Here is a 922,035-nt window from a genome sequence, read left to right as displayed (position 1 = left end):
TTTCCTCTTTTATGAAATGCCTATTCATATATTTTGCCACTTCCTCCTCAGTTGTTTGCTCATACTTATTGTTTCATAGAAATTTTAGTATTTTGGATGATTATTTGGTTTTACCCATTTTGAACTACCAGGTACAAGCAAGTGTTGAGATAAAGAAGCAGAAACAAAACAGCAGGAGGCCAGACAGAGTGGGAAACAGTAAGATAGAAGACCAAATGTTTTTGTATATTAACCCAATCTACTGATGTCTTAAAGTACCAGAAGCCTAGAATATTACATAATCCTGTTTTATAATCCTTTATTTTCATATAAATGCAGCCAAAGGCAAATGCTTTGACATGATTTCAATGTACTGTAACTGTAATATGCAATATAATTTCAAGTATCAGCTTTATACAAATCACAATTTAAATCACACTCTAGACAGAGTTCTCATTTTAACCCTGACGTTTTACCTGTTTTCATTTCATGCTTTGGTTGCCTTCAATTTAGAGTAAGTCAGTTATACTGTCAAAGGGGTGAGAATGAATTATGAATATGCACACAGGTATGAACTGAATTTCAAAAATTAAATTATATAACCTAGAAGATCACAGAGATCCTCATTCCAGACTTGGCTAGACAATTAACTATACCTTGCCCTAAATATGTCTTTAAGTTGATTTTCTTATATTCACATGAAAATTCTAAGGACATTAGGATCATACTCTGGCTTGAATTTCAATAAGAAAAAAAAAAAAAAATTCTAGACAGTCCCAAAAGGGTTTTAGGAATTTCTTCCTAAGTGTTTTACAAACCAGATGGTTAGACTAAAGAGCAACAAAAAGTTGAATGTCTGAAAAAAAAAAAAAATTTAATAAGCAGTGCTATAGCCTTCCTATACCTTCTCAGGACTCCTGACAGAACACCTGATGAACAGCATTATACAGGGGGAAAAAAAAAAAAATCAAAAGCCACATAAAATCTGAATCACTCTACACACTGGCCTTGATTCCTATAGAAGAGTACTTCCAGAACCACACTTACGAACTTACCTAAATCTTACCCTTCTACTGTGCTTGAACTTTCTGGGTCAAAGTCTAGCTCCTCTACTTTAATACTAGGACCATGACCCTACTTTTCAAGGGCAGTGTTCTATAAAGGCCCACTTCTTTCTCATATATCATCAATTTCCTAATTTCCTCCTTCAGATAAAGCAAACCATCAGTGTATACATATATTTCCAATCATTAGAAAACAAACAATAGGGATCCCTGGGTGGCGCAGCGGTTTGGCGCCTGCCTTTGGCCCAGGGCGCGATCCTGGAGATCCAGGATCGAATCCCACGTCGGGCTCCCAGTGCGTGGAGCCTGCTTCTCTCTCTGCCTGTGTCTCTGCCTCTCTCTCTCTCTCTCTGTGACTATCATAAATAAATAAAGAAAAAATATTTAAAAAAAAATATTAAAAAAAAAGAAAACAAACAATAACAACGAACCTTTTTGATACCACTACCCCTCTAGGTCATGGCCAGTTTCTCTGATTCCTTTTTGCAAAAGGTCACAAAAGAGTTGTCAGTACTCTGTCTTCAAGATTCTTCAATTCAAATTGAACACATTCCAATTAGACTTTTGCCTCCCAAAATGTCATTGAACTTGAGGGCCACCAATTATCTACATATTGTTAAATCCAAAGGCCAGTGAGTTCTCACCTTTCTTGACCTATCTGCAACTGGCATGACTCATCAAGCCCTGATACACTTTCTTTACCTGGCTTCCAGAACAAAGACTCTCCTGGTTTCATCCTATCTCACTGGCTACTCCTCACCTCCGCTGCTTATTTCTCCTCTTCTCACTGATCACTTAAGTTCAAGTTCTTACCCTCTCTCCACCCTATCAGTTAACTGTACTGACTCTGTCTACAAAACATATCCAGAATCTGACCACTTCTCCTCACCTAGACTTTGACCAGAATAACTATCATTTCTCACTTGGATTTTTCCTACAATTTAGTAACTGGCCTCCCAACTTCTACCCTTGCCCTACTTCAGTTTTTCTCATCAAAGCAGTCAGAGCAATCCTGATAATCTTACATAATTCATATAATGTAACTCCTGTGTCCAAAATCTCCTAAAGGCTTCTTATCTCAGACTAAATGCCAAAATCTTTAAAATAGCATAAATAACCTACATAGTTTGGCCCCTATTATCTCTGACTTCATTTCCTAAGAGACCTCCTTGCTATTCCTTATTCATGCGAAGCATACTCCATCTCAGAGTCTTTACATTTGTTGTTCTCTCTGCCCAGATGCTTTTCCAGGAGATAATTATCTCTGCATTCCTCACTCCTGCACTATCTTCTAACTGATGCCCAAATGTCTACAGGGCTAAGTCTTCTTTGTCCGCTCTATTTAAAATCTTAACAATTTTGCTCCCAAGGCACTTGGCAGGATGAGCCCTGGGTGTTATGCTAAATGTTGGCAAATTGAACTCCAATAAAAAAAAAAAATTTTTTTTGGTCCCAAGATCCCTAATCCACCTTTCTGGTTTATTTTTCTCCAGTGTTACTAACATACATTAAATTCACTTCTATTTCTGTTTGTGTCCTCCCATGAAAACTTAAAACCCACAGGGCAAGAGCTTTTGTTTTGTTTGGTGCTATACCTTCAATGCCTAGGAAGGGTTATGGCACACAGTAGGCATTCAATAAACATTTTTTGAATGAACAAATAAAAATTACAACCTTTCTGAGTTTTCAAAACAAGAAAATCTAATCAGGGTGCAAGAGTTAGATTTTTTTACATAAAATAACCATTCTGATTTTTTAACAGTTAAATGATAACTCTGAAGAATTCAGTAGATGTTGCAACTAATACTTCTAGAAATTTAAATTAATCGCTATAGTAAATAGTTTCCCTCCCCAAGTTAGATTTTAGACTGTAGCTGTCCACACAGTGACATTTATTTTCCACTAACTGCTGTCATATTCAACAATGGTTGGCTTACAGAGCCACAACACCAACACACAGGAAAATATTATAAAAATGTTCATTCCAAACTGGTTCCAGACAAAGAACCACACTCTTTATAAATAAAGAAACTCTAAAAATAAAGGGCAGATATTTTTAAATGTTTTAAATATTTGGTTTGGAAATAATTTCAGACTTACAGAAAAGCTGCAAATATCAGAATTCAAAACCACCATTATACCTACAGTCACCAATTTTTAATGCTACTCTGTTTTATCATCTGTGCTCACATTCTCTCTTGCACGTTCTTTCCTTTCACACACACACACATACACATACACACACACACACATTTTTTTCTCTAAACCAACTGAGGATAGAGATGCCTGGGTGGCTCAGCAGTTTGGCACCTGCCTTCAGCCCAGAGTGTGATCCTGAAGACCCAGGATTGAATCCCATGTAGGCTCCCTGCATGGAGCCTGCTTCTCCCTCTGCCTATGTCTCTGCCTTTCTTTCTGTGTCTCCCATGAATAAATAAATAAAATCTTTAAAAATAAATAAACAAACAAACAGAGGATAAATTATATACAACATGGCCCTTGGCTCTGTTGACTTCATGTACATTTCCTTAGTCTCTTTTATAATCATAGTACATTACCTTCAGTAATTTGAACAGTATTATAACATTTTTTTGTAGTCTAGTATCCACATCCCCGATTTTTTCAACTGGCCCAATTATGTCCTTTTATGGTATTCCCACACACACACCATCCAGTATAGGATCCAGTCTAGGGGCAGGTATTGCAGTTAGTGATTCTCTCACTTAAACCTCAATATGGAACACTTCCACACTCTTTGTCTTTTATTGACATTGGTGTTTTGGAAGAACACAGCTCCCTCCCCTTTTTATTAGGTAGAATGCTCCTCAGTGTGAGTCAGTCTAATGTTTCCTCATGATTAGATTCAGGTTATGCGGTCTTGGCCAGACTATCACACAGATGATATGTCCCCTCAGGATATCATATCTGGAATCACATGGTACCCAACCTCCCTTCTCTATTCATTTATCAGTTTTTTACTATGAATAATGAATTCTTATTGTTACTGGTTCATAATTCATTATTATACTTATTTGATCATAAAATTAATCTAGACTGGTCCAGTAGGAAGCCTACTAGGCTTCTTATGAAATGCTCCCATTTTTTTTCCAAAAACATTTTCTTATTTTCTAGTATATCAATAAGGAAAATGATTTGAGGTTCACCTGGTATATACCCTGCCCAGGCCTGCAATCAGCCAATTCTCTGAGGATCTCTGGTTCCTTTGTGCTGGTAACAGGTTTAGAGATCAAGATTTGGCAATTAAGTGTTCTCTGCTCTTTCATTCTTAGCCTCTTTGTTGGCAAAGCTACCAGGAAATACAAGTGCATACATAGACATATGCATACAAACGTATGTAAATGCACATGTTCATACATATACATACATGGGCACATGTAGACACACATATATGTATACATACTAGCTTCAAAAATAATGAATTCACATTAGTACCTTCAATTGCAATCCATTCCCTCAGGATTCATTTTTGCCTTTCCCCATTTCATATTTGTATATCCCTCCTTCCTCAGGTCCTGGCTCAAGCAACCTCAAAACATTTACTCAAAGCATAATAAACCTAAAAACGACCCGGAGTTGCTTTGTTCTTATCACTACAAAAATAAACTCCAGTAGAAAGAGTTCAAGATTTGTTTGCAAGCCCTCCCTCTTCCTCCACCCAGGCAAGAGTAAATAGTCAAATATTGTGTTAGTAAGTCACTTAGATTCATTCTTTCTTCCCTTTCAATGTAAATATAGCACTAAATGAATATACAGTCAGGTTCATTTGTTTTAATAGTTTAAGATTTTCCCCATCCCTGTTTTTAATATGAAAGATAACATGTTTTGCTTAAAAAAATCGATATATAAAAAGAGATAGTTTGAAAAGTGTCATTTCCACCCATAAACCTTTGGTCCCATCATCTCTTACTACCCCTACCTTTTGCAAAGTTTAGCAGATATATGTATATTTTATACCTCACCCTTTAAAACAAAACAAAACAAAACAAAACAGACTATATATGTGTGTTAAACTAACAAGTTCAACCCAGACTGGAGGAAGCTCTTTCTACATTTTATGAGACCAGTAATTTCTTAATGCCAAACCAAACAAAGATACTAAGAGAAAAGAAGACTAGAAATCTGATATCCTTTGTGAAGACAGATGAGAAAGTTTTATCAAAATATTAAGTATATATAATAGAAATATTACATTACGACCAAATGGAGTTTTTCCTGAAAATAACTTAAAGCTGATTCAACATTTGACAAATTCAAATTCACTAAAAAATAAAAAATAAAAAAATAAATTAATATAATTCACTAAAAAATAAAAAAACATATGATAATCTCAATACAAAAAAAAGCATTTAACAAAATTCAACATTCATTCATGATATTAAAAACTCTTCATCAGGTAGGAACAGAATGAATCTAACCTGATACTTGGCATCCTTAAAACAAATACAGCTAATTAGTTATCATGTTTAATGGTGAAAGACTGAATGTCTTTTGTATTTAACATTATACAGGGAGTCCTAGCCAGTGCTATAAGGTGTAAAAAAGAAATAAAAAGCATACATTACAAAGGAGGATATAAAACTGTCTTTAGCGCAGCCCTGGGGGCTCAGCAGTTTAGCACTGCCTTCAGCCCAGGGCATGATCCTGGAGACCCGGGATTGAGTCCCACGTCAGGCTCCCTGCATGGAGCCTGCTTCACCCTCTGTCTCTTTTTCTTTTTCTTTCTCTCTCTCTCTCTTTAATAAATAAAAAATCTTTAAAAATAAATTAAAAAACTGTCTTTATTTCAAGCAACATCACTGTCTATATATAAAACCTCCAAAGAATCTACAAAAAGCAAACCCTACTAGATTTAATAAGGGAATTTGGCAAGGTTGTAGCATACATAATTCAATATACAAAGATCCATCATGGGGACATCTGGGTGGCTCAGCAGTTGAGCATCTGTCTGCCTTCGATCAGGGTGTGATCCCAGAGTCCTGGGATCCAGCCCCACATCAGGTTCCTTGCAAGGAGCCTGCTTCTCCTTCTGCCTATATCTCTGCCTTCTCTCTGTGTCTCTCATGAATAAATAAATAAAATCTAAAAAAAAAAAAAAAAAGGATCTGTAATGTTTCCACATAATCAATAATGAAACTATTGAAAATTACACATATTGCCACTTATACAGCAACCAAAAATCATGAAGTGCTTAGGGATAAATCTAACAAACTATGTGCAAGATTTGTATCCTGAAAACTATAAACACTGATGAGATAAATCAAAGATGACCAGAGTAAATGGAGAGAGATACTATGTTCACAGATTTGAAGATTTAACAGTTACCACTTCTCTCCAAATTTATCTACAGATTTAATGCAGTACCAAAATTTTAGTACTTTTAGTATTTTTTTCTTTTTTTGGAAACTGACAGGATGATTCTAAAATTTACACACACACACACACACACACACACACACACACACAAATAAAATAAAAAAAAAAAACAAAGAAACGAGAATAGCCCAAACAATTTCAAAACAAAAAGAAGTTAGAGTACTTGTATTAGTTGATTTCAAGGCTTACTCTAAATCTATAGTAATCAAGACAGTGTGGTACTGGTGAAAGGTAGACACCTCGATCAATGGAAGAAGAGAGATTCCAGCAATAGACATACGCATATGCAATCAACTGATTTTTGACAAAGACGTCAATGAATTCAGTGGAGAAAGGCAGAACTTTTCACCCAATGGTGGTAGAACTGGGCATCCATATGCAAAAACCAAAGCAAGACAAAAGAATCTCACCAGCCCATACATCAGAACATACTCAAAATTTAACTCAAAATGAATCCTAAATCTGAATGTAAAATCTAAACTATAAAACTTCTAGAAGAAAACAGTACAAAATAATGTTGACTTTGAGTTAGGCAAAGAATTCTATGATAGGATATAAAGCACAAACCATAAAAGGAAACACTGACAAACTGGATTTCATCAAAAGTAACTTCTCTTCAAAAGATACAGTTTTAAAAATGAAACAAATCCAGGGTTCCTGGCTCAGTTGATGGAACATGCAACTCTTGATCTCAGGGTTGCGAGTCTGAGCTCCATGTTGGTCTAGGGCAGAGTTTATTGAAAAAATAACTAATAGTAAGATTTTTTTAAAGATATTAAAAAAAAAAAGAACTCCCAAACTAGGAGAAAGTATTTATAAAACATACACCATAAAAAAAGAAAAATATATCCAAAATATATAAAAAACTCTTATTATTCAATAATAAAATAGACAACCTAATTTTAAAAAGAGCTGAACATGTCAACACTTCTTAAAAAGACAGATGTAGAGGGACGCCTGGGTAGCTTAGTTGGTTAACTGTCTGTCTGGAGCTTAGGTCAGTCATCCCCTTGTTGGGCTCCCTGCTCTGTGGGAAGCCTGCTTCTCCCTCTCCCCACTGCTCGTGCTCCCTCTTGCTAGTTCTCTCTCTCAAATAAATAAATAAAATCTTAAGAAAAATGTAGATAGAGCAAAGAAACACATGAAAGGATGTTCAATACTGTTAATTATTCATTAAAATTATATTAGAACCATTTTGAATAATGCTATGAACATTAGCTTTTTTGTGGACATATGCTTTCATTTCCCTTGCATATATACCATGGAATTCATAGCTCACAGAGAAACTGTTTTTTAACTTTATAAGAAACTACCCAACTGTTTGCCAAAGTGGCAATACCATTTCATCAGCAATGTATGAAAGGAAACTTCTAGTTGCTCCACATCCTCACCAATTTTAACACTGTCTGACTTTATTCCTAGCCATGCTAGTGGGTGTGTAATAGTATCACCCTATGGTTTAAGTTTACATTTCCTTGATGACTAGAGATGTTAAGCATCTTTCTACATACTTGCATCTTACTATGCAGGATGTATTGGCATTCAATTTTTTGTCTATTTTTTGACAGTTCTTTGTCTTATTATCAAACAGTGACAGTTCTTAAGATATTTTGGGTCAAATCCACTGTGAGATATATATTTTGCAAATATTTTTCCCAGCCTATGGCCAGCCTTTTCATTTTTTAAAATAGTACATTTAAGGGATCCCTGGGTGGCGCAGCGGTTTAGCGCCTGCCTTTGGCCCAGGGCACGATCCTGGAGACCCGGGATCGAATCCCACGTCGGGCTCCCGGTGCATGGAGCCTGCTTCTCCCTCTGCCTATGTCTTTGCCTCTCTCTCTCTCTCTCTCTCTGTGTGTGTGACTATCATAAACAAATTTTAAAAAATTTAAAAAAAATGGTACATTTAAATGTTCATTTACAGAAAATTCACTTACAATTTGTTCACTTTTCTCTATGTATATACTTGAAGGAATAGGGTTTTGTTTTGTTTTTAAAGACATAAATGGACTGCTTTTGGGGAGGTGACAAAATCATTGTCAACTACTGAATAGTCTTAAGATAATACAATCTGGACTGCCATACTAAAAACTGGAAAGTACATCCTTCTACTTCCCTTCATAGTATTGGGTCCCTATCAGATGCCTGACATGAAACCTAAAATTAGGAAGAGAGAATAACATGTTGGAAGCCTCCCTCCTGCAACTCCTTATTATAATTTGACCTCTGAATTATAGACATTTTAGATTAGGATGTACTATACTTTTTTGTTAGTTACAGTTTTGTTTTTTTTTTTTAAGATTTCATTTACTTATGAGAGACCAAGAGAGGCAGAGACATAGTCAGAGGGAGAGGCAGGCTCCACGCAGGGAACGTGATGTGGGACTCGATCCCGGGACTCCAGGATCACACCCTGGGCTGAAGGCAGATGCTCAACCGCTGAGCCACCCAGGCGTCCTTGTTAGTTACAGTTTTAAATGAAAACTTTATGTTGATGAGAAAAGCAAACAAACTCAACTTTAGTGTAAATACATGAAAAACTGATTTATGAAATGGCTTTCAATTAGTAGATGATTGTTAAATACATAAGCTAAAGAAAAATATAAAAACATTACATGCACGTTTGTGTTAAAAGCACAGCGCTTATAAATTCTTAATTATCCTGAAATTCTCTCTCCTAACTTTAACTGTAAGAAATAAAAATCTTATGGTGTTTTTCATGTTAATGAAAGTGCATGCTCAGTAGAATACAAAATGTCAAGCAGAACAGTTTTTTAAGTAAAACAGTAAAAGTTGCTCTCTACCACAATACCTAGTCCTCTTTTCCCCCAACCCATGCTCAAAGATAATCATTACAGTCTGGTATGCAATTTTTAGAACACTTCCTATGCTCAAATGAGTGTGTATATGTATATATACATACACACATGCCTTCACAAACACAGGATATATGGCATTTCAGTATTTTATAAACGAAATAAAAATTTAAAATGAAGCCTTTATGGCTGAGAAACTATAAAACATGAAATCAAAAAAAGATTTGAATCAATTAAGACAAAATATATTCTAAAAGTATTCAAAAACTTTTAAGTTTTGAGAACTTATAAAATATATTATTACTTCTGTAGTAGGTACTTCTTGAAGTGGTTAGAGAGCCTACGATCCTTCCCCTTCCTGTGGCACGATCAATGGCCTTGAAGGAAGAAGATCAGAGGAAAAACCATGGGGAGATTTTTTTCTTCCCCCATGGGGAGTTTTAAGAAGTGGCTATTTGAATGAACCTCTCACACTGGGGCCATAGCCTAAAAAATTCCTCACTGAATCCTGCTACTGCCAAAGCAAACAAATCAAAATATGAAGCCTCTTAATGATCACTGGATACATGACCCACATCAGAGATCAAGTACTACTCCTCCTGCAGCCAGCCTAGTCCTTGCTCAGTGAGTTCATGAATTCAATCAAACCAGGTAGTAGGAAGGGCAGTTATGCAAGAGATCAATTACCTGACTCACTAAAACTGACCTCAAGTGACTCTACTGTCCAGAACCCATTTGCCTGAGTTCTCCATAGGTGCTACTTCTTAGCATGCAAAATACTGCAAGCCCCGATTCCAGAAATGGTGATGGCAGCGGTGTCTGGGTGGCTTGGTGCGTTAAGCATCTGCCTTCAGCTCAGGTCATGATTCCAAGGGTCCTGGGATCAAGCCCCGCATCTGGCTCTCTGCTCATCGAGGGAGTCTGCTTCTCCCTCTCCATCTCTTTAATAAAATCTAGAAAGAAAGAAAAGAAAGAAAGAAAGGAAGGAAGGGAGGGAGGGAGGGAGGGAGGGAGGGAGGGAGGGAGGGAGGGAGGGAGGGAGGGAGATGGCAGTAGGTGTGGGGATGGGGGAATTGGGTGATGGCGATGAAACTGCACTTGTGATGAGCACTGGGTGTTGTATGGAAGTGCTAAATCAATACATGTCATATCTGAAACTAATATGACACCGCATGTTAACTGGAATTTCAATAAAAACTTTTTTTAAAAGGTGATGGCTGGTTCTTGCTGTAAAAGACACTGATTCTGAATTCACCTTGCCAGCAACACTATGCAAGGTTAACCAAATATTTCACATAAATCACACGGCCTCTGATCCAAGAATCCATTTCAAATGACAATAAGTGGATGCTCAGGGCCTCATTATCTGGTAGACTCTTACTCAGACACAGCTGTCTCCCCAGTAGGAAGTAAAGGCTTCTTGAAGCTTAATATACAGCTGTCCCAGCTAAAAACTTCTGAATTTGGGATGGTACAGGATATAAACGAAGCTCTGAACCACCAGCCAATAAATGCTGTTTCCCATCTCCAGAATACAACAGAGGAGGGAACCAATGATTACAGTGGAGTGATGTCTTTTCTGCTCACAAGATTTTGTTTTTTTTTTTTGTTTTTTTAAGATTTTTTCATTTATTTATGATAGACAGAGAGAGAGAGAGAGAGAGAGAGGCAGAGTCACAGGCAGAGGGAGAGGCAGGCTCCAAGCCGGGAGCCCAACGCGGGACTCGATCCCGGGACTCCAGGATCACCCCCTGGGCCAAAGGCAGGCGCTAAACCGCTGAGCCACCCAGGGATCCCCAAGATTTTGTTTCTTATCTCAAGAACTCTGAATTCTGCTGACCTAGGAGTTTTAGTGCCCAATGAAGAAAATTCTTATACCAGGAAACAAAGTAACTATTTCACTCCATTGAAAGCTAAGCTTATCATGTTCAGTTTGATTTCCTCAGGACAGCAGAAAAACAAAAACAAAAATAAAGGCTACAGAACTGGTTGGGGGCGGGGGGGGGGGGGGGGGACGACTGTCCCTGACTATCAAGGGGAAGAGAGGTTGCTACTATAACTCTGGGAGCTTGGAAGACCATGAGAAGAACTCCAGGGAATTCTGAGTACATTCTCAAAAACATTCTCACAGACTGTGCACATGTTAAGGTTGTAGAAGACTATCCCAATTCCATACAGATGGAACTATGAGGGGCTCAGACTCAAGAACGAAGGACTGGGTCAGCTTGTTAAGAACAGAACCCTGATAAGCCAAGATTCTAGCAGAAGGTAAGAAATCTGAAGTGAAACAGATTAGGGTGTGTGCACTGATGCAATACTAAAGACTGAAGCCAGCACTTATTTCCTTACTAGTCACCAGTATGTAGTAAGTACACCTATCTTTCCTTTTAGACACATTTTCTGTTTGTTTGTTTTTTTTTAAGATTTTATTTATTTATTCATGAGACACACACAAAGAGAGGCAGAGGCAGGCAGAAGGAGAAACAGGCTCCCAAGACCCTGGGATCACGACCTGAGCCAAAGGCAGACACTCAACCACTGAGCCACCCAGGCATCACTAAACATATTTTCTTTTTTATTTCCTTTTCTCTTCTCCCAATCACGCAGAGGGCAAGTTGGCAGAAATTAAATTTAAGTTGTAAAATATCAAGAATCACAATGCAACCAGCAGCAGCGTAACACTAGAACCAGTAGCCCTATGGCCTTGCCTCTGGATATGGTACCTCAGCTTGTGTTGAGATTTTCTCCCATTAGGAAAAACTGTATCCCCAGGTGGTATAACACGATTATATCTACGCTTACATAAGTGAGGAGAGAAATTAGATGAAAGAAGAGAAGGGAAAAGAGGTGGTTAAACTACTACAGGCTGAGATATTTTAGATATTTACTAGGACGGCTATCCCACCTTTGATTTCCCCTTCTTGAGAACGGCCCCCAGCAATCATGGACTCCAGGGCCTATGACTGACTATGTTTCATAATCCTGGTCCCTACCTCTGGAATACAGATACCTGATCAGAACTGAACAGGGTAATCTAATCCTCTCTTATTGGAATGTAAAAACTGAAAAGGCAAGGCGGAGAGACTAAATCCTTGGTGTGAAGTCACATTAATGGCAGGGGTCTAGAAAGAAGGTATAAAAACTCCTGCAGATGAGATCCCCAGAGATCCTCTGATTTCTTTCATTCAAGTCGCACTTTTTCAATTCAACATTCAATGTCCAGTATGGGTTCCAAAAATAGCTTTTGTTCCCCCTTAAGCTTATGAGTATCAGCTGACTGCAACCCCAAAAATGCCAATATGACTTCTAGGAAGTGAAAAAAGGTGTGGAAGGTTCTCATTTTAACGTCGAATTATCGTAATCATACATTTTCCTTGCTTCCTCTTACCCTGCTCAAAAGCTCAACTCCTATCATATTGTACTTTTGCCTTCAGATTCATGACATTAGAACCCTCATGCCTACCATGCTTTTTCATATCCTCTTATTTTGCAAGAAAGTGTACTTACTCCAAAGCTTCAGTTTGTTCATTTCAGCAGCAGTTCCCTGTTAAGGCTTTACTATGAGGCATCAGCAGTTCTTTCAACTCGTGACACCTTACTAGTGCCAATAAAGCAAACTAAATGATTACTGATTAACAACGGGAATGATTTTTTTCCTTAAAAGATACTTACAAAAATGTCAAGCCCAGTCTAATTCTGCTCTCCATGTGCCTCGCTTTTCCTGTCACTTAAATCCTAGATCACCACCATGGACTTGTAACAGGAGAGGCATAAGCAGTTTTAGCCCCAGTCTTCGATTCCAGATCAAGTCGTCATTAATACAAATTCACCCAGCCCTTATGCCCTAGATTAGAGGATTCCTAACTAGGGTTCCTAGCTTGTTCTCATACACACTCTGTCCTACTCTTACCCTTTCTTCTGTCCTAGTCCTGTTCATACCTCAGTTATTATGACTAGGCTTCTGTTTTGACACTTTTGGAGGTTCCTAGTCTGATCTTCACCTTGACTCTTCTTAGGATACCTACCTTTGATTACCAGTCCCAATCCCAAAGACAGAAATCAGCCCATGATCTGGAGCCCAGGACCCACAAACAGAATTCTCTTACAGCCACTCATATATGTGTATCTGTAGATATTTGATTCACTTACATTTATACACACACACACACACACACACACACACACTTTTTCCCCCAAGATTCCATGTGCTTCTTCACCCTGAATTCACAGTTAACAAAAGGTTTGCTCTCTGGCTTTTCTACTCAAGATACAGATTACCAAAGAGACCTTTCCTCTACACCTGTAGTGTAGACAAGACTGGCTCTAACATGCAGCACTACTTTTAAGTGTGGACTTCTAGTCTGTCCTGTATAATAGTAACCTGTGCTCTGGGCTAAAACTTGCCCATGCTCTATCATCATAAATACAAAACTCTATCATATCTTGAGATATGGTACAAGTAAGCAAACTTACAGAATTTAGAAACAAAGCAAATAGGGGGATCCCTGGGTGGCGCAGCGGTTTAGCGCCTGCCTTTGGCCCAGGGCGCGATCCTGGAGACCCAGGATCGAATCCCACGTCGGGCTCCCGGTGCATGGAGCCTGCTTCTCCCTCTGCCTGTGTCTCTGCCTCTCTCTCTCTCTGTGACTATCATAAGTAAATAAATAAATAAATAAAATAAATAAATAAATAAAAAAAGCAAATAGATATATGAAAGAAAAAATTATTTTCTAAATGGTATAGATTATAAACTTTGTAGTACAGTAATATTAAAGTAACATAATATGATTTCTGGAGGTTTACATACAAAAAGAATTTTTTTGATCACTAGATTATAATTTTTTAAAAGTAGAGAAAAAGACTACATCACAGTTTATATATTCTAATATAGCATATAGAAATGACCATTTCATTCCCAAGAGTTCTAGCCGTAATTTGACACAAAACTATAAGGTAATTAGAGCAGTAAAACAGTGTAAATATCTAGTCACATAAATTAGTATCTTTTTTTAAGATTTTATTTATTTTTAAGTAATCTCTTCACCCAACGTGAGGCTTGAACTTACAGCTCTGAGATCAAGAGTCATGTACTCTACCAACTGAGCCAGCCAAGTGCCCCAAATAGTATCTCTTTTGATCAAAACTGAATACTTCTTTATGAAACTTAAACTTCTAATCCCATGTAGTATTCAAAATGGGATTCGCATCACTTTGTCCACCTTCATTATATTTCACCTCCACTGAATAAACTTAAACATTTCAGTGAATACTACACCTTCATTAAAGTTGCTCCTCCTTCTGGCTTTCTCTACCTTGATTCAAGCCACAAATGGGATCACAGGTATAAGGGAAAACTGCAAAGCAGCCTAAGATTCAAGGAAAAAGGTGTATGTACTTACCTTTGGCCCCTTATAAGCTAAGAGAACTACAGTAAGAACAAATGAAGGAATAAGGAACCCCAAATACTGTGGCTAGGGAGGAAAGCCAATGGAACCTCAAAACAGATGTCATTACCACAATATTTAATAATTATCTGTTCATAAGCTAAAGTAGTTTACTAACTCTTCAAAATGAGAAATCATATTTTACCATCTTAACATTTCAAAACAGAAAACAGTTAACTTTTGTTGAATGAAAAAAAAAAAAAAAACAAGGGTTCAGATAGCTGCTTAAAGGAATGTCAAAAGTACTCATCTTAGATGTAATACATTTATTGTAGAATGACAACTTCCAGGGAGGCCATTACTCTAACAAAACCAAGTGTGATGTGAGTTCTAAGTCCCTCTTCCCAAAAACAACTCCCTACTGACATCAATAAGCACATGCAAAAATGCATCCCAATGTCATGGATTAATTTCATTTGCTCTTACCCTTTGACCAGTCAAGTATTTTCCTCTATTCCAATTTTACATTACTGTAACCCTTTCCTCGATCTAACACTATGCTTAATATTTATCTTTTAAAAATCCATTTTATTACAGGCATCTGGGAATGAGTTACTGGCCAATATATCATCTAAACTGCTGTTAAGACCTCTTACAGTGAGTTGAACTCTCATGAAGAAAACAGATTACATGATAGAAAAATAATAATGTAATTTAGTTTTAACAATAACTCCAATAACCCAGAAGATTCTTTACTAAGGTAGTCACTTTGCCATCTTTAAAAATTTTTGAAAAAAATTTTTTTGTAAAAACAGGACTTATTGACCCCTTAATGGTAGTAGATAATGAAATGCACCAAACTCAAACCTTGTGTATAGTACTTAACTGTTACTCAGAATGATGGACAAAAATTTTCAAAATGCCAAAATCAGCATGCTATATAAGAGCATGTTTAAGCTTTAATAAAACTGGAAAAAGCACATGCAGATGTGATTAATAGACATAAGCATGCTAGATATTAAATAATAAATACCAAAACAATAGTAGGTACTGGAATGCAACTGGTCTTCCATCTAAACAGCACTTGCTAAACAATCTTGAGGACTGGAATAATGCTTTGACATCAGGATATGCAAAGCAACTACTAAAATCTATGCTTAAAGTAGGTGTCAACAAGTATAATAGGAAGAAAGGCCAGAATATGAGGATCCTTTTAAAGATCTTTCAACACTGGCAAGCAACAGCCAAAAAAAGGCTCATTTTTTTTTAAGATTTTATTCATTTATTTATGAGAGATACAGAGAGAGAGGCAAAGACATAGGCAGAGGGAGAAGCAGGGTCCATGCAGGGAGCCCAACGTGGGACTTGAAAAAAGGCTCATTTTTGATGAGGTAGTAGTCAGGCTGAGAAAATTCAAAGTGCATGCAAATTCACAAAGAAGAAAAAGAATAAACTTTCTAAGAAAGACACAATACTCTTCTCCCTGCTATGCCTACACATCACTAGTATTAAATATCGTCATCTCAAGAAAGGCAATTCAGCACATATTTCTCCTGCCCTGCCCCAAACGCACAAATAATGTCCATGGTAATGGTAGCCTCCATACCATTCAGCAGCTGCCATGTCCTGTCTGGCTTCCCCACACCCTTCTAAAAGTAGAAACACCTATGCCAACCCATGTGGTTGGTGAGATTATGCAATCTAACACAAGCTGGGAATCACTAAATTTATTTACCCTGGTGACTCAGATTTAAATCTAGGTCTCTTTGGAAAAGGAAGTGGAAAACACGAATGTGTTAACACCATTTTCCACTAATATTTATTATATCACTAAAGCAAACTCAAAAGATTTTCTGCTCTTTCTATAAGTTTTTATTCTCTTTATATAGGTTTGACAAGAAACTAGCCTTCAGAAATGCTCAGGTCTAACTAGGTCCAGTAGGGCATCAGCTACACTGAACAACAAGTAATTCCCTTCGACCTATGGTGTTGCCATTCACACACACGGTCCTTTTCCTTCCTCCTCTAACCTCGGTTTAAACTGCCACCAAGAGCTACCTCTTAGCAATGTGAAACTTCACAACGTTAAGATAATTTTTTTAAAGATTTTACTTACTTACTTACTTACTTACTTACTTATTTATTTGGAGGGGGGGAGGGAGGGAGAGAGAGAATCTCAAGCAGACACTCTGCTGAGTGTGGAGCCTGATGTGGAACTCCATCTCATGACCTGAGCTGAAATCAAGAGCCAGATGCTCAACAGATTGAGCCACCCAGGCACCCTATCAAGATAATTTTTCAATACTATTTCACCCAGAGAGAACAGAAATACTTTAAACACTGGAACCTCAGAAATAATAAAACAGCAATAAAACAGTTTTCATTTTTAGCAAAGAGATAACTCTTCTATTTCTGGAGTTACCAAACTAAGATGAAATATATAAAGCACATTTGTCATTGATCCGACAGATCAAATTATCTCTAAAAATAAAGCAGGCTAGGAAAATCATATTTAGTACAAGTTTCAGGGTAACCGAGCTGCAAAATGCTTCAGGAGCAAAAGTAAGATTTTTTTTTTTAATATTTTATTTATTTATTCATGAGAGACACAGAGAGAGAGAGAGGCAAGACACAGGCAGAGGGAGAAGCAGGCTCCATGCAGGGAGCCTGATGTGTGACTCGATCCCAGGACTCCACGATCATGCCCTGGGCCAAAGGCAGGCGCTAAACCACTGAGCCACCCAGGGGCCCCCAAAAGTAAAATTTTCATATTAAAAAGAGATTAAAAAAAAAAAGAGAGAGAGATTTTTTTCCTAAATGTTTTATTTTATTCCTAATCCTTATCTTCATTATTTAAATAAATAATAAATTCAGACTAATTTTTTCCTAGAAAATTCATCTGACTGATAGTAAAATCAATTGATTTTATAATTTTTCTGTAATTCTGAAATAAAAAATTTCAGTTTTCACCAGGTAATTCCATCAATCTCCCTGATATTCAGATCAAACATCATCTTAGGTTCCCCTAATCATCTCAACTGAAAGTAATCTATCTACACACTAAGCATCCATAGAATGTCTATACCTCAAAAAAAAAAAAAAAAAGTCTATACCTCACAGACTAATCACACACTATTCAATTACTTATGAGTCTATTTTATCTTCACTATATTATAAAGATATTGCGAAAATTATCCATGTCTTAGATATCCTTGTAGCTCCCATAGCACCCAGCATAGCATACTATAAAACATTTTTAGCATCTTTGAGAGACTATTTACAGTGTGTATCATCATTTTGGGAAATAAGAACTCAGTTCTCAGAGAAAGTTTAATCCCTTATATTTGATCTAATTTAGTCAATAGTCATTACCGAAATAAGTCAAACTAAATAAAATTATAGGCAACCAATACACAATGATTTTTCTAAAAATAACTGATAGGGAGCTAATTTTTATTTCACACTTGTTTACTTAAGTATGGCATTTATCACCTAATACTGTGTTTTAATGAGCAATGAGCCAGGGGAAAAACTTGGACTTTAGAGTCACAGAGACCCAGGCTTTTATCAAGGAAAACTGATTATGAATTTACCAAAGAATTTCTAAGGTGAAGAGAATAAGAAAACATAATAAAGCATGTATTATCATTCTTTCAGTCGATAATGAATAGTTTTAGAACTCCTAGGAGTGACAGTAAACATTTATTTTCTTAAGACTTACATAATTTTGTGACAACATGATTACCTAAGTACATTCATTCACTCAACAAATGCTTACTGAAGGCCAATTATATCCCTATGTGTACGTGTTTAGAGAATAAAACTTGCTGAAATACATTATACAATATGTGGTAATGTTCTACAGCTGTTTATTCATCTACACTATAAATACCCCTTCTGCTTTTCCAAAATTTCCTTTATATTCAATATAGTGATAGAGGGTACTTATAAATAACCTTTGACTAACTGTCCTTTATATTCTGATACATGTTAAGAATGAAAGCTCCCAGTCAACAAATATACTAGTGATTAAATAAAGAAGTCCAACAAAGCAAAATTAAGAATGCCACGTAACTGAAATTTACATGACTATATTCAGGGCTGTGAATGAACTACTCAGTGGAAAATAATCAGCCATTTGCCTAGTTACTCATCACCTTTTTTTACAGCAAATGCAAGGAAGAAATATATATCTTTCTCTGGTGCCTATGGAAATAAGAGGAAAATTTGAATTTGTACATGCTAACCTCTTCACCCTGAGGTGAATAAAAATATCAGTATTCTTGTATCTGTCAACATTTTTCAAAATGAGCAAGACTATTATGCTTTTAGCAATAAAATACAGACAAATCAGTATTATACTATAGTCATGTAAAATGTTACCACCAGGTAAAGGGTGATAGGTGAAGGGTACATGTAATTATATTTTTGCAACACCCTGTACATTTATAATTACTGCAAAATTTAAAAATATAGGGTGCACCTAGGTGGCTCAGCGATTGAGCATCTGCCTTTGGCTCAGGTGGTGATCCTGGAGTCCTAGGATTGAGTTCTGCATGGAGCTCCCCAGAGGGAGCCTGTTTCTCCTCTGCCTATGTCTCTGCCTCTCTGTGTCTCTCATGAATAAATAAATAAAATCTTTTTTAAAAATTAAAAAATATGTATATTAGTAAGGTAATGCAGTTTGAGAGATTAAAACAAATATATAAATTGCTTTTCTAAATTCAAACACTTAAAATGTACTAAGAGATCTGGATATTTTGAGATGATACTTGTGGGATTTTTTTTTAAAGACTATATTTTATTTTAGTTAATCTCTACACCCAATGTGGGACTTGAACTCACAACCTCAAGATCAAGAGCTGCATGCTCCACCAGTCAGGTGCCCCACGTGTTGGATCCTTTTTAAAGTGTTGAGTCCTATCACTCACTCAACAGCACATATACTAAAACTTGGAACAATAGAGATATTAGCATGGCCCCTGCGAAAGGATGACAAAGTGATGAATCCTACCTACAATAATTAATCACCTCCTAAATTATAAAGTAAAATTTATGTATGTGGATATTTATTTAGAGCAAGGCAATAAACCGACAAGGTTCTATGTAGATATAAACAAATTAGTCGTCTCCCTGAAGGAAAAAAAATGCAAAATAATTTTGGCATGAGTTTTTAATACCAAATAATGGCTAAGTATAACAGTGTATGTCAACTATATTTCAATAAATATAATGGCTATATGCTACATGCTTACCTTTCTTAGGCTTATATTAAATTAATTGACCTCTTTAAGTCCAAACTGGCCAGAGAAGAAGGAAACATGCTAGAAAGAAACATGTAAGAAGAGGAAGCTGGAATGGATTTTTAAAAATGCAGCAAATTGGGATCCCTGGGTGGCGCAGCGGTTTGGCGCCTGCCTTTGGCCCAGGGCGCGATCCTGGAGACCCGGGATCGAATCCCACATCGGGCTCCCGGTGCATGGGGCCTGCTTCTCCCTCTGCCCTATGTCTCTGCCTCTCTCTCTGACTATCATAAATTAAAAGAAAAAAAAAATGCAGCAAATTCAGGGCACCTGGGTGGTGCAGTTGGTTGAACATTGGACTCTTGGTTTTGTCTCAGGTTGTGATTGTGGGCTTGTGGGATTGAATCCTGCGTGGGCACTGCACTCAGCACAGTCTGCTTGTGACTCTCCCACTACCCCTGCTCACTGCATGTGTTTATTTTCTTAAATATATCTTCTAAAAATATGCAAATCAAGTGTTGATGACATATCTTGTATTCGTGTCAAAGGGTACACTGTAACATGATCCCTCTCACAACACAGGTACCAAAGGCTTAAGAACTGAGAAAAGCAAACAGAACTAGTGTCAGAACTCAACTACCACTATTATCTAAGGGACCTGCAGTGGAAAAGATTGCCAACAGATGGAGGGCCAGACGCCAGATGAGACCCATCAGAGGCCCAAAGTAACAAGCTCTGTAGTGGCAGAGGTGGTACAAGAATCCAAATCCCTTAATTTTTGGGCCTCTAAAGTACCATTATAAATATGCACTTATCTTCTCTAAAGGTATTAGGCCATACACAAAAGAATCAAATAACTGTAATTAGTTTATTAAAAAAATAAATAAATTCTCATCCAGTAGTCTTCTAGACTCCAAAATAGGAGCACAGTACTTTTAAACCCACTATAGCTTCCACATGAATGTAGTTGACTTACAGTCACTAATCTAAGTAACTTCACCAAAATGGATAGTAGCATTACCACCTAAGTCTGTTCTCTTTGCTGAGCAGAGGTTCAGTTTTCCTAAGGCTTCCCAGTGTCTGCTACTGGGTCAGTGTAACAAAAAGAATGGGTTGTCACAGCACACCCACAAGTCTCAAGTGTGCCTGGGTACTGCAGCACATGACCGGATTACAATGCTATTAAAGATCAAAAATCCAATATTTATGATTACACATAAGACAGCCTATTCCACACAATGATTTTTAGTTAAACAAAAATCAAAGAAAAATTCCTAACATATGTTACTTTAAATGCTTTGCCTCATCTTACAACAGATACGATAGTTAGGCTCTTTCAAGGTCTTCCTCTGCAGGCTCAAAGACATGCAGATATTGGGGGGCAGGGGGAGAGAGAATGTGGAAGCCTGAGATGTAAGGGCTGAGGGACTAAAGAGTTACTGGTAGGATTTCCAGGTTTTTTTGTTTTTGTTTTTGTTTTTTTAAGATTTTTATTTAATTGGGAACCTGGGTGGCTCAGTGGTTGAGTGTCTGCTTTGGCTTAGGTCATGATCCCAGGTTCCTGAGATTGAGTCCCACATGCGGCTCGCCGCAGGGAACCTGCTTCTCCCCCTGCCTATGTCTCTGCCTCTGTGTGTGTCTCTCTCTTTAAAAGAAAAAAAAAAAAAAAAAAAGATTTTTACTTATTTGAGAGAGAGAGAGAGAGAGAGAAAGTGCACGAGCAGAGGGGAGATAATAAGGAAGAGGAGGGAGAAGCAGGCTCCCCACTGAGCAAGGAACCCCATGTGAGGCTCATCCCAGGACCCTGGGATCATGACCTGAGCTAAAAGCAGACACTTAACCAACTCAACCACCCATGCGCCCCAAGATTTCCATGCTTAAGATGATACCTATATGTTGAAGAGTCCCTGCTACAGCTGGCCATTTCTACAGACTCAGTCAGTGGTGAGCACAAAGAGCCCAAGGACTCGCACCAGTATAGTAAGGAGAATAAACTAATTCTAATTGTTTGTTCATCCAAATGAAACACACTAAGAAAAACTGTTGATTTTATTTCTGGTACTAGACTTTTCACACTCTGCTCCTGCTTCAGTTGTTTACAGAAGTGATATTCTAAACCTATCAGTATCTTGTTTATTAAAGATTCAAGAGCCCCTAAAAAAATAACCTCAAAAAATTCCCACCAAAGAAAGGAAAACAGAAGTGCAAATGAGTCAAAAATTGTGCTATAACCCCCACCTATTTAACCTGGAAAGAAATTATCTACATTTCTTGGTTACATTTACATTCATTTATAATGAATGAATGAATGAATGAATGAATGAATGAATTTCTGAAGTATTGGCATTTCTTGAGCTTGTGATTAAATAAAGGATAAGGTAGCAGGGAAGGATGTTAAGAAATTTGGGGGGGGGGGGGATCCCTGAGTGGCGCAGTGGTTTGGCGCCTGCCTTTGGCCCAGGGCGCGATCCTGGAGACCTGGGATCGAATCCCACGTCAGGCTCCCGGTGCATGGAGCCTGCTTCTCCCTCTGCCTGTGTCTCTGCCTCTCTCTCTCTCTCTCTGTGACTATCATAAATAAATAAAATTTAAAAAAAATAAAAATAAAAAAATAAAAAAATAAAAAAGAAATTTGGGGGAAGTTTGCCCATGGGTTTAAGGGAAAGAGAAGAAAGAATAAGCATACGGGTATGCACTTAATCATTCACCAAGTATTTATTGAACAATTATGCACGATTCATTGCTTGGGCACTAAATGCACAGTGATTGGCAAAACAGAATCCACATTCCCATGACGTAGCAGTCACTAGGCAATACTGTTGAGTATCTCTTACCCAGTTTTCAATAATTACCCCAGTTTCAGCAATTCTAAAATTCGACAGACATTAATGCAATGAAATAGGAATTTAGGAAATAGGAATTTAGAGGTTTTCAGGATGCCTGAATGGCTCAGCAGTTGAGCGTTTGCCTTTAGTTCAGGGAGTGATCCCGGGTCTGGGGCTCCAGTCCCACATCAGCCTCCCTGTGAGGAGCCTTCTTCTCCCTCTATGTCTCTGCCTGTGTGTGTCTCTCATGAATAAATAAAATCTTTAAAAAAAAAGGAATTTAGAGGTTTTAAAAAACAATCCAGGACTTCAGCCTAGGGAGAGGAGACAGACAAAGCAGCTATTAAGTACAGGTATGACAAAGAGTGCTAAGGGAACACGGGAGAGACAACTCAGCACTACTCCTGAGAGAAGGAATGGCTTAAGGTAGGAGAGGTAGCATACCTCAGAAACTTCAAGCAGGAGACAGGAATGCATCTCTGTCCACGCAGAGGACACACTCTAGGCTCATACTCTGAGCTCAGAAGTCAAAGTCCTCATGCTGGCCTGCTGGGTCTGCAGGCACCTCCACCAGCCTGACCTCAGCTCTCACTGTCCTTTTCTCTGAACATCTCAAGCACCCTCCCTCTTCAAGGCCTCAACACCTACACAGATCTAAAACTCTCAGTCCCTTCAAGTATGCTCAGATGTCACCATTAACAGAGGCATTCTCATACAGCCGCCCTCTATTAAGGGCACAGGCACCCATACCTCAGCAACCTACTAGTACCTAACTCCTTACCCAGCCTTATGTTGCTCCTAGGCGCTTAGTACCAACTGACAATAGCAGACACTTGTCTGTTCCCCTCTAGAGTTTAAGCTTGATAAACCTCTATCACCTAGCACTCTGAAGAGCACACAGCAAACAGTCAAATCTCTTTTTTTTTTTTTTTTTTTAAATAAATGACTCGCTGTCAGAGATAAGACCAGAGAAGCCACAGCCAGGTCACAAAAAGCTTTGGACAGACTAGTAGCCCATGCTTTAATGGCTCTTTGTTGACTTAGGATATCTTAAAAATTTTTAAAGAGAAAAAAAAAATGCATATTGAAATCATCACAATTGTGTATTTTTCAAAATTAGAAAAAAGCATTTGTTTTAGAAAGGGTGTGAGGGGAACTGATGTGCAGAGGTGAGACCAGACCTAAGGTGATCATGTATAGAGGAGCGCTGTAATACTTCAGCAGAGAAATACAGGCCCAAATTACAGGCCCAAATTAAGGCCTATTAGGAGGAGAAGTACTTAGAACATAAAAGCAAATGGACCGAGGACTTCTTCAGTGGAAACTGAGGAAGACAGCGGAGTGGAAGATGACAGTCAGGTGCCCACCTAGTGACATGGTAGATGAGAATGGCATTTTCTCAAAATGAGAAGAGAGGAGGAAGGAGGACACTTTGCAGGAAGGAAACATTAGGAGTTGAGGTTTGAATAGGTTGAGGTTGACATGTCTATGGAACATCTCAGTTGGGTATGTCTAAACTAGCAGTTGGATATATGAATCCAGAGCCAAGTATGTAAGATTTGGACGGTAAAGTAACAAGTGATAGTTAAGGACGCATGCTAAAATATCACAAATGTACTGCTTTTAAATTATATTTAAATAATTAGCCTTCAAATGTGTTGTCACTCCAAATGGAAAAACTAAAACCCATTTTAGCTCTCTGAAGAAAATCAGCACTCTAAATGTCATTAACGCTTACACATTATATATGAAAAATAAAACTTGACAAACTGATAGTAGCAAAAAAAAATACCTAATTAGAAATATACATAATATTACAAGAAAATTGGCTTTCTAATTTTCTAATTTTTCTAATTACCAGAAAAGTAATGCTTCAATCTTTTATGTATTAACACTTCTTACAAGTTCCTGGATTTCAAAGTCTACATGACTAAATTATTTCAGTCTCTCACTCTCTCTCTCTCTCTCTCTCTTTTTTTTTTTTTTGTTTAAGCAAAAGTTGAAGAAATGCTTCATAATTTGAGGTTTTTTTTAATTCTAAATTTTTATGAAAGAAACAAAGCTTTACCTAGGTTTTTCTTAGCCACATTTTAAAAATATTAACAGCTAAGTTTCAGAATTCCCTAGTGATTCCTCTCAAAAAAGCCATTCTAATAACATGAAAGGCAATTTCATAATAATCAAGAAACATTTTGAGTGCTGTACCTTTCACAGTGAGATGATGACTGATGAACAAGTCAAAAAATTATTCAGCAATCTCAGTCATAAGCTTCTGTTAGTTCAAATACTACCACAAATGAGTTAAAAAGTCAAAAACATTAAAGGAGACTGCTACACACAAATTAATGGCCAGAAGTTTAATAACTGACAATAATAAGTACTGACAAGGATGCAGTGCAACTGAAATTCTCCTAACACTCTGGCAGGAATACAAAATAGAATAGTCAATTTGGAAAAGTCTGGCAATTCACAGAAAGTTATTGCTATCGACAAATACACACTTCTCTGAGGACCCTATAATCCCACTCCTAGGTACAACTCAAGAAAACTGAAAACATTTGTCCCTTACACTGTTTACAAAAGTTTTATTCATAACTGACTCAAACGAGGCATGACTCAAGATACCTTAACACAGTCCATGATAATAGTATTTATGCTGCAATAATTAGCAAATAGTGTAAATCAGGTTTTTTTTTTTTTTCTTTGGAGAGCAGGTTGTTACAACATTTATCAGCATACCATTAAACAAACTATTGATACATGCAACAACTTAGTATCAAAATCATTATGCTTAGTGAAAGAAGACACACAAGACTACACATTGTAGGATTTCATTTACATGATATTCTAGAAAAGAGAAAACTACAGAGATATGAATAAGATTAATAGTTGCCAGGTGCTGGGGACAGAGGGAGAGAACCTTTTGGTCTGATGGAAATGTTTCATATCTTGATTGTGATTATCCAATTGTATGTATTTGTCAAAACTTTTACTGCTGCATGCAAATTATACTTCATTAAACCTGATGACAAAAAAAATTAGAGTAGGAGTCATTTATCTCTTAATTCTTTTATGGATGATAAATGCACCATACATACGAAAGGGAAACTGGAATTTAGCAGAAATGTTAGGAGGCAGATTTTAACTTACATAAACAGAAAAAGATTTAAAATGTCGAAAAAAGAAGTGAACTTGTAATCCCATAGGTATGAAACTGGAATTTAGCAGAAATGTTAGGAGGCAGATTTTAACTTACATAAACAGAAAAAGATTTAAAATGTTGAAAAAAGAAGTGAACTTGTAATCACACAGGTATGAAAATCAGAGGCTGGATGATCCTTCCAAGGATGCTATAGAAATGGCCCTACTGTGGGTATGATTTCAGATTAGTATCATTAAGAGAGGTTAGCATCACTAAAGGTCCTCTTTTTTGCTGAGATAACCTGCATTATCTTCCTACATTGAATCAGTGGCTCTAAAATTCCAGGATATATGTTATAATTATCTCCGATCCACTTTTCAATTTTAACGAAGCATCAATTACTCACTGTAACATCAAGTAAATGTTATCACTGACTTAAAGCTTAGCGTAGCCTTGTTGCTAAGAGTGCTAGCTCTGACTTTAGACCGCCTGGGTTCAAACGTTGACCCACCAGTGGCTGTGTGACTTTGAACAAGCATCTCTAAATATCTGTCTCCTCATCAGTAAAATGGGATTAATATTTTCCTGAGGGTTCAGTAAGACCGTGAAAAATGATTTGTGTGTGCTAAACTCTCAATAACAAAAATTTCTTAGCCATAACTGCAAGGTGAAGGATATAAATATAAACTATCAAGTCTCTAAGAATTTTACCTTCCAAATTCAGGAGATTAATTATATATCCACTATTTCATAATCTTTTGTGGAGCCGTATCTTTTGGGAATGTGATGACTCCACGAACTCTTTATCTAGAAAAGAATCCAAATATATGCTACATTCTGCATAGGCTAAGGATTCAAGGACCCTCTCTGAAGCACATGCATCAAATTAAGAATGGCTGATATAAACTCTTAAAATTGCAAAGTTTAAGAATCTTCCGAGTAGATAATCCAACTAATATTGAAATATCATACGGTCATTTATTTTCTTTTCCTGTTTAACAGATTTTGCAAGAGCAGGACGTCATGCTCTCTAATTCATATCTCCTTTTTGCAGAAATTTTAAATGAGAAATGTTAACATTTTTTACATGTATTGATTTCAACTCAGAAAAAGAAGCTAGTAGTCTAAATCTATATTTCTAGCAGCCTGAGAATGAGTAGTTCAAAGTATAACATGTAGTACTGTGCTCAAATATTCTAGGAAGAGTTCTCAAGTCCGTCTAATGCAATATGTATTTCTAAATATAAAAAAAACATACCAAGCTATTTCCTGTGCTTAGAGTCCCACCATAAAGTTTGATTTTTTTTTTTTCTTTTTAAGCAGCATTAATTTTTTGCTAGACCTGTGCACTAACACACACGTTTGTTCGGTTTTTTTTTTTTTTAGCCAACATATTTTTGGTTCTGTTTTACCTTGTTTTATTAGCCGGATGGTGGAAACTAATTGTTCTAAACCTGCTCTCAAACGATTCCAACCTGGAAAATACAGTGCTATCTCAAAGCAAAAGGTTTTGCATTTCTTTTTTAATTGTTTCGTTTTCAGACTACAAATAAGCATCTGGCACTAACCAACTCACACCCATTACTGGGGAAAAAAAAAAAAAAATGTTTTCCCTATGCATTAGCACCATTTTCCCACAGGAAACAACCATTTTCAAGGCACTGGAAGTAGAGGCAAGGAGTCACCCATATAGTAAACATCCTTTCAGTCAGGTTTTGTCAGATTATCTCAGCGAAAAAGAGGACCGAACGCTGCAGATGTCAGACCCGAATGGTGTAAATGAACGAAATGCTGCACCTGGGGATCAACCGCCGGCCAGGTGGGCCGAGGGGCTTCCGGCAGGGAAAGGTCACGCCTGCCTCTCGAACCCCGCCGTAGCCGTGCAGGGCTGCGATGCCACCACGTCCCGCGTCCGAGACACTCAACCGGCAAACAGCGGCCCAGCAGCCGCTCGGTCCCCCGCCCACACGCAGGGTTTGCAGCCCGCGGCGCCGGGGGCGAGCGGGGCTCGGGATCCGCGGGCAGGAGAGGCCGCAGCCCGGGAGGCGGCGCCGAGGGACGCAGGCCTCGCTCGGCCGCGCGGGCGCAGGGGCCTCCGGCAGCGCAGACCCCGCGGGGTCCGGCAAAGGGGCCGCCGGCTCACACCTGCCCTGCTCGCCTGGGGCCCCGTCGGGCGCTGGCCGCCCCCGCCCCCGCCGCCCCCGCCGCCGCCGGCCGCGCGTGACCCCAGCCCCGACCCCACCGCGACGGCGCCCTCTCCAGGCCGCGGCGGAGGGAGGGCACAGGGCAGGCGGCCAACCGCGGCGGCGGCGGCGGCGGCTCGGAGCAGCGCGGTCCCGGGGGAGGCGGCCTGTCCGCGGGGGCAGCGGGCACGGGGCCGCGAGTGGGCAGCGCCTCCGCCCGGCACAGACAAAGCGGCGCGGGGCGCGGGGCGCGGGGCGGGGGGCGCGGGGCGGGGGCACTCACCGGGCGCGGGCGGGCGGGCGGGCGGGCCTGGCCCGGGAGCGGGGACCGCGGCGGCCCCGAGTGCGCGGCGGCGCCGGGCAGGCAGGGGTCGGCGGGCGCGGCGTCCGCGGGGGGCCCGGGGCGGCGGGCGGGCGGCGGGCGGGCGGGCCTGGCCTGTGCGGCCGCGAGCTGCGGGAACCGGCCCTCCGGAGCGGGCGGCGGCGCTAGGCGGCCGGGACAGCGACGCCGCCGCCTCTCCCTCCTGCGGCCCCGCTCCCTGCTCCCGCGCGGCCTCCTCGTCGCTGGGTCCCCGCCGCCGCCGCCGCCTCAGCCTCGGCGCTCCTCGCGCTCCGCGAGCCGCTCCTCTCCATCAAGGCCGGGCCGACCCGCGGGGACCATCCCGGGAAGTGAGGGGCTGTTGCCGTCGCCCGCAGCTGCCGGTGGCCATCTTTAATCCTCCTCCTCCTCCTGCTGCTCCTGCTCCTGCTCCTGCTCCTCCACCTCCCGGGCCGGCCTGACTGACTGATCTGGATCCTCCTCCTGCTCCTCCTACCGAGCCGGCCGCAGAAATTGCAGCCGCTCTTCCTCTCACCCCTCCTGCCTTTCCTTCCTCTTTCCTGGCCTCCCCCCGCCCCCCGCCTCCCGCTCCCGCTCCCGCTCCCGCTCCCCCTCGCCCTCGCGGGCCGCCCTCGCCCCCTTTTGCAGGCGCGGGCGCTGGGTCCGGGCTCCACTCGCGCCCCTCCCCCTCCCTCCCGCTCCTCCCCCTCCCCCTCCCCCTCCCCTCCCGCTCCCGTCCGGACGCGCGCACGCCCGGGCTCCGTCCCCGGGACCAGGGACCAGCGCTCCGCCGCCCCCCTCCGCCGCCGCCCCCGCCTTCCTCCCCGGCTCCCGGCCTCCCGGCTGCTTCTCACCCTCCCCAGCGCCCGCGCCTCGAAGGGCTCGCTGGGCGCCGCTGTCCGTCCCCTACACCCATTTGCTGGATGCTGGATGCTGGATGCTGGATGCTGGATGCTGGCAGCGGCGGGAGGAAGGGAGGCCGCGCTCATCGAGCCGTAGCCGGGGCACAAAAGGACCGCGCGGCTGCGAGACTCCTGGATGGTGTCGGCGTCGGCTCCAGCCGCAGCTCGACCCCTCGAGGAGTTGACGAGCCCAGTCTCAATGCTGCCTTCCCTCAGTGACCTTGAGCCCGTGCACTCAAAATTTTAGGGTTTGGGGTCCCCCCCCCTTCCTGTAAAGGATATTATTACTGACACCTTTGCGGTCCTAACAAACATCGTGTCTAGACCTGATTCACAGGCTTTGGTAAACGCAGAACTACTGAGCGGTCATCAGTTTGTCCCTCTGTGGTCTGTTCCTGATCGACCCAGTGGACGATCTGGGGCCAGCCTCAGTACTGGCGGCGGAGGCAACCTGAGTCAGCAGTTACGAGCGGGAGGAGGGGGGGGACTCCGAAACAGGCTTCGAGTGGGAAGTGGCAATATTGTTCTAATGACAAATTTGCTTTTCCTAATACTGCAATCTACAGAAGCTTGTGAATTTCCTCCACCGAAGATGAAGCGAGGGGGAACTTGATGTTTGCTTCTTCTTAACTACTTTGCCTTTGGCAAATGGAACCCATTCGTAAGGATCCAACACACGGTTCAGCACCTGCCACCAAACACGGGGTATTATATATGTGAGCACTTGGATTTGGGGGCCTATAATTTCTGTTTCTTAGGGATGGTGGCTACCAAAAATTAAAAATTAAAAATTAAAAAAAAATAAAAAAAAAGCACCTTACCCTTCCAGAATAAGAGAACTAGACGAATTCAAAGGTTAATTCCTTCAACAGAACAAATAACGGGGAGAAATATTTTCGAATGTAGTTTTCGATGCTGCATCAAAATGAGTCATTTTTTAAAGTTTGAATCTAAAACATGGTTACTATAAAAAGGTGTTTCAAAGTCCTATGAAAAGAACATGTTCAATAAAAAATATTAGTATGCTTTGATGGGGTCATTGAGGTGGGGTTCTAGTTCTTTGATCATCACAAAGTAACCTGTGCCCAGTTAGGTTCCAGATTTCAGTTGCCATCTTTCAAACCAGTAATTCTGTTTGAAATCGACAACTGCATCAGCATCTAAAACTCTTTCAATAAAGTCTTTCAGACAGCTTTGTGTCTCAAATTCCAAATACATTTTGGAATAAATTATTAAAAACAAAGCATTTAAAAAAAAGAGAAAAAAAAAAGGACCTGTGTGTTGTGTGTGTGTACTTTTTAGCCCTTTAATGTTTATCCTTCATTTAGATTGTGTGTCTCTCCAGTCTATTACTAAGCAAAATTACAGCAAAATTCTTAACAAGTATTTCCTTATAAAACTGCTTACTTCCAGAAATAAAGATTGGATAACATGAATACAGAGTAAAAAATCAACTGACTTGTTTTAAACACGGACCAGCATGCATTTTAAAAGGAGGGTTTTCGGTTAAATGAGAGGTTTCAGGAATCTTACTGTCATTTACACTAAGGAAAAAAGTGTTCACATTTTTTAATTCATTAATACCTTAATTATATTTTTCTGTTGAAAGAAATATATTGCAATAAAGTTCATGGATAGCTCAGTAAGCAGATACAGCCGTTTCTTGTTAATGTCTTACAAAGTGAAAATCTCACAAAGGTTCTTCACTGATACAAAAAAGTAGCACGCCTTTTTCTCTTCCTGAGGCTGTAGAAACACGAGCACTGTAATAATGGATAGTATCCCAAGGCGATCAGACCCTTCATTACTATTTTGCAGGTCTGTTTCAGATCTGTCATCCTTATAGCCCTTAGTCTTTGTTACTGGCTAGGTGTAGTTTCTCTGTCATCTTAGGGTTTGTGTATGGAAAAAAAAAGGTCAGATCAGGTTCTCCTGTAACATGATTATTGTTTCATATGTATTCACTCTCAGATAAACTCGAGGCCCTCCCTAAAACAAAGAATTGTGTTAAAGTGGGATAAACCCTTTGTGCAGAGGCCAGATGGAAAGGGATGGAGGCATGTGCAGCAAACTCCTCTGGGAATAGAGGAACAAACACGAAGGGCTATTTCTAAGCAGAGCCTGGTCCACAACTTACAATTCATGAATAAGGTGATTGTGGAGAATAACAAGAGGATATCTGTGACAATAAACCAACAAAACCCATATTTGTTTTTAACATGATTGAGAATTCTATGAACACAAATAAGGAAAGCATAATTTGAAATGAAGGAAGCTAGAGATAAAAGGTTCGTGAAAACTATCAAAAAGCAAGAGGAAGAAAATAAAATATAATAGAGCAATTTTGGAAGATTGTCAGGATAAATAACATGTATTGACAACTTGCTGTTTAAACCAATGTTTCTGTTAATGTTTGCTTTTAAAACTAAAAGAGTAAATTAAACCTAGGGCAGGTAGATAATCTCAGAAAGAAACATATGTAAATTATAGAATTTTAGGATATTTATTACCAGAATACAGAGTGCTAAATTATGTTGGAACACAAAAATTAAAAGGAATTGAAGCTTCAATAGACATTTTTAAACTACATAACTATCGTATTTAAAATACACACCCAGTTTTCCAGGCTGTTAAGTACAGCAGTAGTAGTATCATATTATTTTATCTTGTTTGAAAGAGCCGGATGGAAAATAAATGGACAAGCAAATGAAAGTCTCTGGGGGTCATGGAAATTGAATGACTATAAAAACCATATTCCAGACAACAGTATAGTCTTGTAGTAAATGTTCAGTGTGATTCTCATAATCTCTATTCTTTTAGAAAAGACAATATTTCTGTTCCATGTCTTCCTCTTTAAAGGGACTGTCTAAAATATCAAGTGAATAATGACAAGCCATATTTATCTACACTGATTGAAATTTAGTATCATTCTTCACTCCTCAATTTAGAGAACTCCTTATAATTAACTGATGAGCTGTCCTCGAGACAGTGCCATTTAGAGTCATTACTGCACTCTAATTGGGGAGAAATGCTTTTAGAAAGTTCCAATTAGAGACTTTTTCTGTTCTTATAAATACATTCGAGGGAGGTACTGAAGCATTTGTTTTGTGGAGATTTTTTTGAGTGTCTTTTTTTTTTTTTTTTTTTTTTGGTGGAGAGGAAGTCATCGCTTAGTGCATTGTTTTTATGTTTTTACATAAATAATAGAAGATAAAGCTTTGTGTTTTGAAGATACCATGACCATATGAAGAAAGTGAATAGCAACAATTTTTGCTTTTGCTCATCATTATGATCGTAATTATAATAGAAAAGGAGTTTTCTGAACACTTTGTTATCAGTGAACTGTTTCTACTTAAAGGTTGAAGACCCACTGGATCCTCAATCCCTTATAGAGAGGTCACATTTTTAAAACCAGTATCTTGGAAATGTTTTTACAAATTAAAAATAGTGATACCGGGAAGCCTGGGTGGCTCAGCAGTTGAGCCCCTGGCTACGGCTCAGGTCATGATCCTGAAGTCCCGGGATCAAGTCCCACATCGGGCTCCCTGCATGGAGCCTGCTTCTCCCTCTGCCTATGTCTCTGCCTCCCTCTCTGTGTCTCTGATGAATAAATAAATAAAAATATTTTTTAAAAAATGGTGATACCCAGACTGGATTTACTTTATTCATTAAAAAAATGTTGGCAAAGAATTCAAACGCCTTGTTATAAGTCATTTGGGCATATTTTATGGCACTCTGAAGAGAACCCAGATCTCCTGACTCACTCTTCAGTGCAAAAACTTCAGAGTTGAAAGGATAAATCTTATAAAATGGTAACTGAAGCCCAATGAAACTTTTAACTGTGCCACATTAGTTTAAATATAATTTAAACCTTGTTTCCAGAAGTACTGTTCAGTATTGACCTTTTTCAAAACTAAAGCTGAGGAATAAGGTAAAAGAAACTATTTTGTTGTTGTTGTTGTTGTTGTTGACAAAAAATGAGAATAATTTCAAAAAAAAAAACCTGTAAAAAGCAAATTGGAAAAGAATTCAAGAAAATTCTAATTGAAAAAAAAAAAAAAAAAAAGAAAATTCTAATTGACTAAAAAATGTGTGAAATTATTATTTTTTAATCTAGAGCAGCCCCTATTCTATAATATTTATTTTTGGGGCAAAAAGTATAAAATTAACTCTCAAAAATACTGTGTTATTTAGTAGAGGAAGTCTAAATCGGAGCCGAAGAAACTTCTATTAGCTAAATAAAGTAAAACACTGCCATCTGCTGACCAGATGAAAAAAGTAGTTGCTCTTTGACGCCTCTGTATGAAGAGAAAGAAATTCAAGAAAACGGTACCAATTTATTCCATATATCTTTTAATCATGCTAAAAAACACTATGGTGGGTAAAATTAATCAATATCCTACAGAGAAACATATCATTCTATATTCTATACTAGCATGTAGGTTTTTGTTGATAGCCCTATTTGAAATCAGGCCAACAATTAAATCTTACCATATTAGTAATGCAGCCATATTTAACAAATCCACATTTTCTTTTATGGGTGAAATTTTTCTTTTATGGGTAAAATTTAAATGAGTAAGTAAAGCTATTAACTTGGAATTTTGAATTGGGCAAATTGTATGTAAAGATTTTTGTTCAAAAATATGTAAATTCACTAAAAATTATTTGGAAAACAGAAAACTTTAAAGTTTGGTTCTTCCACCTAATTATTTCACTTTGCAAATATTTGAGTGGCTGCTATGTCAGAAGCTTCACTGCCTGCTGGAGATATAAATCAGACTTTAGTGTCTGCCCTCATAAAGTTCACAGTGTAGTGAAGGAAACAGATATAAACCAGAAATGATAACATATTAAGAATTATAATAGAAGCATATGTGGGATAGTATGTGAGTACTTCATTCTGCTCTATTAGGACACGCAGATCGTTATCAACAGTTCATATAAACTGAAGTCTATAAGCATTTGTTCCCATATTTAATTGCTATAAAAATATTCCTTGGATTCGTACAAAAACTGTAGTTGAAAACTTTCTTCCTGAGTGGTGTTTTCTATTGCTTTATTCAGGAACCTCAAAAGGCAATATTCATAACATTTCCATTTCTCTCATTCCCTGCATCATCTATCCCTAAATATCTCTCAAACATCAATGCTTCCATTTTTCCCTGGCACTACTCTATGCTCACTTTCACAAATGCAATACCTCTTGTCTGGTCTACCCACATTCCCTTGGGCCTCTCCCAGTCCATTGTTGCCACTTACAAATATTCAGTGGCGCTTAGGACCTGTCATGGTTAGTTCACCACACACCTTTGTAGCATCAGCTCATACCATGATTTCTTGCATTTTCTCTGCTGCGGCCACCCTGACCTTGGCATATGCTCCTTCTGCCACAGGGCTTTTCCGTGGTCTATTCCCTCTCTTTCCATTCTTCACTTATCATAAAGAAGCCGTCACTGAAATATCTAAGTCAGAAAATCCCAGCATTAAAAGCTTTCACATAAGCACCCGACCTTTCTTCACAGCATTCATCACAGATGCAATTTTGTAGTTTTATGTTAGTAATCACATGTTATCAAGTAACTTGTGTCTATAAATCCAAGGAGGACAATGACTGTCTGTTTGGGCTTTCTATTGCTCCAATTTTGGCAACACAGTTTTGCATTACAAAAATTTTCCAATTCATATGGAAAAGTATTAAATCAAGCAATTAAGAGCTATCATTGCTTAATGACATAATACTAATAAAAGGGATGAATAGAATAAGCTGGATTATTGATGATTCCAAACACATAATATTTCCTCTCATTGGAACACCAGTGTATTATTTTTTCCCCTGCTTATTTCCTCTATGTCACAACGATACTAGAAAACATATTTGTTTTCTTTAAAATTGCCTACTGGGTCTAGTTATCTCAATCAGAATGCTTGCTAACTTGGGGGCGCACTATCTACCAGACAGTATTATACTGGGGGAGAAACTACTAACAAAGTTAAATATGGGCCTAATATCTTTTTAGATCGTTCCCATCACTGAAATGTTCTGTGCTTCCTCTTTTGTTGTTCCTTATCTCCTGACATTTCTGCCATGATTATGTGCCTTTAAAAATCAAGTTCCTTTTTTACTCTACTTTTGAAACTTCCAGCCAATGGGATAGGAGTAGAAGGACATAATAACAAACCAACCAACCAAAAACACAACCTACAGCTTCTTTGTTTTACTTTTACATTGTCTCAATACCTTTGGGTTGTTGGGGTTTTTTTGTTTGTTTTTTGTTTTTGTTTTGGTTTTGGTTTTGGGTTTTTTTGTTTGGTTTGTTTTTTTTTTAAGTAGACTCCACCGTAGGGGCTTGAGCTCACAACCCTGAGATTAAGACCCTGAGCTGAGTAAGATCAAGAGTCTAATGCTTAACCAACTGAGCCACCCAGGTACCCTGCAATACCTTGGGAGTCTAAATAGAACCAGTCACTAACAAATGCATTTCTATTTTCTTGCATCGTCAAGAAGTTAAATCATTCTGAATTCAAATCAAGGTCATGTAAAATCAATTTATGTTATATATACAACATCGAAGATTTATTTTTCTTTAAATAAATCCAGATTTCATTTAATGACAGATGGTTGATTTAATGTGTCAAACTTGAGTGGGCCATCCAGTACTCAGATATTTGGTTAAACATTCTTCTGGGTTTATCTGTGAGGGTATTTCCAGATGTGATTAACATTTGAATAGGTATGCTGAGTAAAGCAGATTGCTTTCCCCAGTGCGAGTAAACCTCGTCCAATCTGTTGAAGGCCTAAATACAACAAAAAGGCAGAGTAAGGGAGAATTTATTTGCTGCATAACCATTTCAAGCTGGGACATTGGTCTTCTCCTGGCTTTGGACTTCAGCTTGGACTGCAACTTATACTATTGACTCTCCTGGGCCTCCAATTTGCTCACTGCAGATCTTGGGACTTCTCAGTCACCGATAGGGGTGAATTAATTTCTTACAATGAATCTCTTCATTATATCTATAGATTATATTTATCTATATCCTATTGGTTCTGTTTCTCTAGAGAAGCCCGACAAATACACATATCATGATATTAAAGACTGACTAGAGGTACATAAATTTTATAGTATTTAAACATAGTTATGTAAATTGATTTTAGTCTTAAATTCCAGGCAGTTTTATCTTGTATATTCATCTATTTATAAAATATAAGTGGACACACACACACACACAGAATCTTTGGTCTTTTAAACACTTTCAAATTCTTTTGGTCAAATGGAGGAAACATCCCAATCTCTTTTTTTTCCTTCTACATTTTTCAAAAGAATAAACTATTTATACTAAGTTTCTCCACTTAAATCCCTAATAGTCATTCAATTGCCTGCTACTTTACTGCTCTGTTGAAACTGGTCCAATTTTACCATTCTGTTGAAATTGTTCATACCAAAGTCACCAATAATCTCCTAATGCAGCATTAAATAATTTCCACTTTATACTAGAGGTTGTCTATCCTTATTTTGGAAATGCTAAAACTTTCTTTCCTTGGTACGCTCTACTTCCTTAGTTTATTTTGAAAAAGGACTTTGGCTGCCTCCATTTTGATCTTAAACTTTCTAGTCCTTTCCAGCTTGTTTCTTGGCTCAGGTGGAAGGCCCTGAAGGCAAACCATCCCCTGATGGGAACTGAAACTACCCTCTCCAGCAATAAGGACTGACCTGAGTCAGCAAGATTCCAGGTGACAGACTCCAAAACAGTGATCAACCTGACCTTTACTTCCCACCTGCACATACCCACCAACCTTTGTCCCACATTTTCCTTATATAACCTACAAGGATTTTCAGCACTTTGGAGACAGTCTTTGAGATGCTAGTCTGCTATCTTCCTGGTGTTGGCTTTCTTGGTTCACCACCACTCATTACTCTTTCTTTGGGGGTTTTGTTATCACGTTTGGCTGAAGCTGGTCTGTTGTGTACCCCCAGAGCCAGGCGTTCTTACACACCTGCGTCCTGGCTACAATATGCCAGGTCTCTTCCTGGTTCCTTTCAAATTCTCTTCCCACTCTTTCTGTTTCCTTTACCAACTCTATTTCTTTTGCCTGATCCTTACAGTTATTGCTCTCCAAGGTGACACCATTATCCCAGTGCTTCTTCCAGTAATTCTTAAGAAATTCAGTTCTATGCATTGATCACATAACTTGATATCTCCAATCTAGACCTTTCCCCCCTATGTTCAGCCTCATATCCAATGACTGCTAGGTATTTTATACTCAACTCTCTGAAACTAAAATCATTATCTTTTCCCTAAACTGATTCCTGTTTTTATTTCTCATGTCTCAGTTGTAGAAGTCTTCATTTAACCTTCTTCTTTATCAATGAAAATGCTAGCATAATGTGGCAATATCTGACATAAGGAGGGTGTTGTGAATTACATTATTGTTTACAACTACTATTTACAAGTATTGGTTGTTCAACCCTGGGAGACAATTATACTCCCCTGCCTTACTAACAGCAGTTCTGACCCTTTGACTTGCTCTGGCCAATAAAATGCAAGTGTAATGACTTGTCACTTCCCACAGATACTTAAGCGCCAGAAGATAGTTTGCCATCCTCTTTTTGCCCTATGCTGGGACAACCAACAATATTCTAGATGCTCCATCAGCTTAGGTGTGGCATAAAGATGAAGCCAATCTGCCAAGAAATAGGGTGACTGAAAATAAAGCTTTAAAATTCTAGTCACTGAAATTTGGGGTTCATTTATTAACATAACACATTCTAGCCTAAATTGAGTGAGCTGAAACTGGAGAAGTTTTAGCCAAAGAATTTTATGCCCATATGTATAATTAGTAGTGTGTAAAGGCAACAGAAAGATGCTCTCAGATATGCAAATACTATCACACGATCTTTAAAGGACTTTTTAAAATAAAAACCTTAGGGTACCTGGGTGGCTCAGTGGTTGAACATCTGCCTTCTGCTCAGGTCGTGATCCTGGGGTCCTGGGATGAAGTCCCACATCGGGCTCCCTGCAGGGAGCCTGCTTCTCCCTCTGCCTATGTCTCTGCCTCTCTCTGTTTGTCTCTCATGAGTAAATAAATAAAATCTTACAAATAAATAAATAAATCCCTTAAATATTTCTCCAAAGCGAAATATGAAGCAAAATTAAGAGCTAACAGAAAATGAGAACTTGAAATGACTAACCGCAAGCACTGAAACTTGGTAAAAGGGCAAATATCTGAAAAAATGGATGAAGATCTGCTTACAAACGGAGCTAAATATCACTAATAATTCCTAAGAGGAAAGAGATATGAAATATTAATACAGTAACACCTTGCATCTAGATTCTATATTAGCAAAGTTGGGAAAGGAAAAAGTTTACAAAACTCATTGTATCAAATAGAGAGAATTAAAACTATATCATTTTACTCTCAATAATGAATATTATAGAAATAGAGGTTAAAGGAGCACCTGGGTGGCTCAGGGGTTGAGTGTCTGTCTTTAGCATAGGTTGTGATCCTGGGGTCCTGGGATCGAGTCCCACATTGGGCTCCCTGCATGGAGCCTGCTTCTCCCTCTGCCTCTGTCTCTGCCCCTCTCTCTGTGTTTCTCCTGAGTAAATTAATAAAATATTAACAACAACAACAAAAAAAGTAGAGTTTAAATAATTACATTAAAAGTCTTAAGGAGTTTAGTAGAGGCTTTTATTTTTTTTGTTTTTGTTTTTTTTTAAGATTGTATTTACTTATTTGAGAGAGAGAATGAAAGGGAGCAAGAGTGGGTAAGAGTGGTAGAGGGAGAAGCAGACTCCCCACTGAGCAAAGACCTGATGTGGGGCTCAATCCCAGAGCCCTGGGATCATGACCAGAGCCAGAGGCAGATGCTTAACTGACTGAGCCACCCAGGAGCCCCCAGTATAGGCTTTTAAAGACAAGAGATATTTTTATTTATTCCCTTCCTTGAAATCTACTAATATAAAAAAATTGAAAAACAGTTAGAAGGGGGAAAAAAACCTCATCTTCAATGAAATAAGGAAATGATACAACCCTTAGTTACAAAACAGAAAGCAGGTCTGCCAGGCAATGAAGTGAAATGAGGAAAGAGACTGAGCGCTGAGAACCAAATCATGCCCTCCTTCACCTTGAGCAGGATGCAGAATTCTCTCAAAGGAAGAGGCACAATCCTGAAAGACTATGATTTGAATTGCAAGATCTGGGTCTGGAGGAGCCTCAGCAAAAACAGAATGTCTGAGATGAAGCTGAAGGGTTGGCGGAACTAAAGTAGACACGAGGCTGGCGTGCCATCTTTACAGCCTTCTGCCTATTCTCTGAGCCAAGAGGATTGCTGGAGCTGAAGCAGCGTGAGGAGAAGAAGCAAGGAGCCAGCAATCTCATATCACTCCTCGGTCCTCAATGAAATTTTGCCAGTAACTCATTTACAAGTACTTCGTGTCATGGCAACCCCTAGCTGCAAGGAAGGCACAGAAAACAAATACCTATTAAAGCTTCTATAATAGTTGGTTGAGAAGGAGAAAGGTAAGCAAATCTGCAATTTTTGCCACTATATTTTAAAAAAAGAATTAGAATGCGATCTAGCAATTAAAAAAAAAAACTAAAAAGAGGAGAAAAAGAAAATAAATGAACTGGAAGAGGAGAGTATACAGTACAAAATAAATTACCTCATAAACAGACGGAGAGCTAAGATATGTTTCTGCAGAGTCTTTCAAGGGGGTTGAATAATGTCCCCCTAAAATTCACATCTACTTAGAACCTCAGACTGTAACCTAATTAAGAAATATGTCTTTGCAAATGTAATTAGTTAGGAAAAGGTCATGCTGGATTAGGGTAGGCCCTCAATCAATAACTGATAGCCTTATAAGGAGAAGAGAGGACATGCAGAGACACATATAGAGAAGAAGTACATGTGAGAGCCAAGGCAGAAATTGGAGTGTGTATCTACAAGCTCAAGAATGCCATGGATATCAAGGAGCTACTGGAAGCTGGGAGAGGCAAAGAAGGACTCTTCTCTAGATCTTCAGAGAAAGCATAGCCCTGCTGATATCTTACTTTCACTTCTAGACTCCAGAACCATGAATCAAATATTTCTTTCAAGCTACCCAGTTTATATTACTTTGTTATGGCAGCCTAGGAAGTTAATACATTCTCCAAGAAACTATACACAACATGAATGTGGTGGACACATCCTAGGGTATTCCCATGAGTCCCACTTCTTGGTGCTTATGCCCTCATATTATTTTTTCTCCTTCAGTATGGGTAGGACCTATAATTTGCTTCTAACCAATAGACTTCAGTAAATGGGATAGGGTGTATATGATTATGACATGGAGATTAGAGGCATCAACCCCTGTGTAGTTGAAAATCCACATAAACTTTTGACTCCTTAATGGCTAATAGCTTATTGTTGACTGGAAGCCTTACTGATAACACTGATAACATGAATTAATGTATATTTTGTATGTTATATATGTTATACACTATGTTAGTAGAATAAAGAAAGCTAGGGAAAAGAAAATGTTATTAAGGAAATCATTAGAAAGAAAAAGTTCATTTACAGTATTGTATTTACTGTCTGTGCGGTTCAAATCCAGGTTATTCAAGCGTCAACTGTATATATGATCACATTACATAAGGGAGACTTGCCCTTGCTAACTTTGAAGAAGCAAGTTACCATGTTGTGAGCTTCATGCGATTTGGAAAGGACCACAAAGCAAAGTGGTGAGGGTTTCAAGAGCCAGTAAGAAAATGAGGCCTGGGGGCAGCCCTGGTGGCGCAGCAGTTTAGTGCTGCCTGAAGCCTGGAGTGTGATCCTGGGGATTCCAGATCGAGTCCCACGTCGGGCTCCCTGCATGGAGCCTGCTTCTCCCTCTGCCTGTGTCTCTGCCTCTCTCTCTCTCTCAATCTGTGTGTCTCTCATGAATAAATAAATAAAATATTAAAAAAAAAAAAAGGAAAGAAAGAAAGAAAATGAGGTCTGGGACACCTGGGTGGCTCAGTGGTTGAGCATCTGCCTTTGGCTCAGGGCATGATTGCAGGATCCAGGATCAAGTCCCACATCAGCCTCCTCCTCCTGGGGAGCCTGCTTCTTGCTCTGCCTGTGTGTCTGCCTCTTTTTGTGTCTCTCATGAATAAATAAATAAAACCTTAAAAAAAAAGAAAGAAGAAAGAAAGAAAGAAAGAAAGAAAGGAAGGAAGGAAGGAAGGAAGGAAGGAAGGAAGAAAGAAAGAAAGAAAGAAAGAAAGAAAGAAAGAAAGAAAGAAAGAAAGAAAGGAAATGATGCCTTCAGTCTGGCAGCCTAAAAGGAACTAAATTTTGCAAACAACCATGTTCAGTTGGGAAGTAGATCCTTCCCCAGTCAAGTCTCAGATGAAACAGCAGCCTGATACCTTGATGGCAGCTTTGTGGGACTTCAAAGCAGAAGATCTGACTAGACTATGCTCAAACACCAACCCACAGAGATTAAGCCCTTAAATTTGTGGTAATATTGTTATATAGCAATAGATAACAGTGCTCTCTGTAGAGAAAGAACTCAAAGAAGAGAGTCAAGAGTTTAAAGTAACAACTTGGGGATCCCTGGGTGGCGCGGCGGTTTGGTGCTTGCCTTTGGCCCAGGGCGCGATCCTGGAGACCCAGGATTGAATCCCATGTCGGGCTCCCAGTGCATGGAGCCTGCTTCTCCCTCTGCCTGTGTCTCTGCCTCTCTCTCTCTCTCTCTGTGTGACTATCATAAATAAATAAAAATTAAAAAAAAAATAAAGTAACAACTTAAGGCATTAGAGAAGGAGAATTTTGAGATGGAAGATCTCAGAAAATAAATGAAAGAGATAAAAGCCATGTTTGAAAAATACAGTAAAGAAAAACCCAGAAACATGCAGTTAACATTTTGGTATTTATCCCTTAAACCTTTTATTCCCTCTGTACATATTTGTTCATCTCAAAAATAAAGAAGATTTTTAGATATTTTCAGATATTTAGGAAAAGAAAAGAAAAAAATAGACTGACTATACAATCTAATGAAATCGTATGATGCAAAATGAAAATATATATAGCAATGTAATAATAGATTTGATATGAAAAAAGGTAACATAGGCATAAAGAAGAAAATAGATTTGAGGAAGACATAGAAATGGAGGAAGAAAATAGACCAAGTGTAGTTAAATAAATAACAACAACAACAAAAATAATTACATGGAACTTTCAGGAAATAAAGACCAGAATTTGAAGATTAAAAGAGTAAACTTTATCCAAGAGAAAAACTGATGTAGAATGAATGCACCACAAAGTAGCCTGGTACCCAAAACATCCAAATTGTTAAATTTTAAGAATAAAACCAGAATTCTATGGAAACTATATGCAGAAAAGCAAGTAGCATTCAAGGTGGAAAAAAAAATTTAGTCTCTCCTTGAATTTCCCCATAGCAATATGTGAATGCCAGAACACAAAGGAATAATGTCTAGTCTATAAATTTCTGAGGGAGAGAAAATGTGTTTGTAAAATGCTTCCCTAGCCTAGTTATTATTCAACTATAAAGAGAAGGACATATATTCTCAAGGGTACAGAAACTCAGGGAATACATTGCCCATAGGCCTTTGAAAAACAGTATATCAATGAAATTTAGTCAACTAAGAGGTATAGAGAATCATAGAACTCAAAAAACAATTAGCTGAGGTAAAAAGACTGATGGTGAACACAATCTCTTTAGGCATAAATTAGCCAGCACTGAAAAGTGTCAAGAATTTTGACTGCAAGATAAAATGTAAATATTATTCATGTTGACATTATATAATTAATAATATGAGTCATACAAATCTGGGAGAGTGCTGTGGAGGAAACTAGGTACATGAACCTCCCCTTCTTCCAAACAAGAAGGCCATGGATACTGTGCAAAGTCATAATATGTGGCTTATAAAGTCATGAGTCCAACCTCCTCACAGTTTTCTTAATTCAGGGGAAAATTTTTTAAAATTTATTATTTGTAGTAAAGAAACATTGATGTCAAGGTCACCAATTCCTCTAGCTTCACTTCAATTTCTACTTTCGTTCAATTACATTTTATTTTTTTTCAATGACATTTTAATTGAATAATTTATCAAAAGCAATCCTTTAATCCCCATCTGGATTCTATTTGCATAACTGAATATAAGTGAAATTTTGCTAAACCAAAGTTTAGTAATGGCTATTTTTGGGCAACAGACTTGGAATAATTTGTTCATATCTCCTTCATATTTTTGTGAATTGTTTATTTAGATTTTTAAAATGATAAATGTGTATGGGACACCTGGTGGCTCAGTTGGTTAAATGACTGAGTATTAATTTGGGTTCACATCATGATCTCAGGGTCCTGAGATTGAGTCCCACATCAGGCTTTGCAGCATGGAGCCTGCTTGGGATTCTCTCTCCCTCTCCCTCTATCCATCACCCTCCCTAAAAAAAAATAAAAAATAAAAAAAATAAAGGAAAAAAGTGATATGTGTACATTTTTATAAAAGTAACTTTTCTTATAAATAAATCTTGTTCATTACTAATAAATTAAAAGCATAATGTATATACCTAATAAAAAAAAGAGAAGATAAAACAAATTATTGATGAAATAAGTATCTACATCTAAAATTCAGCGAGGGGCACCTGGATGGCTCAGTGTTTGAGAGTCTTTGACTCAGGTCATGATCCCAGAGTCCTGGGATCGAGTCCCACAACAGGCTCCTCGTAGGGAGACTGCTTCTCCCTCTGCCTATGTTTCTGCCTCTCTCTGTGTGTCTCTCATGAATAAATAACTAAAATCATTCAAAAAAAGTCTATTAAATTAAAAAATTAAATTAAATTCAACTATATGCTGTTTATAAATATTTATGGGACAAAATAACTTAATAAGCCTATAGTTTACTGTGCAAGAAAATATTAGGAAAATACAAGCAAAAAGAAAGTATAATGCCTATAAGAAACAAATGCATTTCAGAAAAAAAAAAAAAAGCCATCTACATTAAACAAATTTTATAAGAAATAAAGGAAGGGGACCTGGATGGCTAAGTTGGTTAAGCATTTGACTCTTGATTTCCACTCAGGTCGTGATCTCAGGGTTGTGAGATGGAACTCCTAGGCAGGCTCTGTGCTAGGCATGGAACCTGCTTAAAATTCTCTTTCTCTCTCCCTTGGCCTCTCCCCCACCTTCCTCTCTTAAATCAATAAATCAATAAATATTCACAGATGCAACTTAATGAAATATCATGTGTATTAAAATGTATTATGCAAAAGCTATTTGAATAAAAGAAGAAATTAGCAGAAATACAAATAAGAAAATTTAATTTAGAGTAGGCAAGAAAAATAAAACAATTTAAAATACATGAAATATAAATAAAATCAGTTTGTACCCTATAAACAAAGGCACATGATTTCTCAGTGCCTAAGAACATCTACAAAGTTTGATTATACATTGAGTGAAAAAAATATACAATGATTTTTGAAAGACAGAAGGCCATATTCACTGACCATATACAATAAAATTAGATAAATAAAAAGTAACAACAACAAAATAGAGGGACTCTCCATTCCCTTGGAAATAACATAGTAAAATGTTAACCAAATGTTAGTAAAATGTTAACCGAAGAATCATTGGTTAAAAAAAGAAATGAAACCTGTGATTGTATACCAGTTAGATATTAACAACAATAACAACGATATTACATATAAAAATAAGTAATAAAAGTACATATTTCGACTCAAAACCGTTCGCAGAGAAAAGTACATAGTTTTCAGTGTATTTACTTTTTTTTTTTAAGTTTCAGATATTTATTTATTTATGTTTATTTAAGTGATCTCTACACTCAATGTGGGACTCAAACTCACGACCCCGAGATGGAGTCAGTGCTCTACTGACTGAGCCAGCCAGGCATCCCTTAAGTTTTTATTTAAATTTCAATGCATTTGCTCTTTAACAAGGAAAGGAATAAAGGAAGAAGAAAGAAGCAGGAAAGAAGGAAGAAAAGAAGGAAGTGAATGAAATGTATCTAAGAACCAAGAAAAATAACAATAAAAAATAACAATAGTTATATAGGAAAATGGAATAAATAAATCAGATTTTAACGAATTAGAAGATAGTAGGACTATCAGAAATACATAACTTTAGGGAACAGAAACTATTCCAACTATTTTCAATAGAAAGGGATTTAGCACAGTGAATTTGATACTTACAACATAATTAGAAAGGCTGGAAACTAAAGCTTTTGGCTGGGCGTTCAGGAATTGCTAAAAAAAGAATACTGAACTGCACTGCCGGTTTCAACCTTGTCATATCAAGAAGATGGAGATTTAAGAGGCTACAACTGGAATGGTGGAATTCAAGAACACAATTGTGAAAGATTTTAAACAGGAATCAGAAACCTTGGATGAGAGGCTACTGCTGCTACCATTGCAATTCCTTTGCTCTTGCAGAAAAACCCCCTATCTCTACCACTGGGACAGATAGCAGCAGCAGCTGGGTTAGATGAATCCAGAACCCAGCCTTAAATGGACCTGGAAAAAGTGGTTTTGGGTTTTCAGTACAAAAATTGACATTTAAAGCAGGCTGAAATGAATGCTGAGTATTAGTTACCTACATTGACCATAATAGCTAGTTTTTCCTAAGCCGTAATACCAGGCACTGTTTTAAGCATTTTACGTGTATTAACTGATTTAATCTGCATAATATCCCTACAATTTTTGGTACAATTATTAGCCTCTAGTTTACAGATAAGGAAAATACATGTAGAGATCGAGTAATTTATGCCAAGTTTCATGGTAAAGGATTGTGTCAGGATTCAAATACAGTCAGTCTCTGACTCTAGAACTTGCACTCCAAACTGTTACATTCAGCATTTGTCGTTTTTTTCTTTCTTTTTTAAAGATCAATAAAAATTTGCAGTGCCTGGGTGGTTCAGTTGGTTAAGCAACCCACTCGTGATTTTCGCTCAGACGATGATCTCATGGGGCATGAGATGGAGCCCTGCACCTGACTCCACACTCAGTGGGGAGCCTGCCTGAGATTCTCTCTCTCCCTCTGCCCCTCCCCCCCATTGTATCTCTCTTTTTCTCTGTCTCTCTCTCAAATAAATAAGTCTTTAAAAAAAAAGACCAATAAAAATTTAAAACTTCCATCAAAGTTAGTGGACAAAACAAGAGCAAAAAACCAAATGTATGCTATTAAGCATTAGGGGTTCTACCACAGAGACAGAGGACATGACAAATGTTACATGATGGTATCAGGGGAACCTTGATGGTATTAAATTCATAAATTTCAACGAAATAGATATTTCTAAGAAAATATAACAGTCAAAAACAAATGCAAAAATGAATTTGGAAATGTCAATGTATCATCAGTCATAGTAAAAAATAGCTACATCCTAAAAAGTGTAAGACCCAGACAAGTTCTTTTTTTAAGTACCTTTTTTAAAAAAAAGATGTATCCATTTATTTGAGAGAGAAAGAGTGAGCAAGTAAGCACAGCATGGGGAGCAGCAGAGGGAGAGGGAGAGGGAGAGGGAGAAGCAGGCTCCCCACTGAGTGCAGAGGCTATTGGAGGCTCTATCCCAAAACCCTGAGATCATGACCCCAGCTGAAATCAAGAGTTGGATGCCCAACCAACTGAGCCACGCAGGTCCCCCAAGACCCAGACAGTTTTATAAGCATAAGCAACAGCTGAAAAATCCTCAAGGAACAGGTAATTCCTATACTATTGTGCCACTTACAAAACTTCTGAGCCACACTATTGGGTTTAGTGAAAATGTCATGTTTCTTTTCTTTTTTTTTTTTTAAATTTTTATTTATTTATGATAGTCACAGAGAGAGAGAGGCAGAGACATAGGCAGAGGGAGAAGCAGGCTCCATGCACCGGGAGCCCGATGTGGGATTCGATCCCAGGTCTCCAGGATCGCGCCCTGGGCCAAAGGCAGGCGCCAAACCGCTGCGCCACCCAGGGATCCCGTCATGTTTCTTTTCTATAATACACCTTAACCACATTAGAAATAATACACCTTAACCACATTAGAAATAACCACATTAGGGGCACCTGGGTGGCTCAGTTGGTTAAGCATCTGTCTTTGGCTCAAGTTATGATCCCAGGGTCCTGGGATGGAGCCCCACATCACATTGGGCTCCCTGCTCAGCGGGAAGACCTATACCTTCCCCCTGCTTGTTCACTCTCTCTCTTTCTCAAATAAATAAATAAATAAATAAAAATCTTTTTAAAAAGTAGCTGGGTTTTCAGTACAAAAATTCACTACAAAACATATTTCAGGGCCTCTATTATAGCAGAAAAATAATATTTGCATTGACATAATTTCCTTGATTGTTTTCTTTCTCTTCCTCTCCCTGGGACACCGTTTACCTTCAAAGAGCTTAAGTGTAGTCATAGCATGATGGTGTGAGCTGTTTGTAGCCCCCTTGGCTGGCATCTGCCTGAGACTCCAATTCCCAATCCAGCCACCTCTCCTCAGTGTCATCTGCTGAATCCTGGTTGACCTTATCTGGTTTCTAGTCATTCAATTCCATTAGTGTCATTGCCCAATTCCCTCTTTTACCTGGGAGACTTTCTCCAGTCTTCATAGGGTTCAAACAAGCAGGAAGGAAAACATTTGGTTCCTCTGTCATTCCTTCTTGGGATACAAAGTGGTTCTCCATGAGTCTGTCTCACTCCTGGACTCCTAGATGTTGGGTAGAGGTTCTACTCAGCTACTCCATACTGTGTAAGGTTGAGGGACACTTCTGGGCTCAGGAGCTTACAGGTACAACCAGACCTGAAGTTGAGCTCAGGTCTCTTCTAGTCTCAAATCTCTAATATTTCCTGCAAGATCATCACCATCCCCTCTCTCCTTTAGAAGCCAAAGGATCAGAAATAAGGGCCACCATGGAAAGGTGGCGGAGCACTTGATTTTTTCTTGGAGACTATAGCAGTGTCCATGCCTTGCTTCCTTTCCATCTCTATGGAGGATAGAGGGAAGACAAGCAGAGGCTCTCCTGATAGGAAACTATTTAGAGACTGGGAGTAAAAAATGTGGTAGTCAGGAGACTCATTGTGCTTATTTATATGTCCATTGAAAATATTTCTTTCTTAAACCTTGACTTGGAACTTTGATGTTCAAAACTAAGAACGTGATGCTTTTGTTTCTCTGCTTCTACTATGATAGGAAGTTAAAGGAGGAAAAGAGTGTCCTGACCTGTGATTAGTCACCAACACTCTTAGTTGACTGCAAGCTCAGTGTACACTTACCTGAAAAATTACCATCCCTATGCAGTTTAAGCATGCAGTCTACTTTCTCTGGACTCTCTCTCTCAAGACCTGCACAAATCGTCAACTGCACAATGGCCAACTCTTGTGCCATCTACGCTACCTTTATTTTCTAGACCTAGTCCCTGGATTCTTTACTGTTATCCACATCAAGGCATACTCAATCTAAAATGAAGATAAACTTGCTGCTAAAAGTAATACAGAAGTAAAACCATGTATATTGAAACTTTCACAAGATGAACTTGAAACTGGGGAGGGATGACTGTGCTGCATTGAAAAATTTTTGTTGTTCTCTCATGTCAACATGATGTTTTTCTAACTAGACTGTGGATTCTTTGGGGCTCACAGACTAAAAATTCAGTTCTTTGTGTATAAAGATTCGGTTCTTTGTGGAAGCTCCCAACAGCTCCAGATGTAGAATTACTTCATTGGTTTAGATGGAAACACCCAGGGCAGCCCTGGTGGCGCAGTGGTTTAGCACCCCCTGCAGCCCAGGGTGTGATCCTGGAGACCCGGGATCAAGTCCCACGTCGGCTCCCTGCATGGAGCCTGCTTCTCCCTCTGCCTGTGTCTCTGCTCTCTCTCTGTGTCTCTATGAATGGATAAATAAAATCTTAAAAAAAGAAAAAAAAAAAAAGAAAAGAAAGAAACACCCAGCAACTTTATCTCTCTACTTGGGGATGCTAACTGAAGAAAACTCCTTACCTGTTTTCAGAATTTCTTGGCCACTCTCCTCACCTTCCACGGCTCCCATCCCCCTGCTGGCTGGTCCTGTATTCTTGACACCTACTAAGTCTCTGCTCTGACTGCATTAATCTCACATAGATTTCAGTGTGTCATTCTTAAATCTGAGCAGAGCTTGCCTTCTCAAGGTCCACTCCACTTTGCCTTAGCTTCCTTTATCTTTTCCAAGAGGGCACTGCAAAAACATCTGCTCCTATTCTGCATCTACTTCACCTCTCATCTCTTCTCAATCTCCTCCTTTGTTATTATTCCCAACATATTGCACTTACTCTCTAAATATTCATTGATTGATTGGTTGGTTCTGCATTATACAAAAGGGTTACTGACTCTATTTAAAAAATAATGAGAATTGTGACTTCCCGCAAGCAGGAGTAGGGAATAGATAAACTCCTGCATGACAAATCAAGAAAATAAACATTTTATCTTATTAGATTGTTTCCACCGAGATGCAAATGAAACAGGTGATAAATCACCACCATCAACTAAATTATAAACACTGCTTAGGCTTATAATAATCATTATTATATCTGCAACTATTTTTTTTGTTGTTTTTAAAATTACTATCTTGGTCAAAAGGAAGAATGAAAAATGTCCATTGGATCAATAATGTGTTCTTTTAACCTGACCCCAACTCCTAACAGTGGTTGCAGATGCATTAAATGCTGGTTAGAGTGGGGATCCATCAGGGCATAAGGGATCAATGCCAGCCTAAAGAGCAGCAGTCGTGTTAGAACCACATTATCCTGTATCCCACTTCTATTAACAGATGGTCCACGGGCTCCATAATGTTGAATATGTGAAGATCTGGATTTTGTATTCATTTTAGTTCAATTGCTTTTTCTTTGTGATGGTAGACGGTTTCACTCACTCCCTTCCTGAATTGTTTTCCCCAGCTTACCATAACTTCGTGGTGGGCAAAGTAGACTCCCAACTCAAAAGACTGAGGCATTCCTCTCAAATTTTAGAAATACAATGAAATAGATTAGTAGCTGATTTTATGTGAGCATTGTTCCTTTTGTTTATGTCTCTATTACAGGATTATCACATTAGTTGTTTTTCTGTCTTTTTAACTCACCAGAATAAAATGTCAGGGGACCGGGCAGCCCCAGTGGCTCAGCAGTTTAGCGCTGCCTTCAGCCTAGAGTGTGATTCTGGAGACCCGGGATCGAGTCCCACGTCAGCCTCCCTGCATGGAGCCTGCTTCTCCCTCTGCCTGTGTTTCTGCCCCCACCCCCACCCCCGGTGTGTCTCTCATGAATAAATAAATAAAGTATTAAAAAAATAAAATAAATAAAATGTCAGGGGACCATGGCTTGTTCACCTCTACTCATATAGAGTCTGGACCATTGGTGATGCTCAGTATATATTTGATTAATAAATAAATGAGTAGCTGTGAATGGAAGAGCTGGGAACAGAGGAGAAGAAAAGGCATTTCTATTGGTTTATGATGTGAAAAAAATAGAGAGAGGCGGGGGGAAAAAAGCAAAGAATATTTACAACAAAGACATCTCCCTACCTTGTTTGAAAGGTGTAATATGTATGCTAGGAATCCTGGTCAAATGTGTTCAAATTTGACTACTAGAATGAAGGCCAGATTTAGGAGTTTGGGTCTTTATTCTATAGATTGTAAGAATTTTGACCTAATTGTAACAGAAAAATGTCACAGGAAAACAAACAATGCTTCAGGAAGATTAATCTATGTGCAGAATGCCAGAAGGACTAAATTAGAAAGGATGGGGGATTGGAGGGTGAGAGTAGAGAATTAACTATAAAGAAAGGTAAGGCCTGAACTAGAATGTTAGCACCAGAGTAGCAAGGTTGGGATGATGGAATAAATGTTTTGAAGGAAGAATCATCAGGAGTCTTGTTATGTTTGGATTTAAATGTTTTTTTTTTAATTTTTTTTTTAATTTTTATTTATTTATGATAGAGAGAGAGAGAGAGAGAGAGGCAGAGACACAGGCAGAGGGAGAAGCAGGCTCCATGCACTGGGAGCCTGATGTGGGATTCGATCCCGGGTCTCCAGGATCGCGCCCTGGGCCAAAGGCAGGCGCCAAACAGCTGCGCCACCCAGGGATCCCTATGTTTGGATTTAGAGAGCCAACAAGAACCATATGAAAGATGACTTTCAACTTCAGAGTCAGGATCACAGAAACATCTTTAGTTCCAATGCCAGTAAAAGAGGAGCCTGGTGCCATGTTGGGAGAAGGAAGCCACTGGAAATGGGTGTTAGAAATTTTAATTTTAAGGAGATTGAGAAATATATGAATATAAATATCTTACACATAGTTTAAGATGAGGGACTAAAATTCTGAGTAGAAAATCGTACCAAAAATAAACACTTGGTAGTAATCTATTTAAGGATGAGAGCTAATTTTTTAGACAATGGAAAAAAAATCTCTAAGAGATACTAGGAGAACAGTAGTAAAAGGCGAAAGATTTATTCGATCTGAAGAGAAACCAGAGTATAGGAGAACAGTAGTAATAAAAAATAAACTTCCAAAAAAAAAAAAAAAAAAAATAAAATAAAATAAACTTCCAGGGATCCATGGGTGGCTCAGCGCCTGCTTTCAGCCAAGGGCGTGATCCTGGAGTCCCGGGATCAAGTCCTGCATGGAGCTCCCTGCACAGAGCCTGCTTTTCTGCTTCTCCCTCTGTCTGTGTCTCTGCCTCTCTCTCTCTCTCTCTCTCTGTGTCTCTCATGAATAAATAAATAAAATCTTTAAAAAAATAAAATAAACTTCGGAATCATCTATATTAAATATGGTTATTTGTGGACAATGTACATGAAAAATAAGATTATCAAATTATTGTTTTAATTATTTCACACTTTAAACTTAACTTCGTTGTAACCTCTATAAATAATTTCTTAAATTGACTTAAGCTGAGTTAATGGAATTAAGAATGATTAAAGATAGTCCATCTACACTCATAGTTCTCAAACCAGGAGATATTTAAAATTGTAGACAGGGATGGTATTTTTACTTATTATTTTATTCCTATACATATTTTATATGAATGTAATAGTAACTTTCTTTGAGAAATTCGTTGTCAGTTTTGAGCATTCCCTGATATTATAATATCAGGGCAACTTCCCCCCTCCCCAGTTTTATTATAATAATAGAACATCTTAATGTCAACTTTCTAAAAAATCTTAAAAACAGTTAAACTTTTATACAAAAAGCATTATGCAGATTGCCTCACACAGTTCTTTTACTCATCTTATGTCTCAATACCCTGCAGGCTTATAACTCCCACTAAAATGTTTGTTAGTATTAATCAACAATTATATAGTGTTTTATACTGTACTTTGTACATAATGCTCAATTTAATATTCATAGTAAATCTGTCAGCATGGTATTATTATTATAATTGCCATCTTACAGATGAATGAAATGAAACTCAGAGACGTTAAGCAACTTTCCTGAGTTTTTTAGTTTTTCTTTTTAATCTAAAGTCTCATGGGCTCCCCAGTGGCCTCTAAAAAAATAGAATAAAGGTTATTATACCCCAAATCCACTAGATGTGAGAAACAATGATCCTGTCTATATTTTAAATATAAAAATAAGATACTGGGGCACCTAGGTGGCTCAGTTAGTTGAGCACTTAATTCTTGGTTTTGGTTTTGGTTTTGGTTCAGGTCCATGATATCTGGGTGGTGAGATCAAGCAAGGCCTCTTGCCCCTGTTGCCAGCCACCTCTGGGGAGAGTCTGTTTGGTATTCTTTCCCTCTCCCTCCCCATCTACCCCTCCCTCTACTCATGCATGCCTGCTCTCTCTCTCATGAATAAATAATTAATTAATTAATTAAAATCTTAAAAAACATAGAAGTTAAATCTTACCAATATTAATATACTGACTGTTGCATGCTGAACAGTCTGCATTTTAAATGGTCATGCTCTCTGGCACTCTGGATATGGGACATGTTTGGATGGAAGTGTAGAAGCTCCACATGCAGATGACTTCACAGGGGCCCCTCTCTTGTGTATTTACTCTCAGTTCATCATGTCACAGAGTAACTTGCATGTGCCCATTTGAGAGGATTTATGGCTTAGATGACCCATTTTAACTAAATCATCCCCACAAAATAAAGAAATGACATACAGAGATTCCTGTAAAAAAAGATGAACATTGGAATAAAGATGAACAATGCTTAAGTAAGTAAATTACAAAATGGCAGAACTGTCACTTCCCTTATTCATAATGTAAGATTTTTAAAAAATTTTTACTTACTTATTTGAAAGAGAGAGAGAGAGAGCACAAGCAGAGGAGAGGGAGATGCAGGCTCCCTGCCAGCCTGCACAGGGAACCCAATGTGGGGCTCAATCCCAGGAACCCAGGATTATGACCTGAGCCAGTCCCAATCAACTGAGCCACTCATGCATCCCCATAATGTAAATTTTTATCAGCCATATTATAAGACAAAATAATGATCTGGAGAGCAGTTAGCCAAAAAATATTTTGACAATCAAGGATACTATTTAAAATATAGATTTATATCCACTGTCATTATTCATGAATATCACATGAAGTGTATATTTTCCCTTGAGATGTTGGCTAATGATTTGCAAGCCATTTTAACACAAAATATCTAACATGATGACAAAATTCAGACTGCCTGTGCTACAATACTGGTCTTCTGCTCTTGGATTATCATATACCACCAGCTCTCCTGGGTTTACAGCTTGCTGACTGAAGATTTTGGAGCTTCTTAGCCTCCCAAATCACATGAGCAAATTCCTTATAATTGTCTGTCTGTAACTGGAGTGCAGGGGTACAAGAGGATCTGGCCTCGGGGGTCCCAAACAGACCAGGTTCAGCCACTCGCTGGTAACAAAATCCAAAAGCTAAAAAAAAAATAAAATAAATAAAATAAAATAAAAAATAAAAAAATAAAATAAAAAATAAATAAATAAATAAAAAACAAAAACAAAACAAAACAAAACAAAACAAAAAAACAAAATCCAAAAGCAGAGTGACAAGTGATGGTGAAACAAGAAAGGAATTTAATTCTCTGAAGCCACCACTGGGAAGACAGTAGACTAGTCTCTCAAAGACTGTAAAAAGTGCTGAAATCCTCTCAGCTTTATATAAGAATATGAGGCAAAGGTGGGTGAGTTTGTGCAGGTGGGAAGTAAAGGTCAGGTTGATCATTGCCTTGGAATCTATCACCTGAGGTCTTGCTGGCTCATTAATAAGAGCAGTGCTTATTGCTTAAGGGGTAGTTTTGGTTCCCATTAAGGGATGGTTTGCCTATAGCGTCTTTTAGCTGAGTCAAGAAATAAGCTGGGAAGAAGAACTTAATCAGAAAGTGCAGACTTAGGTCAAAATGGAGGTAGTTCATGTTTTTCCTGTCTGCTATCTAATTATAGAAAATTCACTATGTAATTAGATAGGCAATTCTCCTACCTTCCCCCATTACTGTCATCACAAAATACTTTAAACTCTACCTGATAAAGTGTAGGGAGGTGGAAGGAATGTTACCAAGTGAGGTCGAACTCTTTGTCCTTTGTCCTGAGAGGTCTCTAATTCTACAATGTTGGAAGTTCTTGGCATTAAGAAATCCTAATATCCACCCTATTTGGTGGAGAATTGAGCTATATTAAGCACTTTGTTACTTCTATGAAACTTCAAAAGACCAAGGTTAGGTATGAGGTGAGGAAAAAAGACTATTCTTTTCCAAGTCACCTCAAAGCAGAGACAGTTAAATATTGAACCATATTTCCGTTGTCAGATTGGACAATTGTCATTATTCACCAACCTTCTTTTATCTACTGGTTTATTCTTTCTCTTCTCCATCTTTTTCTGTGCTCCGTTTAAGATAAATTCCTGACAGTGGGTTGTTTTACCTATACATACTTTAATATGTACCACTAAAAAATAAGAATTTGTTTCTTTCCTTTTTTTTTTTTTTTTTGAATTTGTTTCTTTCCAATACAAACTGTCAACATTATATAAAACTCAACATATTTTCTTAATACCATTTAATATACAGTTCATATTTCAGTTTTCTAATTGCATCCAAACTCCCTTTTCATGGTTGGTTTGTTAGATTAGAGATGCATATAAGATTCACACTTAATACATTATTGCTCTATTTTAATCTAAAAGTCTCACCTTCTTTTTTTTTTAACTTGCCATTGATTTATTGGAGAAACTGGGTCACTTGTCTTGAGTCTTGAGAAATGACCCATTTGCCTGGTTCCTTGTGGTATTATTTAACTTGTCCTCTAGCCCCTAGAGGGGCCATATATGTATATTTTTATATTTTTGTATTTTTTTAAGTGGTCTCTACACCCAGCATGGAACCCCAATGCAAGGCTTAACTCATGACCCTGAGATTAAGACCTGAGTTGAGATTAAGAGCTTAACTGTCTGAGCCACCCAGGCACCTCTAGCTCCTATATTTCTTAAGCTAGAATTTGGCTTGGAAGTTCTAATTAGATTCAGATTTATTGGGGCACCTGGATGGCTCAGCTGGCTACGTGTCTGCCTTTACCTCAGGTCATGCTCCCCAGGTGCTAGGATTGAGTCCTGCATCTGTCTGCTCAGCAAGGAGTCTGCTTCTCCCTCTGCCTGTGCTGCTACCCCCTGCTCATGCTCTCGCTCTCTCAAATAAATAACTAAATATTTTTTTATAACTAAATCTTTTCTTAAAATATTCAGATTTATTTATTTATTTGCAAGACTATGTGTGATGTATACTCCATATTGCACCGTATCTGAAGGCACATGATATATGGCTGCCCAACTTTTATTGTTGCTTAAGTTTAGTCACTGGTTTTTGGTGATGGCAAATCAATCCTCCTTTGTTATGGTTTCCTGTAATACTTTTTTTTTTTTTTTTTTTTATTCATTTATGATAGTCACACAGAGAGAGAGAGAGAGAGAGAGGCAGAGACACAGGCAGAGGGAGAAGCAGGCTCCATGCACCGGGAGCCCGACGTGGGATTCGATCCTGGGTCTCCAGGATCGCGCCCTGGACCAAAGGCAGGCACCAAACTGCTGCGCCACCCAGGGATCCCCGTTATGGTTTCCTATCAATTTTTCTCCTAATGAATTTTTCTTAGTCCATCAATTCTTTTACAGTTATTTTCTGGAATTTTTCTCTAAGTAACTTTCCTTTATCAGTGAGGACTATTTTAAATATTTTACACAGAATTGATGTGATAAAAGCTGATTTCTTTCTCACAAATTGCCATTTTCAAAGTAATGAGTCAGTGCTCTAACTAACTCCAATGATTTCTTGTTAATTTTTTTTGTTTTTGGCTCTCTCTCTCTGTTGGAATATCATTATCACTTATGCATTTTTATAAAATTATTTTTAATGAATTGAAATTATTGTTTTTATGCTCAAATTATTCCATCTTTGACCAAGCAGGATCTTATATCCTTTTGACAAAACTCTATTTTATAGTTTGATGGCCGCTTTGTCTTTTGTCACCACAAGATGTCTAAGGCTTTTCTTATAAATTTCCTGATCTGAACTGGGATCTGGCCGTTTTTATAAGGATCCCTACTTTCTTTTACTGACGAATGATATCTAGAGAGCTCACCATCTGTCACTAGGTATGGTCATTGCTTAGACATTTTCAGTAGACAGAGCTAACTTCTTATTATAGAAAATTTGAACTTTTATTATAGAAAACTTTAAACATATCTGTAAATAGAGACAATAGCATAATAAATCCCTCATGTGCTATCTTCTAGTTCAACATATATATCTATGTTTTGCTTCTCTTGTTTTATGTAGTTCACAACTTTGTATAAAAAGCTCTTAAAAACCTAGGGTAGAAATACGGATAAGGGACAGGAAGTAAAACTCTACAAATGAGAAACCACAAATGGTCAGAAAATTTGGAAAGATATTTGAATTTCACAACGATTTTCAAATTACAAGAAGTAAAGATTAAAAAATGATTGCCCATTATGGATTAGGTTATAGAAAAACAGAACATTCATACTGGAGGGAAAGCAATTGGTGTAAGCTTTCCGGACAGCAATCTAACAAATCACATAAGAAACCTTAAAACTATTCTCTCCTCTGTAACAAAAAGGCTTTACAATGCAATGACTTGAATAAGAAAGACATATACTTCTTTCTGTTCCATGGAATCATTCATGAGTTAGTAGAAAGACTGCCACAAATGTAAGGCATTGTCATCATGTGTGTGGTAAAGACTAGGTCACCACTATATCCAACTTCCTGGTGGAAGAAAGGGGGAAAAATATGGAAGAGGCATGTCCAATGTTGTCAAGACCCAACCTAGCACATGTCATTTTCCACTCATATGCTATTAGTGAAAATATATTTATATGGTGAAAATGTAGTTATATGTAGTTATATACTAATCTCCAAGGAATATAGATTAGTTTGTCAGCCATGTGTAAGAAGGATGAAAAAACAGATTTTGTGAACACCTAGTAATCTCTTCCATACTTATGACTCAGTAATTTCATTCTAAAAATTTAACTTTAAAAATTATGACTGGTCCCAAAGATTTACCTGCAAGTATCACAGCTTTTTGTATAATTGTAGAAATTGGAATCAACACAATGCATGATGGAGGGAGGAGCAAAAAGAAAGGGAGAGACTATATATAGTTAGACTATCTATAGTAATATATAGAAAGACTAGATAAGTAAGATGTTATTTGTTTATTTATTTTTGAGAGAGAAAATAAGAGAGAGGGAGAGGGGCAAAGGGGGAGGGAAAGAATCTCAGGCAGACTCTGAGATGAGCATGAAGCCAACTGCAAGATCATGACCTGTGCTGAAACAAGTCAAACACTTAACCAACTGAGCCACCCAGGTGTTCCTTTTATTTTTTTATTTTTTAAAAAGATTTATTTATTTATTTATTCACGATAAACATAGAGAGAGAGAGAGAGAGAGAGAGAGAGAGAGAGGCAGAGACACAGGCAGAGGGAGAAGCAGGCTCCATGCAGGGAGCCCAATGTGGGACTCATCCCGGGACTCCAGGTTCGCACCGTGGGTCAAAGGCAGGCGCTAAATTTTTTTTTTTTTTTTTTGGCAGGCGCTAAATTGCTGAGCCACCCAGGGATCCCCCAGGTGTTCCTTTTAAATAGATTACTATGCATTATTGTGAAGGAATACTCTATTGCCCTTAAAATGATATACTGAATATTTGAAGACAACAAAAGTAGTTCAGTGCTATAGTAGAAATGTTTGAATTCAAAATGGATTAAAGACCTAAATGTGAGAGACCTGAAACCATAAAACTCCTAAAAGAAAATGTAGGCAGTAATATCTTGGACATTGTCTTTAGCAACACACTTATGGATATGTCTCCTCAGGCAAGGGAAACAAAAGCAAAAATAAATTTTGTAACTACACTAAAATAGAAAGCTTTTGCACAGCAAAGGAAACAACCAACAAAACAAAAAGGCAACCCACTGAATGACAAAAGATATTTGCAAATGATATACTGGAGAAGGGATCAATATCCAAAATATATAGAACACTTATATAACTCAACACCAAAAAACAAAAACAGAAACAAAAATAAACCCAAACAGTTCAATTATAAAATGAGCAGAGGATCTGAATAGTTTTCCAAAGAAGGCATATAGATGGCCAATAGACACATGAAAAGATGCTCAACATCACTAATCATTAGGGAAATGAAAATCAAAGCCAGAATGAGTTATCACCTCATAGCAGTCAGAATGGCTAGTATCCAAAAGACAAGAAATAACAAATGTTGGCCAAGATGTGAAGAAAAGCAAACATTCATGCACTGTTGGTGGAAAGGTTAATTGGTGCAGCCACTCTGGAAAATAGCATGGAGGTTCCTCAAAAAATTAAAAATAGAATTACTCTATGATCTAGTGATTCCACTACTGAGTATTTACCCAAAGAAAATGCAAGCACTGACTTGAAAAGATAATATGCACCCTTATGTTTTTTTAGCATTATTTACAATAGCCAAGATATGGAAGCAATCCAAGTGTTCATCAATAGATGAATGGATAAAGAAATATATATATCTTCTTCTATATATATATATATATATATATATATATATATATATATATATAAAATACAAGACAAGATAAATAGTTCAGTGCTATAGTAGAAATGTTTGAAACTCAAAGTGGATTAAAGACCTAAATAAATATATATTTACACAGACATATACACCACATATACATACATTATATTACATACTGGAATATTATTCAACCATAAAAAAGAATGGGATCTTGCCATTTGTGACAGCATCAATGGACCTAGAGGTATGATATGGAGTGAAAGAAGTCAGACAGAGAAAGACAAATGCCATATAATTTTACTTACATACGAATCTAAAAACAAAACAAATGAACAAACAAAAAACAACTCTTAAATACAGAGAAAAAACTGGCTGTTGCCAGAGAGGAGGTGAGTGGGGAGGTGGACAAAGATAAAGAGGATTAAGAGGTATACACTTCCAGTTGCAAAATAAATAAGGCACAGTGATGAAAAGTATAACATGGGAAACACAGTCAATAATACTGTAATAACATTGTATGGGGACAGATAATGACTATACTTATTGTGGTGAGCATTGAATCATGTGTAGAATTGTCAAATCAATATGTTGTATATCTGAAGCTAATGTAACATTGTATGTTAATTATTTTGCAATAATTTTAAAAAAGAGAAATATTAGAGATACTCATCTAGCTCATCGTTATTTTACAATTAAATTTTAGTCCCTACTTAAGGGGTAGGCTTAGTTAATAAGTTTCATTTACATCAAGTAATACTACTGTAGTAATCATTGCTGTTTGTATGAGAAATAATCTCAAATATATTTTCTTTCAATATTTTGAATCAAGATGTGCAGAGACTAGTCATATTATACTGGGATTTAAGGTTTTAAGTTGATGCACATGCAGTCTGAACTGAATGTACATCTTCATGTTCTGTCTATTAGTTCTTCTTTTGTTCTAAAATTCTTTGAGAGGGGGAGTCGGGAAAAAAAATTCTTTGAATATTTTGTTTCTTGCAGCTCAATGATCTCAAAAAAAATCATATATTTTTACCTAAAAAATAAAACAAGTAGGTTTTATACATACAGTATGATGCCTCTTTTCAAAAAGACAAATGATAGAAAAAAGTTTGTATTACTAAAAACAATTAATGAAATACAGTTGCAAGAAAGGTAGGCAGGGACAAGAGGCCCCTGTCTTAGGAGGAAACCACCCTTAAAAGGATTTTACACCACCCTGTAAGGAGCCCTCCACCCTTTCCCACATGAACAACTGCTTAATGGGTAGATGAGCACGTGGACAAAAACTTGATTGGGTGACAGGTGCATGGAGGGTCAAGCACTGGCTTGAAAAGATAATATGATTAAAACAGCCCACCAACAAAGCCCATAAATACCCCTAGACTTAGAGACTCTGGTAACAACCCTCTTGGGTTCCCTCCCTATTAGGGAGCTTTGTACTATCTCTCAATAAACCTCGCTTTGCTGCCCACCACTCTGCTTGATTTACCTCTTCATTCTTCAAAGTGGCATGACCAAGAACCATGGGCACAGAAGGAAAAGAAATCCTGAAACACAATGAATATCTCTAGACGGTAGTATTATGGTTGATTTTTATTTTCCTCTATTAATCTGTATTTTCTGAACTTTCTACAGTGAACATGTTTTCTTTTTATTTTTTCCTAAAAATGAATAACATTTTTATGAAAAGATTTTATTTATTTGAGAGAGAGAGAGTGGATGCACAAGCAGGGGGAACAACAGAGGGAGAGGGAGAAGCAGACTCCTTGCTGAACAGGGCGCCTGATGTGGGGCTCAATTAAAGAAAGATAGTTCTGGGATCATGACCTGAACCAAAGGCAGATGCTTAACTGAGTCACCCAGGTGCCCCAATGAGTAGCATTTTTTAGAATTTGACAGAAAGTTATAAAAATTGGTATTTGGTAGCCACACTATCCTTTGGCACGCCAGTTTGTCTGTTTCTGGATATCACTCCCATGAGAACCTCAGGCAGAACTTACCATTACAGAGCAGTTGAAAAATCATCACATGGAAAATTATAGGCTTTGCATTTTATGGACTCATTAAAAACATTAATGCATTGAGTATTTGTAAATTTTAATCTAGTTTGCTTTTATAATCCTCAATGTGAGATTAAGGAATAAGGAGAATTGGAAGAAGGTATATGTATTTTTTTAAGGTTTTTTTTTTTTTTTAGATTTACTTATTTATTTTAGAGAGGGTGAGCGAGAGCACATGTATGCACACCCATGTAGGTGGGGGAAGGGGCAGAGGAGGATGGACAGGTAGAAGCAGATTCCCCACTGAGTTGTGGTGCCCCATGCAGGGCTCTGTGGGGGGTGGGGGGAATAGTAATCCATCTCATGACCTATGAGATCATGACCTGAGTTCAATTAGGACTTGACCCTGACTAAGCCACCCATTTACCCTGGGCCGTGTGTATTGAAATTAGATATTGGGTCACCTGGGTGCCTCAGTTGGTTAAGCATCTGACGCTTGATTTCAGCTCAGGTTATGATCCCAGGGTTGTGAGATCAAGCCCATGGGGTACAAGTGGGGCCTGGAGCCTGTATAAGATTCTCTCTCTCTCCCTCCCCACCCTACGCATGCTTTCTCTATCTCTCTCTCTCTCTCTCTCACAAAAAAAATTAGATATCAATGTAGCATTTGTACCTGGATTTGTTCAACATATAGAGGGGAATACTCTCCAAAAATGAGACATAATGAGAATGCTTCAAACCTGAATAGCATATGCACAAAACACAGACATTGTTTTGCATAATCTGCATGAACCCTGTAACAAAGATGATAATTTGAGCCTCTCAACTGAGATGGCATGCTATGTTTTTGGCAAAGAAAGAGCAAGACAAAAAAAACCACAATTGGTATAGATAAGGATTAAGTTATAGAAAAAACATTTTAAAAATAGCAGTAACACTTTGCAACTTCAGGAGTATTTCTGCCCCTGATGTAATATAATCATGTATTAGACTTCCAGCCTCCACAATAAATTCTTTATCGGCACCACAAATTTAAAATATATAAAAATATCAGCACCATTATCCCATGTGAGCAGCATAGCATAGCTCTCACAATTGTGATGTTCTATAAGAGCAGACTGGGAGAAACACTAGAGCAAAGTAATAAAGTTTTTTCTAGAAGATTTTATGAGGGTATAAAATATATCTTTTTAGGGAATAATGATTTGTTTGCAGACTCTCAATTATAGATAGTCTCACCTCATCTAAAATCATCTTTCCTTACTATTTCCTTTTGTCAATTTCTCAACATGAAGAATTCCAATTCTTCCTATTATCATGACTCCAAAATAAGCTTTGGGAAATGATAGTGTTACAGTTATGAAACAGGTTAGCCCTTAGACCAAGCTGGCTCTAATGCGTTGGCAGCCTATGTAATCAAAGCAAAAAAAGCTAAGCCAGAGTCCATGCCTATTCATGTCTCAAGGCTGAGAAATCAAAACCTCAGGAGGACCAAACAGCCAACCAACTAGATTTTCCCAACCAGGAACTGCCTAAGCTCTAGCCAATCAAATAATTTCCTTGCTTTGCTTCTACCTCTGCTCTGGCTGCACTTGATGGAGTGCTGCTCACCACTTTCAGTTTGGTGCTAAGGGTTCAGTTTGAGTGGAGGTATGCTCAAATACACTCTTCAAAACTGTAATGTACCTCAGTTTATCTTGAGCATTTTAAAAAAGATTTTATTTATTTATTCATAAGCAACGCACAGACAGAGGCAGAGACACAGGCAGAGGGAGAAGCAGGCCCCCGGCGGGGAGCCTGATGGGGGACTCAATCCCAGGACCCTGGGATCATGACCTGAGCCAAAGGCAGATGCTCAACCACCCAGGTGCCCCTATCTTTGAACATTTAATGTGTTATCATTATTAACAGCATCCCATTAATATTGTGCTAAGGGAACAAGCCCCTGGAAGGCAGATGTGCTGTTTATGTAGGTATTTTATAATGTTGGATTGGGTCAGAAACAGCACCAAGGTTTTAAGCCTGGGCGTACTTTTCCTTCTGATGGTTAGGGATGAATTTCAGTTCATCTTGCCCTCCCCCCCCCCACAACTATTAACCTAGTGCAGCGCATATAATCTGTTCCCAGAACAGAAATTTGGAGGTCAAGGCTTTCTCCTCTTGCCAAATCTAATTTGCCATCGTATCTAGTTAATCCTACTTCATAGCCAGACCTACAGGATAAATTCTAAACTTTGTACCCCTGAATACAAGGCGTTTTAGCGCCTGACCTTTGCTTGCCTACTTTGTGGCCTCATTGGTAGCTATTCCTCATTTGAGGTCATGAAAATGCAGCACTCCGGTCTCATACTGCAGAAAGTGTAATTGTTTGATGGCCCTTTTGTTACAATATTAAACCTTGTTAAGCAACCCGGGCTTACCCTGTGGCATCTGGTATTTCTGCTCTGTTTTTGGGGTGTTTAGCTGTTGATTTTTTTAGTTCCTCTGGTTCCTCCCTATCTCTTCGGCTTTGCTTCAGAATAACCTAATAAAATAAAAGTCACATCATTCATTCTACAAATATTTACTTATTGAATGTCTACTGTGTGTCAGGCACTTGGAATACATTACCAAACACGATAAAAAAAAAAAAAAAAGAAGAAGAAGAAGAGGAAAGTCCTGTTTTTGTGGCGATTAAATTGTAACCAGGGGAGACAGACAATAAGTAATAAACATAATATGTAATTTCAAATACCATATGTAAGATGATGATACTGTGGAATAGAATTGTAGAGGGTAAGACACACCTCAAATGTCTGTGGGTATGGGAGGCGAGTTGCAAGTTTTAATACTTTTTATATCAATTTTCTGTTTAAAACCCTCCGAATTATTCAACGAAGTTCAGCATTGGACACCAAAAGCCCACACAATCTGGTCCCTACAATCTCTCTGAACTCTCCTCCTTATACTGTCTTCTTCTATCTGATTACACTGTCCTCCTTGCTGTTTCTAGAATAGTCCAAAGATGCATCTAACACTGGCTGGACCAAGCTTCTCCCAATATTCACACAGCTGGATTCTGTATGATGTTAGGTATTCGCAAATATCACTTTCTCAATGAAGCTGTTTACAACCACTTTATTTTAAATTGCTTTTTTTTTAAATCCCTTGTAGCCTTTCTCCTATTTCTTTAATCTAATTTCTTCTCCTACTCATTGAATGTGGATGTAATATACCACATAATAGACTTATTTACTGTCTGTCTCTCCCTCAGTGGAATGTAAGCTCCATGAGGGCAGTGTTCTACTGTGCCTCAAACTTAATAAGTATTCAGTAAATATAGGTGGAAAAAGAGTCTGAACCTGGATCAAAATAGAGAACCTGAAAGATGGTGGCAAATTGGACCTGTTCTTGTACAACTTGAGATCTACAGAATAAAACTATCTTAGATCATCTCCTTAGATTCATGTATATTTGATCACTTTCTGTAGCCTGGAGAAATTTGTTACCATGTAGTAACTAAATAGCCTGACTAGCTTGGACATTTGTGCCTTCATGTTTTGATCTGTTACATCTCAGGGGCCAGCTTGTTGTGATTTTCTAAGAGATAATAGACTATATATTTAGAAATCTAGGAAGATAACTTTTCTTGACCTCATAAACCATAGTAATGAGATTGTACCTGTTGCTAATATCTCTCCCAAGCTAAGATTACTAGTGTTGGAGTTATATTTATACCTGCACATATTGATTTTACCAATTTTTATTAACTATGAAATTTTGATTTTGGAATTCATCAGAACAGAGAGATAGAAATTCACATACTTTAGAATCTCAATTGTAGTTGTTACTTTCTCCCCCAAAGTAAGGTTACTACTAACATTGAAATTTATGTTTATTATTTATATTTATACCTGCACATGTTGTTTTTACCATTTTTCTACTAACTGTGGAAGCTTGATTTTGAAATGTATTTCATCAGAAAGATGGATGCACATGCCACTACTGTAGCTCAGCAGTAATCAACTGAGCATTGCTACAAGCCTTGACTTCCAAATGTTGGGAACAGATGCTCTGTGCTGATTTTTATTCGTCTTCTCTCCTGTAGGGAAGATTAGATTATTATGTAAAACATGCAGGTCATCCTTTTGGACATGAAATAGAATGGATTGCTTTTTCATGAACATAATAAAAACTTATGCAAGAAATAGGCTGGCATGATTTGATGTTATACTTACGAAGTTTCAGAGTATATTAAAATTCTACCATTCCTCCATTCCTGTCAGCCTGCATTTAATTTTGTTTATTTTATTTATTTATTTATTTATTTATTTATTTATTTATTTATTTATGATTTTATTTATTTATTCATGAGAATATACATAGAGGAGAGAGAGAGAGAGGCAGAGACACAGGCAGAGGGAGAAGCAGGCTCCATGCAGGGAGCCTGACGCAGGATTCAATCCCGGGTCTCCAGGATCACACCCTGGGCTGAAGGCAGGTGCTAAACCACTGAGCCACCCAGGGATCCCCTTATTTATTTATTTTTAAGAAGATTTTATTTATTTATTCATAAGAGACACAGAGAGGCAGAGACATAGGCAGAGGGAGAAGCAAGTGCCCAGCAGGTAACCTGATGCAGGACCCCAGGATCACACCCCAAGTCAAGGGCAGATGCTCAACCACTGAGCCACCAGGTGCCCCTGCTAGATGGCATTTTAAATATCATTATAGAGGGACGCCTGGGTGTCTCAGCAGTTGAGTGTCTGGCTTTGGCTCAGGGTGTGATCCTGGAGTCCCGGAATTAAGTCCCACATGGGGCTCCCTGCATGGAACATACTTCTCCCTCTGCCTCTCTCTCTCTTTCTGTATCTTTCATGAATAAATACATAAAATCTTTAAAAATAAATAAATAAATAAATAAATAACATTATATAAGATGTATAGGTCACATTTTGCTTATTTCCTTGACTTATCCCTTAGTGGGTCTACCTCATAAATTAGGAATTTTGAAGATATTGCTTAGGAAATCTTTCTAATCCTCATGGTTTCTCCTTTATTTGCTGGCTTCCTAATGATTTTGTTTCTTTAGTTATAGATCCTTGGACTTTTCTAAAAGAATACTATTAATTCAAGTTTCTAAATTCTCTGGGAACTGGTTATTAATATCAAATACATCATTTTGGTGTTCAAGTCTTTTTAGAATAACACATCAGGGGATCCCTGGGTGGCGCAGCGGTTTGGCGCCTGCCTTTGGCCCAGGGCGCGATCCTGGAGACCCGGGATCGAATCCCACATCGGGCTCTCGGTGCATGGAGCCTGCTTCTCCCTCTGCCTGTGTCTCTGCCTCTCTCTCTCTCTCTGTGTGTGACTATCATAAATAAATAAAAATTAAAAAAAAAAAAAGAATAACACATCATTGCTATGCTTAGTGTATTCCCTATATTGCTTTCATTTAAAAAATTATTTTAAATTAGTTTACTTGACGATATACATGTTTGAATTTTCATTTCTATTCCATGTAGGTGGGCCACTTTATACAGGTAAATTTATATCTTAATCTTTGAAACTAATATTGATAAATCTAGGCACAATAACAAATAGCAAAAGGTGAATATCTGAATTCAGTTGCATTAAGACATAAGTTAGTTATAGGGATGTTTAAGTTAAACCTAAACATCAGTATTGGTAAGGATCAGTCTCTCTTTAGCTGTTTTTATGATGGTTTCTATATTGTAACTTAAAAACACACTGGAGGACAGGAAAGACTTATTAGCATTGCTGTATTGTGTTGCTAGGGATTTATGCATGTGAGGGAAAGAGCTTTCCAATGAAAAGCTTGATGTTTGTGAAAGAAGGCTTTCATCATTCATACATTCACCAAATATTTTATAAGAAAATGGCATGCTTGGGCAGCCCGGATGGCTCAACGGTTAGGTGCCGCCTTCAGTCCAGGGTGTGATCCTGGAGACCCGGGATCAAGTCCCACGTCAGGCTTCCTGCATGGAGCCTGGTTCTCCCTCTGCCTGTGTCTCTGCCTCTCTCTCTCTCTCTCTCATGAATAAATAAATAAAATCTTAAAAAAAAAAAAGAAAATGGCATGCTGGGTAATGATCTGGTAACTAGTAATACTAATAATAGTCTTGACTGTTATGGAGCTAATAGGTGAAGGTAACAAAGGAACGTACAAATATATGGTAACTCTAATAGCGGTAAGTCCTGTAAAAAAACTAGGGAGCATGGTATAGAGAATGACTCTGATAACTTTGATGGGATGCCAGAGGAAGTTTCTTGAGAAAATGGCATTAAAGCTCTGATTTAAAAAAATAAGGAAAACAAGAGGTACAAAAATCCAAGAAAGTAATGATACAGCTGGATTAAGGGAGTGAATGGTACAAAATCAGATTGGAGAGAGAGAAATAAGCAAGAGCCAGATCATGGGTGATCTTGTCTTTTATTCTAATTGTGGTTGAAAGCCACTGAGAAGTTCTAAAGAGAGGAGAGACATAGTCTAATGAATTCTAAAAAGATCACTCTGGTTTCAGTGGGGAAAATGGAGAAAGGGGTAGTGTGGATGCTTTGGAAACTCATTCTTCTGCATCATGAGGGGAAAGCGGGGAGTAGCATGGGAAAAATAAGGATCACTACACCTTTTTACATTCTTCAAAATCTGGAAACAGTTGATTTAGTTGGGATTTGTTGCTGCTTTCAACCAAATTAGGTTTGTGCTAAACACGCACATATTATATTTGATGAACACTTATTAATGTGACTCTTTTTTGATGCCTTCACCCATTTTTCTACTCTCTGGTCTGCCCTCTACTTTTTGAAGTTTCTTAGTTTTCTGAATCTCAGCTATATGAGAAAACATTTCCCTTGTTAAGGATTTCTCTCTCTTTAAACCTTCTGTCAAAGTTCTTTTGTGCAGATTAAATCCTCTAAGAGAGAATAGGTAAAGATGAAAGTGAGAAATACAATGTGATGCATAAAGTCAAATAATAAACCATGTTAAAGAAAAACTCAAGCTTGAGTGTAAAAACAGATTTTTTTTTAAGATTTTATTTATTTATTCATGAGAGACACAGAGAGAGAGAGAGAGAGGCAGACACACAGGTAGAGGGAGAAGCAGACTCCATGCAGGGAGCACGACATGGGACGCGATCCCAGGTCTCCAGGATCACACCCTGGGCTGAAGGTGGCACTAAACCACTGAGCCACCCGGGCTGCCCCCAACCCCCCCAAAAAACAGATTTTATTCAGGAATCATTGTGATAGGGAAGAAGAGATCTTGGTGTGGAACTGGGCTCAATTCTGAATGCAATAATGACAATTGGGGGATTTATTACCAAGAAGCAGAGTGGGAATCAGTGTATAGAAAATCACTAAGAGGTGGGGCGCCTTGGTGACTCATTTGGTTAAGCATCTGACTCTTCATTTCTGCTCAGGTGGTGATATCAGGGTCATGAGATTGAGCCCCACATCAGGCTCCCCATCAGTGTGGAGTCTGCTTGAGATTCTCTCTCTCTCTCTGCCCTATGACCTTGCCAAATAAATAAATAAATCTTTTAAAAAAATTACTAAGAGGAAACATCAGGCATAAGGAATATTCTTACTAAACTGACTTGCTAGGATTCTTAATGAACTGGACAATTCAGTCCCAACAAGTGTGGACAGTGAAGCCCAAGGTTGAAGCCCAAATGGGTTTAGGAGAGCCTAACTGAAATTTGATCAAGGAGAGAGTCTTTGTCAACCAGGAAGAAATAATCACCTCTGTATTGCTATTTGTTCACTGCTAATGTGAATAAAAAGAATTAATCTTGTGTAAACTGCAGAGTCCAGGGAAAATCAACTATGAATTTTATTCAGAGGAAGCAGTGTTAAGTGGATCTTAAGGGTAGTCTTAAGGGGAAAATAAAATGTTATAGGAAAACCACATGCATTTTTTTTTGGAAGAAAGTATAAAAGAGATAAGAAATAAGCCAGTTCTATCTTCCATACCTTAATGACCTGGGAAGCAGTGGTAAGTATTTTTAGAGCCACTAAGGGGTTCACTTTATTCTAGGAAAATGAATTACAGTGCTTGCTGCATTCATGACCTATATACTACTCTACCTATATCCCTCTCTCTACCTATATCCCTCACCTATATCCCTCACTTTATATTCAGCATGTATAAAAGCATGTATACATTTATACAGCATGTATAAAAAAGATAATCAACCATCCATGTCTTATATTTTATGACTCTGCTCCTTTGGCTATTGGCATGGCATTAGGAGCACTTGATCTAATGGCAGCCAATGCATAGATCGGTCTGTAACCTATGACATACATGACTTACCGTGAAATGATGATTTGGACCAACCACATTCTCACTCCCATTAGCATGAATTGAGAAAAGAAAGAATCAGATTATTAATATTGGGTTTGAGGCTGAGGATGCATAGAGAGAAACCCTTGACACAAATTTGTAGCCATGTATGAGAGATTAGATTTAAGTCTATGAAAAACCAGGACAATCTGAGTTACAAGCAGAAGCTATGGGTTTGTAGGGAAGGGGAGTTCTAGAATACAGAAAGAAAAAACTAGGCTAGTTGGTGTAGTAAATTAAAGATGGCTATAAATTCTTTGACAATTTCTCCTATACAAAGGTGAGGTCTATATCTCCTTTTTTATCTAGGTGAAATTTTGTTTGTTTGTTTGCTTAATCAATGAAATGCAATGGAAGTAACTTTGTACTATTTTAGAATCTCGAGAGATTGTTAGCATCCATTTTCTATCTCTTTGAATACTTGCTCTAGGAAACAAACCAACATGTTATGCCACTAAGAAGACTCATAGAAAGGCCCATGTGGAGAAGGAAGGCCCCTCTCTTTTTTTCAATAATTTAGAATGGGCTCCCAGCCAACAGCAGCACCAATATATCAGCCATGTGAGTAACCCATCAGAAGTGGATCTTTTAGGTACAGTTGAATGGCCCTAGTTGACACCATGGGAAGAGGATGGTACCATCTACATCCAGCCTTCCTCAAATTGCAGGTTCATGAGCAAAATAAATGAGTCATAATGTAGGAAAGATATTGGGGTTCAGAGTCAACAACCAAGAACGAATGCTTGAGACTTCTTTGGTGCAAAAAGGTAGTTTTATTAAAGCATGGGGACAGGACCCTTGGGCAGAAAGAGCTGCAGTGGGGTCCGAGGAATTGTGCATTATATACTTTCAGGTTGGAAGGGGGTTAGGGATAGCATACGCCTCCAAGGTATTTTGAAAACAAGGTTTCCAGGATATTGAGGGGGCCAGCCATTGTTAGGAAAATGTCATTCGTTACTGCTTAGTAAAAACAAAGTCTCAGTCATGAGACTCCGCAGATGTGTATCGGTGGGTCATATGTTTGCGGGATGATTGACAACACATATCTTGGGGGTTAGAGATAAAGCAAGTTTCCAAAGAATTTTTATATGTTAAAGTAGATTTACAGGATCCTGGAAGTCAGGCTAAGATTGCCTTTTGCCCTTAGCAAAGCATTAACCTCAAAGCAGTGGAGTTCCTAGAGGAATGAATGTCACTCTGCCTGTTTCAAGAACTCGTCAGTGGGCTGTAAGTAGTAAGGAAATTTAATTTTTCTTTTGCCTTTGTTTCCTACATCAACTGATTTTGGTGTTTTTATTTTTAATTATGGTGAAATACACATAACAAAATTTATCAACCATTTTTAAGTATACAGTTCAGTGTCATTAAATATAGTCACATTACTGTGCAACCATCATCACCATCCATATCTAGAACACCTTGCATCTTGCAATATTGAAACTATATCCACTGGGCAACAGCTCCCCATTCTTTTCTGCCCCATCCCTGGTAACCAGACATTCTTTACATCTCTATGAATTTAACTATTCTAAGTACCTCTTATAAGTGGAATAATGCAAGCTTTATTTATTTATTTTCTTTTTGGTGAGTGCCTTATTTTACTTAGCATAATGTCATCTTTAGCATAAGGTTCATCCATGTTGTAGTATTAGAATTTTCTTTTTTTAAAGGCTGAATAATATTTCATTGTATGTATATAACACATTGTGTTCTATTCCACATTCATCTATCAATAGCTATTTGGTTGCTTCTACTTTTTGGTTATTATAAATAATGCTGCTATGACTATGGGTATACAAATATCTGAACCCCTATTTTTAATTATTTTGGATATATACTTAGAAATGGAATTATTCACTGTCATTTGTTTCTGAAAAGTGAAAATAAATAAAACTAAGAAGTACTATTCTACTTGTTATGGGTTTACCAAACTGATCACAAGCAAGCAATCCCTTTAGGATAGAATACATAGCAAGCAGGTGGGTTGGGGGATGGGGTAACTGAGTGATGTAATGAACAATGGGTATTAGATAAGACTGATGAATCACTGAACTCTACCTCTGAAAGTAATAATACACTATATGTTTATTAATTGAATTTAAATTAAAAAAGAATACATAGCAAACAAATCATTAAATATATACATATAAATTTTCTAAATAGTATTTTTATTGGATACTAGATGCCTTGTTCCACAAATTAAACTTAAAACTTCTAAATGAGATGATTTTCTCCAAAATCATTGTAACTCTAGTGAATCCCTACAAATGTAGATGTTGCAGAGCTTTAAATTATAAATATATGTTCACAAATGAGTTTATTTTCAGTTAATTTATCAACTGAATTTGTCTCTGTCTTGTATTAGTCTTTTGATTTTTATGTGATTGTTTTAAAACACACAGGTTAACACAACCATTGATTTAACCATTAGCTTCAAATGACTTCTCTCAGGCTTGTCAATTATAAAACCAGCTACCTTTCACTTGCCTATGTCCCTACCTTGATAGACTTTGAAAGCGAAGCATTCCCCTAATTGGAAGATAGAGACTTCAAGCAGTAAATTGGGATTCTCAGATAATTCCAACATGAGGGGAACCCTCTCCCCCAAACACCAGCAGTTCTTGGACACCAGCAGGGTGTGTAGATGATAGCTGCAAGCTCTAGGCTATTACTGATGTAGTTCTGGAATGTTGGTGAGGTCTGGAGGCACAGCCCAGAAAGAATTTTTGACCTGTCTTTGGTGCAAAAGGTTGATTTTATTAAAGCCCAGGGACAATAGCCATGGGCAGAAAGAGCTGCTGCCCTGGGATTGTGAGTGGTGACTGAATATATATAATAGGGAGTTGGGGGAGGTAAGGAAAAAGTGAGATGTCCAAAAGCACTTTCATACGCTGAGACTCACAGGATCCTGGAGGCCTTGCTATTGTCAAGCTAAGGTTGTTTTTCTCTTTAGCAAAACATTATCATTAAAATAGTTGGAAGTTTCCTGGAGAAATGTCACACATATCCCATGGGGAGGGACTTGTGGGGGTGTCCACTTGTGCTTTGTCCTCAGCTGGCCTTCTACTCCCTCATCATTCATTACCACTGGCTGCAAATTGGAGGTTTCAAGGACTTCCTGTTTAGGTTCGATTAATTTGCTGGAGTGGCTCACGGAGCTCCAGGAAAACACCTAGTTTACCAGATTACTAAAGGATATGATAAAGGATATGAATCAACAGTCAGATGAAAACCATCTTGGAAGCTCTCTAAACCGGCCTTTTGGATTTTTAATGAGCCTTCATTACCTAGTCCTGATTGACTAAGTTATTGGCCACTGGCTGATTCAAATCCAATCCCCTCTCTCCTAGTAGGGCAGAGGATGAGGGATGGGAGGGACTGGCTGGGACTGAACTTTCCTATTCTCTAATCATCTGGTTGGTTCTCCAGGCAACCAACCCCCCCTATCCTTACCCTAAGGGCTTTCCAAAGGTCATAGCATTAAAATAACAAGAGACACCTTTATTGCTCAGTCACACGAAATTCCAAAAGTTTTAGAAGCTGGGAGGCAGGAATCATGGATGAGGATCAAATACATATAATATCACAAGCATTAAGACCAAAAAAAAAAAAAAAAAACCCAAGCATTAAGATATAATTGTCATGGCTTATTATTCTCTGAATATTTGAGTTGGAGATGTGAAGGACTATGAAGAATATTAATATGTGAAAGGGTTGATGTGTGTGTATGTTACATGTGTTTCTGTGACTTACTTAGACTGTAGGAGCCCAGAGCCACAGTTCTTAACCCTAGATGCATAATATTAGTATCTCCCGGGGATCTTTTAAAACTACCCTTTACCACCAACTCAGAATATCTGGAGATGGGAATGCTATCCAGGATATTTTTTAACATTCTCCAAACAATTCTAACGACCCCTCAGAGTAGAGAACAACTGGACAAAAGAATAGAAACTGTGTAAATTTTGCAGAATTTGCAAGAGGCCAACTATACTTGGAGTACTCATTAAACATTAAGGATGCCTCTGTTGGACTTGGCTAGTAACAGATGAGGCCTCAATTAGACAGCTAGCCCTCTATTCTGTAGTGCTTTCAGTTTCCAAGTTGACACAGATAAGATGAACAGTATCCATGACAACGGCAGATGTGATACATCCATTCCCTAGTTTTCTATTTCCTTTGGGACATTTTGTTCCCTAGGATGTCATTTGTGGCAGCTCATATTCTCTATCAGCCATCTGGCATCGCTGGTGATTTGACCACATCTTCATCGACACCTTTTTAACATGATAATCCTAAGGTTCTGCCGAATGTATGTTATCAGTTCGCACACAGTTAAAAAAATGGCACAGTATTTACATGGTTGTGATAAAATTCACTGATTGGTTAATTTACTCTTTGAGTATTTACTGGATATTTGTTGCATGGTCAATATTTGAATGTTGATCCTTACCTTCAAGGATCTTATATTCTAAGTGACGATTTTTTTTTTTTTACCATCGAACCTATTTTATGATTTAGATTCTCAAGCTTGTTTAATTATATTTGTCAATGTTCTCCAGAGATACAGAAACAATAAAAAGTGTCTATACACAGAAAGATATTTATTATGAAGATTTGCTCACATAATTATGGAAGCTGGTAAGTCCAAATCTGCAGTATGGGCCAATAGACAGAGACTCATGAAAGTCCCAGTTCTTGTCCAAAGGCTAGCAGGATAAAGACCCAGGAGACCTGACTGTGCAGATCAAGTCCAAAAGCAATCTGCTGGAGAATTCCTTCTTGCTTGGAGCAGTGGGTCTTTTTGTTCTATTTAGATTAGATGAAGCCAATTGAGGGCAATCTGTTTACTCACAGTTCACTGACTTAAATGATAATCTTATCCAAAAATAGCCTTGAAGCTGACACATAAAGTTAAATAGCACTGGTTAGAGGTGCTTAGAGCTGCTGCTGACGTGTACAGCATATTGAATGCTTACCATGTGCCAGACACTGTGTTACTCGGTTTACACACTTTAATCCTTATGTTGACCTTATGAAGGAATTACTGCTACCATCTTCATTGTATAGAAAAGGAAAGTGAGACCTACAAAGTTAAGTAACTTGTCCAAATCACACAGTTAGTAAGGGTTGGTCCTGCCATCTAAATCCAGATCTGCTCTTGCCCTTAACTGCCGCAAAGCTTCACAAGATTTTTTTAGAAAGTGTTCTTTCTGTTATTCTCTGAAGTATACTCTTCAGGGGAAAGAATGCATTGTTGTATCTTCCAAAGAAAATTTTTTCATTCTCTTCAATGTTTCATTTAATACTAACTTGAAGTACTAGGGGCAACTGCATTCTAATGTGTTAAATTCAGAGCAAAGGTGTTTTTCCATTGTAAAATTTTCGTTAAAATTAAGTGTGCCCTGCTTCTTACCATTTGAAGTGGAGAGGAGATACATCCCACTAAAGTTTTATAAAGTACCTTGAGATCTTCAAGTGACAAATACTCCAAATAGAGGTGTTGCTATGCTGACTTAAATAATTGAGACAATGAACTTCATCCATCTGATCAATGGAAAGTATTATTATAGCATTTTGACTCTTCTGACTTACTTGCATTAGGGCATATTATGAGCATAAAAGTAATGTTGTCAGGAGAGCTGTGCTGAAAATCAGTTAGAATGGGAATCATAATCTTACCTATCATAGGAAAAGAGAAAATTGGTTGAGTCACAGAAATCATTCTGCAGTGCAGTACCTTCTTATTTTCATTTCCTTGGTTCACTAAGCATTTATTTTAACTGATTATTTAGTTAGCTAGCAATCATTCATTCAAAAAACTTTAATTGTGCATGTCTAATGGGAAAGGTAGATAATTAACAGCTGCTTGGAACTTAAAATGCAACTTCACACACATTCCATTTATCCTTACCCCTGCTCTGAAATGGACATTAACTCCTCTCCCATATGCACTTATTATTTTTGTTCATGTTTCTACTCCTTTTCAAAAGTTACTTTTGTTTATTTGTTTATATTTATTTATTTATTCTTGAGAGAGAGTGAGAGAGAGAGGCAGAGACACAGGCAGAGGGAGAAGCAGGCTCCCTGAACGGAGCCTGATGCGGGGCTGGGTCCCAGGCCTCCAGGATCACGCCCTGGGCCCAAGGTGGCGCTAAATCGCTGAGCCACCTGGGCTGCCCAGTTACTTTTGTTTTAATGTAATTCTACTGATGAAGATCTGGGTTCTCTTCAGAAACAACTTAATAGCTACTGATTTCCAAAAATGTATGGGTTTCACTGAAATCTTCCTGCTTGGTCTTCCCATTTCAGTCAGTAAGATTAATTTTTACCATCTGTAATTCTTTAGTTGAACAGATCAATATCATACTGGTTCTTGTCATTTCTTTAAGAAAGTATCAATTATCAGATCAGAGTGTCAGAATTTTGGAATATCATTTGTGAGAAAATGTTACATGATGAGAAGAAAAGCTTTATTAAGCTTTATGTTCGTTTTTAAGTGAAGTGTTAGGTATAGGAAGGTTGTATTATAAAGGCACACAAAGGTATTTGGAAAAGGAATTCACATTTGACCAGTTAATGATTACCTAGCCTAGGTTTTATGTATAGCAAAAATAATGATTGCCGGAAACATCTATGATAGATATGAACTGGCTTGTCTTCTCTGTATTTATTTTCAAAGATTTTATTTTGTTTCTTTACTTGAGATAGAGCACAGAGGCAGAAGGAGAAGCATACCCTCGCTGAGCAGGGAGCCCCATGCAGGGCTCAATTAATTCCAGGACCCTGGGATCATGACCTGAGCTGAAGCCAGACACTTAATCCACTGAGCCACCCAAGTGTCCCCTCTTCTCTTTAAAGGGAAATATTGTATTCACTTTTTCCCACTAACCATACTATTCTTTGCTTTGGAAAAGGCTGTCAATTAACTGCCAAGTCATTTCCAACATGGTGGACTATGGAATGTACAGTAATAAGTCATGAACTTATTATGATTGTGGGTATAGAAAGGTTTTAGTGAGTTCTTTACTCTAGCAAGTTGACTTTATTTTTACTGATACTTAACATCAATAGTCCTGGAGCGTTGAGTTTGCTATCTGTTTTAGGATTATATAGAGATAGTGATCTTTCTCTGTTTTTTTTTTTTTTTTTTTCTGATAAATGAAGTGATCATAAGCACATTAAAATTAATTCATATGTGCTCAGAATACAGAGCCACCCAGAGTTCCCGGGAATATTTTCTACATCTCCCAGTTCCCACTTGCCTTCCCTACCCTTCTCTACTCCATTCCAGTGAGGGAAGGTGTTGAACGGGATTCATCAGGATATTATCCAAGCTGTTTTAGGAGGGGGTAGATGGGACAGCATGCTCTCATCTTCCCTTCTCTGGCTTTCTGTATAGCATTGACAAAGTAAGATCTGAGGTTTAAACTTGGCTTTGGAGTAGAAATAACAAAGCAAAACTTCCAAATCAGAGCTCCTTAGGCCTATCTAGTAGAGACAAGTTTGTTACTTTGTCCAATCTAGAAAATTGGGGCTTATTTTGGGAGTTTGTGACAGGACTCAGGCACTAGTAAAGTGTGACCTTGTCTTGATTTATCATACACATGTGTATATACCTCCCATATGACATTCTGGGGAGAGGTTAATTAAGGCAGAAATGAGTATTTATATGTTTTAGCAAAGATTACCATGATGCCATTTTAATGGCATCCATTCAATCAATATTTTTTAGTGTTTAAGAGGCTATTATACCAGGTATACTAAAGTAGACTTAAAGTAAGCCCATTCTATCTATTTCTACCTCCAAACTCAAACCAGAGTATTGACTTTTACTCTACTAATTCAACAAAATGGGATGAAAAAGCATATGGGGTTAGTAGAAGTTTCATCCTCAGTGATGGACCAATCCGTAAACCTGCAATCTGATGGGGGGAGAGGGAGTAGGGTGGGGCAAAAAGGTAAAGAGAAAGTTCTTCTTATTTTTTTTTTTAAGATTTTATTTATTTATTTGAAAGAAGAGAAAGATAGAGCATGAAGTCAGGGCGGGGGGGGGGGGGGGACAGAGGGAGAGGGAAAAACAGACTCCCTGCTGAGTACAGAGCCCCATGCAGGGCTCCAACCCAGGACCATGACCTGAAGGCAGATGCTTAATTCCCTGAGCTACCCAGGTATGCCAAGAAGGTTCTTTCATTAGAGGCTAGCATTCTTTACTCTAGATGTAGTCTGAATAACAGCACTCAGCACAGATAAACACAGTAAACACTGAAATGTAACACAAACACCCTCAAAGTAATATAAGACTTATACTTGAGTTCCTTTCCTCTACCCAGGGCAAATCTGGCAAAAAAAAAAAAAAAAAAAAAAGTACAATTATATCCAGAGATAAAATGTGGCATGTCAAGTATACCTAATGAAAAGCTTAAAATCCCAATATATGAGGTTTTAATATATCCTATTTTAGAGAGAAGAAGACAAGTCTCTCTTGCTCAATATTGACATCATTGTTCCATTCCTTCCCTAAAGCTAAACACTCGACAGTGCTCATTTTTAAGGAATATTCTCCCTGAAAGCAAGATTTCCTGTTAACTCGATTAAACTTAAATTCTCTCAGTGAAGGTACAAAAATAAAACATTTGGTAACATTTATGGAATAGTTTGAATGTGCTATACATCCTATTACACTCCTGTTTAATTTTCCTGACTATTGTATGTCTAACTTTTAAAGATTAGGAAACTGGGACTTTGAGATGTTAAGATTTTGGAGGTCATTCAGCTAATAAGTAATGCCTGAGATTCTTTCTCAGGACCGTCATACTCCGAGCCAGCCTTCCTATTTGCTATCCTATTCTGCCTCTATTACATACATAGATTAGTATAGTATAATTTTTCTAGTTTAAATATTTGGTTCTGTTACAAAAATATTATGCTGGACAAATGTCCTCCCAAATATTTGCATCACAATTATATGGTATTCATCAGAACTCTTTGAAAGTATGATACTATTTGGAGACCAGACTTGTGAAAAATAATTAAAATTTTTATTTTTTCCCCTGCTGAGAAGAAATTTCTACAATTTTCCTGTTTAAATGTCCATACAGAATTACCATTCTGTGATTTCTCCATATGTTTTTTTCTGGAATACATGATAGGTCTTAGATATTACCTTTCATTTAATTTGAATTAGAAATAAATGGGCCCTGGCTGCTCAGTCAGTAGATCATGAGTTCTTGATCTCAGGATCATGAGTTCAAGCCCTACCTTGGGTGTAAAGCTTACTTAAAAAACAGAAAGAAAAACAAAAACAAAAACAAAAAAAGTAAAAGAAATGGGGAGAATCTTAAATATAAGATTTAAAGATCTTGTCCCTTTAGAGTTTGAATATAAGATCTAAAGCTTCAAGTCTACTATGAACTCAATTTGGGAAATAGTTCTACGTGGCTGAAATAGAGATCCCTGAGTGTGTAGAAAAATAAAGATGTGGCTGAAAAAATAGATTGGGGCCAACTTGTAATTTGGCCTACGTGTATACTTGGTTGGATTAGTGTTGCTTTCAGCTGTTGAATACCCCACACTTCGAAATTTGTCTGCCCTAAGTGCTGTACTGTACCTGGCATATAGTAAGTGCTTATTAAACTGAAGGGAAGGGACGCCTGGGTGGCTCAGCGGTTGAGCATCTGCCTTTGGCTCAGGGCGTGATCCCGGTCCTGGGGTCGAGTCCTGCACCGGGCTCCTTGTGAGGAGCCTGCTTTTCCCTCTGCCTGTGTCTCTGCCCCTCTCTGTGTGTCTATCATGAATAAATAAAATCTTTAAATATATGTATATATAAACTGAAGAGAAGTGGGAAATCAACTCTGGCAAGACAAAATTTTAATAGAACATCATTAAGAATCAAACATGGATTAATGTCTTAATATTCTTATTTTTAGTAGCAAAACTAGTTTTGGGAAGAAAACATATTGGAATATTGGAGAATGATTAACTCTAAATTAGATAATAACATAAGGAAGATCAAAGTTTCTGGAATAACATTTAATACAGTGCCTAGTGCACAGAGAGTCAAGAAATGTTGAATAAATTAATAAAAGAGTGAAAGACAGGCGTACATTATGTGTGTGTATGTACACACTCACACTGATTATACCAGTAAATGATAAATAGGTAACAAATATTGAAAGTTCAATGTATTCAAATATATTCACATAACACTCAAAGTTTAACTTTGGAAAAACCCAATGGGAAGCCAAATTCAACAAAACTTGTTCTTTATCTTTATCCAGTGCTGCTAAGCCTTTTGACAGCTTGCTTGAAATCTCACATTCCCTAATGCAGTACTATAATAATTTAGGGAAGAAAATCAGAAATATGCTGTTGAAGAATAATTAGCATTTAACTGGATGTGAACGCAAGCATGAAACACTGTCCCAGTGGTAGCAGACATAAAAAAGACTCAATGAAGAAAAATAATGAAGATCAAGACAATAAAAGATAACTCTTTTTAAAAGACTTCAGGGTCTGAAGTCTTTGAAATATCATTGAAGGTTTCAGTCACAGAATGGCTTGTGGGATACCTGAACATCTCTGCATTGTTTGGTTTGGGAAATTTAAAAGTAATCTCAGGGCGAGTGGGAGAGCCTGGCTTTGTAAAGCAATAGTTTATACCCGCACTATCCTTCTCCTACTTCCTCTGTGATTATGTGATCTCACTCTATGAATTCCCTCCTCTCTGGGTATCTCAGGCCAGTCAGCTTTGAAGGCTGTGCCTAAAGTTAAACCTCACTTGGGGAGAATTTTGTAGAATCCTTACGAATATGGTGGAGTTTGCTTTTGTTAGGAAAATCAAACAAGAAGAAGGTAACATTTTAATGCTGTTAAGTCATTAATTCAGTTTTAAAATCTCACCATTCTGTAGGGAAAAATACTCAAATTCTCTGTCTCCAGCTTTGATCTTTTGTGAGTACATTTTTTTTTGCCACATATTTTGCATATCTATAAGCTCCTTTATTTAGATATTCTGCCAAGAGGCACCTGGGTGGCTCCTTTGATTGTGTCTGCCTTTGTCTCAGGTCATGATCCTGGGGTCCTGGGATCAAGGTCTGGCTCCCTGCTCAGGAGAGAGCCTCTTTTTTTTTTTTTTTAAGATTTTATTTATTTATTCATAGAGACAGAGAGAGAGGCAGAGACACAGGCAGAGGGAGAAGCAGGCTCCATGCAGAGAGCCTGACGTGGGGCTCGATCCAGGGTCTCCAGGATCACGCCCTGGGCTGCAGGCGGCCCTAAACCGCTGAGCCCCTTGGGCTGCCCGAGAGCCTCTTTCTTCCTCTCTCTCCCTCTCTCTCCTTCTCAAATTTGTGCTCTCTCTCTCTCTCTCAAATAAATAAATATTTTTAAAAATTAAATTAAAAAAAAAAAAAATGTTCTGCCAAAATTTTCCTCTTGGGCAGCCCTGGTGGCTCAGAGGTTTAGCGCCGCCTGCAGCCCAGGGCATGATCCTGAAGATCCTGGATCAAGTCCCACGTCAGGCTCCCTGCATGGAGCCTGCTTCTCCCTCTGCCTGTGTCTCTGCCTCTCTCTCTAGCTGTGTCTCTATGAATAAATACATAAAATCTTTAAAAACAAAACAAAACAAAATTTTCCTCTCTTCCACCAACCAGCCTTGCCCTCTCCCAATCAACTGACACCCTGGTAATAAATTTTGCAATAATTTTTCCTTCTGTTTCTTTCTCTGTTCACAGTCTCAGTCTGTTACCTTGTCTTAGTCATTTCTCTTTGAAAAATTAAGTTCTTAAAAATGAAAGTTAAATAAAGACTTGTACTCTTTTTGCTCTCATCTGAATTGTCCTTACTAATTAAATGCTTACCTAAAATATTCTTCAGAGAAATAAAGGTAATAGTAGGGTTGTTGTAGGATTGTAAGTTTTAAATGAATTAATGTATGCGAGAGCCTATAGCATATACCAGATGCTTAGTAAATGGTATTTACTAATGCATTTGTCTGCAGAACTTCATTGTTTTATTGTCTCCAGGATAAAATCTAGAAATTCAAACTAATATTCCAGATCAGGAGAGTTGTAATTACCTGTATCAAATTATTTTCCACTAATCTCTATTATTTAATCATACACATCTCTTTGTGCCACAAACAGGCCATATTCATTCAGACATCTTTGTCAACAATCTTGCTCTTTGTTCTTGGGGACTACTGCTTCCTCTATTTAATCATTTGCTCCAAGTTTCAGCTTCCGTCTTGGCATCTCTATGGACCTTCCTTTAACTGTTCTATGTGCAGGGGATATAGCAGTGGACAAGGAGACAGTGTCTCTGCTCTCATGAAGCTTGTAAACTTGTACATTGTAATCTAGTGGGGGAACAGATAAAAACCAGATCAATAAAGAAATAAACAACATTTGGTATATATACGTAACAAAATATCATTCAGCCTTAAAAAGGAAGGGAATTTGGGATGCCTGGGTGGCTCAGTGGTTGAGCATCTGCCTTTGGCTCAGGGCGCGAACCCAGAGTCCTGGGATCTAATCCCACATTGGGCTCCCTGCATGGAGCCTGCTTCTCCCTCTGCCTGTGTCTCTGCCTCTCTCTCTGTGTCTCTCATGAATAAATAAATAAAATCCTTTTTTTTTTAAAGAAGGGAATTTGATAATATGCTATAAAACGGAAGAACCTTGAGGACATTATGCTAAGTGAAATAAATCAATCACAGTAAGACAAATACTGCATGATTCCACTTATATGAGGCAACTAGGTTAAGCAAATTCATATAAACATGAAGTAGAATGGTGGTTGCCAGGGGCTGGGGAAAGGGGGAAAGGGAAGTTGTTATTCAATGAATATAGAGTTTCAGTTTCCCAAGATGAAAACATTCTAGAGATCTACTGTGCAACAATGTACATGTAGTTAACACTACTGTATATTCACTTAAAAATTGTTAAGATAGTAAAATTTATGTATTTCTTTACCATAATAAGTAACAGAAATTACTGAGTTAATCTCAGATAATTATAAGTCCTATTAAGAAAATAAAGCAGGATAACAACATAGAGTTACTTTGAGGCCCTCTGAGGGAGTGGCTTTTGAGCCTGAGACTGGAATGATGATGAGGATTAGTCACGAGAATCTGAAGGAATAGTTAAGCACAAAGGTCATGAGGCAGAAGCCAATCTGCTGTACATAAAGAAGAGGAGGGCAATTCAGAGGGCATGTACTGAACTTGCTGATGAAGGCAGACAGATTCTGTAGGGACTGGTGGGCTTTGGAAAGGAGATTTAGTTCATCTTCCTGTGCACCTCCCCTCTAGCAACCTTCAGTTTGTTCTCTACAGTTGAGTCTCTTTTATGTTTTGCCTCTCTCTCTTTTTTCTTTCCTTATTTCACTTAGCATAATACCATCTAGCTCCATCCACATCATTGCTAATAGCAAGACTTCATTCTTTTTGATGGCCGAGTAATATATACCACCTCTTCTTTATCCATTCATCAGTCAATGGGCCTGTTCCACAACTTGGCTATTGTTGATAATGCTGCTGTAAACATTAGGGTGCATGCACCCCTTCGAATCTGTATTTTTGTATTCTTTGGGTAAATACCTAGTAGTGCAATTGTTGGGTCATAGGGTAGTTCTGTTTTTGAGTTTTTTATGAATGAGGCACCTCCATACTGTTTTCTAGAGTGGCTGCACCAGTTTGCATTCCCACCAACAGTGCAAGAGGGTTCCCCTTTCTCTGTATCCTTGCCAACATCTACTGTTTCCTGTGTTATTAATTTTAACCATTCTGACAGGTGTGAGGGTGGTATCTCATTGTAGTTTGATTTGCATTTCCCTGATGATTCCCTGATGATTTTCATGTATCTGTTGCCCATCTGGATGTCTTCTTTGAAGAAATGTCTATTTATGCTTTCTGCCTATTTCTTAACAGGATTATTTATTTTTTGGGTATTGAGTTTGATAAATCCTTTATAGATTTTGGATACTAACCCTTTATCAGCTATGCCATTTGTAAATATCTTTTACCCTTCCATAGGCTGCCTTTTGGTTTTGTTGATTGTTTCCTTTGCTGTGCAGAAGCTGATTCACAGTTTTAAAAAAAGTCGGCTAGCTATAATAAGGAAACAGAGAGAGGTAAATATAGAAGCTGAAACACCAGTTAGAACACATTTTCACTGGAACACAAATGATGGTGACGTGGATAAGAGCTGGGAAGGAGTGAAGTTGTCGAATTGGGATCTATTTTGAGGTAATGACAAGTAGATTTGTAGATAGATTGGTTGTAGGGAATGTGTAAAGAATTAAGGATGACTTCTATGCTTTTGGCTTAGACAAAAATAGAGGATAAAATTGAGAGAGAAAGAGGCTTGGGTTTGAGGGAGTAAGAACTTCAAAGTTTAGTTTTAGCCCTGTTAGGTTTTGTTTTGTTTTAACATTGATACCAAGATATGATTCACATACCATAAAATTCACACTTTTAAAGTGTTCAATTCAAGGATTTTTTAGTATATTCACAGAGCCGGGCAATCACCATCACAATCTAAGTTTAGAATATTTTATCACTTCAAAAAGAAACCTGTATCTATTTTCCTGGCCCTAGGCAACCACTAACCTACTTTCTGTTTCTATAGATTTCTCCAGTCTTGGAATTTCATGTTAAGGAATGCTCCAACATGTAGTCTTTTATGGGTGCATTCTTTTATTTAACTTAATCTTATCCGTCAGGACTTTAATCCTTTTTAGTGCTAAATAATATTCCACCATAGAGATACACTGCACTTAGCTTATTCATTCATCAGCTTATGAACATTTGTTTCTTTTTAAATATTTTATTTATTTAATAAACACAGAAAGAGAGAGACACACATACATAGAGAGTGAAAGAAAGAGGCAGAGACACAGACAGAGGAAGAAGCAGGCTCCATGCAGGGAACTCGATGTGGGGCTCAATCCCAGAACCCCAGGATCACGCCTGGAGTTGAAGGCAAATGCTTAATCGCTGAGTCACCCAGAAGTCCCTGAACATTTGTTTCTACATTTTGGCTATTATGATTAATGCTGCTATGAACGTGTATAAATTTTTGTTTGGACATATATTTTCATTTCTCTTCAGAATATAACCAAGACTGGAATTGCTAGGTTATGTAGTAACTCTATGTCTATTTTGAGGAACTGCCAAACTATTTTTGAAAGTGGTCACACCATTTCACATTCCCATCAACAATGTATAAAGGTTCCAGTTCCACTACATCTATGTCAATCTCTGTTGTTGTCTTTTTTTCATTGTAGCCACCCTAGTGGGTTATAAAGTGGTATCTCATTATGGCTTAAGTCTGCATTTTCCTAAGTATTAATGATGTTGAGCATCTTTTCATGTGCTTATTGCCCATTTGTATATCTTTGGGGACATGTCTCTTTACATCTTTTGCCCATTTTTAAGTTGGATTATTTGTTCCTTTTATTGTTGAGTTGTACTGCTTTCAGATATAAAGCCTTTGTCAGATAATGATTTGCAAATGTTTTTTCCTTTTTTTGGACTGGATTTTCACTTTCATGATGGTATTGTTTGCAGGATGAACATTTTAAATTTTGGTATAGCCTAATTTATTTTCTTCTTTAGACACTTTTGCTTTTAGTGTCATATCTAAGAAATGGCCAGGTTAAATTTTAGTTAACTATTAGGCATCCAACTGGAGATAGCAGATAGGCAATTGCATAGGAGTCTGAACTTCAGAGGACAGTTCACACTGGATAGAAATTAGGGAGTAATCAGTGTATAGATAATATTTAAAATTCTGAGCCTTGATGGGATCACACAGAGAGAAAGAGAGAGAGTAGAAGCAGGCAAGTCATGAACGACACAATTTATAATCATTACACATAGCATTGGGGTTCAGTGTGTGCCCCAGAGTACTGGGATAATCTACCAATAAAGAGAACCTAACCTAATAAATAAACACTAAGACTGCCCACATAGAGATAGGGCAGATATCTCCTTGGAAGAGCTTGTGAGATCACTTCTACTCTGTGGCCACTGTACTAAAATTGACTTTTTGGAATAAATTGGAATAGAATTTTCTCTATATGGTCTTAATTTTCTAGGAAGCTTCCGACAATGAGAGTACTCCTTCCTTATCAAGCTTCTGTATAAGGTGTGCATACTGATCAAAGGGCAAACAAAATCCATTCCAGCTCATGTAAGCTAACAAAAAAATTAGTGGAGAAAATCAGGTAGCTCACAGAATCCTTGTCATCAGGTCAAATTACCAGGAACTACATCCAGAACCTAGAAGCATGCTGCAGGACTTGCCTATGTGGGAATTGTTACTGTTACTACCACCACAACCCAGCTTTCTGATGCCAGGAACTGGACTTCTCTCAAATTGCTGTTGATACTAAGAACTTGACTTTATTGCAACTTCTGCTACTACTCCTTTAAAGCAAGATCCTCAGCTGCCACTTGTACCAGGAAAATAGATGTTCAACACTTCGCCTGTTCCCTCACACCGTGAATTGAAACCTCATATGCATGCACCTGCTGCTGGAACCGAGGTTATCTGCTTGCATCCTGGTTGCCTAGGATGGGGAAGGGGGAATGGGTTTTATGGATTTTCTCTTGGGAAGGTAAAGCTCACAGTGGAGAAACTTATAAAATGTAGAAGTTATTCAGAAGGTGTTAGGAGGGGCGCCTGGGTGATTCAGTTGGTTAAGCATCTGCCTTAGGCTCAGGTCATAATCTCAGGGTCCTGGGATCGAACTGAGCAGGGAGCCTGCTTCTCCCTCCCTCTCGTCCCCAACTCGTGCTCTCTGTCACTATGTCTGTCTCTGTCTCTCTCTCTCTCTCTCAAATAAATAAAATCTTTAAAAAAACAAACAACAAAAACCAAAAGGTGTTAGAAGGCCATGCATGAGAGGTGTTCCTAATAATGTGCCATGCATACCTAGCAATTACAGAATTCCACTATTACCTGTGAGGGTATGTGCTTTAGATAGCATGTAATTGATGATGGTTACTGTCAAAATCTTCCATTTTGAAGTGACAATTTCTCCACCTAAATATAACACAGGGTGAACTATATTTGTGAATTCACAAGTTTATTTACTATTTGCATTTCTTTTAGAACAGGACTCACAACTAGATGGTAAGCTGTTATATATACATATATATGTAGAGTTATAAACATTTTAATATACATGCATAATTCACTCATGTTACATTATTGAAAATTAATAATTTCTCTTCATAGGGAAAGAAATTTTATGATGTTACGCATTTAATGAGATCTCCGTGAGTAATTTTTGTCTGTGAGCTCTCAGACAAAGCGAAGTCACCATAAAGATATGGTATTTACTGTTAATTTATTATAAATCTTTAAAATAGCAACTTAGCGTGGCTTGAATAAGAAAAGAATTTTGCTTTGCTTAGCCATTGATTTTTTTTACTCAACTTTATTGAATTATGATTTACATAAAATTAAATAAACCCGTTTTTACATTGGTAAGATTTGGCAATATATGCACCTGAATAATCACCAGCCACAGTCAAGATAAAGAGCATGCCCCTGTGTAACATCCTTACCTCCCTAGCCCAATCAACCTGCTAATCTACTTTCAGTCACCACAGATATGGATTTTTTTTCAAGTTATCGTGGCATAATTTATATACAAGATAATGGATTCATTTTAAATGTGCAGTTTGCTAGAGCTATTGATTTTCAAAAAGTAAAATTACTCTCTCTAATATGTTTTGCTCTTGAATTCTCTTCCTAATCATTTGTTCATATAGGACAGCATTAAATGAATTCTCTTCTTTTTCTGTACACACAAACTCACGTGGCATCACTCCATACTTTCTGCACACAGCTATGTGATATCACAATATTGTTGATCTATAAACTGATCTGGAAAAATTGCTGATACAAGCCCAGGGAAAGCATATGTAAAACTAAGCTACTAATTTAGACCCAAGCTACTATCAGCACGCCCGTGAATCATAAGATCCCCAAAATATAGGTATTAGTGATGTTCCTAGCTAATCACTCTTACAACATTATTTTAAGGAAGTTGGAGTATGAATCATGAGTACACAAATGAATAAATAAGTATACACTGTTGGTGATTTAATGTTTGATGTGTGTGGGAGAGGCTGGTTAGAGTATATGTCATCCAAGGACTTTCACTAATGGTACAGTTCTAAAAAAGCTTATTTGAAGCTATTAGCATGTTTTGTGAGTTATTGATTTCTAAATGTCTTCCAGTTTGGCAAGAAAATCAGATATTAGGGGACAATGCCAGCTAACCCTTTTTATTAGGTAGGATGGATAATGGTTTAAGTATAGTCCAGCTCCCTGGATGGGAAATAAATGGAATTTTCCACAATATGGTGTCCCAGTTTGCATGTGAGTTACAGTAGCAAATGCTGTGAGAAAATTCTTATAGCTTAGAAATTTGAAACCCTTGAGAAAATTTTCAAAAGGGGATCCCGAACCATTTACAATTTGCAAATAGGTAAGAATAGCGATTGTACAATCAGTTAATAGCCATCATACAATCAATCACTTCTTTTTTTTTTTTAAATTTTATTTATTTATTCATGAGAGACATAGAGAGAGAGAGAGAGAGGCAGAGACACAGGCAGAGGGAGAAGCAGGCTCCTTGCAGGGAGTCTGATGAGTTGAAGGCAGACGCTCAACCGCTGAGCCACCCAGGCGTCCCTTAGTCACTTCTTTTTAACAAATATGTTTTGTGAACATATTGTGCATAAAGCACCACTTAAGGCCACATTGATACACAGTGAAGGAAGGCTTCTGCTCTCAAGTTCCCACTTTAAACAGGCAGGAGAGAAAGAGCATTGAATAAACGATTGGAACATAGAGTGCTAAGTTCAATAGGAGAAATATGACTAGAGTGCCATGGCATCAGGGATAAAGAACACTGGATTTAGGCTGAAAGAATCAGAAATATCTTTCCCAAGGTGATGATACTTTTTGTTAAACCAGGGAGGACCAGCAGACATTAGCCTGACAGAGGAAACAGTCTGGCTGCCTTCCTAAGAAACTTCCTATTATTAAAAAGTCACATTATAACACATTGTACACTTCAATGGAGAGACAGGGAAGATCCTAGATTTTAGTGGAAGTTTGTTTTCTTCTGCAGAAATTTTTTTCTTTTTTTAAAAAAATATTTTATTTTATTATATATTCATGAAAGATACACAGAGAGAGAGAGAGAGAGAGGCAGAGACATAGGCAGAGGGAGAAGCAGGCTCCATGCAGAGAGCCCGATGTGGGACCCCATCACAACCTGAGCTAAAGACAGGCACTCAAGCCCTGAGCCACCCAGGGATCCCCTCTTCTGCAGAAATTTCAATGATAAAGATATTTCTATTGTTATAGGCTTGTTTTTTTATTTTTTGTATTACAAACAGCAACAACAAAAAAGCAAAATAAGAAAAATCAAAACTAAACATTTTCTCCTTTACCCTCTGGTCCATGCAGCCTCTGCTGAGTCCTGATGTATCAGGACTCCCATTTATCACAGGTGCCAAAGGTAATGAAGAGAGCCCAGGATTACAGGTCCAAAGGAAAATGTTGGCAGAGCATCTGGACATGTGATCAAAGTAGTGTTAATGTGTTTTGTCTGCATGAGTTTTTTTTTTTTTTTCTCCCTCTACTGGTGAGCTATTAATTCCCAGTAGAGACTGACCTATAACCAATAGTAGTTTATACAATACAAAGTAGGTTTTATAATTAATTGATTGCATTATATGATTCCTATGTATAGCAGCTTGTTCTGTTGGAGAAATGCCTGAAATTTGCTGTGATTGGAGCATAAGGTTATGTTGAGAGTGAGGCTGGACAAGTAGCCAGATTCTGGAGGGCTTTGTGTTCCAAGCCCAGGGATTTCAGGGACCATTGAGAGATAGTATAAGATTTAAATTTAGTAAAGCCCCTGCTCTGGTGGGTCGCAGTGTGAAATATGGATTGCTGCGTTGGGGAGTGATGAGAGACCATTAAAAGGCTATTAGGATAATGAGGACCTGAAGTAAGGTAGTAGTAAAGCAAAGGGGAACAATTTAGAAAGATAAGGAACATTGAATGCTTTTACTTAGTGACAAACTGAATATAGGGAGTGAGTGTATTTGTGTATGAGGGACAGTGTGACTCTGTAGGGGGTGTCTAAATTAACTCCTGTTTTTCTGACTTAGGGCTCCCAGGTGAGACTGAGGGAGACAGGAGGAGAAGCAGGAACAGGATTTCTGGAGGGGAGCAGTGGAAGAGGATGGCTCATATATGAATCTACATATTATGGGACATCTAAAAGCAAGTATTCTATAGGCAGGCCTGAGAATCAAGAAATTGCATTACAGATACAGGATTTTAGAAAATAAAATTTTATCAAAATAAAACATACAGCTGGTTAAAAACATCAAATCGTCTGTATAAAGAAAAATCATGATTATAGTGCAGCAGTTATCAATTTATTGCCTCTCATTTCCAAGTCCACCCTCAATGCCTGCTCTGCCTTAATAGGCCTGGATCCTCTGAGCATTTTCCCCTTTGCAGCAAGGACAACATTAAGCTTTCACATTAGAGGGTGCTGGAAGGGCACCTGAAGAGGAAGAGAGTTCTCTTACTGATTCCTGTGTGTTCCTTCAATCCGCTCCCGCAGATCGGATGGCTCCTGTCAGGGCCAGAGCTAAAAGCAGATGCAGCCTTCCCCAGCTCTGGGCTCCGGCAGAGGGCACAGCGTCTCCACCAGGCAGTGGCCCACAGCTTCCTAGGATGTCTCTTCTGGCAGCTTTGCAGCAAGTTGCTAGATTTGATGTCTCTCTGTAAATGACTTGCCTATGAATGGCTTTTCTGGCATCCCAGAGGGTGGATTTCCAGCCAGCTCCAGATGATGGATTTCCAGAAAATTCCATGGCATGGCACCGCAGTGACTCCTCTGTGGTCCAGTGAGAACAGCTGTGCCCTCTCGTGCCAGGTCTGGATCTCAGCTCTGTGGCATGCACTTCCCCTAAGTATCCTAGCTCAGTCCTAGCCACAGCAGCTGCTGCTCTTCTTCTCTGTTAGGCCTGTATTCTTCAGACTTCTCTTTAGTTCCTACTGGTCAATCTTTTGATACTTCAACCCTATGTTATAGTTAGTAGCAATTTTAACTTCCCAGCTTCAAATTACTGGGGTGTTTCTCCTGATTGGAGTCTGGCTGATATAATCGTTTTTTCTATGCCTCCACAGATCTAATGCCATTCTCTGGAAGCAATACTTATTATTCTTTGTTTTTATCATTTTTAAAATTTTTAAAAAAGATTTTTATTTATTCATAGAGACACAAAGAGAGAGGCAGAGACACAGGCAGAGGAAGAAGCAGGCTCCATGCAGAGAGCCTGATGCGGGACTCAATCCCAGGACTCCAGGATCACGCCCTGGGCTGCAGGCGGCGCTAAACCGCTGTGCCACCGGGGCTGCCCTAAATTTTTTTTTAAATAAGATTTTTATTTTTAAGTAATCTCCACAACTAGTGTGGCACTGGAACTCATGACCCCAAGATCAAGAGTCTAATGCTCCTCCAGCTGAGCCAGCCAACTGCTCCTGCTTTTACTATTTTAAATTATTTTTCATTTTAATTTTTCTGATTTCTTTTTGGCTGTTCTAAGATAAATGATGACTTAGTATATTTTTGTACTATCCACATCACTTCTGTTCCTTTCTCCCTTCTCTCATCCCTTCCTTCTCCCCTTGAAACTAATATCTCTCTAAGTTCCTCCACTGGTCACCCCGTAACTTCAAGTTACATACTTAATCCCTATTTCTTATTCTAGCACCTAAAGAAAACATATAAATATTTTTTGTCAATAACTTTGTAAGGTGAGAACATTATCACTTTCCTCCTTTGCTCCACATTTTTGCACCATTTTTGTCTCCCTATATGTATCAGCTCTGCTTCTATTTTCTTAATTGCTTTTATTTTTAATTTTTTAAGGGTTTTAACTTTTTTGTTTTATTTATTTATTTATTTATTTATTTATTTATTTATTTATTTATTTATGACACACAGAGAAAGGTAGAGACACAGGTAGAGGGAGAAGCAGACTCCTTCTGGGGAGTCTGATGCAGTACTCGATCCCAGGACCCTGAGATTACAATCTGAGCCAAAGGCAGACACTCAACCACTGAGCCACCCAGGTGCCCTAATTTTAACTTTTAAAAAGTTTGTATTGATTGATTGATTGATTGTAATCTCTGTACCCATGGGGCTTGAACTCATAGCCCCAAGATGAAGAGTCTTACTTCGACTGAGCTTTCTGGGTGCCCCAGTTGGTTAAGTGTCTGACTCTTGATTTCAGCTCAGGTCATGATCTCAGAGGCTATTAGGATAATGAGATATTAGAGATCTTCAGATCTCTTAAGATTCTCTCTCACTCCCTCCTCTGCCCCCCCTTTAAATTTGATAAAATTTACATTCTAATCTACAAACTAGAATGAATCACAGAGATAAATTCTTTTTTTTTTTGTATCAACAAGTTTACTCCCTAGTGATAGAATACAAATTTTATACACAATACACTGGATTTGATATTACAGAATTTAACCTGTTATAAACTATCTTATGGTGTTACTCTGCTTATCTGTTCTAAGAGAAATTGTATTGCACCAACAGACCCCCCCTCCCTTTCCCATAGCATTGTTTTTACTATGTCTTTAAATAGTTTCTTTCCCTTAAACAGGGTGGAAAACCTGAAGTTTCCACCCAGGAAAACAGTGAACCCAAATTTCAGTTTCAGTATTTTTAAACACCAGAAATAGGTTCTGTGCAACTCAGATCTTTTACCTGAATACTATACAAGGTTACAGTGTTGACCAAAAGAAGACACAGGTTTCTCGTTAAACTTTTGTTTTAATGGGTCTCAAAATTCTGTGACAGATTTTTGGTCAAGTTGTTTCCATTAAAAAGTACTGATTTTAAAAACTAATAACTTGGGATCCCTGGGTGGCTCAGCAGGTTTAGCACCTGCCTTTGACCCAGGGCGTGATCCTAGAGTCCTGGGATCGAGTCCCACATCGGGCTCCCTGCATGGAGCCTGCTTCTCCCTCTGCCTATGTCTCTGCCTCTGCCTCTGTGTGTGTGTGTCTCTAATGAATAAATAAATAAAATCTTTAAAAAATAAAAATAAAAAAATAAAAACTAATAACTTAAAACTGCCACACACACACACACACACACACACACACACAAACAAATGGTCCACAAAACATTCTCCTTTCCTTCTGAAGGTTTTACAAAGCATTGTTCTCATTAACCAGTCTTTTACTATTAAATGGCCAATTGACACAAACAGTTCTGAGACTGTGCCTCCACCACTGATTAAGTCTGGGGTGGCAGGTATTGGGGATAATATCCATTTAGCCTTCTGAGCTTTCTGGGCAGACTTGGTGACTTTGCCAGCTCCAGCTGCCTTCTTGTCCACTGCTTTGATGACACCCACAGCAACCGTCTGTCTCATGTCACAAACAGCAAAACGGCCCAGAGGAGGACAGTCAGAGAAGCTCTCAACACACATAGGTTTGCCAGGAACCATATCAACAATGGCAGCATCCCCAGATTTCAAGAACTTGGGACCATCTTCCAGCTTTTTTCCAGAATGACGATCTATCTTCTCCTTCAGTTCAGCAAACTTGCAAGCAATGTGAGCTGTGTGACAACCCAGCACAGGTGCATATCAGCACTGATTTGGCCTGGATGGTTCAGTATAATCACCTGAGCCATGAAGCCAGCCTCTTCCATGGGTGGGTCATTTTTGCTGTCACCAGCCACCTTGCCACGACGAACATCTTTGACAGATACGTTCTAGACATTGAAGCCCACATTGTCTCCAGGAAGAGCCTCACTCAAAGCTTCATGGTGCATTTCAACAGACTTTACTTCAGTTGTAACATTGACCGGAGCAGAGGTGACCACCATGCCAGGCTTAAGAACACCAGTCTCCACTGGACCCACTGGGACAGTACCAATACCACCAATTTTGAAGACATCCAGAGAGGCAAACGCAAGGGCTTATCAGTTGGACCAGTTGGTGGCAGGATGCAATCCAGAGCTCCAAGCAGTGCGGTTCCACTGGCGTTCCCATCTTTACGGGTGACTTTCCATCCCTTGAACCAAGGCATGTTAGCACTTGGCTCCAGCATGTTGTCACCATTCCAACCAGAAATTGGCACAAATGCTACTGTGTCCGGGTTGTAGCCAATTTGCTTAATGTAGGAGCTGACTTCCTTAACGATTTCCTCATATCTTATCTGGCTGTGGGGTGGTTCAGTGGAATCCATTTCGTTAGCACCAACAATTCATTGTTTTACTCCCAGTGTGTAAGCCAGAAGGGCACGCTCACGGGTCTGCCCATTCTTGGAGATACCTGCTTCAGATTCACCAACACCAGCAGCACAATCAGGACAGCACAGTCAGCCTGAGATGTGCCTGTAATCATGTTTTTGATAAAGTCTCTGTGTCCTGGGGCATCAATGATGGTCACATAATACTTGCTGGTCTCGAATTTCCACAGGGAGATATCAATGGTGATACCACGTTCACGTTCAGCTTTCAGTTCATCCAAGACCCAGGCTACTTGAAGGAGCCTTTTCCCTTCTCAGCAGCCTCCTTCTCAAATCTTTTGATAGTTCTTTTGTTGATCCCACCACATTTGTAGATCGGATGGCCAGTAGCGATAGACGCCTGAATCTACATGTCCAATGATTACCATGTTGATGTGAGTCTTTTCCTTTCCCATTTTGGTTTAGGTTTAGCGGTGGTTTTCACAACACCTGTGTTCTGGTGGCAGGCCGTTGCCACATAGAGATAAATTCTTAACGTTGGAGGCCAACAAATAGCATTTATGATATTCCAAGCTGTTAAAAAATTGCTTAGTGAACCAAATAATGCACTGTAAGTTTACAGTGAGGATTTGGTGTCATCCAAAAAACAATAATCCCAGTAGAATTTTTTTGTCGTTTACTCAAACTCATGCTGTGTTTTTGTTAACTTCAAATTTAAGCTGCCTTTCTCCTATAGCTTTTTTTTGTTTCTTTTTCTCTTGTGTTGTTTTATCTCTTTATTTACTTGCATAATTAAGCAGAAATACATGCAGCCTTGAGTTTTTCAAGCCCTCATCCATACCATAGATTGTATTGAATTCTCTCCCCATCCCCTTTTCCTTAGAGGCCTCCCTCTTAGAGGTCTCTATTCTCCTTTGCTAGTTTTAAGATCTTTGTTTTCTATGCCTGCTATTTCTGGCTCATTGTGTTGGCTCCTATGCTGGATATTCTCCATTTGTCTCTCTGGATGCACTTTCCACCCTTCATCCTGAGGTATGCCCCAGGAGGGTGGTTTTATGGACTACAAAAATAAGCCCCCACCCTCACCCCTCTGGCTCCCAGTAGTTGTGTTTAAACAATGGAAGGCCTCATAATAGAAGGTGGGAGGAAGGTAAAATTGCGCTGTTTATTCCTATGGAAACCCCCCTGCTGAGCCATGTATGGGCAGTGGTTGAATTTCTCTACAGAGAATCACAGCTCCTACTAGGCTTAACAAGTATGAATAAAGCTTAGTGAGTATTCTTGCCCTTACACACCTAGGGATAGTAGTTGCTTCTCACTGTTCCTAGACTCAGGGTGGCTCCTTATTTCTGATTGGATTCCTCCTAACACTGACCACACCAGTGTAAATTATCTGTGTCTCTTTTAAAAAATATTTTATTTATTTACTCATGAGAGACACAGGCAGAGAGAAGCAGGCTCCATGCAGGGAGCCCGATGTGGGACTCAATTCCGGGACTCCAGGATCATGTCTTGGGCCAAAGGGAGGGGCTCAACCCCTGAGCCACCCAGGCATCCCAAATTATCTGTCTTAAGCTCTTTTTGATACTCATTTTGGGGTACTGTTTTGTATCTATGAGTAACCTGACTGATACATGCCCCCATGTCATTTTCTTCTTAGTAGATGAATATATGCATTCAGAGAAGAGATCAATACTTTTGCTTAACCTCCTGTTATGATTGGTAGTTGGGAGAATAGGTGAATCAGGATCAGAATATAGGTGATATTTGAAGCATGGAATAAGGATGAGATGACCCCAAATTATGTTTTGGAGCATAAGTTACATTTTTGCCTATCTGGTCAGGCCTATATTAACAATTTACCTTTAAGAAGTTAATCAGTGGGGATCCCTGGGTGGCGCAGCGGTTTGGCACCTGCCTTTGGGCCAGGGCGCGATCCTGGAGACCCGGGATCGAATCCCACATCGGGCTCCCGGTGCATGGAGCCTGCTTCTCCCTCTGCCTGTGTCTCTGCATCGCTCTCTCTCTGTGACTATAATAAAAAAAAAAAAAAAAAAAAAGTTAATCAGTGGAATGTGAGCACATTTAGAGAATTTAGCTCAAACTGAGTATGTTAGGATTTTTTTTAAATCAACTTATTGATCTTGAATAAGACTAAGTAAATAACTGATTAGATAACTTTTCATTCATAAGTAGGGGAATTCTCTTTTTGGAGATTATAGGTTGATTGCTTGTCAGCTTTTTATATCTTCAAAGTGTATTATTACTATCAATAGAATAGAGCATAATGTCATTTATATTGGAGATTTTTAGCTGAAAATTTAATTATTGCATCAGCTGTAATTAATAACACACATAAATATACATATATTTTAAAGGGCAAGATATACACCAGAATTGCATTCTTATGGTTATTTTAGGGAAATAATAAGTAGAGTGGAATTTATGTGTCTTGAGAAAAATGTAAGTGATATCAGAGACTTTATAGAGAAGGATAAGTTGGGACTCATCCTACCACTAAGTTAAGTGCATAGTCACAGTGGATTGCAGGATACACAAGACTGCTCTATCTGGTCTGAACTTTTACCCTCACTAGCCTGCCATGACATTGTTTTCCAACTCTCTCAAAATTCTCTTTATTCAAGTCATTAGTTTGGTTAGATAATCAAGTCATGGAGGGGAGGAGAGAGAACAGGTACAGTGTGGTGTGGTAACTACGCCAAAATCCTTGAGTCCATTGATAGGGGTTGAGATGGGGCACATAGGCTTATAATAAAACTGCTCCTTCCCTAACAGAAGCTAAGAGAAGAATATTAGATTAGGACCATTTTACTTCTAACTTTTTATTCTCATTGTTAGGAAGCCCTAGAAATCCATTCCCCCTACCTATTAATATAGGGTATCAGCAGCATCTGCATCATATCTCCCTGGACTACTTTATTATCCCACTTATGTCTATTTATTTCAGCCTCCAAAGGAGTCTCCAGACATCCAGGTCACCTCTCCTCTCCCGCACTCTAATTCCCATTGCATTCCATATACTCCCGTTCTGTTCCTTTCCCTGCCTTTATCCAACTTCTAAAATTCTTCCACAGCACCCTTTGGAATTTGAGTTCTATTGGAAGTAAGACTCCTGTTCCTCAGCCTATTCTTTGAATATTCTCTTCATCTTGCTCTAAAAGAAACCTGGCTCCCTCCTGAAGTTTCTGCTTTCCTAACATCTGTCTCAAATGATGGCTGTTTTTTTTTTTTTTTTTTTTCCATAGCTTTCTCACCATTGGGCCTGAGACTGAAGAAGGTCTTCTCCTTGCACCTTATTGCTGTTTCTAGACCATTCTCCTTTTCTCCTACCTATGGCCTCTCAACATTGATTCTCATGCTGTCATATTATATCTGTCATTGTCCCCTGTTATTGCCATCATTGACTGATTCTCCAGGCTTTTTCCCTTATTTTCTATGGTTTTACTTGTGGCTCATTTTTGCTTTCTGTAATATACTCATAATTCTTGCTAATTTTAATACGGACACAAAGAATCCTTCTAACATCCTGACCTGTTAGTTCCTTGAACTCTTCTTTAATGAACTTGTCTCCAGCCTAGTGTAGCCCCTTATTCTCATGGCTATATACTAGACGTTGTCATTAGTCTTAATTCCATAATTTTAATTTCTTTTTTTTTACATTTTTTATTTAAATTCTAGTTAACATATATTGTAATATTGGTTTTAGGAGTAGAATTTAGTGATTCATCACGTATAAATAATAGCCAGTGCTCATCATAACAAATGCCCTCTTTAATACCCACCCCCTATTTAGCCCATCTCCTACCTACTTCCCTCCATTGACCCTTTGTTTTTTCTCTATCATTGATAGTATCTTATGGTTTGCTTCCCCCTCTCTCTTTTTTTTTTACCTTCCCATATGTTCATTTGTTTTGTTTCTTGAATTCCACAGATAAGTGAAATCTGTGGCTTAGCATAATACCCTCTAACTCCATCCACATTGTTGCTAATAGCAATATTTCATTCTTTTTGACGGAGGAGTAATATTCCATTAGGTATATATACCATCTCTTCTTTATCCATTCATCAATGGGCTCTTTCCATAATTTGGCTATTGTTGATAATACTTCTATATACATTGGGGTGCATGCATCCCTTCAAATTTGTATTTTTGTATTCCTTGGGTAAATACTTCATAGTGCAATTGGTGGGTCATAGGGTAGTTCTATTTTTAACTACTGGAGGAACCTCCACACTATTTTCCAGAGTGGCTGCACCAGTTTGCATTACCACCAATAGTGCAAAAGGTTTCCCTTTCTCCACATCTTTGTCAACTTCTGTTGTTTCTTGTGTTGTTAATTTTAGCTATTCTGACAGGTGTGAGGTGGTATTTCATTGTGGTTTTTATTTGTATTTACCTGATGGTAAGTGATGTTGAGAATCTTTTCATGTGTCTGTTGGCCATCTGGATGTCTTCTTTGGGAAAATGCCTATTCATGTCTTCTGCCCATTTCTTTGACTGGATTTTTTGATTTTTTTTGGGTATTGAATTTGTCAAGTCCATTATAGATTTTGAATACTAACCGTTCATCAGCTATGTCATTTGCAAATATCTTTTCCCCTTCCATAGGCTGTCTTTTAGTTTTGTTGATTATTTCCTTTGCTATGCAGAAGTCTTTTATCTTGATGAAGTCCCAATAGTTCATTTTTACTTTTGTTTCCCTAGTCCCTGGCAACATGTCTAGGAAGAATTCACTCTGGCTGAGGTCAGAGAGGTAGCTGCCCGTGTTCTTCCCTAGTATTTTCATGGTTTCCTGTCTCACATTTAGATCTTTCATCCATTTTGAATTCATTTTTGTGTATGGTGCAAGAAAATAGTCCAGTTTCATTCTTCCACATGTTGCTCTCCAGTTTTCCCAACACCATTTGTTGAAGAGACTGTCTTTTTCCATGGATATTCTTTCCTGCTTTGTTGACGATTAGTTGACTATACAGTTGTGGGTCCATTTCTGGGTTTTCTATTTTGTTCTATTGATCTATGTGTCTATTTTTGTGTCAGTTCCATTCTGTCTTGATCACTACAACTTTGTAATAGAGCTTGAAGTCCAGAATCATGATGCCTCCAGCTTTGCTTTTCTTTTTCAGGATTTCTTTAAGCTATTTGAGGTCTTTTGTGGTTCCATACATATTTTAGGATTGTTTGTTCTAGCTCTGCGAAAAATTCTTGTAGTATTTTGATAAGAATTGCATTAAATGTATAAATTGCTTTGGGTAGTATAAATATTTTAACAATGTTTGTTCTTCCAATCCATGAGCATGGGATTTTTTTCCATTTCTTTGTGTCCTCTTTAATTTCTTTCATCAGTTTTCTATAGTTTCCAGAGTATAGACCTTTCACCATTTTGGGAGACTTATTCTTGAGTACCTTATTATTTTTGGTGCCATTGTAAATGAGATTGATTCCTTTATTTCTTTTTCTGCTACTTCATTATTGGTGTATAGAAATGCAACAGATTTCTGTATGTTGATTTTATATCCTGCAATGTTGCTGAATTCATGTATTAGTACTAGCAATTTTTTTTGGTGCAGTCTTTTTGGTTTTCTACATAAAGTATCATGTCATCTGAAAATAGTGAAAGTTTGACTTCTTCTTTGCCAATTTGGATGCCTTTTATTCTTTTTGTTGTCTGATTGCTGAGGCTAAGACTTCTAATATTATATTAAATAGTAATGGTGAGAGTGGACATTCCTGTCTTCTTCCTGACTGGGTAGAAAAAGCTTTCAGTTTTTCCCCATTAAGGATGATATTAACTGTGGTTTCATTCCTTTATCTTCTTTTTTTTTCTTTCTTTCTTTCTTTCTTTCTTTCTTTCTTTCTTTCTTTCTTCTTTCTTTCTTTCTTTCTTTCTTTCTTTTTCTTCCTTCCTTCCTTCCTTCCTTCCTTCCTTCCTTCCTTCCTTCCTTCCTTTCTTTCTTTCTTTCTTTCTTTCTTTCTTTTCTTTCTTTTTTTTTAATGTATTTTATTTATTCCTGAGAGAGAGAGAGGGGCAGAGACACAGGCAGAGAGAGAAGCAGGCTCTATGCAGTGAGCCTGATGTGGGACTCGATTCCGGGTCTCCAGGATCAGGCCCTGGGCTGAAGGCGGCACTAAACCACTGAGCCACCAGGGCTTCCCTCTTTTTTTTTTTTTTTTTTCTATACTCACCCAATGCTGTCATCTAATATCATGCCCATGGTTCCTAAGTCCAGACTTTTCTTCTGAACTCCAGATTCATATATACAACATTCTACAATACATCTTCATTTGGATGTCTATTGGACATCTAAAAATCATCATGTTAAAGCCTGAATTACTACTAATCCCCTGTCCTTTACCCATAGCCTTCCCATTTAGGTTGATGGCAATTCTGTCCTCAGGGTTAGTTACTCAGGCCAAAATTCTTGAAATTATCTTTGACTTCATTTTGCCTTAGTAGCTTATACCCAATTCATTAAGAGATCTTTTGGTTCTGCTTTCAAATATATCTAGGGCCCAGAGTCCTTACAATAGTCTCTGAGGCCCTTAGCACTCAGGCCTCTATGACCACCATGACCCACCCACTCTTCTACCTTCCCATTCTATTCCACGAAAAAAGCCATGCTGGCTGGCCTTCTGGATGTCCTCCCAACATACCAGGCATCTTTCTCTTTAAGTGGCTTTTTTCAATTGTTATTTCTCTAGAGTTGTTTTCTCTCAGATGTTCAGCTGGTTTCTTTGGTTTTTTTTTTTTTTTTTTTTTTTTTTTCTAAAATAATACTTTCCCAAGGAGATCTACTTCAAGTAACACCCTTATCCCCATACTTTCTACTTTCCATAGTCTGCTATATATAGTTCAGATATGAGAACTTTTCCCTTAAAAAGCTTCCTCATTTTTCATCTGTATTTTCCAAATCAAAGATTTGAAAAATGTATCAAGGGAATATATTTACTCTGAAATAATTTGTGTATGTGCCTTTTATACTTTTTTGAGTTTGTTTAGTAGAAATGGGATGTATCGCATACAATTGTAAAAAAAAAAACTTTCTTGAAATGTAATAAAAATATCAATAATGCAACTTCTTAGAGACTTGGGCCCTATGGTAGCCACAAGAAGAGAAATGACTATTGTCCCACTAATAACAATTGTTAGGCAACTTTCCATATTTCAGCTACTATGAATAGCTAATATTTACTAAGTACCTAATAAATGTCAGGCATTGCTCTAAATGCTTTAAATATAACATGTTCTTAAGCCTTACAGGAATACTGTGAAGCAGAGCACTAATATATCTTTACCTGTGGCTTCATGGGGAAAGTATGAAGGCAGAGGGTGGACAAGTATGGAAGCAAGGGCATATGAGCTTGGCATTTGTCCTCCATTGCTCCTAATCTGTTCATCCTACCCTAAACTCTTACTGGAGAATCTGAAGAGATGATGAACCAAGAGAGAAGCAGACGGAGTTCACAGAAGTGGTCAGGGACAGAAGAAACAGGAAACATTGAGGCAGAAACCACAGAAAAAAATGGAGTGTTCCAGCAGGGTTAATGGCCTCCATTTTCTTTTGCCTTGAATAAATGTAAATATTCACCATAAATAAGTGGAAATGTCTCCTGAAGTTCTGGGACCAAGTTAAAGGCCCAGCACCAGGAGCCAAACAAGAACTATAGTGTCCAAAAATCTAATCAGAGTCATGGATGAACCAGGAATGCTGAAAAGGGAAAATGAGATTCAAAAGGGTTAGCCAACCAGGGTTCTGTTGAGCACAACTTTGCAATTGGAATCTGCATTTTCTGTCCAACACACTAAACCTTGCTTCTGTCAGATACTCAGCGCAGATGAGTAGACTGGAAGCTGGCAGCCTCGATTTCATGCTCATTGCTGATTCTTCTCCAATGTGGCAGGGATAAATGATGGAAACCAATGTGTTCATCTTTGACTCCCCTCTCTCAAGCTTCCCTATGTTCAGTTTTGTATGGAGATGCAAAGAGCTCCTGTGCTTTTTGTAACAATGGAAAGATCTGATGGCATCTTTTGATATCCAAAGTTGTGAGAGCAATGTTCCAATGCATAGTTTATCTTGACACTCTTCTGCCCTGTGGCTGTACTTGATGGGAAGGGGACCAGTGCTCTGGTAATAATTAATTAGTAACTGACTCATTCTGTAATTGGAAATGCATCAGGAGTCTGAGAATGATAATGCTGCCTCAAAGTCCTTTGTTTATGAAGTGTTTTATAATAATTTGAAAAATCTACCTGTTTTTACACAAACCTGTGAGGTAGGTTATTTTTACTGCCATTCTCATGATGAGAATGGGGAGCTTGGGTAACTCCTACAAGATCAAAAGAGAAGTTCTTGGCTTAGTCAGGATGAGAACTCACAGTCCTTGTTTCACCAGATTATTACCCTTTGAGTCACATAATTATAGTGACAAATGGAATGACCAGAGGTAATGTGTTAAGAGGTGAGGTAGCCATAGAAGTCCATTGATGCAAAAAGCTGAAAGGCAAAAGGGGCCATTATTCAGGCAACAAATATAGACTGTGCCATGCTTTTAATCCACCAAGGACAAGTGAAATAAATACATATTTGTTTTTTTTCATTGTTGTTATCTGTGTGGTCTCTATTGTCTGGACACTGACCTTGCTTTTAGGTTTGTCAAGAGACTCCACAGTACCTCTTATCATTGGTAGAAATGAAATAGGTAGGGCTTGATGTTCCTATGGTGTTCCAGGTTTTCACGCTTCATACTCACAGGGCAAATGGTGAGTGGATAATTAACTGATAAAAAAGATCAAAACACAAGTAGAGGTTTTAACAACGTCATTCTGCCTTTGCTTTTATTTTTCTTTTATTTTTTAAAGATTTTATTTATTTATTCATGAAAGACACACACAGAGAGAGAGGCAGAGACATAGGCAGAGGGAGAAGCAGGCTCCATGCAGGGAGCCCGATGTGGGACTTGATCCCAGGACTCCAGGATCAGGCTCTGAGCCGAAGGCAGCTGCTCAACCGCTGAGCCATCCAGGCATCCCTGCCTTTGTTTTTAGAATCTCGTGAAATAGATTGCTCTCTTGAGAAAGAAGGACATGGAGGGTGAGAACAAAAGAGACTAATGTATCATTTTACTTGTTTTCTCAATGTGATGATTAACAAGTGGAGGAGGTCTTTACAAATTAAGTATGTGAACCATAGACGAAGCTGGAGATGGAGTCAGAAGAAAAGCTCAGGCTTTATGATTCGGAGAAAGGAATTATTTTACTTGGATGTGACACTGGAGATTTAAAAGGAAGGTCCTCATTGTCCCATTTTATTTTTATTTATTTTATTTTATGAAAATATTATATTTATTTATTCATGAGAGACACAGAAAGAGGCAGAGACACAGGCAGAGGGAGAAGCAGGCTCCCAATGTGGAACTCGACCCCAGGACCCCGGGATCACGCCCTGAGCCAAAAGCAAATGGTCAACCACTGAGCCCTACCCAGGTGCCCTCATTGTCCCATTTTAATTGCCATGCTGTCCAGGAGTGATAAGAGTGAACAAAGGCAAGCACAGTGGTGAGCGCTCTGTGACAAAACAGATGGAAAGGATGTCCTTCTGAGTGCTGGCAAGAGCAGAGCTTGTGGACAGACATGGGTAGGACTAGCCTGTAACAGAGTAATAGTCCATTTAATGCATGTGTGGGAGAATAGGGAGACATTTCTTACCTCTGCATGTTGAGAATAAGAACAATTATAAGTAAGAGAAAGAATGAATGCCTAGTTAGTCTGGAAAAAGCCTTGGGAACCCAGTGTCAAGTCAAGATGGTGCAAGGGGAAAGTAGTTCAGCCTGCCCTCCTCCCCTTGGGTGGAAAATCATCTCTGAGACTATTCAAGAATAGTTGTTGGCCATTACAGAATTATTCCTGCACATCAGCAACAGAATAGTTTCATGGAGGGAGAGAAAATTGGCCCGGTTAGGTGGCCTCCTTTGTTCTCTTGCAGAGCCTTGTATCACCCATGTGCCGGGGCTTACAGTACAGTAGTTGTGTGTGTTCTTATCTTTATACCCCCACAGATGTAGGCTCTATGAGGAGAGTGGTCTTGTCTGCTTTTTCCTAGTGGTATGTCCAGTGCCTGACACATTGTGCTTGGCACTTAGTGGATTAAGTGGTTGTTAATGGTGCAAAGGAATGAATGTTGAATCAAGAAAAGGGCTTGTACAGATAGGAGAAAAAGTCAAATTTTGGTTCCCATATCTAATCATATTGGTATTCTTTTGAGAGACATACAGTGTGTAATTAAGACTCAGGCTGCCTAGTTTCTAAATATAGTTTTGTCATCTCCAGGATGTGCCATCCCATGATGTCCCCTAACTTTATCTGTGAATGGGGACAATTATACCCACTTATATCAGTGGATATACATCAGGGATACAAGTTTGGCTGAATGTATAGAAAAGCCAAATAAGAGTACCATTGATCCATGAACAACAATAGGAATAGGGTTGGTGCCCCTAACCCCCTGGTATTGTTCAAGCATTGATTTCAATATAAATAGGATAAAAGTTTATCTTTTACTACCTAATGAGAAGTTGCTTGAAAGAGAGGTAGTTCAGAGCTGTGTGCCATATCTATGAAATCATGACCAAGGCTCTTTCTCTCCATTTTTTAAGTCAGCTTTGGAGTGTGCCTTTTACTATGGTCACCTCATGGGTGCTGAAGCTCCAGCTACTGCATCTGCTCTCCAGATGGGAAAAAGGAGATGAATACAAGCAAACTTTACATGAGAGTGATTTGTCTCCCTTTAAGGATATTTCTCAGTCTTTTTTTTTTTTTTATTTATGATAGTCACAGAGAGAGAGAGAGAGAGAGAAGCAGAGACACAGGCAGAGGGAGAAGCAGGCTCCATGCACCGGGAGCCTGACGTGGGATTCGATCCTGGGTCTCCAGGATCGCGCCCTGGGCCAAAGGCAGGCGCCAAACCGCTGCGCCACCCAGGGATCCCTATTTCTCAGTCTTGACCAAAAACTTCCACTATATCTCATTGGCCAGAATGGTGTCACATGAACCCCTCCTCTGAATAGGAGTCTAGGAAATATGTCCTCTTTCTTTCAGCTGGGCATATTGCTGTTGCCAAAATAAAAAGGATTAGGCTGGTAAGAAAAAGTGGGGATTGGATATTGGATAGGAAGCTGTGTTGGAGTAGGTAAAGATACACATGATAGGTACTAAGGAAATGTTGCTGTACGCATACTTACATTAGGCTTGCAACTATAATTAAACATGTATATAAATATATAGAAATGGTAGAAATGTAGACTTGAACTTAAGATTTAGATGCTATTAATAAAAAAGAAGATATACCTTTTGGTTGGTTTCCCAGCACATGGATAATGATTAATGTTCACAGGGTATTTATTATAAATCTGGGTCTTTGTATGTATTCACTCATTTAACTCTTAACCATGACCCTGAGAAGTAGTGACAGCTATTATTTCACTTTGTGGATGAGGAAATCAAGAGTTACGTAGGATGCTACCACAACTATCAAGTGGTAGAGCTAGGTAAGATTTGGACTCAGACGATCTTTCAGAGTCTGTGCTCTTATTCACCAGTGTAAGCAAGAGAATGTCTTCCAATACAAGTGAATTTTTAGATATCTCTTTTTCTCTAAAAATTTCCTAGCTCCCTGGATGGAATAAGTTAACTCTAAAATCTTACAAATTCATTAAAACTTGTTGTGTCTCTGTGATACCATGTTCAAAATAAAGAATAAATAGCAGATGGTGATATCTGTTAGAATATAAACCCGATAAGGGAAAAGACTGCCATTTTTCTGGCTGAAGGAAGTGCCTGATTTAGTGTCTCAAATATTGTGAAAGTACTTGGCAAATCACATTTGTTGGTGAAGCCCACACTTTGACTTTCCCAGCTATCAAGGCTCAATATATAAATATGCTGCAGTTTAAGAGCTTCCTTTACAGATGGAACTAACATTATCGTCTTTAGTCAAAATGAGACTATGCTGTTTGTAAAACCATTTCAAGCTGAATGATCCCCAACCAAACAGCTTGAAAGAAAAGGCACATATGATCAGATTGCAGGCAGACACACGCACACACACACACACACACACACCTTTGTATATATTTTACATGTAGGTATTATAAGCACTCATGCTTATAAAGAAAAAATCGCCCGATTATTTTTAGAGCATCTGTCAGAAGAGGAGGACATTACCCAGGCACCCTTCCTTCCTTGAAGGAAGACACAGATGGTAAGTAGTGACTGACTATGAAGAAGTACCTGTATCTACACAACGTCAGGCAAACGAAGCCATGAGCCATTTCAGTGTTGGGGGAAGGCAGTTGAAATGCAAATACGAAAGAGAAGGAGGAGGTAGCAATTACAGGACTCACCAGCGACCAAATAATCATCAGTTATTAACCCTGAGTGAAAAGTCAGGAGCGAGGGGGCGGTTCTCACGCTGACAAACAATTGATTGGCAGTGGAAGTGGGTGTCTCTTGTAACTGCTCCTGATTGGCTGCTTTCACAGCCTTCCAAAGGGGAAGGGGAGAAGAATCAGCAGGTGGGTTGACCACAACCAGTTCTTCAACTGGAGACAGGATACTATATCTACTCTAATTAATTCCAGGGGGTGGGTGGGTTCCTTATTCCCATTCTCCCCTCGGTTGAATTTTGCTAGTTTATGCCAATCACGTTGACCTTTCACTCTGCCCTCAAAGAAACCCCTCTGCCAGGCCTCTACCAGGCCTGGTGGCTACTGCTTTTAGACACACACACACTCAGGAATCACTGAGTATTTTCTCTTTTCCTGTGGACTTCATGGGTTTGGTGGTTGTTCTTTCTTCCTGTTTGAACATCTACTGTCACAAAAGTAACTATGAGGGCCAAATGAAGCCTACCAATTCCGTGTGAGCCCTCTCTGGTACTCGTTGGCTGGTTCCTAAACTGTGATTGTTTCAGGGATGGTGGAGAGATCATTTGCTGCTCTTGGTGTGGGGAAACCCTATAATAAAAACAATCTCCAGAAAGAATATCACCTCTTGAAACATTATTAATACTGTTGTTATTGTTGAAATTATCAGAGCAATGATCTTAGGTAGAAAAACATCATGGAAGTATAGGAAATCAACTGCCTTTTGATTTCAGTAGAGAAGAGAAACTTTTTTTATCTTGTTACTGTGTCATTGCTTTGTAGTTTTTGAAAACGTGTGTAATTTCCATGAGAATGCATCTTTTCCTAAGGCTAGGAGAGATGAATGAGGACAAGAGGGCAGTGATAACTATTTGTTCCTTCCTTTTTTTTTTTTTTTTTGTTCCTTCCTTTTAATGGAAGTTTTACTTGGTATGGGTTTGTTTTTTTTTTGTTTTTGCTTTTTGGTATGTTTTGTTAAAACTTTGTAAAAGATATACACTAATGTTTGGAATTTTAAAAACATCTGCTTTTTAAACTCTTTGTAAAAATTTATTTTCATGACATTGGAGTTTTTGCTTGAGCAAGATTATTCAAGTATATTTCCATAGTGACAGGATAAAATGTATTGAATAGGTTGTTAAATCGGATTATTCTGATTATTAAAGGAAAATAGCTACTTATGTTTTTTTTTTTTTTTTTTTGGCATTCCGATTTTTAGTATCTTTTTTCCCTTTAGAAATACCCATACTTCATGAATTTGGATGATAGAAATTGGCAATATGTCATAGTTTAGGAGTAGAATTCTTCTAGACTGGTCTTAAATCAATGGTAGAGCAAATAGGTTGAGAAAACAAGGTTGTAGAAAGTATGTCTCAAAAACTAATGAAAATATAGTTTTTAACTATTCACTCATTGTCTACCCAGACGTAATTTGGAAACATATTTGCATTAAACAACTCGGTGGTTACAAGGCTTTTCTACCTCTCACCTACTAATGAGGGACATTTTATTCATCAAATATGTATTGACAATCTGTCTTGTCCCACCACCTGTGATTGGCATGAAAGATAGCAGAATGAATCAGAGAGATCTCCATCTTCGGAGAACTCAAGAGTCTAGTGACATGACCTATAGGAAATAAGTCACAATAAAAGTAGTTAATGTTCTTGTATGTGTTTGAACAAAATGTGTAGGTCACTGTAGTTCACTGTTAAAAGCTTTCAGGATTTATTCAGGAGGTGACATTTAAGTTGGGTTTTTGCCTTTTTTTTTTTTTAAGATTTTATTTATTTATTCATGAGAGACACACAGAGAGAGGCAGAGACATAGGCAGAGGGAGAAGCAGGCTCCATGCAGGAAGCCTGATGTGGGGCTTGATCCCAGGATCCTGGGATCATGACCTGAGCCAAAGGCAGATGTTCAACCACTGAGCCACCCAGGCACCCCTATTTTAATTCTTAAAACCTTAACACATTTCAATAATCTGTTGTTGGAAAACAAACCTCTGGATGAAAATACAAGTCTGTAAAAGTTTTGACTGTTTTCTTAAAGGTGATAAATACTCAATTCTGAACCTACTTTAGAGATTATTTTTCACTTGTTATAGCTATGCAAGGGAACTAGAGCAATGCTTTTCATATTTATTTTACTAAATCCCAGAACTCAGCGTGTTGGCCAAGATTCATCGGCACTAACAGCAGTTAGTACATCTTGTAACAACTATTTTCAAAATAGTCCTAAATCTTAGAAAATTGTGTTAATTGTTTATTATCATACATCAGGGCTAATATCAGATTGATAAAGTCTACAGTTATTGAGATGGACCTTTTTGGGATGTTACCCATTTTTGTTGGTCATTACTTGTTACTCTACCTCACTTGGTTTCATGAGCAGCTGACATTTTCTTTCTATTTGTGATTTCAGTGATAATTGTTTTGTCCTTGATTGATCCCATATTTATATGTCTGTTAGCCTGATGGAACTGCTTGTATTGCTGTGGCCATAACCAGTGTGTTTTAAGATGTAAATTGGAGTTAAGTCCAGCGATCAGATTATAAACATTATAATCATTCAGGATTACACTTAACAGCAGTGTATACTCCTGTGAATGATTCTATTTTTATTTCCTTATGTGACCGGCAGAGTATTTTAGTTGTGATGTTTAGATGTGGAAGAAGACATGTTGCCCTTAGTACATGGCAACAGTATCTTTTAGAATTTGCTTGAAATTTTTATGCCATAAAATGGTATCATGGTTTATTTATTGCTTTAATTTCTTGCTTTAACTGAGGGGTTTTAATTTTATCTCCACAGGAAAACAAAATACTTTTCAACTAAATGATAGAAACATTAATATCAGCAGTTATCATTATTTTGTAAGGGGGTTTTATAACAAACCTTAGGCATCTAATTTAGCATTATTTTGTTGTGACATAAAGGAGAAACTATGAGAAAAAATCCTCAGTAATTTATATGCGCTATATTTGTGTCACCATTCACCCCTAAGATCTCTTGTAATTTGACCTTTGTAGTAGCTATAAAAAGTTAGACGAAAACAAGACCATAGTGAGGTATTTATTTAAGGCAACACATTGTTTTAGAATCAATTTTAATGTAAACATTATAATGATAAAATTAGAAAAATCTACTTGTTATGCATATGACCTTAAAATGCTAATTACAAATCATTATTAGTCATTGCTTTAACGTTCATTTCTCTACTCTGTTCTCAACTAGAAAAAATTGTCACTTTAAGGGATTCTATTTTGCCTTCATATGACAGTGCTAGAATTTCCTAAAAGGAAAATGAACATTTTCTAAAAGGGAATTGATTGCTAAAATATATGTTCAATAACCTTGAATACTTATTGACTGGGTCCTTGGCAAAGAATGAATGAACAAATATTTACTGAGTGTCTCCCATGAGCCCACAGCCCTGTTCTAGGCATGGGGTGGGGGGGGGGGGTAGCAGTCAACTGAGCAAAATTGCTGCTTTTATAAGGTTACATTCTATAGCCTAGAATGATCTACTTGACACACTTTCCCAAACCCCTGTTTTTGTTTTTTAAGACTTTATTTATTTATTTATGAGACACACACACACACACACACACACACACACAGAGAAAGGCAGAGACAAAGGCAGAGGGAGAAGCAGGCTCCATGCAGGGAGCCCCATGTGGGACTCGATCCTGGGACTCCAGGATCACGCCCTGGGCTGAAGGCAGGTGCTAAACCGCTGAGCCACCCAGAGATTCCCCCAAACCCTGTTGATAGAGTTATTGTTGAACTATAGTGGTAATCTGTTTTTTCCAATTGGGAAATTCTGACCAATGGTTGATTTCAGATTCCTGTATTTTTAATGACATGAAAGTTGCATTTGGAATTAGATAGTAGCCATGTGTCATGTGGGAATTTTCCATGAATCCCTATAGAATGAGAGTTGCTCATCAAAGCTTTAATGTTTTAGGTCAGTGATTCTTAAACTTTAGAGTACATTTGAAACAACTTTGGAACTTGTTAAATGTAGATTCTTAATCCCACTTGGGATTTTTTTTTTTTTTTTTAAGATTTCATTTATTTATTTGAGAGAGAGTAAGAGCTAGAGAGATCACAGAGGGAGAGGCAGGAGCAGACTCTACCCTGAGCAGAGGACGTGACATGAGGCTTGATAGCTTGATATCAGGACCCTAAGATCATGACCCGAGCTGAAGGCAGCTGCTTAACTGACTGAGCCACCCAGACACCCCATAGAAATTCAGATTCTTTAGATTTAGGTATACACTTAGAAATATGCATTTTTGACAAACACATGGTTCTGATGATGCTGGTACCTCAACAATATATTGAGAAACACTCGTTTTTAGATTTATATATGTGGTATTTGCTAATATTACAAACTCAATCTAATTATACTAATTGCTATGAAAATTACAAACTTACAGATAGCCTTAGCTGTTCATTGGTGTAGATGAGATATATGATCCATGTGAGAAATTAATTTTAGCATGAGATGTAGGAAATGTTTACTTTCCCTGGAGAATTATGGTATTTTATCCAAGTGCTTAATGTCAAATTGTAACTGACCATGTTTCTCTTTCCATTTTGCTAGTCAGGCAGCTTTTCATCAAATTGATAGTTGAACAATAGTCAGAAATTCATCATGATAAATACTCTAACTCTTTCACACCCTCCTCCTCCAGATCTCTAGAGTCTGTAATTGTTTCTTCCAACCTTTTTTTCTTTGTGGTTCTGATGATAAATTTTTATTCGTATTTAGCAGTTATACTTCCATAAACAGCCCCAAATGCTGTGTGGGATGACATATGTTATAAACAAAATACTTTAATTCAGACTTTTATTAATTCAGACAAATATTTCTTCCAATTTAGTCTAATTTAGGTAGCACTATGTTAAAGAGGAAAGATATTTCCTCATTTTGCAGTTGTCAGATTTTTGAAATTTGTATTCATTTACGAAATACTGAGAATGTGGTTAATAAATACTGACATTTGTAATAACCATCACCCCAGGCATATGTGATTATGCAGGTGTGATATGAAAGAGACAGTGTGCTGGAGAGTCCTGGACCAAGAACCATGAGCCTGGGTTTTAGTCCTACCTCTATTTATAATTACCTGTAGGGCTTTGGAAAATCATAGCCTCTTTGAACTTCTGGTTTTCCCTTTATGAAATCACATGATTTGGAGTAAATAATCTCTGAGGCTCTTTTAGGCTTATTTGCAGATTAATATAATTTCCTTAAGATTTATAAAATATTAACCTTTTAAAAGTATGTCTTTAACAGATAAATGAATATATTTAAATGGGATATCTTTATTTAATTGGACAATCCATCCTTAGGAATTGATCATTATATAAAGAAATGGGCCAGACTCAATTCTGTGTAAGAAGCTTTTTACACATAAGACTGAAAGCCTAGGTAAAGATTTGCTGACATCTCAATCTCTGTCTGTTTCATAGTAGCTATACAAAAGAGGATATGGGTGTGAGTATATACTTTATCAGAAAAATCAATTTACATTCAGACAGATGTAAAGGTTTCATCTTCAGGTTTGTCTCAATACTTTTCCTCCTATTACCTCCAATACCCATTCAAGCCTTCTGTATACTTAATCTTGCTCACTCACTTGATACTTCAGGGTAGACCTCACATGGAGGTTACAAACCTTTGACATGGTGATTTTCTAATGCTAATTTATGAGAAACTAAAATCAGCCAGGAGAATATTTATCTCTGTCTTAATTGCTCACCTAATAGTCTAGGCTTATAAAATCATTTTTTGATGACTCAAAAACACACTTCCAGTGTTCACTGTAATAGCCATGATGAGAACCTCAAAGCATTCAAGGCTTCTCAATAGAATTTGCTTAATATACTGTGTAATCTTGTTGCCTAGAGAGCAAGAGACTAAACATTTTCAGCACTTAGTAGCTTGGAGCATCCTTTTCTTTGTTTCTTCTATAATAAACCTTCAGACAGAGTGGAAGCTGTCAGCATATACCCAGCAGCAGCACTTTTTAGACATCCAGTTAGCAAGAAGATCTGTAGTCAAGAGCACACAAACCACAATCAGCACTAATTAGTCTTTTTATTTTCCCCCACTGTGCTGGGACAATAGGAATTGTCATCAAGAGCAGTGGCCATTGGGTATTGTACTAACAAGTGCGTGTTCTTTGTCAAGCTTACAGTTTTTAAGAAATGTTTGTCTCATAGAGTGTAGTCCCAGGGACCATATTAGAGGAGTCTACATCATTGTAGCTGAAATTTATGTTCCATTTTTTTTCTATTTTGACATTCTGTAAAAGATATTCATTGATGATTATTAGATAGCAAATTATTTCTTGAGGACTGTCAGGAGTTGGCTCTCAGTAGGCTAACTGGGGCAACCACAACTTTTCACCCAAAATCTATTTTGGGACCTATGTACTTCCCATTGTGGTAGGTACAAAGGTTTGTTACACACAGTCTCACCCCTGAGGGAACTGAGGAGCCAAGGCATTGGCTTATAAAATTGTGACTAATTTGTGAAAAAGAACCCCAAAGGATATCTTCAACAAAAACAGTGCAGAAAGTGCTGAAAGAATGATGTGGAAAATAAATGCTGAGTGTATAGGAGGAACAAATTACTGTGGATGGGAATAGTCAGGGGGGCGCCATTACTGAGGAAGGTGCTCTTCAGCTGGCTATGATTTTATGGCCAGTGAGGAAGGGGTGGGATGTTTCCCATAAGGAAATAGTAGTGCAATATTAACATGAGAGGAAAATGGGAATCCAGGGTATAGATCAGACCTGCTTCTAGAGTAGGGTTTGGTGACTATAGAGGGATTTGGGGAGGTGTCATTGAAAAGGTAGACTGATGTCGCAGAATGATGTATCCTATAGAGGCTGGCTTAGAAGTTGGAGTTCTGTGCTGTAGGTGATGAAGAACAATCAACCAGGAGGAAACAATCATTTAGGAAAATGTAATTGTAACATACAGGAAAAATAGAGCAGTGGTTCGCAAAGTGTGGTCTATAGGCTCCTGGGCTTCCCCTCAATCTTTTTAGGGATCTATGAGGTCAAAACTGTTTTCGTGATAACACTAAAATGCTATTTACCTTTTTCACCATGTTGACATTTGCACTGGTCATTTGAAGTGATACAAAGCAGTGGTGGTAAAACTTTGTGTCATCCACTACAGAGATTTGTAAAAATGTGAAACAATGGCACTTGCCTTACTACGTTTTTTTGTTGTTTTTTTGGAAATGCAGTTATTTTCATATAATATATGTAACTTGTGTTTATATTTACTTATTTGTTATTTTTGTAAAAGATTTTATTTATTTGAGAGAGAGAGAGAGAGAGAGCGAGCAGGGGGAGGAGCAGAAAGAGAGGGAGAAGCAGGCTCCCCGCTGAGCGGAGAGCCCTGACATGGGTGGATCCAAGGACCAGGATCATGACCTGATCCCAAAGCAGATGTTCATCAAACTGAGCCACCTAGGTGCCCTTGTATTTATATTTTTTAAGTTTATTAATTTTTACACGAATGTCTTAAAGCTATCATTTTAAAATGAGAGCTTTATGAAATTCTCAGTTTTAATTTCAAATATAATAAATATCAGTAGCTATTACCTAAGTAATAGAACCTACCTCAAAGGGTTGTTGTGAGGGTTAAATGAGTTAATAATTGTGTCACAGATTAGTGCTTTCATTCTTGTGGTGCTAAGAGTTTCCTAGGAACATGGGGCATTTCAACACTCTGAACCATTGGGAAACTGCCATATTTGTAAATAATCTTTCATCATCTGAAGTTTTTCAGCCCCAATCCACCATGTTGTTCATCTTTGGTATGTCATGGGCACATTTTAGAACAAAGTAAAAGTATAATATAGAAGCAAATGAAGTCAACAGGTAAAACCTTCATAAAATATGGTCCTATAATTGTGATGCCATATCATAGTTGAATTTTGAACTGTCACAGGTAAATCATCTAATTAGTGAGTTACTAGTCCGAATCAATTATCAGTATCTTCTTCATTTTTTCACTCCTTAATTGATATCATAAATAAATACATGTGTGGACGTGTGTGTGGATAGATAGCACTAGGCATGGCAATGTAACAGTGGTAAAGAAGACTGATCCTTTCTATCAAGGTCCTTTTACACAGGTCAAGTTTCATGAGTTCCTTTTTCTTTCATACACCATTTGTTGTTTATTCAAAGTTCAGTGGGTAGACCAGAGAAAACGCAAAATATGACTGTGAAATAGCCATTCATTATAACTTCTTTAAAAAGTTTTATTGAAAAGATTAGCCAGGGACGCTGGGGTGGCTCAGTGGTTGAGCCTCTGCCTTCGGCTGAGGTTGTGATCCTGGGGTCCTGGGATCGAGTTCTGCATCCAGCTCCCCGCAGGGAGCCTGCTTCTCCCTCTGCCTATGTCTCTGCGTCTTTCTCTGTGAGTCTCTTGTGAATAAGTAAAATCTTTTTTTTTTTTTTTATTTTATTTTTTTTAAGAGGAAAGACTAGCCAGTTTCATCAAAGAGAGGTAGAAGTCCATAGGGGAGATGATAACAAATTATTGACTGTATTTGGGGTAAAGAAGTTATTAGGGTTAAATGAGGTCATAGGGTTGGGGCCTAGATCCAATAGGATTAGTGTCCTTACTAGAGGAGACATGGGAAAGCTCATTCTCCCCTGTCTCTCTGCCATGTGAGGACTTAGTGAGAAGGTGGCTCTTTGCAATTCAGAGAGATCTCATCAGGAACCAAATGCCCTGGAACTTCGATCTCAAACTGCCTAGTCTCCAGAACTGTGGGAAATAAATTTGTTTGTTTTAGCCTACCCGATGAGTGGTATTTTATTACAGCAGCCTGATTAGACTAATAGAGGGCTTGATGGATGAAAAAAATTTACCTGTCAAGATTGAAAGCAAGGAAATCTGTAGTCTTGCTTTATTGTAAGAACTGATGCCAGTTTGAAGGGGACTATTATTATTTTTTATTATTGCAAAAATACATAATGTTAGATTTGCCATCTTTTTAAGTGTGCAGTTTAGTAGTAAGTATATTCGTTTACATCACTGTGCAAAAGATCTCTGGAATGTTTTCATTTTGCAAATCTGAAACCGTGTACCTACCATGCACTAATTTTTCCTCTTCCTTGTTCCCAGCCTTTGGCAACCAACTTTCTACTTCCTGTTTATATAATTTTGACTACTTGAGATACTTCATGTGAGTAGAATTATACAATGTTTGTTCTTTTGTGACTGGCTTATTTGGCTTCGCATAATGCCCTCAAGGTTTTTCCATTTTGAAGCATGTGACAAGATTTTCTTATTTTTTTAAGACTGCATAATATTTAGTTGTAAGTATATACCATGTTTTATTTATTCATTCATCTGTCAATGGACATTTGGGTTGATTCCACCTCTTAGCTGTTTTGAATTGTGCTAAGTGTGAAGGGTATTAGTTATCTATTTATACCATGAAATGATTTTGAAAAGCCCATTCTTTCTTTCTTTTTTTAAAAGATTTTATTTATTTATTCATGAGAGACAGAGAGAGTGCGCGCGCGCGCGCGAGAGAGAGAGAGAGAGAGAGAGAGAGAGAGAGAAGAGAGGAAGAGAAAGAGAAAGAGAGAGGCAGAGGGAGAAGCAGGCTCCATGCAGGGAGCCTGATGTGGGACTCGATCCCGGGACTCCAGGATCATGCCCTGGGCTGAAGGCAGTCGCTAAACCACTGAGCCACCCAGGGATCCCCCAAAAGTCCATTATTTCTAAGGGCAGTGGATTCATTTAAGTTTCCACATCAGTGATAATGATATATAATGAGTACCCGTCAGTACTATTAGTATTGCTAATATATTAGTATACTATACTATTAGTATACACCTCCAACTATTATTATTAGTGAATAATAGTTGGAGGTGTGAAAGAGGACTTTTAAAACAAATACAGAGAAGCAACTGCAAAGAACTGTTGTTAATGGCGTAGTTGGCATAAGTCAATTATACCTCAGTTCTTGTCATATAATTCATTTGAACTTTTATAACTGCTGTCATAGACAAATCCCCGATGGTTTTCTGTCAGTGATAATATGATTACTATAATGTATAAAGTCAACTGCTAGTTGTCTCTAGAGACTTACTAATTGAAAACAAAGGACTCAAGAGTCATTCTAATTCCTTTTGCATTCCCTCCCCACCTCCCCATCTTTGTTTAATCCTTGTTACTTACAAGTGTGTTTTTCTTAGAGGGTTTCTTCTGAGATGTTGGCTACCCTATCCCAGGCTTTGGACCTTCTCTCTCTCTCTCTCCACTGTCTCATCCAGTCTCATGGTTTATTGTATTTTACTTTATTTTATTTTATTTTATTTTATTTATTTTATTTTAAAAAGAGTTTTATTTAGACGCAGGGCTTGATCCCAGGACCCAGAGATCATGACCTGGGCCAAAGGCAGATGCTTAATCAACTGAACCACCCAGGCACCCCCAGTCTCATGGTTTTAAATATCATCTATGTGGTGATAATTTATGTATCCCATTCCTGCCTACTGCCTGGATTCACATCTATATATTAAACCTCCATCTCTGCCTCAATTTCTGTAGCAATCTCCTAATTGGTCTCCTTGCTTCACACTGTAACCAGGAAAATCCATTCCTGTTTTTGTTTTTTAGGATGTTAATTTTCTGACTTTATTTTATTTTATATCTTAGGTACTTTTTAAAAAATAGGCTTTTCAAAAGTTTTAGGTCCAGGGGCACCTGGGTGGCTCAGTGGTTGAGCATATGCCTTCGGCTCAGGTCATGAGCCCAGAGTCTTGGGATAGAGTCCCACATTGGGCTCCTCACAGGAAGCCTGCTTCTCCTTCTGCCTATGTCTCTGCCTCTCTCTCTTTGTATCTCATGAATAAATAAAATTTTAGAAAAAAAGTTTTAGGTTCATAGCAAAATTGAGTGGAAGGTACAGAGATTTTCCATATTATCTCCTGCCTCCACATACACATAGAAACTCAATCTTTTTGACTTATGGGTGGTACTATGCCTTTCCCTGTTTGGTACCTTCCATATGATATAGAGAGTGAAAGCCGTATTTCTCACCTACAAGGCTCTTCATGACCTGGGCTCTGGCGACCTTTTCTTTCTTTCTTTCTTTCTTTCTTTCTTTCTTTCTTTCTTTCTTTCTTTCTTTCTTTCTTTCTCTCTCTCTCTCTTTTTCTTTTTTCTTTCTTTTTTCTTTCTTTCTTCTTTCTTTCTTTCTTTCTTTCTTTCTTTCTTTCTTTCTTTCTTTCTTTTCTTCTTTCTTTCTTTTTCTTAGATTTTATTTATTTATTCATGAGAGACATAGAGAGAAGCAGAAACATAGGCAGAGGGAGAAGCAGGCTCCCTATGGGGAGCCCAATGTGGGACTAGATCCCAGGACTCCAGGATCACGCCCTGAGACAAAGGCAGACACTCAACCACTGAGCCACCCAGGCATCCCTCTAGTTGGTTTTCTACGGAATCTCTGGCTGCCTAAAACAGTGTTTAGTATATAGTAGGCTCTTTATGCCAACTTTTTGAGTGAACATGGATGAATTTTGTGCTAATTATTTTTGAATGTTGGTTCTGCCCCTGTTTGTATGCTCAGCTGTTCTATGTCTTCACAATCTGCTCTCCCTTTCATTCTTATGCAAGAAATTAGATTTTGCTCTAATGGGTTTTTATTCATTAGAATATTTCTTTTGAATTTAAGGACCTGCAATTATGTTCTTTTCATCGTCTCTAATGACTTTCTCTTTTGTTGCCTCTTTCACTATCCATGATCAATGCATCAAACCTGTGTATTTGTGAATTACTTCACACCCAACATGCTGTTTGATTAGTAGAATATTTTCTGAGTTATCCACTGAAAATACAAGCCCTCTTAGATGTAAATTCCCTCATGTTCTCTGTGTTTTTTATTTAAACTTCAAATTGTATTTAATTTTTTAAAAAAGATTTATTCATTTGTTTTAGAGAGAGAGAGAGACAAAGAGAAAGAATGCACTAATTGGGGGAGGGGCCCAGGGAGAGGAAGAGAATCTTAAGTGGATTCCCCGCTGACTGTGGAGGCTGACTTGGGGCTGGATCCTGGGATCGTGACCTGAGCCAAAATCAAGAGTCAGACATTTAACTTACTGAGCCACCCAGGCACCACAAATTATATTTAATTTTTTTTTAAAAAAGATTTTTATTTATTTATTTGAGAGAGAGAGGGCAGGAACAGGGAAGAGAGGGATAAGCATACTCCCCACTGAGCAGGGAGCCTGACATGGGGCTTGATCCCAGGACTCTGGGATCATGACCTGAGCCAAAGGCAGACAGATACTTAAGGACTGTGCCACCCAGGTGCTCCAATTTATGCTTTCTTAATCTTTCTGTTAGCCCTCCTTCCTACTGCCTCATCTCCACAGCTCTTTTACCTCAGAAGTAAGCTGTTATTTTCTCATTATCAAATCCAGTAATTTTTCTTCATCTTCATACCATATGACCTTTCTGATCCATCCTATATTTCATAACCGTATGTCATTTTTGTTAGCTTTCTTTAGCTTCCTTGTTTTTCTTTATACTTATTTGGCCATTCATATGTTATTTATTTTATTGGTACTTGTTTTTCATATGCAACAGCAACAATATGGGTGCTAATTGAGGTTCTATACTCAGTTACTAGGAACCAAAACCCAACTCAGACCAATCTAAGCAATAACAAGAATGCTAACAGTGGGCCTGATTCATAGGCTCTAATATTGTCAGTAGAATCGTCTGCACTGTATTTCTCCATACTGTGGGCCCCATGTGGTGGCAAAGTTGATCACTGACCATTCTAGGCTTACATTATCATTATAGCTAACAATCCTGGGGAACAGAGAATGTCTGTTTTCTGATAACTTTGTAGATGTCTGAGGTATACTCTACTGGCTTGCTTGGGTTCTGTGATCATCCTTGAGTCAATCACTATGGCCAAGAGAAGGGAGGGCTTGGAATTACCAGACCTGGATCACATACCCACTCCTGGAATTGGGATTTTGTTTATATCTTTTTCTGAAACACGTGGCCTGAAAATGGGAGAACGATGGGCACTCAAAGAGATACCGAACATTTTCTCTTCCTATTCTGTACATTGTATCCTGGGACTATGGTGTCCACTGTCCTAACTTCTGTTACCACCTATGCGCTGATACCTTGCAAATCTCATAATACAAATGAACCCTAATTACACTGGAAAGCCATTGGAAAATTATTTTTTATTTATGTTTTTTGGTAGTTTTATGGTTTTATTAACACAAATATGACATGCACATAAGCTGTCTATTCATTTTCTTCTCTATGCAGCCTGGCATTGGGATTGGTGACTCTGATGGCCAGCTGGGCTGCTCTTTCCATAATGGCTTTGCAGTTTTTGGAAGATACATTGTGAGCAATCTCTACACATTAAGATTTGTTGCACATCAGCAGCACCTCAAGCTCCTTGATGTTGTGGACTAGGAACTTCTGGAAGCCATTGGGCAGCATGTGCTTTGTTTTCTTGTTGCTCCTGTAACCAGTGTTGGGCATCAAGATCTGGCCCTTGAATCTTCTGCCTACCCTATTGTCAATGCCTCTGGGTTTCCACCAGTTGTGCTTAATTTTGACATATGGATCTGACTGGTTGCGGATGAACTTCTTGGTCCTCTTTTTAACAATCTTGGGCTTCACTGGAGGTCTGAGGGCAGCCATGATGCCCAGCAATCGATGGCTGCCACCTCCGCAGGTGGCGCCGAGGAAGAGAGGGGGCCATTGGAAAATTAAATGGAGTCGATGTTATTGCTCTAAGTGCAATGGTTGGTCCTGATGAGGAAAATTCAAGGCACAGTGTGGTTTGTGGAGTATCACTACCAGGATCTGGTAAGTGAATTCAATAGCTGAGTAGGTCAGTATTATTCAAACAGGAATTACAGGAATTCTTTCTTCTCATCAGGAAGCCTTCTAAAGCCTCATATGAAGCAGAATCCGACCCCACAACTAAAGGAGGACTAGCCGGAATCATTGAGGCATCCTGGCCCTACTCAAGCAGGTTGGTTTTCAGCATAAAACGTAAGTGCTGAGGACAGATTAGAAAAGTGGATAGATTCATTGGGAAGAGCATAGGATGGTGGCAGGCAGGGGTCCAATATGGATGGGACCAGTACAAGGCAGGGATGAGAATTGCAAATCTGTGGCTTGGAGTCCAAACTCTGGGTTTATTCTTATGTAATAAGGACCAGATATGGTTAGAAGTGTAACTTTGCTATAAACTCAAGATACTGTAAATGCTCAAAGATAGGCTTTTGTGCATTTCTGTTTTTGCCAGTTGAATTTGTGTTTCCTATTTGTAAGTAATGAATTACAAATGAAACAACTAGATGGGATTAACTAATCTCTAAGATGTCTTCCAACTATACAAGTCTGTAATGCTTAGAGTATTCAAGAATATAACTAATAACATAAAGGCAGAGATTTTGTCAATTTTTCCCCATGGATTCATTAAGCTAGAACATTACATTGCACAAAATTGTTTGTTGAGTTTCAAAAACTGTTGCTATACATGGAGAAAGAAAAGTGGGCTTTGGCTTTTATTCTCTATCTCTCCATTAAAGAATCAGATTTTTTTTTTTTTTTTTGTAATTTATTACATGAAAGGGGGCTGATAACAGTTTGATAGGAAGAAAACTCTGGTAGAGAAAGGTCAAAGACATTTGTAATGCTGATTTCAAACAAGTTTACTTTCAGTTTACTTGAATGGCTCTTGTTCTTACATGAAGAGAAGAATAGAGGTTGATAGAATCATAAGAAAAATGTTTTATTTTAATATGTATTTTTAATTAGCTTTGACTCTAAAGAAAACCCAGGTATCCATATAGTACCATTCTTTGGAAGGCTTTTACTGCATGATGGTATAATGTGAGAAATTCCCTTAGGATCATTAAACAGGAAAAAAAAAAAAGAAAAAAAAAAGAATCATTAAACAGGAAACTGGAAATTTGAAGTTGTGTTTTTTAGAGCTGCAATCATAATTGTTGGTAGTGTCAAGTTGTAAAACCAAATTAGAACACTAGATGGCATGAGATGCAAGTTGAAAAACATTAGTGTTCTCAGGTAGTAAGTGTAATAGCTGCTCTATACCTGTACCCTAGCTTACTTTTGTATGTAGGCATATTAATCTGGGAAATTCTCACTAGGGAGAATGTGAATTTTGTTTGGATCTTTACTTATGAAATACATATAATAAAAGAAACAAAGAAAGCATTAAGCTCTTAGTTGAAGAAAAATCATTTAAAAAAAGCAACAAATTTTATTAATCGAAGTCATTGGATACTGAGTTAAAAAATTAGAAAGGGGGCACACCTGGGTGCTTCAGTTGGTTAAGCATTTGCTTTCGGCTCAGGTCATGATCTCAGGGTCCTGGGATGGAGTCCTACATAGGGCTCTCTGCTCAGCAGGGGGTCTGCTTCTCCCTCTGCAACCCCCCACCCTTGTATTCTCTCTCTCACTTCAATCAATCAATCAGTCAATCAATCAATCAATCTATCTTAAAAAAAAATTAAGGGCTATTAAGGGATCAATAAAGTTAGCCCCAGGCAAAACTGTGGAGTGGGGGAATTTTTTTTTTTTTTTTGGAGTGTGGATTAATTCTTCTCTTTGGTATCTTGTGGGAATCAAAATAGATGGTTCTCTCTACTTTGCCATTTACTTTTGGGAAGTCCCTTCTCCCAGCTGCTGCTCTTCTTACTATCCTCAGCTGCTCCATGCTAACTACTGTGGGCACCCAACAAAGTCATCATCAAATCACTTGCACATTCATCAAAACATGCCTCTTCTATGTCTCATCCCTTGGGGTCAGAAATTTGAGTTCTTTCTGTACCCTGGGTAATCAAGAAACAAACCATGCCCATTGGTGAACAGAACGACTTCAGCTTTGTTTCGTTCTAATGAACGCATTTCATACAGATGAAGTGCATTTTCATACAGGTCCTATTACTCAAGATCTGAGCAGGAAATGGGCACATGAGGTGGGAAAAGTGGGGAGAACATTAACTAGTGGTGGGGAACCGCACTGGAAGCATCAACAAGGGGGAAAATGGTACCACCCGTCGCCATGGAGTAGGTGACTCCCATGAAGAGCTGGGGACAGAAATAGAAGAACCAAGGCACCATAGACTTAAAGCTCCAGCCTCGAGGTGGTGGTGGTGTATATGTTTCAGTGAAGAGATCAACTGAAGCATATGAAAATTTTTAAGTGTTTATTTGAGCAAAAATTGATTTAAATTGAGCAGCGTGGAATCCAGCCAATAGAGAGAAACCCCAAGGAGCTTTACAAAATGAAAGACTTGTAAGCAGAAGGGAGTAGGAACAAGTTATAGTAGACCAAAACAAAACAAAACAAAACAAAAAAAACGGATTGGTTATTGCAAGGTTACTCTCCTTTAGGGGATGGCAAAGGTCTCTCAGGCAGATTACCTAACTAGTGCTGATCAGGTGACTCCTTTTTTTTTTTTTTTTTAAGATTTTATTTATTTATTAGAGAGAGAGAGAGAGAGAGAGAGAGATAGGCAGAGACACAGGCAGAGGGAGAATCAGGCTCCAGGCAGGGAGTCTGATGTGGGACTCGATTCTGGGACTACCAGAACCACAACCTGGACTGAAGGCAGTCTCAACTGCTGAGCCACCCAGGTGTCCCTGATCAGGTGATTCCTGATCGACTGAGTTAAAATCTCATTTCAGAGCCAGAACTGTAATTAAGTCTTAGTATGGTGATATGAAGCTTAGCATGAACAATTCTATTTCGGGTCTGTTGTCCTTTTTAAAAAACAATTCCCCACTTTTGATCAGACTCTTAGTCTGAGAGACTTGATAAAAAAAATCTAAGGCATTTAGCACTATTATCAGTTACTGCTCTGGAGTTCTTGCAGTTTTTGCTAAATCTCTTTGTCATTCACAGGTCACACACTGTTGGGTTCACACTATTTAAGTTGGTCATTCTCTTTTTTCCCCTTTTACAATGTTCTATTCTTAGGGAGGTCATTTGTGGGTGGTTAGCAGCTGTGAACATGCATTTAAAGTTTTTGAGAGAATACGGTGCCCTATGATTATTATGAGCAAGATCATTCCCAATGTATGGAGTGTACTTTATAGTCATGGTCCACAAGACCCAAATCAATCAGACTCAAATAAGCCAAAGGAAAACCCTTTTGAAGGAGTCACTTTCTTAAGCCAACTAGCTTGTTCAGTGATCTTATGTAGCTGAGTCTCAACTTCCCCAGAAATGTTAATCTAAGTGCAGCAAGTGCTGCTGACCATAGCAGAGACATCTCCTTGCCTAGCTAAAACATAGTGAAGGGCTATCTTACCATCATGAACAACAAGGGCCAGAATGTGAAGACTTCTGTTGGGTTGCTATTTCTCTCCTACTTGGTGGGAAGCCTTCTTCTCCTTCTCCCTCTGCTGGTCCATCTGCTTGTGTGCTCTCACATGATCTCTCTCTCTCTGTCAAATAAGTAAATAAAATCTTTAAAAAAAAAATGGCAGGATAAAACAATAACTGTCTGTAAATGACAAAAGATTTTAAAATGCCCAGGGTTAAAGATCCATATAAGAGTTCATTATAGGGATCCCTGGGTGGTGCAGTGGTTTGGCGCCTGCCTTTGGCCCAGGGCGCGATCCTGGAGACCCGGGATCGAATCCCACGTCGGGCTCCCGGTGCATGGAGCCTGCTCCTCCCTCTGCCTGTGTCTCTGCCTCTCTCTCTCTCTCTGTCTGTGACTATCATAAAATAAAATAAAATAAAAGTTCATTATAAGGGAACTGACAAGGAAATTTGGTTATTTCTGTGATGTATAACATTTTAAGATAATACCTGGAAATACTACTGTTAACCTTATATCAGGGTATATCAGACTTTTAGGAATTTCTTACAATTTTTTAGCATAGTTATTTTCAATAACATGCACCCATACCTAATAAGGTTTATCATCACTTATTTGGCAATGCTTCTCATGTAATTTAACATGACAAATAAACCTAATTAATTTAGTATTTCTCCTATACAAAATAAGAGATAAATCCTTTGAGATTTTTCAGGGATTCTCAGGGAAATCTCAAAGTTACTTTGAAGTCAAAAGGACTACATTTAAATATTATTTTTATTTATTTGAGAGAGAGAGAGAGAGAGAGAGAGCATGATCAGGGGAGGGGAAGCAGAGGCAGAGAGAGAAGCAGACTTTCTGCTGAGCAGACAGCCTGACACAGGGCTAGATCCTACAACCCTGGGATCATGACCTGAGCCAAAGGCAGACGCTCAACTACTGAACTACCCAGGTGCCCCAACAAGAGAAGATTTTATTTATTTATTTATTTATTTATTTATTTATTTATTTATTTATTTTTAAGAGAAGATTTTAAAGGCAAATACAGAAGGTTACAGAGTTGTGAACAAAACTTAGCTCTTAATATTGGGAGGACTGGGTTTCTTTAAGTGATTAAAGACCTGATAAAGGCAATGTGAAGCATAGTAAGTTATTTTGGTAAGACAACATCTTTGCTTTTCACACAGATTATTCAAAAAGTAAAAGAACACAAAAACCTTTCACAATCTCTTATCAAGAGCAGACCAATAATAATAATAATAAAAAAACAAAACTGTCTTTCTAACAGAGAGAGAATCAAATTTGCACTGATGTACTTTTGATATTAAAACTCATTTTAGAACCTTAAATAAATCCATTCTACTCTTAGCCACCTTGACTACATGTAAAATTTTTTTCCCAACAAAACTTCTACAACTATTTATATCCATTCACATTTATTGTAGTTTTTTTTTTTTTTCTTTCTCATTCTGGAGCAATGATTCATTTTATTTTTCTTACCTACTTTTCATACACATTGTTTTCTTCCAATCTTGTTATTTCTAAGTAGTTTTAATTATATGTGTTAATTAGAATTCCTTACCCTTAGAATCCTTTATTTCCTTTTTTTTAAGAATTTATTTTTATTTATTTGAGAGAGAGACAAAGATAGCAAGAGAGAGCATAAGTGGAGAGGAAAGGGAGAAGCAGGCTCCCCACTGAGGGCTCTATCCCAGGACCCTGAGATGAACCAGGACCTGAGCTGAAGTCAGATGCTTAACTGACTGAGCCACCCAGGTGCTCCTAGAATCCTTTATTCCTGGTGAAAACTAAGAAGTAAGCAATTGTGGATGTCTGTTACACTAGGATTCTCTGAATTGGCAAATTTATAAATACCTTTCATAATTTCTAGAATTACATTCTTTCACAAATTATTCCATGTAAGACAAGACACGTTAATTGATTGAGCCCCATATTTTTAGTTCCTTTGCAATGAGAAGCCAAAAGTAGATACATTGGCATTCAATAACTAATGTTTCAGTATTTTATCTTATTTGGAAATGATCTAGGTATTTAATGAATACCCATCATTTAACTTATCTCAGTATAACATTAAAGTTTCAAGTTACCAAAAAAATTATGGGAACTTTTTAAGTTAACACACCAAAAAACATGATTATCATTGGAAAGTTCATTTATATACTTTTATCTTAATTCCATATATCTAATTCACTTGTTCTTAATAATTATGTTTAGATTAGTCATGAAAATTTTATGAGACATTAAACAGCTAACCGTTATTTTAAATTATTTCTCTTGTTGACAAAGTCTGTAACAGAGATAATAAGCTTATTTGACTTTTAGTAAACCTAGGTAGAATAAATGTATTATTAATGCTGGTAATATGCCTTTTAAAATTAAGCTCACAAAGTTAAACCACCTTAAAAAATATTTTTATTGAAAATTATCTTCAAATGAAATTGGAAAATATTTGGATTAATTTCCATGTTTCTGAGAATAGGCTTGATTTATATAAATACTTATTTGTATATAAGCCAAGTAGATAGAGGTCTTACAAATTAATTTTGGCTATACCATCTGGAGGTAGAAAAAAATCACATGTTTATAACATACACACAGACATATGTAAACATACAGACAAAAGCAGACAGATATAGCTTTTATTTTAAAGTTTTAGCCATGAGACAGCTCCAATAATGCAATACTCTTTCTTTCTTTCTTTTTTTTTTTTTGTAAAAGAACAGTTGGATCCAAATTGTGTTTCTGGCAGATGGGATAAGTTAAGGTTATCCACTCAGATGACAGATGGCTAAAGATTTTTTACTAATATTTGTGCAAGAGAATTTTAAGACTTTTTACAGGTCTTGTCACTAAAATAACCTTCCTTTTCCTTTTTTCTCCTTCTCGTAAGAATTTCCTTGGTTTCTAGGGCAAACTAGTAGAATACTTCCATCTCAAAAAGCACAGAGAAAGAATACAAGTCCCACCAAAATGATTTTTGTTCCCTAAGTCTAGATTTTTTACAGTTAGTTCCCTTGGGCCTTTTGAAATGAATAGGGGGAGGTTTGGGATTGGTAAACGGGATAGGTAGATTTTGAGTTGTTTCTAGAGTCATTTTCTATTCCCATAAAGATTAAATTTGTAAGACAAATGCGGTTGTTTGTGGTTCCTCAAAGAACTGAATTGCAAACTGAAGGGTATCTAGAGGCTGACCTACCACCCATCCAACTATATTGTCCTCAGTTTGCTTCTTTGTATTATGGAGAAGATTTTTAACTATGGTGTAAATGGAAAGATCCCTATATTCTAGATTTAGAATTGTGTGTCTTGGAATGTTTTAATAAATCCTTCCACAAAGGTTTCAGGATGATTGCTGCTGGGTACATAGTTTCATTTTAGCTTAGGGAAGACGGAAATTCCTATCAGGCTCTGAATATCAGCTTCCAATGTGGCCACCTCCGACCATAGAGTTACTTCAAACAAAAACCAAAAGCACAAAAATTGTTTTCAAATATTCTGTCAGGCTTCAGCTAACAATAGTAAACACTCCTGTCAGTATTTGAACAACCCCTTGGACTCAAGTGGCATCCACAGAGAGGGTACAAAAGATACAAGAATGGAGCCATTCCCAAAGATAACCAAATGACAGACTGAGACAATTGCCCTGAGAGTGGGCAATGGTGGTAGGATCCTAGCAGCAAGTGGAGTACGGCCCACATTGCTGTCCAGCCAAAGGGGATGAAACCTGCATTTCTGTTTGACCATATTTTGAGGCTTCAGCCTGATGGCTGCCAAGCCAAGTTCTTAGGACACAAAATGAGACAACAAGAAGGCAATAGCTGTCCATGGGAGAGTAAGGATCAACAACCAGTGGGGCCCTGAAAGGAAATTCACAAGTCACAATTGAAAGATCCAATTCTTAATGTTTTTCGCCTGCCAGTATGAATTTGAAAAGGAAAAATGTAAAATTTTGCTTTCCTCCCCCAACCAGGCACTACAGACAGAGATCTGGGAGAGCTAAGGTGGATAAGAATTCTTACCCCTTTCTGGCTTCTGCCAGTTTTCCCAGGATCCTGTCTGCAGGCTCTGGAGCAAGTGGGGTGCCCCAGCAGGTCTCATGCTGGTCAACCGAAACTATAGAGAAGGGAAAGTACTTTTCCCTCTACCCCTTATGGCGAGTGCTTGGCTGAGACCCCTTTTTCTCTGGGACCCCTCATAAATAGATAAGCTTATCTAGGTTAAAAGTCCTCCACAGTGCTCACTGCAATTCAAGTCTATCTTTGATAAGATTTGCAATTCAAGATTATTTTTGATAAGGTTAACCAAGCATATACAAATGATCCTCAGTTGAAACATTTGCCGATTCAGACACAACTGCTGCATAACCCGCTTTTCTGATCTCTGATTCAGGTAATGCCACTGCAGTCTACATGTGAGCAATCCTGCATTCCACCTTCTTCCTACTTCCCTGTGAGCCACTCATTTCTGTATGCTTCTTCAATATTGCTGGAACCGTTTCTCCTCTCCATACTGTTTGCTACTGCCCTGGGTTGGATCATTTCCCCACGTGGGTCATGTGCTCCGGTCATACTGAATTCCTTGCTTTTCTTCAGACTAGCTGTAGATCTCTGTTCCTCTGCGTTACATCTCTTCATTTTATCTGCTTTGTTTAATCAGCTTGTATCAGTCTCTCTGGGATGGGAAGCCCTAACTGACTTCTCCAGTAAGCTTCCCACTCCTTTGTCTTGATTCTTGTGGTACTTTGTACATATTTCTAAGACATTATAGCTATACTACTGTGCTGCCTGTGCTGATTTCTATATGTGTGTCCTCGGGATCTTGAGACTCTTGAGAGTTGGGACTTTATTTTACTATCTCAGTATCCCTGAAGCATTACTAAACAGTCATATTTTCTCTAGCTTTATAAGTGTTGCTATCTTGTGGCAAATTTCTGTCTAATCCATTCAATGTAGCCTTAAGATGGAAGGCTCTAGGTTCCAGGCGTCAGCACATGCCTTCAGGGCAGGAGTCCATTGAGTACCTGTTTATCACATGGACTCCTACTTCTTCTTGATTCTGTGGCTTCTGAGGACCTCTTTTACTGTTCATATTTTTAGCTATTTACTTAAAGAATCTTTCTTCTTTATTCCAAGTCATCTCACATTAGTGTTTTGTCTGGAAGGATTTGTCAGGATATCTTGTTCTCTGTATTGCCAGAGGCCAAAGCCTCCTCCATTTGGCAAGGAGAAACAATTTGCTTTAAAGAACATTTCCAGATTTTGAGAGGAACTATTACTCTAAAATTTTTTTGTGAGTATGAACAGGGAGAGGAGGATGGCAAAGAGAACTTTAGTATTATGTGGTCTTGATAGGCTTTACCAATTAAAATATTATATCTAGCATGGAATATTTTCAGAGATGTAGCCCACCATTTTTTGCCTATAACAAATAGTAAATTCTTCAGAATTAAGCAACTAATGGTAATAGCCCAGAAGACAACTTTTTAAAAACATTTATGTAATCCTTACCATCTGCCAGCCACTATTTTAAGATGTTTACAAATATCAGCTCATTTAATATTTATGTATCTCGATGAAGTAGGTAGTGTTATAACAGATTGATTAACTGGGACATGGAATCATTAATTAAGTACTGATTATGATTATGTGGCAATTATTTTGCTACCTGCAGAGGTAAAAAATGTGAATAAGACATGCTTTCTTTCTTCCAATTCTCACTTCTAGAATCTAGCACAAAGTTTCCCGGGATGGCAGACGTGGCTTCCATTGAACAGAGGGACACCTCTGTAGGAACCTCCTTACATAGACAGTTTGGGGTGGGAAGTGTGAGTGAAAAAGGTAAATATATACAAAAGAAAGCAAGCAGGGAGATGGATAATTTGACAATTTGCTGATTTATTCTTATTTTACCTATACTGGTGCCCTATTTCTATTTTCTGGGACAGTTTTCCTCTGCTCTGGACACTGCAGATAACATGTGAATGTGATAGATAAGTTTAAGCATGTTAGTTTCAGAGAATTTATTTATTTATTTATTTATTTATTTATTTATTTATTTATTTATTTAGCTATCTATCTATCTATCCATCCATCCATGAGAGACACACACACACAGAGAGAGAGAGAGAGAGAGAGGCAGAGGGAGAAGCAGGCTCCATGCAGGGAGCCTGATGTGGGACTTGATCCTGGGTCTCCAGGATCAGGCCCTGGGCTGAAGGCGGAGCTAAACCGCTGGGCCAGCCGGGCTGCCCCTCCTTTTTTTTTAATTTAAAGACCGTATCTATTTATTCATGAGGGAACACAAAGAAAGAGAGGCAGAGACACAGGCAGAGGGAGAAGCAGGCTCCTGACAGGGAACCTGATGTGGGACTCCATCCCAGGACCTTGCGATCACAAATCACAACCTGAGCCAGAGGCAGAGACTCAACTATTGAGCCACCCAGGCACCCAGTTTCAGGGAAATTGATGAGGAAGGAAAAAGAAGATGGCACATCACAGAGTTCATTAATTGTCATTTTTCCTGTAACTTCAGTGAAACAAGGAAAGTAAAATTTCTGACTGTTCTAAAGTAATAAGTCAAAAGATTATCTGCAGTGTAAACATGGCTGCTTTGACTTCTCATTCCAGTTTGTATAATCAACTTGTAGGCCACCTTGAACAATTTGTGCTTGGGCATTTTTTTCACTACCTAATTCTCAGAATTGTAAAATAAAAGAAAAACTAAAATGAAGTCTATCAAAATATCAAAAACTAAAGCTGATAAAGAAAATATAAACTTTATGAGTTTTTAGATTATTGTTAGTTGAAAATTTTGTGTTTTTGTGAATACTCTCAAGTCATGTGAATATTTCCAAATCCACAAAATTTGCTCTTCATTTAGAGCTGACTCAACTAGTCCAGAATCAGTAATATATGTTCTTAGATTCCTCTTTAAGTACCAGGAATAATTCTATGCTCCTCTTTCACCTGGCTTCCTTTCCTTTTATGACAAATATCATGTAGAAGACCATTAAGTTGTATTTTGGTGAGATAAAACATTCATGTAAATTGATTTAATTAGAAGAACACAATTACTGTATTGATTTTTGTACTAAAGAAAATATTTGTCATTGCACTTGTACATCATACTGGAAAAGTTTTCAGTTAGCAGTAATCGCACCTCAGATAAACCTCATTGGCTGTGATACTGCCACTGCATGAAGCTTGTATGTTGTGTTAGAAACCACACAGAAAAATTTTAGAAAAATGGAGAAAAGAATTAGGCCAAGGCTTGCAAAAAATATATATTAAAATAACATTTTTAAAGGGCTTATTAGTAACAAGAGTTATAGGTGAGATGAAACAAAATGAGAGCAGTAGATCTTAATATTCAGGAAAGCTAATGGAACTCAAGTTCACATCATTATAAAAAGCATTTCAAAGGACCAGAAATCCACCCTACTTGGTTCGAGCTTTGTGCATGATTCTGAACCTTATATGACAGGAATGGTAATGAAGCATCAATAAAGACAGCCATGATGATAAAAGATCTTTAGGTCATAGATCCTTGTGGAGACTAAAAATATAAGGTCAGTGCTCATTCTTGAGAGTGAAATGAAAGGTGAACATGACGAATGTGAATCAAGTTTGGAAGACAGAAAATGTATATGAAAGGAAAGTGTTCAAGGATATAATAGTTCAAAAGCAAGAGGGCATGCAATAGAACAAAGAAGGGACTGATGTTTAAGGAATATTATTTTTTTAAAAGATTTTATTTATTTATTCATGAGAGACACAGAGGGAGAGAGAAGCAGAAACACAGGCAGAGGGAGAAGCAGGCTCCATGCAGGGAGCCTGACATGGGACTCAATCCCGGGTCTCCAGGATCACGCCCTGGGCCAAAGGCAGTGCTAAACTGCTGAGCCACCCGGGCTGCCCTTAAGGAATATTATTGAGAGAGTGAAGTTTAGATGTGGAAATAATGACCAAAGGTGGCCATGGAATTTTCCATTTAGGAAGAAAGAATTTATTAGATATTTAGTAAAATTACATAACAGATTGGAAGGTGTTGTAAGTATGACCTGGATGTTCCTTCATGAAGAGCTTATTTTACGTCTTGGAATATATGTGATAGGTAGCTTGCTCAGAGGTAAAAGATCACATCTATTGGGCAGTTGATAGTATGTTTTATGCTGCATCTAATTCATTGCTGACAATCAATCACTTGTATACATGAAATCACATTTTGAAATTTTTATTTACGAGTATTTATATGCTGGTGAAACCTCCAGAAACTTGTCATTGGAAGGGTCACAGGGTGGATCAGTTGGTTAAGCATCTGCCTTCAGCTCAGATTATCATCTCAGGGTTCTAGGATGGAACACAGGAGCCTCTGTGTCAGGCTCCCTGCTCAGCGGGATGTCGGCTTCTCCCTCTACCTTCACCCCTCCCCCCTGCTCTCAGGCTCACTCGCTCTCTAATAAATAAATACAATGTTTTTTAAAAAAACATGTCATTGGAGAGCATTATATTTGGCTAGCTATATAAAGAATCAAAAGACAAACATAGGGTCTACCTAGGTAGATCTGGGAGGAGACCAAATGTTAATTTATTCCAACTGAGTACTTTCTTTGTTAAATGGAAGTATACTATATGTACATGAAACTTGCATTTCCCTGAGCTATACCAACTTAAGGGTAAAAGTGTACTTATATTAATCACAGTAAATTGTGTGCTTGGGGTTTTTTTTCCCCCCCTGGATTTTTTACCGCTTACTATTTCATTCTTCCATTACCCCTTGCATCTCTTCTATAGATTTCTGGACATCTGCGGGGCCAGAAATGTATATGTGATCTCACAAAGATGTCTTTTTAGCTGCTATGTAAAGCTTTTCCTAGCTGCTTCTGGTGTCCACAGCTTCCACTAGGCATGGCCATTGGGTACCACCACCCAGTGTCAATGCTGCTCTTGGATGTCCTAACGCAAGCAGTCTCCTATGTGGGACCTCAGTGAAACATGGGCACTCAGCCACACTCGGCCCCCCTCCCACAGATGTGGGAGGATGTCTCTCTCTCATGTTGAGTTTTGTTTTGTCATGTGGATACTAAACTGGTGCTGCTTGGTTTAGATGGCTTATTTAGGTTTTAGTGAGAAGATCATATATATACTGATTTAAACCTAACTTGGATTGGGTTAATGGGCCAGGATAGATGGTCTATGATAAATACTTTGCTTTCTCTTTCCTGATGACTAATGTTATCTGGCCAAGTTATTTATATTCTTTGGATGCATTCTTTCCTGAGGGACTTGCTTGTCAGTCCCGAATGCAAATATATTTCTATATTTCTTCCTCCACCCCTTTTCCCAAATTTGTCAGAAAAATTTAGACATATTGGAAGCCTGAAAATGAGTCACTTAAATAGATGCTAGGAGATCAGGTTGAGTGCAGAATCGTAAAAAATGAAACAAAACAAACAATAAGGAGAAGAGGTGGAGGACAAGTAGAAGAGAAAGGAAAGGCAAAAGAGAAAAAAAAAAATTAAAAGCAAAGAGTAGGGATCCCTGGGTGGCGCAGCGGTTTGGCGCCTGCCTTTGGCCCAGGGCGTGATCCTGGAGACCCGGGATCGAATCCCACGTCGGGCTCCCGGTGCATGGAGCCTGCTTCTCCCTCTGCCTGTGTTTCTGCCTCTCTCTCTCTCTCTCTCTCTCTGTGTGACTATCATAAATAAATAAAAATTTATAAAAAAAAAAAAGTTTAAAAAAAAAAATAAAAGCAAAGAGTAAAATAAATAAATAAATAAATAAAAGCAAAGAGTAAGCGAGTCTCCCAGTCTGCTTTCCTCCCTTGCTCAGTATGTGGTCTTTCAATATTCTGACTCTGATGTTTCTTTGTTTAATTAACATTTCCCTTCTCTTGATATCAAAATCGATGTTTCTTATCAGATGGTATCAGTTGGAACCCAACGCAGTCTTTACATTTTACACTTTATACAGTAGATGCGATTTCAGGGTTCAAAATGAAATTAAGTTTTGAGCAGTGATAAGCTTACAGGCATCTTGTTTGATTCTCTTTAGAGAGAATGCCAGAAGTGTCCCCTTATGGTTTCTGAAGAGGAAGAAATTCTCTTTGCAGGTCTTTCCAATTCTCATTGGCCCCTGCCTTGTGCCATAATATTTTTGTTGGTGGCTGGCTACATCTTTATAATATAATTTTCCATGGCATACATTTCTTTTCCCTGGGCCAGTAAGTTGCTGTTTTAACCCAGTTGAGCAGATCATTTTCACAGATGTTTCAGTGACATCAACAAAGCCTGTGAGCTACCAAACACTGTCAGAGCCTGACTCTGTGTGGACTGTGGTTCCTTTAATCTCTGGAAGGTAGGGCTGCACAGCCTCGCAGGCAGGGTGAGACAAGCCCCCAATGCCAGTACACTGGGCAATTTCTAAGGCTAGGCTAGCTTTCAATTCTTAAAGAGAGGAAGCATGGCATATTTATTTGCTGATGAGCATAGCTGAAGAGTGAACATTGGCTATAAATAGCAAAATTAAGCAGGGTATGGCAAGTTTCTATGACATCATTAAAACTTGTTGGAGAGGACGTTCAGCTTTAAAATTGAAATAATTATAATTCACATACTATTGTAATGTATAATACAAAGTGATCTCTTGTACCCTGTGCTTGGTTTTCCCCAATGGTAACAACTGTTGTGTAAAAACAACCAGGATATTAACATGGATGCAATCCACCTATTCCTATTTCTCCAGTTTTACTTCTACTCTCACACATGCATTTATGTGTGTGTATTGTATGTATGTGTGTATATTAAGTTCTATGCAGTTTTATCATCTTATAGGTTCACGTATCCACCACCATAGTCAAGATACCGAACAGGTCCAATATCACAAGGCTCTCCTGTGTTACCCTTTTATACCCACATCTACTTTTCTTCTGCTCCCACGTTTCCTTAAACAACCACTAATCTGTTTCTTTCTTTTTTTTTTTTTTTTATTTATGATAGTCACAGAGAGAGAGAGAGGCGCAGAGACACAGGCAGAGGGAGAAGCAGGCTCCATGCACCGGGAGCCCGACGTGGGATTCGATCCCGGGTCTCCAGGATCGCGCCCTGGGCCAAAGGCAGGCGCCAAACCGCTGCGCCACCCAGGGATCCCCACTAATCTGTTTCTTATTGTCAATAAATATAGTCATGCCTGAGGTAACTTTTTTTTTTAATGGACTTTATTTTTTAGAGCAGTTTTAGGTTCGCAGCAAAGTGGAGCAGAAAGTCCAGAGAGTTCCCATATACTCCTGCTTTAACCCATGCATAGCTTCCCCATCCAGAATAGTATGTATATTACAATAGATGAATCTGCACTGACACATCATTATCACCCTTAGTCCATAGTTTAGATATTTTATTTTATTTTTTAAATTTTTATTTATTTATGATAGTCACAGAGGGGGGGGGGTGCAGAGACATAGGCAGAGGGAGAAGCAGGCTCCATACACCAGGGGCCCGATGTGGGATTCGATCCCGGGTCTCCAGGATCACGCCCTGGGCCAAAGGCAGGCGCCAAATCACTACGCCACCCAGGGATCCCTAGATATTTTATATCAGGTTCACTTTTGGTGTTGTACATTCTGTAGGTTTTCACAAATGTAAAATGATATATATCTACCATTACATTATCCCACAAAATAGTTTCACTGTCTTAAAAATCCTCTGTGCTCTCTTCCTGTTCCATCCTTCCTCCCCTCAACCCCTATGACCATGGACCCTTTTACTGTTGCCATAGTTCTGCTTTTTCCAGAATGTTATGTAGTTGGAGCCATACATGTCATAGTTGGATTTCAAATTGGCTTTTTTCACACAGTGTAATTCTCTCGAGATTCATCCAGATTGTTGTGTGTATGAGTAGTTTTGTCTCCTTTTTTAAATTGCTGTAGTATCCCATGATATGGATGTACTGCAATTTGTTTAAACTTTCACCTGTTGAAGGGCATTTGGACAGATGCCAGTTTTAGGCTATTATGGTTAAAGCTGCTGGGTGCATTCATGTACAGGTTTTTGTGTGGATGTAAATTCTCCTTTCTCTGGGATAAAGCCCCAGGAGTACAGTTTTTGGATTGTATAGGAGTTGAGTGTTTGGTTTTATAAGAAACTGCCAAGCTGTTTTCTAGAATAGCTATATCATTTTATGATTTCACCAGCTATATATGAGTGACCCAGTTTTTAAACATAGATAACTATGCCAGCCACTGGTGGTGTCGCTTTTTTGTTTTAGCCATTCTGATAGGTGTGTACTGAAATTACGCTGTGGTCTTACCTTGTATTTCTCTAATGGATAGTGATGTTGAACATCTTTTCATGTGCTCATTTGCCATCTGTATATCCTCTTTGTATGGGCTTTCACAGAACAAAAATTTAAATTTTGATGAGGTCCAATTTATCAGTTTCTCATCTTATGGCTTTTGCTTTCGGTGCCAATCGAAGAATTCTTCCTAGCTCTAGATTCCAAAGGATTTCTCTGCTGTATTTTTTCCCTAATAGTTTGGCAGTTTCAGGTTTTATATTTAAGTCCATCATCTATTTTGAGTTAATTTTTGTACATCACGTAAGTTTTAAATAAAGGTTTATTTTTTTGCCTATGGATGTACAATTGCCTCATCATCATTTGTTGAAAAGGGTATTCTGCTTTCATTGAACCATTTTGTAACTTTGTCAAAAATCAGTTAAACATATTTATAAGGATCCATTTTGGGTTCTTTATTTTGTTTGAATGATCTATGTGTTAATTATAAGATAGTCTCTTTTTGTGATATAATTTGATGAGTGCATGTACTTTACGTGAATTTACTATTTATTTATTTAATATTATTACTTTTTGTATTTTTATTGATTTAAATTCAATTAGCTAACATATAGTACATCATTAGTTTCAGATGTAGAGTTCAGTAGTTTATCAGTTGCATATGAAACCCAGTGCTCATCACATCACCTGTCATCCTTAATGCCCGGTTACCCCATCTCCCCCACCTACCCTCCCTTTGGCAACTCTCAATTTGTTTCTTATTTAAGAGTCTCTCATAGTGTGTCTCCCTCTGTGATTTTTTTCCCATTCAGTTTCCCTCCCTTCCCCTATGATTTCTGCACTGTTTCTTATAAAGTTTCACATAAGAGTGAAACCATATGATAATTGTCTTTCTTTAATTGACTTATTTCACTCAGCATAATACCCTCCAGTTTCAACCACATCAATGTAAATGGCAAGATTTCATCCTTTCTGATGGCTGAGTAATATTCCATTGTATATATTTACCACATCTTCTTTAACAATTCTTCTATCAATGGCTCTTTCCATAGTTTGGCTATTGTGAACATTGCTGCTATAAACATTGGGGGTGCAGGTGTTTGTAGTAGAGGCAGGAGAGAAGAGTTTGTCATGAGGATGGGACAGGTGAATGAAAGTTTATGGTGGGAATCCCTTTGGATTTTTCCTTTGGCTAGTGCTGATGTATTAGAATTCATATTCATATACATGAATTTACATGACTCATATAATCTCTAAATTCCTGTACTTGCTATTTGGTCATACATCAGTAACATGCTGACTTCTAGGATAATATCACTTGGAGCACTTGTTATTGGTTACACTCTTACTGAATGCCATGCTCTTGAAGAGGATTATGTGTTACAACTTCGATTGGGGTACAGGAGTGGTTGGAATGGCACCTCTGTCATTTTGAAATGTTAGGTGTATTTCATATACTAATAAATGTGAGCCACAACTTTTCCCTTTAATAATTCTAAACAGCTCCACTTCTGTTATGAAACTGCCAGTACGAGAAGATCTTATTTGCTAGATTACCTGTGTGTCCTACCCCAAAGCACAACTGCAAATCTAAATGCAGCTTTACCATCTGCTTAAACATTGATACTGTGGGTCCAGAGCACAAGTCACATATATGCTTCTTTTAGAAAGGTTGACATTTCTTGCAGTGCACTTCACCTTTGCTCTTACCAGATATGTGCAATTTCATTTAACAGAGAAGTGCTGAGATGGGGGAAAATAGAAGCCTTGAATACATTGTAAATCTGATATGCAAATTTTATCACAGTTGCATTATTTGCTAAAGTTCATTTTGAGGCACTCTGGGGTGTGATTAATTTTAAGGGCAATACAGGATGTTGTCTACTGAATTTAGAAGCCCTGTGGGATAAGTGTACCTGCCTGTTTCCTTATTATCAAGGGAATTTTTAATATAAAATGGAAGCATAACAGTTAGAGTAGAACATTATAGTATCTTATTTTTACTGGGGCATAAACTATACTTGGAACTGAGCCATGGGATAAATGGGCCTATTGCAGCATAGGTCAAGCTAATAAAATACATTAAATTCTATCTATTTGTAATTTTCTGTGCATCATAAGAGTGTCTTATACCTCTTGGAGAAGAGGTTTTATTCTACCTATCTACTTATCTATGTAATTATCTATCATCAATCAATCATCTATTTTTTCAAATGATTCCAAATTTCCCCAACCATAATTTACTACTTGCTTATCACAAGTATTTTATATTTATATTCCTTAGAGTTTGCAATAATCATTTGGCAACAATCATTTGGTCTTGTATTATTTTAGAATTCATATTTAGATTCTGTATTATTGCACAGATAGCATATTTTTTCCCTTAACTGGATTATCAGCCTTCAGAGAACAGTGACCCTAATTTACTTTTTGTATTACCCAAAGGTCCTAATGTAGTTCTCAATGAATATTTTATTGATTTTCAATTATATAGGGACATTTTTTTAACCAATAAAAGAAAATGGAGTTTCAGAATATTTAGCAGTTGCTCAAGGAACCAGGTATATGCAGTCAGATTATATCCCTCTACATGGGTAAGGGACTACCCATGCCCATTCATTTCATGAATGTTAACGAGAATTTGGTTCTTAAGGCACTGTGTATGGTGGCAGGGAGAATGGATAAGTTCTTTTTTTTTTTTTTTTTTTAGTTTATAAAGCTATTTTATTTTTCTCCAAAGCATACAGGAAGACCTCTATTTCCCAGTATCCCTTTGTGTCCAGGTGGACTGTGTAACTGAGCTCTTGCAATGGAAGGTGAGTGGAAGTGATATACGCCACTTCCAGGCCATAAAAAGCCCTTGTGCAATCTTCCTTGCTCTTTCCCCCTAACCCCACAGCAGTAAAGGAAGGCTTTTGATAGGACAGAAAACACAATGGAAATATCTCGAGCCCTGAATTGAGCACTTGGAAGGGCTGCCCAGAAGATTTCCTGGCCAGGGGCTTCAGTTCTGGATTTTATATGAGCAGGAATATTGTATTATTAAATAAAGCAGTGAGACATTGCAACTGTCTGTCACAAGTTAATGTTGAGTAAGACATGTAGAAAAATCAGTAATAGGGATTGAAGGGTTAAGAGCTTCAATGAGAGGAAAACAACTGAAAGGACAGAAGGAGGGGAGCTGGAGTTAAGTGATGTGGCCTTTGGGCTCCATGGAGTGGATGCTCAGAGGTTGGATGCTGTTGGCCGTGTTAATGGCTGTGTGAACTTTAAGAACAGAGATGTCAAATATTTAGCTGAGATGTTTTTAGAATGTAGTACTTTATACATATAAGAGAAATATAATGATGTTTAATTTTGAAGCATAGCAGTAAAATGAACACTTGTGAACATACCACCCAGTTAAGAATGAGAATATCATTATTGTTGAAGCTGCAACTGTATGGATAAATTTTAGAAACATGATGAAAAGAAGCAGGTGTCAGAAGATTATAGTTGATAACATTTTTGTATAAAGCTCAAAAAAACCCCATTAAAACAATGAGGTATTTAGGGATACATACATGCCTGATTTTTAAGTTGCTATGCTGTACTCTTTTGCCCTACACCTTTGGTAAAATCTTTTCTGAATTTTGTTGATGAGGATAAGGTTTGAAATGTAATGACAGAAGAGAGATATGTAAACATCTGATTATAGTCTTCTCAAAGTGTGTTCTGTGGACCAGAAGCCTTGGCATAATTTTGGATCTTATTAGTAATGCAGAATTTCAGTGCTATTGAGACCTACTGAATTGGAATCTGCATTTTAACAATGTACTCATTGATTTGTATGCACATTAGCCTGAGAAGTACCTGACTACAGCACACACTGTACAGCCCATTCTCCAGAATCCCTGTTTTTTCCCCTTCTCTTGAATTGGCTCCATATACTGTGTTCATCGGATAGTTCCACAGGGGGACAAAAGAAAGTGTCAGGAAACTAATGTCGATTGAGGACTCACTTTGAAATACAGACATATCTAGGGTTATCCTTCCTTCTTCTTCCCCCACTCCTTAATTCTCTGTTATAATCAGGCTTATAGTAGCAGGAGTCACCAATTCATATAAATCCTTAAATCACTGTAATGGCTGTTTAGCCATACGTCAGTAGAATGCTGACTTCTCAGGAAATATCAGAGCACCTCTTATTGGTTTTACTCCTACTTAATGCCATATTTCTGAAGAAGATCATGTGCTACAACTTAGGCTACAGTGTAGGAGAGATTGGGATGAAGCACTAATATGTTCTCTTCTCAAATGGCACCTCTATCTTTCTGAAATGCTGGGTTTATTTCACACACTAATGAGTGAACTTGCTGGCTGCTAATGCATTGCCAGAAAGCATTAATTTGATCCAGTTCTTACCAAGTCCTTGTGGATCTTGTCAGGAATAGGACTAAAAGATGAGGTTAGACACTTCCTTAACTAGATTTTAAAAAAGGACAGTCTCTTTAGTTCTATAAAATGAGTTGACATGTGGCATTAAATCCATTGCTGTTATCTGTCATTGGCTTTTCCGGCAAAAATAATGAATGCTAAATTTTGTTAGAAATATGGCTCAATCTTTATATCATAAATGTGTTGGTAGAGCAGAGGGAATGTAATTGTTTTATCAGAATGACTTTGGTTTGTGGAGGTATAATTAATGGAAGAGATAGATTATGCCATGAGAATTTTCCACTTGTGTTTTGAAAATCTAACAGAAACCTGACAATGAAATATATTAAAAAATAAATCATACTTAAGAATATAAAAGAAATTAAAGAATAAATGAGGGGACTTCTCATTAAGCATGGTGGACAGTATATGCATTCTCTATCACTGCCACTGAAAGCTCTCTCAAATGACAACATAGAGATAAAAAAAAAAGTCATAAGCCTCAAGGACAAAAACACTAGGAGAAGAGAAAAATACCACACAATTTGGAAGGGAAAAACAGATTGTTCTGGTAATCTATGGCTACATAATTAACTATCTTAAAAGTTAATGGATTAAAACAAATATTTTATCATACCTACAATTAAAAAAATATTTTATCTATTTGACTGAGAGAGAGACAGAGAGAGAGAGAGAGAGAGTGCCAGCACAAGCAGGGGGAACGTCAGGCAGAGGCAGAGGGAGAGGGAGAAGCAGGCCCCCCCATGGAGCAAGGCTCCATTTCAGGACCCCAGGATCATGACCTGAGCTGAAGGCAGACACTTAGCTGACTAAGCCACCCAGGTGCCCCTCTACTCTACAATTTTTATGGTCAAAAATTTGGACAGGGTTCAATTGGGCGATTCTTCCATTTTGAGTGGCATTGACTATGAACCCTGGGGACTATTTTTTTGGCAGTATCCAAAAATACTGATTTGGAGTATCCAGGATGGCTTTACTCATGCATCTGAGTAGGGAGCTAGAGTCTAAGTTCACCTGGATCTCTTTCTCTCTCTATGAAGTCTCAGTCAGGGTCTTACCATATTACTTCTTCTGCAGGGTGGTTGGATTGTTTACTCAGGAGCTCAGGGCACCTGCAGTGAATGTCCAAGAGGTAGGATATGGATGCAGCCCCTCTGTTAGGGCCTGGGTCTGACGACTGGTGCAGCTCTATTTCTGCCCTATTTTAGTAGTTTTAATAGAACAAATGGGCCAAGAACATTAAGGCCATCTTTATTATATATAATATATTATAAATATATAATTTATATATACATAGTAAGAGTAACTTAGGGCGAGGAATCTGAAACTCAAGCTAGCAGTGAGAGAAACACAGAGGTCACCCAAGTCTGCTTTAGAGCTCTGGAAAACTAGGCTTAGGAATTGCAGGTACCTCTGAAAAGAGGGAGGTGGTACAAGTTGTGCCAAAAATATAAGGATTGGTCAAATGTCTGTATAAAAGCAGTGTAGGTCTTCTGATCCCCTTCCACTGTTTGCTGAGTGCCTTCTGCATGCTCATAGAAGACTAGAGGTCTAATTTCCAGAGAAGTTAAACCAAGAAGACTCTGGACTGGAGCACAACTGAAAGCAGGAGAAGCATGTAGAAAACAAAGATATTAAATTAAAATTTCATATTGTGCCATGGAATCCCCTTTTCCTCATTTCCTAAGTGAGTGCTCATGATACTGACAGACTCTTAGGTAAGAACTGGAGGATTCATCTCTTGAAATTTACATCTAAAAGTAAATGTCTACAGATGTGGACAATTAGGGGTCCAGTGGGATGACACCATCAGATCCACATCAGTGAAGCAGTCAAGTCCCATCTACACGTACAGCATCTACTCAGTTTTTCAGTGCCTCATTCTTAAAGTCGGCAATCAAGGATCCATAGATCTTTGAGCCAGATTCTTTTGAAAGCCAAACCAAATCTGTAGAAATAAAGAACATTAGAGTAGATGAAAAATGCAAAGAACAAAGTAAAATAATGAAAACTGTAATTAATATCCCTAAGTAGATGAGAAAACATATTTTATAAATGAAACAAAAAAGGCCACCAAATAAGCTATAATTCTTTGAAATAAGAACTATTGGATCACAGTGAGTAAACAAAGTAAATTTCTTGGAAATGAAAAATTTAGGACCAGAAATTAAACATTTAATAGAATCGTTAAAAGATATATTTGAGGAAACTTTATGAGTAAAACAAAGAGATGAAAAAGCTGAGAAATTATAAGAGAATTAGAAAAGAAGTTCAAGAGATCCTCTATTGAGATAATGGAATAAATAAAGAGAACAGAGAAAACAGAAGTGAATAAAAGGTGGGGAGAATTATCAGGAAAACATACCATATCTGAAAGGTATGAATTGACAGACTGATAGGACCCGCTGAGGGAGCACAGAACAAAGGATGAGAAAAGGATCCACACTGTGGCACATCATCATGAAATTCCAGAAAATTGACAAAGAGAAACTCCCAAAAGCTTCCAAGGAAGAAGAAAACTGACCAGTGTTCAAAACTGTACACGTTTTCTCATGAGCAATCCTGAGTACCAGAAGATAATGGAATGACATATTCAAAATTCTGGTTGAAATTATTTCCAGTCTGGGATTCTGCACTCAGTTAAGCTATCAATCAGGTGGGGGAAGAAAAAGGCATAATGCTTTTAGCTGATTAAAATGTGACAGAATATTTTCAGGATAAAAAAAAGTGGTGTGTATTACTGCTTATCATGCATTCAATTCTCAATTATACTCTAAATTCCTAAGGGCTATGATTTTAATTTAAATTTGGTCCTGTATAACATCTGCATAAGGAATCTACTCCAGTTCGTTTCACATAATATGTGGCCAATGGCTTTATGAAATTGGATATTGCCTGAGCTGTAATAAACTTTGCCTAGGAAAAGGGCGCCTGGGTGGAGCAGTTGGGTAAGCCTCTGACTCTTGGTTTTGGCTCAGATTGTGATCTCAGGATTCTGAGATCAAGTCCCAAGTGGGGCTCTGCACTCCGCATAGAGTCTGCTTAAGACTTTCTGCCCCTTTCCCCTACTCTCTATCAAATAAAATAAATAAATCTTTAAAAAAACCTTGGCTTATAAAAACATGCTTGACTTAATGCTCTAAGAGAATAATATCCTTAGTACTAATTATTGATATATGTTTTAAAAAAATTTCCTTTAGAGGTCTGTTTATTGAAAGACTCAGTGAATGTATGTGTAACAATGTGAGCATCCTCCCAAACTATTGATTTTATTAATCATATCAGGTCTTTCCTGACTCATGGAGGAGTCAGTTCTAGAGTCATCAGCCTGCCTCTCAACAACAGGGGATCCTGGCAGCATATGGCTGGAAGCCCTTGGTCCTTATGATTACTAAATAGCCTTCTTATTCCAAACGCTGTGGAGAGCAGATGGTGGCCTTCTCCACATTTAAGAATGTTTGGATGAGCATATATCATTGTAAATTTAATTATTTGGTACTTGTTGAGTAAAATCATCTTTAGAAAATAAACTGTCTTTAGAGATTTTTTCCCCTTTCCAAATTAAAAAAAATTGCCTACATGGTAATACAACCGTAATATTTAATTAAGGTGCCTATTTATTGACTTTCCCAAGAGAATTCTTTCTTGCTTTTCCTGTGATATATTGCAATTGTAACATTACAATTTATTATTTCTTATTTTCACATGCATTGCTCTGATATTTGGGAAAAGTCAGAAAATCCAACTATTGAAATGAGTGACCTTTACATCTGGAAAACTAATTTGTTCAACATAAATATAGGAACTCCCATTATATCACTAAAATACACAGAATTAATAATCAATTTAACTTTTTTTTAAGATTTTATTTATTGGACAGAGAGAGAGAGAGCACAAGTAGAGGGAGAGCAGCAGGCAGAGAGAAAAGGAGAAGCAGGCTTCCCACTGAGTAGGGAGCCTGATGTGGGGCTTGATCCTAGGACCCTGGGATCGTGACCCAAGACAAAGGCAGAGGCTTTTTTTTTTTTTTTTTTTAACTCAAAGGCAGAGGCTTAACTGATTGAGCCACCCACGTGCCCCTCAATTTAATCTTTTATTAAAGGAAATTATTTGCTTAATCAAAGTATGTATACCTATCTTTCTGTATATGTGTTTTTTTAAGATTTATTTATTTATGGGGAAGGGGGAAAGAGAGCAGGGAGATGGGTAGAGGGAGAGGGATAAAACAGACTCCCTGTTGAGCAGGGAGCCCTATGAGCTGGATCCCGGGATTCTGGGATCATGACCTGAGCAGAAAGCAAGTGCTTAACCCATTGGGCCACCCAATAGTAATGTGATTAGCATTGACTTTCAGATCAACGTAGGGAAAAGGAGTCTTGAGAATTGTATAGGTAAGTCCGAGGGCATCTGCAGTGTTGTTGCAGTGGTGAGAGCATTGGTTTGGGAGTAAACGGCTCAGGTTTTAATTCATGTTCTGTAACTAACATGCTGGCTAGCCTTTGGCAATTCATTTAATCTCCCTGAGGTACCTAATTTCTGGATAGAAGAAGACTTGGGTTCAAGTTTATTACTAGGGTTGTGATCTTATAAAGATCTAAAATTATTCTCTAATTTGTCAGCTAGAGATAATAGTAAGTGTCATACAACCGCATAGGTTATTGTTTTGGATTTTAGCAGATAAAATATGAAAACATTCATTAGATTGTAAGGTGATTTCCTAGTGATAGTTGCCATTATTTTTCAAGATTATATTTATTTATTCATGAAAAACACACAGAGAGAGGCAGAGACGTAGGCAGAGGGAGAAGCAGGCTCCTTCTGGGAGCCTATGTGGGTCTCATTCCCAGGACCCTGGGATTATGACCTGAGCCAAAGGCAGACACTCAACTACTGAGACACACAGGTGCCCCCATTTTTGTTTTTTTTTTTTTAAACATATCATTTGAAGACTATCTTGGACATATTTGAGTCATAGTTCAGCTCTGCACTGTCCAGTGTGGTAGCTACCAACACATGTAGCTATTAAGCATTGCAATGTGGCTAGTCCAAATGATACAGGCCATAAATGTAAATGCACCCAGGATTTTAAGACTTAGCATGAAATAAAGGCAAAATATCTAATTTTTTAGTATTGATTGTGTGTTTAAGTGATGCTTTTTGGATATATAGTTATATAAAAATATTATTACAATCACTGTCACCTGATTGTTTTTTTCCCTTTTTTTTTCCTTTTAATTTAAAATCATATGTGTCAGAAATTACTTAGCTGAAGGTGTGACCTTAGTGGGTATGTTTGTACCAGGTAGACTTGCTGCTTAACTTCAGCGGGCACACACCGAGACTCTTAGGGCCTCCAGAATTCCCTATCCATGGAAGGCTCTTATATGGTCGTATCCATTGTGAGGTCAGGTCTTCCCATTCAGGTAAATTATTGGAACATGTGGGATACTAAAGAGCTAGCCACCTAAAAATGCTCTGCTGTGTTCCTTAATTAGTTCTGATGTATTAAGTTCCCTAACAGCTGGTTGTTTATATCACAGGAACTCAGGATGCCTCCTGCATTCTGTCTCCTTGTCCCTTTGATGACCTGCTCAGCCTTCAGCTCTGATTCCTGCCTGAGTTTACACTGCTGCTTTCATCTCTGTAACTGAGACCGTCTTGTAATGACCTTCTCTTAAGTCCTCCGTAAGCGCTGTCCCCCAAGCCTGTCTCCTCGTTAAATGTGCAATGTCTCATGCCTGATGGCTGCACGCTCGTGACAAGTGGTCTGATTTCACCTCTTGAGTTGAATCCAAATGTTAACAGCCTTTCTTACCACTGAGGCTGAGCTCTAACAAGATCTTGTTTGTTATTTATCAGTTTTTTACTTACATGGTTAGACTTCACAGTTACTATATACAGTACTGAGTACATCGTCTCTTAATGATGACAGTGATTGACTGGCATATCAGTAAATGAGGTGTATATATGTTAATCTGAATAACGTTAAAAGCAAATCTGACAGAATAAATGCATTCAAAAGCGCAGATCTTGTATTCACTAGCCTTATGATGGCAATGATTTCACAATATACACATACATCAAATCATCACATCACATACCTTAAACTCATGCAAAGTTATTTGTCATTTACTCCCTACTAAAGCTGGGTGTGTGTGTGTGTGTGTGTAAAAAAGTAATAACAAACTAAAGCACAAATCTTGAGAGGCTGTGCAGATATTCTAATTACATGGCCAATACTTAAGCATTAACTTACAGTCACACTTCGTAAGGTTTTATTTTTATGATACCTGCATTTTGTTTGTGGTGCTCCAAGGAACTCAGTCCCAGAGCATAAATAAGTTGCACCCTGCCAGAACACCTATGGATGGCCCAGAGCTGTGGGGACGGGAGGGGGGAGGCTGTGCATTTTGATGACAGACAGTATGCCAAAGAATGAAGGCAGGAGAGGATGATGAGCCAAATCAAACAAAATTAAATTTCACTGAGTGTCCAGAAGATGAGCTGAAATAAAAGGTGGAGAAAACATGGTTTATTAGCAATATTATCAGAGAAAAGAAGAATGACTGGTCCTGAACTAAATTTATAATACGAGATTTCAATTTGGATTGGTTTCTTTGTTTGATCTAAAAATCTTGCTTTTGACAACTCTTTGGCTCCCTTAGCCTGCAAGGCCAGGAGCCTGTCTGTACTCCTGTCCTCTGCACTGGCCCTTTTACTTCTGCTGTGTCTTTCAGTACAGCACGACAGATGTCTTTTCTATCAGAGAGGATTTCCTGTTAGGGGCCAGTGAGGAATATAGGTCCTTTAAAAGGACAAAGAGGATTTCTTTCTCTCTCCATTGTGATGTTTTTCTCCACAAAAAGAACACAGCTTTTAGGTTTTACTTTTGCAGTGTTTGGATACCTCTATTTTTAAAAGGGATTTTAAAAGGGAGGGTAGGGGCAACCCAGGTGGCTCAGCGGTTTAGCGCCAACTTCAGCCCAGGGCATGATCCTGGAGACCCAGGATCGAGTCCCATGTCAGGCTCCCTGCATGGAGCCTGCTTGTCTCTCTGCCTCTCATGAATAAATAAATAAATAATCTTAAAAAAAAGCGGGGGCAGGGGGGAGCGCAGGTCCAAACCTTGATTGGCTACTTTTTTTTTTTTTTTTTAAATTCATGAGAGACACACAGAGAGAGGCAGAGACATAGGTAGAGGGAGAAGCAGGCTCCCTGAAGGAAGCCTGTTGGAAAACTCGATCCCAGGACCCCAGGATCATGCCCTGAGCCAAAGGCAGACGCTCAACCACTAAGCTACCCAGGTGTCCCTGATTGGCTACATTTAAAGAAATTATTGTGAAAGCAGAAGGATAATTAGCTGGCAAAGGAATGATTCTTGAGGGCTCTGAGTTACCTAACTTAGATAAAGTGTGTTAAAGAATGTCACAAAGGTGTGATATGGAACCTTTTGAGTGTTGACAATCTCTTCACTTGTTTCTTCAAGAACTGCATAGATTAGTAGATCTATACCTCATATAAACTGAAACTATACCTTAAACTAACTTCTCAAAGGGAAAAAATTCTCTCATATGTATATATATATATGTATATACACACACATTTTATTTTTTAGATTTTATTTAAATTCAAGTTAGTTAACATATAGTGTATTATTAGTTTTAGGGGTAGGATTCAGTGATTCATCAGTTGCACATGACGCCCAGTGCTCATTACATCGCGTGCCCTCCTGAATGTCCATCCTCCAGTTACCCCTCTTCCCTGGCCTACCGGGTCTCTATGGCTAGGTGTGTTGCTAACCTTATGTGTCTACCCTTATAGGTTAAGGACCTTCCCCCCTAGCTGCTTTCAGAATTATCTTTACCTTTGTATTTTGCAAGTTTTACTCTGATATGTCCTGGTGTTGCTCTGTTTTTGTTGATTTTATGGGTAGTTCTCTGGCCTCTTGGACTTGAATGCCTGTTTCCTTCTCCAGATGAGGGAAGTTCTCAGCTGTGATTTGTTCAGATAAACCCCTTTCTGCCCCTTTCTCTGTCTTCTCCTTCTGGCTCCTATGATATGGATATTATTTCGCTTTATGGAATCGCTGGGTTCCCTAAGTCTACCTTCATGATCTAATAGTTTTCTTTCCCTCTTTTCAGCTTCATTTTTTCCCATAATTTTATCTTCTATTTCACATGTTCTCTCTTCTGCTTCTTCAGGCCTCATTGTGATTATATCCAGTTTATTTTGCATTACAGTTATAACAGTTTTTTTTTTTCAGCCTCAGTAGTTTTTAGGTCTTTTGTCTCTGCAGCAAAGGATTCTCTGGTGTCTTCTATGCTTTTTTCAAGTCCAGCTAGTCGTCTTATGACTGTATATAAACTCTAAACTCTTGTTCAGATATATTGCTTATTTCTGTTTTTAGCAAGTCCCTGGTCTTGATCTCCTCCTGACCTTTCTTTTGGGGAGAATTCTCTGTCTTGTCATTTTGGGTAAGTTTCTGTCTTTTACATGTTATGAAAGCTTATTATGTTTCCTGCACCACAGCAAAATGCTATATTCAAAAGAAGTCATACATTGTGCAGGGCCTGGTGCTACTTTCTGTATTCTCGTGGATACTGTGTACACTCTGCTGTTGGGTTTTAGTGCTCTTTCACACTTATCTGTCCTCTGCAGAGTTCTTCCTCACTTTCAGTGGGGAGCACTTGGACCTTTATCTAGTAATGGTTTGATTTGTGTGTTGAAAAAAGCCTGGAAAAAAGGGAAAGAAAGGAAAAGGTTTTTTAAAAGAGAGAGAAAAAAAAGCCTTCTCCATAAAAAAAGGGGAAAAGGAAAATGAATAGGAAAAAAAAAAAAAAAACCAACCCAACACCCAGACAATCAAGAAAACTATAAGTCTGATTCCAAAGAAAAAGAAAGGAAAAAAAAAGAGAAAGAAAAGACTGATCCCCCCCAAAAAAGGGGGGGGGGGAAGGAAATGAAAAAAACCCAAACAAGCCAAAAAACAAAGGAATATAAACTATAAGCCTAATTCCAAAGGGAGGAAAGAAGAAGACGAAGAAGGAGGAGGAGGAGGAGGAGAAGAAGAAGAAAAAGGAGAAAATACCGCCTGGTTCTATTTCCAGCAGAACTGAGGGGGCATTCTGAAGCACTGTAAGATCAGTAGACTTGGTGCCTAGGACGGGCTGCCTGTGTTGTTTTTCCTGGGGAGAAGCCCCCTGGGCTGGCTCTGAGTCAATCCTGCCCCAGTAAAAAAAAGGACTTGTCAAGCATGGGCTACGGGGTTGGGGTTTGGGGGTTTGACATAAGCAGCTCCCATCTCCACTGGGGGCTGCTGTGTGGCTCTCTGATGTCCCACCATGTCAGTAGCAAGGATAAAATGGTGACACCCCACTCTCTTGTCCGGGTCAAGGGATCTCACACCCCCTCGCTGTTCAGGAAGACCTCATAGAGAAGCAAGGGCCTTCAGCACTCCAGACACCTAGCTCTCCCACGTTTTATCTTTGGCACAGGGCTGAGATTCAAAACTTCAAATCTTAAATCAGCCAGCACCACTCAGATCCACTCCCTCCTCCAGATTAGAGAGCCTCCCTGCACTTTGATTAGTGTGCCCTTTGTCAGTGCCCTGCCTGTGAGGTGTGTGGAATCTATGATATGTCACCTTGAAAAGCAGTGACCACTGTTATCCACCCTCAACATGCACCTTTGTCCCCTGTGGATGAAAAGCTGTTTGTTGGTGCCTGCAGGGTCTATTGTCCTTGAAGAGGGTATTGACCCTCTTTCAAGTGTTCTAGAGGAAAGGGAATGAAGTTTCCCGTTGTGATACAGGGGATCCCTACACCACTTTGTGTGTGTTCCTGGACCAGAGCCCTTCCTTATCTCCAGGAGCACATGCTGCAGGTGCACTCCCGTGAAAGTTGCACACTGCCAAAACCTCAGAGCTCGAGTTCCACTCATCGTTAGCAAAAAACCTGTGCCACTTAGTTGTAGCCCCTACTGGCTCTCCAGTTTGTGGTCAGAGAGGTTTTCTTCTCGTGTGACCTGATGCCACACTCTCTCAACCCCTTTCTTCCTCTCTTCCTTTTCTCTCCCCATAGGAAGGGTTCCCTCCCTTCCAAGGCAAGGCAGCATTTCTCTCCCCCAATTCACTTCCACACACCTTGCACCTGAAAAGCCATCTCCCTCCAACCTTAGAGATCCTACTTCCAACCCTCAGATCAATTTCCTGGATGTTCCAATTGATCTGACCTCAATACCACTGTGTTCTAGAGACTAGGAAAACCCAGGGTCCCCCTACTTCTTTGACATCTTAACTTCTCTTCCACACATAGTTAATTTTCAAATGAGAAATATTTGTAACAGGTACAGCTTTGAAAATGATTTATCATATGTAATTACATTTATCAAAAAATAAAGAGGATTTTTCTCTTGTATGTCATCGCTGCTTTCTTCCCACAAAGGTTCAGAATGTCATCATCAGGGCACCTGGATGACTCTGTGGTTGAGCATCTGCTTTTGGCTCAGGTCATGATCCCAGGGTCTTAGGATCAAGTCCTGCATTGGGTTCCCCACGGGGAGCCTGCTTCTCCCTCTGCCTATGCCTCTGTCTCTTTCTCTGTGTCTCTCATGAATAAATAAATAAAATCTAAAAAAAAAAAAAAAAAAAGAATGTCATCATTCTGAGTCTTTAGAATTCATCTGGTTGAAGATGAGATAGAAATGCTTGGTATCCAAATTTGAGAAGGGAAGAGAAGGTGAAGCATTTGAATAATTGTGCCTTGGCCAGCAGGTATTTTGTTTCCTGCCTTCTGTTCAGATTTATTAGCCATCATCCACCTCAGGGGAAAATTCCAGGGGGATGTCAGCATATGAAGGGATATCAGGCAAGATATCAAACATTCTTTGCCCAAGACATTCATCTTGTGGATCTTATGTTATTTTTTTTATTTTTTGGATCGCATGTTAGTCTACTGTGTGATTTTGTCAATTCTGACATACTTAACCTTGTGTATTGCCAAAGAAAATACAGAATGGACCTCTCAGGTGTGCTTGAAACAGGGGCTGAATAGAATTTAGCCTCAGATACTATACTATTGGACCAGATTAGGCTGCAAGCTATTCAAATCCCATGAATCTGTTTTGATAATATCTACCTTATATTAATTTGCTTCTACCTTATCATGAGGTACCAAAAGTTAGGCTAAAAAGCCCAGTAGATAATGCTTGTTCTCCCAAAGAGTGACTCTTTTCTTCACCCTTGTCCTTCCCCATGAGATCCTTAGAATCAGTCTGAATATTTCAGGGGATATTTGACAGCTCCACATTTAAAATCAGTAGGATTTCCTTGGGATGCCTGCGTGGCTCATTCAGTAAGAGCATGTGGCTCTTGATCTTGGGGTCATGAGTTCAAGCCCATGTTGGGCCTAGAGATTAGTTTAAAAAAATCAGTAGTGTTTTCTTACAAAAAAATAGGAATCCAGCCACAGAATACCTGAGAGGAAGTCCTAGAACACTTTTCATTTCCTGACATTCAGAGTTAGTCCCATTCTTCTAGAACCAGCACAGTATTTATTAAGACCCCAAATTCCGGAACCTAACTATGTGGTGTTGGATCCTGATTCTGTCAGTTGACAGCTGTAAGATCTTAAACAACTGACTTAACCTATATGTGTTAAGGACAATAAATGTTTTCTATTATTACTATAATTATTAAAGTCAGTGGTGCTACTCAATATAATCTCTCAGCATCCTCAGTTATTTTTAGAAAATTAATATAAAGATATGACACATAAGCACAATTTTCTCTCAAAAGTTTCTTAGGCTGGGGATGGGCTAATCTCACATAAGTTATTCATTTTTGTTTGTTTTGATACTCTTTTATTTTTAGAACGGCTTTCATAAATATTCCACGTATTATCAGGACAGAATCTTTACAGTTGGTGCTTTTTAATTCCCTTCTGTTAACATGAAAACAAAGCTGCAGTTTCTTGTTCTTGGAATTGTTCACAACAAGGTCTTAGGATGGTGACTGTCATGCTACCCCTGGATATAATACACTAGCGTTGAATACAAATTTGCTATGACAACCAAAGCACAGTTTACATTTTAGAGCCTCTTCATGAATTCCATGAAATTACAAAGGCTGCCACATATCTTGTCCAAAGATGCAATGTTCAATAAGGGAATTTCTAGATGCCTGTAATTTGAAGCAGTTTGAAGAGCTTCTTTTTAAGTTATTTACCTATTTTTGTAAGGATAAGAAGAATACCAATTGCAGTGTGTGCGACATATTTGAAAAACAGAACACTGAGAAATAGAAAGTATTTCTCTTGCACAAATTTAATTGATGATATATGACACTCAAAGTTTCTAGCTATTGTATCTCTTAGCCCAGTTCCCCATGAGCATCAGGTAACTTGGGATTTTCTCTACATGTGTTTGTGTAATTTTTTTTCAAGTTTCTTTCTAGTTGGTGATTCTTTTTTCTCAGGCTGACCCCTCATTTCATATCACTCAGTCCAGGCAGAACCTGTACTCAATCACTGATTCTAGTACCCTCTACTTTAGCTCTCCTACTTGCCTCTGAAATAGTGAAAAGCTCATCATGCTTACTGCAGTGACTACTGTCCTAGATCTAATTATTTCTGACCATGTCTGTTCCTTGATAACCATGAAGTCTCAAGTGAAAGTATCTTCCATAAGCCTGTCAGTGTTCTTAAGGACATCCCCAGGGTTGGGGATCAAAGGCAAAGATCTTGATCATCAATGTTCTTGTCTGGCTATGGCAATATAGCTGATATGAGAAGATTCTTTGTCTCTGAAATTTCAGTTCACTTTTCTTCCATGACTTCCAGATTAAAAAAAAAAATGAGGAAGTGAGAGTGGGTTAACAATTGTATTTTTAGTTGTTATCCAAGAGTTAGCATTGAGGCCACCTGGCTCACATAAAAAGAATACATTTCTCCAATCTTTTTCCAAAAACTAGTCAATGCATTTTAATGCAGGTATGCTAATCATTCACACATGAATTACTGATATACCAGAAATAAATTCATATTCTTCAGAGGCAGTACCATATAGTGGAGAAGGCCCAGACATTGAAGTCACTTATGTTTAGTCTGGCTTTTAACAATTACCTTGCAGTTTATTATTTTTTTTTCATAATTAAGTTGGGAATAGTGTTTTATTCATAAATTGTTGTATTATATGAGATGCTAAATGCATAGCACCTAGTATACTGGTTGGGACAGATAGGTTCTTTACTAAATTATATTATTAGTGGTTTTATACTGTTGTTCTCTGTTATCATTAGCAAGCATCTTCTATACCACTATCACCACCATTTCACCTCTATCTGTGAAAGCACTGCTCGTTTTTACTATTTTTCCCCAGAAAAAAAGCAGAAAACAATAGCAAAATTCCAAGTGGCTTATAATGAGTCTCAAAAAAGTCTTAGGCCTTGCTATCTTGATCTTGATCTTTTGTCACATGGCTTGAATGAGAAGATTAATAGAAGTATAGATCTTCACTAGAATTAATCCCTTCTTATTTTATTTATTCTAACGACGTTTCCATCTAGAAGTTAGTAGAAGGTGTTATTCAATACATCTCTGCCCTCCAGCACACACACCCCTCTTGATGTGGTCTGTCATTAATATGGAACATGTCCTTATGAGACGCTCTCTTGCTACAATGTTTAGAATCTGTTCAGAATAATTGGCTCCAATCCTGAAGAAAATAACTTTATAATTCAGAAAAGACAGTCTAAATTAGACATGTGTGTGTCCTGAATCATGATCTGTCTGTTGGATGGTCTTTTAAAACTTCGAGGAGATTATTATTAAGGTAACTTTGTTGTCATTGAAAATTGAAACTTTTCCAAACTGTTTTACATAAAGATTAGACTGAGGTTATGATTTTTTTTTGGAGGTAAAGTGCCATTTTTATTACATCATACCAAGAGTACTTACTAACATGATTTATCACTGTTGATGTTGACCTTGATTACATGGATAAGGTAGTATTTGTCAGGTTTCCTATAAAGTTACCTACCTGCCCCCCCTCCTTCCTATACTGTTCTCTTTGAAAAAAGTCAGTATGTGTAGCCTACACTTAAGTAGTGGGGAGTTATACTCTTTCTTTGAAGGCAGAGTAACTCTATAAATTATTTGGAATTCTTCTGAGAGATTTGTCTGTTCTCTCTTATTTATTCAATAGTGTGTTCATATCAGTATGGACTTGTGGATATTACATTGAATTTCTATATTATTGGAAAATAGAAGACTCAGGATAGCTCAGAAAGGAAGAAATTTAAAAAAATACCTAGTTTCACTGAAAATTTATTCTCATTTTAAGTTGTGAGCAAAAGTTCTGTTCCCTTTTTTCCTTACTGGTCATGCTGTTGTGTGCATACAATTTCCATAATTTTTCAAAACTTAAAATATATATAAGACTAGAACTTAGAATTTGTTTTATTTTATTTATTTTTTCTTTCTTTTTTTTTAAAAAAAGATTTTATTTACTTAATTTGAGAGTGAGTGAGAGAAGGAGAGCACAAGAGGGAGAAGCAGACTCCCCACTGAGAGGGAGCCCAATGCAGGACTCCATCCCAGAGTTTGGGATCATGACTTGAGCTAAAGGCAGATGCTTAACTGACTGAGCCACCCAGGTGCCTCTACTTTTTCTTTTTTTTTAAAAATAGATTTATTTTGTTTATTTTAGAGAGAGAAAGAATGTGCAGTGGGGAGGAGCAGAGGGACAGGGAGAGAGAAACATAAGCAGACTCCATGCTGAGCATGGAGCCCAATGCAGGGCTCCATCTCATGATCCTAAGATCAGACCTGACCTGAAACCAAGAGTCTGAGAACTGACTATGTCACTCAGGCAGTCTAAGATTTGTATTTTAAAATAAAATACACATATTTGAAGACTTTTGTCTCCTTAGGTATTCAGTGTCAGGAAATATTAGGAGTATGAGACTCAGCAACATATAGCAAAGCATAATCTCTATCAGAACCTTTGGTCTTAGCCTAACACGTATGAAGTTTTATACATCACAAGGTACAGTGGATATTCCGGGGCAATTTGTTTCACTACTCCTCAAAAGCAATCCAGTAATTGCTTTATAATTTTCCTCAAAGCCAATTCTCTTCTTAAAGGAGAGATTTATATTTCTGACTTGATATTTCCTATTGCAAGGAGAGGGGTTATGTATGCTATTCTCTCTCTCTCTCTTTAAAGATTTATTTATTTGAGCGAGAGATAGAGAGAGAGCTCACATGGAGGGAGAGGGGTGAGGGCAAGGGAGTGTTAAGCAGACTCCACACTGAGTGCAGAGCCCAATGCAGGGCTCAATCCCACAACCCTGAGATTGGGACCTCAGGCAAAACCAGGAGTCAGACACTTAACCAACAGTGCCACCCACATGGCCCAGGGGGGTTATGCTATTCTGATTCTACAATGGTGACTAATAAGAGTAATTGCATTTGGTCTCAAACATGCTTATGCTGGTTAAACTTATGTTTTTAAATTCCATGCTTTAAAATTAGGAAAATCTACAAGAGTGTAATAAGATAGTGGTTGTTCCTATGAAAACTGAACTTTTTTTTTTGAAGATTTTATTTATTTATTCATGAGAGACACAGAGAGAGAGAGAGAGAGGCAGAGACATAGGCAGAGGCTCCCTGTGAGGAGCCTGATGCTGGACTTGATCCCAGACTCCGGGATCATGTCCTCAGTCCAAGGTAGATGCTCAGCTGCTGATAAAAATAACAAAGAGGGAAGCAAACCATAAGAGACTCTTAACTCTAGGAAACAAACTGAGGGCTGCTGGAGGGGAGGTGTGTGGAGGGTTGGGGTAACTGGGTGATGGGCATTAAGAAGGGTACATGATGTGATGAGCACTGGGTATTCTTTGCAACTGATGAATCACTAAATGTTATCCCTGAAGCTAATAGTACACTGTATGTAAACTAAATTGAATTTATTTTATTTATTTTTTTTAAAAGATTTTATTTATTTATTCATGATAGTCACAGAGAGAGAGAGAGAGGCAGAGACACAGGCAGAGGGAGAAGCAGGCTCCATGCACCGGGAGCCCGACGTGGGATTCGATCCCGGGTCTCCAGGATCGCGCCCTGGGCCAAAGGCAGGCGCCAAACTGCTGCGCCACCCAGGGATCCCTGAATTTAATAAAAATCTAAAAAAAAGATACAATTTGGGAATTGTGAAAAAATCATAAATTCAGATACTTAAAATATTTAACTTTTTATTCTGCTTAGAAAACCTCAAACTGCAATCATAGACATTGCATCATAGGTAGGCTTATCTGGAACTGCTTGTTTTATGGGTGGAGATCCAGCATCTCACACCCAATTTAGTCCCTTTTTCTGAAACCAAGTGGCATCATTAATTCTTGTGTTAAAGTAAGTCTGAATGGGTTAGACTTCTATTTGATACTGGGAGCTTCTGCTGTGACCCCTTCTCTGGTGTGTGAGATGCATATGCAGTAAGCAGAGATGGCTCACTAGACAAGCTATGTCTTATAAAAAGTATTTAATGAAGAAAGGTGTCCTGAAGTAGGTGAAAAGGCAATGCTCTGAAAATATTGGGTTGAAATATTTATAGATTTCTAAGTAAAAAAATTACTGTCTATAGCAAGAATATTTTCTTATTTAAAAAATGTTATGCTACCCAGAAAAGTTCATTGAAGGTGTCAACATTTTAAAATTTATCAACTATAAAATGCTACTTTCAAAATGATTGTGGGCAATTTTGTAGGGGGGAAAATAAGAACAATAGCCAAAAACCAGTTAAAGCATATTAGAAAAACTACATCAGTTAGAAGTCTAGTGACCCAAGATTAGACTGATATGATTAAAGTATGTGAATGCATATCGAGACTATTTAATTATTCTGCTTATTTTAAAGTGTTCATGTAATCAATATAAAGATTTTTAAGCATTCATTTTAATATATATGTGCATACTTCTTTTAGCAGGAATTTTAATTAGGAATAGTTTTTAAAAAATATTTTATTGATTTATTTGAGAGAGAGGGAAAGAAAGAATGATCGATGAGGGCAGAAGGAGAAAGAGAGAGAGAGAGAGAGAGAGAGAAGCAGACTCCCGGCTAAGCAGGAAGCCCCATGTGGGGCTTGATCCTGGGAACCTTAGATCATGACCTGAGCTGAAGGCAGGCACTTAACCAACTGAGCCACCCAGGTGCCCAAGATTAGCTTTTAAATCAAACCATTTGTCAGTCCATAAGTAAACATTTCAAAAAATTATAAGATTTTAATTACTTTAGTAACTCTGTCACTCTCAAAACTCTTACTTTGATGGTAAATTATATGGTCACCCATAATATTGATGTGGAACTCCAGTCATTGATTCTGTAATCAAAGAAAGGTTCTTGGCCCTTATTTTACAGATTGGAGAAAAACTTCAACTCTTTCTAAATAAAAATACCGTGTTTCATATTATCCTTTTCCTGCCAGTAATTATCTATTTCATTGATTAACAAACGCAATTGAGATTAGTTTCAGTTGCATAGAACAAAACAAGATAGAAGAAACTATGTAAAAGTTCATTTCCATTTCAAAATAAAAAGTAGTGGTTAGGAAGCTGGGCTTTGATCTAAAATCTGTGCTTTTATTCACTGCTTGGTGTGTAGCAGTTACGATGTTTTCAAGTGTAAGTAAAGAAAATCCAACTACAAGTATCCTACTTAAACATAAGGCGTTTAATTCCCCATGTAGGGATGCCTGGGTGGCTCAGCGTTAGGCGCCTGCCTTCTGCTCAGGTTGTGATCCCAGAATCCGGGATCGAGTCCCACATCAGGCTCCCCCCAGGGAGCCTGCTTCTCCCTCTGCCTGTGTCTCTGCTTTTCTCTCAGTCTGTGTCTCTCATGAATAAATAAATTAATCTTAAAAAAAATAATTCTCCATGTACTAGTAAGTCTGGAATTAGAGGGAGTTCCTGGGTTGGCTGATTTAGTGGTACAATAATGTCCTTAAGGACCCCAGATCTTTTGCAAGACAGATCAAAAACAACTACCGAAAGAGAAGAGGGTCTCATCTCTTGCATTCCATGTTATTATCAGAGAAAAACTTTTCAGGACACCTGGGTGGCTCAGTGGTGGAGCCTCTGCCTTTGGCTCACTGCATGATCCCTGGATCCTGGGATCGAGTCCTACAACAGGCTCCCTGTGGGGAGCCTACTTCTCCCTCCACCTATGTCTCTGCCTCTCTCTGTATCTTTCGTGACTAAATAAATTAAATCTTAAAAAAAAAAAAAAAAAAAAAAAACCTTTCTGAGAAATCCTTCAGTAGATTTGCCTGTAGGTCTCATCAACCAGAATTGGGTCCCATGTCCATGCCTGGACCAATCACTAACAACATGTCATAATTTATGACAACAGTCATAATTCACCTGGGAGAATTAACTTTCTTGCATAAGAATAAAGCCCCAAACAAAAGTCTGACTTGCTATCAAGGAAGAAGGGGCTTTCCTGTATATAATCAACAGTATTTGTAACAATTAGCTATCTCCTAGTTTGCTATCATGATCAATTATGTCGTCACCTCCTTCCTTCAAATACTGTAATCATACTAAAGCTATGGCAATTTTCTTGTTAGTTGCAGTTGGCAGACATGTTATCACATCCCTCAAAATGAGTTTTCAATGGTGACAGTTGTGCTTGAGCCTCTTTTCAAAATACCCTTGAGTCTTGGGGTGCCTGGATGGCTCAGTAGGTTAAGCATCTGCCTTCAGCTCAGGTTATGATCTCAGGGTCCTGGCCCCACTTTGGGCTCCCGGCTCAGCAGGGAGTCTGCTTTTCCCTCTTCCTCTGCCTGCTGCTCCCACCCTGCTTGTGCTCTCTCTCTCTGTTAAGTAAATAGATGCAATCTTAAAAAAAAAAAAAAAAAACAACCCACCCCAAACCAACCAAACAAAATATCCTCAAGTCTCTTGGATGAATTTGATACATGTTCTACTATCATAGTGTTGATTTAAATAAGTATTATTGAATACCTGATTATATGCAAAGTTGTCCATGAATCATGGTGTGAGATAGAATGGATAAGGTATGGGTTCTGTCTTTAAGGATCTTAGATTATAATAAGCACAAAGATAATTATCATTATTTAAGGTTGTGACATAATTTTATTGTCTAAGTTTCAAGGAGCACCTGGATGTCTTGGCCAGTAATTATCCTAGGGAAAAACTTAACACCAAATAAAAAAAAAATAAAGAACATTCAGTTGCATATGTCCTTACTTATATGTAAAATAAAATCCCATGGGGATCCCTGGGTGGCGCAGTGGTTTAGCGCCTGCCTTTGGCCCAGGGTGCGATCCTGGAGACCCAGGATCGAATCCCACGTCGGGCTCCCGGTGCATGGAGCCTGCTTCTCCCTCTGCCTGTGTCTCTGCCTCTCTCTTTCTCTCTCTCTCTCTCTGTGCGACTATCATAAAAAAAAAAAAATTAAAATAAAATCCCAAACCAGGTTTATGGAATCAAGATGCTGTCCCTATTGGCAATCTGTCTGGAAGAAAGCAAAATTAGATCCCTTCCTTACATCATTCATTAAAATAAATTCCAAATAGATCAAAATTTAAAAAAAGAAAATATTAAAGATTATAGGAAATATGGCAGAAAATGAGACAGAAACCTAGGAGCATAAAGGAAAAGGATGATCTATTTCATCATACAAAGATAAAAATAGGGGACCCCTGGGTGGCTCAGCTGTTTGGCGCCTGCCTTTGGCCCAGGGTGCGTGATCCTGGAGACCCGGGATCAGTCCCATGTCGGGCTCCCTGCATGGAGCCTGCTTCTCCCTCCTCCTGTGTCTCTGCGCCTCTCTTTCTCTCTCTATGTCTATCATAAATAAATAACTACATCTTAAAAAAAAAAGATAAAAATAAATCAATATGACAAAAGACACAAAGTCCAAATATAAATGATAGTTGGAAAGGGCAAAAATAAATTTCATAGATCAAGGGTTATATCCCTAAAATGAAAAGATCCCTATACGTTTTTACATGTGTAGGCGCTCTGCACTATGCAATTAACATGTGTGGGTGTTTGGAAAGTTTTCCAATCCTTGTTTAATTAGCTCAACTGGAAAGGTGTCTATGGCTGTACATACAGAGCAGGTTAGCGTCTTAGGTAGGCAAAATACCAATCAGGCTAGTCCATTTTCCACAACAAAATGAATACTTTATCTCTATTTCTCTGATATCTCATGCATGTGTTTTGAAACTCAGCTAACATCACAGCCTAGAAGCAATACAAATGAAGTTAGAGGAAACAATTCATGCTGACTACAAAGCTGCTTTGCATAAAATTCTTTTAAGACATCTGATATTTGAGAAGGAGTTCTTTCTATTCTTTGGTGAAGTCATCAGGGAACAGCATTTCTAAGCCATAGTGTCTCATCCTAGTATCCCTTTATGTTTTGCTCTATCTTTATGGAGAGTGTTTGTAACTGAAGCCTGCATTTGAGTGACATTTCTGTGCCATTTATGAAGCCATAATTGATTAAATGACAAATTTTTACAATGTTAGCCAGACACTCTACTGTAGGCAGGAGATGAAATAATTCCTATTTAAATTTATTTCCAGGAATAAGGTTGTTTTTGCTGATGAATTTGTTCTTTCTCAAAAAATTATTCTCCCTGGGAAACTTCACATCAAATATAATGTCCCAATCTAGCAATTAGTTTCTTTCAAAAATCTTGTAATGGATAATCCATTTATGTTTTTAGATGGTCATCTTTCTACTCTGAAATTTTTTAAACTGGTATTCTCCAGTTTTACAATGTTTTTGATTTATTAAATCATACAACATTTGGAAGCAGAAAGTACAAATCCCTGATCTTAAATGCAACAGAATGGAGGGTCCTAAATGCTAATTGGCTAGCCTAGTCTCATGCCAATATGCAGCTGAACCAGGGCTAGAGACCAGTCCCTTGACTATCAGTATAGAGCTTGTTCCGCAGGTACACCTGTGTGGCTCAGTCTGTTAAGTGTCTGACCCTTGGTTTTGGCTCAGGTCATGATCTCAGGGTCAGGGTCATGGGGAAGCCCTGGGGAAGGACTCTGAGCTCAGCAAGAAGTTTGCTTGAGATTCTCTCCCTCTTCTTCTCTCTCTCCCCCTTGCTTGCTTATGTGCTCTCTCTCAAATAAATAAATAAATCTTATATAAGAAAAAAAAAAAACAGAAAGAACTTGTTCTACATTACTTTCTAACTTCCTGGCCAAATTTTCCATTTGAGATACTATTCTTCCAGAATCAGGTAAATTGTAGTTTCTAGGGTTTGATAGTAAATTTCAATTTCCAATTGTGTCTTAGGAATTCTCTTGTTTTGTTAATTTAAATTCTAGTTAGTTAACATATAGTGTAGTACTGATTTCAGGAGTAGAATTTTGTGATTCATCACTAACATGTAACACCCAGTGCTGATCACAAGTGCCCTCCTTAATACCCATCACTCATTTAACCTGTCCTCCTCCCTGCTCATCTCCCCTCCAGCAATTGTTTGTTCTTTATACTTAAGATTCTGTTTTATGGTTTGCTTCTCTCTTTTTTTTAACCTCTGAGTTCATCTGTTTCATTTCTTAAATTCCACATATGAGTGAAATCATATTGTATTTGTCTTTCTCTGACTGACTTATTTCACTTTGCATAATACATTCTAGCTCCATCTACATCATTGCAAATGGCAAGATTTCATTCTTTTCAATGGCTGGGTAATACTCCATTGTATGTATAGATACCACATCTTCTTTATCCATTCATCGATCAATGGATATCTGGGCTCTTTCCATATTTTGGCTATTGTGGACATTGCTGCTATAAACAGTGGGGTGCATGCGCCAAATCAGTATTTTTGTATTCTTTGGGTAAATACCTAGTAGTACAATTGTTGGATGATGGAGTAGTTCTATTTTTAACCTTTTTAAGGAACCTCCATACTATTCTCCAGAATGGCTACACCGGTTTACATTCCCACCAACGGTGTAAGAGGGTTCCTCTTTCTATGCATGAGAAACAATGTCTCTCATTTCCTTAGTTGTTAATTATAGCCATTCTGATAGAGGTGAGGTGGCATCTCATTGTAGTTTTGATTTGTTTTTCCCTGATGATGAGTGATGTTGAGCATCTTTTCATGTGTCTGTTAATTATCTGGATGTCTTTTTTGGAGAAATGTCTATTCATGTCTTCTGCTCATTTCTTAACTAGATTATTGGTTTTTTGGGTGTTGAGTTTGATAAGTTCTTTATAGATCTTGGATACTAACCCTTTATCAGATATGTCACTTGCAAATATCTTCTTCCATTCTGTAGGTTGCCTTTTAGTTTTATTGATGTTTCTTTTGCTGTGCAGAAGCTTTTTATCTTGATGAAGTCCCAGTAGTTCATTTTTGCTTTTGTTTCTCTTGCCTCAGGAGACAAGTCTAGTAAGAAGTTACTCCAGTCTACATCAGAGAGGTTGTTGCTTGTGTTCTCATCTAGGATTTTGATGGATTCCTGTCTCACATTTAGGTCTTTCATCCATTTTGAATTTATTTTTGTGTATGGTGCAAGAAAGTGGTCCAGTTTCATTCTTCTGCATATTGCTGTTCAGTTTTCCCAACATTGTTTGTTGAGGAGGCTTTTTTCCTGCTGGATACTTTTTCCTGCTTTGCTAAGATGGCAACATATTAGGAGGATCTTATGCTTGCCTCATCCCTCGAATGTAGCTGGATAACAATCAAATTATGCTGAACACCCAAGAAATCGATCTGATAACTGAGAGAACAAACTGCACAACTAGAGGGAGAGAAGAGGCCACATCATGGAAGGTAGGAGGTGTGGGGGGTAATTTGGGGGAGAAAAAGATCATAGGTGCTTCAGAGGGGAGGGGGACCTGATCCAGAGAGAGGAGAGAGGCAGAGAGAGGAGAGAAGGAGGCAGAGGAAGATAGAGTGAGTGAGAAAGCAGTACACAAGGAAGCACACAAGAAAAACACTTCCCCAACACCATCACCTGGGAAGACAAGAGGAGCTAATCATTGTGAGTTTTTACAACCAGTGGAGCTCAAAGACTGGAGTTTTAGAGGTCTGTGCCTTGACCGGTGGAGTCCAGCAGCCATTGTAGTCCTCCTGTGGAATTAATTAATTTTTAAAGGCAGTTCCTTATAGAGGCTTAATGCTATTTTAAAGGTATATATTAAGAGCAAGTAGTCGTATATTTAGATTTCTAAATGTATTTTTATTATTTAGTAGTGGTCTGGCTCCATCTTAGTATGACTTTGTCTTTGAAAAATCCAAATATCACATATAAGATGAATTATAATATACTAGAAAGTAACACAATATTTTCCCCCAAAAAACTCATCAATACTATTTTGTAAGTGTTTCTACCAGAAAAAAACACCACTTAACATATAACCAGAGGAATAAATTTCAGCTTTTTTTTCTTTGTGACGTTTTCCTCTTCTATTTGGCTGCCAACTTAAGAATTCTTTTTTTTTTCAACTTAAGAATTCTTGAATTTGGCAGGTGTTCTCCAGATTTTCAACATACTTGATTCAAAACCACCAATTTCTTATGATTTCCTTTTTAATTGTATGACATGCCATATTATCTTATTTCCTGATATCTGAATTACTAGTCTCTCAGAGGCTGTTTGCCACTCTATATAGTTTTCAAGTATTTGCCAGATAAAAGTTTCCATTCTGAGGACTGCACAAAAAGAAGCCCTGACTAACTCAGCTGCCACACTGGCTGACCATTTCTCCCTGATACTCTCTACTGCAGATGAAGAATGTGAACAGGTGCACCACTGCCTTTCCCGAAAGAAGAAAAAAAGTTTTTCAGCTAAAGCACATTGCCAGCCATACCAAAACATGCATTTTTTGGGGAAAAAAGAGGCCAAATTATCAGGGTATCTTTATCTCTGTATTGATCCCGTTGAAGTCACTGGAACTAGGTGCAGAAGAATTGGGTGAGGTGGACAGTGTGGAACACTGCCAGGTTTGTAGTGACTCACCATATCCCTTATTAACACACGTTTCCCAGAGCTTCCTGCAAGTCTGGACAGCACCAAGGTGGTTGCCATGGATTTACAGTGTTTAGTTTCCTACTAATGTGCAGAGTTGTGGGTGACGACAGGTCGTGGGTTTGTGGCAGAGAGACTGGCTGCTTCTCTACTCCCAACCCCAGCACAAGTGGAAGCTTTTCAGCTGGAAGACAAGGTTCAGACAAGACCAGAATCAACCAATGTATCCAAGACAAGAAAAACTTTAACAATGTTATGAAACATTACTCCAGAAAGAAATTTCTTTTGCTCTTCCAGTCATAGCGTGCATGAGTCTAAGTCTAGATTTCTAGGTATTGGAACTTAACCATTTACTACAGTGCTCCTTACAATGCCTTGAAATTTCATTTTATGATAAGGAGATCTGAGGTTCTTTATATACTCTATCAGATGATCTGTATCATTCATTATGGAAAATTTAAAATAAAAACAGAAGAGAGATAATGTAAAAAACTGATTCTTCAGTTCCAAGAATTACCAGCATATGATCAATTTTATTTCAACTATAATTTTTATATTCCTCTTCCCCTATTGGATTATGTTGAAGCAAACTTGAGATAGCCTACTACTTTATGTCAGAATTTAGTGTGCATTGTAAAAAAGTGAGGACTATTTTAGTATCATTACATTCCCCAAATTAACAACAATTTCTTAATATCACTAAATGTCCACTCAGTATCCAAATTCCCTGATTATCTCATAAATGTCTGTATACAGCTGGTATTATTTGAATCAGGTCCCAAAAAAGGTCCACAATGCATGGTATATCTTTTTTTTTTTTTAAGATTTTATTTTTATCTATTCATGAGAGACACACACACACAGAGAAAGAGAGAGAGAGAGAGAGAGAGAGAGAGAGAGAGAGAGAGAGAGGGAGAAACAGGCTCCATGCAGGGAGCCCGATGTGGGACTCAATCCTGGAACCCCAGGATCACACCCTGGGCCGAAGGCAGGTGCTAAAGTGCTGAGCCACACAGGGATCCCTGTGGTATATCTTTTTTTATGCTTAAGGAGCACATCAAGACTTCTAAATAACTTGTGTTTTTTTTTCCTTCTTTTTTCACTTGCCCTTTACTTGTTGAAGAAAATAGGTCACTTTTTTTAGAATTTCCTACATCCTGGTTGTAGCCGATTGCATTCCAGGAGGTGTCATTTACTGTGTTCCTTTCAACTCCTGGATTTTCTGTGAAAGAGCAGGTAGGCTTGGAGGCTTAATCAGACTCATGTTTTCTTTTGTGGCAAGACCACTTGACTAGTGGTATAATGTATTTCTTCTTGAATCACATGAAAAGGCTCATGATATCTGGTTGTCATTTTTTTTTGTGGTAATTGATCAGTGAGTTCAGATGTTGTCAGCTGATCCATTCATTTTAACTTCACCAACTGCCCTTCACCTACTGATTTTAGCAGCTTTTGCCCAGATTCATTATTTCATTAGTGTTGCAAAAGGGTTACACTCTAATTCTATCATTCCACTTGTATTTATTAGCTAGAATTTATCCATAAAGAACATTATTTTATGGATTATTTCAATAATTTGTAAAACAGCTTGTATAGTAAAGGCAAGGCAACTATTTTATCTTTTTCCTTCTCATTTTATTTATCATATCATTTTGAGGCAACTATCAAGCCCTCATCTTGACTAATATATGCAAGAACTTACACACAAAACAGAGAAATTACGTAATACAATGGAAAAATCAGAAACCTAGACACATGAGAATTAAAAGGTCTAACCTTGTCATTGCAGAATGTGTTGCAATTGGCTTATACATATGACATTTCTGGCACAAGAAGTGCTTGGTAGGCTTAAGAAATATCTTTCATTATGAAGTTTGTATTTCTACAGAGAAATTCAATTCTTTTATTCCCAATATCAGGACCTCTGTCTGGCATTATCTCTCTGTCTGCTGCCTTTATTCATAATATACATTCTTAGTTCTGATAAATATGTTTATAATCTCACATGCCATTCATTCTACTTCATGTTAGTTTCTCTTGTTTATCTTGGAAAAACCCACTGAATATTTGATCCATTTTTTGTAAATAAATCTATTTTTTTTTGTCCTCGATCCTGCCCTCCAATTTAACTAACCCAGGAAACTGCTTTCATCGAATTATCAAGCACTTATTCTGGGCAGAATAAATTACGTATTTACCTACTAATGATTTTCCCTTTGATTCTGCTTCTTGGTAGTTATAAGAACTTGGGCAACACATCTTACGCCTCTAGTCTTATTTCCCTCATTGGCAGAATTGACAGTGATAAACCGAACCCCAGGGTGTTCTGAAGATTAACAAAGATAATTTATGTGAAATAATCAATCATCAAGCCATCTAATTTTTAAAAATTTCCTAAGGAATTTATTTATTTATTTATTTATTTATTTATTTATTTATTTATTGAAAGAGAGAGTGCATGCTTACACAAATGGGAGGGACAGAGGGAGAGGGAAAGAAAGAAGCAGAGACTCTCAAGCAGACTCCACACTGAGTGTGGAGCCCTGTGTGGGGCTCAATCTCACCATCCTGAGATCATGACCTAAGCAAAACCAAGAGTTAGACACTTAACTGAGCCACCCTGGTGCCCTAATCATAGAGCCATTTTAATATTCATTCATCCCAGCAAGTACTTACTAACTGCTTTATTGGTAGCTTCTACACTAAGTTCTAAGGATACACCAACTAAAACAGCCATGGATGTCTTACTCTCATAGACCTTCTGTCCAATGGCAAATACCAACATTAAAAATACCATTACACTAAATTCAAAGATGTTCTGCAGATGATTGCTAAATTTGACTATTTTGTCCATTATATTGTTGATTTATTTCTAATTTTTTTCCTCTTAGAAGTTAATGTTTAGTTCTGGCTCACTACTATTTTCATAATACTTATGTCATCTTGATTTTCTTTATTCAATTTAAGGAATAGCATAACATTGAGTCTTACTATAGAACTTCCTAGGTATTAAATACATAAGTGAAATCATGCTGGGGAGTATAGAATTTCCATTCAATTCATTCAATCATCCATTTATCAAATATTCAATGAGACTAGAATGTACAAGATAATTTCAGAAAAGATAGAGATGCTCAGGCTAATTTGTTTTATGAGGCAACAGAGGTGAGTTCATCAGAGTTAGACAATGTTTGGTCATTTATTGGCTGAAAATTGGATCAAATATTTGAGATGAAATATTTGGATCAATATGTTTGACTTAATACACTAAGACACTAATAACTTGAGACAGCTTAATCATACTTTTAAAAAGTAGTTTCCTTTAAAATATAGGTAGGGCTATGAGACAAATGAATAGGGAATGTCACCTGCTAGAACTGCACCGTGACTTCCTTGTCTATGGTTTTATAAGCAAAATTGTGCAGTTTTTCTCATTGTCCCCACCCTAACTTCTGTTTCCTTTTTCTTTTCTTTTTTTCCTCATTTTTATTACTTGGTAAACATATATTTGGCTTGCTTGTTCTTTGCACTCAGTAATATTTCTCTGTGAGGACATAAGTTGTTCTTCAACCCATAGTTTAAAATATCTAAGTGTGTGTGTGTGTCTTTGTGAGTTTAATATAGTCCCTGAGAAGATTTCAAAATCTAATTTTTGTTCAGATGTGCAAGTTGGATTGACTCATATATTTTAATTAAATTTGTAGCTTTATTACTTTTTTTCAAGTGGTGATCAAGGAGAGTAAATCATCTCATTGATATTTTGGTTCTTTTTCTCTTTTTTCATAATTTGGTTACAATTTCTTTTCTCTTTGCATAACATTCTCTTAACATTTCTCTTAACTTTTAGTTTTCAAGAGTGAGGCTATGGTAGAATACATTCTTCTAGTTATTATTATTATTTTTTTACCCTTCTCTTTCTAAGGGCTATACTTCTTGATTCAATTGATATCAGATTAGGTTAATTGACTTGCTACCAGTGGAATGTTTGTGGAGTAACATTAATGAGCCATCATGTAGTTTTATCATTATTCTTTTTCCTCTGATGTGAGATCAAAGTAAGGGCCTGGATTCCTGGATGAAGAAGGCATTCAGCAGGAAGTGGCAAGTGACATTATTATTGTAAAAATGTCAGATTTTCAGGGCCATTTTCAGGGCTACTGTCAGCATATAACTAAGCTGAGTAATGCAAACGGTAGTTTCATTACTGTTAAAAGGCAGGTAGATGGGCTGTTAGTGTAACACAGAGGAAAGAGTACATGTTTTGGAGTTAGGGAGATGGAGTTTTGATTCAGGTTTAATTTTATTAGTTGTGAATACTTGGGCTAGTTATTAAACTGAACCTTAGTTTATCCATCTATAAAATGAGGATAAACCTACCTAAAATTATTAACTTTTCTGTGGAGATTAAATAATCGTGTTAATATAAGGCTAACTGCTGTAACCAACAATCAAATGGAAACATGTATAATGACTCAAAATTTATAGAAGTTTATTTCTTATTCACATAAACTGCAAAATGGATGATTCTGACTATCAGATGTTTTTTCTCCAAGCATTGATTAAAAAATTCAGTCTCCTTCCTTCCATCTTATAGCTTTGCTATCTGCAATGCAAGGTGTTCCAGGTTTCCTAGGAACTATTTCCACTCCAGTTATCCAGAAGGACAAAGAAACATGGAGGATCTCAAGCGGAAGATTTTCGTAAGATAGGCTTGGAAATGGTACATATTGCTTCTGCTCACGTTCCAATGGTTAGAATCTAGTTGCATGGTCACACTAAGTACAGTGTAGCCTGGGGGTGCAGTCAACTCTGCTTGAGAAGAGAGGAAATAAGTTTGAAGAACAGTTAGTATTGCCTGACATGATATATGGGAAAGGCATAGACTACTAATGAAAACCCAGGAGATGCATAATAAACATAAACATTCTTTCCTGTTTGCTCCTCTGAGTTCCTTCAAGCCTTACATAATAAATACCAAAAAGAGTTTTATCTCCTGGGGATCAGACACATGACATTTAAGATGAAATATATAAATCTTGGTGCCATGAAAAAATTCTTAGTTTATAGGTGTTCTTTCCTGAAAATTCTTGATATTCACACAGCAACTTGCTTAGCACAATGATCTTCGGTTCTTTGACTATCAGATCGAGACGTAATATTACAGGCATTCACTAAATGTTTTGTTGAATGCCTCACTGAATAAATGTACCTCTCTGATTTTGTAAAATATTATGACTGAAAAAGGATTGGGTCCTTTTGTAATGCATGCACTGAAACATGAGGAAATATATTGGCTCTCTAGAGATTATTGCTTTGCCATCCAAGAACTGATATTTGACTTTTATAAACCATGGGAAATGTTGGTATTTCAACATGAACTTAAAGAATTTTGCACAAACTTTCACTTTTATTTTCATTGTTATTGAGTAAACCCCTTAAACTTACACTTTCATGACATGGATACGTGTGAAAGCTACTGATGATTTCTTGAAATCAGGATTGTAGGAGTTTTTGCAAACATAGAAAGATGGCTTTGATTTTCAGTTTTTCTTTACTTCCACTCAGGTAGTTGACTTTACTAACTTATATTACATGTTTAGGCCTCAATTATTTCATCCATAACAACAGGATAAGCATAAACCTAGGGTATGTTTATAGTGAGTTTTAAATGAGGTATAATTAGGAAAATAAAGAATACATTTTCTGGTATATGATAAATACTCAGTAAATGGCAACTTTTTAATTAATATTAATAACAATGGTGGTACGAATGATAATGGGGATAATGATAATAATTTTAATAGAATAATAAACTATTACCAGGGAAAGATATATTTTTCTGAGACACACTATAAAAATGAAATAGGAATGATGTTTAAACATCTTTTCTGTTCAAAGCCACCATCCCTAGAGAGCACATAGGGTGAGTTGCTTCCCGTAATGCCCAGAGTGAGCTTTTGTTCTTACCTGAGTGTTTTGACATTGCGTAATTGTATAGTAAACAGATTATGTCACATGCTTGGCTTGTACTTCTTAATAATTTTGAAAAGCCACTAGAGGGTGCTACTTTGTTAGGAAAATAAAAGCACCTCCCAACAGTAGCGTTCAGTCTGCAGCGGCCACGTCTGATGTTAGGGGCCAGACCTGAGCTCTCTGCTGTGAGTATCCGGATACAATTTATTCATTTTTCGTTTGTGTCGGAAGTAAATAGCAATAGTTTTGGTAAGCCACAAAAGTTGATTCAGATAAAATATTAGTCTTTTCTTTAAGTAAAGCTTTATGCCAATTCTGTATGGTAAAACTGTGAATATTTCTTACCAAACAAAATAGGGAGGCTGTATGACTTTTTTCTGAGAGAAAAGCTGGCTTTAATATATGTGTTGTGTTTTGATTAGGCATCTGTTGCTTTAAGTTTGGTAGAATGATTTTCTTCTGTCCTTGGTAGTTTTTATTATGAGGATTGGTGAAGATCTTCTTGTATTATTTTTGCCCTCTGACAAATAATATTTCAGGGATCCAAAGGTCGCAAATATATTCAGGTGGGTGAGGTGCAGAGAAGCTAAGTGCGCGACCCTCATTTTCATTACTCTGGGTTGAAAGGTAATGTTATGTTGGTGACAGGTTGTAGGAAGTGTCAGCTTCAATTATGAATAACAGCCTTAGTCTATAGTTCATATCCAGTAGCAAGTGCATCTCTTGTGGAGTCAGTTATCTAAGGACAAAACACAGTCAGCACAGGGTTTAGTCAGAAGATTTCTGCAGATTAACTATTGTCCTTTTAGCCAGCCATGAGGTTATGATAGAGATGGAAGAAGATTGTCAGTCATTGGATGAGAGGAAGAAATAGAGGGGGGAGACCTAAAATAATTCTATTTCTCAAATAGAAGTGAACTATACAAAAATTGGGGGTTTTCAGTGTATACATTCTTGATCCCCAATAGAAGAGTTATCTTTCTGAGGGGTATTTTCCTACTACTTATTACTTCTGAAATAGGAGTGGAAAGAAGGGTTTTTGATTTGACTTGCGTGAGTGAAAGGAACAACTAAAAACTTTCAGACAAAATTATCCAGAAGAGCCCAGCTCATCAGGTCTTCTGAGCTCCTCTTAGTCAAGGAAACTATTCAACAGTCTGGGCTGGTCTTGATTAAACAAAACATAGGGAACTGGCTCATGGTGTGTGTGTGTGTGTGTGTGTGCAAGCACTCTGCACACATACTCTTCGTTATGACTTCAACAGGTTATATCAGTCAAGAGCTCAGTCTTATCCCATTTTAATTTTTTGTGTTAATGCAGCTTCTTTAGCTTGTTTAGATCTTATGTTGGGTTAGATAGTTATCGGTGGCAGTGGGGGAGAAGTCAGGAGGCTCTGATTATTATTATTCACCATTGAGATACTTTCAGTCCCATAGTTCAAACCCTGTACAAAGAATTTGAGACTGGGAACAATTGGATGGCACTAAAATATGAAAAAAATTGTTTTTGTCTTCTTCATTAACGTAGATCATGTCTTTTCACTCAAGTTTATTTGAAGATAGGAATAAAATGGAATGGGATTATCTCATTGTTCATATTCGAAGAGTAAAGAAACTCTAATGTACCTTTCTCTGGATATCAGAAAGGTAATTGTCAAGTCTGGGCTGAGTTTTTACTCAGAAAAATATCTTCGTTTTAATTTTCCAGCTGTATGAACGCATGGATTACAGGAAATAGTGTTCAATTAGAAGGAAGCTGGTTTTAAGCCCTCTGATTCTGATGTGCCATTTCTAGTTGTGACTAATGGCTGTACATTGAATAAACCATGGACATAACTAAGCTTTGCTGGATTTTTGTTTTATTTTGTTTTTGACTTTTTTTTTTTTTTTTGTAAGAAAGAATAGCGTTGACTTAAGTTTGTATCAGAGGATTGTTAGGAGCAACATATAAAAAAATACCATAAAACTATAAAGGCCAAGAGAACTGTTGCCATGGTCTGTGACAATATGGTCATCAAAATTGGTTTTACTAAATTAATTGAACACTATTAGAAAAATACCCTGCTTGTTTTTCCATTCTTTGGGGGTTTTTTCTTTCTTTTCTTTTCTTTTCTTTTCTTTTTTTCTTTTCTTTTCTTTTCTTTTCTTTTTTTCTTTTCTTTTCTTTTTTCTTTTCTTTTCTTCTTTCTTTTTTTCTTTTTCTTTCTTTCTTTCTTTCTTTCTTTCTTTCTTTCTTTCTTTCTTTCTTTCTTTCTTTCTTTCTTTCTTTCTTTCATTCATTCCAGCTTCTTGTCTATCCATTGGCTATCTTGCAGATGACCATATCTATGCTTCAGCCTGACAGCAGATGCTAAAGGTGTGATGATGAGGGAAGTAGAAAAGGTAGTTTATCTTCTCATGTCATATACAAGCGTCACTGCCAACACCCCACAGTTGTGCTTTTGCTTTTGCTTGCTTCATAACTTTTTATGTGCCCCAACTCCTGGTTTAAGGCACATTGAATTCTTGGTCTCTTAAACTTAGATGCTCAAATAATTCCATGGGATCCCTTTTACAGACTTAAAACCAGAGTGGTTGTGAAATTAGAAATGCTGTCCTTGAAACTCTTATTTTACACTCAGATTTTCTCATTTGGGAACTTAAGGGGACTAAGGTTTTTCAGTAGCTTCCATTGGTATAACTCTGTGGCTCTGAAACTCTGGAGGTAGCCATCCCTTTATAACTCACTGGACTGACTATTGTCAGGGAGCCCCATTGTTTTCCCTTGTACATCCTTAAAGAAGCCCAATAAGTGACAGCCTTGGTTTCCATACCTCAGATAATAGTATATCTATATCTATATCTATATCTATATACAGATACTTCAATCTGACCCATATGTATGGGGTAAGATAGACAGACATCAAAGAGGTCAAAATACTGCTTTAACCTTAGGACTGATAAAATTACTATTGGAGAATATGACTTGGGGAATTGATGACAGTAGTCCCTTAATACCAAACTCCTCCTAAAGGCAGGGTGGAGAGCACATACTCTATCAGTACAGCTGGCTCCCTTGAGGATGTGGGGAAAGCGGCTGAGTGACAGCTGGCTAGTTCCTCCCCCAAACTCATCAATCAGCTGACTCTAACTTTCTGGGCAAGAAACCTTAGAAAAACCCCATTAAGTTTTTCCTAGGGGAGGAGTGAATGTCCCCACCCCCCAAAACTCAAAATACTCTTCAGGGATCTGTTTTCTTACCTTATGGAACTTAACTATCAAGCCTGCAGAAGCAGGATCTGTACTTTTGTCCTGCAGGAGAAAATCTACAGTCTACCAACACAGCCTGCTCTGTGAGGCTGTTGCCCTCACTGGTCTCTGACTTTCTGTGAATCTGCTTGGGACACTGGTAAGAGGGACATCTTATTCCCCTAGCAGGGTCTAAGAAGGTCAGTCTGTACTAAAGCTAAACAGTCTCTCCCCTTTCTATTCCCAATCCAAATTGTTACCCACATGTCCAGGCTTATTAGAGATTTTGCAATGATATCAAATGACCACATGGAGCTATTCCAATAATAATATGCCAAGAAAACTAGACATCCTAAATTTAAATATAAATCTCTGCCCATTTTTAAATTCCTCATCAAAAATCAAGGTTCAAATTTAAATGATAGAAATGAATTAAAACCCAGAACCAAATTATTTTACCTTGGTGGTTTCAAAGAAATCAGTGAAAAAAAAAATCATCCTTGCCAATTTCTGATTCTCATCAACTTCAACAAAGATTTCTTGATGGCTGGAGAGGATGGGTTTCCTTTAGCAGCTGCAGCCTGGATTATTTCTCATGGAATGGGTGTAGTTCCTTTATAAATTCAGAAACTGCATTAATTCATTGCCAAGTTTCTGATGTACCTAATTTTTTTAAAAAAGGGGCTCATGAGATTATTACAACACTGGCCCCATTCCCACCAAATTTAGAAAAAAAAAAATCTCTAGCCCTTAGATGAATTTTTCCAGGGAAAATTGTGTTCTCCAGACTCAGTATCTAGTGATGTTAAAGATTCTAGAAGAGGCTCAATGAGATCTGAGAACAGGGTAGACTGTTTCTTGATTTTAATCTGATCAGGATGCCATTCCATCTGGGCCAGGTTTCTAGAATGCGTGACTTGGAAACTTGAATTCAATTGGGAGAATTCATGTATAAAATATATTACCTTTGGCCCTTGAGAATTACTGGATCTTGAGAGAAAATCCATCTGTGAACTATTTGCTACTCTTGGAAAGGATATTTGAGACATGCTGGGCAAGCTACAGAATTTGCAAGCGTTTCTACATTCTTATTTGGCATGCCTTTGGGCCTTCCATTTGGGGGCATCCTAATGGTGATTTTGTGTGGATTTTTGTCTAGTGACAGGCCACCACTCTCTGTGCAAAGGTGGGTGATTCCATTGATCTTGCTATGAAATTGCTTAGCGCTAAGGACTCTCACCTAGAGAAAGTTTCTTTCTGTTCTTCATCCTTATTCCAGCTGGCGAAACATCTTCAGATTTCTGAACTCACTCTTTGCTTTCTATTTCTTGAAGCTTGTATCTTTGGAGGGGTTTTGTGAGGACAGGTGCCTTTTTGTGTTCTTCAAGAAAATGTTATGTGGCACAAAAAATTTAAAGTTAAGCCCTCAAACACATGTGCTTCAAAAGCACTCATAAAAGGTAGACACTGTGCACTTAAAGACAATGCCTACATATATGGTTGGGAAACATAGTAATATCAACAAAAACTGTTTGACCTGTTGTCCACACACACTAGGTGGTTCAAGGTCATGCTATAGCAGCTAGCTAGCTTCTGGAGGTCTGTGTGGCCCATGGGATTTTATTTAAGGTCTGGGGAGCCCTGACTATGTAAAAAGAGCCTTTCACAGTATAAAAATAGCCACACACCTGTGGACAAGCCACCAAAAGCTTCAGTTTCCCACCAAATGCAAAATCCCATGGTGACTGATCTCTTTAAAGTCCAAAATCCAGAGCTGCTACTCAGGCTACACTGATTATAAGCACACCACACAACTGTGAAAACCACTTGCATGGTGCAACCACAAAAATCAACAACTGACACAGTCTGATCCCACCCAGTGCCTCAAGGTTCAATGTTATTTTTACTCTCTAAACTGCATACCATGCAATATTCTATTTCTGAATATTCTGGGTATAGGACACCATATCCTAACCCTCCCTTGATTTGTACTTCCAAAGTGTGGGCAGAGGCAAAGTCTGCCCTCTAAACCATGGGATTTGGAGTAACAGAAGTGAATGCCTATGCTCTGTTGTCAGCTAGGTCACAAGGGAGAGGCAGGCAGAAGGAGCTGAGCCACTCCTATCCAATTCTTTTCTGGAACTCACTAATCAGGTAACTTATTCTGCTTCATGCACAAGAAGCTGTAGGTATTTTGGACAAGTCTCTCCTCATGGAAAGCAGGAGAGGAGAAAGGTTCTACTCCCCCTTAACAGGACTTGATTGGATTACTCCCCTGTGGCCTCCTTTGATAACCTGTTCTTGAAACCAGTTTCACTCTCCAGAATGAAAAACCCAAACCAAACAAACACAAAAGACTAAGTAATTGAGAAGCTCAACAGTTGAATGGCTCAACTGATGCCTCATCAATTTCAATTCTGCTGCAGAAGGTTTCTGCAGGTGCTTTACATATGTTAGCTGTAACTGATCTCTTCAAATACTCAATGTAACACATTTCTGGAACTGCTTGGTTAAGTCTGGTTTTCCAAAAGTAGGTTGGAAAGGTTTCAAGTAACACAAATGGAAAAAAAAATGGAATGAATAGGAAAATGATTCACAGTACACATTGATATAGGGAGATGTAATTATATTAAGTTAAATGAGGTAATAGTTGTGAAAGCTTTTGGCAGACTTGAGATATATACCATATGAAGATAAAATTTTAGCTATTACACTCTGCGTAAATGGATTGCAATTTGAAGTCTACTGTGCCTATCATAAGAATTTTGGTAGGTACTTTAAAATCTAGTTCCATTCCCTCTTGAAGGCACAGGAGCCTTGAAGGGGTAAATGATCTAAATCTTAGAGTTTATGGTTACCAAATTAATGAATAGGCAAGTGGGACCAGAAGATAATTTGGTTCTCTTAATGGCTGGTGCCAGAAGCTCATGCTTGCCTAGTTTCAGGTGAAATGAAAGCCACCAGTGCACGAGACCTCACAAAGATGAAAACCTGGTTATAAAAACATGTTAGTAACATCAACTCCAGATATGAAGAAAAAAAGATATGTACATTTTGGAACCTGAAAGGAATTAACCCCCCTCTTTTATTTGCTTTTTTCTCTATCATGTAAGGAAATTATTTGATTAGTAATAGCTTCTTAAAAAATGATAAAACAATATTACAAAAGGTCCTTATCTAGGTCCTTCTTTTACATATATTAGTTATACATAGAGATTTTATCCAGAGGACTAATTAACACCTATCATTTTGTCATTTCATGTGAAAGTTTGGTTCAGTGATGTATTATCTAATGTCCAATGAAACACTCCTTTCAATAGAAAAAAATTCTTTATAGAACTTTCAATGTACACTAACTTCTGCTATTGAGGAGCTTGTTTTGAAAACATGAAATTGTTCCAAGACAAGTGACATATTAGGGAACTTTGAATGTTTCATGATACAAATTTTGTCTTTGCTTGTGCACAGTTTTGTTTGTTAGAAACACTAGGTGAAAGCATTCAGCTGCAGCCAGCCAAACCCAGATGCACAGGAATTCATGCAAGCGCACACATACACCACCCTCCCTCCAACTATCTGTTACCTTGTTCCCCAGGTGTAACATAAGCCACACCTACCCATGTCTGGGGTTGGAGCTTTCAGATCTATTTCAGATAATCCTTCCATCATTTCACAACACACAAGCTGCAACCCTTCTGCAAACTTCAGGTCTGTTTCAAGGTAAAGTGCTGTATTTATTGCATATTTATGTATTTCATAACCATTTCACATGTATTAAACTGTGCTACCATCTTTTATTAGGATCCTACCTTCTTAAAAAACATGTCACTGATGAAATCTCTGAGTGTTGTGTCCCTAACTCTACTTTTTCATAAGCTCTATAGTTTTTATTGTGTGATTTTGCATAGCATGGACATTTTAAGGAATGCAAATGTTGTGTTCCAGCAGAAATGACTAGATTTAAAATTCAGTTTTTCATTTTTATTTATATTTTGGAGCACCAAGTAATATAATTCTGTATTTCTTGTCCTTCCCCCCACCTCCCAAACTTTTTTTGACAGTGCTGTTAGTTTATTGCAAGATTGCTGTTTGCTGGCTAGTTTCTGTGGGAAGCAAGCCAGTTTGGGTTTACATGGACTGTGAACAATTTCTTGCAGATATATACCTTTGAAACCAGACAGAAACCTACAGTTGTCTTTAGCCTCAGAGATATTGATTGATGGCAGTCATGCATCCTTGTTTTTCCATGCTCTGAATTTGAGAGGAAGTTTGGCAGTCAAAAACTTCCATATATGATATTTGATAAATACATAGATGAAATGTACATAAGGAAAAAAAACATTTTCCCCATGATTCTGTTTTTGTTTTGTGCATCCATCTCAGGCCAGGTGACTAATATGTATCTGGTATATGCCTTTACTATGATATTTATTGTTTTACTTGTCTTTAGAAGCCTCTTGTTTTAAACTTTATTGAGGTGTAATTGACAAATAAAATTATAAGATATTTAAAGTATATACTTTTATATATGTATACATTGCAAAAGGATTCCTCGCATCTAGTTAATTAGTACATCCATCACCTCAGATACTTATCTTTTTTTTTAGAAACTCCTTTACTTTTGTATACCTCTTATCCCATTCATCATGTGCCATACCCTATGCACAACCACAGTGCATAAAACATAAATTATAGAACAAAATGTTCAATGATGTGAGGGAAATATATTACTTGTTCATAAAAGCTGAAAAGAGATATTAATAGTTACTAACTTCCTTCTGTGTTCCAGGAAGTTGGCTACCTTGTTCACTGATAATATATCTTATCTCGTCATCACACTATCTCTTATAGTTTATACTTGTTTATACTTTTTTTTTTGTTTTGAGAAAGAGCGCATGCACACGTTGACAGGGGAGGGGCAGAGGGAGAGGGAGAGAGAATCCTAAGCAGGCTCCACAACCCGTTCAGAGCTGATTTGGGGCTCAGTTTCAGGACACTGAGATCATGATCTGAGTTGAAATCAAGAATTGGGCGCTTAACCCACTGAGCCACCCAGGTGCCCCTTTTGCTCACTATTTTAACAGAGGAAGAAACTGAAGCTCATGGAAGGTCATTAGCTGTTCCATATTGAGTGGTGTTAGAGTCAGGCATCAGTTTGGGTTCTCTGTTGTGTGAACACAAAGATGAGATTCGACTTGCAAGAGGTTTATTGAGGGAACTGCTATGACAGATAAAGGGAGGGAGCAGGAGGATCTTCAGATGATGATACCAGTCTGACACGCGGGAAAGGAGAGAAAAGGAAGGCGGTCTTGGTAAGAAAAGCCTTAAAATGCATGGAGTTTTGAGAAAGTCTCATCCAGGTCAGTGAGTCAGGGCGTCCCAGAACCAAAGATGCCCATTAGAAGAGTCCGGCGTTGGGGAGAAATGGCCCAGTTCTGGTATTCTTGCCATATTCCACCACTGTCTGGGAGCAACCTAAAGGAAGCATGGACACCATGAGCTCCAAAGGTGTGAGCAGCAAGAAGCTGCCAGTCAACTGTGATACTATGAGTGGATTCTCTGCAGGGAGAACTGAGTAGTGCACTGCAATGGCCGCCCCATCATCATAATTCAAGACAAGGTCTGCTTGAGTCCAATTTCTCTACAGGGTGTCAGGAGTCGTTTCTCACCAATTGAAATAACACCCTTAATCATCTCCAAATAATGTAACCTCAGTACCATGTAGGAAGTTGATAAGCAGACGCCGCTTCAGGACAGGTTTCTAAGTTGCCTTGGCTTTCACCAGCCTGCTTCATCCAAGTTTCTTCTAAAGAGAAATTTTGGAGCTGCCACTTAAAAGCTGAGGACAAGAGAAGCAGTTTTCTAAAGCAATGGTTCTTAATCATGGTGGCACATTAGAGTCGAGGAGAGGAGATGGTTAACATTTCCTATGGCCTGTCTGCACCTCCAACAATGAAATCAGAATCACTTGGTGGATCCTAGGCATCAGTAGTTTTTAAAGATTCCCAGGTGATTTCAATGTGCATCCAAAGTTAAAAGCTACCCTGTAAAGGATATTCACCTTACGCAAAAGAATATATGTCTTTGAACATTTTTCTAAGTACCCAATCTCTCTACCAGTACCACTCATACCTACCTACTCCAGGGGCTACCTAATTAGTTCAAGAATGTTCTCAGAGACCATCCAGCTGAAATATATATATAACAAAGTTGGCCTCCAACATATGTGGAATTAGCTACATCTCTTGTTTCCAGAGTTTCCTTGTAAAGGTTTGGCTTTTTTTCTGGCTTGCTTGGGGCATGGCTTGTCTCCAACCTCTGTGAAAATACATATTCCTGCATTTAACAATAGATTGGAAACAAACAATGATGGCACAACAAGTGTAAAGATTATGAACTAGAACTTAAATTAAATTTTGTCACTCTGTGTGATGATTTGGAGGTTTTATTTGTGTTTAACGTTTAAACGCTAAAATAGTGTGGAGTGAGAGATGTGATATTTTTGTTTGGCAAGTGCAAATTTTAGTTCTTACATGACATATTTTATTGAATTCAAATAATGTCTTTTAAATTGAAATTTGCTCTTTTTGTATTTGTAATTTACTTTAAAACTAAAAACTAATCAAGGAAATAAAACATTGCATCAGTGTGATTTAGTAGGTGTAGACATTTTAGTTTTATTAAAATTCACTTAAACTGGCATGATTATATATTCACAAAATTTAATAAAAAGAAAAGTTGGCTGTCTTTTTATCTTTTCTGGCCGTTACTCATTCTATTTCACGATTATTACTGAAAATAATTTTGTTATATAAAGTAGGGGAAATGCTCTCGTCTCAGTGCCAAATAATCCAGATGTGACACTGCTCCTACTGCTTTTGCAAAGCTCTTGCAAGTCACTGCAATAGGACTCAGACTTTTTCCTTCATCATGTCTCTTTTCCCTCTTTCTCTGTTCTTCCCTCCTCCTTTGCTTGCTCCTAGCATCCAGTCTCCTAAAGCAGGAAATGTCTCCTAGAAAATGTAGAAAGAAGTCACTAATTATATTTACAGTTCTGGTTTTCTGTGTTGTCAAAGAGGCTTAAAGTAATCCTTCCTCAGACCTGGTCAAGGATTAGCTGAGAAAGCCCGAAGAGATCAGTGGGATTGATTTGTCCAGTATAGGGGAAGTGTCATGAGTATTCTACTGAGAAAGATAATCTGATTTAGGCTGTCCAGAGGAGATTGGTCAGATTAAATGGTCATTATATACTAGGAGTTCTGTTCAGCAGTAGTGTTCAAACATTTCATTGCTCTTTAGTTGGTAAGCAAAGCTGACAACTTCTTTTCGAAGTGCATAGTTGAGAGAGAAAGGAAAAAGATGGTTCTCCATAGATTTAAGAGTAAAGCATGGAAGTGAGAAAGTATAAGATTCGAGGATTTGTTGCACACTTGTACTTCTGCTTCCAAATAGAATGACATCAAAGCACTTTGGAGAGATATAAATGAAGATGCACTCTTTCAATATAAATACTAAAGCAAAGACTTGGAGTTGATGTTCTAGGTTCTCATTTTGTTTCTGAACTAAATAAATTCATGAATAAATAGGACAAACCACATACAATCTAGGTAAAAATAGAGGGACTGGACAATAGGATCTACACAAACCACCTTTTAAACTACCCCCTCCTTTTTCTTAAAGGTTATTTATTGGGCAGCCCGGGTGGCTCAGCGGTTTAGCGCCGCCTTCAATCCAGGGTATGATCCAGGAGACCTGGGATCGAGTCCTACGTCAGGCTCCCTGCATGGAGCCTGCTTCTCCCTCTCCCTCTGCCTGTGCCTGTGTGCCTGTGTGTGTGTGTGTCTCATGAATAAATAAATAAAATCTTTAAAAAATAAAGGTTATTTTATTTATTTTAGTGATCTTTACATTCACGATCCTGAGATCAAAAGTCACATGCTCTTCTGACTGAACCAGCCAGAAGCCTCTCAAATTTTTAGGGACATCTTAAAGCATGACTCAAGCTTGAGATGTACTACAAAAAGGTATCCTAATTCCTTTGGTGTATGTCAATAAGAAATACCTCTTTTTTTAATTTTAATTTTAATTTTTTTAAGAAATAACTCTTGAAATTATACTGAATTTTTTTTTCCACAAAACAAAACTACAGGGGAACTAAAATACATCAACTAAAATACATCACTTATGGACTCAAATACTTACACACATTCCAAACAGAAATAATTAGTATTGTTAACATGATCAGTACCATTTTAATCATCATATATAATTTAATTTCTTGAATTTTATAATTAAGCTATCCTTCAAATATATAAAAGTTAAGAGAATATAGAAATTATCTGTGTATCCAACACTCAGTTTTACACAAGTGTAGTATTTTGTCATTCTTCCCTTAGAGCTCTTTTGAATACATTTTTTAAAAACATGATGGTGACTGTTGAATCTCTGCCAACTTCTTTCTGTTTCCCTTTTCTCTCCCTTTCCCTGGGGATAAACACCATCCTGTATTTTGTGATTATCATTATCATGTATGATGCTGGTCACTCTCTGCTCCAGGTCCAAGCCCAGTAGACCATAACTTTAGTTCTACTCACTACTTTGCATTTCAAGTCTATAAAAATTATAATTAGACACCTGTTAGGCATGGACACCTCCAGTCTTCTTGTCATAACTTGTCTTTGGTACTCTCGGCCATTCATTTTTGCCACAGGCACTGCTACATTGACCAGCTCTCTTTGGAAAAGCCAAACAACCTTCACAAAGGTGTGGCTAAATAGCACTTACCATGTACTCTCTCATTTCCATCATCTTTGCTCCTGATTGAAGACAGGCAGGTGATACTATGGCCCCAAACATGTACAACCTGGAAGTGTGTGTGTATGTATGTGAGGGAGTTTGGGAGAGAGTTAAAGACTTGTGTGGCAAAGTTTTAACCAATAAGAGATGGGACCCTGTCAATAAAATCTTCCTTTCTTCCATGGACTGAAAAGTCATTTATATAGCCTCTCAGAGGACAGTCTTAGGAGATGATCAATCAGTCATTCTTAGCACCTTGAATTGGTTTTTCCTTCTTCATTGTCTCATTCTTCTTTTCCTTCATTTCTGCTCTATGGGATTGTACTACCTAATAAAGTAGTAAGTCTTTGCCCAAGGCTATGCTTTCATGGGAGGCCAGGTTAAAACAGAGGTATTTATCTTGTTCTAGCTCTCTCTTTAGATTTATCTTTCCATATTTTATCCATCATTGCTATGTGTTCAGAGCAGAGGTGGTATATCTTGCTGTTTCATCTCGATTGGAAGTCATTGATTCTGTGTTTGCAGTTTTTCTTGTCAAAAGGCATTAGCCTTATTTTCTTATTTGCCAAGAAAATTTTAGCATTAGTTATTCATAGATTTCCTATACATATAAAACAATATGAACAAACTTATAGCAGAAAGCCTGACATGGAAGAGGAACATGATGAATATTAATTGCATTCCTGTACCTTTTTCTAAAATGTTATTCACAAAGGTCCCAGAAATTGGAAGATATTTTTTATGCTCTGTACCATTGGTATCTAATGTTGGATATTTGTTATTTCCATATCTGTCCATCTTCCGAGACTCTGAATTTGAGGTCAAGATTTGTGTCTTACATAGACATGGCCAACATCCACATGAGAAAATGCTCTGCATCACTTGCCATCAGGGAAATACAAATCAAAACCACAATGAGATCCCACCTCACACCAGTGAGAATGGGGAAAATTAACAAGGCAGGAAACCACAAATGTTGGAGAGGATGCGGAGAAAAGGGAACCCTCTTACACTGTTGGTAGGAATGTGAACTGGTGCAGCCACTCTGGAAAACTGTGTGGAGGTTCCTCAAAGAGCTCAAAATAGACCTGCCCTACGACCCAGCAATTGCACTGCTGGGGATTTACCCCAAAGATTCAGATGCAATGAAATGCCAGGACACCTGCACCCCGATGTTTCTAGCAGCAATGTCCACAATAGCCAAACTGTGGAAGGAACCCTGGTGTCCATCGAAAGATGAATGGATAAAGAAGATGTGGTCTATGTATACAATGGAATATTCCTCAGCCATTAGAAACGACAAATACCCACCATTTGCTTCAACGTGGATGGACCTGGAGGGTATTATGCTGAGTGAAGTAAGTCAATCGGAGAAGGACAAACATTATATGGTCTCATTCATTTGGGGAATATAAATAATAGTGAAAGGGAATATAAGGGAAGGGAGAAGAAATGAGTGGGAAATATCAGAAAGGGAGACAGAACATAAAGACTCCTAACTCTGGGAAACGAACTAGGGGTGGAGGGTGAGGGGTGGGGGTGAGTGGGTGACGGGCACTGAGGGGGACACTTGACGGGATGAGCACTGGGTGTTATTCTGTATGTTGGTAAATTGAGCACCAATAAAAAAATAATTTATTAAAAAAAAAGATTTGTGTCTCATTCATCTTTGCAAACAGCATACAGCCTGGCCCAGTTGGTTCTCAGTTAATGAATGTAGAATAGATGTGATATTTGGTATGTATGTAAACAAGTATAAACATTTTGAGTATTTATATGCAATTCTCTTGACTTCTCCCCTGAACATAGAAAACTATCAGTAGATTGCTGGCAGTTCACTGTTGTGATGGCATGTGTGTTTCCTGCTGCTAAGTGCAGCTGTTTGAGCAAATGTACTTGCTGATGTGATAGCTTCTCTGGAAAAGGGAATATTCTGTAAATAGCATACTTTCAGTAAGTCAAGACATAATTCATAATGAGGATTATATAATATCACGAGACACATGTCTCATTAGCAATAAAAGCTATTAATGTCACTCTTCTTAATAAAGGACTGAAATAGCATCTCTCATTAGAATAGAAAGGGCAGGAGTGATGCAATCAACATTGTGGTTGAAGAGTTGGTGAATGAATGATTAGATATTGGCAGTGAAAAAAAAAAGCTGCAATCCAAAGTGACTCCCAGGTTTAACATTTGGATAACATTAAAGATGGTTATATCATTTTATGAGGCAGAAAAATAGGGAAAAAGATATTTAAGGAAAGTAAATGGAACTTTGCTTTTAACTGACTTTAATACTAAAGAATATGCATTTTTAAAAGAATGAATTCACTTAGTTTATATTGAATACTTATTGTTACCAGACATTGTGGTAAGCTCTGAGCACACAAATGATACTATCAAGACATTCCCTTAAAGAACTTCGTGTCAATACATTTTTAGGTGACTCAAAGTGGAATAACAATTCTTTTATATAAAATAATATGAATAAAAATTATATTATTGAATTGGCAATGGTGGTACAAAATTAAAGAGATGAAATTTAATAAAAATAAATTTGTATGAAAAAAACTTGGTGTCTGTTAATAGTATGACATAGCTACCTCCCAAATATACTCTTAAGGTGCATTAATACAAATATACAATAAAACAAAGATGTAGTACATGTTTGTAAATTAAATAGATGCATAAGTGAAATCCACAGTAAACTTTTCAGATCATATCTACAGTAGCGTGTTCAATGCTAGATGCTACATTTAAGCACCAGTCAACCAGGTAAGTTTAGTTCTATGTCAGGTCAGGAGAGTTAAAGGACTTAGTCACAATTAGGAGAAAAATTGCTTTGAAGTGCCTAATTACGGTGTTAAAACAGGCCATTTGGGTAGCAATACTAGGGAGGAAGACTTGATACATCATAAAATGTAACAGTCCAGTAATTGGAGCTATGCTATGTGAATGAAAGCTGTTCATGGGGTACCTGGGTGGCTCAGTGGTTGAGAGTCGGCCTTTGGCTCAGGGATTGAGTCCCTTATCAGGCTCTCCTCAGGGAGCCTGTTTCTCCCTCTGCCTATGTCTGCCTATGTCTCTCTGTGTCTCTCATGATTAAATAAATAAAATCTAAAAAAAAAAGAAAAAAGAAAAAAGGAAGCTGTTCACAGTAAGACCAGATGGAGAAGTAGCAGAAGCCAGTCCTATTAATAGACAGTGGACTTCATTTATTGTTTGCATAAGGTTGGCAGGTATGTATCAACATTCTAGCAGCCAATTATCTCTTCATTCTAAATCTAAAGGAAAAAGAAACAAAGTGTTGTCATATATATGTAATATATATTAATATATTTATTAAATTTAATATATAGAATATAATATATAATATATAATATATAATATATAATATAAATCTTTAATTAGCTTAAAGGCTAAAGCAGGAGAAAGTAGATCCATAAAATGAATTTGTGCTCCAATGCTCTGGACATTTTCTTGTCAGTTGTTTTATGGGGTGACATTCTCATAGAAGAAGAAAATAAAGGGAACAGTAATTTACAAAGTTGACTGGAGAAAAGGTTATTATGGTTACCAACAGATAAAAAGGTCACATTTAAAGAGTCTTCTAGGATGTTAAAAAAAAAAAAAAAACCAACCCCATAGAATTCCTTTAATAAGATTCGTTAGGAGAACAGGTGGAATGTACATTTTAACTCTTTCTATCCCAGTTGAAATTATCCCAGTTTATTTAGCAAAGCTAAATAAATGTTTGTAGGTAGGTCCCATTGACATTAGAATTGTTCATAATTATTCATTAATCTACTTATTTATTTATCAAACATTTACTGAGGGGCTACTAAAAATGAGGAAATAAGGAATAAACACAAAAAGTTATGTCTGCAAGATAACTGAAATTGCAGGAAGGGAGACAGGAAATGAGTGAATGATTGTTATGAATGTGATCGGTCATGTGTCAGAGGCTGTGGTAGCCCTCATGAAGATGATCAACTCTGTATGTATCTAAGTGTGACTTACTGAATTGCTCTTGAAGAATGGAGGAGGTTCAGATGGAGGATGGAGGAAAGGATATCTCAGTATAAGGAAGCAATGTGTACAGATACACCAATACAGTAGTCTACAACCTAAGTGTTTTTGGGATTCTTTTTTTTTTTTTTAATTTAATTTAATTTTTTAATTTTTATTTATTTTTTTTGTTTTATTTATTTTTTTGGGGGGATTCTATAAGTAATTCAATATAACAACATCAATAATTGTTAGGTATCTCTAATATTTATACCTAATTACCTAATTAGGTAATTAATGAACACTAATTATCATTAGTGATACCTAATAATTATTTGCTTATTATGTCCAAAGTACCAGTCTTTTTTTTTTTTTTTTTGTAGATTTTATTTACTAATTCATGAGAGACAGAGAGAGGCAGACACATAGGCAGAGGGAGAAGCAGGCTCCCCATTGGGACCCCAATGTGGGACTTGGTCCCAGAACCCCGGGATCATGCCCTGAGCCAAAGGCAGGTGCTCAACCACTGAGCCACCCAGGAGTTCCTCCAATGTACCAGTCGAAACACATTATATGTGTTGACTGATCTAATTATCATAGCAATCTCAAGTAGTCTGCCTCCAAAATATTTTCCTTTAAGTTCTATATTACAGACTTTTTGAAGAGATGGCTGGGGGCTGAACTATTGTTTTTAAGTATGGGAAATTAGGTACCTTAAAACTAAGTGAACAGTGAAAGTTGGAACTCAAGGACATATTTACATGCTGCTTCTGGGAGGGTACTTTGTTACAAACACTTTGGAAAAGAGCTTTCTACTTAAAATCTTCTAAAATTTTATTGGTTCAACCCTAGTTCAGACACAACAATTTCACTCCTGGGTATATTACCCAGGATAACTCTTAACATGTGCTCCAGGAGACAAGGAGAAAGGTATTTGTGGCAGCATGTTTGTAATGGCACATAGACACAAAGCAAACACCAAATGTTTGTTATTAGCACATCAGCAGTAACAGGATAGATAGAAGCTTTGTGGTAAATGTACACTTGACCCTTGAACAATGGGGGGGGGGGGAGCGGTGGATGGGTTAGGGGCTCCAACCTCTCACACAGTTGAAATTTTTGACTCTCCCAAAACTTATCTACTAATAGCTTGTTGTTAACTGGAAGACTTGATAACATGAACAGTGGATTAACACATACTTTGTATGCTTATATGTATAATATGCTGTATTCTTAAAGTAGACTAGAGAACGAAAATGTTATAAGAAAAATCATAAGGAAGAAAAAATACACTTACAGTTCTGTATATATTTATTGAAAAAAAAATCTGTGTATAAGTGTCCCCATGCAGTTCAAATGTGTGTTGTTCAAGGGTCAACTGTACATAATAGAACACTACAGCAGTAAAAATGAATGAGTTATAGTGCCAGTATGGATAAATCTCTGGAAGGTTATATGAAGTAAAAAATGTAGATTTTGGAGTACTGAAAGAACACATTTGTGTAAAGCTCAAAATATGATAACAAGTGACATTGCTTAGAGGTACAAACATATGTGGTAAAATGATAAGAAAAGCAGGAGGTGATTTTTAAAAATTCAAATTAATGTTCCCTCCAAAATGAGGAAAGGAGAATGAAATATGGCAGGAATGTGTGGATAGAGATCACAGTAAAGTTCAATTCACATTGTTGTTATTCTTCATAACTATATACCTTACACACATTTTAGAAATTGTTTTTTTGTATCTACTCAATGATTATCACATTTCATTAATTTTTAAGCCAGTATTTTTTCATATTTCAATACTTCTGAAATTAAGATAAATCTTGAAATTGATAGTATTATACAAATGTAATGGTATTTTTCTTTCTTAGTTTGTAGAAAATAATGCAGTGCCTTATAATTGAGGGCATCTTAGATCACATGAAATATAGTAAGAAAAATAATATTTTGAGAATAATTTTGATAAATGCCCTTGAGGCTATATAGAGAACGTGTAGAAAAATGGTAGGATATGAGATTGCAATGGTATGTGGGGCCAGATTCCTGAAGAGGTTGCATATAACTGCTGAAATTATTCATCCCATTAGAAATGGGATGCTATTAATGTGTGTTTTTTTTTATGAAGAAAAATAACCTGATAGACTTATATGACTTTGAAACTTAATTATGACCTTGTCCTGAATTGATCCTTTTCATTCAGGCTTCAATTTTCAAACAATAAATATTATCCTTAAAAAAACTCCCAGTGAACTTGGATGACAATGAATGTAACATTTTTTTTAAAGATTTTATTTATTTTATTCATGAGAGACACAGAGACAGAGGCAGAGGGATAATCTCCCCATGGGGGGCCCGATAAAGGACTTAATCCCAGGACTCTGGGATTATACCCTGAGCTGGAGGCAGATGCTCAACTACTGAGCCACCTCAGGTGTCCCCAACATTGGTTTTTAAAAATAATAATTAATAATAATTTAAAAATAATATTAAAATAAATATTTTAATAAATTTAAAATAATGTAATAATAATAATAATAATTTAAAAATAATATGCATCCTATGTGGGGATGCATTGGACTTCCACTCCCATCTGACAGCAAATAAGTGTCCCTTTTTCCTCCTCTGGGGCCATATCAGAGAAGGACTAGTGAAGTCAGGACTTTTCTCATCACCCAGAGGTAATGAGGCAACCTCCACTTCAGTGCCAACGTAGACCATATGGGATGCTGGAACTCCCACCTTGCCTAGCAGTAATGAGGAGCCTTCCTCCTCCCCCTTAATGTCAGTGAATGCTGAGTGAGGCACTTGGTTGTCTGTCTCCACCTGGCAGTAGTAAGGCAGTGCTCCCCCACCCAAACAAGCCTGCTAAAGTGGAGGGTTTAAATAAGATTCAGAGTTTTGTAACATTATGAAAATATTCAGATTTAAATAAAAAAAAGTCAGCATATTAAGAGCCAAGAAGATCTCAAACTAAATGAAAGAAGGCAATCAATAGATGCTAATACTGAGATGACAGAGATGTTTGAATTATCTGACAAAGCTACTATGACAAGAATATTTCAACAAACAATTAAAATGTGTTTCAACACATTTGAAACAAATGAAAAATACAGAAAACCTCAGCAAAAAAATAGAAGATATAAAGAAGAACCAAATGGAAATTTTGGAACTGAAAACCACAATAACTGAACAAAACAAAACAAAACTCAACGCAATGGATGGGCTCAACATCAGAATGGAGGGGACAGAGGAATGAATCAGTGAACTGGAAGACAGAACTGAAGATAGTACATAATCTGAACAATAGAGAGACTGGGCAAAAAACCCCCAGCAGTCAATCAATCAAACAAAGAAACTGAGCCTCAGATATCTGTGTGACTCTAACAAAAGTTCCAACATTTATATCTTTAGAGTCACAGAAGGAGAGCAGAAAGAGGGTGGGCTTGAAAGAGTACCCAAAGAAATCACAGCTAAAACTTGCTAAATTTAGCAAAAGACATAGACCTATTGATTCAGAAAGCTGAGTGAATCCCAAAAAGCATACAACCAAAGAAATCTACTCCCAAGATACATCATAATTAAACTTCTGAAAACTAAAGGGAATGAATAATCATGAAAGCAGCCAAAGTAAAATAACACCTTATCTATATGGGGGAAAAAAACAACACAACAATTCAGATGATAGTGGATCTGTTACCACAAACCAGAGGCCAAAGGAAGTGGCATTATATTTTTCAAGTGGTGAAAGGAAAGAAATTTCAGCCCAAGATTTTATACTTAGAAAAAAAATCCCTGTGAAGAGGAAATCAAGATATTCTCAAATGAAAGCAAACTAACAGAATTTGTCACCAGCAGGTCTACCTTAAAAGAATGGCTTAAAGAAGTTTTCTAAGGAGAAAGGAAAAGATAAAAGAAGGAACCATAGAAGATCATGATAAGCAAGAATATTGCTAAGTACAATAGACTGTCCTTTTGTGTTTTCTAAATTATGTTTATGATTTTTAAAAAATATTTTATTTATTTATTCATGAGACAGAGAGAGAGAAATAGAGAGAGAGAGAGAGAGAGAGAGAGACAGGCAGAGGGAGAAGCAGGCTCCATGCAGGGAGCCCGATGTGGGACTTGATCCCGGTCTCCAGGATCACGCCCTGGGCCAAAGGCGGCGCTAAACCTCTGAGCCACCAGGGCTGCCCTATGTTTATGATTGAGGCAAAAGTTATAACACTATCTGATATGCTGAATATGTGTAGAGGAAATACTTAAAATAATTAAATAAAATATAATAAAATAATAAATATTTAAAATGATTTAAAATAGTTTAAAATATTTAAAATAAAAATAAAATAGAAACAAAGGAATGTAAATATGGGTAAAGTTTCTATACTTTACTTGAACAGATAAAATAACACCAGTAGACAGTGGAAAGTTATGCATAAACAGAAGTATTTAGAGAAACCAGTAAAAAACATATATAAAAAGATACGCTCAAAAACAATATGGATAGATCAGAATAGAATTCTAAAAAAATGTTGGAATAACCAACCGAAATTTATGAAAAAGGGAGCAGAGAAATAAAAACCAGGGAAAACTGTCAATAACAAATAAAATGGTAGACTGACTCCTTAAGATATCAGTAATTATGGTAAATGTAAATGATTTAAATATACCAATTAAAAGAGAGATTAGTGAAAATGGGTCAAAAATGACAAATGACATATAGATATGCTGTTTCACTTCAGATATACAATATAGGGAATAAACACTTTATATATATGAATAGGAAGGCTGGAAGTAAAAGAATGAGAAAAGATACATCATGAAAAATGTTAATCAAAGGAAAGCGGGAATGGCTGCATTAGTATCAGTTAGAATAGACCTCAGAGCAAAGAAAATTATTAGGAACTGAGAGTCTATCCACAAAAAGATGTAGCAAACAAACAATAGAATGGCAAATTAAGTAGAATAAAAGAGGACAGAACTGAAAGGGGAAATAGGCCACTTCACCATTGTGGTTGGTGACTACTTCCCTCTGGCAATAATTGATAGAGACTATGGGAGAGAAGGTCATCAGAGATATGAAAGAACTCAACGATAGCATCAACTAACAGGATCTAATTGGCATTTATAGAACACTTCGTTCAGGCAACAGCAGAATACACATACATAAAATCAGGTATTAGAACACTGATTCTATAATAAGCTTTGAATGTTGATGATACGGATGTTAGACACCAAAAAAGCATATTGCTTTTCCTAGAGATGCTTCTGCTGGTTAGAATAGTTATTTCTCATGATCCACATATCAGATGACCTCTGGGGAAAAGGAGGAGATACTTTGTTCTCCATTTGAAGCCAGGAGGCCTGAAATTTGTCTGGCACACTCAGCTCACACCTACTTCAGTAGCAGTGCTGTGTGAGCTATGTTCAATGTATGTGCAAGAATAATATTCTGTGTGTGAAGGCATTCTGGAACACTGCCTTTGACTCGAGAGTTTCTTCCTCTCATTCCCATAAGACAATCCTCTTAGAATAAAAAAAAGTCAGTATTTTTTGAAACCAGTTTTGTTGAAAATGTATTTTCAAATATTTTTCTTTAGAGGGTCTAAGTCATTCTGTAAATAGGCAAGATGAAAAACATGTTTGCACTGGATGGATAGGTGACATTGAAGTTCCTGAGTGATTCATTTTTATCTTTGGTATCTTTTTTTTTTTTTTAAATCTTTTTATCTTTGGTAATTAAATTACCTGAACCTTTTACCCAAAGGATTTCATGCCTTGACTTTTAATGTTTGCTAGTGTATTATAGACTGTGGTTAGAGATTTCTGTGCTGTTTTTCATTGTGGTAAACACCCAGACAGGGAACAGAAATCATGTGGATTAACTCTCTTTCTTTCTAGATAGACAAGGAAGATAGATAGATGGCTCTGTTAGTCGTGTCAGTTCCTTTCACTTGTCTACTTGACAAAGAGATATAAACAAGGCAGCTACTGTACTTAAAACAAATCTAACAATACAATGTTTTATGTTTTTTAATAAAAAACAATCCATTTGGGTTGAAGAAGGGACTGCAAAAATAACACAGCATTACCCTTCATAGTTTGCCATTAATTCATTATCTCAATCTCTCTCTCTCTCTCTTTTTTTTGGTAAATTTAGAAGACTTCACTTCTTAGTCTTGCCCATCTGTACCATATGTATTATTTGTTTCAGCTATCACAGTTGGAGAGGGTCACACAAGTAGCCACAGCTTCTCTGAGCACTGACAGACACTTGTAAATAAATCAAACGGTATTGATTTTATGTCCCCAGGGTACATAATCACAGACTGTTTCTTTTATCCTCAATTACTAGCATGATATTGTAAATATAGACTGTTGGCTACAGGAGAGTACAGCTGACAGTGTATGTGTAACTTTGTACAAATTGTTACCATTGCCAGAAAAACAGCAGAAGATCCATATTTAATTGCTACATGGGGCAATAGTGTCACCTATGTCATAAAACGAATGATTATCTTCTGTGTTCCAGAAGTCAATATTTAGTTTTTTTCCCCTCAAACTTAAAGAGAAATGTGTCATTGGATTGTGTGAAATGTATACTGCTAAATTGGTATTTCTGAGTATAAGGTCATTTCTAACAAAACAAGTAAGAAACCTGAATTCTTAAAGGTGATGTTAATTTGGTTTTAAATTTCTTATATTAACGACTTTTTTTTTTTTCTCAGCTTGGACTTCACTGAAGGGTGTTTGAGTTTTTAAGAGTGCAACATAAGTGGGTAAATCTAATGATTCATTTTGTATCCTATGTATAGAGCCTTTAATAAAAACACCCACAGACTTGTACTAAGTGCCTACCTTGAATTAAAAACCATGCTTATGGGATTCCGTGGGTGGCTCAGCAGTTGAGCATCTGCCTTCAGCTCAGGCCATGATCCTGGAGTCTCGAGATCAAGTCCCACATCAGGCTCCCCATAGGGAGCCTGCTTCTCCCTCTGCTTGTGTCTCTGCCTCTCATGAATAAATAAATAAAATCTTAAAAAAAAAACATGCTTATTAGTAGTGAGAGGAGGAGGTTGTGTGCTATAGTATCCATATGCAGGAGGGGCAAAATTGTAAGGTTTTTAAGCTTAGTTCATGGCTTCTGTCTCACTGTATTATCGCGTGGTCATCTGATATACCCAACTCTGGGTGGTTTCAGTTCTTGCACCCACACTCTCATCATCAAAAGCTACTTGTTCCATGCCCTTCTCCCAGGGTGTAGCTAGCTCCTCTGATCAAAGAGGCTATGTATACAAGCTTTGCTACAATCCTGTAATATCATATTCTACAAGTCCCCTCTCAGGAGCAAAACAAACCCAGGAGTTGAGGGCAACGTGAGAGTTTCAGGTGTTGTGGAAGATATGTAGGTTAGTGATTCCATGTGGCTTTTCTGATATCATTGTGGAATCATACTGTGTAGATAGCCGCATTTTCATAGGGTCCAATATATACCTGACAAATGAGCATGTTTTAAATGAAGGTCATAATCCTGATATTAAAAAATAATTGGAAGTATTAGATCTATGATATTCTCAATTATTGTTTTGTAATTTTGATATAAGAGGGGTAAATAATATTTTAGTAGAAATGCTTATGTAATAGATTATGCTTTATAATTAGACCTTCAGTTTTGTGGAATATTTATTAGTACACTGGCAGTTCTTTTCTTTTTTTAAAAAAACTGGAATCATTTCAAAAATTGGGGGTAGTTATTATTTCCACATGTTCTTGGATTTGAACATTTATTTATTTGTAAATTCAGGCATACTCCTTGAATTCGGATTGTGTTGCAAGCTCTCAGTCTAGGGAGCGTGGAAATTTTCATAAAGAGGAAAAAACTAACTGATCATTTGGGATTTATGAGTGGATAACTAGACATTACACATATCTTACACAACATACATATTATTGAAGTGAAAAACGGGAAGAAACAAGCACACACATAAATAAAAGCAATAAAACAAAGCAGAGCAGGTTTAACTCAAAGTATATAGTCATTTCCTTTCCAAAGACCCTATCCCAAAGCTGACCTTCCTGCAGGTGCCCACCTTTGCTGCACTTCTTCCTCATTTACAAGATCACCTTATGTACCTTTTTCAACAAGATTTTCTCAACGTATTCAACCTATTGCTCAACAAACTCTGCAAAGCAGATGGCAAATTTGCATTTAAACACACTTTGGAAAGGTTTTTTTTTATTTTTATTTTTTGGTATCTATCATTGATTTCATCATATTAGTGAAGAGCATGGAGTGCCTCTTAACTATAAGGAACTGTTAACCCAGTTTTAATTATATTCCCTACTTAGAAATTATATTCTGTAGTTTTAACCTGCCATATTGCGAAGGATTTCAACTTAGTGGATGCTTGCAAATGCAATATATGAATTTCTTTTTCTTCTCTGTAATGTTGTTTATAATGAATGTCTCCAAGGAATCCAAGCCCTTAAATGAAGTCATATTTGCTTTCTTCTCTGTCTGATTAAAATGAAAGTCAAAGACCATGAATATACATGTGTCTAGACAAATATATTATTCAGCTTATAATAAAATTAGGCTAAGAAATATAAAAAAAATATTGCTGGTCTACATATTTACCACCTTTCTGCAGTTACCAAAGTTTTTTTTTTTTTAACTAATTGTCCTGTGGTGATGATGTTATTCCAATGATTTTTTATTTATAGTCAGTTTAGAACTTCCACAGTTATGAACAGAGCTATGTCCAGAGCAAACTATTTTCATTCTGCTCACCATCAACAAATAGTTTTAGTAATGGTCTATAGTCATTTTTGTTTTGGCTATGTTTTACTATTTCCTATATTAGTCATAAATTGGTGGCCCTTGGACTACAAACTGTTTTATTTTGTCAACTCAGTGTTTTTCTTTTTCTTTTTACTCAATTTGTGTCTTTTTTAGTTGAACATTTACCTAAAGATTTTGCTATAAAACTCCTGCAGTCTCTTTTATATATGGCCTATTCATTTTAAATGCCTCTACCTGGCTGGCATTTAATGGCATTTAAGTTTGTCATATTGGCTGTGTAACTACTTGTAAGAATAGGGATAAATGGTAAAGATTGAAAGTGGCAAAAAATAAAAGGTAACTGTTATGTGTAAATACAGCATAGAGGAAGAATCATTTCACAGGAGAAGCAATCAGAAAGAGCAAGAAGTGATCATCTGTTCTCTGTGAAAAGGGCTGGACCTATGCCAGTGATAGTAGGAAGAGTGACTGCCAGAATTGAAAACTTTTGGTTGTGAAGCTAGAGGATCAGCATCAAAGTTGAATGTTTTCAGCTTCATGTACATTCAGGAGATGGCTAGGAGTTTGTTGGAAGAACTAAAGGCCAAGCATGGTGGAAGCGAGGTTGATGAGATTATTGCTGCAATAAGCTAGGCCTAGCTTTGTAGGCTCCAGGCCTATTTGAATCTGTGCCACATCAAAGTAAGGACAGAGGCTATGAGGCTGCTAATGCAATTTCTTAGAAGAAGGAAAGTTCTTCACCCACTACAAATGAAATTGTTCCATTTTAAGGGAAAGATGGCAACAGGATGTATACAGTGAGGTGGTGAATAGTGTGCAGGATTTTAAAACTTTGAAGGACGGGTGAAAACTTCTGTGGGAGAGTGTGTCCCAGGACTGCAGATTTAAGCTTCCTTTATTTTAAACAGTTTTTCAGATTAGGACTATTTCATAGTTTGCAGAGGGATAGAGGAATGGATTTGTTCCTTGTCATAGCTCTAGTGGTATCAGATCTGAAAGCAAAAATGAAAATCCATGACTTAAAAATGCTGTAGATAGAATTTTGCTATGGGTTAAAAAGTTTTAATTTAAAAAATTGTGGTTAAATATTCATAATATAAAATTTACCATCTTACTGTACATGTTTAAGTGTACAATTCTGTGGCATTAAGTATATTCATTAAGTATATTGTGCAATAAGTATCACCAACCATTTACAGAACTTTTTCATCTTCCTCAACTGAAACTCTGTATCCATTTCACATTAGCTCCCCATTCCCCCCTCCCCCTTCTAACCCCCCACCTCCATACCTCTCCAACCCTACAACCACCCCTCTAATTTCAGTCTTTATAAATCTGATTACTCTAGGTATGTCACATAAGTGTAACCATAGAATATTTGTTCTTTTATGGCTGGTTTATCTCACTTAACATAATGTCTTCTAGGTTCACGCATGTTGTCGCATGTGTCAGAATTTTCTTCCTTTTTATTTCTTTTTAATTTTTTTTTTTTAGATTTATTTATTTATTCATGATAGACATAGAGAGAAAGAGGCAGAGACACAGGAGGAGGGAGAAGCAGGCTCCATGCACGGGGAGCTCGACGTGGGATTCGATCCCGGGTCTCCAGGATTGCGCCCTGGGCCAAAGGCAGGCACTAAACTGCTGAGCCACCCAGGGATCCCCAGAATTTTCTTCCTTTTTAAAGGCTGAATATACCCCATTTTGTTTATGTATTCATCTAGCAATAGACCTTTGGGTTGCTTTCACCTTTTGGCTATTGTGAACAATTCTGCAGTGAATATGGGTGTATAAATATCTATTTGAGCCTGCTTTCAGTTCTTTTGAGTTTATATCTAGATGTGAATTGTGGATTATATGGAAATTCTATTTTTATTTTTTTGAGGAATGATCGTATCATTTTCCACACTGGCTGCACCATTTTACATTCTTATCAGCAATGCACAAGCTTCCAATTTCTGCACATCCTTGCCAACACTTGTTATTTTCTGTTTTTTTTGTTTGTTTGTTTGTTTGTTTTTTGGTGTTTGATAATAGCTATCCTAATGGGTGTGAAGTCATTATCTCATTTTGGTTTTGATTTGCAAAACCGTTGAAGTGCTGCTGAACACTTTGTCATGTGCTTTTTTGCCTACTTGTGTATCTTCTTTGGAGAAATGTCTATTTATTTAAGTCATTTGCACATTTTCAAATTGGGCTTTTGTTGTTGCTGTTGTTGAGTTGTAGGAATTCTTCATATATTCTGGATGTTAACCTATCAAATACCTGATTTGCACATATTTTCTTAATTCTGTAGGCTGTCTTCTCACTCTGTTAATCTGATCCTTTGATGCATGAAAATTTATAATTTGGATGAAATTCATTTTTTTTTCTTTTGTTGCCTGTGCTTTTGGTGACATCTCCAATAAATCATTGTCAAATCCAATGCCATGAAGTTTTCCACTTTTTCTTCTCAAAGTTTCAAAATTTCATTTCTTACTTTTAATTCTTTGATTAATTTTGAGCCAATTTTTGTATATGGTATAAGGTCAGTGTTCCTTTTTTTTTTTTTAACATGTGGATATGTAGTTTTTCCAACATCATTTACTGAGTAATTTTCAGTTTTTAAAGAAAAATTCTGATTTTTATCATGCCCTTTGGTTATACTTAATATTTGCTTATATTTGTCACCTTTTTTTCTAAGTTCAATATAAAAGAGCACATCCAGTGTAGGAATATCCAGATAGACACACATACAGATGCACACACAGAAACACATCAATAAACATATAAACCACAAAACAAAATATACAAAAATAAATAAATAAACCATATAAACCATAAGAGTTATGTTTGCATGAGATTCCATTAGGCTGCTTATGTTCCATAAGACATTATGGAATACATAGGCACTGTTGAATGAAAGACTTTTATACTGTTTTGAAGAAAAGCAAAGTAAGTTCTTTACCTTCTGGTTTAATCTCTACTGTATATTTTTTGATTATAAGAGAAAATAATCATTTAATGAATCACAGTATTCTCCACATTTTAAAGTACAATGGGGATGGGCCACATATAATGTAATAGCATAAGTCCAGTCACCACCAACTCTTGATGTACACAATTTATGATTGAATATATTATTTATTTGGAAAAAATATAACTTTTTCTTTAATAATTTCACATATACTTTTGATCAAAGTTATTATCACGAGAACATAATGAGTTATGATATATATTTTGATAGATTGGGTTTTCTATAAGTATTTTACAAATGTAACCTTCTCCGAGTAAGAAACCTCAGGCAAAACCTAATCAGATTTACTGATGTTAGTTTTTTATGAAAGCTGAAATGTTTTTTTTTTAAATTCAGCATGATTATTTATTTTTCTTCTCAAATATTTATTTAAATTAATAACTTGTTCGTTAACATATAGTGTGGTATTGGTTTCAGGAGTAGAATTCAGTGATTCATCACTTATGTACAACACCTAGTGCTCAGTATAACCAGTGCCCTCCTTAATACCTATCATCTATGTAACCCATCCCCACTCACTTCCTAACATTGACCCGCAGTTTGTTCTCTATTTTTCAGAGTTTCTTATGGTTTGTTTCCCTCTCTCTCTTTTTTTCTTTTCCCCCCCTCTTCCCTATGTTTGTCTGTTTTGTTTCTTAAATTCCACATATAAGTGAATGTGGGTCACATTCAATCATATGGTTTGTCTTTCTCTTACTTATTTTGCTTAGCATAATACCCTCTAGTTCCATCCATGTCATTGCAATTGGTAAGATTTCATTCATTTTGATGGCTGAGTAATATTCCATTGTGTGTGTATATATATCTGTGTGTATATATATATATATATATATATATATATGCCACCTCTTCTTTATCCATTCAACAGTCAATGGACATTTGGGCTCTTTCCATAGTTTGATTATTGATGATAGTGCTGCTATAAACATTGGGGTCCATGTGCCCCTGCAAATCAGTATTTTGTATCCTTTGGGTAAACACTTAGTGCAATTGCTGGGTCATACGGTAGTTCTATTTTTAAATTTTTGAGGAACCTCCATGCTATTTTCCAGATTTATTGCACAAGTTTCTATTCTCACCAACAGTATAAAAGGATTTCCCTTTCTGCACATCCTTCCCAAAGTCTGTTGTTTCCTATGTTGTTAATTTTAGCCATGCTGACAAGTGTGAGGTGGTATCTCACTGTGGTTTTGATTTGTATTTCTTTGATGATGAGTAATGTTGAGCATCTTTTCATGTGTCTGTTAATTATCTGGATGTCTTCTTTGGAAAAATGTCTGTTCATGTCTTCTGCCTATTTTTGACTGGATTATTTGGTTTTTGGGAGTTGATAAGTTCCTTATAGATTTTGTATACCAACCCTTTATCAGATAGATCATTTTCAAATATTGTCTTCTATTCCGAAGCCTGCCTTTTAGTTTTGTTGATTGTTTCCTTCACTGTGCAGAAGCTTTTTATCTTGATCAAGTCCCAATAGTGATTTTTGCTTTTCTCTTGTCTCTGGTGGTATATGTCTAGTAAGAAGTTGTGGCCGAGTTCAAGTAGGCTGCTGCTTGTGTTCTCCTCTAGGATTTTGATGGTTTTCTATCTCACACTTAGGTCTTTCATCTGTTTTGAATTTATTTTTGTGTATGGTGTAAGAAAGTGATTCAGTTTCATTCTTCTGCATGGTGCTCTCCAATTTTCTCAACACTATTTGTTGATGAGACTGTCTTTTTTCCATCGGATATTCTTTCCTTCTTTGTCAAAGACTAGTTTACCATATAGTTGTGGGTCCATTTATGAAGTTTCTATTCTGTTATGGAAGCTGAAATTTCTAGACTTAATCATTTTTCCCCAACTTTATTTGCTAGGAATTTATTTTATAATTAAATATGCTCAAAACAGTTAAGTAATTTAATAGAAAAAACCCAGTCATATAATAGTTTCTCTTCTGACTTTATGGAATTATAAGCAATTTATTCCTATTTTAAGAGAAATAGATTATAAGTTTTGAATCTTAAGGGTCAGAAAAACTTATAAATGAAGAATGCAATCTGTTTTGACATTGATTCGGTTCAAATTTTGGAAAAATACCCAAGATTATCCAATTTCATAGTTCAAATTTTAGGCTTTGTGTCACTTGATTCACCTTTTATGACATATAAAATGACTTTTGGGTGGCTCAGTGGGTTAAGTGTCTGCCTTTGGCTTAGGTCATTTTCCTGGGGTCCTGGGATTTGAAACCCATGTCAGTCTCCCTGCTTAGTGGGAAATCTGTTTCTCCTTCTTGTGCCCCTCCCTGCTGATCATGCTCTCTCTTATGCTTGCTCTCTCTCTCTCAAATAAATAAAATCTTTAAAAAATAAAATAAAATGACATGAATAATAAAGCATTAGGAAAAATATTGATCACTGAAGAGATTTAAATCATTTAAATTTAATATTTAGGGGCAGCCCCAGTGGCGCAGCGGTTTGGCGCCGCCTGCAGCCTGGGGTGTGATCCTGGAGACCGTGGATCGAGTCCCACCTCCGGCTCCCTGCGTGGAGCCTGCTTCTCCCTCTGCCTATGTCTCTGCCTCTCTCTCTCTCTGTGTCTCTATGAATAAATAAATAAAATCTTTAAAAAATTTAATATTTAGCATGAATATTTGGGTTGAAAGGTCAAATCAAATCACTTAAGGGTAGCAAATTAAACACCAATAAAAAATAAATTAAAAAAAATCACTTAAGGGTTTAAGAAAATGGATGAAAAATATTTGAATTTTCTTCACGGATATTTGGCAGCAACCATTGTGTTCCCTTTTATTTCAGCAGATACTTTCTGTGTTGCTTCATTTAAGTATTATATTTTTGAATATTTCTAGCTGAATGGAATATTCAATTACCTTTAATAGGAATAGCACTTCATGTTTGCCAAATTTCAGTCCCATTTCTTTGTTATTTTTCAGTACATTAAAACATATCTGTTTAATGTTTCATTATTTCCATTGTTCCTATAAAACAACAGAAGTGCTTGTTGAATTATAACAGTTAATAATCAGAGTTTTAGGCTCATAAATAAATGGAGAAGTGAAACTCATCACTAAATTATAAACCATGACTAGACTGTGTCTTACACACACAATTAATTTCTTGAACATCTATGTGCCAGACTTTGTGTTAAGTCTTTGAGAGCTAATGGTGAGAAACTTGGAACCTAACGGATTCAGACAAAAAAAACAGGCAATTAAAATATAATATACTATCAAGGTTCTTTAAAAGAGTTTCTGAGGCTATCTCATAAATGTCTTAATGTTTGACCAAAGTCCTATCCATATTGATTGATATATCAAATGACAAAGAATATTTTTTGACTCTAAAAAGTTCAGGTGAAAGTTGTAAGGAAATGGTTCTTTCATTTTTTTAATATGATTACATGTCTGCCTTTGATTAAGTGAGTTCTGCTAGAGAGCTGTGTTCAGCCATTTGTAAAGAGGTCAGAATAAGGTTATTTGTTTCGTAATGTGGTAGAGAGTTTTTGGAAGTCTTTAGAACACTGGTTTTAGCTAGTTTTAATTTTCCTTTTGTCCTCTTGAGGAGTAAAAAGAAAAAATAAAATGGAATGCTGAAAATTCCTTATGCCTCCCAGTAATTACATAGCCAATCTGGGGTCGCAATTTAAAAAAAGAATTGAAGTATGCAAGAATAAGTCAAAGATTAGCTTGGTTTGTTTTCTTTAGAATATGTAAAGTTTTTGCTAAATTAACTCTAGGGTTCCTTCTGAAGCTGGATAACCTGACAGCAAAAATAAGCATTTACAAATAAATAAATAAATAAATAAATAAATAGGAATACTAGAAGTAATCCAACACTTGAAATAGAAGTATTTGAATTTAAAAATTCACAGCAATGAAAGAATGAATAAGTGTTTTTAGATCTTATAATTGAGGCTATGCTCAAGATATAAAACTAGATTATAAATTTAGAGATCACGACTCTGATCTAGAGATTATGAAGTTTCTGGTTCTACAGCAGGAAAATTATGTGATCTTGTTTTACCTTAGTTGAGTCATTCATGAAATGAAGACCACAATATCTATGATGGCTGTCAAGAAATGACAATAAATAGTACAATCAGTTCTTTTTTTTTTTAAATTTTATTTATTTATGATAGTCACAGAGAGAGGCAGAGACACAGGCAGAGGGAGAAGCAGGCTCCATGCACCGGGAGCCCGACGTGGGATTCGATCCCGGGTCTCCAGGATCACGCCCTGGGCCAAAGGCAGGCGCCAGACCGCTGCGCCACCCAGGGATCCCAGTACAATCAGTTCTTGATCATATTACTCACTTTGGGGAATTTTCATGTTCTTCTCTTTCATTTTCATGTAATCTGCACTATCCATCTTTTGACTATGCCATTTATCATTGATTACATTAGGGTGGTCATTAGGGAAAAGAAATAGATTGTTAAAAAGATTTTTTTCTTTTTGTCTGTTTTTATTTAGGATTTTAAAAAGCATTGATGAAATTAAGATTTGAGGTTGTAAATTGGATGCAGCGGTGTAGGGCTGCTACATAGAGCTCTACAACCCGCAGGCAGTGTCAGAGGGAATTTCTGCAGGTTAGTTGTAGAACCCAAGTTAAATGCTGACTGCAGCTTCTACAGATGAAGCCTTTCCTACTGATTTCTTGGTTGGAAATTCATGCAGTCAATTTCTCTTATGTTAGTGATTATTCTTACTTTGTAACACTTAGCAAGTAAGGAAGTGGATTAAGAGCTTGAGCTTTCTCCCAAGGTAAGGAAATTAAATGCTTTAACTCTGACCTTCCGTCTTTCAGCTTCAGTGCTATCATTCATTATTGCCGATTTTAATTGTATCTCGTTTTCTGATCCCCTCTAATCAGTGATTATTATTACTCTTTTAACAATTAATGTTTAAAAATCCATCATATTTAGCAGTTTCATTCTTTTTTTTTTTTTTTTTTTACAAAGATTTTGTTTATTTGAGAGAGAGCAAAAGTGAGAGTGCAGAGGAAGAGGAAGAACAGACTCCTTGCTGAGCAGGGAGCCTGATGCAAGGCTAGATCCCAAGACCCTGGGATCATGACCTGAGCTGAAGGCAGACACTTGACTGACTGAACCACCCAAGCGCCCCATATTTAGCAGTTTCTTTACTCTTGGTTCTTGCATCCCAAGCCTTTCTTCTTGGGTTAATTTTCTTATTACTGCATTCCATACTTAGTTATTTCAGCAAAGTGGCAAATATTTCAGTCTTATTGTGCAGGACAGTAATTTTACTCTTACCTGTCAATGATAGTTCAGCTGAATATAGATTAATAATTTTTCCTCAGAACTTTGAAGTTGTCTTCTGGCAAGTATCATTACTTACAATTTGCTGTCAATATAGTTGTTCCTTTGTAGATAATTTATATTTTCTCTGGATATTTTGTAAGATATACTCTTTATATGTGATGTTCTACATTTCACTAGATATAGATTTAGATTTATCCCAGTTGGGGCTGGTAAACCTAACCAGTCTGAGAATAGTTCTTGTCTTTCTTTTATTCAGAAAAAAAATCAGTTGTTTCTTTAAAAATGATTTTTGCCATTGTTTATTTTCTCTTTATTGGGATTCCTATTATACATATCTTAGAATTACTCATTTTATAATCCATGTCACTCAGATAGTCTCTGATACTTCTTATCAGCTTGTCCTGTTTTGTATTCTGGGTAATTATTTTAAATCCATTTCAGTTTACGTTTTTCCCCCCAGCTGTATCTGGTCAACTCTTCAATATATCCCTTTGAAGTATTTATTTCAATGGCTTGAATTTTCACTTCTAGCATGAAAGTTTTTCTAGTTTTATTTCTTTTTTTTACTCTCTGTTTTTACCTCATGGCTTCTATTCCTATCTTTTATAGATTACTACATTCAGTTTTGGGATGCACATTCCTCCATTGCTTTAGATGATTCTTAAAAGGAGTTTATTTTCTGGTATGGCTTGTAACCTTGTGAACTAGCTTTCAAAAGAAGCTGTTATTCATGGAAATCAAGAGTATTCTACATGATGGAAGTATGCCATCATTGTTCTAATTTTGCTTCTGCAGGGGCTCCAATTTCATCAGAGACAAATTCTTCCTGATGTTTCACAGAGACTTAAAAGCCAATTTCTCCAAAAATATCCCATCATCTCCTCTATCCCAAAGTTGCTTCTCCTCTTTCTCAATGAAGGGTACTATAGTTTTTTTTTTTTTAAAGATTTTATTTATTCATGATAGAGAGAGAGAGAGAGAGAGAGAGAGGCAGGCTCCATGCAGGGGACCTGACGTGGGACTCGATCATGGGACTCGATCATGGGACTCGATCATGGGACTCGATCATGGGACTCGATCATGGGACTCCAGGATCATGCCCTGGGCGGAAGGCAGGTGCTTAAACCGCTGAGCCACCCAGACTGCCCTACTATAGTTTTGTTAGGGCTGCCCATAACAAAGCACCACAGAGTGAGTGCATTAAGCAACAGACACTCATTTTTTCTCACAGTTCTGGAGTATAGTAGTCCAAGATCAAGGTGTTGGTAGAGTTGGCTCTTCTGAAGCATCTCTCATTGGCTTGTAAATGGCCATCTTCTTCCTTTATCTTTACATGGTCTTTCCTTTCTGAGTGTCTGCCCTCATCTCTTCTTAGAAGGTCACCAGTCATATGAGATTAGAGCCCACACTAATGACCTCATTTTAACTTACTTGCCTCATTAAAGGCCTTATCTTCAGAGATAGCCCATTCTGAGGTACTGAGAGTTAGAACTTAAAGCATATGAATTTAGGGGGCTAAATAATTTGGACCACAACAAATACCAGGCAGTTACTCAAGCCAGGAATCTGGACCTTTATTATTTATTTATAAATAAATTATTATTATTCTCGATTTACCTTCTCACTTCAGGTATCACCATTGATTTCTATTTCCTAAGTATCTGTCAAATTTATTACTTCTACGAATCTTACCTGTCACTTCCTAACTTTTTGTCATCATTATTTTTTCTGCTAGATAATGACAATAATCTCCTGATGTCTTTCCCTCTGTTATTGCATTCTTCTACTCGTTCTTCCACATGAAATCCAGCCAGGGTAATTTCTTTAAAAATTATAATTCTTATATATTATTGTCTTCCTATTAAAAATAAAACTACTATATGATCCCATAGCTCCACTACTGTGTATTTACCCAAAAATATATGGATATATATTATTATAATATATATAATATTATATATTATTATTTACCCAAATATACATATATAGATAGTGGAATATATATTTACATATATTTATAGTAGACTATTACTCAGCCATAAAAAGTAATCTCTTGGTATTTGTAACAACACAGACCTAGAGGGTATAATGCTGAGTAAAATAAGTCAAAGAAAGACAAATTCTGTGTGATTTAACTTATATGTGGAATCTAAGAAAAACCAAAACAAACAAACAAATAAAGCAAAAGCAGAAACAGACTCATAAATACAGAGAACAAACTAGGAGTTGCCAGAGGGGACATTGGTGGGGGGATGCATGAAATAGATGAAAGGGATTAAGAGGCACAACTTTTATTTTATTTACAAAATAAATAAGTCATGGAGATTAAAAATACAGTGTAAGAAATGTAGTCAGTAATATTATAATAATGTATGGTGACAGTAACTACATTTATCGTGGGGAACACTGTATAGCATAAAGAATTGTTGAATCACTATGTTGTGCACCTAAAACTAATATAACATTATATGCCAACTATACTGAAATAATAACAATACAAAATATGATTCTTAGGATTTTATCCTTGTCTGTCCCTGCTGAAAACCTTTAGAAGTCTAAATTCCTTTCTGTAGTTTATGAACTTTTGTTCTGAATGGAGCCTGCTTTTCTCTTTAATCTCATTTTTGTCTTATACTTTTTACTGAGCCATTTTCTGTTCTCTGCACAGGATGTATTCTCTCTCCAGCCTCTGGCCATTTGCATTCCTGTTCATTACACTTGAAGTGGTCTCCTTCCTCCCTTTCACTTCATTTTTCATAACTCCTACGTATCTTTTAGATTTTGGCATTAAATTTTTTCTATGAGGAAGAGTCTCATTATCCTTTAAGTCAAATGAGTGGTTCCTTAAACAGTCTGCCACCATAGTAGATGATGCATCTAATTACAATTGCTTCTTTACGGCTGTATAACCCTCTGGAAGCTCCATTAGAACAAGGATTATTCGTACATAGTTCACAGTTGTGTCTAAGTAGTGCCTAACCCATTGCACTTAATAAATATTGATGCTTGGCATACTCCATATCACTGTTATGAAACTGGAGGGAATGGTACCCTTATTTTTCACATCATCCTACTTAAAAAGTTCAACCCTCCTATTCATCCTTGCTTTATTTTTTATAGAAATATCCCTATCTGATTTTGTATCTATAGATTGATTGATTGATTGTCTCTCTCCCTCCCTGCCTCTCTCTACAAGTGTAGAGCCTATGTAGACTAAGCATAGGTAAGAAGAGCCCACTTCTGTTTTTACATGTCTTTTGATGGAAGATTACATTTTATACAATGTAAAAATTTCTGGCTTTGTATATTTCAAACTTTGGTGCTTTCTGTAGGACATGTTCATATCACTGTAGCATCTTTGGCTTTACAACTTCGTATCATGATGCTAGGTGAATTGGCACCATAGAGTGATGGGAATATTCCTGGAAATATCCCTACACTAGGATAGCTAGCAATAACTTAAACACGCACAGGGGTGGTTTGAAGCATAGACATATATCTTGCTATACCTAAACAAAACCTATCCCCAGATTCCTCCTTAACTGTATATAACTCCCTAACTAATAACTTCTTAACTGCCACTTAACACCAGGGGAAGTAAGAATGAAAAGAGATAGAGGCCTTAATTAATTATCATTTTTTCCCTACTTTTTCAAGTTTTACAAAACCTATCACCATGTGAACAAGTTGCTTGAGGTCTTGGAAGAGTCTTTGCAAGTGAGGGTCTTTGAAGCTTAGCCTCATCATTTCAAGATGAATATGCCCCTGAAGTCAAAGCTGTTCTGGTTGAAGTGGGGATATGGGTGGAATTGGAGGCTGGAACCAAGCCCAGTGAAACCCATTAATTCCTCCTTTCTCCCCCCAACCCCTGCCCCACAGATTCCTCCTTTCCTATTCCTAGAAAGACTTTAAGAAATCCCTAAGGTATCTGATCACAGATGAAAACAACTTTCCTAATCTGACTTTCCAGTGCCTTTCCTTTAATATATAGTTGAAGAATTAGATTTGGAGAAAGGAACATTAATTTTTCGAATATGGAGAGGAAGCACAATTCTTTCCAGAAGAAAAGCTCTTTTATATTGTGAGACTGGTCCTGTCATTTATTATCAAAAGGATAATTCAAATCTCCACTCCTGATCTGTTGGAAAATATCCAGACTTTCAAGATCCTATCAAAACAAAGCAGCAAAGACCTTCTTTTGAAAGGGAAATGATGAATTGGTGCAGAGTGCTGCTGTGAAGGCAATGAAGGGTAGTGCAATCAGGCTGTGATTATAGGTGTATTACCTCTGTCTGCCGAGCCGTCAAACCAGCAGTAGTGATTAGGTTGCACAATATAAATGCCTGCCCATATGAACACTATTTGATAAGTAGTGCATGAAAGTTTCCAACCATAACTAAGTAATATTATTCAAGAAGAGATGATTTCAAGACTCTTCATGCATGCTATAGGCCCCTTAACATGGAAGCTGTTTTCAGATTCAGTGATATTCAGCTTCCTGCTGTGACCTTGCAAGCAAGCAGAGAGAGGATTCAGAATGAAGCTATCACCCAAGAATGAATGTTCTTTTGTAACTGAACTATGCCAGGTGGTATATAGTTTAAACCTTGAAAAGATAAATCTGCCTTTTTTTAAATTAAAAAATGGAATCTGTAGTCTAATGTTTGTCAATGTAATGTTGATAAAGATAATGATGAAATAAAACACAAATATATGGTTAATTCATATAAGGTGGAAAACTGAACTTTGTTCTTGGTGCCAGGATGTGGTGAATCTAATGAATTACCTTCCAAACTTAGAAATTCAGCTTGTCTTCTGAGAGTTAAGCTAATCAAGTCCAGATATAATAAATGTCATTATAAGAGCAAATATATAAATGGGTAAAGGAACAAAGAAAACACCAAGAAAGATGAAGTGGACAGAGTCATTTATAGGAGAAAGTGGCGGATGAAATTGTAACTGGGGAGAGAATTTTATGGATTTATCAGTGATTTTATGCTCAGCATGGAGCGTGTGAGACAGTGATGGGTCTTGGATGCACTGAGGTAGGACAATTAGAAGAACACCTGTTGACAGGGCCCATCTAAGCAGTATCCAGTGGCTTAGCCAAGTAGGCATGTGTCTCTTAAGCCTCACGAGAGCAGGAACTGTACATTTTTTGTTGACTGGCATATAATGAGCAGCCACTAAATTCACTAAATGAATTCATGAAGAAATGATGGTGGCAAATCTTTCACTTGAGAGCTGAATCTTTCAACTAACTCCCCTTCTTTTGAATCTATGCCTGGTAGAGAAACTTATGATAATTTGTATTGTTATTCGCTTGGTTGTAGGGAAGAAGGTTCTGATTTGGTTAAATTGTCATTTTAGTATCTGAGATCTTTGTTATTCTGGTACAATTCTGAGAACCTGATTATTCTCATTTGTGGTCACAGATTCAAGTAATCGGCACAGTTTATGCCTTCAATAAACTTAACATAGAAAACAACCAACTTGGAAATCTTTTGTTGGCAGTTGCCAGCCTTTTTAGGTGACATTCCACTCATTAGGCACCTTCTTAGAATGTGCAATATTTCTTATTAATATTAATTTTTGGACGCTTTTAAGATGATTTTTAAAGATACAGGGTTTAGGACTGCAGAGAATATTTTTTGCTTTGTGTTCATTAGCTACGAAGCATTTCCTAAGTAGAATCAATTATTTTATTGCAACAAGACAGGGTGGGAAGCGGGGGCGATGGCTCAGGGCTGCTTTCTACAACATAGATAGCTTATAGATTTTAAAAATTAGGGAAGATCCTATTTGTTATTTATCTGCTTATTGAAAAAAAGACATTCTTCATCATTTCTTTATGTTAAAGATGTGGTACAAATATCAACAGCCAGAGAAAAAAATAGTCTAGCAAGATGTCCAAGGTAGGAAAGTATTAGTATTGGAAACGAAACCCCTGCTTCTGATCATAATTGCACCTCTAGAATAGAAAAATTATATTATTGCTCTTGCTAATCACATTCATCAAGATGCTCACAACAGAATTCCTGAGCTCTGATGACGCTGGAAAAATTAACAGGAGTAGCAGAGGAGAATATTAATGCCTCTTGCCTTATACAGGGTTTTGTAATTAGACAATAAGCAAAGTACCAGATTATCTTGGTGGACAAAAACCCTTTGATAACCTTATCAAAGGTTATTGTATCATTGCTCAGGTGTAAAACACTATTAAGTTCACTGTCCTGATCTTATTCTTTCCCATTGCAAATTAAATAACCTATGGCTAAGGGACACTTCATTTCCTCATGTTACAGGGGTTCAAGATTGAGTATTAGTTTACCTATAGTGGGTTGTGAAGGCCACTTTTCTACTTTATCTTCATGTGATGTTTAGATGTGGATTCTTACGCTGTGCTTTGTTGATGTGGTTACAAATTGACCTGAGAGTTTTGACTATGTTTGAATTCATTCATATTTAGAACAAAGATAGAATTCAGTAATTGAGAGTAGAAAAAGTAAATGTGGTTGAACTCTGGGATAGGTAAAGAATCTCCAAATCAAAAAAATGTCATTTTTTGATATAGGCATTTAATAAACCTTTGTTTCTGGGTTTAGCATGGCTCACTTGCTTCTAAGTGGGAGTAAAAATATGCACATCTTTTAAAACTATTATCTTTATTATCAGTTCATTTTTTTATTTGAAAAATAAAATTTGATGAAATTTTAAGTTTAATGATTTTGACAAATGCATACTTTATTATAGTCACATTATTATCAAGATACAGAATATTTTAGGTTTGTATTATGAATGAAACTACTGAGAACAATCTTGTACAGGTCTTTTTTGTGGTTGCATATTTTTATTCTACTGGTAAATACTTAGAAGTGGAATTACTGGGTCATAGGGTGGGAATATGTTCGGTGTTACAAGAAATTGCTAAATAATTTTCCAAAATTATTGTCTGTTTTATATTCCCATGAGCAAATATGAGGATTCTGGGTGTTCCACAATTGTTCCACATTTGGCATGGAAAACCTTTAATTTTTTCTCCTATTCTAGTGGATGTGCAGTGATGTTTCATTATGTTTTTACTTTGCATTTCCCCGGTGACTAATACCACTCAGCACATTTTACTGTACCTATTACCTATTGATATAACTTCTGTAAAGTGTCTGTACAAACCTTTTGACCATTTTAATTAGGATTAATGAAAGTTTATCGTTGAAGTTTTCTTTCACTTTATATGAAAAGGCATATGGTTGTGTTAAGTTAAAAATTAATATTGTGATTTCTAAAGCAACCAACTAAATAACAAAGAAGCAAAGCTAAAAAGCCAAGAGAGAAGATAAAATGGGAAAAAGTCCCTGTGCTTTCTTAGTCCAAAAGAAAACAGGAAAAGAAGAAAAAGGAAAGAACAGATGGAACAAATGGAAAAGAAATAGCAAGATAATGGACTTTAGTCCATCCATATCATTCAGTTGCATGATCAATTATTTATTTTGTCTTATTTCTTCTTTCTGAAAGTAAAATTACCTCCACATTAATCTGCTTGATATTTTCCCATAGATCCCAAAGTCTGTGTTTAATTTTTTAAAATATTTTTTTTCTTGGTTTTCTAATACCCTCTTGTGTGTCCTCCAGAACATCAGTTGAGCTCAAAACACTTCCCTAGCTCTTCTCTGCCAAGCCTTATGCTTCCCCCTGCAGATACACAGCTTAAAATACAGCTAACAAATCAAAATGACCATACATCTTTTCTGGGCTGCAATATATTAACCGACTTCCCTTTAATATCTCTTAAAATATTATTGTCTACATCTTCTTTTTTGGGCTGCAATATAGTCTTTCTTTTTAAGATTTTATTTATTTATTCATGAGAGACACGCAGAGAGAGGCAGAGACAGGCAGAGGGAGAAGCAGGCTGGGAGTCTGATGCAGGACTCCATCCCAGGACTTCTGGGATCATGACCTGAGCCAAAGGCAGACACTCAACCACTGAACCACTCAGACGTCCCTGGAATATAATCTTAACTGACTTCTCTTTAATATCTCTTCAAATATTATTTTGAGGGTCATCAAGAGATGGAATAAGGAGTATCAGAGGAATTCTATGTATAGAGGGGGAAACAAAGGAGTCGCAAAATGATTAGGATTGCTGCAGAGAAAAAGCAAATGATTAATGAAAAAGAATGATCTTAATTTATATTTGTAGTTTATTATGTTTTTTGTTATCTGTTCTCAAATCTTACAAAAGTGGAATTTACTAATTCTGCGTACTGAAATTCAGCAGCATATTGCTAGTACAGGGAGAGTGGTTGTTAAAACCTTGAGCACTTCCATGCATGATAGTATATAGCCACTGCTTCTAAACTCTCGAGTGCCTGCCTGCTGCCCTAGCTGCCCCTGTGACCTAGCAACTCATCCCAGAGTTATCCATACTACTCATTAAGTTAAGGGTTAAGATCTGGCTTAGTAGGGGGCTACTGGGACCTATGCCACACTAAGTTAGTGTCTTATGCCATACTCTTAGTGGCTGAATATTCTAAGAGACCCTTATTTATACATATGTTATGATTAAGCTTCTGCATATTAACAGAATGCTGTTAAGCTTTTAGCTCATTGAGCTCATTGGAAAAATACAATAGCTGCAGCCCAGGTACTTGTCAGAGTATTTTCTTGATTTTGCTGCCACACAACACTTTTTGGAAGTTGAGACTAGCCATCTTTTTAGACACAGGATTACATGAGTGATATCCAATCCATCCATTCCCCATTTGAGGCATGAGAGTTTATCCCTGAATTAAGCCAGATTGTCAGAGTGGTGTGTATTTTAGAGTGAATTGTTTTATCCTCTTCTTGAATTGCTCTTAGTAAATCGCAGTTGGTAGTATACTATTAGTCTGTGCTGAAAGATGTTTTAAGAAATACCATTCAGATTTCACTTTTTATCAAGATGTATTCTTCATAAGAATTCAGAGGAGAAACTCTTTCCAAGGCTTAGTAGGGGGGGATATTTTGCTTCTTGACGGTAACTATTTGTTTTCAAGTAAGGAAAACTGTGTGTTGAATAACAAATTGTGTTTCTCTTTCTGGATCAATCATTAACCTCAGAGCCCAATTTGTTTCTTACTTTTAAAAAGTCTTCATTTTAGCTCTTATTATTTTTAGAAAATATTATGTGGTAGATATTTTTAATAAACTTCCTCAGGTCATTTTAAAACAAAGATGAGTACAATTAAGTAAGCAAAATACACAAATGAAACATAACAGGCTTTCCATTGAAAACTTTCTCTTTATCCACAAAGCTGGAACCTAACAGGTAGACTCTAAGGGCAGAAGGTTCCCCTGGTTCTGTGAGCTTTCATTGTTAACAGAGGCATGCATGTTACATGTCATTTATTCAAAGATGCACATTTTCCCACATTTTACAGTGAAAAATCTAGATGCAGTATACAATTGGTAGTGTCTTGAATTAGAGGGAATATGATATTTCTATATTTTTGTGGATGTCAAGGAAAAAGGGAGACATTGCCTGATTTTCTCCTTAGAAGCTTTGCTTTTTCTACTGTGTATTCTTCTTTCTCCATCCTCTGGTTGGCAAACCTGATGCGCTTTTCCGGGTTAAGGGCAGATACCACCTTCTTCAGGAGGCCTTCCTTGATCACTCAGTTCAGATTAGGGTGCTTTTTTATGCTTTTAAGCACCCAGTGCCTTGCCCATTGCACATACCATACTCTTCATAATATTTGTTCAGGGGTTTGAGAAACAGTGTAGCAGAATGGTTAAGCACCTGGGCTCTGACGGTAGAAATCACTGGGCTTAATTTTACTGTTACCAATTTTTGGGCAAGTTGCTTAAGCTCTTTCCCTCAGTATGTTCATCATTACAATAGAATTATGATAATCTATCTCATGATTTCAATGATTAAATGATTTAAGACATTGAAAACAGAGCTTGGAATAGTACATGATTCTTCTTCTTCTCTTTTTAAAGATTTTATTTATTCGTGAGAGACACACACAGAGAGGCAGAGACATAGGCAGAGCAGGAAGCAGGCTCCCTGTAGGGAGCTTGATGTGGGACTCCATCCCAGGACCCCGGGATCACACCCTCGGGCCCAAGGCAGACACTCAACCACTGAGCCATCCAGGTTCCCCTCTCCTTTTTCTTCTTTTCCTCTTCTCTTCCTTTTTTGTCTTCTTATTGTCATCCACATTAGAAGGTGGGCTCTGGAAGCAGGAACTACCTAAATCCCATCAAAGTCTTTCATTTCTAATTTCCTAGACTCATAAGAGTGCTTGATACAAGGAAGTTTTTACTAGATGCTCACAAATAAAGTCTTGCATTAAATATGGATTTGGGGGTGACATGTCATATTTCAGTGAAAACTGAGCCGTGTTTGTGAAAGTGCCTTAGGAAACTAAGCTGGAATAGTTATTAGCATATTTTTCTAGATGATGTAAAATCATTGGCTCTATTGAAAAGAATTTAATTCCTTATTTAGTAAACATTAATTGAATGCCAACTCTGTCAGAGACAGTCCCAGCTACACTGGAATGTCAAGGTAGAAAAGAACCTGTGTCTTCACGAACTAAGTTTCTAGTGTAAACAAGTGATAGCACTGGTTTGTTTGTTTTTTTAAAGATTTTATTTATTTATTAGAGACACAAAGAGAGAGAGAGAGAGAGACAGACAGACAGAGACACAGGCAGAAGGAGAAGCAGGCTCCATGCAGGGAGCCTGACGTGGGACTCGATCCCGGGTCTCCAGGATCAGGCCCTGGGCTGAAGGTGGTGCTAAACCGCTAAGCTACTGGGGCTGCACCCCCCCCCCTTTTTTTAAACTTGGCTTTTGATTTGTCAGGAAAATTTCCTTAAATCTAGCAGTTTATAATATTACCTGCAGAAATAAGAAAGTTTATTATTCCACGAATTTATTTTATGTTTCAGAGTTAGTAAGATGATACTAGGCATATTAATTTCTTCTCAAAATTAAAAAAATTAGTCATTTCCTTATCTATTCTCTCATACATTAAAAAATTGGAATAGAGTGGCTAGCTGTTGATGAGTATTTTCTTTAGATTGTGTGATAACCATTCATGATGATAGATACTATCTTTGAAAAACCTCTTGCGTTTCTTGGCTTTTAGTAAGTTATGTTTGATCCCTACTTAGAAGCACTACATAGACTCAAATTTTGGGGCCCTCAGACTCAAATTTTTCCACTGGTATCCACTTAACTCATTTGTAGTATATAAAAGTAGCTCATTAAAATAAACCCAGTGCTCTTGTGTTTATGTTGTGTTTCTAAAACAGCATTATGTTTATGTTATGAATTCTCTCTCTCTCTCTTTTAAAGGAAGTCCTTAGCTACCATTGACTTATATGGTGGAAGAATGTTTTCTTGAGAGAGGTTCTTATACAGCTTTACTTTTATGAGGATTTCATTTTTAACCTTCAGTTATTCTGTGTGCTTTAATACCTACCCTTAAGTTTTCACTGATATAATTTCTCCTATGGTACATATCTCAAGAGATGATTCCTCCAAATGTTATGTATACTATCTACCAATCCTTAATTCTGGGGCAAGATTCCATCTCTTGAACATAGTTATCATTTATGATCTGCCAGTTTTTCTTCTTTCCACTTATTTATCCATCTGGCATTATACTCCTGAGCCTTACCATTTATGAATCATTGGCAGTATTCACACCCAGTTGTCTATGACTCACTAGGAATCTTTGCCAGATTTCTCAGTATTTAAAGGATATTTTCCTGTTTCATGTTCTCTCATTTTAACAGGGACAGTTGGCACATATGTTTCTTTATACTGTAATTTCACAAATGGATGCCACATTAAAAGTGTATCCCATATTTAAATCATTTACACATGTAGCTTCTTGTTCTAAAAACTTGCAAATTAAGACATTTTAGGGGTCTGCTCTTAACAAGCATGGATGTCAAATTTAAACAAAGTGAACTTCTCTAGGCGAGACATGAAAATAATTACAGAGTTATTCTAGTTCTGTAGGAAGATTGAGAATGTTCAGTCTCTTTAGATAAGGAAGGAATTCTTGGAAATTATAATTTATTTCTAGCAGTGACAAAAACATAGGTTCTGTAACTTGCTAGCTATATGATCTTATACGTGTTTATACACCTTTATGTTTCTTCAGTTGTAAAGACATATCTATGAAGTTCTCTCTTTAGTACTATTAGGAATTCTTTCCATGGAATGAATTGTTTTCTAGAAAATATTTCTATTGATTAGAAGTAGCTTCAAAGATACATACACAAAAGATGAATATATGGAAGAAAAAGCTGACGACTATATATATTTTCAGGTATAGGAATACCTACACATAATCATCTCACATTGTTTCTTTTGGATGGTGTTGAACAAAGAATTATTATCCTAAGTATATGAAGAGAGCCTATAATTTAACAGAGTAATACCCTACTAGTATAAAAATACTGAAGATATGAATACTTTGTGCAAACACACACAAAAAATTGCAATTTGATTAAAAATAAGTAAAAAAACGTTCAATCTTCAGAGTGATCAAAGAAACTCCAAGTAAACAAAAAATTCCATTTTCTATTTATAAATTGATAAAATGATAGTAGGTAGTATTGATCCTTATGCATTGCTAGTAGAACTGTGATTATATTATTTTAAGGAGTCAATTTGGCATCATATGTCAAAAGCCTTAATGTATTTCTAATACACTATAAACCTACGTTTTATTTCTAGAAATTCATTATATATAACCAGAAAATCCCGCATATGTGTATATATAATATATGAACATAGACATATTGATTGAATGTTGTTATTAACAGCAGTAAATCAAAATAATAGAAGTCTCTATCAATCAGATGTACAATGTATTTCTCATGCTATCAATAAAACTGCTCTTCTTTTGGCTTGCTCCATTTCGGTTAAAGGGAAATGACTTACGTGAAAAAAAAATTTGAATGATTTGTTTCATCTCTCTCCCTCAACCTCCACGTAGGGTCAGTCCCCAAGTCCACTTCTCCATATCCCTGGCTGAGATCCTTTCTTTTGTAACATGGTTTAGGGAAGCATTGTAATTTGGTAGAAGAGCACTAAATTTGTGTGAGAGCGCCTCAATTCACTGATTACTAGTAATCAGTACTTGAGCAAGCTCCTTGAGTACTTTTTCTTGTGTAAAATGGGAATGTAACATATAAACTACTGACTTATGGACTTTGTGGATTTGCTTTGAGGCTGAAGCAATGTAATGGCTATGAAAGTGCTTTGTGTCTTGTGATGGTCTTCACTTACCCTGCCTGGCCTGTGGCTATGCTCACTGTAATAGAGAGGGGGTAGTGGCAAGCAGGGCTACTGCTGAGTGTGTGAGACTGGCGATGGCCTTGTGCCTCTGTCAGGTTGGGATTCATCCCCACCTCACCCCCCAGCCCATGCCCAACCCCCCAATGGATGACTTTTTCAGGATGGGGGTGGGGAGAGATTAAATAGAATAAACAAAGGGCATAATGTATAGCCTCATTTAAAATAAAATTGGTTTAGGTTAATAGCATCAGAAAAGTTAAAAGAAGAAGCATATATGGCGGTATCTGGGTGCATAAATGTGTGAATCACATTGGCTCGGAGAGAAGAAACACAGAGCAGAGAGCCTGGATATAACAATTTACTTCTTTTTTGGATGCTCACCTAGTAAAAATAATTCTCTTTTTAGGGCTAACAGGATTTTTTTAGTATGAAGTTTTTGGACCTTGGGTGATAGCCTTATTCCTTGAAAGTAGCTTAGAAGAGGCTTTTCTATAAGGGATAAAAACAAGGAAGATGGAGTGCTATCTAATATACTTATTTACTGTCTGAAACCTCCCATTGTTTTTATTATTTTATTGTTGTTGTTATTGTATTTGGATTTGAATACATTTTGAGCCATCATATAAAACCTGTCCTTTAATAGCAATTGGAAGCCATGTGATATTCTTTCTATGCTTTTTTGATAAAGGTTTCTTCTAGATGTTTGGGAATTTCTTTAAAACAGGATTTTCAGTTCTTGTGAAATATCATGTACTAGTATTAAATATCTATGTTTTTTAAGTTGGCAAGATGTGGTCCAATGTGGTTAAGTGAGTGGGTTGACTAAGTTTATTTAGCAAAAATATATATATATGATGAGACCAGAAATGCTGAATATATTGTGGTATTTGTACAACTGGTTTTCCTAGAACTCTGGTTTATGTGGTCTTAGCTGTTATTGCTATTTTCACTGAGCTCACATGAAATGGAGGCAGTAGGCAAAACCATGGTGCTGTCCACATGTCGCAGGCTATCACTGTAGCCTGAGAAGCTTGATTAGCTCCATTAGCAGGAATGCTCTGCAGGGACCTTTAGATAAAAAATATTAAAAACTTGGATTGTCAACAAACTCTTAGTGTTATTTGGGTCTCATACCAATTGAGAAATTGAATTGTCTCAAGAAATTAGATTCACTGGGGTTACTATGTCAGTATTATATCAGAGCACTGCTTTTTTCTTTTTAGATAGCTATAATAGACTTCCACTGCTTACCTCATTGTACTATGTTGATGGAATGATATGGATTCCTACTGAAAGCATTGCTTGGCAGTGTGAAAAAACATTAAAAGGCACTGGAGATAGCCAATACGATTTTTCAAAAAAAAACCTTACTTTTAGTTAAATTAGTGACAAGTTCAAAGTGGAAAAGGCAATAAAATGTTTCTGCTCATAGTGCCATACTCTGATTCTTAGGTGGGTTATCTTTTTAAAAAGTCAGTGCTTTATAGGTTAATGTTCTTTGTACAGAAATCAAAGAGATTCAGATTGAATTTGGAGAAGTAACATTATCTTCTATATACCATTCTTTGGTAAAACCATCCCACAGACTTCACAGATCATAATTTCAGATTTACAAGTGATTTTTATGAACTACTTTCTCATAAAAGTTCTACTTGATTTATAAAGCTAATGTGATGCTTCCAAGGTTTAATCAGAGATTTCTTATTTTTATTTTTTTTGTCTTCAACATTCAGATTTCTCATCATAGTAGTGGTAAATAATAACATTTCTTTCAGGAGAGTTCTTGGATTGATGAAGTTAAATGAATATATGTTAATTCATATTAACAGATATGGAACAGAATTGGTGCTCAATACTGAGAGAGAGAGAGAGACAGAGAGATAGAGAGACAGAGACAGATGCTCATTTCCACTGTCCCTTTTCCCTGACATTGAACCAATTCTCCATTCCTGATAAAGTATCTTTTGTACCACAAATTTACATTAATTTAAATTCTCGAAGCATACTTCATTAAGCAATGCTGTCAAAGATTTCTAAGTAATCCAAATTAGAGATTATCTACTTTTCCACATGCTTATTTATTCACTTGTTTGCTTCTTCCTTACTTCATTCCTCCCTCCCTCTTTCTCTCTTTCCTTCTCTCCCTCTCTCCCTCCCTCCCTTTCAAGAATAATGGCAGATTAGTTGGGCATGAGTATTTTTTAAAAGACTTAAAGCCTTTCCCAATTAGTAGGTTGCTCCTACTTAAATGTGTGCTGATGTCCTTCCTTGTAATAGACATTATTAACCTGCCAGATAGGAAAAAGAAGCTTGCCTTATTTTTAAGGGGAGAGTAAGGCAAAGTGCAGTATACCTCCACATGCTATTCATGTTGAATTACAACCCAGAGGAGAGAGGATAGGTTCTTTATTGCTTTTTCTCAGTATTTTGTATATTCTGAATACATCTGCTTTTAAAGGCCTGATCTTAGCTAACTTCTGCTAAATTCACCAAATATCATGTTCTCCACCAATGTGTATGGTAGCAGTTCCATGACATGGGGGTTCTCTGTGGCTTCAATGACTTAGCTCATTTCTTTCCCCTACTTTTAATGTTATCACTTTTTTTTTTATTAACCTCTTTTCTGATTTTAGAAGGCCAAGACAAATCTCTGTTTCTCCCAAGGACACATCTGCCCACATAAGACCTAATTAATAAGTCTACCTTTGAACTTCTGTGGCACTGGGGACTGTGCCATTTCTTTGCCACATGTCATTTACCTGTCATATTGCTAGTGTGATCATAATTTGAATTCACCATATTTCACACCAAATCTTTTCCTATTCCAGGATGAATGATGGAAAATCATCCAAACAGGTGTTCAAGCACAACCTGGGCATCATTTGTGACTCTTCCCATCTACCTCCTCAACATGTAAACACAAAATCTTGTGTCATCTCAATCTCTCTGTCCTCTACCATTTTTTGACATTGTTCCTTCACTTAAAATGTCATCATCTCTTGCCTAGATACTGCTACAGCTTTCTACAACTGGTTGGGTTCCATCACTGTTCACGTTTAATCGGTTCTCTTCATGCAGCTGGAATGTTTGCTAAAATGCAAATGTGACCTTTTTGCTTTCCTGCTTAAAATTTTTCAATGGTTTTGAAATACTTTATTTTTTAAAAAGATTTATTTATTTATTTATTTTAGAGAGAGACAGAGAGTATGTGAGCAGGGAGATGGGAGAGGAAGATAGAGAATCTTTAAGCAAACTCCCCACTGAGCATGGAGTCCAACTCAGGGCTCAGTCCCGGGACCCTGAAATCATGACCTGAGCCAAAATGGAGAGTCAGCACTTAACTGACTGAGCCACCCGGGTATCCCGGTTTTGAAATGCTTTAAAAATAAATTACAATATTTTTAGCATGGTACACAAACTCCTTTGATGCCCCTACATCATTTAATGTGGAATTCTGTCCACATTCCACTCTAAGCTCTTGCTATACTGAGATGAACACAGATATTGCCTAAGTTGGTGAGTGTGTAATGGAACTTCTCCTGTTATCTTAGAAGTTCTGCTAAAGCCTCAAAGTTAAGGGTAGGAGGCAATAGGTATCTACAGTTTCTAAAGAGAGCTGCTAGACATTTATAGGGAACTTTCAAAAAGATAACTGTGAGTTTGTGTTTATCATTTTGCATACCCATCTCTAGCCTCTACAAGAAAAAAATCAGAAATTCAAAAAACAGTTTGTTGTAAAGTAGGAAAATTACTTGTGCTAGATGATGCTATAGTACTTCCCCCCTCTGTCTATGGAAATCAGAGGGACTACATCCTCTTTCCCAGGACATGCAAGAAGTCATTAAGAGTATCAGATACTGGAGGTGTCTAAAAGAGGGAACCATATCTTAAAACCTTGCTGTCTATTTACTGTACCATGGCATTGCTAGCTTGCACTCTAGTGTGTACTGGAGCAGAGAGTTGAAAGAATTCTTCCTTGGGGATTGGAAACATATGAACACTGAACCTTGTAATTGCATCCCCCTGATGAATTTGAATGGCAGGAGGCTGACAGGAGTAACAATATAAAGTGGACCAGGTGACAGTTCATAGAAGAAAGATTTTTCAGGGCAAGGATGTGGGAGCTTCCCATGGTCCAAGTGCATGTCATGGAGGGAGGTCATTTATAAACTCCCTGGGGGAATTTGCCAAAAATCAGTGGAGGGATGGAGCGCCTGGATGGTGCCATGGGTTGAGCATCCAACTCTTTTAGCTCAGGTTGTGATCTCAGGGTCACGGGATCAAGCCCTGCACGGGGCTCTGCACTCAGCAGAGTCTGCTTGGGTTTCTCTGTCACTCTCCCTCAAATAAATAAATCTTAAAAAAAAAAATCAGTGGGGAGAGTGTGCTCTCTGTTTGGAACAGATGCAGTGCAGAGGTCCTGTGGACACCAGGGACAATCTCTAAGGAACATCCTAGCATATCATGAAACAACCAGTATTAGAATATTCTCCATAACTGAGGGCCTGAAACCCAGCTGGAGTCAGCTAAGAGAGAACTTCATTCCCATCTGCTAGATAAGACCTCTGCCCCATGTCTTCTAATCCCTCCTCCCCTTTTTCTTCCTTCCTTCCTTGGGGAGGCTTGCAGGCATGTGGAGGAGATAGAACAGGAAGAGTCAAGAAGCAGACCCAGCTCCCAGACTGCAGCTCTGGGAGGCTCGAGCTGGGGAGAGGAGAGAAAGCGTGAATGGCATGTGCTTAACTCATGCCTTCCATAAACATTCATTGGGCACTTATGGTATACCCACCACTGTTCTAGACATAGGGAATAATACCTAAGGGAACAAAACATAGAATTTCTTTTACAGACTGTACAATCTAATAGAGGAGAAGGACCAAATTTGAACAGTAAAAATAAACTAAATATGTAGAAGATGATATTTGGCTATGGGAAAAAAATGAATTAAGTAGGGAAGGGAAGAAGACACGTGGGGAGGGAGTTCAGAGTGGGAGAGATGATAAATGTTTGCCAAGCAATAAAGATAGCCAGGTTTGCCGAGGGTTGGACGTGGGGTATGAGAGTCAGGGCAGATTAGCATGGCATTTAACCTGAGCAATGAGAGATGAATTTCTTATTACCTGAGAAGGGCTCTACTAGAGGAGGAGCAGATTGGGACAGCTTAATTCTGAGATGGCTGAGAGACACTGGAGTGCAGATGTGATGCGGGCAGTTGAAGTTGAAGGGAGAAGCTGGGCCTGGAGAGAGAAGTATTGAAGTGGTCAGTGTGTGGGTGTTGTAGGAAGCTATGAGACCGAAGTCTTGATTTTCATGACTTTGGAATTTTTAATACCTGAAATTGAAACTATCTGTAAAGCTGAAAATGACTGAAAGGTTATAGGATTGGCCCAGGATGGCATTAAGGGACTGGGTACAGGCAAGAGTTAGAGGGGTGTGATGGACCCAGTGATCAGAGAAAAAGAATATATCCTGTTTGTATCCCATCAGATGCAGCTCATTTAACAAACCAGTTACTCCCTAAATGTACCTTTCTCTCTCGAATCTCCCTCCATTTGCACATGACTTTCCTTGCCTGGGTAGTCTCCACACTACCTCTACTTATCTTTGGCTGGACAGCTAATGTGCATTTTTGTAATGCTTTGTGAGAAGCATTTTCTTACTCTCTTGTGGTTGAATCAGTTTGCTTCTTATGAATTCTAAGATTTTTCCCTTTCATGACACTTGTCTTTGTCCCTTTCTAAACAGTAAGTTCCTTGAGGGCAGGGCATATGTCTTATCAACCTCTCTGCCTCTAGGACCTGGTTTAAGACTCATGCAATAGTAGATCAGTAGATGCCCAATAAATCGTCATTAAATGTAAGTCAGAGGCTACACTTTATACATCGTATTGTGTATTGTTGTCTGTGGCACTTGAGTAGCTTGCGTCACACTCAGGAGCAAGTCTGTAAATGTCAGTGTTCTATGAGTGCTGCTGGTCTCTGTTACTCACTCCAGGTGCTAGACACTTGATAGTATAAGAGAGGCAAAGTCAAAGTTTCTTTCTTTCTTTCTTTCTTTCTTTCTTTCTTTCTTTCTTTCTTTCTTTCTTATGGGAATGTCTTTTTTTTTTTTTTTAGATTTTATTTATATGTTTGTAAGAGGCACAGAGAGAGAGAGAGAGAGGCAGAGACATAGGCAGAGGGAGATCTCAGAACCCCAGGATCACTCCCTGAGCTGAAGACAGATGCTCAACCACTGAGCCACTCAGGTGCCCCAAAACCCCAGTTTCTGTAAGTGCTGGTGAGTTTCCTTATCTCCATACTTTATGAAGGTGACAAAAGGATTTGTTGACAGTGACTAAACTTCTCACTAACAGCAAAATCCACCCAAGTTAACGGCTTCCTTTTATGTCTGCACTCTTCCTTTCCTCCACTCTGTCCAATGATGCTGATATATGACAGTAATGCATTACTGTGCAGAAGTTCTGTGCTGGGATTGTCATCGTATCATTTAGGATAGATGTAGCTGAATACTACAGAACACCTAAAATAACAGTTACTTAAATAACAGTTTATTATTTATTTTTATTGCAATATGAATCCAGAGATAATACAAGGTGGATTTGGTGCTTCTGTAGTCACTAGGAACTCAGACTTCTTCACAACTTCTGCTTCTCCATGAGCTTAGCCTGTGCTTCCACCTTCAAGGTCACTCCATAGTCATAGAAGGGTTTTGATGCACCAGTGATCATGTCCATATTACAGAAAGAGGAAGGAAAAAGGAATGGTAACAGGGACTTTCCTTCCAAAGGAGGCAGCTGCTTTTAATCAGCCTTCCTAGAACTCCCACTCAACACTTAGTACCTTATTCTCTAGAGTTAGTCACATGACAACTGCCTGCTGTAATGATGGCTAGGAAATGTTTAGTTTAGTTTTAGCTAAAACTGGGGTTCTGTTATTTATAAAAAAAGAGATCGGTGGCAACTGAGAGGATAGTTTCTCCATGGCTGTATTCTTGTATTAGGGTTAACTACCCCTATTCCCTTATTTTACACCACGTTCCCCTCACGTACAAAATCTTAACTTAATGATTTCCATAAAATACCACACTTCTCTCTAATCCGTTCTGACAATCCTGGCTGATGGCTCTGTTTGTCTGCAGAGGAACAGCTGTGGTCGGCGTGCCTGGCCTTGCCTCCCCCTTTCTGACCTCAAGGCTCCCTCCTGTGTGTATGTTCTCAGGGTCAGCTGTATTCTCCTTGGAGGGCGGGCACAAAGAGCAGGACTTTATTATGCTCCCTTTCAGTTCATGTTGTCATTTTCATGTCAGAATCTGAGCTGAAAATCATGCCTTGGCTTTACAATATTTTGATACTTCCTGTGGCCAAAGGATGGGTAGGTGGAGGGTCTCACTGTGTCCTGAACTTTTGACAGACTATTACTCACTGGAATGAGGTCCCATTTCTTGGAGCTTCTGATTCCTAGGTGGGCCACCTCTTCCTTCTCTGCTGGTCCCCTCTGGCATGTCTAGACGTAGTCCCTTCAGTGAGTTGCTTCTTTCTCCTGAAGGTTCCCTTGGAAAGACAAGCCCTTGATGCTCTATGCCAATATCTCATCAAGCTCTATGGCTTATTACTTTACTCAGTCAAGATTTGGGTAACTATATTGAATTCCATGTAGATAGTAGAAAGCGGAAGCTATATTATAAAAGAGGACTTTTTAATGGTCAAAGATGAGCAATCTAAGATATCCAGTATTTCAGAGGGAGCCTTTCTCCATTGCTCCTGCCTATTAAGTTCTTTCTGTGGGACCCAGGAAATTGAACAAAATCCCCTACCCCTGGACAAGCAGGAGCAGGACTGACTCTATTTTGGGCTGCACCTACCTTGTGCTGACCTGCTTATTACTTAGGGCACTTCCCCGCCCTAATCAAAGACGAGGGCACACCCTAATCAGAAATCCGGCTCAGCAGACCAGCATGACTGTGCAACTTTCTGTGTATCCCATTGGCCACTGGCCCCTATAAAGTTGCTAAGCCTCCTTGTCTCGGGGTCCAAGTCTCTGCTCTGCTGCGTCGGGTGTACTTGGACCCAGGCTCGAGCTTGTAAATAAACCCTCGTGTGTTTGCATCGGTGTCGGCTCCTTGGTGGTTTCTTAGGATTCGTGATCTTGGGCACAACACTTTCTTGAGAGTACCTTTTCTCTGAACACCTTTGGAGAAACCTCCTTTCCTAACGAGAGGAAAACTAGGTTTCACACCAGAACATATTGCTGTCCTGATTCCTCTCCCAGTTCATTTCTCCTTCTCTGAGTTACTTGAAAAAGGATAACATCCAAGAGAATTCGTTGTCACCCGTGACATTACAGGTCACATAGAATGATCAAGAATGGATACTCCAGGTTTCCCCAATAGTGTGAATTTTTTCTGATCATCTCGTAGATAACTGTACCCTTTCTACCAGACACACGCACGCACACACATATACACACATACACACCTCTCTCTCAAAGGTAGACAGTAAGGTGGTCAGTAAATTGCCTGAGAATTTTCATGCTCCAAAAAGATTCATTGAAGAAGGCTTTGAGGAACTTCACTGCTGTGGGCCAGGTGCCTATTTTTCATTCTGATACCAGGTTACCTTGTTTCGACAGTGAGAAGCATTGGAAGAACTCTATGGATGTGCTGTCTCAGAGGCCCAGCCATTTGTTTCTTTTGTTGATTTTGGGGTGCTCTTGTTTGGAAATGAAGTTGTACTGATCTGGAATAAGAAAACTTGCCTATTCTTGAAAGAGGTGGTTTTGAAACTTTTTGTTTTTCCTTATAAATTAGAAAACAGAAGGTAAGCATGTAAAGACCTCAAAAGGAAAGGTAGAATTGAATTATTATAGTTTAGCCAGCCTGTTGTTTGCATGCTGGAGAACATTTTCTTCACCATACAAAGTAGCATTTTGACAAAGTGAAAACTTAATATATGGTCAGGCCTTTTCTTTTTTTTCTTTTTCTTTTCTTTTCTTTTCTTTTCTTTTCTTTTCTTTTCTTTCTTTTCTTTTCTTTTCTTTTCTTTTCTTTTCTTTTCTTTTCTTTCTTTTCTTTTCTTTTTTTCTTTTCTTTTCTTTTTTTTTTTTGACAGCCTTTATTTTTTAAAGCAATTTTAGGTTCAGAGAAAAATTGAGCAGAAAGTACAGGGTTCCCATATACCCACTGTATGGTTAACTTTTAAGGTGCAATATGAATTTCTGTTCCTGCCACCAATTTATAGTGAAATTCATTTCATGTTTGGATTTTAGTGCCCTTTAAGTCAACTTATTAGCAACCATTAGGGATAGTCATTAACTTCTGGAGTACAGAAGGACTTCAACATAATTGTTGGGTTGGCGAGACTGGGGACCTCAAAACGGCGACCCCAGGCCAGCAGCCTCCCAATAAGGCCGCCTTGCCGCCCTACCCTAACTTAGCTTACAAAGACCTGTAACCCTTGCCCTATTCAGAATGCCACCTTGCCCCCATCTTCCCGCCTAAAACTCTTTATAGACCCCCCTGCGGTTTGCCTGGGTGTGACTTCCCTGACTCCAGCCCCTCCGAGTCACGGAACCTCGCCCGGGAGCATTCCCCATTAAAGCACTCTCAAATGGAAAAGCAGACTCTGCATGGAGTAGAGTGCCCGATGAAGGACTTGAACTCAGAACCTCAGATCATGACCTAAGCCAAAGGCAGATGCTTAACTGACTGGGACATCCAGGTATCCTGGAGATGTATCTGTTTAAAGAATTATAAATCCACTGAGGTGTGGGCCTAAAGGGAAGAAGAATGTGAAGGAGTGATGGGAGAGGTTGGAGTAGGTAGGTACCTATCATGAAGGGGTTTCTTTGCATGTAAATGAAGAATTTTGAACTTGACTATGAAAATTACAGGGATTTACAAAATGGTTTTCAAGCAGAGGTGAGAAATGATATTTCTAGTTAGGAACATCATTCTGGCAGCAATTAGGAGGAGCAGTGGAAGCAGGCCAGACTGAGGGAAGGCCAACTAAATTATGACACTATTGCAATATCCAGGAAAAAAAGAGATGCGGACTTCAATTTAGGCAGTGATGGTAGGAGTAGAGGAGAAACAATTTAAAGAGACGTGAGGGTGATGTCTCTGGTATTTCTTCTATGTGCCAGGGTGAATAAATAGGTCGGTGATGTTAATCTGTAAGAAAGGAAATGCAGAAAAAACCCCAGGCTTTTGGGGACAGATGATGTTTTATTTTGGACATGTTCAGGTAAAAGTGGCAATGGCATATCCACTCTAAAATTGAATGTATGTGCCTGAAGCCAATGGAGTGTTCTGAGCTGAAGATGTAGATTGGAAATCATCAGTCTATATGCGGATACTAAAGCTTTGGTGCTAAAGAAGAACCAAGACTTTGGAGAAATCTTGATATTTGTGAGGCTTGTGGGAGGTGATCTCATGAAATATACTGAAAAGAAATGGCCCTTCACACATTATCTTACACATTCATGTTATCATTGTTTACTATAAATGGCAAACTGTCAATAGATTCTTGAGGGGGAACATATGGGGAGGAGGAGGGAGGGTGGAAAGAAGAAAAGTTGGGTAAAGACTGTCTTTCCAGTAGAATGCCTTGTGAAACTATGGCACCGAAGAGAACTCAGGATAAAAAACTAGATCCTTTCTCTGTAAGCCTTGAGATCAAATCTGATTTACTTTAGGAATGTCCAGAGTTATTTTAGGTCATCTGTATCATGTATTTTGAAGATAATTTTTTCTAGAGTTTCCACAAAGATCCACTTTAGGGTCATCATTTGGCCTACGTTGTGACAGACCTACCTCCTTGGGCTACACCTGAAAAGTTCAAATGCTCAGAGTCTTTTGGGAATTACATTGAATTTTCAGAATTATTTGCCTATGTTAGTTCTTCTTTGGCATAAACTTATAAACCGGGGCAGCCCCCGTGGCGCAGCGGTTTAGTGCTGCCTGCAGCCCGGGGCGTGATCCTGGAGACCCTGGATCGAGTCCCACGTCAGACTGTCTGCATGGAGCCTGCTTCTCCCTCTGCCTGTGTCTCTGCCTCTCATTCTCTCTCTGTGTCTCTATGAATAAATAAATAAAATTAAAAAAAAACTTATAAACCTATTATTAGCCAGGAACTCCACCTGACCCTGAAGAAGCAAAAGGAAAGGATGGTGTTACTGCCATAATATTCACATTAACCTTACTGTGCCTCGTCAGTGATTCATCCAGGGCTTTGGGTATTAAGGAAGAATACATGGAAAAACTCAAAGTCAAGGCATGTGAAAATGTTTATTTAGGAGCCTTATACCTCTAGCCTCAGATATAACACTTGACTCCCAGGGGTTAAGAGAAGCTATCTTCTTGGTAAAACAGAAGTATCAATTAATGAGTTAAGCTCCAATAGCCTATTATTTCTGTTTCTCCCCAGTCCCTTTTAATTTGCATAGATGCTCTCAGATCTCAGCCAGTGCTCTTTTACTTTGCTTGTACATCCCTCTTAGGATTCTTTATGTCCTAAAGTATGTGCAGTCTGCCTGCAGTTATTACTTTCTTAGGGGTGGGAAATTCTTTTCATGTTTATAAATAGAGCCACATGGGGCATAATCTAGAACCCTTGCAAATACTCTCACCTTTACTAGTCAGGCTTTCTCTGATTGTTTTTGGTTTTTGGGTGTTGTTGACATTTATATGTGAACTTCTAAAACTTTTCAACACTTTCTCTTAGCAACATTATGAAAAGAAATGATTAGCCATGTATTGCTAAAATGGATTATCTTAAAAAAAATAAAATAAAATAAAATGGATTATCTTAATGAAATAGGAAAAAAGGAGCTAATTAAAGTAATAATCATGTCTTTAGACAAGACCATTGAGAGAAGACATGCAGGAGGTGGAAGTGGTTCAGTGAAAACAAAAGCTCATGGCTAGTAATTGGAAAATGGCATTTACTTTTGCTTCTGAATTTAATTCTATCAGACAGTCTACTGTGCAAAACTGTCCAGTAAGCTGTCAGCCACCAACTTCATATTTCCTCTCTTTATGCCTTCCTCTTGTGCTCTCCTCTTTCTGATAAGCAGATGGAATGCTCAATTAATGCTAGAACTAATATTACAGAAAAAAAATCCAAAGAGTGGAGGACTCCCTTGAGCCCTTACCTAAAAGGCAATGGAAAATCGCTAGGCAGTACATATGCGCATCTCAAATTCTTTGGAACAGTGTTGATTGATAGACACAAAGATAGGAATAGTAATAGGAGCAGCACCCGTGTCTCCTTGCGCTTTGGGTCAGCACACAGATCTAATAGCACCAGACATCAGACTCCAGGAGAGGGAACTTAGTTGTGAGTTTATAAACTGCCTGCCCTGGGAAACCAGCCCTTATCCTGGCATAATCAGGGGCATAATAAGGATCATTTGGCCCCTGGCCCTGTTTTTCCATCTCATATCAGGTTGGGTGAACACCAACCTTGCTGTAGGCCTGATCCCAGCCTTATGGTGGCAGCTGTATGCTTTGGTGGCCCCTGGGCCCAATTTACTAACTCAGCATTCAATGAGGGTTGCTTTAGCACTTTGTTCCAGCTGTTTCTGTAATGCTTTACAAATTTCTCTGAGTGGCCAGCCTGGGGCAGTCAGTGAAGGCAGCAGGGAATTGAGAGGAAGAAATCCTTGGAACATCACAGTCCCTTCTGTGTGGTAGTGAGAGTCACGAAGGGACTACTTTATAACACAAGACACATGTAATTTTCAAAGAAATTTCATGTGATTTCAAAAAATGCTTCCTTAATAAAGTGTTTATATTTTTCATGGTAGCACTAGCTCTTCAAGAGCCCTAGCTCTTAGCAAATCCATTTGCTAAGCAATTTAAACTTTATGTAACTAACATAATGGGTGCTTACTAAGTGCAAGGTACATAATGGGGCACTGTCACTAGGTTTATGTTACAGATAAGAAAATGAGGACTCTGAGAAATGAGCTTGCTTACCCAAGGCAACATAGCTAGTAAGTGGTTAAGTTGAAGTTCAGGACCAAATAAGTATACCTGGATCTAAAGCCTACTAAAATTATGGCTTGTGCAAAGACAAAGGTCATACTTAGATTTATGCTATTTTTCAGGGATCTTATACCACAATGACTTTTTACCTCCTCCTGATTCTGAGAACATTATATCTAATAGTGACCTACACATGAAGTTTGCATTTCTTCAGTCTTACCCCCCATGATACGTTAATTAGCAAATGGCATTTACTGAGAATTTCATGAAGGAGTCAGAGAAGGGGTTTATTTATTTAATTATTTTATTTTATTATTATTTTTTTAAAGATTTTGCTTATTTATTCATGAGACACACACAGAGAGAGAGAGAGAGAGAGAGAGAGAGAGAGAGAGAGAGGCAGAGACACAGGCAGAGGGAGAAGCAGGCTCCATGCAGGGAGCCCAATATGGGACTTGATCCCTGGTCTCTAGGATCAGGCCCTGGGCTGAAGGTAGCGTTAAAACGCTGAGCCACCCGGGCTGCCCTATTTTTTTTTTTTTAAGATTTTATTTATTTATTCATGAGAGACACACAGAGAGAGGCAGAGGCATAGGCAGAAAGAGAAACAGGCTCCATGCAGGGAGCCCAATGTGGGACTCCATCCCAGGACCCCAGGATCATGCCCTGACCCGAAGGCAGACGCCCAACTGTGGAGCCACCCAGGTGACCCGAGAAAGGGTTTACATCACTATGACACACATGATTTTAATTGTCAACATAGATGTTATTTAAAAAATATCCACCATTTGCTTTGCCACTATGAAACTTCTCATCTCAGGCTTTCTTACCCTACTGCCTCTTCTTTCTTTTTTTCCCTTCTCTCCTTTTTGCAATTTCATTTTGGGAGTAAGCAAGTAAGCAAGCAAAAACAACCACAACCAAAAAACCCCCCAAAACAAAACCAGAAACCAACAAAAATCTGAAGCCAATCAACCAAGAAACAAATATCTTTCTTTCTCTTAAAAACAAAAACAAAAAACAACGCAACTCTCCTCTTCTTCTGAAGCTTTTGTATCACCAAAGCCAAGATCCTCAATGTCTTATGTTCTAACATGAGTAATTATGGATGTATTCTCCTTTTTTTCACTCGCCCTAAAAAAACATTTACTCTATAAGATGAATACAAACTTTCTAATTTTATAATCAGTAGATGGAATACTCAATTCACTATAAGCAATGGATTAGAATAAAAAGGTGCTTAAGTAGGGCAAAGACATGATCAGCTCTATATTTTATTTTATTTTAAAGATTTTATTTATTTATTTGAGAGAGAGAGAGCGAAAACAGGAGAGGATCAGAGGGAGAAGCAAACTCCCCACTGAACAGGGAGCCTGATGCAGGGCTTGATCCCAGGACTCTGGGATCATGACCTGAGCCGAAGGCCGATGTTTGACTGAGCCACCCAGGTGCCCCATTAAGCTCTATATTTCAAGAAGGGCTAAAATATAACCTCCCTTTGATTCGGATTATTTATGTATTTCAAGATACAGCACATCAGGGATCCTATTATTAGCAATAATTATCAATGTTTTGATTATATGCAAAAGTATAATCAGTCTTTCTGGTTAACAGTATGAAGGATAATAGAATCCAGTATCCCATCATATAGGACTTTTATAGAGGAATTCACTGTAAATGTAATAAAATAAATGCCTGGCTATTACTTCATAGTGGTTAAAAAAAAAAAAAAAGCTGACAGTCGGATTCTCTGGCACATTCATTAACCACAGACAAGGGAACAGCAGAATTTGCTTAAAGAAATGCAAATGGATGCCATTGTCCTTAAAAGTGAAGACAGCACAGAGTAAGGAGCACACTTTGGCACTTTTTAAATAGATGTTTCTTTTCTGTGCAGATAAAAAAAATTCTTTTTTTCTGGTGAATTGTACTGAAGTGTCTGTTTTACTTAGATCTATAGTAGTATATGTGGTTTAATTCTAGTCAAAATGAGGACATTAAAAAAAACTCATTAGAAACTTATCCAGATTTCCTATTTATTTATTTATTTAAAAAATTTAAAATTACTTTTAAAAAAGATTTATTTTTATTTGAGAGAGAGAGAGAGAATGAGCAAACAAGTGAGTGGTGGTGGGAGGGAGCGGGGCAGAGGAAGAGTAGGAGACTCCTCACTAAGTATGGAGCAGGTTGGAGTAGGTTTTGAGGCTCATCTCAGGAACCTGAGATTATGATGTGAGCTGAAACCAAGAGTCAGATATTTAAACAACTGAGCCACCCAGGCGCCACCCCCTAAATCTTCTTTTTAAAAATAACCATTTATAAAAAGGTAGATCAGTATAATATGATGTTCTGCATTCTTATTATTTTTAAAAATGAAATTAAGGCACTCCTGAGTGCCTCTCCATTAAGGTAAACCTTATTAAGAATTGTACATAACATTAATGAAAAACTATTACCAAAAATATAACCACATGTAACAAAATCCTGAAATAACATGGTTCTAAGGTCATCACCTCTTCCAGCCTAATTTCCAGTACTAACATTTTGGGCATTCCATTGTGCCTTTGCACATGTTCTTTCCTTTTACCTGTTCCACTGGGAAGGCTCTTCTTCCCCATGGAAAAAGTCTTTGTCTCATGACTGGTTTCTTCTTCTCCTTCAGATCTTTAAGGATACATAATCATTTTTGTTTGGGTAAGGATATGCATGAGTTTTAAAAATAAATAGGAATGTATCAGAGATTTAATGAAATATCCTGTGGTTGGAATGTAGTATATATGTGTGTGCAGGTGAGTTAAAGATTAAATTATAAAGGTAAGCAGGCATCAGTCAGGCAGGACTTTATGTATCATTCTATTGTGTTTGTCAAGGCAAAATTGGCTGGAGAAAATGATTGGAATTTCAGAAGGATCACTTTAATAGCAGTGTGGAGGGCAGCCCGGGTGGCTCAGCGGTTTAGTGCCACCTTCAGCCCAGGGCCTGATCCTGGAGAGACCCGGGATCGAGTCCCACATCAGGCTCCCTGCATGAAGCCTGCTTCTCCCTCTACCTGTGTTTCTGCCTCTGTCTCTGTGTCTCTCCTGAATAAATAAATACAATCTTAAAAAAAAATGGCAGTGTAGAAAGTTGATACTGGGGGGTGGGGTGGGGTAAGACTGGAAGAAGGGTTAATTATTAGTAGACTGTAGTAATGTAGACAAGAGATTATATGGAAGTTCCTTGGTACAATAAAAGTGGAAAGGTGTAGTGGGGTGATAGATGAAATAGATGCAAGCTACTTTACTGAGAGAAGTTGACAGGGTGAATATAGGTGTTAGTGGAAGACAAAAGAGATTATTTTCTAGTGTTATTTCTGGCGTTATTTCTAGACTTTGATGAATAACTAGATTATGGTACAATTATTCAAAGTGGGAAATGTAGGAGGATTACTGAATTTTAGGGGAAGGATTTTCTTTTTTGTTTTTTTTGTATATTTTTTTATTGGAGTTCGATTTGCCAACATATAGTATAACACCCAGTGCTCAACCTGTCAAGTGCCCCTCTCAGTGCCCATCCCGCCATCCCCCCACCCACATCCCCTTCCACAAACCCCTTGTTCATTTCCCAGACTTAGGAGTCTCTCATATTCTGTCACCCTCTCTGATATTTCCTACTCATTTTCTCTCCTTTCTAGGGGAAGGATTTTCAACCAAGAAATGTACAGTTTGAGCTTGAGGTATTATGAAATATTGGGATAGATCAGTGATTTTCAAAATATGATCTCTCAATGCCTGGAGTCTCTAAGACCCTTTCAAAGGGTCAATGAAGTCAAAATCATTTTCTTAATAACATTAAGATATTATTCCTCTTTTCTGCCATCTTTCTGTGCCACTATAAGGTGTGCTTGAATATTCTGGTAGGTGCTCTCAAGAACATTAACAATGCTGAAAAGAGAGGCAGACTTCAGCATCTTATTAGGTCATGCTCGGTGTGGAGTCTGCTTCAGATTCTTTCTCCCTCCCTCTCTACCCCTTCCATCTTGTGTGTGCTCTCTCTCTCAAATAAATAAATAAATAAAATCTTAAAAAAATATTATTGTGATATGATGGCAAAGGTTAGTTCAAATTACTTAAAAGGAAACCAACTTATGTAAACCTGTATACTTCTGGCTCTAAAAATTTTGTGTACAGTTCAATTGTTAAAATATTTCTTTTTCCTCAGAATGCTCTTTTTAGTATTTTATAGACAGGAGTTACTCCTTAGAAATATGTAAAGTGCATATCTTTTTATACTCCACTTGGTGAAATGGGAAATATGCACAGTGAATTACAAAATTTGTCTGGAGGATAGTAACTTGTCTTTGAGTTATGAGCTGAACTAACCACTTGTTTTCACAGAATGTCATTTTTATTTAAAAGTAAAACTGACAGAAAAGCTGTGTTTATTCAGAATTGAGTCTTTGGCTGTTATGTTCTTGCAAATGAATGAACTGTTATCTGGAGAAGAATAACAGATAGTATTTGATGCTAGTGATAAAATTTAAGCTATCAGGCAAAAATAAGAATTTTAGAAAGCTTGTATTTATCATCATCAGCCTGATGGTTTCCCAACTCTTAAAGGTTTTTCTAATGAGATTGGTGATAACACTAAAAGTGTAGTAAGAAAAACTATTGTGTAATAAAATGTGCCAACACATGGTAGATCTGTATAACTAAGTGAACCAATATTTTTAAATGACCAATCTGTAATTTTACAAAATTGTGCAAGATATAGATTTTCAGTTCATTGATTTTTTTTATGAGCTCTGTCAAGTATACTGATGAGCCTCTCAATAGAATTATCTCTGATATTGTGTTTTTTAAATAAATTCAAATATTTCCAATTGATTCCTATAGTTTCCATTTCTGCTGGAGCTTATATATTTGCACATGTTGTTTACCATTTTATTGGATTGTTTAGCATATTTACCATAGTTATTTTAAAGTCTCTTGTATAGTGGTTCATCAGATTCTTATTCTGTTACTTGTTTTAACTTTTGAAAATAAATTGTTTTTCTTTTATCTTTTGGAAAGGAATTGTTTTCTCTTTTTGCATGTCTTGTGGGTTTTGTGTGTGTGTGTGTTAAATGCTGGACATAGAACAGTAAAGATTGAGATAAATAGTATTTTTGCAAGAAAATAAGCACTTTTTCACAGAACTTCATGTAGGGGCTTGATTCCCTTTAGTAAGGAGTTGGTTTGGGTTTGGTGTTTTGCAATTGCTTTGTTATCTTCAGGGCACCACAGCCTTCAAATTTCCCTGGTTTGGGGCACTTTTGCCTTCAGGTTAGTCTGGGAGCTAGGCTGCCAGCAGATTTTCCTGGGTTTGTGTTCTACCTTCAGCTTTCAGATGTCCTTGCATGTCTGCACCACAGAAGGGATCTCTCAGTGTTCCAGCACTAGGTTTGTTATGGTGGCAATGAAGTTCTCCATCATCCTAGTTCAGTGTCAGTCTTATGAAGGGATTGCATACTTGAATCTTGGAGGTGGGCCTTTCTTTTTTTTTTTTAAGGATTTTATTTATTTATGAGAGAGAGAGAGAGGGGCAGACGGAGAAGCAGGCTCCATGCAGGGAGCCTGAGGTGAGACTCGATCCTGGGTCTCCAGGATCAGGCCCTGAGCCGGAGTCAGCGCTAAACCACTGAGCCACCCGGGCTGCCTATGGAGGTAGGCCTTTTTTGGCATTCCTGCCCCTTTTTCCCTGTGGCACACAAACTCCTTGTATCTATGTCTCATCTTGACTGGGAGTTTCTCCCTTCACCCTAGCAATAGTAGACTTCTGTATTCTGTATATGCTTAGGTTCCTGAACCAGGGTGGCTTCCTGCCCCTCCCAGGGAAAATAGCTTTTCTTTCTACCCTTCACTCAAATGCAGTGGGTCATTGTCTGTTCTCTGGAAGTTACAGTGGTTACTACCCCATCTCTAGCAGTTTAAGGCTTTTGCTTCTCAGTAAAAAAAGAGTCCTGGGAAGCAAACAAGAGTTCACATCTTTTCCCCCAGTAGCAGTTGACCACCCTCTATAGTTCTGTACCATTGAGGTAGGTTCTTCCTGGTCTCCTGTCTTGTTCCATTCTTTCATGTGAACACTTAGAGGAAGTCCAAGGAAAAGAGCTCTCAAGTGAGTGCAAATATGCCTGTGTCTCCTCTAGCTATTCTAGAAAAACATGATAGTCCACAATTGACCCTTGATAATCAATTCAAAATTTTTAGTTGATTTCTTTTTATACATCTGAATAGTGACCACCTCTTTTTCCCATGCATGCTCTGATACAAGTAAGATACTTTCTGTAGTTGGTCTTAGAGAAACTAATTTTAACTTAAAATTCAGGTTATTTGGTTGTCTTGTGCACTTAGCTATCTAATGGGATCAAAACAGTTTTGATTTTATGCTTTATCTGACTTAGTCTCTCATTGTTAAGGTGGGAGTGACTTTCTAGCTTTCTACATTCTGAGAGCAATGGATTTTAATATAAATTGAAATTATGAAAACTTATTATTGATATTCATGTAGTTATTTTTTTATAGGTCTTTTTTTAAATTTTATTTATTTATGATAGTCACACAGAGAGAGAGAGAGAGAGGCAGAGACATAGGCAGAGGGAGAAGCAGGCTCCATGCAGGGAGCCCGAAGTGGGATTTGATCCTGGGTCTCCAGGATCGCGCCCTGGGCCAAAGGCAGGTGCTAAACCGCTGTGCCACCCAGGGATCCCTCATTTAGCTATTTTTAATGATTTATTTATTTATTTATTCATGAGAGATACAGAGAGAGAGTCAGAGATATAGGCAGAGGGAGAAGCAGGCTCCCCACAGAGAGCCCAATGTGGGACTCGATTCTGGGGTCTGGGATCACACCCTGAGCCAAAGGCAGATGCTCAACCACTGAGCCACCCAGGCATCTCCTATTATTAATATTTTAAATTTCACATTGCAACTTACTTTTAAGAACCTAATACCTTTTGAGTTTTGGTGTAGTATTAAAGACATATATTCACAATTATCTAAAGGAACTGTCCAAATACTCCAGTTTTTAACTAGTTGTCTGTGCAAGGCTGAATTTCACATATTTCAACCGAAACAATAACATAACACGGCAAACTGAAAGAAGCAAATGTGAGAATCCAACTGTCTTCTCTTCAGTAAGACATTAACAAATGTGCAAAACAGGGGGTTCCTGGGTAGTGTGGTAGGTTAGGTGCCAAACACTTCATTTTGGCTCAGGTCTGATCTCAGGGTCATGAGATCAAGCCCCACATTGGGCTCTGCGCTCAGCAGGGAGTCTGCTTGAGTTTCTCTGTCCCCCTCCCTCTGCCCCTCCCCCTCATTCTCTCTCTCTCTGAAGTAAATAAACAAATCTTAAAAATATATGCAAAAAATAAAAGTGTCATTCTCACTATTTTTATTCTGAAGAGTATAGTTTTTAAAAATAAAAACATTATTTATGCAACCTATAATGGATTTATAATTATTATTTTTGAATGAATCAATATTGTCTTTAATATTAAAAGACTAAATTAATATTTAAGATAATAAATATTTCAAAGATATCTCATTTTTAATCTCTGGTGTGGTAAATATCTATCAATACAACCTGCATAAATAGGAGCTCTTTGGGATTCTTAATGATTTTTTGAGAATATAAAGGGCTTGGTTTCTGGCATGAAATATCTGAGAAGTACTGAAATAGATTAACTTTATTTTTATAAATTTATTTTTTATTTTTATTATTGGCAATTTGCCAACATATAGAATAACACCCAGTGCTCATCCTATCAAGTGCCCCCCTCAGTGCAAGTCACTCAGTCACCCCCACATCCCGCCCACCTCCCTTTCTACCACCCCTAGTTAGTTTACCAGAGTTAGGAGTCTCTCATGTTCTGTCTCCCTTTCTGAAATTCCCCACTCATTTTTTCTCCTTTCCCCTTTATTCCCTTTCACTATTTTTTATATTCCCCTTCACTATTTTTTATATTCCCCAAATGAATGAGACCATATAATGTTTGTCCTTCTCCGATTGACTTATGAAATAGATTAACTTAATAGCAGAAGGATATATGGGTCTGGAGGTGGAGAGATACGAGGCAGAAACATTGCTTGGGAATCAACAGTGTGTGCTTTGTAGGGGAAACTATGTGAATGGATAATATACGGAGACAAGTAGAGTGAGAAGAAAAGAACCAGGAATAGACCCTGGGAACAGCAATATTATGGCTCAGTGGAGGAGGAGGGATAATCATGAAGTACTGGAAAGGAATAATCAGGAGGATATAGTGTCACAGCCGTCAAAGGAGTAGAGTTTGAGAAGAAATGTATGGCTTAAATGGGTCAGTCAACATCTTCGTGAAGGAAATGTTTCTTAGATCCTCATTGGGACATGTTAGTAGGTGGTGAGGTCATAGGTAATAACTCCCCTCCCTAATCCCCTAAGCTGTTGGACTTCTTCCTGTGTACTATAAAAAGAAATTCTACCATCTTAATTTCACTTGATGTAGGCCAGTGTTGAGTCTGCATTCCAAGTGAACTAAGGAAACTGGTAGAAACACTTTTAGCCACTCAGGCTGAAACAGTGACCCCAAAATTATTTATCCAAGGTGACTAGCTTTCTCTCTGTGGTCAAAGAAAATTTTAAAAGAGGGAGGTGGTGATGTTGGGATGACTATAAGTAATTTAGCACAAGGTGTGAGGTATTGGGGTCACACTGGGAGATCTGGTAAGATTCAGAGGCTGAGCAGAGGCACTGGAGTTTGAAAAGTTTGAAAGCAAGCAAAAGACTTAGGGAAATGTTATGCCCCAAAGACTTGGCTTCAAGTTGAAATTCAAGCCAGGGAGAAGGCAATACTAGCAGTTATTGGTCACGCAGGCCCTTCATGATATATTCAAGAGCTATCTTTCCATTCTTAGCCCCAGACCTCCACTAAGCATTCTGTGTTCAAGGCCTTCTTTCATTCCTTCACATGGGAAGCCTGATGTTCCTTTTGCCTACAATACATTCCCCTCATTTCTGCACGTGATAGCCTCTGGCCTATTTTCTAGGTCTTAGCTCAGAGGCCTCTCCCTCAGAGATATTCTCATAACTAAAATGTTTTTATACCCTATCAGAATGCATTGGTTATTTCCCTTAGAACTTCTAGTGCAATGAACATCTGCTTTATTTAAATTATTTCCTTAAATGAGCTTAAATATAAGATAAACCAACAAAAAATCCAGTAAGGAAAAAATATATTAGTGGTTAGTGGGTCAGTAGGGGAGCTATTTGAGTCACATGACTTTTCAGGACACAGTAAATCACAACATTTTGATATCTGCAACTCTGCTTATAAAACACATATATCCATATAGATAGATGTGATCTTCCCCTCATTCATATGTGTTATTGCATTCTTAGTTTAGAGTTTCAGTTAATTGCTATAAAGCCTGGTACATTTGGGTATGTCAATGACCATATGGTCAAAACTGTTAAATTGCTAATTTGTTTATTAGTTTGTGTCACAAATATTTTATGTATATCTAGTAGCTCACCAAATTTTCAAGCTCCCAAGCCTCATAGGTATTGAATTTACATGACAATGAGATAATAGCTCCCATCCTCTTGGTGCCCCTGTCAACCAGCTTACATTGCCTCAGATATAACTATGACTTGGTAGTTTATTTTATTTACTTTCCATTTTATGGAAGCAAGCACAAGTAAAAGCACAGAAGAAAATTGTTAACCTGTAGATTTCTTTAAGAGACAATTCCCTGTTTCTCAGTTTATATTATACTGCTTAGGTTGGTGGAACTTTACAGTATTGTTAGCAATGAGGGCAGAACTCCCGTCTATGTTATAGACTAAGAGTGTAATAGACTTTTATTACTGTATTTATTTCTAGAGACAAAACATGTAAAGCTCGATCCATGGAGCAAAGATTCTCCTTCTATAAAGACCAAGTTCCACTTTTTCCCCTTACTAAATGGCACTCTCTATGTTTATTTGCAGAATTGTGTATTTACGTGTGCGAATAAACACGCAAGCACACAGTGCAATAAGATTTGATAATGTTGGTTTTATTTGGCTATTGTTTCTCCTGTATATTCCTTTGTTTCCCTTCTTAATTCCTTCACATAATCAGTCACCAGGCCATATTCTTTCTACCTCTGCCAAGTCTCCCAGACAAACCTCTGAGCATTATTAATTTAAGCCCTCCTCAATGATCTCTTTCTTGGAAAGTTGCAACAGATTTTAAGCTCTTTTCCTTGATTAGGTTCTTTTCTTGAATTTGTTTCTGAGCTGAGTTCTTACTAGATGGCTTACCTGGGGTGAGTTATATACTTTCTCTGAGGTTCATTTTGTGCTTTTGGAAAGCAGGCACAATCATAACAGCTTCTTGTTCTTATTGTGAAAAGTAAATGAGTTCGTGTATGTAAATTCTTAGCACTTGGTAAGTTTTCAATAAATGAAAGAGAAAGGCAATAGTTTCTATAATATGACCTCCCTTTCTAGTTTCCTACAATTCTCCTTTCCCAAATATAGTCTCCGCTGTAGTCAAATTAAACTCCCCATTTACTCCTCAATAGTCCTAAGTTTACCTGCTGCCATTTCCCCCTTTATGTGCTGCAGTCTAACTAAATGGTTCATGTCCAGCTCACGTGCTCCCTAAACTCACAACCTTCATGATTCTAACAATTGGAAGCAATTTCTTCCTCCTCCACACTCCCAGAATCAAGCCTTCCTCTTGCCCTAGCATGTCCCCATTCTTGCTATTCTGAATGTGCCCCTTTCCCTTCTTCCAGCAAATTAGAGAGTATCAGAGGAATGCATTTAGAACCTTTATCTTGAGACCCAACAGACTATGGAAATAGTTGTCTCCCTTTGCTTAAAGGAGAGGCCATGCACTTCTAAGACATCACTCTGCGATTACTTGCCCTGACCCCAATACCAGATACAGCAGCCAGTCTGTTGTCTAGAGATTTTTTGGTCCTTGCTCAATTTCATCTGTTGCTTCCTTGATTCCCTCTTACGTCAAATATTCTTTCAACAACTCCCTAGGTTTCTTTCTGGTCTCCTTTCTTTTTTTTTTTTAAAGAGATTTTATTTATTTATTCATGAGAGACACACAGAGAAAGGCAGAGACACAGGCAGAGGGAGAAGCAGGCTCCCCGTGAAAGCCTGATGTGGAACTCAATTCCAGGACCCTGGGATCACAACCTGAGCCAAAGGCAGATGCTCAACTACTGAGCCACCCAGACTCCCCTCTGGTCTTCATTCTTAAGCAAGGCTATCTTTCTTCCCTGATCTTTCTATTTCCATCTTGGCCAAACTTCTAGGTTATAAATTCATTATAGCAATTGCCTCCTATTATTGCATCTCTACTTTACTCCATCATTTAAAACGTATATCTTAGGAATAATGCACATAACCTGTAGCACTCAACTAAAACTTTAATATTGTTAGTTGCTTTCCTTGCCTTTGAGCTATCTAATTCTGTCCAGGCGTTTATCCTTCCTCTGCCTCCATGAATTCCTCGTAGTCAGAACTACACTTTTCCTCCCTTCAGGCTCTATCTTCTTTTTACTTGGCATTGTTCCCACTCACCTGGGAGTTTTTTGTCACACATTTGGGAAAAGGCAATTTTTATACATTGCACTTTTCATGTACCTGATATTTATCATATCCAGTCCCTGCTTATGGGTTGTAATGGCTTTAATTTTATAATTCCTATTTGTTATAAACTCTCTAAAGAGAGAGACAGCACATTAAATACCTTTATATTCCCTAGTGTCTTCCTTAGTGCTTTGCAAATAATAGGTATTAAATAAACATCTAATGAATGAATACAATTGTAATTATGCCTTATATTTAAAGATGTTCATTGTGTATAATGTGGAATTGTTTTGTTTGTTGCTATTCTTTCTTTTACTCTTTTTCCTGGTTAACAAATAACAAATACTTGGCTTTGTGTTTATTATTATTATTATTATTATTATTATTATTTTGAGAGAGAGAGTGTGAGAGTGCGAGCGGGGAGGGGAGCAGAGGGAGAAGATCTCAAGCAGGCTCCATGCTGAGTATGGCATTGGATGTGGTTTTGATCTCATGACCCTACAATCATGACCTGAACTGAAATTAAGAGTCGGATGCTTAACTGACTAAGCCCCCTAGGCGCCCCAGTGAATACTTGGTTTTGACCTAGAGCTTCTCACTGTAGATACACAGACTTTCAGGGCTGAGTGAAATTGCTCTGTGCCTCATTCTTCAAGCAGTAGATGAGAAAAATCCATATTTGGAATAGTCATTTCCTTTCTACCCCCTAAATGCTAAGACTGAGGCAGGTGGTAACAGGCTGCCCTGAAAGTTCACTGGGGACTACCACACAGGGACATAAAGAAAATGCTAAGTGCCTTATAAAGTTGTCTTCAAAGGAATCCCAGTGCATATGTGGTGAATGCCCATAGATGGTGCAGATATGGCTTGTCCTTGCTGCTTCTCCAGTCAAGTTATACTGATAACACCAGGTAGTTCTCTGGAGACAATGGCAGTATCAATTTGTCAGATTGCATAATAAAAATGCTTGAAACTCAGGCTGATTTTAGTCAGCTTTGTGGATCAACACGGATATCCATAATAACTGGTAAATTAAGTGGAATGGAGAGAGTACACCCAAAAGGCAATAACAACAATAATGAAAACTAATAAGGTGGCTAAATAACATACTGTTTTTGTGTCAGTAAGGAAGCAATTTTCCAGTTGTTCTAGGTATAAGACAAAATTATGGACTAGACTGTATACATTTTATCATAATTTGGTTTTGTGTTTTTTTTTTCCTCAGGCTTCTCCACTTCCTATTTTTACTTCTATTTGTGCATGTGCATGCACACACATGTGCAAGTGGATGTATTGCTTACTTTGCTAAAGGTTTCTTTTTTATTTTTATTTATTTTTTTTATAAATTTATTTTTTATTGGTGTTCAATTTGCCAACATATAGAATAACACCCAGTGTTCATCCCGTCAAGTGCCCACCTCAGTGCCCGTCACCCAGACACCTCCACCCCCTGCCCACCTCCCCTTCCACCACCCCTAATTCGTTTCCCAGAGTTAGGAGTCTTTCATGTTCTGTCTCCCTTTCTGATATTTCCCACTCATTTTTTCCTTTCCCCTTTATTCCCTTTCACTATTTTTTATATTCCCCAAATGAATGAGAACATATAATGTTTGTCCTTCTCTGATTGACTTATTTCACTCTTGCTAAAGGTTTCTGAGGATTTAGTGCTTGGGTTGCTTTTGAATAATTGCATAGCATACACATTGGAATTTGCCTTCTTGGCAGATGTAAATTGGTGGGAAGCTACAAGACTGAATTGTATCAATGGCAATTGAAATACTCTAAAAATGGGCAGTGGACTTTTGATACGTGCATTTCTGATGTGGTCTTTCTGTAGTCAAATCCAGAATGATTGTCTCCCCACAGGTCATGGAAAACTGGGACAATTAACCTCCTTGTGAATCTGGCAGTCTTCAAGTCATGGTTTCCTGAGTTAAACCATGAAATCTAGGGGAGATATGGGTATACAAGTAATCCGGGGACTTTTACCCACTTTAGGCACCCATGAAGCCTATAGTGGATTTCAGTAAAAGCAAAACTTCATGGAAATCCCAGTGCCACACTAACCCTGGAAACTTGAATTTATGAGATAGATATACATATATAAATCCTCTATTGAACCTGAGTAAGAAAACTCTTCTGAAGGAATTGTTTATTTCTCTTAATTAAATGGACTGTTCTGTTGTTGTAGAGATTGGTTTAGAATAAGTCACACTGTATATAGGAGCCCTAAAGCAAGGATTATATGGGGCTGAGGAAGGGGTGACAATTGCTATCATTATGTGGATATGTCTATGAGAAATGTTCCACCTTAGACCCCAGGATTTGGTGGTCCAGAACATGTCAAGTTGCACATTAAAGAGATTTATTATGACCTTATCTTATACCCCTGATTCTGCTTACTCTCAGCCAGCGTTCCTCTGTCTTATAGTCCTTACACAGAGACCTAGTTTTCTTGGATCCAGCCACTATAATGCCCTGGTCCCAGGGAGTCTGGTCTTAGAAAACCCTGATTGTGTTTAAACTGTTCTTGAAGATGCTGCTAAATCCCTTATAGCACAAGGCTAGGAGAGTTGGGGTGTAAAGATCCATTGTGAATAATAAAAGCTGATTATTTACTACAAAAATATTGAGTAGCCTTCCTTAACATAGTCAACAATTATGTATGAAGAGTGCTACTGTCCATGATGTTAATTCCTTAAGATATCAATGTCTTCTGACAATGTGTTTGACTCCCATAGCTAAATTTTTGTGTTCTTTCTTATTCTAAAGGATAAGGTGAAACTTTACATGAAAAAATAAGGCTATTTGAATAAGCAAACATGATAACATTGATTTTACTTCATGATGATATATCTCTTCTAGGTAGAATGGTCACATGATCTAGTCAAAATTCCTACTGAATTCATATTGAATTCTCCTTAAAATTCAAGAACTATTGTAAAATAATTGCTTTGCAAATATCACTATTTCAGTTCCTCATTTCTTTCACATGTTGGGAAAAAAGATATTTAAGAAACTGAGTAAATTAGTGTGACACTTCACCTAGTGAATCCTATTTGAACAACAAAGGTGTCTTCCTTTGGTACTAGAATGGTTCTCTAGCATCCTTCTCAGTGCCCCCTAATGCCCTCCATTAACCATACCTTCTCTTTTAGACATAAAACATATATGACTGTCTACCCTAATGTAGGAGCCAAACTTCTATGTTTTTTAAGATTTTATTTATTTATTCATGAGAGACACAGAGATAGAGGCAGAGACATAGGCAGAGGGAGAAGCAGGCTCCCTGCAGGGAGCCTGATGTGGGACTTGATCCCAGGACCCCAGAATCACGACCTGAGCCAAAGGCAGACTCTCAACCACTGAGCCACCCAGGTACCCCTGGAGCCAAACTTCTTTGATACTCTTTGAATTTATCCTTACTAACCAATCATTCTTTCTTCATCTTTGTAGGCTTTTCACCCCTATACCATAAACTTGTCTTAGTTCATTCATGGTGATGGTATGCAGACCTAGGCCAAAAATATTTAGTTGACATCAAATTATTAACCAACTCATCTTAATTGAACAACTACTGGCAGTCTGTTAGTGTCTGTCGCTAAAGCACTGATTCTCAAACTTGAGTCCTGGGTTTTTAGGTATCCATAAAAATAACAGTATTCATTAAACAGCTATTTATAATTAAAAATGTTTACCTGAAACAGCATACCTCCCTGCAAGGCTGAACCATAGTTTACTTTTGACTGGAGATACATTTTAATTCCTTTGGTAACACAGATGATCTCATATAGATCACATATGCTGACTGTATTTTGGGAATATCTTACTGCATATTTAGTTGATTATGTTTTTGCATAATAAAAATGGGAAAATATGTTAATTGTTACTTAGTACAATTTGCTTTGGTACATACTATGTTTTAAAATATGGAATCTGATGTGGAGGGGAGAGTAAAAAGTAAATATGTGATTAAAATATTAGTGAATATTAGTTTCCAAACTTTGTTCTGTGGCTGTTTTGTTCTTAGTCTTAAGCTGGACGTACTGAGCACAAATATGTGGGATCTCTCATCTTTTTTTTTTTTTTTAAGATTTCATTTATTTATGAGAGATACACAGAGAAAGATAGAGACATAGACAGAAGGAGAAGCAGGTTCCTCAACAGGGAGCCCGATGTGGGACTGGGTCTTAGGACCTTGGGATCACGCCCTGAATCAAAGACAGACGCTCAACTGCTGACCACCCATGCCCCGGGATCTTGCATCCTTATTTTAACGAAAACATCTACAAATTTATTAGTTTTTCAAATACAGGATATCCACAATATTTGGAAACATTTATTTCTTTATAGATTTGGGATGTCTTTGGTGACATTATATTCCTCTCTGCTTCTAGACTTTACAAACACTGTGGTATTAGGCTTCTGAATAAGTATTGACTGAAGAGAGAGTATTCTGAGGCCATAGGACATTGAAAACCAATGTTTTAAAGAGTGCTTATTTGTCTTAGGCTCCCAGAAGCAGGAGCAGTGCATTATTATATTAACTAATCTGAAAGCACTGCTTTTCTTCCATGGTTCCTTATTCAAATGGTAATGGGCAGAGGGTTTTCTAAAAAATATTCCTCAAAATCACTGTGGTAAATTCCACTTAAAAATCTAGATAGTTTTGGGCAGCCCCGGTGGCTCTGCGGTTTAGTGCAGCCTTCAGCCCAGGGCCTGATGCTGGAGACCTGGGATTGAGTCCCACATCGGGCTCCCTGTATGGAGCCTGCTTCTGCCTCTGCCTGTGTCTCTGCCTCTCTCTGTCTCTGTGGCTCTCATTAATAAATAAATAAAATCTTTAAAAAGATGTAGATAGATTTAAGGAAAAGGCATAATGATGATGTTATTTATGATTTTTTTTTAAATTTATTTATTCATGATAGTCACACGGAGAGAAAGAGAGAGGCAGAGACACAGGCAGAGGGAGAAGCAGGCTCCAAGCACCAGGAGCCCGATGTGGGATTCGATCCCAGGACTCCAGGATCGCGCCCTGGGCCAAAGGCAGGCGCCAAACCGCTGCGCCACCCAGGGATCCCTGTTATTTATGATTTTGAGGAAAAGCCATCCATTCACAGAAGTCTGCTTCAGATAAAGTGTACCCATGCTTCATTAGACATTGATTGAGGAAACTGTTGCCATTTGTTGAGAGCTGCCCTGTAATGGATGAGATTTTCTGCTTCCATTTTATTTTGGAACATGAACTGAGGAATGAAAATATAAAAGAATTCCTTTTATTCAGTGAACTCTTGCATCTTTAGTCTTACTCTTTCTTTTGTTAAAGATTTATTTCTTAGAGAGGGAGCAAATGAGTAGGGGGGGTGGCAGAAGGAGAGGGAGAGAGAATCTCAAGGAGACTCTGCACTGAGTGTGGAGCCCAAAATGGGGCTTTGTCTCATGACCTTGAGATCATGACTTGAGCGGAGATCAAGCATTGGCCACTCAACCGACTGAGCCCTTTCAGTTTTATGCTCTTGCTGAAACATTTCTGTTGTGTCTCCTTTTCATTAATAAAGAGGGATAGGCTATTGATATAAAACAAACATTTTGGGAAAATCCCATTTTTGTTACACAATGTAAAATACTGTGATAAGAATGCCAAAGCTGGATCTCCCTGTATACCTATCTTCTTTCATCAGGGCTCTTTGAAACAGTGGCCATCATAGTGAAATCTAATTCTAAGCTTACTTAAAAATTAGGAAATACTGTTTTAAAAAAAAGTAGTAATGGAAACAAAAGATTTGCTTCAAAATATGTAAAGTACAACTCCTAAGCACAGGATTGTCACTTATCCATCATCTAACATATGATTTCAAAGGGTCCTCTGTCTCTTGTGTGAAAATAAAATTGTTGACAATCTTATGATTTTGTTTAAGCCTTTTATTTTGGAATAATTTTATATTTACAGTGAAGTTGCAAATATAACACAGAAGTTCCCACACACCCTTCACATAGCTTTCTCTAACGTTAGTATTTTACACAACTGTGGTACATTTGTCAAGACTAGGAGATTAACATTGGTATGTTATTACTATTAACTGAACTCCACAAAGTTTATTTGGATGTCTCAGTCTACTTAGTTGTTATGTTTTGCTTGCCTCCTCTGGTCTATGACTGTTTTGTAGTCTTGTTTTTCATAATCTTGACTCTCTAATGAAGTTTATCTTGTACAATATTTAGTTGTCCCACAAGCTTTTTATTTACCAAAAATTCAAAGATCTTTTCTTTATTTTTGTGTCTTAAGTCTTTCTCTCTATATAGATCCAAGTTCTTTTGTAATCATTTAGATAAAAGTAGTTTTAGTTAGTTTGTTTTATTTTGTGGTGTGTTCATGATTTCATTCCCAGCCCTGCTCAGTTTTTCTCTCCCCAGGAATGTTTAATTCTTTGCTCAACTATGAAATAGTGGGAGGCTGTCTTCTGTTTGAAGTTGTGGGCCAAAAGAAATTCTCTTCATAGAGAAAAAAAAAAAAAAAGCTGTCTCCTGGAAAAATAAAGAAATAGCTGACAGTTGTTAAAGTCTACCCCAGAAAATAGTGAACAAAAAAGTATTGTAAAGAGCTGTCAAGAAGAATTTAAGTGTGGAGATAGATTCCCACTCCTAGTAAAAGTTTAGTTGTTAATCAGTTTGAAATCATCCAGAGATCTGCTCAGACATTACACTACTCCAGCTAGTATAACATGATAGGAAACATGTGATGATATTTATAAGTAGAACTATAGTATTTTTAAAAAATGGTTTCCATAGATTCCTCGTGTCTTTGCTTGTATTTGGCATATTATAGGCCAGTCATTACAGCTCACACATGATATGCTAGGTAGGGAACTTGAGCAAGTAGCTCTCTTTCATGAGTGTTTTTATCCAACATTTATGGATAGCTAAGGTTTTAAGACTATCACCATATTCTTAAATTATAGCTTCCAAAGATGTGTGACTTTTTTCATAAAATTGCCCATCAAGCAACAAATTCCCTTCCCCTGCCCTACCGTGTGGCAGATGGGCAGCATTATTATTATTTTTTTTAATCTTTTTTTTTTAATTTTTATTTATTTATGATAGTCACACAGAGAGAGCGAGAGAGGCAGAGACACAGGCAGAGGGAGAAGCAGGCTCCATGCACTGGGAGCCCGATGTGGTATTCGATCCCGGGTCCCCAGGATCGCGCCCTGGGCCAAAGGCAGGTGCTAAACTGCTGCGCCACCCAGGGATCCCTGGGCAGCATTATTATTAACATGAAAACCCGTCATTGATTCAGAAAGGCAATGTTAGTAATAATGTGATATTTTCCCCAGGCAAAAGCACCATTGCTTTCCTTGATGGGACCAAAGACTGGATAAAAAAATGTCCTGGGTAAGAATCAGTCAATAGGTCATGTTTTGTTCACATGTGATCCAGTTCAATTTAGCAATGGTTGAGTAAAAAGAGTGTTACTGTCCAATATTTTATAAGAAGCAAACTCCTATTTCATGTTACTTTAATGATTGCTCTGTGATGAGTAAATCTAAATTTTACACTTACACAAACTGATAGAAGGAAACCTAAGAAATCATGTCCTCAAATATAGTATATTTCAGGCCCTTAAAGCCATTTGTTTTCATTCAGTGAGTGCACATGTTCAGTAGCTTTGATTTCCTCTTTACACAAGTTTCCTTCTAAGGAGGTATATTCGCTCTGTTTTGTGATACTTCTTGTTTAGTTTAACTTTATATTTTTAAAAGATTTTATTATTTGGCAGGGAGAGAACACAAGCATTCAAAGCAGGAGAAGTAGGTTCCCCACTGAGCGGGGAGCCCAATGTGGGGCTCCATCCCAGGACTCTGGGACAGTGATGCTTAACTGACTGAGCCACCCAGGCACCCCTTCTTGTTTATTTTTAGATAAGTGTTTTATATTTATTTATTTAAAAATTTTTAAAAAAGATTTTATTTATTTATTCATGAGAGAGACAGAGAGAGAGAGAGAAAGAGGCAGAGACACAGGCAGAGAGAGAAGCAGGCTCCATGCAGGGAGACCGACGTGGGACTCGATCCGGGGGCTCCAGGATCACGCCCTGAGCCAAAGGCAGACGCTTAACTGCTGAGCCACCTGGGTGTCCCAAGTGTTTTATATTTAGCCAATGAATGCTGAATTTAAGATTGTTAGCTGAATATTTACTGTCATATCCTTAGATCTGGTGAGACATGTGGGTAGATCAGGATTCAGAACTACTAGATCGCCTCACTGAAGTTTGATGAGCACCAAGGTAGTTGATGATCTATCAGGGTCCCTGGTTAGAGGAATCAATCTGGTGATCAAGCAGAACAGGCAAGGATTTCAGTAATCTCTGGTCATAGTCGATTGGTAGAGGGAATATTACATGAAGTAGCATATTGTTGTAAGAAGAGGATTTGGTTCAATCAGAGGGAGTTGTGTGGAGAGGGAGCTGTATTTCGATTGAAGATGAGGCTAGCAAACAGCGTGTCTGGAAAGCCTGTACTTGGACATAAAGGCCCCAGGTATTATCGGCACATTGAATGGTGGGTTAACACCTGCAAACTCACAACAAAAGACCAAGACAGAAGTTTAAATATAAGAATTGAGATTCATATGACCACTCATGAAAGGAAATTAATTAGGAATTGAGAGAAAGTAGGACTCTATTTCACATCTATGGAGCATGTGCTAGTTCGTGACCTCTCAGAGACAGTTGTCAAAGCATAATTGAAAGTTCAAGAACTTTATTAGAGGAAATGGCTGTGTGGGAGACAATGGGGGAGGGAACAATGAAAGTCTGGGGTGACCATTAGATGTAAATCTTACCCTGCAGAGGAAAGGGGGAGAGGGCCGGGTAGAAGTGCCTTGGTCTGCCATGCAAGACCTTCAAGTCTGATGAAGACTCCACCAGGCTGTTTGGGAATTCTCAAGGCAGTGTCAACCATAAGACACCTCCTATTTCTCCCAAGACGGTACCTGCCCCAATATGCCTGCTGTGCTCAGGCATTGGTTTGGAGGGAACTGTGAGAAAGTGTGGCCTTGGTGTCAATGTGGCAGTGGATTTCAGAGCACAACAGCTAAGACTCTTGGTCACTTTGCTTTCTTTCTCTGTGGTTGAATGAGTAAGAAGTGCATCCTTATGACCATTCTAGTGTATTTCATCAAGAGAGATATGATGCTTATCCCAAACCGTGGGACTGTGGCTCTCACTTGAATTGGTTTTAGACACTGGGGTTGGAATTGATTTTATAAGACAAAATTAGTTGATTCACACTGGGGAGAGGCGAATGGATGTGGAGGTTAGGAACCAGTTTGACTTTGACAACTACTTAGGGGTGTCAACTGTTTCTTAGCTTTCATTTTCTGTATGTATGTATGCAGTTCCCATGTTAAGTGATTTTCTGTTTTATGATCCATGTATAACTTAATTGTGTCAATCAATTCTCACATGCCATTTTGAGGGCTATTACAATGAAATATTCAAGTTGCTTAAATGTTGTGACTAAATAAAACTGCAATGTCAAAAGACAAAGTGATTTATTTCAGAGGTTAGTAGTTTTTCTTGTTTCATCACCTTTTATCATATTAATTACATAGGAAGAATAATAGGAAAACACGTTTCTCAAATACAAAGAAGTAGTCAAACTGACATCATGATATCCCAGATTTCCTGGAGTAATAGTGAGAACAAATGGGCTTCTACTGATTTTGTATTTATAGATTTCAGTGCTGTAGTATGGAAAGTCTTTTTTTTTTTTTTGAAAGTCTTAAACTGTATATGGGATGAAGGCTTGTAAGGTCTTAGGGTTAGAAAGATATGTTCTTTTTGTGTTGATGGTTCCCATTGACATCCATATTGCTAAATGTATGTGTGTGTGTGTGTGTGTGTGTGTGTGTTTAAAGGTTTTATTTATTTAAGATTTTATATATTTATTTGAGAGAGAGAGAAAGAGAGAACAAGAAGGGGGAACAGGAGAGAAAGAAGCAGGCTCCCCACTGAGCAGAGCCCAATGTAGGGCTCGATCCCATGACCCTGTGATCATGACCTGAGACATTCAGATGCTTAACTGTATGGGCCACCTGGGTGCCCCAAAAGATTTTATTTATCTGAGAGAGAGGGAGAAAGAGAGAGAGAGAGAGAGAGAAAGAGAGAGAGAGAGAGAGAATACAAGCACAAGCAGGAGAAGCAGATTCTCCACTGAGCAGGGAGCCCAATACGGGGCTCAATCCCTGGACTTCAGGATCAGGATCTGAGCCAAAGGCAGATGCTTAACTGAGCCACCCAGGCGCCCCACTAAATGTGTATATTCTTAGTAATGAATTTTCCTGTGTAAATCTTTCTCTCTGGTCCTTTTCAATTGGCATTGTTTATTCTGTTTTTTGTTTTGTTTTGTTTTGTTTTGTTTTGTTTGTTTTCCTTAAAGCTAATAGATTGAATTCAATAGCCAGTAATGAAGCTTTCACAGTTACTACCTAGTCCTTGGAATGCTTTAGATCAGATTTCTGTGGTGATGTAGCTGCTGCTGAGAAGCAGGAAAGGGGAACTGGTGAGAAAAAAGCAGGAAAACTATAGTAAGCTTTAGCTGACCCCGAGCCCTTATTGAAGTTTGTCTTATAGGTTTCCTTTTAGGGCACAGTCTGACTGTCCGTGCTTTTCTCTTTTCTTTAGTCAAAATTATGAGGAAGAATGATAACAGAGGCACCAGAGCATAAGATGATAAATGATAAGCCTGATTATTAATGGATAGTGATCTCTTTGGATACGCATACCCACTTGTATAATATATGTACACATTTCTATCTGTCTATACAGATATATATGTCTACACACACACTCTCTCTCACACACACACACACACACACACTCATATATACTTTTAGTGAATTTGGAGAACAAAGGATACAAGAATAGCATATATTGGAAGGTTTCCATGGTTCATAATCTTGGAGAGTTCCACCCGTCATGGTGTGGTCCTTTCTGATTTAGTATTTATTAGACTTGGGGCTTCTGACTTTCACTTATATTCACTTCAGGGAGCAGCTTAGCAACTACTTGCATTATTTCTGACTTTGCCTTTATTAAAGATAATATTAGGTTACATAAACCCTTCTTCTGTTGGCCTTACCTCCCAAAATAAAAATATAGAAAGGCTTTAAAACATATTTCATGCCAATAATTGGCATTCTTTTCACTGAAGTGAATGATTTGCCTTCCTAAAGACTTGTAAAGTGGGTATTACTCAGTTCACTAGAGTCTGCCCAATTGACTAAAACACCTCATGGTAGATTTTCGAATAGTGACCACAATAAATCACAACTCTAGTATCCATATATCTCTGCCTGTGACTTGTCTGTTCCTTAAAGCAAGATGTGGAATCTATTTCTATGCCCCTTGAATCTGCACTGGTCTTGTGATTTACTTTGTCTAATAGAATGTGGCACAAGTGACCTAGTGCAAGTTCTAGAGCTTAAACCTAAGAGGTCGGGCAGCCCCGGTGGCTCAGAGGTTTGGCACCACATTCAGCCAGCGGCGTGATCCTGGAGACCCGGGATCGAGTCCCACATTAGGCTCCCTGCGTGGAGCCTACTTCTCTCTCTGCCTCTTTCTCTCTCTCTGTGTCTCTCATCAATCAATAAATAAAATCTTAAAAAAAAAAAAACTATTAGGTGAAACCACATAAAACCACCAATAACTACTTTAAAAAAAAAAAAAAAACAAAACCTAAGAGGTCTTATAGCTTTTATTTTTACCTCATTGGGACATTGAAATCACCATCCTGTGAAGAACCCAGACTAGCCTATTGGGGAATGAGAAGCCAAATTGCAGGAGAATGGAGGCTTCCAAGTAGACAAGTAGCACACAACTGCCATGTGTGAGTGAAGCCATTCTGGCCCCTCTCTCTAGCTCCAGTTGAGCCATCATATGACTGCCCCTACATGAGAGATCACAAGTGAGGCTAAAAGAATTAGTGAGATTGACAACCCATAGAGTTGTGAGAAGTAATAAGTCATTATTTTAAGCTGCTACATTTTAGCATGGTTCTTTTTTAAAAAAATATTTTATTTATTTATTCTTGAGAGACAGAGAGAGAGAGAGAGAGAGAGAGAGAGGGGCAGAGACACAGGCAGAGGGAGGAGCAGGCTCCATGCAGGGAGCCCAATGTGGGACTTTATCCTGGGATTCCAGGATCACACCCTGGGTGGAAGGCAGGCGCTAAAACGCTGAGCCACCCAGGCATCCCTAGCATGGTTTTTATATAGCAATAAATAACTGAAGCAATCCAGGATAGAGAATAGGCAAGGAGTAGGCCCCCATCTCTAAAGAGTCGAAGGCTGAGGTGTAATACAAACTGCCAATCGCTAATTATAAAATTTATGTCTCATGTTTGCTTTAAAATATTGTGTGATTTGGGATTCTCTTCAATGATATATTTATGTTTATTCTGATCCAGAAATAAATTTAAGAATTTTCCTACCACTAAATATAATTGATGCTTAAGAAATATGTGTTTTATTTATCCTGTGGAAACATAACTCTTGGTATAGCGCTCTGTATCCCATTTTGAATAGTATAGTATTACTAATGTGTAGCTATTGAAATGCAAAGTATTGGAAAATAAGGTGATTTAAACTGCCCATCTTTTGTAGGTTTGTTGGAATGTTGTTTCTCTCATCATTTATGATGTGATAAGCTCTCCTGCTGTTTTTCCTTTGTATCCTTGAATAAGAATGAGTCTTAGTTATCTAATTATGGGCAGTGTTCATAAGAGACTCCAATGAGACCCTACAGACCTGGTTTTGGTCAGTTCTCTACAGATCTAAGGCTTTGTTTTTTGTTGAAAAAAAAAAAAGGTGACCTGTTCATTTTTGTTGTTGCCAGAATAAATTAGTTGTTGCCTAGCAACCAGTTTGCCCATCAGCTTCATAAAGCAGGAAGTGTTCCTAGGCAAATCACTTTACAGTTTTATAGAAAAGATTAGATTTATCCAAATATGTTCTAGGGTTTGGAAAATTATCCTGGAAGCATCAGAGTCACAAAGATAAAGTCAGAGAATGAGCTGATTTTTACATTAAGCCAGTTTGACCTAGTTCTGCTGTCATTCATATTAGTTGGAAGATAGCCACTGCTCTGATCCAGATAGGTGTTCTCTATTCCTCACCATCTCGTTCCCCCTCCCCTACCCCCTGGGCTCACCTCTACCCTGTACATCTGAAGGATTAGGATCTGGAACCATAAGGCTATTCTTCAGAACTCTGCCCCAGCCATTCTAGTTGTTAAACATTTTTAATATCACCCTGGAAATGACCATACTATATAGTTCAATTCAGTTTTTATCAGAGTAGTTGGCAGAACAGATAAAAGAAAGTATGAAATAATAAAAAGTACATGAAACTATCAGTAAAGGGGCTTGTCATGTTATGACTTTAGGACTAGCTAGCTGAATAACATTAATCAGGTCTGACATGTCCACATCTGGATAATGAAGGAATTGATCTATATGATCTCTAAAGTCATGATCAGTATAAATATGTTTATGATTCTAGGTAACAATCTCCATTATTCAAGTTGAATTACATCCTAATTTAGGAAACATATAGTAGTTAATTAAAATAAGGCTCAAATTGCAATACCAGTGGGGGACATTAAAAAGCAACAAAATAAACAGAGGGAGTCTGCTAGCAGAGGGTAATTATAAATCTCTGAGAGAAAATCAGAAAATTCCAAGACCGTAAAATAAAGGGAAAGAAATAAGAATGCTAGTTATTGTGCATTGATTCTATTTTTCAAACAAATGGCTCTGAGTGATTTATAATTGAACTTGTTAAGAACTAATTATAAAATTACAAAGTTTATTAATAACAGTTAATCTAGTAATAGTAAATGACTCTTCCAAAAGAGTGAGATGGTATATTTAATAGCTATCATGACCTGATAAAAGATTTAGAAACAAAATGGTGTATCCTGCTTATTATAAGTATTTAATTTAATGAATATCTTTTGACTAATCTACATAAAGTAATAGTGATGATTAAATAAAGTTTGATTTAAAAAGATTTGAGGCTGGATGTCAGCAGCATGGCAGGCTAGGAAACTCCTGGTCCTTGTTCCCTCATGGGAATATCAATAAACAACTAGAAATTTCCAGACTCAGAACATAGTCAGAGGTCTATAGAAACCAAGTGAGTGTCCAATCAATAAAAATCACAAAATGGTAGGAAATTTTGTGGCATTTTTACTCAACCTTGTCCCAGCCCATTCTTGGCATGATATGAAATTGGTCTGGAGGCTGTGGCAGCCCAGTTGTGTTATGTTAACATGTTCAGGCTTCCATGACAAAATATCATAGATTGTGTGGCTTCAACAGCAGAAGTTTATTTTCTCACAGTTATGAAGGCTAGAAGTCTGAGACCAATGTGGCAGCATGGTCAGGTTCTACTAAGGACTCATTTCTTGCAGATATATGCCTTTTTTTTTTGTATCCACATATAGAAGAGAAAGAGCAAGTTCTCTGATGTCTCTTATAAGAGCACTAATCCCTTCGTAAAAGCCCCATCTTCATGATCTCATCTAACTCTAATTACCTCCCCAAAGTCCCACCTCCAAATGCCATCACAGTGAGGGGTTAAGTCTTCAACTTCTAACTTTTAGTAGGAACATAAATATTCAGTCCATGATGCCTATCTTGAACTGCAGGGAGCAGAGCAAACCTTATTTGCAACATCCTTATCTGTTTGAGAGCTGCATGAAGGATTGGTCTTTGTTTCTCTTAATGTGGATCTCAGGTGGAAAACAGCATGGGTATGGGTAGTGAAAGCTGCAAAGAGACAACAGATGTGCAGACTCTTGGGACAAAAGGTTATAGGTAGGGCCATATAGCAGACTATCTGTGGCCTTGAAGAGCAACTGGGATTGGGCTCTTTGGGAAATTAAGAAACTCAAAATCATCCATAAATACAAGAGAATTGAGATATCACACCCAGGCCCAAGTAAGATGCATGTTTACAAAAGACCTGAGCTGGATCTTAAGGCTGAGAGCAAGTCCTACTTGAAGGACTTCTCTGGCACAGACTGCCATTTGCAAAGACTAACAGAGGTGTCTGTTTTTTTCAAAAGCCTACTTTCCAACAACAAAAATCGCAAGGCATACAAAAGAACAGAAAAACACTGTTCATTAAAGAAACACCATAAATTGGCAGAAACCATCCCTGAGGATGACATTGTGCTAGACAGATACTTTAAAAATACCTGTCTTAAATATGCTCAAAGAGCTAACAGAAAACATGGACAAAGAACTACTTGAAATCAGGAAAACAATATATGAACAAAATAAAATATCAACAAAGAAGTAGGAGTTATGAAAAGGAACCAAACAAATTCTGAATCTGAAAAATAGTATAATTGAGTCAAAAATTTAAATGCAGAGGTTCAGCATCATATTTGAGTAGGCAGAAGAAAGAATTAGTGAACTTGAAGACAGGACAATTGAAAGTATTGAGTCAGAAGAACAGAAAGAAAATAGGTGGAAGAATAGTGAATGGAACATTAGGGATTTGTGAGAGAGACACTATTAATTGAATCAAGGGAAAAAGAGAGGAAGGAGCAGAGAGATTATTTGAGAAATAGTGTCTGCAGACTTTCCAAATTGGACAAAGATATGCATCTACAAATCTACAATGACCTCTAGGTAGGATAAACCTAAAGAGACCCACACCGAGACACATTATAATCAAACTGTCAAAAGACAAAGACAAAGAGAGAATGTTTAAGGCAGCAAGAGAGAAGCAACTCATCACACACAAGGATCCTCAATATAGTAAAAGTCAATTTCTTAGCAGAAATCTTACAGGACAGAAAATAGAGGATTTACTTCAAAGGCTGAAAGAAAATAATTTCAACTGAGAATTCTTTGTCTGGCAAAGCTATCCTTCAAAAATGAGGGAGAAACTAAAAGATTCTCAGGTAAATAAAAGCTGAGGATATTCATTACCACTAGATATGCTATGCCTTACAAGTAATGTTAGAGGACACTACACAGCAACTTGAAGCCATATGAAGATATAAAGATTTCCAGCAAAGGGTTACTGCATGTATAAACATAAAACTCAATGTTACAGTAATTTTGGTTTATAATCTGCTTTTTATTTTCGGCAGGATTTAAAAGACAAATGCATAAATAATTATCTATGTTAATGGATACACAATGTATGAACATGTAACTTGTGCACCAATAATCTAAAGTGGTGAGTGAGTGGAGCTATATAGAAATAGAGATTTTGTATGTGATTAAAGTTGAATTGTTATCTATTAAGATTATTGTTATAGTTTTAGGATGTTATATGTAATCCCTGTCATAACCACAAAGAAAGTATCTATCAATTATACACAAAAAGAAATGAGAAGGGAGCAGAAATGTGTCATGATTCCATTTACATGAAATACCTTAGAAAAGAAAAATACCTAACATACAGTGTTATTTAATATCAGGTGTACACTACACTGGAATTAAAATTAAAAGAAAAAAATAGTCAAATTCAGAGACAGGTGGTAAAATGGGTGTTTCCAAGTACTATCACAATGAGGAATGAGATTTCAACATATAAATTTTGGGAAGGCATAAAAATTCAGTTCACAGCAGGTGTCAGTATCTAAGGGAAGGATTATTTTTTATTTGATTATGTCATTCTAGTACTTAGCAGAGTGGCTTGTATGCAATAGGCTTTAATAAATGTTTAAATGAATGAATGAATGAATGAGTGAACTAATTCTTCAGGGGACTTTGGACAAAGTGCTTAGTCTATTAGTATCTTAGTTCCTCTATTTTAAAGTCTTCGAGCATCTTAAGATTGTGATATTTAAAAAAAAAAGATTGTGATATTTAGTGAGAAAATATTTAAACTATTCTCTGCAAAGCATTTTGTTTAGAGCTAAAAACCTAAAGAAACAAATTTTAAAGTAGTCTAGAAATTGTATGTAATTATGTTTATTCTTCTAAATTATAGTACTATGTCTATCTGTAATCCTAAATCTTTGTAAATCATTATTTGACAAAATAGAGTATTCCTTTCTTACAACATCTTTGTTATAAGCTTGAATACTTTTGTTGGAAAGATTATTAATTATGTTTTTCTTTATAATATTTTGCTTACTTAATTTGTAATTGAGTAGTTTAGAATTATGCAAATAAGTATAATTTGCATAAAAATGATAAATCAAGATAGGTAAACACTGAAATGCCTAGTTTTATACAATGTTTATGGATAATAAAGGGAAATTGACTTGCTTGTGTCTATTCAGTTTGCAAAGCATCTGCCAAAATGTTGCACTAGGTATATACTTCTGAATAGATAATAGGTTTCTTAGTTCCATTGAATTCTCTTGTAGAAAATTTTCATAGGATGCAAACAGATGCCTAATTTGCTAATCTATCACAAAGAAAAGAAAACTAGGATTAGAGGTGATGAATTTGCCTGTATTGTTTTCTTGTTTTTGAAATCTTGAAAATCAATGAGACATAGTAAAGCAAAAACATACAATTTGGTGAAATTTTGAAGAGATACATGCTTTTTACAAAATTATTTTTTGGCCAGGCAGGGCGAAAAAATTTTTTAACAATTTTATTTATCTGAGAGAGAGAGAGAGAGAGAGAGAAAGACAGAGAGAGGGGAGAGCCCTACTTGGGGGAGAGGCAAAGGGACAAGCAGGCTCTCTGCTAAGCACAGAGCCTGATACGGGACTCGATTCCAGGACCCTGAGATTATGACCTGAGCTGAAGTCAGATGCTTAACTGACTGAGTCACCCAGGTGTCCCAGGGCAAAATAATTTTGCAAAAATGAAAAATGTGTTAATTTCTTCTGAAGTTATTGGCCCTTTTATTTTTAATATATATGTGTCTTTACATTAAAGTGATTTCTATACTTTGCAAGCATGGTAGTTTTCATCTCTAGAAGTTTGATTTGAGTATATTTTTATATCTTCCATGTCTCCAATTAACATGCTAAGTTCTTCTAACTTCTTGAGCATATGGAATGCAGTTAAAACTGTTTTATTGTCTTTGCTAATTCTATCATTTGTATAATTTCTAGGTCAATTCCAACTGATCAACTTTTTTCTATGTATGGGTGAAATTGTTTCTTTACATGCTTGCTAATTTTTTATTGGATGCTTGCATTATGAATTTTACCTTGCTCTCGTTGGATATTTTTGTATTCCTGAAATTACTGGGGCACAGTTAAGTTACTTGGAAACCGTTGGTTCCTTTTGAGCCTTACTCTTAAACTGTCAGGTAGAATGAGACCAACATGTGTTCTGGAGCAATTCCCTCCCACCCCCCCCCCACCCCCGCCCCGCTCAGCATTAAGGCAAAACTCTTCTAAATACTATAATCAAGGCCCTGTGACTTATGAGGTTCTCAGTTCTGTCTCGTGTGACCAGGAACTCTTCGTGGCTCTGTGTGAACTCTGACATTCCCCCCGCTCCCTTAATCATTTTGGATGTTTCTTTCCTTGGCCTTGGGTAGATTCCTCACACTTATGCTCTGATCAGTATTTAGCCAAAGACATGAGGAAGATGCTCCTCAGCTCTTGGTTCTCTGTTTTTGCAGCTCTGTTCTCTCTGAACTCTAGTTGCCTTGGCTTCCTTGAATTCCCAGTATCATCTCTTATGAATCATCAGGCATATGTTCACCCTGCCTGAATCATCATGACCTGTAGGACTAGTCTCTAGGCACTAAGCTGAGGCAATCATAGGGCTCACTGTGTTTCCCGTCTCTTAAAAATCACCTGTTAAATGAAACAGATATAGTCTGACGTTCATAGGTTGAGAATTGTCATTTCACATATTTTTCCATTTAAAGTTTGTAGAAATTTAAATTTAAATTTAAAATCCAAATCCATCCCCTGCTACTCAATTTTTCTGGAAGAGAAGGTTTCTTCTGGTGTTATCGAAACTACTAGGATCATGAAGTTTTAGGTAGAGGATCTTGAAGAGAATAAATAGTAAAAAGAGCTGAAGGGGTGCCTGGGTGGCTCAGTTGGTTAAGTGTCTGACTCTTGATCTCAGTTCAGGTCTTGTTCTCAGTCAAGGTTGTGAGTTCAAGCCCCATGTTGGGTTTCATGCTGGGTGTGGAACCTACTTTAAAAAAATACTCAAGATCTAGAGGGAAAAGATGTGAACTTTGAGGATCTGGGTTTTCTTGTCCCCGAAATCTTTGGCAAATAGCAAATATGCTCATGGAACAATGGAACACAGAAGATAGGTACCTGGTTAAACCTAGTGGGAAACTAACCTTTCAAAGTGCCCCTTATGAAATATAAGGGTGACAAGAAATGAGGCCGGAGATACATATGAGGGATGGATCCTAAGGTTTGTCTGAAATTCTCAAATCACAATACTTCCAAAGAAAGTAATTCAAGGATGATTAGCTTAAAATAAAACAGCTGTAATTCAGAGCTCAGCTCTCAGAACATCTGCAACAGTTTCAGAGAAATTAAATTTGTACTGTAGGAAAATTGCAAATCAGGGTCCTGTGAACCTTCACGGTAACCCTCCAATAGCCTTGTGTCAGAGAGGTAAATCCATAAATGTCCCTATTCCATTATATATTTAATAGAGATACAGGTATTAAGATGAAGTTCTGGAAGGGTGACGAGAGTAACTTCTGGATAACTCTTTCTTGAGTGCATTATATTCCTGCCTAGCATTTGACACCTCATGAGACTGATTATAGGCTTACTTTTAAATTAGAAAAATTTAGCTAACAAACCCTTAATGATTATAGATCATTTGCTAATTGCACACCATTGCACTGCAGGGTGCAAAGAAAAGAGAAATTGTGGTCTTGTTGCAGCATATATATATCTGGAAGCTTGATACATTCATTTGAAGATATAGGCAGCAAAGTGAATGCTCATAAATTACATGAATGGAAATATTTTACCTGGTTCTATCACAATCAGAAACACATCTTTCTTTTTAACATAAGGAATATGTCATTAAAAGTTTTGTTCCTAGGCATAATAGAGGCCAAAAACATGACTTATAGAGATCTTTGGATAGTGAGTTCTGAGCTCTGTAAAATGTCAAGCTATGATGAACATATATCTCTTAAGCTTGCAGACATAATTTAGCTTAAAGGCTAATTTTTCACAATATGCCTAACCTTTCCATGAAATTTTTTGTTTATAATATATTCTTCAGTGCAGGGCAATGTGAACATAAATTATTTTTATGATACCTCAAACAATTAATATGAAAGCATATTGGGATGATAAACTTAAAGCAATATTGGATTTTGTGGTTAAATTTATTTTCCTGCATGGTAGCAAATAATGAATACTCTTAGATTGAAGAAAAACATACAAATTTTATGGCAAAAAGTGTTCAGAATATAATTAAAATTATATTACATTATAAAATATAACGAGGCGACTTTAGGATCTGTTTATTGATCTGGTTGTCTAAAAGGAAATGACCACTTTAAAGAGTATGATTTTTAGGTAAAGGAGAATCTTCCAATATTCATTGATAATTGGGAGCACTGCATATCTATCTATCTATCTATCTATCTATCTATCTATCTATCTATTTATCTATCATTTTAGATTGAAATTCAATAGTAAGTGTCAATGATTATTTATTAGAGATGTGGGAAAACCTCAGATTTTATCCTAAGGACATGATGCTTTATCTAATAAACATGGCATCTATGCCTATGGGATGTTAAAACACTTGGATCAATTTGGTCACTTACAAGGTTGGTGCTCTGACTCTAAAATACATCTAGTACATACAATATATAAAGCTCAACCTAGTGAATGTAAAAAGCAGTAATTATAAGACTGGACCTCTGTTTTAATATGGGAAGTTCCTATATTGAGGGAAGTATTATTCTTTTAAATGAAGCAATGCCAACTGATGTGTTTTAAAATATTTTGGGGGAGCATTCTTGTGGCTTACATTTCAATAGGCTCTTCATTTCTTAGCAGTAATCTGGCAGCTGCTAGGCTCTTGTTAATGAGTTCATTTGGATGCATACTCTTTCCTTAGTTAACACATGCCAAGCTTTCTCTTCATGAAGTAAATCTTCTAATTTGCTTGCCTATATTGGTTGTTGGTGGTTGCTGATACAGCTTCTGGAAATATGCTACCTGACAATTTTGGATTAATGAAGATTGAATTGTATGTGGTGACATTTTCACTCAATATTATAGCAGCTCATATTTACACTTTTAAGTTGGTAAGGGAATAGCCTGTCAGAGTCCATAGAAATTGTGCTTCATTTTAAGGCATCCTTACTAATATCAACAAGGCAGATTTTCAAATAGCTTTTTAGCATTTCATCCAGTGCCCAGATCTTTATTCAGATGGGGATCTAGGGGTGTCTGCCTAGATGACTCTTTCTTCGTATCCTTTAAGACACAATTGAGACATTATTTTGTCCCTAAGGTCTTCCTCATGCTTATTGTAAATAATGCTGCAATAAACATAGGGGTGCATATATCCCTTTGAATTGTGTTTTAGGGGTAAATACCCAGTAGTGCAATTCCTGGATCACAAGGTAGTTCTATTTTTAACTTTTTGAGGCACCTTCATACTGTTTTCCAGAGTGGCTGCACGAGTTGGCATTCCCACCAGCAGTGCACTAGGGTTCCTTTTTCTCCACATTCTCACTTTATACTTGTGTCTTGTGTTTTTGATTTTAGCCCATCTGACAGGTGTGAGGTGGAGCTAGAGAGTACAATGCTAAGTGAAATAAGTCAGACAGAGAAAGACAAATATCATATGATTTCACTCATATGTGGAATTTCAGAAACAAAACAAAGGAACAAAGGGGAAAAGAGAGAAAGAGAGAGAAACCAAGAAAAAGACTCTTAACTATAGAGACAAGCTGATAGTCACCAGAGGGGAGGTGCATGGGGGGCTGGGTGAAATAGGTGATGGGGATGAAGAGTACACTCATCATGATGAGCACTGAGTAACATATAGAATTGTTGAACCATCATATTGTGTATCTGAAACTAATACAACACTGTATGTTAACTCTACTGGAACTGAAATAAAAAACTTAAAAGAGAAAGACTTCCTCAAGCCTATGCACAGAGCAGGTGCCCTTCTTATCCAGTCTACTATCTGCCTCATCAAAGCATAGATCACTTGCTACCACAATGACCTGTTTACATGTCTTACAGCTTTAGCCAGTAGAAGTGGATTCTTTGGGGGACAGTGGTACGTCTTTCTAACCTAGGATCTCCAAAGCTTGGTACCTAATAAGTACTTAGTAAAAATTTGTTGGATCAAAAGTGGTATAATTACAATTGTTTAAGGTTGGTGAATATCTATGCCTTTTTGTGTGTGTAGAATATTCATAAGGTATGTTTTTGATTATGGGATATGTTTTAGTAGAGTTGGTTGGAGAATATCATTATAACAAAGGTATTTTGGTTAGGTTTTTGGGTCTTTTTTTCACCAAGATGCTAAGATCTCTGGGTGGCCAGCATGCCGCTTTTCAGCCTGATTCTCTGAAATTATTCCTTTAGTGTCTCAGTGTGTTCAAATGATTGTGAGTGGTTTTCTGGGTCTTAGAAGTTTTATAATATCTAAGTGATAACATAACTTAAAGATTGTTTTTAAACATACACAATCATATTATGTAGTTGATATGGAACTGCTTCTCAGAAATATATGTATTTATATATATAAATAATATATTATATATAATATATAAATAATAATAAATAATATATATTAATATATATATTTATGAGGTTGATGTTCTGAAATCATGTTTCCAATAATAGAATGTGTAAGACCCAAGTTATGGAATGCAAATCTATAGAAACATATATGTGTGATCTAGTAATGACCCATTAAGCCAAATACATTTGTTAAGATTGAACCAATAGCAGAAGTTTTTCTTTCTTTTTTTATTTCTTTCTTTTACTTTTTAAAATACTGGCTGAGTTGGGTCTGCTGCTCATAATTCTGAAGGGTAAGGCAAGAACATGAGCTGATCCTTAGTCTAAATAAATACCCCTTAAGAATATTTCTATGACATAAAATGTATTGAAAATCATCTCACTTAAAGTATTCCTCAAAAAAAGTATTTCTTATTTATAATCAATTAAACATTCTTTGCAATTGAATATTTATTATGGGCTAGACACAGTACTAAATTCTAGAGATTATTTGATTAAATCCACTTCTTCATCATTAAGCTCATAATTTAGAAAGAAAAATAAACTTGTATCCCCCTATGATTTTTCAGGGTTATGAGAATTCATATTATGTAATATTTAGTTTCATAAAATATATTTGGTAACCTTTTGATATGTAAAAAAGTTCACATACGTGTCTTCATGAAATTCTCATAACTGTGTGAAGTTAGTTCTGTTATCATTATAAGAATAATAATTACAGATAATAATATCACTTAAGAATAAACACCTATGTAATTGAGAAGACTATTCTCTTGTCAAGAAAATGATGTATATTTAACAGATAAGAAGAAGTATTTAATTCTAAGAGGTTTATATCACTTCAAGTTTAATTAATCTTAAAATAAGAACATGAGTTGAATACCTACCATATACCAAGCATTTTACATATATCATCTAATTTAAACCTTTTAGTAAGTCTATATAATGCATGGGTTACTGTCCTATTTTATAGATGAGAAAAGTGAGCTCATAGGTGCTAGTGATATAGATGTGATGTTTCTTGTTCAAATATACAGAGTTAGTCAGTGATGAAGTCTGGTTTTAAAGCCAGAAATGTCTGAGAATAATTGGTGATAGATTTGGCACAATAATTGCTCTTAGAACTTCAGCCGTTGACCCATTTAATTTTTATACTAAGGTTCCTCTGATGATACAGTAAAGAGAAGCATACATTATTGTTAAAAATATATTATTGTTAAAAAGCACTTACAGATATTGTATAGGAGATTATATCATTATTAAGTATAACCTGGGTTTATACAGATTTGTAAAGAATAATTATACATACTTCTTCTATGTTCTTTTAATTTCTTTTTTCTTTCTTTCCTCTTTAAAAAAATGATTAAGGACAGATGTTGCTTTTCCTGTGGGTGCTTGAACATGTGTAAAATCTTTAATTAGGTTTTCTTAAGTATTAGCAGTTTTTTCTCTAGTAGAGTTTATCGGAAGATAATAGAACAAAGACCATTTATTCTATTCTTCAGTTGTACATATGAAAAACTGAAAGTAAAAGGTATTTGATCTGATGATGGATGCCTGCTAACATTTTGGAAGCTTTTCTAATAGAATGCAAAGTTACTAAGTGATAGTGAAAAATATCTTTCAGTGACATGTCTGAGGATGGATAACAAATTTTCTTTCTCTATGGAAAGCAGTTAACATTAATGCAGTATGTAATGAACATTTTCAAAAGATGCCAAATGAATGTAAATTAGCTACAACTACACACAAGGATAAAGACAGCCCTTAAGTTATAGATGAAAAAACAATCTATTGGATTAACCTTTGTTTCCACAGCTTCTATAGCCTGGGGGTGAGGAATCACACTGAATATTAATAATTTATATCTCACCCCCATTTGTAATTAGAGGATTATCAGCTACCATCCCCCAAGTATCCTTGCAAGTGGTACACCAATTTAACATGTCAAAAAAAAAATTCGTAGAAGCAGCAGTAAATTTAAAAAAAATAATAAAAACTTAAATTAAGATGAAAAAAAAAAAAAGAACTATATTGATCTGAAGAGGGAAATGCTAGTACCAGACCCATTCTTTGGGATTGACCCAGGGACAGCAATCCCAGTGGCAGAGCTATGCTTCATTTAAAATTTTTTATTGTTTATTTTTCTCTTGAAAATGTATTTTGCACACATGGCATCAACTTCCAGGCATGTAAAGGTTCACCCAAATGTGAATCTTTCTTTTATTCTCATTTCTGTTCCCCAGAGGCAACACCACTATAATTTTTCTGACTCTCTGTCCAGATTATGTATTTATTCTAAATTAGGGAATTTCTGGAATGTTCCATCATGTATATTTCCCACAGAACACATTAAAGGCACTTTCCTTTTCTAACTGCACCTTTGGAGTACATGTGGGATGAAAAATTAAAGTTGCCCGGCAATTCTGTCATCACATGCTTGATATGATATGTAAATGGTTGGCATCTTTGCCCTCTGTAGCCTCAGTGGCCTGAGAATTCCCATAATAGCAGCAGAATGAATGACAGGTCAGATCCCGTAGCCTGTATTGAATTTTCAGTGAGCTAACATGAGAAAAAAGAATAAGTCTTTGTATTTAAAGAAGGCTCAGTATGCTTATCCCAGCATTATATTACCTACTGGCAACTAGGGGGTTCAAGAAGAAAATCGTGTGTATTTGTGTGTCTCCTTACATAGTTGCCATGTATGTAGAATGGTTGAGGGCCTCTAGTTTACGAATGGAAAAAAAATATTGTGTTTCCCGAGAAGCAGAAATCTGTCTCTACTGTGCCTTTCTGGGTCATCTTGGTGGTGCTATATATTCTTACTTTTTGAAACCTGCTGTACTGAGGTATAATTGACACACAATAAGTTCCACATATTTAAAATGCACAATTTGATAAGTTTGACATAAACAGTGAGACCATCACTACAATCAAGATAATGAGCACATCTGTCATCCCTAGAAGTCTCTTTAAAGCCCCTTGGTTTTTCCTCCCTTTTGTCTTTCCTGGTCTAAACCCGATTGCTAATTTGTTTTCTGGCACTATAAACTGGTTGGCATTTTCAAAAATTATACAGAAATGGAGCATACAGTGTATATATTTTTTTCATGTGGCTTTAACTCAGCAGGATTATTTCAGAGTTCATCCCTGTTGCCACATGTATCAGTGGTTCATACCTTTTTTTTCTTAAACATTTTATTTATTCATCACACATCCACACACACACATACACACACACACACAGAGGAGAGACATAGGCAGAGGGAGAAGCAGGCTCCATGCAGGGAGCCTGACGTGAGACTTGATCCTGGCACTCTAGGATCATACCCTGAGCCGAAGGCAGATGCTTAACCACTGAGCCACCCAGGCGTCCCAGTTCATACTTTTTCCTGCTGTGTAAGTAGTCCATTGTATAAATGTACTACAATTTGGTCATTAACTTATTTACAGTTGTTTGGGTTCTTCTAGTTTTTAGCTCCTACAAATAAATTTTCTATGAACAATTATTTTCAAGTCTTCGTACTGACATCTTTCATTTTCTTGGGTAAATACAAGGAGTAGGATGGATTTTTTTTAAAGATTTTATTTATTTATCATGACAGACACAGAGAGAGAGAGAGAGGCAGAGACACAGGCAGAGGGAGAAGCAGGCTCCGTGCAGCAGCCTGATGTGGGACTCGATCCTGGGTCTCCAGCATCATGCCCTGGGCCAGAGGCAGGCACTAAACCACCTGAGCCACCCAGGGATCCCCCCGTAGGATGGATTAGTCAAATGATAGGTATGTATTTAGTTTTTTAAGAGGCTGCCAACTGTTATTCTAAGCAATGGTAGCATTTTACATTCCTACCAGCAGTATATGAGAGTTCTAGTTGCACATCTTGACAACTCCTGATATGTTCAGTGTTTTAGTTTTAATAATTTTAATAGGTGTGTCATGGTATCTCATTGTATTTTTAATTTTAATTTTTCCAATGACATGACATTGACTATCCTTTTATATGCTTATTTGCCATTTGTATCTCTTCCTTGGTGACATGTCTGTTCAAACTATTGCTTTAATTAATTAATTAATTCAAGTTGTTTTTGTATTGGGCTTTGAGAAGTCTTTATATATTCTAGATACAAGTCCTTTATCTGATATGTGATTAGCAAGTATATTCTATGTGCAAATAATTTCTCAGTCAGTGGTTATGTTCTCATTCTCTTTATAGTATCTTTCAAAGAGCAGACATTTTAATTTTGATGAGGTCTAATTTATCAATTTTTTTAAAAAAATTATTGTGGATTGTGCTGTAAGTATTGTATCTTAGAACTCTTTGCTTAATTCAAGGTCACAGGTATTATCTCCTATATTTTCTTCTAGAATTTTTTAAATTTAGGTTTTACATTTAAGTCTATAGCACCTTTTGAGTTAATTTTTAAGGGTGGGTGAAGTAACGAGAAGAGTTCATTGTTTTGTTCCCATTATTACCCTATCTTGATTACTGTGGCTTTGTACAATTTTTGAAACTCCCAAATCTGGGATCCCTGGGTGGCGCAGCGGTTTGGCACCTGCCTTTGGCCCAGGGCGCGATCCTGGAGACCCGGGATCGAATCCCACGTCGGGCTCCCTGCATGGAGCCTGCTTCTCCCTCTGCCTGTGTCTCTGCCTCTCTCTCTCTCTCTCTCTCTCTCTCTCTCTCTCTCTGTGTGACTATCATAAATAAATAAAAATTAAAAAAAAAAAACTCCCAAATCTAAGTCCTCAGATTTTGTTTTTCTCACCTTATCACATAGCCTAGCACTTCTTTTTTTTTTCTCTTCAGCTTAACACTTCTAATATAAATACTTCTAATACAATACTAGTTCAATAGCACTAGCGACAGTGGTCATGCTTGCCTGTTTCTGACCTAAGGAAGAAACATTTATTACCCCTTCAGTTTTTTAAAAAGATTTTATTTATTTATTCATGAGACACACAGAGAGAGTCAGAGACATAGGCAGAGGGAGAAGCAGGCTCCCCGCAGGGAGCCCGATGTGGGACTCGATCCCAGGACCCCAGGATCAGGATCCAAGCCTAAGGCAGATGCTCAACCGGTAAACCACCCAGGTGCACCACCCCTTCAATTTTAAAGATATTTTCATTTCAATTTAACAGTACTTTAAAGACACCATTCCACGGTCTTCTAACTTGCATTATTTCTAATGAGAAACCTATAGTCATTCTCATTTTTGTTCCTTTGTACATGTTGGGTGCTTTCTTTCTCTGCTTTTAAAATTTTTGTCTTTGTCACTATTTTCAGTGATTTTGATGTGCCTCAAAAATATTTTTGTTTGTTTCTTGTGTTTGGGGTTAATAGAGATTCTTGGATCTCTGGGCTTATGTTTATCAAATTTGTACATTTTTAAGTCATTGGTTCATTTATAGCTTCTGTCCCCACCCTTCTTTGAAGATTCTGCTTGCAATTAGTTTATATACTTCATAGGCTGTCTCATAGCTCACTGATGCTCTGTTCATTTGTTTTTGGTATTTTTTTTCTTTCTGATTCATTTTTGGTAGTTTCTAGTGCTATGTCTTCAAGTTCAGTATTCTTTTCTTATATAATGTCCAATTCATTGTTTATTCCAACCTAGTGTATTTTTCACCTCAGAATAGTAGTTTTCATCACTAGAAGTTTGATTTGCATCTTTTTTATGCTGCTACATTTTACAGATGAGAAAACTGAAGCACATAGAAGATAAGAGATTTGCCCAGGATTTCAGAACTATTACAAAGTGGATGCTGAGATACAGGCAACCTGGTCCCAAAGACTTCATTTTTAATCAATATGCATATTTTTATTTTAAATGATATTTCGTTATCCTATACTCTTATTTTCCAAAGAATTTAGAACAATGCTTGGCACTTAAAAAGACATAATAATTGTTATTGTTATTGTTACTGTTATTGTAGTAAACTATCAGCAAGCTGCAAAACTTCGCCAAGGTTCAAAACTCAACTTAGATGACAGTTCTTAAAAATCTCCCTGATCCTTCATCACCAACACAGGCATTTCAAGCCTTTGTTCTTCTTTCTGGAATGGTATTACAGAATTTTGTAACTTGTATGTTTCCTCGTATACTGAATGGAGAGGAGGTTGGATGGTGGACCAAATATTTAGGGCACTGCTAGCCTATTTGATGGTCAGTGCGTGAAGTGCTGACAGCCATCAAAGAAGCTCACCAGACACTAGCAGGAAGGATAGATAACATGACTTCTCAACATAAGCCGTGTACCATGGATAGGGACTGGGCAGTCTTCAAGGGCTACCTTGGCTCCACAAAGCTTCTTAGAGTTGTTTTATATGGTGGCATGACTCCAGAGGGTGCCATTCATGTCAGTATCTATGTGAATAGTAACTCTTTAGAATTGTGAAGTTCAAAACCATCACAATGGGATGCAGCTGCCCTTTGAGGATACCACATATATTACAGAATAAGATGACATAAATTGGAACTGCACTGGAAGCAAGATGGCCTCTGAGTACTCATTCTTCTTGCAGTAAGATCCCTTGAGTCCTGGTTACACTATCTTAGGCTCTACCAATGTATCTTCTCTTATAAGTACTTCCTCCTTTCCTGTTTAATTAATTTCTCTTCTTCCAGTTCTGAGACATTTTTATTCTGTCACAGAGGCAGGAAATTTAGGTCTAATTCATCTAGTTTCTTCTTTGCCCTGAATTCCCTCAGAAGTTAGGCTTTTGAAACTTAAAATATTTATTTTTTTCTATAGTAATTTGTTTTTTCTTGACCTTGCATGCTGCGAGATCAAATTATTACACAAATGAGGGGAGAGTAAGAGATACTGGAAAAGTGGGAAATATTAGTTGTTATTTCAAACATATTTGTCTCCCCAAATAGACCAAGAACTCCCTAAATAATTTACCCTCAAGCATGGGGAGCACGTTTTTATGAACAAAGAGAATGGATTTGAGTGCCATACAAACTTGCTCAAGCTACAGTTTGTTCTTTTCATTTTTTATTAGTTGCTACTACTTCAGAGGAAATTCTGTTCTATTATTGCATTCTGCACAGTTTTATCCCTGAAAATGTTTTGTGTACTTCACTAATAATTTATTTCTGGGCTATAGAAGTGACTTAGTTATAAGACTAATATTAGTTTCCCTAATTTTGGAAACTGTTATATTGATTTTTCTCCTCTAACCTTGATTACAGCTTATAACTATTTATATTGACTACATTCCATCATGCAAGCCTCTAAGATTCGTGTCTCTGAATTATAAACAGTAGGTAACTGATCCCATTCTTACTATTAATTATCAGGATCCTCACATTTTTGTTTTGTGTTAAAATGATATATTCCATATTTTCATAGGTGTGTAGGCAATTATATTTAAAACAGTAGGGATGAAGATTTAATGAGTTGGTATTCATTTTATTTTGTATATCTGGAATTACCGTTCATATCTACAATGTAATTTAATGTTAATGATGTACAAATTAGAATATGTAAAAATTATAATTAGTTGCCATCACCTGCTGGCTATAGGCACAAAGCAACACTAAATAAAAAACCTCTTTTGAGCTTATTATTTTCAGTAGTAAAAACTATGGATTCATGTTCTGTAGACTTACCTTCTAGTTTCAGTTGTAGAAATTCATTTTGTGACTTTGAGAAAATATTTAGCCTTTCCAGTTATCTGTTTCCTTGCTTTTACGATGAAGGCATTGGATTGGATCAATCCAATGTACAGTCACACTTTGCATGAATATCAACTCAGGAAGAAGTATCCTTTGAAACAAATAAAACAGATTTTATTAATAATATATTTTATCAGAAAATGCAGTATTTGTGACTATATGTAAGATTTCTTTATTATTTCTCTGTGAATAAAGAGTTTCTTTATTGAATTAAATTTCAGGGGATCCCTGGGTGGCGCAGCGGTTTAGCGCCTGCCTTTGGCCCAGGGCGCGATCCTGGAGACCCCGGATCGAATCCCATATCGGGCTCCCGGTGCATGGAGCCTGCTTCTCCCTCTGCCTATGTCTCCGCCTCTCTCTCTCTCTCTCTCTCTCTCTCCCTCTCTGTGTGACTATCATAAATAAATAAAAGTTTAAAAAAAATTTCAGGAAATAAAATGCTATAATAAAAAGGTATTGAGACTGAATTAAAATTTATTTTTGAAGTTGGTGTATTTTGCCTCCTTACTAGACTTCTAACCGTTAGCTGGAAATGTGTTTTATCATATCAGGACTCTTGATGCTGTATTCTTTACAGCAAGATTTTCCCATTGCTAATGGGAAGAAAGTCAGCAATGTTTTTCATCTAAAGAATATTATTCCCCAGGCCCTTGTGTTGGAACAAATGATTTTCATCAGCTACTTCTCTCCTCTTGGCGATGGCCATAAAAGTATTTTATGTTTTATTTAGAAAACAGCCTGTCACATACACATTGACACCTGCTGTTTTTTTCTTCTGTATTCCACATAGAGCAGATCATTTCTTACATTGCTTGCCCAGTAATTTCAATCAACATATTCTTCCCTAATAGCCAGACCCAAGGAATAGAGCTTCAAAAAATTGATTAATAAGTGATTGCTAAAGGCTGGAAAACAGTAATCAAAATTTGGCTCTGTCCAAGGCCCATTCTTGAGCAACACCAAAGAGTCAGAGGGGCCAAATTTCCAGCTTGAAAATATCTTATTTCATTATGCAATATCAAAAACAGAGTTTTTATTGCTGTTGTTTTGTTTTATAGATGTAGGTCTTTCATTTCCACCAGAACACTATGAAATAAACCCATGGGGGGCCTTTTGCCCTGGAATTCACTATTGTTGGTTACCATCTTGGTGGTTCCAAAAAATTCAAGGTGATTTTTGAAAAAAATGGGCAATAATATTTTGGGACCTCCAAGAAGTTTGTTACTGGTTGACAGGCCTAATTACTCCAGAAATAGAATATCAAATCAGATTTTCATTACTCCAGTTGAATTTGGAAATTCAAGGTAACCTAGAAAGGATAAAAATTTCTTAGAATTTATATCTATGTTTATGTTTCAACTGTAAATCCCAGCATAGTGCCTGGATCTTAATTTGGTGAATTTTTGTAGAACGAATAAGTGAATAAACAAATAGAAACTAAAGGTATTTGCCTATCAAGAGAAAATTCTTTTAATATAAGTTGTAAGGAAAGATTACACATTCATACACAGCTGTCAACTTTCTAATTTACTTTTGTGCTATCAATTATTGGAATTATTGGGGCTCCATGAGGACAGAGACCTTTGTTTTGGTCAAAGTTGTATACATGATCCCTGGAAGAGTAGCTGACACATGGGAATGTGTTGAACCAATCCAATAGAGTTTATAATAATCTTATACTGGCTGTGATTTGTTTTCTAGAGGCAAAAGCCTTCCGCCATTGTGCTTATAGTTGACAGTACTTGTGTACTTGATACGACATGTCTTGTAGGCCGGCTGTTTAATTAGCTGTTTATCCATATGAGAGAAAGGTATTATTCTTAATGTGGAATGGGCCTTGGAATCGAATTACAGAGGCTACCACTTAGGCTTCTTAATCGCCAAGGTAAGTGTTCAGTTCTGTAAGCACAAAAAGGAAGTATTTGATTAACAACATTGTGCAAATGCATTTCTGGCCCTTCCTGGAAATTTGTGCTTCTCAACTCAATAAGTAAAGAAATGTGTAAAAAAGTACAAGCGTACATATTGCCAGTGAAGTTTTGGTTGCCCCATCTGATTATTCTGTAGTTTCTAAAGCATTTTGAACACACCTTACAGATAACAGGGCATTGCCTGGCAAAGAGCAGGTGCCCAGTAACAAAAATTGTTTTTTGAGTAAATAAATGGGTGAATTAGAATGTTGCAATAGCATGTCATGAAATACAAATATGTGTCTCTAACATTTAAGCAGAAGATGTTCTTCTTCAAACTTGAAAATGAAAGCAGAAAGAATCAAAAGTAAAAACAGGACAGGGTGCCTTGGTTAAGTGTCTGTCTTTGGTTCAGGTCATGATTCTGGGGTCCTGGGATTGAGCCCTGTGTTGGGCTCCCTTCTCAGCAGAGAGTCTGCTTCTTGCTCTCTGCCTCTACCCATCCCCTCCTGCTCATGCTCTTTCTCTCTCTCTCTCATAAAAAACTAAAGTCTTTTTTTTTTTTTTTAAAGAATGAGAACAGGACAACTGAGTTCTTTTCTTTCCATACCTATGAGAGTAAAAAGCTGAACATAAATTCACTGCCTATGAAGACAAGTCATTACTTGTAAGAGTAAATTAATATTTTTTAAATTTTGGTATTGTTTATGGACAATGTACTCAGAAACATTCAAGGGTTTATTAGAGAATGCTTTGTAAACTATTTTTATGATCCAATTCAGACAGACTTCCCTTAATTTCAGGGAATATTATTTCCTGAATGTATTATGATGCATTACAAACAGCAATACTGTTACTTGGATTTTTTAATAGAACCTTTTCTCTGTGAAGCTCAATGTTTGAAAAACATCATCTTCCTAACCTGTCCAATATTTTGCCGCATTTTGGCAGGAAATAAACCCAGGGAGGTTGACATTAGATCAATACCAAGAATGAAAAGAAACCTCAAACTTTTCATTCCAGCCTCAGAAATTTAAATTCACCATATGGATGTGTTATTTGCAACACAGTATCATGCATAGTTTTAGCACAAATTACAGTTCATACCAAATAGGTTAAGTGTTAGTATAATCAAAACACTGTTTTTGCCCAGCCGTTGAGTGTAGTGCTGATCTAAATGTCATGGATTTGCTTTGCTTGGGATGTGGTCTATTTGGTGCTTATTCAGCCACATTGAGAGATTGATAGTTCTGCCATTGTGGCTTGCTGCTGCAGTCCTGGCCATTGATTGAGGTGACTTAGGTAATGGGTTTGGTTATGTTTCATATGTATTGTTTCTGTCTAGCGTAGAAGCTCATTTCTGCAAAAGCAATGGTTGTGGGCATGTAATTAAACACTAAGTTTTGGTTTTACATTAAACTTCCCAGGAATTGGACTAAAGCTAAGAAAGATGTATCTGATTACTTTTGTTAGCTAATAAATTAGCTAATTTGTTAGCTAATAAATTTTGTTAGCTAATAAATTGTACTTACTAGAGAGATATAGTTTCTTCTTGAAGAAATAAAAGATCTCTTCAGTTCCTGACTCAATGGCTAACCTAATAGGTTAGGCTCCATTTTGGTGCTACTGACAGACATTCTACCTTCAGAAAGTAGCACTGTCAGATTAAGTTGAAATAACAACATGCTGGCTGACACTACTAATTTCATTTTCAATGGAAAAAATTAGCTAAAATGGGATGTTGATTTAATTTTTTAAAAGATTTTATTTATTTATTCATGAGAGACACAGAGAGAGAGCGAGAGGCAGAGACACAGGCAGAGGGAGCAGGCTCCATGCAGGGAGCCCGACGTGGGACTCGATCCTGGGACTCAGGGATTATGCCCTGAGCAGAAGGCACACAGTCAACCGCTGAGCCACCCAGGTGTCCCTTGATCTGATTTTGAAGCTGTATTTTCTTGCAAGAGGTCTGTCTCACTTATTACAAGTTAGAACTTACGTAGCTGGCTGCTATACCTATCAATTTCCTCTCTAATATTTTTTTAAAAATTAATGAAATAAGAATACAACGTTCCAAGTCTGTGATACAATTTAATAGGGTCGTTAAATATAAGCCTTTTATTTGGAGCTTTTACTCAAATTTTAAAAATTCTGGCACTTATCTAAAAATTTTAGATTATTAATAAAAATTTTAACATGTTAAGATATGCATATGTGGTTTTCTTATTCCTCCTTTCTGTATCATTTATGTTTATACTCAATATTGCTTAAAAGTATGAAATATACAAAAAACATCTTTAACTTTATTCTTACTTGAATCTATGATGATTGCTCTATAAATACTTTAATGACATTTGTTTCCAAGAACTAATAGGAGTAATTTTTTGTCATCAATTCTATATCAGAAACAGAATAGAAAAAAAAATAGGACTAAGAATCAGATAAAACAGCAATATGGTGTTATATGAGATATTGGAGAATTCCCACCAAGAACTGAACCTTCAGGCCTTGACTGTGTAATGATGCAATGACATTTATTTTATGGGAATAAAGGATAATAATGGAAGAGGGCAATTATTCTTAAACAAGGTAGACTGACATAACTTTTCCCTTTCCTATAATATGTCTCCTAACGTACATTAAGGGATAACACACAATAAGTAAATCCTTTTATGAAATTCTTTAGGAATCCCACTGCCTTGCTTTTTGATAAATATGTTTCTCCAGTTTGTTTAGGGAGAGATTAGGTCCTTTGCAAAAACAGTTCAAAAGAAACATAGAATGTTATCTTTCCATACAGGTCGAGGACTAGAGGCATTTTATCATGGTGGAGTATCTAATTCATTTTTAGCAAGGCACAAAAATCATACTCCAGGTTAAATAACAAAAGATTCAACATGCTCTTTTGGTTTGAAACAGGAACTCTAGATTAAAAATTCCCCAGAGATAGCTTAGCTATAGAAATGTCCTTTTTATCATCTAATCCTTAATCATCAAGCTAGAAACAGCTTCTGGGCACAGAACCATTTCCCTTAAGTGGGCAGAAAGTTCAAGAGAGTGTATACAATTACCAAGTATTGTTTGAACTTTACCTTTCCATAGGAAAGTTAGCATATATGAAACACTTTACCAGTTCGATCTCTTGGTTTTCTTGAAATTTCCATCCTATTATTTTACAAATCAGAATAGGGAATCTTTCCTTCCCTATAATATGGAGCTTGAGGATGTGGGGTGGTGAGGAGAGTTGAGGAGCCAAGAGCCACATGGCAGAGGCTGTGGAGAGGTGGAGACTGTGATGACTATATGACATAACCCATGTTAGAGAATGCACCGGTATAGTATTTGGCAGTTTAAGTCCTCAGTGAAAGGCAAGCTTGCACTGGGGCCTTTGGGGAGGCATTTGGTAAAGAGTACCCTACTCCCCTACCAGGATTGTGAAAAAGTTGAAAAGTAAAAAGAAAGAAAAGTAGAGGAAATACAGGCTTTTAAAAATTATTTATTTATTTATTTATTTATTTATTTATTTATTTATTTATTTATTTATTTAATTTTTTTACCAATAGAAGCTAGATTGAGCAAATGGCTTTAGGTTTAGTAGTCAAATGTACTCAATAATTTTGAAGCCCAGACAGATGAGATTTCCTGGCCTAATGAAAAAAGCACAGGACCAGGGCAGACAGAGACTTGGAAGAGGAGCAGAAATCATTCTCTTCGTGTGCAGCTTACAACCTATAGGAAGGATGATGCTTACCATGTACATTCTAGTTTGTTCTTCCAAAATTTATTAATCAGATTTCTACCTCCACAGGACTGGATTGAGTAAAAGGTGGAGAAATTCTAGTCCTCTGCTTAAGAAAAAAATCCTTCCTCAAGAAAACTTGGAGACATTCACCCCCTATAAAACTCATTTATAAAAGGAGGCAGGAATCAGAACCTTCTATGACATAGTAGGTTTTGATCTTATAGTAAAGGTGATGGGTATTTATTAAAGAATTTTAATAATGGAGGTAAACAGGATTGACTTTTAGAAAGCTTATTCTGGAATGGCATACACATAAAGGATAAATGGGGTTGGGGTTTGGGGACAAGAATAGGGATGAAAAGCAGGAGCTCATTTAGAAGGCTTCCCCCATCTTAGCTAGAATTGTGAGCTTCTCAACCATAAGATTGCTAAAAGATTAAGAAAAGAATGCCTGTTTGATGCACCATAATTGTAACCATAAGATAGTGGCACTCATCAGAAATCAACTCATACAACTCATGATTTTCTAATTTATGTTGTAACTCTTTTGCTGTAAGTATAGGTTAAATGTCAAGGACAGCTTTAATTCTCTGAATAGAAATCGTTAAAGGAACAAAAATGATCCATTGTACCTCAAAGTATTGTATGAGTCACTAAAAAGGGTCAAAATAAAAAGCACTGATGTAGGTAATGTTTTTAATCCTTGCATTGATAGGTGTAAAGGTATAGACCTGAATTTCCTGTGCTGCCTTTCATCTGATGTGATTCTTAGAGTGATGTTCTTGGTATAGAGTCCTCAGTTTAGTTACTGCCTGCAATCATGATACCTGTCAGCAGAGAATGATGGGACCCTCATGCTGGACACATTAAATACATGCAAATTATTTATTTTTAATTATTTTATTTTTTTTCATGCAAATTATTTTTCCTAGAGAAAGCATTTAAATTATTATGTATTTGTTAATACATAATTGTTATTTTCATAAAAATTATTCCCTTTAAAAATTCAAGCTGTATAGAAAAGTATAAAGAAGAAAGTAAAGTAAGAAAAAATGCTCAAATGTCACAACCAAAAAAATCCAAATTTAATAACATCATTTCAAACCTCTCTTTATCCATATATGCAGATATATTTTTAGAGATAATTTTAGAAAAATAAATGGATTACACTATACATTCAATTTTTAAGCATTAAATTGAACTTTAATTACATTTAACAAGAGAGGCAGAGACAGAGGCAGAGGGAGAAGCAGGCTCCACGCAGGGAGCTGATGTGGGACTCGATCTTGGGACCCCAGGATGACACCCTGAACCAAAGTTAATTCTCTGAAACAAAAAGGAATTGCTGAATTATCTGAAGCAAAGGGCTTCAGATGAATGTTTCTCTAGGACAAGAGAGATTGATTGGGTCTTTAAATATCTCCCTAAAGCTAAAGAAAAAGAAAGGGTACTCATTTATACTTTTGTTTGTTGATACTTAATTACATGTTTCCACTTTAGATAGTACCATAAAAGTGAAGAAATTAATTGGCAAGTTCACATTTTCTTCTTCTTGCTTAGGCTTGTGTGTACCTTGCCTTTCTTCCAATATCCTTTATGATTTGTTTTTTAATCCTTGTAAATTTTAAAACTTTTCCTAAATATATCATATATAAATATATGATGTTGCTCATTTGGCATTAAAAAATTTTTAAAGATTTTATTTATTTATTCATGAGAGATACAGAGAGAGAGACACACACAGAGAGAGAGGCAGAGACAGAGGCTGAAGGAGAAGCAAGCTCCCTCATGTGGGGGAGTCTGATGTGGGTCTCGATCCTGGTCCTCAGGGTCACACCCTGAGCCAAAGGCAGATGCTCAACCCTAAGCCACCCACGTGTCCCTGCATCAGATTTTTATATCAAATTTCCCAGGGACCTATCCTAATTTTGGTATTGTCTACATTTTTTTTTTCTTGATATGTGGTAAGCCATTTCAATATTCAGTTTCAATTTTTATTTTAATGTTTTCTTCTGTGATACTTTTGAATTTTCTTCTCTATTCTACTTGTTTCGTTTGTACATTTGAACACTGTTTATACACCGGATCACTTTATCTCTCTTATCAATCATCTTTTTAATTGCTATTTTATTTTGTGTGATATTTTTGTGTGTGTGTGTGTGATACTTTTTCATCCCTAACTCTTTTTCCGTATTTTTGAGCACCATCAGCTCAATTTTCATTTTAAAGGGATTTATACTTTTATTTTAAAATACTTTAAATTATTTAAAAATTACTGAATGGTTTGTCTAAACTCTCCATCTCTATGAATTTTTCATGTCTCTCTTCAATTTTGAAGCTTTTGTATAGAGGTCGTAGATGAATTCCTGTTTATTACTCACTTTTTAAAAAAATCTGGGTGGAGTTGACACACAATGTAACATTAGTTTTAGGTGTAGAGCTTAGTGATTTGACAAGTTTTACCTTATACCATGCTGACCACCAGTGTACCTGCCATCTGTCGCCATACAATGCTATTGCAATATCACTGACTATATTCCTTATGCTTTGTATTTTATTCCTATGACTTATTTATTCTATAACTGGAGTCCTGTATCTTCTATTCAGCCTTCACCCATTTTGCCTGACCCTTGACCCCTCTGGCAACCATCAGTTTATTATCTGTTTATAATTCTGCTTCTGCCTTTTGTTTATTTATTTATTTAAGATTCAAATTTATGAGTGGAATCATATGATATATTCTTTTTCAGTTTGACTTATTTCACTTAGCATAATGCCCCCTTAGGTCTATCTATATTGTTTCAAATGGTATGATCTTACCCTTTTTATGGTCGTATTATATTCCATAGTGTATATATACCACATTTTCTTTATCCATTTTTCTATTGATGGACGCTTAGGTTACTTTCATGTCTTGGATATTATAAATGCTGCTATAGACATAAGGGTGTGTATAGCTTTTCAAGTTACCATTTTCATTTTCCCTGGGTAAATGCCCAAAGGTGGAATTGTGGCATCATACGCTATTTCTATTTTTAATTTTTTGAGGAAACTCTGTGCTATTTCCCGCAGTGGCTGTACCAATTTATGTTCCTACCAACAGTGCACAAAGATTCCTTTTCCTCTACATCCTTGCCAACATTTACTGTTTCTTGTTTTCTTGATTTTAGCCACTTAAATATATATGAAGCAATATCTCATTGTGATTTTGATGGACATTTCTCTGATGATCAATTCAACATCTTTTCATGTGTCTGTTGGTAATCCATATATACTCTTTGGAAAACTGTCTGTTCAAGGCTTTTGTCCATGTTTTAAAAATCAGATTGTTTGGGACACCTGGGTGGCTCAGCATTTGAGTGTCTGCCTTTGGCTCAGGACATGATCCTGGAGTTCTGGGATCGAGTCCCACATCGGGCTTCCCGCATGGAGACTGCTTCTGCCTCTGCCTGTGTCTCTGCCTCTCTCTGTGTGTCTCTCATGAATAAATAAATAAAATCTTAAAAAAAGAATTAAAAAATCAGATTGTTTTTTTCTGATCTTGAGTTGTATGAGTTCTTTATAATATTTTGGATTTTAATCCTTATCAGATATGTCATTCACAAATATCTTCTCCTATTCAATGGGTTGCCTTTATGTTCTGTTGATGGTTTCCTTTGCTGTGCAAAAGCTTTTTATTTTGATGTATTTCCAATAGTTTATTTTTTTATTTTGTTTCTCTTGCCTTAGTTAAAATATATAGAAAAATGTTGCTATGGATGATGTCAAAGAAATTACTGGCTGTGTTCTCTTCCAGGATTTTTCTGATTTCAGATCTCACATTTAGGTCTTTAATCCCTTTGAGTTTGTGTATGGTGTAAGAAAGTAGCCCATTTTCATTCTTTTGCATGTAGCTCTTCAGTATTCCTAGCACCATTTATTGAAAAGACTTTTTCTATCGTGGCCATTGCTGCTATAAACATCGGGGTGCAGGTGTCCCGGCGTTTCATTGCATTTGTATCTTTGGGGTAAATCCCCAACAGTGCAATTGCTGGGTCGTAGGGCAGGTATATTTTTAACTCTTTGAGGAACCTCCACACAGTTTTCCAGAGTGGCTGCACCAGTTCACATTCCCACCAACAGTGTAAGAGGGTTCCCTTTTCTCCGCATCCTCTCCAACATGTGTTGTTTCCTGCCTTGTTAATTTTCCCCATTCTCACTGGTGTGAGGTGGTATCTCATTGTGGTTTTGATTTGTATTTCCCTGATGGCCAGTGATGCAGTCAGTCGGAGAAGGACAAACATTATATGTTCTCATTCATTTGGGGAATATAAATAATAGTGAAAGGGAATATAAGGGAAGGGAGAAGAAATGTGTGGGAAATATCAGAAAGGGAGACAGAACGTAAAGACTGCTAACTCTGGGAAACGAACTAGGGGTGGTAGAAGGGGAGGAGGGCGGGGGTTGGGAGTGAATGGGTGACGGGCACTGGGGATTATTCAGTATGTTAGTAAATTGAACACCAATAAAAAATAAATTAAAATAAATAAATAAATAAATAAATAAATAAATGGAAGTTTTCTGAAAAAAAAAAAAGAAAAAAAAAGAAAAGACTGTTTTTCCCCATTGTATATTTTTGCCTCCTTTGTCATAGATGAACTGGCCTTATAAATGAGGGTTTATTTATGGGGTCCCTATTCTGTTCATTTCATCTGTGTCTCCACTTTTATGTCAGTACCTACTATTTTGATTTCTATAGCTTTGTAGTTTATCTTGAAATCTGGGATTGTGATAGCTTTAGCTGTGCTCTTCTTTTTCAGGACTGATTTGGCTATCCACAGTCTTCTGTTGTTCCAATAAAATTTTAGTATTATTTATTCTAGTTTTGTGAAAAATGATGTTGGTACTTGATAGGAATTGCACTGAATCTGTAGATTGCTTTGGGAAATATGGACATTTTGACAATATTAATTCTTCCATTCCATGAGCATGGAATATTTTTCCATTTGTTTGTCATCTTCAATTTCTTTCATCACTGTTTGAGGTTTTCAGTGTACAAATCTTTTACCTCTTTGGTTAATTTATTCCTAGGTGGCAAGAGTGGACATTCTTGTCTTGTTCCTAACCTTAGGGGGGAAAGCTCTCACTGATAGTATTAACTGTGGGTTTTTATATGTGGCCTTTATTATGTTGAGGTATGGTCTTTCTCACCTTGTTTTGTTGAGGGTTTTTATTGTGAATGGATGTTGAATCTTGTCAGATGCTTTTTTTCCCCCTCTGTTGAGGTGATAATATGATTTTTACTCATTGTTTTGTTGATGTGCTGTATGACTTTGATTAATTTGAAAATATTAAGCCATCCTTGCATCCCAGGAATATATTCCACATGATCACCTTGAAAGATCTTTTAAATATACTGTTGTGTTCAGTTGGCTAATATTTTGTTGAGGATTTTTGCATCTATGTTCATCAGGGATATAGGCCTATAGTTTTGTTTGTTTGTTTGTTTTGTATCTTTGTCTAGTTTGGGTATCAGCATAATGCTGACCTTTCAGAATATATTTGGAAGCTTTCCTTCTATTTTTTGGAATAGTTTGAGGAGAATAGGTATTAAGTCTTTAAATGTCTGGTGGAATTTACTTGTGAATCCATCTGTTCCTGGACTTCTATTTTTTGGTAGTTTTTGATTACTGATTAAATTTCATTACTTGTAATTGATCTATTCAGATTTTCTATTTATTCCTGGTTTAGTTTTGGAAAATTGTATGTTTTAGGAATTTATCCATTTCTTCTAGGTTGTCCTGTTTGTTGACATATAATTTTTCATAGTATACTCTTATAATTCTTCTTATTTTTGTGGTATCAGTTGTTACTTCTCTCTGATTTGTGATTTTATTTATTTGGGTTCCTTTCTCTATTTTTCTTAATGAGTCTAACTAAGAGTTTGTCAGTTTTGGTTATCTTTTCAAAGACCAGCTCCTGGTTTCATTGATTTTTTTTCTGTTGCTTTTTAGTCTCTATGTAATTTATTTCTGCTTCGATCATTATTATTTCCTTTCTTCCACTCACCTTGGGCTTTATTTGTTCTTCTATTTCCTCATTCCTTTAGGTGAAATATTGGATTACTTCATTTTCATTTGTCTCCATGTATTTTTTAATTCTTTCTTTGATTGCTTCATTGACTCACTGGTTTTTTAGCATCATGTTGTTTAGTCTCCATGTGTTTGTATCTCTCTATTTTTTTTCATTTTTTTTCTTATGATTTACTTCTAGTATCATACTGTTGTAGTCAGAAAGAGATGCATGGTATGAATTCAATCTTAAATTTACTAAGGCTTGTTTTATGGCCTAATATGTTACCTATTCTGAAGAATGTTCCATGTGCATTTGAAAAAGAATGTGTGTTCTGTTGTTTTTTGATGGAATGTTCTGTATATATCTGTTATGTCCATCTTGTCCAATATGTCCTTCAAAAATATTTCCCTATTGATTTTATCTGTATTATCTATCCATTGATGTAAATGGAGTGTTAAAGTCACCTACTATTATTGCATTACCATCAATTTCTCTCTTTATGCCTGTTAATATTTGCTTTATGTATTTAGGTATTTTAGTGTTGGATGTGTAGATATTTACAATTGTTATATCCTCCTGTTGGATTGATCCTTATATCATTATATATTGCCCTTCTTTGTCTCTTGTTACAGTCTATTTTGTCTGGTATAAGTTTTGCTACCCGGCTTTTTTTTTTTTTTTTCACTTCCATTTGTATGGTGAATGTTTTTCAATCCCTTCACTTTCATTCTGTATATATCTTTTGGTCTGAGATGAGTCTCTTGTAGGCAGCATATTGATGGGTCTTAGATTTTTATCCATTTTGCCACTCTGTGTCTTTTGATTGGAGCATTTAGGCCATTTACATTTAAATTATTGATAGATATATACTTATTTTTTATTTGTTTTTTGTAGTTCTTTGCTCATCTCTTGCTCTCTTTCCTTGTGATTGATGAGTATATATAGTATTTTGTTTGGTTTTATTTTTTGTATAGCTACCATTGGTATGGGATTTTGGTTACATGAGGTTCATATTTAACACTGTAAATAAATAGCAGTCCATATTAATTTGATGGTCATTTGTTCAAACATTCTAAAAAAACAGAAAAAGAGAAAAAATCTTTATATATATTATATATATATTATATTACTATTATATTATTATAAGTAAATTATTAGTGATAAACTCCTTTATCTTTTGTTTGTCTGGGAAATTATCTCTCCATTAAGCCTGAATAATAACCTTGCTGGGTAGAGTAAGTAGAGTAATCTTTGCTTGAAGGTTTTTGCTTTCAGGACTTTGAGTATATCATGCCACTTTCTTCTGGTTGCAAAGTTTCTACTGAAAAATCAGCTATTAGTCTTATAGGTTTTCCCTTGTAAGTAACTTATTGCTTCTGGTCTTGCTACTTTTAGGATTCTCTCCTTAGGGTGCCTGGCTGACTCAGTCAGTCAGGCCTCTGCCTTCAGCTCAGGTCATAATCCTGGGGTCCTGGGATTGAGTCCCACATTGGGCTCCCTACTTGTCAGGGAGTGTGCTTTTCCCTCTGCCCTTCCCCCTGCTTGTGTTTTCTCTCTCTCATGCTCTCTCTCTCTCACTCTCAAATAAATAACTAAAATCTTTTAAAAAAAGATTCTATCTTTATCTTTAACCTTTGATATCTTAATTATTATGTGCCATGGTATGGATCTCTTTGGGTTCATCTTGTTTGGAACTCTCTGAATTTCTTGGACTTGGATGTCCATTTCCCTCCCTAGGTTAGGTAAGTTTTTAGTTATCTCTTTCAAATAAATTTTCTACACTTTTCTCTCTTTTTCTGAGAGCCTTAAATATGAATATTTTTTCACTTGATGTTTTCTAAGAGATCTCTTAATCTATCTTCATTAAAAAAAATTCTTTTCTATTTTGCTGTTCAGCTTGTGTGCTTTCCATTATCCTGCTCTCCAGATATATTTTCTGCATCCTCTAATCTACTGTTGATTTTCTATAGTGTGTTTTTATTTTAGTTATTGTTTTCTTCAGTTCTCATAGATTCTTTTTAATATTTTCTATCTCTTTATTGAAGGTCTCACTGAATTCTTCCATTCTTTTATCCAGCACAGTGAGTATCTTTATGATCGTTACTTTAAATTCTTTATCTGGCTTACTGTTTATTTCTGTTTCATTTAATTTTTTTTACTGAAGTTATTTTCTTTTATCTTCCTTTTTATTTCTTTTGGATATTCTTCTATTTCCTCATTTTACTTGGCTGTGTTTGTTTCAATGGCAAAATGGCTACTTCTAAAGTTGAAGGAGTGGTCTCATGTTGGTGACCCCTATGCAGACTATGTGTGCTTTGTGACTTTTGCTAGCTGGCTGGATCTGTGGGGTATATGCTAATTACTACTTTATACCATGGTTTTGGGACGGCTCAGTGGGTCAGTGGTTGAGCATATGCCTTTGGCTCAGGTCGTGTTCCCAGGGTCCTGGGATTGAGTCCCACATTGGGCTCCCTGTGGGGAGCCTGCTTCTCCCTCTGCCTATGTCCCTGCCTCTCTCTCTCTCTCTCTCTGTTTCTCTCATGAATAAATAAATGAAATCTTTAAAAAATTTACTATGGTTTTTATAGAGAATAACAAAAAATGAATAATAAAAAGGAAAAAAATTTAAAAAAGAAGGAAAAAAAGAATAAAAGGAGAACAAGAAAGAAAATAACAAAACCCAAAAGAAAAAAAAGCAAAACAAGACAAGATACATTTTAAAAGGTCAAATAAAATAAAATAAAACAGTCAACAACAAATAAACAAAAACCTCAGAGAAGCCTTGGCTTATTTTCTGTGCCCCAGCATCACAGGGTGGTTTGTGTGGGTTTGTGGATGCTGGGCTTGCTGAGGTTGCAAGTCCACTGTGAGCTGGACCCCGTTCTGCTCTGGCCTTTTGATGTGGATAGGAAAAGAGCTCCTGAGCACAACTGAGACTGGTATGAACTTCAGGACCTTGGATTCCCTGAAGTCAGGAGCTCCCTGGGATGATCCGACCCACCTCTCACGGTATCTGGATCCTGCTCTGGTCTAGGCTTTTAAGGTGGGGTGGGAACATAGACTCTGCTGTTCTCCAGTTTCTCTGACCTGGAGAGCTTTCCCATAGCTCCTCTGCTGCTTCTCAGAGTTCTAGTGTTTTCTCTTTTATATACTGGTTACTCTCTTAAACTGTGGCCATTTTTCTGAGCCTAAGGACAGAAGAATCTGTTCCTCATCCTTCATTACTATGTCTCCCCACGGCTGTTTGCACTGTGGGGGGTGGAGGTCTCGTTTGTTCCCATGTCTCTGTCTCTCCTGCTGTTTCTTGGAATTCTCTCTGCCTTTGGTTGTTCAGTAGCTGTTCAGTCAGCCCTCACTTCTTCTTCAGGAGGAACGGTTCTATTAATAGGTGTAATTTGGTGGAAGAGTTGAGTTCAGAGTCTTCCTGTATCACCATCTTGAACAAGACCAGTTGCCCACTGGTCACTCACATTTGATAAGACCAGTTATCTAGTGGAAAAAGCATGAAAGAAGGCGTAGAAGAAGCAGATGCTGGAGAGATACACGCATTTAGAAGTGAGGCTTGTGCTGTTCTTTGACAAAATGAGGAATTTGGTTGTCTCTCCCATTTGTGAGTGTGATCCATGGCTCACATATCTTTTTTTCTGTTTCCTACGTTCTCAAGCAGTTTTTAAAATGAACATTTTTGGGGATCCCTGGGGGGCGCAGTGGTTTGGCGCCCGCCTTTGGCCCAGGGCGCGATCCTGGAGACCTGGGATCGAATCCCATGTCGGGCTCCCGGTGCATGGAGCCTGCTTCTCCCTCTGCCTGTGTCTCTGCCTCTCTCTCCCTCTTTCTGTGTGTGTGTGTGTGACTGTCATAAATAAATAAAAATAAATAAAATGAACATTTTGGGAATTGGAGAAGCCACAAAAGATGAGCTTTTTAATAGGTTGTTCTTAATTCTTAATTTCAAACACATACGTACAATCGTACAACAATCACATTTTGGTTTGTGAGAGGATTAGAGAGAAGAAATAGTGGCAATTGGGGAAGCCTTCAACATATGTCTTAATTGTTGTGTTTTTTGTAAATGTATACTTATCCAAATTGCTGTAAGGAAGTTTTTCTCCTCCTCCTCAGTTGAGGAAAAAACAAACAAACCCAAACCCTTTTATGCTGACTGAAGAGAGGCTGTGATTTGGATGCTTATTTGTCCTTTCTAGGCTTGATTTCTAGCCTTGTATAAAGTGTAGTTAATGAAGTCACACATCTGAGTGCCTAGCAACCACTTTGCCCTTAATTCCCAGAGAGGCTCACATTCTCAGAGCTGGCAAGGTAAACAAATAATGGTCTGCTTTAGATTCAGTTTTACCAAGTTTATCAGGAACTTGATTGACATCTTGAAGGAGGTGAGAGGAAACCAAAAATCCCAAGAGATAAAAACTGGAATTGCCTTTCACTGCCCTGGGGGAAAATTTCTCCTCCTAAACGGTCAAGTTACCACAGAGTTGTCATGACTATCAAAACTCCCTTTAGAAGAAAGGTGTTTGAGGAGGTCGCATTCTTCAGTTTAACTTTCTTTTCTCTCATTCCTATAATTACCAATTAAATTTTGTTAAAATGTCACCAGAGAAGCAATATGCTGTAAGATAAAAAGGTAGAGAGCGATTTCTCCAGGAAATAGTTATTGACAGCTTCATGAGGAAGAGACATTTATTATTTCCTGTGAATCACAACAATATATGTCATTTGTGGGAAATTTTGTTGATACTAGAATGTATAAAGAGAATAGCATTCATGCATTCTTTAGAAATAAATACTTTAATATTTTGTATGTTTCTGCTTAGCTTTTTTCTATGGGCATATATCTTATGCATTGAAATTATACTGTCTGAACAGTTCTGGAATCTGCTGGCCCTTTCATCAAACATTATATCATAAAAATCTTCCCACATTATAATTTTTAATCACTGAGTTATACTCTGAATAAATGTATAGATCACAGTTTATTTGATTCCCCTATTGTTAGATATTTATGTTGCGTCTAGTTTTTTGGAAATATAAATAGCACTGCAATAAAAAATTGGAGAGGCATAAATATTTTTCTGAACTTTGAATTTTCTCCTGAAGGCCAATTTTAGACTTACTGGCTCAAGGAGTATGAATATTTTAAGCCATTCTAGCAAATATTTATTATTCAGGTTTGACACACATTTATTACAACTTTCTACCTTGTCTTTATGATTTAGCATCTGTTACTAGAAGGATTTGCGTGTTCCTAAAATGTCATTAGACTTCCATATATTAGGTATTTCATTGGTACTATTTAGAGATGTGTGTGTGTGCAAGTGTGGATGTATGTGTCTGTGCATGTAATGACTAAACTAGTGTTTGTCAAGCTGTTTTTCATGAAGCATTAGTTCTGTGAGGTATTAAAGCATGTGCTGAGGGGCAGAAATGGTTTATGTTCATGAAATGCTGGTGTGGCTGCTATTTACATTTGCTCTGCCTAACTGGATAACCCAGCCTGAAATGAGTAACAGTTAATTGTGAGGAAGTGAACAGCCCGTTTCTATGCTTTAATACCTGTAAACAATTGTGCCATGGGTCTGGAGACCTGAAATATTGGTCTTTCAAATAGGAAATCTTTTTCAGAGTCTAAGGAAAGTCAGGTGACAAACAAAAGTTTTGCTCTCTGATTCATCTAGTGTGGAAAGACATATGGGATGAAAGTAAATTTATTTGAAGGCTACTATAACTCTCTCAGGCCACAGAGGGGAATGTGGTCCACTGAGATGAACTGGATCAAATCCAGGGGGCCTCAAATTGTGATACATAGTGTGTCAGTGGGTCTTCTTTATATTCCTTTTCACATATTTCCTAGGAAAAAACCTTGGTTTCACCTAAGGTAAACCAGATACAAATCAGTGCTTTTGCAATTATGTTTTCCCACGTAATAGAAGGTATTTGTATCCTAAACATACAGGAGAGAAGATCAAGGATGCTGTCTGTTATTTAGAGTTTTTTGTCACCTGGAAATATGTTTACCTCTTTTTGCTTCTCCAGAATGGTGGGGCTGTACATGTTATTGTAAGCCTATCTGTGTTTTTATTATAGTTCAATGGTTAGAGAAGGTGGCTGTTGGCAGCTATAATATTCTTGTTTCTTTCCTCAGGGGACTGGTTGGAGGCATTATTCTTGGTTATTTACAAAAATCTTACCTTGGTAGTGGCTGCCAAAAAATGAAGGACATCATTATTAGAAAGCTTATTAAATACTTGTGACATACATTGTTTTATACTTCCTCGAAGGAAAAGATGACTATTCACTAAATACTTTCATATAATGCCCTTATAAAAATGCTATAAAAATCAATCAGACCTTTGTTTCAACTCTCCTTTATTATTTATAATACATTTGTGTTAGCTGTAGAAACTGAACAAAAATTCTTTTTCTCTTTGCCAAATTAGTTTCTAGGAAGTTCAAGCATGAGGAATAACAAAAAGGTTAGTAGACGTGCCATAAAAAGGAAAACTGTAGTAGAGGTAATGGCAAGTTTTCAGGGAAAACTGTAGGAGAGGAAATTATGCTCAATATTTTATAAGCTTTTTGTCTTTGCAGAGGGCGAGACTTGTTTCCATTAATTCCAACTCTTGAATGCTAGTTCTAGAATGCAAGTTCTACTCTGTAGAACTACATGTCTGATCCCCCCCATTAGTAGCCCTCCATCTATTTGAGAGCTGCCATCATTTTTTTCAAGAGTATGTGATGTTGTCACATTTGCATGAACATGTGTGCAGGTATGTACATGTGTACCCATGCACTTCTAATACCATGTACACATAAACATAAAATTTGTCATGTATATTTGTATTTATAAGTTTTGTTACCACTATATGCTATTAGACAAATATCATTTTAGATAATTATTCTTAGAAATACTTTTTTTTCCTTGGCCAAATCTTCCACTTGTGTTTCCACCCCATTCTGTGAGTCAAGGTGTAGTTAGAGGAATCAAGAATAAAAATTCTCCTAATCCTCTGAAGGCCTCCAGAAACCAAACTGTTAACTCTTCTCACCTGTCCTGAGAGACTTCTTGACTCATCAGTTCTTCTTTTTGGAATCTGAAGACTACTGCAACCCAACACCATTATTGTCTCACTGACTTTACTTATTTTTAGAAATGTCTGAATATGCAGCTTGGAGATAAATTGCAAGGCATGGTTCTTTACAAGTCTTCCTATAGATGTGGGCAGTTCAGTTCCCAGAGGCTCAGGTAATAACCACTGATTATTTTTGGGAAGTCCAGCCCCATCAAATTGGGCACAGCTCTTCTCTCATTCACCCACCTTGCCCATTTTATTTTGTTGTACTAAACCCATTTAAAAGTTTCAGACATCTCTGGATTTTAGAAGGCTGCAAGTGGCTCTGATTTTTAAGACAGGTAATTTTTTAAGAAGTTTTAGTTCCTAAACTCTTTGATGTTAAATAATATATGGAAGGTAAAAGGATTGTTTTTGAATAATTTATGTGATAATATTCAAAAGGAAGAAGGTCATTTGCATCAGAAATAGAGGTCAGTGATAGCTCAAAATATCCGTGAATTTAAAACTTAAGAAATTACTGAGAGAAGACATTTGCATTCTTAGAAGTGTAACTTTTTTTTTAAAGATTTTATTTATTTATTCATGAAAGACACACACAGAGAGAGGGAGAGACACAGGCAGAGGGAGAAGCAGGCTCGCTGCAGGGAGCCCGACATGGGACTCAATCCCCGGTCTCCAGGATCATGCCCTGGGCTGGAGGCAGGTGCTAAACTGCTGAGCCACCTGGGCTGCCCCTTAGAAGTGTAACTTAAAGAATCAGTTGTTTGTGTCAATTTTATGGGATTGAAATTATCACTGTCTTCTTATAGGCTACTCTAATGTATAAAGAATTGAGAAAGCTGGATATGTATCCTCACTTAAAAGAAAAAAAGACCTTTCTATAAGAGTGTAGCAGCCACGTAACATCAATTTTGACTTTTTTACCAACTCATAGATAGTCATTAGTGGTAAGCTAATTCTTCTCACTCATGGGAACTGTGAAGGGAGCCATCAAGATATCTTGGCTTTGCTCCTAGATGTCTGGGAACTGTGACACAGAGGCAGAGTTGAAAAAAAGGTTCACATTATAGATCATACAGCCAGACTGCTTGAATTCAAATCCTGGTTCGGTCGCTTATTAGTTTCAAGTTTTTGGGTAACAAACTTAGCCTTGCATTCATCTGTAAATTAGCACTACTACTAGTCCCTATTCACAGGATTTTTCATGAGTAGTGGATGAGTTAATATTTGTAAATTACCTTTTTAAAAAAGATTTTATTTATTTATTCATGAGAGACAGAGAGAGACAGAGAGAGAGAGAGGCAGAGACACAGGCAGAGGGAGAAGCAGGCTCCATGCGGGACTCCATCCTGGGACTCCAGGATCATGCCCTGGGTCGAAGGCAGTTGTTACACAGCTGAGCCACCCAGGGATCCCCTATTTGTAAATTACTTAAAACATTGCCTATAGTTAGTGCTATATAGCTATTTATAAATAAAATAATAAAGTGAGAGAACCATGAGAATCTTCTCTATTGGAAAAAAGACTTGGGTGTGATGACCTACAACTTCCACATGCTATTAAAAAGACTTTTTCTTTAGTTTTGGAATTAAAATGCAAGGTATGATTTTGGGTTGTAACTTAGCTCTCTCCTATCAGGTTATATCTCCTGGATAAAGTTCTCTAGGCCCATCATTATATCTAAGAAGAAACTGACACAGAAGAGGCTCAATGGATGGTGCTCAAGCTTTACATTTTCGCAGTCACTGAGAGCTAAGGTTTGGCCTATAGGCATTAGGATATGTCTTTGACAATGAAATAATAATTTAAATATCTTGGGGGCCAGAGATTTTATGGGCTGATATCTAATGTGATTATTTTTTAACTGATTATTTGACTGATTATTTGACTAAATCAAGTAACTAAATCAGCTTCGTTTATTTGGATAATATGCAGAGAACTAATATCAGAGAACAAGTTATAATGAGTCCAACAACAGTGTTGGAAATAGATTTAAGAGATTTTGAAATTAAATTCCATCTTGAATTTCTGAAGTGGTGGTTTCCACTTTTGGGTTTTGGAATTTATAATCATTTAGATCTACAATAAAAATACAAATATACCTTTTAGGAAGATATGGACAGAATCTGTGGGGAAATATATGCTGTAAGTGTGAGGCATTAGGAAAAGCCTAAGAGATCTTGAATACTTAGCTTTTCCTACATAATACATTGCCTTTAAATTATATTGACACTCTCTCAAATGTATACGCACTTTGAGTTTTCCTTAGCAGTGATGATATAAACCAATCTTGATCACTATTTTGCAAGCAAGGGAGTTTTTCTACCTCAGAAGTTCTGAGGAATCAATTGTATTTTATCAGTCCTGAAAAACACCATATTCAGAAGAAATAATTGAGGTCAGGGAAGGAAAAGAAACCACAACACAATACTTACACTCAAAACAAACATAAATGAATTGAAGACCCATAAAATTTGATGTATTAGACTTTATCATTCCCACTATTTACAACGACCATACAAGGAATGGAAAATGTGATAATTAACAAGCAAACTAACAAGAATTAAAGGACTATATATAGTTCTGACTCTGGAAAAAGTATCTTCTAATACAGTCTGGGAGGCTAGCATACAAAATTAACAGTGTTTTGTGATGTATTGTGTAAGATCACTGACCAGGACCCGGAGAAACAGAGAGCTGACCTAGGCTTTACAAGGAGAGACAGCATTTGAGCTGGACCTTATAGGATGATGTACGTCAAGAATAGGTTAAAAAAAAAGGCAGAATATGTATAAAGGTTAGAGATGGAGTGAACACTGAATATTTGTGAAATGAGGATTAGCTTACTTTTTAGGGAAGGCAGAGATTGGGAAGGTAATTGAAGATGTGGCTGGTAAGGTAGGGTGAGGTTGGGTGTAAATGACCATGTATTGTCAGACAAGGGATTTTGAGGGAGCTTATCCTATATGCAATGAAAGGATCGCAGAAGTTTTTTTTTTTTTTAATCACATAAGAATTTATGTTATGGAAAGAAAACTCTAGCTATAGAAAATTAACTGTCATTTTCCCTATGATGCCTTTCAGGCATTTAAGATATACATTCGTGTTTCAGTACATTGTTTCTCATATTTAAACTTGCCAAAGAGAATAATAGGGTTGTTTTTTTTTTCAGATTGGATTTTAAAAAGCTCATTTAAGATCATATTAATTAAGGGGTGCTTGCATGGCTCAGTCAGTTAAGCATCCATTCCTCTCTCTCTCTTAAAAAAGGGGGTATGCTAGGTAAGTTCAGATACATTTGAAAGACATTTTCTACTTTTTAGCTTTAAAATATTTGCTTTCTTTTTCTAGACGAGGAAAGTACTATTAAATCTACCCTTACCAAATCTCTTAGAACTCTAATGCAAGAGAGATGTTAATTTGTCTTCTTCCTAGTGACTGCTCTTCTAAAACACTTCTACATGCATCATTTGGTCCTAGCAATCTGTGGTCAATAGGAGTCCTAGAAACTTCTTTTCCAAGATGAAGTTATAAGTTTGGTTTATTTCAAGAGTAAGTAGGTAGGGAGTTAGACTTATATTTTCATTCTGTCTCCATTTTTCTGAGTTTTACTTATGGCCAATCACTGTCCTTTATTGTAGCCTGAGTAGTTCTTTTCCCATAGCTATGCAGTGAAAGGTTATAACTATATTTCAGGTCTTTTTCTAATCTGTCTGTGTCTCTCATTTGATGTTACTTATTCTAAGGCAGTTTCAAAGCAGTCTAGAAGCTGGTGATCCTATTGGAAGATAGCACCTGAATACTTAGAGAGTTCACGCAGCAAAGATTTGAAAAAAAATAGTAGTGCCATGAATAGACTTCTGTTATAGACTAGGAGGGTATATATTCAAGGTTGAACAAATATCTCATGGTTTGAATACTGAATATGAATAAAATCTACTAATTTTAATCTAAAATAAAATAAAATTTTAAGTTCATGGTTAGGAGAGTTGAAAAATACATACACTTATGTAACCACTACCAAAATCAACGTGGAGGACATTTTTTTATCACTCTAAAGCATTCTCTCACACAACTTAAAAAAAAGTTATTTAAACTTTAGTTAGTTAAAAAAAACCTCTAGTTAGTTAACATGTAGTATAATACTGGTTTCAGAAGTAGAATTTAGTGGTTCATCACTTACATGTAATACCCAGTGCTCATCATAACATATCTCATGTACCTTTTCAATCAAACTCCTACCTTCAGTTTTAGTCAACCACTGATAACTAGTCACTATAGATTGGATTTGTCTTTTCTAGAATTAACTTTAAATGGAAACATAGAATGCATACTCTTTTGTCTAACTTCTTTTATAAGCATGTTTTTGAGACTCACCTGTGTGTGAATCATTAACTTGTTATTATTGTTGGGTAGTATTCAGTTTTATGGATATGCCAAAAAAATGTTTGTCCATTCACTTATTGATGGATATTTGGATCATTTCAATTTTACTGTTACAAATAAACCTGCTGTGAATATGCATGTATAATTCTTTGTGTGGACATAAGATTTCATTTCTCCTGGGTGAATATCTATGAGTAGAATTGTTATATCATCTAGTAAGTGTTTGTTTAATATTGAGAGAAACTGCCAAATTATTTTCTAAAGTAATTATACCATTTTATGCATTGAGAAGTATGTGAGCATTCCACTTGCTCCACATCCTTCACAGTATTTGCAATTGTCAAAAATTTTGTTAGTCATTTTAATATGTAGTGACATCTTACTGTATTTTAATTGGCATTTCATAATATTGAGCATATTTTCAGATGCTTATTGGTCATTTACATTTGCCTGGTTTCCAATTAAGTTGTATCTCTATCTCTATCTATATCTATATATATCTTGTCAATATATTTAGTCACATCGATTGATTTTCTTTTCTTCTCAATTCTTTTTGGATTTTATTTATTTACTTGAGAGAGAGAGAGAGCACACACATGTGGGGGTGGGGAGGCAAAGGGAGAGGGAGAAGCAGATGGCCCACTGAGCAGGGAGCCAGACACAGGGGTTCAATCCCAGGACTCTGAGATCATGACTTGAGCCAAAGGTAGATGCTTAACCGATTGAGCTACCCAGGCACCCCTGATTTTCTAATGTTAACCCAAACTCCTGGGATTAACTCCATTTAGTCATGATTTTATCCTTCTAATGTTTTTATTATTATAATTTATTTGCATATATTTTAAGAGGTTTTAATCTATGTTCATGAGAAGTAATAATCTGGAGTTTTTTAGTAATGTGTATTTTCAAAAAAAATTATTGTAGTAGTACTGGCTTTTGAATTTAGAATAGCTTTTAATCTGTGCTTAATTTAGACCTACTACTAAAGTATTTCCTTTCTAGATTTTCTCAATCCCCAGATATTCAAGAAGGACACGACTCTTTGGCTAGCCAAAACTCAAATGTCGCCTAGTCCCATATGTGCTCTTGTTTAAGTCTTAGCTGCCAGGTCCTGACTTGTGGGATTCTAGTTAATCCTCATGACTTTGTATTCACCAAGGATAGAGGAAGCCTCTATGTGTTTTTCTGGAGCTCTAGCTTTGTGGCGCTTTCCTCTCTAGAATTCTGCCCTTCAAATTCCAGCTACTCATCTTCACTGCACACAGATCTCTGTCTTCCTAACTCAGGGAGCCGTCTCTGCTTTGCTTAGGATCCTCCTCCCTGTACCATGGCTTGGATAGTGCCTGGGGGTACAAAGTTGGGAAGATTGTAGGGGCCACCTCACTTGTTTCCCTCTTTGCAAAGATTAACATTTTATATGATGCCTGTTGTCTAATGTCTGAACACAGTTTTTGAATCTATTTTGTCCATTTTTCTAGTTGTTTACTGAGAAGGGATAAGTCTTTTTCCTTTTACTCTATCATGGTCAGAGGCAGAATTCAGTGTCCTACTTTTTGTTGTTTAGAAGCAATTGAGTTAAATACAATGTCTGATCCTGCACTCTTTGGATAAAGTGAATGAAACACTGCATGAATGAATAAAGCACTGGGTATTTTTTCTAGTTGAGGGGCAATATGTCCCTTCTTATTTGAAAGAGGCCACAAATAGGCATGCATTCATCAGTTGCACACTCACTGAATCCAAAACCAGTTTGGTCAAATGACAAGGCTTAGAAACATGAGTGAGATCTCTTAAAAGCTGGCTATTTGTTTACTTAAGATCCAGATATTATTTATAAGATGATAAAGGAGTCTTCGGCTCATATATATGTTTTAATCTAGTTAGATTATTTGAATACCTTCTGAAACAGTACATGAATAACAACCAGGAAAATATCCAATGTATTTAGATTCATGCAGCTAAATTTTATATAATTTTAGCAGTAAGCCTAAGTTAGGAGTGGGGAGGAGAACTGAGGCTGGTATGCCCCAAAAGAGAAATACTGCCATATTATTTTAATGGGTTCAGAATATCAAATATTAAATTGATTCAATCAAATATAAAGATGACACTAAAGATCAACATTATGAGGTCTTATATTTTACAATTATGATTTTAATTATGATGACAACTTGTAAAACTTACCCATATGTCTGTTCCCTTTCGTGACTAGCTTGAAGTTAGATTTTTAGTCTGTAATCAAACTATTGAAGTAAATTTGTCTTTTAAGGAGTCAGAATATTAACTTTGGCCTCTGTTCATCAGGATACACCAACCACTAGTTATTTTGTATATTACTGACATTGAAGTATAATGAGAATATAGTTTGAAAAGTATTAATGTGCTTTTCTCTTCTGCCTTTTTGAATATAAGACCTTTGCCCTAGTTCCTCAGGGGTAGACATCACCTGGGACTGTATTAGGAACTGATAACATAGAATAACAAAGAGAAAGACCTACTTAATAATTAACCTTTTGACATGCAAAATAAAGTTATGCTACATGTTAGGCTTTTAAATTCTACCATAGCCTTGAAAAAGGGTTTTCCAAATTCTTTTATATCCTTGTTAGCATATTAAAACTAGGTTTGAAGGACTCTATTCATAATTTTTTCCAACAGTGTAAAAAGGATACTCCTTCCTTCTATGATAAGCCTTCTCTGATATAAGGATATATGACATAAGGGAAATAGAAAAGAAATCTTTCTCTACAAGGGTGGTCCAGGTATTTGCACGAAGAAGATTGGGAAGAAAAGAAGATATCAAAGCATTTAGGAGTGTGTCCTAATTTCCTTTTGAGGCCTTGGTAGGGATTAAACTCAGGGGCTGGTTAAATTTAAGAAACTCAAGAGCAATGCACTTAGAAGTTGTAGTCATCAAGAACTGAAAGCAGATTGAGTGGGTTGGGTGGTGGTTAGATGGCTGATGTTCCCTATGGGTGCTTCTAGATCTAAAGAATTGAATCATGAATTACCAACTGTAAACTGCAGCAGAAGAGGCCAGCAGGATTCAGAGTGGCAAGGTCAACCAAGGCCATAGTGCTTTAGAACAGTGGACAGCAGGGAGCATATGTTTAAGGATTAGCATGAAGTTATTTCTACCAATGCCAAGGGTACCACAATGCCCACAAAAGCATCTGTGTTGCACACTCTACTTTTCTTTACTCATGCAGATTCCTTAGAGGGGAAGTTAGTGAAAGGGGGAGAATATTGGAAACACTGAAAATTTTTATTCAGAGAAAACAAACCTGGTATGGATTTAATCCTAAGTCTGTAGCTGGAATCTGGATTGGAGAATTAGTTAATTTTTCCCCTCACTGGCTAGGGAGTCAGTCACAGGGATTATTTGTGGATAGGAGTTTGCTATAAATGAACTGAAAAAGCATCATTTGTTCTGCATGTTTAAACAAACTTAAAAAAATCACTTTATTAATGGTTTATAATTTTGGTATAAATTTTAGACAAATTATTTTCATTTATCTGAGTGTTTCACTGAAATCAGAAATCTAAAATGTACAAATTTCTCTTTGGAGTACTATGGAAGATTTAGCAAACATGCATAAGTGCTATCATAGTCTGCCCCTCCTCTACCGCTTGTTTCTCCCATTCTTCAATCATACTCAACAGCACCATCACTAATCAGTCGAAGGATTGTTTTTTACTGAGACAGGAAAGAGGCTGTGCAAATTTTTCAACATGGCACTCTAGGCAGCAACCATTAATTGTCCAAAGTTGGTGGAGGGAGGACATTTATTATACATTCCTGCACAATACAGAACTCAAAGATCTTTAATAGATGATCTCTGCCTGTGCGTAAATAATTTAATCCAGAAGATAAGTCATGTGTAGAAGTTGACTAGCAAACTAGGTAGCATATGATATAGGATGTGTAAATGGTGGAGTAAATACCACAGTATTTCGCACAGGGAAGAGAAAACTGGAGCCTGAGAGCATCAAAGAAATGTTTATCCAAGATGTGTTTCTTCAGATGCACTCAGAAGCAATTTGGAGAGCTGGATAGAATCAAGGAGGAAATCCAGTGATATCGAGTGTGGTTCTCAAATTCCCAGAATTCTCTAGAATAAGGCAAGTATGCACTGTAACATTTGGCTTCAAAACCCCACTCTACCACTTACCAACTGAGTGAACATGGACAAGTGACTTCGGCTCCTTGAATCCATTTCATCAACTATGACAATGTGAATGATAATAAGAAAATCATAGTATTTTTGCAGGATAAAATGAAAAAACTTAGAAGGCACTGAGTTCAGTGCCTGGTGCATGGCTCAACAATGTAATTTAACTCCACTTCCTTTCTGTTCATCATTGTTTTTCATCTCCCTTGACTCAGCAAGTTTCTTTTACAGATTTTGTACCACATAGAGTCTTCCTTTTCATTATTACCTTGTATGACACTCTTCCAATTCCTATTATGCTAAAAAATTAAGAAAGGATCATTTTAAATAAATGTTTCTAAAAGGAGCCACAAAACCAAGAGTGCTTAATTAACTGTCACAGATTTAAATAAACATAACACTTCACATTTTATATTTCACAAACTCTACCTTAAACCCTCAATACAATGTGCTTTCTCATACATAGAATAGTTAAAATGATTGCATGTACTAGGGACATTGTGTTAAGGACATTACATTTTCTTATCATCTGCAAATATAGTTACTATATTTTGCTGGCTATTTTCTGTTCAAATTGCATAGTGTATAGGGGTATAGATACAGGGTAATTTAGTCACGTGACTCTTGTCATTATGCTGTCGGGTCACAGAAACCTGAGCTCAGCAATAGTGTTCGTTTTACTTCTTCCCAGCCCTCAGGCTAAAGTGGAAGTGAGGAGTTATGCACATGTGGAATTAATGGGTTTGTTGAGATTAGATTATAATTAATTAGATGATGTAATTCCACATTATCAATTTTTCTGCTGGAAATAAGCAGCATTCTGAACACCTGTATGGTGGGTCCATAAATGGTAGAAATTATGTTTCCCATGTGTTTTGGAGAATGGCTGTGGAACTTGGTGACTTGCCAACAAATGTAACAGTCAGTTTATAGCTAAAGAGGTGTTATGTGCAGTGTAGCAAATTGGGTTATGGAATGGCAAGGAAATCTCTCTTTCTTTCTCTCTCTCTCTCTCTCTCTCTCTGTGTGTGTCTCTGTCTCTCTCTCCATCTCTCTATGTCTCTAATTGCTGCCAAGGATATAGAATTAAAGGAAGTGAGGTAATTACACAGAGCAGAAACAACAGTATTTTTAGTAAGATTTTCTCTTGCTCCTAGAATCTTTATACTTGTGACGTTCCTGGACTGTTAGGATCCTGCTAGTGTGGGGAAAGAGGCTGAATTATTGCTACTTCCCTATTGTTTTTCTGTTTAAGTTTATATCTCATTAATGACACAAATAATCCATGTGTTCCTGTTTAGGAATTATTTAAATACATCAGGTTCTCCTAGTTCATGAAACAAACTCAGAACTAGCAATGCTCACTGGGGTGGAAAATGGAGTTGATGCCTGAGTGTCTCTCGAAAATAAGTCTGCCTCTGGCTTCCAAATCTCCCAGAATATCTGTCTCCCCGAAGTATTATTTGATATTTTCCTCTTTTACCAATATGTCTGGGGCCTCCTGGGAATTGAAGGACGAGAGAATCCTGCTGAGAGGATGGTACAAGTTATAAGAAGCACTAAAATTTACAGTTTGCCAGTTTGTTAATGTTAGCTGTCTTTTGAGATCAAAGGCTCAAAAGGATATCGAGTCTCTGGGTTCATGAGCAGTTTTGGATTTTTTTTTTTTGATTTGAGTAAGACTGAGGCCTTATTCCCAGGATGTCTTCAAGTTTATCGCATGCTCAGGATAGCTGTAGTTTTAACATTGATCCCTGGAACAGTGACCCCTAGTGCTGGACGGAAACCAGTATCTGTCAGTAATAAGGGTTCCACTGGTCCAAAGTAAATTGGAAAAATGTTGGTTTTGCAAATTTGGGGGGAAAATTTCAGGGCTCTTTGAAATCCAAAAGTCAGAAGGTATTGCCCTATAGCATAGTAGGGCAAATGAATAAAAAGAGTAAAAAGATACAACTACATTTTAACTCATCTATTACAGTAGCTGAAAAAATCTAGTAGGGCAAATTGTAAAATCAGCAGCCACTCTGTTCTTTTCTCAGCACAGAGAAAGCAAGATATTCTCTAAGCATTGGGGTTTCATTTCTTTCTTTTTTTTTTTAAGGATTTTATTTATTTATTCATGAGAAACACACAGATAGAGGCAGAGACACAGGTCGAGGGAGAAGCAAACTCCTTGCAGGGAGCCTGATGTAGGACTCGACCCCTGAGCCCTGGGATCATGCTCTGAGCCAAAGACAGATGTTTAGCTACCCACGTGTCCCAGCATTGGGATTTCTTTTTTCTTTTCTTTTCTTTTCTTTTCTTTTCTTTTTTTAAAGATTTTATTTATTTATTCATGAGAGACACACACAGAGAGAGAGAGGCAGAGTCACAGGCAGAGGGAGAAGCAGGCTCCATGCAGGGAGCCCGATGTGGGACCCGATCCTGGGTCTCCAAGATCAGGCCCTGGGCTGAAGGCGGTGCTAAACCACTGAGCCACTCGGGCTGTCCAGCATTGGGATTTTAAATATTGACCAGCAACGTTGGTCACTGTCAGACAGAAATTATGATGAAAGATAAATTAGATCATATTTTATATTTTGTGTATGTAAAAATAAAGACAGATGACCATGGGTAACTCTATTTAGAGAAACTGCTTAGGAAATTTACCTAGAAAAGGTGAATGCTAGGGAGGGTTTTACAATGATATTTTTTTTCCTACTTTGATATATTTATATATTGTAGTATGATTGCTGATGTAGTGAAATTTATCACATTACATAATTATTACATAATATTATTGTCTCATTTATCATACTGTGCATTAGATCTCTATGCTTTACTTACTACTCATTACAAGTTTAACATTTACACATCACTCTTGTCCCCCACCTGCCATTTTACTCTGTTTTTTCACAGATGTAGCTTTTTAAGATTCCATATGTAAGTGATATCATACACTACTTATGTTTCTATCTGCCTATCTCACTAAGCATAATGTGCTTAAGGCCTATCCCTGTTGATGCGAATGGGAGGTTATCATCCATTCTCGTGGCTGAATAATATCCATTGTACATATATACCACATTTTAAAAAAAGATTGTATTTATTTATTTGATAGGGAGAGAGCAAGAGAGAGCATGAGCAGGATGGGGGGCAAGGGAGTAGGAAGAAGCTGACTCCCTGCTGAGCCATGTGGGGCTGTATCCTAGGACCCTGAGATCATGATCTGAACCAAAGGCAGGTGCTTAACTGAACGAGCCACCTAGGCACCCCATGCACTTTTTTTTTATTTATTTTATTTTATTTTATTTTATTTTTTTTTAAATTTTTATTTATTTATGATAGTCACACAGAGAGAGGAGAGAGGCTGAGACACAGGCAGAGGGAGAAGCAGGCTCCATGCACCCGGAGCCCGACGTGGGATTCGATCCTGGATCTCCAGGATCGCGCCCTGGGCCAAAGGCAGGCGCCAAACCGCTGCGCCACCCAGGGATCCCCATGCACTTTTTTTTTAAAATCCATTATTCTATTGATGGGCATTTAGGTTGTTTCCATAGCTTGGCTATTGTGAATAATACTACAATGATCATGGAAGTGCATATATTTTGTCAAAATCTTGTTTTTATTTCCTTTAGGCAGGTGTGGAATTGCTGAATCATATGGCATTTCTTATTTTAGTTTTTTTGAGGAACCTCCATATAGTTTTCCATAGTGGTTGGAGCAATTTACATTTAACCAATAATGTGTAACTATTCCCCTTCACTACATCCTTGCCAGCACAAATCTCTTGTCTTCTTGATGATAGCCATTCTAACAGGTGTGAGATGATATCTCACTGTGGTTTTGATTTGCGTTTCCCTGATGATTAGTGATGCTGAGCATTTTTCATGTGTCTGTTGGCCATCTCGGTGTCCTCTTTATTTTTTTTTATTTAAAAAAATTTTTTTTTTATTTATTTATGATAGTCACAGAGAGAGAGAGAGAGAGAGAGGCAGAGACACAGGCAGAGGGAGAAGCAGGCTCCATGCACTGGGAGCCCGACGTGGGATTCGATCCTGGATCTCCAAGATCGCGCCCTGGGCCAAAGGCAGGCGCCAAACCGCTGCGCCACCCAGGGATCCCTTGGCGTCCTCTTTAGAGAAATATTTAGTTCTTCTGCTCATTTTTTAATTGAGTTGTCTGTTCCTTTGTTATTGAATTAACTGAGTTCTTTATATATTTTGGATATAAATCTCTTACTTGATATATGGTTTGCAAAATTTTCTCCCAGTCTGTAGGTTTCTTTTCACTTTGTTAGTTGTTTTTGTGTGCGTGTGTATGGGTTTTTGTTTTTGTTTTGTTTTGTTTTGTTTTGCTTTTCTTTGCCAACCCTTTGAGCTTGATATAGTTTCTCTTGTTGATTTTTTTCTTCTGTTGTTTGTGTTTCTGGTGTCATAGCCCCCAAAATGATTGTCAAAATCAGTATTGATGATCTTCTTTCTTATGTTCTCTTTTAGGAGTTTTATGGTAGTAGGTCATATGTTTAAGTCTTTGATCCATTTTGAGTCCATTCTTATGAATGAGGTGAGATAGGGGTCCAATCATTGTTCTGCATGTGTTTCTCCAGTTTTCTCAGTACCATTTGTTGAAGAGACTATCCTTTCCTCATTGGGTATTCTTGGCTCTCTTGCTGAATATTAGTTGACCATATATGCCAGGGTTTAATTCTGGGATCTCTATTCCATTCCATTGGCCAATGTTTTTATTTTTGTGCTACTGTTTTTATTACTATGGCTTTCTAGTATAGTTCGAATCTGGAGAGCATAATACCTCTGGCTTTGTGCTTTTTTTCTCAGGATTTAAGGTTTCACACAAATTTTAGGATTACTTCTTTATTTATTTTGCTACTTTGTTGTTTTTAATTATGTGCTACATTAATACACTGCATAACCTGTTAGAAGGGGTAGATGAACATAATGAAGTTATTCTTCATCAATCAGAAAAAGGCTTCCTTAATTGATATTCTCTAACCCCTGTGATACACAGTAATGATTAATTCCAGAGATAGGCCTATCCCTTTGCATCAAACCCCACTGATATGGATAATAGGCAACTGTTTTTTTCTTGCCCCCATTGCTGAACTGTGGATGTGTGCAGTGGCTGTGCCAGAGATGACCGAGCACACAGCTGTGACTTTGATCTCAGGCAGAATATTGAACCATATTACACTGCCGTTGCCAGGACCTAAAGGAGACCCAGTTGGTACTGTTTCTTTTATTTCTATGACGAATGCCTTTGGTATTTTGATAAGTATTGTGCCGAATCTGTAGATGGCTTTGGATAATATGGTCATTTAAAAAATATTAATTCTTCTGATCCTTGGAAATGGGATGTGTTTCCATTTGTTTGTGTCATTTTTGATTTCTTTCAGCAAAGTTTTGTAGTTTTCTTGTACAGGTCTTTCATTCCTTGGTTAAATTTATTCATAAGTATTTTGTTGTTTTTGAAGCTATTGTGAACGGGATGGTTTTCTTTATTTCTCTTTAAGATGCTTCATCATTAGTATAAATGAATGTAATTGATTTCTGTATTTTTTTTAAAAAGTTTTTATTTTAATTCCAGTTAGTTAATGTACAATGTTAGATTAGTTTAAGGTGTACAATATAGGAATAACACTTCCATACGTCACCCTGTGCTCATCACGACAAATACACTCCTTAAACATCATGTATATAATCCATCATCACAGCCACCTCCCCTCTGGTAGCCATCAGTTTGTTCTCTATGGTTAAGAATCTGTTTCTTGTTTTGCCTCTCTCTCTTCCTTTTTTTCTTGTGCTGGTTTGTTTTGCTTCTTAAGTTCCACATATGAGTGATGTCATACGATATTTGTCTTTCTCTGATTAACCTATTTCACTTTGTACAATACTCTCTAGCTTTATCCATGTCATTGCAAATGGCATGATTTAATTCTTTTTTATAGCTGAGTAATATATATATATATATATATATATATATATATATATATCACCTCTTCTTTATCCATTCATTTAGTTGTTGGATACTTGAGCTTTTTCCATAATTTGGCTATTGTAGATCATGCTGCTATAAACATGGAGGTGCATGTATCTCTTTGAATTCATATTTTTGTATTTGTTGGGACCAGTTTTGTGACCTAATATGTGACCTATTCTGGAGGATGTTTCATATGCCTTTGAAAATAATATGTATTCTGTTGTTTTAGAATGGAATGTTCTGGATATAGCTGAGAAGTCCAACTGGTCCTTATTCAAAGCCATTGTTTACTTGTTTATTTTCTGTGTAGACGATTTGCCATTGATGTAAGTGGGATGATAAAGTCCCCTACTAATATTGTGTTATTATCAATTATCAATCAAATTTATATTTGTTGTTAATTGTTTTATATATTTGGGTGTTCCCATGATGGGTATAAATATTTACAATTGTTATGTCTTCTTGTTTGATTATCCCCATTATGATTATATAATACCCTTTTTGGTTCTTTTTACAATCTTTGTTTTAAAGTCTACTTTGTTTGACATAAATATTGCTATTCCAGGTTTTATTTATGTCCATTTGGGTGATAAATATTTCTCCAATCCTTCCCTTTCAATCTGCAAGTGTCTGTAGGTCTAAAAAGGGTCTCTGGTAGACAGAATATAAATGGGTCTTATTTCTTTTTATCCATTCTGACACTCTGTGTCTTTTGATTAGAATATTTAGTCCATTTACATTCAAAATAATTATTGATACATATGTATGTATTGCCATTTTATTACTTGTTTTGTCATTACATCTGGAGACTTTCTCTGATCCTTTCTTGTCTTTGTAGTTTTGGTCTCTCCTTTGCACTTAGAGTCTCCTTTAATATTTCTTGCTGGGCTGGTTTAGTCATGAACTCCTTTAGTTTTTGTTTGCCTGGGAAACTCTTTGTCTCTCCTTCTATTCTGAATGATAGCTTCGTCAGAGTATTCTTGGCTGCAGATTTTTCCCCTAAAGCACTTTGAATTTATTATACCACTCCTTTCTGGCTTGCCAAGTTTCTGTTGAGAAGTCTCCAGCTAACCTCATGGGTTTTCCTTTGTAAGGATTTCTTTTTTCTTCTTTTGTTAAGATGTATTTATTGTTGTTGTTGTTGTTGTTATTATTATTATTATTATTTTAGAGAAAGAGAGAGAGAGTGAGAGAACTAAAGCACGAGAAGGGGCAGAGGGAGAGAGAAACATATTCCCTGCTGACCATGGAGCCCAATGTGGGGCTCAGTCCCTGGACCCTGAGATCATGACCTGAGCCAAACTTAAAAATCAGACACCCAACTGACTGAGCCACCCAGGCACCTCTTTAAGGACTTCTTTTGTCTTGCTGTTTTTAAGATTTTTTTCTTTATCGCTGTATTTTGCAAATTTAATTATAATATGTCTTGGTGTTTGCCTGTTTTTGTTGATTTTGATGGGAGTTCTCTGTACATCCTGGATCTGAATGTCTGTTTCCTTATTAGATAGCAGGAAGTTTTCTGCTTTTATTTCTTGAAATAAATTTTCTTCCCTCTTTTCTCTCTCTTCTTCTTCTGGGACTCCTATAATATGAATGTTTTTATGCTTGATGGAGTCACTGAGTTTCCTAAGTCTATTCTTACATTGCACAATTCTTTTCTTTTTTGTTCAGCTTCATTATTTTCCATTATTTTGTCTTTCCATTATTTTTATCTTTAATTTGTTCCTCTGATTCTTCCAGCCTGTTTTCATTACATGAAGCCTGTTTCAAATTTTGTTTGTTGCATTCTTCATCTCTGATTATTTTTTATCTCTTTTTTTCCCCTGTGGTAAGAGTCTCACTGACTCACTGATGTCTTCTATTCTTTTCTCAAGTCCAATTAGTATCCTTATGACTGTTCCTTTAAATTCTCTATTAGGCATGTTACTTCTCTGTAGAAGCCAACTTGTTGGCTTAAACTTGTTCATAGTCTCTCTTATGATGCTATATGTTACTGTAGTATCAGTTGGAATGTCTCCTTTTCATTTATAATTTTTTTGAGTCTTCTCTTTTTTTTTCTTAGTCTAGCTAAATGTTTGTCAACTTTGCTTATCTTAAAAAAAAAAAAAACAACCCAGCTCTTAATTTTGTTAAATTTGTTTAAAAATTTGGTAAATTTGTTAAAAAACCAGCTCTTTAATTTTTCTCTTGTTTTTCTGGTCTCTATTTCAGTCGTATTCACTTTGATCCTTATTATTTCCTTGTCCTGGTAAGTCTGGGTTTAATTTATTCTTCTTGGGATGCCCAGGTGGCTCAGCAGTTGAGCACCTGCCTTCGGCCCAGGGCGTGATCCTAGAGTCCCAGGATCGAGTCCCACATCGGGCTTCCTGCGTGGAGCCTGCTTCTCTCTCTGCCTGTGTCTCTGCCTCTTTCTATGTCTCTCATGAATAAATAAAATCTTAAAAAAAAATTTGTTCTTCTTTCTCTGGTTCCTCGTGGTGTAAAGTTAGGTTGTTTATTTGGTGTTATTCTAATTTATTAATACATACATTTTTGCTATAAATTTTCCTGTCAGAACTGTTGTTGCTGCATCTCATGATATTTGATATGTTGTGTTTTTATTTTCTTTTGTTTTGATATAATTTTTTATCTAGATTGTCCAAGGTTTTCTGAAAGGGCAATTTCATAGGTGTGGGTAGCCTAGTTCTTTATCTGGTTGTTTTCCTAGTAGCTGTGTCAATCAATTGGAAATATGTTTATTCAAAATAAATGACTTTTGAAATAAATACCTTAGCAATCAAAAGCTGAAGGCCAATTACTTATGCTATAGTACTCCATTTCTCACAACTTCGTTCTGCCGTATGTTTTAATTGTAGAAGTAAGTACCTCTTTCTCACTCCATCCTTCCGCCTCAGGGCAAATATTTCCACCCAACTGGAAGCACCAGCCACTTAAAGCAGCTTAAAGGCTGAACTGAAATTGTTGTCTAAATTCTCCTTCAAAAGATGAAGAATTTATTTCACTTTTATTGGTAATATCTATCAGGGTCAAGACACAGATTTTTTTTACTCCACTAACAAGATAAGACTAGGAATTATTTAATTTATGCCATTTAATTGGTATGACTGGTCCTAGAATGTAGTTATCATTCAAGTCTTTGTTTGAAGCTATAGCATCTCTTTTGTCTCTCTGATGATACTTTAAATCAAGCTAATTTGTCTAACCTGAATGATTGTACAAACAACCAAACTCTTAACTCATTTCAGAGGTGATTAATCATCTCACAAAAAACTTTTACTCTCTTATACTGTAGTTGTCTAAGAGGGGTTATATTTTTCAGCTACTCTTATATTTAAGTGGGTTCAGGGTATTGGTTCTTGTGAGTAGAATGTGAGGGGGGATGAATTCTGCCAATTTCTTATTTTGGAAGCTTTATGTAGATAAACACAGGTAGATGTTCCAACTTCTTGGAAGACAGATGTTGAGGATGGCAGAGCCATGAGATAAAAAGAGTTTGAGTTCTTGAGCAACACTTAGAAGAGAGAAACTGATCAAGAATACACGTTAGATTTTATGAAAGGGAGAAGTAAACTATTGTGTTTTAGCATTATAAATCTTAATTTTTATCGGTTAATAGTACTTAAATTTGGAATGTGTTTCAGCTGTAATATCTAATTTAACATCTTGTTGCTTATTCAGTCACCAAATATTTCCAGAGAACTTAACTACACACACACACACACACACACACACACACACACACACACAAATAATAGATAACATTTACAGAGAACTTATTGTGGCAAGCACTAAGGATACTTGGAAAAGAAGACACTTTTGGCCTCAATAACAATGAATTGCCTTGTTTTCCAGAAATCTTCCATGAGTGGTGACTTTCTCTGTTCCTGGCTTTTCACTCTTTTTTTTTTTTTTTTTTTCTGTCAATAGCGAGTTTTCAAGGCCCTGTCCTCCTACTATTTATAATCAATCCTTTTGCTCAATTATCACTTCTATAAAAGGCTTCTAAATCCATTTTTCTGGCAATGTCCTTTTGCTGTTTTCTAATTTTTCATTACAATTATTAACAGAAAAACTTTACTTGCATGTCTACCATCATCTTAAGTTCAATGAGGAGGCAATATAGAATATGATTGATAGCATAACAAAAAGAAGTTTAAATCATGATTAAAGTTAAATCTTCCACAGCAAGATGACTATTAATTGAATAACCAACTGTATTATTATTGTGTCTATCAATAACTTTTTTCCTATAAGGAAATGCAAAATGCATGCAAACTGAGTTTTAGTCAAAATGAATTTGTGTGTTTCTTCAACATAAATAAGCTAACAATGAACTGCACCCTCTAAAATGAGTTGTAGCTATAGTAATTCAAAGGCTTTTACTTTCACCTTTTATTCTGACATAAAAACTGCAAGCACCTCTTTACCAAGGAAACCTTTATAAAAGTGTTTGTCAATTTATACCTCTTCCTAAGCTCTGTATAGAATGAGGGCACGAAGACAAGGGTCTGAGCTTGAGAACATCTGTCCTATGTTGTTGGAAGAGCTGATGACCTAGTTATCAGGAGCTTTATTTGCATATAACTACTGGAAGATTGTGTGAAAGAGAAAGACTGGACACATTGGAACCTGGCAGGTTTTGCCTCTACCAATCCTATACTAAGACCCATAAGTTATACAATCATAAAAGCCACTCCTTAAAATCTCTCATGGTGTCATGATTAAATTGATGGAAAAGAGTCAAGTCACTCAAGCCTATGGGGTGTATTCTGGTTGGGGATCAATGAGTGATAATTTTAGACATAGCAATGAAGCATCACTAAAATTAACCTCTGGCATCATCCCAGGAAATTAGTACCTGATTCCTAGAGAAAGACATAGTGAGGCAAACTAAAAAGAGTTCAGTGAAGATGACATATCACTACAGGTGTGTCGGAAGCAGGCACACAAGGCATCTAGATTTTAGATTTTCTTTATTTCCTACACATTCACATCCTTTGGCACATTGTTCTTTGAAGCATAGCAGGGGAGAAATGGGGACTATAGCAATGGTGGTGTGACAGGAAGGGCACGTGTGGATGGGAAGTTTGGAGGCAAATTGAGAGGTAGATGTGATTGGGCTATGCTTTTAAAAAAGTTTGTCTGAATCTGTCTTCTGAGAAATTTTCCAGGTGCCTTCATAATGCCCTCTTCCTTCCCTCACTTCCTTCTTGCCATTCACCCTTCATTCTTTCCTTTCATATTTCTATCTTCCTAAGAATATTTATTGAGGGGCACCTGGGTGGCTCAGTCGGTTAAGCATCTACCTTCAGCTCAGGTCATGATCCTGGGGTCCTGCGATCGAGTCCCACGTCAGGCTCCCTGCTCAGCAAGAAGTTAGCTTCTCCCTCATGCCCCTTATCCTGCTTGTGCTCTCTCTCTCTCTCTCAAATAAGCAAAATCTTAAAGAAAGAAAAGACTATTCATTAAGTACACATGTACTAGACACTGTGTTAGGTATTAGCAATACAAAATCATTGCCTTCAAGAGCCTTACATTCTATTGTGGAAGTTAAAATATAAATAAATTATAGAACACTGGGGAAAGTGTTATGATAAATGTATTCATAGTCTGCCTGAGAATCCAGAGGCAAATCGCTTAAGGATGGAGGAGTCAAGCAAAGTTCTTTGAGGTTGGGAGGGCTATGCTGACTCCTAAGGCCAAGAAGACTGGATAAAGCTCAGATGTGCAAGGGCACTCCAGGTAGAAATATCAAATATAGTTAATAATGACTGGAGTTGGAATGCCACGAGTTAATAGAATATCTGTTTTGCTGCTACTGATAAAAGGCATCTAAGCAACAATTGCTTCAAAAATTGAGTTCATCATCTATTTATCATTGTAGAATTATAGTCTCACTAGTACTTAAGAACATGAATATGAAATAGATTGAATATTTAGATTTGTCTAGAGCTGAGGTTTGTAAGGGAAAGAACAATAAAAGGAGAACAGGTATAGAGAAACTCAAGGAAAATGATGAAATCAGAGGGTTCAGACTATATTAAGAGGGAAACAAAGTCAGAAACATATAAATTAATGAATTCTTCTTGTCACTATTTTTCCTCATCTAATAGAAAAATATAAGCCGTTATTTTTTCACTAAACAGAAACTCAAGGATAATGATGAAATCAGAGGGTTCAAACTATATTAAGAGGAAAACAAAGTCAGAAACCTATGATTTAACTTTCTCTCATCTAATAGAAAAGTACAAGCCATTCTCTTATTTTTTTCACTAAACATCAATGGAGGGATCCCTGAGTGGCGCAGCAGTTTGGCGCCTGCCTTTGGCCCAGGGCGCGATCCTGGAGACCCGGGATTGAGTCCCACATCGGGCTCCCGGTGCATGGAGCCTGCTTCTCCCTCTGCCTGAGTCTCTGCCTCTCTCTCTCTCTCTGTGACTATCATAAATAAATAAAAATTTAAAAAATAAATAAATAAACATCAATGGAGTGCTGATAATGTGTCAGGATAAGAATTAGGACCTAAGGATGCCAAAATGGAATCAGAAATGATCCTATACTCAGAAAGTGTACAATTTAGTGAAAAGAGACACATGTTAAACAAGGTGAATCAGGGGGCTAGGATGCAGTTTTCTTGGTTCTGGAGAAAAGCAGGCAAATCTTGTGGCTGGGCTCGGGGGAGGGAGGATTATAGAGAAGGATGCTAAATAAGTAAAGGTCCTACTTTTACTCTGTCGCCTTTGGACTAGGGCCATCCAGCTTCTTGATTGTTCCTTTTCCCAGCACTGTCATTGCTCTTGTAAATTGTGTTTGGCCTGTCAGCCTACTAACATACTTCTCATAATTGAGACTTGACTATAAATTACATGTTTTTTAAAACCTTTTAATTTTGGAATGATTTTAGATTTATAGAAAAGTTGTATAGATACAGAGAGTTTGCATATATCCTTCATCCAACCTTCTCAGTGTTAATATCTCATATGACCAATTGCCTAACATTTGTCAAAACTAAAACATTAATATAGATGTAATACTATTATCAACTAAACTATAGACTTTGTTTGGATTTCATTAGTTTTCCTATGAATGTCCTTTTCTTTTTTTTTTTTTAAGATCTTATTTATTTATTTGAGAGAGAAAAAGTGCTGGGGGCAGGAGAGAGCACACGTGGTGGGGAGGGGCAGAGGGAAAGGGAAAAGCAGACTCCTCACTGAGCAGGGGACTCCTCGCCGCCCCCCCCCCCCCCCCCCCCCACACACACACACACGACACAGGGCTCAGTCTCAGGACTCTGAGATCATGACCTGAGCTGAAGGCAGATATTTAACTGACTGAGCCCCCTAGGTGCTCCATGAATGTCCTTTTCTGTTGCAGAGTTCAAACAGGAAGCCACATTACATTAATTGCCAGGTCTCTTTACTCTCCTTGAAATGTGGTGGCTTCTTTGTCTTATTTTGTTTTTCATGCCTTTGACATCTTTGAAGAGTTGTAGTTGTGTTTTAACCGTACTTTATGGTTATGTGTGCCTTCTTTCCCTGGTGATATCTTGCTATTAGTTATGATTAGGTTTAGCTGCATATAATAGAAAATGTATAAAAGTTTAGCAGTTGGGAACTGATATGGTTTCTTCTGCATAGGAACCTAGGCTTTAACTTTGTGTCTGCCTATTATCCTTAAGAGTGTCTTCTATCCTCAAGGTCACCGATTGCCCAAGTTTGCGATTGGAACTTTAAGAAGCAGGAGACCCCTCTTCTGTCTTAAAATGCTTTTCTGAAAGTCCTACCCCACAACTTTTGATTAGATCTCATTAGCCAGAACTTATTCATATGGTAATTTTTACTTCAGGGGAGCTGGGAAATGTCTTTCAGCTGATTTTTTAGCCACACCAAACAAAATTGGGATTCTCTTTCTGAGGAAGAAGTGGAGAGTGAATATTGCATGGGCAATTAGCAGAATCTGCTTCACCCAGATAAGAATAAATGAATAAATAAGTAAATAGTGTGGTGAATGTCTGCATGAAGAAACAGAAAAACAGCCATTTGGAAGTCCTCGATGAGAAGGGAGACATCTGCAGATTGATTGTATTTCTGGGGGCTGTGCAGAGACAGAGATATTGTTTTGTTGATACCCCCAAAGTCTTTGATTGAACTCCTAAGGTCCTGCATGTTTTCTTTTCATTCAGATTAGTAAATACCTTTGTCTCTGGCCATTTACAAATAAGCAAATGAGCTAAGAGTTAAAAGAAATATAGAGATTCTTGATTTCTATCTTCCCTTAAATTTTTAGGAAGATGTCAAGAATTTTCTTGAAATTAGAAGAACCCTTCCCCCTATATAGCAAACACTGCCATTCATGGTGGAAGTGGCAGGGAGAAGCAAGATGAATAAAATCCTGAGTTGCAGAGACAGTTGTTAGGAATTACTTTATTGGGCAGTATTACAAAGAATCAGAGAGCCACTGATGTTGCTTAAGGAATGAGTTTTTCTGTCAGTTGGTTCCTAAGGTCTTGCCTTGTTAAAAAACAGGGAGCATACATCTTATGAGAGCTCATTCTTGCTTGTTGACTACAGAGAAGACCTTAAGAAAGACTTTTTTAAAAAAGATTTTATTCATGAGACACACAGAAAGAGAGAGGCAGAAACATAGGCAGAGGCAGAGGGAGAAGCAGGCTCCATGCAAGGAACCCGATGTGGGACTCGGTCCTGGGACCCCAGAATCATGCCCTGGGCCGAAGGCAGACACGCTTAACTGCTGAGCCACCCAGGCATCCCAGGAAAAACATTTTAAAATCAGGCTTGATTGACCATGTATAAAAATATCTGGATTTCTACCTACAGCATTGAATGAAACACAGACCTAAAACATGAAGGAATTTTTTAAAGGAATATATAATTGTCATTATTTTTAAATTGAGGTTGAGTATAATTTTAATTTCAATAATAATTTTTTAAAGAGTTGGTTATCTTATTCTATGTAGAAGTACTACCACTTCCCCTTACCCTGACATGAATTCTGAAATAATACTAAGTACTGACCATTTAAAAATCTCTGTATGGAACACGCATCCTTTCAATAATAATTAAAAACGTTGTGCCTATTTAGGTGATTCTGACTACTTGTCTTTTTAGTCCCCATCTGCAATCTCAGCGAGGTGATCTTGTTAAAGGTGCAACCTCTATGATCACACACGACAGCCCCAGTTTTGATGTGCAGCTTGCTAGACCCATCATTCAGCACTCCCAAGATGTAAGAAGATGCCCCTCCCCAACAAGGTCATATGGGTGAGGACTGTTAGGGTACCAACAACCTTATAGTAATGAGCTTGAATTCCTTGTTCCTGACACCAACGGAAAAGGATGAAAGATTGCTGCTCTAGAAACTGCATGATGACTAAAAGCAATTGTGCAGACCACTTTTTATAGCTCTAAATGGTAAAAGTCTTCACAATTCTCTTCCTGGCTACTGAGACCTGGGGAGTCATGTGACTTTGTGTGTGTGTGTGTGTGTGTGTGTGTGTGTGTGTGACTTCTTTGAAGTTGTCCCTAGATCAGTGGTTCTTGACTTGGGATAGTTTTGCTTCCCACCCCCTCCAAGGGGACATTTGGCAATGCCTGGAAGCTTTTTTGGTTGTCACTCCTAGGAGGGAGGTGCTACTCCCATCTAGTGGGTAGAAGACAGGAATGCTGGTAAATCTTGCAATGCACAAGAGAGCACCCTCCATCTCCTATAAGGAATCATCCTGCCCAAAATGTCAATAGTGTTGAATTTGAGAGATCCTGCCTTGGAATACTGAACACATTGTTCCTCACATTGATAGGGGTCTGGAAATGACCTTACCTCAAACTCTCACATCAAGGGATCAGGAAAGCTAAGTTCTCAGTTGATTTTGACTTAGGTACAACTCTAGACAAATCATGGTCTCAATTTCTTTTATCAAATGTAATGAATGTATTTGTTATACTGACTTTATAAGATAGTGATGAGAATGACATAATAGATATGAATATACTTTGAAAAAATTTCAAAAAGCCACAAAACTCATTATTGATGCCATGTTGAGAGCTTTCCAGACACAAAAACATTCTGGCTGACTACAGCTGAATTACTTTCCGCCTTATCCCCTTTCTTAACTGTAACATCAAACAATTCATTTTCAAAACACATCACTTGTTTAAACACAGGATAACTTCTCTAGATGAGAGAATTTGCTTGGAGTGATTGTCTTTGGTATTTATCTTTTCCTACACTCTATTACTTCCCTTGTCATCACTTTTTTCGTCCATGTTGACATAGTATATTATCTACTTCCCTGAAAAAAAATGAAAGTTGGGCTAGGTTATTAATTAATAACATCATCTAAAATACCATCATTTTTTATCAGAGTCTGAACTGAATCCGTATAATTTTGAACTTGACTTAAATGAAATAAATTGACCTTGGGGATGCACAATCATTAACGATCATTTGACACAAACACACATTAAATGGGATGGAACATTACTGAAAATCTATGTACGTATGAAAATGGTTCCATAGATGCCTATCAAAACAGTGGTGAAGGTAATGCAAATAGGGCCGCATTGTAAATGTATTATCAGTGGGTGGCCATTTTAACAAAATAGTACAGAACCTTCTTAGAGTGAATCTTTAATTGTAAAACTTCATCTTAAGAGGAATAAAGTGGAAAATGATATTAGACATTTACATCAAGAATGTATTACAGCCTGAAAAGAGCATACTGGACAAGGCTTTCAGTTTGCTCCTTTTGGAGCCCTGTTTAGAAGGTGTCTCAATTGTGCCAGGGTGCCGCATATCCATGCTGTAGATAAAATATGTTAGTTCTCGGGAAAGAAGTATCAGAAGTGAAAGAAAATTCTCTGCTTCCTGTCTGGTGATCCCATGATTATACAGAAATGACACATCTGGCATTCTCTGTGTTTCTCTGGAATCCTAGAAAGGAATCTGAAGAGGATGCCATTGTTCTCTGTTTCCTTGATTAAGATTATGATTTATGATACTGGCTATAGTGATATTTGCTTACTTATTTATTTATTTGATTTTATTTATTTCTTCATGAGAGACACGCAGAGAGAGGCAGAGACACAGGCAGAGGGAGAAGCAGGCTCTCTGCGGGGATCCTGATGCAGGACTCGATCCCAGGACCTCGGGATCATGACTTGAGCCAAAGGCAGACACTCAACCACTGAGCCACCCAGGCAGCCCCTATAGTGATATTTAAGTCCATTATTTCTTTTAAGGTTTTAGTGCTTGATCATTTGATTTTCCTTATGCTCAGTTCTCTAAGCCACGCCTCACCATTCTCCCATTTACTGAGTCTTGTTGTACAGAAACAAGGAGCACATAATGCTCTAGATGCTATTCTTGATTTTGCCAAGGAAAAAAGAGCCAAGATTTCATGGCACCTCTGCAGTACAGATAAGAATGTAAGGGATGGGAATTGAATACGGGTATATGTCCTTTGCTTTCTTCACCCACAAACATTAATGCATCAGCCTCCTTTTCTGCAACTTCTCTTAATAAAACACCTTTTTTACATTCCTTCAAAATGCTGCAGGTTGGGGCAGGGAAGAAGAGGTGGTACATTGGCTTATAAATTTGTAAATTGTGACTTGAGTCCTTCTCCTTCTTTCAGCACACAGAATGCAGGTATCATGGATCAAAGTGAAGGTGTCCTTAATAGGCGCATAATCAATTAAGCCGTTGCTGAGTTTGCTTTATGGCAGTAGCTAGTCATTGAAATAGTGTAACAAAGCATTCCCAAACAGTGGCCAGAATTTAAATTGCTATTTACTCCAGATTGACAGGTAGTATCTCTGATCAAACAGAAGGGCTTCGGCTCACCATCGCAGTTTGCAGGACTTTATGGCACATTGCTGCCTTGTTCTAGATAATGCCTGGCCCATTTCTCATGCCCAGTGAGCGTTAAATAATACCAATACTGTCAAGTGCTTCTTATTTTTCACCTGGGAACATTTATAACTCTGTGCTTCATGTACTTTCTAATTCCTCATGCTCAATGATGGGAATGAAAATTAATTACTCTGGGAATGTGAACGTCGCCTTGACAAATCATTTCTATTCTGTTAAATAAAGTTTTTGTTGGTGAAATCAGGAGGTCCCTGGATTCTGTTCTCTTCGCCTAATCCCCTATTATTCCTTCTTCTGCCCTAAATTTTTTTTTTTTTTTTTAAGAAATGCCAAAACTGAAGAAGAGTAATTGACTTTTAATTTAGGTTTCGGGATTTAGATGTGATTTATTTTAAAACCTTCCTAAGTGTGGCATTTAGGTCTACTTGAAATTCCCAATTTTCTATTCCTGTAGCTCAGCCAAATGTGTCGTTTTGATTTCTGAGCTGCACATTCCTGGGAGCATGGGTCTCATTTGTCTGAAAAAGAGAGATGTAAGCTCATTTGAAGTTTTAGTTGACTTATAGTTCTTCTTTGACCTTTGCTACTAATAGCTGGCAGAGAATAAAACCAGACATGTCAATCACTGTCTAGATTTTATAACTATTGACTGTTTCTTGAAGGAATGCAGTGCTTATTTTATTGGCCTGTTGTACCATAGTAGGAGATTTATAGAGTGTCAAGAAAATGAAAACCATGGCTAGCTAGAGTTATCCAGTTCTGCCAGCAATATAGACATTGAAATTAATAACTATCAATTAAATATAAATGCACAGAAATCACAGCAAGGAGAGAATCAAAAACATTTTAATCCTTAGATCTTTTTTGGCACTGTCATATTTAATGCTCCATAAATAGTCAAATTAATGAGTTTTCTTATTTTTACTTAGCTGAACACTTCCTCTTAGTAGGTTTGTTTAAATTTAATAACTTCCAAAGGAAGACAATACAAGTCACTACCTATTTCTGTTGTCATCCAGGAGGGCTTACCCTTTTTCTGCTTTATCTCCATTCATACTTTAAAGATTTTTAGTTCTTGGTAGACTGCCATTCTCTCCACACAATTTCTACTGTAATTACTGGCAATTTCTAATACTCCAGACTCTCGATTTTTTAAACTTCTCTCCTCCAGTGATTTTAATTTTGATTTTGTCCTACATCCAGCCATACACAGACATTCATTCCATTGTTTCCAAAGTGTGGTCCAATGGACGCTAAGGTGCCCAAGACACTTTCTGCAGGCCCATGGGTTAAAAACTATTTTCATAATATTGCTAAGATGTTACTTTCCTTTTTATTCTCATTCTCTCATGAATATACAATGTTTGCCAGAAGCTGCATGACATGTAAAATCACAGTAGATTGAATGTAGAAGCAGATATGAGATCCAGCAATCTTCTCTTTAGCCAGCTGTTAAAGAGATTTGCAAAAACAATGCCACGCTTCTATTTTCTTTTGTTTGTTTTGTTTTGGAAAACAGTTATTTTTTACACAAAATATGTAATGTTGACATTTAATAGGTCTTATTCTTTAATTGGATGGAAAAATATTTTAAAAATTTCTATTTTAATTTCTAACACAGTACATATTAATAGATATAATTACATAAAATATTTTTGCCATCAATAATTTTATAAATGTAGAGAGGTCTAGCAACCATGAGATCATGACCTGAGCCAGAATCACAAGTCAGATACTTAACTGACTGAGCCACCCAGGCATCCGTATTATTCCCATTTTATAGAACTGAGTTACAGGGAATTAAGTGGGCCAAGGTTATAGAATTAGTTAAGCATCAAGCTTGAATTTGAATCCTGGTGGGTCTGACTTGATAGCCTTCATGTGTGACTTCTAAGCCATTTTAGCTCAAAGTAAGTTTGTTTGAGACAAGCCTAGTTTACACCTATTATCCAGGTATTGTTATTAATAGAGTCTACTTACACTTTCCAAAGTGTCTCACTTAGGATAAAAACTCATGTGGTCTTCCTTCTCAGAAGTCATACATCTCAGAGGGGGAGATACTTGTGGATGCTGGGGGAGACTAGAACACAGACACTGTCAGCATTTCTGTTGTGCTCTGGAGTGGGTCTTTTTATTTTTTTTTATTTTATTTTTTAAGATTTTATTTATTTATTCACGAGAGACACACAGAGAGAGAGAGGCCGAGACACAGGCAGAGGGAGAAGCAGGCTCCATGCAGGGAGCCCGACATGGGACTTAATCCCGGGTCTCCAGGATCATGCCCTGGGCTGAAGGCGGCGCTAAACCGCTGAGCCACCCGGGCTGCCGGAGGAGTGGGTCTTTTTAGAGCAAATTTGCCTTTTCACCTGTGCTTTGCCTTGCTTAGAATGAAATAATTTTAGTTTTTATTAAAAATCAATAATTAAGACTGAATATATAATGTATGCACAGTAATAAAATTTTTGCTTTTTTAATCAGTGATTTTGGAGGAGCTCAGTAATATATATGTATTCTACAATATATACAGAGATAGAAATGAAGGTGGATGTGATGCAAATCAAATATAATGATTATTATATACAACTTTTTATCTGCTATTTGTTCAGGGAATGATTATAGAGAGCCTTTCCTCTCACTAACATCATAATAATTTAGTGTATATTGTATTATTTTTAAACCTTTGGATTACAATTTTTCATACAGATTCAAAGACCTGGTTCACTTTATTTGAATATTTGTTCTTAATTTCTGTCATAGGTTAGAGATACCTCAGAGAGCTATCCAGAGGCAAATGGGAGGAATGCCATGTTAGTTGTATTTACTAAATCATGACTTTCATTTTCATCCTAGATACTAGTCATGCAAATGTTTTTATTCAAGTTAGTAAATTCCTTGATATGAATTGTTAAACTTTCTCTAAAATTACGTGGGGAATGCTGCATTTTTATATATTTAACATTGGAGTCCAAGATCCACCGTAGCCCTTTTTTAGAAAACTAATAAACAGGTTAGAAAATTCTTATGTTTTTTTAAATAAACTTTAATTTTAATTTTAGAAGAGTTTGGATTACAGAAATGTTGCAAAGAGAATATACTGAATTCCTATGTGGCCCACTCCCAGTTTCCCTATAGTTATCATTCTTATACTATATGGTACATTTGTCACAACTAATGAACCAGTGTTGATGTGTTATTATATATACAGTTCACCCTTCCTTTAGATTTCCTTTGTTTTTATCTAATGTCCCTTTTCTGTTCAGAAATAGGACATGACTCCTTAGGCTCTCCAGAGTGTGACACTTAATTTTCCTTTTCTCTAAGACTTTCCTTGGTTTTGATGATATTGACAGATTTGAGGAGTACTGATCAGGTATTTTATAGAATGTTCCCAAGTCTTTAAAGTGTGCATATATGAATTTTTGTAAGTCATACAAGTTACATTATATTACTCTTTTATAACAAATGCATATAAATGTAGAAACATTTAAAACAGTTATTTAAACACCTCTTCAAAATGCCTATTTTTACTGCTCATTATTAAAACTTCATCTTTACCTTGAGGGAACAGATAATACATAGTTATCATTATTTTCTGAAATTATCTGCTAGGTGGCATGCTACCAAGTGCTACATGTCCATGGGAAAGGTTAACAAATTTAGGACCTTTGTCTTCTTTTAACAGAAAAATGTACCATCTATCTTTCATTCAACAACTCTTTCAAGACTTTGATGCAAGATAACAAATATATCTCTGGGCTGTGCCACAGATTCTCTTGCTCACTCCCTATCTCATTGCTGAGGTATTGTAAGAACTCCGTTGTGTGTGTGTGTGTGTGTATGTGTGTGTGTATACATATACCACATATTCTTTATCCATTCATCTATACAGTGGTATATTACTCAGCCATCAAAAAGAATGAAATCTTGCCATTTGCAACAATGTGGACGGAACTAGAGGGTATTATGCTTAACGAAGTAAGTCAGTCACAGGAAGACAAATACCATATGATTTCACTCGTATGTAGAATTTAAGAAACAAAACAGATGAACATAGGAGAAGAGAAGGAAAAATAAAAGATGAAAACAGAGAGGGAGGCAAACCATAAGAGACTCTTAACTTAGGGAACAAACAGAGGCTTGCTGGGGGATAGGAGGGGAGGTGGGTGAAGGGGATGGGTTAACTGCATTATGAGCATTAAGGAGGGGACTTGATGGAATGCGCACTAGGTGTTGTATGCAACTGATGAATCATTGAATTCTGCCTCAAACTAATAATACAGTATATGTTAACTAAATTGAATTTAAGTAAAAAATTTTTTTAAAGAACTCCATTGTATTTTAAAGGTCTTTTTACAAATGAATTGCATCAATGACTTCCTGGAGTACTTTGTATACTTCTTGCTTTTATTTTGCTGGCATTGCTTGCTTGTGTAAAATGAAGTGAATGGATTAAAAATGTGACCCTATCTCTGTAATTTTCCCTCATAATCTTTTCTTTATGTCAGCCAAAATAGTTTTCATTAATGTTATGTAAATTTAATGGGAGAAAACCACTAGTTTTTTAAAAAATTAAAGAACTTTCTGTCAACAATATCTTTTATGATACATTTGTAATTTTACAGTGTACAGAAAGTTAGTTTTTTTCAAAAGGTTAGTTTTGATGTATTTTATTTTTGAAATAGAATCTAGTAAGAACAGTATATTAACTCATATTAAAAATATCTATACTTCCATCAAACTTTAGAGAAAACATATTACCATGTATAGATTGTTGTCTTAGTTCTTGTTTCTTCCAGTCTTCAGATGCATGTTCTGTATAGCTTTCAAAAGTACTATTTACTCATATAGGAAGGCATATTATTTTGTCTTCATATTGCATGTGCCTGTGAGCACACTTGTGTGTGTGTGTGTGTGTGTGTGTGTTCATTCAGCTAATTTCTACCAAGTAAAAAGAATAAAGGTGACTTTTAAACATGACTGAAAAAATTATGGATCTGTGTCTTTATGCTCTGAATGTTTAATTTTAATATCCCTTAAAAATTGTGTTAACTTCATACCATCATTAGAGAAAATCTCAAAGAACACTATATGAGAGTGTTATACTATTGTTAATAGTAGTAGCTGTAAATCCATATTTCAAATAAACTTCTTGAAAATTTTAGAGATTTTGGTCTATTTCTTGTTAGGTATGATTACGTCATTGCAGTTTCTAGGGCTGATAGTTCATGTAAAGGATGAAAGAAGTATCAGGCTTTCTATTTTCTTGTTTTTCTCTTGGGCTTGCCTGATTCTTACTATGTTAAATATGTTGTTTTTTGACCTGAAGAATTTTGACTCACTTGTCAATTTGTGAAGATTTGCTTGATTAAAACTGTCTATAAATCCACCTAACCATTTACATGCATGCTGGAAGGTGTTTCATTACTCTGAAAGTAAGAAGCAATATAAGGCCATATAGTGCGTTAAATAGTGATTCTCCCACCGCCAATATATGTCCACCCAGAACCACAGATAAGGGTCTTTGTAGGTGGAATTAGGATAAGGATCTGGAGTTGAGATCAAGTTGGATTAGGTGAGCCATAAATTCAATATTGGGCATTTTATGAGACAGAAAAGAGACAGAAAGAAGGCCACGGGAAGTCAGAAGCTCAGAGTGGAGTAATGTGTCTACAAGCCAAAGAATGTCAAGAATTTCTCGTCAAGAATTCCACCAGGAGGTAAAAGAGGTAAGGAAGGAATCTCTCCTGGATATACCTTGACATCTTGATTTTGGACTCCAGAACTGTGAAAGAATACATTCCTGTTCTTTTAAACCACCAACTTTGTGGTAATTGTTATGGTAGCCCTAGGAAACAAATTGCCCACTCTTCTGTCTGTGACTGTCCCACTCTTTACAGAGGATACCAAGCACCATACCTGACTTGTACACACTTGAATGTAAACTGAATGAGGTCAAAGTGTCAACCCAAGCATTAATATCAGTACCTAAATACTAAGAGAAATCTTTATATTGTTCTCCCATCCTAAATGGGTGCATCCATCTTGCACAACACTTTGGGTACATTCACCCCACTTTGGAGACTTTTTACATCTCAAGTGTAAGAGATGTAAACTGTTTGATTGTTTGAGTCATATCTCAAGAGTCCTTTCAGACGATATGCTGAGGCCACACAGCAGCAAGTTTTTATTCTTTGAAGAGTGGAGAAAATAAGATGAGAGGAAGAACATGGAACCCAAACATGGTGTTTAAAAAATATAGAGTACGGAAGATTGACACTGAAGTTAATATTTTAGCCCATGATGTAGTCCTGACCTGAATACTTAAACCACTAACATAGCTCTTTAAGGCCACCCAATATAAATAAACTTATTAAATTTAGAAAAATATTTCTACTTCTTTTCTGATGTGCTTATGTCATTACTGCATTTTAAATGATTAAATAGTATCAATTACGTTTTGTTGAATACAATTGAGGATTAAAAAAGTAAGAACTATGATGCCCTTCCTCCTAGTATGTGTATTTTTAAACTGGGATGACAGTAAATATAGATTCTTATTTCCCACTTTTATTCACTTACCATTTTATTGTGTGAATATTAATATGATTGGAAATGATGGTGTTATGGGTTGAACAATATTCTACCAAATTCTTAGTTTTAAATCCCCCCAACACACCAACCTTAGAATGTGACCTTATTTGGAAATAGAATGTGTCCTTGTAGATGTATAGTTAAGGTGAAGTCATACAGGAGTAGGATGGGCCCCTCATTCAATATGACTGGTGTCTTTATATAAAAAAGGGAATTTGGGCAGGTACATACCTAAAGAGAATGCCATGTGAAGATGAAGACAGGGATCAGGCTGAAGCTTCTACAAGCCAAGAGATACCAAATATTGCAGCAAACCATCAGAAGGTAGGGGAGAGATATGGACACATTATCCCTCAGTATCAGAAGAAACCAACTCTGCCACCATTTTGATTTTGGACTTCAAGTCTCAAGTACTCTAAGGCATTACTGTTTAAGCCATCCAGTTTGTGGTACTGTTTTATGGCAGTTCTAGCAAACTGATATATAGGTATGGTGGCTAAATGTGTAGATAATATAGCCAGGAAATCTAAGTTCTGAGTCTAAAATTCAGCTCTACCTCTGACAATCTGTGTTATTGTGGGCTGGCTAACCTTACTTTGTCTCAGTTTACTAACCTATAAAATGGGGAATGACAATGGTTCAGACCTAATAGGGCTGTTATAAGGATTAAGTAAGTCCATAGATGCAAAACACTTAAAGTGGTACTTGGCATATGGTGTCCATTGAGTTATTCCTGTTTATTACTTACTTACTTATTTGTTTGTTTACTTATTTATTTTAGAGAGAGAGAGAGTGTGGGGGAGAAGGGGCAGACGGCGAGGGACAGGGAGAGAGAGAGAATTTCAAGCAGCCTCCACGCCCAGTGTAGAGCCTGATGTGGAGTTTGATTTCACAACCCTGAGATCATGACCTGAACCAAAATCAAGAGTAGGATGCTTAAGCAACTGAGCTACCCAAGTGCCCTGTTTATTACTTTTCAAAACATTAGTAACTGAATATTATATCCTATGCTTGTACCGTAGCTTATTTAATCACTTTCTATTTTTAAAAATATTGTAAATAACATTGTAATGAACATAGTTGTAAATAAATATTTTTTCCATTAGCCCAGATTCTATATGTGCAATTGTTAGGTCAAAGAATATCAGTATTTCTAAGTCTCTTGATGCTTTATATATATATTTTTTAATTTTAAGTTTTTAACATTTAAAAAAAATTAAAAATTTAATTCCAGTATAGTTAACATAAGGTATTATATTAGTTTCAGGTGTACAATATAATGATTCAACAATTCTGTACATTACTGCTTATCATAATGAGTGTACTCTTAATCCCCTTTACTTATTTCACTTTATACCCATGTCCCACTGATAACCATCAGTTTGTTCTTTATAGTTAAGAGTCTGTTTCTTGGTTTGTCTCTTTTATTTGTTTCACTTCTAAATTCCACATTTGAGTGAAATGATAGGGTATTTGTCTTTCTCTGATTGACTGATTTCACTTAGCATTATATTCTCTAGCTCCATCCATGTTGTTGCAAATGGCATCTGTTTCTATGGCTGAGTAATTGTCCATTTTATATACATATATATATAAACACACACACATATACATATATTCCATATATATGTATACACACATATATTTTATACACGATGGAATGGTATATATATAAAATATATATTATATATGTAATATATGTGTATGTAATATATAATGGAATATATATATGTAATATGTATTATATGTAATATAATATAAATGGAATATATATATGTAATTGAATGGGGTGATATATAGTATATATATGTATACCTTCTTTATCCATTCATCTATGGATAGATGCCTGAGCTGCTTCCATAATTTGGTTATTATAAATAATGCTACATTAAACATAGAGATGCATATATCTTTTCAAAATTAGTGTTCTTAAATACTTTGGGTAAATATCCAGTAGTGAAATTACTGGATCATACAGTTGGGTTCTATTTTTAATTTTTTGAGGAAATGCCATAGTGTTTTCTACAGTGGCTGCACCAGCTTGCATTCCCACCAACAGTGCACAGTGATTCTTTTTTCTCCACATCCTTGCCAACACTTGTTGTTTCTTGTGTTTTTGACTTTAGCCATTCTGACTTGTATAAGGTGATATCTTATTGTAGTTTTGATTTGGGTTTTCCTCATGAGTGATGTTGAGCATCTTTTCATGTGTCTGTTGGCCACCTTGATACTATGTTAAAAAATTCTTATTTTGGACAACTATGTTTTAAAAGGATCCTCTCATCATACTTTGACAATCATTAAGTATACAATTAAAATTTTTTGCTCATTTAATTATTACACATTAACATATGATATATTACATGTAATATATTATTATATGCCTCTTTTTGTTACTTATGATGGTAGTAGGATGAATGAAATTTATTAATTTTTGAAAGCTGACATTTAATGATATGTATTTGATTGATGAAAAAGAAATCTGGTTCTCATGAGAAATATCCCAGAGCCCCTATCTTTAGAGAGAAGTTAAGCATCTTAAGGTCATTTATTCCAACCCACTCTTTTCCCTATGAGATGTTTGACTTGATCAAGTCCTTGTTAATAAAATTTACTTTTCTTTTCAGTTTTATCATTGATAGCCTAAAAATGACCTCCTGACCCTAAATAAATTGCTAAGACAACCTATAAATGCTTTGAAGTGATATGACTTCCATTCATTGAACAACAAAGCCCATGCTCAATATATCTGTACAAAGACTGAAATAATACCACAGTAGGCCTTTGTAATAAGTTGTCAGGAACTCGCATGTGGAAGGAGGCTGAGGAAAAGGGTGGGAAGCTGGTGCTTTGGTGTTGTCAGGAGCAAAAGCATATTGATCAATGCTTATATGAATAACCACTTGTTCATATCATATCAGGGCTTAAAATAAACCACCCCAGGACAGTGTCTTGCCAAATAAAGCTTTGTCCTCAATGCTATCTTCCTGGGTAAAATTTGTTTTAAAAGGTGCTGATAATTAGGTATCAAAAGGAGCCTTTTTTTCCCTTAGGAGTTAAAAAAATTAACTGAAACAAAGATCAAAAAAGAAATCCTTTGTAAAGTTTAGTCACCTTATGTGTAACATGCCTAGATTTAGGAGTTCAGAGGCAATAAAACATTGGCTCTTCTAGATCATATAAATAATTCTTTGGTATATTTCAGTGACTGAATTCTATTAACTTAGATTCAGAACAATCATCATACATGTATTGAGATCCACAAAAAACTAATACTCTATTCAGTCTTTTGAAAAATTATGAAATGGGGAAAACCCAAACAAACAAGCCAAAAACCCCATACTGCTTATCTTTGCAATAGAAACTGAAGAACTTTGTAGTAGAAGCTGTGGTAGAAGGAGAAATGATTATAGTCCAATTTTTATCCTTGGAGATTTCATTCAATAGTTATATTAGGGATCTAGTAAAGCCAGGTTCTGCTCATGAATCTGGAGACGTGACAATGAACAAGAACAAATCCTATTGCCAGGAATTTGCAATCTCATGGGGAAGGTAGATGAATGAAGAGTAATAATAATAATAATAATAATAATAATAATACTTATATATCTGCTATTGAAGAAGGATATATGCAGAACCATGAGAGAAATGAGACCAAATACCACTCTGATGAAGCACAGTGGGTGTGCAAAGGGTAAGCAGAGAAGCTGGAGAAGCTACCATCTGAAGTTTTAATAAAAAATTGATCATTGAATGAGAAAAAGAAGAGAAAATCAGTGGAATGATATGAATAGAGATGCAGAAGGATGTCTTCTTTCGTGTCATGTGTAATGGAACTGCATGTATTTTGGTAAACCTCAAGAGCAACTGGGTAGGCAGGGAGGCCTGAAAAGCATACAGAGCCTTTCTGTCTCATCAAAAAGTCAGATTCTTACCACAGGCAAGGGGAACACATCTAGGATTTTAAGGTGGACAGTAATTTGATCAGCTTAGCCCAGAAAACCAACCACATAGTGGGCCAGTGGCCTCGGAGGTTGGATCAACTGAGAAGGAAATACTAAAGCTTATATTTATGCTTTTTATGTATCTTCAAAATAATAAAACCATTAGAATGTGCTCATTTTAGTGGGATGAATCAGAAAGAAGCTTTATTCTTTCTCTCACTTTTAACCCATTGCGTGAACTATTCCTTTCCTGCGACTGGATGAAATTTTACACAGGTCTCATTGCTTTTCTGGTTACTTTTAGGGGTAAGTATAGTATCAGTTTATCAGTTAAAATGCCAAATCCCCACGATAATAAAAAAACAATACCTTCATTGTTCAAGCTTTCCTCTCCCCAAGATTGGGTCTTCTTCAGGGTAGGAAGCTGGAAAGCATAAGCTTCTTTCTTGTTCTGTCCTTGATCTTCTCTTCTTTCCTCTCTTCATCTCCAGGATTGGAGTGGATCACAGGTGGAGGCATGGTGAATGCCCTTGTGATCTGACTTTGGGCATTTGGGGGCTGGGAGATAGACTCGCTGGCATGATGTGCTTTTCATGTTTTATTGGAGTTTCATCCTTTCAGGACCTACAACTGCAATTCCTACCACCCAAGAATACCTCTCTCTTTTCCCTCAGCAGGCCCCTTGCTCTACTCTCCTTTACCCTTCAGACTCCTAGAAATCCACTCCTTTATTGCGTTACTCTAGTGCTTTTGGGTGGAGATCCTTTCAGGATATCTTTAGGTCAGTTTCCTCTGCCCTGGGCCATTTGTATATTCACTGTCACCTCCATCATAAGGGAAATGCAGGACCCTCTTAGGGCAGTCCTTCTCTCCAGCTCACTCTAACACACTATCTTTCTCCTTCTTTGTATAACACACACACACACACACACACACACACACACACACACACACATATTGATACACACACTCTTTCTTTTCTCTCCTACCATGGGGTGATCTAACTTTGGCATCTCATGGTAGTTCTTAAGTTCCTGAAACTCCTAACACCTACAACTCCTAACCAGCTCTTAGACTGGTATCCTTAAGGACCTCTCACTTGCCTTGGGAGACAGGGAACCAGACTCCAGGAAGGTGGAGGAGCTCCATGACTCTCTCCAAACTCCAGATGAATTCCAGGCTTTTTGTAACTGAGGAGAGTGATCTCTAATTCTTGAAGATTAGATTTAACCATCTCTTAGCACATTCTTATAAGTGACATGGCAGTTTTCTGTGGGATCTGGGTACAGATTTCCTTTTACAGTGGTTCTCAACCTTTGTAGCTGAGAAGTAATAAAAAGAATTGCATGTATTGTTCTGTTAAATGAAGAATTAGATTAGAATGTAGAAATATTTAATGTATCAATGAAAATCTTAAGCATATTCATATATCTACATATATATTGGAGGCACAGTCTCAAAAAATGAGGCTTGGCCAAGAATTGTCAGCAGGGCACTGGTATAAAGAACACATTGGATGCATGTGAGACAGGACAGAAGAGACTGTTATGCTGAGCAGGCAGGACATGTTGAGGACCTACAGCAAGGGAACAATGATGCCAGTGGAGAAGGAGGGAGAGCAGGATGTCCTGGACTTAGAGATTTATTATGTTATTGTGGACTGAATTGTGTCTGCCTCAAATTCCTATGTGGAAACCCTAACCCTTAGTACCTCAGAATGGGACTATATTTGGATATAGGGCCTTTAAGAGGCAATTAAGTTAAAATGGGGCCCTTGTAGTGGACTCTAATCCAATATGACTGGTGTCTATGTAGCCAGAGGATATTAGGACACAAGAGTCACGGGGCATGTCACAGAGAAAATGCTATGCGAGCATACAGTGAGAAGGTTACCATCTGCAAATCATAGAGAGAAGCCTCAGGAGAAACCAGCCCTGCTGACATCTTGATCTTGCACTTTCAGTCTCCAGAACTGTGAGGAAATAAATTTCTGTTGTTTAAGCCACACGGGTCTTCAGTATTTTGTTATGGCAGCCCTAGCAAACTAATACAGATGCCAGTAGGAGAACAGAGAAGGGGCTAGGACTTTGATTCACCACGATAAAGAATTGTGTAGTGAGGTCAGTGGTGTGACAGTTGTGGGAGGTGCATTCTTGCCTTTCCCTTTATCTCCTTACTTTTCTTGTATATCATTCACGTAACAACCAAGCTTTCATCTAAACTGCTATGCTGTGTATGTTTGTGAAAGATAAGGTTAGAGGGATTAATAATAGTGGTTCAAACAAAGTGAGGGTCTTTGAATCAGAAAAACTCTTGTTCAAATCCCAGTTATGCCATTTTGAGCCAGTTGTGTAACCAGTCTTGTGAATGGACCTAAACCAATTTGGTTTCTTCAAACCTTTCGTAAATGTTGGTATCTTCTATTATGCTAATTAACAAATATCAGATTTTGTTCAAAGATAAATGAAGAATTTAGAGTCTCGGCCTCTGAATTATTGTTTTTGATTAGTCTTTCAAAGTGCTCATCAGCCCTGGAGTATTGTCCCAACTAGGTACTTCAGATGTGAGTAACTACTCTAGAGAATAAAATACAATGATGTATAAAACGATATATATCACACTGTTCATACCAAAGAATTTTAAGATAAAAGAGAGACAGTATAAAGCTCTCTAAGTTCACTTTCTCATTTCTAAAATGAAATAATTTTACCAACTCCATATGCGTAACACAAAGGTTAAAGTTAATCATGTCTGGAAAGCATTGAGCTCCATTTCTAGTGTATAGTAAGAGCTTAAAAATCATTAGTTATTTTCACTGCGAGGTAACTTGGCTCAACAAAGAAATAACTTCCATTTTGTTGCTAAGCTAAAAACTAAGAAATCTAACTTAGGAACTTACTAAGCAGCAGCAAACTTTTTTGTGCCCTATAGATCATATCAGTTAGATGACAACATCTAATTTGTGTTGCTTTGGTCTTGCCAGAGATGGAGACTTACCACATAGATTCTTTGTTCTTGAATCTTTAAATATTTCATTAATCAAATATTTGTCAAGCTTTCGTTATGCCTTTTTTTTTAATCCAGGCAAACAATTTTCCTTTAAATCTTTACTCATCTCTGTTAAGAAGTATATATTTATACTCAAAAAAAGGTGGGAGGACTCTACCATAGATCCCATTTTGAATTGTGAACATTTTGACAGGAAAGTTTGTTAACTTTGTGCAGAAAAGCTAAATGTCAAGAGAACGTTTCTTGGTGCCTTGTATGTACAACTGTAGATATTGGGAGAAAATGCAGTGCATAGTAACTTCCAGAAAAAACTGTATTTACTGTAAGATATCATTTTTTCAAGTGTAAACTGAGAAAGTCAGTCAAAATGTGAGCATTTGGGCTATGTGATAATCCTCCCAATATTTGGAAACATTTTAAGTGGGCTAAGCTGAAAGAAGGGAATTGATGTTACTACAACTAAATTTATAAACAATGATTGATCTCTCTCTTTTCCAAAGCTGTAATTTAAGTAGGAAAACATGTTGCCTTAGCCATTGCCATGTCCTTCAGAAATAAGAACAGCTGTTTTGCCAGCAGTGTGGGTTTCTTTTTCTATAATGTAAGTAGCATTAGAAAGAAGAGTTTTTCTGATTTTGAAAGCACCAGCTGCTCTGATGTTTTGGGAATATTCCCATATGTTCTGAATGGGAAAAATTAAGTGAAGCCAAACCAAAGACTTTTGACTTCATAGAGGAGACAAAGCTTTTCAAGACCTTCTCAACCAGAAAGTTTATAATTAGAGTATTAATTTCCTGGAGGGAATTTTTGCTTCTTTGTGTAACTTAAAGGACAAATTCTTTATCCATTCTCTCATAGGAATTTTTTTTGTGCTTAGAATTAATAGTCTAATGATCCAAAAATAGTCCCTGATGCTTGGCTGAAAAGCTAATTCGAGAGCCACTAGAAATGTATTAAAACAGGAATTAGTACTCAAAAATCACAGTCTTGCAGCCCATCAGAGAAATATTTGAATCTGCTTGACAAATGACTAATTTCACATTTATGTTTAAGCTGACACTGCTTTGAAGACATCTGTTTTATTCATACTAACATTTAAATGATATAAAGAAGAACAAACAGAATCTTCTTTCCTAAAAAGTTCCTTCCTGAGACACTAACTGGCCTAAATCTTGTGAGTCTGGCTTTGAAATTAACCACCTTTTCTCCCACACATAACAACGGTCTTCCATTAAGTCTTGCAGAGTCTCTCATGGTTATTTGTGGCCTGAGAAAAATTACAGTCAGGCCTGAACAATTTACATGAAGTAGGCTGGGTGATGGATCCATATGGGAGGACATGAACCAGCATTTTCCAGGAGGGTTGGACCTAGAGGTGACCTCTCCACCTAGAAATTGTATATAATTTTGAACCTAATAAATGTGTATTTTCTTTAAGCTTGATGAGTGGATAATCGAACTAGTTGTTTAGTTAAAGGAGGAAATTCAGCACGGAAAAAGAAGGGAATTTTGTATCTACAAAGATAGTGGAAATGAGTCTCTTGTCATTTCCATTTCTGAGACTCATATGTGTTCTCTAAGTTACCATTTCTAACCTATGCTATTTCTACAGTTTCTTTATCTTCTTCAAGCTGTCAACCTCTAAGATAATTTTGTCATGCTTTATTTTTATTTTATTTTTGGGAATTTTGTCATACTTTAATTTCAAATAATAGGTTTATTAACATGCTTTTTGCAAAATACATGCACATACATTCCTCTTCTCTTCAGTATCTATATAGACACTGAGGAATTTCCTTCATTGTTGCTTCTCCCCATTTGAGAATCAACACCCATGTGTAAACAATATGTCTGTTTATGTAGTCAAACACAACACTTAAATCTGATTTAATTTGGGGACACCAATGTCTACTGATTGTTTCCTGGCCAATATAGTGTCATGGTTAATGATAATAATGGTAAAAAAAAAAAAATGACAGCGATCAACCCACAGAATGCTATGTTCTGTGGGTGATATATTATGTCACTTTATGCTTTCAGTAATCTTTCATGGCAGGTAATTAAAAAAAAAAAAGATTTCTTTTTTATGGATCAGAAAACTAGAGCCCAGATGGAGTATGTATCTTAAGGTCACACAGTTGGTAAGAGGAAAACTAGGATTGGGAGCCGGTGTCACCTAACGCCAGAGCCAAAGCCTTCACTGTTTTCCTTACATTGCACTGCTTTCTTGACTAGGACCTCCACGGGGACAATGGCAAGGAATATGCCATTTGGATTTCAAAGATGGCCTCAGTCTTCAGCACACTTGTTTCTTTTCTTCATTTATACATTCATATCTTTATAATCTCCCTCCTACCTCTTTTGTGTAGCCATAGGAAAAGTTGTATGTATAGAGTTATTAGGCTATTTTTCTTAGAGATGGAAACATTTATGCATTTGTGGTGATTTTATAAAAAGAATATAGGCAGCAGGCAATGCTCACTGCAAATGAGTGAATTATAAATTGCAGAATTTCTGCTGGTGGCTCAGGTTTGGGGGGAACTGGAGACTTGCCTAAAACTCAGTCATGTCTCTGGACTAATTTCCTTCACAAAAGGGTGAGTGGGGCCGGGGGCGGGGGTGGGGTGGGTGGGTAGGAAATGGGGTTACCTGGAAAGCTGAAGCTAAGGGGATCTTCTTTCTTGCCACACCCACGGGAACCACTACTCTAAATCAGGATGAAGCTTTGGTGAATCTGATTGTGGTTCAAGAATCAGAAACCCCTTCAATAGTAAATATTTCCTTAAGGTACAGAGTGCTGATTTGACTTAAAAGTGCTTCTAAAATGGTGATGTGAATTGGAAGAATAAAAGAATGGTAGCAGAGTAAGAATTACATTTCCTGGATACAATGAGACCATTCTCTGCATTCATCTGACACTTGTAGCTTATCTTTCCAGTCAGGGCTTCTCAAAGCTAGGGAAATTTTGCTGAGATATGCTATCACTGCTGCTACCCTTTGAGGTTACCTTGTCTTTTAAGCAGATATTGTATCCTAAAATAAATAAATCCAGGGTAAAATCTAGTTTCATGGACTATGTATGTGGTTGTATATGGCTTTAGGTGGTGCATGTGTCTGCGTGTGTGTGTTTCAGGGATGGGGATAACTCTCAACCTAACAGAAATGCTGCAGTGTATAAAGCTGATGTATTATTTCTCAATAGATTTCATATGAAATTTTATACAATTTAAGTGAAAATATTTTGTATTTTTTTTTTAGACTTAGACTAAAGTCTAAGACTTTAGAGAGGACAGTTTGTTACAGCCAGTTCTTGCAGACAGATAACCAGCATTTTTGTGCTGTTTCCTGAGTCCCAGTTCCCACAAGGAGATGTAAAGAGGCCAATGACACCGCAATACACACAGTGGATTGACTTACAACAGAGGAGCACTGACCTTAGGGAACAGACTGACAGCCAAGGCAGCCCTCTGCCTTGGAGGAAAGCACTATCTCTATCTCCCAAGTCTGCTTATTATACAAACATCCTTAAAAATATAGTCTACAGGGAAGAATTTTTAAGACTTATGGAAATGCAGGGGACTCAGAGAGAATTGTCTCAATTTTCTACTTTTCATTTCTTAGCATCTACTTTTACTCCCCTTTCCAGTACCCTGGCCACACTATCACCTTGTACTTATGACCAGAATCAACAGAGAGGAAAATGGTTAGTCTGTTGGTTCAGTAATCACTTTGGATCTGTTTTATAGCTGACCTGATCACTTGTGCAGAAACTGGCCACTAAGACTCTCAGAAATAACAGTTATGCAGAAATACTCTATTGGAACCGAAGCTTGAGGATCAAGAGCCCCCTAGAGGAAAGCCTAACTAGGATAGTCAGGCTCTGGAGATCCCAGGCCCCAGTTCTGGAACATAGAATTGAAAGAAGTAGCTGAACATCAGCGAGTGTGGTCGTTTTGTGGCTAGAGAACTGGATTAGAAGAAAAACACCTGAAGGACTAGCTGCCTTACGTTGTTTTCTGCCTGGCCTTGCCCTTAGATCCATTTCCTGTCTTTACCCTCACTATCTGCCACTAGAGGCCTGTGCCTGTAGATGTAATTACCGAGAGTCCCTTGCCAGCTGGCCTTTCCTTGGGGAAGGCCAGTAGTGATAAAAGGTGTGGAAGAGAGCCAGGTAGAGGATTCTTTCCCATGCCTTGCTTGTGCCATGTTTCTGCCAGTGACTCCATCCTTCTGCCAAGTACAGCCCCAGGTCCTCTCAAGCAACTTCTCCTTCACAACTCTGGTTCTGAATGGAATCCAGTGTTTCAAGACCAGATGGTAATGGCTTCCCACTATTACTACTTTTCAGGTCCCTCAGAATCCCTGGGTCATACTCTTGACTGTGCCCATCCCTCTAGTGGTTGAACTTCATTCAAGTCTCTTGAATATTTTGAGCTGCATTCTGTTTCCTACTGAGATTTTGACTGATATAACTGGAGAAAAAAGGTAGTACCCTGGTCTCAAAGAACCTAAGGTAATAATAAACACTTAATGAGCCATTATGGTGTGTCAATTTAAGCCTCACTGCAAGCCCGTGAGGTAGAAACTATTACTTAGCTCCGTGAGGCAAATGAGGAAACCGGGCACAGAAATTTAGCACTTGAGGGGAAACAGAGACTTAATCCCAAGCCACTGGACTCTTAAACCCTCACAGTTGTCACTACTCACTCTAAGACATATCGCCAATGTCAGGCATTACTTTATACTTGTCTGTGGGGCAGAGGCTTAGTCATCACAATCACAGGAGGAGGCAGCCTCTCAGGAGAAATAAGGCAAGAATAAAATGCCAAGGGGTGTTCAGGATTAGTGGGGGGTCAGCAAACCTGCTTTGTTGCTGCATCACTGGCATTTTAGTCTAGGACTAGTCCTGTATCATAAGTGTAGATTCAATCCAGTTTTTTGAGGTTAAGACTTTGTAGCTATGGGAGTTATGAGAGGCAAGAATCAAGGGGAGTCATTTGCTATGTCTAGGTTTCAGGCTGTAAAGTTGTATGTCCTTTGTAAATGATGTATTTATCTAAGAATGGTGAAATATACCATTGAATGCAGAGAATAGTGCTATTCAAGAACAAATTGGAGTGCAAACATACTTTAAAGAAGAGCTGTATACTAGCAATATGAACTCAATGAGTCCAACAGACTGAGAAAAAAAAATAGCATGTCCAATTGGGTGGTTATCTGACTTTTCAGACATCTGGGACTATTCACTCTTCAAACCAGCAATGGACATGAAAATAAACAAAAGGGCTAATAACCCAAAACAATGAAAATAGCCTATAATATATTTGGGAACATTTAATGGCTACAGGGAAAAAGCATTATTTCTTCGGCTAATAATTACAATAACAGTGCTTATTGGCACCAAAGCTCAGAGGCCCTGGAAAAATAACAGGGTAAACAGTGAAAAAGACTGGTGAAAGAATATTTTGAAATATCCACACACTAGTTTGTCTCAGAAAGACAACTGTCTAGTCTCATTGCAAATGCAATGTGACCAGAAGAGAAAAGAAAGCAATGAATTGTCGTGAGAGACTGTGATGAGAAGTAACAGCCAGTTACAGAAATCCTCGCTAGGGAGGAGGTGGAAGAAATACCAATTAGCTGAATCCAGCAGCCAGAGGTCGTTTGCTGTGCTCGCAAGCATGGCTCAGTCTACCCTAATACCTTGCCTGTGTCCTACTTGGGGCACTTCAACTAGCACAGGACAGGAGCCTGTGGACATCCAACCTCTTCGGCTCCCAGCAAACCCTTCTGCATCACCACCTCCTTTACTACTCACCACTACTTTTCTATAGTCCTGCTTTGATCTTCAGAGTCATGATTCTTGTTTTTGTAGTCTTAGAAGATGCTCTGGGGGAAACAATTAGACGTAGGAAATGCTGCTCCTAATTTCCTCCTCTTGGAGAATCTCAGTGAACATTTATATATAAAAAAAATGTGAGATTCTAGAGAACCCCTTTAATTTTGCTTAACCCAGTCTACTTTAGCATTGGGAAAGTTTTTATTTCTGTCCCAAGAACATTCTTTGGAAAATTCTGCTGTAGTTGATACAGACCAGATACAGATGTGTCATGCAGTCACCTGTATCAATCAAGGTTCGATAGTAAGGAAAGTTTAATAAAGGGACTGTTTGCAAAGGTGTGGACTCAACTTATGTAAAGGAACAAGGGAGAGTGAGGAAAAGGGGTCGTGACATCAGAGAGTCATTACTGCTCCCAGGCTAAGGAAACTGCAGAGAGAGAACTTGCCTGGTGAAAGGAAAAAGATACAGCCAACCTGAAGTGACCCATTTGGAAGGAGAGAAATGCATAGAAGCCTGATGTTCTCTTCCTTTCTCCTTTTGACCCTGCTGTTGCCTCCTCCGGATGCTAGTGCTGCCTTCCTAGAAGCTAGAGGGCAAAGTGGTCTCTTGCACAACCCATGCAGGTCAGCGTCCCAGAGTGGAAAAAGGTGGGAATGGCTGTGAGGGGCAAAGAGAAGACCGTCAGTACAAATTTCCATACTATCAAGTTCAAGCTTTCTAAGTTAAAGGTGAATAATCTGTGAAATTTGTGCTATATTTAAAGAGATACCCAAAGAAATCTCTCCAGAATTTAGAGGACAGAAACATTTGGATATCCTTGCTATGTAAAACAGCTCGGAAAGGACAGCTCCTGGCAGATTTTGAATCAAATAAAGCTGTTGACTAACTTGGTTCATGCATGCAGCTAAATTAGTCTCCAGCTGGGTTTCATAGGAGTACTTCCCAGCAAGAAGATAAGAAAATGTTGCTATCTTTGGTTCACTGATTGCTGGAAAGTATGCACAAAGTTGCTTGACTAGACTCTTGGAGTCCATCCTAGCGCTCCATTGTAAAATGGCAAATATTTTGATAAAGAACAATTCATTGATCTATTTAGAGAAATAATGCATAGAATTTCTGTTTGACCTGTGAGGTATGTTTTGTCATTCCAGGCAAGCAGTCTTTTAGAGTAAACGTAAGAATTCAGAGTCAGAGAGACAGGTTAGAATCCTGATCCCCTCACTTAAATGGCAGTTACCCCCCTGGAGAGTTCATCAGTCTCTGCATGCATTGTTGTTTTAGTTACAACCTGATGCTAATAGGAGCTAATATTTGCAGAGCTCTCCTTCTGTGCCGGGCACGCATGTAGATATCCTCAATAATCCTTATTATAAACCTAGGGGGAAGGTACATTTTCAAACAAAGAACTTGAGTCACTTGCCCAAGGTCACACTGTTAACATGTGTAAGCCCTTGGCATATTGCTTGGTAATGATAAGTGCTTGATAAATGTTAGATGCTGAAACTATTTATTGTTACTATTACTGTTAATATTACCTGTCAACCTTGATCCCAGAAATAATGGGCGAATGAAGTGCATCTGGAATACAATGAAATTGGCTAGCTTGATTTTATATATGTGATGGTATTACTGGCCCCCATTAAAATAATGTGTAGGTAATTGTTCTTTAGAAATTGTAATCATTCTGAAATTTTCAAATGTGTTACACATTTACTCATTTAGAGTGATTTAACACATAACGGGACAAGTTAAATCTATTTTTTGATTTGTTTCCCAGATTTTCTCTCCTTAAAAGAGGAATATTGTAAAACCAACAAAGTTCCAGAGAGAAAGAAATGCTTGGTTGAAGCATTGACCTTGAAGATGCAGGTTTTTAGAGTCTGGGAAAACATTAAATATCATTTATTCACTTATTTAGCCATGCACAGTTATTAAACTCTCATGATGTTCCAGGTAGACCAGAAATTATGAAAAGCTATTACCAAAGATTGGTCATTGACCTGTTATATTGAAACAATATTTCAAGATCTAGTCTCCTGCTGGATTCTCTATAGGTGAGGCCTCTTAAAAAAGATAATACAGTGTTTCTTCTAGAAGTTCTAGAATAGGTGAAAATAATCTATGGTGAAGGGACATTAAGGAAGTTCTCTAGATAGTAGAGATGTTGGTTGCATACAGGATTTGCTACATAACTAAAATTAAGTGGAAGAAGACTAGAGGTCGATGTCTTGTTCCCAAGTAAACCATTGCTATAAATCATTTGTTCTTTGTCAAACATTAATTGAATGACCATTCTGATGGGTGCTAATGATTATATATGTCTTTCACTATGTTTATATGTATGTCTATATCTGTATATATGTGTCTCTATATATATTTATGTCACAGCAATGCTTATTATAGACATACAGACATACAGGCATAGTTTTTATGCTCAAGACTCAAGAAGCTTACATTACAGCTGGAGGAACATTCTTCTCATCTTAAACTCCGGTTAACACAAGGCTTTTTTATATATGCTCATCTACCCCTACCTACTCTGCACTTTGGTGTACTCCTCACTCCAACTTTCTGCTCCTCAGTTTGACCTCAGCCATCCTGATACTAGTTTGTTCTTCTCTCAGAGCTTCAGGTTATTGGTCAGTGTTTCTTGGTTCCCCACATCTGGCAGCAGTTCTGTATGTCTGCAGAAATGGATGTCATTGGGCTCCTCTAGCTCATCCGGCCCTGAAGTACCTCTGCTGTCCTCTAGTGCACCTGGAGCTCAGCCCCCTGCTTAAATCTAAAAATAATATATATGGTTTTTATTTCACTATTATATTTTTTAGAGAGGGAAAGAGAGAGAGGGAGAGACAGAAATTGAGGTAGGAAGCAGAGGGAGAGGGAGAGAGAGAATCTTAAGCAGTCTCCATGCTCAGCGTGGAGCCTGATGGAGCCTCAGTCTCATAACCCTGAGATCATGACCCGAGCTGAAATCAAGAGTCAGATGCTTAACTGACTGAGCCACCCAGGTGCCCCTAAAAATAATATAATACTTTGGGTAAATACCCAGGTAGTGGAATTGCTGGATCATATGGCAATTCGATTTTTAATTTTTAAAGGAACTTCCATATTGTTTTCCACGGTAGTTGCACCAGTTTACATTCCCACCAACAGTGCACGAGGGTTCCTTTTTCTCCATAACCTGTTACACAAAGGGGGTTAAGAGTACACTTATTGTGATGAGCATGACACAATACCTTTAATGTCATGGTAATACGTAGTCTGCACTTTAGACAATATCTTTTATGCCTAGAAATCTTTCAAAAGCCAAATATTAAGGATAACATGGGAAAAAATACTATCTTATTTATGTGTGTAAGGAGTATCATCTAGTAATGCTCTTGGATGAAGATGAACAACAACCTACAGGCTATCTTATAACAAATGCTATCATAAATGAGATGAAATATACAATACTTCTTTAAGTGAAATATAACAGTGAATTAAATAAAGATGATAAATATGTACAAGTAGTATTCTTATTGCCTATGGTCACACAAACGGAAGGAGGCAACTACATGTCCACCTATGTCCTTGGAACCAGCAAATTCTCCATACTGGGATCTCACCAGAGGCTGAATAGATGAACATTTGCTAGAACAGTATATAGGGATTTTGATTTTTAGACAGATGTTTAAAATAGAGAACTTAAATTTTTTCTCCTAATTCAGAGGTTCTACTAGTTTGAAATTTCCTGGGAAGCAAACCAATTACTTGGTAAAAGGTTATTTTATTTTTAATTAAGTAATTAATTAATTTTTAAAGATTATTTATGTATTTATTCATGAGAGACACAGAGAGAGAGGCAGAGAGGAAGGCAGACGGAGAAGCAGGCTCCCTCTGGGGAGCCTGAGGCAAGACTTGATCCCAGGGCCCTGGGATCATGCCCTGAGCCAAAGGCAGATGCTCAACCACTGAGCCACCCAGGTGCCCTTATTTTTTAAATTTGACAACTGATGGGCAGCCTGGGTGGCTCAGCGGTTTAGCGCCACCCTCAGCCCAGAGTGTGATCCTGGAGACCCGGGATCGAGTCCCACGTGGAGCTCCCTGCATGGAGCCTGCTTCTCCCTCTGTCTGTGTCTCTGCCTCTCTCTCTCTCCTCTCTGTGTATTCTCATGAATAAATAAATAAAATCTTTAAAAAAATTGACAACAGATTGCGTTTTATAACACCCTGCCCATAGCAGTATATATAAAGCTGACATTATCCACCCGTTCTTGGTTACTTACAAGCTTGATTACTTACAAGCTACTTACAGCAGTTGTACTGAGATTTATTTTAATAAAGATTACCCAATTTCTCACTTCTTTGTTTTTCCTATGAATAAATTTTGCTCCATTTATTTTGTATGCTATATGGTCTTCAACAAGATCATGGCCATATTACTGAATTTGAACTATGGAAATCAACACATGTTGAAGGATTTGTCCAAAAAAGATTCACCATCCATCACAGACACTGTTTATATCAATCACCTATTCATCCTTTTTATGTTCCTGAGTATATAAAATAATTCTTTTGAGAATGCTTACTCATATGATACTGTGTGAAAATGAAGTGTTTATAGGATCTCATGGATCGTCCACAGAAAGAGCAAAGGAGTATTCTGGAAATTATAATCTTGATTTGTTTCATTGTGTATAATTTACTTTCTCAGTCAGACTCTTATATTCATGGAGAACTAAGTGGTGCCTTTCAGCCCTGTTTTTATCCACAGAAATGCTTAGCGCAATTTCCAAATGCCTGAGGCAGTGCTGGATTCAATACATTCCATTGAAAGAAGGGCTAAATCTGGAGTTGATATTTTACAAAAACCGGGAAATTAAATTCATTTTGAGGTTCACAAGGTAAGTGTGTTTCAAGATTAATCAATGCTAGTTTTGCTTATTTTTTTAAAGCTCCCAGGAAAGCTTATTGAGGTAATTATTTCCAACTCTTTTAAGCATAGAGAAAATTCCAGTTTTTGGTGAATTTACTACAAACTTCTGTGCTATGTACTCTTGGAGAAATTTAACTCCGATAGACCAGGAGAGAATATTGAGCATCCAAACCTAGCAGGCAAGTTTCTGTTCCTCTCACAGCACTTCGCGTGATGCAGTCTATCTTGCAAATGATGGGTAAATATCACCTAACCGATGAGCCACTCTACTGTTATTGTTCTTAATAATTATTTCTGGGAGTAAAGGTGATGTTTCTTTGCAATTACTTTGCCTGCAGAGATAACCATGAATGTTTAATGTTCTTGTTTCAGAAATGGCTTTAGTGATTTCGGTTGGAATTGTTTAAAATGAAGTTACTTGTCTTTGTGTATAATACAAATACCTATAGCCCTCACTAGTTTGTGATAATACTCTGATAGTGGTTGAATCTAAATTTTACTGGATAAGAGTTTGCACTGGATACCAGGCATGCAGGCCTGCAAAGTTCTCCCCAAATATATCTGAGATTCTTCAAAGCCATTTCCCTTCTACCCCCAAATTAGTCCTGCCTATTCTGTGGTTCGTCTCTAGATGCAGAGACACACAGTATATGCCACTGACTTAGGATTCAGTAACACTACTACCCTTGCTTCTATTGCCAAGCCCAGGGATCTGTAATCACTGGTACCATCTGAGCTAGAGGCGAATATTCACTGCTGTGGTTGCGAGACAGTGCTGTAACCCTCACCTCTGCTGCACAGGACCCACTGCCAGCGTGGGCAGCCAGGCTGATGTCTGGGTCACAGTGCTCTCATCTTTCCAGTTCTGCCACCACAGACTGGTCATGGGAATGGCATCCTCCCTCTAAAATATGATTGATTATGGGGATTTCTTAGGAAGGTAGCTTAGACCTTAAGATGTTAGAAGTTTAGTGAAGAATTTCCTTAATTAACAATATTGACCTTTTTCTTTTTTGGGTGTATACAAATCCACCCAGAATCTAGGTGGAGAGAGGTTCCAGTATTAGGTGTGTATCTGGAACCACATCTCCTCACTGACTCTCAAACTCTGTGCAAATTCTTCTCAACCTTTCCATATTTCCCCTTGAGATTAATTCAAACAAAACAAAACAAACAAAACAAAACAACCAAAGAGCCTGAATGCACAATCCTGAGATCAAGACCTGAGCTGAAATCAAGAGTTGGACTCTCAGCCGACTGAGCTACCCAGACACCTCAAGATTAATTCTTTTGTAAGTCCCTACTGACCTTACCTGAAATTTGACTTCTACTAGTCCCTCTTTGCCTATGTCCCCGGTTTGCTAGATATGTTTACATGCAATCACAGTTTGGGAGATCCCCAACACCTGTGTGTGATCACCTAATCAGCTGATACAATTAGATATGGTGCGGGAGGAATATGATGCAAAGATGTCACATAACTAAAATATTCCAGTTTACCCAACTCAACTGGGATGTCCTTTATATATGAAAAAGTTAGCATTTACACTCTGATTCTTAGAATGTGTAGGGGACAGGTATAACTGAAAATCATCCTTCAGGTGATTCTGATACACTTTTAAAAGAAGAAATGAAAGGGAAGCATGGGTATTGGGGGAGAGTATCAAAACATCACTGTCATTAAAGGATATAGAATACATCTTAAATTATAAAATAATGTGCCTTACTTAATTACACTTAAGCAGGAGTTAAAATAGGTGAAACAGAATTCTTGGAATGGGTGTGAAGGATTTGAGGAGTAAGAGCATGGGAAACCTCTGTTAATAGCTTCTCCAGGGTTTTGTTTATACGAGTTTTATTGTATTCTCTATTTTTGGCTCCTGCAAGCATCATGGCTTAATTACATAATTGTCAATTTTCTGAGGTATGTCTCAGGTGGGCTTTTTTTTCTCATTCTATAGGAGTGGGGGGTGTAATGATTATTTCATATCTATCATTTTAGAGAATATGGCTGTAATCTATGGAATCTAGTTACTTTAGCTCTATTGGTCAATGGAAAATACCAGAATCAGCTCACAAGAGAAGAGGAGGCCACAGGAGATTGGGCAGTAATGTTCTGGAAGCATAAATATTCTTCAAAATATGCTGATAATGGACACATCTGGTACTTGACACTGTAGCAAACAAAGCAGGGACAAATTTGGATTAGTTAGCATTGTGTGGTGATTTGCAAGGTCATTAACAGGTGAGGTGAAGTCACAGAATTAGAGAACTTGGGGGCTAGAGGGGATCTTCTAAATTAGTGGCTTTCCAATTGTGTTGACAAAAACCCACAATAAGAAAGATATTTTATGTCATGACTCAGTATCTCCATAGGTATATCTGAAACAAGAGTTTTAGGCACCCACATACACGCACTAATAATAATACATATACTTACCATAGGGAAGCACTTATTGTCTCTTCTATTCTTGAATCACTAAATTAATTTAACATTTCATCTATAGTTATGAACAGAAATTGGAAAGTACTATTATAGGTCACCTTGACCAGCTTTTCATATTACAGAAGAACTGGATAGCCTAACAATTAAGTGAATTTCAGAAGCTGTATGGCTAGTTAGGCCTAGAACTCATGTCTTCTGATGCTTCTAGGGATGCTCTGTTCTTGATAGGAGTGTGTAATTAGTAGTGCAGGGCATTAATTTTTAATATTTCTGTTGGATAGTGTATATGTTAGACTGCATAAGGATTATAATTGTAATGTGTAGTAGTGTTGAATATAAATATATGTTAAGATTTTATTGTTCAGTGAATGATACATACACTTTCCGTATGCACGCAAAGGGAACAGGCAGGGGCTCAAAAATGTGAAGAATGAAATTGGGAGCTACCCCTGAGAGCTGGAATTTCGGGTTCCTTGTCTCTCATTGTACTCAGATTTCCTTGATTCTTAGTCATTCTGCTCTACAGTGTGTCACTGCCCTGCATGGCCTTGAGAGGGACTAACTAGGGGACACCTTTTATGGGAACAGCACAAGGCATTTGCTCTGGAAAGGGGGTTTGATCATTCTCAACTCCTAAATGGTCGTTTTTTAGGAGTTTATGCCCAGTAGATAACCTGTATTTCTTAAGTGCTACTCGAATACTCCTTCTGCCCTCAATGAGTCCACTGTTTAGCATGGGACCTATATTTTGAATTCCCAATAAGTAGTATTGAGTTTTAATGTACATATGTGGTCCCATTTCAACCTAGCAGCACACATTACAAAACCAGTGGTTGACCAAGTACTCTGTAAAGTGTTGGCATCAGACCATTAGTATCAGGTACTTGGTGGGTTTGTTAGAAATGCAGAATCCTGAGCCCTGCTAAAGACCAACTAAACTGGACTCTCCAGGATGAATCTGGGAATCCACATCTTTGACAAGATTTTCTTCTGTGCACACTGGCTGACATTATGAGTTCCATGTGGGCAGGCATGATATCTCTTTTACTTGTCACTCCATCTATAGTAAGTGGCACATCGTAGACACTTAAGAATTATTTGTTAACTGAATATCCTACCTCATACTTCGTATCTTCAACAATGGGGCAACTGATCAACCAACACTTCAGAAAATCTTAGTGAGACAGTATGTGGGTTCTGGAGCCTGGCTTCCTCTACCCTTTGCCAGTTGTTCAACACTAAGCAAATTGTTTAACATTTCTTAGCCTATATGTTTTTATCTGATGAAGTGGAGAGGACTCTACTACCTACCCATAATTGGTTATGAGGACTAAATGAGTTAATCCATAAAAAGTACTTAGAGCAATGCCAGATAGATCTTCTTTCCTGTGCCTGAAATTTCACCATTAGAAGTCAGAGCATAGCATTGAACAGCCTTAAAACACGCAGATCTCCCTCCAGCCCAGGGCGTGATCCTGGAGACCCCGGATCGAGTCCGTGTCGGGCTCCCTGCATGGAACCTGCTTCTGTCTCTGCCTGTGTCTCTGCCTTTCTCTCTCTCTCACTCGCTCTCTGTGTCTCTCATGAATAAATAAATAAATAAAATTTTTTAAAAAATGCAGATCTCTAGAAGAAGTTACATGCTATTGATGATTGAAAATCATACTGATTTAGTTTTAATTTATTTTTTGTGGCAAATAGATGATGGGATAAACACAGACATAATTATATATAATTATGTATATGTTTTCCAACAGCACTTAACATAATACTTTATGTATAATAGAAGCTTAGTAAATATTTATTGAATTAATGATTGGATTGATGAATGGATGAATAAATGAGTGAATAAAGAATGAATAGAAGAGGAGGCCCCAAGAATAGAGTTCTTTTCTAATAAATTTAAGAGAAAGCACTGTAAAATAGTTTTATTTTTTTAAACAAATGAGGAAATCTAGATATGCTCAAATTAGTTGAAAAAAATGGGATCTAGTAGAGAAGGAGGTATTGTAGAAGATACTGGTATACTTGAAAGAGTTGAGTCTCAAAGGAGATGGATAGGAATAGGATAAATTTCCCAACTGGAAGGGTTATCTTTGCAAAGGTATTATTATTTTTTTTCTGTGACCTTTTCTTTTTTTGTAAGAATAAAAATTGTCAGTGGGAGAAAGCAAAATGCAGATTCTAGAAAAAAAATGAAGTGCATAAATTCCTCCATTTTGTTTATGTATTTTGAGTTTAGAATGGCTTGAGTTAAACTGATTTATTCTCTTGCACGTGCTATTTGCAATTAAGGACTATTCAGCATGAGCCATCAACACCTGCTATTTATCTTGGATTTTTTCTTTTTAACCTGGCACTACTTTCAAAGGCTCTATTTCTAAATTACAGATTTCCTTTTAGAAGGGACACAGCCCTAATTTGCAAAAAGAGATACTATGCAGTCTAAAAAGCCAGAGCTGGCTAGTGAATTTTAAATTTTATGCATGACAATAAAACATCTATGGAAGGGCTCTTGGTCTCTGCATTAGGTAAGGACATGTTGCATGGCCAAAACATTAGCTCTTTGTCAGTTGTTGAAACTTGGAAATCTTGAAAGCATTTTATGCATTTGTCTGAGACCAGCTAAATTTAGTCTGTTAGATGAGGATAAGTTACAAATGAGTTGTTTGATAGATCAACTGTGGGAGAGGAAATGCAGATGACGATGTGATGAGCACAGGGGTAAATCTGTTCTTTGCCAATGAAAGAAATGGCCGAGCATTATTTTGAGTACACTTACTGGGCCAATTCAGGATCAGATTAATGATGCTAATGACAGAAAGGATCATCCTTGGTTGTTTTTAATTCAGAAGGTGTTGCTAGGGTTATAGTGTTGTTTCGTGGTAGGTGCTGGGATGTCAGAAAAGAGATCCACTGCTTCTCTGAAGCCCAAGGAATCAAACTTGAAGTGCTTCAAAAGATGAGCTCCCCATTGAATTGGAAATAGCTATAGTGGCTGTAGCCATTCCTTATGGGTATACCTCAAGGATGCCAGCTCCTGCGTCTAACGCCTGGTTGCAATCCTGGCCACCTCCAGTTGCCAGCTGTTTAATCTAGATGCATGGCTAATAATGGCATCTAATTTATGCAGCTTTTGTGAGAACAGAATGAGGTAGTCCACATATAGACTAAGGACAGTGCCTCAAAATAAGCCCTCCGTAAATGTTAGCAATCATTATTCTTCCCTTTGATTATAGGAAGTAGAAAATATGAAAGTGCAACCCATGCAATGGAAGGAAACTCGAGAAATATTTTTAGCTCCAATTTTATTTCAGAAAACCTGCCCTGCTCAATTTCTGAGATTAAAACCGAACAATCAAGTGAACAGCAGCAGCAGCAGCAACAGCAAAGGTGATTTAAAAGCTTAAATAAGGCTAGACAGCTGCCAGCCAAGCTCTCTAATAGCAGAGGACTTTGCCTACTGTGAGATGCCCTGTGCTCATGATGCATGGTTCAGGGACTGTCACTGCCTCTGCCTAGCCCACTTTCACACTGTGATGCTATTCCCTGCACTATGGAGCATCGAGGCACCTGCCCCTTAGACAGGAGCATATTGCACAAATCTCAGCGGGCCCGACTCTTGCTCTTAGAGGACTGGCAGAAGAAAAGAGAAATGCAGGTAGGGTAATGGAGATTGCGTGCAGAGGGAATGATGTCAAGGAAGAGGGAAAAGCAATCCAAAGGGAGGAAGAGGCATCCCCCTCTCTTGCACAGTTTGGCTCATTCAGGCCTTGGAGTCAGGGGCCCCTCTGCAAGAGTTCCGTACCTCTGCCCTAGGCAGGTCCTGCTGTATTTATGTGGAGTGAAAAAAAAAATGGAGGTCCTTTTCTCTGGTATTTTCGTAAATGTAGTAAGTCTTCAGAAGTTTCTTAGTTACAGTGGAGTTTGGTATTCCTGAAAGTCAACATCTAAGAGTCATAATGATGTTTACACTTCAACTCCCGTTTGTCTAGGCTGCTTAGGACTCAGGATTCTCAGGGAGAATAGGAAAGACAGATATTTTGAATTGCTTATTTTTGTCCAACTGTATGTTTTGATGGATAAATCTGTTAAGTGGCCTTCAGTGAGGTAGGATTTTATCGTTCTAAAACTCTATGGAATTATCCCGACGTCTCTACATTATACAATTATAAGAACTACGAAGAAATAAAAATGGTAACACATTCTCAGAAGAATGAAATCAGTAATATTGAGCTGACATTTATGTAGCATCAGAATTTGGATTACTGGAAAACTCAGGTTGCTGTGGAATGCAAGTGTCTCTATTGTCCTGTTACAATACTACTTGGTATTCAAATGAAAACAGTGGAAAAAATCCCTAACCTCTAGAATCTTAAGTAGCTTGTAGCATTTTTTGGTCTTTATTTTCCTTATTTTTCCTAATATATTCTGCTACCTTAATTTTCGTTAATCTCTCACTGAAAGGTAGCCTTGTTTCAAATGACTTGGTTTAGGGAATTTGTACAGGTGGGTGGGAAGACTGACAATGAGAACTACTATCCAGACATAAGTCAAGGTGCTTTCACATTACTTAACAATGAGACCAAGCAACTCGTGAGGCAAAGAATATCTACTGGCGATGATAACAAGTGAGTAGACACCATGCTCTGATATCTCCTACTTCTTCTACAAATTTCAGTGGTCACTCCTCCTGAAACTAGTGGGGGACCTTAATTTTGAAGGAACTCAGAGCCTAGTTATAAACTAGGAAGGGCACAACACTGTATCTGTGCACAAAGGCTTGTCTCTTCTGTCCAAGCCTTAGAGTCTTTGCTATGCTACTACTTCTATGTCTGGGATCTCTTCCTTGATGATCAAAGCAAAATTTCACTATGACCTACCATATGGTAAGAGTCCTTAAAGACAGTTTTGTGAATTTCTGTTATGTTATGTTGGCGAGCTGGTGATGTTTTAACTGCCTAGCTGACATATGTGATTACTTTTATTAACTCAATAAAAACTCTTAATAAAAGCCAAAGGAATACTTTTATATTATAGTTCAATCATCTCAAAGACGAAGACTTCAGACATGTTCCCCTTGATGAATCATATACCCCATTATGAAGACAGAATTAGCTAGCAGGTATAAATCTATGTTTGTAGAAGTCACGTATTGCCAAAGTTCCCAGAAACAGGAGCAGCAAGGCAGGAGAATCATTACTATTCTCCAGTACTCTAGAAGATTCCACAACTACACCTACTGACTACACTGTTCTGGTAGAGTGGATTATTGTTTGCCAACCTCACTCTTATCCTGTAGTAGGACCATACATTTATGGCCCTTGCATTACCTCCCAGTCGAGTAGGTGGAGTATATATCTCCTCCCCACAGACTTTGGGTTTGGTGATGTGATGTGACTTTTTGGCTGATGAAATGTTAGCAGATGTTGCAGAAACTGAGGTTCCAAATATGTTTGCATGGATAGGTGTGGCTTCTTTTCTTTATGCCACCTAGATGAGAAGACAGTGCTCTGGGAAGCCACTTGTTCCAGGACAAGAGAAGGCCTGTGGAGCAGACTTAAAACTGAACTTGACCCATAGCCTAAAGCAGCCCCATCCTCATCAAGCTAAAGCCTCACAAGAGAGAAAAAAAATGTCTGCTGTTAGCCATTGAGATTTCTGGCATTATGTATTAGCATTTTCATAGGAGAACTCTGGCTAATATATCTAGAATATCATTTTTCTTTTTGAACTCAGTTTTGTATGAGGTTTATAAATAATAATGAACACATATAAAGAGATGTGTTGAGGTTACCTCTGCAAAATCTCAATAAAAGGCTTCTGGAAATAGGATTTATATGTCTTTTATAAGTGTCCCTATATTGAGATGAGCTTTAGAGAAAAAGCAAGAGAGCTTTATTTGAACAATCTCTTCTTTGTCCTCACACACACAAAATGATTAAATGGTCTATTCAGTCCCAAGTAGTGTCTGACACATTGATTTGGAAATATAGTCTGAGTTCTCTTACTTTAGATACCTGAGCATTAAGAATGCAGAAATGTGGAGTAACATTTTAAATCCTTTTTTAGGATGTAAGAAGGACAATTTGGAGAATCTAATGAAATTCTTCATTTCAGAGCACCTTTCACTGCTGCTTTTATGCCGTGTCTGTGTCCCTCCAGCAGACATTATTACAGTCTTTTTAGTAAAAGGCGTTGACATCTGACACTGGCAGGCTCCACTCAACGCAATTCCTGGGGCAGCCCTGGCAAACGCAGGCCGTTTGTTAACTATTCCCCGCTTCTGCCACCAGGTGGGGCGATAGAGTTAGCCACGCTCCAGCCAGGTCAACCAGCCCTCTTCTGCCCACAAGTGACTGCCTTCCCATAGCCACTTTTCAGTGGGCACAACGCTGTTGGCCCAGTGATCAAACTTGTGGCTGAGCCTTTTGGTTTCGCTATAGGATTTGTCTACCTCCCATCATACTGGTTAGCTTGATTGGAACTCTGTTATTCTCTAGCTTTTCAAATTGTCTTTTGCCCAGGAACTAGACTCTTCTCCTTACCTGCAGAGAGATATACTCCACTTTATGCATTTAGTATCATAAATAGGACCCCATCCACCTGACTCTCAGCTTTATCCCATGTTTGTCCCTGCCCATAATCTGAGGCTCCCTACATTTCATGGACCTTCTTATCACTAAAGTGAGTCTTTTGGTCACACATAAGATATCTCCTACTGGATTACTGATTGCTACCATCGGATGTTAGACCTTTACCATGATGGGTTATTACTAGCACCATCCCAGTATATCTTCTCCAGTTTATGGCTTCATTCTCTCACTCACCAATCAAAATTTCTGACATTCCTCTTGATGGATGTTTATAAAACCTAACCTTTGTTTCCTTGATCTACTTTTAATAGAGAAGATCCTCATGTATTACTTTGCTAATACATGTGTTATTGTGTTATTTGCGTAACACAATAACACAGACTGAGTGACTTACATAACAGAAATTTATTTTATCACAATTCTGGATGCTGGAAGTCCAAGATCAAGGTGTCAGCTTGGCTGGTTTCTTCTGAGGCCTCTCTTGTTGGTTTTCAGATGGCTGCCTTCCCCCTGTGTCCTTACCTGTTTATCCCTCTGTCTGTATTGCCTGTATTAATCTTCCATTCTTTTAAGGACATTAGTCATAGTGGACCAAACTACTCTCATGACTCTATTTTAAGTTAATCACCCTTTTAAAGTTTCTATCTCCAAATACAGTCACCTTCTGGGGTACTGGGGGTTAAGGCTTCAACATATGAATTTTAGAGAGATGTAATTGAGTTCATACACCTCATTTTTCCAAATAAAAATAATTTTTATTTCTTAGTATTTCATTAAATCAGATTCATTTGAAGCATTTTATTTCAACTTTGAATAATGGTCATGTGGCATGTAGTTTAATCTTTGACTATTTAATCTTTGATTATTACAAGAAGAGGTACCCTAATTGTCTGAATTCCCAGTGATGGATGTCATCTCCTGCTTATTTATTTCAAAGAATTTGCAGAATTGTTGCAAAACTACCTAGGAAGTAGTGATTTAAATGAGGTTTGGTATTCATTGCTCCCTAACTCAGAAATGTATGGTGAAGGAAGAGTATGGTGATTAAAGAAGTGTTGTTGGACATAGAGTCTCTTGGTAACAGCATTATTTAAGAGGGAATCAATCAAAGCTTCACCAATCCCCTCAAGCCTCTGATTCATCTCTAGGCTATGAGTGTGAGTCTTCAAGCCCTGGATTCTCTACCTCAGTCTCCTGTCCTCTCATCTATTAACTCATTTCATCTATATCTATTCCTCCACATTTGCTTGGAATCCGAGTCTTTCACACTCCCTTATGTGCCTTACTTTATTATCTTCTCATTTCCAAATTTGCAGGCTCTTTCTCTTCTTGAACAACTTTGTATCCATTTTTATACATGGTCAAGCCTTGCTTATAGATCAATTTTGCTGCAAATCCACTCAAAATTCAGTGACTTAAAATAATACTATTAATTTAGCTTCTGAGTCTGTAGGTGGGTGATCTAGGTTGGGTTCGTTGAGCAGGTCTCTGGTCTCAGATGGGCTCACTCATAAAAGTCTGGTAGGGGGCTGGGGAAACAGCATCTTTATCCCTTATGTCTCAACTCATAGCCTAGCCTATACCTAGGCTCCACCTTTCCTCAATTCCACAGAAACCGATCCTACTGAGAACCCAATGTCCTACTTAATTTCCCAAACCAATGGAAGTTTTTCAGATCTAACTTACCTGACTGTATTTCAGCTTTGGTACTAATATGGTCACTATCTTCATGAAATGTTTTTCCCATTTGCTTCCAAGAGTTCTTTATGTCCCTATTTTTTGTATTTAGAGTCTCTGCCCACTTATTCCACTCTTTCTATCTCTTAAACAGTAGTGTTTTCCAGGGTTCCATACACAGAACTTATCTCATTCTATCATGTCTCCCTAAGCAATGTGTTCATCTCATGGTGTCAGTTGCCAACTCTCCTGTCTGAACAGGGAGCTGGAGAGTAGGAGGTAGAGTAGAAGAAGTTCCATTGTGAGAACTGGCGGAAAAACATGCCTAAGACATCTAAGACACTTTAAAGAACAATTTAAGGAAAGGCAAGACAGATAAACTGGAGGGGTGAGTACAGAGAGGTCACCCAGTGAAAAAGGAAGATCAAAGACGGATCTTGAACATGAGAATATGGCCTGAGATCAGAGAGGTTGGGATAAGTAAGAGGGAAACAACAGGCGAGTAGGGAAGTAGGACAGGGTGGAGTGTATAGAACACGTGTGAATGATGGGGACAGTCATTGTTCTATGTGGTTTGCATTGACAGAATCATTCTATATTGCATGGAGGACAAGTTTTACTTAAAAGGCCAGAAATGGGGGCAGCCTAGGTGGCTCAGTGGTTTGGCGCAGTCTTCCGCCCAGGGCACGGTCCTGGGGACCCGGGATCTAGTCCCATGTCGGGCTTCCCTGCGTGGAGCCTGCTTCTCCCTCTGCCTGTATCTCTGCCTCTCTCTCTCTCTCTCTCTCTCTCTCTCTCTCATGAATAGATAAATAAAATCTTTAAAAAAAATAAAAAATAAAAGGCCAGAAATGTATTTATTAAAAACATATTTATCAAGCATTTGCTCTATCCTGGAGAAAGAGGAAAAAAGATTCTGTATTATTATAAAGTTTATACTGGGCATGGGAGGTGGACAGAGACCATAACAATTAACAAATAGTGAAACTATCTTAAAAGGTGACAACTACTATGTGAAAAATAGTGTGAAAAAATAGTAAGGGGAATCAAGAGTGCAGGAGTATGTAAAAATATAAAGGATGATCAGGATTGGCTTATTGAAAGGCAAGATTTTATAAAAGAACCACAAGAGCTACATGGATTTCTTTTTTCTTTTTCTTTTTCTTTTTATTACTATTTTTTTATAAATTTATTTTTTATTGATGTTCAATTTGCCTCGGTGTCCATCGAAAGATGAATGGCTACATGGATTTCTTAGAAAAGAGCACTCCAGACAGAGGGAAGAGCCACCACAAATGTCTTAGGCCTAAGGGCTTAAGGGGATGGAAAATAAAATTGCAGTTGATGTCACAGGGCCCAAACCTTACAAGAAGAGCAGAAATTCACCTGAAGTTCCTTTGCATGCCAGAAAGGTATAAGGTAGGCTGGCAGGTAGGCCTGGCTTTTTAGCCAGGAGGTAGCTTGAGGTTGAAAAGAGATCATAGTGGTACACACTTACCAGTTAGACGCCCTGCCAAAGCTAGTGGTGCCAATGCAGAGGGGACAGTCTGGCTGCCATGGCTGGAGGTGAGGGCAGCTAAACCTCAGTGTAGTCCAATGAGGGCAAAGGCCAGCACCCAGACCCCAGTCTCCCTCACAGGATGTGAGCCCTTAATGATTTAAATTACCTTAGGGAGTAAGGAAATTAAAAGACAACCTGGAATTTAACTGGGTATTTGCCCCAGGAGACTGAATTTTAAATTAAAGAGAAAGTGAGCTCTCTCAAATTGGAAACATTATGTTTGTTTCTTTGCTTTTTTGTTCTTCAACCATAATTGCAACTTGAAAGCTAACTTAAATTGAGTTATATTTTTAGACATATGAGAAATATTATACTTGCCATGTGAATGGTTTATAGATGAAGAGAAACCAAGAGTTAATTGGAAAACTTATTTCAATTTTTAATCATTGAAGGTTATGCATCAGCTTATTGACAGTATAATATTCATTCATACATCTGCTATCTAACAAATATTTATTGGGTACCTCCCACATATAAATGCTGTCTTAGATTATAAGCAAATTATGCAACTTTGCAAGACACTAACCTGTCCTCAAGGAGCTGACCATGCGCAATATGAAAATTTTCGGCGTTGGAAACATATTAAATGGTCTTTGAAAATTTGCTCCCAGAGGGTCATAGATTTGAAGGTGAAAAAAAAAAAAACACCTTTTTTTTCAGCAGTTTACAAAAAAAATGAGTGCAAGGTGTGGAGAGTTTCTGTAACCCCCCTAACCCAGACCCTAAATTTCTCCTCTTATTAACATCTTGCATTAGTGTGGGGTATGGTATATATGTTACATATTTGATGAGCCAATATTGATACATTACTATGAATAAAGTCATTGGAGTTCACTCTGTGTTACACATTCTCTGGGGTTTGACAAATGTGTGATGACAGATGTCCACCATTATAGTTTCACAGAGAGTACTTCCCCTGTCCCAAAAGTCGTCTGTGTTCTGCCCCTCATCCCTCCCCCTTGCAGACTCCTGGCAACCACTGATCTGTTTACTGTGTCCATCACTTTCCCTTTTCTACGTTGTCATGTAGTTGGAATTATACAGTGTGGAGCCTTCTCAGATTGACTTCTTTCACTTAGTAACAGGCGTTTAAGTTTCCTTCTGTCTTTTTGTGGTTCAATAGCTCATAGTTTTATTGCCAGATAATATTCTATCATATGGATGTACCATAGTTTATCGTTACACCTGTTGAAGGATGTCTTGGTTGCTTTGACAGTTATTTTTTATTTAGCCTTCTGTTCTATGATTGAATTTTTTTTCTTACTTAAATTTGATCCTTCCATGTTTTAAATAGGAAAGCACTGATAGAATGTTGTAGTGGAACTTGTTTGATTACAAGGGACAGAAACCCAAGTTGGATTTAGCAAATAGCTTAATTTACCCTAAGGTGATATAACAAATGGAGCCTGAGGACAGGATCAAGGCTGAGCCTGGGAAACAAGTGGAACTTCTCTGAGGACATCTTGTTTTGGTTGTAAAATCAGAATATGAGTATGTGTATCTATCAATTGATCTCTCTGTGCATACATGTGTATATATGCCCACATATGTATGTCACAGATTCTTTTCAGATTGGTTTTTAAGACTCTATAACTTTAACCAACAGAAAGAAACTAGTCTGATTATCTCTTTTGGTATCAAATCCAGATTCTCATGAAAACCCCTTTGATCCAGCTCTGGTTCCTTCCTCTGGATCAATCCATCATGCCATTAAAGTAAGGTCAAGAAAAGACCATGGTTCCTGCAATGACCAAGTTGAAGGTTTAACTGGGATGGGATGGATGATATATAATATGTGGTCAGAAGAAAATAGAGCATCTAAAACAACTATGACACTTTAAAAAAGCAGAATCCATATTTTAAATGCAATTTGATTAGAATTATACAAAATATCTCTGAATATGGAGAAAAGAACAAAGATAAATAGCAAAACATTTTAGCGATTATAATTTATTCTTACTTTTCTAGATTTTATAAAATTCTTTTGTTGCTTGTTTTCCTTATGAAGTGATCTATTAAAAATTAGATCCACATCCAGCTATTAGAATAGTATCTGTTGCAAAAAAAACTTTGCTCAGTGTGCTTTTGAAATCAATAATTCAGAATTCATGTTAGTTCTTTCTTTAGTTTGATGTTGGAAATAGAAGGGTTAAATAAAACTTTTCAATATTCTTTGGGCAAATTAAACTCCCTCCATTGCAAATCCCTGTCTTGACTTTCCTCACGTAGTTTATGAACTTGTTATTATGGTCATTTTGGAGTGGATGAAACACAACAAAGATCATTTATGTTGCATCTAAAATCATTAATAGCATTCACCAGCTGATTAATTTAGTTGTATAGCTAGAAGTATTAATGACAAAGAACATAAATATTTTGTGGTTTGTGTTTCAGTACAGAAGGAGAGATATATCATTAGATGGGCAGAAATGACATGACAACAGTCATTCATTGTCTATCATTATTCATCTATTAATTCAACCAGTGTTTACAAGTGTTTAGTATAAACTCTGTGAATATTTGCTAGTGTGAACTCCCTGAGGCATGCCTCCTGTCTTTTGTTATATCTGTCTTTATATCCTTAGTACATGAGGCTAAACTTACCTTAGAATAAGGACTCAACAAACATACATTGATTTGAACTGAACTGGGTTGACTGGTACAGGTAAATAAGGGATGATTAAAAGGTCTCTTTGCTCATGGACTTCTGCCTAGTGGAGGAGACGTGACAACAACACGACCCCTTTAATTGAGAACCTATTATATGGTAAGTATTTTTATATAAAGCATCTTTATACCTGACAACCCCCTCTTTGTGTGTGTGTGTGTGTGTGTGTGTGTGTGTGTGTGTGTGTGTCAGACTAGGGGTATTATATGGAGAAATTAAGACAGAAAATTCTAAGATATCTTGTCCAATGATATCTAGCTAATAATAATGTTGTAGCAGATTCAAAACCACACTTTAAGAATTTTGTATTTAAATTCGTTACTGCCTCATATGGTGAGCTTGGTTGGCTTGTTTATGCTTTCCATTTAAAGCAGTGACTCTTCTTTTGTATACAGTCAGAAAAATAATGCTATTGATTTTCAATAATGCACTTGAATTGTTTTTCCAGTGGGATTATGGGACTCATTAAAATGTTCATGCTGTCTCATTTGTGACTAACAGCAGACATTTCAATATCAGGCCCAAGGTTCCTTAATTAGCAAACTCTTCCTCTGTGTGACACTAAATGGCTCTGTAGGGGTGGGGCCAGCGACCTTGGCATCATTAATCCCTTGCATTAGTCATCTGAGCTCTTGTACACTATAAACTCATTATTCCCTACAGCATCTCTTTGATTTGTATAACCATCAGCTTCCAGATTCTAGTATTCCTTCCCACACAAATGCCAAAAAAATTTTAATATTCTTAAATTAAATATTAAAGATATATATTTAATATTTTTATACACATATCCCTGTAAATATGTAGTCAGCAAAGCAATAACATTTAAAAAAATGTGATCTTAAAGTTGAGAAGGGCTTTCTTAGACATGAAGGACTTTGGATCAATTCATTCTCCAGACAGTGTACCTGAGGTATCTGTGACTAGACCACACAGGATCTTTATCATTCTCTTTTGTCAAAACATCTCTTTATCACTCAGCAATGTGAGCACTAACATGACCTGCTATACTGAGTAATCATTCCCTTTGTTCCCTGCAATCACCACTATTCACTGCCACACTCTTTAGCAATGGCAGATTTTTCTTAATAGAGAAGTCTAAAGCTAAATTTATCTCCAAACTATTGCCCAAAGTGTCTTCAAAACCAAGAGCTTAAATGGGATGGTGTAAGGTAAGAGAGAATGGATATCCTCATAGTTTAGCATCTTGGAGAATAAGTGTCTTTAGACATCAACTATCATCCTTTATTTGGCATTGACACAAAGCACCAAGTCTGCTAAATAAAAGCCACACTTCTTGAATCTAGTATTTAATCCATCATGTCACAGACTAAGAATAGTCTTCACTCCTAAAAAATTAAATTTACTTTGCACCTTAAGTTTTATTTACTTTGGCTAAAGATTTCAAAGTATTGTATATTTAACCTGACAGAGGAGGCATTGCAATCCTACTGTAATCATCAAATTATGGTGTGAAAGTTCAAGTGCTAGGATAAAGGAGTATGGAAAAAAATAAATTTAAGATTTTTATTATAATTAGTGTGCCTATGTTAATATCTGAGATAGCTTAAATAGTTTTCTAATAGAGAAAAAAATGATTACAAGTTGAAGGTTTTTTAAATTTCTAACCTAAATGAATGGAGAAACTAAAGGAATAGCTTCTAAAAATAGACTAGGAATAAACTGAGGAAGTTTCATAAAAGAAAACAATAACCCACTAAATACTCAAACTTCCTTTACAGTCATGTTTATATTATTCCAGTCTTTAAAATGAAAAGTAAATATGTGAAAGATTTGAAAAGACTAAAAATATACTTTCCATGTGTGAAAACAACTGATTTTCATTTTAAAGCAATTATTCTTGAATATATCCTCATATGACATTCATTTATAAGAAGGAATCTATTTTTGATCTCTTTGAGGGATTTTTAAACCAAGAGGCATTACAATCCTGTTTCATCTCTGTCTTTTGCTAATGTTTTGCCTGTGTCCTTGATCATGGTTCCCTCCCCTTTAACTATGAATGCCTTTAGTCCCCTTTCCTACCTAAGTGTCCCTGGCGCCAGTGTTGAGATATTCCACAGACCAGTAAGAAGATTTCCCATGACATCGACTCAGTAAATAACTATTTTCTAGATGGTAGGATACTGCCACCCTAAAGGGGGCAAGGCATTAACTGCTCAATAAATAACTTGACTCAGTTACTGTTCCCTTTCCATAAATATGGAAAAACACTCCATGCAGTCACCTCCCGCCCCCCACCTCTAATATAAAATCACCAATCACTGCTGGGCAAGTCTCTACTTACCTTGTTGCACAGTCTTGCTAATTATAGCAAGTCAATATTTTGCTATGCATCCTCTGAGCAGAGAGAAACCAAAATATTTCCCAAATAAAGCTTTGATTTACAAACATCTGTCATCCGAAGTACAGATATATTCTTTGTTCATGCCTTCATTTAACAATCAGACATAGAATCTTCCAGGCATTTAACAATCAGGTAAAGAATGTTACAGACAATTAGGGAATAAGATATGGTTTCTTCCCTCTCAGAGTCATTAGTTTAGGGAAATGTCAGACTTGATTAAAGAATGAAACAGCATTTATCACAGCCATTTAATGCATGAGGATAAAACACACCAAATAGCCATTGCTATGGACAGAATGTTTATAACCCCCTCCTATTTCATATTGTAAAGCCTAAATCCCCCATGTGATAGTATTTGGAGGTGGGACCTTTGGGGGATAACTAAATCAGGAGGGTAAAGCCCTTATGAATGCATTTAATGCCCTTAAAGAAGAGACAGGATAGAGACCGTCTGTCTTTTTCTCAGCCATGTGAAAATACAATGAGAAAATGGGTCATCTACCAACCAGAAAGAGGGCTCTTACCAAACATCAGATCTGTTGCTGTTTTGACCTTAGACTTTTTGGCCTCCAGAATTGTGGGAAATAAATTTCTATTATTTAAGCCACCCAGTCTATGGTATTCTTGACATAGCAGCCTTAACTGACCTAGGCAGTGTTACTGCTAGGATTCTCATGGCTGTTTCGTGGGTCTTTGATTAATAAGTGCACAGGAACAAAAGGAAGCCAAAGAAATAAATAGTGAGAAGAGGAAATTCTGGGGAACATGTGCTGTCAGAAATCCTTCATTATCTGAGTCATTTACTTATTTATTCAAAAATGTATTTATTGAACACTATGTATCAGACACTATTGGATTTGCATAGTAATGAGAGATGGTAACTCACATGGGAAACTCAATCAAAAAAATCCCACAGTAAAAATCCAAAAAGGATGCAAAATATTACATGAAAACCTCACGTTGTGATAAAAAAAAATATGGGGCTTATATATTAGATTGTAAGCAAAATGAAGGAAGACATTTCTGTCTATTTTGTTCACTAAATCTATCTACAGAAGCAAAAACAGTATTTGACACATAGAAACTGCAATAATAAAATATTAGTTGAATAAATCCAGTGAATAACAGGGAATGGCTTTATTAGTGGAATACTCAGAGGAGGGGTATGTATCAGTTTCTTACTGCTGCTGTAACAAGTGACCCCAAATATAGAGGCTTAATTAAAACACCACAAAGTTATTACCTTACAGTTCAGTTGTCCAGAAGTATAAAATGAGTCTCACTCAGCTAAAATCAAAGTGTCAGCAGGGCTGCATTCTTTTTGGAGGCCTTAGGGGAAATTTTCTTGCTGTTTTTTACTTCCAGGCAATAACATTTCTTGACTCATGGCCCTTTTCTTCCATCTTTGAAGATGCCTTGTCCTTCTTACATTGCCATCTCTCTTGCTTTCTCCTCTGTAGTCCTATCTTCCTCTTCCACTTTTAAAAACTTATGGGATTACATTGAGAATACTAGGATAATTCAGCATAATATCTTAATTTTTTTATTATTGAAGCACAGTAGCAATACAATATTATTTTAGTTTCAGGTGTACAACACAGCGATTTGGCAGTTCTTATACATTATGCAATGTTCGCCATGGTGAATGTATTTACCATCTGTCACCATTAGTGTTATTATAATATTATTGACCGTGTTCCTTATGCTGTATTTTTTGTCTCTCTGACTTATTCATCTTATAATCGGAATTTGTACCTCTTAATCCCCTTTACCTACTTGGCTCCCCATCTTCCTCCCTATCAATCTATTCTTTGTGTTTATGAGTCTGTTTCTGTTTCTTTGTTTGTTTTTTTAGATTCCACATATAAGTGAAAACATGGTATTTTCCTTTTTCTAACTTATTTCACTTAGCATAATACCTACTAGGTCCATCCATGTTGTTGCGAATGGCAAGATTTTGTTCTTTTTTATGGCCAAGTAATATTCTGTTATATCTATATCTATATATCATGTCTTCTTTATCCATTCATCTATCAATGGACACTCATGGTTGTAAATAGTGCTGCAAAAAACATAGGGGTGTATGTATCTTTTCAAACTAGTGCTTTTGTTTCCTTTGGGAAAATACCCAGTAGTGTAATGACTAGATCATATGGTAGCTCTATTTTTAACTTTTTGAGCGACCTCCATACTATTTTCCAGAGGGGCTACATCAATTTACATCCCACCAAGAGTGCACAAGGGTTCCCTAGTCACATCTTTACCAACAATGTGTATTTCTTGTGATGTGAGGTGCTATTTCATTATGGCTTTGATTTGCAATTCCCTAATGGATAATATCTTTATTTTAAGTCAGTTAAGTAACAATCTTTATCTATTTTAATCTATCTAACAGTCCTACTTCTTCTTTACCGTGTAACCTAAACCAGGGATTTAGATGTAGACATCTTCCGGAGGAGGTCATCATTCTGCATACCATAGTTTTCTCTGAGTAGTGATGTTGAGGAGCTAAGATCTGAAAGATGGAAGGAGCCAGTGACATAAGGGCTTTATGTGTGTGCATGTGTGCATGTATGGTGTGTGCGTACACATGTGCATGTAAGCTAGTAGGGAGGCCGTGGTTGGAGATAGAAAGGGGAGAGATCCTTTAATATAATCTGTGGGAAGTAGTTTGGATATTATTCTAGATACACTTGGAAGCTATTGGTTTTAAGCAAAATAATCATTTGATTTATATTTTAAGTGGGTCACTCCCAGAAGAAGTTATAAGTAAGAAAACGGATGGATCCAATAAAAAACAATATATATATGTTGTAATTTTTGTAAGCCAGAAATATGATAGTTGGGTTATGAGGGAGGAGAGCTTGAGGCAGGTTATGTTTTTGGGGTGCTGAGGACTCTGCTTGGAGCAGCCCAGGGCTCATTCCCTCTGGTCAGTTGCAGATCTGGCCAGGAGAGAAGAAGGATTGGAGTGATGTGAGTGGTAGGAGGATTGTAGTCCTGAGCAAAGGGCAGTTGTTTTCTCTGGGAACACATTCTTCATAGGTGAGTCTTTTCCAACTTTTTGGACAAAGCAAGGAAGCTTTTATAATAAGATCTGGCTCTGTGTCTGCTTTTGGCTTCCAGATTTCAGAGAGGTTAAATGAGAAATGGGTCATGAAACTGAAGATTCCAGGATTTGAGAAACTGAGTAAGTTGTGGCCACCTAGAGATAGCCAAATTTGGCAAGTGCATAATCTTTGGAATCTCTTTCTCAAAAGTCTTAGGTACTGGGAGAGTTTAAATGAGAAATGTGACCTAGAAAATTCTATTTTAAGGATTATTTTTTGACACAGAAAGAAGGAAATGCATTTTATTTTGTTAATATTCATGAAACCCTGTCCCCGTGGAAAAGGTAGGGAGGAACCTACCATTGTTTCTTCATTATAGGAATAATGAATTATAAGGTAATCATCTTGGAGGGTTGGGAGCAGTATCTTTGGTATGTTCTGAGGTGTCCAGTGCAGCCCCAGTCCATAGGGATGCTCAGCCAAATGTAAAGCTCTGGACAGCACCCTTATTTGTTTAATGAATTTTAATCATCATCATTCATTTTGTATTGTTTATTAAAATGCCTTCAGGTAAAGCAGTTTATCAGTGAGGGGGTACATATGGTGCTCTATGCTGTGTTGTGACATTAAGAGATTTACTGTGGAGAGTGGAGGATAAACTAAAGCTGTCAGTACCCTCTGCTATTAAGATATCCTAACCTGTTTGCCATGCCAAACGTGGCCTAGAACAGGTGACTTGGCTGAGTCTCAGCCATAAACAGATGCTCATTTGGGTGCTAATTAAAATTTACAAACTATGTGCCACTTTTTTGTCTTTTCTCTTTTTTGTTTTGGTTACCTCCTTTGAGAAGTTATTTGTTAAATATCTTCCAAGTGCATCCCTTAATAACTGATTTAAAAGTACTTAAAAAAGGATTTACTGCTCTGAAAGGAATGCATTGTTTTGTATGCACCAAAAAAGGAGAGCAGAGTATAACAAGGTCTCCCACGAGATATCCAACATGGGATTATTAGAAATAACACAAAACTCCATGAGGGGGCCTTTCAGGTGTTTGGTGGTGAGAAGTCCAAATGACATGTCAGTCTGGGAACCTGTAGTTCTACTCTCTCTCTGTAGTTCTCTGCCTTCAAGTGCCACTGGGAGGATTCTGCTTTCTGGGGTCCATTTTCCTGGTGTCCTCCCAACTTCTCTCCAGGCACTCATCATTCTTGGAGGAAGCCCAGCTGCAGATAGAGAAATAACAGGATAGTCCCAAGAGAAAGAGCCAACCATGAGCAACAGCAGGTGATACATGCAGCAGAGTGAGTAGGAATTACTCTGGGAGAAATCACCGAGAGCATTTATGTAACACACAGTTGGGATCTGCAGATGGCAGAGAGAGAACTTTGGAACAACTGGAGCCTCTTTACACTGCCTGGGTCTGTGGGAGATCAGAGCAGGCAGGCGGAGATGGAAGAACCAAATAAGCCTTTGTTTGCTTGGCTCAACTGACTGGGAGCTGGGATTGGCAATCAACGAGGACATATTTTCCTTTTTCACTCTCCTTGATCCATTTCACTTTCTTTTGGTATTTTTCTGTAATCCTTGTTTTAAAATAGCAGGAGTTAACTATCACAGTGGTACTTGGAGGCAAAGGTAGAAAGAGGCTATTCACTGTGGATAGAAATAATGAATTTTGTTGGGATTTTCATATAACGCAGGAAATAAAGAAATAATAGAAGGTGGTGACTGCCAGGGAGAAAATCCTGCTTAGAGAGGTTTATGGGGTAGTAAAGACGTAAAAATGAGCATTTTAGTCATTGTGCCATTTTGAGTTCTAGCCTAAGTAACTTCAGAACTCTTTCCAATCTTGCTCCCAGGCATCTGATAGAATTCTTTCATTTAGTAAGTCAACAAATATTTGAGTTTCAGGCACTGTATTTTGGTGCTGTGTGTATACTCAGCATGACATACATTGGCCTACCCCTTATAGATGGCATTTCTTAACCCAGGCTTGAGAGGAGGGCTATGTCTGAACTTTATCTTAGGCTGAAGAGTTTCATCATGTCAACTTTGGGGCTATGTAGTTTTACTGTCCCCAGGTGAGGAATCAAAATTATCATTAGAACTAGAAGTATCCTTCACTCAGAACAAACTCCCGAGGGATGTTAAATGAACATCTGTGATTATAGAGTAAATTAGATTAAGCTTGTAGATTAAGAAACAAGATGTGTATGTGTAAGAGTACTGTGAAAATAATCATATATTGGTGTATTTTTCATTTGAGAATTGTTTTATTTTAAGTGTGTAGTCCAAAGCACTTTAAGAATGTACATTTTTTTCCATAAAAAGAGAAATCTCTTTTGTGAACATTTTATTGATTGTTAAAACAATAAAAATTGCCTTTAAATATGTAAGAATCTCTTAAAGGAACACAAAATGATAAATAAGAATATTGGCAAGATATAAGATGATAAAAATGTATATAAATGTTAACTGGAAAATTGTATTAGCATTGTGATTATAGGGATATTTAATTATTTAGTCATTTATTTATTCATTAACTCTGATTGAATACTTACTATTTACTAGGTAGTGGGAATATTCCATTGGAAAGACATGATCCTTGCCCTCAAGAAGTTCATATATTTCTTTTTGTTTGTTTGTTTTTGTGGGGTTTTTTTATTAGTTATTTCATACACTTCTTGGAGGCAGATTTTTCAAGGAAGCAATTGTAATATATTATGAAAATGTCATAGTAGAGATTCTATGGGCTCTGCAAAGAGAGGCCCTAAATGAAAAAGTCAGGAAGGCTTTGCAGAAGAGGTAGTGATAGATTTAAAACATTATGAATGAATATTTTGTTTGCTAAATAATCAAGGGCAAAACTATTGGGGCAGAAGTCAGAGATTCTGGACAGAGTGTAGAATGTTGTGGAATCAAGAACAACATGCTCAATAGGGGGCAGAGTATCTTAGAGAAAGTGGTGGTCAGTGAATCTGGATAGAGAGGTAGGGGCCGACACTAAGGAGCTTTATGCAATATGCCAGAGTTTTGATTTAATCCTGAAGAAAAAAATAAGCAAGGAAATAAGAAAATCAAGTTTTCAAGTCAAAATGATCTTTCTGATGGCAGAGATAATAAATAAATAAGAAGGGTTTGAGGAATGTGAATTCGTTTCCCATGGCTGCTGTAACAGATTGCCATGATATTAGTAATTTTAAAGCAATACAAATGTATTGCCTTATAGTTTTGGAGTCAGAAACCCTAAAGTCAAAGTGTTGACAGGACAGTATTCCTTCTAGAGGCTCTAGGAGAGAATTGGGTCTCATGCATTTTCCAGCTTCTAGAGGCTGCTTGCATTTCTCAACTCATAGCCTCTTTCTCCATCTTCAAAGTCAGCAATGTAGTACCTTCAGATGTTTTACTTTCTCTCTGATCCTCCTGCCTCCCTTTCATAAGGACACTTATGATTGTATTGGACACACCCAGATAATCCAAGATAATCTCCCCATCTCAAGACACTCAATTTAATCACATCTGCAAAGTGCCTTTTGTCCTTCCAGGTAACAAACACATTCACGGGTGTAGGATATGGACAGCTTTAAGAGGCCATTATTCCATCTACCATAGGGTGGCAGAAGACTGAAATGGGGACATCCTATAGGACAGAGTTTCTCTGATCCAGATTAGCAACGATGAGGACTTAAATGAGGTTATGGATGAGCACTTTAACTGCTAGGTATTTACCCAAGAGAAGTAAAAACACATATCCACAAAAAGACTTATACAGAAATGCTCATAGCACTTGTTTATCATAGCTCCAAATTCAGTCTAAATACTCACCAACAGGAGATTAGATAAACAAAGTGTGGTATATTCATACAGTGGAACATTATTTAGCAATATAAAGGAACAAATTTCTAGTATTAGCAGAACGGATGAACCTCAAAACATTATGCCAAATGAAAGAAATCAGACAAAAAGAAATAAACACCATATGATTCCATTCATTTGAAGTACCAGCATAGGTTAAGCTATGCTATGGTAAGGACAGTCAGAATAGTGGATGCTTCAAGAATGAGGCTGGGGCTGAGTTTACCTGGAAAGGGGCATGAGGGAATGATAGAAATGTGCTCTATTTTGATTTGGGTAGAGATTACTCAGAGGTTTACATATATCAAAACTCACCAAGCTTTATACTTAGGATCTGAGAATTTTATTGTTTATGAATTATACAACTGAAATAAAAGTGCATTAAAAAATAAGGTCGGAGCAGTGGGGATAAAAAGGAGAAAGATGAAGAGCAGCTGTTTTGAAACTAAAATTGACAATAATTTGTAAGCCATTGAATGCCAGTGGGAGAAAAAAGAAAAAGAGAAATCAACAGGGAAATAAATTCCCAAACAGCATTGGAGAACAAACAGTTTTTTAGACATAGATTTCTGTTTTATCAACACTATAAAAATAAGACACAAAAATTGACTAAGGACTTACAAAAGTAAATAAAAAACATGTAAGAATTCATTTCTTGTTCTGACCCTTGTGCTTTACTTCATAAGACTAAATGTTAGTTATTAGCCATAGAGGGGAGCAATGACTGAGTTTGGATCTCTGGTGGGAAAAATAGGGATGCCAGTATACAAGCTTATTTGCCAAGTGGAAAAATTACATGTATAATTAACACTAACTTTGCTATATTCCAGGACCAGTCTTTGAGGCAAATATATTCAGCAATTAGTGTTGTTTATTCGGAACATGAACAGAAGATTTTTCTTGAACTTCTCAGAGTTTTGCCTGCTGTGAACATTAACATGGTCTTCGATATATTCAAAGTGATGTAAAGAATAAATTCAGTTAAGCTGCAGATTATTTTTAAAAGATGCTGTTACATTTGGTACTATCATTCTGAAAATAAATAGGTTGATTTAGAGAATCTGATTAATTATTTTTGGAGTTTAATGTGAACAGACATCATCTGAATCTTCGTTACAGCAATCCCATTAGTTTCTGGGAGATTCTTTCATTTGTGCTCTCTTTTGCACCTCCCATTTCCCACCTATTCCCCCTCCTGTCTTCTAGACTCATCTCTCCCACGGACTTAGTAGGTAATATCCAGTTTCACATACCATCTATAGTCTGATAATTCTCAATCTATCTGTAGCCCAGATCCCTCAAGCAAGCCTCACACTTATTATCCCATATTACCCAGAATTGCTCTGGCAGTTCAAGGATTTGCAGGTTCAAGGAAACTCTGACAGTATCTGTTGTCTAGAGAGTCCACATTACTCTACAGATTTCTGTCTGGAAATGGATTGAACCTCTGGTCATATAATACACTCCTATTTCTTCCCATATTTTCATGCCTCTTCCAAAACAGTCTTTGGGAAGCTACAGTAAAACATTTTTAAAAATTTGTACTTTTGTCCTGATCAGGTCAGCTCAGAGATTCGGATTTCTTAGTTGCCTATATATAACAATTAGTATAATTACCAGCTCTTTATTTACTATCTAGGTAGTTTACTATTTTAATTAGTGGAGTTTTATGTTTATCTGTGCCCTGAGGCAACTTAAAAGGGTATAGTTTCTGATCCTTTGCAAAATAAATTCATAAACACAAAAAGCTGTTTTCGACCAGGCTAATGACAACAGACTAACTTTAGTTGACCATGAGCCACAGCTCAAATTGAACACCTTCATCCTATTGACCTTGTGGAGTCTCTAGTGAAACATTTTAAACAAAAAGCCCAGCAAAATTTCTATAGTTTTGTTGAAAGTTGAAGTTTAGTCCAAGTTTGTGAAAAAGCCCAGTTAAGAAAATGGATTTAAGTGGAAGGAATGGAAGGCATGCCTTGTCTATCTGGGGGAGTTCTTTTGGTGCTTCTCTAAGGAACCATGATTTCTCCCTTAGTCTCTTCATTCATGTTCTTTTCCAGAAATGTAATGTATACTTTAACATGTTTGAGACAATCACAATCAAGCCAAGAGAAGTCCCAATTTTCATCTGTTATAGCACTTAAAATACTTAAAACCAATGTATTTTTTAAAAAAGATCTATCTATCTATTTTTAGAGGGAAAGAGAGAGGGAGAGAGAGAGAGTGCACGAGTGGGTGAAGGGCAGAGGAGGTGAGCGAATCCTATGCAGATTCCCTGCTGAGCATGGAGTCAGATGGGGGCATCTATCCCACAACCCCATGACTCTGAGACCATGACCAGAGCGGAAACCAAGAATCTGGCACCCAACCGACCACACCATCCAGGCACCTCAAACCAATGTATTCTTTAATTTTATAATAAAAATCCTTTTTAAAAAAATTATCTATGGGAAGCTTGAAAAAACAAAAGAAATATAAATTTAAAAAACACAAGGAAGGAAAAGAAAATGCCTACTGTCCTACTACCTAAAGAGCTAGTTTTTCCTTCCTTCCTTCTTTTCTTCTTCCTTCTTTCTCCCCTTCCTTCTTCTATCTCCTTATTTGAACACATATTATTTATCTAAATTATATTATAAGTTCTCCTTCTACCTTCTGGGTGTTTCTTTTCAGCCTTCTTTGGATATTCCTTATCTTTCTGACCTCTATATGTTAGCATTCTTGTGGCTCAGTCATGGGGCAACTTCTTCATCTTCACTTACCTCCAAGGTGATTTCATCCAGTCCTTGGCTTTAAATCCTAGCTATATGGTGATCCTTCTAGCTCAGACCACTCCTTGAATTTCAGATTCATGTGTCACAAGTATCAACTGGCATTTCTGCTTGGATATCGGGTAGGCCCGCCAAATAGGAACTGTTCATTTTTATGCCCAAATTTGCTCTTCTTGTGCCTTTCCCTGTCACAGCAAATGGCAGCTCCATCCTTCCAGTTATTCAGGCCAAAAGCTTTGGTGTCATGCTCTATACTATCTCTTTTGCACTACACAACTAAAACATTAACAAGTTTTGTTTTCTCTATCTTTAAAATATTTTCAGAAATTGAACTCTCACTGTAGACTGCTACTGCTCTCTACTTTCACTCTTGCCCCTCCTTGGCAGTCTTTGTGATTCTTTTATTTTTTATTTTTTTTAAGATTTTATTTATTCGAGTGCGCGCGCGCGCGCGCGCGCGCTCGCGTGAGAGAGAGAGAGAGAGAGAGAGAGAGAGAGAGAGGGGCAGAGCCACAGGCAGAGGGAGAAGCAGGCTCCATGCAGGGAGCTCAATGTGGGACTTGATCCTGGGACTCCAGGATCACATCAGGCCCTGGGCTGAAGGCAGGCGCTAAACTGCTGAGCCACCTAGGGATCCCCAAATCCTAAATTTTTAATGGTCTAAAATCCTCTGGCTTTATGTGATCTGCATCCCCCCACCTGCTCAGATCTTATCTTTCATTTTTTATTTTCCTTACTCCATTCTGGCAGGAGACTTCTCTGCCTCTTCCTAGTTTTTCAGTGATCTCTGCAACAGCAGCCAAATTTTCCACTTGGGTGCCCTCCTGAGAATGTCATGGATCATTCCAGAGCTGTGTTCTACCTAATAGATACTTAGCTGTGGCTCCTGGTACCAGTTTACTGAAGGTCACCATCCTTCTTCTTCTCTCTTTTGCTGGATTGTGACACCTGCTCTTACAAAGAAAGATTACTCCTTGGCTGCACTTGTTCTCTTCTCCCCTTGGAGTAATTTCTGCTTACTCAGCCTTTAATATCTCTCCCCATACACCATTTTAAAAACAAAATATAATCAGTGTGCTTCTGGCAGTTATAAGGATAGAAAATAATAATAATAATAATAATAATAATAAATAATAGTAATAATGCTAAGTCATATTCCTATGACACTGACCTACATGCTCTGAAGGAACTCTAAATTGTCTTGATTCCTTCCAGGTTAATCTAAGAGAAATCTCGAGTCAGAGTTGGAAATTTAGAATCAATGCCTTTTGTTTTCTATCTAACTTGCTTTGCTCATCATGGTGATGCGGGCTTACTACTGATGCCCAAAGTGGCAGATATACCACTGATATGGACTAAGGTATTATTGCCCTTCTGGAGCTGCCAATGCCCAGGGCCAAGGAGCCAACATTTTCCTCTAGTTTCCTGATGTTTGATGTTGAGGGCACTAATGGTGCAGCTGTCACAGCCAAAGCTCTCTCCATGATGACAGCAACTTTGAATCCCCCAGTGAATTTATGGACCCTAGCTCTTTAACTATTCATGCTTCGTTTTTGCAACTCATTCCTGTTAATCTTGGATGTTGAATAACCATTTGTGTGGCAGATGCTGTGCACATATTCATACATGAAGAATACTCACATTCATTTATTCTAACCAGGTGTCTATCATGCAAGAAACACTACCATGGGCCCTGGGAATACAGCAGTCAACCAAGCAGATGAAGTCCTTGCCATCATGTAATTTACCTCTTCGTAGGTGAGGTAGACAGTACAGCAAGTAACTTGCTATTTAGCATCATTTCAGGTGATGAATGCTATGAAGAAAATAAGGCAAGCTAAGGAGGTAGACAAATACTTTGATATCCTAAAATAATTATTTCTGTCTTCTCTTGACTTGCAAACCAATACACACCTCAAACTATGGTATCAATTTAAAAAGTTCCCGATGCAGTTGCAATCAGTGAAGGCATTAGGCACTGACAAGATACCATCTTAGAGCTCCTGGAAACTTTCAAACTTCCTTCACAATGACATTTGGGAAGTCATATGCAGTCATCTTCTCTAAGAGACGATTTTCCAAGTTCAAGTGACACAGGACCACAAATGTATTAGGGTACAGGTGGAGCCTTTTGATCCAATTTTTCCACTCTCTTTTACATAAAAGTAAAAGTGACTTTGGATGTAGGACTTGGGCACAACTCAAAGCAGAGTTGTCTAGATTTAGAAACTTGTGGGGGCTTTTAGAGGCCTCAGGTTACAAGACAGAGAGTGTTAATGACTAAGCCTGACCAACTCATAGGGAAAGGAAGTGCCCCTTTCATCTCCACCGTGTGGCAAGCCCAGTCTGAAAGGCCATCTGTCCGGCCAGTGGTGCAGGATCCTCTGTTTGTCTTTTGAATCTGAGACCAATGTGCTGCCCAGCTGAGAGAAGATGGAGTTGCCATAAGGCCTAAGGCAAATCATCAGAAAACTAAAAATCTGATTCTGATATGATATCTATAAGTCATGAATATCTTTGATTAGAAAAGGAGGTAAATAAAAACCCTTTGATCTGTGGTTTTTGTTTTTGTTCTCTAAAACATATTATTTATGCATTATTAAAATTAAATTGCTTTATAGTTAATCAGTTGCAAGGAACTGCTTGTGTAATAATTAATATTTACTATCTAAAACTGTCAGAATTCATAGATTCATCACTGTCAAGCCAAGCCCGTTTACTATAACATATGGGAGATGCTATTCTTAACAGTCATGATTTGGCAACAGCAAAGAGAAATGAAGTTCAATTTTAACTGTATTACATCATAAAAAAGAGGAGAGTTAAATGTATTTAGACATAAATATTTAAGTCAGATATTTATGACATCTTAAAGAAGATTTTACAAATATATCAATTTGACTCTCCAATCAAAGAACTTTTACAAGAATATAGTGATGATAATTCTCTACCAGAAAGGAATACTTGAAAAAGTGTACTGGAACCCACTGAAGTCTTTTCCTCTTCCAAAAGCAGGACTACTTTAGCTCCCAGAGAACACAATAGTGGAATGGTTGTCAGGTAAATTGGTGTCGGACTGAAATCTTCCTACCAAGAGTGGGACCGTGGACAAATTTGTTAATCTCCCTATGCTTTCTTTTCTTTTTTTTAAAAAATATTTTATTTATTTATTCATGAGAGACACAGAGAGAGAGGCAGAGACACAGGCAAAGGGAGAAGCAGGCTCCATGCAGAAAGCCCGACGTGGGACTTGATTCCGGAACTCTCTACTGCTGAGCCACCCTGGCATCCCCTCCCTATGCTTTCATTTTATGCAAATAGAGATAATAAGGGTACCTACCTAATAGGGTTGTTGCACATTACAGAACTAATAGACAAAATCTACCAGCAAAACTGTTAAATAAATAAATAATAGCCACTACTGTGACCACTAATCATTATTATTAGCTTCACCACTCACGTTGTATGACATTAGAATGACTGTTATCCTGAAATCCTAGGACTCAACAGCATAAAGAAAACAACTTCAGAGATAAGCAAATCTGGTATATAAATTGCATTAATAAGTAAGAGAGGAATTAGAGAGGGAATTCCTTAAGCTTCTGAGTTTTACTAAATGTAAAGATTAATCATAAAGAGGCCAAAAGACTGATTAGGACAGGAGGTGGTGTTTGATGGCTTCTATTTGTCCCTAGCTTTTTCCTTGAGCCAAAAGTAAGTGACAGTTATATTTTGCACCCACTAAATTTGATATGTGAAAAAATGCTTTCTTGTACTTGGCTTCAAAGTGACTACTCCTTCATCATTATAATTTAATGAAATCCCAAGTCCTATTAATTAATATTATTACTTTGAAGAGCTCCATTTTCCATTCTGGGTTTCTATTTCTAAATGTGGACATAGAGTCTTTCTAAAGCCATATCTAAATTCAAATGCAGGGAGAAAGGGCTGAAAATTCAAGAGTGAGCACCTACTGTATTAGGTTCCTTGTATGTAGTTAATGTAAATATGTTTAGTTATCACAACTGCACTTTGAAGATATTTATTATCATTCTTGGGATATCAGGAAATTAGGTGGCTTGTCCAAGATCACCCACATGGAGGTGATACCTGTTCTGTTGATTGGACAGATCTGTTGATTATAAATACAATGTGACTTTAATTCACCAAATTGTTCCAAGATCATAGATTTTTAGAATTAGAAATTCTTACTTCATTACTTACTGTCTTATTTGGCAAGTTATTTAACCTTCCTGATCTACTGTATTAAATGAGGCAGGACTAGCTTCCTACTTCAAAGGATTGTTATAAGGATTAAGTGAGATGATGAATAGAAAGTATTTCAGGATCAGACAGCTCTGGTTTCAAATCCCTACTCTACTATGGAGGAACTTGGCCAAATTATTTCAGCTCTCTGCCCCTAAGTATTCTGATCTGCTAAATGAACTGATTTGTACCTGCTTTTTAAGGTATAGCTTTTAAAGTTTAATAATATACATAAAGAACCTAATCCAAACTCTAGAACGCAGTATAGACTTCATAGATGGTTGTGGTTAATACTTTTTTTGCAGAATTTAAAACATTTTATACATATAATTCTACAGGCCCAATCTTCTCATAACTGTATAATTATTGAGAATATAAATTTGAAAATGTGGTAACATTTATGAACATATGGCAAAAATAAAAGTCTAAAATTCTCCTTATATTTTACACATAAATTGCCATAATAGAAGACTTTTTTTTTCAAAGAGTCTAAACACTAAATACATAAATTACATACATGCCTACCTCATTTAAATCCTACAAATGGGAAAATTGTGACCTATTGCCAGGATGACTTATCATATTTGATAAAAGGTAGTTGTGTGTCTTTTATAAAGTGAGAACAGAAAATTTAAATAGATATGCAGATCTGGCTGGTGGTAGTCTAACATTTGTCTTGCACATCTATTTTCCTTATTAACGGAGTTTTGGCTGGGCACTTACTGAGCTAGAGCTTAAGATTCCTTATCTCCCCTTGGCATGGACAAATGGCAATGTCTCCCAAGGAAATATGAGCAGAAGTGAGTGTGCTCCCTTTCAGGGCTGTCCTTAAAACACTGTAGCTGCACTCCTCTGAGTTCCTCCAACCTCGAGTCATCTTGAGCATGGTGACGACCGCCATCCTTACTTGGAAGCTATGTGTTAAGGATACCAGAGTTGCTTTTCCAGTCTGGATTCCTGAAGAGAGCCTTGTGGAGTGGAGCTGCCCTATATTCCTGGACCAGATGAACTGTTCCATGGAAGAGACTAAAACATCTCCTTTTTTTAAGCCATGGGGTCTTTTTGTTATAGGAGCTCAAACTTTGCCCTAGCTAATACACAATTAAAGACAGAACATGGACTACCAGCTTGGCCAGCTGTTTCCTTTCTCTGAGAAGCAGGGTTCCCATCAAAGAGAAACTTACAAGGCAGAAGTAGTTTTCATGGAACAAAGCCTTAAGGTTAAGTTTGATTACCATTAATAAAGATGAGATGAAGGCTTTTATTGATATTTTTTGACAGCCTAAAATTTCTTCCCATAAGCATGAAGATCCCAAACTTGCCATAAACCATCAACTGTGGTTGCAAAGCACACAGCCTTTTTCATTACTGCAAATACTACCTTTACCTTATATCATTTGGTTCGTGGTAAGTTTCAGCAGCATTATTCTGGTAATTTTGGTCTTGTGTTGGCTGGGGAGAATGTACAGGCAGTGACTAATAGGCAAATAACTTAAGAAGCTGCTTCCTTAAATGTTTTACAGACTTGAACTTTCTCTTTCTAAAAGATTATAGCTATTTCATTTCCTGACAAAAAAGCATTTGCTCAATTAATGTTTTGAGAAAAAGTGTTATTAGTGCAATAGATGATTATTAAATATTCAGTGAACTTCAGTGAGAAGATAAAATTATACTTTTCACCCCAAAAAGTGAAAAGCACTTTCTCCTTTACGACTCTTTCCTAAAATTATTTAAGAAATTTTTTTCACAGTTTACATGCCTGGGTGAGAATGACTTCTGGGCACAATACATAACAAAAAAGACAAATACATAGCATGTTAATAAAAATTTATGATGCCAAGTGAGGATTAAAATCATAGGGGTCTAGCAGTCTAATTAACAACCAATGTTTTTGTTCCTGTTTTTTTAATAGTGACAGAAGGCACCAAAACAATGAAATCCATATCCATAAGAGAAAGGAAATATGAAGTATCAAGTTCTGTCTTAAATGCAACTTTTTAAAATCAAAGAGCCTGGTCCTCCTCTTTATCATATAAGCCACATCATTGAAGTAAAAAAATCTCTAAATTGATCAATTCCTTGAATGCAAATCACAGTATGACCCAACCCAGCCTCTGATGGCTAGCTGCATGGAAGCTGCATGCCTTTGGGATATGCTAAGAATCTGCAGTTCTCTGGAACCCAGGGCAGGAAATATCTGAGTCAACCTGAAGGCTGCCTTACATCTTTGAAGCTCCAGTAGTTCACATAAAGAGCTCAAAGCATCATAAATCTAAGAAAACATCTAGACTGCAGTGATTTCCAGTGCCAAATAACCCCATGGTTATATTTTTAGGAGTGATTTTTCATGGTGAGAACTTTGAGCTAGAATGGCTTTTCAGTATGATTGGTTTTCTTTACCATCCTGAGGGATCTGAGGAGTCTACAGGCTTTCCCATACTGTCAAGGAGTCCACAACACAAAATGTTTAAGAAACCCTGATCTAGAGTATTGCTGAGTAGTAGGTATTAGTTGGATCTCAGCACTCCATTCAACCAGGCTTGAGATGAAGCCGGGTTCTACTAGGAGGGAACTGGCCCTGTAAAAGTCAAATAGGATGCTGGAGTTCAGTATTTGCTCAAGTCCTCAGAGTACAATTTAAGACTCTTCCATTTTCTCTCTCTCTGACCAGACGCACATTCACTATGACTAATAGAACATGCACAACTCTCTACAAACAGCTTTAAAAACCATGTTTTACACACCCAATTCCTCACCATTGACTTCTAAGTGATTAGTAAAATGTCTCTATAAACTAAACTCAATATAAATATAACTTCAAGAAAATATTATTTTACAGGAAAAAAGGTCAGATATCTAATTGTTGATCCTACCAGTGAGATAATTCTTTGTCAATTACTAGACATTCTTCTCTGTTGTCCTGTTATCTTCTGAGACTTTAATGCTTCTTCACAGCTTGTGTTGATGAGGACATATTTTAGGCTAAATAAACTCAAGCATTATGTTTCATAAACAGTTGAGGGAACAACCAAACCTTGGTTATGCTTCGCTGAGCAGCTTCTCTAAATCCATTTATGTTTGAAAAGGAAATCTCATTTACACATCCCCAAGTAGTTTACCCATCTCAACCTGTTCTGTGAAAATCCATTCAAAGCCAAAGCTGTTTTGATTTTATTTTGATCTGTCGATCTCTCTATCATCTGTCTTTTGCCTTCCAGTAGAATGCAAACAGTCCTACTTCACATTCTTTTCTCTAAATTCCAGTTGAAATTCAGAACTTCCAGTGAAATGGAATGACTGGAAGGAAGTCTGATGGGGCTAAAGAAACTGGGGTTCAGGACTCAGTAGCTGAAAAGATTTGGCCACATAATTTTGTACTTCTCAATTTGGTGACACTTAGAATCATCCAAAAGCGTTAACATACGATTCCCGAGGTTCCCTCCTTCCCCCAGGCTTGGGTTTAAAGAGCTTGGCATGGGGTTTAGACCTCCAATTTTTTTTCAGAAGCTCCTTTTGGTGATTCCTATGGGTGACCAGAGTTGAGATTATTTGGATTTCAATACACCATATGATTTACAAAGTATCTGAATTTTCTATCTCCTGTGGTCATTGTGAAAATCAATGGAAATAACTTGAGTCTATAAAACTAATGATGATGAGACAACATGACAGAAGACTTCTATATCCCTTGGTAAGCATTGCTAAGCCTTGCCTATGTTTTAGTTTTGGTGCATAAAATTTCATAATGTCTATAAAGCAAAGGTTTATACTACTATTGTTACTTTTTGCTTTACTTACTTTTCAAATAAGTCCTGGCTTACTTATTATTTCTCTCAGGTTAAGTAATGGAAACAATTTTATGATACTGCTAATATGAAAAAAGATTCTTTTTACCATTTATTTAGACATTAAACACCATAAATTTGCTTTATTATGAGGTTGACATTTTGGTTACCAGGTAAATATTTTAACAATGAATATCTTGGATTTGTTAAGCAATTTGATGATCTTGCTCAAGACTTAGGCATATTATTATTTTGTTTTTGTTTTTGTTTTTGCTGATTTTAGAGAAACAAGAACATGCCCTGTAGGTTACTGGCTACAAAGGATCACTTGAGGAAGTGTCTTGCATCAAGTTCCTTGGAAGCAGGATATGAGATAGGAATTTGAATGCATGTGATTTATTGAGGGAATGCTAGCAGGAGAAAGGGAATGAGGGAAGGCAGCTTTCCCAGAAGCTAAGCAATGATGTATCCTCAAGAGAACTCCAACCTCAGTGTGATACCATGGGGAGCTCAGAAGCCTCAACGACACCACAGAGTTTGTCCTACCTGAGGCAAGGGGAGCAGCCATTTGTACCCCAATGACAATCAGATTTGGGATGAAGGCAATTCCCTGGAGAAGAGGGACAGCTGTGCACCATAACAGTTAGATTGGAGTGTATGCACTGGTGGTAAAAGAGGCCTGGGAAGGACACCCACTGCAATTAATCCAACATTTGACCTCCTGACCCTAGTATTATTCTCCCCATTTGCCATTTATGTTAATAATTTCATCCCTTTAGGTATTTAAGAGTCTTTAGTAATATGAAAATATCCTTTGAATGGATCACATTTTAGGTTGACATCTTGGCTATCAAGGAGAAGAGACAGATATTTATTGAGCACCTAACTAGGTTTTACACTTGATCTTAGCCAAAAGGCTGAGAAGCGATCCTACTAGGTTTTAGTAGCTGTGATGTACCATCATCCTTCACAAATATAGTCTTATGTAAATAAGGGATGCTTTAGAGAGAAACACTTGGTTGTCTGAGAACAAAATATATTTAAGAAGGATATTTGAAGAGCAGGAGTAATTTCTAAGGAGGTAAGACTACAAACTTTGAGGACGTGTACAAAATGTTAATATTTTTGTGTATTCCTATTGCAGCATTGATTCAAGAAATCTATACTAAAAACATGAATAAATAAATGGCGCCAGGTAATGGAATGATGACAGAGAAGGACTATTAGTAGCATATAGTTTATTCCTGGTTTATCCTTGAGTTAGAGGAAGAAGAAGGTACCCAAGAGGTAGGGATTTGGTTTAGACTGGTGCCACACAAAGACAGTGTTTTTCTTCTTTATTTTCAAAATTGAGAGTTTACTGTGATTCTGAGTTATTTATCCTGAAAGATAATTGATTTAATGTGATCATGTACAAATTACTGATCGCGTCAATATTCTGTAGATTTGTCCTCTGTGAACCAAAGCTCAGGCTTGTTGATTTGATAATCTTAGTGGAAAACATTTTTTCATTTCCTTACAATCTTCCAGGCAGAATGCCCATCAGATTTTCATCAGCCTTGCAAACACATTCTTCTAGCATGGGACATGATTTCATTAAATTGTGCTGGAACTTTCTTCCGGGGTTACACGAAACAAACTGCAGGTGTGAGTCAGGGTGTTTTTCACTTCTCTATGCTGCAGACTGCCATCCTTATAAACTCCAGTCTGCTGTCTAATCAAAGGAGGGTTTGGAAAATCCATCATTTTTCTGTCATCAGCAAGTATCTTTACCAATGAAAATGACTGGTCTGTATCGTGAGAATAGTGGTATTTGGTCATTTTTTTTAATCCTCAAATCTCAATACCAGAAAGATCCCCAATTTGCAAAAATAAACACCTACTTATTTCACTTCCTCCTCTCTATCATCTTGCAGCTGTCTGAAAACCATTATCTTCTTCTACTCAATCATTTGAAGTTTGCACTATTTTCCATTAAAAATGTTTTCACATAAGCAAATGTTTAATTAAAAATTAGTAAAGTGCCAACTAACTAAAGATATTTTGAGTTCAGAAATACAGACATAAATATGCTGCCCTTCATCTAGGAACACAACTCTATGATAAGCCACAGGCTCCTTGGAATTTCTTTTATGGGTAGTAGATTTACGTTAGTTTGTTGCTAGTTTCTACATAGTCACCTTGGTGCTGTCTTGAAAAAAAGCTGGGACTGGCCAGATAGGCAAGGTCTCTGGTCATGGAATAGAATAAAGCTATTTGGTGATAAACATGTGGTTTGCCTCAGTCCAGTGCTCCCACCTAGTGGCTATCTACCTTTCCTCTTCCTGACTCATGTGACTGATGAGTTTAACATGCCAAGCACTATCCCACAGATGGGACATCCAGGTGACATAGAATAGCTATAACCCCAGTGCACAGTTTAGCTCGTTTCCTTCTCATGAAAAAAGTATATCATAGTGGAATAAAAGATTGGGAATCTTAACAAGAGGAATACTCTTTAATTTACCGTATTACTTACTATTCATGATTCATTTGAAAATATTGCTCTTTTAAGTGTTTAGGCACCATGTGACTTGTGACACATACTCCAGTGCATCACAGCCCTGCAGATGCTCAAGCCAATACATCAGCAGGCCACTAGCGGAAGGTGGTCAGCGGTTCACCACCGATTCCTGCAGCCACAAGAGGCAGGACGGTATCAGTGGGGGCATGGCTAGAGAGGGGTTAGAAGACCTGATTCTGCCTGTATCCCCATGGATCAATCTTTCCAAGTTTTCCTTCAATAGCACGAGACTAGAGTAGATGATTTCTAGTCTTTGAGCAGGAACTTAAAATTGCAGTCTTAGTGTCTAGTAATAAACTAAGCATTTCACAGAGATCAGCTAATTAAACCCCCTTGCAGCCCCAGAGAGGTGAGGTCAGTGAAAGTGCACATGGTGTTACTGATGAGGACAGCTTGGTGAGCACAGGCTCCGTCAGACACTCAGTTAGGGATTATCTCTAATCCTTTGGACAATTGAGAGGAGTAAGTAATCATTTCCTTTTACAGATGAGAAAACAGACTTCAAATGGCTTAATGACTTGACCAAGGTACCACATCGAGTTATGCGGGGAAATCTCCTATCAAAGACACACATTTTCAAGTACATTTAGAACTGGGACATAGGCTCCTCCTCTTTGGAACTTTGATACCTTTATGAATATCCTAAACATCCAACAAAAAGCTACTGTAAATACATCATAGTGGAGCTATAGAGTGTAATACCAGTAAGTAAAAATGATGTGAACCAAATATATTAAGTAAAAAACTATATGGCAAGTTGATCCTATAAATGTATATTTTTTAGCCATATAAATACATCAAAGTGTTCACAGTGGTTGAGTGTGGAAGGTATGATTTGGGGTAAATTCCATTTTTCTTTTTTTTCCCCTGTGAGAGTTTCTAAACCTTTTACAATGAACAACAGTGACCTTATAGCTTAACCAGGCCGAGCCTCAGACTGATCTTCTGGGATAATACTGGTACCTCATGGTGTTGTTGGAAGGATTACATGATAAAATCTGGTAAAATGCTCAACCTACAGCCTGGTAAACTATATGTACTAAATAAATGTGAGTCACTGAGAAAGAAAGAAAATATTGTTTCAACGTGAGTTCTGTTTTGTTACCTAACATATATAAATTTTAAAAGTCATTTAAATTAAAATTAATGGTAAGTTTTTTGAGAGATTACTATCATTCTGGAAGATAACTGTAGCTCCTGGGAGGTACAGTCCAACCAAACTGGACCGTAGCCTATTTTTGTTGAGGCCAGGGCTTCAAGTAGTAATGTGTCTGATGCTGTGTAAATAATACATAAACTTTACTAAAATGTTAAGTGCAGCAGAAGCTTTAGCTGGAGACTGAACTGGGTTGTTTACCATGATATTTAGGCTATGTCTCATCATGTCCAGGAGCCTGGTAAAGATTACCTCTCATGTATCTACTTGTCTGTGAGACTGAGAAATTTTAGAGAAAAAACCTAGGGGAACACAGTACATACACTCCAATTTGAATTTTTTAAAAGGCAGAAGGGCAGGAGGTGGGGGGATGTTTGCAGGAGAGGGTTAAGTTTGAGGTGTGTTTACTATGCCTTGGCCAAGCAAGTGGAGTGTTCAAATAACCAAGATTCAAGCTGTACGGGGTAGAGCTGGGTTTAGAAGAGCACAGGGAGTCATATAGGGAAATGTAACAAGAATCTAAGGGCTCTCCCTGGAGCAAAAGAATTCATGGATCAAAGAGTCTACGGGCCTACTGGCCTCATCTATTTTAGAAAAGAAAATTTGCTTTCTTGTTAGGTAAATTCCAAAACGAGCTAATGTGGCCTCCAGGATCAAGGGGATATTGTTAGAATCCCAGAGAATGCTAAGTCAGCAACCCTTTTTTTTTCTCACTAATCTATCTAGGAAAAAAGTGCTGCACAAAATCCTCTGCTCATGTTCTCACTTTTCCAGTGTCTTTTCAGGATGAACCCTGACAGATAGTTGAACAACTGCCCTTTGGATAGTGCATGCAGATAGCTGAGCAAAGGGCCTGGGAATTCTGAAATACAGATCAGATGACATTCTTATAACTTAATTTTCTTGAGTTCTCTAACATTCTTTTATCTGTCAATATTACATGTTAAAATTTTATCATGCCCCCAATATTTATTCCTGCAGTCAGAATCACTCCAGGTTGCAGTCTTAATATATTGCTATTTGTTTTTATTTCATCATCCATCCTGATAAAAACTGGCATAACCTTGAGCTTGAATGTTTACTGTCATTGGATTGGTGTTTCTTGTGGTGACACACCCGTTCCATTGGGTAAAATTTGAAGCTGCAGCAGGCTGGAGATGTGACTGTCAGCATCTAGAAAGGGGAAATATAAAAGACCACGATGCATGAACAATCAGTTGTCAGGGTTTTCCTGATCTCAGTAGGAACAGATTTTTGCTATAAACATCACAGGGGTGTATCATTCTGGTTTTATAAATGCATTACACACCTCCAGGTGTGCTGATCTTGTGATACACAGTTCAGCATCCATTAGAGGAGAGATCCCAGCCTTCCTCTTCCAAAATGTTCCTGGAAGGACCTAATACCTTGCACAGCTGTGCTCCATCTCCTTTCTATTGCTAAAGAGAGGAGATGGGTTAATAGCAGTATAGACAGAAAATTGTTTTCAGAAGGAGTTGGGAACAGAGCTGTAAAAACATAATGTCTTCCAGACCAACCTTTTATCATTCAGGCAATCATAACAGACATTCTGTATTAGTCAGACAGAGGACTTTTCTCTCCTTTTCTGATTCCCCTTTTAGAGACTTGGCTTCTCAAGCAAGAGACCCATCTTAATAGTTAAAATTGAGCTTTCTTTATCAATTGTCTTGACTCAAATTTTCCTATATCTGCTCTTCTCTTCCATCTATGATAATTTTAGATTCTCGGATTTCATTTTCTTCTCATATTTCTTCTGTCTTCATATTCATCTGTCCAAATATCTTTACATCTGTCCAAAGTATCTTCTTGCATCAACCCCAGCAGTAGATGGGGTTTTTGGGTGTCCTCAAGTGGGTGACTTTCCTTCTACCTTTTTGCTTGTGTCTATGGAACCTGATCATTTGAACATATTTAAAAGTTTTTTAGCTCTGTTCAGTATTTCTTGTCAAGTAAAGTTCCTTTTATTATACAAATTCCAACTCTCTACTACCTTTTGAGAGAAAACGTCTGCTTGTCATTCAGATCTAACCTACATCATTCATATTTGTAAAATTGTCCTTATTTCACTGAGTAATATCAATATACTCACTTTATTTTTAAGTTCTCCACTGACATTTTTCTTGGATGATTTTTCTTCTTGCTGTTTTAAAATTTTAAGCTCGAGCCTTCTAGATGGGGCAAACTTTCATTCTTAAGAAAAATCATCTGAATATTTTGGGGTCATAGTAGCACACAAGAACAACTGGTTCTGCCACAGAACTTTGTTAAGAACTATATAACTTACCACTCCTGACTTCATTTATCAGACAAATGCATTCATTTCTTCCTCCTTCTGAGAAAAAAGAACTAATGGATCCCCGAACTTAACACTTAGGTTATACCATGGAATCCCGAGACACAACTTCTTCATTTCTCTCTTTCTTTCTTAAAATGGGTTTTGCTTTCTGCTATCTCGTTCAATAGTTGTTTTTAAGGCTTATATAATAAAAGCTGTTTTTTTTTATTGTCCCGTTCCTTGATAAACTTATATATATCTTTTGAGGTGATTTTAGGCTGTTTATATAGATTTCATGACAGATAATTATTTGACTAGCAATTCCAGTTGAAACAGTTAGAAATCCGTCGGGCTCCCTGCATGGAGTCTGCTTCTCCCTCTGCCTGTGTCTCTGCCTCTCTCTCCCTCTCTCTGTGTAGCTCATGAATAAATAAATAAATAAATCCTAAAAAAGGGGGGCGGGAATCCTTGGGTTGCTCAGCAGTTTGGCTCCTGCCTTCAGCCCAGGGCGTCATCCTGGAGACCCTGGATCGAGTCCCGCATCAGGCTCCCTGCATGGAGCCTGCTTCTCCCTCTGCCTGTGTCTCTGCCTCTTTCTCCCTTTCTCTGTGTATCTCATGAATAAATAAATAACTAAATAAATCTTTAAAAAAAAAAAAAAGAAACAGAAATCTTCCACAGAGCAACAGCATTACTGTAAGGCTTAGGTGGGTTTTTGTCCTAGACTTTACCCAATCTGTTCTGCTCAAAGTTGCAGTGCATTAAGAAGTAATTTTATAATGAAATTGCTATAAGAAATAAAATGATGTCACTGAAACGTCTAAGAGCTAAAAGGAAACTGAGTATTCTAATTTCATAATTTTAGGATGAGGAAACCAAAGATACAGAGATATTGCTTGTTCAGGATTTCAACAAGGAAAGAGGGCATGACAGAGCAAATATTGCCCTCATGCGATTTAGTGATATCCCATTTATCAGTATTTTTATACTTAACATCAGATCATTTTCCAAATACTGAGGGCTTATTTCTCCCCATTCCTGTCTATTTTATCCATTATAAGGAAAGCTTTCTGATTTCTTAAAGGAAAATATTAGATATTTTTGGATGTCTATCTTCATAACATTATAAATACAATATCCAGTACAGTATGACTAGTGAGCATAGGTTCTATTTGTTTAGTCATAATAATAAAGTAAGGCCCAGAGATGTTGTTTCTATTGTTTTTTTATCATCCCCCCAAATAGCTTTGCTCAAACTTTCCTGAATTGATTTATCCCTCCTTCCTTCCCCTTTGGTCACACATTTGAGCTTGCCACTTCTAATCTCCTGTAGGTTGAGAAATATTCAGGTAAATACTGAATGTTAAGTAATATTTAGTAAAGCTCTTAGTAAGTGATCAAGAACATAATATAGGCTCTCATGCCCCTTTTCTGTTTATTTTTTAAATCTGGTGATGATCTTGAGATCTCCAAGGAAGTAGAGAATAGGACATTTCTCTCACTTAACATTACTGAGAGGGTATCAGTATTCACCCATAACACTTGGTTGAAGAGGGTTCCTATCCATGTATTTTGAACGAATCCCCAAATTACTAGTATTTAACTTATAGGCCTGAGAGAAAACTGAAATTCCACTCTTGCAAACATACTTACTTTATAATCTTGGATCGCTTCCCATGTTCTGTGATTTTCCTCAGATCAGTACACTGCTCCATTTAGAAAGGAACGAACAGGGTATACTCATTTCAGAGCTATAGTGTGAGATATATTCAGAAGTCCAATGCTCTTGATCTAGGAGATGAAAGAAGCACTTTTTCAGAGATGCTGGCTTCCCAGACCTTCCCTCTGTTGAACAGGTAAATGGAAATACCAGAGGATTCTGGCAGAAGAGAAACACCACTGCACAGGTCTCTCTTTGTAAGTAATGAAGCACTATTCTTTCTAAACGTCAGGGTTCTCCAAACAGAGCGAATGCTTTTGGTTGTTTTCCACATACTGGTTTCTCACCTTGGAAGGAAATTTCACTCTTTCTCTGTCTCACTCTCTGTATATGTATGCATTCCCAGATAGTGATTGTAAGCAAAGTAAAGGAGGAAGATGTGAATGATAGTGAATCCAAGAGTGACTGACTAACAGTAGTAGAAACCCCGAAAGTTCAAAATAGCATCAGCTCAGTCTCACTATTTGCTGTTATTAACAAGGGATGCGGGAAACAAATGGCAGAAAGATTAAATCAATTTCAAAGTCAAAGCCATCATGGCTTTGTGAATTCCAACCATCACAGAGTATTGATTTTATGAAATACATTTCTTTTTTCTCTGATTACAAATATTCCACTCCTCTGTTTACCCAGATACTAAAAAGTTAATTTCAAAGTGGAGTGTTAAACTGTTTTTGATATTAGTTTTCCTAAAAGAGATTTTTTTTTAAAAAATATTCTTTCTTTCCTATATAGCAACTTTCATGTTAGCTGACACTGAACGCTATGAAGTTCAGTGATTACCTAGAATTCCTCATTTTATTAATTTCATGTGGCATTTCTAAGTGTTTGGAATTTTATTTATTAGATCTTTAATATTTGTTCCAGAATATTTTGTCATTAATATATTTTGAAACTTGGTTCTGTTTCATTTTAATGTGATCAATTGTGGTCTTTGCGGCCCTGAACAATTGTTCAGGCTGGATTGAGGATCTGCATTTAGACACTGCTCCTCACAGGCAACTGAACACACAGCTCCAGCCTTATATGCTCATCAATATGGCTGATAAGGAAAAGAGTGAATACATGTGGAATTTTCAATCTCTATTATTTAGAAAATCATATCTGTGGCTTGATTATTTAAAATAGATGTTACCAACCATGATCCTTTACTTTGATGGTAGTACTTTTTTTTTTTTTTGTATTCCTATATATTTTATTTTAGGATGAGAGTGACCTTATCTAAGTTTTTGAACTCTGCAGCCTTCTCTTCCCCACCCCCCCTTATCCATAAAATTTCTTGTTCAGAGTAATGCAAATGGGTTGAGAAAGAGAGAGAAGTGTATGCTTTTTGACATAAAAGAAAAAAACATGTGAACAGAGAATGAACATGTAAAAAGAAGAAAAAGACAGGGATCCCTGGGTGGTGCAGTGGTTTGGCGCCTGCCTTTGGCCCAGGGCGCGATCCTGGAGACCCGGGATCGAATCCCACGTCGGGCTCCCGGTGCATGGAGCCTGCTTCTCCCTCTGCCTGTGTCTCTGCCTCTCTCTCTCTCTCTGTGTGACTATCATAAATAAATAAAAAATTTTTAAAAAAAGAAAAAGACAAAAGAAAAGTACATATAATTCATTTGTAATAGGAGATAGGACTAAATTTCTATATTTTTCATGATAATATAGACTTTAATGAAGTAAATTTAAGGACATGCTATGTATTTCAAGTAATGAGTTTTTAACGTAGTCAGGAACCAATAAACTAATAGCAGAATTTCAAGGCCATCATTTGAGGAAAAGAATGATTCTAGATTTTCAAGTGATTGTAACTGTTTCTTGACACAGAATCCTAAGGAGTTGAATGTTATATTTCTAGCCTCCCACCCCCTACCCTCCCCAGGCTGGTCATTGGTGTTAGATGTAAAAGCAGAGACACAGCAGGAATAAACACAGGGAAATAGGGGCTGAGGAGGTGGACAAAAGTGTTTTCTACCAGAGCTGAAACGGTTCTTAGGGAACTGTCAAAACTTAACCTGAGGCTAGTCTCTGGGAATCTATGATCACCTTAGAAAATAGGAAAATGTCTAGATTGTCATATCAAAACATCTTAGTCACCAAAAACTTTGCATTTATTATTAAGATCTCACAAAAATAATGATTTCACTCTGCCTCATTGACATTGTTTACTCCCTACTGGCTTCTGACTCTTTCCTTTCTTCTCATTGCTCAACTTGTGCTCTGGCTTTGCCAAATTTCCAGCAGTCTTACATGCCTAGTATGATCTCAAGCTGGCTCTTCTATCCTGTGTGATCCTGTGTTGTTGTTTTACCCATCCCTGGCTTTTCCACCATCTAACTTTTGGGCCCAGGACTTCTGAACTTTGAAGCTTGTATTGTTCCAAATGGCCTTTCGCCCTAGGATGCAAGGACTCTTTTAATTACCTAGGAAAAAATGAGTGTTTAGCTTTGGTCCTTCCCTCCTATTAAAGGTCACCAGCTAGAACACTTAGTGACCTAGTCCTACCTGCATTTCTGTCCTGCCATTTTTTGACCACCCTACCCGCTATGGTATCCATTAACTTTTTAGGTCCCGTCTATTTTGTGGAGTGTCACAAGAACTGTATACCCTTTTCGCCATTTATAGTGTCTGATACACTCATGCATGATTCAATCAGCCCAAAAATTGTTAGAGCCAATTGTGTGTTCGTAACTGTGGTAGGCATTTGGACAGACATTATAGGACATGTATGTATGTCAGTGTTATTGGCCTTAAGGGGCTTATTTATTCAGTATCATTGATATAAATGTTATACATTTGTGGGAATGGACTGGCCATTTTGTACAATACACATGCTGCTCTGATCCAGCATGTGAGTAGAGAAAAGATCCCAGGAGGAGAAGCCCTGATAGAGGGGACTACAATTCAGTCAGACTCTGACATTTTCTTGTTGGAGTTGTCTTCTTGTGTATTGCCTCTGCTACTTTATTCTGTATCATGCCCCCACTTCCTCCAGGCTAATCGTATAACAAAAATCTCTTCATATTGACTTTAGTACAGTGGATACAGCTTTTCATTCCGAAAAATATTATTAAGTAGTAGGTAACAAGATGTTAACAAACAATAACAACAAAACCTCACACCTTACTGCATGGTTTGTCAGTGGCGGTGGGGTATATGATAAGAGGAGAAAGCAGGAAGTTTTGCAGAACAAGTACATGTCAAGGGAGTTGCAAGTCATGAATAACACATCGCAGTTCAAGGAAATTTGCTCTTATGGGCTCCAGCAATAGAGTAGTCTTCCAATCCTAAGAATGCCAGCAAAAGGAAAAAAGACATAATCTAAACCAAAATCTTTCACACCCTAGAGCAACATTGATCATTGAACTTTCTTGGGGTTGGAACAAGAACCATATGCAGCTTTACTTGTCTCTCCTTCTGACTCCCTCCCTACCTGTTGGCCATGGAGACCATCTTGTTTTCCAGTATTCTGGAACTCAACAAGTGAACAACATTCTCCATTGAAGAATAGACAACTGATGAAATCAAGCCTATTCTTTACTTTAAGCCTCCTAAGCATGTCTATGACAGAAAGGGAAATGCATTTCAAATTTCTCTATAGATTTTGCCTACTTCACAACTGATTTAAAGGCAGTGAGCATTAAGTAATACTTTATTGCCTTCTGGATTAGGTTTTCAGTCTTGCCTCTTCAAATAACTTTAAATAAAAGACTTGGATCATCCTAGAATTAATCACACAAATATGCAATGTACAGTGTTAATGTCTATTTATTGAAGTTTGCATATGCAGACAATGAAGCTGGAATATTGTGACAGGTAGTCTAGCCTTCACTGACAACTCTTTTATTGGCTATTTGCAATAAAATATCTACTAAGCCATACTCCCTTATAGGCTGCATGGTCATTGCTTCAATTCTGGTCAGGACATATCTCTACCATAATGGTCTTCTACTCTCAAGGACTCAATTTCCAGACAACCGTTTTTAGGCTCACACTGAGAATTTCAGAGTGAAGGTGAAAGTGACAACTCTCTCTTTCTGAGAGCATTTTCCTCATAAGATGCTGGGCATCTATTTTTCTACTCATTATTCACTCCTACAATGTCCAGTGCCCCTTGGCTGTTGACCCTTTCTTGGTCCTTTGACTATACCTATCTAGCTGCCCAGTCAACTTGTAAAGATCTCCTGGGTGCTTATTGTTTGCATGGACTTTGAGCCTCTTGCCACCTTCTGGTTTTGGATGTTTGCCTCCTTGAATTTCGACTCACCTGCTGCCTACCTTTCTTGTTCACACAGAAACTACTTCTTGGTCTTGAAGTCTTTAATCTGCTGCCACTTATGAATATAAAGAGTAAACTGCTTTCAGATGACTGTCTGATGATTTAAGAATTGTCTGTCTGAGAACATAAAGACTCCTAACTCTGGGAAACAAACTAGGGGTAGTGGAAGGGGAGGAGGGCAGGGGGTGGGGGTGAATGGGTGACGGGCACTGAGGGGGGCACTTGACGGGATGAGCACTGGGTGTTATTCTGTATGTTGGCAAATTGAACACCAATAAAAAATAAATTTATTATTAAAAAAAAAGAATTGTCTGTAATTGTTGTGTCCTTTTCAAGGATATCCTTGTAAAATCCAGTCTCTCTCTGTGGTTGTAGCTGCATTGCTTAGTTTTCTCTATAGTGCTTTATCAGATTCGTCATGTTTATTTCAGTCTTTATATACCTGTTTCAAAAATCTTGAGATGATATGTGCTTGATGAGAAGACTGATTATTATTTAAGAACACATTACTGATTGGATTATTATTGGAATGAAGAATAGTGCTTAAGGGATTTCTTTTGAAAATAGAAATGAAGTATAGCATGTTTGGTGTCCCTGGCAGCCAAACCCTTATTTGTGACGAGGTTGCGATGTGCCTGTTCTTAAATTAGGTTTTGGGGAGTTGGAAAAGAACATGGATTAGAGGGAAAATAACTGGGCATTAGACAGACTTTGGTTCTTGCCCCAGAACTGTTTGTCTACTCTCTAGGTTAAGACATGCCACTTAATATTTCTGAATGTCAATTTCTTCTAGACTCCACACAGTTGGTTAAAGAATCAAGTGAGACAATATATACAAAAGGTCTAGCATGAACTCTTAGACCAAAATATGTGTTTAATAAATATTACTAACCCATATCCTGTCTTATCAAACCCTTCATTCTTTACATGGCCCCTCCTCTGCATACAAATTTGGTCACACTAATTTCTTTCTTTGACCCTTCAGTATCTTAGAATGAAGTAGGAACTCAGAATGGAGATAAAACTCCTAAGCATGACCACAATGTATGATTTTACCCATTAAGATACCTGAAACATGATGGTGTATATGTTCTGGAGGCTATTTCCTCCTACAGATGGCCAGTTTTTCTGCTGGATGGATAGAGAGTGATGGGCTATCAAAAGGAGAAACTAACAGCTTTTCAGAGTACATAATATACATAGTTTAACGAAGTATAAATGGACCTCATGGCCTCAGTTCCCATGCAATATCTGGGTGGAAGTAGTAGACATGGTCACTTGGGTGCATGTTTGGAGATTTCAGGAGAATGATTTTGCCAAGTCTCTGTGTGTTTCTGTGTGTCATTCCTTTGCCTCTCACCCTCTCTCTCACTGCATCTCCTTTGTCTCTAGTTTTCCACACTGGGAAATTCTTTCTAGATTAGAGTTAAGAAGCTGTCACTAAAACACAATGGATTCTCTCCAGGTCTATTGCCATTTACATGAGTTTTACCATTAACCTGAGTCATATACTTTTGAACTTAATTTTTGGTTGTGCTGTTTTCATTGTTTTCCTTCTGCCATCCCTTGCCTGAGGCAAATGAATTCATAGATTGAAGGTACAGGGGAGAAAAGAATACTACAAGTAAAAATACATTGGTTAGTATTTCAAAGATAGTATCTCATCACATCAGTGTAATTCTATCACACTAATATGTTCTGATCTGCCATGTGCATAATATTTAGGTGAAAAATATATTCATATTTCAGTCAAAGTTATTAGGAACATGTTACCTGCTGTTGTAAGTGTGTGGTACCAGGGTAAATTGCTTCCTGTTATCCCATTCACATGGCTACTAAGTAGGGGAGTTGAGATCTCTTCCAGTGTCTGTACTGGATGATGAGGAGGACCTAGAAGAGAGGCGGATGAAAACCTTCAGTGGGTCACTTCTTCAATTCAGGCTTGCTTCCTGCCTTATTTTCCTGCTTTATCTTGATATTTTCCTTTTCTTTGTAATTGGTAGTAGCTTTTTCTTTCAGCGAGGATTTCTCTGCTCCCCCAGGGACTGTGATAAAATAGAGTCTCTGTAATTTGAGTCCTTATCCCCTGTCTCTGAAGTTAGTAAATAAATTTTTGTTATTGTTTTGTTGTTGTTGTTGTTGTTGTTGTTAGCAAAAATAGGAAGCAGTCAAGGACAAAAAAATCACCTTTTCAGGTCTGGTTCTGGTCCTTTCACCATTTGCTCTCAGGAAAGAACTTGTGCTCTAGACCTACATTGGTGGGACCCACCTCCAAAATTAGATGATTGGGTTGGGAATTATATCCTGTCCCATCGCTCACACCAGAATTGAGGCCCATAATAGGCTGAGTGAAGACTCATCTTCATTTAGGAGAAAAGATAGAGTCAGTTTTCATAAGAAAATCCATCCCAGACATTCTGTTTCAGAAGTCAATATAGGCATTCCAATGTGAAGGTGGGACACCTTTGGGAGAGGCACAAGAGGAGATAGGGCAAAGCCTGTGAGGGAGAGAACTGCTCTCCCATTTCCTCTTTATTTTCAGCGGTCTTTCCTTAGCTCTGTAAGCCTACCCTGGGTTATTTTTGGACTGCTGTGTAAAACAGAGATGAGTAGTGGAAAAAAGATAAAAAAGGAAAGTAGAGGAATTCCAAGGATAGGATCAGAAATTCAATTAGCCATTTGGCTAGACAGCTATTGAAATTAAAAAGTTGTGCATAAGGTAGTGGTATATATATTAAGAACTACCTAATTGGAAAATTGGGCAGCATCATGTTTTCTTGGGTCAGATATAACTGATACCTGACTCAATTGGTCAGCTTTCCGAAGAACATCTTCCTGATTTTTGTTTTTGAAACCTTTGTCTTTTTCCAGTATTTGCCACAAATGTTCATACTGAATGTATTGGCCACTTTGGTTCTATAATGTTGTATATTGGGGACTCATGAAGCTCAAAGTCTCAGAAAGCATTTGGGGAATGAATGAGGTGGGTGTTTCCTGTAGGTTAATGTAGTAGAGGCTTGATGGAAGATGTCCAAAGCTGAATGGTAGGAATAATAAGAGCCTCCATTTGTTAAATGTGTTTCCTGTGTCAGGCACTGTGGTTTTCAGTTCATATACAGTAATTCGCTTTGTGTTCAAAACAATTCTGTGAAATACTGTCATAACACTATTAACTCCCAGCTGGAGAGGACACACCTATGAGATAAACGAGAAGATAGAGGGGGGACATCTAACAAATCTCTGGTGAACAGAATGACAATTAACAAGAACCAAACAAGAAAGAATCTATTATTAGAATCCATTACTATACATAAAATGGTAGGATGTCAATGGTCAAGTGAAGAATAGATCATTGAAACAACTGGTGCCAAAGACTAACAAAAAAATGAGTATCTCTGGGCAAAATCCATGGTTCTTATAGAATAGGTGTGCCAGTTTGCCAGTTGGGAGTTTCTAAGAAGTTGTTTAGCATTGATGATAGTTTCCCAGTATATTGTTCCAGCTTCTTTGCCCCACCCTTTACAATTTCATTGGGTAAAACACCTATTTAGATTCTGGTATATGTGGAATCATAATATTAATAGTAATTCAGGTTGCATTGTATGTTGAACTATGAGCTTTGAGCACTTCCAATTTTAAACACCCTCATTATCTCCAAAGGATCTCAAATGCTTGACAGGTTCATGAGTATATTGTAAAATGTTTGAACCTCTGTACTTATAATACACAAACACCAATATAAACATTGTTTTTGCAAGAGCCTTTGTGTGCTGTGATATGAAACCAATGGTCAGGCAGGAGGGCAGTTGAAATCCTCTTGGAACATAAATATAATGAAGATGTCTAATGAAGGACTAATTGATGCTAATAGGAATTAGTCAATTTTAATACTGTAATTTGTTCAGTGTCACAATAGCAATTAAGAAAAAGAAAGAAAGGTTTTAAATCTCTGAATTCTATGTTGAAAGATCCAAGGTTAAGATAAGGTTGTAGCACAGCTTGTTTATTAACATTGTTAAAAATGATGATCAAGTTAATTAAAATTGCACTATAATGGTGCCATCTAGATAGACTCATGACAGACATTTTAATGAGCTCCTTTCAAAGTAGCAATAATAATTAAGTTATTTTGAACTCAGCTCACTGTTTTCATATGGAATCTTTTGTGCACAGCTCTTTTATATCCCATTGGTAAAACTGTAAGTAGCAGGAAATTTAGACTGTGGACTCTAGAAATAGCTGTGGCCCTGACTGCTTTGTGGTGAACTGTGTGTGCTATTTGAGAAGAGTATTTATAGTCAATGTATATTATTCTTCTCTACACCGCTCTTCTACCCTTAAAAAACACTAGTAACGCTAAAGGAGAGGGAAGAGTCTAAGGCAAAAGTCTCCAATCTTTTCTCAATGATTGGGAACTTTTTTCATGTCAAAATATTTAAGAGTCTTCTCGCACATAAGAAGTTGTTTAGTATCCTATTGATTAATCAAAGGTATAATGAAACTCTATGATTTCAGTAGTAATTTTCATTTTATAAGTTACAACTCTGCATACCTAAGGGAAATATTAGTGAGTTCTTGTTTGAGTCTATGATTTTTTAATTCTCAGACAACACGACTGTATTTTATTCATCCTTTTCCTCTCTCAGGATTGGGCTGTTGGTATTAGAAATCTGGAGAAAGGTAGGACCTCATGTTTTGGCAACTCCTTGATAAGTCAATATGAGCAGGAAGTTGGGAAAAAAGAGAATGAATTACCATGTTGTAGATATCAACACATCTGACACCTATTTGCTCTTTACATGAGGATGTTTTTCTTAGAATATAGTAAAAATATCTACCTTATAGATTTGTTTTTGTAATTGGAACAAAATAAAGTTAAAGAAAGGATGAGGCTGGATATTGATTTTTTTGCCTCTGATTCTGCGAATATTGAGACTTCATATTATGAATAACTAAGGCTCTTTATAGAGTAAGTAAATCTTGATGTTATGGACTCCAGAGTGACAAATGATGTTAGTAAACATTGCTCCATGTAGATATCTTCTTATTGCAGCCTTTTAACTAAATAGTTTATTTTTTATTTTAAAGCCTCATGATTGCTCAAAAACCACACAAAGTTCTGATAAATATCTATAGGTTGACTTATTAAGGCTCATTAGTAGCCTAATAAGAAGTTATTATACAAATTTGTCACGGTGGCATAGGTTGTTACAAAGCTGTGTGTTCATGGACTATTAGTTTACATTTGAGCACAGTGTATTTTGCCCTGGAAAGGGCTATTTTTGTAGGTGATCCCTGTGTGTCTATTAAATAAAAAATGCAATCATAAAGTCACTAATCTTAGCTTGACAAAAAGCCGATGCAAATTTACTATTAATGGGCTTGTTCATATAATATATGTATTACAAAGTTGTGTATTTCAGAAACGTAAGTAGTGATTACAATGTCAAGATGAGTCTAACATGGATCAATTAATTGCATTCACATTAAGAGCATAGAATTTTTGTCTTATTGGACATCATGTTTAGAAATCATTTTCCTTGATGGGGCATCTGGGTGGCTCAGTCAGTTAAGTGACTGACTCTTGATTTTAGCTCAGGTCAAGATCTCAGGATCCTGAGATTGAGCCCATCATATTCTGTGCTCTGCATGGAGCCTGCTTAAGATTCTCTTTCCCTCTCCTTCTGCCCCCCCCGCCAACCCCTCACACTCTCTCTTGCCTTAAAAAGTAAAAATAAAATGTATCATTTTGTCTGCCAAATACTCTCGGAATATGATCATCTATTAAAAGGAACTACATGTAGACAAGGCTAATTTAGATAAGCATTTCAGTTCTAAAGTTGACATCTTTCATTAATAAAATTAAAGAACAATATTGCTATAATCTTCTTTCCATTGAAATGTTAACATAAATCCTTCATCTAAAAAATTCTAAATTAAAATTATCTTTGTGTCCAAAATACAATGAGGGACATCATGAAGAATTAATAAGTCATTTTACACGTGGCAGTAGCTTACTCTTAAATATTTGTCTTATAATATTAATTTTTACAAAAGTCTTAATGAAATGTACATTGGTACTGTGATCCTCCAAAAGGAGAGGAGAGATGGGAGAAAAAGTTACTTTTGAATCACTTCATAAGAACTTCATAAGCAATTAAAGCTAGAGATTAAAATGAAAAGACTTTGTTGATGTCTTAGGCTTTCCCAGTATAATGCTCAATCCAGAAAATATTTCAGTGTTTTCAAGCTGATTTTCAGAAAATTTGATACCATCACTAAATTTCTGTCATTTATTTATAAATAGTATTTTTTCTATTTTTATACAACTCAAAATCAGAGATTCTGTGCAAGGTATGCTAAAAAAAACTCACGTGGTAAGGTAAGTACCTGGACAATTTTCACATTAAATATATTCATTGTCTTCTGGTCTATAAAGCAATGCATTTTAAAAATTTAAAAAAACAAATGAGCATAAAGATAAAATGTCAAAATGTCTTTACATGTTGGTTAAAATCAAGGCTAGCATCTGTCTAAAGCAATGATACAACATTACCACATGAAGGGTTAAATCTTTTGTCTGTCTCTGAAGATGATGCCAACAACTTTCAGAGGCTAGATATTAACTGAGGAAAATTTATATATTGTAGCATTATTTCTGCATTACCTTAGAGGGAAAAGGACAAATTTACTCTAAACCTTTTTAATTCAGTCATTCTTAGTGGTTGAATATAAATTTCATGAAGGAACAGATTACACCTGAATTGACTTTGCCTTTTGCACAGTCCTTACATTTGGGAGGTGTCAGATATTTTTGACCTGTGTAAAGGAGCCACCCATGTACATAGCCATTAGCTACTTCCTCAAATTTGCTCATTTCTCCCAATATTGTCTTTCTTAAAAAGTTTCCAAAATTGTGTTTAACTACACTGCACTTCTAATTCCTTGTATAGTACTGTAGTATACACAGCAGTTTAAAAGGACATAGGTAGGGATATGAATAAAATTCATATTAATAATGAACTTTTATGTACTGGTTAAGGCCTAGGCTTTAGTCTTTAGGTTCTGAGTTTCCACCCAGTAGAATCAGTGGAAGTCTCCATCCCCACTGAGCCTCTTACCTACCCCTCATATGATATGGGCATCTTACATCTTCTGCTTGGGAGGTATTGATATCTTCCCACCACATATCTCTGTGCCAATCTCTTACCTAGTGGCTTTAGTCTGCCCCAGAGTTGATGTGGATGGCCTAGTTAGGTTTAATCCTGCTGTAGCTGCAGATTGCTTGTAGAGATGCTGAGTACCCCTTGCTCCCAAATGAGACAGGAGATGCGTTTTCTAAGCTGATCTTAAAACTATTTTACTGGTCTCCCTAAAGGGTGATCACATTATCTGTCATTGTTTATTTGGTTTTGAAATCCCCTTTTTTGAGGAATTGGGAACCATTTTCTCCAAGTTTGAGTCAGAGGACCTTTGAAGGGACTCATGTGATATCCCTTTCAGAAGCATCCTTCTTCCTTGAAAATGCATCAGTATCTTGGGTTGAGGCTTGCATTCAATTTACATTTCATGAGATGATTTCCACTAGAGCCACTTGCCAGTTTCTTTTACTGGTCTCTCTGTTCATGAATAAAGCAAGCCAGGCAGAAAGTCCTCCACTGAAGCATCTATGATGAATGGAGAAAGCCAGCATTCAGAAACCCCACATTTGTCCTCCTCAGCCTCAACCCCACTTTAGACCACCTTATTGCCAGCCTAACTTCTCTGCTCTTGCAAATTAAGCCCTCATAGACTTGCTTGCTACTAATGCTTTTAAGCTTTGAAAAAGTTGAGAAATTTGAGACAAGAAAATAAATGGAGAAGATAATAACTTTATAGTCTTTTTTTGTCTGCTCAATAGCTCATATCTTTAAGAAATGTTCATTTTAATTCCAGTGTAGTTAACACACAGTGTTACATTAGTTTCAGGTATATAATATGTGATTCAACAATTCTATACGTGATGAGTGCTCATCATGACAAGTGTACTCTTTAACCCTCAGCACCTATTTCACCCAGCAACCCCTCCCCCCCAACTCTCCTCTGGTAACCATCAGTTTGTTCTCTATAGTTAAGAATATATTTCTTAGTTTGTCTCTTATCCCCCCCCTTTGTTCATTCGTTTTGTTTCTTTTTCTTTTCTTTATTTTTTTTTTTGGTTTTATTTATTTATTCATGAGAGAGAGAGAGAGAGAGAGAGAGGCAGAGACACAGGCAGAGGGAGAAGCAGGCTCCATGCAGGGAGCCTGACGTGGGACTCGATCCCGGGTCTCCAGGATCAGGCCTTGGGCTGAAGGCAGCGCTAAACTGCTGAGCCACCTGGGCTGCCTTGTTTTGTTTCTCATATTCCACATATGAGTGAAATCATATGGTATTTGTCTTTCTCTGACTGACTTATTTCACTTAGTATTATACTCTCTAGATCCATCCACGTTGTTGCAAATGGCAAAATTTCATTCTTTTTTATGGCTGAATAATACTCATTATATATATATGTATATATATATGCCATATTTCTTCATTCATCTATCATTGGACACTTGGCTGCTTCTGTATCTTGGCTATTGTAAATAATGCTGCGATAAACATAGGGGTGCATATGTTCTTTCAAATTAGTGTTTTTCCTAATAGCCCATATCTTGAACTGCCCTTTGGTCATTATCTTCTTGGAATATTCTCCTGGTTTATTTTGAGAATCTTCCAAAAATCACATTATTTTTATTGATTTCCTAGAAAGTTTGTTTGGTAGTTTCCCAAATATTGGGGAGCTAATTATCCCAAATTCAAATCTCAGTTTCCAATTAAAATGGTTTTCTTGGATGCTGTTTAGACCGAGACTCAGAAGTTTACTGGATTCTGTTAGAGAACTAAACTGTCCCTTCCAAGATATACAGAATCCCACCCCCTCCATCAGCTCCCAGAAAAATCTCCTGCTTTATACTTTCATTGGCCATTTCTAAATCTCTCACTATTCTAGAGTTTCCCTGTGCTTGCTGACTCACAATTTCTTTAAGGTAGCCTATCTTTTCCTGTCATTCACATGTCAGCTCACCACACCCTCTCTCCTTTCTCTACTCACTCATGAGTATAGGCTCATGAATTTGGGGCCCAGGCAAAAAAAGCCTTACTTTTGTTGGTAATATGATTCAAACTATTATATAAGGTAGTTATGCACAAAGAGGTGAAGAGTCACTTAGACATATTAAAAAAGTTAATAATACTTATCCCTGAATGGTGATATCATGGCAATTTTTAATTTCTTCTTTTTATGCTTCTTTGTAGTTAATATTTTCACGAGTTAACATATATTAATTTTGTAATTAAGCAAAAAAAAAACAACAAACACTATCTTGAAAATAAATTTAATCATAGGTTTTTGGTTTTGGGGTTTTTTTTGAGGGGGGGTATGATTTAATTCAGGAGTCTAGGGGGCGATGGAGTGTGACACAGGCTACCACCAAAATATGCTAATTCAATAAGAGTATAGTGATGGTTGATACTATGCTTCCCCAGAATCTCAACAGGCACATAACATGCTTCATTTTTCAAGTCCTTGACTAGGGCGCCTCGGTGGCTCAGTCAGTTATGTGTTGGCCTCTTGGTTTAGGCTCAAGTAATGGTTTCATGACCTCACAGGTCATGGGTTGGAGCCCCATGCCCTACACCAGCTCCGTACTCAGCAGGGATTGCTTGAAGATACTCTCCCTTTGCACCCCTGTCACTCTCTCTCTCTCTTTCTCTCTAAAATAAATAAATAAATCTTAAAAAAAAAAAAAAAAAAAAAAAAAAAAAAGCCCTTGACTGACAACAGGCCTGTGATGAAATTAGAGAGTCGGGAAGGACTGACACCATAGTAGCCCTTCTCTCTTTTATACTTTCTCTTCTTTATTATCTTTCTTACAAGGATTTCACTGGATTTTTTTTTTAATAGTAGTAATATGTCCCCTTTTCCTGAATCATGGTTTTGGGAATAGTAGGCATGAAACTCCCTCAAATCATATCCCCTCCTTACTTAGTTAAGACAAAAGCTGGTGTTCTCAAAAGGGAACTTCTTCCAGGAAATACAAAGAGAGAACAAAACTAAACCAGGCATTTTGAAATAGATGTGTTTTAAAGCACAGCCTCTATCTTAATACTGAAATCAGATCCTGGCATGTTCCAGTATACCCACACAAATTCTGCATTGTTGGTGAGAGCCTGAAGGAAATGTTAGGATTTTGGCAGTTGTTGACTATTCAGTTTTGTTACTATGTTTTTTGCCCTCTTAGGAATGTATGTGTTCCCAAAAGAAAACATAACTAAAGAGTCCCAGAATCTGACATTAACAGGCAAGTGGGTAACATGACAATACATTACTCTATGCTGAGGTCTTCAAAGAATCTGGCAAGGAATATGAACACTTTCAGGAAAAACATATTTTTAATTCATATATGTGGTTTTTATTTTTATTTTTTATTTTTTTTCATATATGTGGTTTTTAAAAAAAATTCAAACTGGAAATTTGCATCTCTTAGGTTACCTTCCCACCCCCATGTGTTTACTAGTCTCCTTTGACTTAGGTGCTTGAAACATTAGACAAAGCGATTGTACAAATTCTGGTTGAGATTCCTTTAACTAAATTCCAATCAAAGTGGCCTGACAGAAACAGCATCCAGGGGGCTTTGTCTATGGATGCTCTTTTATCCTTGACTCTGGCAATACTGATACTCAAACTTGTCCAAATGTAGTGAGGCTATTATCTTCTTTCTCTCCTCCTCTTCCTCTTTCTTTCCTTCCTATTGCATTTCTAGGTCCCTAAAATCCCCTTAGTCTTGGAAGCACTAAACTTCTCTCTTGTAAATCTAAGGTCCCTCCAACCCTGCCTGTCTTTTATACCAACTTTCATAAACCTTTCTTCTGAGGGTGTCTATGACTTAGGAATCTTCAGGAAAGTTAGCCCGCACTCCTGAAGCATTTGCAGGTTTTGTGAAGTGTATCTCAAGCATGCTTTTAACTCAGTATTGAGTTGACTGCTAAAATTCAGCTTTACGTAATGCCCTGGGTAAGTTCTCCCTAGATGCTCTGGGAATCGAATGATAGATGCCATCTTTGCCCTGGAGTCTGGATCAATAACACCAACATGCTCCTTTGGTTAGAGTCTTGCACATCTCTGTTTAAGAGTTTATTTCTCCTTTACGGTTGCTACAAGCAGTATGAGGCATGTCTCCCAGTCCCAATTAATCCAGAACTAAGAGAGGAATAACAGTCTAATGAACAACCAAGCATTTTCTAATTCGGGTTATACTCTGTTGTAACAAAGATCTCTGCTATGTCTCTCAGGGGCTTCTAGAAAAGGAATATGTTGATCCTTGTCTTTCTGCAGAGAAGTGAGAGGGAAAGCCAGGGGCTTTGGTAGGTATACCTCCCCCATGCTTAATCCTCAAGTGAAAAATCTTCCTATCTTTCAGTTGTATTGTCCAGCTTAAGACAATCACATACATCACGCATGTCAATGAAGCAATATCAAATGGAAAGCGTAAGGACAGAAATCAGGAGATGTGAAGGGCAAGGTCTGGTTACAAGGCTGTGTCCAGAGGCATCTCTTAACCTTTGGATCAGGGACTACCCAGTAACCACCCTGAGTTTAATTTCGTATTGTCTTGAGTCTAAATTGCTTGGGGTAATAATTGTTAGATCCTGAAATAGGTTACTGATGTGATCGTTTCCTTGCCTTTTTTAAATGTCACCATCTTGAATCATACTTATTGACACTTGTCTTCCTGAGGCTTTTGAGTGCATCGAATGTGTGCAGATTTCGTTTTGGTTAATTTCATTGTTTTCTGGCTTTCATTTAAAACTGCCCGTTGGCATTTACCTGCCAGGGTGGAGCTGGAACACATAAAGCCATGTGGGTTGATAAAGGTCATTTAGTCCTACCAATTAGAAAATAAACTAAATAAATAAGCTTCTGGTTAGGGATTCCACACACATTTTATTGTATTTGTTTAGTTTTAAGGATTGAATTATTTTACTCATGAGGGACAGAGAGGTAGGCACGTAGGCAGAGGGAGGAGCAGGCTCCCCATGGGAACCCAACTCGGGACTTGATCCCTGGAACCCCGGCATCAAGGCCCAAGCCAAAGGCAGACTCTCAACCACTGAGCCACTCAGCGTCCCCTCCAACCCCCCCCCCCCTTTTTAAAAAGGAAATGCCAAAGGAGAGATGATTCCCCCTGCAGAAGTTAATTCGATTCATTAAAGGGCTGAGAATTCCTCAGCCAGAAAATCAGCTTTGTAGCGGGGCATCGGGTTGGGATGGTGCGGATGACCAGGAAGAAAGACTCCAAGAAAGAAGATAAAAGAGGAAAAAAGAAGTGCCTACATGGGTTTTTATTTTTGCTGTTTCTAAATTTGCACGTGTGCTCCTCTTCCATATCACTGGAGATTCCTAATGAGAACACTCATATTGCGTCTTAAAGAAATCCAGTGATGGGGATCCCTGGGTGGCGCAGCGGTTTAGCGCCTGCCTTTGGCCCAGGGCGCGATCCTGGAGACCCGGGATCAAATCCCACATCGGGCTCCCGGTGCATGGAGCCTGCTTCTCCCTCTGCCTGTGTCTCTGCCTCTCTCTCTGTGTGTGTGACTATCATAAATAAGTAAAAATTAAAAAAAAAAAAGAAATCCAGTGATGGTTTTAAAGCGATCTAAAGCAGAGATGTTCTTAAAGCTCTTTGAAATAATGGAGTTAGGTGGCTTTCCAGGTGACTGAGATCGTAGGATCTGGATTCGGAACAGGCGGTTTTGGTGGTGGCGGGAAGAGAGGGGGTTGCATCAGCCAAGATGTGACCACTCTGTCCCTTCTTCCGTCCCGGGCGATTCTGAGAGCTCTCCAAGCTCGTGATAAGGGAGTGCGTGTGCTTTGCATTTCTCTAAGGAGCTGAGGGCATCCATCCAAATAAGCGCCTCTAGGGGTGCGGGTTTAATGAGCCAGGTAATTCTGATGGGGGAAACGAGATTTTTCAGAGGGAGCCGGGGGAAGCGAGTGCAACCTGTGCGGGCGGGTGGGCCGGAGAAGTGCAGGCTTCCCTCCTGCTCGGCGCCCACAGCCCCGGGTCGGGGCTCCCGAGTAAGGAACCAGGGATGTCAGCTGCGGCCCAGGCTCCGAGGAACCCCGGCGGCGGCTCGCGGGCTCCTCCCGCCTCCCCAGCAGCGCGGCTCGAGTCCTCGGGAGCTGCCAGTTGCCAGATGAAACCTGAACCCGGGCTGCGCCTGCGGTCGGCCCCGCTCAGTGGCTCCAGCCTCCTGCGCTGCGCACTCGCACGTTCGCACAATCCCTCTCTCTAACTTCTGCGGCTCTTTGCGCAACTGCTAGGATTTCTCAAGCGCGTGTGGCAACTCGGCCGCGCTCCGGGGGCAGCGGGCGGGGCGCCGAGGGTCTCCGAGGCCCCGGGGGGATCGCGGCGCGCAGGGCGGCGGGGAAAGCCCCGCGGCCGCCCCCGCCCCGCTCCCCCCGAGCCACAGCTGCGGAGCGCCCGGGGGCACCGGGGCGCGACACTTCCCCTTGTTGCGGGAAGTACAGCGGCCGGCCCTGCCCCCGCCTTTGCTTTTCCTTTTCCCTCGGCTCGTCCTGGGAGCCTCTGCGCTCGGAGCAGCCGCCGGCCCGCGTCCGTGGAGCGTCCGTGTGCCCGGGCCCGGGTAGGTGAGGGCGCGGGGCGCGGGGGGCGCGCGCGGGGGGCGCGGGGGGCGCGGGGGCTGCGGCACAGCTGCGAGGAGCACCCGGCGTCCCGGGCCCGGCCGGGGGCGGTAGTTCGTGCTTCTGGCCCGAAACGTAGATGGATTAATAGAAAGTGTGCAGGTCATCTCACCTCCCATCCATCCCTCCCCCCCGCACCCCCCTTCTCTGTCTGTGGCCGCTACTGCCTTGGAGGATTCCCCTAGACAGCAGGCACGCAGAGGTAGGTACCAATGACGAATTCTTTCACCGCAAGCGCAAAATGATAGGGAATCTGGTGAATTTCGAGCCACCCTGAAGATCTTGTTTAGATTTTTTTAAGGAGTGACTTTTTGAAGGCGTTATCCATCCTCTCCTGGGTATGAATAGGTAATTTGTTGTCCTTAAAAGAAATAGTCTGGACAGTGTTTCTTTTCTAAGTCCTCAAATAGAAGGGGAGATACTACTCTAAGAGTAAGATTTCTTGCAGCTATTAGGTTTTCGGTATCCACTGGTACTAGGGAGCCCGGACTCCCTGTGTAGTCTGTGTCTGTTTAATTCATTTGAAATAAAAGATAATCTCCAAAGTATTTGTGTTTCCATCATAGTTTTTGTTACTCTCTCTTTTAAAAAACAAAACAAAACAAAACAAAAAACCTTGGCAAGACATCATCACTTCATCTCTTTCTAAAAAGAGGAAATGCATAAATCATATTGGGTATTTGGGATATAAAAGTAGTAAGGGGCTTGCTTACGCGTAAGTAAAACAATGTGTGTTACTGTGTCTACTAAGGAAGGCAAATTAATTGAAGTCTGGGGATGTTTACAGTACAGTTAAGAGATTTACGCAATTATTGAGAAGAAGATGGACAGACCGATTAAGCACAGTCTGTCCCCTGATTCTAATTAGAACTCAAAGCCAACCCTTAAGGGCAAGAATGGATGTTGGTATTAAGCTGGGCATCATAAAACACAGAGAATTAATAGATTAGAAAAAACCAGAAGACAAGTATAAAGCCACATCAGACTTGCTAAGATCTCGCTCTCCCTTTTATATTTCTTAATACTTCCTCTTCTCTGGGGGGACATTTCAATTTCTAAGGGAGCCCAACAATACAATTCCCCTTCTTGTATTTCTGGAGTGCCTGACCTTCAGGTAGCGAGTCAAGGAATCTGTTCTTTAGATCCATTACTGTGTTGTCAGAGAATTCACTGTAGACATCCTGGAGGACTGAGATATTGGCAAAACTTTAAAATAAATAACATTCCCCTTCCACTCCAAGGAGGTATGTACTTGGTGGAAGACCTTTAAGTAGGAATAAGTGATAAACGATGAGTTTTTTAGATTTGGAATTTAGTTTGAGGTATGTGTAAGGAATACACAACTAGTGTGAGAAAAAGGAAGGAGAACCTGTAATTTTTTTCTACATCTGAAAAGCTGTTGAAACTCAGTCTGTCTTTGGCTTCCAACTGTATTATTTTGTTTTATTACCTAATCTCAGGGATTTGGAATTGAGAGGTGGATGGTTTCTGAGTAAGAATGTTCTTTTGTGCTGTTTCTGCTGGTGAATTTGAACCATTTGAAAACACAACCTGATAGTAAGTGAGGAAAAACTAAGTTCTCGAGGAAAACAAAAAACAACAACAACAACAACAACAAAAAACAAATAGCACTGTACCCTTCTAGACAAGAGTGTAGGTTTAAGTGTAAAAGAGAAAAGCATTCTGGGCTTAATCTCCAGTGGGTTGCTTTCCGATTTTGCTTGATATGGCAATGGCCAAAGCCCTGAGAATTTTTACTGGTCAGAGCTTTATTTACTGTGTGCTCCTAAACTCTCTAGGATGGAGGGTGGGGGGGGTAAGGGAAGGGCAGGAAGGGGAAGGAATGTGCAACAGGTGGTAATAAGTGGTTTGAGTCTGATTACTTTGCTGTCTTGGCCAAAGCCTACTTGATGTTTACCAATAGTGCCTTAGTAGTTTTGTTGTAACTTTCTGGTCCATTCAAGTATGTTTTCTTTTTGGCTTATTAATGCCCGGGTTGGCTTCATAGGGCTAAAAGCAGGCAGAACTGCTGCAAAATCCAGACCAGGCCTTTTGTTTCTGTTTTTAGGGTTTGCAGAGCTGTGGGGTCACCTAGCTACCTGTAGTTATTTCCCCGTGGTATTTTTCAGCTAGTCGTGAAGTGTTCTTTCCTGATGAGTTGAGCTTATGTAATACTGATCCCTTCTTTCTGCCACGTGTCAATTTTTGGTAAAGGTAAGTGCTTTGGAAAAACCATATGGAGAAGGTGGGTAGAGCCAGTGGAAGGCACAGCCCCTCAATTATTCACACGTGGGTATGGAGGAGGTTGACTATAACAAGAACCTGAGGCGTGTATTCTATAATGGTCACATGTTCCTGAGAAGAAAAGCATACGGGATTTAAAATCCGAAGGTGCTTGTTTTACTCTTAAATCAGTGGCCAGAGGATTAACATTTCTCCCAGCTGGAGAAGAGCATTACAAAATAAAATTGTAAATAGTCAACTTTGCCATGAAGTTAATGCTCTTCATGTGAAGAGTTCAAGGCTCAGATTGAGTCTTGAAATGGTGACCCGCCTGTCTTTGCTACTTGAGCTCAAATTTTATAAGATTATGATGGCTTTAGTGGCTAAGGCAAAGCACATTTGAAAGTGGGGGGATTGTTCTGATTCAAGGAATGTTCAGTTTTCAGAAGTTATTGTGTACATGTGAGCTTTTAAGCAGCATCTACACTGGACTGTGGCATTGCTACAATTTATAAAAAGGACAGATCTAATTGTGTCAATCCCTTGTTCTAAAACCTTTGATGATGGATCCCAGGGTCCCAATAACTCACAACATTAACTCTAAACTCTTTAGTATAGTGACTAGAAGCTTTTCAAAGCCCTTACTTTTTAGTTTCTTCTTCCTGCACAAGGACTCCTCATTGTTCACACTTCAGAATTTTTGCTCATGGATTTCCATTCTCCAGGAATTCCCTTTGCCTGGAAAGTCCCACTTGATTCTTGGTGACCCATTTCAACTGGAACTTTGGGAGAATTTACCCAATTCTATGTAGGAAAGATAAACCATTTCTTCTTGTCTGTTTCCATGGTGTTTTGAACATACTTTGAATAATTATTTTTTAATAATGTTTATTATTAAATGTTACTACCAACCAACTACAATGAGTTCCTTAACAGTTATCTTGGGGGTGGAGGAGCTTCTGTATCCTAGTGCCCAGCCCAGTGTCTGAAACGTATAATAGATACGTGTAATTGTTTCCTTAATAAATGGGCAAGTAAAGTTATAAATGAATAAAGTACCAGTGGACTGCAATTCACTTCATTTTCCAAAAGTGACAATGCTACGAAATATAATTCGCTTCCTAGATCAACCCACACATGCCTGTTTAATTCCTATGATAGATAAAATCTGTGCTTTTGAAATTATAAAGCAAAAGCAAAGCAAAAAAACTACTATGGAATCATCTTTTTCTTTTGAAAAACCACAAAATATACTTGAGTTTAAAGATAATGGAAACAGTTTTAATAGATATGCGTTTTTCACAATTGTTTTTTATATTATACTATAAAGTCTTTAATCTATCAAATCCCAGTGGGAGGTCCTGGGTTTGGCTGTGAGGAGTAATAATGGAATTAAATTTGGAGACTCTGCTGCCTGTGGATGGGCAATCATTTTAATTAATCAAACAAAATAGAAATACTAATTTTGCCTATTTAATAATTATCTTGAGTGCTAGTGCTTGGAGGAGGTTGGATTTAATTAAAGGAGAATGTGGAGGTGGATGGAGAGGAGGAAATTCAGAGGGGCATCTGTTTTCATGTTACTGATTTTTTATTATATTAATTTTTAAAAAGATTTTATGTATTTATTTGAGAGAGAGAGAGAGAGAGAGATAGTGACAGAAATAATGAGCGAGGGGGAGAGGGATAAGCAGGCTCCTCACTTAGCGGGAGCTAATGTGGGCCTTGATCCTAGGACCCTGGGATCATGACCTGAGCTGAAGGCAGATGCCTAACTAACTGAGCCACCCAGGTGCCCCTATTGATTTACTTTTCATCTCATTTGAGCACTTAGGCAAATCCAGAGTTTCTTCCTGAAAAACTTTGTCTTACTCTACAGTTATTTCTGCTGCCTGTCATGTAGAAGGTTATTCTCCATTGAACCAATATACAAATGGACTTGTTTCATGTTCAGAGCAGTAATACCTCTGTCACTTGCCTACCTGTACTGTTTAGCTCATGGTTTGTCAATTAAGAATGCATAATGCTTGTGTTTTAGTCACCAGTCAGGGACCTTAAGCTCAAATTGTTCCTTATATAATATCTTTGAGAAGAGTAGAAGAGCAAGCATTGATATTTAAGAGTAATAGTCTACTCAGTTTCCTAAATCTTCCATGCTCTCTATTTTTATCAAATTATATGACCAGAGGCTTACCTATCCCACTCACATTACAACACCTGTTTGTTACATTGTCTTCATCATGCTAGGCTATAATGTAGTGCTCTGGATTTTACTGAGTCAACATAAAAGAGGTGGCATGCAAAATACCTTGGCACTTTTTGTTATGTATTTCAATATTCTTTGCATAAAGATCTCTGTAAATTCATTTTTGCTTTTACTACTTTAAAAACTGTGTCTCTTATGATTAACTAGTGTTGTTTCTTTTGTTAAAAGAAAAGAGACTAAGAAATAACCATGTTTCTCATTTGGATTTGTCACACAAGAAACTCAGAACTAAATTTGATGCTTACAAGAAGACCTAGACAAGGCTACAAGTAACAGTTGGCATTCTTTTATTCACCTATCATACCTATACCTTTTAACTAAGTTAACTCAAATCCATTATGGAAATACATTGAATTACCTTCATTTTGTATATGTTTCACCCTTTTTTAGATGTGTAGTTAAGTATTTATAAGTCTCTATTTTGTAACTTCAGTTTAGTATTTTAGAGCCAATAATTTTTCCAGATCTTGTGTGTGTGTGTGTGTGTGTGTATGTGTGTGTGCGTGGTTCCTAGAAACATTCTAGGTACTGTTTTTGTACTCCCTGGATAAAATAGACTTGCCCCAAATGTTACATTTCTTGAAAAGCTTAGAGGAGGAATCATGTCTGAATAATTTTGAAAATCAGTATTTAAGGCCATACATGTGTGTTTCTTCAGTACATGTATCACAAGTGTATACAAGAGTTCCCTCGGAGATTTCTGAGAAACAGAAAACATTCTTTTTGTTACAAATTAAATCTATCAATAAATTGAGGCTTATCCCTATGTAATTGCGGTTGCCCCCCACATTGGGTTTTCAGAAAACAAAGTAAGTTTTCCAACTTCCTGGGGGAAATTGTCCTGAATTTTTTTTCTTTCTTTGAGTCTCACAGACTCTCATAGTGATAATCACTCTAATGAATTAAGTACCTACTAAGTACCAAACACTCCACGAGTTGTTTTTACATATATGACTTATAGTTCTAGAAGTAATTAGAAGTGATTAGTAGTTCTAGCAGTAATATCTGTTCTATTTATTTCAGATATTATTATCCCCATTACCTGAGAATGTTTAGGCTTAGAGAGATAAAGAAGCTCACCTAAGGGAACATAGAAGGGAGAGAGTCAAGAACCCAAATCATATCTATCTAAGTCCAGATAGCCTGCTATTTTTACTATATCATCTTCCTCTTTGTCCTTTTTCTATTCTTAATTTTAAAGTATTAAAAGTCTGTGTGTTTTATGAGTTTGATGTACAGTACGGACTACGGACCTTGTTCTCAACATGATCTCCATTAACTCGCCTTGGTACGTTCTTATGGCTTTTTCAGGTGACAGTATCTTGTGCTGATGAGTTGAGGTCCCTGGGGGGAGTTGCCACTATTAAGGTTCTCCTGTGAGGAAAGAGATTCCAGAAACCTTTTAGACTGGTAACTGAATCAATTTACGATCAGCCTGACCAGACTATTTTCTGGTGAGAAGTAAATAGAAAAGGTATGATCCATGGGGTTTCACTGATCTATCCCTATTACTTAATTCCCATATGTGGGACATAAACCCCAGGAACTCTGTGAGCAAGAGGTGGAGGTGGAGGAATGAGAAGGAGCAAGTGGTCCTTGGTCAGAGGACTGGAGGCCCAATTTAAGAAAGCTGAAATACAGCATGAAAGGATGATTTTCTTGGAGGGAGCAAATGAGAAGGGGAGAAAAGTTGAGTTAGTGGTGGTAGTACTCACTGGTCACACAAAAGTGAAGTGAGCAAAGGGGAAGTGATTTCCAAGCCAGTCTTTCTCAAGGAGGGACATTCACTACAGGGCCTGTGTTGAAATGCATCTCCTGTTTGTGAAGATACAGAAGAGACTGCTCCATCCTCCAAAGAAGACCAAAGGGTCACCTTTTAGTGTTTCATTCATTCAAACATGTTTCCCACATGATGGTTTAAAAATTTCTCACATGAAAGAACTTCTAGAAAGAAAAGATGAGCCAGAGAAGTCAAAAGAGCCTGATGTTATCTTGTTGCAACTTCATTTCATAAATCTAGAAATAGCCATATGAGTAGCACCTTCAGAGTTTCATTTGGTATTCAAACCTCATAAAGATTCAATTGTAATTGTAAAATAGTCAATGCGGTGTTGATGATTTTATATAAAGGCATCTACGGGGTATCCAAAAGGACTCAGCCTTCTCACAATTGTGATTTGCTGATTAAAGACTTCATCTTTTGGTAACAACTTATTTCATCACGGAAAAAAAGAACTTTTCTGTATTTTTGCTGTTAGGTTCAAGGTGGCAGATTCCATGGCAGAGCCTTGGTTTTTGGTTCCTAGAGACAGGTGGAAACCACAAGGAATTATGTGCATGAGGAGTTCTGAGAACTTTTGCACAACAGGTGAAGCTGCCAGAGAGGATGGATGGGAGAAGGACAGTAGCAAGGTCCTAGGATAACCTGATATCCTCAGAAGCCAAGGAATAGAGAAAAGGCCAATCCAGAGACAACACTGGGACTAGAAGCCAAGGGAAGGGAGGCTTTGTATGGTGTGGCAACTGAGAATGTGGTCTCTGTCTGATAATAGATAACAATTATTGGAGCCTTACTATGTATAGTCATGCCAACCACTTGTGGTAGGTCATCATCCCCTTTAATTCTCACGGCTGCCACTCGAGGAGGCCCTGTTATTATTTCTCTTTTATAGATGGGAAAACTGAAACTTGGAGAGGCTTAGAAACTTACCAGAATCACACAACTAAAGAGTAGATCTGGGTTTCAAAATGAAAATATCTCACTCTGAAGGAGAGATCTTTGCCATTATGCTCTGGAATTCGTTCTCTGTTCCAACATGGCTCTGAAAACGCACCAACTTTGAGCTTCAGCAGGTTGCATCATCTCCTTGAACCAGAGATTTCCACTCTATGGATATGGGCATTTAATAATAGCCCCTTAATAACGTTATTATGGGTTTTTAATTTATGAAGTGAGCAACACTTGTAAAGAGACTGGGAGGGTATCTGGCACCTGGTATCAATGCATGTTAACAGTTGCTATTATCAAATTAAATGATGAACATGGGAGACCTGAGCAGTATTTTTCAAACTGTGGATTTTGATCTATCAGTGTTCATAAAATCAAATTAGTGGTTCATGACCAATGTTTCTTTTTAAATGAAAAGGAATAGAAAAGGATGGAATGGAATGGGGGAAAATCAGGATTCGTTATATATACTAAAAGTAAGAGTTTCATATGTTTTGATTTCTGTTTTGTGTTGTGTGTAGGTGCATCTTGCACACTGGGTACAGTGAAAAAAATACATTTCTGTTTACTAACTGCCAAAAAAGTATTGTAAAAAATCCTTTAAAGCAGCATTTTTCAAAGTGTGGCCCGGGAGCCAGTAGCATCAGTTTCACCTGGGAACTTATTAGAAATGCCAATTACGGAGCCCCACCTGTGCCCATTCATGTGTGTTTTAACAAGCCCTCTAGGTGATGAAGGATGATTCTGTATTCAAAAGTGGTATTTGGAATTCATGAAAAAATTAGATAAGGCTATATGTAAATTATTTAAGAATAGCTAAGAGTACCTGTTGTATTATACTGGCTAGGGATTTAAATTTTCCACAGAATGCCATCCCGTGTTATAGGACTTGTTTTCCTCAATTTTTTCTATGCTGTCTGCTCACAGTGTAGGTGGCTGAGTCCCACGGACATCAATTAGTTTGTATGTAGAAGGACACTAAGTAGTTAGATAACCATACTTTCTTCTAGCACTACAAGATTAAAAGGTAAAATTCTTTTGAGTAGCCCTGAGCCTTGAATATCTAAGTTGTGTTCAATTTGAAACAGTTTAATGATAATAGTCCAGATGCCTGAACAGCTGCAAAGTTAGGAATTAAGAGCTCATAAAAAACTGCACTCAATATTTTACTAATTGAGATATTTATTTTGAAAAGCACATGCAGACAAGAAGACATTGACAATCTAGTTAATGTAAAACTAATACTGATGATAAAAAAATCCTTTGGGTAAAAATGAAAATGATAGTAATTTTTATACTGGAATGTTTTCTCCTCAAAGGAAAGAGTGAAATAGTTTAAGATATTTATTTATTGAATGCCATGTTACTGGTAAGAGAGAGTGGATGCTATTGGCTTGACCAGTCTTTATTCATTATTGTGTTTAATGTAATTTACTGTTATATTTGCTTTTGGGTTGGAGGGTGTGTGTACTGTAAGACTTAAGAATATACTCTTTGAAACACAGCATCCAAATTCACTAGAAAAGACTTGAGGACTTTCTTTGACATTAAAAAAATAAATATTCCTTTGGATTTTTAAAAATTTCTTTAAACATTTTTTCCCCTGGATTTTTTAAAAAGTAGCTTTTCAGTGGGTCCCTATTATTAGCATTTAAAAAGTTTTTAGTGATGTGTGAAAGTATTTTTCGAGACAAAAGTGTCAGGGAAAACGAAAGTCTACTTTCTGGCTCACCACAGGTGAAATTTCATATTTAATGGTAGCTTAAGAAGTATTTCCAAAGATCCTTTCCTGCTTTGTGTTCTGTGGTTAGAGAAGAGTGGGAGCAGAAGAAAGAGGGGAGGTTGTGGGCTGGATCCTACTTCTGGTATTAATTAGCATCTATGAACTCAGGCAAATCATGTAGCTTTTCTGGACTTTAGTCTCCTTCTCTGTAAAATAAGAGGATTGGAATAAATACTTTCTAAGATTGTTCCAGCCTTGAAAAAGTTTCTGTCACTATATGGTCATGTGTTCCTTTTGAGCAATTCTGGTAAGGATATGGCTATGTATGGCTATGTGTACATATATTAACAGGTCCCAAAAAGCAGATGTTTGACTTTATAGAGGAGTGAGGATTGGAAGCCTTATAAATTATGTGACAAAGTTTAGCTTGACCTTTCCTTGATAAATTTCATGTACCACTGGGCTAGTTTTCATCAACTGTGGGTTTGGGGGCATGGGTAATACCACTCGTTAGGTGGCATTTGAAAATGCATGAGGGTGTTCTTGGTCATCACAAAGGTTGAGTGAACTGGTATTTAGTGCCCAGAGGCCAAAAGTGCCACATGTCTTGTAATGTGTGTGATAGTCCCTCACTACAAAGAAGCTTCCCTCCCTGAATTGCAAGAACGTTCCCATTAGGAACTAGCAAATGAAGTTAAAGGACTAGTTTTAACTCCATATTTTATAAAGTCTTCTGGGAAATTGGAAATGAAATTTTGTATACTTTTTGCGGTTTCAGTAACACAAATGCAAAACAATATCTATTCTTAGATGACAACAGGTGTTTACGATGCATGGGAAAGAGTGCCTCCAGCTCCCTCCACTATATATTGACTATGCAGTAAGAAAGGCAGGAAAAACCTCAGCTTTGTAGTACGGTGTGCAAATATAACTTAAAAACATACTAAGAATAGTTTTTTGGGTGTGAAGTTCCTCCTGACAGCCATATTTTTAATGAAATGGCTTATAGAAGTTTCCATTCAATATAAGTAGACATTTCTCTTGTCCAAATAAATGTTCTGATTAAGGCAATAAATGCATAGATTTGATTCTCTATGTTGAGAAATACCACCTGCCTAACAGTTCTCTATATGTTGGTGAGTGACATTAGGACTTCTGGTTCCCTGTCTGACTTCTTCTGTAGTTGGGTTGACTTTGCCATATTCCAGGTCAGATTAAGGATGGAATCCATTTAGCAAGAGTGACTTTTCCAGGGCAGCCTCAAGAACTTTGGTAACGTTTTCAAATTTAATGTGAACTTTGCTTTGGAAGTACTTAAATCACAGGATCAGTTTATTAAAATTATTTCATCTATTTTATCTCCTTTGCTTGTCAAGTCCTTGGTTTTTTAATGCGATCTGTATACTTTTAAACTATTGCTTATATTCAGCTCTTAGAACTGTGACTATGTTGGATGGATAAAACTGTTGTCTAGCAAACCAAAGCCAACCTGTTATTTTCCAGGAATGAAAGGGAACCCCTACTTTCTCCTCCCTTTGGCGAATCTGGGACTTAATACCTGTAAGAAAAGAGGGAAAGGGAAGGGAAGTTGAAATGTGTAACTTCCCTTTTCCTATAAATTTGGTAAAAATGTAGACTTCAGGGGAAGGTTGAAATTACAGAATTAAAAAAAAATCTTTTTGGTAATCTTTCATGTTCATCATCCATGCTAGGCCTCCACAATTAATGTTACATTCCCCTCAGAATGAATTTTTTGGACAAAGGCCCACTTAGAAAATAGCTATAACCATTTTACTTCAAACTCAATATGGAAAGTGAGTTCAGAGTGATGTAGGTGATTTGTGTGGTTTGCCTCCCAATTCAGTCTGGACAAGGCAGATGAGGCTCTGGAGTTTTGGTGACTGATTTTCCTACCACACTGCCCTATTCCTCAGAGGCCTTCCACACTTTGGGTCCTGGAGACAACTAACTGCAAATGCTAGCCTAAGGCAGCCAATGCATACAATGAATCACCTCCTCTTCTCTGCAACTAGAAGGGTACTTACTAGTGTACCATTCTGGCAAAATAGAGAAAACAGTCACTCATGGGTGTTTGGTGTTTGGTTGTTTAGGTGAGGAATTGTGGCTGAGAAAAGTACAAGTGAATCTGTAACTACAGTTTTTTTTTTTTTTTTTTTAATTTTATTTATTTATTCTCGAGAGACAGAGAGGCAGAGACATAGGCAAGGGACAAACAGGCTCCCTGTGGAGAGCCTGATGCGGGATCATGACCTGAGCCAAAGGCAGACACTCAACCCTTGAGCCACCAGGTGCCCCTGTAACTACAATTTTAAAAAGTATTTTTGCTGAGCCTAGATTAACCCTAAAGGCAGCTGAAAAATATAGCATATTAAAATCAAGGTGTAATTTATACTATTTTCTGGTTTTAGTTACATTTTAAAACAAATTCATTGTAATAATATTAATTATGTTGAATCCACCTAATATGAATGTTTTCTCAACACACTGTAGATTTTCATTCAATTCAGTCTTCAAACCATACTACTGCTATACATTCTTCTCTTATATTATGCTGTTCATATTTTTGAGAAACCATGAAGTAAGCCTGATGATATTAAATAGTTAAAGGATTTCCTGCAGAAATCAAAAACAAGAATTAACAACAACAACAAAAACTGGTTAATCTCTTTAAGCGCTGCCTTACAGAGTCAAATAATCACTGAAGGTGAGCAAATGGTGGGGGGAAGAGGCTTCCGTTCCTGGCAACTGCTGTGTAAGGCTGAGAAACAGGGAGCCTTCTTTCTGTGCCTGCTTTTATTATCTCTCTGTTTGTGGTCCCATCCTCTACTGTTTAATTTGTGGAACATTCCAGGGAGTATCCTTAGCTTCCCTGACATGAGTCTGGGACTGGGGCTTGATGGCTCTGAGGGACTCCTTTCTGAAACAGGGAAGGACAAATAGAGCCAGTTGGCTGTGTAGCACATGGCTCAGCTGGTTGAGACAGCCTTTTCAATGGGAGCAGGTGAGATCTTTGCCATGGAGCCATGGGATGCCAGAACATGCTGCCCCATGCAGCTTTGCAGGTAGTTCTGAAGAGTGTAGGATGCGATCTCAGGAAAGTGGGGGTTACTGCCTGTATCTCAAAAGAGAGACTGCTACATGCTTAGACTTCCTTCACATGTCTGCATGTGGCTCAGTGGTATTACATCTGGGACTTTGCTTCTGATGTATTTATTTTCAAGCATATTAGTGGCTTGTGAGGGGTAGTTCTTGTTTGGTTAGCAAATAACCCTCTCTGGACAGATGTATAGGAATAATAATAGTGGCATACTTTATGCTGCTGTTTTCTGTGTGTTTGATGCAATAAAGATTTTGTTCATGTCTTAGAGCTATGAAATAAGATTGTATCGAACTATTTTGTGAAAATGCCAAGCAATTAGCGGATGGTACCATTAATGAGCTGTATTATTAACGTGAAATGCTAAAATAATTCAGAAAGAGTAAATGATATGTAAAGGTCATATTACCCTGATCCAGGAGGGGGTGGGGATGGAGGAGAGGTGTAAAGAGAGAGAGAGAAGTAAATACACATGTGAGGCTAAGGGGGAATGGACTGAAATTGCTGGTGATGTTTCCTCGGAGTCTGGGATATGCTGCATTAGAGCTGGTGCTGCCGTTTGTCAAGGTTGTCAGGGAACAGATCCTGTGACTGCTTAAGGGACTGGAGATTGATCCCTGATACCAATGTTGACCCATAAACTGTAACCAGAATAATTAGGGCTGTGTTTACAGACTTGGGGATAAGCAGCAAATGCCCCTGGTAACTTATTTCCAATGGGCCAAATTAAATTTTTATCTTAAATCTTGGCTTTGATTTGAAACAAAGGTATTAGCTGGGTTTTTGTTTTGAGTCGGTGGTTCCTTACCTTACAACTTCCTGCTATTCCACTGTGCAGTTTCCAGAGAATTCTCTGTAGAATGCATTCACATAGGAATCTGTCTACCTGCCTGCTTTCGGAGAGACTGAATTCTGTGTGGTGGTTGATTTTAATCAGAGGCAGGGAAGCCCTATTATTTTTTGACGATTAAGAACTGTAGTAAACAATTCATAGGATGTTTGGCAGTTTGGGGTGAGTTCTTAACCTGGCAGCCCCAACTCCTATTAGAACCGTATGTTTGCCTCTGTGGCCTGAGTGTAGCCCTCTGTTTATGGTGAATAAACGGCCACAAACGAGTCTACAGCTTGTTTGAAAACAATTTTTTTTAAAAGCAGAACTCGTATGAATTATATCATAAAATTCCTCATTATTATATAACTTATTAATGAATTTTTTCCCCGTAGAGACCGTCTGATAGAATTTTGAGTCTCAGATATTTTAATCTTTATGTTTTTAGGCCAACACAAATGCTTCTTTCTGCAGACTGCAGTTTACCTTTTGTTAATAGGTTTGTTTATTTTAACACTTTTCTGATATTCAAGCATGATTGACTTTTATTTTTTCATTTATGAGTGGTATTTATGAGTTAGTGCAAGACTTGGTATTCTGGGTTGATCAATTATCCTATTATCTTGCTTTATTCTCTTCAAAGTTTTGACTAAATTGTGCATGATATTAAATGTCTTGGGCTTTATTACATAAAAATGCTTTCTTAGACTAATTTTAAGTTGCTAATGTTTTCATAATTAATGGCTTTTGAGATTATAATTGTTTATTTTTTAGCTTACTGATGATTAGTATGGTATATTTCTTCCATTCAAAGCAAGACTTTAGGAAAATAACAGTTCTGTTCCTCTTGTTTCTTCTATTTTTTTTGTGTTTAACTATAAATATCAGATTCATAAATTATGACTACAAAAAATGGTAATGGAAACATGTCTCTCCTGCTATTAATTACCACTTACTGTTCTGTGACTTTCTTCCTCATTTAATATTAATAAGTCAACCAGGCTTTATTTCAGTTCAGGTGTTATCTAGAAATCACCAGGACTCCTAGAGTCTGTTCACACCCACATGGCTGCCTAGAAACTAGACTGAAGAGAGCAGTGATGCTGGGCAAAGGTCCTGAGAGGTATTCTGAGTGGATTAAGTCTTACTGGGGTCTTGGAAGCAAAATTTTTCATCTATACTTTGGTTATAAATCTACCTTTGCTTCTTGGCTTAAGGAAAACACTGGCCACAGTGCATTGTTGACCAGAAGACCAAAGATTCTGTCCTGTCATGACAGCCTTTAACTCCTCTGAGCATCCATAATGCCATTTCAGAACAATGAACCTTAGGTTCCCTTAGAAGTTTCAGCTGCTTCATGCTCTGAATTCTAATGAATTCAAAATTGTATTGAGCAGATGACAGCCCCGTATCAACATCCCTTACCTCTTGCAAGTTCCATGTCTTGCTTTAAAAGAAAAAAAGAGAGAGAGAGAAACCAAGAAACAGACTGGTATTCTAGAGAATAAACTGATGGATACCAGAGGGGAAGTGGGTGGAGGGGATGGGTGAAATAGATGCTGGGGATTAGGGAGTTCTCTTGTTGTGAGCACCAGAGTATTGAATGAAATCATTGTTGTACACCTGAAACATACATAACACTGTATGTTAGCTATACTGTAATGAAAACAGAAACTTAAGGAAAAAAGAGTAAATGATACAACATTACTATATGCTTTTTACTATCCTAATATCTTTCATATTGATTTAAGTCTCTCACATATGAAATGAAACAATAGAAAATAGACTTTTCTGACTATGATGAGATAAAGTTTCATGAGAAGCCTCAAGATAAGGAGAGACCTAAGCCAAAAGTAGATACTCCAACCTGACAAGCCGTTTTGTTTTTCCAAAAGATGAGACTTGGAAATTGCAGTGTATCACAGTCTCTTTCCCTGCTTTGTTTTTGGGCTTCAGGAAGAGGGAAGGGAGCTAGAAGGACCAGAGGGGTTGATGGGAAATGCTAAAAAGAGGAGAAATAGCCCAAATCAAGTAGCAGTTGAGTCCAGAAAAAGTTTATTGTGATAAACTTAATAATCTGGAACTCCATAATCTGGAATTATCAAGTATGAGGGCAAATTGACTTCTATCAGAATGTCTATTTTCAATAGTGTGTCTGAATTTAGTGCCGTATAACATGAGAGGTGTTACAAGCATTTTTGGATGCTCAGATAGAGGAATAATAGTGACTCGGTACTCGGGTTTCTCTCCTTAGCTGTAATTCACGAGTGTCAGCGTTATTTCTCTTGGATAGAGAAAGACAATTTTAATCCTTTAATAGTACTGCTTATTTTATATATATTTGCATCTCGTTTTGATTTGGTAGCTTCCAAACCCTGGGGAACGTATGAAGTTGTTAGGCTACTGTTATTCTTGTTGTGAGATTTTGATCTTTCATTTTAAATAGATAGTGAACTCTTTGTTTTAGTGAATGCATTTTCCACCATTAGTCACACTCAGTGGTTACAGAGTTCTGTTTTCTTTTATACAAATGCCAACATTTTTGTAACTTCCTGGCTAACGGAGTGTGCATGTTGAAAGTTACTGAGAACCATGAAAAGGAAGAGACCACAGGTGTTTATTTACTGAGGGTAAATAAGAGACTCATTGATATGGTATCATCATCTTTTGTCTGCAGGAATCTAGGAAAGCTTTTGGTTGCATGTGCCTTTCTGGCTTGGCAGTTGTAAAACAAGAACAGCTTGTGAGTATCACCAGTGACAGGGCCATCAAGCAGCAGAAATAGGACCATCACAACCACTGTTGATTTGTGCATGGGAATCTTTGGTATGGTGGGAATGTTTATTTGTTTACTTTTCATAACCTAAAGAACTCCTTCCTTAAAGAAGTCTATTTCCCCTCTGGCTTTTGAGAAGATTATAATCTTTTGCATGATTTGTTGATCACCTTTTGACCATAAGTGTATTTGATGTCATATCGGACAGGTTTCAAGTTCAACAACATATAAATAAAAATGGCCATGCAACAATGTGAAGACAAGCATACTTAAGCTCCAGGGTATATTTAATTGTAATAATAAAAAAGCACAGCCTTAGGTGCTTCATGGTTCATCACATTTTCCTGTGAGTTTTGCAGATTCCTAGCTATAGACATTAGCCACCCATATGTTGGTGGTCACAAGTTGAAAATCTTTAGGGAAATTGTTATAACCAGTGTCTTTGGTGAAAGTTTATCCCTTCTGGGAAAAGTCTTACCTACAAAATAGAGATGAGATTTATGGATAGACGATGAAAGAATTAAGTTCTTTTCTAAAGTTCAGAAGTGGACAAGGAAGGAAGGAAGTCATCTCAGGCCGAGGTAAACCCATGTGCAAAGAAACAATGCTGTGATCAGAATATTAGGAGACATTTGGTAAATGTTCAGGAGTTTGGGATGAATTTAGACACTGCTGATGAAGAAGGAGGAAAGGAGTGAAGAGATATGAAAGGGTTAAAAGGACTAAACTTGGTGACTAATTAATGGAAGGAGGTTAGAGAGAAGGAGGTTGGAAAGACCCTACCCAGCTGAGCTTATTAGTCACAGATGTTAGTGACTACATCTCATTTTGCCCCATCCGTTTCTGAATAGCCCGATTAGGGCATGAAATCATGTGCTTTCGTGAAGCCTAAAAATACAGTTTTGTGCCTCAGCTCTGTCAGTCATAAGAGCAAGTTTGGGGAAATAACTTCTTTGGGTATTAAATTCTAGAAAAGAACATTTATGTCTCAGAGATCTTATAAAGACTAATTGGAAGAGAGAAGTCACTTTGAAATAATTACATACATGCAAAATGTGTTGTTGTCCACTGCTATTAATTGTCAGCATTAAAAATGTGTATTTGCAAAAGCAGTTCCACCATGTCAAATTAAGCAATGCAATACTGAGTCCCCAAGTTTTTAGTTATACTGTTGTAGCAATCTCTGTACACATCGTAGCTTTGCCATACACTTGGGTCTCCCCCAGCATTCCAGTCCCTTTTCCATCTTTTAAATTTCTAATCTAAACAAGAAGTAGTTATGGTTGAGTTCCTTTTTCTCTTAAGTTGGTTAATGAAAAGTGTGCAGTACTTCCTTTTATCCAAGTAAAATAAATGTATAAGCCATGAGGCAGGCTAATAGTTTATTTTCTTTTCTTTGGTGACAGGAACAAGGAGATTTTTGTGAGGAAACAAAATACTTGTTTGCAAAGAATCAGTGTTAATGTGTCAAAGGTGACTAAGATTTTGAATCCCATCCAGATACCTACTACAGGGGAACTAAGGACACAGTAAAATAATGGCCATCTTGACTACCTGGCTTGGCTTTTCAGACTAGATTTCCATGTGGCTTGTACCCTGGTGATCTGGGCCAGGTCTCACTCAGGTTTCACAGACACGACCTTGCTCCTTTAACCCAACACTAAACAGCCAAAGGGGTTGTGATGTTATTTTCTCTATGACCTTCTTACTTTGGTATTCTGAATTTTTCAGTTTTCCTAATGGGAAAAGGAAGAAAACTGTGCCATGTGTCTGGGCTGAGCCTCATGCTGAACCATTTAGGGAATGAGAATCCACTTCCCCAAGAAGGGAAATCCATAGGTCTGATAGACTATCCTGGCCATAAGAGAATGAAGAGAGCAAAGAGAGAGAGTCTTTCTCCTTGAAAGCCTAGGGCAAAATTAGAATCTTTGGAAATAGGGCTTTGGACTCGACATTCTAACAAATTTCTCACATGAGTTTGTGTACACAGAAGTTTTAAAATATGTGCTAAAATGTCTTCCCCTAACTATGGTCCTTTTATGAAAAAAAAGTACAGACATATATAACTAATAAGCACTTATCTACATTCTGAGTAAATGAAAGAGACCTCTAAGAGGTCACATGGCCTTATGTGGGGAAGAAGTACCTGGGAGCCTAGAAAGCCTTTATCATTCTTTCATTCCTTCTTTTCCTCCTGCCTATGGTAAAGACTCAAGGTCAAATATACAAAAACACAAAAAGTTAAGGTGCATTCTCAAGGGGTCCAGATGAAGAGAGCTCCCACTTAGCTTGTACCCTTGACTGGACCCAGGATTGGCCCTTCCTTTGCTTAGCTACTATGATCATCTCCCATTATCACCTCTTAAAGGAGAGTCCCATTAAATAACAAAGTACAAACCAAAATAAGAGAAATAAGCATATGTTTTACACATTGTTGAAGAAGAAATGTGGATAGAGATTGATCTAGGTCTGCGCTGTTTAGTATGGTAGCCACAGCTTTTGGTGCTAGTACAACTGAGGAACTGAGTTTTTAATTTGTTTCCAATTTTATTTCACTTAATTAACTTATAGTTAAATTTCAAAACATATTTTTGTAATTACTAAAAATAATTAAGGGACGCCTGGGTGGCTCAGTGGTTGAACGTCTGCTTTTGGCTCAGGTGGTGATCACAGGGTCCTGGGATTGAGTCCTGTATCAGGCTTCCCGCAGGGAGCTTGCTTCTCCCTCTGCCTGTGTCTGCCTCTCTCTGTGTGTCTCTCATGAATAAATAAATAACGTCTTAAAAAACTAATAATTAAGTATTTTGGGGGGAATAACTAGGTTTCTGGAAATCTACTTTTTAAACTGTAAATTTTAAATTTCATTCCTAATACCAATCACGTATTTCTGATAAAAATTCAGCCTGCAAATTGAGATGTGCTGTAATATACACTGGATTTCTAAGACTTAGTAAAAAGAATATAAAATATCTCACTAATGTTTTTAATATTGCTTACATGTTGAAATGATAAATTTTTGGATACATTGGGTTTAAATACATTATTAAAATTAATGTCACCTGTTTCTTTTTCTTTTTCTTCTAAAATGTAGACAGTAGAAATTCTATACATGGCTTTCATTATATTTATGTGGGACAACACTGATTCAGATGTTGATGACAGTCCTATATTTCCATAGTATTAGGTACTGAGAAGTCTAGTGTTCCATGGTATTCATTTTAATGCCATGACTCCAATAGAGAATAAACATATATTAGGTGATGACAGTAAATAATTTTATGTCCTTAGAAAATAGTTTGACTACCCTCTAAGAATACAGATTAATAACCAGGGCACCTGTGTGGCTCAGTTAGTTAAGCAGCTATTTGGCTCAGTTTCTGTCTTACTTTGTCCCTTTGCCCTACCCCCTATTCACACACACACTATCTCAAATAAATAAATACATCTTAAAAAAAAATAAAAGGTGGAGATATAAAAGGAAATATATATTAAAGGACTAAATTGTAGATTCTAATTGTTTGGAAATTTAGGGGAAAACCAAACAAATGTGAACTGAGGGTTTCTAAAGTGAAGGCTATAGGGTGAAGATGCTTCTTGAACTTGGATGGTCAGATTTGCATGGCCCTCGAGAGAGAGCCCCTGGAGATTTGCTCATTGGCCCACTGGGCTTTCTTTTGGGCCATTGATCACTTCCCTATAACTTTTACTTGCTTTTTACTCACTGGGATATGAATTCCTTGAAGACAATGATTCTATTTATTTCACCTTACCTATCCCAAAGCCTTTGGTGGCTGGCACATGGTGGGTATTCAGTTATATTTATGAATAGCATCAATGTCTGAATGAATACGTGAGAGAATTCTCATTGGAAGAAAGAGAATAGCCCAAGAAACAGTGGTGGGTATGAGCATAAGAGATATGAGTTGCAGAAGACTATTATGGTTCTACTTTCTGATCTAAAAAAATGGAAGTGGTTCCCAACTTCTTCTGAGGAGATCTTCACATGTTAAGAGAAAGGACTTGGTAAACTGTAATGTACTATTAAATCCTAGACTTCACTATTATTCACCCAGGGACAGGTTCTTATTCATCTTTGTAATTGTCATAATGCATAGAAAAGGATAGTCAATGAATGAATAGTTGTTTAATAAATGAATAAATTTGTTAATCAAATTAAACAATGAATGGGAGGCCCCAGTCTTGCTACTTCTATATTTCTATTTTCCACCTACCTGAGAATGCAGGTAGCCCTCTCATTAGAAAAGTGTTTAAACCCTGGTTAAACTTTGAGAAGCTTTGCATCTTTGCTTACGAATAGAGTTCATGTATATAAGTGCATGAATATGTTCAAATCTCTTTTGATTTTTCAGTAATATTAAAAAAAACTATTTTTATTTTTTAATAAAAAACAGTTTAAAAAAATAATTTATTATTTTGACAGAGAGTGAGAGAGTACAAGTAGGTGGAGCAGGAGGCAGAGGGAGAGGAAGAAGCAGACTCCACGATGAGCAGAGAGCCTGACATGGGGCTGTATCCTAGGACCCTGAGATCATGACCTGAGCCAAAGGCAGATGCTTAACTGACTGAGCCACCCAGGCGCCACCCCCCCCCCCCCCAAAAAAAAAACTTTTTTATACGTATTCTTTGGTCATTAGAATTGATTCAGAGTTTTGAAGTTTCCAGATGTATAGCCTCAGGATTGAGTTTTCCACTGTATAGAAAGCATATTTCATTTAAAATATACCTTCACATTGCTCGTGTGGTTCTGCTTATGCAAAGCGGGTTGGGGAAACATAAAGTATCTTTCCTGAAATCCTGATTCAAATATACCCAAGGAAAATAATTTGAGGGCAGCAAGGGCAAGGTTACTATGAAAAGAATGCATTAAAAATTCTAATTAAAAAAAAAAGATGCCATCTCAAGAGAGATATTTGCAGAATTGAGTGGTTTGTTTTGAAGGCTGTAGGAGTGATCTTCCATTCTTCAATTATAGCTTTCAAAGAGTATTTCTCTGTGATGTACACTTTCTCTATCTTATAATTTTATTTGTCAATTTTACCTCAGTAAAGCTGGGGGAGAAAAAGAGCGTTTCTCTGCCGGACTCTTAAGCATTGAGAGTCACTGCCTGACCTAAGGCTAAAAGGCTTAAGAAGAGTTTTGTCACCACTAGCCAATGAGAAGCACGATGCAGGTCCTACAGATAAAACTGCAGCATCCTGTCTCCAAGCTCTGAGCAATCATCTTGCGTAATACTCCTTCCTTCCATTTTCACCACTGTCAGTCTTCCCCAGGCTGTCACCATCTGCTGCCTGGGTCATTGCTGTTTTGCGCAATGGTTTAATATATCTGCATTTTGCTTTTGCTGCAGTGAAATTCATTTTTCATATTGGAGCCAGTTCAGTCAACCACTGCTTTCTTCCTATCTTTCCTCTCCCACGAGGCTCCACTGGCCACTTCTTGCGGGGACTTTCCAGTCATAACTGACCTAGTCAACTTTCTTTCTCCATGTGTTCTTCCCCACAGGCTGGTCTTTCCACTTCCTCCACCCACATTCCAATAGTCTGTCCTTCTCTAGGCCTTTCCCTGCCTGGAATTCCCTCCTCTCTCCTTCGGTGAGACTGGTCAGCCCTGGGTCCCGTCCTATCTTTGCATGAAACCTTCCTCTAGTCTGTTCCTGCAATGGGTGATCACCCCATTGTCTACAATGTTAGAGAATTCTAGCTATATAAGTGATTTTTATCATTTATCAAATTCTACTTCCTAGTATTAGCTTTCATCTGCATGTTTTAACTGGCTATTGCTTAATTGAATTAAAAACCCCAAAGTATGAGAAAAAAGGGATGCCTAGATTATAAAAAGACATGCACACATTAAAAACATATGTGATGTGTTGCAGAAAGAGGAGACATTTATCAATATATTAAATATAGAAACATTTTCTAGCACTGAAAGTTGAAGCAGTACTTGAAGAACACTTTCTCTTTGAGATACTCTTCCTTTATTTAGGTATTTGGAAATGCTCATGTGCTCTAAACTAGCAGAATGTTTATTCTTAAAGCATAATAAAAACCTGCTTCAAGATCTGCAACTTTAATGCTGCTGACTTTCCTTTCGTTTTTTCACGATGCTTTTCCTGGTTTGAATTTATTAAAGGAGAATTTTACTTTGAACCCCCTATCTTTTCGTGTAATTTTATATTATATATATATTTATATTTATGGTACATAATAAATACATTTATAATTATATATACTTAAAAATTAAATAAGATACATTAAAAAATGCTACTTGTGTAGTATGGACTGTTGTAATTATGCCCTTTACTGGAGAAGCTCTGCTCCTAATAAATATCATGTTGTAACAGCACAAACAGAATGGTGACAAGATGTGCCTCCAAATTTATGGCCCTTGATCTTTACTATCCAGAAATATTTCTCAAAGATCAAACCACAACACACTTGGCTCTTGGCACTAGAAAACTTGGGCTTTAATGGTGATCAAGTATTGCATGTGATGTGGCGGCTCTTAAAAGGGACTCTTCAACAACACGATGGGGATATACACTGCTCTTTTGTTTCAGAGAACAGACTTTGCCAAGATTGAAAAAAAAAAAAAAAAAGAAGACACTTTATAAGAGTATTTTCCTCCTTTGAGTTTTTGATGGTTACTTACCATTATGAAAAAGTGTCATGGGATGTCTCATTTCATTCTGTTGAAGCAGCCACTGGGACCCTGAAGAAAATGTCTGCCATGCATATCAGTAAACAGAAAGACAAAGAATCTCACACCTTCACACAATTCAGATAGTTTTTTTCTCCTTTACTGACCCTCCTGCCTCATCTCTTTTCTCCCCTCTTTCTCTTTCCCCCCAACCTCTACCCCCCATCTAATCTCCTTCCAGGTTCTCCACAGGCTTTCCCTCCTATCTTTACCCTCATTCTATTTCCTCTGCTCACCTGAACCTGCTTTTCCTGGTCTTTCTTTCTCTATCACTTTCAAGATAAGGTATCCTCACTGTATCTTTCCTCTATTCTCTGAGTCTGTATTCTCTCTACCTGTTCTTTCCTTTGCAGCAAAATCCATGTCTGTGGTCTAGTAAATTGTTGGCTGCATAGGCTCATGTATCATGTGAGCTTGTCTTGTTTGTCCTTTCTACTATGTGTTTGTTTCTTCCAGATGAGTTCCTAGAGTGTGGTAATTTAAATAAAACAGTTGAATGGCCACCCACAAAATACAATGACTCCTTTTTTAAAGATGAAAATTGCTTTAGGATAAATGTTGGCCATTTCCATCATTTAAAAGGCTATTTTATAAAATATTTTAAAATAACTACAAAAATTATGTTTACCACAGGTGAGGCAGAGAATAGGAACTCTGATTTAAAAAAAAAGATCTCTTATGTGGATCTTTGTGTAATTAGAATTTAATAAAACTGAAAAATTATATCTATTTTTCATGTAATTGAATATTTCTTTTATCATCCAGGAGAGACTTTAAGCTGATGTGGTAATAAGACATGGCATGCTAAAAAAAAAAAAAAAAAATACATGGCATGCTGAAGGCATTAGAGTTAAGCATTCCATTAGTCTTCTTTTTTTCCACCTGAGATTTATTTTTTTTTAATTTTTTTATTAGAGTTCAATTTGCCAACATATAGCATACCACCCAGTGCTCATCCTGTCAAGTGCCCCCCAGTGCCCATCATCCAGTCACCCCAACCCCCCGCCCACCTTCCTTTCCACTACCCCTTGTTCGTTTCCCAGAGTTAGGAATCTCTCATGTTCTGTCACCCCTCTCTGATATTTCCCACTCATTTTTTAAATAAATTTATTTTTTGTTGGTGTCCAATAGGCCAACATATAGAATAACACCCAGTGCTCGTCCCATCAAGTGCACCCCTCAGTGCCCGTCATCCAGTCACCCCCACCCCTGCCCACCTCCCTTTCTACCACCCCTAGTTCGTTTCTCAGAGTTAGGAGTCTCTCACGTTCTGTCTCCCTTTCTGATATTTCCCACTCATTTTTTTCTCCTTTCCCCTTTATTCCCTTTCACTATTTTTTATATTCCCCAAATGAATGAGACCATATAATGTGTGTCCTACTCTGATTGACTTACTTCACTCAGCATAATACCCCCTAGTTTTATTATGTCAAAGCAAATGGTAGGTATTTGTCGTTTCTAATGGCTGAGTAATATTCCATTGTATACATAAACCACATCTTCTTTATCCATTCATCTTCCGATGGACACAGAGGCTCCTTCCACAGTTTGGCTATTGTGGACATTGCTGCTAGAAACATCGGGGTGCAGGTGTTTCAGCGTTTCACTGCATCTGTATCTTTTTTTTTTTTTTTTTTGCATTTTTTTTGCATTTTTTTTTGCATCTGTATCTTTGGGGTAAATCCCCGACAGTGCAATTGCTGGGTCGTAGGGCAGGTCTATTTTTAACTCTTTGAGGAACCTCCACACAGTTTTCCAGAGTGGCTGCACCAGTTCACATTCCCACCAACAGTGCAAGAGGGTTCCCCTTTCTCCACATCTTCTCCAACATGTTTTGTTTCCTGTCTTGTTCATTTTCCCCATTCTCACTGGTGTGAGGTGGTATCTCATTGTGGTTTTGATTTGTATTTCCCTAATGGCAAGTGATGCAGAGCATTTTCTCATGTGCTTGTTGGCCATGTCTATGTCTTCCTCTGTGAGATTTCTGTTCATGTCTTTTACTCATTTCATGATTGGATTGGTTGTCTCTTTGCTGTTGAGTTTAATAAGTTCTTTATAGATCTTCGATACTAGCCCTTTATCTGATATATCATTTGCAAATATCTTCTCCCATTCTGTAGGTTGTCTGTTAGTTTTGTTGACTGTTTCTTTTGCTGTGCAGAAGCTTTTTATCTTGATTAAGTCCCAATAATTCATTTTTGCTTTTGTTTCCCTTGCCTTCATAGATGTATCTTGCAAGAAGTTGCTTTGGCCAAGTTCAAAAAGGGTGTTGCCTGTGTTCTCCTCTAGGATTTTGATGGATTCTTGTCTCACATTTAGATCTTTCATCCATTTTGAGTTTATCTTTGTGTATGGTGTAAGAGAATGGTTTAGTTTCATTCTTCTGCACGTGGCCGTCCAATTTTCCCAGCACCATTTATTGAAGAGACTGTCCTTTTTCCAGTGGATAGTCTTTCCTGCTTTGTTGAATATTAGTTGACTATAGAGTTGAGGTGCCATTTTTGGATTCTCTATTCTGTTCCATTGGTCTATGTGTCTGTTTTTTGTGCCAGTACCACACTGTCTTGATGACCACAGCTTTGTAGTACAACCTGAAATCTGGCATTGTGATGCCCCTGGCTCTGATTTTCTTCCTCAATGTTCCCCTGGCTATTCAGGGTCTTTTCTGATTCCACACAAATCTTAAGATGATTTGCTCCAACTCTCTGAAGAAAGTCCATGGTATTTTGATAGGGATTGCATTAAATGTGTAAATTGCCCTGGGTAGCATTGACATTTTCACAATATTAATTCTTCCAATCCATGAGGATAGAATATTTTTCCATCTCTTTGTGTCTTCCTCAATTTCTTTCATTAGTGTTCTGTAGTTTTTAGGTATAGATTCTTTACCTCTTTGGTTAGGTTTATTCCTAGGTATCGTAGGGCAGGTCTACTTTTGGGTGCAATTGTAAATGGGATTGACTCCTTAATTTCTCTTTCTTCAGTCTCATTGTTAGTGTATAGAAATGCTGCTGATTTCTGGGCATTGATTTTGTATCCTGCCACACTGCCGAATTGCTGTATGAGTTCTAGCAATCTTGGGGTGGAGTCTTTTGGGTTCTCTATGTACAGTATCATGTCATCTGCAAAGAAGTCTATTAGATTTTTAATGCTGCTGTAACAAAGTACCACAAACTAGGTAGTTGCAAAACCCAGAAATGTATTTTCTCCTAGTTCTAGACTAGAAGTCTGAAATCAAGGTGTCAGCAGGGCCATGCACCCTCTGACACCTGTAGGGAAATCCACCTTTGGATCTTTCTGCTTCTGGTAGTTTGCTGGAAGTCTTTGGCTTTCTTTGGTTTGCAGCTACATCACTCCAAGCTCTGTCTTCATTGTTATCTTTCATTTTGCTGTGTGTCTCTGTATTCGTGTTCATTTTCTTACAAGGACGCCAGTCATACTGGGTTGGGGGCCACCCTACTTCAGGTAGACCTTCTCTTAACTAATTATATCTGCAATAACTGTTTTTCCAAACAAGGTCTATTCCAAGGCAGATCTTCAAAAGATCTTTCTTGTGGGGAATGCAGTTTCACCCAGAATAGGAAGTGTGGGTTCTAGTCTCAGTTCTCCACCAATTAACCATGTGACCTTTGGCAAATTACTTAACCTCACTGAGCCTCAATTGTAACACGTAAATAATTATAGATCCTACCTCATAGTGCTAAAAGGGTTAAATGAGATAATGCTTAGTGCTTGCTTCAGCAGCACATATACTAAAATTGGAATGCTACAGAGAAGATTAGCATGACATCTGTGCAAGGATGACACACAAATTCATGAAGCATTCCATATTTTTTTTTAAAGAGAGAGAAATAATGCTTAGTAAAATGCCTGCCACATACTAAGTACAAGTCATATTAGTCATTATCCTAGTTATTATATAGGTTGTTATTTTTATTGCTGGGGTCACCATGCTTAGTACCTGGTTCACTGTAGTTGCTCATTACATGTTAAATTTCAGTCACTTAGGGCCGTTATAATTTGTGTACTGATGTTGAAAATGCTGTAAGAGAATACTCAACTACAGAGTGGTTGAGGTTACTATATATTTTTTTATTTTTGAAGATTTTTATTTATTTATTCTTGAGAGACACAGTGAGAGAGAGAGACAGAAACACAGGCAGAGGGAGAAGCAGACTCCCCGTGGGGAGCCTGATGTGGGACTCGATCCTGGATCCCCGGATCATGCCCTGGGCCAAAGGCAGATGCTCAGCTGCTGAGCCACCCAGGTGTCCCGAGGTTACTATATTTTAGTAAAGGTTTGCTACCTGGATTCTAAGGAATTATTTCATTTACCATGTCTTTTGGAATTGTTTGGAAATGTAGGATATTCCTAGGATAATTTAGTACTCAAGGTCATTACTAATGAAATGAAGTCCAAGGTACCTGAATCCTGATCAGATTTCTCTATGACCTGTCATAATTTTTTTAAAAGGTAAAAAGCTATTTAATTTACATGTAACAAATACAAAGCTAAGATTATTAGACATTGTATGATAATGATGAGCCATGTTTTGATCCAGAAGAAAGAGGGGCAGAGAGAGGTTAAATTACTTTCCGTTGTCACAAAGAGGTTCAAATGAGTTAGAGGCTAATTAAAATCAGTACTCTGTCATCCAGTAATTCCACTACTGGATATTTACCCAAAAAACAAAAACACTAATTTGAAAAGATATATGCACCCCTATTTTATTGCAACATTGTTTATAATAACCGAGATATGGATGCAACCAAAGTGTCCATTCATAGATGGATGGATGCTTAAGGTTGTGAGATATCTATATCTATATATCTGTCTTTAAATCTATCCATCCATCCATCTATGTAATGGAATATTACTCATTCATAAAAAAGAATAGGGTCTTAACATTTGGGACAGCATAGATGGACCTAGAGGATATAATGCTAAATGAAATAAGTTAGTGAGAGAAAGAAAAATACCATATAATTTTACTCATACTTTTGGAATTTAAGAAACAAAGCAAATGAACAAACAAAGGAAAAAAGAGACAAAAAAAGAAAAAAAACCAGACTCTTACATACAGGGAACAAACTGGTGGTTGCCAGAGGGAAGGTGGATGGAAGGGATGGGTAAAATATAAAGGGGATTAAGAGTACACTTACTCTGATGAGCCCAGAGTAATGTAGAGAAATGTTCAATCATTATACTATATACCTGAAACTAAGATAACACTGTTAATTAGAAATCAATTTTAAAAGGGTAGGGGGAATCAGTACTCTGTCAATTGTTCACACTCCAGAGGACAGAGTACTGAAAAAGGGTTTGAGTGTGTTTTCCAGGTTAGCTGTGTGGACCGTCTCATCCAATATTTGGCCATAGATTACATTTCCTGCTCCTTAGATTAATTTGGCTTTGTCTGTGCCCCGTGGATCTTTGGCACTTCTCTCAGTCCTGTCGTGTCACCTCCTGCTCTACAAACAGAAGGGTAGAAGTAATAGCTACTAGACCTTAATTTATTTGCAGGAATGTCTCAATCAAGAGGTGATTCTACAAGGAAGTTGCCACCTAATTCCAAAAGAGAGTTGGGAAAGAAATTTATTAGGTTCTGTCAGTTCAGAAGGAGCTGCCAAACCTCAAATGGACACTTCAAGTGAAGAGGAAATAAGCCTGAGTGTGATCAGGCTCCAGAGGAAGCATAAATCTTTTCCCTGTTGCCACCGTGTCAGCCACATGGAGGTTCTTCCTCCAGTGTTCGTTTTGGCCCCTGGGACTACTAATATGCCCTTACTGGTCAGCTAACCATAATTTTTAATCCACTTACAAAAGCAATGTGAAATAATCGTAGCATACCACATTTAAGGAGACACATTTTCTTCTGCTCAAGTTTTCAGTTCTCCTGTCCAGCTGCCTAAATACTCTCAGATTCACTTCCTTTTTCTTTGTAAAGGTTTTTCGTGTGTGTGTGTGTGTGTGTGTGTGTGTGTATGTGTGTGTTTTCTTGACTGCATGTGTGTAGTTGGTCTCTTGGTCATGAGTCTTTGAAGACAGAAAACCAATTTGAAATAGTTTTAACAGAGAGGAATTTATCAGTTCATATAAGCAAATCGTTAGGAGGGGCTGGTGTAGAGCTCACATTAGGGCTGACTAGATCTAGAATCTCACTGTTGGGATTCTACATTTATCTTTTTCCTCTCAGCATGAAGGCTCTTTTTCTCTGAGTTCTCCACTAGCGAGGAAACCTTCTGTGGGAAGACCTTGTTCACATTGCTATAGCCAGACAAATGGAAGAGTTCTAGCACCAACTTGGTCAGTCTCAACAGACTCTGATTAGCTTTGCTCAGTAGAATACAGACAGTCTAGCCAGCCAGGTGGGACTCAGTCATAATCAGCTAACACCAGAGCCACGTGGCTGGAGGAGAATTTCTTGAAAGAATAGGTGATGTTTGGGTATTAAAATAATAAGTGCTCAATGCATCTGACGTTGTGAAATGTTTTCTTACCTGCTGCTTTGGTTTTTTTTCCCAGGATTTTTTCCCTCCTTATGATGGGTTCTCTTCTCTGCTCTTCAGACTGCCTAATTCTGATTTGTTTATAATTTTGAGATTTTTGTGAAAGGTTTGATCTAAGTCATAGCTGTGGTGTCCTCATTTCACTTCTTCTACCTGCTTGTTGTCGTGACAGAGGTTCTAATGTGTTTACGTTGCCTTTACCTGCAATCTGTTCTCTTATAAAAGACCTGAAATCCTGTTTCTATCTGGGGAAATTAGTTCCTCATGAGATTTATTGACAGTCTTTGTGGAGTAGTCTGTTTCCATGTAATTTCTGCAACTTTTATTCTGTGATGGTGCAAATTCCTTCCTTTCCACATGATACTGCACACATTGGGTATACCTTTTCTTTTCCCGTGTTAATTCTTTGTCACATCGCTCACCTTTTCCATATTCAGCTACTAATCATATCCCCAGCCATTCTGTTATAGGTAATCCATTTATTTCTTAATGAGTTTAAGAATGAGATTGTCGGACTGCCTTTTGCAAGCAGTACATTAACTATCATATATAATTTTATCTATTGCTTTGCTTATGCAAAGTGTCAGTCACAAGTGAGTCTTAGAGCTATTACATAAATAGATTTATATGTCTCCAATTCCCATGTCAGTAACACTTTATTAAATATTTATGAGAGTCTGAAAATGCAAGATAAATTATGGAGTTAGATGGGTAACAAAGGTATTATAGCATTCTTTCCATATTCATAGAGGCTAACTTATAGAGAGCCATTCTGATAGACTGTTCTGCGGATATTTATTCAAATCACTAAACACTCGTCTTTTCTAAGTTCCTCGCATCATCTCTGTCTACCAAGAGAAGCAGCCTCATTCAGGTGCTTTGACCTTTCGCTCCTCTCTCAAATACCTTATAATCTCCTTTCTTACAGGAGGATTTGTCAGTGACACAAAACTATCTGTAGGCAGCTGCATGAGAAATTGCCATGTGTAGATGTGAGTAAGAAAAAAAGGAAGATAGCACAAATCAATAGCACTGGAAGGAAAACACCTTGAAACTACAGATACAAAAGGGATTTACAGTTCAAAGGAGAGTAGTATGGCCATATTGTAGCAATAAGCTGAAATTTTAGATGAAGTAGATAGTTTCATTATTTGTAATTTTTTTCTTAGAAAATTAAGTAGAAAATCCAAGAGAGACATCGGCTATGTCATTAGAACAATTTATACATGAGTTTGGCATGTTCTCAGATTCAAGATTAATATACATAAAATAGTAGCATTCCTGGAAATCAGCAATTAACCAACTAGAAAATGTCAGAGTTAAAAAATACACACCATTTACTGTAGGCAGAATAGTGACCTCCCGATTGGCTGTTCACCCTAAAATCTGTGGATAGGTTAGGTTAGTTGGCAAAGGGGAATTCAATTTGCAGATGGAATTAGGTTTAAATTAAAGGGATTATCTTGGATTATCCAGAAGGTTCCAATGTCATCACAAATGTCCTTCAAATATGAAAAAAAGGAGGGAGAAGAGTGAGTATTAGAGTGATGTGACAGGAGAAAGACTCTACCTGCCATCGCAAGCTTGTAAGACAGAAGAGAATCATGAGCGTAGGAATGTAGGCAGACTTTAGAAATGAGAAAAGGCAAGAAAGTGGATTTTGCCCTATACAGCTGCTCAGTGTGGAGGAAGGTAATTGGCTTTTATTCTCCTGCTAATGTTCCTGAATAAAGCTCCCTGCTCTCTTTGCCTTTCAGTTTTCCACACTCAAGGGCCTAGAGAACTCAGACTCTCCTTCCTGGAGCTTCTGGGGCTCTGAGGAACAGGCTTATGTATGAGGCTCACTTAGCCCACAGGGGAAGCAGACACACAGACACACAGGAATTTCTACTCAGGTTCCAGCCACTTGCAGATACGGTAACCCTTTGAATCCGGACTGGCAGGGAAAAGTGTTAACAGTGTAGAGGAAGGAAGCCCTAATTAAATTTACCTAAATTCCTTTCCAGTGTCTTATTGACCACAATTCTTAATGATCAGTTGGCCCATTGGATCATGTGTTATCTTTGCATTAATATATGGAATTATTTTAAATTCATGATAAAATGATAACTCTTGTGACTTAAATTTTCGAATTAAAAGTAATATAACCCTTCTTGGTTTGGGTGTTCCCAGAGCAGACATGAAACAAAGATTTGAATAAAAATTACTTCAGGGAAGTGATCCAAGGAAGCATGTTAAAGAAGTGAAATCAGACACGAGGAAAAAAGTCAATGAAGGCTGCTTATGGAGAAGGTGATGGCTCTGGGCAGCTGGGTCCCAGTCATGTGGGGCCCTCTGAGAGGGCTAAAATTCTTCAGAATTAACTCCCATAGGAAGCTCCAGCCTAAGGCTTTATAATTCAGAACTTTCAGTTTGCCCTATATGGGTAAGCATAGCATCTCTTATGATTCAAGAACTCCTCTAAGCAGAGGGACACTATTTTTTAAAATTCTTTTTAATTTAATTTTGTTTTATGAATGGTAAATCTTTTACATAGTTTAAAAGTCAAAACTATGCAAAAAGGGATGAGTAAACTAAGATACGTATATTTCTTTTTTGGGGGAGAGAGAGAGGGGTGTTGAGGAGGGACAGAAGATGAGAGAGAGAGAGAGAGAGAGAGAGAGAGAGAGAGAGGGAGAGAATCCCAAGCAGTCTCCATGCTGGGCTTGATTTCATGACCCTGAGATCATGACTTGAGCCAAAAATCAAGAGTAGGATGCTCAACTGACTAAGCCACCTAGGTGCCCCTGAGATATGTATATTCTTATTCTTCCTTATTTTTTTTTTTACACAAAATGCTTGGTATATATATTGTTCTATATTTTGTTGTTTTCACTTGACAGTGTTGCCTGTAAATCACCCTTATTAGCAGTTCTCAGAACTTTTCCTTGTTTTGTTTGTTTGATTTTATAGCTTCATATAATTTCATTGTGTTGAAGTATCAGAAGTTTTTTCAATAGCATTTAGGCTATTTCTGTTTTTTATATTACAAAAGTATCATTTGAAATTATTATCATTATTGCAAAATTATTATTTTTCTAAGTAAACCATGAATGTATGTTGTTTTTTAATTTTAGAGGTGGATCTTTAAGGTAAAATTCAAGAAGTAGTATTGCTTGGTTAAGAGTAAGTGCACATAGTTTTTTAGGTATTACTATATTATCCATAAAGTTACAAAATATTGTACCTTTCACATTAATATGTAACAATACCTTTTTCTACTCAGCCTTACCAACAGAGTATGCTGTCAAATATTAACATTTTAAAAATCTAGTAGGTATAGTTATACTTTGAATTTTTCTACTTTGAGAATTCCATCTTTTTTTATTTTTATGGGCTGGGAAATTTGTATACCTTTTTTGGGGGTCAACTTTATATTTTGTACATTTTTTTCTTTTTTTTAAGATTTGATTTATTTATTCATGAGAGACATAGGGATAGAGAGAGAGAGAGAGAGAGAGAGAGAGAGAGAGAGAGAAGCAGAGACACAGGCAGAGGGAGAAGCAGGCTCCATGCAGGAGCCAGATGTGGGACTCGATCCCGAGACCCCAGGATCACGCCCTGGGCTGAAGGCAGGCGCTAAACCGCTGAGCCACCCAGGGATCCCCTGTATGTTTTTTTCTATTGGCATTTAAAATTGTTTTTTTATTTCTCAATTTCTAAGAGCTTTTACATATTAAAGTGACAAATTGAAGATTTATTTTTTGTGGTACACATTGCAAATATTTCGTCATTAGTCTTGACTTTGCTTTTTTGAAAAGTTATGTGACTTTTTTCTATAATTTTATATTATTTATCAAATTTTATTGAATTTGGATCATAACTAGAAAGGCTTCCTGTGTATCTGTGCTTTCTTCTAGTACTTGTATGTTTTTTGTTTGTTTTTGTTTAACATTTAGATGTTTAAGTCATTTAGAGTTAATTGTGATATATGGTGTGAGGTAGGATTCCCCTTTGTGTTTTTCTAGATGGCTACCCTTTACTCAACCTCATTTTTAAAAAGTCCATCCTTTTCTCCAGTGATTTGAGATGACACTTTTATCATGTAATAAGTTTCCATGGTGCTTGCATCCATTTCTGAATTTTCTCTTTTATTCTGTTAGTCTGTCAATACATACCAATATCTCACTGTTTTATACGTAGAGGAGACTTCAGAGCATATTTAAACCTGTATATTTAACATGGTTAGTTAATCCACCGCCACATAACTGTATTTAACTCAAGAAACGTAATTTCTGTCACCTATCCCTTATTTTTGGACTACTAGTATCTTCCTTCCAATTTTAACAGTAAATGTTATTATCATGTTATCTTTGCCTTTCCAAATATTATGTAACGGTGGACTTTTTAATGATTCCTTATGTTGATTGCCAAATTGCCTTTTAAAACAGAACACAGATGCACAACTCTCACAAAGTTAAAAACATTTTTTCATTTAAAATATTTTTTAAAATTGTTACTTTAGTCGCTAGAGGCTGATATATATACTTCTTAGATCATTAAAAAGGTTAGACATTTTCTCATATGTATGTACATTCACTAATTATCATGTCTTCTTTGTGACTTGCTTTACATATTGCCTTTTATTTCATTGTCTTCTTGTTGATTTATATGAACTTGTATATAAAGACATTAATCCTTCATCAATCATGTTTACTGCAGTGCTCAGTTTATTTCGTTTTTAATGTTTTTTGGTATGTTATGAGGCTGATATTTTAAACTTTGGGTTGAAAACCTATGACTCTGCTTAGTGACTTCTGAAATAACTTCAAATTTAAAGGTTGATATGTATTTTTAATTTTTAATGAATACATAATGTTTATAGAAAATGTAAAAGCAGTTTTGACTTGCTAGTGATTTCCATCCCTGGACTACTGTAGATTTGAAGCAGTAAATTAGGAGACAGAGCGATATTATAGACGCAAACTCTTACAGCTTTAGAAGTTACATCTGATGAAAGGACAAGAGACTTTCTAAAAATATCACACAGAAATCCTCAAAATTAGAACAATTTAAGGCCATTGAAGATAGAGCAAATAAACCTAGCAAAGTTCCCACTTAGTAAAGTGCCCTACGCTGATGTTCATAATGTGATTGCAGAGTTATGAAAATTAAATGATGTTTAGGTTATCATGGGGAAAAGCAAACAAATATATAAGATATTAATAGAAACACTTTGAACTTAAATAATTTTTTAAAAAAATGCTTAGAAGTGTAAAATCCTTAGCCAACCAGGAAAATTGGCTGTGAAGAATGACTTTGTTCTTAGGGGTACCAGTGAGATGACGTTTTATAAAAATTATTTGTCACCTGTTTTATATGGCTTCCTAGATTTTAAGTTCTTTGGGAATAAGTACCATGATTTACTCAATTCCCTTTTAGTGCCATTTATCAATAGGGACTGAATGCCAGCTGAGTGCCATTGTTCTATAAACTTATTTTTTAACTTGCTTATTATCCCACTTTCCCAGGGAGGAAACAGAAGCTTGGAGAGGTTATGCTCTTTACCCAAGGTAGATTTCGAGCCCAGGACTGTCTGACCCTCCCCACATGGCTATTTTCTTTCTCATGACACCTGATACAGTGTCATACCTAGATTTCTTTTACTGTTTGCCAAGTAAATCAGAAAATTAATTATTTTAGTTATTAATTATTGTTAACAAGAGGTTGGAAGTAGGTGACATAGTTTCTAATTTTGTTGGAGAAATAAGATGTACACAGATCTCAATCAAATCATAATTTAAAGTTCATTATTTTAATTGCCTTTCTCAGAGCAACTGAGTTAGCCCTGAAGGGTTTCCAAAGCAATGATTAGATCCTTCTAGGCATTAGAAGAATTTTGTTTTGTTTTGTTTTTTCTTTTTTTTTTCTTTTTTTTTTTTTTTTAGGAATATAGTTCTCATCAGTTGACATCAGGATCAAAGCAATATATGGTCATGTGTTGGGTGCTTTGTCACCCTTCCCTGCACTGAATTCTTCACTGGGACTGGCAGTCTCTTAGTCTTGTTGATTATAAAAGTGAAATAAAAGACAGCTCTTTGTCTTTAAAGCCTTCCCTGTCTGTGGTTTGTTGTCGAGTGTTCTCCTACATCATTTTCCACATTCCATCGTGCAAAAATGTTTTTGTGGAGATGATGGCTTTTGCAAGTCACTTTTATACCTTTTCTAGCCGCCTAAATATTGCCACCCTCCCCAATTTTTAACAACTTTGATGAGGTATGACATTATATTTTATGAGGATTTAAAAACATGCTTACTTAGTAAGATGAAGCTATTTGCACACTTGTCCTTTGTACTTGTTGAGTTATTGCTTCAAAAACATATTTGGCCTTCTTTCTCACCATAAACCAGTCAAGCAAGACAGATACTATATTAAAAAGAGGTTTAATTTCCACATTCAGTGTAGGAAAACACACAAGATTTATGTAGTTTTGTGATGCAAAAGGTGAAAAGGTTGTCAGGGACTTTTCAAATGTTTTATAAATCTGAGTGTCCAGGTGTTGGAGGAGGGATGTGGATAAGTCACTAGAGGCACTGATGAATTTCTCAGATCACAGTACCTTTTTTCAGAGTATACAACAAATGTCAAAACTGGTCACCTTGTCTAGTTTGATTTCATTTGACATAGAAAGCTCCATAACTAAGAGGGTGAGCATAGATAATGTTCCTTCCAAGAAAACCAATTCTATCTCACAGTTTTCAACAATGCCTAATGTAGTACCAAGGTCCTCAATCAATAACAAATATTTGCAAATGGAGGCAATGATAAGGGAGGGGGAGAAATTTTCCTAGGTATTTCTCCACATTCTGTCTTCTAATTTATACTAAAATACCTCTTGTCTTTTCTCTTACCTATAAGGTATTGAACTCATTTATGTCTCTCTTATCAATGCAGTGCCTGATTCTACCGGTGTCAAGTCAGAGGAAAATCAGCTGAACATGTAGAATGCACATTGCAGGAAATCTTGCAGATGCAGATGTGAATTAGCATTAATTGGAGTTGGATGGGCAAATATGGGGAAGAGAGGCTATTAGGCATGGTTAATGATTTGCCCAAGGAGTTGGTGAAAATGTGTGGTGTACTTAGGAAGCACTCAGGTAGATGATGATTACTTAAGTATAGAGTGTGTTGGAGGAGTAGGGCAAGGATTAGAGGAGCATTTGAGGGCAGTGAAGTTGGCTAAGAAAAACTATGCCAAATTATAATTTAAATATTATTTGGTCATAACGTGCCTGCTTAAATGGTCTTTTTCTCAAGCTCTTTAACAATGGCCTCAATATATTGATTCTCAAAATAACATTGTTTCACTCTTAAGGAAAAATGCTGTTCATTTAATCTCCCTCCTCAGTACTAACCTTTAGCGGCCTCTAATATGAAGACAAGTCATTGAAAGTTACATGATGGCAGATGGTGCGTGTCAGGTAAATGGAGGGCAAGATGCTGGCAGATGGTCTTAAGAACAACTTGAAATGGTAGTATGTATGTTGTATGTTGTATGTATGTATCTAATGCTCCCTCCCCTTTTTACTCCCTCCATCCTGAAATAGCCACACTCATGTACTAACTACCACCCTCTACTTCACATCCTCCTATCGCCATTCCCTTGGAAATGCAAGCAGCATCCCAACTGGAAATCTTGCAACAACACCTTCTTGTTGTGCTTCATCCTCAGATTGTATACTCTTCTTAGTGATATTTCCACTCCTTTCCCTCTTTTAGCATCTCAACCTACTGTTGATTCTAATACGCTATCTATTCAGTTAATAAAACTAGTTGATACTCATTTTAACTAATCTTTACATATTTAAAATGCTCTTAGGATTATTTTTCTCCATGAATTCATGATTTTTCATGAGTCTCACAAGAAACTCCACAGAAACTATCTCATTCTGACCCATGTAAGAGGCTGATAGAATTATCATGTATTAGTGACAACCAAGGACACTAACCAAGGTTAATGGCAAGCTGCTCTTTGGAAGAAATGGTTTGTATCAGAATGTCACTGGAAAAGCTAAAGCTATCAAGTCATTTAGCTCTCCTTTCTTAAAGCATTGAAATGTTTGGTGCCTTATATCGTGGAATTTTCTGAGAAGTTTAAAGAAAATAGGAAACTATATGTATCTTAGTGTATAACAGTGCTGGTATTCAAATCAGTTTGTGTTTGGATTCTAGGAAAATATGGTTTGTGTGAATTGTTCTGGAAAATATTCAATTAAAACGTCATAAAATGAACAGAAAAAGGCTAGGCACCTGTCTTACTAGTATCTGAATATAGACTATGCCTGATAAAGAAAAATAAGGTTCTTAATTGACCTTTGATTTATTCAAGACCATCATGAAGACTGAATGGCACATTAATTAAACGGCACATTAATAAAGTAAACGCTGTAAATTTAGTCCAGTTCAATCACACAGCTCTGAGTATTGTTTTGCTTTTGTCTTTTGGTTTAGGTGGCAAACTCAATTGATGAAACATCAAGATAGCGAATACCTACCATGCTACAAATCAGTATTTTCACAACATACATAATATTGTATAGGAGTTGGTGTTAGTGTTAGTGATAGTAGTAGTAGTGGTAGCAGCAGCAGCAGCAGCAGCAATGAAAGTCATGGCGAGGGATCCCTGGGTGGCGCAGCGGTTTGGCGCCTGCCTTTGGCCCAGGGCGCGATCCTGGAGACCCGGGATCGAATCCCACGTCGGGCTCTCGGTGCATGGAGCCTGCTTCTCCCTCTGCCTGTGTCTCTGCCCCTCTCTCTCTCTCTCTCTCTGTGTGTGACTATCATAAATAAATAAAAAATTAAAAAAAAAAAGTCATGGCGATAATATATACAGGCAATGTGTTGTTATTGCTACTTATGCTGTTCTTTCTATATTATGTTTCCAGGTAAGCACACATTCTTGTTTGGTCAGGTACTGTTCTGGGTATTTCATAAAGATTATCTGTAAACATCCCAACAACCTAACTAGGTAGATGATGCTTTTCCACCTTTTCATGAGTAGAGACTGCTCAAATAGCTTAAGCAATATACCTACAGTCTTACAACTCATAACTTGGTGGAGTCAGGACTTGAATTCAGATTCTTAGCTCCAAAACTCTTGCCTGTTTCAGTACATTGGGCAGTCCTGTTGTCCTGTCTCTATTTGTCCACATGATACAAAGTAAGGGAGTTGTACAAATGCATAATTTGGCTTTTTCCTTTGGGTCAGTTTAGACGCACTGTAGAACTATTGTCTCACTTTGTCCTGGCTTGCCTTTTTCCCTGCATATTCATATAATTGGCTGTGTTTATATCTTTCTGATGTGTGTATGTAAATAGCCTACTTGTCACATGACCACATACCAGATGGGCTGGTCATTTGGCCCTTTGGTGACTGACTCACATCCAGGTGGCTCTGCCAGTCTTTGACATGGTAGAATGGTATCTGATGTATTCAGATAATGTTAGCTATTTAGTATTGAGAACAAAGGCTCATGCAAAAATGGAGACCACATTCTTTTCTCTGACAGTAAGGAAGGCCTCTGCTATTTTAGGATGCTTATTACATGTCTAACACTTCCCCATGTGTCATCTAATTCCACCGTTAACTCTAAAATGAAAATAATGTATTAAGTCCCTTAAATTTTCCAAGAACTAAAACACTCAACAGAATACTGTGTGGGACTCCAGATTTCCCATTTAAAAATAATTTAGGGTTGTGACCTACAACCATATATGCCCCAGAGCACCTCCTCATTGCCATCCGTTGCTATATCTCAAAGAACGTAAATCGATTTTAGACACGCCTTAATCAAAATATGACTGAGGTAGCCGCTCTGGAGGAAATAAACATAAGCATTTCTTAAATAAATATAAATGTTATTTGTACCATTGATAACCTCATTAACATAATGAGACTTTTCCTAATGATGCTAAACTTTATTCTTTTCTTTTCCCTTCTTCAATTCATAATGCAAATATGGCCAACACTACTAGTTAAGTCATTAATTGCTCTGCAGCTGTTAACATGAAGGTATTGAGGGATGAAGGTATTCAGGGCCTTTCCAGATCGTGTGCATTATATAAGGAATTTAGGATCTGTGCTTTACTGTGATTATGTAACATGATGGGTGCTTAGGCTCTCAGCAATACGCTTTGTGGGATTCACTAAGCTCATGTCTGTGAAGTTCCTGTCCAATATATACAATATAGCAATAAAGTGAAGACTGGGAATAAGGAATGATACCTCCTAAGACCCCTTATCTTAGCCACTGTCATAATAGTATTCAGATTTGAGATTTATGGGAGATGATGTATGGGTAAATATTGCCAGCACAATTTGCCTTCGGAGGTGGTGACTTTCCAAGCCAAGCTGAAATCAAAGTATTATTTCCTCTCTATCTAGTCTAGGAGATGTACTCTCTTTATCTTTTAGGATTCCAAACTGGCTTTACAAAAACATTATACAAAACACTTCAGAAATGCTTTTTTCCTTACCTTAAGGGTCAATGGTGGGAAAATGACATAATTACCAAAATTTTACACTTAGCTAAAGATAATTGTGTAATTAGGAACAATTTGAAGGCATAAAGTTGAAAATGTCATTTGAGAGGTTTTTAGCATGTTTAAAGGAGCATGTTAAATTTCTAAGTGGAATTATCACCCATAATATGTACATATAGTTAGCAATAAGGGTCAGTTAGCTTACAAATAAGTAAATGCCTTAAAAGTGAGTTGGCAAAAAGAAAGATCATTTTTCTCCTCTCTGGAGGAAAGTTTATTGGTAAGGAAATGAAATGAAGTATTTAAAGAATTTGATTCTACTTACTTCCTTATGTTGGAATTTAATTTCATAGAAATAGTCAAGTCAATAAATATATTTTTTGTTGCCCCCATAATCTGTACTCTTGACATAATTGTGCTGAGATGGAATTGATACTTAAAGAGGTTGGCCATTTTCATATAGATGTGGTGGTGAACAACTCAATTCTGTGCCCATGATTTTCATTTGTATATCTAGACAGTCTTTTGGAGATTAGATAATTTCTCTCTCATTACAGACTAAATTGAAGGTAACAATCTTCTCTAGATGTAGCATAGTTTTGCAAAGTGTGGTTTACATATGTCAGATTTTCCTGGAAAATTCTACTGCAGGATCCTGACCCTCATTCTGGACCCTTGAATCAGAATCTTGGGATGCGCCATCTTTTTACCAAACACCTGGCTAATCTTAAACATTCTGTACTTAATAACCATAATCTTGGCATAAATATTATTCTTTAATGTTTCCTCTACTATTAGTCTACATTAGTAGACAATGTTTACTATGTTTACTATGTTTATTAGTAAACATTGAATACACACTGTAGATTTAACCATAAGAGATAGGAATTTAATTTAGTTAAATAAAGTTTCTATCACAGAATTGTGGAGTTAGTAGTAGTGTCAAGCATATATTGAGCATCTGAACATAAAATGATGTCTTCTGGACATTTTAGATCTGCAGTTCTCACAGAAGCCCTGCACAGTAGATGATACTATTCTTATTTTACATGTAGAAGATGGGTTAGAGGGGTTGAATAATTTGGATAAGGCCACACCTATACTAAGAGATAATATTCAGATTTAAATCCCAAAATGGCCCAGTCCAAAGCATATAATGGAATTACTATGACAAAGTGCCCATTTTTGAATTCATAGAAATGCACAGGGCTACCACAAATTCATATGGCACCTTTATATGAAGTAGAAAAAGTTATTCTCATACTTCAGAAAGACATAGCCCATGCTGGGTTGCATGCGCAGAACATGGGGTAGATTTCACCTCCCCTTTCTCTCTTCATCATGCCTCTGTGTAGTGAGGAACCTGAATCATCATAGGTGGTGGCATAGATGATGCTTTTAGTGAGAAAGTTCTAAGTTTCTGTAATATAGATATAATATCTTATAAACACAAAATTTGTGCTTGCAGACTAAAATCCAGTAAATGTCATAGGCATAAAAAGAAGGTAAAATTAGGAGATAGCTTATTGATTGCCCAATGCTGTTGATTTATTTTGGTTGTCTTTGGGTTTCTTGTGAAATGGAGTGGCTTTACACTCCTATTTTGTGATGGAGGATACCAAATGATCTCCACCTTTTAACTACAGTGTAGCCTAGTTTAACTTGGTTTCTACTTGGTTTCTACTATACCCATTATTTTATTAAAATTCAAATTATGACTTCTAATACCAAACAGCACTCATATTTATAATCAAGATCTAACTGGACTTTTTCCTATAGCTATATTTTTGTTAATGGTTTTATATGTCCATATATTATTAGTATTTTAAAAAACATACAGCTTATGCTTGTGGCTCATGTAATACATTTAAATCCTTTTCAGACCTCTTCTACCTCACCTTATAGATATCTTAATATTTGATTCAAACTTTCTTTATTCTCTCCACTAGGACTCATCTCAGAAAACCAGGGACAGTTTTAACCATTCTATTAAAAAAAAAAAAAAAAAAAAAAGCGTACACAATTTTGATGAATTTTCTTAAAAAAATTAAAGTAAGTATGGAAAGACATTAATTTCTCAGAAAAAAAGACATGGCTAAATCTTTAGCACATACTGCTATTTGAGCCAAAAATATTATATAAATAAACTATACTTGTTATTGTGCACCTGCTGTGTGTCCTGTCCTGTCTTAGGTCTTAGCTAGTTTTTGGCTCATTAAATTTAATCACCATAGTTATTCTCTTGGAGATTACATACTAATCCACAGGTAATATACTGTGGCTGCTTCAGTACAGACTTGTCACTATTCTTAGAAAACAGCATCACAGCAGATAGTTTACTGTTAGTGCATAAGCCATGGAGATTGCCTATAATGAGCCACAGCTTGGAGTTCCCAGAGAGTGATAGTGGATGTTCCCTGTATTCCTGTTTTCTTAGAGTCACCCTTTTATTTTGCCTTCTCTTTTATCTTAGAAAAATAAAATCAGGGTTTTTTTGTAGGAACTTTTATTACCCCTCCCCTACTAGGATGCCTGTTCTTGGAGGTGCATGCTTTTAATCCTTTTGTTGCATTTCTTTCCTTTGAAATAGAGCTAATGAATTCAGATTTTGTTTTGATGGACATGAATTGAGGGATACTAATTGAGGGACAGAGCATGAAATATATTTTAAAAGTTTCCCCCCCGCACACACATATCTCAGTATAGCTTTCTTAAAATTAGATTTAAGATAAAAAAAAAAAAAGGAGCCTGGGAAAACCTTAATGATTTTTAAGTGTTAGATATTAGTGATACAGGGACTGTCTTGAAGCCACTATTGAAGACCACAGGGATTCTACTTATATGAAAAGAGGAGACAACTCATGGGATTTTTCCTGATTGTTGTCTAAGAACTCACTTTTATCTGATTCTACTGGAGAATACTGAGGATTCTACTGGAGATGGTTACTGAAATTTTGAAAGCAAATACCACTCTTATTCCTATTGCACAATTGAGTGTCAGTAATAAATTTATGAGTGTCTTATGGAGAATATACACATGGGGAAAATATTCTCTTGTCATCTTTAAAGATAAATAATGTGGGGCAGCCCGAGTGGCTCAGTAGTTTAGAGCCGCCTTCAGCCCAGGGTGTGATCCTGGAGACCTGGGATCAAGTCCCACGAGGGGCTCCCTGCATGGAGCCTGCTTCTCCCTCTGCCTGTGTCTCTGCCTCTCTCTCTCTCTGTGTCTCTCATGAATGAATAAATAAAATCTAAAAAAAAAAAAGATAAATAATGTGTAACTTATTTATATTAGATACATACTTATGGACCAATCCCATTATGTTGTGTTAACATTTTACCTTTAGGAATATTACACATGATCTGTATATTTTTTATGTAACTTATTTCTTAGTAGTTCAAATAGTAATTTGATTCATGATTGAAGTTCACTCACTGCTTCGTCTATTATAGGTCAGCAATATCTAACACATTTGATTTTCTCGGGAGATGTGGGATAGACCAATGGAATAGCATTGAGGAACTCCAGAGAAAAGTGTGATAGAAATATTAAATTATATTATTATAGGGAAAGTTGAAGTGAGAATAGTTTCAAGGAACATTAATGTCTTTTCTGAGACCGTATCTTATTAATAATTCATTATAATTTAGAATACAAAGTAATTTTGTATTTTTGACATTCAGTATAGCTCCAACATATTTTCTGCTAGCTTCACTTGTGATTTCTATTCAATTAGCAAACCCATTTTGGACATTAATTATGTGCAAACACTGCACTAGATAGAGTGCAGGGTATTATGATGAACAGGGCATTATTTCCTATTTGGGAGGATAAGAAATGCATATTAATAATCAAGAGGCAAAACTAAAGGTTCTGAGCCATAAGTTTTACATAAGAGTGTTATCAGAGTTCAGATACGGTAAATATCCAACTTGAAGCCACTCTTTGTAAATGTTACTCTATCGTCCATTCCATCAGAGAACTTTGTTTTGCATATGGAAAATTTTATCTGAGTGTGTTAAACTATTTCACTCATTCCTTCATATACTTTAGTTCTCTTTTAATCTAAGAGAGAATAACTTAAAACTTTCTTTTGTACACTCATTCATATACTGTTTCCCAAGCATCACTTTGAAAACAGAAATTCTCTCTCTCTCAAACCTGCCAAATACTGTTTTCTTCCATCTTTTAAGTGACTCCTGAAATTTCACCTCATGCACAAAATCTTTTGATTTGATCAGAGAAGTAGATATGGATTTTCTGGCTGCTCAACATTGACAATAAACACCCAATTTCTTTCTCTGATTTCCTGAGACATATATTCAATAAGTTTGTTTAGTACCTGTTATATGTCAGGAACATAAATAAATCTGGAATGTGTTTCTTAAACACTGATAAAGAAAACATGTATGAACAATAGACTATAATGTGACATGGTCAGTGCAGTGTATATTCGAGGTGCATTATGAACACAGAGAATAGAATGCCTATCTCTGGGGAAGCTGATGAGTAGGACAGTGCCAGAAAGAGGAGACAGTCACTAAGGGAAGGAATCAATCTATACAAAGGCAGTGAAGCATGGAAAAAGGTGTACACATGAGTCAGATTGTGGCAAACCCTGTATTCTGTACCATAACAGCTGGGTTTGAGCAAGATAATACCTGTAAAGTACTTAATATAGGGCTTTATCCACAGAAAGCAGAAAAAATATTAGCTATTATTGCTAAAATTACTATTGCTTATTTTTAAACATAACAATCCCATAAGAAATCTGGGGCCCCTGGAGATTTTAAAGCAGAGAAATTAATGAGTAGATATGTTACCGAATAATGGCTCTGGCATCGGTGTAGGATATGGATTGGAAGGAGAAAGATTGGTACAGAGTAGAAGATCAGTTGATAAGTGTAACAATAATGTGGATGGCACGAGTGCTAGAATTAACCTCTGTGTACCTGAGTTCCCTCATCTATAAATATAGGAATTATAATAGGATCTAATTTATAGGATTGACATAAAGATTAAATGAGTTAATATTTTCAAAGCTCTTATGACAGTGCCTTGTGAGACTATGTGTTTGTTAAACAAAATTCAAGCAGATGAATATTGTTTGTTTTTTTGCATATGCATGAGTTCTAGATTGTAATTGGACATGAATTGTATCTAGGCCACACTCTCTATATAGGCAGTAATAAAGAACTGTTCATTTGAATTGATTATACTTGTAATAATATTCAATTGATACTTGTCTATTCAATACTATGAAAGATAGAGACAAGTCTTGATCTTCTGAATCAAACATATAATAGTAACTTGACTAGTCTTCAGCTATGACAAAATCCTTCTTGAACATATCATGTAGTAGTCATTGTAGTACATCATAGGTACACATATCTTAAAGGTTGTGTGCACATAAGTGTAAAATAATTTTGTTGTCATCAGTGATTCTTTTGGAACTCAAATTTGCTCTTAAGAAGAGACCATGAGGGATCCCTGGGTGGCGCAGCGGTTTGGCGCCTGCCTTTGGCCCAGGGCACGATCCTGGAGACCCGGGATCGAATCCCACGTCAGGCTCCCTGCATGGAGCCTGCTTCTCCCTCTGCCTGTGTCTCTGCCTCTCTGTCTCTCTCTCTCTCTCTGTGTGACTATCATGAATAAATAAATAAAATCTTAAAAAAAAAAAAAAAAAGAAGAGACCATGAACTACAGTGTTCTAGACGTACTAGTCATAAATCAAAGTGTAGATTTTGGCAAGTACCTTGTGATGAATAATTTTATGGCATACTACTAAATCTAACTAAATGAAACACCTGTTTTTAACTGGATTTTGAAAAGTGAAAAGCCTCGGTTGACTTGGTTTAATACTTTGATTTTAAAAATAAGATTATTGGTGATTCAGAACAAAATACAGGTGAAACCTGTCAGAGGATGTATGCAAGTTCATCTGGCTTGAAATTCTTTGGATCACTCTTTCTTTGCTTTTCATCATCATTTAGGTATTCTAGGAGGGGGGATCGCTGGGTGGCGCAGTGGTTTGGCGCCTGCCTTTGGCCCAGGGCGCGATCCTGGAGACCCGGGATCGAATCCCACATCGGGCTCCTGGTGCATGGAGCCTGCTTCTCTCTCTGCCTCTCTCTCTCTCTCTCTCTCTCTGTGACTATCATAAATATATAAAAATTAAAAAAAATTTAAAAAATTTTTATTCTAGGAGGGTTTCTCAGTCTCTGAATTATTGACATTTTTGGTCAGAGATTTCTTTGTTATGGGGGGCTGACCTGTAGGTCAATGACCTGACATCTAGGGTGTTTAGTAGTATCTCTGGGCTCTACCCCCTAGATAACAATAGATACTCTATCCCCAGTTGTGCTAACCAAAAACATCTTTTGGTGTTTTCAAACATTTTCTGTGGAGTAGGGGGAGATCACTCTAATTGAGAACAACTGTCCTAAATGATGACTAATAGACACTAAAAAAGTAATTTTCCTGAGTCATGCATCCAAAATATCAGTTTGCTCAGGTTTCATCTCAATGATATCAGTTTTTTACCAGCCTTCTTCAAGGAATGCATATATCTCTTGCAGATATGCTAGGAGTATTTTCTTCCAAATTATTTTATTGACTTATTAGTATCTTGAGTATCACATTTGGAAAATTTCTGCCAAATAAAACCTGATGTACCATCTGGTGGACCATGAAGCTAATTTCTTCATTTCTGTAGTTAGTCTTATGAATGTTGGTGCTATTTTTTTGTTTGTTTCAAGTTTTTATTTAAATTTGTTAGTTATTTAAATTTGTTTTATTTAAATTTGCTAGTTAACATATAGTGTAGTATTAGTTTCAGGGGTAGAATTTAGTGATTCATCACTTACATATAATACCCAGTGTTCATCCCAAATGCCCCTCTTAATACCATCACCCATTTAGCCCATCCTCCCATCCACCTTGCCTTCAAACAAACTCTCAGTTTGTTCTTCATAGTTAAAAGTCTGTCTTAGGCTTTGTCTCTCTCTTTTTTTACTCCTATGTTCATTTGTTTTCTTTCTTAAATTTCACATATAAGTGAAATCATATGGTATTTATCTTTCTCTGGCTGACTTATTTCATTTAGCATAATATATACTTTAGTTCCACCCACATCGTTGCAAATGGAAGATTTTCATTCTTTTTAATGGCTGAGTAATATTCCATTATGTATATGTGTATATATATATATATATATATATAGAAGTGTGTGTATGTATATGTGTATAAATATATCATATATCACATAATATCTATGTGTGTGTATATATCACATCTCCTTTATCCTTTCATCAGTCAATGGACATTTGGGCTCTTTCCATAATTTGGCTATTGTTGATAATGCTGCTATAAACATTGGGGTGAATATTTCCCTTTGTATCAGTATTTTTGTATCCTTTGGGTAAACATCTAGTAGTGAAATTGCTGGCTTATAGTGTGATTCTAATTTTAAGTTTTTGAGGAACCTCCATGCTGTTTTCCAGAGTGACTGCACCAGTCTGTATTCCCTCCCACCAACAGTGTAAGAGGGTTTCCCTTTCTCTGCATCCTAGCCAACACCTGCTGTTTCCTGTGTTGCTAATTTTAGCCATTCTGGCAGGTGTGAGGTAATATCTCATTATAGTTTTGATTTGTATTTCCTGTTTTTTAAAAAATAATCTCCACTTTATTTTGTTTCTTTTGAGAGTTGGTTAATTTAAGTCTATTCTTATTATATTCACAATGCTAACAGCTAGAGTTGTGTTCAATTAATATTTGTTGAATGTATGAAAAAAATGGACCTCATTCTTATTTATTGTGAAAATATGAATCTATGGTGAAAGAATTACCTTCCAATTGTTTTACAAAGTGAACTGTTTCTTAATCTAAAAAACAAAGTGCCATATACTCTTTCAGGCCTAGCTAACAAGTGAACATTTCTAAGCCACTTTTTATTTTTATCAAAAATGTAGGGCTCTAGTGTGTCTAAAAATAGTAGAAGAGCATTAGGTATGAAGCCTATGAAGTTCTAACAAATGTATACTTGATTTTCCAAGTGAGTGAGAATCATGATAAACCGTTCATCTTTACAGTGTAGTACCACCTTATTATCAGAACTTCTCCTATGTGAATATTGGGTCTGGACTATTTCACTGTGATACTTAACTTTCGTTAAGAATATCTTCTTTACCCCCTTCACTAGTTCAGCTGGCTTATCACTTTGGAAGTCTCTAGGAACACATCAGCCCTCTCTACTGTACCTTTTCAAAACCCTCATTTTGTAGGACAGAAGATACTTAGAATGTATTTCTGGTTTGTGATTTTCCAGTAAGCACCCCAATAGTACTTTATCGAGAAATATACCAGCTTTACTAATCGATCCATGTATAATATCTTAGTTCCCCAAATAGACATTCTTTAACATTCCTTAGTATAAGAAAACAGTCAGAAATCACTCAGCAGGGCAGCCCCAGTGGCTCAGTGGTTTAGCGCCACCTTCAGCCTAGGGTGTGATCTTGGAGACTGGGCCTCAAATCCCACCTTGGGCTCCCTACATGGAGCCTGCTTCTCCCTCTGCCTGTGTCTCTGCCTCTCTCTCTCTCTCTCTCTCTCTCTCTCTCTCAATCTGTGCCTCTCATGAATAAATACATAAAATCTTTAAAAAAAAAAAAAGAAATCACTCAGCAAGTCTAGATTCTCTTCACGAGTGGTATTATTTTATGTATTTAATTATACGGGAATCTGTAGGACACTCATTCTAAAGACTGAGAGAGTAGACACTTAAGAATTTTTGTCCAAAGAAATAATTAATGAGTAAATAAATTTAGGTTTTAGTTTTTTCATTTGCACAGTGTTCAGGGCTTTTATTCCATAATCAAAGTGATATGGGGCTTTAAGAATAGCTTTTATGTAGTTTGGTAGTATTCCATAATTTTCCAGCAGCACTAATTATGTGGGCCAGATGGTTGGTTTCACTTTCTGTGTAAAACTCTGCCCGTTCTTTTTTATAGTATAAATGTTGAGCATATCAATGGGACCTGATGTGTTGACTCTCTGAGTAAAGCCCATAGTCCAGCAGTTGGCTTGACATACAGGTTAAAAAATACAGGAACAAAAAGGAATATTTCAACTAAAGAAATCCACATCAAATTCTGAGAGTTGGCATTGTTGTTGCCAAGATACATCAGTGGTATATATTGTTTACTACTGTATCCCCAAAACTTAAGAAGAGTGGCTGGAACATAAAAGATCCTCAGTGGATATTTGTTTAATGAATGAATAAATAAGCAGTATAGAAGAACGTAAGTTCTCTAAGCACAGGACTTTGACTGACATGAGTGAGTGCATTGAAAGGATGAACAGTATATTCCTCACCAGTGACCTTCCAGGAATAACTGGCAGCTTCTCCAAACCATTTTGATTTTAAGATCATTATTGTGTGAAAAAAGAAGCATCTCAAGACCTAGTATTTTATTACTGGCCTTACAACTTATTTATGCTTTATTAATCCTTGATACGGGATTTATACTATCTTTGCTTTAAGTATAAGATAAACTTATTACTACGCTAAGCCTATTATTTTGCTTTTTCATAAAACACTCAGATTCAAGGCCTGTTTTTATCCTCACAACAATCCTATAAAATGAGTTTTTATTAACTCCATTTAACAAGTGAAGAAACAAAAGCTTAGTAAGCTGATTTGTGCATGATCACTTGTATAAGCTAAAAAAGACCGATGCTGGGACTCTATCTCCAGGTTTCTTATTTCCAGTTTTATCCCCTTCTACAGCATGCTGTATCAGTGAGCAATTCTCATAGTTCTTTTTGTAATTAACACTTATGGCCTGCAGAGTCCTAAGTCTTGCACAGCTCATTAGGATATGCTGTCTGTATAGTAAAAATGCAGAGCACAAGTGTTTATGCTATGGTAGCAACTCAGTTATGAGGTGATAATGGAGATGACGGATGGGCACCACTGTTTTCAGGTACTCATAGTGTGAAATTAATTGTTATCTAAAAATTTAGAAGTATGTAGTAGGACATTTCATTTGTTCTTATTTTGTCTCTTTATGAATGATAGTGTTTTACTAAGGGTCCTTGTGGAAAAATAACATTAACCCTAGATGTGGTCGAAATGAAGAGGGTTTTAGGAAGGAATTTCTTATCAGGACAGAGAAAAACAAGGAATGATCCTCTAGCGGTGAGGGCTGTGGATGGCAAATGATTAATAATTAAAACAAACACTTATCATGAGGATTGTATTATTAATTTTTGAACATTATAATCATGTCTGCATAACTTTCTTCAGATAGACAGTACATGGTACAATTGGAGAATAAATTTGGTATTATACAAACATTATTCTTTATATGTAATTTGACCCTACAGAATTTAGTTCTCTCATGTGAGACTGTATAATATTTAATATCAAATATAATATTCTATTATTTTTGACAGAAGAAAATATGAATTCTGTGATTACACCATAAACACTTGAACATCAGTTAGCATCTGACAACAGTTATTCCTGGTGGCTTATTATTTTCCATGAGGTTTTGCTATTTCACAGTCTTGTTGCATGAAAATGCACTTTGTGCCATGACCATTCTAATCCTGTCACTTCTAAGAAGCCTCAACAAATCCTTAGTGTATAGTGATACTATTTTTATATTGTCCACGGCTTTCTGTCAGTGATGGAAAGCTTCTGAGTTCCTGACTTTGTTCTGGTCACTGAGCAGTGGCAGCTCTCAATAGGCAAAAACCAATTCTGTCAACAAAAGGCACTGACTTGGGAGAGAAAACTCTGCTAAAACCACAGGGCAACACTTGGCACAAAGTCACCTTCAAGGCCATGGCTGTGTCTTTTGCTTTCCATATATGACAGATTACAAAAGCCTAAATAAAATGTTCCAGGAGACAGTGTGAGACAAAAATATACAACTAGGGTATTTAGTGGAGAATTTAGAAAGAGAAGTAGCTACTAGTTATGTTTTTGTAGGGGCTTATGATATTCATCTTCAAATGAAATGTTTCCTATTAATCAAAAAATAATTCATATATACTTTTGGGCACTGTCTTGAGGGAGGGGGCATTTTAATCCTTTCCACGTTACTGTTTTTTGTTGTTAATTTTGTCCATAACGAAATTCCTGGTTTCCAACCATGGTTTGGTGAAATGCGTTTAATGTTTTTCCTACATTTTTCTTTTAATTATTTTTACTTTTGACCTTAAATTTATATTATTCTGTCAGTCAAGTTGCATTGTATCAATAGTTTATTTTATTTTATATGCATTCAAGAATCAAATTTTGAATGGCAATATTCTCTCAAATGAACTCTTTTCTGTTTCATATCTTTGAATATATAGTTTGTAGTATTTACTCACCTTTATAGGCTAAAGCATTCTGCATGATTTACAGCATAGAGGAAAGGGTATCCTCCCTCACAACTGAAGTTGGAATGTACTTTTATATTTTAGGGTGCTATTTATATAGTCTAAAATATATTTCTCAGCGTCTGTCTCAGGTGTCAATACAAAAAAAAACTAGTAAAGATGTTATTAGCAAATCTGTGTTATTTTGGATATGATTGTTATGTGATGATAAATACTATTGTAAATATCACATCAGTACATATTTAAATGCAATAAAACTCTACTAAATATACTAGAATACATTATGATAATAATTAGTTTAAAACTTAGAAAGATTTTATTTTTTTATTTTTTTTATTTTTTTATTTTTTTAGAAAGATTTTAAATGTTAAGTTATTCACTTCCAAGAAGACAGAGGATGTATCATACAGAACATTAGAACTTTAGTTAAGACACTTTTTTCCAATATAGCACCGAGCTTGGCTGACAATGTACATGAGAGCTCAGGAGAGCTCAATCATTAGGGAATAAGAAATCTGCAAGTCCTGAACCAGGGGATGTGGGAATGGAATGATCTGGTGCACGTGGAACTAGTCTAAGGAAGGATGTGAACCAGCTAACACTGCAGTGGAGGTTAGATATAGGAGATGTGTGTGTGTGTGTGTGTGTGTACACTCATCATAAGTTGAAAATATTGTAAACCAAAAATACATTTAATACTTCTAACCTATGGAACATCATAGCTTAGCCTAGCCTACCTTAAGCATTCTCAGAACACTTAGATTAGGCTACAGTTGGCAAAATTATCTAACACAAAGCCTATTTGATAATAAAGTTTTGAATAGTTCATGTAATTTGTTGAATACTATACTGAAAGTGAAAGACAGAATGATTGTACAGATACAGTCATTGTAAGTGTATTGGTGGTTCATCCTCATGATTGTGTGGCTGAATGGGAGCTGAGACTCACTGCTGCTGCCCAGCATCACAAAAGTATTGTACTGCATATTGCTAGCCTGGGAAAGATTCAAAATTCAAAGTATAGTTTCCATTGAACGTGTATTGCATTTGCATTAATGTTGTCAAACTATCATAAGTCAGGGCACTGTGTGTGTATACATATATAAATAATTTATATAATATATATAATTAGATATAGAAATGAAAAGCATTACTCATAGTGAAAGGTAAATAATTTGGGATAACTTGAAAAAGACACCAGAGAAAAGAAAAGTGAGGATTTTTGAGTGCCTTTGTTATACATTCAGCTTTTGGTACATCCTGTTTCGTGTAAATCACACAATAATCAGCAAATTTGGTTTTTAAAGATAACTTCTTTAAGTCATGAAAAACGAATAGCTTAATCCTAACGTTCTGAATAATAACCTATAATAAATAACTTCTTTAAGTTTGCAGAACTAGGAGGTGGGTGGGCTGGGATTCCTACCAAGGTCTGTCTTTGGGACCATTAAGGTCTGCCCTCTTGCCCCCTCCTCTAGCAGAAGGAATGTGATTGGAAATAACTAAAGGAGTCTATGCAATGACAGATTTGCCTAGTTATGGGTAGAGGGTATTCGCCTATTGTTTAAGAGAGAAGGCATTTGGAGAAGACGAAGGAATGGAAATATGTCAGGGTTAAAAGAAGGGTGGTAAGGGAGAATTAGTGACAAGTTTTAAAACCCAAAATCAGCTGAGTACTGAAGTAGAGTACAGTGGCTACTCCTCATATATTTCAGTGATTAACTTCGCATAAGACAATTTGTACAAAGCCTTCAGTTACCAATTTCAGACATATGTAACATCAGTGAGATCCAATTGTTTGACTTCCCTACTTTTCTAAGCTAATCAAAATCACTAGCAATGGCCTCAGGGCAGCAGATCAAAGTGACTGAATAGGGAGACTTGATTGCTCTCCCTCCAGCTAAAACAGATCTACCTAAAATCTGCTGGGCTTATGTTGGCCATATTTATGAGTCAAAGATAGTAACCTCCCTAAATCTGTGTTTTTTAATTAAATGGATCTAAATGTCTCCCAGACAAGGGGTTGAGGGATGCCTGGGCGGCTCAGTGGTGAGGTTTTTGGCTCAGGGCGTGATCCCGGGATCCTGGGATCCATTGCATTGGGCTCCCCACAGGGAGCCTGCTTCTCCATCTGCCTGTGTCTCTGCCTCTCTCTCAGTGTCTCTCATGAATAAATAAATAAAATCTTAAAAAAAAAAAAAAAGGCAAGGAGTTGAAGTGTGTGGAACACACATAGTCCAATTCAGATTCCAAATATGTAATTTCCTTAAGCTCAGTTGCAAAATATAATTATAAAATGCCTCAAATTTGGATACTGCTTGATTTTTCATGTAATGTTTAGAGGTGAAAGGTGCATTATTTGCAAAAATACATTTATATCATTATAGCTTTTAATAGATGGTAAATAAATTATAACTCTTTGTTAAAGAGAAGGAAGTAAAAAAAAAAAAGCTGAAGTAAAAAAATCATCATATCCAAAATCGTTCTTAACTATTGCAAGTCAAGCACAAAATATTGTTTTCTGTATGAAGAGCGCACATTCAATTCGATACATGTAACATCACTAATTGAAATGTGCGTATCAGATATATGGTAAATACTAAAGAATGTAGAAGTTAGCAGTTACCATGTTATTAGTAGCACAATGATATGAAAGGAAGTGCTCAGAGGAGATTTAGAGACAGAAATGAGTCCCATGATTACCTAATTTGACAATTCTAGTGATGATTAAAATAAAGGAACCCATTAGAACACAGAAGGGATGCGTTTGGTTATGGTGAATAATCAGTTCCAAAGCTAAATGTTTTCACATCTGAATCACAGAGCTTTTCCTATTGTCCATAAGATTCTTCAAACCTCCCACCACACCTCCTCCTCAAAAAAGATGCCAAGATGGAGTTTACACAAACTTCAGTGATGGGGTGTGTTTTGTGCGTGTGCATATTATGTATGTGTGTGTGTCCATGAATATGTCTTCCAGTCCCTTAGGCAGTTTAAAAGTCCTATACCTCTAAATTATGGCTTCATTTCTCCATTTAATTACAGATCACTGAAAATATTCTAGGATAGCAATTATTTTTGAGTGGTTCCTCATATTTAGTTTTCAAGTCTGTTCTAAATACCTTTTTATTACTTACTCACATATCTACCTAATTATAACAGATTGCTGTTTCAGTGATTCAACTGGTAAACAAAAGATGTGGGAGCCTTTGATCAGAAGGACATTTAGTGTTTGGATGCCAACAATTATAGCTATTTTGCTAAAAAAGTAATAGTATCTATGACAACTATGACAAACAATATTTCTTTATAATGGAAGAGCTTAGATAAATTTTATGAGCTTAAATTAACTATAGATCTTAAAGAAAGATGAGGAATAGTGAGGAAGAGTTGCCTTTTGTTAAAACTGTCAATGATAAATTACAATTAATATATTAACTTGGATGTGATTTGAAGGATAGTGCCTTTTTATAACTTAAAGTCCACAAGACATACAATGATGTGTGTGCAAATATTTAAAAATTTGTAGTAAAAATATATCTTATGAACATTTTAGGTCATATGCTATTTTATACAGTGAATTATCAAATATGAATATTCAAGAACTAGCTTCATTCTGGGGCACCTGGGTGGCTCAGTAGTTGAGCATCTGCCTTTGGCTCAGGTCGTGATCTTGGGGTCCTGGGATTGAGTTCCGCATCAAGCTCCCTGCAGGAAGTCTGTTTCTCCTTCTGCCTATGTCTCTGCCTCTCTTTCTGTATCTCTTATGAATAAATAAATAAAAACTTAAAAAAAAAAATTGGGCAGCACCAGTGGCCCAGCGGTTTAGCACCACCTTCAGCCTGGGGTGTGATCCTGGAGACCTGGGATCTAGTCCCACGTCGGGCTCCCTGCCCGATGATGGAGCCTGCTTCTCCCTCTGCCTGTGTCTCTGCCTCTCTCTCTCTCTCTCTCTCTGTGTCTGTCATGAATAAATAAATAAAATTGAAAAAAAAAAGAATTAACTACATTCTTACTATGCTCAATATAGGAGGCTATGATATTCTAAGCATATTTTGTGAGTAAGAACCTAATTTTTCTTCTCCAATTTACTCAAGAAAAAATTAATCCAGAGAAGGAAAATCATTTTTACCAAGTAATATTGTATGTTAGATACTCCATATTTCGTTGCTATTTTTATAATATCTTTATTATTTACATTTCAATCATTGGACAAGCACACTCATGCTTACCACATGAGTAACCCCCTCCATATTCAGTTCTGTCTATACAGGAGGGGATTTTTTTTTTTTTTTTCAGGAGGGGATTGATTATAAGATACAATCCTTAACCATGAGAAGTTTTCCATCTGGTTTGTAAGATAAGGATCAGACCTAAAACACAATTAGAGAAAAATACATTGACTGTTGATGCAAGGTCTCCCTTCTTGTGCCTTCATGGTGCTATTCATATTCCAACATTCTTCCTTTTCCTCTTTTGATTATTAACTCTGGTCTAGGGCAGAAGGTGTCTATTTTGAGTCATGGAAATATAAGACTTTAGTGTGAAAGAATGTGAGCAAAAAACAATTCAAGTGTAAAAATCCATATAGGCCTGAGAGATTCCTGTAGGGAAAAATAATCTTCTTCCTGCTAAATATTGAAAGTATTCTGTAGGGTAAGGTGGGTTCTAATATATAGAAAAAGTATTGCTTATTTGAATGTTTAACACTTCTTTTTCCCATGTTTACTTTTGGCATCTACTAGTGTAGAAAACTTTCTTGAGGATTGTAATTAACTCTTGGTGTCACTAAACATATTTTGCTACAAATTGTGATATTCCCTAGCCAGTAGTAGTCAACATATCACTGAGGGAAAATGTTTGAATTGTTGAACTTGTACCCCTAGAGATTTATTTACCTTTGGGGAATTAAGAAGCTTAAAAATAGTTATTCAAAAGTACTAAAATCATTTAATAACATTTCACTTGTATTTTGGTATTAGGGTTTTTTTTTTCTCCCACTAACTTCTCCTTTCGAGGTATAGATATGTGTGCCAAGTCTGAAACGTGACATGATAATTTATGGAAGATATACACCTGGGAAATAAATTAAGCAATCTGAGCAAAAGAAAAATAAAACTCAGTTGTGCTGCTTTCAGAAAAAGCAATTTATGTTTTAACCTGGTAACTCTTAAGAACTGAGGGGGGACAAACGCAGTAGCATTCTTGTGGGTTTCTCCTTCCTTGAACTTCCTACCTCTGCTAGGAAACAGAGGTAATATAGACACTTGGATCTGAAATATTTGCCCAATGGTTTTATTATCAGGGCTCAAGAAAGAAAGTAGGAAATTGCAATCTCCTCTGAGCACATAAACTTGCCTTTAAAAGGCTACTGTAGGAACAGTGTATTTTGAGTACACAGCGTTCAATGTTGATCATTTTCATTTTAGTGTTTTTAACTTTATATTATGTTCAGTCAGATGAAATTACCATTTTTTGCCAGTTGAATCTATCAAACATCAGCAATTTGGTATGGATCAACCTAATCAAGGAGTTGGGGGGCAGATGATTATATTTATGGCATGAGATGTCATGTTTATTACTTGATATCCTAGCTACCATGACTGAACAAAGTCTTGTGAGAACATGGCATAAGTACAGAAATGGTTAGACCAATTTAGTTGTTAGAAATATTCAAATTAAAAAAAATTCTTTTTAGTAGAGTTGACACACATGTCAGTTAGCTTCAGGTGACAACAGGGATTCAATTCTGTATATTATGCTGTGCTTACAAGTGTAGCTACCTTCTATCACCAGACATTGCTATTGCAATATCACTGACCATATTCTCTATGCTGCATCTTTTATTCCTGTGCTTATTCTTTCATAACTGGAAATCTGTATGTCCTTCTCCCCTTTACCCATTTACACATCTCTCACCCACTCCCCTCTGGTAACCATCAGTTGTTTTCTCTGTATTTGTAGGTCTGATTCTACTTTTTCAGCAAACAAAGTCATAGTCATGAAATAGCCTCTGTGTTTATAATGGAAAGTTGATTTTATTATGCAGTGATGAAATATAAATTTTATAAATATTGGCTTTTCAATTTAATTTACATTATTAATGAGATTTGAATCCTGATGGCTTTTGCAAAGAGTTTTGCTTCCACTTTCCCCAATCTACACAATCGTTGAATTTGTGGATAATTAGAGGGATGTATAAATGGTAAATTTAGCATGGAATATGAGAATTTACCTACAAAATGAGAAAATATCCCTGAATATAGATGTTGGCACAGTCTCTAAGACCTGAAACAAAAATATTTGGTTTATCTGCATATCAGAGCTACAAACATAACACAGTATTTTTGTTAGGAATGAAAATACAATGGTTTCCTGTATGTTTCATTTAGTATATGTGGGAATTACTTTCCTTTTTTCCATGATTTTACTAGAAAAAAATAAAGTGTAACATGATAAAAGTGTAAAAGGAAGACAAATTTTTTTACTTACAATTTAATATATATTATGATGGCAAACCATTTTATAGCTTTATTTAGATCTTCTTACTTTCTCAAAGAATATTTTAATGTGAGTTGAGGGAATTACTTAACCAACATTAAATATTCTTTGAAAAATTACATAGTCATAATTTATAAAATAAATTAGGAAAAAACCACTTTAAAGTATATACTAAAAAGAAAGGGTTTTAAAATTCCTTTATCAATGGAAACTACAGCTATAACTGTTGCTCCTCAGGCTTTGCTAGCCTAAATTACCATCTAACAGACATCATATATTTTAACCAAACTTAAATTGGTTAGGTGAAAGAAAGAATCTTTACAACTCTCAAATTTCCAAAAATTTTCTATTATATTCATTTTGAGGATTTGTGTGAAAAGTATCTTATTTCTAAAGGAGCTAGTCAGCCAGGTTTAGAAAATAATGCTTTTTCAAATAAGCTTATTAAGATTAGCACAAATTTTCATTTTTTAAAAAGATTTATTTATTTATATGAAAGATAGAGGCCTGTGCATGAGCAGTGTAGAGCGGAGAGCAGAGGAAAAGGGAAAGAATCTTAAGGAGACTCCCTGCTGAGTGTAGACCCCTCCACCCCCCCACCCCCCCACCCCCGACACGGGGTTCAGTCTCATGACCCTGAGATCACAACCTGAGCCAAAATTAAGAGTCAGATGCTTAACCGACTGAACCACCCAGCACCCCCAAATTTTCATGGTTTTAAACAACTCACTACATTATTAAAATTGATCTGTATCAAAATAAGGTAATATTTAGAGCATGTATTCTTTAAAATACAAATTTGTAATGGCTCCTTGATATTCTTATGTATAAATATTTATAAACAAACACAATCAAATGATATTTTTAAAATTCAAGTGTAATGGTATTTTACATCAACTAAGGACAAGAAAGAATGCTTAGAGGTCCATTTTTTTTTTTTTATTCTAATTCCAGTTAACAAACAGTGTTAGATTAGTTTCAGGTATACAATATAGCGATTTAACAGTTCTGTGTATCACCCAGTGCTCATCACAAGTGTGTTCCTTAACCCTCATCACCTATTTAACTCCTCCCCCTCCCCCTTTCCCCTCTGGTAACCATCTGATTGTTTTCTATAATTAAAAGTCTATTTCTTGCTTTGTCTGTCTATCTGTCTGTCTGTCTCTCTCCTATTTTTCCCCTTTGTTTTTTTTGTTTCTTAAATTCCACAGGAGTGAAATCATATGGTATTTGTCTTTCTCTGACTGACTAACTTCACTTAGCATTACCTCTCTAGCTCTATGTTGTTTCAAATGGCAAGATCTCATTTTTTTAAGGCTGAATAATATTCCATTGTATGTACATATGCCACATTTTCTTTATGCATTCATCAGTTGATGGACAGTTGGGCTGTTTCCATATCTTGGCTATTGTAAATAATGCAGCTATAAACATAGGAGTACATGTATCCTTTGATACAGTGTTTTGGTATTTTTTTTTTTTTTGGGCAAATACCCAGCAGTGTGATTACTGGATTGTAAGGTAAATTATTTTTAACTTTTTGAGGAACCTCTATATTGTTTTCCAGAGTGGCTATACTAGTTTGCATTCCCACCAATAGTGCAAGAAGATTCCTTTTTTCCCACACCCTTGCCAACTCCTTTTGTTTCTTGTGTTGTTGATTTTAGACATTTTGGCAGGAGTGAAGTGATATCTCATTGTAATTTTGATTTGCATTTTCCTGATGGTAAGTGATAATGAACATCTTTCCGTGTGCCTGCTGGCTATCTGTATGTCTTCTTTGGAGAACTGTCCATTCATCACTTCAGACATTTTTAAATTGGATTATTTGTTTTTTGGTGTTGAGTTTTAGAAGTTCCATATATATTTTGGATGTTAGCCCTTTACTGGATACATCACTTGCAAATATCAATTGCAAATATCTTTTCCTGTTCTGCAGGTTGCATTTTAGTTTTGTTGAATGTTTCCTTCACCATGCAGAAGCTTTTTATTTTGATGTAGTCCCAGTAGTTTATGTTTCCTTTTGTTTCCCTTGCCTCAGGAGACATATCTAGAAGGAAGTTGCTATAGCCGATGTCAAAGGGGTTGCTGCCTGTGTCTTCAGGATTTTTTATAGTTTCCTATCTCACATTTGGGTCATTAATCCATTTTGAATTTATTTTTGTGTGTGGCTTAAGAAAGTGGTCCAGCTTCATTCTTTTGCAGGTCACTGTCAAGTTTTCTCAACATCATTTGTTGAAGAGACTTTTTTCCCATTGGATATTCTTTCCTGTTTTGTTGAAGATTTATTGGCCATATAGTTGTGGGTTTATTTCCGGACTTTCTATTCTTTTCTATTGATCTATATTTCTATTTTTGTGCCAGTCCCATACTGTTTTGATCCATACAGCTTTGTAATATTATTTGAAGTCCAAAATTGTGATGCCTCTAGCTTTACTTTTCTTTTTCAAGGTTCCTTTGGCTATTTGGGGTCTTTGTGGTTCCATATAAATTTTAGGATTGTTTGTTCTAGCTCTGTGAAAAATGCTAGTGGCGTTTTGATACAGATTGCATTAAATGTGTAGATTGTTTTGCGTAGTATAGACATTTTTAAAATATATGTTCTTCCAATCCATAGGCATGGCATGTCTTTCCATTTTTCTGTGTCATCGTCAATTTCTTTCATCGGTGTTTCATAGTTTTCAGAGTATGGGGCTTTCACCTTTTTGGTTACATTTATTCCTAGGTATCTTATAGTTTTTGGTGCAATTTTAAATGGGATTGATTCCTTAATTTCTTTTTCTGCTGCTTCATTATTGGAGTGTAGAAATGCAACAGATTTCTGTTTGTTGACTTTGTATCCTATGAATTTGTGTATCAGTTCTAGTAGTTTTTTGGTGGAGTCTTTTGGGTTTTCTATGTATAATATTATGTTATTTGCAAATAGTGAAAACTTCGCTTCTTTGACAGTTTGGATGCCCTTTATTTCTTTATGTTGTCTGATTACTGTGGCTAGGAATTCCAGTACTATGTTAAATAACAGTGTTGAGAATTGACATCCCTTATTCCTAATGTTAAAGAAAAGCCCTCAGTTTGTCCCCATTGAGGTGAGATTAGCTATGGGTTTTTGGTATGTGACCTTTATTATGTTGACATATGTTCTCTCTAGCCCTATTTGTTGAAGGTTTTCTTTTTTTATCATGAATGGATATTGTACTTTGTCAAATGCTTTTTCTTCATCTATTGAAATGATCATGTGGTTCTTATGCTGTCTGTTATTAATGTGGTGTATCATGTTGATTGATTTGCAAATATTGAACCACCCTGCAACCCAGCAATAAATCCCACTTGATTGTAGTGAATGATTTTTTTAAATGTATTTTGGACTTGGTTTTACTAGTGTTTATTGAGAATTTTTGCACTTAATGGTCATCAGGGATATCAGGCCTGTAGTTCTCTTTTTCAATGGAGTCTTCGGTTTGGAATGAGGGTAATGCTGGCTTCATAGAATGAATTTGAAATTTTTCCTTCTGTTTCTATTTTTTGGAATATTTTGAGAATAGGTATTAATTCTTTTTTAAATGCTTGGTAGAATTTGCCTCTGAAGCCATCTGGCCCTGCACTTTTGTTTATTGGGAGTTTTTTGATTACTGATTCAATTTCTTTGCTGGTTATGGGTCTACTCAAGTATTCTGTTTATTCCTGTTTCAGTTTTGGTAGTTCATATGTTTCTAGGAACTTAGCCATTTCTTCCAAGTTGTGCAATTTGTTGGCATATAGTTTTTCATAATATTCTCTTGTGATTGTTTATATTTCTATGGTGTTTGTTGCTATTTCTCCTCTCTCATTTGTGATTTTGTTTGAGTCCTTTCTCTTTTTTCTTGATAAGTCTGGCTAGAGGTTTGTTAATTTTATTGATTTTTTTCAAAGAACCAGCTTCTGGTTTCATTGATCCACTTTATTGTTTTTTCTTAGTTTCTACATCATTTATTTCTGCTCTAATCTTTATTAATTCCTTTTTTCTTCTGGTTTTAGGTTTCACTTACTGTTCTTTTTCTAGCTCCTTTAGGTCCAAGGTTAAGTAGTTTATTTGATATTTTTCTTGCTTCTTGACATAGGCCTGTATTGCTATAAACTTTTCTCTTAGAATAGTTTTTTGCTGCATCCTAGAGGTTTTGGAATGTTATGTTTTTATTTTCATTTGTTTCCATGTCCTTTTTTATTTCTTCTTGGATTTGCTGGTTGACCCATTCATTGTTTAGTAGCATGTTATTTAACTTCCATGTATTTGTGGTCTTTCCAGGTTTTTCCTTGTGGTTGACTTCTGGTTTCCTAGCGTTGTGGTAAAAAAAAATATGCAAGTTATCATTTTGATCTTCTTGAATTATTTGAGGTTTATTTTGTGGGCTACTGTGTAATCTATTATGGAAAATGTTCCATGTGCACTTGAGAGAATGAATATTTTTCTGTTTTAGTATGAAATGTGCTGAATATATCTGTTAAATCCATCTGTTCCAGTGTTCATTTAAAGCCATTGTTTCGCTTTTGATGTTCTGTTTAGAGGATCAGTCCATTGATTTAAGTTGGGGGTTAAAGTCCTCTATAATTATTACATTATTGAACAGTTTTTTTATGTTTGTTATTAACCATTTCATGTATTTGGATGCTTCTGTGTTGGATGCACAAATATTTACATTTGTTATATCTTCTTGTTGGATCATCCCCCTTTTTATATATAGTGTCCTTTGTCTCTGGTTATAGTCTTTGCTTTAATGTCTATTTTGTCCAATATAAGTATTACTACTCTGGCTTTCTTTTGATATGCATTTGCACAACAGATGCTTTTCCATCCCTTCACTTAAAATCTGCATGTGTCTTTAGGTCTTAAATGGGTCTCTTATAGGCAGCATATAGATGGATCTTGTGGGTTTTTTTTTTTTTTTTAAGATTTTATTTATTTATTCATGAGAGATACAGAGAAAGAGAAAGAGAGACATAGGCAGAGGGAAAAGCAGGCTCCCCACAGGGAGCCCTGTGGGGGACTCAATCCCTGAACCCTGGGATCATGCCCTGAGGCAAAGGCAGACAGACACACAACCACTGAGCCATCCAGTCTCCCCAGTGGGTCGTTTTTTATTCGTGTGTAACTATTGTCATTTTATTATTGTTTTGTGGTTATTTCTGAAGATTTTCTCTGATCCTTTCTTGTCTTTTTCCCTTTTGTGTTTTGCTGATTTTCTTTAGTAATATTTTAATCTCTTTCTCTTTATTCTTTGCATATTTATTAGTGGTTTTTAATATTTGATTATCATTAGGTTTATATATAACTTTGAGGCCATTTTAAACAATACCAATAATTCAATGCAACCAAATTTTATGAGCACCTACTAAGAATACATGGCTAATTGCTTCTCAGTAATCAGCAAAATAATCAATAAGACACAGTCCTTGCCTTGTAGATGATAGCAGTCTAGAAGATATGATCAGCATATTTCTTTTTTTTTAAGATTTTATTTATTTATTTATGAGAGACACAGAGAGAGGCAGACACAGGCAGAGGGAGAAGCAGGCTCCATGCAGGGAGCCCGATGCAGGACTTGATCCTAGAACTCCAGGATCACACCCTAAACCGAAGGCAGATGCCCAACTGCTGAGCCACCCAGGTGTCCCAGTATATTTTTCTTTTTATGTTAGTTTTATTTTGGAATAATTTAGATACCTAAACTATACATACATAATTTACATATAGTTTACATATACTTTTATGTGTACAGTTTAATGAGTTTGACATATATATCCAAGTAACCATCACCTTATATAAGATATATAACATCCCCTTTACCCTAGAAATTTCCCTTATAATCCTATATAGTCATAGTCACCTCTGGCTCCAAACAATGGCTGTTCTGACTTTTTTCCCACCATAGACTAATGTTGCCTATTCAGAAATGCTTTATGAATGAAAGCATATAGTTAGTAGGAGACAATGCTCCATGACTCTCACAATTCTGCATTTCTGTTAGTAGAGGTAATGACTGCTTTTGTTCAGGACTGTTTTCCCTAAGGTGTTTGTATAGTGTGTAAAGTTGGAAGCTAGAAGTTACGATTCCCTCCTGAGAAAAGGGCATGTTTGTTATTGTCTAGTGTACTAAAGATAATGTGCCCCTGTGGGGCACAGGTCAGGCAGGCTTGCTACCCATTGTAATAGATTCAAATTTCCAAAGTTCCCACATTCTTCTCCTGTAACACAACTTACTGTGCAAGTGTGATACTCTGGCTAATCCTATTGCTGTGAGTAATAAAGTCATTTGTCTCTCACCCAGTAGTCTCATGTCTTGTGCCTGCAAACATGAAACTTGTAAGCTCACACACTGTATGCAATCTCAAGCCTTTCATAATTCTTGACAACAGCATATATTCTTTTGTACCTGGTTTCTTTAGCTTAGCTAAAGAATGTTTTTGAACACTATCCATGTTGTTTCACAAATTAATAATTAGTTCCTTTTATTGCTGAGTTGTACTAATGGCATGATTATCTCAAATTGGTTTGTGGTCACTTGTTGATGTACACTTGGGTTGGTAACAGTCTAGAAGTCAAGATCAGCATATTTTCTAAGTAGTAGTTATTATACCATGTAATCCAATAGAGATATTTATAAAATGCTCTTACAATACAGAAGGAGTGATTAATTATGCAAAAGAAAACTCTACAGATGAGTTGACATTTGAGGTGGACATTGAAGAATGAGTCTCTTCTCTTTGTTAAAGTATAGAAGGCCTGACCTAGTGCCCTGTTAAAAAGAAATCAGAGTTTATTCAAATTTCTAGTCTTGAAATTTTATATATATACTTCCATGAATAAGAGATTTTTCTTTTAAAAAGTTCTGTGCTTCGTTTGAAAATGAGAGAGGTGACTCTTCTATGTTTAAGCATCCTGGAAACTTAACTCCTCTTCAGGTCATCCGCATGATCAGTCTCTAATGGCACTATAATGTTTTGAGGCATTAGTGGGGACACTGTCCACCCTCCCCCATACTTAATAAATGAACAATAATTTAACTAATATGGGTTATTTATGTTTTCCCAATCTTACGCAGATAGTAAGATCATCTTTAGGAAATGCTGCTATTTTTATAGATTTACAGTCTACTATCTAAATAAGTGTACTTGTTTGGCAACTATAGCTTCAAAGGCTCTGAATCTCTGATTGGTCCCCCAAACCAACAGCTCTCCTGCAGCCCCTCTGATATAGAAACAGCTCCTATCAAGCCCACATCCTATTCTACATCTTTTTAGTGCTTTTACTGTGGGCAAGTCCTGCTTCAGAAGACTTTGACTGGTGAGAGGAAGCTTAATTCTATATACTTCAATTAATTATAATTCTTGAATATTTAGCTTTCATAGTATTTATTCTTTGAATAAAATGATCTTCCTTAGAAATATTTGTTTCAGGCTAACTGTGTATCTGATATGAAGGGGCCTCTAAAAGAAATAAAACATTTAGTATGATTTTATAATTTACTAAAGGGATAAAAGTAACATATGTAAAATAGTTAATACCTAATTATGTTACTGAGTCCATTGAATTAATTGGTAATTGAGAGGCATACATATAGTGGTTGAGTATAGAATCTGAAACCAAACTGCCTGGTTTGAATTCCACCTTTACTGTTTACTAGCTGTGTGACCTTGCGTGTTACTTGACAGCTTTAGACCTTCAGTAAAATGAAGGTAGTAATAATAGCATCTACTTCACAAGGTTATTGTGAGGATTATGTGAGTTCAAATGTATAAAGCACCTGTGACATTGGTACAAACTAAGTAATATATGTGTTGGCTGTTGATGTCGATAATGATGATGATGATTTTAGTTATCGTAAGTTCCAAAAGAGGTAAGACTAAGCATTGTGTGTTTGGGTTAAATTTAGTATGCAATTTTAGGGTGGACTGCTTCATAGGACATTTGTTGAGGGGAGTAATGAACGATAAATTGGGAAAGTAAACTGAGTTAGGTTATTATGAAATGAGCTAAATGTAAACAGGTGTGCTTTGCAGTTGTCAGATGGTGAAGGTTGTGGACCATATAAAATACATATTTGGAGTGATCAGTTTGGCTGGGACACTGAGAGAAGGGCTCTTAGAAGCATGAAATTGGGGGTTAGAATGAAGTCATCATCTAGATGTGAGGCAAAGGCAGGGTGGGGAAGAGCAGAACAAAGCTAGTTAGGAGACAGGGAAAGAGGGGGATAGGAAAAAAGAGTGTTTTAGTAGGGGAGAAGGATGAATGATACCACAACTGTTGGTATAGCCAGGGAAGAGAAAACGATGACTGACTGAATTATTTAGCATTGTGTTAATGATAAAAATCCTGATAAATGACCTTAAAGCGTTATGAGAATGGCTTCTGCATCTCAAAGCAAGCCAGATTTGTATTTACAATGGTTTCATTAACAAGTATGATTATTTTTTCTTCATTAATTGGAAATTGGCCATTTATTCATGTTATATAAGATAGTATTTAAAAAGATGATATAACTGGACTTCATATTTGATTAACTTAGACATTTTATTTCATAACCATGTTGGAGAGCAGAATTTTCTACAATCCTTCAATTTGTTTCATGTTTCTTTTGCTCTAAGATTGTAATTTAAGTTGTGCTAATGCTTGAATTTTTATGGGACCCTTTATGTGATGTTTTCATTTTATGTTTAAATTCTTGAAATCCTAAAGCAGATCTATGAGAAGTAAATACTATTAGAGTATTTCCTCAAGGGTCTGTTAATGCTGTCCTTTTGCATTTTTATAACCATGCTAAGCCATGAATATAATAAATATTTAAGTACCTACACTTTGTTCCGTTACTACTTTGTTGCTTCATTTTTTAGGAATTCTAGTAATAAAGGTGGTGGTCTGTATAAGGTGAATGGTGTAAGTATGCAGCAATATAGTTAAATGTGTGTGGGGGGGGGAAGCAAAAAAAATCTCCACAATCCAGAGTAAAATAATAACTGCTCAGACACTTACTAGGTTATGGCTTGAGCAAGCCACCTTAGCCTCTTGGATCCTATATGTAGCAAGGACATCAGCCATACTTCTTAAGAGTTTTGCTTGTCAAGATTATATGAAATTGCATGGATTATATGGGATTTATGAAAAGCCCTATGTATAAATATTAATGATGATAATTATTTGCAAGGTTATATGTTAGAAGAGTCAAAATATGATGTAACCCAATTCTTAATGGTTGCCATAACTTCCTATCTTTTCTTCCTCTCAAATAATACCATTACCACCTAAAAGCATGCTTAACAGTTGTTCACCTTTATTTTTTCTCCTAATCCCCCATTTTTCTCCCTATGAAAGGTAAGCTTGGGATTCACATGAGTAACTTTCCAGTGTCTAGGGAGACCTAACTGAGCTAACCACGTGACTACAGCTGTTGGCACCTGGAATGAGAGCATATGTGTTGGTCAGGTTCTAAGAACATTCTTATGAGTTAATAACTTTGTACTTTTCCAACTAAAGTGACACTGTGCTCTATGGTTCCTTTTTAAAAGGCAAAAAGGAATTTGTCACTTTCACTGCTAATTTTCTCTTTATAAAGGACTAAGCATATGAGCCTTATTCTTTTTTTTCCCCTGGGTTGAGAATATCAAGTGTGCTGCAGCACGGTGGGGCTTTATTTGCTGGCCTCTGTGAAGAATGGACAAAGAGCAGCTTCTGGGCTCTTCCACCTGACTGCTTTCAAGCTGCTGAAGGGGAAAGAGCAGCAAGTCAATGTGGCAAAAGTCTCACATGGAAGGGTCTGCCAAGTATTAGAATTTTAAAAGTAAAAACTTGAAATATATGTGTATAAATATCAAGATAAGAATATATTAGTAGTACACACACACACACATATATCAGTCAGTGTTATTATACATAGTCTTATATTCTAAGACATACATATATATATACATATATACATATATACATACACATATATATACATACATATATATATATTTGTAGTCATAAAAATATGTCCTTAATAGTCATACATATACATATGTCCTTAGTGGTCATGGATATATCCCTCCATATAGGCATATCTAGATTGATAGACTCTAGGTATTTGATTTTGGCATAAAGAATAGTTTTATTACTCAGATCACTTTTTCTCATGGAATTTTTGAATTTATTTATTATGTAATATTTGAGAAGCAATTTAGAGTGGTGGTTAAGAACAGAAGTCTCTACAGCCACACTGCCTGGTTCAAATGCATGGTTGTTTTTAAACAGCCACTTATCAGCAGTAGGACTGTAGGTACCTTCCAATACCTTAGCTTTCCCATCTGTAAAGTGAAAATCATAATTGTATTTACTTTACAGGGTTGTAAGGATTAAAACATATACACACACTTACACATACATATATGTGTGTGTATATAAGTTTTATATATATAATGTATATATAAGTTTATATATATATATCTTAAATAGTGATCTGAGCATATGTGAACCCTATATATCCTTTATTAAACATGTAATCATACTTCTCTTTAAAGCAAAGAGAATGTAGGGTGCCTGTGTGGCTCAGTCAGTTAAGGGGCCTATTCTTGATTTCAGCTCAGGTCATGATCTCAGGATTATGAGATCCAACTCCTGCCCCGGCGCATCTGCCCCATCCTGCTTTGTGCTCAGCAAAGAATCTGCTTGTTCTTCTCACCCTTTGTCTCTCTCCCTGCTCACAACTGCATACGTGCGCTCTCTCAAATAAATAAATAAAATCTTGAAAAAAAATAAAGAGTAAAGGAAATGTTACATACAGATTTTCAGTGATAGTTAATGTTTTTTATAGGCTTCAAATTAGGGTGTGGCATTTTCAAATAAAATGACACAATGCTAAAATAGCACAGCAATTCAATAAAGGGCCAGGAATAAAATAGGACCTCTATTTTTTGCCCTTTTATCTTTAGAAGTATTAACTATAAATGAACTAGAAAAGTTTTTCTACAATCTTGTCACTTCTGAAAGTGCAATGTTATAAAAGACCGTTTTGGAGAATCATGATATTTTAGAATTAACAGAAATTTTAGATATCAAATAGTGTTCTTGGCGATCAGAGGACTGAGGCCAAGAAAATCAAATGACCTTCTCAGGGTCAGGTAACTAATTCCAAAACCACTTTTAGTGTAGTGCCCTTTCAATTATAATAGCAATACTTGAAACTGGCCGGAGGTAGTCCAGTGAAGAACAGAATTTGCTTCTCCTTTGTGTCTTCTTATAGTAAGTTATATATGTTGTATATTTTTATTTTGATATGCTTTCGCACTTATAGAAAAGTTACAAGAATAGTACTAGGAACTCCTAAACACCCTTTACTCAGATTCACCACCTGTTCACATTCTGTTCCATTTGCTTTAACATTCCATCTATATTTCTATCTATGATTTTTTAAATTTTTTGAAAATAAATCTGGGACATCTTGTCAATTTATAAATGCTTGAGTGTGCATTTCCTAAGACCAAACAGGCAATTATCTCATAACTGCAATTATCAATAATTGAAATGAGGAAATTTCACATTGATAGAATATTCTAATCCAGTTAATATTTAAATTTTATCAGTTTTTCTATTAGTGCTTCCTTTCTTTAATTTTTTAAAATTTGAATATAGTTTTCACACAGTGGTACATTAGTTTCAGGGATACAACATAGGGATTCAACGTCTCTGTATGTTGTTATGTGCTCACCATTATGTGTAGCTGTCATCTGTCACCATACAGCACTATTACAGTATCATTGACTATATTCTCTATGCTGTGCCTTTTATTCCCATGACTTATTCATTCCATGACTGGAAGCCTGTATCTCTCATGCCCTTTTCTCTATTTTGCCAATCCCACTACCCTTTTCCCTTCTGGCAACCATCAGTTTGTCCCCTATAGTTTATAGGTCTGATTCTGTTTTTTTAGAAAAAATTTTAGATTCCACATATGAGTGAAATCATATGGTATTTCTTTCTCAGTATAACTTATTCACTTAGCATAACACCCATTAGGTCCATCCATGTTGTTGCAAATGGCACACTCTCATCCTTTTTAATGTCTGTATAGTATTCATTGATACATACATACTACATCTACCTTACCCATTTGTCTATCTATGAACACTTAGGTTGCTTCCCTCTCATGGCTATTGTAAATACTGCTACAATAAACATAAATATATCTTTCTGAATTAGTGTTTCTGTTTTGTTTGGGTAAATGCCCAGTAGTGGAATTATTGGATGATACGGTGTTTCTATTTTTAATTCCATACTGTCTTTCACAGTGGCTGTACCAATTTACATCCTATCAACAGTATATGAGGGTTTCTTTTTCTCCACATCTTCACCAATACTTATATTTATTGTCTTTTTTATCTTAACCATTCTGACAGGTGTGAGGTGATTGCTCATTGTGGTTTTGATTTGCATTTCCTTGATGATTAGCGATGGTGATCATTTTTTCATGTGTCTGTTGGCCATCTGTATGTGTCTTCTTTGGAAAAGTGTCAATTTTTAGGTCCTCAGCTCATTTTTAAATTTGATTGTTTTTTTTTTGGTGTTGAGTTGTAGAAGTTCTTTATATATTTTGGGTATTAACCCTTTATCAGATATATCATTTATAAGTATCTTCTTTAATTAAGTAGATTGCTTGTTTGTTTTATTCATGGTTTCTTTTGCTATGCAAAAGATTTTTATTTCGCTGTAGTCCCAATGGTTTATTTTTAGTTTTGTTTCCCTTGCCTTAGGAGACATCTAGAAAAATGTTGCTATGGCTGATGTCAGAGAAATTACTACCTGTGTTCTGTTCTGGGGTTTTTTATGGTTTCAAGTCTCACATTTAGGTCTTTAATCCATCTTGAGTTTACTTTTGTGTATGGAGTTAGAACATGATTCAATTTCATGTTTGTACATGTAGCTGTCTGATTTTACTGGCACCATTTATTGAAGAGACTATCATCTTATCCATTGTATATTCTTGCCTTCTTTGTCATAGATTAATTGACCATGTAAGCATGGGTTTATTTCTGGACTCTTTATTCTGTTCCATTGATCTATGTATCTATTTTCATGCCAGTACCATTACTGTTTTGATTACTATAGTTTTTTTAGTATATCTCGAAATCTGGAATTTTAATACCTCAAGCTTTGGGGTTTTTTTGTTTTGTTTTGTTTTGTTTTGTTTTTCTCAAGATTGCTTTGACTATTTGGGGTCTTTTGTAGTTCTATAGAAATTTTAGAATTATTTTTTCTAGTTCTGTGAAAAATGCTGTTGGTACTTTGATAGGGATTGCTTTGAATCTATAGATTATGTTGGTTAGTGTGGACATTTTAACAACATTAATTCTTCCAGTCCATGAGCATGGAGTATCTTTCCATCTGTTTGTGTCATCTTCAATTTTCTTTATCACTGTTTTATAGTTTTCAGAGTATAAATATTTCACCACTTTGACTAAGTTTCTTCCTAGGTTTTTTATTCTTATTGGTTTAATTGTAAATGGAATTTAAATTTTTTCTCTCTCTCTCCCATTCTCTCTCTCTCTCTTTTACACATAGCTGACTGGCCTACTGGCCTACCAAGTCCTTTATGAAGTTGAATTTATAAGGTGACATCAAGTTAAGACAACTAAAGTTCCCGTTTGGGTGACCTCATCTCCCTCCCGTGAATCCTTATCTACTGGCTGCCAAAGCCAGAAGGGTGTTAAGGTTGAGTGCTTGCTCATGGAGAAAGCTGCTGTAGTTGGCCCAGAAGATGGGCAGAGGGAAAGGTTTCACTTCTTTGCAATCTGAATGACATCCTTGTCCTCCAACATACGGTCTTTACCCACTCTTTGAGGATTGTTTCACAGACAGACCCTAGACTAGAGAGTGTATTTACATTTTTTGATAAGATTATTGTGAATCTTCATGCAGAAATTCTCCACTTGTGGTCCTGGAATAAGGCAAGACCACTGGGATGTCTAATCTGGCAGCTGGCCTTTGGGTTTAGTATGAATTCTCACTAGTTTCAGATAGTGCCAGATCTTTTCCAATAGGTCATCAAAATTCTAACAGTGATGGGTAGAAATGGGTACAAAGTGAGGCACCTTATAGATGATATCCAATTTCTTGATGGATATCTAATCATTCTTATTCAACACATAGATATAAGGGATATAAACTCTGTTTCTTTTGTTAACTCTATTTCTTTACACTATGTCAATGAAGTCATCTGCTGTGCCATCACTACTCAGAGTCACGTCAGAATTGTTAATTTTGTATTCAGGCCAGAGTGCTCTTCACAGTTTCAGTATCCAACTCACTCTTGGGACAAGTGGCCGTGAGTGAGATCAATGCCTCCTTTATCCTTCCTCTTGGGGGGATAAATGTTGAAGGATTTACTGTTCAAGCAAATACCAAAGACTTCCAGGTCATTTTCAATGATCTTTTCATGCCAAGGGTTTTCATCAATGATTCAATGATCTTTTTATGCCAAGGGTTTCAGGACATCCAGAACAATCAGGATCAAATTACATGTTCAGGCCACTGCAGTGACTCAGCGACCTCTAACTTTCCCATTCTTGATACTCTCAATGATACCTGGAAGATCCAGGAGCTAGGTCTTGTCACCTTTGTATCTGATGGCACGGAGCACAGTGGTCAGGCTGCCACTTCAGAATATACCCCACCACCAGGTTACTAAGCAGTGTTGACTTCCACCAATGGAAAACCCACAAACCCAATTCGAGCATACCCTCTCTTGGCCATATCGAAACCTTCTCCTGCCTCACAACTACCACTACCTTTTGGGGTAATGAGTTCTCTATGTGTCTTTTTTTTATTTATTTATTTATTTATTTATTATTTATTATTTATTTATTTATTTATTTATTTATTTATTTATTTATGATAGTCAGAGACAGAGAGAGAGAGAGGCAGAGACACAGGCAGAGGGAGAAGCAGGCTCCATGCACCGGGAGCCCGACGTGGGATTCCATCCTGGGTGTCCAGGATTGCGCCCTGGGCCAAAGGCAGGCACTAAACCGCTGCTCCACCCAGGGATCTATGTGGCTTAGCAAGGCAAGCCTTAAGTAGCCTTAGGTGGTGTCCTGTGGTCTTATTCTTTTGAATTTGAGCCATTTTGGCTTTAATCTCTGCAGTTTTGGCTAATGTGCTGCCCGGGGGGGGGGGCGGGGGGGTGAGTCATGGGTTGGGCCTAGTGGCCTCCACACAGATTATCTTCCCTCTCACAACGGTCAGCAGACTTGCCAACCTTAATTTCTCTTTCTCCTATTTCATTATTGTTTTTTCCTATTTCATTATTAGTGCATAGAAGCATTTCTGATTTGTAGTTATTAATTTCATTTATTTATTCTAGTAGTTTTTCAGTGGGAACTTTAGGATTTTCTATTTATAGTATCATGTCATCTGCAAATAGTGACAGCTTAACTTCTTTACCAGTTGTTTTTCTTGTCTCATTGTTGTGACCAGAACTTCCAGTATTCTCTTAATGAGAATGTATGATGCCCCCTTTCTAAAAATCTTTTTTTCTGGTCAGGATCCAGGCAGGGTCAAGGCTTGTGTTTAGTTTTTAGTCATGTCTCTTTAATGTACCTTTATGTGGAACAGTCTCTCTTACCTTTTCTTTCTTTTTTTTTTTTTTTTTTTTAATTTAAATCAAGTTAGTTAACATACAATGTCATATTGGTTTCAGGAGTAGAATTTAGTAATTCATCTCTTATCTATATAACATGCAGTGCTCATCCCAACACATGCCCTCCTTAAAGCCCATCACCTATTTACTGCATCCCTTCACCTTCCTCCCCTCCAGCAAGCCTCAGTTTGTTTTCTGTAGTTAAGTGTTTCTCATGGTTTGCCTCCTTCCCTATTTTTATCTTATTTACTTTCCTTTCCTTCCCCTATGTTCATCTGTTTTGCTTCTTTAATTCCACATTGGAGTGAAATCACATAGTATTTTTCCTTCTCTGGCTGACTTATTTCACTTAGCTTAATACTTTGTAGTTCCATCCACATCATTGCAAATGGCAAGATTTCATTCTTCATTGCAAATGGCTGAATAATATTTCATTGTATGTATATACCACAGCTTATTTATCCACTCATCAGTTGAAGAGACCATTTGTATGTCTTCTTTGGAGAAATGTCTATTCATGTCTTCTGCCCATTTCTTAACTGGATTATTTATTTTTTGGGTTTTGATGAGTTTTCTTTTTTAAGATTTTAGTTATTTATTCATGAGAGACAGAGAGAGAAAAAGAGAGGCAGAGACATAGGCAGAGAGAGAAGCAGGTTCCACGCAGGGAGCCTGATGTGAGATTCGATCCTGGGACTCCAGGATCACGCCCTGGGCCAAAGGCAGAGGCTCAACTGCTGAGCCACCCAGGCGTCCCGATTTTGATGAGTTCTTTATAGATTCTGTACACTAGTCCTATATCTGATGTGTCATTTGCAAATATCTCCTCCCATTCTGTCAATTGCCTTTTAGTTTTGTTAGTCGTGTTCCTTCCCCAACAAACTTTCCCAGTAACTTTTGCATCCATTGATAACTTGTAACTTTATTATTGCTTCCATATTTATTGACATTCCACTGAATAAAAAGATTTCTCACTTCTTCTATTTGTTTATTTGTTTATCTTTATGTCTATCTACCTGTCATCTATGTATCATATCAATAGAACTTATTATAAAAAAACAAGATTTTTTAAATTATTTATTTGAGAAAGAGATAGAGCAAGTACAAGCAGGGGGAAATGACTGAGGGAGAGGGAGAAACAGACTACCTGCTAAGCCCAATATGGGGCTCAATCCCAGGACCCTGAGATCATGACCTGAAATGAAGGCAGACTCAACCAACTGAGCCATCCAGGTGCCTCCATGTATTCTTGTTTTATTCTACAGGCATCATCTGTTACTATTGCTTATTTTGATGCTTAAATTGTCCTATATTTGGCCAGTGAAAACCATTGTAAACTAGCTTCTGTGTCCTCTTGCCATTTTCCCATCATACCTGAGTATTTTCTTACTTTCTGGCAATTTTATTCTAGGATCATCTTATTATTTTTTTGGCCAAGCCCTGGAATCAACTTTTTATTTCAAAGTAAATGGCATTTGGAAGTCAAGATCTGGACACTAAATGTACTCATTCATTGCTATTGGTATATTATTACTTGTAGACCCTCTCAGCAAACAGCAGTAAATATGTCTATGTATTTCTATATATTTACATCTATCTATTTAGAACCATGAGATCCTGGTCAAAGGGTGCAGAGTTGCAGTTACATACAATGAATAAGCCTAGAGATCTGATGTACAGCATGATGACTATAGTTAATAATAGTTTATCAGAAACTAGAAATTTGCTGAGAGTGAATTTTAGATATTCTCATCACACACAAGAAATGGTAACCGTGTGAGGAGATATGTTAATTAGCTTGATTGTAGTTATCGTTTCACTATGTATATGTATATAGATCATCATACTATACACCTAAATATATACAATTTTTATTAAGAAATAAAAACTGTGAGTCCATACTAATATCTTTAATTCTGATTTCAAACCACAGGATATATTATTTTCTTCCCATTTCCATATTTGTAACTTTCTCTTCAAAAAGTGAGAAATCTGGTTTCCCATTATGTTCAACATATATATTTATTTGTGCAACTTGAAATACACAGAAGGTAATTTCATAATTGCTAACCCATACCATAGCAGAAAGCAAACCTGTTAACTAGAATTCAGTATTTTCCAGTTTTTTGAATAAAATTTATTAGAATGACATAAATCATGCACAAATCTCTGGTGACAGTTCATGAATTTAGATGAATGTCTACACCCATGTAACTCATGTCTCATCAAGATATAAGACATTTTCATTACTTTAGAAAGTCCCCTGTACCTCTTCCTTGTCAATATCTACCCCCTCAAGAGTACCCATTTTTCTGATTTCTGTCACTGTAGACTGATTTGGCTTCTTCTAAAGCTTCTTATGAATGGAATCATGAAGTGTAATTTCTTGTATCTGACCTCTTTCGCTCATTATAATGGCTATGGAATTCATCTATGTTGATATGTATATGTATAGTTGGATTCTTGTTATTGCTAAGCAGTGGTTATAACTGCGGCTATCCACAGTTTGTTGATGGGCGTCATTTGGGTTATTTCTGGTTGGGGCAAATTTATAAATAAAACTCCTGTGAATGCTTTTTACAGATATTTTTTTTTAATTTTTTTTTATTTATTTATGATAGTCAGAGAGAGAGAGGCAGAGACACAGGCAGAGGGAGAAGCAGGCTCCATGCAGGGAGCCCGACGTGGGATTCGATCCCGGGTCTCCAGGATCGTGCCCTGGGCCAAAGGCAGGCGCTAAACCGCTGCGCCACCCAGGGATCCCTTTTTACAGATATTTTTATGAACATATGAATTCTATTTCTCTTGGTTAAACATCTACAATCGGATTTGCTTAGTCATAGATAGCACTATGTAATTTTATGAGAAATTGCCAACCTTTTATCAAAATAGTTGCACCACTTATCTTTTTATCAGTAATGTATGAAAATTGCTCCAGTTGCTCCATATCCTCACCAACATTTGGTGTTGTTCAGTCTGTTTTTAACTTAAGCATATGAATACTTGTTTAATGGTACCTCATTGTGATTTTAATACACATTTCTCTGATGCCTAATGGTGCTGGGACTTTTTAATGACATTATTAAACATTTGTATATCTTCTTTCATGAAATACCTATTTAATTTTCTTGCCATTTTTAATTTGTCTTTTTATTATTATTATTGTAGGAATCCTTTGTATATTAGAGATGTAGGTCTTTCGGTACAGACCAATGTTTTGCAGGTATTTTCTGACGGTGTCTGGCTTGCCTATTCATTTTCTTAATAATGTCTTTTGACAAGCATATGTTTATTCTTTTAATAAAATCAAAATTATAAATTTTTATGGTTATTGCTTTCTGTATCCTTTTTAAAAACTCACTTTCTTTCCCCAGGTAGTAAATTTATTCACGTATGTTTTCTTCTAGAAGTTTAGTTTTATATTTAGGTCTAATATCTATCTTGAATTAATTTTCCTGTATGATACTCTATAGGGAAATCTTTATATGTTGCAAACCTGATTTTTATTATTTTAAATAATTTTTTTTCCCAGAAATATTCTCATTAAGTGTTTTTCCTTGGTATTAATAATGTCTTTTTTGGGTGGCAAATGAATAAATCCAATTCAAACTATATTAAGTAAAGAGGAATTTGTTTGTTCACCTTACTGGGAAGAATAAGACATATATCTCATTGGTCCTAAGGAAAATACACAAAGGCCAGGACTTCAGGAACTAGAACTAGGATGGATATTTTTAGTCTCTCTCTATTCTTCACTCACATCTGTTTATCTCTGCATAGCTTCATTTTGCAGACAGCTTTTCTGAATGGGGCAGGAGAGATGAACTCTGTCAGCCTTTGATGCTCATGCTTCCAGGGCCTTTGTCTTGGAGAAAGACTCCAGCACTGCTTCAGTCACATGCACACTTCCTGGGCTGGTCACTTTGAGAGGAGCTCAAGAACCCTGCATAATCACATCCAGGCCTACCCTATGGCAGTGGGATGGTACTATAAACTGAAACAACATGGCATGAGGGAGGGACAGTTTCCCAAAAACAGGTTTCAGGGAATTCCAAATAACATATATGTCTTGTCAAGCTTCATATTAAAAAAAGAAAAAAAAAAGTTTTTTTTTTTCTTTTTTTAATGTTTAGAATTTAGTTATCTTTCACTGAACTGCTAATTAAATATATTCAGAGGCAGTAACGCTGAGTTTCAATTCAGCTTATCTAAAACTAGAGTGCAAACTAATTAGATATTTTGAGGAATAAAATGTGTTCAGATTATCTGAGAATAATTATACCTCATCCAAGATCAAAGTTTAACATATCAAAGTTTATCATAATATGAATGATTCTGAATAGAGTAGCAGTTAGATATTTTTTCATGTGGCATCCCTCCACTTTCTTTAAATTCTAATGAAAAAATTGTGTTGTCAGTACCTCAATATAATAAAACATTGGGACAGCAACTGTGGTTCAGTGATTAGAACAAGATTTATATACTCAGAGTGCCTAGTAATTTTCTAGAGCTTATAAAACAAGGTTGATGATGTTCACCACACAGGATTAATTGACAAAGAAGAAGCAGTCCTTATTGGAAATCATTAAGTACCTCAAGGCTTCCATTTGAAGAAAACTTGAGGTTTCATTGTAGACGAATAACTATCTCAGCCAAAGTTACCTACTTGGTTTTTTAATTTTAATTTTTAATTTTTAAAAATTCAATTAATTAACATATAATGCACTATTAGTTTCAGAGGTAAAAGTTACCTACCTGTAAAGCATTTTCTTTGAAGTGAGGTTGAATAAAAAGCTGGCTCCCTAAAGAGCCTTGAAATGATAATGTAATTGACAAGGTATCTGATTTTCCTTGGTTTGACTCACTAAAGGAAACTTGCATTAAAAGCAGTATTTCATATAGGCTTTAATCTAAGCTTAGAAAGATGACCATCAGGGGACAGAGATGGAGGAGCTCTGTAAATGATAAACCTGGAGGTCATTTCCCTATTGTGGAGAGGACCCAGCTGAAAAGGTACCCTGCGCCACACCCCCACCCCAACCCTGACTATCCTGCTTGACATTCCACTTTGTTCAACTTGGCTCTCTCCACTTTTCCCATTGTATACAAAAGCCCTCTTTCATTGCTGCCATTGCTCCTCTATCCTTTGGATATTATAAATCCATTACTTTTCAGAGTTAGGTGTGGATAACATCTTTGTTCCTTGACACAGCTTTTCAAAACAAAGTTTTACTGATGAGCAATGAGGGAGGGAGGGAAGGGACACACAGAAGCTTAAAAATGAAAATGTTTATAAAATCAGCTTTCTGATCCCACTTTTTTCTGATCCTATTTTTAAGGATCTAGTCATAAATTGGATTATTATAAAATAGGAACATCCAACTCCTATTAAAAATAGGAGTTTTCCCTACTTAAAATCTGTTTTCTTTCTTCTTTGTGGCCATATGATACAATGGTAGTTGCTGTCTTAAAGGTCTCAGTGAAAAAAAAAAGCTCTCAGTGAGCTCTTATTTCCTTCCTTTAAGAAGAGCTGACTTCAGCGTTTGCTTCAGCAGTACATATACTAAAATTGGAGCAATACAGAGAGGATAGCATGGTTCCTGTGCAAAGATAGACATGCAAGTTCATAACGTGTTCCATATTTTTCTGTAATATGCAGCACAGTGACCATAGTTAATAATACTGCATTGGCTATTTGAACATAGCTAGAACAGTGGATTATTACAAGAAAAAAATTTTGTAACTGTGCATGATGACGGATGTTAACTGGACTTAGTGTGGTCATTTTGCAGTATATACAAATATTGAATCATTACATTGTACACCTAAGACTAATATAATGTTATGTCAATGATATTTCAGTTAAAAAAGGAGGAAGGATGGAGAAGTTGACTTTTTCTTCTTTTACCATTTTGAGCATCATTTTCATTTGTAAAGCACCTGAATTTCGATTTTATATTAGAGGAATACCTTCGGTTCTTGGTTTATTTATAGAATTGAAGTAACAAAGAGTCTCCCTCTCCTTTTCATAAATGATTGATTGGTTGTGACTGTCTACAGTGTTATATTGAGAAGGCATCTGGGGGCAATCTTAGGTTCCACAGGAAAGAGGACTGTGATTAATTAATAATGTCTGCTGTGAGCCTGAAGAGCATCTGTAAGGTTGCCATGTATCTCTCACTTCTCTCTTAATCCCATTGATAGTAAAGTATTTGTTCCTACTCAGGTTATCAGCTTTGGGAATTCTAAGGATTCTTTTTTTTTCACTTATCCCTCAACGGTGGTGGGGAACACATCTGAGTACGTATTAAAAACCTTTTCTCTCTATCTAATTTAAAACCTCCTTAAGGGTAAGCAGATTCTTTCTCCAAACAATGAGACATTAAACATACAACAGAAAAAAAAATACTTAAAAGGGTTTTTTAAAATGGTTCATCTTATTAAATCATTTTGATTTCTCACCAAACGGTTATGGAAATATCGAAGCTTCAAATATAAAATGTAGATTGATATTCTTGTTTGAAACCCAGCATATACATAATTTTCCTAGTATAGTCTCTTCTCTGATGTTTGGGCAATTTAATTTCAAATGAATCAAGTAATAAGATATTTCATGTTTCCTCAGGAAAATAACTGCACATTTATAAAATTATTACTGTTAAACTTCCCCCAGGTGTGTTCTTCTGGTGACTGTTTTAAACTTCATATTCATAACCTATTGCACTTTATTCAATTCCTGTTTTCTTCACATGTAAACTCTTGAGTTTTAAGAAGAGCTGTTTATTTATTTATTTTTTTTTTTAATTTTTATTTATTTATGATAGTCACAGAGAGAGAGAGAGGCGCAGAGACACAGGCAGAGGGAGAAGCAGGCTCCATGCACCGGGAGCCCGATGTGGGATTCGATCCCGGGTCTCCAGGATCACGCCCTGGGCCAAAGGCAGGCGCCAAACCTCTGCGCCACCCAGGGATCCCGAGCTGTTTATTTTTAATTCAAATTATGATTGAGGGTAACATCTGGTGAGACAAATGGAAGTTTTCTTTGCTCAATAGTTTCTGAAGTTCAGGTTAGCATTAAACTACTAAAAGTAAAGGGTTAGAGTTAGGTGGGAGAATTTGGATTCAAGTCTTTAGTATTGGTGTTTAGTAACATGAACTGCTTGAGGATTTTTGCACTGTACTCTGTGGAGTCTTGAAGCCAATTCTGTTATTCCCCAAAGACCCACATTTTTGTTCACTCATACATTCCTTCATTTATTTACATTTATTTAACAAACCTTTGAGGATTCAGATATGCTATTAGTCTGGGAGGGGGGCGGTTTCAGGGAGCCCATATCCACAATGAGTTATGATGTAAAAGACTGAAAAGTAGGAAGGATATGACCCACATGTGATAAAGATTATTCCCAAAAAAAAAAAAAAAAAAGATTATTCCCAGTAATGTGGGGACTCATGGAAGGGAAATGTCCATTTGAGGATGGCAGTGGCTCCAGGCAAGCCTTTGTAGAGGCTGTAAAACCGAAGGATAAATAAAGGTGAACAATGAAGTCCATGCAGTGAGAACTACCATTTGTGAAAATTCAAGGTCCTTTTGAAGTACTTGAAGGAATTGCTTTATAAAAACGGATTTAGGTTCCTCGAATTTTTCTTGGAGCTAAAACTATCTACACTAGATCCTCTGCATTCTCGGACTTACAATACTGATTCCCTTGTAGGCACCACAATTTGATTCATTCTTTGAGGGGGGAGGTGGTATGCTGGAGAATGAGGGATAGAGATTGAATTATATTTCACTCAATAGTTGTCTCTTTTAGCAGTTACCTTACCACAAGCTACTAAGATTTAATTCTTCAAAGTTTTTCTTAAAACTTTTTTTTTTTAATTTTTATTTATTTATAATAGTCACAGAGAGAGAAAGAGAGAGAGGCAGAGACACAGGCAGAGGGAGAAGCAGGCTCCATGCACCGGGAGCCCGATGTGGGATTCGATCCTGGGTCTCCAGGATCGCGCCCTGGGCCAAAGGCAGGCGCCAAACTGCTGCGCCACCCAGAGATCCCAAAGTTTTTCTTATATATTTTTTGTAAATATACATTGTCTTAATTTGCTCTGGCTGCCATAAAAAAGTACCATAGACTGGGTGGCTTAAACACAGAAATTTATTTTCTCCCTATTCTGGAGGCTGAAGTCTGAGATAGAGGTACCAGAGTGGTCAGGTTCTGGTAAGGTTCTTTCTTGGCTTGCAGAAGACCACTTATTTTATTTTATTTTATTTTATTTTATTTTATTTTATTTTATTTTATTTTATTTTATTTTATTATTTTATTTTATTTTATTTATTTATTTATTTATTTATTTATTTATTTATTTATTTATTTATTTATTTTTGCTGTGTGCTCATATAGCCTTTCCTTGTGCCTTTTCATGGAGAGAAAAGGCAGAGCCAGAGGAAGACAGAGAGAAATGTCAAGTCTGAAATTACTTTAACAGAATATTAAAAAGAGTCTTAAGTTTTAAATCAGGTAAGCAATTGCAGTTATTGAAGAAATGCTCTGGGAAATAATAAACATAAACCTATAGCTTTATAGATTGACTGCGACATATTCCATGATCAGATTGTTCAGTGAGCATCCTGTGGCAGAGTTCTTTTATTTATTTATTTTTTCGCTTCAGCAAAGAATATCAGATCTGCAGGCATATACTTACGTGTCTTGTAGTAGCATGGAACTTAGTATTTTAAAAATGAGGGGGAAAATATCAATAAATATTTTGCCTGTCAGGATTTTCTTCACTAGGGAAAATGTACAACATGCATATATACCCATACCCACCACATACATGCACACGTACACACACATGCACGTGCATATGCATGCACTCCTATATGCACTATTTCTTTCTGTGCGTATGTTTTTGTTGTGTCAACCGTTAGCTATAGAAAGGTTATAAGCTGGCATTTAGACATATAGTGCAATAATATATACTACTGCTTGACAAACCAGCATGTTAGCAACAGCTACAAAACAGCTTTTGAAAAAAATAAGGTTAGAATTTGATAAATATTGACTATCTGTAGTTATATATGGTATACAGTGCGATCACGTTCATTTTGCAAAGGAATAAGGTTCTAATGTCAACCCCAAAGGTGGCGATTTGATGTGAACAAAATTACTCTTGAAAGTTACATAAGTCTCTCCCAGATTGCAGCATTGTACCAAATCTGCCAGTTTTATTTTTGTTTTCTCCCCTAGCAATAGAACAAATCACTGTTTTTTGACCCATCAACTGGAGTAGCTGTTTGTGTTGAGGGGTCGTGTGGTGTGAAATGATGTGTACTCTGGAACTCTGGGATCATATTTGCACAGTGAGAGACTCCTGCCCCCTGTATCCCCCCTCCTCCCACAGGGCTTCCAGAGGCCCAGGGAACAACCCTGGCTGCAAGAATGTACCTCCCACTTGTCCTACTTAGGTGTTCACTGAATGTACTAGAGGCTTTGTGGTGTAATTGTCATGCTATTGAAGTTCTCTCTCCCTTCTCTTTCTCTCTAGCTCCATCCTTCATTTTTCTCTTGGGTTTGCTGAACATTTGTAGTCATGTAGGTAAATTCACACCTATTGCAACTCTATGGCATATGGCATTCTATCTATAACTGTTTTGTTTTTGTGGTTGCTTATTTATTTCCTGTTGACGTGAAGTCATGTACATAAATACTTATGCATGTGGCTGTTTGACTTTTAGAAAATTCTGCTAGGAGCATGAATTTACCTCTTATTGCATCATGTAATACTGTTAACCTAAACCTATATGATTGCAAGAAGGATACATGAACCAGTTTCCACCCCTGGAAAATAATTCAAAGCTACCAGCCCATCAAATGATGAGAACTTTTTAAACCCTAGCATGGCACAGTAGTCATTGCTAAGGCTTTTTCCTAAGATTGATAGGAGGACACCAGTTAACTTCTCAATTCTGTTTTTGTTTTAGTTTAGAGTAACCATTTATTTATGTTATTGTTGTATTGTCATTGTTATGTTGATTTGCTAAACACTTAAGTTGATGGTTCTATTTTGTAATCTCCTGTACTACCTAGCTGCCATATCCTGACCATGGTGAAAGTACTTTCCCAGTGGAAATTCAGTTAAATCATTCTCTGAGAATTTGAGTAATCTGTATTTTTCTTCATGCTAAACCATAATTGATTACATGTATTTCCTGCCAAGGCTAAAATGTGTAAATTCTGAGTGTTGTATTTTTTCTTGAAAGGCAGTTTCAGGTTCATTTAGGTTTGATGATTTTGACATTGTGTTTAAGTACAATGTTCATACTAATTGAAGTCTTTTATGTTAAAGGAAAAAGATCAGGTTCTTAAAGTGTACAATCTTCTTTATGGCATTAAATGCAATTTAAAAAGTTCAAGATATTGTAGGAATTCTATTGTGGTTGTCACATAGCTTATTCACTGATTCAACAATTATTTCCTGAATACCAAATAAGCATTCTTAAAAGCACTGGGTACACTGTAGTGAGGAAAAGCAAGTCCTTGACCTTGTGAAGTTTATGGTCTCCTGGAAGGATAATTGGCAGTAAAAAGCTAAAGAAATAACAATTTAGTCAAGTTTCAGGAAGACAGAGGTCAGAGTTCAGTGATGGAGAATAGCAACAGGGGAACTAATTCACTAGGTGATTAGTTAGTGTTTATTGGAATGAGTGGATTTTAGGCTGAGACTTAAAGAATGAGAAGGGGCTGGGTATCTAAAGAGCAATTGCGGGGTGGCCTAAACAGAGATCAGCAAGTAACAAGATTCAAGGCATGTTGGGGCTTGGGTGTTTCCAGAACTGAAAGGAAGCTGGTGTGGTTGCTTGCATCAGAGCGTGTGTGTGTGTGTGTGTGTGTGTGTGTGTGTTTGCGTGTGTTTGCACACACATGCACGTGTATGTTGAAGTGGGAGAAATCAGGTGGGGGTGGTATGAGATTAGGTTAACCTGTAAACAGATGCCAGATGATTCAGAGTCTTACAGGTCATGGTTAAGACTCAAGTTTTTAAAATAAGCACAATGGGAGCCAATTAAAATGTAAAAAGTAGGAAATCATCTGATTTAAAAATTTAAAAGCTCACTTTGGCTTTTTTGTGGTAAATGAAGTATGTGTGAGCATGTGTTTGTGTCTGTAGTTAAAAATGGAAGGAATGAGACCAGTCAGAGGGCTGTTAGCATCCTCCAGTCAAAGACAATGGCTTGGATCACAGGGTCTTGGTGGAGATGGAGCCAATTGAATGGATCTGAAATATTTTTGAGAGGTATATAATCTTCTGATAATCAGTATGAGGAGGGTCAGGAATCAAAAATGATCACTTTTCTTTTTTTTCTCTTTTCTTTCTACTGCCCCTTCCCCCCCCCCCCCCATGGGTATATCATGGTACCATTTACTAAGATCAGGTTTGGGGCAGGATTAGGTTTCAGAGGGTGTTATGTTCATTTTTAGATATCTAACACCAAACCTATTACAAAATTTATGAATTCGTCAAACATTGATTGAGCTTCACCATATGTCAGCATTGTCCTAGGTGTTGATATTACCTAGGGTCTTTATTTTTATGGAATTACAGAGATGGTAGATTTCAGAGTGATAAAATTTTTCTGGGTCCGTAGTTAGAAATGATTCAACCCAGAATCCTTGTTTTAAAGATGAAGATTTAGAAATTGAACCATCTAATTTATGTAGAAATATCAAAACTGCTCTGGGGGCATCTGGATGGCTCAGTCAGTTAAGTGGCTGCCTATGGCTCAGATTATGATTCCCGGATCCTGGGAGGGGTCCCAGATCCAGACTTACATCAGGCTCTCTGCTCAGCAGGGAGTCTGCTTCCCCTCTCCTTTTACCCCTCCCCTCTGCTGATGCTTTCTCTCTAATAAATAAATAAAATATTTTAAAAAAACCTCCTCTATAAAAATCATGGTTACGTTAGTAAAACTTAATTTTACTATTATTTTCTCTTAGGGATATGATACACTCTGTTTTCATTCCTGTTTTACTGAATTTTTACAACTAGTACTATTAAAATACTATCTGATATATTCTGGAATCAGGAAAATATAGGCATTATAGCCAGGAGTTCATTATAGCTGCCATTGATTTCACTGGCTTTCTGGAAGATAGACAAGGAGAATCATGCATCATGTTCGTGTGCACATTTTTTGCTAAGGTATTAATGGTAGACAAAGGCAAAACTAGGCGCTTGTATTTTTTTTTTTATTATTATTGATGGTTAGGTTTCCCATTACCTTGAAGCATTTTGGAGGGGATTTTTCAAATTTAATAAAAAATATTAATGTGAGAGGAAAGAAAAAAAAAGAAGAGTCCTAGAGAAGGAATTTGTTGTTGTATAATGAATTAGAGATTTTTGTGTATGTCTGGATGTGTGTGCATATGTTGAAATGTTTGCTTTAATGTCTTACTCAACTTTAGAAGTTCAAGTATTTGGTCAAAGAATAAATAAGCAATGGTGACATCTCAAGTTGTATAGATTTGAACAATTTAAATACCAAGAAGCCAAAAAAGATGATTTAGAGGGCTCTGAATAAGCATACTTATTATCTAAATTATGTTACAGCATTTATTGTTCTTTTAGAATGAGATTTACTTGGCTCATTTTACTTTAGGTCAAGTACTGTGAAAGACAAAAGTTGATAATTGCCTGCCCTAAGGGCATAACAAACTTGAAGCACAGGCATGATCCAGTCTGTACACACACATGCACACACACGATGAGAGAATGTTTCCTGCACTAAGTGGCTACTCTCATGGGAATGCCCTGTAGAGCAGAGGAAGTTTTGAGATGTTTTATAGAGATGAGGGCCTGTTAATGAGGAGGATATTTCAGGACAAGAAAGGGAAAAGTGGATACTGCATGAGACAGATGGTAGTCAAGTGACCTACTTGGAGCCTGAAAGCAGGGATGGAGAAAACCTGCAATGCATGCCAGTAGAAGAGGCAAAACTACTAAGATGGTTGAAAAGATCCAAATAAGAAGAATTAGAATGAAAGTTCTGCTTCATCCCTACAGATGGAATGGCAGGACTACATTCAAAGAAACGAGGCCCAAAGTGGAGGGTTCGAACCTCCCTTTATGGAAGAAATGTAGAGGTCGACAATGGAAATTTCATGGAATATAACTAAGATTGTGTACATACAAATTAAGTGAAAAAATAGTGGTGAAAATAAAGACTAGACATAAGGGCAGCTTGTTTTCTGAGATAAAAGCAGAAAAAAAACCAGAGCTTTGTGCACTAATATGCCAAACAGGAATATTCTATGTCTTGTTAATTAACATGTATTCTTATATCCTCCTCCAAGACCTCCAAGACACAGGGTAAAGACTGAACTTTTCAATTCCTGGAAAAGTGCTGAAAAAAACATTAGCAAGCATTTTCTGGAAGCCTTTGGGACAGGAGAATATCTTTTATTCTTACCCACTGGTCCCTGGCTCTTCCGGAAAGCCACCTCATCTATTGTTACTGTGGTATTTTAACTTTTTACCTGTTGATTAATATTTTTTCCATGATAAACTCCTTTTCTTGCTATGTATAGTGTGTATGAACTTATACCCCTTCACACATACCCTTGAAATCCTCTTCCTAGAGCAGCTGAAGGGCACCACTCACTCCAGGCCAAGCAGGGCATTTTTGGTTTGGGTTTGGGTTTTTTTTTTTTTTTTTTTTTTTTTGGTCTTTTGTTTTCCTAGACTTTTTCAGCTGCAATAATTCCTTACCAGCCAAAGAAACTCTAAAAGGAATACTTTGGGAGAATGGGGAGTAGATACATTTGGAGAAATTTTCACATATGTAAAACAAATGTCTTCCACTGAGGTTTTAAAAATAGTCCCTTTAAACTTTAACATGTGTCAGGCTAGTGTTTGCTCAGATAATCACAGGCCTGCACATACAGGACCCAGTCAGTGCACACCAGCAGACAGAGGCCCCTTATCATGAGAATTATGTTTTTGTTGGTGGTTTGAGTTTATTTTCAAAAATTGCTTCTTAACACATTATCTTTAGAACTTTCCCATTCTTTAGTTCTACTTAGGAAGAAAGGAATATTATCACCCAGCTGACTAGCTCCTTAAAGGAAGACACAACAAGCTTTCTCCAAGTTTTTTCCAGGCATATTGTTGTCAGGTCTCTGGTTTGCCTCTAGAAATTTGGCAAGTAAGTGGATATGCATTTTTCACTCTTCCTACTTTTTTTAAGGGACAGAAGTGATTTAGGAGGGAATTGAATATGCCAGAGTACCTTATTCTCTCTCTCTCTCTTTTTTTCTTCTTCTCTCCTAAATAGGAAAGTTCATCAGCTTGATAATGGAGGAGAACAATGACTCCACCGACTACCCCCAGCAAGGTCAAGGGCGGAACAATGCCATGAAGTGTGGGTGGCTGAGGAAGCAAGGAGGCTTTGTCAAGACTTGGCATACTCGCTGGTTTGTGCTCAAGGGTGATCAGCTCTATTATTTCAAAGATGAAGATGAAACAAAGCCTTTGGTAAGTTAGAGAAAATAAAAAGCTTAAGGTCACAAGCAATCCAAAAGTTAGAAGGGTTTGCTAGAAAACTGATGGAGTCTGAGATCGACTCCATTCCCCTGGTCTCCTTCAGCTTATTGGCATCTTTCACACTTTTTCTCATTGTTTACTTTGGTTCAAGATGATGGACTTGCTAATTGAGGCCAAGAGGCAAATTATACTTGTCTGATATTAATTTTGACTTTTACTAAGCTGGAACAGAATGTCTGAGTCCCTCAGGCATGCATGCTTTACGAGAAATTTTAATGGACGACTGCTAGAAGATATATATCATAGCCAAAACATCTTTCCTTTACTCAGAAGTCCATTGCCAGCAGATTTGAAGGAAAACTATAAACACAGCTTTCAGTAATTTTTGAGACGCCCTCAGCATCAGTTCTCTGGGGGCTTCCTTCCACCTTAACTCACATAATAAAATATGGATATAGTGCTAAATGGAACAACATTGATACATCCAACTAGCAGACACAATACACTCTTCTGGGAATCATTTTTTGTCTTTTGTCGTTCCTCAGTGGTCTTATATTTGCTTATTTACTTATCATTTTCTCGGCCACGAGTCTCTAGGTTACAATGAGAGAGAGGAAAAATCTCTAGTTCTTCCTGTAGCTACAACAGGCTTTCTTAGCTGTGATCATCAATTGATGGAGGGAGATGCAACCTGGGGTATCCTCTGTGTGTTTTCCCTTCATCTCTAGCCATAGGATATATAAATGAAAGAAGAAACATTATAGGTTAAATGACAAAAACATTCCTGACAGTATGTTTTTGAGGCTATTTCCCTTGTGTTAAAGTTCAAGAACTTAATTAAGAATTTAGATCAGGGCTCTGCTTAGTATTGTACATTCTCAGACATTATAATTCCACAAAGTTCTCATTTGTCTAGTTGAATTATTTAAAAAAATAGCAACAAAGGCACATCCTATAAATATTTTTTGAAATTGCTGCTATGTTTTAAGCATTTATTTACCAAAGCCAGGCATTAGACTAAGAGCTTATATATATTATCTTATGAAATGCTCAAAATAGTCCTATGAGGTAGGATTATCCTCATGTATGCATGAAGAAACCAAGGTTCAGGGATAATATGCATTACTCCAAATTAGACAATGGTGCCACAATTTGCTTCCAGATAAGTCTGACCTCATATATCCTTAGCCAAAGACCTCATAAATAAATTAATGAGAATATCCCATATTGTTGGTATCATGATAGTTATAGTGCATGTCCATACCAATTATTGCATTTGTCATAGCAAACCAGTTGAGATGGGGATTAGCATTACAGATGGAGAAATTGTGGTTTAATGATAAGAAGCAATGTGACAAAGATTTATGGACATTAGAGGCAAAGCAGTAGAATCTTTTGCCTCTTATCCTATGCTCTAGGTTCTTTTCTCATTATACTTATTTTATACTATAGATTACATTATGGTATTATCTTAAATGTAAAATCATTTTTATCAAACTCAGATAAAGGGATCGGGATTCTGAGAAAACAGAATATGGAGGAGCCAGTATGGGGGCTTTGATATGGAGAAACACATGGAATAAAATGGAAGTATGAGTAAGATCCAGTGTTTTATCTCATGGAAACTTCTTCTGGCATCGTTTGGCCAGAATGGATACAATTTTAAATTATTAATTAGGTAGGATCTAGGACCTAAATGGAGGATAAGGAGAGCAGAGGATTCAGGAACTGAGTGAGTGAAGATGTGAAAGAAGATCAAACAAATGTTCTGACTCTTTGGTGAACTTAGTGTATTTTCTAGTGAGGAACGTGGGATAGAGTGGATCAGGCCCCAGCTCAATGTTTCTAAAATCTGAAACTTGCAGATGTCAGAGAATATGCACAGGAACCCCAGTTTGAGAAACTCTGCCCTAAGCTGTTCAAAGAGAATATTATTATACGGCCTTGGCTATGCTATGTAATTTCTCTGTGTAGTTTCTCAGAAGGTTTATATAGTTACAGATGGTTTTCAGATAACTACAATGTAGTTATTTTGTTAACAAATTGACATATAAATAAGAAAATGCAAAATTTTCTGATTAATTCAAGTGAAAATTGCCTCAAAATAAAAATCCCTTTAATTAGTAATGTTTCTAAGACAAGTTGTATTTTGATATCATTATATTACCAGTGTTTCTAAACTTATAATAATTAATATTAGCAAAATAGAGTTATATTGTCAAGAAATTACTAATTCTTAAACCAAAGATAGGATGCTGTTATTTCCCCCCCCAAAAGTTTCAAAAGTTTCCAAATATCATTTGTTAATGAAGCAGTCAAAATTTAGGGTAGGGGCACCTCAGTGGCTCAGTCAGTTAAGTGTTGGACTCTTAATATCAGCTCAGGTTCTGATCTCAGGATTGTGAGATTGAGCCCCGTGTTGGGCTCTGCATTAGGCATAGAACCTCCTTAAGATTCTCTCTCTCCCTCTCCCTCTGCCCTTCCTCCCCTTAAAAAATCGAGGTTGAATAACTTTGAATTATTATTATTTTTTATAATATCTTTTTTTAAAAGATTTTATTTATTTATTCATGAGAGACATAGAGAAAGAGGCAGAGATATAGGCAGAGGGAGAAGCAGGCTCCCCCTGGGGGGCCCAATGCGAACTTGATCCCAGGATTCTGGGATCACAACCTGAGCCAAAGGCAGATGCTCAACTACTAAGCCACCCAGGCGTCCCTTATATTGTCTTTCGCAGTTCAAGCACCAAGAATCTTAACATTGTGCTTTTTAACTTTAATCTTTTACACTAACGTTCAAATGCACGCACAAAGAATCAGATTAAAAACTCAGTTTCTGTTTTAGAGGGCACTTAGTAATTTTAAGGACCACATATTTGCCTGTGAATGGGCAATTCCTTACTTAAAAGTAGTTTCTGGGGCATCTGGGTGGCTCAGTCAGGTAAGCGCCCAGCTCTTGATTTCTGCTCAGGTCTTGATCTCAGGGTCGTGAATTTAAGCCCCACGTTGTGCTTCAGGCTCGATGTGGAGTCTACTTAAAAAAAAAAAAAAAAAGTAGCTTTTTTAAGTGAAGGTAGGTAGATGCCTGGCACATTGTAAGTTCTGAAGTGTATTTTTGCATGAGTTAGTGAGTGAGTCAATAGAAGGTATCTATAGCCAGGAAGGGCAGGGCCAGTACCAGGTGCTGGAAGTAGTATTGACTATTCTCAACCTCATTTATTAAAGTCATAACTGAAAACATAACTTGGTATATTAAATCATAATTACTTCATAACCACAAAGTTTAAATCACATTAAGTAAATCTTTTTTAAAGAATCACCTCAATGAAGAACAATTGAACATCTTGAAAAATGTTAAAACTGGAAAAAATTTAGTTATTATAAATCCCTTCCTTTTACAGATGAATTTGTGTGTGTGTGTGTGTGTGTGCGCGCGCATGCACATGCGTGAATGTTGAATGTAGGTGTGTACTGGCCATAGGATATTGTTAATGACTGGCAGATGAGAAACTAAAAGCCAGATTCCCTTGCTCTTGATCCAATATTCCCTCAGTTTTGCTTTTCACTTGCTCACAAATCCTTAACTTTAGATTTGTTTTCAATCAGAACTACTTCTTACTTATTTATTTTCAGCATTGGTGCTTTCAAGCGTAAGAATGCCCTTGGCCTTCATTTATTTTGATGAGGCTATTTCATTATTACTGGAGGGAAAGTCACTAATGAAATGAAAAAATCACCCTTTTAAGTATTCCTAACCAGCTAAAAATATTCAATAAACTTAATCTGGATTTGTTTTTCTCTCTCTTAGAAGGCATTTCTAAAAGGAGAGTATTAACACCTTTGAAATGTGTTTCTCCTGTTCTAGAAAAAGGTTTTCAATTTATTTTAGTAAAACTTTTACTGATTTTCTCCTCAACTCAATAAAGAGAGTCAAACTCTGTATTATTCTTGTTATTAAAAACTACACATCTGTTGGGGGAAAGAAATGAGCAAAACTATAGTTGGGACAGTTAATAATGTAAGCACTGGGCACTTTATTTTTATTTTTATTTTTTGGTTAGAGATTTTATTCATTTATTTGAGAGAGAGAGAGAGAGAGAGAGAGAGAGAGAGAGCACTGGGCACTTTAAAAACACAGATACAATTAATGCCAAGGATTGAGTGATGATTCTGTGTAGGAGAGTTGCGGAAGGTGGCATAAACCAAGAGATGAACCTTACCCTGAAGGTTGGAGGCAGTTTTCCAGGTAGTTAAACTGAGAAAGAAATTGAGAGCAGAGGAAAGCCAGAGAGTGGTAAAATAGACATCAATAGATAGCTCCATTTTGTGAGGGGAGTGAAATGACAAGAAATGGGGTTTAAGTGATATGTGGGGCCTCAATATGAAGGGATGCATATGTTGTTTGAGACACTTATTCTGGTACACGATGGGAAGCTATTTCTAGAACACCTGTAGTTACTCAAGTTGCAAAACTACATTAATCTATTAGAAAGGAATAATGGCAGCCATTTTAAAAAAATGTATAAGTCTGCTTGGGTTGCCATCACAAAATGCCATATCCTGGGTGGCTTAAACAACAAAAACGTATTTCCTCATAGCTCTGGAGGCTGGAAGACCCAAGATCAAGGTTGGTCTCTGGTGAAGCTTCTCTTCCTGGGTTGCAGACAGCTGCTCTCCCTCTGTGTCCTCACATGCCTGCTGCTTTGTGTAGAGGAGCATAAGAGAGCTCTGATATCTCTTCTCTTGTAAGGACAAGAGATGGATTAGGTCCAGGCCCTCCCCTTAAGACCTCATTTAACTTGAATTATCTCCACATGGGGGTGAGGGGTAGGACTTCAATATGTGAATTTTGGGGAATCACAATTCAGTCTGTAATACCTAATATGTTGCAAACTTCTGTTAATGAATACAATTTTTTTTTCAGTTAGATTTTTCTTTTATCTGTACCATCAACTTTTATCTCTACTAGAACTTAATAGATCCAATTTAGTGCATTAAACATTTAATTATTTGAACCTACCATTGGTGTCTGATGTTCTTATTCAAATCGCACCTTGCCTTCTAAATATTCTACAACCTGCACAAGTTTGAGATCTTAGAAAGTCTCACTGCCACTTTTCTTTTCTTTTTGAGCAGAAGGCAAAAACACCCATAAGTTCTTCTCTCTCTAGAGATAGTGCCTGGTTTGTAAATAAGACTTTCAGCCCTTAATCAGAGTTCCTTGGGCAATACATTAGAAGTATGCCTTAAAATATTTAAAATTTTACATTTAAAATAAATCAAGCTAAAATTATTTATATCCTGTAATTTTAAAATGAAAGAAACTTTAGTTCATTTAGGCCAAAACTTGCTCCCAGATCATTTTCTACAGTGTCTGCACTTACGCAAATACAGATTTTATTCAGAATAGATTTAAAAAATAAAGTTGAGATGGCTCAGTCAATAGAGCATGCAACTCTTGATCTTGAGGTTGCACATTTGGTCCACATTGGGTGTAGAGATTACTTACAAAAATGTTATTCCTAAAAAATAAAGGATTTTTGGTTGTTTGGTTGATTTTGGTTGTTTCCAAAAACAACAATAAAACACAAAAAATGTTGCATATAGCCAATTAAAAAATAAATTAATATACCCATGATTATTATAGACATGTTATAAGTACTATATTTTTCCAGATTTTAGGTAATATTTTTTCTTTTTTTATCTGGTTTTTTTTTTTTTGTAAATTTATTTTTTGTTGGTGTTCAATTTGCCAACATATAGAATAACACCCAGTGCTCATCCCGTCAAGTGCCTCCCTTAGTGCCCGTCACCCAGTCACCCCCACCCCCCCCCCGCCCACCTCCCCTTCCCCCACCCCTAGTTCATTTCCCAGAGTTAGGAGTCTCTCATGTTCTGTCTCCCTTCCTCTTATATATGGAAAAAAAGTTAAAATTATACTGTTTGAAGAATCTATGAAAAAGAGAAGTTCTTCCATCAACACTGAACACCCCTAGCACCTTTGAATTGCTATTTAGAGAGGTTTTAAAACAGATTTACACTGAGTTGTGACAGTATCTGTTTGGCCGTCTTTCATTAATGATCATGACAAATGACTGTGACCTTAACTGTGGGTATTGTAACATGAGGGAAGCAGCTGAGTCAGAGATAAAGTATGATCATTATAGTTATTCTAAATATAAAGTAGTTGTGTAGATTTTGCAAATGAATCCAGTGAGAAATTCTAGTGCTTTTTTGAAACCATCTGTTTCACTTCTATCATGACATATATTATTACCTAAATAATAGCAAAGTTTCAAGTTTGATGATACTTGTATATTTACATACCTTGGGTACTAGAATTTGACACTGGAAAGCAGTGATTTTTAGAAACCAGCCTGAGACTCCTGATAAAATGACTAAAATCCAAACAGATCAGATACCAACCCAATTAAACTAGTGTAGATTTTCTAAAACAGAGAAATTGATCTGATTGTGTGGAGAGGATTTTTTTCTGGACATGATGAAGATGACACTATATTAGATAACACTGAATTTTCTTAACTTAAAGAATAAAGTGATTTTGAATGAATTATGACCTGAGGGTTTACCTCTAATTGTGCAAAAATTGATTACTAATTTAAGAGTAAGCTCTAATTTTATATATTTAATGAGACTTGTGAGTTAATGAAATCAAGAAATCTCTAAGGCATTTGCTGTTTGTTAAAATATATGAACTAGAAGAAGACAAAACCCCAATTAAATGCTTAAGGTAATATTAGGAACCTTGAAACTTGGATCTCCTCCTTAAATCTAAAACTGACTTTCTGAGTGGTAACTAAATCTCTTGGCCTTTAAAAAGACACATAAAATGGTATTGTGTATCATCATCAATTTGGGGGGAAATCTTAGCTCATTCCTAGAAATAATTATATCAAGAAGCAGTGTTATTACTCTAAAATATTATTTTATTCTGCTTTTAGTTGAAGAAGTTTTTTTTTTTTTTTTTTTTTGATAGCTTACTTCTACACAGCCATTTCAGAGTGGTTAAAAATACAGACTTTGAGTCAGATTGTTTGGATTGAATCTTGATCCGCCAGATGCTAATTATGATATATTGAGTAGTGAGTAAGCTGGTTTAAACTTCAATTTACTAATCTGTGCAATGAGATAATAATAGTACCTATCTCATAACATTGTTAAGAGGATTAGGTTAAGTAATTTATGTAAATGATCTTAGCGGTGGCACTTAGTAAGCATAAAATGCATGTTAGCTGTTTTTATATTAGCATGATGAAATAGAATTTAAGATATTCATGCTACTCATGCATTTATTTGATTTTTTAAAAATTCAGCACATACTTACAAATTTCTAATGCACCTGTAGTTATTATGCTAGTTTCTAGGAAATATCAAGGTGATATAACCAATTCTATAACAAATGGACTCCCCCTTCTCTGGGAAAAAAAAAAAAAAAAAAAAAGAATTTAAAAAGAAGCAGCTTTATTTCTTTCTCAGGTGAAAGTCCAAAGGAATTCCAGGTAAGTGAGGGGGATCTTCTCGTCTGCTGCAAACAAATGTTTAGAAACCCAGGCTGCCAGAGATTTTGTAATTTTAACGTTTGGCTTCCAAATTCACCATAGGGTCGGTCATTCCTTTTCTGATCAAATAGGAGGATGTAAAAGGGAGTATTGCATAGAAGGTTTGGATGGACCAGCTGTGGTAGTGGCTCTTACTACTTCTGTTCACATTTCATTAGCTAGAACTGAGTCACAGAACCAAACCCAACTGCAAAAGGGGCTGAACATGTAGCCCAGCTTTATCCTGGGAGCAGAGGACAACATGGGTATTGAGAAAGACTTAATGGACTCTGCCACAGGTGATAAAATGAGACTAAGCATCATGAATCCAGTGTTAAATTCTAGTACTGTTACAAATTATTTCAGTTACCAAACAATATAATATCTATTTTGCCATTGGAGACCAAAAGAGGGACACTATCACCACTTCAAGACTCAGGAAGAGTTTTTCAAAAGAATATCTATCTATCTATCTATCTATCTATCTATCTATCTATCTATCATCTATCTATTTATTTTTCCTTATTTATTTATTCATGAGAGACACTCAGAGAGAGGCAGAGACACAAGCAGAGGGAGAAGCAGCCTCCCTACAGGGAGCCTGATGCAGGACTTGGTTCCAGGACTCTGGGATCACACCCTGAGCAGACACTCAACCATTGAGCCACTCAGGCATCCCAAAAGAATATATATTTAATTGGGAATAGAAAGGTGATACAGCTAATAAGCTGTCGGGGTAGTAATGTGACATAATAAAAGGTGTAGGCTATAGCCTTTTGGGAGATTGTTGGGAAATATGTAATGGTCAATTAAGAAAAGGCAAAGAGTGTGGAGAGATGAATTTGGGGAAGTATGTACAGACAAGGAAGCTGTGTCAAGGATTGCAGATCTTATCCTAAGAACTTATGTTTTCCCTGCTTTTATGTACCTGTTTTCCTTGGTTTATTGGTTTTAGAGCTAAGCAGTGACCATAAGGCTCATTCTAGGTGTAGCTCATTGTAAAGGAATCCAAAAAACCCACATAACTAGAAAGTCTTCCTCTGAAAGCTCTGCGATTCTGTCTGGAACATCTATAATTGGCTATTTTGTATTATGACATAATCTCTGGGAAAATGATGGAAAAGCAACTATACTACAGCTAAATACTTGACCTTCTATCATACATTAGTACTTAAGCATGAATTATGGGCATGCCCATCGGCTCACTTTTGACTGCAGTAGGAAGAATTGAGAAAATCTGTTGCTGCTGGAGAGGGCATCTGGGATGAAGAGCAGCAGACAATATCTTGCACAAATGTAGAAATTGATGGGGCACCTAGGTGGCTCCATCTGTTAAGCATCCAACTCTTGATTTTGGCTCAGGTCATGATCTCAGAGTCTTGGGATCAAGCCCGCAGTGGGCTGTGCACTCAGCATGGAGTCTGCTTGTCTCTTTCTCTCTCAAATAAATAAGTATATAAGATCTAGAAAAAACAAAAACAAACAAACAAAAAAAAACAAAGACAACATAGAGATTGATGGGTGGGACATGGTAGTCAGTGGGAACACAGTTATAAGATTTCATCCTAATAATTTTCTCTAGAATTGTTTTTGTATAGTATGGGCATTTCCCTGGAAAGCAGCTGAACCCGATTATTTTGTATACAGGTTCTTGAGTCAGACTTGGTAGGGTCAAATTAGACTCCATCACTCTCTATAAGCCTTGGGTAGATTTCTTTTTACTTACTTGATTAAATTACTCGTCAGTTAAATGTAAGTAAGAATACCTATCTCACAGAGTAGTTGTTAGCATACCTGAAATGATGTTTCTAGAATACTGTTTATTTCCAGAATACTTATACAGTACCTGACTATATATATTAAGCTCTCAGTAAATATTAAGTATTGTTGTTAGTATCATCATCACCATCATCAATTTTATTGTCTTTGTCTATCAGGATACCCTGACATGGCAGTTTAGAAGTCAGGATCTGTAATATATACCTTATTACTTGAATAATGAAGAAAATAATAGATGATCTCCCCAAGTAAGTAATGCTAACTTCAAAGCAGAAGATAACTTGTTTCTGCTGGTGACCTATGCTATCAAACTACTGAACTCACACGAAAAGATTCCTAAAGTACAATGCTCACCTTTGTCTTCAGTCTTTTCTTTTTGTTTAAATTACTTATGGGGCTCCTTCAGAGCTTATCAAAAGGATGATGATGACAGCAAAGGAGACTTGAAGGATTTTCTTTGAGAACTGGACCACCCCAGAGAGCAGCAGCCCTGGTTTTCTTGTCTTATGTACAGCAGTTATTCCTCAACACCAGTTTGAAAGAGAATTACTGGAGTTAAATCCCTTGAGTTCTGCATCTAACATTTAATCATATTTTTGACTGAGGGCTTCTGTATTTGTGATACAGTTCAATATATGGAACCAGATAGTCTATATATGGATTATCTCATTAGCATGAACCTAGGCATATTTCCATTATCCATTTAGTGGAAAAAAGACTTTATGGGAGGAAAATGAAAGGTGAAAATGTGACTTAAACATTTACATTTTTAGTGCTTAGAGTAATCTATTTTCAAAGGTTACTTTTTCCTTCCCCTGATATGAAGTGTTTCATAGGCAGTTGCTAGTGATTTTCTTTTTTTAAAATGATTTTTTAAAAAGTTTCTCTTGGGCACTCAATCTTCCAGTCCTTTCTTCTTTACCTTGATCTTGCCTAGATCCAGCTGCTCTCTATTTTCCTAGCACTATTACCATATGTTCATTCATTCAGTGACTGTTTATCAATTGTAAACTACATAAATTATACTTTACAAAATGTTTGACTGCTTTTACAAGGAAGCAATACATGAATTGGTATGCGTACTTTCTGAATTTTGGCTTCCTTCCCTTAGCATAATATTTTCAAGGTTCATCCATGTCTAGCATGTATCAATACTTCACTTCTTTTTTTTTTTAATTTTTTTTTTTATTTATTTATGATAGTTACAGAGAGAGAGAGAGAGAGAGGCAGAGACACAGGCAGAGGGAGAAGCAGGCTCCATGCACTGGGAGCCCGATGTGGGATTCGATCCCGGGTCTCCAGGATCGCGCCCTGGGCCAAAGGCAGGCGCCAAACCGCTGCGCCACCCAGGGATCCCAATACTTCACTTCTTTATATGGCTGAATAATATTCCATTGTATCAATATGCCACATTTTGTTTATTCATTCTTATACATTGATGGACATTTGGATTGTTTCCACTTTGAGGCTGTTATAAATAATGCCGCTGTGGATTCTCATGTACAAGTTTATGTGTGAATGTATGTTTTCATTTCTCTTAGTTAATGTACTTAGAAGTGAAATTGATGATTTATATGATAACTTCATGTTTAACCTTTTGCCAATCATTTTTTATAATGTATTTATTTTAGAAAGAGACAGAGCATGTAGGGGAGGGGCAGGTGGAGAAGGAGAGTCTGCATTGAGCTTAGATCCCCATTTGGAGCTCAGTCTCACAATCCTGAAATCACAACTCGAGCCAAAACCAAGAGTCAGATGCCTCCCAGGCACCCCCCTATACCCATCATTTTCAGTGATTAAATTTCATTGTAATTTAAAATGGAAGCCTCAGGCTTGGATTTAATCTCATCTGCCTCCCTCCACACTCCATCTCAGCATTTACCAGTCTCGAGGGTATACTCCAAGTAGGGAGGAAGCACAGTGTGCCTGTGTTCTTCTTTTCTCCCTCCAGCAGCAAGAAATGGGTGGAAGAGGGGAGAGAGACAGAGAGAGAGGGAATGTTTGTCTATGCTTGGAGAGAGCCGTGAACGGGATACTCTCTCCTTCTTTCTGAGGCCTCTAGTATGAGGACTGGGAGAGGAAGAGGAGAGCAAAGACAAATGCATCTCTAAGAACCTATTGTTCTGTGGGGACTGCAGTGATTGGTCTTGTTTCTCTGGCTAAATTCATGGTTCTTTATAAAGATCTTGACTACCCACGGTGCTGGAGATGGGGCAATATCTTGTCCTCCTTTTTCACCCTCCAGCTCTCAGAGTGGGCAGGATGCCCACAGCTTCTTGCTACTGGGATCTCATTATCTGGTGTCCCACCTTCCCTAGTTGAACTTGAACTCCTGGAAATTCAAGCATAGCTGACATGACAAATTAGTACTGCAGGCTCCCTTACATTTTCACAAAATTTTCTCTACTCTGCATTTCTTTTGCCCTGTACTCAGGGATAGGTTCAGAATAGCCTAAGCACATTACAAGTGAGGAACAAGCCGCCATCCTCCCCAGTTGCTCAAAATTCTCCTGGAGTTCTTTCTCTTGCCTTGAGGGGTTTATGGCATTCCTCCCCATACTTCTTTCCTTAAGTAGGAAGAAGACAGGTAGTGGTGCTGACCACTATTTGAGAGAGAGAGAGAGAGAGAGAGAGAGAGCGCACAAGCAAGGGGAGCAGCAGGCAAACGGAGAGGGAGAAGCAGGCTTCCCAGTGAGCAGGGAGCCCATGTGGGGCTTGACCCCAGGACTCCAGGATCATGACCTGAGCCAAAGGCAGATGCTTAACTGACTGAGCCACCCAGGTGTCCTGATTAGATCAGATTATATTCTTTCTTTCTTATTCTATCTGTTAGAACATAATGGCATTACTGGGTTCCTGGGTGACTCTATTGGTTAAGCATCTGACTCTTGATTTTAGCTCAGGTCATGATCTCAGGGTCATGAAATCTAGCCCTGCCTTGGGCTCCATGCTGAGCGTGAGAGCTGCTTAAGATTATCTCTCTCCTCTTCCTTCTGCCTCTCCCCAGCTTGTTTTCTCGCTCTCTCTAAAAAAAAAAAAAAAAAAAAAAAGAAAAAAGAAAAAAGAAAAATCAAGGCACTTAGCATCTCTTTATTTTTGGTTTTAGGTTCCAGAAATCAGTCTAGGACAACAGGATAATTACTACTCAACACCCTATTATAAAAAGCCTATATCGTATTTTTGCAATTTTTAAGTTACAGCTTATAAATCAAATGTATAGGGATCCCTGGGTGGCGCGGCTGTTTAGCACCTGCCTTTGGCCCAGGCCATGATCCTGGAGACCCGGGATCGAATCCCACATCGGGCTCCCGGTGCATGGAGCCTGCTTCTCCCTCTGCCTGTGTCTCTGCCCCTCTCTCTCTCTCTCTGTATGACTATCATAAATAAATAATAAAAAAAATTTTAAAAAATAAATCAAATGTACGTACTTGTTTCCCTCCCAGATAAGTGGGACTAGTATTCCCTTATTAATTAAGAATTCTGGAGATAGTTAAAATCCTTCATGTGTCTGGCTTCTTATGATTATGAACTTGAAACAATATTCTATTCCATTTATGAGTCAAGTACCTTGCCATATACAAAAATTATTTTTTGGGGGAAGTTTGTAACTCTGGACCCTTTTTACTCATTTCTTCCACCCCTCCACCCCCAACCTCTGGTAGCCACCACTCTGGTCTTTGTATTTATGAGCTTATTTTTTGTTGTTGTTTTAGTGAGATCATACAGTGTTATTCTGTCTCTATCTGACTTATTTCACTTAACATAATACCTTTGACATCCATCCATGTTGTTGCAAATGACCAACTTTTATTCTTTTGGTATGGCTGAATAACACACTGTTGAGTTTACATGATCTCTATCTCTATCTATCTGTATCTATCATGTTTTCTTTATCCATTCATCCACTGATGATTTTTTTCCACGTCTTGGCTATTATAAATATTGTTGCAATGAACATGAAGGTGCATATATCTTTTTGAGTTAATGTTTTTGTTTTCTTCTGATAAATATCTAGAAGTGGATATCTGGATCACATGGTAGTTCTATTTTTAATTTGTTGGGGAGCCTCTGTACTGTTTTTCAGAGCGGCTGCATCAGTTTGCATCCCCACCAACAGTACACAAAGGTCTCCTTTTCTCTACATGTTCACCAACACTTGTTATCTTTTGTCTTTTGATAATAGCCATTCTGACATGTGTGAGGTGATATATAATTGTGGTTTTGATTTGCAAGTACTGATGATTAATGATGTTGAGCATCTTTCCATGTATCTGTTTTCTGTAAGTTTTTGGAAAAATGTCTATTCAGACCTTCTACCCATTTTTTTAGATAGAATGGCTTTTGTTTGTTTCTGTTTCTCTCTCTTTCCATTATTGAGTTGTATGCATCCTTTATAAATGTTGGATATTAACCCCTTATCAGATATATATATATATTTTTGAAGATTTTGTTTATTTATTCATGAGACACACAGAGAGAGAGAGAGAGAGAGAGAGAGGCGGAGACACAGGCAGAGGGAAGAAGCAGGCAGAGGGAGAAGCAGGCTCCATGCAGGGAGCCCGACCTGGGACTCAATCCTGGGTCTCCAGGATCACACCCTGGGCTGAAGATGGTGCCAATCCGCTGAGCCACTTGGGCTGCCCCAGATATATGATTTTAAGATATTTTCTCTCATTGAGTAGGTTGCTTTTTCATTTTGTTGATTGTTTCTTTTGCTGTACAAAAACTTTTTTGTTTGATGTAGTCTCACTTGTTATTTTTGCTTTTGTTGCTTTTGCTTTTGGTGTCAGATCCAAGACCTTTGTCATAGAGCTTACTGTCTATACTTTATTCTAGAAGTTTTATCATTTCAGGTCTCATGTTCAAGTCTTTAATCCACTTCGGGTTAATTTTTGTGAGCGGTGTGAGACAATGGTCCAGTTACATTCTTTTGCATGTCCAGTTTTCCCAACATCATTTATTGAAAAAACTGGCCTTTCGCATTGTGTATTCTTGGCTCCTTTGTCGTAAATTAATTGATCATATAAATGTGAGTTTATTTCTGAATTCTTTATTGTCTGATATTTATCTACTGGTTATTTTTATGCCAGTACCATACTGTTTTGATTACAATAGGTTTGTGATAGAGTTGGAAATCAGGTTTGAGGTGCCTCTAGCTTTGTTTTTCTTTCCTAGGATTGCATTGACTATGTGGGGTCTTTTGTGGTTCCACACAAATTTTAATATTGTTTATTTTATTTCTGTGAAAAATGTCATTGGAATTTTTATAAAGATTGCGTTTAATAGAGTGGATCTTTGTAGTTTTCCCAGGTCATTCACCTCCTTGGTTAAATTTATTCCTAGGTAGTTTTTTTCTTTTTGATACAAATATAAATGGATTGATATTTTTTTATTTACTAAATTTTTAAATACTAATTCCAGTTAGTTAACATACAGTGTTTTATTAGTTTCAGGTGTACAACATCGTGATTCAACAATTCTACACATTGCACAGTGCTCATCATAATACATGTACTCTTAATTCCCTTCATCTATTTCACTCATCCTCCCACTCACTTCCCCTCTGGTAGCCACCTGATTGTTCTTTACAGTTAAGACTGTAGATTTTGGTTTATCCCTTTCTTCCCCTTTGTTCTTATATTTTGTTTCTTAAATTCCACATATGAGTGAAATCATATGATATTTATCTTTCTCTGACTAATTTGTTTTGCTTAGCACTATACTATCTCCAACCATGTTATTGTAAATGGCAAGATTTCATACTTCTTTATGGCCAAACAATATTCCATTATGTGTATATGCCACATCTTTATCCACCATCAGTCGATGGACACTTGGGCTGCTTCTATAATTTGGCTCTTGTAAATAATGCTGCAGTAAACACAGAGGTCATATATATTGATAGGATTATTTCCTTAATTTTTCTTTCTGATATTTCATTTATTAGTATATAGAAACATAACAAATAATTTCATTATTAATATATAGAAACATAATAAATTTCATTATTAGTATATAGAGACATAGTATATTGATTTTGTATCCTAAAACTTTACTGAATTTTTTTATTAGTTCTAACAGTTTTTTTGTGTGTGTCTTTAGGGTTTTCTATATTTAGTATCATGTCCTCTCCACACAGTGATTGTTTTACTTCTTCCTATCCCATTTGAGTGCCTCTTATTTCTTTTTATGCCTAATTTTTCTAGCTAGGCAAATATAATTTTTAATATCTTAACATATTAAACTACTAAAATGTATCATAATAAGCACTTCATATATTTTGACTCAAGATAAAGTATTTTTCTCTTCTAACTCCTTGTTCCTGTTTGTGTCATAGTCATAGAAGAGATTAACAGAATCCAATCCATGTATTAGCATAATTCTCAGCTAATTTTTGTGAACCTGGGTTCTGACTTAAATATATTTTCTAAGTACAGGGTCACAATGCTTAAATAGTATAGCATCCCTCATTGCAGTTAAAACCATGTTTTGGATAAATTGATGCACACCTACTACTTGATGTCCTCTGTGGCCTGTCTTGAGAAACAAGGTTATTAGAATAAAGAACTGAATCTGTATATGTGAGCTCACTGACCTGTATGTGGGTTGAATGTGCAATAATCCCCTGCCTTGCTTGCAGCATGCACTGATTATTTAAATAAGACAACATAATGCTAAGTTAACTCTGTTATTTATCATTCAGAACCTCCTATGGGAAAGGCAGGCAGGAAACATCAGCAGTAAGACTCTAAAACATTTTCAGACAGCTTTCCAGAGCCAAATTCCTGCATCTATTCTGAATATTTTTCCTAGATGTTTTGTTTTGTTTTGTTTTAAATGCTTAGACTCAATACTTAGATTTTCTCTGGAATTTTAAAGGAGACTTTCAACATCTTGTCAATTTTTGTCTTTTATAAAACCCCCAGGGTTCTCATGGACTTTATTCTTCCATTGGTGAGGTATGTTACCTTCAATTAATCACTTTTCCCCATACTTCCTCTGTGAAAGGAAGACATGAAACTGATGGTTTCAGAGTCACTTCTCAGCTTTGGGTTTCTAGAAATTTTGCTTAGCCACACAAATGCTACTGCTTTCTAAAAAGTAAACTCTCGGGAATCTCTGGGTGGCTGAGTGGTTTAGAGGCTGCCTTCGGCCCAGGGCATTAAAAAAAAACAAAAACAAAAACGTCAAAGCTCATAATTCTTCCAGTAAGCTAATATTTTAAATTATTTCTGAAGTCATTATATTTGCCTATAAAATACACATTGTAATATTCACAGTTATTTTGGAAATGGGTAATTTATCTTTAGAATATCCTAGGAGGATATAAGCAGGAATTCCACTTTCAAACTATACAAAGATTTCACAAATGTTCCAAATGTTCTCTTAGTCTGCATTTTGCATACTTGGGCAAAGACCTTTGGTGAAGGCAGTTTTAGTCATCACAGATAGTGACACAATTACTTATCTAAAATTCTCAGTGTTTTTAAAACTTCCTCTTTAAAGTGTCATTTCACATGCAATTGTGTTAAAGCAATAGTACCTATTTAAAATATTGTTTCTTGGGCAGCCCCGGTGGCTCAGTGGTTTAGCGCCGTCTTCAGCCCAGGGCATGATCCTGGAGACCTGGGATCAAGTCCCACGTCAGGCTCCCTGCACGGAGCTTGCTTTTCCCTCTGCCTGTGTCTCTGCCTCTCTCTGTGTGTCTCTCATGAATAAATAAATAAAATTTATATTAAAAAAATAAAATAAAATATTGTTTCTCTTTTTGACTTTTAAACATGCTTGGGAATGTTTTTAAGATTCAAATGAGTTTGCCCCCTCTGATGCCCTTTTCTTCTGAAATTATGATATGTAAAACTTGTGAAATAGACAAGTTGGCTGAATTTTTAAAATATGCATATATCATTCATCAGACTGTTGTTTACTGCTTGAAATTTTATCAATTAAGTCATTTTTCAAAGTAGTGTCTGTGAAATTCTTTGTGTCACTATCCAAAACCTTTATAATGGGGTCAATGTAAATATCAGATTAATTTTTCAATTCTTATAACACATCTTAATATTCCTGGGGAAAATTTAAAAACTTCAAAATACTTATGGATCTCAGGTAATAGTCTGAATTAAAACTTTCAACATATTTTAATTAAGTTATTTTTAATCATATAATTTGTTTTGATTATAGAAATAATTTTTAGCAGCAAAATTTGTTGTCTCTTTAGGTCTATATGTCTCTGATGAGCTACGTTCACTGAAAATTGCATTTTTGTTTCTGACCAGTTTTCTCCTCTCATAGTCTAGATTGAGAAACAGGAGTTGTGTGATCCTGTCCATCAGGAGTTGCATTATATGGCATTCCACACACAGTTGATAGTCATTTAACTTCCTGTTTGACAAAACCAGGCAGAACAGTGAAGAAAATAGTAGAAGAAGGCCAAAAAATGTCTGAGGAGGTAGGCAGGATCTAGTGTCTAGAGGTTGTTGAGTACACATATTTTTCAAATGTGAGAGAGAGAAAAAAAAGAAATGGATACTTACTTTAATAAATGGGAATATAACTTGCCTAGATCTTTGCTGAGGAATCCTGTAATTTTTGAAATAATGATGCCAGGGTATCTCTGTGTGGCTTAGTGGTTTAGCGCCTGCCTTTGGCCCAGGGCATGATCCCGGGATTGAGTCCCATGTCAGGCTCCTGGCATGAAGCCTGCTTCTCCCTCCTCCTGTGTCTCTGCCTCTCTCTCTCTCTATCATAATATATATCATATATATATATAAAATCTATCATAAATCTATCACAAATCTATAATCTATCATAGATAATAAATAATAAATAAATAAATATTTAAAAGAAAGAAATAATGATGCCAATTTAGAGGCATACTCTGAGTCTCAAGAATTATGTTAATAACTCATAATTTTGTCTGAGAAGTCCTAGGAGAGGAAGTGTTGGCCTTCTGTAGGCAATACTTGGTTGTTTGGGAGATATGCTCAAATAACATGTATCTAAGATGGGATGCATGGCTTGCTAAAACCCATGTACCTACATCTGATACAAAGTTTTCATAGTCATTCATGAAATGAATCTCTGTTAGCTCTGCAGACATCTGGAGGCAGGTTCCCACATTATACTGCTCTGATTCATCAATACCCCCTAATAAACCTGTGCTTTAACTCTGGCTCTCTTTACAAACTCATACAATGAAGAGGATTTCATTGAAAAAAGCAGATGGGATGCATTCTAACACAAGAAACACGTGATACATAGCAGTGGCTGATGATTATCTACTGAATTCCTATACATAGCATGGGAATGGCTAATAGGAAATGCACTATAGAGTATCCTCTTGGACATGTGACAGGAAACTGAGTATAGCATGTGCTGGCCTATCAATCCCACCTTCTGTCTTTCATTTTTATGGATTTCTATGGAAGCAAATCTGGAATGTTCCTCTGGTGACTGAAGTCCTAGAGAGGAACTTAGAAGGATTCACAGTAAAGGTCCTCTATTAAATTATGTATCTATTCCAGGACTATGACTTTAGAAGACCCAAGACTATGGGACTTGAACACCTGCTGATAGGATGTTGTTGGAGAATAGATTTAATCATTTCTGGCAAGGAATGAAGTTAATTTTTGTAATTTAATGGAATTGAGTAGATGAAAGATGTTCAGCTTTCCTTCCATTATCCTTACTCCATCTCCAAGGAGAAGTTCTACCTTGACAGGTCACACTTGGGGGCTTTTCCACTGGCCACTGTGATAGTAATGGTTCACAATAACAAGTTTAAAAGGCCAATCTGGTGCATGCCTAGACATGAGTCCCCATTCCCCCTTTAGTTCTCAGGGGACTACTATCCAGAAGGAAAAAGGGCCAATTACCTCTTTACCCTTGCAGCTGGTTTGTTCTTGACAATGTATAAAATACTTGATCTCATTAGAGGAACACCTTATGACTCCCTGAATCTCTTTGATTTTCTGCATCATTTTTTTGTATCTCTGAGTCTCTCTGCCTTGCTTGTACTCCTTTTCTCCATCCCACCTCCAACAACTGTTCTAGGGTTTTTGCACCTCTCTCATGATCTCAGTAGAAATCCTCTTGCTTTGGGACATTACCTAGTTCTTTCTTTCTCTCTGTCTCTCAGTCACCTTTCTCTCATTCTTGCTCTCACTCTTTCAGATCTGTTTCTAGGATGAGGTATTACATCCCAGTGGCAGGACAAGACTTACATTTGGGCTTTTGAGTAAAATGAGAGGAAATAAGACATCATAGTTCAAGACCACTTACACTCACCCTCTGTAGGGAAAAGGAGTCTTCTTTTGTCAACATTATTTTATCAGAGATCTATATAGGACTTTTGGACCAAAGCCTGAGCCAATAATAAAATATTTTTGGCCCTTGCTTCAGTGCCTTTGTCTCATGGTGACAGATGTTTCATTGAAAGAAAGTTTCAGATATTTCTACAATCTCTGCCTAATACTATCATAATACCATTTTAAGTGGCATGCCAATCCATATGTCTCATACAAAATGGTGCTTGAATATCAACTGTTCTAAGTTTATCATCTTAAAGAAGAAGAAACTGAGGATCAGAGAAGATTGCAATTTTGTAGATAGGGGTTCTCATGCTCAATAGAACTGAAAATGTCTTAGATTTACATAGCTCATGTTTTTGAGCAGAGTTTCAAATTTAGGTCTTTTGCTGCCAGCACTAAAGCCAGAGATTTAGACCATAATTCAGATGTGCCTGTTTCTTAAAATGGGAAATGGATAAACTTCCAAACAGAATTGTTAAAATATTCATAATAATTTTAAAAATCTGTGTAACTATTATATAATCAAGGGCTGCCTCATGTTTTCAATAGCTGTTTTTATAATCCCATTGGCTCCAGGTAGTATTCCTTAATTGACCCAATAAAAGAACAGAGATATGTTTAATGCAGAGAATGTTGCATTCCCTAAAAGTGAAGGCCAGATGATGGTACTATGTGGTGCTGTCTTAAGAAAGGTTTCTTAGTTGTTGGGACAGAGATAAGTGGTAGGCAGATTGGGGCATCACATGCTCCCTGTGCTAATCAGTACCTAATTCATGTGAGTGGTAATTAATTCTTAAGAATAACATCATCTAGTAGGTAACACTGATGTTCACAATTAAATTATATTAATTATATAAGTATGTTAGTGGTTTTAGCTTAGTTTTTTTAAGTTTGCTTAGCATAGATTTATATATTTCTTTGAGTTATATATTAATACATTATCTTATTACCATAAAAATATTTATATTAAGAGTCAATGAGAAAGTTTTTCCTTTAGACATACATATACATTGGTCAAATCTGACAAATAGTCTAAGCAAGCAGCATGTTAACAGATGAAATAAGTACAATTGAATCCATCCACTTGCTAGGATAGGACTTTTCATTTCCTTTCCAGTTTCTTCTTTCTATCCTTCCTTCCCTCTGTATTTCATGAATGGATGTATACATGCAATAGTATACCTGGATTATGGTACTTGATTATAAAATAAATCACTGCATTTGTGAAGCTAAGTTATAATGAGGGAGACAGCCATTTAAAACATAGTAATAACATAATAAAGTGGTATAAAGGAAATGAATAGATACCTACACAGACAATAATGACATGGCAGTGGTGGTAAGGGCAGTGGAAAATCAGAGTCAGTCATAGAAGAAGAGGAAAGGACATTCTGGCCCAAGGGAAGAGCACACACAGCAAAAATAGGCCTGTACTGTTAACTTCATTAGCTAGGGATTTCTCATTGTCCCTGCCTTGATCTTGGAGATGGTTTCAGCCAACCAGTGTGGCTTTCTCCATGGACCAGTGACTATGTACACACATGATCAGACTCTCCACAGAAGCTCTCTATTGCTTTTTAATACTATATTAATAATGCTTCCTGCTTGCTAAATGCCATGTGCTATCTTTTAATGTAAAAGCTTTTATTTTTTAAGAGAAAATAAAAACATGTTTCATGTCACTCTGCCTGTCCATGATTTCCATCTTCATTATTATCTGCCAGGGCATGAAGGTGGAAATTAGTAGCTTCCTCTTGTGAATTCTGAGTCCTCTGAGTATCTGGTAGCATTTGCCACAGAGGATTGCTATTATCTTTCTTATCTAACCTTTGAGTCCAAAGATCTTCTCACATAGCCACAGTATCTGGCACAAAATACATCTATTAACTAAAGAAGTATCATAAACTCACATTCAACATGAACATAAGATTCTCTGAAGTGTATGGTTATGAAAAATTGTATGGAATAGTACATATACACAATTTTTCAAAGTGATGACTCTTTACTTTTATACTTGGGATTGTTTTAAATTAGTAATTTAAGATAAACTATAGAGGGTTAAAATAAACTATATCTTTTTTGCCTAAAGTTTTAAGAATGTTAGCCTTTATATTTTATTGTTAAGGCAAAACTTCTAAGATGCAGGGGAGGGAATGTAAAGAGAATGATCGCTGAAGTCTTTGTACCCTGAATTCTTGATCTCTTTTTCTGCCCTTAAAGTTTCTAATTTAATTGTGATTTAAAATGAGGAAGCATGATAAGTCGTCTCTTCTCCACAGGACATCTGGTGATATTCTTAGAGATAAGTCACCAGCAAGGTGAAGCTTGCAGGAGAAGCTACTCTATAAAAGAAATAACATTGGACCTCAGAACCAATGGTGTATGATGGATAGAGGTCAATAAACTCGACCATCTCCTTTTTAGCTCTGCAGAGAAAAACTTCTACAGGCATTTGCATGGAGGTGAATTATGTTTGATAACAAATGGAACTAAGGTCTAGCAGAGATCAGAGGACCTATATTTTAGTCCTAACTTCTGCCACTTAAAATCTGAACTGTTAATGACTTCACAGGCTCATTTTCTTATCTTAAAAAGAAAGAAAGAAAGAAAGAAAGAAAGAAAAAAGAAAGAAAGAAAGAAAGAAAGAAAGAAAGAAAGAAAGAATGAATTGCATTAGAGAACATCTAATATTTCTTCTAGCTTGAAATTTTAATAACTCTTGAAATACATCTTTTATTAATATTCCATATATTATTTTCAACTTACAGCATGCATACACAAAAGCCAGAGGGACAGGGCATTGCAGCACTGGTAAGCTTGAGTAGGGAAAGGAAGTTTTATTTTTTACTTTAATATTTCAACATTTTTTAATTGTATAATCATGATAATGGCCAGTTTGGGCATGTCTGAAGACTTACTAGGTAGTGAACGTGGCTCCTGGTAACACCTTCTATACCTCTGACTAATCCTAGCCAGAGATATATAAATCTTTTGTTCCTTCGGTTCTCCTATCAAGCAATCATTGTCTTTGATTCTCTTTTGAGACTAAAAATTCCTCTTTGGATTTAGTTAGAGACATATCTTTGGCTGGAGCAACCTAGTTGGTTAGAATGGAGGCTGGGTATGCTTCAGGGCAACCAATTCAACAGGTTGCCTTTGTTAAACTTACAACAAAGGTACTTTATTCTTACAGCAAAAGAAAAGAACACTGTGTGAATTTTGAGATGCAAATTTGCAATTAGTGCTTTTTTTGAGGGCTTTTAGTTTTGAGACATCTATGGTCAAAATATTTTGATAGATATATGCATGTTATATACTAATCCTATATGTTAAAATGCTTTCAAAGTATAGCCAAGAGCGAAAAAAAAAATAGAATGTAGATTTTCACTTCACAAATGTTTCCCTCTTATTTGTAAGTCCAGAAATTAAATCTTATATTTTTAGAACCATTGCTGCAAATTTCCGTACTATGCCATACTTTATACAAATTACAGTGATGTGTATTTTGCATGTTAATTTAGATTATCCCCTTTTTAGGAAGGAAAAGAGAATACTTTCTTAAAGCAAAGTTTGATGTCTGATTGCCAGGCAGTGTGAATTGGTAGCACAAGGATGCTAATGTTTTGAAAATTACTGTTTAATATAAATGAGATATTAATTTGTTTTGGAAAAACTTCAGTCTTCCCTTTCTTCCTCCCTCCCTCCCCCTCTCTCTCCCTCCACTCCTTTCTTCTTTCCTTCTTTCTTTAATTAAGATAAACACTCATTGAGTATCTGTCATCTGCCATGCTTGCCCTTCAGAAGAACATACTTTGCAATAGACCCCATTTTACTACTGGACACTCCCTACAACTTTTATCAAAATTACTAATGTACATTTAAATAGACCTAAAGATACAATTACTTAAAATTTAACATAAACACTCATTTTTTTCCAAAAAATTTTCCACAGTTCTTAGAAATGCATGTGAGAAAAAGAGTAGTCAAATATAAGTGACTTATATTGGTTTTAGTTTTCATAATTGTAAGACAAAAGGATTGACAGAAATAGTTTATAATGCCCTGCTCAGGCAGCACTGCTAACCTAGTAGAGAAAGAATGGGATATGACAAGTAGAAACCAAATAATGCCTGGGAATGTGCTTAAATTTTCCTTAAAGAAACCTGTGATACATGCTCATGAGTTCAGTTTTGTCTCAAGGATTCTCATTCTTTTATGCCTGCAGTCTTGAGCTTTTGGGAATGGAGCGAGACTTGTGTCAGCATTGAAGGTCAAATAGCAAATAGAGAGTGGGTGGTGAAAAAGACCAACAGTCAAGATCCTGAGCCTCAAAGTATAGCGATTTAAAAGCAACTAATGAGTGGGCATTTCCCAGTTTTTGCTTTGTCTTCCATAGAAAATATTGTTTTCCCCAGTGGTGTCTAGGTAAGTGCCAGATGAACTAAGAAAAGAGAAGAGATATGGAATTTTCTTCAGGGATTCAAGGAATTCTTTTTTGCTTTAACTAAAGATGGCTGTAGCTATGAGAAAGGCAGTTAAAATCTTATATGCACTTTCTTCTCATAATCTTATTCTCTTTCAATGTTAAGACCAGTTTTTCTAAAATAGAAAATGGAAATTCCAAGGGGCTGGAATCTTGAATATTCTACTGAAATAGGAATCTCATAATGTTTATACATTAAACAGTTCAGCTTACCTAGCATAAGCCCTAGGGATTCTAAAGAGAAAAAAAAAAAAAGAGATTTTATGGCTTAATAGCTAGAATTTTTTTTAACTATAATTAGGAGTGTGGAATGTAATTTAATGTTAACCATTACGATTCAACAGTATTCAAAATGTCCATTTTTTGATGCGGACTAGGTATCATAATATTTAAGTCCAAGTATCTTGTGAAATAAATTTACTTTTAAAATACATAAAATAAATATATATATATAATCATTTTTTTTAAAAAAATGCACGTATTTAACTAATAGTGGCCCACATATTCATACAGTATATTCACCCTGGAACTGCAAAATACTGTTTTTTAAAGCAACAATTTCATTTTTTATTGTAACCCCCTAGTATTTGAATTTCTATTTTCTGTAGATATGTTACTTTAATGAATAAATTACATATTAAAAATCATGCTTTGGAAATATTTTTTAAACTTTGTCTTAAGATACAAGATTTTATTGGTATGAATTTGTCATCAGAACAAAAGACAACGTTGTTGATTTTCTTTTCTTCATTAAAAGAAAGACAGGTTTTCCTTTCCATCAAATATCACCTCACATCATACAGTATGCCCCAAAGCTCACAACTCAGTACTTACTTCTTTGATCTTTAAGAGTTCCTTGCTTTAAATATAGTTATTAATTAGAATATGAACTTTGTAAGGGAAGTCAGAGTCTTACTTATGTGATCCCACTGCCTAGAACATAGAACTTAATTAATATTGAGAGTAATATGAGTTAAGAAATTATGAAGAAATCACTTGAAAAAAAAACAAATGTTTTGAGAAAACCAAGCCCTTCTTGGAGGACAGTGAAGTGGTACTGAGAGAGTAAAAACAGTAGAAGTTGGGGATTGCCCAAAGGGGTAAGGAGTAAAGAAAAAAAACTACCTATTTCCCAATTTTGTTGTGTTTTTGGTTCTTTATCTTCAGTCACATGGCTTCCACTAAGATCTTATAAGCTATTTTACATGGAGTCTCTTTGAAACTATAAAATTATATTCTTTTGGGCAGTGACTAAATATTTTCTCTGTGTAGACACTGATATATGGGAGACATTAAGTAAATGTTTGCTTAATAAAAGTATATATATAAAATAACTTATCAAAAATATCTTGATAATTTCCATTTGGAATGGTTGCCTCAACAGATTGAAAAGTAGAGAATCTTTTTTTTTTTTTTTTTTTAAGATTTTATTTATTTATTTGAGAAAGAGAGAGCACATGTTAGGGGAGGAACAGTGGATGAAGGCGAGAGAAGGGAAGAATCTCAGGAAGTCTTCAGGCTTTGAGTGTAGAACTGGATGTTGGGCTGAATCTCATAGCCCTGAGATCCGTGACCTGAGCTGAAACCAAGAGTCGGATGCTTGACCAACTGAGCCACCCAGGTGCGCCAAAAAGTAGAGAATCTTAATAAACAAAATCAACTTTCAGAATATTTTATCCCTTGAGCCTACAGTAAGTTGGATGTAACATGAAATTAAGCAATTTCACAATTAAAATATCAGTGAAGATATCTGAAGACTTGTGAAGCCATAGTTATGACAGATGATAGTATTGTGATGACAGAAATGACACTGGGAGATTATCAAATGTAACTTTCATCTTTATTTTAACTTGGAGAATGATTTCTAGCTCTCCTAAGGGATGGATATATTAAAGTTTTATATATCACAAGAATTTTTGTTTATTGTGCAGCCACATTATAAGGAAAACATGATAGAAGCTTTATGACTTCTCTAAAGATGAATTTGATATCAATTAATCTTTTATTTTTAAATTTTTAATTTAAATTCAATTTAGTTAAAATATAGTGTATTATTAGTTTCAGGGGTAGAATTTAGTACTTCATCAGTTTCATATAACACCCAGTGCTCATTACATCAAGTGCTCTCCTTAATGCCCATCACCCAGTTACCCTATCTCCCCACCCATCTCCCCTCCAGCAACCCTAAGTTGGTTCCGTATAGTTAAGTCTATTATGTTTTGTCTCCCTTTCTGTTTTATCTTACTTATTTTATTTTTAAAAAAGACTTTATTTATTTATTTGAGAGAGAGATAGAGTAAAGCAGAGGGAGGAGCAGAGGGAGAGGGACAATAAGACTGCATTGAGTTTGGAACCTGACTTGGAGCTCAATCTCACAACCCTGAGATTATGACCTGGGCCAAAATCAAAAGCCAGAGGCCAAACTGACTGAACCACCCAGGCACCCCAATTTTTTAATTTTAGAGATTCATTTATTTTCTTATTTAAAAGAGGTAAAATTTGAGCTATGATCTGTCCAGTTATCAAATGGATAAAAGGTCTAAAGATATTACAAGGGTGAATTTATTAGGTCCAAATATGGAACTATCTTCATATTCTATAATTTTACTCATTTCAACGATTCATTTTATATTTTAGATATATCAGAATTATGGTGACTAATTTTCCTTTCTCCTAACGCTATCCATCACTTCATTTATAAGAAAACCGAGGCTCAGAATAGTGAATATCTTGTCTCAAACCCCATAGGTGTTTAATGGCAGAGTTAAAAGAATAAGAGAATGTATTTTTGTGTGTATGTGTGTGCATATTTAATATCTTTGCCAAACTATAATTTGATATTTCTCAGTATTTCACCATTATACTAATGTTTGATGATTCCTTGAGATTATTGGTGCTTAAAACTGCTATTTAAAAAGAATAAAATGAAGGGTATCAATCAAGGAGTTGAACTGTAGTGCTGGATGTCATATAGTGTTAATGATGATCCATAATAATAATCCCATTTGGTTATATGATCATAGATTTATAGAACTTCGATATTCAAGTTTGACGGAATTTTAGTAAAAAATTTTTACAACATTTCCCAAGGCAAAGAATTACAAGCTAAAGAAACTATCAGGCTGTTCAGTAGAATTATAATGCAGGTCACAAATGCAAGCCGCATAAGTAATTTAAAATTTTCTAGGAACATAATTAAAAGGAATAAAATGAACAGATGAAATTAATTTCATAATATATTTTACTTAACCTAATGTATCCAAATGTTATAATTTCTACATGTTATGAATATAAAAATCATTGAGATATTTTACATTTTCTTTTTGTACTATCTTCAAAATTTATGTGGCTTTTATACTCACAGTACACCTTAATTTAACTAGCCATGCTTCAAGTTTTCAATAGCCATGTATGGCTAATGGCTACCATATTAGATTACACAAGTCTAAACAGTCTAACATGCTGCTAGCAGTGATGGGAAGGAGGAATTAAAAGAGGAGGTGATTAGCTGTCTTACTCTGGAGAGATGTTTAGAAGAGGATGCTGGCATAGGGTATTAAAACATATGAGGGTATACATCTCATTACCAAGTGAGGATGTTGGGGTCTTATTGTGTTGAACAGCCTGCCCAAGAGCTTGGAAATGGCCAAACTGGAAACAGAGCTCAGCTGCTCTTAAACTTCCCCTTCTTTCCCCACTATACTGTATATCTTCTCTGGAAAAATAAAAAGAATCAGTAAATAATGCCAGAAAATCATTCTGTACATAAAAGGTCTATAGAAAAGAAGTCTCCTCACCTTAGAGGATTATTGGGTAGAAAACTTCCACTGGACTTGTTTACCCAGGTGACCCCCTCCTAATGGATGTGTTATAATAACTGCACTTTGGTGATGTTGATGTAATAACCTTGCACCTTGTGATTTTATTGAAAGGAAACTTTTTCCTCTAAGAGTTTATATGAATTGCTTTTAAAATTAATGCTTGAGGGATGCCTGGGTGGTTCACTTGACTAGGTGTCTGACTCTTGATTTTGGCTCGGGTCATGATCTCAGAGTTGTGGAATCCAGTTCTGTGTCAGGCTCTTGGCTCAGTCGGAAGTTTGCTGGAGATTCTCTCTCTCCCACTCCCTCTGCCTTTCTCCTCTGCTCTCTCTCTCTAAAATAAATAAATCAATATTTTAAAACTCAATGAAAAATGAAATTAATTTGTGAAATTTTAGTTTGTATTATATATATGCAATTCCTACATGTAAAATTTGAGCATATGTGAAAATGACTCTACTATTTATATTTAGTATTTTATAAAGTGCCCTTCATAAACTCTATGACTATAGTAATTGTGGATGTTTTAAAAATTGTGGTGTGCAAGGGTAACTGTTTCTTAAACAAATGAATTCATTTTACACTATTTGTTCATTCATCTAATATATATTTAATCCTTACTGTATACCAAACAGCCTGTTAGATACTGACACTAAAATAGAAGATGAAGTAGCATGGCTTCAACCTCATGAAGCTAATATTTTATTTGGGAACACAAATAATAAATATATAACTAAAAATAAATACACAGTTATAAACCGCGTTAAGTGTTATAAAGAGAAAAAAGAAACCAGTTTAATGAAATAGAGAATTAGGGGATAGGGTAGCAGATTTCCTTTGGGTAGAGAGGTCCAGGGTAGGAGAAGGGGACTTAATGGTGCAAAGGCCCTGAGTTGGGAAAAGCATGATCTGTTTCAGACACAGTAAAGAAATCACTGTGACTGTAGCAGGGTCATGTGATAAGTAGGGACAGAAGAGTCAGGAGCTATAGACGGGGGCCATAAAATATAATCTAATCCCTTGTTAAGAATATTAAGGACCTTTATTTTTCTAGCATGTAGGAAGGATGTATTAAAGAGTTTAAGAGGGGTATCTGATTTATGTTAAAAAAAATCACTGTAGCTACTATGTAGAAAATGAGTTTCAGAAGAGCAAAAAAGGAACAAAGAATATAAGAAGGCAATTGTGTACTCCAGAGGAGAAGACAGGAGATGGGCCTTTGTCTACTGAAGAAAAAGGTCTAGAAGGCACAGCACATTGAAATTTTGGTATAGAATAGTTTTGCATTAAATTGTCTTAAAGAAGTCATTTACTTTCTTTTGGATGGCTAAAACCCCACTGAGTATTTTAGATCAAATGTGATGATATATTTTCACAATTCAGGCATTTCTGTGATGAGCTACTCACTTGTGTTGCTTCACCTTCATTATGTGGCTTCCCTCAATATGCTTTTCATATAAGGGACATGTAGCATGCTATACTTAGTCAACTCTATTAGCAACTCCCACAAAACCTTTTTAAAAAATATTCCCAGGGTAATGTATTCAAATTGATGCATGCCTTGAAAATCCTTTCTAGTTTTGCATTCTGGTCATCTTTTACAAAACAGTGTAAGAAATGGATGCTCAAATCAGGCTTTCTTCCTCAGCAAGATCATTGGTAAGTAATGGATAAAATCTGAATATGCTCTTAGGGTGGTGGCTCTTACAGCACAAAATAATGTATTCATTTTGTCCAAACAAGTCAATAATATTATGGCATATTGAGCATTTTTATTCTATTCATTTCTGATTATTTCTAAATGTTCTATAAGGAACCTCTTTTGTTTTTTTTTCCCTTTATGCTATTCATTACAATTATATTTTTAATTTGTATTCTACTTCTCAACTGAAATGTAACTTCTGGTGAAGTGAAATCGTATTCTCTTATGTTCCGTTCAGTATTAGATCCCTAGGAACTCATATAATTATTGATGCATAACAAATGCTCAATAAATATTTGTTAGATAAATAAATGCCTGAATGGCCACTTGGAAATAAACTTCAGTATTATAGTATATCAAAGCCCATTTAGTAGATAACTATTTGCCCAGTATTATATGCAGCAACCTATTCTATTTGAACCTCTCCTTTAACTCACTTTGTGTTAAAGCAGGGTTTCCCACCTCAGCACTATTGACATGAGAGGCTGGACAATTCTTTGTCACATACAATGGACAGATTCAATGTTCTGTGCATTGTAGGGTATTTGGGAGCATCCTTGGTTTCTGCCAATTACATGTCAGTAACACCTCCCAAGTCGTGACAACCAAAGATGTCCCCAGACATTGTCAAATGCCCTTAGTTGAGAAGCCCTAAAGACTTATTTTCACGCAAATAGTGATGTTTAAAGTATCTAGGTTTTGAGGCGTTGAATACTGAATTCTGGCCTTTTCAATGTGGAACATGTTAATTTGTATTGAATATTTTATCAAGAAGGAGAATAGAAATGGAAATAATAATTTCCTTGTGTCCGTTTGGAAAAGCTCCTAAAAGGGTTTACACATCCTTTAAACCTGCTAATTCACAGAAATCAAGAAAGAACACACATTTTCAGTAAGACTCTCCTTTGCTGGCAACAAAATATTAACACATGAATTCAATTTCCCAACATGAGAACATAGAAAGTTCATAGGAAGCAAAAAGGGTTCAACTGCAGTGATTGGACAGAACTATTTTTTGCATAGGAAGGAGGGAGAACAGAATTCAGTTAGCACCCTACAAAGCCCCAGGGCTTTTCTTTCTTTCTTTTTTTTTAAAGAATTTTTATTTTTTTAGAGCAGTTTTAGGTTGGCAACAAAATTGAAAGAAAGATGTAGAGATTTCTCATATACCTCTTGCCTCCACACATGCATAGCCTCCTCCATGATCAACATCACTCAGCAGAATTATAATTTGTTACCAAGGATGAACGTAATGGACACATCTTTATTACCCAAAGTCCATAGTTGACTTTAGTGTTCACTCTTGCTGGTGTACATTCTGTGGGTTTGGACAAATATTTGATGATGTGTATCTATCATAATTTCATATAGATTATTTTCACTGCACTAAAACCCCCTTTCAGTGTTGCCTACTCATCTCTCCCTGCTCCCAACTCTGGTAACCACTGCTCTTTCTACTGTCTCTGTAGTTGTACCTTTTCCAGAAGTCATGTCATTAATATCATAGAGTATGTAGCTTTTTCAAATTGACTGCTTTTACTTAATAATATACATTTAAGTTTCCTCCATGTTTTTTTCACAGCTTGATAGCTCTTTTTTTAAGATTTTATTTATTTATTCATGAGACACACACACAGAGAGAAAGAGGGAGAGAGAGAGAGAGGCAGAGCCACAGGCAGAGGGAGAAGCAGGCTCCATGCAGGGAGCATTTGGTTATTAGTGCTGAGTAGTATTCCATTGTCTGCATGTACCATAGTTTATTTATCCACTCACCGATTGAAGGGCATCTTGGTTGCTTCCAAGTTTTGGCAATTATGATTAAAGATGCTATAAATATAATGTGCAGATTTTTGTATGGACATGTTTCAACCCCTTTGGGTAAATACCAAAGAGAATGATTGCTGGATCATGTGAAAAGAGTATCTTTAGTTTTGTAAGAAAATGTCCAACTATCTTCCAAAATGAACACCATTTTGCATTCCCAGCAGGAATGTATGAGATTTCCTGTTGTTCTATGCTCTGGCCAGCATTTGGTGCTGTCAGTGTTCCAGATTTTGGCCATTTTACTATGTGTGCAGTGGTATCTCATTGTTGTTTTACTTTGCATTTCCCTGATAACACATGATGGAGAGCATCTTTTCATATGTTTGTTGGCTATTTATGTATCTTCTTTAGTGAGCTGTTTTTAAGGTCTTCGGACCATTTTTAAATTAGATTGTTTATTTTCTTATGGTTGAGCTTTTAGAGTTCTTTGCATATTTTGGATAGCAGTCCTTTATCACATGTGTCTTTTGTAAATATTTCCTACTGGTCTGTGACTTGTCTTCTAATTTTCTTGACACTATCTTTTGCAAATCAGAAGTTTTTAATTTTGTGAAGTCTAGTTTATCAGTTATTTCTTTCTTGGATTATGTTCTTGGGCTTGTTTATATCTAAAAATACATCACTATACACAAGGTCATCTAGGTTTTATTCTATGTTATCTTTTAGGAATTTTAGATCTTCGACTTTTACATTTAGGTCTCTGATCCATTTTGAGTTATTTTGTGTGACGATTGTAAGGTCTATGTTTAGGTTCTTATTGTTTTTTCCATGTAGATATCCAGTTGTTCTATCATCATTTGTTGATCCATTGTATTGCCTTTGGTTCTTGGTCAAAGATCAGTTGACGATATTCATGGAGGTCTATTTCTGCGCTCTGTATTCTGTTCCATTGATCTATTTGTCTATTCTTTTGTCAATTCCATACTTTTTTTATTACCATAGCTTTAGAGTAAGTCTTCAAGTCATGTAGTGTCAGTCTTCCAACTTTGTTCTTTCCTTCAATATTGTGTTGGCTATCCTGGGCCTTCTGCCCCTCAATATAAACTTCTTTAGAATCACTTTGTAGATATTCATAGAATTTGTAGCCATCCACTGAATAACTTACTGGAATTTTTATTGGGATTGCATTGAATCTATAGTTCAGGTTGGAAAGCCAAGCATTTCTAAGTAAGAGTGGGGGAAGATAGCCAGAGTTTTTTTGTGTAAGAGAGCTTTCAGTAGAGTGTTTACGTTCCTATTTCCAGAATATAGTCTTTTATATTGATCAGAGTAAACCATGGTACAGATAAAATTCTGCATTGAACATGAGAAAGGAAATAGCATTTGAAGGAAAAAATAAATTGTATCACACACAATTTCCAGGGCAAGATATGATGAAGCAAATGACCACACAGTTTATAATGAGGCTTGACTTTTCTGTCAAAACACAAAGGTTTAAGGGAAACTTTAGGTTGCAGTAGGGGGAAAGTAACTTCAAAACTCATAGCATAATTAATTGTTTCTCTACTACCTATTTTGTTTTATTCAGGCAACTGTACAAATCAAGAATGCATAATCCTATTTGGAAGGAAGCAGTGGATATGTTTCTGGTGCTCAGTAGACTCATTATCACACAAAAATTTAATAATATTTCTTACCCCTTCCCTGTTCATCACAGTACCATCTTTCAATGCATGTAATTTACATATTTGTTTATATTAGAATTATTTTACTAACTTTATTAAAAATTAAGAATTTATAAATGATAGCAAATAGAAAAATGATGCCCAAGTAAGTTCAAAATTATGTTGTAAAAAAAAAAACAAAAAAAAACAAAAACAAAATTATGTTGTATGTTGTCATGCTAAATTCTCAGTGGGATTTTTAATTCAGCTGATTTGGGGAATCAGATATTATCTCTCTTCCTGTCATGGCAAGTTCTGATTTTCTCTTCAAATCCTATTTTAAATTCCTCACTCCTTGATAAGAGAGACTTTCATCTTAGGTCCCATAATATTAGATAGAGAGAAATCTTACAGTGTTTTGTAATGACATTGAAAAAAATATCTTTGATTAATCATTACCTCACTGCATCAAGTTGCCCTATTTTAATGTCTAATATATTAGGAATTATTTTATATCTCAAGCGCATAAAAACCCACCATCAGTGACATTTGTGAGCAAAGATGTTGTTTTCTAAATGCACCAGGGCACTTATATTGTTATACCTCATGGCACTGTGGGGGAAAAAGTTGCTTAACCATTGTAAGCAAACTATCATTTTCCATTTTCAGAAGAAACTGAAAGTTAAAGTTTTACGTAATTAACAAAGTCTTTTGTCCTCTATTAATTTGTAGAATAATAAAGTACACATAATAAAGTGTCTTTGATAAAACCATTTATTGGAAGGCCTGAAAAAACATATGGCAATGGTTGCCCACCTTGGAAATGCATCTGTGTAAGGGACTGTTCTTTCAGTCTCCTGTCCTCTCCTGACCATTGTAGCATAGGCACATCTCGTTTATCATCCTTGACATATTCCCCCATATAATAACTTATTAACTTTATCTTTTAAAAATATTTTAGGTATAAAAAATGTTCCTTATGTTTTCCAAAGGACCCTTATTAAGTCCATTTGAATACTGAATATTTTTATTTATAATACATACATATTATGTGTGTTTCTAAGTAAGAGAAAGGAAATTAGTTAAGACTTTTAAAATCATCAGAATATCATTAGTTTTTTCACTTCATAGCTGATCAAATTTAGATGAAAATAGTTATGAGTAGTACAGTATGGATGTCATATGCTAGAAAACTCAGCATAAGTAAAGGGAGAAGAAGACCTATTCACTCATTCATTCCTTCATTTCATGTTTAGATTTTGATTTCTTCATGTGTTCTGGCATGTGCTATGTGCTGGGAATACATTTATGATAATACACTAGATGTTCATTAATGTGTCTGCCCTAATGGGGCTTTTAATTTGATGTGCTGATAGATGTAAGTGAATGCATGTAAAATTGTAGCTGTGCTAGGAAAAGAAAAGTTCCTGAGGCTGTGAAAACACTTAATTAGGGAATATCACCTAAACTGAGAAGTCAATAATGTATTTTATTAAGGAAATGATATTTAGATTCAAGTCTTAATGAATAGGATATAACCTATGAAGATAGGATAGCAGGGGGACAGTAGTAATGGTGGTGGACTGTTCAAGCAGAAGGAATAGTATATGAGAAAGTGTTGTGGTGGGAGTAACTAGAAGCAAACCTATAGAGCAGGGACAGAATGAGGGGTAAAATGATGTGAGATGAGTTTAGAAAACAATAATGGAAGACTGTCATGACAAAGTGTAGGGTTTCCATATTCTAAAGCTCACACTGCTTACAGATGGAGAAGTGTCTCTAAGGAGGCTAGAGAAGATTCAGAAAGATTCCAAGAAGAGGCCTGGAAATGTGGGAGGAGGGTTAAATCAAAGAGGCAAGAGTTGAGATGAAAGAAGTGGATTGACTCCTGGTCATGCAAAGAATGTAAGTTAAGGGTATCTGAGGATGGATTAGATGGTGGTATGTGATTATGAAGGGGAGATCTGTAGCTAGTGTGATCAAATGACTCATGATTCTGCAGTGAGAAACAGAGCATTGCAACAGGACAAGTTTTGCAGTCAGGTAATTAGTTATGTTACTAGAAGGTAATGGACTACACCCTCTGAATCAATTAGGTATCCATATAATTTCCATCTTCAAAATCAAAGCTTACAGGTATCTCTTACTATTGTTTAAGTTGCCACCTGCGCAAAAAAAGGAGACTCATTCACCTTTCCCAGTATTCTGAGAACTGCTAAAAAGGGGTATGCATCTTTGCAAATCCTGGTAAGGCGGCTCATTAAATATCACATCCATTGGGCAGAATGCTATCTGCAGAACAAGATGTTGCCTTAGACTACAAAAGCAGATGATGTCAAAATTGGACTGGGACTTGAGATTTCCTGTTTTCCTCCAGCAGACTTAGATGACTCATTAGACTTGAATGAGATGCTTTGAACTGGGGTGACAACAATGATGTTCTCTTCTGCATGTCAAAGTGGGAAGTGCATCCTTGGCCTGTTGTTTCTCTTGCCTGCCATAGAAATTTCCAGCGATCCAATACTTGAAAGAAAACTATGGCTGTATCTTTTGAAAAAAAAATCTTAAAAGATCCAGATGAGACAAGTCACTGACAAATTACCCATTGTTAATAAATATGAAAATACCTTTATTGATGCTAAACAAGCTTGAAATGATATGACTGGAATTAATGTTCATAACCAGTAATAGGGGACTTGGTGAGATAAATGCTATTTGTATCTTAGAACACTAAGTAGCCATTAAAATGTCCTTATAGGTGAATAACTAATAAGAAGGAGATAATGTGTATGACATTTTGAGTTATAAAGATATATGTGTCATCCCACTTTAAAGTTTTGATTTTATTTAGATATATGGCTGTGCCCATTCATACATACACACAAAGAACCAAAGCTGAAAATATTTATGCTGAAGTGTTAGCAGTGTTTGTTTGCACATGTTAGGATATGGATGATTTTTATTTTATTCTTTTTTATGTCCAGATTTTAATATTTTCTGTGATGATGAACACATATTATTTTTGTCATAAAATAAAGCCATATAGAGATTTTTTTGCCTATCAAATTGGAAAATATATTTTTAGTCATCAACTATTGGCAAAACTTCCGGGAAATATATTGTTAAACGAGTTTAACCTAAAATAACCTTCCCAGGTGTAAAGTCCACAACATACCTCAAAAACTTAAAGTGTTTGTATTCTTTGACCATCAATTCTACAAAATGGGATTTATTTTTTTTTTAATTTTTATTTATTTATGATAGTCACAGAGAGAGAGAGAGAGAGAGAGAGGCAGAGACACAGGCAGAGGGAGAAGCAGGCTCCATGCACCGGGAGCCCGATGTGAGATTCGATCCTGGGTCTCCAGGATCACGCCCTGGGCCAAAGGCAGGAGCCAAACCGCTGCACCACCCAGGGATCCCGGGATTTATTTTTAATCAGAGAAGTTTATAAATATTTATTTGCATGTTACTTTCATGGCTTTATAACAGCAAATAGGAACAATAAAATATCTACAAATATGGGAATGGCTAAATAAATTATATTGCATTCATACAAAAAAAAAGCTATATGTAGTCATTTAAACACATGTTGTAAGAATACTCAATGAAATGGAATATGCTTATGATTCATTATTAAGTTTCTAAAAAGGGTGTATGGAATAGTATGTACATTAAAATCTGAATTTAAAAAAATATATAGCATATGACGAAAATGAAAAGATATGGGGATCTTATATTATTTTTTTACTTCTTTTTTAAAAGATTTTATTTATTTATTCCTGAGAGACCCACAGAGAGAGAGGCCAAGACACAGGCAGAGAGAGAAGCAGGCTCCATGCAGGGAACCCAATGTGGGACTCGATCCTGGGACTTCAGGATCATGCCCTGGACCGAAGGCAGGTGCTAAACCGCTGAGCCACCCACGTGTCCTGGAGGATCTTATATTCTTATGGGGATGTTATAGTTATATTTCTGAACAGTGAAATTGCATCCATGCATCCATTCTTCTGTGTTTTTCTGTCCATTTCTAAATGTCCACAAAGAGGATGCAATAAGTTCAACAACAACAAAAATACACTTCACTCTGAAAACATTAGTGGGGAAATAGGGATGAAGATATCCAGTGATTAAGGGGATCTCAATAAAGTCCTTCAGGAATAATAAGTTATTTACAATCCTGACCTCATTTTCTTATTCTCCTTGGAACCACCTCAGGAGCCATCTGTATTTCTACTCCTCCCACTGGAATTCTTTCAAAGATTTTTAGGCACATGGGAAATCATAACATTTTTGTGGTGGGTAGCATTCTTAGTTATTCAGATTCAGATGCAACAAAATTTACTGAGAACATACTATGTACTAAATATCTTCACTCTTTGGAGCATAGCATCAGGCCACAAATGGGCACTTAGAATTTCTACAGAAAGAGCTTAAGATATAGATTTCCAAGATCAAAGGTGAAGTCCAGAGGCTGCCACCAATTAATTTTATAACTTGAGCAAATCACATTCTTCTGAGCCCTTATATTCACTCATTCATTCATTCATTCATTCATTCAACACACATTGACAAATTCTGACAGGCACTATTCCAAGCCCTAGGGTTGACCAGTGAATAAAACAAAGTCGCTCTTCTCATTCTAGTAGACAGAGACTGACAATCTATAAATACATAAATATGTAAAATGCCAGATGGAGTTAAATGCTTCAATGAAAAGTTAAATCAGCAAGGGGATAGGAAGGGCCAGAGGGAATGGTGGAAGAAGACGATCACTGTTTTTATAAAGAGTTGCCAAAGAAAGACTGATAAGACATTTGAGAAAGTCTTGGAGGATATGAGAGATTGAAATGCTAAATGCCTTGTTTCCTTCCTTGGTTTGTTAGAGAAACTATGGGAAAGTGCTTCACAAACACAGAAGGGGATCTTCTTCTTTTTTTTAAAGATTATTTATTTATTTATTTATTCATGAGAGACACAGAGAGAGAGAGGCAGAGGCATAGGCAGAGGGAGAAGCAGGCTCCATGCAGGGAGCCGGATGAGGGACTTGATCCCACAACCCCAGGATCACGCCCTGAGCCAAAGGCAGACACTCAACCGCTTAGCCACTCAGGCGTCCCCAGAAAGGGATCTTCAACAGCGTGCAGCTTGGTCTGTGAAGTTCTGTTTGCCTTTGGTAGAGAGGACCTGAGTTCACTTCCCTCTGCCTAAAGGAATTCTCCTTTTGGAGATGGAGAAGACATAAATAGATGAGCATGAGTAAAATAAAATCTCTGTCAGGGTCAGAATGGTCAGACAGTTTCCATTCTGCCTAAATGGAGCTAATGAAATACAGATTACAACATTCCCAATAGATATCTGTATACTTTGCATCAAAGCACCTTTAAGTCTCCTTCATTTTATTCACAAAGATTCTCCAAAAAAAGTAAGAAATGGCAAAAAAAAAAAAAAAGGAAAGAAAAGAAAAAAGGAAAAGAGAAAAGAATCCACACCATCCAACAGTTCACTGGTTTCAGGTCAGCAAATATCACTAAACAATGTCATACACGTGTGGTCTCTGTATTCCTCCCCTAAGATCTTTAGTAAATTTTGTTCATTTTAATTTCTCCTAGATATCTCTCTGTAGATTTGTTTCTAGTCACATACAATAAAGCCACTCTGAGATGAATTTTAAATTCCAAGGAAGGAAAAAAAAAGTTTTCAAAGACCATCAAACATTAATTTTGACACTTCCTCCTTAGCCCCAGTATTGGAGCTGTGGCCACACTGCGCCAAGTTTCTCAGGATTTGCTCCTCCAGTCTTGTGCTTTCTCTCAGGTGTTGATGGGGCTCGAGCAAGATGGAATCTGAGAGTGCATGATGTCTGGTGCTGGCTGCAGACCAACTCAAAGCTCTGGGGCTTGCTGTTTATACAGGTGTGCCTCTTACTGTCGATGGGACTGCAGTTCTGTAAAGGAAGCTATAAAATGTGCCAGGGTAGGGGGGAAGCTAAGAATGGGATGAAAATTTCTAAACTCTATTTAAAGATGTCTTCTATACAAGGTCTTTTTTTTTCTGTCATTAGCAGATTCTATTGCATTGTTAATAATGAATGAGCAGAAAATGCATTGTTCTAGTGTATACTCAAAAAATATGAACTGAATTTTAGCAGGAAGAAAGGCAGGAAAAAAAGAGAAAGGAAGGAAGGAGACAGGAAGGCAGAGAACAGTAGAGGGAGGGAGGGTAGGGTAGGCTGTTGTAATGTGTAATGTTTTAGGACATAGATAAGACATATTAATAAGGAATTTTTAAAGATATGATAATCGCTTAATATTTCCCTATTTTTGTCGACAGAAGCAACAAAATTGAGTGCTATAGTTAGGGCAATAGCCAAACAGTTTATAATGTGCTGGCCACTTCCTTTGTGCCCTGCACTCATGTCATGTATATAGCCTCATCTGTGAGATCTCTTTTGTTTTTTTAGTTACATACAAACATGTACACAGTAGTATTCATCTCTGTAGCCATATGCTCACTATAGCACCTGGTTGACAGAACCCACTAAATATTCTTTGATATGGATTCATTCATATAATCAAACCTGAGGATCTTCTTTAGATGGACTCTGGAGCCCTACTGCTTACTTGGAACCCTGGCTCTTCCACCTACCACCCATGTGACCTTCAACCTCTTACTTCACCTTTTTGTGGTTCAGATTTCCCATCTATAGACTGAAAATAATATTACCTACAGCAAAGGATTGTTGTGATGATTAAATAAATTATTTATACATCCACCTCACCACATGTAGCGTAGCCTCTGTTTTAATTTCTATTAATGTCCATTAGTTGGGTAGTTGCAGAACTTCATAAAAATGAAATAAGTCACAATGTTTACTTTGATGTCTATCTCTTTTTCTCAAAGTAGTGTCTTTGAGAGCCATATGTTTTGATTTGAGTGAACTGTTCATTCTGTTTTTAGGGCTGAATAATTTATAATGACTATAAATAATTTTGTAAGAATATATCACAAAATGTTTATTCATTCTCTTAATAACGGATCATTGGTTTAGTTCCAGTGTGGGGTGTTATGAATATAAATATATTGTAAAAATGAAAAGAAATCATTCATATAAAATGCTTAGAAAAGTGCTTAGCATATAATAAGTGCTAGAATAATATTTGCTATTACTTAATTAGGAACTGACGAAGTCCTCACTCTGGAATGAAACCCTACACAATTTTCCGTTTTGTTAAACATAGACTGAATAAAATCACTAGCATATGCTGGGTGCTGCTATCAGCTGAGTTTGTGACCACCATTAGCTAATGGGAACAATGACATTATTTCTGTTCTAACCCGGAGCATTTGTGTTATGTCAGTCCAGTTGACCCTGCCTCCTCTCTATGCCCACAATCTTCTGTAACAGGAGTATTACTTTGGTTCAAGACTGTTTGTCACTGCTTCTATGAATGTCCCAAGTTCACTGTTAGTTCAATATGCGTAAACTTCTAAAGCAACTTTATTTCCCTTTTAACATGTTCTACAAAGTATGAACTCGTACTTAAAAAAAGAAATTAATCTGAGAGTGTCTTCACTTCTCTTCTCACATGAGTGCTTCTTGTTGGGTGTGTGTTTTCTCTCACTGTCACTCCAGTTACAACAATGAGGATGGTGCCCCAACACCTGTTTTTGCGGGATGACCAAGTTTACGATTGGGTTGTGAACTGAAAAAAGAGATTCTTCATTGCTTAGCACTGTGACACTTTCAATATAAACGTCATCAAACTGCATCTAATCTGCAGTAGCTTACCCTATTTCTAGCCATTTCACAATGGATATTTCTAGACCTCTTAGTGGTTGGGGCATAAGACGATTTAATGAACGTTGTTTATCTGTACGAGCATCTTGAGGGCAAGGACCAAATCTGAGTCAAGTTATGGCTCAGGTCCAACAGTTTGCAGTGGTGTGTTGAATTGGAAGGGTAACAGAATGCTCTGCTCTTAGGCATGTATTCCTTAAAAAGCACCCAGGGATTATTGAGCCAAACCGATATATTTTAGTGGATTTGGCTCATTATCAGCCACAGAAATAGATCAGATGCAAAGATTCTGAGGCAGGGGAAGTTGAATTGAAACAATATCCAAATCAATCTCTCAAATTGGTTTCCAGCCTCTTAGGAAAGAAGTGGAGTACTTTTTTCTCATGTGTAGTGATTCTTGCTACCATGGTGAACGGATGTTCCCATTTTCCAAGGTCTTGTGTTTGTTAGTAGTCCCCAGGGTTTCCATTTCCATTCACCCAGACTCTTTCACTGACTCTGTCACCCTGTCTCCACAGCCCCATATAGCCGTGCCTCAAATATGGTGGCTCTTATTTTCCCTTGTGGACTTAAGGCTGCATAGTGGGTGAAAGCGTGAAATTTGAAACCAGTGAGACCTGGATTTGTCCAAACTTGGTGGTTTGGTGTTCTGTGGGTATAAGAAAAATTGAGAAGGACTGCCTTTTGGCATCAATTTAGTCATCTAAAAATTATAACAATACTAAGACAAAGGATGCTCCTTATTAATGAAAATTGGAAATAGAAAAAGTGAATCCATTTTAAAGGACTCAATTTTGTAATAAATATTAAGTGGATACATTTTATTAGGACTTAAAAATACAGTTATACAACTAAGTGTATCTCTTCTAATGTAGAATAATCATAATTGTAGCTATGTGCTACTGCCGTATGGTAAGCTGGAGATAATAATGAATGGGAACTAATCTTATAGGTCCATCTAAGTGAATGTTTTACGTAATCAAATTCTTCATTGTGACTTTGTAAATGTAGGGACTTGAAAGATAAATTCCCAAATAAAAAGAAAATTTGTCTAAAGTTCTTGTGTGCATAAACTATTATGCATAAAACACACTTGCTGTCATGTTGGATAGATTAAAGTCCTTGTGTAATAATAAGCATGCATCTCCACTGGATGCCAGGACAATTAGCCACCTAAGGAAAATGGCCTTAAAAACTGCATTTTTAGGGCTTTATAAATTATTTTCAGCTCTTTTAAAAACATATTCTTCAATTTATAGAGGTGTTTGGATTTATTCATTTGCCCTATAAAACTTGGTTATTACCTGAGCTGTTTCCTGGTGGTCCCCATCCCCACCACCTCCCTCTCCTTCTGTGATCTGATCTCTTCCTCAAAATGTTCTTTCTTCAGGAGAACACTGCAGGCGCATGAGTCTCAGAAAATGCAGAATGAGATTTCTGATGAAATGTTTAATGAAAATATGTGGTGTCTACTTGTTGAAACTTGACCAGTTATGCAGGAGACAGGTGAACACAACAACTTGCTTGTTTTTAAACTCTCAGCTGGCTTAGTGGGTCAGACACATTGTTTCTCTCTTCATTCAGATATTTAATTATAATCCCCTACTTGACCTGTACTTTTCTTCAGGTTCTGGTATAGTATCAGTGTTATAATTGATTGCATGCAGTGGCAAGTTACCCTTAAAAAATAACGTGCAGTAATTAGGATTATATATTTTTTCTTTGGTGACTACTCAGGCAAATATATAGATAATTGAGTTCTTTTTCATTGCACACACACACACACACACACACACACACATACACACGATGCAAGAGACAATATGCTAATTTCTAGACCCTATCCTGGGATTGTGAAAATTACATTTTAAGATCAAGGTATATATAGCAAAACGATCCAAGTAAAGATGGGCAAGTCTTTAAATAGTATCTTATTTTTTTCATGTATGAAGAACTAGTTTGGAGCTGTATACTTATATGAATGCTTTTATTACTTTTATTTGAATATTATTTTTAGTTTTAATTATGAAAGATTTCAGATATCAGAAAAGTAAGACAAATTAAAAGATAGCCATGTATGCACCACCTACATTTAATAAAATTAACATTTTGCCAGGTTTTTTCAGACAGCATTTTTGTAAAGGAATAAAATGTTACAATACAGGGAAATCCTTAGCTTTTCCTCTCCTTTTCATGTTAGACTTAACTATCCTCCTAAAGTTAGTGTGCTTAATATCCATGTATGCTTTTGCATATTTTTGTATACATGTGTATCCATAAAAACATACTCTAGGTTCATATTAAAAGTTTAATAAGTCCCATCATAGTCCATACCTCCCTTCATAGCTTGTTTTTATCATTCAGCTTTATTATTTTAAAATTTTATCCATGTTGATATATTCACTATTTAGTTCATTAATTTTGACTGCTTTATAATGTTCCAGTGCATGAAACCAATCCTGTTATAATTTAAGAGATCTTAAACTTATTGAATGCCTCCAAGTGTCATGTACTATGATAGATATTCACATATATTTTTGGTTTGATTTTTGCCCCAGGTCATACCTTAATTGTATGATGTTTTACTGACTGACAAGGGTAGAAATGAGAAACTTTTATTTTCCTGTCCTATGCAGAACCCAGCATTCCTGGGCTCACTATATGTCCTTTCAATTCTGTTTGCAAACCAGTCAGCTATTTGCTGAGCTTATCTATTTCTTGAAGCACCATGGCAAATATATGTGCCAGAAGCTCACGCATTCTTTTGATATTCTAGCTGGAAATCTGCTTGCCTAGGTTTATGAGTGTATTAAATATATTTTCTGTCTCCAAGTTATCACAGACATTTTTACCAAACATTTTACTACTACCTGAAATGGTTCCCTATTTTTCTAGCTTCCTACTATAGCTTCTTGTCACTCACCACCTGATGTGAAAGTCAGTGCTACATATACTAGGCTTTTGGCCCATTAGTACCTTAATTCTAGGTGCCACTTTCTTTATCACTTATCTATTGCCACAATAATACATAACAAACTATAATGAGGCTCAGTGTTTGATAACAGTCATTAATCATTACTTTCACATTGGATTTTCACAGTTGGAGACTGGCTGCTCGAGGCTGGGTTTGGCTAGGCTGGATTATAAACTGCAGGTGGAATCCAGATTTGCTCCACATGCCTTTTCTCTTCCCTGGACTATGGATTACTTGGTGCTTAACATTTTCTTGGTCATTTCAGAAGAGAAAATTCAATAATTCAAGTGTCTGTTTGTATCACTTCCGTAATATCCCATTATTAAATCCTAAGGTCAAGAAGCAGGAAGGGTAATCAGACTTGGATGGCAAAGAAAAAAGAGTAAAGAATTAAGAAAAATAATGTAATTGCTCACAAGAAGTAAGAAAAAACTTATTTTTATTAATTGCCTCCTATGGGCTAGATGCTGCAGTAGGTACTTTACATATAAAACTTCACATAATTCTCGTGTCTCCATCATGAGATGCATATTGTTATCTCCATTTCACCAACAAGAAAACTAAGACTCGGAAGAGTAAACTAATTAACTTAAAGAGTAACAAAGTCAGGAATTGAATCCAGATCATTAGGTCTTCAGATATATGCTCTTTCTTCCCCAAACCATATGACTTCCATTAGAATATCCCAGTGTAAAAATTTAGACACATATGGCCATGGAATTATCAGTATTTTCTGTGTGTTCTTCCGAATCACTTTATCCTGCCTTTCTTGTGAGAAGCAGAGGAGATAAAACAGCATCATCCATTTGAGGCAAAAAAAAAAAAAAAAAAAAGTGAAAATGGAAAAGACAACTGGACCAAACTTAAAATAAGAATAAGAAGTCTGAATTTTTGTTTTCTTCTTATGTTTCTAAGCATATATTTTTTTTTCCTTTAGAAAACTTCAGTGGCAGAACGTATAACCAGATTATATTGATGAAACTGAGGCAAAGTGGTAAAGAACTCTGCAATCTTTATTCAAAATACAGTCTTCCAGGAGGTGCCTGGGTGGCTCAGTTGGTTTAGCATCTGACTCTTGGTTTCAGCTCAGGTCATGATCTCAGGGTGGTGAGATTGAGCCTCACATTGGCCTCTGTGAGGCATGGAGCCTGTTTGTGATTCTTTTCCTTTCCTTCTGGCCCTCCATCCCCCACTTGTGCGCTCTCTCTCTCTCTCTCACACACACACACACACACGCGCGCGTGCGCACACACAATAATATATACAATCTCCTGGAAGAAGACAAAATAATCTTAGGCCCCCAAATGTCTTCTTTATTCTACTGAAGTAAAGCGATGGAAGCTAAGGAGGTGCATCTCACTACTACTACTGACTAGTTATGTGACTTTGGGCATCTATGTAATATCTCTGGATTTAAGTTCTTTAACAGTAATATAGGGAAAAGGATACCTACCTTTTAAAGTTGTAAAAGTTAAATTGTAACAAATATTTATAAATATTCAGTGCTTATGAGGGGAGGGAGTTTGGGATCACGTTTAGAGGAATTGCCTTAGATATACCCATGTATCTTTTATACAGCCAGAAAAGTGATTTCCTTTGCAATGGTTAATTTAAGCTTTATATTTATTGACTCTTAAATTTTTTATGAATATTTGTTCGTATAATATTTGTCCAAAAGGAAGGAAAGGTATTGGAAAAAAGTGGTATTTTATTTATTTATTTATTTATTTATTTTTAATTTTTATTTATTTATGATAGTCACACACAGATAGAGAGAGAGAGGCAGACACAGGCAGAGGGAGAAGCAGGCTCCATGCACCGGGAGCCCGACGTGGGATTCGATCCCGGGTCTCCAGGATCGAGCCCTGGGCCAAAGACAGGCGCCAAACCACTGCGCCACCCAGGGATCCCAGTATTCTAAATCCTTAACCATATTTCTTATCATTGATTAGTTTGCATCTAAATGACTGTGACAAGCCCAGCTCATGATTTTTGCCACGTTAAATAATAATTTGTTGGAATTGTTACATGATTTATATGGACACTGGAAATCTTCACTCATTCACCAAGAATTGAAGGACCTGATAATATAGGCATGGTGTTAAGCATTCTTAGGAAAAACAGGAATTAGTAATGAATCCCTTCCTCAAAGGATTATGATATGATAATGGAAATAAGAATGGAGGTAAGCAGAGAAAAAGAAAGGAAGGCCATTTGTGATTTCTTGTAAAAGAATCGCTGATAAAACTATGTAGTTCCAAAGAGTGCCATTACTCCAAATATTTTGATCACAAAATTTCAGAGGGGGAATGGCATAATTTTGATAGGAAAGGCAAAGTTTAGTTATTCCAGAGGGAGAAAATATAATACAAGCAAGGAAGCACAAGTACAGATGCTAATAGAACTGGAGCATGGGGGGATCCCTGGGTGGCGCAGTGGTTTGGCGCCTGCCTTTGGCCCAGGGCGCGATCCTGGAGACCCGGGATCGAGTCCCACGTCGGGCTCCCGGTGCGTGGAGCCTGCTTCTCCCTCTGCCTGTGTCTCTGCCTGTCTCTCTCTCTCTCTCTCTCTCTCTCTATCATAAATAAATAAAAATTAAAAAAAAAAAAAGAACAGAACGAGGCTGACTGTATCTGGTAAAGAAGCAGCAGCCACTTAAAAAAAAAAAGAAAGAACTGGAGCATGGAGTACTCACAATTAATCAGATGTTTGATTAGATCAAGTATAGGTCATTGGCATATCGTTTCACTTGTTTTGTGGAGGAGGTAATTTAACATATTGTAATACGTAGAGGCCTTTGTGATCTATTTCATGTGCCACAGTATTTCTGAACAGTATGAATCCTATGTAACCTAGTACATGATCAGAAGATACCTATATACCTGTTTTTGCCATGAAAAAATGAGATCCAAACTCAAGTGGCCTGAACTATATCGCACTTTTGGATTAGTTCCTGTGGTAACCATTGAATATAAAAACATCAGACTCAATATTAAAATTCTGATGTTTGGGAAAATTAAAAAGCCACTGGGAATAAAGATTGCTGGGAAATTTTTAAAAAAGGTATTCACTTTCACTATGGATTTTGAAAATTACATAATTTATTTTTACTCCAATGAAATATTTTACTAGGAAGCAAAGAAGTATACAGGAAAGGGTGGTACAGCCGGTTAAGCTTCTGACTCTTGGTTTTGTATCAGGTCAGGATCTCAGTATCCTGAGATTGAGCCTGTCAAGTGGCTCTGCACTCTAGTGGAGTCTGCTTGAAATTCTCTCTCCATCTTCCTCTGCCCCTCCCTCTTGTGCTCTCTCTCTCTCTCTCTCTAAAATAGATAAATCTTAGGGGAAAAGTACACAGAAAATCAGAGACACTTAACAGAAATTCTAGAAATGATGAGGAGTATCTCTTCATATTCTTTTGGAAAAAAAAAAAAAGGAGGAAAAAAATGAATGAGGAAATTCCATGCAAGCCACCTCATAACTGTGTGATAGACGGAAGTAGAAAGAAAGAAACCAGAGAGAAGATGAAAGCCTATATGTGGAAGACAGGGGTGAAGTGGGATAAGGTAGGAAAAAATTAGGGAAAAGTCTGTTTCAGTCTTCAGTTCACCAATTTATTTTGCAAAGGCAGACATATTTTATTGATTGAAATGCAGAGCAGCTGAACATGCTTCATTCTATCTTTTGAAAAAGGAGGCAAACAACTTTATATAAGGAGACCAATAACTATAGGACAAACTACTGCCATGAGGACTTTCTAGGTTAAGTAATGTTCCCGAGTCAAACCATTTATATCCATACTCCCTCAACCATGACCCAATGTTGACCAGCTTTATTCTGTTCAGCTGTAAGACGCTGAACTACATTACTTCCAGAGTAGCCCTCATTTTCTCAGAGCCATCCATTCTGGGCCAACAGGGAGCCAGAGGGCATGTGAACTGATCCCGAGCCTAAGCGCCGAACACAGAACAAATCATACACATTTGATCCATTACTTTCCATTATGTAATGCTCCAGGGTGAATTTCCCATTTTTTAAAACACTTAAATGTCACATTAACTTCTTTTGAGAACATCCTATATAATTCTGTCATTATTAAAAATTGCTCATTGATCTTGTGATTAAATGAGGCCATCAAAAAGTCACAAAGATACTGATTAATAGATGGCCCTCCTTCCCTATCTCAGCATTGTTTTTATTAAAATGTAATTTGACTTGATGTACTGTGCCTATATGTAGAAACATTATAAGATAAAGGTCTGTGAAAACTAACTTATTGTATTTATTGTAAGGATGTTATGTTTCATATTTCCATTTTATTCTCAAGATTACCCATAGAAAAAATTTCTCTTCACTGTCATTAAAAAAATCCTTTATATCAGGTGTACATTTGTTTTATAAACTCTCTCAACTTTTTGTATTTCATTTTGTTTTTCTTCCCTCATTTCCTGTTTCCCTCAGTTTTATTGCTTTTATTGCTTTTTATTGATTTTACTCTGTAATATATATATTTTATTTTAAAGATTTTATTTATTTATTCATGAGAGAGGCAGAGACATAGGCAGAAGGAGAAGCAGGCTCCCCATGGGGAGCCCGATGTGGGACTCAATCCCAGGACCCCGGGATCATGCCCTGAGCTGAAGGCAGACACTCAACTACTGAGCCACCTGGCGTCCCTCTGTAATATTTTTTCATCCGTATTGAAACTCTTCTTAAAATGAAGATTAAAATTAATTTTATGAATGGTTAGTGCAAAAAATAATGGTCACTGAGAGATTTCCTTCATATGCAGCAATGACAAACAAAATTTAATATACAGTTTACCTGAACAGAAGTAACTAAAGCCCCCCAGGGACCGTTTTGCTTCCTTGGTTTGCATATCTTGAATCTTTTCCAAAGTTCAGAGTTGGCTTGAGATATGCCATTGCTCATATCATTCTTAAAATTACTAGGTGTTATTTTAACACAATTATTAGTTGAGAATATTAAACATGTGGGTTAGAATGAACTATGTTGTAATTATGAAATTTTTAAGCAAATGTAACCTTGCAGAGAACAGAATGTGATTATACCTTCTAGTATTAATTGCTAATTAATAATTAATGTGGGAAATCTCACATGAATTAGTGAAAATTTTAGTCAATTGATGAGGTCTATTTCATTAGTTACTAAGTATTTTTAATTCATGTAAACATGCAGGCAGCCCCGATGGCCCAGCGGTTTGGCGCCGCCTTCAGCCTGGGGTATGATCCTGGAGACCAAGAATCGAGACCCAGGATCGAGTCCCACGTCAGGCTCCCTGCATGGAGCCTGCTTCTCCCTCTGCCTGTGTCTCTGCCTCTCTCTCTGTGTGTGTCTGTCGTGAATAAATAAAATCTTTTAAAAAATTACAATATAAAGGCCCAAAAAGCTTTTTTAAAAAAATGCATGTAAATATGCAAAAATATATGCTCATTGAAAGTATTGTTTATATTATATATCTTGGAAAAATAATTATTAGAGTGTCAATTCCAAAACAATGTCCTTGCCTGATTTTGGACAAAATCTAGTTTATTTGTGTATATGTGTTTCTCTGATACTGGAGAGATGTATATTTTTAAAAAATTATGTGCCTCAAAGCAGATCAGACTCATGGAGAATTCAGAGTTTTAATAACCACAAACTGGTACCTTTAAAGGAAGAGAAACTTTTATGCCTTTTCTGCATCATTGAGTTCCTCATATCATTTTCCAGGGAAACCAAAGGCACAAAACTATATTAATCCAGCAGCTGAGAGGCATATTTCAAATAAAAGATTTGAAGTTTTCTTAGCAACAGCTTTCCTGAAATTTTAAGCAGTTAATATTATGATCAGAATGGCTGACCGGCAGTTATGTAAAGATATGTGTTGCAAAGAATTGGTGGATTCTACTTCGCTGGAAGTTTTTTTGTTTTTGTTTTTGCAATGTCTGACCTTTGAAAGAAACCATTAATCTTAACATTTTGTCATGACTTCTTATTATGAGTCTTTTATTTATAATATTTTAGATATTTCTAATGTTTGAAGTCTCTAAGTACTATTAGCTCCAATTCTTTTCTTGGTCATGAGTTTGTATAAATTATAAGGCCTAGAAAAATAGATATAGAAGGCATTCAGTCACTTTTTGGGGTATTATTTCCTCTATTTCCAGTTTTGCAAAGGCTCCCTCCTTTGCCTATTTGTATTTTTACTCCTTTCTGGAAATAAATTGAGTGTTTTTCTCTAAATCTCAAATTCAAAGAAGTAAACCTTTGCCTTTATTTACATACCATTGAGACAGGGGAAAGCATAACAGTTTTCATGTATTTATATATCTCTGTTAAACACAGCAATTTACTTATATTTATTTTAAATATATTTTTGTATAGCTATGTGTTAGATATATCTAAATGTTAAGTATATCTGTATATCCAGATATAAATTTATATAGATATATGTACATATGGATATACAGATATGTTTAACATTTTTTTTTTGAGAGAGAGACACAGAGACAGAGAGAGAGAGAGAGCATGAGCAGGGTGGGGGAATGGAGGGAGGGGAGAGAAAAGAGAATCCTAAGGAGGCTCTACACCTAGCATGGAGCCCAACTTGGGGCTCGATCTCACCACCCTGAGATCATGACCTGAGCTGAAATTAAGATTCAGATGCTTAACCAACTGAGCCACACAAGCGCCCCCCATATTTAGCATTTGTAAAGTAAAAATTTGAATGTTCAAAACAGCATAGGGTGAAATATTTCCCTCCTCTTTGTGTTCCTCAGTCATCCAGTTGCCCACTTAGAGACAACCTTAGTTACTACTTCCTTATATATTTTTCCAGAGACATTTAATGCACACACAGACACACACAAGTAATTTTCCTCTTTTTTATATAGATGCAGCAAACTATAGATTTTAGTCTTTATTTTTTCTTTCTGATAAAAATATGTCTTTGAGTTTGTTTATATGTATGCATACACACACATACAATGACTTCATCATTTTCATAGCTGCTACATAGAATTATATTATATGGATATACCCCAATTTATTTAATCAGTCCTCTATTGATGGGCATCTTGATTGTTTCCAACCTTTTGCTATTATAAATAATACTTACGTAACATTTGGCATATGTAACTTCTCAATAAGATAGATTCGTAAGCATGGAAAGTGATTTTTAATTATGGTAAATATTTGCAAATCATCACCTATGGGAATTTTGTCAATTGATACCACCACTAGCAATATATAAAAGTATTTTTTTATTCAGACTCTCCAACATTGTGTGTTCGAAAACTTTCTTTTTTTATTTTTGGTAGTCTGATTGGTGAGAAAATATTTTAAGATATTTCTTTACATTTGACAGTGCTAATACTATCCCACATACACATATACACACACATATATTGTATATATATGTGTGTGTATATGTGTGTATATGTGTATGGATGTGTGTATCTCCAATGTATATATGAAATACGTTCCCACATACACACACATATATATGTGTGTTACATGTTATGTATATATGTTATATATGTATATATATGTTATATTGCATATAGATGTTATATATGTGTATGAGGGTGTGTGTGTATGTCCACATGTATATATGAAAGGAAGAGACAGATATTGGTGTAATTTATAGCACTGAAATTTTCAATCATGTCTTCTTTTAGAATAGGTTATGGATTTTGCATCATACTTGGGAAGGTCTTCCACACTCTGAGATTATTAAAACAATTTCCTATGGTTTCTTCTAGTACTTTTATGTTTTACTTTTCACTTTAACTTCATTGATCCACCTGGCACATATTTTGGTATGTTATAATGTCTATATCCTAGTTACTTTTGCATGTTGTTATTTCTGTATATATAAGGAATGGAATAAACTTGTCTAGTTGGGGAAAAAAATCCCATGACTTTTTTTATTGGAAATAAGTTAATAATAAAAAAAAAAGGAAATAAGTTAATATTTTGAAATAACTTAGTGAAAATATATATATGATATTTATAATTTTAATCAAGATATGATATGTCCTAGTTCCTTTTGGTATCTCCAAGTAATGTTTTCAAGCATTATTCAAGTACATTTTCTACATTTCAGGTCAATTTAATGTAGGTATGTCTTGCTTCTGCTGCATGTTTATGGAGGAGAGTTCTTCAAACTGTTACTGGTGATTGTATGTATGTGTGTATATATATGTACACACACACACACACATATATATAGTATGGATTCTTTTAATTAATTTTGCATCCAGCTGCCTTTATATAAACCCTTCTCACTTCCCATAAATTTTCAGTTTGTTCCCTTGGATATTGTAGGTAACCAATCATATCTGCTCATGATTTTACCTTTCCAACATAGTTAAAACTAGCTAGCTTCTAAATAAGCAATAAATCTCAGTGACTTACTAAGATTTTATTTTGCATTATGTTCCAATGCAGTATGATGAAGTGGAGTGATCTTCTATACCCAAAGAGTAATTCAGGGATATAGGTATCTTCTATCTTCTGTTTCTGTCTTCTTAATACAATGGTTGTCAAAATTTATTTTCACCTAGGGCCAGACAGTGAATATTTTAAGTTTTGCTGAGCATACGGTTTATCTTGCAACTACTCAACAGTTGTTGTAGCTTGAAAGCAGCCATAGACAATACGTAAATGTTTAAGCATGGCTGTGCAATAAAAATGAATTTACAACCTAGGCAGTAGGCCAGATTTGGCCCATGAACCATAATTTGCCAACCCCTCAGAATTCTGCATTGGATTTTCTGTAGCCAGTTGGCAGATATGCGAAGAAAAAACCAGGATAACTTGGAAATGTTTTTGTTAAACAGACTTAGAATGAGTCCACCTCATTTCTGTCCATGTTCTACCTGTAGAACTCAAATATATGACTTGCCTATTGGGGAGATTTAGTTTATATAGTGCCCTAGAAAAGCAAAACAACAGATATGGTGATCATCCAGCTTGTTTCCGTTATTACTTCTGCTTGATGACCTTTAGAAGAATAATTTATTTCTTTCATATAATTGTATGGGCTATCATCACTAGAAAGTGTGAAAAAATAGTGATGGCAGTGAAGATCCTTTTTTGTGTGTGTGAGCCTGATGTTAATGGCCTGCTAGAATTTATAATTAATTTTGATGATTATTTTTAAGACTAAGAAAGATGTATTTTCTCACATTATGGAAGAATTTATATTCTCTGTATTTATATCCCACAAAAAATTTGTGTACCTGTTATTCACAGAAGGATCAGTTAAAAAAAAAAAAAAAGAAGGATCAGTTTTGGTAAGGACTATGAGCTAAGAATAGATTTTATATTTTAAAGGGTTACAAAAATAAGGAACATGTGACAGAGACTGAGAACCACAATGCCTAAAATATTTGCTATCTGATTCTCTAGAGAAAGTTTATCTATTCTTGTTCTAGAGTAGTGCTACTCGAAGTGTGGTTTTAGAGACCAACAGAATTAGCAATACTTAGAATGTCAGGACCATGAACATTTCAGGTTATTCTTTGCAGTGGGGACTCTGCTGTGCACGTAAGATAGCAGCATCCCTGGCTTCTAGCTGCCTTGTCATTAGCACCCTCCTACATGGTGACTACAGGAACAAATGTCTCCAAACATTGACAGATGTCCCCTGGTGAGCAAAAGCTCCACCTGCTGAGAATCACTGATCTAGAAGCTTGTTTGAAGTACAAATTCATGGCTTCATCCCAGAAATACTGAATTAGAATCTTGGGTGTTAGGGTCACTAATCTGTGTTTTAATAAGCTCTCCAGGTGATGGAACCACTGCTCCAACTTGGGAGAACTACTTGTATAACCATGATGTGCCGTTTGTACAAGGGTAGCATTCTGACAGCATCCTTCATATTTTCCATGTAAATTGATTTGTCTAGATTTTCTATTTTTTCTGGTCATATTTAATAAGTTATAGTATCTAAAATACTAATAATTTCATCCAGGTTTTAAAATGCATTTTCAAAGAGTTGAGCTAAATAACTTAACATGAATCTTTTTAAAAAAACTTTATTGTGTTAATGTTTTTTTTTGTTTCATTGATGTTTTCAATAGTGATTTCTAATATTTTCATTATTCTTTTATTTTGCTGTTTTATTTATCTCAACTTGTGTTTTTATCATTTTCTCAATCTGGCTTTCCCTGAGCTTTTGTTGTTCTTTTTCAAGGTTCTTTATATGTAATTGTTTATTTGCTTTTGTAGCTTAATAGGAATATTTAAAGTAGGAATACTCTTCTTGGGCTCTACCAGGTATCACCCCAGGAGTTTTGCTAAGTAATTATTCTAATACTAATATTTTTCTATATATTCTAAAATTTCCATTTTGGTTTTATCTTTGGCTCGTGTTTTTGAAGGTAAAGTTAATTTGTTTTTGATTTTCCATTTTTTTAGCTCCTCTTTCTCATTGTCTTGTTCATTTCTAGTTTTATTAGATGTTTATAAGAAAATTCTATCTATGCTTATTCTACTTTTCTGGAATATAATGAGGGCCTTATGTAGTTGATTTTGTGTGTGTGTGTGTGTGTATTTTAACTTCATCTTTTGAATTCAACATATAATTGGGTTTCACTTTGTTTTCCAATTTGTTAGTTTTATATATGTATATATATAGTAGTTGAGTTTAGCCTTATAATATGTTGGTATGATTGATATGAGAATTTTGTTGTGTCCTTTTACATCATGCTTTTAGTTTGTATAGGATATTTTTTTTCAATATTTTGTTTTGGGTTCATGTTTCCTTTGTTTTGAATGTGTTCTGATAATATGGAAATTCTTACTTTTACATGTGAAGATATCTTTAAACTTGAAATTTGTATATAATCCTCTGTTGTGTGTATTTTGTGCAAATATCTGTTTACTCTCTAGAAAGAGGAATGATTATGTTAGCATATTTCTTTCAGTACCCTTCCTTCTCCACACTCAATTTAGTTGACAGTGTTATATTTCTTACTTTATATGTGTTATTAAATAAGCTGAAATGTCTCTAATTAATCACATTTAAGTAATACAACTTTTCAACTAGTTGTAAGAAAAAAATAACATTTAAAATTTTTTCCAAACCTCTGTCTTAAATTTTTTTCTTGCCTATTTTGTTAATTATATTGTCAGGATATATAACATTTATAAATGTTTTATAACCCTTATCCCCAAGTGTTTTAGTTAAATAGATTCAATATTCACTTCTATTCATTTTGCTATAGTTTCCCATTCTTTCCTGTTTGGCAAAAATTATTACTCATGTCACTTCTTCAAGATGAGCTCATAGCAATATTTCTTAGATTTGCTTGTTCAAAACTGAGTGGAAAATTATTGGATCATACCTTATTCTTTGAGATTTTGCTGCCATTTTTTCCTACTACTTTCTAATGCTGAATATTGTGGTAGAGAAAACTAAGATCAGACTGAATTTTAGCTGCTTAAAAGTGATTTGATCATAGTGTGTGGCCACCCAAAGAATTTTTTCTTTACCTAACAATAATGTAACTAGCAGACATCTCACTGTGAAATGGTTTTGGTATACAGTGTGTCTTTTTTACCCATTGAACCAGTTCTTCCTTTTATTATAAAAAATTAATTTATATTCTAATATTTTCTGTCTTCGTCTGATTTTGTATATATACAGTGTATCTGTTTTATAAAACCCATTTTAACTCTTTCTTTTTAAATTTTTTCTCATCTTTTCCAGTGTACCAGTGTCTTATAATTTAGTTTGCTCTAATTTTGTCTTTAGTTTTCTGGTGTTTTTTTTTAATAATAAATTTATTTTTTATTGGTATTCAATTTGCCAACATACAGAATAACACCCAGTGCTCATCCCGTCAAGTGCCCCCCTCAGTACCCGTCACCCATTCACCACCACCCCCCTGCCCTCCTCCCCTTCCACCACCCCTAGTTCGTTTCCCAGAGTTAGGAGTCTTTATGTTCTGTCTCCCTTTCTGATATTTCCTACCCATTTCTTCTCCCTTCCCTTCTATTCCCTTTCACTATTATTTATATTCCCCAAATGAATGAGAACATATATTTGTCCTTCTCCGATTGACTTACTTCACTCAGCATAATACCCTCCAGTTCCATCCACATTGAAGCAAATGGTGGGTATTTGTCGTTTCTAATGGCTGAGGAATATTCCATTGTATACATAAACCACATCTTCTTTATCCATTCATCTTTCGATGGACACCGAGGCTCCTTCCACAGTTTGGCTATTGTGAACATTGCTGCTATAAACATTGGGGTGCAGGTGTCCCGGCGTTTCATTGCATCTGTATCTTTGGGGTAAATCTTTTTGTTTGTTTGTTTTTTGTTTGTTTTCTGGTGTTCTTAACTTGTTTCTTCTTCCATTTCTTTCCTGAACTTTATCAGCTTGTGATTCATTTATTTTTGTTTTTCACCATCTGCTCTCTGATCTATTGTATAGCCATGCGCCCATATAAAAATTTGGCTTATATTACTGTTTAAAAGAATAAGAAAATACATATTGGGAGACGATTAGCAGTTTTTCCACGAGTAAAGAAAGGCTGGCCTTCTAGAGAGAAACTTTTTCTTGTCCTAAGCTGTATGTCACATAACTGGTGAAAGAATACAGCTGCTTGGGGCAGGAGGCATTTTCTTGTGGCCTCTTAGTAGAAGACCTCAGGATTCCATCTCATTGAATTTTATATAGTAACAGAAACTAAGGTAGATTGTTAAAATACAAAATGAAATATTCCTGTGGTCTCATTGTGTTTTAAAGCCTTTTATATAACATATATACAATGAAGATTTAGGATTTGATTTTCTGTAAACAGGTATGCAGTCCAGCTGCCATGTCTGCATTAATTAATAGCAAATTAATGTCTAATGTCAATGTCTGATAAAATGCTTGACTCTCCAAGCTCCATTTAGTTTTGCAATTGCAATTACCCTGTGCTGTATATTTCTTCATGGCTTGAGGGTGTCATTTGCAGATTTATAAATATTTTTGAATATCAGGAGATAAAATTAGATTTTGTTTTCCCTGGTAACAGGTGTTCTAGGACACTAATTACCCTAGGAACAGTATCATTTACTTATAATATATTGGGCTCATTAAAAATTTTTCCTTTTGGTTTTGTTCCAATAGATAGCATTTTTGCTTTCTTTTATATGTGTGTTTGGCTCAAGGGAAGATTAATAATGAGCCCACTGTTGTCTAGCCTCTACTGTTTTGAGCTCCTAGTGAAACCTGGCTATTAAAATGCTTAGTATATGTCTACATATAGTGTTACCACACTGCTCATATGGAAATCTTGGCACTTCTCTATTAACAGCTCATCTGAATGGCTGTCTGTTTTTCTTTGCTTTTCTCACTGTCTGGCATTTCTTTGGCTGCCTCTGTGAGTCTCTTTTCCTCTTGATGTGTATCTTTTTGGTTATTTGTCAACCTAACTATAAATTACACACATAGGAAAGACATGCTTTCTATGATATTTTGCTCTCTCTTGGATTATTTTGGAATGTTTAGAAAGTTACCCAGGATAAATTACTTTGACAAATTAGCATGCAATTTAGTCTTTCTGTAATCACTGTTTATTCAATATTTTCTATTAGGATAGAACTGTGCTTTCATATATTTAAATTGGGCACTTTCTTATAACTCTAGGCATCTGCAAATCCTAAAATTTTAATGCAGATTGCTCCTTGAACTGACCTCTCAGTTTATTTTGCCTTACCTAAAATATATAATTTCTCACCAAGAAGTTCTTCTAACAGAGATATTTACAGCCTTTGGCTATCTTATCTTTTTACCTTATTCCCCTTCTCACTAAGATCCAGGAAATTAGAATGCAATTTTAGATTAAGACTTTAGATTTTTTTTCCTTTTAATTACAATTGTAAATAAATAGTTCAAGATATGTTTTTAGAACAGATATAATTGTTATGTGCTGATACCCATGGGTATTTCTTGACCTGTATTCATAAGATACACACATCCTCAAAGAAACTACCACTAATGGCAATTCTTCAAAGCTTTATTCTTTTTCATTGCTCTTTGTCCTGTATCTGAGGCTTGGATGCATTGGCCAAAAGACCTTTTCAGTGACAGACCCTTGAGATACTCAGAATTATTACTAGCCTTTGACTCTTGTCTACTCTCCTTGAAAAAGATATTTTCTTCTCTTACAATTCAAATGAATATAACTCAAACCTTATTTATCCCTAAGGCTCGATAAAAAAAAAAAAAAAGTGCCTGAATTCTTAAATGAACTCATCTTCTGATCAGGTGGAAATCTCATCTGTACTTAATTTAAAAATAAATATTTCAAAACATCTATGGTTGTTAGCTATTTATTTCTGCTACCTAGACCAGTATATGATTTTTTTTCATGAAGTTTTGTCTTAGAGTACATGAACTACTTTTCTTTTTTTTTTTCATGAACTACTTTTTAACCAAGGTCCTTATAAATCACCAGTTTCTTCTTCCATATCTATACCTCTGGGTTCAAAATTTTATTGGGGAAAATGGAGAACGGTGAAGACTTTACCCATTAAGAAAACATGGTGTCAGACTACAACCAAATCTTTCCCCAATATTTGACAACAATTTTATTCATTTAGTTCATTTAATTTGTTCCATACAGACATTATCAGGTCTTTTTCAAGTAATCTTCACCTTTAAATTCCTAAGCCCGCTTATTTGTTCTTCACTTTGGCAGATGATTTCTCTAGTTTAAAAAGTATGCTTTCTCCAAAGGCAACATGAAATTTCCTCTTTTCATTGATTTCACTGATTTCTAGCTTTTTATCTTTTCATCCATTTCATCCTCCTTTTTACGCTTAAGGAAGTAGCTCAGAAGACCTTACTAACACATCCATCCCAACCACTCAACTATCTGGTGGCCTAGTCAGTGAATGAAGACTTTCAGAGGTGTTGATATATTTTAACCTTTTGTTATACTTCTCTCCTTTGTTGCACCAGACCAAAATTGTCAGACTAAGGGCTTATACTCAATGTCTCCTTTATTTCACTGAGAACCTCTTCCACTTTGGTTGAATTTCTCTTTCCTTCTAAATGAATCCCATGGGTTTTTCTGACTTTATTCCTCTTTATCTTCATATACCATTTGATGTGATTTTTCATCACTCTTCCTTCTTTGGCTTCCACCATATTGCACTTTCCTTGTTTTCTCATGGACCATCTCTCTCTCTTCTTTCCTCAAGTTCTTTTTCCAACTGTGGGTATTTCCCAGGAAATAGACCTTAGCTTCACTATTCATCTCTTTAGATCCTTTCCTACAGTAAATTAATAACATAAACTTCATTCCTAAGATATTTCAGTCTCAACTGTGTATAGATGTTCTAACACTACAGTGCCCTGAAACTCGAATGTTTTGCTGTTAATCTGATTTCAAAGTGTCCAACCCAAACTCAACATATATCTTCCAGCTCTATAGATCTTAGTTATTAAACCTCTTTGCTTCAGTGTCCTCATTCTTACATCCTCATTATTCTATATTATATAATATATACTAGTGTTATATAATCAGCACTAGTCATCATTATTATTCCTTCACACAAAATTGCCAATTAAATGAGGCTTTTCTTATCCCCACCTACTCAATTCCATTCCCTCCGTTGAAACTTTTTCCTCAATCTGGAGTTTTCGATCCAAACCCAGGCATCCTTGTGACCCACTGTGAGTTTAAATTTCTCCATGAAGTCTCCTGATAAATCAAGGCCAATTAATTTCTCCCTCTTATGTCACTTTTTGCACTAATTATATACACTAAATTTATGTACATCTTTCTGCAAACCAAAGCATAAGGTCTTTGTGGCATGATCCAAACCCCTATGGTTTTGCCCTCAGTGCTTCATTATCTACACACATGGTAAGTATTTTGAATTAATTTTTTGAATGAACGAATGAATTTCTTTAGAATGCCCCCAAAATGTCACATTCATGGACATGTAATAGTTTTCCTGCATAAATAAATGTGTAAACAATATTGAGTCTGGAGCCAGTTCAACTAGAAAAATGTACAAGCTTACGGTAACTGAATGCTTGAGTTGCATATAGAGCCAGTGTTATCTAGAAGTCAGTGTATTTTTTCTTTAGTTCTAAGGGTGTATCAATACATACTCATAAGGTGTTTGAAAGTGGAATAGGTTTCCCTGGATCAAATCCATGGATAGTGGAGGGGTAACTATAACCATAGTTTAGATCCACTAACAAACAAACTGGTCTGAGCTAAGGTTAGAGCCAAGAGTATAATACAAGATTTTCACATCCACTTTCTAGTCTCTACAACTCCAAATTTCGGCAACAAATAATTTTGGGGATCATGAAGAGTAAAAGATTTAAGTTAATTGATATGCCACTAAGTAATCGTTCAGCTTTACAGATTTTTCCTTTTTAAACATACATTAGCCTTCAAAATGTCCCTCAATAATAGACTCCAGCATCTAGGTATATGTTGTCAATAGCTGTACATGGTAACCACTAACCACATGTGGCTATTGAGGCCTTGAAATGTGGCTAATGTGAATTGAGATGTGCTCTAAGACACTCAATTTCAAAAACTTTCTATTGAAAAAAGAGTGTAAAATATCTCATTAACCCTTTCAACACATATTCATGTTAAAACAAGAATATTTTAGATCTATTAAATAAAATGCACAATTAAAATAGATTTCACCTGTTTCTTGTTGCTTTTATTGATGTAGCTACTAGATAATGTTAAGTTAAATATTTGGGTCACATCATGTTTCTATTGGGCAGTACTGATTTAGATCAAAGAGATATTTGAGGTTGTTCATTAAAATAGGAACATGTATTAACATAGAGGGCCAACACTAAGACCTAGGACTGTGATTTGCATTCTTATGAGGCTTTATCTAAGATCTACACTCCCCTGGGGCACCTAGGTGGTGCAGTGAGTTAAATGACTGACTCTTGGTTTTGGGGCTCAGGTCACGATCTCAGGGTCATGGGATCAAGCTCTGCGTTGGGCATAGTCTGTTTGTTCCTCTCCCTCCCCCTCTGCTCAGACCCCCTTTGTGCTATTCAGGCGTGTGCACTCATGCTCTCTCTTTCTCTCTCAAATAAATTAATAAAATATTTAAAATCTACACTGGCTTTGCATCATCTTCTGAGCAGGAGCTTCACCTACACCACACACCACCTCAGTAGCAACACACTGCTGTCCCAGTCTCTACCTTAAGAATCAGTACCAGGGCAGGCCAGGAGCATGGCACAGCTTCCTAGGAACTTGTCTCATCTCCACCTGCTTCTATCAGTCCTAATGGTCTTGCTTGTATGTTCAGAACTCAAGCTTAGCCTTGATGGAAGAGCTGCAGCAGTGAGTGATTTAACCAGAGGAATAATTTTGTGCTAGTCTTCTGGTACTTTATTTTAGATCTAAATACCACTTTTAATGATCCTTACTAGACTCGTCCATGTTATATGATACAACTTCTTCTGAGGAATCAGATTCTGCTCGACTTAGTGGTTTTAGTTCAGCTGTTCCAACGAATTTAGAGAAGAGCCTGTTGCAATTTAATATTCTTCTTTCCTAACACCTTTTGGCACCACTTGAAAAACTAAAGGGATGCATTCTTCAACTGACATGTGACTTCTCCAAAACCCTCTCATGGTTATGGGAAGACAAATTCCATAAGTAATAGCAGCTTGTTTTAAACCTGAAGAAAACTCCAAGACTGTTCAATTTGGCAATACAGGACTGTGCATTCTTGCCCTTTTTTCTTCCCTTCTAGCAATAACATCAATTTTAATTTCATTTGTGTAAGCATGTGTGCATGTGTGTGCATATGTGCATGTGTGCTCCCACAATGTGTAAGGTACTGCATCAAACTGGATCAATGAGGAGTCTTCTGAAGCTTGAGTTTTAACTTAAATGACAATTTTCTTTTTTTTAAAGATTTTTTTTTATTTATTCATGACACACACACACACACACACACAGAGAAAGAGAGAGCGAGAGCAGAGACACAGGCAGAGGAAGAAACAGACTCCATGCGGGGAGCCTGATGTGGGACTTGTTCTGGGACTCCAGGATCATGCCCTGGGCCAAAGGCAGGGGCTAAACCGCTGAGCCACCCAGGGATCCCCAACAATTTACATTTCATTACTAGAGTAGGTGTCATGGTCAGATGGGATATCCTCTGCCTATTTGATATTTATTACTAAAACCCCTCTTTCTTCACTCAGCATAATACCCTCCAGTTCCATCCACGTTGAAGCAAATGGTGGGTATTCGTCATTTCTAATGGCTGAGTGAAGTAAGTCAATCGGAGAAGGACAAACATTGTATGTTCTCATTCATTTGGGGAATATAAATAATAGTGAAAGGGAATATAAGGGAAGGGAGAAGAAATGTGTGGGAAATATCAGAAAGGGAGACAGAACATAAAGACTCCTAACTCTGGGAAACAAACTAGGGGTGGTGGAAGGGGAGGAGGGCGGGGGGTGGGGGTGAATGGGTGACGGGCACTGAGGGGGGCACTTGACGGGATGAGCACTGGGTGTTATTCTGTATGTTGGCAAATTGAACACCAATAAAAAAAATTATTATAAAAAAAAACTAAAACCCCTCTTTTTTCTTAAATTTTTTTAAGGTTTTATTTATTTATTTATTTATGAGAGATACACAAAGAGGCAGGCTCCATGCAGGGAGCCTAATGTGGGACTCGAGCTCAGGACCCTAGAATCATGCCCTGAGCCAAAGGCAGACACTCAACCACGAAGCCACCCAGGTGACCCCCTCTTCTTTAAATAAAATTGTTGGGATCCCTGGGTGGCGCAGCGGTTTGGCGCCTGCCTTTGGCCCAGGGCGCGATCCTGGAGACCCGGGATCGAATCCCACATCGGGCTCCCGGTGCATGGAGCCTGCTTCTCACTCTGCCTGTGTCTCTGCCTCTCTCTCTCTCTGTGACTATCATAAATAAAAAAAAATAAAAAAAATTAAAATTGTTAAGATAAGTAATTCCCTTAAGGAGAGACTAATAATAAAAACACTAATGAATTTAAGATAAGAACCTAATGCTGTTGGCTCATTTCACTGGGCATTGACTTGAGTCACTGACATACTCTAATGGTGCTAAATTTCAGAATCTCCTTTCTACTCCTTACTCATGGCCTTCTGTTATTCTGTAAGGACATGAAGCTGAAGAAGGAAGGTAAAATATTTTTTAGGTAGTTGCTTCTAATATATATCTAATGGAATGGTGATATATTTGATTGATTCGATGCCATACACTTCTGTTCTTATTGAATGTTCCTGAGCTTCTCCTGAGGTCACCCAGAAAAGGAGAATGTATCCTATGGAATTGAGAGTCAGACATAACCACTGTTATTTTTAATCACAATCTTGGGTATAGCCTATTTCTCACTCTGCAGCTTTAGGAGAGATTGACTACTGAAAATTCAGTACTGTTTTTTTGTTCGTTTGTTTTGTTTTGTTTTTACTTCAGTATATTCTAGAATCTCAGTGCATTTTCAGAGCCTATCTCCATATGGCTAGTGTTATCCTGAGTATTACATTGGACACACAAAAAAAAGTCATCCAGAAGACATAGAAGCAAAGGCAGCCACCCTAAATCCAGGCAAAGACCAGAGGAGAATAGGATATGGAGAAGGAAAATAAGATTTTTTAAACTGTGTTCAGTTTTCAATAAACCTAAAGAGATAAGAAACTCTCAAAGTTGGCTCCAAGACATTTACATAGTATAATTCAGGAAAACAATTGCTACTATATCGTTTGAATCAATGAAGAATTGATAACCTTAAGAAACTCATTCTTTCTGTAATGACTTTTTATACTTTTTTTTTGTGTACGAAAATAACCTTCATTAAAAAGGAGTCATATTATTTCTACACATCTGTTTACTGAAATAAATAATTTCCAAGAAAAGGAAAAAAATAGCCATTTTTTTCATTAAGGAGTTGTAAAATTAGGAAAGATTTACCAAGATTTATAGGGATTTAATTGTAGCTGCGTTTTGTGTGTGTGTGTGTGTGTGTGTGTGTGTGTGTGTAGCTGCGTTTTAACATCAATGTCGAAAGTAAGACTGGACTAATATGTTATGAAGAGAGGCTGAAAAAAGTCTCAAATATTGTTCAGTGTGTTCTTACTAACAAAATGGCAAATTACTAAGAAATAAAGCAACTCCTATGTATTAACTATATCTTTTTATATTTTTGTCTTTTGATTCTTTGACATTAGGGACGTTGCTGATGAGGGATGGTGAGCTCTTCCTAAGATTAGCCAATTCCTAAAGTTAGTAGAGGACTTGCCCTAGAGCACCCCTTTGAAATGCCAACAACCCAATCCAGAATCACCGTCCTGAGCATATCTCCTATTGGACTCTTACATTCTGAGAGCCACTATGCACTTACCTAATTACCCGAGGACTGCTTGCTGATAGCCTTTATACCTCAGAGCCCATAAAAATTATTTGAACTAGCTAATTCTAAGCCTGCTTATCCTGCCTTCCCTAATCCTTACCATGGAAACCATAATAGAGGCTTTTGCCCACATTTCTCCTCACTCCTCCCATCCCATCCCATCTGCCTTCTGACTAGTACTGATGCTACCCCATGTATCTCCGCCTAGCCCCACAGGTGGCATGACATGCCTCTTCCTTTGGGATCTGTGAGTATAACAAAATGTCTTTTCAATGGCAATCATCTCCTGATCTGTAACCCTTGTCATCCCTAATTAGTAATAAAACCTACAGTTTAAAGCATTCTACCTCAAGATTTTAATGTTGACTGTAAGATTTGCATGATACACTTTTATGTTTATTTAACAGACATTTTTTGTGCTCGTACTAATTCTAAGACAATTCAAGGTTTCATAGTCCTCAGAGAAGTTATAATCTACTTATTACTAATTCTTTCTTCAGCTCAGTAAAAGAGTAATGATTATTTACAATTGTAATTGTCATCTCCTTTTATATTAACTCTCTCTTTAAATGTATTTCTTTTTTCATTTGCATAAATATAGTCAGCATTTGATTATCTGGCACAAATGGTGCCACAGAGTAGCTTATACGAATTGAGAGATCATTTAAAAATTCTTAATATTGATTGAATTATAGAAACAATTTTTGCTTATATGGAAAGATAAAAAGTAAATCAAGAACATAGCACTCACATGGAGAAGTTACTGCAAACTCAGACAAAACTCAGTCATTTCTTGGTTTGCATTCCATGCTCTTGGGGAATCTTCCTTTCTATTTTTACAGCATTCTCTTGCAGATGAATGCAAAAGATGTGCCATTTTAGCTTTATATTCTGTATTAGTTTTCTAGGGCTACCATAACAAAGCTCAACAGACTCTGCAGCTAAAACAACACTCATTTATTTTCTCAAAGTTCAGCAGCCTAAAAGTCTGAGATCCAAGTGTCAACAGAGTTGGTTCCTTCTGAGGTTTTGTGAGAGAAAGTTGTTCCAGACCTCTCTCCTTGGCTTGTAGCTGGTCATCAGCTCCCTGTGTTTTCACACTGGTTTCCCTCTGTATGTATCTATGGGCGTATTTCTTATTTGTATAAGGATACCAGTCATACTGGATTAGGACCCACCTTCTTTTAACTGAATAACCTCTGTGAAGAGTCTGTGAAGAGTCTCTTTCCAACTGCAGTCATGTTCTGAGGTACTGGGGCTTAAAAAAGAATTTTTGGGGGTAGAAGGACACAATTCAGTTCATAATGTATTCCATAACTCGTTGTTGAGCTAAAAGAAGTAACGTCAGTTATTACTTAGCTTTTGATTCCTGCTATATCCCAGGCTGCATTTCACTTGACTTAAGAATCCAAATTTTAGGGGAGCCTGGGTGGTGATGTTGGTTAAGCATCGACTCTTGGTTTCTACTCAGGTCTTGCTCTCAGGGTCCTGGGATTAGGCCTGGCCTCAGACTCCACATTCTAGTGGAGTCTGCTTAAGAGTCTCTCTTCCTCTCCCTTTCCCCCCTCCTGCTCATGCTCTCTCTCTCTCTCTCAAATAATAATAATAATAAAAAGAATCCAACTTTTAGCAAAATAAGCTGATAATGCCTATTTCTCCTCTCCATCCCCTCCCCCTTTCCTTCTCTACTCCCCATCCCCCTCCGCCTTCTTCCTCTTCTTCTTTTGGGAAGTATCACTATTACAAGCAAAGTGACAATGCAAATCATCTCAGGGAGTAAATAGGGCTCATATACACATTGACACACTTCTCTAAACTCCAACTGAAATCTTACTACTTCTTTAATTGGTCACCTAGCACTCAATGGGCAGTCCTTCCTTTTTTTTTAAACTATTATTGTTTTTAATTTTTTATTTAAATTAAATTAATTAACATATAATGTATTATTGGTTTCAGAGGTAGAGGTCAGTGATTCATCAGTCTTATATAACATTCAGTGCTCATTACATCAAATGCTCTCCTTAATGTCTATCACCCTGTTACTCCAATCCCTCACCTCCTGCCCCTTCAGCAAGGTTTGTTTCCCTTTATGGTTTTGTCTTGTTTTATTTTTTCCTCTCTTCCCCTATGAGCCTCTGTTTTTTTTCTTAAATTCCACATATGAGGGGCGCCTGGGTGGCTCAGCAGTTGAGCATCTGCCTTCGGCTCAGGGTGTGATCCTGGAGTCCCAGGATCGGGTTCTAGATCGCGCTCCCTGCATGGAGCCTACTTCTTCCTCTGCCTGTGTCTCTGCCTCTCTTTCTCTGTGTCTCTGCCCCTCTCTCTCTGTGTCTCTCATGAATAAATAAATAAAATCTTTAAAAATAATAAAAATAAATAAATTCCACGTATGAGATCATATAACCGTCTTTCTCTGATTGACGTATTTCAGTTAGCATAATATCTTCTAGTGCCACCCATGTCATTGCAAATGGCAAGATTTCATTTTTTAATGGCTGAGTAATATTCCATTGTGTGTATATACAACATCTTCTTTATTCATTCATCTGTCGATGGACATCTGGACTCTTTCTATAGTTTGGTTATTGTGGACATTGCTGCTATAAACATTGGTGTTCAAGTGCCCTCTCAGATCATTACATTTGTATCTTTGGGGTAAATACCCAATGAGCACTATTTCCTCTGAACATTTATAACAATTTTGGTTTTAACCAGATTTTTTTTCCTTTCAACTATATAGTTAAGTTCCACCAAAAATAGAACTATATTTTTATATGTCTTACATATAGATATTCATCCACTGACACACAAAAAATTCTTGAACAGTTGATATTCAGAAACTGTTTATCAATCCTGAAGAATATCAAACTAAATAAGGTATGACCTCTTCCCCATAAGCCCCCAAACTTATAAGGAGTAATGTAAGTGAAATCAATACTGAGAATAATTAGAATAAAATACTTAGTACTAAAAGCTAGCTTTTCTCACCTCCACCTATTGTCATTTCACTAATGATCAAGGTGCTCAGTTCTCTATGATGCTAAGTCCAGGGGTCAATTTTACTTGTCCACATTACTAAAACTGAGAGCAGAATTTGACGTAGTTGATAAATTTTCTTCACTTGGCATTTCTGTCCCACAGGCTCTTGGTTTCCTTCTATCTCATTAGCTTTTCAGTCCTCTTGGCTAATTCTTTTTGTCCTTATTTGACCCCTTAGCTATATAATGCTTGAGAGCCTTCCAAATCAGTCTTTAGTACTTTTTTATTCTCTGTTTACTCCCTGTATATACTGTATTCTAGGCTCATGATTTTACTTCTGTAGATGTGATGATGACTCCCAAATATCTATTTCTAGTCCATTCCTTTCTCCTGAGCTTCTAGACTCATTTATTCAACTACTTCCCACAGTCTACTCAATGACTAATATATATCTTAAACTTAGCATGGTCCAAATGGAATTACTGCACTTGCCCTTAAATCTGCCTCATCCACAGCCTTCCTCAATATTGTTAATGACTGTTCCTTCTTTTCTGGTTGTTCAGACCAAAAACTTTGTGGAGTCACACTTGGCTCTTCTCATCCTCTTATATCTGTTAAATATATTTAAAATATATCCAATACTTTATAAGTTTTTACAACTTTGCCCGCTACTATCTGTGCTGAGCCACTATCATTTCTCACCTAAATTATTCCCAAATCCCCTTCACTTATCTCCCTCTTTCTGTTTGTGTTGTCACAGTGTATTTTTAACATAACAGCCAGAGTGATTTTCTAAAACATAATAAGTCAGGTCATGTCACTCGTTTGCTTAAAACTTTGCAGTACTCTTTGTGTTACTTAGAACAGAAGCCAGAGCCCTTCCAGGGGCCTCAAGACCCTTCACCATCTGGCTCTTGGGTATCTCTCTGGCCCATTTCTTTCTCCCTTGATCAGTCTCCTCAGCCTGGGACCAAAACCCCAGTCACAATCATACCTGTGGCTTTTGTAGTTGTTCTTCCTTCTTCCTCACATGCCTTTCTTCCAGATAGTTTCATGATTAATTCTTTTCCTTCATTATGTCTTTGCTCAAATATCACTTTCTCAAAAAGGTTTATCTGGATGACACTACTTAAAATTGCAAACTGCCCTCTCCTTCACACCTCAAATACCTTTTAACCTAGGTCTACATTCCTTAATATGTATATATATTTGTTTTCTTGTTATCATCTATAGTATTTATCAACTTCTAATATACGATAGCATTTACTTTTATCATAGTTACTCTGTGTGGCCTGTCTTTCCCACAAGAGCACAAGTTTCTAAGAGCAGAGATTTTCATTTTATTCTTAGAAGAGCATCTGGTTGATAGTAGGCTCTCAGTAAATATTTGTTGTAGGAAAGGACAGTGAATGAATTAACCAACGTAAACTCACATTGTTATATGTAGGGGTATGTGCAAAGTGGCAATGACAACTATGGGTTTGAACCTCCCAAGTAATTTTGGGAAAGCTTAGCTGAAAGGCTGCTTTAACTACCTTTAATTAAATTTTAAATCGTAGATTAGAAGTTAGATATTAGTCTAAGTCAAAGATGATACTTGTCAACTTTACTCTTGGTGCAGCCCATGAGGAGAATGTTGTCTATTTATAAAATACATGCAATAGTATATCTTGATTGAGAGCAAGGGCTCTGGAGCCATCATTCCTGGATCCAAACAAAACAGCTCAGTATCTTACTAGTTATGTGAAAGGCAAGTGACTTAAACTTTGCTATCTTGATTTCCCCATCTATGACATGGCAAAGCTAAGAGTACCTCTCTCATGGCCTCTTATGAAGATTAAATCAATAAAAAGCTTAGGACAGAGCTTGGCACATAGGAACCAATATATAATCATCAGATATTAGTAAAATTACTACCTTGGAGAGGTAGCTTTGTTCCTAATTGAAAGAATATCATATTAGGTTTAAGATTGAAATCTTCTTCTGACTTCATCACTAACTGGTGTCATGGGGTTAAGAATCATTTAATTACTCTGCCGGTATTTGAAAACAAAATAGTACCAGATTACACTTAAGACCTCTACTGTCTCTAAAAGCCTATAATCCTCTGATAATGATGATGATGATGGCATATTATCTTACAGATACTTATGAAATGCCTAACTCATTTCTGTAGGATATTTATTCTCTAGATAATTTAGAGAGACTAAACTGATAGAATTTATTCTTATGTTAACCCTTATTTGGTATTAAAATAATTGTTGGGATTGCAAGGATAACATGGAACTTCAACAAATACTAATTAATGATGATGACATGTATATGGCATCTCACAGATAAACAGGGTAAGCGTTTGAATAATATATATGAAAACTTACTTTTGCTCTTTTGTAGTTAACTTTTCTTTAAAGGAATGCCACAGACCTGTGTGTGGCATTCATTTTAGTCTACATGACAATTATATATGGACTTTGTGAGATCTAGCAGAATCTTATTAAATTGTCACTGTTCAGTTTGATAAATAGAAACTCATGTGCTTGCAAACTATAGATGGTGGCAAGAGAAAAGAGCTACTCATTTCCTACACTTTTTGTAAGATAAGATCTTATAATGATAATCATGAAAGTGATCTGTTACTTTTTAAAAAATCTGATCATTGAAAGTAAGACTAGCCTAGAAAATAAGTTACATTTAAGCAGATTTCTCTTGGATAAATTCTGGTTATGATCAGTAGACATCTGCTTATTTGTATGCTTATTTGTATGTTTTCTTTCTGTTGGTAGCTTAAGATAAAAATTCCAGACAGCTTAATAACAAAGAGTAAGTCCATCATTTTTAAAAATACGTTAAAGACAATCTCTATATAACAAAATTATTTTCATGTTTTGGTCATTGGCGCATTTAATTCCAACACCAATTTATATCTTAAACTTCTGGGAAAAATAGGATGATTTGGTTAATAGAATTTGGTCCTACTTTTCTTTAGGCTCTGATTTTGTTTTTAAAGATTTTATTTATTTATTTATTATTTATTTATTCATGAGAGATGGAGGGAGAGGCAGAGACAGGCAGAGGGAGAAGCAGGCTCCCTGCAGGGAGCATGATGTGGGACTTGATCCCAGGACCCCAAAATCATGACCTGAGCAGAAGGCAGACACAACCACTGAGCCACCCAGGTGCCCTCTGATTTTTTAAAAATCTTGATTGCATGCAATATTTATATTATTACTTTGTGGGCAAAAAGAATGAGAGAGTCTGTATGATAATCAGGAGAAATAGTGGAGAACAGTTTTTGGTTATAAAGAAACTGTACCATAGATAGAAAATATGAATATTTACCCTAATGCTGGAGAATCCTCTCTGAGTATGAATGTAGTCTTTGTGTAAGGTCAAACTGACTTTTAAAAACCAGGTATTTAGCTGCTTTACCCTGGGAAATGGGTATCACCCTGCATAATGCTGTCTTGCACTAAATGCCCTTACTTTGTAAGCTGCATTTCAACCCTGAAAAAGAAGCATGAGTTGGAGGGAAAATTTTTATAAAAATTTTATAAGTATTTTTAATACGAATTTTTCATACTGTGAATTTTGATGTCCACAAGAAGAAATTGATAACCCAGCTGAGAGCTTTTTGAAGCCTCTCTATAAGATTTTAAATGGCTTTGAGATTATTAGCTTAATTCTATGGAGATTTCAAAATACATTATGAATCTGTATTACAGAAGAATGTCCTAATTTTTAGTTATTTCTATAATAGAAAACTATAAATGTTCTCTCTTATTAAACAGATATTTTTAAAGGTTTCCATTTAGCTTATGCAGTCATTGAAATGTCAGAAAATGTTATGCCACAAATACCTACCTTTTGTTTAGTTTTACATCCCTTTTGATGCTATTAGTTTGAAAGAAGTCTGTACCATTATTTCTTACACTAGTGTAACTTAGAGTCACAATCTATATTTATCTTTACTTCAAAAGTTCTTTTACAAAGATTCACTATTTTAGGATTAAATAACTATGTATACATAAGCATTCAGTGTATAAACTGTATGTACATGCCACTATTTGACTAGTTTATAATTTTTAAATATTGTGAATTTTTTGAAGTCTCTTATTTATCTGTCTTTATGTTTCTGCAAAAATATAAGGGGATCAAGTAGACAGTAATCTGGCTATGGTGTAGTGCAGCTTAGAGTCTAGCTGAGGAAATGAGAGTGGTTGTTCTATGTGTAATTTGATTTCAATTCAGTCAATGTTTGTTTGAATTTGTTTGAAATATACCATTAGTAAAGCTTTGTATTCAGATTTATGTGGCAAACAAGGTTGAGAAAGACACTGTACCTGCCATGTAAATATTCATACTTTAATCAAGAGATAGACTGGCTTATCAGATAAAAATCTGATAAGGCAAACAGTTGGATTAGAGTATAAAGGGGACAGAGATGAATTTTAACTGAAAATGAGGAATTGGGAAGAAATCATGTGATAGTAAGATTACAGCTACAAGTTTACATTTGCAGGACATTTTTTAAATAAAGTGGGAGGACTGACAATCCAGTTAAGTCCAAGGGCCCAAGGTTAGGTGTGCAGAGTAAAAGGAAATAGCAAAATTGGATTTAATTATTATAATTAACATTTTATGAAATACATTTACATTTAATAATGCTCTACGTAGTTACTGTGATACATTTGTGAAACCAAATATGACGAAATCATAGTAAAACAGCAAATTGAGCAAAATTATCCATTATTTTTCTGCCTTTTATTTTTTGGTCTCCCTCAGCTGAGCTTGGTGCCTTGAGTTCTGAGACATCCAGCTGTGATGACCCACCCCCACAGTCACCATAGTATAGAATTAAGTGCGCAAATTTGAGAACCAAACCACCTGGAGGTGACATCCAATCTTTACTACTCATAAGTGAGTGATATTGAACAAGTTATTTAAATACTTGTCACTTTATTATTTTCACATATGAAATTAATAGGAAAGGCTACTTACCTCAAAGAATAAAATGCAATAATGGATGTAGAACTGAGTGTTAATCATAACTACATAGTTGATGATGAAAAAGTGCTGCCCCTGCCGTGTCGGTGGTGGTAGTGCCATGGTGATGCCCTGACCTAGGTTTCAAATATCAGTGATCTTTGCTCAGATGTCATCTTCTCAGTGAACCTGATCAGACCAGCCTTTTGAAAATTACAGTCCTCTCCCTGAAACCACACTCTGACCATTTCTGCTTTATATTTGTCCATGGGACTTATCACCATCTGACCTACTATACATTTTATTTATTTATTTATTTATTTATTTATTTATTTATTTATTTATTTATTTATTTATTTATTTATTTCATACCTCTTTTCTCTAACTGAAATGTAAACTCTATGAAGGAAGATATTTTCTTCTATTTTTGTTCACTGCTCTATCACTAATGCTTAAGAAAAGTGACCATCACTGATTTTTTTTTATTTAATGAGAGCATACATGCCCCTCGGTAGGTCAGCTAATGTAGTCAGCTAATATGCTTCATGGGACTTGTCCATACCTACCCCTAGGTGATATGTATGCATTTACAGATTATCTCCAGATATAAAACCTTAACCTGGTTATTCTAAAGGTAGAAGCTCTTGATCCCATGCCATATTAGATAAGGGGTAGATAAAGTTTTGTCAGTTGTCTTGCAGAGGTCCTGCTGAAGAGTCCTGGCTGAGGTACCTTTCTCTCTGCTATTCTGGCATCTTACTGTCTAATGCATATTATTCTTTGATATTTAATCATACTTATGAATTTAATATATTTTGCACTGAGTTTGAGGTGCATGGGCATATTGCTACTTAAACCAGTTTAAGAACAAATGGGGAAAAAATGACAGATAAAAAGAATTGCAGTTTGTATTCTTTGAGAACACAGGTGACAGGGATATTTAAATATATGTTATACATTGGAGTTTTGCAAATAGATAAATTAGATTCACCCCACCCAAAACCAATGACAGAGTAGACCCCTTAAAGCAATCAAACCAAAGATGTAACATTACCATTTATTATTATAAATCCTGAATCCAAATGCATTATAAAAACTAGTGTTTGTGTCCTCTGAATTTTTCATAGGAAGATTTTCAGTCAGGATATAGCTTGTGATTTATGAACTAGAAAATTTAATATATATATGTCTCAGCTTATGAAATTTTTGCTGGTTTGATATATTTTAATTATTTAAAAAATTAGTTTTCTTCTTTCTGTAAATGTAGTCAGCCTTATCCTCTTAGAACCTAATTATTGTGTCCTTGGGGAACTTCCCAATGTCTGCCACTTAATTTCTTTGTATAAAGCATGTTGGTATTTTAACAATATAGTTGGTTAAAATGTCCTAAAGTAGAACATATTATAATTTTGCATTTAAAAACATTGCCAATTAGAAATTAACCTTCCTAAAATGAGTTTACAATTGGATCACATTTGTGCACTCAGAACTCTGGGCTATGGAAAAAATGATAATGTTTTATTTCTGAAAGTAAAATGCTAAAAATGGCTATGAATGAACTAGGTAATTGTGTGAAAGATATCATGGAAAAAATCTTTTATGTGAGACACTTTAATTCCACAGTGTTTACTAAATATCTAACCCATGAATGGCACCCTACCTGTTTTGAGAACAAGAAAATTCTGTAGTCACAGAATGGCTTAGTTCAGCAGCCAGTTCCCCCTAGTCTTGGTGGTCTCAGTTAGCATATGAACGGTATTTTGTTTTAAAATTCACTATCATATTTAATATTCATCCCAGTCCTGTGGGGGTTTATAGGAGCATTTTAGAGATAAGGAAACAGTCTCAGAGGTGTTCAGTTTTTAGATTAAGTTCTCACAGCTATAAGTGAGACAACCAGAAATCAAACGATCTATTCTGACTCCGAGTCTAGGACTTATTTCATTATGCCACAGCTTCCTTTCTTTATGACTTGGTTTTCTTCCTGGGATTTAATATAATGTAAAGTATTCTTTTTTTGCTTGGTATCCAGATTGCTTTAACTCAGAGTTAAGAAATCATTGACTTGCATCATGATCTGTCATAGACATGTCTGATCCATAAAGCTGGTTATTGAGACTTATTCTCAAAATTCAATATTCCGTAATTATGAACAAGACCAGTTTAACAAAACTAGAGCAAATATCCTGACAGAAGCTATTTATCTGTCTTCCTTCATCATTCATTAGAGAAGTTGTAGAGTATGTGTGGACTGTCTTCTGGCACTGTGTGGTGTCTTGCCCTGATCAGTAGCCCTGATGTTATTATTTAATCAATAATTTCCTTATATTTCTTTGATACTCCTTGGAGTTCATGCTGTCTTTAAATGTTAGGCATTGTCTTCCTCTTTTTATAGTTAAGAAAACTGAGTAAAGATAGAAAGACAGTCATAGAAGTTCATATGAGTAACAATGGAGAAAATGGAGAAAAAAGGAAAAAAATCCAGTTTTCAAGTCCATATGTTATAGTCTTTCCACTGGACTAACACCTATGTTTCTTTCTTTCTTGAATTAAGATTTTATTTATTTTAGAGAGAGACAGTGGGGAGAGAGTGAGAGCACAGGAGCAGAGGGAGGAGCAGAGGGAGAGGGAGTAGGAGATAATCTCCGGCAGACTCCACACTGAGTGCAGCGCCCCATTGCAGGGCTTGATCCACCACCCTGAGATCATGACCCGAGTCAAAACCAAGAGTGGACGCTTAACTGACTAAGCCACCCAGGCTCCCCAACCCCCATGTTTCTTACACAATCAATGACATGATACTGCTCAGATATATAGTGCAAATATTAGAAGTATATGGTCTTTCTGTAATGCTATCAGCAGTGATTTGGGATAAAAGATTCCATGTTTTTCCTGAAATGTTGTGCTGTGAGATATATTGTTATTAATGAAGCAAAAGATGGTAGATTTTAGAAGTGAACCATTTAGCAGAATAGTAAATACTACTTATCGGTTATTTAGTGTCACCATCACCAAAGCAAGCTAGGACGCACTTAGGCAAACTTTGAAAAATTGGCTCAGCAATTTTTATGTAAAACCATCAGAAGACAAAAGCATTACCCAAAGAAATGACCAATTATTTGGTTCTTGTATTTTTCAATAGCGGCTATGTATTTAGCATTGTTGTTAACAGCAGACTACTTGTGTTTGACAGCTAGTTTCACCAACAGCTTGGTGAAAACTTGACCAACAATCTTGAGCTTCTAGTTTTCTCATGTATAAAATGGGGATAATAAGAATGCCTATCTTGGGGGAAAAAAAAGAGTGCCTCTCTTATTGGATTGATCTGACTAATCCTTACATCACTCAATGATTTAATGTATGTCAAACACTTAGAACAGTGCCTGTCTGGCCCCTATGGTAAGCCCTATCTAGATAAGCCTTTGCTATTGTCATACTACTGTAATATGATAATCATTATTGTTAATACACACAATGCATTATGGACATACAACAATGAATAAGAGGTAGTCTCTACATTCTAAATACTAAAAATGGAACTAAGAAGGTAAATTCTGTGTTAGAAAAGACTCCATGAAGGAAGTAGGTTTTTAACTGAGAAGGGGAACAGTGAGAACAATTAGGAACCTTTGGAAGTGTTCACCTTAAGGAGGCCATTTCTGCTAATCAACATACATGTTTCTAGATCAAGCTCCTTACTTAAGTGCAAATTGGACTTTAGCAAATAGTTATGAAGTTATCAACTCACTCAGAGGATCTAAATAAGTATAAGGTTCTAGAATAACATGGTTCTTTGAAGCGTGACAATTGAAAACCTAGCTCACCCTACTCAAGCTTTATGCTGGGAAATGGTCATTGGGACTATATAGCAATTCCAAACTAGACACTGTAACACAAAGGTTTGTTAACCTATTTGGGGATGTATGAGAACCTTGCAATGAATTTCACCTGCTGTAAGTGACAGATTAAGCTGATGCTTTTAGCAGACTGGGTTACAGAACAGAAAGAGGTGGAAGCAGATGGAGCAGCATCACCCTTCCTGTCATGAACCCAAGAGAGTGAAAGGAGGAAGAAAATCCTCTTTTGTCCACAGATTTAAAAACAATACAAAAACTAATAACATTCGAAGATGGTGCAAATGCAGACACTGTTCCCTTGTATCAGTGACATACAGCGTGCCTAAATATAGAGAATGGTAATTCTTATTAAAGAAGACTTCCATGAACAAATAGATCACTGAGTGCAGGGCCTATAGTTTTGAGGAAAATGAACTCCTGAGCAAGGGCCCCAGTCAGGAGATACCCATTGGTGGTGGTCATGGGGTTGGAGTTCTTATACCTATTGGTGGTGGTCGTAGTGTGGGGGTTCTTTGGAGGTTCTGAGTTCTCACGTGAGCTAGACTTAATATCACCTTAGGAGAAGATAAGTAATGTGACGAATTCATCAGTCCAGGGGTAGAAAATGTGGACTGTTTTGTGAAAGTTTTTGTAGTAGGAATGACAGGACTTACTGATGGACTGAAATAGAGATGAGATTTGAGGGCCACAGAGGAATCGGGAAAACACCTACGTTTTTCCAAATTTTTCCTTTGCCTTCACCTACGTGAAGAAGGCATGCAATTTGTGATTCAGTTTATTTTTTATAATTATAAAAATGATGTTTAAAGTTTGAAAAATTCTTGATACCAGATTTTCATTTTTAAATTTTCCATTCTAGCCTTTATCCCAAAGTAGTTTTCAGAACTGAAAACAGAGTATACCCATACTTAAATTTTCGTATTTTCACTTAATAAATCATAAATGGTCTTACATCATCTCTATATAATTTAATAATTTTGGTGACTGCATGCATATATATTCTCTCGAGGTCATATCTTTAATTACATTAAGCATCTTCCACTATTAGTTATTTCTCTAAGAGTAATAAAAAATATCATTGACTAAACCAGACCTGATTTTTAAAAACATGCTTTTGATCTTTCAAAATTAGACATAGTATTAACAGATGGGCTTAGAGATGTGAAAATTGTTAAAAAATATTGAATAGTGAACAATTTAATATCTCTCTCAAAAGCTCATTTCTGGGCATAGTTTATAATCTGAGAATTTCAAAATGCTGATGAAACTGGCCTATTGTTTTGCTTTCTCACTTCAACTTTGACAAGTTTTTTTTAGTGTTAAAGCAAAACATGGTTTATGTTACATGCTATACTACAATGAAAAAATTTAATGACCAATGCCCATATTAGAGATTTTTCAATGTGTTCTACATTTATTTGTTATTTAATAATAATAAGTGATTAGATGACTTTTGACATGTTTACCCTGTGATATCTTTAGTGAAATGTCAATTTAACAAAAATGATAGTGATAGTACTCCACATAATGGAACAGAGTTACTAATCAGGGATAGTTGTACTATCTTATTATCCCATAACATTACTTTATTGATTCAGCCTATCAAATGGGATGTAATTCAGAACATGAAATTGTATTTTCTAAAGAAATCCACGAGAAGTTGATCCATCACTAGAATATAAATTAGGGTTTTCAAGGTCATTAATATTAGCATTCTCATTTTACGTGTCTCTTATGTTTAGAATTTTTTTATCAAGGCAAACATTTTTTTAAAGCCCAATGAAAATTCTCATATTTGCAGAAGTATTTAATGATGATGAAAATGAAGAGGGAAAATTTTTAAGTTTTGTAGTCAGAACTTGCTGTGTTAGTCTAGCACCAGTTCCTAAGATATGGAGGATAAATTTCCTTTCCTTCAAACAATAATGTAACACAAATGTAAGAGTAGATGTGCCACTGTTTGAAGATACAAAAACTATAGATTTTGAGAAGGCCAAGTAGAGGTGGTGTGTTTGGTGCACTTCCATTACATAAGGCAATTGTTGCAAAGTTAGTCTGTCTTGATTGGTTGGATAATGGAGGGAGGAACTTTGAAAGTCCTTATGTGATGATTGTAACCAGAATTTTTGTTTGTTTATTTTTTGCTTTAGATTGGGGTATAAATTTGTTTTCTTTGTTACTTTTTGTTTTTATGTTGATTTGTTTTGAATATTAATTTTGAATATTAATTTTGCCTCAAGATACTAAGAGCTCTTGAGATATAAACATATAATAGTAAAATGTTTTTCTGCAAAATTATATTCATAATGATGAATCTGTGACTTCAAGACAAGGCTAAATTATATCCAAAGGCAGAGGGGAATCTGATAAAATTTCCAACCAAAAAATAATAATATACAATGAAAGATTTCTGTGTTCAAATGTGTGGCCTTGGATTACAAAGAAGAGTAAAACAAGGACCCATCACTGTTGTCAGTTGAAAAGTCATTTTATATTTTCTGCACACGAATAATGATAGAGTCATTGGAGGATTTTCTATATTAATTATGACAATTTGATGCAGGGGCCTAGAGAAATCCCTTTATGTATAATGTGGTAGAAAAACTTAGAAAAGCTAAACAAGATGAAAGTACTTTGAGTAAGTGTAGGTGCTCTAGATTTACACTGTCCAATACAGTAACTATTAACTATAGATGGTTATTTAAACATAATTTAAATAAAAGAAAATTAAGAATTCAGTTTCTCTAGTTGCATTCTCTATATTTCAAATACTCAATAGCCACATATGCTTAGTGACTACTCTATTGAACAGTAGAGATTATAGACTATTTCCACCATGACAAAACATTCTATTGAACACTGCTATCCTAGATGCAATTTATATATACACATTCCCTCAGCTTTTATTTTATTGTTATTCATAATTATATAGGAAGTAGAGGTAACATTTTAGTACTAGATTATATGTGAGAAAATGTGTATTTTAACATATATATTTTTTGTGGATAGTCAAAATAATCCTATAATGTAGACATTATTACTCTGCTTTACGTATGAGGAAACCATGACCATGATGGAAAAGCTAGTAGTTAATAGAGATAGGATTTATATCCTGGCCTCTTGCATACTATATACTATGACTTTTTTTATACTATGTATACTTTTTAAATTAGTGGATTCATGAATAAAAATAAACATTTTTGAATGTTTTCTTTGAAAACAGAAAATCTGAGACTATTTGCATAGCTGATGGAAATCTATATTCTACAGAATGGGAGTAGGAGGACAGGGAGGCATGTGGCCAAAAATCCTTATCATAGCTATTGACATTTTAAAATGTATATTATTATATAGTCAGATTCATGGCAACAGGTATTCTGTAGTTTATGTGAATGGGTACATGTATACATGTATTTTGTATGTTACTTTAGAATTAGTAACTGAAGACTAGGACACATTAATTTTGAATATAGGGAAGGTTTTGTATGTTATAATTTATACAGAGTAAGTACTAACTAAGCTGAATATATAGAAGATGAACTGTAGTTTCATATGATACTCTGTTTTTAATTTTTTCTGCCACTTATTGGCATGAAAGAGTCTGTCATTCAATTAACAATGATTATTCTTAAAATATTTCTTATATTTTGGTTATTTTTCATTAATAACATAAAACTTTTCTGGCAGCTTTTTTAGGCCTATGTGGGCTTCTGAACATTCTTTGCTACAACATGGTATTCAAAACTAGGTTACTTACAGTCAGATTGCAAGAGCTATCTATGCCCAGGGACATAGGGTGATAAATGCCCTCACAATTAGTAAAGTATTTTCCATGAATATTCTTGTATCTGATGGACATTTTATCAGCTTTATTATGCAATCATATTATTTTAGCATTGTTATTGAGTAATGTCCTTTAGGGATTTGATACAGCAAAGTAACTTTTATATGACATGAGTCAAATATGACATTTTAATTTGTATTTATTTTAATAACTTATTCAGTCTAATAAGTGCCAAGGGAAATTCTTATGCATAACTCTTTTGTTTTAAAATATTTAATTTATTTATTCATGAGAGACACAGAGAGGCAGAGACACAGGCAGAGAGAGAAGCAGGCTCCCTTGCAGGAAACCCGATGCAGGACTTGATCCCAGGTCCCCAGGATCATGACCTGAGCCAAAGGCAGACACTCAACCACTGAGCCACCCAGGCATCCCCTTATGCATAACTCTTGATCTTAGAGATCGAAGCTTTAAAATGGAAGGTTGGTTAGACAATGCCTTGAAAGAATAAGTGTAATGTGCACTTGAAAAAAATATTTGAAATTTTTATCAGGATAAAATAAAGCAATTTCACTCAGCAGCTAATGAGAAGTCACCTATTATTGAGTAGCTTTCCAATAGAAAAAAAAAATATGCTCTTTCCATAACTGCTGGATGAATTTGAGTTGCAAATTGCAGTTTTAGAATTTGCCTGCAGCTATTACAACCTGCATCAACTGTTATAATCCTATATTCTTGGGTCAAAGCATACTTTATGAATTACTTACTAGAGTAAGAGGAGATGATGACCATAAACCCAAAACTACTTAATATTCTGTAGAGACAGTTCTGAAATGAATTTAAAAACACTGTCTGTTAGGAAATAAGAACAAGAAACAATTTGTGTAACCACTGAATTTGAAACTATAATTAAAAATTTAAATGACACTTGAGAAAGTGAGAATTTTTCATTTTCCCTGAAATGTTGTAGCATAAAAATCCTTCAACACATAACACAACAGAAAGATCAGCAATATTTTGTGATCAGTTTGTCTCAGATGAATGATTTAAGAAAGCTTATGTTTAACTAATCAGCTTTTTAAAAAAGATTTAATTTTGAGAGAGAGAGAGAGAGAGCGCATGCACACTGGAGTGGTGGGAAGCAAAGGGAGAGGGAGAGAGACTCTGAAGCAGACTCCCCACTAAGCATGGGCCCTGTCATTGGGCTCAATCTCACTGACCTGAGATCATGACCCGAGTGGAAATGGAGAGTTGGCCACTTAACCAACTGAGCAAAACCCCAGTTTTTTTTTTTTTTTTTTTTTAATACAAACATGCTAATCATGGCCTATGGCCATACTTACCCATAGCTGCCATCCAACTTTCACACAATACTGGCCAATTAACAGCAATAATATTTATAAAAGCCTTTCTCCTTTCATAATTCATTAACACTTATTCTTGGCTGGATTATATATAGGTTGGTGAAAAAGTTTACAGCAAGTCATGTAGAATAGTACAAAATAGGGTCAAAATCAAAAAGGCTCTGAATAATATAAATCTAACATTTAGTGGTGTTTTAGAATAATTTTCTATCGAATAAAACAAAGAATTTTTGTCTTGTTTTTTATTTTATTCTTTGTTTTTAGATGTAAACATTGCTGAATTTTGTTTTCTCCTTAACATTGTCATCTTTTTTCTGGGCTCTGGCTAAATTTCTCCATCTTTCCAAGCCTCAAATTATGTCCCACTGTACAATTGAGAGAAGAATTTCTTGGAACTTATTCAAGATTGTATTTTAATAAAGTGCTGTCAGGCATACTGAAATCTTTGGAGTGAAGGTAATGCATTCTAAGTGGCCTACTTCACTCTCCCTTTTGAATTCCATAAGATTCAAGGAGTTCTTCAAGGAAAAGAGAAATGCCTTCTTTCTCTTTTAACTCTTCCTTCTCAAAACTTGTATGCTGAAAATTAACAGTGAATCTTTAACATCTAGCCAGCAATGAAATTTTCAATAGGTTTCTAAAGAAATATGGGAAATATGGGAAAATGGTCAAAGCAGAGAAATCTTTAGAAAACTTCCTGTCAGCCTGCTGTCCTTTGTTAGACAAATTAATGACTTTACCCTTGAGGCATTTTCAAGAGGGACTGTATTCTTGGTTGGTGGGCCAAGGAGGAGTACTTCAGGGATAGATGATAACTATGAAAGTGGTTTTGCAAAGTATCACAGCTCCAATTGGTCTCTATTTATAATCACTTTCTCATTGGTCAATTTGTCAAAACTTTCATTTTGCCACTGACAAAATAAGAAGCACACTCTTTACCTCTCCACTACCTTGTATAAGTTGTTCATACAATTCGTTTTTGATAAGTAAAACAGTTCAAGTGGTCACTGTCTAGTGAAAACCCGTTATCACCTGTTGTTCATGAAAGAAAGTAGAAGCATTTTTATAAATATTATTTAGACACCAAATTACTATAGTGAAGTGCCACTCTGATACAGACTTAAGCCCACGATAAGCACTGGATAAATACCTGCATTGCATGGATTGTCTGAATGTAAAAGTATCTCATTAATGTGAGAATGAATTGGTATAACACAAGAACATTTAGATGAATTTTTCCAGCACCATCTATATAGTAATATTAGCATGTTCTCACACAGTTTAGTCATAAATATGGGCCATGGGGAATCTTTGAAGCCATTTTTTTCTCTGTAGTTGGCCACGTCTTAGAGTTCCTTTTAACAGGCTCAGGGAGTATAGTGTTGGCAAGCACACGTGGGAAAGACAGGCTCGCCCTACCACTGAGGTAAGCAGAGAAATGCAAGCCCTCTAGCCTCTCATATTTGACACTCACTAAGGGAAATTAGGAGTAAAACTAATTAAAATAAATACATTCCCTCATAAACAAACGACGTGAAAAATTGAACTGTTCTCAAGTGCTTTCAACCTTCCAACAATTGAAGATATTTTTTCTGAGCAGTTATTTTGATTTAGCCAAAGAAAAACAGGAAAAGAAATGGTCCCAAGGTGGGTAAGTATCAGTAGCATTGCTATCAGCTGAGGTCATCCAAGACAACAAAAGGGAAAAAGCTTCATAGAAGAAAATGAAGTTGTTGGATTTCTTAAATTATAACATGAATTACTTGGCAAAATCAAGCATTACTCTTTGCACATAGATCATTGAGTTTTAAACATTGATGTAGATTGAATGAAGTAATGAAGGGATTCTGTGGCTCTAGAAATTGTGTTAAGAAATAATAAGGTTCAATTTTGACCAAATAATTTTTGCTGAAGATTTGTTTGATTTTAACCGATAAGCATGAGGAAACCCAAAAACATTTCCTCGGACTTCTGTAAGTGTGAAGGGAATAATTCATGTCATCTCCTTGCTTGCCAAATTCAGGAACACTGTAAGAAAAGTTATTCTGAGATCTCAAAACAGCTTCAAAAATTTTTAAATATAATAATTACAAAGAAAATTGTTACATTTTAATTCTCCAAATTGAATAACCAAATGTAAATAAATGGTTTTGAAAATCCCAGAAAGTCCCTTTGAGAACATCCAATAGTTATCCTAGAGAGGCTATTTATTCAATATATTTTGACTGAGAGCCCTTCAGTTATATGCCAGGAACTGTTCTTGGCCCTGAGGATAAATTAGTGAAAAGTAGACAGAAAGTGCTCTTATCATGGAGCATACAACCTAGAGGGTAAAACTAGACAATAAAATAAATAAATGATATAGTGAGATAATAGGTACTTTGGAGAAAAGTAAAGCAGGGAAAGGGAGAGTGGGGGCTGGACAGAAGTCCCATTTTAAATCCATTTGTCATGCCTCACTGAGGGCATGACATTGGAACAAAGACTCAAGAGTGTGAGTCTACCCCACAGAGGATACAGCAGGTACAAAGGCCCTGAGGCAGAATCTGATCTGAAGTACAGCAGGAAGAACAAGGAGGTGATTGGAATACAATGAGATGACATCAGAAAAGCCATTTTAAGGACTTTGGCTTTTACTCTTGGTGAGGTAGAAAACCATTGGAAGTTTTTGTGGAAGAGAAGTTTATAGTATTTTAATAGTATTTGTCTGCCTAGTGTGTTCAAAATAGAATGAAGTGGCCAAGGGTGGAAGGACGGGAACAGGTTAGGAAATAGTCTGGGATTTGAATGTCGGCAGCTTTGGATCAAGGCAGGGTCAGTGGAGGTGTGCGAAGTACCTGTATCATCAGCGTTTTGAAGCAGAGCCAATAGGATTTGCTAGGAAATTTATGTGGTATGTGAGAGAGATCCAAGTCAGTCATGCCTCTAAGGCAATGGTTCTCAACTGGGGATGATTTTATGGCATGTCTGGAGACATAATGGGTTGTCACAACTGGGGAGGATGCTATATGTAGCTACTGGATGGAGGCAAGATGCTACCTGACCTGTGATGCACAGGACCGCTGTCTCCAACAAAAGATTACTGGGCCCAAAGGTCAACAATGTTGAGAAACTGGACTAAGGTTTTTGGCCTGAGCAACTGGAAAGATGGATTTGCCAGGAACAGAATCAGGAGGCTGCTAGTGGAGTAGTTTAGGAAAGTGAAATCAAGGAATTCTGTCTCTTTCAGGTACCTGTTAGATTTTCAAGAGACCAATTTCCGTATTACAATGTTATCAAGTAAAAATGAGATTATAGTTTATCTATTTTTAAATTATATTTAAATGGTTCCTTTTTAAATTAAATTCCTGTGGCATTGAAATAGTGCCCCAGCTCTGCCCATGTCTCCAAGGCTGAACACAGGTTCCAATATTTCAAATGTATAGAAAAACATGAATATAGTGGCTATATACTTTTCTCCCTGCTGGTTCTAGTACTCTATTTGAAATAATGTAATTCTCATCTTAGAGAATTCTCTGTTATCATGTTGATAAAAACATTTTATAGCTAAAGTACAAAAGTTATAATTAATGTTTTTCTTAATACATTATAGTTCTATCCTTTGGCTCAGTCTGATTTTTATGAAGGGGAAATTTTCATTCTAAGGAGACTGGAAAATGAGAGATTATGTAAAAAGGGATCCTCCCCCTTTTACAGGCTTTATTTTGGATCCGGGGCTAATACCGCACATTTCTCCAAGCAGCATTTCTGATAGCTTAGAAGATATCCATTTAAGGCCATCCCCAAAAATAACTGGTTTCTTTTCACCTATTAGTCCTTTAAAATAGCTTCCTTTTCCTCTGAAACCCAGAATGCTTGCAGCTGAACAAGCAGCCACAAGGGCAGTATGACTTGTTGCTAGGGGAAGTTGGCCTTATTACTTGTCAGCCAAGCTTGATAGGTTATCTGGAAAAAATGGAAGATGCTTAATCTAAGATTTGAAAGTCTTTCAACTTTGCAGTTGAATACCTAAAATTGAATTTCTTAATTAGCTTTTAAGTTGTGACTGTCTATCTCCCTCTTTCCTGACATGCGTTCTTTTTTCTAGGGGAAGAAGCTAATCAGTAAATACCTTAGACCTTCTCCACCAGCCACAAAGCAAGGAAAATGTAGAGGCTAGTGATTTAATTCAGTCTCACCCTTTAGTTAACACTGCTCAATATTTCCCACTTTTTGTTTCCAAATGTCAAATCTTCTCTTGAAATATTGTGTTAAATTAGCTTCAAAACACCATCCCCCATGTAAACATAACAAAACAGCCAGAATGATTAATTCACAGCTACTGGTTTCAATAACCCAGATGTCCAAGGCTGCAAATTGTGAAATGGTGAGACTCAGTGAATTTATTGAAAAGCAAATCTGTACATGGGGACTTTTTAGAAAGCTGTTGGTAGACATAATCCTCTGTGTTATTTATAGAGTTTCAGTTTCTAGTCCATTTGATATTTTGAGAGTTTTGGTTCATCTTCACTTACACCACTTTTTTTAAGACTTCAGAAATAGAAACGGTCATAGACAAATACTATGATGCATGTGGCTTCTATTTTCTTATTTCTTATTAAAATACCTAAACTCAGACATTTGATCAGAAACATTACAAAGATGATTGATGCATGCTACAAACCTAGAAAAGCCTTTAAGAACATGCACCGATTTTGCTTTAAACATGTTTTATAACAAAATTGTTGCATGAGCACATCTTTTTAAAACTGAATATAGCGAGTGGGTAATATAAAAAATACAAAATACAGGTTGTGACAAGTTAAGAATAAGCAAAGAAATAGTTTACTAAAATTCAGTAGAGACTGAATCTTTCTGAAGATTCAAGGAGAGAGCAGAGCAACCCAATTTCTAGTCTCTTATGGATTAAATTTTTCTCTAGTAGTCAAAAGACAATAACCCATAACTTTAATTAATCCATTACAGCTTGCTTATTAAGTCATCATATGGTCCTCCTTTGTTTTATTTCTTTAGACTTGCAAATTTTCAGAAACTACAAGGTACATGAAAGTTTGATTTTATTTATTAAATATACAGATTCTGCCTAATTTGCCATTCATTTTCTATTCTTCCCTTAACATCCATTAATTATCTTACTGAATTGCACATCAGCAAGCTAGTTGTGTGTTTCTGTATCCAGAGTCCTAAAGAATCCAATTACCAAAAAAAAAAAAAAAAAAAAAAAAAAAATTCCAATTACCATAAAAAGGCAGTTAAAAGTTTACTAGAAAGATGGAAAGAGATTCTTACCTGTTGGCTTGCTGTCTGATTCTCTTGAGTTATCCAACCATTGTTTAATCTCTTTTTTTCTCATATGTGTCTAGAAACAAAGAAAAATAAATAGACTTAAATTGAAGTTGAAGAGTTTGGAACATGTAAATATTATCTGTTGTAGGGTAAATAAATTAAGAACTACAGAGGAGGGAGGAGTAAGATGGCGGAGGAGTAGGTGACCCTAATTTCATCTGGTCCCTGAAATCAGGCTAGTTATCATATCATTCTGAACACCTACGAAATCAATCAGAGATCCGAGAATATAATTGCTACAATTCTCCAAGTAGAAAAGCAACCACTTCTTGGAAGGTAAGAGGTGTATCAGAAGATACGGAAGAGGGGAGGGAGCTTGCTTAAGGAGGCTACAACAAAGTATTATATGCAGCAAAATCAGAACTTCTAGAAGTTGGCTACAGTGGGAGATGTCCCTGGCTTAAAGGTGTTCAAGTGGTGAAGCAGGGCTTAATCCCAGGTGGGACAGTGTGGTCTCAGGATCCTTGGGGTCACAGGACAACCAGGACACTGGAGTGTGGCAGAGTTCCCAGGCATCAGAGCAGGGAAACCGGTTGGAAAAGGCTATTCTAGGCATGACCTGTCTGCTCCGTGTTGCCATAAATTGTGAACTGCTATAGAGTTGTGAGACTGCTCTCCAGGCAGGGGCCAAAAGGCAGAAATGCAGGGAAACTTCCATCCTTCCCTCTGGGAGGAACAGCATGGATTTGCACCAGAGGTGTATGTGTAGTTTGGAGGCTGGAAACTGAGTTGTGAGCCTGAGATAAGAATTCTCAGTCACTCTCTCTCTCCCTCTCTAATAAATAAATAAAATCTTTTTTAAAGGAGGGGGGGATGGTGCTTCTGGGTGGCTCAATCAGGTAAGCGTCTGCCTTTGGCTCAAGTCATGATCCTAGGGTCCTGGGATTTAGCCCTGAGTCCGGCTCCCAGTCAGCAGGGCGTCTGCTTCTCCCTCTTCTTCTGTGCCCCCCGCAGCTTGTGTGTGTGCACTCTCTCTCTCTTTAATTAATTAATTTTTAAAATCTTTTTTAAAAATGAATACAAGTTTGGATGGAAACCAGGGAGATGAGAGTGATTGCTTTTCTGTAAGCGCTCACGGAAGAGTGAGGGAGTGTGAATGTTCAGCTCTGGGGCTAGAGATCAGGGTGCCACCATTATAATCCCCCCCATTGGTGTTGAAATCCTTCAGCGGGTAAAATAGCATCACATGGTATAATCGGGAGTCACTTACACTGAACCCAGCCTCCTGCTAAGAGAGGTACAATCCCAACAGGATAGTCAAAAGTGGAGGCTCCAATAGTAAGGACAAATGAGGCAGAAGATAGAGTCAGTGATAGGGAATACAAAATGATAGAAAATAAGGAAGCTTAGAAAAAGAGAGAAAAACAACTACTGGATAAAGAAGGGAGAGTTGGAGAAATCAGTGATACCACAAAGCAAAATAATATCTGGATAATAGGGGTCCCAGAAAATGAAGTGAGGGGGGGGGGGGCAAAAGGTTTATTTGAAGAAAATATAGCTCAGAACTTCTCTAAATTGGGGAAGAAACTAGGCATTCAAGTCCAGGAGGCACAGAGAACATTTTGCAAAATCAATAAAAATAGGTCAATACCTTGACATGTAAAAGTGAAGTTTGCAAATTTCAGAGATAAAGAGAAAGTCCTGAAAGCAGTTTGGGACAAGAGGTCCTTAACCTACCAAGGATAGGAACATAGGCTGGCAGCAGACCTGTCCATAGAGACCTAGAAAGCCAGAAAGGACTGGCATGATATATTCAATATGCTAAATGGGAAAAACATGCAGCTAAGAATAGTTTATATGGCAAGGCTGTCATTCATAATAGAAAGAGAAATAAAGAGTTTCTAGGACAAATAAAAACTAAAGGAATATGTGAACACTTAAACAGCCCTATGAGAAATATGAAAGGGGATCCTTTGAGCAGAAAGAGAGCCTAAAAGTAGCAAGGACCAGAAAGTAACAAAGACAATTTATAGGAACAGTGACTTTATAGGTAATACAATGAGACTAACTTCATTTCTTTCAATAATTACTCTGAATGCAAATGGACTAAATGCTCCAATCAAAAGACATAGGGTATCAGATTGTATAAAAAAAACAAGATCCATCAATTTGCTCTCTATAAGAGACTCATTTTAGACCCAGAGATGCCTCCAGATAAAAAATGAGGGGCTGGAGAACAATTAACATGCTAATGGATATCAAAATAAAGCTGAAATAGAAATCCTTACATAAAACTAGATTTTAAACCAAAAACTGTAATAAGAGATGAAAAAGGACATCATATCTTAATAAATGGGTCTATCCAACAAGATCTAATAATTGTAAATATTTATGGCCCTAACTTGAGAGCAGCCAAATGTATAAACCAATTAATAACAAAATTAAATACATTGATAATAATACAATAATAGTGGGGGACTTTAACACCCACTCACAGCAATGGACAACAAAACAGGAATCAACACAGAAAATTAACAACAAAACAAAGGCTTCAAATGACACACTGGAGCAGATGAACTTCAGAGATATATTCAGAGCAATTCACTTAAAGCAACCGAACACACATTCTTCTTGAGTGTATATGTAACATTTCCCAGAATAGATTACATACTGGTTCACAAATCAGGTCTCAATTAGTACAAAAAGACTGGAGATTATCTCATGCATATTTTCACACCAAAATGCTTTAAAACAAATTCAATCACAAGAGGAAATTTAGAAGAAACAAATACATGGAGGTTGAAGAGCATCCTACTAAAGAATGAATTAGTTTACCAGGAAATTAAAGAAGAATTAAAAAAAATGGAAATAAATCAAATGAAAACATGACAATTTGGTACCACTGGGATGCAGCAAAGGTGGTCCTAAGAGAGAAGTATATAGCAATACAGGCCTTTCTTAAGAAACAAATAAAGTCTCAAATATACAGCCTAACTTTACACCTAAAGGAACTGGACAAAGCAAATAAAGCCTAAGTCCAGCAGGAGAAGAGAAATAATAAAGATTAGAGCAGAAATCAATGATATATAAACACAAAACAATAGACTAGATCCATGAAACTAGGAGCTGGTTCTTTGAAAGAATTAGTAAGATCAGTTAACCCCTAGCCAGGGATTTTATCAAAAAGAAAAGAGAAAATAAATAAAATAATAGAGGAGAGATCATAACTAACACCAAGGAAATACAATTATAAGAGAATATCATGAGCAATTATATGCCAACAAATTAGGCAATCTAATAGAAATGGATGCATTCTTAGAAACATATAAACTACCAAAACTGAAACAGGAAGAAATAGAATACCTGAACAGGCCCATAACCAGCAAAGAAATTAAAGCAGTAATCAAAAATCTCCCAACAAACAAGAGTCCAGAGCTAGATGGCCTCCCAGCAGAATTCTACCAAATATTTAAAGAAGAATTCATACCTATTCTTCTGAAGCTGTTTCAAAAAATAGGAATGGAAGGAAAACTTCCAAATTCATTCTATGAGGCCAGTGTTGCCTTGATCCCAAAACCAGACAAAGATCTCACCAAAAAGGAGAATTATAGGCTAATATCCCAGATGAACATGGATATAAAAATTCTCACCAAGATATTAATCAATAGGATGCAAAGGTACATTAAAAGGATTACTCATTATGGACAAGTGAGATTTATTACTGGGCTGTAGGGGTGGTTCAGCATTCCCAAATCAATCAAAGTGATACACCACATTGATAAAAGAAAGAACAAGAACCATATGATCCTCTCAATAGATGCATAAAAAGCGTTTGACAAAATACAGCATCCTTTCTTGATAAAAACTCTCTTCAGTGTAGGGATAGAGGGAATGTACCTCAATATCATAAAAGCCATATATGAAAAACCCACAGTGAGTATCATCCTCAATGGAGAAACACTGAGAGCTTTTCCTTTAAGGTCAGGAACATGACAGGAAGGTCCATTTTTGCCACTCTTGTTCAACATAGTACTGGAAGTCCTAGCCTCAGCAGTGAGACAACAAAAAGAAATAAAAGGCATTCAGATCAGCAAAGAAGAAGTCAAAGTCTCACTCTTCATAGATGACATGATACCCTTATGTGGAAAACCCAAAAGACTCTACTCAAAAATCGCTAGAGCTTACGCAGGAATTCAGCAAAGTGCCCAGGATATAAAATCAATGCACAGAAGTAAGCTGCATTTCTATACACAACAATGAGGCAGAAGAAAAAGACATCAGGGACTCAATCCCATTTACAATTGCACCAAAAACCATAAAATAGGTTTATTCTAGAAATAATACCTAACCAAGTAAGTAGAGGATCTGTACTCTAAAAACTACAGATCACTTACAAAAGAAATTGAAAAAGACACAAAGAAATGTACAAACATTCCATGCTCATGGATTAGAAGAACAAATATTGTCTATACTAACATATTTCTATACTACCTCGACCATTCAATGCAATCCCTATCAAAATACTATCAACATTTTTCACAGAGCTGAAACAAACAATTCTAAAATTTGTATAGAATCAGAAAAGACCTCAAATAGCCAAAGGAATGTTGAAAAAGAAAACCAAAGCTGGTGGCATCACAATTCCAGACTTCAAGCTGTATTACCAAGCTGAAATTATCAAGACAGTATGGTTCTGGCACAAAAACAGACATAGATCAATGGAACAGAATGGAGACCAAAAATGGACCCTCAACTCTATGGTCAACTCATCTTCAACAAAGCGGGAAAGACTATCCAATGGAAAAAAGACAGTCCCTTCAACAAATGGTGTTAGAAAAATTGGACAGCCACATGCAGAAGAATAAAACTGGACCGCTTTCTTACACCATACACAAAAATAAATTCAAAATAGATGAAAAACCTAAATATGAGACAGGAATCCATCAAAATCTTAAAAAAGAATACAGGCAGCAGCCTCTTTGACCTTGTCCATAGCAACTTCTTGCTAGACATGTCTTCAAAGGCCAGGGAAACAAAAGCTAAAATGAAATACTGGGACTTCATTAAGATAAAAAGCTTTTGCACAGCAAGGGAAATAGTTGACAAAGCTAAAAGGCAACCTATGGAATGGGAGAAAATATTTGCAAATGTCTTATCACATAAAGGGCTAGTATCCAAAATCTATAAAGATCTTATCAAATTCAACACCTCCAAAACAAAAAATCCAGTCAAGAAATGGGCAGAAGACATTAACAACATTTTTCCAAAGAAGACCTCCATATGGCCAACAGAAGTCAAAGTCTCACTTTGAGTGAGTACATGAAAAGATACTCAACATCACTCAGCATTAGGGAAATATAAATCAAAACTACAGTGAGATACCAAACAGATGTTGGTGAGGTTAGGGAGAAAGGGGATCCTTCTTACACTGTTGTGAGTACAAAAGGGGAGTGCAAACTGGTGTAGCCTTCTGGAAAACAGTGTAGAGTTTCCTCAGAAAGCTGAAAGTAGAGCTAAGCTATGACCCAGCAATTGCTCTACAAACATAATGATTCAAAGGGGCACATGCACCTCAATGTTTATAGCAGCAATGTCCACAATAGCAAAATATGAAAAGAGCCCACTTGTCCATCAACAGATGAATGGATAAAGAAGATGTGTATCTATATACAATGGAATATTACTTAGCCGACAAAAAAATGAAATCTTACTATTTACAATGACTTCAATGGAACTAGAGGGTTTTATGCTAAGTGAAATAAGTCAGTCAGAGAAAGACAAATACCATATGATTTTACTCATGTGTTATTTAAGACACAAAATAGATGAACATGGGGAAAGGAAGGAAAAATAAAATAAGATGAATATTGAGAAGGAGCTACACTGTAAGAGATGCTGAACTCTAGGAAACAAACTGAGAATTGCTGGAGGGGTGGTGGGTGGGAGAATGGGGGAATGGGTAACTGCGTGATGGGCATTAAGGAAGGCACTTGATGTAATGAGCACTGGGTGTTATATGCAACTGATGAATCACTAAATGTTACCCCTGAAACTAATAATACACTATATGTTAATTAAATTGAATTTAAATTATAATAAATAAATAGATAAATAGATTAATGCAAAGCTTTTCTGAAGTGGTTGAGTAACATAAATCATAAAGTTATTTAAAAATGAAAAAAAATTATGGGGCACCTGAGTGGCTCAGTTGGTTAAGCATCCGACTCTTGATTTTGGCTCAGGTCATGATCTCAGTGTTTTGAGATCAAGCCCCACATTAAGCTCTGCATTAAGCATGGAGCCTGTTTAGGATTCTCTCTCTCCCTCCTCCCCTTCATCCCCACCCCGTGTGCGCGCGCTCTCTCTCTCTCTCAAAATAAGGAGAAAAAAAAAGAAAAAAATTACACATCTTAAGTATTATTTAAATGATGGTTGGGATGGTCTCTTCAGTTTTGTGACACTCCTTGACATCATGATAATAAAAAGAAATAGGATTCAAAGTATAATACATTTCTTATTAAAGTACACTTGATTCATTTTCTCCTCAGTACTTTAGTTAATTTACACCAATCTCTTTGTTCACAGACTTCCACTAGAATTATAATTTGTGACTTTCTGTCTCATCATATCAAAGGCCACTAAAGCAATACAGAACATGGTATATAGTTTTATACCACTCATTCATTCATTCATTCATTCATTCTATTCCACAACTAGTGACTGAGAACTTACTATGTGTGGGCAGTGAGCTAGCTCCAGGAGTTGCTAAGAAACTAAAATATTCTACCCACAAGGAACTGATGGAGAAAATGAAAGAAAGCGGGGGAGCTGGTAGACAATCATAGTGCATTTGCAAAGCGCTACATAAATACAGGCAAGTACGGTTTACTGTAGTAGCACGTAGAAGGGGCTAATGGCATCTTCCCGGAAGAAATAACCTCTAATCTGATCAAAAGGTGAATTGAGGTTACCTGGAAACAGAGAAGAGATGACTGTCCTTGCAAAGAGCCTGGAATTTTGAAAATCTTGCTGTGTCTGCTTAGGGGGAAAAGCCTCATGAAACAAAGCTGTGAGCGTAGGAAGGTGGTCCTGCATCATGGGCCCAAGAACCAATCCATGTTAGAGTTGGACCTTGATCCAGAGAAACTGGGTTTGAGGGCTTAAGCTGTAAACTGAAGTGTTGGCTAGGCCTGTCAGAAGGATTACTCTGGCTCTAGTTCTGGAAGAAAGAGAGAAGGGGCAAATACCAAGTGAAGGCAATTAGGCTGGTGAAGTAATCAAGGGGAAAGTTGTGGGTGATGTGACCTAAGGTCTGAACTAACGCTGAAGGTGGATAAACTTAGATTTTACGTGTAGTGGTAGAATCTTTAACATTCCCGTGTATATTCTGCCTTTCATTGACTCTCTGAGCTGCCGTTTTATCACCAAGTAACAGGATTTACTCTGGAATGCTTGGTGGTCCCAGGTATTGGCTCAATGACTGGGCTTCCTACTCGTGGTTGGGTGCACAAAATCCAGGAACATCAAGCCTTCAAAATCTACCTGTTATTTTTGCTTCCTTGCATGAAATTGCTTCAGAATTCAGTCTTCACTGCCAAGGTAGGTTATCTAGAGAGACAACATGATTTTATTTAATTGAGGAAGTCTGGCTCTCATGTGATATTTCACTACCCTGTAAGCTGGACTTAAGTTTTAGGGCCATAGGGTCAACATATTACAGTAACACATCTTGTTAGAAATTCATAGCACACATTATTTGGAGAATGGGGGATGCTTCGAGGTGAACAGACCCATCCTGATCACACTTTACCTTTTGCTAGACATTATATGAGAAGAGGAAATTGGAAAGAGAAGTTACAGAGACAGTGTTGGCAGGAGGAAGTGCTGTTATAAAAAAGAAAAGACCACCAAAATGCAAAACTGTAAGACTTGTAGAAGTAAACAGGAGATCTTGTGACCCTGGATAAGACAAAGATTTTTTTTTTAAGAAAGTACACAAGGAGTACAAAGAATGAAATATTTAAAAGTGGGATTCCATCAAAATTAAAAACCTTTGCTCCTTGAAAATCACAGTTAAGAAAATAAACCAAACCATAAATGGGGACAAAATATTGGCAGGACACATATCTGAGAAACAATTCTATATCCAAAATATATAAGGAACTTTTACAACTTGATAAGACAGACAACCCAATAATAAATGAAAAGAAAGAAAAGACCACCAATAAAAAAATATATATGTGTGTATGTTTGTCTGTATATAATGTATGTAAAATCAGCATTTACCTGTGTATATGTATGTAATTTACTTGACATAAATTGTTAGAACTGCAGCTTGCCCTTGGTGTTTGAAATTGTGAAATCTTAATTCTATGTTAGCCAATACAAATAAAAACACTGCAAGTCACCAACACTGCAAACATACAAATATACAATCTAAAAAGATTTTGAAAAGTAACCTGTATTAGCCCTGTACTTTCAAACAGATAGAACACAGGTTTTTCTGTATAATACATGAGTAGTTGCAATCAAATTGTGTATTTTAGTGGCCCAAACTGTCTGTAGGAGATAATGATAGAAAAATATTTTAATGCATCTACTTCTGCAAATGAGGACATTATAATGAAAAACAATCAAATATGTAGATATCTTCAGTAATTCAAGAAAAATAAATTCAATGTTTTGGTGAACTAGGTTCTTCAACTGTATAGGAAAATATGTCAACATACTTTATTGGGGCCTCAGGACAGATCCCCAGAACACTGATGCTTGGAGGGGCGCCAGGAAAAGTAGGAGAAGAGAATGGATATGAAGCTGTGGAAAGTAATTTTTATCTGGGTTGGGATGGGGAGGCTTGCAAACTCTGATTCTATCTCAGGAATAATTTCTCCTACTTGAATATTCTGTAACTCAGCACCCCCCTTTTTTTTCCAATAAGCTTCTCTGTTTGGCTGCATCAAGCAGCTGAATACAGACTATAGTGCTCAAGTGATCCCAGCAGAGAGGGAAGAGGATTGGGGAAAATTATCTGAAGATGCCTCCTTAATATTTAATCCCAATCTTTAGAAGAGGACAGAGTGATTCTAGTTGACGTTTATTTGACATAAGTTGTTAGAATTGCAACTTGCCCATGGTGTTTGGAATTGGGAATTCTTAATAAGTGCTATGTTAGCCAATTCAAATAAAACCACTCCCATGGGTGGCCCTGGTAGCTCAGCGGTTTAGTGCCACCTTCAGCCTAGGGCATGATCCTGGAGACCTGGAATCAAGTCCATGTTGGGCTCCCTGGATGGACCCTGCTTCTCCCTCTGCCTGTGTCTCTGCCTGTCTCTGTCTCTGTCTCTCTCTCTCTTTCTCTGTGTTTCTCATAAAAAGAAAAAAAAAAAAAACACTCCCAAATTACCAGCATTGCAAAAGAAGAAGAAGCAGTAAGGAAATATTCAATTAATATCTTCTTGGTCTCCTATTTAATTTACATTCCGAACCCAAGCAGATGAGAAGTCGAATTCACTTTCTTTCCTCCATCCGATGTCTCCTTTCTTGGGGAATGGTGTCACCAAGGAGAATGTAGTTTTAGGTCACCAATTTCTAGTAATCTAATGCCCATCATTTCTCTTAAATCTACTTACCTTGCTTCCTGCCATGTCCTCAGGACTTCGTTCATTCTTGCCTGAAATTCTGCTTTGCCTCGGAAGCCACTCCCTCCCTTGCAGAATTTCCTTCACTATTCCTCAGGAAGGGACCTACCAGCACTCAAGCTCATTATGGCTTTTCCATACTCTCAATTCTTCAGTGGTTCCTAGGAGCCTAAAGCAGTTCTAAAGCAGGAACAGGCAACATGATCTATGGATGTTTATGAAAATATAGATGAGAGGCTTCATCCCAAACTGACAAAATTGGATACTCTTGGGTTAGGGCCCAGGTGAGTGTTGGAAAAAGAATCTCTAGGTCATACTCAATTAAGAACAATCATTTTACAAGATAAAATCTAAATTATTTTGTATGGCATACACAGCCCTTCATTATTAGCTCCCATCTTAGACATTCTCAGACGACACTTATATTTTGCTTCATCAATTCTGAACTCCCTTTAGTATGGGGAACACATTTTTCTTTTATGCCTTTGTGCCTTTGCACTTGGTGTTACCTTTGATGAGACTGCCCTTTCCTTGAATCATCCTACCTGTCTTTCTAGCTTTGATTTCTCTGAGTCTTTCTGCCCTTCTCAGCAAAAATTAAGTGATCTGTTTCCTGTATTCCTACCATACTTAGTCCATTGGTCAATTATAAAAATTATTATATTAGTTTGCCTCTCCTAAGAAATCAAAAACAATATTCCATATTCCAATAACTTGGCTCTAAGTAGGCAGTGAAATAAACATTTGCCAAATCAAAGTATGAGTAAACTAATGAATGTGTAAGTGAATAGAAGTGATTCAATGAAGTTTGTAGATGAGGGAACTGAATATGAATAAAGAGGCTTTTGCTGCAGGCTTTTATGTTGGAGCTGGAAGTACAGGGCATCCATTTCTGTTAAGAGGGCACTTCTGTTTCTTCTGAAGTTCTCCAAAATGCTTTGTACATGCTCTAGTACAGTTGACCCTTGAACAACAGGGATTAGAACCACACAGGTACATTTACATATGGGTTTTTTTTTTATAAATACAGGACAGTACTATAAATATGTTTTCTTTTATGATTTTCTTAATAACAATTTCTTTTCTCTAGCTTACTTTATTGTAAGAATACAGTATATAACACATAGAACACAAAAGACATGTTAATCGGCTTTACATTGTTGCTAAGGCTTCTGATCAACAGTAAGCTATTACTGGTTAAGTTTAGGGGAGTCAAAAATTATTTGCAGATTTTTTACTGCATGGGGGATCAGCATCCTGAACCCCCATATTGTTCAAGGGTTAACTGTATATTTATGCAATTGAAAGGGGAACTTTCTGTAGAACTTTTCTTACATTGACTTCTACGGTTGGGAAATGATAGTTGGAGACTAGGATTGCCTAGCTAAAAAATGAGTACCTGCTACTGCCTCTATTAAAAGGGGGAATGTGCTGCAAATCTACCTCTGAACATATATAGAAAAGTCTCTTGAGAAAGAGCCAAGACACCTCAAAAGACCCAGGATCAGAGATAAATGCTTTTCCCCATTTAAGGAGCAGAGTTACCGACTTGGAACATATTCCATCCTTTTGGTGCCCAAGCTTTGTAGTAAAACTTTAACCTATGGAAAGATGAACGAGTTAATAAGCACACAACACAGTTTTCCATTCCTAATGAGGAAGCAGGCTAAGAAAACTTTTTGCCCATCAGGAGCCATTCTGCTATTATTCTGATGTGTTTTATGTATATAAATGAATCGGAAACCATGTGGATTGAATTTCTCTTAAAAATACCTAGCCTAGTGCATAAAGAGAAAGATCACTGGGCATAAATATGAGTGGAGCCTGGGATGAACTAGAGAGAGGAGATGTTGAATTAAGCCATATTGTGGCAAGATGAGCTCTTTCAATTTCTGGCTACTAAGCTCTCTCTTTGTGAATTTCCTTTTAACTTGCACTTCCTTTTAGTCTGACTTTCCTATGGAAGTGTGCAAATGGTTTCTCAGCTGGGACTTTGTAACTGGGACTTCATAACTTTGTTTTAGTCATGGCATGGTTTATACATAAATGTCACAACGGAGACACCAAATGGGAGGGACTATTTTGAGTATCCTCCCCCACCCATTCCACCCACCCCACCCATGGTTGGAGTTGCAGAGACTGCTTTTGGCAATGAGTTCAAGTACAATGTTTCCCATGGCCAGCTTGATTATTGCTCTGTATCAGCTGGCAAATCTTGGCTCTCGAGTCAGCTGACCCATCCGTGGTAGCAGTGAGTTTTGGAGTCAAACAAGTGAGAAATGCAGACCCCTGGTTCCAGTTGGGCCCTGATGGTCCAGGAAGAAATGGCTTTGTGGATTTCTCCAGGGCAAGGAAATATTTGCTGCTCAGTGTCCATCAGAATGAGAAAAAAATAAACAACGTTATTTAATAACATTTGGAAAGTGGAAATGGAAAATACTGAATTCTAGCATTCAGAGGCTAGCTGCTCCTCTTTGTATAATTAAATATTTTCCCTGCTGGGTGTTTATTTTCATTAGGTCTGGTTGTTTGATGTTCTGCAACCATAATGATGTAATAGCATGCCATCTTTACTAAAACATTGAATTTATGTCATCATTTCTCTAAGGGCATTTGTAAACATTCAGTTCACTTCTTCTTTCTGGACTTAGAGGAGTGTGAGTTTTACCCTTAGGAAGCTAGTCAGTGGCCATGGCATATTTTGACAGAACAAGCTGGAGAAAAGGTTTTCCTCTATTAAGATAAAAATGAGCTTATTATACAAGGAACATGTGCAGGGTGTAGCAGCTGTGTTGCCCTCTGCCCTTCCTTTTGTTTCATATCTACCTCCTGTTAGTGGCCTGAGTTCAAAGATTCCCCTGTTGCAGACTTGCCCATGTGCTGTCCTTATTTGGGACATTTCTTCATCCCCCTTTGTAACTGTACAGAAAGCCCTAGAGGCATTCCCACACACCTATAGGCAGCTTCCTTTTAAAGGGTGAACACAGTTTATTGTATAATTCTTAAAATTTGGTACTGTTTCATATTCATTTTAGAGATGGATTTTAGTTACTTTTTATGATTTTCTTTTAATGACTTCATGGTATGGGAGATGAGACTTTCCTGTGTCCTTGTTCTCCCTCCTCTGCTTCTCAGCCAGTGTTTCTCTCTGGCCTCCTGTTCTATTCTAAGAATGCGATTTTCAGGATAGGTGTGAAAGAGAAAGAAGTAGTCTCCAGGTTAGACAAAGGAGAGCGGGAAAAGTGCTTAGAGAACATTTTAACACAACTATTGCATTTACCAGTGGGGACGTCTAAGCATTGAGAGGCTGACCTGCCTTGAGTCATTCTGGGAATTGATGACTCAACTTGGTCTAGTGCACTTAGTCACTTAAAGTCAGAGTCTTTGCCCTTACAACTGCATATTCTGTATATTTAGAATCCCCAAATATGGTTTCCTGGCCTGGAAATGCACTTTAAAAATTCTAATTTACTCATGTAGAAAAGACTTAGAAAGGTTTATAAAAATCATACTTTGTTGGGGACACCTGGGTGGCTCAGTCAGTCGAGCACTAACTCTTGATTTCAGTTCAGGTCATGATCTCAGGATTATGGAATCGAGCTCCGCATCGGCTGCCAGTATGGACCCTGCTTAAAATTATCACTCTCTCCTTCCCTCCCTCCCTTACTCACATTCTCTCTAAAGAAAAAAAAAACTATACTTTGTTGCACAGTTTATATTTAATGGAAATCATAACATCATAACATTCAGAAGTCTGCACTGACTGAAAATCTGAGGTGGTCTGCTGCTGTTATTGTGAATGCCCAGAATTTCATGATGTCTTATCCTGGGCTCCAAGCCTACCCACCAAGTTACCGGCATCTGGACTAAAACCCCAGTCTACTGATCAAGCCATGGCTCTCAATCTTTAGCATTCATCAGAACTGTCTGGAAAGCTGATTCAGTAGGTGTAGTGTAAAGCCCCCAAATGTGCATTTCTCTTACTATTCCTAGATGCTGTTGGTACTGTGGAAACAGTGATCACACTTTTATGAACCATGCTCTAGCAGAAATGGTAGATCTCATTAATCTTACTGTCAGCCTAATTAAAAGGGATTAAGTAGGCAAATGCAACTAGTCTTGCTGAAAGCACCTAGTAGTATTAAAATTCAGACCATTTGTACTCACTTCTTAAAGAAGATTACATGAATTGTGTCATTTTATCACTTATCCAAGAATAATACAAAATCTCTTTGACAAATATGTGCTTGTAATAATAATACTATAGCTTTATAATAATACTACTTTACTAAACAAATGTATATATACCTTGCGTAAGTCAGCCTCCCTTGAAGGTTGCCACAGCCAATGCCATTTTGCACATTTTATAGATGAGAAAGCTGAGTCACATCTAAGACCACAGAGGACTTACAATTGCACAACTCCTAAGGGAAGAAGATGGCAGGGATTAGAACTCAGTTTTTCTGACTTCCAAGCCCCATGTTCCTCTGACAGTTTCATAGTGAAAATCAATGGGCTAATGGCACCTCTCCCTGTTGTTTAAAGTGTGTCAGTGTGCAGAGTATTGGCTCTCCAGGATAAATGAGGATTCATCTCAGAAACCTTGAAGTAATTACTCACATTCCAGCACTCTTATAACCATCTCAAATTGACCTGAAGGATCTGCCTTGAGGTAGGCTTTTTGTTGCTGTTTGAGAATTCCTAATAGTTGATGGGGACAAAAAGCCAAAAATAGCCACATCCAAAAATGTGCATCTTGCCAATTAGAACTGCGTGGTTACTCACAGGTGCCAAGAGGGCAGTCATAACAATTTGTCATGAGAGAGTTAGGCTGAGAAGTCTTCATGGAGGTTCTTCTTGAGCATTGCTTTGAGAAAAGGTACATGATGTGCTTCACGGTAGAGGAGGAGAGAGCAATTCTGGTGAGGGAAAGAAAAGAAGGAAAGATTGGTAAGCCTCCTTCCTTGGCAGAAGTAAAGACTGAAAAGCTGCACGGAGCAGAAAGATGAGGGCAACTCTACATCAGAGGCCAGTTGAAAAACCAAGCTGTCCTTGCCCTTGAAGTACTCAGCTAAGACAGTAGTGAATATAATCAGGGTTTTCCTAATGGAAGTGAGGCGAGAGTCTGGGTAAGAAATGCCAAGTTGTATCACCTCCCCTTACTGGTCCTCTCTGGGTGTTTTCTGTAGGCAAGTGTGCTTACAGGGAGATTTGGTATGCATCTAGCAGTTGTGGGAAGCGACCTTAGCAGGTCAGGATGATCAGAAAGTAGCTTCCAGAATGTTGCCTTCATTAATACACGTGAAACTCCAGACGCCGCATGAACTGAAACAATCTAGGAAGTTCTACGACAGACAGGATTGTGGGAGAACCATATCTGGATATTCTTCAAGAGAAAATGTCCTGTAATATTTAAAGTTGATGAGACTAACCTTTGCCAAATGGCAGATGCTGCTAGTAGAAACTTCCAGCTCCTGGATAAGTGATGGCAGTGAGCCTATGGAGTTATTGCAATTATTGAAGGACTCAGTAATGAGTCTGAAGCACATATTCTGCTTCACTTGACATTATGCTGAACTTGAATTGGCTTGTGGCTCACCTCATATGATGAAGCAAACCCGCCCTAATGTTGGAACATGCCTCTGTTGTTTACATGCTCCTGTCTACCCAGACTCATCATACAGGATGAGTAGAGCCAATGCTACTCACACATAATGATGTTTGCTTTGCAATGCATAGCAGCCTCCCACTCTGACCCTCAGAAACTGCAGTGACATCCTGCATACAGTCTCCATGTTGTGGCTGTATCTCCCACCATTAGATAAAAGGTGCCTGGAAGACCCCAAAATTAAAATGGAGAAGTAATGAAAAGAGTTTCCTAAGTTACAAATAATTGATGATGATTATAAAATTGATGGTAAGTTTTCATTGCATAATTTGATTGATATGGCAGTTATCATAGCAGCCTCGAACAGAATGCTCTTGTGAACAAGATAATTTATCTCACTGAGGCTGTTTCTGCATAAATATTTTAAAATGAAAGGCATAATAAATCTGTCCATAGCGTACACACAGTGGGCTGCCAAGCCTGCCACCTGTTTAAGGTTTTAATGAACCATTTTGCATTCAACAAAAAGCCATATCAAATTAATGTTGACATTTTGCTTTGCTTCTGCCTTTCATATTCCAGGAACTCTGAGAGATCGTTTTGCAAAAATCCTCTAAATGGAGCAATGGTGATCTTTTTATTAGAATGCAACAACAACTGTTAGGCAAGCTCCCCTAGAATTCACATTTATATCTGCAGCTTGATTGGTGCTTGGAGTTTGGGAGTTGCAGGCAGAGTTAAAAGTGTTGAATGAACAGTGTCAGGACCCAGTGAAGTGGGGAAAAAAAAGCACTGGACAAGAGGTCAAGAAACCTAAATGTTTGCATTGGTTCTCCTACTGTTATCTGGTGGCCTTTTGGCTCTCGAGGATCCATTGTTGGAACATACAGCACATGCACTAGGTCTGGAGGTGGGGAGAGCAAAGAGCAGGGTTAGGAGTAAGATGAGACGGTGTAGTGCCTGAGCGGGGCAGGCATGCCTCTTTATCTCTAGAAGTCTTGCTGAGGCTGTCAGAGCAATGTCATCTCGTTCCCTAAACATATTGCCCTTTAATTCTGTCAAAAGGGGTAGTTGTTTTGAAGTAAAATACTATGCTAAGGAAAGGGTTTTCATATTTCCTATGCAGTGTCATTACAAGATGCAGGTGCCAGGGGGTCTTGAAAAATGGCAGCACATAGAAGAAACACATGGAGAGCCACTGCCTCCTTGACGTTAGAGGGGAGGCTTCAGCCTCATAGAGTGGAAGTTCTTTTACTGAGGCAGAGCAGAGCACTCACGTGGGGGCAAAATGGTGCTTTTGTGCAGGCTTTTTACAATAAGCAGCATCCATATCTTCGAATCAAGGAGCTTTGATGAAATAAAGGTCATTAGCAAAAGACACATGCAGGGCATTGCGTTGCCTTCTGCTCTGGTCTTCTCTCTTCATCCCCCTCACAACATCTTAATGAGATTTTAATCCTTTATTTTTATGTTAGCATGATTGCACACAGAGATTTATCTTGTACTCCTGACCTTGGGGGACAGTCCACACTTCATATGCATATTCAAGGGGTGGAGGGGTTTCAAGTTTGCCACCCAACCTGGTTAGGCACACTGCCTGTACCTCCTTGCAGTCCCTTAGGGTGACAGCCAGTGAACAATGAACTTAATTAGCCTATTTCGCATGCAGAATGTATTTCCCAGCTAGCTTTTGGACCTGGCAGGTCACTGAGGATGCATCCATTCCTTCTGCGGCTGCTGCCACTGCTGCTATTCATGGTGAAGTGAGTTTTTAAGCACAAACTGTTGTGAGTCCTCCGATAATATTTCACTGATAAAATCCTGTTCATCTTTTCATTTCTTTTTTTTTTTTTAGATTTTATTTATTTATTCATGAGAGACACACAGAGAGGCAGAGACTTAGGCAGAGGGAGAAGCAGCCTCCCCATGGGGAGCCTGATGCGGGCTTGATCCCAGGACCCCAAAGGCAGACTCTCAACCACCGAGCCAGCAGGGTGCCCCTCTTTTCATCTCTTTTAATAGTGGTCCCTCAAAAGGAATAAAGTCCAGGTTTACTAGCCAACAAGTGATGCCATGGGTACACACAGTCTGTTTAAGTCAGGAATATACTTTTTAGCTAATGTCAGAAAAACAAATATGAGCCAACCATGTGTTAGTATCATATGTTGCTTTTTAATTTGGTGGGCTATCTTTTAAGATTTTCATGTGAAAACCAATATCCAGGCTCAACATAATCAGCCAGAGATCTTGGGTCCAGTGCCCAATTTTATTTTTATTTATAGAACTTTCAGAAAGAATTTTAAAATGACATATAATAAAAGGCACAAACAAGACATTAAAACAAGAGTCAAATAATAAAGGCAGTTGGAGAAATACAACTAAAACAAAAGCTTAGGCTTCTGTCTGTAATTCTAGATATTCAGGGTGGAAAAGAATTGTAAAATTAGGCCATATAAATTTCTGAGATTACAAACTCAGAATAAAATTAAATGTAACTACATTTTTACCTAATTGATTTTGTCTATTAATCTGAATTCTAAATTCTTATTCTGACTGATAATCAAAACATAATTCACACAATTCTTAGCTGTTTTTAGATTTCCAATCAATTGAGACAGGATTTTTTTCTTTCCCTTCTTATCTCCAGAATGTGTACTATATTCTAGGGAGTACACGGCACTATGGCATCTGGACAGGTATCCAGACCCTGTTGGCATCCACCACAATAGGAATCATTTCTTTATAAAAACTCCCTCTGCATACTTATATCTGTTAAGATATTGTCCTGGGTCTTACTGGTGTCTGGCCCTCGGTTCAGAGATTTTCTCTTATTCACCCACATATCAAGCACTGTCCATTTTCACCTAACTCCTAGTGCTTCCTTTTGAGACATATGAATATTTAACTGTTCCTCCCTATACTCAGTGGAGTCACATACTCAACAGATATGCACCATCCTGGGATGGCATGTGAAACCTTATTACGTGCTTTCCAGAAAAAGTGACCTTGAGCCTAAGCACAAGGATATTAGAACACAGGGTCCTTGCTCTCTGAGAATCTCACTGGGTCTGTCCCTCCTTCTCTCCTTCAATTCTTCTCTCCCATTAGAGGTCCTAGTTTTTATTCTTCTGCTTTGTTTTGTTTTGTTTAAGTGTAGCTGAAAGGGGAATAAAGAGCAGATAAGAGGAAATATGTTGGTTCTGCCCAATTGGACTTTCTGTCATATTTTTGGTCGGAGGTTTTTGTGCTTTACTACTACTCATTTGAAGTTTTACCTCTCTGACACTACTCCTCTCCAAGGAGATGAAAATGTCCTCCTAGTGGCCCAAATGTGGCATGGTCATGAGCCAGTGAGGAAGTTCAGGAAAAGTGCCTCATTAATACCTGTATCATCCAGTCACAACTGTCTCTGATACTACTACATCTCATTAACATGAGCATTACCTAAACTCTCTGGACTGATTAAACAGACTCATTGATGAGAAACAACTGGCATCTAATAGTTGCCCTTTCTATCCTTGAACAGCTCTAATTTTATTTTATTTTTTAAAAGTTTTATTTATTTATTAGAGAGACTGCACAAGCTAGGAGAGGAGCAGAGGAGGAAGGAGAGGGAGAAAACCTCTAGCAGACTCCATGCTGAGCACTGAGCCCACCATGAGGCCCGATCCCATGACCCTGAGATCATGATCTAAGCCAAAACCAAGAGTCAGGTGCATAACAGACTGAGCTACCCAGGCACCCCAACTCTCATTTAAAAAAATATTTTGTTATGAAATATATCTTCCCATGGCTGCCTCTATTCTCTTTCTATGCCTATCCAAGGCCCAATGTCTAATTAGCTGAAACTGAAAGGCAGTCAGAAAGGTTGTTAAAAAGCTATGCCTACCACCCAGTACATAATCAATCTTTCATTAAATGCCATACTGCCAAAGTAAACTGCAGATTTGGAAAGGTATTACTAAGTTGAGACCAATTAATGCTGAGAGTCAAAAACATACCAGAGAAGTTTTATGTATCTTCTCTCATTCAGAGTTTGATGGTACGAGACTGTGAGCTCGTGGGGATGGGGTCTATGGCTTCTGCATCACAACACAGGGAGCCCTATGTACTCAGTAGTATTTGAACTTGATAAGTAAATGTTGTTTTTACATGTTTCAGAGTGAACTGATATTCAAATGGGTTAAGTGACTAACCCAGAGTTATACAGGTAGTAAGTGGCAGAGGTGAAGTAAAAATTGAAGTATTCTGAAGTCAAGCCCATTTGCATTATTATTCTCCATTTGTATGGGTGGATATAAGACTGTATATTTCATGAGTTAGGGCTTACATTTTGGATTTCACAAGCTTAGCAGTCTCCTCTAACAAAAATGAGGATACTTCTTCCTCTTTATATTTGCCTGATGATTTCCTAAAAATAAGGTGGCAAATACCATAGGGAGGACTTTTACAGCATATCTTGTTTAAAGGATCATCCTGGCATCCAGGAGTGGGTCTTGCAGGAATACACCAGTGCTTTTATTTTTTTTAATTTTTTAAAAATTTATTTATGATAGTCATACAGAGAGAGAGAGAGAGAGAGAGAGGCAGAGACACAGGCAGAGGGAGAAGCAGGCTCCATGCACCGGGAGCCCGACGTGGGACTCGATCCCGGGTCTCCAGGATCACGCCCTGGGCCAAAAGCAGGCGCCAAACCGCTGCGCCACCCAGGGATCCCCCACCAGTGCCTTTTATATAAGAGTTACCACAGAACTTCTCTAAATTCAATGGGACAGCCTTCAAATATATAGAAAAACTCCTAGTATAATGTTAAGATTTGAAACTAAATGGTATCCTAACTCTTCCCAAATCTTGCTTTCTGAGAATATCTAACCCCATTTTAAAAAAAAATGAAACAATGAGATTATATAAGAATGTGTGTATTGTGCTATAAGAAGCCATTCAGCCCAGCTGACTCTAGCATGAGCAACTTGACAATCCTATGACTCAAGTCTAATTTGAGGTCCCCAATGAACAGAGATTTCTGGTTTTCTTTCAGATGCCAACAATTTTTCTCCTTGTTCCTTTCTCCAAGAAACACCACAAACCTAACCACATAATGAACAGCATTTGATACAATTAAACATGATGTAAGTTCAAGAAAGCCTTTGCTAACTCATATGACATTCATCAATCCTCTCCCCTCCCAAGGGCTATATCCTGTTTGGAACATTGGAGCCAGTTGTGGCTGGTCAGTAGGAGATAACAGCTGCATTGAGCTCTCTGAATGCATCTGGAAATCACAAGCTCACCCCAGAGAGTGCCCAATTTTTCTAGGAAAGACGCCAAAGAATTTATATGTATGAAACTTAAACGCAGCAATTCGGAAAAATCTGTGTATTCATATTTCTTCTGCAAAATAACAACAGGGTAACAGTCCTTACATGATCCTCATGGAGGAAATGGAATTGTTCAAGGTAGGGAGAAGTTGGTTGTAGATCAGCCTTGTTAATATGTGTCTTACATTCATGCCTTTATTTACATGTAAATGGTACTCTCAATAACAAAATGTTTTCTTATAGAAAGGTAGGGAAAAATAAACTAAAGATTGTAGCTAAGATTTATTGAGTACTTAGTATGTGTTGGGTGCTGTTCAGGATGATTTATATGGAACATGTATTATAAGTCCTTAAAGCACTCCTAGAATGTAGGTACTGCTATTATCCTCATTTTTAGATAGAGAAACTAGGAAAAAGTTAAGACATTTGCCCAAGGTCAAGAAATAGTATAGAGCCCAATTCAAATCAATCTGTGTGACTCAAAATCTGGGCTCTTTCTTAACCAACATGTTACATACACTCTGCTCTAAAAGAGCATCTGTTCTAGGAAGCAGTCACCCAGCTGAGTTGGATAGTGACCCCTAAGTACCAATACCAGCAGTCCCCTGCCACTGCATTAAAAACAAAAGTAGGACATAAATGTAATTTAGCCACAGATAGACAAGTATTCCTGATTACTTTTATATTGTGTGTCCTCACAGCCCAATAGTGCTTTAATTTGAAAATAGTATGCTGGGAGGGGCACCTGGGTGGCTCAGTCAGTTAGGCATCTGCCTTCAGCTTAGGTCATGATCCTGGGGTCCTGGGATTAGCCCCCACAATCCCCCGCAGCCCTCCCTGCTGAGCAGAGAGACTACTTCTCCCTCTCCCACTCCCCCTGCTTATGCTTTCTTTCTATATATCAAATAGATAAGTAAAATCTTAAAAAAAAAAAAAAAAAGAAAGAAAATAATAAAATAGTATGCTGGGGTGCCTGGGTGGCTTGGTTGGTTGAGGGCCTGAGTCTTGATCTCAGCTCAGGTTTTGATATTAGGGTTGTGAGTTCAAGCCTGATGTTGGGCTACACACTGGGCTCTGCATTGGTCATGGAGCCTACTTTACAAAAAGCAGCATCCTAACTTACTGTATTACCGGAAGGCTTAATATCTAATTTCAATGAAAATAGAGAGTGGTTTGCATTGCCTCAGACTTCTGCGTTTACACTAAGCAGAGGCAATGAGGCTTCATTCTATGTACCGTATAGGATAAGCTGAGGAAAATCCAAGGCAGCCATCCTGACTCTGCAAGCTCCAGTGACTTTCTCACATGGTCATGATGCAGAGTGACCTGCATTATTTTGGGAAAAAAGCAAGAAGAGGGATGCTAGAGATGCTTTGGAAATGCAGAATCATCAGTTTGGTCTCCAGAAGCAGAATTAAAGAAGTTGCCTTTCAAGGAATACAGAAGTTCAGGGGTGGAGGTGAATAATCAAAAGAAAAATATTCCCACCACTTTATGTGGTTCTTTGAACCTTGCTTGCACAGCATATTGACCTCTTCTTGGTAGACCTTACGAAGCAGGCACTATGAAAACTACGTTATCTTAACAGTATTGGACTTTGGGCAAAGGAGACAGGGCAAAGAGAACTTTCTCCCTCGAAAACTACTCCTTCAGGAAGCAGTGTCCCTACTCCTGTTTGTCATCAATGCAACCAGTGCATCTCAGACTTATCCAATATATTAAGCACTTTTAAAGACATATAATGAGTATTTGGTTATGAATCTTCCATCCCATTGCCAGAAACCATCTCTCTCCCTTTTCTGCCTGCTACATTCTAAGAAATGAGGGAAAATTATAGGTTTCTGTATCTATGCTGATCCTTAGATTAAGGTTCAAAGATTGGATGAGCCAAATCTATCACTTTCCCTGATTTCATTACCAATTCTTATCTCCCTCAATTTTGGGGGGGGGGGGCGGGAGGAGGTCTCACACACATACACACACAGAGGGAGAGAGGGAGAGAGAGAAAGAGAAAGAGAGAGAGATTGAGGTAATAGGAGGCAATGAGTCTTGATAATAATAAAAAGTTCTTATAAGTTTGGGTATGTTGAGGAGAATGACAGGGGAGGGAGCCTATATTAGTTCCGTGAAAAATTTTCACATCTGTCAACACATGTTTACATAGATTCTCCCACACATTGTAATGTTATGGAATGATGAAATTCTATCCCTGCCAATGAAGGTTATTGATACAGAGAAAACTGTTCTTAAAACCTCATTTTATAGATGGGTCTATACAAAACCTATACAATGATCTTTCAATCATTTGATCTTTTAATTGCTCATTTAATTCTTAACTCACTTACTTATTAAAAAAAGTATTTGAGTGGGGCACCTGGGTGGCTCAATCAGTTAAGCATCCAACTCTTGATCTCAGCTCAGGTCTTGATCTAAGGGTCATGATTTCAAACCCCAAGTTGGGCTCCATGCTGGGTATGGAGACTACTTAAAAAAAAAAAAAAAAGCATTTGAGCTAATTTGGCTTCTATTGGATTAGGTATCCTGAATTATTTTAAAATATTTTGAAGTTGTTGTACTTTGTAATATTAAAAGACGTTGCATTGTTAAATATGCATATTTTTTAGATTTTATTTATTTATTCATGAGAGACACAGAGACAGGCAGAGACATAGGAGCCTGATGCAGGACTCAATCCCAGGATCCCGGGATCAGGAACTGAGCCAAAGACAGATGCTCAAACACTGAGCCATCCAGGCCCCCCATGTTGTTAAATATATTTTAATTTGATTTAAAAAAAAAAACATGTAACATCAGATCTACTCTCAACAAGTTTTTAAGTGTACATTATTGTTAACTATATGTACAATGTTGTATGGTTGATCTCTAGAACTTTCTCATTTTGCATAGCCTGAAACTCTATACACATTAAATAGCAACTCCCCATTTCACCTCCCCACAACCTCTGGAAATGACCATTCTACTCTCTGCTTCTATGAGTTTGATTACTTTGGATACCTCATATAGGTTGAATCACACAGTATTTGTACTTCTGTGACTGGCTTATTTCACTTACCATAATGTCCTCATGATCCATCCATGTTGTAGCATATGATAGAATCTCCTTTTTTAAGGTTGAATAATATCAAATTGTGTGTATGTACCACATTTTTAAAATCCATTTATTCATCAAAGGACATTTAGATTGTTTTCACCTCTTGGTTATTATAACTAATGCTTCAGTGAACATATGAGTGCAATTATATCTCTGAGATCCTCTTTTAAACCCTTTTGTGTGATATCTGGATCATACGGTAGTTCCTATTTTTAATCTTTTAAGAACCTGCACACTATTTTCTATAGTAACTATGCCATTTTCATTTCTATCAACAGTGTACAAGGGTTCCAGTTTCTCCACATCCTTTCTAACCCTTGTTATTATTTTTTCTTTTTTTAAAATAATGGCCATCCAGATAGGTATGAGGTGATAGGAGGTGATAGCTCATTATGGCTGTGATTTCTACTTCCCTGATGATTAGTGATAAAACATATTGCATTTATTTTTTTAATTTTGATTATATTCAGAGAATAAATCCTATATGGTGTAGTATCTAAAAAAATTTATGCTCTCTGAATCATTTATTCTGTGACATGAGAAATGGCATTGTGCTTGAAACTGAATGGCTTTCTCAGCTTGCTTCCTGTGCTGTAGAAGATTGAGAGAAACCCAGGTCTCATTTCATTTTGTGCTTCTCCCTGGTTTCTGGTCCAAAAGTCAATGCTGTATATGCTAGTTTTGCTATATTTGCAGCTGGATTCCAGGTACTGTTTTATGTTTCTATTATCTATCACTATATGGTAAACTATTCCCAAACTTAGAGGCTTAAAAATAACATTTTACTGTATCTCATGATTTCATGGGTCAGAAATTTGGGCAGAGTTTGGCTAAATAATTCTTTTGCTGCAGTTGGCAGCAACTGAGGTCACTAGATAGTATTCATTGGTCGATGAGCTGGTTTATGGGTTTGGGACAGCTTCGCTCACCTTGGTGCAGACAGTGGAGCCCTGTTGTGGCTGTTGATTAGAGCACCTATACGTGAATTCTCTAGCAGAGCCATCCCAGGGTAGTTGTAGATTTTTCTAGAGGATCAGGGCTCCCAGAAAGTGTCCCAATAAACTGTCCTGTGCACAGACATTGACACAGATTCAAAGTAGTCATAGAGCTCACCTATATTTAAAGGAAAGGCCTAATACTTCATGTCTTGATGGGAAGAATGTCAAATAATTTGTACTTATATTTCATATACCACACATGGTATAAGGAATAATAATAAGTCAGTAAGGAATAAAGGAAATAAAGAAAATATCTAGTAGATAAAAATATGCTATCGTTTGTTTTGTTTCTTAAATTCCACATATAAGTGAAATCATATGATATTTGTCTTTGATTGACTTATTTGGCTTAAGAAACAAAACAAATGAGCAAAAGAACAAAGAGAAAGAGAGCGAGAGAGAAGCAAACCAAGAAACAGACTCTTAATATAGAGAACAAACTGATGGTTACCAGAGGGGAAATGAGTGGGGGGATGGGCTAAATACGTGATGGGGATTAAGGAGTACAGTTGTGACAAGCACCATATGTTATATGGAGGTGTTGTGTGGCTGTGTTGTATACCGGAAACACATATTACAATGCATATTAACTAACTGAAATTAAATATTTTTAAAAAAGAAAAATAGATTATAATCTGAAAACTTATTAAAATCAGAGTGTGAAGTAAATATGCTCTATTATCAAACCGTTTTTAGGTAACAAACATACATAAACTTAGGAACTTTACTTATATTTTTTTGGAGTAAGTCATGGCAAAGAGTTGTTTGCCAGGAAGATTGAGCCCTTGACGACTGCTTGTATTGATGCAATTCTTAATGAAAGCTCCCCAATTAACTTCTAGAGAGGTCTAATATCGGAAAGCTTACTCAGAATATTTTTTTAAAGATTTTATTTACTTATTCATAGAGACACACACACAGAGAGAGGCAGAGATACAGGCAGAGGGAGAAGCAGGCTCCACGCAGAGAGCCTGACATGGGACTCGATCCAGGGTCTCCAGGATCACGCCCTGGGCTACAGGTGGCGCTAAACCGCCGCGCGCCACCGGGGCTGCCCCTCAGAATATTTTATAACAGTATTTATAGGCTGTAGAGCAGTGTGTATGAATGAGAGAGATGCCCTCTCCTATTTCTCTTTGTGAAGAATGCCTTGCATACATCAAACAAATCCCAAAGCCTGGTTGGTTATTGAAAAGGAAGGCCTAACTTGTGAAGTACAAAGATACTTGTGCAAGCAACTTGAACGTACCTCTATACCCCAGTATCCTAAACTATAAGGCTTCACTGGTGTGGGGAGTAACTTAAAAGAAGAGGATAAGATTTTCAGTAAAATTATTGTATTATATTAGTCAATTGGTCTTCTCCGCTTCAGACATTTGGCCAACAGATGTGGGCATTGCAAATATTTTCAGAGAGATTCCCACTGGAAAGTAGGCAAAAGAACCCTTGAGCTGATGTAGAAATTTTTCCATTAATTTTTTTGAATCTTTATCGGGTGTTACCCTTTGTCAATGTAGAAATAGGATTGGGGGAAAGGACCATATATTCATCAGCTCCTAGAAAAACTTCCCAATCTCCAGTTAGATGGAAGACAGACAGACAGATAGATAGATGAATTGTTTGATAATTTCAGTTAAAAATTTTTTCGGGAGTAATTAGTAGGAAGAAGTTTTGATATTTCCTAGGGGTTACTTACTTTGGGAAACACATTAGATTGATGCAGTAATTGATTTATTTATCCGTTTATTTATACATAGCTATGGCTTTTCTTTAAGTTTTGGGAAACTATAAGATTGCTCAAACAGGAGAGATTCACTGCGATGTTAATGCAGGAGGGCCTTGGACATCAACCAGGTGGTACAGGGAGTCGGGGGTTTGGAGTCAGGCTGACAGTGGCCTCAATGAGTCTATTGTCAACCAAATGTAAGTGCCAGCAGAACAGGAGCTTCATCTGTCTGTCTCACCATGAATGAAAATATTTGTATTACTATTGAAGATGATAGAACTACTGGTATTGACTTTTGTAATCTGTAAAGGACTAGAAAATGTACTGTTTGTATACATGGTGAAAAAGTTTTCTTGGCCTTTAAGAAACTATCTGTCCCTGACTTTCTCTTTCTTCCTCTCTCACTATGTGTACTTACTTGCCTGTGTGTGTGTTTTACATAACAAATACTTAGACGCATAAATACAGTTACATATACATAACTATGCATTTTTCAGTTTAGCTTTAGCCTTTATTTTTTTTATTTTTTTAAATTTTTATTTATTTATGATAGTCACAGAGAGAGAGAGAGAGAGGCAGAGACATAGGCAGAGGGAGAAGCAGGCTCCATGCACCGGGAGCCCGACGTGGGATTCGATCCCGGGTCTCCAGGATCGCGCCCTGGGCCAAAGGCAGGCACTAAACTGCTGCGCCACCCAGGGATCCCAGCTTTAGCCTTTAGACTACAAAAAAAGAGTATGCTAGACAAGTAGGTGTAAATATTAGAGTTGTCTTTCCTTTCCTAATATATAGATGGATCTTCATGTCAATATTATAATTCAGTTATGATTCTTAAGTAAATCTCCTCAAGTAATGAAATAGCCCCATTTATCATACACTGAGTGGTCGAGTTTCATACAAGGTATTAAAAGTAAAGAATTAAATACAACTACAACATTTACCTCAGTTAGGGAAACAACAATGAAGGTAAAAAAGGTAATGAAGTGAAAGTAAAAAAGATATGCCTAATACTCTGAGGTGTATTTTAAGCCCAAACTACAGGTTTCTATTTGGGATTTTAGTAGAAAAATTCGACCCCCAGACATTATCTGTACTGTGAGCTCAGAATATTATATATGTAGTTTGTAGCTTATTCTGTACTTTCTGGTTCTTTTATCCACTTGAAAGAGGTTTAACACTGAATAGTATTATCTTAGTATAATCAGAATACCCAGTTGTACCATAGATGGAAAATAAAATTCTCGTCTAAGGTATCTCTTTATAAACTGTCAACCTTCTATTTTGAGCTAAAACTCCATTGTCATAACACATGTGGTTATTAGTGAAGGATTTGTGCTCTATTTGATTGTTATTGATCCTGAAATATTGAAATTAATATGTTAAAATTCTGAAGCTAAGTAAATCACACCTAAGTCATTTGCAAGGCAATAACAGTAGGAAGTCAAAAAAATTAGAGATTGATGTTTTCAAATTAACTCCTATTAGTTAATATTCATTAGAGTAATCCATTTAATTTCCCTTTAATCAGTTTATCTGAAAGGGAGCAAATTAATTGGTGTAATACATTATGCAGTGTTTGCTAGTCCCTACATCCCATCCCCAACGCATATGGTACTCAAAAGCAAATACAGATCCATAGAGAAAATACACTGATTGAGTAGAACTTGATTTTCCTGAAAGAAATATATTGACAAAGTTACAAATAACTTAAGACAACCAGAGGAATGGTCAGTTTCCTCTTCATCTATATTTAACCATACACAGATAAAAGACAATGTAACATTTGGAGATGGACTAAATTTTCAGAATATATGAATTAGGTTGTGAGTGACAGATCTTATTTAGGGACCGACAGCTTTTTATTTTTATTGAACTGAGATCTAAAATGCCACATATTTAAGTTTCTAAAATAGTATGCATATTGAATGTATTCATTTCTTCCTGCTTCATCATCAGCTTTTACTAGAGTGTAACATTCAGACTGGTAACCTAAGTAATAGGAAGAAAATCAATTTACATAATATTTTACCATTAGAATAAGGAAAAGGTGGATGTATATCAAAGAAATATTTATTTATTTATTTATTTATTTATTTATTTATTTATTTATTTGATTTTTTTAGTGGGGTTGGGGGAGCAGAGGGAGAGAGAGTAATCTTAAGCAGGCTCCATACCCAGTTCAGAGTCGAACTCAGGACTTGATCTCACAATGCTGAGATTGTGACCTGGGCAAAAATCAAGAGTCAGATGCTTAACCAACTGAGCCATTCAGGAGCCCCAAAATATCAATCTTATTTAGAATGTGATAAGCAGATGATTTACCTGAATCATTTTGGATTCACAGTTTATGTCCTTCCTGTTACTAACATACTCATTTCCACTTTTAATGCCTATAGGACTTTGTGTTATTTTTAAGTTAAGTTGGCTATCCTTTTATACATTTTTGCATTTTGCATTAAATGGCAATTTTGTTTGCTGGAAAGAGTTCACTGATATCATATCTGCAAGGACTTTGTTTCTCAAACAAACTCTTTCAACTTAACTCACTACTGGATTGTGCTTATTGTGAGTAAAGTATCTAGCAAATCATCCTCAAAGCTAAGGCAGGGGTTTCCAGAGTTCCTGCTTGACTTATATGAAAGGGCACCATATAGAAATAATGAGTCAAACAGAATATTTATCAAGTTGTTGTGAACCCCCCCCCCCCGCCTTGCTGATAGAGAAAGAAGCTGTGAAAGGAATGGGCAATTTAGTAGAAATGCTAAGTCTTTCAAAAAAATTATGTCTTAATATTAATATATTTTCTTAATCAAACATACACTATTATTTTTAAAGCAAGATTAAGCAAGAGGTATGTGTTTGAGGGGAGTACGAGTGAGGAATAGAAAAGTGGAAAGGGAAGGTTGCCAGCAGTGTCTACATTACTGTACATTCACTAAAACTTTGTCATGGTTCTGCCCATTATGACAATTTATAAGAAAACTCAGTTATTTCAGGTTTACAGATATGTCAACATCTTTATCAGTCTGGAACTTGAATTCTTTCGATAAAGTCTTCATGTTTAATCATTTGAAGAACAGATGAACACAGAGAATTAGTAGGATTTCTGTCTTTATGGATGCCTGACAAGGAAAGATGGGTAGCTAGGAAACCATGCAGGAGGCTCTTATAGGGATATATGTGAAGAAGACGGAGAAGTAGGCAGATGCCAAAGAGTTTTTGAAAATTAATAGGTTTTTTTGGGGATTAATTGAATGTTAAATGTCTCAACATTTCTAAGGTGCTATAAATGTCTTGAATGTGACTTCTCTATATAATGTCTTTTCTAGCTTCATAGACTTACATTCTCAGTGTTTTAGTACTTAACACTGTAGAGTTATCTTAGTTCACTTGGGCTGCCATAACAAAATCTCATTGACTGGGTGATTGACACTTATTTTCTTATGATTCTGGAGGCTGTAAGTCTAGATCCAGGTACCAGCACAATCAGATTCTGGTAAGGCTCCCTTCCTGGTTTGCAGACTGTGACCTTCTTACTGGCCTTTTCTCAGAGCATGGGGGAGAGAGAGAGAGAGAGAGAGAGAGAGAGAGAGAGAAGGAGAGAGAGAGAAGAGGAAGGATGGATAGGGACGATCAAGTTCTCTAGCGCCTCTTCTTATAAGGACACTAATTCCAACAGACCAGGGCCCCACCATCATGACTTGATTACCTATCAAAAGCCTATCTCCAAATACCTTCCCATTGGGGATTAGGGTTTCAACATATGAATTCTGATGGGACACAAATAATCAGTCCATAACAAGTGAATATTTTTTGTTTGTTTGTTTGCCTCTTTCCATTCCCCACCTCACCCATTCCTTGCTTTCTACCTTTCTTTTTTTTTTTTTTTTTTGCTTTTTTTTTGCTTTCTACCTTTCTAACTCATCTTTTGGTTGGTATGGAAAAAGGTTTCAATTTGAGGCTAGGGCAGGATACATCACTTCATTCTGGGCACTTCCTTGTTAATCCTCTTTTTAGAGACACAGAAAATTTCACTTTTCCAAGAGACATACCCAAACCACTCTAATTAATCCTGTAATCTTACACTTTGGTAACTCCTGATATCACTCTATTTTTAAAATTTTCTCCATATTATTACCATCTTCCAAGATACTACATAATGTGCTTATTTTATCTATTATTGATTGTCTGTCTCCTGTAACTAAATATAAGATTCATTAGGACAAAAAAAAAAAAAAAGATTCATTAGGACAAAGATCTTTATTTTGTTAACTGATATATTCAAAGTACCTAAGATGGTGCCTGGCCTATGGTAGGCATTCAATATATATTACTGAATGAATAAATGCACAGCTAATAAGTTAGCTAGATGAAAAGGACATATTTATCTATCAACCATTAATCATTTTAGCAAAACGCAAATTGTGTAAATTCAATTAAGATTTACAAATTCAAATCTAGCAATGATTTCTACTTTCTTAAGAGATCATACAGTAGAAGTAATGAGTAGATATATTTTGAAGACAAGAGTTACTCATGTACTGGGTGTGGGTGTGAAAGAGGGAAATAAAGGATAACTTTAAGATTTTTGGCTGAACAAACTAAAAGAAAAACTCAGCATCAACTGAGATAGGAAGGATTACAGGGAGAGCAGGTTTGTTGATGGTGCCAATGGTGAGTGGGGGTAAGATGAGGAGCTCAGTTCTGGTCATGTTGAGTTTAAGATGTCCATTAGTCAAACATCTAGGTGGAGACAGAGTAAGTACTTGAATATGTGAATATCAAGTTACAGATAAAAGTCTGAGCCTTTATCCTTAACATTTATGCAAATTTATATTGATTTCATTTCAAAACTCACTTCTATTATTGTCAGTTTGATTTGAAGTGAACTATGCATGTATGCTTAAGATATCCCTGAGGAAAACAATGGAAAGTCAGTCTCATTGTTTTTGAGAAGTATCCTGTGTGAACATTTCCATTTTATGGTTTCTCTTCCAGCAGGCAAAAGAAAAATAAAATATTCCATTCTGATTATTTCAAATGGTTTTTAGATTATTCCTAATTGTTTTATATGGACATTTAATTTGCAGTATTTATTCCTTGAGAATTTTTTACACCCTTCTTCTGGAAATTAAGTAGATCTTGAAGAGGAGGAAATATTTCGCTGTAAGGAATAAGGTGAATACCTTTTGGATATTTTATTAGTTTGTTTGCATAATTATAGGTGTTTTAAAGAAAGAGGAGCTAAGACAATAACCACTTCCGATAATTCTGACTCCATCAGCTACTTATATTTCTTCTTGTAGATGGCCACACTACACTTGAAACCCCTTTATTTTCATGACCACAATATCTATCTATTGTATTCATTGCCTAATAGCCACTAGGTACTTTTTGTTGTTTGAATCTTTCAAAAAAGTTATACTTGTGCTTGACTACATCCTATGTAAAATAAAGAACATCAATAAATCAAGAATTGGGAACAGCTATCATATAAGGAAAAGTCTGTTCTTGTTTTTCATATCTTATCTGATCTGACTTGAGTTGATTGCTATTTTTCTCTTTTTAAGATGAAGAATTTCTTGGGTGGTCCTGACAGATGTTCAGGAAACTTGTAAACTCTCACATTAGCACAAACTGTAGAGTGTGGGACATCGAGAACCATCTAGAGACATGAACACACATGTGGGTAGTGTATGTATTTGTATAATAAAATGAGGGCTCCAGCTGACTGAAAACACGTGGTAAGTGGATTTAATAAAATTCTCTTTTGAAAGCTGATCATCCAAACCATCTGCAGTGTGGTCAGATCACACATCCTTCATGTCTTGTCTGAGAGGACAAAATAACCAGAGATTTGGATCCAGTTCCTCAGTCTAAAGAAGTCCATCAGCTCCATGGTGCATATTCCTCCTTCTGAAAGGTTATTTCATCTGTACCCTGCTCTAATAAGCCTTTAAATATGTGCGTCTCTTTTTCTCTTTTTTTTCTAGTTATAGCATCTACGTGTATAAAATATACACACCCATATGGAATAAAGCTTCTCTTTTTGTGACTGTTATATAAGAGCATATCAATAAGATGAGGGGAGAGAAGGAAATTAAAAAGGGAAGTATACTCTTATGTTGTGGTGAAAAGGCACAATGAAAGAGAGAAGTAAAACTAGTCTTTTTTAAAAATTCTGTTCTGGGGCATGTGGGTTGCTCAGTGGTTGAAAGTCTGTCTGCCTTTGCTCAGGGTGTGGTCCCGGGGTCCTGGTAAAGATTATTTTTAAATCTTTAAAAAAAATTAAAAAACAAATAAATAAATCTATTCTTTTTCTTTTTTTTTTTTTTGGCTAAGAGAGACAGATGCACATTGTATTTACACAGATGCAGCTTTCTTAAAATTAGAATAATGCATACATTTAAATGATTTTTTCAGGTTACTTCTTGGCATCATAGTAAATATGTCAACCTTACTAATAATTAATAATGTATTAATATCCATTTTAATGACATGCATTTCTTAAATGGATTTTTAACTGAAACACTTCAATATCCATTAGCATATTAGTGTTTTTATAGACTTTATTACAGAAAAAGATAAATTTTTTTAAGATGTTATTTATTCATGAGCGACACAGAGAGAGAAGCAGAGACATAGGCAGAGGGAGAAGTAGGCTCCATGCAGGAAGCCCGATGTGGGACTCAATCCTAGGACCCCAGGATTAGCCCTGAGCGAAGGCAGACGCTCAACCGCTGACCTACCCAGGTGCCCCGGAAAAGATAATCCTTAAGGCACAATGAAAATAATTAGTGTCTTTCAGTTTGATAATTTTTTTCTTACATGAATCATCAATAGTTATCCAGTGTAATGCAAAAAACAAAAAGATAAATGTTTATATTTGGTTTGTTTTGTTTGCCTTGTGGGTTTGTGAATTTTGATATAATATAGTTGAGGTTGTTTTCAGAATACACGACTAGATTGTTAAGATTAAGTTTATGTTTAATTTACAGCATCATTTCTACTCAACTTTGAGCATTGAACCTCAGATATCGTTATTTTGAAAATGTAGATGAGGCTTACTGTGATATGACTGTTTTTGTATGTGTGTATTGACATTCTAGTATCTTCAGTGCCACACACACCCAGCTTCCTTAAACTGAATAATTAACCTGTGAGTAAGCATAAGCAAAATTTTAACTTCTTGTAAGGAATCCCTGGAGGCCATTCTTTGGGTCTGAAAAATACAAGATATGTTCAAAACAGTGAGGGAAGAGACCTTTGTTGGCTCTGTGTAAGGTTGATTGTGGATGGACAGAGGTCCATCCAGTGAGACCAGGTCTGCCAGTGAGACCCATGTGAAGGGAAAGGTCACATGCATGAAAGGAGAAAAAAGAGAAACCTGTATATTATGGGATGAAGGAGAAAAATGGGTAAAAGCAAACTAAAGATCCAACCAAGATTACACATGAGACATTTGGGTCATTGTTGGCAAAAATCAGGCTGGAAAGGAGATTTTATCTTTCATTTGTGTTAAAAACAGATCCTATCAAGGCAGTATAGAATAATTAAGATAGAATAATTAATATGAAGCTTGCCTGATCACCAAGAGCCATAGTTCTATAAGAAATTCATTCATGTGCTTTTTAAAAACTAATCTATTCAATAATTTACTCAATCCACAAATATTTTGAGTACCTACTGTCTGAAATATACTACTGTTTTCTCTGCATGGAGTGTGATAGAGATTGTGCAAAACTTGTGAACCTTGCAAAAATGCATAATGCACATAACTCCTGCCTTGGAGCATATTACTCAGATGAGAAAACGAGTAGTACAACAGGAATTGGGGATTTCTGATAGAAATTTGCAAAACTATTTCATGGATCAGGGCTAGATCAGTCTGACTGGAGTGACATGTAGAGAGGATACTTCAAGACCAGGTCTTCAGGTGGTCAGGGTGGATTACACATAGGCCAGAACACAGGAGTGTGGATGAAGCACTATTTGGGGTTGACTGAGTTGGCAGCAATGGGAAACCCTCCAACATCCCCACTACCCCTCCCCACTGAATGCAGTGACACTGCATTTGTTCAATGTCAGGTTTATTGAGGTATAATTAACATGTAGTTACATAATCACCACCACAATCAAGTATAGAATAGTTATATAACCCCACAAATAATTCCCCTGTGTCCCTTCTCAATCTTTTTTTTTTTTTTCTCACCCTCAGCCCCTGGTAACAACTGATAATGTTTTTCTCCCTGTAACTTTGTCTTTTCCAAATATGATATAAATGCAATCTACAGCATGTGGTCTTTGAGCCTGGCTTCTTTCATTAAATAAAATGCACTTGAAATTCACCCATGCTGTTTTCTGTTTTCTGTTTCCCTCCCTTTTCATTGCTTGAATGGTACTCAATTGCAAGGTGGCATGGTCCCTTGTTTCTCCATTCCTCTGCTGAGGGCAGTTGTGTTATATCCAGTTTGGGGGTGACTATGAGTAGATCCATTGTATATATTTGCATACATGTAAAAATGCATATGAGAATGTGTTAAATTGTAAATATCAAACCCCTTATTTTTTTAAAGATTTTATTTATTTATTTATGAAAGAGAAAGAGGAAGAGATACAGGCAGAGTGAGAAGCAGGCTCCCTGTGGGGAGTCTAATGCAGGATTTGATCTCAGGACCCTGAGATCACTACCTGGGCCAAAGACAGACACTCAAACACTGAGCTACCCAGGTGCTCCTTAACCCTTTACTTATGAATTAAATTTTTTTGGTGGCTGTGAGAAAAAGATCTTTTATGAAATACCTATGGAATGGAGACCAATAGAAAAATAAGAGAAAATGCAGCAGTGATAGGGGAAGTTGGGCAACAATTAAAAGTAACTTTTGCCAAATGGACCATCACAAAGTACTGAATGTATTGTCCATTTACTATGTATACAGGCATGTATGGACTCAGTTCTTTATCCTCAATTGTTTAAAAATATTCTTTAGGGGCATCTGGGTGGCTCAGTCAGTTAAACTGACCCATGATCCTAGGGTCCTGGGATCAGGTCCCACATTGGGCTCCCTGATAAGCAGGGAGTCTGTTTCCCCCCTCCCTCCCTCCCCTTGCTCATGCTCTCTCTCTTTCATGTTCTCTCTCTCAAATGAACAAATGAAATCTTTAAAGAAAAAGTATTTTTCAAGATTTTAATTAATATCTGACATTATATTCCACTTATTTTTATGTCTCTCCCTTCTTATCAAGTAAACACACAGACAATAATGTGCTTTTTGTGTTTGTCACTTTGTATTTCTTTTTTAAGCACTGTATCTTCAACACCTAGAAAAATATTTGGCATACAATAGGGCTTAGTTAATATTTTTGAAAGCCTAAACAAGAAGATAAAACTTAAAAAAGGAATAGTCAGAAAGCATCATGAGGTAATTTGATTGATTAAAGGGGGTTATCAATAAGTGTTAAACGTTTGAAATGTATGGATCAATCTAAATAAACTACAGTCACTTAGGAAAGTGAAGTTTCCTTTTTTTTTTTTTTGAAAGTGAAGTTTTCTAAAGAGTTTGCTTTAGATTTTGATGCTTCTTATGATGACTATATCTATTCTTCACATTTAAACCATATTTTAATTAATGTGAGACCGCACCAAATGTAAAACATAAGAATAAAACAATACAATTTAAACTATGGTCTCCTGTTGTCTGTAAGATGTGTCCTAAAGAAAAGACATTAAATGTGAAAAGTGAAAATTATTTATTTTTTTAAATTTAAATTCAATTTGCCAATATATAGTATAACACTCAGTGCTCATTCCATCAAGTGCCCTCCTTAGTGCCCATCATCCCAGTTACCCCATCCCCCCAGTCACCTCCCCTTCTGCAACCCTTTGTTTGTTTCCCCAGAATTAGGAGTCTCTCATGGTTTGCTTTCTCTCTAATTTTTCTTTTTCACTCTGAGTGGGGAAAAATTAGAGTGAAAAAATGAATAAGATGATATATTTAAAAATCCTTTGTAAACTATATAAATTTACACAATGACACATACTGTACTTTAACCCAAAATTTAGTTTCTTAACCCAAACTAACAAGAAAATTTAACAAAGAATATATATGAATATGTATAACATACAAAAAGGCATTTGTACATGTAGATTAATAATTATTTAAGCTTATATATTATTTGCATACATATAGACATTCATATGAAAAGTGGTTATGTACTCACTGGGAACAACAATGGTTCAGAATACCTATTGGCAAAATTTTAGAGCTTTTTGATTGAATTACGTTGCCCAGATATAGATGCATATAGTGCAGCATTTCTAAAAATTAGTGGTTTTTAGGTACTTACCATGGGTAGGCTTTGTGTTAGGCTGTCAATAGTTCTATGAGTCAATTGCTAGTATGATCTATGTCTTATAGATGGAGACACTGAGGCACAGAGCAGTTTACAAATTTGCCCAAGATTGTACTAACAAGGAAGCAAGCTTATATGTAAAAGTTGGTCAAAAAAAAAAAAAAAAAAAAAAAAGTTGGTCAAACTCCAGAACTCATGCTCTTAACTTCTACTCAGTGGCATTTCTTGTGAGGTACTGGGTTTGAGGCACCATGCTTTAACAGTTAGAGTGACAGACAAGTTTGGATTCAGAGCAGACTGTTTGGATGATGAGGTGTTTGGACATTATGATTCTGAACAGTTGATCAAAAATGAACAGGAAGGAGAGATGTAATGTGGGCATGGTAACTATCTTCAGAGATGTTGAGAGCCGGAGGGCATTATCCGGCAGTGATTTTGAAGGAGGGTGGAAATGGAGCAGAAATTCCCAAGACAAATTTCAGCTGAGTATGAAGTGGCCCTTGAAAAGGACCAGAGGCTACTATTATGGAATGAACTTCCTCTGAAGGTAGTAAATGCCTTTTCACTGGAATGTTCAACAGAAGATAAATGAAGACGGAATCAAGGTATGTAGAAGAATGAACTAGGTAACTTTAAAATACTTCCCAGCTCTACAATTGTGTGATATGTAGATGTAAAATCAGCTGAGGGGGCAGATTACCTCTCAAAATTCCGTTAGAAAAATTCTTTCCTTGTTCAACTCCAAATCTGTTAAATACCGTATGTGTTGAACTGGGCGTATTTTAAAGATAATTTAGCAAAATATATTTTGCTTGATTTTTAAATAAAAATGACTAAATATACTGTGAAAACTTCTAGTTAAATGCTAACATAAATTTCATCTTATTAAAATTTATCTGTCATAATGAAGAATGGTCATATAGGGTCCACTTTTAGTTCGATATTCTTTATGACTAACAATCATTAATTTATTTTAAAAATTTAGTGAAAACAGATTTCTAGTAGACATGAAACATATTTCACTGCAACATGTTCTCTTCAAAAAGATGTATTTTTGAGCTATATGACTACCTCCTTTTGTTTATATTTCTAAAATTCAGATTTATTTCCTCCTACCACTGCTATACAACTATGCTAAGAAGTTACTTTTTTTAACCAATGCTTATAGGTAAAGAAAATGAAAAAATATAGTTGATGTTTGTGCATTTTTTTATTATTCTCCCCAGAGAAATTTAGAGCTCTTCCTTGTGCTTTTGGAATTGATATTTTACTTTGACAATCTAAGAGATAACTGTTATCTGCTTAACTTTTATTTTTGCTATGTTGAGAAAAATATTTCCAGTAAGATTCTTAATTACTACTTAGTTATAATAATCATAGAATACAACTAGACTTCATACTTAGATTTTAGATTTCCTCAGAAAGAACTGGATGAACAACAGTGATCCCCTACAGGTTTTTATTTTTCATTAAAAATATAAGTAGTTAAAAATAGTTTCTACCCTTTGGACACATATGCAGCACACAAGCTATATTTTCTTGAAAAAAAAAAAAGAAGACATAATTAACAGTAGAGTATTGGACCATTTATTATCCCACCCAAAAATAAGGTCCGTGATGTCTCTGGCACAAAAAAATTAAGGTGGATTATCTCAACCTGGAATGAAAAGGAGGCCAGCATGACTATTGCACCCTGAATGCTAAATGTACACAGAGCAACTGATTTATGTCAGAAATTACTTAATTTTTTTTATTTTTTTTAGAATGGAAAGGAAGTAACCGGTTTTTCCCCCCAGTCTCCATCTACTTGTTGTTAATAGGTAGCATAATAGTCTGAGTGAGCTGAGGAAATTGTTTAGAATTCTGCTTAGTTCTAGGTCAGAGGCTTGCTGGTTTTCATTTCCTAATTTGCCAAAGAAATCTCCTTGCAAGATTACCTGAAAACCCATGTATGTATCAAAAAGTATATTGCTCAGACTTCATTTATTCTTCAACATATGCTATTTTGAGTAATATTGTGTGTGTGATTGCTTTTCAACATATATTGTTCTATTAGGTTGTAGATATAAATAATAATAATAGATAACATTTATTGAGTGTTAAAACTCTACCCCCCAAATTACCTAACTAGACTTAGATATAAAATGATCCTAATTATTGCAAATATTTACTGACCTCTAACTATGCATAAGGTATTTTGCTAAACACTGCACATGTATTGTTTTGTTTAAAACTCTAAACAATCCTCCATGGATAGTTCTTTTCTTAGCTCCATTTTACAAATGAGGAAACAGAGATACAAATATTTATAATAGTTTTCTCAGAGTTGTATATTTAAGATATAGAAGTTAGAGTTTAAAACAAGCAAATAATAATAATAATAATAATAATAATAATAATAATTCAAGTAGTACCCATTCTGATATGGTTTCCTGAGGGTTTCAAAGTTCTCATAAGATGACGGTGTTCTGCAAACCTTTAGAGACAGAATATTCCTAGAGAATGATTCAGACAGACAGCCAGACACATGCATACATACCACTCACAGTTATGTCTAGAATTAAGCACTTGTCATTTGTAGCTTTGCAGTTTAATGACACCATTTTTTAACCATACAAATGGGAAGAGACAAAGGAGAAGGTCACACAGCGTGTTTTAGAGCCAAGGTTGGGAGTACTTTTGCCTATTTACTACTGGTCAGAAAGTACCTAGAAAAGAGAGCAACCGGGAAATTAAACCTCGCAGTGTGCTCAGGAGGGAAATGCAATGGTTGTGTAAATACAGTATCAGCCCTGCTTCACTTAGGTTTAAAAATTAATTAATAGTGTAACAGGTTACAGGAGAAAAAAAATCTGATTATTTCTATAGATGTTTAATAAAATTTAACTTCTGTTCATGATATTGAAAAAACGAAGTAATTCTTAGCAAATTAAGTGATAAAGAGTATCTTATTAAAAATCTCTAGCAGTCATCACAGTTAATAATGATGGCACATTGAAAGCATTCTTCTTAATACCTGGACTTAGTTAAGATATGCTATCATTACTTCAATTCACCATTTTATTAGTTGGTGCTTGTTAGCAAACTTTAGGATAAAAGAAAGAAATTATGGATTGGAGAAGAAGATACACAACAGCCATTATTTATAGACAATATGTATGCCTAGAAAACCCTTAAATATGTTACAGAAAAGAGTTTAATAAGATTGATGTATAAAAAAACAATATGCATTTTCATACCCTAGCAGTGAACAGTTCAAAAACATATTTTTAAATGCCATTTTAAAGAGCATCAACATATACAATATATATATACACTGCATATATAATATATAATAGCATATATAAAATTATAGATCTGTATATTTACACATATATATACAAAAATATTCACATTATAATTATTTGTGGAGACATTTAAAAACGTATATTAATGGAGAGACGTAACATGTTTATGGATTGGAAGTCTTAATTCTGTAAAGATTCCAAAAATATTATAAAAGGTTTCATATTGTAGGAAAAGAATTGATCTATGGATTCAATGCAGTGCCAATAAATATCCTAAAAGGATATTTTGGAGGGAGGTATTGACGAACAGGTTTTAACTTTATATGGAAGTGCACAGGGCCAAGAATAGTTAGGACATATCTGATGAAGGAGAATGAAACAAGACTTACCTTACCAAATATGGAGCCATAATAATTAATATAGTGTGTAATTCATGTAATAATTAGTATATTATTCATGTAAGGATAGAAAAATTGACCAAGAGAACAGAATAACATAGATTGTCACATGTATGAAAAGTAATTTAATAACAGAGTTGGCAGAGATAGGAAGATCAGTTGGGAAAGAATAGATTTCTCAGTAAATGGTTCTGGGTGTATTGTTCCCATTTCTACTGAATCATTGCCGCAGCAAATAAATACACTCTATTGTATCCTCCCCTAAAACAAAATAGGACAAAACACAAACACCTTGGTACCTGCATTCATCCTGCTACTAATCATTTATCAGATAGATCCCTGTCACATGGAAAATTTTGGAGAAGTTCTCTCTAATTACTGTCCCCATCTTCCTGTCATGGATTCTTTCTTCAGCCCACTGGAATAAGACTTGCTTTTTTTCCTACCACGTCATTGAGATTGCTCCTGCCGAGGTCACCAAGATCTTCTTTTGGACCAATTCTGTTTGTCAGTGTTCTAGTTGTGCTGTCACTTGACTGGGGCACACATTTAACACAGATGATGACCATTTCTTGAAATGCTTTCTTATCACAGCTTTCCTTGTCCTGCTCTTCCTCCTTCCCTGACCCCTCCTCAGCCTTTCTCCTGGCCCGCAATCCAGTGTAGGCCCTCTAGATCTAGGCATGCTCTGGAGATCTTTTCATGGCCTTCTCCCTTAACCAGGCTACATATTCTCCCTGGATTACCTAACTTAATTTTGTGACTTCAAATGCAGTTTACAGTCAGAGGACTCTCAAAAGTAAATCTTCAGCTTGAATCTGTCTCTGGGATTTGAGACTCATGTATCTAACTTCTTACTTGTCATTTTCTTGTATGTGTAATGGGTACTTCAAGCTTAATGTGGCCTATACCAAACCCTTGATTTTCCCCCAACTTCTATTTCTTCCCGACTTTATCTTCCCCATCATGGTATATGTATGAGGAAGATAGATGTATGCATGATCACCCGAGTACTCCAATATTGACACAATTCTAGGCTTGTTTCCTCTGTTTCCTTGAGTCCCATGCCCAACACATTATCAACTCCTGTTTACCCCCAAAACATAATCTAAATAATAACACCTTTCTTCTTTTCAAGGGCTGTCAATCTTCTTTATCCTGAACTAGGCTGGCCTCCTGCTTCCACTCCTTTATCTCTACAGTATAGTTTCTATTCAGTAATCAAAGTGTCCTTTTAAAAATGCAAATCAGAGAAACAGGTGATGGGGATTAAGGAGTATGCTTGTCATCTTAAGCATTGGGTGATGTATGGAAGTGATGAATCACTATATTGTATACCTGAAATTAATATAATACTGTATGTTAACTATATTAGAATTACAATAAAAAAAATAAATAAAATCGGGTGATACTGTGCTCAAAACCCTTCAATGGCTTCTCATTGTACTTAGAATAAAAATAGAAACATTTAAACTTAGTTTATAAAGCAGGTTCTGAGCACCCCGCCTTCTTCTCATCTTCACATCGATGAATTTTTCTTAGCATTTAGATCACAACTAAAATGATACCTGCTCAGGACTTCTTTGAACATTCATTCTAAAGTAGCCACCCAGGCACTTTTAAACATACCATCTTATTTTATTTATTTTTTTTAAGATTATTTATTTATTTATTCATGAGAGATATAGAGAGAGTGGCAGACACCTAGGCAGAGGGAGAAGCAGGCTCTCCATGGGGAGCCCGATTAGGGACTTGATCCCGAACTCTGGTATCACGCCAAGGGCAGACACTCTGAGATCATAACCTGAATGGAAGGCAGATGCTTCACCAACTGAGCCGCCTAGGCGCCTGGAGAGTGGTGCTTTCTTTACTAATAGAAAATGTTGTCAAACATTTGTAATTTTGCAAAAACATAGTATCTTTACACAAGTAAATATCACACTGCATGTGCAATTTCAGCACCAAATTTTAAGGATCATGTTGAAGTAGTTCAAAGAAGTACGGGAAAGTCAAGAAAAGTAGGTGCACCACAAATCAAAGGAATTTTTTTTTAAAGTTCAGTGTCAAAAGCAAGTTGATTAAATCCTAGGTTGCCTTGGTCCTACTAAAGACATTTTTCTTCCAATTAAACTTCCCAATTTTAAAATTTAAATGTATGGAAAGTTATTTAACTTAAAACGATTATACCTGGTTGTTAAAATAATTAACAAAATCATTGTATTCAGCATCTCAATGTATTTTGAGACTATAGGTTTACCTATTACACAGTTTCTTGCAAGGTTGAACCACGTTTTTTTCCACTTTATTTTTAAATACACAACGTGTTTATTAGTTATTCAAGAAAACAGGTTAAATGAGACTATTGAAATTACCATCAATTTTCTAGTTCATTGAAAATGGCTTTTTGGACCCTTCTTTTTAGGGGTCCCAGATTTTCCCATAATAGATATTATATAGCTATGTTTTTACTCTTCATATTTCTGTTTTGTAGAGACATACAGTCTAAAAGAATTCTTTTTTTTTTTCTTTCCTTTTTCTCCTACTGCCATAGATGTCATTTGAAACCTTTCGCATTTATCACCTTCTGAACAGTTGACATTTCTTTTGCTGGTTGAGAAATAATAAACGTTGCAAAATGGCATATATTTTGGACATAAAATACAAAGACTAGGTCCTAATAATTAATTGAGAAGGGTTAGCAATTAAACTCAGTCCTCTCCAAATAAAGGCTCTTAACCTTGCCACAGATACTCTGTTCTGGGATTCCAAGGACATGAATGTGGTGCTAATCAGTTCCTCGTATTGAGAATAGAGGGTGGGGTAAGGAGGGATTTTCTTTGGCTACTGTCTAATTTCAGGACCTTGTACACTGTGGACTTGCCCCCAAAATCACTGGCTCATGAAAAGCTAAACATCCCTTCCAACACTTGAGAATTAGCAGTGGACTTCTTTTAAAACCTCAACATTTTACATGCTCCTTACAAGGAAGGGATCATTGGAAGCTTTGCTTCAAAGTATGTTTTATATGTATTAATTTATATATATTAGTTTCCTTTGCTATAACAGATTCCCACAAATGTGATGTCTTGAAACAATAGAAATGTATTGTCTCACAGTTCTGGAGCCAAAAAATTAGAAATCAAGGTAAATATGCAGGGCCAGACTTCTTTCAGAGGCTCTAGGAGTGAGTCTTCCAGCTTCTGGTGACTGTCAGCATTTCTTAGTTTGTCACTGTGTCCTTCCAGTCTTTGCATCTATTTCCACATTGCTTGCCCCCCTCTGTGTGATTATCATATCTGCCTCTTTTATTTAAAAAAATGGTTTATTTATTTGAGAGAGGTGGGAGGATGCTGCAGAGGAAAAGGCAGTGAGAATCTCAATCTCAATCTCAAACTCAATCTCAGTGGCTTGAGCTCTAGGCTGGGCTCGATCTCATAACCCTGAGATCAGGACCTGAGCGGAAACCAAGAGTCTGAGGCTTAGCTGACTACACCGGCCAGGCATATCACATCTTCCTCTTTTAATAGGAGATTTGTGATTGGGTTTAAGGCCCACCCAGATAATCCAGGATAATTCTCTGTCAGGATTCTTAATTTCATCTACAGAGACCCTTTTTTTCTGATAAAATAACATTTACAGGTTCCAGGAGGTAGAACTTGCTATCTTCAGGTGGCCTATATTCAGAATACTATACTATATTTAATCATGTTCTTGAACGGTCTTCCACAGTCCTTTCTGCAAAGCAGATATTTAACCTTGAGGGTCCCAATGCCCCTATCCAACCTTGCCTTCTCCTGTCATTTTCCTTTGTTTTAAAAATATACTTGTATTTTTTTTATTGGTATGGAAGTAAAATGTGCTCGATGTTTTAAAGTTATTTTAAAAATAGGAAAAAATTGGGACACCTGGGTGGCTCAGCGGTTTAGCATCTGCCTTCATGCTTTTGGCCCAGGGCATGATCCTGGAGTCCCAGGATGGAGTCCCAAGTCTGGCTCCCTGCATGGAGTCTGCTTCTCCCTCTGCTTGTGTTTCTGCCTCTCTCTCTCTCTCTCTCTCTGTGTCTCTCATGAATAAATAAACAAAATCTTTTAAACAATTTTTTAAATAGGAAAAAATGAGCAAAATAAAAATCATCTATGACCCGAATAGTCAAAGATAGCTGCTATTAATCTCTATTTCTCCCCCCTAAGCATTTAGGATCCTCAGCACATAGTACATATTGAATATATATTTGATGAAAAAACAAATAAGCAAATGAACCAATACATTGCATTGTAGCTTTCCATCATATGAAGGAAGTAGAGCTTGAACTCAGGGTGGGTCAAGTGGCATCTCTGCACTTTACCAACTGCATATGCTACTCAGTCTATTTATGCCTCAACAATCTTGCTGTGAAATAGACAGTTATTATTGTACTTCCACATAGGGATTTTAGAAGATTACAATGTGCACTTATGTTGGCACATAAGTCTCAGTAGATATTAGCTACAAGATTCAAGATGAGGGAAAAAAAAAAAAAAAAAGAGGATTTCACTCCACAGGTAGAAATTGTTAGGAAATGGATTTTGTGTCAACATTTGGATTTTTTTCGTTTAATTATAATCTTTCAAAAATGGCATGAAACACCACAAGAAAATTAGTGAGATATTTCGGCCAAACTCTGGACGATCAAAGTATTGAAAAGGGATTCATATATTTGATAAACATGAGTGAGGTCATTTCTAAGGTCTCTACCAATTTTGAGAGTGTGATTATGGAATTTTGATTTTGAATAATGATGTCTTCCTTTTCCCATATTTCTGTTTTCCTCCTGTTGTCAAGGAATGTCTCCATTTTCCAATAAATCAAGAACATGTAGACAAATAGGAGTGATCTAAATGTAGCTAGAATGGTAAAGGCCATGTTCCCAGGGTGAATGTTCATGCAGGAGGACTCCACTGGAGAATAAATTTATGTACCTTGGTCCCTAGGGGGTTTTCACACGGGTCCTTGTGTCTGAGAAGAAAGAGTTAAAAGCCTTTAAATGAATTGTATCATATTACATTACATATTTCTCTCCATCACAATTAATGCACAATTAATTAGCCTCCAAGGATCTGAACATGTGTAATAATATTATGCAAATGCTGCTTTAAATGAAAATGAACCCAGAATGACAATGCTTCTCAAGTGCTAAATCTGCTGTTAATATAAAGTAGCAACATGAGACATCTATATAGAGAATTTATTTCTATTTTTTCAGTAACTACAGAATAGTCTCATGTTATTATGTTTGTCATGGTTAATTTAAATAATGGTTTGGAAATATTACATCTATTTGAGGAAAAACAGTACATTCTACAATGTGGACAGCTTTGTGAATACTGTGCTATTTTCTCTATAAGGCAATTTATAATAATACTTAGGTCAGTGTCCCCCAAAGTAATTTCAAAATTATTTTGGTAGATTCTAAAACTGTACGGATTTGCAAGTCTTCCTTCACTTTCCTCCCCAGCAGCATTCCAGGAATTGGTGTAACTAACTTCAGAGGCGAAGAAGAAACTCTTTATAAAACTTCTTCAACCTGTTATAAGTAGCAGTAATTGGTTAGAAATAGGAACATAAACTGGGTCACTAATCAAAAAGTCCTTAAAGGAGCTTGTATTCATTTATTCATTCATTTTTTTTGTTCAAATATGTATTAGGAATTTACCATCTCAGGCCCTTTGCCTCCCTGAGCTTCATGTCCTCATCTATAAAATGAGAAATACCTACATCACACAGTCATTGAGCAAATGAATGATATAAGTGGTGTACATATTAGTTTAGCAAAGTAATAGGTAAGAAATGTTAGCAATCATCATTATCAATTTCATTATGCTGTGCTATATACTATTAATTGTTAATTAGAGGTTTGTTTGTTTTTATTACTCTAGGCTTACAAACATGATAGTAAAAAAAAAAAAAAAGACTTAAAATATTCCAATTAGTTTACTTCCCTACTTACTGGACTAGATGATAATATTAGCAGATATATATTTAACTTTTACTAGAACTATCTCATTATTTGGGGATTTGCAAAATATGGCCCCAAAATATCTTTGAGGCTTCTGGGATATAAGAAAGATATTTTTTTCATATTAAAACAGCTAAAAAAGTAGTATGTATCAGACATTTTTCTACAAACTACCCATATTAGCTCATAGTGACTTTATGAAGTAGGTTATATTTTTAATCACATGTTAAGAATGTAGAACCTGTGGAAAAAGAAGGATAACTCTCCTGCCTGAAGTCATCTAGTTAACTGGTGGTAGTGTGGGAATCTGAAACAAAGTAGATTGACTTGCAGGGCAGATTTACCTAACCAGAAACTTCATTGTCATTGGTAGATTATTATATGGCCACAGTGCTTCTGGGTACAATTTTAGGTTTGTGTGTTTGTTTTTTTCTTTTCAATTTTCAACCTTCCCTGCGTGATCCTAAGATTCAGGAGTGCAAAGACATTGTTGGAATTTCTCACCATTATATCTTCTGTGCCTGGAGAGGGCCTGTTATATGTCAAGTGTTGTTTAATAAATATTTGTTGAATGGCTTAATGAAATTACTTGCTACAAAAGAAAGAAAAATCAAATAAACCTATGTTATTCCAAAAAAACCTGTTGAATAATAGTTATTTCCCCTTGATATCATTTTTCAACCTCTGTCTCGTTGCATTACAAATACATATATATACTGTCAAGCTGAGACTTTGCCAAGTCTCTTGTGATGTTCATGGTCATTGTTAGTGCTGGAAGAAAATTTTTATTACTGTGTTCATAGAAACTAACAAAGGTACTACACGTGGTACATTTTTTTCAATCCAAATTCCAGAGAATAAGATTACTGTGCTTATTTTCAACATCATCTTGCTTTTACCCCATAATATCTTATGGTTTTGACTCAGTGATTTGAATGTAACTAGAGATGAGCTCCTTTTCTAATAGCAATTTAAGCTGGAAATGAGACACTAACATGGTTCTCAACTATGTTTCTTTTACCGACTCTTAGCTCTCAAACTATAAAAAGATTTTGTTTAATATTATCTCATTCTAAAGTTTTAAAGATTCTTGAGAAACAGATATTCTCTATAATGGATTTTTAAAAAGCATAATTCTATTCTGAACGTGCTGATTAGTTATTGACATTAAATTATTGTCTTAGATACTGAACTTGGATCAAAAGGTTACATCTTGGGGCTCTTGTGTGTCTCAGTGGTTGAGCATCTGCCTTTGGCTCAGGTCGTGGTCCTGGGGTCTTGGGATCGAGTCCTCATATCAGGCTCCCAGCAGGAAGCCTGCTTCTCCCTCTGCCTATGTCTCTGCCTCTCTCTCTCTCTGTGTGTCTTTCATGAATAAATAAATATTAAAAAAATAAAAGGTTACATCTCCTTCTTATACTTGAGCCTCTTCTCCATGATCCTCCAAATTTCCAGTGAAGCATATTGAACATTATGGGGTAATATATGCCATTTCGTAGAAAACTAGGAACACTTGCAGTGGACTAGTTTGTCACTCAAGATCCCAGCAAGAAATTGACGGCTCCACTTTAAAAGGGGGTAATTGTAGAGTGTATGATAAAGAAACCATTTATAGTGTCGAAACAGTTCATAGAAACCCACAGATAGGGAAAATATCTGGGACCTGTTAGTTCCACTGGAACCTGGTGAAGCCTGAAATTTAGGAGATGTGGACTAAGGTATCCAATGCAACTAGGGAGCTTATCTTGGAGGAGGACAAGTTAATAAATACCTCAGTCTGCTTGTCTTGTGGCCTTCTTATTTTCTGCTATGACCTCTCAAATCCAACCTGAAGTCAGAGGTCAAGAGAGCCTGGTTGATGAAATTTATAGAGATTAGTCTCCTGAGTTACAGAATAAAGTGATGGGTGGAAAAAGGGGGCGGGGCAAACAGAGAGAGCATCCTACCTAGCTACTAACAGAAAATTAAACAATATCACACTTTGGGCTCAAGTACATGGGCTCAATGGAACTTAATTCTTCCCAATTCCCCATTTCAAATAAGAGAGGCACCACCTTCTTTCTAGATACACAGAAAAGTCAAAGTCATCTCTGACTCTTCCTTCTTCATGCCCTGTGCTTAAACTGTGCCCAGTTTCTTTTATATTTCCAAAAATCTTGTCTCCAGTAATGCATCCCTGGTGCAAATGTATGCCATTTCTGACACCAGTACCTTTTTATTATAAGTCTTGATGTCGCCATCTATGACAAAATAATTGCTTCATGGTAACAATCATCTAGGAGGCTGGTATCCTAAATCTCCATCTGTTTTGCCCTTGTCCTCAGTTACTAACTGAGAGGTCAAATGCAGCATCCTTTGCCCAGGGTTAGACTTTCCATGAGGTGTCCTCAGCATCACCAATAGTCTTTACTTCCTAATTTTTCCTCCCTGGAAAAATTCTCTTATTTACCGTGCTCTGCGCACATGGCCCTAATTATTTGCTTTTGCTGATGTGTTATTTCCTCCATTCTGAAAGATTATCCCTAGCTTACCAAATCTTAAAATCTAATCTTTCTTTGAAAACCGGTTTTTCTTATCACTTTTCTTAACTAGTCAGACTGCCCTAATGACACTGTCTTCTCACACTTTTGTTATATCTGTTTGCTTTTCTACATACTTGTAGGTAAGCCTTTCTTGTATAGTCATGTGTTAATGTTATTCTTGCATTGAGAGTAAAGAGTTCATTTCTTTCGCATGCTTCACATCTGATGAAGTAGTTTTAGAAATAATATCTGACATATGGTAGTGTCTCAACAAACTACCTCTCAGTAATATGGGCACTTTTATTTTACTTGCTCATTAGCTCTGTTTGCTTAGTTGATTCAGGGCAGCTCTGGAAGAAGTAACCAAACCCATATGAATGGTGCATACTTTTTGACTACTAGTTTCTCAGGGATTTGTCCTACAGAATAGGTTAAGGAGGAGCTAAGATTTAGCTTCATGGATATTCATGAAAATGTTCTTTATGGGGTGCCTGGGTGGCCCAGTCGGTTAAGCTCTGCCTTTGGCTCCAGGGCATGATCCTAGGGGCCTGAGATGGAGCCCCACGTTGGGCTCCCTGCTTAGCTGGAGCCTGCTTCTCCCTCTGCCTCTGCCCCTCCCACTGCTTGTGTGCTCTCTTTCTCTTTGTCAAATAAATAAAATCTTTTAAAAAATGATGTTGATTGCTAAATTGGCATAACAATATGTGATTTTTTTAAGTTTTGAAACAGATAATAAATTAGACTTCATTTGGATTGCTTTTCTAAAAAATTACTGTAGGTGTTAGCAGACACATATATAAACATATGCAAATATGGGAGGATGTATAGGGCTAATATTAATTATCTATGGCGGTGGGTAAATTACAGGCTTTTAAATTTTATCTACATTTTCTAACAATATAAAATTACAGAATACTTTGAAAATAACTCACTATCAAGACTTCTCTCAGTGATAGACTTTATATGGTTTCTATACAAAGTGATCAAGATAGCTGTTTCAATTAAATGCTTTATTTTACTCACTGAATGACTTCTAGGATAAACCACAGCAAATGTTTGTCAATTATAGCATAACCTCCCCTAACCATTGTCTACTGATATTTAAACTATTATGCTGACTTCACAATTTATTTGGAAAACAGTCAAAATATAAAATCTGTAAGATGTCAAATTTGAAAATTAAAATAAAAATCTCAGCCAGAAGTAGCTATTTCACATGTATGAAAAAGACAACAAATGGCAGCACTACTTTGTTTTTTAATAACCAAGTGAAGTAGTTTGGGATTTCATGAAGGAGAATGGCTCATGCAGGAGAATTGTTTATGCAGGAAGGTGGCTTGAATTCAACTTCTACAATATATGTACAGATTAAGATCTGAAGTAGAGCCTGAAGGCATAGAAGTAAACAGGAGCCATACATGCACACATACAAGTATACAAGCATACATGCATGCATAAATGAATATTGTAACTGTCTAGAAAGTTAGATGCTATGTTCTAACACTCAGCTAAGTGTTAGAACAATTTTAATTACTTCACAAAATAATTTCAGTAAGTAAAATAAACTTTTAATTGAAACAACTAATTCTATCACTTTATATGGAAACCATGTCAAGCCTATAGATTAAAAAGGTCTTAATTATGATGAATATTCTCAGATATTTAATACTTTTTTTAAATGATTGGAAAATACAAGAAAACAAAATGTGATCCATAGGCCAGAGACACTAGATGTGATGAGAAATAGGAAAATATACTTCCTGGAGGAGGAAAACAAAAGCAGTACCTCCAACACTTCATCTTGTAAGCAGGGAGGGAGAGGGGTGTGTCTAACCTATAATTCCTTGGATTTTACTTAGGGAGTATTATGCTTTATCTCTCTAAGCCTAGAAGTGGACAGAATTGATGATCATAATTTTCTGTACCAAACCAAGTAGGATGAAAATTGAGTACAATATCACTTGAGTTAAATATTGCTTTCAAGCTGGCAAAGCTGGACTATATAATATGGTTTACAATAACATGGGCTTTTAAATCTGACATGCGTGGTTTTGAATTTTGGCTTTACTGCATTCACAGTACTTATTCACTTAACAATTTTTACCATTAATCTTATGGCAGGCAAAACACTAGACATTGGTGGTAAATCAATGGAGCAAACACACGTTATCCTTGCTCTCTTAGAGTTTGATGATGGAGATAGACATTAATAAAATAATTTTACAAATAACATAATTGCATACAATGGTAAATCAATGCAGGAAAATTTGCTGGAAGCTACACAAGTATATTTTGGATTAATCAATCAATCAATGGTTATAAAATAATCCAGGAAAGATTGTAGTCCTATGGTAGATGGGAATATGATACTACTTAGAGAATTTATGCTATTTATTTATTTATCAGCTTGATTATAGAAAGCCATAGAAAGCATCAAAAGCATAAGAGTAGAAAAATGAGCTTATAGACGTGGATGGAGTAGACCATTCAGAACGTGATCCTAGGTGATCCTAGGGCAGATGAAAGGCATTGAAGATTTTTTTTTTTTTTTTTTTTTTTTTTTGGCATTGAAGATTTTTAAACAACAAAGTTGCAAGGTGAAATTTCTGTTTCTGAAGATATTTTGACTACATTAAGGAAAAAAGTGGATTGAAAGATTTTGAGGATCACCTGGGTGGCTCAGCGGTTTAGTGCCTGCCTTCAGCCCAGGTAGTGATCCTAGAGTTCCGGAATCGAGTCCCAGATTGGGCTCCCTGAATGCAGGGAGCATGAAGCAGGCTTCTCCCTCTGCCTATGTCTCTGCCTCTCTCTCTCTCTCTCTCTCTCTCTGTGTGTGTCTCTCATGAATAAATAAATAAAATCTTTTTTTAAAAAAAAAGAAAGATTTTTGAGTATTATAGGGAATTCAGTGAATTTGAAACATACCAGACCACAGGGGTACCTGGGTGGCTCAGTCAGTTAAGTGTCTTCCTTCATTCAGCTCAGGTCATGATCTTGGGGGTGTCTTGGGATTGAGCCCTGTGCTAGATGGACTCCCTGCTCAACGGGGAGTCTGCATCTCCCTCTGCCTTTCCCCCACTCGTGTGTGCATGCTCTCTCTCTCTCTCTCTCTCTTTCTCTCTCTCAAATAAATGAATAAAATCTTAAAAAAAAATAGAAAAACACAGCAAAACCATACCAGATTACAGATAATAGTCACTTGAACTAGGAAGTGTTAGGAAGTGGTGGTAGGTAGTAGAAATATACTAGAGGTAATGACTCCTACATTTTTGGCTTTTGCAACTGATTGGAAGAAGATGCCAGTCACAAAGCCAGGCAATACATAAATATGACCAAATTAAGGGCACTTTTAATTTGACTAAATTTATTTTAAGATGCTTTTGAGACATCCAGATGGAAATTCAATAAGTTCTTGGATATAAAGGTGTAAAGCTCAGAGAATACTGAGTTAGAAATATTAATCTGATATTCATTTGGGTTATAGTTGGTTATTGAAGTCATAGGCATGATTAAGCTCGGAGGAAGAGAGCATAGACTCAGAAGAGAAGGAATCACAGATACATCTTTAAAACGCTTTAATATTTAAAGGACACTTAGAGCCAGCAGAGGAGACTGAACAGAAAAAAAGGAAAACCTGGAGAACAGCTGTAAAGTGGGGGAAAATAATACCTAGCCATTAGACTATTCTAACAATTATATAATATGACGTTGGTAGAATGCTCAGTAAAAATTTTGGCACACAGAATGCATTTAATAAATCGGTGCTTAAAATGAACCCAAGATGTAATACACATCAGGTGCTCAACAAATACTTATTAAATGTTGAACGAATATGATTCTGTTACATGATTTTTGATTAGTTGGGAATATAAATGAGTCTGATGCATATTACTGTATCCTGGATGACAAATACACTTCGGATATTCATTGATGATGATGATGATATTCAGTATTTGCCTTATGATGATGTTGATGTTTGGGATATTTGTGTTCACAGGGTACTATTTTTCTGCCTGGAAATAAAGTCCTTGAACATCCATGCAATGAAGAGAGCCCAGGAAAATTCCTCTTTGAAGTAGTTCCAGGTAGGATATTTTTCTGGTTTAACTTAATGCCATTCCATGTTGGTAAAAGTGAAGACACACAACCTTTATTCTTCTTGGGTTGTGGTGAAGACCATTAATTTGGAAAAGCAAGTGTCAAGTTCGGTTAGCATTTACAAAGGTTATTATTCCAGGTTTGTACACCAGTACAAATGATCGAACACACACACACATAAAAGACACATGGCCATATGACTACTGGATATCCATTTGTCCTCATGAGATTCCAGAGTTGACCAGAGTCATGACATAGCATTTATAAGGGACTATTAGAGACAAAATCAGTTTTATAGTTCTCTTGTGATATGAAATTTGGCAAAAAAAGAGAAAGAAATTGTACAAGGTGCTATAGTTGGTATGCATTGCCCAGCTGATTCACTGTCACAGTTCTTCACAGACTACATCTTAAAGGAACCTTTGCTCTAAAAATAAAATAAAACAAAAATCCTCTTTCAGCGACTAGCCAAGCTATGCAGTTCTGTAACTCAGCTTTGCTCCCAACCAACCACTTCCACATGTTTGGCTTGTAGCATGAAGGACATCTCTGCCAAGCCATGAGATCCTGTAGGTAAATTTCTTCAACATCTGTCCTTTTTTTTTTCCTAGTCATCTGCATCCTTCTCTCTCAAAGTACCTGATCTCCACTTAAATATTTGACTCACTCAACAATAATTTTTTTCAAGGCCATGATCTACTTCTTTGATCTGTTTTTTAGCCCTTCCTTAATCCTTGATGTACGGAAAAGGATTAGGAACGTGGCTTTTATAGCGTTGGCTCTGGCTAACCCAGTTCATGCGATACTGACACTGATTTAATCACAGTCTAGGATGTATGTGAATTTATTTGGTGACTAATATGTAAAGCATATCAATAATGCTGGCACAAAGGCAGCCAATAAAACAGTTTTTCCAGATTTATAAATGCTGGGAATCTAAAATGTGGAAGCATATTCCCCCCCCCCCCCTCACTGGAAACAGCTGTAGCACTGAGTTCATCTGGCTCATGATGGAATCCATGACTAAATGTTAATTAATGCAGCTGAAGTGCAGAAAGGTTAGTCAGATGCCTTGTATTATTTGTTTTCCCCCAGGGAGAACACATTGTAAGAAACCTGAATCTTGTTTGCCCTATTAAAATCTTTTTATACTTACTTTTTAGTGGAATACCCTGTATGGAACCAAATTCCAGATGTTGCAAAGTCTTTGAAGTATCACTAGAGGAAATTTCCTTCCCTATTTATTTGCAACTTAGTGCCTATTGGCTTTTCAGTGAACATGGTATTAAACTGACAGCTTTGACTCCTTATCTCCAATAATATGAAAGGTCTGTGCTGTCATTCTTTCTGCTAAATGAGTTGAGATTTCATCTTTTGGTGAAGGTGTTCTGATATAACATAGATGGATATTGTCAAGATTGTTCTAGAAAGAATTGTGTGTTCAAGCCCAGCAAGCCCCCAAACTTCCCCCTCTAAGATTGTTGCTCTAGGGCATGCGTTTCATGTGCAGGGCATGTGACATAATGGCTTTTGATGAGCAAAGCCTAAGAAGTTTAAGACTGTGTGATGTGAAATCTGAAGGTTGTCCTTTCAAAAAAAATATCTTCAAGGAAATTTAGGTTTGCTGCAGTAATTCTGGAAATAAACATATTATGCCCATAGCTCCTTTGAAAAGATGACTCCTGAATCATTAATACAATATATAGTAGCTTCCAAATTAGGTTTTATAATTCTGAATTACCTTAAGGAGTGGCAAGAGAATTGTGCCAAATACTTCTTTAAAGAGAGAGTTGGAAAAACACTCTGGCTACATTGAAAATCCAGTGTTTGTGCCATTAATCTTGGTCATCGAGTCTTTATTAGTGTGCACCTCACATTAAGATAGAATTTCCAGACAAATACTTCTGTACTTGTATGAAAATGTGGGGATATGTATCACATGATTTCTGGACAATTTTTGCAAAATTAGGATTACTAAGTACACTTGATCCATCTTTGCAAACGAGAATGATAAGATAATGTTTTTTAATTATTCTAGTTGTGTGATAGTTTGACACAGGGAATCTGGAAAGCTGCAAGAGTGTTTTCATTTTTCAGACAGTGTGGTAAACAGGAAGGACTGCAGAAATGTGGTCAGTGCCTTGTACAGAACCTTCTGTAGTCCTGCCTGGCAGCAGATCCTAAGAACACATTCTTATTCTATATAGACCTTGTCTGTGGAATTCTCTCAATCATTTGAAAACTCATCCTACAAATGATGTTTGCAGATCTAACATGATTTTGTCCTTATGTACAAATACCTCAAACCCAACTACCCAAGGTATATCAATGGGTAGGATTAAATCCTTTAATCTCACCTGCCAATACTGATTTCAACAAAACTAACAAAAGCCTCCCAAAAGCTCTTTGCCAAATAATCTAGTACCTTATATATACACACACCTTTGTGTATGAGTGTGTACATATATATGTACTTTGTGCATATATATATATATATATATATACACACACACAGTTTGTTGGTATAGGTGCTGTATATCTTTATAATTCTTTGTATTATAGGATATTATATTATAGTATATAATTCTTTATAATTTTATATATATGTGTGTATATATATATCCATATATGCTATGTAGATAGGAGTTTTTGTGTTGTCATTTCTGTTTTGCTTTAGTCTGAAATGTCCTCTGAAATTAAGTACTAGCTATGCGTAAATAATACAAAAAAAGATTTCTCAGTAGAATTGAAAGTCTCAGATCTTTGTATATTACTTAGATTTGTTTGTATATTTCTATGCAGGTTTTAAATTTTTGTAAAAAATCTATCTGAAAACAAATCTACCATAATTTAGGATTAGCTTCTTTCAGACTTGTTATTATCCCATGAAATGGATTGTCTCTAAATAATTCCATGATTTATAGCATTTCGCTCCAGTTTTTTTTTTTTTTTTTCCTATTTCTCTACCTCTTATTCAAAATGGGGATTTTAGCCAAATTGGCAAATTTGAAGACTTTGCTGTCAGGCATGCCAAATTGTAGACTGGAGTGAACTTTTATGGCCAAGTGCTAAGCATTGGGGAAATGTGGTTGAGAAAGGAATGTTGGCAGAATTTAACATATAGTACTTATTTCAAGAAAATGCAGTCAGTCTCTTTGCTTCTCAAAATGTGTTCTGGGCAAATTTTCCTTATGCTGCTTAAAAGAACTAAACAGAGTAATTAATGGATGATGATGTCTTAACTTTCTTTGAAGAATAGTCTGTCAGAGGGGGAAGACAGAGATTCAGAGACTGCAGGCTGGCAAAAGGAGACAAGAAATGTGTATTCCATAATAGGTAGGAGCTACCTCTTTCTTTTCATCATGGTGTCTCTAACACCTGGTGTAGTAAAATGCAAGGTGCTGGATAAATACTCATTGAAGTGTGCATGTTTACTGGGTTTATGGAGGACTCACAATCATATGAAATGGTTTTATTATTGGCGATAGCTACTCCTAACTTGGTTGTATTGAACTCTTATTTCCTGCTGTGTAAGATCTCTCCATCCCCTGGTGCAGCAAAGTGCTCTTTGTAGCTCTAGTGGCTAAAGTGGAGGGAAATTCTTTATGTCCCATTTCTCTGCCTTCCTTTCTGATAATGCCACCAAGAGAAAGATGGAAGAAGATAGAAGTGTGTCTACATAGAAGCTGTTGCTGAGGTTAGCCTCTTAACACTGACTGGTTATTACCTCCCTCTCCAAAAGCTGATTCACTCATAGAGTACATTTGTGAATTATTCAGGATCCCTCGAATGGGAAATCTGCTTCACATAGTAGGATTTTCCAATGTAGTCATGGTCCTGTTAGATGGGATACCATCAGAAGGCCCCAAGGCCAGCTGCTTTCTTTATGCTTATCCAGCTACCAGGAAACTCATATATCCTGGTCTGCTAAGGCGGGATAACAAAGGCTCTTTCGCTATTACCGCTTCCTTCAATGCTGTCATCTTTCCCTTTTCTCCATGAAGTATGAGCTTCAGGCCCTGCAGATTGAATGACTTGCAAATATTCATGTTAGTCTTCAACTTGGAGAAAGTATAAGTGACAGTTCTAGCATACTTCAGAATTTACCAGCAACTCTCCTGTGCTTTCCTGACTTGTTCTGATGGCTGAGAAAATGTCTTTTCCTGCCCTTCAAAAAAATAGGGTTTATTTTGAAAACTTTTCTCCAAGAGGCACTTTCTTTGTCCTAATTTTCCTCTTGTCATAGTCAGGGGCAGAGAAATGGGGTTTGGGTTTTTTCTCTGAAATGCATTTTCTGTAAGCCCTGAAGGGAAGTGGCTAGGTACAACTTCCATTGTGGTTTTCAACTTAGAAGGTGAGTTTTTAGTAGTTTTTCTCTTCAGATTTTGATCTTAACAGCAATTCCAGGGTAATGGAAAGACAACTTTTTATCTGTATTTGTCTGTGCTCTTTGATTGGATTCTGGAGTAACATTCTCTGATGGATAGTGATGTTAAAAGGTGAATTGTGGATCGAAAAGATATATGCATCCCTATGTTTATTGCAACATTATTTAGTATTATTTAGAAGAGCCAGGACGTGGAAGCAACTCAAGTATCTATCAACAGGTGAATGGATAAAGAAAATATTATAGTATGTATATTTTATATTGTTTTTAAAAAATAATGAAATTGCCATTTGCAAAAATATGGATGGATCTGGAGGGTATAAGGTTAAATGAAACAAGCCTGTCAGAGGAATGCAAATACCATATGATTCCCCTCATATGTAGAATTTGAGAATATTATTCAGCCATTAGAAATGACGAATACCCACCGTTTGCTTCAACGTGGATAGAACTGGAGGGTATTATGCTGAGTGAAGTAAGTCAATCGGAGAAGGGCAAACATTACACGGTTTCATTCATTCGAGGAATATAAAGAGTAGTGACAGGGATTAAAGGGGAAAGGAGCGAAAATGAGTAGGAAATATCAGAGAGGGAGACAGAACGTGAGAGACTCCGAACTCTGGGAAACAAACAAAGGTTAGTGGAAGGGGAGGAGGGTGGAGGGATGGGGTGACTGGGTGATGGACACTGAGGGGGACACTTGACGGGATGAGCACTGGGTGTTATACTATATGTTGGCAAATCAAACTCCAATAAAAAAATATACAAAAAAAAGAAGCCAAACAAATGAACAACAACAACAAAAAAACATACTCTTAAATACAGAGAAGAAAATGGTTGCCAGAGTGCAGGTGGATGGGGGAATGGGTGAAACAGGGGAAGGAGGTTAAAAATACCTTATCTTGAGTCATGCATAAAAATTTTGAATCATTATATCATATACTTGAAACTAATATAGCACTGTATGTTAATTATACTGGAGATAGAAGATAGATAGATGGATAGATAGATACATAAGATGGATGGATAGATAGATGATAGATAGATAGATAGATAGATAGATAGATAGATAGATAGATAGATAGATTTTTAAACCATGTAGTGGGGGAAATGCCCTCTGGAGATATTTCATCTGCGAGAAGCAAGGAAAGCAGGATCAGGCATAAGGAGGAGCTGGCCCACAGCACAGTTGCAATTGAGGTCTCAGCTGATGCTGCAGGGGCCCCAGAGCTGGAATCCCCCTCAGAGCTACTCTAAAAGGAACCAGACATGGTTTCCTGGCATCAGCTAGTCTAGCTGTGATGGGGAAAGGGGAGACAGATAAACTCCGGTGAAGCAGCTCCCTGTTGCAAAGGAGAGCAATTTCCATGAAGGCTTCTGTGAGTCATCAGTAGCCAACATACCAGCCTCTAGGATCTAGACAGAGAAGTAGGGAATCCATGAGAGTAGCTATAGCTTTATTTGTATCTAGCTTTCTGTATCCCAGGCAATGTTCCAGGCTCTTTGTATCTATCATTTAATTTGATCATTATCACAGCTCCAGGAGGCCAGCTCTGTTGTCTCCATTTCCAGGTAAAGAAACTGAAGCACAATAAATTCAATCAACGGTCAAATAGCTGACACTATCAGTGAATGCATGTGTGTGTGTGCGTGTGTGTGTGTGTGTGTGTGTGTGTGTGTGTGTGTGTGTGACTGACTTATCTTTACAAAGGTAAAGTTCCAGAAAATCAAAATGAAGTTATATAGATTCTGGCTTAAAAATATGAAGTGTTAGAGGCTGGAGCCTGATTTCTGAAATATGAACATGCAGATTTTTATTATTACTAAGGGAAATAGATATTTTTGTATTAAGAGTTTGGCACTTGAAGTGAGAATAGACATTTTCTCATTTATTTGCAATTATTTCTATGTTTAAGCCTATCATAAAAATAGGACTAGATAAAGGTGCCCACTTACAGTTCTTTTGAACGTATGTTCTAAGGTCACAGCTATCCTGTCGTAAAAAACTGGAGAGAAAAACTCACTTGCCTGCAGATGCCTTACTTATATGCGAATAACTATATCACAGAAGGAATGTGCATCTGTAATTTTTTCCTATGGAAAACTGTTTCATGCTGGAGCTCAGCATTCCTTATTATGGAACTCACTTTGCTAAAACTGTCTCAGCTTCTTCACAGACTCCCTTCACATGCTAGCCAAGTTATCACTCACTATCTAGCCACCAGCAAGCACACTTAATATTACTCGTATGTTGGAAAGCAGTACACTGACCTGCACAGGTATTCTCCAAGGGAAGATTCATTATGATTTTCAAGGGTAGTTACCAATATTCCAGACTCTCAAAGCTCCATGTCGTCCCAGTGCCCCAAATCAATAATAACTAGAACTGGGAGGTTTTCTTATCTTCATCCCTCCTCCAGGAAAAGAAAGGAAGTAAACACAGAAGAAAAGGAGATGAAAGATTAAGAGACAGCTATGGAAATGAAAAAATAAAAGAGAGGAATTTTGAAGGGTAATCCAAAGTGATTTTCATCTGCCTGGAAATGAAATTAAGCCCTTCACAAAAGGAGAAGGTGTCATCTATCCTGCCATTAGCTGTTATTATGCTAATTATCTCCAGTACCCTCTGACAATTGCGTATCACTTCTGTAAATTTCAGCATTTTTATGAGCTAAGTGAAAAGTTAGGGAGCATGGGGACTTAACCCAAAATCGGCATTGTGTATCATTTTGTCAGAAAAATGTAAATACTTAACGAAATTGCAAACAATTTGGGGGATTTCAAAGATTCCCTGAAACCCAATAGTGGACTCTAGATTAAGATCCATAGCTTAAATTTGGGGTCCAGAGACTTTATTAATTTCTATTTATCAATTTATCTTTTTCTCCATATTTAGCTATTTATCTCTATGTTCCTATGCATCTATCTATTCCATCTGTATACATGCATGCATAAATGTGACAAAAATTTTTTTTCTCTTATTTGTAATCACATGGTATACAGTTAATCAGTTTTTACTTTTATCCCCCTGGTCTAGTTGTTTTCTCTACTGGTTCTATGATAATGTAACTCTCCAGACCTATTTCATGCATTTATAAAAAGAACTCTTTCTAGGCGGAACATTTCCTGGGTCTGGAGACTGTACAATTTTTAATTTACCAAAACTTGAACCAATTTAGATGGTCAGTGCAGCTGCACTATGGAATAGGCCATATGAAAATAGATAGTTCTGAGAGATAGCTCTGGGTGTCTATGAGAAAGAAGAAAGCTTGGCCAGTTTTTGATTTTTGAGATAATTATTTGGCCCCTGCAATGATAGTTTATCACCCATGTCTATATTTACAATTCGTCTTAGGATGAATAAAGTCATTGGTTATGTTAATTTGCTGTCATTTAAATGACATTTAAAAATATAAACCAGTATTTGATGTCTATTTTGTGTGAAAATGTGGAGATATTTTAATAGTATTCTAGCAAAAAACAGGCATAAAAGTTGGTCATTTTCTTAATCATTAGTTAAATATGCTGCTAAGGCATTTAATTTATGCCACTCTCTTTATCTTAACTCCCCCCCCCCTTTTGTGTTAGTACAGTAAGGCGAAATCCATGCAATTATATTTGTTACCCAAAGGCAACTAGGACAGTCTCTTTTTTTTTGTCTGCCTAAGTCTGTAGGCAGCCTTGAAGCTTGTATTTTTTTTCTTAGTTAATGTGTGGAAATCATTTAGAGAATGTGAGTAGGAGTTGTTTATGGTATGAAAACATAATTATATATACACAGTAATTCTGAACATGAATTAAATAAATGCCTTGAAAATCAGCATGTTTTTGCTACTATGTATTCTTTTATTTAAAAAAAATTTGCTTCAAAATTCCCTTCCTACTTAAAATGCCTTAAAATATACATTTGAAAGAGGCTATTAAAATGATACAAAGGGCATTTTGAAATGTTTGTAATCCCTTGAAATTCTAGTGGCTGCCATGTCAACCAGAAGGCATTTGGCACATTTGTGAACCGATTTGGAGTGTGATCTTATGATCACACTTGTGAAGAGTGTTTATTGAAGAGTGCTCTTTTACAGAATTGGTAGAATGTTCATCCATCCCCCATTTAATTCTAGTATTCATTCTGTATGCCACATCAGAGGTCAGCAAAGATTTTCTGGAAAGGACCAGGGAATAAATATTTTAGGTTTTGCAGGCCAGATCATCTCTATTGTAACTACTCAACTCTGCCATTCTAGTGTAAACAAATGAGTATTGACTGTGTTCCAATAAAACTTTATTAATGAACACCAAAATTTTGGATTTTATATAATGCTCAAATAGCAAGAAATATTACTTTTCTTTTGATTTTTTTCCAACCACTTAAAAACATATAAAAAATAGATAGACCAGATTTGGCCCATGGGCCATAGCTTATGGATCCTGTAGCTAGATAAAAAAAGCAAACCTATGAAAAAGAAGCTGAAGATACTAATATAAATCACTAATCCCCACTGGTGCCACCAGAGCCAGAATTAGAACTCTGAGACAGCCTGTCTCCCCAGGCCATAGCATCACCCACAGCCTCAAAATCATGATTCAGGAGCGGTTTGCCAACAGTTTTATTTAGAAGCGTCATCTTTTAATAATACCTTCCCCTCCCCCAATCATGATGAATCTAAAAACTTTTAGTGACCAAACCAAAATTCTCTGTTTAAACCCTGTCTTAGCTCATTTAGAACTCCAGATTCTGCCCAGAGCTGAACTCTGTTATGTAACTTTTAAGAAATGAATATCAATAATAGGAGATGGGTATGCTTAGCATGAAAACAAACACAAACCAAACCAAACCAAACCAAACCAAACCATGTTTTGTTTAGTCTGTACAAGTGCAGGGAGATATAAGTATTCTAAAATGGAGGCATCCCTTGCAAGATCAAACAAGTTCAAAGTGGCTTCTAAACTCACAGTTTTACAATGTACGCTAGCATCTTAAAAATTTAATATCTTAAGGAAAATGACACTACTTTGCTTACTGGGAGAACTAATGAGCTCGTTTTCTCAGAGGGGTAGCTTATTTTTCTTACCACTCATTTATTAACATCTCTCTACCCCTAACCCACCAAGTTTCCTTTAACATCAGCAATGAGAAACACTGCTATCATATTTACAGCTAAGGTTTACTGAAATAGGTGTCTGGCCTTATATGAAACATGCCAGGCTTTATATACAATGACTCATTTAATACGTGACCACATTTGTGATTGATACCAATTTCCTTTCTGGTAAGCAGTAGTGTATATTCACATTTCTAATAAATGCTGAAACCAGGTTTCACATCCATCTGAGTCCACAAAACCACCACAGTCTACAGCTTTCTTATACCAATTCAGGACAAGAATATGGATAGGTTTATTTTCTAGATCCCATAGAAGCCAAATATCTAGGAGTTGAGAAAAATAAAGAGGACAAATAAATGAGATTAAAGGTTTAAACAGTTAATGTACTCTGCATTTTCTTCATCTCTCCTTGGGACTCACATTTCTTATCTTATGTTGTCTGTATTCTCTTTCTTCCTCATTAGATTTGAAGCTCTTGAATTCTATCGCTGGTGCCTGGCAGAGTGGCTGTTGTCCTATAGTATATACTCAACGCAGGTCTGTTGAGTTAATGAATAAACTAGACTTCAGTTTTATTATCTATGGAATGATGGCACTGTATTAATCAAAATTTTAAAAGCCTTGCAGCTCTGAATTATTCAACTTGATCATAGCTTTCTCTACACTGAAGGATACTGGAGACCAGAGAAGTTCATGAATTTCACAGACTTGTACTCTTTAAAAGAAAAGTAGTTTGCACTGCATCCTTCATTAACACTAAAACCAATAGTGTCTTTTAGTATTTGGGTGGCAGCAGCTGTTTATTAACAAGCTGGCATAAAGGTGATTTTCCTCCCTCCTTTTCCTTTGTGACATTGTTTTAGTTATGCATTCATGGGCTGTGTATGTTTACCTGTCTTTTTTTATCCAATAATTGAAGAGGGCTTTGAAATCCAGTCATGTTAAGAAAGTAGTGAAGTGCTTAACAAGTGTCAGTGCCTGTTACTATGAAAAGAGAGTTTCTCCAGGTTGTTTTTTTCCTGTGGTAGGGCCTCTTGGAGCTGTATCTTAGCTGGGGAAAGAGTGTCTGAGTGAGTCCATGGCCAGTCAATAGAACAACCAATATGTTAGAAATGATATGGGAATGAGAAAGAGAAAACATACTTCACAGGAAAAGGAGTGTAGCAGAAGGAAAATGAGTGTGCAGCAGACATCTGCTGATAATTTGGGATGGGAACTAAGCTTGCAGCGAGGGTAAAACTGGCATATCACTATGCCCTGTGCCAACTCTCAGCAAACCAGGGAAGGCTCTTTCATTCTTTTCTTTTACTTTCCTTTTCCTTCTTTTTTTTTTTTTTTGTTTCTTTTCTCTTTTCTTTTTCCTTTCCTTTCCTTTTCTCCCCCTCCTCTTCTTCCCCTCTTCCTCTTCTTCTTCCTCCCCCTTCTTCTCCTTCTCTTCCTTCTTCTTAACAGAAAACTGAGCTGAAGTAGTTCTGAATGTTTCAAAAAGTGAAATCTCAAGAATCATCTGCAACCCAGTCATGCACCCTTGAGCCTGTTGGACTTCCTGGCTTTGAAACAAATGTTATCTTTGTCTATTCATCTTTAGGTTCATTTGCCTGGTTCATTATTCAAATGCTGCCTTTCTTAAAAATTGTTCTTCTTTACAGCCCCATTACATCAGGCCTAGAAGGGCCCAAATGGCAATCCTGAGATATCCTGGATCTTGCAGAAATATACTGGTCTAACCTGCTGACATCCCTACAGCCTAAATAAGAAAACTGGCAATTTAGCAGAAGAACCACCTAGGAATTATAAAACCCCAGTTCATTCCAGGCACTTTGCTAACTGTTTTGCTAAATACCAAACTGTTTGCTTTAGATATATGGTGAGTCTGCAGTTAGAATTTAAAGAAATGACAGGATTTTGATTAGATGACTCTGGGGTTAGGAATTTCAGGCTGAAGAAATATTGGCAAAGCATAAAGGAAGTTTTGAGACCAGAAAGGGGTACTTGTGGAATAGAGAGAGGGGATGTACTGGGGACATGCAGTGTGATTCATGTGTGTGTCCTACTGATCCAGGCTGTCCTGGGGAGCTACCTACCCACTTGGCTGTTTCGTTTGCAGTGCCAATTCAAAGAAGTCCTGATTCTTAGGGAGCTTAGCAGCATTCAGATACCAGGCTATCCTCACACAGGCATTCAGCTAATTTTGTGAAAATATAGAACTCAATGCTAATCAAGTGCTTATATTTCAAACATCAGAGTAATAAACCTAAATTTGAACTTTTACATTAATTCAAAGTGCATCAACCAGCTATGAGTCTAATGGCCCTCACCAACTTTAGAGGACAGTCACTAGACTGTTACGAAGTAGCATTGGTTTAAGGACCCCTGATCCCATACAAAAAGGTTTCCCATGAACTCCTACTTGATCAGCATGCTTTTAAAATAACATTTTGTGTCTATGACAAGAAAGAGGAGTGGGTAGGAAAAAGTGCTTATTAGTTTTCAGAGACCGTCTAACAAAGTACCATAGACTAGGTGGCTTAAACAACAGAAATTTATTTTCTTACAGCTATGGAGGCTAGAAATCCAAGATGAAGGTGTTAGCAGAAGTGGGTTTCTTCTGAAGCATCAGTTGGCTGCCTTCTTCCTGTATCTTCTCAGAGTCTTTCCTCTGGATCCATCTGTGTCTTAAAATTTCCCTTTCCTATAAAGACAGTAGTCCGTTTGAACTAGGGTCTACTCTCATGATCTCATTTTAATTTATTTGCCTCTATAAGACCCCATCCCCAAACAGGGTCAGACTCTGAGGTACTAGGGCTTGGGACTTCAACATATGAATTTTGGGGAAATACAACTCAGTGCATAATAGGGTCAAGAAGAGGGCAACCCAGATGGCTTAGTGGTTTAGTGCCATCTTCAGCCCAGGGCGTGATCCTGGAGACCCAGGATTGAGTCCCACGTCTGGCTCCCTGGCATGGAGCCTGCTTCTCCCTCTGCCTGTGTCTCTGCCTCTTGCTCTCTCTTTCTGTGTCTCTCATGAATAAATAAAAAAATAAAAAATAAAAATAGAATAGGGACAAGAAGAAGAAAAACATTGCTGTTCTTCCAGAAGCTTCTCCTTTTGTGAGGCAAATTCTTGTTATATTTATTACAGACTACTTGAGTCCCATCCCATTACTCAAAGAAAGAAGCAAAAATTCAGACATTGCTATACATCAAGCCACAATCCAGAATTCTACTTAATCCTTTCATAAATAATGGAAATCCTGAGTGATATAGCAACCAAAGTATTAGCTAAGAACAAGTGATATAGAAATGGAGGCTGTTCAGAGAAAGAACAAATATTTTATATCTAACTACACTTTCCTATAAGTTATCCTTGAATTTAAAATTCTTAATTTTGGGCAGCCCTGGTGGCTCAGTGGTTTAGCGCCACCTTCAGCCCAGGGCGTGATCCTGGAGACCTGGGATCGAGTCCCTGCTTGGAGCCTGCTTCTCCCTCTGTCCTGTGCCTCTGTCTCTGTCTCTGTCTCTGTCTCTCTCTCTCTTTGTCTTTCATGACCAAATAAATCTCTAAAAAAAAATTAAAATTCTTAATTTTGCTTCTAGGTTTGTTTTTAGGATTTTGCATGAAATAAATAGACTAGACATGCTCCCCTGTGTTGCTATTATCTTTTGTTTTTTAAGTCAGGCTTATTTTCTTTGAGAATAAGTCCTTTTCTAACAGTGGTGTACTAATGTGTTAAATACTACTGCAATGTGTCTAGTCAGGAGGAGGAAGCCAAAAGGAGTGCTTGATAGATCTTATCAAGTTGTTCAAGTCTTCAGTAGTGAATTACCAACTTGTCATTCAGGGTGTTGAGGAGCAAAGAGTACCCAGACAGGCAATTAAGGCTTCTGGAAAACAATTAGTGCAGGGGCATGACATGGTATAGGGTTCATTCTTTCAGCACCAATCACATTGTCTTTCTCATGACTCATTATTTCTGATGTGTCACTTGCTTACAGGAATCACAGAGATAATGATAGATCTGTACTTAGGGTTACTTGACTCTAATCTAGGGGCTATGATGTGTCATAATGGGCTCTTTGAAAGACAAATAACTCATTCTGATATGGTTATAACTGATACATTTCAATTATCATTTGAAGAGTTTATTTATTTTGTATTTTATTTTTGATCAGCTGTTCTCTCCCATGGATAACCTATTGCCAACTTAATTTTATGGAAATCACCCCCAATTTCCTGATATCAAATACAGTTGACCTTTGAATAACTTGGGGCTTGAGGCACTGACTCCCATGCAGCCAAAAATCCACATACAACTTTTGACTCCCCCCAAACTTAACTGTTAATAGCCTATTGTTGACCAAACCTGCCTTACCAATAACATAAACACTTGAGTAACACACAGTTTGTATGTTAAAGGAATATGATAAAGTAAACTAGAGAAAATAAAATATTACTAAGAAAATCAGAAAGAAAATAAATTTACAGTACTATATTTATGGAAAAAAAAAAGAACGTACAACTGGACCCATGCAGTTGAAACACGCATTGTTCACGGATCAATTATATACAAAACCAGTTACTTCTGCATTTGATCCTCTTTCCCTATATTATAATAGAGGAACTGTCCTTTTCCTTCCTAAGTCCTGTCCTTCATCTGTCTTAGAATTACGTCCAGTCTAACCTTTTAGAGAGCCATCATCTATTGATTGTACTGTTTCCATCTTGTTTGTAGTTTTGTCTTCCATATTTTTCATGCCCATACACTTAAAGCAGTAGCCTTGGAATTGGCATTTTTTTTACAAAAGCAAATTAATCTTATGCATGCTAAACTTTGAAAAATATGACCACACAATCATGTTATTATTCTCTGATTTAAAAAATCATCCTAACCAAACTTTTCATTATCCATTAATTTGTATGTTTTGCTTCTTTTTGCAACAAAACTGTTCTATACTCCATGCTATACTCTCCCCAATTCTTGTCTTTGCCTCAGTCCACTTATGCACCACCCCCCCTAGCTCCACCAAACTTTTCCTTATATTATGTCATCAATGGCCTCTAATTTTTCTAAATGATTGTTTCAGGCCTCATAATAATTGCCCAGCCAAGCCATTTCACACACTGATCACTTCCTCTTTCCTGATATACCTTCTTCACTGGGCTTCAAGGATACTACATTTTCTTGGTTTCCTTCTTACTTCACTGCTCACGTCTTCTGGTCACCATAGCTTGTTCCTCCTCAGCTCCTTAACCTCTGGGCATCTTTGAGTTCAGTCCCTGGTTCAGTCCCTGGTTCTCTTTGTCTTGGAGAACTGATATTTTCCTAGCTTGTCCTCAGACTTTATTCTGCCTCTCCCTCTATTCTACACATTTTTTAAGAGGCTTTATTTCTTAGAGCAGTTTTAGGTTTTTGGAGAAAATGTGCAGAAAGTGCAGAGAGTTCCTGTATATGGAGTACATTTTTGATATTGAAATTCAGTCAAGTCACTTCCTGTTTAAAAAAATCGTATCACAGCTTACTGGCCCCAGATAGACTACCCAATGTTCCAATGTGTTTTCTTCTCCCCCTTGCTCTCTGAACTGTAACCACACTTGCTTTCTTTCAGTTTCTCAAATGTGCCACACTTTAGCTATAGAATCTTTATATATGTCGTTCTTTAAAAAAAAAAAAGATTCCTTTCCATCATTCCAAGATTCATAAGATAACTCCTACTCATCTCTCAGTACCTCAAGTGTTGTCTCTTCAAAGAAACCTACACTTGATTCTCCCTCCCAGTCTATATCTTAACCGACTACTGAAGGTCCATGACCTATATTTCTTGGCATTTTTCTTTTATAAATAATGTCTGTCTCTCTCACAAGAATGTAAGTTCAGTGACAGCTAGAACTCTGCTTTTGCTCATCCTGTTACTTCTAGCACATTGCAAAGTGCAGTGACAGCTAGAACTCTGCTTTTGCTCATCCTTTTACTTCTAGCACATTGCAAAGTGCCTGACATGTCATAGTCATTTAATAAATATTTGTTGACGGAAGGAAGGGAGGGAGGGAGGGTGAGAGGAAGTAAAGAAGGAAGCATGAGAAAGAAGAGGTAGAGAGAGAGACATAGGAAGTTACTGTGATCTAGAAATGGGTAGATACTGGGGGTGAAAATCAGAAGCCCTGAGTGTTAAACTTATTCTATAACCTAATTCAAACTCAGTGATTGATTTGGTTTATTAAACATTTAGTAAGAATCAGCTCTGAGGTAGATATTATATGCCAAGGTTCCATTTTTGAGGAGCTATGGTTTGTCATCCCAGTGAACATTCCTTGGAAGTGGAGTTCCAGTGAACACTGTGGAAACATGAATCAAGTCCATTTATAAAGCAGCCCAGCACTTACAGAACTAGCAGGTGGGCAGATGGGATCCTGATCATACTGTATCTCTTAGGCAGGTTCTCTAATTCCTATGGCATCTATTTCCTCATCAGTGAAATGAACATTACATCTTGAAACTAACAGATGAGACGATGTATGTGAATGTCTGCAAACGAATGTCACTTAAGTGAACATGGAGACCCATATAAATGAGTTCCACTGGTCTACCATCACAATGTGTCTAACCTGTCATCAACCCAGCTCTCTTTCAGGATCATCTCTTTCTTTCTAATATGTTAGAATCCAAAATGAGTGTTAGTTAACATTATTCTCCATCATTTTCTCCCATAGCTGATGTGATGTGTGAAAATTAAATCATGTAACAGGACTCAGTGGAAAAAGAATGGGATGATCTGTAGTGCTAGTATAAAAAAAATGGATTTATCCTACACCGTTGCATTCCCTCCCTTCTCTAAATGCTGAAAGGCCAGATCTGAGCCATAAACGAACCCTCTCCTCAGTCAGTATGAGCTGGGACCTTAACATTAAATTCACCCACTCGGCTCAGCCCATTGCTGTTAACCTGTGAACCCCAGTGGATTTGATCGCTGCTTCCTTTGAAATGAGTGCCTCCTCATGCACTTGCTGGCAACCCGCAGTGCCTCTTCATTGGTTGTCAGGAACACAAAGCCTCAAGGGCATAAATGATGCTATGGATGGAACAGCTGGTGATGGGCTACTCATGCATAGGAACTCCAGGCAGCAGATGAGTTGTATGCTCCCTCTATTGGTTACTGGTGTAATTACATGGAAGCAGCCAGGCACAATGGCTCCAGAGTGTTAACAGGAGCTGAAAACACTATCACCTTCAAAGTGCAGTATTACCACCTCCTTGCTCCTCAAAATAATTAGGAGGTCTCTTTTTCAAATACTTGAATTTGGATCTTTTACACCTCTTGCTTCCATGGCATTTGCAAATTCATATTCACCTTCAGGTTACTTATTTAAAAATATGAAACAACACAGAATCTTGACAACCACCACCAATATAAAGAAACCGAACTGAAAGAGTAGGAATAAAAGGTTCACAGTAAAAAGAAAGAATATGGCTCACACTTAACAGCTTGGCTTCTGTTACACAGGACGATGATCCCTGTGTGAATAAATTGTCTGCCAAGTTGGGCTGGATCTCTAGCAAGCACAGTATATCTTTGATTATTGCTAAGCAATTAGCAATTAGAGTCATACCCTTGCAGCAAAACGTGGATCTTTAGGATTCCTTGGCCAAATAAATATCGAAAATTACTTTTAAATAGGACCCTAAGATTTACCTAATAAAATTAGATTTTTATCTTTAACAGCAAAATCAAAACCAAAGGAAGGAATAATTTTTTTCCCTTAGAATCTCAACAAAATTTAAAATAAATAAGCCTCCTTACAATATGAATAATATGGACAGCCCAGGTGGCTCAGCAGTTTAGCGCCGCCTTCGGCCCAGGGCGTGATCCTGGAGACCCGGGATCGAGTCCCACGTCGGGCTCCCTGCATGGAGCCTGCTTCTCCCTCTGCCTGTGTCTCTCTTTGTCTCTCTCTGTGTCTCTCATGAATAAATAAATAAAATCTTAAAAAAAGACAATATGAATAATATACTCCACTTTCATAAAGGCTTTTTGAACTCAAAATATGTTCCAAAATCAAGTTATTATTTTCTAGTTTATAAAAATAACAATGAAGCTGTCGCTTTTTGGCATTTCTCAATATCTGTCGCATACGTTATATAGACACCATCTCACATGGGAAAAATTACAAAAAATCCTCAGCAAGAGGTGAATGTCTGTATTTTTAGATGAGATTAGAACTGCAGTAGGAGAACTAGCACATTATTTCCACATTTAGAGGTCTAGAATGTGGATCACATAAAATATTTTGCTTTTTGAGGCTTCACAGATTTTGTCCATTCGTGCAGGCTCCAGACTATTTAAGAGTGTTTTTTTATAACCAAGGGATGGGTGGTGGGTAGCTTTCATCTATTCCTAAAATTTTAGATTTAAATCCATTAAAAGATATGTTCTATCATGTTTGTTTGTGTGATTTGCAATTATTGTCTCCAGTGCTCTGTTCTAGATATGAATTGATGTTTAAAGAAATCAGGGTGAGGGAATCCCTGAGGGACTCAGTGGTTTAGCGCCTGCCTTTGGCCCAGGGCGTGATCCTAGAGTCCCAGGATCGAGTCCCACATCGAGCTCCCTGCATGGAGCCTGCTTCTCCCTCTGCCTGTGTCTCTGCCTCTCTCTCTCTGTGTCTTTCATGAATAAATAAATGAAATCTTAAAAAGAAAAAAAAAGAAATCAGTGTGAGTCTGAAATTAAGTAGCAAGACTGCTGTTATCCTAGTCCACTGGAATTGGGTAGTATAGTAATGACAATGTAATAATCATAGCAATAATTAATATTTGTTGTACTACTATGTGCTAACTATAATATTAAGTCCTTCATATGAATTATTTGATTTGATTCTTGCCACTCTCAGGAGTTAAATATTTTTTTACATGAGAAAGTTAGGTTCCAAAGTTTAAGGAACTTTCCAAGATCACAAAACCAGCAAGTGAATGACACAGAGTTCAGATCCAAATAAGTTAGTTAATTTAAGATGAGAATTAGAAAATGATCAGAGAAATTTAAATTCTGTCCTCTAGTAAAAATATTTATGAGATCTTATTAGGTCTCTGGAACATGATATCTATGGTTAACTATAATTATATTTTAATGATGAACATTTTCTATCCTTTTAAGAATTGTGTTCATAGGTAATCATTTTCATATTTGATCTCCGAATTTTTCTTGCTAAATTAATGCTTGATGTTTGTGCTAGACTTTGATGGAATGCTTACCCTACACAGCAGTATTTGAGTGGGTTTATTTATTGTTTTTGTCTCTTACTCATCTACTGTAGAGGCTGTGGGCCTCACCCTGGCACACCTGTTGAGTGGCCATTACTGTAGTGGTTCCATCTGCGTCCCCAGGAGACAGAAGTTTAGGTACCCTCCTTTCCTGATCCTCTCTACATACACAAGTTGCCAAGATGCTCTTCTGTGTCAATGTTGGAGGCAGGATGCACAGGTACAGGTGAAACCTTGCCCTTTTTTCAGTAATTTGTTAAGGCCTTGTACATAAATATTAAAAATGCATTGATAAATAATTTGATGGAATGTTATTTCAAGAAACTGACCAAAAGCAGTTAAAATACCATATGGAAGAAGGAAATATGAGGATATTGTGTTTATCCAACAGCGTGATGTTGTGCCAAACTGTTATGCCAACCATCTCTTGCTGAGAAGATTTCAGTATGGAAGATGATATTTCTTGAATATATATTCACGTTGACAGTGGGCAAATTAGTGTAAAGTGACAAAATTGAAGACTTGCTTAAAAGGCAGTGTATTATGTTATATTAGCTTCAGTGTGGGCAAACATATCATTATTTAACATCTGGTTTCCTAACTGTTCTGTAAGAACAAATTGATTTTATGTTTTAACAACATAAAATTAACTTTATTCAGGTATAATTCACATACCATATGCTTCATCCATTTGAAGTGCACAATTCAGTGGTTTTAATATATTCATAAAGTTGTGCAACCATCATGACAATCAATTTCAGAACACATTTATTACCCCAAGAAAGAAATCTCCTGGCTATTAGCATTCACTTCCCGTTTCTTCCAAGCCCCAAGCATTAGACAACTGTCAATCTACTGTCTATATTGACATGCTTATTCTGGATATTTCATATAAATGGAGTGATGTGATATGTGGTCTTTCACTTAGCCCTTTTTAACATTTATCCATGTGGTAGCATGAATTGTACATTCATTCCTTTTTATGGATGAATAATATTACATTTTATGAACATATCACTTTTTTATGTATTTCTTCCTCTGTTGGTGGGCATTTGGTATTTTTTTCCCCTCTTCCTGACTATTTTGAATAATGTTGCTATGGGGATTCACGTACAAGATTTTGTGTGGACATGTATTTTCAATTCTTTTGGGTATATACCTAAGAGTGGAATTGCTAGGTAATATTATAATTATATGTTTAACATTTTGAGGGACTGCCAAACAGTTTTCCAAAGTGACTGCATGCTTTCTTCCCATCAGCAATATTTAAGGGTTTCTACTTCTCCATATCCTCGCCAATGCTATTACCTTTTTATTATAGTCATCCTAGTGGAGATGAAATGGTATGTCATTGTGGTTGATTTGTTTCCCTAATGGCTAATCATATTGAGTATTTTTTATGCACTTTTGGTCATTTATGTATCTTCTTTGGAGAAATAAATGTTCAAATCTTTTGCCTATTTCTCAATGGAGTTATTTGTTTTTGTTGTTGAGTTGTAAGAGTTCTTTATGAGGTCTGGATACAAGTTCCTTATTGGACATATGACTTCTAAGTATTTTCTCCTATTCCATGTGGGGTTTTTTGTTTCTTTTTTTGTTTATTTTTATTTTTTACTTTCTTGATGATATCTTTAAGGCACAAAAGTTTTCAATTTCTATGAAGTCCAATTTATCTGAGTTTTCCTTTGGTGACTTTGTGTCATGTCTAAGAATACTTTGCCCAGACCATGATCATTAAATTTTATTCCTCTGTTTTTTTTTATAGTTCAGCTCTTACATTTAGGTATATGATTCATTTTGAGTTTTTTTTTTTTAATGTGGATATCCCATTCTTCTAGCACCATATGTTGAAAAGAGTACTTTTTCAAATATTCAATTGTCTTGGCACTTTTTTTTTTTAAGTTATGAGGTTTTCTCCTTCTGGTTTAGTCAGCTGCAGATAGTACAAGATCATGCATGTTTCTTAAAAAGCCTCATTCTTTAATTTTCAGTCATTCTCTTTTCTGCTGCCTGCTGTCTACTTTAGCCTCAGGGAAGATGCCCAAGCTCTAGCCTGGGATCACCATGGATTGCCTTTTGATGTTATTAAAAAGTTGAAAATAAAAGGAGCATTTAGAGACTATGCCTCACCTGGCTTACTCCGTTGACTGCTTTTCTTCATATGGCCACTGCCCCTTCTTAGCTTCAGGCCAGAACTGCTATGCTCTGCCCTCCCTTCTTCCCTCCTGCCTACCCCTGCTCCTGCACCCTGGGTCTCAATAATCTGAGTGTCTCCAGACCTCTTCCAATATTTCCTTCTCCAGGAAGGAGATATTTCCTTCTCCTTGCAAATATGCATTTTAATTGAATGGAAAACTCAGGTCTTGCCATAACTCAGGGAATGATCCTTCAATCCCCTGTCTTCCTCTCCCTTACAGTCTAGTCCATCAGCCAGTGGTGCTGACGATGCTTCCAAAATATATCTCCACTCTGTCCTCTTCTCTCCATAAACATGTTCTCATTTTTGTTCTAGCCATATAATTTCCCTCCTGGATTTCTGGACTCTATTTTCCTCCAGAATTCCAGAAAGATCATTTTAAAATTAGCTAAACCAAGGCACTGGCTATACGAAGCTTCAACGGCTTCCTATCACATTTAACACATCATCCAGACTCCACGTGCAGCCTTACAGCCCTACAGGTTCCCCTTCCCACCTGCAACTCCTTGCTCACCACACTCCAGCCATGCTGGCTTGCCTTACAGTTCATGAAAGCCCCCAGATTTGTCAGATGTAAGACTTTTTGTGTGCATGTTAGACTCCCTCCTTATGTCCTTGCCTTCATGTTTTTTTTTTTTTTTTTTTTTTTCTGGCTATATCTTCTAATTCAGATCTCAATTTGAATGCCTTCTCCACAGAGGAGCCCACGTATTAAACGTAGTTATCTCCAATCCGATTTCTTGATTAGTCCTCTTGTTCATATCTGACACGGGACTTTATGTTCTGAATTTAATGACATGTTTAACTTTTTTTTTTTACCTGTATTTTAAAAAATATTTTATTTATTTATTCATGAGAGACACAAAAAGAGAGGCAGAGACATAGGCAGAGGGAGAAGCAGGCTCCTTGCAGGGAGTCCGATGTGAGACTCAATCCCAGGACCCCAGGATCATGCCCTGAGCCAAAGGCAGACACTCAACCATTAAATCACCCAGGCACCCCTTTTTTCACCTGTTTTATTCACCATTATATTCTATGTGCTCAGCTCATAGTTCATACTCAACGAACAATCAAATATGAAGGAGTATTTTCTCATCATCTTTCCCTTCTTTGTGCTTATTTCTTTCACTTAGGTAAAATAATATCTCATTCTTTGCATATTTTTTACCCATGGCTTAGTTTATTATGCAACAGGTCCCCACCTCACCTCCCATTATCTTCTGTTAGATATTTTCAAATATAATACTATCTTAAAATTGCCCCTTACCAGCCCTACCCTATCCCAGAAACACAGATTCCCTATGAATAAAAGAATAATACTAACTTTTGAAAGTGTTTATTCTGCTCATTATGCTGGATCTTCGATTAACATGCTGTAAGGTAGTTGCCGCTAATATCTTCATTTCACAGAGGAACTAAGCTTCAAGGTGAAGTCACTTGCCCAAGGTCACCATGTATTCAAATGACAGAACCCGGGTACCTTTCACATAACCCACTTTGTGATTCTTTCAGAAGAAGCTGAGAAGACAAGACTCGGATAGGAGATTGTTGTCCCTTCAACACCAGACTGATGGATAGGTATCCTTCTAGGCACAAGAGAATACAGGAAACAATATCACAAATATATTGAAGATGGTGCTTGAGTGGTTTTTGTTAGAAATAAATGGGGACATCTTGAAAAGGTCCATAATGATTTCTTATTAAATAACTCAAAGAAAACGGAGAGTTTAGAAAATTCACAGGATTTTGTTTTCATTTTCAGAAATACTTCTGAATGCAAATGGTTTGAAAGGGATGTCATTAAACTCCTTACTCTTTCACTATGACTTTTATATATTTTTTTTCAGTTTGGTTCAATAAATATATATATATATATTTGTTTATTATTTATATATTGTCTATTGTGTGTACATATATGTGTGTGTATAGGTAGATGGATAGATAGATGATAGATGATAGATAGATTCAGTTTGGTTCAATTAGGCATGTGCATGTCTCAGAGACAGGCAGGAATGTCGAGCTGGTAGGTGGTTAGCAGCATTGTGGTAAAGGACTACCTCAGTTATCCAGATGTGGGCTATTTTTTTCCTCCCTTACGATTGGAGGAAAGGCAATAATATTGAAACTGACTAAACGTTGAGAGGGAAGCTGAATTTGTTTCAAAGCATAGTTTTACAAAATTACAGCACCATTTCACGAGTGTGGATAGAAAAGAAAGGTCCCCAGGAGATAACTTCTTCTTCAGGCCCTGGTGCTCTTCCTTCATGTTTTATGTGGTAGTTGAATGTTAAAACGGCGGCAGACACAACACCACGTGGTTTGATTATGTAATTCAGAGACCAAACCCAAATAAAAAAAAAATCTGCCCTTTAAAAGCTCTTTTCCATTGAAGGGGATTATGGAAAAAATGACTGGGTTTAAAAGTCTATGTTCTGTTTGCCGAAGTGGGGGAGGGAGTGGAAAAGTCGAGTGAAGTGGAGCAGACTGGCCATGGAAGACAAGGAAGACACCATCTGCCACCATTTGGCAGGACGTGATCACCAAGGCACAGAGTGGGCAATTGTCCTCGACTTTTGAGGCGGAAGCTGGCAGCTGACCCAAAAGTCTGCTTTCTCCTAGGAGAGAGAGGCAGTCATTGAGCTGAGACAGTGATGGTGCCTCCCTCATGTTGAGCAACATGAAACTGATAGAAAATGAGGGAGGGCCCAGGAGAGTATAAGGAGGAAGAAAATAAAGAAAAGGAATACTGATGAACTCTGCCTGTCTGTCTAGCTAAGCTTGAGATTGATTTTGCTCACTAGTGGAACAGGCAACCAGAATTTCTGACTTGAATAAATACCAGAATTACCAAGCCACTGTAAGTGTAGGAGAAAAAAAGAGAATGAAAAGTGTGTGTGCGTACACATAAATCTATGTAGGTATAGATAGAAATGTATATTGAATTACTGTGATGTCTAACCTCGGCAATTAAGTGTTACATAAATTTCATAATCATACCAATTGGTTAGGTACAGTTTATAGATGTGGATACTGAGTTTTGTGACAAGGTTCAGTTTTCTATTTGTATGACTCTAAAGCATGCACTGTTATCTAATGTTTATTTTCTATTATTGTTTTTATTTTTTTATATCATGAGGTAATTTATGCATTTCTTATGGCACAAAGACAACATCTGAACTTTTGTTATATCTCAGTGCCATTTTGCAGATAGTTTATGGGCAACAAAGAATCATTTTTGTGACCTTTAGAATATTGTTTAAACTTGTTAGAATGTAGATATTTCCTGGCTAAGTATATTTGAAATTTTATTCAGGGCACTGGAATGATTTAAAATGTTGTAAACCTCATGGTTTACATGAGACCAAGAGACTAAAGTCTTGAATAATTGTGGCTTTTGTGAAGCCTCGGTGCGTCATCAAGGCCCATGATCTGAGTTCAAGTGAGAGAATCTGAATCTCTGAGTAATCACAGATGTTTCTGAAATTCAGATTCACTGGGAAGAAACTGAAAACAAAAGGAAAACCATGTTTTTAAATGACTGTATATAGTTACTTGGGTAGAAAAAAATCACAAATCTAGATGGAAGGTAGAACACGTCACCATCATTAAGAAGACATTTAGGAGACTAGAGAAGTCTAGAACTTTGGAGGTGAAATCGAGTCGAAGATGGAGGGACTCAGGTATATTGAAAGAGTCAAGGAAACCAAGCACGTGGAGAAGAAAACCATTAGTGTTGCACTGGAGTAACAGCTCTCAGTTTCTTCTTTTTCCACTAAGACTCACAGGCCATTTGACCAGTCCATGAGGTAGCACAAGAGTGCAATGACTATCATCCGTCCTCTTGCTTTATCATTCGAGGAAGCACCTCAAAATTCAAGTGAAAGTAACCTTAATTCAACTTTAATTATAAATGAGCAAATTTCTTAAAATGCCACTACTTTATCATTAGCTACCGCTGGGTTGCAGCATAGCTCACAACACAGCAATATGACAACCAGGCTGAAAACTGCTTGATTATTTAAATGTTTGCGCTTTTTCTAGCTCTTGAATCCTACTATTAGTGATAGCTGGCCCTAAGAGTTACTGAATCACTGCTCAGTGACTAATTTTCATCCTTACCCTCAGTATCTTATTTATTTGCTTTTTTTAAAAGCATCTTTTTTTAAGGAAACTATACATTTGTAAATGTGTTTTTTTCTAGTGTTTCTGTTGTGTTGGTTTTCATTATCATATATGAAGTCAGCCTTTCCCAAATATTCATAGAAAAAAATAGAAGCCATTTTCCACTTGAAAAATGCTTTTCATTTTCTAAGACCCCAGAGTACTTTATGGTAACACCACAATTCAAACATGTTTGGTATTAAGCTTCAACCCCAGAGAGGCAGAGAGAGCCTGGCTTGTGTTTTCTGGAATGGTTATTTGTTTGACTTCAAATCCCGTGGTCCCTGAATCTATGAATTCTTAGAATTCTGTTTTTAATCTCTGTCACATCTTTATATGTGTGAGAAAGATATAAGGCCCAAATCACCGAATTACTGAACAGAATTTCCTAAATGAGAGTGAAAAACTAGTACCTTGTGTGAAAATTTAATGAGAATATCCCCTTAGCAGTTATTAAATACTACTGCACAGTTCAAGGCTGATCATCTGAGGCTGAGAAGCAGGATTGACCAAGATTCTAGTAAGCCCTCTATATGTAGTTAGTTGCTTGTAGCTATGACATTTCTGACTGATAGGATTCCAGAACAACTTTGTAACAAAAGGGACATGATTGTGTTGAATCATCTTTCATATTGGTTCAGGGATATTTTCCATTATGTAGTTTGGCTTTTTTTGTAATGGTTCTTGAGTCCTAAAAAATAAATGTATTCCTGTAAATGCCCTTCATTAAGCTCTTATTTCAGAGAATTCTTAATAGGTATTTGAGTCATTAGAGGGAATTAGCCAGGTGGTACAGAATGCCATATGGAAGGCTCCATTACACAGCCAGACAAGTCTAAATACGCCCTCCGTTTTCAAAAGCCTCCTGGTCCTTAATCTATTCTCAATACCCTCCATTATTAACTCTTAACAATGTCAAATATAGATGTGAGGTTAAAGCAAGGTGCTTTTATTTTCAAAGAGGCTATCATTGTTAATATATGGGTAAGTTGGTGCCTGGGAGAGGTGAAAGGAGGAGAATCCTATAAATCCGGCAAGTATTTATCATGTTTTGCTTATTTACCACACAGTATGGAAGATATAAAAAAAAATAGATAAAACATTTAATGGCATAAACTCAAGATATTTATAATCTGATTCGCTGCAGAGTACCGAAGTAGGTGTGTAACTAGAAAAATGTTCTTTGTGCAAAAGAAAGCACTGGAAGAGCCCACTGAAGGGAGAGTCCCCATCAATTGGACTAATGGATTGGAGGCTGGAATGGTCTGTTTTCAAGCTCTGCAGGTTATGCTAATGCTCTATCTGGTGGCTCGGCTTAGTGCTGGGTACTAGATTCCATATCCTAGTCCCTTCCCTTGAAGACTACCAGTCCAAGAGACTAAGAAAACAGGCATGTCAGCAAATGACCATCATTACGTGTAAAGAGTACTTTTGATTTAACTTAATTAAAATCAAGAGTAATTTTGTTTGTTTGATTTTGTTCTCCTACGTTGACAGACTTCCTTGGGATGGGGAAGGGGTGGTAGTGAGAAATAGCAAATGTAGGTGATGATCCCACTGTGTTTTTTTCTTAGGAGGGAAAGAGAGGGTAAACTAAAGAATAAAAAATTCACTCACAGGTGATGTGGTGACCTGATTTCCAGGAATGAAGACTCTAGGTTGGCAATATGCTATTTGGTCAAGGATGGTCATGTAAGGACTCATTCTGAAATTGCGATATGCTGTCCTCCCATTTTAGTACACAGCTGACTCTCCATGTGGTGTTGTACATCTCGGTTTTTTTTTCTCTATAAACTTACCCATTCTTTGGGCCACATCTTCTTCTAGTAAACTTCACAATAACTAATCCTTGAACCACTGAATCACAGAGGGTACATTATTTTTTTGCTATATTTCTTGTATTGGATTGTTATATCTCTTTTGCATAATTTTCTTTTTTGTTTTTTTTTTTTGAATTTTTATTTATTTATGATAGTCACAGAGAGAGAGAGAGAGAGAGAGAGGCAGAGACATAGGCAGAGGGAGAAGCAGGCTCCATGCACCAGGGAGCCCGACGTGGGATTCGATCCCGGGTCTCCAGGATTGCGCCCTGGGCCAAAGGCAGGCGCTAAACCGCTGCGCCACCCAGGGAGCCCTGTTTTTTTGTTTTTGTTTTACATTTATCTTATACCCTAACCATTCAAACAGATGGGGGCAGGAGCTGTATTTTGTATCTCTGTGTGTCTCTTAGCAACATGCTTGGATTGGATTGGCACTAAGATTGTTTGACTGGACATCAGAGTCCTTATTTGTGTGTGACCAAATCATTGCTTGGACCCCAATGCCAGTCAGTACCAATATATCTTGAGAATAACTACTTCTTTCTTTCACTTAAAATCATTATGAACAGCATTATAAAGAACAGTTTTTTCCACTTTTAAAAGACATGCCTCGAGCAACATGAGTAAATCTCTTTTTTAATATAAGCTCTTTTCATTTTTTTGGCTTCTCTTTTCTCTTAGCATCAATATTAAATATTAAAATATTTCCATAGTATAAAATATCTAGCATAGCTTTTTAAAAAATCTTGTTTGAAAGGTAATCTTGGGGGGATATTACTTGAACTTCTGTAGAGCAAAAAGAAGTACTAAGCACAAAACAAACAAAGAAACAAAAACAAAAACCCTCTAGACCATGACATTAAAATAGACCCGAAATGAACAACTATCATTTATATTCAGAGTGTGAAACAGAGTAATATTTAATTTTTTAAAAATATAATCGTTAAGACAGGGGAGTTGATAAAAAATGAAGCTGTGAATGAATGATAAGGATTTGGGGATGAATGAGTAGATCTTCTAATGTGAAATTTTTGAGTGACTTTAAAATAAGAGTTATAAACCCCGTATCATTAAAAAATTGATTAAAGTCTTAAGCTAGAGCTTTATCTTTGTTTGGGCCTGTGTTTGGCTGTGTGGAAATAGTTTCCTAATATGTACAAAATACACAACAATACTGCCCTCTACAGTTCCCCTGAAAGACAGTCACTTGTCTCCAAGTGTGTAAGTGACTAGTTGGTTTTAAATGAGCCCTAACTTAGATGAAAGAGGTCAAATGCATTTGGCTTTGATGTATGTCATAGCAGTAAGCAACCTGGGCCACCTGCTACCTCTATGTGTGATGACTGCCTATAGAAGTCAGATACTCTGGAAGAGCTACACGATCCTTGTTTCTATGAATATGGTATCAGCATTTCTTGAAACATTTTCATTCTGTGGTCCAGTTAGCAATACATATCTCCTTTTCACATAACAGATGCCATGCTGGAATTAAGAAAGTAGCCTGATATGCCAGAAGGACAGTGGAATATATAAGGCCTGGGAAAAGTGTTTATGACTGAAAACAGCGAAAGCTGCTGTACGGTCATATTTTTTACTTGTAGTAGAGGAAGCATTAAACTCAGTTGTCCCTGATAATGAAAACTAAACAGTAGGAAGAATATGTGATCAAAACAAGCTTCAAGGCCAAACATTTTGGAGTTTAAATGAAATGTTGGTACTTTTTTCTTTTAAAAGTTTTATTTATTTACTTAGAGAAGGCACACGAATGGGGAAAGGGGAAGAGAGAGAGGGAGACTGAGAATCTCAAGACTCCCAGCCAGCACAGAGCGCAACTTGGGGCTCAACTCACAACCCTGAGAGCATGACCTGAGCTGAAATAGTCAGACAACTCAGCCAACTGTGCCACCTAGGCACCCTGAAATGTTGGTATCTTTTTCATTGTAAATGCATATGAGAGACAGTAAGAAACTGGTGGTCATATGACATAATATATGAAAGCTTTGCAAAAAGACATACATGGAAATCAAAATCTGTAGAGAAAGAAATATGGTTTACCATTTACATTCTGCAAATGTGGTTGCAGAAAGACAATGTTTCCTGGTATATAAGAGCAGAATTAGGATGGGTTCAAATCTCAGTGTTGTCACATACTGTGGGAGCTTGGGAAGGTTGCCAAAACTCCATATGCCTCAGTTGTGAAATTATATGGTAACTATATAAGAACTGAATAGTATTCACTGTTATTATATTACTATTTTCAGAGTTAAGTATTTGTATAAGTTTGTTTATGAGCATATGTAGGCCATGGGGAGACTGGGGGTTCAACTTCTGCCTCTATTAGGGTATTAATTATAAAGTAGCAGAATGCAACTCATATTACTTGAAATAAAAGGGAGGGTAATATTATAAAAATTCAGTGGTTATTTTAAAGAACTCAAGGGAAAAATTACTACTAAGTCTCAGGATAAATAAAAACACTTAACTTGAAAGTTTCCAGGCAGTAGTTTTCTCTGGTCCTGTTCTCACATCTAGATCATTCCTCTCTCTCATATCAGGCTGACTTTCTCTCCTTCGATGTAGCAGAATATGGTCCCCACAGCTTTAAAGATGTGGTTATACCTCTAGTCACACAGAGATATCAAATATCTTTTTCTCAGCTCCTATCCAAATTCCTGGGCATGGGACTCTAGCCCAAAGTGGATGAGACGCTCGATTGTAGCTCACCAGCTAGGGTCATCAGGTGAGTGACTTATAGCAGCAATATAGACCTAACGGGTTGTCATTATGTCATTTTTTAAACATCAAATTTAGGAATTCCTTTAATTCTTGCTGTATGAGCAGTCTTTGGTTTACCAAGCTTTCATTCAAACATTGCCTGCTAGTTGTTTGGAATTCAGAAAACATTTCCTGTGCCAACTCTGTTATACAACATTGTTAATAGCCTCAGAGGAATCCATCCTTTGCCCAAAGGAAAAAGTTGCAAATAAAAACTGATTCACTCACTGTGTCTGAAAAATTATTGCTAATTACTATAGAAGTCATAGACACCAGACACCAAAGATTTTTTCAAGACTGTTCTACTTTCATATAATCTTGTCAGATTGTCAAACTATGCACCTTTTTTATTGTTGTTTGAAAGCTGTTCCCCACAAATATAGTTTTAACCATAGCATAATATAGTGTTCTTTTTAAAGAAAAATAAGGTCAGAGCTTCCTGTCTGTGATCTTGGCAGCAATAGCTAGAATTCCCACTCATTTTTATGCACGCAGACATACACCCATCCATCGATCCCTCCATGTACTGTGCCTGGCCCTGTTCTAGACTCAAGGGAGACTGTATCAAACAAGCTAAGGTGTCAACTCTTCCAGAACTTGTTTTGTGTAGGAGAAAACAAAAAGAAAAGTTAAAAAAATACAAATAAAAAGTATCAGTTAATGTAGAAGTATCAAGTAATGACAAGTGCTAGTTTTTTGTTGTTTTTTTGTTTTTAATAAACTAAATCAGACTATTGTTATATGGAATGACTGGGAAGTCTTCATAGTTGGGCAAAGAAATTTTAATCCAGCAGCTGTGGTTCTAGAGGCAGGACAAGGTGCTCCAGCAGGAGGGTTAGGGACCCAGGAGATTGAGAGACACTCGTTACCTTGCACCATCAGAGATATCTAGTCCCAAAATGGCTCTTGCTCACCCTCTTTCTAGAGTAAGGTTCTTAGCCCAACTTTGTTTGTTTTTAATTTCTAACAGCTGTTGAAACAGAGAAAAATATCTTGGATGCTAAGCTCTGCTGGATAATGTGAGAAAACCATATGGATTGTTATCACTACAAAATCATTGTTTCCTATTAACTAGACCCACATTTCCATTTGGGAATGTTCCTGGGAGACTGCCTTTTGATTCTTTCTAGTGCCAAAGCCAGAGTCCTTTAGAGTTGCAGGAATTAGTTAGCTGAATAATGGAGAGAAGAAAATAGACCTGGACTCCAGGTTAGGTCTAGGATGACATTTAACCTTTCTAACTTGATTAAAATAATGAATACAGATAATATCTACCTTAAAAAATAAATGAAATCATCCCTGTGGCTCTTCCTAGATTAATAAATCAAAACCCTCCTTCCTTCATCTCTCTCTTCTTCCCCCTCTCCCTCCCTCCTTCATTTCAGTTATCTGTAAGTCCATACTGCAAAGACATAGCAAGGAAGAGAGAGCTCCTCTCTGTAACCATACAAGCATCAGCGTGCATCTGGAAACCACATCCATCCCAGAGATAGGCACTGAGCTGTTTTAGTCATCCAGTAGGTGTTCCATGGCATAGACAGCGCTCTCAAAGTCGGGCAGCACAGGGTCTGGATAAGTTCTCATTCAGGCCCAATCTGTGTGTGCAGTTACTGGGGAACAGAGGACTAACACACATTACTCTCCACCATTTGCAAAACACTCTTTGTTTGGCCCACCAAGAAGCTTGACTCTCCTGTTTCACAATCTTTTCTCAGGGCATGTTTTCCTAAAACAACCACAACCCCATGAGGCATGTTTTTCTGACATAGCATCATTTCCGTATGTTGAACTGCCACAGTGGTTCTTGTCTTTGTTAACTCAAGAAATTCAAATAAATTCAAATACTGTTCCAGATTCTGACCGGGTTTGCATTCAGTGGTAATCAGTTGGTATTAAATATTAAGGCCATCACTTTTTTACAGATGAGAAAAGAGAGACGCTGTATTTACATGTTTTGGAATGGTGGACACTGTGGGAATTGGAGGAACACAGGCCCAAGTTTATTTATTTTATTTTTATTTTTAAAATGTTATTTCTTTATTCATGAGACACACACACACAGAGGCAGGGACATAGGCATAGGGAGAAGCAGGCTCCCCACCGGGAGGCTGATGCAGGACTCGATCCCAGAACCCTGGGATCATGACCTGAGCTGAAGGCAGACACTCAACCACTGAGCCACCCACATGCCCAGGTCCAAGTTTAAAACCTTACACTAGCACTCAGTATCAAAGTGCTTCATTTCTCTAAGCATCACTTTTCTGTAAAATGGGGTTAATAGCTCTCACTAAAACTAGTGTTTCTTCTGTGTTAGTTAAGAAAATGTATGTAACATGTCTGAGACCTCACATAGCACAAGGAAGCCCTAAAGAATTGTTACCTTTGGGGCGCCTGGGTGGCTCAGTTGACTGAGCGTCTGACTTCAGCTCAGATCGTGATCCCAGAGTCTCAGGATCAAGCCCCACATCAGGCTCCCTGCTCAGCGGGGAGTCTGCTTCTCCCTCTGCCCCTCACCCCACTCGTGCATTCTCTCTCTCTCTCATAAATAAATAGATGATAGATAGATAGATAGATAGATAGATAGATAGATAGATAGATGATAGAATCTTAAAAAAAAAAAAGAATTGTTACGTTTGATTTACAATTCTCAATATCGATCTGCCATGAGAGATACTTGCACAAAACACTGACAGAATGTTGGGATTGCAGAGAAATTACATTGCTATGCATAAGACAGTGCAAATTTTGGCAGCACTGATTAAAATATTCTTCTCAGGATTAAAAACTGAGATTTTCCAGTTATTTGGTAGATGTTTAATTTGGGAAAAGTGGGTATAAGAGGACAGGAGAATGGACAGATGAGGGATCTTCCTCCACTTGTTTCTCACTGGTGTAAGGAGAAAGATGTCTTTTTGAAGCTCTTGTTCAAATGATTGGAAAGCCCTTAATAAAATGAAGAACACAGATTTTTTTTTTTCTCAAGAATAAAACATATACCAAGCACTCTGTTTGTGGAATATTTGTTAACGTGAATGAAAAACACAGATTTGAGTTGTTCTAATTGTAGGAAAATGTTCTGATAGTTGTAGGGTTTTATTTTGTTCTTCTGTTTTTCTTTTTATTCTGGCTCATGGGCATAGTAGGCTTGATACCATTATGAATGTCTCTATTTTCCACAGGATTTCAACAAGGTAGTTGTGGGGGGGGTGGGTGGCTTACATATATACTTACATAAGGTTCTCAGATAGTAAAGTAGTCATTTTATGGGGCTTTCATTTCAAAGCCTCATGCACATACCAAATTGTAATAAAACCTGCCTTTGCTTCAAAAACTAAAAAAAAAAAAAAAAAAAACCTTTCTCTTAATGTCAGGGTGTCATCCTAGCCTCTGAATTGATACATTTCAGAATAATATTTGGAAGCCAACATTTTAATAGGGCAATTTGTGGTTCCCACAATAACCCTCTATGTATTAGCTGTTGGCTTCCTCAAATACTTGTCTTTTAAATTGGTTTTGAAAAGAGAAATGTTCCCTTCTCTGGCTCATTTTAGATCAGCAATCATTCTTCTGAACAAACAATAGTTTTCCTAGAAATATGCTTATTTAGCAATATCTTTCTTATTAAGCAATATCTTTCACTTAATTTTATGAGAAAATGAGAGTTTCTCATTAACATTATGACTTATAATTTTAAATTATAACTTCCATCGATCTTAAACAGTAGATTTTCCTTATGGATTATCCTTACCAGAATAACTTCAGTGATATTTAGATTTTCGTCATATTTCCTAGAAAGGCTCAGATCGAAAAAGTCCTCCAAGGAGATATAGATATATATATATATATATATATATAATCAATACAATTATAAAGGTCCCATCCTAAATTCTGTTAATTAATAAAGAATTCAATACTTCATAGTTGGGTAGACATTGAATTTTCAGTTCTCATGAGCAAGAACCTGTCTAGGTTTGACTCGAGAATTTAGAAAAACAAGGAAGAGCAATTAGTAAGAGGCTCTAAATCTGTTAATTACTGAAGGCAGCCAGAAATACTGGAAAGAGTGCTGAATTTAGAACAGAAGGACTGAATTTAGTCCCGGCTCATAACATTTGTGAATCGTGTGACACTGAGCAAGCCACTTAATTTTTTTGTTCCTCTGTTTACAAGTCTGTAAAGTTGGGGTGATCATTCCTGTTCTGTCTACCTCCCAAGAAGGAGGTGTACAGCTATAAAATGCTATTTGGTTGTTAGGCCTTGGTATGGATTGCCTCTATTTTAAGTCCCGTGTGTTTCTTGAGGACAAAGACCGTGTCTTTGGGTCACGAACACTCTACAGGCCGGGAACGAATGAATGAAGGAATGTGTGACATAAATTTGGGCAGAAAAACACAGGGAGGCAACTTTCCCACTACGGTTTTCTGTGAGATTGATTTGCATTTTCTTAGACTCATGAAATAAAACCTTTTTTTTTTTTTTTCTGCTTTGCCATCTCAGCATACTTATGGAGATAGTTCTCACTTTATGCTAACTAACTGGCTTACCTCGTGTGAGAGCTTTAAATTTGGTGGGTGAGAGTTTATTGTGCAGGAGAGGGCCATTCCTTATCTCAGTGCAATGCATTTCTAAGTGCGTATGATGTCAGACATCCTAACGTAGACACGCCAAAGCTTGTGTGGTATTGAGTGTTACAGCGTATGAGATAATAACACCAACACGTTGGTTTCACAACCATGAATTCCTCAACGATTGAGTAGCATGTTTTCTTCCTTCTTTAATGGGAAAGTAAACATATTCCTTCATGTGTCATCACTATGTTAGCTGCTGACCTATGGGGCGGAACACCCAGTGCTCTGGGAAGCTTCCATTATTTTGTATCAGTTATGACTGGTCAACACTGAGTAGAGTATTGTTCATAGCTCCTTCAAGCAGAAGCTAAGACACTAAGGAATGCAGAGCTGTTTGAGTTGACAGGAGCCAAGAGATGATACAATATATCCATAGCCATGAAATTATTTCTTGGGAAGTTAATAAATGAACTAATTAAACTAAAAGTCCCATGAAAAATAGTTGCAAGTTTTAAAGCTGGGTATGTTTAATTGAAAAAGATGTATTTTTAGGAATTGGACATTATGACCCACACCTAATTTACCTTCTAAAAATTAAAGCTTTCATATTTTATGCCTGACTTCACAATGTTGAAATTTCAAAACTTTTTTTTTTAAGGAAATTATGAATGGATTTTTACTTTTTTTTTTTAATTTTTATTTATTTATGATAGTCACAGAGAGAGAAAGAGAGGCAGAGACATAGGCAGAGGGAGAAGCAGGCCCCATGCACCGGAAGCCCGATGTGGGATTCCATCCCGGGTCTCCAGGATCGCGCCCTGGGCCAAAGGCAGGCGCCAAACCGCTGCGCCACCCAGGGATCCCTCAAAACTTTTTTATTATTGAATTTTGGATATTAGTAACTAGTATTCACTTATACTCATTGGAAGAGGAGTTACAGAGCCTAGTTCCTCATTTCCAAAAATTATAAGAATCAGAGTTTCTCAGTAAAATGAAGGGGGGCGGAGCTTGTACAAATATTTCTAGGTACTGAGCAAGCTCTTTTCTTAGTATCTTTTCTTTCTTCAGTGACTTGAAACTTTTTAAAAATATTTTGTTTATTTATTCATGAGACATATAGAGAGAAAGGCAGAGACATAGGCAGAGGGAGAAGCAGGCTCCCCGCAGGGAGGGAACTCAATTCTGGGGCTCCAGGATCACACCCTGGGCAAAGGCAGGTGCTCAACCACTGACCCACCCAGGTGTCCTAGTGACTTGAAACTTTTCAAGGACTTCAATAACTTTTGTGTCCAGAATGTCTTCATACTTTTTGGAGAGAAATTTCTTATAAATCATACTTCAGATAGTGCCAACCCCTTTGCCACCTTTTGTTGGTTTGTTTGTTTGCTTGTGGCAAGGCATTTTATTTTCTGCAGTTGACTGTATTTTGCTGACCTCCAGAACTCACTACCTGTTTACCGGATTGCAGTATGGTTCCAAAATATTTTGTTGACCAGGGGGTTTGAATTACAACTGGGAAGGGAGGAATCCCTCAGTAGTTGTACTGGCTCTAAGTCTATAGCAGTGACGCAGGGATAAATTCATTTCAGAGTATTACTGGGACCTTGAGTAATCTTCAGCATGCCCAAGGTTATTTTTGTGTGTTTTCTTATTTATTTGTCTTGTGAGAAGAGTAGCACAAGCTTCCTGGAATCCAGCTCTTCTCTGGAGGCCAGGTGACCTTTCTGAGCCTGGAATGAATCAATTATAGCACATCTGGGTGGGACTACCTCTCTCCTCCAGATTTACACTCAGCCGGATTGGAACCCAGGGGGATATGCCAGACACTCACTAGAGGGCAGCAAGGGGTCAGTGGAACCAGTTCTTAAGGCATTTGCTAGATTGTTTTATGTACTACTTTGAAAAAAAGCCTGACCGTTTTTTTTTTAAAGATTTTATTATTTATTTATTTATTCATGAGAGACACAGAGGGAGAGAGAGAGAGGCAGAGACACAGGCAGAGGGAGAAGCAGGCTCCATGCAGGGAGCCCGATGTGGGACTCGATCCCTGGTCTCCAGGATCACACCCTGGACTGAAGGCAGCGCTAAACTGCTGAGCCACCGGGGCTGCCCCCTGACCATTTTTTAAATAAGGAATGAATAGTTACTTCTGTTAAAAAAAAAAAAATAGTATGGCACCAGTAACCTATTCATATGGGTGTGTTTATCTCACAAAAACTTGAATACAAGAGGAATACAACTTGGCTATTATAATGAACAAATCTGTCAGCTCCAGGACGTTCCTCAGCGATGCTCCTGGGGACAGCTGTGTACCCAGGAGAGTGTGGGTCCCTAACGGGCACTGCTCTCTGTGTCCATGTTGAGAATCAAGCCACAACTGAGTGGATGTTGAGGGAGGAGGCCCCAAGTCCTGCAGTGAGAAATAAAAGTCAATGAGTAGGTCTCTCTAACAAGCTGGGATGACACAGAAATATGGGATGCCAGGTGAGGAAGTATTCTCACCAGCGGATAAAGAGCCCAAGTCCCCTGCTCCATCTGGGTGGTGTGCTTGCAAAAAGGAATATCTTTCGCACTGTCTTTGAAGACAGTCCCCTGAGGACACTGGGACAAGGTTGTGAACATCCCGTTTTGTGGTTCTATGCTGTGAGCGGGGAGCCCAGCATCTCAGAGCATGTGGCACAAGGGAGGAAGGGAAGTGAGCAGGTTGACAAGGGGAATGAATGATTTTATGAGATGTCATGAGGAGCAACATCTTTGTGGAAGGTGGCAAGGACAAGCAGGAGACAAAAGGGAAGGATGATTTGAGTCATTGGTACTGCAGTGTGCCTGAAATGCAGAGACTACTGTCTGAGGAAGAGAACATTAAGGGCTGTCAGGGAAAGTGATGCACGAGCCACCCCAGGACCCTTCTGAGGAAAGGAGAGGGTTGGGGTACAGAAGTTGTCATAATTTTGCTAGTGAGGCTTGAATATAAAAGTTATTATTATCCTTTTTATTATGACCATACTCTTCTCAAGGTATCCCACAGGATGGCATGAACTGCACAACTTAGATCACAATTAACCGAAAAAGATTGCACGTCAATCCCCAAATTTCTCTATCCGCTGTTCAGTGAGGATAAATATAACATACTGTTGTAGAATGTTACTTTTAACCTGGATGTTATTGAGGAGGTATCAGTCCCCATCCCAGGTTTTCTGTGTCATCTGGGGACACCTTGCATTACAGTCTCACAGGGTCAATTGATAATTACACCCTAACAATTTCAGGAGGAAGAATTTAATATGGACTGTAGGAAAAAGATATAACCAAATGTTAGGGGAACTTTGTAAAGAAGGGGGAAATGTACTTTCTGCCAAAAGAATCAAAGAATCAGGGAAGATTTGATGAGGAAAGTGGCATTTGAACAGATTCTCAAAATATAGGTAGGATCTTTACAAAGTACTGGGAATCACATTCTAGCAAAAAGGAACAGAATAGCTAGTAGATATCTGCTTGGCTAGCAAAGAGGGACTGCTGGCTGTAATATTGCAATAGAGGTTGAACCCAGCTTATAACATGTTCCACGCAGAATGTTAAGAAGTTTGAAATTTATTCTCTGATCAGTTTGGCAGTTATCTGCCATGATCAGAATTGGGCTTGAGGACAGTTTCTCTATCTGCAGGGCTGGGGCAAAGACGAAGGCAAAGGCATGTTAGGAAGTAGGTGAAATTGCCCAGATCCGAGGAAGTGAGTCTGTGGGCCATGGGCCAGTATTAGTGACAGTGGGACGAAGGGCTAAGTGAGACAGATATTAGGGAGGGAAGAAGTTGGTTATTAACATGAGACTTTTAACATGTGCTTCATCAGTTCTTGGAATTAGGAAGGAGCTTTGTCTCCAAAACTGTGTGTTACAATCATGGATCAGTTGGGATGTAGCCAAAGACAGTCCAATTCCATTGTCAAGGCTCAGCAGTTGACTTGGAGAGCAAGACAATGAAGAGGTAAAGACAAGAGGAAAATGAGAGTTCCAAAGCATTACAGAGAGCTGTGGGCCTGGGGCTTCATTCGGCTAAAGGAAAATAAACTTTTCTTCTTCCTTTTTCTGGGGGAGGAGGAGAAAGTGAATTTACTGAGTTACATGTTACTATGATTAATTCAATTTATTTGTTAAATTATTTATAACAAGATTATTTTTAGGAGGAGACATCTGATTTTAATCCTAAATAACAATGAACACACTTAAACCTTGGGATAATTGAAGTCAAGTCAAATTTAAGTGGTTCAGAGTTGCATTCTTTTAATATTCAGTAACACTGATAAAATATAATTCAGCAGTCACAATGAGATAATTAAACCTGCGATCGCTGTCATATTATATATCAAAGTTTTGAAAATATTTTATGACTGAATTATGAATTTTGTTTTTATACTTCTTATTGGTAAATGTTTCACTCATAGAAAGTAACTTTCTTTTATATTGTAATGAGACCTTGCATGCAGGTTTCTAAGAAACTTGGGATTTTCTGTTTGAGTTTTTCTTTAACTGCAGCATTGAGCTCTCCATATGGCAACAAAGATGACATTTTCTTTTTGCTATTTGAGTAATCTGCTTCCAAACAGGAAAAACAGGGAATAGGACCAAATGCCTGCGACACTTACCTTTGGAGCAAGATTTGAAGCCAATTAAATCATTGCCACATGATATTGTTTGGACTCTAATTGCTCTTGGAATGAGATGCAGGAAGAGCAGAGGGCCCCAGAGCCAAGGAGGACGGAGCTTGGAAGAGTTGGAGACCCATCACATTAGTGATTCTTACAAACTGTACTCAGAAGAGATCTGACTGGCCCCAAGTAATTCACAAATTGAACAGCCCAACTATGTTTTATGTACCTTTTCTGCTCTCCAGTTTTGACAAATGTGTATCTTATGTTCCAGGTGCTCTCTGAAAAAATATTTCTCAGCTCCCTGACTGTGCCTGATCCCTGATTTCAGTCATGGATCAGCATTACTACAGCTTATCAATAATTTAGAACAAAAATGAAAACAACAGTAATGAGATCTCGGTGGGCATGGCACTGTCAACAGAAAAAATGAAGACATGGTAATGAGGGAAACATTAGTCTAATTACTTTTGGAGGGATGAGTTCTCGTTCTTCCATGGTGGTGTGTGTGGAAGCTGAAATTACCTCCCCAAATAGGGCTTCAGACCACAAACAGCTCAGAGAGAGCTGGAGTTCTTGCTAATCTGATTCTCTCTTGTTATTCCATGCTTTAGCAACGTTAAAGAAACAGGAGACCAAATCTTATCCCCGCCACCAAGATAGTTCTAGAGTTATTTCTTCAAGCCTTGTGATGATTTCTCTTTAGCCTCACAGTGTACTGACACCTCTGAGTAGCTGAGAATGTTCTCCTCTTTGATCTCATCTGCACCAAAACTCCTCAGCAATCACCTGCATCCCTCCCTGGGAGCATTGTGCCCATCTTCATTGGCCTTTTTTTTTTTTTTCCCCCCCGTTGGCCTCTTGTCTATATGAGTGAATTCTCTCTCTCTCTCTTTTTTTTTTTTTTTTGTTCCTCCAAGCTGGAAGTTACAATCATGAGAAGGGGAAAGATAAAACTGAGAGAAAGGAGTTAAAAGTGGGCCAATAGAAATTATATTTAGAAACCTGAGTAGACTGACAGAGGATTTTTTTTCAAGGAAGAGAAAACAATGTGATCCCGATGCATGGGTCAAACAAAGAATGCATATGGTCTGAGAAACGGGTAGAGTTTCAGATTAGGCAAAAAATATGCCTCACACGGATGGCATGAGTTCCCTCTGTGAGAAATGATAAAGGTGAGAGTGTCAGAAGCAGAAGACACCCAAAAAAGCAGGCAGCAGAGATGGCTTCTTTCACTTCGGCATTCCAGAGGTTTTAACCTGCAGGATGCTGGCTCTTTTTCTTGGAAGGGGCGTAACTTTTAGTGAACCATCAAATTAATTTAAGGTGTTTGTAGCAGAGGAAAAACTGAGTCCATAGTAACGGCTGTATTATGATCAACAGTGCTATTTTGTTTCTTCCCCAGAGTTCCTGTTTATGTCTCAGAGCCTTTATATTGTCTTTTCAAGAACTGAGCCAGTTGGCCAATGGCCATGGTAAAATTGCATTGCTAGTGAGTATAAATACACCCCATCAGTGGACACATCTTTCAGTATTCTGTTTAGCTCCGTTTCCTATTTGAAATGCCATATGGTTATGGATGAATAAAGAATACTATTTAAGAAAGGATGATTTGTTCAAAATAGTGTCAGATATCAAGTGACAGCATAGAGCAGTTATCAATATCATTATGAAAGTTGATCCTATTTTTATATAAAACTATTGTATGCAATTAAATTTATGCATTAATATTTGACTGTGAACATTTGTCTCATGTCCAGAAAATCATGGTTCTCTTTCTATGGGAGGGAGAAGGAAAGGATAGGATAGCATCTGAAAGAGAAAATACGATGCCCTCTGGCCAGCCTTCCACTTTTTTCAACCTTCTCTGTACCAAGCCTGATATATACTAGCAAATATTATTATTAATAAAGCTATGGTTTTTGTAGGTAACAATACTAAGTACTTTATGTATTTTATCTGAACTATTCCTGCAAACAAATCTGTGGGATAGATTATTATGTCTATTTTATGAATTAGAAAAGTAAGGGGAGCCAAAAGGTTAAAAAAAAAAAAAAAAAAGCCAAGGGTCATGTAACCCGTGACTAAATGAGCTGGGATGGGTCCAGTTCTGTCTGACCCCAAAGCCAACACTTTACCACTTAGGCTCTACTGCTTCCATTAGAGCCAGCTCTGCCAATAGTGGGCCCACCAAAAGAGAGGGAAGCGATTCCTATTACACTTAGGTGAAGAATTCCCATGTGCCGAAAATAGAGATTGATTTCATATCATTGGTTGTAACTGTGAAGATCAGGAAATTCCAAAATGCTTTTAAAAAAAAAAAAGGCAAACCAAGATGACATGGTATAAAACATGGAGTAGGGAGGATTTTTTTTTCAAAGTATATGTTTAAAATTTAATCACCTAATAGCATAAATCTTCCCATGGATGACTGGTTTTCCTACTAATATTTAAAATACAATATTTTGAGGGCACCTGAGTGGCTCAGTTCATTAAGCATCTGCCTTTGGCTCAGGTCAAGGTCCTGGGGTCCAGCCTCACTTCGAGCTCCCTGCTCAGCGGGGAGTCTGCTTCTCTGTCTGCCCCTTCCCCCACTCATGCTCTCTCTGTCTCGTTTTCTCTCTCTAATAAATAAAATCTTTTAAAAAATAAAATATTTTTGAAGTATCAATTTTGAACCTGGCAGACATTTTATTAGTATTTTGAATATATTTACACTGCTAGATTCTGATATTTTATAGTTGCAGGAAGCTAATATTCCAAGTGGAATGATTTGATGCACTTATAGCTCTGAATAAGTATCCAGCGTAGTACTTGTTTGTGATAAATCACTGACATTCTGCCGTGGGGTCAGGCCATTATTTTCTTATGTTAGGAAAAACACTGCATGCAGGAAAGCAGAATTATATCCCATGTAATATTATTTGCAAGAATGATTAACTGTGGTGCCTGAGGCACTTACATAAACAGCTGTTTCATGTACTTTCCAGGTGCTAAAACTTTTTGGTTTGGCAACTTACAGAAAAGCCATTAAATCCATCCAAGAGCCACAGGGATAACTGAGCCCCTTAGGCAGGGTACACCCACAAACAGGGAGAGGAGGAGAGGAGCTAAGGAGGAGGCCGGGATGAGAGGTCAATATCTAACTACCCATCATCCAGGAAGAAGAGAGAGGAGGCCAGCATCTTCAAGGGACAGAAGGAGGAGCCGGATTATTTAATCACTTAGTCTTGGTTTGTTTGTTCATTTATTTCTTTATTTTAAAGTGAAAGCGTGTATTAAATACTTCTCTTTTGCCCTCCTGAAATACTGCTGAACGGGTGACACTCTAAATTGGCAGGAGTCTGTGACACATGAATAAATTACCATCTAAGCCATCACAAACTTACCAGGCCTTCCACACTCAGGGCCTTTACAAAATGCAAAAGCAACAATAAACAGGATCGATATTTACATTACCATAGTGTGTAAAATTCGTAAGTCAACATCCTATAGTTTTTGTATCGGAGTATATACCATACTTTATTTTCTAAGTGTTTATTTTCTGTCTCTCCTAATAAATGTTAAGATCCATGAGGAAATAGATTTGCAGAAAAAAGTTTTTTAAAGTATAGAACTCAGTGTCATATGGCAGGCAGAATGTCATGGAGTTGACTAACAACATTGGTGGTTTCTTGAAAAAATCTATTGACAGTTTTTCTTTTCTTTTTAACCACCAAAAATATTCTACACCGAATTTTCTTTTTGTCCAGCTTTTCTTTAATCTGTGCCTCCTCGTACATTATTTTAGATGTGTTATCATAAAGAGAGATGCTGAAGATATCTACTTTTCTAACTAATGAGGGCTCTTCTGAGGCAAGATTTTTTTTTTTTTTTAAGACTTTATTTATTCATGAGAGACACAGAGAGAGAGAGAGGCAGAGACGCAGGTAGAGGGAGAAGCAGGCTCCATGCAGGGAGCCTGACATGGGACTCGATCCCAGGTCTCCAGGATCACACCCTGGGCTGAAGGCAGGTGCTAAACTGCTGAGCCACCCAGGCATCCCTGAGGCAAGATTTTATTGTTATTCTCCTCTGCAATACTCAGTGCGTCAGAAGGGAGGAGAATCTATGCAGAGATTCTTAAACAATCAATGAAACATATTCCCAAGCAAAAATAATGTGATGGGGTCACTGCAATTTGATTAGTGACCTTTTCATTCTGTGTAGAGATAACCTTTATTGATATCATTAACCAGACAAAATGGTGGTGTGATGCAACTCTTTTAACCATGGAGCTGAGTATTGATTGAGAAGCAAGATCTGAGATTTTGTTAGTGTCAAGCTGTTTATAGAAACAAGAGGGACATTCCTCTCCTTTTCTCTAGCCCCGAAGTTATTGTTTTGTACCAGCAGCTGACAGAGAGGAGAAATCAGGGACATTTTCTTATTTTTGTTCTGTTTCTATGAACACAAAGCTTTTTAAGTGAGAGGACACTTTCTGAATGCTCACAAAGATGAAGGCATTTCATATTAGCAATTTCGGTACTGCATGAGTCCATCCCCTTTTCTGTTACTGTAATTCTGAAGAATCTCTCATTATGGAGCTCCACAGTTCAGTAGTTTCCAATTCAGAAAGCTTTATTACTTCTATTTGTGTTTGTGTCAAAATAAACCAAGTACGTTTATTTGTTGCCCTGTGAAAGACCTATGTTATCATAGGGAAGACGTGGAGATCTTTGCCTGTCGGCCCAAATAGCTGGTTATCTTTGAAAGGTCTAATCTGTATCTGCTTTCTTGCAGTACAAATGAAATGTTTGTTTAGCCTTTTAAGGAATGACTTCATGTAGGACTCAAACCTTAGGTTGTAATTCCCTGGGCTAATGTTTAAATGAAAGTCAATTCTTAAGTTGAGTATCTTACACATTCTGGGTAAAGAAGAGTTTAGTGAAAGATAGCTATTGCTTAAAGCTGTGCTTTTTAACTTAATTTGGTGAGACTGAATTGAGAATAATTCTGGTTTTGATGTATGAATGGGATTGTATAGTGAGTGGAGTATTAGAACACGCTTGTGAGTTTGTGAGTGGAATTATGAAGTTTTTGTTTTGATTGATTCATGGACTAAGTTCAGAGCCCATAAGTGGGTTCAGAATGAATAATTAATATTTAGCAAATAAGTGTTAGAAAAAAATGGGTTAAAAGATTTACTAAGGTACATGTATAAAAAGATTTTTGGTGGGGAGGAGTTATAAAATTCTTAGAGAAGTGTTCCCATATTTCCTTAGCGCCCTGACCACAAAAGTAGTTTAAATAAGGAACTGTGGGCACCTGCTTTTTCTTTTTATTAGCAAGCTTCTGGTATATTTAGAAAATATAATTAAGTAAAAAACTTATGTGTTTGCCATTTCAGAGGGAAAGAAATTAAAAAAAAATAACTATGGAAGATAGTGGGAATAGGTAGTAAGAATGATGTGGTTGTTCACCATAAAAATTGAAAGTCTGTCATAAAAACTTGTCCAGTTTTAGATTTCAAAGACAGGGACCAGCTTTTTCAGATGGAAAATATGCTTTTTAAAAAATAAGTGGCCATTCTCTTAAAAAACATGAAATCTCATGTACAGCATGCTCTTTTGGTAGTGAAAAGTTGAGAACAGAGCAGAAATAAATTTACACCTAATACCATGAAGTTGTTTTTCCTTGTTTGTTTGCTACCATGAATCTGGTTTTTTTTCCTACCCTTGTGAATTACAGATTATAGTTTGTGTAAACATTAAAGATGTTGATCTGTTGTTCTTTACTATTAAGAATTAGATTTCTTGTACTTTGCAATCTGTTTTCAGCCTAACATAACATCAACAATGGTAATGCAAAAGCAAAATTCTTAAAGCCTTGAAGGGAAAAATCACCAAAATAACATCCCTGTTTCCTAATCCTGGATATTGTGATTCAGCTATCCTTTTATATATAGAAGAAGGAAGTAGGAGAGAGGGGTGGGGGGCTGGGACTCAGAGCAGTTAGTGGAGACCAAAAAAAAGAGAAAGACAGAGAGAGAGAGAGAGAGAGGAGAGAGGGAGGAGGGAGGGATGGAGGGAAGGAAGGAAAGGAAGGGAAGGGAAGGGAAGGGCAGGGAAGGAAGGAAGGAAGGAAGGATTCTACCTTCCGTCCTGTTTCCTTCCGTCCCCAGTCCCGACCCAGCAGCACCTGCCATCCCCGCCTCCTCCACTCCACTCCCTCCCTCCTACCCCGCCCTCGCCCTCCCACCCCCTCCCTCCCCACCCCACCTAAAAACTCGCCTCCCCCCCCAAAAGAAAAGAAAAAGAAAAGAAAAGAAAAGAAAAGAAAAAAAAAGAAAAGAAAAGAAAAAAGAAAAAAGATAGGGAAGGGGAGAATAATAATAAAAATATTGGAAGATGAGTTTGGAATTTATTGTATTGGCATCAAGTTCTTCAATACATTTTAACACAAGAAAGATCTTGTTACTCCTTGGCCCCTGCAGTATCTCTAGGTCCTTAAAATGAACTAGTCTTTCAAAATTAGTAATGTGCAGATCCTTGCCACTCAAAAGTATAACCCTCAGACCAGCAGCCAACTGGGAACTTGTTAGAAAATCAACTTCTCAGGTCCTCATCTGCACCCCAGGGCCAGAATCAGAATCTGTACTTTTAAGCAGATCCCCATGTGATCTTATGTTTGTTAGAGACAGAGAAGCACGGCAATATATGGCCCTGTGTCTACTTGCAGAATATGCACTTGTTTCTGTGTAACCAAGGATCACAAACAAAGAAACACAGCATGTGAAAATAGAACAAAAATCTCCCAGGATGAAAGCATAAATAAAAGGAACTACAAAATTCTCCACTTACACCAAGCACTTCCCACCAGACAAGAAATTGCTAATGGCATTCATTAGCTCTAACTTATGCAAAGCAAACTTCACTGAGTCCACTTGCCTTTTTCTGTTTCTCAAATTCTTTTATTTTTAAGATTTTATTTATTTGAGAGAGAGAAAGAGAGAGAGAGAGAGGAAGAGCACAAGCAGGGGAAGCAGCAGACAGAGAGAGAGAGGAAAAAGTAGAGTCCCTGCTGAGCAAGGAGCCCCATGTGAGGCTCAATCCCAAGACCCTGGGATCATGACCTGAGCCCAAAGGCAGATGCTTAACTGACTGAGCCACTCAGGCACCCCTACTTCTCAAATTCAAAGACTTCCTCACAATTTTAATGTTTAACAAATAGTTCTAAATGGTGTGTTTAGCCTTCCTAGATCAAGTCTTTAGGTAATAATATTTCATTGTTTTGATTTTGAATGAATTTCTGTGTTTCTTCAGGTTGCAGTGCTTCCAACTTTCCATTTCCATATGGATATGTGTTTTTTTACGAATTTTTATACGTGTGTTTTGTGGCCATGATGCACACACACACACACACACACACACACACACATACACACGCCACATTCACATGTGAATGCTTCGTCACCTTTATTACATGTTCAGGGACCACAGCAGTGTCTGGCATTCCTGTGGAAGAAGGAGAAGGCTTTTCTGTATATACCAAAAGGACTGGATATTTGAACAGAGCACCTCAACAACAATAATAACAAAACCAATCTGAGTGCCTGGGATGGAGGAAGAAAAATGACAACTGCTCTTTGGCATATAGATTGCTATAAAGGAGCAAGTTATTCAATGAGAGAGAAAAATTTTTTTTCTCAAATTTCAGTATTGTATTTTATTCCAGGGAGCAGTAAATTATTTCTAGCTGATATTTTTAACAAATGCCAAATGTGATTATAGAGAGAAAGAGAGGTTCTTGCCAAACTATGAGATTCTTGGTAGGAGTTAAATTGTTATCATTGTTTTTATCTGGCAGATGCTTCTCTGATGTGTGAATTGGAGAGCATAGTGCATGTTTGTATATACAATGTTATGCTGCTTACATTTTTTTTTTAATTTTTTTTTTAATTTATTTTTGATAGTCACCTGCTGCTTACATTTTTAACGTTTGTTTACAGTGTGGCCTGGCCTTTGGAGGTAGCCTGTTGAGGAGAGGAATTGCTCTGAACTTGAAAGTCTTGAGATACTCTGAGAGTACAGCCAAAGAAATGTACCGACTCTTGAAGCATTGTCTTTGCTCTGAAGGAAAGATAAACTGTTCTTACAAGGTGGGGAGGGTGTCAAAGGGATTCACCATCACAGTCTCAGAGAAGGAAGACTGTTTTGCTGTGGCTGCTATCTTAACTCTCTGCAAAGTGAAATGAATTGGCACGACAACCTGCAACATGCTATATAGTGAAATCATAACCAAAAGGAACAAAATAATTAAAAAAAAAAAAGAGAAAGACACAAACAAATCAGAATAACATGCCAAATAAAGATTGAAAAAAAATCTAATGATAAGATAAAGATAAGGTAGAAATTTATAGCCCTCCATAAGTTCTCAGTGCTATAAAAAAATGCATTACGTAAAGCAACCATGAATTCTATAGTTATGAACTCTAAAACAAAATAATCGACAACAACAAAAAAATGCTTCTGAGTGGAGGAGGACAGTTGAGGACTTGAAAAGACCTTTAAAATTTAAGTAAGTTAGAATAAGTAACTTAGAATCAAGAAAGATAGAAAGAGAACTGTAGATGAGATCATTGGCATTAAGGAAAGAAATACTTGAAATAATTGTGAAAGCAGAGGAGAGATACAGAAATAAGGATGATTAGTAAAAAGGTGACAAACAGGAGGAGATAATCAGTATTCCTGAAGTGCAAAAACCAATAAATGGATTAGGAAAAATATTTAAAGACATAATGAAAGAAAAAAGTAGAATAAAAGGAGTACCCGAATCTGCAGAATAAAGAGTACCTGAATCTGCAGGTTTAATGTACACGTCAAATTGACGTAAAACATTAAGATATCTGATCATATGTTTGTTACCTAGCATCAAGGGAAAAGGAAAAATTCTGCTGGTATGAAGATGATAAAATCAAGTTACGTACAAGGGAAAACAATACAAAATAGGACTATCTCAGATTTCTTCACAGCAATTTTGAATGCCAGAAGACAACTGGAAGTTGTGAGGATAATAAAGGGATATGAATAATAATGTACCTAGGCAAGTAGCAATAAGAGGATATTGTCAGTTATCCTATGCCTTCTTGAAAAAAATTACTCAAATGTGAACTTAATAAAACCAAAAATAAATCAAAATAAAAAACTTGAGAATGAGAATGTGTGATAAAATTCTCACAGTGACATTATATTAATTTAACTATAGGACTAGGACTAAGATGACACAACTGGTAAAGATAGGGTTATAGAACAGAAAGTAGATATAACTTTATTCTTATTTTGTGAGTATTAATATATAATAAAACTGTAAGAGAAGATGGGAAGGAAATGGGAGGAAATATAAATGATAATCTCCCATATTTTTAGACCGGAGAATCCAGTCACACTGTGAAAGCTCCAAACTTAGGATCAGAAAAATAAAAGAGTCTCTGTGTGTATGTGCATATGTGCATATATATTTTAAAAATATGTTTTCCTATATCTGCATGGTAAGGGAGTCTGGAAGCAGTCATGAATGTTCAACACTTGGTTTCTAAATGCCTTTCTCCATTAAAATAAATCAAGGTGGAAAGACTGATTTAAGTCTGAGTTAGGGAAGCCTGACACAGCTTACTGCACCAGAAATAAGGAAGTGTTCAAAGAATGATGGTGACATAACAAAAGGACTGAGAAGCCAGTCTGCAAAGTTCCCACTGACCAAATTTGAAATTACTTGAGTATTGAAGTACATAATAAATAAGCAATTTAATAAACTACTTTATTAAAATAAAAATCCATGGATTACTTATTAATCTAAATAAATAAATGGATGTGATAGGAAAGCTCTTTCTTACAATAGAATGCCAACTAATAAATATAGGAGGAATGAAAGAGTTAGAAAGTTGCGTGGAGGGGATCCCTGGGTGGCTCAGTGGTTTAGCGCCTGCCTTTGGCCCAGGGCGTGATCCTGGAGTCCCGGGATCGAGTCCCACGTCGGGTTCCCGTCATGGAGCCTGCCTCTCCCTCTGCCTGTGTCTCTGCCTCTCTCTCTCTCTATGTCTATCATGAATAAATAAATAAAATCTTTAAAAAAATTTTAAAAAAAGAAAATTGCATGGATGCTAACATTACTAGGTGAGAGTATGATAAAAAAAAGTGGATCCATGTTAACTTTATTAATATCAGGGCAGTCTCACATCGTGTGCCTCCAGATATGATGCAGTGAGGACATAGCATCACTTCTTTGGCATTTCTGCTAAAAATGCATAACTCAAATCTAGTCATGAGGAAATATTAGGCAAATCTAAACTGGAGACAGTCTAAAAATGATTTACTTGTATCCTCAAAAAAGTTCAGATCAATAAAGACAAAGAAAGATGGAGAAAATGTTCCAGATTAAAAGAGAATATAGAAAAATGACACTAAATGCAATGTGTGACTATGGATTCAATCCTGAAATGGAGAAATAATAGCTACGAAGGACAGTGGGACAACTCAGAAATTTGAATATGGACTGTGGATTGGTTAGATGAATAATACTGTATCAGTGTTAAATTTAATAATTTTGAGAATTACACTGAAGCTATAAAAGAAACTCTCCTTACTCCTGAGAAGTAAAACTGTGTGCTAATAAAGGTATACACTGTCTCCAGCCTTATTCTCAGTGATTCAGAAAAAAAACCATGTATATATACATAGGTTAATAGGTGGAGGTGGGTAAACCTAGGTAGAGGGCATATGAACTGTGTTTGTGGTAGTCTCATAATCTTTCTGTAAGTTTGAAATCATGCCAAATACAAAGTTACAAAAACATAATGATGGCTCATGCCTTTATGATAGCCTTTCCATCTTTACACCATCATTTCTGTGTGTGCATCCATCCGAGTGAAAGCAAGCATCTCCAAATTTTTCACTGAACAGCATAACCTAAGGCATGTATGTTTCACTCACATATTTATAAACTAATAAACTATAAACTATAAACACACTACTAGTCCTCCTAACTTTTCATTGGGAACACAGATCCCTGTCTTTGTTCATCTTTTCTAACTATACTCTCTCTTCTGGCAATCTAATCTGTTTTTATATCTTTAAATGTCACCTACCTGTCAATAACAAATGAAGTTTAAAGAGTAGAAACACTCTAACATTCCACAGCAAATTCAGTGTAAATGAAGTACACAGCCTCTCGAGGGAAGATAGTTCTAAAATAGCTGATGATAGATTCATTGTGAAAAAAAAAAATCAGAATTGAAGTTCATTGCAAGACCAGGGAATTATCCATGTAGTTTCCAGGCTGAAAACATAAACATTATATTGACTAAAATTTCTAAGAAAAATAAAAGGATTCTTATGGATAAACTAAAACTGCCAGTAACTATCCTAACAGTTCAATTGGTGCTAGCTAAAAGCTGCCTGTAGTAGTGGAGTTGTTTGTTTGTTTGTTTGTTTGTTTCTGGAAAGGCTATGGGAAAAATGCTGGCATCTCTTAACCTCAGACACTGTATATGCAACAAACCAATTGATATTAATGGACCCAATAAAGTGTTGATTAAAATAATGAAGGAGATACTGCAGAAACCACTTTATGAAGAAGGAGGGGATCTATTCAAGTCAGACTTTTTTATGGCTTTGTGACCATATAGCGATGATGAAAAATCCAGTATTCAAGTCTGAAACAGACGCATCCTCACACAAAAGCGATGATTAAAAGACATTCAAAAAAGCAATTCTGGACACCTGATACGAAGAGGAATGGAGATTGCTAATGTCACTTCACATGTGGTTATGTCCTGGTAGCTTCTCCCACATTGGTGAATTATGGTCTTTGGTGTGATTCATCCATTCATTCAAATCAGTAAACATTTATAAGGTACTCATTTTGCTATAAGCATCTTGACTGCCAGTAAGATATCACTGCACTTACTTTTCTCAGGCACCTGATATATTGTACAGATAAGTCTTAAGGATGAAAATGAGAGAATTTATGATGGGAAAAGAAGACACATTTATCATTGTACTTTTATACTTGCTTGCTTATTTAAAGATAAATTTAATAACTGTGTCAAATATTGGAGTAAAGGAAGAATGGTTTTCAAAACCAGATTTGTGGATATACATGTGTGTAGATTATGCATGTATGTGGAGAGAGGGAGATAATCTGAATAGATGCAGAGTGAATTGTTGATAGTGGTTAATACTTAATAGTATTGGAGGGCAGCCCCTGTGGTGCAGCGGTTTAGCGCTGCCTACAGCCTGGGGTGTGATCCTGGAGACCCAGGATCAAGTCCCATGTCAGGCTCCCTGCATGGAGCCTGCTTCTCCCTCTGCCTGTGTCTCTGCCTCTGTGTGTGTGTGTGTGTGTGTGTATGAATAAATAAATAAATAAAATCTTAAAAAAAAAAAGTGTTCCTTTAAAAGAAAAAAAAGAATAGTATTGGAGACGGTTGAGTGGGTCAGAATCCAAAATTTTACATTACAGACTTTTTTTTTTGCTTATGGTTTTTTTTTTAATAAAGAAATGTATATTACTTTCTGCATTTAAAAATAATCAAAATAATATGAGGAAAAAGTCTGGTTTCCTTGTATTTGGTTGCTTTAAAGTTAGAGGTCTATCAGCAGAGGATTGATAGGCAATTTGTTTTCATTATCTTCTGAACCATATCTCTGTATCTAGGGACCTGTCAAAGATTACAGACCAGGGAGGTGCCTCATCTATTCATTTTCAACAGTCTTGTATAGTAAATGTGGATTCATTCATTCATTTTGTGAAAAATGACAGTGTATGGAAGCCACTTTACACTTCTGGGAGAAATAATTTTTTTGGTATGAACTCAGAAAGCTTGATCCTTTGTGTGTTTTGGGAGCCCAAATAAACTTATTATTTAAAAAATTATCAAGCATGGGATGCCTTGGTGGCTCAGCAGTTGAGCGTCTGCCTTCGGCTCAGGGCGTGATTCCAGGTCCGGGGATCGAGTCCCGCATCGGGCTTCCTGTGAGGAGCCTGCTTCTCCCTCTGTCTATGTCTCTGCTTCTCTCGCTGTGTTTTTCATGAATAAATAGATAAATAAATAAATGAATAAATCATAAAAAAATTTTTTTGAGCACAATGCAGTTCGGCATTTTATATCTCATGACTTTTCCTCCAAGATTTTTTAATAGTCATCCTATTATATGCTAAAAAATGAAATGTCTCCCCACTGCCTATGTTTATATTGGAAGTCTTTAAAAGACATTATTATTGCTACCATTGCAATTGGTTCATCGATAACTAGTTGTTTTAATTTCTTTATGATGCCACAGTTATCTTCCCAGACCTCACAGATAAGTAAACATTAAGCAAATTTAAAACATATGGAACGTAATTATCTCAGAGAATAGTCAACTTTCATATCCAAAAGAACTTCCTAAATCCTTTCATTTTATATAGGAGAAAACCAAGCCTCAGTGGAGTCAAGTATTTTGTCTAAGGTCACACAACTAGTTGCTGACAAAACCAAGGTTGAAATCCTAATTACTTTTGGCTGATGTCTCCTGTCTGTCCCTGGGAATGTTTGCTTCCCACGCTATGCCCATCCTTCCCTTTGTCTAGCCTAGGAAGGAATCATGCCATGTAAGGAAGGATGTCCTCAACTCCGGAAAGAATTCAGGAGTGGGGCGGGAGAGTGGACTGAGATTTGACTCAGTTTGGTGTTTATTAGTATTGACTCACTGATGGTTAATACATTGAAAAAATAAAGTCTGTGCTTATTTTTAAATAACCAAAATAGCTAGGAGCACTCATCTAGACCAACATACTTATATTCTATGGGATATGTCTGTGAATACGTTATATAGGAAACTAAACACTGTATACCTGTTATCTGTGACTATCTTATAATGAAGTGTCATTTTTCATTTTTATGTATCATTTTCTAATAAAATAAACTATGGAACTAAATTAATTAATACATCCCAAATGGTTCCATTGACCTGACCTCTGTATATCTATCAAACACCTTGTATAAGAATTATTATTTTTTTAAGATTGTATTTACTCATGATAGACAGAGAGAGAGGCAGAGGTGTTGGCAGAGGGAGAACCACTGAGCTACCTAGGTGTCCCTGAGTAAGAATTCTTGACTTTACTTGTCTTGCCTCCCTGTAGGGGCCAGTTACTCTAAAACTTATGTCCTCATTTTTAATACTATCATCTTCTAAAGGTCAAGTTTAATGCCAATCTCTAGGTAAGGTGATGTACATCTGTGTTTGTCTATAAGAGTCGTGATTTTTATCTGCTCTCCTGTTGCAATTAATAATAGTGTCTCCTTTTAATCTCAAAGAGTCAAGGTTTGGATGCTAAATTGTATAATTACCCATTGTGAATGTAGAATATGCTAGAGAAGGAACTTTCCTATGCCAACTTTAAGGCGAATCTTAACATTGCTCCTGTTTGAGCTATGTCTGCCCCTTCCTGTTTCAGTTTAAGAGTTGTAGCTCCTGCCTTCCTAGATTCATTGAAACTGATTTATCTTTCAAACACCATTCTACTCAAAACTCAGTATTTGACTTGATTGAATTAGTGTCTGCCAAGTCCACTTTCGTTTTGGTTTCAACCGGCTCTCCTAATATAGAGTGTGAATAAATCTTCCTGGCTTAAAATAATTAAATCATCAAGAAGACTTTGATGAAGGATTTGTGCTTTGCAGGATAGCTAAATGTATTGTTCCATAGAAACAACACAAATCCAATTGTTTGCATGTTGGATCTCCAATTAGAACATGTTCATACCTGGAAAACCCAAACAGTCTTGCCTAAGGAATCTCTTAAGATACTGCCCGATTATATTCCAAACAACTTCTTTAAGTCTTTGAGGTGGCCAGAATTTATGATCTCAAAGGGCCAGCCAACTTAATATAGAGAATATGGGTTTTGTAGTCAGATGGACATGAGTTCAAATGTTGCTATCATTCTTTCCAGTTTGATCCTTCCATTTCCTCATCTGTGAATGGGGAGCACTTACTTAGATAATGAGAACCCACTACGTTTCCATGCAGTTCTAATACTGGATACATTTTTCTGTAATGATTTCATAGAGGTTTTAGAAGTGATGTTGGCTTTACCACATCTTCCTACCTGTGAGAAAATGTAAATATCTCTTGGTGCCTCTCTTTGGGATCTCTCTGTCCCTATTGCCTAGTTTCAGACCATCACAATGTCTTCCTTGAACAAAGAAACAACCTCTTAGGTAGTCCTCTTAAGTAGTCCTTAAGACCACCTATCCCTAAATTCTTTCTCCACTTAGAATTCCTAAAACAAAGTATCACCTGTTTAAAAATTTTCAGCAGTTCTTCATTGCCTTCAGGATCAAAACAAATTCCAGAACCTTTTGCCTATATTTTCTTCTGCATATTTCACCTGTTAGTCTATGTCCTTCATTCTACACTCCAGCTCCATAGAAATACTTGAAGGGACCCTGGTGTACACTGTCTCCTGCCTGGAATCTTAATCCTCTCCCTCTCCTGCACTCAGAATGTGCCTTGGTTTCATCTTCTTACAAATGCTTTCTTTGCTCACTTCCCATCTCAACTCCACGCTGCTGTGACGTGGTCTCCTGTGATGTTGTGCCAGTCTTCCCAACAGTCTGTAAACTTCTCTCACCTGCAAAGGGCAAGCTTCCTGACATGGAATTTTGTCTTTGTCTTTATACCAAAACACAGCACATTATTTGGACTCAATAAATATGGCCTTTGGTAGGTTGAAGGAAGGAAAGGAAGGAAGAAAAGAAGGGAAGAAAGAAGAAATTTCACTTTATTTTCCAGGAGAAGTTTGTATTCTGGATAAAGAAATATTACCACCTAAGATCACAGGGAATAATTACACAAACCTCATTACCTAGCATGGAGCCTTGTCCCTAGAAGACAATCATTCAATATTTGTAGCTTTCATTTACTAACTGAATGCCACAGTGTACTTAGATTAATATGTAATCAGTACCATAGGAAAGGGCACTTTTTTCAAAAAATATTTTAAATGATGTTATTTGCTATCAAGCTGTAGTAGTGTTCAGACAAGAGATTCCTCTACCTTGGTGTGTTCTGGGAGGGGGGACACCTGAGGTGGTGTTTGGGGAAAGTCATTTTTTTCCAAACAAAAATTCACCCTCTCATTGCCTGCCGTCACATAGCCACCTTTTTGATATGTCTGGACCTAGTTATATTACCCCACAGTATGTCTGAGCCACAGGACCCACAGAGGCTGACTCACTAGAACAGGTAATTAGGAAGCAGTAGGACATGAGATGGGAGAGGAAATCTAATTTACAGCTCGCTGGAGAGCTCTGAATCAGCATGGAGGAGAACCAAGATGGAAGATTAAATTATCTGTGAGCTCACTCCTCTAAAATTATTTAGTCTGTCTCTTTTTTTCATTTAGAAAACATATGCTGTGAATGCAAGGATTTAGCTCCTGCTTCTGAAGAGTTGGCAGCTGGGAGCAGTTTCTTAAAACCACCTGGAAAGGATAGAATTAGCTTTAGGATATCTGCTATTCCAATAAGGGCCACTACTGTGGAGTTCAGGAAACAGAAATGTCCGGAAGCTCTTCGGACCTACCAGCAGCTCAAGGGTATTTGCTGGCCTTTGTGTTAACAAAATTCAAGGGTTTCGAGGTGCTGCGTGTGGATGCAGCCTCCTAGAGCCCAGCAGGGGCTCTTTCCTTATTTCCTGAGATGCCTGGTTGCTTGAGCCACAGGGAGACTTGAAGAGTTCAGTCAATTGAGGGAATAGATTAGTCTTTGCCTTCATGCTTGTGGACTTCTGTTAGATGCTTGTTGACTGAAGAATAGTAACCCAGGCAACAAATAAAATTATTCATTCAAGAAATATTAGTCAAATGCATACTCTGGTAGATGCTGTTCTGAATGCTGGGGAAAATGTAGTTTAAAAAGCCTAAGTATTATATTTCTGATCTTACTTATGACTTCCAACACATTTCTGGTTTATAAAACTCATTCTAGAGGATATACAGTAAACATTTAAACTAACTGAATGAATAAATAAATACAAAAGGAATCCAAGATAATTTTAGAGAGTGGCAAATGCTTTGAAGAAAAATTAAAATAGAAAAAATGAGGTAAAGAGTGTGTGTATATAAGGGACAGGGGAGATGATTAGCTAGAGTGGTCAGGAAATCTTTTATCTGGGGAAGCAGCATTTGAAATGAGTCTTGAGTTCTGATTAAGTGGTGATCCTGCAAAGATGTGAGGGGAAAATATCCTGGGCAGTTGAAACAGCAGGTTAGGAAAGCAGTAGGAAAGATAAGCTGGGGTGAAAGAATGTGAGGCCTAGGAAGCCATCGTTAGGCATTTGGGTTTATACTGCATGCGGTGGGAAACCATTGCAGGGATGAAGCAGGGGAATGATGGGAAACATTTAGAGGGCATGAAATGGGATAATGAGAAAGCATTAGGAGGTGTGAAGCAGAAGAATCATGGGATATTGTCAGATGGTATAACGAGGAAATAATTATCCTAGCTGGTGTGAGGAAAATGGCTTTTGAGAGGAGATGGGCAACAAAGTAAGCATGAGCTCCAATTGAAGAGAATTGATGCTTGAGATTTTTATGTGCAGAGTTCTCCGGGACTATTAAAAATGCCCATGTATGATATCTCCTCCCAAGCATAGAATATTATAATCCAGTAGCTGTTCATGCAGTCACTTCCCTTCATTGCTATCACAAAAGAGCTCTCTGGGATTCTTTAATAAAAGCCTTCCTCTAGTGTTACTGTAAACCTGAAAACTGAGAGGAGATCAAGAGTTAAGAGAACTCCGACTATCTTGCCTGTGTTAATACAGTCTGCCCTGGATTTCACCTCTGCTGTAAGTACCTCTCCCATCAGTGAAATTCAACTCCACACATCCAGGCTTCATAACACAGTAACTAGTCTCCACTAAACTATGCTAGGATTCTAAAATCCAGAGCATGCCCAGAGTAGGGCAACCTGGAGTATGTCCAAGGGACCTAAATATAGAGGGCCATTTTTTTTTAATGGTTCTATGTCACTGTGTTATTTTAGATTGCATTGGATTCACACATTGACAGCACATGCTTCCCTTCCAATGGATAGTAACAAACCGTGTCATGAACTACAAAGTAAGTTCGAGGACCAATTTCCTGTTGCTGGCACTGGTTACCAAAATTGCTAGTTCCCTCTTTGCTTAACCTATTTTGAGAAACTTTGGTTTTTGCATTTGATAGCTATAATTTATTGTCTGTGGCTCAGCCCACTCTGTTCCAAACAACCTGCTTGTATGTGACTTCTCCTTACACCTTCCTCTGTGAGTCCAGTCCACAGCCCAGGATCACCCTGACTTATTCCATCTAAATCTCTGTGTCTCTCCTCACAGCCTTACCTCTCTTTCAAGGCTTACTCAGATTTCCTTCCTGTTCCTTCTAACAGACAAAAGGCAAAATGTTCAAATTAAAAGTAAAGAAGTAAAAGAAAAATAAGGAATACTTTTAGTAACCTCAAGTAACATGTATCAGACTGTCAGGCTCTAATCATATTTGACATATTAGCGTTATATATAAATGTAGTGTTGATGTCTTTGGGATTTATATTTGTGCAGAGCTTAGTTAGGCCAAATTAACTGAGAATGGAAGGAGAACCAGATCCTGCCATCGTGTCAAAAAGTATAAAGTAAGGTTTTTAAGATTGCTTTCTCAACTATGGTGTATTTTGAATCAGTCACTTATTTGTCATGGTTGGAAAATTGATTTAGTACCTATTAATTGCTCGACATTTTGGAAAATATCTTTCGAAAAATGAATTGTAACTTAAAAAAATACATTTTTATAATTATTTAGTCACAGTTACACTATTTTCTTCCAAAGACCAGGGCAAGAGTACATACAGCAACATTTTAAAAGTAGATGGGCAATATCAAAACCAAACTGAATTTCTGAATGAAAGAATGTGTCACAGTTTGAAAATGGGTTTTGAATGGTCTGAGCATTTGTTAATTGTGTCATTAAATTGTAGCATGGAATGGAGATTTGCCTTTAGTATTTTAGGAGTCAGATCACATAGAAAGATTAATAGTGGCCAGAGAAACTTTGATTTGGGCCATTTCATATTTTGACTTATTTGACCCTAGGATGAATGTTGTTGAGAGTGGGCAACTCAATGGAGAGAATGTAAATTAATTTTGGGCACATGCTTATAATGTGGCCTGGCTGGCTAATATATAATATTTATAGCTGGTCGATAAACAAGTAATGAGACAACTAAGGAGCTCTACATTTATGAACTTCCTAAAAAGTGAAGCTTACAAGTTTACCACTGAAAACTCCAGAATGGATAAAAAGGTAGTTATAGAAAATTGGCCTTATTTTTTAAGTGAGCCCTTTGATTTTGACACTTACACACTTATCTAAAAAAGTTATTGTTTGTTACTACATTCCACAAGAGAAGGATGAGGTAGGTTTATAAATGTTCGATTAATATTTGTTAAATAAGTGTATGAATGGATGAATGAATACATTTTAGGAAAATTTAAAAAATATTATAATAAGAATATCACTCCTTCAGTAGGGAAAAATAATTTCTTTATATATAAGTAGGAAATGTTACATGAAGGACACCAAATAAAAATTATTACGCTGCTTCTCTTTTATCTGACAAAATATGTAATCAATATGTACTACATCAGTATGTATTCTTGTATTAATAACAAAAAAAAACTCACACATATGGTAAAAATAAATCTTGACATATTGGAAATAGGGACCTGTCGTAATAGTAGTGTGTTTCTAGTTCTTTTGTGTGTGTGTGTGTGTGTGTGTGTGTGTGCGTGTGTTTCTAGTTCAATATCACTGATATTGGGTAGAAATATTAAAGACTAACACCAGTCACAACACCATCCCTCATAGTCATCTATAAGGACTCAGGGATGTTAGCATCCCTTGAAAATTAGTGACTCCTGAGACATAAATTACTATGGAAAATCAACAAAGGATAAGATTCTTCCCTAGGTATACATGAAACTGGGCATCATAGACAAACTCTTAGTATTAAGGATTTTAAAGTGGAGTGAAATTTTTGCTCTGAGAACAGATGGTTCTCACATTGTAATTGTGTTACTGTTTGTTCCTTGCCAACTCATATTGGTATTATCCAAAGACACACAGGAAAAAGGTAAATCATTTCCCTTCTGGTACACTAGAGTAGTAGAAAGAGCATTGAATCCGGAGTTGTGCAACCTGGTAACTATTCTTAGCTGCAGCATTAATTAGCTATGTGAATCACCTTCGTACAAATCATATTTTCTCTGGGTATCAGTTTCCTCATCTATAAAACGAGGGCATTGGTTTAAATTATATTTAAGATCCTGATACGCTTTCTGTGGTTCTCTTCTTCTTCTTCTCCTCCTCCTCCTCCTCCTCCTCCTCCTCCTCCTCCTCCTCCTCCTCCTCCTTCTTCTTCTTCTTCTTCTTCTTTTGTCTTTTTCTGAATGCTCAACTACTACATTATTTAAGGTATAGTTCCTGGTTCTTTTTTTTTTTTTTTTTTTTTTTCTCCCCTCCCCTCTCTGTCTCTTTCTTCAATATATGGGCTAGGAGGACACTGACTAAGTCTGAGGGGCTGGAGGAGGAAGAAAATTAGCTGCAGGAAAGGTTTATATCCCACTCTACAGGAAAACTTAAATATAGCTACTACAGCTTTGAAAGGAATGGTTTATGTCCAAACAGCATTTTCCAGACAAGCTCTGTACTTTTTTGCCAACAGAATTAACTTTAAACTGAACGCAGTAGACAGTTAAACAAGAGTCGGCACTGGAAACAGCTGTGAGTAGACAAGCCCAGTTACTTATAAGGTACTGTTTTTTACTCGTGAAATCTCCTTCAGGGTTTCCTTGCTTCGGGCACAAGTATTTCGTGGTCATTTGACCTTTCCCCCTACCTTGTCTCTATTGAGAGAAAAGACACTCTTTAAAATACCTTAGGTTTTTAGCTGTATTGTTTGTGGCTGTTGATATTTGAAGTTACTAGGATTTTGTTTTGTTTTGTTTTGTTTTGTTTTGTTTTGAGGAACCTAATGATTGTTGCTGTTATTTTATTTTGAAGCTTAGTTTAGCTTTGTCCTTTGTTGCATCTTGTCTTGAGTGGGTTTTATGTTTTGTTGTTCATGTCGGATAAAGAAAGATATGCTTTAATATTAAGGAATGTACAGACTGCTCTGGAATGAGGGGGAGGGATAGGTTATTCGTCTTCCATTTGAAGTATAGAACCACTATAGAGCCAATCAGATCGGAGGACCAAGACCGGGCCACTGCAGGCACTTGAAACTGACTCGGGAAAGGCTCCTTGACCTCAGCACAGCTTGGTAGATCTGACCTGGAAAACACAATTTTGAATCAGGATTTTACTTCTAATCTACTTCTACAGTTAATTGTTCATTTTAACCAATCCTTCCCTTCATTTCCATTTATTTTTAAAAATTCTGGCAAGCCTTTTTTTTTTTTTTAAAGATATTAATTTATTTATTCATTAGAGACAGAGAGAGAGAGAAGAAGAGACATAGGCAGAGGGAGAAGCAGGCTCCCTGGGGGAACCTGATGTGGGACTTGATCCCAAGGACCCTGGGATCACACCCTGAGCCAAAGGCAGACTCTTAACCACTGAGCCACCCCAGGTGCCCCAAGCCTTTAAAAAATATATTTTTTTTCATTAAATATATATATATTTTATTCTGCTATAAAAACATATAGCAGAATATACGTTTTATTTTTTTCATTAAAAAAATATATATGTATCTTAATAAAGTTTATCTTCTTTAAGCTCATCCACCTTAAATGGACATTTCCAAGATCTCCAATCACTGAATTGTGGAGGCTCTCAGAGCAGAAGGGGAATAGCCCAAAATGGCAGTGGAGTGGACTGAAATGAACCACTATTATCTGAATTGTCATTCTTTCCCCAGAGGCCTGGCTGGCTAATATATAATATTAATAGCTGGTCGATAAACAAGTAATGAGACAACTAAGGAGCTCTACATTTATGAACTTCCTAAAAAGTGAAGCTTACAAGTTTACCACTGAAAACTCCAGAAATTTTAGAAAGAATTTAGTTTTGGATAGTTAACTTTCTGAGATCCAGTGTATATTTTGATATCTCTCTGGAGGGAACTAAATTCAATTTAACATTCTCTGAACTACCCAGCCTTCTCATCATGGATATAGACTATAGAATTATTCTATCATGTAATGATACATTGGGGGCCTATTCTGTGGTATGTAAGGCTATTACTTCTTCTGTCATAAGGTCACGTAATCACTATGCTCTTTTAAATTATATTATTTTTATAGGACTTTTTGCCTCCTCTGTCCAGCGTGCATATGGAACTGTGACTTCTTATGGGTGTGGACGTTTTGTGTTCTTCTCACAATGCCCTTCAACCTCAGCCACATTTTTATAATTCTTATTTCTTTTATGCTGTGCACAAGAAAACCAGAAGGAAAAAACACTTATAAAAATTGTGGAAGGAATGAGAAGCAATAACTTTATTTGAGGGCCCAAGTGATTCTCTTGTGAGCGAAGTGCACGTGCCAAAGTGCATAGACACGGTGACATCTATTTTAGGTACTCAGGAGACTTTTGGTTTGTGTCCAAGTTCTTACTTATGGTCTGTAGTAGAAGTTGCCATGGAAGTGGCTCTGGGATAAGTAAGGCATTACTGCATCAGATACAGAAAGTGTTGTTTGTTCTTCTTTTTATAAAGTTACTGGAGGTGTGTGTCAAGGAATCAGTGACTAACCACATCTCAAGGGGCAGATTTAATATTAAGTACAAAGTATTTTATTTTAGTTCCATTCACACATAAAATGTTCACATGCATGCATGGCTGGGAAACAGCATAATCATGCTTTGTAGGAAAGAGTTGTGGAAAAGGAAAAAGAATACATTCATCATCTAGTCCATGCAGTTATTCTGTGTGGAGATTGTGCTTTAAGGAGAAAAGATGTATTTTTCAGTTGTGTCAATAATGTCTTGATTTGTTTAACTGTATCCTCACTTACAGTTTAAGTTGAAAATACTATGAAGCACTGAATTGTATAGCAGAATATATGTTTTCTTACCTTTCAATATTTTTATGTTGTACATTGCAGGGCAAAATGAATCACTGGTTTCTCAGTGATTTTGATAACTAATCCCACTTTACCCGTGAAAAAAATTAAAACTGGATGTATTAGACAAAAGCACGAAGTGATAAACTGAGTCCATGGCAATTCTAAATTCCTTAAGCAGTCCATTGCTAATGACCTGACCATAGAGCTTTACCTAAAATTCTGTGTGAGGACTTTTGTCTTAGAGGCCTTTTTTACTTAATGCTAATTTTTAAATACAAGTTTCATCTAGTCACTGTAGAAATTGTTATTGGGTCTTAAAACATCTTGTGGTGTAAATAACAAACTCTTTATGTTTGAAACAATGAGTTAACAGACTGCCTTTTGCCTTCAACATTGAATTTAGGGTCCACTTAAGTTCAGAAGCATTGTCTAAAAGCTAGAGATTTTAGTTATTTTTTGCTCCCTCACTCTTTCAGTTAAATGACATGAGTTATTGTAAAATAAAATGTTATTCCAATTGAGACATAACTCTTTAAAATTGAAAATATGTTATTTAAGTCAATACAGTAAAACTTTTTTTTTTTTTTAAGATTTTATTTATTTATTCATGACAGACACAGAGAATCAGAGACATAGGCAGAGGGAGAAGCAGGCTCCCTGTGGTGAGTCCAATGCGGACTTGATCCTAGGGCCCTGGGATCACGCCCTGAGCCGAAGGCAAGCACTCAATCTCTGAGCCACCCAGGTGTCACTCTTTTTTTATTTCATTGATTCCCCCACTTTTTTTTATTTCATTGATTCTTTCAGTTTAATCTAAGTGTAATTTTCACAGGCTTACCTAATGAGGAAATCTAACATGTGAAAGGATATGTATTTTACAAGGAGAACTATACTATCACAAGACCTAACCTAAAATTCCTGAAAACTCAGTGCTGTGATAAATATACCCTAATGAAGACTTCCATTTAAAAAGAGCTTTTAAAACTGGAAAGAGAAGCCTGTTAGTGTTCACCGATGATGCTTTTTAAGGGTCTTTCTTGACACAGCCTTGTGAGACTGCTCCAGAAGCCTCAGAACGTAGCCCCTCATGAACTAAAATTCAGTGAGCAAATGTACATATTACAAGGAACTGTCAAGTCCAATGCTGTAGATTGTGAACAAGAGAGAGAAGCTATCAAAATTGCCTTAGTTGTTGAACAGAGAAAGAGGTAATTGCTTTCTTCTCATCAAAATCAGAATTTAGTTCATTTTCAATTTCAACATCCCAGGAAAGACACTCAAACTGATGCAAAAATGTTCTTATATGTTGGCCTTTGCTTAATGTCCTAAATTGGTACTCATGGACAATTTAAGAGGTGATGTGGTCAAAGACTAAGATCCTTTTTTGTTCATTTTAGTCGTGCAAAAAATGTCTGTTGAATGAATATAACTTCCAATCCTTAAATTGGCAAAAAAAAAAAAAAAAAAGTACTAAAACCATTATATTTTAATTCATGTTTTATTATTGGAATATTTGTTCTGTAGTTTCCTGTTGGGTTATGCTAAAACATAAAAACTTCATAGTTCATAATAAGTTATAAAATTGCCGTTAGCCAACAGTAATTTAAGAACTATGAATTGCGGGCAGCCCGGGTGGCTCAGCAGTTTAGCGCCACCTTCAGCCCAGGGCGTGATCCTGGAGACTCGGGATCAGGTCCCAGGTCAGGCTCCCTGCACGGAGCCTGTTTCTCCCTCTGCCTGTGTCTCTGCCTCTCTCTCTAGCTGTGTCTCTCATGGATAAATAAATAAAATCTTAAAAAAAAAAAAAAAAAAAGAACTATGAATTGCTAGAGGTGCCTAAAGCCAGTGATAATTTAAAAAGCAGAGTTGGAATACATGAAGGTGTCAGCCTTTTTCCTCTACTCTTTGTTTATTTTGCTGAAGGTATTGTGGAATTTATAATACATTTGTTACAAGCAGATGCTGCTTTTTAAACTTAATATTATTATGTTAATATAATTTTGTTAATATTATGTGATTTATTATTAGTGGGAAAATAGAAGGATATTAGAAGAACAGATAAATGTGGCTGAGTCTAAGACAGTTTTGCAGGCCAAATATTATTTTGGTCTTAAAATTTTTAAAAAGTAGTTTTTAAAGATTATGAAAGTTGTAGGGGTACCTGGGTGACTCAGTCAGTTAAGTGTCTGGATCAGGATTGAGCCCTGGATTGGGCTTCCTGCTCAGGAGGAGGTCTGCTTCTCACTCTTCCCCTCACCCCATTTGTGCTCTCCCTCTCTCTCTCTCTCTCTCTCTCTCAAATAAATAAATAAAATCTTTAAAAATAATAATAATAATAATAGAAGATTATGTAAGTCTAGGCAAATAATGATACCTTTCCAAACTAACAAAAATAATAATAGTGATTCTAAGGAGCAATTTCCATTTTGCTTTAGCTTCTCCCTCCAACCTGCTTGCTTTTCAATGTGTCTAATACAAAGATGTGTTCTGTGGCCCTTCTCTGAAGCGCAGCGCGAGTCCAGCAGGGAAGACAGCATCCATAGGTCCTCCATCTCCTCACATGAAAACAGTATAAATAGAGTCGAAAACAATAGAAAGGAAAGCAAACTTCCTGCAACCTGGAGGTATAGAAAGTCCTCCCTAACTCACCAGAAAGCTAACAATTGTAAGGATTATGAAGAGAGTGACAATATAAAAGGAGAAATAAATTCTTATTACCAATTCCACTCTCCAGTGGATTCATTCCTATTGTTAGATTTCTTTCCATATCTGTGTACATAACATATCATCAATATTTTGTTTGGTTTTCCTTTTACAAAATCAGCTTAAAACTGTACATTTGCATTCCACCTTTCTTCATGTAACATTTTATGAGGAACTTGTCCTGTATTATTCAGAATGCTTTGGAAAAAAAATAACATGATATTCTATTCTATCCTACGGCAACACTATATGTAACAGAATGTGCTCCCCCGTTGTTGGGGACCTATGTTGTTTTGGGGTGTTCTGTTGTACATGAAGTAAGAATAAGCATTCGTTTACATGTGACCTTTGCTCATTGGGTTATTTTAGGATTGTAATAACTTAGAAATTTGCAAGTTCAAATCCTCTCTGCAGTATAGGGGAATGAAGTGCAGAAAGATTGCTCATGTAGAACCCAGGCTTCCAGCTTTCAGTCTAATTTCAGTGATCATCCAGAAGTAATGACTGGATGATACATTTACTCTGGGGCTAAAGGTGAAAACATAATTTCCGTCTGTCTGAGTAAGAGGTCAACCATGTACCCTATCCTCTGAAGATCTCCAGGGAACAGAAGGGTTCTCATACTAAAGGAAGAACTCCAGATTCCGGGCCAGAAGGCTTTATTACACAAGGGGTGATAAACATATAATAACTATGGGAACATTTTTAAATAGCTGTCACTTTGTTAATGAGTATTTGCTAAAGCATTTCCTGGGCCACTAGTGTTTATGGAACTTTTAAACAAAATATTTATAAGGATGAAACCAGAACTTGTTTTATAAATTACGTCCTTTTACTTGCACCTTAACTTCTCCTCGGTGCACATCCCATGTTCAGGCCTCTGCTACACTAAACAAACAAACACTCAACTTTCTCAACCAAGCGCTCTCTTCCTGATGCCAAGAAAAATTTCTTCTTTTTTTTGTTTTGCTTTCCCACCTCCCTCTGACTCTAAAACTCTTTGCAGTTGGCATTTATTTCGACTACAATACTGAAATTAGCTCTCAGAGGTTGCTAATGATGGCCGAATTAACTGTTAAGCCAGAGCTTTTTAGCCATTGCTCAGCTCTGCTCTTTTTGCCATTTTTACCATTTACTGCCATGCTGTCCTTGAAATATTTCCACCTTTTAGTGTTAAGGATCTTGTACTAGCCTATGGCTCCACCTTTCTTTTCTTCACTCTCTTTAGAGGGCCCCTGTCTTCTTCCCACCCCCTTGCTCTGGGTGTCTGGGTTTGTTTTATTCCCTTTCCTTTATAGTTTTTCCCTCAGAAGATTGCATCTAACACCAAGGCTTTTGCTGAAAGCCCAGTTTAGAGATCTGGTAGGCAAGACCTCTTGTAACTCACAATTAGCACAAGTTATAATACTGGTTTCCTTTCTCTGGATGCACAGCACTTGTATTAGGAGCTTTGGCTTGATGGGTAAGTGGGCTAGATTTCAGGCCCAGCTTGACTACACAACCTTCCTTGGTTGCCCTGCTTGTCAGAGTGCCCCATACCAGGCTGCTTCAGATACTCTAGTGCTTCAGACTCCATATCATTCCCTCACTCCAGACGGCCCTTCATCTTTTATCTCCTTCCTCACTTCCTGTGCAACCAGGTGACAATTATTATAGAATTTTAAAAACTATAGTCTTTGTTTTGTTTTGTTTTTCATCTCCATGACCATCTTGCTCAGAATTAAATTATCTCTTCTTAACCCATTGTCTTCTTCCTGATCCTGGTTTCTCTCTCTCCAATCCTTTGCCACTCCAGTCCATCTTCTACACTGTTGGCAATTTAAAGAAATATATGTGTGTGTATATATATATATATAGCTCAGCTCTGGCATATTTTACATGTATCATCCTTTGCAGGTTACTTAACATTTCTAAACCTCTGTTTTCTCACTTAAAAGAAGTGTAAGAAGTGTACCAATAATGGTTAACACATATCCAACCCATATATGCACTAGAGTGCTCTGTGTTCTTTCCATGCATTCCTTTATCCAGTACTCACAAGAGTACATTTTATTAGATTTATACTAAATATGCCTTAAGAATGCAATCCAGTTGATCTTAAAGAGACTGATTTATTCTTTATGAGTTCAAAATTTTTTTCTTTTAAGAAAGCTACTCTAAAGTTAACCCAGATAATACCAGTTACCTTAGCCCAATTGCAAATGATGGTAAAACAGTAAGTAGATGTTTTATTTCAATTGGAGACAAAGGCATCTTCTGGCCCATTCTTTTCTCTTGCTGGAGGGGAGGTGGATGGGAGGATGGGCTAAATGGGTGATGAGCATTAAGGAGGCCATTTATGAAGAGCACTAAGTGTTACATGTAAGTGATGAATCACTAAATTCTCTTCCTAAAACTAATTGTGCACTATATGTTAACTAACTTGAATTTAAATAAAATCTTGGAAGGAAAAAAAACAAAAAACAAAAAACAACAAAAAAAAAGAAAGAGTAGCAAGAAAACGAAAACTTTTTTTTTTGTAACTGCAAACTACCTGATGCAAATGAACATTTTTCTTCATTCAAATACATGAATCAAACACATGTGATTCAAATCACATTCTATATGATTTTCTTTATTCTTTATGATACAACCTTATGGTCACAAAATAAACAAGTGGAGTAGCCAGGAATCTGTCCCAGGTTTTTGACAACAGGCTCTCTGCCTCATTTGCAGATTGCTTCTCTTTCTATGAATTTAAGAATTCCTGCAATGACATAATCAAATTTAAGTGGAAATACTTCAGAGTAATGACTAAGGGGATTCAGGTGTTTGTCAGGAATATTATTTCACTATAGTTTTCTCCTGGAGTAATAGATTGATTTAGGTTTTTCCAAATCGACACATGCCTTCCACTTTGGGTAGATACGCTGACCATTTTCCCTTGTCTCCAGTACCAGTTTTTTTTTAAAGCTATTGCTAGTGTCTTCGCTAGTGCTTTCCCCCAGAGACTAAGCTATTTCTGTCAGAGGACTTTGGCTCTGTCTTAGCATCAAAGGTTCTGTGGTTTATTTCATTTCCTTAATCTACTCAGTAATTATGTATGAATGGAAGTTGCCTAAATTATACAATAGGGGAGTTGGAAGGGGTCTTAAGGATATTGTAATGAAGCCTGACCAAAGCAGGCCAAACTAGGCTAAGAGACATATCAATGATCATAGAACAAGTCTAGAGGGTGCTTCCTCTATAAGAATGTGTACGTTGCAGTTATACTGGCAACTTCTTGGAATATTAAGTGCATTGAATAGTCTAAAAATCACAATAGAAATAAATCTGAGTGTTCTCTTTCCTTCTCCCTCCATCTTTTAGTGTCAGGCAGGAATGGTTGGAATCCAGTGGGTATATTAAAGATCCACCCTCTTTTTCATTCTCAGGAGCTGCTTTTTGGTGGAGAAAGCCTTCCAGATGCTGTTTGACTTTAAACTTTCTCAGCTCTGAAATGGGATTTACTGACATGTGTCACAAATAAAATAATGAAATATTTATGAATCATCCTGAAAGTGCAACTCCCAGTGCTCCACAGTGTTCTCTGAAGCAAAGTAAATCTCTGTGTCAGAGACATATTTGTACATTTAAAAATATATATAAATATGTATATATGTGTATATATATACACATATATGTAAACATTATGCTTGTGGCAGTTTTAAAATATGAAATACAATATTTCTATGAACACACACACAGATTGGGGAAGTGGCTTGGGATAACTACAGTTTTGAGAGTGAACGTTCTCCTCCCTTCATGCAGGTTTATCACTTTCTCATATGTAACACTGGCTTCTGCCTTTTTTCAGTCTCACCTTTGTATCATTTGCCACTCGTGGTGGCCTTTCAGACTAGAGTGTTCCTTTGTCTTGTCTTTTTTAGAGGTTATTAGTTCTTTTGAGATGCTCTCCCTGACTCCATCCCTACCCTTACTTCCATCCCCTGACTTCTATGGCTCTGATGGCTTTGCGCTTGAACTTTGTGCCTCCTGGCCCACTTCCCTAGCTCAGCTGCACCATCACCTACTGGGACAAAGACTTTGCCTTATAGGTTTGTATGACTGGCACTTAACACAATGCCTGACACTGGATGACAAATTTAGGGTCTCAATATTGTCTAGTCTTGTTATTACAAGGGGGCATAAATCCTGTGTGAGGTGTTCTCACACAAGGGTATGTTAAAGGATTAGCCAGCCTGTCACACCAGCCATCTAGTTAGTGGAATGGAAAGTATAAGAATACAGGCAAGAGCAAGGAGTTTTTCCTCCCCCCCACCCCAGCTAAAATATTCCAGGTTTTTGCTCTACCTAGGTATTACTTCATATTTACTCAGATTTCATGTTAAAGCAGATGGTCACTCGAGTGCTTATTTTATTATTTTTGAACACCTTTACTCATTTCACCATTCAGGTATTTTATGAAACTGTGTTTGTCTTAGCTTCTTCACCACTAGAGTTTCTGCAGTCCCTATATATGATGGAGGAGGCTTGGATTCAGTGCTGAAATTCAAGAAATATTTTGAAATTCATTCACAGTCTGTCCCCTTAACATTTTCTCAAATCTCATTAATTTTAGGACAAATACTGCTTCAGAAAAAGGATAATTAAGAAAAACGCTTTAGAGATTTTTGTTTGCAACAGTTTTTGAGTTTCTTTTTTTTTTTAAGATCTTATTTATTTATTCATGAGAGACACAGAGAGAGAGAGGCAGAGACATAGGTAGAGGGAGAAGCAGGCTCCTTTCAGGGAGCCCAATGCAGGACTCTATCCTGGGTCTGGGATCACACCCTGAGCCAAAGGCAGACCTTAAGCGCTGAGCCACCAGGTGTCCCTAGTTTTTGAGTTTCAAAGAGTTAACTCCATAATCTTCAGGATCTAAAGTTTAAATTATAACAACAGCAACAAAAACAGCAAAATAAAACGATCCCTTACCAATCAATGTTACCTTAAGTGACACACAGAAACTGGTAAATTGCTCAGAAGGATTGTTTCCATCCTAAAAGTGCCTTATAAAGTGAGCCTATACTGGTAATGAGTGATCCTTACCCAAATTCTTAAAGCACAGCTAAGCTGCCCAAGAAGTAACATCTACTCCAAGTCTATGAGCTCCATACAGATCAAGGACAGAAAGGGAAAAAAAAAATCACTTACTGGCTTTCTGAGGGAATTATAGTTTACTCAGAGTAAAGGCTATAAAATTGGACACACCAAGAACTTCCTTATGAAAATCTAAGTTCTGAAAAGTTCTTAATTCCACTGACTGATTTGGGAATTTTCCAAAGTATGGCCTCTTTAAGTTTTCACTGGTCTTCTGGGACATCTATGGAATCTCTTGGCCAAACCTTGACAACTGCTTGTGGATGGCCCAGTTTCCTATTACCCAGTGTGCAGACAGAGAGGGGATGGTATGCAGAAATTGACTTGTATACATGAGTGGGGCAAGAGATTGTTACTCCATGCAAATACAAATGCAGGCTCTGAACAAAAATCTTTTCTGGGAGGGCACGCATGGCATCCCACAGGCATAACAACATTGAGGTGTAATTTGGGGAATCAGTCATATCAGGGGTACTATCAGGTGGCAAATGAGATCCAGCCAGCCAGAGAGATGTCAGGCAATCAAAGAAGGTCAAACACGCTTTTGTCCCCAGGGAAATCAGTCAGCAGGTTGGTGGCAGTTCAGGGATAAAACCCTTTTTAAGAGTGAAATGGAAAACAAAATGCAGGCTTATTGCACAACTGGGTATTAGACACTAGATCGGAACTTAGACACCAAAGAGGCAAAAACTCAGGTTATAGTAGAAGAACCCAAAATCTAATCCTAGAAAGTGTGGGCAGGGCTAAGCTAGTATTGAGAGTCAAATAGCAGTAGAGGGAAGCAAATTACAAATATTAGCAATAATAGAAAGCTAGATATTCTGCAGGACTATGCCTATTCTGGACCTATTCTGATATCCATGGTGGACTACCAAAAGGTCTTAGGGGTGGGGAAGTTAGTGCCAGCCATTTTAATTCATTTCCTATAGAGACTGTCAACTGGGAATTAGGATTATGTTTGCCCTTCCTTGAGATGCAATGTGGAGGATTCTTTAAAATCACCTTGAGAAGTCCTATTAAGCCATCAGTTGTGATATTTTCTCTTCTAAAGACCACTAGGTTTGCACATCTCCTTGCTTTAAGATCTAAGTTAGGGGGATCCCTGGGTGGTGCAGCGGTTTGGCGCCTGCCTTTGGCCCAGGGCGCGATCCTGGAGACCCAGGATCGAATCCCACGTCGGGCTCCCGGTGCATGGAGCCTGCTTCTCCCTCTGCCTGTGTCTCTGCCTCTCTCTCTCTCTCTCTCTCTCTCTCTCTCTGTATGACTATCATAAATAAATAAATAAATAATTTTTTAAAAAAAGATCTAAGTTAGGATATTTCATTGTCTTCCCATGTTCTGATTTTAAGCATTCTTTTTTCTGGTTTTCCCTCAATAAATCTGAGGAATTTAGATGTTTTTAGCAGTTACAAAAATCACTTGAAGAAGTTAAAATGCAGACTTCTGGGCCAGTGTTTAGACTGTCTGATTCAGTGAACCTGTTATGGGGCCCTGGAATATGTTTTTTTTTTATAGATTTTATTTATCCATTCATGAGGGACACAGTGAGAGAGAGGCAGAGACACAGGCAGAGGGAGAAGCAGGCTCCATGCAGGGAGCCCGACGTGGGACTCGATCCTGGGACTCGATCCCGGGACTCCAGGATCATGCCCCGGGCTAAAGGCAGGTGTCAAACTGCTGAGCCACCAGAGATCCCCTGGAATATGTATTTTAACAAAAATTCCAGGTGATTATGATGCAAGTTATCTATGAGCCACATTTTGAGAAATCCTACTTTAAGTTATCTAAATGTCTCAGGAAATCTAACAGTTCATTGGCCATCTCTCAAACTGCCTTTAGCTCTCCATGTAGCAGTACAAATTATTCCTAATCACACCACATACCTTGATTTCACATTATGAAAATGGTTCTTATAATAATATCCTGGGCCAAAACATTGAAAGTTTTAGAGTATAACGCCAAATTCAAGATAGATTGTGTTTTGACTGTCTTTAATTTTATTGAATCTATACTTTAAAGGACAATTTATTTTTATTGAAATTTATATCTATTCTGTGATATGAAAATTGCTCCAATTTATACCTGAAATGTGATTGTATCTCTTTACTCTTCCCAGAGTGAATTATTTCTCTTTCTAGTTTATTAGAGAACCATTCTTTCGACTGCAAGCATACAGACAGCTGCAGACTCTTGGTAGAAATTAAAAAGTATTTGAGATATTTACAGTGTCTCTTTTAGTATTGGAGGCTGGGCAACAAATAGTCATCACATATGGGAAAGATTTATGTTGCCTGAGTGGGATCAAGTTTGATGTAGCATAAATGGTATTTCCCCAGATTTTCCATGGCCACAGTATATGCTCTTGTCTCTATGGAGAAATATGCTGGGCTAGGGAATAATGAATAAGCATTCTTCCAGGCACTGTAGTCAGAGCCTTTTCTTTTCAGCCAAGTTTAGTATGACTTTTTCACATATGATTTTGCTCTTCATGAACTAGATTGGAAAAAATGAAAACCTGTTCTAAAAATAAATATATCAAGCATTTAACTACTAATCAGTAAACATTTGTCATTGCTAAAGTCTGTAAGAACCAAATAGCAAGCCTAGTGCTGCATATTAAGCCTGTTCTGTTGTGTGCTTAACTTTTTAACCCAACAAAGAAATAAGGAGTCACAGAAATGAAGGAACTCTATGAAATAGTGAATAAAGCAAATTGTCTTTAAAAAAAAAAAAAGCAAACAGAATTAGAACTAAACTAAATGTCCATATTTTGGGAATCTGTGCAGTCTTCTTAAAATTTTTTGATAATGGCCTTTTTTTTAGCTTTATAAATTCTGCCTCTGTAACACACATGTCGAGTATTAAGGCATATTTGATGGTAAAGATAGAAGACGAAAATATAAAATATTGCTCTCTACCAGAAGTGGTTAGGATTTGAGAGGTGACCCCAGAAAAGAAATTACATGTGTTAAAATCCTGAGTCATGAATTATGTTTAGCAAATATTTTCAGCTGTCTACTTTCTAGTTACTTAATGGAATTATATTATTCCCCTCTTCTGAAGTTAGTCATAGCCATATAACTTACTTTGACCAGTGAAAAATGAACAAAAGTGATGTTTCTCTTTTCTAGGTAAAAGTTATAGGTGCCACTGTCCAGATCATCACATGCCCTTCCTACTGCTCTGGGATGGTGGAAGCACATTATTAGGTCCTTGGACAAGCTGGGGCCCCTGCTGACTCAGAGTGGACAACAGTATGAGTCAGAAAAAAAAAATGTGTTATGGAATTGATTATCAGTGCAGCAACATTTAGTCTCTCCTGACTAGTACACATATAGACACAGACGCAAGAAACACCTCAAGTGTTTTGACAGTATATGGGGATTTACCGAGATGGAGGTTGTCAATAATATATGATTGTGCATTATATAATTTAAGGGAGCTCTAGAGTGAGCATGATGGAAAAAACTGTGTTTGCTTAATTGTAGAGTCAGGTCTGAAGACTAAGGAAATAAAAATATATTTAAAATTATGTTCATGGTTATATATAACAGCAACATACAACAAAACTGGCAATGATGACACCTGAACATTGAAAATGGGAGTGAATGGTATATTCTGCTTTTCCTTTTAATAGTTCAAACTTTTTAAATCAAATGATCCTGAAACAATTTTTATTTAAAAATAGAAATATGAGAAAATTAAATACCATACTCCAATAAAAATCTAAATTTTTAGCAATTTTTTAGATAAAGCATAGTGATTAGTATGAAGAGAATTCAGAATATACTGGTCCTGAAGATCCTCCTAAAATCAAGGACTTGGAAGAAAAATAGAGTATCATACATGACCTATATAAAAGCCAAGGCACAAATGGTCTACTTGTAGCATAGATTGCTTTAAAGATACATTGCCCAATAATTGTAATTAAAAAAAAAATCTAATGTAATATGAGTATGTTAGAGTACATTCCGATTCCTGATTCATTACATTATTTTAAAATTCTCTTCATTCAGTTGTCCCCCAAAACTTGTCTGAATCCTCTAAAAACCTTTTTTCCCCCTGAAATTCAGCCATGGTGCCTCTCTTTTCCTTTTCCTCTTTTTTTAAATCCTCTCTTCCTACTTCAAGCAGTTTCTCTTCTTCATTTTTCTCAGTTTTCTCTACCTGTTATCCAGATTCTATAAAACCAAAGGCAAGAATGGAGCAGACTCTAAATGTTCTTTGGAGTAAAAAAAAAAAAAAAAAAAGGACAAAATGCTCTGTAGCAATCAAAAAAGAGATACGGTGTGAAAAAATTATATATTTTCTTTTTTTTCCCTATGTTTGACACAGTTATGAGAGATGAGCTTTCAAGAAACTACTCTTTGCTTATCTGTGGGAGTATGCCATTGGTTACATTTTCTATATAGACAGGCCTCTTTTTAAAAATAAAAATTGTGGTTTTCCCCTTAAAAGAAGCTAGAACTAATGAAAGGATAAATCATATACTCTGGCCCAGCCCTCTGTGGGGGTGCACAGCTTAATAGTATTTTGAGGGATATCATGACAATTTATGGATTATATTCCAAAATGCTATGCACCTAGGAGACATTTCTGGTATGTCTTCCCTCCCAACATCATCCCCGTTTATCTTTATTTTCTTAGGAAATATCTGATCTCAAAGAGCTACTGTATTTCTTGTGTCAGAAATCCAAGATCATCAAGTTGATTTATTATAGTACAGTATGACATCCTGTCAGATCTCATTGTTATGCACCTCTGAAGTACATCAACAAATTGCATCCATCAACTAATACTTGGATTTGTTTAATTCTGTCATTATTTAATTAGGCTACAAAATATCACAGTAGGAGAAAACTCATTGTTTTTCTGTGTTAAAGAAATTCTTGTAGAAATAGAGGAATATTTTTCCTCGCCCCATAAATTAGAGATGGTAAGATAAATAGAGAGTTGACAGATATAAAAGAAGCAGTTAGTTCCCAGTTATATAACACCGATAAATTTTTAAAGAATGAAATTTTGTGTTAGTATGAGGTCTTAAATGTTGTAGCATACACAATTCACTGCACTCTCTGCTTGAATGAACATGAAGTAGGACAGCATATATGCACTTTGTGTCTAGATAATAAGTTTGATGCAATTGTTTGACTATAAGTGTTTCTGAAATGTATACATCAAGAAACTGCCAGCATTCATTCTAATGGCTGGTTTACCATAAGTTTCTAGGATGAGGAATTCTTAAGGAAACCAAGTTGAGCATGTATTATATCCCTAGATCTTGAGAGTATTGCTTCTTAGAGATAGATGTGTGCTTTGGTTTAGGAACATGGTTTTATTTATTATTATTTTTTTATGGGGTGGGCAGACAAGGGGCAGAGGGAAAGGGAGAGAGAGAATCTTAAGCAGATTCCATTCTCCCAACATGGAGCCTGATGCGGGGCTCCATCTCACCACCTGAGATCATGACCTGCGCTAAAATCAAGAGTCAGATGCTTAACCAACTGAGCCACCCAGGTGGCCCAGGGACATGGTTTTTAAATGCTAGGGCTGTGAGGATCCCAAGCCTGCAAAACATTGCCCAGATAAATGAAAATGGGATTAGTAGAAGTTTGAAACCTTATTTCCTGCAAAATAAAAGATAAGGTAGGCCTTTCTCTTTTAGTTCTGTTTATGGTACCTGGCAAGCTCTTTTCTATCACATCTATTTTTAAACAAGTTTTGGCTTCTGAAGCTATGACCCTTAGTTTGTATATACTCTTTTTAATCTCAAATTAAATATGTGATAGAATGAGATTAGGCTATTTCCTGTCATAAAAATAGAATGCTCTTGTGAATACTTTGAAAAGAAGAAATGAACAGTGTCTAAGTGTGTTTTCTTCCATATTAATCCACTGTCCATGCTGCACTAGGTATTGCCCAAAACACACACTCAAGAAGCAGTGCCTTGCCTTCTTTATAAGAGTATATGAGCCACTGTAAGCATGTCGAATACAGGGAAAGGAATAGCAACATGATAGGGGTATAAATAATAAGATTTTGAAGGACATTTATTGAGACTTCACCTGAGAAGAAAATGTGATTTATTTAGCAGCATGAGGTAACGAGTAAGAAGAGGTACCGTATTGCTCTTGCCATTTTCTTTAGGGAACAGCATTCCTCATGCTGAAGGGGAAAGGCACGTCTATCAGTTTAATTAAATAATCTAAATGTGTATCAGAGAGAGGGAATAAAACCATACATTCTTCAAACTTTAGGGGAAAATCATTCTTTTTTCTTTATTTTCAACAGAAATATCAATTTCCTGTTACTATTTCTGTTGTTTTTGGAGTTGTTGGAGTCTACTGAAGGTAGCTGTGTAAGTCTTTTGTAATGTGATATACATCTATCAGGAGGCTGTCTGAATTCCATTGAAATAATAAAGTGGTAGAGTGAAAAAGAGATACCATATGCCACTAAAGATTATTTTGCTGGTATTTTCAGTATTTTTTTAAATAGTATTAGTTAGGAAGCCAGTGGCATAATCAATAAAGTACAAAGGGAGAAAAAAATAATACCCAAGTGTAATTATGCTTTTAAAATGTTGGATCTTCAACATCTTATTGAAGATTTTTTTAACTTAAACATTATCTTGACTATCATAAAAAATATTATTTAATGTGATCTTTTAAGTGATTAACACTGAGCCTATTACTATGTATGATCCTCTGTTTCATTTCACCAGTGGCTTAGTGAAATGTTGTTCTGCAACTGATAAAATAGAGTCTCCCCTAATGCACCAGTGGGGTTAGCCCCCTCAGAGAGCATCCTGAGAGATCTAAGGACCAGGGGAGAGGAATATCACATCACATACTTAGCCAGATCTTTTTTCATGGGTAGTACACAACATCCACTTGCAAGGAAGCCCTACCAAGTAAACAGTAGGGTGTCCTCTCATTATCATGTTTCTCCATTCTGCTTTTTGAAGTTTTCCACACTTCAACATTTTTGAAATTGGTGTCTGTCTCTGAATTTAAGTATGCATTGACATAGCATTTCATACAGAGAAGCATGAAAGTATGGAAATAACCTAATGAGCTTTTCTTCATCATTCTCTATCATGGCTCAATTTCCTCTTCCCTTCCTCTTTCTCCCACTGAAAGGCAGAACAACTTATTGAGAGACCATGGGTTGTGGATTCCAACGAATTAGGGCTTGAGCTAGAGTCATAAATGTGGATTCTTCTGATATTCACTTTTTTTTCTCTATTGTAAAGTAATGTCATTGTTAAAAGGCTGTTTTGGGGTCTAATGAAATAGCACATGGAAAGTTCCTAGTAGAAAGAATAAGTCTAGTAAGTGATGGCTGGGTCTCTTTTCCATTGTGCCCATCAGGCTCCAATTCTATTGGAACTTCTCATTTTATTTTTCTATCTCCCTCATATAACTTGTTAGTATAAGTAGACTTTGATGAAAAAAAAAACAGACAATGCAATAACAGAAGCAGAAATGAAAAGATTCTTCTTGCATGCATCATGATGAGTCTAAGTTAACATGTTTTCAATTGAATAGAAATCTGTTTCCAATTCTTTAGTTTCTGACTAATAAAGGCCATATTTTAAGTACCCAAGATTTTATTTTAATTATCAATTTAACCTTTCATTAAAAACATCAAAAAGTTGAGATAAGAAAAATAGATTGTTTCAAAATATCTATAAAACTCAGAGATATTAATGGCATAACACAAGTCATTTCTTAAAAATTGCCCATTAACCACAAAAGCCTCAAATCTGTGTCATATTCCAAACCCTGTTCTATCCCAAACTACAGTGGCCAGACCTCTAATCCAAATAATTTAGAGTCTTTTGGATCCATATCCATTTTTGAAGGAGATGACAGGTTATTAACTTTTGGCCATATAATTGTCCTTGTCCCTTTGATAGCAGTCAGAGAAACACAAGTTAGGACTGAGACCCATAAAGTTTGGTGATTCCTCCCACCCACTTTTTGTTGGCAGCGGATGGTCAACTACTGAGCCACCCAGGTGCCTCCTTGATCTGACTTTAGTGACAAATTCTAACTAGCATATTTCTATTTGTTGTTGTCTTAATTGGATACTGGTAGATAGGCAACAATGATTAATTTTTCATATCCAAATCACTATGGTTTTTCCTATATTTCTGCAGACAGGATTTATATGCTATTTTCTCACACAGAGAATAATTTTAATTTTTAGGGACTGTCCAGATTTTGTTACTTTCCTCTTTTTTTTTTTTTTTTTTTTTTTTTTTTGAGAGAGAAACAGAGAGAGATTGAGAATCTTAAGATCTTAAGCAGGTTCCATGCCCAGCGCAGATCCTGACATAGGGCTCGATCTCCCAACCCTGAGATCATGACCTGAGCTGAAATCAAGAATCGGATACTTAACCCACTGAGCTGCCCAGGCACCTCTATTTTTATGTTTTTAATTTGACTACACAATTGGCATCTATTCCAAAAATAGGAGAGCTGTTTTCAATTAATATAGCATGGTGGAAAAAATTAGCTAAGAACCAACTTCTGTGCACACATGAGATAATAAAAACACAAAACCAAAAGTAAAAATAACTTACAGTATTTCTTTGCTTAACTACACTCAGCTTACTGTATCTATATCTTATATTAAATCTACTTCTACCATTCACGTATGTTCTTCTTACATAGTCTCTGGATCAATTTAAGTGCACTACTTACTTAATGGTTACTTGGTTACCTTGATTCATCACCAGAGAGTAATTAGTATCAATTCCCTGAGAGAAGGGTTCTCTACTGCATGTTGCGAGGTGAGTGGCATGAAACTGGTCCCTTACACTAAAGCCCTGATTGAAAGCACCTGGGTGGGTCAGTCATTAAGCATCTGCCTTCAGCCCAAGTCATGATCCCAGGGTCCTGAGATTGAGTCCCATGGTGGGCTCCCTGCTCAGTGGGGAGTCTGCTTCTCCCTCTCCCTCTGCCCCTCAGCCTTGCTCATTCTCTCTCTCTCAAATAAATAGATAAAGACTTTCAAAAATAAAGCTTCAAAGTTGTGAAGCTTATTCATAGGGTTTTTAAAAATAATTTAAAGCATATTTCAAAGTCCAAAAAACTGCTATAATATCATTCTTGTGTAGCTGAGAAAACGTTTCCTAGATTTGAGTCAGTATTAATGAAGTGTCAATACTGTCTAAGAAAAATAGGGCTTTCTAAGATCAGTTAGTCTTTATTAACCTTCTTATTAATTTTATGGATCTTATTTATATCAGAATTCTTCCAGTGCCAGTTCTAAAAACCCAGATATAGCCAACATCAGCAGAAAGTGGAATTTATTACATCACAAAAGAGACAAGTCCAAGGGTAGCTCAGCCTTCAGGCATATCAATCTGGGTCTAATCAGTAGAGATAGAAACTGTATAATAATTTAAATAGAGATAGTTTAATATAAAGTATTATTAATTATCACAAGGGATTAGAGTATCAAGGATTGGCTAGGAAGAAGTAAACAGGTCTCAAGAATATAGGCATAGCAGATATAAGAAGTAGCTATGACTTCTAGGGGTGCGATTGAGTTCCCACAGAAAAGTCCACCCCCAAATGGAGAACTAGACCTTGCTGTTTCCAACAAGGCATGGCCTTAGGTCACTGGATGGCTGAGCCATCTGTGGTGCTATGCTGGCAGAACTTTCTGGAAATTCTCCCCATGGAACTTGCCTGAAATGCGCCCTCTAGGATGTGAGAACATTCATGGAGAGGTGACTCACTCACAGGAGACACTGAATATTTGAGCCAGTGTGCACTGCACATGCTTGTTGCTGAGGAAGCCATTGGACACTGGATGAACCAGGTGCTAGAGAAGCTGCAGGTACTGCAACCTGTGGAGCCAACACACAGGAACCAGGAAGGCAAGCCCATTTTCTTTTTCTTTTCTTTCTTTCTTTTCTTTTTTTTTTTTTTTTTTTTAAGATTTTATTTATTCATGAGAGATACAGAAAGAGAGAGAGAGAGGCAGAGACACAGGCAGGGGGAGAACCAGGCTCCATGCAGGGAGGCCGATGTGGGACTCGATCCCTGAACTCCAGGATCGCACCCTGAGCCTAAGGCAGGTGCTCAACCAGTGAGCCACCCAGCAGTCCCCAAGCCCATTTTCTTCTGCAGTGTTTCTCTGGTGCCCTCTACTGATAAAGTTTAACATGATGCTGGCTGGCATAGAAAAAAAGATTAATTTAGAACAAATATGGCAAGATCCAAAGATTCAAATGATATCAGCAAGATTTGCTTTTCCCCTATTTCTCAGTATTGCTTTTCTCTCAGTTGGCTTCATTGTAAACTAACTGCTTCCATGTTGTGGTACAATTATTTCAGCAGCAAAAGTTTTTCTTCTTGGTATTGTAACAAATATCCCATTATTGAATTTTGTTGACTCAGATTCTGATTAGGCTGAGTTTTTGCCATATGCCATCCCAAGATCAATGTGTCTGAGGATGTGATTTTTTTCAACTTTATCTGTCATTATGCTTCCCTACTTACCCTCATCTGAGTGTAATACTGGTCTAAGGTATATGGTGCTGGACAGACCAAAACAGCTCTGAGTAAATAGGGGTATTATAACTGGAAAGTAAAACTGCAAAATTTATTTCATGCCTTAAAACATGTGCCTCATGTCCTCTTGAGCTTCTTCATTTTTTAAAAAAAGTCATTTTCACAAGGGTCTAGAGTTTGAAATTTAGACTGATTTTGGTCAGATCCCCTAAGTTTACTACTAAAGAAAAAAACAATGCCAATGTTAAATTTTGAACTCAGGATTTCTGTTAAAACAGAATCAAAAAGCTGTAAAATATAAATTTTTTTAAAAAGATGAGAGGCCATATTTACATAAGTAAATATTCTTTTGGCAATAGCAGAATCTATATGCCATCTGTTACAACTCAACAATATAAAGGAGTGAACTACTGATATATAGTATACAAAAATGGGGTAGACCCTAAAGGCATTATGGTAAGTGAAAAAAGCAATCTCAGAAGGTTACCCACAGCACGATTCCATTTTATATAACACTTTTGAAATGACAAAATTATAGTGATGGAGAACTGACGGGTAGTTGCCTGGAGTTGAGGTTGCAGAGGGAGTGTGACAATAAAAGGATAGCATGAAGGAGTTTCTTTGGAGTTATGGAACAGTCTGTATCCAGATTAATAGTGGTTCCACAAATCAATACCTATTATAAAATTTCATGGAACTTTATACACCACTTCCCACCAAAAAGAGTGCATCTAAAAATGGACAAAATGCCACTAAGGTCTACAGTTTAGTTCATAATATTGTACAAATCTTAGTTTTCTGATTTTGATCATTGTACTATGGTTTTCAAAGATGTTCTCTTTAGGGGAAGCTGGTTTGCAACCTCTATGCAAAAGTAAAGTTATTTTGGAATAATAGTTAAAGGGCACCTGGTGGCTCAGTCAGTAAAGTGACCTACTCTTGGTTTTCAGGTCATGATTTCAGGGTCATGAGATCCAGCCCTACATCGGGCTCCACACTTAGTGGGGAGTCTGTTTGAGTTTCTCTCTCTCTCTCCCTCTCCCTCTGTCCTTACCCTCCTCCATGTTCTCTCTCTCTCTCAAGGAAATAAATAAATCATTAAAAAAATAATAGTTAAAAATAGTAGTAAATTGAGGCTGGAATTCTGTTACTGAATCAGGAAATTGAAAGTAAGTTCCTGGATGCCTGGGTGGCTCAGTGGTTAAGTATCTGCCTTTGGCTCAGGTCATGATCCTGGGGTCATCAGGCTCTGTGCTTGGAGCCTGCTTCTCCCTCTGCCTGTGTCTCTGCCTCTCTCTGTGTGTCTCTAATGAATAAATAAATTAAATCTTTAAAATCTAAAAGAAAGTAAGTTCCCTTTTAATTTCTGATTTCTTCACTGTGAAGAGAATTAATAATTAGTTTGGATATTTAAGAAATAAAAAGAAAACTGGGCTTAAACTACTTAAAGACCAAAGATATTTCAGTAAAATCAGGCAAACCAAACCAAGCAAAAACAACAAAAACAACTTCAAAAACTACATACAAATAAGGAAAAGGAGACTTGGAAGGAACCAGGTGGTACTAGATTAGTACTGTAGTGGTGACAGACCACTGAGCTCCGATCAGCAATTTGCTCCTGTACAGGAGTAGCATTGCTCAGGTATGCACAGTAAATAGGCCTTAAATGGTAAAATAGTAATATCTTGAACCATTATAGGACAAAGAAAGGGATCAGAAGGAAGAGGAGGAAGAGAAGAAGAAAAAAAGCTCAAACAGAAACTATTTTGAATGATGCAACAACTATCAGAATATACATTTTATTTATTTCATGAAGCATCATCAAAAGGCTAGAGCAATTACTGCTTCATAGCAACAAAAACAGGTTATATTGAAACAATGCTTGTAACCACATGGTCTTCTCAATTCCTTTCAGTGTCAGGAATTACAAGACTTTAATGCCTGTAATTTTATGCAAGAAAATGATACCACAGATAGATTGTTTCTTAGACATTCACAAGATGAAAAGTTCTAGTTCACTTAGTATTTTCAGTTGAAATTTTTTAGGAAGAGAAAAAGGCAAGTCACATTAAGAAATTATTTAAATGAAGTATACTTTTGTTGTTGTTGTTCAAATGTATTTGTGCTAAATAACACAAACTTCTAAAGAACATTCAGCTTGAAGATGAACACAGGAATCATGGATGACCTGTGGGGGGTTACGTCTCAGTCACTGATGATTAGTCATTTTATTTTATTTTATTTATTTTTTAATTTTTATTTATTTATGATAGTCACAGAGAGAGAGAGAGAGAGAGGCAGAGGGAGAAGCAGGCTCCATGCACCGGGAGCCCGATGTGGGATTCGATCCCGGGTCTCCAGGATCGTGCCCTGGGCCAAAGGCAGGCGCCAAACTGCTGCGCCACCCAGGGATCCCGATTAGTCATTTTAAACTATCTACAGTTTTATAGGTTTATAGGTTTTGGGGATTTTTTGTTTCCTTTTTTTGTTCAAGGACAGCAATTTTAAAATCCATAAAAAATAATTAATTGGGTGATAAATTTGCTAAACCTATATTCTACTCTTGAGTCCTATCTTCCTTATTCCTTATATTCCTATTATAATGCCTTCCTGATTAGTAAGATTCCTTTGGTAATTATATTTCAAACTTGGTGTGATTTTATATTAAGTAAAAGCGTGACAAAAGGTTTCAAGTATAGCTATAATTAATTAAATATTATCTAAAATTTTTGATATAATTAAAGTATAATGTAAGTCTTCTCTTCCACATAGCAGATGAATTGCTCTGCTATGGAGATTTTGTTTCCAAGTAAAAATTGAAATACATTTACAGCGTCTTCCTTGGAACATGTAAAAGATTGTTGTATCTTATGAGATCTTCTAAATAGAATAAGAATAACCAAAGAGTATCTTTGGGCTATTATATTTCTCTGTACTATAAAAATTTTTGAAAATTATATAACTGTTCTCTGTAGACCAAACCATGTGCTTGTATACACAACAGCTAGAAATGAGTCATCTATATCAGAGAGGCATTATTTGCATTGACAATACATTAGCCAGATTCGGTGAACCCATTATTAGTGTGTCCATGTATTATTGGTATATTCACATTATCCGAGCTGAAGAGAATGGAGAAGACCAGAACTCCAATACCATTTTTATATGAGCTGAATTACTCTCATCAGTGAAATCATTATCTTTTCTCTATGAAATTAAGAAAAGCCAAATGATGTTTGGAAGGTGAGTTGGTGATCCTGGAATATGAAGGATGGACATTTAACATAATAAGTGTGTCATAATTAGACTAAGCCAAATTCAGAATAGGGGTGAACTTGATGGTAGATTGAAATAAATGAAATCCATTAACTAGGCCCCTTTCATGGACAATGTTTGGATGATAATCGATAGATTTGACTTCTTGGTTTCCAAAGGTTTGCACTAGTTGCTGCATATACCTAACTGAATTACTTAGCCTCTAAGAACTGCATAATGCCTTCTCTTAAGGATTGTTGCAAAGACTAATTAATTTAGCATTTATAGGTACTGCCTATGTAAATGGGTCTCAGAGAAGATAGTTCCCTCCACATCCACTGCCTGTATCAGTTTTAAAGCTAGAAAGGGTTTTGAGTTGGGGAACCTGGGTGGCTAGTGGTTGAGCATCTGCCTTTGGCTCAGGTCTTGATCCTGGGGTCCTGGGATTGAGTCCCATATCAGGCTCCCTCTGCTTATATCTCTGCCTCCCTCTCTGTGTCTTTCATGAATAAATAAAATCTTTTTTAAAAAAGAGTTTTGAGTTAAGAAGTGATGTTTCAGAGACTCCTCTCCAACAACAGAAAAGAGTTTAACTTAATAGTTCAACAGGTGCATGTCTAGAGAAATAGTCAAACTTAATGATTATTGACATGCATGAATGCTGAATAAAGAATAACAATGCTCTAGTATTAAAGGAAAGGAGTCAAGACAAATAGATTTAAAGTAGTTAATGTATGGTTTAAAACGTAATTTCTAAAAATATTTATTTATTTATTTGGGGGGCACCTGGGTGGCGCACTTGGTTGGATAGCCTACTCTTGATTTTGACTCAGGTCATGAACTGGGGGTCCTGGGACTGAACCCTATGTTGGAGCTCTGCACTTAGTGGTGAGTCAGCCTGAGGATTGTCTTTCTCCCTCTCCCTCTGCCCCCCTAAATAAATAAATAAATCTTTAAAAAAAAGAATTTAGGATATTTATTTGAGAGAGTGTGCTTACAAATGGCACATGAGTGGAGTTGGGGGCTGGGGAGAAAGTTGAGGTGGGGGAGCAGAAGAAGAAGGAGTGAGGGAGAGACTGTCTAAAGCAGACTCTGTGCTGAGCCTGAGCTAGTTGGGGCTTGATCTCATGATTCTGAGATCATGATCTGAGCCAAACCCAAGAGTTAGGTGCTTAAATGACTGTGGGACCCTCGTGCCCCTGAAAAGTAACTTTGATTGCAAATCAATATTTGTAAATGCCTATTTTCAATAGGCAGTGTATTGAAATGCAAAGGATCAGGGAATTCTAAGACTGACTTGCTGTGGAATTCCGGACTCTTTAGCAAAGCTCATGGGAGTTATTTAATACTCATTAATTTCTGTTTCCTCATTGACAAAGCAATAATAATTATTTAGAAATACTTGATGAAGGCAAAAACAAATGATATATTAAGGTGTAGTTGTGTGACACAGAGTAGAAACATGTAGTCCTCAGCACTGTGCTTTATATTCATGTAAACTTCAGAATACCAAAGTGATACATCTGGGTCTGCTTCCGTGCTTGGTTGAGGCTTATATGAGTACATGGATAGTTAGACAGTTACCCCTTCTACAGGTTGAGCTTTCTGTGACTAGAGATTTCTAAATACCAGAAAATACTAGAGTTATAGAAAAGTGTGTGTAACTGCTAGTAACATTTCCTTAACTGTTTGCTGACTATGATGGGTCCTTGGCAGGGCCTCCTCCCCATTGCTGAGGTGAAACAGGAAGGTCAGGAGACGTTTGCACCAGGTTACCAAGGAACTAGGATAACACTGATACCTACACCTTAGAATATTTTTTTATATCTTTGATGTGATGCTCATTTTGCTCTTGTAGTCTTCCACTTCTTCCTCCCCTCTTCCTCTTCCTCCTTTTTCTCCTACTCCTCCTCCTCCTTCTCCCCCTCCTCCTCCTCTTCGTCCTCCTCCTTCTCTTTGTGTTTGCATATTTCCCTTATGTTTCATGATTTTGAAGCCTAATTTGCCTCCAAACCTTTTAAAGTGTTGAGACTTTCTTGTGTTTCCAAAATTTATAGTCACAATATCCCTTCTGTCATTTACTTGGATTGGTTATTTAAAAGGTAGTTCACACCTCTTTTCTGTGTGATTTACTATGCACCCTACCATAGGGCAGGGGGTTATATAAAAGGACTTTGAAAGGTGTGTGCCATGGCTCTTTGCTTATCTTTATTAGAGTGAGAGGCTCTTCATGGTTTTGAAACATTCTCATTTACAATGAATATAAGCACACCGTTTCCAATCACAGCAAGAAGCTATTTTTATAAGTAGACAAATTCTTTAAATAGGATTTTTATGGAATAGGACTATACATATGCTGTTAGATTTAGGAAAATCTTTAAAGTTTTGTAGAGCTTGTTATGATGAAATTTATAATAAAAAAGGTTGGTATGGAAGCAAGTGGAAGTCTGGTTGTTTGGCCTCAACAATTTGGGTGAGTAATTTAGTGTTTCTCTGCTGCAGCTCTTCCCTATCTTTATGGCAGGTATTATACAATGTTCTCTACTTCTATCAATAGTTGCAATAAATATATACTCAAATATAATATCCCATGCAGAATTTAGGTATAAAATTTTGTATAAAATAAGATTTTTATGAAAAAATAAAAAACACATTATGATTTAACTGAAGGGAGATTGTCTTCTCTCTTAAGAGAGCTAAGAGAGCTACCAGCAGTGCCTAAGTGAATTTAGCTTATTTAAAACACTAAAACACACATACACACAGACACAGACACATAGACACATTTGGAGTAGGCAGCTCAGAAATACAAACAAATTACTAGGCTGGAGAAAGATGTTTCACTATTATATATCATATCACAAATCAATGGATTTCTGAAAAAGCTAAATTAATTAATTTTTTACAAAAATATGGGACATCTGTGCAGAGCTTTCTATTTTTTCAAATCCTATTATTTTATTCTAATAAAAGCTGTCTGTTCTAGGTTTTTCTCCTGCAGGCCTTAGTGATAGACAGTGGTCTGAAATTGCCAAAGGACAGACAATATTCAAAATTCCTCCTCTACGAATTTTAGTTCAAAGATCCATAGAGCTTTGGAGGCTGAACAAGGTATCTGCCATAGCTTCGGTTGTTCTTTTGTGTTAATGGCTTCTCAACATTTCTCTTTCCTTTTATCTTTGGTTTTACTAGGCTGCCATCTTAGTTGAGGATATATGCTGACCAAATAAGAATAAAGATATACGATAAAAGTTTATTTGAGTTGCAGGGTTATAGCAAGCACGAATGCAAGCTAATTAGGGAGCCTGTGGTGAGACGAATAGGGAGAGTCTCATAAAAATATATCATCCTGATACTTTTGCTTTTAAAACTGTCTGCTGGAATGCCTTCATTCCTTGAAAAATGGGTGGATTGGACCAAGGATCTTGCTGTGGTTCTTCCCCTTCCCACCACCATCCCTTCTTCCCCTGGCCTCTCTTTTAAAACCAGTAAAGGGAAAGGTCCTGTTTAAGTCCTGCAAGAGTTCACTGTGGGTGAAATGGAATAGTCCTTCAGAGCAGTCAGGATGACTATCCAGCTGCTTTGACAAATTTGCCAACATCTGTTCTAGAGTCATTTTTGCTGCACAAATCTGCCATTAACAAACAGTAAGGACTTTAATTAACTGAGCATACCAAGGAGTGAAGCTCTGATAAAATGGCACCATCTGGAATAAAAAGATGCGGAATTTTCTTCTCAGCTCTGTCGATAAGGGATTATATTTAAATTTGTCTTGATCACAAATGACTCCCCTGCTGTGTAAGGGTCAGTAGCAAAGACTTTATGATTCAAAATACTTTCCTCAGGTGTGCCACAGCATTAAAATGTAAATTTCCTGAACTTCAGATTTTTCTTTTGGCCTTGTGTTAATGCTCCATTAGCGCTCATTAATTTTGCTTGCTCCACAAAGAGTCATGTTGATCAACTTTGAGCTTCAAAAAGAGGTCAGCCAGAACCTAGCAGCGTCCAAACACTTGAGGAATGTTCTTAACAAACCTGTTTGGACATTTAATATAAAGTCAGAATAGTCTCCCTAGAAAAATTCACTTGTACATAACCAGGGAATTTTGGATATGATTTCAGGGAGTGCTTCATAGACTCTCTGAAGGCCATTCATGGTGTATCCATGGATCCCAGATTAAATATCTCTTCCTCAGGCGCACCCTTATTGTCTCTTAGACAGGCAGCATCACCTCCACTTCATTCCAGCAGCTTACCTCATTTAACTGCTTCGTTTGTCCAGACTTTAAGATTCCTCAGCAAACATAAACTTTGGATTTAAAAATTAAACACGTTCCAATTTGGTTTAGTCTAATGGGTTCCCAACTGAATATATTTCACTACTGACCAGAAGAAGTGATAAACTAAATGGGTTGCAAGTCACCTGTCTTGGCTTCCACTGATCTAAGGTGAGGAGTAGAGGGTAAGGCTTGAAGTAGGTTCTCAGAGGTGTGTCCACGGGACTCTCTCATGTACTTCTTAGCAAAGAAACAGTGTTTTCTCCCAAAAAAGATAAGGTTCACCGCAGCTTATTTGTAGCAGGCTCATAAATGAAACCATTTTGTATTTGGCAACAGTGTTTGACAATCATGAATTATCTGGTCTAAAAATTATACATTGCGCTTCTAAGTACACTTGAGAGAAGGCTTTAGGGAACAGTCCTAACATGCTGGAAGCAAATAACATATTCAGTTGTGTAACAATTGTTCTCCGTGGGAGTGACTTTTTCTTCCTAATTGGGACTAGGTTAGGGATTCAAGATAAGGTTGCTACATAGTCCCTTGATATGTGATAAGACAAGTACACAAATGGGAGTCATAAAATAAAGATTTTTCACCAGATCTCTCATTTAACTATTATTATTTTCATAAATTCTTTTGGATAATCACTAGTTTTAATTTTTCATGTATAAAATGGAATACGATATAAGTCCAGAATTAGGTAATTAAGAGAAAGTAGTGACTGACTCAAAATAGGTAGCTTTCGCTGCATATGGCTTTTTCCCAATCCTAATCATCTTCACATCAATCTGGATAATGACTTGCATTTTTCAGATGGTAAAGAAAACCATTTGTGATGCACTTTTTAACCTAACAGAAGACCTACATGGTATTGTTTTACAACAACTGTATTTACCTTTTTAACAAAATCAAAGGCACGTAGTGTCAGAAAGATATCTCCAACTAATACTAGTGTCTTCAAGTTGGAGATCCTTTTGTGTTTTGTAAAATTGTATAAATAGGCGTACCAGTGTAATGTTAGCCTTCTTAACTGATTCAGTGCCAATCAGTTACACTGTTTCTCTAATTATCTTAAATTAAACTCTGAAATTCAAGTCACCAGGATGTGAAAGAAATAAAAATTCAGTCTCAGCCATTGTTGTTCTTCCTCATATCATCTCTCCCACCCTCTAAACTGGGGCTGTGTAAAAATTTCATAGATGGGACCCAGGTCTTTAACTCCTACTAGGCTGAAATGATCAATGCTCAAGCCACATAGTGCCCTGCTGGTGGATGGTTCTGTGACTTCTGTGCCAAGGTCAGTGAGGGCTTTGCACCTTTGTCCAGCCTTGAAACCCCAGAGGTCTGGGGACTGGCCCAGAGCTGTGTCGTGTCACCATTCCCCTCCAGGTTCTCTTCTCTCCCTGGGACACTTCAAGCCCCGCTATTTCAGGAACTTTTCTGACCTTGAGGACAGCAACTTTGGTCTCTAATCCACTATGCATTGTTCTTTATCTCTCACCACTGCATACCCTTCCCCCAAACAACTTCACATCCTCCCCATCATGGGCCTTCATGACCACAAATTTGATCCATCTTTCTCTTTGGGAGCCAAAGAGTGTTTCCTTACTAACAAACTCACTTTAATACATATATTTATTTACTTGTTGACAATTTTACATAGTTGTTTCAACTTGTAATATAAGAGACGAGGTGTTTCAGCATTCTGGTGTTTGTCTCCCTGTTCCAAAAATGTGCTGCTTATTTAAGTGTGATACTTCTGAAAACATTATGTAGCAGGCATCAATATAAAGCAAGATTCTCAATGTTGAAAAAAGTCCTAGGGGTGATTGATGGGCATTTTCAGGCCTCACCATTCTAACTCCGTATTTTGGCAAGTCACTCTACACCTCTCTGATCGCAGTTTTCTGAGCTTCCTTCCAACTGCTTTAACCATTCTGCTACATTACCCTTTATTGGTTCACTGTGAATCCTTCAGTCACTGGCTCCTTCTTTTCTCAGATACTCATTTAGTTGCTCAGGCTGAAGGTATAGTTCCAGCTTCTTTAGGTTAAAAAAGGAAAAAAGGTGAGCTGTTGGTTTCCAGAGTTTCTTGGCCTCTCCAGGGGGAGGTGGGTGGAAAGCTAGATTTCTAGGTATTCTAAGGTATTTCCTCCATCCCATTTCCCCTCTGCTGCTGTTTATAATGTTTTATTCCTAAATGTTGTCAGAGAGAGGGAAGATCAAGATCAATCATCCTGACAGTGGGAACTATGAATCTAGAATGAAAGGAAGTTGGCCCTGGTGAGGCAGCTCTTTCTCAGTCTTGTTTTGAGATTCTGAATGATACTTTTCATTCTTGTTCTGCAATCTAAATGTCCATATCTGCTTGGGTGGAAAATCATTAAAAAAAAAAAAAACTCTGTTACAGTTTTGGGGAAATACCAATGCTAGAATTAACAGGTCTAGGACAGAAGGACATTCTATTAATTTAGTGACAAACAGGAGCAAAGCCAGATTTTTTAGTCTATTTCTGTGTCTGCTAAAAGAAAGTGGTTCACTTTCATGCTTTTGCATGTTGCTGTTCAGTTTTCCCAACACCATTTGTTGAAGAGACTCTCTTTTCCCATCAGATATTCTTACCTACTTTGTCAAAGATTAAATAACATAATTGTGAGTTCATTACTGGGTCTTCTATTCTGTTCTATTAGATCTGTATGTATATTTTTGTGCCAGCACCATACTGTTTTGATCCCCATAGCTTTGTAATCTAACTTAAGTCTGGAATAGTGATGTCTCCAGCTTTGCTTTGCTTTTTCAAGATTGCTTTGGCTATTGGGGGTCCTTTGTGGTCCATACATATTTTAGGATTGTTTGTTCTAGTTCTATGAAAAATGCTGTTCATATTTTGCTAGGGATTGCATTTCAATGTGTAGCCTGTTTTGGGTAGTATGACATTTTAACAATATGTGTTCTTCCAGTCTATAAGCATTGAATGACTCTCCATTTCTCTGTATCATCTTGAATTTCTTTCATAAGTGTTTTATAGTTTTCAGAGTACAGGTCTTTCATCTCTTTGTTTAGGTTTATTCCTAGGTATCTTGTTGTTTTTGGTGCAATTATCAATGGGACTATTTTCTTGATTTCTCTTTCTACTGTTTCATTATCAGTGTATAGAAATGTAGCATATTTCTTTACATTGATTTTGCATCCTGCAGCTTTACTGAATTTATTAGTTCTAACAGTTCTTTGATGGAGGCTTTCGGGTTTTCTATATATAGTGTCATGTCATTTGCAAATAGTGAAAGTTTTACTTCTTCCTTGCTGATTTGGATGCATTTTATTTCTTTTTGTTGTCTCATTGCTGTGGTTAGGATGTCCAATACTATGTTGAATAAAGGTGATAAGTGTGGACATCCTTGCCTTATTCCTGACCTAAGGGGGAAAGTTCTCAGTTGTTCCTCATTTAGGAAGATATTCACTGTGGGTTTTCCATAGATAGCCTTTATGATGTTGAGGTATGTTACCTTTAAAACCTCTTTGCTGAGAGTTTTTATCATGAGTGGATGTTATACTTTGTCATATGCTTTTTCTGCATCTATCGTAATGGCCTTATAGTTCTAATCCTTTCTATCATTCTATTACATTGATTGATTTGTGAATATTGACTCACCCTTTCATCCTAGGTATAAATCCCACTTGATTGTGGTGAATGATTTTTTTTTAATGCATTGTTAGATTTTGTTTGCTAGTATTTTGCTGAGGATTTTTTATCTATGTTCATCAGAGATATTGTCTTTAGTTTTCTTTCTTTTGCGGTGTCCTTATCTGGTTTTGCTACCAGAGTAATGCTGGCTTCATAAAATGAATTTGGAAGTTTTCCTTCCTCTTCTATTTTTTTGAAATATGAGAAGAATGGGTATTAACTCTTCTTTAAACGTTTGGTAGAAAAATAAAATAAGGGGATCCCTGGGTGGCTCAGCGATTTAGCGCCTGCCTTCGGCCCAGGGCGTGATCCTGGAGACCTGGGATCGAGTCCCACATCGGGCTCCCTCCGTAGAGCCTGCTTCTCCCTCTGCCTGTGTCTCTGCCTCTCTCAGTCTGTGTCTCTCATGAATAAATAAATAAAATCTTAAAAAAATAAAAATAAATAAATAAAATAAATGTTTGGTAGAATTAGCCTGCGAAGTTGTCAGGCCCTGGACTTTTGTTTGTTGGGAGTTTGATTACTGATTTAATTTTATTGTTGATAAATTATCTGTTCAAATTCTATTTCTTCCAGCTTCAGTTTTGGTAGGTTATATGTTTCTAGGAATTTATCCATTTCTTCTAGGTTGTCCAATTTGTTGCCATATAATTTTTCACACTATTTTCTTACAATTGTATATTGTCTTACAATTGTATTTCTGTGGCATTGGTTATTATTTCTCTTTTTCATTTTTGACTTTGCTTATTTGGGTTCTCTCTCTCTTTCTCTCTCTCTCTCTCTCTCTCTTTCTCTCCCTTTCCTCTTTGGATGACTCTGCCTAGAGACTTATCAATTGTATTTACCTTTTCAAAGAACCAGCTCCTGGTTTCATTGATCTGTTTCTGTAGTTTCTGTATCTTTCATTTATGCTCTCATCTTTATTACTTCCTTCCTTCTTCTGTTTTTAGGTTTTGTTTATTATCTTTCTAGTTCCTTTAGGTGTCAGGTTAGGTTTTTTTTTTTTTTTTAAGATTTTATTTATTTATTCATGAGAGACACAGAGCATGACGGAGAGAGGCAGAGACAGGCAGAGGGAGAAGCAGGCTCCATGCAGGGAGCCCGACGTGGGACTCAATCCCGGGTCTCCAGGATCACACCTTGGGCCAAAGGCGGCACTAAACCACTGAGCCACCTGGGCTGCCATAGGTTGTTTATTTGAGATTTTTCTAGCTTCTTGAGGTAGGCCTGTATTACTACATGCTTCCCTCTTAGAACTGCTTTTGCTGTTTCCCAAAGATTTTGGACCATTGTGTTTTCATTTTCATTTGTTTCCATGCATTTTTAAATTTCTTCTTTGATAGCTTGGTTGACCCATTCATTGTTTAGTAGCATGTTTTTTAACCTCCATGTATTTGTGGTCTTTCTACATTTTTTTCTTGTCATTGACTGATAATCTCATAACCTTTTTGTCCAAAAAGATGCATGGTATGACTTCAATCTTTTTCAAATTGTTGAAGCTTGTTTCGTGGCCTATGTATGATCTATTCTGGAGAATATTGCATGTGACCTTGAAAAGAATTCTTCTGTTTAAGGATGGAATGTTCTGAATATATCTTAAATCCATCTGTTTCAGTGTGTCATTCAAAGCCATTGTTTCCTTTCTGGTGTTCTATTTAGATGATCTGTCCATTGATGTAAGTGAGGCATTAATGTCCCCTATGCTTATTATAATATCAATTATTCTCTTTATGTTTATTATTAACTGTCTTATGTATTTGGGTGCTCCCATATTGGGTGCATAAATATTTATAATTGCTATATCTTCTTGCTATATTTATAATTGTTATATCCTAACAAAGGATTGTCCCCTGCGTTATTATATAGTGCCTTTCTTTGACTCTTGTTAGTCTTTGTTTTAAAGTCTATTTTGTTCAATATAAGTATTGCCACTGCAGCTTTCTTTGACACCCATTTGCATGATAAATGGTTCTCCATCCCTTCACATTCAGTTCTCCTTTATGTCTGAAATGAGTCTCTCATAGTCAACATATGGATGAGACTTGTTTTTTACATTGTTATCCTGTATCTTTTGATTGGAGCATTTAGATAATATACATTCAAAGTAATTTTTGATAGGTATGTATGTATTGCCATTTTGTTACTTGTTTTGTGGTTGTTTTTTGTGGTTGCTCCCACTCAGCACTTTGAATATATCCACTCCATTCTGACTTGGAAAACTTGCTGAAAAACCCGCTGATAACCTTAGGAGCTATAATATAATATAATTGTCTTCTTTTGTTTTGGTGCCTTTAATATTTTTTGTCACCATATTTTTCCATTTTTATTACAATATATCTTGGTGTGGATCTGCTTTTCTTGTTTTTTAGGGGGTTCTCTGTGCCTCCTGGATCTGGATATCTGTTTTCAGCTTTTATTTCTCCACATAAATTCTCTGCTTCTTTTTTGCTCTTCTTCTTCTTCTGGAACTCCAATAGTATGAATGCTACTATGTTTGATGGAATCACTGAATCCTCTAAGTCTATTTCCATTTTCTGTCATTATTTTTTCTCTCTTTTGTTCAGCTTGATTACTTCTCATTACTTTGTCTTCTAGAGCATCAATTCATTCCTCTACTTCCTCTAGGCTGCTCTTCATGCCATCAATTATGTTTCTCATTTTGTTTATTGAGCCCTTTATCTCTGCTATGTTACTCTTTATCTCCATGTTAATGGTCTTATTGATGTCCTCCACTCTTTACTCAAGTCCAGTGAGTATTCTTATGATGATTTTTTTCAATTCTCCATCAGGAATGTTACTTATATCTCTTTCACTTAGATCTCTGACTGTGGCCTTGTCCTGTTCCTTCATCTGGGACAAAATCCTCTGTCTTCTTATTTTGTCTAAGTCTCTGTGCCTCTTTCTCTGTATTAGAAAAGTCAGCTTCATCTCCTGTTCTTGAGGGTAATGCCTTTATGAAGAAGAGGTCCTATAGTACCCTGCAGTATAGTGTACCCTGTTTCCCAGGGCCTACCACTTCAAGGAGTATTTCCAATGTGTGTTGCATTTGCTCTACCATGGTGTCCTGGCTGCTTTGTCCTTCAGGCCAGTCATCTAGAGAGGCTCTCTTTGCTTGTGGACAGTGTTTGGTCCCTGGCCTGAATGTGATACATTTTAATTAGTTGTGTTCTGGTCTGCTTGTGACATGAGACCTGTCACTACTGCCACCAGAACCAAGGCATAGCAAAATCCCCTCACCAGGAGATGCGATGTTGGCAGGGGTCATGACCAGTCTTCTGGAAGGGGAGCCTGCTGCACTAGGACTGAGGCAAGCATGACTGGGAAGGGTAGTTCCACCAGAGCGTGGGGGGTGGGGTGGGTCTTGTATAAGCAGCTTGGGTAGCAAATATTGGCACCATGCTGGTTCCTACAAGTGATCCTGTGCTTATGCTAAGGGATTGAGGATGGAAATGGCACCTGCTAGTACCTTTGTTTCCAGAGGTGTCTTTCCATGAACATGGCTTCTCTGGGACAGACTCTGAGATGAGCATCTAACTTCCCCACTGTGTGCTTCAGGCACTCTTCAGATAGCTGTTTCTATGCTGTATATCTGCAAGTTGTTTGTCTGCCTTTTCTTCAAGAGCAGCCCTAATGCCTATGGACTCTATGCTAGCCAAACCAAATGGCCTTTCAAACTCCAGGCTTTAAGCCCCACTGACTGCAAGAACTCATAACATTTGGGCCTTCTTGCTTTCCAAGCCAGTTTCAATGAGGATTCCTTTTCCCCGTCTGCTCTCTGGTATGCTAGTCTGTCTCTCATCCTTCTTGGTTACTGTTGCTCCCTCCCTACTGCAGTGGCCCAATCCATTTCTCATTCAAGCCTTATCTTCACAGTTCCTACCTTCTTCAATGTGGCATCTTCCTTACCTTTATCTGTAGAGTTTGTTCTGCCAGTCTTCAGGTCAATTTCTAGGATATTTAGGATGATTTGATAGTTCTAGTTGTATTCATGGGATGAGGGCCTAGGGCCCTCCTACTCTGTCACCATTTTCCTTCCTTCTCCCAATTATAAACATCATTGACATTTTTTGGATTTCTGTATTAGGTGTTGACAGGAGTTTAAATTCAAAAGCTAAGTGAGCCCTTCCATTTGAATAGAGGTGAGAATGAGGATATCATATAAAATTAAGAAAAGAAATAATCACATCTAGCTAGTTATATTGAGATTCATATATCAAGGTGTTAATGACCTAGTTGGTAAATGCATTATTCATGTTATTCATTAAGTACTTCAGACAAGACAGAATTGCCTTATTTCATTTAAGGCTTAGTCACTTTTAAAATGTGTCAGTGCAACTGAATATATTTATACATGTAGAAGTTTATTAACCATTCTTTGCTAAAGAAGCTCTCCCCCTTTTTGAAATATAGAATCTACTACAGGACCTCCAATGATCAGTTCTAATAAAATCTTTTATTATTGCATTCAGTTTCTGGCTCACAGAACATCCTGGAGAGGCAGTCTTAGAAGATAAAGGAAGCTTTTAATAGAATGACAAAGTTGGGAATTTTTAAACCAGATGAGTGAAAAGTGGTATAAGTGGGTTAGTTCTGGGTGGAGGCAGAAGGAGAAGATGGCAAAGATAGACTGCAAAGACCTGGGAACATGTGTGTCTAGCTATGAGATTTCTCTTTCTCTCATTTTCCTGTATTCAACTCCTGACATTGAAATATCAACTCCAGTCCTCCAAAAATATTTTGAAAGTATATAGTCTTTGGAGTTACCTGCCCTACGACCCAGCAATTGCACTGTTGGGGATTTACCCCAAAGATACAAATGCAATGAAACGCCGGGACACCTGCACCCCGATGTTTATAGCAGCAATGGCCACGATAGCCAAACTGTGGAAGGAGCCTCGGTGTCCAACGAAAGATGAATGGATAAAGAAGATGTGGTTTATGTATACAATGGAATATTACTCAGCTATTAGAAATGACAAATACCCACCATTTGCTTCAACGTGGATGGAACTGGAGGGTATTATGCTGAGTGAAGTAAGTCAGTTGGAGAAGGACAAACATTATATGTTCTCATTCATTTGGGGAATATAAATAATAGTGAAAGGGAATATAAGGGAAGGGAGAAGAAATGTGTGGGAAATATCAGAAAGGGAGACAGAACGTAAAGACTGCTAACTCTGGGAAACGAACTAGGGGTGGTAGAAGGGGAGGAGGGCGGGGGGGTGGGAGTGAATGGGTGATGGGCACTGGGTGTTATTCTGTATGTTAGTAAATTGAACACCAATAAAAAATAAATTAAAAAAAAAAAAGAAAAAGAAAACGTGGGAGTAATCTAGCTAGTGAAATGGACAAATAGTAGAATACTATATAACAGCTAAAATAGCATTTTAATAAAGCAGTTTATGATAATCTTAGAAAAATGATCAAACTATTAAAATGTATAACTATACAAATAATACTTGAGAAAAATCTATCTGTGAAAAATTATTTAATTTGAAACCTTATAAAGCAAAATATATTTTCTTGTACCTCAAAAAAAAAAAAGTATAATAATGCTAAATTCTGAATAGTTCAACATGCTAAAGGAGTCTGGTGAAACTAACTTTTGTAATATCTGTGAAAAAAAAAAGAATATGTAAAGCAAATTAAAATCATGGAGGCGACAGCAAAAAAAAATAAATAAATCTTGATTCATCACCTGCCAGGTATGTAATTTTGGGCAAGCCATTTAAAATTTTGAGACTCAGTTTTCCTCATCTGTAACATGAGGATTACAAAATGAGATAAAATGAGTCTATTCCTCAGGGATGTTGGGAGGATAATAAAAATGTATGTAAAGTTGGAATATAACCAATGCTCAATAAATTGTAAGCATTATTACCGAAATTTTCTTTTTAAAATTTTCAGCTTTGCCTTTCATGTAAATGAATTACCAACTTTGTTAGACTGTATCTTCTTTGTCTTTAATTTACAGCTTAAAATAGCTCTGTGACTTTGAAAAATGACCTTACCTTTTATATGATTCAATTTTTTCACATGTGAAATAACAGGGATAATATCTTGAGTAACACTAGAGCCCTGTAAGACCATGGTGCTAATAGCATGCTATCCACTTTGTTCTTGATCACAATCAAAGCAAAGTACAGGCATATGCATCACTACGCTTCATAATGCTGCACAGTCCTTATCAGCCTGGACTCTGGGGCCAGATGACCTGCATTTCTGTTTTGTTCACCTGCTTACTAGAGCTGATTGATCTGGGCAAGTAACTTTGCTCTTGTGTGCCTTAGTTTCTTCATTTTCTGGCTTCTTTTGCACAATTTAATTTTTCAAAGGTATTACGGAGAAAATCTTTTGTTCTCAAACTTCTTTTGCCTCATATTCTAGTGGTACTGTACTTTCTTAATGTATAAATAGTCCTAATGAAAATATTAAATTGTTTGACCACAAGCTGGCTAAACATTAACATTTCATTCTCTCACCCCAAACACAAAATGTTTCTATACTGTCATTTTTTACTTTTATAGAGCAATAAAATTATTATAGCAAATATTCATTGGAAATTTGAGGTATTGTCATAAGAAATTAAATGCTATTAAAATTACTAACACAGAAGAGAGTACAAAGATCCCTTAATCAATACTTAGAATTTTAATAATTTAAATGAAAAGTTTGGAATACTTCTTTTCCCACATTAACACTCTGCTGTAGTGAACAGGATAAAATATTAGTTCATGAATATATTTAACCTCATAATAAGATAAGACTTCAAGCTACATGGCCAGTGGCATCTTTTCTAATGCTGAGATCCTGTGATTTTTATGTCTTTCTTGAGAAGTTTATTGGCTATTAAAAATGGCAGCATCCGCAGTGATCTCTAGAGATATAACTAGTGTAGGTCAAAAGATATGTCCCAAGATGCTGAATTGCAGATGCTATAGAATATTTTTAATGAAAGTTTTAAAATGATGCAAATTTTAAAACTTCTCTTCATGTTAGCAGATGTTTTTCCATTATTACTTATCCTAGTGGTATAGTTTATCCCAGAACTTGATATCTGGTAGCTGGTGAATATAAATGGAGACAGTCTTATACAGAGAGACTTACTATGCAAGGAGGGCACCTACCATCTCCACTGCCTCCAATATTCATGACAAATTTCTAGGTTGATTCTACTCTAAACTTTCATTTTTCTAATATTCAGGATCACAGCAAGGTGTAATTGGATTTACCATCAAAAGAACTTCAGCTAGGTGTCAACAGATCTCTTAAATACACCCCCCCCCCCTTGCTTCTAATATTATTGAAACCATAACATTCAGAGCTTTCTTAAGGAAGTAAAAACTCTTTCTTAGAATACATATTTTCATCAAGGGGAAATAAGGCTCCACTTTTAGCTTCCTCCCTATGCAGAGTCCTCTTCCTCCTCAGTTAAGTCTTCTGTTTTCTTCAGTATAGCCAGTTAACAACATTTATTGGTCCCCCGTTGTGGGTAGAGATGTTTATTACCACCGGTTATTCCTGTATCTTTGGATTGGAGCATTAGATAATATACATTCAAAGTAATTTTTGATAGGTATGTATGTATTGCCATTTTGTTACTTGTTTTGGTGTTGTTTTTTGTGGTTGCTCCCACTCAGCACTTTGAATATATCCACTCCATTCTGACTTGGAAAACTTGCTGAAAAACCCGCTGATAACCTTAGGCTATAATATAATATAATTGTCTTCTTTTGTTTTGGTGCCTTTAATATTTTTTGTCACCATATTTTTCCATTTTTATTACAATATATCTTGGTGTGGATCTGCTTTCTTGTTTTTTAGGGGGTTCTCTGTGCCTCCTGGATCTGGATATCTGTTTTCAGCTTTTATTTCTCCACATAATTCTCTGCTTCTTTTTGCTCTTCTTCTTCTTCTGGAACTCCAATAGTATGAATGCTACTATGTTTGATGGAATCACTGAATCCTCTAAGTCTATTTCCATTTTCTGTCATTATTTTTTCTCTCTTTTGTTCAGCTTGATTACTTCTCATTACTTTGTCTTCTAGGCACAATTCATTCCTCTACTTCCTCTAGGCTGCTCTTCATGCCATCAATTATGTTTCTCATTTTGTTTATTGAGCCCTTTATCTCTGCTATGTTACTCTTTATCTCCATGTTAATGGTCTTATTGATGTCCTCCACTCTTTACTCAGTCCAGTGAGTATTCTTATGATGATTTTTTTCATTCTCCATCAGATGTTACTTATATCTCTTTCACTTAGATCTCTGACTGTGGCCTTGTCCTGTTCCTTCATCTGGGACAAAATCCTCTGTCTTCTTATTTTGTCTAAGTCTCTGTGCCTCTTCTCTGTATTAGAAAAGTCAGCTTCATCTCCTGTTCTTGAGGGTAATGCCTTTATGAAGAAGAGGTCCTATAGTACCCTGCAGTATAGTGTACCCTGTTTCCCAGGGCCTCCCACTTCAAGGAGTATTTCCAATGTGTGTTGCATTTGCTCTACCATGGTGTCCTGGCTGCTTTGTCCTTCAGGCCAGTCATCTAGAGAGGCTCTCTTTGCTTGTGGACGTGTTTGGTCCCTGGCCTGAAGTGTACATTTTAATTAGTTGTGTTCTGGTCTGCTTGTGACATGAGACCTGTCACTACTGCCACCAGAACCAAGGCATAGCAAAATCCCCTCACCAGGAGATCGATGTTGGCAGGGGTCATGACCAGTCTTCTGGAAGGGGAGCCTGCTGCACTAGGACTGAGCAAGCATGACTGGGAAGGTAGTTCCACCAGAGCGGGGGGGTGGGGTGGGTCTTGTATAAGCAGCTTGGGTAGCAAATATTGGCACCATGCTGGTTCCTACAAGTGATCCTGTGCTTATGCTAAGGGATTGAGGATGGAAATGGCACCTGCTAGTACCTTTGTTTCCAGAGGTGTCTTTCCATGAACATGGCTTCTCTGGGACAGACTCTGAGATGAGCATCTAACTTCCCCACGTGTGCTTCAGGCACTCTTCAGATAGCTGTTTCTATGCTGTATATCTGCAAGTTGTTTGTCTGCCTTTTCTTCAAGAGCAGCCCTAATGCCTATGGACTCTATGCTAGCCAAACCAAATGGCCTTTCAAACTCCAGGCTTTAAGCCCCACTGACTGCAAGAACTCATAACATTTGGGCCTTCTTGCTTTCCAAGCCAGTTTCAATGAGGATTCCTTTTCCCCGTCTGCTCTCTGGTATGCTAGTCTGCTCTCATCCTTCTTGGTTACTGTTGCCCCTCCCTACTGCAGTGGCCCAATCCATTTCTCATTCAAGCCTTATCTTCACAGTTCCTACCTTCTTCTTGTGGCATCTTCCTTACCTTTATCTGTAGAGTTTGTTCTGCCAGTCTTCAGGTCAATTTCTAGGATATTTAGGATGATTTGATAGTTCTAGTTGTATTCATGGGATGAGGGCCTAGGGCCCTCCTACTCTGTCACCATTTTCCTTCCTTCTCCCAATTAAACATCATTGACATTTTTTGGATTTCTGTATTAGGTGTTGACAGAGAGTTTAAATCACTATATATAGTGTCATGTCATTTGCAAATAGTGAAAGTTTTACTTCTTCCTTGCTGATTTGGATGCATTTTATTTCTTTTTGTTGTCTCATTGCTGTGGTTAGGATGTCCAATACTATGTTGAATAAAGGTGATAAGTGTGGACATCCTTGCCTTATTCCTGACCTAAGGGGGAAAGTTCTCAGTTGTTCCTCATTTAGGAAGATATTCACTGTGGGTTTTCCATAGATAGCCTTTATGATGTTGAGGTATGTTACCTTTAAAAACCTCTTTGCTGAGAGTTTTTATCATGAGTGGATGTTATACTTTGTCATATGCTTTTTCTGCATCTATCGTAATGGCCTTATAGTTCTAATCCTTTCTATCATTCTATTACATTGATTGATTTGTGAATATTGACTCACCCTTTCATCCTAGGTATAAATCCCACTTGATTGTGGTGAATGATTTTTTTTTAATGCATTGTTAGATTTTGTTTGCTAGTATTTTGCTGAGGATTTTTTATCTATGTTCATCAGAGATATTGTCTTTAGTTTTCTTTCTTTTGCGGTGTCCTTATCTGGTTTTGCTACCAGAGTAATGCTGGCTTCATAAAATGAATTTGGAAGTTTTCCTTCCTCTTCTATTTTTTTGAAATATGAGAAGAATGGGTATTAACTCTTCTTTAAACGTTGGTAGAAAAATAAATAAGGGGATCCCTGGGTGGCTCAGCGATTTAGCGCCTGCCTTCGGCCCAGGGCGTGATCCTGGAGACCTGGGATCGAGTCCCACATCGGGCTCCCTCCGTAGAGCCTGCTTCTCCCTCTGCCTGTGTCTCTGCCTCTCTCAGTCTGTGTCTCTCATGAATAAATAAATAAAATCTTAAAAAAAATAAAAATAAATAAATAAAATAAATGTTTGGTAGAATTAGCCTGCGAAGTTGTCAGGCCCTGGACTTTTGTTTGTTGGGAGTTTGATTACTGATTTAATTTTATTGTTGATAAATTATCTGTTCAAATTCTATTTCTTCCAGCTTCAGTTTTGGTAGGTTATATGTTTCTAGGAATTTATCCATTTCTTCTAGGCTGTCCAATTTGTTGCCATATAATTTTTCACACTATTTTCTTACAATTGTATATTGTCTTACAATTGTATTTCTGTGGCATTGGTTATTATTTCTCTTTTTCATTTTTGATTTTGCTTATTTGGGTTCTCTCTCTCTTTCTCTCTCTCTCTCTCTCTCTCTCTTTCTCTCCCTTTCCTCTTTGGATGACTCTGCCTAGAGACTTATCAATTGTATTTACCTTTTCAAAGAACCAGCTCCTGGTTTCATTGATCTGTTTCTGTAGTTTCTGTATCTTTCATTTATGCTCTCATCTTTATTACTTCCTTCCTTCTTCTGTTTTTAGGTTTTGTTTATTATCTTTCTAGTTCCTTTAGGTGTCAGGTTAGGTTTTTTTTTTTTTTTTAAGATTTTATTTATTTATTCATGAGAGACACAGAGCATGACGGAGAGAGGCAGAGACAGGCAGAGGGAGAAGCAGGCTCCATGCAGGGAGCCCGACGTGGGACTCAATCCCGGGTCTCCAGGATCACACCTTGGGCCAAAGGCGGCACTAAACCACTGAGCCACCTGGGCTGCCATAGGTTGTTTATTTGAGATTTTTCTAGCTTCTTGAGGTAGGCCTGTATTACTACATGCTTCCCTCTTAGAACTGCTTTTGCTGTTTCCCAAAGATTTTGGACCATTGTGTTTTCATTTTCATTTGTTTCCATGCATTTTTAAATTTCTTCTTTGATAGCTTGGTTGACCCATTCATTGTTTAGTAGCATGTTTTTTAACCTCCATGTATTTGTGGTCTTTCTACATTTTTTTCTTGTCATTGACTGATAATCTCATAACCTTTTTGTCCAAAAAGATGCATGGTATGACTTCAATCTTTTTCAAATTGTTGAAGCTTGTTTCGTGGCCTATGTATGATCTATTCTGGAGAATATTGCATGTGACCTTGAAAAGAATTCTTCTGTTTAAGGATGGAATGTTCTGAATATATCTTAAATCCATCTGTTTCAGTGTGTCATTCAAAGCCATTGTTTCCTTTCTGGTGTTCTATTTAGATGATCTGTCCATTGATGTAAGTGAGGCATTAATGTCCCCTATGCTTATTATAATATCAATTATTCTCTTTATGTTTATTATTAACTGTCTTATGTATTTGGGTGCTCCCATATTGGGTGCATAAATATTTATAATTGCTATAGCTTCTTGCTATATTTATAATTGTTATATCCTAACAAAGGATTGTCCCCTGCGTTATTATATAGTGCCTTTCTTTGACTCTTGTTAGTCTTTGTTTTAAAGTCTATTTTGTTCAATATAAGTATTGCCACTGCAGCTTTCTTTGACATCCATTTGCATGATAAATGGTTCTCCATCCCTTCACATTCAGTTCTCCTTTATGTCTGAAATGAGTCTCTCATAGTCAACATATGGATGAGACTTGTTTTTTACATTGTTATCCTGTATCTTTTGATTGGAGCATTTAGATAATATACATTCAAAGTAATTTTTGATAGGTATGTATGTATTGCCATTTTGTTACTTGTTTTGTGGTTGTTTTTTGTGGTTGCTCCCACTCAGCACTTTGAATATATCCACTCCATTCTGACTTGGAAAACTTGCTGAAAAACCCGCTGATAACCTTAGGAGCTATAATATAATATAATTGTCTTCTTTTGTTTTGGTGCCTTTAATATTTTTTGTCACCATATTTTTTCCATTTTTATTACAATATATCTTGGTGTGGATCTGCTTTTCTTGTTTTTTAGGGGGTTCTCTGTGCCTCCTGGATCTGGATATCTGTTTTCAGCTTTTATTTCTCCACATAAATTCTCTGCTTCTTTTTTGCTCTTCTTCTTCTTCTGGAACTCCAATAGTATGAATGCTACTATGTTTGATGGAATCACTGAATCCTCTAAGTCTATTTCCATTTTCTGTCATTATTTTTTCTCTCTTTTGTTCAGCTTGATTACTTCTCATTACTTTGTCTTCTAGAGCATCAATTCATTCCTCTACTTCCTCTAGGCTGCTCTTCATGCCATCAATTATGTTTCTCATTTTGTTTATTGAGCCCTTTATCTCTGCTATGTTACTCTTTATCTCCATGTTAATGGTCTTATTGATGTCCTCCACTCTTTACTCAAGTCCAGTGAGTATTCTTATGATGATTTTTTTCAATTCTCCATCAGGAATGTTACTTATATCTCTTTCACTTAGATCTCTGACTGTGGCCTTGTCCTGTTCCTTCATCTGGGACAAAATCCTCTGTCTTCTTATTTTGTCTAAGTCTCTGTGCCTCTTTCTCTGTATTAGAAAAGTCAGCTTCATCTCCTGTTCTTGAGGGTAATGCCTTTATGAAGAAGAGGTCCTATAGTACCCTGCAGTATAGTGTACCCTGTTTCCCAGGGCCTACCACTTCAAGGAGTATTTCCAATGTGTGTTGCATTTGCTCTACCATGGTGTCCTGGCTGCTTTGTCCTTCAGGCCAGTCATCTAGAGAGGCTCTCTTTGCTTGTGGACAGTGTTTGGTCCCTGGCCTGAATGTGATACATTTTAATTAGTTGTGTTCTGGTCTGCTTGTGACATGAGACCTGTCACTACTGCCACCAGAACCAAGGCATAGCAAAATCCCCTCACCAGGAGATGCGATGTTGGCAGGGGTCATGACCAGTCTTCTGGAAGGGGAGCCTGCTGCACTAGGACTGAGGCAAGCATGACTGGGAAGGGTAGTTCCACCAGAGCGTGGGGGGTGGGGTGGGTCTTGTATAAGCAGCTTGGGTAGCAAATATTGGCACCATGCTGGTTCCTACAAGTGATCCTGTGCTTATGCTAAGGGATTGAGGATGGAAATGGCACCTGCTAGTACCTTTGTTTCCAGAGGTGTCTTTCCATGAACATGGCTTCTCTGGGACAGACTCTGAGATGAGCATCTAACTTCCCCACTGTGTGCTTCAGGCACTCTTCAGATAGCTGTTTCTATGCTGTATATCTGCAAGTTGTTTGTCTGCCTTTTCTTCAAGAGCAGCCCTAATGCCTATGGACTCTATGCTAGCCAAACCAAATGGCCTTTCAAACTCCAGGCTTTAAGCCCCACTGACTGCAAGAACTCATAACATTTGGGCCTTCTTGCTTTCCAAGCCAGTTTCAATGAGGATTCCTTTTCCCCGTCTGCTCTCTGGTATGCTAGTCTGTCTCTCATCCTTCTTGGTTACTGTTGCTCCCTCCCTACTGCAGTGGCCCAATCCATTTCTCATTCAAGCCTTATCTTCACAGTTCCTACCTTCTTCAATGTGGCATCTTCCTTACCTTTATCTGTAGAGTTTGTTCTGCCAGTCTTCAGGTCAATTTCTAGGATATTTAGGATGATTTGATAGTTCTAGTTGTATTCATGGGATGAGGGCCTAGGGCCCTCCTACTCTGTCACCATTTTCCTTCCTTCTCCCAATTATAAACATCATTGACATTTTTTGGATTTCTGTATTAGGTGTTGACAGGAGTTTAAATTCAAAAGCTAAGTGAGCCCTTCCATTTGAATAGAGGTGAGAATGAGGATATCATATAAAATTAAGAAAAGAAATAATCACATCTAGCTAGTTATATTGAGATTCATATATCAAGGTGTTAATGACCTAGTCGGTAAATGCATTATTCATGTTATTCATTAAGTACTTCAGACAAGACAGAATTGCCTTATTTCATTTAAGGCTTAGTCACTTTTAAAATGTGTCAGTGCAACTGAATATATTTATACATGTAGAAGTTTATTAACCATTCTTTGCTAAAGAAGCTCTCCCCCTTTTTGAAATATAGAATCTACTACAGGACCTCCAATGATCAGTTCTAATAAAATCTTTTATTATTGCATTCAGTTTCTGGCTCACAGAACATCCTGGAGAGGCAGTCTTAGAAGATAAAGGAAGCTTTTAATAGAATGACAAAGTTGGGAATTTTTAAACCAGATGAGTGAAAAGTGGTATAAGTGGGTTAGTTCTGGGTGGAGGCAGAAGGAGAAGATGGCAAAGATAGACTGCAAAGACCTGGGAACATGTGTGTCTAGCTATGAGATTTCTCTTTCTCTCATTTTCCTGTATTCAACTCCTGACATTGAAATATCAACTCCAGTCCTCCAAAAATATTTTGAAAGTATATAGTCTTTGGAGTTAAATCTTGATTCATCACCTGCCAGGTATGTAATTTTGGGCAAGCCATTTAAAATTTTGAGACTCAGTTTTCCTCATCTGTAACATGAGGATTACAAAATGAGATAAAATGAGTCTATTCCTCAGGGATGTTGGGAGGATAATAAAAATGTATGTAAAGTTGGAATATAACCAATGCTCAATAAATTGTAAGCATTATTACCGAAATTTTCTTTTTAAAATTTTCAGCTTTGCCTTTCATGTAAATGAATTACCAACTTTGTTAGACTGTATCTTCTTTGTCTTTAATTTACAGCTTAAAATAGCTCTGTGACTTTGAAAAATGACCTTACCTTTTATATGATTCAATTTTTTCACATGTGAAATAACAGGGATAATATCTTGAGTAACACTAGAGCCCTGTAAGACCATGGTGCTAATAGCATGCTATCCACTTTGTTCTTGATCACAATCAAAGCAAAGTACAGGCATATGCATCACTACGCTTCATAATGCTGCACAGTCCTTATCAGCCTGGACTCTGGGGCCAGATGACCTGCATTTCTGTTTTGTTCACCTGCTTACTAGAGCTGATTGATCTGGGCAAGTAACTTTGCTCTTGTGTGCCTTAGTTTCTTCATTTTCTGGCTTCTTTTGCACAATTTAATTTTTCAAAGGTATTACGGAGAAAATCTTTTGTTCTCAAACTTCTTTTGCCTCATATTCTAGTGGTACTGTACTTTCTTAATGTATAAATAGTCCTAATGAAAATATTAAATTGTTTGACCACAAGCTGGCTAAACATTAACATTTCATTCTCTCACCCCAAACACAAAATGTTTCTATACTGTCATTTTTTACTTTTATAGAGCAATAAAATTATTATAGCAAATATTCATTGGAAATTTGAGGTATTGTCATAAGAAATTAAATGCTATTAAAATTACTAACACAGAAGAGAGTACAAAGATCCCTTAATCAATACTTAGAATTTTAATAATTTAAATGAAAAGTTTGGAATACTTCTTTTCCCACATTAACACTCTGCTGTAGTGAACAGGATAAAATATTAGTTCATGAATATATTTAACCTCATAATAAGATAAGACTTCAAGCTACATGGCCACTGGCATCTTTTCTAATGCTGAGATCCTGTGATTTTTATGTCTTTCTTGAGAAGTTTATTGGCTATTAAAAATGGCAGCATCCGCAGTGATCTCTAGAGATATAACTAGTGTAGGTCAAAAGATATGTCCCAAGATGCTGAATTGCAGATGCTATAGAATATTTTTAATGAAAGTTTTAAAATGATGCAAATTTTAAAACTTCTCTTCATGTTAGCAGATGTTTTTCCATTATTACTTATCCTAGTGGTATAGTTTATCCCAGAACTTGATATCTGGTAGCTGGTGAATATAAATGGAGACAGTCTTATACAGAGAGACTTACTATGCAAGGAGGGCACCTACCATCTCCACTGCCTCCAATATTCATGACAAATTTCTAGGTTGATTCTACTCTAAACTTTCATTTTTCTAATATTCAGGATCACAGCAAGGTGTAATTGGATTTACCATCAAAAGAACTTCAGCTAGGTGTCAACAGATCTCTTAAATACACCCCCCCCCCCTTGCTTCTAATATTATTGAAACCATAACATTCAGAGCTTTCTTAAGGAAGTAAAAACTCTTTCTTAGAATACATATTTTCATCAAGGGGAAATAAGGCTCCACTTTTAGCTTCCCTCCCTATGCAGAGTCCTCTTCCTCCTTAGTTAAGTCTTCTGTTTTCTTCAGTATAGCCAGTTAACAACATTTATTGGTCCCCCGTTGTGGGTAGAGATGTTTATTACCACCACCATTGTCTGTGCTCATTTGTTCATTCTTAGGCTTGCCCTCTCTCTCAAGATATCATAATAGCCCTCTTCACAACAGACTGTTTGCATTATATAGATTATTTTTTGTTGTTTTAATGGGAAATGTCATGGGACTTGTGGAGGAAAGTAGTTATCAGAAGAAATATTTTGAGAACCACTCTTACCAGTTTGAAAAGTTGTGCAACTTTTCAAAGGAAATGCTTATTAATCAGTTTTTCAGCATCATTCTTTTATATTTTGCTTTCTACATAAATATTGGAATTAACTGATGGTAATATCCCTTTATACTATGCTATTATTTAGACTTGCCTAGCAGCAAAAGCTATGGAGTTCATTTTAAACTCAATGAAAATCAATATAACACCAAATTTGCAAAATTTAGAGCAGCTTAACATATGATGACAATTCCTCAGATTCTGTTTACATGTCATTTCAGCATCCGGTATCTGATTGAGATGTCATTTGCCAGGTAAGGAAATTTAGATTTAGGGAGGGGAAGTGATGTGTCCAGAGTTGTTCAGTTGGCAAGTAGCCAAGCTTACCACCAAAATTTAAAAAGGAAAATATATGGCTATGACTTAGCTATTGAAAAGTAAAATGCTAAAAAAAAAAAAAAAAAAGAAAGAAAGAAAGAAAGAAAGAAAGAAAGAAGAAAGAAAGAAAGAAAAAGAAAGAAAAAGAAAGAAAGAAAGAAAGAAAGAAAGAAAGAAAGAAAGAAAGAAAGAAAGAAAGAAAGGTAAAATGCTCAATTTATGTGGATTTGGTTTTGCTATTTCTCCAGCTCTTCAACTGTTATTTCCACAAACAAATAACAGATGAATGAATTTTAGGCTAAGTTCAAATATTCTTCACTGGCCTTATGGCTTCTGTCCACACTGAAGACCAAAGTCTGCCCTTTAATTAGCAGGCTGATGTTTGTTTTCTTATAATCCTGAGTTCTCTACCAACTGGCTCCTAAGTAAGAAAAATATATGGAACATAAACAAAAATGCAAGTAAGGCCCAAGTACCATCATCAATGCAATCTAACCCCCAGGTGCCCTGCTCACCTCAATGAAATTTGTATTGACATTACAGAAGAGATCTCTCTAAAATACGTGCTACGTCAGAATCATTTCTTAGAAGACAATAGATTTTTTTGGTTGTATATATACCTTAGTTCATCATTATGCTTTTTGAATAAGCATCTACCCCAAAATTATAATTATATTGTCATGAATGTTTATATCATGCTACTTATATTTGTACCACATCCATTCTCTATATTTGAGGTTACTTACATACCTGTCTTTCCCTCTGTCACCTTTTTTATTTTAAACATGAGCGAGACCAACTGCTCTATATTTTTCTTTAATATTTAATACTGAAATATCTAGAATTTTTTTCCGTGTGTCCATGAATATGTTTAATGCAAGTGGTGAGAGCAATGGTCATAAAAGGTCTGGAGATTGAAGATCTCCACATGCAGAGATTATAAGCATGGTGAATTAGCCTTATCCAGAAATACATTTGTAAAAATGATTCCCGAACTTTCTTTGTTTTGGTTTCGTTCTCCCGAAAGGAAGGAAGGAAAGTCTTGAAGGGAAGGTATATGAAGGAAGGAAGGAATGGAAGGAAGGAACGGAATGAGGGGCGGGCGGGCTGGAGGATGGAGGAGGTCTTTCTTTCTTCTTTCTTTCTTTCTTTCTTTCTTCTCTTTCTTTCTTTCTTTCTTTCTTTCTTTCTCTTTCTTTCTTTCTTTTCTTTCTTTATTTTTTCTTCTTTCTTTCTGTCTTCCTTCCTTCCTTCCTTCCTTCCTTCCTTCCTTCCTTCCTTCCATCTTTCTACTACATTGTAGTAATGGCCCTTGTAAAACATTAGAAAATGGAAGAAGACCAGGAAGAAAATTAACTTACTAAAATCTCAGTATCTAGAGATAAAACCTATTAACACTGTAAAACAATTTTTTCAGATTTTTCTATATTATTAAATATATATCACAAAATTCAGATAACATTGCACACACTATTTTCTAATATGCTTTACTCAACCAATATAACATAAAATATCTGAAGTCTCCTACCTAAATGTGCTCTAAATTTCAGTCATTATTCCACTATGGCATTTGTTGAGAAAGAACAAAGCTGGAAATATCATAATACCTGATTTAAAGATGTACTATAAAGCTATAGTAATCAAAACAGTATAGTACTGGCACAAAAATAGGCACATAGATCAATAGAATAGGCTGGTTGTCCAGAAATAGACCCATACTTATATGGTCAATTAATCTACAACAAAGGTGAGAATATACAGTGGGGGAAAGACAATCTTTTCAATAAATGGTATTGGGAAACCTGGACATCTATATGCAAAATAATGAAACTGGACCACTTTCTTATACCAGACACAAACTTAAACTGAAATGGATTAAAAACCTAAATGTAAAGCTTAAAACCACAAAACTTCTAAAGGAAAACATAGACAGTAAACTCTTGGATAATGGTCTTAGCAGTATTTATTTATTTATTTATTTATTTATTTATTTATTTATTTATTTTTCTATCTATTTATTTATTTGGATCTCTCTCCTTGGGCAAGGGAAACAAAAGAAAAAATAAACAATTGGGACTATATCAAAATAAAAGCTTCTGCAGAGTGAAGGAAATCATCAACAAATGAAAAAAACAACAGCCTATTTATTGGGAGGAAATATTTGCAAATGTTGTATCTGAGAAAGGGTTAATATCCAAAATATATAAAGAACTCATTCAACTCAATACCAAAAAACCAATCTGATTAAAAATGAGCAGAGGACCTGAATAGACAGTTTTCCAAAGAAGACATCCACATGGCCAACAGACACATGAAAAGATGTTCAATATCACTCATCATCAGGGAAATGCAAATCAAACCACAATAAGACCTCACCTCATTATCTGTCAGAATAGCTAGAAAAAAAGACTAGAAATAACAAGCGTTAGCAAGGATGTGGAGAAAAGGAAAATTGTGTGCACTCTTGGTGGGAATATAAAATGGAGTAGCCACTATGGAAAAGTGTATGGAGGTTCCTGAGAAAGTTAAAAGTATAACTACTCTATGATTCAGCAATTTTACTTCTGGGTATTTATCTGAAGAAAATGAGAACACATATTCAAAAAGGCACGTGAACCCCTGTGTTCATTGCAGCATTATTTACAATAGCCAAGATACAGTAAGCAACCTGAGTATCCACCAATAGATGAATGAATGGATAGAGAAGAAGTTATATCACACACACACACACACACACACACACACACACACACACCCTGTGATATTACATAGACATAAAAAATATTACATAGCCATTTGCAACAGCACAGATGGATCTAGAGTGTATAATGCTAAGTGAAACAAGTCAGAGATAAACAAATACTGTATGATTCCACTTATATGTGGAATCTAAAAAACAAAACAGACAAACAAGCAGAAACAGATTGTTAAATACAGAGAACTAACTGGTGGTTGCCAGAGGGGAGAGGCCTGGGAGATTAGACAAAATAGGTGAAGAGGATTGAAACGTATAAACTTTCAGTTATAAAATATATTAAGTCATAGGGATAAAAAGCAAGGCAGAGGGAATTTAGTAAATAATAATGTATAACTAAAAAATAAGAGTAACTATAAACACTCAGGAGCTCCTTGCCCTATGTTCACAAAGGAATAATATTCAGGATTTTTCCCCCTTTATGCATACTCTTAAGTATTTCTTTTTCAAAAACCTCTTAAATGTATCTAGGAAAGCCTTTAGTAAAACCAGGGCAGTGATTCTTCTCATCTTAGAGTAGAAAGGCATTAATAGGTACATCTTTTTGCAGCCAGGAAAAATTACCATCCAATAAAAAATAAGTTTTTTTTATCTCTTGCTGGGCGTGGAGCCTGTTTGAGATGGTCTCTGTCCCTCCCCTTCTGCCTCTCTCTACCTATTAGTGTGTGCATACACACATATGTACATTCTCTCTCTCTCTCTGAAAAAATAAAAATAAATTTAAAATATAGTAAATTGAGACTTCTTAGGAAGCGTTCAATTTCATGATTTTAACTATGTATGGAGTAAGAGATGTCAAATCTGTTATCTTTAAGCATCCACAAAAACTGCTTGAATGCTAAAAACTTACACTTTTCAGATTACTCTAAATTTTTCCCTGAATGACCTTTAATGTTTTAACAGTACTTGTTCTCCATGGCTGATAAGTATTATCACGTGGAGATGTTTCAAAAGCCTAAGAAAAGGAATCAAATTGAAGGGAGCAGCAGGGAAAAAATGTGTTAGAAAAATGCTTTTTCTCTCTGGTTGCAGATGAGAAACAACTCCATCCTGCTCCCCCACGAACCCAGTTCCACCCTAAGGGGAGGGTTCTAAGGATTTCAGGCCAGACCTAGAGTATGAAGTTGACCACTGCCACTGGACACATCAGGATGATGTCATTACACTAGGGAAGGCAATAAGAACTAAACAAAACCAGAGCATCTTAATTTACTTTATTCACCTCTGTGTAATGGTGACCCATGTTTCCAAAATTTTCTTCAATGCATTTGAACTTCAATGCACGTTTCTTTTCTATACATGCTTCTGAACGAGGGTCTCAAAATCCAAGAGAAGAAAAGAAAGTATTGAGACCAAGTGTGTTGTTAGTTCTTGCTGTGGAATTCCATCCAGGCAGACGCTAGTTGCATTGTTCAAAACATGAAATACTTAATGGGGCAGTATAATAATTTGAAGAAAGTGCCAAAAACTGTTTTCATTTTTATTATTTCTGACCTGAGAGATAATTGAAAGCTTAATGCAATTGTTTCTTTCTTTCCTTCCCTCCTTCCCTCCTTCCTTCCTTCCTTCCTTCCTTCCTTCCTTCCTTCCTTCCTTCCTTCCTTCCTTCTTTCCTTCCTGTCTTCCATCTTTCATTTTAAAATAATTCTGACTGGTTGTTCATCTTTCTTCATTCAGAAATAAAATGGGTTTGGGAATGAGAGAAAACAGCCTTTATTTTGCTATATGTTGTATTTGTCATTATCAGCTTCCCAATAGACCCACTATTTTTATTTCACTTCCTCTTCAGCTAAATATGATGCCATGAGAACATGTGGGTTGTGGTGAGTGCCAAAATATATATTGTAGGCAAAAGTAGCAAGGAAATGAACACCAAATAGCTGAAGGTCCCTGGCCTTCTTTTATGTGGGTCGACTGGTATTTTAGAATGCTGTGTTTTAGTTTTTTCATTCAGAATTGAACTTGAAAAATTGAGATTAAAGTATTGTTTTTAATTAATTTTTTTATTCCCCCCCCCCATCATTTATTTTGACTTACTACTAACTTAGTCAGGGGCCCAGTTACATTTCTGTCTTTAATAAAAATACCCAAGACAACATAATTCTATCCGCAAGACTTCCGAATGTATCCTTTTTTTCCTAAGGCTGGATTTGGGAAGAAGGAGAAGGCTGGTTTTATGAAGGCATTTTGGAAGGTGCACTTCACAGATGGGAATATTACAAGCAGGGGCAAGGTATAATTAGACACTGGCATCCTCAGAAAATATTTTGAAAATAGGGAAAACAGAGATGGAAGGCAGGAATAGAGGGTATGGTATGAATTAGCTTGCACATACAATTTTAGAGTTTCTTTTATAGCTGGGAATGCCACTTTAAAACAGACGTCATGTAGGGCTGCAGTTCAGTCTCTGCTGCTGGCTTTCCAATAAAATTGGTGGAAAGAACCTGGCATTTTATTAACATCCTCAGACCCAGGAGACTGAAAATTATGAGTCTTCTATACTCCAAACTACAGCTGAAAAAATGTCTTTCCTGCTATGCTTAATGGTCAGAGATTACCTTGCTTTCTTGTGGGCGTTCCTCAGGGTCTAGTAATTTAAGCAAATTAAAATACAATAATGCATTGAGTGTATGTTGAAAAACAGAGAGGTATTCTGCTACAGAGAGAGTTGTCAATTTGAAGACCGAAAGAACCAATTTTTTTAAAAAAAGAACTATTGGTACATATTAACAATTTTTTCCTTGTATCCTGCGACAGTTTTATCATTTAAAAACTCAAAATGTGTTTTTCTAAAAAAAAAATTTTAAGATTTTATTTATCTACTTGACAAAGAGAACAAGCAGGGGGAGTGGCAGAGGCAGACTCCCCACTGAGCTGGGAGCCCCATGATGTGGGGCTCAATCCCAGGACCCTGAGATCACGACCTGAGCTGAAGGCAGACACTTCACCTGCTGAGCCACCCTGGCACCCCGTTTTTTCAAAACATTTCTGCACTCTTTATGATAAAGTTAACTTGTCTAATAAACACCCTCAAGAAGTTCTCTTGGTAATTTGCATTCTTGCCTTCCCTACCCCCACTATTTAAAATCCAAATGTTATTTCCTTTCTCTTTCTGAGAAAGTTATAAGTAAACAAATTGACTCTGAATATGGGACTCCAGGCCATGCTGTGACCTTGACTGTCATTTGAGCTCCACCACTCACCAGTCTGTCCCCTCTGAGGGCTGTTTCATTTCCTCTACGAAATGGGAACAATAGTGACTAACTTGTAGATTACTATGAAGATTAACTAAGACACCACCCATGAACTTCGCAGCCCTGTGTATCTCCAGACAGGCCCTCACATTGTCGGTTCCTTCCGGTTCCCACTCATCTCCCCTCCCAGATCCCCCTACCCCACAACCACCTAATCTCTAAATAACTCATACATAATTGTGGACCATCAGCATGAATGCCCAGAAGCATTTGTTCCTGAATGAATTTAGCAGTGAGTCTGGCCTGGCACCCCCCAACCTTTCCCCTTCTTTGATCCCTTTGGACACCTCCCCCGGCCTGAACAGTTGAGTCCACCAGGACACCAGGTGAACTGTGAAACCAGCCATCACGTGAGGATTTTCTCTCGGAGTTTCAGCAGGTCCCGTTCTGCCTCAAAGACCAGATGGAGCTCATGTTACTCACAATTAACTGACTCTGGACATATGGTCGCTGCCATCAAGACCCACCACAAGTAAGACAGCAGTTCAATAAAATCTTGAACTCTATTTTTAGACCACTTGAAACAAACACTTTCCCATGAAGCCCAAGAAATCCTCCTTGAGGACACAGAGAGTCATTCCCCAGTCCCAGGCCTAATGGGAGATTGAAAGGAGCAAAATGCAGAAAGTCCATGTTTTCCCAGTGCTCTACGATTTACAAAGCACTTGCTCCTGCTCGTTCTTCCATTTCACCCTGACATCATCCCAGGAGGTAGACAAAGCAAACGGTGGAAACAGATCCCCATTTTATAGATTACAAAATCGATGTCTCGGAGGTTCAATGAGTTGCTGGCTTGCATGCCTATGGCTGGTGAACGGTGGTGCTTGGAGACAGACGGAAGAGGAAAGTGGTAAAGGAGAATTATATTCTGTTAATGCAATCAACCTAAACTTCAGTAAATATTTATTTACCTCTAAGAAAAAATACACAGGCGAGATAATGTTTCAAAATGTGCTTGCAAGCTTAAAATTGTTCCTTCTCCACTTCTGATAGGAAAACCAAAATATGAGAAATAGACACCCAGAGAGACTCTCCAGGGAAACATTTATAAACATGTTTGTATCTGTCTATAACATATACATACAGAATAATTATATTTTAGGAAAGAAAAACCTACTTGAAACCTCTCCAAATTAAAATGTGCATATGTCAAGACTAATCTTGAAAAAGATGGTAGGAATTTTTATGAGAAATTTTAATTGATTCTGCCAATCAGCTCTGAATGTGTACATCTTTACCATCTTTTTTCACATGGGGCTGTTTGCATAATTGTAGTAGGTGTGCAAAAAGCAAGACTTCCCCAAAATGAATTTGTTTATGGACCAGAAATGATTTTGCCCTGTACAGAATTATTTTATTTTGACTTTGGAAAATAATTTTCTAAGACCCCTCTTTAAGCCTTGTTACCGGGAAAGGATATGCAACAACTTTTTGGCCTGAGAAGTATGCCTGGGCAATTTAGAATGGCTGCACTAAAATCTGTATGTGTGTGTGTGCACGCGCGCGTGCATGTGCGTGTGCATGTGTGTGTGTGTGTGTTTGAGAGAGTGAGAGCGATTAGGGTTTGCAGAGTACTGCTGGGTTAGCAGATTGGCTCAGTGCCAATGGGGGATTTTCAGATTTACTGCTTCTCCGACTATTGTTGCAGCTCTGATTTATGGACTTCAGAATCTCTTGAAAGGCAAAGTGTCTGGAGTTTGGGGTCTTCCCTTGGTGGTCCCTCCAATTCCCGTATATTCTTTTGGCCCGTGTTCACCTTGTGGCGACCTTGCAGGACTCAGCGTTTTCACCTGAGCTCAGTAGCTGGGGAGCCCACTAGCGCTGGGGAGAGGGCAGTGGTTTCCATTCCTGGGTGATGGAGTCATGGGAGAAACTGCAGCGACCCAACGGAGGGGAGACTAGGGCCAGAGCCGGCTCCAATGTGCTGTAAGCGGCTCAGGACAGCGCAGCTGCTCTGTCTCCCAGCCTGCAAGTGCTGCCTGCATTTGCCACTGACCACTGAAGTGTATGTTTGTGCAAGGTGAGAGCTGGGTGCTTTCTCGTTAATTTGGAGACAAATTGCCAGGTACTGCTGTTTATTGGGTTTGATAATTTGGGGGATATTTAGATCACCTCGAAGCTAGGACCTAGACTGCGTGTGGTTGTGTTTATACCCTTGCTTTCTATCCCTATATAGTCAGTTCTCCACAGTGTCCAAATTGTGGCAACAGATTGGACATAGTGCTGTTCTTACACTGAAATGTGATCAGTTTGGTGCCGTTTTCTTGGCTTTTTTCATTAATTGCTGCTGCCAAGTGATCTAGCGGTTCATACACAGAATTCTCGTGCTGATCTGAGCATGTGAAAAATGCTTCAGACATAAATCTGAATTGCTATTTTTGGAGTTCTTGCGGTGGTGTATTTTTTGCTTTATCCACATTTTAGTAGTTGAAACTTTGCAGTGAGCAGAGTGCCTTGGGCTCTGATCTGGTGATAAAAGTAACGTGGGAGTTTCTGGGGTTTTGCTTGTCAGAATGAAAACTTTTGCTTGGCCATTCATGTGTGTGTGTGTGTGTGTGTGTGTGTGCATATGTGTGCACATGTGCGATTAAAAAAAATGCTTGAGAACCAAGAGAAACCCAAATAATACTGTGCTATATTTTAATGTACGTATAATTAACCGAGCCAGCTTATAAGGCTTTCATTATCAGCATATTTGAATTTTTGAACTTTACGTTTTGAGTACACAGGGACAGTACAGCTATAGTGTACACTTGTGAAGGCATGCGGGGACATGGAGTGTGTACTCACTAGGAATACAAAGGAATTCAAAATGCGCTCTGGGTAAGCTGACAGGCCTTAATCTTGCACTTGTTTTGTATGTTAGCTACTTAACTGAACCTATACAAAATATAAAGGAGATGTTCTGTATTGATGTATCTAAATAAATACTCAGATTGGTATTTATGAAACACATGCTCTAGAAAAGGGAAACATGGGAATTTGGCATTGTATAAATAGAATAACAAAAAAAATTCAAAAAGCTATAAAATTTTACGAGGAAAGAAAAGATAACGCATTTAGATAAGGAATAATTATGAGGGGATACTGAAAAGTGCATCAGCTGCTCACATTTTTATGTCTAGTGAAAGAACAATAGCATATTTAAGGAAATTCAGAGTCAGCAGAAATGAATCCAAGAGCAAAAGTTCTTAGTAAAACATGTTGTCAACCTGTCTCTGAATGTACTCATCTGTCTTAATTCGCTTGAGTTCTGTTGCCAAGCTTGATAAAGTTAGAATTAAAAAAAATAAATAAATGCAAATTTAAACATTTTATGTGATTGGTTTCCATTTGGATAGATTCTTTGAAACTAATAAAGCATAGTAAGTTATATTAAAACACAATGAATATTAAAGTTGTGCAAAACACTTTGCTTACTAATACACACTCTCAAAATCATTTGTCCCACTTTTGCATTATGTCAGTTAGGATTCTAAACTAGAACGTCACCTGTTGTTACACGCACATGGACTGCTGAGTTCTTTGGATGCTCTCGTCAGTTTCTTGCTTTCAGACTGTGTTGGACACTGTGGGATGGTGAGCAGAAAACACCTAACACTGTCACACTTCCTATGTGAGTTAAGAGCAGTGATAGTTTCATTTGACAGATATGGAATTTGAAGTGTACGAAGGTTGATGACTGGCCTTTCCATATTAGAGCCTACACTACCCTGGCTTTTCCACTGCCATAATCTAAAATTTGACTACTTCTTTAGGAGTTTAACATGACTTAATTTCTGAATATATGTGATGGAGGGCTTCTTGTCACTGGTTTGTAAAGATGACAGTACCTGCATCTCAATGATGATTACAGTCCAATGTGTTCAAATGTGGTGTCCATGTGTACACATGATCATCTTCCATGCAAAAAGACTAGAAACTTCATCATCTATTTGATGAAACATAATCAATCTAAGCAGCCAAAAAAGAAGCCTTAAATATTGTCTGCATTTATTCTTTGGATAACTAGCTTACTGCAATATGAAAAGAGATTTAAAAGGTTTAGAGATTATAGGTACTGACCTCAAAGCCCATGCCAGTCTGTTCAAACACATTTACTTTTTTTTTCTTTAGAGAGAGAGAGAGAGTAGTGAGCATGGGTGTGTGTGTGTGTGTGTGTGTGTGTGTGTGTGTGTGATGGTAGTAGGGTAGTAGAGGGCGAAAGAGAGAATCCGAAGCAGTCCCTACACCCAGCATAGAGCCCGACTCAGGGCTCGATCTCACAACCCTGAGATCATGCATGACCTGAGCTGAAACCAAGAGCCGGACCTTCAGACGATTGAGCCACCCAGGTGCCCCTGAAACACATTTACTTCTTTAAAAAACTTAAATTTAGGGACAGCTGGGTGGCTCAGCGGTTGGGCACTTGCCTTTGGCTCCGGTTATGATCCCGGGATCCGGAATCGAGCCCCGCATCAGGCTGTCTGCATGGAACCTGCTTCTCCCCCTACCTATGTCTCTGCCTCTCTCTCTCTCTCTGTCTGTGTCCCTCATGAATAAATAAATAGATCATTAAAAACTATATAAAATATAAAAAACTTAAATTTAGCTTAGTAAGTTCTTGTTTTTTCTCTTCCTTCTTTCAGCTTTATACTTTATTCTAGACTTTAAAATTACAAAGTCTTTAATCACTGAAACTTTTTCCTTTGGACCTACACTCAATCTCCTCACCTGGGGCAAGAAAGAAATTATGATTTATCTCTGGGACTGGGGAAAGACTCACCTCCCCTGAGATCAAAAGATTACTGCCCATTCTGAGCAGGAAAATGAGGTGGTTGTTGGGAACGAATGGCTACCAGGCAGGGAATGTGCCTGGCATTTCAGCTATTCTTACCCATCGAGTCTGTAACTAGTTTCTACCCATCTAGTCTGTAACTAGGCTTGGAAACCTTTATCAACTATTTTTTACATGTGCCAACATAGTTACACTTTCACAAAGATTCTTGGTAAATTGAGATTAAATGGGATTTGTCGTACATGGGGTTTACTTAAAGTGGTATCAGTAGTTTTTCTAATGTCTCTTTACCTTCCCATTAAGGTGATTAAGTTCTATTCCGCCTATTAACTCCTCCCCAGGTAGTGTACATTCAGATGAAGTTATGGGCACTCACACAACTTGTAACTCTTACTTCCAGATTCCTTAGTGTAAGCCTGCATTATTTGGGGACAAAAAAAACTTGGAAAGAAGGGTTTGTGTTATGATTATTCCTCTGATATAATTATCCTTCTGAGGCCACAAAATATCCTGACAGTCACCGAGCTCCTTAGTGGGCCACTAGACTTTGTGATCCTGGCAGCTTGAGTAAGAGCATATGGCAAGTGATTCTCCATTGGAGAGAGAGACAATAAACATTGTCTACAATCTGCTTAAGATAATCTCATTATTTGTCTTGAATCCAGTGATCTACAAAGGAAACGGAATACGTACAGTCTGGTTATTAGAAAATGGATTCAAATTGTGACTGCCTGTCATCCTTGGTCACCATAGGAAATACCCTCCAAAGTAACTCATCTCAAGTACATATTTTACAAGCCATGGAATTTCTGCTTTTTAAAAATCTTTAAATTATTTCTGCCAGGGCAGACTTCACATCTGATTCTAATGTCTACCAGATTCCCTCTATTAACTACTCTCTACCATAAACCCCAAGTAATTTTTTAGTGCTAATAACCGGTTAAACTCATCAAATTCTAATAGCCAAATGATTCTCATCAATATGTAGTTCAAATAATCACTTTTAAGCAGCGTATTTACAACTTCCAAATATTTCTAATGGCCAAGAAGCCATCAACAGGAAATCATTGCAAAGTTTCCTATGATAAACATATTAAGTTTTTGTTTTTTAAAAGATTTCATTTATTTATGAGAGACACACAGAGAGAGAGAGAGAGGCAGAGACACAGGCACAGGGAGAAGCAGGCTCCATGCAGGGAGCCTGATGTGGGACTCGATCCCGGGACTCCAGGATCATGCCTTTTGTTTGTTTGTTTGTTTGTTTTGTTTGTTTGTTTGGTTTGGTTTCCGGGATCATGCCTTGAGCCAAAGGCAGTAACCACTGAGCCACCCAGGTGTCCCCTTATGACAGATATATTGGATCTTAAGGGAATGTTCAAGATTCTACTCCAACATAACAAAATAAATAAAAAAAAAAACTTTTATATGCTCTCTTCTGATAGGATACTTTAAAGGTCAACCTGGCTTGAATATTTTGATGCTAAATTATAAAACACTGGAGGAAGTCTCTTCCCTATTCTCTTGTAGAATGGGGCTTCGCTGGACTGATAACTCTTTTTTTCTTTTTTTTTGGACTGATAACTCTTAAAAGAGCACGTCAGTGTGTTGAGAGGTATTATTTTGTATCTATAAGAACTATCTCGTTTTCTTTATAAGTTTATGAAAGAACTATGTTTTTTTAAAAAATTTTAAAGTTAAACATCTTTTTTTAAAAAAGATATTATTTAATTATTCATGAGAGACACAGAAAGGCAGAGACATAGGCAGAGGGAGAAGCAGGTTCCTCGAGGCAGCCCAATGTGGGACTCAATCCCAGGACTCCGGGACCACACCCTGAGCGGAAGGCAGATGCTCAACTGCTGAGCCACCCAGGCATCCCAAGATCTATGCTTTTAAATGCAGGTTTTATTATTATTTATGTATAGTGAGACCAATAGATCAGGAGATGATTGTCATTGAAAGGATAGATAGTTTGTGATTCACAGTTCCCAAGAGGAGGAGGTGTAGCATGCCACAGGATGGGGGCAAGGGGCACTTGGGGAAGCACCAGGCAAGGCAGGGTAGGCAGGTTTGGAATTGACTAGTTTGAATATTTTCAGCAGACTTTGGGGTATTAGGGACTATCTCTAGTTGTCTGGGTACCTGGCCCTGACAGGTGGTTAGGGTGGATGGATAGTGCCCCAGAGGGACAGCCTTGTGAGAGCCAATAAAGGGGTTGGGATCTGGACTCTGGATTGGTTTATTTGCATATGAAAGGTATGTGCCTAGGTAAGCCTTTTTTTCCTATCTTTAGAAATTAGCTAAGCATGGGAAGGGCAATCTCTCCAGGGTCAGCAGGACACCAGATGTCAAAGCATCAGAAATATAGAAAATAAAAAGGCAGGCGTGACTAATACAACTTAATTCCTCCCAAGCAAGAATAGATCACTTAATATCATTTTGCCAGGTATGGTGTTTACCTGGTTAGTCCACTGCAGACAACAATCTCTTGACATCAAATGCTCCCTATGGATTCAGGCAACCCTCCTAGTGAATTCCAGAGATGTTTTTGTTTCACTGTGTTTGTTTTTTAAATTTCGTGCTTTAAAACAACAAAAGGGTTGAAAATAACGGAATCCTCTTTACTGAATAAGTACATTTTACTTGTCAGACACAGCTATATCTTATTTGATTTAGAGACTAACAATTAATGCTTCCATATTAGGGTTCTGGTAAAACTTTTTTTTTTTTTTTTAACACTAGAACCATTAAAAGAACTTTGTCTTTGCAATATTCACCATTCACCTTTGGCTGGGATCATCTTCTGGCACAAAATAGTTAATAAAAATTGTTAAATGAACAATTAAATGTTTAAATCAACTAAACTTATCAGCAGAATGTTCTTCACATCCCTTAAAAAACCGTTTAGACTGCTTCCAGTCTGATTTTCATGATAATGAAATTCAGAAAAAAAGGAGTAAATAGTTGATTATTTCGTTCAAACAAAATCTGAATCTCCTATCATTTAAAAACATCTGTAACAAAACATGCCCGTATAAGCAAATATAAAATGTGACGTGGAACATGCATAAACTAAGTAACAATTCAGGTTCAATCGAACTGGCAAATGTAATGCCTGATGTCCCTGTTCCTCAAGTCATCAGCAATGTACAAAGGGATCAAAGAACTTTTAATAGTTGAGTAGGATAATTAATTTATCAAATTAGAATAGATATAGTGTGCTAAAAATAGTCCATAATCAAGGAAGGACAAACCTCAGAATTATGGCATTTCCCCCTTGCACTATTTCTCCTTTCCATTTTTAAACATTTAAGAAAGAAGAAAGCATGTGTATGGTGTTTTCAGTGAAATTGATTTAAAAAAAAAAAAAACTCCCTATTTAATTTCTCCATTCTAGTTAATGGGATTCCTCACAGGAATTTAGTGTGAAATAAATATGGACTTCAAAACAGTGGGGAAGGATGAGTGAATTGACAAATATTGGTGCAACTAGATAGCCATTTAGGGAAAATATGTTTATCCTTTTACCCCCAAATAAATTCTAGATGACCCGAAGATTTAGATGTAGAATATGAAGCATTACGTATGGTGCAGAAGGCTTTGGTGTGCTCACTTGCCCAGAGTAGATGCTGTACCGACCAAGTCATTAAGCAGCTGTAAGCAGGAGTAGAAAGGGCATCCTGTCCCTTGGGACCATCATGGTCATTACTTGGCAAAAGGGAGGCGTCAACATGGTCCTTTCTCTGTACCATCTGCCCCCCCATCCTCTGTCATTCAGGTGCCCCCGTTTCTGAGGTGAAAGAAAGCAAAGGTAAAAATATAAACCTGGGGATGCCTGGATGGCTCAGCGGTTTAGCGCCTGTGTTCTGCCCAGGGCATGATCCTGCAGTTCCAGGATTGAGTCCCATGTTGGGCTCCCGGCATGGAGCCTGCTTCTCCCTTTGCCTGAGTCTGTGCCACTTTCTCTCTCTCTCTCTCTGTCTCTTGTCTCTCATGAATAAATAAATAAAATCCTTTTAACAAAAAAAGAGAAATGTAAATCTGATTTCTTTTTTTATTCCTGAGCTGATGTATTATGTTTTATCCTGGAGGCAGACAAGTGTTAGGAAAAAACTGTAGACTGATTTCTTACTCTCAGTTCTCCTGACTCCCAAATCTGGCATTTGATCCCAAAGTAGCATCACTTTCTCTGGTATCTGCAGGTTTCTGGGATTTATGATTTCCATTGGTGTGACAAGGGAATGACACACCGTCAGCTGTGTGCTGGCCCTTCGGAGTTGTTATCAGAGTAGACGGAACTGATTGAAGGGGTGCGTGCTTGGTGGGAAGCAGGAGGGCTTCTGCTGGAAAGCTTTCTCATTAGGGCCTGTCGATTCTTTCCCCCTTTTCACTTCCTGTTCCTCTAGTTTATTTATTTACCCTGTAATTCCTCCCTTTCCATGACCTCTCATACCGCCTCACACCATCCTCTGACCTGGATAAAAGAAACACTTATGTCATTCACGCTAGGTTTCTCAGTCTGGCAGGCTATTTGGAGCGATGTGCACTGTTCCTTTGCAACAGATTAAGGCAAATCCACAGCACTTCAGAAGCCTGAAGGCATTGAAAATTCACAGAAGACTACTTAGTTATATTTGGAACTTCTACTTTGTGGATATGTATTGGTTAAGAAATCTAGAAAAATTTTTAAGTATTTTTTTTTTGGTTTATTTTTAATAGAAACTTGGAAGGTTTCTAAAACAGTCATATTGAATTTAGTCAAGAGACTGAGAATGAAGGCCAAATGTGTCTAGCTAAAATCTAAAAGTAGGGCATATAAAGTTCACGGGCAGTCACAGGAAGGTGATTTTAATTACCAGGAATAGTTTATATGTGTTAATAACATAGGCACTGGGGTGGTTGGAACTGTTTTGAAATCCATGAACAAGTTGTTTGACCATGGGAAACTTATTCAGCCTTTTAAGTCTCCATCATCTGCACTATTAATATAAATCACATATTTTGAGGTTAAAATGATAAACTATATATGTGGATTTGTCGATAGTAGAGGAAGTCATCAAAAAGCTGATCAGTATAGATTGTAAATGGAGATATTTCAGCAAGTAGGACTGCCATGACTTTGTGGAGAAGGGAGTTTTTTCTAAATTAGGGAGAAGGATAAAATTGGAAGAGTTTATCCAGGAAAAAATAATGAGATAAAACAGGGCAAAACTGATTATCACAAAAAGGGGATCTGATAGTCATTGCATGTAGCCTCCTTCCATGGAGACTGACACAGTAAGTTACTCATAGGGCACACTTATTTATGTTTGATGACTGAACAGTTAAAGGGATGAATGAGACAGAAACAATAATGGTGGAGCGAAATGGACAGTTGTATGAAAGAATATTTTGAAACATCTCTGAGATGTTCTATCTGAAGAACACTGTGTGTCAGATCTATCTATAATACTCAAACAAATGAGCCAACAAACCAAGAGCAGGTATGTTTGTTACATAGTATGTGCTTTATCACCGTGGAAAGAATGAGAAACCAGTGTTCTTTGAACACGCAAAGGAATGACACACCTGTCAAATCAGAGAGAAAGCAACCTATGAAGTCAGCATGGTGTCTGATAGAAGTCAAAAGGTGAACCCAGAGCCCAAACTGGAAAGACCATTAATCTTAAAGAAATGTTAAAATGAGTTGAGGACCTCAACAAGAAGAGCATTTAGCATTTGCTGAGGGGCAAAGATTTATCATTCCTTGCTTTGCTTTACTTAGTTTCCCCAGACCCTGCCCATTAAATGTCAATAACTCTCTCTCCATTATTGTGAAAACTTATACACTCCTATGTTTTTCCAAATTCCCCTCAAAATAGCATTACCACCCCAGTTGGGAACCAAGAGTATAAAAAATAAGATGAATTTTATTCAGAAGCGGCCAAGTATCAGAATTGAGAACTTCACATTCTTGACTTTCAAGGATCTTGGAAGCATGTTTTGTTTGCTTGTTTTTGTTTTACTATTTTAAAGTAAAAGCCAAGGTCTGTAATGCCTTGTAGTAATTTGCTGAGGAATCTGAATCTTGGTTGTTATAAAACTGATTTGTATGCACCCATCACTTAGCTAGTGAGTGAGATTAGCTTGCCTCCTGCTTGCCTACAGCTTTGCATTTAAGTCTATGTGGGCTGTTTTTCTACTTGTATTCCTTGCCAGCTTAATAACTCTCACAATACGGTTTTCAAAAACAAACAAACAAACAAACAGACTTTGTTTCATTGTGCAAAATGCCTCTGAAAAGAAAGGCAATGAGAGGGCTGCTAATGAAGTGCATAAGGATGCGAAGAGGTAGAATTAAGTGGGAATTCATAGACAAGAGTGGTTTTGGATAAATTATGGAGTTCTGCTTTGGCAGTACTGGTGACCTTCGTCAAAATGAGTTCACCATATGTGCTATAAAACACAGCAGTAACAATAAAAAAGTGATTTGTAAAATTGTTTTAGTGCCTTTATAATCGACTGTAGGTCTCTGTTTACAGAAGTACTAAGGGGCCACTCCACGTTTTTAGTTACGTTGCATTTTCTGAAGAACATTATATGTTATAGAAGTATTTGAGAATTTCAAGATTTCACAAAAATCTCAGTATGTGTTCCTTGAGAGTGTTCAGAGTCCAGTTTGTTGGTTCCTAAGAGGATGAAACAATAGATACTATGAATAGTGGGTTTAACCTGTTTCAAGTTTAACACCTGCAGTAACTATGGGACTAGCCCGAACTTTCCTCTTAGGCAGAGCTGAGAAACATGACCTACCCCTTCCTGTTACCTTGTCTGAGTGTGGGATGCTGGCCTCACATTCCTCACATTGTACAATGTTTAGTGGTGCATTGAAATTTTCTGTATGTGTCAGAGAAAAGGAGACCGAAGAGGTGTCAGGGAAAAGTCATGAATACAGTAGCTGTATTAATTTCCTATGGCTGTCGTAACAAAATTCCACAAACTGGGTGGTTTCAGCAACAAAAATGTACTTTCTCACAGTTCTGGAAGCCAGAAGTCTAAAATCAAGGTGTTGGCAGGTCAGTGCTCCATCTGAAGGCCCTAGGGAGTAATCTGTTCCAGGCTTCTTTCCTAGCTTCTAGGAGCCCCAGGCGTTCCTTAGCTTATAGATAGCTGTCTTCTCCCTATTTCTTTTCAACATCTTCCTTCTGTTAAGTTTCTATCTCGAATTTCTCCTTTTAATAAGGATACCAGTCATACTAGATTAGGACATATTCTATTGATCTCATTTTAACTTAATTATTCCCATAAAGACCCTTCCGATTTCCACCTTCTGAGACACTCGAGGGTAGCACTTCAATTTATCTCTTTTGGGGAGGGGCACAATTCAATTTATAACCTTGGTTCAAGAAAGGTGATAATCAAGAGTGATCCTAGGAAAATTCAGAGTGCAGGGCTGGCTGCTTCTTTACCTCCGTGCTCTTTATAGTGTGGTCAATGGACTGGCAGCATCACTATCACCTCAGAGCCTGCAAGGAATGCAAGCCACAAGCTCCATCCTAGGCCTACCAAGTCAGAATCTGCATCTTTCCCTATAGCCCCAGCTGTTTTGTTTGTGCATTCCAGTTTGAAAAGAGCTGTTGTAAGCTCATAGAATGAAAGCCTCATTCTCAAATGGCAAGAAAGAAAACCAAAAAAGAATAGCATTTATGTGCAGAGGCCCCATTAGTATGTACACACAGCAAGTATAAGCCATTATTCCAACACAGCTACAGCATTCGTTTATAAAGGAAATCTTGATCTGGGTTGGTTTTAGGAATTAAATTTCAATTATCATTGATTTCTCTTACTGTAGATTATCCCTTGAGAGTGAACTCAGAAGATCATCATATGCAGGAAGGGATAGCTCTATTTCTTTTTCTTTCTTACTTTTTTTTTTTTTTAAAGATTTTATTTATTTCTTTGACAGAGAGAGAAAGAGGGAGAGCACAAGCAGGGGGAGGGTCAGGCAAAAAGAGAAGGAGGAGCAGACTCCCCAATGAGCAGGAAGCCTGACATGGGGCTTGATCTGGGACCCTGGGATCATGAGCTGAGCCAAAGATAAACACTTAACCAACTGAGCCACCCAGGTGCCCCTCTATTTTTTTTTTTCCTACACTTATTTTGCTTATGTAAATTGCTTCTTTTCTGCCAAACTGGTCTATAATATGAGTTGATCCAGCTACCTGAGTCATATAACTTAATCCTGAAATAAGGCCCACTGAGGCAAAAAATAATAATAAAAAAAGAAAAATTTTATCCCTTAGCCTCGGGAAAAAGACATTTGAGTTTATAGCATCATCTTCCAAATGATCAAAAACATGTAAAGTCTTGCCAGACTTACTTCTTCTGCCTGGCTGTCCCATAGTCCTTGGCACCCCTAAAAGTGTAATTCAGCCAGACGTTGTAGTCATGGAGTCTGTGTTACATGAAGACAAATGGAAAGATAAAACTTTAAAATAAAGGAGGCAGAGTTAACTGTCCGGGCAAATGAGTATAATAGCAGGGGAACAAATATGACTTCCTAAGATGGAGCATGAGCATGGGGACTCGGGTGACATATGATTGTCCACAGAACTAAAATATACTCTGGAGGAATCTACTGGTCTAAAATCTAGGATATCAGTAAGTATGCACCATGAGTCATATTCTGATTGCATTCAAACTTCCATGCTGAAAAATACTGTAGATAAATTTCCCTATATGGGAATGAACCTTTGTAACTGAAAATTAGAGAACTCTTGATAGCATTTGTACCATCTTCTCTTGAGACCTATACTTGATTAGATTCCTAGATAAGCACGGGCATTTCTGATCTGTTAGCTCTATCTATTTATTAAGTAGTAAAGTCATACTTGGAAAATTCACTAGCGCTGTGATTTAATTGTCCCCATGGTCTTTTTTTGCTAACATTCTTTATTGAATTTGAAAAATGTCAGGACAGAATAATGAACATGTATTTTTACTATGTGCCAGCAACTTTCCCGAGTGCTTTGTGTACTTGAATATATTTAATTCTCACGACAATCTTATAAATTGCAGATGAAGAAATTGTGTAGATGAGGGAATTGAGGCACACAGACACTGCCATGTCACTGTTGTTAGAGTCAGAATTCCAGATCCAATTTGAGAGCCCTGTGCATACCCGCTGTGGATACTGCCTCTTAAGAGAGACATGTAAATCATTCCGAATATCTCATTAAAAAGTCAAAATAACTACTTTAAAGTGTATTTTTAAAATCTCTTTTATTGTAACAAAGAATGACTACTGCAGATGTGTCCCCCTCTTTCTTTGGAATTGTAACCTTCCTCAAGTGATATATTTTGGCACATTTTCTTTGAGTTATAAACCAAATCAGCATTTTCCTTACCCCCACTCCTTCTTTGATTCCCACTCTATTTAGCTTGGCCATGAAACTGTTGCCTCCTGTATTCACATGAAAACACACCTTGGATGTTTCTGCTCTTCTCTTTGCTTCTTGGGTCCAGCCAAACTGTACTCCTCACTTTTATTTGCTGTTGTCTTTCTGGTCTCTGTGCAGTTCTAATAAAATCATAGGTCAGTTGCCACAACCTGAACATTGTCCATGGCATTCCCATGAACAACTAATGAACTTAAATGGCATGTAGTAAATGTTTGACTCCTGCTTACTTCTAGCAGAAAGGGGAAACATAACAGCAACAATGAACTAAACATGGTAACTACTACTCTTGCTTTGGGAAATCATAATAAAGCATGATAGACTCAATCACAATAATTGCTTGGATTACCTTACACATGAAGAATAGCAATTTATAAATATGTATTGCTTGACGTAGTCCTTACTTCCAAGTACCTTTCTCAAAGAGGGAAGTGTATTATTGATTAAAATTTGAATATCAGAGGATAGAAACTTTCTAGCTGTCCATACTTTTTAAATTGATATTATTTATCCAAACTTGAATCCCTGATAACAGCCTTTATGTTCACATAGAATCCCTTTATCTCTGCAGATGGAGCTTTAAACCTACATTTGTCCAGGTATAATTCCAAAATTTTTAAGACTAAAATAATTTCGAGAATAGAGTATTTTCACTCTGTTGATGGAGAAGATGTAAAATGGAGTTAACTTAAAAGCTATAAAGTATCTCTGCTAAGAATTCAGTGACCTATATTAGGTTGGAGAAAAGAGAACGAAACAAAAATAAAAAACACATGACAGAATAAACTCAAGTAAAGTCTGAAAACAATATTTAAGAAAACTAGGGCCGAGGCATCTGAGTGGCTCAGTCAGTTAAGCATCTGACTCTTGGTTTCAGTTCAGCACATAATCTGTGGGTCCTGAGATTAAGCCCTGCGTTGGGCTCCATCCTCAGCACAGAGTCCGCTTGAGACTCTCCCTCTCCATTTGCCCCTCCCCCTGCTCTCCCTCTCTCTCTTTCTCTCTCTCAAATAAATAAAATCTTAAAAAAGAAAACTTCCAAATTCACAATTGCTCAAGGGACATGAGGGATCATTTTTCCTGGATTGCATTTTAAATCTCTCTTTTAAGCAGTGAGCTTATGTTATTAAAAGCCAGGAAGAAGAGATATACTTCAGAGTGGACACTGAGCCCAGAAGCCAGGCAAGGTGTGACAGAGTGGCCCAAGAGTGGCCCTGTGCATGTAGCATTGCAAACGGCCTGTCCTGTTTCAGTGGTGCCATGTGTCATCCCATATTATTTGTTTCATATGGTATGTTCTCATTCACAACTGTTGTCACCACAAGGCTTTAAATATTTAACAGGATTGACTGTGATGGTTATAGCTTTGGCTTTGTAAATTGAAAGGAGGCCCACGGAGTGTGAAATCTTTTTTATTTTTTTTATTTTTTTTAATTTATTTATGATAGGCACACAGTGAGAGAGACAGGCAGAGACACAGGCAGAGGAAGAAGCAGGCTCCATGCACCAGGAGCCTGACGTGGGATTCGATCCCGGGTCTCCAGGATCGCACCCTGGGCCAAAGGCAGGCGCTAAACCGCTGCGCCACCCAGGGATCCCGAGTGTGAAATCTTTAAGAAATAAACACTCTACTTGTGATGGACCAACATTATTGAAATGTAGATTTTATAAATCAAAATTTAAATATTAATTTTATTTCATATTGCAACATAGCTTCTTGGTAGTGGCCTCTAAGTTGTTTTGAAGTCGTCACGTCCCCTGGTAAAAGGAGACTGTCCATGTTAGAAAGTCCCATAGATGAAGGCTAGAAGTAGATAGAGAGATATGCTAATTATGCAATTAGACAGCATTTATCAATTTATTAACACAACTCTGATTATTTTAGGTGCTTTATTTGATTTTAGTGTCTAGGATTTGGTCACTTTAAGTGTTCCAAAGACCGTATAAACGGTGACATTAAAGTAGCTACCTTGTATCTACTTAAGAAACCACAGAATATGTTTTATTTCCTTCAGTTCCATTTTAGACCTACCTATAAATAGTTCTTAAATCTAGAATAATTATTCAGGAGAATATTTTCATTCAATTGAACCTATTTCTCTATGTTCAGGTGGAGCCCACACACCTATTAAAAATTTTTAGTGTCTTAGAATGAAAAATACCCTCATGAAAGTGCGATTATAGAAGTAAGAATAGGGGAGATATCTGTCAATTCATTTGAATGGCTACATATTTTAAAAATTTTTAGTGGATCATCTGTGGTCAAAGACCAGATAAAAAAGAAACCTTCTTTCACATTTGATGTTCCTGGTAATTGGTCAAAGAGAGACAGAGTACATTGCAGTCTCTTGAAACTCATAAATCCTTGCTCTTGGAATAGGTTGGGTTGATTCCTATTAATACAGCTTCTAGGAGAAAGGTGGATCTTTTGCTGAACTTTTTTTTTTTTTTTTAACAGCCCAGGAGGATTAAGTGAACTGAATAAGATTCTGGTTTTTTTGTTTGTTTGCACCAGCCTCACTTGTACTTTTTTTGAGTATCTTCTTATACTTACATTTTGTTTGCTTATTGAACACACTTTCAGGTCATATTATTAGGCAAGAGAGCTTAAACTCATTCTAATTCAAGTTTATCTCTGAGGGCTAGCGTCTGAAAATGGTATGAAATGTATGAAGAGGAACTTTCTTTTTGACCTATAAAATGCTACTGAAATGAGTTTCTAATGTGAAAGGGACTAGGAATCTTGAAGTTCTCATCTTTTTCCCAGTGATTCATTCATTCTAGCTTGTCTCTTTATTTCCTTGTGCTTCGTGTTGCTGAAGTAGAATGTGTTGCAGAACTTTCTATTATAATTGATTTCATGGCAGCTTTAAGACAAAAGATATCTGGTTAATATGAATGGGAAACAAATATTCAAAAGCTATTGTTTTTTTTTTTAAGATTTTATATATTTATTCATGAGAGACCCAGAAACATAAGCAGAGGGAGAAGCAGGCTCCCTGCGGGGAGCACCATGCAGGACTCGCTCCCAGAACCCTGGGATCATGACCCGAGCCAAAGGCTCAACCACTGAGCCAGCGAGGTGCCCCTTAAAGCTATTGTTTTAAATTCTGTTGAAATAAATATATGCTTTCAACATTGATATAAAGTTGGTTAAAATACATAGGTTTCAAGATGCCTCTGTGCCTTTTAACACAAATTCTGACGTGTCCAGATGATGTTATTTACTTAAAAGAGGAAGTAAGGGTAGACTTTTAAACTCTGAAATCAACTACTCATGTCTCCTATTTTAAGCAAATATAGTGCATCACAAAATTTCCTATTTCTAACAGATGGACAAAAGTCGAGGATGTTATTTTCATCTGTAACAATAATTCATATGATTCCACATTTTTCAAGATCAGCTCTTCAGGGAGGAAATGGTGATGGAAGAATTCTCTTTTCGGATTCTTTGGACATCAATGCTTCGGGGCCTGCATGCGATTGAAATGATAAAAATAATTACACTAGACATTTATTTATCCAAATACAACTCTGTGGAGTGGTCATAGTATCCTTTCCACTCTACAGCAAAGGAAACAGCTGAGTTTTAGAGAGATGGAATTACTTCCCCGACTATCAAATAGCAGAGTCTGGGCCCAAACTCAGTTGGCCTTGAGACCCAAGAGGCCAGGAGCTCTTAAATCAACCCTGCTCAGTTCAATTTTATAGCCTTCCCAAGAGCCCCCTGCTGGTGTCTAGACCTGTATAACACTGCTGAATGAAATGCGTTTGCTGAAGGTGTGCTGTATTCGGGTATGCACGGGGGCAAGAGGAAGACATTCTCACCAGCATTTCAGACAAATTCGGCTTTACTTATATTGCCATGCTATACAAAAATTTGTATATTAGCCTTCTCCATCCAATTGCATCTGAAGAAAAATTTCTACTGAAAACGAACAAAAACAAATGAACAAACAAAACTACTGCTCTAGTGAAAGAAAATGATAGTGCTCATAATGTCTGACACATGTGTGCGGCTTGTATAAGGCAGGAACAGTTCTCAGTAATTCTTATTGCTACCCAGTGAGATCAGTTCTATTATTTTCATGTCATAGATGAGGAAATGGAAGAAGTCAAATGATTTACCCAAGGTCTCAGCTCATAAAGAGTGCAGATCAACTTGAATCCATGCAATCTGGCTCCTGAATCTGGGCTCTTAAAACACTATGCTATGCAGCCTCTGAATTGTAAATAATAATAATGACATTAAAATAGTAACAAAAACAGTAAGTAACACAGTTCTCACTAGGTACCAGGCACTATTCTAAGCATTTACACACAAGCCTGCTTATGTGGCCCTTTCCTCTTATGTAAAAGAGAGACAAAAGAGCAAGAATATGCCTCTGAAACTGTAGAATATTTTTAGATGTAAAAGTGTGTTGCCTGTTGAACATATATCCTATACGTACTGTACTTGAGTGATTAAAAAGGAGATGCATGTGTACCCCTCCAGAGGAAATGTCAGGGTTTCTCTTTGAAACAAATGCATAATTAATGTTATTCGGGTGTTTGATGTGCTTTCCCCCCACCCTGGCCCTTCAGTTGAGTGCAGTAGGACGTAGAGGAAAGTTAAGGTCCATGTTCACTATAGGTACAAATCCCGGTCTCTCACGTCTGTGAGGTTAGAGTATAGGCTCTGGAGTCAGGACATCTCAATTCAAATTCTGGTTCTGTCTCTGCTATCATCTGCCCAGCAGGTAACTCAACCTTTGTCTCTGTGGCCCCATCCACAGATTGAAAGGAATAATATTTTGCATATCATCTGGCTGTCTTGAGGACTAAACGATGTGAAGCATTTCTATTGTTATTATTACCATACATAAATGAAGTCCTCCAGGTCCATGAAATGTATAAAACATTACAAAACTGCTACTTTACCTCGATCTAGTCCCATTAAGTGAGGAGCAATAAAGAAAAACAAGTCATGAATTCAACCCAACAAGGAGAACTGGCAAGGCACATTATATACACATCAGCTGTGGCAAAAATAAGTCAACATTGTTTGTAGAAGGCCTGTGATGTCTGGATTACCAGCTGTCTGGAAAAAGGAGAACATAGCTTCCTTTTTCGTTTAATGTGATCTGCCAGCCAGCTGGCATTGGGGGAAGAGTAAGGGACAGCATGTTGATTGAGCTTCTATCTGTGCCAAGGGCATTGTGTAACTTGTCTCATTTGACCCTCCCAACTTAATGGTCAGATGGTATCAGTAGCCCTGGTGTACACACATGTGGGAGACTGAGACTTAGGGAGGGCAAATAGCTCAGCCAAGAACCCACAGGTAGTAAACGGATTCTGATTCCAAATTCAGCCAGACCATACTGTTGACAGCTCTTGATAATGCTGAATATACTCACCATTAACCAGTTGGAGTTAGCACTAAAAATAAAAAAATCTCACATTAAGAAATATCACGTGTTACATTAAGATATTTAAAAATTGTATGATCGACAAATGCTTATCTGTAAATGGCCTCTAGTTTTTTCCCATCAATAATTTACCCCAAAGTGTCTGTGTCTTTCATTTCTGTTATTCTCTCCCTTTATAACTCTTCATATTTTTTCCTTATTCCGAAACTGTAGATGGGATGAATATTATGTACCTGAGTAAGAAACTTTAAGTGTATGAAAATAATTTAGTACGTACAGGGTTAACAAGTATTGTAGACTTTCTTCCTATAAGTATCCATAGGAAATGAACTCCTGGAAAGTGAGAAATTTGTTGTTATTCAGTCAAATACACAAGATACTATCAGAATTTTTATGACTCCCTCTAAGTGTTTAAAAGATTAGAATGGTGGTATAGTAAGATTTTCTATTTAGGTTGATACTGCCACTAAAATGCTGGATTAGTCAGATAGTTCTTTTATTTTCTCTAATACTGTAAAAATAGATTAATAGAATTACTACTGGGCCATTTGTCAGGAAACCTGGGTTCTAGTTCCATGTCCTATCATTATTCATGATTTACAGGTAAGGACAGATTAAACAGCTAATACGTGATAGCGCTAATATCCAAATTCACATGCAAATAACAGGAAAAGCAAAAAGAACTCATGAAAAGAAAAATTTGTTAGTAGATTCCTAATTTTGAACTTTAAATTTTTTGACTCATCCATTGCAGACCAGAAGACAGATAGTGGTTTTTAATTGTTCTCTAAATAATGCTCATTTTTCTTAGCTAATAAGTTAATCAAGTTTAACCAATAATGCTTGACTGATAATTCCAACTTATAGTACAAATCTGAATTTAGAGGTTGGTGTGTAATAAAAATAAGAAAAAAAAGATTCCTTTAAAATAACTCTATATTTTAAAATAATTTCTCACAACTATAAATGTGTATATTCATGGATAGACATTTTATGGAAAGTTTGTTCATTCAAAGCTAAACCTTTTTCATGAATCAACATTTTTCATGTGATTTTCATTAATACTGGAAGGAAAATTTCTTTAGCATGCTTTGTTCTGTAGAATTAACAGTGCAAATTAAATATGACATGGAAGTTATTACAGTGTTAGTAGATGGAATAGATAGGCAACTGTAATTAGAGTAAAATTTAATTGTTCTCAGGATAAAAATTTTTCTGCATCGTTTTGTGTTCCTAGAATGAGAATAAGATGTGTGTGTGCTCACGTGTGTGCATATGCTTGAAAGCATGTATGTGTTCATATGTGTGTATGTTTTGTGAGCACGGTGGAACAAAGAGATGTGAGTATTGACACTGGCCTTTAAAAAAAAGAGCAAAACGTTCCATTTTATGAGATCATATATATATTGACCTTAGCACATTAAGGTGTGTTATGGAGATGGGGGATTAATTTGTCTTAAAAGTATATTGCGGTTACAGATTTAGTCTTCAAATCACTTTCACTTATACTCAAGCCTAATGAATGAGGGCTTCATCTCTAAGAAGGGTGTGAGAAGGTACTTTGGTGTATGAAGTTGAGAGATTACAAATAAGTTGATTTTACTGACTTTATTGATTTACTCAATTTACAATAAAATCATATTTTACCATGGCAAAAATATAATTTTGCCAAAATAAAGAGTACTATAAATATATGAGAAACCCATTTGTTTATAGAAAAATAAACAAAAATCAGAAATTTGGGGGGGAATGTAGACCATTGATTACATAATACCATATTCTAAAATCATTGACTATATATTATTGATTTCTTTCACAATATAATACAGAAGCTGATGTCTATACAAAATGTACATTGAACTATGTCTTTTTTATAGCCAAATATAGGAAACTTTTATCACTCAGACATATTTTAATTAAGTGCAGAATAATTAAATAGAATGTACTGATCAAAGAACCCTCAAATATAGTAATCAGGATGACATATTTTTAAATTTTTCATTTAATTTTCATTTAAATTTTTCATTTAAATGTTTTTCATTTAAATGGATCCTAACTGTTTACTTTCTTTGGATAAAGAATAAATGAGATAACATGCATAATACATAAGCCTCTCCCTAGAATATTGTAGATTATTCATTATCTTTATTGACATTGCTATTAGTAGTAGTTTAGTATTATTAACTAGCTGTTAATACAGAATGATACAATAGGGAAACTATAAAATGGACTTAGGACTTTATAAGAAAGAAAAAGTTACTGGTTGAAGACTGACCTAAGATCTCTCTAGCAGAATCTGCTAGTTAAAGGCAAAGACCCTGGCTGTCCTTGTTCACTATTGCATCTCTAGGCCACGACTCTGTACCTAGCATCATATTATAAGCCATTAATGAATATTTATTGAATGGATGTATACAACATCTTCCCTAAATTATTGTGTTAATTTAGGCTTCTTTGTGGTAATGTTTTGAGATTAGGGGATGAGATAAAAACATTTTTAATCTTCCTTCTATACCATGGTGTTGTCACTTGTTAGGAATTCACACGCACATACACATACCATAAACACAGTTTTTTAGTAACTAAAAAAGTAGTTAAGTCCTGTATTTATCTAAAGGAGTAGATAAAAGGATATTTTATACTTTTCCTAAATACTAGTTTGAATGTGTCCCATATAAATTGCAATGACAGTTTGCAATTTGTTTTAGATAATTTACTTGGGTCAAGGTCTAGAAATGTTTTATTAGTGTAATGAGGTAATTGCTGTACCTCAAAAAAAATTTTTTTTATTTCAATTTTGGTAATTGTAATGTGTTGAAGTGATGGTAGCCATAGTGAATCTTAAGGAATTTAGGGGGAGTACAGATATCTGTGTGGGAGGGGGTTATTGGAGATTGGAATGGGGTTAGTGGAACCAATGGCCAATTTGTCCCTTCAAATGTTCTGTTGCATGGTCACAATTTGACAGCCATATCATTAACTAATAGTTTGGAAAATAGTAGTCTGTATTAGTTCCACCTGGATTGTTTTATATTTTATAGAATTTATCACTTCTAACTTTAACCTTGCAGCAAGAGAAAAATATATGCCACTGTCAACACTACATTTTTTTCCTTCGGCAAGTCAAATTTTTTGAACAGCATCTGGGCAATAAAGGAAACTTCATTTTAACTTTCTTAGAGAAATTATCTTTATCACTCAAAGTAACTTCAATTATAATTATGATTCTAAATATCACTTAAATTATGTGTAATTTATGCAACCTATATAAAAGTTTTACTATGCATACAAGAACTTTATTATACACACAGATTTGAACATACTTGTGTTATGTCTTAGAGGATTTTATTTTATTCATTTTTATTATTTTTAGAGGATCTTATTTACAACGATCCTAGAGATTGTTGGTCTTATTTTCATTGTAAAGACCAAGAAACTAAAACCAGTAGAGATTAAGCAGCTTGCTAAAGTCACAAGGCTAGTAAGTGGAAGAGTCCCAATTTAACTCAAGTCTAACTCTCAAACTATGGAAGCATTACTATATACATTGATATAATACATTACTGTATATTTGTGTACATACCTTGAAATTAAATACAGTGGGTTCTTCAACAGGTTTTTTTCTCTACCTTTAATATTCCCTCTCCTTTTGGGGCACCTGGGTGGCTCAGTTGGTTAGGTGTCCAACTCCTGATTTTGGCTCAGATCCTAATCCTAGGGTCATGAGATAGAGCCCCATGTGCAGGCTCTGTGCTCAGAGGGAGTCTGCTTAAGATTCTCTCTCTTCCTCTGTTCCTTTGCATTGTCTCTTGCACAAAGCTCTCTCTCTCGCTCTCTCTCTTTGTCCCTCTTATTCTCAAAAGAAAAAAAAAATCCCCTCTCTTTTCAACAAATTTGCTTCTACATCCTTAAGACACAGAGCCGTGTTTCTCATCAGCACCCATCTCACTCAGGGAAAAGAAGCAATACAAACTTCTAAGTTAAATAAACAATAAATGCCAAACTATGCATTGGAAGCCCCCGGCTATGTTAATAGAGTTAAGAAAAGTTAAGTAGAAGAGTAACAGTTGCCATTGATGAGTATTGGGAAGGCTAGATGAAGACTCATTTTTTCTAAATAGCAAAAATTTTGGAGTCATTAGAAAAGCTTATTTAGCTACTAAGTGGGATATAAAGATTTATTGATGATGATACTTTTTAAAGTAAAAAATATGATCTCTTCACTGTTCTGTTTATTATTTTCATTTTTAATGGCGTTGTCGTAGACATTGCTAGAATACATAAAAAAAAAAATCTACCTTTCCACACTTTGTCTTCACCATCTGCTCTGTGGTCTGTGTGGTGAGAAGATGGGCAGCTCAGCATTTTACAGTTGTATGTCAGGATTTTTGATTAATGGTGCTTTTTTGTTAAGAGATAATACATTAATATTTTACCTTTTGCTACTGCTGTAAAATGAGTCAGGTATAACAGCATAAATCACCTTACTGTCAATCGTTAGGATTAGGAAAGTGCTTTTCTGAAGTCAACACTCTACTTTTCTTATTGGAATAACTATTAAACGATTAATTAATTTCCACCTAATGGTAATGGGGTCATTCGCAAACATCGCAATGTGGCTATTAACCAACTTTCACTCTACCTTGTTATCTTAGATAAAGATAATTTATCAGGATTCCAATACAGTTTTCATCACCATGCTGTGGGTATCAGAAAAAATTGATTTCTGGCCTTTTAATTATGAAAAGCTATAAGGAAACAAATTTGCACAGTTTGATTTATTTCTGAAACATAGTTAAATGGAATGTTACTCTCCAATCTAAAGACTGCCTTTAGAACTATCTCATTATTTATATTGCAGAATAAGATATCAGAGCAAGATTTACAATAATTTTACCACCAGTTTATAGCCCAACTCTTGCAAAGGCTAGAATATAATTCAGTCAAAGTACATCTAAGTTCATATATTTTTCTGAAAGATCTTGGATGCCAGCCGGTTTTAGAAACCACAGGGAGAATTTTGAGGACATATTCATTTTATAAACTATGTTGAGAATTTCTGGATATCAGATTTCTACCAAAACTTTCTGCAGTTTTTAAACTTAACACTTAAAAAAAATCTAATCAGTACATGTCTACAACTATATAATACTTCAGTATCTACATTTTACTATTTATTGACCTGCTATGAATTTCTACTAACAAGGATTAAAGCATCACCTGTTTTTTAACCCCTAGAAAATTTACATAATCTATTTTCTCATTCATTTAACAAATATTTGTTAATCTGTACTATATGATAAACACTACTGAGTGCTGGGGATATAGCAATGAAATTAAACTTACAGACTCCTTGTCTTCAATAATCTTGCATTCTAGACACAGAAGATCTCTATTTACAATGTATGATATGTTTAAATAATGCTTAATAAAATAAGTGTAAAGTATGGCAGTCTATAAGGGCTATCCAAGAAGATATAGAGCTAAATAAAGGAGATAACCAAAAAATGGTGGAGCAGGCTGCTATTGTATGTAGGGTGGAAAAGACAAGCCTCTCCAGTGAAATGTGGGCAGAAGCCTGCTGCGTAATGAGCAGTCCAAGCAGAGGAAACCACAGATGGATAGGGTTCAGATGTGGGAGTACACCTGGCCTGTTGAAGGAACTGTAAGATCAGTTTGAGAGGCAGGCAAGGTCAAAGATTAGGGTACACATGTAGGTCCTTACTGGCTAAATATGTAATGATCTTTTTTACTCACCGCATTGGAGTTCAGGGGTCAGGATGTGGTGGTGTTTGGAGGGTAACACTGCCGAGGACCCAAATCACCCAGCCTTCTAGCTGTAGGTTTAGTAGTTTCATGTATCCCAGTGCTGTAGAAAAATGTTTTGTTGTTGTTGTTGTTGTTGTTGTTGTTGAGGACATCTCAATGGTCTAGCTGTGTTATACACGATCGCATAGTTTGTAAATGGCAGAGCTAGTAGTCTAATCTGTGTTGTGTAACCTTCCTCTGGGCTCACCACACTATCTCCAGTGAGGTAAATCAGCTGTGCCCATTTCTTTCCCAAATCAGAAACACATGGGCTGACATGAACTGTCTCTGATTTATAAACTTGTTCATGTGAGATACAAAGTAGCCAAATTGTATATTTACGTGCATGTTTCTAAATTATCTGTATGAAAAGGAAGACATTTGGAGATCCCTGGGTGGCTCAGCGGTTTAGCGCCTGCCTTTGGCCCAGGATGTGATTCTGGAGTCCCGGGATCGAGTCCCACATCAGGCTCCCTGCATGGAGCCTGCTTCTCCCTCTGCCTGTGTCTCTGCATCTCTCTGTCTCTCTCTCTCCCATGAATAAATAAATAAAATCTTTAAAAGAAAAGAAAAGGAAGACAATTGTGTGAAATAATGACCGGTACAGAAATCCTATCCCTTTGAATTGAGATCACAGGAACAAGAGAAAATAGTATTTTAAGCATATCTGACAAATGGGGTTTTGAGTTTGCAGAATTGAAAAACTGGAAAATTAATTTCCCATAAACTAAAGATTTAGAAATACTATTTAGACTCAACAGCCTTTTAAGATAATGGTGTTGGTGTGATGTTAGCCATTGTAAATTCACTGGGGAAAAAAAAGTGATGAGAAGCAAAATTCTAAGAGTAGCAAACTGGTCAGCCTTGTTTTGTGAAAACTGTTATTTCTTCCCTTTTCTCAACATTCCCTTTCTGTTCCATATATTTATAAATTAAAGGTGTTATAAAATATTGTCTCTCAAGCACCTTCTGGCAAGTTCTAAACCTCCATAGAGCCACTTTTTTCCTGCTCTTTTTTCTTTCTTTTATTTTCTTTAGCTGAGAAAGCCAAGAAGCCTCTCAGCTTAATGACTGCTACATCAGGACAGGTCTAAAGTGGAACTGGTGTCCTGCTGAGACAGTGAGTGAGCTCAGACATCTTGCATGCACTTGATCCCTGGAGTATTGCCACTTGGAATGGTATTTTCAGGGATGACTTCACAGTATAGGAATTAGATATTAAACCATGCCTGTCATGAGTTCCACGACCATTTCTAAGAGAAAAACAGCAACAACAGCATTTGTAACTTTGAAGTTTTGAAGTTGTCCTAAGAACAAGAAACTATTTATAAGACTTCTATGCTTTTCAAGGTCCTAGATTTATGTTGTCTTTGTTTATTATTATAGAAGTAGTACCTGGTGACCAGTGTCATTTACTTTGAGTGACCTATGATGAAGCCTACCACTATCACTCCTGAGGAGCTAATATCAAATTTTGATGGACTTCTGTCCATTTAAAAAAAAAAACAATTTTCTCTGCATTATCTCATTTAATAGTCAAAATAACTCCACGGTTCGTTTAGTATTAAATTACTATCCTAATACACAATAACCCTGCAGGTTGGTTAGTATTAAATTACTACTCCAATATAAATTGTCCCAATACCTGTGACCTGTGTATCCATAAGAAAGTGAGAAACTCTTGGCCAAAAGACCAACTAAGTTCTTCAGACTCCAAATGCACTCTTTCCTTCCCTAAATATGTAAAACTTAAGTCTGAAGTGTTGGAACCAAACATGATGGGTACATAAGAAAAAGACTGAAATTAAATCTAGACATGCTGATTCATATTTGAATGACAGTGATCTACTATCGGATCAGCATGTCTAGGGGAGTCTACTAGTCTACATGAAGAGTCTGAGACTCCCATGATGTTTCTCAGCAGAATGCTCAGAAGTTCCTTATTCCTCAGCCTGGCTTTGGAGTTGCCTCTAGAAGTGATTATACTGTCCCTCATATAAAATCAGTTTTTAATACCATTGATCGAATTTTGGGTTCTTATGAATAAAGTCCCTATGAACATTCATGCTCGGTTTTTTTGTGGACATATGTTTAGATTTCTTTTGAGTGAAGCTTAGGAGTAGAATGGTTGAGTAATTTTCTAAGTGTATTTTTAACTTTATGAGCTACTGGCCAACTGTTTTCCAAATGATTTATACCATTTTGTATTCCTACCAGTATATATGAAGGTTCCACTTGCTTAACGTCTTTGCCACCACTTGGTAATGTCATTCTTTTTTAAAAAAAATATTCTAATGGGTGCTTAGTGGCATTTCATTATGGTTTCAATTTGCATTTCTTTAATGACTAATAACTTTGAGTTATGTGTTTATGTGCTTTTTGGCCATTTGTATAACTTCTTTTTTCAACTTCAGATATTTTGCCCACTACTTCACTATTCATTTAAGCCATTTCAGTATAAATAATAATAATGTTTTCTACCATTTCATTTTGAAATTTCTCACTTTTTTCAATGAGAAGGTAAGATAAACGGTGCCTGATGGTAACGTGATGTGTTTGCTTCTTCTTGCCCTTCACAGCAGTAGTATTTGACTGAAAATGAATAAATGCTTTGCATAACTAAACTGTGTCCATGCAAACAGAGGGTGTTCAATAAATTAAAACACAGTAATTCATGCAAATATTAAAATAAAACATCATTTGGCCTATTATGGCTCCTCAAATTGACTTTGCCTCTGTGGGCAGGGCGTTTCTAAAAAGCAGTGCCATAGAAAAGAAGGAATTAACCAGGAATGAATGAGAAAGGGTGGCATTTTAGGCAGAAGGAAGACCATCTGTAGAAACAGAAGTGACAAAGTCACCTGAGGGCCTGGAAAGACCTGGAAGAGTTCACTTTACCTGGAACAAGTAATAAGGGTGTGTCTGGTAAAAATAAGGATAAATGAAGCTAGAAGGATAAATAGATGCCAGATTCTGAAGAGGCTTTCACATCAAAAAGATTGAGCCTCGAGTACATTTGAGCAATTCATAAAATTCATATTCTCCTGCTACTGCTTGCTTTGAGATCTTAAGGAAAGCTCCTTTCTTTCACATATTATTACAGGCCTTTTATGATCCTTAAAACATAGTTTGATATGCTGCCATTAAGAGAAAAGAATGAGAAGCGGAGATCTAATACCCACTGAATGCACACACACATGTACACATGCAACACACACATGATGTGCTGTGCTTTATGCCGTAATTGAGAACAGCTTGGTCTTCATGCACTACACAATCAGCCCTTCAACCAGAGTTACTAAGGATTGGATATTCCTTTGGATATTAGTTCATGAACTTTTGACATCAAAACTTCAAAGAAATTTACTAAAAGAATGTTAGGGAGCACAGATAGAAAAATGGTGATATATTGATGGAGAATCTTGACAGATAAAAAATAAAAGTCCCGGGTGCACCTGGGTGGCTCAGTCCGTTAAGCATCTACCTTGGGCTCAGGTCATGATCCCCGATATTTAATGTGAGATCTAGGTCCCAGCATCCATCTCCACAGACCTGTGCAAAAGCTAGGATTGTGGTAGCAAATAAGGTTTTATGGGCCAGCAGTACATACTCTGAACTTTCCAGATGTAGATTCATAGATTTCAGTCCCTGGACTGTTTTTACAGACAGATTCTTCCAGCGTACTATGTTCTGGAGTTCTAGCTTCCCGTTTCATTTAAGGTCCTAAGACCACTAATGAGGCAAGTTTTTGTTGTTGTTGTTAGTTTTGTTTTTTTTTTTTTCCAGCAGGCCAGGAAGACCAGGAAGAGATAGAAACAATGATGGTCTTTTTTTTTTTTTTTTTTTTTTAAGTTCCCTTAGTTATCTTTTAGTCTCTGGTGGAGTGCTTGTTCTTCACTACCATATCAAAGCAACAAACCCAAGTTTTCAAGCTTGCAATTTAAACAAATTCAAACATTCTCCCAGGAAGGAGAGTATCATGCTCCCTGATATTAACGGGGCAAAGCTTTCTATAAGGATAATGCCCTTAAGCAGCCTTTAATATTTAATGATGGTATCATAGAGGTATTGACCTGAGAGTGAACAATAAATTATAAAAACACCCAGAAGCTCATGTCAGATGAATCAGAACAATTGATTTTCTTTTTAAACATGAGCTCACCATGGGAAGTATTTTAATGTGGCAGAAACAGAGCCAAGAAGCTTAGATTTAGAATGAATGAGGCATGGAGGATGAATTACAGGACAAGGTGCTATTTATGGGGAATGGAAGAAGCAAGTGTGTAGAGAGGTGAAAGGAAGCAGGGTGACTTGTTGAAATATGGTGCCCATGAGGGCACATTGATATGTGATCCAGAGAAAACACAGAAGATGCCAAGAGGGAACTGCGATTTACAGAGCCAGTCTCACCAAAGACCAAATATTAAGCACGTATGATATTTTTGTGACATCTCTTCATTATGATTTAACATTAAACCTGTCAGCCCTCTTAGGGACAGCTCTTGAGCCATTGACCATAGGATCCATTATGGTAGAATCACTAACGTAATAGTCTGGAAGGGCTGGAGGCTTTTATTGCACACCCCTCTGCAAAACCCAAGGCTGGCATAGAATAGATGACTTCACTTTGAATGAAGTACCAATTACTAAAGAAAAGGAGGCATTAAACATAACTGAAGTTCCTGAGGACAGGACAACCATAAAGTGATGAATGATTAGGCATGGATTTAATATTGTACCCTGGGTGCAATACAAAATAATTTGTTAGTCTCTGAGAGAATGAAAACGGGCATTATGGAGGGCAATTGCTGGCATCCATCTTATCTTTTCATTTGTTATTAAAATGAATCAAGAGTCGCTCTTCCTACTCATATTTTCTGAGCAGGTTGGTTATTAGCAAATCTTTCTTTACTGATATTTTGAATAAAATGCTTTAGAAGGAAGCCATTGGTTTAATATTGTTTTGCTCAGACCTATTTTATCAGTATTTAATATCTATCATTATCCCTCTAAATTTCCTCAGTCTCTTATAAGAATATATATTATTCTGCATACATATACATATACACACACACAAACACACACTCCAATACAGTCCTCTCCCACTTCACTAGATTAGATGATTTCCTTTTGTAGATGGTAAAACATCGACAAAATGGGAAAGAATTGCCTAAGGCCAGATGCTCTTAAAAACCTAACAAGAACAAGAATGCCAAAAGTAAGCATAAGACCAACTATTTTTTTTTAAAGATTTTATTTACTCATGAGAAACACACAGGGAGAGGCAGAGACATAGGCAGAGGGAGAAGCAGATTCTCTGTGGGGAGTACCATACAGGACTCGCTCCCAGACCCCAGGATCATGCCCTGAACTTGATCAGCCCTGACTCAACCAATGAGCCACCCAGGTGCCCCTAAAACCGACTATTAATTGGCCTTGCTGTTCAGCTAGCTCTTGCTAGTGACAATATTTCCCTGATTGTTTATTTTGTGCTTTTGCAATATTTATATACTGGTGCTCATCTCTTTCCCATCATATAAGAAGAGGCCTCATATGGAGTAGAACAGGAAAAGATTAAACACTATACTGTAGGGCTTTATAACACATTTCATGTGCATGTTTCCTTACTCAAAGTACAGATTTTGCAGACATGACACCTATCCTTCATCAGTCTTTCTTTCTATGCTGGAACTTCTTTGGCCAGCAATCAGGAGTTTTGTCCTGTTGCCTCCCTTTATTGCTTTGAAGATGAGTGCCTGCCATTCCCGAGGAAACAAAGCGTGAGGCAAAGCCCACGTGGTGTGAGCTGCTTAGGCACATTTCCAGTGTGTACCAGATAGTTAAGGAAGAAAAAAATTATAGGCAGTATTTACCAAATTATGTCCTCTTACTACCCCCCCCCCCCCACACACACACACTATGTCTCAGTCATCAAATATTTTTGATGTTTTCTTTTTACGGTGCTTTATCCTTCTCTTCCTTTCTGTTTCTGTGCCCACCATCTTAACCATCCATTCACACAGTTACTGAAGTATGTCCCGAGAGATCCCCACATCAGACTTGAGGTTTTCCCAAACCTCAAAAATTACATGTGAATAAAAAAAAATTACATGTGAATAGTCATAGTTATTTTAATAATATACTGTTCCCACACAACACTTCCTACTCCACATCTCTACTCAGTTACCCTTGATGGTTCCCTAAAATTAAACAAAACAAATCATAAGTTTGAATTTAAAAGGTCTCTCTTATTTCTCCGTTTTTCTTTCAACGTACTCCAACAATAAATCCCTGCTACAGCTAAGCCTTTCATTCATTGTTCCACAGCAAGATTAACCCATAATTCTTCTTTCAGTCTCTAAGTCCCCATCCCCTCTATAGACCCAGCAAGAACTTCAGCTTTCCCATCAGGGCTGACCTCCTCTGCTAGATTCCTGCCCAACCTTCTCCCATCAGGCACAGACTCAGACAGCAACTCATGTTTGGTATGCATCTCAAACACACTTCCCAAAATGCAGCACTGTATGCACTCCTCTACCATCACCAGCTCCTTTCCCACTCTTTCCTAGCTGGCCAGTGGCAATCCCATCTATCTAGTATTGGACAGGGTCCCATTTGCCCTCATTTCTCACATTCAATTCATTTCCAGTCCTATCTAGTTCTACTTCCAAAATATATTTCGCATCTTTCAACTTTTCTTTATATTTGCTGCTATCACAGGCTACCATCACTTGCAGTACTGCAGGAGTCTCCTAAAATGTCTCTGTCCCATTCAGATGTGTTCCCTGTAATACAACCATTAAAACAACAAACAAACCAACATCATATCTTATCTATCTCCTTCTTGGAGTGGTCCACATTCCTCTCCATGACCTGTAGGCTCAGCATGACAAGGTCCATCCCTAATCTCATCTTGGGCCACTCTCCCCATGACATATTGTGTTCTAGCCACATTGGCCTTCTGTGATTCCTAGATGCACTGCTAGGATTTTTAAAATTTAGGTTCTTTATGTTTGGAGCCACCTCTTTTCTCTGTAATCCTATTTTTCTTGGCTGGCTGCTCCTTCTCTTTGATTTCAGTTTAAATTTCAGTGAGGCCTTTATTAACTACCCTAAATAATGTAGACTACCACCCCATTATTTTCTATCATAAAGTCTATTTATGTCCTTCACAGCACTTACTACAATATTAGTGTTTTCTTCTTCTTCTTCTTCTTCTTCTTCGGCGGAGGCGGCGGCGGCTTCGGGAGGAGGAGGAAGAAGGGAGGGAGCTTCCTCCCCTCCCCTTCCTCCTCCTCCTCTCCTGAGGGATCTCCTTCCTCCTCCCCTTCCTCCTCCCCTTCCTCCTTCCGCCCTCTTCCTCCTCTCCTTCCTCTTCCTCCTCCTCCTCTCCTCCTCCTCCTCTCCTCCTCCTCCTCCTCCTCTTCTTCTTCTTCTTCTTCTTCTTCTTCTTCTTCTTCTTCTTCTTCTTCTTCTTCTTCTTCTTCTTTTTTAAATCTCTGTCACCAACACTGGAATGTCAGTGCAATGAGGTCAAGGATGAGGTCTGCCTGTTCATCTTTGTATTTCTAGCACTTAGCACGGTACCTGGCAATAATAGATGTTCAGTAGGTATTAGTTAAATGAATGAATGTTACTCTTTGGGCACAGATTATTATCTACTCCTTAATGATATTATTTATCATTATTTGCCTTATAATATTTCCTTCCTTTATAACATTCTAGATAAGTATCCTTACATATACTTGGACTTCAATGTATTTAAAAAATTTTTCTTAATATTAACAAAATAGGAACTCTGAAATGTCAAATTAAGTATATACGGTGTGGTGGTGGGGGGATACAATTGTTAGGAAATAGCTTATTACTAACTGAATAAAAATCTGAATGGTCAGGATACTTTGAGCAAGACTTTTAATATAGCCTTGCCAAAGAAAACAGAACAGTTATGTAGGGGAATTGAATTATCCATGTAAAACTTGGTAGAGATTTATCTTTAATTTATTATATCATAAGAAAAACACACTTATTCTCTTCTAATTTGGCAAAGACATCTATACAAAAACCTTGAGGCCAAACTTAGGATGAACAGGTAATTTTCTGAAAAGAAGGAAAAATAGATTTTTTTGGATGAACAAACACAAAATATGAGCTTGGGCAGGGGTGGGAGGGCAAGGAATGTAACTGAGAGGATGAAGAGGAAGGAGGCAGTACATCTACTGAGGCAGGCTCATTTGCAATGAATACGAGCAGAGCAGTAAGAAGTGCACAGAAATGTAAACCAGTTAGGGCAAATTTGCAATTTTCTTCTTTGAATTTTCTTTTTATGTATGAGAAGAATAGAGCTGTGGCTGAAAATTTTAAATAAAATGTCTTCAAATAGATCATTTCTAATAACATCTTGAGAATGCACATACATTTGAAATGAATAAACTCTGACATTCTGAGAGAATAAGTTCCACATGCTGCAGATACCTGCCTCCCTCATGTGGTGCCACAGCCCTGTGAACAAATGGTCCCAATTCCCATCCAACACTCATTAGGAGGCACTTCATATTTCCTGTGACATAGATGAAGAAATCACTTGATGAAGTTTGCTGGTTGCTCTTGGAGAACATTTTTCCTTGTTGGCCTTCTTGTTGGGATGAGTTTTAGAATGCTTATTTATCTCTTTGCAGTGTTATGTATTTGGCATCATTCTGTGAATAAAAAGGTTTTTAAGCTGCCATGGTTTTCTAAGAATTATCATGGCCAAAGTAAATCTTATGATTTCATGAGTTGGCGGGTAAGGTGAAATCATTTGTTCACTTTTAATAAATCAATCCATGAGCAGAATATATGTCGTATTTTATGTATCTTTTTCAGAATTGTGTAATTCACTTTAGAAATTGAAGTATTGAAATCAAAATATATACATATAGAAGGGATTATCCATTTCAATTAAGATGATTTGTATTAAAAAATACTTCCGATTAGATTCTTTTGTAGAAGACATCCCTAATATATTCAAAAGATTATGGATTATTGAATTTTAAAAGGTTCCTAAACCATTATTATTTGTATTTATCAGTGACCTATTCCTTGTACATTTCTAATTTAGAAATCTTTTTTTTTTTTTTTAGTTTATGATAGTCACACACAGAGAGAGAGAGAGAGAGAGAGAGAGAGAGAGAGAGAGAGGCAGAGACATAGGCAGAGGGAGAAGCAGGCTCCATGCACCGGGAGCCCGATGTGGGATTCGATCCCGGGTCTCCAGGATCGCGCCCTGGGCCAAAGGCAGGCGCCAAACCGCTGCGCCACCCAGGGATCCCTCTAATTTAGAAATCTTTAGAAGGATTCAATTCAAAGGTCTTTGCTACTGCTTTTCAATTTATTTTCAAGAGAATAAATAATTAACATACTAAACGCATGCAAATTCGCTGTTGTTTCTGTGCTCAAACTAATAGAGAAATTTCAGTATTTGATGAGCTATTGTTTGCCTCTCCTGATGCACTGCCCACCATTCCCATCCTGCTCTCTGCTGTAGTAAGCAGACCTACTAGAAGAGCACCCTCACACCTGCCTTTTCCTACGGCTTTTGGTTAGAATTGGCCCCTAAAGGACCTAACCCAGGTATAGAGTTGAAGGAGGAGAATAAGGGGAGAAGGTCTATTGGTCTGACTCCTTCATTGTGGTAAGGAAGGACGGGTTGCCTCTGACTGGCTGCATTCCAGGAGATGGTACAACTCTACAGTGCCCGGTCTCGGGTGGTGTCCTTGTGGTTTTCTTACTACACTTTTGAGAATAGTCTTTTTATTAACCCCTCCGTGGACTACTCTGATCTGCATGTACTGTTTCCTGCTGGGATCCTGATATAACTGCATATGAGTGGTTCATACTGTATGTGAATTTTGGTCAGAAGAATGTCCTTAAATCTGGACTCTTCTGCATGCTTCATGGGTGCTTGGACAACTCTCTTAACTTTTATTTTTAAATGGAATTTAAATTGATATAGGAGGACTAAATGGGGGGGATTAAATGAAATAATTTATGTTTATGTAAAGCACCTGGTACATAGCAGTCATTTTTCACTTAAAAAAATCTGAATGCTGATTTAAGAGCTCTATTTTTTTCTAAAATATCATTGCTATTTGTATGCTGTGTGCTCAATCTTTAACACATATAATGGCAGTTTGGACTTCATTATCTTGGGCTCTACTGAATTTACAACCAATGTCAGAATTAAGAGAACATCAGATGTATGTTCATTAGCCAAATAGCTAATGTTGAAAATATTTGGCTTTTCAGTCAGCCAGGAGTGGGAGTTGGTGACAGAACTATAGTTGATCTGGGAATAAACAATAATAAACACATGATTTTCTTTTTATATTTTTATTTGTTGATGGGACATCTTCTTTTCCTCAAAATAGCATAGACTGTTTAGCTTACTCAATAATTATTCTGTGCTTTTTTTGAGAGGAAAAAAAATGGAAACATAACAGTGCCTAGAAGTTTCAGCTTCCCTTCTTTTTTAGAATCCTATTTTTATATTCAACTCTCAGTCCTCAGTGCTATTATTATCAGGCAGTAGTGATCTAGGTGATCTAAAAAGTCCTATATTTAATTCTTTAAAAGTTTTCTATATATAACGGATATTATGATATATAGCAGCAAAAGATAACCGCTCCCCAGAGGTCATATTCAATCTGGAAGTGTACAGCCTGGAATGAGCATAGAAATGATGATTAACATTCAGATGGATAGGCTGAGGCTGGTTTCTATGTTGTGATTATGTTTTGATCTTGCTAGCCTTATAATTGGAAAATGTGAACTCTAGGGGATCTACATTTCCCCCGTTGACTGTGGTAAAGAAGGATACAGTGATCATTTGAGGATATTGTGAAACTGGGATGGATACTAAGGTAGTAAGATATGGGTGAGGGATATGAGCTGTGTAGAGCTGAAAAGAACTTACATTTAATTTTAGGAACTTAATGATAAACTCTGAAAAACATTTTTTAAAAAGTCAGCCATATATTGAGCACCCAGATCTTGATTTCTAACACTATCTCTAACACAGAACTAGGTCTCCTTGGAGAGATGGCTGATTCTGGGACCCAGGCAGGAGATCTATGAAATGAGCCTAGAACATTTTGCAGTGCCAGAAAGTAAGGAAATGCTCTTAAAACAAAAATGAAAACACAATTATGGGGATACATCAAAGAGACAAACCAGCCAACTGATAGAGCTTCCAGTAGATGAAGCTAAAACAATTAGAACAACAAAATAAAGAAAGTAGTATTGGATTATAATCCAAACTATATATAAAAATCTGAATTATTACTGATATAAATAAATGATTGAACATATCATGTGTAAATTAGAGGAGAAAAGACAAAAATCTGTGATGGAGAATTCAAAATAATTTATGTAGATACTTTGCCCTCAAGGAAGGGGAGCATAACTCCCTACTCCTTAAATATAGGCTAAGATTAGTAGCTTCTTTACAAGGAGTACACAAGAAAAGGAAAGATTAAAATAAAAAAGAAAAATAATAAATTTAGAAACGGGAAACCTGACAAACACTACCTCAGTCAACTTACCAAGATTAACAACAACAGGGATGAGTCATGTTAATAATATATACCCTTGTTATGATTTGATGAGACAAGTACTTCACCTCTGTGGTCTTTCTCCTCAAAATCCATACTTCCAGTTTAATCAAGATTCAAACATCAAAGAAATTCTGAGGGACCTTCTACAAAGTACCTAGCCAATACATCTCAAAACTCAAGGTTATAAAAAATGAGGAAAGTATGAGAAACTATCATGAGCCAAAAGAGACCAAAGAGATAGGATGACTGGATGTAATGTGGTATCCTGGATAGGATCCAGAACAGAAAAAATCAGGTGAAAACTAAGGAAATCTGAATAAAGTATGAGCTTTAGTTAATAATAATGTATCAATATTGGTTCATTAGTTACGACAAATGTATCATATTAATGTAATACTAATGTAAGATATTAATAATAGGAGAATAGGATGAGGTTGTAGTTATATAGAAACTCTGTGTGCTAATTTTTCTGTACATCTTAAACTATCCTAAAATTAAGTGTTTTTTTTTTTAACTCAAACATAATCTGATCACTCTAAAAGAGAGTGCAACTTCTCATTTTTGTTTATCTTCCAAATGTTCCCAGGGTACTTTTTCTAAATACAATTATGATGATAAACGCCCTTATTTTTCATTTATTATGATGATAAATGCCCTTATTTTTTATTTTGACTACTATCTACTCCTATGGCTGATCCTTTATCAATCCAAATGGTCCCTACAGATCTCTCCTTTCCCTTAAGGTCTGTTGGCATTGCATTTGTCAGCAAATAAGACAACATTTGACCACAGTGCTGAAAATAATAAGGGTTTATATTTCTGACTAACAAGAAAATGAGAGGTAGGTGGTTATTAATGGCGCTTCTGTGGCCCTTAACATCTGGACTGATGTCTCTGGGATTCTCCTAGCCTTTCCCTGTGGATACAGAATGGCTATTGTAGCCTTAAGGCAGGGAGAGAGGATGAAAAGGACAACCGCCAATTTTTTTCTCTTTTTAGTACATGGCTTCCCAGGCTCTACTTTCTAAGTCTCTAGAAAAGCTCAGGAAGGAAGTGGGGGATGGGAGTGGGAATGATCATTGATACATCCAGCCTTCAGCACCTGTCATTCCAAGAATATCATGCCACTGTGCTAGTTCTGTCACTCTTTGCAGGGGACTCCTGGCATTTCACCTACATTCACTCTAACCCCAAGGTATTGTTAGGCAATGATGCTTCCAGCTGCATTTGACTGGTGTCTGCTATAATTATCTAACTCTCTAAATTACTACAGTCCTATTCTGGGGAAGAAACCACAACAAGACCAAAAAAAAAAAAAAAAAAAGAAAGAAAGAAACATGTGCAGCTGAGAAACTTTCAGCTTCCCAATCTGATACCTACCTAAGGAACTAAAGAAGGAAGCACATTTTTCACACTGGCATGAAGAAAAGGAAAAGCTTTTGTTTTCCCATGAATTTCATAATCGTTTTATGAATTAGCAGAAGCATCTTGTTAAAGGAGACGATTACTTTGGATTTGTGGGAACGCTGTTGTCTGAAGCTGCAGTTGAGACATATATCATTTTATTGAAGGAACATTTTATTAAAGATTCAGGGCAGAATATTTAAAGTTAGAATTCTTTAGAACAGGCCTGAAGGTCTGCTCGTGATACATATGGCATAAGAGTGAAGAGCTTGGGCTGTGCATCCACATTGCCTGGATTTGAATCTCTGCCCTACCAGCGCTGTGGCTTTGTGCCTTTGACAAGTGTCTCAATATTTCTGTGCCTTGATTTCACCATCTGAAAAATGGGAATGATAACAATAGTAGTTACCTAAGATATTGTGTGAATCAAACGAATGCATGTAGAGCTCTTCTCAAAGTTCCCAACACACAGAAAGCACTTAGTAAATGTTAGCTGTTATTATTATCATTAACAGTAATGTTAGTTACAAGAGAGCAATAAAAAGTTATTATTTCCGTTATCATCTATTTTGTATAATTTATGTTTTCCTGTTTCCTAACCTTAAATGTTCTCAACCAGTTGTATTTAGAAATATGAAACTACTTCCTGCCTGTATTGTTAAGGCTTTTTATGTGTGTGTGTGTGTGTGTGTCTGTGTGTGTGTCTGTGTGTGTGTGTGTGTCTGTGTTTTCTTTCAAAGATAAAATTAAAGCAGTAGAACTCATTTTACTTGGTATGGCTGTAAAGCAGACTGATTTTAATTGTTGATGTTGCTTTCTGGGAAGAAATGTAAGTCCAATATTCTTTGCTGACTTTTCATCACCCATGTGTCAAAGGTGTCATTTGTGTCTGTCTGTGTATGGCAATTTATTGTCCATTATTGCCTCACCTCTTAGGGGTTAAGTTTTTCAAAACTTAATTCTACTAATTAGTATAGATTTTTCTTATCCATGAACTCACCTATTTAACGGTGATAAGAACATAGGAGTGCTTAGAGATTGCAGGTGTTTTGTACATTGTGATAGACGCCTATAGGTCTCACCTAGAACTCTGGGCTCATTTAAAGCCCACTTATAAATAAATAAATAAATAAATAAATAAATAAATAAATAAATAAATAAAAAAACCCACTTACATTGTATGATGATATTTAAATATTTAATGAGTTTACTATGTTCCTTTCTTATGGTATTAAGTTTGTATAGGGAAAATATTTTTCAGATGTATCTAGGAGGAGAGATTGGGTGAGGCAAGGGAGGAATAATACTTGCTTTGTTTTAAAGGTGATACGTGCTTTGTTTTAAAGGTGATAGTATATTCTGTTTTATTGTTTACTTTTCATGAGTTTACTTCCAGTTTCCTTGTACTGAATAGTACCTACTAAATGGCACAATTGTACTTCTGTGTGCTGCCTAGGGTAATGTTGAAATAAGAGGAGGAATTATCAAGTAGATATGAGATTAGACTTGCTATTCCCTTTTATTCGTTCCTTCGAATACAAATCTCATATGTAATTCCTGGTTGAGAGGAAAGGTACTGATTTTCTCATCTGTTCTGGGCAATGTGTATTAATCTATTACACAGACTTAGATTTTTAATTTCTACAAATGATTCACATTACTCTTTAGTACAGTATAGGTGGGTTCTAGGTTTTGAGGAGCCTAAAGCTTATGCCTTCTGAGTGTTTAGGACAAAGAATACAAAATCATGAGTAAGAAATCCACTATTGTTTTAGAATGAAAAATAATTCACAACAAAATACAAATTCGTGATAGCTGACAAATGCCCACAAGCATCACAAATCCAGAAATCTAACAAGTTTGTTATTTATAAAATGCCCCAAACACCACCTTCTTTCCTACCTTAATTGACTGAGTACTCTTTATCAATCACCCTTTATTTGAAAACTATTTTCAAATAAAAAATAGTTTTTACAGAAAGAATGAAAAGATATAATTCAGCCTTTCTTTAAACTACTTTGCATATCACTATACACATGTATATATACATATTCCACTAACCCTAAATTGGCTATATCCCCAACACAACTTCCCCTTTTCCAGACACCAAAAATGCTGTCAGCCCTTCCATCATTGGCTGACCCAAAAGAAAGTGTGATAGTTGGTAAATTGAAATGGAAAGAAGGAACTTAATAGATTTTAGCTAAAATATTTTAATTTCAGGTATTGTGAGGCACATTGATATAGACCATCCAGGACCTTGGAAGCAGCCCATGCAGTTGAAGGTCCTCAAAGCTTAGGCTCCATTTGTTTCCTAATTATTTCCCCTCTGCTTGAGGGACAAAGCAGGGGTAGCACATTGACCCTTCCTTTCACCAACAAAGAGATACATTATATTATCCATGGGGTGTACTCTCTTGAGGACTCCTAATTATTGGATAACATTATTATGCTAAGACAAGGGTAAGAAGAAATTGTTTTCATTAAAAAATAATGACTATAGCCAATATTTTAAAAAGTTTATTTGCTCTTTAAACTAGACATTTAACTGAGGTCTAGTGTGCACCACTTATTAAGTCTAAATTGCCAGTATATCCACAGGAAGAACTGTGAAAATATTCATGAATTATTTACTCACATGACTCACATACTTCAAACCAGCTGAATGAGTGTTTGTTTTAATCTAATAGGTTATGTTTTGATTATAGACTGGTGACCTTGAACTTCTGAAACTTTTCATCTTTCACAAATGCATTCAAATTTCCTAAGTCTTACATTTTACACCATGGAGATAAAATCAATCAACACATTAATGTAGAAATCACTCTGTCTTAAAACACATCTTAGACAAACTAAAATGAATCCACTGGTATTTAACTTATAGTAGTGCCCCCACATCCATGATTTTATTTTCCATGGTTCTAGTCACCCTGGGTTTAGTGCGATCTGGAAGCCCATCCTCTTTCTGATGTATGGTCACAAGGTCAAAAGCAGCTTAATTCTATGTCACAATGCTTATGCCATTCATCTCACTTCAGCTCATCATGTAGACATCACTTCACAGCATCACAAGAAGAAGGGTGAGTCCAGTACAATAAGATATTTTGAGAGAGGGCAAGAGAAACCACATTCACATAAATTTTATTGCAGTATATTATTATAATTGCTCTTCTTTATTGTTAATCTCTTGTTGTGCCTAATTTATAAGTCCTACTTTATCTTATGTATGTATAGGAAAAAACATAGTATATCTAGGGCTCAGTATTACTGCATTCAATCATCTGCTGGGATGGGATCCCTGGGTGGCTCAGCAGTTGAGCGCCTGCCTTCAGTCCAGGGCGTGATCCTGGAGACCCCGGATTGAGTCCCACATCAGGCTCCCTGCATGGAGCCTGCTTCTCTCTCTGCCTGTGTCTCTCATGAGTAAATAAATAAAATCTTAAAAAAAAAAATCATCTGCTGGGAGTTGTGAAACATATTCCCAGTGGATAAGGGGGGAGGCTACTGTATAAAGAAGGGATAAATTATAAGTGGTCAATTTTTCTTTGCTGATTGGAAAGTCATAGCCATTATATAGCTCACATTCTGGACTTCAAAGAACCCTGTGGCTGGCAACAGTACTATGCAGGAAAAGGCTGTGGTTTATTATTGCAGCTACCCTCAAAAGAGATCCTGCTCCTTCCTGGTCATATGAAGGAGCCCAGAGTATGGACTCCCAGATCAGATCATATTGCAAACTCTGGCCCCATGACCTACTAGCTGTGTCAATCTGGGGCAAACAAACTAACTTCCTAGCTTCAGCTTCCTTTTATAAATGGGAATATGTACTGCATAGGAGAGCTGTAAGAATATTTTAGAATAATAAAGTACCTGACTCTCCTTCTCACCCATTATGACCACTTGATAAATGTTAACTCTCTTCTTTCTTTCTTGATCTTTACCCTATTTTTTTCCAAGATAGCATATATCTTTATTCAGAAATCACTTTATTCATTCAGCGAATATATGCAGTCATCTGTTATGTAGCAGCTTTGGCCAAGTTCAGAGGTTTACAAAGCTGAATAAGACATGATGCCATCTCAGGAGCTTACACAGGAGTGTAGGCTAGAAAAAACTAACCGAGTACCATGTGATAAATGTTGCCATCAGGTGTTCAGAATATTCAGAATGAGTGATCCCACTCTTATCTGCAACATGACAAAGGCCTGCTTGCTTTTATTTGCAGGCATACATTTCATGAGACATCCTATCATGCATTTTTTATTTTCAGTGTATCCATCTTGTGTTTCTGTTGCCTGGCCTGTTCCTTGAGAGTTCCTTACTTCTATTCTCCACACTGAAACTGATATCTGCTTTGATTCACTCCTTTCCAAACAGGGTAATATAGATTGGACCAGTCACCTTCAAAACATTTTTGATCGTGCTCTCTCTCAATTAAATAAAGTAAAATAGGCAGCTCATGCAGTCCAATGTAAATATACTTGTTTGCTTATGTTACATGTTTTTATTAATGTATTTTTATTATAAAACATGCATAAAAATATTTTTTAGCATGACTTTTTTTGAAATTTATTTATTTATGATAGTCACAGAGAGAGAGAGAGAGAGAGAGAGAGAGAGAGAGGCAGAGACATAGGCAGAGGGAGAAGCAGGCTCCATGCACCGGGAGCCCGATGTGGGATTGGATCCCGGGTCTCCAGGATCGCGCCCTGGGCCAAAGGCAGGCGCCAAACTGCTGCGCCACCCAGGGATCCCTGCATAAAAATATTTTTTAAGATCAGGTGACTAAATTAGGCACTTCTGTTATGTTCTGTATGCATTCCTGAAAGATTCTGTGTCCTGCAGAATTGCTTGATAAAAACATTAAGGCTTGAGTTTTCTCATAGAAATAGAAAGAGATCAGGAGAAACTTTCAAATGCTTGAAGCAAGTCTAAAACAGCACAAATGAGAATGATAACAATCTTCACACAAATAGTAGCACCATTAAATCACCCTCAGTATTGGCCCCTGTTTGTCAGTTCTTTGTGGCCTTCAATCCTGGATGGGTACTTCTTCCTTTGAAATGTATGTAAGGAAGGGTACTTGCTTCTAACAGAGACCATTTTCATCAAAATTAAAAATCTTATCCCAGCCGTAGGTTTCCTCATTAATGCGTTGTTTTAAGTGAGGGGGGCATGTCTTACACAGTTTCTGCAACTGCTCTTGAAGCTTTCACTAATGAAAACTGAGCAGTTTTTAACATTCCTGAGTAAGCCACTACTAGAAGAAGGGACATCTATCAATTTTCAACTCCAATCTTAAGGGTTTCAAATGTTGCCAAGGCTTTCCTTTTGATTGTGAGAAAGCTTGTCTCTGATTCCTTCAAAACACTAACATTCTGGGGAAAAGTCACATATGAACCAAAACAACCATTATGTCCTGTCAATATCATTCCTCTCTTTAACAATCACATGTGAAGAAGTTCATGTCAAAGAAATATATAGCAGAGGATTGTATTTTTAAAATAAAACTTTAGGGATCCCTGGGTGGCGCAGCGGTTTGGCGCCTGCCTTTGGCCCAGGGCGGGATCCTGGAGACCCGGGATCGAATCCCACATCGGGCTCCCGGTGCATGGAGCCTGCTTCTCCCTCTGCCTGTGTCTCTGCCTCTCTCTCTCTGTGACTATCATAAATAAATAAAAATTTAAAAAAAAATAAAAAATAAAATAAAATAAAACTTTATTTGTGAACAATACAAAAATCATAATTTAAATGAAAGAGATACATTTAATATGTGGCATTGTTTTTCATAATCTTTAACACTGTATGAAAGGGATTGTTTTGGTGACCGTTAGCGTGACAGAAGTTATCTCACAAAGGCAGAGTATACGTGCCTATGATCAACATACGCCCAGGGCAAGGTTTATCAACCAAAAGAGCAGGTATATCTCTATGTTATAAATAACCTTGCAATACTTTCACAGTTTTTTTGCCTACTTCCCATCAGACTTATTAGATTGTTTCATCTTATAACTTACCTGATAGGGTTGGCTTGTGCTTGAATTATCAACATTGCATTTAATCCTTGGTCTCTTGGAAGGAACCTTTTAAAGCCACCTGTCCATTTCCACGTGAGGATTAGTTTCTCAACATCAGTGCTCTAATCCATTACCTCATTGAAACATGTCCCCGTAGGCTATAGTGTATTCAGTAAACTCAAAGCTCAAATGCAACTGTAAGATCTCTGCTTTCTTTCAGCTCCTTTGCCTTGTGAAACTCTTCCTCTTCCCTGAGTTTCCATCTTCAGTGACCATCTGACCCATGCACTAAGTGAAAGTGCCAGGGTCCATCATTTTTTAAACATTTCTAATATCAGATCTCTTTACTTTCTTCTGTGGAAATAATATAAAATCAAGTTAGAGTATTTTCTTCCATGTTCAGCCCCATAGGCTTTGAAGGTGATGAAGTTCCTAGAGCTTCAGTGGCATTTCCTCTAGGGCCTCCTGTTAGTGTATTTCTTTTTAACCATACATAATAAGCATGGTTTATAGAAGTTCTTCTAGTACTGTATGTAAGACAATAGCTGTATGTTTTTTGTTAAAAAAATTACTTGTAGTACTTGTTAAAGAATAGTAAGGCAGATTTTAGTTGGGGGACTATCCTGATAGATATGGAGAACACTGCAGTGGGGTTTTATAGTAGGGGAAAGAGGTTGGGCTCAATTCTGAACGCAACAAGGAAGAGTAGACACATAGCCAAGGAAGGTGTGGAGGTAGGGGAGATTGGTGGATAGAAAATTACTAAGAGGAAACATTAAGAGTAAAGGGGAATTTTAGCTAAACCAACCTAATAGGATTCTTGATAAAGGCGGGTCAGGTGATCAGACATTACTGGGGGTTGGTGGAGGGTGCAGAACCCCATCAGTTATCAGAGATGGGGATTCTGGCTAAACTGACTAAGGAAGATTCTTGCTAAAATTGGACAAGGCAGAGATGAACAAAGAAGCTTAAGAGTAGGATGTAGCTGAAAAGAAAGTCCAGAGGAGCCTGTCTAAAGTTTGTTTGAGGAGAGTCTTTGTCAGTTCATGGTCAGTCTGATTCCATCATTCTTCACTGGACCTTTCTTTTCATCTATAAAAAGATAGCAGACTAAGGTGACCTGTTTTTTAAGTTGACATACGTTGTCAACTACTGTACTCTTATTAGAGTCAGTTTTTATGTAAGTCTTTAATTATAGATGCTATTTGTCTATTCCAACTATATCTAGCTCTCTATAATTCTCCATCATCTATCTTTTTGTTTTCTCACAACTGTATTACAGTATATGGTAACTCATTAAAAAATGTTTGAGGGATGCCTGGGTGGCTCAGTGGTTGAGTGTCTGCCTTCAGCTCAGGGCATGATCCCAGGGTCCTGGGATCGAGTCTTACATTGGTCCCCCCACAGGGAGCCTGCTTCTCCCTCTGCCTATGTCTCTGCCTCTCTCTGTGTGTCTCTCATGAATAAATAAATAAAATCTTTTTAAAAAGTGTTTGAAATATTTGTAGTCTGTTAGCTTGAGGTAGATTTTTGTTGTTATTTTGTATGCTTCCTTCCAACTATATAATTTAATGCAGGGCGGTATAGAAAAAGTAAAAATGAGTAATGAGTATTGGTATTCGTTTTGAAATAAAAATTTAAGAACATAATAGCACATTTCATCCTATCTAAAATATAATGAAATGGAATAGAGGCAAACTATGCAAAACATTTTATGTTTAACAAAGATTTATGTTAGATAATTTTGTTGTTTAAGAAATTAAGAAAACTTCTTAAATGTCCCCAAACAATGTGGGGTTTAATACATTTACATTTGCTAGTAAAAGTTTGGCCCATGATTGTGAAAATAAGATAAAATATAGAAAATACAGTTTTAGAAATTGATAATTGCTTAATTAAATATTAATGCGTACCTTAGAATTTTATTTTATAAGGATTTTATTTATTTATTTTAGAGAGAGAGAATGAAAGCAAGGGTAGGGTTAAGGGGAAAAGGAGAGAATCTTAAACGGACTCTGTGCTGAATCCAGAGCCTAATGTGCCTCAATCCCACGACCCTGAGATCATGACCTGAGCCGAAACATAGAGTCGGCGGCCGCTCAATCGACTGAGCCACCCAGGCGTCCCTACATATCTCAGAATTTTAAACTCTTTATTTGATGTTAAAATGGTTAAGAAATAGCCTTATGTTTTGTAGCTAATTAAAATGGAACATGGATGGGGTGCCTGGATGGCTCAGTTGATTAAGCATCTGCCGTCGGCTCAGGTCATGATCCCAGAGTCCTGGGATCGAGTCCCTTGTAGGGCTCCTTGCTCAGTGAGGAGCCTGCTCCTCCCTCTCCATCTGTCTGCTTGTGTTCTCTCTCTCTCTCTCTCTCTTTGTCAAATTAATAAATAACATCTTTTAAAAAATTAAATGGAACATGAGATACTTTCATAATGAAAGAAAACATAGCATCATATTATCTAGCTGGATTATTTCTGTATCTAGCAGGTCTGTGACTTCAAGTGATTGCAAAAACTCAGAAAAGTTTATTTTATCCCTTTAATTTCAAGTATGCATATATACAGACAGATATTGTATGTGTGTCTTTGATGCTGTGCATTTTTTTAAAAGACCAAATTGCATCTTTCTGAGTTAAAAGTGACCACAGTATGCAATAGAATGGGGTGAATACTCCCTGGTAAAGATTTCAGAAGACTGTCCAGTTATTCCTAAAAAAGTAGCCACAGGGGATCCCTGGGTGGAGCAGCGGTTTGGCGCCTGCCTTTGGCCCAGGGCGCGATCCTGGAGACCCGGGATCGAGTCCCACGTCGGGCTCCGACGCATGGAGCCTGCTTCTCCCTCTGCCTGTGTCTCTGCCTCTCTCTCTCTCTGTGACTATCATAAATAAAAAAAAATTAAAAAAAAATAAAAAAATTTAAAAAAAAGAATCTTTAAAAAAATTTATAAAAAAAGAATCTTTAAAAAAAAAAAAAGTAGCCACAACAATTGTACAGCCACATTTATATATACTTTAGAAGAGATAGCCAATTTTTTAAAGGTATAATTAATATCAATTGCTATTAGTTCCATCATCTCTTAAGACTGAGCAGAAAACTTCTGCGTAAGATTCCTATTAATAAATAATTCGGAGTATCTGGGTTGCTCAGTCAGTTGAGTGCAGGACTCTTGGTTTCTGCTCAGGTCCTGAGCTCATGGGTCAGAGAATGGAGCCCTACCTCAGGCTCCACTCTCAGCGGGGAGTCTGGTTGGGGATTGTCTCCCTCTGCCATGCCCCTTCCACACACAGGCCTGCTCACAGTGCTCTCTCTCTCAGAGAAATGAATAATCTTTTAAAAATAAAAATAAATAAATAGTAATTAGTATTTGTAAATAGATGAAAGTAAAGCCAGACTCAGATAATGTTTTCAGCCAATTTTGAAGTGGCATTAAGCTCTATTTATATAAAAAAAAAAGTCATTTATGCTTTTTAATCTTACCTTAGAAAAAATATGCAAGCCTTGTCATTTCTGATCTTGCATAGTCCATTCGTTTCATCATAAAAGTCCAAAGTATTTGCTATTATCGAGCATCTTACTATTCTTGATGCTTCTCCAATTATATACCTTAAGAGATTAATAAAAAATCAGTTTTTAAGTCCCCCCCCCCCGCCTTATTTCCAATATAGCATTGCCATTTTCTGTACAACCTTGGGTTTTTCTTCTTTGGCCAAGCTTTATGATATAAGATACCATTTTTTGTTAAAACATTGAAGACACTGTGTAAAAGCCTGGAATGAAAAATTGACATACCATTCAATCTCCACTGAACAATTCAACCAAATACAGTACCAAAAGTTTCAATGCTTGTTGAAGTATTACAAAGGATGGTTGCTGAATAAGGGTCTTGGAATTTTATCTTGAGAAAAAAAAAATTAAGAAATAGAGCACTTGTATATATTTTTAAGAACATACTGTGTCTAGAAATAAGGAAAGTATTTTACTTAGCTTTTCTTGCATGAAATTTTAATATTGTAATCTCGTTCTATGCATTTTCTCCAAGACAATAAAATCAGTAAAATCATGTTCCATGTGTATTTCAATTGTATGATGTTAATTCTGAAGATTACTCTTCGTGATTTTTTTCATTAAATATAATGAAATACAATTTATTCCTGACCAACGTATTACCTATGTGTCACTTTACAGATCAAATTGGAAAATCATCATCTAGTTTCAGCTAGTAAAAATAAAATGTAGACTTCCAATGCAGTAATTATTTTGCGTTGCTTTTATCTTCTTAAAATTCATATTATCATTTCATAGATTAAATTATGTTTTCCTTCTTGTGAAATTATAAACCATCAAAAATAAAAAATATATTTTTCAAATATAAATATTAATTACAATTGCAATGGCAATTGAAAAAATAACGTACAATATTATCTGTGCTGAGGATAGTAAACAAAATAGCAAAAGAGCATGATAAAATTAAATGATTTGTTGGGGCAGCAGATTTGTATGTATTTCATTTACTTTATAATTATTAACCTCACCATGCTGTTTATTCATGAAAAAAAGAAACCGTAGACATAGAACAGATTGTCCAGGAATTTTTACATGATTTATGTTAATCTCTGGGATAAGTTTTCTTTCATCTCCTTAAGTCTACATTATTTCACAGATTTTGGTTTCAAAGAATTGTCAAATTGGTCAAATTTAACTATGCAAATCAATGATGCTTGTGGCTTCAAATTACCAAGCACAGACTTACTACCAGAGAAAACAAACCCATAGTTGTCAATGTCCTAAGTACGCTGGGCTTCTCTGCAGCGCTGGATTCTGGTTCTCCAATAGAAACTCTACTGTCAGGCTTGTGATGTAGCTGATACAATAGCAACCAACACTCTACTGCAGCCCCTTTGCTCCTCATTTGGCAGACACAAAAATCGCCATATGAAACAGTTTATTATAAGCTAGTGTAGAAGCTTCATTTCTCCTTTCACTATATGTACTAACTCCTGGTAGCTTCTTTTTCTTTTTTTCTTTTAATTTTTTCCTACATGTCAATAAATAAATATATATATATATTTATATATATTAAATATAAATACAAATTTAAATTTAAAATCTAATTATATATATATATTTTTTTAAGACTTTTTAAAGGCAGTTTTATATTACAAAACTGTCATAAGGGTTGAGATTTCCCTTATGCTTCTACCCCCACACATGTGTAGTCTACCACATTATCAACATCATTCACCAGAATAGTACATTTTTTACCAAGGACAAACAACATTGACAAGACAGTTTCTTTTTGTTTTGCAATTTTTAGTATTAAAATGTAGTTGACATACAATGTTATATTCGTTTCAGGTGTAAAACATAGTGATTCAATTCTATACATTACTCAGTGCTCATCATGATTGATGTAGTTACCATATGTCACCACACAATGTTATTCCATTATTGACTGTATTCCCTATGCTGTACTTTTAATTTACATGACTTATTTATTTTATAACAGGCAGTTTGTACTTTAATTTTTTTTACCTAATTTACCCTTCCCCCCCCCACCTACTTCCTCAAGATAGTTTCTTTTTTAATCATCTATGACCATTATGCTAAGTTGAAATCTCTTTTATGTAACCAATTTGCTGAACATTTTAATTCTGTGAAAACCAGACTTGGGTGATGAGAAATGTTAGCACACAGCACATAAATGTGGTGGTCTTCTGCAACAGTGACCACCGCTCTCCAAAACCCACATTAATGTCAGTAATGAGTGGGAAGTTAAATCTTCATTCTGCTAAACATAGTTAGCAATCATGAATACTTTGGTTATTTTTAGTCTTAGAAAACATGAAAGGTTGTAAACTTGGACCAAGGCTACAAATTTTAAGGCCCTTTAATAAATTGTTGCAAAATTCAGTGCTCACTTCTTTCCCCTCAAACATAATTCAGGATAGTTAGTTTTGGCAGTATTAGTTTAATTTTAGGCTGAAATCAAAGGAATTATACAATTATTTTTATGTAAAGACTTGAAGCCTTTCAAAATACCCTACTGAGTACTATGTAAGTGATAATCTAAATAATTGTACATGATAATTTAGTTTGTCAATTTTCTAAGGATGAATAAAAGTTTGGTAAAACTTTAAAATGGTGATTCTCAGTCCCCACTTAAAATGAGGTCTATACTAAATCCAAGATTTCCTTGGATCTTGAAGTCACTATTGAATAGTGTAAATAAGAGAGAGGTATGAGTTTGAACTATGTTGAAATGGGAACTACAAAAGAAGGTAAATTAATGACTCAAAATCAAGGACCTAGGTTGATAAAATAAATTTAGGCATTGTATGAAGATAAAATCATAGACAATTTAAACAATTAAATAAGGATTGTAGAGGAATTAACAAAATATAATTATGTTCCAAATGTGTTTGATGAATATGTACGCATACATTCTTAGAAATACTGCATTTTATCATTGTGGTAATTAATATATTGATTTATTCATTCACTTTGTGAGGCCATCAGAGTGCAATGTCTATATGGTCATGGGGTTCAGGAAGTATTTCACAAAGATTTTCCAAGAGAATGTAGAGCTCCTAATAGATGGCCAAAATGTAGCATCAGAGAATATAAAGTGCGAATGCCAGAGTCAAATGATATGCCAGAATCAGTAGGTGATTATCCAAATCCCAGCAATTGATATGAGGTCCTGGAGTAAAACTAGAGTCTCCAATGAGAATCAGTCAGGAGCCAAAGCAAGATGTGCCCAGAGCAGACCAGAACCCAGACTGTTGTGCAAAACACAGCTTGGGACTGCACAGCGCAGGATACCCCACACTGCAGATGAAGCCCCCCACTGGAGCTCTCATCTGGAGGCGGGAGAAAGACCTTGCTGGACTGACCCAAATTAGTGAGGAAAGACACTGAGGATGTTTAAATACTATCTGCCCTATGTTTAAATAGTCTGGGTCAAGCAAATCAGCAGGAATAGTTATAGGAAACAAAGAGATTTAAAGACGAAGCAATGAATGGGACTGTCACATGTCCTTTCATAAACTTATTGTTGAATTTGAGGGCTTGGAGAACCCTGCCTGCAAAAACTTGGTAAGAATCATTGGAAATTTGCAAGATGAGAAACCTCAAAAGACAGAAAGGCCACCTATGGCTAAGAGTTTATAAGCAGGGTTTGAAGAGATGGAGAGAATTTTGATAGGCTTTTGTGGTTTTCAACTTTGTCTGAATATTGGAATCAACTGGATCATCTGGATTGCTTATGAAATATGTTATAGTAGGTTTTCTCTCCTTTTTTGGTGATTCTAATATGCAAGTAAGGTTGAAATAACACTATGATAGAAGATTGTTTCAACTAGTGGGAATGCCATGAGCAAAGACCCAAAGGCAAAGAACAGAGGTTACTCAATGGGCCAGAGTCACCTAGTTTTTCTGGTGCAGATTCTAGGGTACAGTTGTTGGGATGTTATATAGGTGAAGGGAAATAGTACATCATTAAATGAACAAAGAGATCCAATGACAAAGAAACTAGCTGAACTAGGAGAAATGAAGAAACCAAGACAATATTAGGTCTGGGAGCCAAGAATGGTAAGAGTTTCTAGAGAAATAATATCGCCACAGTGAAAAACCCAAACACAAAAATAGACAGAAATCAGGAAAATATAACACAAGTTATGAATCCATGCAATCTTTCTTTTCCCCTGCATTTTGATCTTAAATGATTATTAAGTATACTAAAACTGCTTTTTCTACTTTTATTCCATGTTGATCTATAGTTTTTCATGCATGTTTAGTGAAAAATACTCTATGCCTCAATTTATTTAAAAAATAGAGGTTTAAACAACAAAAATGTCCACTTAAAACTTGTGGGGTTTTTTTGAGGCCAAGTATATGAAACGTTTGTTTATAACACCTGTTCTCCCAAAAAGTAAAAAGTGGTTAAATCTTGAGTGACAACATGTAGGTTAGGTCATAATTGATAAAAACACAAAACTGAATATTCATTTTATTAACACTCTTAGCTTCTCCAATCATTACTCAGTGAATTGGCAATTCCAGTTTATTTTCTGTAACCTCTTCCTCAAAGATATTTTGCTCAAACTTTCTCAAACAAATCCCTTTTAAGCACTATCTGATTGTAGAAGATTCCAATCCGTTCAAACAAAAAGATGCTGAAAAGTTAATGAGAGAAAAAGCAAGTTGTGCCTATTTTGACTTTAAAGACACTAGGACAGTAAGCCACTTCAAAGCCTGTCTTTTAATCTTCTCATTGTTGAACCCTTTGTTGTGAGGGGACAAGGGGGTGTGATTTTTATCCCTGTAATCAGTTTCTGTCAAGACAAGCTTTCTAAACATTTGTTAAGGGGGAGTTACAGAAGTATTATGTGTGGTCACTAGTCTCTCACCCTTAGCTGATAAAAGGAGAGGAGTGTCAAGTCAGCAAACCCCCAGTCTGGGTTAGCTGTTCTCTAGAGGTCTAGAGACTAACCCACTTTTACAAACACACCTATCATGATGGAAGATTGAATTTGAAATTTTCAAGTTGTGAAGTATTTTACTTTCTTCGAGAAGGATATGGAAGGTAAAATCGTTGATTTCTTTTTTCCTTATTAGAAATATTTGGAAGCTTTGATAAATCTTGGGGACAGAGTTGACAGTTTTTGAGTGCAGAGAGAGATTGTTGCAGCCTCTAAAATTGTTATTTAGAGTCTTATTATTTCAGTTTACTACTAACTGCTATTGCAAATAAATTGTTTATATAATCTCTAGAATATGCTACTTTGTGCACAATTAAATATAGTGAAAATGGGTTTGAAAATTGTAAGATTACATAAGTTCTTTATGTTTGTCAAGAAATGCAAAGAAATCCCAAGAGTAGCCTGAAATTACCATGTAGAAGCAAACAGGGGAAAAAAATGAGGCTTGAGGGTACTTTTCTTATTTAAGGCAAATAGCCTTTCTTTAGTGTTCAGATTTATTCATTATTAGCCAACACATTTTAGGAAGACAGTTTAGGATTTGGTTCTTTGTGGTACACGTTAGATTTATTATGATTCCTTTGGTAGAGTTTAATTTTACGTACATGGTCTTAATTATAGTGTTTTAAGTTAAGTGCTATATAACTCTCTCGGCCTTTAGTTTTGTAATCCACATGGCCAGCCTACTGTAGGCTTACATTTGCTTCTACAAACTTGGTGTCTATTTATAGGTTTTTAAAAATACTTGTTTTTATTTGTACTCCTTTTTAATTGTGCTCTTTAGGACCGTTTTTTACAAATTCTGATTTATGGTACCTCTCCCATAGAAACCTATAAATAACTATTAACTCCTACCCGGTTTGGGGACTTTAGTAACTTTCTCAGAGAATGCAATAATGGATTTTTAGAATTTTCCAGATCATCTTTTTGGATGATTATTCAGTTATTATAATAATCATTTGGATGATTATTTAGGTTATTCAGTGTCTCTAAAATATAAGAATTTGAAATATTAACAAAAGATACACTATATGACTTAAATTGTAAAATAATAGTACTATGAATTTTAATAGCTATTTATGTATTTTTAAGTTATCTAATATATTTAGGAAACAGTAGTTTTTCCTAACCCTTCCACATGCTTCCAAATATTTGATAATCTCTCATGTGTAAAACCATATAGAAAACTACAATGGTGCATTGTTATGGATACTAGAGTGGTCATTTCTCTTAATCTCTGTGCTCTTTTAATTGTCTAAAGCTAGAGTTAGGGTAATTATGCCAGTTAATATTTTATCAATTGTCTTTTCTACCTAAGTAAGAGAGCGAAATGCTGGATAATTGATGCACTGCCTAGAACGAGAATCCCTGACTTGGAGAAATTTGAAATAGGGTGTTGTAATCAATTTCATTGTTGTACTTGACCAACAAATTAAAGATAAATATTAATCAGAGTCACAGCGTCACTACTCTAATGCTGTAGAGAATTTTGAATCATCTTATGCTATTTCAAAACACCTTCAGGGGGTTAAATTCAGATTTATTTTTAATTTAGCAGTGGCTGAACTCCTAAGTAATTCATTATTTAAGGGCCAAAGATACTCTTTAGCAAATGCCGTTTTTAGCAAAAATTTAATGATTGTCAATGCCCATTATCTGACAACATAATTCATCACAATGTAGTAAGTTTCACAGAACCATCATAAAACATTTTTATTAAGTAAAAGAGAAATTATAGCTTGTGTTGCTTAGCTGATTCATACACAGCAGTGAACTAACTGCTCCATGGTTAGGGAAAAGAAAACTTCCATTTTTAGTTATCATCCTGACTCTAGATTAGCATTCTTATGACATGTAAAGGTGAGCACTTTATAGATGAATAATTAGTGCCCCAGAAGATGATCCTGCAAATATTAAGTCTATTATCCCAGACTGAGATTGTGTGTCTTTTCTAAAATCATTGCTAAAAGATAGTCTTGAGTTTATGTTTCTCAAACTGATTGAGGGAGAAGGAATAATAAACAATAATTTGAGGTTTATTTTCTGAATGGCACTTTAAAATTGATACATATTCCTAGAGCCTTGTAGGTATTAATTACATGCTTCCAAATAGGCAAATACATTATAAATTGAAATCATGTCATAAAGAATCCAAAATATGGAGGCTAGACCACATCCATTTTTTTCCCCAAGAGATATTAAAAAAAAACAGTTGAAATAGTCCCATATGCTCACAGAGATATGAAGACAGTAGTTCATATAAGTTTTGAAGTAAGATAATGTTTAAACAAGAGTGGCTCATGGGCAGTGTATCTATTGTACACCTGGAGTTTTTTTGGTGGCCACTGCGGAGACAGTAACAGGTTTTATTATACATAAACTGTTGACCTTTTTTCTCATAACCTGAGGGTATCTTGGGTCATATATGAATCATAATTTTCTCTGCATTGCATAATGCACGTTGACAAGTCTGAGTGGTGCTTTATGAGAGATACAGTCCTTCTCTATAACCAGTTTTACTGGAGCCCAGAGGAAGCATCAAGTCCCTCCCTACCTTCTTCATGTAAACCAATGGCCTATGTTGTATGGCTCTACCTTCCTTCCCCTTACCTTTCACCCCCTCTTTTTTATATAGACACAAGATAGTCTGTGGGTTATGATTTCATATATTTTTAAAAGATATCTATCCTATTCTTAATTTAAAATTTGATATATGCTTTTATGGGGCACCTGGGTGGCTTAGTCCATTAAGCCTCTGACTCTTGATTTTAGCTCAGGTCCTGGTCTCAGGGTCATCATATGGAGTCCTGGCCTCTTGAGCTTCATGCTCAGTGGGGAGTCTGCTGGAGATTTTCTCTCTCTCCGCCTCTCACTTCCTCTCCTCCCCAAAATAAAGAAATAAATCTTTAAAAAATAAAAATTGATATGTTTTTTTTTTTTTTGAAAAATCACTCTCCCTAAATAAAATAAATCTTTTTTTGGTCTTTCTTCTGAGGCCCTCATTTGAGCTTTTTTTGGGTGTATTTCAGTGAACTTGGACTTAAGAAAGTTCTATTTTTTATATTTACAAGTGATGTTTATAGCTTCAGATGCATTTTTATTGCATTGAGTTAATTGCTTTGAGCAGCAATTATTATAGCCATCAAAAAAAAATTAAAGCTCTGTCTTTTAAACTTCTTACTAGGTAATTGTTTCAAGAGGATGGATATCTTATACCATTCATCCAGAAAAATGCCAGAGTTTTTAATTTAATAAAAAATAAGTAAGTTCTGTCTGGACATAGAGTAATACTGTAGCTGGATATTCGTTTCTCATTTCTACTGAGAAAGTGTTTACACTGGTAGTAAACTACAAGATAAAGAGGCAGAATTATCATATTTATTCAACGTGTCACCTGTTTATGCTAAGTGCAGATGAACTACAAATTTCTAAACTTTCCTAATTAGCAAAATTGTAATTAACGTTGCTTTTTCTAGATGAAATAATGTACTTAAGGAGAAGTCTCAGTAATTTACCAGGGATCATTATTTCATTTCATGGGAAATGAAAATGAAAATAAAACACCTGCATAGAATACTATGCAAGGGTTCCATGGTTGAAATGTCAGAGTAGTTTGATAACTGCATACCTTCTTTCAGTGGCCAGTTAGCTGTTTGTTTGCTAGTGTTTACTGAGCAAAATGGATGGAATGCCAAGAGAAAACACAAAGTACCTGATTGGTTAAGATACTGCACATGAATTCTCCTGAAGTTTACACATGAAGTGAAATGGCCTGTTTGATGAATAATGCCATGCTTTCTGATATTTCTATCCTTTTCACTGTATAGTAGCAAAAACGGCCTCAGTGCAATATTTCTTAAGCCCCCCAAATGCCTCATTCATATATAAATCACCTGTGTCCTGGTGGAATCTTGTACTGACCCTCCAAGACTTTTATTGCCGTTTCATTCATTTTTTATTGCCTTTTCTTTTCTTCTTCTTCTTTCTTTCCTAAATCCCTGAGCTGAAAAGGGTCTGACAGTTTTCATTTTCTTGTAAATGATGTATATCTAATTTCTTCCTCACTGCGTGTCAGCGTTGTAGGAAAGGAGAGCTCCCCTGTTATGAAAAGCCAACCTAAGCGAATGAACCATTAGACTCTTGACAGGTCTGTTGGGGACAATCAGTGTCTTTCCTCTTAGCCATCCGTTAACAATGACACCTAATCCTTAGCATTTACTGAGTACAAAAGAGAAGTAGTTAACTATTTTATTACCAGTACTTTCCTCCCTGACGACTTCACTGCCCCTAACTTTCCAGTGGTCACTGTTCTCTTCCTTTTCCCCTCTTCCCTTTTGTTTTTGTTTTTGCTTTTGGTCATTAAACAAACCCTTACTGAGTTCTTTACATGGCAGAAATTTTGGTCGGGGCTCAAGGTACAGAGATGACTACATCATTTCTCCTGCAGGTAAGGGACTGACAGCCTGGTAGGGAAGACAGGTATGTGGCAAAGAATGATAATATTCTGTGCATTTGGACAGTGCTAGAGGCATGAACAAGCACAGTCACAGAGAAGACACCGATTCAGGCTGCCTAGGATAGTGAGAAAACTTCACTGAAAGTGAAAATTTCTAGCTAGCTCTTAAAGCTTTAACAAGTCATGCAAGTAAATAAAGAGGCATAGGAGGAAACACACAAATAGAAGCATGCTTAGGCAATGGCAGCTAGAGTAGTCGGCCTGGAAACACAGGGCAAGAAGAGTGAGATTGGGGTTGAAAAGAGGACTGGAACTAATATAACATTGTATGTCGGCTCTACTCAAATAAAAAATGAAATGAAATAAAATAAAATGCAATTTAAAAAGGTGTTAAAAATAAACAAACGAACAAAAAGAGGACTGGAAATGTCTTTGAAGCCAGATTGTTAAGGGTTTTGTGTGCCTTTAGAACAGGGACGTCATTCTCTGATGATGGATTGCTATCAAAGCTTTTTAATCAGAGAGGTTGTCAAATCAAATCTCTGACAATAGCTCATAAAATCCATTAGGGCAGGAATTTTGTTTCATTCACTTCTAAATCCCTGTAACAAAGTGGGCAGGCACCAGTAAGTACACACCCGCAAATGTCTATCCTAAAGACTGCATGGGGTCAGCGTGGTGGGAAATTGCTGATGAGAGATATCAGAGATAGGAGCACCAGGAGACAGTTGTCGTCATCTAGGTGAGAGATAATGACAGACTGAACTCGGGCCGGGTGCGTCTGTTTGGTGAGGGGGGTGAACTAGAGAGAGATTTTGGAGGTAGGATAACAGGAGTAAGTGACTGATTAGGTCTGGGACCTCAGCAGGGAGACTAAAGAGTTATACAATGGGACTAGAGTAACTTCGAAACAAAATAAGAAAGGCAAGAGGAGATGCAAATTTGGGGTGATATCGATCATCTCCAAATGAGATTTGGAGATGTTCTATGTGTGGAGTCAATATAGTACATCTCTCATCTACATGAGAGTTGGAGATGAAAGATTAAGAACCGTCACAGGTTCTTAGAGTTAAGTATGAGATCAGAAAGAGACTCATACAAGAAGAGGTCACTATTTATAGAGAAGATGGAAGAAGGTGATGTACCAAAAGAATAGGATGAGGAACAAGAGCCAGAAAGGTGAGGGAAAGGTTTCATGGAAAATGTGTATAGTTCAATCTCTTCTCTTTCTCTTCCTGTATGACCAGCATTCTTCTGTTGGTCTTTGAGGGCTCAAGGTTCATCCACATCAGAAAGCATGATTGACAGTGGAAATTTTGCTTATCTAGGTAAAGTTGAATCACTTAGGGATTTAATGACAGCTGATGACCAAACCCCACATTATTCACTAAAATAGTTACAGGCAGGAGACAAAACAGAATTGGTAAAGGAATGAAAACATAGGACACAATTTATTCATTTATTGCTTCCAGCTTCTATAGTTTGCTATGGAGAATTTTACATTGGCAAGTTTAGAACCAGAACTGGCACAGCCCATGGACATTTATTCATGCTCTGACTAGTTTCTCATGTTAAAGGCATTTATCCCAAAGAATATCACCTGGGCTTCAGCCAGCAGGACACTCAGAAAGAGACATCTAAATGACCATGAAATTCAACCCATGCACTCTGAGCAGCTGGGTTTTTTGTTTGTTTGTTTGTTTGTTTGTTTGTTTGTTTGTTTTCCTGGGAAAAATTCTTTGTAGGGGAGGGGTGTGTGTGTGTGTGTGTGTGTGTGTGTGTGGCAACTACTGATGTGGGATGTCTGAATCAGTGTTTATGGGAGAATTCATATTTATAATTTCCTAATATTTATCCAGCCTGACCTCTGTGCCATTTTTGAAATCAGAGATGATTCTAGATACAAATGGTAGAGTGTATGGTTGAAGAGTATTATATGGGAATTTAGCTTATGTGGCATATGGAAGACTAACGATCAGCAAGTCAGCCTCAAAAAGCTTAGAGCTGGACTATTTGCACCTTATTTCTTAGCATTTTGCTATTATTTCTAGGCTGCCTGCCTGACAATACGGAAATTTAAACCAATTAGTAAGTTTTAACAAAATGATACAAATATAACAGAAGTATTTACTACGGTTTATTTTGTTGACATTAGGTTATGACACCATTATGCAATTGTCAGGTTAATGCTACCTTTTTTAGGTTTACTGCTAGTTTTTAATTACTTGCTTGTTATTGTCCTTTTTAAAATAATTTTCTCCCTCAGTCTTGAAGAAACTTCCATCTATTTCTCTTGTGGCCATCTCCTACCAAGAAAACATTTGTTTTGTACACTTCTCCAGTTGCATGCTGGGAATTCTAGTTTCCTCTCCTCCTGACAGTGTTGTCATAGAATTTCTTTGTAGAATATATCCAGAATGGGATGTTGGATTGTTCTTCTTGAAGTTTCATTTGCATAAAAAGCATCACACGTTCATTTACTTGTTGGTTCATTGGGGACACCTTGGGCTAAAGCTCCTCTAGCTTGAGACATCTTGCCCCTTTACTACTTCCTCTTCTCCTGATGCTCAGAGGCCCAGCAGCATTTCGTACTTTTCAATTGTGCTCTCAGATCCCAATGTTGTAATTGTCACTGTCTGCTTCTGCTTTGAGGGTCTCTTTTGAATGTCACTGAAATGCCATGTCTTTTTGTTTCTCAACTCAAATATAGATTGGTCTGGATTGCTGCTTTTCATGACCTTACATGCCCCATTGAGGGGGGATGAATACACCCTGTGAGTGCTGGCCAGTGAACTTCTTTGAACTCTCAAAACCTTTCATGAGATTTGGTTTAAAAATCTGTTGGAGATTTTATTCTGTCTTTATCAAATCCCTTTCACCTTAGGCGTTGCTTATGTACCACACTGAGGACACTGCAAGTTGAGTGCATTGTACTCTACACTGCATGATCCCTTTCTTTCCATTAACAGTTATCCATTCCCATGGTCCCGGACAGACATGGCTGTCTCAATCTGTCTTCCCACAGGATGAATTCTTTCTTGAAAGAATGTCAGCTGACACATGAAATCAATCCCAGCTCCACCAGGCTCTCAGTCTGAAGGCTAATGTGGACACTGATCAGTTTTCAGGGAAAGGCACTACCCACTTCAAGTAAATATTAATTCCAAAAACAAATATGAGGAACTGTCGCTCTATATATTGCATACAAATAGATTTTTTGCATGTTTAGTTTTTTTTTAAATCTATGCTTTATTTGGAATTTATTTTATTCTATTTAAGATTTTATTTATTTATTTGACAGAGAGTGAGCACAAACAGGGGGAGTAGCAGGCAGAGAGGGATAAGCAGACCCCTCACTGAGCAGGGAGCCCGATGCAGGACTCAATCCCAGGACCCCGGGATCATGACCTGAGGTGAAGGCAGACACTTAACAGACTAAGCCACCCAGGCGCCCTATTTGGAATGTATTTAAGGACTATATATGTGTACTGGCTTACCTTCACCAACATAAATTATTGGTCATAGTGGTAAATGTGACCCCAAGATATTACCAGGTTGAGTCATCGGACTATAGGCCAATGTTAAGGAATTATGTATTATTATTCTTCCCGATTTTAAAAATGATTGACTGATTTTATAATACAAGTCAGACAATTTACCAGTATATAAATAGCTAAACGAATGGAGACAAAATTTTTACAGGAAATTTAAAGGATGATTAACAAATGTCAAATGATGCAACAACTAAAACAGTTTAGTAATGAAATTGATGCCTTTAATTCAAGGGCAAGCAATCCATGGATTAGTGGAATTCAGTGCCTCTCAAGCAGTGGAACATTATTCCTGAGGGATCTGGGGCAAGAGCAGGTGTTCTAGAACAGTAGAAACCACAAAGGGCAACTAGAGCATAACTGGCCAGGTCAGGGATTCTCTAAGGCTGGCAGGTCTGGTCTTCTAGGGTAAGGGAAGCTAGCTGAAGCTGCGTTGTAGAATTGTGATTAGTATCATATTTCCTCCACCATGAGGTATTTCCTGTAAGTGCAGGCTGACTTAGGTTTAGATTTATGATGTAGGCTGGGCCACTGGGGAGGCCTCCATTTTGTGGGTCCCTTTATAAAAACTAACATTATCACCAATATTAACACTAAAGCAAGTAGCTTTCTTTCCCCTTCTTCCCTCTCCCCATGGCTCTCATTTTACTGTCTTTCTTATTCCTTTAATCTTCCTCTCCCACCCTCCATTTCTTTTGTTTGTTCTTTCTTATTTATCTTCCTCATTCTTTATTTATGACATTTCCTCATCACTTCTTCTTCCTATGTTTTTCTAGGTTTCCTGCTTTTTATTTCAACCTGAGAAGCAGTCAGATTGTTAGGCAGAACAAGACAGTGAAGCGAGGAAGCAAATGAAATGCTCAGGAGGGGGAAAGGAAGTTTTGTTTATGTGTGGTGTGTTCACTGTGAGTTGAGGTGGCGGTTGAGGGGGAGCCAGCATACAATATATTTCCTCTATCATGATTTACCACTCACATGTTTTAGTTGGGATGTTGTTGGTTCGCCACTTCTCTTAAAATACAAACATCCAGAAAGATGTAAAAGAGTTACTCCAAGGGGCTCCTGGGTGGCTCAGTTGGTTAAGCATCTGCCCTCAGCTCAGGTTATGATCCCAGGGTTCTGGAATCCAGCTCAGAACTGGGCTTGCTGCTCAGCGAGGAGTCTGCTTCTCCCTCTCCCTCTGCCTGCTGCTCCCCCTGCTTGTGCTCACACGCTCTTGCTCTCTCTCTCTCAAATAAATAAATTAGAAAAAAAAAAAAAAAGAGTTACTCTAGTTAGACGATTGGGATTTAATACGTGCATACGTGTTTTAATGGCTTAGTGTGTAACTGTGCTGAATCCTGCATTAAAAAATTTAGATAACTTTTCCAGGAATTCTTTAAAGCACAAGCTTTAAAGTAATGTAATGTTATGTAATGTAATTTAAAGTAATGTTCTTAAATACAGTAAATGTATTTAAAGTTAAAAATCTTTGCTTCACTTTGGGAACCTCCAGTTTTGTGAAGAAAAAATCTTTAGAGGGAATAAGGATTTCCATATTCGATAGATAGCTTGGCATACATTTATAGAATGTGAATAAGAAAAGAATAAAACTTTTTATGTGTATTGGTAACCAAAATAGGTTTTTACTTCCCTTGCATTTGGGACAAGGTCAGTTAATCAGTAAATGACTTTGGCTATGTTACAGGCACCATTTGGTAGGACTTTTCATTTCCTATCTTTGCTTTATTCACATACTTAGAGAGGTCACTATTTCTTTACTTTTTATTTGACTATTATGCAGGAACAGAATCAACAAGATAAAACAAGATACAAAGGTTTGTTTTTCTTTTTTTTTTTTTTTTTTTTTTTTTTTTTAGGTGAAGGGTTCTTAAGATAATATCCAGTGATAAAGAAATAAGACAAAAATAATATTATGTGGCAAAAATAATAAGTTCTGGAGACAAAATATACTTTGAGATATCATCTGGTCAACTCCTGGGTAAAATTAAATTGAAACCAAACAGTAAATTAAAAGTCTAACTTCCTTTCAATGCTGTTCAAAATTGCAAAACATCTCTGAATGTATCTTCATTTGCAATATATATTACAATTTAAAAGTAGTCCATATACATCAAGATGTTATTTTGAAAATGTGATGAACCTCAGGTAATAAGGATATTCACAGAATAACTAAGATCATAAAGATCACACAGTAATATTCACTAAGTTTTACAATATTAAAATGGCTGCCATAATAAATTATAAGAACAAGAAGGATGTGTATATTAAAATGTTAATGCGGTCAACCTATGGTCCAAAGCAAAACTGGAGTAATCATCAAAATTATTGAATGGAAAACTTAATATAGTGGTCTATAATGGCCATTTGATGATGTCTACCAGCTGGTTGATATATTTATAAACAGTTTACCTTTCTATCAGTGTATTTTATTCTCTTAACTATTCAGGGTGGATTCAGCAGCATTGGCTGATCATTCTGACTAAGTCTGGGAGGAATAGAGTTTGTGGCAAGCATAATTAATGTATACTTATATGCAAAACTAAGTAATGTGAGGAATTTAAATTTCCCTTATCCTGCAGATCATTTTTAATGCTTATACCTTTGTTGTACAGAAGAAAGAATGTTCTTTGCGCCACAAAGTCATGAGATTCTCCTGGGGCCCAGAAATGCTGAGGCTGGACTTCCAGACCTGATTCCTTTATATTGAACAAAATCAATCTTCCAAATCCCACTCATATTTGAGCTCCACATTGTTGGTTTCTCTTTTGCAATAGCAGAAAAGGACAGCTTCCTCTAGGAAAAAGACAGGTACCCACAAGATAAATTTGTACGATGTCAATGCAGCCACCTTTACCACATTTGAACTGTAGATGTTCGATTAATTCGTCCCCCTAAAAATATGGTTAAAGCAGGTAGCTGTGAAATAATACATATAAAATAGACTTTTAAAAATCAATTTAAAATATTTAAGTATAAACACATTTGTTAATTATGATGTGAAATCAAGTTCTTTTCTTTTGAATAGAAGTCAAATAATTGGTATTCTCTTTGTCTTTGCATAAGTTGCACCTATAATGTATCGCTTATAATTTCCAGATTCATTTATACAAAGTACATTTGTAAAGTAACTTAAATTCAGAATCCTCCTAGATTATTTGATTTGTTTTTAAAGTCAGATCTGTTGAGCTCTGTTCTTTGAATGTCTGTATATGATCACCATCTGTCACCATATAACATTACAATGTTGACTGTATTCCCTATGCTGTAGTTTATATCTCCAGGACTTATTCATTTTATAACTAGAAGTTTGTACCTTTTAATCCTCTTTATCTATTTTGCCCATTCCCCTCTGGCAGCCAACAGTTTGTTCTATATATTTATAAGTTTGTTCCATCATTTGCTTTGTTTTTCAGATTCCATATATATATATATGAAATCAGATGGTATTTGTCTCTCTCTGATTTATTTCGCTTAGCATGATACCATCTAGGTCCAACCATGTTGTCACAAATGGTAAAGATTTCATTCCTTTTTGTGACTGAATAATATTACATTATGTATATATCCATGCCACATCTTTATGCATTTATTTATTGGTGGACAATCAGGTTGTTTCCATAACTTGGCTATTGTAAATAATGCTGTGATGAACATAAATCAAATACCTTTTTGCATTAGTGTTTTTTTTTAAAGATTTTATTTACTTATTCATGAGAGACACACAGAGAGAGGCAGAGACACAGGCAGAGGGAGAAGCAGGCTCCATGCAGGGAGCCCAACATGGGACTCGATCCCGGGTCTCCAGGATCACACCCCAGGCTGCAGGCAGTACTAAACCCGCTGCGCCACCAAGGCTGCCCTGCATTAGAGTTTTCATTTTCTTTTGGTAAATGCCCAGTAGTGAAGTTACCGGATCATATGGTATTTCTATTTTTAATTTTTGAGGAACCTCTGTACTGCTTTCCATAGTGGTTGTACCAATTTACATTCCCACCATCAGCGGTGAAGGTTTCCTTTTCTCCTTACTAGTATTTGTCATTTCTTGTTGTTTTGATACTAACCATTCTGATTGGCATAAGGTAATATCTCATTGTGGTTTTGATTTTCATTTCTCTAGTGATTAGTGATGCTGAGCATCTTTCCATGTCTCTGTGAGCCACTTGTGTGTCTTCTTTGGAAAAATGTCTATTCAGGTCCTCTGCCCATTTTTTAAATGAGAGTATTTTTGTGTGTGTGGTGTTAAGTCATATCAGTTTTTTATGTATTTTGGACATTAGCCCCTTATTGGATATATCATTTGCAGATATCTTCCCCCAATCAGTAGGTTGCCTTTTTGGTTTGTTGATGGTTTCCTTTGCTGTGAAAAAGCTTTTCATTTTGATGTAGTCCCAATAGTTTATTTTTGCTTTTGTTTCTCTTGTCTAAGGCAATATATCCATAAACATGTTGCTAAGACTGATGTCCAAAAAATTACTGCCTATGTTTTCTTTTAGGAGTTTTATGATTTCAGGTCTCACATTTAGGTCTTTAATCCATTTTGAGTTTATTTTTGTGTATGGTGCAAGAAAGTAGTCCAGTTTAATTCTTTTACCTGTAGCTATCCAATTTTCCTAACACTATTTATTTAAAAAGACTGTCTTTTCCCTGTTCGCATATTATTTCCTCCTTTGTTGTAGAGTAATTGATCATATACATGTAGATTTATTTCTGGGCTCTCTATCCTATTCCATGCATCTATTTGTGCCAGTACCATACTATTTTGATTAATATAGCTTTAGAGTATATCTTGAAATCTGGGATTTTGATACTTCCAGCTTTCTTTCTCAAGAGCGATTTAGCTATTCAAGGATTTTTGTGGTTCTATACAAATTTTAGGATTATTTGTTCTAGTTCTATGAAAAATGCTATTGGTATTTTAATAGGGATTTCACTGAATCCGTAAATTGCTTTGGGTAGTATGGACATTTTAACGAAGTTAGTTCTTCCAATCCATGAACATGTAAATCTTTCCATTTGTTTGTGTCATCTTCAGTTTCTTTAATCAACATCTTATAGTTTTCACAGTATAGGCCTTTCACAGTATAGGCCTAAAATACCTTATAGGTATTTTATTCTTTTTAGTGCAATTGTAAATGAGATTGTTTTCTCAATATTTCTTTCATTACTTTGTTATTAGTGTATAGGAACACGACAGATTTCTGTATATCAATTGTGTATCCTGCAAATTTACTGAATTCATTTATCAGTTCTAATAGGTTTTATTTTTTCAGTTCTAATAGTTTTTGGTGCAGTCTTTAGGGTTTTCTAGATATAGTATCATGCCGTCTACAAATAGTGACATCTAAGGTTTTATTTTTTAAAATCAACAATTGTTGTTTTGTCCACATTTAATTTAACTGTAATTTTATTTTACATAAGTTCTGATTGCAAAGCATTAAACTAGTTTTTATAAAAGTATCTCACTTTGTTTCCTTATCGACATTTGAATGTTTAATATTGTATGTATACAAGGTAATATTTATGAAATGGTTCCTTGGACCATTTGTCTATAGGTATTGGAAGGTTCTAAGTGTTTTCAGAACAAATAAGTTTAGGAAATGCTAGTGTACAGCAAGTTATGCAAGTTTTTGACTGAATGACTTTTTAATGGCATTTGCAACAAATGTAACTTACACAAATGGATTTGGCAACAAACACATCTTACCAAGCTGGTGGAAGTAGAAATTGAACAGACATATTTAAAAAAATTGGACATTGGGACGCCTGGGTGGCTCAGTGGTTTAGCGCGCCTGCCTTTGGCTCAGGGCATGATCCTGGAGTCCTGGGATCAAGTCCCACATTGAGCTCCCTGTATGGAGCCTATTTCTCCTTCTGCCTTTGTCTCTGCTTCTCTGTCTCTCTCAGTGACTCTCATGAATAAATAAATAAAATCTTAAGAAAAAGAAAGAAATTAGACACAAAATTTAGGGTGCCATGAGTAACAATAAACTGTTTTACAGAGGGAAATTGAAAAAGTTTGTTATCCAATGCATTGATGAGATAAAAGCTAGTGAAAAAAAAACTCTCTTCTAAATTCATTTTTATTATGTCAAGACTGCAGAACTTCTTTGTTGAGGTATATGTTATTCTCCTCACCCATAAACTTCCAAGTAAATACTTCAGAATTAGTCTATTCTGGATGGCATACAACCATTCTCAAGATTCAATCTATCTTTCTTTCATTTCTCTTTATTGTTCTGTTTCTTTTTTCTCTCTCTTATTCTTTTCTTCTCACCATATTTGGCAATACTTCGTCTATAACTTCATTTTTACCTTTCATGAGTAAGCCTATTGGCCTCATTGACATTGTTTATCTTCTTGGGAGAACTCAGGGTAGAGAAGTTGCTATCCCCTATGAAAGTACAGTAAATTTTGCTTCAAAAAAGAGGAGCAAAAATAATTCCTACATGACTTTAAACTTTCTATACAAGGGTGTTTTGCTGATACAAAAATATGATGATTGAAATACTTAAACACATGTCTTCCTACCAAGTCATTTGTGGACAGTTTTGGTGTGACATTCATGAGGATATGTTATGGCCTTACTGAAATGTAAGACTCTTTTGTGTCAGCAGATCTGAACCTTTCATATATGTATAATACAGAATATTAGCATTTGTGAAACTGAGTTCCTCCGATCCTTTGCCCATAATTAAAGGGCAATAAATGTTTTCAGATCATTTAAGTTTAGAAAATACTAGTGCATACCATTAATTAATTAATTAATTAATTAATTTATTTATTTATTTTTAGAGAGAGAGAGTGCATGAGGAGGGAAGAGAGAGAGGGAGAGAGAGAGAATCTCAAGCAGGCTTCACACCTGGTACAGAGCCTAACACTGAGCTCGAACTCACAATCCTGAGATCATGACCTGAGCCAAAAGCTAGAGTCACCTACTTAACTGACTGAGCCAGCCAGGCGCCCTCACCAATTTTTTAATATGCTGATGTACATTGTGACATTGAGCATCTCTCGCGGGGGATACAGTATTACACATTTCCAAAATTTTCTATATCTGCAACTCTTTTTTTTCCCCTGGATTACCTATTACATTTTTAGGAACAAGAAAAATTAAACCATCCAAACAATTGGCTAAGGAGAGAGGAATTATGAGTGGAAGTACAGTAGCTGGTAGCAGGTCATACTTTTGCGATTAAGAAGGAAGAAGGAAAGGTCACAAACAGGGCAAGAATTATAAAGCGAGACTTTATGGCATTCAGAGTGGATGAGTTAGAGAAGCCAGAGTAAAATTTGGTCTGAACAAAATTAAGTTGCTTCTACCTCCCTTGGAGTGTGTTCTTGTTAATAATTATTACCATCACCATGAAGATTATGTGGACCTTTTCATGAAACTTGTTGCTTATTTAAAGCAATGTAGCTATGAAGAAGAATAGTCTCATTTTGTCACTGAAAAAGTTGAGCACAGTGAATACCAGTGCCTTGCCCAGGGACAAGTGACTCTCAGATGTCAGTCAAGTACTCAGTATTTATAAACCTCAGTTATCTCATCCCTATAATAGATATTTATAAAATCTACATTGTAGTGTTACTGTGAGAATTAAATGAAATGTGTGAAAATGCCAAACACAATGCTTGGCATATAGGGAAGGTACAATAGCTATTACTCTTGTCTTTTGTTTGCATTCACAGTATGTCCTCTCAGTTGGAACCAAGGCCTACATTCTTAAAGGCAAAGTTAACCTTTCACTACTGATGCATACTTTAACTTGCTGAGTGGAGTCACCTTATTTTCTCTTGAGTAAAAGGAATCTTTTCAGGGCAAATTACTGAACTCAAAGGAATTTACTTTCTAATTTGTTTTTGGCACTAGAAATGTATTAGAAAAAAAAAAAGGAAAAATAAATGATTTACCAATCCGAGTTGCACACCAATCAAACGTGTTGTGTTTTGTTTTTTAATGTCACAGAGACCTGCCTTTGCTTTCATTTGCTGTTATCCCCTCATGTTAAAAAAGAAGTAGTAAGAAAGCTGTGGTGATTTGTTTCTTGTCAGGATCCATTATGAAAAACCAAGAAGCAAAAATTGAGAAGTAGCTGATAAGAACCTTGAAACAATAAGAAATCTCCTTCTTCATGTTCCAATTACCTATCACATAATAGACTAGTTGCAGTGGACATAGTAGACATAATTGAACATTTGATAGGTGACCAGATTTTTACATAGTGTTTTAGAATCCTAAACATAGTAGCATATTGAAAACTTGACTAGGATCAATGACATTTGTTAGGTGATAGTTTGCCTTCCTGAGAGATGCATTTACTCAGCAAGCAACTTGAGAACATATACGGGAAAGTAATTAAGCCAAATAACTTACTGGTTTCTATAACAACTTTAGTGTAGCTCTGCTCTTTCAAGAATGTTCAACTTACAGCTAATTTATTTGCCAAACAAGAAGTAAATATTTATTGTAGCCTTACTAACCAGAAGAGATGGGTCATTCTGTTGATAATCTATTTACCAAATGATAAATGGCTTTTGGGTTATACTGACTGAACCCTATTCTTCAGGACCTATTTAATGTGTAACGCTTATTTTGTGGTTGAGATTCCTGGAGATACTTAAAATCTCTGTAAACTCAGCGCACAGGGTTAACATCTGAACCCTACTGGTCTGTCTCACTTAAAGATTATGATATTTTCTTTCCCAGGAAGCTTTATTTCCAAATGGTTACATTGAATGGATCTAGTTTGTGCCTTCACACTTCTACATTCCAGTGTAGGTTGATACAACACCATAGTTCCCTGTCTCAGATAACCTTGCAGCTTTAACTGACCACTCATTTTTAAGGTTGGTTGAGAAAAGAAAATAAAACCTCCATGTTCTGGCAATCATGGTCTGGTAATCTGGGTTGTCTTTATTTGTAACATGCTCCCCTTGGGCTGGGTCACAAATCTGTTTTTAAAAAGCCCCTCAGTACTGTCTAGAACAGAATGCAAACAAAACCAATCAGATGTGACCAGAGTTTTGAAATTTGATGAAAACTTAAAATTTTTTAGTTGAACTGATCTGGACTTTGGTCAAGAGTTAAACCATACCCCAGTTGGTTTGTTAGTTTTCTCCAGTAAACAGATTTTTTTCCTATATACTTAGAAATAATCACCTGAGGATGTAATTGAAATTTTATTGAAAATAAATCTCCTCTGATTTATTGCAAAGATCAAAAACATTGTGTTTAATTTTTTTTTCTTAAATTAGAAACTTTTTGCACTTTTGTATTCCACGTGAGAAAGACAGCCCCAAGGTCAGATTTTTTTTTTTTTTTCTAATTAACTGAGCACTTTGATCTTGGGTCAAAAGCATCTAAAATATAAAAATTTTGGATTTTGCTGGCGCTGTAGCAATGTTAAGAGCACTGATGTATGTAGAATTTGATTTTACTGCAGCTGAGCTACTATGATTTAAAATGGGCTTTTAATTCTTGTTTTGATTACAAATCTCACAATTCGTTCACCTCAAGCTTCTGATATTGCATAGCAGTCATATTTGGGTGTATTTTTTTCCAGAATGTTGTGATATTAGATGGCTTAGTTCAGTAAATCAAAAGGTTATTAAAAATTTACCACATAAGAGATACGCTTGAAAATTTCCACCATTAGTAATGTGAAGAAACAAATGCAACGGACAACTTCAAGACTTAAAACTGTTTAGTTTGAAGCATTCTTTAAAACACACACCTACACAAGCCATGGTACTAGAGTGTCTAAAACATCAAAATTATTTCAGGAGCTTTATTAAAATCATGAATTTCTGGGCTGCATCCCCAGAGATTCTAATTCACTTGATCTGAATATGGCCCAGGCACCCCAATTGTTTACAACTCTCTCCAGATTTTGTGCGCACCCCAAACATCAGTACAATATGGTGACTGTCATTAAAAGGCAAAGCTATATCCCATGAAATACAAATCCCTTGAGATGATTTGCGAAGAAAAGTTTCCATAGTCAAGTTGGAAAAGAATCCTCTGCTTATTATCTTTTACTGGAGTTTTTTAGAGCATTTCTGAATACTTAAGACTGAGAAGTCCTGCAGAGAAGAATCCTTGTCTAATGGAGTTTAACCTGTAGTTTCTCCAGTGTATTTGATCCTGGATAACATTTCCATCATGCTATCTCTTTCTAAAACTTAAAACCTAGTTTCTCCAGTATGTTTTTGAGTAATTTTACTAAATGAAGTTTGACAAGATCTAAATTGTTATTTACATTAGTGCTGCTTTTAATGCAATGTCATTATGACAGCTTTGAGAATGTGCAACTTTCAAGGCCATTGAGGGTTATTTTACCTTTGTTGAGACCTATACATGGAATATTTTGATGACCTAACATGACATCTAACATGAAGATCCATACTACTTTTGTATGATTTATTTTCTTATTGCATAAAATTACTGGGAAGAAAGCAAATTTAAAAAAAGAAAAAAGAAAAATGCCTCATTTCAGTGGTTTAGGTGACAGTTCCCTGAAAAGAATAGTGGCTTTCTGAAACTAAACTACTAAAAGTGCTCTTGTCACCATATTGCTGAATTGAAATTTGTAAGCAAATACATTTTGTTGGTGAGTGATCTTTTCATATCACATGACTTTAAAAATAGACTGGTAAAAAAAAGAAATTATAAATGCTTAATTGTTACTATTATCTTTAATTGTAGAACCAAGCCTAAAATTATATTCAGGAGGGACAGAGACTTTGTGAAAATGGATTACTTGATTTTTTTTTTCATGTCATGTAATATGCTCAAAGAGGATTGGAATATATTTAATTCACATTTTTCTTCCATAGGAAAAATACTAGAAAGGTTCTGGTTCTGAAGGTAGAGATTCAGTCACAATTCTAAGAAAAGAAGCACTTCCATAGCTTTGGGAAATATTATCAAAAAAGAAAGGCAGAGTCATTAGTTTTACCTTCCAGAAAAGAAGAGGAGGGAGGGTAATTTGTTAACCAACATCTTATCAGATCATGTGGTCCAGTCTCTAAACTAGACACTTTATGAACATTATTTCATTTGGGTAAAAGAAATTTTCTTCAAATTCTTTTATACTTATAGAAAAGATTTTCTGTTTTTTTTTTTTGAATAATAAAAACCAAAGAAGTTGTTATAATGGAGTTTTACATTCTACATCTATATTCACACTTTCCACCCTGTCTCCATTTTCTTCCTTTGTCTGCCCCATCCTCTCTTATTCTAATTCTTTCTTCCTTTTTGGAAATTACCCCTGTGCTCTTCACTCAGTGAAATTCCCTGAAAAATGTTAAATGAAGAGCCATGCTTCCATGTGTTCTGTGTGGCGAGAAGATTCCCTTCCATTTGGTTTCCATTGAACATTAGTCTTCTTCCTGAGCTTATGTTGTACATTAGTGTTTTGTTGCACCTTATTCCTTAATACATACAAAGAGCATTTTACCTTAAATTGTATTGATAGCAGGACTGTCAGAAGCAGTCAGTCTCCTCATATTTAGTGGAGCAAAGCAAAATAAAACAATATGCCTGGTTTCAAGTATGTAGATGATCTGAAATTGTGTACATGGATTACTTCTCACATTTGATTCACCTTGGTCAGTTGCATGATGCTGTCACCTGGGTGCCAATTAGTACTTTGGACATCTGCCAGGAAGAAGCTCAAATGAGGTCATCGGCTTATTTCATCTTGACACCAAGGTCACTGCTAAGCTGTATTTAACCTAGTGCTAAAGACTAAAGACATTGCTTAGTCCAGAAGCTATTTTATATGCAGGATGCTTATAATAAAAAGAGGATACACAGAGGTTTTTTTTTTTTTTCATTTTTCATACAAAAGAAAGATAGTGAAAATCTATCACAAATACTTCAGAATTATGGCAACAACTAGTAGCATACAAAGTACATATTATGGATTTGTCCAGCGTACTAAAACCCATTATTCATATAAGGAAGTTGCTTATATCATTCTCTGCTGTTTCTCATAACAGATAAATGGTGACAACCATGGCATCTGGAAGGCAGGGAATGTGCTTACTTGGCAGATATGGGGGCTTGGAAGGAAAGTACTAGTTGGGGTTGACAATATCCAAACTAACAGGGCTAGGATCAATAATAGTGATATTGGAAACTTGCAAAAAAAAATCTGTAATAGTGATCCTGTTTTTATTTTGATATTTTGCTTATTATGGATTTTTTATGTGAATTTGTTTTTTTAATATGTTATTAAAATAGCATTTACCTTGATTACTGATTATTTTGGTGCTGCCTAAATTCCGAGCCATTCTAATCTTGGCTCTACAAACTGACGTAAGCTGAAAACTCAGATCTATGGAAGATTACAGTGTAATAAAAATCATCATACTGACCCCATATTTCATGTAAGTAAGTAACAGAACTCCAAGTTTCACCATTACCTGCATTGAGATTTTTTTTTCGTGTTTAATATTGGGCATTAAAGTTATCAACATCACCAGAAGTCAATAATTGATTCACAGCCTAAATTTCATGAAGTGAGGAATAAAGGAGATGTGGCTGAGCTACGTAAGATTTGTGATCTAGGGACACCTGGGGTGGCTCAGCGTCTGCCTTTGGCTCAGGGTGTGATCCCAGAATCCAGTGGTCGTGTCCCACATTGGGCTCCCTGCAGGGAGCCTGCTTCTCCCTGTGCCTGTGTTTCTGCCTCTCTCTCTGTGTCTCTCATGAATAAATAAATAAAATTAAAAAAAAAAAAAGATTTGTGACCTACATATATATAAACAAAGTCCATATCCAAGGCAAATTTCCCTCATTCTATTCTTTAGGAACTGCGGAGACATTTTCATTATTTTTATTTTAGGTAAGAAGAAGGTTAAAAGTTCTGACAGGAGGGTAAATATTGGTGAAAATGGAGATTGGATATGCATGCAAGGAATTTATCTTTTTCATCTTCATACAGAAACAAAATGAATAGAAAATTAAATCTGATATATAAGAAATCTTGCTTGCTCAGACACTTACTATGAAATAAAGACTCAGCCTTGACCAAATCTGAGTTCCTTTATTAGATTTTCAAAATCTTTGAAAAAGATTTTCAAATTTGCACCTCTATAGTTGTTAATATATTGCTAGTGTTAATATATTTCTAGGTTCTAAGAAAAAGGGAAAGCCCCCCAGTGGCCAATGTTGTATCATTTGTTATTCCTATAGCAGCCAACATAAAAATCGATAGCCACTCATATCTAATTTATTTTATTTAAAATTTTACATGTATTGAAGCATTCAATATATTTTTCTCACCTGAATCACTTTCTGAAACCCAAGTAGATATATCCAGATGAATTCAATTAAAAGAAATATTATCTTGATAATTATCAAGGACCCTACACTTTCTACTCTTTTTGAAACTGATTTCCTGGATGATTTCAACATAATATATTTTCTCTTTTCTATAAGCTCATATGGAAATGAATTCCTGGCTGATTAAGAATTACCAGCAAAGGTGTGCACATGTGTGAACATGTGTATATATTAAGTGTATGTGTGTTTATATGTACAGATGTGTGTGTTTGTGTGAGTATAAGCATTTGTATTTACCCACAGTCTTTTGACTTTTATTGGAATTAGGAATTGGAGATGCATATACTTGTTAATTTCCCCTATCAGGTGGCATGCCACTTATAAACAACAATTATAACTTAATCATCGTTGTATCAACGGTTCTTAACTAGTTTGGTGCCTGCCATGTAGCACTGCTCAAGATGAACTCATCCAAAAAATGATGCCTTGTTTCTATTAAATTTATCTCGGGGATTTTCTAATAATAGAGCAGTTATCTGCAGTGAACCTGGAAAAAATATGGCACTGTAGAAGAAGAGCTAAAAAAGGCTCAGGGAAATGGACCAAAAGAGAATGCTCTTGTGGAGGCCGGGGAGTTTCTTAGAGCTTAGATCCAGGCTGGCGGAAGTCCAGAGTATGTGGGAGCCATAATAAATAAATGATACCTCTTATTCTCTGGATCATAAATGATTGCACCTGACTGTTCAGTTCATGGCTTCCTTTATAATTTTCTTCATTTCATGCTTTGTATCCTTAATAAGATCAAAATGCCCTGGTGGAGAGAGTATATCATAAATTCTTTTTGTACTCCTCACAGTGCCTTCATAGTCCTGAAATTATATAAAATGTAAGTAGGTGTGGCATTAAACTAATTGGAAGTTTATTTTGTTTTTCCTTTACACTGAACTAACCACATATCAGACTTTTAGAAAGGAGGAGAATGTTGTGATTTAAAGGGTTTAAAATGAATCGGTTACCCACCCTGAACTGGATTAATTACAGTCCCAACTGAAAAAAGTAACGCTCTCAAGTTAGGGTAATTTGAAGAAAGTTTCTGTACCACAGTATTACTTGTACAAGTGTGGGTGGCATGTAGGGAGATTCCGAACAATAGTGAAATAACATGGGTTTAGTAATAGCGAAGGAGCTTTTCCAGTCTGAGGTCTAAGGGACAATGGCAAAAAGGTCTTAGTAGAACTCTGAAAAAAGAGTACCATGTGAAAAGTTTTCCAGGGAGGAGGAGTAGTGATTTTTGATCAAAATACAGAACCAACTCAAGGCAACCCCAGAGCTAGGAAATCAAGGAAATAAATAGCCTGATCTTACACTTCTTCCTCCCGCCTGTCTCCTGCCATGGCTGCCTATTGGCCAAACACAATGGGAAGCTGTCGGCTAAAAACCCACTGCCATCATCCATACCAGTTAGTCTCCCTGTGCAGGAAGCTGGGTAGAGAAGGGCAGAGAGTGTATTTGAAGGGGAACATGGAAGATATTTGGCACATTATCTCTTATTGAAACCTGTCCTGATCCTTAAAAACTTGTACTACTATGGGGATTATTTTCTTTTAGATAATAATAATAATAATAATAATAATAATAATAATATATTTGAATGCACAAAGTCAAATGCCTATATGATGCAACTCCACTTTAAATGGCCAGTAATGTTGTATGTGCCATACCAGAGATACACAAAGAGTGTGGTGGGAGGAGGGAGGGACCAACTTTACTTGGAGAGTCAGCAAGCCTTCTAATTTTGGGTAAGATCCTTAAGATCTCAATGAAGAAAGGAAGACAGAAATGTTATGCACAGGGTGTACAGGGTGAGTCATGATAAAGCATAACATGACTCTGAAAAACAACCTGAATAATGAAAAAAGAAAAGTTTTCCTTTGGAGTCAAACTGAAACCTGTTCAAACTCCAGCCCTGCCATTTATTAGCTATGTCATGTTGAGAAATGAACAAAATACTTCTGGTGTTTAGTTTTACCTTTTCTAAAACAGGAACAGTAATTCCTACCTCGGAGGTTATTTGCACTGATTAAATGAGATAATATATCAAAAGTATCGATAATTATGTGTAGTTCCTAGAAGCATTCTCATTAGACTCAGAGACTATTTCCAAATAATCACTTCAGCTACAAAGTGATAACTTGTTATTAGGCTGAGAAACTATAGATTAAAAAGGCAAACAAACAAATCAACAAAATAATTTTCCAACTTGGAGTTATATGATAATTTACATCTTGGACGGAGATCACTTATAATAGTAAGCAATGCTATCATTTATTTCCCTTTTATGGTTGTTCTCTGTTGGCCTCTACTATTGGTACCGAATAATTTCCATCTTTGCTCACTTATTACTTTGTAATATGTTGTAAACCATCCAAAGGTCTTCCCTACATGAATTTCAATATATTTCAGGCCCAGCTTGTGTGCATATTAAAGAGCACTAAGTAATGACTTTTAATGAACGTAGTCATATAATTCTTCAATTCTCCATTTATTCAAGAAACATCTCTTAAAAACTATTATAACTAGTTCATTCCTGCTTTCTTCAGATTTTCTGAGTAGGGTCAGGTTTTGCTGTTCTCTAAGCTATCAAGTTTACTAAGTTGGAGGTGTTTATGGACTCTGCTGAAGAGAAACCCAGTGACCTTGATTTAGTCTTGCTTTCACCTACAAAACATTCTTCTTCAGTAAATAACTGGCTTTATATGTTTTTCTTTTTCTTTTTCTATCTTGGTGTATATAATGTACGTTTATGTGCCAGTCCATTTATTTTATGCCATTGCCCCTGGCCCTGTAGCCCCACCCCTACAGAATAGATCAGGAAAGACAGCATTACTTCTTTGGTGCCCTTTTTACATTATATTTTTTTCATATTCTATTATTTCTCACTGAATGCTTTTTAGGAATCTTGCCTTTAGTTTATCAATATAATATGTCCATCAATTTGCCAATCTATATTCAGAGTTTATCCAGATTTAGTTTGGCAATTATGTATGAATCATATTACATGCCCCCAAACAGCAGTTGGTTTACTGACTTTTAATACTACTGCATATATCTTTGGGCATTCATTAAATGTTAATTAATGATAATATGCTGGGTTGAATTGACTTGCAGATTCTGGCAGATTTAAAATTTAAAATTAGGAGACACATAATATTAATCTGTTAGCAGGCAGGATCAAATTTTAACTTATTGCATGTGTCTAGTAAACTAGAGCTTTAGGAATTAAAGAAGTATATATTTGTAGTACATATGAAAGATACTATATAACAAAAAAGTGAGTACAATGTAAAACATCTGACAGCTTTTTCTAGGAGCTTTTACTTGCCTTTGTTTTTCTTTAATTTAAAAAAGTTCTCATTTGGATTCAGTTACCTAAAATTCATATAAATGCTAGGTGACTTTTTCTTTTAAGCATGTTGGTTGTCATGTGGATAACTGTTAGAGCTTTGAACTTCTTTTTGTTGCCCTAAGTGATGTTATACTTTTTTGCTAAGGATAGTCACCATTTTTTTTTAAAGATTATAGAAGTAGTTGAAGATTATTTTGAGAGGTGGGACTCCATCTCAGGACCCTGAGATCACACTCTGAGCCAAAGGCAGATGGACACTCAACCACTGAGACACCCAGGCGTCCCAATGATGTTTAAGATGTTTCTCATTTATTATAAGTAACTTTCATACATAAGATTCCATATTTATGTTTCCAAGTGCTTGCAAATAATTATTAAGGGTCATAGTTTTAAGGGAGAATTTCACATTTTCATTCATTTGCTTACATAATATTATCCAAAATTATAAAATTAACTTTTTAAAAAGTCCAAGAAAACCTTGCTGTAATAATTCTGAAATATTTAACAAGATTGACTCTAATTTGGAGTAAATAGAAAGGAGTTAGTGGTTTAGTATAATGAATTTGATGTATTTCTGAGCATCAAAATTGTGTCCATTAAAGTTGTGGGGTTTTTCTTTAACCATTTAAGTGGAGATTTATTTGTTAGGTAAACACTCCTCAATACTACTTGTACTTAAAATAATACTCCTTTAATTAAAGAAATAGAACGCTAGAGTTTTCTGAGCCTTAAATTTCAGTTCCAATTTTCATCATGATCATTATCATTATAATGATGATTGTTCTTCAACCTGTATCTGGAATTAGAGGTCAAAACTAATTGTCCCATTCTAATTACATATAGCTCCAAGACTTTACAGAAGGAATAGGTGCCAGAAAGTCACGTGTTCCATTTTGTGATTACAAAATAACTTTTAGTTGTTTTTGGTTAAAGTTCAATTAGCTTATAAATTTGACACATTAGATTTCCCTATATATTTAAATATGTTTATGCACTAATAGAAATCCCTGAGCTTTTATTTATTTATTTATTGATTGTATTGATTGTTCTTTTTAACATTTTTAAAGATTTTATTTATTTGAGAGAGAGAGATAGTGAAAGAGAGTGTGTTCTAACACAAGCAGGAAGGAGAGGAAGAAACAGCTTGATGCAGGGCTTGATCCCTGGGATCAAGACCTGAGCTGAAGGCAGATGCTCAACCAATTGAGCCACCCAGGCAACCCTATTATCTCTTTATTGTTTTATTTGGGTATATTTGGCACACAGTGTTACATCAGTTTCAGGTATACAACACAGTGATTCCCCATCTCTATATGTTATGCTGTGCTCTCCACAAATGTAGCTATTGTCTGTCACCAAACAGAACTATTACCATTACATTGACTATATTCTTTATGCTGTGACTTTTATTCCCAAGACTTACCCATTCCATAATGGGAAACCTCCCACTCCCCTTCATCCATTTTGCCCATCCTCCATCCCCTTCCCTCTGGTAATCATCCGTTTATTCTCTGTATTTATAGATCTGATCCTGCTTTTTGTTTCTTCGTTCATTCATTCGTTTATTTTGTTTTTTAGATTTCGCATATTAGAGAAATCATATGGTGTTTGTCTTTTTCAATCTGATTTATTTCACTAAGCATTATACCTTCTAAGTCTATCCATGTTGTCGCATCCCTGAGCTATTTTAAACCATAATAATATATTTAATTCTCCTAAGTACAACTGTCACTTCCAAGGCAGACATAGAGATCTGCCAAAATCTTCCCAAGCATACAATGAGTATTTACCAGCCCATTATGTCTTAACACTTAAATTTCATAAATATTTTTCCTTTAAAAGTCCAAAAACTCAGTTGTGTTACTTGGATTCTGCACACACATACCCTGTTTGGTTTTAAACCATCTCTTTGCCAACCAATTTGCATTTAAAGCAATACTACACCCTCCTTTAATAATAATTTTTGCTGACTCATTCACCCTGATTGTATGCTTGTGATGTTGATAATATTGAAAATTGATGGAGTAACCCATCAGAAGTAGTAAAAGTTTTGAGTTCCAGAAAATTTGGAAGGAAATCCAGTTCTTTAAAGAATGTTTAAGATACATATAAGACTGACAGAATTAGGAAATCTTGCCTATAATAAGAAATCATGTTTGTTTGTTTTTTTAAGAAGTCATGTTTTAAGAAATAGCCAAATATTCTATCATTAGCCCCAGTGTAGTTGTGTTTGTGCATTTATGTGTTTATTTTAAAAGGAATCATCCTAAAATGTGTTCATTTCACCAATATGAGATCTAAAAAAAAAAAAAAAAAAAAAAAAAAAAAGTCACTTATCCTGATAGTGTTAATCATTCTAAATTAGTATACAAGGATTTTGGATTAAGAAGCAGATAAAGCATAGTATTCTTTATAGGAATTTCTACGTCCACAGTCAGTTTGGGAACAACATGTGACTCTGGCCCCTATTCCCTCTGTAGGGTCTTGGAATTATTTGTAATTAGAATGAGACAATTAGGTGAGACCCCCAACTCCAGGCATAGGTTGAGAAATTAACAAAGTGAACAGAGACTCTTCAACATTTTTTTTAAATTAATTTATTTATTTATGATAGGCACACAGTGAGAGAGACAGGCAGAGACACAGGCAGAGGGAGAAGCAAGCTCCATGCACCGGGAGCCCGACGTGGGATTCGATCCTGGGTCTCCAGGATCGCGCCCTGGGCCAAAGGCAGGCGCCAAACCGCTGCGCCACCCAGGGATCCCTCTTCAACATTTCTTGAGCAAACAGCTTACACTTGAGGAAACCATAGTTTGTGAAATGTTTATATCAAGCAAGTTAGGAAAATATTCACAATATCCTGACTAGTGAAAGTGATAATAGTTTTGAAACATCATTCTTAGCATTAAGATGCTAATTCTTAGCATTTTTGGCACATTATACAGATGTGTTCTCTGTGAAGCTAGCTAGAAGGCTGGGTTCAAATTCCAGAGCCCCAGGGCAAGTTTTACATCCTGCCCTTCCAAACATACACAGTAGAGTTGATGAAACCCCGCAAATCCAGACATAAACTGTGAGAGACGAAGTACTAGACAGTTAAGCTGTCCTGATTATAAAGTTAATTTTAGTTGCTTAAGAGAAAAAAAATCAAATTTAAACCAAAATCAAGAGTTTTCTTAATTTTACACTATTAAGTTTTCTTAATTTTACACTATGATTTTACACTATGATTACTAGTTGTCACTCGTTGAGTGGAATAATTTGATTTTGAGCTATCTATCATAGCATTTTATTTTAAAATACCAGTTCTTTTGTATATACCAAAACCCATTCTATAAAACTACTATGTAAAATTGAATACTTAGCATCTGTGACAGTTAAAACTAATAGATACTGTATAAAGGAAAATGTCCCAATTAAATTAAATCTCCTATTGAACAAATACCAGACACTGCATTCAAGTAGGGGTAGTAAAATTTAGCTTTAAAAAATGATTTATGAATTTAACCCCATTCTTTCCTATTTTGCCTGTGGGCAGAGCTGTGTAGAAACATCTGCTCAATGCTAGCTCATTTTCTATCAATGATTCTCTTCTAGATGTTTCAAATACTTTTAAAGTAGCAAACTTTGGGGACAAATCAATTACATTAATTGTCACCACTTACTGAAGATATTGAGAAGAGTGAGAAAAATCGAGTATTGCTTTAAAGAAATATGGAGGCATCTATAAACCTCCTCTCTTCTACTTAATCAATTTTCCCTCTCCTACCCCTAATACTCCTAATATATATAGTATTCTGTAATATTTCTCATCTTAAATCCTCTTAGCCCCATAACTCCCTTACCTATTCACCCCTACCCCCCTACCCCCATTTTTCTGCTCCTTTATATACTACAATGCATAGAAGTGTTATACTGGGTGTTTCTGTTTTCTCTCTTCCATAATCTTATGAAAGCATTCTGACGATGATTTTATTTGTGCTGGTCTGATCCATCCTCCAAGGACACCAATAATCCCCATGTTGCCTAATTCAATGATCTCCATGTTTCCTAAACTGGTGGTCTGTACTCACTCAATCATCATTTTACTTTAACCTCTCGATAGCACTTGACTCACCTGATCACTTTCTCTTCTCATACTTTCTTGTTTCTCTTCCAACCTTACTAGTTGCACTTTCTCAATCTCCTTTGCTGGTTCCTCTTCCTTTTCTCAATCTCTAAACATTGGAGCTCACTTGAACTTCATTTTCGCTATTCTAGCAACAGTATTCCCTAGGTACATTCAGTCCCATGTTTTTAAATATCGTCGCATGGATGACTTCCACATCTGCATCTCTGGACCTTACCTCTGGACTGCAAACTTTGTTTCGTTCACTGCTGTATCATCAGAACCTAGAATAGTGACTGGCACAATACAAATGTTCAATAAATATATGTTGGATAAATTAATTAATGCTCTGCTTTACTTCCCAGGGTTATTATAAAAAATAATGAAAAAGGGATATAAAAGTAACTTGCAAACTGTATATCAGCCTGCAGTTAATAATCTTGCAGATTTCTATTATTCAAAAACAATAAAAAGAGTGGGATATGAGAGAATTTTTAAAATGGATTTCATCTTTATAAACTAGATCTTCAAAAGTGGTATGTCTTCCCAAATTCAGTGTTCTATATCATTCATCAAACTCTGGACTTCAGGGAAAGAGATATAACAAATCTGTATTCAGATACAAAAAGAAATGCTCTAATATTTGCTCTGATAAAAGTATGGTATCTTTAATGTATGAGGCTCACAAATTTGCTAGATTCAGTAATGTCAACTTAAATGACATGTCCTTGCAAGGCTAGTTGCACAGTGTTAATCATTAACAATGCAAATAAGCAATTAGAAAAGTGATATGATTCATAGCTTTAGAGCATAATACTTTGTGAGCTGAGTGGCTGTCACTGAAAGAATAAGATATGGGTACAAGCTAATGGGATGAGTGTGGCTGAAGTACATGAATTCTAAGATTTATAGCCTCTGCCTATTAAAGAAAATTGTCTTACAAGAGTAGTGATTCTCAAACTTTATGATACATCAGAATCATCTGGCAGGCATCTTAAAGCACAGATTTCTGGGTCCCACCACCACAGTCTCTGATTCAATTGATCTGAGCTTGGGCCCAGGAATTTGCATTTCCCACAAATACCCAGTCCTTCCTACCTTTCTGGACATATACACTCTAGTTTCATCACACTTTGAGAAACACTACACTAGAGGGTTTATTTACATGTTCTTGGGGGCTGTTAAGTTCAATTATGACTCCAAAATGTTTTCCCCAAACTTTCCAATATTCCTCCACATTCTAAAGATCACTTGTGGGCAGCCCGAGTGGCTCAGCAGTTTAGTGCCTGCCTATGGCCCAGGGCGTGATCCTGGAGACCCAGGATTGAGTCCCACATCGGGCTCCCTGCATGGAGCCTGCTTCTCCCTCTCCCTGTGTCTCTGCCTCTCTCTCTCTCTCTCTCTCTCTCATGAATAAATAAATAAAAATCTTAAAAAAAAAGATAATTTGTGGTGTGTATTAAGAGACCTCCTAATAAAACAGTGCTTTTAATTTTAGTTTTACTCAAGCCGACAAACTCTCTGCCTTGCTTCTTTGACATTTCTTTGAAATGGCATTCCATTTGCTAAAAATCGGTGATTATTGCATCGAGACTTGCTTTCCCTTGTGACTGCTCTGTATCATCATTGCTGGAGTAGCGCTGATCTAAATGTACATGTCAGCTCTTTTACCTGGCTGCCTCCTCCATTGGTCCAATAAAGTTTTGAATTCACTGATCTCCCAAACTAGCCAAGCTAAATTAGAAGACAACATAAGCTCTAGATGTCTCAGCTCTGCCAAGGAAATATCTATTTCTTGGGAATATCAGTGAGAATTTAATTAGATGCTGCGAAGGAAGTGCCTAGATTCCTAAGACCTGACATAAGTCAAAATACATTGTTGGACTTAAGTTCAGACTCTATTCCAGATTCAGGAAAATCTGGAAAACAGATATCCAAAATGTGATGAACTGTATAATTTTTGTAGTTAATGTACCTAGCACAAATAGTAGGTATTTTGAAAGAATGAGTCCAAGAATGTGAAAAATTAGTGGAAATGTAACTATGCCTATTTGAGGTTTTAAATTTTTCATTAATTTTTTTAAAGTAAATAAATCACAGTTTAAAAAAAAAAAAAGACCAATAAAAGGGTGCTAGCGTGGCTCAGTTGGTTAAGCATCTGCCTTTGGCTCAGGTCATGATTTCAGAGTTGGGGGATTGAGCCCCAACTCAGGGTCCTTGCTTAGTGGGGAGCCTGTTTCTCCCACTCCCTCTGTCCCTGCCTTCCCCCACTAGTTCTCTCTCTCTCTCTCTCAAGTGAATAAATAGAATCTTTAAAACAAAAAATAAATACATGACCAATATGAAAATCAGTATTTGCTTGAAAAATAAATCAATAGTTACTTTCCTATAAAAGGATTTTTCCTTATAGATGTATTCAGAATATGTGTTCAAAAATAAGCTAGCTCTCTGCATTTTAAAGGGTTCAAGTTATATATAAATTATTGAAAAATTTAGGATCAAAATTTTTATACTTGGAATAAAAATGACAGCATAGCAAACCATGTCCCAAACACTATTCAAGGTATTTCATTCAGTTAATTCACAATAACACCATGAGGCAGGTGCTTTTAGCACTCTCAGTTAAAGATGCAGGATCTCACAGCTAATCAATGACTGATTTGAACTTGGTGAATCTGACTTCATTGTCCTTCACTGACCAGTTTTTAGTACTTCCTTGTAAGTACTATTTGTTTTTTGCAGTTTGATCCAGCCAGCACTTTTGGTCTCATATTCACATTTTTTAGACATTTTTTATAATGAAATTTGAGGAAAGGCAAGTTGGAACTAACTTGTACAGTTCAAGATGTTTATTTATGTCATTGCTCTCTATATCTGTATCCAAATAGAGAGACTTCGAGCAAATCATTTCTGAACTTAATGATTAGAAATCTACCATAGGGACGCCTGGGTGGCTCAGCAGATGAACGTCTGCCTTTGGCCCAGGGCATGATCCTGGGGTCTCGGGATCGAGTCCCACATCTGGCTCCCTGCATGGAGCCTGCTTCTCCCTCTGCCTGTGTCTCTGCCTCTCTCTCTCTCTGTGTGTCTCTCATGAATAAATAAATAAAATCTTAAAAAAAAAAAAAAGAAATCTACCATAAATAATAAATACCAATCTATCGGGATCCCTGGGTGGCGCAGCGGTTTGGCGCCTGCCTTTGGCCCAGGGCGTGATCCTGGAGACCCGGGATCGAATCCCACATCGGGCTCCCGGCATGGAGCCTGCTTCTCCCTCTGCCTGTGTCTCTGCCTCTCTCTCTCTCTCTGTGTGTGACTATCATAAATAAATAAAAATTTATTAAAAAAATAAATAAATAAATACCAATCTATCTATAATTGGTTAAAAAGTATATGTTTATAGCTACTTTCATCTTAAACATGTTAGCTGTGTAATGCAAGGGGATTCTTACAAAGAGATTATACCTCATAAGGGGTAAAAGAAATATGTAAAACAGTATTATAAAGTACCCTTGAAATGAAAATGTAGCATTAATTTTATTATAATGGAGGATAGCATTGGTGATGTATTTGTTGTATGGTATTGACTACACACTACAAACAAAATGATGATTATTGCTATTAGTTCCTTAATTCTCATTTTCTGATATAGGGTTTTAAAATATTCAAAATCTCATTAGAGAGTTGTACAACTTTTCTGTTGACAACATGCATTGAAATTTTGCTCTTCTGATACTTTTGAAATTAGCCTTTGAGGAAGAAATACTTGGAAAAAAATTTGATTACCAAAGCATACCAAAACTCTTAATTTTCAGATAACAATGTCTCTATAATATACAAAACAATATGAACAAAAACTAAATATGGTATTGACTGTGAGACCAATTTGTTTTCTGGACTTATTTTGTAAATTATGTGCTATTTTATTATTTTTGTTATCTATTAAGACGTGGTTGTATCCATAGAAACCTGTGATCTGTACTTTGCACTTCACATAACTTAGGTGGTTTTCCAAATATCAGGCTCCATGAAAGGGAGGAAATGTTTTCCTCAGTAATTTTCCACTGATACCCTTCAGAATTTACTGTATATCTTGCAATTTATCATTGGAGTTCTACTACCAATAAAGACCCAAACCCAAAGTTTTGAGGTAAGTAGTGCTTTTAAAAAATAAAATAATATCTTCAGTTATATGAATGAAAATTAATAACTCTAACTAGAATATAAATATTTTTCTGTAAGCTATAGAAAACAAATACTACAATAGGTTTAGTTTTGACCTGATTTGCAATTAGGAATGAGGAAACATTTTGCTCTTGAAATTATTAACAGTATCAGGAGGTATTCACTGAAATGTTCTCAGGTCTGTACCATGAACTGTACTTGGAAATAAACCCAAATGTCTATGACCACAGTTTTCCTTGAACAACTAGTTTTAAAATTTAAATGCAAAGAAATAATTTACTGTATATCTTTAAAAGTTCACTTACTCAAAATGACACACATTTAAATTCGGAGCAATTATTTTGCTTTTTAGTTCATAATTTTGGCAATTTACAAGTAAATTGTAAAATTACTTGTAAAATCCCCCTTTTTTCTAGGGGAAAAATTACAAAAATTTACATTGGTAACTATTTTTGGAAATTTCCACACAATAAATCAGAATAATATTTCTTTAAATATATTTATTAAGAAAGGTAATGCACATAGTAGTAGTAGTCTCTTTTTTACTGAGAAAATCCTAGTGACATGATGTAGTTGGCACTCTGAGCAGAGTGGCCTCCTGTCCCAAATCTTCCTTTGGCGATGTAGTTAGGGATCGGTATCTGCGGAAAGAGAGAGGTGAAGTTATAGGTAAATTAATGAGAATTCAAAGTGAATAATCTTGAGCATCACTGAGTGAGGTTAGTGACAATTATCTTCCAGCTCATCTTGACTTTTTATGGGTTAGTGCTTTCATGACCATATCATTCCAATCATTTTACTCTTTTCAGTAATGCTTTTTTCCCCATATAAAATAATACATTATAAAATGTTGGAATATTACATGAAACAACACATGGTTGAGCATCTGGAAAATACAGAAAGGTACAAAAGGAGAGCAAAGAAATTCCCAATCCTATCATTCAGATCTAAATATTGTTAACATTATTGTGTATTTCAATCTAGTATCTTATTTATCTTTCTGCCTATATGAAAATTGAGATAATATCACATAAAAATGTGCTTATTTCCTTTGTATCACAAAAACTCATATTAATACTTACATTAATAAGTAATCCTTCAAAATCCTATTTTAGTGGCTTCATCATAAGGAACATTTTCCATATTTTTCTAAACAATGAGCATGTATATCTTGGCATAACTTTTCCAATATTTCTCTTAAAATTTAGGAAAATTCTATGCAGAGACACCTGGCTGGCTAGTCGGCTGAGCATGCATCTCTTGATTTGGGGTTGTAAGTTCAAGCCCCACGTTAGGTGTAGAGGTTACTTAAAAATAAAAATTTTAAAAATTCTATGCAAAGTTATACACCAAAACTTTTACCTCTTAAATTATTATTTTATAATTATTAAAGGAGTCAAACTTTCTGTATGGTTAATGGATATTGCACCTCATTTTAAAATTAACTGTGCATTTACTTTATTGTAGATTTCTTTAACCTACCTTTTAATTTTAGATCAAGCTTTTTCTTAGTCTATTAAATTCATTAAGCTTTTCTTAATCTACCTTTCAATTTTTATAGAAATTGTGTCAAGTATTTTATTTAAGAATCTACATTATTTCTGGGAAAGAAAAATTTATATCAAATGCAAATATACAGAAGATCCCAATAAAGTGCACACATATTTTCAATTCTACATAAACAAGTAAAATTGAATGATGTGACCTACTCACTTAAAGTCACACTAGCAGTGTGAAGTATTAACACTATTAGTGTTAACACTAATTAGTATTAACACTAGCACCAAAGCGTTGCTACCAACCTATGCTAATATTTAAAAGATGTATACAATTTCCTGAAACATTGTGTCTTTTAAAAATGCCTGCAAATCTAAAGTAGTATTAAAAAATAAAAACAAAGCTGCACCGGTATTAGTCTTCAAGCAGAATTTAACAATGAAAAATATATACTGGCTTTAATATCTATCATATATTACATACACACAAATATATATGCATATAGGAATTGAAGATGAAAAAAAAAAGGAATTGAAGATGACTATGACACTCTCACTCCAGTGATAATTATATCTCGAGACTACTTTTTAAAATCTCACCTTTTGAAAAAATTTTAGATCCATTAATAGTTAAATGGAACATTAAGCCCTGTAAAGGATTAACAAAGAGAGTGAAACTTGATTCACATGGTTGAAAGGCAATAATGAGTTTACTTATTTATCAGATCATACATTTAGTAGATTTTGAACCACTTCAATTCCAAGTACCAGCTCTCAGAACCTAAGGGGTTGTGAATTAGAACAGATAACATCTCTAGGTGGAAATCACATGTTTCTAGTAGAGTGTCTAGTTCAAGTTTATATAAATGTCTCCGATTGTTTCAATCACATTCATAGCAATGATTCTATATTTCCACTGAGACTGGTAGTTTTTTTTTAAATCATTTCCCTCTCTCTTGTTAATACACTGAGGAATCAAGATCCATATCCATGGGTGAAATTCACAGATGGGATTTCATATCTGTGATTGACAGTCTAAATGAGATTCAGGGTCAGACATACTGCACCACTGGCAGAGAGAGAATCAAATGAAAAGTCAGGGGATAATGGCCAGTTGTGCTTATCATTCTCTTTTTTTTTTTCCCTGCTTTCAGGCAGAAACACACTCTAGCGGCTGTCACTCACTCATTACTAGGGCTGTCTCTGCCTGGGCTGAGAGTGACACAGCAGGATATTGCTGTCTGAATTGCTAAGTATCCCTTAGGCAAAGATAATAATTAAAATATTCTGATTTCAAAATGGTAATTCTTTTTGGCCCAGCATTGTGGTATAAGTGGATAAGGATACAGAGTAAATTGTTAATACTGTGCTACACCAAATGAAGCACGTCTTCCTTTGTCATTTAGCTCTTTCTGCCACTTCTACGTAATATGACCGTGTTCATGCATATTAATATGTGGCGTATTTATATACATAAACGTTATACAGTTTAAATATGCATTGTTAAGTATCAAAGAAATATATTTGTAATATAAATCCATATATATATTATATACTACTGACTAATTGTTCCCAAGCACTTGCTAGACATATCTCTGAGATCAAATTAGATATTATATGGGGAGCCTGGGTGTCTCAGTCGATTGGGTGTCTGCCTTGGGCTCAGGTTGTGATCCCAGCATCCTGGGATGGAGCCCTGCCTTGGGCTCCCTGATCAGGGGAAGCCTGCTTCTCCCTCTTCCTCTGCCACTCCCTCTGCCTATGCTCTCTCAAGTGTTCTCTCTCTCTCAAATAAATAAATAAATCTTTAAAAAAATAAACTGTAGCATTTCTATAAAAAATATTATTTTAAAAAATAAATATAATATATTCTTTTTGCACTTGTAAGTGTGGAAACAGTTAAATGAGACTGAATCAGTATTTGCAGAATTTCTCCTTTAGCCTAACACAGGGCTAGTATTTTTACTTTATTTCATCAAATTCTCACAAAAATTTACTATATCAGTATTATGTCTAAAGCATGATTAAAAACACTGAGTTTGGGCAGCCCGGGTGGGTCAGCGGTTTAGTGCTGCCTTCAGCCCAGGACATGATCCTGGAGACCTAGGATGAGTCCCATGTCAGGTTCCCTGCATGAAGCCTGCCTCTGCCTCTCTCTCTCTCTCTCTCTCTCTCTCTCTCTCTCTCTGTCTCTCATGAATAAATAAAATCTTTAAAAAAAATAAAAATAAAAACACTGAGTTTCCAAAAATTATGTAATTTCCCAGAATTCAAACAGCTAATACAAGGTAAAATTAAGATTTCAACTGGGTTTTCTCTGACTCCTGAATCTATGCTTTTTCAGAAACAAGTTGCTAATGGTGATGATAGACCAAGGATAGACCTAAGGGGTAAGGGGATCATTATTTCTCAAACAGTGAGATGTTCTTTATAGTATGAGAAGGCTAGCTTTATTTATTCAAGAATTTTGAAAACATTAAGAAATCAGTTTGATGTGGTTCCTCAGCCCCCCTCCTTCTCTCATACATTAAAATGTACAATACCAATTCTAATTGTTCATCCTATTGAGTTAAAGTTATTTCACTTCTCTGACCTTTCACATGATCTAGAAATTTACTTCAGTGGTAGGATAGTTGTATTTCTCAACCTAGAGCTATTGTATAAAATTTAGAGGTCACAGATTCAAATGCCTATAGCTTTCACAGCTATGTGTGTATTCAGTTGGATGGGAAAGAATAGTGAGTGATGGGCCTGTTGTGAATTGGAGCCTGCAAGCTCCTTATGAAGGTGTTCAGATCCACTTAAAAACAAACAACAATGTCTCAAACACAACACTTGAATATGAAATAATTCAACCCAAGGCTGCAAGTGTACACTTAAATGTTCATAGATATTTTAAGCACCTCAGAAGTTAGTATAATATTCAAATATTATCAGAATTCAGTTAAATGTTTCATTTCCTTATGTATTCCTTTTGTGAACAACATTCTAATTATTTTCAAAGAGACTGAAGCAGTATAGTTGCTGATACATGTCTTCAGAAATACTCCTTTAGGGAAGCCTGGGTGGCTCAATGGTTTAGCACTGCCTTCAGCCCAGCACGTGATCCTGGAGTCCTGGGATCGAGTCCCATGTCAGGCTCCCTGCATGTGTCTTCTGCTTCTCCCTCTGCCTGTGTCTCTGCCTCTCTGTGTGTCTCTATGAATAAATTTTAAAAATCTAAAAAAATAATAATAAAAGAAATACTCTTTCAGAGGCACCTGGGTGGCTCAGTGGGTTGAACATCCAACTCTTGATTTTGGTTCAGGTCATGATCTCAGGGACATGAGATTGAGCCCCAAGTTGGGCTCCACAGTCAGAGTGAAGTTTGCTTGTCCCTTTCCCTCTGATGTCTCCCTCACACCCAACCCCTTGCATCTCTCTCTCTCTCTGTTTCAAATAAATAAATAAATGACATAAAATAGAAAGTAAGGAAAACCATGCCTCAAGACTTCTTTCAAGTTCGATATGGTTATGCCTATTTTATAAATGAGAAATTTAAGTCACCAGGGAAATGTCAATGTGCTATAAAATATTTCTAAGAAATTAAATCACATGCACCAGAAGTCTAGCACTTCAAAATTGATATTAGAGATTATAAAAGTTTAAAAGTTTAGGGGTTCTTCTTTGGAAGGGTGGTAAAATGAGAGAAACCATCAAGCTTTTGCATGGAGACACCGCTGGTATTTCCTAAGTCTCACGCTTTGGTTGCGGGGGCCATCTAGGACGTTGATTTGGCCTTGTTGCTGACCAGGCTTATGTCTTCTCCTCTTCTCTTTGTTTGCTCCCCTGAAGGTGTATTCTAGAGGAAGAAGCTTCCCTTCCATGACAGAGCAATAGAGGAGGACCTCTGGGCCAAAAGTTTTACTTGTGGTTCTTTTCCCTTTACAAAACTCTGCTGCTCATCCACGATGTCCTGGTGGACCCACTGTGTGTCTGTTAAGCAGTACTCAGACTGCTCAGCACTTGCTTCCAATGTATATCCAGGCTCTGTGGATTACTTCTCCACCTTTCATTTCACTTTGTTATTTCTCCTTATTCAGCAGCGCATTGTGAATAGATTGGATTATTACTTAATGCAGACCTATGGGTTGTTGCTAGGACAAAGAGGCAGGCTTTGTTTGGGGAATAATATTTGTTCCCAGTTTTCTCCTGGAAACATAAGAGCCTTTCCTTTTTAAGCAGATTTTTTTTCATTCTGAAACCATGGTAAATATTTCCAATTGATTGAGTAGGCATATTGTACATCTCAGGGACTCCCACTGCTGATGGGGAATCTTCAGCTGAGCACACACTCATGTGTTACTTTCTTACAGGAGGCGATCGAGATCGGATGACAGCAAACCATGAGAGCTATCTCCTTATGGCGAGCACCCAGAATGATATGGAAGACTGGGTTAAGTCCATCCGCCGAGTCATATGGGGACCTTTTGGAGGAGGTGAGTATATATAGAATTATGGAAGAACAGAAAGGTAGGCCAAACCTATTCATCTTGACCCTCTCAACCGATGTTAGTATCAGCTCCTAATTTCAAATGGATGACTGTTAAAATAAATAGCAAACTATTCTATGTTATTATTAAGACATATATCTGAGTAACTCCCAGAAGTTTCATTTAAATCAAATATCATCAATAACCAACTTTTTAAATGACTATCTTGAATTATAAAAAAGGGATGATATGGTTTTTTTTGTTTGTTTGTTTTGGATTTTTCCATTTCACTGACAATAAATAGTCAGTCATAAGAATGGTACTATAAATGTAGATTAGTGAAGACCATGTGGATATGGGGCAAAAAAAAATTTGAAGAGTATCTTTGGAGGGGAACCTAGCCCTGAGATCATCAGTGATATCAAAGAAGAATGGCAAAGCTCTAGATGAGAATCTGATGATGACTAGAGTAACAAAATGCTTTGTGATCAGGCAAGTGTTTGTGGATTCAATAAATTTTTTAAAATCTTAGTTAATGTAGTTTTGAGAATGCACCCTGTGAGAAATAAATTAAATGGCACTGTAAATAGAACTAAAGGGAGGAAGAAGGGGTAAAAAACATGATCTTTGTCTATCAAAGATTATTAAATAAAAAGATATGACATAAACAGACAAATTGTATAAAGCAAAAACTCAGTAAGTGGAATGGAAACGATAAGGACTCCAAAAAATTTACCTATAACTGGGCAGCCCCGGTGGTGCAGTGGTTTGGTGCCGCCTGCAGTCTGGGGTGTGATCCTGGAGACCCGGGATCGAGTCCCACATCGGGCTCCCTGCATGGATCCTGGTTCTCCCTCTGTCTGTGTCTCTGCCTCTCTCTCTCTCTCTCTCTCTGTGTCTATGAATAAATAAATAAAATCTTAAAAAAAAATTACCTATAACCAACACATATTTCCCAGTGTAAAGCCTAATTATTTTATTTTGATGTAATTAAAATAAATTGTATTAAATCAAATTCATAGTTAGCAAACCAATTATAATTCCAATATTTACTTTATATTCTCTTTTGTCTATTGTCAGCACCCTGAATTCAGAAGTGAATTTTTTCCACCTAATATATTAGATACTGCCTAGGCTGACTCACCATTTTACATTTTAGAATAACTTCAAAGGTATACTTTAAAAGCTGGAAGGTTAAGTTTTACCAGGTAAATGATACAGGTTTGCAAATTGTCTGTTTTCTAGCAGTGCCTTCTGCTGGGGAAGGAGGAGGTTCTTCATCCAGTTTGCCTGGTGACAGTCTGGTTCACCTCAAACTGCTGTCCCAGGATGATAATTTTTCATAGTGCTGCTTTTCACTTTCATGGTGTCCTAGTTTTGGTGACAACTTAGACAGTGACCCTATTTATATCCTAAAATGGCTAGTAAATGACTATGACAAACATTTGAAAAGGCCTGTGGGCTGATATCCCATCTACAACATTAGCAAAAGTTTGCTCGAGATTGTTCTTTTATTTTTTAAAAGATTTTATTTATTTATTCATGAGAGACCCAGAGAGAGAGGCAGAGACATAGGCAGAGGGAGAAGCAGGTACTCCTCAAGGATCCTGGTATGGGACTCAAACCCAGGACCCTGAGATCACAACCTGAGTCAAAGGCAGACACTCAATCCCTAAGCCACCCAGGAGCCCCTCATGATTGTCCTTGGGACATATACTCACCTGCTGGAGTTTTGCTGGTACCTCCAGAGCCAGGGATTTGTGGGGTGTCTGAAGATGTGTCTTCTAAAGACTCTCTTTCCCCCATTACCAAATCTCTGTGGCTTCTGAGTTTAGGAGGATCCTTAGTATCTCCTGAAGGAAGTATTTTTGTTCAGAATTATTTCCGTAAAGTGTCCTATTTTCTCCCTTTCCTCCTCTTCCATCTGTCCTTTTCTGAAAAAAAAATGACTGAAGTCCAATTAGCTCTATCAAATCAGTAGGCACAGAGGTCCTACCAGCCCAGGAGTCCCAGAAGTTCTCACAGCAGGGACTAGACAGGAGCTGTATATAAATCTTCAAATTTATGAACTTAGCAGGGAGCCTTGCTAGTTGATAAGTTGATGTACAGTTGTCCCTCCTCATCTGCGGTTTCTCTTTCTGCGGTTGTCAGTTACTCACAATCAACTATGGTCCAGAAGCAGATGATGCTCCTTCTGACCTATCATCAGAAGGTCAATAGAAGCCTAATATTATGTCACGATACCTGTGTCATTCAGCTCACTTCATCTCATCATATAGGCATTTTATCATCTCACATCATCACAAGAAGGGTGAATACACTACAAGATATTTTGAGAGAAAGAGGCCACATTCACATTATTTTTATTACAGTGTATTGTCATTATTCTATTTTATTATTAGTTCTTGTTGATTGCTCACTGCGCTTGCTTTATTATTAAACTTTATCATAAGTGTGTATCTGTAGGAAAAAACAGTATATATAAGATTCAGGACTGAATCCCAGTTTCAGGCATCCACTGGGGGTCTTAGAACATATTTCCTGTGGATAAGAAGGGATTACTATACTTTATCCTATGAAATGAGCTTCCGGGATTTTGTAAATGTTTGATTCAAATTTACTTGTAATTAAAAAAGATATATTTTAGCTTAGGATGCTTACCATAGAAACAATGCTCCAATAAAAATTTTTCTGCCCTTTTTATTTAATTAAAGAATATTATGAGAGGGATCCCTGGATGGCGCAGCGGTTTGGCGCCTGCCTTTGGCCCAGGGCGCGATCCTGGAGACCCGGGATCGAATCCCACGTCGGGCTCCCGGTGCATGGGGCCTGCTTCTCCCTCTGCCTGTGTCTCTGCCTCTCTCTCTCTCTGTGACTATCATAAATAAATAAATAAATAAATAAATACCTTAAAAAATTAAAAAAAAAAAAAGAATATTATGAGAATGCAAGGGAAGCTTTTGAACTACATATTCCATTTGCAATAAATCCTTTGTGAGTCAACTGAACCATACAATTTTTTAAAGTAAATGTGGAATATAGAACCAAATTGAATGCTGACATTTGTAGAAGATCACAATTGTCACCCATAATCTGGGACCCTCTCTGGTCACTGATTGAATTTTAAAGAAATATTATAAATTTGTGTTTCAAACAAATTTATAGAACTACAAATCCTTTTAATTATCTTATATACTAGAAATACACTTAACATTTCATTGAAAATATGCTTTCTACTGATAAAGAATATTTTAAAACCTCTGATTTAGTTCCATCCCACATTTTGTATATTAGGTCATTAAGACCCAGGGAGGGTGATTAACTTGCCAATTGCCAATCACACTGTGAGGAACAGAACTAGGAAGAAAACTCAAGGCTTCTGGTTTGTGACATCCTCCTACTTTCTCGCACAATAATGTGATCCATTACCGCTACTGTGGGAATGAAAAACCCACAATTACTAGTAGTATATCCTTCAGCATATGAAAACAAAAATTTTTTAATTATGCTAATTAAAATAAATATGGTTTTTCAAATCATTCAAAAACACCTGAATTGACACTGTCAATGGTGGGAAGTGAAACTACAACCAACAGATTGGGAAGAGGTATTTCCAGATTATATATCTAAGTAATGAACTTGTATCTGGAATTTATAATGAACTCTTACAATTCAGTAATAGAAGGGAAATTAAAAATTTGACTCTTTTTGACCCAACTGATAAATGAACAAAGAATCTGAATAAATATTTCTCCAAGGAAAACATGCAAATGGCCAAAAAGCACATGGAGAAATGCTCAGTTTCATTAGTCATCCAGAAAATGCAAATCAAAACCACAATAAGGTACCACTTGATACCCACTAGGATGGCTAGAGTCAGAAAGTCCAATAATAGCAAGTATTGATGAGATGTAGGAAAATCAAAATGCTCCTACATTGCTAAACAATGCCAAATGGAGCAGCTGCTTTGGAAAAGAATCTGATATATTTCTTCAATCAATTAAACACGGAGTTATCATCTGACCAGCATTTGCACTCCTAGGTAGATACATACCCAAGAGAAATAACATATGTCCACACAAAAACTTGTGCATGAATATTTATAGCAGCATTATTGTTAATAGCCAAAAAAGTAGAAATGCCCAAATGTCCATCAATAGACAAATGAGTCAATAGGATGTGGTATATCCACACCAGGGATTATTATGCATCCATAAAAAAGAATGAGGTACTCATACATGCTACAATGAGAGTAAACCTTGAAAACATTATGCTAAGTGGAAAAAGACAGTCACAAAAGGCTACATAGCATATGATTCTGTTCATATGATGGTATGGAACAAGGAAAGGTCTAGAGACAGAAAGTAGATTAGCAGTCACTTAGTGTTGGGATGGGAATGTTGGAGGGGATAGGTGATAATCCAAGTTACTGAATTTCTTTTTGAGGTGATGAAAATATTCTAAAATTGACTAGGATGATGATTGTATATATCTGTGATATGCTAAAAGTCACTGACTTATATACATGAAATGGATGAATTCTATGATATGTGAATTATATCTCAAAAAATCTGTTAAAAAAATTCCTCAGTTGCTGTAATTGCCTTTCATAAGAAAATACATTTCTCCTCTTTATCTTAGTTATGGAACCCAAGACTCTGTTAATCCTAAATAAAGACCTCTTAGACTCCAGTCTCCTTCCTGGTGCCTAAATATTGTTGTGGTTATTGATTAAATGGTATTTGCAAAGACACTTGGAAGGTGGCATATCACTCTGATGTATAATTTCTTAATGTATAATTTCTGTATAGCACCTTTGGATATATTTTAAATGTGTTTATTACAGAAAGGGCATTTCATGACCTCTACTGCACTTTCATAGCCTGCGTTTTGAAAAAGTAAAGTTTATCATGAGACACCTAGGCTTATCCTAGCTCAGGTTGCATATGCATGTAAAATATTCCCCCTTTACCATTACAATAACAATTTGATGAAAAGTAGGAGACACCTGAGGAGCTTGCCAAGCTCTTCAAACTCTTAGGAATGAAAAACTGTAATGTGAAAATCTTAAAATGTAGAGCTATGGAATTGTTTTTTTTTTCTTTTTATTAAAGAAATCAAACTTACAACAGATAATCAGATAAGGGAAGGGAACCGATAGAAATGGAAGAAGTAGGCGTTCACTTAACCGAGCCTGATAACAAAAGTATCTATTGACTCTAGATACTTTAGCTTTGTGTTATCTGCTTAAAACCACTTGTAAACAGCTGTTTCCCCATTAAAAATGTTGAGAGGGGGGATCCCTGGGTGGCACAGCGGTTTGGCGCCTGCCTTTGGCGCAGGGCGCGATCCTGGAGACCTGGGATCGAATCCCACGTCGGGCTCCCGGTGCATGGAGCCTGCTTCTCCCTCTGCCTGTGTCTCTGCCTCTCTCTCTCTCTCTCTGACTATCATAAATAAATAAAAATTAAAAAAAAAATGTTGAGAGGGGCGTGGTTTCTGTCTAAAAGTCAAATCCGAAATTTAGGATGTCAAAGCATTTATTTAGCTTTGGAAAAACTCAGTGGTTTTGTTTTGCTTACTTATTTTTGCTTTTTTTTTTTTTTTACACTTTTTTTTAAAGATTTATTTATTTATTTATTTATTTGAGAGAGAGAGCACAAGCAGGGGGAGAGGCAAAGGGAGAGAGGAAGAGAGAATCTCCAGCAGACTCCTCACTGAGCGGGCAGTCTGATACAGAGCTTGATCCAATGACCCTGAGATCGAGATCAGGACTTGAGCTGAAATCAGGAGTTGGTTGCTTAACCAGCTGAGCCACTCAGGCACCCCTACACTGTTTGGGTTGTTTGTTTGCTTGTTTTAATTCTTTTCAATTGTTTTTGAAGCAATGTGTATGGAAGTGCCAAGCCCAAGGGTGTGGGAAGAGTGTGAATCCACAGAGTTTTCATTAGATCTGAGCGTTTTGCCTAAATTTAATGACTAACAAAATCGGTTCTTCCTGTATTTCTGTCTCCTTCCAAAAAGAGTTGAGCCAGAGACCTATCGATGCAGTAAAAATACTTCATGTGGATAATTCTCATGATGAACACCTGGCATGTGGCCAAGCAAGGGTTAATTAAGAGGTAATGTGGTCTCTCACCTCTGACATAGTCAGCTGTGTGGCCTTGGGTAAGGAGTAGGACCCCCTCTCCAGACTTTCAGTTTGCTTGTTTGTAAAATAAGAAAATTAGACAAAACCGTTTTAACGGAGATTCTTTCTGGCTCCAAAGTCCTGTGATTACATGTGTTCCCTCCATCCCAGTGCTCAGGTCAGTAAGGTCTTCAGCTGCCTGATGCCTCTGGGTCCAGCATTGTCACTGTCTTGTTTATAATGAGTAATACCTTGTGGTTCCCTATTTTTTTCTAGTAGCATGCTGTGACAGTGAAGGCAATAATTTGAACCATAGGGCAGAAGTCACTACTGATGATTCCTTCAGTGACAAACTGTTACCTATCTGGGCATGCCAATCAGAGAAGTGATGTTTCGAAAGGGAGTACCCTTGCAGGATTCCTCACGGTTTTGTAGCACTCCCGCTCGGAAGGAACCCCGAGACCTTGGAGGTCAGATGGGGTTAAAGCACTAGCATTCTGAATCTGCCCATGGAACAGCCAGGTGGATGAATGATTAACCCAGTGAGTAAATTGTTCAGCGAGGGGGGATCGAGAGTGCAGGTGGACATGAGGGTGCGTGCAAGAGCAGAGGAGAAAGTGGAAAACAGGATTGGTTTTTCAAACCGTAAGCAGAGATGTAGAGAACTAGGTGCATGTGTACAAATACGCATGGGTACACACCCGTGAGTTGAGCTGACTTCTTTTATGGTGGCTGTACCTGCGGGGGCTTTGTTACCAGATTGAGAATATTTTTTCTACTTCACAGGCACACATGTGTGTACAAGTCGGCACACGTGTGTAAGGGATAGGCACACTGGAGCCGGCACCCACGGACAGATTGAGCTGCCAGATAGATCTCTGGGCAAAGTCTTGTATAGGGAGAGAGTCCGTGCAGGAAGGGGGGATGGTAGTGGGTGGGGGTGGGGGTGGGGGTAAAAGTTCACCCCCTCGGCGTCGGGTAGGTGCTGCTGGAGCTCTGCAGCGGCTCGCACAAGGGCCGGCGGCGGGCGCAAGGTGAGAGGAGGGAGCAGGGGGTCGCCAGCCGCGAGGAGCCCTGCGCGCCCGCTCTCTGCGGCGCCTGCACCTGCTGCGTGTGCCCGGCGGCAGCGAAGCCGCCAGCAGCAGCCCAGCGCGGTGCCGGTGCCGGTGCCGGTGCCGGTACCGCCGCCCCCGCCCCCGCGCCCGCCCAGCCCGCCCTGGGGAACCGGGGCCGAACCGAGCGGCCGCACCGGGAGGAGAGGCTCCCTGCACAGCGGCCTCCCCGCGGCCCGGGCGCCGACTCTCCTGACCTGGAGCTTCCTCGGCAGCCCCGCCCGGGAGGGAGTTCGAAGACGGAAGGGAAGAGCGAGAAGCCCGCAGAGAGCATCAGAGGCTGAGGGGTGCCTCGGAAGGAACCGGGGAGTCCTTTGAACAGAACCTATCATGCACTGCAGTGCTTTCTGGAGAAGGTGCCACTATTGGCTCCCCCCTTTGCTCAGATGAAAGGAGCCGGCAGGGACGGTCCTGAAGCAGTCCTCAGGGGCCTCTTGTGTCATTGTTCCTTTTCCCCCTTGCACACGGCTGTTTGCTGACCTTTCCAGAGGAATCTCAGCCCCGCACCCCCCAGTTCCAGCTGAGAAGACCGTTCTTAATAAAAAAAAAGAAAAGAAAGAAAGAAAGAAAAGAAAAAGAAAGAAAGAAAGAAAGAAGAAAGAAAAAAAGAAAGAAAGAAAAAGAAAGAAAGAAAGAAAGAGAGAAAGAAAAAGAAAGAAAGAAAGAAAGAAAGAAAGAAAGAAAGAAAGAAAGAAAGAAAGAAAGAAAGAAAGAAAACTAAAGCAATTCCTGCTGTTTGAATGGGAGATGCAGCTTGCCTTGCTGCAGTTCTTTTTTGCTGTGACATTTTGGAATGTCTGCAGAAACTTACAGAACAAAACACCCAAACCTTAAAACTCCTTGGAATAGGGGAGAGAAAAGGAAGTTTTTGCCAAAAAAAAGAAAAAGAAGAAGAAGTCCATGAGAGGTGGTAACTTACCCCTGATCCAGGAGCTGGGGGATAACAGCCTTCAAGTTCTAGGAATCAGCACTTCAACCCTAACAAATCAACATGAGAAGGAGTGGCTGTGGGGTATCGCGCAGAGGCAGGTCTTAAAAGAAGCCTGAAACTGGTTCAGAACTTGGGGCCTGTATGATGCCTGAGGACCGAACGACTGGGGGACGCCCCTCAGGTGCCCTAGCGTCAACTCCTTTCATTCCTAAAACTACATACAGAAGAATCAAACGGTGTTTTAGTTTTCGGAAAGGTAGGTGGATGATCTGTTAATGTCCATCTAAAAGAATATTCATATATTTTCTGATGTCTTAAGGTCAGTTTATGTTCAGATAAAATGGGATTTTGAAAACCAAGAGCTTAGAACTGTACAGGAGGGATTTGTGCGTGTCTCTGCTGGTCTGTATTTGTTTTCCAAGGTTCATATTGATCTGTTGATGACTGTGAGTGGGCTGGATAGGTGGAGCTTAAAGAATGGGAGTCCTATGGGGATCACCTTGACTGATGGAAAGCGGGGCGAGCCGGCCTGGCCCTTGGGGAGGAGGGGCCGGGGCGCCACCTGGGGCTGCTGTCAGACCCAAATCAAGCAGCCATGTTATTGCTTCTTGCACTCAGCCCCTCTCAAATCCTTGTTCTCTATTCCCATCACATTGGTCTTGCTCTGGCTGCCTGTGCCTCACCTCCCCCGCTGAGAAAATTTTAATAACTAGATTATCTGTAGTGACCCCTTTTCAGGAGCCTTTTGACCATATTGACTAACACTGATTAGAAATAGGAGTCACCTTGACTTTCCAGATGTATCAAAAGGTGGCCTTGTCGGAGGCCAAAGATACGAACTGTAAGGAGGAAGGAATGGGAAAATATAGCAATTTATGATCAATAAAAGGAGCTATGCATTTCAGAATTGATTCGTGCAAGGGGAGTGGAAGGGTACAGCTAGGTAAAATAAAATGCTTTTAGAAAACATGTATGCATCAAAATATTTTCAAGTGTCATTTTGCTTTAAAATGGGGATAATTAAATGAAGTGGTTATTTAAATTGGAACTAGGTAGTTATGATTTTAATGTCATGCATAGTGAGCTAATAATTTAATCAGGAGCAGATGTGACTAGCATCGAAGGTTCTTTCTCCCTTTTTTTTGATTGCTATCTATTCATTAACCCTTTCTACTTACTAACCAAAAAAAAAAAAAAAGAAGAAGAAGAAAGAAAGAAAGAAAAAGAAGAAAACAAAGAAAAAAAACCACATGTATAAAGTAAAATATAGTAGGAACTTTTTAAGACTAAACGTTGTTCCTTCTGAGTCTTTCCCTCTGAGCAGTTAAGATCTACCTGTAGTCATTATCATATATTATTAGCAAAGAATACAGGTGTTCATTTATATTCCTCTCTCATCCACAAAGGTAATTAAGTGAGAGATACATGTGTGGTTACTGTTAAGCCTGCATCTTTGACAGGGAAATTGCTAACAATAGAAATTGGAAAAAAGCTATGGAGTAATTGCTTAAAGGACTTTCTCTCTTTCTAGCTCTTCCAGCCCTCAGCAACTAAATCAAGTTTATCCAAACAGGCAGAGAAGGTCTACTTTTCCAGGCTTTTGGTGCTCATTTGTAGCATGAGATATTCTGGGGACAATTAATGTATCTTTGAACCACAGAGCAAGGTGGTTTTGACCTTTTCCACCTTCTCTCCAATAGTGGAGCATAGCATATCTGCAAGAATCCTGCCTAACACTGCTCTTTGTGGTGCCCTCTTCCCTTTCTCCTTAAATACCAGGGTGGGAAGGCAGCGCCTGCAGGGAGAATTCCCATGGGCTGGCAAATGGCACCCACAGGAATGCTTCCACCTATCATCACTCCTGTGGGTTATTTTTAAACTCTTGTCCTGTCCTTTGCAGTCTTCGTAATCTGAGGAATGTTCAGCACGGGACTCAAGGATGAACGGATTTCTAATTTACAAAACCATATTGTGGCTTCTGGCAGAACCATAAAGGAGAGGAGGAGCAGAAGCATGGAGCTGTTGTAGGTTTTCTGGCCCTCCAGCCAGAGCTGGCGGCACACCAGGCTGCCTCATTGCCCTGGCTGCACACTACAGTTGTGCAGTGAGGCTCTGGGAGAGAAGCTGCTTCTGTGTGTGCAGCCTAATGGCTGGAGCCCGCTGTGGCATGACTCACAGAGTGTTTACATCTTTATTTAAGGGCCTGCACTGAAAAGAATGGACTTTTCTTTCCATCCTGGGCCCCCCTACCATGCTACCTTAAGAAGAGAGTGTTCTTTTGTGCCTTGTTTAATCTCCCGGGTGCTCAAGTAGTTCAAGAAGTGGACTGGGTTCTGCGTTTCTGCCTTCCTCAACCAAGCCTATTGCAGAGCATCGGCTTAAGTCATTTTCAATGAAAGCAAAAGGAAGAGTGCATGATTCATGGAAAAGCACCCAGAAGCAAAGAATGTTGACGCATCTGCTTTTCCCGATCCACATTTAAAACATATTTTTTTTTCTTTTTTTTTTACCGTTGTCAAGGCTAGGCCAACAGAAGAGGAGACTTGCCACTTTAGAAATGCCCTCAGAATGAAGTGTGGAGTTGACTTAAAGTTTCCAGAGGCCTGGTGGTAATGGAGCCTGCATGCTGAGCAGGCCCTAAATGACTTCTCAGGGTTGCTTTCTCTTCCAGATCCGTTTGGTCCTTTACTGTCCTTTTCATCGCTCCATTTCTTTGTTTGGGTGCTAATACAGATCACTGAAAATGCTTTCCCAGGAGTTTTAAAAATCTAGGAGCTGAGAAACATTTCTTAGGCAGTGCTTTGGATTTATGTTTTGGAGAGAGAATGATTACAATGTATTTTTACCTTGTTGATTTTGAAACTATATATATGTAATTTTTTTTACCTCTATAAGACTAATATATAATATGTGAAGCATAACCAGCCTTTTGATGACCTGGAGGTGCATACTATTTAGGTTCCTGAATGGTAGTGTTAATTTCCAGTCATAATAGGCCAGCTAGCTGATTTCGGGTTGTTATACTCACAGGACACACTGAAGAAAATTTTTCTGTTTTTTTGTTTTTTGGGGTTTTGTTTTGTTTTGTTTTTCTGAATTGCTCTCTTCTTAGAGATAAGTCATCATTCATTCTCTAGAGCTTTTCCCCTACATGGTAACCAGTTAGTAGCTGTACACTCTTGATTCTTCTTTCTTTATAGACTTCCAGCTCCATTGCATCCATTGCAGTTTCTATCACCTTAGCTCCCTATGCCAATTTTTTTTTTTTTTTTTTTTTTTGCTTCATGCACAACATATTTTAACCTCAGAAGAAGCTCTTCAAGACAGCATCCATCCTCACTTGTTTCCACCCTAATGTTCTTCACAAAGTCCTACAACACACAGGCCATTTGTAAAGCACTGACCAATGGGTATTTCTGAAATAGTATTCTCAAGTGTCCCACAGCTCAAACATTTTTATGAGTCCCTATTGCTCTCAAGAGGAAGTCCTAACTGTTTCAAGTAATTATCAAGGCCTTCTAACCAGTTCCATCTATTCACTAGAGAATAAACTCCCAGTTCCCCAGACTGTCCCACTCTTTCTCCCTAAACATGTGTGCTACTCCACCTCTTTGCTTTTTTTCCACTATTCTATGACACTTTCCCTGCTCTGTTCAAACTTTATGCTTCCTTCCAGGCATTATTGGTTCTCATTTCTCATCAGGTCTTCTCTGTTCACCCAAACCTTCTGTGTAGTCCTTATATTTCTTATATGCTGCCTCCTGGCCACCTTATCTTTATAGCCATCTTAAAGTACTTCATATACATTTGTGGTGAAAGATAGATAGATAGAGATAGATAGATAGAGATTTGTCTACTTCTTCCCAGGATGAAGAATGGTCTATTGAATCAAGGATTCGAAGTTTATTGCAAATCAGTGAAGTACAGTATCATTATATATCTTTTCCTACTAGTCCATACGCAATAATGAGTTAAAATAGATTACCTTTGGGACGCCTGGGTGGCTCAGTGGTTGAGTGTCTGCCTTCGGCCCAAGGCGTGATCCCGGGGTCTGGGATCGAGTCCCACATCGGGCTCCTTGCATGGAATCTGCTTCTCCCTCTGCCTCTCTCTCTGCCTCTGTCTGTGGGTGTGTGTGTGTGTATGTCATGAATGAGTAAATAAAATCTTTAAAAAAATAGGTTACCTTTGTGATGGTTGTGACATGGTTGAATAAAACCAACATTTTCTTTATTGTATGTTGTGTATTTTGTAGTCAGATTTATGGAAGTAGATTTGTTCAATAGAATGCTACTATCCAAATGCATATAATTTTAAATGGTGCTATAAATGAGTAGATTCATTAAATTATTATATCAAAATTTTATGGAACACATAACCAGGTGATTCTGGAGATGAATAACCAAACAAGATAGGTTGTCTTGAATCTATGAGTTCACACATTCCCTTGAGGATAAAGAGACATAGTCACTCTGTGGTAAGAACTACAACAAATTATATATGAAAACTGGGGAGCCCTTGAACAAAAGACCGACTATGGTCTTATCTGGATTCATCTGAACTATGTAAAATCAAATTTAATCATTTAGATAGAAATCAGATTTAGACATTTTCTCCTATATTATCCTAAGAGAGTGGTCAGCATGCCTATGAAAAAAATGTCTGAATTGAATTAATATAACATAGTAGAAAAGGAAGATTTTTAGAATTGTATAGACAAGTGTTTGTATCCCAGATCTGCCACTTTCTAGATGTGTGATCTCAGATCACCTATCATCTCTGAATCAGTTTGTAGAAGGGAGACGTCCTTGAAGAATGCTTGTGTCAAATAAGAAAATGCATATAAATTGCATGGCTTGGTACCTAACATCAATAGTGTCTGCTGGTCTGGGGCCTAGGCCACTAGACCACTATGCTGGCATAATTACACTTCTCAGTTTATCTAAGACTTTCTTTTTCTCCCTCCTTCTCCACTCTGACTACAAAAAGAATCAAGATTCTACCAGATATTCACTGGCTATATAGATTCAGAGCTCCTGGGATTAAAAGATTTTTACTCATATAAGATTTTTTGGTTGCTTAGAAAGCATTGGTGACAGATTGAAGTAAACTTTGGCTGTCATTGTTTCTTAGTTCTGTACTAAGCTGAATGTCTTTGATTTGATTTGTCAGTTTATATGAATCTATGAGTTTATATGGGTGAATGTTCATTTTTAATTAAAAATTATTATAATCCTGGAGATACCAAGACTTATTCTGCTAGCAGGAGTGCAATAAGCAGAAGGATAAGTAAAAGCAGATTCTCTATATGGCTTAGCATGTTATCTATAGGAGGAAGAGGACAGGAACTCCAAGAAATCACTGACAGCAGAAAATCTGAATAATAACCAAAAAGTATAACTTTTGGTTATACTTATAACAGTTAACTGTTATAAGAAGTTATAACAGTATAACTTCTGGCTTTTCATCAGCATACCACAGACTTTTTTGTTTTCAAGTGTTTATAGAAATCAGTGTCACAGCCTGGGGATTATCGATGAGTATTTAACATTGGAGTTATTCACTTATTTCCACAACTGAGGAAGCATAGCATTTTATTTCAATGCACACATTAATTCCACAAATGTTTATGGAGCATTTGAGACTTACCCACTTGGGTATTAAGTTCCAGGGACATAAGGAAGAGAGTTTGTGTCTCTGTCTTGGTGCATTCAAGCTGCTGTAACAAAATACCTTTGACCATGTAGCTTATACACAACAGAAATTTATTTCTCATAGTTCTGGAGGCTGGAAGTCTGAGATCAGGCCGGTATGGTTGGGTTCTGGTGAGAGCCCTTCTCTGGGTTGCAGACTGTCAATTTCCTGTTGTATTCTCAAGTGACAGAATAGGAAGGAGCGAGAAAGCTCTCTGGAGCTCTTTAACCAAAGCACTAATCCCATTCAGGAGGGCACCACCCTCATGACCTCATCACCCTCTCAAAGGCCCCAACTCCTAATACCATCACTAGGCATTAGGTTTTCAACATAGGAATTGTTGAAGTGGAGGTGGGGGGACAGACATTCCAACCATGGCACTGTGGTAGAGTGGAGCATGAGCTGTGGAGTCCTTCATATTTGGCTCAAGTTTCAGCTCAGTCTTGATATCTGTGGCACCCTGAGAAATTTTCCTACCCTTCTCTGACGTTTATTGGATAGACACATATTTTACAGGTGTTATCCCATATCATTTATAATAATAACAAATGCAAGATAATGATTTTACTGTAGTGATTATAAAAGTACAATCATCTTGTGACTGGTGAGAGAGAGTAGTCCAGGGTAGATAGGCAATAATTACAAAGCAATGCTAAGAAACCAAAGAAGAAACATATCAAGCTTTGGGTCTGGAGTGATGAGAGAATGTTAGTAAAGACTTTACACAGGAGATGATATGAATTGAATCTTGCAGAGTAAGTTGCCCTAGGCTGACCCATGATGGCAAAACCTACCTTCTTGAAGGAGGCCTGAAGATAGGATAAATCATATTGCATTTAGGAAGCCATTAATAGTCCAGCATGGATACAGAGCATGTTGTTTGTGAGCAAGCAGTAGAAAGGAGGGTGGATATGACACAGTGCCTGGCACACAGTGGGTGCCACCTAAATATTTGTCAATTGAATGGCAGATAAAGAGGCAGAGATCAGATTGTGGAGACTCTGTATTCCATGAAAAAGAGTTGGCCAGTGGGCACAACTGGAAGAAATAAAGCAAAGGAATGTCATGATCCAATTTAAATATTATGAAGATCACTATGGCAGCACTTGCTAGAAATAAATACTCTGCTCTTCAAAAAATCACTTAAGAAATATTGAGGATCTAGCCTAATATAGTGACAGTGAGTTTGAAAGGAACCAATGTGGTCACTAAATGAAGGTCATGATGGAAGGAAGAATCTAGGTTGACTCTCAGATGGCACTTCAGTGTTTAGGGGGATAATAGGGAACTGATAACCAAAACCAGGATTACAGGAAGTAGAACAGATTTTAAAGACAAGATTATTTAGTTTTAGAAATTCTGAGTTTGAGGATGTTTTTGAGCTATTCATGTTGAGGGGTCTATTGGGTACTTAGAAATCTAATACCAAGGATCATAAGAGTGGCCCAAATTAAGATACAGATCTTAGAATACTTGATAGACAATGAGATTAAATGTAGTCAAGCAAAGAAATTGTGTTAAGTAACATAAAAATAGGGCTGAGGACAGAACCCTAAGAACGAACAAATTCATGAGAAGGGTGTAGTAAGTAAGTAGCACAGTCAAGAAGGAGATCGATAAGAGTATACTGGAAGGCTAGAACTATGTAACACATGAGAAGTGTCAAGAAGAGGGACATTGACAGTTTTAAAGGGAAATGAGGCATGAAGTAATACAAAAAATAGATTTGGCTTTCAATGATTTGTCAAGTAGGAAGTTGTTAATGATTATAGAAAAAGTTCTTTTAGTAGAATGACGGTAGCAGAGTCCAAATTGCAATAGGTTGGCAAAAGGATAGAAAGTAATGAAATGGAGCCAGAGTCATACTTAACCAGGAACCAAGGAGCAAAAAGAATAAATTGCAAGGAACAGGAAGTCCAAAACAGTTTGGTTTTGTGTTTGTTTATTCATATTTAAGATGAATGGAATATGAATAGTTATCTGATCATACTCAGTTAACTTCACAGTCTGCCTCTAGCTATTGAGTGTATAAATCACACATCAAGGAGGAACCTCACAAATCCTGAAGGAGATTTAGATCTCTCTCTCTCTCTCTCTCTCTTTCGTTGGAACAGCCTCCCACAAGTATAATAAAATCACCTGTGTAATTTACTTTCTCAATCCAGTGAAAAGTTACCTCCTTGGTGATGCTTTATGACATCATCAGTGTACTTCCATGTACATTTGTACTTAAGGTGAAGTACACATGATGTACATTTGTGTAGTTCCATGGGAAGTACACATGATGTACATTTGTCACCCAGAAATTCCAGGGATGGTTTTGTCAGGGAGTGTGAAACCTCCCTGGGAATTTAAATGAACATAGCTAGAACTGTTTACATGACTCACATCACAGAGTATGTTCTTGTTAATAATCTACTAATCAATGTGTCCTTTTCCCCATGCTGCTAGTCCAGAATAGGCTCATGACCTTTGCTCTTTCTTGTTAATCTTAAAATTTGAAGTTTCACTGCTTCCTCAACCAAAATTCTAAACAAAACAGCGTAAAAAAATTTTTCCCCTAACTTTTCACATGCAAAAAAACATGATCATATAGGACATTAATTCACATCTACCATTGTAAGAGATGTTTGGGACATTCTATTCCAATGCCACAAAATGGAAAGTATACATTTATTAAAATCACTAATCTTTGGAAGACCAGACTTAGAGCAGAAAACTATTAATTTTCCATAAGAATATCTAAGCATGTGTATCTTTTGTCTATGTGCTTTAACTCTTTTATATATTATATTGCTAAATAAGCATAGCTCTTTACATAAAGGAAATTATTTCCTTGGACAGGAGGCACAAGATATTCAGAGTTTTCTCCTTCTCTATTTTCTTTTCTGACCTTCCTCCAAATTTGCATTTTCTCGGAAGAAATCACTCCTCCTAGCATGATGGCAGAAATTAGGTCAGAAAGCTAGCAGGCAGCAAGTTTCTCCCTCAGTAACTCATTTTTCAGACATGTGTGCAGTACACAGTATTGTGTAATAGATACAGAGTGGCTCTGAAATCCAACAGCCTTCAACAAATCTTGACTCCAACATTCACTAGCTATGTGACATTCAGCAAGTCACTTAACCTTTCTATGCTTCAGTCTCCTTGGCAAAATAGTGGTGCCCACGTCATAAAGTCCTGAGTTCTAAATGAAAGAAATGCAGATAAACCATTTTCCAGTCCTTAAAATGGAAATGACAAGAGAAAACAAGGGTATGAATGTCTGTTGAGTTTTCCAGCAATGTTTGACATGCCATTGAGAAACTGCTTCTTCCAAAGCCTAATGTAGCCTGTTACCTACATTAATTTAAATTAATTAATTTTTCTGCCCTTAGAAGATGCCATTTTCTAATTCTGCTTTCTATATATTTGAATATTAATATTAGTTCACTCAATATTTTTTCCCAAAACAAATATATGAATTCCATTAATGTCAGATTTGATATCAGGTGTTGAATAGTTTGGTTTGTTGTTGTTTTATTGTCTCTACCAGGCTAAAAATTTTCTCTTTGGTAGTAATATTTATTGCTTAGAATGTGATGGTTTTGCATTGCTGAGTCCATGCATAAATTATTTTACAGATAGGGAGATAAAACATGTGTTTTTATTGTCAAGTTCTTAACCTAATGTTTTTGAAATAATTCCCCAAGTATTCTGGAGTATCACATAATTTTGACATGCAACACTAATTTTTCATCCCCTTTTATGAAACCATTATACCGTTAAAACCATTTAGTGATACTCATCCCATCTGGGTACATTGGAGTGACATTTGCTTTGGCTTTCCCCACCTTTTTTTCTCATAGGTTGATCATTTTTGCCAAGCTACCACCTGATTAATATATTTTAGAGGCTTGCTTGCTTTCTCTCTCTCTCTCTCTCTTTCTTTGGGGAGGGAAAGGGAGGGAGAGGGAGGAGTAGGGAGGCGACTTGGGGAGTCTTTATTTTTTTGTGTTCTTTCTTTTTTTTCTTTTTCTTTGCTTTCTTTCTTTCTTTCTTTCTTTCTTTCTTTCTTTCTTTCTTTCTTTCTTTCTTTCTTTCTTTCTTTCTTTCTTTCTTTCTTTCTTTCTTTCTTTCTTTCTTTCTTTCTTCTTTTCTTGATAGAAGAAGCCAGTACAATGGCTACTCTTTATTGGAAAGAAGACACTTTACAGCACATTTTGAGTAAGTTAGTGTAAAGGCTCAGTGGGCCAACTGGTGGGCACTGGCTTTTAATGAACTCCACAGTTAGGGCACTGCTGGGTCTCATGTTTGTGCAACCAGAACCAGATGATAGCACTCTTGTCCTCTTCATAGATACACCCCACTATTTGCTTGTTAGTGATAGGCGAGACAAAATTAGGGCCCTCCTTGTTACCTGAAGCTGCCTTTGGGGCTGGCATATTGAAAGGGTCCAGTCCCTTACATGCAGCCACCATGGACTCCATTTCCAGCCCAGGCATCTCTTCATCATCAGTAGAACATCAGCTCCAGATGCTACGGAGAGCACAGCAGTGACTCCACTGTGACTGCAGGCCCTCAGGGCCTGCATGACGAGTGCTCCAACTGCACAATTTAACCTTGAAGCTGTCACACCCACTACAAACAGCCTAGAGGAGTTGTTTCTTAATCAGTGGGTCCTCAAGGGTGAATAGTAGGGATGTTTAGACCCAAATGCATACAGGAAAAAATTTACCCTTTGTGGTTATTTTAAAATCTAATAAAACTGATCAAAATTGGCCTGCTTTTTATTAGTATCATATGCTGTCAGTTCTAGACAACATGTGGTAAAATATGTCCTCCTGTCTGTCAGGGCAAACCATCATGATTCCACCTCCTCAGTTTTGGTATGCACTGCTTCATAATTCAGATTTTTCCCTTTCAAATAAATTAGTAGTTTAAGGTTTTTTTTTTTTTTTTTTTAAAGATTTTATTTATTGATTCATGACAGACGCAGAGAGAGAATAGCAGAGACACAGGCAGAGGGAGAAGCAGGCTCCATGCAGGGACCCTAATGTGGGACTCGATCCGGGGACTCTGGGATCACTCCCTGAGCTGAAGGCAGATGCTCAACCTCTGAGCCACCCAGGTGTCCCAGTAGTTTAGGAATTTAAAAGGTGAAATATTTCTGTCTGAAATATTTCTGATGAAAATTCTGGGCATTTTTACCTGGTTTTATCACCTTGATTATAATCATGGCATCAATTAGGAAAATACAAATCAAAACCACAATGAGATACCACCCCACACCAGTGAGAATGGGGAAAATTAACAAGACAGGAAACCACAAATATTGGAGAGGATGTGGAGAAAGGGAAACCCTCTTGCACTGTTGGTGGGAATGTGAACTGGTACAGCCACTCTGGAAAACTGTGTGGAGGTTCCTCAAAAGAGTTAAAAATAGAACTGCCCTATGACCCAGCAATTGCACTACTGGATATTTAGCCAAAGATACAGATGCAGTGAAACAGCAGGACACCTGCACCTCAATGTTTATAGCAGCAGTGTCACAATAGTCAAGCTGTGGAAGGAGCCTCGGTGTCCATCAAAAGATGAAAGAAGATGTGGTCTATATATACAATGGAATATTTCTCAGCCATTAGAAACGACAAATGCCCACCATTTGCTTCGATGTGGATGGAAATGGAGGGTATTATGCTGAATGAAGTAGGTCAATCAGAGAACGACAAACATTATATGGTCTCATTCATCTGGGGAATATAAAAAATAGTGAAAGGGAATAAAGGGGAAAGGAGAGAAAATGAGTGGGAAATATCAGGGAGGGTGACAGAACATGAGAGACTCCTAACTGGGAAATGAACTAAGGTTAGTGGAAGGGGAGGTGGGCAGGGGGATGGGGTGACTGGGTGACAGGCACTGAGTGGGGCACTTGGCAAGATGAGCACTGGGTGTTATGCTATATGTTGGCAAATCGAATTCCAATGAAAAAATATACAAAAAATAATTAGTTTAAAAAAAGTAATTAAAAAACTATCTTAAAATGGATTGTAGATCTAAATGTCAAACTTAAATGAATAAATTTTTTATGAATAAATTTTTTAAAGAAATGTAGGTAAAAGTCCATGGCCTTGGATTAGGCAAAATTTTTAGATTGATTTCTTAGATATGACACTGAAAGCATAATTCATGAAAAAAATATGATAAATGGATCTTTATCAAAATTTAGAACTTTTCTTTGCAAGACATTAAGAAAATGGTAAAACAAACCAAATACTTGTGGTATTTGCAAATCATATCTGATCCTAGAATTTATAAAGAACTCTCAAAACTCAATAATAAGAAAATAACTCAATGAAGAAATCAGCAAAAACAAATGAACAAAGGGGAAAAAAGAGAGAGAGAGAGAACCAAGAAACAGACCCTTAACTATAGAGAACAAGTTGATGGCTACCAGAGGAAAGGTGGGTGGGGGAATGGGGAAATAGGTGATGGCAATTAAGGAGGGCAAGGAGGGCACATGTGATGAGCACTGGATGTTACTGGAAGTGTTGAATCACTGTATTGCACACCTGAAACTAATATTACACTGTATGTTAACTACACTGGAATGAAAATAAAAAATTAACAAAATAATCAAGGCATCATCACTTGTTTGAAAACAAAAGGTGAACAAAGAAATAAATGGACAATATTTATACTGAATGAAAATTGGACTTAAAGTTACAGCTGTAACAAAAAGTAGAGTTTGACCATTCTCTGCAGATATTCTGCTTCTCAATACAATTCCTTTCCCAAAAGAAAGAAAAAGAAAAAAGAAAGAAAGAAAAAGAAAACTCAAAAATAAAGAAAAAGAAAACTCAAAAATAAAATTTTATTTATTGCAGTGTTTCTTATATCGAAGTGGATATCTCCAACTTCATATTACTGTTTGGTTTGGGGGCTGAATATGGACTATAGGGGGAAAGGGCAGTATAAGGCAAAGTCTTTTCATTTGAAGAATTGTGTACAATGGATTTGATTCTGTAAAAATGTGAAGTACAAGTTCTTAAATACTTGCCAGCATTTCAATCTTTGTTTTTCCTTTATATTGAGTTTTTTAAAAAGTAACAAAGTGAGGTGATATAAATTCCTCAAATTCATTGTGATCCTTTATTTCTCCAGGCATTTTTGGACAGAAACTGGAAGACACTGTCCGTTATGAGAAGAGATATGGGAACCGTCTGGCTCCAATGTTGGTGGAGCAGTGTGTGGACTTTATCCGACAAAGGGGGCTAAAAGAAGAGGGTCTCTTCCGACTGCCAGGCCAGGCTAACCTAGTGAAGGAGCTCCAGGATGCCTTTGACTGTGGAGAGAAGCCATCATTTGACAGGTAGATTTCAAGAGTTTACTAATCATCCTTCACTGAGAAATCCAAACTAAACGGAAAGAAGGCAATGAACTAAGATGATATAACCTTAACTGATGTTATAATGGTTTAGAATATGGATCATATAAGCCATACAAAGATGGTTTGTTTTTATTAATTTATAGAGTCAAAAAATTAACACTTTAGGGACGCCTGGGTGGCTCAGCAGTTGAGTGGTTGAGCATCTGCCTTTGGCTCAGGGGATCAAGGAGATGGAGTCCCTCATCAGGCTCCCTGGCGAGGAGCCTGCTTCTCCCTCTGCCTATGTCTCTGCCTCTCTCTCTGTGTGTCTCATGAATACATAAATAAATCTTTTTAAAAATTAGCACTTTAGGTATCTTTCTTCTCCATACTTTTGTCCCCCTTAAAATATTATTTATTCTTTTCCATTGGTCCTAAATTAACACTATATTAAACTTTTGCGTCAGAAAAGTCTTTTCTTGTTCACAGTTTTTTTTTAATTCTTTCAGCTAAGAGATATTACAAATATTAATAAGCAGAGATTGGGATATTGGCAATGTAATTAAAGTAACTGTTTTTAATAATAATTATAAAGGCACTATATTTTTAAATATGTAGCTTCACCTTAATCTAGAATTGATTTACAAAGAATCAAGGAGAAGTATAGCATAATAGAATTCAGGAAATAATGGAAGTTTCAGAAGAACATATAAAGCATCCATAACTCTGCTAATTAAGAGTAAAACACTTATGGTAATGTTTTGTAAATTACCTCCTTCTCTTCACTCTTTTTAACTTAGTAGAAAATAATAATTTTTTTATCCTGATATTATCAATTTAGCATAGTGATATTTTTCATGTTACTATTTGAAATATCCCCAATATTACAATATATTTTAGCTGAATACTTGATGGTTGGCACCCTCTGTAAGCATAATTTTTCATATCTAATATTACACTCTACAAGTATATTGTTCATAACCATTTCAACAATTTGGACATTTATGTTATCATTTTTATCACTACTATAAATAATGTTGTAGAGGGTATCCATTTACATAAATATTTTCTACTTTTAGTTTATTTCCTCAGGAGAGATTCTCAGTATTGAGCGTTGTGGTTAAGAATACTCTTACTACTTGAAAATTGAAAATTATATACTAAGTATCATTTTGCTTTGGAAGCATAGAATTATTAGTACACAGATAGATAGACACAGATCTATGGAACAGATAGACAAGTAGATACTTGAATACATAGTATAAGACAAAGGAAGCACCTTTGGGAATATGGGCTACTTCTAATAATCCAAGAAATGCATATTATATTATTTAATGTCCTTCTACTAGTTACATCAACAAGATCTTGAATAATGGTAATACGCAGTGCTAGAAGGTATATAGGCTAGGTACCTTGATGGTGAGAGTGCAAATTATTTTAGTCTTTCTAAAGAAATTTGGTAATATATTTTAAAAACGTTTTAGCAGGAAATTCTAGTCCTAGAAAAAAATCAGATCTGTAGAAAAAAATTTAAGTGCAAAGTTGCTTATTATAATTTTAATAATAATAAAAATAACACCAATCTATTATCTCCAGCAGGAGAATATGTTAATTAAATAATAGTGCATTAATATAGTAAAATGTTATACAATTATTAAACTTTTGGAAATATGCTAATTATACAGTCATAAGTAGAAATAATAAATGGAAAAATAAGACAGGAGCAATTGATTGATTAACATCCTACCTGTTAACAGAAAGTATAACAGTTTATAGGCATTCCTAAATTATCTCTGAAAGATAAAAATTAAATGTGAAGACAAAAACATGAATTCAAAACCAGAGTTGGAAAGCAAATTTCAAGAATACAGATATACTTTGGCAGGGGAGCCCCATGTCTTATTTTATACTTTGAAGAAAACCTAAACAAGTAGTTAAAATTCAGACCTATTCACAGGATATACACATGGTTTATCTAGACGAAATGCAATTTTTTGGCTCCAAAATTGAATGAAATTTGTCAGGGAGATACTCATAATAAAATATCATAAAATGAGATAAACAATATCTTCTACAATGAACTTCATGTGACATTAATAAGTTTCAATGGCCTTTTCTTATATTATATATGACCTAATATATATGCAGATGACATTATAGAAAAATATATTTATTAAAAATTATTTTGCTATAGGTATTTACAGTTTGGTTATTATAACAAGATTCTCACTGATGTGAAGAATGGAAGGATATTTTATAAGTTTTAGGATACCTATAAGAAAAGATGCCCTGTAAGCAATTATCTCCAAATCATGCTCTTAATAACTTAGCTGACAATAAAATACTGTGCAATCTTTATATAAAATATGATCCCACTTATAAAGAAGTATTTATTTTTGTATGAAATACTTTAATGCACACACAGACTGAAGGAAAGGTAACAAAAGATAAGCACGGATTTCGTGGGATAATGAATAATGAATGATGAATGATTTTTTCTTTCTTTTTTTCATATTGTGATTCCATTACTTTTAAAATCATAAATTTATTCTGAAAGATCTTTTAATTACCTGGTGATTTTATGCTCTGGAAAGATTTTCTTATCTTTTAATTTCTAAAGAGTAATTACAGAAGCTACCTGTCAACTAGAAAACCTATAGAAGAGAGTTGCGGAGAGTATTTCAGCGTTAGCACTATTAATACAGTAACGCCGCTAGCACCCTGCGAGGAAAAGAGTGTCATACATTTGCCCAGTCATTCAGTGTTTCAGGGTTTCTACACTTGTGTAATATGCCACCCCAAAACTTTGTGACATAAGTCATAACAACCGGTATTGCTTGTGGTTCTGCACTTTGGGGAGGAGTTGGCCAGGATGCACCCCTTTCTCCTGCCCATGATGTGGATTCACCCAGATCAGTTAGGTCTGAAGGATCCAGGATGCTTTTACTCAGATGTCCAGAGCCTTGTCTGAGATGGCTAACATGGCTGGGGGCTGCTTGGGCCTTTCTTTCTCTCTCTCTCTCCTCCTCCTGTCCTCCTCATCCCTCCCTCACCTTCCCTCACTTCCTTCCTCCTCCTTCCTCCTCCCTCATGCCCTCTTTTCTCTTTTTTTCTCTGTAAATATCACATCCAATAGAGCGACTCTTCATATGGCCTTTATCTCTAGCAGATTACTCAGACTTGGTGACATGATACCCCAGGGTTCCAAGAAAATGAAAATGACAGCTTGTAAGCCTCACGAGGGCCAGGTCCAGACTATAGTGTGATTCTGGTGCAGTCTATTGGTCAAAGCAGGTCACAAGACAGGCCAGCCTACATTTGAGGAGAAGGGAAATAAACTCTGCCACTTGATGGAAAAAGGGGTAAGCGCATAAAGAGAAAGAAGATTTGCAGGAGGCTATTTTTAGAGAAAATCACTATAGGTTTAAAGTCTGGAAATCAAGTGGAGTAAATCCTCTTTGTTCTTAAGATTGTTTTGCCAATTCTAGGTCATTTACATCTCCATTAAAAAAAAAAGAAGAAATCTAGCATATGCTTAAGTTGTACAAAAATGTCTGTTAGGATTTTGATTGAAATTTCACTGAATCCAGAAAATTTTGACATCTCAAAAATATGAAATCTAATTCATGAACATAGCCCATCTCTCCATTTCATTAGAACGTTCTACATTTCCATCAGGTTTTGTGTTTTTCAATGTTAAGATCTTGCTCCATATAAATAATATCTTTAATATTTATAGATGTTCCTGTAAATAGTATTATTTTTAATATTTAATTTTCCTATTGCTCACTGCTGGATTATCCAAATGCAATTGATTTTTTAAAAGATTTTATTTATTTATTTGAAAGAGAGAGAACACAAGCGGGGGAAGAGGGGTAGTGACAGAGGCAGAGGGAGAAGCAGACTCACCACAGAGCAGGGAGCCCAATGCAGGGCTCAATCCCAGGACCCTGGGATCATGACCTGGTAGATGCTTAACCTCCTGAGCCACCCAGGAGCCCACAATTGATTTTTTAGTATATAGATCTTTTGTCCTACCAACTTGACAAGTTCATTTATTGGTGCTAGCAGGACTTATGTAGATCCCTTAGAATTTTCTTTGTACATATCTTGTTGACTTTACCTAGCGAGAGTTTGATCTCTTCCTTTTCAATATGTAGGCCTTGCATTTCCTTCCCGTCTTTCTTTTAGTGCGTTAGGTAGGGGATGTGATGGATGGGGATTAAGGCGGTAGTTGTCGTGATATTGAGTGTATGTATTTCTATTACGTGATCTTCATTGATTATTAATGCCTTAAGTCATTCATTAAGGCCGTCCTTCATGCCTTCCTCCTTACTTACTTACTTTACTTCCTTGCCTTCCTTCCGACGTACTTCCCTTCCTTCCTTCCTTCCTTCCTTCCTTCCTTCACCTGTTTGTACTTGCTAAGAACTTGGTAACCATAGAATCATAGTAGTGAGTGGACATACTTTTCTTGTATGTAGAGGGAGCTTTTCAGTCTTTCACTATGATGTGTAATGGTAGCTATAGGTTTAATAGGTAGCTATAGGTTTATTGTAGATGACCTTTATGAGATAAGGAAATGTCCTTTTATTTCTAGTTTGCCAACATTCTTAATAAAGAGATTCAAACATTCTTAATAAGGAGATTCAAATTTTATAAAATCCATTTCTTTCTGCACTTATTACAGAAATTATCTGATTCTTCCCTTTTGTGATGTTAATGTCCTGAATTACATTAATCTATTTTCAAATATTAAACCAACTTTACCTTGCTAGGATAAGCCACATTGACTTGTGGTGCATTACACTTTTTATATATTGCTGTATTTGACTTGCAGGTAACTTTTTAAGGATTTGGGGACCTACATTCATCAAGGGTACTGACCTGTGGATTTCTTATACTATCTTCAACTAGTTTTGTTATCAGAGAAATTCTGGCCCCCCTATTAGTTAGCAAGTGTCCCGTCTATCCTTGTTTTCTGAAAGAGTATGTGTATTTTGTACTATTTCCTCCATAAATCTTTGATAAAATTTACCAGTGATGTCATTTAACCCTAAAGTTATCTTTATGGGGAAGTTTTCGGAGATGGCTTTTCTAATGCTTCTTGTGCCGGTTTTGATAATTTGTCTCTTTCATGACATTTTCCCGTTCCATGTAACTTTTCAAATTTAATATCATGAAGTTGTTTATAATATTCTTTTTTTGTAATATCTGTAGACTTTTTAGGAAAGTCCTCTCCTTCTCTTCTGATATTAGGGAATGTTTCATCGTTTTTTTCTTAGTCTATTTATGTGTTATCAATTTCATTAAGCCTTAGAACCAGTTTTGGTGTCATCGATTTTCTCTCTTTTAAACATGTTTCTCATATACTCTGTTAAACCTGATAGTTGTTCTTTCCCTGGTAGCTGTTCTGCGTTTAGCCCCATAGGATGTTTCCCTCTGCAGGCTCATCTTGGTATTTAGATGAAGACTTAAGAAGACATATGTGTAGATTTCAAGAAGTCCTTTTATGCAAAGCTCCCTCCTCTCTAGTAGTCTGTATCACAAATGACAACTGCTTCAACCTTTCCAAACTGTAATCTCTGTCTCTTTACCTTGGGGAGACTGCTCTTCTCTCTTTAGAGTTCCGATCCCTGTCCCAGACTCTGGTGAGTGACAATTCACAAAGGCTGGAGAAAGCATAAGATTTACCTCATTTGATTCCATACTCTTAAGGGTCACATTTTTGCACTATTGTCCAATAGCTTTAAAAAAGTTGTTTTGACTAGTTTTCTCATTTTTGATAGAAGACGTAATACCTGTTACTCTGTGAAGACTGTGAACAGATTCTCATCCATAGATCTGAACTCCTGCTATATGTGTTGTCAGGACCCCTCCTCTGGGCGGGGGCAGGTGGCTGGGTAATACACCTAGGTTAGGGCTTGGTTCTCTAACCTTTGGTACTTCTCTGCTCTTTGATCTACTCTCTAGACTCTTGTTTTGCTCCGTGAGACTTCTTCCCTGCCCCCAACAAGAAATGGCTCATTTTTCTAATTGAGTAGTTTCTCAGTCTGCTTCCTGCTCATAGAAAGTTGGGGTCTTAAATACTCTTTTCATTTTGAACTGGTATTGTACCTTTTATTCCAAGTTGCCATAGTTCCTTTAAAAACCTTGGAAGTGTCAAATTATAATCCTCCTGCTGAAACAAAATCACACCCATAAATCCCTTTATATTAGGTCCTACCATATGGGGTCTATGAGGATTTTATGGAACAACCTTAAAATTCGTTCTAAATCCTTTTGTATTGCTGAGAGAATCTGTAAGGTGCTGCCTTAAGTCTTTCAGAGGTTTTAATGAGGAATCTTAAATCACACCATCATTTGGTCTTTACCTTCAGGTCATTTTTGACTGGCAGCACCCTGGATTTTATGTTTGCTCCAGGGCCATTTCTTACTTTTAGAAGATTTCACCAACTGGAGACATGTCCTGGGAGCACTATAGTTTCTCTAAATTCTTCTTCAGAGTTGAACAGCTTCTAATTAGCTTCATCAGGAACATTTTTATATTCTGAGTTACGGCAGCCTATAATCTTGCAAATTTTTCCAACCACTACTTAATCAGATTTTACCATTCTCAAGCTTTCATAGCAATTTTCTCATTGTTTTTCCAGTTCTGATAGTCTCCTCCTGACTGTCCAGACACTGCCTGGACAAAGCCAGCACCATACATTAGAGCTTTCTTGTGGCAGCACCCAATTTCTGCTTCCAGTGACTGCTTCCGGTATCTCTTGCTGCATAGTAAACCAGTCCAAACCAACAGTAACCCTTTCAGATTCTGCATTTGAACAGTGCTTGGCAAAGACTTGCTATCAGTTGCCATAATCTAATGTATCCAAGAGAGTTACCTCTTGGGAGGTGCCTAAGCTAGGCCAGCTGAAATGGCTGATGATGGGTTGAGCCTGTCTCTTTCTCTTTGGGGTCTTATGTCCTATAGGCTTCTCTCTTTAACTAATTATTCATACACAGTATCTCAGGACCAAAAGACACTAAGATTGGAAGCCATAAGGCCTATGAAGGGTTAGGCCCAGAACTGGCACAATATCATATCCACTAAATACTATTGGTTCAAAGTAAATCATAAGGCCAGTTCAGATCAAAAGAGATTAAAAATTGGTTCTACTTCTTGGTAGAAGGAGGGACATGAATATATACAAATGGGAAATTATTGACAGTCATCTTTGCAGATAATCTGTCTCATTTATCCATTCAACAAATAATTTTAGATGTTTAGTATGTCTCAGACACTTAGACACCTGTTCTAAGTTCAAAAGACGGTCAGTTCTCTTCTGGGGTTTGCATTACTAGTGGTAGACAGATAAACAATAAACAGTCAATATGTAAATAATTTCAAAGAGTGATAAGGATGACATGCTAATATGTTAGTGAGTGAAGTGGTGAAAACACACATCTCCTCCCTGAGAATATCTTTTAGGTTCAGCTTGAATGATGGGAAGAAACTTGCCATATTTAAGATGTGGTAGAGGCACATTGTAGATAGAATATCAAGTACAGGGATGCCTGGGTGGCTCAGCGGTTTGGCACCTGCCTTTGGCTCAGGGCATGATCCTGGAGTCCCAGGATCGAGTCCCACATCGGGCTTCCTGCATGGAGCCTGCTTCTCCCTCTGCCTATGTCTCTGCCTCTCTCTCTCTCTCTCTGTCTCTCATGAATAAATAAATAAAATCTTAAAAATAAATAAAACAAATTTAAAAATAGAATATCAACTACAAAGGCCTTGAGATGGGCACAGCTTAGCTTGTTTGAAGACCATAAAGAAGGACATTGTGGCTGGAATACAGTGAGTGATGAGTACAGTCTGGGGAGATAGGTGGAAGAGATGGATCTTGTGTAACCCCATAGATTGTGATAAGGAATTTCACTTTCCTTCTAAGTGAAAAGGAGATGCATTGAAACATTTTTAATAAGTAGATGGTATAATTTTATTTACATGTTAAAAAATGGTCACTCTGTAAAGGATAAGTAATATTTTCTATTATTCTATCCACAGAATATTTCTGACACCAAATGTGTAGATTTTCCACAGCAAGCAATTCTCTAATTATTGGTGAACACCAAATGGATGTCCTACAATTTGATTAAATTCTGACACTAACTGTCCAGAGTTAGTGCAGACTCTGAAGGTTAAGGGCTCGATTCCACAAGACTGCCCATCCCCCCAATTGCAGAGATCAATGGCAAGTCACAGGTTGTCACATACTTCTGGCCAACCAGTTATAAATCGGAAACTCCTAGGGCTTCGTAATTTGCTAGAAGAGCTAACACAACTCAAGAAAACAGTTTACTTACCAGATTACAAGTTTATTATAAAAGGATACAATTCAGAAGTAACCAATTGGAATAGATGCATAGGGCAGATATAGGGAAACGTGAAGAGCTTCCAGGACCTCACCAGGCAGGCCACGTCCCAGCAGGAGGATATGTTCACTAGTCCAGAAGCTTTTGGAATCCCTTCAGTTAGGAATTTTTATAGAGGTTTCATTGTATAAACATGATTGATTAAATCTTTGGCCATTGGTGACTGAACTGAATCTCTAGTACCCTCTCCCCCGCCAAAGATTGAGGGGTAAAGCTGAAAGTTCCAACATCCTAATCACATGCTTCCTTCCTCTGGTAACCACCCACCTCCTATTTTAGGGGCTTTCCAAAAGTCACCTCATTAACATAAAGTCAGGTGCGATTGAAAGGGGTTTGTTAAGAATAATGAGAACTAAAAAAAAAAAAAAAAAAAAAAAAAAAGAATAATGAGAACTTTTCTTTCACCTACATCACTAGAACTACCTCAGAAACTAGGGATAAAAACCAAATACCATAACAAAAGATATTTCTATTACTTTTGTCATTTAGAAAATTAGAAGGATTTTAGGAGCTCTGACCAGGAGCCATGAAAAAAAAAAAAAAAACACAAAATATATTTCTTATTGTATCACAATATCACATTCTGGCAATCTAAATATCCTTGTTTTGATAAATAAATTGTCAAGCTTGAGTCCTGTCATAGGGAGGCACATATGTGAATTCCTGAATTCTGTTGATTAAAAATTAAAAAAAAAAAAAAAAAAAGACTTCCAGATCCATGAACGGGGAAATAGAAAGAACAGAGTCACATATTTGTGGCAAAATATAATTGTTAACTACACTGGTAGGAGAATAAATAAGCCATAATTTCCCAAGGAGAGTAAGATTATTTTCAGAACACGTAGTCTGTTCCATGTGCTTTTTCATTTAATTGTCTGAGTTTGAAATTTCTCATGGCCAAGTACTAGCTAGCTCAGGTTTTGGTTTTCAGGAGTGGAAACAAACTGTCTTGGAACATTTGGTTAGAGTTTGTTTCACCAACGTTCACCATCAAACTGATTTTTAAAAGGGTATAAGTTTAAAATATAGACTGTGTATGATGTTTTCAATATTTATTAGGATGTAAAGAAAAGTATAGAAATTTTTCATTGTGAAATATGAGACAGAGCGAGAATGAATGAGTGTATTCTCCTGTGTAGCCTCAAAATGCTTATATCTCACTGAAGAGTCAACAAGATGTAGCTTTCATCTCCATGTATGTTAAAATGTAGAGAGGAATTCTCACAATAATTCTGCAAAGATAATCTCTAATTATAATTTTAAGGCCTACTGTTATTAAAGCTCCAATATGAAGCCCTAAAATTAGATTTTTAAAGTGAACTTTCTTAATAACTTAAAATTATAACAGTATAAAGTGTTATTAAAATTTAATTTAAATATTATTAAGATTGTATTTTAAATTATTACATTTTGTATACAATTTAGAATATAGAAAAATAGAAGAAGGGAGGAGGAATATTTCAAAAGTAGATAACCTAGGAAGCTATTGCTATATGTAATGTATAAAAAAGTAAACATGTAGAAACTTAAACATTCAGATATATCTAAATACAGATGTGTATATATACAAAGTATTGGAATCACACAGTTTTTACATCTTTCCTGTTCTTAACATTATATCATGAACAACTTGCATGTCACTAAGTAGCTTTCACAAACATAATTTCAAGGACTGTGTAATAAATCATCATATCAGTGCATTGCTTTCTAATTCTGCATCTGTCATTTTCAATCTTTTGTACACAACAGTCCTATGCTAACAACCATCTATATTCAAAAATTGGCCTGTGCTTTTGGAGCTATGGGTCCATTTGGAAAATAATATTTCATATTTGAATGAGAAGAAGTATGTTGTCCTATGGGAGAAAAAAAGATAGTTTGAGAAGAAGAAATTTGGAAGATACATTATTTAAATTTAGAGAGGTAGGCACATGTACTAGCTTTTATTAAACCATGCACTTTCTGTTCTTTAATTATCTCATGCTATTTTCCTAGTTCTGAGGTTGAAGTTTAAGACTTTCATGTATGCATGACTTTTTGTTCCTACAGTTGGATGACATATTCCCACAGACTCCTCGACCAAAGTGAATTCTGTGAGAAAGGACATTTTCATTGACCTGAAATAATTTGTATTTTATCAATTTATGTCAACTGTAAAAAACAACAGATATAATAATTACTAACCATTCTTTTCTTTATTATATCTGCTCAGAAATGAAAACAAATTAAATCATAACATTTTATATTAAATTTCCCCACTTTGAGGGGATAAAAATGAAATACAGAATGTGTAAAATCAAATTAGAAGCGGAATGTTCTTTCATTTCCAAAGTGCTCCAGGTGGCATCAGCTGTTAAAGAAGATACATTTTGGAATTCCTGGGAAGACAAGGTCAAGAATGACCATGTGGGCGTCACCATCAAAGCTTTCATTGTCAGCAACAAAAAAACTATGCACTTTACAACACAACACCCTTATAAGGGCAAGGACAGAAGGCTGTAGAAGTCAATGATTTTACAAATTCTGTCCAAGAATCCTGTAAGATAGTCCGAGTTACCCCTGACACCTTCCCACGTACTCTGTTCATTTTGTCCTTGACCCTCTTTCTCCTCTTCTACCATCTTGTTTGGTTTTTATTTGTTTTTGTGACAGAATTAGAATTGCAAAACAACTGCAACTGTACAGAGATTTTTTTTTTAAGTCTAAAATTTAGAAGGCAGAAAAGCCAGACACATATTTCAATTTTTATCTTCTGAGTAGCTATATAGCTTTGAATATCACTGAGCTGAGTTATAAAAAGTGGACGTGAAAGTGGAGAGCAGGACAGACAGTAGAGATTCTTAAACATTAGTTTGTGTAAGAATGACCCAGCAAGGTGTCTCAAGATTCAGATGCTCACACCCCACTGTCTCTCATTGCAATTTTAGAAAGTTGGGGGATGCGTAGGCATCTGAATTTCAAACAAATCCTCAAGTAATTCTTATGTGCATGATTCTCAAATCATTACTTGGAGAATACCAGCCACACTATAGAGTACAGCAGTGTGGGGCAAGAAGAAATGCTCATTTGAAGTGACGTGCCTCAGTTTTCTCATATATGAAATGAGAGAAAATCAACCTCACTGAGGTTGAAGAGTAGCATGTTAGTTCTGACTCAGCTAGGCTGGTCTTAAGCTACTCTGAAAAATAACTTATTTTCTGAGGTGTACAGTTAATGTGTAAAATATGTTCTTTCCTACCTGCTGAAATGGGCCTGAAATTTTAGAACAATCTAAAAAGAACTTCCCTGCTCCTTTATGCTTTGATCCGTGTGAAAAATCAAACACTGAGGAGTTCAGTAGCAACCTATAGGGTTACAGAGCCTCTGTATCATAGTGTGAATAAAGGATCCACGGGTAGGATTTGATGGAGGAAAGTGAAAAAAGCAAGTGGTAGGTAGCTTGAGGGCATACGGATAGGTGAAGAGTTGGAAAAGCGCAGAACTGACTCCCAGAAGTTTGCCTAAGGCAAACCCTGAATGTGTAGATGGTAAACTGGTTACCTGTTTTTAGCACCTTACATGATTCTCTGAAGCTAGGAGAGGAGTCAGCCCTGCAATGACCTGAACAACTATTTAACTGTAGGTGACTTTTAACTTTCCTATTTTTTGATGCAGTTCTTAGGTATTATGATGGTGTGACCAGATTTGATAACCATTGCCTTAGAGTACATCCCAAACTTCTGTCATTCCCATAGTACCATCATGATTTTCCTTTAAATTTATTCATTGTTTTATCAATCTTGTTGTAAAAGGAACTTGATATCATTATTGTTCGTTGAAAAACCAGCACCACTCATTGTAAATTGCAAGGTCACTATATCATAAATGCAATGACAACAAGACATGTTAAATGCCAGCTGAATCAGCTGCTTTCCGAAGTCCGGCCCTAGGGCCTTCTGTTTATTTGAGAAAAACAGAGATTGGCAAGTATTAGTACCACTTCAACACTGCTCTCATTTCCAACTGGTACTTCCTACTTGATATAATCAGAAGAGGTGAAAGATAATAAGAAAAGGACTAACGTTCCTGTTGTGTGTTTTGATGTTACATAGTGTTCTGTCTGTGTGGCATTGTACTTGGAATAGCCTACACTTCAGATCACTCTTCAGCAACACTGACAGGCCCGCTTCCGGGAGCACGTGGCTTCTTATCTAATTTGAACAATGAGTGTAACTCACTAGGGTTCCATGAAATCCATTTGTAAACATAGGGTCTGATAAATTAATGAGCTTTAAAGGAAAATATTTTTATATGGAAAATCTTCACATGAATGGATATTTACTAAATATTTTATGGAGTACAGGTTGTTAGCTAGAAATCTGTCATGTTTCATTATGCTTACTCTCTTGGTGATGTATCTAAAAAGCCTGTGCATTGGAAGGCAAGGACATGAGTTTCACTTTCCTTTCAATATATCTTTGTTCTTTAACTTCTTCTTCTCTTTTTTAAATTTTATTTAAATTCAAGTTAGTTAACATATAGTGTATTTTTAGTTTCAGGGGTAGAATTTAGTGATTCATCACTTGCATATAACACCTAGGGCTCATCACAAGTGCCCTCCTTAATATCCATCACCCATTTAGTCCATCCCACCCCCAACTTCCTCTCTAGCAACAATCAGTTTATTCCCTGTAGTTAAGAATCTCTTATGGTCTGCCTCTCTCTCTGTTTTTATTTTATTTTTCCTTCCCTTCCCTTATGTTTTTCTCTTTTGTTTCTTAAATTCCACATATGAGTGAAATCATATGGTATTTGTCTTTCTCTGACTACTTATTTCACTTAGCATAATATCTTCTAGTTCCATCTATGTCATTACAAATGACAAGATTTGGATCCCTGGGTGGCGCAGCGGTTTGGCGCCTGCCTTTGGCCCAGGGCGCGATCCTGGAGACCCGGGATCAAATCCCACGTCGGGCTCTCGGTGCATGGAGCCTGCTTCTCCCTCTGCCTGTGTCTCTGCCTCTCTCTCTCTCTCTCTGTGTGACTATCATAAATAAATAAAAATTAAAAAAAAAAAAAAAAAAAACAAATGACAAGATTTCATTCTTTTTGATTGCTGAGTAATATTCCTACATATATGTATATGGGAATATATATATCACATTTTTAATTTTTAATTTAATTTTATTTTATTTGAGAGCAAGAGAGAGAGAGCATGATTGGGGGTGAGGGGCAGAAGAAGAGGAAAGAGCAGACTCACCACTGAGCAGGGAGACCAAAACAGGACTAGATTCCAGGACCCTGAGACCATGACCTGAGCTGAAGGCAGACATTTAACCGACTGAGCCACCTAGGCACCTTTATCCATTCATCAGTTGATGGACATGTGGGCTTGTTCCATATTTCTGCTATTGTGGACATTGCTGCTATAAACATTAGGGTGCATGTACCTCTTCGAATTGCTATTTTTGTATCCTTGGATAAATGCCTACTAGTACAATTGCTGGGTCCTAAGTGGTTCTATTTTTAACTTTTTAAGGAAACTTCATACTGTTTTCCAGATTGGCTGTACCAGTTTGCATTCCCACCAACAGTGTAGGAGGGTTCCCCTTTCTCCACATCCTCGCCAACATCTGTCATTTCCCGACTTATTAATTTTAGTCATTCTGATTATTGTGAATAAATTTATCTTTGAGTAAATTTGGAACTCACTTCCACTGAAACCAGATTGAGTTATGAATAAAAATAGTCAATTAACAAGAAGTTTCCCAGTATTTGGCATATCAGTTGGTGTTAATATACTTATTTGCAAGGATGCAGTGTAAGAGTAAGAGTTCAGGCAGCCCCACCATTTACTACCGAAGTTAACAACCTGGGACTAGTGACTTCTCAAAACACCTAGTTTACTCATCTTACTAGTGTAAAATGAAAATAATAATGCTTAACCCACAGGGTTGTTGTATTAATGCACTTAAAAATAAAACAAAATGCATATTAACTATGCTGGAATTAAAATAAAATAAAAAGTTTAATTAAAAAAACAAACTAAACAAATAAATAAACCAAAATGGAACAAAAACACCAGAAGAAATGATACAATGGAAGAGGGCACTTAGCACAGTTATTGCCGTTGTCATAGGTATCATGATGTTGATGATAATGATGATTCTAACATTTTATATGATAAGCAAAAGTAATAATATGCTTGAACCTCAACTCTTCATTGTTTTATTTATTTTTATTTATTTATTTTATTGGAGTTGAATTTGCCAACATATACCATAACACCCAGTGCTCATCCAATCAAGTGCCCCCCTCAGTGCCCGTCACCCAGTCACCCCAACCCCCCGCCCACCTCCCTTTCCACCACCCCTTGTTCGTTTCCCAGAGTCTCTCATGTTCTGTCTCCCTCTCTGATATTTCCCACTCATTTTTTCTCCTTTCCCCTTTATTCCCTTTCACTATTTTTTATATTCCCCATATGAATGAGACCATATAATGATTGTCCTTCTCCGATTGACTTATTTCACTCAGCATAATACCCTCCAGTTCCAACCACGTCAAAGCAAATGGTGGGTATTTGTCATTTCTAATGGCTGAGTAATATTCCATTGTATACATAAACCACATCTTTATCCATTCATCTTTCGATGGACACGAGGCTCCTTCCACAGTTTGGCTATTGTGGACATTGCTGCTAGAAACATCGGGGTGCAGGTGTCCCGGCGTTTCATTGCATCTGTATCTTTGGAGTAAATCCCCAGCAGTGCAATTGCTGGGTCTATTTTGAACTCTTTGAGGAACCTCCACACAGTTTTCCAGAGTGGCTGCACCAGTTCACATTCCCACCAACAGTGCAAGAGGGTTCCCCTTTCTCCACATCCTCTCCAACATTTATTGTTTCTGTCTTGTTAATTTTCCCCATTCTCACTGGGGTGAGGTGGTATCTCATTGTGGTTTTGATTTGTATTTCCCTGATGGCAAGTGATGCGGAGCATTTTCTCATGTGCATGTTGGCCATGTCTACGTCTTCCTCTGTGAGATGTCTGTTCATGTCCTTTGCCCATTTCATGATTGGATTGTTTGTTTCTTTGCTGTTGAGTTTAATAAGTTCTTTATAGATCTTGGATACTAGTCCTTTATCTGATACGTCATTTGCAAGTATCTTCTCCCATTCTGTAGGTTGTCTTTTAGTTTTGTTGACTGTTTCTTTTGCCGTGCAGAAACTTTTTATCTTGATTAAGTCCCAATAGTTCATTTTTGCTTTTGTTTTTCTTGCCTTCATAGATGTATCTTGCAAGAAGTTACTGTGGCCAAGTTCATAAAGGGTTCTCCTCTAGGATTTTGATTGGATTCTTGTCTTACATTTAGATCTTTCAACCATTTAATCTTCGTGTATGGTGTAAGAGAATGGTCCAGTTTCATTCTTCTGCATGTGGATGTCCAGTTTTCCCAGCACCATTTATTGAAGAGACTGTCTTTTTTTCCAGTGGATTGTCTTTCCTCCTTTGTCGAATATTAGTTGACCATAAAGTTCAGGGTCCACTTCTGGATTCTCTATTCTGTTCCATTGATCTATGTGTCTGTTTTTGTGCCAGTACCACACTGTCTTGATGACCACAGCTTTATAGTACAACCTGAAATCTGGCATTGTGATGCCCCCAGCTCTGGTTTTCTTTTGTAATATTCCCCCTGGCTTTTTGGGGTCTTTTCTGATTCCACACAAATCTTAAGATAATTTGTTCCAACTCTCTGAAGAAAGTCCATGGTATTTTGGTAGGGATTGCATTAAATGTGTAAATTGCCCTGGGTAGCATTGACATTTTCACAACATTAATTCTTCCAATCCATGAGGATGGAATATTTTTCCATCTCTTTGTGTCTTCCTCAATTTCTTTCATTAGTGTTCTGTAGTTTTTAGGATATAGATCCTTTACCTCTTTGGTTAGGTTTATTCCTAGGTATTTTATGCTTTTGGGTGCAATTGTAAATGGGATTGACTCCTTAATTTCTCTTTCTTCAGTCTCATTGTTAGTGTATAGAAATGCCACTGACTTCTGGGCATTGATTTTGTATCCTGCCACACTGCCAAACTGCTGTATGAGTGAGTTCTAGCAATCTTGGGGTGGAGTCTTTTGGGTTTTCTATGTAGAGTATCATGTCATCTGTGAAGAGGGAGAGTTTGACTTCTTCTTTGCCAATTTGAATGCCTTTTATTTCTTTTTGTTGTCTGATTGCTGAGGCTAGGACTTCTAGTTCTATGTTGAATAGCAGTGGTGAGAATGGACATCCCTGTCTTGTTCCTGATCTTAGGGGAAAGGCTCCCAGTGTTTCCCCATTGAGAATGATATTTGCTGTGGGCTTTTCCTAGATGGCTTTTAAGATGCTGAGGAATGTTCCCTCTATCGCTACACTCTTGTCTTCAGTGTTTTAAATCTAGGGTATCTTCATTTCTGTCTTGAAATCTCCATGGCAATTCCGACTTAAAGAAATAAGATTCCTGCAAGGTTTTACATTCTGAAAATGGATGCTCGCATGTGTCTTAGAAATCAGATTGTAAATATTCTTTTTTAAAAGATTTTATTTATTTATTTATTCATAAGAGAAAGAGAGAGAGGCAGAGACACAGGCAGAGGGAGAAGCAGGCTCCATGCAGGGAGTCTGATGTGGGACTCGATCCCGGGTCTCTAGGATCATGCCCTTGGCTGAAGGTGGCACTAAACTGCTGGGCCACCGGGGCTGCCCAGATTGTAAATATTCTTGCCTGAGCTTGGTGAAAGTGCATCCCTTAAAGGGATGTGTTTTTCTGAAATAAACTTATTGAGTCATATTTTACATATCATGTGACAGACACACTGCAAGGGTAGAATTCAGTAATTTTTGACAAATTTGCCAAGTTATGCAGACATTACTACATATAGATTTAGAATATTGTCATCACCTGAATAACATCGCTTATGCCTTTGGTATTTCCAGCAGCCCTCATCCCTAGACAACCACTATTTCACTTTCTGTCTCTATAGATTTTCCATTTTCTGGACATGGAATTATTCAATATATGGTCTTTTGTATCCAGCTTCTTTCACTTAGCATAATGCTCTTGAGGTTTGTCCATATTGTAACATATATCAGTAGTTTGTTGCTTTTCATTCAGGAATAGAATTTCATATTGTGGATGCACTGCATTTTATTTATCCATCTATCTGTTGGCAGATATTTCTGTTGTTTCCATGTTTTGGCTTTTATAAATAATGTGTGAACATGCATGTACAAGTTTTTGTGTGGACATACACATTCACTTCTCTTGGGGATATACCCAGAAGGAGATTTGTCATAGCTATGTTTAACACTTGGGGAATTACCAAACTGTTTTCCAAAGCGGCTGCATCATTTCACATTTCTACCGGCAATGTATGAGTGTGCCAATATTTTATTCTAGCCATTCTAGTGAGTGTGAAATGGTAGCATTGTCTTAATTTGCATTTCCCTAATGCTTATCTTTTTATGTGCTTATGAATCATTTATATGTGCCCTTTAGAAGTCCTATGGTTTTAAAACGTTTGATTTCTTTGATTATCCTGATAATTTATTATAAGGAAATGGTTGAAAATTGCTGAAGAATCAATAATAATGTTCTGGGAGTATCTATTTAGGATTGAGATAAATAACTGTGATACTATGAGAGCATGAATCTTCATACCCATGAGGATGTCACTGTGGATATTCATTTAAAACTTTGTATTCATAAAATAGCACTCATATAGAATAAGATCTTACAGAAAGTGGAGAATTATGAACCTCGATCACCTTATTTATCCCTAACACCTAGAAAAATGTCTGACACACTGTAGGTGCTCAACAAACCTTAGTTGAATAAATGGATATAAGAAGTACAATTTGAATATATTTATTGAATGAATGGATGCCAGTATTTCTAATATCTCAGTAAGTAGACAAACCCTGTGCTTCTTTTCATAGCTTACAATTTAGGAAGCCTGAAAATTGTCATGTTTCAAAACAACTTCTAAAATTCTGTCAGAATATCATTTTTGTCCACTGAAGCAAAATGTCCACCTGTGTCAATGTAGAGTCATAATCTCATGAATGGGTTTAAAATTTCATAAGGGTCACAGCTCTAAATTAAGTCCAGTACCTTTATTTGTTTTGTACTCTAGAAATGCTCTCATGAATATGGATGCACCATACTTCCCACTTACACTGACTTCTCCTAAAATGGTCCAAGTAGAAAACAGAGCTAATATGATAAATTTCTGTGTTTGTGGGAGCAAAGTATCCTTTCCAACAAAAAGTGTGACAGATTTTAATATGAGACTCACAACAAATATGCAGCTGGATTTTTTAAAACTTTTTGTCCTCTCCCTCAATATATGTATCCATAAAAATAATCTGGGATGATGTCATTTAGCCTATATGTTAAGAATGCTTTTGTGTTATAACAAAAGACTGTTGAAGTGTTCAGAGAAGGAATGAGTTTTGCATGGACTTGGATGGTTTGGGAATTAGACTCATCTGGATATATCAGCAAATCCTTTCAAGTTCCTTCTAGCACTATTAGTTAGAGATTCAACTATGTAAAACCAGGCTTATATTTAATCTGCTCCTTTATAAGACACAAAGGTTTTGTTTTCTACCTTACTGACTTTACTAGAAAAAAATAAGTTTTCTGGAAAAGAATTTTTCATGATTTATTGTTTATCCCAGAATCAGATAATCAAAATTCTTCAAATGTTTGGCAGTTATGGAAGGAAATGGGCAATATGCAATAAAGTCAGTGTTGTTACTGTGTCTCCAATAAATAAATAAATATACATATATTATATATATATATATATATATATATAGTTGCTATTTAGTCTTTGTTAGCTAGAAAATTATTGTGATATTTGGCTCTGTTTTATTTTTTATTTTAAAATAGAAAGATTGAAGTATGTATGTAGGTGTTATATGCTAATAAGAAAATTTAAAAATACATTTTTAGCATAAATATACCCCCTCGAATCAGAACCTCAACAATACTTTTCTGAGAAATCCCTGGTTGCATATTCTGAAATCTCTCTAGGAAGAAAATAAATTGTTGAATGTATTTTGATGATCACGTTTTTTTTTGTTTCTCCTGAAATTCCTTCTGCAGAGTTTAGTAAAGGGAAAAACATGTAAGCAAAACAGTATAAAATTGTGAAGTAACTAAATGCAGCTGTAACTTCTCTACTGTAGCTAAGCCAGGTTCATTAGCTATTTGCTAAAATCTTGAGGATTATATGAAACTGAAATTACAACCCATAGCACTTCAAGCCCTTGATACAATTGAAACAAGAAAGAGCTATGTGATAAAGTCTCAGATATATACATTTACTAATGTAAAGACATGGAAATTGGTAGAGTCATGTAAACTCTCTCTGAAAGAATGCCTCAGGGTCTGTATGTCAGGAGTCAAATGTTGGGAAAGATAGCATATCCCATTTAAGCAACAACTGGAAGCTCACCACTTACAAAATCCGAATAGATAATATAAAGTATTTCTTCCAGTTATTTTTATTTATGAGCCATTCCTAGAGGAAATGTGAGGTGAGCAAGAGATGTCTTATCCCACCTCCCTCATATAGTCACATAATTCATTAAATAGTAAGTGCTATTTGTTTAGTATAATTTTATATTTTCTCTAAGTGAATTTTCTTTATATCTGTTACTGTGAGTAGTCTCTTTATACTCACCTAAAAATAGGTAATCTAAGTCAACAATAATCTAATCTTTTTAATCATTCTTACATTTTGGCATTTATTTTATACTTTGTGAGTTTAGGAAATTATGCTCCATAGAATAGCCAGAGAAAGTGCTAATGTATAGATATTACTTCAGCATAACTACCAACCTAGATTAAGAATGCTCATATTTACTACAAATGCTGAGCAAGCAAACTGTCTCCTTCATCTAAGGGCAACTATAGATACTCTGTAGAACTTTAAAGTCTTGAGCTTTTTACTGAAACAATTATACATAAATGCAGTGAAGATCTGCTGGCACTAATTAGTGAGAACAAAGTCCAACATGTATAGTCAATCAAGAAAAGTCTTAGTTTTCTTCATGCGTTACTAGATTTCCAAAGAACGAAATATATATTTATATGTATGCAGTATCTGTGTGTTATGTGTGTATGTATAGGATGTAGAGATACCCACACACTAAAAATAGAACCTCTGTGGTTTGTAAAAAGACTATCCCTAACCCCTAATCTCTTTATCATTAGTGACTTTCAAATAATTTCTTAGGTCAATCCTTTTTCTAAGCAATTATATGCATAATTGATATGAGTAGGATCTCAGTTTAATAAGAAAAATCTTTGTGGCTTCATTAACTTCAGCTTTAATTTCTATAGGAAAAATTTTTTATAACTTGGCTGTTAAGAGTTTGGACAATATTAATGTGTCACCTATAGTACAAGACTGTATCACCTGCATTTGAATATTGCTTCGAAGGTAAATTTGTATATAATATTGGTACTTAGGTCCCAAATCGCCAGAGTTGGAGGGACATATTAATTCATTTTAATAGCCATGTTGATTAATTAAGTAAACAATGACACTTAGGTTCTTTTAAAATTATTTATTTTTATTGAGATATAATTGACATATACCATCGTGTAAGTTTAAGGTATATGATGTGTTGGTCTGATACATTTATGTATTGCAATATGATCACCACCATAGTGTTAGCTAACACCCCTATCAAGTCACATAATTATATATTTTTTTCTATAATTTCTTTTTTTGTGGTGGAACCTTTAACATCAAGGCTCTTAGCAGCTTGGAAGTTTATAAAATAGCATTGTTGACTATATTCAATATGCTGTGCATTGGACCTCCAGAATTTACCTGCTACCTGAAGTTTAAGGTTATAGTTTTTTGTTATTGTTTTTGAAAGTGTATGCATATAAATGTACAAGGTAACCTGTTAAAATAGTTATATTGATCTAATACTGCTTTAAGGAAACTTTTGTGACTATTCTACATCAAGCCTTATAAATGCGTCAATCCCACTAGCCTTTCCCCTCCAATAAACTCATCTTGTTACTATAGCAGAGGAAGTCAGATTTTATCTTCTTTCTTTAATGTAGGGATTTACTTTAACTTACTTCAACATATTAGCTATTTATAAAGTGAATCAATGTTCTCTAGCTCAAACTAACTAAAGGATGACAACTCTAATGACTACTTTATAAAGTAAGCATATTGTTTCTTTGTGATGTATATTTATCTACATATGCTTATACATTTGCCCTTTCACTCAAATCTAATATTCAAAAGCTATACAACAAGGTATTTACTTGTCATTTATGTTTATTTGTTCCTAACAATTACCATTTATATGTGTATGTTCAGGGAACTGAGTATAGGAAGACAGACTTGCAACATAAAAACCAGTGAGCATTATATTACATTAATGGAGGTGAGTGATTTGAACTTCATTTGAGCAGGTTTTACATGACAATTTATGGGATCCAGTCATGAGTATTTTTAAAAACTTTCCAGGGGATTCCAATGTGCAGCTCAGTCTGAGCTAACCACTGTTAAGATTTAGGGTCTCAGGAAAAGCAAAACTTAAGCTGACTTCTTGAGTTTCTTGTTTATTTGTGTGAATGGTGATGCCATCATGGTTGAGAAAATGGCAAAGGAGGAATAATTTTATTGCAAGGTTTTTTGTTGTTGTTATCCAACTTTGTTTACATGGAGTTCAAAATATGTACAGAACATCTACAAATTCAATGGAAAGGTCTGGTGTAGGGATGCCTGGGTGGCTCAGTGGTTGAGCGCCAGCCTTCGTTTGGCCCAGGGCATGATCCTGGAATCCTGGGATTGAGTCCCACATCAGGCTCCCTGCATGGAGCCTGCTTCTCTCTCTGCCTATGTCTCTGCCTCTGTGTGTGTGTGTGTGTCTGCCTCTGTCCTTCTGTGTCTCTCATAAATAGATAGATAGATAGATAGATAGATAGATAGATAGATAGATAGATAGATAGATAAACTTTAAAAAAGAAAGGTCTGGTGTAAAGAGGTATACTTTGTAGTTATCATAGAAAAGTGATAGTTGAGCTTACATGTTTTGTACTTAGGTTTCTCAATCATAAGAATCATCTGAGGAGCTTTTTAAAAATCTCACTGCCCCTACCAATGATATCAGAATATATAGGACCCAATCATTGGCATTTTGAAAAACTTTTCATGAGACTCTAGTGTGCAACCAAGATCACTTTTTTCTCTATCACATTGATCTGACAATATTTCCATAAATCCACATTATCTGAAAGCACATTTCTAAGTTTCTGCTAACATTTCATTACCTAGTACTTTAACAGTACTAATTCATGGTTTTATAGGTAAGCTCATGAGATACAGATTTGGGAGTTTATATTAGTCACCTCAGGCTGCCATGACAAAATACCACAGACTGGGTGGTTTAACCAACAGAAACTTATTTTCTCACAGCTCTGGAGCCTGGATGTCTGAGATCAGGGTGCCAGCTTGGTCAGGTTCTGATAAGGGCTCTCTTTTTGGCTTCTCACCCTGTACTCACACAGCCTTTTCTCCTTGCATATACAAGGGAGCAAGGGGCTGGGGAGAAAGCCCTCTAGTGTCTTATAAGGGCACCAGTCTCATCAAACCAGGGTCCTATCCTCATGAGCTCTTCTAACCCCAATTATCTCTCCCAAAGGTTCCATCTCCCAATACCATCACATCAGAGGTTAGAGCTTCAACATGTGAATGAGAGAGGGGGCACAACTCAGGCTATAGTAGAGATCATCATGCAGTTGTCTGCCTTCATTACCTTTAAACTAAGAGCTTCATTTGGCACAAGAACTAATTCAGTGTAGTCCAGACAGGTAAAACTGTCTTCTTGCTGTGTATAATCCAGTGGTGACACATAACAACACAGAACCAGATTCAAGTTGCAGTTCAAAGTGTACCAGTTTTGACAGATACATAAGAAAAATAAGTTTGAACAGAACCAGACTTTTCTTGCAAACATGTAGTTTAGTTTGGAACTATGTACTACCTTCAGATCTGCTTTTCTGTGCCTTTGAATTGGGTGTAAAGAACAACATGTTATTTAAGAAAGTTTGACAGTATAGTCTGCATCATGGTAGTGTGGCTGAATATCCTAAGTCTCATCTAATGTTCTCCCTAGAGTTTGATGGATATGACTTTTTTCTTAATTTCAGATGAAGCTTAGGTCATCTTACTCTGTGTGTGCTTGTGTGTGTGTGTGCGTGTGTGTTGCAAATAAGTTCACAATATCCTTAATAATTTCCAGTGTGGGTGCATTGGAAATTCATTCTCTTCAGTGAAATCAACAGATTATATTGTGTTCTGTGCATAGCATCCAGAGTAAAAAAAAAATCCCATTTCTAATTCTGAGGTTTAAAAGTTTCAAGGTTTTTGCCTCTTGTGTTATTATTACACTTGTAATTACTGAGGCATTTGCACTGATCCATGTATGAGAGTCTGTTTATCAGGGAAGGAGGGGGTGGAGATAGCAGATGAACAAGGAAGGATTGTTGTCAGACTTCTTTATCCCTGTTCAGATCAGTGAGAGGCCTATATTATACATAGTTTATAAGTAGGACAGGCAATTTCCAGGAACTGTAAAGCACATTCTTAAGATCTCACATCTGACAAGGACTTAATAGCAGAATTTACAGGAAGTGTTAAGAAGTAGAATAAATGAGGTATTGGTATGGTATGGCAGAGTATTGATGGTGATTAGAGATAAACCCAAGGGGGACAAAAAGACCTATGTTGTCCATTTCTGTTTCACCCAGCATGTGGCATGAAGCCAAGCCCATCATAAGTATTCCAGAACTGTTTTTGATAGAAAGATTCCAGAATGACCAAAGACACACACGTGAGATTATAAAATTAGGTCGATCATCGAAAGGCTCATGAAATCCTCCCTATCAGGTTGGTAAAAAGACTATACATGAGGAAGCAGGACTCAGAAGTAAAGTCCAATTGCAATATAAGAAGAAAGCAAAACCTATCTGCTGATCAGTTAACGGACACATGATACAGAGCATCTCCTGCTCTGCTGGCTCCTTTACTCAGGATCCCGGGGCCTGTCTTTCCCTCTTTGCCATCACTGGTTAGAATGTGCATGATTATTTACCTTAATTTCTGAAAACAGGTTCTACCACCAGATGAGTGAAAGAGACCTGAGGTTTGTGTATTGATTATACATTTGCAAGTAGTCTTGAATTTCTACCCAAAAAGCATGACTTTAAAGCCATTCATATCTTAGTGATTAACCAGAAAGAATTTCATACCAGGGTGGTTGGTTTCTTGTTCAAGTACCCAAAATAGGGTTAGTAACAGGACCTGCTCACTGGACTGTTGTGAGGGCCTGACAAGAGAGTGAGATACATATAGGTGTGCTGCTGCTATTTATTCATTCATTCATTCATTCATTCATTCATTCATTCTCCATTGTATACTGACTTGCCACAATGCAGTCATTTCACCTTTTTTTTTTTTAAGTAGGCTCTATACCTGATGTGGAGCCCAATGCAGAGCTTGAACTCATGACCCTGAGATCAAGACCAGAGCTGAGATCAAGAGTCAGACACTCAACTAACTGAGCCACCCAGGCACCCTATCATTTCACTTTGGTAAAGACTGACAATATATTTCTCTGAGACAAAGATGGCACATTCCCCTAGGCGCATTGGGCAATTACCATACAATATTAGTATTTATCTGGCTGTCCATAGTAAGCAAATATTAATTAGTCAAAGTCATAGGTTTTCAGTGAGAAATAGGCTGGACAGTGTGATGCAGATGGCTCCCATTTTGTACAGTGGATACGAAGAGATTTTTCAGACAAGCACCAGACTTCCCGTTGTAGAGGGTGGCATTCTGGCAAGAAGGGCAGATGGACTGTGAGCGCCTTAAGGTGAATAAGAACTGGCACACATGCTGGGGTCTTCCCAGAAGTAATTGTTTTCTTCCATTCAGTGGAAAAGGACAGAGCCAGAAATGAGAATGCCAGGAAAATGTAGGTGTTTCTATTTCTACCAAATAACCTAAGTTTAATAAAGCCCCAGAAAGAGAGTAGTGTATTTTTAAAAGTTTTAGCCTCCAAGTAAATATTTAGTAGCCTTTGTTATTTGGAAAAAAAAAAAAAAAACACAGAAAAGTATTTGGTCGTTTTTTTCATCGTTTCTATATAACTAACCATGTATGGGTGTGTACTATAATGCTAGAAAGCTAATGTAAAGTATCACTTTAGGAAAGGAATAAAATCATCATACCATCCACGTCTCTTACCTTGATTCATAGCTCAAATATTTCTATTCTTGGAACATTGCTGCAGCTCTGGTGCTAAGAAAATTGCTGGTGGATGAAAAATGAGTCTGCAGCCTTTTCACCCTTCACAGCGTTGGAACCCTCTGACTACTCTAACTTTGCAATGGTGCCATCTAGTGTTCACACGTCCTAAGCACTACCCCTTAGTCTTCGTTAAGACTAACACAAAATAATATGTGTAGCAAGCAAGTTACCTTAAAAACAGTGTGGTGAGGGGGAGTCAATGTGATGAACTTCAGTCATTGAAACACTAGAACAGATTTTTCATTGAATTTCTTATTTCTCATTTCTCATTATTGCCCCATTTACTTATTACACTTCTTTCACAAATATGTTTATATATTCTGTCTATATGGTCATACAAATTGTAGACAACACTCCATGTTTTGAAGTTATACTTATTTTATATTTTATTTTTTATATTATTCTCCATACCTAACTATAATTCTAACACAATGGTCGTTGTCTTTGAAGACAATACAACCAACGTAGTTATGGGTTGTGGTTTTGTCAGTGCTGATGATTGTACCTTCAAAGGTCAGGTGCTTCACTACTTAGCCAGGGAAACAGAAGGGCTTTGATATGCATAAAATACAGTGTTTTTTTTTCCAAAACACAAAACAAAACAAAAACTAGTCTTACATATTGACACTATGATAGACCTATCAGTTTAAAAATTTTTTGTAGAAAGTAATTTGAGGGGACGTCTGGGTGGCTCAACGGTTGAGCCCCTGCCTTCCGCCCAGGATGTGATCCTGGAGTCCCAAGATCAAGTCCCACATCGGGCTCCCTGCATGCAGCCTGCTTCTCTCTCTGCCTGTTTCTCTGTCTCTCTCTCTGTGTCTCTCATGAATAAATAAATAAAATCCTTAAAAAAGAAAGAAAGAAAGCAATTTGAGGAATTAATGAGTTCAGGCACAGTTTTCGAGGTGTCCCAGAGATGTGATTTTTATTTTCCTTACTAGCCTCTGAGTTGACTTCTATACTGCCTATCAATTCAGAATTGTAAGAAAAAAAGAATAAATATAATTATGAAAGAACAAAATTAATTGAAGACAGGCCCTATTAGATCACCTCCCTCATTTTAACATCTGTAGAATGGTTGACAAAACATCTGCTCTGACTGACTGACATGGAAATGAAAAAGCTCAGCCTTTGCCCTAATTTAGAGGAGGGTGGAGTCCCAGGCTCTTGAGAATGCTGCCCACAGGCAAACCTCATCCAGTCCCACTCTGAAGTTGGCTCTCCGTTAGCTTTTTGTTTCCTCCTTTAGGACAGGATGTTCCCTCCCACTTTGGGCTCTGTTTACCTGCCTTGCTTTAATCAGGAATGCCTTCTTTTGTGCTTCTGCTCTCACTCGGTTAATTATTACACCTCTTCAGAGCTTGGCCTGTGCATCATTTCCTAAGAGAAGCCCTCCAACCCCTAATTGTTCTCTCTTGTTATTAGGTATCATCCAACACTTTTTCTTATTACCACTCACCATACTTTGCAATATGTGTGTTATTATCTACTTAATATTCCTTGTCCCACTAGATTATAAATTGCAAGCAAGCTGCAATAATCTTTTTTAACCATTTGGGGTCCTAGCCACTGTGTTTTCTATAGTTCAATATGATGTAGGCGTGTGGGAAATAGCTGATGAAATCAACCTAAGTCCAAAATTGAGAACTAAGATGCCCATTGTCCCAGCCTGTGTAGATTTGTGATGTCAACACTGCTTCCATATCACCCTTGGGGCAAGAGACTATTCACTGAGGCAGAAAATTCAGCTATATTGTCTCTCTCAAGGTCTACCTCCCTGGAGATATGCAGCACAGTGGGATTTTCATTCTCAATACCTGCAGTATCCCTGACCTTGTCCACCACCACTCTTCCACTTCTCAGGGTCAATTGGCCTTTCACTCCCTGCACACCAATTCCTCCTTGCCACACTTCTATCCTCCTCACCCAAAATAATAACTAAATAAATAAGCAAACAAACAAAATTCACTTCTTGTAGTCTTTACTGTGAGCCATCTTCATGAATTAACATAGAGATAGAGAGCACAAAATGTAAATTAATATTTGAAGAAATTATCCTGTCACTCTGGTAGTCAATAGGGAATAAAAATAAATTTTGCACATTATACAAAAGACAGGTGTATTTTCATAGTTTATTTTTGTAGTACATTCCTTCTCTTTCTAGAAGACTCTAAGGATTCTCAACTATGTTAGAATATTAGATGAGAAATCATGCTGAGAATCATCTTCAAAATCAGTTCTGCTTAAAAAGTTATAACATGTACAAAGTTTCTGATATCTGTAACCAATCACCAATGTCTTCTAAAGGATAAGAAATGAAGCTAGGATTCAGAACTGATTAATTGTCGTATTGAATACATGCATGCACGCATAGGTGGATTCCGTATTTTTTGTAAATTGTATTATATTTCATTTAAAGTCTGGTATCTTGGCATTGTTCTCCAAAGTTACCACTTTGGCCTAACATCAAGTACAGACAAAAGAAAAGTGCTTGAACTTCTGAATATTTCAAACCACACTGAAACTTCCCAGAGTCCTTCCAGATCCCTTTCTTCTCTACCTGTAGTAACATTTCAAAGGCAGAATGAAAGTATGTGCCTCTTAAAAGCTGAATTTACTGATTTAATTGCCAGTTCGTATAGAATTCTGACTCTTAAATGTGTTTTCGATGAAAAGCTAAACAGGATAATATAAAATTTACTCTGAAGAATATCTTCACACTTCTATCTCCACAGCAACACAGATGTACACACAGTGGCGTCACTTCTTAAACTCTATCTCCGAGAACTCCCAGAACCGGTCATTCCTTATGCAAAGTATGAAGATTTTTTGTCCTGTGCCAAACTGCTCAGCAAAGAAGAAGAAGCTGTAAGTGGATGCATCTATTTCTAAAAAAAAAGCCTTCATTTGTTTTTTTTTGTCATTGTTCTTAGTTTTTAACTTGTAAATTTCCTTTTGTCTCATTCTTGGATTGTTTTCCACTATTGTATTTATTGACATTATGCACACTTAGATATTACACACACAGCTCAGGTCCCATTTTTGATCCCCTACTCATCAAAAAGAAAAATGCAGGTCAATAAATGAAATGAGCACTCCTTGCCTACTTTGTTCCTCTAAACGATTATGTGCTGCATTAGGCCAAACATTCCATGAGCAAAGTGAATGCCTTATTTCATATTCTCTTTTCATTGTGTTCCTCTCTAAATTACCTAAATTACCTCCTACCAAATCTTAACTACCAAAAAAACAGCTTTATTGAGATATAATTCATATACTATATAATCACCTATTTAAAGTATACATTGAGTGCAGTCTAGTATATAGTTGACCCGTAAACAACATGGATTTGAACTACATGGATTCACTTACACATAGATTTTTTGCAATATGGTACTATAAATGTATTTTTTTCTTCCCTATGATTTTCTTTCTTTTTTAATTTTTTTAAATTTTTTTATTTTTTTTATAATAAATTTATTTTTTATTGGTGTTCAATTTGCCAACATACAGAATAACACCCAGTGCTCATCCCATCAAGTGCCCCCCTCAGTGCCCGTCACCCAGACACCTCCACCCCCTGCCCACCTCCCCTTCCACCACCCCTAGTTCGTTTCCCAGAGTTAGGAGTCTTTATGTTCTGTCTCCCTTTCTGATATTTCCCACACACTTCTTCTCCCTTCCCTTATGTTCCCTTTCACTATTATTTATATTCCCCAAATGAAAGGGACCATATAATGTTTGTCCTTCTCCAGTTGACTTACTTCACTCAGCATAATACCCTCCAGTTCCATCCACGTTGAAGCAAGTGGTGGGTATTTGTCGTTTCTAATGGCTGAGTAATATTCCATTGTATACATAAACCACATCTTTATCCATTCATCTTTCGATGGACACCAAGGCTCCTTCCACAGTTTGGCTATTGTCTATGATTTTCTTAATATTTTCTTTTCTCTAGCTTACCTTTTTGTAAGAGTACAGCAAAGAATGCATTAAACACACAAAATATTTGTTAATCAACTGTTTATGTTATCAGTAAGGTTTCCAGTCAACGATAGGCTATTAGTAACTAAGTTTTGAGGGAGACAAAAGTTATTCATGGATTTTCAAGTTGGGGGGGATTGGCATCCCGAGCCCCCACATTGCTCAAGGGTCAACTGCATTCTCAAGATTTGTGCAACCACTACCAAAATCTAATTTTAGAATATTCAGCACATTTTCATCATCTTATAGCCAATCCCATACTTATATCCCAGGCCCACCTACCCTTTCCCAGCTCTTGGCAGCTACTAATCTACTTTCTGGATCTATAGACTTGCCTATTTTGGCTGTTTCATATAAATGGAATCATTCATTACATTGTCTTCTGTGACTGGCTTCTTTCACTGTTTTTTAGGTTTATTCACACTATTCCACATATACCAGTATTTCATGCCATTTATTTATTTATTTATTTATTTATTTATTTATTTATCTATCTATCTATCTATCTATCCATCCATCCATCCATCCATCCATTTATCAGTTGTAGCACCCGTGCCTTGTTTCCATTGTTTGGCTATTATTACTAATGCTCCTGTGAATATCCATGTGCAAAGTTTGGCATGGACATATATCTGCATTTCTCCTGAGTATATACCTAGGAGGCAGAATTGCTGAGCCATATGTAACTCTGTGTTTTCTAAAGAGGTTCTGTCATTTTAAATTCCCACCAGCCATGTGTGCAGATTCCAACTTCTGCACATTTTTGCCAACACTTTTTATCTCTGTTTTTTACCACAGGCATCCTAATATATGTGAGGTGAAATCTCATTGAGCATGAGTTGCATTTACCTGATGGTTAATGATGTTAAGCATTTTTCCATGTACTTACTGGCTCATAGTGAGAGAGAGCTTGCTCACATGTGCACATGTGGGGGAGGGGCAGAGAGAAGGGGAAAGAGAATTTTTAGCAGACTCCTTGCTGAGTGCAAAACCCAATGCTGGACTCGATCCCATGACTCTGAGACCATGACTTGAGCCAAAATCAAGAATCAGACACTCAACAACTGAACCACCCAGGTGCTCCAAGTCTCTTCAGTTTTTGGATGGTGTCCTTTAAAACAGAAAAGTTTTTAATTGCAGTGAATCCAATTTACCTATTTTTCTTTTGTCACTCATGCTCTTAATGTCATATCTAAGAAGTCTTTAACCAAGTTCACCAGGATTTATTCCCTTATTTTCTTCTAAGACTTTTGTGACTTTAGCTCTTACATTTAAGTTTTAAGATACATTTTGAGTTAATTTTGGTTTATGATATGAGGAAAGGTCCAACTTCATCCTGTGGCATATGGCTATCCAGTTGTCTCAGAACCATTTGTTGGAAAGACTATTGTTTCCTCCACTGGATTTTCTTGGCACTCTTGTTGAAATCGCTGCCTATTTTTAAAATGAAGTTTTACTTTGTTGTGTAATATTGTCTGTGGTTGCTTTTGTACCACAACAGGAGAGTTGAGTAGTTGAGACAGAGACCATATGTCTCAGAAAGCTTGCAATATTTACCATCTGGCCTTTTTCAGAAAGAAGAACAAATCAAATTTGATTACATTATCTATTAGTTTTTCTGGGACCATTTACATTTTAGAAGGTCTACAAGGAGAAGAACCCAAGCAATTAATCCCTTTGCAAAATGTCCATGAAGAACAGGCTTTTCATTCTCCATCCCACCCAGTGTATCCTAGACATGGCCCATCTTGAGAGACCTGTTTGTCAGTAGACATGTGTTTGTCTGTTCTGAGCACGCCAGAAACGGAAAAGACCTTCACTACATTAAGGCTACTTTTTTTCCCCCAAATAACCTTATTATAAATGAGGCTATCCTCCCTTTTCATCAACTGTTAGCAAGCACTAAAAAGGCTAAAAAGGCTTCCCTTACATCTGTTTTTCCACAAATAGTACTTATGGAAATATTTGAAATACTTTTAAAAATCTTTGAAAATATTTGTGAAATGCCCTCTGTAATAGTGGCAAGGTTTCAGGACAGGATTCTTCACTGATGTTATGTGAAACTAATGAAAAAAAAAAAAAAACCTGTATACCTATTTTTTATTTGCTTTAATTCCAAGGCCAACACTTAGATAACATTTGTTCTCTATTTCTTTTTACTCAGGGTGTTAAGGAATTAGCAAAGCAGGTGAAGAGTTTGCCAGTGGTCAATTACAACCTCCTAAAGTATATTTGCAGGTAAGAATTGCCCTAAAGACAAAACCAAACAGAACAAGATTATATTTAGCCTGATACTAACTTTTGACAATGAATAAAGTCACTGAACTGCTCTGAGTTCTAGTTTTGACCTCTATGAAATTAAAGGATTTGACAAGATGATCTGAAGGTTTCTTTGAGCACTAAAATTGCTTGATTTTGTAATTTGTTTCTTCTGAGTCTTTCTTACTTCTACATATTAAAGATACGTTGCTTTGAACTTCCATCAAAGTTGTTTGTACATGTGCCATGTATCTTTGTTTGGAGAAGGAGCATTTACCTTGGCATGAAAAAGACCTGTATGAGAGTATAGTTTTTTTTTCCTTTTTTATATAAAATGTGCTGATTTTTATTTTATTTTTTTACGTTTGTTTTTATTTAAGTTCAATTTACCAACATATAGTATAACCCAGTGCTCATGCCATCAAGTGCCCTCCTCAGTGCCCATCACCCAGTTACCCCATGCCCCACCCATCTCCCCTTCCGCAAGCAACCCTTTGTTTCCCAGAATTAGGAGTCTCTCATGCTTTGTCTCCCTCTCTAATTTTTCCCACTCAGTTCCCCTCCATTCCATTATATCCTTTTCACTATTTCTTATATTCCACGTACAAGTGAAACCTTATGATTGTCTTTCTCTGATTGACTGCTTCACTCAGAATAATACCCTCCAGTTCCATCCACGTCGAAGCAAATAATGGGTATTCGTCCTTTCTAATGGCTGAGTAATATTCCATTGTATACATAGACCACATCTTCTTTATCCATTCATCTGTCGAAGGACATCATAGCTCCTTCCACAGCTTGGCTATTGTAGACATTCCTGCTATCAACATTGGGGTGCAGGTGTCCTGGCATTTCACTGCATCTGTATCTTTGGGGTAAATACCCAGTAGTGCAATTGCTGGGCCATAGGGTAGCTCTACTTTTAAATTTTTGAGGAACCTCCACACTGTTTTCCAGAGTGTCTGCACCAGTTTGCATTCCCACTAACAGTGCAAGAGGGAAAAAAGGGTTTCTCCACATCCTCTCCAATATTTGTTGTTTCCTGCCTTGCTAATTTTCCCCATTATCACTGCTGTGAGGTGGTATCTCATTGTGGTTTTGATTTGAATTTCCCTGATGACAAGTGATGCAGAACATTTTCTCATGTGCTTGTTGGCCATGTGTATGTCTTCTTTGGTGAAATTTCTGTTCATGTCTTCTGCCCATTTCATGATTGGATATTTTGTTTCTTGGGTGTTGTGTTTGATAAGTTCTTTATAGATCTTGGATACTAGCCCTTTATCTGATATGTCATTTGCAAATATCTTCTCCCATTCTGTAGGCTGTCTTTTAGTTTTGTTGACTGTTTCTTTTGCTGTGCAGAAGCTTCTTATCTTGATGAAGTCCCAATAATTCATTTTTGCTTTTATTTCCCTTTCCTTCATAGATGTATCTTTTTTTTTTTTATAGATGTATCTTGCAAAAAGTTGCTGTGGCCAAGTTCAAAAAGGGTGTTGCCTGTGTTCTCCTCTGGGATTTTGATGGATTCTTGCCTCACATTTAGATCTTTCAACCATTTTGAGTTGATCTTTGTGTATGGTGTTAAGAGAATGGTCTAGTTTCATTCTTCTGCACGTGGCTGTCTCAATTTTCCCAGCACCATTTATTGAATAAACTGTCCTTTTTCCAGTGGATATTCTTTCCTGCTTTGTAGAAGATGAGTTGACCATAGAGTTGAGGGCCCATTTCTGGGTTCTCTATTCTGTTCCATTGATCTATGTGTCTGTTTATTTGTGCAGTATCATACTATCTTGATGATCACAGCTCTGTAATACAGCTTGAAATCCAGCATTGTGATGCCCCCGGCATTGGTTTTCTTTTTAGTGTTCCTCTAGCTATTCGGGGTCTGTTCTGATTGCATAAAAATCTTAAGATGATTTGTTCCAACTCTATGAAGAAAGTCCATGGTATTTTGATAGGGCTTGAATTGAACATGTACATTGCTCTGGGTAGCATAGACATTTTCATAATATTGATTCTTCCATTCCAATCCACGAGCATGGAAAGTTTTCCATTTCTTTGTGTCTTCCTCAATTTCTTTCATTAGTGTTCTGTAGTTTTTAGGGTATAGATCCTTTACCTCTTTGGTTAGGTTTATTCCTAGGTATCTTACGCTTTTGGGTGCAATTGTAAATGGGATTGATTCCTTAATTTCTCCTTCTTCTGTATCACTGTTAGTGTATAGAAATGCCACTGATTTCGTGCGTTGATTTTGTATCCTGCCACACTGCCAAATTGCTGTATGAGATCTAGCAATCTTGGGGTGGAGTCTTTTGGGTTTTCTACATACAATATCATGTCCTCTACAAAGAGTGGGGGTTTGGCTTTTTTGCCATTTTGAATGCCTTTTATTGCTTTTTGTTGCCTGATTGCTGAGGCTAGGACTTCTAGTACTATGTTGAATAACAGTGGTGAGAGTGGATATACCTGTCGTGTTCCTGATCTTAGGGAAAAGGCTTTTAGTTTTTCCTCCATTGAGAATGATATTCGGGGCAGCCCTGGTGGTGCAGCAGTTTGGCGCCACCTGCAGCCTGGGGTGTGATCCTGGAGACCCAGGATCGAGTCCCACATCGGGCTCCCTGAATGGAGCCTGCTCCTCCCTCTGTCTGTGTCTCTGCCTCTCTCTCTCTCTCTCTCTGTGTATATGAATAAATAAATAAAATCTTTTAAAAAAAAGAGAGAGAATGAGGTATCCCTGGGTGGCGCAGCGGTTTAGCACCTGCCTTTGGCCCAGGGCGCTATCCTGGAGACCCGGGATCGAATCCCACATCGGGCTCCCGGTGCATGGAGCCTGCTTCTCCCTCTGCCTGTGTCTCTGCCTCTCTCTCTCTCTCTCTCTGTGTGACTATCATAAATAAAATAATAATAAAAAAGAAGAGAATGATATTCGGTGTGGGCTTTTCATAAATGACTTTTGAGATATTGAGGAATGTGCCCTCTATCCCTACACTATGAAGAGTTTTGATCAGGAATGGATGCTGTATTTTGTCAAATGCTTTCTCTGCATCTATTGAGAGGATCATATAGTTCTTGTTTTTTCTCTTGTTGATGTGATGTATCACATTGACTATTTACCAGTGTTGAACCACCCTTGCATCCTGGGGATAAATCCCACTTGGTCATGGTGCATAATCCTCTTAATGTACTGTTGGATCCTATTGGCTAGTATCTTGGTGGGAATTTTTGCATCCATGTTTATTAAGAATATTGGTCTGTAATTCTCTTTTTTGGTGGTGTCTTTGTCTGGTTTTAGGATCAAGGTAATGCTGGCCTCATAAAACGAGTTTGGAAGTATTCCCTCTCTATCCTTCAAAACAGCTTTAGTAAAATAGGCATTATTAAAAAAAATATTTTATTTATTTATTCATGAGAGACACAGAGAGACACAGGCAGAGACACAGGTAGAGGGAGAAGCAGGATCCACACTGGGACCCCAATATGGGACTCAATCCTGTGACTCCAGGACCACACCCCTGGGCTGAAGGCAGGCGTCAAACTGCTTAGCCACCGAAGTGTCCCAAATAGGTATTATTTCTTCTTTAAACATTTGGTAGAATTCCCCTGGAAAGCCATCAGGCCCTGGACTTTTGCATCTTGGGAGGTTTTTGATAACTGCTTCACTTTCTTCCCTGGTTATTGGCCTGTTCAGGTTTTCTATTTTTTTCTGTTCCAGTTTTGACAATTTGTGGGTTTCCAGAAATGCATCCATTTCTTCTAGATTGCCTGATTTTTTTGGCATATAGCTGCTCATAATACGTTTTTAAAATCATTTGTATTTCCTTGGTATTGGTTGTAATCTCTCCTCTTTCATTCGTAATTTTATTGAGTCTTTTTTATTTTTAATAAGACTGGCTAGGGGTTTATCTATCTTATTAATTCTTTCAAAGAACGAGCTCCTGGTTTTGTTGAACTGTTCTACAGTTCTGATCTCTATTTCATTGAGTTCTGCTCAAATCATTATTATCTCTCTTCTGCTTGGTGTAGGCTTTACTTGCTGTTCTTTCTCCAATTCCTTTAGGTGCAAGGTTAGCTTGTACATTTGAGGTTTTTTTTCCAATTTTTTGAGGGATGCTTGTATTGCGATGTATTTCCCTCTTAGGACTGCTTTTGCTGTGTCCAAAAGATTTTGAACAATTGTATCTTCATTTCCATTAGTTTCTATGAATCTTTTTAATTCTTCTCTAATTTCCTGGTTGACCCATTCATCTTTTAGTAGGATGCTCTTTAACCTCCATGTGTTTGAGTTTCTTCCAAATTTCTTCTTGATTGAGTTCTAGTTTCAAAGCATTGTGATCTGAAACTATGCAGGGGAATCGGTTGAAACCTGATTTGTGACCCAGTATGTGGTCCAATCTGGAGAAAGTTCCATTTGCACTTGAGAAGAATGTGTATTCTGTTGCATTAGGATGGAAAGTTCTGTATATATCTGTGAAATCCATCTGGTCCAGTGTATCATTTAAGGTTCTTGTTTCTTTGGTGATGTTGTGATAAGAATATTTGTCATTTGCTGAATGTGCCGTGTTGAAGTCTCCTACTCTTAGTGTATTATTACCTAAGTATCTCTTTACTCTAGTTATTAATTGATTGATATACTTGATTGCTCCCACACTAGGGGCATAAATATTCATGATTGTTAGGTCTTCTTGTTGGATAGACCCCTTAAGGTATAGTGTCCCTCTTCATCTCTTACTACAGTCTTTGGGATAAACTTTAATTCATCTGATATGAGGATTCCTACCCCAGCTTTCTTTTGAGAACCATTTGAATGGTAAATGGTTCTCCACCCCTTCATTTTCAGGCTGACGGTGTCCTTAGGTCTATCATAAGTCTCTTATAGACAGCAAATAGATGGGTCTTGCTTTTTTATTCAGTCCAATATCCTGAGTCTTTTGATGGTACCATTTAGCCCATTCACATTCAAAGTAACTATTGAAAGATATGAATTTAGTGTCCTCACATTACCTATTCAGTTCCTGTTTTGTGGATTATTTCTTTGGGCTCCCTCTTTCTTTTACAGCGTCCCCCTTAATATTTCTTGCAGGGCCAGTTTGGTGGTCACATATTCTTTCAGTTTCTGCCTATCCTGGAAGCCCTTTATCTCTCCTTCTATTCTGAATGAGAGCCTTGCTGGGTAAAGTACTCTTGGCTGCATGTTCTTCTCATTTAGGACCCTGACTATGTTATGCCCCCCCTTTCTGGCCTGCCAGGCCTCTGTGAAGAGGTCTACTGTTAATCTGATATTTCTCCCCTTATAAGTTAAGAATTTCTTGTCTTGTGCTGCTTTGAGAATTTTCTCTTTATCTTTGGAATTTGCAAGTTTTGCTATGAAATGTCGAGGTGTTGAACAGTTTTCATTGATTTTTTGGGGTGTCCTCTCTATCTCCTGGATCTGAATACCTGTTTCCTTCCCCAGATTTGGGAAGTTCTCAGCTAGTTTTTTCAAATATATTTTGTGGTCCTCTCTCTCTCAGCCTCTTCTGGAATCCCAGTTAGATTATATTCTTCCTTCTCAGGCTATCATTTGTTTCTCTAAGCCTTTCCTCATGGACTCTTAATTGTTTTTCTATTTTTTCATCAGCTTACTTCCTTACCATAACTTGTCTTCTATGTCACTCACTCTCTCTTTCATTAGCCCTTGCCATTAGAACATCCAGTTTGGATTGCATCTCATTTAATCTGTTTTTAATTTCAGCCTGATTAGATCTCAATTCTGCAGTAACAAAGTCTCTAGAGTCCTTTATGCATTTTTCCAGAGCCACCAGTAGCTTTATAACTGTACTTTTGAATTGAGTTTCTGACATAGTATTGAAATCCAAATTCTGTAACTCTGTGGCAGAGAGTACTGTTTCCGGTTCTTTCTTTTGTGGTGAATTCTTCCTTCTAGTCATTTTATCCAGTGCAGACTGGCTCTATGAGTAGGCTGAGTCAAAAATATCAACCATGACCTAAGTAAAATACACCCTTGATGATTCTGAAGAGGTCAGAGATCAGAAAATAAAAGAAAAGAAGAATAGAACAAAATAAAACAAAAAGACCACTAAAGTGAAAAACAAATTTTAAAACAAAGTAGTAAAAATAAAAAGCCAAAAACCAAAAACAAAGAAGAAGAAAAAAGAAAAAAAAAAAGAAAGAAAGAAAATTAAAGAAAAGAAAAAAAAAAGGAGGGGATGGTGGTGGTGAGGAAGTAGTAGTGGACAGAGAATGTAGTCTACTTGAGAGGTCCTACAAGGTGATCCTCTTGGTTCTGAGTGTATTAAGTTCTGTATGTTAGAAGATGCTCAATCCCAAATTTATACAAACCACCAATCCTTATATAAAGCCCCAACACTGACCACAAAAACATAAACAAGATTAGAAAGGGGGTACAGAATGGGAAGGAAAAGAGAGAATATAATCTCACAGAACGAACCAACACAGTGTTCCACTTGGTTCTGGGTATATTTTGGTTGTGTGTTAGAAGGTACTAACTTCCACCATTGTAAAACAAAATGAGGCAGAAAAACAAAAACAAAAACAAAATACCCATATCTCATATATCTACCAAAATTAAGTTGAATACATTGAAGAGAATCCAGAAGTGAAAAATATATCTAAGGTATGTAATTGTAGAAATATGAAAGTCAAAAAGGAAAAAAACTTAAAAATGAAGAGTTGGTAAAATATTGTATTTAAGGTGGGAAAAGAAAAAAATATTGGAAATTTTTAGTCTGATATAAAAATGAGTCGTAATGGGAAAAAAAAAAGGACCGTCTAGTTCAATATACTATTTTCCCTCAGTCCTGGAGCTTTCCAGTCCTGCTTTTTCAATAAACTTGCTTTTCCCCTGTCCTTCTAGCTGGTCTTCTGGGGAAAGTGTCTGCTGTGCTGATTCTCAGGTGTCTGTACCAGGGAGAGATGCCCCGTCTCCTGCCAGGTGGGGGCTCGGTGGGAGTGTCTACTCGTGAGGCCTGTGTTCCCTAGTGGCCCCACCTCTCCTAGGCACATGGTGAAACAAGGAGGAACAACAACACTGGCAGCGGCCAGGTTTCCAGCTCTGGAGTCAAGTCAGTAGCCAGTCTCCCTGTCAACACTGGTCTAGATTCTCCTGGGGGCCAGTGTAGCTGTGGTGATCTGCACAGCTTGGGGGAATCCAGCAGCAGTAGGGTTCTTACTTTCCTGTGCCCTCCCCGCTTCCGCCTGTCCCAGGGGGAGTGCAGGATGGCTGGCTTTGTCCACTTGGATGCCCTGGGATCTGGAGCCCTGTGCCACTGGACCCGTGCTCCCAGGGACCACCTCTCCTGGAGGGAATGGGGCACAACCACCTCCATCCATTGCCAGGCTTTAGTGTAAAGGCCACTCCGGAGCCTACCCACCTAACTGACTGGCCTCTCCCAAATGCCCCCAAAGGGTTGCTGTCCTCCAACCCTTTACCAATTTCAGGACTGCATTTTGCAGTGACCTTTCCCCCACGGGCCCCTCCTCTTATAGTGACTTCAGGAATCTTGAGGCTTCACTATCCCTCCTGTGATTCTGCCCAATTTCCCTGCTAAGCACTTTCCATCAGGGAAAATTCCCTGTGCAGATTTGTAAAGTTTCCACTTCTCCAGGACTGGGCTTTCCTGCCTCAGAGGCTTTCGCTGCTCTGCTTCAGCCCTGCTAGTCACGGTTCTCCCTCTCCCACTTTATTCTTTTGTGTTTTTTTTCACCTTCCTACCTTGTTAGAAGTGAAAACCCTTCTCTCTGTAGCGTTCCTGGCTGTTGTCTCTTTAAATCTCAGGTTGAATTAGTAGCTGTTCAGGATGTTTTGAAAGTTATCTAGATAAGTTTGTGGGATCAGGATGAGTTGAGGACCCCTACTCCTCTGCCATCTTGCACATAATCCATTGTCCTGATTTTTAAATGATTGGGAGTCCAGTTTCTATCACTGACTTTTTATGTGTCTTTATGCAATTTTCTTAGCCTCTGTAAGTGTCCTCTCAGATAAAAGAGTATTGAAAACACATGTTTCACACAGTTGTTTTAAAATTTAAATTGTATTTTAAATTGATAATTATTATTTTCTTTTTATTTCTCTCTTATCTCAATTCATTAAAAAGACATTATTATTCAATTCTGTTAGGCCAATAATTGTGCCTGGTAAAGCCCTCACTCATGACCATATTTATCTTACGCCCTGTGATAGTATATGCCATGTCTGTGCACCTGTTTAAGAAACCATATGATTTTATTTCTATGTGGAATTTAAGAAACAAAACAAACAATAATGGGGGGGGAAAGAGAGAACAAACCAAGAAACAGACTCTTAACTATAGAGAACAAACTGATGGTTACTAGAGGGGAGGTGGGTGAGGGGATGGGTGAAATCGGTGATAGGTGTTAAGGAGGACACTTGTTGTGAGGAGTACTGGATGTGGTATGGAAGTGGTGAATTACTATATTGTGCACCTGAAACTAATAATACACTGTATATTAGCTAACTGGAATGTAAATAAAACTTAAAGAATAAAGACATCAGATAAATAAAATTGAAACATATTACATTTAAATAAAGAGATGATGATTGACACTGTAAGTCACTGTAAGATATCTTAAATGAAAGCTTCCCAGTTTATTTTTAAGTAATTCAAATTTTTAATTCAATACGGTATTATCATGTGCATATGTTTTTTTGTGTTGTGTCATGATTAGATAAATGTTCACCAGACTGAGAACTATGCCAGACACTGTGGATCTCACTGTTAACCGTAATTGAGTAGAAATTCAAGAATCTCCTACTGTAACTTTTTCTGGTGATAGTAGGAAGCAAATATGAGCTTAGGTTTCATAATTTAAAAATGAAAAGAAATAGTCTCACTGATAACATAGGGTCATTAATACATCAGGGTTCTGTTCTAAGATTTTAAACTAATTTAAGCTGTTGTGTTGAATGAAAAAGGGGAATAGCCTCTTTAAAAAGGAGAAGGCACTTCCTTGAGAACTGTATTATAGTCTTTATCTCCACAGGAGAACTTTACTTCTCTTGAACATTTAAGCAGACTTTTGGTTTCAGCTATTTCAAATAAGAAATTACGGTGGTATGAGTTTTTGCCCTTCAGTTCTATCATAGCTTGGTCTATCTAACAGTAATTAATATGTGGAACAGATGCCTTTCTTCAAAGTCACAGGGGAATAGTCAAGAACTCAGACTCTAGAGTCAGATGATCTGGGTTCAAATCTCAGCTCTGTGTCCTTGGAGAATATTCTTAACCACTCTGGTGCCACATATGTCTTACCTGTAAAGTGGAAATAAGCATAGTATTTTCCTCACACAGTTGCTTTGAGAATTTAATAAGTTAGAACAATGAAATATATAAACACATAAAATATATTATTTTAAATCACCATGAGTTCTCTCATTTTGCTTCACATTATACACTCTAGCTTCATCCATATTGTTGCAGATGGCAAGATTTCATTCTTTTTAATGGCTGAATAATATTCCATTATATATGTATATATTCATTATATATATATTCACATATACATATGTTATATGTGAATATAATATATATTCTTTATATATATGAATATAATATATATATTCTTTACTTTATACAATATTTATATTCTTCATATAATATATGTATATGTGAATATATATATATATTCTTTACCCATTCATCTATGCTAAGTGAAATAAGTCAGTCAGAGAAAGACAAATACCATATGTTTTCATTCATATGTGGAATTTAAGAAGTCAAAGAGATGAACATAGGGGAAGAGGGGGAATAATGAGAGAGAGAGAGAGAGAGAGAGAGAGAGAAGCAAACTATAGAAGACTCTTAACTGTAGAGAACAAACCGAGGGTTGATGGAGGGGAGGTGGAGGAGGGGAATGGGCTAAATGGTGATGGGTATTAAGGATGGCACTTGTTGGGATCAGCAATGGGTGTTATATGTAAATGATGAATCACTAAATCCTACTCCAGTATGTTAACTAACTAGAATTTAAATAAAAATTTGAAACAAAAATAAATAAGTAAATAAAACCAAATGAAAAAATAATAAGTTCTTTCTTATTTCTCATCACTTCCTCTTTGTCTCATCAGTACAATTAGTAAGCCATGAATTCTAGAAATGAAGAGGGGATGGGGAATGAAAAAAGACAGCAAAACTATAAAAATAATCCCTCCTACTAAAATTATTTGGGGGAGGAGTCAGTTTCACATCTCTTATTCTTTAACACCTGATAAATTGAAAAAAAAGTTCCAGTTTTTCATTATCAGTGAACTAAGGTTTTAATTTAAACCATGTTTGAATTCATTTTTTAATAAGCTATAAATTTGAAGTTCACAAATTACTCAATAAGGTGGGTTGATTCCTCCTCTCTGAAATAAAGGGTTGTACCAGATGATATTATTTATAGTTCTCAAATAGAATGTACATATAAATTTAATGTTTTATTTAAGGATTGAAAGAAAATCCACATTCTTGAATCTCATGTCCATATTATCCAAATACACCTGTTTCTGTGATCAACACAGGAAGTGAAACTAAGCCAGGGCCAGAGATGATATTTGATATGATCCCCTCAAGTCTGATTCTTAATCATTTACAATATATTTTCCCAACATGTGACTGAGAGATGTTTGAATTTCTAAATACTTTTGTCTCCATATTGGATTTGAACATATTCTATTTAATAATTTTCCCAATAAATCACTTTCTTCCACTGACAAATTTGATCCCATTGTTTGTTCATGTTCTTATACCCAACAGGTTCTTGGATGAAGTACAGTCCTATTCTGGAGTTAACAAAATGAGTGTGCAGAACTTGGCCACTGTCTTTGGCCCTAATATCCTACGCCCCAAAGTGGAAGATCCTTTGACTATCATGGAGGGTAAGTAAATTATTAACCTATACCTTCATGAAGAGAACAATAAACTCTTTTGTTTGTTTTGTTTTTTCTAAAATTTATTTATATTCTCTATACCAAAAGTGGGTCTCCAATTCACAACCTTCAGATCAAGAGTCATATGCTCTATTGACTGAGCCAGCCAGGCACTCCTAATCACCTGTCTTTTGGTTGATCAGAGTGTATTCTTTTCTGAGGAATCTAGGGAAATACGTATCTGTGTGGTAACTCCATTTATTGACCTAAGTTCTTTAAGTACAAACTCTTCTCATTAGGAGTCAGGCATTCTTTTGAGTTTACTAAACATAATTTACTAAAAGATTCCTCAGTAGCCTTACAAGAGTAAATCAGCTGTAAAGTACTATGAAAGAACTAGAAAAATCTAGTTCACTTTTTGAGCCTCATGCAATTTTCAGAAAGTTTTAAAAGTAACTATTTTAAGCTAATATATTTTTATTAATTTTGGTTTTATTTGTCTGATTTCAAGAAGTAGAAAAAATGGTTCTCTGTAAGATAATGCTGCTTATAAACTGTTTTGAAACATGAATTGTTTTCTAGATTAGAAAATGCCTCAAATTCTTTTCCACAATGAACTTCTACTTCCATTTGTTTCCAGCAGGCCTTACTGCTTAAGTGCCCTTTTTACCTATGGCCATTAATACTATCATTGTTTTCTAAAAATTGGACTAATTGGGATACGTGGGTGGCTCAGTGATTGTCTGCCTTTGGCTCAGGGCATGATCCCAGGATCCTGGGATTGAGTTCCACAGTGGCCTCCCCACAGGGAGCCTGCTTCTCCCTCTGCCAATGTCTCTGCCTCTCTCTATGTGTCTCTCATGAATAAATAAATAAAATCTTTTTTTAAAAAAATGGACTAATTGAACATTTAAGAATTTAGTAAGGAAGGGGGAAAGAGAAAGATGATTTTTAGTTTTACTCTGAGCTTATTTAGAACAAAATATACTCCTGATACCTTCCTTTCTTGAAAATTCTAATATTTTCATTCCTCTATGTCATATGAGACAGAAAGAAAGCTTTTTAAGTGTCTGCCTACATCAGCTCAGCTTCATTTCCTTGTCAGATATTTAGGGCGATATTAACCGAACATCAGATTTTGGGCAGTACGTTAGTTGGTACAGAAAACGTAATTTCTTTTGGAAGAGTTTAGCAGACATTAGGAAATGTAAAATGTGAAGCTATATGAAGCATACAGATACTTTAGTCTATTGTTTTCTAAAACTTTTATTATGAACTAGAATGTATATGATAAGGAAAACCACCAATAACAGGCACACATATAAATCTTAGTGAATTTATATAAGACAAATACTCTAGGGAATGCCTGGGTGGCTCAGTGGTTGAGTGTCTGCCTTCAGTTCAGGGCGTGATCCTGGGGTCCTGGGATAGAGTCTGCATCGGGCTCCCTGTGGGGAGTCTGCTTCTCCTTCTGCCTGTGTCCTGCCTCTCTTTCTGTGTGTCTCTCACAAATAAATAAATACAATCTTTGAAAAGAAAAAAAGAAGACAATACTCTAGAAATCATCACCTAGGTAGAGAAAGAAAACTTTTTTAGGCATCCCAAAAGTCCATTGCTGTGTCCTGTTCCTCCATCTTACTGCTCCACTCACTTAAAATTCTATTTTACTACACAGACATTTTAATCAATCACTTCCTTGAATTTCGGTGTAGTTTTATCAACAAAATATATTTCCTGCGCATTATATTAATTTTACAATTATTTTATTTGATATCTTTTTAACATCTTTGGCCCTAATATCCTGACTTCAGTAACATAAAAAGGATAATAAACCAACACCAGTGGGTTTTAATCCCAGGAAGGAAAACTTGGCTAGCCATTTAAAAATCAATGTAATTCACCATATTAACAGACAAAAAAATTTTTCTTAAAAATCTTCTCCATGGATACAAAAAAGTATTTTACAAAATCTAATGCCATTCATGATAAAGACTGTTAGCAAATTAGAAATAAAAGGAACTTAACCTAAGAAAAGTTGTCTATAAAAAATGTAGTTATAATATTATACTTAATGGTGAAAGATGAATGCTTTCCCCCGAAGATTGGGCATAAGGTAAGATTGCCTATTTTTGGCCCTTCATCTGTAGTAAAAATCCTAGCTAGTGCAACAAAATATTAAGAAGGAATTGAAGGCAAACAGATTAGAAAAGGAAGTTGTAAAACTCTGTTTATTCACAGACAACATGATAATTTATGTAGAAAATTCTAGGGAATCTACAAGGAAAGCTACTATAACTAATAAGTGAACTCATCAAGGTCACATGGTATAATGTCAATTCATAAAAATTCATTTATTTCTATACACTAACATTGAATAATTAGAAATTGAACTAAAAATAGAATTTTAGAGCAACTTAAAAATATAAAAAATGGATAAATTTAAGAAAATATAAATAAGACATATATCCTGAAAACTACTAAACATTTATGAAAAAAACTATGTAAATAGGGAAATATACTATGTTCATCAATTAGAATAGCCAAAATCAATAAGCTATTACTTTTCCTAAAGTTTACCTATAGTCTCAATGTAATTCCCAAAAATATCACAGAAAAAATTTTATTTGTAAAAATTGGCAATCTGATTATAAATCTTACATGGAAATAAAAATTATGTAGAATAGCCAAAACAATATGAAGAGGAAAAACAAAGTTGAAATATACTACTTGAAGACTCAATATAATGTCACCAGTAATCAAGACAGTGTGATATGAATATAGACATATAGATCAATGTCATAGAACAGAATCCAGAAATAAACCCACACATGTCATCATTTGTTTTTGACGTATGTGCCAAGTTAGTTCGGTGGGAAAGTGATAGTCATTTCAACAAATGATACTGGAAAAATTGCTTATCTGTTCAAATATTCACCCAAAACTTTTAGTCAAATGTTCATATCAGCTTTATTTCAAAATACCCCAATCTGAAAACAGACCAGGTGTCCATCAATCAGTGAACAGATAATTTTTGGTACGTTCATAAAATGGAATACTACTCAGCAATAGAAAGAATGAACTATTAATACATCCAATAATATGGGTAAATGTCATAAGTATTATGCTAAATGAATACTGCCTAGACACAAAGACTTCATATTGTATAATTCCATTTATGTGAAATTCTAGAAACAGAAAAACTATAGTGTTAGAAAGCAGATCAGTGGTTGTCATGGTTGGGAGATGGGGGTAGGGAATTGGCTACAAATAGGCACAAGGGAATTGTCTATATCATGATTAGATGTTTCCAGGACTGTCATTTGTCAAAATTCATGATATAACTTACATCTACACATATACAAAATGACACATGTACAAGTTTATTCGTTGCAAAAATACAAATTGAAACTACATTTCACAGAGAGCTGTCATATATGTGTATATGTAAGTGTATTTTAAAGTGCCTACATAATTTTCCTTTAAAGCAAAATCGAATTCTTATCCAATTTTTATGAAGAAGTGCCTATAATGTGGTTTAAATTCAACCTTCATAGAAGTGTACAAGCGAGAGAGAATTTCTGGATCATGTAGCACAGTGGGACTCCTGAATCTGCTCGGACTCTTCAGAATGGGCTGGTGATTCTGACCTCATTATTTGGGCTTCATGTTTTTCATTAGTAACCCAAGGAAGAGAATGACAGAGAGGAGGAAATAAAAAGGAAAAGAGAGTATATAGTGATACATACTTGATCATTACTAAGCTAGTCTGTCCTAAAAAGATATAAAAATGGAAAGAAATTCCCTTTCTTTCTTTCTTTCTTTCTTTCTTTCTTTCTTTCTTTCTTTCTTTCTTTCTTTCTTTCTTTCTTTCTTTCTTTCTTTCTAGGAAAGAACTATTGCCATTTATTATTCTGGAAACTAGATGAAAGCAAAGCCTCCCAAGGTAGAAGAAAGAGATTTCTAGATCACTAGGGCCGTGACAGTCACTCTATAATTATGGCAGGTAACTGGCATGACTGTTCACAGACTCATGATAGAGACCTTGGGAATGTCGCTCTTCAATTAATTAAATGCCCTACATAGTTCACAGCTATAGTGAGAAGCAGTGATGCTTCATGCTTCAAATGTTAATATTCCAGTGATGGGGAAAAGCTCCATTTTTCCCAAAGTACTAGACACTCTGTCATATATAATAGAGGCTGCTAATATTTGAAAGTGTGTCTGTCATATGAGCAAATAGTAAAATAGGACTAAGTACACATGTCTTCAAACAGTACATAATGAGAGTGTTGACAGCCATTTTAACTGTACTAAAATCTTTTCATCAGAATCATTCACTCAAAAAAAAAAAAAAAAAAGAATCATTCACTCCTCCATGCACTGAAAATAGGATGACAAATTCAGAGGTAGCTAGAAAAGATAGATATATAAGACCATTAATTTTATTGAGTCCTTTTTCTTCCACAAATAAATAGATGTCTTTTATTTAATTTCTTATTTAGAATAACCCCAAGTTTACTTGTTACTACTACAGTTAAAATTCCAACAGCTGAAACATAATAGGATGAGTGCATGCTTTGGAGGAAGAAGACAAAGTGAAATTTCACCTTGGTCATTTATCATCTATGTGACCTTGAGCAAACAGCTTACCCTCTCTGAACCTCAGTTTTCTCATCTGGAAAGTTTCAAGTCCTATCTTATAGCCTTTGAGAAGCTTAATTTAAAAGATTTAAGTGAAACATCTCCACCTAACATAGTGTTTCTCAAACTCTAATATACATAGGAATCACCTGGAGATATTGTTAACATGCAAGCTCTGATTCAGAAGGTCTGCAGCAGGTTCTGCAATTTTGAAACTCCCAGGTGATATTTATGCTACTATTCTGTTACTGCTAGTGTCATCAAGGAGCTGGTTAGAAATGTAAAATCTCATGCCCCCCCCCCACAATACCTACATTTTAACAGAATTCAGGTAATTTGAATGAATATTAATGTTTGAGCAACACTGACCAACATCAGACCTGGCACACTGAAGATTCTTGATCTAAATATACTCTAAGTTTTGGATGATCACAGAAGTGTGCAGGACATAGATGGATTTAACACAATTTTTTCATATTCAAAATTTGATTTTGAATTATACTCAAGTCCGATTTTGTCAAAGTGTTGCTTTAAGCGAAAGAATGACCTCCCCACATATCAGGCCTCTAATCTCTGACAGCTACTCAAATAGTAGCTGTTTGGTAGAAACCTGCATTGTCAAAGCCCTTCTCATCATTTTGTTCACAAAATCTCAATTTAAGTATTTTATATAGAAACTACATTTATTAACTAGAATTTAAGTTGTTTTGCTGTGTCTATTTATTGGAGATTATTCCTAAGAGCTTTTAGCAAGATCATATAAACCCAGTTAATACATCAGATCAGTATAGTTCAAGCCAAAGCAAAATGATTGATGTTTGTATTAGCCTATACTGTTTTATTATGGGTACATGAATAACTGAATATTTAAAGATTTTCTTGGGCTATTGAGGGAGGAGGGGCTCCAAGTTAGAAAACTAATTGAGAAGGCTGGTTAATAATGACAGCCAATTTTAAGGGGTAGGAACTCAGTTTCTAAGGCAGTGAGGAATATGTGAAAATATATTTGAGATTTCAGCTAATATGCTGAAATCGATAAACCCATTGATTTTTTTAAATAAATTATTGCTTTTAATAATAAATCAGCTATTTCATCCATTATGGTCTGTTAATTTTACTGTCTGAAATTTGTATTCATTTCTAATTCATACTTTACAGTGCATAGTAAAAAATATGAGAATCAAATGGAAATTACAGTATTTTCATCTGTGTAAGATAATTATTGTTTCTCAAAGTTCTTTTCATTGTTTAAAATGCCCTGCCTAATGCTTTGCTGTTTCTTATAGAGCAGGTTTGGTAGTAAAAGATTCTCTCAGTTTTTGTTTATCTAGCAATATCTTTATTTCCCCTCCGTTTTTTTTTTTTTTAAGATTTTATTTATTTATTCATAAGAGACACAGAGAGAAAGAAAGAGGCAGAGACACAGGCAGAGGGAGAAGCACTCTCCATGCAGGGAGCCCGATGTGGGACTCAATCCCGGATCTTCAGGATCAGGCCCTGGGCTGAAGGCCGTGCTAAACCACCGAGCCACCTGGGCTGCCCTTCCCCTCCATTTTGAATATAGATTTGTTGGATACAGAATTCTTGTGTGACAGTCTTTCAACATTTTGCATATCCTATTACCTTCTGGCAATGAGAAATTATGAGAAATCAGCTATTAATCTTCTTAAGGATCCTTTGTACATGGGTTGGTTCTCTCTTGCTACTTTCAAGATTTTTTTTTTTTTTTTTTTTTTTTAGTTTAAGACAGCTTGACTATGATGGGTCTAGGTTTAGATCCTTTTTGCATTTTCATTTTCAGGTATAGCAATTCTTTTTTTTGCCTGCTTATATCTGCTGTTAATTCCCTCTCCTGATTTTTTGTTCATTTCAGTTATTATACTTTTCAACCCCAGAATATTTGGTTCATTTATATGCTTTCTGTATCTTTATTGATAATCTCTATTTGGTAAGACAGTATTCTCATTTTCATCTGATCTCTTTAGATATGGTTTCCTTTAGTTATTAGAACACATTCAAAATAACCAATTTAAAGTCTTTATCTAGTGAGTGCCCTGTCTGGGCTTCCTCAGAGTGTATTTTTCCTACATATGGGCCATAAGGTCTTTATTCTTTGTATGTCTCATAATTTTCATTGAAAAACTGGACATTTTTAAAAAGATTTTATTTATTTATTCATGAGAGACACAGACAGAGAGAGGCAGAGACATAGGCAGAGGTTAGAAGCAGGCTCCACACAGGGAGCCCGATGCAGGACTTGATCCTAGGACTCCAGGATCGTGCCCTGGGCCGAAGGCAGGTGCTAAAACCACTGAGCCACCCAGGCATCCCTGGACATTTTTAGTAGTAAAATACTGTGAGGGCTTTGGATATCAGGTCCTCTCCCTCTTCAGATTTGCTGTTGTTTGTTTAGTGCTTTTTCTGAACTAATTCTATAAAGTTTATATTCTTCACCAAATGTGGCCACTGAAGTTTATGCTTGGTTTGCTTGGTTGTCAATTAATTATTGACAAAGATTTCCTTCTATTGCCTCGGCTCATAAGTTTCCTTTTTTTTTTTTTTTTTTTTTGCCAAGGGGCTCTGTATGCAAATCTTTGACAGTCAGGTAGGTAGTTCACAACTCTGCAGTAGCCTTCAGTTTCTGCTTGTACAGAGCCTCAAAATCAGCCAGAGGTGAGAGCCTAGGGACTTACTAGTTCTTTCCTGAGCATGCACACAGCTGCAGGGATGTACGTAACCCTAAACATGCGTGTAGTCTTCTAAACTCCCAGGGATAGATCCAAGCTTTTCAAAACCCCCTATGGAAATCTCATTCCTCAGATTTATCTTTTAAGCTTGTGGTTAGCCTATTGTCTGTCCCAACTGTTATTCTGCTGCTTCTGGCAGCCATGGTGTTAAACAAAAGAGCCCTCATTATTTCTGACAAACGCCCCTGAGAAAAACGCTCTTCACACTGGTCAAATTCCTAGTCAGATCAAATAAGGACATGCATTGTGAGGGCGTCTTCAAGAGAACCACCAAACAGGTCAAACAATGGCAATATTCTGGGAATGGAGTTTTGGAATTCCAACTGTGTTCTGGCCATTGCAGGGACTGCCAAGCTGCCAGTTCCCACTGCGATTGTGGAATATTAGTTTTTAAGGCTATTGCAAAGCTAGGGAGAATAGGATGAGGACAAAGTTAAAATACCACAGAGCTTGATGTTCTTACTGAGTCAACCTTTTTTCCTGAATAAACATTTTCCAGACTGTATCGAGCCTTTAATTAACTTCCAGATTCCTACAAATGTTGATTCAGAATACTTTTGTGAATTGCTCTTATGGAGAAGAGGATTTTTGGAGATCCTTATTACACCATTCTGGCTGATGTTACTTAAAATGCCTCAAAGCTTTTGAATAGTGAACAAAAGTCATATGGAACTTCATTATCTTGCAACATTAGAAAGACAGACCATATACCCACCAGAGATCATATAGGGCTTTACTAAGAAATGCCACTAAAATATATTGATCGTTTGAGTCAATTGTCAAATGAGAGATAACATTGACCTTCTCTTAAGACTTCTCACAATTAAATCTCAAACTTCTAGGAAATGGTGTATAATGATTAAAAGCCTAGTCTCTGAACTAGCTCACCCCGTTTCAAGCCCTGATTCTGCTCCTTAATGGCTTTGTGACCTTGGTCAAGTTATTTAACATTAGCAATACAATGATAATAAACTACCTATTCATAGATTTGTTTTAAAATCCAGCTAAACCAACAAAAGTAAAGTGCTTCGTACAGTTCATTATATATGGTAAATGCTCAAGCACTTTTAGCTTCTTTTGCTATTGTCATCATTAAGAATATAGTTCAGCAGTACTGACAGTAATGCTTAATGTTCATCTGAATGTGGTTCTTTAAGAGTCTTTTTCAAAATGAGAAATAAAACTATTTCACTCCTACAACTGTGTTTTCTTCGCAATTACAGGCACTGTGGTGGTCCAGCAGTTGATGTCAGTAATGATTAGCAAACATGATCGCCTCTTCCCTAAAGATACAGAACCACAAGGCAAACCCCAAGATGGAGTGAGCAACAACAACAATGAAATTCAGAAGAAAGCCACCATGGGCCAGCTACAGAACAAGGAGAACAATAATACCAAGGATAGTCCTGGTAGGCAGTGCTCTTGGGAAAAGTCCGAGTCTCCCCAGAGAAGCAGCGTGGATAATGGATCCCCCACAGCTCTACCAGGGAGTAAAACCAACAGCCCAAGGAACAGCGTTCATAAGCTGGATGTCTCTAGGAGCCCCCCTCTCATGGTCAAAAAGAATCCTGCTTTCAACAAGGGCAGTGGGATAGTCACCAATGGGTCCTTCAGCAGCGGTAATGCAGAAGGTCTGGAGAAGACCCAAACCACTCCCAATGGGAGCTTACAGGCCAGAAGGACCTCTTCGCTGAAGGGGTCTGGTACCAAAATGGGCACCCACAGTGTACAGAATGGAACAGTGCGAATGGGCATTTTGAACCCCGACACACTTGGGAACCCCTTGAACGGTCGCAGCATGAGCTGGCTGCCTAATGGCTACGTGACCCTGAGGGATAATAAGCAGAAAGAGCAAGCAGGAGAGTCAGGCCAGCACAACAGGCTCTCCACCTATGATAATGTCCATCAGCAGTTCTCCATGATGAACCTTGATGACAAGCAGAGTGTTGACAGCGCCACCTGGTCCACTTCCTCCTGTGAAATCTCCCTCCCCGAGAATTCCAACTCCTGCCGTTCCTCCACCACCACCTGCCCAGAGCAAGACTTTTATGGGGGTAATTTTGAGGACCCTGTTTTGGATGGGCCCCCGCAGGATGACCTCTCCCACCCTGGGGACTATGAAAACAAAAGCGACCGGAGGAGTGTGGGAGGCCGGAGTAGTCGTGCCACCAGCAGCAGTGACAACAGTGAGACATTTGTGGGCAACAACACCAGCAACCACAGTGCACTGCACAGCTTAGTGTCCAGCCTAAAACAGGAGATGACCAAGCAGAAGATAGAGTATGAGTCCCGGATAAAAAGGTGAGGAAAATCTGGAGCTCCTAACTACCAGAAAGGGTGCAACAACCCCCTGTTGTGGGACACGTCTGCACGGGAGGTTAAACGAACTGGCTCCAGAGTCACAGACCCGAGTTCAAGTCCAGGATTCACTCTTTAGTTGTAAGCTGTAGGATATGGGGGAGGCTCTCTATGAGCTTTGGATTCTTACTGTGAAAATCTTAAATATGAGTAGTTTTTACCTTAAAAGCATGTGAGAAATCCTTAAGCATTGTCCCTGGCACAGAATCAGTGCTCAATAATGCTATCTTCTGTAATTAGATATGTGGGTTTCTGTTAAGGCCTGGAAAGAGAGTGGCAGGGATAAATGGAAAGTAAGGATCCTGTTTTCACTGGTGCGAAGAGGATGAAATGAGGGTGAAGAAAAGGTGTCAAAAAAAACCCAGAAAAAAAAAAAACCCAGATCTTTTTTTCTCATTCTTTTAATCTTTGAATGCTAAGAGGGTGTCTGCTGCCTGCTGGGCTCAGCTGCAGGCCTTGAGGGTTCAAGCAGTGAATAAAACAGACCAAAACTCAGCCCTCATGGAACCAGAGCAATAAGTAAAGTAGATCGGATGCTAAGTAGAAGACTAATGCAGGGAAGTGGAGTCAGATGCCTTGGTGAGGTCTAAATTCACGTGTGGTCACAGAGGAAGCTGAGCAGATACCTGGAGAGGAGCAAGTGGAAATGCCATGAGATGGGATGGGCGGGGGGCCCCGAGAGGGAACAGAGCGAGGTGACAGAGGACCTTGAGGATCATTGTAAATCTGGCTTTTATCTGAGATTGGAGTCCGTGGAGGTTTTGAGAAAGGAGTGAACATGACGTGTGTTCATATGGACAAGGGAAACTGTAGGCTAAACAAGGAGCAAAAACTGTGATTTGTAAGGAAGAATTATGCCAAAACCTAATTTATATCAGTTTACATCTTCTCATAGGGTGACCAAGGTGGAAGTATGCTTAGCAGCTTCTCTAGGGAGGCTGCCTAGGCTGGATAAGGGGTGTTTGCCGGGTGGCCTGTGTTCACAGCCCTGACTCTCAGATGTCCCATGGACTTGAGAGGTGGGAATATGGAGAATGAGCCCAAGGCTCACAAACAGGACCCTGGGCCAGAAACCAGAAGTCCCACCCCCGCGTTTTCACCGTGGTTACAGAAATTCTAAAACCTATGGTCTTCATGGTCTCCCTTCAGCTTAGTGTAGGGGAAAGGACACTAACTCTCCAGGAGGAGATGTCCCGAGGCTCAGTTCAGCATGGAGCGGCCAGTGTCAGGCTGTGTGACTTGGTGGCCCTCCTCCTTCATGGGTGTTCTAGGGTCCTCACAGTACTGGACATCATTCTTTGTCCTACTTCAATTGCTGCCATGGCTCCAGACGCCACGGGGCTCCTTCCTTATACATAAAGTTGGCTCCAACGTATTTTACTATGTGTCCCACCCATTTGTCAATTATCAGGCTAAACGATACATATTCCAAGAACTTTGGTCAAGTAAACTGAAGTACTACTTATACATTAGGTTGAAAAATTACTTTCTTAGAAAGTCATTTTTGTAAACCTTCCTGAGCAGACACTTGGCTTGAATTTTTCTATATAATGCCAAGTGACAGGAGGTTTATGGAAGAAAAGAAATGTCCTCTGCTTATAAGGTAACTCTGTTTCTAAGTGTAGTTTTTGGAACCACTGGCTACCAGAACTCTGGAGTTTCTGCCAATGCATGATGATAACTTAGCACTTAGCACTGGCAAGCGAGAGATAGCACTTTCAACTTAGTACTTGTATGAACAGAGGGGAAAAAGCTGTTCTGAATGGCTGCTGGTGGACACACTCACTTCTGAGAACATTGGTGGCCTATTTATGTTCTGTAATCTGTGGCACATTTCAGAGACCTTGATAAAATAATTGAACTTCCCAGGAGAATGTCATCTCAATGGGCCCTTTTACTGTAGTGTTCTTACCTGCCTGACCACCAGAGGAGGAGATACACAGCAGAGTGGGGCAGAGGAGCTGCCCCATGCCCAAACCACAGAAATAGGAGAGGTTGTTTGTTCTAGTAAATTTTGGTCATTCCTAATTATAGGCATACATTTCTCTTTCAATTTCTTTTAAACTCCATCCCATAAATATTAAAGTTAGAGACAAATTCATAGATAGATGATATAGGTAGGTGATAGATAATATTTTACTTTGTTTAGTTATCAATCACTGATATATGTTGTTTAGCTTTTAAACATGTAAGTTTCATGTTCTTTTACTCTCTCAGAATTAGTTTCTAACTTTACTGTTTGTGCTCGGAAATAATTGTTTCTATGATATCAATTATTTAGCCTGGTTAAAACTATTCTCTTTTTACTGGTTTGAGATTCTATATATGACTAATAGATCAAGTCTGTTAATCACGTTGTTCAAGTCTTTTACATTTCCCCTAATTTCTATCAGATAGATCTATAATTTCTGAGAAAGAAAAATCTCCTAATGTTATTATAGATTTATCAATTTCTCCTTATAATTGTGTTAAATTTTATGTTGAATACTTTGAGGCTAGACTACTAGGTAAATAAAAATAAAGTATTGTTTATATCTCCCTGATGAACTAGTCCTCTTGTCATTAAGTAATGGTCATCTTTAATTATAATCACTTTTTTGCCAGAAACCTACTTTTTCCGGATACTAATATTGCTCTGCCACTTTTGATTCGTGACTTTCTGGCATAAGAGACTTGTGAAATACCTAGCAATGACATTTTCACTATCATTATTTTTCCCTTGATTGATAGCAAATATGATGTCCTCTTTCCTTCCCATTTTACCAGACTTTCCCCTTCTTTTCCCCTTTCTTTTAATAAAGCTTCACATTTCAGGTGCCAGCTTCACATGAAATGAGTCCAGGAAGCCCTGTGCTTTGGGTTGCCTCCTACATCTGCCATTCTGTGCATCCTGATAATCAATCTCCGGCTTCTCTGTGCTGACATTCATTTATTCACAATCAGATACCATCTAAGTGCTTCCAAGTGAGGTCTTGGGGTCTTCTTGTTAAAATGATAGTAAATCATCCTAGCATATACAATGAATGAATGAATAAAAATACATCTTTTAAACCATTAGACCTTGCTTCACTGGTTCCAAAGGGCCCGTTACAATTTCCTAACTATTGTGGAGACAGAGTTCAGAAAATCTGTGTCCCTGTCACATTTCAAGTGAATAAAATCACTTTCTTTTTATTCCCTCCCTCCCATCTAGCTTGGAACAGCGAAACTTGACTTTGGAAACAGAAATGATGACCCTCCACGATGAACTGGATCAAGAAAGGAAAAAGTTCACAATGATAGAAATCAAAATGCGAAACGCTGAGCGAGCAAAAGAAGATGCAGAGAAAAGAAATGACATGCTTCAGAAAGAAATGGAGCAGTTTTTTTCCACGTTTGGGGAGCTGACAGTGGAACCGAGGAGAACCGAGAGAGGAAACACAATATGGATCCAGTGAGCCTGCTTCCTCCCGTTGTCTCCCAATGGATCTGGGAAGGGCTCTGGGGTTCCGGTGGAAACATTACATGGGATCAGGTGGCTGGTCACCTGCTGTACAGTGCTCTAACTGGTGAAGGAATATCATTTACAGACATTATCCATCCATATCTGCAATGTGTACCAAAGTTATATCATGCCCCATAATGCTACTGTCAAGTGTTACAACTGGATATGTGTATAGAGAGTAGTTTTTAAAAAGTAAGCTAAAAAAATGAGAAGCATATCTCAAGAATTATTTTATTGCAAGTCTTGTATTTAAAATGTTAAATCAATATGTTGTTGCAATTTAGCTTGCTTCCAAGCTTCACCCCTTGCACTTAACATAAGCTATTTTTGGCATTGTGTTATCATCAGCTTATTTTATAGATCAATATTTTTATTTCCCCTTTTGCTGAGGAAACGAAGATAAGCAGATATATAAATATATATAAATATATATCAGATGAGTTATTAAAATCAAAACAATACTTTGTGGCTGTGCTGTTTGTGCCAATAGACCTCGCCATTGACCAAAAAGAGAAATGTAAATAGTTTTATAAAATACAATTGAATCACCAGGAACCTTTGATTTGCTCTTTAAGTTTTTCCCTCGACACTGCTCGGTTTTCTTTGTGAGGTGCCTGGACACAGAGAATTTTGGATTTTGTAAAACCCCCTTCTCAAAGCCTATTGTCTGCCTGGTCCGTTGCACAGATGCATGTCTCCCGTGCAGGATGCACTTTGGGGTGGTGGGGAAGTGGTAAAAGCATAAAATGAGTCATGCCATGAATTACTCTGACCTTCTGGATCTAGTCCCTGTAACTGCTAGATGGTTTCAAGAAAACTTCTTCCCACTCTTGGGAGGTTGAAAAACACCACTTGTTATGCTGTGCCACAGGAACACCTCTAGTCTGCTCAGACCATTCCTCCATGCCCCCAGCGAACACACTTTACAATGCAGGCAGTGATCTGGTGAGACCGTAACCCTCTCAGTTAAACTGCTAGAGTATGTGCCAAGTAGTGACATTTTTCTCTCACTCAGGCCTCTGTTGGTTTGGCACCTGGGATTCTGTCTACAGGACAGTGGGCAAAGATAGTGTAGCAAGAGGAGGGGATGGAGCAGATAGACCAGAAGGAGAAGGAGACATGTTTGGAAAGAACAACTACTTTGCTTCTAATTTTTACAATATTGTTCTTCCCAGTTGCAAATGTATTTGTTCGCAATAATTTTAAGACTTGAAGGTGTAAAGGTCCAGTTTTGACAAATGTATGACTATTAGTAATTGTGACCTTCTAGAGGAACCCAGGGCTCTCTGGAGCTGGAATTTGGGGATAACAACTCTTCACACTCCAAGTGATCTTCAGAAGCCAGGCAAATAAATACTTCTCACACTAGAACAAAAAGTCACAAAAGGCATGATTAGAAATAAAGACTTCTTGAGTTTATAGGATTGTGTTTAGAAGGTTCTATGTCTTATTTCAAAGAGGAGAATAGTCTTTACCACATCCAGCCTTGTCACCATTCACTTGTGTTCATGGTCCCTGGGTTTTAACCACTATCTGTAATAATGATACCTTCTTTACCTTTAGTTTCCTGTTCTCACTCTCTTCTGATTCTTTAACCAGATACTTCCACCTGAGTATCAAATAGAAAAGTCAAACTCAAATGTGCAATGTTGATCTCAATGGGTCTTTATACATTTCCATCTCTCTCCAGTCCCTGTCCTAGTGAGTGAAAACCTTGGGACTCATCCCAAGTTGAAGGATGCAATAGTAAAAATCGAAGGCCATACAGTCAACTTGCCTGCATTCAATTTTTCCACAATTCACTAGCTGTGGCTCAGACTTCTAGGCATCACTTTTTTTGATGTAGACTGGGACTAACACAGATGCTCCTCTCATGGACTTGTTAATGTAGGTTCATTGAGGTGTAGATTGTGTGAGAGCTGAGCACAGCCCCGAATGTACAAAAAGGATGCCCTAAACGTTCATTCTTGTTTTCTCTCCCCTGTTCTTCACTCTGAAATTCACTCAGCAAGTAATATCTAGTCCACTCACCCTTGCCTTTTGAATCTATTCTCTTTGATCGGTTGCTCTTCATCTTTGAGGAAAGCATCTCTCCTTTGGCAGGATATTCCTTCCAGGCTGCCCATCTGACCATATCATGGCCTTACTACCATCATGTGAAGAATCTCACTTGCCCACAGGATATGCCCTTAACACGGTGGATAAGGCTGTGACCTACAGTTTTATTTTCACCTCCTACCACTTCCCTCACCCCTGCTGTGCCATTTCATGCCTGTGAAACTTTCCACCTTTTATTGTCATGTCCATCTTGACTACCTTCCTTCTATCTGGCACAGTCCTACCATTTTTTTAAGAGCTAAATCAAACGTCAGTTCCCCTATAAAGCTTCTAGGATCTCAACTAAGAATTAAGTACCTTGTGCTCCCAATTTGTGTATTGCTTTTAGTCTTCTCCACGTCTGATTATTTTCTTCACCAAAATAAGAAACATTTTTGAAGCAGCATGGTAGAATAGAAATAGCAGGAGACAGAGAGCCAAACAGACCTAGCTATGCATCTCGACATACCTTAGGCAAGATGCACAGCAACGACAAGTCACTTAACTTCTCTGAGCATCTTGTTTTTCCCTCTGTAAAGTGGAGGTAATAACTCCTACCAATTAGGAATTTTGTAATACTTAAAAGTGATATGTAATGTGACTATCCCAGGGACCATCACTTAGCTCCACTGACAGCTCTATTAATAAATGGAGCTTCCAAACCTAAGAGAGTAGAATTGTTGTCCTATTGTTCTCAAATCCCTCCATCTCTACCTTTTATTCCATAGAGTGCCAGCATGGAGAGTTAGCCATAAATCTGGCCTTTGATTTATGAGGGATGCTGCCGTTAATTTTAATTATCAATCTCAGTGTTGATAACATTTGATCAATGGATACCATGAGTAGCTTGTCCATCTGGGTTTCTATTAGTTCTTCTATTAATCCGCCAAATGCCTAGAAAATATCAACTGCAAATTGACATAAAAACAAATTGGAAATAAGTAGATAGTACCAAGAGTTCATTTGCTACATCCTTATAGGCTTCTTTAAAACTATTTAGGTAGGGCAGCCCAGATGACTCAGAGGTTTAGCCCCTGCCTTCAGCCCAGGGTGTGATTCTGGAGACCCAGGATCCAGTCCCACGTCAGGCTCCCTGCATGGAGCCTGCTTCTCCCTCTGCCTGTGTCTCTGCCTCTCTCTCTCTGTGTGTGTGTCTCTCATGAATAAATAAAATCTTTAAAAAAATAAATAGAAATAAAACTATTTAGGTAACTAGAATGATTCTTAAACTATGCATTCAGGAGAAAGGATTTGCTTCCAAGTGTTGAGTCTATAATGTTGGTTTCACTAGCCAAGCCATATGGCTGGGTATCCTTCAGAGAACATTTAAAATAGAATTGTGAATGACAGTAGGCCAACTGAAGTCTATACTTTTTAAAAAATATTTTATTTATTTATTCATGAGAGACACAGAGATAGAGAGAGGCAGAGGCACAGGCAGAGGCAGAAACAGGCTCCATGCAGGGAGCCAGATGTGGGACTTGATCCTGGGACCCCAGGATCACGCCCTGAGCTGAAGGCAGACACTTAACTGCTGAGCCACCTAGGGATCCCTGAAGTCTATGCTTTTTAAATGTAGTTACTATATGTCATTTTGTTATTAAATGACTAAAAATTTGAAGGGAAACTTAAATAATGTCATTCCTATTTATTTTTATTTATTCACAAGCTAAGCCCTAAATGAAAAAAAAAAAAATTAGGGCATTTCCAGGTAGGATACTTTAAATCATCAATATAATTATCTCCCCTTGGAAATCCAGGAGAATTTGAAGACTGTGGTACCAGCCAAAAACCTCAGTGTTCCTTTCACTGCAGAACTGCATCCTACTTAGAATAGCATCACAGAAAATGATGATGCATAAGCTTTTGGAAAGAGAGCTAGATTCAAATCTCAGTTCTACCACTTTGTAGCTATAAGAATTTAAGAAAAGTTACATGACGTTTGTAAGACTCAATCTGTTTTTCTGTAAAGTAGGATAATACTTTTCCTCATTGGGTTTTTGTTTTATTTTGTCTTGAGAAATGACTAAGTTAAGTGACTAGCACAATATATATTGTAAGTGTTCAGTAAATGGTAGCTGTCAGCACTCAAACGTTTCTATTTCTATTTCTATTCTGTTTCTATTGAGTGTTCAAAGGGTGTTCCAGCTTCCAGAAAATAGAATTCTGGCCTCAAGAATTTGGCCAGCATGTTCACCAGCAGAAGATACAATTCTGCCCTTGTCCCAGACAGGCTAATTTTACTTTTGCCCAGATAATCCACCAGAGATTTGATAGGAAGGAAGAGGTAACCCAAGGTATCTTTTTCACCTGAGATAATACAATTGCATCCATGATCTGAGAATAATGTCCAAAGGACCACCCATAACTGTCCCTGCATCAGCTCTGTCTGTTTGGACACTGAAGAATATGTTCAGTTTTAAAGCTCTTGGGTAAAGTATAATGAAAGTCTAAGAATATGACCAGTGAATGTGTCTAGACTCACATCAGCATCACCATTAGTGAATATTTATTGAAGGCCTCTACGTGTCATGTCAGCACTAGACTAGATGCATGGGATTCCTAGTTTATAAATAACCACCACATGAGATGATGTTCTCTGAAAGTAGTTAGAGACTACAAAAGTGAGTCTGGGAAAAGCACGTCAGAGCCATGACTATTATGTGAGTCCTAAAGAATAGGTAGGAAGTTATCAGACAGGATAGCAGTTTGGGGCAGGAGCTTCTCTAATCCAGGGAAAAATATATGTGTTAAGTGCCTTCAGGGCGGAGCCTAGGGGGCCTTTCCAATGAAATAAAAATGACCTATCATGTGTGTGCCATCAGGGTGGCCTTGTGCATAAAGACTCACTTACACACCACCAGGAGATGGGAAAACACTTAGGACCCATGTGGCTTCCACTCCCTTATATCCAAATAAAACAGCCAAAGCCAGACACATTTTGCCCTGTTGGAACTCACAAATCACAGAAAAAGAGTATGGAATTGTGACTCTCAAAGGCCTATTTTGTTATTCTCTTTATAGTCTCTTTAATTGCACAAGTGGGGAATGAGTTGACTGCCCAGTTTAAGGGTTCCTTGCTGCAAAGTGATGTGAAAAACTAACAGCTCCCCAAGCAACTAAAACCTACCAAACCTACTGTAGATCTTCGAGTATAAAGTTTAGCAGATGTAAAGTGTGTTTTTTAATGCACCATTTTTGGCTCAGGTCCGGGACTGAATGACACTCTTTATTAATGGACTATGTGTAGCTGCTACCTTTCTAGCCCTTGGAGGGCTAAACCCAGGTGAGACCAGCCCATTCAAGTAGAAAGTACTGAATTGTTTGAATAAGGTGTTAAATTGGCCTTCAGCATACCACCTGTTTTTGTGAACACTATGCCATCCAATCCCTCTCCTGCCAACACACATTCCCTGCCTCCTCGTGATTCACTAGAATCCATTACATATCACACCAAAGTAATCTCTAGGGTTGTGCCATCTTGCCCGCATCCTTGGTCACCTATTGCCAAAATCGTCCAAATATGTCATTTGCCTTCACTATTATGTTTATCCCTACATTGCTCAGCATGTTCCCTCATTTGCTTCAAACTCTGATTCTCTCTCCACTCCTCAGACTTTTCCGTTATACATGCTAGAGCCTAACAGCTGCTATTATCTTCCCCTAAATCTTCTCCAAAACATGGTTACCTCCTAAAGACACCACTTCTTGCAGCCCTCCCAAGGATGGCTACTTTCCTTTCTCACAATCTGCATGTCATTAGCTTGTAAGAGAGATAGGTCTTGCTTTGCTCTTTGATGCTACTTCCAGACCTTAGATCTTCCCACTTCCCTAATAACTCCATAGAAGTACGTCACATGACCAATTATTTAGCACCTGTTTTTTTTTTTTTCTTCCCCAAATCAATACTCCTCTGCCATCCACCAACTTGGCCACTCAGCTCCTTGAGCTGATCATTTCTGAAAATCTTGATTTTCTCCTGCCCGAACATCAGCCAGCCATGCCCATGGTTTTCCTTATTCCACGCCATTTCCAATAACTACACTATCACCAAAACTTCCATTTCAAGCACTCACTGTCTCATCATCATCTATTCCTTTTTTAGGTAATTCCCTCAAAACCATCACTCCAAAAATTCTTAGAAACTCCCAAAGAGTAGAGAAGCCATTGACTTTGCTATGTTTTCATTGGCTATCATTCCCTCATGTCATTGCTTCCTTCCTTGACTAGCTCATCTGTGGTTCCTCATTATAATTATTCTTTTCCTCACTCTCAAATCCCTTCAGATTTTCTTCCACCACTGTACTCATCTGGGAAAGAAAAACACCCAACTCTGGCTAAACCCAATTCCTGTTAATTCTTAATCTGCACCTGAGAAACATAAATGGCTGGAGAACAGAAGACCACCATCCACCATGGGATGACTTGTCCCATCTTATATCTATATAAGTATGGTTCACATGGCTCTCATCACTGTCTAGTAACTTAACCTCATACTTTTCAAGGTCAGTTTTACACTTCTCAAACCTCCATAAGCTCTTCCTCTCCCCATTTACAGCTAGTAGCTTTACTTATAACCAAACTTACTGATAACCTGTTTTTACTGAGAAAACAATACCAGAAGAGTAAGTCCTTATGTTCCATCATCCATCTACCCAACTGTCTACATGCAACCTGTACGCATCACCTTGACTGTGCCACCTGCTCCAACTCAGCCAAGTGTATATGGGAGGACCATATACATCCCTCTGGCCTTTTTAAGCACATTACTCCTTCAAATAAATATTCTTTCTTTCTAGTGTTATGAATTTTGCTCTTTATGTGTTGGCCCTATCAACATATACCCATGCTATAATAGCTTTCTTAAAATTCTCTCTTCATGTTGTATTTATGTCTAGTTTCCACATGATTCTTCTGCTTCACTTTCTAGAAAAAAAAAAAAAACTCTTGCATTTTCTCTACCTATTTCTAATTCCTCACTTCCCATATTCTCTTGAACTCACTGTAGTCATGCTTTCCTGCTTAATACTGCCGAGAATATGCTCTCTTAAAGGTCAGCGATAAAGGTCTTCATAAAAATCAAGTCTAATTGTGAACCTTCAGTCCCCATCTTTTTTAGCCACTCCAGCAGCATTGTCCCAGGTGCCTATTCCCTTCTTTTTAAACACCTTTACTTGGCTTCCAGGACAGCAGACTTTCCTGGTTTTTGCCTCACTGGACATTTCTCAGGATATTCAACTGTTTATTGACTTCTATATGTTGGAGCAAGAAATGCCTCCATCTTTGGACTCTTCTTCTTCTTTGTCTGCACTTAGTCTCTTGGTGATCTATACAGTCCCGTGGTTATAAATAACACTTACAAGCTGATTAGCTCAGGTTTGTTTCAGCTCAACTTCTTCCCTTACTCCAGCCTTGTAGACCCTCCTGCTACTTTACTAGGATACCTACTAAGTATCTCCAGTTGACATTTCCAAAACAAGTATGATTTTTCTTCCCAAATATGCTCCTAACCCATTCTTTACCACTTCAGTCAACCACACCATTACTTACCTGATGGTTTCAATTTTTAAAAATTCTGGAGTTATCCTGATCTGTTTCTTTCGTATCACATATCAATCCATCAGCAACTGTTTCCAACCCTCTCTTCACGATATATTCTTGGTTATGTCCTTAATCAACCCTTCTCAGTCCCTCCACTCTCCAGTCTAAGCCCCATCCTATCTTTTTGTGCTACTGTTATACCTTAGAAGAACCTCTTTGTCCCCATTATTATCTTTCTTCTCAACCTCCTCTTTCTATTTGGCAGTCAAAGAGATCCTTTTAAATATTTTTTTAATTTTTTTATTTATTTATGATAGTCACAGAGAGAGAGAGAGAGAGGCAGAGACACAGGCAGAGGGAGAAGCAGGCTCCATGCACCGAGAGCCTGATGTGGGATTCGATCCCGGGTCTCCAGGATCGCGCCCTGGGCCAAAGGCAGGCGCCAAACCGCTGCGCCACCCAGGGATCCCAAAGAGATCCTTTTAAAAAGAAAATTTAGATTATATCATTTCCCTGCTCAAATCTATCCAACGTCTTCTTATATTTAGACTAAAATCCCAAGATCTTGTCATTCTCTGATCCCTGCCTAACTCTTTAATTTCACTTACTATCACACTTTCTCTTGTCCATTCTGCTTCACTCACAGGAGTTTTGGTGATTATATATATACACTCTATAGAGTATATACTCTCTCTCTCTCTCTCTCTCTCTCTCTCTCTATATATATATATATATATATATATATATATATACACTCTTACTCCAGGGCTTTTGCACTTGCTTTTGCCTCAGATACTAATATGGCTCACTATCTCACTTTATTTGGGTCTCTGTTCAAATGTCATCTTTTTTGAGAGGCCCTCCCCGACCACCTCATCTAAATAGCATCCCTTATCATGTTTTATCCTTTTAGCCTGCTTTGTTTGGTTTCTTAATGCTTTCTGCTACCTTATTCCCCCATTAGAAGCAGGAAGATTGCCTGAATTCATCACAATTATGTATA

General features: G+C 36.9%; 1 protein-coding gene, 2 long non-coding RNA genes, 3 other non-coding genes and 3 pseudogenes across 16 annotated transcripts; 4 read left to right on the top strand and 5 right to left on the bottom strand.

Annotated features, from left to right (window-relative positions):
• Positions 1 to 95,134: 95,134 nt before the first annotated feature.
• LOC119867149 lies at positions 95,135 to 135,001 on the top strand. Its single transcript, XR_005382550.1, has 4 exons — positions 95,135 to 95,223; positions 106,167 to 106,231; positions 120,374 to 120,469; positions 134,815 to 135,001. It is a non-coding gene; the product is annotated as an uncharacterized LOC119867149 (long non-coding RNA).
• On the bottom strand, positions 119,725 to 120,132 carry LOC100855457 (annotated as a pseudogene).
• LOC119867239 lies at positions 130,884 to 131,021 on the bottom strand. Its single transcript, XR_005382976.1, has one exon. It is a non-coding gene; the product is annotated as a U4 spliceosomal RNA (small nuclear RNA).
• A 35,708-nt stretch (positions 135,002 to 170,709) lies between the features above and the next one.
• ARHGAP24 (Rho GTPase activating protein 24) lies at positions 170,710 to 913,949 on the top strand. Of its 10 annotated transcripts, none has more exons than XM_038582212.1 (10): positions 170,710 to 170,729; positions 489,581 to 489,780; positions 629,273 to 629,360; positions 835,909 to 836,031; positions 857,036 to 857,243; positions 885,769 to 885,901; positions 889,182 to 889,255; positions 900,052 to 900,173; positions 908,776 to 909,853; positions 913,104 to 913,949. In XM_038582212.1, the coding sequence occupies exons 2-10, from the start codon at positions 489,601 to 489,603 to the stop codon at positions 913,345 to 913,347; spliced, it is 2,250 nt and encodes a 749-aa protein (XP_038438140.1). In that variant the 5' UTR covers positions 170,710 to 170,729; positions 489,581 to 489,600; the 3' UTR covers positions 913,348 to 913,949. The 10 variants fall into 10 exon arrangements, with proteins under 10 accessions (XP_038438140.1, XP_038438139.1, XP_038438146.1 ...); XM_038582211.1 differs by lacking the exon at positions 170,710 to 170,729 and adding an exon at positions 402,091 to 402,241; XM_038582218.1 differs by lacking the exons at positions 170,710 to 170,729; positions 489,581 to 489,780; positions 629,273 to 629,360 and adding an exon at positions 688,898 to 689,133.
• Positions 304,284 to 373,639, bottom strand: LOC119877811 (annotated as a pseudogene).
• Positions 428,411 to 428,517, top strand: LOC119867250. The gene has a single exon (XR_005382985.1). It is a non-coding gene; the product is annotated as a U6 spliceosomal RNA (small nuclear RNA).
• Positions 473,387 to 488,927, bottom strand: LOC100683109 (annotated as a pseudogene).
• On the top strand, positions 480,790 to 480,894 carry LOC119867263. The gene has a single exon (XR_005382998.1). It is a non-coding gene; the product is annotated as a U6 spliceosomal RNA (small nuclear RNA).
• LOC102156639 lies at positions 830,543 to 844,603 on the bottom strand. Of its 2 annotated transcripts, none has more exons than XR_005382887.1 (3): positions 844,187 to 844,603; positions 837,747 to 837,959; positions 830,543 to 830,698 (listed from the first exon to the last, which is right to left on the bottom strand). It is a non-coding gene; the product is annotated as an uncharacterized LOC102156639 (long non-coding RNA). The 2 variants fall into 2 exon arrangements; XR_005382886.1 differs by having other exon boundaries at positions 837,747 to 837,878; positions 844,187 to 844,595.
• Positions 913,950 to 922,035: the final 8,086 nt, after the last annotated feature.

The sequence above is a fragment of the Canis lupus genome, chromosome 32, assembly GCF_011100685.1.
Source record: "Canis lupus familiaris isolate Mischka breed German Shepherd chromosome 32, alternate assembly UU_Cfam_GSD_1.0, whole genome shotgun sequence".
Taxonomy (NCBI): Eukaryota; Metazoa; Chordata; class Mammalia; order Carnivora; family Canidae; genus Canis; species Canis lupus.
The sequence above is the reverse complement of the archived record's forward strand: the minus strand, read 5'-3'. Positions and strand labels throughout refer to the sequence as shown.

Coding starts and splice junctions, on each gene's coding strand:
- ARHGAP24 (XM_038582212.1), top strand. CDS start 489,601: ATGGAGGAGAACAATGACTCCACCGACTACCCCCAGCAAGGTCAAGGG. Junction 629,361..835,908: donor CCTCTTTGAAGTAGTTCCAG/GTAGGATATTTT, acceptor ACTTTCTTACAG/GAGGCGATCGAGATCGGATG. Junction 900,174..908,775: donor TCCTTTGACTATCATGGAGG/GTAAGTAAATTA, acceptor TCGCAATTACAG/GCACTGTGGTGGTCCAGCAG.